The 1,071,209-nt window shown below is 49.2% G+C and overlaps 17 protein-coding genes, 11 long non-coding RNA genes, 2 other non-coding genes and 14 pseudogenes across 113 annotated transcripts; 20 read left to right on the forward strand and 24 right to left on the reverse strand.

Annotated features, from left to right (window-relative positions):
* The first annotated feature begins 40,358 nt into the window (after positions 1-40,358).
* Positions 40,359-45,336, forward strand: LOC100431053 (ankyrin repeat domain-containing protein 30A-like; annotated as a pseudogene).
* Positions 45,337-86,716: 41,380 nt separating this feature from the next.
* On the reverse strand, positions 86,717-87,998 carry LOC723236 (GPALPP motifs-containing protein 1 pseudogene; annotated as a pseudogene).
* A 10,511-nt stretch (positions 87,999-98,509) lies between these two features.
* LOC106995574 (uncharacterized) lies at positions 98,510-117,225 on the forward strand. The gene is made up of 3 exons (XR_013399448.1): positions 98,510-98,987; positions 101,818-101,906; positions 113,688-117,225. It is a non-coding gene; the product is annotated as an uncharacterized LOC106995574 (transcript).
* Positions 117,226-121,099: 3,874 nt separating this feature from the next.
* LOC100426074 (calponin-2 pseudogene) lies at positions 121,100-122,310 on the forward strand (annotated as a pseudogene).
* A 2,868-nt stretch (positions 122,311-125,178) lies between these two features.
* LOC114670532 (uncharacterized) lies at positions 125,179-137,141 on the forward strand. The gene is made up of 5 exons (XR_013399449.1): positions 125,179-125,272; positions 127,874-127,964; positions 134,119-134,177; positions 134,643-134,667; positions 137,055-137,141. It is a non-coding gene; the product is annotated as an uncharacterized LOC114670532 (long non-coding RNA).
* A 5,377-nt stretch (positions 137,142-142,518) lies between these two features.
* On the reverse strand, positions 142,519-226,736 carry LOC106995580 (uncharacterized). The gene is made up of 4 exons (XR_013399450.1): positions 226,528-226,736; positions 208,776-208,887; positions 205,059-205,171; positions 142,519-149,935 (listed from the first exon to the last, which is right to left on the reverse strand). It is a non-coding gene; the product is annotated as an uncharacterized LOC106995580 (long non-coding RNA).
* LOC114670530 (uncharacterized) lies at positions 143,181-157,761 on the forward strand. The gene is made up of 7 exons (XR_013399451.1): positions 143,181-143,237; positions 145,526-145,590; positions 146,057-146,090; positions 148,317-148,492; positions 148,951-148,972; positions 149,255-149,905; positions 156,829-157,761. It is a non-coding gene; the product is annotated as an uncharacterized LOC114670530 (long non-coding RNA).
* Positions 191,167-198,189, forward strand: LOC100426259 (ral-GDS-related protein-like; annotated as a pseudogene).
* A 22,671-nt stretch (positions 226,737-249,407) lies between the features above and the next one.
* On the reverse strand, positions 249,408-259,754 carry LOC144331482 (glutathione hydrolase 1 proenzyme-like; annotated as a pseudogene). Its single transcript, XR_013398746.1, has 6 exons — positions 259,594-259,754; positions 257,211-257,341; positions 256,989-257,079; positions 252,022-252,217; positions 251,476-251,629; positions 249,408-249,534 (listed from the first exon to the last, which is right to left on the reverse strand). The product of XR_013398746.1 is annotated as a glutathione hydrolase 1 proenzyme-like (transcript).
* Positions 259,755-274,662: 14,908 nt separating this feature from the next.
* LOC711158 (ral-GDS-related protein-like) lies at positions 274,663-281,591 on the forward strand. The gene is made up of 11 exons (XM_028828579.2): positions 274,663-274,846; positions 274,948-275,160; positions 275,301-275,614; positions 276,379-276,594; positions 276,959-277,062; positions 277,563-277,632; positions 279,173-279,247; positions 279,728-279,802; positions 280,387-280,410; positions 280,760-280,881; positions 281,426-281,591. The coding sequence occupies exons 1-11, from the start codon at positions 274,663-274,665 to the stop codon at positions 281,463-281,465; spliced, it is 1,437 nt and encodes a 478-aa protein (XP_028684412.2). The 3' UTR covers positions 281,466-281,591.
* A 27,510-nt stretch (positions 281,592-309,101) lies between these two features.
* Positions 309,102-340,077, reverse strand: LOC106995786 (uncharacterized). Its single transcript, XM_077950391.1, has 13 exons — positions 339,956-340,077; positions 338,202-338,384; positions 334,777-334,912; positions 333,820-333,894; positions 323,622-323,701; positions 322,213-322,234; positions 319,184-319,263; positions 317,777-317,798; positions 314,990-315,069; positions 314,493-314,514; positions 314,149-314,190; positions 311,536-311,645; positions 309,102-309,841 (listed from the first exon to the last, which is right to left on the reverse strand). Exons 4-12 carry the CDS (start codon positions 333,827-333,829, stop codon positions 311,608-311,610), a joined length of 396 nt encoding a protein of 131 aa, XP_077806517.1. The 5' UTR covers positions 333,830-333,894; positions 334,777-334,912; positions 338,202-338,384; positions 339,956-340,077; the 3' UTR covers positions 309,102-309,841; positions 311,536-311,607.
* A 686-nt stretch (positions 340,078-340,763) lies between these two features.
* On the reverse strand, positions 340,764-367,844 carry LOC698694 (uncharacterized). The gene is given in 9 exon segments (XM_077950379.1): positions 340,764-341,222; positions 342,570-342,638; positions 342,641-342,687; positions 345,897-345,974; positions 357,576-357,715; positions 361,143-361,282; positions 361,943-362,129; positions 363,055-363,237; positions 364,016-367,844. Coding segments are annotated over 8 exon segments (1,071 nt in total). The 5' UTR covers positions 363,145-363,237; positions 364,016-367,844; the 3' UTR covers positions 340,764-340,902.
* A 274-nt stretch (positions 367,845-368,118) lies between these two features.
* On the reverse strand, positions 368,119-801,414 carry LOC100424995 (beta-glucuronidase-like; annotated as a pseudogene). Its single transcript, XR_013399454.1, has 14 exons — positions 801,206-801,414; positions 799,134-799,319; positions 798,658-798,837; positions 798,341-798,482; positions 795,211-795,410; positions 794,118-794,270; positions 793,696-793,875; positions 793,471-793,614; positions 784,463-784,478; positions 736,688-736,713; positions 534,649-534,685; positions 373,341-373,517; positions 370,167-370,299; positions 368,119-369,882 (listed from the first exon to the last, which is right to left on the reverse strand). The product of XR_013399454.1 is annotated as a beta-glucuronidase-like (transcript).
* On the forward strand, positions 380,975-391,822 carry LOC114669820 (ral-GDS-related protein-like; annotated as a pseudogene).
* LOC106995581 (phosphatidylinositol 3,4,5-trisphosphate 3-phosphatase and dual-specificity protein phosphatase PTEN pseudogene) lies at positions 446,435-622,861 on the forward strand (annotated as a pseudogene). Its single transcript, XR_013399456.1, has 9 exons — positions 446,435-446,628; positions 449,101-449,206; positions 455,844-455,954; positions 541,210-541,330; positions 545,357-545,468; positions 549,017-549,129; positions 558,045-558,150; positions 605,922-606,073; positions 619,953-622,861. The product of XR_013399456.1 is annotated as a phosphatidylinositol 3,4,5-trisphosphate 3-phosphatase and dual-specificity protein phosphatase PTEN pseudogene (transcript).
* LOC710997 (ral-GDS-related protein-like) lies at positions 469,774-481,055 on the reverse strand (annotated as a pseudogene).
* On the reverse strand, positions 506,725-517,637 carry LOC107000592 (ral-GDS-related protein-like; annotated as a pseudogene).
* On the reverse strand, positions 553,669-556,386 carry LOC144331880 (uncharacterized). The gene is made up of 4 exons (XR_013399460.1): positions 555,971-556,386; positions 555,425-555,499; positions 554,352-554,473; positions 553,669-553,805 (listed from the first exon to the last, which is right to left on the reverse strand). It is a non-coding gene; the product is annotated as an uncharacterized LOC144331880 (long non-coding RNA).
* Positions 559,986-571,522, reverse strand: LOC720423 (ral-GDS-related protein-like; annotated as a pseudogene). The gene is made up of 13 exons (XR_013399455.1): positions 571,065-571,522; positions 570,465-570,627; positions 568,115-568,287; positions 566,553-566,746; positions 566,095-566,411; positions 565,117-565,332; positions 564,644-564,747; positions 564,075-564,144; positions 562,439-562,513; positions 561,903-561,977; positions 561,287-561,310; positions 560,815-560,936; positions 559,986-560,312 (listed from the first exon to the last, which is right to left on the reverse strand). The product of XR_013399455.1 is annotated as a ral-GDS-related protein-like (transcript).
* On the reverse strand, positions 615,158-654,930 carry LOC114670535 (uncharacterized). Of its 3 annotated transcripts, none has more exons than XM_077950392.1 (8): positions 654,609-654,928; positions 645,221-645,517; positions 625,991-626,112; positions 622,843-623,311; positions 619,490-619,649; positions 617,833-617,929; positions 616,959-617,179; positions 615,158-615,503 (listed from the first exon to the last, which is right to left on the reverse strand). In XM_077950392.1, the coding sequence occupies exons 2-4, from the start codon at positions 645,386-645,388 to the stop codon at positions 623,275-623,277; spliced, it is 327 nt and encodes a 108-aa protein (XP_077806518.1). In that variant the 5' UTR covers positions 645,389-645,517; positions 654,609-654,928; the 3' UTR covers positions 615,158-615,503; positions 616,959-617,179; positions 617,833-617,929; positions 619,490-619,649; positions 622,843-623,274. The 3 variants fall into 3 exon arrangements, 2 of the variants coding, with proteins under 2 accessions (XP_077806518.1, XP_077806519.1); XM_077950393.1 differs by having other exon boundaries at positions 615,158-615,496; positions 616,955-617,179; XR_013399457.1 differs by lacking the exons at positions 622,843-623,311; positions 625,991-626,112 and having other exon boundaries at positions 616,959-619,649; positions 654,609-654,930.
* On the forward strand, positions 655,215-674,059 carry LOC144331877 (lymphocyte-specific protein 1-like). The gene is made up of 3 exons (XM_077950394.1): positions 655,215-655,559; positions 668,173-668,248; positions 671,002-674,059. Exons 1-3 carry the CDS (start codon positions 655,459-655,461, stop codon positions 671,092-671,094), a joined length of 270 nt encoding a protein of 89 aa, XP_077806520.1. The 5' UTR covers positions 655,215-655,458; the 3' UTR covers positions 671,095-674,059.
* Positions 672,763-674,628, reverse strand: LOC144331876 (proline-rich protein 33-like; annotated as a pseudogene).
* On the reverse strand, positions 683,122-706,679 carry LOC144331884 (uncharacterized). The gene is made up of 2 exons (XR_013399464.1): positions 706,335-706,679; positions 683,122-687,865 (listed from the first exon to the last, which is right to left on the reverse strand). It is a non-coding gene; the product is annotated as an uncharacterized LOC144331884 (long non-coding RNA).
* IGLL1 (immunoglobulin lambda-like polypeptide 1) lies at positions 713,373-718,008 on the reverse strand. 3 transcript variants are annotated; one of them, XM_077948016.1, is made up of 3 exons: positions 717,636-718,008; positions 715,185-715,303; positions 713,373-713,829 (listed from the first exon to the last, which is right to left on the reverse strand). In XM_077948016.1, exons 1-3 carry the CDS (start codon positions 717,839-717,841, stop codon positions 713,510-713,512), a joined length of 645 nt encoding a protein of 214 aa, XP_077804142.1. In that variant the 5' UTR covers positions 717,842-718,008; the 3' UTR covers positions 713,373-713,509.
* LOC144331568 (argininosuccinate lyase-like) lies at positions 738,213-740,665 on the reverse strand (annotated as a pseudogene).
* LOC114670533 (uncharacterized) lies at positions 747,859-778,152 on the reverse strand. The gene is made up of 17 exons (XM_077950383.1): positions 778,062-778,152; positions 776,681-776,828; positions 773,148-773,299; positions 767,446-767,513; positions 766,494-766,515; positions 763,631-763,713; positions 762,241-762,262; positions 759,420-759,514; positions 758,927-758,948; positions 758,583-758,624; positions 756,496-756,590; positions 756,007-756,028; positions 755,663-755,704; positions 753,570-753,664; positions 753,077-753,098; positions 752,410-752,451; positions 747,859-748,635 (listed from the first exon to the last, which is right to left on the reverse strand). The coding sequence occupies exons 2-17, from the start codon at positions 776,761-776,763 to the stop codon at positions 748,631-748,633; spliced, it is 912 nt and encodes a 303-aa protein (XP_077806509.1). The 5' UTR covers positions 776,764-776,828; positions 778,062-778,152; the 3' UTR covers positions 747,859-748,630.
* LOC144331569 (immunoglobulin lambda-like polypeptide 1) lies at positions 779,218-781,071 on the reverse strand (annotated as a pseudogene). Its single transcript, XR_013398852.1, has 2 exons — positions 781,047-781,071; positions 779,218-779,669 (listed from the first exon to the last, which is right to left on the reverse strand). The product of XR_013398852.1 is annotated as an immunoglobulin lambda-like polypeptide 1 (transcript).
* An 8,041-nt stretch (positions 801,415-809,455) lies between the features above and the next one.
* Positions 809,456-863,404, reverse strand: LOC107000598 (uncharacterized). Of its 4 annotated transcripts, XM_077950382.1 has the most exons (19): positions 862,476-862,781; positions 842,374-842,495; positions 840,235-840,382; positions 840,025-840,132; positions 836,789-836,911; positions 835,844-836,010; positions 830,684-830,751; positions 828,613-828,634; positions 825,889-825,980; positions 824,455-824,476; positions 821,348-821,451; positions 819,552-819,573; positions 817,658-817,773; positions 817,162-817,183; positions 816,818-816,859; positions 814,730-814,821; positions 814,240-814,261; positions 813,897-813,938; positions 809,456-810,233 (listed from the first exon to the last, which is right to left on the reverse strand). In XM_077950382.1, the coding sequence occupies exons 5-19, from the start codon at positions 836,875-836,877 to the stop codon at positions 810,229-810,231; spliced, it is 927 nt and encodes a 308-aa protein (XP_077806508.1). In that variant the 5' UTR covers positions 836,878-836,911; positions 840,025-840,132; positions 840,235-840,382; positions 842,374-842,495; positions 862,476-862,781; the 3' UTR covers positions 809,456-810,228. The 4 variants fall into 4 exon arrangements, with proteins under 4 accessions (XP_077806508.1, XP_077806507.1, XP_015005316.3 ...); XM_077950381.1 differs by lacking the exon at positions 840,025-840,132; XM_015149830.3 differs by lacking the exons at positions 809,456-810,233; positions 813,897-813,938; positions 814,240-814,261; ... (12 more) ...; positions 840,025-840,132; positions 840,235-840,382 and adding exons at positions 843,386-843,647; positions 850,344-850,454 and having other exon boundaries at positions 862,476-862,530; positions 862,682-863,404.
* On the forward strand, positions 856,343-862,732 carry LOC144331886 (uncharacterized). Its single transcript, XR_013399466.1, has 2 exons — positions 856,343-858,167; positions 859,431-862,732. It is a non-coding gene; the product is annotated as an uncharacterized LOC144331886 (long non-coding RNA).
* Positions 863,405-872,555: 9,151 nt separating the features above from the next.
* Positions 872,556-880,160, reverse strand: ZNF70 (zinc finger protein 70). Of its 3 annotated transcripts, none has more exons than XM_077950378.1 (2): positions 880,026-880,160; positions 872,556-874,467 (listed from the first exon to the last, which is right to left on the reverse strand). In XM_077950378.1, the coding sequence occupies exon 2, from the start codon at positions 874,386-874,388 to the stop codon at positions 873,048-873,050; it is 1,341 nt and encodes a 446-aa protein (XP_077806504.1). In that variant the 5' UTR covers positions 874,389-874,467; positions 880,026-880,160; the 3' UTR covers positions 872,556-873,047. The 3 variants fall into 3 exon arrangements, with proteins under 3 accessions (XP_077806504.1, XP_015005315.1, XP_077806503.1); XM_015149829.3 differs by having other exon boundaries at positions 880,002-880,160; XM_077950377.1 differs by having other exon boundaries at positions 879,732-880,160.
* Positions 880,161-881,762: 1,602 nt separating this feature from the next.
* Positions 881,763-883,498, reverse strand: VPREB3 (V-set pre-B cell surrogate light chain 3). Its single transcript, XM_015149835.3, has 2 exons — positions 883,346-883,498; positions 881,763-882,218 (listed from the first exon to the last, which is right to left on the reverse strand). The coding sequence occupies exons 1-2, from the start codon at positions 883,392-883,394 to the stop codon at positions 881,896-881,898; spliced, it is 372 nt and encodes a 123-aa protein (XP_015005321.1). The 5' UTR covers positions 883,395-883,498; the 3' UTR covers positions 881,763-881,895.
* Positions 883,499-889,162: 5,664 nt separating this feature from the next.
* Positions 889,163-895,085, forward strand: C10H22orf15 (chromosome 10 C22orf15 homolog). Of its 7 annotated transcripts, none has more exons than XM_028828602.2 (6): positions 889,254-892,548; positions 893,308-893,394; positions 893,481-893,623; positions 893,860-893,934; positions 894,014-894,123; positions 894,943-895,076. In XM_028828602.2, exons 1-6 carry the CDS (start codon positions 892,524-892,526, stop codon positions 894,974-894,976), a joined length of 474 nt encoding a protein of 157 aa, XP_028684435.2. In that variant the 5' UTR covers positions 889,254-892,523; the 3' UTR covers positions 894,977-895,076. The 7 variants fall into 7 exon arrangements, with proteins under 7 accessions (XP_077806511.1, XP_028684436.1, XP_077806514.1 ...); XM_001083349.5 differs by having other exon boundaries at positions 891,505-892,548; positions 893,481-893,618; XM_028828603.2 differs by lacking the exon at positions 894,943-895,076 and having other exon boundaries at positions 889,167-892,548; positions 893,481-893,618; positions 894,014-894,730.
* On the reverse strand, positions 895,056-897,188 carry CHCHD10 (coiled-coil-helix-coiled-coil-helix domain containing 10). Of its 3 annotated transcripts, none has more exons than XM_077950390.1 (4): positions 897,071-897,188; positions 896,610-896,776; positions 895,350-895,497; positions 895,056-895,248 (listed from the first exon to the last, which is right to left on the reverse strand). In XM_077950390.1, the coding sequence occupies exons 2-4, from the start codon at positions 896,736-896,738 to the stop codon at positions 895,229-895,231; spliced, it is 297 nt and encodes a 98-aa protein (XP_077806516.1). In that variant the 5' UTR covers positions 896,739-896,776; positions 897,071-897,188; the 3' UTR covers positions 895,056-895,228. The 3 variants fall into 3 exon arrangements, with proteins under 3 accessions (XP_077806516.1, XP_015005335.3, XP_015005334.3); XM_015149849.3 differs by having other exon boundaries at positions 896,610-896,829; XM_015149848.3 differs by having other exon boundaries at positions 895,350-895,518; positions 896,610-896,829.
* Positions 897,189-902,325: 5,137 nt separating this feature from the next.
* Positions 902,326-914,189, forward strand: MMP11 (matrix metallopeptidase 11). The gene is made up of 8 exons (XM_001083910.4): positions 902,326-902,522; positions 909,073-909,302; positions 910,245-910,388; positions 910,468-910,601; positions 910,745-910,986; positions 911,079-911,295; positions 912,101-912,358; positions 913,283-914,189. Exons 1-8 carry the CDS (start codon positions 902,415-902,417, stop codon positions 913,414-913,416), a joined length of 1,467 nt encoding a protein of 488 aa, XP_001083910.1. The 5' UTR covers positions 902,326-902,414; the 3' UTR covers positions 913,417-914,189.
* A 2,406-nt stretch (positions 914,190-916,595) lies between these two features.
* SMARCB1 (SWI/SNF related, matrix associated, actin dependent regulator of chromatin, subfamily b, member 1) lies at positions 916,596-959,380 on the forward strand. 10 transcript variants are annotated; one of them, XR_013398572.1, is made up of 9 exons: positions 916,596-916,898; positions 921,906-922,044; positions 923,698-923,827; positions 930,594-930,731; positions 932,956-933,083; positions 943,309-943,475; positions 950,040-950,277; positions 958,425-958,587; positions 959,018-959,380. XR_013398572.1 is itself a non-coding variant. In XM_077948226.1 (9 exons), the coding sequence occupies exons 2-9, from the start codon at positions 921,924-921,926 to the stop codon at positions 959,055-959,057; spliced, it is 1,047 nt and encodes a 348-aa protein (XP_077804352.1). In that variant the 5' UTR covers positions 916,596-916,939; positions 921,845-921,923; the 3' UTR covers positions 959,058-959,380.
* Positions 917,244-921,008, forward strand: LOC144331879 (uncharacterized). The gene is made up of 2 exons (XR_013399459.1): positions 917,244-920,125; positions 920,917-921,008. It is a non-coding gene; the product is annotated as an uncharacterized LOC144331879 (long non-coding RNA).
* LOC144331883 (uncharacterized) lies at positions 943,348-946,408 on the reverse strand. Its single transcript, XR_013399463.1, has 2 exons — positions 945,027-946,408; positions 943,348-944,270 (listed from the first exon to the last, which is right to left on the reverse strand). It is a non-coding gene; the product is annotated as an uncharacterized LOC144331883 (long non-coding RNA).
* DERL3 (derlin 3) lies at positions 959,376-963,876 on the reverse strand. Of its 4 annotated transcripts, none has more exons than XM_077950384.1 (7): positions 963,739-963,876; positions 963,556-963,618; positions 963,371-963,444; positions 963,161-963,254; positions 962,465-962,660; positions 961,859-961,949; positions 959,376-961,770 (listed from the first exon to the last, which is right to left on the reverse strand). In XM_077950384.1, exons 1-7 carry the CDS (start codon positions 963,829-963,831, stop codon positions 961,677-961,679), a joined length of 705 nt encoding a protein of 234 aa, XP_077806510.1. In that variant the 5' UTR covers positions 963,832-963,876; the 3' UTR covers positions 959,376-961,676. The 4 variants fall into 4 exon arrangements, with proteins under 4 accessions (XP_077806510.1, XP_015005337.1, XP_028684437.1 ...); XM_015149851.3 differs by having other exon boundaries at positions 959,376-959,770; positions 963,556-963,621; XM_028828604.2 differs by having other exon boundaries at positions 959,376-959,817; positions 963,556-963,621.
* Positions 963,877-979,908: 16,032 nt separating this feature from the next.
* Positions 979,909-989,588, reverse strand: LOC144331878 (uncharacterized). Its single transcript, XR_013399458.1, has 4 exons — positions 989,170-989,588; positions 984,986-986,691; positions 983,901-983,989; positions 979,909-983,588 (listed from the first exon to the last, which is right to left on the reverse strand). It is a non-coding gene; the product is annotated as an uncharacterized LOC144331878 (long non-coding RNA).
* On the forward strand, positions 980,461-1,010,409 carry SLC2A11 (solute carrier family 2 member 11). Of its 50 annotated transcripts, none has more exons than XM_077950361.1 (14): positions 980,461-980,518; positions 980,872-981,049; positions 982,115-982,238; positions 985,976-986,074; positions 992,246-992,406; positions 999,336-999,460; positions 1,000,550-1,000,679; positions 1,001,229-1,001,377; positions 1,006,296-1,006,483; positions 1,006,596-1,006,706; positions 1,007,888-1,007,989; positions 1,008,065-1,008,140; positions 1,008,415-1,008,542; positions 1,008,772-1,010,409. In XM_077950361.1, exons 5-14 carry the CDS (start codon positions 992,321-992,323, stop codon positions 1,008,970-1,008,972), a joined length of 1,296 nt encoding a protein of 431 aa, XP_077806487.1. In that variant the 5' UTR covers positions 980,461-980,518; positions 980,872-981,049; positions 982,115-982,238; positions 985,976-986,074; positions 992,246-992,320; the 3' UTR covers positions 1,008,973-1,010,409. The 50 variants fall into 50 exon arrangements, 48 of the variants coding, with proteins under 48 accessions (XP_077806487.1, XP_077806492.1, XP_077806488.1 ...); XM_077950366.1 differs by having other exon boundaries at positions 992,355-992,406; positions 999,340-999,460; XM_077950362.1 differs by having other exon boundaries at positions 980,932-981,049.
* Positions 983,004-985,199, forward strand: LOC144331882 (uncharacterized). The gene is made up of 2 exons (XR_013399462.1): positions 983,004-983,125; positions 984,827-985,199. It is a non-coding gene; the product is annotated as an uncharacterized LOC144331882 (long non-coding RNA).
* On the forward strand, positions 992,413-996,126 carry LOC144331881 (uncharacterized). Its single transcript, XR_013399461.1, has 2 exons — positions 992,413-994,537; positions 995,058-996,126. It is a non-coding gene; the product is annotated as an uncharacterized LOC144331881 (long non-coding RNA).
* A 7,799-nt stretch (positions 1,010,410-1,018,208) lies between the features above and the next one.
* Positions 1,018,209-1,018,921, forward strand: MIF (macrophage migration inhibitory factor). Its single transcript, NM_001032915.1, is given in 3 exon segments — positions 1,018,209-1,018,397; positions 1,018,587-1,018,759; positions 1,018,855-1,018,921. Coding segments are annotated over 3 exon segments (348 nt in total). The 5' UTR covers positions 1,018,209-1,018,289.
* Positions 1,018,922-1,027,129: 8,208 nt separating this feature from the next.
* Positions 1,027,130-1,027,209, forward strand: MIR7191 (microRNA mir-7191). The gene has a single exon (NR_128377.1). It is a non-coding gene; the product is annotated as a microRNA mir-7191 (primary transcript).
* Positions 1,027,210-1,071,209: the final 44,000 nt, after the last annotated feature.

The following is a 1,071,209-nucleotide window of genomic DNA, read 5'->3' on the forward strand; positions in this document are numbered from 1 at the left end:
GAGTTAGGTACTATACTTAGTTGTGAGGCATTTTTTTTTTTTTTTGAGATGAAGTCTTGCTCTGTTGCTTAGGCTAGAGTCCAGTGGCACAATCTTGGCTCACTGCAACCTCCGCCTCCCAGGTTCAAGCAATTCTCCTGCCTCAGCCTCAGTAGTAGCTGGGATTACAGACGCCCACCACGCCTGGCTAATTTTTGTATTTTTTTGTAGAGACGGGGTTTCACCTTGTTGGCCAGGCTTGTCTTGCACTCCTGACCTCAGGTGATCTGCCCACCTTGGGCTCCCATAGTGCTGGGATTACAGGTGTAATCCATCGCACCCGGCCAGTTCTTATGTCTTGTTAGCCTCTTAATCTGCATCCTACATTTATGAGGAGTATAAAGAAACTAGTTTACCTTGGTGGAATATTCTTTTTTTTTTTTTTTAACAACCCTGTGATTAACATCTTTGTATCAAGATCTGCCTCTACTCTGAACAGTTTCCTTATTGCCAATAGTTATTTTAAAGGGAAATTGACACATACACACAACACACTTGCACAAAACTGGCAAGTAGCAGATAAGTGCTCTTCTAATTTCAGTTTCTTAGCTTTCATGTAGAATGAACAATTACAGTAATACAGGCTGAGGGAAAACAAAGGTATTATTGAAATACACCAGGGACAGCCTAAAACAGTATTAGAAAGCAAGTTCATGCTGCTCAACATTAGCAAGGCAAGGGAAATAGGGAAAAAAATACACAAAAGTGGCTATCACAGGCCGGGCGCGGTGGCTCACGCCTGTAATCCCAGCACTTTGGGAGGCTGAGGCGGGCAGATCACAAGGTCAGGAGATCGAGACCATCCTGGCTAACACGGTGAAACCCTGTCTCTACAAAAAACACAAAAAATTATTCAGGTGTGGTGGCGGGTGCCTGTACTCCTAGCTACTCAGGGGGCTGAGGCAGGAGAACGGTGTGAACTCTGGAGGCAGAGCTTGCAGTGAGCTGAGATTGCGCCACTGCACTCCAGCCTGGGCGACAAAGTAAGACTCCATCTCAAAAAAAAAAAAAAAAAAGAAAAAAAAAAGTGGCTATCACAGAAAAGCCAGCTTATTACTTTAGGTTTTGTGGGAGACTACAGGTCACATAAAAGCAGTCTTAACAATAATTTGACCGCATGTGCAATCAACATTTACAAAACGAAATTATATGTAATGTATAATATAAATATTTTGCCTATAGTTTAATTTCCAAAGTCACATATCGAATGACTGAAATGTACATAAACATTCTTTTATGATGGACCAGAACATCTACATTATCATGACTTAGAAAAAGAAAACAGATGCAAAATAGTGTTAGGAGACTTTCTTGCCTGAAATTACAAGACTAAGTGTATGTGTGTATGTGTGTGTACATATAATTAAATCCCTTTATTCTCATTTGATCCTTTTGGCTGAACTTTATTCATATATTATCTGCCCTCCTTCTTTTTTTTTTTTTTTTTTTTTTTTTTTTTTTTTTTTGAGACAGAGTCTTGCTCTGCCGCTGGGGCTGGAGTGCAGTGGCCGGATCTCAGCTCACTGCAAGCTCTGCCTCCCGGGTTTACGCCATTCTCCTGCCTCAGCCTCCCGAGTAGCTGGGACTACAGGCGCCCGCCACCTCGCCCGGCTAGTTTTTTGTATTTTTAGTAGAGACGGGGTTTCACTGTGTTAGCCAGGATGGTCTCGATCTCCTGACCTCGTGATCCGCCCGTCTCAGCCTCCCAAAGTGCTGGGATTACAGGCTTGAGCCACCGCGCCCGGCTGCCCTCCTTCTTATAGTCTCTCTCATGAAAGGCATTATTATCCAGTCATTGAAGCCAAACCTCTTTCACCAGCCCCCAATCTCTAGACATCAAGTGTTAACAAGACATCTTCCTAAATTTCTCTGGAATTAAGCCCTTCTCTGTTACAGTCTCCTTTCCAAGTCCATTTCTTCATAAATCTGGCATGTGAGATTTTAATTGCTCTGCTGCAGTTTTCTCTTCTTTAATCAGTGGTGACAGCTCCAGGTCTGTTTGCTTCTGTAGTTTTTTTCTTTTTTCATACTTTAAGTTCTAGGGTACATGTGCACAACATGCAGGTTTGTTACATGTGTATTCACATGCCATGTTGGTGTGCTGCACCCATTAACTCGTCATTTACATTAGGTATATCTCCAAATGCTATCCCTCCCCCCTCTCCCCACCCCACAAGAGGCCCCGGGGTGTGATGTCACCCTTCCTGTGTCCAAGTGTTCTCATTGTTCAGTTCCCACCTATGAGTGAGAACATGTGGTGTTTGGTTTTCTGTTCTTGCGATAGTTTGCTGAAAATGATGGTTTCCAGCTTCATCCATGTCCCTACAAAGGACACGAACTCGTCCTTTTTTATGGCTGCATAGTATTCCATGATGTATATGTGCCACATTTTCTTAATCCAGTCTGTCATTGATGGACATTTGGGTTGGTTCCAAGTCTTTGCTATTGTGAATAGTGCTGCAATAAACATATGTGTGCACGTGTCTTTATAGCAGCATGATTTATAAACCTTTGTGTGTTGCTTCTGTTGTTTTTGTATCGCATTCATAGTCCTATTCACAGTAGCACAAATGCAACTCTTAGTCTCTTTCTGCTCAACAGCAACTGGCTTAAAGTGGGCATACAAAGTTTGATATTGAGATTTTATTGCTGACAGTTCCTTTAAGAGTGTAACTGGATTTCTCTCGCTTGCTGAATCAGGAGGATTAGTCTTGATTTTATCTTTCAGCCTGTACTGAACATAATCCAGATCAGACTCAGATTGGGAAGTTTGTTAGTTCCAAGAATTTACAGAAATCTCTGTCCAAATATTAGCTAACAATTAAGCCAACCCAGGACAACTTCATTGACCACACATAGCAAAGAGCACAGGCCTTACAAAATTAGTTCAGAATAGTCACTAAGCAAACAAACAACAATAAACCCCGGCCAGACATGATGGCTCACGTCTGTAATTCCTACACTTTAGGAAACCGAAGTGGGAGGATCGCTTGAGCTCAGGAGTTCAAGACCAGCCTGGGCAACAAAGTGAGACTTTGTCTCTACACAAAATTTTTAAAAATTAGCCAAGTGTAGCGGAGTGAGTGTGCCTGTGGTCCCAGCTACATGGGACGCTGAGGCAGGAGAATCGCTTGAGCCCAGGTGGTCAAGGTTGCAGTGAGCTGTAATTGCACCACTGCATGCCAGCCTGAACAACAGAGTGAGACCCTGTCAAAAAACAAAAACCAAAAAACACGCCAGGCATGGTGGTTCATGCCTGTAATCCCAGTACGCTGGGAGGCTGAGGCAGGCAAATCACTTGAGGTCAGGAGTTCAAGACCATCCTGGCCAACATGGTGAAACCCCATCTCTTCTAAACCCAAAAATTAGCTGGCTGTGGTGGCAGGCGCCTGTAATCCCAGCTACTGAGGAGACTGAGGCAGGATAACTGCTTGAATCCAGGAGGCAGGGGTTGCAGAGAGCCGAGATCGTGCCACTGCACTCTAGCCTGGGTGACACAGCAAGACTCCATAAAAAAAAAAAACCAAAGCAAACAAAAAAAAACTTTCTTATTTGAAAATATCAACAAAATTCACCAACTTTTAGCTAGACTACCAGTGGGAAAAAAAAGAGAGAAGACTGAAATTATTATTCAAACCAGAATGAAAGAGAAAATGTTACTACTGACTCAAAGAAATAAAAAGAATTACAAAGCAATAATATAAACCATTGTATGCCAAAAAATTAGATAACCTACATGAAATGGACACACACTACTGAGTCTGACTCAAGAAATAAAAAAAGGGAATGGACCTACAACAGGAGATTAAGGCCGGGCACAGTTCGCTTATGCCAACAAAAATTAGCTGGGCATGATGGCAGACGCCTGTAATTCCAGCTACTGGGGAGGTTGAGGCAGGAGAATTGCTTGAACCCGGGAGTTGGAGGCTACGGTGAGCTGAGATCGTGCCACTACACTCCAGCGCGGTCTGCAGAGAGAGACTCCATTCCAAAAGAGAATGAATGAAATTATGTACTTTACAGAAACATGGATACAGCTGGCGGCCAAAATCCTAAGCAAATTACCACAGAAACAAGCACAATAACATATGTTCTCACTTATAAGCGGGAGCTAAGCATTGGGTACACACGAACATAAAGATGGAAACAATAGACACTGGAGACTAAGAAAGGCAGGAAACAGAGAGGGGGCAAGGACTGAAAAACTTCCCATTGGGTATTATGTTCACTATCTGGGTGACAGGATCAATAGAAGCCTAAATCCTCAGCATCACACACTGTACCCTTGTAACAAATCTGCCTGTGTACCCCTGAATCTAAAATTTTGAAAATAATAATAAATTTTAAAATTAAAAGTTTATCAGGCCGGGCACAGTGGCTCACACCTATAATCTTAGCACTTTGGGAGGTCGAGGAGGGCGGATCACCTGAGGTAGGAGTTCAAGACCAGCCTGGCCAACGTGGCGGAAACCCCGTCTCTACTAAAAATACAAAAATTAGTTAGGAGTGGTCATGGGTGCCTACAATCTGAGCTACTTGGGTGGCTGAGGCAGGAGAATCGCTTGAACTCGGGAGGCAGAGGTTGCAGCGAGCCCAGGTTGCACCATTGCACACTAGACTGCTGGGAGACAGAACGAGATTCCGTCTCAAAAAAATTTTTTTAAGTAAAAACCAAAAAGTTTCCCACAAAGAAAAGCTCAGGGCTAAATGCCTTACTGGTAAATTCTACCAAATGTTTAAATGACCAATCCTTCCCAAACTCTTCCAAATAACAGAAAAGGAGATAACAGGTTTTTGTTTTTGTTTTTGTTTTTTTTTTGAGACAGCGTCTTGCTCTGTCGCCCACGCTGGAGTGCAATGGCTCAATCTCGGCTCATTGTAACCTCTGCATCCCAGAATCAAGGGATTTTCCTGCCTCAGCCACCCAAGTATCTGGGATTACAGGTGCGCGCCACCACGCCCAGCTCTCTCTCTCTTTTTTTTTTTTTTCGTATTTTTAATAGAGTCGGGGTTTCTCCATGATGGCCAGGCTGGTCTCGGAACACCTGACCTCATGATCCGCCCACCTCAGTCTCCCAAAGTGCTGGGATTACAGTTGTGAGCCACTGCACCCGGCTGACACTTTCTTTTTTTTTTTTTTTTTTTTGAGACGGAGTCTCGCTCTGTTGCCCAGGCTGGAGTGCTGTGGCCGGATCTCAGCTCACTGCAAGCTCCGCCTCCCGGGTTCACGCCATTCTACTGCCTCAGCCTCCCCAGTAGCCGGGACTACAGGCGCCCACCACCTCACCCGGCTAGTTTTTTGTATTTTTTAGTAGAGACGGGGTTTCACCGTGTTAGCCAGTATGGTCTCGATCTGCTGACCTCGTGATCCGCCCGTCTCGGACTCCCAAAGTGCTGGGATTACAGGCTTGAGCCACCGCGCCCGGCCGACACTTTCAAACTCATTCATTGAGACTAGTATTTCCCTGGTACCAAAACCAAAGACATCACAAGAAAAGAAAAATAATAACCAATATTTCTCATAAAGATTAAAGAAAAAATCCACAACCAAATACTAGCAAGCCAAGTCCAGCAACACATAAAAAGATTCTATACCATGACCAAGTGGGATTTATCCCTGCTTGGAGTATCACCCAAAAATCAACTTATACAATGCACCAAATTAATAGAATAAAAAGCAAAAACCACACGATCTCAATAAACACAATAATTTTCTGACAAAATCCAGCATCCTTTCATGATAAAAACAGTCCACAAACTAGGAATAGAAAGAAACTTTCTTTACCTGCTAAAGGCATCTATGAAAAACCCACAGCTAACAACCTATGAAATGGGGAAAGACAAAGGTTTCCCCCTAAGATCAGGAACTGGACAAGTATATCTACTCTTGTCACTTATAATCTACATTATATTGAAAGTTCCAGGCCGGGCACGGTGGCTCACACCTATAATCTCAGCACTTTGGGAGGCCAAAGTGGGTAGGTCACCTGAGGTCAGTGGTTAGTCAGTGGCCTGACTAACATGGTGAAACCCTGTCTCTACTAAAAATACAAAAATTAGCCGGGTGTGGTGGTGCATGCCTATAATCCCAGCTACTCAGGAGGCTGAGGCAGGAGAATCACTCAAACCCGGGAGGCGGAGGTTGCAGTGAGCTAAGATCATGCGACTGCACCTCCAGAGCCTGGGCGACAAGAGCAAAACTCAGTCTCAGAGAAAAAAAAAAAAAGGAAAAAAAAGAAAGTTCCAGCCAGGACAATTAGGCAGAAAAAATAAAATAAAATAAATGGCATCCATATTAGAAATGAAAAAGTAAAACTATCTTTGCAGACAATGTGATTTTTTTTTTTTTTGAGATGGAATCTCGCTCTGTTGCCCAGGCTGGAGTGCAGTGGCACGATCTCGGTTCACTGCAAGCTCTGCCTCCCAGGTTCACGCCATTCTCCTTCCTCCGCCTCTGAGTATCTGGGACTATAGGCGCCCGCCACCACGCCCGGCTAATTCTTTTGTATTTTTTAGTGGAGACGGGGTTTCACTGTGTTAGCCAGGATGGTCTCGATCTCCTGACCTTGTGATCCGCCCGCCTTGGCCTCCCAGAGTGCCGGGATTACAGGCGTGAGCCACCGCGCCCGGCCCGATCTTTTTTATTTATTTATTTATTTTGAGACGGAGTTTCGCTCTTGTTGCCCAGGTTGGAGAGAAGTGGCGTGATCTCATCTGACTGTAACCTCCATCTCCTGGGTTCAAGTGATTCTCCTGTCTCAGCCTCCTGAGTAGGTGGGATTACAGGCACCTGCCACTATGCCCAGGTAATTTTTTGTATTTTTTTTCATAGAGACGGCGTTTCATCATATTGGCCAGGCTGGTCTCGAACTCCTGACCTCAGGTTACCCATCCACCTCAGCCTCCAAAAGTGCTGGGATTACAGGCGTGAGCCACTGCACCCGGCAGATGTGATCTTGTATACAGAAAGCCTAAGGAAGTTTCCCCCACCTCCACACACACTAGAGACAGAGATAGAAAGAGAACATACATGCTAATAAACAAATTCAGCAAGGTCAAGGACACAACGTCAATACACAAAAATCAATTATATTTTATATACTAGTAATGAACTATCCATAAATGAAATTAAGAAATTCCACTTGTAGTATCATCTAAAAGAACAAAACACATAGGAAATAATTCAAAAAAAGAGTTATGAGACTCATATATTGAAAACTATGAAACCCTGTTGAAAGAAATTGAAAAACACCTGACCCGGCCCAGTGGCTCAGGCTTTTAATCCCAGCACCTTGGGAGGCCGAGGCGGGTGGATCGCTTTGAGATCAGGAGCTTGAGACCATCCTGGGCAACGTGGTAAGACCCCATCCCTACAAAAATTACAAAAATTAGCCAGGTGGGGTGGTGCATGGCTGTAGTCCCAGCTACTCAGGAGGCTGAGGTAGGAGGATAGCTTGAGCCTAGGAGGCAGAGGTTGCAGTGAACTGAGATCATGCCATTGCACTTCAGCCTGGGTAACAGAGACCTCATCTCAACAACAACAACAACAACAACAAGAAATTAAAGAAGATCTCATATTCATGGACTGGAAGACTAAACATGGTTATGACAGCAATAATCCCCAAACTTATCTACAGATTCAATGCAAACTCTATCGAAATCCCAGCTGCCTTTCTGGCAGAAATTGACAAGCTGATCCTAAAATTCCTATAGCAATGCAAAGAACCCAGATTAGACAAAACAATGTTGAAAGAGAAGAACAAAGTTGGAGAATACATAGTTTCCAATCTTAAAACCTACCAAGCTACAATAATCAAGACTGTGATGTGACCTTAGTTCACCAGTAAGAAGAAAGAAAAAAAAAAGGCTGTGGTACTGGCATACAGGTAGACGTACAGACCAGTGTAACAGAAGTGAGAGTCCAGATATAAATCAAAATCAAAATATCTATTAATTTATTTTTGACAAAAGCAGAGACCTGGCACTTTGGGAGGCCAAGGCGGGAGGATCACTTGAGGTCAGGAGTTCAAGACAAGCCCAGACAACATGCCAAAACCCTGTCTCTACCAAAAATACCTAAATTAACTGGGCTTGGCAGCACGTGCCTGTAGTCCCAGCTCCTTGGGAGGCCGAGGCAGGAGAATTGCTTGAACCTGGGAGGCAAAGGTTGCAGTGAGCGGAGATGGTACTACTGCACTCCAACCTGGGTGACAGAGCAAGACTCCATCTCACAAAATCAACAACAACAACAAAAAACAACAACAAAAAATCTTTTTTAAAAAAAATTTAAAAATTTTTATGTTTTAAACAAATTACCTATTCTGAGTGACTATGCCATACAAATGGCCAAAAAGCATATGAAAAGATGCTCAGCATCACTAATCATCACTAATCAGAGAAACAAACCACAATAAGATATCACCTCATACCCATTAGGATGGCTACCATCAGAAAAACAGTAAGTGGGCCAGGGATAGTGGCTCACACCTGTAATCCCAGCACTCCTCCACCTCCCCGCCCTGTGAGACAGTCTTGCTCTGTCGCCCAAGCTGGAGTGCAATGGCGTGAACTCGGCTCTCTGAAACCTCTGCCTCCCAGATTCAAGCAATTCTCCTGCCTCAGCCTCCAAAGTAGCTGAGATTACAGGTGCACACCATAACACCCGACTAATTTTTGTATTTTTAGTAGAGACGGAGTTTCACCATGTCGGCCAGGATTGTCTCAATCTCCTGACCTCATGATACCCTCACTTTGGCCTCCCAAAGTGCTGGAATTACAGGCATGAGACGCCGTGCCTGGCCACAGTTTAAGACACACTTAAACTACTTTTCTGTACTTCTCCTCATCCCTCACTGCACTTCTACTTAAACACCTGCTCCTGGGCCCCAGAAACACCTTCCCAGTCGTGTCTCAGAGTCTGCAGTGTTCCGCCTCCAGTTCTCCGGGTCGTCCTTCTAAGGCTGGCTCAGATGCCAGCTCTTATTTTTTCTCACAGAAAGAACCTCTCCCTTCTGCCTGCCCCGACACAAGCTATCACTGCACTTGCACGCAAGGGCCTGAACTGGAGTCCTGGCTGTCAGGCTTCAGGCAAACTGCGACTCTCTGGAATCCAATCCTCCTCATTGTTCCATAAGCCCAATGTCGTGGGCCCCACCCCCAGAACATGTAGAGTAATACTTGGGTAAAAGTGATCTGCAGCAGTGGCCAGGCACGGTGGCTCATGCCTGTAATCTTGACATTCTGGGAGGCCAAGGCAGGCGGATTGCTTGAGCCCAGGAGTTCAAGACCAGCCTGGGTAATATAGTGAGACCTCCTATCTCTAAAAAAAAAAAATTGTTTTCATTATTCTGGCATGGTGGTGCACACCTGCAGTTCAGCTACTTGAGAGGCTGAGGCGGGAGGATTGCTTGAGCCCAGGAGGTTGAGACTGCAGTGAGCATTGATCACTACTGCACTCCAGCCTGGTGACAGAGTGAGAGCCTGTCTCAAAACAAAAACAAAAACAGAAAAAGTAACCTGTGGTGTGCGGGGATGCCGCTGGATTCCCACTGCTTGATGGCAATAGTAATAGCGGCCCCGTGGACAGCCCCTCTGCTAAGGGATTCTTAGAGCTCCAAAGGACTGGAAAATGGAGTTATCCTTTTTCTGTTACTGGTGAAGAAGTTGAGGTTTAAGGAGGTGAAATTACAAGTTTGGGGCTTCTTATTAATATTTTTTCCTAAGAGGTAAGATTTTAATGTTTTATTTTAATGAAGGTAATAATCGTGTATGTTCATGGGACAGAGTGTGATGTTCTGATCCGTGTATACATTGTGGAATGATAATATCAAGCTAACTAACATATCTATCACATCACAAATGTATCATTTTTCTGTAGTGAGAACATTTAAAATCTAATATTTGCCAGGTGTGGTGGCTTACGCTTGTAATCCCAGCACTTTCGGAGGCTGAGGTGGGAGAACCACCTGAGGTCAGCAGTTTGAGACCAGCTGGCCAACATGGTGAAACTTCGTTTCTAATAAAAATACAAAAATTATCGAGGCGTGATGGCATGCACCTGTAGTCCCTAGCTACTCGGGAGGCTGAGGCAGGAGAACTGCTTGAACCTGGGAGGTGGAAGTTGCAGTGAACTGAGATCCACCACTTCACTCCAGCCTGGAAAACAGAACGAGAGTCCGTCTCAAAAAAAGAAAAAGGAAAAATGTCAGACAGTATCTACATTTCTGAAAAAGGAACAGATCAGCAGGCTGATGAATAAGATCTAAGAGTAAGAACAAGACCTACAGAAATAAGAAGATGCCAAATGATTCCTAAGACCTCTTTGTAATATTTTAAAAATTCAATAAAATAGGTCTCTGTGTGTTGACTAAAAGGTACAACATTTCAGTTAGATTGGAGGAATGGGTTTTTGAGCTGTATCGCACAGCAAGATTATTATTCATTAGGAATGGTAGCTACTAATAATGTGTATCTGAAAATTACTTCAAAAGTGTATTTTGGCTGGGACCGGTGGCTCACGCCTGAATCCCAGCTCTTTGAGAGGCTGAGGAGGGCAGATCACTTGAGGCCAGGAGTTCGAGACAAGCCTGGCCAACATGGCAAAAACCCTGTCTCTATAAAAAATACTGAAGTTAGGGCCGGGCATGGTGGCTCACGCCTGTAATCCCAGCACTTTGGGAGGCAGAGGTGGGCATACCACAAAGTCAAGAGTTAGAAACCAGCCTGACCAATATGGTGAAACCCAATCTCTACTAAAAATACAAAAAAATTAGCTGGGCATGCTGGAACACACCTGTAATCCCAGCTACTCAGGAGGCTGAGGCAGGAGGATCACTTGAACCGGGGAGGCAGAGGTTGCAGTGAGCCAAGATCGCGCCATTGTACTCCAGCCTGGGTGACAGAGCAAGACTCCGTCTCAAAAGAAAAACAACAACAACAAATTTAGCCAGGTGTAGTGGTGGATACCTGTAGTCCCAACCACTCAGGAGGCTGAGGTGAGCAGATCACTTGAGCCTGGGAAGTTGAGGCTGCAGTGAACTGTCATTGTGCCACTGCACTCCAACCTAGGCAACAAAGCAAGTCTCTGAAAAAAAAGTACATTTTATTTTTCATTTTGCATTTTGTATTGTTTTGAGACGGTATCTTCCTCTGTCGCCCAGGCTGGAGTGCAATGGCACGATCTTGGCTCACTGCAAACTCCGCCTCATGGGTTCAAGTGATTCCCCTGCCTCAGCCTCTTGAGTAGCTGGAATTACAGGTGCACACCACCACACCTGGCCAGCTATCCAACATTTTTCTGATATCCTTGATTTTAGCTGTTGTATTTTGCTGAATCAAAGCATCTGAATTTGGTAAATATTTGTAGATCCAAGAAAATTCCTGAGGCGAGTCTCAGTCATTTTTAAAGGTTATTTTGCCAACATTGAGAATGCAGTTGGAGGAAAAAAGGAATGAAAATCACAGGAAACATTTGTGATGCATGCTTTTTCTCCGAAGAGGGTCTAGGGGCTTCAATATTTAAAGGGAAAAAGAGGCCAGGTACGGTGGCTCACGCCTGTAATCCCAGCACTTTTGGAGGCTGAGGTGGGCGGATCACGAAGTCAGGAGATCGAGACCACCCTGGCTAACACGGTGAAACCCCGTCTCTACTAAAAAAAATACAAAAAATTAGCCGGGCGTGGTGGCGGGCGCCTGTAGTCCCAGCTACTCCGGAGGCTGCTCCGGAGGCTGAGGCAGGAGAACGGCGTGAACCTGGCAGATGGAGTTTGCAGTGAGCCGAGACCGTGCCAGTGCATTCCAGCCTGGGCAACAAAGTGAGACTCCATCTCAAAAAAAAAAAAAAAAGGAATTTTCCTCAGTGCTTTTGAAGCTCCCAATACGGCTGCTTTTCTATTTGATGAGAACTTTAATTTGTTCTCTGATTCCAATTAATATTTTTTTCTCATTATCTTTTTCTGCACGGTTTTGCACCCCTTTCATTTTGTTAGCACTGTTCGAGTGCAGATCTTTATATCTCTTCCTAAAACAGTCTTTAAGTCGTCACATGATCTCTCTTCTCATTTCTTCTAAAACTATGCCTGTTTCCTTTTCCCTTCTCAACTCAGACTGTTTTCTTTTCTTTCTGTTTTTCTACTTTGAATAACGTTTTTTTTTTTTTTTTTTTGAGACGGAGTCTCGCTGTGTTACCCAGGCTGGAGTGCAGTGGCTCGATTTCGGTTCACTGCAAGCTCCGCCTCCCGAGTTCACGCTGTTCTCCTGCCTCAGCCTCCCGAATAGCTGGACTATAGGCGCGAGCCACCGCGCCCAGCTAATTTTTTGTATTTTTAGTAGAGACGGGGTTTCTCCGTGTTAGCCAGGATGGTCTCGATCTCCTGACCTTGTAATCTGCCCTCCTCGGCCTCCCAGAGTGCTGAATAATCTTCTTGATAGTGTTTGTGTGTGTGTGTGTGTCCGCCACCATACCCAGCTAATTTTTCTTTTTAGTAGAGACGGGGTTTCACAGTGTTAGCCAGGATGGTCTCGATCTCCTGACCTTGTGATCTGCCCGCCTTGGCCTCCCAGAGTGTTCAATAATCTTCTTGATAGTTTTGTGTGTGTGTGTGTGTGTGTGCCCGCCACCACACCCGCTAATTTTTCTTTTTGTATTTTTAGTAGAGATGGGGTTTCACACTGTTAGCCAGGATGGTCTTGATCTTCCGACCTCATGGTCTACCCGCCTTAGCCTCCCAATGTTTAAGAAATTATTAAATATTAGTCTGAAACATTTTGACTTAGTCATTCTGTGCATTCCTGCAGATCTAAGAAGCTTTTAGAAATTACAGATAAAGGCCGGGTGTGGTGGCTCATGTCTGTAATCCCAGCACTTTGGAAGGCCAAGGCGGGTGGATCACGAGGTCAGGAGTTCAAGACCAGTCTGGCTGGCGGGGCGCGGTGACTCAGGCCTGTAATCCCACAACTTTGGGAGGCCGAGGTAGGTGGATCACGAGGTCAGGAGATCGAGACCATCCTGGCTAACACGGTGAAACCCCGTCTCTACTAAAAATACAAAAAATCAGCCGGGCGTGGTGGTGGGCGCCTGTAGTCCCAGCTATTCGAGACGCTGAGGCGGGAGAATGGCGTGAACCTGGGAGGCGGAGCTTGCAGTGACCCGAGATCATGCCACTGCACTCCACCCTGGGTGACAGAGCGAGATTCCATCTCAAAAAAAAAAAAAAAAAAAAAAAGACCGGCTTGGCCAAGATGGTGAAAACCCGCCTCTACTAAAAATACAAAAAAATTAGCAGAGTGCAGCAAGTGGCTTCCTAAAGTAGCACGGAAAAAGCTGGGAGGGCAGACACATTTAAGCCTGGAGTGGCCTGATCCGCCACCTCAGCATGCTTTATATACTGAGGATATGCAAATGAGGTTCCTAAAGTACATGTTCTAATTGAAGGAGAGAAAAATCTTTAGGCATACTCCGATTGGACTTTGTCATCATGTTCTGATTGGATGAGAGCAAGCGTTAGCACACCCAATCAGAGCATGATAATAAAGTCCAATCAGAGTAAGCCTAGGGGTTCATCTTATCCAATCAGAACATGCAGTCCAGGAGCCGCCATTGCCTAACCTCAGTATATAAAGCATGCTGAGGTGGAGGAACACTCTAGACGTCTCTGTGTCTTCCTTTCCAGGTGTTGGGTGTTAGCTTAGGCAGCCACTTGCTGCACGTTCTGCTAATGGCTAATGCACGCTAGAGGCTGGAGGCTGTAGGCTGGAGCCAGGGGCACCGCGGCTCGCGTTTCGCCTTGCTTCGCTGCGGTTGGCAGTGGCGATCGAAACTGTGGCGCCCTAAGAGCGGTAGGAGGGCATCCGGCAGCGGGAGGTGCTCCTGTCCACGCGCTGCGTGCCCCACGTTGGAGGCTGGGGCCTGTGATATCGCACCTCGCCTCGCTGCAGTTGGTGGCGGCCACGGAGACAGTGCAACTGGAGTGGTAGGAGGGGAGAAAATAGTTTTGGGGTAGATGGGGAGGGGTAAGAAGAGGGTGGTGAGTGCCAAAGGGAAAAAAGGATGGCGAGCAGGAGTAGGCGTTGCAGACAGGGCATGGGGAAAAGATGGTGGGAAAATAAGTTTTTGGTAGATGGAGGGGGAAAAGAAGAGGGTGGTGAGCAGCAGGAGTGGGGAGGCGGCTTTGGGAAAAGACGGGGGTAGATATTTTTGGGTAGATGGAGGAGCAAAAGAGGGTGATGAGAGCGCAAGAGGGGAAAGAGGGTGGCCAGAGAGAGGGGAAAAGATGGTGGGGAAAAGGGTGGTGTGCGGGAGAGTAGAGAGGGCTTTGCGAAAAGATGATGCGGGAAAATGGTGGGGAAAAAGTTTTGGGGTAGATGGAGAAAGAAAAAAAGGGTGGCGAGAGGGAGGGGGCCGAAGGCAGTCGGGAAAAGAAGGTGGGGGAACAAAGGTTTTGGGTATTTTTCTGATTTTTAAATTAGATTATTTGTGTTTTTGCTTCTGAGTAGTTTTGCTTTCTATACTTTGTGTCTTAACCGCTTGCGTGATGCATAGTTTGCAAATACTTGCTTCCATTCTCTGGATTGTTTTTTCGTTCTACTGATTGCTTCCTCTGCTTTGCAGAAGCTTTTAAGTTTAGTGTAATTAATTACATTTGTCTATTTTTGCTTTTGTTGCTTGTACTTTTGATGTCTATCTGAAAATTCCTTGTCCTAATCAATTTTATTAAGCATTTATCGTATGTTTTCTTCTCTAGTAGTTTCATAGTTTCAGGTCCTACATTTAAATCTTTATTTTGAGTTGATTTTTGTAAGATAACGGTCTAGATTTATTCTTCTACATGTGGGTATTGGGTTTTCCTATCACAGTTTATTGAAGAGATTGTCCTTCCGGAAGGTGTGTTCTTGGTGCCTTTGTTAAAAATCAGTTGACTGTAAATGCGTGAATTTATTTCTGAGTTCTCTATTCTGTTTTTTTTTTTTTTGTCTGTCATTCTCTGTCTCTCCCCTGCCTGTTTTTTTGACAGTACCATGCTGCTTTGATGTTAGACTATAGATTTGCAGTTACTATGGATTTATAGTATATTTTGAAATCAGGTAGTGTGATGCCTCCAGGATTTGTTTATATTCAAGATTCTTTTGTCTATCTGAGGTGTTTTGCATTTCCATGTGAATTTTATAATCTTTTTTTTTCTATTTCTATGAAGAATGTCTGTAGGTTTACATGAATTGCGTTGATTCTGTACATCACATTGAGTGATACAGATATTTTAACAATATTCTTCCAGTGCATGGACGTCGGATATCTTTCCATTTACTTGTGTCTGCTTTAATATCTTTGGTCTATGTTTTACAGTTTTTGTTGTAGGATCTTTCGCTTTATTGGTTAAGTTTATCCCTAGGTGTCATCATTTTGTGGGCGGTAGGTAGTTACTGTCCTGATTTCTTTCTTATGTGTTTCACTATTGGTGCATGTGTGTGCTACTCATTTTTGTACATTGATATTGTATGTTGCAACTTGACAAATTATTTCTAGTAGGTTTTTTGTGTGGAATCTTTAGGATTCTCTATGTACATATGATCATGTCACCTGCAAACAGAGACAATTTGACTTATTTTTTTTCCAATTTGGATGGCTTTTATTGCATTCTCCTGTCTAATTGCTCTAGCTAGGACTTTCAGTACCATGATGAATAAAAGCGGTAAAAGTAGCCACGCTTGTTCGAGTGGCTTAGAGGAAGAGTTTTACGTATTCCCCATTGATAACGATGTTAGCTGTGGGTGTGTCATATAGGGCCTTTATTGTGCTGAGATATGTTCCTTCTGTACTCACTTTGAGTTTTTATGAAGGAATGAAGGAATGTTGAATTTTATTTTTTTAGCATCTTCTGAAATGATCCTTTGGTTTTTGTTCTTGATTTTCTTGATGTGATGTATGACATTTATTTATTTGTGTTTATTCAGTCATCTTCATATTCCTCCAATGAATCCCCCTTCATCATGGCAGATGATCTTTTTACTGTGTTTTCAAATGCAATTTTCTTAAAGAATTTTGTTGAGGACTTTTGCGTCTATGTTCATCAGGGATATTTGCCTGCGGTTTTCTTTCTGTGTTGTGTCCTGGTCTGGTTTTTGTAGCAGGGTAATGCTGACATCATAGAACAAGTTTGGACGTATTCCTTCCTCTTTAATTTTGGGGGACTATTTTGAGGAAAATTGGTATTACCTCTTTGAAAAATGTTTGGTAGAATTCAGCAGTAAAACCATAAGTCTTATGTTTTTCTTTGATGGGAGATTTTTATTACTGCTTTAATTACATTACTCATTATTAGTCTGTTCAGGGTTTTTTTTTTTTTTTGGAGTCTTGCTCTGTCGCCCAGGTTGGAGTGCAGTGGCACGATCTCAGCTCACTGCAGCCACCACCTTCCAAGTTCAAGCGATTCTCCCGCCTCAGCCTCCCAAGTAGCTGGTATTAAGGCGCACGCCCAGTTGATTTTTGTATTTTTAGTAGAGACAGGGTTTCGCCATGTTGGCCAGACTGGTCTCAAACTCCTGACCTCAGGTGATCTGCCTGCCTCAGCCTCCCAAAGTGCTGGGATTACAGGCATGAGACACCGCGTCCGGCCCAGGTTTTTTATTTCTTTATTCTAGCCTATGAAATTGCTATGTTTCCAGAAATTTATTCATTCCTCTTAGATTTTTCCATTCATTTGTATATAGGTGTTTTTAGTAATCTCTTATGATCCTTTGCATTTCTGTGTTACTGTAATGTTTCCTTTTTCATCTACGATTTTATTACAGTTTTCCTTTTTCCTAGTCTCATTATAGCTGGTCAATTTTGATTCCCCCCCCCCCAAAAAAAAACCCAGCTTTTTGTTCCTTTGACTTTTTGTAATTTTTTGGTTTCTATTTAAAAAAGGTTTTCTGTAATCTTTATGATATTTTTCTACTAATTTTAGCATTTGATTTTTCTTTTTTTTATAATTGCTTTTATTTTATTTTTTATTTTTATTTTTTGATTATACTTTAAGTTCTAGGTCTAGGGTACATGTGCACAATGTGCAGGTTTGTTACATATGTATATATGTGCCATGTTGGTGTGCTGCACCCATTAACTTGTCATTTACATTAAGTGTATCTCCTAATGCTATTCCTCCCCCCTCCCCCCACTGCATGACAGGCCCTGGTGTGTCATGTTCCCCTTCCTGTGTCCAAGTGTTCTCATTGTTCAATTCCCACCTATGAGTGAGAACATGCGGTGTTTGGTTTTTTGTCCTTGCAATAGTTTGCTGAGAATGATGGTTTCCAGCTTCATCCATGTCCCTACAAAGAACATGAACTCATCCTTTTTTATGGCTGCATAGTATTCCACGGTGTATATGTGCTACATTTTCTTAATCCAGTCTATCATTGATGGACATTTGGGTTGGTTCCAAGTTGTCCATCCAAGTTGGTTCACTATTGTGAATAGTGCTGCAGTAAACATGTGTGCATGTGTCTTTATAGCAGCATGATTTATAATCCATTGGGTATATACCCAGTAATGAGATGGCTGGGTCAAATGGTGTTTCTAGTTTTAGATCCTTGAGGAATCACCACACTGTCTTCCACAGTGGTTGAACTAGTTACTTGAAGTGTACTGTCAGGTTGGCTATGTGAGAACTTTCTACTTTTCTGATGTAGGCATTTATGGCTATGCACTTTTCCTCTTACAACTGCTTTTGCCGCATCCTACAGGTTTTGTTATGTTGTATTTCTATTCTTGTTTCAATGAGTTTTTAATTTCCCTATTCGTTTCAATGAATTTTTTCATTGGTTGATTGTGAGCATGTCTTTTAATTTTCATTTATTTGTACAGTTTTTAAAGTTCCTGCAATTAATTTCTAGTAGTACTCCACTGTGTTTAGAAAAGATAGTTGATATGATTTCAGTTTTAAGAAATGTGTTGTTACTTGTTTTCCGGCCTAACACATAGCCTATCCTAGAGAATAATCCATGTGCTACTGAGTAGTGTGTGCGTTGTGCAGTCGTGAAGTCGCGCAAAGCTGTGTAAATTTCTGTTGGGTCCATTCGGTATAGAGTACAACTTAACTGGTGATTTTTTGTTGTCTGGGTGACCTGCCCATTGAAGATAGTGGAGTGTTGATTATAGAGGAGTGTTGAGGTACTCTACTATCAATTTTTTTTTCTAGATGGAATTTCTCCCTTGTTGCCCAGGCTAGTGTGCAATGGTGAAATCTCAGCTCACTGGAAACTCTGCCTCCTGGGTTCAAGCGATTCTCCTGCCTCAGCCTCCCAAGTAGCTGGGATTATAGGCGTGTGCCACCACGCCCTACTAATTTTTATATTTTTAGTAGATACTGGGTTTCTCCATGTTGGTCAGGCTGGTCTCGAACTCCTGACCTCAAGTGATCCACCTGCCTTGGCCTCCCAAAGTGCTGGAATTATAAGCATGAGCCATTGCACCTAGCAGGAATCTTAAAAAGTTTAATACATGGAAGCAGGGTAGAATGCTGGTTATCAGGGACAGGGAGGTGGGAGAAAAGGGGATCTGTTGGTCCAAGAGTACAGAGTTGCAGTTATGTGATTATAGTTAATAATATTTTGTATACTGGAAATTTACAAAAGAGTATATTTCAGGTGCTGTCATCTGATTATTTGAGAAGATAGATGTGTTAGTTTGACTGTAGTAATAGTTTATGTATATATGTGTATATAGACACAGATATTCATATATAAGAATTAAAACAGGCTGTCCACTTAAATATATATAATTTTATTTTATTTTTTATTTTTATTTTTATTTTTTATTTTTTTTGAGACAGAGTCTCGCTCTGTCGCCCAGGCTGGAGTGCAGTGGCCGGATCTCAGCTCACAGCAAGCTCCGCCTCCCGGGTTTACGCCATTCTCCTGCCTCAGCCTCCCGAGTAGCTGGGACTACAGGCGCCTGCCACCTCGCCCGGCTAGTTTTTTGTATTTTTTAGTAGAGACTCGCCCGGCTAGTTTTTTGTATTTTTTAGTAGAGACGGGGTTTCACCGTGTTCGCCAGGATGGTCTCGATCTCCTGACCTCGTGATCCGCCCGTCTCGGACTCCCAAAGTGCTGGGATTACAGGCTTGAGCCACCGTGCCCGGCCTAATTTTATTTTAAAAATAAAAATATGAAACAGAAAATAAAAGTATGCAATATAGTCTTAATCATCTATACAAATAATTGCACTGCTTCTCAGAACAGTGAATTAAATGTCAGTTATATTTGTTCATATTGTAACCTTTCCTTTTATTTTCATGTTTTCTATTTATAGTTACACAAATATTTAATGAGTTCACAATGCAACTATATATTAAATGTCCTCAACATATTTGAGAGGTGATGAATGTTACAAGTTTTAGGTCATAGTCACTGTAAGAATGTTCCCTTGGGAAGTGTTATTTTCTGTTCGTTTTTATTTTAAAACATTCACCATTACCAAGAGATAGCCTGGGTTTTTCTCATCTTCACCCACCATAAATAAAAACAGAATGCCTCTGAGGATATATCACTATGGACAGTTAAGCATATTTGTGACAGATAGCTTCTCAGATTTGGAATTACTGATCCAAAATTAACATGTTAAAATAGGATAATTACTTTTCACCCTCAGATACGCTGTTAAAAATCATATTTTCATTAATTTTATGTAACAGTACCAGTACCAATTTTCCCACACTTCACACTACATTTAGGTACTATAAATTTCATTAATTCTTATCTATATTACTGACAATAAAATCACCTCATTGATTTTTCAACTTGAAGTTGCTGATTACTGTAACTCCAAATGTACAGTGTTGTATTTATTATATAGTTCATATTACATTTTGTGAACTCTACTTTCAGTCTCCTTTACCACAAAAAGGAATATGTGTAGAAACAAAATTGTTTTTATAGAAGAGTATCTTTTCCTTGTCTAAGATCTGTTTGAATTAGGCAAAAAAAAAAAAAAAAAAAATCACATATTCACCCAAACAGTACAATGTCTGTGTCTGTTTCACAATAGCAATACAATGTGAATAGAGTCACATTCACATCTCTCATGACAAAAGTAATGCCTTATGTACAACAATCTTTCATTTTGCATTGAAAAATCATTTTTTTTGCACTACATATGGTCAATTTTTCTTTTTATGTTGCATAGCTTCCAAATGCATCTAGGAGTCTTTTATTTTTCAATAATTTTGAGATACAGGTGTTTTTTGCTTACATGAGTAAGTTCGGTAGTGGTGATTTCTGAGATTTTGGTGCACCCTTACCTGAGTGGTGTACATTGCACCCAATATGTACTGTTTTATCCCTCACCCCTTCCCACTTTTCCCTCTGGGTCACCAAAGTCCATTGTATCATTCTTATTATTTATTTATTTATTTATTTATTTTTTGAGATGGAGTCTCACACCCCCAGGCTGGAGTGCAGTTGCCTGGTCTTGGCTCACTGCAAGCTCTGCCTCCCGGGTTCACGCCATTCTCTTGCCTCATCCTCCTGAGTAGTTGGTACTACAGGCGCCCACCACCATGCCTGGCTAATTTTTTATATTTTTAGTAGAGATGAGGTATCACTGTGTTAGCCAGGATGGTCTTGATCTCCTGACCTTGTGATCCATTCACCTTGGCCTCCCAAAGTGCTGGGATTACAGGCGTGAGCCACCGTGCCCGGCTCATTGTATCATTCTTATGCCTTTGCATGCTCATAGTTAGCTCCCACTTACAAGTGAGAACATACGATATTTGGTTTTCGACTCCTGAGTTACTTCAGTTAGAATAATGGCCTCCGGCTCCATCCAAGTTGCTGCAAAGGTCATTCTTTCATTCAGTTTTATGGCTGAGGAATATTCCACAGTGTATATATACTGTATTTTCTTCATGCACTCATTGGTTGATGGGCGTTTAGTTGATGGGCATGGTTGATGGGTTTCATGTTTTTGCAATTGTGAATTGTGCTACTGTAAACATGTAAACATGCATGTGCACCTGTCATTTCTATGTAATGACCTCTTTTCCTCTGGGTAAATACCCATTAGTGTGATTGCTAGATCAAATGGTAGTTCTACTTTGAGTTCTTTAAGAAATCTAGGAGTCATTTTAATACAGATAATTGAAGTTTACTCTCCCTCCAGTTTTCCACATTGGTTACTTCTGCCGATTTGAGGCCATTTTTTCATTTATATTACTCGATCATTTTCTTCACTGTCACATCTCTAACAGTATATGTTGTTTCCAAAGCATATGTGAACAGTTGAAAATTCTCAAAGTATAATTCTTTCCTGAAGTATTTGAAAGTTTTACACAAGCCCTTATATGATCCGTGTTTTGATTTATAAATCATCATCTCTTGTATTTTACTTACATTTACTTTTTTTCCTGTGAGATTAATCTTATGCAAACTCTAGATAGAAAGACGTTAGGAAACTATCACATGGTCTGTTATGTTTAGTGTATTATTTTAGTAGGCCAAATTCATAGATGAAAAGAAATCTTGATAGGTAATTTTTTAATTATGTAGGAAACTTGACATTTTATCAGAAAACTATACATTGAAAAGATTGCATTGTTGTTTATAGATAGAGTGGCATGTACTCAACTTCATATGCATAAATTACATTCGTAATGTTTGAATAGTGGATTACAATTTTAACATGCTTTCACTCCATTTGGTCCTGTTAGGTAAGCAAGGGACCTTGTGTGTTGGAAAAGCAATTACTTTGGGGCAAGAAAGAAGGTTAATTGATTATTAGGACTTTTAATAAGTTAGCAAATTGGATGCTGTTTTCAAATCTTAGATTCAAAATTGGGCTAACAATAGTTATGTTCCAAGGTTTCTATGAGGACTAAATGAGAGAACTTACTAAAAATAAATTGCATTCAATATATGTTTATTGTGCCATTATCTTCCTACTCCCTTTTTAGGGTTTATGAATCAAGTCTCATAGAAGTTTACATCACTTGCCAAATGCAAACTGTTTCAGAATCAGCAAGGACCCATGATTTTTATTATAAAAACTGCTTTGTAAAATGTGGGATAAATGATCGGTGCCATTATCCAGTCCAATTTGTTTATTTTACATCAAAGAAATCTGAGTCACAGAAGGCTTACTGTATCAGCCCATGGCCAGGCCATTAGGTTTTGAGTAGGTTGGAAATTGTGATGATACCTACTTTTGTATTTTGAGATGTATTGATATTGTAAGTACAAAAATGATGATTTGATAACAGCACAGAGTGTGGTAATCCAGCAAAATACATTATATTTTGAAATAGTGAAGAATATTATTGGCTTGGTTTTTTGTTTTAAGAGAAATATTGCATCTCACATTTGCCATATTTAAAACTACATACATATATACTCAAACATTTATTTTTTCTCCTCTGAATAGCACCAGGTCATCTAACACAGGTGATGTTCAGAGGAGAAAAAAATATATGTTTGAGTGAATGTGTATTTTTAGAAGATTTATATTTTAAAATAATTAATGAAATTAAAGAAAACAGTGTTGCATAGTTTAATCCATGCTTTCCGTAAGGATTAACCTACATGTTTATATTTCAAAGCAAATAAGCAAAACAAGATAAAAACTGTTTATTCTTGGAGTATATGGCTGATCAATCTTAAGTGCTAGATGCATTTTCTAGCATTCATTAACCTTATCCTCTTAACGAAAATTCCTATAGGATGAACTGATAATTTAGAATCTATTACTTGCCCAAAAGTGACACTTCTTGCCCTGGTGAAAGAACTAGATATGCAGTTATTTGAGAAGTAAAATAACCCAACACATCTTTACAGAAAATGTGTTCTGAGAAGAAATAATGTTGTTAATTAAAAGTAAATTACTGAAGTATTCACCAGCTTTTCATGGCTTTATTTAAACAATAAATAATAAATTAGAATTGGCTTATTTGTAATACAAGTTTACAAGTAACTATATGTAGGAAGATTTATAGAAAGCACCTTAATTAGACCGACAATTATAAAATGATATGAAAGGTATTTTACAATAAATATTTACTAGTCAGAATTTTCACTTATAACTTGCTGTTACAAAAATAATTTGATACAAGAGCAAATTTAGAGGAAAAGCTTGATTCACATGGTAAGCGTTCTTTTTTTTTTTTTTTTTTTTTTTTTTGAGACGGAGTCTCGCTGTGTCACCCAGGCTGGAGTGTACAGTGGCGCCATCTCGGCTCACTGCAAGCTCCGCCTCCCAGGTTCACGCCATTCTCCTGCCTCAGCCTCCAAGTAGCTGGGACTACAGGCGCCCGCCACCACGCCCAGCTAGTTTTTTGTATTTTTAGTAGAGACGGGGTTTCACCATGTTAGCCAGGATGGTCTCGATCTCCTGACCTCGTGATCCACCCGCCTCGGCCTCCCAAAGTGCTGGGATTACAGGCTTGAGCCACCGCGCCCGGCCATGGTGAGCGTTCTTAAAGGAATTTTTATAAGAATTATTGCAGATATTTTTGAACTTAAAGTTAATAATTGTGTTAAAATATTCATAAAATGAAATTTATCATCTTAGTAATGTTTAAGTGCGCACTGTTCAGTAGTGTTAAGCTTGTTAGTGTCACTGTGCACTCAGTCTCCAGAACTCTTTTCATCTTGCAAAACAGACTCTGAGCTCATTATACAACTGTTCATTCCCCTCCCACCCTCAGCTCCTGGCAATCACCCTTCTTTCTGTCTCTAACTTTAGGTACCTCATGTAAGTGGAATTATACAGTATGTGTCTTTGTGACTGGTTTAACATAGCGTAATGTATTCCATGTTGTTGCATGTGTCCGAATTTTGGTCCTTTATAAGGCTGAATACCATGCCATTGTGTATCTATGCTATGTTTTGTTTATCTGTTCATCCATTGGTGGTTACTTGGTTGTTTCCACTTTCCAGCCATTGTGAATGCTATTGCTGTTAGAAATACTGTGTGATTCTGCTTTCAGCACTTATGGATAGATTCCCGGAAGTAGAACTGCTGGATCATATGTTGATTCTGTATTTAGTCTTTTGAGAAACTGTCATATTGTTTTCCACAGTGGCTGCACCATTTTATATTTCCACCTATGGTGCACAAATGTTCCAAGTTCTCCACATCTTCAATAATACGTCTTATTTCTTATTTCCTAGATTATCCACCTGGGGACTGATGTCTAGATGGAGAATGACAGTCACCTGCAACCTTGTATTCTCCTGAGGTATAGCTGTGAAACTGGGTAGTGAAGTTTACTTAGGGTCCACTGTCTGCCTGGGGCCTGATATCCACCTGGGCCTGATGAAAACGTGGGACCTGGTATTTACCTAGGGCCTAGGAGTCTACCTGGGGCTTGATTTCAGCTGGGGCCTGAAGTTCTCCTAGTACCTGGTGTCCACCTGAGGCCTGGGTGTCAACCTGGGACCAGATGTCCCCCTGGGGCCTGAGTGTTTCCCGGTGCCTGAAGACTTCTGGGTTTAGATGTCCACATGGGACCTAGATGTGCACCTGGGGCCTGATGTTCACCAGGGACCTGATATCCATTTGGAGTCAAGTGTGCAGCTGAGGCTCCATGTCCACCTGGAACCCAGGTGTCCATCAGTGGCCTGGTTTTGACCTGGAACTTGGGCATTTACCTGGGGTCTAAGTGATCACTTGGGCCTGACATCCACTTGGGTTTTGGTGTCCAGCTGGGTCCTTATGTCCACTGGGTTCCTAGATATCTTCCTGAGGTCCAAATGTCCTGTAGGGGCCTGGTTTCTGCCTGGGGTGGGGGTATCTACCGTCTTGCAGCTGTTTACCTTGGTGTCCCAGGTATCCACCTGGGGCCTGGTGTATACCTGGGGCCTATGTCCACCTTGGACCTGTTGTTTCTTTGTGACTTTGGGTGCACCTGTGCCCTGGGTGTCAGCCTGGTACCTATTATCCACCTGGGGCCTCCGTAGCCACCTGGCACCTACTGGTCCCTTGAAGCCTGGTGTTCTGGGTCCTGATGTCAACCTGGGGTATAGGTATCCTGTGGCTTAGCTGTTCATATGGGACCTAATGACCTCACATATGGGGCCTGGGTGTTTACCTGGGGTTTGGGCAGTGTCCAGCATGAGGCCTGATGTTCACCAGGGGCCTAAGTGTTCACCTGTGTTCCTGGGGTGCACTGGCTTCCTGCTGCCTACCTGGGGCCTGGGTGTTCCCCTGGAGCCTGTGGGTATTAGTTGGTAGCCTGATACCACCTGCGGCCTGGGTGTTCACCTGACTCTGGGTATCAGCTGGGAGCTTGGTACCACCTGCAGCCTGATGTCCACCTGGAACCTCATCAGGCTTCCTGGTCTCTGGTGTCCATCTGGGGACTGGGTGTCTACTTGAGACCTGGTGTCTGCCTGGGGCACAGTGTTCACCCAGTGGCTACTGTCTACCTAGGGCCTGTTGTCTACCTTGAGACTGGGTGTTCACCTGGGGCTTGATACTTACCTGGGGGCTGATGTTCACCTGCAGCCTGGTGTCTACCTGAGGCCTCATGTCTATTTGTATCTTGGTGTCCTTCTGGGACCTGGTGTCTGCCTGGGGCTTGGTGCCCTTCCGGAGACTGGATTTTCACCTTGGACCTGTTGTCGAAGTGCGTCCTAGATTTCCACGTGTCATCTGGTATGTACCTGGGGCGTGTTGTTGTTCTTGGGCCTGGTGTTTACCTGGGCCCTGGATGTCAATCTGATACCTGCTGTGTAGCTGGGGTGTACATAGCCACCTGGGGCCTGGTTGTCAGTTTGAGGTCTGTTGTCCTCCTTGGACCTGATTTCAGCCTGGGGCCTAGTGTTTATCCGAATTTTTGTATCCTTGTGAAGCCTAGTGTCCTTCTGGGGTCTGAGTGTCCATGTGGGGCCCGATGTTCACCAGGGTCTTATTTATGGGCCTTGTGTCCAACTGGATTTTACTGTCCACCTAGGGCCTGCTATTCACCTGGTCCCTGGAATTCTTTTTGCCCTGCTGTTCATCTGAGGCCTGGATGTCAACCTGGGACTGAATGTCTACCTGGGGCCTGAGTGTCCACTGGGGCCTGATGACTTCCTGGGGCCTGGATGTCCACATTGGATCTAATGCCTGGACATCTGGGGTTTTGGTGTCCACTTGGGGCCTGGGTGTTCACTCGGGGCCTGATGTTCACCTTAGGCCAGATGTTCACTGGGGGCCCGATGTTCACCAGGGGTCTGGTGTTCATCTGGGCCCCGGTGTCCACCTGGATCCTGGGTGTCAACCTGCGGCCTGGTGTCTACCTGGAGCCTGGTGAACACTGGACATCAAACACCAGGTGGACACTATGTCTTATGCGTATGCCAGTTCCCAGGTGGACTCCAGTTCCCAAATGAACATCAGGCACCAGGTAGACATCAGGTTCCCAGTTAACAAATAGGTTCCAGGTATACACCAGGCTCCAGTTGAACATCAGGCCCCAGGTGGGTGGATCCCCAGGCCCCACATTGACACCTAGGCCCCAGGAAGACATGAGGCCCCAGGTGGATACTTACGTTCCTGGTGAATGTTAGGCTCCAAGTGGACACCCTGGCTCCAGGTGGATATACGGCCTCAGGTGGCCATCAGGTCCCAGCTGGGTGCACACTGGACTTGAGGTATATATCAGGCACTGGGTTTATACCCAGGCCTCAGTTGGACAGAATGTCACAGATGGACTTCAGGCCCAAGGAGGATACCAAGGCTTCGGGCAGATACCCAGGCCTCATGTGGATATTAGGCCTCAGGAAAAATAGGCCGTAGTTGCATACTTAGTCTTCAAGTGACATCATAACGCCCCAGGCAGACCGAAGGTTTTAGACTCCAGATGGACATTAGGCCCCAGGATGACATCAAGGCTCCAGGTGGACACCAAGCCCTGGGTAAACTCCAGACCCCAGGTGGACATCAGGCAGCTTGTGGATACCTACACTGCATGCTGATATCTGGCCCCAGGAGAACATCAGGCCTTAAGTGACCACCAGGCCCCCAGGTGGCTATGTAGGCCCCAGGTTGTCTCTCAGGGCCCAGGTGAATACCAGGTTGCAGATGAATAACAGGCCCAAGGTGGACATCAGCCCCCACCCCGTGAACACCAGGTTCCAGGTAGATACCCAGCCAGATGTCCACCTGCAGACTAGAGTTCACCTAGGGTTGGGTCTGATTTCTTCTTGGGGCTTGGGTGTTTTTCTGGGACCTGTAATCTGCTTGGGGTCTGGTATTTACCTGGGGGCAATGGGTATTTACCTTGGGTCTGGTGTCCACCTGGGGTCTGGATATGCACCTGGGGCCTGTGTGTCCACCTGGGGCCTGATGTTCGCCTGGGGCCTTCTGTTTACCAATGGTCTGATTTCCATCTTGAGACTGGGTGTTCATCTGGGGTCTCTGTCCCCCTATGACTTGGTGTCCAACTGGGACATGGTGTCTGATATACAACTTGAGTCCAGTGTCCACTTGGGGCCTGATAGCTACCTTGGGCCTGTTGTTCACATGGGTCCTGGTGTTGTGTTGGGCTCTCATGTCTACTAGGAGCCTGATGTTCTCCAGGGGGTCTTGATCCCCACCTGGGGCCTGAGTGCTTATGTGTGGCCTGATATACTTCTGTGGCTTTGGTTTCAATCTGTGGCCCAATGTTCACCTGGGGCCTGGTGTCCACCTGGGGCGTGGGTTTTCACCTGCGGCCCAGTAATTTACATGTGCCCTGGTGTTTACTGGGTTCCTAGGTGTCAACTTGTGTCTTAGTTTCCACCTTGAGCCTGGTGTTCACCTGGAGCCTGGGTGTCACCCTAGGGCCTGAAGTTCACCTGGGATCTTGTGTTTATCTGATGCTAGATGTTCACTTGGATCCTAGGTATTCACCTGTGTCTGAATTTCACCTGGGGTCTGATGTTCATTTGGAGTGAAGTGTCACGTTTAGTCCTCCTGTAAACCTGGGGCCTGGGTGTCAACCTTGTGCCTAATGTTCATCTGGGGTCCTGTGTCCACATTGGGACTGGCTAGTCGCCTGTTGCCACATGTACACATGGGGCCTGAGTATTTACGTGGGCCTCATGCCCATCTGGGACCTTATGTCTACCTGGGGCTTAGGTATACTTGTTAGGCCTGATGCCTACCTGGGTTCTGATATCCATGTCGGGCCTGGTGTTCACGTGGGGCCTGGTGTTCTGATAACTAGTTGGGGCTTGGGTATCCTCCTGGGGCTTGATGTTCTCCTGTGACCTGGTGTGCAACTGGGGCCTGGGTGTCAGCTTGGCATCTGGGTTCAGTATCCACTTGGGGCCTGGTATTTAGTTGGGGCCTGATGCTCACCTGAGGCCTGGGTATTTAGGTATGGCTTGTGATCTTTCTGTGGCCTGGGTTTTATCTGGAGCCTGATGTTCTCCAGGCCACCTAGGTATTCACATGGGCCAAATTTCTCTCTGGGACCTGATGTTCATTCGTTGTCTGGTGTTCACCAAGGGCTTGGGCATCCACCTGTTGACTGATGTTCAGCTGGGGCATAGATACTCACCTGGGGCTAAAGGGTCCACCAGGGGCCTGATGTCTGCCTGGGGCTTAGTAATCCACGGGGGGCCTGTGTTTACCAGAGGCCCAGGTGTCAACCTGCATCCTATATTCAGGGAGGGGCTGAGATGGCGCCACTGCACCCAGCCTGGGCGATGGAGTGAGATTCCATCTCAAAAAAAAAAAAAAAAAGTTTTGGAGACTAACATGATAAATCAAACCAGACTAATTTTAGAAACAAAAATAAAATACTGAATTTATTACTTGAATACTAAAACTTTTTAAAATAAATATACTGATTTTAAAATAAAAATGGTTATTTATACATAATTAATATTTAACAATCAAATTTTTTAGGTAATATTTCAATATTAAAAGTTTTTTATACATCATTTTCTTAATGAGTTTTATATGCCATCTTACATGAGTGTATCAAGAAACATTCAGATGGGTAAATGAGAGGATGCAAAAAATGTAGGCATAAAATTATACCACATAGGTATGGAAAACAATGAATGTTTGTATCTACTGTTATTCCCTAATATACATCCACACTCATGAATTCATAACACTTTCATTGATGAGACATCAGTTTTACATTCAGGTAAACTCATCGTCACTGTACCTTCTCAATTACAAGATAAGTTAAAGAATATGATAAATGTTTATAATTTAATGATGTAAGTATAAGTGTATCTTGTACTTCAGAAACTCTCATAATTTATAACCAGTGTATGTTAGCCATGTGTGAGATTTATAGATGCCTTATGATAAATGGGCTCTAGATGATGCAGTGGTTTATAAAATTTAACTTGTGTGTTTTTTACTTTTTCTTTTTTTACTTAAAAAATTTTAAATTCAGTGTTTTTATTGATAAAGGAAAACAGTTGCATATTTACTTTCTGTCACCTGGGATTCTGCACATTTTTGATATAGTTTGAACCTAGACTGTATATTTTTTTTTTACTTGTGAACAATTAGGTCACTTACAGCTATTGTTTTTTTACATAAATAACTGATATGTTTGTCCAAAATTTCACAAGTAAATTTTCAGTATATTGGTGCATTAGAAAAAGACTACATCATTATAATTTTTTTTGAAAATATATTGAATAAAATGTCTTAAGTCCATGTCTATATAATTTAACACAGTAGTTGCATTTATCTTTAAATGATTAGACATAACTTTCATTGATATAAAAGTACAGATATCTTCGAAGAATGTTATTGATGAATAATTTATCCTGGAAAACAAACTCTTATAAATTTGTTGAGTCAATCAAAGTAATAGTAAGATATTAATTCCTGAAAGAAAATGAGCCTTGATATTTAATTAAACTTACATGGATAAATGGCAACTGTCAGACATAGTGTGTTTTTTGGGGGAGAGGAAGATGGGACTGATTTTTTTTGGGGGGAAAAAAAATTATACAAGCTTTTTACGAGTCTTAGGTTGGGGTTGTGATAAGGAAACAGCCATTCATGACCACTCAGGAGATAGAACTGATGCTGCTTTTTCTCTTTCCTGGGAGCCTCTTTGCAATTCACTAAGAGTTTTCCTGATAGCCTTGTCTTGGCTGGTGTTTGTGCTCCTTATTAGGATATGCAAACATCAGGCCAGTTTTGGCCGGGCGCGGTGGCTCATGCCTGTAATTCAAGCACTTTGGGAAGCTGAGGCAGGCGGATCACGAGGTCAGGAGATTGAGACCATCCTGGCTAACACAGTGAAACCTGTCTCTACTAAAAATACAAAAAAAATTAGCAGGGTGTGGTGGCAGGCGCCTGCAGTCCCAGCTACTTGGGAGGCTGAGGCAGGAGAATGGCGACCCCAGGAGGCGCAGGTTGCAGTGAGCCGAGATCATGCCACTGCACTCCAGCCTGGGCGACAGAGCGAGGCTGTGTCTCAAAAACAAACAAACCAAAAACCAAACAAACATCAGGCCAGTTTTGTCAGTCCCGTCCAGCTTGTCAGTGTAGTTTTGCCCAGCTTCGTCCTTTCTGGAGCTGAGGAGAGAATTCAGGGCACTGGGCATTACACAGAATTGCCGATAACCTGAGACAACAGAGAGTCCTACTGGGAAAACAAAGACAAAGCATGTTCTTACCCGCTTCTGCCATAGCATATTCTAACCTGCGGTCACCATCTGTTGGCTAGGAGGTTGTACTGCACACCCTATTACAAAATTTGCTGACTCAAGTACAGATAGGGAAATGATGTAGGCTTCTTGAGACCTCCACTTTCTCATTTCTGCAGCAAGTCGAGGGCCTTCTCACATGCCCAGTATGCTGCCACGAGAACTAGCATTTGGGACAACCACCACACTAAATGTACATATAACCGAAACATATAGAGGCTGACTCCTCAGACAGCACACAGAAGCAGATGGCATTCATCAGCATCCATTAAAGTCACAATCTCAAGGGTGATGATAACATGTCTCAATCAAGTGAAAGTACACTGAAATAGAATCCATAATTTTTTTCCATATTATTTTTGAAAATAATGCATGTAAGTCTTGTCTTGTCTCTTTTTTTCTTTTTTTTTTTTTTTTTCCCACAGACAATCTTGCTCTGTCACCCAGGCTGGAGTGCAATGGCGCGATCTAAGCTCACTGTAAACCCTGCCTCCCAGGTTCACACCATTCTCCTGCCTCAGCCTCCCAAGTAGCTGGGACTACAGGCTCCCGCTATGGTGCCTGGCTAATTTTTTGTATTTTTAGTAGAGACGGAGTTTCACCATGTTAGCCAGGATGGTCTCGATCTCCTGACCTCATGATCCGCCCGCCTAAGCCTCCCGAAGTGCTGGAATTACAGGCGTGAGCCACCGCGCCTGGCCCCATGTGTTTTCATAGTTTTGATAGTTGATCTCTTTTTAGTTCTTAATATTCCATTGTATGATTGTACCACAGTTTATACACTCACCTTTTTGAGGGTATCTTCGTTGCTTCACAAATTGGTTGAATTTTTTCACACATGTTCATAAAGCAGTTCTCTTGTTTGTAATAATGTCTGGTTTTGATTTAGGGGAATGTTAGTATTCCACAGTGAGTTGAAATGTACTCTGTATTGGGCTGTTTGTGTATTGCTGTAAATAAATACCTGAGATTGGGTAATTTATGAGAACATAGGTTTCATTGGCTTGCAGTTCTACAGGCTGTACAGGAAGCATAACATGGGGCTCTGCTTCTGGGGAGGCCTGTGGAAGCTACAGTCACGGCAGAAGGCGAATTATGAGCTTGCACATCACATGGCCAGAGCAGCAGAGGGAGAGGTGGGAAGTGCCATGTACATTTAAATGACCAATTCTCATGGGAATCACTATTATGAGGACAGCACCAAGGGCATGGTGCTAAATTATTTGTGAGAAATCTCCCCTCATAATGTATTCACCTCTTACCAAGCTTGACTTCCAACATTGGGGATCACATTTCAATGGGAGATTTTGGTGGGGACACACATCCAAACTGTGTCATACTTTCTTTTATTTTAGGAGCTCGAGAGTTTGTGTAGAATTATCTCTCTTTTTTTTCTAAAATATTTGGTAGAACTCACCAGTGTAGGATTCTTGGCCTGGAGTCTTCATTGTAGGAAGATTTTTAACTATGACCTAATAATCTTTTTTGATAGATTTAGGGCAATGCAGGTTATCTGTTTTTTCTTGAGATTTGGTCGTTTTCACATTTCAATGAATTAGTCAGTTTTGTCTAAGTTTTAGTCAGGTTTATTCACATACATTTTATAATATTACCTTGTATTTTTTAAGTATCGGTAGGATCTGAAATAATGTCATATTCCTTATTTTCAAAGTTAGTAATTTGTAGCTTTTTCTTTTCATGAGCTAGTTTGGCTAGATAGAGGTTTATTGCTTTTATTGATCCTCTCAAAGTCTTTGGTATTGTTCAGATTACCTACAGTTTTTGTGTTTTATTAGTTAGATCTCTGATGTTTTAATTCTCTTGGACTATTGCAAAGAAAATTCTATAGTTGGGAGCTTACCAACAACATAAATTGTGAATTCTCACAATTTTGGAAGCTGCATAGTTCAAGATCAACATATCATCAGATTTGGTGTCTGAAGAGGTACTACTTTGTGATTCATAGATGCATTCTTTTTCTCTGTGTCCTCACATGGCCAAAAGAGTTAAAGAGGCTCTCTGGGGTTATTTCTATCAGAGCATTAATCCATATATGAAGGCTTGACCCTCATGACCTGATCACATCCAAAAACTCCTACCTCCTAAGAACATCACCTGTGATTTGATTTTAGCATGTGAAATTTGCAAGGACACAAGCATTCAAACCATTGCGGATATTTATCATTTCCTTTCCTCTGTTTCCTTTGAGTTTACTTTTTTCTTTTTTTTTTTTCTAGTTTCTTAAGGTAAAAGTCCAAGTTATTTGAGAGTCTTCTAATGTAGACATTCAGTGCTGAAAATTTTTATTTAAGTGCTATTGTAGATGCATTTTACAATTTCTAATGTGTTTTCATTTTTAGTTAGCTCAAAATACTTTCTAATTTCCCTTTTTATTATTTTTTGAACCAACCCAGGATTATTTGGATATATGTTAATTTCCAGTGGTTGAGTTTTTCCAGGGACATTTTTTGTTACTGATTTTTATTTGATTGGTTTTGGGTTAGGGAACATGTTTTATATGACTTAAATCATTCTTAATGCTTTTATTCAGATATGATCTATAGTCTTTGAGTACTCCAGAAGAATTATGCTTTTTAAGTCTACCATATTCTTGCCGATTTTCTGCCTCCTTATTCTTCCACTTGAGTAAGGGGTTTAGACATTTCAGACTATATTTGGGCAATTTTTCTATTTCTTTTGTAGTGCTATCTATTTTTGTATCATGTATTTTGAAGTATTTATGTTATGTACATAAATATTTAGGACTATTGTGTTTTATGAATAATTGAACTCTTTGTCAGTATAAAATGACCTTGCTTCTTGCTGGTACATTTTTGCTGTGAAATGTACTTTAGTATTAATATAACCACTTTCCCTCAGCCTTTTGTGAAGTGTTAGTATGGTATATCTTGTTTCATCCTTTAACCAGGTTTTTTTTTTTTATACTTTAAGTTCTAGGGTACATGTGCACAACGTGAAGGTTTGTTACATATGTATACATGTGCCATGTTGGTGTGCTGCACCCATTAACTCGTCATTTACATTAGGTATATCTCCTAATGCTATCCCGCCCCTCCCCACAATAGGACCCAGTGTGTAATGCTCCCCTTCCTGTGTCCAAGTGATCTCATTGTTCAATTCCCACCTATGAGTGAGAACATGTGGTATTTGGTTTTCTGTTCTTGCAATAGTTTGCTGAGAATGATGGTTTCCAGCTGCATCCATGTCCTTACGAAGGACACGAACTCGTCCTTTTTTATGGCTGCATAGTATTCCATGGTGTATATGTGTCACATTTTCTTAATCCAGTCTGTCACTGATGGACATTTGGGTTGCAACATTCCAAGTCTTTACTATTGTGAACAGTGCTGCAATAAACATACGTGTGCATGTGTCTTTATAGCAGCATGACTTACAATCCTTTGGGTATATCCCCAGTAGTGGGATGGCTGGGTCAAATGGTATTTCTAGTTCTAGATCGTTGAGGAATTGCCACACTGTTTTCCACAATGGCTGAACTAGTTTACCGTCCTACCAACAGTGTCAAAGTGTTCCTATTTCTCCACATCCTCTCCAGCACCTGTTGTTTCCTGATTTTTTAATGATTGCCATTCTAACTGGTGTGAGATGGTATCTCATTGTGGTTTTGATTTGCATTTCTCTGATGGCGAGTGATGATGATCATTTTTTCATGTGTCTGTTGGCTGTATGAATGTCTTCTTTTGAGAAGTGTCTGTTCATATCCTTTGCCCACTTTTTGATGGGGTTGTTTTTTTTTGTAAATTTGTTTCAGTTCTTTATAGGTTCTGAATATTAGCCCTTTGTCAGATGAGTAGATTGCAAAAGTTTTCTCCCATTCTGTAGGTTGCCTGTTCACTCTGATGGTAGTTTCTTTTGCTGTGCAGAAGCTCTTTAGTTCAATTAGATCCCATTTGTCAATTTTGGCTTTTATTGTCATTGCTTTTGGTGTTTTAGACATGAAGTCCTTGCCCATGCCTATGTCCTGAATGGTATTCCCTAGGTTTTCTTCTAGGGTTTTTATGGTTTTAGGTCTAACATTTAAGTCTCTAATCCATCTTGAATTAATTTTCACATAAGGAGTAAGGAGAGGATCCAGTTTCAGCTTTCTACTTATGGCTAGCCAATTTTCCCAGCACCATTTATTAAATAGGGAATTCTTTCCCCATTTCTTGTTTTTGTCAGGTTTGTGAAAGATCAGATGGCTGTAGATGTGTGGTATTATTTCTGAGGGCTCTGTTCTGTTCCATTGGTCTATATCTCTGTTTTGGTACCAGTGCCATGCTGTTTTGGTTACTGTAGCCTTGTAGTATAGTTTGAAGTCAGGTAGCGTGATGCCTCCAGCTTTGTTCTTTTGGCTTAGGATTGTCTTGGCAATGCGGGGTCTTTTTTGGTTCCATATGAACTTTAAAGCAGTTTTTTCCAATTCTGTAAAGAAAGTCATTGGTAGCCTAATGGGGATGGCATTGAATCTATAAATTACCTTGGGCAGTGTGGCCATTTTCTTTTTTTTTTTTTTTTTTTTTTTTGAGACGGAGTCTCGCTCTGTCGCCCAGGCTGGAGTGCAGTGGCGCGATCTTGGCTCACTGCAAGCTCTGCCTCCCGGGTTCACGCCATTCTCCTGCCTCAGCCTCCCGAGTAGCTGGGACTACAGGCACCCACAACCGCGCCCGGCTAATTTTTTGTATTTTTAGTGGGACGGGGTTTCACCGTGGTCTCGATCTCCTGACCTTGTGATCTGCCTGCCTCGGCCTCCCAAAGTGCTGGGATTACAGGCGTGAGCCACCGCGCCCGGCTAGTATGGCCATTTTCACAATATTGATTCTTCCTATCCGTGAGCATAGTATGTTCTTCCATTTGTTTGTGTCCTCTTTTATTTCACTGAGCAGTGGTTTGTAGTTCTCCTTGAAGAGGTCCTTTACATCCCTTGTAAGTTGGATTCCTAGTTATTTTATTCTCTTTGAAGCTATTGTGAATGGGAGTTCATTCATGATTTGGCTGTTTGTCTGTTACTGGTGTATAAGAATGCCTGTGATTTTTGCACATTGATTTTGTATCCTGAGACTTTGCTGAAGTTGCTTATCAGCTTAAGGAGATTTTGGGTTGAGACAATGGGGTTTTCTAAATATACAATCATGTCATCTGCAAACAGGGACAATTTGACTTCTTTTCCTAACTGAATACCCTTTATTTCTTTCTCTTACCTGATTGCCCTAGCCAGAACTGCCAACACTATATTGAATAGGAGTGGTGAGAGAGGGCATCCCTGTCTTGTGCCAGTTTTCAAAGGGAATGCTTCCAGTTTTTGCCCATTCAGTATGATATTGGCTGTGGGTTTGTCAAAAATAGGTCTTATTATTTTGAGATACGTTCCATCAATACCACATTTATTGAGTTTTTAGCATGAAGGGCTGTTGAATTTTGTCAAAGGCCTTTTCTGCATCTGTTGAGGTAATCATGTGGTTTTTGTCTTTTGTTCTGTTTATATGCTAGATTACGTTTATTGATTTGTGTATGTTGAACCAGTGTTGCATCCTAGGGATGAAGCCCACTTGATCATGGTGGGTAAGCTTTTTGATGTGCTGCTGGATTCGGTTTGTCAGTATTTTATTGAGGATTTTTGCATTGATGTTCGTCAGGGATATTGGTCTAAAATTCTCTTTTTTTGTTGTGTCTCTGCCAGGCTTTGGTATCAGGATGATGTTGGCCTCGTAAAATGAGTTAGGGAGGATTCCCTCTTTTTCTGTTGGTTGGAATAGTTTCCAAAGGAATGGTGCCAACTCCTCCTTGTACCTCTGGTAGAATTTGGCTGTGAATCTGTCTGGTCCTGGACTTTTTTTGGTTGGTAGGCTATTAATTATTGCCTCAATTTCAGAGCCTGCTATTGGTCTATTCAGGGATTCAATTTCCTCCTGGTTTAGTCTTGGGAGAGCGTAAGTGTCCAGGAAATTATCCATTTCTTCTAGGTTTTCTAGTTTATTTGCGTAGAGGTGTTTATAGTATTCTCTGGTGGTGGTATGTATTTCTGTGGGGTCGGTGGTGATATCCCCTTTATCATTTTTTATTGCATCTATTTGATTCTTCTCTCTTTTCTTCTTTATTAGTCTTGCTAGCGGTCTGTCAATTTTGTTGATCTTTTCAAAAAACCAGCTCCTGGATTCATTGATTTTTTGGAGGGTTTTTTTGTGTCTCTATCTCCTTCAGTTCTGCTCTGATCTTAGTTATTTCTTGCCTTCTGCTGGCTTTTGAATGTGTTTGCTCTTGCTTCTCTAGTTCTGTTAATTGTGATGTTAGGGTGTCAATTTTAGATCTTTCCTGCTTTCTCTTGTGGGCATTTAGTGCTGTAAATTTCCCTCTACACACTGCTTTAAATGTGTCCCAGAGATTCTGGTATGTTGTATCTTTGTTCTTGTTGGTTTCAAAGAACATCTTTATTTCTGCTTTTGTTTTGTTATGTACCCAGTAGTCATTGAGGAGCAGGTTGTTCAGTTTCCATGTAGTTGAGTGGTTTTGATTGAGTTTCTTAGTCCTGAATTCTAGTTTGATTGCACTGTGGTCTGAGAAACAGTTTGTTATAATTTCCGTTCTTTTACATTTGCTGAGGAGTGCTTTATTTTCAACTATGTGGTCAATTTTGGAATAAGTGCAATGTGGTGCTGAGAAGAATGTATATTCTGTTGCTTTGGGATGGAGAGTTCTGTAGATGTCTATTAGGTCTGCTTGGTGCAGAGTTGAGTTCAATTCCTGGATATCCTTGTTAGCTTTCTGTCTCATTGATCTGTCTAATGTTGATGGTGGGGTGTTAAAGTCTCCCATTATTATTGTATGGGAGTCTAAGTCTCTTTGTAAGTCTCTAAGGACTTGCTTTATGAATCTGGGTGCTCCTATATTGGGTGCATATATATTTAGGATAGTTAGCTCTTCTGATGAATTGATCCCTTTATCATTATGTAATGGCCTTCTTTGACTCTTTTGATCTTTGATGGTTTAAAGTCTGTTGTATCAGAGACTAGTATTGCAACCTCTGCTTTTTTTTTTTTTGTTTTCCATTTGCTTGGTAGATCTTCATCCCTTTATTTTGAGCCTATGTGTGTCTCTGCGTGTGAGATGGGTCTCCTGAATACAGCAAACTGATGGGTCTTGACTCTTTATCCAATTTGCCAGTCTGTGTCTTTTAATTGGACCATTTAGTCCATTTACATTTAAGGTTAATATTGTTATGTGTGAACTTGATCCTGTCATTATGATATTAGCTGGTTATTTTGCTCGTTAGTTGATGCAGTTTCTTCCTAGCATCGATGGACTTTACATTTTGGCATGTTTTTGCAATGGCTGGTGGTACTGGTTGTTCCTTTCCATGTTTAGTGCTTCCTTCAGGATCTCTTGTAGGGCAGGCCTGATGGTGACAAAATCTCTAAGCATTTGCTTGTCTGTAAAGGATTTTATTTCTCCTTCACTTACGAAACTTAGTTTGGCTGGATATGAAATTCTGGGTTGAAAATTCTTTTCTTTAAGCATGTTGAATATTGGCCCCCACTCTCTTCTGGCTTGTAGAGTTTCTGCCGAGAGATCTGCTGTTAGTCTGATGGGCTTCCCTTTGTGTGTAACCCGACCTTTCTCTCTGGCTGCCCTTAACATTTTTTCCTTCATTTCAACTTTGGTGAATCTGACAATTATGTGTCTTGGAGTTGCTCTTCTTGAGGAGTATCTTTGTGGTATTCTCTGTATTTCCTGATTTTGAATGTTGGCCTGTCTTTCTAGGTTAGGGAAGTTCTCCTGGATAATATCCCGCAGAGTGTTTTCCAGCTTGGCTCCATTTTCCCCCTCACTTTTAGGCACACCAATCAGGCGTAGATTAAGCAATTGAAGATCAAATGAATGAAATGAAACGAGAAGAGAAGTGTAGAGAAAAAAGAGTAAAAACAAGTGAACAAAGCCTCCAAGAAATATGGGATTATGTGAAAGTTTTGTCTTTATATTTAAAGGTTATTTCTTATAGGCATTTTACAAGTAGGTCTTGCTTTTTTGTCCATTCTGACAATCTGCCTTTGAGCAGAGGTTTCTAGACCAGTTTAATTTATAATGTAATCATTGATATAATAAGGGTTGTCTGTCATCATGCTGTTTGATTTCTATTAGTCCCAGATTTTTGCTTTGCTTTTTTTCTTTTTCTGGTTCCTTCTGACTTCTTTAGTAATTTTTATGATATAGTTTTATATGTGTGTGTATATATATGTATAACATTTTTTAGTTATTGATCTAGTTTTATATTTATGATTTAGTCATATCTTTTTTTGGTGTAAGTTTATTTGTTTACTAGGTGTAACTCTTTGCTTTGCTGTCTTAGTGGTTGTTTTAGGATTTATAGTGTATGTATTTACCTCATCACAACCCCACCTTCAAGTAATATTATACCATATCATAGATGGTATAAGAAATTACAGTATATTTGCCTTTCTTTTGTATATTTTGATTTCTTGTCTTCCAGCCATATCCCAGCCTGGATCTGTGGGATTATAGCTTTCGTTTAGAAATAGTTTAGAACATATTTAGCCAATTTTTCCTAAAATTTTTTTTCTTTCTCTACTCCTACCTGTTTGGGGACTTATATATTACCTGCAGGAAGTTTGCTCATAGTTCACTAGTGTCTCAAATTTGTGAATCTTTGCTTTAATGATGGAAAATCAATCTGTGCTCATATCTACTCAGTGTAGCTTTCGTCTCTAGCACTGTAACTTGTATCTCTACAAGGGCAATTTAGTTTTTAAAAGTAACTTCTATTGCCCTACTTCTTGATATTTATTGTAGAATAGAGTTGAGTAACCTATAAACAACTTGATCCTTTTCATTTTTGCTTTTTATGGTGTAAGCTAACTCCCCACACTTGAGGCAAGGCCTTTCTGACTATTCATTTTCCTGTAAAGTCTGAGTCTTCCCAGGTAAATCTATAAAAATAGACAGTCTTCTTGGCACTTGTGTGAGCCAGGTGTGATTTCCTCTTATTTTATAAGTCCTCCCCTTCCACCCCCCTGCTCGGTCTTAGGTAGTTTTCTAGCTCTCATGCAAGCTTCATTATTTTGCTAAATACTGGGGAGGGGTTTCCAGGGGTTTCTTGATGTTGCTTCTGTGTCTCTCTCTCCTCCTCAGTGTTCAGTTCTGTTATGTCTGTCTGCTTTGGTTTTTCCAAGCTTCACTGTAACCAAGAGAATCTGGTAGACCTCACCTCAGTTTTTTCTTCTGTGTCATGTCTTGGAATATCTGTCAAGAGGGATACTTGCCATATTTTATAAAGGTATTTATGTCTAATGAATCTGTAATCTTGTTTATAAAAAGTAATGTCATTTTAATCAGTTAACTCTAAGTGACCTGTCCTCATTGAAGAGTAATTTTGACTGTGGTATTTTTAAAAAATAATTTTCAACTTACAAATTTTTACTGGAGAGCCTCCAGTATTCTTTTCCATAACAGTTGTTGAAGTTACTAGTAACAGAACCTTTCTAACTAGATGTTCTTTTCTCAATATTTTTCAAGTATGTATGTCATTTGGAGGAGATTGGAGTAATAAATACCTGGCAACTATAAAGGAAAAAAATATTCAAGAATGTAGGAATTTTGTTGGAATAATAAACCAATATAGGAAGAAGTAGATCTCAAAGTGAATCCTATTTTCAAGCAAAATGAATTTTAAGATAAGTATATTTAATGGCAGATTGACTTTAAACCAAGAAGAAAAGAGAAAAAATGCTGATATATTAAATGAAGAAATTAGGGAAGAATTAGAAAGAATCGAAGAGCAACATGAAAGTTTGAAGTGAAACAACTTGAACTGACTCTCAGAATACAAGATATGGGATTGAAGACTGTAAGAAATAATTCGAATCAGGTAAATCAATCTTTCATAAAAATTTTATATTTCTGGACAGGGTGCGGTGGCTCATGCCTGTAATCCCAGCACTTTGGGGGGCTGAGGTCGGCTGATCACGAGGTCAAGAGATTGAGACCATCCTGGCCAACCAGCATGGTAAAACCCCATCTCTACTAAAAATACAAAAGTTAGCTGAACGTGGTGGTGCACAACTGTAATCCCAGCTACTCGGGAGGCTGAGGCGGGAGAATGGTTTGAACCCAGGAGGCGGTGGAGCTTGCATGAACCCAGGAGGCGGTGGAGCTTGCATTGAGCTGAGATCGCACCACTGCATTCCAGCCCGGGTGACAGAGCGAGACTCCATCTCAAAAAAAAAAGAAAAAAAAAAAGTGCTGGGATTACAGGCGTGGGCCACCACACCCGGTCAAAAAATGTATATTTCTAACTTTATTTCATCAGTATTACTTTTTTTTTCACCTCTTTTTAAAAATTATTCTTTTAAGTTCTGGGGTGTGTGTGCAGAATGTGCAGGTTTGTTCTATAGGTGCCATGGTGGTTTGCTGCATTCATCAACCCGTCTTCTGCATTAGGTATTTCTTCTAATGCTATCCCTCCCCTAGTCCCCCACCCCCGATAGACTCCAGTGTGTGATGTTCCTCTGCCTGTGTCCATGTGTTCTCATTGTTCAACTCCCACTTATGAGTGAGAACATGTGGTGTTTGGTTTTCTGTTCTTGTGTTAGTTTACTGAGAATGGTAATTTCCAGCTTCATCCATGTCCCTGCAAAGGACATGAACTCATCCTTTTTTATGGCTGCATAGTGTTCTATGGTGTATATATGCCACATTTTCTTTTCTTTCTTTCTTTTTTTTTTCTGAGACGGAGTGTAGCTCTGTTACCCAGGCTGGAGTGCAGTGATGTAATCTCGGCTCACTGCAATCTCCGCCTCCCAGGTTCACACAATTCTCCTGCCTCAGTCTCCTGAGTAGCTGGGATTACAGGCACCCGTCACTATGCCCAGCTAATTTTTGTATTTTTAATAGAGACAGGGTTTCATCATGTTGGTCAGGCTGGTCTTGACTCCTGACCTCGTGATCCACCCACCTCGGCCTCCCAAAGTGCTGGGATTACAGGTGTGAGCCACTGCGCCCAGCCTATGCCATATTTTCTTTATCTAGTCTATTATTGATGGGCATTTGGATTGGTTCCAAGTCTTTGCTGTTGTGAACAGTGCCGCAATAAACATACGTGTGCATGGGTCTTTATAGCAGAATGATTTACAATCCTCTGGGTGTATACCCAGTAATGGGATCGCCGGGTCAAATGGTATTTCTAGTTCTAGATCCTTGAGGAGTCGCCACACTGTTTTCCACAATGGTTGAACTAATTTACGTTCCCACCAACAGTGTAAAAGCATTTCTGTTTCTCCACATCCTCTCCTGAATCTGTTGTTTCCTGAGTTTTTAATGATCGCCATTCTAGCTGGCGTCAGATGGTATCTTCTTACGGTTTTGATTTGCGTTTCTAAATGACGAGTGATGATGAGCATTTTTTCATATATTTGCTGGCTGCATAAATGTCTTCTTTTGAGAAGTGTCTGTCCATATCCTTTGCCCACTTTTTGATGCGGTTGTTTTGTTTTTGTTTTTGTTTTTTTGTTTTTTTTGGTAAATTTAAGTTCTTCGTAGATTCTGGATATTAGCCCTTTGTCAGATGGATAGATTGCAAAAATGTTCTCCCATTCTGTAGGTTGCGTGTTCACTCTGATGATAGTTTCTTTTGCTGTGCTGAAGCTCTTTAGTTTATTGAGATCCCATTTGTCTATTTGGGCTTTTGTTGCCATTGCTTTTGGTGTTTTACTCATAAAGTCTTTGTCGATGCCTATGTCCTGAATGGTATTGCCTAGGTTTTCTTCTAGGGATTTTATGGTTTTATGTCTTATGTTTAAGTCTTTAATCCATCCTGAGTTAATTTTTGTGTAAGGTGTAAGGAAGGGATCCACTTTCAGCTCTCTGCATATGGCTAGCTAGTTTTCCCAACACTATTTATTAAATAGGGAATGCTTTCCCCATTGCTTGTTTCTGTCAGGTTTGTCAAAGATCCAATGATTGTAGATGTGTGTTATTTCTGAGGACTCTGTTCTGTTCCGTTGGTCTATATATCTGTTTTGGTACCAGCACCATGTTGTTTTTGTTACTAATACTACTTTTAATTTACTAATTTTAGTTTACTTTCAATATCCCTTTGATTTAGTATGTATTATTCAGGTCTAAATCAGAGAAAAAATGTCTTAAAATTAACTATGACATTTGTAGCTACCATTATCTTTTGTAAATTATGGCATTCAAATAGTATCTTATTCCAATACAAAGAGCTTTTGAAAATGGTGATAATCCCTACCATATACTTACTGATAATTTGTTGGTAAGTATTTTGTTCCTAGCAACATAGTTTAGTGTATTTTTTCTTTTCTTTTATTTTGAGACGGAATCTTGTACTGTTGCCCAGGCTGGAGTGCAGTGGCACGATCTCAGCTCACTGCAAGCTCTGCTTCTCAGGTTCATGCCATCCTCCTGCCTCAGCCTCCCAAGTAGCTGGGACTGCAGGTGTCCGCCACCACCCCCGGCTAATTTTTTGTACTTTTAGTAGAGATGGTGTTTCACCATGTTAGCGAGGATGGTCTTGATCTCCTGACCTCGTGATCCACCTGCCTCCGCCTCCCAAAGTGCTGGGATTACAGGCATGAGCCACTGCGCCCGGCCTAGTGTATTTTTTCTAGTTAACATTTAATACTCAAACATTATCAAGTGGAAACAAAAGTTATTGCCATAGTAAATAAGCTCATGGTTTTCTAAATGGGGTTCTCTAAATTTTATCTTCTTTACCACTTTTGTTTTGAAATAAGAGACTTTTATATTTAAATATTTATCCAGTAAAATTAACTGATTTTGGTGGAGAAGTACTGGATGTAGACTCAAAAGACCTGGAGAAAATTCTACAACTTATTAATATTTTCAATCTTTTCCTTTCAGAATTGTGATAACTAAAAGTGCTCATTACAATGTCCTAACTAATCAAACATTCATAAACATAATTCTTAAAATTAACTCTTATTTTTTTAAAAATAGAATATCTATAGAATATTCTCAGGACAAAGGAACTGAAAGAACTTCAGAAAATTTTATCTGTCTAAATATATGTAGCACTGAGGATCTTAGTATGGGGTCTTGTGTAGGTTAGACATCAGAGTGTAAACCCAGTTTTCTTATGTAGTCAAATTGATTAATCTTTTATGCTTTTGAGTTTGTTGTTATTTGGGGAAAATTTTTTTCCATTCTGAGGCTCTTAATTCTCGAGTCATTTCTTTTTTACTTTCATGAATTCATTGTCTTCAAATAAATGTTTGAACTTTGGGGAATTTATTCTCTGTAGAAAATTCAGTGGTTCTTCAACTGATACCTGCTTATGGAAACCCTTTCATTTTATGAATACACAAGTTATTCTTTAATTTCAGAGGAACCATGATATGCCATTTTATTGAGTGCTAGTTAATAGTCTGTTTTCTTTTATTTAGTTTTCTCACACTTAGAAAAATGAAAATGATCTCTTACATGAAAACTACATGTTGAAAAAGGAAATTGCCATACTAAAACTGGAAGTAGAGACACTAAAACATCAGCACCAGGAGAAGGAAAATAAATACTTTGAGGACATTAATATTTTCAAAGAAAAGAATGCTGAACTTCAGATGACCCTGAAACTGAAAGAGGAAACTAACACAAAGGGCATCTCAGTACAGTGGGCAGCTTAAAGTTCTGACAGCTGAGAACACAACGCTCAGTTATAAGTCGAGGGAAAAACAAGACAAAGAAATGCTGGAGACAGAAATTGAATCAAACCATCCTAGACTGGCTTCTCCTATACAAGACCATGATCAAAGTATGACATCAAAAAAAACCGGCCGAGCACGGTGGCTCACACCTGTAATCCCAGCACTTTGGAAGGCCAAGGTGGGTCGGATTTCGAGGTCAAGAGATCGAGACCATTCTAGCCAACATGGTGAAACCCCTTCTCTTACTAAAAATACAAAAATTAGCCGCCTGTGGTGGCACATGCCTGTAGTCCCAGCTACTTGGGAGGCTGAGGCAGGAGAATCGCCTGAACCCGGAAGGTGGAGTTTGCAGTGAACCAAGATCGCACCACTGCACTCCAGCCCGGTGACAGAGTCAAAGAAATAACCAAGAACTTGCTTTCCACAGTGCAGGTGATGCTCATTTGCAAGGAAAAATGAATGCTGTTGTGAATAATATAATATATAACAATGAGAAGCTTCATCAACCACTTTCTGAAGCTCAAAAGAAATCCACAAGCCTAAAACTGAATCTCAATTTTGCAGGAGGTGCTCTAAGAGAAAATACATTGGTTTTAGAAGATGCACAAAGAGACCTAAGAGAAACAGTGTCAAGAAAGCTGAACACATATATCAAAATGAACAAGATAATGTGAAGAAACTCACTGAACAGCAGGAGTCTCTGGAGCAGAGATTATTTCAACTACCATGAAAAATATGTGGCTTCCACAGCAATTAGTTCATGGGCATAAGAAAGCTGATAACAAGTAATATTCGGTCTCTTGAGAGGAAAAAGCAACATCATCTCCTAAAAGAGAAAAATGAGGAGATATTGAACTACTGTAACCATTTAAAAGAATGTATATATCAATATGAAGAACAGAAAGAAAGAGAAGTGAGTATCAAAAAATACAAATATTTTTCAACCTTCCTGAAATAAAGTTTAAACTGATGTTTGGCCTTGGCTAAATGCCGAATCTGGTTGAATACATATATAGATGATAAATGTATTTACTTTATCAGCTTAGAAACATGCCTTATTTCCACCAAATGAAAGTTAAAGCTGAGAGAGGTTTTACTCTGAGTAAAGACATTGTGTCACTTATGAAACTTTTAACAGTTTAAAGATTTTTAATAGATTAACATTAATCACATTGGCTTATACTGCTGTAACGAGGGTTTTAATGTCTCTTTGTGGCCATATTTTATGACCACAATGAAGCAGATAATGGGAATGTCCATATGAGCAATGAGTATTTTGAAATTAAGATTCAATTCAGCAATTTACTTTTACAGTTAATTCTAAATTTTCTAGTGGAACTGAAGTGTATTTGAAGTATATTTTGAAATGTGCATTTCTGCATCTTAATAGTTTTTTCAGTAGGTTTTTATGTATTTTAGTTGGTAGAATTTTATTTTCATTTATATCAACTTGACTTAAATCTGAACATATTTGAATCTGAAATTATGTATTGTTGTGACCACTCAATTTTTTTAAAGGCATCTGTGTTTTATTAAATAATAGCTTAGGACAAATGTGGCAAATTTCAGCAATATCAAAATTGATTTAATCATCCCACTGTTATTTATAATTTACTTTGAATGTTGTTACAAATAATTTGCTCATACTTTCTATTTGAAGGCTCAAAGACTATCATGTGGATAGAACTTTGTCCAGAGAAAGATCACTGTAGCTGTGATTTTATTAGCTTAGCATTGGATCCCCATTTTTCAATTCATGGGGTGTGGCAGGGTTCATGTATAGCACAAAAGAAGTGAGTAGAGGAGAGAAACATAGCAGCTGAGGTCAGGAGAGATGTGGAGACTGGGTTACTTAGGGCCTCTAAAGCCTTTGAAATAAAAACACTTTTATTCTGAGATAGAAATCTATTGGAAACATTTCAGCAGGTGATTGAATATGTGAGGAACTTTGATGTTGATTTGTGTCGCTAATAAAAAAGAAGGAAAGCATTCCACTGTGTGTAGAATTTACCCCCACTAGTCCTGCTCACATATTTTTTTGAGACTTCAGTAGGTTGTGAAGCATTGCAGATTTGTTAGTGGACAAATGACTAGTGGGATAAACCTGGTGTCTAGTAAGAGAGTACCAGTTTGGTAGAAAGATAACACCTTCTTGTCCTTAAGTGCATTCAGTAATGAGCGGGAATGTGTACACATAAAGAAAATACAGTGAATCAATATATTTGGGGATTTTTTGAAAGTAAATGATGTTCATTTCATAAGATGATTTACAAAATCAATAACAAACATGTCAGGTCATGGTGAGACAATGTAAAAAAATTGGCTGATCTCAATAAACTGTGTGTCTGAGGCTTGACTAGAGGTTATGTCACATTATCACATTAATCTCAAAGATGAGATACAGAATGTAATGAAGAAATTATTTCAAATCAGAAGGCAAGTATGTATTAAATGTAACATGCCAACAGTGAATCTATAGCTGGTTAAGTAATATAAATTGTTTTATGATGCTAATTTCCTTGGAATATTTCTTTTATATGTTCATTATAATTAGTTTTGTTACAATTTTATTATCTTTATAATGTGTTTGTTTGTTTGTTTGTTTTTGAGACCGAGTTTCGCTCTTGTTGCCCAGGCTGGAGTGCAATGATGCAGTTTCGGCTCACAGCAACCTCTGCCTCCTGGGTTCAAGCCATTCTCCTGCCTTGGCCTCTGGAGTAGCTGGGATTACAGGCACGTGCCACCACGCCCGGCTAATTTTTTGTAATTTTAGTAGAGACGGGGTTTCTCCATGTCAGTCAGGCTGATCTCAAATTCCGGACCTCAGGTGATCCGCCCGCCTCAGCTTCCCAAAGTGCTGGGGTTATAGGCGTGAGCCACCGCGCCTGGCCTATAACGTGTTTATTTTTAAAACTGGCTGTCATTCTGCAATGTTTTTCTTATGATTACATTTTTTTCTCATAATAGTGTTAAGAATTATGCATCATTTATCCCACAAGATGAGAGACTATTTTTTGGATAAACTGTATTTTTCAGTGATTTATGTTGCCATGGTGAGACAAGCCATATTTAATCAAAGAAGAATGTTTCATGGACTATTCCAGAAAATTATCTTATTTGTTAGCTCTACTTTTCTGAACAGATTCCAAGGACATTATACTATTCTCCAAAATGGAAATGTTTAGGTTAATATACACAGTATTTGAATAGCTAGGCAATCCTTTCATTTAAAAAAATATATTTTATAAACAGAAATGTTTAGATCATTTGAATATTGTATGCATATTCCAAATAGAAAAAGGAAATTTTCTTGATACTGCCATTGGATGTTTAAAAAAGAACTTTATTGGGATAAAATTCACATATCATACAGTTCAGCCATTTAAATTGTACAGCTCAGTGTCTCTTAATATATTCACAGGGTTGTATAACCATCACCACAATCAATTTCAGAACATTTTAACACCCTATAGAGAAAGTACACATATATTAGTCATCACCACCACCGACCTCCATGTTTTTTCACCTTCCCCAGTCCTACACAACCACTGTCTAATTTTTTGTCTTTATAGATTTGCCTGTTCTGAACATTTCATAGAAATGGAGTCATACAATTTGTAGTATTTTATGAGTGGCTTCTCTCACTTAGCGTAATGTTTTTAAGGTTTATCTATTTTGTAGTACATATCAGTACTTCATTTTTATTTATTGTCAAATAATCTGTTGCATGGCTACAGCAGCTATTCATTCATCAGTTGATAATCTTTAGGTTGCTTCTAATTTTGACTGCTATGAATAATGCTACTATGAGCATTCATTTGCAAGTTATTATGTGGACCTGTTTTTATTTTTCTGCCACTGGATTTTATATTTAGTTAATTGGGCTGACTTCCTTATCTCTCTGCTTTCTTTATGCAGTTCCTGAATTTTCAGTTTCTATCCTCATTCGTTCAGACTTGGTGTGCACATTTTCCATTTTCATGAAGCTTTCTCTGACTGTTCTGTCATTGATCTTATGCTTCAGGATGTGTTTTCTAGTCTGTGCAGAACAATTTATTCTTCAGTGTTACATTGCTTTATATTTTCATGAGACATAATCTTGTCTTATTACAAATTTGCCTAAGCAGAGAATAATATCTGACATACATGCTACCTGTTATTGTATAAGTTGAAAATATTCTATCTTACCTGTTGTTACAACAGAATTAAATATACTGATAATTTATTTTTTCAGACATTGACATAGTAAAGTTTTATTCAAACTGCATTTCAATAAATATAAAATCACTTTAATAGAGGAAAATTATTCTAATCAATACTAAGTTTTTCTGGCCATTGAGAAAAATTATGTCTGCATTTAAAAAGTTTCAGATTTTGAAGCTTCAGATTTTAGAATAGGGATTTTCAGACCACAGTACAGCTTCTCCTCAGTTTACAGTGGTGTTACATCTTGATAAACCCATTGTAAGTTGAGAATATTGAGAATGAGAAACATAGAAAACACATAAACTTTATCTAAAGAGAAGTGGTTAACAGCAAAGAAAAATTTTAAAAACTAGAAAGAATGCTTAGAGAGAATGAGCATAGTTAGCTCATCCTGAAGTTAGGTGAGTCAGAAATGTTATGGGGACCAAATGAGAGTTTTCAAAAAATGATCTTAGGTATGAATGAACAAACCTGGAATATTGTGAACTGTTGATGACAATCTCTTGAGGGCATCTTTGGAAACCATAATGTAAATATAACTACTTATTTTTAACTTACTGTTAGCATTTAGTATTTTCTGTGTAAAAACTTTTTTGCCAAATAAGTTTTGGCAGTTTAAATTCCACAAATGATACTAATGAAAGTATAAATCATTTTGGGCTGTTTTTAAAAAAGTTCTTATGTTTTCAATCTGTCATTATTGAAATAAAGTGTATAAACTGCATGTTATAGAACGGTTTACACACATATAACTCATGAACTCAAGAGAAATAATATATTTAGGAAAGAAGAGTGTCTAGCTTTTTAATAACAATTTTTATATTTTAAAGTCTGAGGATAGAAAAGAGAAATGTGTTGAATTAATGCAATCTTGGGAGCATAATTTGGATCAAGAAAGAAAAAGATGAATTAGGAAAAGAAATAACTGGGTGAGATTTTAATATTTTAGAACTTTAAAAAGACTTATTAACTGTAATTTCAACATATATTAAAACTGAGATACAGATTTGACCTATATCTGCGTTTTTATAATTAAACAAATTATTCTATTTTAAAATGTTTTCAGAGTCACAGCACAACCTGAAACTTTTTTTGAATATCTAAATATCACGCTTATTCTTTAATGATTTTGGAAACAATAATGACAATGCCTTTGGCATATAATGTCAACTGGACTCTTCATTATCTACTTTCAATTTTTATTTCTGAAGATATTTTTGTTTATATTTGGTAATCTTCCTCTTGGTAGTGCACATATCTGCTATCCTTTAATAGCTTAGAATCTGTTATTTTAAAACATCAAACATTATCTTGATTAACTTTTTGTCTCTTAGATTTTTTTTTTTTTTTTTTTTTAGTTTTTAGATATATTATGGATATTTACTTATTTTACCGGTACCTCCCATGCATACATGAGATATATGTATCACTAACCTTCTGTTGTTTTTGATACACAAACACACGTGTATATATATGTTATAAAAAAGTATGACTTAAAAAAGAGTAGAATGAGTAATTGTGTTTCTACCAGTCAGATTAAAAACGGAATTGTCCTCAGCGCCTTTGAAGCTCCCAACATGGCTGCTTTTCTATTTGATGAGAACTTTAATTTGTTCTCTGATTCCAATTAATATTTTTCTCTCATTATCTTTCTCTGCATGGTTTCATTTTGTTAGCACTGTTCTAGCACAGATCTTTAGCTCTCTTCCTAAAACAGTCTTTAAGTCTTCATGTGATCTCTCTTCTGATTTCTTTTCTTCTAAAACTGTGCCTGTTTCCTTTTCCCTCCTCAACTCAGAGGAGTTTTCCTTTGTTTTTCTACTTTGAATAATCTGTGCACACACGCTTCTTACAGACTGGTCAAAAGGTATCAAAATGTATTTTTGTGTCTTTAGCAAACATCTTATAAATATGCTTTTTTCCCATTGATCTTTGAGTGAAAACTCATATTTAGTAGTAGGTTAGTATTTTATATTAACATTAGGTTGGTGCAAAAGTAATCGCGGTTCAAAAGCCATGATTTCTTTTGCCCCAATCAAATACTAAAATGAATGTAGTTTATTTATAAAAACTCTACATATGGTTACAATATCAGTCCTTTTTCTGTCACATGTGTTATTAAATTTTCTTCGTATTTACTTACATAAAATTAAGTTTTGTTGGAATGATTTCAAAGTGTGTTACATTGAAACAAATGAGAGAGGATCATAATTTATTGATTTGTTTCTTTGTAGGTTAGAACATGTTTGTTTAAGAAATTATTAAATATTAGTCTGAAACATTTTGACTTATTCTGTGCATTCCTGCAGATATAAGGTTTTAGAAATTACAGAAAAAGGCTGGGTGTGGTGGCTGATGCCTGTAATCCCAGCATTTTGGGAGGCCGAGGTGGGTGGATCATGAGGGTCAGGAGTTGAAGACCAGCCTGGCCAAGATGGTGAAACCCCATTTCTACTAAAAATACAAAAAAAAGTTGCCAGGCGTGGTGGCAGGCGCCTGTAGTCCCAGCTACTTCAGAGGCTGAGGCAGAGAATTGCTTTGTTTGAACCTAGGAGACTGAGGTTGCAGTGAGCCAAGATCTTGCCACTGCATTCCACCTGAGGGACAGAGCGAGACTGTGTCTCTTTGCAGAAAAGAAGTTAAAGGAATGTTAAAATGGAGAACTTAATTTCCAGGGAGATTTTAAAACTAGTCTACTTGAAATGGATATTCAGATGAATAAGCTAACGCATAACGTACTTTTTAATTAGTTTTGGGACCAAAAGAAGTGCTCACATACTTGGGGGACATAAAAATCTCTCTCAGTACTTTGAGCAGTGAAAGAGATTTTGTTTTTAATTTTATGGACTTGATTCTAATGGAAAGAATACTTTTTTAATGTATTCTTTTTCTATAAGAAGGGTATACTGGCCGGGCACAGTGGCTCATGCCTCTAATCCCAGCACTCTGGGCAGCCGAGGTGGGCGGATCACAAGGTCAAGAGATTGAGACCATCCTGGCCAACATGGCGAAACTCCATCTCTACTAAAACTACAAAAATTAGCTGGGCATGGTAGCAGGCGCCTGTAGTCCCAGCTACTTGGGAGGCTGAAGCAGGAGAATCAGTTGAACCCGGGAGGTGGAGGTTGCAGTGAGCCGAGATCACGCCACAGTACTCCAGCCTGACAACAGAGCGAGACTCCGTCTCAGGAAAAAAAAAAAAAAAAAGGTGCTGATTCTATGTCTTGAACCCTAGCCAATGATATAAAAGCAAGCAAGACACCATCCTATGACTTCAAGTCAGTAGTATTGAATTGATTTTCTTGGTAACACTTTGAGATATAATTAACATGCCATGCAGTTCACTCTGAGAGTGCACAATTCATTGGCTTTTAGTATTTTCACAGAGTTATACAACCATTGCCGCAATCTGTTTTAGAAGGTTTTCATCACTCTAAAAAGAAATTCTGCATTTTTTATCACCCACCAGTTTCCCATTCCTTGCTCCGTTCTAGGGAACCACCAGTATACTTTGTATATATTTGTGTGTTCTAGATGTTTTATCTTGTTCAGATCATAATATGTGGCCTTTTGTGACTAGATTCTTTAACTTCACATAACATTTTCAAGGTCCTGTGTTGTAGCAAGTATTGGCATTTAATTTCTTCTTATTGCTGAGTATATTTTATTGTCTAGTTATATCAATCACTTTACTCATCAGTTGATGGATATTTAGGTTGTTTCCATTTTGGGCTATTGCTAATAATGCTGCCATGAACTTAATAATGCTGCCATGAACTGTTATGTACGGGTTTTTGTGTTTACCTATGTTTTCATGTCTCTTGGTTGTATACTTCTGAGTGGAGTTACTGAGTCATATGGTAAGTCTATGTTTAAGCTTTCGAGGAAATGCCAGTACATTTTCCAAAGCAGCTATAGCATTTTCCATTAGTGGTGTATGAGGGTTGTAATTTCTCCACATTTTTTACCAGGAAAGATTCCATCGTAGTGGTGGGAAGTGGCACCCCTCTGTGGTTTTGATTTGCATTTCCTTAATGACTAATAATTTTAAGTATGTTTTAATGTGCATCTTAGCCATTTGTGTATCTTCTTTGGAGAAATGTCTATTCCCATCCTTTGCCCATTTTCAAATTGGGTCTTCTTTTTCTTTCTCAGTGGTAAATGTCTCAGTGGCTTGCTTTTTTACTTTATTGATAGTATATTTTCAAGCACAGCAGCTTTAAATTCTAATGTTAATCCATAGTTTTAGTTGTTATATCTAAGAAGCCACTGCCAAATGTCACAAAGATTTATTTCTATGTTTTCTTTGAAGAAATTTACAGTTTTAGCACTTAAATTTAGCTGTTTTATTTTGAGATAATTTTTAAATACAGTATTTGGTGGGACTCCAACTTCATTCTTTTGTGTGTGGATATCCATTTGTCCCAGAACCATTTGTTGAAAATACTATTCTCTTCCCATGTAGTCATTTTGGTATCCTGGTTGAATATCAATTGACCATACATGTGCAGGTCTATTTTTGGATTCTAAATTCTAAAACATTGATCTGCCTATTCTTATGCCAGTACCAAATCAACTTATATGGTAACTCTTTTTCAGTCATGTTACATATTACCAGTTGTATATTATCATAATAAACATTCAGTATACAGAAACATCTCTACTTTTTGTTTCTTGAAGGAGCCCGTGGCCAGCTTATGCATTGCTGACTCCATGACATGATGGGAAGTCAGGCTTACAAAGTCAAGAGTCCATTCCTTTTTTTCTCTATTCAAACCTTTAGTCTCTCTTTGAATGTCTCTGTCTTGAGTCCCATTTTCATCAAATCTTGGTCACATCATCTTCTGACAATCTACTATTTCATGCATCATGCTTTATTAACTCATTGTAATTAGTACAACCATCGGTAGATGCTACCCATCCTGGCAGAAGAGTCAGTCCAGGCCGTAAGCTTTTCTCATTGGAAATTGAGCTAATGCAGCATCTTGCATTTCACAGGTAGATCTTATTTTGACCTAGTACCTGATTTTTATGTATAACACCTGGGATGATCCTTGCTTGGTACAGTTGCTGCATTCTCAGAAATCACAATTCTATGTAATTACCTCCCGCTGCTTAAACAGATTAAGATGCACAGCTATATTTTATAGCTTCTTATATCATTATTTTTAGAATAAATTCTTTATCTTATTCAAAGAAAAAGTTTCAGAAGTGCAGCACTAAAAAATCAGGTTATATTCAGGCAATTTATCAGAGACAAATAAAAGTGAAATTAGTTGTTTGAATTTCAAAATGTCAGAGCTAATTCGTATGATATGCAGAAGTGTTGTGGTACAACATGAAGATTAAATTGTCTTCATATAGACAAATGTACAGTGAAGGAGAAATTGTATTTATTAACTTTTAAAACCCACTATATCTTAGTTCTCAGATATTTAAACATGATTCAATAATGTTCTATTTATTTTCTCATTGAGGAAAGGAAAATATTGAATGCCAGATTGATTAATCAATATTCAGTGCTGCTCAGTTTTTTTAAGATTTTATTTCAGTGAAATCAGATAACCTGTCTGATTTTGATAGTTAAACCAAGTATTTTTAGTTGTTTTCCAACTGTTGCACTTGAAATCTTGCCTCTTTGTTTCCCAGTCTTACTGATTAACTTGAGGAAGCACACTTGTCTAGTAATAAGAATTTTTAATTAAAGGGAATTTTAGGAGATTTTTCTCCTCAGTATCTACTGCTTCTCATTAGCATTGTTTGTCATGAGTAAATTAATTTCAACCTTTATTAGATCCTACTGTAAAGGTGACTAATTTCTACTGTGTGAGTTATGTTTTCTGTTGTTATTTTGTAAATCAAATTTTCATTTTCTTGTTTTCTAACAATCACCCACTATTTCGTGGGTTAAAACAACAACATTTGGCCAGGCACAGTGGCTCACACCTATAATCCCAGCACTTTGGGAGGCCGAGGTAGGTGGATCACAAGGTCAGGAGATTGAGACCATCCTGGCTAACACGGTGAAACCCCGTCTCTACTAAAAATACAAAAACTTAGCCGGGCGTGGTGGCAGGAGCCTGTAGTCCCACCTACTCAGGAGGCTGAGGCAGGAGAATGGCGTGAACCCAGGAGGCAGAGCTTGTAGTGAGCCGAGATCGTGTCACTGCACTCTAGCCTGGCTGACAGAGTGAGACTCCATCTGAAAAAAAAAAAAATCTTTTTATTAATAAATCTGTCATTTGGGAAAAGCTTGGCTAGGACATGTAGTTGCTGTTCCTCTCACCTTCCCTGGGGACAGCTCAAAAAGACCTGGAAACTAAAATCATCTGAGGGTTTGGTCAGCTATGTGTCTTGTTGCTAATGCTGGCCATTGACTGGGATGTTGGCTGAGGCAGGCATCCAGATCACCTGCGTTGGAGCTTCTAGGCACTCACAGTGACTTGCTTTGAATAAATGCAATGTGGTAAGAGTTACATCATGGGATTTGCAACATTAGCTTAGAAAAAGCTCTATCTCAAACTGCTTGCCCTTGGTACCCCCTTCCCCTGTTTTGAGTGAGGATGGTCAGACCACATTCTAGTTATTAGCAGTAAGGCACTAAGTTTGGCACATATTTTTTTATTTTAATGAGAGAAATGTTTTATATTTTTAGTTGACATGTACATACATGTTTATGGGATATAGAGTATGTGATATCTCCTCCATATATGTATATGATATATAATGCTCAAATCAGGCTAATTAGTATATTCACCTCAAACATTTATTATTTATTTCTGTTGGGAACATTTCCAATCCTCTCTTCTAGCTTTTTGCAGAAATTATAGTAACCTGTGTTCACCCTACCATGCCACACACGGAACACACCAGAACTCATCCTTCTATCTAGCTACTAGCTATGATCAATTTAGTAAATATTGCTGGTAAGTATTTTGAACTTCAGTTTCTTTTTCACATTTATAAAATTGCTTTCTGAATCCCTGACTTAAACTGAAACAAATATACAATAATTATTATGTAGGTTGTCATTACTTTAAAATGTACCCTTTTTATTTGTTTTTTTATTTTTAATTTTTCTGGGTACATAGTGTATATGTGTATATATGGGTTACATGAGATATTTTAATACAGGCATGAGATGCATAACAATCACATTAGGGTAAATGGGGTATTCATCACCTCAAATTTTTATCCTATGTGTTGCAAACAATTTAGACTCCTAGTTATTTTTAAATGTACAACTAAATGTTTGTAACTGTAATTTTAATTTGTTTAGACAAAAGCAGCAACTCAAGAAAACCCAGTAGCACTTAAGAAAGGATGATATTGTTTCAATAAATAAGATGGAGCTCATAATGAAAGACCTGGAATCTTAACTCTCCAAAATGAAAACCGTAGAAGACTTTACTAAAACAATTAGATAAATATAAAAGCCTCTATCTAGATTTAAAATTTAGGGATTTGTTGTCAAATGAACTAAACAAGTCAGTCAAAATATAGTTATAGAAAATAAGCTCATTAATTTGCCTTAAAAGTATAACTTTTAGTGAGACAGGTTCACACCATTAGTGGGAAGTAAAAGTTAATTAGATAATATAAATTATGGAAACATGATGTTAGTAAATGAACTGACCTTTAAAATGTTTGTCCAGAAGAGTTTGTCTCTCTTCCCCATTTGTTGTTTTTTTATAGCTTTTTTCCACCTTGAGATCCTCATCTAGTTAACCTGATCTGTTAGCCTTTCAGCTAAATATTTTTGAAGTATTTAATTCAGACAGTAGTATTGTCATGAAATTGCTTTTCAGCATGTCCCCAAATAGAAATACTGATAAGTTTAACTATTGCTTGGAAGATTAAAATTGAGACTAAAATGGTCAAGTACAATTACTACTACGTTTCCCTTTCTGGCACTTGGTAAATTAACTTTCTCTGATAGTGATCTTGGGGTATTATCATTAGACAGCACACTGAGAAAAACTATCCTGTATAGTCTTTTTCCACTGTATATAAAAACATCCTTGTAAAATGGGAAATGAATAATACAGAGATTAAGGGATACATAATTCACAAAATGGTTAAAAATAACACCTTGGTTAGCCTGAAGGGGGTGTGTGCATGATAGAAGGCACACTCTCCGGGACCTTGGCTCAATGTTAGTAGCTTAAGTGTCTTTGAAGCTATTCTAGTTCTTTTTGATCACCCATTCAGCTGTGTTTTGTCTCCCCTAGGAGCTGTTCGTCTGAATTACTTTTCAGTGCCAGATGACTAATTGATCCCAAATAATGAGTGAAAATGTACAAGAAAGGGGAAAGGAAATGCTTGAAAATACCTTTGAGAGACGATTTTAAAAAATCTTTCAACTGGTTTAATAAACACATTTATAGCTTTTTAGTTTTAGTTTTTTAATTGTACATATTTAAGAAATACTACATGATGTTTTGATATATTTCTACATGGTGAAATAGTTATGGCAGGCAAAAAAATTGTTAGAAATCCTCCTAAAGATACATGTACTTTTTGAGAACAATTTAAAAACTATAATTGCATACACTAGGCATGCTCTCACACATCCTCTTTGCTACAGCACTGTTTAATGGGAAATTTTATTCTTACAGAAACTTTCTCCTCTTAAATGCAAGTCCTTGTCTAATTATGTAGGAAAAAATAAAATACTAAGCATTTTTCTTTTACATTCTTCATTGAACTCAGGAGAGACAAACAGAGACCAGTAAGAATCCTCTGTGGAGAAACAACAGACCAGATCTTTATTCACAACTCATGCCAGGAGGCCAGTCCTAGAGTCACCTTGTGTTGGAAATCCTACCAATAGTTCGTGTCAACAGAAAACTTTTTTTAGAAGAAAAATTCGTGATTTCTTCCTGAAGCCTACAGACATAAAATAACAGTGTGAAGAACTACTTATCCAAGGTTAGTTATATTATTTTTCTTCCTTTGGTTTTCAGATTTCTGATGCAATTCTTGTTTTAAGTAGGTGAAATACTGAGTTAACTGACTTATGTGTGTTAAATAATGGTCAGCATTACCTGTGTTAGCAAAAAAAAAAAAATTACAGTTTTCTAAAAGTCCCTGGAGCTCTCATTTTTATGAAATATGCATTGGTTAACTTCATTCAGTAAACTAAAGTAATGCATTTTAAATTGCTTTAAAAGCTGCATTTAAGTTACATTTTAGAAAGTGAATATTATTTCCTAGTAACTAAAGATACACTTTTGAGATGTTTTGGCTTACTTTCAGATTGGTTTGAGTTTGGCTGTGGTTCGTAACACTTTTAATGTTTTCCTGTACCATCTCAAGTTTTGCACCCCTAATCAGAAGTGAATGTTGGACATCCAAACACTTAACCACATATAGATGTTCATTATTTAAAGTAACCTAAGCTTCCAGGGTGCAGCAAGTGGCTTCCTAAGTTAGCAGGGAAAAGCTGGGTGGGCAGACACAGAAAAGCCTGGAGTGGCCTGATTCCTCACCTCAGCATGCTTTATATACTGAGGTTATGCAAATGAGATTCCTAGAGTACATGTTCTAATTGAAAGAAAAACCTCTAGAGATACTGCGATTGGACTTTGTTGTCATGTTCTGATTGGATGAGAGCAAGTATTAGGACAACCAATCAGAGCATGAAAATAAAGTCCAATCAGAGTAAGCCTAGAGGTTAATCTTACCCAATCAGAACATGCAGTCCAGGAGCCGCCATTGCCTAACCTCAGTATATAAAGCATGGGGAGGTGGGGATGCTCCAGACTTTTCTGTGCTTGCCTGCCCAGCTGTTCCATGTTAGCTTAGGAGGCCACCTACTGCGCTCTGGAGACTGGGGGCTGGAGCCAGGGGCACTGTGGCTCGCCTCTTGCCTTACCTGGTTGTGGTTGGTGGTGATCACGGAGACTGCTGCGCAGTGGGAGTGGTAGGAGGAGGGGAGACTGCCACGGAGACTACAGCCCGGTGGGAGGGGAGATTGCCTCGGAGACTGCAGCCTGGCAGGAACGTAAGAGGGAAGAAAATAGTTTTGGGGTAGATGGAGGGGTAAAGGGGGTGGTGAGTGTCAAAGGGAAAAAAATTGGCGAGCAGGAGAAGGCCTTGCAGAGAGAGGGTGGGAAAAAGATGGTGGGAAAATCAGCTTTCGGGTAGATGGAATGGGGAAAAGGGTGGTGAGTAGCAGGAGGGTGGAGACGGCTTTGGGAAAAGACAGGGGAAAATGTTTTTGGGTAGCAGGAGGGTGGAGAAGGCTTTGGGAAAAGACGGGGGAAAATGTTTTTGGGTAGATAGAGGAGCAAAAGAGGGTGATGAGAGCACAAGAGGGGAGAGAGGGGTGGCCAGGGAAGGGGGGAAAAGGGTGGTGAGTGGGAGAGTGGAGAGGGCTTTGCAAAGAAACAGTGGAGAAAAATGGTGGGGAAAAGTTTTGGGGTAGATGAAGAATGAAAAGCAGTGGTGAGACAGAGGGGCCCAAAAGCAGTCCAGAAAAGAAGATGGGGAAATAATGGTGGGGAACAAATGTTTTGGGTAGATATTTTTCTGATTTTTAACTTAAATTGTTTGTATTTTTGCTTTTGAGTAGTTTTACTTTTTATATTTTGTGTATCAACCCCTTGCCTGATGCATAGTTTGCAAATACCTTTCTTTCATTCTCTGAATTGTTTCTTCATTCTACTGATTGCTGCTTCTGCTTTGCAGAAGCTTTTAAGTTTAATGTAATTCCATTTGTCTGTTTTGTTTTTGTTGCTTGTACTTTTGATGTCTATTTGAAAATTCATTGCCCTAACCAATTTCATTAAGCATTTATCCTGTTTTCTTATTTAGGAGCTTCATGGTTTCGGGTCCTGCAATTAAATCTTTGTTTTGAGTTGATTTTTGTATATGATAACAGTCTAGATTTATTCTTCTACATGTGGGTGTTGGGTTTTCATAGCAGTTTTTTGAAGAGATTGTCCTTACGGAAGGTGTATTCTTGGTGCCTTTGTTAAAAATGAGTTGACTGTAAATGTGTGAATTTATTTCTGAGTTCTCTATTCTGTTTTATTTCTTTGTGTCTGTCATTTGTCTGTCTCTGTCTCTCCCATGCCCCTTTTTTTGGCAACACCATGCTGTTTTTATATTATACTATAGATTTGCAGTTACTATGGATTTATAGTATATTTTGTAGTATATTTTGAAATCAGGTAGTTTGATGCCTCCAGCTTTTGTTTTTATTCAAGATTCTTTTGTCTATCTGAGGTGTTTTGCATTTCCATGTGAACTTTAGAATCTTTTTATATTTCTATAAAGAATTTCTTTGTAGTTTAACATGGATTGCATTGATTCTATAGGTCACATTGAGTGATATAGATAGTTTAACAATATTCTTCTAGTGCATGGATATCAGATATCTTTCCATTTACTTGTGTCTGCTTTCACTTGATCTACGTTTTATAGTTTTCATTGTAGGATCTTTCACCTTTTTGGTTAAGTTTATTCATAGGTATCATTCTTTTGTTGGGGAGATGAGTAGCTACTGTCTTGATTTCTTTATGTGTTTCACTGTTGGTGCATGTGTGTGCTACTCATTTGTGTATATTGATATTGTATCTTGCAACTTTACTAAATTTATTATTTCTAGTAGGTTTTTTTGTAGAATCTTTAGGGTTCTTTCTGTATATATGATCATGTCACCTGCAAACCGAGACAGTTTGACTTTTTTCCCCAATTTGGATGGCTTTTATTGCATTCTCCTGTCTAATTGCTCTAAATAGGACTTCCAGTACCATGATAAATAAAAGTGGTAAAAGTAGCCACATTTGTTCAAGATCTTAGAGGAAGAGCTTTTACCTGTTCCCCATTGATTATAATGTTAGCTGTGGGTTTGTCATATATGGCCTTTATTGTGCTATGTTCCTTCTGTACTTATTTTGAGTTTTTATCATGAAGGAATGTTGAATTTTATTTTTTTTTAGCATCTACTGAAATGATAGAGATTTTGTTCTTGATTCACTTAATGTGATGTATGACATTTATTTATTTGTGTTTATTGAATCATCCTCATATTCCTCCAATGAATCCCCCTTCATCATGGCAGATGATTTTTATTGTGTTGTCAAATGCAATTTTCTCATTTTGTTGAGGATTTTTTGCATGTATGTTCATCAGGGATATTCGCCTGTGGTTTTCTTTTTGTGTTGTGTCCTGGTCTGCTTTTGTAGCAGGATAATGCTGACCTCACAGAAGAAGTTTGGAAGTATTCCTTCCTCTTCATTTTTGGGGGAGTATTTTGAAGAAAATTGTTATTACATCTTTCAAAAATGTTTGGTAGAATTCAGCAGTAAAACCATAATTCTTCTGTCTTGGATGATTTTTATTACTGCTTTAATTGGCATTACTCATTATTAGTCTGTTCAGTTTTTTTATTTCTTTATTCCAGGTTGTGAAATTGCTGTTTCTAGAAATGTATTCATTTCTCCTAGATTTTTCAATTTGTTTATAATTAGGTGTTTTTATTAATCTCTTATGATCCTTTGTATTTCCGTGTTATCAATTGGAATGTTTCCTTTTTCATCTGTGATTTTTTTCCAGTTTTCCTTCCCTTTTTCTTTGTGTCATTATAGCTTGTCAATTTTGATTTTCTTTTTAAAAAGCCAGCTTTTTGTTTCTTTGACTTTCTGTAATTTTTTTTGTTTCTATTTTTAAAATTTCTTATCTATATGATTTATATTTTTCAACTAATTTTAGCGTTTGATTTTTCTTGTTTTTCTCATTACTTGAAGTGTACTTGTCAGGTTGGCTATTTGAGAACTTTCTACTTTTTGTATGTTGGCATTTATAGCTGTGCACTTTTCCTCTTACAAGTGCTTTTGCCCCATCCCACAGGTTTTGTTATGTTGTGTTTGTATACTTGTTTCAATGACTTTTTAATTTCCCTTATTCAATTAATTTTTAATTTTTTCATTTATTGGCTGTTTGTGAGCATGTGTTTTAATTTTCATATATTTGTACAGTTTTTAAAGTTGCTGCTGTTACTGATTTCTAGTAGTATCCCACTGTGGTTAGAAAAGATATTTGATATGATTTCAGTTTTTATTGTAATTTTAATTTTAATTTTTTAATTATTTATTTATTTTTTGAGACGGAGTCTTGCACTGTTGCCCAGGCTGGAGTGCAGTGGTGCGATCTTGGACCCCACTGCAAGCGTTGCCTCCTGGGTTCACGCCATTCTCCTGCCTCAGCCTCCTGAGTAGCTGGGACTACATGCGCCTGTGACCACGCCCAGCTGATTTTTTGAATTTTTAGTAGAGATGGGGTTTCACCGTGTTAGCCAGGATGATTGCGATCTCCTGACCTCGTGATCCCTCTGCCTCAGCCTCCCAAAGTGCTGGGATTACCGACGTGAGCCACCGTGCCCAGCGGATTTCAGTTTTTAAAAATGTGTTGTTACTTGTTTTTTGGCCTAACACATAGTCTATCCTGGAGAATGATCCATGTGCTGCTGAGCATAGTGCAGTCGTGGAGTTGTGCAAAGCTGTGTAAATTTCTCTTGGATCCGTTCAGTATAAAGTACAGCTTAACTGATGATTTTTTGTTGTTTGGATGATCTGCCACGTTGATGATAGTGGAGTGTTGATAATAGTAGAGTGTTGAGGTACTCTATTATTATCAATTTTTTTTAGATGGAATTTCTCTCTTGTTGCCCAGGCTGGAGTGCAATGGTGCAATCTCAGCTCACTGGAACCTCCGCCTTCCAGGTTCAAGCGATTCTCCTGCCTCAGGCTCCCGAGTAGCTGGGATTACAGGCATGTGCCACCTCACCTTGCTAATTTTTTGTATTTTTAGTAAAGATTGGGTTTCTCCATGTTGGTCAGTCTGGTCTTGAACTCCCGACCTCAGGTGATGCACCAGCCTTGGCCCCCCAAAGTGCTGGGATTATAGGCGTGAGCCACTGCGCCCAGCAGGAAACTTAAGTTTAATACATGGAAGCAGGGTAGAATGGTGGTTACCAGGGACAGGTAGGTTGGAGAAAAAGGTTGATCCAAGAGTACAGAGTTGCAGTTGGGTGATTATAGTTAATATTTTGTATACTGGAAATATGCAAAGAGTATATTTCAGGTGCTGTCATCTAACTATATGAGAAGATAGATGTGTTAATTAGTTTTGACTGTAGTAATCATTTATGTGTATACATGTATGTATACAAACATATATTCATATATATGAATTAAAACAGGCTGTGCACTTAAATATATACAATTTTATTTAAAAAATAAAAATATGAAACAAAAGAAAGTATGCATATAGTCTTAAATTCAATTACCGATATAAATAAGTGCACTGCTCCTCAGAACAGTGAATTAAATGTCAGTTATATTTGTTTGTTTATATGGTAACCTTTCCTTTTATTTTCATATGTTTTCTATTTATAATTATGCAAATATTAATGAGTTCACAATGCAACTGTATATTAAATATCCTCAACATGTTTTGGAAGTGATGAATATTACAAATTTTAGGTCATAGTCACTGTAAGAATGTTCCCTTGGAAAGTATTATTTTCTGTTGGTTTTTATTTTAAAACATTCACTGTTACCAAGATATAGCCTGGGTTTTTCTAATGTTTACCCACCATAAATAATGTCATAATGAACGCCTCAGAGGATATATCACTATGGGCAATTAAGCATACTTCTGACAGCTTCTCAGATTTGGAATTGTTGATCGAAAATCAATGAAGATGTTAAAATAGGGTAATTACTTTTCACCCTCAGATATGTTGTTAAAAATTTTATGTAATAGTACCAGTACCAATTTTTCACACACTTCACATTACAATTAGATACTATAAATTTCATTAATTCTTATGTATATTACAGGCAATAAAATCATCTCATTGCTGTTTCAACTCGAAGTTTCTGATTACTGTAATTCCAAATGTACCGTGTCATATTTATTATATAGTTTATATTACATTTTGTGAACTCTTCCAGTCTCCTTTACCACAAAATGGAATGTGTGGAAACAAAACTGGTTTTATACAAGAGTATCTTTTCCTTGTCTAAGAATCACATATTCACCCCAACAGTACAATGCCTGTGTCTGTTTCACAGTAGCAATAAAATGTGAATAGAATCACACTCATATCTCCCATGACAAAACGAATGCCTTATGTACAACAATTCTTAATTTTGCATAGACAAATCATTTTTTACTTTTTCAGCTACATATGGTCAGTTTCTCTTTGTGTGTTGCATAGCTTCCAATTGCATCTAGGAGTCTTTTTCAATAATTTTGGGATACAGGTGTTTTTTGGTTACATGAGTAAGTTCTGTAGTGGTGATTTCTGAGATTTTGGTGCACCCTTACCTGAGTGGTGTACATTGCACCCAACATGTACTCTTTTATACCGCACCCCCTCCCACCTTTCCCTCCAGCTGCCCAAAGTCCATTATATCATTCTTATGCCTTTGCATCCTCATAGCTTAGCTCCCACTTACAAGTGAGAGCAGTTGATACTTGGTTTTTCCACTCCTGAGTTACTTTACTTAGAATAATGGTCTCTGGCTCCATCCAAGTTGCTACAAAGGCCATTATTTCATTCCATTTTGTAGCTGAGTAGTATTCCACGGTGTATATATTCCATATTTTCTTCATCCACTTGTTGGTTGATGGGCATGGTTGATGGGTTTCATATTTTTGCAATTGCAAATTGTGCTACTATATATAAACATACATGTGCATCTGTCATTTCCATGTATGACCTCTTTTCCTCTGGGTAGATACCCCGTATTGTGATTGCTAGATCGAATGGTAGTTCTACTTTGAGTTCTTTAAGAAATCTAGGAGTCATTTTAATATAGACAATTGAATTGCAGTTAAGTCTCCCTGCAGCTTTTCACACTGGTTACTTACTACTGCTGATTTTTTTTTTTTTTTTTTTTTTTGAGACGGAGTCTCGCTCTGTCACCCAGGCTGGAGTGCAGTGGCCGGATCTCAGCTCACTGCAAGCTCCGCCTCCCGGGTTTACGCCATTCTCCTGCCTCAGCCTCCCAAGTAGCTGGGACTACAGGTGCCTGCCACCTTGCCCGGCTAGTTTTTTGTTTTTTTTAGTAGAAACGGGGTTTCACCAGGTTAGCCAGGATGGTCTCGATCTCCTGACCTCGTGATCCGCCCGTCTCGGCCTCCCAAAGTGCTGGGATTACAGGCTTGAGCCACCTCGCCCGGCCTTACTACTGCTGATTTAAGGCCATTTTTCATTTATATTACTCTATCATTTTCTTCACTGTCAAATCTCCAACAGTATATGCTGTTTCCAAAGCATATTATGTGAACAGTTGAAAATTCTCAAAGTATAATTCTTTTTGAAGCATTTGTAAGTTTTACACAAGCCCTTATCCGTGTTTTTTAAAATCATCATCTCTTGTATTTTACTTCCTGTGAGATATAATCTTATACAAAGTATAGATAGAAAGATGTTAGGAAACTGTCACATGGTCTGTTTTGTTTAGTGTATTATTTTAATAGGTCAAATTTATTGATGAAAAGAGAAATCTCGATAGAAAAATTTTTAATTATGTAGGACACTTGACATTATTTTGTCAAAAAACTACATTGAAAAGATTGCATCATTTTGTATAGATAGAGTGGCATGGATTCAACTTCGTATGCATAAATTACATTTGTAATATTTGAATAGTCAGTTACAATTTTAACATGCTTTCACTTCATTTGGTCCTGTTAGGTAAGCATGCGACCTTGTGTGTTGGAAGACCAATTACTTTGGTGCAAGAAAGAAGGTTAATTGATTATTAGGACTTTTAATAAGTTAGCAAATTGGATACTATTTTCAAATCTTAGATTCAAAATTGGGCTAGCAATAGTTGTTTTAAGGTTTCTATGAGGACTAAATGAGAGAGCTTACTAAAAATGAATTACATTCAATATATGTTTAGTATGTTGTTATCGCCATACTCCGTCATGGTTTATGAATCAAGTCTCATAGAAGTTTAAATCACTTGTCAAATGTAACCTATTTCAGAATCACCCAACCCATGCTTTTTATTCTAAAAACTACTTTGTAAAATTTGGAATAAATGATCAGTGCCGTTATCCAGTCCAATTTGTTTATTTTACATCAAAGAAATGTGAGTCACAGAAGGCTTACCGTATCAGCCCATGGCCAGGTTTTGAGTAGGTTGGAAATTGTGATGATACCCACTTTTGTATTTTGAGAGGTAGTGATATTGTGAGTACAAAAATGATGATTTGATAACAGCATAGAGTGTGGTATTTCAGCAAAATACGTTATTTTTTGAAATAGGAATATTACTGGTTTTGGATTTTTGTTTATGAGAAATATTGCATCTCACATTTGCCATATTTAAAAATGTATGCATATATACTCCAAACATTTATTTTTTCTCCTCTGAATAGCACCAGGTCATCTAACAACAAGTGTTGTTCAGAGGAGAAAAAAATGTTTGCGTGAATGAGTTTTATAAGATTAATATTTTAATAATTTAATTTTAATAATTTAATATTTTAATGTAATTTCTGAAATTAAAGAAAACGGTGTTACATATTAATCCATGCTTTTCCATAAGGATTAACTTACATGCTTATGTTTCAAAGCAAAGAACCAAAACAAGACAATATGAAAACTATTTATGCAGTATATGACTGATCAGTCTTAAGTGCTAAATTCATTTTCTTGCATTCATTAACCACAAAAATTCCTGTGGGATGAAGTGATGATTTAGGGCCTATTACTTGCACAAAAGTGACACTTCTTGCCCTGGTAAAAGAACTAGATGTATGCAGTTATATAAGAAGTAAACCCAATGCATGTTTACAGAAAATGTATTCTGGGAAGTAGTAATGTTTTTTTCTTTTTTTCTTTTTTTTTTTTTTTTTGAGATGGAGTCTTGCTCTGTTGCCTAGGCTGGAGTGCAGTGGCCGGATCTCAGCTCACTGCAAGCTCCGCCTCCCGGGTTCACGCCATTCTCCTGCCTCAGCCTCCCAAGTAGCTGGGACTACAGGCACCCGCCACTATGCCCGGCTAATTTTTTGTATTTTTAGTAGAGACAGGGTTTCACCGTGTTGGCCAGGATATTGATTCTATATTTAGGTGTTTTAGAAACTGCCATATTGTTTTCCACAGTGCCTGCACCATTTTATATTTCTACCTACGGTGCACAAAGGTTCCAAGTTCTCCACATCTTCATTAATACGTGGTGTTTCTTGTTTCCTAGATTATCCACCTGGGACTGATGTCTACGTGCAGAATGACAGTCACCTGGGGCTTTGTATCCTTCTGAGGTGTAGCTATGAACCTGGGGACTGAGGTCTACTTAAGAGTCTACCTGGGGCCTAATATCCACCTGGGGCCCGATGAAAACCTGGGACCCGGTATTTACTTAGGGCCTGCGAGTTCACCTGGTGCTTGATTTCAGCTGGGGCCTGAAGTTCCCCTAGTACCTGGTGTCCACCTGAGTCCTGAGTGTCAACCTGGAACCAGATGTCCTCCTGGGGCCTGAGTGTTTCCCGGTGCCTCCGGACTTCCTGAGTCCAGCTGTCCACATGGGACCTAGATGTGCACCTGGGGTCTGGTGTTCACCAGGGCCCTGATGTTCATTTGGAGTCAAGTGTGCAAGTGTGGCGCCATGTCCACCTGTTGCCCAGGTGTCCATCAGGGGCCTGGATTTGATCTGTGCATTTACCTGGGGCCTCAGTGACCACTTGGGGCTTGATGTCCACTTGAGTTTTGGTGTCCATCTGGGTCCTGATGTCCACTGGGTTCCTAGGTATCCTCCTGAGGCCTGGTGTCCTGCAGCGGCCTCATTTCTGCCTGAGGCTAAGTTTCAACCTGGGGTGGGGGTATCTATCTTCTTGCTGTTGTTTACCTTGGTCCTAGGTATCCACCTGGGACCTGGTGTGCACCTGGGGCTTATGTCTACCTGGTACCAGGGTTCTTTGTGGCTTTGTGTCCACCTGTGCCCTGGGTGTCAGCCTGGTACCTGATAACCCATCTGGGGCCTCCTTATCCACCTGGGACATGCTTGTCCCTTCAAGCCTGGTATTCTGGCTTGATGTCAACCTGGAGTGTAGGTATCCACCTGGGGCCACATGTCCAGCTCTGGTCTTGGTATCCCCGTGAGGCCTGATACTTACCAGGGATCTAGGCATTTATTTGACACCTGGTGTCTACGTGGAGCATGCTGTCCCATGAGGATTGATATTCAGATGTGTACTGGGTATCTACCTTGGGCCTGTTGTACTCCCATGGCCTGAGTGTTTACCTGGAGTCTGATATCCATCCTGCGCCTGCTGCCTACATAGGGGCTCGTTCTCCTTGAGCCTGGATGATTACCTGAGTCCCTGGTGTCCTCTGTGGGACAGCTGTCCACCTGTGACTTTGCATCCAACTGTGGCCTGAATGGGAACCTGGTGCTTGATGTATACCTTGAGTCCGTGTCCACCTGAGGCTTTATGTCCATCTGGGGACTGGTGTCCACTTGGGGCCTGATGTCTACATAGTGACTGGGTACTTACCTAGGACCTGATGTCCATCTGGAACCAGATGTTTCCCTTGGGCCCGGGTGTCCACCTGGGGCCTAATGTTCATCAGGGGCCTGGTGTTCACCGGGGGCCTAGGCATTTAGCTGAGGGCTCTCGTCCACTTGGGGCCTCCTGTACACCTTGGCCCTGAAATTTACCTGGGGCCTAGACATCCACTTGGAGCCTGGAGTTTAAGTGGGGCCTGGTGTTCCACTCGGGCCTATGTGTCAACCTGGGACCTGACATACACTAAGACGCCTGATGACCGAGGTGGAATCTGGTTTCAGTCTGTGGCCTGGTGCGTACCTGAGGCCTTGTGTCCACCTGGAGCCTGGTATTTACCTGAGGCCTAGGCGTTCACCTGGGGCCTGATGTTTAGCTGGGGCCTGGTGTCGACCTGGGGCTTGCCTATGTGGCAAACTGACCTGATGTCCACCTGGGGCCTGATGTCTATGCAGGGACTGGCATCCCCGTAGGACCTAGTGTCCACCTGGGGCCTGGTGTCTGTCTGCAACCTGATGTTTTCCTGTGGCTTCAGTGACCACTGGGATCTTATGTTCACCTGCAAGGAGTGTGTCCCCATGCACCTACCCTTTTCCCGGGGAGAATGGGTGAAGAGTTGCCCTGGCCCTGCTCCTCGTCATCTGGGACCTTGCCATCCTTCACAGGCTGTGAGGAAGGCACTGTCTTGGCTCAGGCGGTGCCTGGGTAGGTTGCCCCTGATGCTTTGCCCATGGCATGAGGATCTCAGGCAGGTGCTGGACTTGGGGCCCGGGAGGCATGCCCAGCCAGACCACCCGTGGGAAGGACTGGTGCCCAAGAGTGTGAGCGCCATGCTGCCCGCTGCTGAGGGCCGGTGTGCGCACACAGGGCGGCTTCTCAAGGGCTCCAGGAACCCAGGCCTAGGCCCCTCGGGTCATCAGCAGCCACGTACTGGAGCTGAGGGAGCAGGCTGGGCCTGCCTGTGGGCCCTCCAAGAAGCCACAGAGCCAAGCCAATGGTGTCCAGGGACTGCAGGAAGCTTCTGCAAGGTAAACTCTGGAACTGCACTGGTTTCCAGATCTTTCCTAGTGGTGAATTTCTGCCGGGTGGGTAGGACATGTTCAGGGTGGCCTTAGAAATTTGTAGGCTTTTAAACTGTCTAGGAGAGACCCACAGTTGAAAATCTAAATAGGGCTTGATTCGCCCTGCCATTTCATTTGCAGTCTGGTTTCTAATGTTTCTTGGGAAACCAGGTGTGGGTTAGTTGTTTCTCCATGTCACCCTTTCTTTCTTGGGTTTGTTGGTATGCATGGTTGCCTTCTTCTCTTTTCTTATATTGCAATCTTAGGTCCCACATTTCCATTCTTCCTTCTAATCTCTGCATCCTCCATGGCAAAGCCTGTGGTGGGTCTTCCTCTGGGACTAGTTGAGCAGCCTTGCACTTACGTTGGATATGGGAGTTTCCATGGTTGTTTCTGTGTAAAGTGTTTGGCTTTCTGTTAAGAGTTCCTTTATTTGAGAATAATTGAGAACTGTAGTTTTCAGTTTCCTAAATACATATTTTTTGGGGAGATGACTTTATTGCATTTGGCCAGAGAATTTGTGACCTTTGTTTGTTGAGGGGGACTGGTGTGTACACCTGGGGGCTTGGTATCCCTTTGGAGATTGGGTGTCCATGTGGAACCTGATGTACCTCCGGACCTGGTTGCCCACATGGGTTCTGGTGTCCCCCTGGAGCCTGGTGTTTCCTAGGGGCTGGTTATCTGCTTGGGTCCCGATGTTCATCCAGGACCTGGTGTTCACCTAGGGCCTGATAGTCACCTGGGGACTGGGTATGTACCTGGAGCCTCATGTCCACCTGTGGTGTAGGTATCTATGTGGGCCTGTGTGTCAACCTGGTGCCTGATGTCCACCTATGGGTTAGATAGCCAACTGGGGCTTGGAATGTGACATCCAGCTGGGGCCCAAATTCTCCACCTGGGGACTGGTGTCTGGATGGAGTCTTATAGCTCCCTGGGGTGTGGTATCCTCCGGAGGTGTGGCTGTGAACCTGGGGCCTAAAGTCTTTACTTAGAGTCCAGTGTCTACCTGGAGCTTAATGTGACCTGGAACTTGAAATAATCTGCATAGTCACAGTTTCAGTAAAAGCAAAATTAGGTTATTGATTTGGGAATTAGAATTTTTTAGTAAAAGCCTTCTTGCCTGTGTGTACCATAGGGTGTGTCACTGATGGCAACAAGGACCTCAACACAAAACTCTGAACCAATTAGGAGCAGGGACATGGCCTGGGAGACTGCCTGCTGATCCACCCGTAGCTCTGTATTCTTTTGTGGGCCCCAGTACAATGTGGTGGGCTTCCTCATAACAGCATATGTGTGCTTTATCTGAGTGGACAAATGGAGTATATGCTTCCTCAGAGGTAAAATGTCCATTGGGAATGAGGCAATAGTAGGAACTGGACCACGGTGGCTGCGCTCTGAACATTGTGTGGGGCTGTTGCTCAGCTTGGAGGAAAGCCACTAAAATGGCCAGTGTTCTTTTGACTTCTTTGTCTGAGGGGCCTCTGAGCAAAATGTCATCAGTGTAGTGCCACAGGGTACATAGGTCCTGAAACACGTGTTTAAGGTCTGCTGCTGGGCTACTGAGATAGCATGTGGGCAGTCTGATAAATGTATATGTACTCTGTTGAAAAGTATAAGCAAACGGGAACTCTTCTGATTTGGGAATAGCACAGAACGTATTGGCCAAATCTACTGCTGCAAAATATCCCACAGCCCTTTGTTTACCTTCTACTAACCGAACTACGTTTGTCGTGGGGACCTTGAGGGGAGGGTAGGTGGACATTAGGTTTCTATGATCAGTAGTTTGTGTTAATTATTTGTAAGAGGTTTAGGTACTGTCCAAACGGGATAATTGAAAGAGTGCATTATTGAAAGAGTGTAGAATTGAAAGAGTGTATGCTTAATAATTCTTATATCTAGAAGATATTTTATAACGAACCAAGCCCCTCTGTTTCCAGGCCCTGGTGGTGCTACGGTATAGGAACCACCTTCACTGGTTGTAGAAAACCTGCCAGTTCCCATTTGACTTGTCCTGCCAGGAGGGCCGGGAACATAATTTTGTTCCATGTGTGGTGTTGGCAGGGTATGATGTCCATTCCTAAAATGGGATGTAAGAAAGAGAGGGGAGCCACTACAATTAGATTTTTAACATGGTGCCCACTGTGACCTCAGTGGTAATACGTTTGCTCATGACTGGTTGGCCAGATAGTTCAGAAAGGAATGGGTAACCTGTCCTTTGGGTGCTTTGGGTTCCTAGGAATGACTATGACTTGTGCTCCAGGGTCTCTAAAGGTAGAATTGAGTATTGTTGGTTTTATTTGTCCCAATGAATGGTCAGTGATGTATATGGGCAGTTGTGTTTTGGTGGAGGGACATGGGCCAGGGCACTCCCAAGTTCCTAGGATAGGGTTTGGGGAAGTTGCTGTTTCTGTAGGTCTGTAGAAAGGGTCAAGATGAGCCTTGCCAGTGGGTCTGGAGTTGTGGTGGTACTAGGGATGCCATGGCTGTCTTGTCCATCCCATGTGAGCCAGGATGCTTGGAGTGCCTTGTCCAGCATACAGAACTTACCTCTCATCTGACCCATGTTGAGAGGATTTCACATGTCAAAGCCATGGAGCTGCCAGTAGAGGATGTTTTGTTCCAGTTATTTCTCCTCCCTGGGAAGAGGGGAGCAGATGACTTCCTGCATTCAGAGTGTTGCCCGTGTGGTGGTGAATGATAAGGGGCGTTGAATCCCCATCTCTGTTTCTGGAAATGGGAGGTCTGTGGGTTGTGGGGACCCCAGCTTTTACTGAGAACCCATGAGCAGACAATATTTGAGCTTCTCTGGCTTCTCTTTGCTAGCAGCCTAAGGCATCCATTTGGTCTGAGGCTTGTTGTACCATGCCAGTGGTTTCTATGAACTGGAGTGAGACTTCCCTGGTAGGCTTTGGGTAGCAGGGTTCCGGGATGGGGTGGGGGAGCGGCTTCTTCAAGCAGAAATTCCTTGGCTTTTACTCCTAAGGAGCTTTCTCTGGTTTCAAGATAGTGGTGCAGTCTGTGTGGGAATGGTGCTCAGCAAAATGATGGAGCCATTGCACAATGCCTGTCGACAGGGCAGAAGTCTAGTCCTTGCCAAAGTTTTCCATTCTCCCTGTGCCTTTGCTATAATCCGGGTGATGAAGCGGTGAGTGCTTCACCAAGCCTTAAAGACCCATGTGAAAAGAGGAGAGCGTCCTCCTTGGCAGTCTGTTTCTCCTCATCACTCTTCCTCTGTGAACCTGTCCTCATCTGTGTCCTTGATGCTATGACTCCTACACTTATGGAAGCATATTGTAAAGTGGAGGCTCTTCTTGTGGTTGCCAGACAAATTTTTCCCTAATTATCCTAGAGGTTTTTAGCAAATTATGTATTTTGGGGTCTTTGCTTAGCCCCACCAAGTGACACAATTTTGCTGCCATGAGCAGCATGTTCAGACACCATCCCCAAAAGTTTTTATAACCAATTAATTTCCTTTTTTTTCCTTTGTCTGCATCAACTTTTGTAGGAAATGTTGCGTTTCCACCATGGTGTAGTTATGTGTCTACACCTTCCATTGTTCCTGGGCGTCTTGAGAAATTTTGTTGTGTCAGGTGGTGCCTGGGAATCCCTGGCGAGGAGGTGGATTCCTCTGTCCTACCTTGTAGGGTGCCACTTTCTCATCAAGAGCATGTCAGTCAACCTCTGAGGGGTCTCAGTCAGCATCCACTAAAGGGAGGCAGGGGGATGCAGGGATAGGAGCATGCAGCCATTGGAGCAAATGTCTTAGAAGAACCAATGAAGTTTCCACCTCCTCCAGAGACTTAGAGGGAGCTGCGCCACATGTTCAGGATTACCATAGTTAACTATCATTTTGTGACCCCTCATTGTTGGTAAACCCCTTGGTATTCCTGAAGGTCAGGGGATACAAAGATCTTCAGAAGCAAGGAAGGCAGCAACAGAGAAGGTGCCCGCCTCAGCCATGCTTACTCTTGGGAGGCGCTGTGAGGACTCAGGTGTGAAGTTACCCCCATCATGGGTCAGGGTTAAGCCATTTAAATTTCCACCCTGGCTTCCCTCACGGACACTGAGAGCTTAGTGTCACATCACCCACTCCAAGTCTTGGGGGGAATTATTGTTCCCCTGGGGCCTGGTAGTCTACATTTCTACCACTAACTAGGTGAAAGTGGAGCTCCACTGTCCAGACCTGCTCACTCTGGCTCAGTGCCAGGACTTTGCAACTTACAGCCAGTACAGTCCTGACCAGTCCCAGGACCCGAGGACACTGGAACAGGGTACTTAGCTGAAGGCAACACACCCTCAAGTAGTGGGTTGAGGGAGCTAATCCCAGCAAGGGCCTTGATGCCATGCTGGAAAACGTGTCTATACTGGGACTTGCCCTCCATCGCTGCAGGGGAGTTGAGAAGCTCTGTGCATTGTCTCCAGCCACATCAATTTCAGGAGAATCCTGAAAACACTGTGCAATAGCAGTATGTAGTGGCACAAAAACAGCATGTTTGAATGCTGGCAAACAGTAGTGCCATCCCAGACCCAGTGGACCGTCCAGTACAGAACATCAGTAAGCCATTTGCACCAAACAGATATTGGGACAGCGTCCAAACTGAGGCCAAAAACCTGCCAACTACACTAATTATTGAAACTTTTTGCATTTCTCTTTTCACTGGGCTAGCAGCCACCAGAGGCCCAGACAGAAGAGCAACAGCAGATGACGCACCTCTGTGACATTCTTAGGTGGTCTCACCAGCAGGGGCTGGATTGTGGTCATGGCTTCAGTGACAACCACAGTGTGAGAGCTTAAGAGTTTTGATGAGTTACAGATCCTCGAGTTATGCAGGGCCACCAGAGGGACAGGCAGCAGTCCTGCATCCTAGGTCTCCCGTCGGAACAGCAGCCGTATGTAATACAGGAGTCTCCTCCGATTTAATGACTGGGATTGGATGTCTTAATTTCATGAATAGGAAGAATCAGTATTGTTAAAGTGTCCATACCACCTAAAGCAGTTTGTAGATTAAATGCTATTCCTGTGTAACTACCAATGACATTTTATACGGAAGTAGAAAAACAATTTTACAATTCATACTGAACCAAAAAAGAGCCTGAATAGCCAAGGCAATCCTAACCAAAAGAACAAAGCTGGAGACATTACATTACCCAACTTCAAACTATTCTACAGGGGTACAGTAATCAAAACAGTGTGCTACTGGTACAAAAACAAACAATACACCAAAGGACCACAATCAGAAAGGAGAGCCCAGATATAAGGCCACATACCAATGACCACCTGATTGTCAACAAAACTGACCAAAAAAAAAAAAAAAAAAAAATGAGGAAAGAACTTTCTATTGAATAAATGACTGTGTGCTGGGATAACTAGCTAGCCATATGCAGAAGATTGAAACTGGGCATTTTCTTTACACCATATACAAAAATTCACTCAAGATGGATTAAAGGCTTAAATGTAAAGCCCAAAACTGAAAACCCTGGAAGACAACCTAGGTAATACCATCCTGGGCATAGGAATGGGCAAAGCTTTTATGAAAAAGATGCCAAAAGTAATCACAACAAAAGCAAAAATTGACAGATGATATCTAATTAAACTAAAGAGCTTCTGCACGGTAAAGGAAACTCTCAACAGAGTAAACAGACAATGGGAGAAAATATTTGCGAAGTATATATCCAGCATCTGTAAGGAACTTAAATGTACGAGAAAAAGCAAAAACTCCATTAGAAAGTGGGCAAAGCATATGAAGAGACGCTTTTGTAAAGAAGATATACATGCAGTCAAGAAGGATATAAAAATGTCTCAACATCGCTTACTGTTACAGAAATCCAAATCAAAACCACAATGAGATACCATTTCAGACCAGTCAGAATAGCTATTATTAAAAAGTCAAAAAATAACACGTTTTCAAGGTTGTGAAGAAAAGTGAACACTTACACTCCTGGTGGGAGTGTAAATTAGTTCAATCATTGTGGAAAGCAGTATGGCGGTTCCTTATAGGGCTAAAAACAGAATTTCCATTCAACCCAGCAATCCCATTTCTGGGTATATACCCAAGAGAATATAAATTACTCTCCCAAAAAGACACATGCACACGAATGTTCGTTGCAGCCCTGTTTACAACAGCCAAGACACGGAATTAAACTAAATGCCCTATAATGATAGATTAGATAAGTAAAATGTGGTGCATGTACACCATGGAATACTGTGCAGCCATAAAAAAGAGAGAGATCATCTCTTTTGCAGGATCATGGATGGAGCTGAAGGCCATTATCCTTAGGAAACCAACATAGGAACAGAAAGCCAGATGTCACATGTTCTCACTTACAAGTAAGTGGGAGCTAACTGACGAGAACTCATGAACACAAAGAAATAACAGACACTACTTGAGAGTGGAGGGTGGGAGAAGGGAGAGGGTCAGGAAAAATACTTACTGGGTACTAGGCTTAGTACCTGGGTGATGAAGTAATCTGTACAACAAACCCTTGTGACACTAGTTTAACTATATAACAAACGTGCACACATACCCTCAAATGCTTTTTTTCCCCTAAAAACTGGTGTTTTTTTCTTTACTACCCAGACTGTAATCTAGTGGAAATGGGTAAGTTTCTAAGACCATACAATTGTGAAGTCTGGATTATGAAGATACACAAAATCTGAACAGACCAGTAATGTGTAAAGAGATTGGATTAGTAATAAAAACCTACTAGTCAGCAACAAAAGCCTGGGACTAGATAGCCTCACTAAGAAATAAACTTTAACAAATGAAGTGAAAGACTTGTACACAGAAAAGTATAGAATATTGATTAAAGAAATTAAACACAGAAATAAATGACTTCTTGTGTCCATGGGTTGGAAGAAGATTATTTCTGCATCTTCTGGCACTGCCAAGGCTGCTGTGGGCAAGGTCAATCCTGAGATACGTAAGAATCTCCTTGGCATGGCCTTCTGTGTTCCCACCACCAATCTGTCAGTCATGGGCCTGACCTGCCATCTGGAGAAACCTGCTAAACATGACATCAAGAAGGTGGTGAAACAAGCATTGGAGGGATCCCTCAAGGACATCCTGGGCTTCACTGAGCACCAGTCTACCTTGCAGGAAGATCGTGACGTGCACCCTCAACAGACAGCTGTGTGTCCCAGGCACAGTTCCTGAGCCTTTCTTCTTGGCCCCATGTCCCTTGTCACTGGGGTAACAGAATCTGCTCTGCCTCCCTGGGTGGTTGGAGAAGCAATAGGAGATAATGAGAGCAAAGACTTAGCTCTTGCAATCCTCACGGAACTCCGGGAGGCAGAAAATCCAGTCACCCAGTTTTACTGATGAGGAAACCAAAGCCGAGGTTAAGTGACTTGCCCAAGGTCACAGAGGAAATAGTGGGAGAGTGGCATTGTCAGGGAAAGTACCTTGAACAGAAAACCTGTGGGCTGCTTTTGGTCCCGTGTCACCGGGTGTCTAGGGCGTGGTCACACAGTTGAGCATGCCCTCTTTATGGAAACGTGCTCTTTCCTGACTTTTTTTTTTTTTTTTTTTTTTTGAGATGGAGCCACTGCGGTGGCTGGATGAGGAGCCCGGCTGCGTGCTGGATGGTATGTTTATACCTGGAGCCTGGAATGTTCCAGACTGGCCCTAATTGCTCCTGACTCTCTGGGTCTGTGGTGAGCGGTGGCTGAAGAGCTTGAGAGCTCTGAGCAGGGCCTGCTGCAGGGCTGGGTTGGGCCGCTTGCTGTGTTTGCTAAAATGTCTCATCTTCATTGTCGACAGCTCTTTTGGGCTGGCAGTGGCTTGTGGACACGTTGGGTCGGGGATTATATAGCTGTCCCTTGGCAGGTGTTCAGGGCCGCGTCGTCATGCTGGAAGGTGTCCGTCGGCTCAGAACCAGGCAACCACTTACTCTTTTAAATTTGTTTTGTCATTTAATCTTTGCCTTGGGGAACTTGGCCCATTTTTTCCAGGACGGGGCCAGAGAGGTGGCTTTCTGGTTCTGGCAGGGAAGAGCGAGGCTGGAATGGCTCCCTGCTGGCCCAGCCCATGTTGCTTTTGGGGCCCAGGTGGCAGGGGAATGCCCCAGATGTTGCTGTTGGGAGGCGCAGAGGCCTGGGCGGCCTGGCATAGCTGCGTGCTGAGAGTCTTGAGGCCGGAAGGGGTCCAGAGGTTTGGGTCATCATTTCTGAGGGCCAGGTTGTCAGCTGGTGTGCTGCTGCACTGGCAGACTTTGTCTTGGAGACACGTGTGGTCGTCACAGCCTGGGGTAGGGTGCTGCTGACATCTAGTGAGTGGAGGCCAGAGATGTTGCCCAGCATCCTCCTGGGGGCAGGCACCTCACAGAGAGTTACCCAGTCCCCACGAGAGTCAACCGTGCTGCCATGGGGAACCTCCCCTGGAAGCTGAAGCCCCAGGGTTCCTCCTTTTCTTCTCATCTTAAAACAGGCTTGTTGGTCACTCAGCGTCTCCCCACGGGAGTTCCCGGCACTCCCCAACAAGGGGTGTTCTGTGGTCGGACGTTTGGATTCCTGTTCAACCAACGAATGCCTTTGGATTGTTCTGTGAGGACTTGAAGCAAAGTAGAGACATCAGAAGGTCCCTGATAAACTCCAGGTGTTTGATCCCTTGCGAAGTCTCATCTGGTATCATCACTGTGGCACGTGGGCCTGTGTGGGCTTCTCCCATGATACGTGGTTCATGGTGTAAACAGATGATGGTGACTTTGGCTCTACCCAAGCCATACTCAGCGTCTTTAAGGTGGGGGAGTTTGGTATCTCCATCGTCAGAAGGTGGCTTCCTGCTCTTGGAAGGAGAAGCTGTTCTGCATCTTAGGACATCTGTTCATCTCTTGAGTTCATTTGGCAACTTGGTTTGAAGGAAATCATTCTTGAAACGCCGTTGAGAATTGCTTTCTCGTTTTGGACAATCTCATGGCAAAATGAGACATTTTTACTATCAATTCTTAACTCTTTTTACTTGAGGTGAAATTCATATAAGATGAAATTAACCATTTTAAAAAGAACACTTCAGTGGCATTTATTACATTCACAATGTTGTGCAACCTCTCCCTCTGTGCAGTTCTAGAACATTCTCATCACCTGAGGAAACTCTATACCCAGTAAGCTTTATGACTTCCAGTCTGTCTTGCCCCTTGCTCTTGGCAACCAGCATGGCTCTGTCTCTGTGGATTCCGGGTGTTTCATATTAATGAAATCATGATTATGTAGCCTTTTGTATCTGGCTTCTTTAACTTGGCAGAATGTTTTTGAGTTTCAAGCAGGTTGTAGCATGATGAGTACTTCCTCCTCGTTTTTTTTAAATTTTTTTTGAGATGGATGGAGTCTTGCTCTGTTGCCAGGTTGGAGTACAGTGGCATGCATGATCTTGGCTCACTGCAAGCTCCGCCTCCTGGGTTCACGCCATTCTCCTGCCTCAGCCTCCCGATTAGCTGGGACTACAGGTGCTTGCCACCACGCCTGGCTAACTTTTTGTATTTTTTAGTAGAGACGACGTTTCACCATATTAGCCAGGATGATCTCAATCTCCTGATCGTGTGATCCACCTGTCTCGGCGTCCCAAAGTGAGCAGTCCTTAACTCTTAAATGAAAGTTTCGTCTCCTGACAAGAATACACTTGCTCCACGTCTCAGCCCACAACTTCTTTAGGCTGGGGTTGGGCTGGCCAGCTTGGTGTGTGAACACACCTTCCTGGGGCACAATGGGGACTGTTAGGATTTCAGGCTTCCAGAAGGTTCCGTCAAGCAGAGACATGACGAGCTGTGTTGGAATAACATGGGACAACTTGATAGTATTAAATCCTGAATTAGATTCTAACTTCTGCCTTGGGATACGAGCTTTATTTTATACATGAAATCAGGAGAGAACATTTTTAATCAGTGTTATCGAGGATTATGTGATTTTGCCATAGATAATAAATGTCGGAGTGACATTGAGGAGGTTTTAGGTATCTTTGTAGCTTCATTTCTTCTTGTTTCTTCTCCTCCCATTCATTTATTTATTTTTAATTGCAACAAACCTTATAAAATGAAGCATCTCAGCCATTTTTAAGTGTGCAGTTCAGTGGCATTAAGTGCACAGCCATCACCAGCATCCACCTCCAGAACTTCTCATCTTCTCAAACTAGACTGTGTCCCCATTCAACACCACTTCCCCATGGTCCTCCCCTAGTCCCTGGCACCCACCATTCTACTTTCTCTCGCTGTGGATTTGACTATTCTCAGGACCTGTCGTAAGCAGAAGCAGGTAGTATTTGTCCTTTTGTGACTGGCCTCTTTCACTCGGTGTGTTGTCTTAAGGGCTCATCCATGTTGTAGCGTGTGTTAGGGTATGTGTCCTTTCTAAGGCCTTCTTATTTATTGTGCCACCTGAAGTTGGGTGTTTTCTTTTTTTTTTTTTTTTTTTTTTTTTTTTTTTTTTTTTTTTGAGACGGAGTCTCGCTCTGTCACCCGGGCTGGAGTGCAGTGGCCGGATCTCAGCTCACTGCAAGCTCCGCCTCCCGGGTTCACGCCATTCTCCTGCCTCAGCCTCCCGAGTAGCTGGGACTACAGGCGCCCGCCACCTCGCCCGGCTAGCTTTTTTTGTATTTTTTAGTAGAGACGGGGTTTCACCGTGTTAGCCAGGATGGTCTCGATCTCCTGACCTTGTGATCCGCCCGTCTCAGCCTCCCAAAGTGCTGGGATTACAGGCTTGAGCCACCGCGCCCGGCTTGGGTGTTTTCAATAATAATAATGTGTAATGTTTATCCTGACTCATCTAATGATGATGGTCTGGGGATGTGGTTCTCTTGTGCTCTCCTCCATATCTTGTGACAGAATATTTCTTGTCATTTCTAAGATTTTATAATTGGGAGATGAGGAAGAATGTTAGGTGAATAAGTGTGCCTTGGAAACAGAATAATGTGGTGAGATAAAATGGCATATATATTTGAATGGCTGCATATTTGAAGCTCTAGAAGCTTTTGAGGACCATGATAATATGCCCTAATCTGCCCGTTACCATGATGGGCTTCTCAGTGCCTGCCTATGCTTTTCCGTTTGATCTGTGCTTGGCGTGGGAGGAAGGGGTTTGCTGTTCTTAGCAGATCCTGGCAGCCACCCCAACAGGTTAAGTGACTTGCCTGGGACCTGCGGCTTGGGTTCAGGATGGGGGTCTAGAAGTCTGGAGCAGGCATCGGGACCAGACACTGGGCAGGGTTGGGGTGGGTGCTGGCCTCCTGGGGTGCTTGTTTGGGCCTAGACTAGGTGGGACCAACAGGGGAGGACGTGTGAGGACCCACCTGCAGCAGCCTGAGGGGACGGCAGTGGTGGGACTTCAGGGTGTAGGCTTGGATTCCAAAGAGAAACCTCTTTCTCCTCTTTGGAAGAGAGGTACGGGTTTCCTTAGGGGGCCAGGAGGGTCTCTTCCTCCCCATTGTCCAGCCAATGGCACAGATGGGGACAAAGAGTAATAGGAAGCTGGCTCTTCCCTCCCTATCCCAGACCCCGGGCAGACTACAAGGTCAACAAAGGACTTTGTTCCCAAGACATTGTGAGCAGCACCTGGGCTTTCTGACATTGCAGATTGTTGAAGACACTCGTGCTGCGATGAGACTCTGCTCTCCTGGGTCTAAGGGTCGCTCCTCCTCCCATGGCTGGACATCTGGCATGCACAGCGCCTCCAACCCTGAAAGTGCATGTCACCTCGTTCCTCTGAAGTGGACCTGCATTCGTGAAACACCGGTCCTAGATTGTTGCCTAGGAAGAAGAAAAGTCAGACGCCCTCAGGTAGCAGGATCAACACATCGCACCTGTTGTCTGGCCTCAATCTGGCCTCTAAAACAAAACAAACCCAGGGGAGAGAGGGAGATGCACACAGCCACTCCAAAGTTCACAGGCTTCAAATGGGAGCCACTGGGAGCCACCAAGCAGGGCCCTACTCCCTGTCTGCTGTGAAGGCTTTGGGAATGACAGGCACACACCCTGTGTCTCTTACCGACTGGACAGCAAGCAGCGCCCTGGGGATGTGACCACAGCCAGCCACAAGGGATGTCTGTGGACCCCAAGGGCGTCGTGGGCTGCCCCAACCAGGCCTTTGAGGGGCATTGGTGATGGGAGAGCGGAGGAGCCCCCCAGGTTGTGGTGCATGGGGTGGTGATGGAGACTCACAGTGAGCCGGCGGGCCCCTGGTTCCCACCTGGCACAGGCTGCATCTCCAACTGCCTGTGTCTCCATCTCATTGGTTCATCCCCAAGGCCCTGGGTGGGTCAGAAACTGGCCTTTCCTCCCCTGCATCCTCAGCAGACCCTTCCATGCCAGGACCGGGGTCCTCTTGGACCATCCCCTCTGTCCATCCCGTCCACCATCGGTGGGGACTTTGCCTCAGGTTAATCTGGGCCCTGCTGCTCAACCCGAGTGACCTTACCAGGCACATTCAGCTTCTTGCTTTGGTATCTTCACCTGTCAAGGGGCCAGCGGTGGTTCCTCATGGTGCGTGGGTCCTGTCCACACCTCTGCGGGTGTTTCTCCTTCAGCCACCCCCACCGCCCTACAGCAAGATTCCATGAGGCCAGCAGCATCAGAGGTCCCCTTACCCCCTGCCTGTGTCCCAGTGCACCCACCCCCTGCCTCTCTGCCTGTGTCTCCCAACTACTCTGCATTCCTGGGGTTGACTTGTGTCCCCCCAAAATTCACACCCACCTGGGATCTCAGAGTGAGATGTTATTTGGAAATAGGCTCTTTATAGCTGTAATTGAGGTAAGTGTTGAGGCCATACCGGCTTCAGGTGTGGTGAACAGACGACAGAGGCATGATGACACAGAGAAGGGCATGGCCACTTGATGGCAGAGGCAGAGGCCAGAGGGGTGCGTCTAGGAACCATGCAACGCCAAGGAGTGCTGGCCCCCCCAGCCCTGGAAGAGGGGCCTGGAACAGACCCTCCCCTGAGCCTCCAGGAGGAACCAGCTCTGCCAACACCTGAATTTCAGACCCGTGGCCTCCAGAATGGAGAGAGTGAATGTCTGTTGTAAGCCACACAGTGGCAGTCCTTTGCTCTGGCAGCCCCCGGAGCTGATGCCCTTCCTCTCCCCACCTTGCCAGCCTCGCTGCTTTTCCTGCATTTTGCTCCCAGGAGGTCTGTCCCCTCTGCTTTGTGTGGCAAACTACATTCTTCCTCGGAAATGCACTCCCCTGTCTCCTGGGGCCGTCCAGCGTTGGCTGCACTGCTCTTCACCCTCAGTGGCCGATCACCTGCCTTCGAGTCTCGGAACTGCAGCGCTGTCCACTGTCCCCTGCACCCTGAAGGCTGCCTGTTCCTTGAAGGCCATGATGTGACCTCTGCCCCCAGTGTCCCATAGCATGAGCCTGCCATGGGGAACATAATGCATGGATGACCATTATCTGACTGCAAAGTCTTTCATGAAAGTCAGGGGGACTGGACGAGTCCCATCCTCCATGAAGACCAAGAAAGTTTCTCCCCATGACATGGTCCAGGTTTGTGTAGCACCTGCTGGGGAGGGCCCTGCCGTCTCATGCTCTGCCGTCTGCTCTGTCTCCTTCCCACGTCTCAGCCAGGAGAGATGGCGTTTCACCATGTTCGCCAGAATGGTCTCGATCTCCTGACCTTGTGATCTGCCTGCCTTGGCCTCCCAAAGTGCTGGGATTACAGGCGTCAGCCACTGTGCCTGGCTAACATTTAAGTCTTTAATCCATCTTGAATTAATTTTTGTATAAGGTGTAAGGAAGGGATCCAGTTTCAGCTTTCTGCATATGGTTAACCAGTTTTCCCAGCACCATTTATTAAATAGGGAATCCTTTCCCCATTTCTTGTTTTTGTCAGGTTTGTCAAAGATCCGATGGTTGTAGATGTGTGATGTTATTTCTGAGGCCACTGTTCTGTTCCATTGGTCTGTGTATCTGTTTTGTTACCAGCACTGTGGTGTTTTGGTTACTATAGCCTTGTAGTATAGTTTGGAGTCAGGTACCGTGATGCCTCCAGCTTTGTTCTTTTGGCTTAGGATTGTCTTGGCAATGTGGGCTCTTTTCTGGTTCCATATGAACTTCAGTTTTTTCCAATTGTGTGAAGAAAGTCATTGGTAGCTTGATAGGGATGGCATTGAATCTATAAATTACCTTGGGCAGTATGGCCATTTTCACAATATTGATCCTTCCTATCGATGAGCATGGAATGTTCTTCCATTTGTTCGTGTCCTCTTTCTTCGTTGAGCAGTGGTTTGTAGTTCTCCTTGAAGAGGTCCTTCACATCCCTTGTAAGTTGGATTCCTAGGCATTTTATTCTCTTTGAAGCAGTTGTGAGTGGGAGTTCACTCATGATTTGACTCTCCGTTATTTGTGTATAAGAATGCTTGTAGCCGGGCGTGGTGGCTCAAGCCTGTAATCCCAGAACTTTGGGAGGCCGAGACGGGCGGATCACGAGGTCAGGAGATCGAGACCATCCTGGCTAACACGGTGAAACCCCGTCTCTACTAAAAAATACAAAAAACTAGCCGGGGGAGGTGGCGGGCGCCTGTAGTCCCAGCTACTCAGGAGGCTGAGGCAGGAGAATGGCATGAACTCGGGAGGCGGAGCTTGCAGTGAGCTGAGATCCGGCCACTGCACTCCAGCCCCGGCGACAGAGCGAGACTCCGCCTCAAAAAAAAAAAAAAAAAAAAAAAAAAAGAATGCTTGTGATTTTTGCACATTGATTTTGTACCCTGAGACTGCTGAAGTTGCTTATCAGCTTAAGGAAATTTTTGCTGGCATGATGGGGTTTTCTAAATATACAATCATGTCGTCAGCAAACAGGGACAATTTTGACTTTCTCTTTTTCTAATTGAATACCCTTTCTTTCTTTTTTTTGCCTGATTGCCCTGGCCAGAACTTCCAACACTCTGTTGAATCGGAATGGTGAAAGAGGGCATCTGTCTTGTGCCAGTTTTCAAAGGGAATGCTTCCAGTTTTTGCCCATTCAGTATGATACTGGCTGTGGGTTTGTCATAAATAACTCTTTACTATTTTGAGATACGTTCCATCAATACCTAGTTTATTGAGAGTTTTTGGCATGAAGGGCTGTTGAATTTTGTTGAAGGCCTTTTCTGCATCTATTGAGATAATCATGTGGTTTTTGTCTTTGGTTCTGTTTATGTGATGGATTACATTTATTGATTTGCGTATGTTGAACCAGCCTTGCATCCCAGGGATGAAGCCAACTTGATCTTGGTGGATGAGCTTTTGGTGTGCTACTGGATTCGGTTTGCCGGTATTTTATTGAGGATTTTCGCATCGATGTTCATCAGGGATATTAGTCTAAAATTCTCTTTTTTTGTTGTTGTGTCTCTGTCAGGCTTTGGTATCAGGGTGATGCTAGCCTCATAAAACAAGTTAGGGAGGATTCCCTCTTCTTCTATTGATTGGAATGGTTTCAGACGGAATGGTACCAGCTCCTGTTTGTACCTCTGGTAGAATTCAGTTGTGAATCTGTCTGGTCCTGGACTTTTTTTGGTTGGTAGGCTGTTAATTATTGCCTCAATTTCAGAACCTGTTATTGGTCTATTCAGAGATTCAACTTCTTCCTGGTTTAGTCTTGGGAGGGTGTATGTGTCCAGGAGTTTATCCATTTCTTCTAGATTTTCTCGTTTTTTGCATAGAGGAGTGTATAGTATTCTCTGATGGTAGTTTGTATTTCTGTGGGAGCAGTCGTGATACCCCCTTTATCATTTTTTATTGTGTCTGTTGGATTCTTCTCTCCTTTCTTTTTTATTAGTCTTGCTAGTGGTCTATCAGTTTTGCTGATCTTTTCAGAAAACCAGCTGCTGGGTTCATTGATTTTTTGGAGGGTTTTTGTGTCTCTATCTCCTTCAGTTCTGCTCTGATCTTAGTTATTTCTTGCCTTCTGCTAGCTTTTGAATTTGTTTGTTCTTGCTTCTCTGGTTCTTTTAATTGTGAAGTTAGGGTGTCGATTTTAGATCTTTCCTGCGCTCTTGTTGGCATTTAGTGCTATAAATTTCCCTCTACATGCTGTTTTAAATGTGTCCCAGAGATTCTGGTACGTTATGTCTTTTGTTTCATTGGTTTCAAAGAACATCTTTATTTCTGCCTTCCTTTCATTATTTTCCCGTAGTCATTCAGGAGCAGGTTGTTCAGTTTCCATGTAGTTGTGGGGTTTTGAGTGAGTTTCTTAATCCTGAGTTCTAATTTGATTGCACTGTGATCTGAGGGACAGTTTGTTGTGATTTCTGTTATTTTACTTTTGCTGAGGAGTGCTTTACTTCCAACTGTGTGGTCAATTTTGGAATAAGTGCGATGTGTTGCTGGGAAGAATATACTGTTGATTTGGGGTGGAGCGTTCTGTAGATATCTATTAGGTCTGCTTATTGCAGAGCTGAGTTCAATTCCTGGATGTCCTTGTTAACCTTCTGTCTCATTGATCTGTCTAATATTGACAGTGGGGTGTTAAAGTCTCCCATTACTGTTGTGTAGGAGTCTTAAGTCTCTTATTTTTTTTTAAAGAGATGAGGTCTCACTTTGTCACCCAGGCTGGAGTGCAGTGGCATAAACACAGCTCACTGCTGCCTCAAATTCTTGGGCTCAAGGGATCCTCTTGCCTCAGCCTGCTGAGTAGCTAGGACTATAGGTGTGCTCCGCTGCACCTGGCTAGTTTTTTGCAGACATGGGGTCTCACCATCTTTTTTTTTTTTTTTTTTTTGAGACGGAGTCTCGCTCTGTTGCCCAGGCTGGAGTGTAGTGGCCGGATCTTAGCTCGTTGCAAGCTCCGCCTCCTGGGTTTACGCCATTCTCCTGCCTCAGCCTCCTGAGTAGCTGGGACTACAGGCGCCCACCACCTCGCCCGGCTAGTTTTTTGTATTTTTTTTAGTAGAGATGGGGTTTCACCGGGTTAGCCAGGATGGTCTCGATCTCCTGACTTCGTGATCCGCCCGTCTTGGCCTCCCAAAGTGCTGGGATTACAGGCTTGAGCCACCGCGCCCGGCTGGTCTCACCATCTTAAGCAGGCTGGTCTCAATCTACTGGGTCAAGTGATCCTCTCACATTGGCCTCCAAAAGTGTTGGGATTACAGGTGTGAGCCATCTCACCCAGCTTTATGTAATTTCTTAGTCACCATTCTGAACCCTTGCCAGATTGGGCTATAGGTGAACATTGGAATAGTTTTGAACCTTGTCGGGGACCTTTCTAAGCAGTAAACATTTCCTAGTTGGGATTTTGTTTAACATACAAATTACTGGCAAGCCTCCTTTCTTTATCTTTAATAAAGCATGCATATTTACTCAAGCATCAAGCCACAGCTAGCTTTGCCATTTCTCATAAGCTGAATTTTTATTTTAGCATTTTTAATAGCAATACCCTATTAGGTTATTATGAGGGAAAGACTATTTTTCCAGTAAGCCGTATTTTTTCATCCCACAAGACTGACTTTTCAAAAAAAATCAGTTTACTTACAAAAAATATATAATTTTTAATCTATTATAAAAGGAAATAGACTTCACAATTATTAAAGACAACAGAGTATTTAGAAAAGTTCACAATGATCAGTATTAAAATATACCTCACTGAAATATACTTGTAAAAACATTGCTTTTGTCATGTGAAAGTCTGGTGTTTAGTTCTCTAGATTTTTTAATTAGGGCTTTTTTTCTGAGCTTCATTAAACCAGTTGACCTTGAGATCCTTATCATGGTCAGATAGTATTCTCTCTTGAGGCTTATTTTTGTCTTCAGCAGCTTTACTCCTTAACTTTTTATGAGGTATGTCCATGAGCGATTCTGATATTTTTGATTCATTGTATGAAGATACCTGCTCAGCCAGCCATTATCTTCCTTCCTGATAATGTATGTTCTTCATCTTCCTTACTGGAAGACTTCCTTGCTTCTTGTGTCCTTAGCTTTCCTTTCCCTATCAGCTGGAGTATGTGTCCAGATTGATCTATCTCCAGACGTGTCATCAGCTCTTCTTTTAAAAGTCCTTGGCCCAAGACGGAAGTCTTTGATTTCTGAAGGAAACTCAGTCATCCATGACTCTTGCAGTGGGTTTAGATGAATCATCATCTCCTTTGGGCAGTTTTTCTTTCATTCTCTGGGCGCTTTGTTCAAACTCTGTCATTACATTATAGTTAACTGGTCCTTTTGCAGGCATTGGTCTGTTTCCTGTTTCCTGGATCATCTCTGCCCTTACTACTTCTCTATGTAGATTTAATGAAACCAGATGGCAATGCAGGACCTATTAATAGGCCTTGGAGGAGAATCATCCTTCAGTTTTTAATCCAGGAGGGAGGGCTGGTCCCAAAAAGCCATCATCATCATCATCCTAATATTTCCTCTGTTTTCTTGCAGTTGGACCCGTGTCATCATCTCCAGATTCTTGATTTCCTTCGTCATACAAAGAACTACTGTCTTCATTGCTGTCTGATGAATCTGAACTACTGCTTTTATAATTAGGGGGCAGAGCTGGTCCTGCAGCAGGGCTTGGGTTCTGCTCTTCTTAAAGCCGGGCGGCAGGGCCAGCCTGATCAGGTCCCTTGTCATCTGTGGTGGCGGACACTGGTCACAGATACGAGTCTTTCCACGTACGTCAAACCTATCCAAAAGGGATCCCGTGAACCACAGCCGTTAATTTATTTTAACTGAATTATATTAATATATGTCAGGCTGCTGGGGCTGCCATTTGCAAATACCACAGATTGGGTGGCTTAAACAGCAAACTTTTGTTTTCTTACAGTTCTTGAGGCTGGAAGTCCAAAATCAGGGAGGCAACATGGCCAGGTTCCCGTCGGCTTTGTTTTACTGGCTGGTAGATGGTGCCTCTTGCTGTGTCCTGATGTAGGGGAGAGGAGAGAGCTCTCTGCTGTCTTCCTGTGAGGATGTGAATCTCCTTGTGAGGTTACCCCACCCTTGTAACCTCATCATAACCCTCATCAACTCCCAGAGGCCTCATCTCCCAAACCCATCATCTTGGGTTAGGATTTCAACACATGCATGTTGAGGAAACCCAGTTCAGTTCCCAGCAAAACATTAGTATCTTATATGTTGGGCAATGAAGTTTAATGTTTTACATTTGTAAGTGGTTGGTCTGTGAGTTAACTGTGTTGGTTCTGGTTGTCTGGTGCTGGGTAACAAAGCAGTTCCAAACCCAGTGGCCTCCAACTCTGGTTGTATTATCTACTCTCAGCGTGGCCAGGCTAAGTGCAGGCTGGTCTCTGCTCCGTGGTGTCCAGGCCCTCCCTCAGGCTTCTCTTGGCCCGGGCCCTGGATAGGAGTGCTGCCTTCTCCCTCACGTGCCCTCTCTAGTGTGGGGCCTGGGCACCAGGAGGAACGTGGCAGAACCTTCCAGCCCTCTTGGGGCCTGGGCCAGTAACTCAAGGATGTGTCTCCTACTCCATCCTGTGGAACCCAGCAGGCTCAGGTCCACCCTGCTCCAGGGCAGGGGAGTGGAGGCCCCCTTTGGAGTGGGAGCGCCTCAAGTTGGGGAGGGAAGGAACGCACTCTGTGAGGCCATCTTTCACCATGTCTTTTGCTTCGGACCTTTTTGCCTCATTTGTGTATTTCCCCCCACTCCTTCTCCTTACGGCCACTGGCCCTCTGTTCTGTCAGCTGCAGATGTCCTCTGGGCTGCCCCTTCTCCCTCCAACGTGCTCTGTGGGAGTTGCCGACAGAACTGTGTAACCTCGAAGGCCTCTGGGTTTATGCCAGAGCCACAGGCTCCCTCCCCACACCGAGGTTGTACAATTCTTAATGTGGTGTTCTGAGTCTTAACTTGCCACACTGTCCTGAGGGCCACCCGGCAGAGCAACAGCACCCAGTGTGTGACTCGGGGGTCGTTACTCAGGTGGGAGCTGGGCACCCCCAGCCGGGCTTGCGTTCCTGTGTGTGAAATTTGGCTTCTCTGTGTCTCTGTTTTCCTCACCTGTAAACTGGGGGTGATGCTGGTTCTGTCCACTGCATCTGGATGCATTGGTGGCTTCTGGAGTGGTTGCGTTTCCTTGTTTAGACAAATTACGTGACTCCAAGTCCCTCCCAGATGTGACTGGTGGCTCCTGGTGCTGGGAAAGTACAGCGCTGGGTGCGGAGCTGCCTGCTGCTTTCCTTCCCCATTTCATCCTGGGCTCTCCGTATGCTGCTGTGCTTTGTCGGGCACATTGCCGGGCTTGGGGTGATGAGGTGGCCTCTGGGCTTCATCACCCTCCAAAGGCCTGGACACTTCCTCACAGTCCCTAGATGAGAGGGAGGAGGATCTGGCCCTCTCCGGCTCCCTGCCTGGCTCCTATGACTAGGGAAGTTACTGAGGCCCTGGACTCTGAGGGGTGACAGGGGCCCCACGCTCCATGGAAACCAGAGTGGGAGTTGTCATGGGGGCCACAGGCAGAGGGCCTCACAGGGTGGTGGGGATCTCGTGGAACACAGAATCCGAGGCAAGCCTGGAGTACGTAGACTTTGCAGGCTATTCTGCAAGCCCCACCATACATCTCAGCCTGGGCCTGGAGGTGGCAGGTGAAGGCCCCTGGGCAGCTGCTCTGTCCCTGGGAGCCACTGGTACCCATGGCCTGCCCCTTGCGCATCTCATCTGATTCTGGGCCAGGAACCCAAGATGCCCTTGCCTTTGCAACCAAGGTGCCCCACCGTCTTAGCCTCAGACTCCTAAGTACCTCGCCTGATGATTTGTTTACTGCTGGTTGAGAGGCCGCTGCATGTATTTGTAAAGCGGTGCTCCCCAGTGCCTCCTGTGTGCTGGGCATGTGGAGTTGCACAGGGTGCAGCCGAGCTAAGTGGGCCCCTTCCTGAACCGGATGCTGCTGACCACCATCTCCACGCAGTGCGTGCTGAGCTCCACGACAACATGTGCCTGTGCGAGCCCTGCGAGAACTACATGAAGGGCGTCTGCCTGCCGCACTTTGACAGCTCTGTGCCCTTCCTCAGCTCCACCACTGTGCTCTTCTGGCTCATCTACCCCATCAGTGGCCTGCGATGCTGGTGCCTACCCGGCTTCACCGGCGACTTCTGTGAGACGGAGATCGACCTCTGCTACTCCAACCTATGCAGCGCCAATGGTCGCTGCCACAGCTGCAAGGGCGGCTACACCTGTGAGTGCTTCGAGGACTTCACTAGTAGGTGCCTGGGATCTGCGGGTTGCTGGGCTCACCCTGGCTTTGCACACGTGTCTGCACATCACATGGCTGAGGGTTTCGGGTGGTTTCCTCTGTCCACTTCCTTCCAGGGAAAAGGGAGGACAGGCGCTGGGTCCAGGTTTGGGCTCCACGAACCTTGAGATGATTTCAGCAATGACACTTTTTTTTTTCCTTTCTTGAGACTGAGGCTTGCTCTGTGGCCTAGGCTGGAGTGCAGTGGCGTAGTCTTGGCTCACTGCAACCTCTGCCTCCCGGGTTCAAGCGATTCTCCTGCCTCACCCTCCCAAGTAGCTGGGATTACAGGTACATGCCACCATGCCCAGTTAGTTTTTGAATTTTTAGTAGAGATGTTGGTCAGGCTGGTTTTGAACTCCTGACCTCAGGTGATTCACCTGGCCTTGGCCTCCAAAAGTTCTGGGATTACAGGCGTTAGCCACTGCGCCCAGCCAAAGACCCTATTTCCAAATAAGGTCACTTTCAAGGGTACTGGGAGTTAGGAATTGAGCATATCTTTCTGGGGACACAGCTTAGCCTTGGGTGCTCCTTAGTTGGGGAGCTAAGGAGTTTGGGATTCAGGGCTTCTGGCACTTCTTACCAGCCTGGCTGTTGCGTGTCTGCTAGGCCCACAGGCTGCTCCATGGTGGGAGGCAGGCTTCTCTGGTGCGTTTACTTTTGCAAACTCTTAAGCACAGGAGCAGAGGGTTCCCCACGTCCCACCTGGACAGCTTGGAGGTAGGAGAGCTGAACTGGGTGTAGAATGTGAGTCAGTGAGGAACAAATGTCTGCACAGAAATGTCTGGTCACGGTTAGAAAAACCTCGCTGTGGTTTGAAGTGCAGTAGTTCCCTGTGACTTCGAAGTCTGCGCTGTTGAGGGGAGACAAGGCTGCCTGGCTGGGCTGGCTACAGGTCGTGGGCATCTGTGCATGCACCAGAGGGATGCCCCTTCTGCAGACAGATTGTGGGCTCCATGAAAGCAGGGCTGGACTTGAACCTGGGAGGCGCTCACTCACCCCTGCATCAGTCTCCTGTGGCCTTTGTAACATTTCCGCACCCGAGGGGCTTAAGGCAGCACGGATTCGTTCTTGCTGTTCTGCAATCCGGGCATGGGCAGGGCTGCTCCGGGAGGCCCTGGGGAGGGCCTACTGCTCTGCGTTTCTCAGCTTGTGGAGGCTGCCTGGTCCTCAGCCCCTGGTGCCTTCCTCATCCCACTCCGACCCCTGCTTCCACCAGTGCAGCGCCTTCTGCCTCTCACCCTCCCGCCTCCCTCTTACAAGGGAGCCATGTGATGACTTTGGGGTCATACAGTAATCCAGGATGATCTCCCCATCTCAAAACCCTTAATCATATCTGCAAAGTACTTTAGGCTATGTGGCATTACACATCCTTGGCTTTCAGAGATGAGGACGTGGACCCTTTTGAGGTCCATTATTTTGCTAACCACAACCCCGGCATTCAGTTGGCACTTGGTAAATATTTTCCAAAGGCATAAGTAGTGAGCAGGCCTCCCCTTCAGCGCTGTGGTGGGGCCCTGGCCGTCCCTGCTGTGACCTGGACTCAGGGCTGCTGGGAGCTGCTGGGGAGTCCAAAGTGAGCCTCTGCCCTAAGAGTAGTGACCCAGATGACCTCGGAGGTGACTGTGCTCTGCTCTCTCATTCCCTGCCAACCACCACTTTCAAGTCGTTTCTTTGGTGTGGACGGACAGAGCCGCCTCTGTTCTGCTCCTGGGGGCCAGGGGGCCAGGTTTGTCACGCACCGCTGGCCTACTGGGGCTGGGTGTGGTGGGGTTACACTTACCAGATGGAGCTGGCTGGGTGTAGTGGGGGTAGAGTTTGTATTAACGAGGGCAGTTTGTTCCCCCCAACTCCAAGTGATGATTAAGAATTTGTGCTCATTTTTTCTGGACATTGATTTGTCCCGGGGAACTCTGTCCTGGCCCACACTGGTGTGGCCAGGGGAATTTGAACCGTTGGGGTGCTGAGTAGCCTTTTTCCGTGATGAGCGATGAGCTTTTTTCACTCATCATGGATGAGCCTTTTTCCATGATGATGAGTGAGGTTTTCGCTAGCATTCCAGCTGAGCCCAGGCACGCTGCTGTTTGTAATTAGCACGGTTTTCCTGCATGCTGATGGTGTACTGGGACGCCCCTTCCAGCCCTGCTGTGCACAGCTGCCTGGCTCACCTTTTTCGGTTGTCTTTCCATGTCCAGCAGGAGGTTGGGCAGACCCTGGCCCCGCATCCAGTCCCTGCAACCTGCCTTCCTCTGAGGCATGGCAGGGCCAGCCCTCTCTCTAATGAGGAGCCAAGTTGTCAGTGGGGTGCCAGGCTGTGCAGTGCCCTCTCCCCTGGGTGCAGGACCCAGGCTTATCCAACCCTAATGTCCCCACCCAACCCCACTGTCCCTGGACAAGGCTGTTTCCAGGTTGTGCCCACTCCCATGGTCCCTGGAGAAAAGCAACTACCAAGGCCTGAAGGGCACCAGGGAGCCCCACCTGCCCCACCATGGTGCTGTCTTCTCGGTGTGTGCTGGGCCCTGGGGCAGCATGAAGGCCGTGTCCCCCCACCGCAGGACCCCGGGAGTATTGGCTGGGCCCCGGCCCCTTGGGCCGGATGCACCAGCAAGCTCTGCCTCATTTCGGGTCTTGGAGGCCTCCTGAGCTGCCACCAATGTCCTTCTGAAGAGAGCCATACTGCATCACTGCACTCCAGCCTGGGTGAAGGAGTGAGACTGTCTCAAAAAAAAAAAGTCACATGTGCCAGAAAAACACAGATACACCTGTTGGCAGTCAGGAGAAATGTTCTTTCCTAACACCTGGAATAACATGTTCAATGACCTTGTCTATATATCGATATGTATATATATCCGGATATATGTAGATATATATCTAGATTAATCGATATCTGGATATATATTTTAAGAGACGGGGTCTTACTATGTTGCCCAGGCTGGTCTTGAACTTCTGGGCTCAAGCAATCTGCCCACCTCAGCCTCTCAAAGTGCTAGGATTACAGGGAAGAGCCACCTTGCCTGGCCAGCCTTTGTCTATATGTATACTTTTTTTTTTTTGAGTTGGAGTCTCACTCTGTCACCCAGGCTGGAGTGCGATGGCACGATCTCGGCTCACTGCAGTCTCCCCCTCCCAGGTTCAAGTGATTCTCCTGCCGCAGCCTCCTTAGTAGCTGGGGTTACAGGTACCTCCCACCACACCTGGCTAATTTTTGTATTTTTAGTAGAGATGGGGTTTCCCCGTGTTGGCCAGGCTGGTCTGAAACATATGATCTCAGATGATCCACCCACGTTGGCTTCCCAAAGTGCTGGGATTACAGGCATGAGCCACCACGCCTGGCCCACACCATACTTTTTGCACTGTTTTTTTTGTTTGTTTGTTTGTTTGTTTAGTATGTGAATGTAGTTTTATTTTAAAATGCATTCATTTAAAATTCTGTTATTGGGAGAGAATGTTGCTGGGAATTTCTGGTCTTTGGAAGCCCCTGAAGGTCTGTGAGGGGTCCCTGGTCAATGTCCACCCCATGTAGCAGAGGCAGAGGAGGTAGCATGGGCTGTGTGGTTTGTGGGCCACCATCCGTCTAGGGGCAGAAGTGTCACCAACCACATCCTTGGCTGCTGGAGGATGCAGCAGCCAGTCCAGGAACAACTTGCTTGAAGGGTCGCAAACAGAGACCCTCCCAGCAGATGAGGTTCTGAGCACTCCTAGTCTGAGGGCAGATGGAGAGAGAGGCAGCGTGCTGTAGGCCACCTGGCTGCTTTCTCTGGGAAAGCTTCCAGAATCTTCCTGTCACAGAGGAGTTTAAAGTCTGGGGAGGACATCAGAGCAGGGCGGTGCCTGCTGTTTGGGAACTCACAGGCTGGTGGGTGACAGGCAAGATTAGAATCGAGTTCAAATCTAGGGGTGGCCAGACAGTGCAAGGGGTCTGCGTGAGGGGTGGGATGGCGGTGGCAGGCAGGGCAAGTAGCCTGTTCAGAAGGTGGCCTTTGGGCCGTGTGATGGCGGCATGCTCCGAATCGCTGACGAGGCTCTGCCATGTTCTGCCATCACACGGGCACGGGTGTGGGGAGGGGGCGTGAGGCCCTGTCATCTGTTTCTAGGCGTCCCACTTGGAAGAGTCCGGCTCAGCCTGCAGGGTGCTCAGAACAGGGTCGGAGGCTGGGAAGGGCTCATGGCTGCAGTTTCATTGACTCCAGGCAGTGCTTTTTAGAACCTCCCCGGCGACCATCCTTAGCTTGCCCACCAGGAGCCGTGTGCCACCGACGCTGGCACAGCTCTGGGCAAGTCGCCAAGAGCTGGGGTATTCTGTTCATGTCACAGAGCTGGCCTGGAGTCAGTCGGGTTTTCTTGCAGCAGCTGACTGGCTGGGGTGCGTCCGGGATCCGCAGCGGGCTCATTGCCTCTTCCCTGGCTGCTCAGTAACCTCCTCTCTGGTATCTTTCTCTCACCCCCACAGGAGCACACTGTGAGGTGGATGCCCACTCAGACCGCTGTGCCAGTGGGGTGTGCAAGAACATGGGCACCTGCGTGAACCTGCTCATCGGCGGCTTACACTGTGTGTCCTCTCGGCAAGTACAAGAGGCCCTGCTGCAAGGTCACCACCAGGAGCTTCCTGCCCCAGTCCTTCGTCACCTTCTGGCACCTGAGACCGTGCTTCCACTTCACCGTCTGCCTCATGTGAGTGTGCGTCCCACTGCACCACACGGGTATCTTTAGGAAAGGGTTGAGCTGTGTCTGTGCATCCCATGCTTCTAGATCATGACATCGGTGTTCTCCGTGTGTGGCCTTTGACAGAGGAGTAGCTCTAGGCTAGGCGCAGTGGCTCACGTCTGTAATCCCAGCACTTTGGGAGGCCGAGGTGGGTGGATCAACTGAGGTCAGGAGTTCGAGACCAGCCTGACCATAATGGCGAAACTCCTGTCTCTACTAAAAATACAAAATTAGCCAGGTGTACATGCCTGTAATCCTAGCTACTAGGGAGGCTGAGGCAGGAGAATCACTTGAACCCGGGAGGCGGAGGTTGCAGTTAGCTGAGATGGCACCGTTGCACTCCAGCCTGGGAAACGAGTGAAACCCTGTTCCGGCAGGGGGAAGGAAAAAAAAGAAAATCACAGTTCAGTAGCTCTGGTCAGTGTAGGCTGTAGGACTGGCTACACAATTTTTTTGCTTGTTTTTGTTCTTGTTTTTGTTGTTTTAAGAGATTCTCATCTCAGCACTTTGGGAGGCCGAGACGGGCGGATCACGAGGTCAGGAGATCGATCATCCTGGCTAAAACGGTGAAACCCTGTCTCTACTAAAAAAAATACAAAAAACTAGTCGGGCGAGGTGGCGGGCGCCTGTAGTCCCAGCTACTCGGGAGGCTGAGGCAGGAGAATGGCGTAAACCCGGGAGGTGGAGCTTGCAGTGAGCTGAGATCCGGCCACTGCACTCCAGCCTGGGCGACAGAGCGAGACTCCGTCTCAAAAAACAAAAAACAACAACAAAAAAGAGATTCTCACGCTATTGTCCAGGCTGGAGTGCAGTGGCATGACCTCAGTTCACTGCAACCTCCGATTCCTGGGTTCAAGTGATTTTCGTGCCTCAGCCTCCTGAGTACCTGGGATCACAGGCACAAGCTACAACGCCTGGCTAATTTTTTTGTATTTTTTAGTACAGACGGAGTTTTGCCATGTTGGGCCAGGCTGGTCTTGAACTCTTGGCCTCAAGTGATCCACCTGCCTTGGCCTCCCAAAGTGCCAGGAATTCAGGCGTGAGCCACCGCGCCCAGCCCAAAGGCATTTTTGAAACCTCTAATCACCTGTAGTCTCCGACTTCTGTCTTCTGGCTTCAAGCCCATGTAGAGCCTCTGTCCACCCACTGGCCCAGAGCTCCTCAGGAGCTTCCCCTGTGTCCCTGAACCTTCCAGGTGCCCAGACGTTAGCAGGCAGCTGGCTGGTAGTCCTGGGCCAATGAGTGCCCTGAGGTGAGACTGTGGCCCGTGAGATGTCAGTGGGCGTCTCCAGCTCTCCTGGAGAAAGGCTCTTTGGTTTAATGGGAGATGGAGTGGGTGGAGTTCAGGGTGTTCTGAGTGTCCCAGACATCTGTCGGCCCTCAGATTCCTGCACTTAGGAAGCCAATCTGCTGCTGCCCCACAGTGGATCCTCTGGGTTGGGCAGCAGCATTGGGTGCTGGTGGCATCCCTCCTGGAGGACCTTCTGTTGCAGAGATTGGTCCCGAACAAAACACCCCAGGCCTGCCCAGGCTGTCACGGAGGTCAGCGTGGACAACAGTGGTGGTCATGAGTGTCTCTCTGGGCATCCATGCATCAGAGCCCTTCTCATAAGAGTCTGTGAGGGGTCCTGCCTGCTGTTGTCTCCATGTCACGAGGAGGAAGCCAACGCACAGAAAGCTTGCCGAACTTGCCCGGTTCTCAAGGCATATGCATGGGGCCCCACCCTGGGCCTCACCCTCCCCTCAGCTTTGGGTCCCTTCTTTATTGCTTCATCGCCAGCGGTGGACTTGTGCTTGCCGGGGAAGTCGTGCAGGACTGTTTGACGCTGCCGCCGCCCACCAGTCCCCACCTGGGTCAACCGCACAGAAGTGAAACCTACCAAAGGGAATGAGGTGTGACCCAGCTGCTGAGTCTCGGGAAACAAGCCCGCATTGAGCTGGTCTCAGTCTTCATTAAGGTTCCTTCTCCCTGCTCATTCCATGCCTAAGCATCCAGTGTACTGAGCAGGGATTTTTTTTTTTTTTTTGAGACAAAATCTCACCAGGCTGGAGTGCTGTGGCATGATCTTGGGTCACTGCAACCTCTACCTCCCAGGATCAAGCGATTCTCTTGCCTCAGCCTCCCGAATAGCTTAGAGTATAGGTGTGCGCCACCATGCACAGCTAATTTTTGTATTTTTAGAGAGACGGGGTTTCACCATGTTGGCCAGGATGGTCTCGATCTCTTGACCTCGCGATCTGCCCACCTTGGCCTCCCAAAGTGCTGGGATTACAGGCATGAGCCACTGCTCCTGGCCTCTTGCTGGTGTTTTAAATAGAGGTTTGAAGGACGGTTGGGAACCATCAGTTTTTTTTTTTTTGTTTTGTGAGACTTGGTCTCGCTCTGTTGCCAGGCTGGAGTGAGTCAGGGCAGGCTGGAGTGCGGTGGTGGCGTGATCTTGGCTCACTGCAACTTCCACCTCCCGGGTTCAAGCAATTCTCCTGCCACAGCCTCCCGAGTGGCTGGGGTTACAGGCGTCTGCCACCAGGCCTAGCTAATTTTTTTTGTATTTTTAGTAGAGCCAGGGTTTCACCACATTGGCCAGGCTGGTCTCGAACTCCTGACCTTAGGTGATCCACCCACCTCGGCCTCCCACAGTGCTGGGATTACAGGCATGAGCCACTGTGCCCAGCTAGAACCATCAATTTTAACTCCAAGAAAAAGGCTGAGGTCAGATGCTGAGGCTGACTCAGGCCTGACTCTTGCTGCAAGAAAATGGATAAACCAACCAACCTGAAGTCAGAAGGAGTTCCTGCCGCTGATCTCTGATGGTGGAGACACCCAGCTAGCTCGGGAACCAGTCCCAAGCTCACTCAGGAGGTTTGCCAAGTTTTCTGAAACCGGGGAGGTTGGGGAGGTATTGTGGTGATTTGGGTCTGAAGACCCCCTGCCTAGGCCCCAGGTGGGAGAAGCATTTCTGAGAATGTGGTGATATCCTGCTGGAGAGGGTGTTTTTTTGCTCTTCGTCCTCTATGTTCTGACAGGCGTGTTCATAGCTCAGGCATCTGTTCATTCATGCCCAGTCCTTCCATTTGTTCACACATCCCATATTAAGCGCTAATGTGGACCAGATCCCCTTTGGGCTCTGGGATGCAGCAGGGAGTGAGAGCTGCAGTTCCTTTCCTTACGGTTTGTACATTCTTAGAAACCAGTGAGTGAACAGCATGATTTCAGAAATTAACTGAGTGATACCATAGGCTGATGGGAGGTGGGGGCAACTTACAGTAAAATGAGTCAGGGCAGGCACAGCTGGGTTGACCCCTAAGAGATGTGCAAAGCCTGGGAAGATTGTTTCTGGCGTAGGGAGCAGCTGTTGCAAAGGCCCTGGGGTCTTTTTAGCCCGTGTTTGGGAGCAAAAAGATGCTGTTATAGCTGAGTGCCACGAGGAAGAGGCCCTAGGAGGGGTCCTTCCACAGGATCATCCCCACGTGGGAAGAACCAGGTCCCCATGCCCTAGCGCACACACGAGGGGATCTGTTCACAGCAGCAGCAAACGTATGGCACGTGCTTCCTGTCCAAACACATCTGTAATGGGTGTCCTGGCTGTGGGTCGTACTTGTAGCGTGTTGTGCAAATGGGATATTTTCACATTCTACAGGCCATAGTAACCACATTCCTAATGGATTCTGGTTTGCTACTTCCAGAAAAGAAGGCTGCTCATCAAGCTTGATGGGCTGTCTGCTCCTATGGGAAGGACGCATGCCTGAGACCATTCTTTCCTGACTTGTGGCCCCATATGCTTGCCCTTCACTGGCTGGGCTTGTCACTCCTAAGCAGCCTTTTGACCCTGGGGTCTTCATCCTGTATTGTGCTTCTGCTTGACTCCGCAGGTTTGCCACCCAAGAAAGTGGCCTGCTGCTCTACCACGGCCGCTTCAATGAGGAGCATGACTTCATCACCCTGGAGATTGTAGACGAGCAAGTGCAGCTCACCTTCTCTGCAGGTGGAGCCTTTTCCCTAGGGAGGGCAGCTCTCAGCAATTCACAGATGCTTTGTGGGTTAAAACGACCCTCGCCCTGTGCAGCGCCTCCAAGCTGCTTACCTTTTCATCCTTCAATTGTAGGTCTAGGAATCTCTTTGAAGAAATCCAGAATGCATATAAGTATGTTCATAACAGTGTTATTTGTAGTGTGGAAATGTGGACGATCTGGCTCATGTTTTCAGAAACCAAAGAACCATTAAATTAAGTGCGATACATCTCTAGATTAAAAATACTGATGCCGGCCTGGCACGGTGGCTCACGCCGGTAATCCCAACACTTTGGAAGGCTGAGGCGGGTGGATCACCTGTGGTCAGGAGTTCGAGACCAGCTTGGCCAACATGGTGAAACCCCATCTCTACTAAAAATACAAAACTTAGGCATCTTGGTGCATGCCTGTAGTCCCAGCTACTTGGGAGGCTGAGGCAGGAGAATCTCTTGAACCTGGGAGGCGGAGCTTGCAGTGAGCCGAGATCACGCCACTGCACTCCAGCCTGAGAGACAGTGAGACTCTGTCTCAAAAAATATATATGTTTTTATATATATTTATATGTTTTAATATATATTTGTATGTATTTATATATGTTTATGTATTTGTTTATATACTCTTATGTTTATATGTTTATATATATGCACACACATATATGTATGTAGATACATTTTGACAAGGCTGGCCAGGCAAGATGGCTCTTGCCTGTAATCCTAGCACTTTGACAGGTTGAGGTGGGCAAATTGCTTGAGCCCAGAAGTTCAAGATCAGCCTGGGCCACATGGTGAGACCCCAGTCTCTTAAAAAAATATGTATATATATTGAGAAGGTCATTAAACATGTTATTCCAGTTGTTAGAAAAGAATATTTCTCTTGACTGCCAACAGGTGTGTATCTGTGTTTTTCTGGCACACATGACTTTTTTGAGACGAAGTCTCACTCTTTCACCCAGGCTGGAGTGCAGTGGTGCAATATTGGCTCATTGCAGCCTCCACCTCCCAGGTTTAAGCAGTTCTCCTGCCTCAGCCTCTTGAGTAGCTGGGAATACAGGCACATTTCACCATGCCTGGCTGATTTTTGTATTTTTAGTAGAGATGGGGTTTTACCATGTTGGCCAGGTTGGTCTTAAACTCCTAACCTCAAGTGATCCATCCACCTTGGCCTCCCAAACTGCTGGGATTACAGGCGTGAGCCACCATGCTTTGCCTGCCGCACGTTACTTTTAGGAGGAATTCTGCCGTCTTCTCTACCTGGAAGTTCACCAAGATAGCTCAGAGGTGCTTCTGTCTCTGGAACCCTGGCCTGTGTTAAATGACGTGTGTAATGATGGGGGATGGAGCTTAGTTTTGTGTATGGAATAAAGAAACTGAGGTACCCGTAACAGCAGCTGACCACCGTGGGAGAGGTGGCCGCAGCCCTCCGCGCTTTGTGAGGTGAGATTAGGTTATTCACCTGACTGGGTTCCTTGACCCATGCCTCTGTTTCCAGAACTACTGCTGGTTCCTGGAGATGGCATTCCCTGCCTGGGACCTGGGACCAACCGCACTGGTTGGGCCTGGGCACCACTTTGGTGCCCCTGAGGCTCCTTCCTCCCGGCTGCTGGTGACTCAGGGTTGTACCACAGAATCCTTGAGGGGACTCGCCTGCTCCAGTGTGGCAGGAGCTCGAGGGGTAGAAGTGACAAACATCCCGAAGCAGAGATGCACAAGAGACATGTCTGCAACCTCACGATGGGATGTGCTATGTGGTTTAAAAGTTGATAAAAACCTGAGATGACATTTATGTGATTAAGTGACTTAAAGGGGAATCGATTTTGATAATTTTGTCCATGCTGATGCAATGCATAGGAAAAGTGATTCGATTCCTGCTGCGGTGTAGGCATGACTGCTGCTAGTTACAAACAGATGAGTTTTCCGTGTTTACATTTTTTCGTATTTAGAAAAGAGGAACAAGGCCGCACGGGGTGGCTCACACCTGTAATCCCAGCAATTTTTTTTTTTTTTTTTTTTTTTTTTTTTTTTTTTGAGATGGAGTCTCGCTTTGTCATCCAGGCTGGAGTGCAGTGGCGCAGTTTCGGCTCACTGCAAGCTCCGCCTCCCGGGTTCACGCCGTTCTCCCGCCTCAGCCTCCCAAGTAGCTGGGACTACAGGTGCCCGCCACCACACCTGGCTAATTTTTTTTTTGTATTTTTGTAGAGACAGGGTTTCACCGTGTTAGCCAGGATGGTCTCGATCTCCTGACCTCGTGATCCGCCCGCCTCGGCCTCCCAAAGTGCTGGGATTACAGGCGTGAGCCACCGCACCCGGCCAATCCCAGCAATTTATAGGAGGCCGAGGTGGGCAGATCATGAGGTCAGGAGTTCAAGACCAGACTGGCCAACATGGTGAAACCCCATCTCTACTAAAAATACAAAAATTAGCCAACCATGGTGTAATCACAGCTACTTGGGACACAGAGGCAGGAGAATTGGTTGAACTGGGGAGGCAGCGGTTGCAGTGTGCTGAGATCACACCACTGCCCTCCAGCCTGGGCAACAGAGCAAGACTCCATAAAAAAAAAAAAAAAAAAAAAAAAGAAAACAAAAAAACAAAACAGAAAAGAGGAACAAGAATTACGTTTGTAACCAGAAAAGAAAATAGATGGAGTGGTGGGTGCCTCCCACCATGGTGTCATGGGGAGGGGAGGGAGGATGTGGCCATGTGCACCTGTCGTCTTGGCCACCCAAGGCCTCACAGCCCAATCCTTGGTCCCCAGTAGGCCTTGACAACCATTGCTTTCTCTCTGGGTCTCCCTCCCACCATGCAGGTGAGATGATAACGACTGTGGACTGAAGGTTCCTGGCAGTGTGAGTGACGGGCAGTGGCACTTGGTGCAGGTGCATGCGGCACTACAAGGTAAGATGGGCCCTACCACTTCCATCTAACCCCAGGGCGACTCAGGAAGGTGCCTTGGGGCTGGGCGTAGTGGCTCACGCCTGTAATCCCAGCACTTCGGGAGGCTGAGTTGGGTGGATCACCTGAGGTCAAGAGTTTGAGACCAGCCTGGCCAACATGATGAAAACCCATCTCTACTAATAATACAAAAATTAGCTGGGTGTGGTGGCGGGCACCTGCATTCCCAGCTACTCAAGAGGCTGAGGCAGGAGAATCAGTTGAGCCTGGGAGGTGGCAAATGCAGTGGGCCAAGATCGTGCCCCTGCACTCCAGCCTGGGCAACAGAGCGAAACTCCTTAAAAAAAAAAGGAAGGCAACCTGGTAGGTTTTCTGTCTTAAGACATTCATGCTCTGAGATAGGTTTAAAATGTGCTATTGGAAAAAGTGGTTTAGGAAATGCACATTTGTGGAGGGTCTGTGTTAATACACCTGAATTTTCTGCTGGGGGCATAGTCCCTCACGGAGCTCTGGGCCGGGGAGGCATACAGGGACCCTGGAGACCACCTGTGCCAAAGGAGGGACACAGAAAGGGCTTACTCCTTTGCAGCCACCTTGGCGAGAGTCTTTACTAGTGGCCGAAATTCCAGACTGTTTAGACACAGCTCTGTAGTCAAAACTGTCCACTCTACCTGGATGTAACTGGAGAGCCAGAACAGTTTCCAAGGAAGTGCCGTGAAAGGCTGGGTGGTTTTGGTTTTACTTTATTTTGCTATTCCTTATCTTGTAAGGAAACACATCATTGGTTTTTGCATCAGAGTGCCGTGCTTTCCATTGCTGTGATTTTGCAAACCCCTTCTCTTGGGGAAGCTCCAGGGTGTGCCACCATTTGGTCATGGGCCTGTGTTGGTCTTATCAGCTGCTCCTGGAGCCTGGCCGTGTCCCCGTGTGCTTCCCCTTCCCAGGCTTCCACAAGGCCAGGGCCTAAGCTTGGCCAGCAGACGAGGGCTTCTCTGTCCTCTGTGAGAATTGAGCCAGTCCTATGGAGTCAGCGTCTTCCTTCTTTCACAGCCAGTGTGCCTGGCTTTGACTCACCAGCAGTTGGGGTCCAGCCACTGGGCCTGAGGTCACAGCACCTCTTCCACCAGCTTTCACTCTCCTTTCCCTGCTGGCCACCGCCATGTCTCCGCCTCCCTAGCATGCCCCTCACATCTGCCTTGAATGTCCCATCATCTCCCAGGCATGCCATACAGACTCCAGGTAGTGGTCACCTGCACACCGACCATGGTGGTTGTCCTCTGTCCAATCAGTGCTGGCCCAGGGCAGGTGGAGTTAGATAGCCTCACTTGGGATGAGAGTGCATGGAGGCTGGTGGGGTGTGTGAGCTGAGTGCTTGCTCGGAATGTGGGGGGATATTGAGAGAAGGCTGGCAGGTGCCTGGGCAGAGTCTAGGATGCCACACATTGGATGTCACCCCTCGTGGGGCCTGGCTAATGGTTGGAGAACCTTGTGTGCTTGACAGCAGCGTAGGGGATTGTGGGGTGAGGGGCTCAGGTCTGAGCAAGCGGAAGAGAGTGGGCCTCACAGGTGGATCTGTTTACCGCCATTGTCCTCCCATTGTCCATTTCAAAGACTGAGACTTTTCTTGACACAGTGCTGTCCTGTGGCTGTGTGGGGCAGTGCTAGCCAGTGCGAAGTGTGTTCACCTGGGCGAGCTGCGCAGGTGGCCCCTGTGTCCTGCCTGGCACAGACTACCTACTCTGACCCCCCTCTCCCCGCGGCCCTTCCTGTTGTGCCCTTCCAGCCTACTGGGGCTGGACACCAGAGCTCGACGCTCCCTGGGGTGGTGCTTCCGGAGGGCCGGGCCACAGGGGACCCTGGAGACGGTGCCCCATCGTCAGGGAAGCTTAGGGCATAGGTGGTGCATTTTCCTTTCTGCTCCTATCAGAAAACCAGGTCCAGGGAGGAACGTTTTTTGCTGGGCATTGGGTGGGCAGGGGGAGGTTGAGTCAGCCTTGGTCTCCCCATCAGTGCCTGTCACCCCAGAATCATCATCTGCTGATTACAGAAGCAACAGTGTGTCCACAGTTGCAGAGGGACTGGCAGCCAGAACGCTGCTGTGGTCACTTCTGTCCACACTTGGCCCTGGCTCTGAACACAGTGTTCACTGCTCCGCCTGCCGCCACCCCCTTCCAGATGCTCAGTGGAGCAAAGTCCCCATGCAGGACGCCACCGGCATTGTCCCGGAGGAGAGGGACCTCATGTAGGAAGATAAACAGAGGGCGGTGGATTACCAGGGATCCACAGCTTCTGTGTCTAGGGCCAGGTCCTTTCAGCAGTGCCTGAGCAAAGCCCCCCCTTGCAGGATTAGGCCTTTCCTGCGAGCGCTACGTGTTTCTCTCTTTTGCCTGAGGTTATTTGATGGAGGAAACTGACCAGATTTTACTGTGTTTTTAGGCGTCCATTAGGAGGTCTGACGGGGCCATGCACAAGGAATGTGTTAGCAGAGATTATGAGCATCTGCTGGTGGGAGAGACGGCACCGCTGTTCCATGACCTTGTCTCCGAGTGGAAGCTCTGACAAACCCAGGTGCAGAGGCCGCATCTGGAGTGCGCTTGAGTCGCAGGCAGGACCAGTCAGGTTTTGAGTAGTTTGGGGGCCTGGAGGGATGGCAGTGGCCGGTCTGAGGTCAGGAAGACTGTCTTCTGGGGGCTGGTTCCTCTCCTCTCTGGGCCTCCAATGTCCCGACCTCCGGCAGCCACCTTGGGGGTGACCTTGGGCCACCAGGGAACGTTCTGGGGAAGAGGACAGGCTCAGGGTGGGAGGCGACCTCCACAGGGAGGAGGTGTTGGGGTCAGACAATGAGGGGTGTGCAGGGCCATGGCCAGTTGAGAGGGGCTCAGGGCTGGGGCTACAAGGGTGGTCTCAAGGGCAGTGGGTAACAGCTGAGGGAATCTCCTGCACACACGTTCCCGCCTGCCTCCGCTCATGCAGAGGGTCACCCCCCACCCGGCCTGGCTGTGTCCTTTCCCCAGCGCGCTTTATTCACCTGCCGCGCCACCTCGCTGGTTTTGGTTTTTGTGTTTCGGGGGATGATTAAGAAAACATATTTGAAGAATGTCAGCATACAACAACAGTCCGGCAAGGGTGGAAGCACTGCTGGGGGCCGTGCTGCTGCTCACCCGCCTCTCTTCAACCTCGCTCTCTGCCCCCCACCCTCCAGAGCAGCTGTGTCTCTGAGGCGTGGGCCACCTGCATTTTAGGTCTGAGTATGACCTCCTGGATGTCGCCTGTTGGAGTGACCTCCTGCACTGTGTCCATGCGTCACCTGCGGGCCTCAGGACCCTTCTCCTGTCTGCCAGTGCATGGTGACTGGGAGCTGCCAGGCTGGTGGAGCAGTCAGGGTCCCCATAGGAAGCAGATGGGGTGTTCCAGTGGGACCAGCCCTGGAAGGGTTATTTACAAAGGCCTGGGCAGGGCGTGGGGCATCATGAGGGGTGACGTGGGACCCAGAGCTGGAGGCAGTGTTGTCAGAGTTGCGACAGCCCGTTGTCCTAGAGCATCAAGGGAAAGGGCAGAATGGAGCCCAGAAAGAAGGGGTCACGGTCAGAAGCCATGGGAGAGGGGCACGGCCAGCCTGGGGCACTCCTCACACCCCTCGCCTCCCTCGCCCTATCCTCCCATCGGGCTCCCCACAGGGCAAAGCCACCTGAAGCCACGGGGCTGGGAACCTTCCCAGGCAGGGAGCAGGCAGAATCTATTTTTCCTTTCTGCTTGATGACATTGTAGACGAGAAGGTTTATTAGTCTAATTCACCTTTAGCAAAACCAAAGGCTGCATTGGAGTCTGACATTTTTCCAGGAAGGTCTTCTCAAAGGCAGGCATTTGTGCATTTGTGTGGAGCTCCGCCAAGCACAGGTGAAACAACACAGCCCTCACTCCCACAATCACCCTGGGAGGTTTGGGGCTGCGTGGAGCATTTTCAATCATTGCTTCATCCCAGGCAATTTTTCTTTTTTTTCCCCTCGAGGATATTTTGAAGGTATTTCCACCACTTGCAAAAGGGCAAACGTGTCTGATGGAAAACATTCTTCCCCCTTGAGATTTTGGTTTTGCCCTCATTAGATTTCAGTGTTTCTGCTCCCCTGTTGCCCTCGGCATCCTGGGTGTTTGGGAGGTTTGGGGAGAAACTTATTCCCTGTGGAGACAGAGCTGGGGAGGGGCTGTCTGGAAGGACAGGGACCCTCAGGGCTCCACTCAACAGACATTCCCAGACTTTGCTTCCCTGGGGCCGCCTGCAGGGATCACATTTAGACTCCACTTTGTTCCAGGAGGTCACAGCAGGGTCAGAGGCACAGACATGCCAACAGGATGTTGAACCAGGGCCCTGAGGAAGCAAGGGTGGCTCGTGCCCACCTGGCCCAGGTATCTTCCAAAGCCAGCTGAGCCTGCCCAGAGCCTGCAGGACGACCTCCTGGCCAGCTGTGGAGGCAGGGACATGCAGGGGAGGTGGTGTCTGACATGGACAACAGGCAGTGTGGTTCTCTGGGTACTCTGAGCTATGAGGTGGGGCGCCAGGAGGCCCAGAGCTGCTGGGAGATTCTGCATGAAGCAGGAACATGGGAGGTGGTGAGCAGCCACACCGGGATTCCCCACCTGGGCGCTGCTGCCCCTTGCAGGCGATGATCCTTCATTGTGAAGCCTGTTCTGGGCAGTGTGCCTGGACTCTGACCACTAGACTTCAGCTGTGCTCCTAACCCAGTTTTGACAACCAAGAGGTCTACATCATTGTCATGCCCCTGAGGTCGTGCCCTGGATAAGAACCACTGGGCTAACTCTGCTGAGAGGGAGTCCTCGTGGCTTCAGGTGGAGATGCGAGACCCTGGACCAGGGGTTGAGGCAGCAGGCTCTACAGGCGGCAGGTGGCCTTCAAGGGGCCCTCTGCGACCATCACCTGGCCAGGGTCAGTACTGTGTTGGCCGCAATCAACATGCTGGCCACGTGTGGCCAGACCACAGCGGTGAAGCCCCACGCCTGAACTGGCTACTAGAGTCGTTGGGATTCTGCCTCAGCAATTTGGCTTCCTCCAGTTCTGGTGATTCTGAGATGGTGCGGGGTTGTCTTTGGCACATTGCAGAAAGCGGTTTTATGAGACAGCATGATTTCTGGTTGCAACAAACCTCCTCTCGAGGACCAGCCTCTGCTTATGTTCAGCAGAGGATCTAAGTGCTTTCAAATTTCCATGACCTTGAGATGACCCCTAGGTCATGCTGTCATTAGAGATTGCTCACCTGTTCCTTCTCAGGTCATTCAAAACCTCTTTGGTTTAAACCCCAAAGTCCCGAGGAGAGTGAGGTGTGACCAGTGCCCCCAGAGCACTCCTGGGGAGGGAAGCCTCTCCGTTTCTGCAAATGTTCTAAAAATCTCAAGGGCTTCCATCTAGTGGCTTGTTTCAGGCTGGTTTTGATGGGACTTTCTGGGCTCTACAGATCTGCCATGGTTAGACAGTTGTGTGGTCTCCTGGGTGGGGCCATGTGGCCTTCCCTTTCCGTTCCTCCCTCTCTCCCTTCCATGTTAATTGAGTGTCGACTACATGCACAGAATCGAACTTACAGAAGTGAACACCAAAGGTATTTCGTAGAATATAAGGTCCTCTGACAGTGGAACGTCATACAACCATTGCCAACAGTGCAGTGGAGTTCTGTGCACCGATGAGGGGAGGAGCGCCCAGGATATTGTTGCTAGATTTTAAAAGCCCTGGTTATAGGGGGTGTGTGTGTGTGTGTGTGTGTGTGTGTGTGTGTGTGTGTGCATATGCATGTGTGTGTTTTTGTTTTTTGAGATGAAGTCCTACTGTGTCGCCCAGGCTTGAGTGTAGTGGCACCATCTTGGCTCACTGCAACCTCCACCATCTGGGTTCAATCAGTTCTCCTGCCTCAGCCTCCTGAGCAACTGGGATTACAGGCACTTGCCACCACACCCGATTAACTTTTGTATTTTTAGTAGAGACAGGGTTTCACTATGTGGGCCAGGCTTTTCCCCAACTTCTGACCTCAAGTGATCCACCCACCTGGGCCTCCCAAAGTGCAGGGATTCAGCTGTGAGCCACTGCACCGGGCCTGGAGACTGGTTCTTCTAGTGGAGGGTGGTGGTTAGAAATGGAGGGCTGGGTGCTTGGTATGCTCTTTGCTCTGGGGTATCTCACTCTCAAGTCTCTTCCTGGGCAGAGCTAGGACACAAAGATGTTTGTGTAGGTGTGTGTGTGTGCATATATACACACACACACACACACACTTAAATTCATACTGATTTTTTTCCCATTTTTTTATCACTACCTGTTGAAAGGCATGAACTTCACTGCAGCACTGCCGAGTTTGCTATGCACATTCACGTCCTCCTGATCCCATACCAGCCCATTCGTGCTGCTTTGTAACAGAACACCCGAGGCTGGGTACTTAAAAACCACAGAGTTGATTTTTCTGAGTCCTGGAGGCTGGAAGCGTGAGCACCTGTAGGTTTGGAGCCTGGCGAAGGCTCATTCCTCATAAATGGCAGTGTCCAGCTGTCCTCACATGGCGGAAGAATGGAAGAGAATGGACCCACTCCCGTGAGCCCTTTTATTGAGGCCTTATCCCATCCTTGAGGGGCCCACCCTCATGACTTCACGACTTCCTAAAGGCCCCCTCTCTTGATACGATCCCGTTGGCCATGAAGTTTCAACATGTGAACTTTCGGGGACTCCTCAGACTATAGCACCCCCAAATTCATATATTGAAATCCTTACCTCCAAGGTGATAGGAAGTGGAGCCTTTGGGAAGTGATCAGGGTCTCCCAGGAGTGGAATGAATGTCCTTATAAAAGAGGCCTCAGACCACCCCTCACTCCTTCTGTCATCTGAAGGGGTGGCAAGAAGGTGCTGGTCTAGGAACCAGGTGGCAGACTCTCACCAGACGTTGAATCTGCCAGCACCTTGCTTTTGGACTTGCAGCCACCCAAACTGAGAAACAGATGTGTGTGGTTTACAAGCCGCTCAGCCTCTGGTATTTTGTTACAGCAGCCCAAGTGGAGTTAGAGTTCATTCTTGTTTTTTTCCTCTTCTATATTTGTAACTCTTTATCAGTTCAAAACCTGTTTTCATTCTCCTTAGTATAGTTACTGATTTTTCTCAACATTCCATTATTTAAACAATCTCGAAACTCCATCAGGCCGCCACTTCACTCAGCCCCCTTCCTGTCTGCCCGCTCCACAGCTGCCCCCTTCCTGGCCGCCCTGTCCATGGCCACCCCTCCCTGGCCACTCCTTTCCTGGCTGCCCCCTCTCTGACTGCCCCCTTCCCAGCTGCCCCTTCCCTGGCCACTCCCTTCCCCGCTGCCCCTTCCCGAGCCTTGCTGCTCTGCCCCACTCAGTTCTGATGGTACTAGCTGGTTCTGACTCCAGCAGTTGGAGATGGGTCTGCATAGAGGCTTGAGGCCGAAATATTTCATTATTCAGAAAAGAAGAGAGAAAAGAAAGTTTTTTTAAAGAAATTTAAAGGGAATAAAAATCCAAAATACCAAAAGATGTGAGATGCAGCTAAAGCAGCACTGAGAGGGAAATTTATAGCACTAAATACTCACATTAGAAAAGGGGGAGTCTCATATCAATAAGCTGGGAGAGCAGGTGCCAGGGTGCCAGCACCTTCACCATGCTGGCCTTAGCCCATCCTGTGCCCGGAACCTTCCAACACAAGAATTGAGAAAAATCTCAGATACAACCATTTGGCCCCTTTCATTCCCATGCTGTTTCTTGTATAAGTATGTGGCAAACTTTAGAAATTCCTCTTAGAAATGTGAATGGGGCGGTCTGTCTGTCTCATTCCTTATGCCCCCGACCTGTACCATTCATTGTCGGCTGTGACCCAGTCAAGCCACCGAGTGCTCTTCCTGACCAGAAACCTCCACGCCAGCGCCCTGCAGAAGCTGCTTGAGTTGCTTTCTCTGTGTGAAACTCAGAGGTGGACGGGCCACTCCACAGTCTGGGGCTGTTACCACTGCCCAGTTTCTGCTGCCTCCTCGTGCTCCACGCCAGCCTTTCAGCAGAGACGGAGTTCGTCTTCCTTTTACAAAAATGCATGAGCCAAGCCCAGATCACACACACCTGCTGTTGTCTTCACTTAGCCCCATTCAAGCTACTTGTGTAAATTGTCCATGCACCTTTTGACCCCTCCTGGAGAATGTTCACCTCTCTTGATTGTGTTTTATCACTCATAGCCTCCTGGTGGGAAGGCCAAATAATGCATTTTCTCTCCATGTTAGAGGGAAAAATTGGAAAGATCTTCCCAAAAGTTATCCAGGTGGAGAGTGGCAGGTGGCTGGTGAGGGGGGAGGATGCCCACCCAGGAATCTTTTTTTTGCCTTATTCAGGTGAAGTTCACATAACATAAAATGAAGTTTTAAAATGGCATTTAGTGTATTCACAGTATTGTGTCATACCACCTCTATTGAGGTCTAAGATATTTTCATGCCATCAGTTGACCAATAGTAGTAACTTTTTAAAAATGGTAAAATATTTTCATCACCTACGCCTGTAATCCCACCACTTTGGGAGGCTGAAGTGGGTGGATCACTTGAGGTCAGGAGTTTGAGAGCAGCCTGGCCAACATGATGAAACCCCATCTCTACTAAAAATACAAAAATTAGCCAGGCGTGGTGGTGTGCACCTGTGATCCCAGCTACTTGGGAGGCTGAGGCAGAAGAATTGCTTGAACTGGGGAGGCGGAGGTTGCAGTGAGCCAAGATTGTGCCATTGCACTCTAGCCCAGCCTGGGTGACAGCAAGACGCTGTCTCAAAAAGAGTATTTTCATCATCCCACAAGGAAACCCCATACTATTAGCAGTCACTTATTACCCTTCCCCAGCCCCTGGCAACACCTGTCTGCTCTGTGTCTGTGGATGTGCCTGTCCTGGAAATTTCATAGGAATGGAGTTGTACAATGTGTGTCCTTTCATGTCTGGCTGCTTTCACTGCGCGTGGTGTGTTCCAGGACCCCCGCGTTGTCATATGTCAGTGCTTCATTCCTTTTGGTGGCTGGGATTCCAGTGCAGGGATGGGCCAGTTTTACCATTCATCTACTGATGGCCATTTAGGTGGTTGCCACCTTTTGTGAATTGTAGGTAGTAATGCCATCAACACTCATGAACTCATGTTTTTTGAGTTCCTGTTTCAGTTCTTTTGGGTATACGCCTGGGGGTGGTAGTTCTGTGTTTAATGTTTTGGGGAACCCCATCTGTGCATCTCAAACCACCCACAGCACCGTGTTTGTGCGCCCCCTGCCTCCCCGACACTTGCTGGCCCCCACCGCAGAATTAGCATCATATTAAACCAGACTCACCGAGAGGCGGGTATTTTAAACCAGGGCCCCACTCAGCACCTATTCTGGGATGGCAGGAGAGGGATGGGCCATCGGGATGCTGTGATTGCTTCTCTGGGCAGCAGGGACCTCAGACTCCACAGGTCACCCCCTCCTCCGCGCAGCCCTCCTGCTGGTTCTTTCAGCTCTCCACCCGAGAACGTTTGGCTCTTTGGCCAAAAGGGCTGTTACTTTGGACCCAGTGGTCGCTGGTGGGTCTGTCTGGGAGTCAGAACCAAGCAGCACTTGTTGGGTGCTGTGTATCAGAGACCGTTTCTTACATGCCCCGTGCCTGCTGCTCTGATTCACGAAGGCCAGACTGAAGTCAGGTCTCCAAGCAGTGGGCGTCTCACATGAGTCTGTGCCACCCGAAAAACAAGTGTGGATTGTGTTGGCCTTGTCTTTTACCTCCAGCTTTCTTTCTCCCGCGGTTTTTGCTTGAATCTGTAGCTCTGAGCAGTTGATTACCAGCAGCAGTTTACAACAACTGCAGTTTTGTAAACAGCAGCTTACTTTCATGAAAGCTTTCCCAGTATAAATGCTATTATGTCCTTCCCCCAGAAGTCTCATGCCCAGCCCCAAAAATGTGAATTATAAGTGGTAAAGATAATGTGGGGCTCACACAGTGCGGGGAGGTGGTTCTTTGCCTGGGATTGCACCTAATGTTTAAGCACCCCATAATGGACCACACTTCCACGCGGTTTCCAAAGTGGGCTGAGTTACGAGCTAGAAAACAGATAATTTTTAATGCACTCACCTTCCTGTTGCTTAACCAAAAGTGAAATCTTTAAGGAGACAGCTTATTAGGCCTTGTGATTTTATCAGCTGGTGTAAAATAAAAAGGAAATGTACTCGAATACCAGGGAGCATGGCAGAAGCCTCCCTTGGATTTACTGAGAAAGATGTGTGGGAAACTCACGTATCTCTGTTGATGTCACCCTCAAAGTCCCTGTAACACAGAGAAGATGTGTGTTGTAATAGTCATTATCTTGCACAAAAAGAAATTGAGGTACGGTGGTGGATCTCATCTACCTTAGATGATTGGATAAGGGGGAGTAGCAGCCGCAGCTGGGGTGGCCACGTATAGCCGTGCGGGCTGCACACTGCACAACTCGAGGCAGGGCTTGCTGCCTGGGTGTCCAGGGTCCCCTGAAGTCATGCAACTTGGCCATCTGGCTGAGCTCCTGTTTCCAGTTCTGTGTGCTGCCTTTCAGCCTAGTTGCCCTATTTTTGAGATGTGGATGTCCTGGAGTAGGCGGGCCCCGATCCAAGATCAGTGTCGTCCTAAGAGGACAGATGCTGAGACTCAAAGGCACTCAGGGAGAAGCTGCGTAGCCAGCTCCTGGAACACACCATGCTCCAGAAACTCCTGAGTTTCCGGAACTTGAGACCCACGTGCTTAAGTTCCGTGGCCAGCATGGATCATGCAGGGCTGGTGCTGCTTTTCTTGCTGGAAGGGCGTCTGAGGCTGACTGGGTGGATGTGCGCCTTATTCTAGGAGGGGCTGACCAGGAGCTGAGACCCATGAGAGCTGCCTAGGGAAAGGGGGCTCATCCCCGGATGGCAAACCGTATCTCTTTGAGAAGGGAGAGGTTTCACCCGAGGTCACTGATTCCAGAAGGACTCTTGTACCCCACCCTGGAACAGACTCCTGGCCCAGACAGGGAGCTCCACACCTTAAGACGAGATGTGGGGCCGTCGGCGGCCAGGCAGCGGCCTCCTGGTATCTGTACTGTAGGAGCCACAGGGTCAGGGAGCAGGAGACTGGCCAGGCGCTGTGGTCAGGAGGACACCCCCAGAAGAGCAGAAGCGGGTGTTCACAGGAGGGGCCCTGGGGCTTGAGTGTTTCCTGCTATCTTCATTTTCTGGGGCCCCCGTCACAAAGTACCGCGGACCGGGTGGCTCAGACAATTCTCTACCAGTCTGGCACTTAGAAGTCTGAAGTCAAGGCGTGGGCAGGGCTGTGCCCTCTCTGAAGTCTGAAGGGCTGGGCCCTCCCTGTTTTTTCCTAGCTGTTGGGGGTCCAGGTGTCCCTCGGCTGGTAGACAGCCACTCCAGCAGCTGCCTCTGTGGCTACGTGGCTTCTCCCTGCATGCCTTTGAGTCTCAGCATCTCGGTCATCTTCGATTGGGGCCTGCCTACTCCACGACATCTGCATCTTAATTAATTCCATTGGCGCCAGCTCTTTGTCTAAACGAGGCCATGTTCTGAGATTCTGGGAAGCAGAACTTGAAGGGTCACCATGCAGCCCAGCACAACTAGTTTGGGGAACTAACTTAAGGCTGGGGGCTCCTCATCCTTGTCCACCTGCTGCCCACCCTGTGATGTGTCCTCCCCACTCCATGAGTGACAGGTGCACCTGCTGAGGACAGTGGCAGAGAAAACGCTGATGCCTTCTGTGCTTTCTCTCTTGACAGCCCAACATCGGCTACCTGGGCCTGCCCCACAGGCCGTCCAGGGAGAAGATGGCTGTGTTGACGGTGCGGTGGATGACTCTGTTACAGCTGTGGCTGTGTGCTTCGGGAAAGGACATCGGGAACTACAGCTGCGCTGCCCAGGACACTCAGACTGGCTCCAAGAAGTGAGCATCTGAGGAGGGGAGGCCCTGGGGGTCCGCGCCCCCTAACGTGCTCATCCTGCAGACTTCCCAGAGCAGGGCCCCATGTAGGTACTCTGGGTGCAGTGCCCTAGCAATCTCAGTCCAGGCTGGAGTCAGACTCCCTCTCCATGGTTGGGGCACCTTCCCTCTGACATGTTAGAACCTTCTAGAATAGTCTCCCTAAGTATCAAGAGTGGCCAGGCCAACCCCAGGGTTGTGATGGCTGATTTGTAGACCCAGAGACGGTCTCTGGCCCCACTTCCACAGATTACTGGCTTTGTTCCCACAAATTCTGGTGCTTGGGACTCCAGGACACTCTGTTAAGTGAAGTGCTGTGTCACCCAGGTCGTCCCAGAGGCTTATGTGTGTGTTTATGTTTTCCTGAGATGGGGTCTCGCTCTGTTGCCCAGGCTGGACTGCAGTGGCACGCTCCCAGCTCACTGAAGCCTTGATCAACCTCCTGGGCTCATGCCATCCTCCTGCCACAGCCTTCCGAGTAGCTGGGACCACAGGCTTACACCACCACACCCAGCTAATTTTTTAAATTTGTTGTAGAGACAAGGCCTCCCTATGTTGCCCAGGCTGGTCTTGAACTCCTGGACTCAAGCAGTCCTCTAGCCTCGGCCTCCTGAAGTGCTGGGATTATAGGCACAAGCTACTAAATCACCACAGAAGAACCTTTTTTGAAGATAATATAATAGCCCTGATACATCCTGAGCACCTGATAGGGGCTGGGGGCAGTCCCTTGCCTGGTTCATCTCATCCTGCCCAACTGGGTTGGAGGCGGGATGGTGCCCTTTTGCTGAGATGTAAACTGTGCCCCAGAGAGGTCACAGCCCTTGCCTGAGGTCGCACCACTGCCTGGAGTGCCACCAGGGTTCTCATTTTCTTCTGGCCTCACTTCAGGTCCATTCCTTTTTCTGGAAGATCTCAGAGGCCAAAGTGGAGTCGAGTCCCCACTGGCCTTGACCTGTGCCCCCCGTGCTCACATTCAGTCTATGTGTGGACCAGCCTGGGTGGGCAGGACTTGGTGGTCACTGGTGAGTGTCAAACACCGAAATGGTCAGGACCGAAGGCAAGTGCAAGGAAACAGGCACAGAGAGGCATACGGAGCCTTTGGCGGGACCAGATGCTGCTTGGTTTCTGAACCCAGCCTGCTGTGGCTGCCTCTTGCTGCCCAGACATCACAGCGGACAGCTTTACCTCCTCAGTTCCCTGGCTCTGACCAGCCCTCTGCTCCTGGGGGGCGTCCCCAACCTGCTGGAAGACTTCCCAGTGCACAACTGACAGTTTGTGGGGGTGCGTGCGGAACCTGTCAGCTGACAGCAAAAATGTGGACATGGCTGGATTCTTCGCTAACAATGGTACCAGAGAAGGTACGGTGGCCGCCGGGGTGTCGGGGCTGCCGCAGTGGCATCTGGTTGGACGTTGGCAGCCACACAGAGGTCACCGCTTACAGATCGCAGGGGAGCCATCTTTTTTCTTACCAACGTGTGTGCCCGGCTGTGGGCAGCTCTGGCAGTGGAACCTGGAGTCCAGGCTCTAGATGTGCAGCTCCCAGTTTCTGCAGTTCGGAGTTGCTGTGACGCTGCGGGCCCAGCCAGCTAACCCAAGGCACACATGATCCTAGGGTCTTGCATATGTCACCTGGCGACCGGATCGGCTGCCATGATGGCCTGGAGCCCCAGCGTGTCCAAACGTGGGCAGCGTGTTCAGCACCACCTCAGTTCCCACGTTCCTGCCTCTGCCAGAGGTGTTTAGACCTGGTCTGATTTCTGTCCAGCCCTGTGTTCATTCCATCCTGGTTTCCCACACCGTGCCCGGCACAGCACACCCTGAATGGTTCCTTTAAGTGGGGTTCCACTGCATGCTCTGTGTTGCCAGGCTGCTTGGAGGAACTTCCATGATGGGACGTGGTGTCAGAACAGGGGCACCTGTGTCCACAGGTGGAACATGTATGTGTGTGAGTTTCCGCTCCAATTCAGTGGGAAGAACTGCGAGCAAGGTGAGTGGCTGGCATCGTCCATCCCCCGGCCATGGCGGCCTGGGAGGTATTGCTCCTTGTGTCTGGGACCACTGTGAGGAGGCTTCACGTTCTGGACCAGCAGCCTCCGGCAGCATATGCTGTGTTGACCGCGGACTCAGTGCTCTCTCCAAGAGACTGTACTCCGCAGAACCCCCACTCCTGACCCTGGGGTCCCCAGTCCCACCAGCCACTCCTGACCCAGGGCCAGCCCCACTAGCCACTGAGCCCAGGGATCCAGAACCCACCTCCTCCTGCCTCCCCTCCAGCTTCAGAGCCCCTTGCCATGCCCATCTGTGGCTAGGGCCCTGCAGGTCTTCACACTTCCTAAGAAGGAGGCTCACGTTCCAAGGTGGGCTTTTGTGGAGCCCACATGGCTGACCGGCCTGCAGGCCCATCCCCCAGCCCTGCAGCCAGGAGTCTCCAGCCCGTGTGATTTCTGGAGGCACCTAAATTCCCTGGGCCTGTATTCACAGCCATGCCCCACCCCCAGCTCTTCAGCGGTGACAGCGTCATTTCCTGGAGTGATCTGAACATCACCATCTCCATACACCGGTACCTCGGGCTCATGTTGCGAACTCAGAAGGAGCACAGCGTTCTGATGGCGGCTATCAGCAGCACGCCCACCTACTTTTGTCTCCAGGTGACTGGGGTCCCATGCCACCAGGGCACCTGCTAGGTGGGTACTCAAGGGAGGGACCCAGGTGCTGGGCTTCCTGGTGCACACTCCAGCACCTGCTACTTACCCTTCCCCTTGTGCCCACCCCTGGATTTCTCCGAAGAGGATGAGGAGGAACATGAGCCCTTTCCTCTGGGAGGTGGAGACTGAGCGAGGGAACATGGGGTTAGGCCAACCCCAGGGGCCAGCAGAGCTCAGCCGAGGTGCATTTTAAACGGCAGCTCCAGTCTCCCTCTAGCCCGAGGGTTTGGCTAGAGCCATGGGCATTGCAGAGCTGAGGGAGGTGCCAAACCTTCAGGTGGAAACAGCGGGCCTCACCAGTTAAAGGTGCAGCCAGGTGGAGGCCAGGCGCCCTGACTCACGCCTGTAATCCCAGCAATTTGGGAGGCTGAGGCGGGTGGATAACCTGAGGTCAGGATTTCGAGACCAGCCTGGCCAGCATGGAGAAACCCTGTCTCTACTAAAAATACAAGAAAATTAGCCGGCCGTGGTGGTGGACGCCTGTAGTCCCAGCTACTCCGGAGGTTGGGGCACGAGAATTGCTTGATCCCAGGAGGTGGAGGTTGCAGTGAGCCGGGAACATAACCGTTGCACTCCAGGCTGGGCGACAAGACCAAGACCCAGTCTCAAAAAAAAAAAAAAAAAAAAAAAAAAGCTGCAGCCAGGTGGTGGTTGGCATCAATGCACCATTCACTGTCTCCGGGAGCTTGGCTCAGCCAGAGATGCATAATGCCCTACTGTGTCGCTGTCTGCATGTTTTCTCTATCTTGTTGGTCTTTACTGTTTCCTTTATTTGAAACAAAAGTTTATTTGTTGGATAAAGTTCTGAACAACTTTTAGAAGGTGGTATAAATGCACTCTTTCCTCTGGTTTCTTGCATCACGCAGTTTCCGCTCACATCTTCCATGCTCCGTAGACACTTCCTGTGAAGAACAGTCATAAGCCCTGTCTTCTCTCATCAGGCTGCCCTTTTGCCACACCCTGGAGACTCCGCTGTACAAGGTAGCCACGCGGACCCTTCCTTCAAGGGAACCCCCAGCCCGCCCTCTCGCCCCTCTGCCTGCACATCCCCAGGTCATTCTCATCTGTAGTGATGGCGGGGCACAGACGTTCTCCTGTAAACCGTGTTGTTGTGACCCTTTTTGATCAGGGTCTAGCTCTGAAAACTCACTAGGCAAATCTCCCTCCTGAAAAGCTCTCTTTATGTCTTTTTTTTTTTTTTTTTTGAGATGGAGTCTTGCTCTGTCGCCCAGGCTGGAGTACAGTGGCCAGATCTCAGCTCACTGCAAGCTCCGCCTCGAGGTTTACGCCATTCTCCTGCCTCAGCCTCCCAAGTAGCTGGGACTACAGGCGCCCGCCACCTTGTCCGGCTAGTTTTTTTGTATTTTTAGTAGAGATGGGGTTTCACCGTGTTAGCCAGGATGGTCTCGATCTCCTGACCTCGTGATCCGCCCGTCTCAGCCTCCCAAAGTGCTGGGATTACAGGCTTGAGCCACCCCGCCCGGTCTATGTCTTTCCCTAGACCTAATTTGCCTCTCCTACCACAGGAGTGGCCTGTGGGAGTTGTGCCTGAGCAGGACGCTCTGTCTTGATTTTACAGATTCCAAAACTGGGTTATTCCTTCCTTTCTCCTAGGCTTTTTGTTTTTTTTGCTGGAGTTTTGCTCTCGTTGCCCAGACTGGAGTGCAGTGGTGCACCCTCAGCTTGCTGCAACTTCTGCCTCCCAGGTTCAAGCGATTCTCCTGCCGCAGCCTCCCGAGTAGCTGGAATTACAGGCATGCACTCACCACCACACCTAGGTAATTTTTTGTATTTTTAGTAGAGACGGTTTTGCCATGTTGGTCAGGCTGGTCTTGAACTCCTAACGTCAGGTGATCCACCTGCCTCAGCCTCCCAAAGTGCTGGGATTACAGGCATGACTCCTAGGCTTTTTTCCAAGTTTGTACATTTGTGTTTATGCACGCATACATCTCTGTGCAAGTGTGTGTGTGATGTCAGTGTGTGTATGTGCTTGTGTGCACATCTGTATGTGCATCTCCACATGCATGCACATTTGTGCATATCTGTGCATGTGTCTGTATATGTAGGTATGTGCAGGCGTGTGATGAGACCTGGGTGCACACGGTCTCAGAGCAGCATTGACTTCCTTCTTCCTGTTATCTCCAACCAGAGTGGACCTGGGTCTCCCTCCCACCCTCCCTTCAGCACACGGAGATGCTGCCCTTAGGTTAGCCTCCTCTCCTGCCTTGGGGTGGGCCACAGAGGAACACTTGCCCCGTCCTCCCAGGATGACCCCCCCCCCAGGTCCCCACAGTCAAGAAATCCCTCCCAGAGTGAGGTCTGGGCCAGCTGCGTGTCCTCTGCCGTCAGCTGTGCGGAACCACACCTTGTTGCTTTTGCTCCTTTGGGCTCTGGACCTCCTTGTGCTGCCCAACATGTCCTGGATGCCATCCCCCATCAGGGGAGGCTGGGCTGGGGTCAGAGGTGAGATGGATTTTACGGAGTGCCTGCTCCAAGCTCTCGTTCCACACAGGGGGAACTAAGGCATAGAGGCTCTTCACTCGGCCCCATGGTGCATTCACTGCCCATGTTCCTGGAACGGCCACAGGCCCCTCTTGTCACCCCTAGGGACAGCCCATCTAGAAGCAGTTCTGTGTAGCCGAGATTGGCGTGAGGGTTGGCGGGTGGACAGAGGGGCTGTCCAGCTCATGCCCTCCCCATCGCGAGTGCCTGGTTGGAGGGCGGCGGGGGCAGGAACGAGCGTGCTCCCCGCAGGCTGGTGGAGGTCAGGGTCTTAGCAGATCAGGGAGGGCTCAGGAGACAGGTCAGGGCTGGGGCAGGGGCTCCAACCTGCATAGTGAGCCTTAGCTGTTACTCCCCGGCCACAGCTCGGGAGCGTTTTCCAGCACAGATGGCTCGGATTGCCTGGAAGGTGCAGTGTGCACCAGGGATGATGACAGCTGGCCTGTGGGCCCTTGTTAAACTTGTAATTTCATGAGTCCTAGGTAGCCCTAGAAGCTTGCTCCGGGCCAAAACTTGGCAAATGCCGTGCTGCCCCGGGATGGCATTTTCTGTGCGGTGGTTTCAGTGTCAGAACAAGTTAAATTGGCTGTTTGGAGGCAGGTGATGAATTTCGGGGCCTGCAGGTTGTCATTTGGCAGTGGGGTCTCTGTAGGAGTCAAAAGTGTGTGTTCAGTAGGAACGGCGCTGGAAGCCACAGATTCTCGTGCTGTTGGCGTAATTACATCATGGAGAGCTCATCCAAAAATTAGGAATTTTGCCAGGGACTACAGCCAGTCCTCCCTGTGGAAGTCTGGGTGACAGGCATGGTGGCCCTGACGGGATGCTACAGACTTTAATGGACACCCAAAAGACTCTCAGGCCCAAAAGACTCCCAGGGCAGCTCCCAGAGACCGGTCAGCTGCACGTTACATGAAGGTTCTGGGGGATTTCTCCTTGGCATCATCAGCTCGCAGGCCTCCCGTGGGCCTGTGAGCTCTGTGAGGGTGTGGTTGGGACTGGGAACACAGCAGGGGATGGAGCAAGTGATTCAGTTCCCTGCCTTCCCAGAGCTGGTGATCCCACAGCTGAGTATCCTTTAGGGGTGGTGCTCAGGTCAGGTGATGGCAGAGGCTGCCCTAGGAAGTGACTCTGGGGCTGAGGTGGAAAGCTGGAGAGAGAGCCACCGAGCAACAGGACAGGGAGGTGCAGAGACCAGGACACACCCAGGGTGTCAGTATCTGGTGAGGAAGAGAGCTGAGAACTTTGGCTGGCACTGCTCTGCCACTGCGGTGGAGCCCAGTGAGGCACCAGTGGCCCTGGCTGACATCTAGTCCATGTATGTGTACCAAGGGCACTGGCCCTGAACAGCTCAGTGGCTTCATCCTGCCAGTGAGATACAGATAGGATCTTGCCAATGACATAGAGGTAGAAGATAAAGTCGGATCCAGAGTCAGCCCATGTGTGGAGGTGTCTTACAGGAGTCATAAAGGTTGACAGTAATGAGAAAGGAGATAGCTGATAAATGCCAATCAGGATGAACCTAGGGGCTCTATAAAATGATCAAACTAAATTGGCTTGAAGATAAACAGTGATATTTAGAGACAATGCTGCTATAAAAAGGTCCACCCACTGGGAAGATACTAACTTCTAAATTTTTATGTACCTAATAAAATGAACTGGAAACATATCTATAGAAAGCACAGACTGGGCCGGGTGCGGTGACTCACGCCTGTGATCCCAGCACTTTGGGAGGCTGAGACGGGCGGATCACAAGGTCAGGAGATCGAGACCATCCTGGCTAACAAGGTGAAACCCCATCTCTACTAAAAAAAATACAAAAAAATCAGCCAGGTATGGTGGCAGGTGCCTGTAGTCCCAGTTGCTGGGGAGGCTGAGGCAGGAGAATGGCGTGAACCCAGGAGGCGGAGTTTACAGTGAGCTGAGATTGCACCACTGCACTCCAGCGTGGGTGACAGAGTGAGACTCCATCTCAAAAAAAAAAAAAAAAAAAAAAAAAAAGCACAGACTGACCTTAAACATTCCAGAGGAATTGCTAAGATTCATAATGAAAAGGTTGTCAATGAAAATTACACATCAGGTTCCTGTCCTGCCTCTGCACCTGCCAGCCATGAGCTCCACACAGTTCAACAAGGGCCCATTGTACAGACCCTCGGCCGAGGTCAAGCAGCATCTCTTACCCAAATTACAACCTGTAGAAGGAGGCAGAGCTCCACAGATGGATGGAGGGACCCACCAGCCTCTGCATCAGCCCTGACTTGCAGAAGGGCCTGAAGGACGGGATTATCTTATGCACACTCATGAACAAGCTTCAGCTGGGCTCAGTCCCCAAGATCAACTGCTCCATGCAGAACTGGCACCAGCTAGAAAACCTCTCCAACTTCTTGAAGGCCATGGTCAGCTACGGATGAATCCTGTGGACCTGTTTGATACCAACAACATGTTTGAGAGTGGAAGCATGACGCAGCTGCAGGTGTCTCTTCTTGCCCTGGTGGGGAAGGCCAAGACCAAAGGGCTGTAGAGTAGGGTGGACATTGGCCTCAAGTACCGGGAGAAGCAGGAGTGGAACTTGGACAATGCCACCATGAACGCCGGCCAGTGTGTCATCGGGCTGCAGATGGGCACCAACGAATGGGCCAGCCAGCTGGGCATGACCGCATACAGCACAAGGCAGCACCTCTACGACCCCAAGAGCCACACCCTGCCCCCCATGGACTACTCGACCATCAGCCCCCAGGTGGGCACAAACAAGTGTGCCAGCCAGGTGGGCATGATGGCTCCCAGGACGTGGTGGCACATCTGTGACACAAAGCTGCGAACCTACTAGTGTGGCAACTTCTCCATGTCCCTGCATATGGGGTACACGCAGGGTGTCAACCAGAACGGCCAGCTCTCCAGCCTGGGCTGGCAGATACACGACCCCCAAGTACTGTCCTCAAGGCACAGTGGCCGACAGGGCTCCCTTGTGTGCTGGCAACTGCCTGGGTCCAGGGGAGGTTCCTGACTATCTTCCTTACCAGGAGGAAGCCGGCTACTGAGGCTACCAGCACATTCTCTCCCCAAATCATCTCCCTGTCTGGGTTTTTAAAAATTTTTCTGTGTTTTCATCTTTTTTTTTTCTTAACCTCTTCAGTGTTGCCAATCAGCTAAGCGTCTGTGAGCGGCATGGGATCAGGTAGCAGGGCTTTTTTCTCCTATGCCTTGGTCCTTCGCAGGACTGAGCCACCAGGCTGTGGGGGAAGGGGTCAACGTGGTATCCTGGTATGGAGGGTGAGGGTCCCTGCTGGCACGTGCAGGCTGTGGGCCGAGCTGTGCTGGGGAGAAGCGACCTGGGCTTGGAGGGAACTGGTTCCCAAAGGTTACCGCGTGCCTCACCTTCTCCCCCTTTTGTCAGCTGATCAGTTTGTGGTTTCTGTACTTGTAAAAGTTTCAGGAAGTATTAACAAAAGAAAAATACATTTTCCCCCCCAAGGAATGGGGCGGGGACAGTGGAGAGGGTGCTGGGAAATGAGTCCCCTGGGAGAGGGGGCCTGGCCATGAAGCTAAATATCTCAGGCCCCCAAGTGGCTGGATTTCCCTAGGCCCAACAGACCTTGGACCTCAGACCTGCCCTGCGGCCCAGTGGGGAGAGTGAGGCCTGTACAAAGAAGTGGAATTCTGAGTTGTTGGGGCTAAGCCTGATCCCCTCTCCATGCTAACCCCACCCCACCCCTACTGTGGCCTCAGTAGGTTTTGTTGTTGTTGTTTTTGCCCAGTGGTTGGAGGTTGGAGTGCAGTGGTGCGATCTTGGCTCACTGCACCTCCACCTCCTGGGTTCAAGCGATTCTCCTGCCTCAGTCTCTCAAGTAGCTGGGACTGCAGGTGCTCCACCATAACTGGCTAATTTTTACATTTTTATTAGAGACAGGGTTTCACCATGTTAGCCAGGCTGGTCTTGAACTCCTGGCCTCAGGTGATCCGCCCACCTCGGCGTCCCCAAGTGCTGTTTATGGGTGTGAGTCATTGCGCCTGGCCCCTCAGTAGGTTTTAAGGAGCCCCTAGCTCTCCCTCTCTGGGCCTGACAAGTTATGCTCCATCTCCCCCAGCCACACGCTCTGCCAGGTACTGCACAGGGACACCCACCCAGGGGCTGTGCTCCATGAAATAATGTGAAATACAACTGTGGACCAAACACACTAAAACCTATATGTAAGAAAAAAAAAATTACAGATTGGAACTGGTAGCATGTAATGAAAGCAGAACTTAGAGGTTAATTTAAAAGGAGATAATAAAAAGCAGAAATCAATGAAATAGAAAATAAAGATCCAAGGGAAAATAAACGCATAATTTGTTTTGAAAGAAAAATCTGAGGCCGGGCTCAGTGGCTTGCGCCTGTAATCCCAGCACTGTGGGAGGCCGAGGTGGGCGGATCATGAGGTCAGGAGATTGAGACCATCCTGGCTAACACGGTGAAACCCCTTCTCTACTAAAAATATAAAAAATTAGCCAGACGTGGTGGCAGGCGCCTGTAGTCTCAGTTACTCAGAAGGCTGAGGCAGGAGAATGGCGTGAACCCATGTGGTGGAGCTTGCAGTGAGCCAAGATCACACCACTGCACTCCAGCCTGGGCGACAGAGTGAGACTCCGTCTCAAAAAAGAAAAAAAGAAAAATCTGAGACTGAAAAAAAAAACAAAAGCACAAATAAGCCGTGCTCAGGATGAGAAAAGAAGACACACACTGTCTTTTGCAGGGACATGGATGAAGCTGGAAGCTGTTAATCCTCCGCAAGTTAATGCAGAAACAGAAAACCAAACTGCCTGTTTTCACTTAAAAATGGGAGCTGAATGATGAGAACACATGGACACATGGCGGGGAAACAATAGGCACTGGGGCTTGTCATGGGGGGTGGGCGGAGGGAAAGCATCAGGAAGAATATTTAACGGATGCTGGGCTAAATACCTAGGTGGTGGGTTGGTCTGTGCAGCAAACCACTGTGGCACACGTTTATGTGAAAAACCTGCACACAAACCTGCACACAAGCCCCGGAACTTAAAAGTTGAAGAAAACAATCAAAACAAAACATAGTTTCCTTTAATTCTTTGAATATGTTTAAAGTAGGTCATACAGTTTTTTTCTAGTATATGCAGTGTCTGGACTTCCTCAGGGACAGTGTCTATTGGTTGTATTTTTTGTTGTGTAGCAGCCAGTGATGGGGAACCGAGAACACCCCCAGGTTCAGTGATTCTCTAGGAGGACCCGCCGGACTCAGTGTGTAGTCATACACATTGCTATGATTCATCATAGCAAAAGTATAATAAGCAAAATAACGGGAAAAGGTATATGTGGCAAAGTCCACTTGAAGCTAAGCACAAGCTATCAAGAATCCTGCCCAAGCAAATCACACAGGCACACAACATTTCTCCAACAGTGACTGTGACGGTATGAAGTACTGTCTGCCAGAGAAGCTCATAGAGACTTGAGTGTCCAGGGTTTTGAGTGGGGATTGGTGATTTGGTGTCCTCTTTAAAATCTGTTTGGCATAAACTGTAGTGTGTTTATTTATTTTAGACGGAGTCTTGCTTTGTCGCCCAGGTTGGAGTGCAGCGTGCATGATCTCTGCTCAATGCAACCTCCACCTCCTTGTATCAAGCAATTCTCCTGCCTCAGCCTCCCAAGTAGCTGGGATTACAGTTATGCGCCACCACGCCCAGCTAATTTTTGTATTTTTAATAGAGACGGGGTTTCGCCATGTAGGCCAGGCTGGTCTCAAACTCCTGACCTCAGGTGACCCACCCAACTCGGCCTTCCAAAGTGCTGGGATTACAGGTGTGAGCCACTGCACCCGGCCTCCAGTGTTTCATAAAAGCAGTTTAGGCACACTGAGCCCTTCTTCTTAGAGCATGGTGCACCTGTGCATTTTCTAGATACCCAGAAATGTGTCAGAGCATTTCAAACCCCTATGGGCATCTCATTTCCCAGCTTTTCTTTTTAGCTTTTTAGTCTATTGTTTGCCCCACAGCTGTTATCCACCAGGTCAAGCAGCCACAGAGTTAAACATTTGCCTGCCATTGTATTTTGTTTTCTTAAGGTCTTTCTTTGTTGCCCAGGTTGAGTGCACCCAGCAAGATCATAGCTCGCTGCAGCCTCAAATTCCTGGACTCAGTCATCCTGCCTCAGCCTCCTGATTCACTGGAACTGCAGGTGCATGTCCCCACTCTGGCTAATTTTTTCTTTGCTTTTCTTTTTTTTTTTTTCCTTTGAGACAGGGTTTTACTTCTGGCACCCGGGCTGGAGTGCAATAGCGGGATCTCAGCTCACTGTAACTTCCACCTCTTGAGTTCAAGTAATTCTCCTGCCTCAGCCTCCCAAGTAGCTAGAACTGTAGGTGCACACCACTGCACCCAGCTAATTTTTGTAATTTTTGTAGAGATGTTATTTCATCACATTGCCCAGGCTGGTCTCCAGCTCCTGACCTCAAGTGATCCACCTGCCTTGGCCTCCCAAAGTGCTGGGATTACTGGCGTGAGCCACTGCACCCAGCCCCTGTCATTGTTTTTCATAATCGTGCCAGATTGAAAAGGCTTTTTGCCTTGGGCAAGCTCCAAGGCAGATCAAATGCAGTCTAGCAAGTCAGGTGTTACAGAGAACCACCAAACACTTCAATTGTGATAATTCCTGGAAATAAAGCTTTAAGGGAGATCCAGCTCTTCTGCTTCCTCCAGTAGCTGTTGGGTTGCTGGTGTTCACCGTGAATGTGAACTTTAATTTTCTGGGTTACTGTGGAACTGCCAAGCAGGAGACAAGAGAAAGAAAAATTAAACTGCCACGAAACTCACTGCTCTGAGATTACACTGGTTTGTTTTTGTTTGTTTTTCTAGAAGGAATATCCTCTGGATTATTACAAGCTTTTAGCTAATTTCCTGAGGTCTAAAAATGTTAATGGGCCAGGCGCAGTGGCTCATGCCTGTGATCCGACCACTTTGGGAGGATTGCTTGAGCCCAAGAGTTCAAAACCAGCCCGGGCAACATAGCAAGACCTCCACTCTACAAAAATGAAAACTTTAGCCAAGTACAGTGGTGCACACCTGTAGTCCCAGCTATTTAGGAGGCTGAGGTGGGAAGATCACTTTAAGTCCAGAAGTATGAGGTTGCTGTGAGCTATGATTGCATCACAGAACTCTAGCCTGGACAACAGAGCAAGACCCTTTCTCTTAAAAAAAATGATAATAGTAAAAATCAAAATGGTAATGGTGACCATTTGTTGCCAGTTTTCCCATTTTTTCGTAGAAAGAATTTTTGGAGGTCTTTCATCTGCCCTTTTCTCCAAAGTCATTCACTCAGCTGCATTTTTAGAAAAACCTAGGGCCATAGTACATGACTAGTTATCCCTGGATGTTTGTGATAGTCACAATGCAGCATAAATTATATCTCAGATGAAAACTTTTCTTGCAGTGATATTCATAGCATTCAGTCAAATATATAAAATTAAACCTAAGAACAGGCCAGATGCAGTGGCCCAGGACTGTAATCCCAGCACTTTGGGATGCTGAAGTGGGAGGATCATTTGAGACCAGGAGTTTGAGGCCACCCCTGGCAACATAGTGAGACCTCATTTCTACAATAATAAAAAATAAATAACTGAATTAGCTGGGTGTGGTGATGCACACTGGCAGTCCCAGCTGTTCTGTCAGCAGAGGTAAGAGGGTTACTTGAGCCTGGGAGCTTGAGGCTACAGTGAGCTGTGGTTCTGCCATTGCACTCCAGCCTGGGAGACAAAGTGAGACCCTCCACCCCGCCTCCCAAAAAGGAAGAGAACCTAATTTTAACGGGAATTTCCCTAAAATGTTATACTGAATACTATGGCCTGGTAACTTCGGTTAATATTGGCAACATTCTATGATTGAATTTACATGTTAGATGGCTCTTTTTCTCCCCAGGCAGGGTCTCGGTCTGTCACCTAGGCTGGAGTGCAGTGGCATGACCATAGCCCACTGCAGCCCCTACCTCCTGGGATCCAGTGATGTTCCCACCTCAGCCTCCTGAGTAACTGAGACTACAGGCACACGCCAGCATGCCTGGCTGGACCTTTGCTTTTTTGTATTTTTCCTCCAACTTTTGATTTAAAATATTCTTATATGTAAACGCAGAGTTTGGATATTTAATTTACCATGATTCTTGTGCTTACAAATTTATTTAATTCAGCTGGGTGAGGTGACTCACGCCTGTAATCCCAGCACTTTGGGAGGCCAAGGCATTTGGATCACCTGAGGTCAGGAGTTTGAGACCAGCCTGACCAACCTGGTGAAACCCCGTCTCTACTAAAAATACAAAAATTAGCCAGGCATGGTGGTGCACGCCTGTAATCCCAGCTAATTGAGTGGGTGAGGTAGGAGAATCACTTGAACCTGGGGGGGGAGGTTGCAGTGAGCCAACACTGGGCCATTGCACACCAGCCTGGACTACAAGAGCAAAACTCCATCTCAAAAAAAATGGTTTAATTCATTCTCTAATGAAAGAGAAAGTGATTTTAAAATCAAATGAGTATTTTTGGCCATGTAGAGTTTCTCAAAGAAATTTTTTTGTAGAGATAGCGTCTTCCTCTGTCACACAGGTGGAAGTGCAGGTGGCATCACAGTTCACTATAGCTCAAATTCCTGGGCTCGAGTATCCCTTCTGCCTCAGCCTCTGAAGTAGCTGGGACTACAGGCATATGCCATTACACCTGGTCTTGGTCCTCATAACTAGGCAGCCTGGATTTGAATCCTGACTCCATCCCTCACCAGCTGTGTCTTTGCATCCCAGGTTTCTCATCTACAAAATGAGTGCTGTTATAGTTTGCTGTAAGGATGCATGAAGAAGCGTTAGCACAATGCCCGCACCGAGGAGATGTCTGGTAAGCGTGAATGGGCATTAATGGTGCATCTGTTCAGGCATTTATAGTTCAAGAAACACTCACTCAACATATGCTGCATGATTTTAATCCTCATACCAGCCCCGTAAGAATTTGTTATGAAAATAAAATGAGGCTCAAAGAGGTTATTTCACTTGCCCAAGACTACACAGCTACCCAGTGGCAGAACCAGAACAGAACTGTCTGGTCCTAGGCACCTGTATTTCTGCCACCACTGTTCCTAACAAGCCTGTGTAGGCTGGTAAAAGATGCTTTTTATATTAAAGTACACAGAACAAATATACAGCTCAATAAAATAGTTAAAAAGTGAAGGTCCCTTGTAGTTCCAGCCACTCTGGAGGCTGAGGCAGGAGGATTGCTTTAGCCCAGGAGTTGGAGGTTGTAGTGCACAAGGATGGCACCTGTGAGTAGCCACTGCACTGTAGCCTGGGCAACAGAGCAAAACCTTGTCTCTAAAAAGAAAGAAAGAAATACATAGAAAAGAACTTTTGCAGCCAGGCGTGGTGGCTCACGCCTGTAATCCCAGTGCTTTAGGAGGCCAAGGTGGGAGGATCATGAGGTCAGGAGATCGAGACTAGCGTGGCCAACGTGGTAAAACCCTGTCTCTACTAAAAATACAAAAATTAGCTGGACGTGGTAGCACATGCCTGTAATCCCAGCTACTCAGGAAGCTGAGGCAGGAAAATTGCTTGAACCTAGGAAGCGGAGGTTGCTATGAGCTGAAATGGCCACTGCACTTCAGCCTGGCCATACAGCAAGACTCTCTCAAAAAATAAGAAAAAAGAAAAAAACTGGACACCTATTTTTCACCATATACAAAAATTAACTCAGATTAAAAATTTAAGATCTCAAAAACTACAATAATCCTGGAAGAAAAACTTCAGAAGTACCATTCTGGACATGGGCTATGGGAAATAATTTATGACTAAGTCTTTAAAAGAAATTGCAACAAAAGTTGACAAGTGGGACCCAATTCAACTAAAGTGCTGCCTGCCACACAGCAAAAGAAACCATCAACAGAGTAAACAGACAACCTACAGAATGGGGGGAATTAGTCACAAACTATGCATCTAACAAAGGTCTAGTATTTCAGATGCTATAAGGAACTTAAGTCAACAGCAAAAAACAACCCCATTTATAAAGGGGCAAATAAACACTTCTCAAAAGAAGACATACATGCAGCCACCAAACATGAAAAAATGCTCATCATCACTCATCACGAGAGAAATGCAAATCAAAACCACAATGAGATATTATCTCACACCAGTCAGATAGGCTGTTTTTAAAAAGTCAAAAAATAGCAGACACTGGCAAGGATAAGGAGAAAAGGAAATGCTTATACACTGTTGGTGGGAACGTAAGTTAGTTCAGCCACTATGGAAAGCAGTTTGGAGATTTCTCAAAGAACATAAAACAGAACTAACATTCAGCCTGGCAATCCCATTACTGAATATGTATCCAAAAGAAAACAAATCATTCCACCAAAAAGACACATGCACTCGTATGTTTATTGCAACACGAGTCACAATAGCAAAGACATGGGATCAACCTAGGTGCCCCTCAACAGTGGACTGGATAAAAATGTACATATAGACCATGGAATACTATGCAGCTACAAAAGAATGAAATTAAGTTCTTTGTGGGAAAATGGCTAGAGCTAGAAGCCATTAGTTGAACTAGTGTAGTAACAGAAAACAAACGCTTCATGTTCTTACAAGTAGGAGCTAAATTCTGAGTACCCATGGACATAAAGATGGTGACAATAGGCATTAGAACCGCCAGGAGTGGGAGGGAGGAAGGAAAAGGTTGATAAACTGCTGAATACTATGTTCAGTACCTGGGTGTTGAGATCTTTCATACCCCAAACCTCAGCAGCACACAATATACCCAGGTAACTAACCTGCACATGTACACCCTGAATCTAACATAAAAGCTGAAAAAGAAAAAACAGAATGGAATCTCTATTTTCAGAATATCAGTTGTGCCCCTCTTCCATTTGAAATTCTCACTATTGGCTATATTTGGGGGTATCCTATTTCCCCATCTCATAGCTTATTTTAAGAAATACAGAATAGGCCGGGCGCGGTGGCTCAAGCCTGTAATCCCAGCACTTTGGGAGGCCGAGACGGGCGGATCACGAGGTCAGGAGATCGAGACCATCCTGGCTAACACGTGAAACCCCATCTCTACTAAAAGATACAAAAAACTAGCTGGGCGAGGTGGCGGGCACCTGTAGTCCCAGCTACACAGGAGGCTGAGGCAGGAGAATGGCGTAAACCTGGGAGACGGAGTTTGCAGTGAGCTGAGATCCGGCCACTACACTCCAGCCTGGGCAACAGAGTGAGACTCTGTCTCAAAAAAAAAAAAAAAAAAAGAAGTACAGAATAATGTGTGGGTTTGGGATTCAGTTTTTGAAATAAAACACTGAGCCTTCAGTGACCTTCCTGAACATGTAAAAGCACAGCTGTCTGCATGGCAGCAGTTGGACCTCACAAGGTGGATTGTGCCTTCACCCTGGAACGTTTATGATGCCCTATCACCATGGTGGTGGGATTAGGGATCTCTTGCCCTTGGTCGTAAGTGCCACTGTCTGTGCTGAGTTTTCCAAAGGTCAGAGCAGATTGAACTTTTGTGCTTTCGTTTTTCCTGATTTTGACTTTCCTTATGGGGAACCGGTTTTCCTGCTTTCAAGGTATGTTCATACTGGCCTGTCAAATAGGCCAAATGCTGTCTTTTCAAATTACTAGTTAATACATTCATATACGTTATTTAAAAAATTATCCTCTGTATTTTCCATATGGAGTTATAAATACGTTTTGTGGTTATGTTTTATTCCTCACTTTATATATTTGATTCTTATATCAAGCAGGGTGCCTTTGAACTTTTTCTTCATTTAAAAAATAATGTATCATTTCCTTTTACATCCTACACCCTTCAATGCTCCCTGACCCAAATTAAGTTATTCCCTTGAGGAGAATATGTCAAAGTCTATTTTAATGTAGTTTTTAACCTAATTAAGAACCTGTGAAATCATTACTTTCAAAAAGTTTGGAGCAAAGCCACAGTAGTACAGATGGGTTTGAGGCTTTTCACACAATAAAATATACCTATCTTTGTTTTTAACATGTTTTTCCCTCCTCTCTTCTTTTGTTGTGAAATGTGTATTTCATTTAATTTGTAGTAAGTCATGTCCATTCACATATTAATTTTAAAAAGTAATAAGAACGTGTATTGTCTGTATGTGAAATAAAACACACACTTATTTTTATGCTTTGGGAGTTACCCAAAATCATAGAATTGGAAATTATAGTCAACACAGAAAGATAAACAGAATCAATTGGTAGAGACTAAGAACATACAGTTTTATTTATACTCAGAAACAAGTAGATATGTACGTATACATGAAGATAAAAATTAAAGGGATGATTGTGTGAGTTTGCACGGAGAGAGCTTTGGAAACCTGCTGACTTGTTAATGCTGTTTGGATGGACTGTGTGCCCTGGTTCTCCCGAGCCATCATCCAGACCTCTGTGCAGGAGCTCAGTGCTCATCAGTTCCGTGACTTGGAAAGTGTCTAAGTTTAGAGGCACTTGTATGTGTTAGTAAATAAGGCAAGATGATATCGTTTCACAGGTTTTAGTGCAGAAGACTGAATAGATAAACTCCACCCAGTACACTGGTGTTCATTTCATGGTCATCTCATCTGTTGACCATGGATGTAAAACACTTATCTTCAGTGACCTTCCTGTGCATGTAAAAGCACAAGTGTCTGCATGGCAGCAGTTGGACCTCACAAGGTGGATTGTGCCTTCACCCTGGAGAGTTTGTGATGCCCTATTGCCATGGTGACGGAATTAGGGATCTCTTGCCCTTTGCTCTGCCACCGTCTGTGCCAGCCAGGCCACTGGGCCATTGTGGCAGACAGTGGTGTCCTTTGTGTGGAGGACACTGAGTGTGCGCTCAGACACACACAGCACTTTTGACAACTTTATCTAATTATTTCAAAACTGGGTCTGAATTATGATAAAAGTGGTTGGTTTTAGGCCAAGCAGGTGTATGTCACAGAACCAATGGCTTGGGAGTTCAGAATCCTGGGTTTGAATGAGCCTCTGAGCTCTGAGCTGTGAAATCTAAAGCAAGACATTTCACTGATAGTTAAGCCTCATGAGCACTTGCACTGTACAATTTATCTACATCGAATCATTCAGCCATCACCACAGACATATGGCATGATTGATTTACTATCACCTTTCACTGGGCAGAAAAAGAGATGAACGTGCCCAAGCTTATGAGCCCCAAGATGGGAACCCAAGTGCTGAGGCTCTGAAGTACCGACCTGTCCTCAGCACTCAGCCATGGGATCATGAGTCACTGTGCAAGGGAGTTCCCACATCTGCATGTATGTGTGGAATGATCTGAGCCTGCAGAGTTCTACACACTATCCACATTATAGGGTGGTGTCCGTGGTCACATAGCTCAGGGCAAGTATTAGTACATGAATAGCTTAGCTGTGTCATAGTCTTTATGTGAAAGGCACATAAAAGCCCAAATGCTTTTGAACTGGTTGCAGATTTTGAGTTGGAGGACAACACTTGGGACAACCGGTCACATTCTTTCAGTGCTTGGCCACTCCTCAGCACATAAACCAAAGCCAATACATAATGGGAAGACCCTTTATTGATATTTGATGGCATTATGAACTTCAAATGACCCCTGTAGAAATGTTAAAAAAGTCTGTGAGCTACACAACCTGGGGACGAGACAAGTAAGAACACAAAATACCACGTAATCATTAGCCTCATGTATCACTCTGGTAGCAACTCCCTTGGCAGCTGGTTTGAAGAGCCTCAGTGCTCACCAGGGGCCATCTCCCTGCTATGCCCTCTTTCCCTGTGGGTTGCCTGGACTGAACATAGGCAGCCCCTCACACGATGACTGCCAACACAAGGCAAAGGAAGGCTAATAGTGGTTATTTTAAAATATAAGTATTTCAGTATTTTCTAACCTTTAATAATTGATTATTTTTAGGGGAGGGTGGGCCTTTTTTTTTTTTTTTTTTAAACAAAGTCTTGCTCTGTCGCCCAGGCTGGAGTACACTGGCATGATGTTGGCTCACCGCAACCGCTGCTTCCTGGGTTCAAGCGATTCTCCTGCCTCAGCCTCTGAAGCAGCTGGAACAACAGGCGCATGCCACCATGCCTGGCTAATTTTTTGTGTTTTTAGTAGAGATGAGATTTCACTGTGTTAGCCAGGATGGTCTTGATCTTCTGGCCTCATGATCTGCCTGCCTTGGCTTCCCAAAGTGCTGGAATTACAGGCGTGAGCCACTGCACCTGATCTTTTTTTTTTTTTCCTGAGATAGAGTCTCACTCTGTTGCCCAGGCTGGAGTGCAATGGCACGATCTCAGGTCACTGCAACCTCCACCTCCAGGTTTGAGGGATTCTCCTGCCTCAGCCTCCCGAGTAGCTGAGATGACAGGCACACATCACCATGCCTAATTTTTTTTTTTTTTAATAGAGACACAGTTTCATTATGTTGTTCAGGCTGGTCTTGAACTCTGGATCTCAAATGATCCACCCGCCTTGACCTCCCAAAGTACTGGGATTACAGGTGTGAGCCACCATACCTGGCCGATTATTTTTTTAACGAAGAAGATAAATATAATTAATGCTAGTGCTTGGAATTAAATCTAGTTTTTAAAAAAATCACACATAAACAAGATCAGAACACTATACCCTCCATGATAAATGCAGTAGCAGTGTATGTGGGTCTGTGGAGGTTGAAAGGGACTTGGTAGATGTCAAGAAGGTAGTGGCCATCCTGCTGGGCTTTTAAAGGGTCTGAAGAAGTGACAGGACGCTGTGGTTGAATCCTAGCGTGTATTTTAGTATTTGTTCATTTGGAGTTTGATTATTTCACGTTGCTTTCATTTGCTATTACCTGGAAAGGCAAGGGCTCTACTCCCATTTCCTTCCTGCTCTTTTTTGTCTTCCTTGGTCCATGAAGAAGATGGTCCAGGAGAAGCTCAATCTGTGCTTGTTAACCAGGCACACCCCTAAGTTCTAGTCCCTTAGTCATTCATGAATAGCACCGCCAATGAACTGATAGCCATGCATGTCCTTCCACATCCCCTAGGTGACTCGAAGAAGCCTTCCAAAAAGCATGTGAAAAGGGAGCCCTGCTCTACCACTACGGTAAAGTAGCTTGTCTTTGCCTAAGATGTAAATGTTGTTTTCTTGGTTCCTTTATTTTTCAGTTGATATCAGCTATGGGAAAATTAACCGGTACATTATAGATGTTAGATAATATTTCCTTGGGAATGGAGGAGGTGTATCTTACCAACTGACGCCTGATTCCAGAGGACGACCACAGTTGGCAGTGTCAGACAGTACAGGGTGTGTTAAGGGATATTTTCTTCAGGAACAAGTTTTCCACTTTAGATAAGAATTCTGTCATTGCCACCCAAAAATTATCTAGACAGAAGCATTCTTCAGGAAAAGCCCCTGTGCTTTCTTAAGGGAACTCTACTCTAGAGTTGAGGCTTTTGACTTGGACATTCTTTCCCACCTTCATTACTCAGTTTCCAAGTGAACAGAAGACCTGTGCGAACCATCCATAGCATGGCCTCATTCTCAGAGTGTTTCTTTCTCTAATTACAGGTGACTTCTTCGAGCACAATCAATGGTACGTATTCTGGAATCACTCACTGGCTGTTAGAGAAAGATTCTATAGGAAATGTGGAGCCTAACTGCTGGCTTTTGCCTGGAGAGCCTCCATGATCCAAGACCCGGGGGGAATGAGGATGTGGGGTGTAGTAACAGAAACTGGTTTTCCAGGTGACAAACTCCTTTTATCTATGTATAGTTCCTGGGAACGTGCTCACATTAGGTTGTGTGGGAGTGTGTATTAGTGCGGGGTGGGGGTGGTCTATGTGCAAGTCTGCATGATTCGCTTGTGAATGTGTGTGTGTGTTTCCCCCAGGAAAAAAATGTGTTTACCCAGCACAACTCTCAGTGCCATTTTTCTTAATTTAACAAATCAGACCACATACTTTACTTATATTAGTTCAAACCTCCTCATGGACATATGTTGTTAGCTTGTTTATTGAACCCCCATACCAGATGGAGAAACTAAGTCACAGAAGTAAATGTGCCCCTGCTCACTTGCTACAAAGTGAGGAGCCAAGATGTTTACTCATATGGTCCCAGTGTTGAAGGCCTGAACTACAGCCTCTATTTATCAACCAGTGAAGGGATCACTATTCACCATGCAAGGGAGCTCCAGCACCCTCTATGCCTGGAATAATAAGCCTGCAGAGATCCCAAACGCCATCCCTCACATAAGAGAGCCTCAGTGATCTCAGAATCCAGGTAGCTATGTAGGCATCTCCCTGCAGGTTTCACGTAGTCCTTAGTGTGAAACCAACATAGAAAGCCCATATTTCTGATGAAATCACAGGTTCTGAAACACTAAGGGAGTCACTAAGTAGGACAGTGTGGTGCCTGCATGTCATGGCTGGGTCTCCTCAAGACATGGCTCAAGTCCAATAAGAACTGGGGAGATGCTTTAGAGTCTTGGATGGAGTTATCACCACAAGCCCTCTGAGCTACACACTTTAGGGATCATGATCATTAAGTACTCAAATTACCACTTTTTTTTTTTTTTTTTTTTTTTTTTGAGACGGAGTCTTGCTCTGTCACCCAGGCTGGAGTGCAGTGGCCGGATCTCAGCTCACTGCAAGCTCCGCCTCCCGGGTTTACGCCGTTCTCCTGCCTCAGCCTCCCGAGTAGCTGGGACTACAGGCGCCCGCCACCTCGCCCGGCTAGTTTTTTTGTATTTTTTAGTAGAGACGGGGTTTCACCGTGTTAGCCGGGATCGTCTCTCGATCTCCTGGCCTCGTGATCCGCCCGTCTCGGCCTCCCAAAGTGCTGGGATTACAGGCTTGAGCCACCACGCCCGGCCTCAAATTACCACTTGATGGTTATCCGGGTGTCTGTCGTCCTTGTGGCAACTCTCTTGTGAAGCTGGTGGGAGAGTGTCAGTGCTGGATCTGTGCCTTCCTTCTGGATGGACCCTCCCTGTGTTAGCAGGTGGGTGCAGGCATGGGGGTCAGCACGCTCAGTGGATTTACACACACAGCATTGAGCAGTAAGGCTGGGCTTCATTATTTACACATTTTCAATAACTGATGATCTTCATAATGTAAAATCAATGATTTACTATACTAGAATACTGTTCCAGTATTGAATCATATGTCTCAATAAAGGATTTGTAAAGTCACATGAGAGTTCCCATTCAACTGATGATACGAGCCGTAGCAGCAGTTAAAGCAGTCATTTGAAAAGGCTTTTACTGTAAACTTATGGGTGAGCCTGAAGTGGGGGATAGAAGAGGTGATTAGCTCCCTTGTGCAATGTTTCTATTACATGAGTGGTGGAGGACAATTAGGAAGGTGATGGAGGGAACAGAGCAAAGGATTGGATAGGTCCAGTGAACCCATAAGACTATGGTGAGGTTAGTGAATGAGACTGGTCATTTTAAGTCAAATTTTACCTTGTGTGTTCTTTCCATGCTTTCTTCCAGTAGTTCCTTCTATTTCTCATTAACTAGAGTTGTGCTGGGTAAACACATGTTTTTCCTTGGAGAAACTCACATAAAAGAGGGCAAAGCTTTGTAATAACATAAAAGTTAGTACAGCTGTGATAGCTCAAATTTTATAAAATACTGGGGGCTTTTGCCTGAGACCTGGATGACAGTTGTGTAAGAATCGGGGGTTCCTCTGAAGACTATTGGGCTTCTGAGAAGAAAGATCTAAGTTGTCTCTGTATGATATGGAGTCAGTCTTCACCGCCTGTGGTCTGTCTGAGAGGGGTGTTGAGTGCTCAGTGAACTCTGTGGTCTTCCTGAAACCCAACTTTGATTCAGCGGGCTCTGCTTGAAAGCCTTTAAAGAGCAGGATCATAAAATTAAACTTAGAACAGATTATCACTATTTTTCCTCTGGTCTTCTGTCAGCAAGATTGCAACAGTCCTCTCTATTGTAAATGCATTAACCAGCATCTTCTCTGATAGAAATTTTGAGAAGATACAGCCTGTACACCACCCAACGTTGGAGGCATCATGGCTTCTGGGGAAGGAAGAAGGTACACCCACAAGAAGGTACTGTGGAAGTTCATTCATTAAGTTGATTCAATAATCACCATTGTGGGGAGTATTCAGTGTCCCCTATGTAAGAGGAATCTGTGAAAAGATTAACCCGTATTTTTTAATGTGTCAGAATTCTAATTTGCTTAGTAAGTATTGCCACAACTACAAAAGTAAATATACACTTAAAAGTCAATTTTGGTTCATGTTTAATGATGGACAATGTTTCAAGCTAATGTCTAGAACTTACCTGATTGTTAAACATTAGCATAGATCTCCCTGAAAGATAATAAATTTTTATTATTTATAATAAATAAAAATTTATTATTTTAAAATTAATATATTTCTTTAACTAGAGAGTTTTAAATTGACATAAAAATTCAGCATATGGCTGGGCATGGTGGTTCATGCTTATAATCCCAACACTTTAGGAGGCCAAGGCGGGCAGATCACCAGAGGTCGGGAGTTGGAGACCAGTCTGGCCAACATGGTGAAACCCCTTCTCTACTAAAAATACAAAAAATTAACCGGGTGTGGTGGCAGGCACCTGTAATCGCAGCTACTCAGGCGGCTTAGGCAGGAGAACTGCTTGAACCTGGGAGGCAGAGGTTGCAGCAGGCCATGATCACACCATTGTACTCCACCCTGGACAGCAAGAGCAAAACTCCATCTCAAACAAAAAAAAATTGAGCATATAATACACAAAGTTCCCATATCCTTCTGTCCCGTCACCCTCACTTCCTAATTTCATCTATTATTAACATCTTACATTAATGTGGTACATTTGCTAAAAGTAATGAGAAAATATTGACATATTATCTGGAGTCTATCATTTACATAACATTCATTCTTTGTTACCCATTTAATATGACGTTTGAAAATTGGTAACATTATGTTCACCATTATGTTCTCATAAAGAATATGTTCATCTCCCTAAAAATCTCCTCTTCTCGCTCATTAATCTCTGTCCTCTTTCTCCAGAAACCTTGACAACTATTAATATTTTCACTGTGGGCTGGGTGCGGTGGCTCAAGCCTGTAATTCCAGCACTTTGGGAGGCAAGGTGGGCAGATCACGAGGTCAGGAGATCGAGACCATTCTGGCTAACACGGTGAAGCCCCGTCTCTACTAAAAAAAATACAAAAAACTAGCCGGGCAAGGTGAGGGGCGCCTGTAGTCCCAGCTACTCCGGAGGCTGAGGCAGGAGAATGGCGTAAACCCGGGAGGCGGAGCTTGCAGTGAGTGGAGATTGCACCACTGCTCTCCAGCCTGGGCGACAGAGCGAGACGCCATCCCCCCCCCCCAAAAAAAAAATATTTTCACTGTGGCTTTAGTTTTGCCTTTTCCAGAATGTCATATAGTTGGAATCATATGTAGGTTTTTCAGATAAATGTATTTCACTAAATTGATATATATTTAGGCTTTCTTGTCTTTTTTATGCCTTAATGGCATAAAATGCATATTAAATCACCAAATAATACTGCATTAAATGGATTTCTGTCTTTATTTACCTCTTGAAGAATTTGGTAGATTTCATGAGAGAAACCATCCTAGTCTGGTGCTTTCCTTTTCGGAATGCTCTTAATGTGAATTCAACTTATTTAATAGACACAAGCTTATTCAAATTATCTAGGATTCTAGTGTGACCTTGGGAAGAGTGTTTTTCAAGGACCTGACACATTTCACTGAGGTTATCAAACTGTGGTCATAGAATTGTTCATGATACTCCCTGATTATCCTTTTAGTGCTCAATGGTTCGTTCAGTCGAGATGGCTCCTCTATTATTTCTGAAATTGGTCATTTTTGTTACCAGGCTTGGTTAGCTTGCATAGAAGTTCCTTCATTGTGGCCGGGCGCGGTGGCTCACGCCTGTAATCCCAGCACTTTGGAAGGCTGAGGCGGGCGGATCACAAGGTCAGGAGATCGAGACCATGGTGAAACCCCGTCTCTACTAAAAATAGAAAAAATTAGCCGGGTGCAGTGGCGGGCGCCTGTAGTCCCAGCTACTCGGGAGGCTGAGGCCAGAGAATGGCGTGAACCCAGGAGGCGGAGCCTGCAGTGAACCGAGATTGCGCCACTGCACTCCAGCCTGGGCGACAGAGCGAGACTCCGTCTCAAAAAAAAAAAAAAAAAAGAAGTTCCTTCATTGTAATGAGCATGTCAAAGAACCAGCTTTTGGTTTTAATGATTTTCTAATGATTTCAGCGTTTTAATTTTATTGACTTCTGCAATGTTGTTTATTACGTGTTCTACTTGCTTTACATTGCATTCCTTTATTTTCTACAGTTTCCTACTTGAAACATGATATTACTGATTTTAGATCTTGTGATTTTTACTATATTGCATCCAATGCTATAAATTTCCCTCTACGGACTGCGTTTGTTACATCTAGAAATCTTGTCAAGTCACATTTTCATTTAAGGTAGTTAAAGGTATTTTTAACTTTCTATTGAGACTTCTTCTTTAACCCATGAGTTACTTAAAAGTGCAATGCTAATTTGCAAATATTTGGGGATTTTTCTGGCTTTTACAGTTGATTTTTTGTTGTCAGGTATGTGTTGCAAAAGCAGTGATCTCTCATCTTGCCACCACCCAAGATGGCCCAGGATGTGGGCTCTCCTTGAATGAGTTTGGTAATCTGCCAACCGGATGTGGTCGGCCTCCTCCTTTTTTTTTTTTTTTTTTTGAGACGGAGTCTCGCTCTGTCGCCCAGGCTGGAGTGCAGTGGCCGGATCTCAGCTCACTGCAAGCTCTGCGTCCCGGGTTTACGCCATTCTCCTGCCTCAGGCTCCCGAGTAACTGGGACTACAGGCGCCCGCCACCTCGTCCAGCTAGTTTTTTGTACTTTTTAGTAGAGACGGGGTTTCACCGTGTTAGCCAGGATGGTCTCGATCTCCTGACCTTGTGATCCGCCCGTCTCGGCCTCCCAAAGTGCTGGGATTACAGGCTTGAGCCACTGCGCCCGGCCTGCCTCCTCCTTTAGTCTGAGCTTGCCTTCTGCTTAGAAAGGGCCATTCTCAGTTCTAGCAGGGAGTTTTCCCAAAGTTGAGAAGGTGACATTCTTACTCCCCAGTGCAGCCGGTACCTCTGACCCGTGGTCAACAGACAGGACAGACACGGGCAGGCTCTGTGTCCTAAAACAGAAGGAACTGTGCGACCATCGTGATTGGAAATTTGTGAGGATCACCGTGTTACTCAAGTAAGGTCTTTGGAAGTGTCGTATTACTACTGTTTGTTAACTGCTTGTTGGTGGCCTGGCTGAGCCACACCCTTATGAAAACCAGTACCCGTCAGCCAATGTGGGTGTCTGTGCAGCCTGAGACCCTCATGAGAACAGCCTCATGGCAGCTGTCTTTTCCCCTTGCCACCATCAGTGCCTCCATGTTCCTGGGCACTGCTTTCTCTGATGGGTGCTGGGTGCTCCACTGTTTTCCTGCACCTCAGTGTCTATAGCTGGATGTCTCTTCTGGAATCTAGGTGAGGGGGCATCAATAGCAGTTCTGCTGTGGCACTGCCCTCCTTCTTAGCTTGTCTCGCTGTGTCTCAGCCTCCCTCAAAGATGCCACCCTTCAGGATCTTCCACAAGTTTCCTGTTGAAATCCAAGCAGAAAAATATGAGCAATATGACCAACCGTATACCCATTGAAGACATGAATGAAGAATTAAAACAATTCTCCATGGACTGTACCTCATATAAATCCCTAGAAGTAGTTTCTTAAAAAAAAAAATCAAGGAAGATGTAATGCTTTTCCATGAATTAGAATACCCTACATGAACAATTAAATGAAATGGCTAGCATAGTCTTGAAACCAAAACCAGATAAGGTAAATTAAATCCTGTGATATTTTAAAATACTGTAAATTCTGACTAATGCAAGTTAATCTCAAAATATGAAATGGTGTATTAACATTGAAGATGCAGTAAAGTAGCTACCTCAAGAGGTTAATGGAGAAACAATGTGATTATTACAATAGATTGAGGAAATTCATGGATAATATTCACCATATATTTACAGGACAACTATCTTATAAACTTTAAGTGATCTATGACAACCATTTGAATTAATGCTGCTTTAGCAGCATATCTTTTGGCTTGTTAAAAACTGGACAAGAATTTTCATAACATTTATTTTTAACACCTATATTGGGCATGAACCCATCATAAAGTTTGCCCACTGAAAATGTATACAATTTGATGTTTTATTACATTGATACTGTGTGCACCCATCACCACGATCTAATTTAAAAATGTCTCCCTCACCCAAGTTCTTGCCCACTGGCAGTTAATCCCCACTCCCATCTCCAGCCCTGAGCAGTGCTGCTATGATATTCCATCTCCATAAATTTCCCGCTTCCTTAATAGAAACGGACATATATATATATATATTTGGAATCTGACTTCCTTCATTTAGCATACTATGTTTGAAGTTAGTTGACGCTTTAGCACGTGCTGGTCGTGTGTTTTCCTTCATGGTCTGCTGTGTTTATTCATACAGATAGTGTTTATTCATTTATCAGTTAATGGACATTTAATTACTGTTTTTTTCTATGATGAGTAATGCAGCTTTGAGCATTCATATGTAGTCATGTAATGCATAATGATATTTTGGTCAATATATACATTTTTTGAGACCCAGAGTAGAGTGCAGTGGCACAATCTTGGCTCACTGTAACCTCCACCTTCCGGGTTGAAGCAGTTCTCATGCCTCATTGTTCTGAGTTGCTGGGGCAACAGGCACACACCACCATGCCAGGATAATTTTTGTATTTTCATTAGAGACAGGGTTTTACTGTGTTGGCCAAGCTAATCTCAAATTCTTAGCCTCAGGTGATCCACCCACCTCTTCCTCTCATAGTGCTAGGATTATAGGCATGAGCCACCATGCTTGGCCTAAGTTTTTTAAGAAACAGAACTATTTTTTAAATTAGCTTTGCCAATTTATATTTCGACCATGATTCATAGCACTAATTTCATTGCACAGTGTATGGTAGGCCTCAACATGTAAGAAATGATGAAAGGCCGGGCGCGGTGGCTCAAGCCTGTAATCCCAGCACTTTGGGAGGCCGAGACGGGCGGATCACGAGGTCAGGAGATCGAGACCATCCTGGCTAACACGGCGAAACCCCGTCTCTACTAAAAACACAAAAAATTAGCCGGGCGAGGTGGCGGCGCCTGTGGTCCCAGCTACTCGGGAGGCTGAGGCAGGAGAATGGCGGGAACCCGGGAGGCGGAGCTTGCAGTGAGCTGAGATCTGGCCACTGCACTCCAGCCTGGGTGACAGAGCGAGACTCCGTCTCAAAAAAAAAAAAAAAAAGAAAAGAAATGATGAAAGCAACACATAAAGATTAGTGTAAAACAAATAAGATTATCATTGTTGCTGTCATCTTTATCAAATTCTCAAAACTAAGAGTCTGTTTTTATATAAATGTACTTGGCAACATAGCTGAAAAAAAGCATTATCAGTTACATACTTTTATCAGTAACACAAATTTTAAGGGGGAAAAACACATGTTCTCACAACACAAAGTCAGAATTAACAGAAAAATTCTGCCGGTCACTTTGGACTATTTAACTGCCTGGGTCAGGGTTCTGTAGACAAACGAGCATCTATGGAGCACCTGAAGTAGGGGAATCAACAAGACTTGGGTTTCAAAAGTTACCTGGGTTTACAGCATGAAACTTGGTTGGAGGACACACACCTTGCGTGAGCGAGGTGCCTCGGTGTGTGTGGACGTGTTGGAGGTACAGCATCATGGTGGCTTCCTCCAGAAAGGGACATTTGGGGTGGATTCATTCCATCTGGACAACACAGCCTGATGTGGCATGGACATGAATGGAGGTGAAATGGACAGTAGCCGAGAGGATCAGTCCTGACAAGGGCCAAGGTGAAAAACCTGGGAACCCCTTCAGGTGCAGAGTCTTCAGTTGAAAAAGGAAGTGGTCATAGGAAATACTGAGATGGATCAGCAGTGCACGGGAGACAGAGTTCTTGGCCCTGCAGAGTGAGTAGTGTGGATTCTCAAGTTTTCTCCTCTCTCCATTTCTCTTCCAATGCAGACTGTTACGAGCATGAGATTCCAAAGTACTGTGAGCCTTGGCCCAGTCTCGAAGGTAAAGGAAAGCTGCTAGCAAGACTGGCATCTGGGCTTGGCTGTGTGTGTTTTCTGCTGTGGGAAAATATACATAACACAATATTTATCATTTGAACCTTTTAACCAAAGTGTGCATGCAGTGGCATTAAAAATATTCACAGTGTTGCATAACGAACACCACTATCTACACCCACGATTTTGATGATTTCTTACAAAACCTTGTCCACAGTAAGCAATATATCGCCTTCTCCCTGTTTCCAGCTCATGGTAATTCCTATCCCACCTTCTCTTGTATGAATTTGATTATTCTAGGCACTTCATGTAAGTACAATTAGACAATATATTCCTTTTGTGTCTGGCTTATTTCACTAAGCACAATATTTTCACTGTCCACCCATGTTGTATCATCTATCAAAATTGTGTTCCTTTTTTACAGATGGATGATATACCATTGCATGTAGACCACCTTGCTTTTATTACATTCATTTGTTCATTGATAGTTGGATTATTTCCACCTTTTGGCTCCTGTGAGAAGTGATGCTGTAAACATTAGTGTACAAATATCTGTTTGATTTCTGTTCTCTATTCTTTGGGGTATATACTTGAGTCGAATTCCTGGGTCTAAAGGGAGTTATATATTTAACCTTCTGAGCCATTGCAGACTGTTTTTCACAGTGGCTGCATCTTTATCCATTTCTACCAGCTAATGTATCAGGGTTACAATTTCTTTACATCCTTGTCCACACTTACTTTCCTTTAAATCATCCTAGTATATTGGTGTGTACTTGTGTTTTTCAATTGCATTTCTCTAATGACTATTGATGCTGAGCAGCTTTTCCTATGCCATTATCCGTGGGTGTATATTCTTTAGGGAACTATATGTTCAAGTCTTTGCCAATTTTTAAAGAGTTGTCTGGGGCCAGGTGCGGTGGCTCACGCCTGTAATCCCAGCACTTTGGGAGGCCGAGCCGGGCAGATCACGAGGTCAGGAGATCGAGACCATCCTGGCTAACACGGTGAAACCCCATCTCTACTAAAAGTACAAAAAAAATTAGCCAGGTGTGGTGGCGGGCACCTGTAGTCAGAGCTACTCAGGAGGCTGAGGCAGGAGAATGGCGTGAACCTGGGAGGCGGAGCTTGCAGTGAGCCAAGATCGTACCACGCACTCCAGCCTGGGCGACAGAGCAAGACTGTCTCAAAAAAAAAAAAAGAAAGAAAAAAAAAAGTTCTCTGATTTTTATTTAGTTTGTTGTTTTAGATTTTTGGGAGGCTTAAAATATGTTCTACATTTTAGTCTCACAAGATAAGTGATTTGCAAATATTTCCCTCTTTTGTAGAACTTTAGATGCACAAAATTCATTAATTTGTATGAAATCCTCAGCAGTTGGCCCCAAACAGATAAGACTGAAGCAATATTTTAGGAATAGTTGAAAGTATTATCACCACAGAACAGGCGTAATCAAATCCTGCAAGCTACACATAACCACAGTGACAGATAAGGCAGCAAAGGGCTGTTTGGTGATTAGTTCACCACACTTGCTGCAACTGTTTGTGCTGCAGAGTTAAGACATACCAGCATTCAACCCATGTCTCCTCTCTTGAAATAAACAGTCCAATGTTGGCTGGCCTGAACAAGCACAGATATTCTCCATACTCAATTAATATGCATGTATGACGAAGAAAAGGAGGTCTGGATGGAAAAATATTGTATGATTAATAATTATGCTTTAATTAATTTTAAAGGATATAACTTCAGTATTTCCAATTCTTCCATCAGCAGTTATAACAAAGGGTTAGTGAATAAATACAGTAGACTGTTTTGCCTAGAATAATCCAATCTGTCTACTAAACTTTGCTTTTATTCAAGTGCAAAATGCTAAAACATAATAACTGCAGTGACAGCCAGTGTGGATCCACAGAGGTAAAAATGGTCTTGGGACATAAATCCTATAAGCTAATACTATTTTACAGGATTTAGAAAACCATTTAGCTGGGTTTCAAACCTCACAGTGTGGGCAGTGGGACTCTCATCAGATTATAGCGTGTGCTTCAGTACCATTTGTAGACTGACTCATTCCCGTTGCCTTAAGTTGCCATCAGCAAAATGCCAGGGACTCTGTTTCTCGCTCCTCAGCTCCTCGCTCTTCCTGTCTTTCAATGAGGGAAGATTTTTTAGCAGCAGCTCAAGCTGTGCTTTTAATAAAACACATCCACACACACTGTCGTGTTGTCCACATTAAGCAGAGCTCCCTGAATAACTCATGAACCAAAGCATCTGTGACTAACCATTGCTCTGTGTCCTCCTAGCCTCTGAGGAGTCTCCAGCTCTCAAGGACAGAGGAGATGGAGAGAGGCCGGTCTATAATACGAGGGTAAGGTTGCTTTCCTTTCCCTGAAATAGAAGTGTTCCTTTCTTGGCGTCTTTCTTGTTCAACTGACTTTACATGTGAAAAAAACGACAATGTCCGTTACAGATATTAAATGCAGTGTTCTGAGGGGACAGAAGAAGCGACTCTTAGCAACTGATACGTAATCCAAAATTGCATTTACCTATGATGGCTTCAGGTTGTAGACTGTATCCTTGGGGTCCTTGTCCTTGGAAGCAATGTCTTCTCCTTGGATTCAGTATTTTGCACTTGCCAAGCTACGTGGACCTGAGGGATCCACCATCCAGAAGCTGATATCTTTTCTAGTGTGTATCCTACCTTTGTTTGGGGGGTCTTGAATTTGACCACACTTTCTGACCTTGTTTTCAGTATTCACTGAGAGAAATAAAGCCTTGTGCAAACAATCCACAACACGACGTACCCCTCATGAAGTCTTGTTTCTGTATTGCAGGTGGTGCAGGTGGTCCCTCTGAGGTGTGACTCTAGTAAGTATTCTGGAATTACTTGCAAAGAAAACAATCTGGATGCAAAGAAAGGTGTGGCATCCTTGCAGGTTTCAATGTGAAGAGCCACCCTGAGCCTGGGATTGGGATAGGAATAAGGAGAGTGGAAGTGTTTTTAAGAAACCCGAGTTCCCCAGGGAAAAAGTTATCGCCAATTTTTGAGGAAGCAGCTGTGCTGCCTTTTGGGTGGTACTGAGTTGGGTGCTTGAGGATTGGTGGTGTCTTGTGTGAGGCTGCATCATGTGTGGGGGGGGGGTGTGTGTGTGTGTGTGTTTGTACAGGTGAGGCTTGTGTTTTCTCAGGAGAGATTTCCCATTTATACAACTCAATCACCAGTGTCCACTTCCAACAATAAAATCCATCCTCCTCTACTCTCTCTGTACAGTGACTCCTCCACCCTCACCAGAGCCATCCCTGGGTCTGGCTTCTTATCCCCACTGCTCAGGTGGAGAACCTGAAGGGCCAAGGGAGTGGCCCCAGCTCCCGAGTTCGTGAATGAGAAAGTGAAAACATAAACCCAGGAGTGTGGGCCAGTGCTGACGCTGACATGCACTTAGTCATGGGGTGTTCCCCACCACGCAGGGAGTCCAGCATTCGTGTATAAATCCTAAAGCACAGAGCCTAAGAGGTCCCAGACACTGCCCATCACCATAAAGTGGCCTCTGTGGTCACACAACCCAGGGCACATCTCCCCACCGACCAGCGTAGTTATCAGTGTGTCACAAGCACAAAGATCCCCGGGGGTTTGGGTCAGCTCACAGAGCCTGTGTTTTTTTTTTGTTTTTGTTTTTTTTTACTTTTATTTAAAGTTCGGGGTACATGTGCAGGGAGTGCAGGTTTGCCACATACATAAACGTGTGTTGAGAGTTTGTTGTGCAGATTTCATCACCCATATATTAAGCCTAATATCAGCTATTTGTCCTGATCCTCCCGCTCCTCCCACCTCCCACCCTCCAGTAGGCCCCACACTCACAGATTCTAAGAGGAGTGGGGGACCACGCAGGCCAGTGCAGCCCACTTCAGTTGTGAAGTTAATTTGCTCAGCAACTGGCCAAAGCCTATAAGGATGGGTGATGTATTTTAGTAGATTTAGTAATATTATCTTCCCAAGCCCTAAAATGCTCAAATCCTGCCAGCTGAAAATGGTGAGGAGGGACAGATGGGAACTCTGTACAGTAGTTATTAGCCTGGCTTCCGTCCCCTCGTGGCAACTCTCTTGTGCATGTGGGTTAAAGACCCTCAGCCTCAAGCCAAGCTGCCTCCATGAGGAGCCATCTCACTATTGACTGGCTAGTGCAGTGTATGGCCACCAGCCCAACTGAAACAACACGTGGCTTTAAAACAAGTGTAAATCTCATACAACAGGCAAATGCAGAAGCAGCATGTCTTGCAAGTTGTAAAGAAGACAGTCGCAATGTCGCTGGACTTCAACGTGGGTAGACGACATGAGGGAACTCTGTCACTGAATCACGGCAGAGATCAAGGCCACTTGTAGACTATTTTGTGTTACAGAAGGTGGCCTTTAGCTCCTAAGCAAAGACCTCTGTTTCTCATTTCTTCCCTGTTCATCCTCTTGGTCATCCTTCTTCCGCAAGGGAAAACAGCCCAAGCAAAAGGCAGTTTCAGTATTAATCTGACCGAGGTTTTGTGCAGTTTATTATCCAGGTAATCAGGTGCAACCCGGTCTGCCTACCAGCCCCCCTGCCCCTGCTCTGTGTTTTCATTTAATAAACATTTTGGTCTACTTACTATGTGTTAGATTTTCTGGAGACCACAGAGTAAATGAGATAGAATCTTTATGTTCACAGCTAAGTTAGATTTAACATAACTGACAAAAATTAAGATTTCTGATTTCTTGTAAGAATATTTAGTATGTGTGAATGCATGCTGAATGTAAAGTGGTTAACAAAAAAAATCACACTTGCACTCATGGAGGGCTTTTCAGGAATTTGTCAATTTGTATTTTTTTGTATTTCCCCACTTCACTGGATAAAGCATATCTGAACCTGGAAGCTGATTCTCACTGCAGAAAGTGTTCTGAGTCACGTCTCTTAGCTTCTCTAGCGCAGGTCCACCCGGGAGGATGGCCCAGCATCAGCTCAGCCCATGCTGTGATCAGCCACCTCCATGCACCACACCAAGCAAGCTCCCTGGGTGATTCACAGTCTCCACCACCAGGGCACTGACCTTTACTCTCTGTTCTCCTAGCTCCCTATGGGGACCCTGTACAGGACACTGCTAACAAGGACACTGTGCGTGACATCGCTGACACTGTACGAAACATCTGTAATGAGGACGCCCTATATGAGATCACTAATGAGGCCGCTGTACACGATACTAATCAGCATGCTGTACAAGACATCTGTAAAAAAGATGCTGCCAAGGTAAGACACTTTTATCTTGAACAGAAATGATACTTTCCTGGTTCTTTCCAATCAGATGTAGACATGAACATCTGCCAATGTGCATTATTTATGACATCTGCAATTCCCTTGGTGTGGTGCTATTGATTGGCAGCCTCTCACCAACCCATGCCAGGCACACAGGGGCGTGGTAGATGGCAGCATCCACAATCCACCGCAATGCAGAGGTGTTTCCCTCCACAGCAGGTTTCCCCCATGGATTAAGAGTTGTGAAACTGTCAATGTAAATACATTTTAAAGATAAATTCTGTGGGAAAAGATCTTGTCTTTTCCACAGGTGTCCTCCGTGCTAGTTTGGGGGGAGTTCAACCTTTGACTCAATCACTATATCCCTTCTAATTTTTCAAGTTTTTGAGAGAATATCAGATCTATGTGACATGCATGGCATCATTTCACCCTCCTGTTTTCTATAATTGCAGGAGCCATTTATACTGGAAAACGGTATGTACCCTGAAATAACCCACTTCCTGAGGGAAAAACGCTGTCTGTAGGGGTATAGAAACCAGATTCTTGGCTCCTTTTGGGAAGAAGGATCTGGGGGTCTGGTGAGAGCAGATGATTTTGCAAGTATAAAACAATGTCCAGAGAGGCTGGAGGGATGTCTGTGGGACAATCAGAGGAAACACCAGGGGATCCTGTGTGAAGCACCGGGGCGTCAACTGGGGTGGGAAGAGTGGGTGGGCCTCTCTCTAATGACTTATCCTGGTGTTTGTGTTTCTAAAGATTTGATTGTGGAGAGCATATCTGACGACGAGGATTTTGCAGGTAGGTAACTACTTTCCAGGTAAGATCCAATGGGAGAGAGTTCCCAGGGCCTTCGGGGTATCCGTGCTGCTTGGGAGGTTGAGGGAGGGGGCATGAAATCAAAAAGAAAAAGGAAATATGTGTCAAACTGGATTTGGTGTTTTCCAGGTTTCTTGCCATAATGTAAGAACTGTCTCTGTGGGCTGGGAGGGTGCTGTGTGATTTAAAGGAGATCTTTCCCAGAACACCTGGCCTTCTCTGCCTCTGCCAAACATCACAGCCTTTGGGTTGGACTGGTCAGCACTGCTTGGGATTGTGCAGAAGAGGTTTGGGGTTGCATCAAGTGGCACCTGTGGCGAACAGAATCTGAGGGACACACTCCCTCACAGGCACTTACTTGAACCTGGAGACACAGTTCTCCTGGTGTGTGCCCAGGGGTGCAGGAGAAATTCACGGTCATCCTCTGAACTTTTAGGACTTTAAAAAGCACTCACATTTCCATCTCGCTGTTGACTCCTGGCTTAAAGGGAGCTCCCGGGGTGAGTGACGGAGGCGGGATCGGACCCTGGCAGTCTGACGGCAACACCTGTGTTCCTCTGCACTGGGCCTTGGACAACATTACACACCTTGGTGAGCATCAGGAATTCAGGCTAACCACATCTGAAATTGAGATGGACCTTGAGTCATATAAATAGTTTGGAAAAGATGCATTTTATCACCCTATGGAAAGAAACCACTTATTTCTCACTCCAGCAGGATAAATGGTTTTCAGTATCTACTTAACTGCTCATTGACTCTTACTGTAGATGAGGAGGTGGCAAGCAGCCCCTGCCCTCCCCGCGTTGTAGGCCCAAGGTAACCAGCAATTGGCTGGATATAACGGAAGAGGGGTGCATTCGGAGGTATCTGTATTAATGGGACCCGCATGATATGGGTGACAGCTATTAGGGTGAGAAAAAACCTGGGAGCACAATGAAATATGTAAATATTCAAACATTGTTGAAATCTCCATGGTACTTTAATAGTTGAAGTCATTCTTGTGGTCATCACTGCCTTTCCCAAACATAACAAGCTACTTAATGTCACACGGACCCATGCCATGAGGAATGATGATCAGTTTGTAAAATGCCAGTAAAACCATTGCCTGTATCAGCCACAATATTTCATCCATACATTTCAATGTCCATGTGTAAGTATAGTTCAAATGTCAGAAATTTATCATCTAGTAGAATATGCATAGTGTATCAATGAGCAATAATTATCATACTGTTTCTATTAACAGTTATTTGATGAAAAACGCAGACTCCCATTCTTGGAGTTTTCTGAGTTTGCACACATTAGCGTGACAGCCCCATGTCCACCTGACGTGTGCCAGCAGGAGGCCAGGAACAGAGGCTTTTCTTATTAGCTAAGGTTTCTAAATGTATTACATATTCATGGTTAGAAATAACTCTAAATATCATAAAAGGTTAGCAAGGAAGTTTCCCTTCCACTCTGAACTTCCAAACACCAAGTCAACATTTTTGTTTGCATGTCATCCCTACAATCTACATGCAAATAGAAACATGCGCCTGGCATGCATGCTGATGCGTGATCATGTTTTTACAAAGTCCTCTGCACCTCTGCATATGCCACTGGGCAATGCACCTTAGTTATCATTCCACATTTCAACTGTAAATCCATTGTATTGTTTCAGATCTATGAAATACTGCTTCCTATGACTCTTCCCAAAATTACTTAAGCACTGCCCTCTGGGTATCCATTTGTTCTGTTTCCAGTCTTGCTCTTATGACCAATGCTGTAGTGAACAGCACTGTGTTGAGTGAAGTGGTGAACGTGGCATCTTTGTCTTGTTCCAGTCCTCAGGGAGAATGCTTTCGACTTGCCCCATTCAGGATAATGTGGGCTGTGGGTTTGTCATAGATGGCTTTTATTACCTTAAGGTATGTCCCTTCTGTGCTGATTTTACTGAAGGGTTTTAATCATGAAGAAATGCTAGATTTTGTCAAGTACTTTTTCTGCATCTATTCAGATTATCTATGATTTATGTTTTTATTTTTATGTGATGTATCACACTGATTGACTTGCATATGTTAAACCATCCCTGCATCCCTGGTATGAAACCCACTTGATCATGGTGGATTATCTTTTTGATATGCTGTTGGATTCAGTTAGCTTGCATGTAGCATTTCTTATTATTCCAATCTGTGGAATGTATTGGTTTAAATAATGAAAACATATTTTCACTGCTTAGCACTTTGTTTCTTTAACAGCCTTCCCAAAAGGGCAGCATAAAAGCAGGAGCCCCACTAGTCTCCCCTTAACCTGGAATCCCCCCTTCTCCACAGCTCGCTGATTGGGCAGGATAGACTGAGCACCCAGGCCTCAAGATAAGGACACACTCCGTCACCTAGAGGTGCAGTGCCTGGGAAGGCCAACCGTGGAGGGGCGCTGCCAGCTTTACAGTGATAGAGGTGTTCGGAGGGACTGACCACCAATTCATAAGGCTGTGCTTTGTTGGTGACGTCAAGGATTGTTTTGCAGATTGTTGGGGAGGGACAATCCCAAGGCCTCACCTGGTCCTGGTCCTGGTTTGCACAAAGGCAATAAGAGAGGAATGGTCAGGGCTGACCTGTTGCTGTGCTGGGGAGGAAGGTGCTGGGCTGAAATTCAGGAGGCTGAGGATGCAGCAGTCCCATAGGAGGTGCATGACCTTCAGCATACGGTTTCTTAATTGATGATAAATGGAAATGATAAATCATTGATGATTTTTTCTATCATTGGATATTTACTCTCTACTGCTGGTGCTGTTCCTGTCTTTATGGAGAAGATAGAGGATCAATCAGTGTGTGCTGCACTGAGTGGAAGGAAAGAGAACTGCAACAAAAATTAAGAGAGGATGAGGGGCGGGAGGGCCCTTCATCCAGGTGCTCGCAGAGTCCTCCTGAGGAGGAAAGCCCCGTGGCTCCCTGGGGAAGGAACCGTGAGGGCTGCGTGACTCCCACAGTGAAGTGTGTAGTATGTCTGAGGACACCCAGGCTGGTCTGTGAGGAGCCAGTGGCAGAGTGAGAAGCAGCAAGGCCAGGAGGGTGACTGGAGGCTAGGCTCTGGGTCATTCTCCATGTGATGGAAACAGATGGAGCCCAGTGGGCTGGGAGGTGCAGGACGTGGTGGCTGATGACAGAACAATGTGGAGAGAAGTGCCAGGTGTCAAATCCTTACTTCGTTCTGGGCATTGTGCTAAAACTTCCCGTGGCTCATCCCATTTAGGGACTGAAAGTTGCAGAGGTTTAGGAAACTCGCCTACAATACTGGAGCCCCCATCTCCTGCCCCAGTGCTGTCCCCCTTCTCACCCAGCCACCACCTGTGTCAGGGGAACACACAGAAGTGGTAACCTTTTATGGACAGGGAAGTAAATTCTGTTTTTGTTATTCACAGAAAAAAACATTGGCTCCTGTGGCTTGGGAAGGTGAAATACCAGAAGTATTTCATCTGGTTATTTCTACCAACGTGAATTCTGTAGTATTGAAAGGCATAGGTTAGCATTTTGGGCCAATTTACCCAGCATTCTGGGGTAAAGGCTTTAATTTAATAATTAATTTATTTATTTTTGAGACGGAGTTTCACTCTCGTTGCCCAGGCTGGAGTGCAACAGTACTATCTTGACTCACTGCAACCTCAGCCTCCCAGGTTCAAGCGATTCACCTGCCTCAGTCTCCCAAGTAGCTGTGATTATAGGCTCATGCCAACATGCCTGGCTAATTTTTTGTATTTTTAGTAGAAATGAGTTTCACCATGTTGGTCAGGCTGGTCTCGAACTCCTGACCTCAGATGGTCCTCCCACCTTGGTCTACCAAAGTGCTGAGATTATGGGCATGGGCCATACAAATATGGCAATACAAAATACAAAAATGGCAATCTCTTTTATCACACAAATAACTTCTTTTTAATAGTGATTTTTTTCTAATTGATGAATTACATACTTTTCATTTACTAATTATTAATTGCTTACATTTGAAGTGTTTTACAAATTAATATTTAATTGCATAGATGAAGATTACTAGTCATAGACATTTTACTAAGCAATACTCATTAAGCACAGCATGGATTCATGTGATGTCAAGGGGCTATTTTATTTGGTGAAAGGAAAAAGCACAAGAACGAATGCAAGAGCTGGACCAGTGGAGACACCGACAGTGATCTAAGATCTAAATCACTCTGTTGTCTTCCCGGCCTCCTGATCATCCTCATCACTGTCGTCAGCATTGTTGGGTCCTTTTAGCACAGATTTCTCAAAATGGGCAACTCCGTAACACTTGAAAGCTTATGAATTAATAGAATTTGTAAGAGTGCAATTTGGGGGAGTACCTATCGATTTTAAAATTCTAATAACCTGGTAATTTCATCCCATGTCTAGAGTCTTTTATGTAAAATATTTCCACAATTAGGATAAATATGTGCATGGGGATTTTCTATGTTGCAGTGTTTTAATGGAATAGAAAATTGGTAAAACCAAATTTCCATCACAAAGGAAATAGTAATACACTGAATAATAATACAGTGAATATTATACTGGCTTTAAACATCAAAAAAGAGCTCAACTTCTGACTTCCGATGATGGTGTTGAAGTAGGTCACAGCTGGTCGACATTTGATTTTCGTGTGGGAACCCTGGAAGTCTGCCTTAGTGATTTTACATGTGGCTAAATTTAGCTAATGAAAAGCTATTGTAAGTATAGAAAAATGGAACTTTAAAACAGTACTTCGTCAACAACCAAGTGGACCTGTTTCACGTAGAGCCCACGCATTCATCTGCCTGCCCATCACTCTGTCTGTCCACATGGGCATCATTTGTTAGTGGAACTGAGTGCCCACTGTCGAGCTGACAAGCCCATAACCTCCCTGTTCCTAGTCACACATTAATTCTTCAACAAATTCCTTTTGATTGTGATTAAGCTTAGCCGCTATTTCCAATTGCTTCCCCAAACGTACTTCTCACTGTTCTCCCATCACACCCTTCAGCCCATCCATGCGGGTTTCCTTTGCTTTTCCCACCTTACACCAAACTCCCTATTTTCACTCCCACTTTTACCTCCTCTCCAAGACAAAACAAAACTAGCATTTTAAAACTTAGTTGTAATCTTTGTTCCTTCATGAAAATTTCTCCAACAGCCACTCTTACGGCTCTGTGTGTTCCGCATATTTTAAAATATTGGGTATAAGGTTGAGCACGTCAGGATATGCTGTTTCGGGCTGCACACCGTTTTGTTTGTATTGATTCTTCCTATTGGAGGCGTGGTCATTGCCTTCTCCTCCTCTGGGGAGTTTATGCCAGTGCTCTTGAATAAGTTTGACAATTTTTCTTTTTATACTTAATTTTTTGTTGTTTAGTATTAAGATAACAGTATTCTCATCAAATTAATTGAAAGTAGCCCCCTTCATTAATTTCATGGAAATCTTTCAATCAGATTAGAATGACAACTCCATTGTAATTTTGGATTTAGCCAATAATACTATTAGGGCTCTGTGTGTGAGAGAGAGCAGGAGAGAGAAAAAGAGCAAGGGAGAGAAAGAGACAGAAAGAGACAAAGACCAATATTTCTTTTTTTTTTTTTTTTTTTTTTTTGAGAGTCTCTGTCGCCCAGGCTGGAGTGCAGTGGTGCGATCTCTACCCACTGCAAGCTCCGCCTCCCGGGTTCACGCCATTCTCCTGCCCTCCTGCCTCAGTCTCCCGTGTAGCTGGGACTACAGGCGCCCACCACCGCGCCCGGCTAATTTTTGTATTTTTAGTAGAGACGGGGTTTCACCATGTTAGCTAGGATGGTCTCGATCTCCTGACCTCGTGATCCGCCCGTCTCGGCCTCCCAAAGTGCTGGGATTACAGGCATGAGCCACTGTGCCTGGCCAAAGACCAATATTTCTTCACTACTGATTAAATTTACATAGAGTCTGCTGAACTATTTAGGATTTTTATTTCTTCATGAGTTCATTTTAGAAAATTGTACTTTCTAGGATCTTATCTATTTTGTATACATTTTTAAATGTATTGGCATAATATCCATATTCATATATATTTGTATACATAACGAATACATATGTAGATTTGAATACATATATATGTGTTCATAATATCCACTGATTGTTTTGTAATCTCTGCTACTTCTGTGGTTATGTCTTCCTATGAATTTCTGATGAATTTTGATGATTTCCCTTTTTTCTTGATAAATCTCACTAATGACTTTTGTATTAGACTTTTCTCCAAAACAACTGTTAGCTTTCTTACTTCTCCCTAATATTGTCCTTATTTTCTATTTCATCACTTTCTCTTCTTATCTGTTATCCTTCCATTACATTATCTGCGTTTATTCTGATGTTACTTTTTTCTAACTTTAGTTGTATGCTTAATTAACTTTCGGCCTTTCTGAGTTTCCAATGTAAATAACTAAGCTTATAGATTGCTCTCACATAATGCTCTTTGCTGTATCTCACAATTTTCAGTTTGCACACATTTTATTTATTCATAAGTATTATCTAATTGCATTATGATTTTTATTGACATTCAAGTTTAGAAGTATGCTCTGCATTTTCTAGTGTTGCAACCAATCAATGGTCTTGTGCGCGAGTCTTTCAGTTTTTGCCAGTCTCCTTTAGGAGAGATTTTGAGGTGTTGGATTGAAGTGTTACTGCTTTGCAACTTTGCTAAATGTTGCCAGATTCCCCTCCATAGGTGCCTAATGGGGCTTTCTTAGCAAGAATGTGTGCACAGCTGCGCTGGGACATAGTTACATGTGAAACAACTTTTTTTTTTTTTTTTTTTTTGAGACGGAGTCTCGCTGTGTCTCCCAGGCTGGAGTGCAGTGGCGTGATCTCGGCTCACTGCAAGCTCCGCCTCCCGGGTTCACGCCATTCTCCCGCCTCAGCCTCCCAAGTAGCTGAGACTACAGGCGCCCGCCACCACGCCCGGCTAGTTTTTTGTATTTTTAGTAGAGACGGGGTTTCACCATGTTAGCCAGGATAGTCTCGATCTCCTGACCTCGTGATCCACCCGCCTCGGCCTCCCAAAGTGCTGGGACTAAAATTTTGTCTCTAAAGTGGTTATTAAGGTGATTTTTAAAATTTTTTCAATAAGATTAAAAGCCATTTGGTTTTTTTCATTTATATTGTTTGTTCATGTCTCCAACATGCTTACATGTGATTGCTGCCAGTCTTCTTCCCTACATTTAGAGACTTGTTACATTTTAAGTATATTAAAACTTTTGTGATATGCCTGGTCGTATTTTTTTTCCTGTTTACCATGTATCTTTTGTACTTTTTAAATTGAACTTCACCTCACACTGAGGTTTTCTAGTTTTATGTAATAAAACATTGTAATTTCATTGTGTTCTCAGGCGCTACCACTTTCAAGGCTGCTGTTGACTTTCTACAGGAACATGTGCTGCATTGATGAGCAGCAGCCAGTGTCTCCCATGTTTTGTAATAATTGTTCTTTGTTTGTTTCAGATAACCCTGAGAAATATATTGGCTGTCTCCACAGGCTTATGATTTCTTTTCAGGTTTGAAAAATGCGCCCAGCTGAGCAACACGGGACTGACACATTGAGGGAGCAGCTGCAGGACACACCCAAGAAGCCTCCTGGAGGACTCGGGGGGCATTTACGGCTGGAGGCTTCATCTATGGCTGGCGTTTTCATCTATGGCTGGCGGTTTCATCTATGGCTGGCATTTTCATCTATGGCTGCGGGCTTTATCCATGGGCTGGAGACTTTATCCACTACTGGGAGCTTCATCTATGTCTGGAGACTTCATCTATGGCTGGTGTTTTCATCTATGGCTGCGGGCTTTATCCATGGGCTGGAGACTTTATCCACTACTGGGAGCTTCATCTATGTCTGGAGACTTCATCTATGGCTGGTGTTTTCATCTATGGCTGCGGGCTTTATCCATGGGCTGGAGACTTTATCCACTACTGGGGGCTTCATCTATGTCTGGGGGCTTCATCTATGGCTGGAGGCTTCATCTATGCCTGCGTGCTTTATCCATGGGCTGGAGACTTTATCCACTACTGGGAGCTTCATCTATGTCTGGGGGCTTCATCTATGGCTGGCGGTTCATCTATGGCTGGGGGTTCATCTATGGCTGGAGGCTTCATCTATGGCTGGAGGCTTCATCTATGGCTGCGGGCTTTATCCATGGGCTGGAGACTTTATCCACTACTGGGGGCTTCATCTATGGCTGGGGGTTCATCTATAGCTGGAGACTTCATCTATGGCTGGCGGCTTCATCTATGGCTGCGGGCTTTATCCATGGACTGTGGGCTTCATTCACGGATGGGGGCTTTATCTATGGGCTGGAGACTTTATCCACCACTGGGGGCTTCATCTATGGCTGGGGGCTTCCTCCACGGGCTGGGGGGCCTCATCCATGGCTGGTTTGCCCGATCTCTTTCTGAGCCACAGAAACAGATTATTAAACAGATAATTTTATTGAGTTCCACTTTTATAGTTTTTTAAATACTTTTTGTTTCAAAAGTTTTGTTGATAATTGTATGAAATAACTAAACCTGAATTACCCCTTTTAATTATTTCGTTGTGTCAATATAGAAAGAGTGGATTTAAGGAAACACTGAGATGCCCGTCTGTGTTTGTGAACAGGCGTGTTGGGTCTAAAGCCTTTATCTGGTAGCTTTCCAGAAGATCGCCCCGCCTTACACTTGCTTTCTGCGGGTCCCAGAGGCTTCCATTTGAAAGGAGCCTGTCTCCCTACTCTGCCTCACCCTACACCAGCTCACCTGCAATCCACTGACTTTGTAAACACTTTCTTCCACCGTCACCTCATTGAATTCAGAACTTTGGAAAATAAAAATTCTAAAAACGTGGGAGTGGATATGATCTGGAAATACCTGCTGTAATATTTTTAATGGAATCTACTGGAAACTATGTTTTAAATAAAACCATCCCTTAGCATTAGAATATCAAGCCATTCATTTTCTAGCAGAACTTTTAGATATAATTCAAATACCATAAATTTCACCCCCATACAGTGTACAATTCAGTGGTTTCTAATTATTCACAGAGGTCTGCAAAAATTACAATTGAATTTTAGATATTAATATCATTTGTTGACATCCTTACATGCATACAGATGTAGATATATATAATTCTAACATCTTGAATATTATCATATTTAACATTGTACTATAATAATATGTGTCTTTATATTGCTGTTTTATTTTGTTATTCTGAATGACGATCTCCAGGTACCCTTATGCAGGTTTAAAATACACCTTTTTACAACTCAAGAAATTAAATTGTTTCTAGTAAATCACGTAAGAAACACATATGCTATTGTTATAAAAATGCAAATATTGCTTAGGTCTGTATAATGAACTGTATCACCGCCAGCGCCCAGCCCACTCAGTCATCCACATCCACTTACACACAGATAGACATGCCCATGTTTTTACATAACATAGTCCTGCTTTGTGTGTTGTTCCCTGACTGGCTTTTCCACATAAAATAGAATTTGGTGATCATTGCTTATCTGTACATATAGGTCTCTCTCATTCTTATTTATAGTTGCATCATTATTCAACAGGGTATTTTACCATAATTTGGTCATTTTTCACTGTGGAATTTTTGTGTTGGATTCAGTTATTTGTTATCATTACCTACACTATCCTGGGCATACCTGTATATTCATCTTTTTGTACCTTAGTTAAGTGAGTTTTTTCTTTTATGATTGATTTCTAAAAAACTGCTGAGGCAAAGTAAGAATATTGAATATTTTGATAAACAATTAAAAATCTGTGTTTCAAAAAAATGTAATGATCTTATACTCCCATCATCAGTAAACGAGAGTTCCTATTTCCACACACCCTTGATTAATTACAGAGGAAATGACCAATGCTAATCTTGGCCAATTTTGTAAGAAATATTTCCACTTTTAATTTGGATCTCTCCACTTATTGGAGAGATTGTGCATTTTTGTGTATGTTTATCGGCCATTTGTATTTCTCTCTGATAATTTCATAATGATATGTTTTACAATTCATGTAATGATATTTTTCATATATTCTGTAAATTTATATCATATAATTAGCAAGTTTCTTAAGGTCTGTATCATAACTTTTGTTTGTATTTGTCTTGAAGAAACTTTCATTTTTACATAGTCAAACTGTTCAATATTTTCCCTATCATGTCTGGATTTTGTGACTTGTTTTTAACAATATGTCCTTTTAGGGCTTTACTTATTTGTTTAAAGAACGTACTCAACTCCTACATTATTTAGTAATTTACTTTCTCCCATTACAGTACATGGACATCACTAATTCCAACTAATGTAGATCAAATGTATCATTTGAATTTCTGTGTAGTAATGCTCATTATAGGTATGTTCTGATTTCTTTAACTCTTCCCTATAAGATGGATATTAAGGTTGTTTTTAAAAATTCCCACCACTAATGACTTTTCAATAATCATCAATATACATGGATTCCACTGATGTTTTTATTTCTTCTTTTCTGTAGTATAGGATTCTCAAAGTGGTATAACTGACCTATAATACATTTTAATTATAATTTTAATTATACTGGCAGATTACTTTCCAAAAAATTGATCAATTAACACTCTTATCAACTACATAAGTCTCTATGTAGGCTAAATAACACTATAATTTTTTAAAAATAAAAATCCTAATTTGGTGAAAAATCCCACAGGTGCTTTAATCAATTTTTTTCTATTTCAATGAGTTGCCTATTTATAGCCTGTGTGTGTGTGTGTGTGTGTGTCTGTGTGTGTGTGTGTTTCTATTTGGCAGTTTATGGTTGGAAATACTCTTAAAAAAGGAAATCTAAAAAACACAAAATTAAAATATTTGATTAGTAAGAAATTTCTGCATATCCAAAAATTGCTAAAAATATTAAAATTGTAGTCAAAATAGCTCATGAAGCAAAGCAAACAAAAATACTAAACAAAAGAAACAGGCCAGGTGCAGTGGTTCATGCCTGTAATCCCAGCATTTTGGGAGGCTAAGGCAGGCGTATATCACCTGAGGTAAGGAGTTCAAGACCAGCCTGGCCAACATGGTGAAATCCCATCTCTACTAAAAATACACAAAAAGTAGCTGGGCATGGTGGCAGGTGTCTGTAATCTCAGCTACTCAGGAGGCTCAGGCAGGAGAATCGCTTGAACTCAGGAGGCAGAGGTTGCAGTGAGCTGAGATCACACCAGTGCACACCAGCCTGCGTGACAGAGGCAGACTGTCTCAGAAAGAAAAGAAACAATAACAAAAAAACTCCCACAGGATTTCCAAGGAGTAAATACAAAAAAAAGACAACTTTGATTTTCAAATTTTATGTGGATGGAGAAGACTTCATAAGAAATAAAAATAGCAAGTTGGAAAGAACAGACGGGCTTTCCTGAATGGGCTGTAGCTCTTGTAAACCAGCATATTCCTTGCAGGGACCTGAGTGAAATAAGCTCACCAGCCACTCCAAGAGACTGCATCATTGGATGAAGGAAGTTTGATTTGTTCCTGGTTTACATGGAACAACTCATAAAACCATTAGGGTGATTTATCATTTGTTTTTAATTTTTTATAGTTGTTAACAAGTTTTAAGAATTTCCATTTGATTTCTAATTTATTGAGACTCTTAAAATTACAAGCAAATGCTGAATTTTTATCAAATGGTTTTTTGTATCTTAAAAAATCACAGAACTACTATATGAAAATCATGAAACATTTTCCCTGCCTTATCCCAAATGCAAAAATGATTTGACTCACACTTTTCATATAAAATGAAAAAGTATATTCTAGAAAAATATGAAATAGCATCTTTATATCCTAAATGACACATATATGAGATATATATAAATATGTGTGTGAGTGTGTGTGCGTAGTTTTAGGACACAAAAATACTAATCTTGAGGAAAAAAACATTGATCTACATAGATATTGAAACTAGCTGGCATAGCAAAAGTCCCCTTTAAGAAAATGACTTACAAAGCACAGAATGACAGAAAATGCTCACAGCGTGTACATGTGAAGAATGTGTAATGTTGGTCCCGGCTGTCAACACTGCCAATGTTGCTGCCATCCTCACTGTAGACAACTGTGGCTTTTGTTCAGAACCCTTGGATGCTGAGGGTGGCTGAGCTGACCCTGCCTGGGCCACAGACCCTAAACAGGACAGAGGGGAGGGACTGTGGGTCAGAATCACAGGCCACTGAGGAGAGGGGGTGTATGGAGCAGAGCCACGTGTGGATCCCCCGTCCCCAGGTGAGGTCCCCCCTCTCCTGTGCAATGAGTGAGGAGGGTCAGGACAGGAGCCCAGGGTATGGTTCAGATGTTCAGATGTGACTCTGCTTCCTGATGCTCTGCTGTGGAGCCTGGGCTCCCTGAACCCTCCTTATATCTCCCAAAACTTCATAGGGGTAGAGCCACTGCTTTCAAATAAGACATTGCTACCCGTTTGCTCCTTGGCCTTTCTGCCCTGGGTTCTCACAGCTGACCCAGTGGGTGGGAGGTGTATCCTGGCAGGTCAGCATTGCCACCCAACCTACCCAGTGGGCACCCTGATGGCCGAACTCCCATGGAGGCTCTGAGTCATTTCCCAACTGGAAGGGGCCATCTCAGGAGTGTCCGCCATTGTCCCCCACAGTCCTCAGACTCCAAAGCCATCCTGCCTCTCTGACACACCTGGGCATCTCAGGTGGAGGCCTCTGACTGTCCTGGTCCTCCTCTTTTTTTTGGGGGGGGGGTCGGAATCTTGCTCTGTCACCCAGACTGGAGTGCAGTGGTACGATCTTGGCTCACTGCAAGCTCCGCCTCCCGAGTTCAGGCCATTCTCCTGCCTCAGCCTCCTGAGTAACTGGGACTACAGGCGCGCACCACCACACCCGGCTAATTTTTTTGTATTTTTAGTAGAGACAGGGTTTCATCGTGTTAGCCAGGATGGTCCCGATCTCCTGACCTCGTTATCCGCCCATCTCGGCCTCCCAAAGTGCTGGGATTACAGGCGTGAGCCACCGCGCCCGGCCCTGATCCTCCTTTCTAAAACTGCTCACGATGTTAGAGAGGGAACAGGGCTGCAGGGAATCCTAAACAAAGAGGGTGTTTAGGATTTTCAGCCTCTGGCTGAAGAGGGTGCAGCCGCTTGCCCTTTAGCGATGCCAGCAGAGTGCGTGTGGCATTTTCTGTTGGTGTTTCCTGGGACCCAGACGCACGGAGTTTACTCACACTTATTAACCCTCTCATCCTCAGCCGCCTAAAGGCCTCTCTTGTGTATTTTTTTCTTTATAACCATTTCAGATCATGTTTCCTTCCATCTCTCTGAGTCATCAACTCGAGTAAATAATGTGGTTTCACTCTGACTTCCAAATCATCTCTACAGATACTTAAAGAATTCATAGTCTGTTTGCATTTTTTAAGTAAATAATTTTTCCTCTTTAGGCCTCATCTGGTTTTTTATTTTTTGTCAGGCTTAAGCATTTAATTGTATCCGTGTGTGCATATGAACCCCTTCCATTACTTCCAACAGGTCAGCATTGTTTAAACCACACTTCAGTTATAAACCTTGGTGCTGAGCAGCTGGGTTGCTGCGGATACAATGTTACCAGTGAGGACTTCCTCCTATGTATTTCCCTCCATCTCTGAGAGAGAGTGGACTTGCTGCGTGGGGGGTGCACACTTAATGTTCTATGTGCTGAGGGACTTCCCTCCCGATGGCTGACCCTGTTAATATCCCAGTTGTTAGTGAGTGCTTCTGACGCTCCACAGCCTAACTGAAAATTTGTTTTTATTTTTTAAAATTGCAACAGTTGTCAGCTCAACACTCACTGGTTTCATGCCTCACTCAGAAGTAACTGCACGATTCTAGGGCATCCACAGGAACCTACAGGTTTTGCCTGCCCCTGCCCCTGGCTGGCTGATCTCCAAACCCTCTCCCTAGCTCCATACACCCCCCTCTCCCCAGTGGCCTGTGATTCTGACCCACAGTCCCTCCCTGCTCTGTCCCGTTTAGGGTCTGTGGCCCAGGCAGGGCCAGCTCAGCCACCCTCAGCATCCGAGGGTTCTGAACAAAAGCCACAGTTGTCTGCAGTGAGGACAGCAGCAACACTGGCAGTGTTGACAACCAGGGCCAACATTGCACATTCTGTGCTTTGTAAGGCATTTTCTTAAAGGGGACTTTTGCTATGCCAACTAGTTTCAGTATTTATGTAGACCAAGTTTTTTTCCTCAAGATTAGTATTTTTGTGTCCTAAAACAACTATGCACACACACACTCACTATATACATGTATATGTTATTTAGGATATAAAGATGTTATTTTATATTTTTCTAGAATCTTTATACCTTTCTTCTTATATGAAGAGTATAATTCAAATCATTTTTGCATTTGGGATAAGGCAGGGACCAATTTTCATTATTTTCATACAGTAGTCCTGTGATACTGGAGTGCAGTGGCGAAATCTCAGCTCACTGCAACTTCCGCCTCCTGGGTTCAAACGATTCTCCTGCCTCAGCCTCCTGAGTAGCTGGGACTATACATGCTTGCCAACACGCCTGGCTAAATTTTGTATTATTTTTTAGCAGAGATGGGTTTCACCATGTTGGCCAGGCTGGTCTCAAAACTCCTGATCCCGGGTGATCCGCCTTCCTTGGCCTCCCAAGGTACTGGGATTACAGGTGTGAGCCACAACACCCAGCCTCTATCTCGTATTTTAAATAGAAATAACTTCAATTTTTTTGTGTACAGGAACATGTACTGCTCTCTTTTAACTGGGAAAATCATGATAGCAAATTGTGTAAAAGACATGTCACAAAACGTGAATTAAAAGCCAAACTCTTCTGAATACTATTGCCAAAATCCAACACAATACACTAGCAATCTTGATTCCCAGGGTTTTTGGGATACATGTGCAGAATGTGTGGGTTTGTTGCATAGGTATACATGTGCCATGGCAGTTTGCTGCACCTATCAACCCGTCATCTAGGTTTTCAGCCCCGCATGCATTAGGTATTTGTCCTAATGCTCTCCCTCTCCTTGCACGCAACCACGACAGGCTCTGGTGTGTGATGTTCCCCTCCCTGTGTCCATGTGTTCTCATTTTTCAATTCCCACTTATGAGTGAGAACATGAGCTGTTTGATTTTCTCTTCCTGGGTTAGTTTGCTGAGGATGATGGCTCCCAGCTTCATCCATGTTCCTGCAAAGGATACGAACTCACCATTTTTTATGGCTGCACAGTATTCCATAGTGTATGTGCCACATTTTGGTTTTTTAAAGGAAAGACTGGGGTTTTTGATGTGGATATAAATGCGGTGGGATGAGGACAGGACCCCTACTGTTTAGGGTGCTGCTGGGGAGAGTGGCAAGAAGGGACAGGGCCATCAGGTTGGTGAAATGAACATTTGGAGAAACAAAGGAGGAGGGCTTGGGTGGTCCTCAGGACAGTCCTGGGGTGGGGTCTCCAGGCTGTAGCTCTGGAGGGGTCCCTCTAAGAGGAGAAAGGACTTGACTCTGTGCCTTGTCCCTGCAGGGCCCAGGGATGAAATAGGAGTCTGAAGACACTGCTCTTTGGTTTGGAAGAAATGAACAGGGATCTGTCCACTCTGTGCTGGCGCAGCCACTGCCCGTCCTCAGCCAGGCCTTAGTCCAGCTTCCCAGACAGTGGCTCAGATCAATACTGAGTGAGGCAGGAAGCTTTATAAACTAAGTCCATTAAGCCGCCACTCCAGGCCAGGTGCCACTTATCAGTTAAAGGGCATTAACTGCTCACCCAGGTTTGGTCAACTGGAGGGAAGCTAAGTGGTCACGTGACAGTTTGGAATGTTGCTGTCTAATACCGTTGGGTGTTGGGTATTAGAGTATAATGCCGTTAGGTGTCAGTTGGCTGCAGGGAACCATTGCAGACAACTGATCACTGGGAACATGTAGGCCATGGCATCTGACTGTGAGCCTGCTAGGAAAGGATCGCCCTGTTTTGAATCACCCTCGTCCATCAAAGGGGCTTCATTTGAGGTAAACCACATCCTATTTTGGGTCTGGGATGGAAAGGAAGAGACAGAGGCCAGGTCATGTGTCCAAGCTCGTTTCCAGGCTCAGGCACCTATTCCAGGGCATTGGCCCTCCCTGAAACCTTGGGTCAGGACGTCTTGAGACAGTCAGGGCAGTTCACATTTTGGGGGTTCCAGAGCACGATCTGGAGGTCTCAAGCGTAAGGACATCTCCGGCCCCAAGGCCTCAGGAGCATCACGCACCAGTGCGGTGACTGGGAAGTTGCATGCCCCCTTAAAGAGAATGCCTTCAACTGTAAAGTGCAGGCCACAGCTCCTGCGCTGCCTGCCCATAGGGCTGACGTGGGGCTCACGGGAGACGATGGCACGTATCGTCCATGAGCTGTAAAGCCTCCCACACAGGCAAATGAAGAAAAGCCAGCCTCCATCCTCCCCTGCCCTGGAGCATCCACGTACCCTCTCTGGTCACCCGCTAGCAAGTGTGTAGTTTTTCTCTCAGGCATTTAATATTAGATGGAGAGATCATGGAGCATCGAAAAATCAGCCAGTTTTTCTAAAGCTTTAACTCTGTTCAATGATGTTCCGCCTCATCATGCTAACAAGTCGACCCTAGTAAAGTGTTTAGACAGCAGTGCAGAGAACCGGAGGCTGCGGGGGTTGCAGGACCATCTTGGGTCCATGTGGCTCTAAATGGGATTGAGCCCAGGCCCTCGGGCCCCAGCCCCCATGTTCACTCTGCTCAGCTGCCTTTCTGGACCATCTCATCTACATAAAGGCATTTTCCACACCTTTCTCTTAGGTGTTTTTAGTGCACATGGAAACCCAAGATCTTCCTGAAGCCCAGTGTTGGCTCAGAGGCTCTGTCGGGGAGTCAGTGAACAGTGGGATCAACCACTTGGGCTCTGCATAAATTATGGTCCATTTTCTCTGGTCTTCTGCCAACAACATGTCAGCAGCTCTCTTTACTGTGAGTGCATTTCCCAGGGTCTTAGCTGATGAATTTGAGGAGAAAAACATTTTCCTCTTTCAAGAATCTATACAGCCTGAGTCCAGCAGCAAGTCAAGAAAGGGTCCCTGACCAAGCACAGGCGCACCTGCAGATGGTGAGCCGCCGGCACTGCGGGTACTCAACGCTTACGCTGATTCAAGAATAATGGTTGCAGGTTTGTTCCAAAGTTGCATATTTAAAATAAATCAATAAAAATGCTGGCCAGGTGCGGTGGCTCATACCTGTAATCCCAGCACTTTGGGAGGCTGAGGCGGGAGGATCACAAGGTCAGGAGATCGAGACCATCCTGGCTAACACCGTGAAACCCCGTCTCTACTAAAAATATAAAAAAATTAGCCGGGTGTGGTGGTGGACGCCTGTAGTCCCAGCTACTTGGGAGGCTGAGGCAGGAGGATGGTGTGATCATGGGAGGCGAAGGTTGCAGTGAGCCAAGATCACACCACTGCACTGCACTCCAGCCTGGGCGACAGTGCGAGACTCTGCCTCAAAAAAAAAAAAAAAAAAAAAAAAAAAAGAATGCTGAGCCATATTGTTATTCATGTAAGAAAATTTTAATTTACTATTCAATCAGTAGTGCTTCAACCACATAAAGATACATTCACGGCTCAGCTTTGGTTCACATTTAATAGCAAAACGCATCTGAAGCTCATGTTTAGACATTAACTGATTGTTAAACATTCGCTGAAATCTGCCCCTAAAATAGGGTTGCCAAATGACTCTTTAATAGACATTATTATTTGGATAAGTGTTACATTAGTAAAAATATAGAGCAGATACTGAAGTTAGCAGGTGCCCTGCCCATTTCCTCCACTTCCCCCATCATTGACATATTAGTATGGTGCGTTTTTTATGGTTAATGAACATATAAATTTACACATTATTAACTACATCCCTTTTTGTTTTTTGTTGTTGCTGTTTGTTTGTTTTTGAGACAAAGTCTCACTCTCACCCAGGCTGAAGCGCAGTGGCATGATCTCGGCTCACTGCAAGCTCCGCCTCCCGGGTTCACACCATTCTCCTGCCTCAGCCTCCCAAAGTCCTGGGATTACAGGCATGAGCCACCGCGCCCAGCCTATTAACTAAATTTCTTAATTGGCATCATGGATTAGTCTGTTGTGCCTTTTCAAGGTTTTTTTTTTTTTTTTTAATTTGCAATGTCTTTCTCCACCTTCCATGCACTCATGGGGAATCGTTCTGCTGCTGACAACCCCCTGTGCTTCACCTGTTACTCCTCCTCTCTTTTCCTACTGAGTTCTTGCTTTTTTCTCTTTCTTTTTTTTTTTTTTCTTTCTTTTTGAGACCAGTCTCACTCTGTCGCCCAGGCTGTAGTGCAGTGGCACGATCTCAGCTCACTGCAACCTCTGCCTCCCATGTCCAAGTGATTCTCATGCCTCAGCCTCCCAAGTAGCTGGGATTATGGGTTCCTGCCACCACATCTGGCTAACTTGTATTTTTAGTAGACACAGGGTTTCACCATGTTGGCCAGGCTGGTCTCAAACTCCTGACCTCAAGTGATCCACCCACCTTGGCCTCCCAAAGTGCTGGGATTACAGGCGTGAGTCACTGCACCCTGCTGGAAACAGCTGATTTTTTAAATTGTCTCTGGAGTTCGCCTTTTTACAAAATGACACATGGTTTGAATCAGAGTATGTAGCTTCTTCAATAGACATTAAAGATCATGCCATGTAGGTCCATGGTGCCAGCACCTTGCTTGTGAACGTCCCAGCCTCCAGAACTGTGAGAAGGAAAAATCTGCTGTTTAAACCACCTAGCCCATGGTATTGGGTTTTTTGTTGTTGTTTTTGTTTTTTGTTTTTTTCCTGGAGACAGGGTCTCGCTGTGTTGCCCAGGCTGGAACGCAGTGGTGAGATCTGAGTTCATTGCAGCCTTGACTTTCTGGGCTCAAGTGATCCTCCCATCTCAGCTGGAACCACAGGCACACACCACCATGCCAGGCTAATTTTCCTTCTATTTCTGTAGAGATGAGGGTCTCACTATGTTGTCTAGGCAGGTCTTGATCTCCTGGCCTCAAGCAATCCACCTGCCTCAGCCTTTCAAAGTGCTGGGATAAGAGGCAGGAGCCACCACACCCAGCTGGCATTGTTCTAGCAGCCTGCACTGACTCTGGCTGATGCTTGCAGAAGACACTGGTTGGAGAGGGCAGACAGGAGGTGCAACATCAGGCTTCAAGCTGTGTGAAAGGGGAAGTTTTGCCCAGCAGCAAGTTCTCTCTGGATTAAGGGTTTTATGACTGGCAGCCACAGTGAACTAGAGAGACGTGTCCTCCAGGGAAAGCCTGCACCTCCCCCAGGGTGTCGTCAGTGCTGGCTTCTGGGGACTTTGACCACTGCTTTCCATCTGGGATTCTGTGTTCACAGGGGAACAAAAAGCCTGAGAAACTCCACACGCGTGACTTGGTCTCCATGGTCTCTTCTCTCTTGTAATTGTAGGTGGCCTCAGGAAATCAGCCTGCAATCTGGGATCACTGACTTGCTGCTGAAAAATCCAGATGGAAAGAAAGGCAGGGTTTTCCTGCTGGCTTCAATCTGGAGATCTGACTCCAGCTTCTGCTGGGCACGAGGCGGGCGTGGTGGAAGGAGCAGTTTTTGCAGGTAAAGAACCGTGGCCTCATTGTACAGTCCCTGGAGCAGCCATGTCCCTCTAGGTGGGTGGGTTTGTGTGCATGGGGCTCTGGGTGTCTGTGTGGGTGTCGTGTGGTGTGACTGTGAATGTGAGTTGGAGTGTGTGGGCGGGAGTGTGTCTCCTCGGGGGATGTGTCACACCTACAGAGCACAGGTGCCGCGTCAACATTCTCCAAGGGAACCCCACCGCCACTGTGTGCTTTCCACACATTGACTGTGTTCATGGCTCACCACAACCTTGCCCAGGGGTTCGCTTTCCAGCCGCATAAAATGAGGCACAGAGAATGACCCACGCTCCTGAGCTTCTCTGTGAAAGAGCTGCAGGGTGAGTGGTGGGGGGTCATGTGGAAGCTCAGCACGACTGGGTGGCATTCATCACTCAGCAGTGGGCTCACTGGTCACACTTCAGGGGTGATTCACCCCCATGCCTGTGCCTGGAAATACCTGGGCATGCGGAGTTCCAAGACACCACCCAGGTTAAAAGGCAGCCCCTGTGCTCACATAGCCCAGGCCGTCTCTTGGTCCATATATCACAGATTTTCACCCAGCCATTAGCCTAAAAAGCCCCAGTCATGGAAACAGAGTAGAAGGGTGGCATCAGAGAGTGAAAAAAATGAAGATGGTGAAAGGGCACAAAGTTTCAGTGATGCGATGAGTACGTTCTGGAGACCTGGCACACAGCATGGTGACCACAGTTCATAGTGATGAACTGCACGCTTGAGAGCTGTGAGAACGTGCACCTCGAGTATCCTCACCACACACACAAATGGCAACAATGTGAAGCGATGGGTACATTCATTAGCTTGATGGTGTCATCATTTCACATTGTTTGCACATATCAAAACTTCATATTGTATACTTTATATATACACATTTTTAGATTTTTCAATTATGTCTCAATAAAGCCAGGAAAAGATCCTCAGAAATATTTAAATTCCGTGAGCTACCCATGAACACGGATGAATCAGAACCAGCAGGAGCCCTGGTGGTCAGTGAGGCCCATCAGCCTGGTTGAAGCTCCCTGGTGTGGCCGAGTTAGAGCAGCAGCTCCCGGCCCACACCTCCCTCTGGAAGGAGCCGCCCTTCCTGCCTGTGTGAGCAGGAGTGCCCCTGACCAAGGAGCACACACGTGGGATGGAAACGCAAGCCTGCGAGCAGAGCTATCGCATGGGAAACAGCGGGTATTTTTAAATGACCTGACATTGTATTTTCAAAATATCTTAACTGATTATCTTGAAGAAATAGGCTTAGTGAATAAATATAATACAATATTTTCTGGGGAATTAGACCCAGGACCCCAAAGTAAGATTGCTTTCCATCAATCACAAAACCTTATGTGACAAAGGAGAAATGCACTGGCGGCATATGCAGGTCCCTGGAGGCTGAGGTGGTCTAGGGAGACGTCAGGGAGATACTGGCAATTCAGTGGCAGTTCAATGTGGCGCAAGAGGTGAGGGGCGCACTTGTTGCATCACGGTGTAGAGTTGGGCACAGGGGAGACTGAGCATTTCCTTTTTTTTTTTTTTTTTTGAGACAGAGTCTCTGTCACCCAGGCTGGAGTGCGGTGGTGACATCTCCGCTCACTACAAGCTCCGCCTCCCAGGTTCATGCCTTTCTCCTGCCTCAGCCTCCCCAGTAGCTGGGACTGCAGATGCCTGCTACCATGCCCGGCTAATTTTTTGTATTTTTAGTAGAGACGGGGTTTCATCATGTTACCCAGGATGGTTTCGATCTCCTGACCTCATGATCCACCCACTTCAGCCTCCCAAAGCGGTGTGATTACAGGCTTGAGCCTCCACTCCTGGCCCATTTCCTGTTGATTTAGGAGTCTCTAGCTCCACACCTCAGGACTCTGAGCCTCATCCCAGTCCTGTTCCTCTTTTCCCAGCCTCTTCCACCCAGGAGGATGGCCCAGCAGCAGCTGAGCCCATGAGACAAACCTAACACGCCCATGCATGCCAGTGCTGCGTCCATCTCAAGCTAGGGCCCCGAGTCATCCAGAAGCAACACTGCCAATACACTGCCAGCCAGCCACTCTGTCCTCCTGGCCTGCTGAGAGGCTGCTGGAGGAAGAGTCCCACCTCACAGCAAGGAAAGATTGCTTGTTTTTGTCCAAAATAGACACGACGCTTGTTTCATTTCATTTCAAATTGGTTCATATATGAAAATCTGGCAATATACATTAATATGTGATACCTACCGTTTCCTGACAAGGCAGAGTCAATCATGAATGGCAGCCTCAGCTTATAAACAAACTGCCTGGGAGAGGGCCTGTCCTCAGCACCTGTACTTCTTTCTTCTGGGACCGAGAATTTTCCAACTGCCACCAAAATAGACTTGGGAGACCCATCCTCCAGGGAAAGCTCCTGCACGTCCTGCAGGTGTCCTCACACTCACTGCGGGGTTTTGACCCAAACACAATTTCCCATCTGTTTTTCTAAAGCAACCAAGAGAACAAAAGACCTTTTCCAACAGCACACAACAGCACATGAGCCTCAGTTTGCTGGTCTGTGATTATGATACAGAAGCGCTGGGAAGGGAAGAACATGGTCCCTTTAAATGATATGGAAAGGGGGAAGGAAAGTGCTGGGGAGAGGAGGGTGAGGTCCCTGGCTAGGGCTCCACCCCTACAGACCTAGGTGAGTACAGGCACTCCTGCCTTCGTGCCCAAATGTTGCATTTCCCAAGACCACCCTGGCCCACCACATCCCCATCCTGTGCCTATAAAAACCCGAGACCCTAACAGGCACACACACACAAGCGGCTGAACGTTGAGAAGAACAGATTGGGCAAAAGAAGACACAGAGGCAACTGGACGCTGAGAGAAGCATATTGGTGGAGGAACACACAGGGGGCTGGACGTCGAGAGGAACGCACTGTCAGGTACCAGCACGTGGGCAGGCCACCTACAGAAGCAGAATTATGTGGAGTTTGGCCAGGGTGGTTAGAGAAGAGCCCACCATTGGAGAAGAGTCAGGCTGCCAATGGCCCGACTCCAGGGGAAAACCACCTCCCTTCTGGCTCCCCGATCTGCTGAGAGCTACTTCCACTCAGTAAAAGCTTGCACTCACACTCCAAGCCCACGTGTGATCCAATTCTTCCGTACACCAAGGCAAGAGACCCCGGGATACAGAAAGCCCTCTGTCCTTGTGACAAGGTAGAGGGTCTAACTGAGCTGTTTAACATAAGCTGCCTATAGACGTCAAACTAAAAGAGCAAACAGTAGCACACGCCAACTGGGGCTTCAGCCGTAAACATCCACCCCTAGACACTGTCGTGGGGTCAGAGCCCCTCAACCTGCCCATCTCTATGCTCCCCTAGAGGTTTGAGCAGCTGCGCACTAAAGAGGCAAAACGCACCCCCATCGCACACCTTGCGAAGGGGACAAAGGAACCTTTCCGGTTTCAATTACAGATCATCCCAAGAGTGAGTGAAAATGGGGCATGTTCTGGAATCACTCACTTGCTGAGAAAAAGTCAAGGCGACGTGGAAAGTGGAACTTTCCTTTTGGCTTTAGTTGGAAAAGCCTCCTTGATTTTGGGTTCCTGTTGGGGGTGAGGATCAGGGAAGTGGTAACGGAAGTTGATTTTCCAGATAAAGAGTGATGGCCATGTTTCAGGGAGCAGCTGTACTCCCCTTCGGATGGTGGGAGGCTGGCGTACGGGGCAGGTGCTGTGTGTGTGAATGTGTCCGCTGTTCTCCGAATGTGCCTGTGTAGTAGTCCCTGGATTCATTTCCCCTCTAGCAGCATAGCCACTACTGTCAGTTTCCAAATGAAAAACTCCAATCTCCACGATTGCAAGTATATACGTATTAGGAGATATATTTAACATTTATCCAATTTTACACTTTATACGTGTGCAGTTGATGACACTCCAGGCTGTGGCACAGGGCCAGGGGAGATGAGGGTGGGCTCCTGGGGACAGCGAGGTGTTCCCTCCCCTCTGCTGCCGCTTCCCTAATTTTCCAACACAGGGTTTGCAGGGCCATGTTCTTCACTCTGCTTACAAGTGGCCCCCAGCTGTGAACCCCTCTAGGACCTGGATGTGACCCACTGTTTAGCCCCCACTAGGGCCTCACAGAATGACCAATACTTGTGCCTGTGCACAGGAAGTGCCTATTAGATGAAAGGTAACACTTGTCCATTGATAGCTGCTCTGCAAGGAAAAACCAGGGGAGGGGAGGTGATGTCTCCCGCATCTCTGGATCCCAAGTGCTATGCTCTCCAGGGTGGCACTCATTAGCCAGGGGTGTCTATTTAATTTTTTTAAATGTAATATCTAGTCTTTCATCATACTAGGCACGTTTCCAGTGCCCAGTAGCCCTGCACCCAATGCAGAGAGAACATTTCCATCCACACAGAACAGTCTTGCAGCAACAGCTCTGACCTGCCACAATTTGTTTATTGGATCATGGACCTGAAGCCTGCCCATTGCGGTTGGAGCCCCACATTGATAAGGCTGGCGGTGAGAGCTGTAATGATCCGGAGGACAGGGGAGAGGCAGGTTGAAAGGGAGTCCTCTCTAGATGTGAAAGTTTGCAAATGTGAGCAGTGACTTGTTGAAGGCCTCTGACTCGAGAGCCCAGGTAAGTTCTGAGAAGGCAGAGGACGGAGCAGGGAGTTGCTGTGGGAGCCAGCGTGGCCTCTCCTGCAGCAGGGAGGCTGGGTGAGCTCCTCTGGGTAACACCTTTCTTGCTGGTTTGTGTCTCCAGAGTTTGGCCACAGGAGACATGATTCCAGCAGTGACAATGAAGACACTCCAGGCAGATGTGCACACTGGAGAGAGGGCGCCATGAAGAGGCTTCCCAGGGGCAACCCAGCCAGGCCTGCTGCTTCAGAGATGAAGAAGGAAGAGGGGGATGAAATCGGAAAAGAAGGAAATATGTGTAATATGTAAAATGTTAAGCGATTATGCCTGTGGCCTCTGAGTGTCAGGTTTGTCATCTTTTCTTGCTTTGCTTCTCAAACATCTTTCCCACATGACCTGCTCTTTTGTGCCTCTGCCACCACCAAATATCAAACACTAGGGTTTTGTCGGTTATCATCTCTTGAGAACTGAGCATAGAGAGGTTGGGCTGGGTTTGGTGCTGGCCTGCACTGCAGGATATCCATGGGCACAGCTCTCTCCCAGACACTAGAACCTGGGGACCCAGCTCTCCCAGTGCGCGTCAGGTGGGGGTTGGACGTGGACCTCTCCCATCTGCACTCCCAGGTCTCATAGCAGCAACTTGGTGTTTCTGTCCCCTCTGCTCACTTCTGGTTTAACAACACTCCTGCGGTTGTGGAACTTCAAGAATCAGCCTCAATGTGGAGCTGTTACAGCAAACTCAGCCCCTTCTATGATGACCTCTGGAGCTGGGCCGGCCCCTCCAAGTCCTGAAGTGGGTGGGGGGCTCGGCCTTCATCACTGCACACAACTTGGCCATGGAATACAGGCTGTTTCTGGAAGAGCAATTGTGAGTGACCCCTAATCCAGCTGCAAGACCCATAAGTCATCTCAGATGACACTGGTTGACCAGTAACAGCATTTAGGAAAGCATGTTCAGACCTGAGGAGCCATCGTGATGGACACCGTCATTCCACTAATGTCCACCTCTTGCACTGCCTAGACATGCTCATTTCATGGAGTAGTTTCTCCAGGAATCTCTTTGGCCTTTTTTCCCCAGAAAAAAAAAAATTGTCAAGAGGTTATCAGTGGAAAGAGCCACAGGCCCTGCTGGTCTCCAGCTGTAACTGACGCTCACTGCCCTCCTCCCCCACTGCCCTTCAAGCTGCCCCTGCCAGACACTGAATGTGTGTCCACAAAGCCATGTGTGGACATCCTAACCCCCAGTGCGATGACCTCAGGAAGCACAGCCTCTGTGCAGAGATTAGGTCATAACGACTGAGCCCCGCCAAAGAGCCTCCTGTAGCTTCTCCCATGCCCACCCTGCAAGGACACAGCAGAAAGACAGCGGCCCATGAAGGAGGAAGCTGCCCTCATCCAGCATGGCCTCACCCACTATCTCCATGTTGGACTTCCCAGTGTAAGTAAATTTCTGTTGTGTGCGCGCCATCTAGTTTACGGAATTTTACAACAGCACCCTACATGGACCATCTGCGTCACTGTGGAGAGACTTGCTGTGCCACGGAGCACAGTAACACCTGGCCTCCTGCTTGGGCTGGGCTGCGTGACGAGAGGGCAGCCTTGTTGCCAAGCAGGGAGCCTAAAATCAGACAGGGACCCTGGGCCCCGGTTCCTGGTGTCACCTATGAGACCCTGGGCTGACAGATTAGATTGGGCTTCTGTTGGATGCAGTGGGCAGAGTGACTGGTGATGACGGTCCCAGCAGTCCAGCCACAGGGGAGTGTGACCAGCCCTCCAGGAGCTCTGGACAGTGATGCTTCCTGAGTTACCACAGCCTGGGAGGCCGCTCCTGAAAACAGATGTGAGACCAAAAGTTCAGGAGAGGAGACGGGGCAGGAAGGCTCAATGTTGCCTGCCCTCCCCCAGCACAGAAGCTCCCCTGAGCTGTGCAGGCAGCCAGGACCATGAGCAGGAGAGGAGCCCGGCCATGGTATAGACGGCCCATCGCAGTGCTGTTCTAGACCTGCTCCCGCAGGGCCACCCCCAGCTCCCGGGGTCACACCAGGTCCCTGCAGGGTAGGAGCTTCCAGACAGAAGAGCTCCCCTCTAGGGGACTCACAGGACAGTCTCTGCTACTGAGTTGCTGCACATCAGCCACCACGAGCTCATGGTACCCGGGCCTGGAGCTTTCCCAGCTGTCCTGGCTCTGCAGAGCCCAGCCCGAAGTGCCTGCTGGGGTCCCAGGTGCTGTACCTGCTCCTGCAGGTGTCTCCTGTTCCCAGTGAGCACCACACAGGCCAGCGTGGAGGACTCAGGAAGACGAGCAGCAGCAACGCAAGCAGAACCATGAGGGACTGCCCAGGGAGAAGTGGGAAGGGAGCCACACGGCCCCTTGGCCAGAGAATCTGTGCAAACGTTTAATAAGCATATAATATGTATCGAGCAGTTTGAGTCTAAAATGGAAAATTAAGTCATCATGCTCTCTCATTACACAAACACAATGATGGCCCGGAGGGAGTCGAGCGGCAGGAAGAACTCTTGACAGGACACAGACAACTACACCTCTGAGATCTGCTGCCAGGAACACAACCGCTTTGCAAATGCGTGCTCACTCTTCCCCATGTAAGATATTACATTCTGCTGTTAGTGAACTGCCCGAGAGAAACAAATATGTGTGTCTACACAATGACTTATAGAGGAAGGGACATTGCAGGATTGTTCATAATGGGTTAGGCTAGAAACAACCTAAGTGACTGCCAGTAGGTGAATAAATGAAAGTATGTCCACAAAATGGAGCCCTGCACAGCATCACAAGACACATGACCTGAGTGGATCGCAAAGCTGTTGTGCTGAGTGCTAGAAGGTCGGTACAACAGAGGACATGGTACATGTTCCTACCGAGATGAAATCCTACCCAAGAGAAATCTAATCTATAGTGACAGAAAGCAAATTCCTAGTGCTTGGGGCCAGGGTTGGTGAGACAGTCACTGAAATTTGGCATGAGAGATGTTTATGGGTGATAGTAACAGTCTGTATGTTCATTGTGGAGCTGTTGAAAGATTCCCCCCCCCCCCTACACACACACACACACACACACACACACACACACACACACACACACACGCTCTCTCTCACATATATGTTTATCCATTTTTACATTAGTCATTTCTCATAAGCTGTGCTCTTAATATGGACGCATGTGATTTTATATAAATCCTACCTCCATAACATTGATTTAAACATAGAATAGTACTACTGTGCTGAAGATGAAATTAAAATGCATCCTATTTTTTTCAAAAAACTGTATTTCTTGAACAGAGAATATTGATATTGATGGAAAATATGGTTAACAAGATGGAAAAACAGTGGAACAACGCCTCCTGTTTCGTGGTGCATGCAATCTAAGATATTTTTCTAAAATGCCTTTGACATTTGCAGTCATCAGTCCTGGGCTCTAGTCCTGCAGAGCGGACGTCCTGGACTTGCTGGCCAAGGAAGCCAAGAGGAACAGCCTCTTCTGACCTTCAGAGCCATCCTACCCATGGAATCACGAAATCCAGATGGAAGGAGCTGGAGTAGAGTGGAAGACTCAGGGTGGAAAGAAGATGTTTTATGGATCGCTGATGGAGTAGAAAGGAACTGGAGGTAAAACACGCCAGCCTGAGAGGATGCCAGAGTTTCCAGGACTGAGCAATGGGATGAGGCTTGTCTCTGGGGTGGGCACAGCTGTGACCCCTGCTCCTGTGTCTAGCCTGTGCAGGATGGAGAAACTGTCCATTCACCCACCCCAAGGCTAAAGAAATGATTTTCTATTACCCCAAGGGCAACTGCACCTACAAGTTTCCATCAAAGCAGACCATGGTTGAATCATGGAGAGGTGGAGAAAAGGGGATGACATCTCAGGAATGTTAGGCCTTGTACCCTGGGTTGGGGTGGAAGAACTTCTCAGCAGAGGTGCAGCCTGGCTGGAGTGGGGGCAGCCCTGCCCTGACAGTGAGGGGAATTCAGGTCTTCCATTCCCATGGCCTTGAGCACCGTATGATCGGCACTGAGGCTGCTGTCCCAGGTCAACGTCATCATCCACCTCCTGCACTTACTGCAGCCCAGAGAAGCTCTGGGAGGCTGAGCTGCTGACTGGGAGCCGAGGCCTGCCCTGGGATTCAGAGCAGGCTCATCCCAGCAGAGAAGATGTTGAGGCATTTCCCGGGTGGCCCTGGAGCAGGACCCCAGTTAATCGGGATGTGGCGGGTGTTCTCTGCGGGTGGAGATTCTGCCTTCTGGAGGCTCAGCCCTGACGACCGCTGGGTCAGCACAGGCTGAGACCTGACCTCTGGAGGGATAGAGAAGCTGGAAACTGCAGAGTCCAGAATAATGTGTGCACGGAGAGGAGAGGGGTGTGTGGGGACAAGAGAAAGAAGAAGGGAGGAATGACCATGCCCCTGTGGCCTCTGGGAGTCGCTCCCTCCAAGGCAGGGTGTGAGTGGCCTCCATTCCTCCCAGCACCTCCCCACACCCAGGGGGCAGCTCTCCATGCAAATCCAGCCCTGGGCTGGTTCTCTGCGAGACCTGTCTTGGAGCAGTTTATGTTTTAGGTAGGGAGGAGGAATGCAGAGCAGATGAGCCAAGTGTTAACAATTCCACTTCCTCAGAGTGCCAGGCCACACAGTGACAGACACCATCCACTATCTTCCCTGCAGGTCTGGGCTGGAGGCACAAGACCCACAGCTGCGGGGACTTCAGGTCTCAGGAAGCTCAGGGCATGGGAAAACCACACAGACCCACCTTCCTGCTCCACGTACCACAGCCATGCCCACTGTGCCGTGCCATCACCAGATATCTCTCAGTAGGTGACCAGGAGAGATTCTCACTCGTGCAAGGGACTTCAGGGGCCTGAGCCAAATGGTTTGCGTGGCTGAGGTACTGTCCTGGGAGTTCTAGGGAAACTGATTCTGGAGCTAAAAAATAATGACACGCTGCGCTGAGAGACGCCGCCCACCCTCCACCTGCTGAGGACTTCAGCTCTCACCTTGTGTAGAGCCTGAGGCCACTCCCAGGGAGGTTAGTTAATTAATTGGAAAGGAGCCAAAAAGGAAGAAAAAAGAAAAATAATAAGGAAAAAAATGCATCAACAGCCTCCATTTGCAAACACTCTCGGGCTGGATGAATGCAGCATTTTTAGGAAATGAGCAATAATTTACTGTCTTGTTAAAGAGACTGACCAAGGGTGCGGAGCAGAGAGCCGAGCCATGGGGCTGAGAGGAGGAGGAAGGCTGTGAAGGGCTGTGTGCTGCTCTGATGCCTGGAGATGGTCCTTCCTAGAGAGGAGTCCCTGGAGAAGGGAACCCACAGCAGGAACAGGGTCACATGTCTCTAAATCCTTACGTGGAGCTGGGTTAAGACCCGAGAGCCCCTGGGCTGGGCGTGGTGGCTCACGCCTGTAATTCTAGCACTTTGGAAGGCCGAAGTGGGCGGATCACGATGTCAGGAGATTGAGACCATCCTGGCTAACACGGTGAAACCCCGTCTCTACTAAAAACACAGAAAATTAGCCGGGCATGGTGACAGGCGCCTGTAGTCCCAGCTACTCTGGAGGCTGAGGCAGGAGAAAGGCGTCATCCCAGGAGGAGAAGCTCGCAGTGAGCCAAGATCGCGCCACTGCACTCCAGCCTAGGCAACAGCGAGACGCCATCTCCAAAAAAAAAAAAAAGACCCGAGAGCCCCCAGGAGAGACGGAGAGGCCTGAGGAAAGCAGTGACTGTGGAGAGAAGAGGAGGGTGGCTCTGGGGGATGTTACCTGTGAGGGTGGTTAGAGGCCGTGTCCACCTCACTGTAGTCAGGTTGGAAAAGGGGAAAGTGTGTCCATGTGCAGGATGTGTCGATATGTCAGCCCTGGGCGCATCACTAGAGACACCAGGCTCACTCTGTGTGGCATCAGATGCTGGACCCAAGTGTGGATGGACTTGGTTGTATCCATCAGGATTTCCAGGCACAGAAAACAGTTTTGACTCCTGAGTTTAGTCCAGACCCTAGTGGGCTGTGCATTGGGCTCTATTGCCTCATCTGTCTTTGCCTTCCCAAGATGGCAGAGCCTGCCTTGTGTTAAGGCACCACCTGTTCACTTCTCTCTCTCCTGCTCATGGGCATGTCTTACTAAGTGGCAGGCGGCTCCTCCAGGGGCCCCACAGAAGCTTCTTAGTGGGAAGATGCTCACGGTCAAGGTCTCCAGGCCCAGGGGTTTTGTCTTACATGCTACTTATCCGAACATGGCAAGGAGCTAAAGCAGCTTCCACTGCCATGAGTAGGAGCACAGTGAAAATCAGATTCAGCGCAGAGCCCTGCTGTTTGCCTGAGTCTGGGCTGTATCTTAGGAGAAATCAGGGAGGTTTCCCAGCATATTGTATAGTCACCAACATGGAAGCCACTGCTCAGGGTGCAGGTGAGCCTGAGATGCCCCCGGGGATGCACAGGTTGGGTGGGGACGGCGAGTCACCACAGGGTGCAGGTGAGCCTGAGATGCCCCCAGGTACGCAGAGGTGAGTTGGGGGTGAGGAGGCTGCCTGAGTCAGCTCAGGGTGCAGGTGAGCGTGGCAGATGCTCCAGGGATGCACAGGTGGAGGGTGGCCGAGTCAGCACAGGCTGGGAGAGGGAGGTTGCAGGCAGAGACAATGGTGAATGTGGGCACCCACCAGTGTAATGCTCATGGAGTCTGAGGCAGAGGAGCTGACACAAGCTGGAAACTGAAGCCTGGTGTCCAAGGCCTGCCGCAACCTATGCAGTGAGAGAGGAGCACAAGGAGTCCAGGATGTGGTGGACTCAGCCCCCTATCCCACCATGGGGCTGCAATGCCCAGGCCTCCTTTTCTTCCACCCTCTCCAGAGAAGAAGCTGCTTCTGCAAACTGTTTCCATCTGAGACTGCCCAGCCCTCCCTGAGTCCTGGGGCTGGGGGCTGGGATCACACTGCAGACCCAGGATGGGGAAGGTTTTCTTTATCTGTTAAGGGAGCCTTGGGAGGAAGCACCTGCCAAGACCATGCAAAGGTCTCTGCTCAGAGACTCTGCTGGGCCAGAGAGGACACGGCGGCTGAGTCCCTATCGGTGAGCCCAGGGCCCAGCCCCGAGGCCCTGGCTCCTTACTGAGCAGCTGTGTAGGGACCACAGGGCTGTCCCCCCCATGCCTCTCCTGGTCACAGGACACACACTCCACCATGGTACAGAGATCTGACAGCCTAGTTGGTCTCTGCCATTCACCAGTCACTGTCTACTCGCACATCCACAGTTCCACTCCCAAGCATGGACCTTGCCTTCAGTAGTCAACTCAGAAACCCCAGACACCATTTTCCATGCCAACTGGCCTGCCCACCACCCAGAAAAGCCCTGGACACTGTGCCATGTGGCTGGCCCCGCACTGGGCCAGGCCTCCATGAGGATAAGGAAACATGGGAGGTAGGAGGTCTGGGCCCTGCCCTGGGGAGGGAGAAGGATGGGACACAGGCAGTGGTCACTGAGCAGAAGAGATGGAATGAGCAGAGGATGCTGCCAGGCCGCTGAGTATAAGGAATCATATAGCTGAAGCTGTTCATCTGACATATACCAGAAACTAACACAAAATAAGAAAATAAACAAAACCAAACAATCCAACAGAACTTGGGCAAAGAACCAAGACATTTCTGAAAAGACAGGAAATGAAGTAACAGATAAAGGAAAAGGTTGCCCACATCACTAATCATCACAAAAATGTAAACCAAAGCCATACTAAGACAGTGTCCCCATCCACATAAAATGAATGTTGCCAAAAGCAAAAACAGAATTTTTAACAGGCAATCACCAGCATGGATCTGCAGGCAGGGAACCTCTTAGACACTATGGGTGGCAATGGAAATTGGTGTACACACTACGAGCAATAGTCGGCAGTTCCTCCTCCAACTAAAAATACAACCACTACGTCATCCAGCAATCTCACCACTTGGAAATACAAAGTACATGGATGTATTATGCTCCCTGATTACAAATGACATAGAAGAGCTACAGTGATCCAAACAATACGGTATTGGCATTAACACAAAAATACAGAACAACAGACACAACGAGGAAGCCAAATACCAAACCCAAATTCATATATGATGGACACATTTTAAAAAGATACACCCAGGGGATGGGAGACTCTGGGCTGCCTTCGGTAGGGCTGCAGAAGTGTCCTGGGGGAACCTGCAGCCGCCTATCAACTGGGTTCTGGATGGTTTCTACTCCATGAGGATTTCCAGAGTATCCCTCAGCCACCGTCAGAGTCAGGAGGGCTTCAATGGGGCTGCAACCATCTGTCCCAGCCTTTCCTGTCTCCATGACACACCGTGTGACCTTCGTATACTGCAATATGTAGCTGCGCGTACTGAAAGTGTACAGTTAAGATGACTTGCAACCGATGCTACTCTAAGTCTTCCAGAGATTTTTCAGATATCCCCAGACCAAAACAAACTAGTGACATTTCATGGTTTTGCAAACCTGAACCAACAACTGCACAGAAACAGCTCCCTATGCACCATCAGACACTCTCCAGACTCGCCCCTCACTCACAAATGTAACAAACGAACATGAACTCTGGCAGTCTTCACTCCTAAGGGCCACTTAACAACCTCTATGGGTCGGGAAGCCTTTGATCTGGGCCAGGCTGCCGACCCACAGGGGTGAATTGTGCCTCTAATGCTGAGTAATGCTTCCCCTCACTGGACTAACCCACACCCTTGCACCAAGAAGGGCCCCCAGGGAAACTGCTGACATCCAGGAGCCCACGTGGAATGTTCCAGCAACCTGGATGGCCTCAGCTACCTCTAGTACCAGCCTTTTCCTCTGTGGGGCTCCCTTCCTGGCTTTTTCTCATGCAGACCAATCTAAAGTGGCTGAGATGTCCTGCTCCCTCAGCCTCCGGGGTCACCCTGATGGCACAGGCATGTATCTGCACTCAAGTATGAGGTACCCATAGAACGAATTCCCTGGTGCGGGGGACAATGCGTGGGGCCTCCACCCAGCCAACCCCAGATAAAGAATCCAGGTCTGACACAGCTCAAAGACTGTGCGGTGGACCTGGAGAGACGCTCTGGGCCTGTGTCCTCTTCTGGCTAACTGGATTCTCTGGAGGATGACTGAGACACTGGGCTTAAAGCTCTCAGCGTAGGGCCCAGAATGCCACACGGAATCAAATCAGCGTGACCAGGGACCGAAGTCCTCTCCTTGGCTGGAAATGGGGGATCAGGGTTGCAGAGACAAGCAGCACAGAGCGATGCCTGTGCCATCAGAGAAGGGACAGGGGATCTGGTCCACCCTGGGCTCCTTAACCTGAGCGCGAGGCCTTGCTGGACCCTGAGCTCACCTCCACCTTGGCAGTCCATTGTGACTGCAGTCCAGTGGGGTCAATGTCTGCCCTGATGCTGGAAACAAGTCCTGGGAGATGCGGAGGGCATCCTGTACTGGCAGGCAGTCTGGGTGGTCCACAGGTGTGTGCTTCAGCAGGTCCTGGTAAGGGATGAGGTGGTGAATTGGGGGCCATCTGTTTGGGGCTTAATGAGAAGCTCCTGAGCAATGCTCAGTTCTCACCAAAAGAATTCAAGGGCAGGCCCTCAGGGACCCACACTCTTGCCAGCAAAATGTGAACGGAAAATTAGAATCGGAGCAGCAGGGTTGACTCTAAAAGGGCCCGGCTCGCTTTTCTCCCAGCTGCAGTCATTACTCTTTTCCCCTAGCAGAGGCAGCCAGGTGGACGCTCATCTCACCAAGCAGCTGGGAGAGACACCCCTCTACCCACCCTGCAGCTGCTCCAAGGATCCTGGAGACCAAAAGACAGCGGTTGGGGAAGTAAGACGTTCCTGCCTGCACCAAGAGAGCAACTGGCCAAAAGCCAAGCTCAGTAGCTAAGCTCTACTGAGGCCTTGGCCCTGTTGGCGTGGTTACCACAGGTCAAGGCACGCATACTCAGGGCCCAGGATCCCTCTGCCCAACTTTTCAAATGGGCTGTTCTCAGTGACTCTGGTGCCCTCCCACCCTGGGCTCACTCTTCTGAGAAACCCCTAAGCCCTCTCTGGCCCTTCAGGGGCCATAACACCCATGTGTAGGACCAGGATGCTCTGAGTGACTTACTTGGTCAAGGGGCTGGTACAGTAGAGCTGTTGGGGATGGCAGAAAGGAAAAGGACAATGATATACAAAGAACCACTCAACATCTCAGAGACCAGCTTTGTCCTCCACCTGCCGTGCTCCCCACGTGAACACCTGCTTTCAGGAAGCCAAAGTGGGTCCACAGCAGCCTCCACCTCTGTCCTCACTCCCAGGGTAGACCAAGCAGCAAGAACAAGTGACACACAGTCCTGGTGACCCTGTCCCCTTCCTACCCATGTCTACTCTCCCACCAGACCTGGCTTCTTCAAGGGCTGCCCCAGTCCTGTCCAGGCCTTACCTGGCTCAGAGCAGGTGATCCCCTGCACCTCCCAACCTGAATCACACAGCTACACCCAGCACATGCTACAGAGGCCCAGCACACTCTGGGTCACATCCAGAAACTCCACAATAGGGGAGGAGACATGCTGTTTCCCAGGAAGGGCAGCTCCCCAGGCCTGGTCATTCTCAGACTCCTCCAGTCAGAGGCCGGGCACAGCCAGCTGGGATCACCATGCTTCACTCTGACCCACACGACTGACCTTGCCTCCTCTATGGAGAGACCCCTCCACACAGCCTCAAACCCAGACATAACAGAACGGAAGAGGCTGGATGCTAGGGAGGCCAGCCAGATCTCCACACAAAGGCTCTGCTCTTAAGAAAGAGGCAGACTTAGGGGCAAAAGTTTCCTGAAGCAACTCAGGTCAGGCCTCACATACAAGAGCCCCCAAGAGACTGCCAAGCCACCAGCTCAGCCAGCCAAGAACCCAGGGCCACACCCTTCTGAGACCCAGACACCAAGTGAGGATCGCTGGGATTCAGCAGGAACAGGTGGACGTGACAGCTGGCGGACCAATACTTCCCAACACCCTTCCAGCAAGCAGCTGTAAGTCACCCCTCCCAAGGAGTCACTCCACTTCGGTCCCGCACCTGGGTGCCTCTGTCCATGGAGTCATGATCTTTGGCCTCCTGCCATAGGGGCAGTGGGAGACAGGATGGTGGCCTGGGAAGAAGGATCTTAGACTGGGTGTCCCATAGGACCAGGTTGTGACAGATCCCACAGCCAACACTCATGCCGCAGTCAGCCCTCAAACCCAAAAACTTTCTAAAGCCCTTAATATAAATAGCCTATACACTGCTAAGCAGACACTTCAGGGAACAATCTGCTGGCTGTGAAGAAGATGCAGCCTCAACAGGGTTCCATGAGCCTTCTGCAAGCAAAGCCTTCTTTGCTTGGATGCCCAGTAAAAGCACTAGGGAAGCTCTTAAAAGATAAAGGGACACAGGCACAGTAGTGCAGGTGTGTAAACTGAGCACTGTGGGAGGCAGAGGCAGGAGAATAGCTTGAGAATAGGACTTTAAAAGACCAGCAGGGGAGGAATAGTGAGACCCCATCTCTGCAAAACACAACAATTAGCATGGCATGGTGGTGCAGGCCCATAGTCCCAGCAACTTGGGAGGCTGAGAAGAGAGGATTTCTTGAGCCTGGGAGGTCAAGGCTGCAATGTCCATGATCATGCCACTGGGCTACAACCCAGGCAACAGCGCAAGATCCTGTTACCATCAAACAAACAAACAAAAAACCAAAGATGCCTATCTCCTGCCTCATCAAATAAACGCAAATCTCTGCAGGGTGACACAGGGTATTAACATTTTAAAATTTTGCCTTTGCTGAAGTAAACGTATAGTGATGGCTGAAAAGCAATGCGTTATGTAAATATACTTTCTATGACTCATTTGTAGCCCTTTCATATCTAGGAATTTCTACAGACCCTCTCTGTTGGCTTCGGAAGCCAGAATGGGCAGGGCCAGGTGTGAGGCGTCCTAGGACACTGAGGGTAGAGCACAGCTCCCAGCTCAGGGGGACCCATGTCTGAGGCTAAGGCACCCAGCTGGGGCTCAGCATATCTTCAGAGGAGAAATCACACCTCAGAACCCCAGAGACTCAAAACAAAGCTCGAGTTCAGCAGATACCTGCCAGTGGGCCCTGGATTGGCTGCCCCAGGGAAAACTGCCATTGCACTGTCAGCTCCCTCCAGCCCTCTCTCAGGTCCCAGCAGGAGTTGGTTTCCCACTAAGCTCCGAGGTCTCAATAAATGGCATGTTGAACCTCAGAGGAGTTATTAATAGGTCTACAGTTACCTGAAGACTCCACCTGACCAGGGCCAAAAATGAGTCCTAGGAGGGCAGCCAGGAAGAAAGCAGGGCAGAGAGGAAACACAGGGAGAAGGGGCCCTGGGACCACGACAGATATGGAGGGAACTAGGGGAACGAGAGCAGCCCTGATGATTGTGCTCCCCACAGCCCCTGCATGCCTGTGTCCCCTGAGAATTCAGGGTGAGGAGCTCACTCTTGCCCTTCACCTGTTCCTGGGCTCTGGCAGGCTGGCCTGCTTCCTGCCCCAGCCTCACCCACTCTCCGCACTCCTCGCCACTGCTGTGGGCAAGCTGATCTCTCTGGTTTGCTGGGCTCTCACTCTCTGCCCAATAGCACCGAGTTAACTTCTTTGCATGCTTTATTTTCTGTGATTAAAAAGGGAAGCAATTCTCACTAATGCCATTTCCCAGAGGAGAAAACAGGCACAGGGATGTTCTATGACATCCTCACGGTCACCAAGGTACAAGTGGGAGCTGGGCTTTGAATGGTAGTCTACCCACGCTCCTAAATTTGAGCCGTCCTCCAAGGAAAGGACAGTACCTGTAACAGCTCAGTAAATGGGGCGGGATTTTCCTCACTAGGGCCTGACCAGGCTGGTACCCTGGTATCTAACTTCCAGCCTCCAGAACTGGGAGAAATACAAATCTGTTTTGACGAGCTCCCCAGGCGACACCTCTTTGCTGTAATAGCCTGAACTGTCCCAGAAGTGCTATTCCATCATCTGTGTCATATTCCATCATTCAGAAGGGAGTCATGAACCCCTCAGTGCTGTCTTTGTGGATACTGCCCACCCAAGGCTGAGATGAGGCATAGGGTCTGGGTCTAAATAAAATGAGAAGGCACTGGAAGGTGCAATGTCAGAGCAGGATGTCTGAATTTCATTTAATCTCAACCTCTACTGGTGCAGCATGAAAGAGGAGGCAGAACAAAAGTGGATTTTCTGAGAACACACTGTGGACCCCAGACCCACTGGAGTTGTATTCCATGCTATCTCTCACCCCTTCTTGTAGTTCTTCCATCTCGAAGTGTATGCTGTATCTACAAGGACCACCACACCATGAGTCTTTAAGATCTATCTCAAACACACCTCATGAGTTCCCCAGGAAGGAGATGCTAGCATAAACCCCATTGTGCAAGCTGGGGAGGCCCCAAAACACCAAAGGAGTTCTCTAGGGTCTCACAACTGCTAACATAAAGGTTTTTTGACCCAGCACTGGCTCCTCAAACCTGGGACCCTGGTTATATCCTAGTCTTCTCTTCCCAAGGTGCTGAAGGAGCACACTTTTGCATAATGGTGAACAGGTAAGGAGTTGACGGGGGAGGGTGAGTGGCCAGAAACCCAGAGGGACCTTTGAGTAGGTCTTATGGAGAGGAGTAGCTTACAGGATGGAACCTACAAGATGTGACCTCACTTCCTTACTGACAGATCCCCAACAGAACTTAGAATTCTGGTAACTAGGCACCCATATTCTAGAGACAGCCCCATTTCCAGCTCACTTGGTAGGCGACGCTCGGGAGAACAACATGTTCTCCTGCTGTGTCCCGACGTGCTGCCGACCTTCTCATTGCAGAAGAGGCCAAAACAAGACTCTTTCCCAAGAATATAGACATTGGTTCAACCCTCACCCTCGAAGCCTCTGGCCCTTTGCCAGAAGGCACCCTCAGGTAACACAGGGCCCAGGGCAGGCCCACCCAGTCCAGGCCTCAGCTCTGCCCATCAGGGCAGTGCCGAGCCCCTCCCGATGTGTTTGGGGGAAACAGGAGATGAGGGGCCCTCCCTGGACAGGAGCAGGTTGGTTGTCAGGTGTTTGGAGCCTAGTAGGTATGTCAGGTTCGCAGCCCAGACCATGCCTGGCAGGATGGGAAGGTGAGGGTCGAGGACACAGTCTGTCTGCTCAGATCTGAATCCCAAGACCTCAAGCTTCATCTGCCGGAGACCTCAACCTTCTCTGGCTGGGAGGTCTATGCAGATGCTCCCATGTCCCAAATCTTGTTGAGGAAGGGGGAGGCAGGGAGGAGTTTTAATGGGTGTGTCCCACTGTGGGGTCAGCCAGGCAGGCCACTGACACCTCTTGGCCCGGCTCTCGGGCACTCTCTTTGCAGAGCTCCACACAGCAGATCAAGCAGGAGCTGTTGGATGGATTCCATTTCTCCATCTTCTTTAAAGGACAGGTGCACCATGCCACCAACAACGGCCAGTGCTGGTCTGGGGTGAGACAGGGCACAGAACAGTCTCCATAGACAGGGACTAGAGAAAACCAGGGTGGGCCGAAGACTCAAACATGAATATGGGGACTCCCTAAGCTCTAGGGCTTTCACACTTGAGTGAGCCACTGTCCTCTCCCAAAGAAATCTGGCTGCCATCAGTCCCCAGTGGCAACTTGGTTACAGGCAAAGTCCCTCTCGCCTATCAGAGGAAGATCAGAGAAAATCCATCTGTTTTCACTTTATGCTATGCCAGGAGTATCTCAGCATGTTGCCACAAGAATTGAGTACAGTGATAACACTATAGCAACACACTCATATTGTTATCATTTTAACTCCCCACCCTAAGTGGATCTCTGGCAACAGGCAGCTCCACTGCCCTGCCAGACCTCCTCTAGGATTTAAAATCCAACACTTTTACACAAACAAGGGGGGCAGTGGGGGGGGCGGATCATTTATTACAACAAAAGAAGGTGAAGCTACTCTATGCATCTGTCTTTAAAGTGTCATCTCACAGAACTCATCCCTGCAGGCCCATCGCGCAGGAGCTGCACCCTCGCATGCCACTGTAATATTCCTTAATGGAGGCCATGCTCCACAGCGGGTCAGCCTCTCAGTGCTGGTGGAGCCTGTTGTGATAAAATTCCCTTTCTAGGCAGCCTTTCTGCAGGGAGCATAATCCTATATGTGTCCTAATAGGCTGGAGCAGTTTCCCAGGGCTGCCATAACATGCCACACAGACTGAAGGGCTTAATCACAGAAATTCGGTTCCTCACAATTCTGGAGACTGGAAGTCCAACATCAAGCTGTCAGACTGGGGTGGTTTCTCTGGGCCTCTCTCCTTGCCGTGGAGATGGCTGACTTCTATCTCGGTCAGCACAGGGTCTTCTCTTCAACGTCTCTGTGCACTCACCACCTCTCCTTGTAAGAACCCCAGGCATATTAAATTAGGGGCCACCCTAATGAACTCAGTTCACCTGAATTACCTCTTGGAGAACTCTGCATCAAAACAGTGAAATTCTGAGTCTCTGGGGTTGAAAATAGAAACGGTTACATTTGGGGGAGGGGACACAATTCAACCCATAAAATATACAAAACCCTTGCGGAAGACAGACACCCGGGAAAGAGTATCTGGGTGAAAAGATATGCAGATAGCAAGTTTCCACAGCTCTAGCCAGCTGACTTTCCAAAAGGGCTCTAGCTGGTCACACAGTCACCAGCAGCCTCTGAAAGTAGCTGCGTCTCTGAACACAGCCTCCCCTGAACACTAACATTCTTTTAACTTTTTGCCAATCTGTTGTCTGTGTGGCAAAGAAAATCACCTTGTTTCATTTCCACTTTCAAACATACATTTGCGTAACCTTTCACGGGTTCCATACCTGCCTGCAGTTTCTCTTCCCCGAGTTGCCTGGCAGATCCTGGGCCTTGGGATGCGCTTCCTCCCACGCTGGAGTCTTTCGGCATTTTCCCCTGGCCTAGGGCTGGGATGGCCGTAGCTGTTTCTCCAGACTCACGTTCAGGCAACAACAAAAACAATCATATCCCTTTAAGTCACAGTGTTCTTCTAGAGCGTATTGTCCTGTGCCCTGTCGCTAAAATGAGGAGGGGACAAGGCCTCCCCAGGCCTTGAGGACTTGCAGGGATGATGCTCCTCATGCAGGCTGTTGATATACACGATGCCATTGCCCCACAGATGACAAACACTGTGAAGATGCCTTGAAGGCATGAATCGTTTTATCATTCTCCATCCTCACATGTAATTTTACCCTGAAAGCCTAGAACCCTTTTCACCATGGGCACCCAGGTTCTCCACATACACAAGTCCCTGAAGGGTTGGTACTTCTTAGTGTGACTTCCAGATCCCGATCCTCTGGTGGTTCATGGTGTTACCATTGACTCCCATGTCCCTCCTTGTCCCCACAGTATGGAAATGAGATCTGCAGGATGCCAACTTTCCAGCCCGGCACAGGGGAGAAGCTGTTGGACTCCCTGGTTCCAGCCTTGCTAACTAAACCCATCTCCTCCTATGCCACCTGCCTGGGCCCCTCCTGGGACTTTATCACCATGCCACACTTTTTGGAACTACTGGTTAGAACGTGAGTGTCCGTCCCCTCCAAGGCACGGAGGTGTCTCTGTCCCCTACCGGCTGTGTCTTGAAGATGCAGCTCTCAGAGCCTCAGGTGGCTCCTCTGGAACACAGAGTAGTGAGAAGATGAACCTCACAGGGTTCTTGTAGGGACTGAACGATCTAAGACATGGTTCCTTAGAGCCTAAAACTCCGGAAAATCTGCTGGGGGTGCTGTGATTTATGTTTATTACTTTTCCCCTGCACAGAAGCAGCTCTCAGCATTCTGCATCAATGGCCCATATCCCTCTCTGTTTGGAAAAGCTCATAGAGAGCAAGTCTGCAATGGCATTGGTAAATGATGTCGGAGATTCCTTCTGGCTGCTCTTTCTTCTTGACACAGACAGAAAAGGGGTCCTTTGGTGCTGAAAAAGGAGCCTCAGGCCCACTCAGGTATCTGGAGAGGCTCACTGGCGTTCTCCTATGGTTGGTGTTCACTCATTCAACACATACATACAAAACACCTGATTTGTGCAACGTTCTTCTTGTGGCTTGGCATAATTTCATAAAGCAGATGACAATCCCTGGGACTCGATTCTATTCAGGAGTCAGGCACTCACAGTTGACAGAATGAACAGGTCACATCTACAGATGTTAGAGGTGAAACACTCATGGCCTCCTCTATGTATGGTGGCATCCTCCCAGACTCTGACTAGAATGATGGAGCCCAGCAACAAGTATAAACTGGGTGGATTTAGGATTCTGAAGGGCTTTTTCACCCACAAAACATGGGGCAAAAATGTAGACTCTGACTGGGGAGAGACTCAAGGAGCCCTGGGGCTCATACTTCTTAAAATTCCCACGAGAAGGCTGACATCTGGAGACTTCTCCTGCAAGAGGGAAATAGTGAGTTCTGTAAATGGAGACTTAGGTTCCCCGCAAAGTAGAGGTGAGGCTGGGGTCACAGCTGGCCATCAAGAGACCCATCCCAAGCACCGTGACTCCCCATCTCTCCCTGTCCTCCTCCACTCTACATCTGCCCCTATCCTCCTAACCCTAGGACCAGCAGACCCAGAGCTGGAGCTTTGATGAGCAACCTGCTCACAAATCAGCCTGGAGCCGCAGTCTTGAGTGTCCAGGTGCACAGAGGTGTGCTCCAGGGCCTTTGGGAAGAGAATGTCAGTGGGACACCGGGGTGCACAAGGGTCTGTACAGTCCTGCTGCATGGCCAGGTCTGCCCCTTCCAGGACAGCACTGATGGCTTGGGGTAGGGTGGGGCTGTCCTCTACACAGGCAGCAATAGGCCAGGGACCCAGAACCACACAAGGGTGCCCTGGAGGGTTGTGTGGGAGAAGGCCAGGCCTCTGACTCAGCTGTCCACTCCATCACCAGCACCACGACCTCCATTTTGTTCACCTGGCCCCTTGAAAACACTTCAGTTTGCTATCAGCCCCCACAACGGTCATCTTTCCGGATAAAGCTGGCCTTCAGGAACTTCGCCTGGCCTGGACTGGGCATGGAGGACCACCAGGAACTTGTCCTAGGCCAGTTGGTGCTTCCGGAGCCCAACGAGGCCAAGCCAGATGGTGAGGTGGCTTGCAGTCTGGAAGACTTTCCGGGGGTGGTGGTTTGGGGATACAATTCCCTTACATTCCATCCGGTCATTTCTGTGCTTGGAAAGCCCAGTGAAAAGTGACTGGTGTCATGACCTTTTCTCCTTTTCCAGATCCTGCTCCACATCCTGGGCAACACGCATTAACAATGCTGGCCCTAGAGCCAGCACCACCACTGCTGGCGGACCTGGGGCCTGCTCTGGAGCCAGAATCACCTGCAGCCCTGGGTGCACCAGGATATCTACATTCAGCACCAGCACCAGCACCAGGGGAAGGGCCCCCTCCAGGGACACTGCTGGAGCCACAGTCAGCCCCACAGTCACCCTGTCCCTGTCCTGTAAAGAACCAACCCCCTGAGGAGCTGCGTGACATCACGACCTTCCCTCCCAGGCTGCTGGCAGAGCAGCTGACCCTCATGGATGCGGTGAGCAGCTGGGCTTTGCAGGCTGTGCCTCTGTCACCACCTGTCTCAGACCAGCCTCTCTCTGAGGAGCGGCCAATGCCCTGGGTCGAATGTCAGCCCCACTTCTTACCAACCATGAGACCTGGATGAGTTTCCTCACCCACAAGTCTTCCCTGTCTGCATGTGGACAGCAGAGATGGGACATCGCCCGTGCCAGCTACACAGAGTGACTATGCAGACTGAATGACAGGGGATGGACCAAAAGCAGGACAGGGCAGGTGCTCACTGAGGCGCAGGCAGGGCCATGGGTCACTCACCCAGCTGCTCAGGAGCCTCACTACCCTCAGTGCTTATTAGGTACCTAATGCATACTAGATTCTATGGCAGACACCCAAACAGAGCCCATAGTTGCAGCTGCCACAAGGAAATTGCACCAGTATGGAGAGAAGGAGAAGAGGGTTGATTGGGATGGGAGGAAGACGAGGCCTTAGGACGGGCAGGCCTGAGCCACTGGGAGAAAATGTCTTTCTCTCTCCCCACTCTTGTTGGGTTCTGGGCCATAATGCATTCAGGGCCCTCGGTGGGCAGAAAATCAAACCCAGGGACTCCCACACATCTGGAGCCCATTTTAAACCTTTCTGAGCTCCACTTCGGTTCCTGCCAGAGACCATGGATGACTGTGAGCTCAGTCCCTGCCTGGGACCGTGGGTGACTCAAGAGTCGGGATGTGCTCTATCCGTGATACTCTCCTCCTCCCCAAAAGGAGCTGTTCAAGAAGGTGGTGCTCTACGAATGCCTCAGCTGCATCTGGGGTCAACAACAGAAGAAGCAGAATGAGCACGTGGCACCCACAGTTCGTGCCACCATCGCACACTTCAACAGGCTCACCAACTGTGTCACCACCTCCTGCCTCGGGGACCACAGCATGAGGGCCTGCGACAGGGCCAGGGTGGTGGAGCACTGGATCAAGGTGGCTAGGGTAAGCCATGGTTGGGCCTGAGGATTCCCTCTTTAAAAACGGGGAACTGTCTCCTCCATCGGCTTTCAGGATTGGCATCTGTATCTCTGGCCTGAGCCCTGCACATCCGCTAGGCCTTCTTGCCAGAGCTTCACTGCCCTTGACACCCATGGCCCAGTGGGGGCTGCTCACTTCCGACCTGGGCTCTCCCTTGGGTTAAACTACAATCCTCCTAGATGAGTGACATTCACTCGGCCCCAGGTGTGCCCTCCTGAGGCTCCCTGGGCCTTTGCTTCGACCAGGAGGGGAGATCTCAGCAGAGGGGGCTGAGGCTGAAGTGGGCCGGGCTCCAACTCTGGACCTCACAGCTCACTCTTCCCTCTCCAGGAGTGCCTAAGCCTCAACAACTTCTCCTCAGTGCACGCCATCGTCTCTGCTCTGCGCAGCAACCCAATACATCGGCTACACAAGACGTGGGCAGCAGTGTCCAGGTGAGGGGGGCTCTCTCCAAGGGAGCACCTGGGTGGACCTAGGGACCCATAGGTCTCCCCATGTGCCTTCAACGATTCTGAAAGGTTCTTGGAGACCAGGGACACTGGAGGTAGGAATGGGCTGGTGGGTGTGGTCACTAAGCTGCCCTGGACTTCTAGGCAAGGATTTCCAACTCGGGACTAAGGATTTTTAACCATCAGGAACAGACTAGAGCCAACTGGAGGGTGTCAGGTGTTTGCACCCAGCAGTGGAACTGTGTCCAGCTGGAAGCTAACTGTGAACACACAGGGGCTCATGTGAAGTGGAGATGGGTCAGGGGAGGAGCATGACAGGTCCCACCCTGGTCCTCTGGAGCCCTTGTCATCAGAGGACCCCACTGGAAACACTCACTCAGGAAGTTGGGATTCTCTGGGTTTTCAAACAAAACGGATTGGATTGGAACTCACAAATCTGCCCAGTTATTCCCAAATTTACTCTTCTTTCTTTCCTCTGTCCATAGCAAAAGCACAAAATATCTCAAAGAACTCTGCGAAAAAGACACTGCAGTGAAGAGGGACCTGCTGATCAAGGTACACTGGAGTCTGGGAGATGTGGGACAAATGTTTAAGGGTCAGAGGAAAGAGTGAGTTTGGAAGGGCATTGGACCTGGTGTGCAGTGGTTATTTTTTGTTTTGTTTTGACTTACATACTAAAAGTGGACTTGAAAAATTCCCTCCACGCCTACCTTGGGCCAATAGGAAGAGAGGTGTGTGGTCCACGGGCACGTGGGGGCACAGGGGCAGGAGGCCCTGGAAATGGGATGTGGCAATGGCTGCTGGGCTGCGGAGTGGGGGTGATGAGCTGCAGCATTAGCAGGGCTCTGGTTTCCGTGCTTGTCAGTGCTGCTGGCATGGAGCTTCCTCCAGGCTGGGGGGTGGTCATGGTAGGTGGGACTTTCTTTCTTCCTCAAACTGGCCGGCAATTCCTCAGGAAGCCAGGCCTCTGCTGCTGCTTCTGTCTGCAGCGCATCTCCATGGGTAGTGGCCTCTGCCCACACTGGGGGAGAGGGGGAACAACAACAGGGGAAGCTCATGTGCCAGGGAGTCCAGTGGACCGCCCAGCTTTGGGTACCAATGGGCATACTTGGAACAGACATGTGTTTGCCGGGACTCCCTGCTCTACCCTTTGCAGACACCTGAAAACGGTCATGTCACAGGATTCTCACCAGTTAGCAGTGACACAAGCTCATGACAAGTATCCGGGGGATTCATGCATTCCTAGGGGATCCTCCCTGACCAGATCTCAGAATCCTCCATGCAAATGAGAAGGCAACTTGTCACCCAACCCAAGATTCTGGAAAACCCAACCATGTCCATCAGAGAATGACACCTCAGGAGGCCACTCCCTGCGTGGAGGAAGAGAGTTCTGTGCACGGAACTCCCCTGGGGGATCGTTGGCGAGGCAAAACCTTTGGCATGGCTCAAACCCAGTTTGTGTGGCACAGACTCCAGTGGGGCTCGGATAGGCAGGTGCCACCTAACCAGGTCTCCTAAACCGCCCTGTCCCTTTCCCATCACGACTGTGCCTGTCTGGAGACCTAGACACTCAAGAGATTCCAGAGAACATGACCATGATGGGTGGTGGTGCTAGGATATGGGGTGAAGGCAGTGGGACAGAGCTTCCAGGATGGGGAGGAGGCGCCTTCTCTTTCGGGTCCCTGGGGAGTCACTGCCCACTGTGGGTCTCTGTTTCCTCATCTGGAAAATGAAGGGATGCTGAGCCTGTAGTGCAGCCCTCACAGGATGGAAATGAGATTCAAGAAAAGAAAATAATTTGCTGGCGCTCATGCCTGGTTCTTCCTCAGAGGGATGACGGTGAGAACAATGGCAACAGCTACAGGAAAGAGTACTCAGGTGGCCTTGTGAGGTAGCTGTGGTTTTCATTTCTCTTTACAAAAGAGGACACAGTCTCAGGCAGGCCCAGTTGTATGAGTGGGTGACACACACACGGAGTGTGGAGCTGGGCCAGTGGTAACAGCACCGTGCCAGGCGACTCACACCAGTCCCTGGGGATCCAAGTGCGGGGTGGCTAGGACGTAACTGGGGGAAGGGAAGAGAGCCTCACTGTCTCCGTCACTGACACCTGGCAGGCGGGGAGCTTTAAGGTGGCCACCCAGGAGAGGAACCCCCAGAGAGCCCAGATGAGGCTGTGGAGGCAGAAGAAGGTGAGTGAGGCTTTGGCATGGAGAGGCTGCAGGGGATCAGAGGACAGGGCTCCCTTCCCCGCCAGCTGGAGGCCTCCATGTCAAGACCACAGGGACTTCCTCCCCAGCCCTGTCCTCCTGTGGACACTGGGTCTGGAAAACCTCCATTTGAGAGACCAGAGCAAGGGTCTGGGAAAGCTGGACTCAGAGTGGATGTGGGGAAGGGTAAGGCTGGGACCACATGCCCTTGTGAATTGTTAAAATCCCACCATAGAGGTAACTAGGAGTGCTTGCTAGACTTAGAGGTCAGCTGGGACAGAGGAGGCAGAGAATTGGGAAAGGCAGCTGAGTATCTTTGACTACTCCAACCGGGAGACCTGGAGAGGGGGGTTCTGGGAGACAGGGGCTGATGGGATTTCATCAGACAGAACCTTGAGCAGGCAACTGAGGGCCAATACTCATCACCACTACATGTACCAACTCCTCACCCATCCTTGGCACAGGGCGTGGTCCCCTTCCTGGGGGATTTTCTGACTGTGTGACAGAGGTTGGATTCAGCCATCCCGGATGATCTGGATGTGAGTGAGCCTGGGGCAGGCTGGTTGGGAACCAGGATCCTGAGGCTTGGGAGGAGAGGGTTGTGGACCAAGCCCTTAGATCTCAGACCTTGGCAAACCACTGAGAGCCTCACAGCTGCTCCTGTAGGTGGGGGTGTCAGGCCCATCTCATCACCTTTCGGTGATGGAGGCTCCATAGCAGCCACCAATCCCTATTCCCGAGTGGTGAAGCTGCAGAGCTGCCTGACTGCAAAGCTACTGAGGTGTGGGCTGAGCTGGACTTAGCCTTTCCCTAGAGTAGTCCCGTAACAGGCCAGTGAAATTGAGCCTCTCCAAGGGCAGGCAGTTCCAGGGTCACTGAGCGCTTTCTTTCTATGAGAGATCTCAGTTTTCCTGTCTGTTATCACAGAGGGTTGGGGCAGAAAGTCCCTGAGCCTCAGCTCCTATGCCCCTGCTCTAGAGCCCGGAGCCTGGGGCAGAACCAAGTCCTGTCATGTGCACATCCCCTGACTCTGGTGGCCCTGGCAGTAATGCAGCATGGGAAGGGGTGGGGTGGGGCTAGTTGTGGGCCAGGGACCTTTCTGATGGACTCTGTCTGCCTTCCAGGGCAACACCAACAAGAGGAGGAAGGTGAGCAGCTGGGGCACTCACGTTGGATGAGGGTGGGGATGTGGACGTCACAGTCCACCCTGGACACGACACTCCCTGGCTCCATCCTCTACATCTTAGGTTTACTGGGAGGGGTTGACACACACAGCAGGAGGAGACCTATCCCAGTGGAGAAAGCGGGAAATGGAATGAAATCAAAGACCAGTTCCTGCAGGAGGGGCTTTTTACATCCAACTCTGAGAACAGGCTGGGGGCTGCATGGGGCCCCCTCAGAAAACTGCCCCAGGCATCAGCCCCTTCTCCCTGCCTACCAAAAGTGCCCTCAGTATCTTCCACCCAGGCCCTGTCAGCAACCTCTCCTCTAGGAGGTCCGAGTTCTGCAGGAAATGCAGCTGCTCCAAGTGGCTGCCATGAATTACAGGCTTCGGCCTCTTGAGAAATTTGTCACCTATTTCTCAAGAATGGAGCAGCTCAGTGACAAGGAGAGGTGAGGGCCTAGCGGACGGGCAGAGGGTAGGGGAAGGCTCTCCATTTTTATTTTTAATGTGGTCTGGCTCTGTCGCCCAGGCTGCACTGCAGTGTCACCATCTCTGCTCACTGCAACGTCCGCCTTCTGGGCTCAAGCCCTTCCTCAGCCTCTCAAGCAGCTGGGATTACTGCGGTACACCATGTCCCAGGACATGGTACAGCCTGTACAGACACCATGTCCTGTTGTTCTGCTGCTGTTGTTCTGGTACAGATGGGGTTTCACAATGTTGTCCAGGCTGGTCTCAAACTCATGGACTCAAGCAATCCACCCCACACAGCCTCCCAAAGTACTGACAGTACAGGTGTCAGCCACCCCACCTGGCCTAGAGGAGGCTCTCCTGTGGACAGCAGCAGAGAGCCTATGGCCATGACTCCATGGCCAGCATCAAGCCCTGTTGCATGGGGACTGCTGGGGACCCAGGATTCCAGCTGGGCAGGCACTGAGAGGGGACCTGATGTGTGGCTCATGGTGGCCTCACAGCTGCCTCACTGTCCTGCAGCTACAAGCTGTCCTGCCAGCTGGAGCCCAAATCACAGTAGGCCAGTAACATCTTGCAGTGGCTGGGACCCCACCGGGATGCTGGTCAGAACACTGGCTCTGCACCATCCTTCACCTAGACCGTGACACCAGGGAACCACATCTAGGTGGCTGGCAGCTCAGCTGCATCTGGCCCCTGCTCTTCAACATCAGCTGCTCCTCCTGGCCAGGATCAGGCCATGGGACTTTTGCCAGGCAGGCGGGAGACCATTTTATGTTTATTTTCTTTAGTGTATAAGTAAGGGTTTTTTTCTTAACTTTCATTAAAATAAAATTTTAAAACAATATTCAAAATGTTCCATAGCTGTTGGAATGAGAAAAGTAACCGCAGTGCAGTAACCATATACCAGTCTTCAGGATTCATAGTCCAGTATGTCAAATTGAGGCTATGGCTGAACAAGTCATGGAACAGCGTTCACGTTATGCATGCTAATCACTCAACATTTTCCTTCTTTGTTCAAATTAATTATTGTTAACTCTGTTTAAGGAAAACAAACAAAACAAAACCAAAAAACCCTTAAAAATCATAGCATGTTACCCAATCTACCACACTTGTTCTACTGACCAGCTACTCTCAAACTTAAATTCTTGCCAAATTCAAGTTCCACTGGGGTACTCTACTTTCTTAAGGTTTAAATATTTAATGAATCACTTAAATATTTACTGAAGGGCTGGAGATGGGAGGTATTTAAGCAATTGGTAGGGCTGGCCTTCTCCAGAAGTCCTGGGCAGAAGGGAGCTGGCCATCAGTTTCCACGAAATAAAGGTAAACTTTTTCCACTATGGATCTTCCCAGACTTTCTGACACCTCTCCCCTAAGTGAACATCAAGGAAGGAGAAAATCGCTTGAACCCAGTATCTAAAGGATGTTCCACAGCTTAATTTGAGCACACCCCCATTGTGGTATATCAGACAAAAACAAGCCAAAGAAGTCAACATTTCGGGGTCTGAAACATGTAATACCCCCAAATCAACACCAAATAAACACCTAAACCCAATCCTGGAGCCGCAAAGCTCCTGTAAGAAAAGTGGGAGTCTATATCTCAGCAAAACTTGTATCTCTGCACGCAGTTTGCAAAAAAGAAAGAAAACAAAAGCAAAAATTATCAATAGCAAGAAACCCTTAGACCACGCAATTGATTTGGCAATACTTTGTCGTATTTTTGATCTTTTTGGATGGGACACAAAAATCACTGGTAACAATTGTGAATGAAAACACATGGGACTACAGAGCTTCCACATGGGGAACAGAAACAATGAACCACAGAAGAAGACATCCAAAGGGGTTGTTATCTAATATGCATGAGAAACTAACACTACTCTAACTAGGAAAATGAACAAAACCTAATACCCGGCCGGGCGCGGTGGCTCAAGCCTGTAATCCCAGCACTTTGGGAGGCCGAGGCGGGCGGATCACAAGGTCAGGAGATCGAGACCACAGTGAAACCCCGTCTCTACTAAAAATACAAAAAATTAGCCGGGCGCGGTGGCGGGCGCCTGTAGTCCCAGCTACTCAGGAGGCTGAGGCAGGAGAATGGCGGGAACCCGGGAGGCAGAGCTTGCAGTGAGCCGAGATCGCGCCACTGCACTCCAGCCTGGGCAACAGCGTGAGACTCTGTCTCAAAAAAAAAAAAAAAAAAAAAAAAAAAAAAAAACCTAATACCCAACCTAAAACTGGGCAAAGAACCTGAACAAGCACATCCGAAAAGAAAACACGAAATTAACTGACAGGTCAAAGAGAAGTTACTCAACTTCACTAATCCTCACACATATGTCTAAGTGCAAACCACTCAGATACCTCTCATTCTAATTAGAACGAAACTTAGCAAAAACAACAAAAACAGATACGTTCACAGGCAGTGGTCAAGGTAGAAAGGCAGAAAAAGGCACTTTTATACACTATTGGTGGGAATGTGCATCAATTACTATACACACAAAGTGAAACAGTTGAAGGTGTCTTAAATGTTTTACAAATACCCGTTCACTTAGCAATCCCACCACTGGTTATACACAGAAAGCACATGGAATTTGTTATGTTGAAGAGATACCGGCCTTCCTATGGCGACTGAAGCACTATGCACAATAGCGAAGGCATCCAATCAACCTACCTGTTCATGCACAGAAAAAGGGATAAAGAAACTACAGTACACAAAGGAATCCTCTTCGGCCACAGAAATTCATGAAACCATGTCATCTGCAGCAACGTGCAGAAATTGGAGGACATGACCTTCAACAAAATGAACCAGGAAGAGAAACGCAAACACGGCATGATTTCATGCATGTGAGAATGACATCAACTTTCTCTCTAAATGACTTCATCTCCTAGACATAGAAAGTTCCACAGTGGTGAAGAGAGGCTGGTGGTGGGGGAGCAGGGGCAGGAACTGGGAAACGCATACAATGTTACACTCAGATGACAGAAATAAATTCAGCTGTTCTACTCCCCAGCAGGGTGTCTAGACTTAACAGTATCCCACCACATTTTCCAAAAAAAGGCTGAAAAGAAGGACTCTGAATATTGTAACCACAGAGAACTAATAAATAATAACTACACAAGGTAACAGAGACAGTCAATGCCTTCCTTTGATCATTACACAAGGTATATATGCATGGATTAAAATGTCCCACTCTACTCTTTAATTGTATACTTTTACTACAGGACAAATTGTTTTTAAGGGCCTAGAAAGAAACAATGCTGAAGTTCATCTGAGACCAGGAAATGCCCTGCATTTCCAAAGCAATTCTGAGAAATCCAAACTACACTGGATGCATCACACTCTCTAATTTGAAATTTCACTAAAACTCTAGGAACCTGCTTCCGAATGGATGAGTGGAAGAGAACACAGAACCTGAAGTAAACCCACACACCTCATACCACCTGATTCTGGATGAAACACACAATAAGTAACAGGGAAAGAACTCCCCTTTCAATAGTCTTGGGATAAGTGGTGAGCCATATGCGGAAGAGTAAGTAACACTAGGCCTCTACTTCTCACCATCTACCAAAGTTCACTCAGATGAATAAAAGATGTAAATGGAAGACCTCAAAGTACAAAAATCCTACAAGAGACCCTATATCAGCTTTGATAAAGCATTTATATGCCTAAGACCCCACATGACACTGCAACAAAAGCAATAATCGACATGTGGGACCTGATACACTAAAGAACCACCACACAACACAAGAAATCACCCACAGAGTAGACAGACGACATACAGGATGCGAGAAAATGTTCCCAAACTATGCACCTGACCAAGGTCTAATATCCAGAAACAACCTTAAAGACCTTACACAAATCAATTAGCAAAACCCTCCAAATAACTAATAAATAGGCAATGGATATAAACACACACTTCTCGAAAGATGATGTTCAAGCAAGCAACAAGTGTGAAAACATGCTAAACCTAATTGTCAGAGAAATATAAATCAAATGCAAAATAAGATATCACCTCACGCTGGTCAGAATGGTGATTACACAGTTTAAAAAAAAAATAGAACACTGGAGAGGCAGCAGAGAAAGGGGACACTGGTCCACTTTTGGTGAAAATGCAAAGTAGTTCAGACACCATGGAAAGCACTTCAGAGATTGCTCAAAGAACTTAAACCGGAACTACCATCTGACACAGCAAGCCCACCACTGGGGTATACACAAAGGAAAATAAATCCTGTCCAAAACACACATGCACACAAACGGTCTTGGCGGCACACTTTACAATGGCAAACACGTGAAATCAACCTAGGTATCCATCAACAGTGGATCAGAAAAGGAAAATGTGGTACATACATACCACAAAAAACTAGACAGCCATAAAAAAAGAACAAGGAAATCATGTCCTTGGCAGCAACATACAAGGAGCTGGAGGCCATTATCTAAAGAGAAATAAGGAAAAAAAGAACACCAGATGCCACATGTTCTCACTTCTAAGGTGGAGCTAACACTGAATACACCCTACCATAAAAGTGAAAACAACAGACACTGCTGACTATCAGATGAAAAAGGAAGAACGGACTACGTATGGGCTAAAGACCTATCTCGTGCGTCCACCCACTTCCTGAATGATAAGGTCTCTGGGACCGCAAGTCTCAGTATCAGGCAATATACCAAAAGCAGTAAGTAATCTGCCTTGTACCTTTTAATCTATAATAAATGTAGAAATTATGTTAAAAAATACAAACTTAGAAGCTAAAAAAATGAATGAAAAACACAAACTTATAATTATCCAAACAATATTTTATTGGCATAAACTAAGGAAGTGGTCAGAATGAGTAAACCAAATACTCAACCCCAATGTACATATAGTGAACACATTTTTTTCAAAAGGACACCAAAAAGACAAAATGGGCAAAACAGAGCCTGTTCAATAGATGATTTTGAGCAAACTGAATATTCACATACAAAACGCTGAAACAGGACCCTTATGTCATGCAACACAAAAATCAATGCAAAATACATTAAAGACCTAAAACTCAATTCTGAAACCACAAAACTCCTACAAGAAAACAAAGGGTGTGCACGTATTTTAGAAAACAAATCCATGCAAGTAGGCTGCTATAGGTATTTAAAAAACACTAAAAGCAAACACTCTAAGAAAACACCCATAGACAATGTAATGGCTTCGCATTTTCACTTTTCAGTTGAGGACTCGGTTCCCCAGAACAGTGGGACGGATTAGAAGACCCAGATGTAGGCCAGGCGCGGTGGCCAAGCCTGTAATCCCAGCACTTTGGGAGGCCGAAACGGGCGGATCACGAGCTCAGGAGATCGAGACTATCCTGGCTAACATGGTGAAACCCCGTCTCTACTGAAAAATACAAAAAACTAGCCGGGTGAGGTGGCGGGCGCCTGTAGTCCCAGCTACTTGGGAGGCTGAGGCAGGAGAATGGCGTAGACCCGGGAGGTGGAGTTTGCAGTGAGCCGAGATCGTGCCACTGGACTCCAGCCTGGGCCACAGGGTAAGACTCCGTCTCAAAAAAAAAAAAAAAAAAAGGAAGACCCAGATGTAAACCTGCACACCTGAAACCATCTGATATTTGAAAAAAAATCAACAAAAATAAGCAATGGAGAAAGGACTGCCTATCAGTAAGTGGTGCTGGGATAAGTGGCTAGCTAGATGCAGAAGAAATAACACTGGGCCCCTGTGTCTCACGATGTACAGAAAGCAACTCAAAACGAATCAAAGATTGAAATGCCAAACCTCAGGCCAGGATTGGTGGCTCATGCCTGCAATCCAAGCACTCCTGGAGTCCGAGGTGGGCAGATGACTTGAGGTTGGGGAGTTTGAGACCACCCTGGTTGACATGGTGAAATCCTGTCTCTAATAAAAAAACAAAACTTAGCTGTACATGGTGCCTGTACTCCCAGCAACTCAGGACACTGAGGCAGGAGAATCACTTGAACCCAGAAGGTGGAGGGTCGAGTGAGCCAAGATCGCTCCATTGCATTCCAGCCTGTACAACAGAGCGAGACTCAGTCTCTAAATAAATACATAAATACAAAAAAATCCAAGACCTGAAACTATAAAAAAATCCTGCATGAGAATCTAGCAAATACCCTTCTCAACAGAGGCTTTGGTAAAGCATTTATATGTCAAGTCCCCAAAAGCAATGGCAACAACAGCACTTACTGGTAAGTGGGACCTAATACACAAAAGAGCTGCTGCACAGAACAAGAAAAAACCAACAGAGTCAACACACGGCCTATAGAATGAGGGAAAATATTCAACTATGCATCTGAAAAACGTCTAATATCCAGGATTTATCATAAAGACGTTAAAAAAATAATATCAGAAAAAAAAAAACCCAACTTATAAAGGAGCAAGGGACATGAACACACACTTAAAAGGAGGTGTACCAGTAACCAATGAGAATAAAAACATGTTCGATCTCACTGATCATCAGAGAAATGCAAATCAGAAACATACTGAGATACCATCTCACACTGGTCAGAATGGCAATTATGACACACAGTCCACAAACAGAGGCTGGTGGGGCAGATGAGCAAAGAAATGCAGGTCCACTGTAGGGGGAAATGCAAACTAGTTCAGACACCCTGGAGAGCAGTGTGGACATTTCTCAAACAACTTAAAAGAGAATTACCACCCAGCGCTGCAACCCCACTCCTAAGGATCTACCCAAAGGAAAATCCTTCCATACAAAACACACATGCACTTGTATGTTCACAGCAGTACTACTCACAATGGTAAAGACATGGAATCAGCCTTGGTGCCCATCAGCAGTGGATCAGAGAAAGGAAATGTGGTACATACACACCATGGAACACTACACAGCCATAAAAAACAAATCCATGCCCTTACCAGAAACGTGGACAGAGGTGTAGGCCATTATGCCAAAAGGCAAGAACAGAAAACCACAATTTTCAAAACAGCTACAAAGTTCAGTTGTGAATATTCTCTCCACAGAGAAATCATAAGTCTGGAGCTCACAGAGATGCCAGACACTGTGACTTCATTATGATGCTATGTTTACGCAGATCAAATTGTTCCTTGCACCTGCTGGTTACATACACATACTCTACAGCAATGAAATTGTTGTCCCATTTTGGTAACATGCGTTCTCACCAGAGTGAGATGATATCTGAGTGTGGTTTTGATTGACTTCTCATGAGGATCAGTAATGTTGATTCAGAATCTTTAATCTGTGCATCCATCTCAGGTCTTCACGTCCTTTGCCCACTCTTACACATCAAACTGAAACAAGCTCACAATAACCTGGCAAACATCACTAACCACAAGCAAAATGTAAAACAAAAACCACACTTAGACACCATCTCATTCTAATTGGAATGAGTGTTACAAAAAAAGAAAAAAAACATTGAAAGAAAGGGAAATGCTGGCGTGTTTCCAGAGACAAAGAGAGACACTCTTCTCCACAGTTCGTGAGAAGGTAATCTAGCACACACACTACAGAAACCACTTGGATGTTCTTCCAAACCTTAAAAGACTCCAATTACCATTTCAACCAGCAATTCTACTACTAGGAATACACTCAAAGTCATTGAAATCAGGACACCAAAGATAGATCTACCCACCCATGTGGATTCCAGCACTTTTCCTAAGAGCCAGTGTAAGCATCAACCTACCTGCTTATCCACAGACGAAGGGAGAAAGAAACTGTTCCACATGTTCACACCGGGATACTCTTCAGACAGAAAACCACAATGAAATCATATCATGGGGAACCACACGGTTGCACCTGGAGGAGATGGTGGTAAATTAAATGAGCAAAGGGGGAGAGAAACAAACCTTGAGTCATCTCACACATGCAGAATCTGAGAAACTATCTCAAACACCTGACGAGCACAATATCGGTTTCCTGAGATTGGGGGAAAAGAGGGGTAATGGGCATGGATTGTAAAAGGGTACAAAGTTACACATCAATGAGAGGAAGAAAATTCTGTTGTTCTATTCCACTGCAGGGTGACCAGGGTTAACAGTATCGGCACATCACTTTCAAAGCAGCTTGACAGAATACTGAAGGTTCTCAGCATAAAGGAATAAACAATCGGAAAAGGTAACAGAAACACTAAGTACCCTGATTTCATCATTCCACAATGTATGCATGGGCCAGAACGCCCCACTCTACCCTCTCGTTCTATTGTTTCTTTACTATGAAACACATTTGCTGAAAGAAATAGAAATACGCACTGCTGATTCAGGTGGGACCATGAAGCTCCCTGAGTTTCATCCTCTGCAATCCTGAGACATCCAGACTACATCGGACACATCACATTTCCTGATTTCAAATTTCACGGAAAAGCTAGGGACCCACTTCCACACAGAGCAGTGGAACACAAGAGAGGACCAAGAAGTAAAACCACACACTGAAAACTATCTGATCTAACACAAGATCCACAAAAGTAAGCAAAGGGAAAAGGACACCCTACTCAATCAATGGTGTTGAAATAAGCAGCTAGCCATGTGCAGAAGAATAACACTAGGCCCCTACCTCTCACCAGACACAAAGAGGAACTCAAGATGAATAAAACATATAAACGTAAAAACTCAAACTATTAAAATCTTACTAAAAACTTGTGAAATATCCTTCTCCACATAGGCTTTGGCAAAGCATTTAGATGGCTAAGTCCTAAAGAGCAACAGCAACAAAAACAAACACTGACAAGTCAGACTGAATACCCGAATACCTGAAAGAGCCGCTGCACAGCAAGAGAGACTACAACAGAGTAAACAGACAGCAACAGAGAATGGGAGAACATGTTCCCGAACTGTGCATCTGACTAATGTCTAATATGCAGAATCTACAAGGACCTTCAACAAGTCAACCAAGAGAATAAACAGAAAAAGAATATCCCATTAATAAACAGGCCAGGGATGTGAACACACACTTCTCAAAAGTCGATGTACAAGCAACTAACAAATAGGAAAACATGCTCAAACTCACTCATTACCAGAGAGCTGCCAATCAAAAGCATGATGAGATGCCATCCCTCGCAGGTCACAAGGGTGATGCCCACACAGACAAGGAACACACGCTGGTGAGGCAGCCGAGAAAACGAAATGCTGGTGCGTTTTGGTGGGGATGAAAACTAGTACAGACACCAGTGAAAGCAGATCGGGGATTTCTCAAAGAGCTGCAAACAGAACTACCATCTCACCCAGTAAGCCCACTCCTGTGCATCTACCCAAAGGAAAATCAATCCTTCTATCCAAAAGACACAGGCACTCATACGTTCATGGCAGTATTATTCACATTTTCAAAGACATGGAATCAACCTAGCCATCAACAGTGGATGAGAGGCCGGCACAGAGGCTCACACCTATAATTCTAGAACTCTGGGAAGCCGAGGCAGATGGATCACTTCAGTCCAGAATTTAAGACCAGTCTGAGCACAATGGCGAAATCCCATGTCTATAATACAAAAATTAGCTGGATATGGTGGTGGGCACCTGTAGTCCTATCTAATCCGGCGGCTGAGGTGGGAGGATCACCTGAGAACAGAAGGAGGAAACTGCAGACCACTGGAACTAAGGCCCAAATAGTAAACCAAATGCCACATGTTCTCACTTATAAGCGGGAGCTAAACTTTGAATAGACTCAAACATAAAGAAGAGAACAAGAGACACCTGGAATGACCACCAGACCAATAAAAAACAGGGGAGAGGGAGCGTGTGCTGAAGACCCACCCTGTGGGCCCTCTGCTCACTGCCTGGGTTATGGGGTTGTCGGGACCCCAAGTCTCAGCGTCATGCAATCAACAGATGTAACTAACTTGCATATGTACCCTTTAAACTATAATAATAAGAGTAGAAAGCACTAAAAGAAAAATCCAAGGTTAGAACCAAAGAAAATAATAAATGAAAAAACAATCTGTAGTTATTCAAACAATCCATGACTGTCACAAACACAGAACGAGGACCTAAGTGACAGAATGAGGCAGCCAAATACTCTATTCAACATGATACGTAGGGAACACAGTTTTCAAAACCCCAAAAAGATACAATGGGAAAGTGAGTCTGGTTCAATTATTGATTTTGAGAAAACTGAATATCCACAGGAAAAACACTGAAATAGGACCCTTACAATGCACGATACACAAAATCAACACAAAATGAAGTAAAGACCTAAACTCAATCTTGAAACTGTAAAGGTCCTCTAAGAAAACATAGAGTGGGTGTATATTTTAGGAAACCCTGTATCTATGCAAACAGGCTGCAAAAGGTAAAAAAGCATAACACTAAAAAAAAAGTAGGAAAACTACACCCATAGACAATGCAAGGCTTGGCTCCGTGTGTGTGAGTGTGTGGGCGCGCACGCGTGCAGGCACACGCATGTTTGTGTGCTTTGTGGAAGTGGGGTGTTGAACACAAAAGTCACTGCTAACGTACGCAACTATAACCATGTGAGACTAGGTACACTTTATAAATTCTACAGGGAAAAGAAAACAATGAAACAAAAAAAGGAATCCTAAAGACTGGGAGAAATGAAAAAAAAATCCTAACCCTGAAAGAGGTTATTATCTAACACAGACAATAAACTAATATGACTAAGTGAAAAACAACAAGAACAAAAACAACAAATATCCAAGGTAAAAGGATCTAAATAGACCTGAGAGAAAAGAAAGCAGGAAACTGACCCACAGGTAACAGTTCCTCAATATCACTAATCCTCACAAAAACATGAATCAAAACCATACTCAGTTACCATCTAATTCCACCTAGAATGAGTAATACAAAAGACAAAAATCAAAACTGTTGAAGGCAATGGTCAGTGTAGACTTGCAGAAAAAAAAATCTTCTACACTCTTTGTGGAATGAAAGTTACTATACACACTACAAAAACTTTTGGAAGTTCCTTAAAAAAGTAAAAGGTAGGCTGGGCGCGGTGGCTCACACCTGTAATCTCAGCACTTTCGGAGGCCGAGGCAGTAGGATCACCTGAGGTGGCCGAGGCAGTTGGATCATCTGAGGTCAGGAGTTCGAGACCAGCCTCACCAATATGGTGAAATCCCGTCTCTACTGAAAATATAAAAATTAGCTAGGCATGGTTGCAGGTGCCTGTATGCCCAGTCACTCTGGAGGCTTAAGCAGGAGAATGGCTTGAACACAGGAAGCAGAGCTTGCAATGAGCCGAAATCGCGCCACTGCACTCCAGCCTGAGCGACAAGAGCAAGACTCCATCTTTAAAAAATAAAAAACTAAAGGTAAAAGTACAACTGCCACTCCAGCTAACAATCCCACCACTGGGTACACGTTTAGAGAAAATGAAATCCCTGTGTTATCTGCCTTTTCATGTGTCCTGAAGCACTAGTCACAACAGCCAAGATGCAGAATCAACCTACCTGTCTATCCACAGATGAATGGATAAAGGAACCACAGTATATATACACAAGGAAACACACTTCAGCTGTAACACTTCAGAAAATCATGTCATCTGCAACCACTTGGAGAAACCTGGAAAACAATTAGGTAAAATGAAACGAGTCTGCTAGGGAGAGACCCACGCTGCATGACATCAGACATACGAGGAAATATGTCTGATGTCATACAGGAAACTATTTTCCTGTATGAGGATGAGTCTAGGCAAGGTGGTTCATGTGTGTAATCCCAGCACCTTGGGAGGCTGAGGTGGGCAGATCATCTGAGGCCAGAAGTTGGAGACCATCCTGGTGAATATAGCAAAACCCCGCCTGTACTAAAAAATACAAAAATTAGCTGGGCATGATGGCACACACTTGTAATTCTAGCTACTTGGGGGGCAGAGGCACAAAAATCACTTGAACCTGGGAGACAAAGGTTGCAGGAAGCCAAGATCATGCCGCTGCACTCCAGCCTGGGCAACAGAGCGGAACTCTGTCTCAAAATAAACAGAAACAAAAACAAAAAAGTCCCAGTTAAGAAAAATGTCCCAGGCCGGGCGCGGTGGCTCAAGCCTGTAATCCTAGCACTTTGGGAGGCCGAGACGGGCGGATCACGAGGTCAGGAGATCGAGACCATCCTGGCTAGCACAGTGAAACCCCGTCTCTACTAAAAAATACAAAAAAAACTAGCCGGGCGAGGTGGCAGGCACCTGTAGTCCCAACTACTCGAGAGGCTGAGGCCGGAGAATGGCGTGAACCCGGGAGGCGGAGCTTGCAGTGAGCTGAGATCCGGCCACTGCACTCCAGCCTGGGCGACAGAGCGAGACTCCGTCTCAAAAAAAAAAAAAAAAAAAAAAAAAAGAAAAATGTCCCAGTATACTCTCTGATTATGTGCCTTATTATAGACAAAACATTGAAGAAGTATAGGCCAGGCGCAGTGGCTCACGCCTGTAATCCCAGCACTTTGGGAGGCCCAGGTGGGTGGATCTCCAGGTCAGGAGATTGAGACCATCCTGGCCAACATGAAGACACCCAGTCTCTACTAAAATACAAAAAAAAAAAAAAAAAAAAAATTAGCCAGGCGTGGTGGCACGCACCTTACTCCCAGCTAGCCCCAGCTACTCGGGAGGCTGAGGCAGGGGAATCGCTTGAACCTGGGAGGTGGAGGTTGCACTCTAGCCTGGTGACAGAGCAAGATTCCATCCAAAAAGAAAAAACAAAAGTGTAAATACACAATGTTAATATTAACATGGGGCCACAAACAGCCCTGAACATCTAAGGAATCCTGAGAAATACAAACTAAGTTGGAAGAATCACAATTCCTGATATCAAATTGAGTTTCAAAGGTGTAGATAGCCAATATTCCAATACACATGGTCGTGTGATTTGCCACTGTGCTCCAGCTTGGGTGGGGGTGACTTGTCTCAAAAAAGAAAAAGATTGGCTGGGCGCAGTCACTCACGCCTGTAATCCCACCACTTTGGGAGGCCGAGGCGGGCAGATCACGAGGTCAGGAGACCGAGACTATCCTGGCTAACACGGTGAAACCCCGTTTCTACTAAAAATACAAAAAATCAGCCAGGCGTGGTGGCGGGTGCCTGTAGTCCCAGCTACTCTGGAGGCTAAGGCAGGAGAATGGCATGAACCTGGTAGGCGGAGCTTCCAGTGAGCTGAGATCGCGCCACTGCACTCCAGCCTGGGTAACAGAGCGAGGCTCTGTCTCACAAAAAAAAAAAAAAAAGAAAAAGAAAAAGAAAGAAAAAGATGGGGAGAAAATAGTAGGGAATCACAGAAGTGATAATTGATTGTTATCAAACACGAACACAGAAAAAAAAAATACCAAACAGCATGAAAAATGCATATCCAAACTAAAATTGGGCAAAAAATCTCAATAGACATCGCTGTATAAATGACATAAAATGCACAAACATGTAAGAAAAAAGGTCCTCACATTATTATTCATCAGAAAAGAATGTACTCCAAAACCACATTCAGATACCATCCCACACGTATCTACTGGAATACATGTTACTGAAAATATCTTAAAAATTAAAAAGAATGCTGATGTGGATTTGGATAAAAGGGAAATCTTATACACTATTGCTGTAAAGATAATTTAGGATACACACCATGGAAAAAAGTTGTAGGCCACGTGCGGCGGCTGACGCCTGTAATCTCAGCACTTTGGGAGGCCGAGGCAGGCGGATCACCAGGTCAGGAAATCGAGACCATCCTGGTTAACACGGTGAAACCCCGTCTCTGCTAAAAATACAAAAAATTAGGAAACCCCGTCTCTGCTAAAAATACAAAAAATTAGCCAGGCGTGGTGGCGGGTGCCTGTAGTCCTAGCTACTCAGGAGGCTGAGGCAGGAAAATTGCTTAAACCCGGGAGGTGGACTTGCAGTGAGCCCAGATCACACCACTACACTCTAGCCTGGGTGACAGAGTGAGACCCCGTCTCCAAAAAAAAAAAAAAAAAAAAGTGGTAGATTCCTCAAAAAACTGAAAACGCAACTACCATATGATCCAGCAATCCCACTACTGGGTATACCTCCAAAGCAAACGAAAACCGTATCAGAGATCACAAAGCCTCAATGGGGATAGGAGATTTTCTTCATTAAATCGTTCTGAGAAAACTGATGTTTATATGAAAAAGAACGAAATAAGACCCTTCTGGTATAGAACACACAAAAATCAACTCAAAATGGATTGAAGACCTAAACACAAGACCTGAAATTATACATCATCATCAAACGTCTGTAAGAAAAACGGGGGTGGGGTATGGCGGAGCCCTTAGTTTTGGGACAACTTGCATCTAGGCTCACAGGTTGGAAACGGGAAAAGAAAAAAACGAGGAAAAAAAAAAAAAAGAAAGCAGAGGGTAAAACCTCGTCGAGAAGGGAATGGCTTGTGAATATATTTATTTTTTAAATTGGGAAAGCAAATCACAGGTAACAAAAGCAAAAACAACCATGTGGGGCTACATTCAACTGGAAAACTTCTGTACAGAAAGAAAACAGTGAACCAAATGAAAACCAATCCTACAAATGGGGAGAAAGTTTGGGGGAAGTATGTATCTCCTAAGGGATTGTTACAAAAAATACGCAATACCTCAACAGTGCTCAACAGCAATAACAAGATCATCAACCCCAAAGTTGGCAGGGCCCAGCACAGACATTTCTGCACAGGGGACATAACACTGAGCAGCATGGACAGAACCAGGTCCTCAGCATCGCCATCACCAGGGACAACTCCCCGTCAGGCTCACACCCGGGTGTCCCTCCCTCCCGGTCAGGTGGTCGTGATCAGACAGACAGAAGGGGACACAGGCTTCCCTGAAGGCCAGGGGTGGGGGATGAAAGAGTCCCAGACACGAAGGCGGGAAGGCAAATTTAAAAATTCATCAAATCCTGGAGGCAGCTGGCCTCTTTCTTCCTCCGTCTGAGGCCTGGCCAGGAGGCAGCCAAACACCAGGCCTGGTCCCAACTCCCACCTGGGCCGGGCTTCCCCTTCCTCCTGGGGCTTTCTTCTCTCCCCATCTATACGGGACAGGTTCCCTCAGAAAAAGTCCTCGAACCCTAAAAATACCACAGTCTGCTATACTTGCCACCCTCAAAAGCCCTCCGGGAACAAAACCCATGGTAAAACAAATACCAAAATACTAGAAGAGAAAGAGGAAAACTATGGAGAAGAGGAGAATACAGGGAACGTTCCAGAAAACAAGCTTCTGTACTCACCATGTAGAAAAAAAATGCCCGGGAGAAGGTGAGTTGCATGCAGCTCCCACCTAGGCAGTCAGGGCCACAGGCAGGAGCTGTTTCCTCCCCAGGACAAGTCTCCAAATCGTTCCCAAACCGCAGCGGTGCCTTCTCAAGCGGATCCTGAAAGAGCCAGAGATGCTCTCCTTCTACTCAATATGGACGCCACGCCACGCACAACACGCAGCGGCTGTGGTGAGAACACGCATGCGCACCACGTGGGGGCAGAAAAGGCTGTTTCAGCGCCCCCTGCCAGTCACAGTGCACAGTGCAGGATGATCAGCCTCATGGTCGGCATCACCCCAGGCCAGTCTAGGTAGGGTAGAAGTGTGGGTTGTGGGACACCCGGGAGCAGGAACTCCCCAACCTATGCATGTGGACCTCCCCCTGTGAAGCTCCTTTTTTTTTTTTTTTTGGACAGGGTCTCACTCTGTCACGCAGGATGAAGTACAGTGGTGCAATCACCGTTGACTGCAGCCTCAACCTCCCAAACCCAAGTGATCCTTCCATCTCAGGTTTCTAAGTACCTCCGAATCTCCATTGTTGGGTGCATATGTATTCGGAATAAGTAAGTCTTCTTGTTGGATTGTACCCTTTATAATTATGTAATGGCCTTCATCATCCTACTTAATTTTGATTGTTTTAGAGTCTGTTCTATTTAATTTTAGAATAACAACTCCTAGCTGGGCACGGCGGCTCATGCCTGTAATCTCAGCACTTTGGGAAGCCAAGGCAGGTGGATCACCTGAGGTGAGGAGTTCAAGAGCAGCCCGGGCCAGGCGCGGTGGCTCAAGCCTGTAATCCCAGCACTTTGGGAGGCCGAGACGGGTGGATCACAAGGTCAGGAGATTGAGACCATCCTGGCTAACACGGTGAAACCCCATCTCTACTAAAAAAAAATACAAAAAACTAGCTGGGCGAGGTGGAGGGCGCCTGTAGTCCCAGCTACAGTGAGCTGAGATTCGGTCACTGCACTCCAGCCTGGGCGACAGAGCGAGACTCCATCTCAAAAAAAAAAAAAAAAGAGCAGCCTGGCCAACACGGTAAAGCCCCGTCACTACTAAAAATACAAAAATTAGCTGGGCGTGGTGGGACACACCTGTCATCTCAGCTACTCAGGAGGCTGTGCCAGGAGAACCGCTTGAACCCGGGAGATGGACGTCACAGTGAGCCGAGATCACGCCACTGTGCTGCAGCCTGGGGGACAAAGCAAGACTCCGTTTCAGAAAGGAAGGAAAAAAAAAAAAAAGAATAGCAACTCCCGGGCCAGGTATAGTGGCTTATGCCTATAATCCCAACACTCTGGGTGGCCAAGACAGGTGGATCATTTGAGCTCAGGAGTTTGAGACCAGTATGGGTAACGTGGTAAAAATGCATCTCTACCAAAGAGTAGGAAACTTAGCCTGGTGTGGAGGTGTGCACCTGTAGTCCCAGCTACTGGAGAGGCTGAGGTGGGAGGATCACTTGAACCTAGAAGGTTGAGGCTGCAGTGAGCCATAATTACAACACTGTACTCCAACCTGGGCAACAGAGTGAGACACTGTCTCAAAAAAAGAAAAAAAAATGAAGAAAAAAAAATAGTGAGTCCTACTGGTTTTTTTTTGTTTGTTTGTTTGTTTGTTTTTTGGATTGCATGGCAGATATTTCTCCATCCCTTTACTTGGAGCCTGTAGATGTTGTCACGTGTGAGACAACTCTTGAATATGGTTGAGTCCTGTCTTTATATCCAGCATATCTCTGATCAAAGATTTAAATGCAAGACCTCAAACCACAAGAGCTCTATGAAGAAGAAAACCTAGGAAATACTGTTCAGGACATCAGCCCAGAGGAAGAATTTACAACTACGTCCTCAAAAGCAATTGCAACCAAACCAAAAATTGACAACTGTGACCTAATTAAACTAAAGAGCTTCCACACAGGAAAAGAAACTCAACAGAGTAAACAGCCAGCCTACAGAATGGGAAAAAATGTTCACAAACTGCATCTGACAAAGGTCTAATATCCAGAATCTATAAGATACTTTAAACAAATCTGGAAGCAAAAAGCAAACAACCCTGTGAAAAACTGGGCAAAGGATGTGAACGGGCATTTCTCAAAGGAACACATACAATCACCCAGCAAACATAGGAAAAAATGCTTAACATCACTAATCATCAGAGTAATGAACATTGAAACCACCATGAGATACCATCTCACACCAGTCAGAATGGCTATCATCAAAGGAAAAAAATAACAGATGCTGGCAAGGCTATAGAGACAGGGGAACACTTATACCCTGTTGGTGTGATTGTAAATTTGTTCAGCCATGATGGAAAGCAGTTTGAAGATTTTTCAAAGAACTTAGAAAAGAACTACCATTCAACCCAGCAATCCCATGACTGGGTATATCTGCAAAGGAAGATACGTCATTCCAAAAAAAAAGACACTTGCAACTGTATGTTCATCACGTGAAGGGACAAGTACTGAAAATCCACCTATTGCGTTGTACCTGGGTCCTGCGGAATCATTCATACCCCAGACCTTAGCGTCGTACAATATCCCCACGTAACAAACCTGCACATGTACCCCATGAATCTAAAGTGAAAGTTTTTGAAAATCTCATGGGATTCATTGGAGGAATTATCAAGTTGAGTCCATCCATGCCCCATTCAAAATCCATACCACATTCAAAGCAGAATGAAAGGAGGATACTGAAGGTTCTCACCACAAGAGAACAAACAATGGGAAAAGGCAACAGAAACACTAAATACCCTGATTTCATCATTCCACAGTGTATGCATGGACCGTAACGCCCCACTCTACCCTCTCATTGTATTGTTCCTTTACCCTCTCCTTGTATTGTTTCTTTACACTCTAACCTCTCATTGTATTGTTCCTAACACATTTGTTGAAAGAACTATAAATACATGATGCTAATATTCACGTGGGACCATAAAGGGCCCTGAGTTTCATCCTCAGCAATCCTGAAACATCCAGACTACGTCGGATATATCACACTCCCCAATTTCAAATTTCATGGAAATGCTAGGGACGAACTTCCACACAGAGCAGTGGAATGCAAAAGAGGACCAAGAAGTAAACCCACACACTGAAAACTCTCTGATCTAACACAGAATCCACAAAAGTAAGCAAAGGGAAAAGGACGCCATATTCAACCAATGGTGCTGAAATAAGCTGCTAGCCATGTGCAGAAGAATAACACCGGGCTCTTACCTTTCACCAGACACAAAGAGGAACTCAAGATGAATGAAAGATTTCAACATAAAAGCTCAAGCTGTTAAAATCTTACTAGAATATTTGTGAAATATCTTTCTTCACATTGGCTTTGGCAAAGCATTTAGATGGCTAAATCCTGAAGAACAATGGCAACAAAAACAAAAATTGACAAGGCAGACCTAATATCTCAAAGAGGTGCTGCACGGCAAGAGAGACTACGCACAGAGTTAACAGACAGCGTACAGAATGGGAGAACACGTTCCCAAACTGTGCATCTGACCAATGTCCAACATGCAGAATCTACAAGGCCCTTTAACAAGTCAACCACAGGAATAAACAGAAAAAGAATATCCCATTAATAAACGGGCAAGGGATGTGAACACACACTTCTCAAAAGTCGATGTGCAAGCAACCAACAAATAGGAAAACATGCTCAAACTCACTCATCAGAGAGCTGCCAATCAAAAGCATGATGAGATGCCATCCCATGCAGGTCACAAGGGTGAGGACCACACAGGCAAAGAACACACGCTGGAGAGGCAGCTGAGGAAAAGAAACGCTGGTACACTTTCAGGGGGATGAAAACTAGTACAGACACTGTCGAAAGCAGATTGGGGATTTCTCAAAGAGCTGAAAACAGAACTACCATCTCACCCAGTAAGCCCTCTCCTGTGCATCTACCCAAAGGAAAATCAATCCTTCTATCCAGAAGACACAGGCACTCGTATGTTCATGGCAGTGTTATTCACAATGTCAAAGACACGGAATCAACCTAGCCATCAACAGTGGATGAGAGGCCAGCACAGTGGCTCACACATGTTATTCTAGAACTTTGGGAAGCCGAGGCAGGTGGATCACTTCAGTTCAGAATTCAAGACCAGCCTGGACAAAATGGTGAAATCCCATCTCTACAACTGCACAAAAATTAGCTGGATGTGGTAGCGGGCACCTGTAGTCCTATCTAATCCAGAGGCTGAGGTGGGAGGATCACCTGAGAACAGAAGATGGAAACTGCAGGTGACTGTCATAAGTGAACTGAGGCCCAAATAGAAAACCAAATGTCACGGGTTCTCATTTATAAGCAGAAGCTAAATTTTGAATGCACTGAAACATAAAAAAGAGAACAACAGACACCTGGAATGACCACCAGACCCCCCCCCAAAAAAAGGAGAGGGAGCGTGTGCTGAGGGCCCACCCTGTTGGCCCTCTGCTTGCTGCCTGGGTTACGGGGCTGTTGGGACCCCAAGACTTAGCGTCATACAATCAACAGATGGAACTAACTTGACTATGTACATTTTAAAATAATGAGAGTAGAAAGCATGAAAAGAAAAATCCAAGGTAATGCTGGGCACTGTGGCTCATGCCTGTAATCCCAGAACTTTGGAAGGCCAAGGCGGGCAGATCACAAGGTCAGGAGTTCGAGAGAACCCTGGCCAATATGGTGAAACCCCGTCTCTACTAAAAATACAAAAACTAGCCAGGCGTGGTGGCGGGCGCCTGTAGTCCGAGCTACTTGGGAGGCTGAGGCAGGAGAACTGCTTGAACCCAGGAGGTGGAGGTCACAGTGAGCTGAGATCGTGCCACTGCACTCCGGCCTTGGCAACAAAGCAAGACTCCGTTAAAAAAAGGAAAAAAAAAAAGAAAAGAAAAGAAAGAAAAAATCCAAGGTTAGAAGCAAAGGAAATAATAACTGAAAAAACAACCTGTAGTTATCCAAACAATCCATGACTGTCACAAACAAGAAACAATCACCTAAGGGACAGAATGAGGTAGCCAAATACCCAACATAACATGATATGTAGGGAACACACTTTTTTTTTTTTTTTTTTTTTTTAGACTGAGTCTTGCTTTGTGCCCCGGGCTGGAGTGCAGTGGCACGATCTCGGCTCACTGCAAGCTCTGCCTCCCGGGTTCACACCATTCTCCTGCCTCAGCCTCCCGAGTAGCTGGGACTACAGGCGCCCGCCACCTCACCCGGCTAGCTTTTTGGGTTTTTTTTGTTTTTTTTTTTTTTTAGTAGAGACGGGGTTTCACGGTGTTAGCCAGGATGGTCTCGATCTCCTGACCTTGTGATCCGCCCGCCTCGGCCTCCCAAAGTGCTGGGATTACAGGCTTGAGCCACCGCGCCCGGCCCCGGGAACACACTTTTCTTTTCTTTTTTTTTGTTTTCAGATGGAGTCTCACTCTGTTGCCCAGGCTGGAGTGCAGTGGCGTGATCTCAGCTCACTGCAAGCTCCGCCTCCCGGGTTCATTCCAGTCTCCTGCCTCAGTCTCCCGAGTAGCTGGGACTACAGGTGCCCGCCACCCTGCCCGGCTAATTTTTTGCATTTTTACTACAGACAGGGTTTCACTGTGTTAGCCAGGATGGTCTCCATCTCCTGACGTCGTGATCTGCCTGCCTCGGCCCCCCAACGTGCTGGGATTACAGGCGTGAGCCACTGTGCCTGGCCTTACTGAGCACATTTGTTAAAAGAACACAACGGGGAAGAGAGAGTCTGTTTAATAAATCATTCTGAAAACTGAATATTCCTATGCAAAATAATGAAAGAGAAACCTTATTGTGCAAGATATATAATAATGCACTCAGTAGTAATTAAAGACATATAATACAAAACTTGAAACCCTCTTCTATAAGACACAGGGTGTGGGTATATGTACGTCAACCTGGATCTACACTCACAGTTTACAAAACAACAAAGATAAAAACGAGGGGGAAAAAACCCTTATTAACACCGAATGGCATGCTCATGATTTTCTTGTTCTTGATCAGTTACCAACATCACAGGCAAAAAAAAAATTATACACATGTGGGACTACACCAAATTCCATGTCTTGTGGGCAAGGAAGAAAACAATAAATAAAATTTTAAAAATCCAAAAAAAAAATGATAAGAAAGTATGGGAAAACATGCAGCTGATGAGCAGTTCTTTTCAAAAAAGGGTAAGCAACTGGCCGAGTATTATGGCTCATGCCTATAATCCCAGCACTTTGGGAGGCCAAGGTGGGTAGATGAACCTGAGATCAGGAGTTCAAAACCAGCCTGGCCAATATGCTGAAACCCTGTCTCTACTAAAAATACAAAACTTAGCTGGGTGTGGTGGTGCACGCCTGTAATCCCAGCTACATGGGAGGCTGAGGCAGGAGAATCACCTGAACCCAGGAGGCAGAGGTTGCAGTGAGCTGAGACTACACTACTGCACTCCAGCCTGGGCAACAGAGCAAAACTCCATCTCAAAAACAAAGAAACAGACAAAAAAAACAAAAAGCATAAGCAACAAACACTACCAACAGGCAAAAAAATGAAACAAAACAAAATGAAAGAGAAACTACTGACCTAACCAACATTAGGAGAGGAACCTAAATAAACTTTTCAGCAAATAACACATAAAATAATAACAAGTTTACAAACACTTGGTTAAAATAAGTAATCACAAAATTATGTAAACCAGAACAACTCAAATACCATGTCACTCTAACTAGAATGAATATTACCAAAAATGTAATACCTGAAAGACAAACACTGGTGAGGATTTCCAGAGTGGGGAAGTTTCATCCACACTTGATAGGAATGTAAGTTAGTATACATGTCACTAAAACCAGTTGGATATTCCCCGAAAAATTAAAAACACAACCATCATTTTATCTATCACTTTCAGGCTAACCACTCTCATGCTAAAATACATCAGAAACCACCAAAGACCCTGAATATGCAAAGCAATCCTAGAAAATACAAACTCCCTTGCAGGCCTCACATTCCCAGATATCAAATCACTTTTAAGAGCTATCCTTATTTAAAAAATGAGGTAGTGGCATAAAAATGGACATGCACCCACCTATGGACATAATTAGGCAGCCAAAAACTAAACGTAAATGAGTATGCAGTCAACACATTTTTCAAAAGAACACCTAAAAGACAAAACATTTGGAAACAGCCAGTCTATTCAATCAGTAATTCTGAATAAACTAGCAATCTACATAAAAATGAATGAAGTAGGACATTACTGTTGCAAAACACACAAACATTACCTTGAAAGAAATAAAAGACCTAAACAAAAGTCCTGAAAGCATGAAACTCCCAAAGGAAGACACAGCCTGAGCTTAAGTTTAGGCAAACCCAAATGAATCTATGTTCACAGGATGTAAAAGCAAACAAGAATTAGGAAAAAAAAAATAGAAGGACAGCGCTCACTTTCAATAACATGAGTTGAAAGTTCTTTTTTTTTTTTTTTCCTGGACCTTAGCTAACAAAAATAATCACTGCAAACTTAAAAAAAAAAAAAAAAAGACGTACACACACCCCTGAAGAAATACCGCACAGTAACGAAAACAATGCACCAACCAACAGTGAGAAGACATTCTTCTGACAGAAAGGACATGATGAGAAATCCTGTATCTGAAAGGGGTTGTTAACTGACATGCAGCGGAAACCAACACTACTAAGGAGCTAAACACAAAAACTCAAGTATCCCAGTCAAAACTGGGCTTAGACCCTGAAGAGACATTTCTGAAAAGATAGGAAATCCACTAGCAGGTAAAAAATTTGGTTCTCAATATCACTAGTCATCTCAAAACTGTAAATAAAAATCACACTCAGATACCAACTTACTCTAATTAGAATAAATACAACCAAATAAGAGACCACCATTTCATCTACAAATTCCAATAGTGAGTATATGCTTAGTGAAAATGAAAACAGTATATTGAAGCAATAGGTTTAGGGAAGCACTACTCACAGTAGCCAAGGTATGAAAATCAACCAAATCAACCTAACCTGTCCATCAACTGATAGAGCAATGAAGGAACTTCAGCACACAGACACAATGAAATATGCCCTATCCCTAAAAATTCATGGCCTGAGGTCATTTGCAGCAACCCAGATGATCCTGGAAGACATTAAGTTAAATGAAATCAGCTAGGCAGAGAAAGACAAACACTGTTATCTCATTTCAACCATGTGGAAACTAAAAGAAAGAATCTAATCGAAGGTGAAGGTACAATAGTGGTTATCGGAGGCAGTGGGGAGGAGAGGGAATGGGCAGTCATTGGTAACAGGTGCAGAGCTGCGGTTCAGGGCAGGAGTGAATTCTGCTGATGCGCTCCACAGCAGGGTGACTGGTGGTACCAATATGGCAGCCTCTGTTTTAATATAGCTAGAAAGAAGGACACTGAAGGTTCACAACACATAGAAATAAAAAGTACACATGGGAACAGACACGACAAACACCCTGATTCCATCATTCCTCAATGTATACAAGTAGGAAAAGATCCCACCATGCCCCCTCATTTTGGACATGTATTACAAAACAAATTTTAAAACTGGAAATAAGCAATACTAACATACACACAGAACCATCAAAGTCCCTAAAGATCTAAAGCAGTTCTCAGAAATACGAATGTGGCTGGAGGCCTAACTCTTCCCAATGTCAAATTATATTGAAAAGCTGTAGTTATCTAAACAATACGGGAGTCATAAAAATAGAACCATTTGCCGATGGACACAATTTGGCAGCCAAGAAATGAACCTGAATGTATAAGTCAACACATTTCTCAAAAAAGCCCCCAAAACACAAAATGGAAAATGGCTAGTCAATTCAGTAAATGATTTCGAGAAAACTGGAAATCCACATACAATAGAATGAAATAAATTCTTCGTGTTCCACGCCACACAAAAATCCCATTCAAAATTTTTTCAAAATCCAAACAGGACACTTGCAAGTATAAAACTTCCACGAGAAAACTTAGGGTGAGCATTACCTTTTGGAAACCTGAACCTACACGCATGTGCAAATAGAAAAGATGCAAATAGAAAAGAAGATGAAAGAAACACAGAAGGAAAACACTGCCACAGGAATGAATCCCAAATTAATTTTTCTCTTGATTGGACAAAAAATCACTACCAACAAAAGGAAAAGTAAACGCGTCAGAACACAAAAAAACTGAAGAGCTTCTTCAAGGGATTTTTTTTAAATGAAGCAAAACAGCAGGCCTCCTACAAACTGGGAGAAAATGATAAGTAATCACATATCTGAGGGAGGTTCATATTGAATATTCACCAGAAACACAGTTTACTAAGGAAGAAAAATCTCTCTCTCTCTCTCTCTCTCTCTCTCCCCCCCCCCCCACCAACCAAAATTGGGCAAATAAGGCCGGGTGCGGTGGCTCAAGCCTGTAATCCCAGCACTTTGGGAGGCCGAGACGGGCGGATCACGAGGTCAGGAGATCGAGACCATCCTGGCTAACACGGTGAAACCCCGTCTCTACTAAAAAATACAAAAAACTAGCCGGGCGAGGTGGCCGGCGCCTGTAGTCCCAGCTACTCGGGAGGCTGAGGCAGGAGAATGGCGTAAACCCGGGAGGCGGAGCTTGCAGTGAGCCGAGATCGCGCCACTGCACTCCAGCCTGGGTGACAGAGCCAGACTCCGTCTCAAAAAAAAAAAAAAAAAAAAAATTGGGCAAATAACCTTAAAGGTCACTTTGGGTAAGGACACATGAAACTAACAGGTAAAAGAGTGGGTTCTCCACATCACTGTCCCCTAAAATACCTCAAATAACACTGGAACCCTACCTGTCACCACACAAAAATTAACTCAAGATGAACGAAAGAGTTCAATGGAAGACCTCAAACTACAAAAATCCTACAAGAAAACCTGGAAAATAATCTTCTCCACATGGGCTTTCCCAAAGCATTTACACGGCTCAGCCTCCAAAAGCAATTCAAGAAGCAGCGAAATGCGCACGTTGGGTCTAAAGATCCACAGAGCTGGGGCACAGAAAAGAAACTGCCAGCAGAATAAACACACAGCCACATGACCGGAGAAAATGCTCCCACGCTATGCATCTGAACAACTGCTAACAGCCGAAATCTACAACAAGAACCTTAAGTAAGTCAAGATGCAGAAAAGAAAAAAAGATAGGGGGAAAACCCCACAATGAAACAAACCCAAATAATGTAAACGGAAGGGAAAAAATGAAAATGAAAAGTAATGAAAGAGCTCTTCCTGCTGAGGGACGGTGGCAGGGAAGTGGCCAGGGGACACGAGGCTGGATATATCAAGCTGGCTGCCCCAAACATGACTCCCTGTGACCCTGGATTCCTCTCCCCTGACCCGAGTCTCCAGAAGCCACAAGCACCTTCCCCCAAGGCCCTCAAACTTGCTGGGCTCACATCAAGCACCTGGCCTGGGTCTTCCCTGCCCAAATCAACCCTCACCTGCCAATGTCTCTTCCTAAGGGAGCCTCCGCCAGCCCCCCTCCCAAGCTCATGGAGCTCAGCTCTGGGGATTACAGCAGCCCACAGTGGCCCCGGGGCTGTCTCTGTGGGACTCTTGGATGCCACTCACCACTGAGCTCAGACAGCAGGAGAGCAGAAGCTTGGACAGGGCCTTCCCAGCAACGGAGAGCCAGGGGAGGGTGCTCTGGATGATCTGGTCCCCACAGCTCCTCCAGAGGCGGATGCCCTTGCCAGTGTGGGCACTGGGCCTGCTCTATTCGACTGCTCTGCCCACCCTGGTGGGACATGGAGCCTGGAGTTCTTGGCTGGCTAGATGCGTAAGATGAGGGGTGCTCTTCCCAGCCTGCGTGGCAGGCACCAGGGCTGAGGGCAGTACTGTCCAGTCTGCCTCTATCCCTCAGCCAGGTGAGGCAGGGGTAGAGGGAAACCCCCAGATTCTTCGGATTCTGCCTGCTTGGCCTTTGGAGCAGGCTAGAGGTGGGACCTGGGGCCTCATCCTCCAAGCGCTGACTGCAGACCGACTCTGCCATATCATGGCAGCATCCTCTCTCTTCTCTCAGCACAGTCACTCCTTCTCCAACAGCATTGGCAGGGCCTTGTCCTGGCGCAGAGCTCACTCAGGTCCATCTCCTGCAGCCTCTCTCATGGTTGCCAGATGTGGTCCCCATACTGGCCCTTGAGAGGGTCCACTGCGCAGTTGAGTGCAGGCTCCGGGCCCAAGGAATGGAATTCAGAGGAAACGGTTTGTGGACACAGGGTCTTGAGAGAGGTTGGGCTGTCCCTGACTGGGGACTGCATCGTGGAAGGCCTCAACTGGGTGAGAAGGGACCCAGAGATGCACCTGCCTTCTTCCTCAGCTTGCAGCTCTCCAAGTCCCATCTGCGCTTAGCCCACAAGAAGCAGAGGTGCAGACAGGCCCAAGTTCAGGTGGCTACAGGTCAGTAGGTGCCAGGGAGTTCAGCTGGGAGGCTGGGACAGTGACAGCCAAGGATGGGCAGTGGCTAGGACAGGAGCCTGGAACCTGGGCGGCCTCTTGACATCTCCATCCCTCCTCGTCCTCATTTTGGAGGACAGAGGTGCTAAGGTAGGAAGAAGGTACTGAGGCCCCAAAAGGAAAGTAAGGTGCAGAGGCCAGGCTTGGGTGACAGGAAGTGGCAACTGTCTCAGCTCTTTTGGAAACATGGCAACTGGTTTCCCAGTCCTAAAGTGAGGGATGCTGGCCTCATGCCTTCTCAGGCCAGGACCCTGCAGTGAGTGTGTGTGGCCAGATTCAGATGGTGTGTGGCCTCTGCCGGCACTGTCTGGGGACAACAGAAAAGAGTACTGGAGAGTGGACATGGGAAGATTCTGTTTAATTCAAGAAAAGGGAACTTTCACAAGCACCCTTGCTGCCCTCCCAGGCCTGCCAGGACGGCTCACAGCTCCAGGTGGGCACCCCAAGCATCTCAAAGCCACAGAACAGCCACAGCAACGTCCCCTGGGAAGCAGCACCACCTGCCACTTGCTTTGGCTGTGACCTGCATCTCGGGCCTGCTCTCTGTGCATCTTGGATGGAAAACAGCTGGGAAAGAGGCCACGCTCTCCTCCCGGCAGTGTGGCCCAGTGGGAACTGCATTAGCCAGGCACTCACCGGCTGCCCGACCTGCTCAGGAAGAGCAGGGGCCACACGCCTGATCAAAGGCCTCTCCCCAACCCCTCTTCTCCCTTGGAGACCAGGACCCCGGAGTCGCTCTCTGGACATCTGGCCAATAACCCTGTGGACCCCAGAGCTTCTTTCAGACCCTGCTGCGGCACTTGTCGATCTCCACGCCTTCTCTGCTGCTTCCCTGCTTGACTTCAGCATCACAGAACGTGGGTGTGACCGGCATGAAGGGCAGGAAAAGGTCACCCCCTGCCTGAAGGTGAGGAGGAGGTCCCTAGGCAAGTGCGTGTCTGCAGCACAGAGAGACCAGTGCTCACCAGGCCTAGAGCTTGGCATACTCAGGGACCTGGGGGATGGGTTCATGGAGTCAGGTTGTGGAACAAGTGGGGCCTTGTCATAGCAGGGGATGGGGAGCTGTCCTGGGCTTGGCCTTCGGTCTGGTGGAGATAAACACCTCAGGCTGTGCAGTACCTGGCCCTCAGTCTGTCAGAGAGGAATACCTCAGGCTGTGCAGCAGCTTCAGCGTCATCCAACACCACACTGCCCTGGCAACACCTGCCCACAGTGGCTTGGAGAAGATGTCCGTGTCAGCCCCTGGGCTATGGGCCAGCGTCTGCCTGAGACAGGACTCCTGGGAGGGGCTGGCCATTGTCTCTCCTGACTCAGTTGCTCTCAGCTCCCTAATGTGCCATTGGGTGCTCTCAGGACAGATGTTTCCAGGACAGGTTCTTCTACACAAGAGGTGTTACCTCCTGGGCCTGGAGTCACAACATAGACAAGAAGGCTTTTGGACACCTAGGCAGGGTCACTGTGCACACATCTCACCAATGAAAAATTATCATTAGAAAATGCATCAGCCTTCCTTGGTGACCCAATTGTCTCTAGGGAGGGCCTCACCTCTATCTCCCACTCCTCTCTCCACATGATACAAGAAACAGAAGCAAGAGCATAAAAAAATGAAGAGGGGCCGGGCGCGGTGGCTCAAGCCTGTAATCCCAGCACTTTGGGAGGCCGAGACGGGCGGATCACGAGGTCAGGAGATCGAGACCATCCTGGCTAATATGGTGAAACCCCGTCTCTACTAAAAAATACAAAAAACTAGCCGGGCGAGGTGGTGGGCGCCTGTAGTCCCAGCTACTCGGGAGGCTGAGGCAGGAGAATGGCGTAAACCCGGGAGGCGGAGCTTGCAGTGAGCTGAGATCCCGCCACTGCACTCCAGCCTGGGCGACAAAGCGAGACTCCGTCTCAAAAAAAAAAAAAAAAAAAAAAAAAAAAAAAAAAAAAAAAATGAAGAGGAAGAAGAAAATGATAGGACGAAGAAAAACCAAACTGGAAAAAGAAATAGAACAGGCAAGGGAATCAGGAGGCCTATTATACCTTTTGTCCCCTCCCCAATACATGAAATTTTTAAAAGTCCAAGACTATCCCAACAAAAAACAAGCAAAAAGATATGCAAATAGTCACACCCAAGCTTTGTTAATAATGACACAATGGTGCCACTCACGCTTGCCTCAGGCCCCAGCAGGAGGAGGGCACCCTCCAGATTCTGCAGGAGAAGCAGGGAAGACTCCTCCTTTCCCTGGCTGCGCTGCATTCACAGCTTCCTCCCCAGATAGCGCCCCCAACCCACTCTCCTCCGTGGGCAGTGGATGCCCCAGATAGCACACCCAACCCGCCCCCCAACACGGGCAGCAACGCCCTGGATTGGGCCCCCACCCCCACCCCACGGGGTTCTTGGACCCCTGGGCCCTGTCCCCGTCCCCCGCGGAAATTCTTGCCACTTTGGGATGCCCCCGTTTGGAGAGACACGCACCCTGGAGGGGAGCCAGGGAATCTAGGAACCCCCACCCCCAGCTGGGGTGCAGGAGCTGCTGCACAGGTACTGACCTCCGTCATGGGAACCCAGCCCCTTCTTTGGCCTCGCCGCTTTTTTTCCGAATCTTGCCTCAACCTCTCCCTGGAACCCTGGGCGCCTGTCCCCAATCCCCAGGAACTTCTTGCCGCTTTGAGGTGCCCCGGGGGGAGAGACACGCACCCTGAGTGGGAGCCAGGGACTTCATGACCCCTCTGGGTCGGGCGCAGGGGCTGCCGGGAAGAAAATGATCTCAGTCCGGGAACTTCCAACCTCTTCGACCTCGCTGCTTTTCTTCCACGACCCGCCTTAACCTCCTCCTGGAACCCTGGATGCCTGTCCCCGTCCCCCGGGGGACTTCTTGTCACTTTGGGGTCCACGACCCGCCTTAACCTCCTCCTGGAACCCTGGACGCCTGTCTCTGTCCCCTGAGGGACTTCTTGTCACTTTGGGGTGCCCCCTGGAGGAGAGACACGCACCCTGGGTGGGAGCCAGGGACTTCATGACCCCTCCAGGTCGGGCGCGGGGGCTGCCGGGAAGAAAATGATCTCAGTCCGGGAACTTCCAACCTCTTCGACCTCGCTGCTTTTCTTCCACGACCCGCCTTAACCTCCTCCTGGAACCCTGGACGCCTGTCTCTGTCCCCTGAGGGACTTCTTGTCACTTTGGGGTCCACGACCCGCCTTAACCTCCTCCTGGAACCCTGGATGCCTGTCCCCGTCCCCCGGGGGACTTCTTGCCGCTTTGGGGTGCCCCCTGCAGGAGAGACACACACTCTGGGTGAGAACCAGGGACTCCAAGAACCCCCGAGCGGGTCGGGTGCAGGGGCTGCGGGAAAGGCACGGACCTCCGCCTGGAGACCCCAGCCGTTTCTTCAACCTCCCCGCTTTTTGTCCGCGGCCTGCCTCAACCTCTCCCTGGAACCGTGGGCGCCTGTCCCCGTCCCCCGGGAATCTTCCTGCCGCTTTAGGGTGCCCCAGAGCGGGAGAGACACTCACCCTAGGTGGAAACCAGGGGACCCGCCCGGGTCACGCGCGAGGGCTGCGGAGAAAGCACTGACCTCCGCCGTGAGAACCCAGACTCTTCCTCGGCCTTGCCGCTTTCTTTCTTGGTCTGCCTCAACCTTCCTCTGGAACCCTGGGCATCCTTTCCCGTCCCCCGGGGAACTTCCTGATGCTTTGGGGTGCCCCCGTGGGGAAAGACACGCACCCTGGGTGGAATCCAGGGACTCCACGACCCCCCCAGGTTCGGGCGAGGGGGTGCCCCAGAAAGCACTGACGTCTGCTGTGGGAACCCAGCCTCTTCTTCGGCCTCGCCACTTTTTTTCCGTGGCCTGCCTCAACCTCCCCCTGGAACCCTGGGCGCCTGTCCATGTACCCTGGAGACTTCTTGCCGCCTTATGCTTCTTGCCATTTCTTCCAAGTCTGTATCTACCTGCAATAGCTCATCTCTTCCACCGGGGAGGAAGGTCCCATCATCCTCTCTGTAGGAAAGAGAGCACTGATGCTTGGCAGAGCACTTCCTGGGGTCTCAAGGGTCTGCTCCAAACTCTTGCTCTCGCCCCTGTCACACTCCAGGCACCCTGGCCGCACCTGCAAACTGCACTCCGAAGTGGCAGCCCTGCCCTTCTGGTGCCAGCCCCCTCTGCCTCAGAGACCCCAGTCTCCAAGCTCTCTGGGGTGGACGCCACTTCTCTGGATTCTAAATAGGTCCCCGCGGGGTACCTGGTGCTGCATCCACCGCTTCCACCAGCCTCCTGGTCTGGGTCCTGGTGATTCTGGTCATTACTCACCTTCTGGTCAACCCGCCCTCCCCTGCAAGCTGCCCCCAGATGCAGAGGAATGCCCCCTCCATGTCCCATTCCCTCCACCAACAATAGCTGATGTCCTTTCTCCTGGCCGCGTGGCCTCTCAGGAAGAGGCACTGCTAGGCTGAGGGCCCTGGCAGTCTCTCTAGGTCCCCGTCCCCCACCTTTCAAAGGAGAGATAGGACAGAGGCAGCAGAAACTGTGGCTGGAGCAGGCTTCTGACTGGGTGCTGCTCCGGCTGTGACTCCTCACCTCTCAGAGCCGCATCTTCCATCTGCAAACAGGAGCCTGCAGCCCCTGAGGAGGTGGCATCTCTGCGCATGGGAAGTCAGACGCCCTGAGTCCAGATGCAGGGAGGGTGCTCCAGCCTCAAGGGCGCAGGAGGAACCTCCTGTCCTGGGAGGCCAGAGCTCAGCCCCAGCTCTGCCACCCTGAACTCCCAGCACTTCTGTAGCCTGGGCATCCTTATCTACAAGACGTGGTAGTGGTGGATGGAGATCCCCAGGGTTCCTCTGTGGCCCTGGACAGGTAGCCGGTGTTGGGGACACGATTCACACCCTGTGGCGAAGGGGAGCAGCAAATATGCCTGTCCTCAGTGGCACTAGCTGTACTGTTTCATGCCCACACAACCCCAAGAGATGGGAGTCCTTACTGTCACCCTCTCATTCAGATGAGGAAGCAGTGAGAGAGAGGCTGAGACACTTGCCCAAGGCCACTGATATGGTTGGGCTCTGTGTCCCCACTCAAATCTCATCTTGAATTGTAATCTGCAAGTATTGAGGGAAGGACCTGGTGGGAGGTGATTGGATCAAGGGGGTGTTTTCCCCCATGTTGTTCTGGTGATAGTGAGAGAGTTCTCATGAGGTTTGATGGTTTTGTAAGGTGTTCTTCCTCCTCCTCGCACTTCTCTCTCCTGCCACCATGTGAGACGTGCCTGCTTCCCCTTCTACCATAATTGTAAGTTTCCTGAGGCCTCTCCAACCATGCAGAGCTGTGAGTCAATTAAACTTCTTTCCTTTATAAATTATCCAGTCTTGGGTATTTCTTTATATCAGTGTGAAAATGGACGAATACACACAGCAAATCACATCACCATAGTTGGCAACCAGGGCTGTGTGGTCCTGAGTATGTGCTCCTGATAAGGACACGGGACACCAGCTAGAGAAGGGGCTCTCCCTGCTCTCATGGGGACATTCACAAGGAGACCTGGTGCTCACTGCAATGTCTGGGGACCTTCTTGAGACTAGGGCACATGGGCGTCACAAGCTCCTGAGGGGCTGTGCCCTGCTGACACTGCTGAGGGTGCTTGGAGTGTAGAAATATTTTCAACAGAAGTGGAGCAGAAGGGATTTCTCCTAAACCCTCTGTTACCCAGAAAATGGCATGGACTGGAATGCCGCATTTCTTTAACAGTCTGTTTGGCCAGATCCTGACTCCACCAAAAACAAAGAAGCCCTCAGTCGACTGCTGGGGTAGGAGGTAGTGACTGTCCTTCCAGCCTGGGCACTGCTTTACACTCAGTGCTGATTTGGCCTCAATTAACCTTTGGTGCTGGGCTCTGCCACATCCCAGTGTCCCTGTGTGACCCGAGCAGACCCATCCCTGCTCAGCCTGGGGTCCTCTCAGGCCAGGAGGCGATGGCTCTGTCCCAGGGGGAGCAGGCCAAGTGCTACGTGTGCACCTCCTCTGTGGAATTCACACCTCCTGGGCCAGCCCCTGGGCAGAAGGAGGCTGCTGGCGGGCATGGCCTGCCCTGCTGGAGGCTCTGCCAGAGCCCACATATGCAGTACTTGGAGCCATTTCTTGGCACAAATATAAAACATGACGACAGCTCTCCTGTGCTCCAAGTGAGAAATGCTGGTGAGCTGGGCTGGCCTGGCCTCTGGCCCTTGGTCAGCCTCCTACAACAGGCAAGGCCACAGGAACCTCATCAGCAGAGCTTCCAGGAGGCGGCACGGGTGGAACTGTCATCAGACCGGCTTGGGACGTAGCTTCCCCACTGGAACGCAGCTGGCTGCAGAAAGGGAGTCAGCTGCTGCCTGGTGGGATAAGGAGTCTTGCGACCACAGCAGGTTCCCACCTAGCCTGGGCCTGGAGGCCAGCAAGCGCCTTTCAGAGCTTCCCAGCTCTGAGCCCCCACAGCTGGATGGAGCTGTGTTCCCTGCAGCAGTGTGGCCAGCTCCGAGCAGGCACTGGGGTCTCTTTCCCTCCACCTCAGCCCTGGTCTACCTGGGTACAACAGAGGATGTGCTCACACCATGGGTGCCCCAACCAGGCGGGGCCAGGCTGTGTCCCCACTAGGGAAGGGAACAAAGAAGGACAAGTGTGTTTGAGGGGCTGGCTGATAGTTTAGAAGCCCAGAATCGCCTGGCAGTGAATTATTCTGCCGAGTAACACTGTACCCAGAGGGACGTGGCTGAAAACCCCAGGAGAGGAGGCTGCGTGCCAGAAACACTCCCATCCTTAGGCAGCGCCTGGCTCTGGGCATTCCTGAGCTCAGCGTGCATCCTCGCCTGTGGGTTCTGGGAGCATCCTGCCATCTCCCTCCCCTTTCTTTCCCCTCCTTTCCTTTCTCCTCTTTCTCCTTCTGTTTTCTTCTTTCCCGGCTGAAGCCAGAATTCATTTCTGTGACTCGCATTCAAAAAGGGTTCAAACAAGCAAGCTTGCTGGGATCCTGGGTCCTGCCCCTGGTCACCTGGAGGCAGGGCTGTTGCTTCATGTACAGACAGGAGTCCAGGAAAAAACCTGAGGAGCCCCGGTGTGTTCCGGCCCTGGCTCCTTTACCCCTACCTCATTCCCCAGTGACAGATCCGGCAGCAGGCAGACCCTTGAGCCCAGAAAACCCAGGCTCCCTGGGAAGCTTAGGTGTGGCCTCACATCTGGCAGGTTCTTTGTTGTTGTTGTTGAGATGGAGTTTCGCTCTTGTCACCCAGGCTGGAGTGCGATGGTGCAATCTCGGCTCACTGCAACCTCTGGCTCCTGGGTTCAAGTGATTCTCCTGCCTCAGCCTCCCTAGTAGCTGGGATTACAGATGCCTACCACCATGCCCAGTTAATTTTTGTATTCGTAGTAGAGATGGGTTTTCACCATGTTGGCCAGACTGGTCTCAAACTCCTGAGCTCAGATGATCTGCCCGCCTTGGCCTCCCAGAGTGCTGGGATTACAGGCATAAGACACCATGCCCGGCCTCACATCTGGCAGGTTTTGCAGCTTGGGTTTCTGTGTAGGGTCCCAAGGTCGCCCCTGGGCAATTTCTTGTGACTACAGGAGGGTGAAGAGGGACTTTAAGGATGTGACCTTGTTATTAGCAGGGGCTGTGGCTGGAGCTTGACCTGCTGGGGTCCTGCGGGTGGGTCTGGATGCCATGGGTTGTGTCTGTTATGCGGGTTATTGCCTGGGCCTGGGAAGCCCACAGGAGTCTCCAAGCCCCCTCCCAAGTGACCCCCAGCCAGGCCTGGCCACTTCGCTCCCTCTGCCAGGCTGCAGAGTTGAACCCAATGGCTGCTCAAAGTCACCTCTGAGTGGTGCAGACATTCGGAAGTGTCCGTGGGACTGGATGGAAGGGACCCCATCCTCAGCCTTCATGGTCGGGGTCTGGTAGACCGACTGTGGCCATGGGGTTGTGGTGCCTTGGGATTCCGCGAGTGTGAGGTGCTGGCTGCTTGCACCTCCCATGAGCCCACAGACACAACCCCGTGTTCACTGATAGATCCCAAGGCTTTGGTCTGTTGGGTTTGGTGAGACCCTTCCCTTTCTTTACAGATGCTCACCTGTGAAGTGGGAGAAAGCCCCTGTCTGAGCAAGTGTTTCTTCTGTGTCTCTGGCTGCCTTCCTCCTCCTCCCGCCACCTACTCTGGGGCTCCTTCCTCTTCTCGGCCGTGCCACTGACCAGACCAGCCTCATGCACCATCCCGGCCGCTGCCGTGGAGGGCTGGCAGCTGGCAGGACCTGGAGAGGGCCCAGCTGTCACCCCTCTCTTGAGCAGATGACAGATAACACTGGGAATTACTATGGAAACTGGAAAAGAGAACACAGATGCATCTGAGAGTTCCTAATTGCAACTCTTCTCTGGTAACCAAAAAACACCAGGACATTCACTGCAAATGCAACGCTGAGGCTTTAAAGCGTTCCATTCCTTCACAGCCCTGAGAACTGAGAAGGGAGAGAGGGAGGGAGGAAAGGGGGAGGGAGGGAGGGAGGCGACTGCAGAAAGTGGTGCTGATCCCTCTGGGCCTCCCTGGCCGCATGTGTAAGTGGCAGCTGCCCCAGAGTGGCAGTGGCGAGTGAGTGGCTGTGTAAGATGCCTGGGCAGGGGCACACGGGCAGCCCTGTGTGAAGTGGGCAGCCTTACGCCAGGTTCCCTAGAAGCAGAGCTGAGATGGGGATTCCTGATCATGCGATTGGGCGTGCTTCCTAAGAAGTTGCTCCCTGCCCCAACTCCGAGCCAGGGTGGCACTGACCATGGGCAACATTCCTTTGAAGGGGGCGCTCCCAGCTGCCGGGAAGGGGCAGTGGCCCTGAAGGGGCCTGGTCATGACCAACAGTTTTCTCTGCAGTGGTGTGTTTCACCCATTTCACAGATGAAGAAACTGAGGCTTGGACAGACCCAGGGCCTTGCCCAGGCCCCACACCACACCCAGGTGAGGTGGTGCTGGAGTCCTGCACCACATCACTGTTCCCACCAGGAGAAGGCCCTTGTTTGCTGCGACCAGAGACCCCATCTCCACGCTGCAGACAGAACACAGCCAGGTGTGAACCACGAGCGAGGCCTCACAGGGAAGTGAGAACAGCGGTGTTGCAGTCTGGATGTCAGAGGTGCTCACTTGCTTCTGCCCCACACGGGGCTCTGAGTCAGGCCTTAAGGTTCTGGGTCTCTGGGTGTAGCACCCGAGGGGGTGGCCAGGTGGGGTGGAGTGTGAGTTTGAGTGATTTGGCACCCCCGTGGAGATGTTAGGGAGAGTGGATACCTGTGTCTGCAGCTCCAGAGCGAGATCTGGGCTGGACATAGACACAGGGAGCCACGCAGTGGAGGTGGCCTGCTTCTGTTTGCAGCTGTAACAAATCACCAGGAACTCAGCGGTGGGAATGCCCAGACACGTGATTGGTTCTCACTGGACTTGGTTATCCGGGTCCTCTGGGCTGAAGTCAAGGTGTCGGCAGGGCTGGGTCCTCCTGGAGGCTCCAGAGGAGAATCTATTCCCTGCCTTTTCCAGCTCCTAGAAACGTCCCGCGTTCCTGGGCTAGGGGCCCTTCCTCCATCTCAGAGCTGGCCATGGTGTGTCCCCTGACCCTCTGCAGCCATGTACTCCTTCAATGGGCCTCTGCTTCTGGCCCTCCCTCCACACTGAAGGCCCCTATGATCACATGGTCCACACGCCAATCCAGGTGGTCTCCCTCCAAGGTCAGCCGGTGAGCTGCCTTCATGCCTGCATGGTGTTTCCGACCCTTGGCCATGCAACCTAATGTAGTCACAGGTCCTGGAGATTTGCACTGGGATATTTTGTGTGAGGGGAATTATTCTGCTGACCTGCGATGGCAACTGGAATGGTGGGAGGGGAAAAGACCACCAGGATGTAGTTGGAGAGAGAAGCGTGGACCTCAGGGGGTGTCAGGGGAAGAGGGCCCGGGAAGGAGAAAGCATTTGATTTAGACATCTGGGTGTGAGGTTCCCATGGGACAGCAGGGTGGAGGTGGTGGGATGCCCTGGGGCTAACCGCAGGGTTGACGCCTGCAAGGAAGGTGCAGGAAGCCGTTGTGCAGGAACTGGCTGAGGACGGGGGCCACCACATGCCCCCCTCGGAGCAGTGCGATGGTGGGCTGGAACAGCTGCGCCCAGGGCAGGCGGCCATGGCGGCATTGGGCCTCAGTGTAGCCCGGAGCTCCCCGATCCACTGGGCCCCTGCATGGCACATCCCACCTCTCAAACCTGTGGCTTCCAGGCCTTCCCAGGGGTTTGCCATCACCCCTACCTGTGGCCCCCCAGCTACAGCAGCCAGAGTGAGCTTTCTGGAGCCCACACCCGACCATGTCCCTCTCCCCGCTCAAACCACCTGTGGCTCCCCACAAAGTCCATGGCCAGGCCCAAGGGGCCCTGCACAAACTGGCCCCAGGAGCCCCGCCCTGTCCCACCAACCCATCTCCACTCAACCTTCCAGGCCTTTGTCCAGCCTGGCCCTCTCCCGGGATCACCTCAGCTCGCCCATTCCCAAGGGGGACCTTCCCAATCCCTCAATCTCTGCAGGTTGGGGTTGGGGGTTCCCCATAGACTCCCTGTCCCCCAGTGCCAGGGAGTCACAGCCTGTCCGTGAGGCACTGATCCTTTGCAGGGGTGTTCTGGTCAGTCCTAGTGGACCTGGGGGGTGGGAGTGGGGGACCCCCGTGGGGCCTCACCTGTGCCCAGTGGGAGAGCCTGTGCACACCGGTCCAGCAGGCTCGGGGCTTGGTGGGCTGGCACTGTCTCCCGGGCATTGAGTAGGGCAGGGCAGGTGAGCGGTCATGGACCCTTCAGACAGCCCCTGGCCTGCTCCAGGCTTGTTTCCATCTCTGCATTATGAGATGGACTCTGGGCTAACAGAGTCCCTTGCTTCCCCAACCTGTCTGCTTCCAGCCTTGTCAACTGTTTTGGCTTCCGGGGCAAAATGGGGAAAATGGTTACAGATGGGGAAACCAAAGCCCCAAGAGGGAACGGCCCAGGACCCTGCACCCACGTCCCCTACGCTGCCAGGCTTTGGTTTTCTTCCCACCTCCCTCGACTCCTGATGTTGGGGGCCCCAGGCGTGGTCCGTGGTCCTTGTGCATCTATCTCTTCTCCCTGGGTGAGTCCATCTAGGCTCATGGCATGAGATGCAACCTGTGTGCTGGTAACTCCCCAACTTTATCTCCAGCCAGTCCTCTCCCTACACTCCAGACACTTATACCCAGCTATGCACAAGATACCTGCGCCGGGTGTCTAAGAAACATTTCAAACATACCATGACCTAAACTGTACTTTTGATTTTCCTTCCAACACTCCCCGTAAAATGGCTCATCTCCTAGTCCTCGTTGTCTTAGAAATAGACACAACCACTCCCCCTTTTGCTCAGCGCCTACACCCTGGAGCCATCCTGGATTGGTCACTTTCTTCCTTCCCCACATCCAACCCACCAGCGACTCAGGTTGGAGGTTCTACCTCCATCTCCACCACATTGGTCCAAGTCACCAACCTCTCTCACCTGGGTTACTGCAATGGCCTCCTACCCAGGCCCCAGCGTCAGCCTTGCTCCCTTACATTAAAAAAACACAAACATCTGTTAAATATAAATCAGACTTCCTGGTAATGGGAGACTTTAATTCAGATCACACCTTGCCACAGAGAACTAGAAAAGCCCAGCAAATAGAAAACATGCGCTTAAAGGCAAAGGAGGCAGAGAAATACAGGGCTGGAGGCAAGGCCAGGATTCTCCTTAAGGCGACAGCCAATCCTGAAGAGGAGGCTGAGAGAGCAGTGCTTCTTTTCTTTCCTTTCCTTTCCTCTCTTTTTTTTTTTCTTTCTTTCTTTCCTTGTTTCTTTTTTTTTTTTTTTTTAATTTTTTATTTTTCTGAGACAGTGTTGCCATTACTTTTAATGGCAAAAACCACAATTACTTTTGTACCAATCTAATATATTGCTCAGGCTGGTCTCAAATTCCTGGCCTGAAGCAATCCTCCTGCCTCAGTCTCCCGAGTAGCTGGGACTGTAGGCGTGAGCCACCACACCTGGTCTAGAGCAGTGCTGTTGACCTATTCACGTGGCTGAGGGAGGGGATGCCACAATGCCCCACACGTGGGGTGCAGGTTTCTTACTCTAGGAGTGACAGTCAACCAGAAATAGAGCAGACCTCAGGAGCACTGGATCCAGCTTCAGATCATCTCAGCCACTCAAACTGCATAAAGGACATCCCAGAATTTCAGACTCCTACGTCTCAAATTATTTTATTTTTATTTATTTATTTGAGACAGCATTTCACTCTGTTGTCCAGGCTGGAGTGCAGTGGCACGATCAAGGCTCACTGCAGCCTCCATCTCCTGAGCTCAAGTGATCCTCCCATCTCAGCGTCCCAAACAGCTGGGACTACAGGCACACATCACCACACCCAGCTAATTTTTAATTTTTTGGTGATTTCACTGTGTTGCCCATGCTGATCTTAAACTCCTAAGCTCAAGCAATCTGCCTAACTCAGCCTCCCAAATTGATAGGATCACAGGCATGTGCTTGGCCTCCAAATTATTTTTTTCAACTATTTCTAATAATTTTTTTTTTTTTTGAGACAGAGTCTAGCTCTGTTGCCCAGGCTGCAGTGCAGAGCCACAATCTCGGCTCACTGCAACCTCCACCTCCTGAGTTTAAGCAATTCTCCTGTCTCAGTCTCCCGAGTAGCTAGAAGTACAAGCGCCCGCCACCATGCCCAGCTAATTTCTGTAGTTTTAGTAGAGAATGGGGGTTTCACTGTGTTGGCCAGGCTGGTCTCGACCTCCTGACTTCGTAATCTGCCCGCCTCGGCCTCCCAAAGTGCTGGGATTACAAGCGTGAGTCACTGCACCCAGCCTCTAACAATTTTTATACACTTGCCAGGGCTAAATTAAAAACAATCAAGCAAACAAGAAAATAAAGACAGCAGGAACGAAGCTCAAGAGAAAGCACAGCCAACTTTTAAAAAGGCCCATAGGATCTCCAGATTATGAAACTATCAGACCATGTACTTTAAAATACGTACTTTATATCTATATTCAAGGATATAAAGAAACAAAAATTTCATCAGAAAACTGGCAAGTATAAAAAAATGGAGGCTGGGAGTGGTGGTTCAGGCCACCCACTTTGGGAGGCGGAGGCGGGAGAATCACATGAGGCCAGTAGTTCAAGACCAGCCTGGCCAACATGGCGAAACACCATCTCTACTAACAATACGAAAATGAGCTAGGCATGGTGGTAATCCCAGTTACTCAGGGGGCTGAGGCACGAGAATTGCTTGAACCTGGGAGGCAGAGGCTATAGTGAGCTGAGATCACACCACTGCACTCCAGCCTGGGCAGCAGATACTCAGTCTCAAAAACAAGCAAACAAACAAACAAACAAACAAAAAACACAAATGGAATTAGGAACTCAATTTGAACAGTAGACTAGACGCAAACAAACAAACAAAAAAAATAGTGAACTAGGAGATAGGTTTTTTTGTTTTTGTTTTTTGAGACAGAGTGTCACTCTGTCACCCAGGCTGGAGTGCAATGGCATGATCTCTGCTTAAACTGCAACCTCTGCTTCCCGGGTTCAAGCAATTCTCCCGCCTCAGTCTCTCAAGTAGCTGGGATTACAGGTGCACACCACCACGCCCGGCTAATTGGGAGATAGTTTGATGCAAAATATACAAATTGAAGTACAGAGAGAAAAGCAGAACATACAGGAGATGAATTAAGAGACATGGGGGATACTTTAACAAGGCATAAGTCATGTGAAATTGGAGTCTCATAAGGAGAGAAGAGAGAGGATGGGGAAGACGTAATACTTGAAGTGATAAAGCTGAGAATATTCTAAAATGGACAAAAAAGAATCTATTCATGGAATGAAAAGCCACCTAAATGCATCAGTGTAAAACTGCTCAAAGCAAAGACAAAACTTTTAAAGGTAACCAGAGGAAAAAAAGACACTGCCTTCAGGCCGGGGTAAGGGGGTGGGTCACGCCTGTAATCGCAGCATTTGGTAGGCTGAGGCGGGTGGATCACCTAAAATACGGAGTTCAAGACCAGCCTGGCCAATACGGCAAAAATCCATCTCTACTAAAAATAAAAAAATTAGCTGGGTGTGGTAGTGGACACCTGTAATCCCAATTCCAGCTACTTGGGAGGCTGAGGCAGAAGAATCGCTCGAACCAAGGAGGCGAAGGTTGCAGTGAGCTGAGATCGCACCACTATACTCCAAACTGGGTGACAGAGTGAGATTCTGTCTCAAAAAAAAAAAAATTACAAAAATTAGCCAGGCATGGTGGCTCATGCCTGTAATCCCAGTTACTCGGGAGGCTGAGACAAAGAATCATTTGCACCTGGGAGGCAGAGGTTGCAGTGAGCTGAGATCGTGCCACTGCACTCCAGCCTGGGCAACAGAGCGAGACTCGGTCTCAAAAAAAAAAGTGAAAGTGAAATATACATATATATGGGTGTGTATATATACATATATATATAGAATATATGTGTATATACATATATATATAGAATATATGTGTATATACATATATATATATAGAATATATATGTATATTTTGCCCATGACATAGCCCTCAGAAGATCCTTGGCCATGTGCTTAAAGATATTTTTTTCCCAAAGATGTTTTTATAAATAAAAATAAAAGGTAACAGAAGAGGTAAACGTGTGGGTAAATCTAAATGAATGTTATTGGTATAAAATTATGGTAATATAGAAAATGATATCTTGTGGGGCTTAAAATAAATAAAACATACTGAAATATGTATGGGTAAAGTTACGTATCTGGGATTGCACTGAAATAATATAGGGTAGAGGGAAGCAGGAAAGAGTATACATGAAATTAGCTTGGCCATAAGATTGTTGTTGAAATTGAATGGGCCGGGCGCGGTGGCTCAAGCCTGTAATCCCAGCACTTTGGGAGGCTGAGACGGGTGGATCACGAGGTCAGGAGATCGAGACCATCCTGGCTAACACGGTGAAACCCCGTCTCTACTAAAAAATACAAAAAAACTAGCCGGGCGAGGTGGCGGGCGCCTGTAGTCCCAGCTACTCGGGAGGCTGAGGCAGGAGAATGGCCTGAACCCGGGAGGCGGAGCTTGCAGTGAGCTGAGATCCGGCCACTGCACTCCAGCAAGGGGGACAGAGTGAGACTCCGTCTCAAAAAAAAAAAAAAAAAAAAAGAAATTGAATGGATACATGGGGCTTCATTATACAATTGTCTTTACCTTTACAAACCTCTACACTCTCAACATAAATAAGAATAAAAACACAAAACACACACAGATACATCTATGCACGTGTGTGCGCGCACACACGCACATATTTAAAATACACAAAAATATTCGCATGTAAGTCATTGGGGGTAAATTTAGTTCCTGTTCCAAGGTTCTTGTACTGACTAGGAGGAGGATAGAAGTACTAACTCATAGGCTGGGCTCAGTGGCTCACGTCTGTAATCCCAACACTTTAGGATGCTGAGGCTGGCGGATCTCTTAAGGTCAGGAGTTCAAGACCAGCCTGGCTACCATGGTGAAACACTGTCTCTACTAGAAAATAACAAAAATTAGCCAAGCATGGTGTTGCACACCTGTGGTCCCAGCTACTCAGGAGACTGAGGCAGGAGAATTGCTTGAACCCAAGAGACAAATGTTGTAGTGAGCCGAGATTGCTCCACTGTTCCAGCCTGGGCAGCAGAGCAAGACTCCCCAACGTCTCAAGGAAGAAAAGAAAAGAAAAGAAAAAAAAAAGTAGTACTAACTCATGTTAAGACTTTGGTAAGTGAGGGATACATGTTGTAAGCTCTAAAATAATCTGCTGTCATCTTTTAAAATAACTACAAGACTACACAGTTAGGAAACTAATAGAGAAGGAGGAAATTGAATAATAAAAATAATAAATGCAAAACAAGATGTGAGACGAGATAAGAAGAAACAGAACAGGCAGGGAAAACAAATCGGTGGTGGCTTTCAACTCAAATAAATCATTAGTTACATTTAAAAGGACAATCAACAAAAATTAAAGTACTTGGAAATAAAGTTAAACCCAACTAATGCCTTTTATATAAGGATACAGAAAGGTGGAAAATAATGAAAAATATACCATGCACGCACTAACCAAGAAAGCCGTATAACTTTTTTTCTTTGAGATAGAGCCTCACCCTGTCTCCCAGGCTGGAGTGCAGTGACGTGATCTTGGCTCACAGCAATCTCTCCCTTCTAGGCTCAAGCGATTCTCCCACCTCAGCCTCCCAAGTAGCTGGGACTACAAGTGTGTCAATGTCAAATTATATTAGCCACAGCCGACTAGTTTTTGTATTTTTTGTAGAGGTAGGGTCTCACCATGTTGCCCAGGCTGACCTTGAATCCTGGGCTTCAGCGATCCACCCACCTCATCCTCCCAAAGTGCTGAAATTACAGGCGTGAGCCACCATGCTCAGCATAACTATTTTTAATGAAGTAGACTTGAAGAAGAAAAGTATTATTAGAGATAAGAGACACATTACAGAAAATAAAGTTACTAGGAGCTGGCGCGGTAGCTCATGCCTATAATTCCGGCACTTTGGGAGGCCAAAGCGGGCGGATCATCTGAGGTCGGGAGTTCGAGACCAGCCTGACCAACATAGAGAAGCCCCGTCTCTACTAAAAATACAAAATTAGTCAGGCGTGGTGGTGCATGCCTGTAATCCCAACTACTTGGGAGGCTGAGGGAGGAGAATCACTTGAACCCAGGAGGTGGAGGCTGCAGTGAGCCGAGATTGTGCCATCGCACTCCAGCCTGGGTAACAAGAGCAAAACTCCCTGTCAAAAAAAAAAAAAAAAAAAAGAAGAAGAAGAAAGAAAGAAAAAAGAAGTTACTAGCCAGTTTCAGTATTACTTAACATCCAGAAAACTCAATGTAAAAGTTTTTTAGAGAAGGCCAGGCGTGGTGGCTCACGCCTGTAATTCCAGCACTTTGGGAGGCTGAGGCGGGTGGATAACGAGGTCAGGAGATTGAGACCATCCTGGCTAACACAGTGAAACCCTGTCTCTACTAAAAATATAAAAAATTAGCTGGGCATGATGGCGGGTGCCTGTAGTTCCAGCTACTTGGGAAGCTGAGGCAGGAGAATGGCATGAACCCAGGAGGCAGAGCTTGCAGTGAGCCAAGATCGTGCCACTGCACTCTAGCCTGGGTGACACAGCAAGACTCCATCTCCACCTGTGTCCCCCCCCGCCAAAAAAAAGTATTTCAGATAAACTAAACCAATAGGTCATACATAGAGATTTATTTAGGAATTGGCTCACATGACTGTGGGGACTAGCAAGTTTAAAATCTGTAGGGCATGCCCACAGGCTATAAATTAAGGTAAGAGTTGATCTCGAGGCCGGGCGCGGTGGCTCAAGCCTATAATCCCAGCACTTTGGGAGGCCGAGACGGGCGGATCACAAGGTCAGGAGATCGAGACCATCCTGGCTAACACGTGAAACCCCGTCTCTACTAAAAAAAAAAACACAAAAAAAACTAGCCGGGCGAGGTGGCGGGCGCCTGTAGTCCCAGCTGTGCGGGAGGCTGAGGCAAGAGAATGGCATAAACCCAGGAGGCAGAGCTTGCAGTGAGCTGAGATCCGGCCACTGCACTCCAGCCTGGGCGACAGAGCAAGACTCCGTCTCAAAAAAAAAAACAAAAAAAAAACAAAGAGTTGATCTCAAAGTCTGGAACCTAAAACCTGTAGAGCAGTCAGCAGGCCAGAAACTCAGGCAGGATTTATGTGTTATAGTCTTGAAGCAGAATTCCTGCTTCTCTGGGAAACCTCAGTTTTTGTTCTTAAGGCCTTCAACTGATTGGAGGTGGCCCACCCATATTATGGTGAGTATTCTGTTTTACCTAAAGTCAACTGCCTGTCAATGTTAATCACATCTATGAAATAACCTCCCAGCAAGATACTGACAAGTATTTGACCAAATAATGGGGCATCATAGCTTAGCCAAGTTGACAAATACATTAACCATCAGGAGCGAATAGAATATCCAAAAACCAAAGTACTAGCTGTAGTATATCCTATGTAGCTATTATAATTATAGAAGAATTATAGAATGAAGATACTAAGATGACCATTAGAACAGAAATATAAACTTTTTTTTTTTTGAGACCAAGTCTTGCTCTGTCACCCAGGCTGGTGGCATAATCTTGGCTCACTGCAACCTTTGCCTTCTGGGTTCAAGCAATTCTCCTGCCTCAGCCTCCTGAGTAGCTGGGATTACAGGCACCTGTTACCATGCCCAGCTCATTTTTGTATTTTTAGTAGAGACGGGGTTTCACCGTATTGCCCAGGCTGGTCTGGATCTCCTGACCTCAAGTGATCTGCCTGCTTCAGTCTTGCAAAGTGCTGGGATTACAGGTATGAGCCACCACGCCCAACCAAAAATCACCTTTTTTACAAGGATCGAGAGTCATTATGCTGGAGATGACAGGCCTCACTGTCACCATGCTCCTTTTGTATGTCTACTAGGCACGGTGCTGGGTCCACACTCACATAAGCCTTAGGAACTCAACCCCAGAGTCTCTGGCTGTAGCAGAATCCCAAGAATAAAACCTGGTGCTGAATCAAAGAGTAGGAGACGGGGCCGGGTGCTGTGGCTCACTCCTGTAATCCCAGCACTTTGGGAGGCTGAGGTGGGCGAATCACGAGGTCAAGAGTTCGAGACCATCCTGGCCAACATGGTGAAACCCCATCTCTACTAAAAAATACAAAAATTAGCTGGGCGTGGTGGCTGGCACCTGTAGTCCCAGCTACTCAGGAGGCTGAGGCAGGAGAATTATTTGAACCCAGGAGGCGGAGGTTGCAGTGAGCCAAGATCACGCCACTGCACTCCAGCCTGGTGACAGAGCAAGACACCGTCTCAAAAGGAGACTGGACTCTGGGAGGGCCTGCTGACAGGAGAGATGGAGGCAGGAGCGTGGGCTTCTGGTGGCCCCAGCAGACCCTGCGGCAGCATGGCCAGGGGCCCCTGCAGGGAGGGATCTCGGCCAGGATGACGCTGCAGCAGGCCTCTTCCTGAGGCCCCCAGCCAGCCCGGCCAGGGTCCCAGCGTCCAGTGATCCCTGTTCCGCAGCAGCAGCTGGGGCCAGCCCCAGGCTCTCTTCCACTCCCGGCTTCTGAATACAGGAAGTGGAGAGAGTTGTTTGATAAAACACTGCAGCAAACCATATCCTCTCTCTTCACCAAGGGAGTTTGAGGGAGTGCCAGTGTAGGAAGCATTAGAGCAGAGACCCCCTAGCCAACCACTGACCCTCACGCACACAGTAGGACATGCTATGCTATGGAGACCCCCACAGTCACTTGGGGAGATCCAGTAGGTCCAGACTCCATTCAGAGATCTGTCGCAGCAGGTCCCCACTCCCAAAGGCCACGTGCCCACGGGTGGTCTCTGGTGCCTGAGACCCCAGTCTCATTTGCATCTGTGCAACTTTGAGTTTAAGTGGGTGCCACATCTCTGTATGTCCTCTTGAGCAGAGCCTGGGGTGGCAGCTGGCATCAATCCCTTGAATCCCCTGGAAGCCACCCGGGAGACCAAGAGTCCCCAGCTCCCACTTGTCCCTGAGCTGCCATTCTCAGCCCTGTGGGAGGAGACAAAAAGCCCTGAAGAGAAACCAAAGGATCAGGTCAGGAGGGGCTGGGGGGTGGCATGAGCAATCGGGGCAGGGAAGGATGGACAGATGGGGGAATGGAGGGAGGAAGGAATGAATGAAAGGTGAATGAATGAACAAAGAGAGAGAACGGCCACGCCTCCCTTGCTTTAGTTTACAAAGCACTGGGATCCTCCCAACAGCCTGCAAGACAGAGCTTCTGGGAAGCAGACCAGGTGGCTGGCAGGGAGGGGAGGCTTGCCCCAGCTTTTGTGGGCCCAATGGCAGGCAGGGGGCAGGAAGGGGCGTCCTGTATGTGTCCTCTCTGCAGTGGCAGCAGCGGAGGCCTCCCTTGGGCTGGGTTTCCTGGAAGAGGGTCAGGAAACACCCGCCGTGGCCCCTCTCCACCACACCCTCATCCCGGACACCAAGTATCAGTCGCTCAGCTCACCAGACCCAGGCCCTGACTCAGGGAGAGAGGATGTGAGGGGTGGGGCACCAGGCTCCCCAGGACAGAGAGACCCGAGATGTGGTCATGGGCTGGGAATTGGGGCAGACTGGCTGTGGCAGCATTGTGTGTACCCCAGCAGGCCAGTACCCACACAGGGATACTGGATACCCCTTATGACCCTGGGAGAAGACCCCAGCCTTGGAGAATTGGCCTTACTGAAGGGGCCTGCATCGGCCAGCAAGGTCAGGCGGGGCCAAGCCGGTTCCCACCCGGGATATGCAAATGAACCTCCTGAATCCTGGAGCCAGGTGTGGACTCACACACCACCACTGTCCCCAAGTCCCCATCTGCCCCACGGGCACACCCTGCCACCTGTTCTGTGCAAAGGCCCTGAGGCTGCCTCCTTGAGCCCAAGCCCTGCAGGCACTGAAGCCCACACACACAGTTCCTGCTCCCTGGGCCAGCGCACGTGCGTGCACACACACACACTCATACACACACACACTCTCCTTCTCCAGGAGAGGCTGGCTGCCAAAGGTCACCCAGCTCCCTCCCACCTCTCACTCACCATCCAATATCCAAGCAGACCTTCGAGTCGGCAGCAACAGCAGCGTGCGCAAAGGCCTGGGGGCCACAGCAGGCCTAGTGTCGAGAGAGGACCACAGCCAGCACAATGACAGCCAGTGCCAGCCCCAGCCCCAGGAGGACCAGGCTGATCAAGGCCCTGCAGTCCCAGGACATGGCTCTGTGGCCCAGGAGGAGAGGGGAGGCTGGTGGGCAGACAGAGGGACAGATGGGTGGGCAGATGAATGGACAAGAAGACACACAGATAGACTCACAGGTAATTGGACAGATGGACAAACAGGTGGGGACCGAAGACAGACACGAAGATGGATCAACAGACAGGCCAAATAGCTAGATAAAGAGAACAGTAAGAGAAGGATGGTCGGACAGACAATGGGACAGAGATGGCCTTAAAAATGAGGGCACAGACAGACAGTTCTGAACAGTGGGCTGCCAGATGGACAGATGGGTGAATGGACAGACGGCTGGCAGCTGTGACGTGCTGCTGTCCTCCCCAAGTGCACACTATGGAGTGGCCAAACTCACGCCTCAACTTCTAGTTTTCAGCTCCTGCTTGTTCCTGGCAGGAGGCCAGGCAGCAAAGCGTCTGAGGGGAGTTTTCCTTCCCTAGAGGAGCCAGCTGCTGTGTTAACTCCCTCACTGCTGGCAGGTACCAAGGCCCCACCTGCCACTCACCAGAGGCCAGGGTCACACTGTCCCAATGTGCAGGAGAACTTGGCGCCTGCTGCACTGCGGTTGCAGGTGGGGGCAGGGCTCCCAGGAATCTCCACACCATTCCCCGGGATCTCGGCAGCTCTGGGAAAGCAGAGCTGGGGCTGCTCAACTATCTCCCCTGGATCCAGCAAGGCTGCCACCTCCCAGAGTGGAGCCCCACTCCCCAGCTCCCATCTCTATCGCCTAACCCGCTCTGCATGGCCCAGCACAGGCAGCATCGAGGTGGAGCTGAACAGAGACAGAGGGAGGGGGACCCAAGGTGGTGTCACTTAGGACTTGGATTCAAGTCCCTACACTTCTGCAGCCTGGCCTGGGTCCCATAACCCCCCAGGGTGACCAAGGGCTTCCCGGTCTGCACAGAGGACAGCGGGACTTGACAGCATCAAACGCTGGTGATTACAAGACGTCCATGTGGGGAATGCAGACAGACCATGCCTCTAGCCCTTGGCACCTGGGACCATCCATCCCTGGGACTTGCTGTCCTGGAAATGCAGCGTGGGCCTCCAGGGAGGGAGGCTGTGCCGCCTAGGTGCCACGCCCAGCCTGCAGCTCTTCCCCACCCTGGCTGCGGGTCTGCTTCCCTGAATCCAAATCTGCTATTACTGTGCTGGCAGCGCAGCCTCTCTGGGGACACTGGCCTGGCCCTGTTCTCCCCAGGCCTCAGGGTGTCTAACTGGGAGGCAGCAAGGGGAGTGAGGACCCACTGAGGGGCTCTGTTGACCAGGCTCAGCAGGGGTGCAGGTGATGTGGGTTGGAATCCTTCACACGTGGCTCCTCCAGTCCTCCCCACTTCCTTCCCAGCTGAGCACTGCCTGCTCCAGATGTCTACACCTGGAGTCTGGGACGCCCAACTGGGCAGCAGAGAAACTGAGGCACAGAGACAGACTGTGTCCTTACAGGCCACACAGCCTGCCAGGTCCCAATGTCCCAGCCAGAGCCTCTAGTCAGCCTGGGCCTGAGTGCTTGTTTACAGGCAAGCTGTTCCCACGGCTGCCTCTCGCGGTGGGGGCCTGTGGACACCTCTTCCCGCCCCTACCCGACTCCCAAGCCTCAGTGACTTTGCTCAACCAGGAACTGAAATGCATTCCTGGGTTCAGGCCAGCCCACTCACTCACCCGCTGCAGTCCTGGAAGCCCAGAGGCCAGGGCAGCAGGAACAGTGGAGACAGCAGCGGAGGGGACATCCCCCCTCCTCTCCCCACCATCCTGGTCAGGCAGAGGCCAGGGTGCAGGGACCGCCTGAGCAAAGGCCCAGGGAAAAGAATGGGTGTTATTCCGGTCCTAGCCCAGGGCACAGCCAGGGAGGTCCCTGAATGTCCTTCCTCAGGAAATGATGGGGGAAGGGGCGAAGAGAATGGAGAGGATTTAAGTCCCCCACCCCCCAAGGTAGTCCTGGGCTGAGCCCCACGGGACTTGTAGAACCAGGGTGTACCCCACCAGCGTGTCAGGTCCAGGAAGCCTTGTGGCCAGCTCCCACTTCTCTTGCTGCTGTGCAACCCAGAGCAAGGCCTGCCCCTCCAGCCTCAGTCTTCTCCCCTGCAAACGGGGCCACGGCCTTTCCTTTCAGGCCAAAATAAGGATGGAGGCTGGGTGCAGTGGCTCATCCCTGTAATCCTAGCACTTTGGAGGCCGAGATGGGAGGACTGCTTGAAGTCAGGAGTTTAAGACCAGCCTGGTCAACGTAGTGAGACCCCATCTCTATTTGTTTAAGTAAAATTTAAAAATAAATAAAATAAGGATTGAGGAGTGATGTGTACACCAGTTGAGCCCACCTCCATCTCACCCCTGGGGAGCCCCAGGGTCACAGCCCTCCAGGGCTTAGACCCGGTGGTACTCAACTCCGCAGGCACAAAACCCAGTATGTCTGTGGGCCCTTTGGTATTACCAGGTTTTCGGGGCTTCTAAAGGAGAGCCCCGCCAGGCGCGGTGGCTCAAGCCTGTAATCCCAGCACTTTGGGAGGCCGAGACGGGCGGATCACGAGGTCAGGAGATCGAGACCATCCTGGCTAACACGGTGAAACCCCGTCTCTATTAAGAAATACAAAAAACTAGCCGGGCGAGGTGGCGGGCGCCTGTAGTCCCAGCTACTCGGGAGGCTGAGGCCGGAGAATGGCGTAAACCCGGGAGGCGAAGCTTGCAGTGAGCTGAGATCCGGCCACTGCACTCCAGCCTGGGTGACAGAGCGAGACTCCGTCTCAAAAAAAAAAAAAAGGAGAGCCCCGACCTGGCTTCACCTGGCTCCTGGCCCCAGTGCCCCTGGTGATACCCAGGTGCTGGGCTGTGATCACAGCCTCCCACCAGCCCACCTCCACCAGCCTTTCCCAGAACCCTGCCCCAGGTGTTGGAACTGTGCCCGGAGGAGGGAGCAGACCCCGAAGGAGGCCGGGAGGGGCTGCCGATTGTGAAGGCTGCTGTGTCTAGCTGTTCCCTTCCAGACCCACTCCCTCTGGGCTGCGTCCCTGGCTGGTCCAAGCCCTGATCCCTGGGATATGAAGACCTCCTCCAATTTGCTGTTCCCTGAGAACCAGGCCTCCCTCTGGAGAGGATCACAAGCTTGGGTTTCACTCTGGGCTTGCTCTTGGAAACCCCCGGGAGCTTGGCTCTGACCAAGATGTTTTGCTGCCGGGCGCGGTGGCTCACGCCTGTAATCCCAGCACTTTGGGAGGCCGAGGCGGGCGGATCACAAGGTCAGGAGATCGAGACCACGGTGAAACCCCGTCTCTACTAAAAATACAAAAAATTAGCCGGGCGCGGTTGTGGGCGCCTGTAGTCCCAGCTACTCGGGAGGCTGAGGCAGGAGAATGGCGTGAACCCGGGAGGCGGAGCTTGCAGTGAGCCGAGATCGCGCCACTGCACTCCAGCCTGGGCTGGGCGACAGAGCGAGACTCCGTCTCAAAAAAAAAAAAAAAAAAAAAGATGTTTTGCTCCAGCCTCTTGCTCAATCCCCACTCCTCAGACCTCAGCTTCACGAACTCCTGTGTCTTTGGCAGGGTGAGCCGGACACTGGCCCGTCTGAGAAGGCACCTGGTTCCTGGCATCAGCTGGCCACTCTCTGCCTAAGAAAGGGCCAGGGTCACTGCATCCCCTGGTGGCTGGTCCTAGGTATTGTCACCGCCCAGCCCCATTAAGGGAGGGCCTGGCCCCAAGTCCCAGGATGGGTTCAGGGCTGGGAGGGGCAGGGCTTGGGGTGGACCTGCCCTTGGCCCCCAGCCACGGGCCTGGCTCTGCCCATGCTGAAGATACTGAGGCCAGTTCCAGCGACCACAGTGTCAAGATCTCCGAATCCCACTTCTCCATTCCTCCACAGCCAGATGGCTCCATTTCACACACAATACACTGAGGCCCAGAGAGTAGGGAGCCAGGCCAGGGAGGCCACTTTGAGCCTGGCACAGCAGCCTCATTTATCATGCTGCTCTGCCACTCACAGGGGAAGCACGACCCCAAAGTCCCCTTCCCGGTCCTGGTGAGTATCTTGTGCCTGGATTGCTGGCCAGCCTTCTCTGCCCTGAGCACTCAGTAGCCAGCAGGCTCCCCGCCTTTCCTGGAGTCCGAGGCAGCTGCCCAGCTACCAGCCGTGCGACGGCTTGCACCACAGCGATGAAGGTGGACATGATCTGGGTGTGATGGTGCCGGGTCTCCAGGGCTGCAGTCACTGCCTGGGGGTGGGAGGAGACAGGAAGCCTGAGCAGGGCTCCAGATGCCACCTGAACCATGCCTGTGTGGTTACAGGCCTCAGTCCAGGTGATGCCATTTCAGGCCAGGTCATCAGGAAGAGCAGGTTGGGGCCTGCTGGGTCTCATTGGAGCAGGTGGCTTGGCCCTCACGGCACAGGGGCTCCAAATGGCCCAGACAGCAGAGAGAGGACACCAACCATTGAACACCCTGTGGCGACCCAGGCCTCCAGCCCAGGAAGACCTGGGGCTCCACACAGTGACTCAGTTTCCCGAGCCCCCGGCCCACCCGGTCAATGTTTCTCTCCACTGTCGTGATGTTGGGTAGAGCTGGTCGTGCAGCCGGGGCTCCTCCACAGCTCACTTCACGTCACAGCACGGGCCCACTGAGCAGTGCACTGGGCATGTACAGCACCACGTCTCCCAGGCTGATGTTCAGCGGGTGCTCAATCAGCTCAGCCAGTAGTTGTTCACGTCCTCGGCTGTCACAATGCCCCCTGCAACGGGACAGCAGCTCGAATGGGCGCTGGGATGGGGCTGCACCAGTGGTGTTGAGGGCAGGCATGGCTGTACCATGGTGGTGGGGAAAAGCCTGTACCTACCGGGGAGGACAGAGTACACTACTGGAGGGTGGGACTGTGCCCTGGGAGGAGGCCACAGGCAACCTCACTCCCTCCTGAGCTCCTGTCTCCCTGACACTGCCCACCACCCCACAGCTTCCTGGCTTCCTTCTCTCCTCTGTGGCCAGAGAGTGCTCTCCTTTTTCTGTTTTGGAGATAGGATCTTGCTCTGTCACCCAGGATGGAGTGCAGTGGCTTAATCACAGCCTTGAACTCCTGGGCTCAAGTGATCCTCCAGCAGATCCTCCCCAGTAACTGAGGCTAAAGGTGGCACCACCACGCCCAGCAAATTTTAATTTTTTTGTAGGGTCTTGCTATATTTCTTTTCAGTATACTTTGAATTTTTTATGTTTTCTGGTTCCCCACCCCCACCCCCACTATATTTATGTAGAGTCTCAATATGTTTTTTTTTGTCTCACTATGTTGCCCAGGCTTGTCTTGGACTCCTGGCCTCAACTTCTACCTCAGCCTCCCAAAGTGCTGGGATTAAAGGCGTAAGACACCAAGCTTGGCCTCAGAGGGCTTATTCTTTTCCTTTTTTTTTTTTTTGAGATGGACTCTTCCTCTGTCGCCCAGTCTGGAGTGCAGTCAGTGGTACGATCTCAGCTCACTCAAGCCTCCTGGGTTCAAGTGATTCTTCTGCCTCAGCCTCCTGAGTAGCTGGGATTACAGGCACAAGCCGCCATGCTCAGCTAATTTTATGTTTTTAGTAGAGACGGGGTTTCACCATGTTGCCCATGCCAGTCTTGAACTCCTGACCTCAGGTGATCCACCCGTCTTGGCCTCCCAAAAGGCTGGAATTACAACAGATGTGAGTCATGGTGCTCGGCTCAGAGGGCATTTTCTTTTCTTTTCTTTCTTTTTCTTTTCTGAGTCAGAGTCTCACTCTCTCGCCCAGGCTGGAGTGCAATGGCGTGATTTTGACTCACTATAACCTCCGCCTCTCGGGTTCAAGCGATTATCCTGCCTCAGCCTCCTGAGTAGCTGGGATTACGGGCACGTGCCACCACACCTGGCTAAATTTTTTTTTGTATTTTTAGTAGAGGCATGGTTTCACCATGTTGGTCAGGCTGGTCTTAAACTTCTGACCTCGTGATCTGCCCACCTCGGCCTCCCAAAGTAATCAGAGGGCCTTTTCTAAGTGGAGAATTCCTGCCGGTGTCCCAGCCGTTTGGCCTCTTCTCCTCACGATGAATGGATAGAGGGAGGGAGGCTCTTAATTCTCCAGGAGTCAGCTCCAGACAGACAGGGTATTGGCCAATTTCCAGCCTCAGTGGTAAAGGTCGACATGCTAATCACCCTCCTCCATGAAACAGTGACAAAAATTACCTGAAGAAAGTCACAGCCAAGCTCTAGGCCCCTGCCCCACAAAGCCCCTTCCCCATGCCTCTCTCAAGGTGACCCTCATCCCTTGTAACCCTCCTGGTGAATCAAAGCCCCCTCTCCCTGGGCCTTAGCCCAGCTGCTCCTCTGCTAGGAATCCCTTCCTCTCTCTGGCTAACAAAGTTATCTGCAGCCCGGCCACCACCTCCTCCAAGTCCTCCTGGATCTTCAGGCCATATTCTAGTGCTTCCCTAGCCCTGGCTCTTGCCTACACCTGCATTTACCCTACCAGGGACTTGCTCTCCTGGACCGCAAGGCCTCTTTTGGTTTTGACGTAAGCAGGAGCTGTGAACCCACATGGCCGGCCACTGACACTCCTCCACGAGGAACTTCCTGCAGGCTCAGGCAGGACAGGAAGACCCCAGGGCTCTGGGCCACAGCTCAGGGTTTCCACTGCAGGGTTCCTCACCTAGGCCCCTGAGGTTACCCACTCACCGGCTGCCTGGATGTCCTTCACAATCTGGGCCGTGAGGCTGCCGTTGTAGAAGGCCTGGGCACCCTCGATGGCCAGCGTCTCGTAGGTGTCAGCCAGCCGCGGCAGGGTCAGTCTCTCCCCCTCCCGAAGCACCTTTCCATCCCGGCAGAACACCTCACTGGGGCAGAGGGGGCTCACGTGAGGAAGCAGGTGGGATGGACTCAGCTAGACCACCCCCCACACCTGCCCACACAGGAGAACGGAACAAAGCTGGGGCAGCACCTGTCACAGGTGGGTGGCCCCGTCACTCAGCGCTCGTCCTCCCATTGTCCCTTTCGGGAGCCTCCTAGTGTCCCTTGCCACTCAGGACACACGGCCAGCCACAGTGGCCACTGGGACCCCACCTCAGAATGTGTCCCCACACGTGGTGGGAAGGGTCTGCATCTCCTCAGCCCATTATCAGTGCGGGGTCCTGAAGGCAGAGGGCCGCTCCACTGCTGCTAGGGGCCTGCAGGGTCCTTGGGCTGTGCCTGCACTGCCTGTGTCAGGGGGCCGCACCCACAGACATAACACAAGACAGGCTGCTGCTCGATGACGGTCCGCTTGTTTTCCAGGGCTGCTGCCAAGCCCTTGCCCACGGGGAAGCCCTGGCGGGCCAGCTGGATGCTGGGCTGGAAGAGGCGAGCCCAGGGCAGCCGCCCATGCCGCTGGTGAACCAGTTCATAGCCTCAGATCTCCCCGGGCACCGCCACTGACAGCCCCCTGGGGGGAGAGAGCCACAATTAGTGGCCCTGAGTGGGGGACACGGGAATCTGTCACAGGCAGCATCCCAGGCACATTCCCTGACTCGTTTTACAGATGGGGCAGAGGCTTAGAAGGAAAGTTTTGTTTTTTTTCTGTTTTGAGATGGGGTCTTGCCATCTTGCCCAGCCTGATCTTGAACTCCTGGACTCAAGTAATCCTCCCACCTCAGCCTCTGGAGGAGCTGAGATTATAGGCATGAACCACCACACCCGGCAGAATGGGATTTTTATTTTTATTTATTTTTTTAAATTTTAATTGTTTTTTTAGGAGGGGACTTTTAAGGTCATATCTGCGCTCAGCAGGCAGGAGAGTACATGGACCAGGGATGTCTGAGGAGGGCACAGGAGGGGAAGCAGTAGCATGCAACTGGGTTTCGCTGTCCCAGGATGAGGTTTCTGTCTGTGCAGGTGCCTGCGTGTCTAAAATCCTGTGCCAGGCCAGACCCCTCCCATCTCGCTGACCACAAGGCCTTATCCTGTAACACTCGTGGGCTCCACCAGAATGTGCCAAAGCAAGAGCAGGTCCTTCCCTGACCCAGGTCAAGCACAGACCACCCTCAAGACCCAGTCAGCCCTAAGAAAGGGCTCTCTTCCTCTTTTCAACTGCCCCAGAGGCAAGACCTGAGCCTTAACCTCCGTCCTGTCCCCTCTCCCAGCCTCAGTTTCTCTGTCCAACTGTAACAGTGTTTTCTTTTGAGACAAGGTCTCACTCTGTTGCCCCAGCTGGAGTGGAGTGGTGCAATCACGGCTCACTGCAGCCTTGGCTTTCCAGGCTCAAGTGATCCTCCCACCTCAGCCTCAGAAGTACCTGAGACTACAGACATACCCCACCACATGCAGCTAATTTATTTTTCTTTTGAGATGGAGTTTCACTCCTGTTGCCCAGGCTGGAGTGCAGTGGTACGATCTCGGCTCACACCAACCTCCACCTCCCAGGTTCAAGCGATTCTCCTGCCACAGTCTCCCAAGTAGCTGGGATTACAGGCACGCACCACCATGCCCCGCTAATTTTTGTATTTTTAGGAGAAACAGGGTTTCACCATGTTGGAAAGGCTGGTCTCAAACTCCTGACCTCGTGATCTGCCTTGCCTCCACCTCCCAAAGTGCTGGGATTATGGGTGTGAGCCACTGTGCCCAGCCTAGATTTTTAATTTTTTTGTAGGGACAGAGATTTCACTATATTGCTAAGGCTGCTCTCAAACTCCTGGCCTCAAGCAATCCTCCTACCTCAGTCTCCCAAAGTGCTAGGACTACAGGTGCACCCAGCCTATAAGGGCTTTTGCCTTCCAGTTCTGACTTTCAAGGAGGTCATTGGAAACAGACCCTGTTTCCCCTAAAGACAGCAGGGAAACCTGCTTCCCCTCTGAGCCCCACTGTCCATATGTACACTAGACACTGACCCTTTGCCCAGAAAGATACAACTATGGCCTCTGCCCCCAAGTATTCTCCTGCTCTCGCCAGAGATGACAGGGGCCATTTGGCCACTCCCAGGCTTGGTGACTGCAGCTCTAGAACTGCCTCTCCCACCCTGAAGCCTGGCACAAGTTTTCAAGAGCCAGTGGTTTCAATTCCTAGAGGCTGCATATACATCCCAGAAGGTCTGACACCCAGCACACAACTCCTTCTACCTTACAGTTAGACAGAAGAAGTTCTAATCTTCGATAGCAGACCAGGATGACACTTAGCAATGGTATGTTGTATATTTCAAAGTAACTGGAAGAGAGGACTGTGATGCTAACACCGAGAAACAAATACTCAAGGTTATAGAGACCCCAAATACCCTGCCTTCATCATTATACACTCTATGCATGTAACAAGCACTCACATGTACCCATAAATATAGAAAATATCATGTATCAATATCAGAAAAAAAACTCACCTCAGGCCAATCAGGCTCTCATGCCACCACACTTGCCAAGCTCTCCGGCAACCCCCACACTGCCAGACCTAGTGCCCTCTCTCAGCTTTACTGGGCTCATCACTTTCCTCAAGAGCCACCCCTGCATCCTAGCACCTGGCTCCACCCGAGTGTGCCCCACCTGCCATCCTAGCTCCTGCTCTGCCCTCTGTCTTTGCTCTCTCTCCTGGTGGTCTGCCTGACATCTGAGCTTCAGCCTCCATTTAAGCACTGACAACTGCCAAATTGACCTGCTGGCCTGGACTGCTCCTCAAATCGCCAGACGCAAGTATCTACCTGCCTGCTCGAAGAAAGCATCTCAAACTTAAACGTGCCCAAAACCGAGCTCCTGAGTGTCCACGCAGACCTGCTTCCTGAGAGCCCTGCCTGTCTCCGTTAGGGTCACCCCATCCTTCCACGTACAGACAAAGGATCTGGGGTCCTCGGGGACTCCCTATACCAGCATCACACCCAACCCATCCTCAAATCCGCAGGCTCCACTTCGAAGTGTGTCTGTCCAGTGTCAGCCACTTCCCACCACCCTCTCCATGAATTACTGCAGTGACCTCCGGACAGGTCCCCACAGGCTCCCTGTCCCTTACACAGCAACCCAAGGGGTCCACAGGTCAGATACATCCCCCTCCACTCACACACTCCACAGGCCCCCACTTCTTTGAGACAAGAGGCAGAGGCTTCACCATGACCTAAGAGATCCCACACAACCTGGGCCGTTCCCCTCGGGTCAATTGCTGCAGCCTCCCCAGCTCCCCACAGGGCTCTGTCCCTGCCCATCACACCTGGATCACTTGGTCTTCCCCCAGACACCACAAAGCTCCCCTGACCCCACCCCTTCCTCTGAGTCTTTGCTCAGATATCCCCTTCCCTGACTAGGTCACCCTCCATAGAGTACTAGATATTGAGGCCCTCCAGGTCTGCTTTTCCAAAGCCTGTAGCACACCTGCACCTGCCTAGTTTCTCCTCCGACCTGGAACGTCACAGATTTCATTTGCCATCTTTGTATTTCACCCCAGCTTCAGGAACACCTGATTCTTTAAGAGATGCTCAATACATTCTAGTTAAAGAAATGATTCCAAGCGTCCACAAGGTACCAAGTCTATGATTCCCGCATTCTCTTACCCTGAGCAATTTCTTTTTTTTTTTTTTGGAGACGGAGTCTCGCTCTGTCGCCCAGGCTGGAGTGCAGTGGCCGGATCTCGGCTCACTACAAGCTCCGCCTCCCGGGTTTACACCATTCTCCTGTCTCAGCCTCCCGAGTAGCTGGGACTACAGGCACCCGCCACCTCACCCAGCTAGTTTTTTGTATTTTTTTAGTAGAGACAGGGTTTCACTGTGTTAGCCAGGATGGTCTCGATCTCCTGACCTCGTGATCCGCCCGTCTCAGCCTCCCAAAGTGCTGGGATTACAGGCTTGAGCCACCGCGCCCGGCCACCCTGAGCAATTTCATGTCTACAGATGCTGAGTTTCTCAATAAATATTAAAAAAATTAAACAGTCAGTATGTTGCGGAGGACTCCAAAAGGCACCACCCAGGATCCCCACCTGAGGTCTAACACTTGCTATGGTGAGTGTTCCCTGCCCCTCCAACCTCCAACTTTTTTTTTTTTTTGGAGATGGAGTTCTACTCTTGTTGCCCAGGCTGGAGTGCAGTGGCACGATCTCAGCTCACTGCAACCTCTGCCTCCTGGGTTCAAGTGATTTTCCTGCCTCAGCCTCCCATATAGCCGGGATTACAGGTGCACACCATCACGCCTGGCGAATTTTTGTATTTTTAGTAGAAACAGGGTTTCACTATGTTTGCCAGGCTGATCATGAACTCCTGATGTCAGGTGATCCACCCACCTCAGCCTCCCAAAGTGGTGGGATGACAGGTGTGAGCCACTGCACCCGACCTTTGTTGTTGTTGTTGTTGTTGAGATAGGGTCTCACTTTGTTGTCCAAGGTAGAATACAGTGGTACAATCATGGCCACATCACCATGCCTGGCTAATTTTTTTTTTTTTCATTTTTTGTAGAGACGGAGTCTTGCTATGTTGCCCAGGCTAGTCTCAAATTCCTGGGCTCATGCGATCCTCCTGACTTGGCCTCCTAACATGCTAGTATTACAGGTGTGAGCTATTGAGCCCCACTCATCCTCCAACTTTTACCCCACAATCTATTCTGCCTCCTTTGAGCAGTGTCCCTGGATAGACAGCGGCTTCCCCTCAGGTACCTGGGGAATTTGGGGGCCTCCTCTCCACTGAAGACCAGACTGGAAAAGAGAGACTCCACCTCACACTCTAGAGCGCCATCCCCACAAATGAACAAATGAGTGAATGGGATGCCTGTTGAAAAGGCAGGAAACAGATAGCCTGGGGTCAATTTTAGCTTTACCAACCCCCCAGCTGTGTGACCTCAGCTGATTTGCATGACCTCTCTGAGCCTCAGCCTCCCCACCCTGTAAAATGGGAATCCACACAGCATCCCCTATCGCAAAGGAGCAGGGAGGGGTGTGAGGGGCTCGTGGGTGAAAAGCACAGAGCACAGCCTGGGCCCCAGTGAGCCCTGGTCCGTGAGGGCTGCTAGCATAATAATTATTCTCTCCGTGTGCTGCACAGGGTGGCCCCGGACGCCTCAGCAGAAATAACAGAAGCTCCCGGCCCTTTACCCTGGTGATGATGGTCCTGACCACTCACTGTGGGAGGATGCTATGGGGCCAGGAAGGGATGGGGGTGCTAGAACTGCCCCTGGACCCTGATGGGGCCAGGCTCCTATGGGCAAGACCCTTCCCGGTGGCTCAGCCGACTCTGCACCCATGCCCCAAGCCTGCAGGATGGCTTACCCTTCTGGGACTGCCCCGAGCTGTTGAACATGCCGGCAAAGGCCAGCCTGGGGGCCACCTCACAGGCGTTGATGACCTCAGCTTTTCCTAGGAGAAGCAAGTAGGCAGACTGACCCACCCAAACCCTTCATGCCCTGTGAGCCCAGGGGCCACTCAACTGTGCCTCGGCCCAACCCACACCCCCTGCCCCTCTCCCTCGCCTCTCCTGAGGCACTCACACGTGGTGCTGTTGTAGATGGTGAGGAACGGGCCACCCCCGATGCCCATGCTGTGGGTGTTCATGAGCCCCACATACAACAGGGCTGCAATGGCTGCATCCACCGCAGAGCCACCATCCCGCAGTGCGTCCCTGCCATGTGGCACATAAAAGGGTGAGAACCCACAGGCTTCCATCCTGGCCCACCTGCTCAAAGGAGGATGGAAGAGAAGTCCATTCGAGTTTTGGAGTTTTTGTTTTTCTCTTTTTCTTTTTGTCTGAGACAGAGTCTCACTCTGTCACCCAGGCGGGTGTGATCTCAGATCACTGCAGGCTCAACCTCCTGGGCTCAACTGACTCTCCCACCTCAGCCTCCCAAGTAGCTGGGACTACGGGCCCATGCCACCACCCCCGGCTAATTTTTGTTTGTTTGTTTGTTTGTTTGTTTTGCTGTTTGTAGAGATGGGATTTCACCATGTTGCCCAGGCTGGTTGAGAACTCCTGGGCTCAAGTGATCTGCCCACCCTGGCCTCCCAAAGTGCTGGTACTACAGGTGTGAGCCACTGCATCTGGCCTTTGTTTTATGAGACAGGGTCTCACTTTGTCACCCAGGATGAAGCACAGTGGCACGGTCACGGCTCAATGCAGCCTTGACCTCCTGGGCTCAAGCAATCCTCCCACTTTAGCCTCCTGAGTAGCTGGGACTACAGGTTTGAACCACCACGACTGGCAATTTTCTGTCTTTCTTGTAGAGACAGGGTCTCCCTATGTTGCCCGGGCTGGTCTCAAACTCATGGGCTCAAGTAATACTCCCGCCTCAACCTCCTGAAGTGCTGGGATTATAGTTTTCTCTTTTCCTTTTCTTTCTTTCTTGTTTTTCCTAGACGGAGTTTCACTCAGTTGCCCAGGCTGGAGTGCAAGTGGCGTGATCTCAGCTCACTGCAACCTCTGCCTGCTGGGTTCCAGTGATTCTCCTGCCTCAAACTCCCAAGTAGCTGGGATTACAGGTGCATTCCACCACGCACGGCTAATTTTTTGTATTTTCAGTAGAGATGGGGTTTTACCATGTTGGCCAGGCTGGTCTCAAACTCCTGATCTCGGGTGATCCACCTGCCTCAGCCTCTCAAAGTGCTGGGATTACAGGTGTGAGCCACTGTGTCCTGCCAGTTCCCTCTTTATCAAGCAAACAAACGTATGTAACTTTTCTAATTGGGACACAAAGGGAAATTGCTATATTTTATTCATAATTTTTTTCTTTTTTTTTTTTCTGGCTGGGGATGGTGGCTTGCACCAGTAATCTCAGCATTTTGGGAGGCCAAGATGGAGGATTACTTGAGGCCAGGAGTTCAAGACCAGCCTGGGCAATACAGTGAGACCTCATCTCTACAAAACAGTCTTTTTATTATTCAGGTGTGGGCTATGATCACTCCTCTACACTCCAGCCTGGGCAATAGGATAAGACTCCACCTTTAAAAAGAGAAATAAGCCAGGCACGGTGGCTCACACCTGTAATCCCAACACTTTGGGAGGCCGAGGTGGGTATATCACCTGAGGTCAGGAGTTTGAGATCAGCCTGGCCAACATGGTGAAACCCCATCTCTACTAAAAACACAAAAATTAGGCTGAGCGCAGTGGCTCATGACTGTAATTCCAGCACTTTGGGAGGCAGAGATGGACGGATCATGAGGTCAGGAGTTCGAGACCAGCCTGGCCAAAATAGTAAAATGCCATCCCTACTAAAAATACAAAAATTAGCTGGGTATGGTGACACATGCCTGTAGTCCCAGCTACTCAGGAGGCTCAGGCAGGAGAATGGCTTGAACCTGGAAGGTGGAGGTTGCAGTGATCTGAGATCGCACCACTGCATTCCAGCCTGGGTGACACAGTGAGACTCTGTCTTGGGAAAAAAAAATTAGCTGGGCATGGTGGTTTATGCCTGTAATCCCAGCTACTCGGGAGGCTGAGGTATAAGAATTGCTTGAACCCGGGAGATGGAGGTTGCAGTGAGCTGAGATCACGCCACTGCACTCCACCCTGGGAGAGTAAGACTCCATCTCACAATAAATACATAAATAACTAAAAATAAAAAGACAAATACGTAAAAATAACAACCAAACAACAAAACAGTGGAGTTTATCCAAAGACACAGAGACTTTTAGAACTGGGAAAAAGGGCCCTATTGGGCTCTAGGAGACCCACACCCTGCTCTCGGGGTCACCGTCCCCTACCCAGAGGCTACTGAGAGAGTCCAAGCAAAGAACAGGTAGCTCTATGCATATGGGGCACCCCGTGCCCAGGCAACCTGCTTACATGTGGGGAAACTGAGTCTCAGAGGGGCAAAGGTATTGTCCAGGTCTGCTTGCCCTGTTTCCAGGGCCCATGCCCCTATGCCCTGCCCTGCTCACCTCCCAATCTCCGAACAGTGCTTGGCATCTGCAGCCACGGCAGCCCTGGCGTACACATGGTTGTCAGGTTCCTTGGAGGCCGAGGGCAGCCAGACACAGAGGCCAACAATGACCAGCACCAGGACCACGACCAGCAGACCCAGCACCACTAACTTCTTCATGGCTCTGCTGCATCCACGGGGCAAGGAGCAGGGTCAGGACCAGCCTCAGACACTCCCTGGCCTCTCTCCAACAGGGAACAGTCTAAAAACACAGGCCCAGTGTCTCCTTCCCGCCTCCCAGAATGTGTGCATGCTGTCCAGCCCCAGGGGTGGGCACCTCCGAGGAGGAGCAGAGGAAGGGAAGGAACAGAAGCTGCCAGAGAACCCATAAGCTTACCTAGTCCCAGAGGGGACAAGAGGCCAGCCAGGGGGTGCCCAGCAATCCTGGGGGACAGTGGAAGGTGTCTACATAGGGTGCAGGACAGGCAGGCCTCTCACAGAGGTCCAGCCTGGCCAGGAGGATGGGGAGGCTGACATCACAGGAGCAAGGAAGCGCACGGTGACTCTGCACAGTAACTCAGCCTGTCACCAGGTGACTAAAGTTCACGCAGCCCTGGGAGGGCCCCGAGTGGGAGGTGTTGTGAGCTGGGGAATGGGGTTTCCACCTCCCAGGCTCAGTTTCCTCCAAAGGGCGCTGTCTGCCCACGATCCCTCCAGTGAGCCCCAGGCTGGGTCCCCTTCTGCCTCTCCCTGTTCCTGTTCAGAACATCTGAACTCACAGCCAGTGTCCGGGAGATGCCTCTGGAGATGGTGGAGCAGTGGTGTCCCTGGCACCAGACCGGAACGCAGCCTAAGGGGCCTCACCACACCCTGCTGTGAATATCAAAGGTGTGTTCTGGGAACATGGCCTCGGGCCCTGAGTACAGACTGCTTCTGCTGCCCATCCAGAAACATTAGCACCCCAGGCCCAAGGAACCACCTGAACAGCCCAGAAAGGCAGGGCCCAGAGAGGGCCTGAGCTGGCCCAAACTCACACAGCCCAGCAGTGCAGGCTTGGCCACTTGGTAACTGCCCCAAGCTACTGCATGTTTCTGACCAGCCCACCAAGAACTCTGACAGGAACAGCCGTGGGCCGAGCCCAGGGGACCTTGGACACTTCTATTCCCCTGTGGCCCTCATCTGCCAAGGATATGGGCCAGAGGCTCCATGAGTCATGGCTGCCTCCCCTGCTCCTGGGCCTGCTGTGCCTACAGTGCCGGAGAGCCCCTGCAGCCCCCACCTGAGGTCCATTCCACGCCCATAACACCTACCCCACAATCATCCTTCCAGGCTGCCCCAGCTGACAGAAGGGGACACGAAGGCTGACCCAATATTGCTGCCTGCCTGGGTCACACAGGCCTGTCCTATCACCCACTGTTCTCAAATGGGCTCTGGACAGAACCCACCAGACACACAACTGTGAGATCCTCAATAGCCCTAGGGTGGAGGTGCTATGACCAAGCCCTTTCCCTGGCTGTTCCTCCCCCTGAACATCAGGGTGACTGGGAAAATGACGGGGCAGGAACCAAGGCCCCATGACCTGTCCCTGAAGGCTAGACAGCAGACAGGAACCTCAGGGGATTTGGCTCTGCTAAGTGGCTGCATTCCACAGCAGTCAGCTGGGAGGGGTCTAAAGTGGAGAGTCACAGGGCTCCGTCCCCTGCCCTGGCCTGCTCAGCAGTTTCCTCTCTGCCTGAGAGCATATGAGACATGCAGGATTCTCAGCAGCAGGTGGGCAGGAAGAATGTCTGAGTGGGCAAAGGATGGTCCAGACCCCTGTAGCTGACCCCAAAAGGAAAACCCTGGGCTGGGGAAAGTAGGGAGACAGAGAGCTGCCTGAGATGGGGCACAGAAGAAGTGTGGCAGCAGCTGCGGGTTCCAGAGAGGGGAGAGAGGAGGGGAGGCACTTTATCAAAGGTCATGTCAACAGAGGTAGGGCCTACAGAATGAAGGAGGCTTTTCCTCACATGCTGAGTGTGTCACATTCTGTCCCAGTCAGCCCTCTACCGGCTGAATGCAGAGAGGGCACCTAGGGGGAAGTGGATCTGGGGAAGCCATGTCACCCAAGGAAAGACTGCAGGGGTTGGCCTAGAAGTCTTCTCCAGACCCCACAGCTCTTGCCCTGGGCACATAAGGTAGTGAGTTCCCAGTCCCCAGAAATGTGCAAGCCTCACTCACCCAGAGACACTGACTCTGGTGTCAGTACCACACACTTCCAACACACGTGCAAGCACATGCGTGCACACACACAACTGAGCCTAATCTAGGCTGAGCAGAGCAGTTTCCCATGATGCAGCAGAGGGAGGAAGACGTAGACATGGCAGCCAGTCTGAAGTTTCCTGGTTAATCCTTCAACCCAGCTTGATGGCTTTGTCACAACAACCCCAGAGCCACAAGGCTGAAACCAGAGCATAGCCCCAACCCCATTCACAGGCAGGAAACTGAAGCTTAGACAAAAGGCATTTACTGAGGTCAGCTGGCCCCAGGAGGTCTCAGACCTGAGGGTGAGCCCAGCCCCCAGCATGGAGTCACTACCCCTGGGTATGAGAACGCACAGATCTCTGGGGCTTCCCCAGGCCTGTCTACACCCTTGGACCGGATGCTTACCACCCAGACCTGGAGTTGGAATCTGTCTCCCACACTGTCTACGCTTGCAGCGCAGAGTTAAGAATTGGAAAAAACACCCCTTCAGTAAGATTTAATAACCCCTACCTGCTGGGAACCTATTGAAAGAACTATATGTATCCCTACAGAGAGCTGAGAGGTGGCAGGCACCCCCTGGAGTTGGGTAATGACCCCTCGCACAACCAGCCCTGTCCCACCCCAATCCACAGCCACACACAGAGCCCAGGAGCCGGAGAAGCATGGCCCAAGAACACAGGGTCCCCCAACCCCATCACAGCTCTGGCTCTACTCCAGTGCTGACTACCCCCATCCACACTCAAGGCTGCTAGATCCTCCCAGGCCTGTTTCTTCATGCTGCACTCTTCCCTTTTTTTTTCTCTTTAGGCAGAGTCTCGCTCTGTTGCCCAGGCTGGAGTGTACTTGTACGATCTGCCTCATTGCAACTTCTACCTCCCGGGTTCAGGCGATTCTCCTGCCTCAGCCTCCCGATTGGCTGGGACTACAGGCGTGCACCACCACACTCAGCTGACTTTTGTATTTTTAGTAGAAAAGAGGTTTCACCATGTTGACCAGGATGGTCTCGACCACTTGACCTCCTGATGCGCCCCGCCTTGGCCTCCCAAAGTGCTGGGATTACACGCACGACCACTGCACCCGGCTCACTCTTCCCTCTTAATTCCAAGAAGCCATGGCTCTCTCAAGGGCTTCTTCGAATAAGTCAGGTGACTCCCCCCAGCCCTCCTTCACCCACAGGCATACCTCACTCAAATGCACTTATCAGCCAAGAAACAGAGGCCCCCCCCCCAGCCCAGACGGAGTCGGATAAAGAACCCAGGGCTCTGTCCACCTGTGGGATCCCTCTGAAGGATGAGCCCACAGGAGTCTTGCCCCCTTCACCCCGAAGTGCAACTCACTCCTATTTCACAGGTGCATAAACCGAGGCTCGGAGAGGAACAGGAGCTGCTCTAGAGCGCAGCAAGCATATGGCACAGCTGAGAATGGAACTCAGACCTCCAGACACTCCCAGGAGTCCCCTGGCCTGAGCTTCCCCACCTATGATGTCCAGCAGCTCAGAGAGGGTGAGTGGCTCCTCTGGGTCACACAGCGCTTGGGCACAGCCAGCTGTTCTCACTCGCTGGCTCACCGGACTCTGGATCTGGTCGTCCAGCAGCACATCAAAACCAAGCTAAGATTCCCCGCTGTGACCCAGTTCCTCTCCTCCCCGCCTCCCTCAGTAACCTGGCAGTGCAGGGGAGGCTTTAAAGGCACAAGAACTGCTGTAGGTGGGACAAGGGCAGGCTCCTGGTCCCATCCCTGGGGCTATGTGACCTGGGACAGCTGCAGGTCTGAGTCCGGTGGGGTCTCAAACCCTGAATGAGAGACCTGAGCTCTGAAGGCCTTGGTAGGGCTGAGTGAGGCCGGGTTTCAGCGGGAGGCAGATTAGACTGAAGGTTCCCTGGGAGATGGGGCCACAGAGCTGGGGTGCAGCCAGAGATGCCCACGCCAGGAGGGGTTGGAGATGTAAACATCTGAGACCCCACAAGGTCTGAGGAGCCTAGATCACCTCTACGACCCCAGGGCAAGAGATACCTTTCCTAACAGGCCCTCTCCCCAACTTGCAGGGCTACAGGCAGGGCTCTAGGAGCTGTTACTCCAAGGAACCCCCTCACCTGGACTGAAGGGAGTCACATGATCCAGGAGGGTCCTTCCTCAACCCCCAGTTTCAGGGTTCTGAGCAGACAGGCTGACGGAGGATCCCAGACAGTAGAAGCAGGGGGATGAGGCCCATCCATCCATCACGCCCTTACCTGCTCTGCCCCATTCAATGAGATGGGGTAGGTGCCCTCACAGGGCTGGCAGGCCCAAGCCTCTCAGCCCTCAGATCGAGGTCCACACATGGTCAGCAACCTGCCAGAATTGTCACTCTTAGCAAGGCACATGCTTAAATTCCTTCTTTCATTCCATCATTCATTCTCCCATCAAATCCTGGCCCCTCCAGATTCTTCTCTCAAGGAGCCCTGGGCAAGAGAGCTGGGCATGAGACAGTATGGTCACCCCAGGGGGAAGGGCCCTAGGGAAGGGGCAGACACCAGAATAGGGGCCTTGGGAATCCAGCCCCAGCTGGGATTGGATTTGGGGAGGACCTGCCAGGTGGAAGGAACGACCTGAGCCTGAAGGCCAGGAAATGGAGCCTTTTCCAGGAGTGAGGGCTACAGGGGACTTCTTGACCACCCTAGGCCCTTCCTGAGCCCCAAGGTGTCAAGGTTGGAAAAGGAGGTGGCTGAGCTAAGACCTTCAAGGCCAGGCCAGTCTGAACTTTGAGAGCCCTGGGAGGCTGGTGAATGTGTCACCGGGCCCAACAACCCACTAACCCTGGCTCACTCATTAAGACCTTGGTGGGTGGCCAGTTCCAGGAGCCGGGCAGAAGGTAGGCATTATGGGAAGAAGGGAGCGCTGATTGGGGCACTAGGTGGAGGCTGGCTGAGCTGGCTCTCTTGTGTCCTTGTTCCTTGAGGAGTGCTCCAGGGCCAAGTTGGCCTCCAGCCAGGGGCAGCTGCCAATACAGTCTGGCGGGTGCCGCCCCACCATCCCAGTGACTTTCACCTCCTTATCACCCCTGTGTACTGGCACCAGCAGCCCACGGTGCCTCGGGGGCCTTGCCCAGACAGGAGGCTCAAGGGGCCAGTCCAGTGCCCGGCTCAGCATCCAGCCACACGGCCCCTCTGAGAAATGAGCCCACTGTGGCCTCCAAAGCCCTGTCTGTTTCAATGGGCTGGGATCTGCCCCAGCTCTGTATCTGGGAAAACAAGGCAGTGGTGGGGCAAGAAGGGAGCTCCAGGCATAGGAACCTGCAGCCTGAGATGGGAAGGGACCTGCCCAAAGCCACTCAGCAAGACAGTGACCCATGATACCAGGAAGGCTGTGCAAACCACTTCCTGAAACTGGCATCTCATTGCAGACACACCCCACTGTCAGGATCAGAAAACTGACCACACTGACTATCAGGAATCAACCAGAAAGCCTTGGGACCTCAGTGGGCCATGGTGATGGCCATGGTAGGGAAGGGTGGGGGGGCGTATGGGGGCGTGACATCCCGAACTGCAGTTATGAGGCACACAATGAGTGAGCAATGCGGATAGGTCCAGATGCAAGCCACGCCTGGCCCATACTCCAGAACTACTGGAACAACATCTCAGGGCCCCCTGGGAGCCCGAAACCCAATATTATCCAGGACATTTTGTTTCCCCTGCTGTCCTGCACCAAGGAGATACTTTGTAAACTGGCTAAATAGAACTGACTTCAAATCCAAGCATCATAGCATTTGAGTCAATATGAGGATCACAGAATCCCAAGTGTTTGGTCTCTGATCTTCCAGCATCCCAGAAAGGTCGGCTTACATAGCATCCCCAATGGGGAGCTCACTACCTCCAAAGACAGCGGGACTGTAGTTGGTTGGCGAGTTCTTCCCAACATTAAGCGCCAATTTGCCTCTTTGTAACACCTGCTGCAGGTGGGCCTGGCCTCAGATCCTGCCCACTGTCTAAGGCCACAGAGCAGAGAAGCAGGAGCCACCCCAGATCCTGTACCTGGCCACAGCTTCTCTGAGCCACAAAGACCACACTGAAGGGATGGAAGGAAGACTTCAGCTCAATGAAAGGGCTGGTGTCACTCAGTTGTGATGGAAGGAGGTCAGCACAAGCCAACTGTGGGCATGGGCAGAGCTCCTGTGCCCCCAGAGCCTGGCCAACACCCCCAGTGCCATCTGCAGCATTTATTATTCCAGCACCCACCTTTCATGTGATGACACGGGCTGGAGCACGGCCAAGTGCGTGGGTCCTTCAGAACTGTCAGCTTGTGAATGCCTGGGAGCACCCAGCCACAGGGCTGGCCTGGCACTTGGTGGACCAAGTCCAACTATCAAACCCAGAGGCAGGATGGCAGAGGCATGGGCCCTAGAGTCTCTGGGTTCAAACAACCCCAGCCACTGACAGTGTGGGTATCGCAGCAGCCTTTCCCTTCCTGGCCTCAGTCTCCTACCTGAAGAGCAGGGATAACTAGAACAGTTGCTGGGTGGATTCCCTGAGATGGCCACGCGCAGACTGTAGGAGGCACCTGCTACTTTCGAGGCCTCACAGGGTCTCACCAGGCTCTGACACCAGGCTGTAGGAGCTTCTCTCCTTTCCTGATGAGCAGCTCAGAGCAGGGGCCCAAAGGGCGACCCTCCTATTCGCCCTGTCCTCCCTGCCCAAGGCACCCTCCACACGTAGGATTTATCACATCACCTGCTAAATATCTGCAGTGTCTCAAAGTTCCAAGGAGAGGTTGAGGGTGGAAGGAGACTGTCCATGCCCCAGTCCCGACACTATCCCACAGCCTGGTCTCCAGGAAAGCCAACCCGCTGTTGTCTCAAGGCCTCCCTGGATGCCCAAGCACACCTGTTCACACACGGCCCCCTGTGACTTCACGGATGCCAAAACTGCCCAGCACTTTCCATGCACGCCATGCTCTCATCACTCTCATCTGGATTTTGGGGACCTCTTTCCACCTCGTAGCAGCACCTTCCCGACCTCCCTCACTTCTTGGATGCTGGGCTCAGGAATGCTCTCGCTGATGAGTCTGCGCCCTGCATCCTGACTGGTCCTGTCCAACTGCTCCTGCCTCTATACCCCACTCCCAGCCTCACCTGACCCCCAGTCCCCACGGGCCACCCTCTCACCTGGAGACTCCCAATCATAGGTCCCAGCCCCCCTGCTGTTTCCCTACTACAGCCCTGGCAATCCACATGCAAATCTGAGCACACCCCTCCCCAACTGCAAAAAAAAAAAAAAAACACTCCAGAGGCCACCCTTGTCCTACCTTGATGGTGCCAGTTCTTTCCTCTCTCTCTTTTTTTTTTTTTTTTTGAGTGCAGCAGCTGGATATGAGCCATCCTTTCCTCTTGCTCCCTCCTGGTCTTTGGGACATTGCACTGACTCCATTATCATGGAGGCATTCTTCAGACACCAATCACAATGCCACCTCCTCCTCAAGCCCTCCAGCACTGCATCCCACTCTGCAGGCCGGCTGCTACTGCTGCCTCCTCCACAGTATCCACAGTGCCCAGCAATCTTCACTGAATGGATGGAGGCCTAGCACACTCTGGGTCACATCCAGAAACTCCACAATAGGGGAGGAGACATGCTGTTTCCCAGGAAGGGCAGCTCCCCAGGCCTGATCATTCTCAGACTCCTCCAGTCAAAGGCCGGGCACAGTCAGCTGGGATCACCATGCTTCGCTCTGACCCACACGACTGGCCTTGCCTCCTCTATGGGAAGAGGTCCCTCCACACAACCTCAAACCCAGACATAACAGGACAGGACAGGCTGGACGCTAAAGAGGCCAGCCAGATCTCCACACAAAGGCTCTGCTCTTAAGCAGGAGGAAGTCTGAGGGGCAAAGGTTTCCTGAAGCAACTCAGGTCTCACATACCAGAGCCCCAAAATGGCTGCAAAAGCACCAGCTCAGCCAGCCAAGAACCCAGGTGCCACACCCTTCTGAGACCCAGACTCCAGGTGAGGATCGCTGGGATTCAACAGAACAGGTGGAAGTGATAGCTGATGGACCAATACTTCCCAACACCCTTCCAGGAAGCAGCTGTGCCCCGCCCCTCCTCACATGACTCACTCAACTTCATTCCTGTTCTGGATGTCTCTGACCATGGGGTCATGACCTTTGTTCTCCTGCCATAGGAGCAGTAAGTGGCAGGATGGTGGTCTGGGAAGGAGGATCCTAGACTGGGTGTCCCATAGGACCAGGTTGTGACAGATCCCACAGCCAACACTCATGCCCCAGTCAGCCCCCAAACCCAACAACTCCCCAAAACCCAGGATATAAATAGCCTGTGCACTGCTAAGCAGACACTTCAGGAAACAATCTGTTGGCTGTGAAGAAGATGCAGCCTCAGTAGTGTTCCACGAGCCCTCTGCAAACAAAATCTTTTTTGTTTGAATGTCCATTAGAAACACTAAGGGAGTTCTTAAAAGAAACAGGGCCAGACACTGTGGCTCAGAACTATAAATTCAGCATTGTGGGAGGCTGAGGCAGGACGACAGCTTGAGGGTAGGACTTTTAAGACCAGCCTGGGTGGAACAGTGAGACCAAACCTCTACAAAATACACAAAAAGTAGCATGGAATGGTGGTGCATGCCCATAGTCCCAGCTACGTGAGAGGCTGAGAAGAGAGAATTCCTTCAGCCTGGCAGATCAAGGCTGCAATGCCCAAGATCGGGACACTGCACTACAGTCTGAGAAACATTGCAAGGTCCTGTTTCAAAAGAGAAAAAACAAAACAAAACCAAAGATACCTGTGTCTCCAGCCCCATCAAATAAATCCAAATCTCTGTGGGGTGACTCAGAGTATTAACATTTTTAAATTTCACCTTTGCTGAGGCAAACGTATAGTAATGGTTGAAAACCACTGCGTTATGTAAATACACTTCTTATGACTTATTGGTAGCCTTTTCGTACCTAGCAATTTCTACAGACCCTCTCTGGGTTTCGGGAGCCAGAATGGGCAGGGCGAGGTGTGACATGTTCTAGGAAAGTGAGGGTAGAGCACAGCCCCCAGCTCAGGGGGACCCATTTCTGAGACTAAGGCACCCACTGGGGGCTCAGCTGATCTTCAGAGGGGAAATCACACCTCAGAACCCCAGAGACCCAAAACAACGCTCGAGTTTGGCAGATACCTGCCAGTGGGCCCTGTAGTGGCAACCGCAGGGAAAACTGCCACTGCACTGTCAGCTCCCTCCAACCCCCTCTCAGGTCCCAGGAGCAGGAGGTCCCTGAATAAGCTCAGAGGTCTCAATAAACGGCGCGTTGAACCTCTGAGGAGTTATTAACAGGCCTATAGTTACCTCAAGACTCCACCTGACCAGGGCCAAAAATGAGTCCAAGGAGGGCAGCCAGGAAGAAAGCAGGGCAGAGAGGAAACACAGGGAGAAGGGGCCCTGGGACCACGTCGGATACGGAGGGAACCAGGGGAACGAGGGCAGGCCTGATGATTGTGCTCCCCACAACCCCTGCATACCTGTGTCCCCTGAGAATTCAGGGTGAGGAGCTCACTCTTGCCCTTCACCTGTTCCTGGGCTCTGGCAGGCTGGCCTGCTTCCTGCCCCAGCCTCACCCACTCTCCGCACTCCTCACCACTGATGTGGGCAAGCTGATCTCTCTGGTTTGCTGGGCTCTCACTCTCTGCCCAATGGCACTAAGTTAACTTCTTTCCATTCTTTATTCTCTGTTTAAGATGGAAGCAATTCTCACTAATGCCATTTCTCAGAGGAGAAAACAGGCACAGGGATGTTCTATGACTTCCTCACGACCACCAAGCAACAAGTGGGAGCGGGGCTTTGAAGGGAGGTCCACCCATGCTCTTAAAGTTGAGCCGTCCTCCAAGGAAAAGACAGCACCTGTAAAAGCTCAGTGAGTGGGGCAGAAATGTCCTCACTAAGGCCCTACCAAGCTGGTACCCTCATCTCCAATTCCAACCTCCAGAACTGGGAGAAATACAATTCTGTTTTTGATGACCTCCCCAGGCTATGGCTCTTTGCTGTAATACACTGAACTGACCCAGAAGTGCTATTCCACCATCTGTGTCGTATTCCATCATTCAGAAGGGAGTCACTAATCCCTCAGTGCTGTCTTTGTGGATGCTGCCCACCCAAGGCTGAGATGAGGCACAGGGTCTGGGTCTAAATAAAATGGGAAGGCACTGGAAGGTGCAATGTCAGAGCAGGTGGATGTCTGAATTTTATTTAACCTCAACCTCTACTGGTGCAGCATGAAAGACGAGGCCCAGAGCAAAAGCAGCTTTTCTTGAGATCACACTGTGGACCCCAGGCCCACTGGAGTTGTACTCCATGCTACCTCTCACCCCTTCTTGTAGTTCTTCCATCTCGAAGTATGTGCAATATCTACAGGGACCACCACACCATCAGTTTTTTAAGATTTCTCTAAAACACACCTCATGAGTTCCCTAGAAAGGGTTATGATGCTAGCATACCTCCCATTGTGCAAGGTGGGGAGAGCCCAAAACACCAAAGGAGTTCTCTAGGGTCTCACAACTGCTAAGATAAAGACTGTTTGACCCAGCACTGGCTGCTCAAACCTGGGACCCTGGTTACATCCAGGTCTTCCCAAGGTGCTAAAGGGGCACACTTTTGCATAATGGTGAACAGGTAAAGGAGTTGACAGGGGAGGGTGAGCGGCCAGAAGCCCAGTGAGGCCTTTGAGTAGGTCTTATGGAAAGGAGGTGCTTACAGGATGGAACCTACAAGATGTGACCTCACTTCCTTGCTAACAGACCCCCAGTAGAACTTAGAATTCTGGTAACTAGGCACCCATATTATACACACAGCCCCATTTCCAGTTCATTTGGTAGGCGACACTCCGGAGAACAACATGTTCTCCTGCTGTGTCCCGACGTGCTGCCGACCTCCTCGTCGCAGAAGAGGCCAAAATGAGAGTCTTTCTCGAGAATATAGACATTGGTTCAACCCTCACCCTCGACGCCTCTGGCCCTTTGCCAGAAGGCACCCTCAGGTAACACAGGGCCCAGGGCAGGCCTGTCCAGGCCAGGCCTCAGCTGTGCCCATCAGGGCAGCACCGAGTCCCTCCCCATATGTTTGGGGGAAACAGGAGATGAGGGGCCCTCCCTGGACAGGAGCAGGTAGGTTGTCAGGTGTTTGGAGCCTGGTAGGTATGTCAGGTTCACCGCCCAGACCATGCCTGGCAGGATGGGAAGTTCAGTGTCGAGGACACAGTTTGCCACTCAGATGTGAATCCCAATTCATCTGCCGGAGACCTCAACCTTCTCTGGCTGGAGGTCTATGCAGATGCTCCTATGTGCCAAATCCTGTTGGGGATGGGGACACCAGGAAGGAGTTCTAATGGGGGTGTGCCACTGTGGGGTCAGCCAGGCAGGCCACTGACACCTCTTGGCCCGGCTCTCGGGCACTCTCTTTGCAGAGCTCCACACAGCAGATCAAGCAGGAGCTGTTGGATGGATTCCATTTCTCCAACTTCTTCAAAGAAGGGCAGGGGCCCACCGCCACCAAACACGGCCAGTGCTGCTCTGGGGTGAGATTGGGTACAGAAGGGTCTCCACAGACAGGGACTCCAGAAAACCAGGGTGGGCCCAGGACTCAGACATGAATATGGGGACTCCCTAAGCTCTGTCCTAGGGATTTCCCACTTGAGTGGCCCAGTGTTCTCTTCCAAAGGAATCTGGCTGCCATTAGTCCCCAGTGGCAACTTGGTTATAGGCAAAGTCCCTTTCATCTGTCAGAGGAAGATCAGAGAAAATCCATCTGTTTTCACTTTACGCTAAGCCAGGAGTATCTCAGCATGTTGCCACAAGAATTGAGTATAATTGTAAAATTACAGCAACATACTCATACCGTTATCATTTTAACTCCCCACCGTAAGTGTATCTCCGGCAACAAGCATCTCCACTGCCCTGCCAGACCTCCTCCAGGACTTAAAATCCAATACTTCTACACAAACAAGGTGGGGGTGGACACTGATTACAAGAAAAGAAGGTGAAGCTACTCTATGCATTTGTCTTTAAAGCGCCATCTCACAGAACTCATCCCTGCAGGCCCATCAGGCAGGAACTATACCCTTGCATCTCACTGTAATATTGCTTAAGGGAGGCCATGCTCCACAGTGGGTCAGCCTCTCAGTGCCGGTGGAGCCTATAGTGATAAAATTCCCTTTCTAGGAAGTCTTTCTACAGGGAGCATAATCCTATGTGTGTCCTAATAGGCTGGAGCAGTTTCCCAGGGCTGCCATAACATGGCACGCTGACTGCAGAGCTTAATCACAGAAATTTGGTTCCTCACAATACTGGAGACTGGAAGTCCAATGTCAAGCTGTCAGACTGGGGTGGTTTCTCTGGGCCAATCTCCTTGCCTTGGAGATGGCTGACTTCTATCTCGGTCAGCACAGGGTCTTCTCTCCAACTTCTCTGTGCACTCACCACCTCTCCTTGTAAGAACCCCAGGCATATTAACTTAGGGGCCACCCTAATGAACTCACTTCACCTGAATTACCTCTTGGAGAACTCTGTGTCCAGACACAATCACATTCTGAGTCTCTGGGGTTGAGAATAGAAACGGTTACATTTGGGGGAGGGGACACAATTCAACCCATAAAATATACAAATCCCCTGTGGAAGACAGACACCCGGGAAGGGAAATCTGGGTGAAAGGATGTGCAGATAGCAAGTTTCAACAAGTCTAGCCAGTTGACTTTCCAAAAGGGCTCCAGCTGGTTACACGGTCACCAGCAGCCTCAGCCTCTGAAGGTAGCTGCTTCTCTGAACACAGCCTCCCCTGAATACTAACATGCTTTTAACTTTTTGCCAATCTGCTGTCTGTGTGGCAGAGAAAATCACGTTGTTTCATTTCCACTTTCAAACGTACACTTGCGTAACCTTTCACGGGTTCCATACCTGCCCGCGTTTTCTCTTCCACGAGTCGCCTGGCAGATCCTGGGCCTTGGGATACACTTCCTCCCACCCTGGAGTCTTCTGGCACTTTCCCCTTGGCCAGGGCTGGGATGGCCATAGCTGTTTCTCCAGACTCATGTTCATGTTAAAGGAACAAAAACAATGACATCCCTTTAAGTCAAAGGGTTCTTCTAGAGCATCTTGTCCTGTGTGCTGTTGCTAAAATGAGGAGGGGACGAGACCTCCCCAAGCCCTTCCCCTCCATATCAGAAGTGGAGCCTCAGGTGGCCTACAGGGAATTTCATCCAGTCCTCCCTGTGGAAGGTGCTCACTTCTGACCCGGGTGTTGCTCAGCATCCATGTGACATCCAAAAGCCCATGTCTCTTCTCTATCATGAGGATGATTTGTGAGGATTGCAGGGATGATGCTCTTCATGCAGGCTGCTGATACACAAGGTGCCATTGCCCCACAGATGACAAACAGCGTGTCAATGCCTTGAAGGAGTGAATCATTTTATCAATTCTCCATCCTCACATGCAATTTTACTTTGAAAGCCTAGAACCCTTTTCACCATGGGCACCACATGCACAAGTCCCTGAAGGGTTGGTGCTTCTTGGTGTGACTTCCAGATCCCGATCCTCTGGTGGCTCATGGTGTTACCACTGACTCCCACGTCCCTCCTTGTCCCCCTAGTATGAAAATGAGATCTGCAGGATGTCAACTTTCCAGCCCGGCACAGGGGAGAAGCTGTTGGACTCCCTGGTTCCAGCCTTTCTAACTAAACCCATCTCCTCCTATGCCACCTGCCTGGGCCCCTCCTGGGACTTTATTACCGTGCCACACTTTTTGGAACTACTGGTTAGAAGGTGAGTGTCCATCCCCTCCAAGGCACGGAAGTGCCTCTGTGCCCTACTGGCTGTGCCTTGAAGATGCAGCTCTCCGAGACTCGGTTGGCTCCTCTGGAACAGGGAGTAGTGAGAAGATGAACCTCACAGGGTTCTTGTAGGGACTGAATGATCTAAGATACGGCAAAAAAAGGGGTCCCTAGAGTCTAAAACTCTGGATATCTGCTGGGGGTGCTGTGATTCACGTTTATTACTTTTCTCTTCCCACTCACTGAAGTAGCTCTCAGCATTCTGCCTCAGTGGCCCATATCCCTCGCTGTTTGGAAAAGCACATAGAAAGCAAGTCTACGATGGCATTGGTAAAAGATATCTGAGATTCCTTCTGGCTGGTCTTTCTCCTTCACACAGACAGAAGAGGGGTCCCTTGGTGCTGAAAGAGGAACCACAGGTCCACTCAGATATCTGGAGAGGCTCACTGGGGTTCTCCAATGGTTGGGGCTCACTCATTCAACACATACATACAAAATACCTTATTTGTGCATCGTTCTTCTTGTGACTTGGCGTAATTTCATAAAGCAGAAGACAATCCCTGGGCCTCGACTTACTGAGAGTCAGGTGCTCACAGGAGACAGAATAAACAGGTCCTATCTACACAAAGTTAGAGGTGAAACCCTCATGGCCTCATCTACATATGGTGGCATCCTCCCAGATTCTGACTAGAATGATGGAGCCCAGCAACAAGTATAAACTGGGTGGATTTAGGGTTCTAAAGAGCCTTTTCATCCAGAAAACATGGGGTAAAAGATGTGGCCTTTGCCTGGGGAGACTCTAAAGGAGTCCTGGGGCTCATACTTCTTATAATTCCCACGAGAAGGCTGACATCTGGAGACTTCCCCCACAAAAAGTAAATTGTGAGTTCTGTATATGGAGACTTAGGTGCCCTGCAAAGGAGAGGGAAGGCTGGGGTCTCAGCTGTCCGCTGAGAGACCCATGCCCCGTGCCGTGGCTTCCCAACTCTACCTGTCCTCCTGCAGCCAATATTTGCCCCTACCCTCCTAACCCCAGGACCAGGGGACCCAGAGCTGGAGCTTGATGAGCAACCTGCTCACAAATCAGCCTGGAGCTGCAGTCTTGAGTGTCCAGGTGCACAGGGCTGTGCTCCAGGGCCTTTGGGAAGAGAATGTCAGTGGGACACCGGGGCGCACAAGGGTCTGTACAGTCCTGCTGCGTGGCCAGGTCTGCCCCTTCCAGGACAGCACTGACGGCTTGGGGAAGGGTGGGGCTGTCCTCTACACAGGCAGCAACATGCCAGGGACCCAGAACCACGCAAGTGTGCCCTGGAGGGTTATGTGGGAGAAGGCCAGGCCTCTGACTCAGCTGTCTACTCCATCACCAGCACCATCACCTCCATTTTGTTCACCTGGCCCCTTGAAAACTCTTCAGTTTGCTATCAGCCCCCACAACGGTCATCTTTCCGGATAAAGCTGGCCTTCAGGAACTTCGCCTGGCCTGGACTGGGCGTGGAGGACCATCAGGAACTTGTCCTAGGCCAGTTGGTGCTTCCGGAGCCCAACGAGGCCAAGCCAGATGGTGAGGTGGCTTGCAGTCTGGAAGACTTTCCTGGGGTGGTGTTGTGGGGTTACAATTCCCTTACATTTCATCCGGTCATTTCTGTGCTTGGAAAGCCCAGTGAAAAGTGACTGGTGTCATGACCTTTTCTCCTTTTCCAGATCCTGCTCCACCTCCTGGGCAACACGCATTAACAATGCCGGCCCTGGAGCCAGCACCACCACTGCTGGCGGACGTGGGGCCTGCTCTGGAACCAGAGTCAGGTGCAGCCCTGGGTGCACCAGGATATCTATATTCAGCACCAGGACCAGCACCAGGGGAAGGGTCCCCTCCAGCAACACTGCTGGAGCCACAGTCCGCCTCAGAGTCCCCCAGTCCCTCTTCTGGGACTGTGAAGAACCAACTTGAGGAGATGCCTGACATCACGACCTTCCCTCCCAGGCTGCTGGCAGAGCAGCTGACCTGCATGGATGTGGTGAGCAGCTGGGCTTTGCAGGCTGTGCCTCTGGCACTAGCTGTCTCAGACCAGCCTCTACCCGAGGAGTGGCCAATGCCCTGGGTCGAATGTCATCCCCACTTCTTACCAAACATGGGATCTGGATGAGTTTCCTCACGCACAAGCCTTCCCTGACTGCATATGGACAGCAGAGATGGCACATCGCCTGTGCTAGCTCCACAGAGTGTGCAGACCGAATGACAGGGGATGGACAGAAAGCAGGACAGGGCAGGTGCTCAATGAGGGACAGGCAGGGCCATGGGTCACTCACCCAGCCACTTAGGAGCCTCATGACCCTCAGCGCTTATTAGGTGCCTGATGCATACTCGATTCTATGGGAGACACCCAAACAGAGCCCATAGTTGCAGCTGCCACAAGGAAAGTGCACCGGTATGGAGAGAAGGAGTACAGGGCTGACTGGGATGGGAGGAAGACGAGGCCTCAGGACAGGAAGGCCTGAGCCACCTTCTACTCCTTGGAATGCGGATGGCCTGGGAGAAAATGTCACTCTCTCTTCCCACCCTTGTTGGGTTCTGGGCCATGATGCACTCAGGGCCCTCGGTGGGCAGAAAATCAAACCCAGGGACTCCCATATGTCTGGAGCCCATTTTAAAGTTTTCTGAACTCCAGATCGGTTCCTGCCAGAGACCATGGATGACTGTGAGCTCAGTCCCTGCCTGGGACTGTGGGTGACTCTGAGCTGGGGTGTGCTCTGTCCATGACACTCTCCTCCTCCCCCAAAGGAGCTGTTCAAGAAGGTGGAGCTCTACGAATGCTTGGGCTCCATCTGGGGTCAACGAGCTAAGGAGGGGAATGAGTATGTGGCACCCACAGTTCATGCGACCATCGCACACTTCAACAGGCTCACCAACTGCGTCACCACCTCCTGCCTCAGGAACCATGGCATGACAGGCCGGGACAGGGCCAGGGTGGTGGAGCACTGGATCAAGGTGGCCAGGGTAAGCCATGGTTGGGCCTGAGCATTTCCTCTTTAAAAATGGGGAACTGCCTCTTCTCCTCCAACAGCTTTCAGGATTGGCATCTGTATGTCTGGCTTCAGCCCTGGACATCACGTAACCCCTTCTTGTCACAGACCTTGACTCCCATGGCCCAGTGGTGGCTGCTCACTTCTGACCTGGGATCTTCCTTGGGTTGAACTAAAATCCTCCTAGATGAGTGACATTCACTCGGCCCCAGGTGTGCCCTCCTGAGGCTCCCTGGGCCTCTGCTTCGTCCAGGCAGGGAGATCTCAGCACAGCGGGCTGTGGCTTAAGTGGGCCGGGCTCCAACTGTGGAACTCACAGCTCACTCTTCCCTCTCCAGGAGTGCCTAAGCCTCAACAACTTCTCCTCGGTGCATGCCATCGTCTCTGCTCTGTGTAGCAAACCAATACATCGGCTACACGAGACATGGGCAGCAGTGTCCAGGTGAGGAGGGTTCCCTCCACGGGAGCACCAGGGTTGACCTAGGGACCCATAGGTCTCCCCATGTGCCCTCAACCACTCTGAAAGGTTCTTGGAGACCAGGGACACTGGAGGCAGGGATGGCCTGGTGGGTGTGGTCACTAAGCTGCCTTGGACTACTAAGCAAGGATTTCCAACTCAGGACTAAGGATTTTTAACCATCAGGAACAGACTGGAGCCAACTGGAGGCTTTCAGGTGTTTGTACCCAGCAGTGGAACTGTGTCCAGCTGGAAGCTAACTGTGAACACGCAGGGGCTCATGTGAAGTGGAGATGGGCCAGGGGAGGAGCATGACAGGTCCCACCCTGGTCCTCTGGAGCCCTTGTCATCAGAGGACCCTACTGGAAACTCTCACCCATGAAGTTGGGATTCTCTGGGTTTTCAAACAAAAGGGATTGGATTGGAACTCACAAATCTCTCTGCTTATTCCCAAATTTGCTTTTCTTTCTTTCCTCTGCCCATAGCAAAAGCACAAAACATCTAAAACAACTCTGCGAAAAAGACACTGCAGTGAAGAGGGACCTGCTGATCAAGGTACACTGGAGTCTGGGAGATGCAGAAGTGTTTAAGGGTCAGAGGAAAGACTGAGTTTGGAAGGGCATTGGACCTGGTGCGGAGTGGTTATTTTCTTTTGACTTATCTACTAAAAGGGGACTTGAAAAATTCCCTCCACGCCTACCTTGGGCCAATAGGAAGAGAGGTGTGTGGGTCCACAGGCACGTGGGGGCACAGGGGCAGGAGGCCCTGGAAATGGGATGTGGCAATGGCTGCTGGGCTGCGGAGCGGGGGTGATGAGCTGCAGCATTAGCAGGGCTCTGGTTCCCGCGCTTGTCAGTGCTGCTGGCATGGAGCTTCCTCCAGGCTGGGGGGTGGTCATGGTAGGTGGGACTTTCTTTCTTCCTCAAACTGGCCGGCAATTCCTCAGGAAGCCAGGCCTCTGCTGCTGCTTCTGTCTGCAGCGCATCTCCATGGGTAGTGGCCTCTGCCCACACTGGGGGAGAGGGGGAACAACAACAGGGGAAGCTCATGTGCCAGGGAGTCCAGTGGACCGCCCAGCTTTGGGTACCAATGGGCATACTCGGGATAGATGTGTGTTTCCTGGGACTCCCCGCTCTGCCCTTTGCAGACACCCGAAAACGGTCATGTCACAGGATTCTCACCAGTTAGCAGTGACACAAGCTCATGACAAGTATCTCAGGGATTCAAGCATTCCTAGGGGATCCTCCCTGACCAGATCTCAGAATATTCCATGCAAACGGGAAGACAACTTGTCACCCCACCCAGGATTCGGGAAAACCCCGCCATGTCAGTCAGAAATGGCACCGCAGGAGGCCACTTCCTGAGTGGAGGAAGAGAGTTCTGTGCATGGAACTCCCCTGGGGGATCGTTGGCGAGGCAAAACTTTGGCATAGCTCAAACCCAGTTTGTGTGGCACAGACTCCAGTGGGGCTCGGATAGGCAGATGCCACTTAACCAGGTCTCCTAAAATACCCTGTCCCTTTCCCATCATGACTGTGCCTGGCTGGACACCGAGACACTCAGAGACTCCAGACAACAAGACCCTGATGGGTAGTGGTGCTGGGATATTGGGAGAAGGCACCGGGACAGAGCTTCCAGGATGGGGAGGAGGCGCCTTCTCTTTCGGGTCCCTGGGGAGTCACTGTCCACTCTGGGTCTCTGTTTCCTCATCTGGAAAATGAAGGGATGCTGAGCCTGTAGTGCAGCCCTCACAGGATGGAAATGAGGTTCAAGAAAAGAAAATAATTTGCTGGTGCTCATGCCTGGTTCTTCCTCAGAGGGATGAGGGGGAGAATCATGGCAACAGGAAACATTACTCAGGAGGCCCTGTGAGGTAGCTGTGGTTTTCATTGCTCTTTACAGAAGAGGAAACAGTCTCAGGGAGGCCCGGCTGCATGAGTGGGTGACACACACAGGGAGTGTGGAGCTGGCCAGTGGTATGAGCACCGTGCCAGGTGACTCACGCCAGTCCCTGGGGATCCAAGTGTGGGGTGGCTGGGGTGTAACTGGGGGAAGAGAGGAGAGCCTCACTGTCTCCGTCACTGGCACCTGACAGGCGGGGAGCTTTAAGGTGGCCACCCAGGAGAGGAACCCCCAGAGAGCCCAGATGAGGCTGCGGAAGCAGAAGAAGGTGAGTGAGCCTTTGGCGTGGAGAGGCCGCAGGGGATCAGAGGACAGGGCTCCCTCCCTGCCAGCTGGAGGCCTCCATGTGAAGACCGCAAGGACTTACTCTCCAGTCCTGTCCTCCTGTGGACACTGGGCCTGGAAAACCTCCATTTGAGAGACCAGAGCAAGGATCTGGGAAAGCTGGACTCAGAGTGGATGTGGGGAAGGATAAGACTGGGACCACACGCCCTTGTGAATTGTTAAAATCCCACCATAGAGGTAACTAGGAGTGCTTGCTAGACTTGGGGGTCAGGTGGGATGGAGGAGGCAGAGAATTGGGAAAGGCAGTGGAGGGTCTTTGGCTGCTCCAACAGGGAGACCTGAAGAGGGGAGTTCCGGGAGACAGGGGCTGGTGGGACTTCATGAGACAGGACCTTGGGCAGGTACCTGAGGGCCAATACTCATCATCACTACAACGCCCCCCTCCCACCCCTCCTTGGCACAGGGAGTGGTCCCCTTCCTGGGAGATTTTCTGACTGAGTTACACAGATTGGATACGGCCATCCCAGACGATCTGGATGTGAGTGAGCCTGGGGCAGGCTGTTGGGAACCAGGATCCTGAGGGAGGAGAGGGTCCTGGATGGAGCCCTTAGATCTCAGCCCTTGGCAAACCTCCTCTCCTGAGAGCCTCACAGCTACTCCTGTGGGTGAGGGTGTCAGGCCCATCTCATTACCTCTGATTCATAGAGGCTCCATAGCAGCCACCAGTCCCTATTCCCGAGTGGTGAAGCTGCAGAGCTGCCTGACTGCAAAGCTGCTGAGGTGTGGGCTGAGCTGGACTTAGCCTTTCCCTAGAGTAGTCCCGTAACAGGCCAGTGAAATTGAGCCTCTTCAAGGGCAGGCAGTTCCAGGGTCACTGAGCGCTTTCTTTCTATGTGAGATCTCAGTTTCCCTGTCTGTTATCACAGAGGGTTGGGACAGAAAGTCCCTGAGCCTCAGCTTCTATGCCCCTGCTCTAGAGCCCGGAGCCCGGGGCAGATCCAAGTCCTGTCATGTGCACATCCCCTGACTCTGGTGGCCCTGGCAGTAATGCAGCATGGGAAGGGGTGGAGTGGGGCTGTTGTGGGCCAGGGACCTTTCTGATGGACTCTGTCTGCCTTCCAGGGCAACAGCAACAAGAGGAGGAAGGTGAGCAGCTGGGGCACACACGTTGGATGAGGGTGGGGATGTGGACGTCACAGTCCACCTTGGACAGGACACTCCCTGGCTCCATCCTCTACATCTTAGGTTTACTGGGGGGTTTGACACACACAGGAGGAGGAGACCTAGCCCAGTGGAGAAAGCGGGAAATGGAATGAAATCAAAGACCAGTTCCTGCAGGAGGGGCTTTTTACATCCAACTCTGAGAACAGGCTGGGGGCTGCATGGGGCCCCCTCAGAAAACTGCCCGAGGGATCAGCCCCTTCTCCCTGCTTACCAAAAGTCCTCTCAGCATCTTCCACCCAGGCCCTGTCAGCAACCTGTCCTCTGTCTCTAGGAGGTCCGAGTTCTGCAGGAAATGCAGCTGCTCCAAGTGGCTGCCATGAATTACAGGCTTCGGCCTCTTGAGAAATTTGTCACCTATTTCCCAAGAATGGAGCAGCTCAGTGACAAGGAGAGGTGAGGGCCTAGCAGACGGGCAGAGGGTGGGAGAAGGCTCTCCATTTTTTTTTTTTTTAATGTGGTCTGGCTCTGTCGCCCAGGCTGCACTGCAGTGTGTCACCATCTCTGCTCACTGCAACATCTGCCTTCTGGGCTCAAGCCCTTCCTCAGCCTCTCAAGCAGCTGGGACTACTGCAGTACACCATGTCCCAGGACATGGTACAGCATGTGCAGACACCATGTCCTGTTGTTCTGCTGTTGTTCTGGTACAGATGGGGTTTCTCGATGATGTCCAGGCTGGTCTCAAACTCATGGCCTCAAGCAATCCATCCACCTCAGTCTCCCAAAGTACTGACAGTACAGGTGTCAGCCACCCCACCTGGCCTAGAGGAGGCTCTCCCTGTGGCAAGCTGCAGAGAGCCTATGGCCATGACTCCACGGCCAGCATCAAGCCCTGTTGCATGGGGACCGCTGGGGACCCAGGATTCCAGCTGGGCAGGCACTGAGAGGGGACCTGATGTGTGGCTCATGGTGGCCTCACAGCTGCCTCACTGTTCTGCAGCTACAAGCTGTCCTGCCAGCTGGAGCCCGAATCACAGTAGGCCAGTAACATCCTGCAGTGGCTGGGACCCCACCGGGATGCTGGTCAGAACACTGGCTCTGCACCATCCTTCACCTAGACCGTGACACCAGGGAACCACATCTAGGTGGCTGGCAGCTCAGCTGCATCTGGCCCCTGCTCTTCAACATCAGCTGCTCCTCCTGGCCAGGATCAGGCCATGGGTCTTTTGCCAGGCAGGCGGGAGACCATTTTATGTTTATTTTCTTTAGTGTATAAGTAAGGGTTTTTTTCTTAACTTTCATTAAAATAAAATTTTAAAACACTATTCAAAATGTTCTATAGTTGTTGGAATGAGAAAAGTAACCGCGGTGCAGTAACCGTATACCAGTCTTCAGGATTCATAGTCCAGTATGTCAAATTGAGGCTATGGCTGAACAAGTCATGCAACAGCGTTTATGTTACACATGCCAACCATTTAATGTTTTCCTTCTTTGTTCTAATTAATTATTGTTAACTCTGTTTAAGGAAAACAAACAAACAAAAAAAACAACAAAGCAAAACCCTTAAAAATCAGAGTATGTTACCCAAACTACCACACTTGTTCTACTGACCAGCTACTCTCAAATTTAAATTCTAGTTAAATTCGAGTTCCACTGGGTTACTCTGTCTTAAAGTTTAAATATTTAATGAATCACTTATATATTTACTGAAGGGCTGGAGATGGGAGGTATTTAAGCAAGTGGTAGGGCTGGCCTTCTCCAGAAGTCCTGGGCAGAAGGGAGCTGGCCATCCATCTCCACGAAATACAGATAAACTTTTTCCACTATGGATCTTCCCAGACTTTCTGACACCTCTCCCCTAAGTGAATATCAAGGAAGGAGAGAATCATTTGAACCCAGAATCGAAAAGGATGTCCCATGGCTTAATTTGAACACAACCACCAGTGTGTTATATCAGAGAAAAAACAAGCCAAAGAAGTCAACATTTCAGGGTCTGAAACATTTCAGGGTCTGAAAATACCCCCAAATCAACACAAAATAAACACCTAAACCCAATCCTGCAGCCACAAAGCTCCTATAAGAAAAGTGGGAGTCTGTATCTCAGCAAAACTTGTATCTCTGCATGCAGTTTGCAAAAAAGAAAGAAAACAAAAGCAAAAATTATCTACGGCAAGAAACCCTTAGACCATGCAACTGATTTGGCAATACTTTTTCTTAATTTTTGTTCTTTTTGGATGGGACACAAAAATCACTGCTAACAAACATGAATACAAACACATGAGACTATACATCATTTCAGAGCTTACGCATGGGGAAGAGGAACAATGAACCATTAAAGAAATCATCCTACAGATTGAGAGAAAGTTCAGCAGAATCTTACCTGTGAAAGGGGTTGTTATCTAACATGCATGAGAAACTAACACTACTCTAACTGGGAAAATGAACAAAACTTAATACCCAAGCTAAAACTGGGCAAAGATCCTGAACAGGCACATCTGAAAAGAAAACACGACATTCACTGACAGGTCAAAGAGAAGCTGCTCAACTTCACTAATCCTCACACAAATGTCTAAGTACGAACCATGCTCAGATGTGTCTCACTCTAATTAGAATGAAACTTACCAAAAACAACAGAAAACCCATACGTTCACAGGCAGTGGCCAATGCAGAACAGCAGAAAAAGACACTTTTATACGTTACTATACACATGAAGCAAAACAGTTGAAGGTGTCTTAAACATTTTACAACTATCCGTTCACCTAGCAATCCCACCACTGGTTATAAACAGAAACCATATAGAATCTGCTATGTTGAGGAGATATCGGCCTTCCTATGGCGACTGAAGCACTATTCACAATAGCGAAGCTATTCAATCCACCTACCTGTTCGTGCACAGATAAAGGGATAAAGAAACTGCAGTACACAATGGAATCCTCTTCGGCCACAGAAATTCATGAAACCATGTCACCTGCAGCAACGTGCAGAAACCTGGAGGACATGACCCTCAACGAAATGAGTCAGGCAGAGAAAGACAAACACGGCATGATTTCATGCATGTGAGAATGAGATCAACTTCCTCTCTAAACGACTTTATCCCCTAGAAGTAGAAAGTTCCACAGTGGTGAAGAGAGGCTGTGGGTTGGGAAGTCCTGGCAAGGACTGCAAAGGGGACACAATGTTACACTCAGATGACAGGAATAAATTTAGCAGTTCTACTCCACAGCAGGTGTCCAGAGTTAACAGTATCCTACCATATTTTCCAAAAAAGACTGAAAAGAAGGATTCTGAATATTGCAACCACAGAGAACTAACAAATAATAACTACACAAGGTAATAGAGACAGTCAATGCCTTGCTTTCATCATTACACAAGGTACATATGCATGGATCAAAATGTCCCACTCTACTCTTTAGTTGTAAACCTTTACTATAGAGCAAATTGGTTTTAAGCACATAGAAAGAAACAATGCTGAAGTATATGTGAGACCAGGAAATTCCCACATCTAATACACTAAAGAGCCACCACACAACACAAGAAATTACCAACAGAGTAGACAGACAACACACAGGATGAGAGAAAATGTTCCCAAACTATGCACCTGACCAAGGCCTAATATCCAGAATCTACCTGAAAGACCTTACAGAAATCAATTAGCAAAACCCCCCAAATAACTCATCAATAGGCACCGGATATAAACACACACTTCTCAAAAGATAATGTAAAAGCAAGCAACGAATGTGAAAACATGCTAAACCTAATTATCAGAGAAATACAAATCAAAAGCACAATGAGCTATCATCTCACACTGGTCAGAATGGCAATTACACAGTTAAAAAAAAAAAAGGGAGATGGACAAGGCAGCAGAGAAAGGGGACACTGGTCCACTTTTGGTGAAAATGCAAAGTAGTTCAGACACCATAGAAAGCACTTCAGAGATTGCTCAAAGAACTTAAACCAGAACTACCATCTGACACAGCAAGCCCACCACTGGGGTATACACAAAGGAAAATAAATCCTTCTGTCCAAAACACACATGCACACAAACGGTCTTGGCGGCACTCTTTACAAGGGCAAACACGTGAAATCAACCTAGGTATCCATCAACAGTGGATCAGAAAAGGAAAATGGGGTACATATATACCACAAAAAACTAGGCAGCTATAAAAAAAAAAAAAAAGACGCAAATCATGACCTTGGCAGCAACATGAAAGGAGCTGGAGACCATTATTTAAAGAGAAGTAAGGAAAAAACAGAACACCAAATGCCACATGTTGTCACTTCTAAGGTGGAGCTAACATTGAAAACACCCTACCATAAAAGTGAAAACAACAGACACTGCTGACTATAAGACAACAAAGGAAGAAGGGATGGAGAATGGGCTATAGACCTGCCTGGTGGGTCCACACTCCCTGCATGATAAGCTCTCTGGGACCCCAAGTCTCAGTATCAGGCAATATACCAAAGGCAGCAACTAATCTGCCTTTGTACCTTTTAGTCTATAATAAACTATATTAGTCTATAATAAACGTAGAAATTATGTTAAAAAATACAAACTTAGGAGCTAAAACAATGAATGAAAAACACAAACTTATAATTATCCAAACAAGCTTTTATTGGCATAAACTAAGGAAGTGCTCAGAATGAGTAAACCAAATACTCAACCCCAATGTACATATAGTGAAATGTACACATTTTTCAAAAGAACACCAAAAAGGCACAATGGGCAAAAGACCGCCTGTTCAGTACATGATTTTCAGCAAACTGAATATTCACATACAAAACACTGAAATAGGACCCTTATGTCATGCAAAACAAAAATCAATGCAAAATACATTAAAGACCTAAAACTGAATTCTGAAACCACTACAAGAAAACCCCTACAAGAAAACATACGGTGAGCACGTATTTTAGAAAACAAATCCATGCAAGTAGGTTGCTAAAGGTATTTAAAAAACAGTAAAACAAAGCAAACACTCTAAGAAAACAACCATAGACAATGTAATGCTTTGCCATTTTTACAGAAAAGCTGGGGACCCGGTTCCGCAGAACAGTGGAACAGATTAGAAGACCCAGATATAAACCTGCACACCTGAAACCATCTGATATTTGAAAAAAAATCAACAAAAATAAGCAATGGAGACAGGACTGCCTATCAGTAAGTGGTGCTGGGATAAGTGGCTAGCTAGATGCAGAAGAAATAACACTAGGCCCCTGTGTCTCACCATGTACAGAAAGCAACTCAAAATGAATCAAAGATTGAAATGCCAAACCCCAGGCCGGGAGCGGTGGCTCACGCCTGCAATCCAAGCACTCTGGGAGGCCGAGGCGGGCAGATGACTAGAGGTCAGAGAGTTCGAGACCACCCTGGCTGACATGGTGAAACCCTGTCTCTACTAAAAAACAAAACTTAGCCGTGCATGGTGGCACATGCCTGTATTCCCAGCTACTCGGGAGACTGAGGCAGGAGAATCACTTCAACCCGGAAGGTGGAGGGTACAGTGAGCCGAGATGGCTTCATTGCATTCCAGCCTGTACAACAGAGCGAGACTCAGTCTCTAAATAGACAAATACATAAAAATTCAAGCCCTGAAACTATGAGAAAATCCTGCATGAGAATCTAGCAAATACCATTCTCAACAGAGGCTTTGGCAAAGCATTTAAATGTCAACTCCCCAAAAGCAATTACTGATAAACGGGACCTAATACACAAAAAAGCAGCTGCACAGAACAAGAAACAACCAACAGAGTCAACACACAGCCTATAGAATGAGGGAAAATATTCCACAACTACGCATGTGAAAAACATCTAATATCCAGGATTTATCGTAAAGACCTTCAACAAATAAAATCAGAAAAAAAAAACCGAAATTATAAATGGGCAAGGGACATGAACACACACTTAAAAGGAGGTGTACCAGTAACCAATAAGAATGAAAAGATGCTCAATTTCACTGATCATCAGAGAAATGCACATCAAAAACATACTGCGATACCACGTCGCACAATAGTCAGAATGGCAATTATGACACACAGTCCACAACAACAGAGGCTGGTGGAGCAGACTAGCAAAAAGATGCAGGTCCACTGTAGGGGGAAATGCAAACTAGTTCAGACACCCTGGAGAGCAGTGTGGACATTTCTGAAAGAACTTAAAAGAGAATTACCACCCAACGCTTCAACCCCACTCCTAAGTATCTACCCAAAGGAAAACCCTTCCATCGAAAACACACATGCACTCGTATGTTCACGGAAGTACTACTCGCAATGGTAAAGACATGGCACGGAACACTACACAGCCATAAAAAACAAATCCATGCCCTTACCAGAAACCTGGACAGAGTCATAGGCCATTATGCCAAAAGGCAAGAACAGAAAACCACAATTTTCAAAACAGCTACAAAGTTCAGTTGTGAATATTCTCTCCACAGAGAAATCATAAGTCTGGAGCTCACAGAGATGCCAGACACTGCGACTTCATGATGATGCTACGTTTACACAGATCAAACTGTGCCTTGCACTCGCTGGATATACACACAGACTATACGACAATGAAACTGCTGTCCCATTTTGGTAACATTCATTCTCACCAGAGACAGATGCTATCTCAGTGTGGTTTTGATTGACTTCTCATGAGGATCAGTAATGTTGATTCAGAATCTTTAACCTGTGCATCCATCTCAGGTCTTCAGGTCCTTTGCCCAGTCTTACACAACAAATTGAAACAAGTTCACAATAACCTGGCAAACATCACTAACCACAAGCAAAATGTAAATTAAAACCACACTTAGACACCATCTCGTTCTAATTGGAATGAGTGTTACAAAAAAAGAAAAAAAACATTGAAAGAAAGGGAAATGCTGGTGTGTTTCCAGAGAGAGAGAGAGACTCTTCTCCACAGTTCGTGAGAAGGTAATCTAGCACACACGATACAGAAACCACTTGGAGGTTCCTCTAAACCTTAAAAGACTCCAACTACCACTTCAACCAGCAATTCTACTACTAGGAATACACTCAAAGTCATTGAAATCAGGACACCAAAGATAGATCTACCCACCCATGTGGATTCCAGCAGTGTTCCCAAGAGCCAGTGTAAGCATCAACCTACCTGCTTATCCACAGACGAAGGGAGAAAGAAGCTGCTCCACATGTACACACCGGGATACTCTTCACACAGAAAAGCACAATGACATCACATCGTGGGGAACCACACGGTTGCACCTGGAGGGCGTGATGGTAAATTAAATGAGTGAGGGGGAGAGAAACAAACCTTGAGTCATCTCACACATGCAGAATCTGAGAAACTCTATGTCAAAGACCTTTCAAGCACAATATTGGTTTCCAGAGACTGGGGGAAAAGAGGGGTAATGGGCAGGGATCATAAATGGGTACAAAGTTACACATAAGTGAGAGGAAGAAAATTCTGTTGTTTTATTCCACTGCAGGGTGACCAGGGTTAACAGTATCGGCACATCACTTTCAAAGCAGCTTGACAGGAGAATATTGAAGGTTCTCACCATAAAGGAATAAACAATGGGAAAATGTAGCAGGAACTCTAAGTACCCTGATTTCATCATTCCACAATGTATGCATGGACCATAACGCCCCACTCTACCCTCTCGTTGTATTGTTCCTTTACTATGCAACGCATTTGTTGAAAGAAATAGAAATATGCACTGCTAATATTCATGTGGGACAATGAAGCACCCTGAGTTTCATCCTCTGCAATCCTGAGACATCCAGACTACATCGGACACATCACACTTCCTGATTTCAATTTTCATGGAAAAGTCAGGGACCCACTTCCACACAGAGCAGTGGAACACAAGAGAGGACCAAGAAGTAAAACCACACACTGAAAACTATCTGATCTATCATAGAATCCACAAAAGTAAGCAAAGGGAGAAGGACACCCTATTCAATCAATGGTGCTGAAATAAGCAGCTAGCCATGTGCAGAAGAAAAACACTAGGTCCCTACCTCGCACCAGACACAAAGAGGAACTCAACATGAATGAAAGATTTCAATGGAAAAACTCAAACTATTAAAATCTTATGAGAACACTTGTGAAATATCCTTCTCCACATAGGCTTTGGCAAAGCATTTAGATGGCTAAGTCCTGAAGAGCAACAGCAACAAAAACAAAAGTTGACAAATCAGACTTAACACCTGAAAGAGCTGCTGCACAGCAAGAGAGACTACAACAGAGTAAACAGACAGCGTACAGAATGGGAGAACACGTTCCCAAACTGTGCCTCTGACCAACGTCTAACATGCAGAATTTACAAGGCCCTTCAACAAGTCAACCAGGGGAATAAACAGAAAAAGAATATCCTGTTAATAAACAGTCCAGGGATGTGAACATGCACTTCTCTAAAGTCGATGTACAAGCCACTAACAAATAGGAAAACATGCTCAAGCTCACTCATTAACAGAGAGCTGCCAATCAAAAGCATGACAACATGCCATCCCATCCATGGTGAGGACCACGCAGGCAAAGAAGGAAACACTGGTACGCTTTCAGGTGGGGGGGTTGAAAACTAGTACAGACACAGTTGAAAGCAGATCGGGGATTTCTCAAAGAGCTGAAAACAGAACTACCATCTCACCCAGTAAGCCCACTCCTGTGCATCTACCCAAAGGAAAATCAATCCTTCTATCCAAAAGACACAGACACTCGTATGTTCATGGCAGTGTTATTCACAGTGTCAAAGACATGGAATCAACCTAGCCATCAACAGTGGATGAGAGGCTGGCACAGTGAGTCACACCTGTAATTCTAAAACTTTGGGAACCCGAGGCAGTAGGATCGCTTCAGTCCAGAATTCAAGACCAGCCTGGGCAGAATGGTGAAATCCCATGTTTATGATAATACAAAAATTAGCTGGATGTGGTGGTGGGCACCTGTAGTCCTATCTAATCCTGAGGCTGAGGTGGGAGGATCACCTGAGCCCAGAAGATGGAAACTGCAGGCCACTGTCGTAAATGAACTAAGGCCCAAATAGAAAACAAACGCCACATGTTCTCACTTATAAGCGGGAGCTAAACTTTGAATGCATTCAAGCATAAAGAAGAGAACAACAGACACCTGGAATGACCACCAGACCAATAAAAAAACAGGGGAGACGGAGCATGTACTGAAGACCCACAGGGTGGGTCTTGGTCACTGTCTTGGTCATAGGGTTGTTGGGACTCCAAGCCTCAGCGTGATGCAATCAACAGATGCAACTAACTTGTATATGTACCTTTTAAACTATAATAATAAGAGTAGAATGCATTAAAACAATCCAAGGTTAGAACCAAAGAAAATAATAAATGAAAAAACAATCTGTAGTTATCCAAACAATCCATGACTGTCACAAACACAGAATGAGGACATAAGTGACAGAAAAAGGCAGCCGAATACTCTATCCAACATGATATGTAGGGAACACAGTTTTCAAAACCCCAAAAAGATACAATGGGAAAGGGAGAGTCTGGTTCAATTACTGATTTTGAGAAAACTGAATCTCCACAGGAAAAACACTGAAATAGGGCCCTTACAATGCATGATACACAAAATCAACACAAAATGAATTAAAGACCTAAACTCAATCTTGAAATTGTAAAGGTCCTATAAGAAAATATAGAGTGGGTGTATATTTTAGGAAACCCTGTATCTATGCAAACAGGCTGCAAAAGGTAAAAAAGCATCATAACACCAAAAAAAAAAAAAAAAAAAAAAAAAAGTAGGGAGACTACACGCACACACCCGCATGTTTTTGTGCTTGGTGGAAGTGGGGTGTTGAACACAAAAATCACTGCTAACATACGCAACTATAACCATATGAGACTAGGGACACTTTACAACTTCTACAGGGAATAGAAAACAAACAAAAAAAAGGAATCCTAAAGACTGGGAGAAACTATAAAAAATCCTACCCCTGAAAGAGGTTGTTATCTAACATGTGCAATAAATTGATATGACTAAGCGAAAAGCAACAACAACAACAACAAATATCCAACTTAAGAGGATCTAAATAGACCTGAGTGAAAAGAAGGCAGGAAACTGACTCACAGGTTACAGTTTCTCAATATCACTAATCATCACAAAAATGTGAATCAAAACCATACTCAGTTACCATCTAATTCCACCTAGAATGAGTATTACAACAGACAAAAGTCAAAATTGTTGAAGGCAATGGTCAGTGCAGACTTGCAGAAAAAGAAAATCTCCTACATTCTTTGTGGAATGAAAATTACTATACACACTACAAAAAACTTTTGGAAGTTCCTTAAAAAAGTAAAATGTAGGCTGGGTGCAGTGGCTCACACCTGTAATCTCAGCACTTTGGGAGGCCAAGACAGATGGATCACCTGAGGTCAGGAGTTTGAGACCAGCCTCACCAACATGGTGAAATCCCATCTCTACTAAAAATACAAAAATTAGTGAGGCGTGGTGGCGGGTGCCTATATTCCCAGCCACTTGGGAGGCTGAGGCAGCAGAATCGCTTGAACGCAGGAGGTGGAGGTTGCATTGAGCCAAAATCACGCCACTGCACTCTAGCCTGAGCGATAATAGCAAGACTCCATCTCAAAAAACAAAAGAACAAAACTAAAGGTAAAAGTACCACTGCCACTCCAGCTAACAATCCCACCACTGGGTACATGTTTAGAGAAAATGAAATTCCTTTATTATCTGCCTTTTCATGTGTCCTGAAGCCCTAGTCACAATAGCCAAGATGTGGAATCAACCTACCTGTCTATCCACAGATGAAGGGATAAAGGAACCACAGTATATATACACAAGGAAACACACTTCAGCTGTAACACTTCAGGAAATCATGTCATCTGCAACCACTTGGAGAAACCTGGAAGACAATTAGTGAAATGAAACGAGTCTGCTAAGGAGAGACCCACGCTGCATGACATCAGACATATGGAATCCAAAAAACATTGTCTCCTATAAGCAGAACTTCCAATAGGGGTTACTGGAGGCACATTAAAGGAAACAATGCACCAACCAACACTCAGAAGGCATTCTTCAGACAGAAAGGACATCATAAGGAATCATGTATCTGAAACTACCACACCACTGAGGAGCAAAACACACAAAACCAAGTAACCCAGCCAAAATTGGGCAACAAACATGAACAGACATTACTAAAAAGTGCACAATTCACTAACATGTGAAAAGGGCGGTTCTCAACATTACTAGTCATCTCTAAACTGTAAATGAAAACCACGCTCAGATACACACTCACCCTAATTTGAACAAATCAAAGAAACCAATTATTTCAAACCAATTCCCCGGAGGAAGTTGTATAAACAGATACTCTCATACACAGTTGGGAGAAATCACCGTTACTACAGACACTATGAAAACCTCTTGGAGCTTCCCAAACAATCAAAAAGGAAACTACCATTTCATCTGGCAATTCTAGCAGTGGGTATATACTTAGGGACAGTGAAATCACTGCATGGAAGCCACAGCTGCCTTCCCAGGTTGACCGAAGCACTATACACAATAGCCAAGGTATGCAATCAACCTACCTGTCCATCAACTGATGAAGGAATGAAGGAACTTCAGTATACGGACACAACGAAATACGCCCCATCAACAAAGATTGATGACATAATGTCCTTTGTGGCAACACGGATAAACCTGGAGGATATTATATTCAGTGGAATCAGCCAGGCAGGGAAACAAAAACACGGCATCATCTGACCCATGAGGAGACTAAAAAAAACTTATCTAATTGAAAGTGAGGCCGGGCGCGGTGGCTCAAGCCTGTAATCCCAGCACTTTGGGAGGCCGAGACGGGCGGATCACGAGGTCAGGAGATCGAGACCATCCTGGCTAACACGGTGAAACCCCGTCTCTACTAAAAAATACAAAAATCTAGCCGGGCGAGGTGGCGGGCGCCTGTAGTCCCAGCTGCTCGGGAGGCTGAGGCAGGAGAATGGCGTAAACCCAGGAGGCGGAGCTTGCAGTGAGCTGAGATCCGGCCACTGCAGTCCAGCCTAGGCAACAGAGCAAGACTCCATCTCAAAAAAAAAAAAAAAGAAAGAAAGTGAAAGTACAATAGTGGTTATCACATGCTGTGGGGAGGGGAGGGCATGGGCTGGCATTGGTAATGGGTACCAAGTTGCACTTCCAGGGGAGGAATTAATGCTGGTGATCTACTCCACAGGAGGGTGACTACAAGTAACAATATGGTAGGATCTCTTTCAATAGAGCTAGAAAGGAGAGGAACACTGAAGGTTCACATCACAGACAAATAAAAACTGGACATGGGAATAGACATGCAAAACACCCTGACTTCATCATTCCTCAAAGTATGCAAGTAAACAAAATCCCACTGTACCCCCTAATTTTGGACATGTATGACAAACTCAATTTTAAAACTGTAAATGAACAATGGCAAAATTCACAGAGAACCATGGAAGACCCTGAAAATCCAAAGCACTTCCCAGAAAGAGAAAATCACTTGAATGTCTCATGCTCGCTGATGTTAAATTACGTCAAAAAGCTATACTTACTAAGGCAGCAAGGAACTGGCATAAAAATAGAAACATTTATCATTGGAGAGTATCAGGCAGCCAACAGACAAATCTGAATGTACTTACAGTCAACAGATTTCTCAAAAGGTCAGGCACAGTGGCTCATGCCTGTAATCCCAACATTTTGGGAGGCGATGGCAGGCAGACCACTAGATGTCAGAAATTTGGGATCAGGCTGGCTAACATGGTGAAATATGGTCTCTTATAATAAAAATAGAAAAATTAGCCAGTGTGGTGGCGTGTGCCTGTAATCCCAGCTACTTGGGGGCTGAGGCAGGAGAATTGCTTGGATCTGGGAGGTGGAGGTTGCGGTGAACCAAGATCACACCACTTCACTCTAGCCTGGGCAAAAAAGCAAAACTCTGTATCAAAACAAACAAACAAACAAACGAACGAACGAACAAAAAACCCAAACAAAATGGGAAACGGCTAGTCTGTTCTGTAAATGACCTTGAGAAAACTGGAAACCCACACACAAAACATGGAAACCTCCTTGAGTTTATCCTTAATCCTTATGCAAGGTACACAAGTACTACAATATCCCCATTGCACCCCTAATTCTGGACATGCAGTATGAACCAAACTTATCATGAAATGTAACTATACACAGCTAAAAATTCACATGGAACTACCATAGACTCTGAACATGCAAAGCAATCCTAGGAAATATAACCTTGTTTGGAGGCCTCACACTGTTCAATTTCAAATTACATGGAAAAGATCTACTCATCCAAAGACTATGGCAGTGGCCTAACAGTGAAACCATGCAGACATAACAGAACCTAAATGTACATCTGTATGGAGTCAACACACTGTTTTCAAGAGAATGTCTGGATGACGCAATGAGGAGTGGGATGTCTGTTCAATTAATGAATCTGAAAATACAGGATATCCACATGAAAAAGAATGAAATAGGACCCTTATGTTACACAATACACAAATACCAACTCGAAATAAATGAAAACCTAAACACAAGACCCAAAAGCATAAAACTTCTACAGGAAAACACAGAGTGAGTGGAAGATCAGGGCAACTTAATCTATGCTCCTAGATTGCAAAAAGAAAAAACAGTTAGGAAATATATGGAAAATATACTCAAAATCAATGAAATGCATCAAAATTGTGATTTTTCTTTCTGGCCTGACCCAAAATTGCTGCTAACAAAAGGAAAACTCAACAAGTGAAAAAGACAAAACAAAACAAAAAAAACCCTCAAGAACTACAGCATGGTAAAGGGAGCAATGAAGTAATTAACAATGAGAAGGCATCCTTCATATAGAGAGGGCATGATGAGGAATCATTTATCTGAAAGAGGTTGTTACATGGTATGCACGAGAAACTAATGCTACTAAGAAGCAAAACATGCAAAACCAAGTCACCCAGCCAGAGTTGGGCAATGAACCTGAAGAGACATTTCTCAAAAGTCCCAGCTACTCGGGAGGCTGAGGTGGCAGTGAGCTGAGATTGCACCCCTACACTCCAGCTTGAGCAACCAGAGCCAGACACTGTCTCCAAAAAATAAATAAATAAATAAAGGAAAAAAGAAAAAAGAAATAAACTATGGAGAGAAAGACAAACATTGCGTTGTCTCACTCAGGCGGAATCTAAAAATCTTATTTCATAGAACTAGTAAGCATAACTGTTCTTACCACGGGTTGGGGTTCAAAGCTGGGGCACGGTCAGAGATTGGAAACAGGTATAAACTTACATATTCCATGAGAGGAATGAAACCTGTAGTTCTATTCCACAGCAGCAGGGTGACTAGGTCTAACATTATCAGAGTGTACTTTTCAAGAAAGTTAGAAAAGAGGATTTTGAATGTCCTCACCTCAAAGGAATAATAATTTTATGAGGAAAGAGAGATGTTAAATACCCTGATTTCATCACTACACAATGTATGCACAGACCAAAGTGTCTCATTCTACCCTCTGGTGGTACATCTTTACCATAGTGTAAATTTTTGTAAAGAAATTTAAGGGAACAGGCTGAGCATGGTGGCTCATGCCTGCAATCCCAGCACTTTCAGAGGCTGAGGCAGGCACACAGCTTGAGGCCAGGAGTTTGAGATCAGCCTGGCCAACATGGTGAAACCTCATCTCTACTAAAAATACAAAAATTAACTGGGCATGGTGGTGCTCACCTGTAATCCCAGGTACTCAGGAGGCTGAGGCAGGAGTATCGCTTGAACCCAGGAGGCAGACGTTGCAGTGAGCCAACATTGCACCACTGCACTCCAGTCTGGGCAATGGAGTGAGACACTGTCTCAAAAAATAAAATAAAATAAAAAGATGACGTTCAAGTGAACAACCCACATGAAAAAATGCACAACGTCACTAATCATCAGTGCAATGGAACTCCCAAATACAATGAGATATCATCTCACAATGGTCACAATGGACATTTTTCCAAAGTCAAAACAACATGCTGGGAGGTGGCAAAGGAAAGGGAACGCTGCTACACTCTTGGTCAACGTGAAAACCAGTTCACACCGTGGAAACCAGTTTAGAGATTCTCAAAGAACTTAGAACTACCATCAGACCCCGCAATTCCACTACACTTGGTATCTACCCAAAAGACAATAAATCCTTCTTCAAAAAGACACAAGCTCTCCTGCATTCATGGCCATGCTGTTCACAAGAACAAAGATGTGAAAGCATCCTAGGTGACCAGCAACAGTGGATTGACTTTTTTTTTTTTTAATGTGGTGCATACACACCACAAAATACTACACAGCCATAAGAAAAACACACAATCATGTCCTAAGCAGCGTGGATAGACCTGGGGCTTATTACATTTAGCAAATCAAGGCAAGAACAGAAAACCAAACACTCCATGTTCTCACTTATGAGTGGGAGCTAAACAGTGAATACATTCAAACATAAAGATGGAAACAATAGACACTGGGGACTATCAGATGAAAAAAGGAGGCAGAAAGCGGGTGTGGGCAGAAGAATCACCTGATTGGCACTTTGCTCTCTACCTGGGTGATGGGGTCAGTGGCCACAAGCCTCAGTGTCATCAAATGTTCACGTGTAACGAACCTGCATTTTAATCAAAATAAAAGTCTATTTTTTTTTTAAACAGGGTTTCCCTGGGCACAGTGGCTCCCACAAGTACTCACGCACCTTGGGAGGCTGAGGCAGGCAGATCAGTTGAGCCTGGGAGTTCAAGAGAAGTCTGGACAACATGGCAAAACCCTACCTCTACACAAAGTATAAAAAAATTAGTGGGGCATGGTGGTGCACACCTGTAGTCCCAGCTACTTGGGAGGCTGAGGAGAGAGGATCACTTGAGCCCAGGAGGTCAAGGCTACAATGAGCCAAGACTGCAGCACTGCACTCCAGCCTGGGTGACAGAGCAATAACCAGCCTCAAAAAAAAAAAAAGGATTAGGATGTATGCATTATAGATAGATAGATAGATAGATAGATAGATAGATAGATAGGTAGATAGATAGATAGATAGATAGATAGATAGATAGATAGATAGATACATGGATGATAGACAAAACAAAACCTACAGTCATCCAGGCAATCACTGACTGGCATAAACATAGAAAGACAACCAAATGGACAAAATGAGGGAGCCAAGTAATCAATCCAAAATTAGCGCAGACATTTTTCAAAAGCACACCAAAGACACAACAGTTGAGAAAACTGGGTACTCATGTGCACAAGATTGAACTAGCACCTCTATGTTGCCCAATACACAAAAATCTATGAAAAACAAATCAAAGAGTTAAATTCAGTCCGGAGAGCAAAACACTCCAAGGAGAAAATATGGGATAAACATATATTTAGGGAAAACTTGACCCTGTGCACACAGGTTGCAAAAAGAAAAAAGAAAAAGAGGCCGGGCGCGGTGGCTCAAGCCTGTAATCCCAGCACTTTGGGAGGCCGAGACGGGCGGATCACGAGGTCAGGAGATCGAGACCATCCTGGCTAACCAGGTGAAACCCCGTCTCTACTAAAAAATACAAAAAACTAGCCGGGTGAGGTGGCGGGCGCCTGTAGTCCCAGCTACTCAGGAGGCTGAGGCAGGAGAATGGCGTGAACCCGGGAGGCGGAGCTTGCAGTGAGCTGAGATCGGGCCACAGCACTCCAGCCTGGGCGACAGAGCGAGACTCCGTCTCAAAAGAAAAAAAAAAAAAAAGAAAAAAGAAAAAGAAAAGGAAAAATTAGGTTGAAAATACACATAGACAATAAAATGGCTTAACAATCTCTTTTTTGGATGGGACACTGACATCACTGCCAACAAATGCAAATATAAACCTGAGAGACTAAGTACAACATCAGAGCCTCTGCACAGGAGAGAACAAATGAACCCAAAGAGAAGGCATCCTAGACCGGGCATGGTCGCTCACGAGGTCAGGAGTTTGAGACCAGCCTAGCCAACATGGTGAAATGCTGTCTCTAGTAAAAATACAAAAATTAGCCAGGCATGGTTGTAAGCACCTGTAATCCCAGGTACTCAGGAGGCTGAGGCAGGAGAATTGCTTGAACCTGGGAGGCAGAGGTTGCAGTGAGCCGAGATTGCACCACTGCACTCCAGCCTGGGTGACAAAGACTCCATCAGAGTCTGGTTTGGGGGAAGGGGGCAGAGAAAAATACAAAAAAGAACAGCATCCTAAAGGTGAGAAAAAAAGTTTGGGGAAACAAACAGCTGATAAGGCATTGTTTTCCAAAAGGCACAAGCTACTAACCTTAGTAACTAGCAAAAAAACTAAGCAAAAGAGAAATAAGTAACTGAACCAAAATTGGGCAAAGAGCCTGAATAGACTTTTCGGCAAAGAAGACATAAGACTGACTCTATCTTTACAAAAATGTGGTTTACTTTACTAATCCTGCACAAAATGGAAATCAAAACCATACGCAGAAAGCATCTCACTTATTTAAATGAATATGACAAAAATTCAAACACAAATGCTGGTGTGAGTTTCCAGGAAAAAAGAAGTGTTCATGGGAGGATCAATGACTATATACATTACAGAAAGCAGTTGCAGATTCCTGAAAAAACTGAAAGTACATAACCATATGATCTATTCATCCCACTACTAGCTACACAGTCAAAGGAAGTCAGGATAATGAAGAGACATCGGCCTTTCCATGTCTATTGCATCACTATTCACAACAGCTAGGATGATGGAATCCGCCTACCTGTTCACCCGCAAATGAAGGGACAAAGAAAATGAAGTAAATATACACAATGATATACTCTTCGGCCATAAAAAATAATGCAATTTTCATTTAGGGCAACACCAATGAACCTAGAAAACATTCTGTTAAATAAGCCAAGCAAAAAAGACAAACACTGCATGACCTCACTCACATTGAATCCAAAAACTTAACCTTCAAGAAGCAGAAAGAACAGGAGTGGTTTCCTGAGGCTGGGGAAGGAGGGGAGGATAGGAGGGATTGGTGATGGAAACAAAGTTACAGTTAGTTGGGAGGAACACATTCTAGTGTCCTGTTCCACAGCTGCGTGACTCTGGTTACAATATTGTATTGTATTTTTCAAAAAAAGCTAGAAGGGAACAATTTTGAGTGTTCTCACCACAGAGAAATAATACCTGTATGAAGGAATAGTCATATTAAGTACCCTGATTTAATAATCACCCAAAATACACATGTATCAAAATGTCCCTGATGAGGCTGGGTAAGGTAGCTCATGTGTGTAATCCCAGCACCTTGGGAGGCTGAGGTGGGCGATTGTCTGAGGTCAGAAGTTCGAGACCAGCCTGGCCAATGTAGCAAAACCCTGCCTGTACTAAAAAATACAAAAATTAGCTGGGCATGGTGGCACACACTTGTAATTCTAGCTACTAGGGTGGCTGAGGCACAAAAATTACTTGAACCTGGGAGACAAAGGTTGTAGTAAACCAAGATTATGCCACAGCACTCCAGCCTGGGCAACAGAGCAGAACTCTGTCTCAAAAACAGAAACAAAAACAAAAAAGTCCCAGAGAGTTAAAAATGTCCCAGTATACCCTCTGCTTACATGCCTTATTATAGACAAAACATTGAAGAACTATAGGCCGGGTGCGGTGGTTCACGCCTGTAATCGTAGCATCTTGAGAGGCTGAGGCAGGTGGATCATGAGGTCAGGAGAACGAGACCATCCTAGCAAACATGGTGAAACTCCATCTCTACTAAAAATACAAAAATTAGCTGGGCGTGGTGGCACATGCCTGTAGCCTGAGCTACTTGGGGGGCTGAGACAGGAGAATCACTTGAACCCGGGAGGTGGAGGTTGCAGTGAGCTGAGATCACACCACTGCACTCTAACCTGGTGACAGAGTGAGATTCCATCTCCAAAAAAAAAAAAGTGGGTGGGCACAGTGGCTCACGTCTGTAATCCCAGCACTTTGGGAGGTCGAGTTAGGTGGATCACCAGGCCAGATCAAGACCATCCTAGCCAACATGATGAAACCTCATCTCTACTAAAATACAAAAAACAAAATTAGCTGGGCATGGTGGCGTGCACCTGTAGTCCCAGCTACTAGGAAGGCTGAGGCAGGGGAATCACTTAAACCCGGGAGGTGGAGGTTGCAGTGAGCCAAGATGGCACCACTGCACTCCAGCCTGGCGACAGAGCAACACTCCGTCCAAAAAAAAATGTAAATACACAATGCTAATATTCACATGGAACCACAAACAGGCCTGAACATCTAAGGAATCCTGAGAAATACAAACGAAGTTGGAAGACTCACAATTCCTGATGTCAGATTGCGTTGCAAAGCTGTAGGTAGCCAATATTCCAATCTACATGGTCCTGTGATGTGCCACTGTGATCCAGCTTGGGTGAGAGTGACTGGTCTCAAAAAAGAAAAAGATTGTGAGAAAATATGAGGGAATCATAGAAGTGATAACTGGTTGTTAACAAACATGTACACCGAAGAAAAAAAAAAAGCATGAAAAATACGTATCCAAACTAAAATTGGGCAAAAAACCTCAACAGACATCACTGCATAAATGACATAAAATGCACAAACACATAAGAGAAAAGGTCCTCACCATTACTGCGCATCAGAAGAGAATGTATTCCAAAACCACATTCAGATACCATCCCACACCTACTAGATGCATGTTACTGAAATTATCTTAAAAATTAAAAGGAATGCTGGTGTGGATTTGGATAAAGGGGAAATCTTATACACTATTGCTGTAAAGATAAATTAGGATACACGCTATGGAAAAAAGTTGTAAGTCACATGCAGTGGTCGATGCCTGTAATCCCAACACTTTGGGGGGCCGAGGCAGGCAGATCACCAGGTCAGGAAATCGAGACCATAGTCTTCTTTACCAGGTGGTCACTGCCTGTGTCCCATGCAGGGCCCAGATTCCCTTCCTCCCTTGTCCCCTTCCCCCATGAAGTCCTGGCCCAGTGCAGGGCCCAGCCATGTGGCAGAATAGAAGGAATTTCTGGGTGGTAGGCAGGGTGCCAGGGCAGGTGGCATGGTGGACAGGTTCTAGGGTCTCTGAGATGATCCTTCAGGATGGTTCCATGGGGGCCCATGTGTAACTGCCATATCCCTGTTGACAGAAGGGCCACTAAGGTCACTCCTGTGCCTTTGCTCACACCCATCTTCCAGCATGCCCTTCCTCCCTCTGCCCTCCAGCCCTGGTTCCAGCTCCCAGGCCTGTTTGAGGTTGCCACTGCCACCAGGCCACCTTTGCTGATGTGGAATCCCTAGTATCCCCTGCCCCTTGTCTTCTTTACAGAGGGTCTCACCTGCAACCTGAGCTCTGGGCTGGGCAGGGACAAGTACTCCCAGGGGACCCCAGTGCCACAGCCCCCTTCTCCCACAGTGCATGAGCAGGCACACTTCAGGTCCCACCGGGGCTGGGCGAGGCCAATCCTGCCTTGCCTGGGACATCAGGAGCTGAGGGTCTATATAGGTCAGGCCCCAGGAGGCCTCAGGGGGCTTGTGGAAGGATGGGGGTGTGTGTGCATGGACAGATACATGGATGGACACACTGATGGAAAAACAGATGAGTAACTCTCCAGTCTGAAGTCCTGTCCATGGACTTCAGGAAGGCCTCTTGGGGACAGCTGTGCTTCCAGGTTCCTTGTCACTACCCAAGATCTTAGGGTCCCAGGGCAGCAATTGGAAGGGTCCCCATTTCCCTTTCCCTCCCTGTAACTGGCCCAGCCCCCATGAAATGTCCAAGGTCTGGAGGCAGCAGGTGGGGTGTGACCTGCAGGGACCCACTTCCAGCTTCGGCCAATCCTGCCCACCCTGGGTCCCTCGGAGCTCCAAGTGTCTGGCTGTGCCCTACAGTTTGCACAGCACCCAGCGTATTGAACAGCTCCTGTGGAGCCCTGAGGAGGGGGCAGGGCCCGCAGGAACAGAAGCTTCTGGAGCAGAAGATGCCGCTTCTGACTCTTGACTGACTGTGATCTTGAGACCCTGTCTAGCTCAGGTCTGGGCAAGGGATTTGGGCACCTCAGTGCTGGGACACAGGCCTATTTTCCAACTGGGCTGGCAGAGGCTTCATTAACCAAACCCTCCTGTACCCCTATGTCCCCACCCCCAGCAGCCTCCTCTCTGAAAACCATTTGGCGATTTCTAATAAACATGTGTTTATGCATATCATGCAAACCCTACTCATAGGGTTTTATCTAAATTGAATGATAACTTACGTTCAAACAAAAATTTGTATGCAAATATTTATACCGGTTTTATTCACCATTGGTAAGAAGCAGAAACATCTGGTTTGACCCACCACACACACACACACACACACACACACACACACACACACACACACACAAGTGGAAACAACCCAATTGTCATTCAACTGGTGAATGGCTAAACACATTGTGAGACCTTCATAAATGGAATCAGGCTCAGCAATAATAGGGAACAAACTATTGATCCATAAGGCAACTGGGATGAATTGCAACATTGTTACACTGAACTCAGGAAGCCAGACTCAGAAGGTTACATACTTAGACTCCTACTCAGCATTAAAAAGGAACAAACTACCTTGCAACCGAGCCGCCTGGAGGAAAACCCAGAAAACTATGCTGAGTGGGAGAAAGCCAGTCCCCAGAAGTCACATACTATATGATTCCATGTGCAGAACATTCTTGAAATGACAAAATTATACAAGGGGACACCAAATTAGTGGTTGCCAGGGGCTAAGGAGGGGTTTGGGACAGCGGGATATGGGTGTTTCTGTGAAAGGGCAGCATGAGGGCTGGTTGGGAGGGAACTTTCCGTTCTGGCTGTATCAGTGTCAATATCCTGGCTGTGATCCATTACTGTAGCTGCAAGGTGCTACCCTTGAGGGAACTGGCCGGAGTACCGATGATCCCTCTGTATTATTCCTCACAACCGCATGAGAAGCTACAATTATCCCCAAATAAAAAGTTTAATTAAAAAAAAAGGTCACATCCTTTACATTTGCATTTCTATGATATTTTGTAAAAAGTAAAAGTATAGAACGAGATCAGTGCTTGCCATGATTGGGGTAGAGAAAGGGTGTGACTATAAGAGGAACATAAGGGCTGAAAGCAGTGGCTCACCCCTGTAATTCCAGCACTGTGGGAGGCTGAGGCAGGTGGGTCACTTGGGGCGAGGAATTTGAGACCAGCCTGGCCAACATGGCGAAACCCTATCTCTACTAAAAATACAAAAATTACCCAGGTGTGGTAACACACCTGTGATTCTAGCTACTCAAGAGGCTGAAGCAAGAGAATCACTTGAACTCAGGAGGCGAAGGTTGCAGTGAGCCAAGATTGCACCTCTGCACACCAGCCTGAGTGACAGAATGAGACTGTTTCTCTAAAAAAGGGGTGCTTAGAGAAATATGGGGATGGTGGAGGAAATAATTCTGTATTTCAATTGTGATAGTTACATGAGTCAATGATTTTTTAAAAATTATACTAGGTTTTTATAGCTATACCAAAAAGAGTAAACTTTACTGTAAATTAAAATAGAAATGTTTCAAATGTTTAAATGTTTTAAAATGTTTATTATGTCATTACAGTTGTCAAAAACATATTTATCTTAAATGTTTAATGTCCCCTCCCGTGGATGTAACATAGTTTATTTTACCTCCCCCTAATGTTCAACATTTAGGCTGTTTCCACTTTTTCCTCCATGAATACATTTCCTTTTTTTTTTTTTTTTTTTTTTTTTTTGAGACGGAGTCTTGCTCTGTAGCCCGGGCTGGAATACAGTGGCCGGATCTCAGCTCACTGCAAGCTCCGCCTCCCGGGTTGATGCCATTCTCCTGCCTCAGCCTCCGGAGTAGCTGGGACTACAGGCGCCCGCCACCACACCCGGCTAGTTTTTTTTTTTTTTTTTTTTTTTTTGTATTTTTAGTAGAGACGGGGTTTCACGGTGTTAGCCAGGATGGTCTCGATCTCCTGACCTCGTGATCCACCCATCTCGGCCTCCCAAAGTGCTGGGATTACAGGCTTGAGCCACTGCGCCCGGCCTTTTTTTTTTTTTTTTTTTTGGAGACAGTCTCTGTCGCTCAGGCTGGAGTGCAGTGGCACAACCTTGGCTCACTGCAACCTCCGCCTCCCAGGTTCAAGCGATTCTCCTACCTCAGCCTCCCACACATTAAGAATTTTTAGCTGAAGTTTTATCTCCCCAAGACAGATTTCTAGAAGTGGAGTGACTTGATTAAAAGGAATGTACATTTTTATGATTTCTCATACATGTTTCTGAAATCTAGTCTCCCTCGGGCAGTCCCAGAGAATGCCCACTACTCCCCATCAGCCTCTGGTGCCCCCAATTCAGCTTCACCCGCCCATTTCACAGCAATCTGGGCCCCTGGTGGCTTAAACCTGTGCCTCCTCCAGGCTCCCCACCTCCCCCGGACCTGGCTACCCCTCCTCTCCGCCCTGGGCCTCCCTCCTCTAATCTGATCTACACCAGCCTCTCACCAGCAGCACACAAATCTGATGGTCAGTCTCCTCCCCAAATCCCTCCAAAGACTCCTCCTGGATCTGAGGATAAAGGCAGGCCACAAGGACCATGTGGTTTGTCAGCCTCTCCCTTCGTGTCCTCCAGGAGCTCCCCTCCACAGCCCCTGGTCTCCTCTCCACTGGCACTGCTGCCTTTGAGGGGGTGCCCATCACAAGCCAGTGCTGCTTGATCAGTGAGACCAGTATTGGCATCCCCCCACTGCAGAGGGGGGACCCCCTCCCCCTTTATTGCTCCAAAAATGGGCCATGATCTGTCCTCCTGACTGGACAATCCCCCTCCGTTTGGTCCACCCCTCCCTGTGTCCCCCAGCCTGGCCCCCAGTAAGCCTTTATGAGCAAGTCAATGAGTGGATAGCCTTGGGGGAGACCAAGCCAAGCCCTTGCTGCCTTCTTGGGATGCTTTGCAGACCACCACTTCCCTTGGGCATTTTTGTTTAAAACACGGGATGCGGCCGGGCGCGGTGGCTCACGCCTGTAATCCCAGCACTTTGGGAGTCCGAGGCGGGCGGATCACAAGGTCAGGAGATCGAGACCATGGTGAAACCCCGTCTCTACTAAAAATACAAAAAATTAGCCGGGCGCGGTGGCGGGCGCCTGTAGTCCCAGCTACTCAGGAGGCTGAGGCAGGAGAATGGCGTAAACCCAGGAGGCGGAGCTTGCAGTGAGCCGAGATCGCGCCACTGCACTCCAGCCTGGGCGACAGAGCGAGACTCCGTCTCAAAAAACAAAAACAAACAAACAAACAAAAAAACAAACAAAAAAAAAAACACGGGATGCACTGACATGCCCAGTGTTCTCTTCACTGTTTATCAAAAAACCCCAGGGTTGTCCTTGCTCCTCCCTCTCCTGTTCCTCTTTCTCCTGAATCTGTCGTCGTATCAGTCAAACTGCCTGGGTCACCACAACACCCTCCCTGGGGTGTCCCTAGTTCTGGATTCGCACCCCTGCCCACCCATCCAAGTCTGGTCTCATCGTTTCCCTGCAAATGACCTCCAGGACTCCCCAGATGAGTCTGTCCCCCAGGGATGAGTTCTCTGGGTCTGGGCCTGGTACCTGTCTAGCCTGCTCTTAGACCACTTTGACCCCAGGACTCATTTGCTCCAACCCTGTGGGCCACCTGGAGCTTCTTGAGACTCTATGCCTGGGAGTCCCCTGCCAGGTGTACTCTGCACCTGTCACTCATCCTCTGTGGAGACCCCTTGGGCTTTCCCTGTCCCAGTCTCTGTCCTGCAAGCATCACACTTCCCGTGGCTGTCACCTCACATGACACCCTCCTTTTGTGGACTTGAGTTGGGGTAAATCTGGTTCCTCCAGGATCTCGGCCCTGGCACAAAGCCTGACCCTGATGGGGACTCCTTGCCTGGAAGTACCTGCAGGACACTGAGACCCCGGTCCCAGCCTGGCACCCACTGGTCTTAACCCTCCCCCGATGGGGGCACTGCTGGAGTTGCACAGGGTCAGCTTTCCTCATGGAAGCCCTCACCACGGCCACTGCAGGGGTGGGCATCAGGATGCAAGGCCCTCACCAATCAGGAAGCCTCGCTTTGCAGAAGGGGAAACTGAGGCCACAGAGGTGCACACGCCAGCTCCATCAGCTCAGGGGACAGGGACAGGGAAGAGCTGGAGTTGGACTAACTAAAGCCCTGTGACTTTCTCAATCACTAGTGCTGCTGAGCTGACACTCTTTATTATCCGGTTCCTTTCAGAGTTGATATTTGGAATAAAATACAAGGCCTTCCTTTATTTCTGTGAAATTACATCTTGATCTAGTCATCCCAATCCATGGCATTTGGTGCAACTGTCCAAGGTACTCATCAACTCTGCCAGCTCTGCGATATGAGCTGAGTGACTTGGGCAGGTGGCCTCACCTCTCTGGCCTCTATCCCCATTTGTATAAAGGGGATCACAGCAGGACCTGCCTATGAGACCACTGAGATGGAGGTGCTGTCCCTGAAATGATTATCATGTGGGGTATAAAGTTCACCAGTGATGAACAGGCCCTTGTGACCCAGAAGGCTGTAAATGAACCCAGATCCTCAGTGCTTTGTCTGGGGACCTCCCACCACACACAGAGGGCAAGGACTGGGGTTACACAGGGAGAAGGGCTGCACTGTGTCCCCCCACAGGCCCTCCCCAGGGCCTTTCCCTCAAAGGCATCTGCACCTTGTGTGGGCGTGGGTTTCCTAGGGGTCAGTAATAGGAGGTGACTTTAGCTGAGGTCTAGTGACCCAGGGACCCCAGGGAAGGCCCCCATAACATCATCTGGAGCCCACCACCTGGTACTCAGGGAGGTGGCCCCTGCCCAGTGGGGAAAAGGGCGTAGAGGTGGCACATATGCAGTGGGAGGAGGAGGGGAGAAAGGAGGAGCCTGGGTGCCCTGTGGGGCAGCAGCCACCATCCTCTGTGGACATCCTGTCCCTGCCTCCATTCCTGCCCCTGCCTCCATTCCTGCCCTACCCAGAGGACTGGGGGGAGGCCAGTGAGATGCTGGCCTTGGTGCAAAATTTAAGAGGGGCCAGGAATCTCAGGAATCAAGGTAAATAATATTTTAATATGATATTTTAAAATAAAAATCAGGCCAGTCATGGGCTAATTACGGGCTCATGCCTGTAATCCCAGCACTTTGGGAGGCTGGGGTGGGTAGATCACTTGAGGTCAGGAGTTCAAGATCAGCCTGACAAACTTGGCGAAATGCCATCTTTACAAATAAAAAACTTAGCCTGGCATTGTGGTGTGCACCTGTAATCCCAGTTACTTGGGAGGCTGAGGTAGGAGAATCGCTTGAATCTGGGAGGCAGATGTTACAGTGAGCTGAGTTCAGGCCACTGCACTCCAGCCTGGGTGACAGAGTGAGACCCCACCTCAGAAAAAAAAAAAGAAAATTTGACTCAAACAAGTTCATCATGGACAAAATAGTAACTCTTTAGTGAAAGCTAGTGTCTACCCAGGCCCCTCTAGGGGTTGATGTTCCTCCTCACCCCTCTGACTTGTCTCCTCCACATTCCATAAACTCTCTCCACCCTTACCTGCCCCACAGGCTCTCGGGGCTGGACCAACCACTTCCCTCCCAGGCTTCCAGCTCCAGCTGGGAGGAGCCAGGTGGGGTCTGTTTATGGTGGAGCCTTGCCTCATGGTAACTTCTCCCAGTACCTGCACCCCAGCTGTGCCATGTGGAGCCCCCTTCCCACAGAGCCCGAGGTCCCTTCAAGACCCCTTGGCCAGAGCCTATGGCTTCCTGTCGCCCTTAGTTGGGGCACAGCTCTTTTTGGTGTGTGAGACACCGGCCTACACTCTAGGTCTTCCATCTCAGAGTCGAACCCAAGCTCTTCTCAAGGGCTGGTCTGACCAGGCATGAGTCTCCAACCCCTTGGAAATATTTAGGATGGGAAGGGCGAGCTTTGTTGGCTCCCCTACTCTGGGGCGGTGGTAGGGAAGAGTGGAGGGTCTCCTGGTGTGCCTGGACCCCACAGAAGTGAGCTGCCGGATCTCCCAGGGGCGGATACTGCCTCTCAGGCCACTGTGCCCTGCTATGGCAGATGCCCCCTGAGATGCCAGTGACCAAAAGCTGGCCCTTCCTGGGTCCTCTGTGCCTGGCCTCTCTCTCAGTCCCTGACATGGCTTCACCCACAGCCTCCTGCTGGCTTCTCAGGCCCCTGGTCAGGCAGCTTCGGGGGTTGATGGGGAATTTGCAAGTTCTCTTTTCAAACCCACCTAGTTGCTCTGCAAAATCCTTCCTGAGCCCTGAGGCCAACCAGCATGGGAGGGGGTGTGGCCAGTCCACCCTCAGTGCCCTTTCCTGTCTTACAGGGGCCCACAGTATCATCAGCAAGGGTCTGATCCGCTCACTGCTGTGGACGCTGCAGAGGGAGGAGAAGCTCCAGGAGCTCATCCTGGACCCGCTGGCCCCTGCCTGCAGGAGGATGCAGGAGAGGGTCTGGCACCTCCTCCCCATGAGGAAGGTGAGAACAGGAAAAGCACTGGTGATGATCCTGACACCCAGCGGTCACTGAGCCTCCTGTGTGCCAGGCATTGTCTCCAAACCTCACATTTAGACAACCCTCCAGCGAGGCGATGTCTGCCTCCACAGGTGAGGAAACGGAGGCGCAGTGTCTTGTCTCTCACCCCAGGTCACACGGGATCACAGTTTACATCCTGGCCTCAAAACTGGGGGAGCACAAAGACTCAGAGCTTGCAGTGGTTGGGGGGTGTTCCTACACTGGTTCCCTCATTGTGAAGATGGGCCGGTCACTGACCCCCAGAGTCCCTGCCTTGGCTGTGGTCATAACCCCTTGCGGGGGGGGCCCTCTTCCCTTCCCTAAGTCCTGGCTTCTCTTTCTTCTGAGAGTCTCATTAGAGGCCTGGGTGAGTATTCTCCAAGTGTGGCCCCTGAACCAGACCCCGGGTGGTCTGTGGAAATGCATGTTCCCAGGCCCCATCCCAGCCCATCATTCTTAGGTTTGCACAGAGGTCCCTTTCCGTGGGACCTGGAGAGTGGCTTTCCAGGAGAGAGCTTTCTTTCTGAAACTGTGGCCTCCCCAGCCTCCCCGCATCCTCCTGTGTCCACTGTGACCACCATCCTTGCCATCACTTTCTGTCATCCCCAAGTGGAGCTCCTGAGGACAAGGCTTTGCTCTGTTTGCAGCTCCAGACCCACAGGTCACAGCAGGGGAGCTTTGGCCCCAAGTTGAGAATTGCCTGGCCCAAAAGAGTGCTGAGGTGGGAAACCCAGTTCTTGCCTCAGCGTGTCACTGTATGAATGAATCAGGGAATCCCTGCAGCAGGGGGACAGGGTGGCACCTCCCCTGAGACTGCAGGCACGATGGTCAAAAGAGGGATAGGGTGAAAAGAACCCCCACAGGCTGTTAGAAATTCCCTGTGTTGGTGGCCTGCTGAGAAGTAGGTGGCCCTGGATGCACAAGCCATCAGCCTGCTCTTGAAGCTGCTACACTCACCCACAGGCAGCGTGTACCTGAAGGCCACCAAGGCCTTCACCATGCTGCCAGAGGCCCCTGAGGGCTGCAAGGTTGTGCAGGCCCACGTGCATACCTTCCATGTCCTGGAGGAGGACTCTGACAGCAAGGCTTACGAGGGCGAGACCTTATGGCAGGCGACCCAGATCGCCATCGATGTCTTTGAGTGGAAACCCTGAGCCCCTCATTGGGTCAGACCTGATCAGCCACCTCCGCACCTGAATCAATGCACTCAGTCTCTTTATTTCAAGTTCGAATGGCACTTTCTGTTCCTGGAGCACAGTCACATCTCTTCTCACTCTCTTGCCAAAGGTGGAATGCCAGGCCCAGAAGCACCAGGTCCTGGATGGTACAGGCCGAACCCAGTGCTGGGGTGGGTGGGAGATGGCCTTGGAGTTTCACTCTCTGCTGGGGCCAAGAGTTTTCCTCAGCATGTAGAGAGGACGGAGACCTCCAGGGGCAAAGCTGGGGGCAGGAACTTGGGCTGGGGGAAGGAAGGAACGCAGCTGCACCAGGCATCACCCAGGTTTCAGAAGCTCTAGTGATTGACCCATGGGGTGTGGCTGGCTGTGGTTCTGCTCAGCCAGGTCTGCCCTTTCCCTACCCTGGGTGGCAGGAAGGAAGGCAAAAGGTGAAACCCGATGCAGGTTCTTACGACTGAGGATGACTCTGTCCTAAAAGGCTCCCCCAAGGATGAGAACTCAGGACAGGGAGAGGTTCTGGTTTCCTCCTCAAGATCTTCCCAGCAAAGAGCTGCATTCTCCAAAGTCACCCAACCATGCCCCCAGGCTGGCCTGAAGCCCCACCTCAAAGGCACATTCCTGGTGCTGTCCAGGAGGGGAGCCTAGGAATCCATGGAAAACACCCGACTGCAGAGCTTGAGCCTCCCTCAGATGTTCCTGTAGCACGTGCTGGTCTGCCCTTTAGGTCAGCTCCCTGGTCAGCTCCTGGGAGGGCTTCACCCTGGATGAAGAAGAGACAATCCCTTTTCAGTGAGAGCAGGCTCCCAGCTTTGTGCACTATGACATCATCCCACTAAGCAGCCACCACCCCAGCATCTCCTGGGCTCCTACCTCTGCAGTCCAGGCTGAGGAGAAATTAGAGATGCAGGAACTCATCAGCCAGGGATGGAGGTACCTCTGTTACAAGGGGAGGGCCAGGAACACAGACTATGTTGTGACCTAGAAGTGCTGAGCACCACACCCTTGCCTCCATTCTCCAAGGCCCATTTACCACACTGTTATCAGTTTCTGGGATTTAAGAAGCTGCTGCCAGGAGAGGTATGGGAACCAGCCTGGAAGAGGCAACTGGTCATTCAACTGTAGCCCAAAGGCACACACTGCCACCCCAGAGAGCCAAGGCTGGACAAGGGTAGTGGGACAGCCAGTGGCTATAAGCCCACACTATGGAGGGAGCCAGCTGTGTTGAGACCCCAGCTCTATACTGACTGTTTCAATCTATGGAGCCTGGGGCAAGTTGATTAACTGCTCAGTGCCTCAGTTTTCCTAGCTCTAAAATGGGGATAGTAATTGTGTCTTTCCTAAATGGGTATGATTTTGGCAGTGCCAGGTGCATCATATTGAAAATAAGTGCCTTGTACATTGTGGGTACCCAAGAAGCCAGTTTACAGCCCCTCAGAGGAGATGCATCAGCAGGCATCTGAGAGAGCCTGGAACCCTGCATCCTGCAGGTGCCCGGGGTCCTATGCCCAGGAGAAGCTGCCCCCTCACTCCACAGCAGTCTACACAGCACCCCCTGACCAGGGGTACACCGGTTTGGGCAAGTGTTAAGAAGAAGCCCCTGGGCCTCTCTGGGCTCTGATCTTCCCTGGAAGGACTGTAGAGGTCCCAGAACCCTGCCTTCTCCCAGCCAGGCCCTTCCCTCCCTTTCCAAACTCACGTCCTCCTCACCGTTCTCTGCCTCAGACTCAGGACTAATCTCATTATGTCCTTTATCCTTGTTTGCATCAGGGGCTGCAAGAAGCTCAGGTCACCTCCCCTTCATGGCCGTGAATACTCCTTTTCTGACCCCATCTGCTGAAACCTTTTTTCCAAGCCCTCTGGAGGCCCCAGGGCCTCAGCATCTCCCTGGAACATTCTTCCCTTTCTTGCTTGGACTGAAACCTAGCTCTTTCGAGACCTGCTTCCCCACCCTAGGCATCCTCCTATGTGGGGCTGCTTTCCTCCCTCTCTGCCCCTCATGCCCTCATTGGAGTGGGACAGGTCCTTACAGACCATCTCCTGTGTCCGTTCTGAGGAGCCCTCTGGTTCGGAATCCCTGCACAGGTCTGTGGCCCTGGCCCTCTCCCCTCCCCAGCACCACACCACCAGATTGCTCTTGTAGGGCACCACGTGGTCTCCATGTGGCTGAGCCCAACTGCCGGTCCTCAGGCCTCATCTTTCTTTGGCCATGAGCATTTCCCCAGTGGAGCCTCACCACCTCCCCTCCCTGAAACACTTCCAGGAAACAAGGCCACTTCTCTGCAATTTTAGTTGTTCAGCAACGTGCTATTGTGCTCTTTTAGAAACTGATACACACCATGGTGTGTTTAAGCCTTTAGGGAAGTGGGAGGATACTGGGGGCTGCTGTGTGAGCACCTCTATGCTATACCAAGTCAGATCAGTGAGGGAAACTGGACCACTAAGCTGCAGGGCTACCTTCCCCTCCAGGATGCTTTTCACATCTTCCACGATCCTCTCACTGGAGACCTTCCATGACCCGGACTCATCTTAGGCCTCCCTGTTCTCTCCATGTGCTACTGGGGTGCCTGCAGATCAGATAATGAGCGGTGCTGTCACTGAACTGACTGCCCGCGGAGACTCGTGGTCTTTGGTGCATTCCAGGCTCCACCACAGACTCTGCAGCCACAGACAACTCTGGTCCTGGCTGCTCTCTGCCATCAGGTTTCCCTTCCATTTTTACTTATTGCCTAAAGAACTTCATACAAAATTCTATTTAAAAGCAGTTTATTCCACAGTCCCACATAGAACACATCAACTATTTTTTCTTCTTTTCTATCACTGTCTAAAAGCACATTTTTTTTTTACACAGTAAGACCCAGTTTGGTTAACTGCATCTAATTTTTAACTATTCGATGGGCATTTTTTTTTCTGAGATGGAGTCTTGCTCTGGGTGATTCTCTTTGATTGTCTCTGTTCTCATTCCATAAGAACAACCACATGCTCTATGGAAGCATAATCCTTCAATTGCACTCATACAACCTGTAACTTTTCACTCCCTGAGCCAAGAGCTTCTCCATCCGAGTTTCAGCAAGACCAATTTCTGAGCCATGGAGCAATGGGTAACGCCAGCCTCACTAAGCTCACACACCCAGCTGTGGAAGCACGTTTCATTTTATGGTAAGTCTACTTTGCCACTACAGGCGGTGTAGCATGTTAGTTTCTAGATTAGCCTTTGGTGTTAAAGAGATCCCGCTCTTGGTGTGTCTCCTGAGTAATTTACTTAGCTGAGACTCACATTCCTCATCTGTATAATGACTATAACAAAACTAATTCTGTCTCAAAGTGATTGTGACACTTGAAGGAGGCAACATAGAGAAGTGCCCATATAGTATCTGATACTCAATTTATATCTGTTATTATGTTCATTCTTATAACTTAAGCACCTGCTTATCAACTACAGTCATATGTGGCAGAATGACATTTTGGTCAATGACAGACCACATGTATGACAGTGCTCCCATAAGATTATAACAAAGCTGAAAATTTCCCTTTGCCTAGTAAAGTTGTAACTGTTGGAATGTCGGCGCAGTGCGTTACTTACGTGTCTGTGGTGAGGCGGTGTAAACAAACCTACTGCACTGCATCATTAGAGTCAAACAACATTTCTTTTTGGTAAAGATTTTAAGTAATATGTTATACAAATGAAAGACTAACCACAGTGATGGAATTTTTAGAAAGAGATAAAACGAAGAGTCCACGAGGATTTGGAGAAATGGCTACTCATATATACTGTTAGAGGAGCATGAATTGGTGTCATCATTTTGGAAAAAATTTTGGCATTATTTATGACAATGAAAGATAAGCCCCCTTCCAACAGTCTACTCCACAGAAGTGAGTGGTGGTGTTATTCCAAAACCATTGACAAAAATACTCAAAGCACCATTACTTGAGATAGACACAATTATATTAAAAATAACTCTGGCCAGGCACAGTGGCTCATGCCTATAATCCGAGCACTTTGGGAGGCTGAGGCGGGCCGATTGCCTGAGGTCAGGAGTTCGTGACCAGGCTGGCCAACATGGTGAAACTCCTTCTCTACCAAAAATACAAAAAATTAGCGAAGCATGGTGGCGGGTGCCTGTACTCCCAGCTACTCAGGAGGCTAAGGAAGGAGAATGGCGTGAACCCGGGAGGCAGAGCTTGCAGTAAGCAAGCCACTGCACTCCAGCCTAGGGGACAGAGCGAGACTCCGGCTCAAAAAAAAAAAAAAAAGAAAAGAAAGAAAGAAAAAGAAAAAGTGTAGAACTTCAGTGATGAATATCAACTCAGAGAACAAAACCAAAGCCAAATCTTTGAAAACAGGAAATAATGTGATACTATCTTTTGTGGGAAGGAACTCTTGGCTTACCCAAAAATTAGAGAACTGGGGAGAAAGAAGCCTTATCTCAGAATCTGTGACTGGATTGGGAAGTGGAGGTTGGAAATGTGCTCAGGGTCAAACTTTTCCCCATTCAAAGGAGACTGGAGTTTTACCAGTGAGCCCAGAGTGAATATTCAGTCCACCATCCACCCCGGGAGATCCCTTTAAACCAGGAGCTCACAGCGAGGACAGAAACATGAATGTGCACTAACAAGTCCTGAAAGTTCAGAGGTGATTCTCGATTTCTCCTTGGCACACAGCAGAAGAACTGTGTCTCTAGGTTCCAGGAAATGCCTTTGAGAGAGCTGTGTCCCCCAGATTCCCTTCATCACAGATGACACCCAGTGCTTAAGCCTACACCCCTTGTGTACAATCCCTAGGAGTGCTGACTAATCCAAACCAAAGGATCTGATGTTACACAGGCAGAAAAGAGCAGGTGGACTGCAAAGAGAATCTCTCATGAACGCGGCACCCCCATAGCCTATAGAGACAGTTCTTACCATGATGCCAAGAAACTCTGAGAACAACAAGCCAGACCTCACACATATTTCCATTTTCTTTCTGGTTTCATACCCCCTCCTTCAGCCCCTCCTCACAAGCAGCAGGGATAACCTGAGGCTCCTGGGAACCTTTTCCCATTGGGTTTTTCCTGGCACGTAGTTCCCTACCTGGATAAGTCTCCTCATCACTTATGCTCTCCAGCGTCAAGTCTTTAGAAAGAAAAACACCAGGATAAGTCATTAGAGAGAGTGACTCACCCGCTCCTCCTACTTTAGCTGAAGCTGATTGATGGGCTATTCTCCCACCCCCCGCTGCTTCATACATGATCCCCTCATCTTTCTTCTGGGTTGACAAACCTTCCTACAGCTTCTCGGGCCAGAGTTCTATACCGGCAAAATCACTTTCACGAGAACCCCAAGCCTCTTTCCCAGCAGGAACCCAGAATCAGGTTTCTATACACTGAAGCTAGCAAGTTTTTCCCTCTATAAGTGAGTTATTTCATGGTACATACCATTTTCATTCCAAGCTGTTATCTGCAATTATATAAAAGAAAACATGAGAATCAGATTCTGCTGTGCACTTGACATAGATCTGTTATTCTCTGGACAACGATAAAAAAACCAGAAGGCAGTACAGTGATTGAGCCATAGGTCAAAATCCCCAAAGACTAGCACAGAAGATAGCTATAGAAAAACAAGACTTCTATTCACAGAATTTACCTTTAAATTTAATTTTATATGCAAATGTACAATGCTTAATCCAAGGAGGAAAACTGGTATTGTGGAAAATGCCTCAGTATTCCAGTTGATACTGGATGTTGTCATTTAGAAGCAGCAAAGTGGATCATGTAGAAGTTGGGAAGACACACTTACTGAATTCCAGCCCCACAAAGACAATAGTGTACAGTGTACATAATGTGCATTGCCAGGTTTTCAAATCAAAATTAATTGAGAAGTAAAGAATCAGGAAAGCAACATTGCTGTAGAAGACAAAAAAGGGGGATCTTACCTGGACATCACCATCATCATTATCATCTTCATCTTTATGTTGCGGTGAGCATCTTAAAAACAGGTCGTCCTCAGGACGAGCTGGAAGGACACAGAGGAAAGATCAGTGCACCAGTGGTTAGTGACTGAGTCACTCACGAGGCTTTGCCAGAATTGTTGTATGGAGGTGGCTGATTAATAAGCATGGACTGAGTTGATGTTGGGCTATTCCCCTGAGGGGAAGAGGGATGGCAGAGAAGGGGAGCTGGAAAGACATGAGACATGGAGGCCTTGGCCTTGCACTGGAGGTATCAGGCAGCAACACAAAATAGTCAACCCAAAATGGAACAAAAATGCACACTGAGGGTCAATGGAAGAGTGCCTTCCTCCCTCTCAAATGTTTTGAAACTCCACGAAACAAACAGCATTTTCTTAACGTATTCAAGACCACGTCAGTACACTAGGATCTAATTATGCTGATACCACATTTAGCATCTGTTTTAAAGGATTCATTACTTGATTAAAAGCCTATTTTATTAGTGAAATTGACTGAATTTTACCCAAATTACTCTATTCTATTAATCACACATTCTTCTTCATAGAGATCATTTAAAAATTCAATATTAAAATGTTACAATAAAAATAGTCATGATTTCCTCTTTGTAAGTCTTCTTCTGGAACGACTTCTAAACACCCTTTTGGGGCCCTGTGATCAGGGGCTCAAGCAGCTCCTGTGTGACTCTCCCTGGGGAGATTCCCTAAAAATCAAGCTTCATTCAAACAGACCAAGCTCACACAGCCTGCTCTACCTACACCAGTGAAGCTGAGAGACATGACTCTGAACACTTTAAGCCACGAAGATAAGTTTAAAGGTTCAAATACACATTATCTACTGAAATGAGGAAATGTATACCAATAGAAATGAACAAATTCATGAAAAAATGTTCATGAGTATGGGGTGATTTTTGGTTAACTAGCTTACATAAAAATTATTTTTTTGGCCGAGCGCTCTGGCTCACACCTGTAATCCCAGCACTTTGGGAGGCTGAGGCGGGTGGGTGACCTGAGGTCAGGAGTTCATGACCAGCCTGGCCAACATGGTGAAAACCCGTCTCTACTAAAAATACAAAAAATTAGCTAGGCATGGTGGTGAGGACCTGTAATCCCAGCTACTCAGGAGTCTCAGGCAAGAGAATCGCTTGAACCTGGGAGGCAGAGGTTACAGCGAGTCGAGATCATGCCATTGCACTCCAGCCTGGGCAAGAAGAGTGAACCTCCATCTCTCTCTCTCTCTCTCTCTCTCCCTCTCTCTCTCTCTCTCATCAAATATATATATATATATTTGATGCCTGTTCATTCAGACATACAAAATATTGGTATAAGAAATCAAAAATTTCTACCGGTCATGTTAAATCTAACTTATCAGCTGTCAACATGAAGATCCTAGGAAGTAAAGAAGGTACAAATAAGTGGAAAGGCATCTTGTATTCATGGATAGGAAGACCAAACCTGATTAACACACAATACTACACACATGATCTACAGACTCACAACAATTACTATCAAACTGGTAACAGCCATCTGTGCAGAAATGGAAAAGATAATCCTACTATTTTAATGAATTTTATGTGCCTCAAGTAACCATGATGACATTAAAAAAATAGTGTTAGAGGATGCATATTCATGAGATTGAAATCCACACACACACACACACACACAATACAGAAATACAGACACCATGGTTCTAGCATAGGGGCACTCATAAGTTTCACAGATATAGAGAGCCCAGAATTGAATGAACACACGTATAGTAAACTGATCTTCAACAAAGGTGTCAAAAATACATAATGGAGGGAAAGGAAAGCCTCTTCAACAAATGATGGTAAAACTGCATATTCTCATTCAAATGAAGAAATAGAATGCAGAGTGTGCTCAAGGTTGTACTTCTCCCTCCATTTCCAAGACACTGGAGCTTTTGCAGTGAGCCCAGAGTGAATTTTCATTCTGTCCTCCACACCCAGGAAGAGCTCTTGAAACCAGACGTAAGCAGGAAAAACGGACAAATGAGTGTGCTGCCAGGAAACCTAACCGTTCATAAGATACGGATTGATTTCTCCTATGCATCTGGGCACTCCACATAAGAATTTTGTCTCCAGCATAAAGTAACTGCTTGTTATAGAACTCTGTTCTAAACCAAAGGCTTTGAGATTTTGCAGTGTCAGAGACAGAAAAGAGCAGGTGTTTTAGAAAGATCATCTTTAAATAATAAAGTAAGAAGAGATGATCGAAAACACAGGATACTCAAAAGCCCATAAACATAGTACTTCTCACCATCATGACAATTCAACTCTAAAAAAAACAAACTTGACTTATATTTGCTTTTTCTTTTTCTCTTTCTACACCCTCCCTCAGCCTCCCAAGCAGCAGGTATAACATGAAGGCTCCTGGAAATGCTGTTTTATTAGACCACACCTGAAATCTTCCTACCTACCTGGAAAGGCATCCTATTCCCTGCTGAGATTCTCCAGAATCCACTCTTCAGAACCACCAACATCAGGATAAGTCAGTGAGAGCTGCACTCACTTCTCCTACTCCAGGTGAAGACACACTGGCTCACACAAAATCTCCTGGTTGGTCCTCTGGGTTCACACACATTTCTACAGCCCCTCTGCTCATACCTATACACTTGTAAAATCATTTGCTCTCACCAGACTCCCAACATTTTTTAACAGAAACCCAGATTAAGGTTTCTATATATTAAAGCCAGCAAGTTTGTTTCTCAGAAAGTGAGTTAGTTCAAGGTACGTACCCTGCACAGGTGATGGTAAAATCTGCAATGAGACAAAAGAAGATGCCATGAGGATCAGATCAATTCTGCTGCACCCCTTACACAGATCTGTTAGTCTCCTGATGACTTCACAAAACTACTTGTGAAACACTGGTGAGTCAAGGTCAAAGGCCAAACATTCTAGCATAGAGGACACCTGTGGAAAAGACAAGAGCTTTTCCCACAGAATTTCTTTGAGGTTGATTTAGGTTGGTAAATGCACAAGGCCTCATCCAAGGAGAAAAACTGGTGTGGAGGAAAACGCCTCTGCATTACAGCTGGTGATGGACGCTGTCCTCAAAACACCCTAGTGTGTCATGTATGAGATGAAAAGAAACTCAGACCGAACTCCACCCTCACAAAGAGAATTGTGTATGTTGTACATAATGTGCCTTGTCATATTTTTATATCAAAATTAATTGAGAACGAATGAAATCAGGTGAAGGAAATAATGTATACGGTTGTCCATTTTTAACACAAAGTGCCTTGAACCAGTTTAGGTCAGCAAAGGACAAAAGAAATAGGATATACTAGGCTCCTACTTGGATGGGCAATGCCTGCTTGTTAGACTCCCCTCCACCCGACTTAGTTGCCCTCACTTCAACCAAAGAAGATTAGTCTAAGATGAAAGTTTACTGGCCTAGAAAATGGCTCATTTTGTCTGTTCTTATCAGCCTGCCCAGCTACTTAGGTCATAAGGCAAATACTTGAAGAGTCCCTGAGCTGACTAGGATGGCAATGCATTGTGGGCTGCAAGAAAATGCAGTAAGACAACCCTAGAAAAATACCTAAAACCCCCTCTCCAAAAATCAATAGGCAACACCTGGGAAGATTGTGACTCCACAGTACTCAACCTATGAGGAACAAGGGGAGGGACCTGCACACTAGGGGATAAATTGCTTGTGGAAACCGTGCTGGGTGTGTCTGCCCATCAGACACCGGATCTTGCAACACTATCAATAAAAGTCTCACTTTCAGCCAGGCGGGGTGGCTCACGCCTGTAATCCCAGCACTTTGGGAGGCCGAGGTGGGTGGATTACCTGAGGTCAGGAGTTCGAGACCAGCCTGGCCAACATGCTGAAACACCGTCTCTACTAAGAATACAAAAATTAGCTGGGCATGGGGACACATGCCTGTAATCCCAGCTACTCAGGAGGCTGAGGCAGGAGAATTCATTGAGCCCAGGAGATGGAGTCCAGACTGCACCACTGCACTCCAGCCTGGCCAATTGAGTGAGACTCTGTCTTTAAAAAAAAAAAAAAAGAAAGAAAATCTCACTTCTTCTATTTTTCAGCTCCCTGAGTCCATTCTTTGGGTTTGGACTGGTGAGTTTGTTTCTCACATCAGAAAACCAACATTTCCTTAGAAGTTAAAGAAGGGTGGTCTTACCTGGGCATCATCATCATCATCCAAATAATCATCTTCACTTCGTGGTAGGCTTAATAAACTCAAGTTGTCCTCAGAAGAACCTGGAAGGACACAGAGGAAAGATCAGTGCCCTGGGTGTTTGTGACTGTGAGTCACTCAGGGAGCTCTGCTGGATGTGGTGTATGGAGGTGGTTGATTAACAAGCCTGGACTGCGTTGATGCTGGGCTATTCCCCTGAGTGGAAGAGGGATGGCAGACGAGGGGATCAGGAAAGACATGAGACATGGAGGCCTTGGCCTTGTACTAGAGGCATCATGCAGCAACACAAAACAGTCAATCCAAAATGGAACTAAACCACAACTAAGGGTCAATGGAAGAGTGCCTTCTTCCCTCTCAAATGTCTTGAAACTCTACAAAACAAACAGCATTTTCTTAACGTATTCAAGACCGTGTAAGTACACTAGTACCCAATTATGCTGGTACCACATCTAGCATCTGTTTTAAAGGATTACTTAATTTATTGGTGAAATGGATTCAATTTTACTCAAATTACTCTATTCCATTGATCACACTTTTTTTTTTTTCTGAGATGGAATGTCACTTTGTACCCCAGGCTAGAGTGCAGTGGTGTGATCTTGGCTCACTGCAAGATCCGCCTCCCAGGTTTATGCCATTCTCCTACCTCAGCATCCCGAGTAGGTGGGACTACAGGCACCCACCACCACGCCCAGCTAGTTTTTTTGTATTTTTAGTAGAGACGGGGTTTCACTGTGTTAGCCAGGATGGTCTCCATCTCCTGACCTCGTGATCCACCCACCTCGGCCTCCCAAAGTGCTGGGATTACAGGCATGAGCCACCACACCAGACTGATCACAATTTCTTCTTCATAGAGGTCATTAAAAAAATTAAGTATTAAAATGCTAAAATTAAAAACAGTCATGATTTCTTCCTTATAAGTCTTCTTCTGGAACTATGGTGTGTGCACACAACCTTTTGGCTCCTTCTGATCAGGGTCTTCAGCAGCTCTGTGTCACTTTCCCTCAGGAGATTCCCTAAAGATCAGGCTTCATTCTAACAGGCCAAGCTCACACAGCCTGCGCAACCTACACCAGTGAAGCTGAGAGATGTGACTCTGAAAACTTTCTGCCATGAGGATAACTTTCCAGGTTCAAATATACATGATCTACTGAAACGAGGAAATGTATACCAATAGAAATGAACAAATTCATGAAGAAATGTCCTTGAGTACGGAGGTGATTTTTGGTTAACTAGCTTATATAATATTTTTTATTTGATGCCTAATCATTCACACATACAAAATATTGATAAAAGATATCACAAATTTGGCCAGGTGCGGTGGCTAATGCCTGTAATCCCAGGCTTTGGGAGGCCTAGGTGGGTGGATCATAAGGTCAAGAGATCGAGACCATCCCGGCCAACATGGTAAAATCACGTCTCTAATAAAAATACAAAAATTAGCTGGACGTGGCGGCACGCACCTGTGGTCTCTGCTACTTGGGAGAATAAGGCAGGAGAATCACTTGAACCTGGGAGTGGAGGTGACAGTGAGTGGAGATCTCATCATTGCACCCCAGTATGGTGACAGAGTGAGACACTGTCTCAAAAAAAAAAAGAAATCACAGATTTATATCAGTCATGTTAAATCTAACTAATCAGCTGACAACATAAAGGTTCTAGAAAGTAAAGAATGCACAAATAAGTTGAAAGGCTTCCCGTATTCATGGATAGGAAGACTAAACCTGATTAACACACAATGCACACATGATCTACAGACTCACAACAATTGCTATCAAACTGGCAGCAGCCATCCGTGCAGAAATGGAAAAGATAATCCTAAGACGTTAATGAATTTTTATATGCCTCAAATAACCATGGTAACATTGAAAAAGAATAGTGTTGGAAGACGCACATTCATGAGGTTGAAATCTACAAAAAACACAGAAATTCAGACAGCATGCTTCTAGCGTGGGGGCACCCATAAGTATCACAGATATAGAATCGAAAGCTAAGAATTAAATGCACACATACAGAGTCAGCTGATCTTCAACAGAGGTGCCAAGAATACACAATGGGGAAAGGAAAGCCTCTTCCACAAATGATGGTAAAACTGCATATTCTCATTCACATGAAGAAATGGAATGCTGACAGTGTGCTCAAGGTTGTGCTTCTCCCTCCATTTCCAAGACACCAGCTTTTGCAGTGAGCCCAGAGTGAATTTACATTCTGTCCTCCATGCCCAGGGAGATGCCCTGACACCAGAGGTAAACAGCAAGGACAGACAAATGAATGTGCTGCCATGAAACCCAACAGTTCATAAGGTGAGGATCCACTTCTCCTATGCATCTGGGCACACCGCAGAACAATTCTGTCTCCAGGATTAAGTAACTGCCTGTGACAGAACTGTGTCCCAAACCAAAGGCTCTGATATTTTGCAGTGGCACAGGCAGAAAAGAGCAGGTGTTCTCAGAAAAATAATCTTTCAATAATAAAATAAGAAGAGATGATGAAAAACACAAGATACTCAAAAGCCCATAAACATAGTACTCCTCACCATGATGACGTTAAACTCTGAAAATAACTAACGCGGCTTATGTCTACTTTTTCTTTTTCTCTTTTCTACACCATCCCTGAGCCTCCTAAGCAGCAGGTATAACATGAAGGTTCCTGGAAATGCTGTTTTATTAGATCCCATCTGATGTCTTGTTGCCTACCTGGAAAGGCATCCTCTTCCCTGCTGAGATTCTCCAGAATCCACTCTTTAGAACCACCAACATCACGGTAAGTCACTGAGAGATGCACTCAGTTCTCCTACTCCAGGTGAAGACACACTGGCTCACACAAAATCTCCTGGTTGGTCCTTTGGGTTCACACACATTTCTACAGCCCCTCTGCTCATACCTATACACTTGTAAAATCATTTGCTCTCACCAGACTCCCAACATTTTTTAACAGGAACCCAGATTAAGGTTTCTATATATTAAAGCCAGCAAGTTTGTTTCTCAGAAAGTGAGTTAGTTCAAGGTACGTACCCTGGTCAGGCAATGGTAAAATCTGCAATGAGACAAAAGAAGATGCCATGAGGATCAGATCAATTCTGCTGCACCCCTTACACAGATCTGTTAGTCTCCTGATGACTTCACAAAACTACTTGTGAAACACTGGTGAGTCAAGGTCAAAGGCCAAACATTCTAGCATAGAGGACACCTGTGGAAAAGACAAGAGCTTTTCCCACAGAATTTCTTTGAAGTTGATTTAGGTTGGTAAATGCACAAGGCCTCATCCAAGGAGAAAAACTGGTGTGGAGGAAAACGCCTCTGCATTACAGCTGGTGATGGACGCTGTCCTCAAAACCACCCTAGTGTGTCATGTATGAGATGAAAAGAAACTCAGACCGAACTCCACCCTCACAAAGAGAATTGTGTATGTTGTACATAATGTGCCTTGTCATATTTTAATACCAAAATTAATTGAGAACGAATGAAATCAGGTGAAGGAAATAATGTATACGGTTGTCCATTTTTAACACAAAGTGCCTTGAACCAGTTCAGGTCAGCAAAGGACAAAAGAAATAGGATATACTAGGCTCCCGCTTGGATGGGCAATGCCTGCTTGTTGGACCCCCATTCTCCACTTAGTTGCCCTCACTTCAACCAAAGAAGATTAGTCTAAGATGAAAGTTTACTGGCCTGGAAAATCGCTCATTTTGTCTGTTCTTATCAGCCTGCCCAGCTACTTAGGTCATAAGGCAAACACCTAAAGAGCCCCTGAGCTGACTAGGATGGCAATGCATTGTGGGCTGTAACAAAATGCAGTAAGACAACCCTAGAAAAATACCTAAAACCTCCTCCCCCAAAATCAATAGGCAACACCTGGGAAGACTGTGACTCCACAGTACTCAGCCTACGAGGAACCAGGGGAGGGACCTGCACACTAGGGGATAAATTGCTCGTGGAAACCGTGCTGGGTGTGTCTGCCCATCAGACACCGGATCTTGCAACACTATCAATAAAAGTCTCACTTTCAGCCAGGCGGGGTGGCTCACGCCTGTAATCCCAGCACTTTGGGAGGCCGAGGTGGGTGGATTACCTGAGGTCAGGAGTTCGACACCAGCCTGGCCAACATGCTGAAACACCGTCTCTACTAAGAGTACAAAAATTAGCTGGGCATGGAGACACATGCCTGTAATCCCAGCTACTCAGGAGGCTGAGGCAGGAGAATTCATTGAGCCCAGGAGATGGAGTCCAGACTGCACCACTGCACTCCAGCCTGGCCAATTGAGTGAGACTCTGTCTTAAAAAAAAAAAAAAAAAAGGAAAGAAAATCTCACTTCTTCTATTTTTCAGCTCCCTGAGTCCATTCTTTGGGTTTGGACTGGTGAGTTTGTTTCTCACATCAGAAAACCAACATTTCCTTAGAAGTTAAAGAAGGGTGGTCTTACCTGGGCATCATCATCATCATCCAAATCATCACCTTCACTTCGTGGTAGGCTTAATAAACTCAAGTTGTCCTCAGAAGAACCTGGAAGGACACAGAGGAAAGATCAGTGCCCTGGGTGTTTGTGACTGTGAGTCACTCAGGGAGCTCTGCTGGATGTGGTGTATGGAGGTGGTTGATTAACAAGCCTGGACTGCGTTGATCCTGGGCTATTCCCCTGAGTGGAAGAGGGATGGCAGACGAGGGGATCAGGAAAGACATGAGACATGGAGGCCTTGGCCTTGTACTAGAGGCATCATGCAGCAACACAAAACAGTCAATCCAAAATGGAACTAAAGCACACACTAAGGGTCAATGAAAGAGTGCCTTCCTCCCTCTCAAATGTTTTGAAACTCTACAAAACAAACAGCATTTTCTTAACGTATTCAAGACCGTGTAAGTACACTAGTACCCAATTATGCTGGTACCACATTTAGCATCTGTTTTAAAGGATTACTTAATTTATTGGTGAAATGGATTCAATTTTACCCAAATTACTCTATTCTCTTGATCACACTTTTTTTTTTTTTTTTTTTCTGAGATGGAATGTCACTTTGTACCCCAGGCTAGAGTGCAGTGGTGTGACCTTGGCTCACTGCAAGATCTGCCTCCCAGGTTTATGCCATTCTCCTACCTCAGCATCCCGAGTAGCTGGGACTACAGGCACCCACCACCACGCCCAGCTAGTTTTTTTGTATTTTTAGTAGAGACGGGGTTTCACTGTGTTAGCCAGGATGGTCTCCATCTCCTGACCTCGTGATCCACCCACCTCGGCCTCCCAAAGTGCTGGGATTACAGGCATGAGCCACCGCACCAGACTGATTACAATTTCTTCTTCATAGAGGTCATTAAAAAAATTAAGTATTAAAATGCTAAAATTAAAAACAGTCATGATTTCTTCCTTATAAGTCTTCTTCTGGAACTATGGTGTGTGCACACAACCTTTTGGCTCCTTCTGATCAGGGTCTTCAGCAGCTCTGTGTCACTTTCCCTCAGGAGATTCCCTAAAGATCAGGCTTCATTCTAACAGGCCAAGCTCACACAGCCTGCGCAACCTACACCAGTGAAGCTGAGAGATGTGACTCTGAAAACTTTCTGCCATGAGGATAACTTTCCAGGTTCAAATATACATGATCTACTGAAATGAGGAAATGTATACCAATAGAAATGAACAAATTCATGAAGAAATGTCCTTGAGTACGGGGGTGATTTTTGGTTAACTAGCTTATATAATATTTTTTATTTGATGCCTAATCATTCACACATACAAAATATTGATAAAAGATATCACAAATTTGGCGAGGCGCGGTGGCTCATGTCTGTAATACCAGGCTTTGGGAGGCCTAGGTGGGTGGATCATGAGGTCAAGAGATCGAGACCATCCCGGCCAACATGGTAAAATCACGTCTCTAATAAAAATACAAAAATTAGCTGGACGTGGTGGCACGCACCTGTGGTCTCCGCTACTTGGGAGGATAAGGCAGGAGAATCACTTGAACCTGGGACATGGAGGTGGCAGTGAGTGGAGATCACATCATTGCACCCTAGTACGGTGACAGAGTGAGACACTGTCTCAAAAAAAAAAAAAAGAAATCACAAATTTGTATCAGTCATGTTAAATCTAACTAATCAGCTGACAACATAAAGATTCTAGAAAGTAAAGAATGCACAAATAAGTTGAAAGGCTTCCCGCATTCATGGATAGGAAGACTAAACCTGATTAACACACAATACACACATGATCTACAGACTCACAACAATTGCTATCAAACTGGCAGCAGCCATTCGTGCAGAAATGGAAAAGATAATCCTAAGACGTTAATGAATTTTTATATGCCTCAAATAACCATGGTAGCACTGAAAAAGAATAGTGTTGGAAGACGCACATTCATGAGGTTGAAATCTACAAGAAACACAGAAATTCAGACAGCATGCTTCTAGCGTGGGAGCACCCATAAGTATCACAGATATAGAATCGAAAGCCAATAATTAAATGCACACATACAGAGTCAGCTGATCTTCAACAGAGGTGCCAAGAATACACAATGGGGAAAGGAAAGCCTCTTCCACAAATGATGGTAAAACTGCATATTCTCATTCACATGAAGAAATGGAATGCTGACAGTGTGCTCAAGGTTGTACTTCTCTCCATTTCTAAGACACCAGCTTTTGCAGTGAGCCTAGAGTGAATTTTCATTCTGTCCTCCATGCCCAGGGAGATGCCCTGACACCAGAGGTAAACAGCAAGGACAGACAAATGAATGTGCTGCCATGAAACCCAACAGTTCATTATGAGAGGATCCACTTCTCCTATGCATCTGGGCACACCACAGACGAATTCTGTCTCCAGGATTAAGTAACTGCCTGTGACAGAACTGTGTCCCAAACCACAGGCTCTGACATTTTGCAGTGGCACAGGCAGAAAAGAGCAGGTGTTCTCAGAAAAATAATCTTTCAATAATAAAACAAGAAGAGATGATCAAAAACACAAGATACTCAAAAGCCCATAAACATAGTACTTCTCACCATGAAGACATTAAACTCTGAAAATAACAAGCGTGGCTTATATTTACTTTTCCTTTTTCTCTTTCTACACCATCCCTGAGCCTCCCAAGCAGCAGGTAAAACATGAAGGTTCCTGGAAATGCTGTTTTATTAGATCCCATCTGATGTCTTGTTGCCTACCTGGAAAGGCATCCTCTTCCCTGCTGAGATTCTCCAGAATCCACTCTTTAGAACCACCAACATCACGATAAGTCACTGAGAGGTGCACTCACTTCTCCTACTCCAGATGAAGACACATCGGCTCACACAAAATCTCCCGGCTGGTCCTCTGGGTTCACACACATTTCTACAGCCCCTCTGCTCATACCTATACACTTGTAAAATCATTTGCTCTCACCACACCCCCAATATTTTTAACAGGAACCCAGATTAAGGTACCTATATATTAAAGCCAGCAAGTAGGTTTCTCAAAAAGTGAGCTAGTTCAAGGTACGTACCCTGCACACGTGATGGTAAAATCTGCAACGAGACAAAAGAAGATGCTATGAGGATCAGATCAATTCTGCTGCACCCCTTCCACAGATCTGTTAGTCTCTTGATGACTTCACAAAACTACTTTTGAAACAGTGGCTGAGTCCATGTCAAAGACAATACACTCCTAGCATAGGGAAAAGACAAGAGCTTTTCCCACAGAATTTCTTTGAAGTTGATTTAGATTGGTAAAGTCACAATGCCTAATTCAAAACTGGCGTGGAGGAAAATCCCTCTGCATTACAGTTGATGATGGATGCTGTCATTTAAAAACATCCTAGTGTGTCATGTATTAGATGGGAAGACGTTCCCACTGAACTCCACCCCAAGAAGGACTGTTGTGTATGTTGTACATTATATGCCTCATCATATTCTTTTTTTTTTTTTTTTTTTGAGACGGAGTCTCACGCTGTTGCCCAGGCTGGAGTGCAGTGGCGCGATCTCGGCTCACTGCAAGCTCCGCCTCCTGGGTTCACGCCATTCTCCTGCCTCAGCCTCCTGAGTAGCTAGGACTACAGGCGCCCGCCACCGCGCCCGGCTAATTTTTTGTATTTTTAGTAGAGACGGGGTTTCACTGTGGTCTCGATCTCCTGACCTTGTGATCCGCCCGCCTCGGCCTCCCAAAGTGCTGGGATTACAGGCTTGAGCCACCGCGCCCGGCCGCCTCATCATATTCTTATGTCAAAATTAATTGAGAAGGAAAGAAATCAGGTGAAGGAAATAATATATACTGTGGTCCATTTTTAAAACAAAGTGCCTTGAACCTGTTTAGGTCAGCAAAGGACAGAAGAAACACTAGGCTCCTGGTTGGATAGGCAATGCCGCCTTGTGGGGTCCCCCTTCCACCCTGCTTAGTTGTCCTCACTTTAACAAAGAAGTTTAGTCTAAGTTGAAAGTTTTCTGGCCTGCAAAATAGCTCATTTTGTCTGTTCTTATCAGCCTGCTCAGCTACTTAGGTCACAAGTCAAATACTGGAAGAGCCCCTGAGCTGACTAGGATGGCAATGCATTGTGGGCTTCAACAAAATGCGGTAAGACAACCATAAAAAAAAAAAAATACCTAAAGCCCCTACCGAAAAATCAATATGTGATACCCAGGAAGATTGTGACCCCATAGTACTCAGCCTATGAGGAACTAGGGGAAGGACCTGCACACTAGGGGATAAATTGCTTGCTGAAACTGTGCTGGGTGTGTCTGCCCATCAGACACCCGATCTTGCAAGACCATCATTAAAAGTCTCACTTTCTCTGTTCTGCAGGCCTCTGAGTCCATTCTTTGGGTGTGGATGGGTGAGTTTGTTTCTCACATCAGGAAAGTTGCATTTCCTTAGAAGGCAAAGAAAGGGGGTCTTATCTGGGCATCGTCATTGTCTTCCTCACTTGGTGGTAGAGATTTTAAACTCAGGCTGTCCTCAGGGGGACCTAAAAGGACACAGTTAATGTCAGTGCCCTGGTGGTTGGAGACTGTGAGTCCCTCAGGGAGCTTTGCTGGATGCGGCATATGGAGCGTGGGACTGAAGATTCTGAGACCATCTCAGAGAAACAACTATGTTCAAGTGGTGAGCATGAGGGAGTCTCACCAGATACCTTGCATCTTAGTCAGTGCCTGGACCTAATAAGACTCCTGCATTCCCAAGTCAAAGACCAAGGCTTTGATATTTGCTCTGACATAGACAGGAAAAGCTGGTCTTCTGGAAAGATAACCATTAAACACCAGAGCAAGAAAAAAAAAATGGTTACAAACACAGCACACAAAGCCCATGGACACAAATTGCCTCATCTCTAGCTTATTAAAATACAAAAGGAACAAGTCAGACTTCTACACATATTTCCTTTGGTTCTGACTTCATTGCCCTTTTCTTAGGTTCCAAAGCAACAGGTGTCACCCAACTGCTCCCAGAGATCCTCCTAGAGTATCATTCTCCACCTGCAGATCTGCCTCACTGCAGCTGCCCTCATGGACAGTGTCCATTGGCCAATGTTTAGAGACAAAAACTCCACAAGAAGTTATTCCAGAGAGCAACTCGCCCACCCTACTACTCCAGGTGAGGCCACACTGGATTACACGAGATCACTCTGCCCTTCCCTCGGTGTTGTCAGACTCTCCCTGGGCTCTGGGGAGTCAGAGGTCTCTAGAAAGGCATCGCTCACACTTGCCAGCCTTCAAGTGAGAAACAGGAACTGAAGGAACCATGTTTCAACTTTTTCCTTCTACTGGCCCATTATAGGTCTCGCCTCCAATCTCACAGCCCTGAGATTCCCACTTTGATGTGCACGCTTTGAGTTAGAGTTCAACAATCGGCCCCTCAGCCAGGCTCACAGCAGATGTGAAAGAGCATTCTGTGGGGATGGAAATCTCTCCGCTGCATGAACAGAAAGCTGCTGGGCCATTGCACGGTGGCTGTTGTGATGAGGTTCTTTTTTCTTTTTTAATTTTTTGAGACGGAGGTTCACTCTTGCTGCCCAGGCTGGAGTACAATGGCATGATCTCAGCTCACTGCAACCTCCACCTCCCGAGTTTAGGCGACTCTTCTGCCTCAGCCTCCTGCGTAGCTGGGATTACAAGCGTGCGCCACCACACATGGCTAATTTTTGCATTTTTAGTAGAGATGGGGTTTCACCATGTTGGCCAGACTGGTCTCGAACTCCTGACCTCAGCTGATCCACCCACCCCAGCCTCCAAAAGTGCTAGAATTACAAGTGTGAGACACCACGCCAGGCCCTGAACTTTTAACTGTAAATATTTAAATGTATTTAAATATGAGGAGGCGCATGTATGATTGAGAACTGCACTAGATGGCACAGGAGATCCAGACATGAGGAAGACATGAACCCCCTCCCCTGGTGCTTTCTAGCAAAATGGTTTGCAGCTCTGCTCCTACCATACATTTATGGTTACTTCCTGGGCATCTACACAAGGCCCAGTCACTGTGTGGGGCTGGGGATATGACAACAATGAGGACAACGTCCATGTCCAGAGGGATTCCAGCAGAGGGCACGCGTGCACACAGGAAGACCGTGGCCCTGCACACCCTGTCTATGACCGGATCAGAGCAGCAGGAGCCCAGGGGTAGGGGCACCTCATTGTCCTCAGGAGCTCAACCTCATCTCCAGGGACCCTGACTCAGAAGCTGGGGCAGGCTCCAGGGTTGGTGTAGGGCTCAACAGGCTGGACAGATTGAGAAGGGAACATTTCCACAACTGCGCTAGATCCCAGCCCAGGGCTGACCTAGAACTCACCCCAGGGATGAGTTCACTACAATGCCCATGGGGCCTAACATGTTCTCCCCAGGACTGAGCTCTGGGGTAAGGACTAATGAGGAAGACACAGTCACTGCCCTGGCAGGAAACACCCATAGCCAGGGTTCCTCTATCCACCCTGTGGGAAGACACAACACAGAGTTTGACACTGAAGATTCCAAACCTTCTATAAAATAAGTGGAAACTGATGTGTTCTGGATTCCACAGAAGAGTTGCAAGGATGAGCTGGACTCTGGAATCAGTCCCCATCCCTTTGCTGAGCTCCTGGTGCACTGGAACTCGTGTCCCTCCCCACCTCCCCTGCTACTCGGGAGTGCTGCAGCTACAGGCCCAGTGCTAAGGGGTCTGTCCAGTTGAAAGACATTTCAGTCAGGCACGGTGGCTCATGCCTGTGAGCTTTGGAAGGCCAAGGCGAGCAGATCACCTGATGTCAGAAGTTTGAGACCAGCCTGGCCAACATGCAGAAACCTCATCTCTGCTACAAACACAAAAATTAGCTTGGCATAGTGGCACATGTCTGTAATTCCAGCTACTCGGCAGGCTGAGGCAGGAGAATCACTTGAACTTGGGAGGTAGACGTTGCAGTGAGCTGAGATCGCACCACCGCACTCCAGCCTGGGCAACAGAGACTCCATCTCAAAACACACACACACACACACACACACACACACACACACCCCCGCCCCCGGGCCAGACAACCCTTGGCCAACAGTATCTCCTCAAGGACCATTCCTCAAGTGACTCCCAGAAGAGGTGAAAAAGAAAACTCTTCTGTCCCAGCCCTAGGAAGATCAGGTCTGGGACCTGTCTGTGTCTGTCCTGACCCTGAAGGCTATCCCTGCTGACTTGTGCCCTGTCTGCTCTGTGTCAGAGAAGTGGGGACCTGATTCCTGTTCTGGCTCCTCACCAACTTCTGCTGGTGTCACTGCCATCATCACACAAAGACATGGAGAAGACAAGAGAAAGTGATGAAACTCCATTCTTGAGGCATTCAGGATGATGTCCACACCATGCTCTCGGCAGACAGGAAGGCCAGATCCTGCTCACTCCTACTCGGAATGGGTCTCAGAGATACGAGTACTAACATTGTGATATTTATCCTCTTCTCTTTGTTTTTCTTTTTTTTGAGGCGGAGTCTCGCTCCGTCATTCAGGCTGGAGTGCAATGGCTCGATCTCGGTTCACTGCAACCTCTGCCTCCTGGGTTCAAGTGATTCCTCTGCCTCAGCCTCCTGAGTCGCTGGGATTACAGGCATCCATCGCTACACCCAGCTAATTTTTGTATTTTCAGAAGAGACAGGGTTTCACCAGGTTGGCCAGGCTGGTCTTGAACTCCTAACCTCAGGCAATCCACCCACCTCGGGCAATCCACCCACCTCGATCTCCCAAAGTGCTGGGATGACAGGCATGAGCTGCCGCACCCAGCCCATGTCTTCCGTTTCTTTACACTGTGTGTGCGTCCACTGAGTCAGTGGCTGCTGATGCTCACCCCAGCCCCCGACAGTGGGACAGTCCATCACAGGGATCAGTACCTGGTGAGTGCTGAGCCTCACTCACCTAGCTGTGCAGGAGGTCTCCAGTGAGGGTGATGGGCACCAGGCTGATAATAATGTTGTCCTGAGTTCTGATGTGGCACTGGCCCTTGTCTGTCTGCTATGGATTGGAGCATCTCTTTTTATTTATTTCTTTATTTTTCTGAGACAGAGTCTCACTCAGTCACCCAGGCTGGAGTGTGCAGTGGCTCGATCTTGGCTCACTGCAACCTCCACCTCCCAGGTTCAAGTGATTCTCCAGCCTCAGTCTCCCAAGTAGCTGGGATTACAGGTATGGGCCACCATGGCTGGCTAATCTTTGTATTTTTAGTAGAGACAGGCTTTCACCATGTTGGCCAGGCTGGTCTCAAACTCCTGACCTCAGGTGATCCACTGCCTCGGCCTCCCAAAGTGCTGGGATTACAGGTGTGAACCACCATGCCCAGCCATGGATTGGAGCATTTCTAAGGCCTGAGGTAGTCCTGTTATTAAATACAATGCAATATCTTCCTCATCTTCCCTGCTTTGACCAAGTGCTGAGGAATGAGCCCAGCACTGACAGATGTTGACCTGCACTGTTCTACATGATCCCTTACACTTCACAGAATCTGTGAACTGGCCAGAAGCCTGTGGGCTTTCTATGTGTATTTCACAGTAATGTCGAAGCCAACATCTGTTCTTCCGTGTACCTTTTGCCACCCACGGTTATGTGACCACTGGGGCCCCATTTGATGATGGGCAAAGTTTGGCAGCTTATAGGCCACACAATTCCAGGGGCACACACAGGTGCTGGAGCTCCCTGGTGTGGGGTCCTGTCACCAAGCCTGGGTGATGACACAGTTGAGTAATACAGACCATCAACATTGGGACCCATTTCTGGGTTCACTTTTGCCTCCTCCATTCAGGAGGTCAGAATCTGGGTTCACTCCTTTTTGCACTCTCTCCATCTAAGGAGTAGGGATATTGAACATACCTTTAGGTACAGCTGTGGTGAGGGAGGAAAGAGATCATTTATGTAAAGAGTATGGTGGTGCTGAAGTTTCTCTTCCTTTCTATTAGTAGAATGACATGACTTGGGAGGCTGAGGTGAGATGACTACATAGGCCAGGAATTCAAAAAAAGTGACACTTGTGCTGTGCTGGGCATGCAGGGCCACAATTTTTGGGGAAAACACACATTTACAAACACACTCACACTCACTACGCATGGATTCACCCCTAGCTACCTCCCAACCCTCCTGCACACAAACCCACACCATTTAAATGATACGGCTGTTTCCAGGGTCTCCAGTGGATGATCACAGTTCTTCACTGAGCCATCTGTTCCTCACACTGCACTCCAGGTCCTCACTCTTATCAGGAACCAGAAGCCAGGCAGGCTCTCCAGACAAAAACAGGCAAGAGAGTCCCCCGCGACCCATCACTTAAGATTTGTCATCAGCAAGGGAGTGGTCTTAGAATACGAATAGTGTTAGAGAGGGGAACAACACACACTGGGGCCTGTCAGGGGACAGGTGAAGGGAGAGCATCTGGATAAACAGCTAACGCACGCAGGGCTTCATACCTAGGTGATGGACTGACAGGTGCAGCAAACCACCATGACACACTTTTACCCATGTAACAAACCTGTACATCCTGCACATGTATCTCAGAACTTAAAAAAAATTAAATTACGGGCTGGGCGTAATGGTTCATGCCTGTAATCCCAGTACTTTGGGAGGCTGAGGCAGGTGGATCACCAGGCCAGGAGATAGAGACTGCCCTGGCTAACACGGTGAAACCCTGTCTCTACTAAAAATATAAACAATTAGCCGGGCGTGGTGGCGGGCACCTGTAGTCCCTACTCCGGAGGCCGAGGCAGGAGAATCGCTTGATCCCAGGAGGCAGAGGTTGCAGTGAGCTGAGATCGCACCACTGCACTACAGCTTGGGCAACAGAGCGAGACTTCATCTAAATAAATTAATTAAATAAATAAATAAAATAAAAATAAGCTACCTTAAGGGATGGGAGAAAAGAAACAATCTGACCCTTACCTGGTTCCTTCATTTAGGTACCAAACTGGCTAGATAGGTCGGCTAGAGAATGGGACGGGGACTCCAAAATTGGGGTATTTGAATTTTCATTGAGAAAAGGGCTGTCCCTTTTCTAGATCAAAAAGCCTCAACGACAAAGACAAGAGGCAGAGTCAGCCTTTGCCCCCATGTCCCAGGTCTGGGAGAGCTGGCTATGGGCAGAAGGGAGCTGGAAGCTGGGATGTCTCTGGGGATAACGGTATGGGAAGGGGGTGAGGGTAGCCACAGTGTGCCAGGGAGTAAATGACACCCGTGGCTTTTTTACCTGTGGGCATCTTTTGGTTGCTGATGTGCTGCAGGTCGTGGCCCTCGGTGGCTCCCACATCCAGCTTGCCAGGCTCTACAGTAGTGGATTCTGATGTTGCAGCAGCCACAGCCTCATAAGTATCAGATTCATAACAGGGTTCCTCCTCCCCCTTGCACCAGCCACAGCTGGAGTCGATACAACAGGTCAGTATACACCCCATGGAGCACCCACAATTCACTCCTGCCTGAGCCTTTGATGAAACTGAAACGGTGCTGCCCTAGCAGCCACAGTACTGAGGCTGGCACAGCACTTGTAGAAGCAGCCTGACTCCAGGCAGATCTGGGGCCTCAGCCCGTACTTTGCCGCCACCTTCTAAGGTGGCGGGTCTATGAGGTCGGGGACCTGCTGTCTTCTCTGAAAAATAAACAAACACGACAAGCACTGAGAGGCACAAAAACTGCTGGGACACAGCACAGTTGGAGCTCCTCCTCCTCCTCCTCCTAGCTACTGACTGAGGGCTGCTGGTCCTGGCTGATGCCTATAACCCACAAAGCTTCCTATGTCACCTGGTTACCAGGAAACAGCCAGGCCAGGCTAGTGACTCACAATGTCCAGCCCCACAGCCCCACCCAAGGCCTCACAATGCCCATCCCTGCTGCTGCCCACCTTGTGGCCACCCTGCCCCTCTGTGCTGACTGCACTACTCAGGCTTTTATTCACCCTGGGCTGCCTGAGCTTTCCAGTCCTGAGAAAAGTGCAGGGGGGGTTGCTATTGGAAGTCACCCTTGGCGAGAAACTCAATAGAAAACCCTGGTACAGCCGGGAGTGGTGGCTCACGCCTGTAATCCTAGCACTTTGGGAGGCTGAGGGGGGTGGATCACCTGAGGTCAGGAATTTGAGACCAGCTTGGCCAACATGGTGAAGCCCCATCTCTACTAAAAATACAAAACATTAGCTCAGTGTGGTGGCGGGCACCTGTAATCCCAGCTACTCAGGAGGCTGAGGCAGGAGAATTGCTTGAATCCAGGAGGTGGAGGTTGTACAGTGAGCCAAGATCGCACCATTGCACTCCAGCCTGGGTGACAAAGGTGAAACTGTCTGAAAAACAAAACTAAAAAAACAAAAAAACAAAATAAAGAAAACCCCGGTTACTAAAGTCAGTTCCACCAGCATTTCTGTTTTTCTAAGCCTGACAGTTTTCATTTGTTCACCAAATGCAGTTATACACAAATTTTTGACTGCTTTTCTAACTAAATGCTTCTCTCCTGTCTTACAAGTGTTAGTTCTTGTCTGCAACTTGACCATAGTTAGCCCCAGGGCCCTGGTCCCACTCTCTCTAGTAGAGAGTCATGGCTGTGTATCCTGAATGAAAGCCTGGGACACATCACACTTTCCCCTCCTGGTCTATAAAATAGGGACTGAACACATCCTTCCCAGCTCTGTAACGCTACGACTTACCAACTCCCTTTTCTTCCTGTTTCTTCTTTCCATGACAGGGGTACTCAGATATTTCTTTTATTTACTTATTTATTTTTTGAGACGGAGTGTTGCTCTGTCCACCAGGCTAGAGTGCAGTGGCATGATCTCGGCTCATTGCAACCTCCACCTCCCAGGTTCAAGCGATTCTCCAGCACCAGCCTCCCGAGTAGCTGGGACTACAGGCACACGCCATCACATCTGGCTAATTTTTGTATTTTCAGTAGAGATGAGGGTTTCATCATGTTGGTCAGGCTAGTCTTGATCTCCTGACCTCAAATGACGGGCCTGCCTTGGCCTCCCGAAGTGCTGGGATTATAGGCATGAGCTACCACCTCTGGCCTCAGATATTTCTTTCACTAACAAATCATAAAGTTTTATTTTCTTATACAAAATTGAGAACCCCACAGTGGGGTACCATTGGCCTCATAGGATAAAGATGAACAGTCAACATCTGGCAAGTATTATGTACCTGACTGTTCCAACTGTGGCATACTCATTTAACCCTCCAAAACAGTCCCATTGTACACATTTTCGAAAAGTGAAGTAACTTCCCCAAGGTTCCATGACTGCTCAGTGAGTTTAGGCAGATGAGCAAACAAAGGCTTAGAGTTCAGTTGTCTGAGGCTACACTGCTGGACAGTGGATGAACCTGGAATACAAAGGCTCATTCACTGTCCAGCACTAAAGTTTAAGTAGAGTTTAAATTTTGTTCTGGAAACATGAGACTCACTGAACCACACAGAGGTGAGGAGTCCCTATCAGACGTGTTTGCAGTGAGGTCTCTCTGCACAATAGAGGACTGACAGAAGCAATGGGACCAATTAAGAGACATTATGTTGGGAGGCTGAGGTGGGTGGATCATTTGCGGTCAGGAGTTCAAGACCAGCCTGGCTAATATGGTGAAACCCCATCTCTACTAAAAATATAAAAATTAACCTGGCGTGGTGGCGGGTGTCTGTAGTCCCATCTACTCCAGAGCCTGAGGCAGGAGAATTGTTTGAACCCGGGAGTTAGAGGTTGCAGTGAGCCAAGATCATACCATTGAACTCCAGCCTGGGCGACAGAGAGAGATTATGTCTCAAAAAAAAAAAAAGAGAGAGAGAGACATTATGTTCATCTGGAAGAACAGATAAGGCTAAAGGCAGTGGAAATGACTGAAGTGGATGGAAAAGTCTTTTGATCATTTGGGAGAGAGAACAGGAAGCGCTAGATGATTAGATGTGGAAGAACAGGGGAAGTAAAAGGAAAAACAGGCTGCTGAGGTTGTAGTATGAAGGACTGGGTAAACAGCAGTGACTTTCTCCTACACAGAGAATGTAGGAAGAGGAATAGGTATGGGGAATAAGATAGTTTTCAGCTGGGCGCAATGACTCATGCCTGTAATCCCAGCACTTTGGGAGGCCAAGCTGGGCGGATTATTAGGTCAGGAGTTCGAGACCAGCCTGGCCAATATGGTGAAATTGCATCCCTACTAAAGTTAAAAAAATTAGCCGGGAGCGATGACGGGTGCCTGTAGTACCAGCTACTTGGGAGACTGAGGCAGGAGAATCACTTTGACCCAGGTGGCGGAGTTTGCAGTAAGCCAAGATCGTGCCATTGCACTCTAGCCTGAGTGACAGAGCGAGACTCCGTCTCAAAAAGAAAAAAAAAAAAAAAAAGAAAAGAAAAGATAGTTTTGGACTCTTAAGTATTGCATTGTAAGGGAGCTCTCTGGTAGAAAGTTAGAAACCTCTGTATGCTAAGTCCATTCTGTGACATCACAACTCATGTTTTAAAAATATACACACAAAGTCAAACCATCACGGAAATTTCCTAAAATTTACATACTAAAATATGACAACTTTTTAGTTATTACCTTCTTAGAGCAACTTTGAATTTATGATTGTAGCAAATGAGGTGTCATGTAAAATAAAGTTGTTATATAAAAATGACATTTAAATTTTATTGTCATCAGAGCATATAAAAAAAAACAATTGAACCCATGGGTATGGCAAGGATTGCTTTAAAAAGCTGTGTCTAATGAGGGGAGTTGGAAAGAAAGGAGACTTGGTGGCCAGGTGCAGTGGCTCACACCTGTAATCCCAACAGTTTGGGAGGCCTACTCACGCGGATCACATGAGGTCAGGAGGAGTTCGAGACGAGCCTGGCCAACATGGTGAAACCCTGTCTCTACTAAAAATACAAAAATTAGCTGGGCGTGGTGGTGGACACCTGTAATCCCAGCTATTCGGGAGGCCGAGGCAGGAGAATTGCTTGAACCCAGGAGATGGACGTTGCAGTGAGCTGAGATGGTGCCACTGCACACCAGCCTGGGTGACAGAGCAAGACTCTGTCTAAAAAACAAAATAGAGGCCGGGCGCGGTGGCTCAAGCCTGTAATCCTAGCACTTTGGGAGGCCGAGACGGGCGGATCACGAGGTCAGGAGATCGAGACCATCCTGGCTAACACGGTGAAACCCCGTCTCTACTAAAAATACAAAAAATTAGCCGGGCGAGGTGGCGGGCGCCTGTAGTCCCAGCTACACGGGAGGCTGAGGCAGGAGAATGGCGTAAACCCGGGAGGCGGAGCTTGCAGTGAGCTGAGATCCGGCCACTGTACTCCAGCCCGGGCGACAGAGCGAGACTCCGTCTCAACAAAAAAAAAAAAAAAAAAAAAAAATAGAAAAGAAAGAAGATTTGGGGAATAGGGAGGTTTAAGTGGCATTAAGTAAAGCCTGCAAATGTGAGCAGTGACAGTCAGGGTACCTGAGTGTTCATCAGAAATGGCTGATCGGGTGAGTCTCATCACAATGGAGCTGGTGTCTGCTTCTTATTTCTCTAAATGCCGTACCTACCACAGTACCTGGTCAACAAGGACTCAATACCTAATACCCCAATGAACACAGTAAAATTCTGCCAGTTCAAAAACATGTCCATACTCACCAACTTCCCTCATGGAGTTTTACTTCTTTTCTTACTGTAATGTTTTGAAGTTCATCCCTCCTGTGGCCTGTATCCATAGTTTCTTTTCTTTGTATAACTGAGCAGCACTCCACTGTATGCACAGACCACATGGGTCTATCCATTCTCTAGCTGACGGACACTTGGGTTGTTTCCAGTTGTTGCCTGTAGTGAATGAGGCTGCTGAGAACATTTATGTATACATCTTTTTGAACGCATGCTTTCATTTCTTCTAGATAAATTCCTAGGGCTGGAACTGCTAGGTCAAATAGCTAGTTTATGCTTAACTTCTTTTTTTGCCTTTCTTATTCATAGAAAATATTACACTGATACATAATATTGGATATTTCTATGAGGCACATGTGCTGTTTGGTTCCGTGCATCCAACATGTCATCATCAAGTCAGGATATTTGGGGTATGGCCTTGAGTATTTATCATTTCTATGTGTTGAGTGTATTTCAAGTTCTCTCTTGTAGCTATTTTGAAATATACAATACATTATTGCTAACGATAGTCACCCTACTCTGCTATCCAACATTAGAACACATTCCTTGCATCTAACTGTAGGTGTGTATTCATTGACCAACCTCTCTGCATTCCCTTCTTATACCCAGAGGAGAGAGGAAGGAGGGAAAGGAGCTGTGGGTGGCTGAATTAGGGCCCAGGGATGGCTGTGTCCCAGTCCCGGGACCTGTCCATGTGCTGTGTTGTGTGGCCACAGGGACTTTACAGATGTGAGGATGTGAAGGAGCCTGAGGTGGAAGATGATCCTGGGTTATCTGAGTGGGTCCAAGGTGGGGTCCTTATAAGGGAAAGAAGGAGGCAGGAGGGAGGGAGGGAGGGAGGGAGGGAGGGAGAGAGGTGGGAGATAGATTTGAAGATGCTGAGCTCTGGCTTTGAAGTTGGAGGAAGGGGCCAGGAGTCCAGGGCATCCTCTAGAAGCTGGAAAAATCCTGGAAATGGATTCTCCACAGAGCTCTCAGAAGGAGCCTGGCCCGGCTGGCACCCTGATTTTAGCACTCTGGGATTCATTTTGGACGTCTGACTCCAGACCAGGGAATCAATGTGTGATATTTTAAGCCTCTAAATTAGGGGTCATTTGTGACAGCAGCAGCCACAGCAAAGTCAAACAGGAGCCATGGGAGAGACTCCCTAGGATGCCCCGAGGGTCCCTCCCTGGCCCCACCCGCAGAAACACAGGCCTGACCACTGCTGGTGCCCCCACCCCTCTAACACCCCGCTCAGCAGGAACCATGCAGGAGGGGCTGGGTGTGGCTGGGCCATGTTCTCTCCCCCCACACCTTCTTCTCAGAGAGCAGCTGGAGCCCCAGACCCAGGGAGCCTCCCAGAGAAATTCCCAACACAGGACGTGGTTTTCCACCTGAGGCTCAGGATCCAATGGAGAAGTGCTTCCCAAAAATGATGCTTCCTCCAAAGATGGCCAGTGACTTTCTGTGCCAAGCATCTGAGAAAATCTCCATGTCCTAGGGCTGCCAGGAAGTCACTTTTGCACATGTCAGAGCCCAAATCCCATCAATAGTGAGGCCTTCGGTAAAACATATCCCCACTTTTAATTATGAAGAGATGCCTGGCCTCAGCATTGAAAATATCAACCTCCCTCGAGAAAAGACTTGTTTAATCTCTTACAAATGATGGAGCACGCCAGCCTGAACAACATGGTGAAACCCTGTCTCTAATAAAAATACAAAAATTAGCTGGGCGTTGTGGCATGTACCTGTAATCCCAGCTACTCAGGAGGCTGAGGCAGGAGAAATGGTTGAACCCGGGAGGTAGAGGTTATGGTGAGCTAAGATGGTGCCATTGCACTCCAGCCTGGGTGACAGAGTGAGACTCCATCTAAAAAGAAAAGAAAGAAATAATGGAGCACTTATTACCCTTCTTGCAGTGGTTCCTGGGGAGCTCAGAGCCTATCTTTTTCAAGTGTCTTGAGCTGCTTGCAGGCCTTTCATGTGTGTTTCTTTCCTGGCTTCCTCCTATTTTTCTCACACCTCTGAACCTGCTGTCAGGTGAAAAATCAAGGTGGACCCAAAATTTAAGAGCTCATGAATTTGATGGTGTTGGAGTGTCCTACACAATCCAGCCCTTGGGGGTGGAGAGTTGGGCAGAGAAGGAGGAGGGCATTCCAGGGGACAGGGCCAGAAGCAGAGGGACTCCAGGCCCAGAGTAGGATTTCCAGGCTGAGGAAAGACAGGCCATGGGTGGGTAGAAGGTCCAGACCAGGACAGGGACAGGGGGTGTATCTGGAGGATCAGCCACAAATAGCTCCCTCCAGAAAGCAGGCAGTGAGATGGGGGGTGAGCTGCAAGGAGGAAGGGGAGGTGGGAGAGAATGGAGGGACCGGTGTTCAGTGAGCCGACTCCTCCTATCCTGGCCTATTTCCCCAGGGGACACGCCTGGGAGGCTGTGATCCTCTCCTCCAGGTTACTTTCCCACTGGTGCCAGGATTCCCCCAACGCCACACTGAGAACCCAGGAGAAGCATCAAATCATATGAGAGATAAGAAATGAAGAGAGGGAACAGGATTTCTGGTTGACAAAGAGGATATTTATTGAGGGTTTACTGGGTACAGGGAGAAGGGCTGGATGGCTTGGGATGCAGAGAGATCCCTCCCCTGGGATCCTGCAGCTCCAGGCCCCTGTGGGTGGGGTGAGGGTTGGGAACCTACGAACATTCTGCAGGGGCCACTGTCTTCTCCACGATGCTCCCTTCATGCATGATCTGGCAGCTGTAGCTGTTGTGGGACCTCCACTGCTCGGGCGTCAGGCTCAGGTAGCTGCTGGCCGCGTACTTGTTGTTGCTCTGTTTGGAGGGCGTGGTCATCTCCATGCCCTGGGTGATGGGGGTACCATCTGCCTTCCAGGTCACCGTCAAGATTCCTGGATAGAAGTCACTCATGAGACACACCAGCGTGGCCTTGTTGGCTTGGAGCTCCTCAGAGGACGGCGGGAACAGAGTGACCGAGGGGGTGGCCTTGGGCTGACCTGTGTGGACAGAGGAGGGGTGAGAGAAGGCAGAGGGAGAGTGGGGTGTTGTGGAGCGCCTCTCTCTGTCTAAAGTCTCTGGGAGGGTTCATGGTGTGGCCGTCTGGTCCACCCAGGGCCTCTCCTTCCCTCTTCATTCCCTCCTTTCCACTGGAGCCCTCTGGAGAGCAGACAGCCCCGTGCCTTCCTAGGGGCCTTCCCAAGTCACTTTTCCCAGGCGTCCTGGCCCAGTCATTTCCTCTGCAGCCTCGGTTTCCCCGTGCGAACCCAGGGCAGGCTGTGCTCCCTCCTTCCTGGTTTCTGGAGTCTGTGTTTGGAGTCTAAGCGTCTCTCCCACAGCACACAAAACTGTCCTGGCAGGGTGTGGGGAGGCCCAAACCTGGCATGGCCTGGAGCTTCCCATCCCCTGGGACACCAGGCTGTGCCCCAGCCTGGCCCACTCAGTTCTCCTGGTGAAGCAGGGGCTCCACCCAGACAAACCCTGGGGCTCCGCCATCGCCCCTGTTTCCACCAGCCCAACCACAGGACCCTTCACATCAGCTGGGTTCTTGGAGCTTCCTCCCCACATTTTGGGGGACTGCAGCCCCCATGCCCACCCCAGCAGCCTCTGATTCACCTGGTGGCCGTGGAGTTATCTGCACCCCCGTTTACTCCCCGCTAGTCACCTCCTGAGTCTAACGGGCCATTCCTCAAATGAAGGCGGGAGGTCGACCCATGAACAGAGACACACCAGGCCTCAGAGGTGACGGGGCTCCAGGGACAGACACATCTGTGCCCCAGGAGACCCTCTCCAACCTCACCCAGTTTCATCTGTCCCTCAGTGTCCCCATGTCCTCATGACCCAGCACAAGCCATAGAGCTGCAGCCTAGACCCAGAGTCCTCTCTGTGCCTTCCAATGGTCTCCCCTTGGGGTGACCCCTGTGTCCCCAGCCCTCATGTGGCCCTCCCAGTCTGGATGGGCATCCAGCCCTCAGCCTAGATCCTGGGGTCCCGGGGACTGTCTCTAAGGCCACTACAGGGCCCCTCATCAGAACTGGCCTCTGTCCTTCACTGAGACATCTGCCCTGGGAAAGGGGAGGAGCCCTGACCCTGCCCAATCCCAGCCCAGACCCCAGGACCAGGCTGTGTCCCGCTGTTGGAAGCTGAAAGTGGCTGCTCCCACTGTGGGGGCCCTTCCTGCCAGTTACCCTGAGACCAGCCCACTTCCCCCAGACCCCATGGAGAAAGGAAGGGTTCCATGCTTAAGGCTTGGAGGGCAGAGGAGAAGAAGCCCCAGAGAAAGAAAAGAGATTTTTCCAGACAGGAGAGGGTGAGACAGGCTGGGGAAAGTTGTGAGAGCTGCTTACCTAAAACAGTGAGCTGGGTCTCGTTGCCAAACACATGCTTCAGTGAATTATACTTGGATAGAAACCCCCTGGCCAGCACCTGGGGCCAGTCCAGGAGCCGTGCTGGAGCAGGAACCTGCTGGGTATGAGGGGCACAGGGCTGCAGTGTGTAGGCTCTGACCTAGGCACAGGGTAGGGGGGTGGCCAGTATCACAGTAGGGTCTCTGTGGGTGTTCCCTGTCTGAGGCAGGAGTCCTGAGCTGGCTCGGACCTGCCCAACCTCACTTGGTCCCATTTTAAGGGCCTCTGAAATCCGCCACAAGTGTCCCCAGTCAAGCCAGGCTGACTTCCTCCCTGGACCAGGACACTGGGTCATTCTTGACTCAAGAGGAGAGTCCTATCCATGGAGATGCAGCTCAGTCTCACTTTGTTCATGAAGCCTTTTCTGATCATTCATTCCATCTGTCCACCCATCTGTCCATCTATTCATCTATCTTTGCATCCATCTACCATCTGTCCATTCATCCATCCATCTACCTGTCAGTCCATCCATAAATCCATCCTGTCTACCAGGCACTGTTTTGTGTGCTGGGGACATGGTGTGGTCCCCCATGCTCTCACCCCCATCTCTCCCAGGTCATGGCCAACAAGGCACTCCTCACAGTCATGTCCAAGGTCCTTCTGCTGTACCTGGTGTCTCTGCTGGATGTGACACGGGACTGGCCCCTCTTTCCAGTGACTCTTTTCCCCTTGGGGTCTGACTCCTCTTTCCTCTTCCCCTGGCATCTGTTTCTCCATGGCCCGTGCCTGGCTGCTGACTCTCCAAGATCCCCATTCAGACCCCTTTCTTGGCCATCTTCACACTCTGTGGCCCCCACTATTGCCCACATGGTGAGGCTGGAGTCTATCCCAGCTCCAAACCCTCTCAGCTCCTCCACTGCCTGCTGACCATGCCCGGTGGGCTACCCAACCGGACTCTCAAACTAATGATATCCAGAGGAGATGACCACCTTCCCCCAGCCCAGCTCATTTTCCATCTTCATCTCATCACAATGACCATGGGTGGTCTCAACCCCTCAGTCCTGGAGTCCCTGGACTCAGTCACCTCGCCTCCCACACTGAAATGGCTTCTGTGTACTTAGCTACTGCATCTAGACAGCACTCTTTTTTTTCTTTGAGACAGAATCTCGCTGTCGCCCATGATCTTGGCTCACTGCAACTCTGCCTCCCAGGTTCTAGGCAATTCTCCCGTCTCAGCCTCCTGAGTAGCTGGGACTACAGGCGAACGCCACCAGGCCCAGCTAATTTTTTGTATTTTTAGTAGAAACGGGATTTCACCATGTTAGCGAGGATGGTCTCAATCTCCTGACCTCGTGATCCACTTGTCTCAGCCTCCCAAAGTGCTGGGATTACAGGCTTGAGCCACCGCACCTGGCCAATTTTTGTATTTTTAGTAGAGGTGGGGTTTCACCATATTAGGCTGGTCTTGAACTCCTGACCTCATGATCTCCCCGCCTCAGCCTCCCAAACTGCTGGGATTACAGGCGTGAGCCACCGTCTGCAGCCTTTTTTTTTTTTCTGACTGAGTCTCACTCTGTTGCCCAGCCTGGAGTGCAGTGGTACAATCTTGGCTCACTACAACCTCTGCCTCCTGAGTTCCTGGGTACAAGCAATTCTAATGCCTCAGCCTCCTGAGTAGCTGGGATTACAGGAATGCACCACCATGCCCGGCTAATTTTTTGTATTTTCAGTAGAGACGGTGTTTCTCCACATTGGCCAGGCTGGTTTCGAACTTCCAACCTCAGGTGGTCTGCCCTCCTCGGCCTCCCAAAGTGATGGGATTACAGGTGTGAGCCACCACACCCGGCTCCATTTTTATAATTGTGGTCAAACATACATAGCATCAATATTTCCACTTTAATTATTTTTAAATGTACAGCTCCATGGCACTAAGTACATTTACACTGTTGGGCAACCTTCACCACCATCCATCTCCAAAATTCTTTCATCTTCCCAAACAGAAACTCTAAACCCATTAACTACAGTCCCCCATTCTTCCTTCCCCCTCGTCCTGTTAACTCAAATCTACTTTTTGTCTATGTGAATTTGCCAATTCTAGGTACCTCATAAAAGTGGATTCAAATGACATTTGTCCATTTATGTCTGGCCTATTTCACTAAGTATAATATCTTCAAGTTTCATCCATGTTATAGAATATTTTTGAAATTAATTTAAAAATAATTAATTAAAACCTATTAAGACCTATTCAAAGTAGTACAGCCAGGCACGGTGGCTCACGTCTGTAATCCCAGAACTGTGGGAGGCCGAGGCGGGGGGGCAGGGGTCACGAGGCCAGGAGATCGAGACCATCCTGGCTAACACAGTGAAACCCCACCTCTATTAAAAACACAAAAAAATAGCTGGGCGTGGTGGCACGCACCTGTAGTCCCAGCTACTTGGGAGGCTGAGGCAGGAGAATCACTTGAACGCAGGAGGCGGAGGTTTCAGTGAGCCAAGATCGTGCCACTGAACTCCAGCCTGGGTGACAGACCAGGACTCCGTCTTAAAAAAATAAAAAATAATTTTAAAAAAAGGTTCAAATGTGGCCTTTGAAAAGTGTGTTGTGTCTGGCAGTATATAGTATATAAAATGTATGAAAGGTAGCCTGTTCCAGAGTTAAGTTTGGAAAGCTGAGGACCATCTGCATATACATGGCACGCCCTTTCCCTGCACCACAGTATCCTCAAAAATTCTTCCCTCCAATCTTTTTTTTTTTTTTGAGACAGGGTCTCACTCTGTCACCCAGGCTGGAGTACAGTGGCATGATCACAGCTCACTGCAGCCTTGACCTCCTCAAGCAATCCTCCCACCTCAGCCTCCTGAGTAGCTGGGATTATAGGCGTGCGCCATTACACCCAGTTAAGTTTTATTTTTATTTTTAGAGATGGGGTCCCACAATGTTGCCCAGCTCATCTGGAACTCCTGGGTACAAGCAATCCACCCACCTTGGCCTCCCAAAATGCTGAGATTACAGGTGTGAACCACCACACCTGGCCTCCAATCTCTTCAAATTTCAGAACCTTACCCTTCTATCACTATAACACTATTTCCCTCACAGGATGCATGGTCATTATCAAGAAAGGCAGTAAGGGTGAAGATTTCTAGCATTTCTCTCTCAGTCCCATGTGGTGCTTACATCTTATTTTGGGTTAAACTTGACATCTTGACATATGGAATACTTGTCAGTTAGGCTTACAACAGCCTTAGAGTGATCATGTGGGTAACCTTCATGAGATAAGATTAAATTCTAACCAAAATGTAGCATCCAAACATAAGACAAATACTTACATGTGATAAATCCTGCATGAAAGAGAGGATAACAGTGCCCACCTCTGATAATCTGTCTCAATCAAGGCAGTAAAATTCCTGCAGAGAAAAAAAACAAAAGCATGTCTGCCAGCTGCTGGCCTGTGTTAGAGAGGGCTCTTTCTAGGGGCACCAGAGGGAATGGAGTGTAATTCAAACTGGAAGCCTTTTAAAGCCAGAGCTAGCTCACCTATTGAGGCTATACCTTTTAACTCTAGTCAACTGCAGTAGTCAGGACTCTTGTTGCAAGTGACAGAAACCCAACTCAAACTAGCTTAAGCCTAGAGACAGGTTTATGGACTGTCTCTTGGAATTCATAAACAAGATAGTTCTATCTCTCAGAACTCATTGGCCTTAAGAACTATATGGAGTCAGAGACGCTAACACCACTGTCTTCTCCTATCTGTGTTTCTTTAAGATTTGTCCTTTTTTCTCAGCAATTCCACCAATCCTCTAGTTCACATAATCTGAAGCATGGTTACAGGGAGCTCCTAAATTTTAAATTTTGCAATCAGAGAGGCTGGTTCAACTGTCTTTCAGTCTCCGTTCCAAATATCTGTGTAAGGACATTTATTGGACTGGCCTGGGACAGGTGCCTTCCCCTGAATCAATCAGCACTGGACATAGGACAAGTTCACATGATAATCTGGCAACCTAGAAAAACGAAGTAAGGAGCAGCGACAGCCCTTAGAAGGCGAGTAGTGCCAGACCGACATTCCCATGGGTGTTCTCTGCATCCACAGCCCTACCATCCTGATGTTTTCTTTCGCATTCATTAATATTTGTGAGAGTCTGGAGAAATACACCATGTTCATGGATTGGAACACTCAATCAGTTCTTCCCAAAGTGATTTGTAGATTACTTATGTAATTCTTACCAAAATCTAAACATATTTCTTTCCTCTTTTTATTTCTATTTTTTATTTATTTATTTTTTTTGAGACAGAGTCTCGCTCTGTCACCCAGGCTGGAGTGCAGTGGCGCAATCTTGGCTCACTGCAAGCTCCGCCTCCCGCATTCATGCCATTCTCTTGCCTCAGCCTCCCAAGTAGTTGGGACTACAGGTGCCCGCCACCATGCCCAGCTTTTTTTCTTTTTTCTTTTGTATTTCTGGTAGAGACGGGGTTTCAAGGTTTTAGCCAGAATGGTCTCGATCTCCTGACTTTGTGATCCACCCACCTCGGCCTCCCAAAGTGCTGGGATTACAGACATGAGCCACCACATCCAGTCCTTTTTCTTTTTTTTTTTTAACAAACAATCACCATTAGGATGAATCTCAACATATTTCTTAATAAATATTGACAAGTTGATTCTAATTTTTTTTAGAAAGCATCTTGCTCTGTTGTCTAAGCTGGAGTATAGTGGTGCAATTATAGCTCACTGCAGCCTCAAACTCTTAGGTTCAAGCTATTCTCCCTCCTCAGACTCTCCAAGTGCTATGATTACAGATGTGTGCCACCACGCCTGGCTAATTCTAAATTTATATGAAAATGCAGGCTGGGTGTGGTGGCTCACACCTGTAATCCCAGAACTTTGGGAAGCAGAGGCGGGCGAATCACCTGAGGTCAAGAGTTCAAGAACAGCCTGGCCAACATGGCAAAACCCTGCTCTACTATAAAAACACAAAAAAATTAGCCTAGCGTACTGAAGCATGCCTGTAATCCCAGCTACTCGGGAGGCTGAGACAGGAGAATCGCATGAACCCAGGAGGCAGAGGTTGCAGTGAGCTGAGATTGCACCATTGCACTCCAGCCTGGGTAACAAGAGCGAAACTCTGCCTCAAAGAAACAAAAAAAAATTGCAAAGGGCCAAGAATAGCCAAAATACTGACTTGTTCTGAAAGCTCTGGTCTATGAAAAAATCCACTTCTTTTTTTTTTTTTTTTTGAGACAGAGTCTCCTCGCTCTGTTGCCCAGGCTGGAGTGCAGTGGTGTGGTCTCGGCTTACTGCAAGCTCTGCCTCCTGGGCTCATGCCATTCTCCTGCCTCAACCTCCCAAGTAGCTGGGACAACAGGTGCCCGCCACCACCCTGGCTAATTTTTTGTGTTTTTAATAGAGATGGGGTTTCACCATGTTAGCCAGGATGGTCTCCATCTCCTGACGTCGTGATCTGCCCGCCTCTGCCTCCCAAAGTGCTGGGATTATAGGCATGAGCCACTGCGCCCGGCCAGAAGAGATGATCCACTTCTTACAGACTTCAAGATGTGATAAAAGGCTTGGCACTTGAGGATCACTTGAGTTCAGGAATTGGAGACCAGTCCAGGCAACATGGCAGGAGCTTGTTTCTGCAGAAAAACTTAAAATTTAAAAAAAAAAAAAAAAAATTAGCTGGGCATGATGATACACACCTGTAGCCCCAGCTATCCAGGAGGCTGAGGCAGGATGATTATTTGAGCCCAGGAGTTCAAGGTTATAGTTCACTATGTTTACACCACTGCATTCCAGTGTGAAAAACATAGTGAGACCTGTCACCGAAAAAAAAAAAAAATAGGAAAGAACAAAACCCGGTCAGGCACGGTGACTCATGCCTGTAATCCAAGCACTTTGGGAGGCCGAGGTGGGTGGATCACGAGGTCAGGAGAGCAAGGCCATCCTGGCTAACACGGGGAAACCCCGCCTCTACTGAAAATACAAAAAAATAGCCGGGCATGGTGGCGGGCGCCTGCAGTCCCAGCTACTCAGGAGGCTGAGGCAGGAGAATGGCGTGAACCCGGGAGGTGGAGCTTGCAGTGAGCCGAGATTGAGCCACTGCACTCCAGCCTGAGTGACAGAGCGAGACTCCGTCTCAAAACAAACAAACAAAACAAAACAAAAAAAAGGAAAGAAATAACAAAACCCTAGCAGAATGTTGCCCATAGCTAGTCTTCACTCAATAATGCCCATTTGGCCACACAGTAGCTCTCAGGAAAAAAACATTAATTAGTTCCGTTAGAGCAAGGAAACTCACTCATTAGCTTTAGGTCTGTTTTAGGGCAGATGGGTAACTGTCTAAAATACCATGGAGTTATTCAAGAAGCATTCACTGAGAATGTATTCTGTTTATGTTCCACCCTACTCCTTCTACCTTGGTCTTCAGCATTCTCGTTTTCCAGTATCCTTATGCACTGTGCCTTTATTTATTTATTTTTTTTTTTGAGACAGAATCTCACTCTGTCTCTCAGGCTGGAGTGCAGTGGTGCCATCTCAGCTCACACCTCACTGCACCCTCCGCCTCTTGGATTCAAGTGATTCTCAAATTTCAGCTTCCTGAGTAAGCTGAGATTACAAGCACATGCCAACATGCCCATCTAATTTTTGTATTTTTAGTAGACACAAGGTTTCACCATGGTGGCTAGGCTGGTGTCAAACCCCTGGCCTCAAGTGACCCGTTCACCACTGCCTCCCAAAGTCTTGGGATTACAGGCATGAGCCACCACACACAGCCTGCTGTGCTCACTTTAAATATGGAAATACTGGTATTTTTGCTGGTGTAATACTATTGTTTTGGCCTGAATCTCAAATCTGAATTATTTTGTATTGAGACTATCCATGGAGTTCTTTGATTCACTAAAATTCCAAATTGAACAAGGATACACTTAATTAATTTAAAAATAATTTTTCCAGTCTGAGTGCAGTGGCTCACACCTGTAATCCCAGTACTTTGGGAGACCAAGGCAAGTGAATCATTTGAGGTTTGAAGTTCAAGACCAGCCTGGCCAACATGGCAAAACCCCGTCTCTACTAAAAATACAAAAATTACCCGGCTGTGGTGGCGCAAGCCTGTAATCCCAGTTACTCGGGAGGGAGAATCACTTGAACTCAGGAGGCAGAGGTTGCAATGAGCCAAGATCTCACTACTGCACTCCAGCCTGGGTGACAGAGCGAGAGACTCTGTCTCAAATAATAATAATAATGAATAACAATAATAATTTGTCCATATTTCACACTTCTATACTTTACTATCTTCAAGAGTCAGAAGATAACACCGACAAAGCAGAGCATCTGATGCAATAATAATTTTTTTTTTTTTTTTTTTTTTTGAGAGGGAGTGGGGAGTCTCCCTCCGTCGCCCAGGCAGGAGCGCAGTGGCACAGTCTCGGTTCACTGCAACTTTTGTCTCCCGGGTTCAAGTGATTCTCGTGCCTCAGCTTCCGAGTGGCTGGGACAACAGGCACCTGCCACCATGCCCAGCTAATTTTTGTATTTTCAGTAGAGACGGGTTTTCGCCATGTTGGCCACGCTGGTTTCGAACTCTTAACAGGTGATCCACCCGCCTCGGCCTCACAAAGGGCTGGGATTACAGACGTGAGCCACCACGCCCAGCTACTGATGTAATAATAATATACTTAACTCTGGTTCAAAGACTTTTTGAAGAAGCAGATGAGCATGACAGAATTGAAACTGATTTTGGGGAATGATTAAAATCTCCATCTAGATCAGGCACAATGGCTCACACCTTTAATCCCAGCACTTTGGGAGGCCAAGACAGGCGGATCACTTGAGGTTAGGAGTTTGAGACCAGGCCAGCAAAAATGCTGACACCCCATCTCTACTAAAATTACAAAAATTTGCTGGGTGTGTTTGTGTGGACCTGTAATCCCAGCTACTCAGGAGGCTGAGCCACGAGGATCACTTGAACCCAGGTGGTGGAGGCTGCAGTGAGCCACGATCACGCCGCTGCACTCTAGCCTAGGCAACAGAGTGAGACCCTGTCTCAAAAAAAAAAAAAAAAAAATCCCCATTCATACATTATGAAAACAAAAGATCAAAAGAAAGCAGAACAATTTTTTTGGAACAAAACACACTGCCTGCTGTCAATAAAAAGATTACAGTCCTAACCTTTCCCCCAAGAATTCTGTCAGATAATCTCAAAGTTATCAAAGTGAAATGGGATTATTTAAAGATGAAGGGCTTAAAGAAAAATATTTGGCCAGGCACGGTGACTAATGCTTGTAATCCCAGTACTTTGGAAGGCCAAGGCTGGTGGATCACCTGAGGTCAGGAGTTCCAGACCAGCCTGGCCAACATCATGAAACCCCATCTCCACTAAACATACAAAAATTAGCCGGGCAGGGCGGCGGATGTCTCTAATCCCAGCTACTCGGGAGGCTGAGGCAAGAGAATCACTTGAACCCAGGAGGCGGAGGGTGTGCGCCTGTAATCCCAGTTACTGGAGAGGCTGAGGCACGAGAATTGCTTAAGTTCAGGAGATGGAGGTTGCAGTGAACTGAGATCTCACCAATTCACTCCAGCCTGGGAAACAGAATGAGACTGCCTCAAAAAAAAAAAAAAAAAAAAAAAAATCAGTGCTATTTTATCTTGTGTTTTATGATTAAACGTCTATAATTGTCTATTGCACTAAGTTAATTATTTTTATTGTATTAAACTTTAGATTCATGGGGCACATGTGCAGGTGTGTGCCATGAGTACACTGCAAAATGCTAAGGTTTGGGCTTCTATTGAACCCATCACCCAAACACTGACCATAGTACCCAATGAGTAGTTTTTCAACCATTTCCCCTCCTTCCCTCCCCACATGTGGAGTTCCCAGTGTCTGTTATTTCCATCTTTATGTCCATTTGAACCAACTGTTTATTTATTTATTTATTTATTTGGAGACAGTCTCCCTCCTTCACCCTGGCTGGAGTGCAGTGGCGCCATCTCAGCTCACTGCAATGTTCGCCTCCCGGGTTCAAGCGATTCTCCTGCCTCAGCCTTCTGAGTAGCTGGGATTACAGGCACGCGCCACCACACCAGGCAAACTTTTGCAATTTTAGTAGAAATGGGGTTTCACCATGGTGGCCAGGCTGGTATCAAACTCCTGGCCTCAAGTGATCCACCTGCTTTGCCCTCCCAGAGTGCTGTGATTGTAGGCACGAGCCACTGCACCTTGCCTATTTTTAAATAATACTTAATTTTCTTTCATTTTGCTAATAATTTAGAGTACAATTATATAGTGATGTTAACTTTTTTTGGGGGGTGGGACGGGGTCTTACTCTGTCACCCAGGATGGTGTGCAATGGCTCAATCATGCTTCCCTGCAGCCTCAAATTCCTGGACTCAAGTGAGCCTCCCACCTCAGCCTCCCAAACAGCTGGGACCACAGGCATGCACCACCATGCCCAGCTCATTTTTCTAGTTTTGTGGATACAGGGTCTTGCTATGTTGCCCAGGGGGGTCTCAAACTACTGAGCTCAAGCAATCTACTTGCCTTGGCTTCCCAAAGTGCTGGGATTATAGGCCTAAACCACTGTCCCTGACCTAATAATGTAGAATTTTACTTAATGCTTCATAATATGATTTTAAAAGTTTGTATTTGAAATGTATTTAAATATGTACTTTGATCTTTTGAAAAACATTTGAATTCCTAACAGATTATAAAATACTAGTTGTTCCCAGGAGGTGGAGGTTGCAATGAACAGAGATCACACCACTGCACTCCAGCCTGGGTGACAGAGTAAGACGCCAACTAAAAAAAAAAAAAACTAGGTGTGTTAGGGTTCAAACCAGAGAAGCAGAACTAGTAAGAGAGATATACAGATTCAGATATAGATAAATATATAGTCACACACATCTGCATAGATATATAAAAGGTTGGCTTCTGACCAGGCACAGTGGCTCACAATCCCAGCACTTTGGGAGGCCGAGGCAGGCAGATCACCTAATGGTCGGGAGTTCAAGACCAGCCTGACCAACATGGACAAACCCTGTCTCTACTAAAAGTACAAAATTAGCCGGACGTGGTGGCACATGCCTGTAATCCCAGCTACTCAAGAGGCTGATGCAGAAGAATCACTTGAAACCAGGAGGCGGAGGTTGCAGTGAGCCGAGATCTCCACATTACACTCCAGACTGGGCAACAAGAGCGAAACTCTGTCTCAAAAAAAAATTTTTTTTTTAATGAAAAAATTTTTGGAGAGAGGTGGTCTTGCCCTATTGACCAGGCTGGAGCACAGTGACACAGTCACACCTCACTGCAGCCTCAAACTCCAGGGCTCAAGCAATTCTCCCTCCTCAGCCTCCCTAGCAGCTGGGACTGTAAGTGCATACCACCATGCTGATTAACTAAAAGAAAAAAAAAATTTAGAGAGATGCAGTCTGGCTATGTTGCCCAGGCTATTCTCACACTCCAGACCTCAGGATCTTCCCACCTTAGCCTCCCAAAATGCTAGGATGTGAGCCACCATCCCCGGCCCCAGTAAACCAATACTGATACATTATTATTAACTAAGGTTCATCTTGATTCAGATTTCTTTACTATTTCCCATAATGTCCTTTTCCTATCCCAAGATCTCATCCAGGAGATCATACTATGTTTAGTTCTTGTCTCCTCAGGATTGCTGCAGTGCAGTGACTCCATTTCGGCTCACTGCAACCTCCGACCACTGAGTTCAACCTATTCTCCTGCCTCAGCCTCCCGAGTTGCTGGGATTACAGGCACCTGCCACCATGCCCAGCTAATTTTTTTTTTTTTTTTTTGAGAGGCAGTCTCTCTCTGTCACCCAGGCTGGAGTGCAGTGGGGCGATCTTGGCGCACTGCAACCTCCGCCTCCTGAGTTCAAACGATTCTCCTGCCTCAGCCTCCCAAGTAGCTGGGATTACAGGTGTGTGTGCCGCCACTCACTGCTTTTTTTTTTTTTCGAGACGAGTTTGAGATGGGGTTTCACCACATTGGCCAGGCTGGTCTAGAACTCCTGGCCTCAGGTCATCCCCCCACCTCAGCCTCCCAAAGTGTTGGGATTACAGGTGTGAATCACCTGCCCAGTTTGGCTAGCTTTTTTTTTTTTTTCCTTTTTAATGTGGTAGCTCGGGTCTTGCTATGTTGCCCAAGCCTCCGAAAGTGCTAGGATTATAGGCGTGAGTCATCGCTCCTGGGCTAGGTGGTCACCGTGATACCCTGTTTAAGGGGATGGGGCCTGGACAGGGCAGAGGCTGTGATGGGAGCCCCCTCTTTCCTTCCCATGTATGACTCTCACAGTCCTTGCCCAATTTTCTCCACTTCCAGTTTTTAAAAAATTTTTTATTTTTAGTTTCTTAGAGACTGGGTCTCACTCTTGTCCAGGCTGGAATGCAGTGGTGTGATCACAGCTCACTGCAGCCTCTGTTCCTAGGCACAAGTGATCCTCTCACCTCAGCCTTACAAGCAACTGAGACTATATGCATGGGCCACGATGCTGGGCTATCTTATTCTGCACAGACACGGTCTCCCTGTGTTGCCCAGGCTGGTCTCAAACTCCTGGCCTCAAGAATCCTCCCACCTTGCCCTTCCAAAGTGCTGGGATTACAGGAGACCCCGCTCTGCCTCTCCAGTCCCTGACCATCCCCACAAGCCAGCCCCAGAAAGCCCAGCAATGAGGGAGCCAGGCTGGGGCAGGAAACACGCAGCAGCCTCCTCCCACTCCCATTTTAATTGGGGGCAGGTGCGGGAGGACCTAGGCCTGCTGCGCCTGCAGTAGCGCCCGCAACTGGCGGATCTGCCAATCGATGCTGGAGCATGCAGTGCCATCCAGGGCACCATACTGTTCCATGCTGTGCCTATAGTCCCACATGCTGCTCATGTTGCCTAAGAACAGGAGGCTGAAGAGAGGAAGAGGTGGGCCAGGGAGCCGGGCCACCCCGGGCTCCAGGCAACCAGGCTCACCTCCTAGGAGGCAGCATGGAGAAGGGGGTGGGCCGCCCAATGCTCTGCAGCTCCTGCAGTGACAGCTGGTTGAGGGCAACCCCCTTGGTCTCAGCCATTAACATGGCTTTCCCCGGAGGCCTCGTGGGCCTGGTGGAATGACATCTGAGTGCCAGGCAGGAAGGTGGCAATGAGGCAGCTTCGTCCATGCCCTTATCTGCCTACACTGCCTGCATGCCCCCTACTTTTTTTTGATACAAAGTCTCACTTTGTTGCCCAGACTGGAGGGCAATGGCGTGAACTCACCTCACTGTAACCTCCACCTCCCTGTGGGAGAGGAGGAGCAGGGGCTCAGGTGGAGGCTCGGGTAAGCCTGTCTATGACACTGCTGCAGGCCTGGGTCACCCCTGGAAAAAGTGTCGTCCTGCAGCACTCCACCTGAATGAGGGATCCAGTGATCTTCCAGGAGAAATCAGTCTTAAGGGAAAAAGAGGCCGGATGTGGGGCCGTGTGAACCAAGGACTGGGTCTGAGCTGTGGGGCCTCGGGGGTGAGGCTTTGCCCGGAACACCCGAAGCCTGAGCCTCTGTCACTCAGCATCTCCGAGCGGGGGCCAGAACAGGGGAGGAGGCCCATGTTGGGTATGACTTGGTCATGGGAGGTTTCGTCTGAGGACCCCAGAAATAGCTGGGGCTCATTCAAGGGCTGCTCCGAGCAGCTGAGATGCCCTGCTCCTCATTCAAGTAGGTAGGGCAGAGGCAGAGGTGCTGTGAGTGATGGTCCTGTTCTCTTGTTTTGTTTTTGTTTTTAGAGACAGGGTCTCATTCTGTTGCCCAGGCTGGAGTGCAGTGGCATGATCATAGCTCACTGCCACCTCGATCTCCTGGGCTCAAGCAATCCTCCTGCCTAAGCCTCCTGAGTAGCTGGGACCACAGGGACATGCCACCATGTCCAGCTTTTAATTTTTTGTAAAAATGGGGTCTTGCTATATTGCCCAGGGTGGCTTGAAACTCCTAGGTTCAAGCAATCCTCCTGCCTTGGCCTCGAAAAGGACTGGGATTACAAATGTGAGCCACCACACCTGGCCTCTTTTTTGTTGTTGTTGTTGTCGTCGTTTTGAGACGGCGTTTCACTCGTTGCCCAGGCTGGAGTAAAATTGCAGTCTTGACTCACTGCAACTTCCGTCTCCCAGGTTCAAGATTCTCCTGCCTCAGCCTCCCAAGTAGCTGGGATTACAGGCATCCCCCACCACACCCGGATAATTTTTGTATTTTTAGTAGATACAGGGTTTCACTATCTGTTGATCAGGCTGGTCTCAGACTCCTGGGCTCAGGTGATCCACCAACCTCGGCCTCCCAAAGGGCTGGGATTATAGGCATGAGCCACCGCACTCGGCCTAGACTGTTGTTGAAGCCTGTTTTCCTCTTCTCTTTCCTCACTTCATTTCTTTTGTTTTACACCCTCCCCCAGTCGTTGCTCTGCCCATCCAAAGGCTGTGCCTGGCACTGGACAGAACAGAACCCCCTAGCCTCAAGTTCCAAACCCATGCTCTCCAACAGCCAGGCTCTGAGATGGGAAGCTTCAAAGTCTTGTGACAGCCTGACTGAACCTCTCCAGCCTGGGCGCCCCCTCCAATTCCTGCCCCGGAAAACAGGCATCTCCTCTGATCACCTCCCAAAGAAGCCTGTCTGGAAGCCTCAGGCACCCACACCTGGAAGGCTGTACTCTTCACCTTCCCAACAAAGGGCCTGTCCGCCCAGTCCTGCTGAGCACACTCCTGTGCCCCCATGCCCTGAATTGTCCTTTGCCCAGGCTGGGATGACATTTCAGAGCCTTCCGCCTGCTGCAGACTTGGCTCAGCCCAAAGCACTCCATGAAATCGGGGTGTGGCATCTGCCTCAAGGAGCATTTCTACAACCTTTGTTGCCTCTACCACAAATGAAAACTCCACCTCTGAACACTGAGTTAGAATGGCATGATTGTAAAGAAGAAAAGGGGGGTGGGCATGGTGGCTTGCACCTGTAATCCCAGCACTTTGGGAGGCTGAGGCAGGCAGATCACTGAAGGCCAGGAGTTCGAGGCCAGCCTGGCCAACATGGCGAAACCCCGTCTCTACTAAAAATACAAAAATTAACCACGCACAGTTGGTCACCCTATATTCCCAACACTCTGGGAGGCCAAGGCAGGCACCTGAGGTCAGTACACTAAGACCAGCCTGGCCAACATGGTGAAACCCCGTCTCTACTAAAAAATGCAAGTTGGCCGGGCACAGGAGCTCACGCCTGTAATCCCAGCACTTTGGAAGATCGAGGCGGGCGGATCACAAGATCAAGAGACAGAAACCATCCTGGCCAACATGGTGAAACTCCATCTCTACTAGAAACACAAAAATTAGCCAGATGTGGTGGCACGCGCCTGTAGTCCCAGCTACTTGGGAGGCTGAGGCAAGAGAATCGCTTGAACTTGGGAGGTTAAGGTTGCAGTGAGCTGAGATCATGCCACTGCACTCCAGCCTGGGCAACAGAGCAAGACTTTGTCCAAAAAAAAAAAAAAAGCAAAAGTTAGCTGGGCATGGGTGGCACACATCTATAATCCCAAGTGTTTGGGAGACTGAGGCAGAAAGGTCACCTGAGCCTGGGAAGTTGAGGCTGAAGTGAACCAAGATCATGCCACTGTACTCCAGCCTGGGCAACCGAAGTGAGACCCTGTTTCAAAAACAAAACAAGCCGAGTGCATGCACTCATGCATGCCTGTAATCCCAGCTACTCAGGAGGCTGAGGCAGAAGAATTACTTGAACCCAGGAGGCTGAGGTTGTAGTGAGTCAAGATCTCACCACTGTCCTCCAGCCTAGGCAACACAGCAGAACTCCATCTCAAAAACACAGAAAAAGAAAACCACAATTTGGGGAGGTAGATATCTGGTTCCCTGAACTGTCTGGGTATGGACGGCCCTCCCATTGGGCTGGGACAGGACGCTGATCTCGGATAGCACACGCCTACCCCAGTCTGCCACCTGCCAGGATCTCCTTCGCGATCCAGCCCAGGGTAGGCAGGGGACACTCACTCGATGTAGTAGCCGGCAGATTCCAGGTAGGAGGCAGGCTCCTGGCCAGACCACATCACCACGGCAGGGTGATTCTTGTCTCTGTGCACCAGTTCTTCCATCACCCACACGTAGTGATGTACAGACACATTGTTGAAGAGCTGCCAGGGGGCCAGGAGGGAAGGGACGGAGGGTCACAGTGTGGCCCGCAGGCTGGCCAGGCAGAGCAGCTGCGTGGTGGGGACTCATAGCAGCACCAGGCCCACAGTGGGACACTCATCAATGACCACAATCCCATACTGGTCACACATCTGCAGCACCTCCTCTGTGCAGGGATAGTGGCTGGTGCGGAAGGCGTTGGCACCAAGCCAGTGAAGCAGGTTGAAGTCCTTCACCAGCAGCAGACAGTCGAAGTCCCTCCCTCAGATCTAGGGGACAGCAGTCAAGTGACCCATCCCTGTCAAAGCTGCACTTCCTCCAAGAGCCAGGACCCCTCCAAGAGCCAGGTCCCTGGAAAGCCACCCGATGAGCCCCCTTCTCCAGCCCAACCACCAGCTCCACAGCAGGGTGGTTTGGAGCCATTTGCCTCATTACCCTTAGCTGCCACAGGGAAGCTCATTTGCCTCATTGCCCTGAACTGCGGGACACAGGGAAGGCGAAAGTGGAAGGTGACCAGAAGCAGCCCCCACGAGGACCCAGGAGCCCCAGTGCACGCCTGCATCCTCATGCTTGTTGACACTGTGGAAATAGAAAGGTTTCCCATTGATGAGGAACTGGCTCTCGGTGACAGCCACAGTGCGAATCGCCACAGCGAGTGTGTAGAAGTCAGAAAAAGGCCCCAGTGACGTCTGTGCAGTCAGCCACACCTACGACAGCCAAAGCGCCAGGTGTGAGCACCCTGACAGCCTGAGCCCCATCTGGCCTGGCCTGGCCTGCAGCAGGAAGACCCCCAGTGCACCCCAGCAGCCGCCTCGGGGCCTGCAAGCAGAGAAGCAGCAATCAGAGGCTCTGCCCTTTCCTGGCTGACCCTGGGACCTGCCCTTCAAAATTGGGCCTTCTCCTTGACCAGACGAGGTGGCTCATGCCTGGAATCCCCACGCTTTGGGAGGCTAAGGCAAGAAGATCACTTGAGTCCGGTTCAAGACTAGCCTGAGCAACAGGGTGAGACCCCCAACTCTACAAAAAACATTTTGTTTTGAGACAATCTCACTCTGTCACCCAGGATGAAGTGCAGTGGCATGATCTCAACTCACCGCAGCCTCTGCCTCCCAGGTGCAAGTAATTCTCCTGCCTCAGCCTCCTAAGTAGCTGGGATTACAGATGCCCAGCAAATTTTCATATTTTAGTAGAGGCAGAGATTGAAGTGAGCCAAGATCATGCCACTGTACCACTCCATCCTGGGTGACAGCACAAAACTCTGTCTCAAAATACAAAACAAAAAAAACATGTTTTTGGCCAGGCACAGTGGTCACACCTGCAATCCCAACACACCAACACAGGGAGGCTGAGGTGGGAGGATCGCTTGAGTCCAGTAGTTCAAGACCAGCCTGGGTAACATAGGGAAACCACATCTTCCCTAAAAATAACAAAAATTAGCTGGGCATGGTGGTGCTTGCCTGCAATCCCAGCAGCCCCAGGTACTTGGGAGGCTGAAGGGGGTGGATTGCTTGAGCCAGGAGTTTGGGGTTGCAGTGAGCTACAATCTTGAGGCAGAGTAGGTAGTCAAGGAACTGACCGTGTCCTTCGGAAGTGCCAACCATGGCACTGAGATGACGTGTGATGTGTGAACAAGCATGTACAGCTACAACCCATGTGCAGCCAGAAGATGACCCAGAACGTGCTTAGAGTAACACCTCTTCCAGCTCCTTAGGAATTCATCATGGAAGACTCCCAGAAAGGGAGTTTCCCCACTGATAATCAGCGCTCTCTCATCCTTACCAGCAGCCTGCCCTGAATTCTCTCTCTCAGGGTGAAGCACATATTTGCTACTTCACTGTGTTTTTTGAGATGGGGTCTCGCTGTCTCAGCCTCCCGAGCACCTGGGATTATATAATTGAGTGTTGCTATCTCAGCTCACCGCAACCTCCACCTCCTGGATTTAAGCCATTCTCTCATCTCAACCTCCCTAGTACTGGAATTACAGGCACACGCCACCACACCCGCCTAATGTTGTCCAGGCTGGTTTGAACTCCTGAGCTCAAGTGATCCACCCACCTCAGCCTCCCAAAGTGCTGGGATTACAGGCATGAGCCACTGTGCCTGGGCTATTCTGCACTTCACTTGCAAAATACTTTTCCCTTTACAATAAATTGCTCTATGCTGCATCACCTTTGCTGTATGATTCTTATTTAAATTCTTTATTTATTTTAATTATTTATTCTTTTTGAAACAGGGTCTCACCATGTTGCCCAGGCTGGTCTCGAACTTTTGAGCTCAAGAGCTCAAGTGATCCGCTCACCGTGGCCTCCCAAAGTGCTGGGATGACAGGCATTAGCCACCACACCCAGCCTAAATTCTTTGAAACTGACAACTGCGGCCCCACAATAGCTGTCAATCATTGCACCACTGCCATCCAGCCTGGGCGACAGTACAAGGCCTCCTCTCACAAAAGGAAAAGGATATATTAAAAAAAAAAAAAAAAAATTAAATTTTTTTTTCTTAAAGACAGGGTATCCCAGTCATGCACGGTGGCTCACACCTGTAATTCTTGCACTTTGGGAGGCCGAGGCAGGCGAGTCATCTGAGGTCAGGAGTTCAAGACCAATCAGGCCTACACGGTGAAACCCCGTCTCTACTTTAAAAAAATACAAAAATTAGCTGGATGCAGTAGAAGGTGCCTGTAATCCCAGCTACCACTTGGGAAGCTGAGGCAGGAGAATCACTTGAACTTGGGAGGCGGAGGTTGCAGCGAGCCCAAGAGTGCACCAGTGTCCTCCAGTCTGGGCTCCTACAGAGTGAGACTCCAGCTCAAAAACAAATACAAATAAAAAAGACAGGGTCTCCCTCTGTTGCCCAGACCAGAGTGCAGTGACGTGGTCACAGCTCACTGCACCCTCGACCTCCCAGGCTCAACTGATTCTCCTGCCTCAGCAGCTGGGACTACCGGCACGCATCACCGTGCCTGGCAAATTTTTAAATTTTTTGTGCTGATGGTCTCGCTATGTTGCCCAGGCTGGTCTTGAACTCTTGGCCTGAAGTGATCCTCCTACCAAGTCCTCCTTACAAAGAGCTGGGATGACAGGCGTGAGCCACCGCACCTGGCCAGCCGAAGCTGCCTGTTCTTTGAGCACGATGTGTAGCAATGGGAGGTAGAGTGAGAGCAGCACCGTGGGGAAGGGACAGGACTGCCACCCTGAGCTATGTGACGTTGGGCCAGACCCCTCTTCTCCAAGCGAGATCAACCACATAGGTGATCTTGGGAGCTCGTGCCCACTCAGACAGCCTGGATTTTAGTTTCGTAGGTGGATGGGAACCTGTGAAGGTTTAGAGATGCTGGGAGAATCTTTTTCCTGGGACAGCTTTCCAAACAGGGAACAAACAGAGTCACCCGGGGCCCCGCTGAGGGAGGATCCTACCAGAAGCTCTCACCACTGTCTCGCTCCACACCGGTGGTGACGGTGATGTTGATATAGGTGGTGGGTGTCGTGTACAGAAGCACAGACCGCTGCAGTCCCGCATAGTTGAAGAAGTCAAAGTCTGTGTTCTGGACAAAGTAACCCTTGGGATACCTAGGGCAGAAGGATTGTGGTTCGCTGGGCCCTTGCCATGGGTCTTTTGCCCTCAGCTCACTTGCCTCCCAGATCAGGGCCTCCTCTCTGCGAAGGCCACCCTGTCCCGGGCAGGAAGACCACAGGGTGGGGTGGGAAGGTGGGTGTGTGCAGTGGAGGCAGGATGGTACTCACTTGGAGTTGTCAGTCGTGTACGGATGGTCCCTGGTGGCAGGGTGGGGGGGCAAGCATGTTGTTGATGACGACAGTGACGCAGAGGCAGGAGGGCAGGGACCTCACCCGGAACAGGCTGCTGCTGTCAGCCTTGAAGGGGAGGTAGCCCCTTTCATGCTCCAGCGTGTCGACCCCATTCACCCACTGCAGACATAGGAGATATGGGGAGGGAGTGGCAGGTCGGGGCATGAGGAGGGGGTCTGCTATCGGGCACTCCCTCACATAACCTGCAGCATGGGGCTCAGGGGCCTGCCAGCCAGACGGGAAGACATCCCAGTGGGGTAGATCAGGCCACCTATCCCCCTACACAGGGCACAACCCCCAGGGCAGGGTAAGGCCCCCCACCGTCCCACCCCAGGAGACAGGCTGTGGGTGGCATCCGAGGGTCCCATGCTGTTCAGCAGCTGTGCCCACCCACCCGCCCTACCTGCTCCTGGCCGCACTGACCACGATGGCATAGAAGTGGGCACTGCCAATCCTCAGCACCACTCTTGTGCACAGGTCCTGGATCCATCGCTCCCAGCAGGGTCACCTCCCGTTCGTAACACACCCAGCTGACAAAACACCACAGCCGCCAGTCCTGGCTGATGTCGATGAAGATGGAGGGAACCAGTATGTACAAGGTGGGGCCCGACTGTGAAGAGAAGGGCCGGGCTCAGCTCCTAGGCCCCCAAAGGGATCCGGGACCAGTGTGCTGCACAGCTGTGCCCCCAGGCCTAGCACAAGCCCTAACACATAGCGGGGACACCTGGCGGAAAAGACAGATAACTTGCTGATGACAGGTCAACTGCCAGTGCAGGTTGTACACCTGGACCAGTGGGGCCCAGAGATCCTCGTTGGAGCAGATGGAACCCAGTATCTCCCGAGACAGGGGTGAACCCAGGGGCACATCCCAGCCAAAGGCAAGAAGGTTCAGACCTGTGACTAAGATGCAAATGACCCACTGCCTGTCACAGGGAGGAAGGCTGGTTAGGGGGATGGGAGAGCTTTGCTTAGGACACTGTGAGTGAGGACCACGCTGGCAGCCAGCCCTCTCCTCTCTTTCTCTTGTACTGAATACCACAAAGTCAGAAACAGAGGATGTAGGCTGGGCACGGGGGTTCACACCTGTAATCCCAGCACTTCGGGAGGCAGAGGCAGGCGGATCACAAGGTCAGGAGTTCGAGACCAGCCTGGCCAATATGGTGAAACCCCATCTCTACTAAAAATACAAAAATTAATTGAGAGTGGTGGCGGGCGCCTGTAGTCCCAGCTACTTGGGAGGCTGAGGCAGGAGAATCGCTTGAACCCAGAAGGCGGAGGCTGCAGTGAGCCAAGATCATGCCATCGCACTCCAACCTGAGTGACACAGCGAGACTCTGTCTCAAAAAAAAAAAAGAAAAAGAAAAAGAAGATGTAGATCAAGCAAACGCGGCCCAGACCTCACCAGATCCCACTTCTCTGCTGACCACATCCAAGTCAGGAGGGCAACAGGGGTGGCGTCCTTGGCCTGATGTCACAGTCTGTCCTCTATCTGAACCCTGAAAACCAAGGTACCTTCCCCCCTCAGCAGAGCTGACCTCAGAATGTCTAAACTGTCCCCTTCTCGCGATCCCCGGGCCCAGCTCTGTGTAGCGCCTGCTGCTCCGGCCTGACGAGTGGTGGCTCATGCCCGTAATGAGCGCTTTGGGAAGTCAACCTGGGAGGATGGCTTGAGATCAGGAGTTCGAGATCAGCCTGGATAACGTAGTGAGACCCTGTATCTTAAAAAACAAAACAAAACAAAAAAGTTGATTTCTGTTTTGAGACGGAGTCTCAGTCTATAGCACAGGCTGGAGTGCAGTGGCTTGATCTCGGCTCACTGCAACCTCCGCCTTCCTGGTGCAAGCAATTCTCCTGCCTCTGTCCCCCAGGTAGCTGGGATTACAGGTGCTCATCACCACGCCTGGCTAATTTTTGTATTTTTAGTAGAGACGGGGTTTCACCACGTTGGCCGGGCTGGTGTTGAACTCCTCGCCTCAGGTGATCCGCCCGCCTTGGCCTCCCAAAGTGCTGGGATTACAGGCGTGAGCCACCAAGCCCCACCAAGTTTCTTTTCTTTGTTTTTTGTTTGTTTTAATTAGGCATGGCGGCCCCAGCTAACTTGCAAGGCTGGGGCAGGAGAATCGCTTGAGCTCAGAAGTTAGGATTGCCCCACTCCGCTCCAACCTGGGCGACAGGGCCAAACCCAGTCTCAAAAACATTTCAAAAATTAAAAATGAATGTTAGAAAGGACACTGACCAGGCTCAGCCTTCGCCTGGGGACGTGGCTGGACAGGAGCGCTTCCTCCTCCTCCTGCCTCCTCCGCCCTGGCCCTTCCAGGTCCCCCTAGTACCCCCATACCCCCGTCCTCCAACCTGGCGCCCCCAAGCCCGTTGACCTTTAACCACCTCCGGGCCCCCAGCTCTGGGGCACTCAGGTGAAGGAGGCTGCAGGGCGCCGGGGCTTATGCCATTCCCAACGCAGGGCCTCCGGGCGCCTCTCGCAACGGTCGTGGGTACCTCTGCTCCTGGAAGCCCCCGAGTGGGTTGTCGGAGAGGTCGGCTTGGAAGCTTCAGAGGCCGTCCAGCTCCTTGCGCTCCAGTGATCGGCTCTCCCGGGTGTACAGCATCCCGCCCAGCAGCTCCTGCGGGCAGCCACACAACAGCCCCTGAGAGCCGCCCAGGACACCGCCACCAGCCAGGTCATACTTCCCGCTCCCTATCTTGTCAGCCAGTCTGAGAGGATGAGAGCGGCGCAGCGGGGAGGAGGGGGAGCCCAGCGGGCCTGTAGCGTGAGGCCCTCTGCGCCATGTTTGTTGAGGGTGAGTGCCAGGCCTGGAGGGGCGGGGCAGCGCCAGGCGCTGCTCAGTAGAACCTGTGGCTGGAATCCAGGGCTAGGCCTTTGGGGAAGCGGGACCCCGACCCTCAGCTCCAGCCAAGAAGGGCGTCGTCTGCTGCCATCCCAGCAGAGGCTGGACCATCCAGGGCCGCAGGCCAGGACAGAACCCCTGAGATTGGTGGCATCCCCGTTTCTTCAAGGGGCACCTCCACTTGCTTTCTCCAGCAGGAATTGGAGCAGGCCCCAGCGGAGCCTCTTCCATGACTGCTGGATGCAGCCTCTTGCAGGGATGCACGTCCTTGAGAGGCGGCCGTAGCCTTGACCCTGGACCTCTGGGACCCCGACCCTAACCAAAGGGACAGAAACTCCTTCTTGGCTTTGAAGATACATGAAGATACAGGGAGAGAGGCCAAGTGCAGTGGCTCACGCCTGTAATCTCAGCACTTTGGGACGCTGAGGTGGGCAGATCACTTGAGGCCAGGAGTTCGAGACCAGCCTGGCCAACATGGCGAAACCCCCTCTCTACTGAAAATACTAAAAAAAAAAAAAAAAAAGGAGCCAGGCATGGTAGCAGGCGCCCGTAATCCCAGCTACTCAGGAGGCTGAGGCTGGAGAATCACTCGAACCCAGGAGGCGAAGGTTGCAGTGAGCCGAGGTCATACCACTGCAGTCCAACCTGGGTGACAGAGCAAGAATCTATCTCAAAAAAGAAAAAAAAAAAAAATTGCAGGGAGAGGGTGCCCTGCGGGACCCCACTTTACTCCAGTAGGGAAGGCACCGTGTGGAAGGGTAGAGGAAGAGATCTGGAGACAGTAAAAGAGACATAGGTTTATTAAGGGGACTTTCACACAGGTGCAGTGGCTGTGGCTGGACATGAGAACCACTACGTTTGTAAAAAGCAAGCAGCTTCCATAACATTTTCACCTAGCATCCTCGACCTGTTACCGGTGGAAGGTATCCAAGTTCCTGGTGGTGAATCTATACACAACTGAAACAACCTCAATTCTTGCCTCCTCAGAAGAAAGAATTTAACTGAGGGTCATAAAGTAGAAACCAGATAGAGGCAAGCTGCAGAGCAGGAGTAAAATTTTATTAAAAAGCAGGCCAGGAACAGGCATGGTGGCTCATGCCTGTAATCCCAGTTCTTTGGGACGCTGAGACCAGTGGATCACCTGAGATCAGGAGTTCGAGACCAGCCTGGCCAACGGTGGTGAAACCATGTCTCTACTAAAAATACAAAAATTAGCTGGGCGTGATGGTGAGTGCCTGTAATCCCAGCTACTTGGGAGGCTGAGGCAGGAGAATCTCTTGAACCTGGGAGGTGGAGGTTGCAGTGAGCTGAGATTGAGCCACTGCATTCCAGCCTGGGCTATAGAGTGAGAGAGTATTAAAAAAATTGTTATTAAAAAAACTTTAGAACACGAAGTAAAGGAAAGAAAGAAAGTACAACTTGGAAGAGGGCCAAGCGGTCGACCTGAGAAACCAAGTGCCCAGCTTGACCTCTTGACTCAGAGTTTCACAGGTTGGCATCCTTCCAGGATCTTGCCACTCCTGATTCCTTAGCTTGGGGCTCCGAATGGACTTTCTCCTTAGATCGTAAAGTCATTCTCAGGGTACACATCAGTTATGGCTGTCGGGTGCCTCTGCCATACAGAGGGGTCCCTCTGGTCCTAGGAACCTGGACTGGACACAGTTGTTTGTACGATTACTCCTCCACCCCTTTTCTCATGCTCGCCAAATCCACCTTCTGAGAATGGACCTTAATACTGGAAATAGAGTCCCCAGGGTAGTGAAAATAAATACATTCTAGAAATTGACAAGGCCTAAAGGCTTTTTCCCAAATGTTTATGCTTTCTTATTTTCTTTCTTTAAAATTTTACTTGTATATTCCTTTAGTGAAATGCTTACATGCTTAAATTAGGATATAGTTCACTGTTTATGAGGCAGCTTTAGGCCACATTTAACAAATGTAAGAAAAAGTAGGATGCAAAAGTTTATACAGTATGTACAAATCATTAATTCAGGACGGGCTTAGTGGCTCACATCTGTAATCCCAGCATTTTGGGAGGGGGAGGCAGGAGGATGACTTGAGCCCAGGAGTTGTGACCAGCCTGGACAACATAATGAGACCACTGTCTCTACAAGAAATACAAAAAAAAAACAAAAAAAAATTACCCAGGCGGGGTGGCATACACCTATAATCCCAGGTACATGAGAGGCCGAGGCAGGAGCATTGATGAAGCCCAGGAAGCAGAGGTTGCAGTGAGCCAAGATTGTGCCACTGCACTCCAGCCCAGGTGAAGAGTGAGACCCCATCTCAAAAAAAAAAGAAAAGAAAAGAAAAGAAAAGAAAAGAAAAAATAAGACTAAAGGGTGCCAGAGAAGATGCCTTCCTTTTTCTTTTTTTTCTTTTTTTTTTTGAGTCTCGCCCTGTCACCCAGGCTGGAGGGCAATGGCCCGATCTCGGCTCACTGCAACCTCCACCTACCTGGTTCAAGTGATTCTCCTGCCTCAGCCTCCTGAGTAGCTGGGATTACAGGTGCTCACCACCACACCCAGCTAGTTTTTGTATTTTTAACAAAGACAGGGTTTCCCTATGTTAACCAGGCTGGCCTCGAACTCCTGACCTCAGGTGATCCGCCCGCCTCGGCCTCCCAAAGTCCTGGGATTACAGGCGTGAGCCACCACGCCTGGCCAATTCAAACATTTCTTCCCTTTACAGTTGGCTAAGAAAGCAAAGCTTTATCTAAAACCTTGGGGTCAGCAGAAGGGGTGTTAAGTTTTTGCCTGTGAGTGTGATTCCCTCCAGGCCCCTCGGGAAGAAATTTGGAACGAAGAACTCCAGTCAGAGTTCAGTCCTCGGTTCACCCTTATCTGAGGTCAAAGGGAAAGCTGTCACCATTTTTCATCCGGTGGAGATCTACGCTTCCGAAAAACTTAGGGACAGGGACATTTGTCAAGATGTTATGTTTACTTTCAATAGGGGATCAAATATCTTGTGGCTCTAACCGACTTGGGTGGCTATTGTTCTGAGCTATTATTACCTTTTTCTTTTTCTTTTTTTTTTTCTGAGACGGAGTCTCGCTCTGTCTCCCAGGCTGGAGAGCAATGGCCCAATCTAAGCCCACTCACTGCACCATCCACCTCCCGGGTTCAAGCAATCCTCCTGCCTCAGCCTCCTCAGTAGCTGGGATAACAGGCATCCATTATCATACCCAGCAAATTTTTGTATTTTCAGTACACATGGGGTTTCACCATGTTAGCCAGGCTGATCTTGAACTCCTGACCTCAGTTGATCTATCTGTCTTGACCTCCCAAAGTGCTGGGATTACAGGTGTGAGCCACTGCACCCAGCCAATTACTACCTCCTCCTTATCAAGTTGCTAATTTACTTCTCAGGAATAGCCAGGTGCCCGGAGTTTCCCTTGAAGGCTAATGTGGTTCGGGTATGTACCCTCCGAATCTCATGATGAGATGTGATTTCCAGCCAGAGGCAGTGGCTCCACCTGTAAACCCACCACCTCCTCCTCCTCCAATTCCTCCAATTCCTCCTCCTCCAACTCCTCCTCCTCCAACTCCTCCTCCTCCTCCAACTCCTCCTCCTCCTCCAGTTCCTCATCCTCCTACTCCACCTCCTCCAACTCCTCCTCCTCCTCCCCCTCCTCAATTTCTTTTCCCTCCTCCTCCTCCTCCATTTCTTTTTCCTCCTCCTCCTCCTGTATTTCTTTTTCCTCCTCCTCCTCCTCCATTTCTTTCTCCTCCTCCTTTTCTTTTTCTTCCTCCATTTCTTTGTCCTCCTCCTCCTCCTCACAGGCATGAGCCACTACACAAGGCCTGGCTGTTTGTTTCTCCTCCTCCTCCATTTCTTTTTCCTCCTCCTCCTCCTCCTCCTCCTCCTCACAGGCACCAGCCACCACCACGACTGGCCTGGCTGTTTCCTTTTCCTCCTTTCCTCCTCCGGCTCCTCCTCCACCTCCCAAATTGCTGGGATTACAGGCCTGAGCCACCACACCTAGCTATTTCTTCTTCTTTTTCTTCCTCTTCCTTCTCCTCCTCCTTCACTTAATCTTATTTTTTATTGATGTGGAGTCTCACTCTGTTGCCCAGGCTGGAGTGCAGTGGTGCGATCTCAGCTCACTGCAACCTCCACCTCCTGGGTTCAAGCCTCCCAGGTATCTGGGATTATCGGCATCCGCCACCATGCCCAGTCAATTTTTGTCCTTTTAGTAGAGATGGGGTTTCACCATGTTGGCTAGGCTGGTCTCAAACTCCTGACCTCGTGATCTGTCCACCTCCACCTCCCATAGTGCTGGGATTACAGGCATGAGCCACTGCGCCCAGCCCCCTGGTTTTTTGTATTTGGTTTTTTTTTTTTTTTCCTTGAAATGGAGTTTTGCTCTTGTTGCCCAGGCTGGAGTGCAATGGCGTGATCTTCCCTCACTACAACCTCCACCTCCTGGGTTCAAGCGATTCTCATGCCTTAGCCCGCCGAGTAGCTGGGATTACAGGCACTTGCCACCATGCCCGGGTGGTTTTTATATTTTTAGAAGAGACAAGGTTTCTCCATGTTGGCCAGGCTGGTCTTGAACTCCTGACCTCAGGTGATCCGCCCTCCTTGGCCTCCCAAAGTGCTGGGATTACAGCTGTCAGCCACTGCGCTGGGCCTACAGCTCATTTCTTACCACAGAAATCTTTGCACCTCTCCACAAAATTGCCATCAGGGATGTCCCCAGAAACCATTCATCCCAGGTGCCATGCAGAGAAGAGCTTCTCGTTCTCCTTTTCCCTTTACCTCTTCCCTCTCACCTCATCTTGTTCATTCACTCATCCCTTTTCCATTCTCACTTTTAAGCGTTAACCTTTCAAAAGCCTGTCTTCCCCTATAAGTAATGTATTGTAACTCCCGCCATCACCATATCCTTCTCCAACCCACCAAACTGCCATCCTGAGTTTATGGTAAGTCCATAAACTAAGAAGAAAAGGGAAACATTCATTGCAAATTTGGCAGCCCCTCAGTCACCCAATGTGACAGCACAGATCTTCTGGTCTTTGAAGACAAATTTTTTTTTTTAAGACAGGTGTCACTCTGTCACCCAGGTTCAGGTGCAGTGGTGCAATCACAGCTCACTGCAGCCCCCGACTCCTGTGCTCGGATGATCCGCCTGCCTCAGCCTCCCAAGCAGCTGGAACTACAGGAACACACCACCACACCTAGCTAATGTGCTTATTTTTTGTAGAGATGGGGTCTTGCTATGCTTAACAGACTGGTCTCAAACTCCTGGCTTCAAGGGATCCTCCCACCTTGGCCTCCCAAAGTGCTGGGATTACAGGCATGAGTCACCAGGCCCGGTCTGAAGACTTTTAAATGCTACCATATTCAAGATGCGTTGAAACTCACCTGTGTTTGATGAGCCTGCTTTTTGCAAGTGAGTAATATAAAACACACTGAAATACCTTAAGCTTCTCAGACTTTGTACCTTCCTCTGGAATAATCAGTGCATCCCAAAAGTAAATCCATAATGAGGTCCAGTTTTTCCTTCCTCCTTGGCTATGAAATAGACAAGAAAAAGGCAAGCTAGCCATTTCCATCTCACTGTAGGAGACTCTCCTGTTTGCTTTTTGACTGTATTTGGGAAGCGGGGGCCTGACTGCTTTCCTACTTCCTAAACACCACTTCTTTTACCTAGGAAATCCTCAGCGCAACTACATGGATTAAACCAGCTTCCTTCACTTTCTTTCCAATATTCTTACAACCAAAATATCCAGAAAGGGCAAGGCAACCTGAAAAAATGAGGACGGGTACATTATCCCATGAGCCAAACTGCCACTTACACTGGTTAGTCATGAAATCGGCAAAATTCCAGATGAGCTCTCCAACTACGTATTTTCTATGTTTTTGATCCAGACCCTGATACTGCTCTAGCAGACTGTTCTGGTTGTCTTCACTGAACATCAGAGATGGATCCTGGAATTCAACGCAAAGAGAATTTAAAGAGTCAGAACTGGCAGAATTGTAAATGTCAGATAAAAAACGAAGATCCACTTGATGGTGATGAAAATATCTGACTTCGCAGGGGGCTGTAGTGACTGCAGGACTCACTGATGCTAGGGTAAAGACAGCCAGGGAATGGTCTAACCCAGAATAAAAAAGGAGGTTTAAAAAAAAACCAACATGGCCAGGTGTGGTGACTCACACCTGTAATCCCAGCACTTTGGGAGGTTGAGGCTGGGCAGATCACGAGGTCAGGAGATCGAGACCATCCTGGCTAACATGGTGAAACCCCATTTCTACGAAAAATACAAAAAATGAGCTGGACATGGTAGTTAGTGCCTGTAGTCCCACGAGGCTAAGGCAGGAGAATGGCGTGAACCTGGGAGGTGAAGCTTGCAGTGAGCAGAGATTGTGCCACTACACTCCCGCATGGGCAACAGCGAGACTCTGTTGAAAGAAAGAAAGAAAAGAAAGAAATAAAGAAGGAAAGAAAGAAAAGAAAGAAAGAAAGAAAGTCATTAATTAGTAACTGCTTTATTTATAAATGTAATTTGATATTCGATTCATCTTACTTTTCCATCTCTATCTGCTGGTATAGTCTTAAGGCTGAACTACACTAGAAGTAAAAATATGCCTTGGGACCAGGCATGATGGCTCATGCCTGTCATCTCAGCACTTTGGGAGGCCGAAGTGGGAGGACTGCTTGAGCCTAGAAGTTCGAGACCAGCCTGGGAAATATAGCAAGACCCCATCTCTACAAAAACTACGAAAATTAGCCAAACATGGTGGCACACACCGGAGGTCCTAGCTACTTGGGAGGCTGAGGTGGGAGGACTGCTTGAGCCCCGGAGGTCAAAGCTTCAGTGAGCTGTGTTTGCATCACTGCACTCTGGCCTGGGTAACAGAGCGAGATCCTATCTTAAATAAATAAATGTATGTATGTATGTATGTATAATGAAATTAAACCAGGCTGGGCATGGCAGCTGAGCTCTGGAATCCCAGCACTTTGGGAGGTCAAGGTAGGAGGATCACTTGAGCCCAGGAGTTCAAGACCAGCCTAGGCAACACAGTGAGACCCAGTCTCTACAAAAAGTTTAAATATTAGCCAGGCATGGTGACGCATGCCTATGGTTCCAGCCACTTGGGGGGCTGAGGAGGGAGGATCATTTGAGCCCAGGAGGTTGAGCAGTGAGCTGTGATTATGCTACTGCACTCCAGCCTGGGCAACAGAGTGAGGCTGTCTCAAAAAAAAAATTTTTTTCAATTAAACTAAATAAATTCAGCTATTCTAGTTATATATCAAGACCTCAATAGCCACATGTAGCTAGTGGCCACCATTTCACACAGTGCATATAAGGGACATTTCTATCATTGCAAGGCTTCTTTTTTGAAACAAGGTCTCACTCTGTCCCCCAGGTGGGAGTGCAGTGGTGCAATCATGGCAGACGGCAGCCTTGACCTACTGGGCTCAAACAATCTTCCCACCTCAGCGTCCCAAGTAGCTGGGACTACAGGCAAGCACAACCATAACCAACTAATTTTATTTTTTATTTTTCTTATTTTTTTGAGATGGAGTCTCACTCTGTCACCCAGGCTGGAGTAAAGTGGCACGATGTTGACTCACTATAACCTCTGCCTCCCCGGTTCAAGCAGTTCTCCTGCTTCAGCCTCCTGAGTAGCTGGGATTACAGGTGCACACCGCCACACCCAGCTAATTTCTGTATTTTCTTAGTAGACACGAGGTTTCATCATGTTGGTCAGGTTGGACTCGAACTCCTGACCTCGTGATCCACCCAACTCGGCCTCCCAAAATGCTGGGATTACAGGTGTTAGCCACCATGCCCGGCTGCAACTAATCTTAAATTTTTTGTAGAGATGGGGTCTATGTTGTGCAGACTGGTCTCAAACTCCTGGGCTCAAGAGAACCTCTGATCTCGGTCTCCCAAAGCACTAGCATTCCAGGTATGAGCCACCACACCCAGCACCTGCAGCACCCAGGTCTATCAATGCTGACCTAGAACCTCTTGAGAGGTTCTTAAGAATTCAGAACTGGGGCCAGGCATGGTGGCCCACGCCTGTAACTCCAGCACTTTGGGAAGCCAAGGCAGGTGGATCACTTGAGGTCAAAAGTTCAAGACCAGCCTGACCAACATGGTGAAACCTCATCTCTACTAAAAAAAAAAAAAAAGATTAGGAGAACGTGGTGGTGCATACCTGTAATCCAAGTTACTTGGGAGGCCAACGCAGGAGAATCGCTTGAACTGGGAGGCAGAGGTAGCAGTGAGTCAAGATTGTGCCACGGAACTCCAGCCTGGGTGACAAGAATGAACTTCTGTCTCAAAGAAAAAAGAAATCAAAACTGGTTACCTTTTCAAAGGGGATGAGCAAGGGTGCATATCCATGAGCCACTTCCCCCTACTTGACTAGTTTGCAGAAGTGGCATTCTGTAAGCACGATAAATTTAAGGGTGCAAACAGAACGGCGCAGTCCACTGTGGGTGGCTGTTCTTTATGTGTCAACGGGAGTCCCAGGAGCTGTGACAAATGAGTGTGAGCTGGCTGGGGAGAGAACGAGGGGCTGGATAGGGTTCAGGAATCCACATGAAAAAAGAAACCCACAAGATAAAGCAATCTATCTTTGGAGAGGAAGACAAAAAAATGAGAGGGATAAAAAAATGAGGACAGGCTGGGCGTGGTGGCTCCCGTCTACAATCCCAGGATTTGGGTAGGCTGAAGCAGGCAAATCACTTGAGGTCAGGAGTTAGAAAGACCACTTGGGCATGGGTGATAGGAGGCTGTCTGGAAACAAGGCCGGTAAGGAGGCCACTTTTGAGGACCAAGTGAGTGGGGCAGAGGCCTGGCTGCTGGCAAGAAGGCAACGCGGACGGGGTAGCGGGAGGTGAGCCCAAAGGTGAAGCAAGGGGAGCACTGCAGTGGCCACAGGCCAGGCCGGGGGAGGCGAGTGACATCTCTGCCCAGAGAGAACACACAATCACAAAGTTCAACACCGCTTACCTGGTGAAACCCTACAATTCTGTCGCTCTGTACTCGCTCTGAATAATGGGCTTGCGATAAGTCTTACGCCAATTCTCAAACTGGGGGCCAGCTGCAGCTGAATCAATGCCAGTTGCCCGTAGTAATGATACCAAGTGTAGTAGCTATTCACACAGATCACGTCCACATACGGAGCCCAGGACCAGAGCGGCAAAGCCCGTTCAGCACCCAGAAGACTGCATGACTCAGCACTCACACACTATGGGGGCTCTTCTGGCAGAGAAGGTAAGAAGGGGATGTAATCCCAGCATTCTGGAAGGCTGAGGCAGGAGAGTGACTTGCAGCCAGGAGTTAGAGACCAGCCTGGGCAACACAGCAAGACCCTAGCTCTATAAAAACTAGTAGTAAGAAAATTACCATGGCACAGTGGCTCATGCCTGTAATCCCAGCACACTGGGAGGCCAAGGTGTGAGGATCACCTGAGCCCAGGAGTTTGAGACCAGCCTGGTCAACATTGGAAGACCCCATTTCTACAAAGCAAAAAAAACAAAACAAAACAAAACAAAAGGCTAGAATGAGAAGAGCTGCCTCCTGGGGCTAAGAACATCCAAGTGCATTAAGTTAGATCCTGAAATTACCCTGCCCCACAGGCAAAAATCATGGTCAGAAAGTGGCCCAAAGGAGGCAGGCCTGTGACTGCACACTGACACTCACGACGTGTGCAGCTGGGAAGGGCTATGAGAGACAGAGCAGCTGCCAATGCACAGTCCTTGGCCAAAGCCCAGGGCCCCCGCCACTGGAACTGACTCCTCTCCGGGCAGCAATCCCATCACTGGGCTTCTCCTCACCTTGCCCTGGAGAAGCGCTCCCTCCTGAGGGGCTGATGCAGTCATTGTCACAGAGAACCTCTGTTTTGTTTTGGAGAGTCTCGCTCTGCTGCCCAGGCTAGAATGGAGTGGTGCAATCTTGGCTCAGTGCAATCTCTGCCTCCCAGGTCGAGCACTATGAGCAATAGCCGGCAGTTCCTCCTCAAATTAAAAATACAACTACTATGTCATCTAGCAATCTCACCACTGGAAAATACAAAGTACATGGATGTATTATGCTCCCTGATTACAAATGACATAGAAGAGCTCTAGTGATCCAGACAATGTGGTATTGGCATTCACACAAAAATACACAACAACAAGACCCAACGAGGGAACCAAATCCAAATTCATCTATGGTGGACACATTTAAAAAAGAACACTCAGGGGATGGGAGACCCCGGGCTGCCTTCGGTGGGGCTGCAAAAGTGTCCTGGGACGACCTGTAGCTGCCTCTCACCTGGGCTCCGGATGGTTTCCAATCCATGAGGATTTCCATAGTTTCCGCTCAGCCACCCTCAGAGTCAGGAGGGCTTCTTTGGGGCTGTGACCATCTGTCCCAGCCTTTCCTGTCTCCATGACACACCGTGTGACCTACGTATACTGCAATATGTAGGTGCGTGTACTAAGGGCGTACAGTTAAGATGACCTACAACCGATGCTACTCGAAGTCTTCCAGAGATTTTGCAGATATCCCCAGACCAAAACAAACTAGTGACATTCCATGGTTTTGCAAACTGGCACTAGCAACTGCACAGCAACAGCTCCCTGTGCACCATCAGACACTCTCCAGACCCGCCCCTCGCTCACAAAGTCTTCACTCCTAAGGGCCATTTAACAACCTCTATCCATCAGGAAGCCTTTGATTTGGGCCAGGCTGCCGACCCACAGGGGTGAACTGTGCCTCTAATGCTGAGTGTTGCTTCCCCTCACTGGGCTAACCCACACCCTTGCATATAGAAGGGCCCCCAGGGAAACTGCTGTCTGACATCCAGGAGCTCATGTAAAATGCTCCAGCAACCTGGATGGCCTTGGCCACCTCTAGTACTAGCCTTTCCCTCTGTGGGGTTCACTCCCTGACTCTTGCTTGTGCAGGCCAATCTACAGCGGCTGAGATCTCCTGCTCCCTCAGCCTCCTGGGTCACCTTGATGGCGTCACGCTGGCCAGAGGCTGGTGTCTGCAATCAAGAATGAGGTACCCACAGGCTGACTTCCCTGGTGTGGGAAGCAATGCCTGGGGTCTCCAGATAGCCCACCCGAGGAAAAGAATCCAGCTCTGACACAGCTCAAAGACTGTGTTATGGACATGGAAAGACTTTCCAGGCCTGTCTCCTCTTCTGGCTCACCGGATTCCTAGGAAAATTATTGACACACTGGGCTCAAAGCTCTCGGCCTAGGGCTTAAAATGCCACAGGGAATCAAATCAGTGTGACCAAGGACCAAAGACTTCTCCTTGGCTGGGAATGGGGGATCAGGGTTGCAGAGACCAGGGGCGCAAAGTGATACCTGTGCCGTAAGAGAAGAAACTGGGGATCTGGTCCACCCCGGGCTCCTCAACCTGTGTGAGGCCTTGCTGGGCCCTGAGCTCACCTGCCCCTTGGGAGTCCATTGTGACTGCAGTCCAGAGGGGTCAATGTCCTCACTGATGACAGAAAGAAGTGCTGGGAGATGCGGAGGGCATCGTGTAGTGGCAGGCAGTCTGGGTGGTCCACAGGTGTGCGCTTCAGCATGTCCTGGGAAGGGATGAGGTGGTGAATTTGGGGCCGTGCTTCTGGGACTCAAATGAGAAGCCCCTGGGCATGCTCAGTCCTCACCGAAAGAATTCAAAGGGCAGGCCCTCAGGGACCCACACTCATGCCTGCAAAATCTGAACTGAAAATTAGAATCGGAGCAGCAGGGTTGACTCTAAAAGGGCCCCAGCTGGCTTTTCTCCCCGCTGCAGTCTTTATTCTTTTCCCCTGGCAGAGGCAGCCAGGTGGAGGCTCATCTCACCAAGCAGCTGGGAGAGACACCCCTCTACCCACCCTGCAGCTGCTCCAAGGATACTGGAGACCGAAAGACAGGGGTTGGGGAAGCAGGACGTTCCTGCCTCCACTGAGAGCAATTGGCCAAATGTCAAGCTCAGTAGCTAAGCTCTATTGAGGCCCTGGCCCTGTTGGCATGGTTACCACAGGCCAGGGAGGCATACTCAGGGCCCAGGATCCCTCTGCCTGACTTTTCAAATGGTCTGTTCTCAGTGACTCTGGTGCCCTCCCACCCCGGGCTCAGTCTTCGGAGAAACTCCTAAGCCCTCTCTGGCCCTTCAGGGGCCTTAACACTGGTGCGTAGGACCAGGATGCTCTGAGTGACTTACTTGGTCAATGGACTGGTACAGCAGAGCTATTGGGGACAGCAGAGAGAAAAAGGACAAAGACATATAAAGGATCACTCAACAACTCAGAGACCAGCTTTGTCCCCCACCTGCCTTGCTCTCCACATGAACACCGGCTTTCAGGAAGCCAAAGTGGGTCCACAGCAGCCTCCACCTCTGTTATCACTCCCAGGGCAGACCAAGCAGCAAGAACAGGTGACACACAGCCCTGGTGACCCTGTCCCCTCCCTATCCATGCCTACTCTCCCATCAGAACCGACTTCTTCGACAGGTGCCCCAGTCCTGTCCAGGCCTTACCTGGCTCAGAGCAGATGATCCCCTGCACTTCCCACCCTGAATCACACGGCTACACCCAGCACATCCTACAGAGGCCCAGCACACTCTGGGTCACATCCAGAAACTCTACAATAGGGGAGGAGACAAGCTGTTTCCCAGGAAGGGCAGCTCCCCAGGCCTGGTCATACTCAGACTCCTCCAGTCAAAGGCCGGGCACAGCCAGCTGGGATTGCCATGCTTCACTCTGACCCACACGACTGACCTTGTCTCCTCTATGGGAAGAGACCCCTCCACACAGCCTCAAACCCAGACATAACAGGACAGGACAGGCTGGGCACTAGGGAGGCCAGCCAGATCTCCACACAAAGGCTCTGCTCTTAAGAAGGAGGCAGCCTCAGGGGCAAAGGTTTCCTGAAGCAACTCAGGTCAGGCCTCACATACAAGAGCCCAAAAGAGGCTGCAAAAATACCAGCCTAGCCAGCCAAGAACCCAGGGCCACACCCTTCTGAAACCCAGACTCCAAGTGAGGATCACTAGGATTCAGCAGAACAGCAGGACGTGACAGCTGGTGGACCAACACTTCCCAACACTCTTCCAGCAAGCAGCTGTGCCTCGCCCCTGCCCACATGACTCACCCAACATCAGTCTTGCACCTGGATGCCTCTGTCCACAGGGTCATGATCTTTGACCTCCTGCCATAGGAGTGGTGAGAGACAGGATGGTGGTCTGGGAAGGAGGATCCTAGACTGGGTGTCCCATGGGACCAGTTTGTGACAGATCCCACAGCCAACACAAATGCCCCAGCCAACCCCCAAACGCAACAGCTCCCCAAAGCCCTTGATGTAAATAGCCTGTGCACTGCTAAGCAGACACCTCAGGGAACAATCTGATGGCTGTGAAGAAGATGCAGCCTCAACAGGGTTCCACAAGCCTTCTGCAAGCAAAGCCTTCTTTGCTTCGGTGCCTATTCAAAGCACTAGGGAAGATCTTAAAAGATAAATTTGCGGCCGGGCGCGGTGGCTCAAGCCTGTAATCCCAGCACTTTGGGAGGCCGAGGCGGGCGGATCACAAGGTCAGGAGATCGAGACCACAGTGAAACCCCGTCTCTACTAAAAATACAAAAAATTAGCCGGGCGTGGTGGCGGGCGCCTGTAGTCCCAGCTACTCAGGAGGCTGAGGCAGGAGAATGGCGGGAACCCGGGAGGCGGAGCTTGCAGTGAGCCAAGATCGCGCCACTGCACTCCAGCCTGGGCAACAGCGTGAGACTCCGTCTCAAAAAAAAAAAAAAAAAAAAAAAAAAAAGATAAATTTGCACTATTCACATAGCAAAGACTTGGAATCAACCCGAATGTCCATCAGTGACAGATTGGATTAAGAAAATGTGGCACATATATACCATGGAATACTATGCAGCCATAAAAAAGGATGAGTTTGTGTCCTTTGTAGGGACATGGATGCAGCTGGAAACCATCATTCTTAGCAAACCATCACAAGAACAGAAAACCAAATACCGCATGTTCTCACTCATAGGTGGGAACTGAACAATGAGATCACCTGGACTCAGGAAGGGGAACATCACACACCGGGGCCTATCATGGGGAGGGGGGAGGGGGGAGGGATTGCATTGGGAGTTATACCTGATGTAAATGACGAGTTGATGGGTGCAGCACACCAACATGGCACAAGTATACATATGTAACAAACCTGCACGTTATGCACATGTACCCTACAACTTAAAGTATAATAATAATAAATTAATTAAAAAAAAAGATAAATTCAGCATTGTGGGAGGCAGAGGCAGGAGTACAGCTTGAGGTTAGGACTTTAAGACCAGCCTGAGTGCAATGGAGAGACCCTGTCTCTACAAAACACAAAAATTAGCATGGCATGGTGGTACATGCCCATAGTCCCAGCCACTTGGGAGGCTGAGAAGGGAGGATTCCTTGAGCCTGGGAGGTCAAGGTTGCGGTGCCCATGATCATGCCACTGCGCTACAACCTGGGCCACAGCACAAGATCCTGTTACAATCAAACAAACAAACAAAAAACCAAAGATGCCTGTTTTCTGCCCCATCAAATAAATCCAAATCTCTGCAGCGTGACACAGGGTATTAACATTTTTAAATATCTCCTTTCCTGAAGTAAATGTATAGTAATGGCTGAAAACCACTGAGTTATGTAAATACACTTCCTATGACTTATTTGTAGCCCTTTCGTATCTAGCAATTTCTACAGACCCTCTGTCAGCTTCAGAAGCCAGAATGGGCAGGGCGAGGTGTGAGGTGTCCTAGCACACTGAGAGTAGAGAACAGCTCACAGCTCAGGGGGACCCATTTCTGAGGCTAAGGCACCCACCAGGGGCTCAGCCTGTCTTCAGAGGGAAAGTCACACCTCAGAACCCCAGAGACCCAAAAGAAAGCTCGAATTCAGCAGATACCTGCCAGTGGGCCCTGGAGCAGCATCCCAGGGAAAACTGCCATTGCACTGTCAGCTCCCTCCAGCCTTCTCTCAGATCCCAGCAGAAGGTGGTTTCTGAGTAAGCTCAGAGGTCTCAACAAACGGTGGGTTGAACCTCAGAGGAGTTATTAACAGGCCTATAGTTACCTCAAGACTCCACCTGACCAGGGCCAAAAATGAGTCCTGGGAGGGCAGCCAGGAAGAAAGCAGGGCAGAGAGGAAACACAGGGAGAGGGGGCCTTGGGACCACGACAGATATGGAGGGAACCAGGGGAATGAGAGCAGCCCTGATGATTGTGTTCCCCACAACCCCTTCATGTCTGTGTCTCCTGAGAATTCAGGGTGAGGAGCTCACTCTTGCCCTTCACCTGTTCCTGGGCTCTGGCAGGCTGGCCTGCTTCCTGCCCCAGCCTCACCCACTCTCCCCACTCCTCACCACTGATGTGGGCAAGCTGATCTCTCTGGTTTGCTGGGCTCTCACTCTCTGCTCAATGGCACCGAGTTAACTTCTTTGCATGCTTTATTCTCTGTGATTAAAAAGGGAAGCAATTCTCACTAACGCCATTTCTCAGAGGAGAAAACAGGCACAAGGATGCTCTATGACTTCCTCAAGATCACCAAGCTATAAGTGGGAGCTGGGCTTTCAATGGAGGTCCACCCATGCTCCTAAAGTTGAGCTGTCCTCCAAGGAAAGGACAGCATCTGTAAAAGCTCAGTGAATGGGGAAGAAGTGTCCACACTAAGACCTGACCAGGCTGGTACCCTGATCTCCAACTTCCAGCCTCTAGAACTCACAATTCTCTTCTTGATGAGCTCCCCCAGGCTACGGTTCTTTGCTGAAATAGCCTGAACTGGCCCAGAAGTGCTATTCCACCATCTGTGTCCTACTCCATCATTCAGAAGGGAGTCACTAACCCCTCAGTGCTGTCTTTGTGGAGGCTGCCCACCCTAGGCTGAGATGAGGCATAGGGTTTGGGTCTAAATAAAATGGGAAGGCACTGGAAGGTGCAATGTCAGAGCAGGAGAATGTCTGAATTTCATTTAATCTCAACCTCGTATAGTACTGCAGCATGAAAGACGAAGCCCAGAGAAGTGCCTTTTCCTCAGACCACACTGTGGACCCCAGGCCCACTGGAGTTGTATTCCATGCTACCTCTCACCCCTTCTTGTAGTTCTTCCATCTTGAAGTATGTGCAATATCTACAGGGACCACCACACCATCAGTTTTTTAAGATTTATCTCAAACACACCTCAGGAGTTCCCTAGGAAGGGTTATGATGCTAGCATGACTCCCTTGTGCAAGGTGGGGAGAGCCCAAAACACCAAAGGAGTTCTCTAGGGTCTCACAACTGCTAAGATAAAGGCTGTTTGACCCAGCACTGGCTCCTCAAACCTGGGACCCTGGTTATATCCAGGTCTTCCCAAGGTGCTGAAGGGGCACACTTCTGCATAATGGTGAACAGGTAAAGGAGTTGACGGGGGAGGGTGAGCGGCCAGAAACCCAGAGGGGCCTTTGAGTAGGTCTTATGGAAAGGAGGAGCTTACAGGATGGAACCTACAAGATGTGACCTCACTTCCTTGTTAACAGACCCCCAGTAGAACTTAGAATGCTGGTAACTAGGCACCCATATTATACACACAGCCCCATTTCCAGTTCATTTGGTGGGCGACACTCCGGACAACAATATGTTCTCCTGCTGTGTCCCGACGTGCTGCCGACCTCCTCGTCGCAGAAGAGGCCAAAATGAGAGTCTTTCTCGAGAATATAGACATTGGTTCAACCCTCACCCTCGACGCCTCTGGCCCTTTGCCAGAAGGCACCCACAGGTAACACAGGGCCCAGGGCAGGCCCGTCCAGGCCAGGTCTCAGCTGTGCCCATCAGGGTAGCACCGATTCCCTCCCCATATGTTTGGGGAAAACAGGAGATGAGGGGCCCTCCCTGGACAGGAGGAGGTAGGTTGTCAGGTGTTTGGAGCCTGGTAGGTATGTCAGGTTCACTGCCCAGACCATGCCTGGCAGGATGGGAAGTTCAGTGTCGAGGACACAGTTTGCCACTCAGATGTGAATCCCAATTCATCTGCCGGAGACCTCAACCTTCTCTGGTTGGAGGTCTATGCAGATGCTCCTATGTGCCAAATCCTGTTGGGGATGGGGACACCAGGAAGGAGTTTTAATGGGGGTGTGCCACTGTGGGGTCAGCCAGGCAGGCCACTGACACCTCTTGGCCCGGCTCTCGGGCACTCTCTTTGCAGAGCTCCACACAGCAGATCAAACAGGAGCTGTTGGATGGATTCCATTTCTCCAACTTCTTCAAAGAAGGGCAGGGGCCCACCGCCACCAACCACGGCCAATGCTGGTCTGGGGTGAGACGGGGCACAGAAGGGTCTCCACAGAGGGACTCCAGAAAACTAGGGTGGGCCCAGGACTCAGACATGAATATGGGGACTCACTAAGCTCTGTCCTAGGGATTTCCCACTTGAGTGGCCCAGTGTTCTCTTCCAAAGGAATCTGGCTGCCATTAGTCTCCAGTGGCAACTTGGTTACAGGCAAAGTCCCTTTCATCTATCAGAGGAAGATCACAGAAACTCCATCTGTTTTCACTTTATGCTAAGCCAGGAGTATCTCAGCATGTTGCCACAAGAATTGAGTATAATGGTAACAATAGCAACATACTCATACCGTTATCATTTTAACTCCCCACCGTAAGTGTATCTCCGATAACAAGCATCTCCACTGCCCTGCCAGACCTCCTCCAGGACTTAAAATCCAAAACTTTAACACAAGTAAGGTGGGGGTGGACATTGATTACAACAAAAGAAGGTGAAGCTTCTTTATGGATCTGTTTTTAAAGTGTCATCTCACAAAACTCATCCCTGCATCCCCATCAGGCAGGAGCTGCACCCTCACATCTCACAGTAATAGTCCTTAAGGGAGGCCATGCTCCACAGGGGTCAGCCTCTCAATGCTGGTGGAGCATGTCATGATAAAATTCCCTTTCTAGGCACCTGTTCTGCAAGGAGCATAATCCTATGTGTGTCCTAATAGGCTGGAGCAGTTTGCCAGGGCTGCCATAACATGCACGCTCACTGAAGGGCTTAACCACAGAAATCTGGTTCCTCACAATTCCGGAGACTGGAAGTCCAACGTCAAGCTGTCAGCCTGGGGTGGTTTCTCTGGGCCTCTCTCCTTGCCTTGGAGATGGCTGACTTCTATCTCGGTCAGCACAGGGTCTTCTCTTCAACGTCTCTGTGCGCTCACCACCTCTCCTTGTAAGAACCCCAGGCATATAAAATTAGGGGCCACCCTAATGAACTCACTTCACCTGAATTACCTCTTGGAGAACTCTGTGTCCAGACACAGTCACATTTTCTGGTGTTGAGAATAGAAACAGTTACATTTGGGGGAGGGAACACAATTCAACCCATAAAATACACAAATCCCCTGTGGAAGACACACACCCGGGAAAAGGATATCTGGGTGAAAAGATATGGGGATAGCAAGTTTCAACAGCTCTAGCCAGCTGACTTTCCAAATGGACTCCAGCTGGTCACACGGTCACCAGCAGCCTCTGAAGGTACCTTCGTCTCTGAATGCAGCCTCCCCTGAATACTAACACGCTTTCAACTTTTTGCCAGTCTGCTGTCTGGGTGGCAGAGAAAATCACCTTGTTTCATTTCCCCTTTCAAACATACATTTGCTTAACCTTTCACGGCTTCACTAACTGCCTACATTTTCTCTTCCCTGAGTCGCCTGGCAAATCCTGGGCCTTGGGATGCACTTTCTCCCACCCAGGAGTCTTCCGGAATTTTCCACTTGGCCAGGGCTGGGATGGCCATAGCTGTTTCTCCAGACTCACATTTATGTTAAAGGAACAAAAACAATCATATCCCTCTTGTCCTGTGTGCTGTCGCTAAAATGAGGAGGGGATGAGGCCTCCCCAGGCCCTTCCCTTGCGTATCAGAAGTGGAGCCTCAGGTGACCTAGAGGGAATTTCATCCAGTCCTCTCCGTGGAAGGTGCTCCCTTCTGACCCGGGTGCTGCTGAGCAGACATTTGACATCCAAAGCCCATGTCTCTTCTCTACCATGAGGGTGATTTTTGAGGATTGAAGGGATGATGCTCTTCATGTAGGCTGTTGATACAGAGGGCGCCATTGCCCCACAGCTGACAAACATCGTGACGATGCCTTGAAGGCGTGAATCATTTTATCACTTCTCCATCCTCACATACAATTTTACTTGGAAAGCCTAGAATCCTTTTCACCATGGGCAATCAGGTTCTCCACATGCACAAGTCCCCGAAGGGCTGGTGCTTCTTGGTGTGACTTCCAGATCCCGATCCTCTGGTGGTTCATGGTGTTACCACTGACTCCCATGTCCCTCCTTTTCCACCTAGTATGAAAATGAGATCTGCAGGATGTCAACTTACCAACCCGGCACAGAGGAGAAGCTGTTGGACTCCCTGGTTCCAGCCTTGCTAACTAAACCCATCTCCTCCTATGCCACCTGCCTGGGCCCCTCCTGGGACTTTATCATCGTGCCACACTTTTTGGAACTGCTGATTAGAAGGTGAGTGTCCATCCCCTCCAAGGCATGGAGGTGCCTCTGTGCCCTACTGGCTGTGTCTTGAAGATGCAGCTCTCAGAGCCTCGGTTGGCTTCTCCGGAACAGGGAGTTGAACCTCACAAGGTTCTTGTGGGGACTGAATGATCTAAGACATGGCAAACAAAGGGGTCCCTAGAGCCTAAAACTCTGGAGAATCTGCTGCGGGTGCTGTGATTCATGTTTATTACTTTTCCCCTTCACTGAAGCAGCTCTCAGCATTCTGCCTCAATGGCCCATATCCTTCGCTGTCTGGAAAAACACATAGCAAAGCAAGTCTACCATGGCATTGGTACAGGATGTCTGAGATTCCTTCTGGCTGGTCTTTCTCCTTGACACAGACAGAAGAGGGGTCCCTTGGTGCTGAAAAGGGAGCCGCAGGCCCACAGACAACTGGAGATGCTCATGTTGGAGGTTATCCAACGGATGGGGTTCACACATTCAACACATACATACAAAACACCTCATTTGTACACCGCTCTTCTTGTGGCTTGGCATGATGTCATAAACAAAGCAGATGACAATCCCTGGGCCTCGATTCTACTTAAGAGTCAGGCGCTCACAGGAGACAGAATAACCAGGTCATATCTACAGAATGTTAGAGGTGAAACCCTCATGGCCTCTTCTACATATGGTGGCATCCTCCCAGATTTTGACTAAAGGACAGAGCCCAGCAACAAGTATACACTGGGTGGATTTAGGGTTCCGAAGGGCCTTTTCACCCACAAAACATGGGGGAAAAGAATGGACTCTGGCTGGGGAGACACTCAAGGAGCCCTGGGGCACATACCTCTTAAAATTCCCATGAGAAGGCTGACATCTGGGGACTTCCCCCGCAAGAGGCAAATAGTGAGTTCTGTAAATGGAGACTTAGGTGCCCTGCAAAGGAGAGCTGAGGCCGGGGTCACAGCTGACCACTGAGAGACTCATCCCCAGCACCATGGCGTCCCAGCTCTCCCTGTCCTCCTCCACTCTGTATCTGCCCCCACCCTCCTTCCCCCAGGACCAGGGGACCCAGAGCTGGAGCCTTCATGAGCAAACCTGCTCACAAATCTCCCTGGAGCTGCCATCTTGAGTGCCCAGGTGCACAGTGCTGTGCTCCAGGGCCTTTGGGAAGAGAATGTCTGTAGGACGCTGGGGCACAGAAGGGTCTGTACAGTCCTGCTGCATGGCCAGGTCTGCCCCTTCCAGGTCACCACTGACGGCTTGGGGGTAGGGTGGGGCTGTCCTCTACACAGGCTGCAACAGATCGGGGCCCAGAACCACACAAGGGTGCCCTGGAGGGTTGTGTGGGAGAAGGCCAGGTCTCTGACTCAGCTGTCCACTCCATCACCAGAACCATCACCTGCGTTTTCTTCACCTGGCCCCTTGAAAATACTTCACTGTGCTATCAGCCCCCGCAACGGTCATCTTTCCAGATAAAGCTGGCCTTCAGGAACTTCACCAGGCCTGGACTGGGCGTGGAGGACCACCAGGAACTTGTCCTAGGGCAGTTGTTGCCTCTGGAGCCCAATGAGACCAAGCCAGATGGTGAGGTGGCTTGCAGTCTGGAAGACTTTCCAGGGGTGGTGTTTTAGGGCTACAAGTCCCTTAAATTCCATTCAGTCACTTCTGTGCTTGGAAAGCCCAGTGAAAAGTGACTGGTGGGGTGACCTTTTCTCCTTTTCCAGATCCTGCTCCACATCCTGGGCCACAGGCATTAACAATGCCGGCCCTGGAGCCAGCACCACCACTGCTGGCGGACCTGGGGCCTGCTCTGGAGCCAAAGTCACGTGTAGCCCTGGAAGCACCAGGATATCTACATTCACCACCAGCACCCGCACCAGGCGAAGGGTCCACTCCAGTGACAGTGCTAGAGCCACAGTCAAACCCAGAGTCCCCCTGTCCCTGTCCTGTAAACAACCAACCCACTGAGGAGCTGCCTGATGTCACGACCTTCCCTCCCAGGCTGCTGGCAGAGCAGCTGACCCTTACGGATGTGGTGAGCAACTAGGCTTTGCAGGCCGTGCCTCTGGCACCAGCTGTCTCAGACCAGCCTCTCCCTGAGAAGGGGCCAATACCCTGGGACAAATTGTAGCTCCACTTCTTACCAACCACGGGATCCGGATGAGTTTCCTCACCCACAAGTCTTCCCTGTCTGCATGTGGACAGCAGAGATGGGACATCGCCCGTGCCAGCTGCACAGAGGGACTGTACAGACTGAAAGACAGGGGATGGACAGAAAGCAGGGCAGGGCGGTGCTCAATGAGGGGCAGGCAGGGCCATGGGTCACTCATCCAGCTGCTCAGGAGCCTCACTACCCTCAGCGCTTATTAGGTGCCTGATGCATACTAGATTCTATGGCAGACACCCAAACAGAGCCCATAGTTGCAGCTGCCACAGGGAAAGTGCACCGGTATGGAGAGAAGGCGTACAGGGATGATTGCATGGGAGGAAGATAAGTCCTCAGGACGGCAGGTCTGAGCCACCTTCTAGTTCTTGGGAGTGTGGATGGCCTGGGAGAAAATGTCACTCTCTCTTCCCACTCTTGTTGGGTTCTGCGACATGATGCATTCAGGGCCCTCGGTGGGCAGAAAATCAAAGCCAGGGACTCCCACACGTCTGAGGCCCATTTTAAAGCTTTTTGAGCTCCAGCTCAGTTCCTGAGAGAGATCGTGGATGACTGTGAGCTCAGTCCCTGCCTGGGACTGTGGGTAACTCTGAGCTGGGGTGTGCTCTGTCTGTGACACTCTCCTCCTACCCCCAAAGGAGCTGTTCAAGAAGGTGGAGCTCTACGAATGTTTGGGCTCCATCTGGGGCCGACGAACTAAGAAGGGGAATGAGCACGTGGCACCCACAGTTCGTGCCACCATCGCACACTTCAACAGGCTCGCCAACTGCGTCACCACCTCCTGCCTCGGGAACCACGGCATGAGGGCCCAGGACAGGGCCAGGGTGGTGGAGCACTGGATCAAGGTGGCCAGGGTAAGCTATGATTGGGCCTGAAGATTCCCTCTTTAAAAATGGGGAACTGCCTCTTCTCCTCCATCAGCTTTAGGATTGGCATCTGTATCTCTGGCCTGAGCCCTGCACATCCCCTAGGCCTTCTTGCCAGAGCTTCACTGCCCTTGACACCCATGGCCCAGTGGGGGCTGCTCACTTCCGACCTGGGCTCTCCCTTGGGTTAAACTACAATCCTCCTAGATGACTGACATTCACTCGGCCCCAGGTGTGCCCTCCTGAGGCTCCCTGGGCCTTTGCTTCGACCAGGAGGGGAGATCTCAGCAGAGGGGGCTGAGGCTGAAGTGGGTCGGGCTCCAACTCTGGACCTCACAGCTCACTCTTCCCTCTCCAGGAGTGCCTAAGCCTCAACAACTTCTCCTCAGTGCACGCCATCGTCTCTGCTCTGTGCAGCAACCCAATACATTGGCTACACAAGACGTGGGCAGCAGTGTCCAGGTGAGGAGGGTTCCCTCCACGGGAGCACCAGGGTTGACCTAGGGACCCATAGGTCTCCCCACGTGCCCTCGACTCTGAAAGGTTCTTGGAGACCAGGGACACTGGAAGCAGGGATGGGCTGGTAGGTGTGCTCACTAAGCTGCCCTGGACTTCTAGGCAAGGATTTCCAACTCAGGACTAAGGATTTTTAACCATCAGGAACAGACTGGAGCCACCTGAAGGCTTTCAGGTGTTTGCACCCAGCAGTGGAACTGTGTCCAGCTAGAAGCTAACTGTGAACACGCAGGGGCTCATGTGAAGTGGAGATGGGCCAGGGGAGGAGCATGACAGGTCCCACCCTGGTCCTCTGCAGACCTTGTCAACAGAGGACCCCACTGGAAACTCTCACCCACTAAGTTGGGATTCTCTGGGTTTTCAAACAAAAGGGATTGGATGGGAACTCACAAATCTCTCCGCTTATTCACAAATTTACCCTTCTTTCTTTCCTCTGTCCATAGCAAAAGCACAAAATATCTAAAACAACTCTGCAAAAAAGACACTGCAGTGAAGCGGGACCTGCTGATCAAGGTACAGTGGAGTCTGGGAGATGCGGGACAAGTGTTTAAGGGTCAGAGGAAAGACTGAGTTTGGAAGGGCATTGGACCTGGTGTGGAGCGGTTATTTTGTTTTGTTTTGACTCATCTACTAAAAGTGGAGTTGAAAAATTTACTCCATGCCTACCTAGGGCCAACAGGGAGAGAGGTGTGTGGTCCACAGGCACGTGGCAGCACGGGGGTAGGAGGCCCTGGAAATGGGATGTGGCAACGGCTGCTGGGCTGCCGAGCCGGGGTGATGAGTTGCAGCATTAGCAGGGTTCTGGCTCCCATGCTGGTCCATGCTGCTGGCATGGAGCTTCCTCCAGGCTGGGGGATGGTTACGGTAGGTGGGACTTTCTTCCTTCCACAAACTGGCCGGCAATTCCTGAGGAAGCCAGGCCTCTGCTGCTGCTTCTGTCTGTAGCGCATCTCCACGGGCAGGAGGCCTCTGCCCACACTGGGGGAGAGGGGGAACGAAAACAAAGGAAGATCATGTGCCAGGGAGTCCAGTGGACCTCACAGCTATGGGTACCAATGGGCACGCTCAGGACAGACATACGTGTTTCCTGGGACTCCCCGCTCTGCCCTTTGCAGATACCCTAAAACGGTCATGTCACAGGACTGTCACCAGTTAGCAGTGACACAAGCTCATGACTGGGGGATTCATCATGCATTCCTAGGGGATCCTCCCTGACCAGATCTCAGAATATTCCATGCAAATGAGAAGACAACTTGTCACCCCACCCAAGATTCTGGAAAACCCTGCCATGTCAGTCAGAGATGGCACCGCAGGAGGCCACTTCCTGAGTGGAGGAAGAGAGTTCTGTGCACAGAACTCCCCTGGGGGATCATTGGCGAGGCAAAACCTTTCGCATGGCTCAAACCCAGTTTGTGTGGCAGAGACTCCAGTGGGGCTCAGATAGGCAGGTGCCACTTAACCAGGTCTCCTAAACCGCCCTGTCCCTTTCCCATCACGACTGTGCCTGGCTGGAGACCTAGACACTCAGAGACTCCAGAGAACACGACCCTGATGAGTGGTGGTGCTGGGATATGGGGTGAAGGCAGCCAAGACAGAGCCGCCAGGATGGGGAGGAGGCGCCTTCTCTTTCGGGTCCCTGGGGAGTCACTGCCTGCTCTGGGTCTCCGCTTCCTCATCTGGAAAATGAAGGGATGCTGAGCCTGTAGCGCAGCCCTCACAGAATGGAAATGAGGGTCAAGAAAAGAAAATAATTTGCTGGTGCTCATGCCTGGTTCTTCCTCAGAGGGATGAGGGTGAGAACAATGGCAACAGCTACAGGAAGCAGTACTAAGGAGGCCTTGTGAAGTAGCTGTGGTTTTGATCACTCTTTACAGAAGAGGAACAGTCTCAGGGAGGCCCGGCTGCATGACTGGGTGACACACACAGGGAGTGTGGTGCTGGGCCAGTGGTATGAGCACCTTGCCAGGTGATTCACACCAGTGCCTGGGGATCCAAGGGCGGGGTGGCTGGGCTGTAACTGGGGGAAGGGAGGAGAGCCTCACTGTCTCCATCACTGACACCTGGCAGGCGGGGAGCTTTAAGGTGGCCACCCAGGAGAGGAACCACCAGAGAGCCCAGATGAGGCTACGGAGGCAGAAGAAGGTGAGTGAGCCTGTGGCATAGAGGGATCACAAGAGATCACAGGACAGGGTTCCTTTCCCGGCCAGCTGGAGGCCTCCACATCGAGACAGCAGGTGCTTCCTCCCCAGCCCTGTCCTCTTGTGGCCACTGGGCCTGGAAAACCTCCATTTGAGAGACAAGAGCAAGGGTCTGGGAAAGCTGGACTCAGAGTGGATGTGGGGAAGGGTAAGGTTGGGACCACAGGTCCTTGTGACTTGTTAATATCCCACCACAGAGGTAACTAGGAGTGCTTGGAGATCAACTAGACTTGGAGGTCAGCTGGGATAGAGGAGGCAGAGAATAGGGAAAGGCAGCTGAGGGTCTTTGGCTGCTCCATCCGGGAGACCTAGGGAGGGGGGTCCTGGCAGACAGGGGCTGATGGGATTTCATGGGACAGGACAGTGGGCAGCCCCATCTGATGGCCAATACTCATCACCACCTCCCCAACCCTCCTTGGCACAGGGTGTAGTCCCCTTCCTGGGGGATTTTCTAACTGTGTTACAGAGGTTGGATTCGGCCATCCCGGACGATCTGGATGTGAGTGAGCCTGGGGCAGGTTGGTTGGGAACCAGGATCCTGAGGCTTGGGAGGAGAGGGTCGGGATCGAGCCCTTAGATCTCAGCCCTAAGCAAACCTCCTCTCCTGAAAGCCTCACAGCTGCTCCTGCGGGTGGGGGTGTCAGGCCCATCTCATCACCTCTGCGTGATGGAGGCTCCATGGCAGCCACTAGTCCCTATCCCTAAGTGGTGAAGCTGCAGAGCTGCCTGACTGTAACGCTGCTGAGGTGTGGGCTGAGCTGGACTCAGTGACTCCCCAGGGTAACCCATAATTGGAGAGTGAAATTGAGCCTCTCCAAGGGCAGGCAGTTCCAGGGTCACTGTGTGCTTTCTTTCTATAAGAGACCTCAGTTTCCCTGTCTATCATCAGAAAAAGTTGGGGCAGTGTCCCTGAGCCTCAGCTCCTATGACCCCTACTCTAGAACCTGGAGTCTGAGGCAGATCCAAGTCCTGTCACGCGCACATCCCCTGACCCTGGTGTCCCTGGCAGTAGTACAGCATGGGAAGGGGTGGAGTGGGGCTGGTTGTGGGCCATTGACCTTTGTGATGGATTCTGTCTGCCTTCCAGGGCAACATCAACAAGAAGAGGAAGGTGAGCAGCTGGGACGCTAACATTGGAGGAGGGTGTGGATGTGGACCTCACAGTCCACCCTGGGCAGGACACTCCCTGGCTCCATCCTCTACATCTTAGGTTTACTGGGAGGGGTTGACACACACAGGAAGAGGAAATCTATCCCAGTGGAGAGAGTGGGAAAGGCACTGGATCAAAAACCAGTTCCTGCAGGAGGGGATATTTACATCCAACTCTGAGAACAGGCTGGGGGCTGCATGGGGCCCCTGCAGAAAACTGCCCCAGGGATCAGCCCCTTCTCCCTGCTTACCAAAGGTCCCCTCAGCATCTTCCACCCAGGCCCTGTCAGCAACCTCTCCTCTGTCTCTAGGAGGTCCGAGTTCTGCAGGAAATGCAGCTGCTCCAAGTGGCTGCCATGAATTACAGGCTTCGGCCTCTTGAGAAATTTGTCACCTATTTCAAAAGACTGGAGCAGCTCAGTGACAAGGAGAGGTGAGGGCCTAGCAGACGGGCAGAGGGTGGGAGAAGGCTCTCCATTTTTTTTTAACATGGTCTAGCTCTGCGCCCAGGCTGCACTGCAGTGTCGCCATCTCTGCTCACTGCAACGTCTGCCTCATAGGCTCGAGCCCTTTGTCAGCCTCCCAAGCAGCTGGGACTACCGCTGTACACCATGTCCCAGGATATGGTACAGCATGTGCAGACACCATGTCCTGTTGTTCTGCTGTTGTTGTTCTGGTACAGATGGGGTTTCACGATGTTGTCCAGGCTGGTCTAAGTCCTGGTCTCAAGCAATCCACCCCACACGGCCTCCCAAAGTACTGACATTACACATGTCAGCCACCCCACGTGGCCTAGAGGAGGCTCTCCTGTGGCCAGCTACAGAGAGCCTATGGCCGTGACTCCACGGCCAGCATCAAGCCCTGTTGCATGGGAACCGCTGGGGACCCAGGATTTCAGCTGGGCATGCACTGTGAGGGGACCTGATGTGTGGCTCATGGTGGCCTCACAGCTACCTCTCTGTCCTGCAGCTACAAGCTTTCCTGCCAGCTGGAGCCCGAATCACAGTAGGCCAGTAACATCCTGCAGTGGCTGGGACCCCACCGGGATGTTGGCCAGAACACCGGCTCTGCACCATCCTTCACCCAGACCGTGACACCAGGGAACCACATCTAGGAGGCTGGCAGCTCAGCTGCATCCGGTCCCTGCTCCTTAATACCAGCTGCTCCTGCTGGCCAGGATCAGGCCATGGGTCTTTTGCGAGTCAGGCGGGAGACTATTTTATGTTTACTTTCTTTAGTGTATAAGTAAGGTTTTTTTTTCCTAAGCTTTCATTAAAATAAAATTTCAAAATGCTATTCAAAATGTTCTACAGTTGTTGGAATGAGAAAAGTAACTCCAATGCAGTAACTGTATACTAGCCTTTAGGATTCATAGTCTAGCATGTCAAATTGAGGCTATGACTGAACAAGTCATGGAACAGCGTTCATGTTACACATACCAACTGTTTAATGTTTTCCTTCTTTATTCAAATTGATTATTGTTAACTCTGTTTAAGGAAAACAAACAAACAAACAAAAACCAAAAACCCTTAAAAACCACCCAATCTACCACACTTCTTCTACTGACCAGCTACTCTCAAACTTAAATTCTAGTTAAATTCAAGTTCCACTGGGTCACTCTACTTCCTTAAGGTTTAAATCTTTAATGAAGCACTTAAATATTTACTGAAGAGCTGGAGATGGGAGGTATTTAAGCAAGTGGTAGGGCTGGCCTTCTCCAGAAGTCCTGGGCAGAAGGGAGCTGGCCATCAGTCTCCACGAAATACAGATAAACGTTTTCCACTATGGATCTTCCCAGACTTTCAGACACCTGTCACCTAAGTGAACATCAAGGAAGGAGAGAATCGTTTCAACCCAGTATCTAAAGGATTTCCCACAGCTTAATTTGAACACAACTCCCTTTGTGCTGTATCAAGACAAAAACAAGACAAAGAAGTCAACATTTCAGGGTCTGAAACATGTAATAATACCAAATCAACACCAAATAAACACCTAAACCCAATCCTGGAGCCGCAAAGCTCCTATAAGAAAAGTGGGAGTCTGTATCTCAGCAAAACTTGTATCTCTGCATGCAGTTTGCAAAGAAGAAAGAAAACAAGAGCAAAAATTATCTATGGCAAGAAACCCTTAGACCGTGCAACTGATTTGGCAATACTTTTTCTTATTTATTGTTCTTTTTGGATGGGACACTAAAATCACTGCTAACAAATGTGAATACAAACACATGGGACTATACATCATTTTAGAGCTTCCGCATGGGGACGAGAAACAATGAACTATTAAAGAAAGCATCCTACAGACTGAAAGAAAGTTCAGCAGAATCATATCTGTGAATGGGGTTGTTATCTAACATGTATGAAAAACTAACACTACTCTAACTGGGAAAATGAACAAAACCTAATACCCAAGCTAAAACTGGGCAAGGAACCTGAACAGGCACATTTGAAAAGAAAACATGAAATTGACTGACAGGTCAAAGAGAAGTTGCTCAACTTCACTAATCCTCACACAAATGTCTAAGTACAAATCACACGCAGATACCTCTCACTTTAATTAGAATGAAACTTACCAAAAACAAACAAACAAACAAAAAAACAACCCATACGTTCACAGGCAGTGGCCAACGTAGAAATGCAGAAAAAGACACTTTTATACACTTTTGGTGGGAATGTATATTATACACACGAAGCGAAGCAGTTGAAGGTGCCTTAAACATTTTACATTACAACTACCCGTTCACCTGGCAATCCCACCACCGGTTATACACAGAAAGCACATGGAATCTGTTATGTTGAAGAGGTATCAGCCTTCCTGTGGCGACAGAAGCACTATTCACAATAGGGAAGGTATCCAATCAATGTACCTGTTCATGCAAAAAGGGAAAAAGAAACTACAGGACACAAAGGAATCCTCTTCGGCCACAGAAATTCATGAAACCATGGCATCTGCAGCAACGTGCAGAAATTGGAGGACATGACCTTCAACGAAATGAGCCAGGAAGAGAAACGCAAACACGGCATAATTTCATGCATGTGAGAATGACATCAACTTTCTCTCTAAATGACTTTATCTCCTAGACATAGAAAGTTCCACAGCGGTGAAGAGAGGCTGATGGTTGGGGAGCAGGGGCAGGAACTGGGAAATGGATACAATGTTACACTTAGATGACAGGAATAAATTCAGCTGTTCTACTTCACAGCAGGGTGTCTAGACTTAACAGTATCCCACCATATTTTCCAAAAAAGTCTGAAAAGAAGGACTCTGAATATTGCAACCACGGAGAACTAATAAAGAATAACTACACAAGGTAACAGAGACAGTCGATGCCTTCCTTTGATCATTACACAAGGTATATATGCATGGATTAAAATGTCCCACTCTGCTCTTTAACTGTATACTTTTACTACAGGACAAATTGTTTTTAAGGACATAGAAGGAAACAATGCTGAAGTTCATGTGAGACCAGGAAATGCCCTGTATTTCCAAAGCAATTCTGAGAAATTGAAACTACATTGGACGCATCACACTCTCTGATTTGAAATTTCACTCAAACTCTGGGGACCTGCTTCCACATGGATGAGTGGAAGAGAACACAGAACCTGAAGTAAACCCACACACCTCATACCACCTGATTGTGGATGAAATACACAATGATTAAGTAATGGGGAAAGAACTCCCTTTTCAATAGTCTTGGGGATAAATGGCGAGCCATGTGCAGAAGACTAAATAACACTAGGCCTCTACTTCTCACCATGTACCAAAGTTCACTCAGATGAATGAAGGATGTAAATGGAAGACCTCAAAGTACAGAAAGCCTACAAGAGACCCTAGGAAATACCCTTCAACATCAGCTTTGACAAAGCATTTATATCCCTAAGACGCCACATGACACTGCAACAAAAGCAATAATCGACACGTGGGACCTAATACACTAAAGAGTCACCACACAACACAAGAAATTACCAACGGAGTAGACAGACGACATACAGGATGAGAGAAAATGTTCCCAAACTATGCACCTGACCAAGGTTCTAATGTCCAGAATCTACCTTAAAGACCTTACACAAATCAATTAGCCAACCCCCGCCTCCAAATAATTAATAGGCAATGGATATAAGCACACACTTCTTGAAAGATGATATAAAAGCAACCAAAAATTTGAAAATATGCTGAACCTAACTGTCAGAGAATTATCAATCAAAAGCACAATGAGACATATCGCACGCTGGTCAGAATGACGATTACAGAGTCAGGAAAAAAAAAAAGGACACTAGTGAGGCAACAGAGAAGGGGGACACTGGTCCACCTTTAGTGAAAATGCAAAGTAGTTCAGACACCACAGAAAGCACTTTGGAGATTGCTCAAAGAACTTAAACCAGAACTACCATCTGACACAGCAAGCCCACCACTGGGATATACACAAAGGAAAATAAATCCTTCTGTCCAAAACACACATGCACACAAATGGTCTTGGCGGGACTATTTACAATGGCAAATACGTGAAATCAACCTAGGCACCCATCAACAGTGGATCAGAAAAGGAAAATGTGGTACATATATACCACAAAAAACTAGGCAGCCATAAAAAAAAACAAAAAACAAAAAACAAAAAACGAGGAAATCATGTCCTTGGCAGCAACATGAAAGGAGCTGGAGGCCATTATCTAAAGGCAAAGAAGGAAAAACCAGAACACCAAATGCCACGTTCTCACTTCTAAGGTGGAGCTAACATTGAATACCCCCTATCCAACAGACACTGATGACTATCAGACAAAAAAGGAAGAAGGGATGAGGTATGGGCTAAAGACTTAGCCAGTGGGTCCACCCACTCCCTGCATGATAAGGTCTCTGGGACCCCAGTCTCAGTGTCATGCAATATACCAAAGGCAGTAATTAATCTGCGTTTGTACCTTTTAGTCTATAATAAATGTAGAAATTAGTTTTTGGTTTTTGTTTTTTTTTTTTTTTGAGATGGAGTCTCGCTTTGTCACCCAGGCTGGAGTGCAGTGGTGCGATCTCGGCTCACTCCAAGCTCAGCCTCCCGGGTTCACGCCATTCTCCTGCTTCAGCCTCCGAGTAGCTGGGACTACAGGTGCCGCCACCACGCCCGGCTAATTTTTTGTATTTTTAGTAGAGACGGGGTTTCACCGAGTTAGCCAGGATGGTCTCGATCTCCTGACCTCGTGATCCACCCGCCTCGGCCTCCCAAAGTGCTGGGATTACAGGCATGAGCCACCGCGCCCGGCGAAATTAGTTAACAAATACAAACTTAGAAGCTAAAACAATGAATGAAAAACACAAACTTTTATAATTATCCAAACAATCATTTACTGGCATAAACTAAGAAACTGGACAGAATGAGTAAACCAAATACTCAACCCCAATTACATATAATGAACACATTTTTCAAAAGAACACCAGAAAGACACAATGGGCAAAAGACCGCCTGTTCAATAGATGATTCTGAGTAGACTGAACACTCAGAAGCAAAACGCTGAAATAGGACCGTTATGTCATGCCAACACAAAAATCAATGCAAAATATGTTAAAGGCCTAAAACTCAATTCTGACACCACAAAACTACTACAAGAAAACATACGGTGCGCATGTATTTTCGAAAAGTAATACGTGCACGTAGGCTGCTAAACGTATTTTTAAAAAATTAAAACAAAGGAAATACTCTAAGAAAACACTCACAATGTAACGACTAGGCATTTTCACTAAAAAGCTGGGCACCCGCTTACACAGAACAGTGGAACAGATTAGAAGACCCAGATACAAACCTGCACACCTGAAATCATCTGATACTTGAAAATAAAACAACAAAAATAAGCAATGGAGAAAGGATTCCCTATCAGTAAGTGGTGTTGGGATCAGTGGCTACCTAGATGCAGAAGAAATAATACTGGGCCCGTGTCTCACCATGTACAGACAGCAACTCAAATTGAATCAAAGATTGAAATGCAAAATCCTGGGCTGGGTGTGGTGGCTCATGCCTGGAATCCAAGCACCCTGGGAGGCCAAAGCAGGCAGATGACTTGAGGTCGGAAAGTTCGAGACCACCCTGGCCGACATGATGAAACCCTGTCTACTTAAAAAGCAAAACTTAGCCAGGTATGGTGGCACGTACCTCTACTCCGAGCTAGTTGGGAGACTGATGCACAAGAATCACTTGAACTCTGAAGGTGGAGGGTGCAGTGAGCCAAGATCGCTCCATTGCATTCCAGCCTGTATGACACAGCGAGACTCGGTCTGTAAATAAATACAAAAATACAAAAAAATCCAAGACCTGAAACTATAAAAAAATCCTGCATGAGAATCTAGCAAATACCCTTCTCGACAGAGGTTTTGGCAAAGCAGTTATATGTCAAGTCCCAAAAAGCAATGGCAACAAAAGCAATTACTGATAAGTGAGACCTAGTACACAAAAGAGCTGCTGCGCAAGAAACAACCACAGAGTCAGCACATAGCCTATAGAATGAGGGAACATATTCCCCAACTATGCATCTGAAAAACGTCTAATATCCAGGATTTATGTAAAGAGCTTAAACAAATAAAATCAGAAAAAAAAAAAAAACCCAACTTGTAAATGGGCAAGGGACATGAACACACACTTAAAAGAAGGTGTACCAGTAACCAATGAGAATAAAAACATGCTCGATCTCACTGATTATCAGAGAAATGCAAATCAGAAACATACTGAGATACCATCTCACACTGGTCAGAATGGCAATTATGACACACAGTCCACAACAACAGAGGCTGGTGGGGCAGATGAGCAAAGAAATGCAGGTCCACTGTAGGGGGAAATGCAAACTAGTTCAGACACCCTGGAGAGCACAGTGTGGATATTTCTCAAAGAACGTAAAAGAGAACTACCACCCAACGCTGCAACCCCACTCCTGAGGATCTATCGAAAGGAAAATCCTTCCATCCAAAACATGCATGCACTCGTATGTTCATGGCAGTACTACTCACAATGGTAAAGACATGGTATCAGCCGTGGTGCCTATCAGCAGTGGATCAGAGAAAGGAAATGGGTACATACACACCACAGAACACTACACAGCCATAAAAAACAAATCCATGCCCTTACCAGAAACCTGGACAGAGCCATAGGCCATTATGCCAAAAGGCAAGAACAGAAAACCACAATTTTCAAAACAGCTACAAAGGTCAGTTGTGAATATTCTCTCCACAGAGAAATCATAAGTCTGGAGCTCACAGAGATGCCAGACACCGCGACTTCATGATGATGCTATGTTTACACAGATCAAACTGTGCCTTGCACTCGCTGGTTATACACAGACTATACGACAATGAAACTGCTGTCCCATTTTGGTAACATTCATTCTCACCAGAGACAGATGCTATCTCAGTGTGGTTTTGATTGACTTCTCGTGAGGATCAGTAATGTTGATTCAGAATCTTTTACCTTCTCAGGTCTTCAGGTCCTTTGCCCGCTCTTACACATCAAATTGAAACAAGTTCACAATAATTTGGCAAACGTCACTAACCACAAGCAAAATGTAAATCAAAACCACGCTTAGACACCATCTCATTCTAGTTGGAATGAGTATTAACATAAAGAGGAAAAAAAAAAAAACCACTGAAAGAAAGGGAAACGCTGGTGTGTTTCGAGAGAGAGAGAGAGACACTCTTCTCCACAGTTCGTGAGAAGGTAAACTAGCACACACGCTACAGAAACCTCTTGGAGGTTCCTCCAAACCTCAAAAGACTCCAACTACCATATCCACCGGCAACTCTACTACTAGGAATACACTCAAAGTCACTGAAATCAGGACACCAAAGACAGATCTACCCACCCATGTGGATTCCAGCACTGTTCCCAAGAGCCAGTGTAAGCATCAACCTACCTGCTTGTCCACAGACGAAGGGAGAAAGAAGCTGCTCCACATGTACACACCGGGATACTCTTCACACAGAAAACCACAATGACATCATAATGTGGGGAACCACAGGGTTGCACCTGGAGGACATGATGGTAAATTAAATGAGCAAGCGGGGAGAGAAACAAACCTTGAGTCATCTCACACATGTAGAATCTGAGAAACTCTATCTCAAAGACCTGGTGAGCACAATATTGGTTTGCAGAGATTGGGGGAAAAGATGGGTAATGGGCAGGGATTGCAAATGGGAAAATGAGAGGAAGAAAATTCAGTTGTTTTATTCCAGTGCAGGGTGACCAGGGTAACGGTATCGGCACATCACTTTCAACGCAGCTTGACAGGAGAATACTGAAGGGTCTCACCATAAAGGAATAAACAATGAGAAAAGGTAAGAGAAACACTAAGTACCCTGATGTCATCATTTCACAATGTATGCATCGACCATAATGCCCTATTCTACTGTCTCATTGTATTGTTCCTTTACTATGCAACACATTTGTTGCAAGAAATAGAAATAGGCGATGCTAATATTCATGTGGGACCATGAAGTGCCCTGAGTTTCATCCTCCACAATCCTGAGACATCCAGACTACATCGGATACTTCACACTTCCTGATTTCAAATTTCATGGAAAAGCTAGGAACCGGCTTCCACATAGAGCAGTGGAACACAAGGGAGGACCAAGAAGTAAAACCACACACTGAAAACTATCTGATCTAACACAGAATCCACCAAAGTACGCAAAGGCAAAAGGACACCCTATTCAATCAACGGTGCTGAAATAAGTGGCTAGCCATGTGCAGAAGAGTAACACTAGGGCCCTCCCTACCTCTCACCAGACACAAAGAGGAACTCAAGATGAATAAAACATATAAACATAAAAACTCAAACTATTAAAATCCTACTGGAAAACTTGTGAAATATCCTTCTCCACATCGGCTTTGGCAAAGAATTTAGATGGCTAAGTCCTGAAGAGTAACGGCAACAAAAACAGAAATTGACAAGTCAGACTGAATACCTGAAAGAGCTGCTGCAAAGCAAAATAAACTACCAACAGAGTTAACAGCGCACACAATGGGAGAACACGGTCCAAAACTGTGCATTTGAACAACGTCTAATATGCAGAATCTACAAGGCCCTTCAACACGTCAACCAGGGAATATCCCATTAATAAATGGGCAAGAGACATGAACACACACTTCTTAAAAGTCAATGTACAAGCAACCAACAAATAGAAAAACATGCTCAAACTCACTATCAGAGAGCTGCCAATCAAAAACATGACAAGATGCCATCCCACGGAGGTCACAATGCTGAGGACTACACAGACAAGGAACACATGCTGGCGAGACAGACGAGGAAAGGAAACGCTAGTATGCTTTCAGGGAAGGGGAGGGGATGAAAACTAGTACAGACACCGTTGAAAGCTGATCGGGGATTTCTCAAAGAGCTGAAAATAGAACTACCACCTCATCCAGAAAGCCCACTCCTGTGCATCTACCCAAAGGAAAATCAATCCTTCTATCCAAAAGACACAGGCACTTGTATGTTCATGGCAGTATTTTTCACAATGTCAAAGGCATGGAATCAACCTAGCCATCAACAGTGGATGAGAGACTGGCACAGTGGCTTACACTTGTAATTCTAGCACTTTGGGAAGCCGAGGCACATGGATCACTTCAGTTTAGTATTTGAGACCAGCCTGGGCAAAATGGTGAGATCCCATCTCTACAATAATAAAAAAATTAGCCGGATGTGGTGGTGGGCACCTGTAGACCTATCTAATCCGGAGGCTCAGGTGGGAGGATCACCTGACAACAGAAGGTGGAAACTGCAGGCCAATGTCATAAGTGAACTAAGGCCCAAGTAGTAAACCAAATGCCACATGTTCTCACTTATAAGTGGGAGCTAAACTTTGAATGGACTCAAACATAAAAAAGAGAACAACAGACACCTGGAATGACCACCAGACCAATAAAAAAAACAGGGGAGAGGAAGCGTGTGCTGAAGACCCACCCTGTGGGCCCTCTGCTCACTGCCTGGGTTACAGGATTGTTGGGACCCCAAGTCTCAGGGTCATGCAATCAACAGATGTAACTAACTTGCATATATATCTTTTAACCTCTAATAATAAGAGTAGAAAGCATTAAAAGAAAAATCCAAGGTAAGAACCAAAGAAAATAATCAATCAAAAAACAATCTGTAGTTATCCAAACAATTCATGACTGTCACAAACACAGAACGAGGACCTAGGTGACACAATGAGGCAGCCAAATACTCTATTCAACATGATATGTAGGGAACACATTTTTCAAAACCCCAAAAATATACAATGGGAAAGTGAGTCTGGTTCAATTATTGATTTTGAGAAAACTGAATATCCACAGGAAAAACACTGAAATAGGACCCTTACAATGCACTATACACAAAATCAACACAAAATGAAGTGAAGACCTAAACTCAATCTTGAAACTGTAAAGGTCCTATAAGAAAACACAGAGTGGGTGTATATTTTAGGAAACCCTCGATCTATGCAAACAGGCTGCAAAAGGTAAAAAAGCATCATAACACTAAAAAAAAAGTAGGGAAACTACACCCATAGACAATGCAAGGCTTGTCTCCGTGTGTGTGTGCGTGCGCCCACACGTTTTTCTGTTTCATGGAAGTGGGGCGTTGAACACAAAAATCACTGCTAACGTACGCAACTATAACCATATGTGACTAGGGACACTTTACAAATTCTACAGGGAAAAGGAAACAATGAAACAAAAAAAAGGAATCCTAAAGACTGGGAGAAACGATAAAAAATCCTAGCCCTGAAAGAGGTTGTTATCTAACACATACAATAAAGTGATATGACTAAGTGAAAAACAACAATAAAAACAACAAATATCCAAGGTAAAAGGATCTAAATAGACCTGAGTGAAAAGATGGCAGGAAACTGACCCACAGGTGACAGTTCCTCAATATCACTAAACCTCACAAAAACGTGAATCAAAACCATACTCGGTTACCATCTAATTCCACCTACAATGAGTATTACAACAGATAAAAATCAAAATTGTTGAAGGCAATGGTCAGTGTAGACTTGCAGAAAAAAAAAAAAAACTCTTCCACACACTTGGTGGAATTAAAATTACTGTACATGCTACAAAAACTTTTGGAAGTTCCTTAAAAAAGTAAAAGGTAGGCCGGGCACAGTGGCTCACACCTGTAATCTCAATACTTTGGAAGGCCAAGGCAGGTGGATCACATGAGGTCAGGAGTTCAAGACCAGGCTCATCAACATGGCAGGGATTGGTAACGGGTACCGAGTGACGCTCAGATACAAGGAATCCATTCTGGTGTTCTATTGCACAGCAGGGTGACTAGGTGACTAGGCTCAACAGAATCTAGAAAAATTTTTCAAAATTAGTTGGAAAACATGGTTCTGAATATTCTCTCCACAGAGAAAAAATAATGATGGAAGATCACAGACATGCCAGATACGATGATTTCATCATGATGCTACATATAGATATCTCAAAATGTCCCTTGTACCTTGGGTTGTGTGTGTATGTGTGGGTATAATGTATACTGTATAGAAACAAACTGCCATCAAATGTTGGTAGTATTCATTCTAACCAGAGTGAGATGAAATCTGGTGTGATTTTCACTTATGCTTTTGTGTGCATCAGCAATGGTGGGAATCTTCTCTTTGACCTGTGCATAAATCTCATGTCTTCAGGTCCTCTGCCCAGTCCTACACAACAAATTATAAACAAATTCACAATAACTTAGCAAGTACCATTTATACACACAAAAAAATCAAACACACACTCAGATTCCATCTCACTCTACATGCAATGGATGCTACAAGAAAAAAATTGAAAAATATTAAAAGACAAAAAGTCACAGATTTTCAGAGGAAGAACTTGTCTCCACAGCTGGTGGGATATGGTAAACTAGTATGCACACTAAAGAAACCACTTGGATGTTCCTTGAAATCGTAAAACCACACTACCATTTTATCTAGTAATTCTATTACTAGGTATATACACAGAGCACATGATCAGGACATGGAAGAGATGATCTGTCATCCCAGGTGGAATTCAGCCCTAGGCACAAAAGCCAAGATAAGAAATCAGCCTCCGTGTCCATCCACAGATGAACGGATGAAGAATCTCTAGTACACAGACACAATGGAATACTTTTGGGCCATCAAAACTCCTGGAATCCTATCATTTCCAGCAACATGGCTGCACCTGGAGATATTCTGTTCAATCAAATCAGAAACGCAGACAAAGACCAAACCTGCACGTTCTCACTTGTGTGGGAGCTGAAAAATTTAACTCACCGAAGGTGAAAATACAGCAGTGGTCACCACAGACTAGGTGGAGGAGAGGACATCAAGGATTGGCAATAGGTACACAAAGAGTTACAAGAGAGGAATATATTCTGGTATTCCAGTCCAAAGCAGGGCGACGATACTTAACAACATGGTCGTGCCGTTTTCAAAAGAGCTACCAAGGAGGATACTGAATGTTCACACATCGAAGATATTAAACCTATACGTGCTCAGAGGCATGGGAAACTCCCTGATTTTATCCATACTCAAGCTATACAAACAAGTATCACAATGTCCCAATGCACCCCTAATTCTGGACATAAAGTATGAAACAAACGTTTTATGGAATGCTAATGATACATGGCTAGAAATTCCCATGGAACCACCAAAGACCCAAAGAACCTGAATATGCAAAGCAATCCAAGGGAATGCAAACTCAATTGGAGGCTGCACATTCCCCAGTTTCAAAACACATGTAAAACCTCCACTCATTCAACGACTACAGTAGTGGCATAAAAATGAATCCATGAACCTAGGGACATAAGAGAACCTAAACACATACCTGTATGCAATCAACACATTTTTTTTCAAAGGAACGCCCAGAAGATGTAATGAGGCGGGTGCTGTGGCTCACACCTGTACTCCCAGCGCTTTCAGAGACTCAGTCGAGCAGATCACTTGAGGTCAGGGGTTTCAGACCAGCCTGGCCAAAATGGTGAAATTCCATCTCTAGTTAAAATACAAAAAAATACTAGTCATGTGTGCTGGTGCACACCAGCAATCCCATCCACTTGGGAAGACGAAGCACGAGAATCTCTTGAAGCAAGGATGCTGATGTTGTGGAGAGCTGAGATCTCGCCACTGCACTCTAGTCTGGGTGACAGCATGAGTGGGACCTGCGTCTCGAAGGGAAAAAAGATGAGATGAGGAATCACCAGTCTTCAATTGAGCAGTCTGAAATGACTGGATAGCCACATACGAAAGAATGAAATAAGACCTTGATGTTATACAATACACAAACAGAAACTCAAAATACATTAAACCCTAAACACAAGACCTAACAGTATAAAACTGCTACAGGAAAACACAGAGTGAGCTTAAGTTTAGGAAAACCTGAATGTAAGCTCACAGGATGTAAAAGCAAACAATAGAAAAAAAGACATACAGAAAAAAAACCACTTCCAACAACAGAAGTCAAAAATTCTAGTTTTTGTTATTGACCTTACCTTACAAAAACAGTCAGTGCTAGCCGGGCACGGTGGCTCACGCCTGTAAACCTAGGACTTTGGGAGGCCAAGGTGGGCGGATCACTTGAGGTCAGGAGTTTGAGACCAGCCTGGCCAACATGATGAAACCCTGTCTCTACTAAAAATAAAAAAATCAGCCAGGAGCAGTGGTGCACGCCTGTAGTCCCAGCTACTCAGGAGGCTGAGACAAGAGAATTGCTAGAACCTGGGAAGCAGAGGTTACAGTGAGCGAAAATCGTGACACCCCACTTCAGTCTGGGAAACAGAGTGAGACTTTGTCTCAAAAAATAAATAAATAAATAAAAAGGGAAAAACAAAAATAAAAAATCACAACTAAAATAATCAAGAAACAAAAACACAAAACCTGAAGAAGTTTTGCACAGTAAGGAAAACAATGCAGCAACCAACACTCAGAAGGCATTCCTCAGACAGAAAGGATATTACGAGGAATCATGTATCTAGAAGTGGTTGTTATCTGACATTCGGTAGGAACTAACATCCCCCTGAGGAGCAAAACACCCAAAACCAAGCAACCCAGCCATAACTAGGCAACAAACCTGAACAGGCATTACTGAAAAGGCAATACGCAATTCACTAACAGGAAAAAAAAGTCATTCTTACCATTGCTAGTCATCTCTAAATCTTAAATAACCACACTCAGATACAAACTCACTCTAATTCTAACAAAAAATAAAAACCAATTATTTCACATGAATGCCCCAGGGACACCTGCATGCATTGATACTCTTACACAGTGTTGAGAGAAATCACCATTACCACAGGTACTACGAAAACCTCTTAGAGCTTCCCAAACAATCACAAAGCTAGCTACCACTTCATCTAGCAATTCCAACAGTGGGTATATACTTACGGACAGAGAAATCACTATATGGAAGTCATAACTGCTTTCCCAGGTTGGGCACACACCTCTACTTCCAGCTATTCAGGAGGCTGAGGAGGGAGAATCACTTGAACACACGAGATGGAGGTTGCAGTGAGCTGAGATGGCGCCATTGCACTCCAGCCTGGGCAACAAGAGAGAAATTCTGTCTCCATAAAACAAAAACAAAAAACCAGGTAAAAGAATGGGTTTCTCAACATCAGTGTTTGAGATCAACTCATCTCAAACATGTGAATGAAAACCACACTCAGGCACCATCTCAATCTAACTGATATGAATATTGCCAAAAAGCAAGACTGCGTTTGAAATAAGGCAAAGGCTGGTGAGAAGGCAAAGAAAGGGATAATCTTACACACTACTGGGTGGAACTTTAATTAGGATGCATTCTAGGGAAAACAGTTGAAGGTCCCTGAACAAATTAAACATGTTCCTAACATGTAATGTCATCATCCCACCCATGGCTCTCCATGGAAAGGAAATGAAATTCGTATGCTGGAGACAAAGCTTCCTTCCCCTCTTTCTTGACATGCTACTGACATAGCCAAAGGATAGAATCAACCTTCCTGTCCATCCACAGATGAAGGGATGAAGAATCTCCAGGACAAGGCACAATGGAATACTTTTCAGCCATCAAAATTCAGGGCATTTTTCATTTCCCACAACATGGCTGCACCTGCAAGATACTATGTTCAATCAAATCAGAAAGGCAAAGAAAAGAGGAATATCAACCCTGCATGTTCTCACTCAAGTGGGAGCTGAAAAATTTAACTCACTGAAGATGGAAATACAGTAACGGTTACCACAGGCTGGGTGGAGAAGAGGACACGGGCAAGAATTGGCAATAGGGATGCAGAGAGTTAAAGGAGAGGAATACATTCTGGTATTCTACTCCACAGCAGGGAGACTGTGTATAACAATATGGTCGTGTCTTTCTCAAAATAGCTACCAAGGAGAATACCGATGTTCACACCTCCAAGATGTAAGACCTATACATGGTCACAGGCACAAGAAACTCCTTGATTCTATCCTTATGCAAGGTATACAATTATCACAATGTCCCACTTCACTGCTAATTCTGGACATGTGGTATGAACTAAACTTGTTACAAAATGTTAACTACACACAGCTAAAAATTCACATGAAACCACCAAAAACCCTGAATATGCAAAGCAATCCTAGGAAATACAAACTAGATTGGAGGCCTCACACTCTTCATCTTCAAATTACAGGTAAAAGCTCTACTTATCCAAAGACTATGGTAGTGACATAAAAAGAAACCATGCACCTATGGACATAACAGTACCTAAACGCACACCTGTATGCAGTCAACACATTTTTCTCAAAAGAACACCCATAAGATGCAATGAGGTCGGGTGCTGTGGCTCACAAATTAAAACCTAAACACATAACCCCAAAGCATCAAATGCCTACAGGAAAACACAGAGTGAGCTTAGGTTTCAAAAAACCTGAATCGATATTAAAACAACAGAAGGAAAACACTTCCAATCACAGAAGTAAAAAAAATTTGTTTTTATTATTGACTGTATCTTACAAGAATAATCCCTGTTTGGCCTGGCACGGTGGCTCACACCCGTAAACCCAGCGCTTTGGGAGGCTGAGGCGGGCGGACCAGGAGGTCAGGAGATTGAGATCATCCTGGTTAACACGGTGAAACCCCGTCTCTACTAAAAATACAAAAAAAAAAAAAAAATTAGCCGGGCATGGTGGCATGCACCTATAGTCCCAGCTACTCAGGACTGAGGCAGGAGAAGGGCGTGAACCTGAGAGGCAGAGCTTGCAGTGAGCAGAGATGGCACCACTGCACTCCAGTCTGGGAGACACAGCAAGACTCTGTCTCACAAAAAAAAAAAAAAGAATAATCACTGTAAACTGAAATAATAATCAACCAGTAAAAAGAAAAAAAAACCCGAAGAAATACTGCACAGTAAAGAAATCAATGCACCAATCAACACTCAGAAGGCATTCTTCAGATAGAGAGAACATTATAAGGAATCATGTATCTGAAACTAACACAACACTGAGGAGCAAAACACACAAAACCAAGTAACTCAACCAAAACTGGGATACAAACGTGAACAGACATTACTAAAAAGACAAACTGCAATTCACTAACATGTAAAAAGGGCGGTTCTCAACATTATTAGTCATCTCTAAACTGTAAATGAAAAGCATGCTCAGATACAGACTCACACTTATTTGAACAATTAAAAGAAACCAATTATTTCAAACAAATTTCCCGGAGGAAGTTGCATACACAGATACCCTCATACACTGTTGGGAGAAATCACTGTTACTACAGGCACTATGAAAACCTCTTGGAGCTTCCCAAACAATCAAAAAGGAAACTACCATTTCATCTGGCAATTCCAGCAGTGGGTATATACTGACGGACAGTGAAATCACTGCATGAAAGCCATAGCTGCCTTCCCAGGTTGACCGAAGCACTATACACAATAGCCAAGGTATGCAATCAAGCTACCTGTCCATCAACTGATGAAGGGATGAAGGAACTTCAGCATACAGACACAACGAAATACGCCCCAACAACAAAGATTGACAACATTATCTCCTTTGTGGTAACACGGATAAACCTGGAAGACATTATATTCAGTGGAATCAGCCAGGCAGGGAAACACAAACACTGCATCATCTCACCCATGAGGAGACTAAACAAGAATTATCTAATTGAAAGTGAAAGTACAATAGTGGTTATCACATGCTGGGGAGAGGGGAGGGCATGGGCTGGCATTGGTAATAGGTACCAAGTTGCATTTCCAGGGGAGGAATTAATGCTGGTGATCTACTCCACAGGAGGGTGACTACAAGTAACAATATGGTAGGATCTCTTTCAACAGAGCTAGAAAGGAGAGGAACACTGAAGGTTCACACCGCAAACAAATAAAAACTGGACATGGGAATAGATATGCAAAACACCCTGACTTCATCATTCCTCAAAGTACGCAAGTAAACAAAATCCCACTGTACTCCCTAATTTTGGACATGTATGACAAACTCAATTTTAAAACTATAAATGAACAATGGCAAAATTCACAGAGAACCCGGAAAATCCAAAGCACTTCCCAGAAATAGAAACTCACTTGAATACCTCACGCTCCCCGATGTCAAATTATATCGAAAAGCTATACTTACTAAGGCAGCAAGGAACTGGCATAAAAATAGAAACATATGCCATTGGACAATATCACGCAGCCAACAGACAAACCTGAACGTACTTACAGTCAACAGATTTCTCAAAAGGCCAGGCGCAGGGGCTCATGCCTGTAATCCCAACATTTTGGGAGGCAACAGCAGGCAAACCACTTGATGTCAGGAGTATGGGATCAGCCTGGCCAACATGGTGAAACTCTGTCTCTAATAAAAATAGAAAAATTAGCAAGTGTGGTGGCATGTACCTGTAATCCCAGCTACTCAGGGGCTGAGGCGGGAGAGTCGCTTGGATCCAGGAGGCGGAGGTCGCAGTGAGCCGAGATCACACCACTTCACTCTAGCCTGGGCAAAAGAGCAAAACTCCGTATCAAAACAAACAAAAAACCCAAACAAAATGGGAAACGGCTAGTCCGCTCTGTGAATGACTTTGAGAGAACTGGGAACCCACACATGAAACATGGAAACCTCCTTCACTTTATCTTTTATCCTTATGCAAGGTACGCAAGTACTACAATGTCCCCATTGCACTTCTAATTCTGGACATGCAGTATGAACCAAACTTGTCATGAAATGTAACTATACACAGCTAAAAATTCACATGGAACTACCACAGACTCTGAACATGCAAAGCACCCCTAGGAAATGCAACCTCGTTTGGAGGCCTCACACTGCTCAATTTCAAATTACATGGAAAAGATCTACTCACCCAAAGACTATGGTAGAGGCCTAACAATGAAACCATGCGGACAAAACAGAACCTAAATGTACGTCTGTATGGAGTCAACACATATTTGTCAAAAGAATGCCTGGAAGACGCAATGAGGAGTGCATTTCTGTTCAATTAATGAATCTGAAAATACCAGATATCCACATGAAAAAGAATGAAATAGGACCTTTATGTTACACAATACACAAATATCAACTCAAAATAAATGAAAACCTAAACACAAGACCCAAAAGCATAAAACTCCTACAGGAAAACACAGAGTGAGTGGAAGTTCAGGGTAACTTCATCTATGCTCACAGGCTACAAAAAGAAAAAATAGGAAATATATGGAAAATATACTCAGAACCAATGAAATGCATCCAAATTGTGATTTTTCTTTCTGGCCTGACCCCAAATCACTGCTAACAAAAGGAAAACTCAACACATGAAAAAGAAAACTCAAGAACTACGGCATGGTAAAGGGAGCAATGAACCAATCAACAATGAGAAGGCATTCTTCATATAGGGAGGGCATGATGAGGAATCATTTATCTGAAAGAGGTTGTTACACAGTATGCACGAGAAACTAATGCTACTAAGAGGCGAAACATGCAAAACCAAGTAATCCAGCCAAAGTTGGGCAATGAACCTCAAGAGACGTTTCTCAAAAGTCCCAGCTACTCACCAAGCTGAGGTGGGAGAATCACCTGAGCCCCAGGAGGTCAAGGACGCAGTGAGCCCAGATCACGCCACTGCATTCCAGCTTGAGCAAACAGAGCCAGACACAACCTCAAAAAAAAAAAAAAAAGGTAAAAAGAAAAGACAAGAAACAAACTACACAGAGAAAGACAAACATCGCATTGTCTCACTCAGGAGGAATCTAAAGAACTTATTTCATAGAACTAGTAAGCATAACTGTTCTTACCACTCGTTGGGGTTCAAAGGTGGGGCACGGTCAGAGATTGGAAACAGGTATAAGCTTACATATTCCATGACAGGAATGAAACCTGTAGTTCTATTCCACAGCAGCAGGGTGACCAGGTCTAACATTACTAGAGTGTACTTTTCAAGAAAGCTAGAAAAGAGGATTCTGTCTTCATCTCAAAGGAATAATAACTCTATGAGGCAAGAGATACGCTAAATACCCCGATTTCATCACTGAACAATGTACGCATGGACCAAAGTGCCTCATTCTACCCTCTGGTAGTATACCTTTATCATAGGGCAAATTTTTGTAAAGAAATGTCAGGGAACAGGCTGAGCATGGTGGTTCACATCTGCAATCCCAGCACTTTCAGAGGCTGAGGCAGGCACATCACTTGAGGCCAGGAGTTTGAGACCAGCCTGGCCAACATGGGAAACCCCGTCTCTACTCAAAATACAAAAATTAGCTGGGCATGGCGGTGCTTGCCTGTAATCCTAGATACTAGGGAGGCTGAGGCAGGAGTATCACTTGAACCCAGGAGGCAGAGGTTGCAGCGAGCTAAGATTGTGCCACCGCACTCCAGTCTGGGCAACAGAGTGAGACATTATCCCAAAAAATAAAAAAATAAAATAAAAAGATGACATTCAAGTGATCAACTGACATGAAAAAAATACACAACGTCACTAATCATCAGTGCAATGCAACTCACTAACACTGTAAGATAACATCTCAGGTTGGTCACAGTGTGCATTTTTCCAAAGTCAAAACAACATGCTGGCGAGGCAGCAAAGGAAAGGGAACGCTGCTACACTCTTCGTCAACGTGAAAACTAGTTCACACCGTGGAAAGCAGTGTAGAGATTCTCAAAGAACTTAAAACAGAACTACCATCAGACCCAGCAATTCCACTACTTGGTATCTACCCAAAAGACAGTAAATCATGTCCTAAGCAGCATGGATAGACCTGGAGATTATCATGTTTAGCAAATCAAGGCAAGAACAGAAAACCAAACACTGCATGTTCTCACTTATGAGTTGGAGTTAAACAGTGAATACATTCGAACATAAAGATGCAAACAATACACACTGGGGACTATCAGATGAAAAAAGGAGGCAGAAAGGGGGTGTGGGCGGAAGAACCGCCTGATTGGCACTTTGCTCACTACCTGGGTGTTGGGGTCGGTGGCCACAAGCCTCAGTGTCATCAAATGTTCACATGTAACTAAACTTCAATTTAATGAAAATAAAAGTGTGTATATATATATTTAAAACAAGGTTTCCCCGGGCGCAGTGGCTCCCACCAGTACTCATGGCACTTTGGGAGGCTGATGCAGGCAAATCACTTGAGCCCAGGAGTTCAAGAGAAGTCTGGGCAACATGGCAAAACCCTACCTCTACAAAAAGCATAAAAAAATTAGTGGGGTATGGTGGTGCACACCTGTAAGGTATGGGACCTCCAAGTAGTCCCAGCTACTTGGGAGGCTGAGGAGGGAGGATCACTTGAGCCCAGGAGGTCAAGGCTGCAATGAGCCACGATCACAGCACTGCATTCCAGTCTGGGTGACACAATGATAACCAATCTCAAAAAAATATTAGGATATATTATAAATGGATGGATGGATGGATAGATGGATAGATAGATACATTGATGATAGATAAAACAGATAGATAGATAGATAGATAGATAGATAGATAGATAGATAGATAGATAGATAGATACGTGGATAGATAAAACAAAAGCTATAGTCACCCAAGCAATCTCTGAATAGCACAAACACAGAAAGACAACCGAATGGACAAAATGAGGGAGCCAAGTAATCAACCCAAAATTATATTTAGGGCACACATTTTTCAAAAGCATACCAAAAGCACAACAGTTGAGAAAACTGGGTACTCATGTGCACAAGATTGAACTAGCACCCCTATGTTGCCCAATACACAAAAATCTATGAAAAATAAATCAAACAGTTAAATTCAATCTTGAAAGCAAAACACTCCAAGAAGAAAACATGGGATAAGCATATATTTAGAGGAAACTTGACCCTGTGCACACAGGTTGCAAAAAGAAAAAAGAAAAAGGAAAAATTTGGGGGAAAATATGCACAGACAATAAAACGGCTTAACAATCTTTTTGGATGGGATGCTGAAATCACTGCCAACAAATGCAAATATAAACATGAGAGACTAAGTACGTAACAATAGAGCCTCTGCAGAGGGGAGAACAAATGAACCCAAAGAGAAGGCATCCTAGACCAGGCATGGTCGCTCACAAGGTCAGGAGTTCGAGACCAGCCTGGCCAACATGGTGAAACCCTGTCTCTAGTGACAATTCAAAAATTAGCCGGGCATGGTTGTGCACACCTGCAATCCCAGCTATTCAGGAGGCTAAGAGGCTAAGGCTGGAGAATTGCTTAAACCCCGGAGGCGCAGGTTGCAGTGAGCCAAGATCGCACCACTGCACTCCAGCCTGGGTGACAGAGCAAGACTCCACTGGAGTCCGGTTTGGGGGAAGGGGGCAGAGGGAAAAAAAAAGAAGAAAAAAAAGAACAGCATCCTAAAGGTGAGAAGAAAAGTTTGGGGAAACATACAGCTGATAAGGCATTGTTTTCCAAAAGGCACAAGGTACTAACATTAGTAACCAGCAAAAAAACTAACCAAAAGAGAAACAAGTAACCAATCCAAGACTGGGCAAAGAGGCTGAATAGACTTTTCCACAAAGAAGATGTAAGACTGATTCTATCTTTACAAAAACGTGGTTAACATTACTAATCCTGCACAAAACGGAAATCAAAACCATATGCAGAAAGCATCTCACTTATTCACATGAATATGACAAATAAAAATACAAACACAAATGCTGGTGTCAATTTCCAGGGAAAAAGAAGTGTTTATGGGAGGGTCAATTGCTATATACACTCCAGAAAGCAGTTGCAGATTCCTCAAAAAACTGAAAGTACATAACCATATGATCTATTCATCCCACTACTTAGCTATACAGTCAAAGCAAACCAGGATATTGAACAGACATCTGCCTTTCCATGTCTATTACATCACTATTCACAACAGCTAGGATGATGGAATCTGCCTACCTGTTCACCCACAAATGAAGGAATAAAGAAAATGTAGTACATATATACAATAATATACTCTCTGGCCATAAAAAATAATGCAATTTTCATTTAGGGCAACACCAATGAACCCAGAAAACATTCTGTTAAATAAGCCAAGCACAGAAAGACAAACACTGCATGACCTCACTTACGTTGAATCCAAAAACTTAATACAAGAAGCAGAAAGTACAGGAGTGGTCTCCTGAGGCTGGGGAAAGAGGGGAGGATAGGAGGGATTGGTGATGGAAACAAAGTTACAGTTAGTTGGGAGGAATACATGCTAGTGTCCTGTTCCACAGCTGGGTGACTCTGGTCACAGTATTGTTTTGTATTTTTCAAAAAAAGCTAAAAGGGAACAATTTTGAGTGTTCTCATCACAGAGAAATAATACCCGTATGAGAGAATAGTTATGCTAAGTAACCTGATTTGATCATCACCCAAAATACACATCAATATGTCCCAGATGAGGCTGGCAAGGTGGCTCATGTGTGTAATCCCAGCACCTTGGGAGGTTGAGGTGGGCGGATCATCTGAGGCCAGAAGTTGGAGACCAGCCAGGCCAATGTGGCAAAACCCCATCTCTAACGAAAAAATAGAAAAATTAGCTGGGCATGGTGGCACACACTTGTGTGTGCTACTTGGGTGGCCGAGGCACAAAAATCACTTGAACCTGGGAGACAAAGGTTGCAGGAAGCCAAGATCATGCCGCTGCACTCCAGCCTGGGCAACAGAGCTGAACTCTATCTCAAAACAAAAACAGAAACAAAAACAAAAAAGTCCCAGAGAAGAAAAAAAAGTCCCAGTACACCCTCTGCTTATGTGCCTTATTATAGACAAAACATTTAACAAGTATAGGCCAGGCGCAGTGGCTCACGCCTGTAATCGTACCACTTTGGGAGGCTGAGACAGGCAAATCGCGAGGTCAGGAGATCGAGACCATCCTGGCAAACATGGTGAAACCCTGTTTCTACAAAAAATATAAACATTAGCTGGGCATGGTGGCATGCACATGTAGTCTGAGCTACTTGGGAGGCTGAGGCAGGAGAATCACTTGAACCCGTGAGGCGGAGGTTGCAGTGGCCAAGATCACGACGCTGCACTCTTGCCTAGGCGACAGAGCGAGACTCCATCTCAAGAAAAAAAAAAAAAAAAAAAAAAAAGTGGGCAGGCGTGGTGGCTCACACCTGTAATTCCAGCACTTTGAGAGACCGAGGTTAGCGGATCTCCAGCTCAGGAGATTGAGACCATCCTGGCCAACATGATGACACTCCGCCTCTACTAAAATACAAAAAAAAAAAAAAAAAAAATTACCCAGGGGTGGTGGCACATGCCTGTAGTCCCAGCTAGTCCCAGCTATTTGGGAGGCTGAGGCAGGGGAATTGCTTGAACCCGGGAGGTGGAGGTTGCACTCCAGTCTGGTGACAGAGCGAGACTCCATCCAGGCTGGAGTGCAATGGTGCGATCTTGGTTCACTGCAACCTCTGATTCCCAAGTTCAAGCGATTCTCCTGCCTCAGCCTCCCAAGTAGCTGGGATTACAGGCATGCACCATCACGCCCAGGTAATTTTTTGTATTTTTAGTAAAGATAGGGTTTCTCCATGTTGGCCAGGCTGGTCCCGAACTCCTCACCTCAACTGATCCACCTGTCTCGGCTTCCCAAAGTGCTGGGATAACAGGGTCCTGTTGTAAGGTGCTCGACTTCCCACCCAGTGGAAGGCTTTAAGAGAGTAAACTCTTACTTACATTCAATAATAATATATTGTACACTTAAAAATAAGAGGGTAGAGTTCACGTTATGTGTTTTCACCACAATAAAATAAATACTGTAAACTTTTTTACAGGAAAAAAATAAAGTAAAATAAAGAGACTGCTAGGCAGCACAGTGGCTCACAACTGTAATCCCAGCTACTTGGGAGGCTGAGGCAGGAGATCTCTTGAGGCCAGGAATTTGAGACCAGCCTGGGCAACAGAGCAAGACTTCGTCTCTAAAAACAAAAAAATGTTTTGAGAGAGAGAGAGATAGAAAGAGAGAGAGAGAGAGAGAGAGAGAGAGAGAGAGAGAGAGAGAGAGAGAGAGACACCAAGCTCTTAATCACCACGCTACTGACAGACCAAAGCCAAGGACCCCTCAACCTACAGCCCTAACCCTGGTATCTGACAGCTGGGAGGCCAACACCAGGCTCTGGCCAGCTCAGTCTCCCCTGAGAAATAACTCACAGAGCACGGAGTACAGGGCAGAAGCTTACTTTTGTTGACAAAAATGACTCTTTCATAACAAAGTGGACCCCGCCCCCAGCTGGCTCCCAGAGCAGACTGGAGAAGAAGGGGCCTCACGCGCTGAGCCTGCCTCTTTCTCCCCATCCTTCCACTACGTGTGATGGGCCAAACGTGACGACCCACCATTGATTCATTTAGCAAATACAGACTGAAAACCTGCTTTGTGCCAGGCACTGGGTAAGGTCCTAAGGAGTCAGGGTGAAATGCGCAGAGCCCCTGCTCTCAGAGACTTCCATTCACACAGCCACGCATTCACTCACTCAACAGTGAGCCCCTACTATCAACAAGGTCCTGAGAAAAACACAAAAGGACCCAAGCTACGTACGCAAATTCCTAGAATGTCAAAGCTAGAAGAGAGCAGGCTGGACGCTAATCCACCCCTCCGTTTCACAGAAACTGACCCAGAGAGGTTAACAATTTGCCCATGTGTTAGCTGGGGGCTGTATTCCACACGCAAGCCTCCTTCTCCTGTGTGGTACTGTTGCCACCTCCTCTCCAGCGTTCCAGCGTGGCTCCGTGGCCCCTCTACTCCCACACTGCGGTTAAGTAAATCCTTGCTTCTGAGTGTCCAACTCATCCAGGCACCAGAGACCCCATTCAATGTGGGCCTCCTGCAAGAGGATGGGCCCCAGCAAACCAGGGGCCTTCTCACCCACGGTGCTGTGGAGGCAGAGGTACACTGTGTGGCCACAGGTTCTACATACACAGCCCCTGAGCACATCAGGGAAAGAAAATGGCAAAGTAGGGCAGGAGGCAGGTGCTGAGAACCAGTCAGCTCCACCCACAAAGCACAGACCCAGATTCGAATCCCAACTCCATGACTTCCTCACTGAAGACCTTGAAGGAGTTTCCTAAACTCTCCAGGTCTCCATTTTCTCATCTGTAAAATGCGGGGTAATGGCACCTGCTTCCTGAGGCGGTTACAAAGCCTCAGGAAAACAGTGCAATGAAACCTTAACACACTGTCAATGCTTAATAATGGTGAGGTCACACCCCCATCGTCAGAGCTGCATGCCTCAGGGACGCCTGGGGAGGCGTCAAGGACATCAGGTCCCTGGGGAGGGAGCCAAGGCAACTAGAGAGCATGGGCTGCAGCCCAGGAGTATCTGCTACGCGGCGGTGAATGCAGTGAGCTGCTGTAGAAGGAGAGATGCCTCACCCAGTAGAGGAGAGGGAGGATGCATCTTGGTGACTCAGGAGCCCCAACGGTGGGGACTTGGCTGCCTCATTAATTCACCCGAAATGCAAGGGCTTATTTCTGAACACTGAATTCTACTGGATCAATCTGTCTGTCCATCTTCATGTCAGTACCACACTGTCTTAATTACCATAGCTTTGCAATACTTTTCTTTTTTTTTTTTTTTTTTTTTTTTTTTGAGCCTGAGTCTCACTCTGTCACCCAGGCTGCAGTATAATAGCAACATCTCAGCTCACTGCAACCTCTACCTCCTGGGTTCAAGCGATTCTCCTACCTCAGCCTCCCAAGTAGCTGGGACTACAGGCATGCACCACCATGCCTGACTAATTTTTATATTTTTAGTAGAGTCAGGTTTTCACCATGTTGGCCAGGCTGGTCACAAACTCCTGACCTCAAATGATCTGCCTGCCTCAGCCTCCCAAATTGCTGGGATTATATGCATTAGCCACCATGAGTGGCCATAGTACATCTTGAAATCAGAAAAATGAGTCCACCAACTTTGTTCTTCTTTTTCAGGATTATCTTTGAACTTCTATGTGAATCTCAGGATCAGCTTATCAATGTCTGAGAAGAAGCTCGCTGGGATTTTGATGGCAATGGGTTTCCAGTTCCTGGTTCAACTGCTCCTGAGCTCCAGCTCTGCTTCCTCCCCTTGGGCTCCCTGGGGCACCCCGCTTTCTTTCCCATAAATTCCATCTTTTGCTTAACCAGATGACACTGGGTTTTTGTTTCTTGCCATCAAAGGAATTTTAAACAATAAAACTAGAAACACAGTGCTACACACTATCCCAAGCCATCATCCCAATAACGCCTTCCCAGATATCACCCAGAGACCCCACTGGGGTCCCAATCTCAGCACTGGCCCATGTCCCCAGCTTTTCACTCTACCCTGTAACTGGTACACTTCCAAGTTACAAATATTATATTTACAAGCAGACCCTCCCTCAATAAATGCTTGTGAGATTGAACTAGATGTCTCCAAACAGCACCAAAAGAACACTCTTATCACTCTACACATCTTAGTAACTCTGCTTCATGCCTGGTATAGCATGGTATAGCTTCATGCCTGGTATGCTTCATGCCTGGTATAGCTTCATGCCTGGTGTAGCATGGGTTGCAAAAATTCCTGTTGTAACCCACTTACTTTTTAAAAGATCAATTAGAGGGAGTCAACGACAGGCCCATCTTTGGAGTACACTCTGATGCATTTTCATGCATGACAGAGAAGTGGGGTGACAGTCACATCACACTTGGCACATCCACCACCTACACTGACCACATGTGAAAGCTGGCCATCGCTTGTGTTCTACAGAAAGGCAAAGGTGACGGATGCTCTCATCTGGGGCCTCCCAGTCTATGGAGATACCCAGGTAAATGCCCAGACATGAACATCTGGACCAAGTGTTCCCAGAGCCTGGAGAGACTTGGGCCCGGGCCCGGACATCTGAATGGCAGACTAGAGACGAGGGAAGGGGTGCATTTCAAGGTCTCCGCTGCTGCCACTCTGAGGCTGGTTTCTCCCACCTGGGGTTGTGCTCCTTGACAGCCACAACCAGCACTGATTCAGACACCTGGCCAAGGAGTAGGACTGGCCTGGCTGCCTCAGCAGGCAGGGGTGCAGAACCCACAGCAGCCTGGTCTTCTTTGATGCCACTGGTTCCAGGAATATTGGAGAAACCAGAAGGGTCCACTGCCCCACGCACCCTCACAGTGAGGGCTGGAAAGAGGGAAGGGACTCTCCCAGATGGCTTTTCATGGCACTTCGTGAGTCCTGGGCGGAGGTGAGAGCCATCCTAGGGCCTTTCCCACCCTTCTTCCTCTCCTTCCTTGGGGCCCAGTGACCTCGGGCAAGTTACCTAACCTCTCCAGGCCTCGCCTTTCTCTTCTATGATTTGGGGAGGCTGCTACCCACTCAAGAGGTCATCAGCGAACGGAAACACTCAGCACAGAACTCGAACGCCGCCAAGGCGGCTGCTATCATTACCGCCAAGGACGCTTTCTGCCCCTGCTTCAGTACCGCTCAGCTTCCTGACGTCCCTGCTCAGACCCCTTGGTTCCTCTTCCATGTGCAGTGCACAGCGAGGGGACTGCAGGCGCTCTGGAAAGGATTGTCACTCAAGAGACAAGGGAAGCAGCCAGGCATGGTGGCTCACGCCTGTAATCCCAGCACTTTGGGAGGCCGAGGCAGGCAGATCACCTGAGGTCAGGAGTTGGAGACCAGCCTGGCCAACATAGCGAAATCCCTTCTCTACCAAAAATACAAAAATTAGCTGGGTGGGGTGGTGGATGCCTGTAATCCCAGCTCCTGGGGAAGTTGAGACAGGAGAATCATTTGAACCCGGGAGGCAAAGGCTGCAGTGAACCAAGACAGTGACATTGCACTCAAGCCTGGGCCACAAGAGCAAAAGTCTCAGAGAAAAGAAAAAGAAAAGGGAAGCACTCTGTGAGGCAGGCCCAGCCCTCCTGGCCCCACCAAGCACAGCCCAGGTTCCTCCCACAGCTCCACTGACTCAGCAGCCAGGCAGCCAGTGGTGACAGGAGGATAAGCTGTGGGCACAGGAGAGCTAGGGCAGCACCTGCATCTGCGAGTCTCCAGTGGGCCAGCACGGACAGAACCACTTAGCTTTTCAGCCTCACAACCCCCTCTGAGAAGGTGCCCTATTATCCCATTTTACAGATAGGAACACTGAGCCTCAGGGAAGTGAAGGAATCCAACCAAATTAACCCAGCTTGATGATTATTGGCCCCACTAATTCTGGAACCTACGGAAATACACAGTTCATCAGTGTCCATGTTACAGAAGGGAAAACTGAGGTGCTAAAGCAAAGTTCAGCTCATCACAGGGGAGAGAATAATGAAGAGGGAAAGAGCAAGTACCCAGGTCCCCCCAACACCTGGCTGGAAGGGCTCCTTCTCTCTGAGACTCGAAATGCTTCCCAGAGCCTGCTGTGGGTCACAGGTCACAAGGGCTGTAGGTGTTCCTGGGGGGCCGGCCTAGGGGTAAGTCCCAGCCAGAGTCCCAACCCTAGGAAATCCACCCAGTTTGATGAACTGTTTTTCTTTCTTTTTTAGAGACAGAGTCTTGATCTGTCATCCAGGCTGAAGTGGCACGATCCCTGCTCACTGCAACCTCCGCCTCCCAGGTTCAAGTGATTCTCCTACCTCAGCCTCCAGAGTAGCTGGGATTACAGGCACTCACCACCAGACCTGGCTAATTTTTGTATTTTTAGTAGAGACGGGGTTTCAACAGGTTGGCTAGGCTGGTCTCGAACTCCTGACCTCAAGTGATCTGCCCGCCTCAGTCTCCCAAAGTGCTGGGATTACAGGAGTGAGTCACGGTGCCCGGCCTCTATGGGCTTTTGAGGCAGGCAGAGCCAAGAAAGCTGGCTGGGCTCGGAGGCGGCGGCAGTTCAGGCTCCTGTCAGCAGCAGCCCCTCCACTGTGTTCCCCTGGGCAGGACAGGAGGAAGGGACAATGTAGTTTCCTCTGCTTGGGCAGCTCAGGCCTCACAGCCACCAGAGAGAGCTGAAGATGAGACAAGCTCCTTTCCCAGGCAGGGGGATAAGGGAGTTACAGGAAGCTCAGAAAACAGATGTCTTGAGAGCAGCAGGCGCTAGGTGGTCTGACCCAGATCCTTCCCGCTCCAGACAGTACCCATCCGGCCCCAGTACTAATCCCCTGGAGCTCGGCTCTCATCTCAGCTCCACCTCTAAGTCACTGGGGGCAGGCCACCTACTCTTTTGAGGCTTCAGTCTACTATTCTTCCAAGGGGAGACTTAGATTGGTTTCTGTTTCCTTCATAAATCACATGAAGACAAAGAATGACGGAGAGGCCGGGGGTGGTGGTTCATGTCTGGAATCCCAACATTTTCGGATGCCAAGGCAGGAGGATCACCTGAGGTCAGGAGTTCGAGACCAGCCTGGAAGACATGGAAACCCTGTCTTCCACTAAAAACTACAAAAACTAGCCTGGTGTGGTGGCAGGTGCCTGCAAATGCCAATTACTCAGGAGGCTGAGGATGGAGAACAGCTTGAACCTGGGAGGCAGAGGTTGCAGTGAGCAGAGATCGTGCCACTGCACTCCAGCCTAGGCGACAGAGTGAGACTCTGTCTCAAAAAATAAAAAAAATAATAAAACTTAAAAAAAAAAAGAGAAAGACTTGGACGCTGGGGGCTGTCTGAAGGCGCTTCTCACTAAAGGAGCTCACAGAGCCAACTCTTCGCCCACACCTATGCAGCTGGGTCACTCCAGCCCTCCCCTACTAAGGTAGGGCACCTGGCACCTCACAGGACAGGCCACAAGGCGGGCATTCACGCTCTATGCGGGCAAGCTTGGGTGGTGCGAGGATGAAAGGGAGCATCTTTCTTGGGCTTATATCTAGGATGACACAGCCATGTTGCCCTCTGGCAAAAGGGGTCGAGGGAAGGGGGAAATCCTCCTTGTTGAACAGATAAGCAACCAGCACCTGGTGTCAGAACACACGGATTCCAGCCCCAGTTCTGACATTAAGTGTAGCTGCGGGGAAACTGCTTAAACTTCCTCCACCTCAGGTTTTTCATCTGTGAAGAGTAACTTCAGGCAGGGCGTGGTGGCTCATGCCTGTAATCCCAGCACTCTGGGAGGCTGAGGCAGGCGGATCACGAGGTCGGGAGTTCAAAACCTGCCTGACCAACATGGCGAAATCCCGTCTCTACTAAAAATACAAAACTTAACTGGACATGGTGGTGGGCACCTCTAATCCCAGCTACTTGGGAGGCTGAGGCTGAAGAATTGCTTGAACCCAGGAGGTGGAGGTTGCAGTGAGCCGAGATCACACCATTGCACTGTCTAGCCTGGGCGACAAGAGCAAAACTCTGTCTCAAAAAAATAAAAATAAAAAAACCAGACACGGTGGCTCACGCCTGTAATCCCAGCATTTTGGGAAGCTGAGGCGGGTAGATTGCCTGAGGTCAGGAGTTTGAGACCAGCCTGGCTAACATGGTACAACCCGGTCTCTACTAAAAATGCAAAAATTAGCCAGGCGTGGTGGTGGGCGCCTGTAATCCCAGCTACTCAGGAGGCTGAGGCAGACGCAGGAGAATCGCTTGAACCCAGAAGGCAGAGGTTGCAGTGAGCTGAGACTGCACCACTTCACTCCAGCTTGGGCAATAGAGCAAGACTCGGTCTCCAAAAAAAAGTGTCATACTTTTTATTTCTTTTCATTCTTACCATACCATGGTCTCCCTCCTGGCGAGTAACTGAAGCCTCAGAGAGGTTAAGAGACTTGTCCAAGGTCACAGAGTTGGAAGCTGACAGCGGAATTCAAAACCAGAGCTTCCCTTTGAGCCCTTCTGCCATTCCTTCAGGGAAGGCTCACAGCAGAGCAGGCAATAAATGAGGGCTGCGGTAGATGGAAGATACTGCCAGGCTGGGCTCAAGCAAACCCCCAGATTTTTCCCAGGCCCCCTCCCAACGCCCTGCTCAGGAGCAGCCCCAACCTGGGCCACAAGGAGCAAACCCTGAGATTCTTCCTCGAGGCTAGCAAGCGAGGCAGGGGGCTGATGCCTCAGGCAGATAAACAGTGACTCAGGTGGAAGCAGGAGGCAGGGATGGGGAGAGGCGGACAGTTCACTCAGCTCAAACACAGCATGTTCAGGGTTCACTATCCTGATTTTCCCCGGATAAAGATGGGGGTCCTGGTGGGGTTCACCCCAGCCCCAGGCCCAGAGAAATTCTGCCCAAGAACCAGCCTCGTGGTTATCTCCATCAGCAACACTTGTCCCGGACCCCCTGAAGGGAGCAGGGCTGACCTGGAATGAGATAATAAACTGGGACAGAAAAGGCCTTTTCCATTCAAGTTCCCCTTCCTCTCCTCATTACAGGCCCCACCCTCAGCAGGGCTCTGCACAGTAAGATGCCTCCTGGATTACATGACAGCAGGTGGGGATCTGGGGATAGATCCTGTCAGTTGGGGAGACCCAAGCTTCACCTGTGGCCAGGGGATCAGTGGGCAAAAGTGTAGCTCTTGCTAAAAGAATAAACTGCTGGCCAGGCGTGGAAGCTCACGCCTGTAATGCCAGCACTTTGGGAGGCCAACGCAGGCAATTACTTGAAGTCAGGAGTTTAAGACCAGCTTGGCCAATATGGCAAAACCCCGTCTCTACTAAAATACACAGATTAGCCAGGGGTGGTGGTGGGTGCCTGTAATCCCAGCTACTTGGGAGGCCGAGGTGGGAGAATCGCTTGAACTCAGGAGGCAGAGGTTGCGGTGAGCCAAGATCGCGCCATTGCACTCCAGCCTGGGTGACACAGTGAGACTCCATGGCTAAATAAAATAAAATAAAATGAAATAGCTTCCACCTGGCTCTCTTTCTGGGCATGCTTGTCCCTTAGCTCAGCCACCATGCTGGAGAAAGCCCAATCTAGCAGTTGGAGACAGCATATAGAGACGCCCATGTGCAGAGGAACGGACCCAAAGCCAACAGCCAGCAACAAACACCAGATGTGTGACAACTTAGCCTTCAGATGACTTCAGCCCCCAGACTTTGAACCACTCCAGACAATGCTGAGTGGAGAAGCGTTATTCCCACTGAACCCTGCCCACGTTGCAGATTCATGGGCAAAATCAATGTCACCATTGTTTTAAGCCGTAGGCTTTTGGTGGTTTATTAAGCAGCATTAGATAACCAGAACACTAGCAGGGCCAGAATTTGAACCAAGCAAGCTGGCTCCAGAGCCTCAGCTCCTGCCACTCTGCAATGGTCCCTGCTGTATGATAGACAGTACAGAGGAGGAATTTCAACCTTAGCTCTGGAGTCAGACCTCTCTTCATTCATCAATTCATTCATTCATCAAATGTTTATTGTATCCCTACTGTGTTCCAAGCTGTTTGCTAGTCCTAAAAATATTTTAGTGAGCAAGACAGACAGATCCCTGCTCTAGGTGGGGAAGAGGCGGTTAGGAAGTAGAGGATAACAGAGGACTACCTTTATGCGGGGTATTCACAATTGAGTGATCTGATCCAAATGGGACCAGATGACTAGGGAATGCTATGTAAAAGGGGTGATGTGGGATGGCCTTTCTGAGAGGGAGAATGCCAAGATGACATGGACACGGCTTTGTGAAGAGTGGAGGGAACAGCAGAGGAACAGGTCTGGGTTCAGAACCTGGCTCCTTCACTTATTAGCTGTGAGACCTTGTAGAAGTAACCCAGTTTCTCTGAGCCTATAGGTCCTCATAAAATGTGAAAACTTCCTCATAAAATGGTGATGCTTTAACTTTTTATTTTTTTTTGAGAGGGAGTCTCGCTTTGTCACCCAGGCTGGAGTGCAACGCGATTTTCTCGGCTCACCGCAACCTCTGCTTTCTGGGTTCAAGCGATACTCCTGCCTCAGCCTCCCGAGTAGCTGGGATTACAAGTGCCTGTGACCATGCCTGGCTAATTTTTAGTATTTTTAGTAGAGATGAGGTTTCACCATGTTGGCCAGGCTGGTCTCGAACTCCTGACCTCACGTGATCTGCCCACCTCAGTCTCCCAAAGTGCTGCGATTACAGGCATGAGCCACTATGTCTGGCCAGGGATGCTTTTCGAACCCATGTGATCGGACTAGTATCTCCTGAAATGGGACTGTTCTGAGGAGCCAATGAGCTGATTACATGTACAAGTGTGTAGTCCAGAGCCTGGTGCGGGAAGAGTTCCATAAATACCAATGATTTTGGTGAGATTAATTATCCTAAGGCCAGGGTCCCCCAGTGGATGCACAGAGCCCCAGAGATCACTCTGCTCCCCATCAGAAACTGCCATCCAAGGCTACTGGGAAGAGAATAAGAACAGCTAAGTAAGGGAGACTTCTCACAGCTGCACTGGTGCCCAAGCCACTGAGGGCGGGTCAGGTGGAGGCAGGCAGGAAAACACACTTCTCTGCAGCATGGTGACACACACACCACTTCTGCCCACCCCCTGCAGCCATCCCTGACTCATCTCCTCAACCCCGAGCTTGAGCCCATCACCCTCAGCTCAGACTCGGGGGGATGGGGCTGGAGGCTGGATATGCCGTCCCTCTTCAGGCCCTGCCCAGAAGGCAGTGGGCACCCACACAGCCAGATGGGGAGAAGCAACTTCCTCAGGCAGAGGAAGGAACAGGGTAAGGAAGCCTGGAGAGACGGCAGAACAGGGCATGGCAGAAGACACAAAAGAACCTCAGTGGAGGCAGGAAAAAGTATCACCTGCCATCCAGATGGGCACACTCTCAAGAACCCTGAAGAGCACTCAGTAGGTGGCTGGCACACATATCCAGAGAAAAGTACCTATGAACAAGCTAGAGCACCCAACAGTGCACACACACAGACGTGCTCAGGAGAACCACACGTAGCCACCCAGAGACATCCAGACATAGCAATCCAACAAGAAGCCACCCGGGGCCACACACGCATGCCATGTACAGATGTGTACACATGCACAGGCACACCTCAACGTTCCCAGCTGCCTGTCACTCCCCGTCTCTCCTCTTGCTCTTGCTCACCGCCAGCCATCTGATCAGCAGGGCCCTGATTGTGCCAAGGTCCTCCCAGGTGCCCACTCCTGCTCCCATCTGCTGATCCAGGCCTGGGAGAGGCCAGCCAGCAGCCCCAGCATGGTCCAAGGAGGAGACCAGTAATCATGGATCTGAACCAGGGAAACGAGTGGAAACAAGCTGGCCTTGAGAGCAAGCCACAAGTCCAGAACCAGAGTGTGGGCAGGGCCAGGGGCTCAGCACAACCTTGTCTAGGGCCAATTTCCCCAAAGCAGAATCCTTGCCTTGGCATCACACCTGCCTTGGGTGACCCTGTGTCTGCTTCGGATTGTGAGCAGGTGGACAGGAATGCCCTTATAACCATCTGGAAGCCCTGAAGGGTTGCAACAAATAGAGAAGCAAAAACACAAAACATACCCAGAAAAGTGCAGCATGTCAGGGTGAGATCAGCCAAGAGGCAGAACTTCCTACTGGACAGGCACCAAAGCACTGAAAGAGACTGTAGTGAACCGAGATCACATCACTGCATTCCAGCACAGGCGACAGAGTGAGACCCCGTCTAAAAAAAAGAAAAAAAAATACCATGTTAACAATTAACACACCCAGCTAAGGAAACCAAGGCTCAGAGAAGTCAGGTAATTTGCCTGAGGTCATGCAGTGTTAGACACCTCAGTGTGCTGTTCAAGCCCTCCCGGCCCCACCTCTCACGCCAACCATTTCTGCAATGACCAGATCCCTGCAGGCTCCAACCAGCATCTTACCGGTACAACGGGAGAGTGCTTCATGTCAGGCCATCCTGGGCCTTCTTAGAAGCTGCAGTGTGGAGAGCACACAAGAAACCACTAGAGCCCCACCCATGTGCAATCTGGAAGTACACACGGGAGTCAAAGTCCACGGAGCCAGACTTGTTGGCGGGGACCAGGCTAACGGAGGACCAGGCTAACGGATAAATGCTTTTCTGTTTCTCTTCCCAACAGAGCAGTTATCAATCTCTAAGGCTCCTAGAGAGACCGCCCAGGAGAGTGGTGAGAATAATTACATAGTTGCTTTCCCTTCCTCTCCTTCAAATCCCCTGTCCTGGCCCTTGTTTCCTGAGATCACTTCCTAAATAAGCCACGGCCTGCAAGCCTCTCTCTCAGGCTCCCATGGAGGGGAACGCAGATGGAGGCAGACCAGCAGGTGCTGGAGCTGGGACTCACACCCAGGTCTGAGTGACAGCAGAGCCTACATGCTTAACCACTATGCGACCCTGTCACCACCCCCAACCATGCCAAGGTCCTTTTCCCTCAAGGCTCGTCATTCTGAGCCATGGTGGCTCAGCCAAAGTTGATCAGACAGGGTCATGGGAAAGAGGGTGAGAAGGGCTGCAAGCATGCCTCCAGCAGCAGGGTCCTCTTCTCTGGGACTGAGACCACCTCCCACCAATCGCCTCAACATGCTGAGCTGAGCAGTCCCACTTAGACCTGCCCGACACTACCCGAGCTTAGCATCTGTCTCTGCTCAGAAACATCAACCACAGGGGTCAGGAGTGGCTGCTGTAGCTCTTCAGCTCCAGTCCCCCATCCCACCCCACTGTGGCAGGCCCCCTGGTCCCATCCCTCTCCAACTCCTCGACATCTGGAAAGGGAAGAGGGACCTGAGGCACCTTCTGGAAGCCTGAACAGCCAGACCCAACAGACGCCCACTCCACCTCACCCCTGGACTCAGAAAACCCAGCACCACAGCTTGGAGGTGAGCACAGAGCCTCCCCCAACTCCTGCCCAAGTCGAGAAGATGTGCCGGGACTTCCCTCTGAAAAATCACTGCCCAAGACCTCACAGGCCCTGAGTCACTCCTGGCCTCCCAGCCTCAGGCAGCTCTGCCAGCAGTTTACTCCCCACCTCGCCGCAGGAAGAATGGGGAGGGCAGTGTACCATGGGAAACTGGGGCCTATGGGGCTTGAAGGACATCCCCAGGGTCTCAACGCATGCAAAGAACCCCAGAGCCCTGGCACCTGGTTCAGGACAACTCTTATTCCCTATGGAGGCTTGTCTGATGAGAGCCACTCAACAGGGGCACATCCCAGCAAACCCCGATGGCATATCAAGTGCCCTTCAGGTTTGTTAACAAGGATGTAGGGAGAATCACAGAAAGAAATGAGGGGAAAGAAGGGTGCCCCTCAGCCAGCTCCCAGGTCCAGATGCACAGTACCTGGAGCTGGCAAAGCCAGAAAACAGTCTGCAGGGACTCCTGAGGTCTCCTGAACACTCGCCTGTCCTGGACTGGCACCCCCACATCCATCCAAGCCTTTGGAAAGGAGCATCAGGCTGGAAGCGGGTCCCACTCCCAAAGATCCCTCAAAGTCTCTCAGTCAGCACTCCACCATCCTACCTCCTCTCCCTGCAACAAACACAAGCTGGAGTGAAGAGTGGATGGGGTTTCAGCCCTTTTGGGAAAAACTGCAAACCTGGCCTAGCTACGGGATCCACTGGGGCTCCTGACTGTTTTCCTTCCACCGCCACCTGTAAACAGCCCATCATCTCTGACTTCCATCCCTGACAGCTTCCCTCACCAGACTCTGATAGGGGTTGAACAACTCACGCATGCACATACACCCTATGGGTGGAAGTGGGTGCAGTGCCTACCCGCGGGGGGTTTCTGAGGACGGTCACTCCACCTGCCTAGCACAACCCATGATGCCGTATGGCTCTGCGGGATCGCAGCACCGGCTCATACCATCCATACCTATTGGTGTCTGTCTGCAAATACACACGCATTCACACTCCACACACGGCCCGACTCTCCTTCAGTCACACCAGGAAGCACGTCTGGATCCCGGCTGGCTGCAGAATCCCAGCCCCGTGGCTGACCTTCTGTGGCATGGTGCGCAGCTGCCTCCCAGCGTAGGCACCACAGTGCCCGCGGTCTGCCCTCCAGCGAGCGGCAGGTGACTCCTCTTCCAGGCTCGGAGCAACTGGTCGGGGAAAGCCAGAAAATCCTAGAAAAAGATCCAAAGAGTAGCAGCGTTAGAGCCTCTTCTTGTCATGCTGGTCAATGGCTGGCAGGGGCCGGTTTCAGCGAAAGCTCTCACACCTAGACTCTTCTTTTGGCCCAAGTTGGCCAGGAACTGGGGACAGGGGTGGAGCCTGAAGACACCACAGTTACTGAGCTTCCCACTCCACAGAAACCTCTTGGCCCACCCTGGCTGCGCTCCTCGGAAAGCAGGAGCAGCAGAAACTCAACCCCAGCCAGCCCGCCCCACCCATGTGTCGGTTCCTGTCCCTGATGCCTCCATCCATAGGGCTCTGTAGCCTCGCTGTGTTTGTTACTGCGTGCCCGGGGTACCCAGGCAGTCCCCACAACACAGAGCAAAAAGGACGCGGGTCCGGGAACCACGGTGGGTCTGGGGCCCCTGCGGTGCTCAGGATTCCCGCGGAAACGCTGTACGCCTGCCACACTTAAGCACAAACAGGAAGATGTGGCCGGCTAAAGTCCGGCATCTGGAGAGAGGAGGGCCGCTCCTCTCTTGGAGGCCACCGCTGTCACTGACGCCTCCACTGCCCGCCACCAGCATTGCAGCCCCCGAGAACGTCCCTAACTCGACCCGCCTGGGACACTGCTGCACCCAATGGCGCCTGCAACCTGCCCCCTGCCACGGGCAGCGCAGCTCGGGATAACGCCCCCAAACTGCTCCCTGCCATGGGCAGTGCAGCGACGGACAGCGCCGCCAATCAGCCCCACATTCCCCCATTCCCCTGCCCCACGCCATAGAGAATGAGTCCTGGGATAGCACTCCCAACTAGACCACAGCCTTTAGCAGTGACGCCCCCTGCCACGGGCCGTGTAGCACCAGATAGCTCCCCTTACAAGCCCCCAGCCACCAGCGGAATAGCCCAGGATGGCGCCGCCAACAGGTCTCTCAACGGGGCAGTGTAGCCCCTGATAGTGCACCCTATGTGTCACCCACCGCCAGCAGTGCAAACCCGATAGCGCACCCAGCCTACTCCCTGCCGGGCAGTGCAGCCCCTCCCATAGCATACAACCCGCCCCCACACCCCCGCCACTGGCCGTCCGCCCTCGATAATGTCCCATACACGCTCCTTGCTGTAGGCAGAGCAGCCTATGCATAGCGCCCCCAACCAGTCCCCAGCCATGGGTAGTGACGCCTCGGATATCACACCCGACAAGTTCCCCGCCATGGGTAATGAGGGCCCACATAGCGCCCCCAACCCGTGAGCCTCCGCAACCAGCACAGCCATGTATCGATAGAGCCCCCAGCAAGCCCCGCCGCTACGGGAAATGATGCCTGGGATAACGCACCCAAAACTCCCCCCCCCCAAGATCAGTGCAACACCCAATACTGCCCCTAAAACGACCCCCACCACCGGCGGCGCAGCAAACGATGGCGCCCCCAATCCCACCCCCGCCTCGGGCAGTATAGCCCCAATAGTGTATCCAACCCATTCCACACGCCCCTCGACCCCCGCCGGAGGCAATGCAGCACCGGATAGCGCCCCTAACACGCCCCCCCGCCACCGGCGGTGTAGCCCAGGATAGCGCCGCCAACTCCCCTCTCACCAGCATCCCTCTCGCCGTGGCAGTGTAGCCCCTATAGTGCACCCAATCTGCCACTCACCACCGGCAGAGCCCCTCCGGAGAGTGCACCCAACCACTCCCTTCCGGGCAATGCAGCCCCCCCACCACCCGCCACAGCACCAAACCCATCCCTCCACCCCCGCCACTGGCAGTCCCCCCCCCGTAACGCCCACAACACGCTCCTGGCTGTGGGCAGTACAGGCCATGGATAGCGCCCCCAACCAACCCCCAGCCACGGGCAATGACGCCTTATATATCACACCCAACAAGTTCCCCGTCATGGGCACTGAGGGCCCAGATAGCGCCCCCAACCCCTGCCCCATGGTGACGAGTGCAGTCACAGATAGCGTCCCCAACAAGCCCCCCCCCCGCCCCCGCCACTGTGGGAAATGACGCCCGGGATAACGCACCCAAACCTCCCCCACCGAGGCCAGTGCAACACCCAATACTGCCCCTAACATGCTCCCCACCACAGGTGGTCTAGCCCAAGATGGCGCCCCAATCCACCCTTCGCCTTGGGCAGTGTAGCTCTTGATACTGCATCCAACCAGTCCCCGCCCGTCCAGCCCCTCACTCCGCCGCCGCAGGCAGTGCAGCCTGGGATAGCTCACCTACTCTACCACCTTTCTACCACACTGGCTGCGCAGTATTCTCCCTCACCGCGACCAATGGCAGCGCGACGAGCGACGCTGCTGCAGACTCAAGCCTCCACCATACCACCGGTGACGCCTCCTTTTCTAGGCCGGGCGCGGAACACACGGGCTTGCAAACGCAGTAGGGCACAGACGGACACGATTGCCCCTTACTGAAGTTATATTAGAGAGGTTCTTGTACTACATGATGTCATTGGATGAGCGCAAAAGCGGTAGGTCTATTTTGATTGGGCTTTGTTTTCACGTTCTGATTGGATAAGAGGAAGTCTTATACTAACCAATCAGAACATGATGACAAAGTCCAATCAGAATAGGCCTAGAGGTTTCCCTCATCCAATCAGAACATGTAGTCCAGGAACTATATTTGCATTAAACCTTATATATAAGGGATGCCAAGTGGGGAGACTTGCGATTACAGGTTTTTCTGCATCGGCACCCGTAGCTGCTCCATTCCTCGTTTAGAGGAGAGGAAGGGGGAGGCAGTATCCGCGTATATTGGAAGCTGGAGTTTGAGTTGACTCGCCTCGCTTGTGCGGTTCCTGGCGGTGAGGGAGGATACAGCACAGCCAGAATGGTGAAAGGCTGGCGGAATAGATTCATTATCCTAGGATGTACTGTCAGTGCTTTCCCGGTAAACCCCGCGCCCGACCCGGGCTGTGTGTTGGGGGGTTGTGGAGTCCCTGGCTCTCACCCGGGGTGCGTGTCTCTTCCCACGGGGACACCCCAAAGCGGCAAGAAGTCTCCCGGGGGACAGGGACAGGCACCCAGGGTTCCAGGGGGAGGTGGAGGCAGGTCGCGGAAAAAAGCGGCGAGGCCAAAGAAAAGACTGGGTTCCCACAGCAGACATCAGTGCCTTCTGGGGCGACCCCTCGCCTGAATCTGGGGGGTTGTGGAGTCCCTGGATTCCATCCAGGGTGCGTGTATCTCCCCACGGGGGCACCCCAAAGCATCAAGAAGTTCCCCGGGGGATGGGGACAGGTGCCCAGGGTTCCGGAGGGAGGTTGAGGTAGGCGGCGGAAAAAAGCGGCGAAACCGAAGCAGTGGCTGGGTTCCCACGGCGGAGGTCAGTGCCTTCTTGGTAGCCCCCGCTCCTGACCCGGGCGCGTCATGGAGTCCCTGGTTTCCACCTATGGTGAGTGTCTCTCCCCACGGAGCACCTCAAAGTGACAGGAAGATTCTCGGGGAACAGGGACAGGCGCCCAAGATTCTAGGGAGAGGTTGAGGCAGGCCGCGGAAAAAAAGTGGCGAGGCTGAAGAAAAGGCTGGGGTCCCCAGACGGAAGTCAGTGCTTTTCCCGCAGCCCCCGTGGCCTACGGCTCTTGGAGTCCCTGGTTCTCACTCAGGGTGCGTGTCTCTCCTCCAGGGGGCACCCCAAAGTGACAAGAAGTCCCTCGGGGGACAGAGACAGGCGTCCAGGGTTCCAGGGGGAGGTTGGGGCGGGTCGTGGAAGAAAAGCAGCGAGGTAGAAGAAGAGGTTGGGGTCCCTGGACGGAAATCAAATTTCTTCCCTGCAGCCCCCGCACCCGACCCGGAGGGGTCTTGAAGTCCCTGGCTCCCATCCAGGGTGTGTGTCTATCCCTCCGGGGGCACCTCAAGGCGTCAGGAAGTTCCCGGGGAACGGGGTCAGGCGCCCAGGGTTCCAGGGAGAGGTTGAGGCAGGCTGCGGAGAAAAAGTGGCGAGGCCGAAGAAGAGGCTGGGTTCCCATGACGGAGGTCAGTGCCTGCCCCGCAGCTCCTGAACCCGAGCTGGGGGTGGGGGGTTCGTGGAGTCCCTGGCTTCCCTCCAGGGGGCGTGTCTCTGCAAACGGGGGTGCCCCAAAGTGGCAAGAATTTCCCCAGGAGTCGGGGACAGGGTCTAGGGTTCCAGGGACCCCATGGGGTGGGGGTGGGGGTCCTATCCAGGGCATTACTGCCCGTGTTGGGGGGCTGGTTGGGTGTGCTATCTGGGGCATCCACTGCCTACAGAGGGGAGTGGGTTGGGGGCGCTATCCGGGGTTGCGCTGCACGTGGCTGGGGGTGGGTTGTGGCAGTACTGCCGCAGTGGGTAGGTTTGGGGGAGCTATTTGGGGATATACTGCCCATGGCCGAGTGGGGGCGAGTTGGGGAACTATGGAGTGCTGCAATGCTCTGGTGGGGGATGAGTTGGGTGCGCCATGGGGTGCAACACTGCCAGAGGTGAGGTGCCCGGTTGGGGGCGCTATTGGGTGCTTCGCTGCCTGCAGTGGGCAGGGGGTGTGATATCCAGGGCATCGTTGCCTGCGTCTGGGAGCTGGATGGGGGCGCTAACTATCGAGGGCTGCACTGCCCATAGCTCGGAGTGTGTTGGGGACACTGTCTGGGGCTGCAATGGTGGTGGTGGGGGACGGGTTGGGGTCACTGTTGGTGGCAGGGAGAGGGATGTTGAGGGTGCTGTTTGGGGGCTAGAGTGAGGCAGAGGTAACGGGGTTTGTTGGGAATGCTGTTGGGGCGGACTGCCCGTGGAGAGTGGGGGGGAGGGTGCTGGTTGGGGGCAATATTGAAGGCCAGATACACTGCCTGTGGCTGGGGGGATAGGTTGGGTGCTATGGCAGGGAGCAGGTGGGTATGCTGTCTGGGGCCGCATTGGCTGTGACGGGGGCGGGTTGGGTGCCCTATCGGGGGTACACTGCCTGAGCCAGGGGGGTGGGTTGGGTACATTATCTGTGGCTGCAGTGCCTGAGGTGGGGAGAGAGTTTGGGGTGCTATCGTACGTGCACTGCCTCAGAAAGGGAGTGGGTTGGGGGCACTGTCCCGGGCTGCTGCTCCTGGTGGGGAGCAGCTTCGGGCACTATCCGAGGTTGCACTGCCCGCAGTGGGAGGTGTTTTGGGTGTCATATCGGGGCATCACCGTCCGCGCCAGGGATCTGGTTGGGGGCAATATCCCGGACTATACTGCGCTCAGCAGGGGGCGGGTTGTGGGTACCATCGGGTGCTGCATTGTCCGAGACGGGCGGGTTGCAATTGCCAATAGGTGCTACAGTGCTGGCATTGGGGAGCAGGGTGTTGGGGGTGCTATCCAGGGGCTATACTGCCAGCGGCAGGTTAGGGGCACCATTGGGGTCTCCACTGCCACTCTGGTGGCAGGTGGCGGAGGTGGCAGTGACAGCGATGGTCAGAAGAGTGGTCTTTCTCTCCCCAACTCCAGATTCTAGACGGCTATGTGTGGCTGGGGCACAGTGTATGTGTTCCGCAGACCAACTGGGACCCCCAGGCACACAGTAACAGACACCACAGGGTGACAGGGCCCTGTGAGTGGAGGGATGAGGAAGGGGAAGCAGCACTTGGGTGGGGAGGGCTGACTGGGGTTGAGTGTCTGCTGCTCCTGCTTTCCGAGAAGCGCAGCTAGGGTGGGCCCAGTGGTTCCTGTGGAGTGGGAAGCCCGGGCACTGTGGTGTCTCCAGTCCCCACGCCAGGCCCCAGTTCCTGGCCAATATGGGCCAAAAGGAGAGGCTGGACTTGAGAGGATTCGTGTGAGTTCCTTGGCTGAAACTGGCTCCTGCAACCCAGTGGCCTGCATGAGAAGGTGAGGCTCTAATGCTACCACTCTGTATCCTGTTATAGGCTTTTCTGGCATTGCCTGCCCATTTGCTCCATGCCAGGAGGAGTAGCCGCTTGTCACACGCTGGAGGCTGGGCCTTGTAGCACCACAGCGCCTCGCTGTGTTTGGTAGCCGCGATGGAGACTGCAGATGGAGCTGAGGGAACAGTAGAAGGGTGGCTGGCTGCCGCCAGGGCAAGAGCAAGGCTGTGGCAGTGGCCAGGTAATAACCTTGTAGGATGGGCCAGTGCGTTGAGGGCAACAGCAGCAGTGGCTCTGTTGACATCGGCGCTCGTGGTGGCAGCAGCAGCAGCAAGTCTGGGGGCTGGGAAGGCAGCTAGGAGGCCTGCAGGACTGGCCTTCCTGGCCTGGCCTGGGGAGGAAGCTGTGAGTGCTGTACAGTGGGCCTCTGTGGCAGCCGTGCAGGCGCAGCCAGGGGAAGGAGAAGTCCTCCCCGCTTCTCCTGCAGAATCTGGGGGGTGCCCTCCTCCTGCTGGGACCTGAACCAGGCGTGAGTGGCACCATTGTGTCTTTATTAAAGCTTGGGTGTGACTATTTGTGTATCTTTTTGCTTGTTTTTTGTTGGGATAGTCGGACTTTTTAAAATTTCATGTATCGGGGAGGGGACAAAATGTGTAATAGGCTTCTTGATTCCCTTGCCTGTTCTCTTTTTTCCAGTTTGGTTTTTTTCTTATCATTTTCTTCTTCCTCTTCATTTTTTTATGCTGTTGCTTCTATTTCTTGTATCATGGGGAGAGGGGAGTGGAAGATAGAGATGAGGCCCTCCCTAGAGACAGTTGAGTCCCCAGGGAAGGCTGATGCATTTTCTAATGAGGATTTTCATTGGTGAGATGTGTGCACAGTGACCCTGCCTTGGTGTCCAAAAGCCTCCTTGTCTATGTTGTCACTCCAGGCCCAGGAGGTAACCCATTTTGTGTAGAAGAACCTGTCCTGGAAACATTTCTCCTGAGAGCACCCAATGGCACATTAGGGAGCTGAGAGCAACTTAGAAGGGACATATGGCCAGCCCCTCCCAGGAGTCCTGTCTCAGGCAGACGCTGGCCCATAGCGCAGGGGCTGACACGGACATTTTCTCCAAGCCACTGTGGGCAGGTGTTGCCAGGGCAGTGTGGTGTTGGATGACGCTGAAGCTGCTGCACAGCCTGAGGTATTCCTCTCTGACAGACTGAGGGCCAGGTACTGCACAGCCTGAGGTGTTTATCTCCACCAGACCGAAGGCCAGGCCCAGGGTGGCTCCCCATCCCCCGCCACGAGAAGGCCCCATTTGTTCCACAAACCGACTCCATGAACCCATCCCCCAGACCCCTGAGTATGCTGAGCAGCAGGCCTGGTGAGCACTGGTCTCTCCGTGCTGCAGACATACACCTGCCTAGGGACCTCCTCCTCACCTTCAGGCAGGGGGTGACCTTTTCCTGCCCTTCATGCCGGTCACACCCCATGTGCTGTGAGGCTGAAGTCAAGCAGGGAAGCAGCAGAGAAGGCGTGGAGATCGACAGGCGCCGCCGCACTGTCTGAAAGAAGCTCTGGGGTCCACAGGGTTATTGGCCAGATGTCCAGAGAGCGACTCCGGGGTCCTGGTCTCCAAGGGAGAAGAGGGGTTGGGGAGAGGCCTTTGATCAGGCGTGTGGCCCCTGCTCTTCCTGAGCAGGTCGGGCAGCTGGTGAGTGCCTCGCTAATGCAGTTCCCACTGGGCCACACTGCCGGGAGGAGAGCGTGGCCTCTTTCCCAACTGTTTTCCATCCAAGATGCACAGAGAGCAGGCCCGAGATGCAGGTCACAGCCAAAGCAAGTGGCAGGTGGTGCTGCTTCCAGGGGACATTGCTGTGGCTGTTCTGTGGCTTTGAGATGCTTGGGGTGCCCACCTGGAGCTGTGAGCCGTCCTGGCAGGCCTGGGAGGGCAGCAAGGGCGCTTGTGAAAGTTCCCTTTTCTTGAATTAAACAGAATCTTCCCATGTCCACTCTCCAGTACTCTTTTCTCTTGTCCCCAGACAGTGCCAGCAGAGGCCACATGCCATCTGAATCTGGCCACACACACTGCAGGGTCCTGGCCTGAGGGCATGAGGCCAGCATCCCTCACTTTAGGACTGGTAAACCAGTTCCCATGTTTCCAAAACAGCTGAGACAGCTGCCAGTTCCCGTCACCCAAGCCTGGCCTCTGCACCTTACTTTCCTTTTGGGCCCTCAGTACCTTCTTCCTACCTTAGCCCCTCTGTCCTCCAAAATGAGGACGAGGAGGGATGGAGATGTCGAGAGGCCGCCCAGGTTCCAGGCTCCTGTCCTAGCCACTGCCCATCCTTGGCTGTCACTGTCCCAGCCTCCCAACTGGCCTCTCTGGCACCTACTGGCCTGTAACCACCTGAGCTGGGGTATGTCTGCACCTCTGCTTCTTGTGGGCTAAGCACAGATGGGACTTGGAGAGCTGCAAGCTGAGGAAGAAGGCAGGTGCATCTCTGGGTCCCTTCTCCCCCAGTTGAGGCCTTCCACGATGTAGTCCCCAGGCAGGGACAGACCCACATCTCTCAAGATCCTGTGTGCACAAACCATTTCCTCTGAATTCCATTCCTTGGGCCCGGAGCCTGCATTCAACTGCGCAGTGGACCCTCTCAAGGGCCAGGATGGGGACCACATCTGGCAACCATGAGAGAGGCTGCAGGAGATGGACCTGAGTGAGCTCTGCGCCAAGACAAGGCCCCGCCAATGTTGGAGGAGTGACTGCTGAGAGAAGAGAGAGGATGCTGCCATGTTATGGCAGAGTCAGTCTGCAGTCAGCGCTTAGAGGATGAGGCCCCAGGTCCCACCTCTAGCCTGCTCCAAAGGCCAAGCAGGCGGGATCTGAAGAATCTGGGGGTTTCCCTCTGCTCCTCCCTCACCTGGCTGAGGGATAGAGGCAGACTGGACAGTACTGCCCTCAGCCCTGGTGCCTGCCGCACAGGCTGGGAAGAGCACCCCTCATCCTCTTACGCATCTACCCAGCCAAGAACTCCAGGCTCCATGTCCCACCAGGGTGGGCAGAGCAGTTGGACAGAGCAGGCCCAGTGCCCACACTGGCAAGGGCATCCGCCTCTGGAGGAGCTGTGGGGACCAGATCATCCAGAGCACCCTCCCCTGGCTCTCCGTTGCTGGGAAGGCCCTGTCCAAGCTTCTGCTCTCCTGCTGTCTGAGCTCAGTGGTGAGTGGCATCCAAGAGTCCCACAGAGACAGTCCCAGGGTCACTGTGGGCTGCTGTAATCCCCAGAGCTGAGCTCCATGAGCTTGGGAGGGGGGCTGGGGGAAGCTCCCTTAGGAAGAGACATTGGCAGGTGAGGGTTGATGTGGGCAGGGAAAACCCAGGCCAGGTGCTTGATGTGAGCCCAGCAAGTTTGAGGGTTCTGGGGGAGGGCGCTTGTGGCTTCTGGAGACTCAGGTCAGGGGAGAGGAATCCAGGGTCACAGGGAGTCATGTCTGGGGCAGCCAGCTTGACATGTCCAGCCTCGTGCCCCTTGGCCACTTACCTGCCACTGTCCCTCAGCAGGAAGAGCTCTTTGATTATTTTCCATTTTCGTTTGTGTTCCCTTCCATTTACATTATTTGGGTTTGTTCTGTGGTGGTGTTTTTTCCACCTATCTTTTTTTTGTTTTTTTGAGACAGGGTCTCATTTTTAAAATTGGATTTTTGTGTATGTGTCTAGACTGACTTAAGGTCCTTGTTGTAGATTTTGGCTGTTAGCAGTTGTTCAGATGCATAGCGTGGGAGCACTTTCTCCCATCATGTGGTTGTGTGTTTATTCTGCTGGCAGTTTCTTTTCTGTGCCCCAGTTCTGTGGATCTTCTGATCCAACTTGTGCATTTCGCTGCTTCTTGAATTGCTTTTGGAGGCTGAGCCGTGTAAATGCTTTGGGAAAGCCCATGTGGAGAAGATTATTTTCCAGGTTTTCTTGTAGGATTTTTGTAGTTTGAGGTCTTCCATTGAACTCTTTCGTTCATCTTGAGTTAATTTTTGTGTGGTGACAGGTAGGGCTCCAGTGTTATCTGAGGTATTTTAGGGGACAGTGATGTGGAGAACCCACTCTTTTACCTGTTAGTTTCATGTGTCCTTACCGAAAGTGACCATTAAGTTTCTTTGCCCAATTTTGGCTGCTCTGTGTGTGTGTGTGTGTGTGTGTGTGTGTGTGTGTTTTCGTTAGTAGTCTTTGTTTCTGGTGAATATTCAATATGAACCTCCCTCAGATATGTGATTACTTATCGTTTTCTCCCAGTTTGTAGGAGGCCTGCTGTTTTGCTTCATTTAAAAAAATTCCCGTGAAGAAGCGCTTCAGTTTTTTTGTGTTCTGACGCGTTTACTTTTCCTTTTGTTGGAAATGATTTTTTGTCCAATCAAGAGAAAAATTAATTTGGGATTCATTCCTGTGGCAGTGAGTGTTTTCCTTCTGTGTTTCTTTCATCTTCTTTCCTATTTGCATCTTTTCTGTTTGCACATGCACGTAGGTTCAGGTTTCCAGAAAGTAATGCTCACCCTAAGTTTTCTCGTGGAAGGTTTATACTTGTATATGTCTTGTTTGGATTTTGAAAAAATTTTGAATGGGATTTTTGTGTGGCGTGGAACACAAAGAATTTATTTCATTCTTTTGTATGTGGATTTCTAGTTTTCTCAAAATCATTTACTGAATTGACTAGCCATTTTCCATTTTGTGTTTTGGGGGCTCTTTTGAGAAATGTGTTGACTTATACATTCAGGTTCATTTCTTGGCTGCCTAATTGTGTCCATCGGCAGATGGTTCTATTTTTCTGACTCTCCCGTGTTGTTTAGATAACTATAGCTTTTCAATGTAATTTGACATTGGTAAGAGCGAGGCCTCCAGCCGTATTTATATTTCTGGGAACTGCTTTGGATCTTCAGGGACTTTGATGGTTCTGTGTGTATGTTAGTATTGCTTATTTCCAGTTTTAAAATTTGTTTTGTAATACATGTCCAAGATTAGGGGGCACGGTGGGATCTTTTCTTGTATACACTGAGGAATGATGGAATCAGGGTGTTTGTCGTGTCTGTTCCCGTGTCTAGTTTTGATTTCTATGTGTCGTGAACCTTCAGTGTCCTTCTTTCTGGCTATATTAAAACAGAGGCTGCCATATTGGTACCACCAGTCACCCTGCTGTGGAGCGCATCAGCAGAATTCACTCCTGCCCTGAACCGCAGCTCTGCACCTGTTACCAATGACTGCCCATTCCCTCTCCTCCCCACTGCCTCCGATAACCACTATTGTACCTTCACCTTCGATTAGGTTCTTTCTTTTAGTTTCCACATGGCTGAAATGAGATAACAGTGTTTGTCTTTCTCTGCCTAGCTGATTTCATTTAACTTAATGTCTTCCAGGATCATCTGGGTTGCTGCAAATGACATCAGGCCATGAATTTTTAGGGATGGGGCATATTTCATTGTGTCTGTGTGCTGAAGTTCCTTCATTGCTCTATTAATTGATGAACAGGTTAGGTTGATTTGGTTGATTTTCATACCTTGGCTACTGTGAGTAGTGCTTCCCTAAACCTGGGAAGGCAGCTATTGCTTTGATATACTGATTTCATTTTTGCTATGCATATACTCGCTATTGGAATTTGTAGATGAAATGGTGGTCACTTTTTTGGTTATATTTATTCTAATTAGAGTAAGTTGGTATCTGAGTGTGATTTTTATTTACAGTTTTGAGATGACTAGTGATGTTGAGAACCAAATTTTTTACCTGTTAGTGGATTTCATATCTTCTTTTCAGAAATGTCCCTTCAGGGTCTAAGCCCAGTTTTGACTGGGGTACTTGAGTTTTTGTGTTTAGCTCCTTAGTAGTGTTGGTTTCTGCTGCATGTCAGTTAACAACCCCTTTCAGATATAGGATTTCTCATCATGTCCTTTCTGTTAGAAGAATGTCTTCTCATTGTTGGTTAGTGCATTGTTTTCGTTACTGTGCGGTATTTAGGGGTATCCGTGTGTGTTTATGTGTTTTTTTTTTCTTTTCCAAGTTTGCAGTGATTATATTTGTTAGCTAAGGTCCAGAAAAAAAATATAGTAACTTTCAACTCATGTTATTGGAAGTGAGCAGTTTTCTTTTATTTATTTATTTATTTTTCCTAATTCTTATCTGCTTTTACATCCTGTGAACATAGATTCATTTGGGTTTGCCTAAACTTAAGCGCAGGCTGTGTCATCCTTTGGGAGTTTCATGCTTTCAGGACTTGTGTTGAGGTCTTTTATTTCCTTTGAGGTAATTTTTGTGTATTTTACGAAGTAATGTCCTACTTCATCCATTTTTATGTGGATTGCTAGTTTATTCAGAATTACTAATTGAATAGACTGGCCATTTCCAAGCGTTTTGTCTTTTAGGTGTTCTTTTGAAAAATGTGTTGACTTAATACTTATTTATGTTTAGTTTTTGGCTGCCTGATTATGTCCAAAGCTGGGTGCATGTTTCCGTTTTCATGCCCCTACCACATTGTTTAAATAAGGATAGCTCTTAAAAGTAATTTGATATCAGGGAATGTGAGGCCTGCAATGGAGTTTGTATTTTCTAGGATTGCTTTGCATATTCAAGGTCTTTGGTGGTTTCCGATGTATTTTAGCATGAGAGTAGTTAGCCTGAAAGTGATAGATAAAATGATGGTTGTGTTTTTAATTTTTCGGGGAATATCCAACTGGTTTTTATGACATGTATACTAACTTACATTCCTATCAAGTGTGGATGAAACTTCCCCACTCTGGAAATCCACACCGCTGTTTGTCTTTCACGTATTAAATTTCTTGTAAAATTTGTTCTACTTAGAGTGGCATGGTATTTGAGTTGTTCCAGTTTACAACATTTTGTGATTAGTTATTTTAACCAAGTATTTGTAAACTTATTATTTTATGTGTTCTTTGCTGGAAAGTTTATTTAGGTTCCTCTCCTAATGTTGGTTAGGTCAGTAGTTTTTCTTTCATTTTGTTTTGTTTCCTTTTTTTGCCTGTTTGTGTAAGGTTAGTTGCTTACGCTTTTTGGTTTTTTTTGTCTGTTTGTTTTTGAGACGGAGTCTTGCTCCATTGCCCAGGATGGAGTACAGTCGTGTAGTCTTGGCTCACTGCCACCTCCACTTCCTGGGTTCAGGTGATTGTCCTGCCTCAGCCTCCCAAGTAGCTGGGATTATAGGCGTGCACCACCACACCCAGCTTATTTTTGTATTTTTAGTAGAGACAGGGTTTCAGCATGTTGGCTAGGCTGGTTTTGAACTCCTGATCTCAGGTGATCTGCCTGCCTCGGCCTCCCAATGTGCTGGGATTACAGGCAAAAGCCATCATGCCCAGCCAGTTGCTTATACTTTTTTGAAAAGAACCCCTCATCAGCTGCATGTTTTCCCATACTTTCTTATCATTTTTTTGGATTTTAAAAATTTTATTTATTGTTTTCTTCCTTGCCCATAAGACATAGAATTTGATATAGTCTCAAATGTGTATAATTTTTTTTTGTCTGTGATGTTGGTGACTGATGAAGAAAAGCATGAGCATACCACTCTGTGTTAATAAGGATTTTCCCCCGTTTTTATCTTTGTTGTTTTGTAAACTGTGAGTGTAGATCCAGTCTGTCGTACGTATACCCACACCCTGGGTCTTATAGAAGATGGTTTCAAGTTTTGTATTACATGTCTTTAATTAATATTGAGTGCATTATTGTATATTTTTTATAATAGGAGTTCTGTTTCATTATTTTGCATAGGAATATTTAGTTTTTAGAGCAATTTATTAAACAGACTCTCTCTTCCCCATTATGTTCTTTTAACAAATATGCTCAGTCAGGCCGGGCACAGTGGTTCACGCCTGTAATCCCAGCACTTTGGGAGGCCGAGGCAGGTGGATCACAAGGTCAGGAGATGGAGACTATCCTGGCTAACGCGGTGAAACCCCATCTCTACTAAAAATACAAATAAAATTAGTCAGACGTGGTGATGGGCGACTGTAGTCCCAGCTACTCGGGAGACTGAGGCAGGAGACTGGAATGAACCCAGGAGGTGAAGCTTGCAGTGAGCTGAGATTGCGCCACTGCACTCCAACCTGGGCAACAGAACGAGGCTCCATCTCAAAAAAAAAAAAGAAAATGAAAAATGTGTTCGCTACATATCATGTTGGGTTGAGTATTTGGCTACCTCCTTCTGTCCGTTAGGTCCTCGTCCCATATTTGTGACAGTCATGGATTGTTTGGATAACTACGGGTTGTTTTTTCACTTATTGTTTCCTTTGCTTCTAACCTTGGATTTTTCTTTTATCTTTTTTTTTTTTTTTGGGGGGGGGTGGCGAAGTCTTGCTCTGTTGCCAAGGCTGGAATGCAGTGGCGTGATCGCGGCTCACTGCGACCTCTGCCTCACGGGTTCAAGTGATTCTCCTGCCTCAGCCTCCCAAGTAGCTTGAACCACAAGCACATGCCACCACACCAGGCTAGTTTTTGTATTTTTAATAGAGACAGGGTTTCACCATATTGGCCAGGGTGCTCTTGAACTCCTGACCTTGTGATCTGCCCGCCTTGGCCTCCCAAAGTTCTGGGATTACAGGCATGAGCCACAGTGCCAAGTGTTACCTTGGATTTTTTTTTTTTAATGCTTTCTGTTCTTATTATTACAGTTTAAAGCGTGCATAATCAAGTTAGTTATATCTGTTGATTGCATGATGCTGTCTTGGGTCCCAAAAACCCCGTAACTCAGTGAGCAGAGGGCCAACCGTTGGGTCCTCAGCACACGCTTGCTCTCCTTTTTTTTTTTTTTCAATTGGTCTGGTGGTCATTCCAGGTGTCTGTTGTTCTCTTCTGTATGTTTGAGTGCATGCAAAGTTTAGCTTCCGCTTATGAATGAGAACGTGTGGCGTTTGGTTTTCTATTTGGGCCTTAGTTCACTTATGACAGTGGCCTGCAGTTTCTATCTTCTGGTCTCAGGTGATCCTCCCACCTCAGCTTCTGGATTAGATAGGACCACAGGTGCCCGCCACCACATCCAGCTAATTTTTGTACTATTGTAGAGATGGGATTTCACCATTTTGCCCAGGCTGGTCTCAAATTCTGTACTGAAGCCATGCACCTGCCTCGGCTTCCCAAAGTGCTAGAATTACAGGTCTGAGCCACTGTGCCGGCCTCTCATCCACTGTTGATGGCTAGGTTGATTCTGTGTCTTTGACATTGTGAATAACATGGCCATGAACATACGAGTGCCTGTGTCTTTTGGATAGAAGGATTGATTTTCCTTTGGGTAGATGCACAGGAGAGGGCTTACTGGGTGAGACGGTAGTTCTGTTTGCAGCTCTTTGAGAAATCCCCAATCTGCTTTCAATGGTGTCTGTACTAGTTTTCATCCCCCCACCCCGAAAACGTACCAGCGTTTCTTTTCCTCGGCTGCCTCACCAGCGTGTGTTCTTTGCCTGCGTGGTCCTCACCACTGTGACCTGCGTGGGATGGCATCTCATCATGCTTTTGATTGGCAGCTCTCTGACAATGAATGAGTTTGAGCATGTTTTCCTATTTGTTGGTTGCTTGCACATCGACTTTTGAGAAGTATGTGTTCACGTCCCTTGCCCATTTATTAATGGGATATTCTTTTTCTGTTTATTCCCGCGGTTGACTTGTTGAAGGGCCTTGTACATTCTGCATGTTGGACATTGGTCAGATGCACAGTTTGGGAACGTGTTCTCCCATTCTGTGCGCTGTTTACTCTGTGCGTAGTCTGTCTTGCTGTGCAGCACCTCTTTGAGATACTAGGTGTGCCTTGTCAGTTTTTGTTTTTGTTGCCGTTGCTCTTCAGGACTTCACCATCTAAATGCTTTGCCAAAGCCTACGTGGAGGATATTTCACAAATATTCTTGCAAGATTTTAACAGCTTGAGCTTTTATATTGAAATCTTTCATTCATCTTGAGTTCCTCTTTGTGTCTGGTGAGAGGTAGGAGCCCAGTGTTACTCTTCTGCACGTGGCTAGCCGCTTACTTCAGCATTGTTGATTGAATAGGGTGTCCTTTTCCCTTTGCTTACTTTTGTGGATTCTGTGTTAGATCAGATAGTTTTCAGCGTGTGGTTTTACTTCCTGGTCTTCTCTTGCATTCCTCTACTCTGTGTGGAAGTAGGTCCCTTGCTTTTCCATGAAATTTGAAATTGGGGAGTGTAATATATCCGACGTAGTCTGGATGTTTCAGGATTGCTGAGGATGAAACTCAGGGCCCTTTATGGTCCCATGTGAATATTAGCATCATGTATTTATAGTTCTTTCAATAAATATGTTGCATAGTAAAGGAACAATACAATGAGAGGGTAGAGTGGGGCATTATAGTCCATGCATACATTGTGGAATGATGAAATCAGGGTATTTAGTGTTTCTGTTACCTTTTCCCATTGTTTATTCCTTTGTGGTGAGAACCTTCAGCATCCTTCTTTCATTCTACTTTGAATGTGGTATGGATTTTGAATGGGGCATGGATGGACTCAACTTGATAATTCCTCTGATGAATCCTATGAGATTTTTAAAAGTTTTCACTTTAGATTCATGGGGTACATGTGCAGGTTTGTTATGTGGGGATATTGTACGACGCTAAGGTTCGGGGTATGAGTGATCCGTAGGATGCAGGTACGACATAATAGGTGGATTTTCAGCGCTTGTCCCTTCACGTGATGAACATACAGCTGCAAGTGTCTTTTCTTTTGGAATGATGTAACTTCCTTTGCAGATATACCTAGTCATGGGATGGCTGGGTTGAATGGTAGTTCTTTTCTAAGTTCTTTGAAAAATCTTCAAACTGCTTTCCATCATGGCTGAACAAATTTACAATCACACCAATAGGGTACAAGTGTTCTCCTGTCTCTACAGCCTTGCCAGCATCTGTTATTTGTTTACTTTAGTGATAGCCATTCTGACTGGTGTGAGATAGTATCTCATGGTGGTTTCAATGTTCATTACTCTGATGATTAGTGATGTTAAGCATTTTTTCCTATGTTTGCTGGGTGACTGTATGTGTTCTTTTGAGAAATGCCCGTTCACATCTTTTGCCCATTTTTTCACAGGGTTGTTTGCTTTTTGCTTCCGGATTTGTTGAAAGTTCCTTGTAGATTCTGGATATTAGACCTTTGTCAGATGCAGTTTGTGAATATTTTTTCCCATTCTGTAGGTCGGCTGTTGACTCTGTTGAGTTTCTTTTCCTGCGTGGAACCTCTTTAGTTTAATTAGGTCACAGTTGGTTTCATTGCAATTGCTTTTGAGGACCTAGTCATGAATTCTTCCCCAAGGCTGATGTTCTGAACGGTATTTCCTAGGTTTTCTTCTTCGTAGAGCTCTTATGGTTTGAGGTCATACAGTTAAATCTTTGATTAGGGATATGCTGGATGTAAAGACAAGACTCAACCATATTCAAGTGTCATCTTACATGTGACAACATCCACAGGCTCCAAGTAAAGGGTTGGAGAAGTGTCTGCCATGCAAACCAAAAAGAAAAAAAAGATAAGACTTGCTATTCTCTCTTTTCTTTTTTTTTTCTTTCCCTTTTATTGAGACAGTGTCTCACTCTGTTGCCCAGGTTGGAGTACAGTGTTGTAATTATGACTCACTACAGCCTCAACCACTTAGGTTCAAGTGATCCTCCCACCTCAGCCACTCCAGTAGCTGGGACTATAGGTGCACACCTCCACACCAGGCTAAGTTTCCTACTCTTTGGTAGAGATGCATTTTTACCAGTTTGCTCATACTGGTCTCAAACTCGTGAGCTCAAATGATCCACCTGCTGTGGCCACCCAGAGTGTTGGGATTATATGCATAAGCCATTATATCTGGCTCAGGAGTTGGTATTCTTTTTTTTTTTTTTTTTTCTCCTTTTTTGAAATGGAGTCTTGTTTTGTCGCCAAGGCTGCAGCACAGTGGCGTGATCTCGGCTCACTGTGACATCCACCTCCCGGGTTCAAGCCGTTCTCCTGGCACAGCCTCCTGAGTAGCTGAGGTTACAGGTGTGTCCCACCATGCCCAGCTAATTTTTGTATTTTTGGTAGTGACGGGGCTTCACCATGTTGGCCAGACTGCTCTTGAACTCATCTCAGGTGATCCACCTGCCTTGACTTCCCAAAGTGCTGAAATTACAGGCGTGAGCCGCCGTGCCTGGCTAGGAGTTGCTATTCTAAAATTAAATAGAACAGACTTTAAAACAATCAAAATTAAGTAGGATGATGAAGGCCATTACACAGTTATAAAGGGTACATTCCAACAAGAAGACTTACTTATTCCGAATACATATGCACCCAACATGGAGCAACCAGATTCGGAGGTACTTGGAAGGCTGAGATGGAAGAATCACTTGGGAGGTTGAGGCTGCAATAAACCGTGATTGCACCACTGCACTTCATCCTGGGCGACAGAGTGAGACTGTGTCCAAAAAAAAAAAAAAGGGGGGGGGGGAACTTCACAGCGGGAGGTCCGCAAGAATGGGTTGGGGAGTTCCTGCTTCCTGGTGTCCCACAACCCACCCTTCTACACTGGGGTGTAGACTGGCCTGGGGTGATGCAAACCATGAGGCTGATCATCCTGCACTGTGTACTGTGACTGGCAGGGGGCGCTGAAGCAGCCTTTTCTGCCCCACGTGGTGCGCATGCGTGTTCTCACCACAGACGCTGCGTGTTGTGCGTGGCCTGGCGTCCATATTGAGTAGAAGGAGAGCCTCTCTGGTTCCTTCAGGACCTGCTTGAGGAGGCACCACAGCGGCGTGGGGATGACTTGGAGATTCGTCCTGGGGAAACAGCTCCTGTCTGTGGCCCTGACTGCTTAGGCGGGGGCTGCGTGCTACTCAGCTTCTCCCGGGCATTTTTTCTACATGGTGAGTACAAAAGCTTGTTTTCTGAAACGTTCCCTCTATTCTCATCTTCTCAATAGTCCTTGTCTTTCTCTTCTGGTATTCTGGTATTTGTCTTACCATGGGTTTTGTTTCTGAGGGCTTTTGAGGGTGGCAAGTGTAGCAGACTGTGGTATTTTTAGGGTTCGAGAACTTTTTCTGAGGGAACCTGTCCCGTATAGATGGGGAGAGAGGAAAGCCCCAGGAGGAAGGGGAAGCCCGGCCCAGGTGGGAGTTGGGACCAGGCCTGGGTGTTTGGTGCCTCCTGTCCAGGCTTCAGACAGAGGAGAAAAGATCCCAGCGGCCTCCAGGATTTGATGAATTTTTAAATTTGCCTTCCCGCCATCGTGTCTGGGACTCTTTCATCCCCCACCCCTGGCCTTCAGGGAAGCCTGTGTCCCCTTCTGTCCCTCTGGGCACGACCACCTGACCGGGAGGGAGGGACACCCAGGTGCGAGCCTGACAGGGAGTTGTCCCTGGTGATGGCGATGCTGAGGACCTGGTTCTGTCCATGCTGCTCAGTGTTATTATGTCCCCTGTGCAGAAATGTCTGTGCTGGGCCCTGCCCAGTTTGGGGTTGATGATCTTGTTGTTGTTATTGCTGTTGAGCATTGTGAAGGTATTGCATATTTTTTATAACATCCCCTTAGGAGATACATGCTTCCCCCAAACATTTTCCCCATTCGTAGGATTGGTTTTCATTTGGTTCACTGTTATCTTTCTGTACAGAAGCTTTCCGGTTGGGTGTAGCCCCACATGGTTGTTTTTGCTTTTGTTACCTATGATTCGCATTCCCAATTTAAACGATAAATATATTCACAAGCCATTCCATTCTCGATGAGGTTTTACCCTCTGCTGTCTTTTTTTTTCCGTTTTTTCTTTTCCTTTTTCCAACCTGTGAGCCTAGATGCAAGTTGCCCCAAAACTAAGTGCTCCACCAGCTCCCCCACCCCATTTTTTCTTACCGATGATGATGATGATGTATAATTTCAGGTCTTGTGTTTAGGTCTTCAATCCATTTTGAGTTGAATTTTGTGTATTCTATACCAGAAGGGTCCTATTTCATTCTTTTTCATATAAACATTGGTTTTCTCAAAACCATTTAATGAAAAAAATCTCCTATCCCCATTGAAGTTTTGTGATCTCTGATACGGTTTTCATTTACTTTGGAAGTGTACCCAGTAGTGGGATTGCTGGATCATACGGTAGTTGCATTTTCAGTTTTTTTGAGGAATCTACCACTTTTTTTTTTTTTTTTTTTTTTTTGGTGGTGATGGACTCTCACTCTGTCGCCCAGGCTAGAGTGTAGTGGCACGATCTTGGCTCACTGCAATGTCCGCCTCCCGGGTTTAAGTGATTTTCCTGCCTCAGCCTCCTGAGTAGCTAGGACTACAGGCGCGTGCCACCACGCTCAGCTGATTTTTTGTATTTTTAGCAGAGACACGGTTTCACCGTGTTAACCAGGATGGTCTTGATTTCCTGACCTGGTGACCCGCCTGCCATGGCCTCCCAAAGTGCTGGGATTACAAGCGTCAGCTGCCGCATGCGGCCTACAACTTTTTTCCATACTGTGTATCCTAAATTATCTTTACAGCAATAGTGTATAAGATTTCGCCTTTATCCAAATTCACACCAGCATTCTTTTTAATTTTTAAGATATTTTCAGTAATGTGTATTCCAGTAGGTGTGGGATGGTATCTGAATGTGGTTTTGGAGTATATTCTTTTCTGATGAATAATAACGTTGAGGACCTTTTTTCTTACGTGTTTGTGCATTTTATGTCGTTTATACAGCGATGTCTGTTGAGATTTTTGTCGAATTTTAGTTTGGATACGCATTTTTCATGCTACGTAGTATTTTTTTTTTCTGTGTACGTGTTCTATAACAACCAGTTATCACTTCTGTGATTCCCTCCTATTTTGTCCCAATCGTTTTCTTTTTTTTTTTTTTTTGAGACAGTCTCACTCTGTTCCCCAGACTGGCATGCGGTGGCGTGATCTCGGCTCACTGTAAACTCAACCTCATGGGTTCACGCCATTCTTCTGCCTCAGCCTCCCGAGTAACTGGGACTACAGGCACCCGCCAGCACACACCCGGCTAATTTTTTGTGTTTTTAGTAGGGACGGGGTTTCACCGTGTTAGCCAGGATAGTCTCAATCTCCTGACCTCGTGATCCGCCAGCGTCGACCTCCCAAAGTGCTGGGATTACAGGCGTGAGCCACTGTGCCCGGCTCATCTTTTTCTTTTTTGAGACAAGTCACCCTCACCCAAGCCGGAGCACAGTAGCAAATTACTTGAAATATTGGCCACCTTCAGCTTTGAAAGACAATTTGGTATCAGGAATTGTGAGTCTTCCAACTTAGTTTGCATTTTTCAGGATACCTTAGATGTTCAGGGCTGTTTGTGGTTCCATGTTAATATTAACATTGTGTATTTACACTTTTTTTTTTTTTTTAGATGGAGTCTTGCTCTGTCACTAGGCTGAAGTGCAACCTCCACCTCCCGGGTTCAAGCAATTCCTCTGCCTCAGCCTCCTGAGTAGCTGCAAGTAGCTGGGACTGAGGTACGCGCCCCCACGCCTAGCTAATTTTTTTTTTTGTATTTTAGTAGAGACAGGGTGTCATGTTGGCTAGGATGGTCTGAATCTCCTGACCTAGAGATCTGCCCACTTGGGCCTCCCAAAGTGCTGGGATTACAGGCGTGAGCCACCGCCCCCGCCCCCCCCCTTTTTTTTTTTTTTTTTTTTTTTTTTGAGACGGAGTCTCGCTCTGTCGCCCAGGCTAGAGTGCAGTGGTGTGATCTTGGCCACTGCAACCTCCGCCTCCCAGGTTCAAGTGATTCTTCTGTTTCAGCCTCCGAAGTAGCTCGGACTACAGGCATGGGCCATCATGCCCAACTAATTTTTGTATTTTTAGTAGAGACAGGGTTTCACCATGTTTGCCAGGATGGTCTCGATCTCCTGACCTCGTGATTTGCCCGTCTCAGCCTCCCAAAGTTGTACGATTACAGGCATGAGCCACTGCGCCTGGCCTATACTTGTTAAATGTTTTGTCTATAATAAGGCACATAAGCAGAGGGTATACTGGGACTTTTTTTCTTCTCTGGGACTTTTTCATTTTTGTTTCTGTTTGTTTTGAGACAGAGTTCAGCTCTGTTGCCCAGGCTGGAGTGCAGTGGCATGATCTTGGCTTTCTGCAACCTTTGTCTCCCAAGTTCAAGTGATTTTTGTGCCTTGGCCAACCAAGTACCTAGAATTACAAGTGTGTACTGCCATGCCCAACTAATTTTTGTGTTTTTTAGTAGAGATCGGGTTTTGCTACGTTGGCCAGGCTGGTCTCGAACTTCTGGCCCCAGATGATCCGCCCACCTCAGCCTTCCAAGGTGCTGGGATTACACACATGAACCACCTTGCCCAGCCTCATCTGGGCCATTTTGATACATGTATATTTTGGGTGATAAATCAGGGTACTTAGCATAACTATTTCCTCATACAGGTATTTCTTTGTGGTGAGAACACTCAAAATTGTTCACTTCTAGCTTTTTTTGAAAAATACAAACAATATTGTAACTAGAGTCAGGCAGCTGTGGAACAGGACTCTAGAATGTGTTCCTCCCAACTAAATGTAACTTTGTTTCCATAACCAGTCCCTCCTATTTCCCCTCCTTCCCCAGCCTCAGGAGACCACTCCTGTTCTTTCTGCTTCCTGAAGGTTAAGTTTTTGGATTCAGTGTGAGTGAGGTCATGCAGTGTTTGTCTTTCTGTGCTTGGCTTATTTAACAGAATGTTTTCTAGGTTCATTAGTGTTGCCCTAAATGAAAATTGCATTATTTTTTATGGCTGGAGAATATGTCATTGTATGTATGTACTATATTTTCTTTATCCCCTCATCTGTAGGTGAACAGGTAGGCAGATTCCATCATCCTAGCTATTGTCAATAGTGATGTAATAGACATGGAAAGGCAGATGTCTGTTCAAAATCCTGGTTTGCTTTGACTGTATACCTAGTAGTGGGATGAATAGATCATATGGTATTGTACTTTCAGTTTTTTGAAGAATCTGCAACTGCTTTCCAGAGTGTATATAGTAATTGACCCTCCTGTAAACACTTCTTTTTTCCTGGAAATTGACACCAGCATTTGTGTTTGTATTTTTGTCATATTCATGTGAAATAGTGAGATGCTTTCTGCATATGGTTTTGATTTCCGTTTCATGCAAGATTAGGAGTGTTAACCACGTTTTCAGAAAGATAGAGTCAGTCTTATGTCTTCTTTGGCAAAAAGTTTATTCAGGCTCTTTGCCCAGTTTTGGATCGGTTCCTTGTTTCACTTTTGGTTAATTTTTTTTTTTTTTTTTTTTTGCTAGTTACTAAGGTTAGTAGCTTGTGCCTTTTGGAAAACAATGCCTTATCAGCTGTATGTTTCCTCAAACTTTCTTCTCACCTTTAGGATGCTGTTCTTTCTTGTTTTTTTTCTCCTCCCCCTTCCCCTGCACCAGACTCCGATGGGGTCTTGCTCTGTTTCCCAGGCTGGAGTTGCAGTGGGGCAATCTTGGCTCACTGCAACCTCTGCCTCCTGAGTTCAAGCAATTCTCCGGTCTCAGCCTCCTGAGTAGCTGGGATTATAGGTGTGCACAACCATACCTGGATAATTTTTGTATTTTTACTAGAGCCAGGGTTTCTTTTTTTTTTTTTTTTTTTTTTGAGGCGGAGTCTTCACTCTGTCGCCCAGGCTGGAGTGCAGTGGCACCATCTCGGCTCCCTGCAAGCTCCGCCTCCCGGGTTCGCGCCATTCTCCTGCCTTAGCCTCCGGAGTAGCTGGGACTACAGGCGCCCGCCACTGCGCCCGGCTAATTTTTTGTATTTTAGTAGAGACGGGGTTTCACCGTGTTAGCCAGGATGGTCTCGATCTACTGACCTCGTGATCCGCCCGCCTCGGCCTCCCAAAGTGCAGGGATTACAGGCGTGAGCCACCGCGCCCGGCCTAGAGCCAGGGTTTCACCATGTTGGCCTGGCTGGTCTCAAACTCCTGACCTCGTGAGCCCCCATGTCTGGTCTAGGATGCCTTTTCTTTGGATTCATTTGTTCTGTCCTGCACAGAGGTGCTAATGTTGTCCTTAGTCTCTCATGTTTATATTTGTATTTGTTGGCAGTAATTTCAGTGTCCCATCCAAAAGAAAGAGATCGTTAAGCCATTTTATTGTCTGTGCGTATTTTTCCCCTAATTTTTCCTTTTTCTTTCTTTTTTTTTTTTTTTTTTTTTTTGGCAACCTGTGTGCACAGGGTGAAGCTTCCCCTAAATATACGCTTATCCCATGATTTCCCCTTGGAGTGTTTTGCTTTCCAGATGGAATTTAACTGTTTGATTTATTTTTCATAGGTTTTTGTGTATTGGACAACATAGGGCTGCTATTTCAATCTCGTGCATGTGACTACCCAGTTTTCTCAACTGTTGTGCCTTTGGTGTGCTTTTGAAAAATGTGTGACCTAAATATAATTTTGGATTGATTACTTGGCTCCCTTATTTTGTCCATTCGATTGTCTTTTTTTTTTTTTTTTGAGATGGAGTCTCGCTCTGTCGCCCAAGCTGGAGTGCAGTGGCGCAATCTCGGCTGACTGCCAGCTCCACCTCCTGGGTTCACATCATTCTCCTGCCTCAGCCTCCCGAGTAGCTAGGACTACAGATGCCCGCCACGACGGCCGACTAATTTTTTTGTATTTTTAGTAGAGACGGGGTCTTACCGTGTTAGCCAGGATGGTCTGGATCTCCTGACCTTGTGATCCGCCTGCCTCGGCCTCCCGAAGTGCTGGTATTACAGGCGTGAGCCACCACGTCCACCCCATTTGGTTGTGTTTCTGTGTCCCCAGTGTCTGTTGTTTCCATCTTTATGTTCGAATGTATTCACTGTTTAGCTCCCACAACATGCAGTGTTTGGTTTTCCGTTCTTGCCTTGATTTGCTAAACATAATAATCCCCAGGTCTATCCATGCTGCTTAGGACATGATTGTGTGTTCTTCTTATGGCTGCCTAGTGTTTTGTGGTGTCTATGCACCACATTTAAAAAAAAAAAAAAAGTTGAATCCTCTGTTGCTGGTCACTTAGGATGCTTCCACATCTTTGTTCTTGTGAATGGCACGGCCATGAATGCACGAGAGCATGTGTCTTTTTGATAGAAGGATTTACTGTCTTTTGGGTAGATACCAAGTAGTGGAATTGCTGGGTCTGATGGTAGTTCTGTTTTAAGTTCCTTGAGAATCTCCAAACTGGTTTCCACAGTGGAAACCTGTTTTCACATTCCCCAAGAGTGTAGCAGCGTTCCCTTTTCTTGGCCGCCTCGCCAGCATGTTGTTTTGACTTTGGAAAAATGGCCATTCTGACCAACGTGGGATGTTACCTCATTGTGTTTGTGAGTTGCATTTCACTGATGATTAGTGAGGTCATGCATTTTTTCATGTCGGTTGATCCCTTGAATGTGGTCTTTTTCTTTTTTCTTTTTTTTTTCTGAGACAACGTCTCACTCTATTGCCTGGACTGGAGTTGGAGTGCAGTGGCGCAGTCTTGGTTCACTGCAACCTCCGCCTCCTGGGTTCAAGTGATAATCCTGCCTCAGCTTCCTGAGTACCTGGGATTACAGGTGAGCACCACTGTGCCCAGCGAATTTTTGTATTTTGAGTAGAGACGGGGTTTCATCATACTGGCCAGGCTGGTCTCGAACTCCTGGCCTCAAGTGATGCACCTGCCTCAGCCTCTGAAAGTGCTGGGATTGCAGGCGTGAGCCACCGTGCTTAGTCTGTTTCCTTAAATTTCTTTACAAAAATTTACCCTATGGTAAAGGTGTACTACCAGAGGGTAGAATGAGACACTTTGGTCCATGGGTGCATTGTTTAGTGATGAAATCAGGGTGTTTAGCATATCTCTTGCCTCATAGAGTTACTATTCCTTTGAGATGAAGACATTGAGAATTCTCTTTTCTGGTTTTCTTGAAAAGTACACTCTGTTAATGTTAGACCTACTCACCCGCTGCTGTGGAATAGAACTACAGGTTTCATTTCTCTCATGGAATATGTAACTTTATTCCTGTTTCCAATCCCTGACCGTGCCCCACCTTTGAACCCCAACCCATGTTAAGAACAGGTATGCTTAACTAGTTCTATGCAATATGTTTTTTAGATTCCTCCAGAGTGAGACAATGCGATGTTTGTCTTTCTCTGTGTAGTTTATTTCTTCTCTTTTCTTTTTTCCTCTTTTTTTTATTTTTATTTTTTGAGATCGTGTCTGGGTCTGGTTGTTAAAGCTGGAGTGCAGTGGTGTGATCTCGGCTCATTGTGTCCTTGACCTCCTGGGGCTGAGGTGATTCTCCCACCTCAGCTTCCTGATTAGCTGGGACTTTTGAGAAATGTCTCTTCAGGTTCATTGCCCAACTTTGGCTGGGTGACTTGGTTTTGCATGTTTCGCTTCTTAGTAGCATTAGTTTCTCGTGCATACCATGTAACAACCTGTTTCAGATAAATGATTCCTCATCATGCCCTCCCTATATGAAGAATGCTTAAGCTCCAAGAGGTTTTCATAGTGCCTGTATATTTCTCCCAACCGTGTATGAGAGTGTGTTTGCAGCTTCCTCCGGGGAATTTGTTTGAAATAATTGGTTTCTTTTAATTGTTCAAATTAGGATGAGTCTCTATCTGAGCGTGCTTTTCATTTACGGTTTAGAGATGACTGGTAATGTCGAGAACCACCCTTTTTACATGTTAGTGCATTGCACATTGTCTTTTTAGTAATGTCTGTTCAGGTTTGTGTCCCAGTTTTGGCTGGGTTACTTGGTTTTGTGTGTTTTCTCCTCAGTGATGTCTTAGTTTCAGATACATGATTCCTTATAATACCCTTTCTATCTGAAGAATGCCTTCTGAGTGTTGGTTGGTGCATTGATTTCTTTACTGTGTAGTATTTTTTCAGTTTTTTTTCTTTGTTTTTACTGGTTGATTATTATTTTAGTTTTCAGTGATGATCCTTTTTTTTTCTTTTTTTTTGAGATGGAGTCTCTCTCTCTGTTGTCCAGGCTGGAGTGTTGCTGCCATCTCGGCCCACTGCAAGCTCTGCCCCCCGGGTTCATGCCCTTCTCCTGCCTCACCCACTCATGTAGCAGGGACTACAGGCACTTGCCACCACACCTGGCTAATTTGTTTTGTATTTTTAGTAGAGACAGGGTTTCACTGTGTTAACCAGAGTGTTCTTGATCTCCTGACCTCGTGATCCACCCACCTCTTGGCCTCCCAAAGTGCTGGGATTACAGGTGTGAGCCACACAGTGATTATTCTTGTAAGATACAGTCAATAATAAAAACCAGAATTTTTGACTTCTGTTATTGGAAGTGTTTTCCTTTTGTTGTTTCTCGAACTATTTAACATAGATTCAGGTTTTTCGAAACTTAAGCTCACTCTGTTTTCCTGTAGGCGTTTTATGCTTTTGAGTCATGTGTTTAGGTTTTAATTTGTGAGCCACAGCACCCAGCCTCGTTGCATCTTGTAGGCATTCTTTTGAGAAAAAATGTGTTGACTGCATACAGGTGTGTGTTTAGGTACTGTTAATGTCCACGGGTGCATGGTTTCTTTTTATGCCTCTGCCATAGTCTTTGGGTAAGTAGAGCTTTTACCTGTAATTTGAAGATGAGTGTGAGGCCTCCAATCTGGTTTGTATTTCCTGGGTAGGATTGCTTTGCATATTCAGGGTCTTTGGTGGTTCCATGTGAATTTTTAGCTGTGTGTAGTTAACATTTTGTAACAAGTTTGGTTCATACCATATGTCCAGAATTAGTGGTGCAGTGGGACATTGTGATAATTGTATACCTTACATAAGGGTAGAATCAGAGTTTCTTGTGCCTGTGATCAGGTATAGGTCTTACATGTTTGAGGTGGGGACACCAGTATCCTCCTTGGTAGCTATTTTGAGAAAGATACGACCATATTTTTAGGCGCAGTCGCCCTGCTGTGGAGTAGAATACCAGAATGTATTCCTCTCCTTTAACTCTCTGCATCCCTATTGCCAATCCTTGCCCATGTCCTCCCTTCCAGCCAGGCTGTGGTGACCACTACTGTATTTTCACCTTCAGTGAGTTAAATTTTTCAACTCCCACATGATTGAGAACATGCAGGTTGATCTTTCTCTTTTCTCTGCTTTTCGATTTGATTGAACATAGTATCTTGCAGGTGCAGCCGTGTTGTGGGAAATGAAAAATGCCCTGAATTTTGATGGCTGAAAAGTATTCCATTGTGCCTGTGTCCTGGAAATTCTTCATCCCTTCATCTGTGGATGGACAGGTAGGTTGATTCCATCCTTTGGCTATTGTCAGTAGCGTGTCAAGAAAGAGGAGAAGGAAGCTTTGTCTCCAGCATACAAATTTCATTTGCTTTCCATGGAGAGCCATGGGTGGGATGATGACATTACAAGTTAGGCACAGGTTTAATTTGTTCAGGGACCTTCTACTGTTTTTCCTAGAGTGCATCCTAATTAAAGTTCCACCCAGTAGTGTATAAGATTATCCCTTTCTTTGTCTTATCACAAGCCTTTGCCTTATTTCAAACGCAGTCTTGCTTTTTGGCAATATTCATATCAGTTAGATTGAGATGGTGCCTGAGTGTGGTTTTCAGTTACATGTTTGAGATGAGTTGATCTCAAACAGTGATATTGAGAAACCCATTCTTTTACCTGGTTTTTTGTTTTTGTTTTTTGGAGACGGAGTTTCTCTCTTGTTGCCCAGGCTGGAGTGCAGTGGCGCCATCTCAGCTCACTGCAACCTTTGTCTCCTGTGTTTAAGCGATTCTCCCTCCTCAGCCTCCCGAGTAGCTGGGAGTATAGGTGTGTTCCCACATACCTGGATAATTTTTGTGTTTTTAGTAGAGACAGGGTTTCACCATTTTGGCCACGCTGGTCTCAAATCCCTGACCTCAGGTGATCTGCCCTTGGCTATTGTGAGTAGTGCTTCACTCCACCTGGGAAGGCAGCTATGATTTCCATGTAGTTATTTCTCTGTCCATAAGTAGATACCCACTGTTGGAATTGCTAGATGAAGTGGTAGCTAGCTTTGTGATTGTTTGGGAAGCTCCAAGTGGTTTTCGTAGTACCTGTGGTAATGGTGATTTCTCTCAACAGTGTGGAAGAATATCTGTGTATGCAGGTTTCCCTGGGGCATTCGTTTGAAATAACTGGTTTTTATTTTTTATTAGAATTAGAGTGAGTTTGTATCTGAGTGTGATTATCATTTACAGTTTAGAGATGACTAGCAGTGGTGAGAACCACCTTTTTTTGTCCTGTTAGTGAATTGCATATTGCCTTTTGAGTAATGTCTGTTTGTTCAGGTTTGTTGCCCAGTTTTGGCTGGGTTACTTGGTTTTGGGTGTTTTGCTCCTCAGTGGGGTGTTCGTTGCTCCCAAATGTCAGATAACAACCGCTTTTAGATACATGATTCCTCGTAATATCCTTTCTGTCTGAAGAATGCCTTCTGAGTGTTGGTTGGTGCATTGTTTTCTTTACTGTGCAGAACTTCTTCAGGTTGTTTTGTGTGTTTATTTCTTGATTATTTTAGTTGTGATTTTTATTTTTGTTTTTCTTTTTTATTTTTTGAGACAGAGTCTCGCTCTGTTGCCCAGGCTGGAGTAGGGTGTCACGATCTTGGCTCACTGCAACCTCCACGTCCCATGTTCGACCGATTCTGTTGTCTCAGCCTCCGGAGTAGCTGGGACTGCGGGTGTGTGCCACTACTCCCAGCTAATTTTTGTATTTTTAGTAGGCACAGGGTTTACCATGTTGGCTAGGCTGGTCTCCAAATCCTGACCTCAAGTGATCTGCCCGCCTTGGCCTCCCAAAGTCCTGGGTTTACAGGCGTGAGCCACCGTGCCTGGCTAGCAGTGACTGTTTTTGTAAGATAAGGTCAATGACGAAAACTAGAATTTTTGACTTCTATTGTTGGAAGTGGTTTTTTTTCTGTTTTTCTTTTTTTCTATTTGCTTTTACATCCTATGAGCTTAGATTCAGGTTTTCCTAAACTTAAGCTCACTCTGTGTTTTCCTGTAGCAGTTTTACGCTGTTAGGTCTTGTGTTTAGGGTTTAATGTATTTTGAGTTTATGTTTGTGTATTGTATAACAACAAGGTCTTATTTCATTGTTTTGTGTGTGGCTATCCAGTCGTTTCAGACTGCTCAATTGAACAGACTGCTGACTCCTCATCTCATCTTTTTTCCCTCTGAGATGCAGTCCTACTCATGCTGTCACCCAGACTAGAGTGCAGTGGCGAGATCTCAGCTCTTCACAACATGTGCATCCTTGCTTCAAGAGATTCTCGTGCTTCATCTTCCCAAGTGGTTGGGATTGCTGGTGTGCACCACCACACCTGACTACTATTTTTTGTATTTTAACTAGAGATGGAATTTCACCATTTTGGCCAGGCTGACCTCAAGTGATCTGCCTGACTTGGTCTCCAAAAGCTCTGGGAGTACAGGTGTGAGCCACAGCACCCAGCCTCATTATATCTTCTAGGCGTTCCTTTGAAAAAAATGTGTTGACTGCATACAGGTGTGCGTTTAGGTTCTCTTATGTCCCTAGGTTCATGGATTCATTTTTATGCCGCTACTGTAGTCGTTGAATGAGTGGAGTATTTACATGTAGTTTGAAATTGGGGAATGTGCAGCTTCCAATTGAGTTTGTATTCCCTTGGATTGCTTTACATATTCAGGTTCTTTGGGTCTTTGGTGGTTCCATGGGAATTTCTAGCCATGTATCATTAGCATTCCATAAAACGTTTGTTTCATACTTTATGTCCAGAATTAGGGGTGCATTGGGACATTGTGATACTTGTTTGTATAGCTTGAGTATGGATAAAATCAGGGAGTTTCCCATGCCTCTGAGCATGTATAGGTTTAGTATCTTCGATGTGTGAACATTCAGTATCCTCCTTGGTAGCTCTTTTGAAAACGGCACGACCATGTTGTTAAGTCTTGTCGCCCTGCTTTGGACTGGAATACCAGAATGTATTCCTCTCCTGTAACTCTCTGTGTACCTACTGCCAATCCTTGATATCCTCTCCTCCACCTAGTCTGTGGTGACCACTGCTATATTTTTACCTTCAGTGAGTTAAATTTTTCAGCTCCCACATGAGTGAGAACATGCAGGTTTGGTCTTTGTCTGCGTTTCTGATTTGATTGAACAGAATATCTCCGGGTGCAGCCATGTTGCTGGAAATGATAGGATTCCAGGAATTTTGATGGCCCAAAAGTATTCCACTGTGTCTGTGTACTAGAGATTCTTCATCCGTTCATCTGTGGATGGACACGGAGGCTGATTTCTTACCTTGGCTTTTGTGCATAGGGCTGAGTTCCACCTGAGATGACAGATCATCTCTTCCATGTCCTGATCATGTGCTCTGTGTATATACCTAGTAATAGAATTACTAGATAAAACGGTAGTTGTGGTTTTACGATTTCAAGGAACATCCAATTGGTTTCTTTAACGTGCATACTAGTTTACCATATCCCACCAGCTGTGGAGACAAGTTCCTCCTCTGAGAAGATTCTCACCATTGCTGACGCACACCAAAGCGTAAGTGAAAATCACACCAGATTTCATCTCACTCTGGTTAGAATGAATACTACCAACATTTGATGGCAGTTTGTTTCTATAGAGTATACATTATACCCCCCGACACACAACCCAAGGTGCAAGGGACATTTTGAGATATCTATATGTAGCATTTTGATGAAATCATTGTATCTGGCATGTCTGATCTTCCATCATTATTTTATCTCTGTGGAGAGAATATTCAGAACCGTATTTTCCAGCTAATTTTGAAAAATTTTTCTAGATTCTGTTGACCCTAGTCACCTAGTCAGCCTGCTGTGCAATAGAACACCAGAATGGATTCCTTGTATCTGAGCGTCACTCTGTACCCGTTACCAGTCCCTACCCAGACTCTCTGCTCTCCCCAGCCTCCAGTAACCCCTACCGGAAGTTCTGCTTTTAAGAGACAATGTTTTCTGGATTCTATGTAGCTGATGTCATGCAGCGTGGGTCTCTCCCTGGCAGACTCATTTCACCTAATTGTCTTCCCGGTTTCTCCAAGTGGTTGCAGACGACATGATTTCCTGAAGTGTTACAGCTGAAGTGTGTTTCCTTGTGTACATATACTGTGGTTCTTTTATCCTTTCGTCTGTGGATAGACAGGTAGGTTGATTCCACATCTTGGCTATTGTGACTAGTGCTTCAGGACACATGAAAAGGCAGAGAACACAGGGATTTCATTTTCTCTAAACGTGTACCCAGTGGTGGGATTGCTATTGGAGTGGCAGTTGTACTTTTACCTTTTGTTGTTCGTTTTTTCTTTTAAAAAAAAAAAGAACGGAGTCTTGCTCTTGTCGCCCAGGCTGGAGTGCAGTGGCGCGATTTCGGCTCAATGCAAGCTCCGCTTCCTGCGTTCAAGCGATTCTGCCGCTTCATCCTCCCGAGTGGCTGGGAATCCAGGCACCTGCCACCACGCCTAATTTTTGTATTTGTAGTAGAGACAGGATTTCAGCATGTTGGTGAGGCTGGTCTTGAACTCCTGACCTCATGTGATCCCACCTGTCTTGGCCTCCCAAAGTGCTGAGATTACAGGTGTGAGCCACTGTGCCCGGCCTACCTTTTACTTTTTTAAGGAATTTCCAAAAGTTTTTGTAGTGTGTACATAATTTTCATTCCACAAAGTGTGTGGAAGATTTTTTTTTTTTTTTTCTGCAAGTCTACGCTGACCATTGCCTTCAACAATTTTGATTTTTGTCTTTTGTAATACTCATTCTAGGTAGAATTAGATGGTAACCGAGTATGGTTTTGATTCATGTTTTTGTGAGGATTAGTGATATTGAGGAACTGTCACCTGTGAGTCCATTTCTTGCCATCTTTTCACTCAGGTCTATTTAGATCCTTTTACTTGGATATTTGTTGTTTTTATTGTTGTTGTTTTTCACTTAGTAATATCACTTTATTGTATGTGTTAGATAACAACCTCTTTCAAGGTTAGGATTTTTTATTGTTTCTCTCAGTCTTTAGGATTCCTTTTTTTTGTTTCATTGTTTCCTTTTCCCTGTAGAATTTGTAAAGTGTCCCTAGTCGCATATGGTTATAGTTGCATATGTTAGCAGTGACTTTTGTATTCAACACTGCGCTTCCATGATAACAGAAAAACATGCGTGCGCGCACACACGCACAGAGCCAAGCCTTGCACTGTCTGTGGGTATAGTTTCCCTACCTTTTTTTTAGTGTTATGATGCTTTTTTACCTTTTGCAGCCTGTTTGCATAGATCAAGCGTTTCCTAAAATATACACCCACTCTCTTTTCTTATAGGACCTTTACAGTTTCAAGATTGAGTTTAGGTCTTCATTTTGTGTTGATTTTGTGTATCGTGCATTGTAAGGGTCCTATTTCAGTGTTTTTCCTGTAGATATTCATTTTTTCAAAATCGATAATTGAACCAGACTCTCCCTTTCCCATTGTATCTTTTTGGGGTTTTGAAAAATGTATTCCCTACACATCATGTTGGAAAAAGTATTTGGCTGCCTCATTGTGAAACTTAGGTCCTCGTTCTGTGTTTGTGACAGTCACGAATTGTTTGGAGAACTACAGATTGTTTTTTGATTGATTATTTTCTTTGGTTCTTACCTTGGATTTTTCTTTTAATGCTTTCTACTCTTATTATTACAGTTTAAAAGGTATATATGTAAGTTAGTTACATCTGTTGATTGCATGACCCTGAGACTTGGGGTCCCAACAATCCCGTAACCCAGGCAGTGAGCAGAGGGCCCACAGGGTGGGTCTTCAGCACACGCTCCCTCTCCCCTGTTTTTTTATTGGTCTGTGGTCATTCCCGGTGTCTGGTGTTCTCTTCTTTATGTTTGAGTCCATTCAAAGTTTAGCTCCTGCTTATAAGTGAGAACATGTGGCATTTGGTTTTCTATTTGGGCCTTGGTTCACTTCTGACACTGGCCTGCAGTTTCCACCTTCTGTTGTCAGGTGATCCTCCCTGATAGTTCTACAGGTGCCCACCACCACATCCGGCTAATTTTTTTATTATTGTAGAGATGGGATCTCACCATTTTGCTCAGGCTGGTCTCAAATTCTGGACTGAAGCGATCCACCTGCCTTGGCTTCCCAAAGTGTTAGAATTACAGGTGTGAGCCACTGTGCTGGCCTCTCATGCACTGTTGATGGGTAGGTTGATTCCATGTCTTTGACATTGTGAATAATACTACTATGAACATAACGAGTGCCTGTGTCTTTTGGATAGGAGGATTGATTTTTCTTTGGGTAGATGCACAGGAGAGGGCTTTCTGGGTGAGATGGCAGTTCTGTTTTCAGCTCTTTGAGAAATCCCCAATCTGCTTTCAATGGTGTCTGTACTAGTTTTAATCCCCTCCCCTCCCCGAAAGCGTACCAGCGTTTCGTTTCCTCGGCTGCCTCGCCAGCATGTGTTCCTCGTCTGCGTGGTCCTCACCATTGTGACCTCCATGGGATTACAACGTCTTGTAATGTTTTTGATTGGCAGCTCTCTGATAGTGAGTTTGAGCATGTTTTCCTACATGTTGGTTGCTTGTACATTGACTTTTAAGAAGTGTGTGTGTTCGCATCTCTTGTCTGTTTATTAATGGGATATTCCCTAGTTGACTTGTTGATGGGCCTTGTAGATTCTGCATATTAGATGTTGTGCAGATGCACAGTTTGGGACCGTGTTCTCCCTTTGTGTACACTGTTAACTCTGTTGGTAGTTTCTTTTGCTGTGCAGCAGCTCTTTCAGGTATTCGGTCTGACGTGTCAATTTCTGTTTTTGTTGCCGTTACTCTTCAGGACTTAGCCATCTAAATGTTTTGCCAAAGCCTATGTGGAGAAGGATATTTCACAAGTTTTCTCATAAGATTTTAATAGTCTGAGAGGTTTTCCGTTGAAATTTTTCATTCATCTTGAGTTCCTCTTTGTGTCTGGTGAGAGGTAGGGGCCTAGTGTTACTCTTCTGCACATGGCTAGCCACTTACTTCAGCACCGTTGATTGAATAGGGTGTCCTTTTTCCTTTTCTTACTTTGGTGGATTCTGTGTTAGATCAGATAGTTTTCAGCGTGTGGGTTTACTTCTTGGTCCTGCCTTGTGTTCCACTGCTCTGTGTGGAGGCCGGTCCCTAGCTTTTCCATGAAATTTGAAATCAGGAAATGTGATGTGTCCAATGTAGTCTGGATGTCTCAGGATTGCTGAGGATGAAACTCAGGGTGCTTCATGGTCCCATATGAATATTAGCATCACCTGTTTCTATTTCTTGTAACAAATGTGTTGCATAGTAAAGGAACAATACAATGAGAGGGTAGAGTGGGGCATTATGGTCCATGCATACATTGTGAAATGATGAAATCAGGGTGCTTAGTGTTTCTGATACCTTTTCCCATTATTTATTCCTTTATGGTGGGACCCTTTCAGTATTCTCCTTTCAAGCTGCTTTGAAAGTGATGTGCTGATACTGTTAACCCTGGTCACCCTGCACTGGAAGAGAACAACTGAATTTTCTTCCTCTCATTTCCCATTTACAATCCCTGCCCATTACTCCTCTTTTCCCCCAATCTCTGCAAACCAATATTGTGCTCGCCAGGTCTTTGAGATAGAGTTTCTCAGATTCTGCATGTGTGAGATGGCTCAAGGTTTGATTCTTTCCCCTCTTGTTCATTTAATTTACCATCATGTCCTCCAGGTGCAACCCTGTGGTTCCCCACGATACGATTTCATTGTGGTTTTCTGTGTGAAGAGTATCCCGGTGTGTACATGTGGAGCAGCTTCTTTCTCCCTTCGTCTGTGGACAAGCAGGTAGGTTGATGCTTACACTGGCTCTTGGGAACAGTGCTGGAATCCACATGGGTGCGTAGATCTATGTTTGATGTCCTGATTTCAATGACATTGAGTGTATTCCTAGTAGTATAATTACCGGTTGAAATGGTAGTTGGAGTCTTTTAAGGTTTGGAGGAACCTCCAAGTGGTTTCTGGAGTGCGTGTGCTAGTTTACCTTCTCACGAACTGTGAAAGAGTGTCTCTCTCTGTCTCTCTCTGGAAACACACCAGCGTTTCCCTTTCATTCAGTGGTTTTTTTTTTTCCTCTTTATTTTAATACTCATTCCAATTAGAATGAGATGGTGTCTAAGTGTGGTTTTGTTTTACATTTTGCTTGTGGTTAGTGATGTTTGCCAAGTTACTGTGAACTTGTTTCAATTTGACATGTAAGACTGGGCAATGTTTCTGAAGACCTGAGATGGATGCACAGGTAAAAGTTTCTGAATCAACATTACTGATCCTCACGAGAAGTCAATCAGAACCACACTCAGATAGCATCTCTGGTGAGAATGAATGTTACCAAAATGGGACAGCAGTTTCATTGTCGTATAGTCTGTGTATAACCAGCGAGTGCAAGGCACAGTTTGATCTGTGTAAACGTAGCATCATCATGAAATCGCGGTGTCTGGCATCTCTGTGAGCTCCAGACATATGATTTCTCTGTGGAGAGAATATTCACAACTGACCTTTGTAGCTGTTTTGAAAATTGTGGTTTTCTGTTCTTGCCTTTTGGCATAATGGCCTATGGCTCTGTCCAGGTTTCTGGTAAGGGCATGGATTTGTTTTTTATGGCTGTGTAGTGTTCTGTGGTGTGTATGTACCCATTTCCTTTCTCGATCCACTGCTGATAGGCACCACGGCTGATTCCATGTCCTTACCATTGTGAGTAGTACTGCCGTGAACATGCAAGTGCATGTGTGTTTTGGATGGAAGGATTTTCCTTTCGATAGATCCTCAGGAGTGGGGTTGCAGCATTGGGTGGTAGTTCTCTTTTACGTTCTTTGAGAAATATCCACACTGTGCTCTCCAGGGTGTCTGAACTAGTTTGCATTTCCCCCTACAGTGGACCTGCATTTCTTTGCTCATCTGCCCCACCAGCCTCTGTTGTTGTGGACTGTGTGTCATAATTGCCATTCTGACCAGCGTGAGATGGTATCTCAGTATGTTTCTGATTTGCATTTCTCTGATAATCAGTGAGATCGAGCATGTTTTTATTCTCATTGGTTACTGGTACACCTTCTTTTAAGTGTGTGTTCATGTCCCTTGCCCATTTACAAGTTGGGGTTTTTTTTTCTGATTTTATTTAAGCTCTTTACATAAATCCTGGATATTAGATGTTTTTCAGATACATAGTTGAGGAATGTGTTCCCTCATTCTATAGGCGATGTGTTGAGTCTGTTGGTTGTTTCTTGTTCTGTGCAGCAGCTCTTTTGTGTATTAGGTCCCACTTATCAGGAATTGTTTTTGTTGTCATTGCTTTTTGGGACTTGACGTATAAATGCTTTGCCAAAACCTCTGTCGAGAAGGGTATTTGCTAGATTCTCGTGCAGGATTTTTTTTATAGTTTCAAGTCTTGGATTTTTATGTATTTTTGTGTTTATTTACAGACCAAATCTCGCTGTGTCATACAGGCTGGAATGCAGTGGAGCGATCTTGGCTCACTGCATCCTCCATCTTCGGGGTTCATGTGATTCTTGTGCATCAGTCTCCCAAGTAACTGGGAGTACAGGTACGTGCCACCATACCCGGCTTAGTTTTGCTTTTTAAGTAGACAGGGTTTCACCATGTCAGCCAGGGTGGTCTCGAACTTTCTGACCTCAAGTCATCCACCTGCTTTGGCCTCCCAGAGTGCTTGGATTCCAGGCATGAGCCACCACACCCAGCCCAGGATTTTGCATTTCAATCTTTGATTCAAGTTGAGTTGCTTTCTGTACATGGTGAGACACGGGCCCAGTGTTATTTCTTCTGCATCTAGGTAGCCACTGATCCCAACACCACTTACTGATAGGGAATCCTTTCTCCATTGCTTATTTTTGTTGTTTTATTTCCAAGTGTCAGATGATTTCAGGTGTGCAGGTTTGTATCTGGGTCTTCTAATCTGTTCCACTGTTCTGTATAAGCGGGTGCCCAGCTTTTTAGTGAAAATGCCTAGCCATTACATTGTGAGTGTTTTCTTAGAGTATTTCCTTTGTTTTAATTTTTTAAAAATACCTTTAGCAGCCTACGTGCATGTATTACTTTTCGAAAATACATGCACACCTTATGTTTTGTAGTAGTTTTGTGGTGTCAGAATTGAGTTTTAGGCCTTTAACATATTTTGCATTGATTTTTGTGTTGGCATGACATAACGGTCCTATTTCAGTGTTTTGCTTCTGAATGTTCAGTCTACTCAGAATCATCTATTGAACAGGCGGTCTTTTGCCCATTGTGTCTTTTTGGTGTTCTTTTGAAAAATGTGTTCACTCTATGTAATTGGGGTTGAGTATTTGGTTTACTGATTCTGTCCAGTTTCTTAGTTTATGCCAGTAAATGATTGTTTGGATAATTATAAAAGTTTGTGTTTTTCATTCATTGTTTTAGCTTCTAAGTTTGTATTTGTTAACTGATTTCTACATTTATTATAGACTAAAAGATACAAATGCAGATTAGTTACTGCCTTTGGTATATTGCATGACCTGAGACTGGGATCCCAGAGACCTTATCACGGAGGGAGTAGGTGGACCCACTGGGTAGGTCTTTAGCCCATACCTCGTCCCTTCTTCCTTTTTCGTCTGATAAGTCATCAGTGTGTGTTATTCTCACTTTTACGGTAGGGTGTATTCAATGTTAGCTCCACCTTAGAAGTGAGAACATGTGGCATTTGGTGTTCTGTGTTTTCCTTGTTTGCCTTTAGATAATGGCCTCCAGCTCCTTTCATGTTGCTGCCAAGGACATGATTTCGTCGTTTTTTGTTTTTTGTTTTATGGCTGCCTAGTTTTTTGTGGTATATATGTACCAAATTTTCCTTTTCTGATCCACTGTTGATGGATACCTAGGTTGATTTCACGTATTTGCCATTGTAAATAGTCCCGCCAAGACCATTTGTGTGCATGTGTGTTTTGGACAGAAGGATTTATTTTCCTTTGTGTATACCCCAGTGGTGGGCTTGCTGTGTCAGATGGTAGTTCTGGTTTAAGTTCTTTGAGCAATCTCAGAAGTTCTTTTTGTGGTGTCTGAACTACTTTGCATTTTCACCAAAAGTGGACCAGTGTCCCCCTTCTCTGCTGCCTCACTAGTGTCCTTTTTTTTTTCCTGACTGTGTAATCGCCATTCTGAGCAGCGTGCAATATGTTTCATTGTGCTTTTGATTGGTATTTCTCTGACAGTTAGGTTCAGCATATTTTCAAATTTTTGGTTGCTTTTATATCATCTTTCAAGAAGTGTGTGCTTATATCCATTGCCTATTAATTATTTGGAGGGGGGGTTGGCTAATTGATTTGTGTAAGGTCTGTAAGGGAGATTCTGGACATTAGAAGCTTGGTCAGGTGCATAGTTTGGGAACATTTTCTCTCATCCTGTATGTTGTCTGTCTACTCCGTTGGTAATTTCTTGTGTTGTGTGGTGGCTCTTTAGTGTATTAGGTCCCACGTGTCGATTATTGCTTTTGTTGCAGTGTCATGTGGAGTCTTAGGCATATAAATGCTTTGTCAAAGCTGATGTTGAAGGGTATTTCCTAGGGTCTCTTGTAGGCTTTCTGTACTTTGAGGTCTTCCATTTACATCCTTCGTTCATCTGAGTGAACTTTGGTACATGGTGAGAAGTAGAGGCCTAGTGTTACTTACTCTTCTGCATATGCCTCGCCATTTATCCCCAAGACTATTGAAAAGGGAGTTCTTTCCCCATTACTTAATCATTGTGTATTTCATCCAGAATCAGGTGGTATGAGGTGTGTGGGTTTACTTCAGGTTCTGTGTTCTCTTCCACTCATCCATGTGGAAGCAGGTCCCCAGAGTTTGAGTAAAATTTCAAATCAGAGAGTGTGATGCATCGAATGTAATTTGGATTTCTCAGAATTACTTTGGAAATACAGGGCATTTCCTGGTCTCAGATGAACTTCAGCATTGTTTGTTTCTATGTCCTTAAAAGCAATTTGTCCCGTAGTAAAAGTATACAATTAAAGAGTAGAGTGGGACATTTTAATCCATGCATATATACCTTGTGTAATGATCAAAGGAAGGCATTGACTGTCTCTGTTACCTTGTGTAGTTATTATTTATTAATTCTCTGTGGTTGCAATATTCAGAGTCTTTTTCAGGCTTTTTTGGAAAATATGGTGGGATACTGTTAAGTCTAGACACCCTGCTGTGGAGTAGAGCAGCTGAATTTATTCCTGTCATCTGAGTGTAACATTGTATCCATTTCCCAGTTCCTGCCCCTGCTCCCCCACCACCATCCTCTCTTCACCACTGTGGAACTTCCTATGTCTAGGAGATAAAGTCATTTAGAGAGAAAGTTGATGTCATTCTCACATGCATGAAATCATGCCGTGTTTGTGTTTCTCTTCCTGGCTCATTTCGTTGAAGGTCATGTCCTCCAATTTCTGCACGTTGCTGCAGATGCCATGGTTTCATGAATTTCTGTGGCCGAAGAGGATTCCTTTGTGTACTGTAGTTTCTTTTTCCCTTTGTGCATGAACAGGTACATTGATTGGATACCCTCCCTATTGTGAATAGTGCTTCTGTCGCCATAGGAAGGCCGATACCTCTTCAACATAACAGATTCCATGTGCTTTCTGTGTATAACCGGCAGTGGGATTGCCAGGTGAACGGGTAGTTGTAATGTAAAATGTTTAAGGCACCTTCAACTGCTTCACTTCGTGTGTATAATAATGTACATTCCCACCAAAAGTGTATAAAAGTGTCTTTTTCTGCATTTCTACATTGGCCACTGCCTGTGAACATATGGGTTGTTTTTTTGTTTGTTTGTTTTTGGTAAGTTTCATTCTAATTAAAGTGAGAGGTATCTGCGTGTGATTTGTACTTAGATATTTGTGTGAGGATTAGTGAAGTTGTGCAACTTCTCTTTGACCTGTCAGTCAAATTCATGTTTTCTTTTCTTGAAATGTGCCTGTTCAGGTTCCTTGCCCAGTTTCAGCTTGGGTATTAGGTTTTGTTATTTTTCCCAGTTAGAGTAGTGTTAGTTTCTCGTACATGTTAGATAACAACCCCATTCACAGATATGATTCTGCTGAACTTTCTTTCAGTCTGTAGGATGCTTTCTTTAATAGTTCATTGTTTCTCTTCCCCATGCGGAAGCTCTAAAATGTTGTATAGTCCCATATATTTGTATTCACATTTGTTAGCAGTGATTTTAGTGTCCCATCCAAAAAGAACAATAAATAAGAAAAAGTATTACCAAATCAATTGCACGGTCTAAGGGTTTCTTGCCATAGATAATTTTTGCTCTTGTTTTCTTTCTTTTTTTGCAAACTGCATGCAGAGATACAAGTTTTGCTGAGATACAGACTCCCACTTTTCTTATAGGAGCTTTGCGGCTCCAGGATTGGGTTTAGGTGTTTATTTGGTGTTGATTTGGTGTTATTACATGTTTCAGACCCTGAAATGTTGACTTCTTTGTCTTGTTTTTGTCTGATACAGCACAAAGGCAGTTGTGTTCAAATTAAGCTGTGGGAAATCCTTTAGATACTGGGTTGAAACGATTCTCTCCTTCCTTGATGTTCACTTAGGTGACAGGTATCTAAAAGTCTGGGAAGATCCATAGTGGAAAACGTTTATCTGTATTTCGTGGAGACTGATGGCCAGCTCCCTTCTGCCCAGCAGCCCTACTGATTACTGAAATACCTCCCATCTCCAACCCTTCAGTAAATATTTAAGTGATTCATCAAAGATTTAAACTTTAAGGAAGTAGAGTGACCCAGTAGAACTTAATTTAACTAGAATTTAGATTTGAGAGTAGCTGGTCAGTAGAAGAAGTATGGTAGATTGGGTGATATACTATGGTTTTTAAGGGTTTTTGTTTTGTTTTGTTTTGTTTTGTTTTCTTTAAACAGAGTTAACAATAATCATTTTGAATAAAGAAGGAAAACATTAAACGGTTGGTATGTGTAACATGAACACTGTTCCATGACTTGTTCAGCCATAGCCTCAATTTGACATGCTAGACTATGAATCCTAAAGACTGGTATACGGTTACTGCATTGGAGTTACTTTTCTCATTCCATGAACTGTAGAACATTTTGAATAGCATTTTAAAATTTTATTTTAATGAAAGCTTAGAAAAAAAAAAACCTTACTTATACACTAAAGAAAGTAAACATAAAATGGTCTCCCGCCTGACTCGCAAAAGACCCATGGCCATTTCCTGGCCAGCAGGAGCAGCTGGTGTTAAGGAGCAGGGGCCGGATGCAGCTGAGCTGCCAGCCTCCTAGATGTGGTTCCCTGGTGTCCCCGGTCTGGGTGAAGGACGGGGCAGAGCCGGTGTTCTGGCCAACATCCCGGTGGGGTCCCAGCCACTGCAGGATGTTGCTGGCCTACTGGGATTTGGGTTCCAGCTGGCAGGAAAGCTTGTAGCTGCAGGACAGAGAGGTAGCTGTGAGGCCACCATGAGCCACACATCAGGTCCCCTCTCAGTGCATGCCCAGCTGAAATCCTGGGTCCCCAGCAGTCCCCATGCAACAGGGCTTGATGCTGGCCGTGGAGTCACGGCCATAGGCTCTCTGTAGCTGGCCACAGGAGAGCCTCCTCTAGGCCACGTGGGGTGGCTGACACCTGTAATATCAGTACTTCGGGAGGCTGTGTGCGGTGGATTGCTTGAGGCTAGGACTTTGAGACCAGCCTGGACAACATCGTGAAACCCCATCTGTACCAGAACAACAGCAGCAGAACAACAGGACATGGTGTCTGTACCTGCTGTACCATATCCTGGGACATGATGTACAGCGGTAGTCCCAGCTGCTTGGGAGGCTGACAAAGGGCTTGAGCCCAGGAGGCAGACGTTGCAGTGAGCAGAGATGGCGACACTGCAGTGCAGCCTGGGTGCAGAGCTAGACCATGTTAAAAAAAAATGGAGAGCCTTCTCCCACACTCTGCCCGTCCGCTAGGCCCTCACCTCTCCTTGTCACTGAGCTGCTCCATTCTTTTGAAATAGGTGACAAATTTCTCAAGAGGCCGAAGCCTGTAATTCATGGCAGCCACTTGGAGCAGCTGCATTTCCTGCAGAACTCGGACCTCCTAGAGACAGAGGACAGGTTGCTGACACGGCCTGCGTGGAAGATGCTGAGGGGACCTTTGGTAAGCAGGGAGAAGGGGCTGATCCCTGGGGCAGTTTTCTGCAGGGGCCCCATGCAGCCCCCAGCCTGTTCTCAGAGTTGGATGTAAATATCCCCTCCTGCAGGAATTGGTCTTTGATCCAGTGCCTTTCCCACTCTTTCCACTGGGATATATTTTCTCTTCCTGTGTGTGTCAACCCCTCCCAGTAAACCTAAGATGTAGAGGATGGAGCCAGGGAGTGTCCTGCCCAGGGTGGACTGTGAGGTCCACATCCCCACCCTCCTCCAACTTCAGAGTCCCAGCTGCTCACCTTCCTCCTCTTGTTGATGTTGCCCTGGAAGGCAGACAGAATCCATCACCAAGGTCAATGGCCCACAACCAGCCCCACTCCACCCTTTCCCATGCTGTACTACTGCCAGGGACACCAGGGTCAGGGGATGTGCACGTGACAGGACTTGGATCTTCCTCAGACTCCAGGTTCTAGAGCAGGGGGAATGGGAGCTGAGGCTCAGGGACACTCTGCCCCACCTTTTTCTGTTGACAGACAGGGAAGCTGAGGTCTCTTATAGAAAGAAAGCACACAATGACCCTGGAACATCTGCCCTTGGAGAGGCTCATTTCACTCTCCAATTATGGGTTACCCTGGGGAGTCACTGAGTCCAGCTCAGCCCACACCTCAGCAGCGTTGCAGTCAGGCAGCTCTGCAGCTTCACCACTCAGGGATAGGGATTGCTGGCTGCCATGGAGCCTCCATCACACGGAGGTGATGAGATGGGCCTAACACCCCCACCCACAGGAGCAGCTGTGAGGCTCTCAGGAGAGGAGGTTTGCTTAGGGCTGAGATCTAAGGGCTCGGTCCACGACCCTCTCCTCCCAAGCCTCAGGATCCTGGTTCCCAACCAACCTGCCCCAGGCTCACTCACATCCAGATCGTCCGGGATGGCCGAATCCAACCTCTGTAACACAGTCAGAAAATCCCCCAGGAAAGGGGACCACTCCCTGTGCCAAGGAGGGTTGGGAAAGTGGTGATGAGTATTGGCCATCAGATGGCTGCCCACTGTCCTGTCCCATGAAATCCCATCAGCCCCTGTCTCCCAGAACCCCCCTCCCTAGGTCTCCCGGATGGAGCAGCCAAAGACCCTCAGCTGCCTTTCCCTATTCTCTGCCTCCTCTATCCCAGCTGACCTCCAAGTCTAGTTGATCTCCAAGCACTCCTAGTTACCTCTGTGGTGGGATATTAACAAGTCGCAAGGACCTGTGGTCCCAACCTTACCCTTCCCCACATCCACTCTGAGTCCAGCTTTCCCAGACCCTTGCTCTTGTCTCTCAAATGGAGGTTTTCCAGGCCCAGTGGCCACAAGAGGACAGGGCTGGGGAGGAAGCACCTGCTGTCTCGATGTGGAGGCCTCTAGCTGGCGGGGAAAGGAACCCTGTCCTGTGATCTCTTGTGATCCCTCTATGCCACAGGCTCACTCACCTTCTTCTGCCTCCGTAGTCTCATCTGGGCTCTCTGGTGGGTTCTCTCCTGGGTGGCCACCTTAAAGCTCCCCGCCTGCCAGGTGTCAGTGATGGAGACAGTGAGGCTCTCCTCCCTTCCCCCAGTTACAGCCCAGCCACCCCGCCCTTGGATCCCCAGGCACTGGTGTGAATCACCTGGCAAGGTGCTCATACCACTGGCCCAGCACCACACTCCCTGTGTGTGCCACCCAGTCATGCAGCCGGGCCTCCCTGAGACTGTTTCCTCTTCTATAAAGAGTGATGAAAATCACTGCTACTTCACAAGGCCTCCTTAGTACTGTTTCCTGTAGCTGTTGCCATTGTTCTCACCCTCATCCCTCTGAGGAAGAACCAGGCATGAGCACCAGCAAATTATTTTATTTTCTTGACCCTCATTTCCATTCTGTGAGGGCTGCGCTACAGGCTTAGCATCCCTTTATTTTCCAGATGAGGAAGCGGAGACCCAGAGCAGGCAGTGACTCCCCAGGGACCCGAAAGAGAAGGCACCTCCTCCCCATCCTGGAGGCTCTGTCTTGGCTGCCTTCACCCCATATCCCAGCACCACCACCCATCAGGGTCGTGTTCTCTGGAGTCTCTGAGTGTTTAGGTCTCCAGCCAGGCACAGTCGTGATGGGAAAGGGACAGGGCGGTTTAGGAGACCTAGTTAAGTGCCTATCCAAGCCCTACTGGAGTCTCTGCCACACAAACTGGGTTTCAGCCATGCGAAAGGTTTTGCCTCGCCAATGATCCCCCAGGGGAGTTCTGTGCACAGAACTCTTTCTTCCTCTACTCAGGAAGTGGCCTCCTGCGGTGCCATCTCAGATTGACATGGCGAGGTTTTCCAGAATCTTGGGTGGGGTGACAAGTTGTCTTCTCATTTGCATGGAATATTCTGAGATCTGGTCAGGGAGGATCCCCTAGGAATGCATGATGAATCCCCCAGATACTTGTCATGAGCTTGTGTCACTGCTAACTGGTGACAGTCCTGTGACATGACCGTTTTCGGGTATCTGCAAAGGGCAGAGCGGGGAGTCCCAGGAAACACGTATGTCTGTCCTGAGCATCCCCATTGGTACCCATAGCTGTGAGGTCCACTGGACTCCCTGGCACATGATCTTCCTTTGTTTTCGTTCCCCCTCTCCCCCAGTGTGGGCAGAGGCCTCCTGCCCGTGGAGATGGGCTGCAGACAGAAGCAGCAGCAGAGGCCTGGCTTCCTCAGGAATTGCCGGCCAGTTTGTGGAAGGAAGAAAGTCCCAACTACCATAACCATCCCCCAGCCTGGAGGAAGCTCCATGCCAGCTGGATGGACTAGCATGGGAGCCAGAACCCTGCTAATGCTGCAACTCATCACCCCGGCTCGGCAGCCCAGCAGCCGTTGCCACATCCCATTTCCAGGGCCTCCTACCCCCGTGCTGCCACGTGCCTGTGGACCACACACCTCTCTCCCTGTTGGCCCTAGGTAGGCATGGAGTAAATTTTTCAAGTCCACTTTTAGTAGATGAGTCAAAACAAAACAAAATAACCACTGCACACCGGGTCCAATGCCCTTCCAAACTCAGTCTTTCCTCTGACCCTTAAACATTTGTCCCGCGTCTCCCAGACTCCACTGTACCTTGATCAGCAGGTCCCTCTTCACGGCAGTGTCTTTTTGCAGAGTTGTTTTAGATGTTTTGTGCTTTTGCTATGGGCAGAGGAAAGAAAGAAGGGTAAATTTGTGAATAAGCGGAGAGATTTGTGAGTTCCAATCCAATCCTTTTTGTTTCAAAACCCAGAGAATCCCAACTTCATGGGTGAGAGTTTCCAGTGGGGTCCTCTGTTGACAAAGGCTGCAGAGGACCAGGGTGGGACCTGTCATGCTCCTCCCCTGGCCCATCTCCACTTCACATGAGCCCCTGCGTGTTCACAGTTAGCTTCCAGCTGGACACAGTTCCACTGCTGGGTGCAAACACCTGAAAGCCTTCAGTTGGCTCCAGTCTGTTCCTTATGGTTAAAAATCCTTAGTCCTGAGTTGGAAATCCTTGCTTAGAAGTCCAGGACAGCTTAGTGACAACACCCACCAGCCCATCCCTGCTTCCAGTGTCCCTGGTCTCCAAGAACCTTTCAGAGTCGAGGGCACGTGGGGAGACCTATGGGTCCCTAGGTCAACCCTGGTGCTCCCGTGGAGGGAACCCTCCTCACCTGGACACTGCTGCCCACGTCTTGTGTAGCCGATGTATTGGGTTGCTGCACAGAGCAGAGACGATGGCGTGCACCGAGGAGAAGTTGTTGAGGCTTAGGCACTCCTGGAGAGGGAAGAGTGAGCTGTTAGGTCCAGAGTTGCAGCCCGACCCACTTCAGCCTCAGCCCCCTCTGCTGAGATCTCCCTTCCTGTACAAAGCAGAGGCCCAGGGAGCCTCAGGAGGGCACACCTGGGGCCGAGTGAATGTCACTCATCTAGGAGGATTTTAGTTCAACCCAAGGAAGGTCCCAGGTCAGAAGTGAGCAGCCCCCACTGGGCCATGGGAGTCAAGGTCAGTGAAGCTCTGGCAAGAAGGGCCTAGGGGATGTGCAGGGCTCAGGCCAGAGATACAGATGCCAATCCTAAAGCTGATGGAGGAGAAGAGGCAGTTCCCCATTTTTAAAGAGGGAATCTTCAGGCCCAATCATAGCTTACCCTGGCCACCTTGATCCAGTGCTCCACCACCCTGGCCCTGTCCTGGGCCCTCATGCCGTGGTTCCCGAGGCAGGAGGTGGTGACGCAGTTGGCGAGCCTGTTGAAGTGTGTGATGGTGGCACGAACTGTGGGTGCCACGTGCTTATTCCCCTTCTTAGCTCGTCGGTCCCAGATGGAGCCCAAACATTCGTAGAGCTCCACCTTCTTGAACAGCTCCTTTGGGGGTAGGAGGAGAGTGTCACAGACAGAGCACACCGCAGCTCAGAGTCACCCACAGTCCCAGGCAGGGACTGAGCTCACAGTCATCCACGATCTCTCTCAGGAACTGAGCTGGAGCTCAAAAAGCTTTAAAATGGGCCTCAGATGTGTGGGAGTCCCTGGCTTTGATTTTCTGCCCACCGAGGGCCCTGAATGCATCATTTCCCAGAACCCAACAAGAGTGGGAAGAGAGAGTGACATTTTCTCCCAGGCCATCCGCACTTCCAAGAACTAGAGGGTGGCTCAGACCTGCCGTCCTGAGGACTCATCTTCCTCCCATGCAATCATCCCTGTACTCTTTCTCTCCATACCGGTGCACTTTCCCTGTGGCAGCTGCAACTATGGGCTCTGTTTGGGTGTCTGCCATAGAATCTAGTATGCATCAGGTACCTAATAAGCGCTGAGGGTAGTGAGGCTCCTGAGCAGCTGGGTGAGTGACCCATGGCCCTGCCTGCCCCTCAGTGATCACCGCCCTGCCCTGCTTTCTGTCCATCCCCTGTCTTTCAATCTGTACAGTCCCTCTGTGCAGCTGGCACGGGCGATGTCCCATCTCTGCTGTCCACATGCAGACAGGGAAGGCTTGTGGATGAGGAAACTCATCCAGATCCTGTGGTTGGTAAGAAGTGGAGCTACAATTGGTCCCAGGGTATTGGCCCCTTCTCAGGGAGACGTTGGTCTGAGACAGCTGATGCCAGAACCACAGCCTGCAAAGCCTAGTTGCTCACCACATCCATAAGGGTCAGCTGCTCTGCCAGCAGCCTGGGAGGGAAGGTCGTGACATCAGGCAGCTCCTCAGTGGGTTGGCTGTTTACAGGACAGGGACAGGGGGACTCTGGGGCTGACTGTGGCTCCAGCACTGTCACTGGAGCAGACCCTTCGCCTGGTGCTGGTGCTGATGGTGAATGTAGATATCCTGGTGCATCTGGGGCCGCACGTGACTCTGGCTCCAGAGCAGGCCCCAGTTCCACCAGCAGTGGTGGTGCTGGCTCCAGGGCCGGCATTGTTAATGCGTGTGGCCCAGGATGTGGAGCAGGATCTGGAAAAGGAGAAAAGGTCACCCCACCAGTCACTTTTCACTGGGCTTTCCAAGCACAGAAGTGACTGAATGGAATTTAAGGGACTTGTAGCCCCAAAACACCACCCCTGGAAACTCTTCGAGACTGCAAGCCACCTCACCATCTGGCTTGGCCTCGTTGGGCTCCGGAGGCAGCAGCTGGCCTAGGACAAGTTCCTGGTGGTCCTCCACGCCCAGTCCAGGCCTGGTGAAGTTCCTGAAGGCCAGCTTTCTCTGGAAAGATGACCGTTGCGGGGGCTGATAGCACAGTGAAGTATTTTCAAGGGGCCAGGTGAAGAAAACGCAGGTGATGGTTCTGGTGATGGAGTGGGCAGCTGAGTCAGAGACCTGACCTTCTCCCACACAACCCTCCAGGGCACCCTTGTGTGGTTCTTGGCCCCTGACCTGTTGCAGCCTGTGTAGAGGACAGCCCCACCCTACCCCCAAGCCATCAGTGGTGACCTGGAAGGGGCAGACCTGGCCATGCAGCAGGACTGTACAGACCCTTCTGTGCCCCAGCGTCCTACAGACATTCTCTTCCCAAAGGCCCTGGAGCACAGCACTGTGCACCTGGGCACTCAAGATGGCAGCTCCCGGTAGATTTGTGAGCAGGTTGCTCATGAAAGCTCCAGCTCTGGGTCCCCTGGTCCTGGGGTTAGGAGGGTGGGGGCAGACGTAGAGTGGAGGAAGACAGGGAGAGCTGGGACGCCATGGTGCTGGGGATGAGTCAGTGGCCAGCTGTGACCCCGGCCTCACCTCTCCTTTGCAGGGCACCTAAGTCTCCATTTACAGAACTCACTATTTGCTTCTTGCGGGGGAAGTCCCCAGATGTCAGCTTTCTCGTGGGAATTTTAAGAGGTATGTGCCCCAGGGCTCCTTGAGTGTCTCCCCAGCCAGAGTCCATTCTTTTCCCCCATGTTTTGTGGGTGAAAAGGCCCTTCAGAACCCTAAATCCACCCAGTGTATACTTGTTGCTGGGCTCCGTCATTCTAGTCAGAATCTGGGAGGATGCCACCATATGTAGAAGAGGCCATGAGGGTTTCACCTCTAACATTCTGTAGATATGACCTGGTTATCTGTCTCCTGTGAGCGCCTGACTCTTAAGTAGAATCGAGGCCCAGGGATTGTCATCTGCTTTGTTTATGACATAATGCCAAGCCATAAGAAGAGCGGTGCACAAATGAGGTGTTTTGTATGTATGTGTTGAATGTGTGAACCCCAACCATTTCAGAACCCCAGTGAGCATCTCCAGTTGTCTGTGGGCCTGCGGCTCCCTTTTCAGCACCAAGAGACCCTTCTTCTGTCTGTGTCAAGAAGACCAGCCAGAAGGAATCTCAGACATCCTTTACCAATGCTATGGTAGATTTGCTTTGCTATGTGTTTTTCCAGACAGCGAAGGATATGGGCCATTGAGGCAGAATGCTGATAGCTGCTTCAGTGAAGGAGAAAAGTAATAAACATGAATCACAGCACCCCCAGCAAATTTTCCAGAGTTTTAGGCTCTAGTGACCCCTTTGTTTGCCATGTCTTAGATCATTCAGTCCCCACAAGAACCCTGTGAGGCTCATCTTCTGGCTACTCCCTGTTCCAGAGGAGCAAACCGAGGCTCCGAAAGCTGCATCTTCAAGACTCAGCCAGTAGGGCACAGAGGCTCCTCCGTGCCTTGGAGGGGATGGACACTCACCTTCTAACCAGCAGTTCCAAAAAGTGTGGCACGGTGATAAAGTCCCAGGAGGGGCCCAGGCAGGTGGCATAGGAGGAGATGGGTTTAGTTAGCAAGGCTGGAACCAGGGAGTCCAACAGCTTCTCCCCTGTGCCGGGCTGGAAAGTTGGCATCCTGCAGATCTCATTTTCATACTAGGGTGACAAGGAGGGACATGGGAGTCAGTGGTAACACCATGAACCACCAGAGGATCGCGATCTGGAAGTCACACCAAGAAGCACCAGCCCTTCGGGGACTTGTGCATGTGGAGAACCTAATTGCCCATGGTGAAAAGGCTTCTAGGCTTTCCAAGTAAAATTGTATGTGAGGATGGAGAAGTGATAAAATGATTCACGCCTTCAAGGCATCATCACGGTGTTTCTCAGCTGTGGGGCAAGGGCGCCCTCTGTATCAACAGCCTACATGAAGAGCATCATCCCTTCAATCCTCAAAAATCACCCTCATGGTAGAGAAGAGACATGGGCTTTTGGATGTCAAATGTCTGCTCAGCAGCACCCGGGCCAGAAGGGAACACCTTCCATGGGGAGGACTGGATGAAATTCCCTCTAGGCCACCTGAGGCTCCACTTCTGATACGCAGGGGAAGGGCCTGGGGAGGCCTCATCCCCTCCTCGTTTTAGCGACTGCACACAGGACAAGAGGGATATGATTGTTTTTGTTCTTTTAACATGAACGTGATTCTGGAGAAACAGTTTTGGCCATCCCAGCCCTGGCCAAGTGGAAAATTCCGGAAGACTCTTGAGTGGGAGAAAGTGCATCCCAAGGCCCAGGATTTGCCAGGCGACTCGGGGAAGAGAAAACTTAGGCAGTTACTGAAGCCGTGAAAGGTTAAGCAAATGTATGTTTGAAAGTGGAAATGAAACTAGGTGATTTTCTCTGCCATCCAGACAGCAGACTGGTAAAAAGTTGAAAGCGTGTTAGTATTCAGGGGAGGCTGCATTCAGAGACGAAGCTACCTTCAGAGGCTGCTGGTGACCGTGTGACCAGCTGGAGCCCTTTTGGAAAGTCAACTGGCTAGAGCTGTTGAAACTTGCTATCTCCATATCTTTTCACCCAGATATCCCTTTCCCGGGTGTGTGTCTTCCACAGGGGATTTGTATATTTTATGGGTTGAATTGTGTTCCCTCCCCCAAAAGTAACTGTTTCTATTCTCAACCCCAGAAAATATGACTGTGTCTGGACACAGAGTACTCCAAGAGGTAGTTGAGGTGAAGTGAGTTCATTAGACTGGCCCCTAATTTAATATGCCTGGGGTTCTAACAAGGAGAGGTGGTGAGCGCACAGAGAAGTTGAAGAGAAGACCCTGTACTGACCGAGATAGAAGTCAGCCATCTCCAAGGCAAGGAGAGAGGCCCAAAGAAACCACCCCAGGCTGACAGCTTGACGTTGGACTTCCAGTCTCCAGAATTGTGAGGAACCAGATTTCTGTGGTTAAGCCCTTCAGTGAGCGTGCCATGTTATGGCAGCCCTGGCAAACTGCTCCATACTATTAGGACACACATAGGATTACGCTCTCTGCGGAACAGGTGCCTAGAAAGGGAATTTTATCATGACAGGCTCCACCAGCACTGAGAGGCTGACCCCTGTGGAGCATGGCCTCCCTTAAGCAATATTACAGTGAGATGCGAGGGTGCAGCTCCTTCCTGATGGGGATGCAGGGATGAGTTCTGTGAGATGACACTTTAAAAACAGATCCATAAAGAAGCTTCACCTTCTTTTGTTGTAATCAATGTCCACCCCCACCTTATTTGTGTTAAAGTTTTGGATTTTAAGTCCTGCAGGAGGTCTCGCAGGGCAGGGCAGCAGAGATGCCTGTTGCCAGAGATACACTTTCGGTGGGGAGTTAAAATGATAACAGTATGAGTATGTTGCTACCGTGTTATCACTGTACTCAATTATTTGTGGCAACATGCGGAGATACTCCTGACATAGCATAAAGTGAAAACAAGGATGTTCCCTCATCTTCCTCTGATAGGTGAGAGGGACTTTGCCTGTAACCAGGTTGCCACTGGGTACTACTGGCAGCCAGATTCCTTTGGGAGAGGATAGTGGGTCACTCAAGTGGGAAATTCCTAGGACAGAGCTTAGGGAGTCCCCATATTCATGTCTGAGTCCTGGGCCTACCCTGGTTTTCTAGAGTCCCTCTGTGGAGACCCTTCTGTGCCCCGTCTCACCCCAGACCAGCACTGGCCGTGGTTGCTGGCGGTGGGCCCCTGCCCTTCTCTGAAGAAGATGGAGAACTGGAATCCATCCAACAGCTCCTGCTTGATCTGCTGTGTGGAGCTCTGCAAAGAGAGTGCCCGAGAGCCGGGCCAAGAGTTGTCAGTGGCCTGCCTGGCTGACCCCACAGTGGCACACCCCCATTAAAGCTCCTTCCTGGTGTCCCCATCCCCAACAGGATTTGGCACATAGGAGCATCCTGCATAGACCTCCAGCCAGAGAAGGTTGAGGTCTCCCACAGATGAATTGAGATTCATATCTGAGCGGCAAACTGTGTCCTCGACACTGAAGTTTCCATCCTGCCAGGCATGGTCTGGGCAGTGATCCTGACATACGTACCAGGCTGCAAACACCTGACAACCTACCTGTTCCTGTCCAGGGAGGGCCCCTCATCTCCTGTGTCCCCCAAACATATGGGGAGGGACTCGGTGTTGCCCTGATGGGCACAGCTGAGGCCTGGCCTTGACGATCCTGCCCTGGGCCCTGTGTTACCTGTGGGTGCCTTCTGGCAAAGGGCCAGAGGCGTCGAGGGTGAGGGTTGAACTAATGTCTATATTTTCGAGAAAGACTCTCATTTTGGCCTCTTCTGCGACGAGGAGGTCGGCAGCACGTCGGGACACAGCAGGAGAACATGTTGTTCTCCGGAGTGTTGCCCACCAACTGAACTGGAAATGGGGCTGTGTGTATAATATGGGTGCCTAGTTACCAGCATTCTAAGTTCTACTGGGGGTCTGTTAGCAAGGAAGTGAGGTCACATCTTGTAGGTTCCATCCTGTAAGCATCTCCTTTCCATAAGACCTACTCAAAGGCCCCTCTGGGCTTCTGGCCGCTCACCCTCCCCCGTCAACTCCTTTACCTGTTCACCATTATGCAAAAGTGTGCCTCTTCAGCACCTTGGGAAGACCTGGATATAACCGGGGTCCCGGGTTTGAAGAGCCAGTGCTGGGTCAAACAGTCTTTATCTTAGCAGTTGTGAGACCCTAGAGAACTCCTTTGGTGTTTTGGACTCTTCCCCACCTTGCACAATGGGAGTTATGCTAGCATCATAACCCTTCCTAGGGAACTCCTGAGGTGTGTTTGAGATAAATCTTAAAAAACTGATGGTGTGGTGGTCCCTGTAGATATTGCACATACTTCGAGATGGAAGAACTACAAGAAGGGGTGAGAGGTAGCATGGAATACAACTCCAGTGGGCCTGGGGTCCACAGTGTGATCTAAGGAAAAGGCACTTTTGCTCTGGGCCTCGTCTTTCATGCTGCAGTACTATACGAGGTTGAGATTAAATGAAATTCAGACATCCTCCTGCTCTGACATTGTACCTTCCAGTGTCTTCCCATTTTATTTAGACCCAGACCCTATGCCTCATCTCAGCCTTGGGTGGGCAGCATCCACAAAGATGGCACTGAGGGCTTAGTGACTCCCTTGTGAATGGTAGAATAGGACACAGATAGTGGAATAGCACTTCTGGGCCAGTTCAGGCTATTTCAGCAAAGAACCGTAGCCTGGGGAGCTCATCAAGAAGAGAATTGTTTCTCCCAGTTTTGGAGGCTGGAAGTTGGAGATCAGGGTACCAGCCTGGTCAGGTCTTAGTGTGGACACTTCTTCCCCATTCACTGAGCTGTTACAGGTGCTGTCCTTTCCTTGGAGGACAGCTTAACTTCAGGAGCATGGGTGGACCTCCGTTCAAAGCCCCGCTCCCACTTGTAGCTTGGTGATCATGAAGTAGTCATAGAGCATCCTTGTGCCTGTTTTCTCCTCTGAGAAATGGCATTAGTGAGAATTGCTTCCCTTTCTAATCACACAGAATAAAGCATGGAAAGAAGTTAACTCGGTGCTATTGGGCAGAGAGTGAGAGCCCAGCAAACCAGAGAGATCAGCTTGCCCACATTAGTGGTGAGGAGTACGGAGAGTGGGTGAGGCTGGGGCAGGAAGCAGGCCAGCCTGCCAGAGCCCAGGAACAGGTGAAGGGCAAGAGTGAGCTCCTCACCTTGAATTCTCAGGAGACACAGGCGTGCAGGAGCTGTGGGGAGCACAATCATCAGGGCTGCTCTCATTCCCCTGGTTCCCTCCATATCCGACGTGGTCCCAGGGCCCATTCTCCCTGTGTTTCCTCTCTACCCCGCTTTCTTCCTGGCTGCCCTCTTTGGACTCATTTTGGCCCTGGTCAGGTGGAGTCTTGAGGTAACTATAAGCCTGTTAATAACTCCTCTGAAGTTCAACCCGTCATTTATTGAGACCTCTGAGCTTAGTCATAAACCACCTCCTGCTGGGACCTGAGAGAAGGCTGGAGGGAGCTGACAGTGCAGTGGCAGTTTTCCCTGCGGTTGCCACTACATGGCCCACTGGCAGGTATCTGCTGAATTCGAGCTTTCTTTTGGGTCTCTGGGGTTCTGAGGTGTGATTTTCCATCTGAAGATCAGCTGAGCCCCCAGTGGGTGCCTTAGCCTCAGAAATGGGTCCCCCTGGCTGGGAACTGTGCTCTACCCTCACTTTCGTAGAACACCTCACACCTCGCCCTGCCCATTCCGGCTTCCGAAACCCACATAGACGCTCTGTAGAAATTGCTAAATACAAAAGGGCTACAAATAAGTAATAGGAAGTGTATTTATATAAGGCGGTGGCTTTCAACCATTACTATACGTTTACTTCAGCAAAGGCGAAATTTAAAAATGTTAATACTCTGAGTCACCCGCAGAGATTTGGATTTATTTGATGGGGCAGGAGACACAGGTATCTTTGGTTTGGTTTTGTTTTTTCTTTTTTGAAATCGGACCATGCAGTGTTTCTCAGGCTGTAGCACAGTGGCACCATCTTGAGCACTGCAGCTTTGATCTGCCAGGCTGAAGGAATCCTCCCTTCTCAGCCTCTCACGTAGCTGGGACTATGGGCATGCACCACCATGCCATGCTACATTTTGTGTATTTTGTAGAGGTGGGATCTCACTGTTCCACCCAGGCTGGTCTTGAAAGTCCTACCCTCAAGCTGTCGTCCTGCCTCAGCCTCCCACAATGCTGAATTTACAGTTGTGAGCCACCGTGTCTGGTCCTGTTTCTTTTAAGAGTTCCCTTAGTGTTTCTAATGGGCATTCAAGCAAAGAAGATTTTGCTTGCAGAAGGCTCGCGGAACACTACTGAGGCTGCATCTTCTTCACAGCCAACAGATTGTTCCCTGAAGTGTCTGCTTAGCAGTGCACAGGCTATTTATATCCTGGACTTTATGGAGCTGTTGGGTTTGGGGGCTGACTGGGGCATGAGTGTTGTCTCTGGGATCTGTCACAACCTGGTCCTATGGGACACCCAGTCAAGGATCCTCCTTCCCAGACCACCATCCTGCCTCTCACTACTCCTGTGGCAGGAGAACAAAGGTCATGACTCCATGGTCAGAGACATCCACAACAGGAATGAAGTTGAGTGAGTCGTGAGGAGGGGCGGGGCACAGCTGCTTGCTGGAAGAGTGTTGGAAAGTATTGGTCCATCAGCTGTCACATCCTCCTGTTGCTGTTGAATCCCAGCGATCCTCACTTGGAGTCTGGGTCTCAGAAGGTTGTGGCACCTGGGTTCTTGGCTGGCTGAGCTGGTGCTTTTGCAGTCCACTTTGGAGCTTTGGTATGTGAAGCCTGACCTGAGTTGCTTCAGGAAACCTTTGTCCCTCAGGCTGCCTCCTGCTTAAGAGCAGAGCCTTTGTGTGGAGATCTGGCTGGCCTCCCTAGCTCCCAGCCTGTCCTGTCCTGTTATGTCTGGGTTTGAGGTTGTGTGGAGGGGTCTCTTGCCATAGAGGAGGCAGTAGCAGTCGTGTGGATCAGAGTGAAGAATGGCGATCCCTGCTGGCTGTGCCTGGCCTTTGACTGGAGGAGTCTGAGAATGACCAGGCCTGGGGAGCTGTCATTCCTCAGAAACAGCATGTTTCCTCCCCTATTGTGGAGTTTCTGGATGTGACCCAGAGTGTGCTGGGCCTCTTTCGCTTGTGCTGGGTTTAGCTGTGTGTTTCAGGGTGGGAGGTGCAGGGGATCATCTGCTCTGAGCCAGATAAGCCTGGCGAGGATTGGGGGGCGGCCCTCGAAGAAGCCAGATCTGGTGGGAGAGTAGGCATGGATAGGGAGGGAACAGGGTCACCAGGGTTGTGTGTCACCTCTTCTCGCTCCTTGGTCTGCCCGGCAAGTGAGAAGAGAGGTGGAGGCTGCTGTGGACCCTCTTTGGCTTCCTGCAAGCAGGTGTTCTTTTGGGGAGCAAGGCAGGTGGGAGACAAAGCTGGTCTCTGAGGTGTTGAGTGGTTCTTTGTATGTCATTGTGCTTTTCCTCTCTGCCATCCCCAACAGCTCTACTGTAGCAGCCCATTGACCTAGTAAGTCACTCAGAGCATCGTGGTCCTACACATGGGTGTTACGGCCCCTTAAAGAGCCAGAGAGGGCTTAGGAGTTTCTCAGAAGACTGAGCCCAGGGTTGGAGGGTGCCAGAGTCACTGAGAACAGCCCATTTGATAAGTTGGGCAGAGGGATCGTGGGCCCTGAGTATGCCTGCCTGACCGGTGGTGACTATGCCAACAGGGCCAGGGCCTCAATAGAGCATAGCTACTGAGCTTGACATTTGGCCAGTTGCTCTCTTGGTGCAGGCAGGAATGTTCTGCTTCCCCAAACCCTGTGTTTTGGTCTCCATTTTCCTTGGAGCAGCTGCAGGGTAGGTAGAGGGGTGTGTCTCCCAGCTGCTTGGTGAGATGAGCGTCCACCCAGCTACCTCTGCCGGGGAAAAAGAGTAATGACTGCAGCAGGGAGACAACCGAGGCGGGGCCCTTTTAGAGTCAACCCTGCTGCTCCGATTCTAATTTTCAATTCAGATTTTGCAGGCCTGAGTGTGGGTCCCTGAGTACCTGCCCTTTGAATTTTTTGGTGAGGACTTAGCAGTCCCCAGGAGCCTCTCACTGAGCCCCAAACACACAGCCCCCAATTCACCACCTCATCCCTTACCAGGACCTGCTGAAGCACACACCTGTGGACCACCCAGACTGCCTGCCAGTACAGGATGCCCTCCGCATCTCCCGGGACTTCTTTCTGTCATCAGTGAGGACATTGACCCCGCTGGACTGCAGTCACAATGGACTCCCAATGGGGAGGTGAGCTCAGGGCCCAGCAAGGCCTCACGCTCAGGTTGAGGAGCCCAGGGTGGACCAGATCCCCAGTCTCTTCTCTGATGGCACAGGCATCGCTCTGTGCCCCTTGTCTCTGCAACCCTGATGCCCCATTCCCAGCCAAGGAGAGGTCTTCAGTCCCGGGTCACGCTGATTTGATTCCGCGTGGCATTCTGGGCCCTAGGCTGAGAGCTTTAAGCCCAGTGTCTCAGTCATCCTCCAGAGAATCCAGTGAGCCAGAAGAGGACACAGGCCCAGAGCGTCTCTCCAGGTCCACCGCACAGTCTTTGAGCTGTGTCAGAGCTGGATTCTTTATCTGGGGCTGGCTGTTTGGAGGCCCCAGGCATTGTCCCCCGCACCAGGGAATTCGGCCTGTGGCTACCTCATTCTTGAATGCAGACAGACACCTGCCTGTGCCATCAGGGTGACCTGGGAAGCTGAGGGAGCAGGACATGTCAGCCACTTCAGATTGGCCTGCACGAGCAAGAGCCAGAAAGGGAGCCCCACAGAGGGAAAGCCTGGTAGTAGAGGTGGCCGAGGCCATTCAGGTTGCTGGAACATTCCACGTGGGCTCCTGGATGTCAGACAGCAGTTTCCCTGGGGGCCCTTCTTGATGCAAGGGTGAGGCTTAGCCCAGTGAGGGAAAGCAACACTCAGCATTAGAGGCACAATTAACCCCTGTGTGTCAGCATCCTGGCCCAGATCAAAGGCTTCCTGACCGATAAGAGGTTGTTATGTGGCCCTTAGGAGGGAAGACTGCCTGGGTTCATGCTCGTTTGTTACATTTGTGAGCGAGGGGCGGGTCTGGAGAGTGTCTGATGGTGCATAGGGAGCTGTTTCTGTGCAGCTGCTGGTGCCAGTTTGCAAAACCATGGAATGTCACTAGTTTGTTTTGGTCTGGGGATATCTGAAAAATGTTTTAAGACTTAGAGTAGCATCGGTTGCAAGTCATCTTAACTGTACGCTTTCAGTACACGCAGCTACATATTGCAGTATACGAAGGTCACACGGTGTGTCATGGAGACAGGAAAGGCTGGAACAGATGGTCGCAGCCCCATTGAAGCCCTCCTGACTCTGAAGGTGGCTGAGGGGAAACTGGAAATCCTCATGGAGTAGAAACCATCCAGAGCTGTGATGAGAGGCATCTGCCAGGTCTCCCCAGGACACTTCTGCAGCCCGACTGAAGGCAGCCCAGAGTCTCCCATCCCCTGGGTGTGTTTTTTTAAAATCTGTCCGTCATGTATGTATTTGGGTTTGGTATTTGGTTCCCTCATTGTGTCTGTTGTTCTGTATTTTTGTGTTAATGCCAAAACCATGTTGTTTGGATCACTATGGCTCTTCTATGTCATTTGTAATCAGAAAGCATGATACATCCATGTACTTTGTATTTCCCAGTGGCGAGATTGGTAGATGACGTAGTGGTTGTATTTTTCGTTTGAGGAGGAACTGCCGACTATTGCTCATAGTGTGTACACCAATTTCCATTGCCACCTATAGTATCTAAGAGGTTCCCTGTCTGCACATCCACACTGGTGATTGCCTGTTAAAAATTACGTTTTTGCTTTTGGCAACATTCATTTTATGTGGATGGAGACTCTCTCTTAGTGTGGCTTTGGTTTACATTTTTGTGATGATTAGTGATGTGGACAAGCTTTTCCTTTACCTGTTCATTTCCTGCCTTCTTTTCAGAAATGTCTTTCGGTTCTTTGACCAAGTTTTGTTGGATTGTTTGGTTTTGTTTATTTTCTCACTCTGTATAGTTTCTGGTATATGTCAGATGAACACCTTTAGCTACATGATTCCTTATACTCAGCGCCTGGCAGCATCCTCTGCTCATTCCATCTCTTCTGGTCAATGACCACTGCCTGTGTCTCATTCTTCTCCCTCCCCAGGGCAGGGCCCAGACTTCCTGCCTCCCATGTTTCCTGCCTCCCATGTTTCCCAGTGCTGGGCCAGCCACATGGCACAGTGTCCAGTGCCTTTCTGGGTGATGGGCAGGTCAGTTGGCATGGAAAACGGTGTCTGGGATTTCTGAGTTGACTATTGAATGCAGACTCACCCCACTCACAACCAGTCACCACCACTGCCACCCAAGCAAACCACCCGGGAGCCTGGAAATTGCTCTGCCCACTTGTTGCCATGGGTACAGACACCTATCATAGGGAGAACTGAGAAGAGACCCAGCCCACCTGTCCCTGGTGCCCAAGGATGACATTCAGGGGATCACCCCAACCCACGAACCACAACCTGTGTCCATGCAGGCTCCCACAGGGCCTAAGGACAGGCTGACCCCTCCCAGAGATCCTCCACCTCACAAATGCACAAGTACTCCATCTAGGGACCAGGGGATAGACCTGCCCTGCCTGCCACTTCTGGTTTGTGCTTGCACCAGCAGGGGGCCTAACAATAGGCCAGATCACCTGCTGCCAGCATCCAAGCATGCCATCTTGGGGCCTGGGGATCACCCTGCTCTATGCATGAGCACCGTCGGGGGCCCCGGGGCCGGTTCATCCCACCTGGCATATGTATGCATGAACTGGAAATGTGTTTTCCTGTCGGGCGCAGTGGCTCACACCTGTGATCCGAGCACTTTGGGAGGCCAAGGCAGGTGGATCAGCTGAGGTCAGGAGTTCGAGACCACTCTGGCCAACATGGTGAAACCCCGTCTCTACTGAAAATACAAAAATTAACTGGATGTGGTGGCACACGCCTGTAGCCCTAGCTACTCTGGAGGCTGATGCAGAATTGCTTGAACTCGGGAGGTAGAGACGGAGGCTGCAGTGGGCTGAGATTGCGCCACTGCTCTCCAGACTGGGGGACAGAGTGAGACTCCATCTCAAAAAAGTGAAAAAAGAAAGAAAAACAAATGTGTTTGGGGCTGGGATACTTTCAACAACTCAGAGACATGGGGAAGCAGTTGATACGACACAGAAAAGCCCGTGGCAGATCCAGCTGACAGATGTGATAGCAGTTCTGCTGTTATAAAGCAGTCTTTGTTTGACGTTAAGGTTTGTCACAGCTGTTGAAATTTTGTCAGTGAGGTTGAAGGTGTCTCAGAAAGTCCACTGACCCTTGTATTGCATATGCATGAATAAAGTAACAAAAGTTTTTTTATCTTTCTGTAGAAATAAATGTGAACTTGGGTTAACTTTCTGAGCCAGTTCCCTTGGAAACCTGGAAAAGGCGGAATGTCATCTGTGTTGGGTTACCAGACTACAAATAAAAACATCCCGTAGTTGGTCATCATTATCTGAATTGGGAGAGCTATGAATGAATTGTAAACAATGGGGGCGTCTAGAGTTAGAGAAGAGTAATTGCAATTGTGGAAGTCTGCCATCAGTTGGACTTTGCTGTTATACATGTTTTGAAGTCTATGGTCAACTTTTTGGTGGTTTACTTTGGAGAAAAAATCAAGAGGTAAACCATACTTTGGGTTTCCCTGAGTGCAGTGGTATTTGTAACTAGGCATGTCCCTTGCTGGGACCCTTGAAAACTTTGACGATGGGACTGTTAAAAGAAATCTCAGTTCCTTTTTGAGACACAGGCTTTTAAGCCGGGTAGCCCTGTGCCCTCCCATGTGACCTTGTTCCTTTGCACCTTAGGTGTCACTTGGGGAGCAGGATCCAAAGAATAGCCCCTGGACTGACGTGTGCACAGCCATGAGGACTCCTGCTAAAGACACAGGCACGATACCAGTCTGCTGGCACACGGTGTTTCGTGTCTTGTATCCTTCTACATGATACCAATGGCCCTATTGGCTTCATAGGGACTCTTTGAGCCACGTGAATGTTAGATGTATAATTGAGCTGTGGCCAGCCGAGGGCACGGTGGCATGTCAACGTCACTAATCATCAGAGAAACACAAATCAAAACCACAATGAGATATCATCTCACCCCAGTTAAAATAGTTGTTTGTCAAAAAGGCAGGCAATAATGAATACTGGTGAGGATGTGGAGAAAGGGGAACCCTCAAACACTGTCGGTGGGAATGTAAACTCCTGACCTCAAATGATCTGCCGGACTCCTCAGCCTCCCACAGTGCTGCTGAGATTACAGACGTGAGCCACCATGCCTGGCTACAAATGGTATTGTTTTATATGTGACTGTTCGTTTCAAGTACATTGAATGCAGTTCCCTTCTGCCTGTTTGTGTTGTATCACAAAACCCATAATGAAGCTCTAAGACCAGAGCATTTGTGAGCCACTCTTGGATTTTGAATGGTACATGGATGGACTCAGCCTCTTTTAATTCCTCTAATGAATCCCATGAGATTTTAAAAAAAAACATTCACTTTAGATTCAAGGGGTACATGTGCAGGTTTGTTACATGGGTATATTGTGCAATGCTAAGGTTTAGAGTATGAATGATCCCCAGCACCGAGATAGGACCCCATATGTAGGTTTTCAGCGCTCACCCCTCTCTCCCCTCTGTGGTTGTCCCCAGTGTCTGTTGTTCCATCTTGATGTCCATGTGTACCCAGAGCTTACCTCCCACTTGTAAGTGAGAACATGTGATATTTGGTTTTCTGTTTCTGCTTAATGTGCTTTAGATATGGCCTCCAGCTGTATCCGTGATACTGCAATGGACATAATTTCATTCGCTTTTATGGCTGAGTAGTATCCCATAGTGTGCATGTACCACATTTTCTTTATCCATCCACCGCTAATGAGCATCTAGGTTGATTCCATGTCTGTGCTCTTGTGAACAGTGCTGTGATGAACATACAGGTGCAGGTGACTTTTTTTTTTTTTTTTTAAGAATGATGTATCTTCCTTTGCAGATATCACCAGTCATGGGATTGCTGGGTTGAATGGTAGTTCTTCTGTAAGTTCTTTGAAAAATTTTCAGAGTGCTTCCCACCATGGCTGAACGAATTTACAGTCACACCAACAGTGTATAAGTGGTGGTGTATGCCTGTAGTCGCAGCTACTCTGGAAGGCTGAGGCAGAATTGGTTGAACCTGGGAGGCGGAGGTTGCAGAGAGCCAAGAGCGCCCCATTGCACTGCAGTCTGGGCAACAAGAGTGAAACTCCATCTCAAAAAAGAAAAGAATTTGCAAAACTCAATAATAAAACATGAGGAAAAAACTTGAACATACTTAAGATACAGATGGCAAAGACACACACGAAAAGATGTTCAACATCATTAGTCATTAGGGAAATGCCAAAATTAAAGCCACAGAGATACTGCTACACACACAGAAGAATGGCTAATGTTTAAAAACCTGACCATGCTACGAGCTATTGAACATGTAAAGCAACAGGAACTCTCAAACACTGCTGATGGGGATGTAAAACTGCACCACCACTTTGGAAAGCAGTTTGACAGTTTCTTAAAACATTAAACATGCATCTACCGGCCGGGCGCGGTGGCTCAAGCCTGTAATCCCAGCACTTTGGGAGGCCGAGACGGGCGGATCACAAGGTCAGGAGATCGAGACCATCTCGGCTAACACTGTGAAACCCCGCCTCTACTAAAAAATACAAAAAAACTAGCCGGGCGAGGTGGCGGGCGCCTATAGTCCCAGCTACTCTGGAGGCTGAGGCAGGAGAATGGCATAAACCCGGGAGGCGGAGCTTGCAGTGAGCTGAGATCCGGCCACCGCACTCCAGCCTGGACGACAGAGCGAGACTTCATCTCAAAAACGAAAAACAAACAAAAAAATGCATCTACCTTATGATCCCCACATTCCACTCCTAGGTATTTACCCAAGAGAAAAGGAAATATATGTGCATGCAAAAACCTATACATGAGTTTTCATAGCAGCTTTATTTGTAATAGCCCAAAACTGGAAACAACTCAAACGTCCATCCGCAGATGAATGAATAAATTGTGGCACACCGTCCTGCAGAATACTCCGCAATAAAAAGGAACTACTGATACACGTGAGTGAGTCTCAAAATAATTATGCTAAGTGAAAAGCCATTTAGAAAAGAGTACTTGGGCCGGGCATGGTGCCTAGCAGTAATCCCAACACTTTGGGAGGCTGAGGTGGGCAGATAACTTGAGGTCAGGAGTTTAAGACTAACCTGGCCAACACGGTGAAACCCCATCTCTACTAAAGATACAAAAATTAGCTGGGTAGGGTGGCATGCGCCTGTAGTCCCAGGTACCTCGGAGGCTGAAGCATGAGAAGAGCTACAGTCTGGGAGGTGGAGGTTGCAGTGAGCTGAGACTCTACCCCAGTGTGGATGACAGAGTGAGACTCCACCACACACACACACACACACACACACACACACAAAGTATATTTTACATATCCCAAAATCTATAAAATGCAAACTATGGAAACAAAGTACATCAATGGTTGCTTTTGGATGGCGGTGGGCAGGGAGAGACAGGAGGGAGGGATTACCAAGAGGCATGAGGAAACATTGGGGGTGACAGGTACGTTTACTATCTTGATTGTGATGGTGGCTTCATGGATGTATACATGTGGCAGAATGTATCATATTGCGCACTTAAATCCAGTAATGCTTGGAATGTCCACTTGATTGTGTTTCAATTATACCTCAATGAAGGGTTATTTTAAATAATAAAATATTATTTTAAAAAACAGGCCGGACCCAGTGGCTCACGCCTGTAATCCCAGCAGTTTGGGAAGCTGAGGTGGGCGGATCACAAAAAAATAGATAAATAAAGGTTACAAATAAACAGTCAGATGAAGATATAATATAAGGTGAAGACTGGAAGACTCCCAAGTACAGAAGTTTCTGTCCTGGTAGAGTTGGACATGTGAATGAGTTGGGTTTTTTTGTTGCCCAGGCTGGAGTTCAGTGGCACTATCTGAGCTCACTGCAGCCTTTGCCTCCTGTGCTCAAGTGATCGTCCCCCTCAGCCTCCCAAGTAGCTAGGACCACAAGCATGTGCCATCATGCCCAGCTAATTTTTTTTTTTTTGATAGAGATGGGGTCTGTCTATATTGCCCAGGCCGGTGGTGAACTCCTGGGCTCAAGCCATCCACCTACCTTGCCTTCCCGAAGTGTTGGGATTATAGACATGAGCCAGTGCGCCTGGCCATGGATGAGTTCTTGATCCCTTCCTGTCAGCCTCCACATGAAGCTCCCCAATTCCTGTCCTCTTTGGCCTTTAAAAAAAATTAAAAAATTAAAGACAGGGTCTCACTTTGTTGCCCAGGCTGGTCTTAAACTCCTGGTCTCAAGTGATCCACCCACCTTGTCCTCCCATAGTCCTGGGATTACAAGATTAGTGTTGCCAGCTGTCAGGTGGCTAGGTAGATTCAGTGTAAAGTCCTAGAAGATGTGTATTACTAAAAACAGCTAGCCACCTGACAGCTGGCATCCATCCATTCAGTGAAGACTGCTGGGCACTGTGGATACTGTGGAGGAGGCAGCAGTAGCAGCCGGCCTGCAGAGTGGGATGCAGTGCTGGAGGGCTTGAGGAGGAGGTGGCACTGTGATTGGTGTCTGAAGAGTGCCTCCATGATAGTGGAGTCAGTGTAAAGTCCCAAAGACCAGGAAGGAGCAACAGGAAAGGATGGTTCATATCCAGCTGACCCATTCAAAAAAACCACAAAACAAAAAACAACGTGCGTATCAGCAGGGTAGGATAAGGGGGGCCTCCGGAGTGTTTTTGTTTTTTGTTTTTTTTCAGTGGGGGAGGGGTGTGCTTAGATTTGCATGCGGATTGCCAGGGCTGTAGTAGGGAAACAGCAGGGGGGTTGGGACCTGTGATTGGGAGTCTCCAGGTGAGAGGGGTGGACCCTGGGGACTGGGGGTCAGGCGAGGCTGGGAGTGGGGTATAGAGGCAGGAGCAGTTGGACAGGACCAGTCAGGATGCAGGGCGCAGACTCATCAGCGAGAGCATTCCTGAGCCCAGCATCCAAGAAGCGAGGGAGGTTGGGAAGGTGCTGCTACGAGGCAGAGGGAGGTCCCCAAAAGTCCAGATGAGAGCATGGCATGCGTGGAAAGTGCTGGGCAGTTTTGGCATCAGTGAAGTCACGGGGGCCTGTGTGTGAACAGGTGGTCTTGGGCATCACCAGGGAGGCCTTGAGACAGGAGCGGGTTGGCTCTCCTGGAGACCAGGCTGTGGGATAGCGTCGGGGCTGAGACATGGACAGTCTCCTTCCACCCCCAACCTCTCGTTGGAGTTTTGAGGCACTGCAGATAATTAGGAGGTGATGTGATAAATCCTACCTGTGGAGGATGCCTTGGGCAGGGAGGACAGGGTGGCCAGGAAGGTCGCCCTTTGGGCCCCTGCTCTGAGCTGCTCATCAGGAAAGGAGAGAAGCTCCTACAGCCTGGTGTCAGAGCCTGGTGAGACCCTGTGAGGCCTCGAAAGTAGCAGGTGCCTCCTACAGTCTGCACGTGGCCATCTCAGGGAATCCACCCAGCAACTGTTCTAGTCATCCCTGCTCTTCAGGTAGGAGACTGAGGCCAGGAAGGGAAAGGCTGCTGTGATACCCACACTATCAGTGGTTGGGGTTGATTTTGAACCCAGAGACTCTAGGGCCCATGCCTCTGCCATCCTGCCTCTGGGTTTGGTAGTCAGACTTGATCCACCAAGTGCCAGGCCAGCCCTGTGGCTGGGTGCTCCCAGGCATTCACAAGCTGACAGTTCTGAAGGACCCATGCACTTGGCCGTGCTCCAGCCCGTGTCGTCACATGAAAGGTGGGTGCTGGAATAATGCTGCAAATGGCACTGGGGGTGTTGGCCAGGCTCTGGGGGCACAGGAGCTCTGTCCATGCCCACAGTTGGCCTGTGCTGACCTCCCTCTATCACAACTGAGTGGCACCAGCCCTTTCATTGAGCTGAAGTCTTCCTTCTAAAATCCCTTCAGTGGGTCTTTGTGGCTCAGAGAGGCTGTGGCCAGGTAGAGGATCTGGGGTGGCTCCTGCATCTCTGCTCTGTGACCTTAGACAGTGGGCAGGATCTGAGGCCAGGCCCACCTGCAGCAGGTGTTACAAAGAGGCAAATTCGCATTTAAGGTTTGGAAGAACTCGCCAACCAACTACAGTCCTGCTGTCTTTGAAGGTAGTGAGCTCCCCATTGGGGAAGGTATGTTAAGCTGACCTTTCTGGGATGCTGGAAGATCAGAGACCAAGCAGTTAAGATTCTGTGATCCTAATATTGCCTCAAATGCTATGCTGCTTGGATTAGAAGTCAGTTTCAGTTAGCCAGTTTACCAAGTGTCTCCTTGGTGCAGGACAGCAGGGGACACAAAACGTCCTGGATAATTATTGGGTTTCTGGCTCCCAGGGGTCCCTGAGATGTTGTTCCAGCAGTTCTGGAGTATGGGCCAGGCACGGCTTGCATCTGGACCCATCTGCATTGCTCGCTTATTGTCAGCGTCATGACTGCAGTTCAGGATATCGGGCCCCCACGCGCCCACCACCCTGCTCTGCCCCGCCATGGCCCACTCAGGGCACGAGGCTTTCTGGGTGATTCCTGGAACTCAGTGTGGTCAGCTTTCTGGACCTGACAGTGGGGTGTGTCTGCAATGAGATGCCAGTTGCAGGAAGTGGTTTGCACAGCCTTCCTGGTGTCATGGGTCACTGTCTTGCCAAGTGGCTTTGGGCAGGTCCCTTCCCCTCTCAAGCTGCAGGTTCCTATGCCTGGAGCTCCCTTCTTGCCACACCACTGCCTTGTTTTCCCAGATACCCGGATTTTTCACTTCGATTGTTGGAAGTGGATTTTTTTTCTGTTTTTGTTTTTTTCTGTTGTTTGCTTTTACATCCTGCGAGCTTAGATTCAGGATTTCCTAAACATAAGCTCACTCTGTGTTTTCATGTAGCAGTTTTACGCTTTTACGTCTTGTGTTTAGTGTTTAATGTATTTTGAGTTTATGTTTGTTATTGTATAACATCAAGGTCTTATTTCATTGTTTTGGATGTGGCTATCCAGTCATTTCAGACTACTCAATTGAACAGACTGCTGACTCCTCATCTCATCTTTTTTCCCTTCGGAACACAGTCCCACTCATGCTGTCGCCCACGCTGGAGTGCAGTGGCGAGGTCTCAGCTCTCTGCAACACCTGCCTCCTTGCTTCGAGCGATTCTCCTGCCTCATCTTCCCAAGTGGCTGGGATTGCTGCTGTGCGCCACCACACCTGACTAGTAGTTTTTGTATTTTTACTAGAGATGAGATTTCACCATTTTCGCCAAGCTAGTGTGAAACTCCTGACCTCAAGTGATCTGCCCGACTTGGTGTCCCAAAGTGCTGGGAGTACAGGTGTGAAGCACAGCACCCAGCCTCATTGCATCTTCTAGGAGTTCCTTTGAAGAAAATGTGTTGACTGCGTACAGGCGTGCGTTTAGGTTCTCTTATGTCCCTAGGTTCATGGATTCATTTTTATGCCACTACTGTAGTCTTTGGTGAGTGGAGGTTTTACATGTAATTTGCAATTGGGGAGTGTGAGGCCTCCAATTGAGCTTGTATTCCCTAGGATTGCTTTGCATATTCAGGATCTGTGGGTGTTTGGTAATTCCATGTGAAATTTTAGCCGTGTATCCTTCACATTCCTTTAAACATTTGTTTCATACTTCATGTCCAGAATTAGGGATGCATTGGGACATTGTGATACTTGTTTGTATACCTTGAGTATGGATAAAATCAGGGAGTTTCCCAGGCTTGTGACCAGGTGTAGGTTTGATATCTTTGATGTGTGAATATTCAATATCCTCCTTGGTAGCTGTTTTGAAAACGGCACGACCATGTTGTTAAGTGTCATCGCCCTGCTTTGGAGTGGAATACCAGAATGTTCTCCTCTCCCGTAACTCTCTGTGTACCTGTTGCCAATCCTTGATGTCGTCTCCTCCACCTAGTCTGTAGTGACCACTGCTATACTTTCACCTTCAGTGAGTTGCGTTTTTCAGCTCCCACACGAGTAAGAACATGCAGGCTTGGTCTTTGTCTGCATTTCTGATTTGATTGAACAGAACATCTGCAGGTGTAGTCATGTTGCACTCCAGGTGCAATCCTATCATGGAAATGATAGGATTCCATTAATGTTGATGGCCCAGAAGTATTCCATTGTGTCTGTGTACTAGAGATTCTTCATCCCTTCATCTGTGAATGGACAGGGAGGCTGATTTCTTACCTTGGCTTTTGTGCCTAGGGCTGAATTCCACCTGGGATGACAGATCATCTTTTGCATGTCCTGGTCATGTGCTCTGCATATATACCTACGAATAGAATTACTGGAGAAAACGGTAGTTGTAGTTTTAGGATTTCAAGGTACATCCAGGTGGTTTCTTTAGTGTGCATACTAGTTGACCATTTCACACCAACTGTGGAGACAGGTTCCTCCTCTGGAAATCCACACCTTGCTTTGTGTTTTAATGTGTTTCACCATTTTTCTTGTAGCATCCATCGCATGTAGAGTGAGATGGAATCTTGAGTGTGTTTTTGATTTTTGTGTGTGTGTGATAAGTGGTACTTGCTACGTTATTCTGAATTTGTTTTAATTTGTTGTGTAGTACTGGGCAGAGGACCTGAAGACATGAGGTTGATGCACAGGTCAAAGAGAAGATACTCACCATCGCTGATTCACACAAAAGCATAAGTGAAAATCCCACTCAAGATTTCATCTCACTCCAGTTAGATTGAGTACTACCAACATTTGATGGCAGTTTTGTTTCTATAGATGTGTGTGTGTGTGCACACACAACCCAAGGGTGCAAGGGACATTCTGAGATATGTATATGTAGTATCATGATCAAATCATCATATCTGGCATCTCTGTGACCTTCCATCATTATTATTTCTCTGTGGAGAGAATATTCAGAACTGTATTTTCCAGCTGATTTTCAAAAATTTTTCTAGATTCTGTTGACCCTAGTCACCTAGTCACCCTGCTGTGCAATAGAACACCAGAATGGATTCCTCATATCAGAGCATCACTCTGTACCTATTACCAATCCCTGCTGCACCTCCCTGCTCTCCCCAGCCTCTAGTAACCCCTATTGGAAGTTCCGCTTCTGGGAGACAATGTTTTGTGGATTCCATATGCCTGATGTCATGCAGCGTGGGTCTCTCCCTAGCAGACTCGTTTCATTTCACCTAATTGTCTTCCAGGTTTCTCCAAGTGGTTGCAGATGACATGATTTCCTGAAGTGTTACAGCTGAAGTGTGTTTCCTTGTGTATATATACTGTGGTTCCTTTATCCCTTCATCTGTGTATAGACAGGTAGGTTGATTTCACATCTTAGCTGTTGTGACTAGGGCTTCAGGACACATGAAGAGGCAGATAACACAGGGATTTCATCTTCTCTAAACATGTACCCAGTGTTGGAATTGTTAGCTGGCGTGATGGTTGTACTTTTACCTTTTTTTTTTTTTTTTTTTTAGAGACAGAGTGTTGCTCTTGTCACCCAGGCTGGAGTGCAGTGGCGCAATTTCGGCTCAGTGCAACCTCTGCCTCCTGTGTTCAAGCGATTCTGCTGCCTGAGTCTCCCGAGTGGCTGGGAATACAGGCACCCGCCACCACGTCTAGCTAATTTTTGTACTTTTAGTAGAGATGGGATTTCACCATGTTGGTGAGGCTGGTCTCAAACTCCTGACCTCAGGTGATCCACCTGCCTCAGCCTCCCAAAGTGCTGAGATTACAGGTGTGAGCCATCGTGCCTGGCCTATCTTTTACTTTTTAAAGGAACTTCCAAAAGTTTTTTGTAGTGTGTATGGTAATTTTCATTCCACAAAGAGTGTAGAAGATTTTTTTTTTTTACAAGTCTACACTGACCACTGCCTTCAACAATTTTGATTTTTGTCTTTTGTAATACTCATTCTAGGTGGAATTTGATGGTAGCCAAGTATGGTTTTGATTCACATTTTTGTGAGGATTAGCGATATTGAGAAATTGTCACCTGTGAGTCAATTTCCTGCCGCCTTTTCACTCAGGTCTGTTTAGATCCTTTTACCTTGCATATTTGTCGTTGTTGTTGTTGTTGTTTTTCACTTAGTCATAACAGTTTATTGTTCGTGTTAGATAAGAACCTCTTTCAGGGGTAGGATATTTTATAGTTTCTCCCAGTGTGTAGGATGCCTTTTTTGTTTGTTTGTTTCATTGTTTTCTTTTCCGTGTAGAAGTTGCAAAGTGTCCTTAGTCTCATATGGCTATAATTGCATATGTTAGCAGTGATTTTTGTGTTCAACACCCCAGTTCCATTAAACACACGAATGTGCGTGTGCGTGCATGAGCGCGTGCGCACACACACGGAACCAAGCCTTGCATTGTCTTTGGTTGTAACCGTGGATTTTTCTTTTAATGCCATGTACTCTTATTGTTATAGTTTAAAGGGTACACATGCAAGTTAGTTACATCTATTGATTGCATCACGCTGAGATTAGGGGTCCCAACAACCCCGTAACCCAGGCAGTGAGCAGAGGGCCCACGGGGTGGGTCTTCAGCACACGGTCCCTCTCCCCTGTGTTTTTATTGGTCTGTTGGTCATTCCAGGTGTCTGTTGTTCTCTTCTTTATGTTTGAGTTCATTCACAGTTTAGCTCCCGCTTATAAGTGAGAACATGTGGCATTTGGTTTTCTTTCGGGGCCTTAGTTCACTTATGACAGTGATCTGCAGTTTCCACCTTCTGTTCTCAGGTGATCCTCTCACCTCAACCTCCGGATTAGATAGGACTACAGGTGCCCGCCACCACATCCTGCTTATTTTTGTATTATCGGAGACATGGGATTTCACCATTTTGCTCAGGCTGGTCTGAAATTCTGGACTGAAGCGATCCTCCTGCCTCAGCTTCCCAAAGTGCTAGAATTACAGGTGTGAGCCACTGTGCCGGCCTCTCATCCACTGTTGATGGGTAGGTTGATTCCATGTCTTTGACATTGTGAATAATACTGCTATGAACATAACGAGTGCCTGTGTCTTTTGGATAGGAGGATTGATTTTCCTTTGGGTAGATGCACAGGAGAGGGCTTTCTGGGTGAGATGGCAGTTCTGTTTTCAGCTCTTTGAGAAATCCCCAATCTGCTTTCAATGGTGTCTGTACTAGTTTTAATCCCCTCCCCTCCCCGAAAGCGTACCAGCGTTTCGTTTCCTCGGCTGCCTCGCCAGCATGTGTTCCTCGTCTGCGTGGTCCTCACCATTGTGACCTCCATGGGATTACAACGTCTTGTAATGTTTTTGATTGGCAGCTCTCTGATAGTGAGTTTGAGCATGTTTTCCTACATGTTGGTTGCTTGTACATTGACTTTTAAGAAGTGTGTGTTTGCATCTCTTGTCTGTTTATTAATGGGATATTCCCTAGTTGACTTGTTGATGGGCCTTGTAGATTCTGCATATTAGATGTTGTGCAGATGCACAGTTTGGGACCGTGTTCTCCCTTTGTGTACACTGTTAACTCTGTTGGTAGTTTCTTTTGCTGTGCAGCAGCTCTTTCAGGTATTCGGTCTGACGTGTCAATTTCTGTTTTTGTTGCCGTTACTCTTCAGGACTTAGCCATCTAAATGTTTTGCCAAAGCCTATGTGGAGAAGGATATTTCACAAGTTTTCTCATAAGATTTTAATAGTCTGAGAGGTTTTCCGTTGAAATTTTTCATTCATCTTGAGTTCCTCTTTGTGTCTGGTGAGAGGTAGGGGCCTAGTGTTACTCTTCTGCACATGGCTAGCCACTTATTTCAACACCATTGATTGAATAGGGTGTCCTTTTTTCTTTTCTTACTTTGGTGGATTCTGTGTTAGATCAGATAGTTTTCAGCGTGTGGGTTTACTTCTTGGTCCTGCCTTGTGTTCCACTACTCTGTGTGGAGGCCGGTCCCTAGCTTTTCCATGAAATTTGAAATCAGGAAGTGTGATGTGTCCAATGTAGTCTGGATGTCTCAGGATTGCAGAGGATGAAACTCAGGGTGCTTCATGGTCCCACATGAATATTAGCATCACCTGTTTCTATTTCTTGTAACAAATGTGTTGCATAGTAAAGGAACAATACAATGAGAGGGTAGAGTGGGGCATTATGGTCCATGCATACATTGTGAAATGATGAAATCAGGGTGCTTAGTGTTTCTGATACCTTTTCCCATTATTTATTCCTTTATGGTGGGACCCTTTCAGTATTCTCCTTTCAAGCTGCTTTGAAAGTGATGTGCTGATACTGTTAACCCTGGTCACCCTGCACTGGAATAAAACAACAGAATTTTCTTCTTCTAATTTATGTGTAACTTTGTACCCTTTTATAATCCCTGCCCATTACCCATCTTTTCCCCCAATCCCTGGAAACCAATATTGTGCTCTCCAGGTCTTTGATATAGTTTCTCAGCTTCTGCATGTGTGAGATGACTCAAGGTTTGTTTCTCTCCCCCTTTGCTCATTTAATTTACCATCATCTCCTCCAGGTGCAACCCTGTGGTTCCCCACGATATGATGTCATTGTGGTTTTCTGTCTGAAAAGTATCCCGGTGTGTACATGTGGAGCAGCTTCTTTCTCCCTTCGTCTGTGGATAAGCAGGTAGGTTGATGCTTACACTGGCTCTTGGGAACAGTGCTGGAATCCACATGGGTGGGTAGATCTATGTTTGGTGTCCTGATTTCAATGACTTTGAGTGTATTCCTAGTAGTAGAATTGCTGGTTGAAGTGGTAGTTGGAATCTTTTAAGGTTTAGAGGAACCTCCAGGTGGTTTCTGTATCGTGTGTGCTAGTTTAACCTTCTCACGAACTGTGGAGAAGAGTCTCTCTCTCTCTCTGGAAACACACCAGCATTTCCGTTTCTTTCAATGTTTTTTGTCTTCTTTTGTAACACTCATTCCAATTAGAATGAGATGGTGTCTAAGTGTGGTTTTGATTTACATTTTGCTTGTGGTTAGTGATGTTTGCCAGGTTATTGTGAACTTGTTTCAATTTGTTGTGTAAGACTGGGCAAAGGACCTGAAGACCTGAGATGGATGCACAGGTTAAAGATTCTGAATCAACATTACTGATCCTCACGAGAAGTCAATCAAAACCACACTGAGATAGCATCTGTCTCTGGTGAGAATGAATGTTACCAAGATGGGACAGCAGTTTCATTGTCGTATAGTCTATGTGTATAACCAGCGAGTGCAAGGCGCGGATTGATCTGTGTAAACGTAGCATCATCATGAAGTCGCAGTGTCTGGCATCTCTGTGAGCTCCAGACTTATGATTTCTCTGTGGAGAGAATATTCACAACTGACCTTTGTAGCTGTTTTGAAAATTGTGGTTTTCTGTTCTTGCCTTTTGGCATAATGGCCTATGGTTCTGTCCAGGTTTCTGGTAAGGGCATGGATTTGCGTTTTATGGCTGTGCTAGTGTTCCGTAGTGTGTATGTACCACATTTCCTTTCTCTGATCCACTGGTGATGGGCACCCAGGCTGATTCCATGTCTTTACCATTGCGAGTAGTACTTCCGTGAACATACGAGTGCATGCGTGTTTTCGATGGAAGGGTTTTCCTTTGGGTAGATACTTAGGAGTGGGGTTGAAGCGTTGGGTGGTAATTCTCTTTTAAGTTCTTTCAGAAATGTCCACACTGCTCTCCAGGGTGTCTGAACTAGTTTGCAGTTCCCCCAACAGTGGACCTGCATTTCTTTGCTAGTCTGCTCCACCAGCCTCTGTTGTTGTGGACCATGTGTCATAATTGCCATTCTGACTAGTGCGACGTGGTATCGCAGTATGTTTTTGATGTGCGTTTCTCTGATGATCAGTGAGATTGAACATCTTTTCATTCTCATTGGTTACTGGTACACCTCCTTTTAAGTGTGTGTTCATGTCCCTTGTCCGTTTATAATTTGGGTTTTTTTTTTCTGATTTTATTTGTTGAAGGTCTTTACGATAAATCCTGGTTTTAGATGTTTTTCACATGCGTAGTTGTGGAATATTTTCCCTCATTCTATAGGCTGTGTGTTGACTCTGTTGGTTGTTTCTTGTTCTGTGCAGCAGCTTTTTTGTGTATTAGGTCCCATTTATCAGTAATTGCTTTTGGGGAGTTGACATTTAAATGCTTTGCCAAAGCCTCTGTTGAGAATGGTATTTGCTAGATTCTCACACAAGATTTTCTCATAGTTTCAGGGCTTGAATTTTTATGTATTTATCTATTGAGAGACTGAGTCTCGCTCTGTTGTACAGGCTGGAATGCAATGAAGACATCTCGGCTCACTGTACCCTCCACCTTCCGGGTTGAAGTGATTCTCCTGCCTCAGTCTCCCGAGTAGCTGGGAGTACAGGTATGTGCCACCATTTACGGCTAAGTTTTGTTTTTTTAGTAGAGACAGGGTTTCACCATGTCAGCCAGGATGGTCTCGAACTCTCTGACCTCTAGTCATCTGCCCACCTCGGCCTCCCAGAGTGCTTGGATTCCAGGCATGAGCCACCGCTCCCGGCCTGGGGTTTGGCATTTCAATCTTTGATTCATTTTGAGTTGCTTTCTGTACATGGTGAGACACAGGGGCCCAGTGTTATTTCTTCTGCATCTAGCTAGCCACTTATCCCAGCACCACTTACTGATAGGCAGTCCTTTCTCCATTGCTTTTTTTTGTTGTTTTTTTTCAATATCAGATGGTTTCAGGTGTGCAGGTTTATATCTGGGTCTTCTAATCTGTTCCACTGTTCTGTGGAACCGGGTCCCCAGTTTTTCCATGAAAATGGCAAGGCATTACATTGTCTATGGGTGTTTTCTTAGAGTGTTTGCTTTGTTTTACTGTGTTTTAAATACCTTTAGCAGCTTACTTGCATGGATTTGTTTTCTAAAATACGTGCTCACCGTATGTTTTCTTGTAGGGGTTTTCTTGTAGTGGTTTCAGAATTCAGTTTTAGGTCTTTAATGTATTTTGCATTGATTTTTGTTTTGCATGACATAAGGGTCCCATTTCAGTGTTTTGTATGTGAATATTCAGTTTGCTGAAAATCATCTACTGAACAGGCGGTCTTTTGCCCATTCTGCCTTTTTGGTGTTCTTTTGAAAAATGTGTTCACTATATGTACATTGGGGTTGAGTATTTGGTTTACCTATTCTGAGCACTTCCTTAGTTTATGCCAATAAAAGCTTGTTTGGATAATTATAAGTTTGTGTTTTTCATTCATTGTTTTAGCTGCTAAGTTTGTATTTTTTAACATAATTTCTACGTTTATTATAGACTAAAAGGTACAAAGGCAGATTAGTTGCTGCCTTTGGTATATTGCCTGATACTAAGACTTGGGGTCCCAGAGAGCTTATCACGCAGGGAGTGGTGGACCCACCAGGTAGGTCTATAGCCCATACTCCATCCCTTCTTCCTTTGTTGTCTTATAGTCAGCAGTGTCTGTTGTTTTCACTTTTATGGTAGGGTGTTTTCAATGTTAGCTCCACCTTAGAAGTGAGAACATGTAGCATTTGGTGTTCTGTTTTTTCCTTATTTCTCTTTAGATAATGGCCTCCAGCTCCTTTCATGTTGCTGCCAAGGACATGATTTGCGTCTTTTTTTTTTTAAAGCTGCCTAGTTTTTTGTGGTGTATATATGTACCCCATTTTCCTTTTCTGATCCACTGTTGATAGATACCTAGGTTGATTTCACGTGTTTGCCCTTGTAAAGAGTGCCGCCAAGACCGTTTGTGTGCATGTGTGTTTTGGACAGAAGGATTTATTTTCCTTTGTGTATACCCCAGTGGTGGGCTTGCTGTGTCAGATGGTAGTTCTGGTTTAAGTTCTTTGAGCAATCTTTGAAGTGCTTTCTATGGTGTCTGAACTACTTTGCATTTTCACCAAAAGTGGACCAGTGTCCCCTTTCTCTGCTGCCTCGTTCTTGTCCTTTTTTTTTTTTTTTTAACTGTGTAATTGCCATTCTGACCAGTGTGAGATGATAGCTCATTGTGCTTTTGATTTGTATTTCTCTGATAATTAGGTTTAGCATGTTTTCACATTCGTTGCTTGCTTTTACATTATCTTTTGAGAAGTGTGTGTTTATATCCGGTGCCTATTGATGAGTTATTTGGGGGGTTTTGCTAATTGATTTCTGTAAGGTCTTTCAGGTAGATTCTGGATATTAGGCCTTGGTCAGATGCATAGTTCGGGAACATTTTCTCTCATCCTGTGTGTTGTCTGTCTACTCTGTTGGTAATTTCTTGTGTTGTGTGGTGGCTCTTTAGTGTATTAGATGTGGGAATTTCCTGGTCTCACATATACTTCAGCATTGTTTCTTTCTATGTGCTTAAAACCAATTTGCTCTATAGTAAAGGTTTACAACTAAAGAGTAGAGTGGGACATTTTGATCCATGCGTATGTACCTTGTGTAATGATGAAAGCAAGGCATTGACTGTCTCTGTTACCTTGTGTAGTTGTTATTTGTTAGTTCTCTATGGTTGCAATATTCAGAATGCTTCTTTTCAGTCTTTTTTGGAAAATATGGTAGGATACTGTTAACTCTGGACACCTGCTGTGGAGTAAAATAGCTGAATTTATTCCTGTCATCTGAGAGTAACATTGTGTCCCTTTCCCAATCCCTGCCAGGACTTCCCAACCCACAGCCTCTCTTCACCACTGTGGAACTTTCTACTTCTAGGGGATAAAGTCGTTTAGAGAGGAAGTTGATCTCATTCTCACATGCATGAAATCATGCCGTGTTTGGCTTTCTCTGCCTGACTCATTTCGTTGAAGGTCATGTCCTCCAGAGTTCTGCACGTTGCTGCAGATGACATGGTTTCATGAATTTCTGTGGCCGAAGAGGATTCCATTGTGTACTGCAGTTTCTTTATCCCTTTATCTGTGCATGAACAGGTAGGTGAATTGAATACCTTCGCCATTGTGAATAGTGCTTCAGTTGCCATAGGAAGGCCGATATCTTCTCAACGTAACAGATTCTATGTGGTTTCTGTGTATCTCCAGTGGTGGGATTGCTAGGTGAACGGATAGTTATAAAATGTGTAAGACACCTTCAACTGTTTCGCTTCATGTGTATAGTAATGTACATTGCCACCGATAGTGTATAAAAGTGTCTTTTTCTGGTGTTCTGCATTGGCCACTGCCTGTGAACGTATGGGTTTTCTGTTGTTTTTGGTAAGTTTCGTTCTAATTAGAGTGAGACACATCTGAGCATGGTTCGTACTTAGACATTTGTGTGAGGATTAGTGAAGTTGAGCAGCTTCTCTTTGACCTGTCAGTGAATTTCGTGTTTTCTTTTCAGATGTGCCTGTTCAGGATCCTTGCCCAGTTTTAGCTTGGGTATTAGGTTTTGTTCATTTTCCCAGTTAGAGTAGTGTTAGTTTCTCATGCATGTTAGATAACAACCCCTTTCACAGGTAAGATTCTGCTGAACTTTCTCTCAATCTGTAGGATGATTTCTTTAATGGTTCATTGTTCCTCTTCCCCATGCGTACGCTCTGAAATGATGTATAGTCCCATGTGTTTGTATTCACGTTTGTTAGCAGTGATTTTAGTGTCCCATCCAAAAAGAACAAAAAATAAGAAAAAGTATTGCGAAATCAATTGCATGGTCTAAGGGTTTCTTGCCATAGATAATTTTTGCTTTTGTTTTCTTTCTTTTTTGCAAACTGCGTGTAGAGATACAAGTTTTGCTGAGATACAGACTCCCACTTTTCTTATAGGAGCTTTGCGGCTCCAGGATTGGGGTTAGGTGTTTATTTTGTGTTGATTTGGGGGTATTACATGGTTCAGACCCTGAAATGTTGACTTCTTTGGCTTGTTTTTTCTCTGATATAACACACTGGGCATTGTGTTCAAATTAAGTCGTGGGACATCCTTTTAGATTCTGGGTTCAAATGATTCTCTCCTTCCTTAATATTCACTTAGAGGAGAGGTGTCAGAAAGTCTGGGAAGATCCATAGTGGAAAAAGTTTATCTGTATTTCATGGAGACTGATGGCCAGCTCTCTTCTGCCCAGGACTTCTGGAGAAGGCCAGCCCTACCGATTGCTGAAATACCTCCCATCTCCAGCCCTTCAGTAAACATATAAGTCATTCATTAAATATTTAAACTTCAAGAAGATAGAGTATCCCAGTGAAACTCGAATTTAACTAGAATTTAAATTTGAGAGTTGCTGGTCAGTAGAACAAGTGTGGTAGATTGGGTAACATGCTCTGATTTTTAAGGGTTTTGCTTTGTTGTTTTTTTGTTTTGTTTTGTTTTCCTTAAACAGGGTTAACACTAATTAATTAGAACAAAGAAGGAAAACATTAAATGGTTGGCATGTGTAGCATAAATGCTGTTGCATGACTTGTTCAGCCGTAGCCTCAATTTGACATACTGGACTATGAATCCTGAAGACTGGTATACAGTTACTGCACCGCGGTTATTTTTCTCATTCCAACAACTATAGAACATTTTGAATAGTGTTTTAAAATTTTATTTTAATGAAAGTTAAGAAAAAAACCCTTACTTATACACTAAAGAAACTAAACATAAAATGGTCTCCCGCCTGCCTGGCAATAGTCCCACGGCCTGATCCTGGCCAGCAGGAGCAGCTGGTGTTACGCGAAGAGCAGGGGCCAGATGCAGCTGAGCTGCCAGCCACCTAGATGTGGTTCCCTGGTGTCACGGTCTAGGTGAAGGATGGTGCAGAGCCAGTGTTCTGACCAGCATCCCGGTGGGGTCCCAGCCACTGGAAGATGTTACTGGCCTACTGTGATTTGGGCTCCAGCTGGCAGGACAGCTTGTACCTGCAGGACAGTGAGGCAGCTGTGAGGCCACCATGAGCCACACATCAGGTCCCCTCTCAGTGCCTGCCCAGCTGGAATCCTGGGTCCCCAGCGGTACCCATGCAACAGGGCTTGATGCTGGCCGTGGAGTCATGGCCATAGGCTCTCTGCAGCTTGCCACAGGGAGAGCCTCCTCTAGGCCAGGTGGGGTGGCTGACACCTGTAATGTCAGTACTTTGGGAGACTGAGGTGCATGGATTAATTGAGGCCATGAGTTTGAGACCAGCCTGGACAACATCGTGAAACCCCATCTGTACCAGAACAACAACAGCAGAACAACAGGACATGGTGTCTGTACATGCTGTACCACGTCCTGGGACATGGTGTACCGCAGTAGTCCCAGCTGCTTGAGAGGCTGAGGAAGGGCTTGAGCCCAGAAGGCAGACGTTGCAGTGAGCAGAGATGGTCACACTGCAGTGCAGCCTGGGTGACAGAGCCAGACCATGCTGGGAAAAAAAAAAAAAAATGGAGAGCCTTCCGCCACCCTCTGCCCGTCCGCTAGGCCCTCACCTCTCCTTGTCACTGAGCTGCTCCATTCTTGGGAAATAGGTGACAAATTTCTCAAGAGGCCGAAGCCTGTAATTCATGGCAGCCACTTGGAGCAGCTGCATTTCCTGCAGAACTCGGACCTCCTAGAGACAGAGGAGAGGTTGCTGACAGGGCCTGGGTGGAAGATACTGAGAGCACCTTTGGTAGGCAGGGAAAAGGGGCTGATCCCTCGGGCAGTTTTCTGAGGGGGCCCCATGCAGCCCCCAGCCTGTTCTCAGAGTTGAATGTAAAAAGCCCCTCCTGCAGGAACTGGTCTTTGATTCCATTCCATTTCCCGCTTTCTCCACTGGGCTAGGTCTCCTCCTCCTGTGTGTGTCAAACCCCCCAGTAAACCTAAGATGTAGAGGATGGAGCCAGGGATTGTCGTGTCCAGGGTGGACTATGACGTCCACATCCCCACCCTCATCCAACGTGAGTGCCCCAGCTGCTCACCTTCCTCCTCTTGTTGCTGTTGCCCTGGAAGGCAGACAGAGTCCATCAGAAAGGTCCCTGGCCCACAACAGCCCCACTCCACCCCTTCCCATGCTACATTACTGCCAGGGCCACCAGAGTCAGGGGATGTGCACATGACAGTACTTGGATCTGCCCCAGGCTCCGGGCTCTAGAGCAGGGGCATAGGAGCTGAGGCTCAGGGACTTTCTGTCCCAACCCTGTGTGATAACAGACAGGGAAACTGAGATCTCTCATGGAAAGAAAGCGCTCAGTGACCCTGGAACTGCCTGCCCTTGGAGAGGCTCAATTTCACCGGCCTGTGACAAGACTACTCTAGGGAAAGGCTAAGTCCAGCTCAGCCCACACCTCAGCAGCTTTGCAGTCAGGCAGCTCTGCAGCTTCACCACTCAGGGATAGGGACTGGTGACTGCCATGGAGCCTCTGTCAGTCAGAGGTAATGAGATGGGCCTGGCACCCCCACCCACAGGAGCAGCTGTGAGGCTCTCAGGAGAGGAGGTTTGGCAAGGGCTGAGATCTAAGGGCTCCGTCCAGGACCCTCTCCTCCCTCAGGATCCTGGTTCCCAACAGCCTGCCCCAGGCTCACTCACATCCAGATCGTCTGGGATGGCCGTATCCAATCTGTGTAACTCAGTCAGAAAATCCCCCAGGAAGGGGACCACTCCCTGTGCCAAGGAATGGTGGGAGGGGGGCGTTGTAGTGATGATGAGTATTGGCCGTCAGGTACCTGCCCAGGGTCCTGCCTCATAAAGTCCCACCAGCCCCTGTCTCCCGGAACTCCCCTCTTCAGGTCTCCCTGTTGGAGCAGCCAAAGACCCTCCACTGCCTTTCCCAATTCTCTACCTCCTCTATCCCACCTGACCCCCAAGTCTAGCAAGCACTCGTAGTTACCTCTATGGTGGGATTTTAACAATTCACAAGGGCATGTGGTCCCAGTCTTACCCTTCCCCACATCCACTCTGAGTCCAGCTTTCCCTGACCCTTGCTCTGGTCTCTCAAATGGAGGTTTTCCAGGCCCAATGTCCACAGGAGGACAGGACTGGAGAGTAAGTCCTTGCGGTCTTCACATGGAGGCCTCCAGCTGGCAGGGAAGGGAGCCCTGTCCTCTGATCCCCTGCGGCCTCTCCACGCCAAAGGCTCACTCACCTTATTCTGCCTCCGCAGCTTCATCTGGGCTCTCTGGGGGTTCCTCTCCTGGGTGGCCACCTTAAAGCTCCCCGCCTGCCAGGTGCCAGTGACGGAGACAGTGAGGCTCTCCTCTCTTCCCCCAGTTACACCCCAGCCACCCCACACTTGGATCTCTAGGAACTGGCATGAGTCACCTGGCACAGTGCTCATACCACTGGCCAGCTCCACACTCCCTGTGTGTGTCACCCACTCATGCAGCCGGGCCTCCCTGAGACTGTTTCCTCTTCTGTAAAGAGCAATGAAAACCACAGCTACCTCACAGGGCCTCCTGAGTACTGTTTCCTGTTGCCATTGTTCTCCCCCTCATCCCTCTGAGGAAGAACCAGGCATGAGCACCAGCAAATTATTTTCTTTTCTTGAACTTCATTTCCATCCTGTGAGGGCTGCACTACAGGCTCAGCATCCCTTCATTTTCCAGATGAGGAAACAGAGACCCAGAGTGGACAGTGACTCCCCAGGGACCCGAAAGAGAAGGCGCCTCCTCCCCATCCTGGAAGCTCTGTCCCGCTGCCTTCTCCCAATATCCCAGCACCACTACCCATCAGGGTCATGTTGTCTGGAGTCTCTGAGTGTCTCGGTCTCCAGCCAGGCACAGTCGTGATGGGAAAGGGACAGGGTATTTTAGGAGACCTGGTTAAGTGGCATCTGCCTATCCGAGCCGCACTGGAGTCTGTGCCACACAAACAGGGTTTGAGCTATGCCAAAGGTTTTGCCTCGCCAACGATCCCCCAGGGGAGTTCCGTGCACAGAACTCTCTTCCTCCACTCAGGAAGTGGCCTCCTGCGGTGCCATTTCTGACTGACATGGCGGGGTTTTCCAGAATCCTGGGTGAGGTGTCAAGTTGTCTTCCCGTTTGCATGGAATATTCTGAGATCTGGTCAGGGAGGATCCCCTAGGAATGCTTGAATCCCTGAGATACTTGTCATGAGCATGTGTCACTGCTAACTGGTGAGAATCCTGTGACATGACCATTTTCGGGTGTCTGCAAAGGGCAGAGTGGGGAGTCCCAGGAAACACACATCTATCCCGAGTATGCCCATTGGTACCCAAAGCTGGGCGGTCCACTGGACTCCCTGGCACATGAGCTTCCTCTGTTGTTGTTCCCCCTCTCCGCTAGTGTGGGCAGAGGCCACGGCCTTTGGAGATGCGCTGCAGACAGAAGCAGCAGCAGAGGCCTGGCTTCCTGAGGAATTGCTTTCTAGTTTGAGGAAGAAAGAAAGTCCCACCTACCATGACCACCCCCCAGCCTGGAGGAAGCTCCATGCCAGCAGCACTGACAAGCACGGAAACCAGAGCCCTGCTAATGCTGCAGCTCATCACCCCCGCTCCGCAGCCCAGCAGCCATTGCCACATCCCATTTCCAGGGCCTCCTGCCCCTGTGCCCCCACGTGCCTGTGGACCACACACCTCTCTTCCTATTGGCCCAAGGTAGGCGTGGAGGGAATTTTTCAAGTCCCCTTTTAGTAGATAAGTCAAAAGAAAATAACCACTCCACACCAGGTCCAATGCCCTTCCAAACTCAGTCTTTCCTCTGACCCTTAAACACTTCTGCATCTCCCAGACTCCACTGTACCTTGATCAGCAGGTCCCTCTTCACTGCAGTGTCTTTTTTGCAGAGTTGTTTTAGATGTTTTGTGCTTTTGCTATGGGCAGAGGAAAGAAAGAAAAGGAAATTTGGGAATAAGCGGAGAGATTTGTGAGTTCCAATCCAATCCCTTTTGTTTGAAAACCCAGAGAATCCCAACTTCATGGGTGAGAGTTTCCAGTAGGGTCCTCTGATAACAAGGGCTCCAGAGGACCAGGGTGGGACCCGTCATGCTCCTTCCCCGGCCCATCTCCACTTCACATGAGCCCCTGCGTGTTCACAGTTAGCTTCCAGCTGGACACAGTTCCACTGCTGGGTACAAACACCTGAAAGCCTCCAGTTGGCTCCAGTCTGTTCCTGATGGTTAAAAATCCTTAGTCCTGAGTTGGAAATCCTTGCTTAGTAGTCCAAGGCAGCTTAGTGACCACACCCACCAGGCCATCCCTGCCTCCAGTGTCCCTGGTCTCCAAGAACCTTTCAGAGTGGTTGAGGGCACATGGGGAGACCTATGGGTCCCTAGGTCAACCCTGGTGCTCCCGTGGAGGGAACCCTCCTCACCTGGACACTGCTGCCCACGTCTTGTGTAGCCGATGTATTGGTTTGCTGCACAGAGCAGAGACGATGGCGTGCACCGAGGAGAAGTTGTTGAGGCTTAGGCACTCCTGGAGAGGGAAGAGTGAGCTGTGAGGTCCACAGTTGGAGCCCGGCCCACTTAAGCCATAGCCTGCTGTGCTGAGATCTCCCTTCCTGGACAAAGCAGAGGCCCAGGGAGCCTCAGGAGGGCACTACTGGGGCCGAGTGAATGTCACTCATCTAGGAGGATTTTAGTTCAACCCAAGGAAGATCCCAGGTCAGAAGTGAGCAGCCACCACTGGGACATGGGAGTTGAGGTCTATGGCAAGAAGGGGCTAGGTGATGTCCAGGGCTGAAGCCAGACATACAGATGCCACTCCTGAAAGCCGATGGAGGAGAAGAGGCAGTTCCCCGTTTTTAAAGAGGAAATTCTCAGGCCCAACCATGGCTTACCCTGGCCACCTTGATCCAGTGCTCCACCACCCTGGCCCTGTCCTGGGCCCTCATGCCATGGTTCCCGAGGCAGGAGGTGGTGACGCAGTTGGTGAGCCTGTTGAAGTGTGCGATGGTCGCATGAACTGTGGGTGCCATGTGCTCATTCCCCTCCTTAGCTCGTTGACCCCAGATGGAGCCCAAGCATTCGTAGAGCTCCACCTTCTTGAACAGCTCCTTTGGGGGAGGAGGAGAGTGTCATGGACACAGCACACCCCAGCTCAGAGTCACCCACAGTCCCAGGCAGGGACTGAGCTCACAGTCATCCATGGTCTCTGACAGGAACCGATCTGGAGTTCAGAAAGCTTTAAAATGGGCTCCAGACAAGTGGGAGTCCCTGGGTTTGATTTTCTGCCCACTGAGGGCCCTGAGTGCATCATGGTCCAGAATCCAACAAGGGTGGGAAGAGAGAGTGACATTTTCTCCCAGGCCATCTGCATTCCAAGGAGTAGAAGGTGGCTCAGGCCTTCCCGTCCTGAGGCCTCGTCTTCCTCCCATCCCAGTCAGCCCTGTACTCCTTCTCTCCATACCGGTGCACTTTCCTTGTGGCAGCTGCAACTATGGGCTCTGTTTGGGTGTCTCCCATAGAATCGAGTATGCATCAGGCACCTAATAAGCGCTGAGGGTCATGAGGCTCCTAAGTGGCTGGGTGAGTGACCCATGGCCCTGCCTGCCCCTCATTGAACACCTGCCCTGTCCTGCTTTCTGTCCATCCCCTGTCATTCGGTCTGCACACTCTGTGGAGCTAGCACAGGCGACGTGCCATCTCTGCTGTCCATATGCAGACAGGGAAGGCTTGTGCGTGAGGAAACTCATCCAGATCCCATGTTTGGTAAGAAGTGGGGATGACATTCGACCCAGGGCATTGGCCACTCCTCGGGTAGAGGCTGGTCTGAGACAGCTAGTGCTAGAGGCACAGCCTGCAAAGCCCAGCTGCTCACCACATCCATGCAGGTCAGCTGCTCTGCCAGCAGCCTGGGAGGGAAGGTTGTGATGTCAGGCATCTCCTCAAGTTGGTTCTTCACAGTCCCAGAAGAGGGACTGGGGGACTCTGAGGCGGACTGTGGCTCCAGCAGTGTTGCTGGAGGGGACCCTTCCCCTGGTGCTGGTGCTGGTGCTGAATATAGATATCCTGGTGCACCCAGGGCTGCACCTGACTCTGGTTCCAGAGCAGGCCCCACGTCCGCCAGCAGTGGTGGTGCTGGCTCCAGGGCCGGCATTGTTAATGCGTGTTGCCCAGGAGGTGGAGCAGGATCTGGAAAAGGAGAAAAGGTCATGACACCAGTCACTTTTCACTGGGCTTTCCAAGCACAGAAATGACCGGATGAAATGTAAGGGAATTGTAACCCCACAACACCACCCCTGGAAAGTCTTCCAGACTGCAAGCCACCTCACCATCTGGCTTGGCCTCGTTGGGCTCCGGAAGCACCAACTGGCCTAGGACAAGTTCCTGATGGTCCTCCACGCCCAGTCCAGGCCAGGCAAAGTTCCTGAAGGCCAGCTTTATCCGGAAAGATGACCGTTGTGGGGGCTGATAGCAAACTGAAGAGTTTTCAAGGGGCCAGGTGAACAGAATGGAGGTGATGGTGCTGGTGATGGAGTAGACAGCTGAGTCAGAGGCCTGGCCTTCTCCCACATAACCCTCCAGGGCACACTTGCGTGGTTCTGGGTCCCTGGCATGTTGCTGCCTGTGTAGAGGACAGCCCCACCCTTCCCCAAGCCATCAGTGCTGTCCTGGAAGGGGCAGACCTGGCCACGCAGCAGGGCTGTACAGACCCTTGTGCGCCCCGGTGTCCCACTGACATTCTCTTCCCAAAGGCCCTGGAGCACAGCCCTGTGCACCTGGACACTCAAGACTGCAGCTCCAGGCTGATTTGTGAGCAGGTTTCTCATCAAGCTCCAGCTCTGGGTCCCCTGGTCCTGGGGTTAGGAGTGTAGGGGCAGATGTTGGCTGGAGGAGGACAGGTAGAGTTGGGAAGCCACGGCACGGGGCATGGGTCTCCCAGTGGCCAGCTGAGACCCTAGCCTCCCCTCTCCTTTGCAGGGCACCTAAGTCTCCATATACAGAACTCACAATTTACTTTTTGTGGGGGAAGTCTCCAGATGTCAGCCTTCTCGTGGGAATTACAAGAAGTATGAGCCCCAGGACTCCTTTAGTGTCTCCTCAGGCAGAGGCCACATCTTTTACCCCATGTTTTCTGGATGAAAAGTCTCTTTAGAACCCTAAATCCACCCAGTTTATACTTGTTGCTGGACTCCATCATTCTAGTCAGAATCTGGGAGGATGCCACCATACGTAGAAGAGGCCATGAGGGTTTCACCTCTAACATTGTGTAGATAGGACCTGTTTATTCTGTCTCCTGTGAGCACCTGACTCTCAGTAAGTCGAGGCCCAGGGATTGTCTTCTGATTTATGAAATTATGCCAAGTCACAAGAAGAACGATGCACAAATAAGGTGTTTTGTGTGTATGTGTTGAATGAGTGAGCCCCAACCATTGGAGAACCCCAGTGAGCCTCTCCAGATATCTGAGTGGACCTGTGGTTCCTCTTTCAGCACCAAGGGACCCCTCTTCTGTCTGTGTCAAGGAGAAAGACCAGCCAGAAGGAATCTCAGACATGTTTTACCAATACCATCACGGACTTGCTTTCTATGTGCTTTTCCAAACAGCAAAGGATATGGGCCATTGAGGCAGAATGCTGAGAGCTACTTCAGTGAGTGGGAAGAGAAAAGCAATAAACATGAATCACAGCACCCCCAGCAGATATCCAGAGTTTTAGACTCTAGGGACCCCTTTTTTTGCCGTGTCTTAGATCATTCAGTCCCTACAAGAACCCTGTGAGGTTCATCTTCTCACTGCTCCCTGTTCCAGAGGAGGCAACCGAGTCTCGGAGAGCTGCATCTTCAAGGCACAGCCAGTAGGGCACAGAGGCACTTCCGTGCCTTGGAGGGGATGGACACTCACCTTCTAACGAGTAGTTCCAAAAAGTGTGGCACGGTGATAAAGTCCCAGGAGGGGCCCAGGCAGGTGGCATAGGAGGAGATGGGTTTAGTTAGCAAGGCTGGAACCAGGGAGTCCAACAGCTTCTCCTCTGTGCCGGGCTGGAAAGTTGACATCCTGCAGATCTCATTTTCATACTAGGGGGACAAGGAGGGACATGGGAGTCAGTGGTAACACCATGAGCCACCAGAGGATCGCGATCTGGAAGTCACACCAAGAAGCACCAACCCTTCAGGGACTTGTGCATGTGGTGCCCATGGTGAAAAGGGTTCTAGGCTTTCAAAGTAAAATTGCATGTGAGGATGGAGAATTGATAAAATGATTCACTCCTTCAAGGCATTGTCATGGTGTTTGTCATCTGTGGGGCAATGGCACCTTGTGTATCAGCAGCCTGCATGAAGAGCATCATCCCTGCAATCCTCACAAATCATCCTCATGATAGAGAAGAGACATGGGCTTTTGGATGTCACATGGCTGCTGAGCAGCACCTGGGTCAGAAGTGAGCACCTTCCACAGGGAGGACTGGATGAAATTCCCTGTAGGCCACCTGAGGCTCCACTTCTGATATGGAGGGGAAGGGCCTGGGGAGGTCTCGTCCCCTCCTCATTTTAGCAACAGCACACAGGACAAGATGCTCTAGAAGAACCCTTTGTCTTAAAGGGATTTGATTGTTTTTGTTCCTTTAACATGAACATGTTGCCATCCCAGCCCTGGGCAAGGGGAAAATGCCAGAAGACTCCAGGGTGGGAGGAAGCCCATCCCAAGGCCCAGGATCTGCCAGGCAACTCGGGGAAGAGAAAACGCGGGCAGATATGGAACCCGTGAAAGGTTACACAAGTGTACGTTTGAAAGTGGAAATGAAACAACGTGATTTTCTCTGCCACACAGACAGCAGATTGGCAAAAAGTTAAAAGCATGTTAGTATTCAGGGGAGGCTGTGTTCAGAGAAGCAGCTACCTTCAGAGGCTGAGACTGCTGGTGACCGTGTGAGCAGCTGGAGCCCTTTTGGAAAGTCAGCTGGCTAGAGCTGTTGAAACTTGCTATCTGCACATCCTTTCACCCAGATTTCCCTTTCCCGGGTGTCTGTCTTCCTCAGGGTATTTGTATATTTTATGGGTTGAATTGTGTCCCCTCCCCAAAATGTAACCGTTTCTATTCTCAACCCCAGAGACTCAGAATGTAACTGTGTCTGGACCCAGAGTTCTCCAAGAGGTAATTCAAGTGAAGTGAGTTCATTAGGGTGGCCCCTAAGTTAATATGCCTGGGGTTCTTACAAGGAGAGGTGGTGAGTGCACAGAGAAGTTGAAGAGAAGACCCTGTGCTGACCGAGATAGAAGTCAGCCATCTCCAAGGCAAGGAGAGAGGCCCAGAGAAACCACCCCAGGCTGACAGCTTGATGTTGGGCTTCCAGTCTCCAGAATTGTGAGGAACCAGATTTCTGGAGTTAAGCCCTTCAGTCAGCGTGCCATGTTATTGCAGCCCCGGGAAACTGCTCCAGCCTATTAGGACACACATAGGATTATGCTGCCTGTAGAAAAGTCTTTCTAAAATTCCCTAGAAAGGGAATTTTATCACTACAGGCTCCGCCGGCACTGAGAGGCTGACCCACTGTGGAGCATGGCCTCCCTTAAGCAATATTACAGTGAGATGCGAGGGTACAGCTCCTGCCTGATGGGGAGGCAAGGATGAGTTCTGTGAGATGACGCTTTAAAGCCAAATGCATAGAGTAGCTTCACCTTCTTTTGTTGTAATCAATGTCCACCCCCACCTTGTTTGTGTAAAAGTTTTGGATTTTAAGTCCTGGAGGAGGTCTGGCAGGGCAGTGGAGATACCTGTTGCCGGAGATACACTTACGGTGGGGAGTTAAAATGATAACTGTGTGAGTATGTTGCTATAATTTTACCATTATACTCAATTCTTGTGGCAACATGCTGAGATACTCCTGGCTTAGCGTAAAGTGAAAACAGATTTTCTCTGATCTTCCTCTGATAGATGAAAGGGATTTTGCCTATAACCCAGTTGTCACTGGGGACTAATGGCAGCCAGATTCCTTTGGAAGAGAACGCTGGGCCACTCAAGTGGGAAATCCCTAGGACAGAGCTTAGGGAGTCCCCATATTCATGTCTGAGTCCTGGGCCCACCCTGGTTTTCTGGAGTCCCTGTCTGTGGAGACCCTTCTGTACCCAATCTCACCCCAGACCAGCCCTGGCCGTGGTTGGTGGCGATGGGCCCCTGCCCTTCTTTGAAGAAGTTGGAGAAATGGAATCCATCCAACAGCTCCTGCTTGATCTGCTGTGTGGAGCTCTGCAAAGAGAGGGCCCGAGAGCCGGGCCAAGAGGTGTCAGTGGCCTGCCTGGCTGACCCCACAGTGGCACACCCCCATTAGAACTCCTTCCTGGTGTCCCCATCCCCAACAGGATTTGGCACATAGGAGCATCTGCATAGACCTCCAGCCAGAGAAGGTTGAGGTCTCCGGCAGATGAATTGGGATTCACATCTGAGTGGCAAACTGTGTCCTCCACCCTGAACTTCCCATCCTGCCAGGCATGGTCTGGGCGGTGAACCTGACATACCTACCAGGCTCCAAACACCTGACAACCTACCTGCTCCTGTCCAGGGAGGGCCCCTCATCTCCTGTTTCCCCCAAACATATGGGGAGGGACTCGGTGCTGCCCTGATGGGCACAGCTGAGACCTGGCCTGGACGGGCCTGCCCTGGGCCCTGTGTTACCTGTGGGTGCCTTCTGGCAAAGGGCCAGAGGCGTCGAGGGTGAGGGTTGAACCAATGTCTATATTCTCGAGAAAGACTCTCATTTTGGCCTCTTCTGCGACGAGGAGGTCGGCAGCACGTCGGGACATAGCAGGAGAACATGTTGTTCTCCGCAGTGTCGCCTACCAAATGAACTGGAAATGGGGCTGTGTGTATAATATGGGTGCCTAGTTACCAGAATTCTGTGTTCTACTGGGGGTCTGTTAGCAAGGAAGTGAGGTCACATCTTGTAAGTTCCATCCTGTAAGCGCCTTCTTTCCATAAGACCTGCTCAAAGGCCCCTCTGGGCTTCTGGCCGCTCGCCCTCCCCTGTCAACTCCTTAACTGTTCACCATTATGCAAAAGTGTGCCCCTTCAGCACCTTGGGAAGACCTGGATGTAACCGGGGTCCCAGGTTTGAGGAGCCAGTGCTGGGTCAAACAGTCTTTATCTTAGCAGTTGTGAGACCCTAGAGAACTCCTTTGGTGTTTTGGGCTCTCCCTACCTTGCACAATGGGAGTTATGCTAGCATCATAACCCTTCCTGGGGAACTCCTGAGGTGTGTTTGAGATAAATCTTAAAAAACTGATGGTGTGGTGGTCCCTGTAGATACTGCACATACTTCGAGATGGAAGAACTACAAGAAGGGGTGAGAGGTAGCATGGAATACAACTCCAGTGGGCCTGGAGTCTATAGTGTGATCTCAGGAAAAGGTACTTTTGCTCTGGGCCTCGTCTTTCATACTGCACTAGTAGAGGTTGAGATTAAATAAAATTCAGACATCCACCTGCTCTGACATTGCACCTTCCAGTGCCTTCCCATTTTATTTAGACCCAGACCCTGTGCCTCATCTCAGCCTTGGGTGGGCAGCATCCACAAAGACAGCACTGAGGGGTTAGTGATTCCCTCCTGAATGATGGAATACGACACAGATGGTGGAATAGCACTTCTGGGTCAGTTCAGTGTATTAGAGCAAAGAGCCATAGCCTGGGGAGGTCATCAAAAACAGAATTGTATTTCTCCCAGTTCTGGAGGTTGGAATTGGAGATGAGGGTACCAGCTTGGTAGGGCCTTAGTGAGGACATTTCTGCCCCATTCACTGAGCTTTTACAGGTGCTGTCTTTTCCTTGGAGGATGGCTCAATGTTAGGAGCATGGGTGGACCTCCCTTCAAGGCCCCGCTCCCACTTGTTGCTTGGTGGTCGTGAGGAAGTCGTAGAACATCCCTGTTCCCGTTTTCTCCTCTGAGAAATGGCATTAGTGAGAATTGCTTCCATCTTAAACAGAGAATAAAGAATGGAAAGAAGTTAACTTAGTGCCATTGGGCAGAGAGTGAGAGCCCAGCAAACCAGAGAGATCAGCTTGCCGACATCAGTGGTGAGGAGTGCGGAGAGTGGGTGAGGCTGGGGCAGGAAGCAGGCCAGCCTGCCAGAGCCCAGGAACAGGTGAAGGGCAAGAGTGAGCTCCTGACCCTGAATTCTCAGGGGACACAGGCATGCAGGGACTGTGGGGAGCACAATCATCAGGGCTGCTCTCATTCCCCTGGTTCCCTCCATATCCGACGTGGTCCCAGGTCCCCTTCTCCCTGTATTTCCTCTCTGCCCTGCTTTCCTCCTGGCTGCCCTCCTAGGACTCATTTTTGGCCCTGGTCAGGTGGAGTCTTGAGTTAACTGTACACCTATTAATAACTCCTCTGACGTTCAACGCGCCGTTTATTGAGACCTCTGAGCTTATTCAGAGACCTCCTGCTGCTGGGACCTGAGAGGGGGCCAGAGGGAGCTGACAGTGCAGTGGCAGTTTTCCCTGGGGTGCCGCTACAGGGCCCACTGGCAGGTATCTGCCGAACTCGAGCGTTGTTTTGGGTCTCTGGGGTTCTGAGGTGTGATTTCCCCTCTGAAGATCGGCTGAGCCCCCAGTGGGTGCCTTAGTCTCAAAAATGGGTCCCCCCGAGCTGGGAGCTGTGCTCTACCCTCAGTTTCCTAGGACGTTTCACACCTCACCCTGCCCATTTTGGCTCCCGAAACCCAAAGAGAGGGTCTGTAGTAATTGCTAGGTACGAAAAGGCTACCGAGAAGTCATGGGAAGTGTATTTACATAACGCAGTGGTTTTCAGCCATTACTATACGTTTGCCTCAGCAAAGGCGAAATTTAAAAATGTTAATACTCTGAGTCACCCCACAGAGATTTGCATTTATTTGATGGGGCTGGAGACAGGTATCTTTGGTTTTGTTTTGTTTTTTCCCTTTTGAAATGGGAACTTGCAATGTTTCTCAGACTGTAGCACAGTGGCCCGATCTTGGGCATTGTAGCCTTGATCTGCCAGGCTGAAGGAATCCTCCCTTCTCAGCCTCTCACGTAGCTGGGACTATGGGCATGCACCACCATTCCATGCTACTTTTTGTGTATTTTGTAGAGGTTTGGTCTCACCGTTCCACCCAGGCTGGTCTTAAAAGTCCTACCCTCAGGCTGTCATCCTGCCTCAGCCTCCCACAATGCTGAATGTATAGTTCTGAGCCACAGTGTCTGGCCCTGTTTCTTTTAAGAGTTCCCTTAGTGTTTCTAATGAACATTGAAACAAAAAAGATTTTGTTTGCAGAGGGCTCGTGGAACACTACTGAGGCTGCATCTTCTTCACAGCCAACAGATTGTTTCCTGAAGTGTCTGCTTAGCAGTGCACAGGCTATTTATATCCTGGGTTTGGGGGAGTTGTTGGGTTTGGGGGCTGACTGGGGCATGAGTGTTGGCTGTGGGATCTGTCATAACCTAGTCCTATTGGACACCCAGTCTAGGATCCTCCTTCCCAGACCACCATCCTGTCTCTCACTACTCCTGTGGCAGGAGAACAAAGGTCATGACCCCATGGTCAGAGACATCCAGAATAGGAATGAAGTTGAATGAGTCATGTGAGGAGGGGCGGGGCACAGCTGCTTCCTGGAAGGGTGTTGGGAAGTATTGGTCCATCAGCTATCACTTCCACCTGTACCTGTTGAATCCCAGCGATCCTCACTTGGAGTCTGGGTCTCAGAAGGGTGTGGCACCTGGGTTCTTGGCTGGCTGAGCTGGTGCTTTTGCAGCCATTTTGGGGCTCTGGTATGTGAGACCTGAGTTGCTTCAGGAAACCTTTGCCCCTCAGACTTCCTCCTGCTTAAGAGCAGAGCCTTTGTGTGGAGATCTGGCTGGCCTCTTCAGCGTCCAGCCTGTCCTGTCCTGTTATGTCTGGGTTTGAGGTTGTGTGGAGGGACCTCTTCCCATAGAGGAGGCAAGGCCAGTCGTGTGGGTCAGAGCGAAGCATAGCAATTCCAGCTGACTGTGCCCGGCCTTTGACTGGAGGAGTCGGAGAATGACCAGGCCTGGGGAGCTGCCCTTCCTGGGAAACAGCATGTCTCCTCCCCTATTGTGGAGTTTCTGGATGTGACCCAGAGTGTGCTAGGCCTCCATCCATTCAGTGAAGATTGCTGGCCACTGTGGATACTGTGGAGAGGAGGCAGCAGTAGCAGCCGGCCTGCAGAGTGGGATGCAGTGCTGGAGGGCTTGAGGAGGAGGTGGCATTGTGATTGGTGTCTGAAGAATGCCTCCATGACAATGCAGTCAGTGCAATGTCCCAAATTCTAGGAGGGAGCAAGAGGAAAGGATGGCTCATATCCAGCTGCTGCACTCAAAAAAAAAAAAAAAAAAAAAAGAGAGAGGAAAGAACTGGCACCATCAATGTAGGACAAGGGTGGCCTCTGAAGTGTTTTTTTTTTTGTTTTTTTTTTTTTTTTTTTTGCAGTTGGGGAGCGGTGTGCTCAGATTTGCATGTGGATTGCCAGGGCTGTAGTAGGGAAACAGCAGTGGGGCTGGGACCTATGATTGGGAGTCTCCAGGTGAGAGAGTGGCCCGTGGGGACTGGGGGTCAGATAAGGCTGTGAGAGCGGTATAGAGGCAGGAGCAGTTGGACAGGACCAGTCAGGATGCAGGGCGCAGACTCATCAGCGAGAGCATTCCTGAGCCCAGCATCCAAGAAGTGAGGGAGGTCGGGAAGGTGCTGCTACGAGGTGGAAAGAGGTCCCCAAAATCCAGATGAGAGTGATGAGAGCATGGCATGCATGGAAAGTGCTGGGCAGTTTTGGCATCCGTGAAGTCACAGGGGGCTGTGTGTGAACAGGTGTGTTTGGGCATCCAGGGAGGCCTTGAGACAACAGCGGGTTGGCTTTCCTGGAGACCAGGCTGTGGGATAGTGTCGGAGCTGAGGCATGGACAGTCTCCTTCCACCCTCAACCTCTCCTTGGAGCTTTGAGACACTGCAGATAATTAGCAGGTGATGTGATAAATTCTACCTGTGGAGGGTGCCTTGGGCAGGGAGGACAGGGCGCATAGGAGGGTCGCCCTTTGGCCCCCTGCTCTGAGCTGCTCATCAGGAAAGGAGAGAAGCTCCTACAGCCTGGTGTCAGAGCCTGGTGAGACCCTGTGAGGCCTCGAAAGTAGCAGATGCCTCCTACAGTCTGCGCGTGGCCATCTCAGGGAATCCACCCAGCAACTGTTCTAGTCATCCCTGCTCTTCAGGTAGGAAACTGAGGCCAGGAAGGGAAAGGCTGCTGCGATACCCACACTGTCAGTGGCTGGGGTTGATTTTGAACCCAGAGACTCTAGGGCCCATGCCTCTGCCATCCTGCCTCTGGGTTTGATAGTTAGACTTGATCCACCAAGTGCCAGGCCAGCCCTGTGGCTGGGTGCTCCCAGGCATTCACAAGCTGACAGTTCTGAAGGACCCACGCGCTTGGCCGTGCTCCAGCCCGTGTCGTCACATGAAAGGTGGGTGCTGGAATAATAAATGCTGCAAATGGCACTGGGGGTGTTGGCCAGGCTCTGGGGGCACAGGAGCTCTGTCCATGCCCACAGTTGGCCTGTGCTGACCTCCCTCCATCACAACTGAGTGGCACCAGCCCTTTCATTGAGCTGAAGTCTTCCTTCCATCCCTTCAGTGTGGTCTTTGTGGCTCAGAGAGGCTGTGGCCAGGTAAAGGATCTGGGGTGGCTCCTGCTTCTCTGCTCTGTGGCCTTAGACAGTGGGCAGGATCTGAGGCCAGGCCCACCTGCAGCAGGTGTTACAAAGAGGCAAATTGGCGCTTAATGTTTGGAAGAACTTGCCAACCAACTATAGTCCCGCTGTCCTTCGAGGTAGTGAGCTCCCCATTGGGGATGCTATGTAAGCCGACCTTTCTGGGATGCTGGAAGATCAGAGACCAAACACTTGGGATTCTGTGATCCTCATATTGACTCAAATGCTATGATGGTTGGATTTGAAGTCAGTTCTATTTAGCCAGTTTACCAAGTATCTCCTTGGTGCAGGACAGCAGGGGAAACAAAATGTCCTGGATAATATTGGGTTTCGGGCTCCCAGGGGGCCCTGAGATGTTGTTCCAGTAGTTCTGGAGTATGGGCCAGGCGAGGCTTGCATCTGGACCTATCCGCATTGCTCACTCATTGTGTGCCTCATAACTGCAGTTCGGGATGTCACGCCCCCATACGCCCCCCCCACCCTTCCCTACCATGGCCATCACCATGGCCCACTGAGGTCCCAAGGCTTTCTGGTTGATTCCTGATAGTCAGTGTGGTCAGTTTTCTGAGCCTGACAGTGGGGTGTGGCTTCAATGAGATGCCAGTTTCAGGAAGTGGTTTGCACAGCCTTCCTGGTATCATGGGTCACTGTCTTGCTGAGTGGCTTTGGGCAGGTCCCTTCCCATCTCAGGCTGCAGGTTCCTATGCCTGGAGCTCCCTTCTTGCCCCACCACTGCCTTGTTTTCCCAGATACAGAGCTGGGGCAGATCCCAGCCCATTGAAACAGACAGGGCTTTGGAGGCCACAGTGGGCTCATTTCTCAGAGGGGCCGTGTGGCTGGATGCTGAGCCGGGCACTGGACTGGCCCCTTGAGCCTCCTGTCTGGGCAAGGCCCCCGAGGCACCGTGGGCTGCTGGTGCCAGTACACAGTGGTGATAAGGAGGTGAAAGTCACTGGGATGGTGGGGCGGCACCCCCCAGACTGTATTGGCAGCTGCCCCTGGCTGGAGGCCAACTTGGCCCTGGAGCACTCCTCAAGGAACAAGGACACAAGAGAGCCAGCTCAGCCAGCCTCCACCTAGTGCCCCAATCAGCGCTCCCTTCTTCCTATAATGCCTACCTTCTGCCCGGCTCCTGGAACTGGCCAAGGCGCTAATGGACACCCACCAAAGTCTTAATGAGTGAGCCAGGGTTAGTGGGTTGTTGGGCCCGGTGACACATTCACCAGCCTCCTAGGGCTCTCAAAGTCCAGACTGGCTTGGCCTTGAAGGTCTTAGCTCAGCCACCTCCTTTTCTAGCCTTGACACCTTGGGGCTCAGGAAGGGCCTAGGGTGGTCAAGAAGTCCCCTGTAGCCCTCACTCCTGGAAAAGGCTCCATTTCCTGGCCTTCAGGCTCAGGTCGTTCCTTCCACCTGGCAGGTCCTCCCCAAATCCAATCCCAGCTGGGGCTGGATTCCCAAGGCCCCTATTCTGGTGTCTGCCCCTTCCCTAGGGCCCTTCCCCTTGGGGTGACTATACTGTCTCATGCCCAGCTCTCTTGCCCAGGGCTCCTTGAGAGAAGAATCTGGAGGGGCCGGGATTTGATGGGAGAATGAATGATGGAATGAAAGAAGGAATTTAAGCATGTGCCTTGCTAAGAGTGACAATTCTGGCAGGTTGCTGACCATGTGTGGACCTCGATCTGAGGGCTGAGAGGCTTGGGCCTGCCAGCCCTGTGAGGGCACCTACCCCATCTCATTGAATGGGGCAGAGCAGGTAAGGGCGTGATGGATGGATGGGCCTCATCCCCCTGCTTCTACTGTCTGGGATCCTCCGTCAGCCTGTCTGCTCAGAACCCTGAAATTGGGGATTGAGGAAGGACCCTTCTGGATCATGTGACTCCCTTCAGTCCAGGTGAGGGGGGTCCTTGGAGTAACAGCTCCTAGAGCCCTGCCTGTAGCCCTGCAAGTTGGGGAGAGGGCCTGTTAGGAAAGGTATCTCTTGCCCTGGGGTCGTAGAGGTGATCTAGGCTCCTCAGACCTTGTGGGGTCTCAGATGTTTACATCTCCAACCCCTCCTGGCGTGGGCATCTCTGGCTGCACCCCAGCTCTGTGGCCCCATCTCCCAGGGAACCTTCAGTCTAATCTGACTTCCGCTGAAACCCGGCCTCATTCAGCTCCACCAAGGCCTTCAGAGCTCAGGTCTCTCATTCAGGGTTTGAGACCCCACCGGACTCAGACCTGCAGCTGTCCCAGATCACACAGCCCCAGGGATGGGACCAGGAGCCTGCCCTTGTCCCACCTACAGCAGTTCTTGTGCCTTTAAAGCCTCCCCTGCAGTGCCAGGTTACTGAGGGAAGCGGGGAGGAGAGGAACTGGGTCACAGCAGGGAATCTTAGCTTGGTTTTGATGTGCTGCTGGACGACCAGATCCAGAGTCCGGTGAGCCAGCGAGTGAGAACAGCTGGCTATGCCCAAGCGCTGTGTGACCCAGAGGAGCCACTCACCCTCTCTGAGCTGCTGGACATCATAGGTGGGGAAGCTCAGGCCAGGGGACTCCCGGGAGTGTCTGGAGGTCTGAGTTCCATTCTCAGCTGTGCCATATGCTTGCTGCGCTCTAGAGCAGCTCCTATTCCTCTCCGAGCCTTGGTTTATGCACCTGTGAAGTAGGAGTGAGTTGCACTTCGGGGTGAAGGGGGCAAGACTCCTGTGGGCTCATCCTTCAGAGGGATCCCACAGGTGGACAGAGCCCTGGGTTCTTTATCCGACTTCGTCTGGGCTGGGCGGGGGGGCCTCTGTTTCTTGGCTGATAAGTGGGTTTGAGTGAGGTATGCCTGTGGGTGAAGGAGGGCTGGGGGGAGTCACCTGACTTATTCGAAGAAGCCCTTGAGAGAGCCGTGGCTTCTTGGAATTAAGGGGGAAGAGTGAGCCGGGTGCATTGGTCGTGCGTGTAATCCCAGCACTTCAGGAGGCCAAGGCGGGGCGGATCAAGAGATCAAGTGGTCGAGACCATCCTGGTCAACATGGTGAAACCTCTTTTCTACTAAGAATACAAAAATCAGCTGAGTGTGGTGGTGCACGCCTGTAGTCCCAGCTAATCGGGAGGCTGAGGCAGGAGAATCGCCTGAACCCGGGAGGTAGAGGTTGCAGTGAGCCAGATTGCACAAGTACACTCCAGCCTGAGCAACAGAGCGAGACTCTGCCTAAAGAGAGAAAAAAAGAGGGGAAGAGTGCAGCATGAAGAAACAGGCCTGGGAGGATCTGGCAACCTTGAGTGTGGATGGGGGTAGTCAGCACTGGAGTAGAGCCAGAGCTGTGATGGGGTTGGGGTACTCTGTGTCCTTGGGCCATGCTTCTCCAGCTCCTGGGCTCTGTGTGTGGCTGTGGATTGGGGTGGGACAGGGCTGGTTGTGCGAGGGGTCATTGCCCAACACCAGGGAGCGCCTGCCACCTCTCAGCTCTCTGTAGGGATACATATAGTTCTTTCAACAGGTTTCCAGCAGGTAGGGGTTATTAAATCTTACTGAAGGGGTGTTTTTTCCAATTCTTAACTCTGCGCTGCAAGCGTAGACAGTGTGGGAGACAGATTCCAACTCCAGGTCTGGGTGGTAAGCATCCGGTCCAGGGGTGTAGACAGGCCTGGGGAAGCCCCAGAGATCTGTGCGTTCTCATACCCAGGGGTAGTGACTCCATGCTGGGGGCTGGGCTCACCCTCAGGTCTGAGACCTCCTGGGGCCAGCTGATCTCGGTAAATGCCTTTTGTCTAAGCTTCAGTTTCCTGCCTGTGAATGGGGTTGGGGCTATGCTCTGGTTTCAGCCTTGTGGCTCTGGGGTTGTGGTGACAAAGCCATCAAGCTGGGTTGAAGGATTAACCAGGAAACTTCAGACTGGCTGCCATGTCTACGTCTTCCTCCCTCTGCTGCATCATGGGAAGCTGCTCTGCTCAGCCTAGATTAGGCTCAGTTGTGTGTGTGCGCGCATGTGCTTGCACGTGTGTTGGAAGTGTGTGGTACTGACACCAGAGTCAGTGTCTCTGGGTGAGTGAGGCTTGCATATTTCTGGGGACTGGGAACTCACTACCTTATGTGCCCAGGGCAAGAGCTGTGGGGTCTGGAGAAGAATTCTAGGCCAACCCCTGCAGTCTTTCCTTGGGTGACATGGCTTCCCCAGATCCACTTCCCCCTGGTTCCCTCTCTGCATTCAGCCGGTAGAAGGCTGACTGGGACAGAATGCGACACACTCAGCATGCGAGGAAAAGCCTCCTTCATTCTGTAGGCCCTACCTCTGTTGACATGACCTTTGATAAAGTGCCTCCCCTCCTCTCTCCCCTGTCTGGAACCCGTAGCTGCTGCCAGGCTTCTTCTGTGCCCCATCGCAGGCAGCTCTCTGTCTCCCTACTTTCCCCAGCCCAGGGTTTTCCTTTTGGGGTCAGCTACAGGGGTCTGGACCATCCTTTGCCCACTCAGACATTCTTCCTGCCCACCTGCTGCTGAGAATCCTGCATGTCTCATATGCTCTCAGGCAGAGAGGAAACTGCTGAGCAGGCCAGGGCAGGGGACGGAGCCCTGTGACTCTCCACTTTAGACCCCTCCCAGCTGACTGCCATGGAGTGCAGCCACTTAGCAGAGCCAAATCCCCTGAGGTTCCTGTCAGCTGTCTAGCCTTCAGGGACAGGTCATGGGGCCTTGGTTCCTGCCCCGTCATTTTCCCAGTCACCCTGATGTTCAGGGGGAGGAACAGCCAGGGAAAGGGCTTGGTCATAGCACCTCCACCCTAGGGCTATTGAGGATCTCACAGTTGTGTGTCTGGTGGGTTCTGTCCAGAGCCCATTTGAGAACAGTGGGTGATAGGACAGGCCTGTGTGACCCAGGCAGGCAGCAATATTGGGTCAACCTTCGTGTCCCCTTCTGTCAGCTGGGGCAGCCTGGAAGGATGATTGTGGGGTAGGTGTTATGGGCGTGGAATAGACCTCAGGTGGAGGCTGCAGGGGCTCTCCAGCACTGTAGGCACAGCAGGCCCAGGAGCAGGGGAGGCAGCCATGACTCGTGGAGCCTCTGGCCCATATCCTTAGCAGATGAGGGCCACAGGGGAATAGAAGTGTCCAAGGTCCCCTGGGCTCGGCCCACGGCTGTTCCTGTCAGAGTTCTTGGTGGGCTGGTCAGGAACATGCAGTAGCTTGGGGCAGTTACCAAGTGGCCCAGCCTGCACTGCTGGGCTGTGTGAGTTTGGGCCAGCTCAGGCCCTCTCTTGGCCCTGCCTTTCTGGGCTGTTCAGGTGGTTCCTTGGGCCTGGGGTGCTAATGTTTCTGGATGGGCAGCAGAAGCAGTCTGTACTCAGGGCCCGAGGCCATGTTCCCAGAACACACCTTTGATATTCACAGCAGGGTGTGGTGAGGCCCCTTAGGCTGCGTTCCGGTCTGGTGCCAGGGACACCACTGCTCCACCATCTCCAGAGGCATCTCCCGGACACTGGCTGTGAGTTCAGATGTTCTGAACAGGAACAGGGAGAGGCAGAAGGGGACCCAGCCTGGGGCTCACTGGAGGGATCGTGGGCAGACAGTGCCCTTTGGAGGAAACTGAGGCTGGGAGTTGGGAACCCCATTCCCCAGCTCACAATACCTCCCTCCAGGGGCCCTCCCAGGGCTGCGTGAACTTTAGTCACCTGGTGACAGGCTGAGTTACCGTGCAGAGTCACCGTGCGCTTCCTTGCTCCTGTGATGTCAGCCTCCCCATCCTCCTGGCCAGGCTGGACCTCTGTGAGAGGCCTGCCTGTCCTGCACCCTATGTAGACACCTTCCACTGCCCCCAGGATTGCTGGGCACCCCCTGGCTGGCCTCTTGTCCCCTCTGGGACTAGGTAAGCTTATGGGTTCTCTGGCAGCTTCTGTTCCTTCCCTTCCTCTGCTCCTCCTCGGAGGTGCACATCCCCGGCGCTGGACAGCATGCACACATTCTGGGAGGCGGGAAGGAGACACTGGGCCTGTGTTTCTGAGGCCTGACTTTAGACTGTTCCCTGTTGGAGAGAGGCCAGGGAGTGTCTGAGGCTGGTCCTGACCCTGCTCCTTGCCCTGTGGATACAGCAGAGCCATGAAGAAGTTAGTGGTGCTGGGTCTGCTGGTCGTGGTCCTGGTGCTGGTCATTGTTGGCCTCTGTGTCTGGCTGCCCTCGGCCTCCAAGGAACCTTACAACCATGTGTACGCCAGGGCTGCCGTGGCTGCAGATGCCAAGCGCTGCTCGGAGTTTGGGAGGTGAGCAGGGCAGGGCATGGGGGCATGGGCCCTGGAAACAGGGCAAGCAGACCTGGGCAATACCTTTGCCCCTCTGAGACTCAGTTTCCCCACATGTAAGCAGGTTGCCTGGGCACGGGGTGCCCCATGTGCATAGAGCTACCTGTTCTTTGCTTGGACTCTCTCAGTAGCCTCTGGGTAGGGGACAGTGACCCCGATAGCAGGGTGTGGGTCTCCTAGAGCCCAATAGGGCCCTTTTTCCCAGTTCTAAAAGTCTCTGTGTCTTTGGATAAACTCCACTGTTTTGTTGTTTGGTTGTTATTTTTACATATTTGTCTTTTAATTTTTAGTTATTGATTTATTTTGAGATGGAGTCTGGTTCTTTCTCCCAGGCTGGAGTGCAGTGGCATGATCTCAGCTCACTGCAACCTCTACCTCCCAGGTTCAAGCGATTCCCCTGCCTCAGTCTCCCGAGTAGTTGGGACTAAGGTGTGTGCCACCACGTCTGGTTAACTTTTTTTTTTTTGTATTTTAGTAGAGACGGGGTGTCCTCATGTTGGCCAGGATGGTCTCAGTCTCCTGGGATCCACCCACCTGGGCCTCCCAAAGTGCTGGGATTACAGGCGTGAGCCACCGTGCCCGCCCACTGTTTGGTTTTTTGTTTGTTTTCTTTTTTTTTCTTTTTTTTTTTTTTTGAGACAGAATCTTGCTCTGTCACCCAGGCTAGAGTGCAGTGGCATGATCTCGGTCACTGCAGCCTCCGCCTCCCGAGTTCAAGTGATTCTCCTGTCTCAGCCTCCGAAGTAGCTCAGACTACAGGCACGCGCCACCATGGCCAGCTAATTTTTGTATTTTTAATAGAGACAGGGTTTCACCCTGTTTGCCAGGATGGTCTCGTCTCGATCTCCTGACCTTGTGATTTGCCCGCCTCAGCCTCCCAAAGTGCTACGATTATAGGCGTGAGCCACTGCGCCTGGCCTATACTTCTTAAATGTTTTGTCTGTAATAAGGCACATAAGCAGAGGGTATCCTGGGACTTTTTTTCTTATCTGGGACTTTTTTGTTTTTGTTTCTGTTTGTTTTGAGACAGAGTTCCGTTCCGTTGCCCAGGCTGGAATGCAATGGCATGATCTTGGCTTCCTGCAACCTTTGTCTCCCAGGCTCAAGTGATTTTTGTGCCTCAGCCACCCAAGTAGCTAGAATTACAAGTGTGTGCCGCCATGCCCAGCTAATTTTTGTGTTTTTTAGTAGAGACCGGGTTTTGCTACGTTGGCCAGGCTGGTCTTGAACTTCTGGCCTCAGATGATCCGCCTACCTCAGCCTCCCAAGGTGCTGGGATTACACACATGAACCACCTTGCCCAGCCTCATCTGGGACATTTTGGTATATGTATATTTTGGGTGATAATCAAATCAGGGTACTTAGCATAACTATTCCCTCATACAGGTATTATTTCTTTGTGGTAAGACCTCTCAAAATTGTTCCCTTCTAGCTTTTTCTGGAAAATACAAAACAACATTCTAACCAGAGTCACGCAGCTGTGGAAGGGGACTCTAGAATGTGTTCCTCCCAACTAACTGTAACTTTGTTTCCATCACCAATCCCTCCTATTTCTCCTGCTTCCCCAGCCTCAGGAGACCACTCCTGTTCTTTCTGCTTCTTGAAGGTTAATTTTTTGGATTCAATGTGAGTGAGGTCATGCAGTGTTTGTCTTTCTGTGCTTGGCTTATTTAACAGAATGTTTTCTAGGTTCATTAGTGTTGCCCTAAATGAAAATTGCATTATTTTTTATGGCCGGAGAATATATCATTGTATATATGTACTACATTTTCTTTATTCCTTCATCTGTGGATAAAGAGGTAGGTGGATTCCATCATCCTAGCTATTGTGAGTAGTGATGTAATAGACATGGAAAGACAGATGTCTGTTCAAAATCCTGGTTTGCTTTGACTCTATACCTAGTAGTGGGATGAATAGATCATATGGTATTGTACTTTCAGTTTTTTGAGAAATCTGCAACTGCTTTCCAGAGTGTATATAGTAATTGACCCTCCCATAAACACTTCTTTTTTTCTGGAAATTGGCACCAGCATTTGTGTTTGTATTTTTATTTGTCATATTCATGTGAATAAGTGAGATGCTTTCTGCGTATGGTTTTGATTTCGATTTTTTGCAGGATTAGTAATATTAACCACGTTTTCGTAAGGATAGAGTCAGTCTTCTGTCTTCTTTGGCTAAAAGTCTATTCAGCCTCTTTGCCCAATTTTGGATTGGTTACTCGTTTCTCTTTTGGTTAGTCTTTTTTTGCTAGTTACTAACGTTAGTAGCTTGTGCCTTTTGGAAAACAATGCCTTATCGGCTGTATGTTTCCCCAAACTTTTCTTCTCACCTTTAGGATGCTGTTCTTTTTTTCTGTTTTTTCTCTTCCCCCTTCCCCTGCACCAGACTCCGATGGAGTCTTGCTCTGTTACCCAGGCTAGAGTTGCAGTGGTGCGATCTTGGCTCACTGCAACCTCCACCTCCTGAGTTCAAGCAATTCTCCGGCCTCAGCCTCCTGAGTAGCTGGGATTACAGGTGTGTACAACCATGCCAGGCTAATTTTTGTATTTTTACTAGAGGCAGGGTTTCACCATGTTGGCCAGGCTGGTCTCAAACTCCTGACCTCGTGAACCCCCATGCCCGGTCTAGGATGCCTTCTCTTTGGATTCATTTGTTCTCTCCTGCACAGAGGCTCTAATGTTGTACTTAGTCTGTCATGTTTATATTTGCGTTTGTTGGCAGTGATTTCAGTGTCCCATCCAAAAAAAGTGATCGTTAAGCCATTTTATTGTCTGTGTGTATTTTCCCCGTATTTTTTCCTTTTCTTTTTGTTTTTCTTTTTTGCAACCTGTGTGGACAGGGTCAAGTTACCCCAAAATGTATGCTTATGCCATGTTTTCTCCTTGGAGTGTTTTGCTTTCCAGATTGAATTTAACTGTTTGATTTATTTTTCATAGATTTTTGTGTATGGGCGACTTAGAGGTGCTATTTCAATCTTGTGCACGTGCACAGTTTTCTCAACTGTTGTGCCTTTGGTGTGCTTTTGAAAAATGTGTGCTCTAAATATAATTTTGGATTGATTACTTGGCTCCCTTATTTTGTCCATTCGGTTGTCTGTCTGTTTTTTTTGGGTTTTTTTGTTTTTTTTTTTTTTTTTGAAATGGATCTCTCTCTGTCACCCAGGCTGGAGTGCAGTGGCGTGATCTTGGCTGACTGCCAGCTGCGCCTCCTAGGTTCACACCATTCTCCTGCCTCAGCCTCCTGAGTAACTAGGACTTCAGGTGCCTGCTACGACTCCCGACTAATTTTTTGTATTTTTAGTAGAGATGGGGTTTTACTGTGTTAGCCAGGATGGTCTCAATCTTCTGATCTTGTGATTCGCCCTCCTCTGCCTCCCAAAGTGTGGGGATTACAGGCGTGAGCCTCCACTTCTGGCCCATTTGGTTGTCTTTCTGTGTTTATGCCAGTCACCGATTGCTTGGATGACTGTAGGTTTTGGGTTTTGTTTTATCTATCATCCATGTATCTATCTATCTATCTATAATATATCCTAATCCTTTTTTTTTTTTTTTTTTTTGAGACAGGTTATTGCTCTGTCACCCAGGCTGGTATGCAGCACTGTGATCTTGGCTTATTGCGGCCTTGACCTCCTGGGCTCAAGTGACCCTCCCACCTCAGCCTCCCAAGTAGCTGGGACTACAGGTGTGCACCACTATGCCCCACTAATTTTTTTTTTTTGAGACGGAGTCTCGCTCTGTCGCCCAGGCTGGAGTACAGTGGCCGGATCTCGGCTCACTGCAAGCGCCGCCCCCCGGGTTTACGCCATTCTCCTTCCTCAGCCTCCCGAGTAGCTGGGACTACAGGCGCCCGCCACCTCCCCCAGCTAGTTTTTTGTTTTTTTTAGTAGAGACGGGGTTTCACCGTGTTAGCCAGGATGGTCTTGATCTCCTGACCTCGTGATCCGCCCGTCTTGGCCTCTCAAAGTGCTGGGATTACAGGCTTGAGCCACCGCGCCCAGCCACCCCACTAATTTTTTTACACTTTTTGTAGAGGTAGGGTTTTGCCATGTTGCCCAAACATCTCTCAAATTCCTGAGTTCAAGTGATCTGCCTGCCTCAGCCTCTCAAAGTGCCGTGAGTACTGGTGGGAGCCACTGTGCCTGGGGAAACCCTGTTTAAAAAAATAATAATAATAGACTTATTTTGATTAAATTGCAGGTTATTTACATGTGAACATTTGATGACACTGAGGCTTGTGGCCACTGACCCCATTTTCCAGGCAAATGAACAAAGTGCCAGTCAGTTGCTTCTTCTACCCACACCCCCTTTCTTCCTCCTTTTTTCATCTGATAGTCCCCAGTGTCTATTGTTTGCATCTTTATGTTCGAATGTATTCACTGTTTAGCTCCCACTCATAAGTGAGAACATGCAGTGTTTGGTTTTCTGTTCTTGCCTTGATTTGCTAAACATGATAATCCCCAGGTCTATCCACGCTGCTTAGGACATGATTGTGTGTTCTTATGGCTGCGTAGTATTTTGTGGTGTCTATGCACCACATTAAAAAAAAAAAAAAAGGTCGAATCCACTGTTGCTGGTCACCTAGGATCCTCCACATCTTTTTTCTTGTGAATGGCACGGCCATGAATGCACGAGATCTTGTGTCTTTTTGATAGAAGGATTTACTGTCTTTTGGGTAGATACCAAGTAGTGGAATTGCTGGGTCTGATGGTAGTTCTGTTTTAAGTTCCTTGAGAATCTCCAAACTGGTTTCCACAGTGCAAACCTGTTTTCACGTTCCCCAAGAATGTAGCAGCGTTCCCTTTTCTTTGCCGCCTCGCCAGCATGTTGTTTTGACTTTGGAAAAATGGCGATTCTTACCAACGTGAGATGTTATCTCACTGTGTTTGTGAGTTGCATTTCAGTTGCATTTCACTGATGATTAGTGAGGTTGTGCATTTCTTCATGTTGGTTGATCCCTTGAATGTCTTCTTTTTATTTTTTTTTTTATTTTTCAAGACAGTGTCTCACTCTGTTGCCTGGACTGAAGCTGGAGTGCAGTGGCGCAGTCTTGGTTCACTGCAACCTCCGCCTCCTGGGTTCAAGTGATACTCCTGCCTCAGCTTCCCGAGTACCTGGGATTATAGGTGAGCACCACTGTGCCCAGCTGATTTTTGTATTTTGAGTAGAGATGGGGTTTCACCATGTTGGCCAGACTGGTCTCGAACTCGTGGCCTCAAGTGCTGTGCCTGTGTCAGCCTCTGAAAATGCCGGGGTTGCAGGCGTGAGCCATAATGCTCAGCCTGTTTCATTAAATTTCTTTACAAAAATTTACCCTACGGTAAATGTGTACCACCAGAGGGTAGAATGAGACACTTTGGTCCATGGGTGCATTGTTTGGTGATGAAATCAGGGTATTTAGCATATCTCTTGCCTCATAGAATTATTATTCCTTTGAGGTGAAGACATTCAGAATCCTCTTTTCTAGTTTTCTTGAAAAGTACACTCTGATAATGTTAGACCTACTCACCCTGCTGCTGTGAAATAGAACTACAGGTTTCATTCTTCTCATGGAATATGTAACTTTATACCTGTTTCCAATCCCTGACCGTGCCCCACCTTTGAACCCCAACCCATGTTAAGAACAGTTATGCTTACTAGTCCTATGAAATAAGATTTTTAGATTCCTCCTGAGTGAGAGAATGCGATGTTTGTCTTTCTCTGTGTAGTTTATTTCTTGTCTTTTCTTTTTTCCTCTTTTGAGATCATGTCTGGCTCTGTTTGCTCAAGCTGGAGTGCAGTGGTGTGATCTCGGCTCACTGCATCCTTGACCACCTCCCCAAGGCTCAGGTGATTCTCTCACCTCGACTTCGCAAGTAGCTGGGACTTTTGACAAATGTCTCTTCAGGTTCATTGGCCAACTTTGGCTGGGTTACTTGGTTTTGCATGTTTCACTTCTTAGTAGCATTAGTTTCCTGTGCATACCATGTAACAACCTCTTTCAGATAAATGATTCCTCATCATGCCCTCCCTATATGAAGGATGCCTTCTCATTGTTGATTGGTTCATTGCTCTCTTTACCATGCTGTAGTTCTTGAGTTTTCTTTTTCATGTGTTGTTTTCCTTTTGTTAGCAGTGATTTTGGGTCAGGCAAGAAAGAAAAATCACAATTTTTATGCATTGCATTGACTTTTAGTGTATTTTCCATATATTTCCCAACTGTTTTTTCCTTTTGCAACCTATGAGCATAGATGAAGTTGCTCTGAACTTCCACTCACTCTGTGTTTTCCTGTAGAAGTTTTATGCTTTCGGGTCTTGTGTTTAGGTTTTCGTTTATTTTGAGTTGATATTTGTGTATTGTGTAACATAAAGGTCCTATTTCATTCTTTTTCATGTGGATATCCAGTATTTTCAGATTCATTAATTGAACAGACCTTCCCCTCCTCACTGCATCTTCCAGGTGTTTGAAAAAAATGTGTTGACTCCATACAGATATATGTTTAGGTTCTGTTATGTCCACATGGTTTCATTGTTAGGCCACTACCATAGTCTTTGGATGAGTAGATCTTTTCCATGTAATTTGAAATTGAGCAGTGTGAGGCCTCCAAACAAGGTTGTATTTCCCTAGGATTGCTTTGCATGTTCAGAGTCTGTGGTAGTTCCATGTGAATTTTTAGCTTTGTACAGTTAAATTTCTTGAAAAGTTGGGTTCATACTGCATGTCCAGAATTAGGGGTGCATTGGGGACATTGCAGTACTTGTGTACCTTGCATAAGGATAAAAGATAAAGTGAAGGAGGTTTCCATGTTTTGTGTGTGGGTTTCCAGTTCTCTTAAAGTCATTTACAGAGTGGACTAGCCGTTTCCCATTTTGTTTGGGTTTTTTGTTTGTTTGTTTTGATACGGAGTTTTGCTCTTTTGCCCAGGCTAGAGTGAAGTGGTGTGATCTCGACTCACTGCAATCTCTGCCTCCCAGATCCAAGCGATTCTCCCTCCTCAGCCCCCAAGTAGCTGGGATTACAGGCACATGTAACCACACTTGCTAATTGTTCTATTTTTATTAGAGACAGGGTTTCACCGTGTTGGCCAGGCTGATCCCAAACTCCTGACATCAAGTGGTCCGCCCGCTGTGGCCTCCCAAAACGCTAGGATTACAGGCGTGAGCTACCACGCCTGGCCTTTTGAGACATCTGTTGACTGTAAGTACATTCAGGTTTGCCTGTTGGCTGCCTGATACTGTCCAATGGCATATGTTTCTATTTTTATGCCAGTTCCTTGCTGCCTCAGTAAGTATAGCTTTTCGATGAAATTTGACGTCTGGGAGCGTGAGGCATTCAAGTGAGTTTCTATTTCTGGAAAGTGCTTTGGATTTTCAGGGTCTTCATGGTTCTGTGTGAAGTTTGCCATTGTTCATTTATAGTTTTAAAATTGGGTTTGTCATACATGTCCAAAATTAGGGGGTACAGTGGGATTTTTTTTTACTTGTGTACTTTGAGGAATGATGAAGTCAGGGTGTTTTGCATATCTATTCCCATGTCTAGTTTTTATTTGTCTGTGATGTGAACCTTCATTGTTCCTCTCCTTTCTAGCTCTGTTGAAAGAGATCCTACCATATTGTTACTTGTAGTCTCCCTCCTGTGGAGTAGATCACCAGCATTAATTCCTCCCCTGGAAATGCAACTTGGTACCCATTACCAATGCCAGCCCATGCCCTCTCCTCCCCCCAGCATCTGATAACCACTATTATACTTTCACTTTCCATTAGATAATTCTTTTTTAGTCTCATCATGGGTGAGATGATGCAGTGTTTGTCTTTCCCTGCCTGGCTGATTCCATTGAATATAATGTCTTCCAGGTTTATCCGTGTTGCCGCAATGGATGTTCTGTCATCGATGTTTGTTGATGGGGCGTATTTCGTTGTGTCTGTATGCTGAAGTTCCTTCATCTCTTCATCAGTTGATGGACAGATAGGTTGATTGCATACCTTGGCTATTGTGTATAGTGCTTCACTCAACCTAGAAAGGCAGCTGCGGCTTCCATGCAGTGATTTCACTGTCCCTAAGTGTATACCCACTGCTGGAATTGCCAGATGAAATGGTAGTTTCCTTTTTGATTGTTTGGGAAGCTCCAAGAGGTTTTCATAGTGCCTGTATATTTCTCCCCAACAGTGTATGAGAGTGTGTATGCAACTTCCTCTGGGGAATTTGTTTGAAATAATTGATTTCTTTTAATTGTTCAAATTAGGATGAGTCTCTATCTGAGCGTGCTTTTCATTTACGGTTTAGAGATGACTGATAATGTCGAGAACCACCTTTTTACATGTTAGTGCATTGCACACTGTCTTTTTAGTAATGTCTCTTCAGGTTTGTGTCCCAGTTTAGGCTGGGTTACTTGGTTTTTAGTGTTTTCTCCTCAATGGTGTCTTAGTTTCAGATACATGATTCCTTATAATGTCCTTTCTATCTGAAGAATGCCTTCTGAGTGTTGGTAGGTGCATTGATTTCTTTACTGTGCAGTAGTTTTTCGGTTTTTGTTTGTTTGTTTGTTTGTTTTAACTGATTGTTATTTTAGTTTGCAGTGATGATTCTTTTTTCTTTTTTTTTTTTTTTTTTTTGAGATGGAGTCTCTCTCTCTGTCACCTAGGCTGGAGTGCGGCTGCCATCTTGGCCCATTGGAAGCTCTGCCTCCCGGTTTCACGCCCTTCTCCTGCGTCACACGCCTATGTAGCTGGGACTACAGGTGCCTGCCACCACACCTGGCTAATTTTTTTGTATTTTTAGTAGAGACGGGATTTCTTTTTTTTTTTTCTAATATTCTTTTTTTTTTTAATTTAAGTTCTAGAGTACATGTGCACAACGTGTAGCTTTGTTACATATGTATACATGTGCCATGTTGGTGTGCTGCACCCATCAACTTGTCAGCACCCATCAACTCGTCATTTACATCAGGTATAACTCCCAGTGCCATCCCTCCCCCCTCCCCCCTCCCCATAATAGACCCCGGTGTTTGATGTTCCCCTTCCTGTGTCCAGGTGATCTCATTGTTCAGTTCCCACCTATGAGTGAGAACATGCAATGTTTGGTTTTCTGTTCTTGCAATAGTTTCCAGCTGCATCCATGTCCATACAAAGGGCACGAACTCATCTTTTTTTATGGCTGCATAATATTCCATGGTGTATATGTGCCACATTTTCTTAATCCAATCTGTCACTACTGGACATTTGGGTTGATTCCAAGTCTTTGCTATTGTGAATAGTGCCGCAATAAACATACGTGTGCATGTGTCTTTATAGCAGCATGATTTATAATCCTTTGGTTATATACCCAGTAATGGGATGGCTGGGTCATATGGTATTTCTAGGTCTAGATCCTTGAGGAATTGCCATTCTGTTTTCCACAATGGTTGAACTAGTTTACAATCCCACTAACAGTGTAAAAGTGTTCCTATTTCTCCACATCCTGTCTAGCACCTGTTGTTTCCTGACTTTTTAATGATTGCCATTCTAACTGGTGTGAGATGGTATCTCATTGTGGTTTTGATTTGCATTTCTCTGATGGCCAGTGATGATGAGCATTTTTTCATGTGTCTGTTGGCTGTATGAATGTCTTCTTTTGAGAAATGTCTGTTCATATCCTTTGCCCACTTTTTGATGGGGTTGTTTGTTTTTTTCTTGTAAATTTGTCTGAGTTCTTTGTAGGTTCTGGATATTAGCCCTTTGTCAGATGAGTAGATTACAAAAATTTTCTCCCATTTTTGGTTGCCTGTTCACTTTGATGGTAGTTTTCTTATGCTGTGCAGAAGCTCTTTAGTTTAATTAGATCCGATTTGTCAATTTTGGCTTTTGTTGTCATTGCTTTTTGTGTTTTAGACATGAAGTCCTTGCCCATGCCTATGTCCTGAATGGTATTATCTAGGTTTTCTTGTAGAGTTTTTATGGTATTAGGTCTAACATTTAAGTCTCTAATCCATCTTGAATTAATTTTCATATAAGGAGTAAGGAAAGAATCCAGTTTCAGCTTTCTACTTATGGCTAGCCAATTTTCCCAGCACCATTTATTAAATAGGGAATCCTTTCCCCATTTCTTGTTTTTCTCAGGTTTGTCAAAGATCACGTGGCTGCAGATGTGTGGTATTTTTTCTGAGGACTCTGTTCTGTTCCATTGGTCTATATCTCTGTTTTGGTACCAGTACTATGCTGTTTTGGTTACTGTAGCCTTGTAGTATAGTTTGAAGTCAGGTAGCGTGATGCCTCCAGCTTTGTTCTTTTGGCTTAGGATTGTCTTGGCAATGCAGGGTCTTTTTTGGTTCCATATGAACTTTAAAGCAGTTTTTTCCAATTCTGTGAAGAAAGTCATTGGTAGCTTAATGGGGATGGCATTGAATCTATAAATTACCTTGGGCAGTATGGCCATTTTCACAATATTGATTCTTCCTATCCATGAGCATGGTATGTTCTTCCATTTGTTTGTGTCCTCTTTTATTTCACTGAGGAGTGGTTTGTAGTTCTCCTTGAAGAGGTCCTTTACATCCCTTATAAGTTGGATTCCTAGGTATTTTATTCTCTTTGAAGCAATTGTGAATGGAAGTTCATTCATGATCTGGCTCTCTGTCTGTTACTGGTGTATAAGAATGCTTTTGATTTTTGTACATTGATTTTGTATCCTGAGACTTTGCTGAAGTTGCTTATCAGCTTAAGGAAATTTTGGGCTGAGATGATGGGGTTTTCTAAATATACATTCATGTCATCTGCAAACAGGGACAATTTGACTTCTTCTTTTCCTAACTGAATACCCTTGATTTCTTTCTCTTGCCTGATTGCCCTAGCCAGAACTTCCAACACTATGTTGAATAGGAGTGGTGACAGAGGGCATCCCTGTCTTGTGCCAGTTTTCAAAGGGAATGCTTCCAGTTTTTGCCCATTCAGTATGATATTGGCTGTGAGTTTGTCATAAATAGCTTTTATTATTTTGAGATACGTTCCATCAATACCGAATTTATTGAGAGTTTTTAGCATGAAAGGCTGTTGAATTTTGTCAAAGGCCTTTTCTGCATCTATTGAGATAATCATGTGGTTTTTAACTTTGGTTCTGTTTATATGCTGGATTACATTTATTGATTTGCATATGTTGAACCAGCCTTGCATCCCAGGGATGAAGCCCACTTGATCATGGTGGATAAGCTTTTTGATGTGCTACTGGATTCGGTTTGCCAGTATTTTATTGAGGATTTTTGCATCGATGTTCATCAGGGATATTGGTCTCAAATTGTCTTTTTTTGTTGTGTCTCTGCCAGGTTTTGGTATCAGGATGATGTTGGTCTCATAAAATGAGTTAGGGAGGATTCCCTCTTTTTCTGTTGATTGGAATAGTTTCAGAAGGAATGGTGCCAGCTCCTCTTTGTACCTCTGGTAGAATTCGGCTGTGAATCCGTAGAGACGGGGTTTCACCGTGTTAGCCAGGATGTTGTTGATCTCCTGGCCTTGTGATCCACCCGCCTCTTGGCCTCAGGTGTGAGCCACTGTGCCCAGTCACACAGTGATTGTTCTTGTAGGATACAGTCAATAATAAAAACCAAAATTTTTGAGTTCTATTATTGGAAGTGTTTTCCTTTTGTTGTTTTTCAAACTATTTTAATTCGATTCAGGTTTTTCAAAACTTAAGCTCACTCTGTTTTCCTGTAGGCGTTTTATGTTTTTGAGTCATGTGTTTAGGTTTTAATTTGTGAGCCACAGCACCCAGCCTCGTTGCATCTTGTAGGCGTTCTTTTGAGAAAAAATGTGTTGACTGCATACAGGTGTGTGTTTAGGTACTGTTATGTCCAGAGGTGCATGGTTTCTTTTTATGCCACTGCCGTAGTCTTTGGGTAAGTAGAGCTTTTACCTGTAATTTGAAGATGAGTGTGATGCCTCCAATCTAGTTTGTATTTCCTAGGTAGGACTTCTTTCCATATTCAGGGTCTTTGGTGGTTCCATGTGAATTTTTAGCTGTGTATAGTTAACATTTTATAAAAAGTTTGGTTCATACCACATGTCCAGAATTAGAAGTGAAGTGAGACATTGTGATAATTGTATACCTTGCATAAGGATAGAATCAAGGAGTTACTTGTGCCTGTGATCAGGTATAGGTCTTATATCTTTGAGGTGTGGACATCAGTATCCTCCTTGGTAGCTGTTTTGACAAAGACACGACCATATTGTTACACACAGTCACCCTGCTGTGGAGTAGAATACTAGAATGTATTCCTCTCCTTTAACTCTCTGCATACCTATTGCCAGTCCTTGCCCATGTCCTCTCCTCTACCCAGCCTGTGGTGACCACTACTGTATTTTCACCTTCAGTGAGTTAAATTTTTCAGCCCCACATAATTGAGAACATGCAGGGTTGATTTTTCTCTTATTTCTGCTTTTCTGATTTGATTGAACATAGTATCTTGCAGGTGCAGCCGTGTTGTGGGAAATGAAAAATGCCCTGAATTTTGATGGCTGAAAAGTATTCCATTGTGCCTGTGTCCTGGAAATTCTTTATCCCTTCATCTGTGGATGGACAGGTAGGTTGATTCCATCCTTTGGCTATTGTCAGTAGCATGTCAAGAAAGAGGAGAAGGAAGCTTTGTCTCCAGCATACAAATTTCATTTGCTTTCCATGGATGGCTGTAGATGGGATGATGACATTATATGTTAGGCGTATGGTTAATTTGTTCAGGGACCTTCTACTATTTTTCCTAGAGCACATCCTGATTAAAGTTCCACCCAGCAGTGTGTAAGATTATCACTTTCTTTGTCTTTTCACCAGCTTTTGCCTTATTTCAAACACAATCTTTCTTTTTGGCAATATTCATATCAGTTAGATTGAGATGGTGCCAGGGTGTAGTTTTCATTTACATGTTTGAGATGAGTTGATCTCAAACAGTGATACTGAGAAACCCATTATTTTACCTGTGTTTGTGTTTGTGTTTTTGTTTTTTGGAGACGGAGTTTCTCTCTTGTTGCCCAGGCTGGACAGTGCAGTGGCGCCATCTCAGCTCACTGCAACCTTCATCTCCTGTGTTTAAGGGATTCTCCCTCCTTAGCTCCCCGAGTAGCTGGGAGTATAGGTGTGTTCCCCCATACCTGGGTAATTTTTGTATTTTTAGTAGAGACAGGGTTTCATCATGTTGGCCACGCTGATCTCAAACCCCTGACCTCAGGTGATCTGCCCTTGGCTATTGTGAGTAGTGCTTCACTCCACCTGGGAAGGCAGCTATGATTTCCATGTAGTTATTTCTCTGTCCATAAGTAGATACGCATTGTTGGAATTGCTAGATGAAGTGGTAGCTAGCTTTGTGATTGTTTGGGAAGTTCCAAGTGGTTTTCGTAGTACCTATGGTAATGGTGATTTCTCTCAACAGTGTGGAAGAGTATCTGTGTATGCAGGTTTCCCTGGGGCATTCGTTTGAAATAACTGGTTTTTATTTTTTGTTAGAATTAGAGTGAGTTTGTATCTGAGTGTGATTATCATTTACAGTTTAGAGATGACTAGCAGTGGTGAGAACCACCTTTTTTTCCTGTTAGTGAATTGCATATTGCCTTTTCAGTAATGTCTGTTCAGGTTTGTTGCCCAGTTATGGCTGGGTTACTTGGTTTTGGGTGTTTTGCTCCTCAGTGGGGTGTTCGTTCCTCCAAGATGTCAGATAACAACCGCTTTTAGATACATGATTCCTCGTAATATCCTTTCTGTCTGAAGAATGCCTTCTGAGTGTTGGTTAGTGCATTGTTTTCTTTACTATGCAGAACTTCTTCAGGCTGTTTTGTGTTTTTATTTCTTGATTGTTTTAGTTGTGATTTTTTTGTTTTACCTTTTTTTTTTTTTTTTTTTTTTTAAGACAGAGTCTCACTCTGTTGCCCAGGCTGGAGTAGAGTGTCACAATCTTGGCTCACTGCAACCTCCACCTCCCAGGTTCGAGCGATTCTGTTGTCTCAGCCTCCCGAGTAGCTGGGACTGCGGGTGTGTGCCACTACTCCCAGCTAATTTTTGTATTTTGATAGGGACAGGATTTACCATGTTGGCTAGGCAGGTCTCAAACTCCTGATCTCAAGCAATCTGTGCACCTCGGCCTCCCAAAGTCCTGGGTTTACAGGCGTGAGCCACTGTGCCTGGCTAGCAGTGACTGTTTTTGTAAGATAAGGTCAATAACAAAAACTAGAGTTTTTGACCTCTGTTGTTCAAAGTGGATTTTTTTCTGTTTTTCTTTTTTTCTATTGTTTGCTTTTACATCCTGTGAGCTTAGATTCAGGTTTTCCTAAACTTAAGCTCACTCTGTGTTTTCCTGTAGCAGTTTTACGCTGTTAGGTCTTGTGTTTAGGGTTTAATGTATGTGGAGTTTATGTTTGTGTATTGTATAACATCAAAGTCTTATTTCATTGTTTTGTATGTGGCTATCCAGTCGTTTCAGACTGCTCAACTGAACAGACTGCTGACTCCTCATCTCATCTTTTTTATCTTTGAGACGCAGTCCTACTCATGCTGTCACCCAGACGAGAGTGCAGTGGCGAGATCTCAGCTCTCTGCAACATCTGCCTCCTTGCTTCAAGAGATTCTCGTGCTTCATCTTCCCAGGTGGCTGGGATTGCTGGTGTGCACCAGCACACATGACTAGTATTTTTTGTATTTTTACTGGAGATGGAATTTCACCATTTTTGCCAAGCTGGTCTGAAACTCCTGACCTCAAGTCATCTGCCTGACTCAGTCTCCGAAAACGCTGGGAGTACAGGTGTGAGCCTCAGCACCCAGCCTCATTGCATCTTCTAGGTGTTCCTTTGAAAAAAAATGTGTTGACTGCATACAGGTGTGCGTTTAGGTTCTCTTATGTCCCTAGTTTCATGGATTCATTTTTATACCACTACTATAGTCTTTGGATGAGTGGAGGTTTTACATGTATTTTGAAATTGGGGAGTGTGCAGCCTCCAATTCAGTTTGTATTCCCTAGGATTTGCATATTCAGGTTCTTTGGGTCTTTGGTGGTTCCATGGGAATTTCTAGCCGTATATCATTAATATTTCATAAAACATTTGTTTCATACTTTATGTCCAGAATTAGGGGTGCATTGGGACATTGTGATACTTGTTTGTATACCTTGAGTATGGAGAAAATCAGGGAGTTTCCCATGCTTGTGACCATGTATAGGTTTGATATCTTCGATGTGTGAACATTCAGTATCCTCCTTGGTAGCTCTTTTGAAAACGGCACGACCATGTTGTTAAGTATCGTCGCCCTGCTTTGGACTGGAATACCAGAATGTATTCCTCTCCTGTAACTCTCTGTGTACCTATTGCCAATCCTTGATGTCCTCTCCTCCACCTAGCCTGCGGTGACCATTACTGTATTTTCACCTCAGTGAGTTACATTTTTCAGCTCCCACATAAGTGAGAACATGCAGGCATGGTCTTTGTCTGCGTTTCTGATTTGATTGAACAGAATATCTCCAGGTGCAGCCATGTTGCTGGAAATGATAGGATTCCGTGAAGTTTGATGGCCCAGAAGTATTCCATTGTGTCTGTGCACTAGAGATTCTTCATCCCTTCATCTGTGAATGGACAGGGAGGCTGATTTCTTACCTTGGCTTTTGTGCCTAGGGCTGAATTCCACCTGGGATGACAGATCATCTCTTCCATGTCCTGATCATGTGCTGTGCTTGTATACCTAGTAATAGAATTACTAGATAAGATGGTAGTTGTAGTTTTAGGATTTCAAGGAACATACAAGTGGTTTCTTTAGTGTGCATGCTAGTTCACCATTTTCCATTTTCCACCAGGTGTGGAGACAAGTGCCTCCTCTGAAGATCTGTGATTTTTTTTTTATCTTTTAATATTTTTCAATTTTTTTCTTGTAGCATCCGTTGCATGTAGAGTGAGATGGAATCTGAGTGTGTGCTTGATTTTTGTGTGTGTATAAATGGTACTTGCTAAGTTATTGTGAATTTGTTTTTAATTTGTTGTGTAGGACTGGGCAGAGGACCTGAAGACATGCGATTTATGCACAGGTCAAAGAGAAGATTCCCACCATTGCTGATGCACACAAAAGCATAAGTGAAAATCACACTCAGATTTCATCTCACTCTGGTTAGAATGAATACTACCAACATTTGATGGCAGTTTGTTTCTATAGAGTATAGATTATACCCACACACACACACACAACCCAAGGTGCAAGGGACATTTTGAGATATCTATGTATAGAATCATGATGAAATCATCGTATCTGGCATGTCTGTGATCTTCCATCATCATTTTTTCTCTGTGGAGAGAATATTCAGAACCGTATTTTCCTGCTGATTTTGAAAAATTTTTCTAGATTCTGTTGACCCTAGTCACCCTGCTGTGCAATAGAACACCAGAATGGATTCCTCGTCTCTGAGCGTCACTCTGTACCCGTTACCAATCCCTGCCCAGGCTCCCTGCTCTCCCCAGCCTCTAGTAGCCCCTGTTGAAAGTTCTCTTTCTAGGAGACAGTGTTTTTTGGATTCCATATGCCTGATGTCATGCAGCATGGGTCTCTCCCTAACAGACTCGTTTCATTTCACCTAATTGTCTTCCAGGTTTCTCCAAGTGGTTGCAGATGACATGATTTCCTGAAGTGTTACAGCTGATGTGTGTTTCCTTGTGTATATATACTGTGGTTCCTTTATCCCTTCATCTGTGGATAGACAGGTAGGTTGATTCCACATCTTGGCTGTTGTGACTAGTGCTTCAGGACACATGAAAAGGCAGATAACACAGGGATTTCATTTTCTCTAAACATGTACCCAGTGGTGGGATTGTAAGCTGGAGTGGCAGTTGTACTTTTACCTTTAGTTTTTTTGTTTTTGTTTTTTAAAGGTGGAGTCTTGCTCTTGTCGCCCAGGCTGGAGTGCAGTGGCGTGATTTCGGCTCAATGCAACCTCCGCTTCCTGCGTTCAAGCAATTCTCCCACCTCAGCCTCCCAACTGGCTGGAAATTCAGGCATCTGCCACCATGCCTAGCTAATTTTTGTATTTTTAGTAGAGATGGGATTTCACCATGTTGGTGAGGCTGGTCTGGAAGTCCTGACCTCAGGTGATCCACCTGTCTCAGCCTCCGAAAGTGCCGAGATTACAGGTGTGAGCCATCGTGCCTGGCCTACCTTTTACTTTTTTAAGGAACTTCCAAAAGTTTTTGTAGTGTGTACAGTAATTTTCATTCACAAAGAGTGTAGAAGATTATTTTTTTCTGTAAGTCTACACTGACCATTGCCTTCAACAATTTTGATTTTTGTCTTTTGTGATACTCATTCTAGGTGAAATTAGATGGTTTTGATTTCAGTTATGGTTTTGATTCATGTTTTTGTGAGGATTAGTGATATTGAGGAACTGTCACCTATGAGTCAGTTTTCTGACTTCTTTTCACTCAGGTCTACTTAGATCCTTTTACCTTGGATATTTGTTGTTTTTATTGTTGTTGTTGTTTTTCACTGAGTCATATCAGTTTATTGTATGTGTTAGATAACAACCTCTTTCAGGGTTAGGATTTTTTATCGTTTCTCCCAGTCTTTAGGATTCCTCTTTTTTGTTTGTTTCCTTTTCCCTGTAGACTTTTTAAAGTGTCCCTAGTCTCATATGGTTATAGTTGCATATGTTAACAGTGATTTTTGTGTTCAACACCCCACTTCCACGAAACAGAAAAACGTATGTGCACACGCACACACACACACACACACACGGAGCCAAGCCTTGCATTGTCTATTGGTGTAGTTTCCCTACTTTGTTTTTAGTGTTGTGATGCTTTTTTACCTTTTGCAGCCTGTTTGCATAGATACAGTGTTTCCTAAAATATACACCCACTCTATGTTTTCTTAGAGGACCTTTACAGTTTCAAGATTGAGTTTAGGTCTTTATTTTGTGTTGATTTTGTGTATCGTGCATTATAAGGGTCCTATTTCAGTATTTTGCCTGTGGATATTCAGTTTTCTCAAAATCAATAATTGAACCATACTCTCCCTTTCTCATTGTATCTTTTTGGGGTTTTGAAAAATGTGTTCCCTACATAACATGTTGGATAGAGTATTTGGCTGCCACATTGTGTCTCTTAGGTCCTCATTCTGTGTTTATGACAGTCATGGATTGTTTGGATATCTACAGATTGTTTTTTCATTTATTATTTTCTTCGGTTCTCACCTTGGATTTTTCTTTCAGTGCATTCTTTATTATTATAGCTTAAAAGGTACATATGCAAGTTAGTTACATCTGTTGATTGCATGACACTGAGACTTGGGGTCCCAACAACCCCGTAACCCAGGCAGTGAGCAGAGGGCCCACAGGGTGGGTCTTCAGCACACGTTCCCTCTCCCCTGTTTTTCTTATTGGTCTGGTGGTCATTCCAGGTGTCTGGTGTTCTCTTCTTTATGTTTGAGTCCATTCAAAGTTTAACTCCTGCTTATAAGTGAGAACATGTAGCGTTTGGTTTTCTATTTGGGCCTTAGTTCACTTACGACAGTGGCCTGCAGTTTCCGTCTTCTGTTCTCAGGTGATCCTCCCACCTCAGCCTCTGGATTAGATAGGACTACAGGTGCCTGCCCCCACATCAGCTAATTTTTTTATTATTGTAGAGATGGGATTTCACCATTTTGCCCAGGCTGGTCTCAAATTCTGAACTGAAGCGATCCACCTGCCTCAGCCTCCCAAAGTGCTAGAATTACAGGTGTGAGCCACTGTGCCGGCCTCTCATCCACTGTTGATGGCTAGGTTGATTCCATGTCTTTGACATTGTGAATAATACTGTCATGAACATTCAAGTGCCTGTATCTTTTGGATTGAAGGATTGATATTCCTTTGGGTAGATGCACAGGAGTGGGCTTACTGGGTGAGATGGCAGTTCTGTTTGCAGCTCTTTGAGAAATCCCCGATCAGCTTTCAACGGTGTCTGTACTAGTTTTCATCCCCCTCGAAAGCATACCAGTGTTTCCTTTCCTCAACTGCCTCGCCAGCATGTGTTCCTTGTCTGTGTGGTCCTCACCATTGTGACCTGCGTGGGATGGCACCTCGTCATGTTTTTGATTGGCAGCTCTCCGATAATGAGTGAGTTTGAGCATGTTTTCCTATTTGTTGGTTGCTTCTACATTGACTTTTGAGAAGTGCGTGTTCATGCCTCTTGCCCATTTATTAATGGGATATTCCCTTGTTGACTTGTTGAAGGGCCTTGTAGATTCTGCATATTAGAATTGGTCAGATGCACAGTTTGGGACCATGTTCTCCCATTTTGTAGGCTGTCTGTTTACTCTGTTGGTGGTTTCTTTTGCTGTGCAGCAGCTCCTTCAGATATTTGGTCTGACTTGTCAATTTCTGTTTTTATTGCCATTACTCTTCAGGACTTAGCCATCTAAATGATTTGCCAAAGCCTATGTGGGTAAGGATATTTCACAAGTTTTCTCATAAGATTTTAATACTTTGAGTTTTTCCGTTGGAATCTTTCATTCATGTAGAGTTCCTTTTTGTGTCTGGTGAGAGGTAGGGGCCTAGTGTTATTCTTTTGCACATGGCTAGCCACTTATTTCAGCAACCTTGATTGAATAGGGTGTCCTTTTCCCTTTGCTTACTTTGATGGGTTCTATGTTAGATAGTTTTCAGTGTGTGATTTTACTTCTTGGTCCTCTCTTGTGTTACTCTGCTCTATGTGGAAGCAGGTCCCTAGCTTTTCCATGAAATTTGAAATTAGGAAGTGTGATATGTCCAGTGTAGTCTAGATGTCTCAGGATTGCTGAGGATGAAACTCAGGGCACTTCATGGTCCCACATGAATATTAGCATCACCTATTTCTATTTCTTGCAACACATGTGTTGCATAGTAAACGAACAATACAATGAGAGGGTAGAGTGGGGCAGTATGGTCCATGCATACATTGTGGAATGATGAAATCAGGGTACTTAGTGTTTCTGTTACATTTTCCCATTGTTTATTCCTTTATGGTGAGAACCTTCAGTATTCTCCTGTCAAGCTGCGTTGAAAGTGATGTGCCGATACTGTTAACCCTGGTCACCCTGCACTGGAATAAAACAACAGAATTTTCTTCCTCTCATTTTCCCATTTGCAATCCCTGCCCATTACTCCTCTTTTCCCCCAATCTCTGCAAACCAATATTGTGCTCGCCAGGTCTTTGAGATAGTTCCTCAGATTCTGCATGTGTGAGATGACTCAAGGTTTGTTTCTCTCCCCCTCACTCATTTAATTTACCATCATGTTCTCCAGGTGCAACCCTGTGGTTCCCCACGATAGGATTTCATTGTGGTTTTCTGTGTGAAGAGTATCCCGGTGTGTACATGTGGAGCAGCTTCTTTCTCCCTTCGTCTGTGGACAAGCAGGTAGGTTGATGCTTACACTGGCTCTTGGGAACAGTGCTGGAATCCACATGGGTGGGTAGATCGATCTTTGGTGTCCTGATTTCAATGGCTTTGAGTGTATTTCCAGTAGTAGAATTGCTGGTTGAAACGGTAGTTGGAGTCTTTTAAGGTTTGGAGGAACCTCCAAGTGGTTTCTGTATCGTGTGTGCTAGTTTAACCTTCTCACGAACTGTGGAGAAGAGTGTCTCTCTCTCTGAAAACACACCAATGTTTCCCTTTCTTTCGATGTTTTGTTGTTTTTTTTTTTTCATTTTAATACTCATTCCAATTAGATTGAAATGGTATCTAAGTGTGGTTTTGACTTACATTTTGCTTGTGGTTAGAGATGTTTGCCAAGTTATTGTGAACTTGTTTCAATTTGACGTGTAAGACTGGGCGAAGGACCTGAAGACCTGAGATGGATGCACAGGTTAAAGATTCTGAATCAACATTACTGATCCTCACGAGAAGTCAGTCAAAACCACACTGAGATATCATCTCACTCTGGTGAGAATGAATGTTACCAACATGGGACAGCAATTTCATTGCCGTAGGGTATGTGCATATAACCTGCAGGTCCAAGGGACAATTTGATCTGTGTAAACATAGCATCATAATGAAGTTGCAGTGTCTGGCATCTCTGTGAGCTCCAGACTTATGATTTCTCTGTGGAGAGAATATTCACAACTGACCTTTGTAGCTGTTTTGAAAATTGTGGTTTTCTGTTCTTGCCTTTTGACATAATGGCCTTCGGCTCTGTCCAGGTTTCTGGTAAGGGCATGGATTTGTTTTCTATGACTGTGTAGTGTTCCGTGGTGTGTATGTACCACATTTCCTTTCTCTGATCCACTGCTGATGGGCACCAAGGCTGATTCCATGTCTTTACCATTGTGAGTAGTACTGCCATGAACATACCATACGAGTGCATGTGTGTTTTGTATGGAAGGATTTTCCTTTGGGTAGATCCTTAGGAGTCGGATTCCAGTGCTGGTTCTCTTTTTAAGTTCTTTGAGAAATGTCATTTCCACACTGCTCTCCAGGGAGTCTGAACTAGTTTGCATTTCCCCCTACAGTGAACCTGCATTTCTTTGCTCATCTGCCCCACCAGCCTCTGTTGTTGTGGACTGTGTGTCATAATTGCCGTTCTGACCAGTGTGAGATGGTATCTCAGTATGTTTCTGATTTGCGTTTCTCTGATAATCAGTGAGATTGAGCATGTTTTCGTTCTCATTGGTTACTGGTACACCTTCCTTTAAGTGTGTGCTCATGTCACTTGCCCATTTATAAGTTGGGGTTTTTTTTCCTGATTTTATGTGTTTAAGGTCTTTATGATAAACCCTGGATATTAGACGTTTTTCAAGTGCATAGTTGGGGAATATTTTCCCTCATTCTATAGACTGTGTGTTGACTCTGTTGGTTGTTTCTTCTGCAGCAGCTCTTTTGTGTATTAGGTCCCACTTACCAGGAATTGTTTTTGTTGCCATTGCTTTTGGGGACTTGACATATAAATGCTTTGCCAAAGCCTCTGTTGAGAAGTGTGTTTGCTAGATTCTCATGCAGGTTTTTTTTATAGTTTCAGGTCTTGGATTTTTATGTATTTATTTACAGACCAACTCTCACTCTGTCATACGGCTGGAATGTATTGAGCGATCTTGTCTCACTGCACCCTCCACCTTCTGCGTTCAAGTGATTCTCCTGCCTCAGTCTCCTGTGTAGCTGGGAGTACAGGCAGGCGCCACCATGCCTGGCTAAGTTTTGCTTTTTTAGTAGACACAGGGTTTCACCATGTCAGCCAGGGTGGTCTTGAACTCCCGGACTTCAAGTCATCTGCCCACTTTGGCCTCCCATAGTGCTTGGATTCCAGGCATGAGCCACCGCGCCCAGCCCAGGATTTTGCTTTTCAATCTTTGATTCAATTTGAGCTGCTTTCTGTGCATGGTGAGACACGGGCCCAGGGTTATTTCTTCTGCATCTAGGTAGCCACTGATCCCAACACCACTTACTGATAGGGAATCCTTTCTCCATTGCTTATTTTTGTTGACTTTTTTTCAAGTATCAGATGGTTTCAGGTGTGCAGGTTTTATCTGGGTCTTCTAATCTGTTCCACTGTTCTGTGGAAGCGGGTGCCCATCTTTTTAGTGAAAATGGCAAGCTCTTACATTGTCTATGGGTGTTTTCTTAGAGTTTTTCCTTTGTTTTAATGTTTTTTAAATACCTTTAGCAGCCAACGTGCATGGATTTCTTTTCAAAAATACGTGTGCACCTTATGTTTTCTTGCAGGAGTTTTGTGGTTTCAGAATTGAGTTTTAGGCTTTTAATGTATTTTGTATTAATTTTTGTGTTGCATGACATAAGGGTCCTATTTCAGTGTTTGTGAATATTCAGTTTGCTCAGAATCATCTATTAAACAGACTATCTTTTGCCCATTGTGTCTTTTTGGTGTTCTTTTGAAAAATGTGTTCACTATATGTAAATTGGGGTTGAGTATTTGGTTTACTCATTCTGTCCACTTTCTTAGTTTATGCCAATAAAAGATTATTTGGATAATTATAAAAGTTTGTGTTTTTCGTTCATTGTTTTAGCTTCTAAGTTTGTATTTTTTAACATAGTTTCTACATTTATTTATTTATTTATTTTTTTTTTTTGAGAAGGAGTCTCACTCTGTCGCCCAGGCTGGAGTGCAGTGGCGCGATCTCGGCTCACTGCAAGCTCCACCTCCCGGGTTCCCGCCATTCTCCTGCCTCAGCCTCCCGAGTAGCTGGGACTACAGGCGCCCGCAACCGCGCCCGGCTAATTTTTTGTATTTTTAGTAGAGACGGGGTTTCACCGTGGTCTCGATCTCCTGACCTTGTGATCCGCCCGCCTCGGCCTCCCAAAGTGCTGGGATTGTAGGCATGAGCCACTGCACCCGGCCCAGTTTCTACATTTATTATAGACTAAAGGGTACAAAGGCAGATTAGTTACTGCCTTTGGTATGTTGCATGACACTGAGACTTGGGGTCCCAGAGACCTTATCACGCAGGGAGTAGTTGTACCCACCGGGTAGGTCTTTAGCCCATACCTTGTCCCTTCTTCCTTTTCCATCTGAGAGTCATCAGTGTCTGTTGTTTTCACTTTTACGGTAGGGTGTATTCAATGTTAGCTCCACCTTAGAAGTGAGAACATGTGGCATTTGGTGTTCTCTGTTTTCCTTATTTGTCTTTAGATAATGGCCTCCAGCTCCTTTCATGTTGCTGCCAAGGACATGATTTCCTTGTTTTTTTTTTTGTTGTTGTTGTTGTTTGTTTGTTTTTTGAATGGCTGCCTAGTTTTTTATAGTATATATGTACTACATTTTCCTCCTTTGATCCCCTGTTGATGGGTACCTAGGTTGATTTCACATGTTTGCCATTGTAAGTAGTGCTGCCAAGACCGTTTGTGTGCATGTGTGTTTTGGACAGAAGGATTTATTTTCCTTTGTGTATATATATCCCAGTAGTGGGCTTGCTGTGTCAGATGGTAGTTCTGGTGTAAGTTCCTTGAGCAATCTCCAAAGTGCTTTCCATGGTGTCTGAATTACTTTGCATTTTCACCATAAGTGGACTAGTGTCCCCCTTCTCTGCTGCCTTGCTAGTGTCCTTTCTTTTTTTTTTCTTGACTGTGTAATTGCCATTCTGACCAGCGTGAGATGATATCTGATTGTGCTTTTAATTTGTATTTCTCTGACAATTGGGTTGAGTGTGTTTTCTTATTTCTTGGTTGCTTATACATCATCTTTAGAGAAGTGTGTGTTTATATCCATTGCCTATTTATTAGCTATTTGGGGGGACAGGTGTCAGAAAGTCTGGGAAGATCCACAGTGGAAAAACTTTATCTGTATTTCATGGAGACTGATGGCCAGCTCCCTTCTGCCCAGGACTTCTGGAGGAGGCCAGCCCTACCACTTGCTTAAATACCTCCTATCTCCAGGCCTTCAGTAAATATTTCAGTGATTCATTAAATATTTAAACCTTAAGAAATTAGAGTACCCCGGTGGAACTTGAATTTAACTAGAATCTAAGTTTGAGAGTAGATGGTCAGTAGAACAAGTGAGGTAGATGGGTGACATACTATGGTTTTTAAGGGTTTTTGGGGTTTTTTTGTTGTTGTTTTCCTTAAACAGAGTTAACAATAATTAATTTGAATAAAAAAGGAAAACATTAAACGGTTGGTATGTGTAACGTGAACGCAGTTCTATGACTTCTTCAGCCATAGTCTCAATTTGACATGCTAGACTATGAATCCTAAAGACTGGTATGCGGTTACTGCATTGGAGTTACTATTCTCATTCCAACAACTGTAGAACATTTTGAATGGTGTTTTAAAATTTTATTTTAATGAAAGCTAAGAAAAAAACCCTTACTTACACACTAAAGAAAATAAACATAAAATGGTCTCTCACCTGCCTGGCAAAAGTCCCATGGCCTGATCCTGGCCAGCAGGAGCAGCTTGTGTTGAGGAGCAGGGGCCAGATGCAGCTGAGCTGCCAGCCTCCTAGATGTGGTTCCCTGGTGTCCCCGGTCTGGGTGAAGGATGGTGCAGAGCCGGTGTTCTGGCCAACATCCCGGTGGGGTCCCAGCTACTGCAGGATGTTGCCGGCCTACTGGGATTTAGGCTCCAGCTGGCAGGACAGCTTGTAGCTACAGGACAGTGAGGCAGCTATGAGGCCACCATGAGCCACACATCAGGTCCCCTCTCAGTGCATGCCCAGCTGAAATCCTGGGTCCCCAGCGGTCCCCATGCAAGAGGGTTGATGCTGGCCGTGGAGTCATGGCCATAGGCTCTCTGTAGCTGGCCACAGGAGAGCCTCCTCTAGGCCAGGTGGGGTGGCTGACACCTGTAATGTCAGTATTTTGGGAGACTGAGGTGGGTGGATTGCTTGAGGCCAGGAGTTTGAGACCAGCCTGGACAACATCATGAAACCCCATCTGTACCAGAACAACAACAGCTGAGCAACAGGACATGGTGTCTGTACAGGCTGTACCACGTCCTGGGAAATGGTATACAGCAGTAGTCCCAGCTGCTTACGAGGCTGAGGAAGGGCTTGAGCCCAGGAGGCAGACGTTGCAGTGAGCAGAGATGGTCACACTGCAGTGCAGCCTGGGTGACAGAGCCAGACCATGTTGGGAAAAAAAAAAAAAATGGAGAGCCTTCTCCCACCCTCTGTCCATCCCCTAGGCCCTCACCTCTCCTTGTCACTGAGCTGCTCCATTCTTGGAAAGTAGGTGACAAATTTCTCAAGAGGCCGAAGCCTGTAATTCTTGGCAGCCACTTGGAGCAGCTGCATTTCCTGCAGAACTCGGACCTCCTAGAGACAGAAGGCAGGATGTTGACAGGGCCTGGGTGGAAGATGCTGAGGGGGCCTTTGGCAGGCAGGGAGAAGGAGCTGATCCCTGGGGCAGTTTTCTGAAGGGGCCCCATGCAGCCACCAGCCTATTCTCAGAGTTGGATGTAAACATCCCCTCCTGTAGGAATTGGTCTTTGATCCAGTGCGTTTCCCACTTTCTCCATGGGGATTGGTCTCCTCCTCCTGTGTTTGTCAGCCCCTCCCAGTAAACCTAAGATGTACGAGATGGAGCCAGGGAGTGTCCTGTCCAGGGTGGACTGTGAGGTCCACCTCCCCACCCTCATCCAGTGTGAGTCCCCCCTTTCTCCTCTTGTTGCTGTTGCCCTGGAAGGCAGGCAGAGTCCATCAGAAAGGTCCCTGGCCCACAATCAGCCCCACCCCGCCCCCTCCCATGCTGTACTACTGCCAGGGCCACCAGGGTCAAGGGATATGCACATGACAGGACTTGGATCTGCCACAGACTCCATGCTCTAGAGCAGGGGGCATGGGAGCTGAGACTCAGGGACACTCTGCCCCAACCCTGTCTGATGACAGGGAAACTGAGGTCTCTTATAGAAAGAAAGCCCACAGTGACCCTGGAACTGTCTGCCCTTGGAGAGGCTCAATTTCACTCTCCTATTACGGGACTACCCTGGGGAGTCGCTGAGTCCAGCTCAGCCCACACCTGAGCAGCTTTGCAGTCAGGCAGCTCTGCAGCTTCACCACTCAGGAATAGGGACTGGTGGCTGCCATGGAGCCTCCATCACTAAGAAGTGATGAGATGGGCCTGACACCCCCACCCACAGGAGCGGCTGTGAGACTCTCAGGAGAGGAGGTTTGCCAAGGGCTGAGGTCTAAGGGCTCAGTCCAGGCCCCTCTCCTCCCAAGCCTCAGGATCCTGGTTCCCAGCCAACCTGCCCCAGGCTCACTCACATTCAGATCATCTGGGATGGCCGTATCCAACCTGTGTAATACAGTCAGAAAATCCCCGAGGAAGGCAACGACACCCTGTGCCAAGGAGGGTTGGGGAAGTGGTGATGAGTATTGGCCCTCAGGTGCCTGCCCAAGGTCCTATCCCATGAAATCCCATCAGCCCCTGTCTCCCAGAAACCCCCTCCCTAGGTCTCCTAGATGGAACAGCCAAAGACCCTCAGCTGCCTTTCCCATTTCTCTGCCTCCTCCATCCCAGCTGACCTGCAAGTCTAGCAAGCACCGCTAGTTACCTCTATAGTGAGATTTTAACAAGTCACAAGGGCCTATGGTCCCAGCCTTACCCTTCCCCACATCCACTCTTGAGTCCAGCTTTCCCAGACCCTTGCTTTGGTCTCTCAAATGGAGGGTTTCCAGGCCCAGTGACCACAAGAGGACAGAGCTGAGTAGGAAGCCCCCACTGTTATGATATGGAGGCCTCCAGCTGGTAGGGAAAGGAACTCTGTCCTCTAATCTCTTACAATCCCTGTATGCCACAGGCTCACTCACCTTCTTCTGCCTCCGCAGCCTCTTCTGGGCTGTCTGTTGGTTCCTCTCCTGGGTGGCCACCTTAAAGATCCCTGCCTGCCAGGTTTCAGGGACAGGGACAGTGAGGCTCTCCTCCCTTCCGCCACTTACTCCCCAGCCACCCTACACTGGGATGCCCAGGAACTGGCGTGAGTCACCCGGCACAGTGCTCATACCACTGGCCCAGCTCCACACTCCCTGTGTATGTCACCCAATCATGCAGCCGGGCCTCCCTGAGACTTTTTCATCTTCTGTAAAGAGTAATGAAACCCACAGCTACCTCACAGGGCCTCCTGTGTACTGTTTCCTGTAGCTGTTGTCATTGTTCTCACCCTCATCCCTCTGAGGAAGAACCAGGCACGAGTGCCCTCAAATTGCTTTCTTTTCTGGAACCTCATTTCCATACAGTGAGGGCTGCACTACAGGCTCAGCATCCCTTCATTTTCCAGAAGAGCAAACAGGCCCAGAGTGGGTAGTGACTCCCCAGGGCCCCAAAACAGAGGGCGCCTTGTCCCGTCCTGGAGGCTGTGTCTCGGCTGCCTTCACCCCGTATGCCAGCACTGCCACCCATCAGAGTCATGTTCTCTGGAGTCTCTGAGTGTCTAGGTCTCCAACCAGGCACAGTCGTGATGGGAAAGGGACAGGGCGTTTTAGGAGACCTGGTTAAGTGGCACCTGCCTATCTGAGCCCCACTGGAATCTGTGACACACAAACTTGGTTTGAGCCATGCTAAAGGTTTTGCCTTGCCAGTGATCCCCCAGGGGAGTTCCGTGCACAGAACTCTCTCTTCCTCCACTCAGGAAGTGGCCCTCTGAGGCACCATCTCTGACATGGCAGGGTTTTCCAGAATCCTGGGTGGGGTGACACATTGCCTTCTCATTTGCATGGAAGATTCTGAGATCTGGTCAGGGAGGGTCCCCTAGGAACATATGAATCCCCCAGATACTTGTCATGAGCATGTGTCACTGCTAACTGGTGAGAATCCTGTGACATGACCATTTAACTAATGGTAACGTGCATAGTTTGGGAACAATTTTCTCTCATCCTGTATGTCATCTGTCCACTCTGTTGGTAATTTCTTGTGTTGTGTGGTGGCTCTTTAGTGTATTAGGTCCCACATGTCGATTATTGCTTTTGTTGCAGTGTCATGTGGGGTCTTGGGCATATAAATCCTTTGTCAAAGCTGATGTCAACAAGGGTATTTCCTAGGGTCTCTTGTAGGACTTTTGTACTTTGAGGTCTTGCATTTACGTCTTTCATTCATCTGAGTGAACTTTGGTACATGGTGAGAAGTAGAGGCCTAGTGTTACTTACTCTTCCGCATATGGCTCGCCATTTATTCCAAGAATGTTGAAAGGGGAGTTCTTTCCCCGTTACTTATTGTGTATTTCATCCAAAATCAAGTGGTATGAGGTGTATGGGTTTACTGCAGGTCCTCTGTTCTCTTCCACTCATCCATGCGGAAGCAGGTTCCTAGAGCTTGAGTGAAATTTCAAATCGGGGTGTGATGCATCCAGTGTTGTTTCGATTTCTCAGAATTGCTTTGGAAATACAGGGCATTTCCTGGTCTCACATGAACTTCAGCATTGTTTCTTTCCATGTCCTTAACAACAATTTGCTCTATAGTAAAGGTATACAATTAAAGAGTAGAGTGGGACATTTTGATCCATGCATCTATACCTTGTGTAATGATGAAAGCAAGGCATTGACTGTCTCTGTTACCTTGTGTAGTTATTATTTATTAGTTCTCTGTGCTTGCAATATTCAGAATCCTTCTCTTCAGCCCTTTTTGGAAAATATGGTAGGATACTATTAAGTCTAGACACCCTGCTGTGGAGTAGAATAGCTGAATTTATTCATCTGAGTGTAACATTGTATCCATTTCCCAGTTTCTGCCCTGAGCCGCCAACCCACAGCCTCTCTTCACCACTGTGGAACTTTCTTGTCTAGGAGATAAAGTCGTTTAGAGAGAAAGTTGATCTCATTCTCATATTCATGAAATCATGCCGTGTTTGTCTTTCTCTGCCTGACTCATTTCGCTGGTCATGTCCTCCAGGTTTCTGCACGTTGCTGCAGATGACATGGTTTCATGAATTTCTGTGGCTGAAGAGGATTCCACTGTGTACTGCAGTTTCTTTATCCCTTTATCTGTACATGAACAGGTAGGTGGATTGGATACCTTCGCTATTGTGAATAGTGCTTCAGTCGCCATAGGAAGGCCAATATCTCTTGAACATAACAGATTCCATGTGCTTTCTGTGTATAACCGGCGGTGGGATTGCTAGGTGAATGGGTAGTTGTAATGTCAAATGTTTAAGGCACCTTCAGCTGCTTTGCTTCATGTGTATAATAATGTGCATTTCCAGCAAAAGTGTATAAAAGTGTCTTTTTCTGCTTTTTTTTTTTTTTTTTTTTTTTGAGACGGAGTTTCGCTCTATCGCCCAGGCTGGAGTGCAGTGGCTGGATCTCAGCTCACTGCAAGCTCCGCCTCCCAGGTTTACGCCATTCTCCTGCCTCAGCCTCCCGAGTAGCTGGGACTACAGATGCCCGCCACCTCGTCTGGCTAGTTTTTTGTATTTTTTAGTAGAGACGGGGTTTCACCATGTTACCCAGGATGGTCTCGATCTCCTGACCTCGTGATCCGCCTATCTCAGCCTTTTTCTGCATTTATACATTGGCCACTGCCTGTGAACGTATGGGTGGGTTGTTTGTTTGTTTGTTTGTTTGTTTTTGGTAAGTTTCATTCTAATTAAAGTGATAGGTTATCTGAGTGTGGTTTTCACTTAGACATTTGTGTGAGGATTAGTGAAGTTGAGCAGCTTCTCTTTGACCTGTCAATTTCGTGTTTTCTTTTTAGATGTGCCTGTTCAGGTTCTTTGCCCAGTTTTAGCTAGGGTGTTTGGTTTTGTTCATTTTCCCAGTTAGAGTAGTGTTAGTTTCTCATGCATGTTAGATAACAACCCCTTTCACAGATAGGATTCTGCTGAACTTTCTTTCAGTTGGTAGGATGCCTTCTTTAATGGTTCATTCTTTCTCTTCCCCATGCGGAAGGTCTAAAATGATGTATAGTCCCATGTGTTTGTATTCACATTTGTTAGCAGTGATTTTTGTGTCCCATCCAAAAAGTACAAAAAATAAGAAAAAGTATCACCAAATCAGTTGCGTGGTCTAAGGGTTTCTTGCCATAGATAATTTTTGCTTTTGTTTTCTTTTTTGCAAACTGTATGCCGAGATACAAGTTTTGCTGAGATACAGACTCCTACTTTTCTTGTAGGAGCTTTGTGGCTCCAGGATTGGGTTTAGGTGTTTATTTGGTGTTGATTTAGAGGTATGATATTGCAGACCCTGAAATATTGATTTCTTTGGCTTGTTTTTGTCTGATGTAGCACAATGGGGTTTGTGTTCAAATTAAGCTGTGGGAAATCCTTTAGACACTGGGTTCAAACAATCCTCTCCTTTCTTGATGTTCACTTAGGGGAGAGGTGTCTGAAAGTCTGGGATGATCGATAGTGGAAAAAGTTTCCCTCCTGGAGACTGATGGCCAGTTCCCTTCTGTCCAGGACTTCTGGAGAAGGCCAGCCCTACCACTTGCTTAAATACCTCCTATCTCCAGCCCTTCAGTAAATATTTCAGTGATTCATTAAATATTTAAACCTTAAGAAAGTAGAGTACCCCATTGGAACTTGAATTTCACTAGAATTTAGATTTGAGAGTAGCTGGTCAGTAGAACAAGTGTGGTAGATTGGGTAACATGCTATGATTTTTAAGGGCTTTTTTGTTTTGTTTTGTTTGTTTTCCTTAAATAGAGTTAACAATCATTAATTTGAACAAAGAAGGAAAAGGTTCAGTGATTACCATGCGTAACGTGAACACTGTTCTATGACTTGTTCAGCCATAGCCTCAATTCGACATACTGGACTATGAATTCTAAAGACTGGTATACGGTTACTGCACTGCAGTTACTTTTCTCAGTCCAACAACTATAGAACATTTTGAATAGTGTTTTAAAATTTTATTTTAATTAAAGTTAAACAAAAAACTCTTACTTATACACTAAAGAAAATAAACATAAAATGGTCTCCCGCCTGACTCGCAAAAGTCCCATGGCCTGATCCTGGCCAGCAGGAGCAGCTGGTGTTGAGTAGCAGGGGCCAGATGCAGCTGAGCTGCCAGCCTCCTAGATGTGGTTCCCTAATGTTCCCCGGTCTGGGTGAAGGACGGGGCAGAGCCGGTGTTCTGGCCAGCACCCTGGTGGGGTCCCAGCTACTGCAGGATGTTGCCGGCCTACTGGGATTTAGGCTCCAGCTGGCAGGACAGCTTGTAGCTGCAGGAGAGAGAGGCAGCTGTGAGGCCACCGTGAGCCACACATCAGGTCCCCTGTCAGTGCCTGCCCAGCTGAAATCCTGGGAGTCTTGGCCATAGGCTTTCTGCAGATGGCCATAGGAGAGCCTCCTCTAGGCCAGGTGGGGTGGCTGACACCTATAATGTCAGTACTTTGGGTGCCTGAGGTGGGTGGATTGCTTGAGGCCAGGAGTTTGAGACCAGCCTGGACAACATTGTGAAACCCCATCTGTACCAGAACAACAACAGCAGAGCAACAGGACATGGTGTCTGTACAGGCTGTACCACGTCCTGGGACATGGTGTACAGCAGTAATCCCAGCTGCTTGAGAGGCTGAGGAAGGGCTTGAGCCCAGGAGGCAGATGGTGCAATGAGCAGAGATGGTCACCCTGCAGTGCAGCCTGGGCGACAGAGCCAGACCATATTGGGGGAAAAAAAAAATGGGGAGCCTTCTCCCACCCTCTGCCCATCCCCTAGACCCTCACCTCTCCTTGTCACTGAGCTGCTCCATTTTTGAGAAATAGGTGACAAATTTCTCAAGAGGCCGAAGCCTGTAATTCATGGCAGCCACTTGGAGCAGCTGCATTTCCTGCAGAACTCGGACCTCCTAGAGACAGAGGACAGGTTGCTGACAGGGCCTGGGTGGAAGATGCTGAGAGTACTTTTGGTAGGCAGGGAGAAGGGGCAGATCCCTGGGGCAGTTTTCTGAAGGGGCCCCATGCAGCCCCCAGCCTGTTCTCAGAGTTGGATGTAAAAAGCCCCTCCTGCAGGAACTGGTCTTTGATTCCATTCCATTTCCCACTTTCTCCACTGGGCTAGGTCTCCTCCTCCTGTGTGTGTCAAACCCTCCCAGTAAACCTAAGATGTAGAGGATGGAGCCAGGGAGTGTCCTACCCAGGGTGGACTGTGACGTCCACATCCCCACCCTCATGCAACGTGAGTGCCCCAGCTGCTCACCTTCCTCCTCTTGTTGCTGTTGCCCTGGAAGGCAGACAGAGTCCATCAGAAAGGTCCCTGGCCCTCAACCAGCCCCACCCCACCCCTTCCCATTCTGCACTACTGCCAGGGCCACCAGGGTCAGGGAATGTGCACATGACAGGACTTGGACCTGCCTCAGGCTCCAGGTTCTAGAGCAGGGGGCATGGGAGCTGAGGCTCAGGGACCTTCTGCCCCAACCCTCCCTGATGACAGACAGGGAAACTGAGGCCTCTCATAGAAAGAAAGCACTCAGTGACCCTGCAACTACCTGCCTTTGGAGAGGCTCAGTTTCACTCTCCTATTACGGGACTACCCTAGAGAAAGGTTGAGTGCAGTTCAGCCCACACCTCAGCAGCATTGCAGTCAGGCAGCTCTGCAGCTTCACCACTCAGGAATAGGGACTGGTGACTGCCATGGAGCCTCCATCACGCAGAGATGATGAGATGGGCTTGATACCCCCACCCACAGGAGCATCTGTGAGGCTCTCAGGAGAGGAGGTTTGCCAAGGGCTGAGATCTAAGGGCTCGGTCCAGGACCCTCTCCTCCCAAGCCTCAGGATCCTGTTTCCCAACCAACCTGCCCCAGGCTCACTCACATCCAGATCGTCCGGGATGGCCGAATCCAACCTGTGTAACTCAGTCAGAAAATCCCCCAGGAAGGGGACCGCTCCCTGTGCCAAGAAGGGTGGGAAGTGGGAGGGGTAGTTGTGATGAGTATTGGCCGTCAGGTGCCTGTCCAAGGTCCTGTCCTATGAAATCTCATCAGCCCCTGTCTCCCAGAACCCCGCTCCCCAGGTCTCCCAGTCGGAGCAGCCAAAGACCCTCAGCTGCCTTTCCCAATTCTCTGCCTCCTCTATCCCAGCTGACCTCCAAGTCTAACAAGCATTCCCAATTATTAGAATTGTTAAAATCCCACTCTATGGTGGGATTTTAACAATTCACAGGGGCATGTGGTTCTAGCCTTACCCTTCCCCACATCCACTCTGAGTCCAGCTTTCCCAGCCCAGTGTCCACAGGAGGACAGGGCTGGGAGGAAACCCCCACTGTCTTGATATGGAGTCCTCCAGCTGGCGGGGAAGGGAGCCCTGTCCTCTGATCGCCTGCGGCCCCTCCATGAAAAAGGCTCGCTCACCTTCTTCTGCTTCCGCAGCCTCATCTGCGCTCTCTGTGGGTTCCTCTCCTGGGTGGCCACCTTAAAGCTCCCTGCCTGCGAGGTGTCAGTGATGGAGACAGTGAGGCTCTCCTCCCTTCCCCCAGTTACACCCCAGCCACCCCGCACTTGGATCCCCAGCGACTGGTGTGTGTCATCTGGCACAGTGCTCATTCCACTGGCCCAGCTCCACACTCCTGTGTGTGTCACCCAATCATGCAGCCGGGCCTCCCTGAGACTGTTTCCTCTTCTGTAAAGAGCGATGAAAACCACAGCTACCTCACAGGGCTTCCTGAGTACTGTTTCCTGTAGCTGTTGCCATTGTTTTCATCCTCATCCCTCTGAGGAAGAACCAGACATGCGCGCCTTCAAATTGCTTTCTTTTCTTTAACCTCATTTTCATCATGTGAGGGCTGCACTACAGGCTCAGCATCCCTTCATTTTCCAGAAGAGCAAACAGAGACCCAGAGTGGAGAGTGACTCCCCAGGACCCCAAAAGACAGGGCGCCTCCTGCCTGTCCTGGAGGCTGTGTCTCGGCTGCCTTCACCCCATATCCTAGCACCACCACCCATCAGGGTCGTGTTTGCTGGAGTCTCTGAGTGTCTAGGTCTCCAACCAGGCACAGTCGTGATGGGAAAGGGACAGGGCATTTTAGGAGACCTGGTTAAGTGGCACCTGCCTATCCGAGCCCCACTGGAGTCTGTGACACACAAACTTGGTTTGAGCCATGCCAAAGATTTTGCGTTGCCATTGATTCCTCAGGGGAGTTCCGTGCACAGAACTCTCTCTTCCTCTACTCAAGATGTGGCCTCCTGTGGCTCCATCTCTGACTGACATGGCAGAGTTTTGCAGAATCCTGGGTGGGGTAACATGTTGCCTTCTCATTTGCATGGAAGATTCTGAGATCTGGCCAGGGAGGATCCCCTAGGAATGCCTGAATCCCTGAGATACTTGTCATGAGCATGTGTCACTGCTAACTGGTGAGAATCCTGTGACATGACAGTTTTTGGGTGTCTGCAAAGGGCAGAGCGGGCAGTCACCGCAAACATGTATGTCTGTCCCGAGCATGCCCATTGGTGCCCATAGCTGGGCGGTCCACTGGACTCCCGGGCACATGATTTTCCTCTGTTTTCGTTCCCCCTCTCCCACAGTGTGGGCAGAGGTCCCCTGCCCATGGAGGTGCACTGCAGACAGAAGCAGCAGCAGAGGCCTGGCTTCCTGAGGAACTGCTGGCCAGTTTGAGGAGGGAAGAAAATCCCACCTACCATAACCATCCCTCAGCCTGGAGGAAGCTCCATGCCAGCAGCATGGACCAGCGTGGGAGCCAGAGCCCTGCTAATGCTGCAGCTCATCACCCCCGCTCAGCAGCCCAGCAGCCATTGCCACATCCCATTTCCAGGGCCTCCTGCCCCTGTTCCCCCATGTGCCCATGGACCCTCATACCCCTCTCCCTGTTGGCCCAAGGTAGGCATGGAGGGAAATTTTCAGGTCCACTTTTAGTAGGTAAGTCAAAACAAAGGAAAATAACCACTTCACACCAGGTCCAATGCCCTTCCAAACTCGCTCTTTTCTCTGACCCTTAAACACTTGTGCTGCATCTCCCAGACTCCACTGTACCTTGATCAGCAGGTCCCTCTTCAATGTAGTGTCTTTTTTGTAGAGTTCTTTTAGATATTTTGTGCTTTTGCTGTGGACAGAGGAAAGAAAAAGAGTAAATTTGGGAATAAGCTGCGAGATTTGTGAGTTCCAATCTAATCCCTTTTATTTGAAAGCCCAGAGAATCCCAACTTCCTGGGTGAGAGTTTCCAATGGGGTCCTCTGATGAAAAGGACTCCAGAGGACCAGGGTGGGACCTGTCATGCTCCTCCACTGGCCCGTCTCCACTTCCCATGAGCCCCTGCATGTTCACAGTTAGCTTCCAGCTGGACACAGTTCCACTGCTGGGTGCAAACACCTGAAAGCCTCCAGTTGGCTCCAGTCTGTTCCTGATGATTAAAAAACCTTAGTCCTGAGTTGGAAATCCTTGCCTAGGAGTCCAAGACAGCTTAGTGACCACACCCATGGGCCCATCCCTGCCTCCAGTGTCCCTGGTCTCCAAGAACCCTTCAGAGTCGTTGAGGGCACATGGGGAGACCTACGAATCCCTAGGTCAACCCTGGTGCTCCCATGGAGAGAGTCCTCCTCACCTGGACACTGCTGCCCATGTCTTGTGTAGCCGATGTATTGGGTTGCTGCGCAGAGCAGAGACAATGGCGTGCACCGAGGAGAAGTTGTTGAGGCTTAGGCACTCCTGGAGAGGGAAGAGTGAGCTGTGAGGTCCAGAGTTGGAGCCCGGCCTACTTCAGCCTCAGCCCCCTCTGCTGAGATCTCCCCTCCTGGACAAAGCAGAGGCCTAGGGAGCCTCAGGAGGGCACACCTGGAGTCGAGTGCATATCACTCATCTAGGATTTTAGTTCAACCCAAGGAAGAGCCCAGGTTGGAAGTGAGCAGCCCCCACTGGGCCATGGGAGTCAAGGTCAGTGAAGCTCTGGCAAGAAGGGCCTAGGGAGTGTGAAGGGCTTAGGCCAGAGATACAGATGCCAATCCTGAAAGCCGATGGAGGAGAAGAGGCAGTTCCCCATTTTTAGAGAGGGAATCCTCAGGCCCAACCATGGCTTACCCTAGCCACCTTGATCCAGTGCTCCACCACCCTGGCCCTGTCCTGGGCCCTCATGCTGTGGTCCCCGAGGCAGGAGGTGGTGACGCAGTTGGCGAGCCTGTTGAAATGTGTGATGGTGGCACGAACTGTGGGTGCCACGTGCTCATTCCCCTCCTTAGCTCGTCGGCCCCAGATAGAGCCCAAACATTCGTAGAGCTCTACCTTCTTGAACAGCTCCTTTAGGGGAGGAGGAGAGTGTCATGGACAGAGCACACCCCAGCTCAGAGTCACCCACAGTCCCAGGCAGGGACTGAGCTCACAGTCATCCATGGTCTCTGGCAGGAACTGAGCTGGAGCTCAGAAAGCTTTAAAATGGGCTCCAGATGTGTGGGAGTCCCTGGGTTTGATATTTTGCCCACCGAGGCCCCTGAATGCATCATGGCCCAAAACTCCATGAGAGTGGGAAGAGAGAGTGACATTTTCTCCTAGGCCATCCGCCCTCCAAGGAGTAGAAGGTGGCTCAGGCCTGCCCGTCCTGAGACCTTGTCTTCCTCCCATCCCAATCAGCCCTCTACTTCTCCACACCGGTGCACTTTCCTTATGGCAGCTGCAACTATGGGCTCTGTTTGGGTGTCTGTCATAGAATCTAGTATGCATCAGGCACCTAATAAGCGCTGAGGGTAGTGAGGCTCCTGAGCAGCTGGGTGAGTGACCCATGGCCCTGCCTGCCCCTCAGTGATCACCACCCTGTCCTGCTTTCTGTCCATCCCCTGTCGTTCAGTCTGTACAGTCCCTCTGTGTAGCTGGCACGGGCGATGTCCCATCTCTGCTGTCCACATGCAGACAGGGAAGGCTTGTGGATGAGGAAACTCATCCAAATCCCATGATTGGTAAGAAGTAGAGGTGCAATTGGACCCGGGGTATTGGCCACTCCTCAGAGAGAGGCTCGTCTGAGACAGCTGATGCCAGAGGCACAGCCTGCAAAGCCCAGCTGCTCACCGCATCCATCAGGGTCAGCTGCTCTGCCAGCAGCCTGGGAGGGAAGGTCGTTACATCAGACAGCTCGTCAGGGGGTTGGTTCTTTACACTCCCGGGACAGGGACAGGGGGCCTCTGGGGCTGACTGCGGCTCCAGCAGTGTTCCTGAAAGGGGCCCTTGCCCTGGTGCTGGTGCTGGTGCTGAATGTAGATATCCTGGTGCACCCAGGGCTGCACCTGACGCTGGCTCCAGAGCAGCCCCCAGGTCCGCCAGCAGTGGTGGTGCTGGCTCCAGGGTCAGCATGGTTAACGCGTGTTGCCCAGGAGATGGCGCAGGATCTGGAAGAGGAGAAAAGGTCACCATAGCAGTCACTTTTTACTGGGTTTTCCAAGTACAGAAATGACCGGATGGAATTTTAAGGGAATTGTAGCCCCTAAACACCACCCTTGGAAAGTCTTCCAGACTGCAAGCCACCTCACCATCTGACTTGGCCTCATTAGGCTCCGGAAGCACCAACTGGCCTAGGACAAGTTCCTGATGGTCCTCCATGCCCAGTCCAGGCCAGGCGAAGTTCCTGAAGGCCAGCTTTATCCGGAAAGATGACCGTTGTGGGGGCTGATAGCAAACTGAAGTGTTTTCAAGGGGCCAGGTGAACAAAATGGAGGTGGTGGTGCTGGTGATGGAGTGGACAGCTGAGTCAGAGGCCTGGCCTTCTCCCACACAACCCTCCAGGGCACACTTGCGTGGTTCTGGGTCCCTGGCCTCTTCCTGCCTGTGTAGAGGACAGCCTCACCCTACCCCAGGTCATCAGTGCTGTCCTTTAAGGGGCAGACCTGGCCATGCAGCAGGACTGTACAGACCATTGCGCGCCCCGGCATTCCACTGACATTCTCTTCCCAAAGGCCCTGGATCACAGCACTGTGCACCTGGACACTTAAGACTGCAGCTCCAGCCTGATTTATGAGCAGGTTGCTCATCAGAGCTCCAGCTCTGGGTCCCCTGGTCCTGGGGTTAGGAGGGTAGATGCAGATGTTGGGTGGAGGAGGACAGGGAGAGCTGCATAGCCATGGTGCTGGGGAATGGGTCTCTTTGTGGCCAGCTGTGACCCCAACCTCCCCTCTCCTTTGTAGGGGAACTAAGTCTGTATTTACAGAACTCACTGTTTGCCTCTTGCAGGGGAAATCCCTAGACGTCAGCTGCCTTATGTGAATTACAAGTATGAGCCCCAGTGCTCCTTTAGTCTCTCCCCTGCCAGGTTACACATCTTTTCCCCCATGTTTTGTGGGTGAAAAGACCCTTCAGAACCCTAAATCCACCCAGTTTATACTTGTTGCTGGGCTCTGTCATTCTCGTCAGTATCTGGGAGGATGCCACCATATGTAGAGGAGGCCATGAGGGTTTCCCCTCTAACATTCTGTAGATATGACCTGTTTATTCTGTCTCCTATGAGCGCCTGACTGTGGGTAGAGTTGAGACCCAGGGATTATTTTGTTTATGAAGTTATGCCAAGCCACAAGAACGATGCACAAATGAGGTGTTCTGTATGTATGTGTTGAATGAGTGAACTTCAACCGTTGGAGAACCCCAGTGAGCCTCTCCAGATGTCTGTGGGCCTGTGGCTCCCTTTTCAGCACCAAGGGACCCCTCTTCTGTCTGTGTCAAGAAGAAAGACCAGCCAGAAGGAATCTTAGACATCCTTTACCAATGCCATTGCAGACTTGCTTTCTGTGTGTTTTTCCAAACTGCAAAGGATATGGGCCATTGAGACAGAATGCTGAGAGGTGCTTCAGTGAGGGGGAAGACAAAAATAATAAACATGAATCACAGCACCCACAGCAGATTTTCCAGAGTTTTAGGTTCTAGGGACCCCTTTGTTTGCCAAGTCGTAAATCATTCAGTCCCCACAAGAACCCTGTGAGGTTCATCTTCTCACTACTCCCTGTTCCAGAGGAGCCATCCGAGGCTCCAAGAGCTGCATCTTCAAGACCCAGCCAGTAGGGGACAGAGGCACCTCTCTGCCTTGGAGGGGACGGACACTCACCTTCTAACCAGTAGTTCCAAAAAGTGTGGCACGGTGATAAAGTCCCAGGAGGGGCCCAGGCAGGTGGCATAGGAAGAGATGGGTTTAGTTAGCAAGGCTGGAACCAGGGAGTCCAACAGCTTCTCCCTTGTGCCGGCCTGGAAAGTTGGCATCCTGCAGATCTCATTTCCATACTAGGGGGACAAGGAGGGACATGGGAGTCAGTGGTAACACCATGAGCCACCAGAGGATTGGGATCTGGAACTCACACCAAGAAGCACCAACCCTTCAGGGACTTGTGCATGTGGAGAACCTGGGTGCCCATGGTGAAAGGGTTCTAGGCTTTCAAAGTAAAATTGCATGTGAGGATGGAAAGTGATAAAATGATTCACGCCTTCAAGGCATCGTCACGGTGTTTGTCATCTGTGGGGCAACGGCACCCCGTGTATCAACCGCCTGCATGAGGAGCATCATCCCTGCAAGTCCTCAAGGCCGGGGGAGGCCTCGTCCCCTCCTCATTTTAGCTACAGGGCACAGGACAAGAACCCTTTGACTCATAGGGATATGATTGTTTTTGTTCTTTAAGATGTACGTGAGTCTGGAGAAACAGCTACGTCCATCCCAGCCTTGGGCAAGGGGAAAATGCTGGAAGACTCCAGGGTGGGAAGAAATGCATACCAAGGCCCGGAATCTGCCAGGCAACTTGAGGAATAGAAAATGCAGGCAGATGCCGGGCGCGGTGGCTCAAGCCTGTAATCCCAGCACTTTGGGAGGCCGAGACGGGCGGATCACGAGGTCAGGAGATCGAGACCATCCTGGCTAACACGGTGAAACCCCGTCTCTACTAAAAAATACAAAAAAAAACAAAAACTAGCCTGGCAAGGTGGCGGGCGCCTGTAGTCCCGGCTACTCGGGAGGCTGAGGCAGGAGAATGGTGGGAACCCGGGAGGCGGAGCTTGCAGTGAGCTGAGATCTGGCCACAGCACTCCAGCCTGGGTGACAGAGCGAGACTCCGTCTCAAAAAAAAAAGAAAAAAAAAGAAAATGCAGGCAGGTATGGAACCCGTGAAAGGTTACGCAAATGTATGTTTGAAACTGGAAATGAAGCAAGGTGATTTTCTCTGCCACGCAGACAGTAGATTGGCAAAAAGTTAAAAGCATGTTAGTATTCGGGGAGGCTGTGTTCAGAGAAGCAGCTACCTTCAGAGGCTGAGGCTGCTGGAGGCCTTTTGGAAAGTCAACTGGCTAGAGCTGTTGAAAGTTGCTATCTGCACATCCTTTCACCCAGATTTCCCTTTCCCGGGTGTCTGTCTTCCACAGGGGATTTGTATATTTTATGGGTTAAATTATATCCCCTCCCCCAAATGTAAACGTTTCTATTCTCAGCCCCAGAGACTCAGAATGTGACTGTGTCTGGACACAGAGTTCTCCAAGAGGTAATTCAGGTGAAGTGAGTTCATTAGGGTGGCCCCTAATTTAATATGCCTGGGGTTCTTACAAGGAGAGGTGGTGAGCGCACAGAGAAGTTGAAGAGAAGACCCTGTGCTGACCGAGATAGAAGTCAGCCATCTCCACGGCAAGGAGAGAGGCCCAGACAAACCACCCCAGGCTGACAGCTTGACATTGGACTTCCAGTCTCCAGAATTGTGAGGAACCAGATATTTGTGGTTTAGCCCTTCAGTCAGCGTGCATGTTATGGCAGCCCTGGCAAACTGCTCCAGCCTATTAGGACACACATAGGATTATGCTCCCTGCAGAAAGGCTGCCTAGATAGGAAATTTTACCACGACAGGCTCCACCAGCACTGAGAGGCTGACCCACTGTGGAACATGGCCTCCCTTAAGGAATATTACAGTGAGATGCGAGGGTGCAGCTCCTGCCTGGTGGGGCTACAGGGATGAGTTCTGTTTGATGACACTTTAAACACACATGCATAGAGTAGCTTCACCTTCTTTTGTTGTAATCAGTGCCCCGCCCCACCCCCCCCACCCCCCACTTGCTTGTGTCAAAATGTTGGATTTTAAGTCCTGGAGGAGGTCTGACAGGACAGTGGAACTGCCCGTTGCCGGAGATCCACTTAGGGTGGGGAGCTACAATGATAACAGTATGAGTATGTTGCTACAGTGTTACCATTATACTCAATTGTTGTGGCAACGTGTTGAGATACTCCTGGCATAGCATCAAGTGAAAACAGAAGGATTTTCTCTGATCTTCCTCTGATAGATGAAAGGGATTTTGCCTGTAACCAAGTTGCCACTGGGGACTAATGGCAGCCAGATTCCTTTGGGAGAAGACAGTGGGTCATTCAATTGGGAAATTCCTAGGACAGAGCTTAGGGAGTCCCCATATTCATGTCTGAGTCCTGGGCCCACCCTGGTTTTCTGGAGTCCCTGTCTGTGGAGACCCTTCTGTGCCCTGTCTCACCCCAGACCAGCACTGGCCGTGGTTGTTGGCATGGGGCACCTGCCCGTCTTTGAGGAAGATGGAGAAATGGAATCCATCCAACAGCTCCTGTTTGATCTGCTGTGTGGAGCTCTGCAAAGAGAGTGCCCGAGAGCCGGGCCAAGAGGTGTTGGTGGCCTGCCTGGCTGACCCCACAGTGGGACACCCACAATACAACTCCTTCCTGGCCCCCCCCACCCCAACAAGTTTTGGCACATAGGAGCATCTGCATAGACCTCCAGCCAGAGAAGGTTGAGGTCTCCGGCAGATGAAACTCGAGGTCTTGGGATTCAGATCTGAGCAGACAAAGTGTGTCCTCGACACTCACCTTCCCATCCTGCTAGGCATGGTCTGGACTGTGAGCCTGACATACCTATCAGACTCCAGACACCTGACAACCTACCTGCTCCTGTCCAGGGAGGGCCCCTCATCTCCTGTTTCCCCCAAACATATGGGGAGGGACTCGGTGCTGCCCTGATGGGCACAGCTGAGGCCTGGCCTGGACAGGCCTGCCCTGGGCCCTGTGTTACCTGTGGGTGCCTTCTGGCAAAGGGCCAGAGGCGTCGAGAATGAGGGTTGAACCAATGTCTATATTCTTGAGAAAGACTCTCATTTTGGCCTCTTCTGCGATGAGGAGGTCGGCAGCACGTCGGGACACAGCAGGAGAACATGTTGTTCTCCGGAGTGTCGCCCACCAAATGAACTGGAAATGGGGCTGTGTGTATAATATGGGTGCCTAGTTACCAGAATTCTGTGTTCTACTGGGGGTCTGTTAGCAAGGAAGTGAGGTCACATCTTGTAGGTTCCATCCTGTAAGTTCCTCCTTTCCATCAGACCTACTCAAAGGCCCCTCTGGGCTTCTGGCCGCTCACCCTCCCCCGTCACCTCCTTACCTCTTCTCCATTATGCCAAAGTGTGCCCCTTTAGCACCTTGGGAAGACCTGGATGTAACCAGGGTCCCAGGTTTGAGGAGCCAGTGCTGGGTCAGACAGCCTTTATCTTAGCAGTTGTGAGACCCTAGAGAAATCCTATGGTGTTTTGTGGCCTCCCCAGCATGCACAATGGGGGTTACACTACCATCTCCTTCCTAGGGAACTCCTGAGGTGTGTTTGAGATAAATCTTAAAAAACTCATGGTATGGTGTTCCCTGTAGATATTGCACATCCTTCGAGATGGAAGAAATGCAAGAAAGAGTGAGAGGTAGCATGGAATAAAACTCCAGTGGGTCTGGGGTCCACAGTGTGATCTCAGGAAAAGCCACTTTTGTTCTGGGCCTCGTCTTTCATGCTGCACCAGTAGACGTTGAGGTTAAATGATATTCAGACATCCTCCTTCTCTGACGTTGCACCTTCCAATGCCTTCCTATTTTATTTAGACCCAGACCCTGTGCGTCATCTCAGCCTTGGGTGGGCAGCATCCACAAAGACAGCACTGAGGGCTTAGTGACTCCCTTCTGAATGATGGAATAGGACACAGATGGTAGAATAGCACTTCAGGACCACTTCAGGATGTTACAGCAAAGAGCCATAGCCTGGGGAGCTCATCAAAAACAGAATTGTATTTCTCCCAGTTCTGGAGGCTGGAGGTTGGATATCAGGGTACCAGCCTGGTTGGGCTCTAGTGAGGATACTCCCGCCCCATTCACTGAGCTTTTACAGGTGCTGTCCTTTCCTTGGAGGACGGCTCAACTTTAAGATCATGGGTAGACCTCCATGCAAAGCCCAGCTCCCACTTGTAGCTTGGTGACCGTGAGGAAGTCATAGAGCATCCCTGTGCCTGTTTTCTTCTCTGAGAAATGGTATTAGTGAGAATTGCTTCCCTTTTTAATCACACAGAAAATAAAGCATGGAAAGAAGTTAACTTGGTGCCATTGGGCAGAGAGTGAGAGCCCAGCAAACCGGAGAGATCAGCTTGCCCACATCAGTGGTGAGGAGTGCGGAGAGTGGGTGAGGCTGGGGCAGGAAGCAGGCCAGCCTGCCAGAGCCCAGGAACAGGTGAAGGGCAAGAGTGAGCTCCTCACCCTGAATTCTCAGGGGACACAGGCATGCAGGGGCCGTGGGGAGCACAATCATCAGGGCTGCCCTCGTTCCCCTAGTTCCCTCCATATCCGACGTGGTCCCAGGGCCCCCTCTCCCTATGTTTCCTCTCTACCCTGCTTTCTTCCTGGCTGCCCTCCTTGGACTCATTTTTGGCCCTAGTCAGGTGGAGTCTTCAGGTGACTATAGACCTATTAATAACTCCTCTGAGGTTCAACCCACCATTTTTTGAGACATCTTAACTCAATCGGAGACCTCCTCCTGCTGGGACCTGAAAGGGGGCTAGAGGGAGCTGACAGTGCAATGGCAGTTTTCCCTGTGGCTGCCACTCTAGGGCCCACTGTCAGGTATTTGCTGAACTCAAGCTTTCTTTTGGGTCTCTGGGGTGCTGAGGTGTAATTTTCCCTCTTAAGATAGGCTGAGCCCCCGGTGGGTGCCTTAGTCTCAGACATGGGTCCTCCCGAGCTGGGAGTTGTGCTCTAGCCTCAGTGTCCTAGGACACCTCACACCTGGCCCTGCCCATTCTGGCTTCCAAAGCCGACAGAGAGGGTCTGTAGAAATTCCTAGGTATGAAAGGGCTACAAATAAGTTATAGGAAGTGGATTTACATAATACAGTGGTTTTCAGCCATTACTACATGTTTACTTCAGCAAAGGCAAAATTTAAAAATGTTAATACCCTGTGTCACCCTGCAGAGATTTGGATTTATTTGATGGGGCAGGAGACAGGCATCTTTGATTTTTCGTTTGTTTGATTGATTGTGACAGGATCTTGCACTGTTGCCTGGGTTGTAGCACAGTGGCACAATCATGGGCACTGCAGCCTTGACCTCCCAGGATCAAGGAATCCTCTCTTCTCAGCCTCCCAAGTGACTGGGACTATGGGCCTGCACCACCATGCCATGCTAATTTTTGTGTTTTGCGAGATGAGGTCTCACTATTCCACCCCAGTTGGTCTTAAAGTCCTAACCTCAAGCTGTTCTCCTGCGTCTGCCTCCCACAATGCCGAGTTTACAAACATGAGCTACTGTGCCTAGTCCTGTATCTTTTAAGAGCTTCCCTAGTGCTTTTAAGGGGCATCTAAGCAAAGAAGGCTTTGCTTGCAGATGGCTTATGAAACCCTGTTGAGGCTGCATCTTCTTCACAGCCAGCAGATTGTTCCCTGAAGTGTCTGCTTAGCAGTGCATAGGCTATTTATATCGAGGGCTTTGGGGACCTGTTGGGTTTGGGGGTTGCCTGGGGCATGAGTGTTGGCTGTGGGATCTCTCACAACCTGGTCCTATGGGACATACAGTCTAAGATCCTTCTTTCCAGGCCACCATCCTGCCTCTCACTGCTCCTGTGGCAGGAGGCCAAAGATCATGACCCCATGCACAGAGGCATCCAGGTGCAGGACTGAAGTGGAGTGACTCGTTGGGAGAGGCGACTTATAGCTGCTTGCTGGAAGGGTGTTGGGAAGTATTGGTCCATCAGCTGTCACGTCCACCTGTTCCTGCTGAATCCCAGCGATCCTCACTTGGTGTCTGGGTCTCAGAAGGGTGTGGCCCTGGGTTCTTGCCTGGCTGAGCTGCTATTTTTGCAGCCTCTTTTGGGGCTCTTGTATATGAGGCCTGACCTGAGTTGCTTCAGGAAACTTTTGCCCCTAAGACTGCCTCCTCCTTAAGAGCGGAGCCTTTGTGTGGAGATCTGGCTGGCCTCCCTAGCGCCCAGCCTGTCTTGTCCTGTTATGTCTGGGTTTGAGGCTGTGTGGAGGGGTCTCTTCCCATAGAGGAGGCAAGGCCAGTCGTGTGGGTCAGAGTGAAGCATGGCGATCTCAGCTGGCTGTGCCCGGCCTTTGACTGGAGGAGTCGGAGAATGACCAGGCCTGGGGAGCTGCCCTTCCTGGGAAACAGCATGTCTCCTCTCCTATTGTGGAGTCTCTGGATGTGACCCAGAGTGTGCTGGGCCTCTGTAGCATGTGCTGGGTGTAGCCGTGTGATTCAGGGTGGGAGGTGCAGGGGATCATCTGCTCTGAGCCAGGTAAGGCCTGGACAGGACTGGGGCAGCTGTCGAAGAAGCCGGTTCTGATGGGAGAGTAGGCATGGATAGGGAGGGGACAGGGTCACCAGGGCTGTGTGTCACTTGTTCTTGCTGCTTGGTCTGCCCTGGGAGTGAGAACACAGGTGGGGGCTGCTGTGGACCCACTTTGGCTTCCCGCAAGCAGGTGTTCACGTGGGAAGCAAGGCGGGTGGGAGACAAAGCTGGTCTCTGAGGTGTTGAGTGGTTCTTTGTATGTCATTGTCCTTTTACTCTGTGCTGTCCCCAACAGCTCTGCTGTACCAGCCCACTGAACAAGTAAGTCACTCAGAGTATGCTGGTCTTACACATGAGTGTTAAGACCCTGGAAGGACCAGAGAGGGCTTAAGAGTTTCTCGGAAGACTGAGCCTCAGATGGGTGGGTGCCAGAGTCACTGAGAACAGCCCATTTGAAAAGTCAGAGGGATTCTGGGCCCTGAGTATGCCTGCCTGGTCCGTGGTGATCATGCCAGCAGGGACAGAGCCTCAATAGAGCTTAGCTTCTGAGCTTGACATTTGGCCAATTGCTCTCTTGGTGGAGGCAGGAACATCCTGCTTCCCCAACCCCTGTCTTTTGGTCTCCAGGATCCTTGGAGCAGCTGCAGGGTGGGTAGAGGGGTGTCTCTCCAAATGCTTGGTGAGATGAGCGTCCACCTGGTTGCCTCTGCCAGGAGAAAAGAGTAATGACTGCAGCAGGGAGAAAAGCAAGCCCAGGTCCTTTTAGAGTCAACCTTGCTGCTCCGATTCTAATTTTCAGTTCAGATTTTGCAGGCATGAATGTGAGTCCGTGAGTACCTGCCCTTTGAATTCTTTCGGTGAGGACTGAGCACTCCCCAGGGACTTCTCATTGAGCACCAGAAACACGGCTTCCCAAATCACCACCTCATCCCTTCCCAGGACCTGCTGAAGCACACACCTGTGGACCACCCAGACTGCCTGCCAGTACAGGATGCCCTCCGCATCTCCCGGGACTTCTTTCCAGCATCAGCGAGGACATTGACCCCTCTGGACTGCAGTCATAATGGACTCCCAATGGGGAGGTGAGCTCAGGGCCCAGCAAGGCCTCACACTGAGGTTGAGGAGCCTGTGGTGGACCAGATCCCCAGTTTCTTCTCTTATGACACAAGCATCGTTTTGTGCCCCTGTGTCTGCAACCCTGATCCCCCATTCCCAGCCAAGGAGAAGTCTTCAGTCCTTGGTCACCCTGATTTGATTTCCTGTGGCATTCTGGGCCCTAGGCCGAGAGCTTTAAGCCCAGTGTCTCAGTAATTTTCCTAACAATCCAGTGAGCCAGAAGAGGAGACAGGCCCAGAGAGTCTCTCCTTTTCTGCCACACAGTCTTTCAGCTGTAAGTGTCAGAGCTGGATTCTTTACCTTGGGTGGGCTGTCTGCAGACCCCAGGCATTGTTCCCCACACCAGGGAACTCAGCCTGTGGGTACCTCGTTCTTGATTGGAGGCACCTGCCCATGGCCAGCATGATGCCATCAGGGTGACCCGGGAGGCTGAGGGAGCAGGAGATGTCAGCCGCTTTAGATTGGTCTGCACAAGCAAGAGTCAGGGAGTGAGCCCCACAGAGGGAAAGGCTGGTACTAGAGACAGCCAAGGCCATCCAAGTTGCTGAAACATTCCACGTGGGCTCCTGGATGTCAGACAGCAGTTTCCTTGGGGGCCCTTGTTGGTGCAAGGGTAGGGGTTAACCCAGTGAGGGGAAGCAACACTCAGCATTAGAGGCACAATTAACCCCTGTGCGTCAGCATCCTGGCCCAGATCAAAGGCTTCCTGACCGATAAGAGGTTGTTATGTAGCCCTTAGGAGTGAAGACTGCCTGGGTTCATGCTCGTTTGTTACATTTGTGAGCGAGGGGCGGGTCTGGAGAGTGTCTGATGGTGCATAGGGAGCTGTTTCTGTGCAGTTGCTGGTGCCAGTTTGCAACACCATGGAATGTCACTAGTTTGTTTTGGTCTGAAGATATCTGAAAAATCTCTGGAAGACTTCGAGTAGCATCGGTTGTAGGTCATCTTAACTGTACGCTTTCAGTACGCGCAGCTACATATTGCAGTATACGAAGGTCACACGGTGTGTCATGGAGACAGGAAAGGCTGGGACAGATGGTCGCAGCCCCATAGAAGCCCTACTCTGACGGTGGCTGAGGGGAAACTCTGGAAATCCTCATGGAGTAGAAACCATCCAGAGCGCAGGTGAGAGGCAGCTTCAGGTCCCCCCAGGACACTTCTGCAGCCCGACCGAAGGCAGCCCAGAGTCTCCCATCCCCTGGGTATATTTTTTTCAAATGCGTCCATCATATATGAATTTGGGTTTGGTATTTGGTTCCCTCATTGTGTCTGTTCTGTATTTTTATGTTAATGCCAAAACCATATTGTTTGGATCTCTGTAGCTCTTCTATGTCATTTGTAATCAGGGAGCATAATACATCCATGTACTTTGTATTTCCCAGTGCTGAGATTGCTGGATGATATAGTGGTTATATTTTTAGCTGGAGGAGGAACTGCCGACTATTGCTCGTAGTGTGTACACCAATTTCCATTCCCAACCGTAGTGTCTAAGAGGTTCCCTGTCTGCAGGTGCATGCTGGTGATTGCCTGTTAAGAATTCTGTTTTTGCTTTTGGCAACATTCATTTTATGTGGATGGGAACACTATCTTAGTGTGACTTTGATTTACATTTTTGTGATAATTAGTGATGTGGACAAACTTTTTTTTTTTTTACCTGTTCATTTCCTGCCTTCTTTTCAGAAATGTCTCTCGGTTCTTTGCCCAAAGTTTTGTTGGATTATGTGGTTTTGTGTATTTTCTTATTTTGTGTGAGTTTCTGGTATATGTCAGATGAATACCTTGAACTATATGATTCCTTATACTCACTACCTGGTAGCATCCTCTGCTCATTCCATCTCTTCTGGTCAATGACCACTGCCTGTGTTCCATTCTTCTCCCTCCCCAGGGCAAGGCCCCGACCTCCTGCCTCCCATGTTTCCTTATCCTCATGGAGGCCTGGCCCAGTGCGGGGCCAGCCACATGGCACAGTGTACAGGGCCTTTCTGGGTGGTGGGCAGGCCAGTTGGCATGGAAAATGGGGTCTCTGAGTTGACTGTTGATGCAGACACCTGCATTCAGGGTTCCTCAACTAGGGCCCATGTGCGTCAGCCACAGTTGTGTGCCACCATCACTCCTGTGCCTTTGCCATGCCCATCACCCGGCATGCCCATCCTCCCCCTGCTCTCCAGCCTTGGATCCAGCTTCAAATTGTGTTTGAAGTCATGGCTGTCATCAGGCCACCTTTACTGATCACACAGAACTCCGGGTATCCTCTGTCCCTTATCTTCTTCATGAGGGCTTTTTTCTGCTGCCTGAGGTCTGGGCAGGGCAGGGTCAAGTATTCCTAGGGCACCCCAGGACTACAGTCTTTCCCTCCCATAGTGCACAAGTAGGCACACTCCGGGTCTCACCTAGGCCTGGGCTGTTTCAGTCCCACATTGCCTCGGACTTGAGCAGCAGATGGCCCTGTACAGGTCAAGCCTGGGAGCCCCCAGGACCCAGCACCCCTTCCCTCCCTCCCAGAGCTTCTCTCTGCTCACTGCTGCTGGGGGCCTTACAGCCTCTCTATCTTCTATGGGAGCCCAGGGTGAACCTGGCCCCTGCTTCACACCCTCCTCCTGGACTGGTCAGGAGAGGTGTGTCTGGGCATCTGGGCCGGAGGCTCCCCTTTGGCCCATAACTGAGGGGACATGATTTTTTTCTCCTCTGTTGTCTCCGTGGTCAGAAGGCCCCAACATGTCCCCACACAGGCCAGGTACTGGGAGGCCAGGGGTGGCTCTTTGCTACTTGGGTTGATGGGAATGAGGCAGATGGTGGCAGAGGCTTCCATTTTGTGAGCATTTGTTGTGGGACCTGCCTGTGCTTCAAGCCCAGTACACCTTCTCTCTTTTTTTTTTTTTTTTTTTTTTTTTTGAGACAGAGTCTTGCTCTGTCGCCCGGGCTGGAGTGCAGTGGCTGGATCTCAGCTCACTGCAAGCTCCGCCTCCCAGGTTTACGCCATTCTCCCGCCTCAGCCTCCCATGTAGCTGGGACTACAGGTGCCTGCCACCTCGCCCAGCTAGTTTGTATTTTTTAGTAGAGACGGGGTTTCACCGTGTTAGCCAGGATGGTCTCGATCTCCTGACCTCATGATCCGCCTGTCTCGGCCTCCCAAAGTGCTGGGATTACAGGCTTGAGCCACCGCGCCCGGCCAACCTTCTCCCATTTAACCCTCACAGCTCATGAGGGGATCCTGCCGGGACCTCCACTACAGAAAGGAAAAGAGGAGAAAGTTGGTATCTTCTGAATTCTCCTAACAGAAGGAGGAGGGTAGAGGGCTCCTGTGCAGGGCGTGTAGGAATGCAGAAGGAGTAGGGAGAAGGGACAGTGTGTAGTGCCCCTCCCTGCTGAGCCACATGGTTGGAATGGAGCATCACAGCAGAGGTGGCAGAGCCAGAAACCCTAGGATCTGGTGTCAGAGGGACACAAGGCCCAGCTGCCAATGTGTGGACCAGAGCCATGGGGGACACCTTGGCTATGCCCCAGCACAGAGCTTTCTACTGTCCTGGCATCAGCCCTGGGGACTGGGGCAATGGGGTCAGTGCCCTCAGCTGGACACAGACACGTGAAGCAGAACTTGAAAAAGAAGGGCCCCTGAGCCCATAGGATCCAGAGACCCAGCAACCAGGGAGGCCTGGGAGAGGGAAAAGGATACCCTCAGCTAGCACATGAGAGCTTGAGGTCCTGGTAACTGTTAAGGGACCTCCTCTGATCCCCCCACTGGGGACACCCAGCACGTGCAGGCCTCCTTCCTGACTTCTCTGCCAACCTTTTCCCTAGCCTTAAAACTTCCTCTTCCCAGTGTTATTGTGACACTTCATCAATTCTCCTTCTAGTCCACTAGATGCTGCTGTGTACTTACCTAAGCACCACCATCTCTAATTCCTGGGATCCTAGTTTGGGAAAGACAGGGGAGCTGGTCAGCCCTTTGGATTTCTCAGTGGGGAGAATGGAGACTACAATGGAGACTACAGCGTTTGCCAGGGCTCTTCACCATTATGGTAGTGATTTTAACTCCAGTGGCTGTAACTTGCTGAGCACTCAGCACATGCTGAGCGCTTTGCACAGATTGACTCCTGTACCCCCACAGGCCTCTGTAATGTGAGTTTTCACCACCCAACATACTAGGAAACGGTGTCAGAGAGATGACATGATCTGCTCAGGGTCACACAGTGCATACCTGGACAGGCTGTGATTCAACAAAGGTTTTTGTCTAAGTCCAAATGCCAGGGACATAGTATTGTCCTGTTGCTCATAGAAGTTGTTATTTACTGAGCTCTTATTATGCAGACTTTATTCCTTCAATATAAGATTTACTTACATTGTGAAATATACATAGTACCTAATAGTTACATTGAGAAGATCTACTTCTTTTTTTTTTTTTTTTTTTTTTTTTAGATGGAGCTTCACTCTTGTTGCCCAGGCTGGAGTGCAATGGTGTGATCTCGGCTCACTGTAACCTGTGCCTCCCAGGTTCAAGCGATTCTCCTGCCTCAGCCTCCCGAGTAGCTGGGATTACAGGCATGCTGCACCACGTCTGGCTAATTTTTTTTTTTTTTTTTTAGTAGAGATAGGGTTTCTCCGTGTTGGTTAGGCCGGTCTCAAATCTTGACTTAAGGTGATCGACCCACCTCGGCCTCCCACAGTGCTGGAATTACAGGCATGAGCCACTGCACCCGGCCACTTCTCTTTATTAATATGATTATCAAATAATCCAAGGGCTTAATCTTTCATTCTATTTAAAAATCTAGCTCCTCTTGTGGCCAGGCACGGTGGCTCATGCCGGTAATTCCAGCACTTTGGGAGGCCGAGGTGGGCCGATCATGAGATCAGGAGATCAAGACCATCGTGACTAACACGGTAAAACCCTGTCTCTACTAAAAATACAAAAAATTAGCCAGGCGTGGTGGTGGGCGCCTGTAGTCCCAGCTACTTGGGAGGCTGAGGCAAGAGAACGATGTGAACCTGGGAGGCAGAGCTTGCAGTAAGCCGAGATGGCACCCCTGCACTCCAGCCTGGGCAACTGAGCAAGACTCTGTCTCAAAAAAAAAAAAAATTGAGCTCCTCTTCTTCTGTTATTAGTGCTTTTGGCATGATAATTTTTTATTATTCTTATTGTTTGGTGCATTTATAATGATACACACTGTGTTATCGAATGTATTCCAGTAAGAGTAGCCTACCAACACAGTTCTATTGGCCAAGTATGAACTTGAATTTCCTTCTAAGTCAGCAATATAGCTTCTTCATGAAGAGAAATCTTCAATCTTAAATCTTTTGGGCCTGAAATTTGGAAATAAAATTATAGAGTGGTAAATGTTAAAATGTTGGTTATGAGGGACAAGAAAACCTCACACACCCACTGTCTCCATTATTTTCTAAAAGAAAGGTCATCTTAATATAACCAAACACCAGTCTGGCTGCTCACCAGTCAGGAGACAAAATGCAAGAAGTGAAAGTGGTGAAAGGAAAGTAACTTTCTTTAAATGTTAGCAGTTAGGAAACGACCACGCTCATGCCTCCCAGAGACCATTTTAAGTTTTAGGGCTGAGTGAAGGGGTTTAAAAAGGGAAACTTGGCATGGGGAGCACGCAGGGGTGGTGAAGGGTACAGAGTCTGTGTGTCTTCTCCCGGTGGCTATTTTGAGTTATTGTCCCCCAGAGCACAGGTGGGGGCCATCATGTCTGGCTGAGGTGTAGCTTATCCACCTTGAGACCATCCTTCTAGGTGGGGGAGAATTCTGTAGCTGGGTCTTCATGCTTGGTTTATTTTCTTTCTTTTTTTCTTTTTTTTTTTTTTTTTTTTGAGATGGAGTCTCACTCTGTCACCCAGGTTGGAATACAGTGGTGTGATTTCGGCTCAAACTATCCTCTGCATCCCCGGTTCAATCAGTTCTCCTGCCTCAGCCTCCCAAGGAGCTGGGATTACAGGTGCCCGCCACCACACCCGGCTAATTCTTCTATTTTTAGTAGAGACGGGGTTTCACCATGTTGGCCAGGCTGGTCTCGACTTCGAACCTCGTGATCCACCCACCTCGCCCCGCAAAGTGCTGTGATTACAGGCATGAGCCAACATGCCCGGCCAAATGTCTGCTGTTTAAGCCACCCAGGCTATGGTATTTTGTTGTAGCGGTCTGAGCTAAGATAGCATGGGATGGGGCTCCTGTAAAGATGTAAGATGATACAATGCATGGGAAGTGGCTAATAAATATTACCTATTATTGTATAGCTATCACCATCATCACTATAATTCATAACAGAAATGGTTCAGGGGAAGTTCTCACACTTAATTCCAAAGGAATTACATTGCTCTGTCAATGAGTTTCCTGAGGCTGTCATTAGATTTATATGCCTGGGCCAGTCAACAGCATATCCTCTCAGGATGGCCAAGCCAATCATGACCATTAATTTAAAGCTTGAGTCATTCTGAAATTAATACAGATTTGCTCTTCATCAAGAGGGCTGTAAAACATGGGTTGCTGAGCAAGTGACATGGGAGTATAGAGCTTGGGGAGCCCAGAAAGGGGCCAGGCCATTCGAGGAGTGATGAAGCAGAGGGTGGAGGAGGCTGACATCTGTTCAGCAGGCTGTGGTCGGAGTTGGCCAGAGTTCCCATGGGACCTGCTGTGGATGGAGCCTTGGTGAAATAGTAAATGTGGTTAGTGGTGAGGTATGGTGGAAAGAGAATGAGTTTTGGATTTCTGTGGAATTATATTTGCATTTTAGCTTTGCAAATGTATAGCAAAGAGACTCTGGAGAATTAGGTTCTATTCCCTGAGACTCCATTTTCTCATCTGCAAAATGGGCTTAGTAAATGAACCTTCTGCACAGAGATGGGGTCAGAATGAAATGAGTTTATTATATTTACAAGGCACATATTTTTACTGTAATGGGAGGCTGTCAAGGGCAAGAGGAAAGAGCTGTAGAATCAGGAGCGCCCTGTTTCAGATCTGCCTCTTTTTTCTCCCAGCTGATTGATGTTAGGCAAGTTGCTTTAGGACTCTGAGTTTCAGTTTCCTTATATTGCAATAATTTATAAGACCCAGCCCAGAGTGGTTAACTGAAGCTTCTAGCGTAGTGCACAGAGGACAGTATGAGCTCAGCAAAGACAGTTGTTATTTTTGTTAAGCAGCTTCTAATCCACCTCAAGCTGGGCACAGAGGCAGTGTTCAGTCAATGTGGGCTGAATTCCTGATGGAACCCCGTGTTATTCACGGTACTAGCAAAAATATCTGCCAACCTCAAACTGGAGGATTGAAGCATGCTTAGTAAAATATACTAACACCACCACCACCACCAATATGTTAAAATAATACAACATTAAATAAAAATAATGCATACATGATTTATTGATTTTTTGAGATGGAGTCTTGCTCTGTCACCCAATCTGGAGTGCAGTGGTGTGATCTCAGCTCACTGCAACCTCTGCCTCCCAGTTTCAAGCAATTCTCCTGTCTCAGCCTCCTGAGTAGCTGGGACTACAGGTGCACACCACCACACCCAACTAATTTTTGTATTTTTAGTAGACATGGGGTTTCACCATGCTGGTCAGGCTGGTGTCGAAGTCCTGACCTCAGATGATCCACCTACCTTGGCCTCCAAAAGTGCCGGGATTACAGGCATGAGCCACCATGCCCAGTCACATACATGAATTATTTATAGGGATAGGCAGGTTGTAGAAAAGACAGCTTGCAATAGTGCTGTATTCCAGGGATAGCAACCATGGGGAGCTGTTAGCCCCTTGAGATAGATGTAATGATTGTTCTAAGGCTTGTTTTTCTGAACCATGTGACCTCAGAGTGCTTCCCAAAAGACTAGGAGGAGTATCCCTCCCCTTCCTTTTGGATTAGGGGTTGGCCATGGGATTTGCTTAGCTCAACAGAAGATGATGTAGGATATGATAAGAGCAGATGCTGGATATGGGCTAGCATGTCATGATTGCCCCATTGTGCTTCTGTCATTTGCCATGACAAGAACATCCTCCTTAGAAAGAGTGGACTCATGAAATCAACTGGCAGCCTGGACAAAGTTTAGCTGAGCTCAAGAAAGCCTAAGCTCAGATCCTTGCAGAAAATTACGAATGTTTGTTCTTGCAGCCATTCAGATTTTGAGGTGGTTTTGTATGGCATAAAAACTCACTAATACACACCTCTAGTTAGAAGAGACATGCGGTGATGTGGTTACTGCATTGAGCTGTGTGGCAGGAGCTGTGTGTCAGTATAGATGAATAGACAGCTCATTCTTAGTGCCCTCCCTTCCTTCTTGCTCCTGCTGGTGCCTTGCTTTGGCTGCACCCAACTAGAAGTCAAGGGCAAGGAAGCCAGTAAAGATTCACTGGCCAAAGTAAGTCAGTGAATCAATGTCCCAGGCCATTTGAAATCCAGGCTCTTCCTAGCTTTCATTTGAAAATGAAAATCCCCTCTTCTCCAAGGCTTAGAGCAGGGTGCGAGGGTTGGTCAGGGAGTATATAGAAGGACAAATGAAAAGTACACAGCACAATTAAGAAGGAAGAATGGGCTGAATGTGATGGCTTGGCCCTGTAAATCCCGGCATTTTTGGAGGCCAAGATGGGAGGATCACTTGAAGCCAGGAGTTTAAGACCAGGCTGAGCAACTTAGCAAGACCTTGTCTCTACAAAAAAAAAAAAAAAAAAGCCAGGTGTGGTGGTGCATGACTACAGTGTCAGCTACTTGGGAAGCTGAGGCAGAAGGCTCAGTTGAACCCAGGAGTTTGAGGCTGCAGTGAGCTATAATTGTACTGCTGTACTGCAGCCTGGGCAACATAACCAGACCCTGTCTCTAAAAGAAAAAAGAAAGAAAGAAAAAAGGAATGAAACATTTGTACCAGGGAGCTCCATAGACAGCCCTTTGGACAAGTTCTTCCCAAATATTTTCTTGGTGACCTGTGTTCCTCGACACTGTTTGGGTGCATTCCTTGGAAAGTGAAGCTTAGTGGAATTAGCCAGCAAGGCCTCTTTGAATAATCCTACAGTTATTTTATAATTGAGTTACAGATTTCCTGACTTGCAATGGAAACATTGTACTTATTATGGGCTGAATGTGTCCCCCCAAAATTCATATGTTGAAATCCTAATCCCCAAGGTGATGGAATGACAGGGTGGGGCTTTTGGGAGGTGACTTAGGTCATGAAGGTGGAGCCCTTTTGAATGGGGCTAGTACCCCCACAAAAGGGATCCCACAGAGCTCTTGTGCCTTCTTTCCACCGTTTGAGAAATACAACAAGAAACTGGCAGTCTGCAGCCCAGAAGATAGACCTCACCATAATCTGGCCATTCTGGTACTTTGATCCTGGTCTTCCAGCCTCTAGAACTATGAGAAATAAATTTCTGTTATTTACAAGCCACCCACCTGTGGTCCTTTGTTATACAAGCCTGAACCTGAGTAAGATGGTACTAATTAGTACATTTTAAAAAAATATAAACTCAGAATTTTCCAGGCACATGAATTCAAAAATAATTGATCTGATTTTTCACATTAAAAAAAATAAACATCTCGGCTGGGTGCGGTGGCTCACGCCTGTAATCCTAACACTTTGGAACGCCGAGGTGGGCAGATCACCTGAGTTCTGAGATTCGAGACCAGCCTGGCCAACATGGCAAAACCCTGTCTCTGCTAAAAATACAAAAATTAGCTGGGTATGGTGGAGCATGCCTGTAATCCCAGCTACTCAGGAGGCTGAGGCAGGAGAATCACTTGAACCCAGGAGGCGGAGGTTGCAGTGAGCCGAGATCACACTACTGCTCTCCAGCCTAGGCGACAGAGTGAGACTCCATCTCAAGGGGGGGGAAAAAAAGAACATCTCTCTATGGCTATAAACATAAATCTAGATCACTAATTTTCTTATCTACAAAAAGATTTCATAAGTATAATGCTCTTATCTCATTGAATGTTTGAATTGATTGCCTTTTTTTCTATCAAGAATAATTTTGTTCTTCAGTGCCCTTAATTATTTCTTTAGGACGCAATCCCAAATCAGTACCTGATTTCAAATTGTAGCAGGTAAGGTTTAGGATAAACGGTGGTGCCAGAAAGTAATTTACTAATCTGCACTTTGGAGTTTCACTCTTGTTGCCAAGACTGGAAAGCAGAAGTGATCTCAGCTCACTGCAACCTTTGCCTTTGGTTCAAGCCATTCTCCTGCCTCAGCCTCCTGAGTAGCTGGGATTACAGGCATGTGCCACCACACCTGCCTAATTTTGTATTTTTAGTAGAGATGGGGTTTCTCCATTTTGGTCAGGCTGGTCTCGAACTCCCAACCTGAGGTGATCTGCCTACCTCGGCCTCCCAAAGTGCTGGGATTATAGGTATAAGCCACCACGCCTGGCCTAGAACTTTTTAACCTTTAGATAATTATGTTAGAATAAAAGAAATGTTCTATTTTTATTAAGAAGCTTGAAAATGACAAAGTTAGTAGAAGAAAGGATATAATAACTCTTAAGTTGATTAGCAATGAAATAGAAAACAGACAAAAAATAGAGAACAAAAATGAAGCCAAAAGTTGATGCTTCAACAAGTGATAAATAAAATCTCATAGTAGGAATGATCAATTAAAATTGATCAAAGGTGCAGATTTGCAATGCCAGGAAAGTAGAATATTGCTATATAGTTTATACTTAAAAAGAAAATCAAATATTTAAAATGTATGCCAACAAATTTGACAACTAAGAAAAAATTTAAAAATTTAAGGACAAAAACTGCTGTAAGAAAATATAGAAACTCTTAATATCTAATGATGAATCTGAATGAGTAATTATTTAATAGAAACTTTCTTACACACATACATGCTCTCCAGTTTACCCAGAGATTTTATTAAGTATGTAAGAAAGAAATTATACAAGTCTTATAATTACTATTTTGGAAAACAAGAAGAGGGAACATTTTCTCCATATTTTATGGGGCCAGTATTACTACGATTCCAAAAACCAGACAAACACATTATAAAAAAACTAGAGACTAGTGAACTTCCAGATACTTACACAAATAATACTTCATGACCAAGTGGTGTTTATGCCTAAAATGCAAGATTAACCTGATATTATAAAATTAATGTAATTCACCATGTTAACAAAATAAAGAAAACCCAGATGATCATCTCAATAAATATAGAGAATGCATTTGATAAATTCCAACATATTTAAGAAAATAATTATTGGTACACTAGGAACAGAATGGAACCACCTCAACCTGATGAAGGCTATAGATATAGATAACTTTTTTTTTTTTTTTTTTTTTTTTTTTTTTTTGAGTTGAAGTCTCACTCTGTCACCCAGGCTGGAGTGCAGCAGCACAAATGGCTCACTGCAACCTCTGCCTCCCAGATTCAAGTGATTCTCCTGCCTCAGCCTCTTGAGTAGCTGGGATTACAGGCATGTCCCACCATGCCCGGCTAATTTTTGTGCTTTTAGTAGAGATGGGATTTCACCATGCTGGCCAGGCTGGTCTCGAATCCCTGACCTCGGGTGATCTGCCTACCTTGGCTTTCCAAAGTGTGAAGATTACAGGCGTGAAGCACCGTGCCCAGCCCGGATGTTAACCTCGGCAACAAAGGTGTGAAGGAGCCACATCCTGAATGAAGAGATAAGTTTAAAATATAAATGTATATAGCACATGCATGAATTGGAACACTCAGTGTTTTAAGATGTCAGTGTTCCACAAATTAATGTAATCTCAAGTATAAACACTGTAGGCTTTTATAAACAAGAATCAACACAGATTTATATGAAAATATAAAACAGCCAAAGAAATCTTGAGACAGGACTCAAAGGAAAGCCAGAAGTTGACCCACACTTTTATGGTCCGTTGATTTCTGTCAAAGGCACCAAAGGTGTCCAATAAAGGAAAGTAAGGTCTTGTTAACACATAGTGCTGGAAAAAATTGGATGCTCCTATTGAAAGAAAATTATCAATCTTGACTTCTACTTCATGTTAGTTTGACTCATGAATGCATGTTAGTTTGAGTTGATGACCCAAACTAACTAAAACTCCAAACTAAAACTACAAAGCTTTAGAAGATTCATAGAAGAATATCTTTGTAACCTGGCCATAGGAAATGATGTCTTAAACAGGACCCAGAAAGCATCAAGCATTACAATGATTATAACTTTATCAAATTTAAAACAATCTCATCAAAAGACAGCATTAGGAAAGTAAATACACAAACTAGAGTGGTAGAAAGTGCTAGAAGATATCTAATATACATAAACAGCCTCTACAATTCAATATCAAAAGACTAACAACCCAAACACAATGGATAAAAGACCTGAGTAGACAGTTTGCAAGGGAAGATAGACCATTTGCAATGGTCAATACATAGATGAAAAATGGCTCAAAATCACTCATCATCAGGTATATCAAAATTAAAACTACAACCCAATGGGAACTCACAAAGATTGTTAAAATTTAAGTCTGATACCACCAATGTCAGCAGCATGGGGATTAGCTGGAACTGTCATACATTTCTAGTGGGACTTTAGAAAACTCTTAACTAAACTTTGACAAAAGTTCTGAGAATGTCTTAAATTAAACGTCCTCTTTCTGCTTGACCTGGCAATTCTACTCTGATGTGGAAACACAGTTCCATAAAAAGAGTTGTTCATGACAGTTTTATTTATAGTAGTCAAAAGATGGAAACAACCCAAATGCCCATCAACAGGAGAAGGTATGAACAAACTACAGTAAGTCATGCGATAGACTCTTATTCCAGCCATAAAAATAAATGACACTAATAACTATAAACAACACATAATTACAGTAATATAATATTATGCAATTGGTCATACCTATTCTTTTTTTTTTTTTTTTTTTTTTTTGGAGACGGGTTTTACTCTGTCCCTCAGTTTGGAGTAGAGTGGCGCGATCTTGGCTTCTTGCAACCTCTGCTTCCCAGGCTGAAATGATCCTCCCACCTCAGCCTTCCAAGTAGCTGGGACTACAGGTGTGTGCCACCATGCTCGGCTGATTTTTGTGTGTGTGGTTTTTTTTGTTTTTTGTTTTTTTTTTTTTTTGGTAAAAATGGGATTTCACAGCTGGTCGCGGTGGCTCACGCCTGTAATCCCGGCACTTTGGGAGGCCAAGGCAGGCGGATCACAAAGTCAGGAGATCGGGGCCATCCTGGCTAACACGGGGAAACCCCATTTCTACTAAAAATACAAAAAATTAGCCGGGCGTGGTGGCGGGCGCCTGTAGTCCCAGCTACTCGGGAGGCTGAGGCAGGAGAATGGCATGAACCTGGGAGGTGGAGCTTGCAGTGAGCCGAGATCATGCCACTGCACTCCAATCTGAGCGACAGAGCCAGACTCCATCTCAAAAAAAAAAAAAAAAGAAAGAAATAGGATTTCGCCATGCTGCCCAGACTGGTCTCAAACTCCTGACCTCAAGTAATCTGCCTGCCTTGGCCTCCCAAAGTGATGGGATTACAGGTGTGAGCCACCATGCCTGGCCCATACCTATTCTTGATACACTTTCTGCCCTTGGCTTTCTGTACACTGGTTACTTCTTATTGGACCTTTTAATGTTGGAATGCCCAAGAAATTCATCTTTAGACATCTTACCTTATTTCCATTCTCACGATAGTCTCATCTGGACTCATGAATTTAAATAGCTCAGGATTTGCAGTGCTTCTTACGTTTAGTTCTCCAGCATCAATCTGTCCCTGGAACCCAAACTCAGATACTCAATTGCCTATTCCACATCTCCACTCGGGTGTCTAGTAATTCAGTTACATTTAACATGGCCAAAACTGATTTCCAGATATTTCTTCCAAAACCTGTTCCACTCATAGCTCCCTCATCTCGGTTGATGGTTCTTCATATTTTCCAGCTGCAAGGGATGCAGAACATTGAAGTCCTCCTTCGTGTCTCTCCTTCCCTCTATTATTCAAATATGTCCACAATCCAGTAGTTCCTGAGGCATACCATCATCATTTCCCACGTGGATTTCTGCAGAAGCTTAACTGGTTGCCCCATTTCCACCTTTACTCTCCTATACCCTATTCTCTACACTACAACCATGGTGAGTCCCTTAAAACACAAGGCAATGATGTTATTCTGCTGATTAAAGCTCTCCAACATCCTGACAAACATCTGCCTCCCCTACTCTGTCACCATCTTGGTTATATTCCATTCACTCACTCTGCCCCGTCCTGTCCACCCTGTAGACTTTTGTGGGATGGGTGGAGCCCCACAGGCACTGCTAACAAAGACCTCAAGAGCAGTGTCATGGCATAGATGGAGCTTGGCTGCATCCTCCACCTGATACACACTTCTCTGTTTCACATCTCTTCCCAGCAAGTCTGCAACACCAGTTCTCATCTGTCATTTGTGGCTCCAATTCTGGCCTGAGCTACTGTGTAAAATCTGCTTTCTATACCTCTTAGAACTTGAAATTCAAGGGAGAAGTCCTTGCTCCTGTCTAGTCTTATTGCATGTCATTTCCATCTAATTCTTATTTCCCAACATCCCTGTTTTGGGCCCATCAGAACGCCCAAAACTGTATGAGCAATTTAATTGCAGCCAACCCTCCCTCAACTAGGAGCAAGCTAAGCAGTCAAGCTCCCCTCTCCCTTTCCTCATGGGTAGAAAAAAGCTTCTCTGCATAAGTCTGTGCCCCTTCTATTCATCTTTTACATTGAGAAGAAGAATATAGGGCAAATTATACTGAAAAGGCACCTCCCAGAAAGCCCAGTCTCTGAGTTGACCTCTTTGTTGTCAATTCCAAGAAAATAGGAGACTACATGAGGGCAGCACTGGCCACCACTTTACACAAGGAAGGAAAACATTTATTCCTGGTGTAGCAGGACGAGCGGCAGACAAAACTCCTCAGCACCAAGTTAAAGAAGGAAGGGGTTTATTCAGCCAGGAGCATTGGCAAGACTCCTGTCTCAAGAGCCGAGCTCCCTGAGTGAGCAATTCCTGTCCCTTTTAAGGGCTCACAACTCTAAGGGAGTGCATGTGAGAGGGTCGTGATTGATTGAGCAAGCAGGGGTACATGACTGGGGGCTGCATGCACCGGTAATTAGAGCAGAACAAAACAAGATAGGGATTTTCACAGTGCATTTCTATACAATGTCTGTAATCTATGGATAACAGAACCAATTAGGTCAGGGGTCAGTCTTTAACTACCAGGCCCAGGGTGCGGCGCCAGGCTGTCTGCCTGTGGATTTCATTTCTGCCTTTTTAGTTTTTCTTTCTTTGGAGGCAGAAATTGGGCATAAGATGATATGAGGGGTGGTCTCCTCCCTTATTTCCCCCCCTTTTGAGACCCTCACTCATTTTATTAGTGGGAGTTCTCGCTTTCATTTTCACTACCCATGTCTTCTTGCAAGATAGATCAATAGTGATCATGTAGTACACTTGTGCTGAAGCATTTTGGTGAACTAAGGTAGCGATGAAACTTTTTGTCATTTAAAGAAGTACAGGTAGCAAACAAGGGAGCAGTAAGGAGGTTTCTATTACTATTATAACTCTTATTGTGAGAGTTTTAAATCCTCCTAGTGCTGGGAACCATTTTCTAAACAAGGCCCTAAGATCAAATCCATGCCACACTTGCATGGGCACATGTGCCAGTTTTGTCATATCTCTAACTATGTCTCCAACTATTTGCCCTTGATTATCTACATGTAGGCAGCAATTAGTAAGGTTAAATTTCCCACAGACCTCTCCTTCAGCTGCTAGCAAGTAGTCGAGAGCTAATCTATTTTGATAGATAGCATTTCTCATCTGAGTTTCTTTCCGGGCCAGAATAGTGAAGGCTCTGCCGGTTTTATTAGTGATTATTTTTAAGACAGCTTGTAACCGTATGATTCGGTTGGCCATGTAACTGGGGGTCTGGTGTCCCCATGAGCCATCTTGTGCATAAGTAGCAGGCCTATAATATTGTATGATTCTCTCAGGGGGCCATTTATCATTTTTTTCAATTTCTTATAGCTATGCTTCTCTTTTCACAGGAAGCATAGACAAGGAAGCCCAAGAGTTCACCTGTTTTTATGGGCAGTAGGAAGAAAGATGGTTTAATAGTGCTAGTAACACAACTACCTGCCCACTGGTCAGGTAATTTGGCTTAAGCTCTATGCCCACATATCCAGTATAATCCAGTAGGGGCGGTCCAGTCCCGGTGGGACTCCGGGTGGGTCCACACAGTTTGCAACTTTAGGAATTTACTAAATGGGTTTCTCTGTGTGATTTGAACTCCACCAAGTGACTGTTTTTGTGGTACCATTATACAGTTTCTGTCTCAGACAACTAAGTCATCCTACGGGGTGAGTGAATTCTTTTCCTTCTCTAGCTATGCAATATTGTCTAATAATTGAGGCTTTTAGGACCCAAAAATTAGCGGGGTGATTCTTTTGAGCCTGGAATTCATCAGGAACTGGGTCTATAGGTACAATTCTCAGGCTTCCTATGGCCATTGATCTCCCACTACAGTTCCTCCACATACATAACATGAAGTGACATTGAGAGACTGGGCTACATGCTCGGCTAATTGCAAAAACATATTTCTTGGTTTTCCTGGAATTTCTGGTACTGACACTTTTAGTTTATCATAGAAGGTTTGAAATACTGGCTCAGGAGAGCGTTTGTAAACTCTTTCTCAAACCACAATGTTTACTTGAAGATCCAGTCTAGTTCCACCAATTTTTAGGATTACATGTTCCCCTTTTTTTCCAGTGAGGATCAAGGGGATTGGTTATTACTAGCTCTAAGGGGTTACATTGTCCCTTAGTACAGGAAGGGCCATTTTTTCCCTTTGTGAAGGCGGCCTGGATCCTTTTCATTTTTTTTTTTTATAATCCAAGTGGCCTAAATGACACAAGAGCAGTATTTACATTTATTTCCACACAGTCCTAGTTTATGACAGGTGTACTTATTTTCTGCCATATAGCTTCTTTTCTAATTAAGAGAACTACACCTTATTCCTAACTTACTACTATTAGTGACAGCACAAGCACCAAGATTTTAAGGTGACTTGTTTGGGCACCCTTTTTATTTTCTTTCTTCCTGTTTTGGCTAACACTTGCATCATTTATGAGCCCCTACCAGTCTTCAGTTCTTAATCTTATTTTTAAAAATGTGGTCATGGGAGGCTCAGATGGGTCATAACACACATCAGGTTGGTCATTTCCTGGGCTACATACCTTGTATAGAATAACATTATATAAACAAGTTCTTTTTAGAATTCCAGTACACTTATAATAACTGTAAAATAGTAGGACTATAGCACCCCTTTGTCCTACCTCAGTGACTTGATATATACACTGGGAACAGTCCTCAGTCTGAGGAAGGTCAGTTGAAGTCCTTACTGTACAAGTCCAAATTTCAAGGAAAATGAGTCCCGCCATGAGTTTCCTCATGCTTTAGCCGTGCGTGGACCAGCTTCCAGGTGTGACTGAGGCAGGCTTGTCATCTTCTTCAGAGTCATTTTGCAGGGATTGGCAAAGCTGCTCCCATCCATGTACTGTTTACAGTCTACTGATGTTTAAGGATGGTGTTGGAAGTTGGGCCTGCTAGGATAAACTGTGTCCAAAACCTCTACATAGTTATGTTCAGCTGGGCTCTCTGATACTGGGAGCAAGGTGGTGGGGCTTAGGGTGTTGCAAACTTCACTGGTTATGTGGGGATTTTCACATAGCAAGCTTTGGTACTTGGTTAATCTAGCATTTGTTAACCAATGATGTCCTTTGGTATTTATTAAAATTACCATAGCATGGGGGGCCTTTATATTCAGGTTTTGCCTAAGGGTTGGTTTATCTGCTTCTTGTGCTAACAGGGCCGTTGCTGCTAGGGCCCTTAGACCTGGGGATCAGCCTTTGGAAACCCTGTCTAGTTGTTTTGAGAGATAGGCCACTAGCCTTGGCCAGGAACCCAGTCTGGGTTAAAACTCCAACTGCCATTTTTCCTCTTTCTGACACATAGAATGTAAAGAGTTTTGTCAGGTTAGGTAACCTCAGGGCTGGGGCCAACATGAGTTTTTCATTTAACTCATGAAAACCTCATTGCTGTTGGTTGTAATAGATGTAGTTTATTTGATCTACATTTTTATTAACTGTCACCCACCAAAATATTGACTTAAATCCTGCAGCTGTTTTATTTCCAGCTTTAAATTGATCTGGTATTCCTTGTGAGACTCTAATTGCGTCTAAATAGACACGAGAGTCGAAAGACCCATAAGGGACTTCTCTCACTTTATGATGTCTTACTATTTTTTTTCCTTCTAGTTGATGAAATGCCAGGGTGAAAGGGATAGCCAATTGGACTAAAGTACAAGTGCCACTCAGTTGTTCGGCAGAGTGCCCAGTAAAGGTCTACCACCATACCACCACACATCTGGTCAGGGATGAACAAGGGCTGACTGATTGATATTTTAACCATAATCTTACCTGACCCCCAAACATTCCCAGTCCTTTCATGATTTGCAATTTCCAAATGTTGTTTGTCTCTAAGGTATTCTATCCCATTCTGTGTATTGTCTTTTAACTCACTTAGTAGAGTTCTTTTGTACACAAAAGGTTTAAATTTTGATGAAGTCCAATTTATTTTTCTTTTGTTGCGTGCGCTTTTAGTGCCACTGTCAAGAAATTATTGCCAAGTCTGATGTTATGAAACTTGTCCCTGATCTTTTCTTCTGAGAGTTGTAGAGTTTTAACTCTTACACTTAGATCTCTGATCTATTTTCAGTTATGGTTATATGGCGTTAGGCAATGCACCATCTTCATTCCTTTGCATCTGGATATCCTGTTTACCCAGCACTGTATGTTGAAAAAGACTATTCTTTCTTGTTCTTGGCATCCTGTGGAAAATCATTTGACCATGTATGTGAGGTTTTATCCCTAGGTTCCCTATCCTATCATATTGGTCTATATTTCTGTGCTTACAGAAGTACCATATTGTTTTGATTACTGTAGTTTTGAAGAAATTAGGAAGTATAAATCTTTGGTCTTCTTTTTTTAAGATGGTTTTGGCTGATCGGGGTCCCTGGTGACTGTATATTAACTTTTGGATGGATTTTTCTATTTCTGCAGAAAGTACTGTTGGGATTTGAATAGGCATTGCATTGAATCTAGAGATCACTTTAGGTAGTACAGCACTGTCGTTTTAACAGCAGTCAGTCATCCAAATCATAAACGTGTTTGTTGCCTTTCCATTTATTTATGTACTCTTTCATTTCCTTCAGCAATGTTTGTAGTTTTCAGTTTACACATATTTCACCTCCTTGGTTAAGCTAATTCCTAAGTATTTTCTTCTCTTTGATGCTAATGTAAACATAATTTTTTCTTAATTTCTTTTCAAATTGTTCACTGCTTGTTTATAGAATTCCTACTGATCTTTGTGTATTGAATTTGTACACAACAATTTTGATAAATTTCTTTATTAGCACTGTGGTTTTTTGGTGGAAATTAAAAATTCTGCATATAAGATTATATCATCTCTTTCTTTTTTTCTTTTTCTTTTTCTTTTTTCTTTTTTTTTTTTTTTTTTTTTTTTTGAGACAGGTCTCGCTCTGTCGCCCAGGCTGGAGTGCAGTGGCACAATCTCGGCTCACTGCAAGCTCCACCTCCCGGGTTCACGCCATTCTCCTGCCTCAGCTTCCCAAGTAGCTGGGACTACAGGCCCCGGCCATCACACCCAGCTAATTTTTTTTTTTTTTTTTTTTTTGAGACGGAGTCTTGCTCTGTCGCCCAGGTTGCGGTGCAGTGGCCGGATCTCAGCTCACTGCAAGCTCCGCCTCCCGGGTTCACGCCATTCTCCTGCCTCAGCCTCCTGAGTAGCTGCGACTACAGGTGCCCGCCACCTCACCCTGCTAGTTTTTTGTATTTTTTAGTAGAGACGGGGTTTCACCAAGTTAGCCAGGATGGTCTCGATCTCCTGACCTCATGATCTACCTGTCTCGGCCTCCCAAAGTGCTGGGATTACAGGCTTGAGCCACCGCACCCGACCAATTTTTTTTGTATTTTTAGTAGAGACAGAGTTTCACCGTGTTAGCTAGGATGGTCTCGATCTCCTGACCTCGTGCTCTGCCCGCCTTGGCCTCCCAGAGTGCTGGGATTACAGGCATGAGCCACTGTGCCCAGCCCAGATTATATTATCCTGAATAGAATGTTTTTTATGTTTTGTTTTGAGACAGAGTTTCGCTCCTGTTGCCCAGGCTGGAGTGCAATGATGTGATCTCAGCTCACTGCAACCTCTGCCTCCTAGGTTCAAGCGATTCTCCTGCCTCAGCCTCCCAAGTAGCTGGGAATACAGATGTGCACCATCACGCCTGGGGAATTTTGTTTGTTTTGTTTTGTTTTGTTTTGTTTTGTTTTACTAGAGACAGGATTTCACCATGTTGATCAGCCTGGTCTGGAATTCCTGATGTCAAGTGATCCGCCCGCCTCGGGCTCCCAAAGTGCTAGGATTACAGGGGTGAGCCACCATGCCCGGCAAATAGAGATATTTGTACTTCTTTTCCAATTAGGATGCTTTTGAATTGCTTCTATTTCTTACCTAATTACTCTGGCTGGGACTTCTAATACTATGCTAAATAGAAGAAGTGAGGTTAATTTCCAGCATATGTAAGAAACTCCTATAAATCAATAGCATGGGCAACACAGCAAGACTCCACCTCAAAAAAAAAAAAAAAAAAAAACTATGAAAACAAAGAGTAGTTAAGAGGGTATGTCTCATGGGTGTTCTTACTATAATAATTTATTAAGGTCATGAAAGCTGACATTGTCTAGTTCATAATTGTAGGGGGAAATCTGAGTTTTTTCCAGCATTGAGTATGGTGTTAGCTGTGGGTTTTTCATATATGTCTTTTTTATAAGTTCAATGATTGCACATTTGGAAGAAAAGATGTGCAGCATCAGGACAGGTCCATGAGAGGGGACATGGAAGGCCAGGGGAGGACAGGGCCATACTTTTCCACATGGCATGGGCATAATGCTTTACAGCTCATGGAAAAAAATCCATTATAAGTGATGTGGGCTGGGCAGAGTAGCGGTTGTGACTTTTATGATTCAGGGCACTGAAATTTAGATTCAGGGACTTGCTCAGAGTAACAACACTGAGGAGTAATGAAGCTAAGGCAGGGAATTTAGTTGGTTCCCTGGAGATGGAGATCCCTGAGCGCCTGAGACCGGGGGTCCATGCCCTGGACTCCAAAGCAAGGACCCTTCTCACTCCTTTCTCAAATCCTCCCACCCCTATGGCTGCTGCAGGGAGACGCTGATGCCTGGAGAAGGTGCTTGGCCTAAGAGAAGGGCCCAAATCGTGATTCAACTCCCGGCTTTACATTTCAACCCCTGACCCAAAATGTAATGACTTTCCCCAAAAGAAGCCCTGCTGAAGGCCCGGGGGACCAGATTTGTCTATCTGCCTTAGCACTTGACTGTAGCTGCCTTGTGGGGAGGCTTCCCTGTGGTCAGGTGACTGCTCCGAATGACCAGAGCCTCCTTGACTTTCAACTGACTCAGAACCCAGGACGTTCCAAACCAAATGCCCATGTGACAGTTGTCCTTAGAATTAGATTCACCTCCCAACTGACTGAACCAGCAGTTGTCCTTAGAATTAGATTCACCTCCCAACTGACTGAACCGGGCTGCTGGGCAGTTAATAGGATTAACTGAAAAAGCGGCCTACAGGGCTGGTGCTTGGACGGCTCAAGGAGTGAAGTCTGCAAGCTCCCATAGTGTCACTGCCTATCGATCAGAGCAGCCTGGCCTCAGGCCTGGCTGAGAAGGGGCAGTGGTGGCACCAGCCCTGAGTGGGTGCCTCACCACTCCCACCCTTCCTCACCAAAACTCAGGCCCTGCTGTACAAACTACAGCAACTACTTCAATCTCTTTAACGGCTTCAGGTCTACAGTGCCTTCAGTACAGTAACTGGCAGGGGGTGATGTCGGGGCTAAACCTGCTGTCTGTCCAGGTGCTGACTGGGATGCCTCTGGGAATGGGCAGGAGAGTTCCTTGACCCCAGATCACTTTTCTAGTGTATCCCATATTTAAACCTTCCTGATCTTGTTGTATCTTTGAGGCATTATCTTCAGAAAATACATTCAAGGATGGGCATGGTGGCTTATGCCTGTAATCCCAGCACGTTAGGAGGCTCAGGCAGGTGGATCACCTGAGGTCAGGAGTTGAAGACCAGCCTGGCCAATATGGTGAAACCCCATCTCTACTAAAAATACAAAAATTAGCCAGGTGTGGTGGTGGGCATCTGTAATCCCAGCACTTTAGGAGGCTCAGGCAAGTGGATCACCTGAGGTCAGGAGTTCAAGACCAGCCTGGCAAATATGGTGAAACCTCTTCTCTACTAGAAATACAAAAATTAGCCAGGTGTGGTGGTGGGCACCTGTAATCCCAGCTACTTGGGAGACTGAGGCAGGAGAATTGCTGGAACCCAGGAGGCAGAGGTTGCAGTGAGCTGAGATCATGCCTTTGCACTCCAGCCTGGGCAAAAAAAAGTGAAACTCAGAAAAAAGAAAGAGAAAAGGACAAAGAAGAGAGAGGAAGGATGAAAAGAGGGAAGGAGGGAGAGAGGGAGGGAGGGAAGGAAAGGAAAAAGGGACAGAAAAAGGAAAGATGAAAGGTCAAAATAGAGACCACTCTTGACATGTTGATGGCAGGAGACCATGAACAAGTGTTAACAACCTTCCCAGGCCACACTTTGATTCACCAGCTGCCTAGGGGAGCAACTAAGTCAAAGTTGGGCTTAGGAGGGAGGGGTCTGCAGTGTGGTGGGCACTTAAAATACACAACAGGCCGATTGTGTCAGGACGTTACTCCAATGAGAGGAGACAATTCAGGAGGACAGCTGAGCTCAGTGACTGAAAGCAAGGGACAGATGCTTGATGGCCTGGGCTCAGATCCTACCTAGAAGCTGGGGGACCCTGGGAAAGGGAGAGAGTGACTTAACCCCTCTGTGCTCAGTCCCCTGCTGTGTGATATGGAGGTGTTTATGGGGCCTGCCTGTTAGCATCATGTTCTGAAGCTTACCCTAAGCAGATCCATATTAAGCCTGAAGAAAAATGACTGGCACTTCATAAGTGCTATACAAGTGTTCATATGTGAAGCCTCTGCAGGAAAAAGACAGACACGTAGCAGTAGTTGCCTCCAGAGAGGAAACTTGGTTGACTACAAGACATGGAAGGTGGAAGATCTCTTTCCAGCCTTTATATGGGCAGGATGCCTTATAGCTCCTCAAGGGAATCTGCCCTCATCTCCTCTGACCTTCATATGAGCCCTGTGGGATGGGCAGAGCAGGGCTGTGACCCACATTTTACAGTTGAAAACTGACATTTAGAGGGGCTGATTTTCCAAAGCCACACACTGAGGAGGGATGGGCTGGAGCTAGGAATGAAGTTGGTTCCCTGGAGCTGAAGATCCATCAAGCAGAAGCCCTCTGGGTCTCGCCTTGGGCACCTGAACCAGGGCTTCCCTCACTCCATTTCCCAAATCTTGTTCCAGGATTGCTTTGGGAAGAGCTACTGTCCTGTGGAAGGTGCCTGACCCAGCCTTCTGCCTCTGCATTTTAATCCCTGACCCAAAATATGATGCAGCCGATCCCAAACAGAGGCCCCTTGAAGGATCAGCACGTCCAGTCTGTGTCACTCCTCCCCCAACACCTTCACAGCGTGGGCTGCCTCAAGGTGAGGTGTCCGGTGCTCCAGCGACCGCCCTGAATAACTAGTGGCTGCTTGACTCCCAACTGCCTCAGAGCTCAGGACAAGTGGAGGAACTGGTTTCTTTCTTAAAGCCAGATATGGCTGCAAGCCAGCTGCAACCTTACGACAGCATCATAAAAAATTAGTTTCACCAAAACTGATAAACTCTTATGAACAGGAGGCTGGCTGGGTTGCTGCTCGGGTGGTTTGGTGAGTGAAGCCCACAACCTCCCAGGGTCTCATGGACTGAAGAGCTGAGCAGCTGTCTGAGCAGCCTGGGCTCAGGCCTGACTGAGAAGGGGCAGTGGCTGCTCCAGCACAGAGGGTGCACCTTCGTGCTCACATCATTTCTCACCGAGAATTAGTCTCTACAAGCTCCTCCTCCCACCACCAGACCTCTGAAAAGACAGGGGCAGAGTACAACTCCTCTTAGAGGGTCTGTCCATTGCCACAGCCTTCATACCCCCAGCCCAGGATCCTTCCCGAGGACCACGCAGGGCCTCCTTCCCTCTGTCACCAAATGTGCATTCCACTAACCCGATGGCACTGTTCTTTCTCACCACTCTCCCCAGCTGCACCCAAACAGCCAGTGGTCCTGTCCTCATCAACCCCATGCAAATCCCACCGTGAGATTTCAATTGCTGTTTGTCCCGAGCATGTCTGAATCGAGACTGCTGAAGATTGATACCAGATTTTGACAGATACACTCAGGAACCTTTGGTCTGAGATGCCCCTCCCTGCTGTATCCGCTGCTGCGGTGGTGTCGAGATTCTCCTAATCTGACGAAGGCAGCCTGGATGCGTCTCCACATCTCGTCTCTGGAAGAGTATGCGGGAGACTGGCTGCCTTTCTCCCGTAAACATTTGTTAGGAATCAGAGGAACCAAACTGTGCTGGCCTCTGAAGTTGGCGTTGTGGCCATTTTTTTCTGTTGATACGTTTTGTTTTAAGGATGGTGCAGTGCTCAGATATTAAGTGTACAGTCTTACAGTTCCTTATAAACATGTTTAAACACACAGAACGTCACCAGCATTCTGGCAGCCTGCCGTGGCTGGGGATGGGAATCACACCGAGCAACTAAACCAGTTACTCCATGTGTGTTCTGAGCACAAGACTACACGTCATTAGCACAGAATGAGCAGGGCGGCACCCTCAGAAGCAGGTGGCAGAGCAGGAGAGTTGGAAGAAGCCAACAGAGGAGCTGTGGGATTCTGTAGGGGAGTCTGAGGGCAGGCCAGGAGCTGAGAGAAACTCTGGGAGCATTGGGCTTCCCCAGAGAAATGGGAGCACTTCACAAAGTGCAGTGCCCAGAACAGCTCACCAGGGCCTGCCTTTGTTTAGCCAGCTGTTCAGATTTATATATTTATCTTACATTTTATAGAATCTATTGAAAACTAGCAATAGATTTTGTTTAACGTAAAAATGTTCAACATTAAATGTAGAATATAATTCTAAACCTAATCCCAAATCGATAATATTCAAAAACTAACTGCCCTTCAATGAGGTGAAGCGGGCTCCTGTCTGACTCAGTCTCCCCAGAACGAATCACACTCCAGATCCTCTCTGGGCCTAGGTGAGATCTGCACGTCACGGCCTTCCTGGGTGTTGGGACAGGGATCTGCAACACAGACACATGTCACTGGAGAGGCCAGAGAGGGAGGGAGGAGGGCTTTGCTTGGCTGGGTGTGCAGGACCCAGACGGTTCCTCAGGGCCTTAAAGTGACCTGGTGCTGATGTCCCTGGGTCAGATCCACAGGGCACTGAGCCTGGTTGCTGCTCTCAGGACCTCTGCTGAGGGTGTTGTGTGACCACAGAGAGTGCCTGTAAATGTCCTGCAAGGAGCAAAATAAACTAGAACTTCACATGGGCAGCCCTCCAGAGATACTGAATAGCCCTGGATACTGAAACAGAGGAATGGGGAGGGCTCCAGGATGAACAGGTAGAGTCCCCTGCACCTGGGCCCTGAGAGAACAGGAGGTCTGATGACACAGGAGTGGGAGAGGTGACCCTGTCCCTCCACCAGGACCCTCAGCAGGATAGGGTCAGGAACCGGCACATCCCATGGACAGCGTCCTGGAGCTCTTTGTTTTCCCTAATGATCATTTTTTCTTTCTAATCACCCAACCAAACTTGCCTGTACTTTTTAACAGGGAAATCACTGGGCGGTGGGAGGACAGTTCAGGGCACCTTCACTGGCTTGCATGGGTGCTCAAGGCACCTGTGTGGCCACCCACAAGCTGCTGCTCCGTGTTCTCCTGGGATGTGTTGGTTTTTCTGATGTGTCCGTAAGAAAGTGAGGGAAGGAACAGGGCCGCACACACTTGCTTGCTTCCCTTCATCATGCTGCCCGCTCCACACTCCCATTTCATCTCTCTCTTCTCCATCTATTATGTCCTTCATGTCTTGACCTGGATGGAGAATAAGAGAATTTCTTGACTTGTGAAAGAAAGAGAAGAATCATACATGTCCAGAGTGCCCCAGTGCAGGAAAAACCCTGTGATAGGGGTTCCCAGAGCAGACCCAGATTTCCCAGGAGTCCCTCCACCATGGTGAGCCCAGCCCTTCATACCTCCAGCCCAGCTCCCTGCCTGGAACACTCAGGGCTGCTCAGCAGGATTCAGTGCTGCACCTTGGGGTCAGACACCAGGGCTTCATACCACAGCCTTCATACCCCCAGCCCATGATCCTTCCTGAGGACCACACAGGGCCTCCTTCCCTCTGTCACCAAATGTGCATTCCACTAACCCAATGGCACTGTTCTTTCTCACCAGTCTCCCCAGCTGCACCTAAACAGCCAGTGGTCCTGTCTTCATCAACCCCATGGAAATCCCACCATGAGGGCCAAGACAGTGGGCGGAGGGCTGGGAGAGATTTCATAGACAGACAGTGAAGACCCAAGGACCTCAGCTGCCTGGGTGAGACCAGGCCCTTCACAATGATGACCCTAAAAGAGGAAAGAGGGAATGGGGCACAGCAACCAAGAGGAATGTATGCAGAGGAAAGAGAATATCAAAGAGACACTAGTAGGAAAGAAAATGACATGCAGATCGCTGTTCTCTGTATCTGTAACTTCATCTTCTATATCATATGCCTTGGCAGGTATAAGAGCTGTGATAATAACGGGGTGGCCTTGGGGAAAGAAAAGGTAGGGTTAGAATTGAGGCGGCACCTTGGGCCCTGATGCTCCTGGCAATTTAAAGCCCAGCTTCCGAACTCAATTCTCCCTCATCTCTACGGTCCTATCTCAGGACCTCATCACTTCACCTCTGCAGTTCGGGACAAGGATCCTAAGAGAGGGAAAGAGGGAATAGGGGAGAGCTGCAAAGATATCATGAATAAGAAAGAAGTTAGAAAATGAGGAAGAAAGAGGAGGAAAAAGACATGAAAGAGAAACGACACGCAGATTGTTGCTTTCATGGTCAGAGACTTCAGTGTGCAAAGTAATTTTCTGAGCATCCATTTGCAGAAATGGGGTGGCGCTGGGAAAGGAAAGGGGAGAGTGATCATGGAGGTGCACCCTGGAGGACCCGGTGCTCTTTTCAGGGAACAGCCTGACCTTAGATTCTCTTCTATCCTCAACGCTCCTCACCCGGAGCCTCCACAGCTTCATGTCTGTGATGACGGAGGAGGTCTAGGATCTCTTGGCCTTTTCCAGCCCTCAAATCCTGTAACTGTGATAAGGCAGGAATCATACCTTGGACCCTGAACCAACAGCTCTGTTTTAGGTGCCGTGATTCATGTTAATGACTTTTCTCTTCCCCCTCACCGAAGCAGCTCACAGCATTCTGCCTCAATGGCCCATATCCTTCAGTGTTTGGAAAAGCGCATAGAAAGCAAATCTGTGGCCACATTTTTAAAGGATGTCTCAGATTCCTTCTGGCTTCTCTTCTCGACACAGACAGAAGAGGGGTCCCTTGGTGCTGAAATAGAAGCCACAGGCCCACTCAGACATCTGGAGAGGCTCTAGTTGGTGTTCATTCATTCAACACACGTATACAAAACACCTCATTTGTGCATTGTTCTTCCTGTGGCTTGGCATAATTTATTAAACAAAGCCGATGACAATCCTTGGACCTCAAGTCTACTCAGAGTCAGGCGCTCACAGTAGACAGAATAAACAGGTCATATCTACAGAATGTTAGAGGTGAAACCCTCATGACCTCCTCTACATATGGTGGCATCGTCCCAGATTTTGACTAGAATGACAGAGCCCAGCAACAAGTATAAACCAGGTGAATTTAGGGTTCTAAAGGGCCTTTTCACCCATAAAACATGGGGGAAAATATGTGGACTCTGGCTGGGAAGAGCCCTGGAGCTCATACTTCTTATACTCCCATGAGAAGTCTGACATTCTGGGACTTCTCCTAGAAGAGGCAAATAGTCAATGAGTTCTGTAAATGGAGATTTAGGCCCCCTGCAATGGGGACAGTTTATTTCAAGAGAGGAGACATGGGTTGAATGCTGGTATGTTTTAACTCTGCAGAACAAATAGTTGCAACAAGTGTGGTGAACTAATCACCCACTGGCCTTTTGCTGCCTTGTTATTGTGCCTAAAGTGTAAGTAAGTGAATCTATTGAATGCCACTGCATGCACACTTTGGCTAAATGGTTCAAATGATAAATATTGTGTTAAGTATATTTTTCCACAATAGAAAACACACACAGCCAAGCCCAGATGCCAGTCTTGCTAGCAGCCTTCCTTTACTTTCAAGAGTGGGCCGAGGCTCATCTGATCGCTCAAGGTATCTCGGAAGCTTACCATCAAAGTAGTCTCCATTGGAAGAGAAATTAATGGAGAGAGGAGAAAACTTCAGAATCCACACTACTCACTTCACAGGGTCAACAATTCTGTCTCCTGTGCATTGCTGATCCATCTCAGTATTTCCTGTGAAGTCCAGTATTTCCTTTTTCAACTGAAGACTTTGCACCTGAAGGGCTTCCCAGGTTTTTCACCTTGGCCCTTGTCAGGACTGATCCTCTCGGCTACTGTCCATTTCACCTCCATTCATGTCCATACTGTGTTGTCCAGATGGAATGAATCCACCCCAAATGTCCCTTTCTGGAGGAAGCCACCATGATGCTGTACCTCCAACACGTCCACACACACCGAGGCACCTCGCTCACGCAAGGTGTGTGTCCTCCAACCAAGTTTCACGCTGTAAACCCAGGTAACTTTTGAAACCCAAGTCTTGTTGATTCCCCTACTTCAGGTGCTCCATAGATGCTCGTTTGTCTGCAGAACCCTGCCCCAGGCAATTAAATTGTCCAACGTGACCGGCAGAATTTTTCTGTTAGTTCTGACCTTGTGTTGGGAGTACAAGTGTTTCTCCCCCTTCAAATTTCTGTCTTTGTTACTGATAAAAGTATGTAACTGATAATGCTTTTTTTCAGCTATGTTGCCAAGCACATTTATATAAAAATATACTCTTAGATTGTTTTGAGAATTTGATAAAGATGATAGCAACAATGATAATCTTCTTTGTTTTATGGTAATCTTTACGTGTTACTTTCATCATTTCTTACATGTTGGGGCCTACCATACATTGTACAGCATTAGTGCTATGCATCATGGTAGGAATATAAGTTGGCAAAGGAAATTTAGAAAATAGTTCTCTTATTTCTTAAAAAAAATTTGGTTGGGCATGGTGGTTCACAGCTATCATCCCAGCACTTTGGGAGGCAGAGGTGGGTGAATCACCTGAAACTAGGAGTTTGAGACTAGCCTGGCCAACACAGCAAAACCCTGTCTGTACTGAAAATACAAAAATTATCCGGGCGTGGCGGCATGTGCCGGTTGTCCCAGCTACTTGGGAGGTTGAGTCACGAGAATTGCTTAAACCTGGGAGGCAGAGTTTCTGGTGAGCTGAGATTGTGCCATTGCACTCCAGCCTGGGTCTCAAAAAAAATAATAATAATGACCAAAATGTTATTATGCATTACATGACTGTATATGAATGCTCAAAGCTACATTACTCATCATAGAAAAAAAATAATTAACTCTCCATTAACTGACAAATGAATAAACACTATCTGTATGAATGAATATAGCAGACTATGAAGGAACGACCAACATGTACTAAAGCATCAATTAACTTCAAACATAGTATGCTAAATGAAGGAAGTCAGATTCCAAATATATATATGTGTGTATATATTTATATGTGTATATATGTGTATATATATAATCCCATTTCTATTAAAGAAGCAGGAAATTTATGGAGATGGAATATCATAGCAGCAGTGCTTAGGGCTGGAGATGGGAGTGGGGATTAACTGCCCATGAGCAAGAGAGAACTTGCACACAGTATCAATTTAATAAAGCATCAAATTGTATACTTTTTCAGCGGGTGAATTTTATGATGAGTTCACACCCAGTATAGGGCATATCTCTTGCACCCTGCCCTCTGCGGGTGGACGCCAGCTCCCAGCCGGCTATCAGTGACCGAAGGTCCTTGTGATTTGCACATGGTGGCTTCCGTCAAGGGCCCGGTGGGCAGAGGCCCTGGCTGAGTCAACAAGGCTGGCAAGGCTCATGGCTGTGTTCTGGATGCAGGCCCAGCAGATGTTTGACGGGGAGGTGGCGAGCCTGGAGGCCCTCCGGGGCACGGGCCTGGTGCGGGCGCTGAGGTCCATGAAGGTCATTGATTTGCCGAGAGGTGGGACCACCTTTGTGATGGAGCATTTGAAGATGAGGAGCTTGAGCAGGTGAGCGTGGGTGAGAGACCCATATGGACACAAATGCACAGGCAGAGAGAGACTCACAGAGACAGAGTGACTCAGAGAGAGACAGAGATAGGGATGGGGCAGAGGGAGACAGAGAAATGGAATAGCCTCTGATTGAGCCGTCCACACAACTGCCCAGTTATCAGAGGCAGGACCAAGAGTTCCACCCTGCCATTCTTAATGGAGATAAAAAGTTACTGCTTTCTGATATATGACTAGTATTTTTTAGATTAGTTTGCTATAATGAGGCTGCATAAAGTAAATATATATATTATATATATAATTATATATATTACATAATTATGTAATATATATTACATAATATAATTTATATAATATATATTACATTATATAATTATATATATTACATAATATAATTATATATATATATAAAAAATTTTTTTAAAACACAGTCTCACTCTGTTGCCCAGGCTGGAGTGCAGTGTTACAGTCTCGACTCACTGCAACCTCTGCCTCCAGGATTCAAGTGATTCTCCCCGCTCAGCCACCTGGGTAGCTGGGACTATGGGTGCCCGCCACCACACCTGGCTAATTTTTCTATTTTTAGTAGAGGTGGGGTTTCACCATGTTGGCTAGGCTGGTCTCAAACTCCTGACCTCGGGTGATCCACCCATCTTGGCCTCCCAAAGTGCTGGGATTACAGGTATGAGCCACCGAGCCCTGCCTGCTTTGTACTTTATAGCACATTAATGCCAGCTCACTTTGGGCAGAATTAAGCTCATCTATGAATTATCTGGAGTCCTTACATTTTTTTTTCCTTTCTTTTTCTTTCTTTTTTTTTTTTTTTTTTTTTGAGATAGAGTATCGCTCTGTTGCCCAGGCTAGAGTGCAGCGGTGTGATCTCAGCTCACTGCAACCTCCACCTCCTGGGTTCAAGCAACTCTCCTGCGTCAGTCTCCCAAGTAGCTGAGACTACAGGCACCCACCACCAGGTCTGGCTAATATTTGTATTTTTGGTAGAGACGGGGTTTCACCATGATAGCCAGGCTGTTCTCGAACTCCTGACCTCATGATCCACCCACGTTGGCCTCCCAAAGTGTTGGGATTATAGGTGTGAGCCACTGCACCCAGCCTCTATATTTTTTTCTAATTATTAAATTCATAGTCATTGTATAAAATGTGGAAAATACAAACTCATGTGAAGACATAAAGCCACCATAATTCCATCAGCAAAGGATGATCACTGTGAACATTTTGGCATATGATGATCATCCCAGTCTTTTTTTTTTTTGAGATGGAGTCTCACTCTCTTGTCCATCCTGGAGTGCAGTGGTGCGATCTCGGCTCACTGCAACTTCCTCTGCCCAGGTTCATGCAATTCTCCTGCCTCAGTCTCCTGAGTAGCTGGGATTACAGGCACCTGCCACCTCACCCAGCTAATTTTTGTATTTTTGGTAGAGACAGGGTTTCACTATGTTAGCCAGGCTGGTCTCAAACTCCTGACCTCAGTGATCCCCCACCTGGGCCAGCCAGTGACCCTCACTGGGGTGCAGCTCCTGGGGCAGCACCGTGTGGTGAGACCCCAGCTCCCATTGTGGGCACTGAGCAGACCCAGTGGGCTTCCCCTGACGTGCCAGCCCAAGGAAGCCCCCTGGTGCCCACATTGGCATTTTCTGGAACCTCCAGGGGTTGGCTGGTGCTCACCTCACAGCCCTCCCATCTGCAGGGAGCTGGTCTGGCCGATCCCGAGCAGCAAATGGTGCTGCTGCCAGGAAGGCTGACCCCAGGCTTGGGCGGGGTCTGCAGTCCCGGCCTTCTACCCTGGCAGCAGCTGACCTGGCTGTGGACTCCTGAACCCAGTGCAGCAACCAGGGGTGTGGGGGAGAGTGGCCTGGAGGGTCTATTGTGAGAAAGACCCAGAAGCCAGAGATCCCATAGCCCAGCCCCACTCAGGTCTCACCCGGGCTCTTAGGTGCTGCGTGCTGTGTTACTCGCCAGCTGCTCGGCATTATAATTGAAGGCTGCTGCTGAAGCTCGGGCAGATCCCAGCTGCAAAAGGCAGTTCCTTTCTCGAGCTGCAGAACGTGGCTGGTGAGGCTGGCTCAGCCCGGGGTGAGCGTTCGCACTAGGGCTGAGTTCAGAGATGAGTGGGTGGGAAGGGGCAGCAAGGCCCTCAAGGGTCCCCAAAGGCGCCGAAACCCCATGAGGGAGAGGCTGGAGACAAGGCCCTGGTCCAGCACTGGGCCCTACAGGGCTGTTGGGTGGCCGTGCCAGTGCCAGCTGGGTTTTGCCTGAGTCCTGGCAGGGGCATCCGTGACATGGTCGGGCAGTGGCGCAGCAGTGGTCATTGGGAACATTCTCCGGGTATCTCGGGGGGTGTCACAGAGAGCAGCTGTGCCGTGAGGCTCTCGTGCCGTTGCACAGGAGGACGCCAGATCAGGTAAGGAGCTTCGGCCCAGCCTGGCTCAGCTTCTGCATCCTCCCTGGAGGGGGATCCCCCGCCTGTGCCCCCAGCTTTTGTTTGGCTGAAAGTTGGGCCTTGAGGCCCCAAGCATCTGAGGAATTTGGGTCTCTCACCCCAAAGTCCAGGCTCAGTGTCCTCCCAGAGGATCCTCCTCCCCCAGGGCCCCACAATGACTCAGGCCAGGACTGTGAGGTGCCTTGGCGGCCTGCGAGGGAACAACTGTCTTCTCAGACACAGTACCAGGCACTGGACCTGGGGGTCTCCACAGGGTGCCTCTGACTGATATCCCTGTCCCACATAGAATGCTGTGGCCTTGAAGTGCCCCTCAGGAAGTCTTTGTGTGCCCCCCCATCCTAGACAGAATCAGCCCGTCTGTCCCTGCCCTGCCCCAGGGGCCGTCTCCCCAGCCCCAGAACCTCCCCCAGGGATCCTGGGCCTCTGAGGGTGCAGGTTCCAGGGAGACAAGGGGCTGCCCCATCTGGCTACCCCACCCCCACAGGGTCCGGTGCCAGGCAGGTGGGAACCGGCAGGTGGCTTTGAACCTCGGCGGTGTCCTGAGGCGGCAGGTGCCCTGCCCCTGCGCTGGCCTCCAGGCCTTTGCATGCCTGGGTTCCACCCTTGACAACCCCTCACTCTGCACTCAGAAACCAGCTCAGGGCTCCCAGGGGCTCACAGGAGCCCAGAGTGCGCCCAGCCCAGGACTTGGTCCTCTGTCTAAGGCTATTGTCGGACCCAGCAAGAGTCTGTTGAGCGCCTACTGTATATGCATACAGTTGAGGGGGAATGTTGTTCGGCCTCCACATTGCATACCAGTCTGGTCTAGAGAGCTGAACCAGTTCAGGGGCGTTGGGGCCCATCCCCCAGGGCATCGCCACACCCACTGGGCTTTGCCCTTGTTGGCTACCCCCACCCTGCCCCCTGCTATGCACACTCTCCAGGCCCCAGGCAGTGCCCCCTGCCAGCCTTCTCGGAAGGCCTCCCTGACCTTCCCACTGCACCCCATGCCTCCCACGGTGGTCCTCCCTCCTGACCCCCTCGCACCACCATGCCACCTCGTATCAGCCTCAGAGGGCCCCTCTTCCTTGCTCTCTCCCAGGGCAGCAACCAGGACAGCAGCCGAGGGGACGGGGAGTGCCCAGGAATATCATGGCCCGGCCCCCAGTGGTCTGCTCTGCCCATCCTGACCCAAAGCCTGGGATGACCCCTCCTCGCCGGAAGGCAAGGGAGGGCTGGATCGGCAGACTCCATCACTCGGGGCAGCTCCCACACGCTGACTGTACACAGCTGTTAGCGTTTTGAAGAGCAAAATAAACTGTTTTAACAGCAGAGCAGTTACTCTTCTCTGCGGTGCAAGCTGAGGGTCTGGGAGTTCCTGCACCCTGCTAGCTGCCCCTCAGCCTGACCCCAGACAGCTGTGGATGCCCATATGCCTGAGGCCTGGTCAGCTTGGCGACCTGGGACCAGCCTGTCTGGCATCCCTGGACTCAGCTGCCTCCTCCAGGGAGTGATGCATCCGACCCAGGCCTGGCCTGGGGTTCCCGACACCCTCACAGGGCCCCAACCAGGCCTGGAGTGTTCCTACCCCCACTCCAATGAGAACACAGGGCGGCCCTGCACCTCCAGCCTCCTCCTTCCCCATTTTCACATCTCCACTCCCCGCACTGCCGCTGTGCTGGGGGACCTGGAGACGTGTGGGGTTTGCAGGGGCCTAGGCATGCCCGGCCAAGCCCAGCCTCAGGGATCACATGGCCTAGTCCCGCACCCCACAGCCCCTGCTTGGGACGCTCCCTGCAGGTCCCAGGAATTACTGCAAGGTGGGGGCAGGGCCTCAGAGCCCTTCCCCTGAGCTGAGGGCTGGCAGCCACCCTTTGGCTTTGGAGAAGGTGAGCCAGGTCTACCAGGGACTAATTATTTCTGCAGCAGCCGCTTTGCCTGCCCGGTACCCCCACTGTCCTCACCGCAGGCCCCATGGCTTGTTCTGAGTGTCCTGTGTGTGTGCACGTGTGTCTGTGAGCATGCTGCCTCATGTATGTGTGCTGCACGTGTGTATGTTGTCCAGGTGTGCATGTGTGCATGTGTGTGCTGCCCAGGTATGCACATATGTACACACGTGTGAATGTGCCACCCACATGTGCATGTGTGAGCATGCTTCCCATGTGCATGCGTGTGTGTATAGAATGTGTGGCCCACGTGTGCATGTGTATGTGCTGTCCATGTGCACACGTGTGTTTGTGCATGTGCTGTCCATGTGTGCATGTGTGTATGCTGCTCGTGTGTATGCGTGCATGTGTGAGTGTGCTGCTCACGGGTGCATGTGTGCTGTCCATGTGTGCATGTGTGTGCTGTGTGTGCTGCTCGTGTGCATGTGTGTAAGCGTGCTGCTCACGTGTGCATGTGCGTGAGCATGCTTGTCATGTGTGCCTGTGTGTGCTGTCCATGTGTGCATGTGTGTTTGAGCATGCCGCCCATGTGAGCCTGTGTGTGTGTGTGTGAGCATGCTGCCATATGGGCATGTATGTCTGTGTCTGCCTGCTGTGCCACCATGGTATGTGCCCTCCTGGGCTTCCCTGCCCCTTCATCTCCATGATGCCCTCTGGTCCCTGGCTCTCCCCGTGTACCCAGTTCCTTCCTCTCCCCAACCCTGGGTCCCCACCCCCATCCTCAGCCCACCCAGTGCTGATGGGGAATCAGGGACCAGAGTGTGTACCTCTCCCAGCCTGGCTGTATGACTGGCAGCTGAAGAGCCCTCTCTGGGCCCACTACCCTGCACTGCCTCCCAAGCGAGGTCACTTGTGCACCTGACACAGGCTGAGCTCAGCAATTGCGTCCCAGTTGCTCCAGCTCAGAAAGGGGCCCTGAGGATAGACCCAGGGTCACGGGTAGGCTCCAGGCCGGAGAGCTGCCCACAGCACAGGGTGGGCCCAGCAGCCACTCCAGACAAAAAACCACCAAAGGGAGCCATGGAGTGACAGGTGAGATGAGAACCCCCAGCTCTGGAAGGTCTGGGTCTGCTAGGCCCCTGCACCAACAAACGAAAATAATCCCCGGGCCTGACCGCGGCTCAACTCCTGCGCCTTGCTGGCGCTGCAGCCTCGGTGAAGACAGGAACTCATACCAGGCTGAGAGATGTTTCCAGTGAGGTCAGGCCCACTAGCAAGAGAGGACATGGTGGGCGGGGCTCAGCATAGGCCCGCTGCCTCCCCTCATCCACTCCCAGGCTGAAATCAGGGGGAGGTATCCAGGCTGGCTCCTCGCAGGCCTTCTGAATACACCCAGCCTGGCCATAGCAGGGCCAGGTCCCGCCAGGCTCTGTCCAGCTTTGTCGGGTCTCCCGCACACAAACCCTGAGCCTGGGGCCCAGCCGCCTGGGCCCTCCCACATGGGCAGCAGGGATGCAGATTCCACTCCACATCCCAGGAGCCAGCACAGGTGCTAGGACACCAGAGCCCTTGCTAACCAGGTCGGAGCCTCCCAGCAGAGATGGAGCCTTATCCTCTGGCTGCCCACCCCCCGCACCCCTCTCCTTGCAGCCTTTTCCCACTCCCTGACCTGCCCCAGGGGCTGCGGGGGCTGGGGTTCCACTTCACCACCTCAGGGTACAGCTCATCTCCCTGCCCCCAGGAGCTGTCACCTTGGATACCATCTGCACCCAGGCAGCTCAGAGACGCTTCCTCTGGGCCTCCCAGACCCCCTGGCCAGGCAGGAGACTGATGGGATCAACATCCCCTCTACCCAGGAAACCAGCTGGCCAGCTCCCGGACATTTCTGAATAAATGAATGAATAAACAAAAGAACAAATGCGTGGGGTACAGTGCCTCACACCTGTAATCCCAGCACTTTGGGAGGCCTAGGCCGTGGGGATCCCGATATCAGGAGATCAGACATCCTGGTTAACACAGTGAAACCCCAGGGCCTCTACTTAAAAAAAAAAAAAAAAAAAAAAAAAAAAAAAAAAAATTAGCCAGGCATGGTGGCAGGCGCCTATAGTCCCAGCTACAATGGAGGCTAAGGCAGGAGAATGGCATGAACCCGGGAGGCGGAGCTTGCAGTGAGCAGAGATGGCGCCACTGCACTCCAGCCTGGACGACAGAGTGAGAAAAAAAGAACAAATGCTCCAGGCCTTCCCACAGAGCTTAGGGTTGCCCCCACGTAACTGCAGGAGGAGGAGCTCAGTCCACAGGGCCCTGGACCCAGCTTTGTTCGGACAGCAATGCCCAGAGTGGGCTTGGGTGGCCGAGGCCTGGCGCCAACTTCCCCGCTGCACGCGGCTGGTCAGTGTACATATGGTCTGCTGGAGAGGTGGAGGCAGAGGGAGTAGAAGTTCCTGCCGCTGCTTCCCATGTTGCTCCCATCTGCCCGACTGCCTGGCAGGCCGGCCCTTTCTGGTGTGGCACCACCACGTGGCTGGTTGTGCCTGGTGGGCACGTTAGGAGTCGGGCACGGCATGCCTGGGCTCCATGCAGGGCCTGCATGCTCCCTGTCTCCCTCTGGGATCCAGCAGCATCTGAAAGGGTCATCAAATGATTTAGAACAGGGCCCCACCCACCCACCCACCCACCCTGTGGCGGTTTGCTAGGCCCCTGGCCTGGGTGCCCAGACGTGTAGCCACTGTCCTCTGGCACTGGCCAGGGTGGCCTCTGTCCCCATTTCTCTCCTCCAAGAGATGGCTCTGCTGCCCAACCAACCCCTCCTGCTGCCCCCTCCCTCCTCTAGGTCAGACCGAACCCATTCCACAGGCCTGACTGTGGAGCGACACGGACTGCCCCGTTTCTGCCTGGTGACCAGTGCCCACTGTGCACTCCCCCAGGTCAGCCGAGCCTGGCACACAGTGGGTGCTCCCTAAATAGCCATAGAGGATATCACAGCCACCCCCATTTTATTCAGGGGTCACCAGCTCCCCTGCTCTTAAGGCCAGGCCAGGCTTTCCCTGAGCCCTAGTCTTATTTGGAGGGAGGGGAGGCCGTGCCTACAAAGCCATGTTTCATCAGCAAGAGATGAATAATTAATGCCACGGTGCCTTTGAAAACTTTTGGTTTTTATTTTAAACTTTTTTTTTTTTTTTTTTTTTTTTTTTGAGATGGAGTCTTGCTGTCACCCAGGCTGGAGTGCAGTGGCCAGATCTCAGCTCACTGCAAGCTCCACTTCCCGGGTTTATACCATTCTCCTGCCTCAACCTCCCGAGTAGCTGGGACTACAGGCGCCCGCCACCTTGCCTAGCTAGTTTTTTTGTATTTTTTAGTAGAGATGGAGTTTCACCATGTTAGCCAGGATGGTCTCCTTCTCCTGACCTCGTGATCCGCCCGTCTCAGCCTCCCAAAGTGCTGGGATTACAGGCTTGAGCCACTGCACCCGGCCATATTTTTAACATTCTTTTCTACGTATAGAAACAGCACTTCTGTTAGGCACCAAATTTTTTTTAAATAAACGTGGCAGTTATTTGTTCAATCTCTGGTGCTCCCTGGGGCGGCTGGCACAGGGGTGAAGAGAACTTACCAGGGCTCCACTGGCAGACTCTACCATGTGCCTGCCCACCCCCCTCCATGCACAGCCAGGGTGGAGGACACGGGGCAGAGGGCAGAAGTTGGTGGGCAAGGCCTGGCCAGAGGCCAGAGCTACAGGGCAGTTGCACAGTGGCCAAGCCCTGTGGCACACTGGGGCCCTGCCTGGGTCCTTGAGCTTCCCAGCCTACAATGGGGTGATGATGCAGGGGGCCCAAGGTCTGATCACGCTACCCAGGTATTCTAGGCGGAGGCTAGGAGCTCCCCTCACAGAGATGGCAGGAAGCATGGAAGGGCCCAGGCGGGCAGGCTGAACCAGCCATGAGGTGTGCAAGGCGAAGCTCTGCACCACCCACCAGGCCCACCTCTCTTTGTGCTCAGAGCCTGGGGACCGAAGCTGAGGCCTAGAGAACTAATGGGCTCCATAATTCTCCAGGTCGAGAGGTAGCCAGTGTTGATTTCTTGGCTCTTCAAGTCCATCCACAAATCCCATTACTTGGTGCCTTCTCAGAAATTACACTTCTATTTTCAAATTACAAGTTGAGGAGACTGGGGCAGCAGAAGACAAAACAGTATGTTCCAAGTGCACCTTCCCTGGCCAACTGCCACAGCGCCTGAGCCCTCTGGCCCATCCATAATCAGGGGTGAGGGAGTGGACATCCCAGCTCAACGCCCCCCTGCCACTGTCCGGTTGCAACTGCCTGGCTTGGACACGGTCTTTTCTAACCCCGCAGCCAATCTTCTTCAGCTTCTCCTGAAAAGGAAGGTGGAAGCCATGGGCTCCAGCAGCAGCCAGCTGAGGCACGGTGGTGGCTGAGGCGGCTGCAGCTCCAGGGAGGGGGTCTGAGTCACCTGTCACTATTTCCAGGGCTGGGAACACCAGAGAGTTGGTCTCTCCCCTTCTACTGCCTCCAACATGGTAACAGTGGCAGCAGCAGCACATCCAGGGACCCAGGCCAGTTTTAAACCTCTCACCGCACCCCCAGTGTCCTGGGCTTTGGAGACCGCTAGTGGAGACAGCCATTCTGAGGATTATTCCTCTTCTCCCCATTCCACTGCTGCTGCTGCCAGTCTGGCTACCAAGGAGCAGCAGGACCAGTCGCTGCTGTCACACGCGTCTGTGTGAAGAGACCACCAACACACTTTGGGTAAACAATAGAGTTTTATTCACCTGGGTGCAGGTGGGCTGAGCCCAGAAGAGAGTGTCAGCGAAGGGAAGATAGGAGCGGGGCAGTTTTATAGGATTTGTGTAGGTAGTGGAAAATTACAGTCAAAGGGGTTGTTCTCTAGTGGGCAGAGGTGGGGGTCACAAGGTGCTTGGTGGGGAGCTTCTCAGACTCATTTTCCAGGAGAAGGAATTTCACAAGATAATGTCATCAGTTAAGGCAGGCACCAGCCATTTTCACTTCTTTTGTGATTCTTCAGTTGCTTCAGGCCATCTGGATGTATCTGTGCAGGCTTGGGCTCAGAGGTCTGACATTCCTGACTTCTTATATTAATAAGAAAAATAAAATAGTGGTGAAGTGTTGGGGCAGCGAAAATTTTGGGGGGTGATATGGAGAGATAATGGGCGATGTTTCTCAGGGCTGCTTCGAATGGGATTAGGGGTGGCATGAGAACCTAGAGTGTGAGAGATTAAACTGAAGAAAGATTTTGGGGTAAGGGGTGATCTTGTGGGGTTGTTAAAAGGAGCGTTTTTTGTATAGAATGACTGGTGATGGCCTGGGTGCAGTTTTGTATGAATTGAGAAACTAAACGGAAAACACAGGTCCAAATAAGAGGAGGAGAAAAATAGGTATTAAAGGGCTAAGAATTGGGAGGACCCAGAATACCCAATTAGAGTGTGTCCAAGGGGGTTCAGCGTAATTATTTGCTTGGTTGGCGAGTTTTTGTGCTTTATCCTTGAGTTTTTTTTATGTTGTCATGTACCAGGCCAGATTAATTTAGGTAGAAACAACACTCTTCATTTAAAAATATACAGAGTCCTGGCTGGGTGCAGTGGCTCATGCCGATAATCCCAGCACTCTGGGAGGCTGAGGCGGGCAGATCACGAGGTCAGGAGATTGAGACCATCCTGGTTAACACAGTGAAACCCCATCTCTATTAAAAATACAAAAAATTAGCCAGGCATGGTGGCGGGCACCTGTAGTTCCAGCTACTTGGGAGGCTGAGGCAGGAGAATGGCGTCAACCTAGGAGGGGGAGCTTGCAGTGAGCCAAGACAGCGTCCCTATACTCCAGCTTTGGTGACAGAGTAAGACTATCTCAAAAAAAAAAAAAATACATACACACACACACACTCCTCCTTCTTCAGCAGTCAGTCAGTCAAGCCCTATTATTGTCTTCTTATATTAATAATAAGAAAAACAAAAAAAATAGTAGTGAAGTGTTGGTGTCATGAGGGGAACAGGAAGCTGTTCGGTCCTATTTGCAAATTGAATTTTGGGGGTAAGGAAAACTAGTGTACATGTGCCTGTCCACTTAACAGGCAGACACATGTAGGTGGAGGAGCCACAGAGGAAGAAGAGACCTTGTGTAAGGCAAAACTGGAAATGTAAAGTGGGTGAAAGAATTGGAGCGTGCCTTCCCAGCAAAGGTCATCTATCCCACTCCAAGAGGGAGTTAAGAGTGGCAGTTAGGGGATAAGACCAAGACCAGCTATGATGGTCTGGAGAAAAAGTATAAGCCAGCAGTGTAGACAAGGGCACCATTTATGGATAGGTGAGAACAAAGAATAGGAGTATGACTAGATTGAAGATAGCAGGGATGAAAAGTTTTTGGGATGCAGTCCAAGTAGTGGGGGTGACTGTGTAAAGCCCTGTTGCAAAGAGTAGGGTAAAGAAGAATAGACCTAACAAAATGAAAGGATATGTTAGGCTCATTAAGTGTGACTGCTGTTCTTCAGAAATGTGGGTGAGTTTAAGGGAAGCGGGGTGAGTACTTACAACTTCGAGGAAGAACAGGAGAGATCAGGCTGGCTGGCTGACAGACACAGCTTTATTCTGGAATGGTGAACCCAATGGGGAGGGTCCTGGAAGCAGACGACAGTTGGGGTACTATAGATGACTAAGTAGGGTCCAGTTCATCAAGGTTGTAGAGTTTGAGGGGGTCAGATTCTTAACAAGAACTGATCGTCCAGCTAGGATGTCTTCATATGGCTGGGGATCTGCAGTAGACAAGAGAAGATCAGCAGCCTGGCAAATTTCCTGTCTAGCCTGCTAGAGGACTGGAAGATAAGACACCTAGAGGGATGGTGTCTGGGATAAGGTTGGGGCCAAGCAAGAAAGTGCGTCCATATAAAAGTTCAAGTGGACTGTACCCTGTAGCATTTTGAGGACAGGCTCTAATTCTGAGAAGGGCAAGAGGTAAAAGTACTATCCAGTCCTTTTAAAGTTGGAGGCTGAGCTTGGTGAGGTGTGTCTTTAAAAGACCATTAGTCCGTTCTACCTTTCCTGAAGATTGAGGATGGTAAGGGGTACGAAGCTTCCACTGAATACCAAGAGCCTGAGAAACTGCTTGGGTGGGGAAAAGGGCAGCAATGAGCTGTGTCCGTAGTCTAGGAATAGTAAGGGAAGCAGATAATTTAGTTAAAATGCCTTGACCTAATAAGGCAACTAACTGGGCAGGTGGGGATAACTAAAAAGGAGTGCATAAAAGAATGTTGTCCAAGTTGGCACCAGAGTTGGGGAGTTTTAAGAGGTTTAGAAGCCTGGTCATCAATACCCAAAACAGTTATGGAGGCCAGGGAAACAGGCCCTTGAAAGGAAGGTAATGTGGAGTGGGTAGCCTCCATACTGATTAAAAAGGGGACAGACTTACCCTCCATTGTAAGAGTTACCCAAAGCATCTGTGATGGTCCAGGAGGCTTTCGAGGCAATCGGGCAGCACCAGTCTTCAGCTGCTAAGCCAAGAAAATCTGGGAAGGAGTCAGTCAGAGAGCCTTGGGCCAGGGTTCAAGGGGCTCTGGGAGTGGCTGCCAGGCAAGCTGGACAGTCCAATTTCCAGTGGGGTCCCACACAGATGGGACATGCCTTAGGAGGAATCCCAGGCTACAAGCATTCCTGGTCCAGTGGCCAGATTTCCAGCACTTGAAGCAAGATCCTGGGGGAGGAGGCCCTGAAGGACTGCCTGACCACTGTGGCTTAGGCGTTTTGAAGTTCTTGTGTGCTGCAGATGTGGCTGGGGTTTGTCTCACAGTGAAGGCAAGTAATTGCAACTCTTTTCTCTTATTGTACACCTTGAAGGAGAGGTTAAGTCCTCTTGTGGGGTTTGAGGGCTGGAATCTAATTTTTGGAGTTTTTTTCTAATATCGGGAGTGGGTTGGATAATAAAATGCATATTGAGAATGAGATGGCCTTCTGGCCTCTCTGGATCTAGGTAAAGCATTTTAAGGGTTATTGCCAAACGGGCCATGAACTAGGATGGGGTTTTATATTTGATGAAAAATAACCTAAACCCTAACTGATCTGGGAAAAGTCAAAGAAAAAGGAGCATTAACCTTGACTATGCCTTCAGCTCCAGCCACCCCCTTAAGAGGAAATTGTTGGGCAAGTTGGGGAGGGCTACTTGCAGAATGAAACTGTAAGCCAGGCCGGGTGTGAGGAGAGATGATAAAAAAGATTATACGGTGGGGGAGTGGAGGCTTGGGAAGAACTGGGACCTAGTTCGGCCTGGCAAGGAGCAGCCTGAGGAGGAGGGGAGAGGTCAGATGTGTCCATAGAAAAGCAGGATTCAAAGGACTCAGAGCTTGGGATGGAGACTGAAGGAACAGACAGGAGAGAAAGGAGGAGGATTTGGCATGAGTTGCATGGGAGCAGAGATTAGGAAAGGAACAATGTGTAAAAGAATACCTGGACATCAGGCACCTCAGACCATTTGTCCATTTTACGACAAGAATTACCTAGATCTTGTAGAGGGAAGAAATCGAAAGTGCCATTTTCTGGTTATTTGGAACCATTATCAAGTTTGTATTGAGGTCAAGCAGTATTGCAGAAGAAAATAAGGCATTTAGTGTTTAGGTTTTAGGTCAGGTGAGAGTTTAAGTTCTTGAGAACACAGGCTAAGGGAGAAGGAGGAGGAATGGTGGGTGGAAGCTTGCCTACAGTGAAGGAGGTAAGCCCAGAGAAAAGAGAAGGTAGAGACACAGTGGGGGGTGGGTGGTACTTGCCACCCAGGGGAGGTGGTGCTTGCTACCAAGGTGAAGGATCAAAGCAGACACCTCTGAAATATAGGTGTAATTAGGCAGGCGTCCCTGCAGTGATTAAACACCAAGGGAAGACTGTCTTCCCGAGTCCATGACTGGCACTGGAGTTTTTGGTTCATGGATAAAACGCCTCTCCTCTGTCTCTACCAGAAAAGGAAAGGAACTGAAATTAAAGGAAGAGAAAGATTGAAGGGTGGCACTGAAATTGAAAGGAGAAAGAGGTTAAGGGATAGTGAGAGAGGTTGGAGGAGAGAGTAAAAAGAGGCCGCTTACCCGATTTAAAATTGGTGAGATGTTCCCTTGGGCTGGTTGGTCTGAGGACCTGAGGTCATAGGTAGATCTTTCTCATGGAGCAAAGACAGGAGGACAAGGGATTGATCTCCCAAGGGAGGTCCCCCAGTCCGAGTCACGGCACCAAATGTCACGCACATCCCTGTGAAGAGACCACCAACAGGCTTTGTGTGAGCAATAAAACTTTTTAATCACCTGGGTGCAGGTGGGCTGAGCCCGAAGAGAGAGTCAGCAAAAGAAGATAGGTGGGGGGCAGTTTTATAGGATTTGTGTAGGTAATGGAAAATTAGTCAAAGGGGTTGTTCTCTGGCAGGCAGGGGCAGGGGTCCCAAGGTCCTTGGTGGGGAGCTTCTGAGACTCATTGTCCAGGAGAAGGAATTTCACAAGATAATGTCATCAGTTAAGGCAGGAACTGACCATTTTCACTTCTTTTGTGATTCTTCAGTTGCTTCAGGCCATCTGGATGTATATGAGCAGGCTTGGGCTCAGAGACCTGACAGCTGCCATCCAGCAGCCATTACCCAGCTGTGGTCCAGAGCCAAGTGGCAGCAGAGCAAGGGGCATCAGCTACTGCCAAGCCCAGAGCCATTTCCATCCTGCAGAAGAAGACCCACCACCCACAGCTTCTGCCATCTCTCTCCTTTTTTCCTCAGCCACAGGCTCCCAGACATGACAGCCATCATCAAAAAGATCGTTAGCAGAAACAAAAGGAGGTATCAAGAGGATGGATTCGACTTAGAATTAACCTATATTTATCCAAACATTATCGCTATGGTATTTCCTGCAGAAAGACTTGAAGGCGCATACAGGAACAATACTGATGATGTAGAAACGTTTTTGGATTCAAAGCATAAAAACCATTACAAGATATACAATCTTTGTGCTGAAAGACATTATGACACCGCCAAATTTAACGGCAGAGTTGCACAATATCCTTTTGAAGACCATAACCCACCACAGCTAGAACTTATCAAACCTTTTGTGAAGATCTTGACCAATGGCTAAGTCATGTTGCAGCAACTCACCATAAAGCTGGAAAAGGACAAATTGGTGTAATGATTCGTGCATATTTATTACATAGGGGCAAATTTTTCAAAGCACAAGAGGCCCTAGATTTCTAAGGGGAAGTAAGGACCAGAGACTAAAAGGGAATAACTATTCCCAGTCAGAGGTGCTATGTGTATTATTACAGCTACCTGTAAAAGAATCATCTGGATTAGACCAGTGGCACTGTTGTTTCACAAGTGTTTGAAACTATTCCAATGTTCAGTGGCAGAACTTTCAAGCCTCAATCTGTGGTCTGATAGCTAAAGGTGAAGATACATTCCTCCAATTCAGGACTCACACGATGGGAAGACAAGTTCTTGTACTTTGAGTTCTCTCAGCCATTACCTGTGTGTGGTGATATGAAAGTAGAGTTCTTCCACAAGCAGAACAAGATGCTAAAAAAGGACAAAATGTTTCACTTTGGGTTATATACATTCTTCATACCAGAAACAGAGGAAACCTCAGAAAAAGTAGAAAATGGAAATCTATGTGATCAAGAAGTTGATAGCATTTGCAGTATAGAGCATGCAGATAATGACAAGGAATATTATTTTGTTAAAGTACTTACTTTAACAAAAACTGACCTTGACAAAGCAAATAAAAAACAAAGCCAATCATGGAAGAACTCCTGGCCCAGGCCCTGGCCGTGGACAATGGTCAGAAAGCTCTTCCTTTAATCAATGCAGCCAATACTGGCCAACACCTGTAAGCACTGCCTAGAGAGGACATGAAATGACTAAATCTTGGCCCCAGTTCAGAGACAGCGTCTGGTGACAGACTCCCACTTTCCACAATTTCCCCAGGCCCACCCCCAAGTCCCTCCCTGCACAGGCACCTGAGCAGAGGAGACAGACAGCAGCCCTAGCCTGATGGTGTCCACACCCCAGCTACCTGGCCATCTCAGACTCACCTATACCAGTCACACTGAGAAGTCCTCAGAGGACACATCAGCCTTGTTTAACTCAGTATTTCCCCAGGACTCCTTCTCCCCAGCTCTACCCTGGGTGTGGAGGACCCTCTGTGAAGGACAGACAACAGGCAGTCTCCTGGTCAGACCTCATCCATCCAGGCTGGTGAGCACACTCACAAATCCAGCTTCATTCAAACAGCAAAATGATTCCCACACAAGTGACATCTGGCAGTTCTTGTGTCCAGCAAAGCCATGGGACAGGCAGGACTGCCCGGGGCTCCACATTTCCAGGCCAGGAGCAGCAGCCTCACCCAGCCTACCCCAACCCCCAGTGCCAGCCTGAGCAGGAGAGGTACCCCCCAACTCCAGGCTCAGCCCTTTACAGGCTCAGCCCTGCAGACCTTACCAGTGCCTTGGCTGATGACCCCTCTTATCCAGACATCTCAAGCTCAGCCATAAAAGGAAAGCGAACATGGCTTTCTCTGGCACATGCCAAGAGCTCATGCTCCAAAAACGCTCTTGGACAGAACAAAGATGCTCACCCCTCCCACTGGTCCTTGCAGGTGCTGCTGAGACACTCCCATCCCTCAGGGATTCATGGGAGGGCACCATGTGACTGGAACCCAGCAGCCTGCATAGAGACCTTAGAAAGGTCTCTGTCCCCTCCCAGTTCAACCTGCCCAGGAGGGTCCCGTGACCCGTGCATGGTGCAGCTCCCAGGAAGCTGCCCAGGGAGGCCCTGTCCGTACCTCTGCAGCTGCAGAGCCCATGCCTATCTACCTTCTGGAAGGCGCAGCTTCTGCAGTGGGGATTTTAGGATGGGGCAGAGCTTTGGGGAGGGAGATGCCAGGTGGAGGGAAGATCAGAGAAATGTTTGGGAACCCGGCCTGTGGTTGCCAAGAAAATTGGAGGACCTACTGAGCCTGCAGAAATTGAGGCCAGGCATGGTAGCTCACACCCATATTCCCAGGACTTTAGGAGGCCAAGAAGGCAGGATTGCCTGAGGCCAGGAGTTTGAGACCAGCCTGAGGAACAAAGCAAGACCCTCATCTCTATAAAAAATAATTAAAAAAAAAAATTATCTGGGCATGGTGGCAGGCACCTGTGGTCCCAGCTACTCGGAGGCTGAAGCAAGAGGATCACCTGAGCCCAGGAGTTGGAGGCTGCAGTGAGCTCTGATTGTGCCACTACACTCCAGCCTGGGCGACAGAGCTAGACTCTGTCTTTTCAAAAGGTGGGGAGAGATAGGGGCTAAACAGAACAGTGGTCACCAGAGCCTGTGGAGAGGGAGGGGTGGCCGCTCTGACCACTGCCCAGCCTGAGTGACCCCAGTGTGCCTCTTCCCCTTGGCCTTCAGCCCGCAAGGCAGCATCCTCACCTGCCCCACAGAAGGGGGTTGCTCCCCAGGTCACTCCGCCCAGAGAAGCCCCACAGAGGCCTGGGGTGCTGCAAGGAGCTGCTTCCTATGTGTCAGGCTCCATCATCGGCCAGGTGTGCTCTGAGCAACACCCTAGGCTGGGCCACGGCGGGGACCCTGTCCAGGTGGCCGGGAGGGTACAGGAGTCCCTTAGCCCCAAGTCCAGGGCTGGAGAGAAATCCTCAGGTGGGGGCAGCAGCGTCTGGGCTGACTGTTCACCCCCAGCCCTGAGCCCGGCCGCTCTGCTGCCTGGGAATCTCTGCTAATTGGCCCCCAGCACCTCCCGGGCTGAACGTTGCTCAAACATGTCAAACTTGCCAATAAGGTTTGTGAGGTGTTCCCGGGACTCGGCAACCTTGGAAGTTGGATGAAGAACTCCAGGAAACTGGCAGGTCAGTCAGCGGCCAGAAGTGAGGCCCTGGCGCTGGGGCTGTGAAGGATTGTGGGGATCATAGGAGGCCATGGGGCTCATGAGGGCCTGTGGGGTTCATGGAAGCGTGGGGGGCACATGGAGGCCTGTGTGGTGCATGGGAACCTGTGGGGTGCATGGACAACTGTGGGGTACATGGGGGACTGCGGAAGTGCTGTGGAATCCATGGGTAACTGTGGGGTTCATAGAGGGCTATGGGGTGCATGGAGGGCTGTGGGTTCAGAGAGAAAGGGCCCCTGAACCCCTGGGACCCCAAAGCCTTGTGGGGAAACTGACAGTGTGGGTAAGCCCCACCCCACCATGACACTGCAGCCCCGAGGCAAAGCAGGAGACTGCCCAGTTCCCTGGCTCTTCCCATCCTGGTCTCTGTCTGCGCCTTGCTCCATACCCAACCCAAGGCATCTGGTCCCGCAGGGTGGGGGACATGTCTTGCTAGGAGATATCTGTCTTCACCATGCCCAGGTGCCCCAGGCAGGATTCCCTACTGGGGGATCCCTCCGATGCCCCATGGTCCCACTTGTACCATCACTCTTCCACATTGACCCGCCCACGAAGGCCACAACTGCGGGAGCAAGCAGAGGGCCCTCATCCATCAGTCTCTGATCCCCCACAACCCAGGAGCCAGCCCCCAGCCAGGCTCTATCACTGGGGCCCCAGCCCATGTCCAGCCTTTTGGGGTGAGAGCGGGGGTGAGGTGCTGGGCAATGCCACCACCTGACAACCTGACATTTCCAAACAGCCTGGCCCCGCCTCCTCCGCAGGCAGGACCAGCACTGTCAGGAGCTCCCCAGGCTCCAGATGCCAGCATGGCCACTCACACATGGAAGAGAGGCGCCCAGAAACCTCACCGGGCATCACACAGCCCAGAATGGGCATGGGTAGTGGGGGCTGCAGGGGCCCTGGGACTGATCTGTCAGCCTGCCCTGGAAAGAGCCAGTTCCTGGCCGAGAGCCCGAGGACCCACCCCTGGTGTCCCCCAGGATCCCCCATGGCAAGTGTCCCACTGCAGCTCAGGGCAGGGGTGGAAACCGTGCAGCCCTGGGCAGGGCTCTGCTCTGCCCTGCCCTGCCCCTCCCCACTGCTGTGCAGCTCTGCCACTGCTGGCCTCTGTCCCCACAGCGACCCACATGACCTGAAGATCCAAGCCATGTTGGCCCCAGGAGGTCTTCCCACCCGCAATGCTGAGCCCCAGCTGGAAAGTCACCCCCGGCACAGGCACCAGGGACAGGCAGTGCTCAGCCCTGTACGATCAGCTGTTGTTTCTGTTTAAAGCGTGAACAGGCTGGGTGCAGTGGTTCACACCTGTTATCCCAGCACTTTGAAAGGTCGAGGTGGGAGGATCGCTTGAGCCCAGGAATTTGAGACCAGCCTGGGCAACATAACCCTCTCTGTAGAAAAAAAACAAAAATTCACCGGGCGTGGTGGCACTTGCCTGTAGTCCCGGCTATTCAAGAGACTGACGCAGGAGGATTCCTTGATTGCAGGAGTTTGAGGCAGCAGTGAGCTATGATCACACCACCACATTCTAGCCTGGGCAACAGAGCCAGATGCTGTCAAAAAAAAAAAAAAGTGATGCCCAGAGCTGGGCATAAAGAGCTGCAGCCGCATCCCTCAGGTAACATGCCCAGAGGGTCTCACCCACCAGTGCTGCATTTCAGGTGGGACAGCAATGACCAAGTGGCATCGTGTGAATGACTCATGGGTGTGAGAGCCATACATGGCCCACTGGGTTCCACTTCATGCTTGATTTTCAAGCATTGCACCCAGCCTGTTCACCCTTTAAACAGAAATGACTGAGCTACGGGGCTGGCCACTGTCTGTCCCCAGAGTACACTTAGGACAGTACTGGTCTATGGTAATAGGGCTCAGAAAATACAGGGCTTTTCCTACTTAGTTTGAAAGATTTCAATGCTATACGTGAGAGGTTCTGCCCATGATGACACTGAGGTGGAGTGACTCGCGCCCCAGGTCTCAGAGGACATGACCCTGGAAGGACCCAACCCTGACTTAGGAGTCCAGTTTCACTGACGCAGGCGGGCCGAGCACAGGACAGGGCTTTCAAGCCCTGCGGTCACCCAGACACACTGGACCCAGCCACCGCCCTCTATCGGACAGTTGCCCCTGGTGGTCACCCTGGCAGCAGCCAGGCCAGGTTTAGGGGCCCTTGGCATACTGCTGCAGGGCCAGGCTGGGTGGGCCGGGGTCTCTAGGGCGGGGTCTCAGAGCTTTGGCAGAGCCAAGGGTGTGAGGACCATGCCTGTCCCATGAGGGCCAGGGCCTTAGGCAAGAAGCCAGGGCAGGACATGACTGGAAAGCCCCCTTTTAGCCCGGCCGTGAGCAGGGAGCCACAGGCCACCTTGGGGTCCGCACGTGACTGCACAGCCTCTGGATGAGGGAGTGTGCCGGGGGTGGCGGGGCAGGCCTGTAGCAGGGTCACCGGGCGAGACTGCCAGCGGGAGGGTCCAGGGACATGGGATCCCAGCAGGGCAGGAGCAGCGTGTTGAATTGCAGGGACAGAGGGAGTCCCGGAGACCGAGGTCAGCACCTGCATTGGCGGCACTGCACCAATGGGCAGCAGATCTGGGTGTGAGATGCCCCAGCTGGGGACCAGGTTGGGTGTCAGAGCAGCGGGGGAACAGGACACTGCCAGGCAGTGAGGAGAGCCCTCCACCTACTCACCCGGACACCACTCTGACCCAGTAAGGCGCCATGCCTACGTGCAGATCATCCAGGATGAACGCTGGGGAGGCTGCGACACAAATCCCAGGGCAGCTAGGCAGAGGAGCAGGAAAGGGCGGTCTCTGCAGGGAGAGAAGCCAACCCCTGGCCTAGAGGGTCACTGGGGCTGGGAGAGCCCACCTCCCGTCACTGTCCCATCCAGCCCGTGTCCCTGTAAGCAGCCAGCCAGGCATCCGGGAAACCACCCGAGACGGGGAGGCGCTCAGTCAGAGCTGTGTGCTGGCCTAGCAGTGCCCAAGAGGTATACAGGCTCTCCCCTGGGTGAAGGACCACAGGGCCTGGTTTAGCCACTGACTCAACCATACCAAGGTAAAGGTGGGACAGGATCCGCTCTGTGGTTCAGGTACCCCCACCCCCTACTCCTAGGCTGTTCTGACATCCAGTCCACTCTACCTCCCCTGCCCACCTCCCTTCCATTCCCCCACTTCCCCTCCCCTGCACCAACCACACCTCCCCTGCCCACCTCCCCTCCCATTCCCACCCTACTCATATCTACCTTTGCACAGATCCAGGTGGCCTCAAGCCCAGGCCAGGAGGTCCTCCCAGTGAGAGACCCAGTGTCCTCTCTGACAACCAAGGCTTCCCTCCCTGTGAAGTAGTTCACACCTAGTCCCTCCCTCCTGGGGATAGGGGTGCTCAGGAGGCAGATGACCTTGCTCCTTCCGCTAAGTGACCATGGCTGGCCATGGCCCCCCAGGCCCCCAGCACACAGGACACATGGTCCTACCCTTGAAGATGACGCTGCAGCGTCTTCCGGCAGGTCACCCTCAGCCCACCTGGGGTCACAGCATCATGTGGGAGGCCAAGGGCTGCAGCATTGGAGCCAGTTGGGTATGAATGTGGACTGAGACCTCGCCCAGGCTGCCCTGGCCTCAAAGGTCATCCCACCCCTCAAGGGTTCTTGCTGGGCCATGGCCACCCACACCCACTAATGGAGCTGCCAGCCTCAGCACGAGCCAGTTGGTGGCTGACTGATGGGTAATTGTTTTGTTTCACCTCTGAACAGCCTGAGCCCCATAATTTGGAGACATAAATCTCAGCCTGTTGGGTTTGGCTGGCATGGAATGACACCCAGAATTAAATAAAAGCATTATCAATTAACATTCCATAAAAACGTTCTGAGCGAAGCCCCACCACAGGGAAGCGCATCTCCATCTCAGAGGGGGGCTCCCAAGGGCTCGATGAGGCCTGCCTTGGGGTGGCGCGATGCCAGGTCTGGCAGCACAGGCTGCCCTCTCCTAGAGAGACAAAGCTCCTCGCCAGCCCGTGTCACCTGCTCAGGTCTACTCTCCACTCACCCCTGGGCCACCCAGAGGTCACTTATGAGCAGGTGTGGTCACAGGTACTGGGCACTGAGCTTGGGGCAAACACCAGCCCTCATGCCCCACAGAGCCCACAGCAACCACCTCCCAGTCCCCCTTCTGCTCTGGGCACCACCTCCCCAACAAGCTGCTAGGCCAAGCCCCGTGTCAGGGGGCCAGCGTGTGGAACTAGCACCAAGACAGCGCTCAGCAGGCTCTCCCCACATGCCTGTGGGCACACATGTCCCCAAGCCTCCAAGCGCCCACCCCTCACAGGCAGAGTGCTGTGGCCCCAGGCCCTCAGTGGGGAGCATGGGTGCCCGAGGGATCCTAAGGTTCACTGGGAAGAAGTGTGCCCCATCCCAAGGCCTCTCTGACCCCAGCCTCCTCCCTTTGGGCTGCAGGGAGGCTCCACCAGCCTTGGCACCCTGTGTCCTGGACAAATAGGGCAGAGGAGCGACATCCTGCCCACAGCTGGGAAAAAAGACCTCTGAAAGGCTGGGAGGGCACCTGAGGATGAGGACATGAGGAAGCGGAGGGTGCAAGTCCACAAACCCAGCTTCCCGCCAGTCCCAGTGAACATGACAGTTGCCCATAGGAGCCACGCTGGCCTTGGGGAACAAAGAACCCCGGGTCCCACCAGACTCATACAATGGACATTTCCAGGCTCCGGCTGCAGCTGGGCAAGGTTCCGCCGACCGTGGAAGGGTGGCTTGGGGCCCCAATGCCTGGCCACAAGCTGAGCACCTCCTCCTGACCGATGCGTAACCCACGTTAGGCCTCAGTTCCTAAAGAGCCGCTTTCCCATGGGGCGGCTGCCTAACTCAATTGCCTCTGTGCTGTTTCGAGACTTGTAATTGTGATTTTGTTTTCTTATTGTCACTATTTTAAGGCTCTTCTGCGATGCTCTCTGGGTTCCTCAGAAGGAGTGCCGCCTCATGGTGCACAGCAGGGCTGGGGCTCCCAAAGGCCTTCTCTCCCCATGGTCACCTACCCATCGCGCTCACCCACCGCACTCACCCACCGCACTCGCTGAGTGGGTCCCAGAGGGCAGAGGTGCTCTGGGCGGGCAAGGCAGGGAAGACCCAGCGTGATGCTCAGGGGTCCTGGGAAGTGGGACCCTCAGGGTCAACACTACAGCTGGCGGCAGGCTGTGACCTTGACCTTGACCTTAGATGTAGCACAGATAATTTGGGGAGTGTCCGCTGGTCCCAGCAGGAGGACTTCAAAGGGTGCCAAGGGGGGATCCAGGGGAAACCTGATGCGAGGGCCACATTCCTGAGAGAGTCCAGCTTGCTGCATAAAGGTGGAGGCTGCCTTGGAGAAAGCAAACTTGGGGCGGCCACACGCAGCCCCCGGGCTCCAGGCCTGGTCCCCTCCCCAGGCGCTCAATGGGAGCCGCACCTGCATGGGGAATTTGGGACAGGTCTGGCTGTGTCGAAGAAATTCGACACAATTAGCTCCTAAAAAAAGCGTTTGAAGTGTTTATTTCAGGGCGATGTTCCTGGTTTTTAAAGCAGATGGGGAAATGAAGTGGTGGAGATGACAAGGCGGGAACAGATGCACAGGGACCCGGAACCGAATTCATAAGTCAGCAGACTATCAGAGAACATCTTCCGCAGGCGCCGTAATGAAACATGAATGACATGAGGCCGCAACTGATGAGCCAATCCCCATGTGCCCACCACGCCGGCCACACTCCTGCACTGCCTGACCACCGGCAGCCCCTGCCTCCAGCGCTGGCCTGACAGAAACACCCCAGCCCCATCACTGGTCACAACGACCTCCTGACAAGCTTTCAGCAGCCATTTTCTCAGCAGCTCCCTGCAACATTTACAGTCACAAGCCCACTTTTCAGGAGAGGAAACTGAGGTGCGGGGAGGCTGAGCCTGAGGGACCTGCCCTTTTGGGTACACACCCCCACAAGCCCTGGATCCCTCATCTACAGCCCAGGGGTGCAACCTAAGAGGTGGGTTTGGCCCGTCTGGACGACCGTGGACCCTCTTGTACAGGAGGGGCTCCAGGTAGACTGAGGAGCTCTCCCCTTCCAGCAGGTGAGGTGTGGAGGAAGAAGGAAGAAGGGGGAGAGTGTTTACCGGACAGGAGGATGTAGGCTGGGTGTGGGGCTGGACTTTGCTGAGCCCACGGGCTGGGCGGGGACCTGCAGGTGGCTTGTACACAGGGCAGCCCATGGGCCCCAGCAGGGAACCTGGAATAATTGAACATACAAATTAACATGCATTTGGTCGGGCACGGTGGCTCATGCTTGTAGTCCTAGCACTGTGGGAGGCCAAGGTGGGAGGATCACTTAAGGTCAGTTGGAGACCAATCTGGCTAACATGGCAAAACCCACTCTACTAAAAATACAAAATAATTTGCCAGGTGTGGTGATGCATGTCTATAGTCCAAGCTACTTGGGAAGCTGAGGCAGGAAAACTACTTGAACCTAGGAGGTGGAGGTTTCAGTGAGCCGAGATCGCACCACTGCACTCCAGCCTGGGTGACAGAGTGAGACTCCAAATCAAAAAAATAAAATTAATCTTCTAGCTCCGACAGGAGCCCAGCGTTCACAGCAGTCGTGGACTGTAAAACGCACAAGATGAAATGTTTGTGACGGCTGTGAAATCTTTATTTTCTCCTCGGCTGCGGTGGAAACACTGGGCAGCGGGGGCGTGGGTGCCAAGCTGCCTCATCCCCTGCTGGCCCCTGCGGCACATGCTCATGTGTGCCCTGTGAGTACCCAGCAAGACATGGGGACCCAGGGAAGAGTCCAGCTCACACCTGCCCTATGCAGCTCATGGCCTCCTCAGGCAGACATATGGGGTCAATTAAACCCTGCAACAAGCCTTTTACTTGAACACATCAAACCATAAAAACCATCAGACTGATTGATGTCATAGCAGAGGAGGACAACGGGGCTGTGGTGCCCAAAAGAGGTATTTCAGGGGTCTTGTTGAGTTGGGCTCCAAGGCCTAGGTAGGAGCTCGCCAGTGTGAGCAGCACCAGTCACCCTCCTCCGTGGCACTGGCACTGGATGGGACTCAGACTTGGGTTAGAAAGCCCCGAGTCAGACCCTGACCCCAACCTCCACTGGACCTCACACGCTTCCTCCCCACAGGATTTGAGAGGATGGCAGGGGAATGGGGAACACATGCCCAGCTACCTGCTACTGCATGACAAAGCTGCTGGTCTCTTGTGTGCTTGGTCTGTGAGTCTGGAGTCCGGGCAAGGTCCAGCAGGGCAGTGTGGGTGGCTCTTCTGCTGCACGTGGCATTCAGGGGGCACACTCAGTGTACTCAGTCCCAGCTGTGTGCACAGGCCTGGCCTCCAGGCTGGGTGCAGGGCTGAGCCCCACAGGCCTTCCCGCTCCATGGGCTCTCCCTCCTGGTCAGATTTCTTCAAGGCCGCTCAGGGCCAAGAGCAGAAAGTGGAACAGCCAGGCTCTGAGGTCCTGGAGTGCAGCATAGCACCATGTCCACCCAACACTGACGGTCAAAGCCGTCCCAGGCCTGCCTACGTCCAGGGAGAGATATAGACTGACAGACTCACAGAGGGTCAAGGAATATGTGGCCACCTTTAGTGGCCCCATTGAGTTTCTGCAGGACGGGCTCAGTACAAAGTGCTGGGCATGGAAGAGAAACAGCCCACCTGTACCCCAGCCAGGAGCCTGCAGGTGCCAACAGCTCCCTGGGAAACAGGACCAGGGCCCCGAGCTCCTGGATGGGCAACGTGTGCAGTAACTGGTTCCTCAGGGGGTGGAGCCAAGCTTGGGGACCCCTGCTGAGGCAGGGTCTTAGTGCTGAAGCGGGATTTGGACCCACTTTTTCTGCATTGCAACCCCTTTCCCAACGTCAACCTCCCTTGATGCCCTCTCCCCAAGCGCCCCCTGACCAGCACAGCCCTCTTCCAGGTGCTGCAGGCAGACTCCTCCCTGTTCCTATACCACCTGCCCAAGGTCCCCCCAGCTCTTGAATGGCAGAGGAAAGACATGATGCCAGTGTCCCTGACTCCAGGGCCATGTTCTTGGCCCCAGCCCGGCCTCCTGCATGCATCTACATCTGCTGTCTACACTTGGTACCTGCCACTCTTCTCCGGCCCCACTGTCCCACAGCGAGACAGAACCCTGATCAGGCTCCCTGCACAGAGGAAGGGCGATGCTCCTCCCACCCTCTGCCCAGGTAGGGTCTCTGTAAAGGTTGCTCAGAGCCCCAGGAAGTTGACTGGAGGGCAGGATGGCACCTGGTGTGATGGGGCCACTGCGCAGGTTGGAGGTCCTTGGGACCTGGATGGACACAGCCCCACAGACTACAGGGCTTAGGCAGGGTAGCCAGGATCCTCCCTCAGGCACCCCCACGCTGGGGTGTGTGTTGTTTGTGTGGGCACAGTGCCCAACTGGACTGCCCCAGCTCTCCAGGCCTGCAGTGTTGTCACTTCCAGAGTGCTCCAGCTGTGGACAAAGCTGCTCTCCAGGGGATGTTCAGTATGCACAGAGCACCCCCCCGCCCATGCCCGGCCTGTCTTTTGGGCCAGGCCCCTGCAGAGGCAATCTTGCTAAACAAACATGCCTCCGATTTGCCCTCCGTGCAAACAGCAGCAACTGCTGCTCTGAGGATGAGGGGCTCAGAGACTCCACAGTGAGGGCTTCCAGGGCTGTGTCCTTCTAAGTAGGAACATGGCAGGTGGCACCTCGCCCCCCACCCCTCCCAGACACCGAGCTGCAGAGAGTCCCTTGGAGAATACAACTGGGTGGTGCTGGCACCTGTTGCGATCTCCTGAGATACCCAGTCCCTCACAGGCATCAAGCTGATGTCACAGACATGATGGTGCAGCACGGGGACAAGGTGCGTGTGGCCATGGCCATGGCCCTGGTCCCAAAGAGGAGGACCCAGACAGCAAACATGCTTGAGAGAAAGCTGGGCCCAGCAGCTCACACACCAGAGACCTGCTTTTGGTTCCACAGCTCCGGGGCAGAGCGGGCCTCTGCCACCTGAGCTGGCCTCCATGGGGAGGCTGCTCCTGCCTCAGACCCACCGAGCCCAGCCTGGGAGCCCAGTGCAGTGGCCGCTCAGTACCCTTGGGCAGGGAGGCCTGTCCAGGGCGGCCCCTTCACCGCCCACTTTGCCACCTCCTCGCCCCACTCAAGCCCTCTTATGGGACTGAACCAAGAGTCTGGGCTGGCCAGGTGTGGCGGCCTAGGCCTGTGATCTCAGCACTTTGGGAAGCCAAGGTGGGAGGATTGCTTGACGCCAGGAGTTTGAGACCAGCCTAGGCAACACAGTGAAAGCCCATCTCTACAAAAAAATTTGAACACTAGCCAGGTGTGGTGGTTTGCACCTATAGTCCCAGCTACTTGGGAGGTTGAGGCAGGAGGATCACTTGAGCACAGGAGTTCGAGGTTGCAGTGACCTGTTACCACACAATTCCACTCCAGCCTGGGTGACAGGGCAAGACCCCATCTAAAAACAAACAAAAAAGTTTTTCAGTATTGGCCGGGCGTGGTGGCGCACACCTGCAGTCCCAGTTACTTTAAATGTCAGCTGGGCATGGGGGCGCGCACCTGCAGTCCCAGTTACTTGGGTGGCTGAGGTGGGAGGATCACTTGAGCATGGGTGTTCAAGCCTACAGTGAGCTGTGATGGTGCCACTGCTCTTTGGCCTAAGTGACAGATCAAGACCCTGTCTCTAAAAATAATAATTTAATTTAATCTTAAGACTCTGAGGTGATGAACCAGCCAGGCACAATGCTACTGGCCACTGGCAGAGGGCACCCTGAGGCTGCCCTGGACACAGGGCCATCAGGGTGAGAGGCTGGTGCCAGAGACTGGTGGGTGCAAGGTATCATCCCAGCATCCCCAGCCTGCCTCACCTCCACTGGCCACCCCCACTGGCTCCCAGCCCTGCCCCCCATCCTGGAACTTCCAGCTCCTCAGGAACCAGTGGCTCCTCACAAGGTGGCCTCTGCCCGACACCTTCCCAGAGTGCCTGCCTTGGCCCCCACTGCAGGCCCCAAAAAGTGTCTTGTAGCCCCTATGCAGCCTGAAAGGCAGGACCATGGGAGGAATGGCACATTTCTGGGGTGGGGGGGTCCCTCCTTTCCTTTCTCTATTTTTTCTGCATTTTCCAAATGTTGATACACCAGTTTGAGTTTCCCATGGAGTTGGAACAGCAAACCTCAGCAGGAAGCCATCAGGCTGCACTGGGGCAGGCAGAGGAGCTGGAGGCCAGAGGCCCACAAGGGGAGTCCTCCTCAAGGTGCCTGGGAAGGGCCTCGTTGAAGTACTGGGTGGGCCGAGTGCTGGCCAGTGCGGCCTCAGTGTGGCCCTGTGTGCAGCTGCCCAATCGGGCCATGCTGTCCTCCAAGACGGATTCTGTGTCTCTCCCTGGGGGGCCGCACCTGCCTCATTTCATGGCCGCTGCAACAGTTGCATTAACTTGTATCTAATGGGATGCTCAGCTATTGGACATGAAGCAATTCCAGTTTAATTATGTTGGGAGAAAAGCTGAGTGTTGGGAGAGAACCTGAGGCAGAGCTTGCATGTCTGCTCGACTTGCTGGCTCCTTGCTTCTAGCACTCTCATTATCTCAAGTAGTCAAGTAGTCATATGTTTCAAAGAAAATGCTAAACTCTCTTGATACAGTGCTTCCTTTCAACCCCCACATCCTCACCAACTGTTTCTTTGAGCACCAATAAATAGCGTGGGCTCCCAGAGCTCAGGGCCTTTGCAATCTCTACACTCGCAATGGCCCCCTGGTCCCACTTTCTCTCTCAAACTTTTTCTCATTCCTTAGACTCCACCAGACTTCATCACCCCCACGACCTGGTGTTAGGTCTGATCACCCCAAAAAATTAGGCGTCAGGAAGCTGGGCGTTAATTGAAGTAACAAAAGACAGCACAACACAAGCTGGGCCCTGCTCGGAGAGGCTGTGGTCTAGGCATGAAGAGTTGATGAAGCGCAGGACCCAGGCCCGGCACTGTCCACATGTCCATATGCCCTGGCTCACCACCTACCTGGAGGCCACCTAGGCCTTGCACCCTGACCTCCCCGGCCACCATGGCCCAGGCCCAACCTCTCTGAGCTGGGCTTTGTGTGCTGAGCTCAAAGGGGCTGCCAGGGGCAGGGGATGGGGACCCCTAGAAAAGCCAGGCCACTTGTTAAGGCTACAGACATGTCCCAGGAATGGCCACAAAGTCCCAGCAGCCATGGAGACCCATCACACGCCAGCACCTGGCTTTGGCCAAAGCCCTTTCCCCACTCCCCTCCAGCCCTCCCTCCACTAGAATTTGGATACCCCTCAATGGACACAGACCCTGGCTACCCCCTCAGCTTCCTCCTCCCACCCCACCCCAGCGAGGAGCCCACAGGAGATACCTAGGGACATGCCAAAAGCACAGTTCACAGGACACGAAACAAGGATACCAAAGCCAGAAGTGTCACCTGCAGTGGACTCAGGCTGCCAGGCCGGCCCTCCTGGCCTCTACTTTTGACCTTTGCCCCACAGCCTGCGCCCTCCCTTCCCTCCTCTTCTCACTCCTATTGGGCCTTTGCCCCTCCAAGGCCATGCACACAAATCATGTGAGGTTTGCCTCTGTTGTATTTATGAAGACATTTTATATGACTTTTTAGATTTTTTTGTCTGTTTGTTTTGAGACAGGATCTCACTCTATCACCTGGGCTGCAAAAGCAATGGTGCGATCTCAGCTCACTGAAGCCTCCACTTCCAGAGCTCAAAGGATCCTCTCACCTCAGGCCCCCAAGTAGCTAAAACTACAGGCATGCACTACCATGCCCAGCTAATTTTTGTATTCTTTCGTAGGGAGGGAGTTTTCCTCCCTATGTTGCCCAGTCTGGTCTTCAACTCCTGGACTCAACCAATCTGCCTGCCTCAGCCTCCCAAAGCACTGGGATTACAGGCATAAGTCAATGCACCCACCCTATGACTTTTTAACGGCAGATGAGTTGGGGCCTTTATGTTTCTTTTTCGAAGGAAAAACAGAAAACTAGATTACGATCCCCAGTCAACTGTCCCCCACATCGGCTGCCTCTGGGTCTCCTCTGTCTGGGCCTGCACTTGGGGCTTCACAGCTGTGATGCTCTTGGCACCAGACCAGGTTCCAGGCTGCAAGGCCAGAAGACAACCTCAGGTGCTCTGGTCTAAGGTATTTCTCCCCAGCCCCCGAACAGCATCACCTCCTCCTGCCTTGATGTTCTACCTCTGGATGTTCTACCTGCTCTCCGCCTTTGCTTCTCTGCTGAGGCTGGATGGAGAAGTCTGGCCTCAGCTACCTCCTACAGAGGTGCTGACATCTGCTGCCCAGTGGACCTCGGGCTGGGTCCAGGCCTCAAAGCCCATGTAAGCCAAGGGTGTAGCACTGACCAAAGGGCCCTTCCCTCTTGCACTCACTCACTGGGGGCTGACTGGGCAGGATTCCTGGCTCCCCAGTTAGACTTAATCCTGCCAGCCCAGGGTCCCTGGTGCAACACTGAGAGGACCCCAGCCACATGACGACGGTAGATGGTCTCCATGGAGCACTGGCTGCTGGTGGCCCCAAGACACACACCCTTGAGCCTCCCATCAGCCCAGCAGGATCCTGGTTCCATGAGGCCCCTGGGTTCAGCCAGGGGATGAGAATTCGGGGACACCCAGGCAGCAAGTAGCAGACCCTTCTGGAAGGACCTGGACAGGGGTTCTGTGTGACGGGCCCGTGGCTGGGCCCAGAGTGGGGGCTCCAGGGCTGTGTTGTGTCTAGACCGTCCCGGCACCAAGGTACTCAATCCCTTCCTATCGACATTTCCCATAATGGTGATTCTATTTTCCCCATCAGTCAAGACCCAGCCCTGCCTGTGTGCTTCTACAGCCCTGTGCGGGAAGCTTCCAGCCTCAGCCTGGGCCCACTCCCTCAGCCCCCCATCTTTGTGAATAACTATCCCTGGAGCCAGTGCAGCCTGGCTCCCGCCCCCTCGTTTAATGCTGGCTGTGCAGAGGCAAGCAGTTAAGTAGAGGGAGACTGCGTGGTCCTGTACAGCAATCGTGCCGGCCCCCGCGCCAGACAGTTGCCCACCCTCCCTCCTATTGTGTTTCTGATGGTTCTCTCAGAGGAGATGTAGGTGGGCCCAGTGATGGTTTTCAGGTCCCCAATTCTGCCCCGCCTGCCACTTGGGTGATCTTTGATAAGTTTCAGACCCATCTTGTCCCCCCAGCTATCCCTGGGTGCTACCTGCAGGAAACAGGCCTGGCTCAGGCTCAGTGAGACACGGAGAACATTGTGTCTCAGATGTCAGCATGTTCATTTTCCAGTTTCTAATCCTCTTTATAAAACAAAATGGAAGTCAGATTCTGCGTGGAGGCTGCAGAAAGGCAAGGGTGGCTGCCTGGGAAACCCTGGTCCTTGGGGCTGCCCCATGGTGTGTCCAGGGGTGATGGTCAGGAGGCATCTCCATGGGGTACCAATGTTCAGGGTACGGCAGTGGGACTGTGTCTGCCTGTGGGCCAGTGTGTGGGTGCTCAGGGCTGGCTTGGGGATAACAGTGACTCGCTAATGCTTTTACTTAGACTAGAAGTTTTTCCTGAAACTATGGTCTCAACAGATGCTCCCCCAAAAGGAGTTCTAGTATCCATCGGGTTTGATCAACCCCAGGCTCTTCCTGTGTTGGGGCTGAGTTGGCAAGGGCAGCAGACATGGCGTGAAGGTGTGCTTCTGAGCATCGCACTTGGCCCTCCTCTCCCAGGAGCCTCTCGTTGTCCCTGTCCTTCCTGCCTTGGCTGTCCCCCGTGCTCGAGCTCCCACAGTTCTCCATGCCATCTCCTCACCTTGGCAAGTCCCGCTCCTGGATCGAGGTTAGAAAACACCCTGTCCCACCCTGCAGGCACTGCCCCATGCCCTGAGTCATAGGCAGAGTCCCTCCTTCTCCTTTGGGTTTTTTTTTTTTTTACCAGGATGTGAGATCCTGGTTGGTTTCCTTTGCTTGTTTCCAGTCCATAAAAGGTGCTTGGTGCATGGCAGCTTGAGACATCTGAAGGAGTTATGTGGTGAAATTTTATTTGGAGGAGACAGTTGAGCAGTTCCCAGGCAGCGTCTTCCTCAGGGCATGTCCGTCAGAGTGGCTGGTTGGCCCCAGATGACCCTGCAGAGCCCGGGGCAGGAGTCGTATCATAGGCCCCTGTGGATGGTCACCCAGCTCATTGTCCTTGTCACCAAAGCATGCCTCCCTCCAGCTGGGTGCAGACTCAGCCTGAGTTTCACACGTTTGTTATTTAGCATCCATTCGGGGGCTGGCCTCAGGCCAGTCACACTGTTTTAGGGACTTGGGATAAAAAACATTGACAAGTCTGGGCACTCAAGTACTAGGAAGTCAAGTTAGGTACTCCTCTTCCCCAGCAGAACTGCCAAGGTGTGGATACAGAGGATGGTCTCAAAATGCCCGCTGCTGTCCCCAGGGAGGTCGGCCATTCTTTTTATCCACCAAGCGGTGGTCAGGCACCCACTGTGTGCCACTGGAGTGACTCATGAGTATGGCCCTGAAGGGGCAGAGTCCAGGTGGGAACAGTGTGCTCAGGGCAGCAGGGATTGGGCCAAGCAGGCGGCACCTCCTGTGGTCTCTCTGTCCTGGATGGGAACTGCAGTGATGGACAGAGTGGAGAAGCAAGTGGCTTCGGGTGGTCTTCACCATGAAACCGACACTGGAAGCCCAGTCACCAGGAGACCGTATCAAGGCCCCATGGCTGGGGGTAAGTGTTGTGGTTGGGGATGAGCAGCGGGGCCCTGTGGGGAAGGAGAGTTCTGGCAGCCCAGAACAGCGGCTTCCCTGTGTCTTTCAGCTGCTGTATGTTGCCAGGAAACTCTAAGGCAGGGGCTATTCAACAAGCTCACGAAGATGACCTTCTATGGGCAGTTTGTAGCCGGTGAGGACCAAGAGTCCATCCAGTCCCTGATCTGGCAAAACAGGGCCTTTGGTGTCGGCTCCATCCTGGACTATGGAGTGGAGTGGGACCTGAGCCCCGAGGAGGCTGAGCACAAGGAGATGGAGTAAGGCCTACCTGGTGTCTGCGGGTGTTCTGACGATGACCCCGGAGCACGCAGTGGGAGCAGGTGGGACATGTCCAGCTGCTGGACTTCAGCCTCAGCTGGGCAGAGGCCAAGACTAGGAGAGCTTGGTCAGCCCAACTACCGACGGCCCTCCTGGGTTCTGCCTGGAGTTCTTGCATTTTAGCTTCATGTGGATGGCAGCTCTCAGCTTTCACGGGAGGCCTGGTGTGTGAGGCCTGAGGAAGCCGAGCACAGAATGGCCCTTGGCCCTATCTAGCCCACCGCCTGGAGGAGGACAAGCACCAGCACATGAACCAAGCACTATGCAAAGAATGGTTGGTTTCGCCTGGATCTCTCATGAGCCTTGTCTTCAGGAAGCGGACAGCAACATGTTCTTGTTCTGTCCTTATGCCCTGGAGAGCACGTCAGGGTGATACCAAGTGCCCTCTACACTCACTGCCTAGGGAAGAGGCTCTGTATCAGGTTAGTGACCTCCAGGAGCCGACTCCAGGCCAGCCTGCCACACTGCTCCTGGCTTCAATTCCCTTTTCCACTAACACTGGATCAGGGGCCAGGCCTGGCCGAGGTTCCACACCTGCAGGGCAGACTGAGGCCAGGCAAGGGTCAGGCAGTGGGATCTGCCTGGGGGTCAGGAGTCCCTGCAGAAGAGAGGCTGTAGCAGAGCCTCCGCCATCGGCTCAGCAGAAGTTTGTGTAAACAGCCAGGTAACAGACTCAGCCTTAAGACACACCCTCCTCCCTGCCACAGTGGCTTCACTCTGCCTCGGTAGGGCCACAGTAATTTGAATTTCATCTAATTTTCTTCTGTCACAAAATATTATTCTTGTTTTGATTTCTTTCAAACTTTTTTTTTTACAAACAGGGTTTTTGCTCTGTTGCCCAGGCTGGAGTGCAGTGGTGCCATGGTTCACTGCAGACTCCAACCTTCTGGGCTCAAGTGATCCTCCCATCTCAGCCTCCTAAGTAGCTGGGAACACAGGCATGCACCAGCATATCTAATTAATTTTTAATTTTTTTGTGTGAAGACAGGATCTCCCTATATCTCCCTATGTATTTGGATCCCCTGCACCCTGACAGCAGCTGGGCCTGACCCACGTGAGGCTCGGGACAGGCCCTCTGTGGACCTTGTCAGGCCTTGGTGTTCGCTCTGCCCCTCTCTAGGTGGCTGGCCTGGGAAGGGGAGGGAAAGGCAGTCACATGAGGCCTCCAGCTCCAGGAAAGAAATGTCCATGCCGTGTCTCAGTATGCCAGCTGCCAGCTGCCCGGGGAGGAATGGCCAGGGGAGCCCAGCCCCTGCCTTGCGATTGGCTATTTTGAAGGTGGGGTGCTCCAGTTCCAGCGCTCTGTGGGCCTCGCAGCTGCCTGGGCCCTTGACTGTAGCCTTTGCTGAGCTGCCAGTTGAATAACCAATGCTTGTGTGTCCTCAGGAGGAGTCTGGGTGGGGACTTGGTTTCACAGTGGAGTTTTCCTCTCAGGCGCCTCTGGTATGAAAAGACTCCTTTCCCAGGTGGTCCTGCCTGGCTTCCTCCCTGCTCTGCAGGCTGTGTGTCTGGAGGTGGGCTGGCCTGCACACTTTGCCAGGGGGTTGGGCACCTATGCCCTTAGGAGCCTGAGTCCATTGCCCTGCAAAGGCTGCACCTCTTTTACTGCTGGCAGCTGCTGTCTGCAGGGTCCCTGCTCCAGCTCTGGGAAGTAAGCAGGGTTCCCTCCTGTCCTCACAGGGGTGCGTGATGAGGACACCCACTTAGCTCTGCTGCTCTGTGCCTTCAGAGGGGCCTGGGCCATGAGGATAGAGCTGGGCTTGCAAGCGCTGGTCTGATGTCCACACTGCAGCATGGCCTGCCTGGCCAGGAGTGACCAGTCATAGACTCTAGTACAGGAAACTACTTAGAGATCTGCCTTCCTAACCTAGCTTCCTGTCACAAGGGCCATGGGCTCTACTCTGGGGAGTGATACTGAGGCCACCGCCCCAAATAAAGGCCATGGGGAGTGGTGCTGGCCTAACCATGAGAGGTCCAGGGAGGATGGAGGCGTCTGAGTGCATGGCGAAGCAAGTCTCAGCAGCCCTACCAAGAAAGGAGGAGGTGGGAGCCTGGAGGTGCAACAGGGCAGTGCCCACCCAGAGCAGGAGTGGGACCTTGCTTCCCAGAGGCCAGAGCCCCACCCGACCCCAGGAGAGGAGTCCCAGGGGTCTCCCAAGCAGGCTGAGGACTTGGGGAATGGGAAGGGGCCAAGGCATCTTCATGATGATTGGGCTGTGAGAGGATACCTAGCAGGTGGATGGGGGCATCGGTCAGGCTGTGCAGGCCCAGGGCTGGCTGGAGGCGGGGTCTGGGCCTTGGTCTCCAGGCTGGGGCAGCTCACTTGGGATATGTGTGCAGTGTGTGTCCTGAACAAGGGGCTGAGGCAGGGACTGGGGGAGCTGGGGAGCTGGGTACAGGTAGAAAGAGGCTTGCCAGGCTTCCCTCCAGGGGAGAGTTGGACAGGGGTAAAGTATGGACCCCCACACTCTGCTTTTTCAAACAGGTATCACATCCCCGGGGACAGCCACCCAGAGCTGAGCTCAGTAGAGGCTGAGGTGGTGGTCAAAGTCTTCCTTCTGTCTCTGAAGACCCCCTGGGGACTCATGCTTGTCCTCCTCTGCCCATGTTCCCTTGTTGTTTTTCCCTCCTCCCTGTCCTGGGCTGCGCCCACGTGTACAAGCATATGACCTTCCACAGACAATGCCCGGGTATGATGAGAGGTGGGGCTGGGGGAGCATGAGGCGGGTCCCGGCTTTAAGGAGACATTGGGATGTGGTCCCCACCCTGATCAGGGCCCCACGTCCACCGGTTCACCCTTCCTCCTCTAACACCCCACGGCTGCCAGTGCCATGTGTCCCCCCTCTTCCCTGTGCTGCATTGAGCCATGATGTGGCAATGTCCCAGATGGCGAAAGCCAGATTTCCCGTGTGGCATCGGCAGTTCCGAATCAGCTGTGTTCTTTCTCCCCTCCAGTGGAAACAGGACCTCTGACCTGCCTGGAAACCACCATTTGTGTCTCCTTGTGACTAACCCATGATGCCTGTTGGAGATGTGGCCCTGTCCTTGCCGTGTGGCCATCCAGTCTTGAGACCCAGCTGCCCCTCTGGCCACTGCACACGCTCTGCGGTTGTCTTGGCCACTCTGCTTGGCTGTGTGAGCCTGGCCTGTGCTGTGGAGGTTCACGGAGGGAAAGCGCAGCAGCAGCCTTCAGTGTTCTGCCTCTGAGAGTGTCACAGCAGGAGAGGGAGCGGCCCTGGCTTCCCCAGCCTCTCCTTCCGGGCCCACCTCGGAGGATGAACACAACAGCTGTGGGAATGCTGAGCGGAAACTCATCCGCCTGAGGACCTGTCAGACGATGATCCTGTTCCATGAAGATGGGCTGCCTCACAGACACCTGTGTGCTTATGGCCCATGTTATCCAAACTGTAGGCTGTGCGGTTTCAGGACAGGACCTTCTCATCAGGGTCATGGAGGCCCGTGAGGCCCCGTCCCCACTGTCTGCTGTTCCTTGCCATGAGGGTTTCTGCCCTGGGCAGGGCCCTGGCTGCCGCCTCAGCCTTAGCATAGAGAGTGAGACCCCCTGGGGATGGCTTTTGCTCGGCTGTAGACAAGCCTCCGGGGCTGACCTCATGACTGGTCTGGAGGTGCCCAAGCCAGGGCCCCAGGAGCTCCCTATCCAGGCAGGCAGGGGGTCATGTGCTGCCTGCCTGTTCCCTAGTCACATGGTGACATTCAACCCTTTAGTCACATCTCTGTGTCAGCACAAAGCAGCCAGAGCATGTGTGCCTGCCAGTTCCCATCCCTGGGCTGCAGCCTCAGGGGCCCTGGCAGCACGTGTGGAGTCCCTGGCCCATGTGGGGCTGCCCAGGAGCGAGTGGGAGGGAAGGCCTCCTGGTGGGGCCTCCTGGCCCAGGGCTTGCTCCTTGAGCAGGTTTGGAAGGTGGAAAGCAGGCAGCTGAGGTCCCTTGATGCGGAGGCCTCTGGGATGCGGCTCACTGACCACTGCTCTGCCTCTACTCTTCCCGGGACTTGAGGGGGACCCTGTCCTTTCCTGTGAGTGTGGAAAGAGCTGCCCCTGAGAGGCTGAGCGCCTGTGGGGAGCCTCAGAAAACCTCTGGATGCTGTTGACCATGCAGCCAAGCTCTCTCCATGGTCACTGACTTAATCAGGCTTTGAATATAAAGTCAGATGACCCACAGAGCTGCTCCTGGGACCAGGGAGACCATGGTGACTTTATCACAGTAGACTTAACAGCTGCAGCAACTCTTACTAGCCCTAATGACACAGCACTGAAACCAAGTGCCAGGAAGCAGACTGCGGCCATGAGGAGGAGGAGGAGGAGGAGGAGGGTGTTCGCAGTAGCTCTGGCAGGGCTTCGGGGCTGGTGGGGGAGAGGAGCCAGGCACCCTAGAGGAGAACCTGCAGGAAGAACAGGGGCTTGGCTGAGCAGAGCATGGCCAGCCTAAGCTGGGGGCAGCCTGCATCCTGGCCTCACCGGTCTCGAGGTGCCCAAGCCAGGGGCCCAGGACTTTGGGCATTATTGGGAAATGATGGCAGCCCAGGGTGAGGTGGCATTAAACAAGATGAGATGCTAAGATCTGCTTTCACTTTAAAGGAATGTTTCTGATTGTTGCTTGGAAAAGAAGAGTCAGAGGCAAGACTGCTGCAGGAGGGCCAGCCTGGAGAACAGGATGGAACTGCAAGGCCAGCTGCCCGGGGGCGGGAGCCTGCACGGGGGCAGGAGCCTGCATTTACATCAGAAGGTGCCTGGGAGACCCTGGCTCTGGCACAGAGGCCTGAGTAAGAGGGCCTCGCTGGGGATTTGGGGACCTCTGTGTGCTGGTGCCTTCCCGCCTGCGTTCCTCTCACCCCTGACTAGCTCTGCCTTGGAACAGGGTAACTACCTTTATTTGAGAACCTGCTGCAAGCCCTGGGGCTGTTCTGAAAACTCAGGCATATCGTTTTGATTTCTCCACCCACAAGGAGCCCTGGGCTTCCTGAAACATTGGGCCACAGCAGCCCCACAGACTGCTGCCCCCCTTCCCAGGCCCAGGTGAACACCCCAGGCTGGGGCGGGGCTGGGGCTGCACCTTGGAACCTAACCTCCACCAGGGTTGTGGTGGGGCCCTCCGTGCCACCTCGGTGAGAACCTGTCACCTGCGGCCCAGGTGCTGCAACCACGGCCTTTGCCCTCCCTCTCCTTCCCACAGGTCCCGCACCTCAGCTGCGAAGAGGGATGGCGGTGGTGAGAGAGAGGCCGCCGCATATAAACAGATGCCCTCCCCACTCCACGCACCCCCTGGTGGCTCAGGAGAGTCTAGGCTGGGGCACAAATGGGCTTTGGGGTGATATCGGAGCCCAGGCTCCTCCCTATGTCCAGGGCACTTGTCCTTTCACTCTAGGCTCTGACAAACTCACAAGCATCTGGGAAACAGGTGCCCTTCTTCTTTTTCACAGCCTCCTGGTGGCCCCAGGCCTTTGTTGCGGAGGCTCTGCTAAAGTGTACATCTAGGTCCCAAGAAAAGACCTAGGCCTCAGAATTCCAGACATCAGGCCCCATGTGAAAATCCGGGTCTGGGAAATCCAGGTCCCAGGAAGTCCTCAGGTACCAGGAAACTCCCAGGCCTCAGTTGGATATCCGGTCCCAAGTTGACACCAAGGCCTCAGGTGAACACCAGGCACTAAGAAAACGTCAGGCCCCAGCTGAGATCAACCCCTCGGTGGTCGCCCAAACCCGACCTAAATACCAAGCCCCAAGTTTACATCGGGCCCCAGGTCACATCAGGCTCCAGGTAGACACTGGACTCTTAAGTAGACTTTAGGCCCCAGGTTCACAGCCACACCCAGGAGAACACCTCACCCCAGGTAGCTGTAGGACTCCATCCAGACACCAGTCCCCAGCTGGACATCAGATTCCAGGTAAACACCAAGCCCCAGTTGGGTATCTAATCCATAGGAGGACATCAGGCACCAGGTTGACACACAGGCCCCACAATAGATGCCTACACCACAGGTGGACGTGAGGCCCCAGGTACATACCCAGTCCCCAAGTGACTATCAGGTCCTGGGTGAACACCAGGTCCTAGATGAACATCGAGACCCAAGTGGATACCCAGGCCCCTGGGAAACATCAGGCTCCAGGTGGACACCAGGACCCATGTGGGCAACCAGGTCCAGAGGTACATCAGGTTCCACATGGACACCCAACCTCCAACTCAGGATACCAAGCCCCCAGGTGTACACATCGGTCCCCAAATACCGAAAGGTCACATACTCTCTGGCCTAATGCAATAGGTTCATCTCCCCCAAAAAATCTGTATTTAGGAAACTGAAAACTACACTTCTCAATCATTCTCACGTCAAGGAACTCTTAATAGAATGCCAAAGACACACCAAAAGAACCAACCATGAAACTCCCGCACCCAACGCGAGCGCAATGATGCTTCACATGGAGGACGCACAGATTAGAAGGGAATAATGGAAATGTGGGACCTGGGACTGCAATAAAAGAAAAGAGGAAAACGCAACCATGCGTACTGAGAAATCCAAGAAGGAAAGGCTGACGTGGATAACTAACCAACCCAGGCCCAATTTCCCAAGAAACACTAGAAACCACACTGCAAAATGAAGCGGCACGCCGAATCAAGCCCAAATCCGTCCAGATTTTCAAAAGTATGGGTCTCTCCCAGATGGCTTAAAAGCCTACAAATTGCAAAGGCCACCTTGAACATGTCCGACCCAACTTGCAGAAATTCACCGCTGGGGAAAGATACAGAAACCAATGCAGTTCCAGAGCTCACCTTGGAGAAGCTTCCTGCAGTCCCTGGGCACCACTGGCTGGCTCTGTGGCTTTCTTGGAGGGTCCATGGCCTCAGCCTGGTCCCCTCCCTCAGCTCTGGTGTGTGGCTGCCAATGACACGAGTGACCTGAACCCAGGCTCCTGGCGTCCTCGAGGAGCCACCCTGCATGCTTATACAGGCTCCCGGCAGCAGGCAGTGCGGCGCTCTCACTCTTGGGTACCGGTTCTTTCCCACTGGCAGTCTGGCGGGGCATGGCTTCGGGGTTCCCAGTCCAGTACCTGACTGAGATCTTCACGCCTTGGGAAAGAAGCAGGGGCAACTTACCCAGGCACCACCTGAGCCAAGATGGCGCCTTCCTCACAGCCTGTGTGGGAGGGTGAGGTCGAGGTCCTGGACGATGAGGGGCGGGGTCAGAGAAACTCCCCACCCATTCTCCCCAGGAAGGGGGCAGGTGCATGGAAGCACACCCCCTGCAGGTGGACATAAGGCCCCAGTGGACACAGAGGCCACAGGAAAACATCACGACACAGACAGTTGACATCAGATACCAGGCTGACACCAGGCCCTGGGTGGACACCAGGTCCCAAGGGGACTCCAGTCCCTGCATGGACATCAGGCACCAGGTGGACAGATCAGGTCACAGTCTGGCACATAGGCAGGCCCCAGACGGACACCAGGCCCCAGCTAAATATCAGGCCCCAGGTGAACACCCAGGCCTCAGGTAAATACCAGGCCCCAGGCAGACACAAGACCCCAGGTACATACCAGGCCACAGGCTGAAACCAGATCTCAGATTTACATCAGGCATCTTGGTGTATGTCAGGTTCCCAGACTGACACATAGGCCCCAGTGGAACACCAGGCCCCACTTAAACTCCAGGCTCCAAGTGGATGTCCAGGCCCCAGGTAAGTATCAGGCCCAAGGTGAACAGGAGGCCCCAGGTGGACATCAGGCCTCAGCTAAATGCCTAGGCCCCTGGTGAACACCAGGCCCCTGATCAACATTAGGCCTCAGGTGGACACCCTGGCCCCAAGGGAACATCTGGTTCCAGATGGACATCAAGGCTCACCCAGGGAAGTCTATCTTGAGACACTCAATATCAAGATAGAAATGAGGCCCTGGGTGAACATCACGGCCCAGGTGGACACCCGGGCCCCAGGTGGACATCAGACCCAAGGTAAATACCCATCCCCAGGTAAACACCAGACCTCAGACAGATTACAGGTCCCAGAAAAACACCCAGGGCCCATGAAGAAATCAGACCCTAAGCGAACTCTGGTCTGCAGGTGGACATCAGGCTGGGTATCCACCTGGGACCTGCTGTTCATGGGGTGGGGGCTGATGTCCACCGACACTGGGCATGTTATTCATCTGCAGGCTGGTATTTACCTGGGCCCTTAGAGTCAACCTGGGGCCTGATGGCCACCTGGGGCCAACATAGCCACCTGGTGGCCTAGTGGTCAGTTCAGGCCTGGTGTCCTTCTGGAATCTGATTGGTCAATATGCAGTGTAGGTATCCACCAGGGGCCTGATGTCCACCTGAGATCTAGGCTTCACCTGGGGCCTGGTGTCCACCTGTAGCCTTGGTGTCACCCTGGGACCTAATGTCCACCTGGAGCCTGGTATCCATCTAAAGCCTGCGGTCTGCCTGGGGCATTATTATGTCACTTGAAGACTAAGTATCCAACTAGGGCCGATTTTCACCTGAGGCCTAGGGTCCACATGAGGCCTGGGTATCCGCCTGCAGACTTGGTATCCTCCTTGGGCCTGAAGGCCATCTGTGACATTCTGTCCAATGGGGGCCTGGGTGTAAACCTGGTGCCTGATGTATACCTCAAGTCCAGTGTGCACCCAGCTGGGACCTGATGGCCACCTGAAGCCCTATATCCACCTGGAGCCAGGGTGTCCACTTGGAGCCTAACGTTCACGAGGAACATAAATATCCACCTGAGGTCTCATGTCTTCCTGGGGCCTAGGTGTCGATGGGGGGCCTGGGCATCCACCTGGGGCCTGATGTTCAACTGGAGCCTGCTGTTCCCTGGAACCTATTTTTCAACTGGGAACCTGATGTCCACCTGGGAACCGGCATACGCCTAAGACATAGTGTCAACCTGGTGTTTGATGTCCAATATTCTTCAGGCTCCAGGTGGACGCCAGGCCCCAGGTTAACACCTAGGCTTCAGGTGGACACCAGGCCCCAGGTAAGTGCTCAGTCCCCATGCAGACATCAGGCCCCAAGTGGACACCAGTCCCCAGATGAACATCAAGCCTCAGGTGGACACGGACTCAAGGTGTACATCAAGCACCAGGCTCACACCCAGGCCACAGCTGGACGCAGTCACAGGTGGACAGCTGTCCCACAGAGGATACCAGGGACTCAGGTGATCATCCAGGGTCAAAAGGAACACGAGGCCCTATGTAGGCAGCAGGCGCAGGATAGATATCAGATTCCAGATAAACACTCAGGCCCTGGGAGTACAATAGGCCCTAGGTGGATACCCAGTCCCCATCTGAATATTAATTCTCACGGGACAGCATGCTCCACATGGACACCAGGTGTCAAATAAATGCCTGGGCACCTGGTGAATATCAGGCCCCAAGGGGACACCCAGGACCCAGGTGAATACACCTGGGTTGGTATCAGGACCGAGAACATCTGACTTCAAGGGACTAGCAGGTCCCAGGTGGCTAAGGAGGCCCCAGGTGGATATCAGATACCAGGCTGACACCTAGGGCATTGGTGGACACAAGGCCACAGAAAAACAATAGGTGGACATAGGCCCCAGGTGCACACCAGGTCCCAGGTGGATACCTAGGACCAAGGTAAACAACAGCAACCAGGTAGATACCCACACCCCAGGTAGAAACCCGGCCCCAGACAGACACCAGGCCCCAAGAGGATACCTAGGAACCCAGTGACTATCAGGACTCAGCTGGACACCAAATTCCAAGTGGACATCATGCCCCAAGTGGTCACTGAGGCCCCAGGTAAAGGCCCAGGTCCCAGGTCAAAACCAGGCCCCTAATAGACACCCGGCCCCCAGATCATGGCGCCTCAGTTGCACACTTGACTCCAAATGGACATCAGGCCCTGGGTGGACACCAGGCCCCAGGTGGATACCTAGGCCCCTGGAGAACATCAGGCCCCAGGTGCACATCTAGGTCCCCCTGACCGAGCTGGTCTCCGCAAAAATGATACACTAAGCATAACAGACCATGTGACTGTTTCCTAACATCTTTCTATCCACAAAGTTTATGTAAGATTATATCTCACAAGAAGAAAAGTATATATTAGTAAAATACAACAGATGATTTAAAAATCAAAACACAGATCATATAAGGGCTTATGTAAAACTTACAAACACTTCAACAAAGAATTATACTTTCAGAATTTTAAACTGTTCACATAATATGCATTGAAAACAGCATATACTGTTAGACGTGACGGTAAATGAAATGATCAAGTAATATAAATGAAAAATGGCCTCAAATCGGCAGTAGTAAGTAACTAATGTGGAAAACTGGATGGAGAATTAACCGTAATTCAATTATCTACATTAAAATGACTCCTACATTTCTTAAACAACTCAAAGCAGAACTACCATTCGATCTCGAAATCACACTACTGGGTATCTACCCAGAGGAAAAGTGGTCATTACATGGAAATGACAGATGCACATGCATGTTTATAGCAGTACAATTTGCAATCGCAAAAATACGAAGGCCATCAGCTAAATGCCCATCAATTTTTTTTTTTTTTTTTTTTTGAGACGGAGTCTCGCTGTGTCTCCCAGGCTGGAGTGCAGTGGCGTGATCTCGGCTCACTGCAAGCTCCACCTCCCGGGTTCACGCCATTCTCCCGCCTCAGCCTCCCAAGTAGCTGAGACTACAGGCGCCCGCCACCACGCCCGGCTAGTTTTTTGTATTTTTAGTAGAGACGGGGTTTCACCATGTTAGCCAGGATAGTCTCGATCTCCTGACCTCGTGATCCACCCGCCTCAGCCTCCCAAAGTGCTGGGATTACAGGCTTGAGCCACCGCGCCCAGCCTAAATGCCCATCAATTAAATGCCCATCAGCCAACGAGCGCACAAAGAAAATATGGTATATATACACTGTGGAATACTACTCAGCCATAAAATGGAATGAAATAATGGCCTTTGCAGCAATTTGGATGCAGCCAGAGGCCATTATTCTGAGTGAAGTAACTCAGGAGTGGAAAACCAAATATCATATGTTTTCACTTGTAAGTGGGAGCTAAGCTATGAGGATCCAAAGGTATAAGAATGATATAATGGATTTTGGGGACCCAGAGGGAAAGGTGGAAGGGGGTGAAGGATAAAAGAGTACATACTGGGTGCAACGTACACCACTCAGGTAAGGGTGCACCAAAGTCTCAGAAATCACCACTACAGAATTTACTCAAGTAACCAAAAAACACCTGTATCCCAAAACTAATGAAAAATAAGACTCCTAGATGCAATTGGAAGCCATACAACATACAAAGAGAAATTGATCCTATGTAGCTGAAAAGATAAAAAATGATTTTTCAATGCAAAATGCTGTACATAAGGCATCAGTTTCATCATGGGAGATATGAGTGTGATTCTATTCACATTGTATTGCTACTGTGAAACAGACACAGACATTATGCTGTTGGAGTGAATATGTGACTTTTTTCTTGCCTAATTCAAACAGATCTTAGACAAGGAAAAGATACTCATATAAAACCAATTTTGTTCCCACACATATTCCATTTTGTAGTAAAAGAGACAAAGTAGAGTTCACGAAATGTAACAAACTATATAGTAAACATGACTCGGTACATTTGGAATTACAGTAATCAGAAATTTCAAGTTGAAAGAGCAACGAGATGGTTTTACGGCCTGTAATACAGACAAGAATTAATGAAATGTATAGTATCTAAAGGTAGTGTGAAGTATGGGAAAATTGGTACTGGTACTATTACATAAAATTAATGAAAATATGATTTTAACAGCATATCTGAGGGTGAAAAGTAATTATCCTATTTTAACATGCTCATTGATTTTGGATCAGCAATTCCAAATCTGAGAAGCCGTCACAAGTATGCTTAATTGCGCATAGTGATACATGCTCAGAGGCGTTCATTATAACATTATGGTGGGTGAAGATTAGAAAAAACCAGGCTGTCTCTTGGTGGTAGTGAATGTTTTAAAATACAAACCAACAGAAAATAACACTTCCCAAGTGAACATTCTTACAGTGACTATGACCTAAAACTTGTAACATTCATCACTTCTAAAACATGTTGAGCATGTTTAATATATAGTTGCATTGTGAACTCATTAAATATTTGTGTAATTATAAATAGAAAACATTAAAAGGAAAGGTTACAACATAAATACAACTGACATTTAATTCATTGTTCTGATTAGCAGTGCACTTATTTATATCGGTAATTGAGTTTACGACTATATGCATGCTCTTTATTCTTTCACATTTTTATTTTCAAAATAAAATTGAATATATTTAAAGTGGATGGCCTATTTTGATTCATATATACGAAAATCTACATTTGTTTGTGTATATATATGTATATATACATAGTTAAATGATCACTACAGTCAAACTAACACATCCATCTTCTCATATAGTTAGATGACAGTACCTGAAATACACTTTCTTTGCAAATTTCTAGTATATGCTATTATTAACTATAATCACGTAACTGCAACTTTGTACTCTTGGACCGACAGATCCCCTTTTCTCCCACCTCCCTGTCTCTGGTAACCACCATTCTACCCTGCTTCCATGTATTAAACTTTTTAAGATTCCGGCCGGGCGTGGTGGCTCATGCCTGTAATCCCAGCACTTCAGGAGGTCAAGGCAGGTGGATCACCTAGGTCAGGAACTGGAGGCCAACCTGACCAACATGGAGAAAAACCCAGTCTCTACTACAAATACAAAAAAATAGCAGGGCGTGGTGGCACATGCCTGCAATCCCAGCTACTCAGGAGGCGGAGGCTGGAGAATCGCTTGAACCTGGGAGGCGGAGGTTGCAATGAGATGAGACTGCACCATTGCACTCCAGCCTGGGCAACAAGAGAGAAACTCTGTCTCAAAAAATATATATATATAATTAATAATAATAAAGTACCTCAACACCCCGCTATAATCAACACACCACTATCGTCAATGGGCAGATCATCCAGAAAACAAAAAATCATCGGTTAAGCTGTACTCTATACCGAATAGATCTAACAGAAATTTACACAGACTCCACAACTTCACAATGCACATTCCACTCAGTAGCACATGCATTATTCTCCAGGATAGACTATGTGTTAAGCCACAGAACAAGTAACAACACATTTTAAAAAACTGAAGTCATATTAAGTATTTTTTCTGACTACAGTGGACTACTACTAGAAATTATTAACAGGAACTAGGCTGGGCACGGTGGCTCAAGCCTGTAATCCCAGCACTTTGGGAGGCCGAGACGGGCGGATCACGAGGTCAGGAGATCGAGACCATCCTGGCTAACACGGTGAAACCGCGACTCTACTAAAAAATACAAAAAACTAGCCGGGCAAGGTGGCGGGCGCCTGTAGTCCCAGCTACTCCGGAGGCTGAGGCAGGAGAATGGCATAAACCCGGGAGGCAGAGCTTGCAGTGAGCTGAGATTCGGCCACTGCACTCCAGCCTGGGTGACAGAGTGAGACTCCGTCTCAAAAAAAAAAAAAGAAATTAACAGGAACTTTAAAAGCTGTACAAATGAAAATTTAAAAACATGCTCACGTACAACCAACAAATGAAAAAATTAAAAACCCATTGAAACTAATAAGGAAAATTAAAAATCCACAGCAACAAATAAGAATGAAAACACAACACAACAAAACCTGCGGAATGCGGCAAAAGCAGCTGTACGAGGAAAAGTGCATAGCTCTAAATGCCTACATCAGAAAAGCAGAAAGATCTCAAAAGCCAACCTCAGAGTACACGTCAAGTGAGAAAAACAAGAAAAATCAAATACTAAAATTAGTAGAAATAAATCATGAAGATTAGAGAATAATTTTAAAAAATAGAAACTAAAAAAATTACAAAGTCAAAGGAACAAAGAGCTGGGTTTTTTTAAAAAAAAATCAAAATTGACAAGCTATAACGAGACTAGAAAAAAGAAAACTGCAATAAAATAGGTGAAAAAGAAGACACTACAATTGATAACAAATAAAAAGGATCCCAACAGATTACCAAAAACACCTACATGCAAACAAATTGAAAAACCTGGCAGAAATGAATAAACTTCTGGAAACAGCAATTTCGCAAGCTAGAATAATAAGAAATACAAAATCTGAACAGACTAATAATGAGTAATGCAATTAAAGCAGTAACAAAAGTCTCCCATCAAAGAAAAACAGAAGAATAATGGTTTCACCACTGAATTCTACTAAACATTTTTAAAACAGGTAATACCAATTTTACTCAAAATATTCCCCGAAAAATGAAGACGAAGAATACTTCCAAACTTGTTCTATGAGGTCAGCATTACCCTGCTACAAAAACCACACCAGGACACAACACAGAAACAAACACATCTCAGCACAATAAAAGCCATATATGGCAAACCCACAGCTAACATCGTAATCAATGGGGAAAAGCTTAAACTCTTCCTCTAAGATCTTGAACGAGTGTGGCTACTTTTACCACTTTTATTCATCATGGTACTGGAAGTCCTAGCTAAAGCAATTAGACAGGAGAATGCAATAAAAGCCATCCAAATTGGAAAGAAAAACTCAAACTGTCTCTGTTTGCAAGTGACACGATAATTTATACAGAGAGAACCCTAAACATTCCACAAAAAAACCTACTAAAAATAATAAATTTAGTAAAGTTGCAAGATACAGTATCAATATACGAAAATGAGTAGCACACACTGTGCACCAACAGTGAAACACATAATAAAGAAATCAAGAAAGCTGTTTCATTACAGTAGCTACCCACCCCTCTAAAAAAATGATACCTAGGGATAAGCTTAACCACAAAGGTGCAAGGTCCTACAACGAAAACTAGAAAACACAGATCAAAGATATTAAAGCAAACACAAGTAAATGGAAAAATACCCCATGTCCATGCACTAGAAGAATATTGTTAAAATATCTCTCTCTATGTGATCTATGGAATCAATGCAATCCATGTTAAACTACAAAAACATTCTTCATGGAAATAGAAAAGAAAATTCTAAAATTCACATGGAAATGCAAAACACCTCAGATAGACAAAAGAATCTTGAATTTTAAAAAAGCCAGAGGCCTCACACTACTGATTTCAAAATATACTACAAAATATACTATAAATCCATAGTAACTGCACATATATAGTATAATATCAAAACAGCAGAGTGCTGTAAAAAAAAGGGGGGGCGGGGAGAGACTAATGACAGACAGACATAAACAAAACAGAATAGAGAAGTCAGAAATAAACTCACGCATTTACAGTCAACTCATTTTTAACAAAAGGCACCAAGAACACACCTTCTGGAAGGACAATCTCTTCGATAAACTGTGCTAGGAAAACCCAACACTCACATGTAGAAGAATAAATCTAGACCGTTATCTCATCATATACAAAATTCAACTCAAGATAAAGATTTAAATGTAGGACCTGAAACTATGAAACTACTAGAGATGAAAACATACGATAAATGCTTAATAAAATCGGTTAGGAGAAGAAATTTTCAGACAGACATCAAAAGTACAAGCAACAAAAGCAAAAACAGACAAATGGAATTACATTACACTTAAAAGCTTCTGCAACGCAGAGGAAGCAATCAGTAGAACGAAGAAACAATCCAGAGAATGGAAGAAAGTATTTGCAAACTATGCATCAGGCAAGCGGTTAACACACAAAACATAGAGAGCAAAACTACTCAAAAGCAAAAACACAATCTAATTTAAAAATCAGAAAAACGTCTACCCCAAACCTTTGTACCCCACCATTATTTCCCCACCTTCTTTTCCCAACTGTCTTCACCCCTGTCCCTCTCACCACCCTTTTTTCTCCATCTACCCCCAAACTTTTTCCCCACCATCTTTTCGCAAAGCCCTCTCTACTCTCCAGCTCATCACCCTTTTCCCCCTCTCCCTGGCCACCCTCTTTCCCCCCTCACGCTCTCATCATCCTCTTTTGCTCCCGCATCTACCCAAAAACATTTTCCCCCATCTTTTCCCAAAGCCTTCTCCCCACTGCTGCTGCTCACCACTCTCTTTTCCCCCTCCAGCTACCAAAAAACTTATTCTCCCACCATCTTTTCCCCACCCTCTGTCTGCTCGCCAACCTTTTTTCCCTTTGGCACTCACCACCCTCTTACTACCCCTCCCTCTATCCCAAAACTATTTTCTCCCCTCCTACCCCTCCAGCTGCGCTGTCTCCGTGGCCGCCACCAACCGCAGTGAGGCGAGGTGCGACGTCACAGGCCCCAGCCTCCAACGTGGGGCAAGTAGGTCTCCCATCTTCTCGTCCTCTAGCTGGACAGGAGCAGCTCCCGCTGCCGGAGGCCCTCGTACAGTTCCCACAGTGCTGCAGTCTTGGTCGCCACCACCAACCGCGAGGAGGCGAGAAGCGAGTCACAGCGTCCCTGACTCCAGCCTCCAACCTCCAAGTTCCAACGAGCAGCAGACGGCTTCCTAAGCCAGCACGAAACAACTCCGCCCGCAGACACTGAAAAATCTGAAAAATACCCGCCTCAGCATGCTTTATATACTGAGGCTAGGCAATGGGGGGTTCCTGGACTACATGTTCTGATTGGATAAGATGAACCTCTAGGCTTACTCTGATTGGACTTTATTTTCATGCTCTGATTGGTTGTCCTGATACTTGCTCTCATCCAATCAGAACATGATAACAAAGTCCAATCAGAGTAGGCCTAAAGGTTTTTTCTCATCCAATCAAAACATGTATTCTAGGAACCCCTTGCCTAACCTCAGTATATAAAGCACGATGAGGTGGGGCCACTCTAGGCTCTTCAGCGTCTGACTGCTGAGCTGTTGTGTGCTGCCTTAGGAAGCCACTTGCTACACGCTGCAGGCTGGCGGCTGGCGGCTGGCGGCTGGCGGCTGGCGGCTGGCAGCTGGAGCCCACGACGCTGTGGTTCGCCTCCCTGCGGTTGGTGGTGGCCGCGGAGACTGCAGAGCCTCGGGCCGTAGGAGGGCTTCCGGCAGCGGGAGCTGCTCCTGTCTGGCTAGAGGCCAAGGAGAAGGAGATGGGAGAGCTACGTGCCCCACGTTGGAGGCTGGGGCCTGTGACTTTGCACCTCGCCTCGCTGCAGTTGGTGGCGGCCACGGAGACAGCACAGCTGAAGTGGTAGGTGGGGAGAAAATAGTTTTGGGGTAGATGGAGGGGTAAAAAGAGGGTGATGAGTGCCAAAGGGAAAAAAATGGTGGCGAGCAGGCTCGGCCCTGGGGCTGGGCCTTCCTTTGCTTGCCCCTATCCCCTGTCTGTCTTGGGCACCTCCAGAAGGGTGTCCGTGCCCTTGGCCAGGGCACCAAGGCCCATGCGCGAGGTTGTAGCCTGACCGGGCGGCACCAGAGGCCCACAAAGACAGGGCTGGTAGCCCTGGGAGGCGTCCCCAGGACCCCCACTTCCTGCCATCCCAACAGCTGAGGACACACTTGTTCTTTCCCTGATGGGATTCTTTCCACCCTCCGAGGGTACTGGCAGCCCCGGGCGCCAATGATGGCTTTGCCTGCTGATCTGGGCGTGGGACCCCAGCCCTCCCATCTGCCAGACTGTGTGCACTCCAGGGGTCTCACAGCAAAAGGCTATGAGGGGGCCTGGGGTGCTGGCGAGGGCACGCACACGAGGGAGCTGACCCTTCCAGGCTGCAGGGCTCTGCCCCCAGCCACCTTCTCTCCCCTCACCCTGTGCTGGCCAAAGATGTGGCCGGGGGTCCTGGCCAGGCCCAGGGGTCGATGCCACCATGGACTCTCAGCTGCCCGCCCTGGAGTGGAGGGCTAGAGTGGGCCTACCTCTGGCCCCGCAGCATCTCCTCTGCCCCATGCCTGGGGATGCCCTGCTGACAAGGAGCCCAGCCTGCACCTGCCTGAGGAGCCCCTGGCCCTGCTGCTGCCTGGGGGACTGCCGGGAAGAGGTCCCACCCTTGAGACCCCATGCCCTCTCTGGTCAAGGATTGGCTGTGGTTAGTGGGTTACATTAGGGCCACTTGTGGGGACCCTTTGGCTGGCTGGTACCTTGTGGCTTCCACCCTCTCCCCCACCCCCACGTGGGTCCAGCCAGGCCCTGGGCCCCACATGGGACAAGAAGTCCTGTGTCTTGGTGCCTTCCTCATGGATTTCTGCAGCAGAGGAAAGCCGGAGATTGCCGGTGGCAGGGGGAGAGAGGAGATTAGACAGGGGCACACGGCAATTCTTAGAGGCGGGGTGGAGGTCAATGTCGTGTGGAGCAGGAAGGCTGGGGAGTGGGCATGGGGGCCGGGGCCTCAGACCACACTTAACCTTCCTCCTGGGCTTCCTCTGAGACTGGAGAAGCCAGGAGCAGGAGAAGGTGGGGTTGGGTGAGAGAAGGAACAGACAGTGATTAGAGCATACTCGGGCCGCAAGGACAGGAGGATGGCCGGCCAGGAGTAGAAGGCCTGGGACTCGGTTGGCTGGGGTGAAAGATGAGGGTCAGTCCTGCATCTCTAGCCAGCCCGGGCGAGCAGGGACTCCCACCAACAGAGCTGTTCACCGTCAGCTGGGCTGGCCCGGCTCTTGCATGGGATTCTAAGGTTCCTCCTCCCTCCTGGGGGCCTGCTGTTCCCATGCCTGGAGGCATTTGTGCACAGAGGCCCTTGCTAAGTCCTGCTCTGCAGGTGACACAAGTGAGGCTGGAGACAAAACCCACAGGGCCTGCGGGAAGCCCTGGCTCTGAGTGCGCCCGGAAACAAGGCTGGCACCGAGGGGTCTTTGGGGACATGTCGCATGAAGACCCTTCTGTGGCCTTCCAGCCTGCCACGTGGCTGCCCCAAGAGAAAAGATGGCTCCTCGGGGCCATATTTCCTGCACAGAAGTGAGTTTCCACCTTTTTGGCAGAAAAAGAAACGTTTTGCTCACGTTTTTAGGGTAGCTAAGTGTTTTCAAAATATTTTCAAAACATAGCACTCAGGACTCCCCACGGGACAGCGCTGCCTATTAAGTTTGTGTGAATGCGCTCCCCAGTTGAGGGGGTGCCAGGGATTTTGGGGTAGCGCTGTCGGCCTGAGAACCGCCACCCCACATGGTTCCCAGATGTGCCCATGCCTGCTCAGGCACGATGGAGACACCCACAGACCACACCTGGCCAGCACAGGGAGGGGGCTCCAGGCTCCACCTAGGGTTACAGCACAAGGTACCAGGGGGTGGTATGGAGAGATGGAGATAGAGAGAGGGACAGATGGAGATGGAGGTGGAGAAATGGGAACAGAGAGGCCAAGAGAGACAGAGACTGAGAGAGAGAAGCAGTGGGAGACAGAGACCAAGAGATTGAGAGATACAGAGACAGAACTGAGAGATACACAGGCACACAGAGAGATGAGGGTGCCAAGAGAGACACGGAAAGGAACTGGAGAGAGATGGCGAGACACTGAGATACTGGGAGGGCAGAGAGAGACACAGAGAGACAGCAGCGCTGGGCACAGTGGGGCACTCGGTGTTAATGAGAATGAGGCCTTCATGACCAGCCCCAGCGAACCCCACACACCGTGGCACACGAAGGATGAAGGATGAATGAAGGATCATGAGTGTATATTACTCAATTAGAGAGACGGGGGTTAGTGATGATTTAATGACTGTCATTCATCATTTAAGCGATGGTCTCAAATTCATCGTTAACTAATGATGAATGGTGATTGTTAATAACTAATGATGAGGAAGATGGATGGTTGATTGACAAGCCCAAGGCGGCCTGGAGCAGCCTGGGGTGGGGATTCTATGAACGACACACGGGAGACCGGGGCTGGAGGACTTCTGGCAGTTGCCGGGGTTACCTTCATCTTCATATTGCCCTGCACTGGGACAGAACAAAAGAAGGGAACCAGGTTAGAAGGGGCCACCCGTGAAGGGAGGAGGAAGATGAAGAACCACAGTATCCTGGCCCCGGCCAAGCCAGCGACTCCCTCTGGCCAGCGGGGGGATTCGGGGGTATTTGGGCCCAGAGGCTCTGGTGATGACAGTGGCTTTCACGGGGCTTGGGGGTCCTGGATGCCTAGGTCGCACAGTGAGCATGAGAGAGGCAGAGAAACAAGAACCAGAGCCTGACCCATCCTTGCAAGCCCCTCAGGACCGTGTGGCCACACATCAGGGAAAAGACGAGGCCGCCAGTCAGACAGCTGTTTTCAGGGGGTCACTCTGAAGCCACCCATAGGATGCAGCCGATGTAGTGCTGCCAAGGGGACACGTGGCATGCACAGTCCAGCCCCCTGCCCGTGTGTGACCCTTCCGTCTAGAGCAGGAAGTAGAAGGAAAATGGCTGTTACCCTTTACCCTCCACCTGTTCACTGCAGCAGGGAGAGAGAGAGAGGTGGTGAGGCTGGGCTTTGCTTGGACTTGTGCAAGTTAGTGCGTGCTCCAGCCCCGCACAAGCCAAGGGGCCAGGGTTCCGAGCCGGGCAGGGGGGAGCCACCAGCTGGCTCTCGTACTTCCTTGTCAGATATGGTGAAGATGGGTGGTTTCTGCAAAGAGAGATTGAGAGAGAGAGAAAGAGAGAGAGGACGGAAAGAGTTAGGAGCTGCATGGGTGCAGGGTGGGAGATGGGCACTTGGAGCAACGCTGTTGGGGGACCGTGGGCAGTGTTTGGGGGCCAGCTCTGGCCTTGGGCAAGTCCACCTCCTCGGGCTCTCCCTTCCTCCAGGGCTCCTGGCCCCTCCCAGCCCTTGGCGCCCTGGACCCTGTCCCCTCTTCCTGCCCTGGCTCCAGCCTGGAGCTTGGAATCTTGGAGCTGGACAGTATGTTGGAAGGTCATGGCGTCCACCCCTACCCGGGGCAGACATCCTCTCTGCAGCGTCCCCTGAGGAGGGTCATCCAGAATGCAGGGCGTGTGCTGTCCAGCCTGCTCTGGACACCGGAAAGGTCCTGCTGATATAGCTGAAACCTGTCTCTGGGTGTTCTCTGCCCAGCGGGTGTAGGCGGGGTCTCTCTGGGAGCCCCTGGATGACCGAGGCTGGTTCCCCAAGATGGGTAATCTGCTCACCCTACCATTCCCCATGAAACCCCTCTTCCCTATTAGAGCCCAGAGTTCCCTTCTGTGTCTGTTTTCCTGGGGTGCCCCTCACACCCCTCTAAGGACCCCTTCTCCAAGATCACAGAGGAGGGAAGCTGTTCCATCTCCTCATCACCCCGTCCCCTGAAGACATAGAAGCTGAGCCCTGGAGTACATTGGGTTGGTTCTGGGCTGCTTCCCATGCGCCCCCCAAGCCGGGTTCTGTGCAAGGCATACTTGGACTACAGGAGCCCACTGAGCAGCCCTCCCCGTTTCCTTCCCTGTGGCCGCTTTCCCCAGCCCTGGGGATGCTCTGGATCCGTCCCTGTCTAGGGGAAGATCCATGCCCGGGACTGGCTGCCCTGTCCCCGTGTGGCGGTGGTGCCAGGCCAGCATGCTTAGGACTGTCTCTCTGTGAGCTGGCCACCATGCACACTGGGGCGGCCGGGCCTGGGGAGGCTCCAAGCAGCTACACCGGCATGCTGGCTGGGGTTTTAGAAAACAAAGCTCGTTACAACATGGTACACATCACTGGAAGATAATAGTTATGGCCCCCACTGAGAGTGTTGTATAAGGAAAACACACGTTCATCAGCTAAAAATGCATCTACGTTGCATCCCTGGGGTGGGAACCGTTTTCCAAACCCTGTCAAGAATGTTAATTTTCCCAGAGCAACTTAAGCTCCATGCAAAATTAACCAGCAGATAGCTGTCTTCCAGGCAAGGGGGCAGGTTTTTCCCATCCCGGAATCTCTTCCTGAGACTCTGCTGCCCCTCAGGTTAAGCCTCTTATAACTGCCGCAGCTGGGCCAGGCTCTCCTCAGTCCTCAACCCCACCAGCCAGCACTACCCAGGCCCCCAGTGTGACCCACCTCCGGCCTGTGCACTGGCCCCTTGGGCTTCTCTTCACCCTTGGTGCTGTCCTCCCAGCTGGTTCAGGCCCCAAACCCCACAGCCTCCTCTAGGGCCATCCTCTGTAGAGAGGAGGGTTAGTGAAGAAAGGGAGCAGAGCCTGTCCCCGCCCTGCTGTGCCCACCCCGACTCTGGCCAGGCTGCCACCTTTCCACGGCCACAAGATGGGGGCGGCACGGCCCTCGCCTCAGGTGGGTTGTTTCTAAGGAGCCAGTGGCAGCTGAGGTGTCCAGAAATAGACAAGACATTTCTGCCCAGAAATCCAAGATGTGGGTGAGGCAGGTGTGACAGCCCAGCCCTTCTTGGCCCGCAGCAGCCCCCTCACCCTTGGGCACCCAGCTTCTCCCCAGCTCCTCATGTTTTCCTCCTGTGCCCCCGGGCCAGAGTCACATGGGTACCCCGGCACCGCCAGACAGGGTGACCTCAAGGCCCCCCAACATGAGGCAGAAAAGGCCCACTCTCCAAGTGGGGAAACTGAGGCACCTGCTTTTCTGCTGAGTGCCCGGAAGCAACAGGCTGCTCTGTTCTCCTCAGTGTGGCCTGTGTCATCGCCCCTATTGTGGGGAGGGGCTGGTGGCAGGGGTGTGCTGGGGGCAGGGGATGGCATTTCAGTAGCCGAGGAGTAAAGCAGGTGTTCAGTAAGTGCCTACCCCAGAGGGGATGCAGTCAGGTTCCTTGGGCACACGCATCACCCTTCCTTCTTTGGGAGGTGACGGGGCAAGGGCAGGGTAGGGAGGCAGGAGCTGCTGCCCGTCGCTTGCTGTGGCCCTGGCCACACTTCTAGAACTGTTGTCCACCCAGCCAACCTTTGCCTTACCCCATGTCCCCCATAGACTTCAGGAGGGTGCCCAAGCGCTGATCAGACAGCACAAGTCAGGGGGACCATAGGGCAGGGAGGGTGAGTGGGGACTCTTACGAGCACCAGCTCCTCTAGCCTCAACGCAATGAAGTCCAGCCCCTCACTCCTGCACCTCCAGACGCTAGCCCCCAAGGCTGCATGGGCTTTAGACGCCCCCACCCCGGCGCACTCCTGGGCTGGCCATACATGAGCCCCTGCCTTCCTGTCCTAGTTTTCATCTCTACGAAATGGCGATGTTGGAGTCCCACGTGCAAGAGCAGCAGGCAAGGCCAGAATGGGCCCGGGCAAATGTCTGCATGACAGCCGCAAGCTGGCAACCGAAGCCCTGGCAGCGCCCCCGTGCGGCCTCCTGCCCGCCTCTCACAGCCTGTGCCTCTCTGCCTCCTGCCTTCAGGCCAGTTCCTAGCACTGGGCTTCCCTGAGCCCCGACTTCCTCCCTCCTGGCCTCCCACACTCCGAGTTCTTCTGCATCCTCCTGGTGCTTAGACCATCACAACACTGTGTCTGCATCCCAGACTCTCCAGACCCTGGAGCAGCCGCCTGGAGGCTCTGAGCCATGATGCTTCAAGTTGAGATGTTCGGTACCATATGGGCCTGGGACCTCGGCGCCCCAGGACCCCAGAGTGTCCCCGAAACGCGGGGTCATCCACCCGCACGCAGGAGGCCCCGTCAGCACAACCCTGGGTGGCTGCTCCTGCCCACACTCACCTGCGGGTTGAATGCAAGAAGGGCTGGAGCTCCCTGTGGACAGGACCGGCTGCAGGCACTGGCACCCTGCTCACACCCTCACACCCGTGTTTAGTGACATTTGATCTTCCCAGCAGCCCATTGGCCGGTGGCTGGGGTGTGTGGGGAGTCGGGGCTGGAGGGCTGTGCCAGTGCAGGCCCTTTACCAAGTATAGGATTGGCCAGAGGAGGAGGCTGAAGGAGGCCGGGATGCAGAGGACGTGCTTGGAGAAGGAGGCGAGGTCCTCCCTCTGTCTCCAGGAGGTGTCAGCTTCTAGTTTTGCTCCAAGCAGCGGGTACATTCTGGTTGAGCTGAGGAGGGGGCAAGGAAGGTGTTGGGTGGCCCTGGGGCATAAAGCCCAGGGCTCTCTACGGGCCAAACTGGTGTGGGGGTCACCAGAGCCGGGCTGCCAAGCTTCCCACCCCCCCTGCCCCTTCTCTCTCGAGATGTTCTGTGGGAGTAAACATTTGGTTCAGGAGAAGGCTCTGCACAGCCAGGGTTCCCTCCTGCTACCCGGCCCAATGCCTCAGGCCCTTCGCTGTCTCCCCCAGGGGAGGAAGCAGCCTGAGAGATCCCCCATCCCGTCTGAGACCCCCTTAGAGGTCAGCTCTTCTTTCCTGGGAGGATGCCGTTGGGGCCCACACGATAAGCGGGTGAGAGACACCGCCAGACTGGCTGCGTCTGAGCCTGCCGTACATCCCCGGGGCTGGTGCCATCGGAGGGGGCTACATGTTGTGCTTGCTGGGTGAGTTTCTGGGTTCTCCCTCCAGGCCCTCTCTCACCCCTGGGGCACTCACAGTGGCTGTTTCTGTCTGTGCCACCACCTCCCACAGGCTGTGTGGCGTGTGGAGACTGGGTTTCTTTTCTCAGGCTCCAGGTGGCACCACCCGACTTCCTTTCCTCAGGACTCCAGGTGGCACAGTCTGACTAGCAGATACTCTTCCCGGCCTCCAGTGGCCCCTATGCTGGCCAGTGAGTCCACCAGCTTGGATGGCCCTGCCTCTTGGATCAAGGAAACTGAGGCACCAAGTTGGGGAGAGCAGTCTGGCCCCCTGACTTGTCCCCTCACTCCACTCAGACCCCACAGGCTGAGCGTGGGCAGTGGTGTCTGTGGAACTCTCCGGTTGATTCCTTCTTGGCCAGCGCCCAGGTCAGGGGTGAGTCCCGAGAGGCGCAGATGAGGTCCCTGTCCTCCCCAGGCTTAGAGTCAGGGACATCAGGACACCCGGCAGGAGCTCGCAGTGCCCTGGGGCTGGTCGGGGGCCTTCCAGAAGGCTTTGATTGGCACCTCATTTAACTCCTCCATGGAAGAGCGAGGCTTCAGAGCCCAGGGAAAAGCAGGGTGTGCCTGAGGTCACACAACAAGGTGGGCTGGTCCCAGGCTGCCAGCTGAAAGGACAGGGCCCGTCGCCTGCCTGCCTTCCCCTGAGTGCTGGGCACTAGGAAGGCTTTTGGAGCTGGAGTTGCTGGGAACATCCCTGTCCTCCTGCTCTAGGTCTGTGACTTCCTCCACACTGCACGCCTTCCGCTTCCCATCCATGTCCTTGATGGGCAAGGCGTTAGGGGCCATGTACAGCCCTGGCCCCTGGATATCTGTGACCAGCTTTCTGCCTACTGGGGACATCTGCAGTGCTGCTCCCTCAGAGGCACTTGAGCAGGCCCCTGGGGGTTGTTGGGCCAACCCTGTCCTCTCCCATGGCTCAGTCTGCAGACCTGGGAAGTCTGTGCCCACCCAAGCCCTCGCCCAGGCCAGCAGTCCTGAGGGGCACACCTGTAAGTGGGCATGCCATGGCCCTGCACTGGCCTAATGTGGCCAGCAGGGGAGGGTGCTGCCCACCCAGCTCCTCGGGCTTGGGCAGGCGCTCTCTGCCTAGCCAGCTGAGGTCAGAGGGACAGGGCAGGTTTTATTTTGGATATCAGTGATTTCCTGCTCAGTGCGCTATGCCTGAGGTGTAGCAGGGACTGCACAGAGCAGGCACCACAGCCTCAAGGGCCCGCACCAGATACCCTGCGCCCTGCTACCATCTGGCCCGACCAGGGTGGTCTGAGGAGAGGAGGCAGAGCAGGGGCCTCTGGGGGACTGTAGACCTGGGTAGGGGCATGGCACAAGGGAGGCCCAGCCTGGGTTGGGGACGCACTTCCACCCAGGAGGAGTCTGAGGATGGAACATGGGGCCTTGGCTCCAGGGCAGTTGGTGGGGTAAGGGGGTTCTGAAATTGGAGAATGCTGAGCTGAGCCCAGGGAATGGGGAGCAGGCTATGGGAGGGAAGACAGCCTCCTGAGTGTCTTGGCTCTAGCTCCCTGCCTGGGTGACCCCCAGGTGGTGGCCGGGGCCCCTCAATCTAAGTCCCAGCACCCACTGCACATGGTTGGGGGTGGTGGAGACCAAGTGGGTCCTGAGCCTCTACTAGTGCCCTGAGCTGACCTGAGCACCCAAGCTGGATCCAGCCTGAGGCCGCTCGGCCCAGCTGTGGGCTCAGACTCTGCCAGGCCCAGAACAGGAGCAGCTAACACAGCACTTGGGGACTGAGCTGCTCCAGCCCCAGGTAGCTGCCTCCCCACATGCCTAGTCCTGATTTTACAGATTCATTGACTCATTCTGCAGATATGATGGGCATCTTCTGTGTGGGGCTGGCCTAGGGGCCTGTAGCAAGGGTCACAGGGTGTCAGGTGGCTGCTCGAGCAGGCAGGACAGAGGGTAGGGGCTTTGTCTGCCATCCCTGGCCAGGGGCCTCGTAAGCTGCAGCCCCTTTGAGCCTCCTAACCTCTGCGTTGGGCATGGCCTGGCCTCCATCCAGATTTCCAGGAGCAGGGCCATGGGGTTGCTGTGACCATAGAGGGGAGGCTGCATCAGAAACACAGCAGAGCTGTGGCTGGGCAGAGCTCAAAGGAACAGGCCCTGGGGCTGAGCCGAGGGGTGTGGAGGATCTGATGAGGGAGGGGCCAGGGCTGGTCAGGGGCAGGGGGCAGTGGCTGCCTCCTCAGCACTGCTGACCCCAACTATCCCCTGTCCCGGTGTTGTTCTCTCTGCACCCCACCCACCCATTTACCCATCCACTTATCCATTTCTCCTTTCATCTGTGCACCTATCCATTCACTCATTCACCTATCTATCCACCCATCCTTTCATCCATCCATTCATCTACCTATCCACACATCCATGCCTCCATTCATCCATCCACCTATTGATCCATCCACCCACCTGTCAATCCACTAATCCATCCCTTCATCCAGCCATCCATCTACCCATGCATGCATCCATCCTTTCATTCATCCACCTATCCATCCATCCAACCACCTACCCATCCCTTCATTTATCCCTCCTTCTTCTATCAATCCATTGACCCACTCTCCTACCCATCCACTCACTCATCCCTCTCTCTATTCCTCCCTCCCTCTGTCCATTCATCCAGCCATCCACTCATCTACCCATCCACTCATATATCCCTCCATTCTCCATCCACCTATCCATTCACTAACCCATCCATCCAGCCATCCAGCCAGTCATCCTCCCATCCACCCATTCATTCACCCACTCATCCATCCATCAATCCATCCACCCACCTGCTTACCCATTCATCCATACATCCCTCTATCCATCCATCCCCTATTCATCCACTCCCCCATTCCTCCACTACCCACCCAACTGTTCATCCATTCACCCACGTACCTATCCATTCACCCACCTATCCTTCCACTCATCCATCCATTCATCTATTCATCCACCCACCTACTCATCCATTCATCAATCCACCCACCCACCAATCCACTCATTTGTCTGTTTACCAAACCTTCGCTGAGCACCTCCTGAGTGGTGTTGGGGGAGACCCCAAGGTGGATCTTGCCCTCACTGGGTGCACAGTCAGGGCACAGAAGTTTATATTGGGCTAGTCATGGTGAGGGTAGGATATCGCAGACATTCTGGAAAAGGAATCCTGGACTCCACCCATTGTGTGCGCCCTGACTTAGGCCACCACAGAGCTTATGTCCTGGAGTCTTACACTGCAAAGGCCATGAGACAGGTCAGACTGCCTGAACCCAGAGGCCACAGTATGCTCTGCAGTGTGGGAATGGGCTGGTCACTGGCCCAGCCTTTCCATCCTGGCCAGCCCTGCCACCTTAGTAAGTACAAGACAGTCAGCACACGGGAATGCACAGGGAGCTTTATTACACAAAATGGGGAGTGAGGGGTGGCAAGCAGAGCGCAGGGGGGGCAGCATCGAGCATCCTGCATCGTTATCAGCCCTTGACCTGCAGTTTCCCTTTGTATCCAGGGGAGTGACCCAGCCTCTCTGCACAGGCTGTGCCTCAACCTCCTACCTTCCTAGAAGGCACTTGGCCTCTCCAGGGTTAAGTCCCTTTGGCCAATGATCAGGAGTTTCTTTCCTCCTCAAGTAATGAGAAGCAGAGCTATGGGGGTCAGAGAGTGGAAGGGCAGGGAGGCGAAAGGATCCGGGAGCAAAACAGTGTGGCAGCGAGGGGCGTCAGAGAGGCAGGAGTAGGCCATGCTGGCAACAGGAAGCAGCTCCTTAGCCAGGACAGTGGGGCGGGTGTCTGACTGGAATCTCCTCTGGGTACATGGAGGTTGCCACACGGCAGGACTTGCAGACCCAGGAAGCTGGAACATAGGCATGGGGTGCAGGGGGCATTAGGCTGTGGTGCAGGGAGGAGCCACAGACCTGCCTCCTACAAGCCCACAGAGTCTGCTCCCTGTGCCTCTGCTGGCCTCCCTGCCCTGCCCACACCCCCTCTTCAGCACGAGACAAGACGCCTTGCCTCAGAGGCCTGCTTCCCAGTGTGAGCACTTGTGCTCCGGGTCTGGGACTCTGGCTGGAGACCTGACTCCAGGTGGAGGGAAGGCAGCCTGCCTGCCAATCAGCCTGCCCACCCCGGGAGCTAGAACTGGGGTTCTCATGGTTCCTGCAGTCCCGGCGTCCAGAGGAGGCCAGCAGCTGAGAGCGAGTCCTGGACAGGCTCCTTCCATCCCCACCCCTCCAGCAGCTCTGTTCTTGTCTTGGCAGAGCCAGCCCCCACCAGCAGCAGCCCCCAGGCCTCCCTCCTTCCCCAAATCAGACAGCCTCTGGCTCAGACATGCCATTTGTCAATGTCCTTGCAAACGTGGCGCCCACAAACCAGGGTAGACAGCTTGGCCGAACCACCCCAGCCAGGAGGTCTGCGGGAATATCCCATATAGCATAGCTCAGCGAAAACTGCTCCCGCCTTCCGGCCAGTCTGTCTGTGATGATGCAGCCTCAGCTTTCTCGAGCCTCGTGGCCACCACCCTTCACCGCTGGCTCACAGTGGACACAACTGTGGTCGGGCAGGCAACGGTGGGGCACCCCTCATGTGTCTGCAGCAAACCGCTCTTCCAGCCCTGGGAGCGGCCGGCAGCTGGCCAGGGGCATGCCTTTCACTTCGAGATCTGAGCCCAGAAAGCAGGCAGACAGCCAGACCTCTTCTCTATGGAGTGGTTTAGGGACTCAGTCCTGTCAAAGAGCTGCAGAGGGTGTAGAGAATCACGGGCCTGCAGCAGCCGAGGCAGAGTCCACCCTCCTTCCCCCCCAACTACATCCACCAATCCAAACTCCAACCCTTATATCACGGGGGTTTTCTGAGCACCAGGCAACAGGGGAATGGCAGACAAAAGCCGGACCTGGGCCTGGTCTTATTGTGGCTGGCATGTGGGATTGGCCTTTTGGGTATGAGTCCGGGAGAGGGGAGAAGATGGTGGTTTTCGCAGCTTGATCTACTTTCGTGGTGGGGCTCAGGGGAGGCGAGCTGTTTGATGGTCCCCTCCAAGACCAAGGGGCTGGGTGTCCTGGGCTGCTGATGTTTCTGGTCCTCGGCAAAAAAAAACAAAACAAAAAAGCAGACATCCCAGATGACCCCCTGCTTGTACCCCTCCTGCCCCACCTAGCACCTGTGGGAACAAATGCTGTCCTCTCCCTGGGCCTCAGGTTCTCTATGGCCCTGACGTGCTCCAGTTCTGGAGCTGGTGGTGAGGGACTGAGGAGTCTGGGGAAATGTCTCCCGATCTAGCAAGAGGGTAACCGAACCTCACCCTCTCTGAGAATGTGGGCCCAGAAGGAGCTGCAGGATCTAGGGGTATGAGGTGCTGACCCACTCTGGGCTAGTCCCACAGGGCCCACAGAGTGGTGCAGACAGCAAAGGCAGACTCATCCCTGGGGTGGGAGTACACCCAGACCTTCTGAGGTGGAGCCCTCACCTCCTCCTGTTCCTCCTCAGCCCCTGCGGCCCCTGGGTTGTCCTGGACAGTGTCCTCTGGTTCTGGCCCCTCCTTGCTCAGACTCAACTCCTCCAGGTGAGCTTCATCACCGTCGTCCTTCTCGCAGGCATGCAGGCCGGGCCTGTGGGTAGAAAGGGAGGCAAAGCCGTCCTGGGGCCCATTGGATTGCTGACCCCTTCCCATTTCCAAGCCTCAGTTTCCCCATTTGTAAAATGAGGACAGTCAGGCTAGTTGAGTGCCCAGGAATCTGAGATCCAAGCCCACTGGGAAGGAAAGTCCAGCGGCCTCAGAGCCAGTGCAGTCTGCTTGGGCCCTGTGTCAGGGCCTAAGGCCCTTGGGGAACTGCCCATTCCCCGCCAGGCAGGGCTCTACAGACTGAGGGTCCCCCAGGCATTGAGACTGGGTTCAACCCCCAGCTTTCTGGCTAGGCCTCAGCCTGGCAGTTGCTCGCCCACCCGGTTGGTCTTGTGGGGTCCCCAGGGGGCCCGGCTGCCAGGGCCACCACTCCTGCTCTGCTCCCTGAAGAGGCTCGTGGGTGTTGTGGGGGACTGGAGGCTGGGTCATTTGGAGGGCTAGACAGGGGTAGGGGCCAGGTGACTGAGGAGCAGGGCCAAGGGGCTGCTGGCTGCGGGGGAGGGGAGGCCAACCAGCTGGTAGCTTGGAGTGGCTCTGCATTTGAGCAGGACTGAACCTGGAGGAGAAGGTGGAAAAATCTCGAATTTTCCATGATTTCAGGTCCCTGGGTGTGCGTGCCAGCCAAGACCCAGACCCACCCGCCCAAGATGGGCAGGGGTCTGAGCCAGCAGCAGCCACACAGAGGGGACGTTCAGGAGCAGGTCCGTGCGGGCAGGCAGGTGTAGGGAGTAGGGTGGCAGTCTCAGAGGTGGCCTCCAAGGAAGACTCAAAGTGCCCCCTGCTGCTGGGAGCAGCCATGCGTGGCTAATCCTGAGGCCATGGAGAAGGGAACTGCCCCGTCTCAGAAATGTAGGGCCGCTGCCTCCCAAGTGCGTATGGGGAGACAGAGGCCGGGGTTGGTGGGGCGGCGGTGGCTGGGGGGAGGTGGACATGCACCAGGCCAGGACCAGTGGGTCCTGGGGAGTGGGAGCCTGGTTGTACGAGGATAAGGAAGCGTCACTCAGCAACACCAGTCCCTAGAGCTCCAGGCTGGTTTAGGGCCTCAGAGGGGCCAGGAAAGACCCCAACCAGGGAGAACTGTCAGCACAGCTATGGGCACTGGTCCCACTCAGGGCAAGGGGGTCCTGATCAGGGCTGGGATCCCAGATGGCCTGGACCCCGCAGGGCGTGTGGGGTCGGCCCCATCATGGCTACAGGTGACTGTGGCCTACATCCTTCTATCAAGCCAATATTCCTCCATCCAATTAATACCACTCCATCCAACCAGTAATCCTCTATCCTATCAATGCTCCTGTATCCTATCAGTATTACTCCAACCAACCAGTACTTTCCCATCCAATCAATATTCCTTCATTCCCTCTTCCATTTAGTCAATACCTTTACATCCTATCAGTGCCCCTCCATCCAACCAATACTCCTTCATCTAATCAATGTCATTGCATGCAATCAATGCCCCTTCATTGAACCAATATGGTTCTATCCAACCAATACTACTTCATTCAATCAATGCCCCTCCGTCTGACAAATCCTCATATAATCAGTATTCCTCCATCCAATCAATATATTTTTCATCTACTAACACCTTTCCATACAACCGATACTCCTCCATCTGATCAGTCCTCCTCCATCCAACCAGTACTTCGCAATTTAACCACCGTCCCTCCATCCATTCAACGCCCCCCCATCCAATCCCTGGTCCCCCAACCCTACCCCATGAGCAGCATGGAGGCAGACCCACATCTGTCCCGTGCACCGTCATCTCCCTGGGTGCTGTTCAGGACAGGGAGGTGTCTCACAATTGCATTGAATGAAGGCACATCTTTTCAGTGATCCCCACTCTAGGGCTGCATTGGGAAAGCTCTCCCAGGGAAAATACAAAGACAAAGCAGAGGGCTGCCCCGTGTGTCCCTCGGATGTGTCCACGGTGGCCGTCCACTAACATAATCCTGATGCTTTGCCTCCTCTGCATCTGGCTGGACCCCCAAGCTAGCCCGCCAGGCCTCCATAGAGCTGCACAGCATGGCCATGGCCAGTACCAAGAGTCGGTGGGAGATGGATGAGGTGCAGGCTCAGTCTGGGGCCAAGACTCTTGTCCTGCACAGTAAGGTCCCTTCCAGGGGCAAAGGCTGGGCTGCAGAGCTAGCACCCGGGAGTTTAGCAGCAGGCCAGGTTTCCTTATTAAGACAAGTGTGGGACTGTCCAGGATGAATGTGTGCAGACAGAACACTGAGGTATTGCAGTAGGGTTGGGTTCACCTTTGCTGGTGTCGAAGGCTGTGTTGGCTGAGTGGCAGTGGATGGCATCTTTATTCCTTTCCCTGCCTCTTCCGCTGGGATTGTACAGAAAAAGGTTAGGTAGGCAGGTCCCAGGCCCCCAGCCAGGTAAGGCAAGGGAAGAGAGAAGGGCCCAGGGCTTCTACTCCCCAAGATGCAGGGGTCTGCATTTGTGACATATCCTACTGCTGCTGCCGGGATATTGTGGCTGGAGACATGAGCAAGAAAAGCCTCTGGGAGCAGAAGGGAGGCTCCAAGACCTCATCAACAATTAAATGTGTTTGGTGCAAGCAGGGTGGGTGCAGCAGGGGTGGGCAAAGAGGGGCTGTCCTCTGTGCATCTGGGAGGGCTTCCCAGAGGTGGAGGCAGCAGCATCTCCTTTCTGCTGCTCTCACCTTCATTCTTGGTCTCCTTCCCCAGCAGAGCACCCCATCTGAGAAGAGGTATACATTTGTGGCCACCAGGCATGGAAAGAATGAGAAAGTGTTTGTGGAAGGGGACCTGGCGCCCTAGGCCTCCCATCTCAGTGAGTCCCCAGCAACCCACAGAGCGGGACGAGGTGCACACATGCGCACAGTGCTGAGAACTTGGCGGGCTGGAGGGGGCCTGGAGCCCTGTTGCAGGCTGCAGGGGTGGGCCCCAAGTTGGCCAGAACCTAGACCAGCTCAGTCTCCCAGCCCTGCGCAGACACCACCTCTGTCATCTGTCACCAGATTCAAAGTCGGCTCTTTTCACCAGAGTCAGCCCGGCTCAGCCACTGCTCCAGCAGGAAAGCTCAAGGTTCCCATCTGGGACTCCCCAAAAGCCCCAGCATGGCTCACGAGAGAAGTGAGGGGCAGCCTGGTGACCCAAGGGCTAACACTGAAGGAAGGGGATGGCATGGAGCTCGGGTTCCCTGCCCTTGTGTGTGCTGGGGGTCCATAGAGGGGCAGGAACTTAGGTCCTACTCCCTGTCCCAGCCGAGCACCATTCAGGGGTCCTAATGCCCTCCCCATCCCATGCTGCAGACAGAGCAGTGCCATTCCTGCCATGGTTAGACACACATTTATTAGTGACCTGGGCCCTGGGCTCCATTTCCAGCACCCATCACACCCCAGGGTGGGGCAGCCGGCCTCCTACCATCTTTCCCTGCTAAATCCTGACTCTCAAGCAGAGGCCTTTTCTGGTACCTCTGTGTCCCACTCCTGTGGTTGGCGACCCCCACCAGAGCCTGGCTGATTGCCTACTGGGCCCTCCACTGTCCCTACCTGGACCACAGCCCCTTCTCGGCCCTGCTCGGCCAACCTGTTCTCACAGGGTTGGGACTGAGGGCTCCCTCCTCATCCAGCTATTCAAGCCCAGGCATGGCCAATGCTGAGACCCTGTTGCTCCCACCAGCCAACCCCTCAAGTTCTGCTCCCTCAGAGGGCTGTCAGCCCAGGTAGGGGGAGCGGAGGTGTGCAGTGAGAGAGGTCACGCTGGGCTCTCCTCCACCCCCTGATGAGCCCCTCCCGGTCTGCCCCTGAGCACTCGTATCGGTGCCAAGTCCCATGCTGGCTGGGGGCTCCCCCATGCACCCCAGTCCCAGGGTCTGGCTCTGACATCAGGAAGCACAGGCAGCAAAACTGTTGACTCTGCTCCTGACGCCAGTGGCCAAGCCAGCCTGATAATACCCACGCCTCAACAAGCAGAGATCTGCCCTCAATCCTTTGACAGCAAAAGGGAGGAATGATGCAAGGCCCAGGCCCCTAAAGAGCCTGGGCTAGGTCAGTAGGTGCAATCCTCTGCCATCTTACCTAAAGTTTTCATCCCAAGGCCCCATCCCATGTCCCAGTGCAGCCCGGGGGGCTCCAATGCAACCAGCGGGCTCCAGTTTGCCTGCTCTTCCCTGTCCACCTGACCACCGTCCTGACACCCAAGGTCCCTATCACACATCCCAATGCAGGCCCCTTCTGTTTCCCTCACACCAGTGCAGCCTGGGGGCTCCAGCTCACCCACTCTGCCCCGTCCACCTGACCACACTCCTGACAAACCTCCTGACACCATCCTGGCACCCCTTTTGCCATTCCTAGGCTGCCCTGCACTCTGTACCCCTTGGGCCCTGGTACTTCCTCATGCAGTGTCTCTGGGCCCACAGCCAGAGCCTCAGCCCGCCTTTCTGTCCACCCCATGGTTCTGGGTCTGGGGGTGTTTCCAGCCACTTCACTGGAGCCTCCAGCTGGTCATTGTGCAGTTGAAGTTCCTGGGTGTGGGGTTCAGTTCCAGGATGGAGTGGACTGTGGGAGGGGCCGGATGGCCTCCTGCAGCTTCAGGACGTTGAAGCCAGGCCAGTACATGAAGGGCAGGCAGGTGAGGCCGGCCATGGTGCACTCCCCACGACTGGGCCCCGCTAGGCACCCTAGGGCCTCCGCCACTGACGTGCAGTACAGCTCTGCATCCCACATTCTGGAGGCCCAGGAGGTAGGGCCCGGGGTGCGGAGAGGGTGGGTATCTCCTGCTCCGTGGGGGCGGGCACCTCTGGCTGCAGGCTCTGCTGCCACTCCGGGCATGGAGGCTCCTGGGCCTCCTCCAGCAGCTGCTTCTTGAGCCACGTCCAGCCATTCAGCTGAGACTTGGACGCAACTGTGGGGACAGGGCATGGGTGAGGGCCTGATGATAGTTCAGGGGATGAGGCCCAGGCGGGACTGGACACTCACCTGGCCTCAGAGGCGGGGCCACCCATTGAGGTTTCCTCCAGGTGCTCTCTGCCAGGGCCCACAGGGGCTCCAGCGTGTGGCAGGTCAGGGCTATAGGCACCATGGCCCTGGCACTAGCCTCTCTGGGCACTGAGGCCAGCGACGACGGTGGGACACCCCTCACGTGTCTGCAGCCAGCCGCTCTGGATTCCCATTCCAGGATATCCTGGGGGGGGCTCAGGGGTCCCATCCAGGGCTGTTGGATCCCCATTCTGGGATATCCTGGGGGGTTCTAGGGTTCCATCGTGAGGGGATGGTACCAGCTGGATATGCACCTGGATGATGTGGGTGCCCCAGCCACGTGGGCTGAGACAGGGACAAGCCACTAAGTGTTGGGAGCAAGTCCCCAAAAATCTGGCCATAAACTGGCCCCAAAAATGGCCATAAACAAAATCTCCACAGCACTGTAACACGTCCATAATGGCCCTAACGCCCAAGCTGGAAGGTTGTGGGTTTATGGGAATGAGGGCAAGGAACACCTGGCCTGCCCAGGGCGGAAAACCGCTTAAAGGCGTTCTTAAACCGCAAACAATAGCATGAGCTATTTTTGTCTTAAGGGCGTGTTCCTGCTGCAGTTAACTAGCCCAACCTATTCATTTAATTCGGCCCATCCCTTTGTTTCTCATAAGGGATACTTTTAGTTAATATCTATAGAAACAATGCTAATGACTGGTTTGCTGTTAATAAATATGTGGGTAAATCTCTGTTCAGGACTCTCAGCTCTGAAGGCTGTGAGACCCCTGATTCCCCACTTCACACCCCTTTATTTCTGTGTGTGTGTCTAATTCCTCTAGTGCCACTGGGTTAGGGTCTCCCCGACCGAGCTGGTCTCAGCAACTAAGGGGCTGGGCAGGTACTAAGGTCAAGGCTACAACCTGGGGCCCCGTGGCCTTGAAGTGAGCAGTGAGAATCCTGCGCTGGGTGAGGCTGAAGGAGAACGTGGACTTCTGCAGGGGTGACACCATGTGGTGGATGATGGGGGTGTGCGGGGAATGGGGGCTAGGGCAGCCACTGTGTGGGGAGCCTCAGCGAGGCGTGGGGCTTGAGGAAGGCCTGGGGCTTCCACGGGGTGTGGGCCCTCAGCAGTGTGCAGGGCTGTGACCTCCTGGTCGTGGCTGGCCTCACTCACGGGGGATAGGGAGGTGTGGACGGCCCCAGGTGGGGTGAGGTGCGCACCCTGCATCATCATCTTCCAGACTGCCTTCCTTAGGAGCTTCTGCAGACGCAGGTTTTCCTTCCCTGTCTTGGGCAGCAGGGGCGGTGGGGATCCAGGGGTTCCCTGGACACTCGGGCCATGCACCTCGGGTGCCATTGACGTGGCCGAGATGAGCATGGCTGTGTCCTGGGGTGGGAGGTACACAGGCGGTCAGGCCAGCCCTCCTCCCTCCTGAGGTGGGAGATCTGTGTCTCCCTTGGTCCAGGAAGGACCTGGGACCAGGGGTGTGGAGACCTGACCATTCTGCTTCCCAAGCACCCAGAACCTTCCCAGGGTGTCCTGAGCTCGACTGTTCCTCAGAGACTTTGGGGTGACCCCACCATCACCCTAGTGTAGAAATGAGGTCACAGAGGCCGAGTCCCTCCAGGGACGGGGCTAGAACCTGCCTCTTGGGCTCTGTCCTCCATGCCACCCTGGCAGAAAGCAGGTCCCAAGTACACAGCCTGGGTCAGGCCGCAATGCCATGTGGGCCAGGGTGGGAGCCGTGGGTGAGCCCCAAGTGAGAGGCATGCCCCCGGCCAGCTGTCGGCCACTCCCAGGGCTGGAAGAGCGGCTGGCTGCAGACACGTGAGAGGTGCCCCGCCGTCGTCGCCGGCCCGACCACAGTTGCATCCACTGTGAGCCAGCGGTGAAGGGTGGCGGCCAAGAAGCTCGAGAAAGCTGAGGCTGCATCATCACAGACAGATTGGCCGGAAGGCAGGAGCAGTTTTCGCTGAGCTATGCTATATGGGATATTCCCGCAGACCCAGCTGGGATGGTTCGGCCAAGCTGCCCACCCTGGTCTGTGGGTGCCACATTTGCATGGACATTGACAAATGGCATGTCTGAGCCAGAGGCTGTCTGATTTGGGGAAGGAGGGAGGCCTGGGGGCTGCTGCTGGTGGGGGCTGGCTCTGCCAAGCCAGAACAGAGCTGCTGGAGGGGCGGGGATGGAAGGAGCCTGCCCAGGACTCGCTCTCAGCTGCTGGCCTCCTCTGGACGCCAGGACTGCAGGAACCACGAGAACCCCAGTTCTAGCTCCCGGGGTGGGCAGGCTGATTGGCAGGCAGACTGCCTTCCCTCCACCTGGAGTCAGGTCTCCAGCCAGAGTCCTAGACCCAGAGCACAAGTGCTCACACTGGGAAGCAGCCCTCAGCAAGGCGTCTTGTCCCGTGGTGAAGAGGGGGTGTGGGCAGGGCAGGGAGGCCAGCAGAGAGAGGCACAGGGAGCAGACTCTGTGGGCTTGCAGGAGGCAGGTCTGCGGCCCTTCCCTGCACCCCATGCCTGTGTTCCAGCTTCCTGGGTCTGTAAGTCCAGCTGTGTGGCAACCTCCTTGTACCCAGAGGAGATTCCGGCCAGATATCCGCCCCCCTGTCCTGGCTAAGGAGCTGCTTCCTGTTGCCAGCATGGACTACTCTCGCCTCTTTGACTCCCCTCGCTGCCACACTGTTTTGCTCCTGGACCTTTTTGCCTCCCTGCCCTTCCACTCTCTGACCCCCACAGGTCTGCTTCTCATTACTTGGGGGAGGGAAGAAACTCCTGATCATTGGCCAAAGGGATTTACCCCTGGAGAGGCCAAGTGTCTTCTAGGAAGGTAGGAGGTTGAGGCACAGCCTGTGCAGAGAGGCCGGGTCACCCCCAGATCCGAGGGGAAACTGCAGGTTAAGGGCTGACAACGATGCAGGATGCTCGATGCTGCCTCCCCCTCTGCGCTCTGCTTGCCACCCCTCACTCCCCCATTTTGTGTAATAAAGCTCCCTGTGTATTCCCGTGTGCTGACTATCTTGTACTCACTAAGGGGCAGGGCTGACCAGGATGGAAAGGCTGGGCCAGTGGCCAGCCCATTCTCACACCACAGAGCATACTGTGGCCTCTGGGTTCAGGCAGTCTGACCTGTCTCATGGCCTTTGCAGTGTAAGACTCCAGGACATAAGCTCTGTGATGGTCTAAGTCAGGGCACATACAATGGGTGGGGTCCAGGTTTCCTTTTCCAGAACGTCTTCGATATCCTACCCTCACCATGTCTAGCCGAATATAAACTTCTGTGCCCTGACTGTGCACCTACTGAGGGCAAGATCCACCTCAAGGGCATGGGTAGATGGATGGATGAAGGGATATATTAGTGGATGGACAGTGGATGACTGGATGAATGGACAGAGGGAGGGAGGAATGAGTGAGTGGATGGGTAGGAGGGTGGGTGGGTGGGTGGATGGATGGATGGATGGATGGATAAATGAAGGGATGGGTAGGTGGATGGATAGGTGGATGGATGGATGAATGAAAGGATGGATGCATGCATGGATAGATGAATGGATGGATGAAAGGATGGATGGATAGATAGGTGAGTGAGTGAATGGATAGGTAGATGGATGAAGGGAGGGAGGGATGAGAAGATGGGTAAATGGGTGGGTGGATGAATGGGTGAGGGAATGGATGAATGTATGGACATAGGGAGAGAGGGATGGTTGGAGGGAGTGATGAATGAGTCCAGGGGTAGGTGGGTGGGTGGGTGGACAGATGGATGGATGAGTGGATGTGTGGATGGATGGATGGATTGATTATGGAGGGAGGGAGGGATGGATGGATATGTGGATGGGTAGATGGATTGATGAAGAGATGGATAGATGGATGTATAGGTGGGTGGATGGAGGGATTAATGAATGGATAGATGGATGGATGGCAGGAGGGATAGATGAAATGGAGGGATAAATGACTAGATGTTTAGGTGATTGTATGGGCAGATGGAGGGATGGGCAGATGGAGGGATGGACAGATGGAGGGATGGGTGATGGAAGAGGAGGAGGGAAGTTGGAAGTAGTGAGAGTGAATGCATGGAAATGAATAGATGGGTGGATGAAATGACAACTGCGAAATAGCAGACAGCTATTGGGGACATCCTCCTCTTCTCCCTCCTCTCCTGAGTCCTGCACTGCGGCCTGACAGCCCTGCAGCCCTCAGTGTTTGGGAAGCCAGTTTGAGGAGCAGGCCCTCCAATCTCTGATAGTCTGGCCTTCACTTTCTCATTCTCTCAGCTCCTCAGAGGCACTATTTTCTGAAAGTTTTATGTCAAACCCTGCTTGCCTCGTGAATACACACAGTTCAGAAAAGCAAAACCTCAACAGAGCCACCACCCACACAAGGGAGGTGACATGCCTCTATCCTTTCTCAGATGCCCTGGCCACAGAGAGCATCCCGGCCACCCTGCCCGACTGGAACCACCCAGTGACAGCACTCCCTAGTGACCAAGGGCAGCCGGCAGAGGTAGGCCCAAAGGCCACAGCTGGGCATTCAACACTGGGGTGCAGAGAGGACAGCACCAGGGGCAGGGGGTAGTTGGGGTCAGCAGTGCTGAGGAGGCAGCCACTGCCCCCCTGCCCCTGACCAGCCCTGACCCCTCATCAGATCCTCCGCACCCCTTGGCTCAACCCCAGGGCCTGTCCCTCTGAGCTCTGCCCAGCCACAGCTCTGCTGTTTCTGATGCAGCCTCCCGTTCATGGCCACAGCAACCCCATGGCCCTGCTCCTGAAAATCTGGATGGAGGCCAGGCCATGCCCAACGCAGAGGTCAGGAAGCTCAAAGGGGCTGCAGCCTACAAGGTCCCTGGCCAGGGATGGCAGACGAAGCCCCTACCCTCTGTCCTACCTGCCTGGGCCTGAGCTACTGCATTACTCAAGCCTCGGAGAGTCCCCTGGACAAGAAGGGACATGCTAGGAGGGGGATGGGGATACAGCCATGCAGGGAGAAGGTGTCCAGGAGATGGCCTGTGGGGGTGACAGGGCCACCAGGTCACTCTGGGAGCAGCACTGAGGCCAGCGGACAGAGAGCAGGGGAGGGGGGCAGGAGCAGAGGAGGCAGGGCCACCAGGAGAGCTTTGCCACTCAGCTGTGCGGTTGGTCCCCCGAGCACTCAGCTTTCCACCCGACCTCATCCTCCTCCCTGGCTGGCCTTCCCACCCCGAGGGGCTCCTCCTCAGCCAGGTACTGCATCCAGCAAAACCTCTAAGTCACGGAGGCCGGGGTCGATAGCCCATTCATTGTCCTCACCACACCGTTCCTTCCAGGCCCTGGGCCAGGCTGCGGCACTCAGGCTGTCCCACTGCTCACTCCCCACGCACACGCACCCTTCAGGGTATCTGGAACGGGTGATCTCAGGCCCACCAGCAAAACCAAGAGCACTGGCGGGCTCTCTGTGGGATGCAGGGGGCTCCCGAGGGATCTCTCAGCGAGGAGGGCTCGAGGGCCAGTGCACCCCGGGCAGGGCGCTGTCAAGGCAGGACCCCCACCCCCATGCCCGGGCCTAGGCCTGCTAGCCTCAGCCAAGTGCAGAGGATGGCACTGGGTCAGACTCAGAGGGCCGAGGGCATCGTGTGTCAACAGCCTTGCTGCCACCTAAGGCCCAGAGCAGAAACTAAAGGGACAGAGTGGGCAGGTGCCTCTAAGCCAGCGGCAGACCACCCTCCTGGGCCCCAGCCGGGCCAGGACATCCAGGTCCACCCCAGGGTCCAGGAGCTGTGTGTATCCTAAAGGAAGCCACCCGTTACGAGGGTGGCCAGGGCAGGCCAGGCAGGTCCCAGAGGTGGCCAGGGAGAGGTAGCAGAGGGGTCCCAGAGGGGTCCATCCCAGTCTCAGTAGAGAGGCCATGTGACAGTCAGAGGGCAGGCCCCGGAGAGGTCAGGGGTGAGCTCGCCTGGGCTCCTGGCCTGTGGATGGGGCCTGTGGTGGGTATTCTGGACTCAGGTAGGGGCTCCTGGGGCTGAGACCAGCAAGGAGTTAGACATCACACTGCCGGTGGAGGCTCCTGAGGCCTGAGAGCTATAGTCATTCCATGACCTGCTAGTTCCACCCAGTAACACAGACTTCAAAGGCAGGGGTCAGGCTGCAGAAAGCACCAAGCGAAGGGGCTGCACTCACCCTGGCTGCAACGCCCTCTTGGTGGGGAGGGTCTCAGATTCCAAGGTTGGCCCTGCCAGAGCCAAGAAGACAGATCGGGGTGACAGATGAGACCCAGTGCCCTTAGCCCCCAACTTTGCCCCATGAGGTCTCCGTGTCCCTCCTATTCTCCACCAGGTCTTCAGGGCAGGGGCTCCACTGGGCAACCAGCCCCTTCCACCCCCTCCCCAGGCATTGATTCACCGGCCCCAGGTCGGGGCACTTGTAGGCCCCCATAGGCACACACTGGGGAAGAGAAGGTCCGAGTGAGAGGGGTGGGCCCGTTGCCTGCTGCTCCCTTCCAGCCGCGCTGGCTTTTCTCTCTCGTGTGCTTGTGCTTTTTGCCACCTCAAAGACACCACAGAAGAGGACGTGGAAGGTAAGGCCCCCCTCCCCCCCCCGCCGCCGGAGGTGCAGGACCCTGGCTCCGGCTGACGCAAGGAAAAGAGCACTGGCTGGGATCTCTCGCTGCCGTGCCTCTCGCTCCCTCTGTCCTCTTTCTCTTCCCCTGGCACGGGGGCCTCGGAGGGCCAGACCTTGCTGTTCCACAAAGTGCCGCAGGGGTCGGGCTGCCCAGGCCTTGTGAGTGCCACCGCTCCGAGCTTCTGACACATAGCGGAAGGGGAGTAAGCGGGACCAGCCAGCACTGCCAGAGACCGGGCAGTGAGCGTCCCCTCCCCTTTCCCCCGAGCCCCTTCCCCATCTTCTTTCCGAGCCCCTGGCCTCTTTCCTGCCTCTCCTCCCTTCCTAGCCTTCAAGGACGCTGCCTATCTCGCTCCTATTTCTTCCCTTCCTCTTCCTCACCCTTCCTCCTCCTCACCCTTCCTCCCAGCCCCAGGCCCTGAGCTCTTCCTCTCCGACCCCACCAGGGGCTTTTGAAGGCCTGGAGCAGAAGCAGGACCCTCTTGTTTCTGGGGTTTGGGGATACACTCAGCTGAAAAGGAGGGCAGCCTTCAGCGAGGGGGAACCCAGGGCCCCAGGCCACCCAGTCTCACCCGGGCTCTCTCCCCCTCTCCCCACGCTGGTGGTGTGCTGACCAGAGAAGCTGAAACCCAAGTGAGTGTGGGGTCCTGGCAGGCCTGGTGCTGAGTGTGTTCCGGGTGGGGGCGGAGGACCGGGCCAGGGCCAGATGCCTGGAGCCTGCACTGGGAGGGATGCTCGGAGGGATGCTCAGAGCGCAGGGTGGGAGGGACAAGGGTCACCTGGGAGATGCAAATGAGAGGCCCAGCAGGGTGTGATTTTGCCCAAGGTCATCTGGGCTTCCTACAGGAGGGGGCTACCGACGAGGAAGGAAGGCGGGGTGCAGGGAGTCAGGGACTGCATCACCCCATGGCCTTCGGGGGACCACACCATGCCCTGCCATACTTCAAGGGCTCCCAGAGCCCTATATGTGAAAATCGACAGGAAAGTTAGTCAGGAAGTGGGAGAAAGGTGGGGGACTCAGCCCAGAAACCCACTTCAGAATGACACCTTGACTGTGTCCAAAATAACTTGCTGTGTAGGGGCCCCCGTTCCCCTTTGGGGCAGAATTTGGAGGAGCTTGTCCTCATCATACCTGCTTGTGAGCACTTCATAGATTTATTTATTTATTTATTTATTTTGAAACGAAGTCTCGCTCTGTCGCCCAGGCTGGAGTGCAGTGGCGCGATCTCGGTTCACTGCAAGCTCTGCCTCCCAGGTTCACGCCATTCTCCTACCTCAGCCTCCCGAGTAGCTGGGATTACGGGCGCATGCTGCCATGCCCAGCTAATTTTTTGTATTTTTTAGTAGAGACGGGGTTTCACCATGTTAGCCAGGATGGTCTCGATCTCCTGACCTTGTGATCCACCTGCCTTGGCCTCCCGAAGTGTTGGGATTACAGGTGTGAGCCACCGCGCCCAGCCGGATTTGCTTTTTTTAATGCAGCTCTTCCGACTTTCTGCTTTTGATCAGTACTCACAAGCCACAGCACCCACTACGTGATTCATCCTTTTACCTCTTGAGCGCTCTTGCCTGCGTTTTGCTCTGCACAAGGTGGAGTCTTAGAGCATCTTAGCACACGCTTACTGTTGGCTCCACTCGAGGAGCATTGCAGAGTCTCAGAAGCAGAGTGAGGACATCTAAAGGGTATAGCTGGCATATTTCCACCCTTTGCACTTTATTTTTCCGTGATTTTAAGTAAAGTAATGCCAGATCATGAGATATTTTCTCATTTTAGAAAAATTGTGTGTTTTCATTTTGAAAGTAAAATTCCTCATGAAAAAAAATTTTGAAAAATATATGAAAGTCAAATAAAAAAAAAGTCATCTATAATTCTCCCACCCAGCCAGCCAGACTGTGGAAAAGAGCAGAAAGAAATAAAAAACCTTTTTTCTTCCTTTTTCCCACACCAAGAAAATTTCAACTCGGTGCTGTTTTTTTTCAAACATCGTACTGTCTCTGCAGCCTTGAATTCTGCTTTTTTTAAATGTAGCACTATTCATAAGTATTTTTCCATGTTTTTGCAGAGACTTCTTTTTTTTTTTTTTTTTTTTTTTTTTTGAGACAGAGTCTTGCTCTGTCGCCCAGGCTGGAGAGCAGTGGCACAATCTCGGCTCACTGCAAGCTCCGCCTCTCAGGTTCACGCCATTCTCCTGCCTCAGCCTCCCGAGTAGCTGGGACTACAGGCGCCCGCCACCACGCCCGGCTAATTTTTTGTATTTTTAGTAGAGACGGGGTTTCACCATGTTAGTCAAGATGGTTTTGATCTCCTGACCTCGTGATCTGCCCGCCTCGGCCTCCTAAAGTGCTGGGATTACAGGCGTGAGCCATCGCACCCAGCCCAGGGTCTTCTTAAATATTTTCAATGACCACAAAATATTCCATCAATTGGACAAACCATAACTTTCCTAACCTTTCTCCTATTGCAGGCTTTCCCCAACATTTTACTTTCATAAATAATGCTGGTTGGAAAGCATTTTCCGTCTTCAGGGTTATTTTTGTAGGCCACATTCCCAGAACTGGAATTACTGGGTCAAAGACTGTGAATGTTCTTAAGGCTTTGACATCAGTGCCAGGCTGCTTTCCACAAGGGCCTGGCCAATGCCGTCTCCTCCGCGGGATGTGAGCGGGTCTGTGTCCCACACCCTCCTCACCCAAGGACAGAAACGTGCTTTGATGGTCTCAAACACCTGAGCTCCAGTGACGCTCCCACCTCTGCCTCCCGAAGTGCTGGATTCCAGCCGTGAGCCACTGCACCGGGCCCTCCTGAAGTCTTGACCTTAAAGATGCTTTGATTCCCTCGTCCCTCTGCAAGGTGCCCCCTCCAGGACGTCTTTCCAGGTTCTCCCAGAAGGATGAGGTCCCACGGTCTGTCCTGAGGGGAAGGGGACCGTCTTGGGCCCTTGCCCCATAGACTCCTTTTCTGAGCCCCTCCCGCTGTCTGATGCTCACTCATCTACCCGTCACCTGTCACCCCTCTCTCCCCGAAACGAAGCCTGTTCCTCTCTCCTGGGTTTCTGGGTTGCAGATGGTCCATTCCGCACACTCCATGCCTCTCAAGATCCCCTCTTGGACACGTTACCCCGCTTCCACCAGTTCTATCCATTGGGCTGTGCCTTACACCCCTGCAGCCCTGCCTGCCTCCACCATCTCGACGATAACACCCTCACCTCGCTCAGCCTCTCGGTAGCTTCTGACCGCCGACCCTCTGTTGTAACCAAGCGAGTTATAGAGAAACGCCACACTTTGAGACTTAATTCAGGAGTCCTTTATTAGCCGGCTAGCACTCAAAATTGTCTCGGCCCTGAAGAAGGAGCTAGATTTTCTTTTATACTTTGGTTTAGAAAGGGGAGGGGGAATTGAGCTGAAGCAATCTTACAGAAGTAAAACAGGCCAAAAAAAGTTAAAAAGACAAATGGTTACAGGAAAACAAACAGTTCCAGGTGCAGGGGCTATTAAATTCATCACAAGGTGACAGGTGCGGGGGCTCTGGGTGCTATCAACCAGATACAAACGCGGGGGCTTTAGGGTACTATCACCGAGGGAATTCCTGGGAACTGCAGACAGAGCTGGCCACAGTACCTTGTCAGTTAATTGCACTCTTTGATATGCTGAGAGTCAGCTTGCGCAAGTTAAGTCCTTGAGAAAGGGGGTGAGTAAGGAGCCCTTGATGTCTTGCAAATGAAGGAGGCAAATAGAGTCCGTCTGGCTCTCTCAGCTAAGGGAGAGTCCATTCAGGTTAAAACAAGGTAGGATATCACACCTCCACATTCACCGGCCCTCCCTCTTCATCTTGGTGGCTTTGCATGTATCCTCCCGGTTTTTCCCCTGCCTCCTGCTGCCTCTTCTCAGGGTCTTTGCAGGACCCCCTTTGTGGGTCACTCTGTGAGGCTCTGGCCACACTCACAGTAGCACTCTCACTGGACTTGTCCACCACTCCTGATTTTCTGTATTAGCCGTTCTTGCATTGCTATAGAGACATACCTGAGGCTGGGTAATTTAGCAAAAGAGGTTTCTTTGGCTCACGGCTCTGCAGGCCGTATCAAAAGCGTGGTGCTGGCGTTGGTTTGGCTTCTGGGGAGGCGTTGGAGCTTTGACTCATGATGGAAGCCAAAGCAGGAGCAGGTGTAAGACATGGCAAGGGCAGGAGAAAGAGAAAGAGAAAGAGAATGGGGGTGGGGGAGGTGCCACACTCCTTAAACGACCAGATCCCGATCTCAAAGACAGCACCACGCTGTGAGGGATCCGCTCCGTCCCCCAAGCACCTCCCACCAGGTCCACTTGCAACACTGGGGATTACTTTTTTTTTTTTTTTTGAGACAGGGTCTCACTCTGTCACCTAGGCAGGAGTGCAGTGGCGCGATCACAGCTCACTGCAGCCTCTGCCTCCTGGGCTCAGATGATCCTCCCATCTCACCCTCCCGAGTCGCTGGGTCTACAGTCACACATCATCACACCCAGCTAATTTTGTGTGTATGTGTTTTTTTTGTTTGTTTGTTTTTTGTAGAGATGGGGTTTTCCTATGTTACCCAGGCTGGTCTTGAATTCCTGGGCTCCAGTGATCCTCCCTCCTCAGCCTCCCAAAGTGCTGGGATTATAGGCAAGAGCCACTGCACCTGACTTGATTACATTTCAACATGAGATGTGGACAGGGATGAATATCCAAACTGTATCATTCTACCCCTGCCCCGCCCCCCCAAATCCCATGTCCTTCTCACATTTCAAAATACAATCACGCCTTCAAAACAGTATCCCAAAGTCTTTTTTTTTTTTTTGAGATGGAGTTTCGCTCTTGTCATCCAGGCTGGAGGGCAGTGGTGCCATCTCAGTTCACTGTAACCTCCCCCTCCTGGGTTCAAGCGATTCTCCTGCCTCAGCCTCCCCAACAGCTGGGATTGCGGGCGCCCACCACCATGCCCAGACAATTTTTTTTGTATTTTCAGTAGACATGAGGTTTCGCCATTTTGGCCAGGCTGGTCTCAAACTCCTGACCTCAGGTGATCTGCCCACCTCAGCCTTTCAAAGTGCTGGGATGACAGGCATGAGCCGCCGCGCCCGCCCCAGAGTCTTCACTCATTACAGCATTTTGGTCACAATCATCGAACCAGTCGCTACGAAGTTCCAAACTTTCCCTCGTCTTCCTGTCTTCTTCCAAGCCCCCCAAACTCTTCTAAGCTCTGACTGTTGGGGCCCTAGATCTCCTCAACCTGCATCTCCAGGCTCAGGTCCACGGGTCCAACCCCCACCACACGCGTGCCCTTAGCTGTTCACAAGCACTTCATGCACACCAGAGCCAAGCCAGGCAGCTACCCACGCCTTCCCCCACAGGTGGCCGGGCCCGGGCCTCCCCACCTGGGTTCTGTACAGCGATGGGGTCCACAGCTCTCTCTCCAGCTCATTCTGTGGCCTCGCCCCAGAGCCCTGTACTCCAGAGGTTGAAGAACTTGCCAAAGGTCATGAAATTCATAAAAGGCAGGGCCAGAATGCAAGCCCGGTTCTGGACTTGACATCAAGTGGCCACCAGAGCTGTGACCCCAACTTCCCCACCTGCGTGTTCCAGCCTCCAGCAGAGGAGGCAGAGCGAGGCAGCTGGTGGGGGCTAGTGGACCCTCCCATGGCAGGTGAACTTCTCTAAGTTCATCTAACTAAGGCCCCTCTCTTGGAAAAGCCCACATAGCCAGTCTCCTGGCTTTCGTGTCCTCCCAACGTGGAGTGACAGTTTCAAAACACAGCTCTGGTTGCTGTTGGGATCCAGCTGGGCTCTGGGACAGTGTCCCCCTCTACCGAGAGCCTTCCCTCCAGTCTCACCGCCTGCCAGCCTCCACTGCCCTGTCTTACCCATCCTGTTCTCTCTGCCTCAAGCAGCCACCCCCATTTCTGCTGCCTGTGCAACCGGCCTGGGCTCCTATCACCCCAAGCCACCTCTTCAGGGAGGGCCTCCCACAGACACTCAGCCCTGCACCCCGAGATTCCCTCAGGAGCTAACCCAGTGCCCAGAGTGTCTGCAGCAGAGGTAATGGCCAGGCCTCCAGGCCAGCTTAACACATGAGCCCTTTCCAGGATAGCGGGCCACCAGCTGGGAACTGGGACAGCCTAGGATGGAGGGTTTGCAGCCAGGGTGCTCACACCTGCCAGAATGTCACATATATGCATGGTGGTACAGTGTGCCCACCCCTGCAGCAGGCACAGGAGCAAGTGCACAGGGACTAGGCCTACATACCCCATCATCTCCCTAGTGCCTATGGACAGCACTGGGAGCTGCAAGTCGCTGCCACCCCAGGGACATGACCAGGACCACACTGGGGTGGCCACAGACTGGGGGCAGATAAAACAGGAAGTGCAAGGAATCATCTCAGCAGTTTTCTATCCACCCCTCTTGCCAGGCACACACCTGCAGGGACAAGGGCTCACTCTGGCCAGGCAAAAGTCACCTCTCCAAAGGTTCCCCATCTCAGCCCTGTCTCTCTGTCCCCCAGGCCCTCATCTTGGCTTTCCTGAGACTTGTTGGGGTTTAGCACCCTCCTTTTATCCCAGGAGTCTGTCCCAGCACAGTTCTTGGATGTGCTCCTGTTTGTGGCCAAACTGAAGCATCCCCTCCCTTAGTCCAGGCCCTTCACTTCCATTAATGTGACCCAAGGCCCCATTAGCTTTCTGGTGGTTTCCTCTCCCTACATCTCACAACTGCTGTCCGCCTCCCCTCCTAAGCGTGCGTGGCTGGCTCTGCCATCCCATCCCACAGGCCAGGGCCCAAGAACTCTGCATCCAGGCCAGGAGGGCATGGCATTTGTCGTCTCTCTGGACCTCTCCCCTTTGGAGTCTGCTTAAAGCCCCTGCAGGTGACACAGGGCCAGCCCCCAACCCTGCCCCAGACAGTTCTCCTTCCAAAGCCGGGTCCTGCCCTCGGATCCTGCCTCATTCCCTCCTCACTTCCACAGACACCACCCTCCTGTCAGATACCCAGGGGCTCAGTGAATGTCTGAAGGAAGAAATCCATTCAGGGGCCCAGCGTGGTGGCTCACGCCTGTAATCCCAGCACCTTGGGAGGTCAAGGCGGGCAGATCACTTGAGGTTGAGGGTTCAAGACCAGCCTGGACAACATGGCGAAACCCCACCGCTACTAAAAATACAAAAATTAGCTGGGTCTGGTGGCGGGTACCTGTAATCCCAGCTACTCAGGAGGCTGAAGCAGGAGAATTGCTTGAACCTTGGAGGCAGAGGTTGCAGTGAACTGAGATGGAGTCACTACACTCCAGCCTGGGTGACTGAATGAGACTCTGTCTCAAAAAAATAAAATAAGAAATCCATTCGGGGCCTGAGGGAGGCGAGACTCTGGTGTGGGGAAGGGCTTAGACAGAGCTGGGGGTGGACACCTTGGGTTTGGTCCCAGGTTTGGAAGCCTCTGTTCTTCGACTGTAAAATGTGAATCGTCTTTTTTGACTCATCTATAAAGTTTTGGTGTGCAGTGGGAACCCAGGAGCATGTAGGGGTGAGGCTGGGCTGCCCCATCCTGGCCCAGGACGCTGAGCCCAGCGAGGGCAGGTGGGACAGCCGATCAGCGGGCCATGCAGTCAGGGAGGAGTCCACGGAGGAGGCCGCACACACTATTTCCCCGGCACTGCCCACAGCCTGCAGCCTTTGTGCATTTCTGAGGCCACAGTGCCCCCTGGTGGCTGCGCAGCCTACCCCGAAGGACAGCGTCCTGGGTCTCAGGCCTCAGTCGCCCTCTCTGCGGCCCCAACAGCTCATCCTAAGCAAGGTTTGTTGTCACTATGTTATATGTCACCATTTGGGACCAGAAAGGGGGATCCAGCAGTCCTGAGTCATACAGTCAACCAGAAACAGGGTGAGACCTCACCCTCGGGGCTGCCTGGCTCCTGGGCCACTGAAGTCCTGCCTGGAGATGCGTGCTCGAGTCTGGGTGCCTCCCATCCTCCTGCAGGGCAGGAAAGTCACGGTTTGGATGCTTTATCGTAAAGACGACCCTGGCACCTGGAGGAGGAAGAGATGGACAGGGCTGTGGGTCGCGGGACTCCTTGGGGACCACACCGCCCCCACCACGGCAGCTGGAGCCTCTGTTGGGGGCGGGACCAGGCACCCCGGCTGTCAGCCCAGAGGTGGGACCCCTAAACACCCTCACTGCACCCCCCACCGCTTTCTCTGCCTCTCCTACCCCCAGGCTTCTCTCTGGACATTATCCCAGAACATCAGCCATGGAAGCAGCTTGAGCCTCCTTGCCCTGCATGACAAGTAGAGCGAGGCCCAGAGAGGGAAAGGGGCTGACCAGGGCCCCCCAGACGGCTGTGGGCAGAGCCACGTTGCACTGGTTTCTCCTAAATCCCTGACCTGAGTTCCTTCTCCTACCCAGGGGATTTCACCAATCCAGAGAGTGCTTGGGGCCAAGAGTGCCTCTGACAGTCAGGGAGGGCTTCCTGGAGGAGGCCCTAGGTCTAATGGGGTCTTCTAGGCAGTGGTGAGTTGGAAGGCGATAGCCAGCACTCTCACGGCATCCAGGTGGCCCTGATTCCAGACCGTGGGTTGGAGAGGCAGAACCATGAGAGGGGACCAAGGGTCCCACCAGGCTCCCTCTGACGGCCATGTCTTCCTTTGGCCACAGGACGCTGTGCACAGCTGCAGGTCCGTGTCACTGAGGCTGTGGCCACAGCCACTGAGCAGAGAGAGCTGATCGCCCATCTGGAGCAGGACCTAAGCATCATTCAATCCATCCAGCGGCCCAAAGCTGAGGTGAGCCCACACTCCTGCCCTGTGCCTGCCTCGCCGCCTGCCTAGGGTACTTTTAGCCTCTGCAAACACTGACTTCTCAGATCAGCCTGTGTACCAGGCAGCTGGTGACAACCTAGAGGGGCTGTCATCTAAAACCATTGGGTTCTCCCTGCTTACTCCATGCATACCACCCTGCTCCCAATTTGGGGTGACAGGCCATGGGGCAGAGGCCACAGGGATTCCTAGAGGTAGCACAGAGCCCCCTCTTTCCAGGCATTGCCCTGAGAGCAGAGGTAGAGGCAAGGCCAGGACCACGTACCCATCTCCCAGCTAAAGGACCTGGAGCTCAGAGATCACAGCAGCCTGGGGCGTAAAGAGGCCAGGGAGGGCATCTCCTTGCCCACCTCCCATTCTATAGAGGCAGCAATGGGACTCCAGGAGAGAAGTCTGGGCTGCCCCAGGTCACGTGGCAGGCTGGTTGCAGGGCCAGGTAGGCCCAGGTGTCTGAAGCATGTCAAAACTGAGTGGCCATGAGGAGAGCCCCACTGCTGCTGAACTCTGGGCTCAGGAGTGACTCGGGACCCAGCCGTCTCTTTGGTAGTCCACGCCACGTGTCTAGGTCCGGGCCCTCCTGCAGCCAGCGTGCACCCTGGACGGCCCCACCCACTCCTTGCCACACCCACCCCGACATTTGCCTTGGCCACGCTGAAAGGGTATATTCCGTGCCCACTGTGCGGAGGCACCTCCTCATCTCTTCCTGTCACCTGCAGGGTGCCGTCGAGCACCGCTTGGGGAAGATCCTGGAGCCCATCAAAGAGGCCACTGCCCTATTCTACAGTAAGGAGAGGCCTGACCCATGGGAGGAGGGAGGGTTGGGAGGAGGAGAAGGGAAAAGGAGACGGTGATACCGCCTGAGAACCCAGATCCCCAAAGAGCAATCCCTTCCTCTAAGAAGGTCAGGCCCCAACGCCTGCAATGCAGCAACCTTCGAAGGGTCGGGTAAGGCCAGGTGTGGTGGCCCACACGTGTAAGTAACAGCTACTTGGGAGGCTCAGGTGGGAGAATCACCTGAGCCCAGGAAATGGAGGCTGCAGTGAGCTGTGATGGTGCTACTGTACTCCAGCCTGGGCAACAGACTGAGACCCTGTCTGTAAAAAACAAAAAGGTGGATGAGGCCCCAACCTGCCTTTCTGGATCTTAGCCTGACACCCCCTACCTTGGGGCCCTGACCCCTCGGCTCTGCCAGTGGCCTGTGAAAGGTTGGTGAGTGGTGGTCAGCTGCTCCTCACTGCCGAAGTGCACTTTGGGAGGCCAAGACAGGCGGATCACTTGAGGTTGGGAGTTCGAGACCAGACTGGCCAACATGGTGAAACTTCATCTCTACTAAATGCAAAAATTAGCCAGGCGTGGTGGCGTGTGCCTGTAGTCCCAGCTACTAGGGAGGCTGAGGCAGGAGGATCGCTTGAACCTGGAAGGTAGAGGTTGCAGTGAGCTGACGAGATTGCGTCACTGCACTCCAGCCTGGGTGACAGAGCAAGACTCCATCTCAAAAAAAAAAAAAAAAAAGAATTTCCTTCCTTTTTAAGGCGGAATACTATTTCATTGTGCATACAGACCACATTTTGTTTATCCATTCACCTATTCATTTACGTTGCTTCCACCTTTTGGCTGTGGCAAATAATGCCGCTGTGAACATGGATGTACAAATATCTCTTCCAGTCCCTGCCTTCAATTCTTTTTTTTTTTTTTGGAGGCGGAGTCTCGCTCTGTTGCCCAGGCTGGAGTGCAGTGGCGCCATCTCGGCTCACTGCAAGCTCCACCTCCCGGGTTCACACCATCAGCCTCAGCCTCCCAAGTAGCTGGGACTACAGGCGCCCACCACCATGCCTGGCTAATTTTTTTGTATTTTTTTTAGTAGAGACGGGGTTTCACTGTGTTAGCCAGGATGGTCTCGATCTCCTGACCTCATGATCCACCTGCTTCAGCCTCTCAAAGTGCTGGGATTACAGGCAAGAGCCACCGCACCCAGCCCTTGCCTTCAATTCTTTTGGGTATCTACCCAGATGTGGAATTACTGGATCCCATGGGAATTCTATGTTTAGCGATTTTAGAGGAAGCGCCATACTGCCATATACTTTTTTGTACTGCTCACATTTTGGTTGTGTTTATTTTAGTTTCTGTGTTTTGAGACGATGTCTTGCTCTGTTGTCCAGGCTGGAGTGCAGTGGCATGATCCTGGCTCATTGCAACCTCCATCTCCCAGGTTCAAGCAATTCTCCTGCCTCACCTTCTTGGGTGGCTCTGGATTACAGGCGCCCACCATCACACCAGGCTAAGTTTTGTATTCTTAGTAGAGACAGGGTTTCACCATGTTGGCCAGGCTGGTCTCAAACTCCTGATCTCAGATGATCTGCCCACCTCAGCCTCCTAAAGTGCTGGGATTATAGGTGTGAGCCACCATGCTGGCCACTGCTTGAATTTTGAATAGTGTGAAAGAAACACTTATTTAAGCATTTGAATGAATTGAAAAATGAGATTCCATTTCACCTTGCCCTTAGATTGGCAAATATTAAAACCACACAGTGCATGATTCCATGTACATGAAATGTCCAGTATAGGCAAATCTATAGCAACAGAAAGGAGACTGCCTGTTGCCAGGCAATAGGGGAGGACGGAATGGGGAGTGACTGCTGGCAGGTTTGGGGTTTCTTATTGGGGTGATTTTAAATGTTCTGGAATTAGGTAGTGGAGATGGTTGCATAACATTGTGAATACAAATGACTGAACTGTACACTTTGAAATGCTGATGTTTATGTTAGGGGTATCATATAGCAATAATAGTTTTTGAAAGGCTAATACCAATGACAATAAAAAGTATGAAGAAACCTGACCAGGCATCACGGCTCATGCCTGTAATCCCCAGCACTTTGGGAGGCTGAAGTGGGAGGACTGCTTGAGCCCAGGAGTTTGAGACCAGCCTAGGCAACACAGTGAGAACCCGTCTCTACAAAAATAAAAAATTAGCTGGGCATGCTGGTGCAAGCCTATAGTCCCAACTACTTTGGAGGCTGAGGTGGGAGGATCGCTTGAGTCAGGAGGCTGAAGCTGCAGTGAGTTCTGGTCGCGCCACTTCATTCTAGACTAGGTGATAGAGCAAGACCCTGTCTCTAAAGAGAGAGGTGGCTGATGCCTGTAATCCCAGCACTTTGGGAGGCAGAGGTGGGTGGATCACCTGAGGTCAGGAGTTCAAGACCAGCCTGACCAACATAGTAAAACCCTGTCTCTACTAAATACAAAAAATTAGCCGGGCATGGTGGCGCATGCCTGTAATCCCAGCTACTTAGGAGGCAGAGGCAGGAGAATTGCTTGAACCCGGGAGGCAGAGGTTGCAGTGAGCCGAGACTGTGCCATTGCACTCCAGCCTGGGCAACAAGAACAAAACTCCGTCTCAAATAATAATAATAATAAATGCAATAAAATATATACACAGGATCTTGCTCTGTCATATATTACGGTTGATGCAAAAGTAACCAAGGTTTTTGCCATTCCTTTTTTTTTTTTTTTTTTTTTGAGATGAAGTCTTGTTCTTTTGCCCAGGCTGGAGTGCAGTGGCATGATCTCGGCTCACTGCAAGCTCTGCCTCCCGGGTTCACGCCATTCTCCTGCCTCAGCCTCCCAAATAGCTGGGACTCCAGGCGCCCACCACCACACCCAGCTAATATTTTGTGTTTTTAATAGAGATGGGGTTTCACCATGTTAGCCAGGATGATCTTAATCTCCTGACCTCATGATCCACCTGCCTCGGCCTCCCAAAGTGCTAGGATTACAGGTGTGAGCCACCGTGCCCAGCCCCCCCAGTTTTGTTTTGTTTTGTTTTGTTTTTTTGAGACAGAGCCTTGCTCTGTCACCCAGGCTGGAGTGCAGTGGCACGATCTCAGCTCACTGCAAGTCCTGCCTCCCGGGTTCACGCCATTCTTCTGCCTCAGCCTCCCGAATAGCTGGGACTACAGGCGCCCGCCACCATGCCCAGTTAATTTTTTGTATTTTTAGTAGAGACAGGGTTTCACTGTGTTAGCCAGGATGGTCTCGATCTCCTGACCTCATGATCCGCCCGCCTCAGCATCGCAAAATGCTGGGATTACAGGCGTGAGCCACTGCGCCCGGCCACCATTACTGTTAATGGCAAAAACCATGATTACATTTGGACCAATGTAATACATATGAAGAAACCTGAACCAAGATCCCTGACTTCTGTCTGGGGTGGGGCCACAGTGGGGCAAGGGGCAGGTTTACAGAGTTGGGCAGGTCAAGGAGAAGGTCGTGGGCACAGAAGGGACTCCAGGTAGATGGAGCAGTACCTATGCCAGCACGGAGGCCTCTCCCCCAACCCTCTCCTTGCCCCTCCCCCGACAGGAGAACTGCCTAGCCCAGCACACCCCCCAGGCCCTGCAGAGCGAGCTGGACAGTCTGCGTGCCGACAACATCAAGCTCTTTGAGAAGATCGAGTTCCTGCAGAGCTACCCTGGCCGAGTGAGGGCCCTCCCCTGGCCTCAGCTCCAGGTGAGCCAGGCAGGGAGAGAGGCGGCTCAGGGCTCTGGAGGTGGGAGGGTCAAGGACCGAGACCTGCTGGGCAGTACTGGGCCCCAGGGGCCCCCTGAGGCCTTCCGACATCTCCCCACACACCAACCTACCTGCCTGGTAGCTGCCCTCCCTAAGCCGGGAGAAGCCCACAGAGTGGAGCCCCAGTCGAGATTCATTCATAAAAACTGACCAGAAGGACAGGGTGTGGTGGCTGATACCTGTCATCCCAGCACTGTGGCAGGCCGAGGCGAGAGGATCACTTGAGCTCAGAAGTCCGAGACCGGCCTGGCCAACATGGTGAAACCCTGTCTCTACTAAAAATACAAAAATTATCCGGGCATGGTGGCACGTGCCCGTAGTCCCAGCTACTCAGGAGACTGAGGCAGGAGGATCGCTTGAACCTGGGAGGCAGAGGTTGCCATGAGCCACGATCGAGCCACTGCACTCCAGCCCAGGTGACAGAGCAAGACCTTGTCTCCAAAAAATAAAAATAAATAGGCCGGTCGCGGTGGCTCACACCTGTAATCCTAGCAGTTTGGAAGGCTGAGGTGGGCGAATCACTTGAGGTCAGGAGTTCCAGACCAGCCTGGCCAACATAGTGAAACCCTATCTCTACTAAAAATACAAAAATTAGCTGGGTGTGACCGGGCACGGTGGGTCACGCCTGTAATCCCAGCACTTTGGGAAGCCAAGGCGGGTGGATCACGAGTTCAGGAGATCGAGACCATCCTGGCCAACACGGTAAACCCCATCTCTACTAAAAATACAAAAAATTAGCCAGGCATGGTGGCAGGAGCCTGTAGTCCCAGCTACTCAGGAGGCTGAGGCAGGAGAATGGCATGAACCTGGGAGGCAGAGCTTGCAGTGAGCCATGATCAGGCCACTGCACTCCAGCCTGAGTGACAGAGACTCTGTCCAAAAAAAAAAAAAAAAAAAAAAAAAAATTAGCCGGGTGTGGTGGCCGGCGCCTATAATCTCAGCTACTCAGTAGGCTGAGGCAGGAGAATCGCTTGAACCTGGGAGGTAGAGGTTGCAGTGAGCCGAGATCACACTATTGCACTCTAGCCTGGGTGACAGAGTAAAACTCTGTCTCAAATAAATAAATAAGCAATAATAAAAAATGTAAACAGAATTTGGTCGACACTCCAAAAGTTAACCAAGAGAATGGATCAGAAACTCACCTGCTGAGTTCTTCTGGGCTTGGGAGGCCTGTGCGTGGCTTCTCTCAGCCCCCAGGTCTCCCAAGGACCATGTCGTGCCAGGAAACCCTTTCTATGAGTGAGGGGAGAGCGTGGGCCACAGTGGGGCAGGGATTCACCTCTCCCTCTCCCTTTAGGGGCCCAGCAGCCACCAGCCCCGTCCCCACCCATCAGAGCCACTCCTCGGTCACCAGAGGGCACTCAGACCCTGCAAACCAGCTGGCTCTGGGTGGCCAGCTGGGGGGCATCTCCTCTCCCAGGTGCCTGCCTGCCCCCATGATCACCCCCACACTCCCAACAAACCCACCTTCTTGGCACCTGCACCTAGCCCTGCCTGGGCCTTGATTCCCCATCTGTGCCCAGAGGCGCTGTGGCCCTGATCCCGTGGGTAACTCCATGCCCCTGTGGCACGAGGCAACAGCCACATTCACGTTGTCACCCAGCACCCTCTCCTCCCACCTTTGGGAACCGGGGCTCCCTCCTCCACTTTCCTTTTTGCAGATGAGGAAACTGAGGCTCCCCTGGGATCCTGCCCTTCCCACTGGGCCCCAGGGCACTGACCGGGTCCCCACACACACATACACACACCCTGTGCAGGGCAGCGGCACTGATGACACAAAGCTGCGGTACTCCTCTCAGTACGAGGAACACCTGGACCCCTTTCTCTTCCTTCAGCAAGCGGGTTTGTGAGCCTGGCCTGGGCAGGGTAGGGGAGAGGCATCAGCCCAGGGAAGCCCAGGGGTCTTCCCATCACCTGGCCCCCATCCCTGATCACCCAGCCTTCCCTGGCTCCCCTCGACCTGCCCTCGTCTGGGTCCTCTCAGCCAGCTTTGCCACACCAGCCCTGAACACCCTGGCCCCCCAGGCCAGGAGCCTCCCCCTAGACAGCCTCCCCACCGCTTTGGTGCAGTGCAGGCCCAGGGCCCTTTCAGGAATGCCTGCCGATGGCTACCTGACGGTGTGTGGCAGTGACAGCGTTAACTTGGAGTGCATTTGCGGGGCAGGCAGACAAGAGCCAGTTACAGCTCCCAGAGTCAGGCGATCCATGGTGGGACCCAGCCTCAGCAACTCCCCTCCCGCACCCAGGCTGCAGAAGCTCTGCCCGTGGAGAACTTTCCCACGGGAGAATGGGCACCTGCAGAGGCGGGGAGGGGGCTGTCACAGATGTCAGGGGAGTCCAGAATGTCACACTGAGTAGACTGTGCACCCAGGGAAGCCCCTGGCAGCACCCCGGCAGCCCCCTGGGGGTCTGCAAGAACAGCGAGACAGGGTGGCCTGTGGCTGGCCAGGCCCCGCTCTCTGCCACGATCCAGGGCCCACGAAGTCCTTTGGGTTCCTTTCCTGATTGTCCCTCCCTGTGCAGGAGCAGCAGAGGAAGTACCTGAGCCTGAGTCCCTGGGACAAAGCCACCCTCAGCAAGGTGAGTCCCTGCCCCTACCTGCCCCCTCCCCGGACAGGCCTGAGCCTCTGTCTCCAGGCTTCACCTGCCCTGCAGCCCAGGCTGGAGGAGCCGCCTGCCCTGCCAAGAGTGGCTGTGTGATCTGGGACAGGGTCTCTCCCCTTCCTGGGCAGATCCTCTGAGAGCATGATTCACAGCAGTAGGTTCTGAACCGGGCTGCAGGGGCTCCATTCCTCAGAATTCCTGCAGCTTAGAGTCAGGCAAGGTGGGTCACACCTGCCATCCCAGCACTTTGGGAGGGGGGAAGATTGCTTGAGCTCAGGGGTTCAAGACCAGCCTGAGCAACACAGTAAGGCAATGTCTCTACAAAAAATAGAATTAGCCAGGCACGGTGGTGTGCACCTGCAGTAACATCTACTCAGGAGGCTGAGGCAGGAGGATCACTTGAACCTAGGAAGTCAAGGCTGCAGTGAGTTATGACCACTACATCCAGCCTGGGAAACCTTGTCTCAAAAAATTTTTTTAAAGAATTCCAGGCCAGGCGCAGTGGCTCAAGTCTGTAATCCCAGCACTTTGGGAGGCTGAGACGGGCGGATCACGAGGTCAGGAGATCGAGACCATCCTGGCTAATACGGTGAAACCCCGTCTCTACTAAAAATACAAAAAACTAGCCGGGCGAGGTGGCGGGCGCCTGTAGTCCCAGCTACTCGGGAAGCTGAAGCAGGAGAATGGTGTAAACCCGGGAGGCAGAGCTTACAGTGAGCTAAGATCCGGCCACTGCACTCCAGCCTGGGCGACAGAGCGAGACTCTGTCTCAAAAAAAAAAAAAGAAAGAAAAAAAAAAAAAAAGAAGTCCAGTGGCCGGGCACGGTGGCTCATGCCTGTAATCTCAGCATTTTGAGAGGCCAAGGCGGGCAGATCACCTGAGGCCTGGAGTTCGAGACCAGCCTGGCCAACATGGTGAAACCCCATCTCTACTAAAACTACAAAAATTAGCTGGGTGTGGTGGCAGGCACCTGTAATCTCAGCTACTTGGGAGGCTGATGCAGGAGAATTGCTTGAACCCAGGAGGTGGAGGTTGCAGTGAGCCAAGATTGCGCCATTGCACTCCAGCCTGGGTGACAAGAGTGAAACTCCATCTCTAAAAAAAGAAAGAGAGAAAGGAAAAGAAATGGGCCAGGTGGGCCATGTGCCATGGCTCACACCTGTAATCTCAGCGCCTTGGGAGGCCGAGGTGGGCGGATCACAAAGTCAGGAGTTTGAGACCAGCCTGGCCAACATGGTGAAACTCCATCTCTACTAAAAATAGAAAAATTGGCTGAGCGTGGTGGTGGATGCCTGTAATCCCAGCTACTTGGCAGGCCGAGGCAGAATTGCTAGAACGCAAGAGGCGGAGGTTGCAATGAGCTGAAATTGCGCCACTGCACTTCAGCCTGGGTAACAGAGCGAGACTCTATAAAATAAAATAAAATAAAATAAAATATAAGAAGAAGGAGGAGGAAGAGGAGGAAAAATAAGAAGAAATAGCCAGGTGTGGGCTGGGCGCGGTGGCTCACACCTGTAATCCCAGCACTTTGTGAGGCTGAGGCAGGCAGATCACGAGGTCAAGAGATTGAGACTATCATGGCTAACAAGGTGAAACCCCGTCTCTGCTAAACAAAATACAAAAAATTAGCCAGGTGTGGTGGCAGGTGCCTGTAGTCCCAGCTACTTGGGAGGCTGAGGCAGGAGAATGGCTTGAACCCGGGAGGCAGAGCTTGCAGTGAGCCAAGATTGCACCACTGCACTCCAGCCTGGGCGACAGAGCGAGACTCCGTCTCAAAAAAAAAAAAAAATAGAAACAGCTACGTGTGGTGGCTCATGCCTGTAATCCCAGCAATTTGGAAAGTGGAGGATGAGGAGGAGGAGGACAGGAGGACGAGTAGGGGAGGAGGAGGGGAGGGGAGGAGGAGGGGAGGAGGAGGAGGAAAAAGAAACTGAGGACAAGGAGGAGGAGGAGAAAGAAACAGCCAGGCTAGGCACAGTGGCTCATGCCTTCGAGGAGGAAGGAAGAGGAAGAGGAAAAATAAAAAGAAAAAGAAATGGAGGAGTTGGAGGAGGAGAAAGAAACAGCCAGGCCGGGTGCAGTTGCTCATGCCTGTGAGGAGGAGGAGGAGGAGGAGGAGAAGAAAGAGAAGGAGGAAAAATAAATGGAGGAGGAGAAGAAAGAGAAGGAGGAAAAATAAATGGAGGATGAGGAGAAAGAAATGGCCAGGCCGAGCACTGTGGCTCACACCTGTAGTCCCAGCTACTCAGGAAGCTGAGGCAGAAGAATGCTTCAGCCCAGCAGGCGGAGGTTGCAGTGAGCTGAGATCGCACCACTGCACTCCAGCCTGGGCGACAGAGCCAGACTCTTCTCTCAAAAATAAAAAAAAAGTAAAAAGAAAAAAGAAAGAAAGCTCACCCTTTGCGGATTTGAGGGCAGGAAGCTAAGGCACTAGCTTGGCTGTGCCTGGAGCAGCCAGAGTCACCTGCCACCCTGACTGTGCCCCACGTCTCCCATCCCATGCTCCATATCCCCACCCAGCCCATCTGGCAAAAGGCAGAGCCAAAGGCTGCCTCCTGCTGGCCTCATCCCAGGCTTTCACCTGGTGTCTTTGGGACTGGATTTGTTGCTTGCAGACCTGGAGGAGGAGCTGCTGAGGAGTCTCCATGGGTTGTCAGAGACCCCTTCTCTTCCTCAACTCCTTGTGAGCCCTGTTTCACAGACCTGGGGGAAAACAAGGCTACATGGATTGTCACCCTGGAGGTGGGCAGAGCTGCTAGGAGAAACGGAGTATCTGCTACTGAGTTCATGGTTTCTTTAATTTTTTTTCTTTCTTTCTTTTGAGACAGGGTCTCACTCTATTGCCTAGTCTGGAGTGCAGAGTTTGCTAACTGCAAACTCTGCCTCTGCGGTTCAAGCAATTCTAGTGCCTCAGCCTCCCAAGTAGCTGGGATTACAGGTGTGTGCCACCACGCCCAGCTAATTTTTGTATTTTTGGTAAAGATGGGGTTTCACTATGTTGGCCAGGATGGTCTCGATATCTTGATCTCGTAATCCACCTGCCTGACCCTCCCAGAAGTGCTAGGATTACAGGCATGAGCCACCGAGCCAGGCCCACTGTATGTTCTTTCAACCCATTAAATCCTCCCCACCCAGGCCAGGGGCAGTGGCTCATGTCTGTAATCTCAGCACTTTGGGAGGCCAAGGCGCATGGATCATTTGAGGTCAAGAGATCAAGACCAGCCTGGCCAACATAGTGAAACCTCATCTCTATTAAAAACACAAAAATTAACGGGGCGTGGTGACAAGAGCCTGTGGTCCCAGTTACTCAGGAGGCTGAGGCAGGAGAATCATTTGAACCTGGGAGGTAGAGGTTGCAATAAGCCAAGATTGCACCACTGCACTCCAGCCTGGGTGACAGAGGTAGACTCGGTCTTAAAACACAACAAACAAAAAGTCCTCCCCACCCCAAATCATGTACTGTCCTAAAATCATCCACAATTCCCATCTCCTGCCAGCCCGGGGTGATCAAGTGCCTGCTGTGGACCATCAGGAGACCCCTCCCCTCAGGGTCCAGTGCTGCCGAGGAGGAGGGAGTGGCCAGTGTAGTGCATTGTAGGAGTGGGAGGTTGGGGGTCTTCCTGCAGGAGTCTGGCTGCAGCTGAGTATCAAAGGAGAGATTCCCATCTCCCTTTCCCCTAAGAAGCGGGGTATATAAGCATCTTTATCCCATTGAGATATTCGGCAATGACTCTATGATTCTCCCCAATGCATGCTAATAAATTTGTATGGCTTGTTTTCCAATTAATCTGCCTTTTGTGAGCTGATTTTTCCTTGAACCTTCAGAGGGTGAAGGGGAAGTTTTCCTGTGGCCCCTACATCATGGTGTCCAGCACATGGCATTTTATGGCTACTTGACATCGGTTAGTCCAGAACCCACCTAGCAAGTGGCATCAAGGTGGGAGTAAGGCACGACTGCTGTGACACCCCGTCACATTTCAGTGCCTCTCTGGGCCTGATAATTAAAGGGGGCGCTCATTCCTCAGGTAAAAAGTTTATTTTTGGCCGGGTGCAGTGGATCGTGCCTGTAATCCCAGCATTTTGGGAGGCTGAGGCAGGAGGATTGCTTGACCCCAGGAGTTCAAGACCAGCCTGGGTGTGCCTGTGGCCCCAGCTACTTGTGAGGCTGAGGCAGGAGGATCACCTGAGCCTGGGAGGTTGAGGCGGCCATGAGCTATGATCGCACCACTGCACTCCAGCCTGGGTGACAGAGTGAGACCCTGTCTCACCAAAGAGAAGTTTCTTTCCTTTCTCAGGACCAACCGCTTGAACAAATGGTCCATATTAAGGCTTAATTGGACACATTAAGGCTTAATCACAAAAGAAATGTATTTCCTGGTCCTGGAACAGTAGTGGTGGGAGATCAGGTCCGCAGGGACTTGGTTGGCATGGCTTCCAAAGTCAGTCATCCTTACATCCTTGCAACAAAGGGAGCTGGCGAAAGCCTGGAGGGGGCCTGTGGGAAGCCGGACTCCTCCAGGACGCCTCCCTGACTTCCCACTCCTACAATGCGCTGCACCGACCCCTCCCTTCTCCTTGGCAGCACTGGACCCTGAGGACAGGGGGGTCCTGATGGGCCTAGCGGAGGTCTGGCCCACAGCAGGCACTCGGCCACCCTGGGGCTTGCAGAAGGAAGCAGCGTGGCAGAGGAGGGGGGTCCCTCGCTCCCCAGCTGTGGCTGTACTGTACTGTACTGAGTCAGATCCTGGCCCCGAGGTCAGCCGCACCCACTGTGCTCAGCCAATAAGAGACCTAGTGGGAGGCTGGAGGGCAGGGGGCACAGAGAAGTGGGGCTTCCTTGCTCTAGCCAACGGGGGACCCGCAGCTGGGCTGTCACCTCTGTGACTCCCCTCGGCCCACAGGCCTGTGTGACGCCCACTTCCACAGGGACCTGGACCTGGCTCCCATAGCACACTCCTTCCTCCCTTTGCCCTTCTGCCAAGGTGGGTCTTGGGCTCCTGCAGGGACCTCATCAGCTCCTGTTACACCACCCAGCTCTCTCATCACCTGTGTTTCCAAAGCCCTGGGTTACCATCTGCCCCACTCAGATTGGTACCACCACGACGGTACAGGCCACTGGGTGACTCTGATACTCTGTCATTTCAACCCCACCGTGAACCACCCGCAAGCTCCCATGGCTGCCTGTCCTGCAAGCCCTGGGCTGCTGTTTGGGAGACCTTCCCCCTGAGGCGGAGGTCACCGCCTTTGATGTCTCTAGAGAGTCTGCACCGGCTCCAGGCCTTCCGCCTTTGCACAGGCCCTGCCTCTGTCTCTTTCAGGCCCCAGGAAAAGCCCCTGGCAGGTGGTGGGGCTTCCCAGGCTGGCCCGCCCCTGTCACTGGGAACATCTGATGTCTGGGACTAGGGCCACAGACAAGGCACCCTTTCTCCTCCTGGAAAGGGGAGGTGCGGGGGCAGACCAAGGGCCCATCCTGGAGGGAGATTGGTGGGGGTGGGGGAGCCCGAGGCAGGCCACACTTTTCTCTTAGGATGAAGTCTAAATGGCCTTGGCCTGGCAGGGGTGGCCTTGGCTGGCCCCCACCCCTGCCATTCCGCAGATACGACTGCACTTCCTCTGAGCCTTTGCATAGACTGTTCCTCTACCCAGAACACCTTGTCCAACCAATCAGAGCTCTGAGAATCCAACCTGTTTCTTGACCTCAGTTCCGGGGTTGTCCTTGTCTGGGACACCCTCTGGTGGACCTGATGAGCTGCCAAGCTGCCCCTGCCCCTCTTGGGCCCCCTGTAAACCTGTGCCCGCTCCCTCATGTCCAGGCCTTGACCAGGAAACTGACCTCTCACCCACTGACACATGGCTGGCCCAGGCCTGGCATGGCACAGGGTGCGCTGGGGATTCAGACAGTGAGAGGGGAGCCCTGCCTTACCTCATCTGTAGGGAGGAAAGTGCCTGCCCAGCTGGCCAAGCGGCTGGCCCTCAGCCCCACCGTGCCTGGAGGTGCAAACCCAGGGAATGGGGAAGCAACAGAGTGAGATCTAGAAAGACAGGAAACCAGACCCCATTCTCCTCTGTTAGCCTCCTGCCACCCCGCCCTGAAACCCTCTCAGCTCTGTTCCCGCACACGTGCCCCATCATGCACAGTCCCCTCCTCCAGGAAGGCCTCAGATGAGACCTGCCTCTGCCTCCCCAGCTCTCCCATTCGCCAAGGGCAAGGGTGAGCAGGTCAGAGAAAAAGGATGAGCCAGGATCCACAGCCTGGCCACTGGAGCACAGCACTCTCAGCAGAGAGGCCCTGGTGCAGCTGCGAGGGACACACACAGTGGACACACCAGCGTAGCACGGCTCAGTAAGCTCAGAGGCGCAGGAGAGGCTCCTTTGGCAAGGGGCCAGGAAGATCTCAGCCTGCTGGAGGCTGCCGCAGGCTCCTGCCTCTACTAGCCCTGGAGGCCTGTGGGGAGCAGGAGGAGGCCATTTTCCTGAATCCCAGTTGGGCAGTGGGAAGGCCGGGGTGAGGGGCAGCGGGGTGGTGCTGGATGGCTTCTGCCTCCCTCCTCAGCATCCCCTACCAGGCAACCAGCAGCCCAGCCCCACCCCATTCTCTCTGTCCTCCAGCAAACCCAGAAAAGCACGCTCCTCCCCATGGCAGGCAGTGATCCCTAATGACTGTGCCCTTGCATACATCCAGGGCACCTCTCAGAACATGCATAGAGGCACAAGCACCCACAGAAATGTTCATTCGATCAGGGGAAGATACACAGACACACACGTGTGAAGGAGAATTACATGCATATTCAAAGAAACCACAAAGGTGTGCACAGAGATTGTGCATGGCACTCATGCATGCAAATACACATCAAATGTACAGATGTACATACAGCCATTACAGACGCACCCGTGCAACTCCCGCAGCCACAAAGATGCCCGTTCCGTGTGCTTATAAACATTCACAGAAATGTTCACCCGCTCACAAATGTGCACTGAAAACCAAGTCCAAATGGATAGACAAGGGGAAAAGGAAGATGCTCATACAAACATCCACAAAGATGCACATATAAATGCTCACATGCACGCGAACATATACATGGTTGTGCATGTATGGAGCCATTCGTGTTTCTACATCTGTACACACAGAGTCAGCATTACACAGACACAGCGAAGGAGTGCAGGGAACTTTATCCCCAAATACAGCTCCCTGGTATCATGAGTGCTTCGAATTAAAGGCTCTTAGAGATCAATAGCTGCTAGAAGAGACTTTTCCCCTCTCTGCTTAAAGACCAGACAGATCCACTGAGAACAATTGTCCCCCCGCCCACCCTGCTCCTGTCTCTCAATCTTCCACCTCCCCCAAAGCACAGGCTGAGGTTCCCTTCTCTGCCTAGAGTCCGGACCTACCAAAGAAGAAGACAAAGACCTCTGGGCCCTTCTCTGAGTTTTCGGTAACTAAACCCATATCACAGGAAGGAAGACACAGTCTGTCAATGAACCTGGACAGAGTTTTGTCGCAAACGATTGTCTGCTCTGCAGGCTGAATAGACTTTGTCACAGACCATGGGATGTTCTTTGAGCCCATCAAATTCCCCTAAAAATCCTTTTTTTTTTTTTTTTCTGAGACGGAGTCTCACTCTGTCGCCCAGGCTGGAGTGCAGTGGCTGGATCTCAGCTCACTGCAAGCTCCGCCTCCCGGGTTTACGCCATTCTCCTGCCTCAGCCTCCGGAGTAGCTGGGACTACAGGCACCCGCCACCTCGCCCGGCTAGTTTTTTGTATTTTTTAGTAGAGACAGGGTTTCACCGTGTTAGCCAGGATGGTCTCGATCTCCTGACCTCGTGATCCGCCCGTCTCGGCCTCCCAAAGTGCTGGGATTACAGGCTTGAGCCACTGCGCTCAGCCAAAATCTTTTTATTTATTTATTTATTTTATTTTATTTTTTTGAGACAGAGTCTTGCTCTGTCACCCAGGCTGGAGTGCAGTGGTGCAACCTCAACTCACTGCAACCTCTTTCTCCCAGGTTCAAGGATTCTCCTGCCTCAGCCTCCCAAGTAGCTGGGATTACAGGCGCCCACCATGACACCTAGCTAATTTTGTTGTGTTTTTTTTGTTTGTTTTTTGTTTTGTTTTTTGTTTTTTTTTTTTGAGACGGAGTCTCGCTCTGTCGCCCAGGCTGGAGTGCAGTGGCTGGATCTCAGCTCACTGCAAGCTCCGCCTCCCGGGTTTACGCCATTCTCCTGCCTCAGCCTCCCGAGTAGCTGGGACTACAGGCGCCCGCCACCTCGCCCAGCTATTTTTTTGTATTTTTAGTAGAGACGGGGTTTCACCATGTTAGCCAGGATGGTCTCGATCTCCTGACCTTGTGATCCGCCCATCTCGGCCTCCCAAAGTGCTGGGATTACAGGCTTGAGCCACCGCGCCCGGCCTGTTGTGTTTTTAGTAGAGACAGGGTTTCACTATGTTGGCCAGGCTGGTCTTGAACTCCTGACCTCAAGTGATCTGCCCCTTCTCAACCCCCCAAAGTGTACAGGCGTGAGCCACGGCACCCGGCTGACCAGAGGGTTTTTATCCTGAGGTGCCATGGTTAATTATCTCTCAGTGGCCCCTGTCAGCAGGCGCATTCTATAGTCACAGGAGTCCCAGAAACCAGCCAGACCTGGGGGAGCTGGAGACAGAATCCTCTCCAGCAGGCACATGTGTGGGCTCCCTCTGGTCCCACTGCAGTCAGATGAGGGCTCAGTTCCCCAGGGCCTCACTCTTGTCTTCTGCAAAGTGGGATGTTTGCTCCTACCTCACAGTCTGCTGCCTGTGAAGCACGAGCAGGTCAGAGAAGGGAGCCAGTGGCACTTTTTTCTTTCTTTCTTTCTTTTTTTTTTTTTTTGAGATGAAGTCTTGCTCTGTTGCCCAGGCTGGAGCAACAGAGTATTTGTAGTAGGGATGGGGTTTCACCATGTTGGCCAGGCTGGTCTTGAACTCCTGACCTTATGCGATCCGCCTACCTCAGCCTCCCAAAGTGTTGGGATTACAGGCATAAGCCACTCCAGTGGCACTTTTTGTTGAAATGTGACACATACACAGAAATGCATCCCAGGTGTTCAGTTCTGTGAACTTTACAAAGTGAACTCATCTGTAATACCCATCTCCAAATCAAGAATAGAATATAGCGTGCTCCCCAGAAGCCAGGGGAGGACCAGTTTTTACAGGACATAAGGCAGCCAACAGGCCAGCTTGTCCCTCTGCCATTTTCTGTGTCCCCTTGCAGCCAGCAAGGGGAGTCCAGAGGGGAAGAGGTAGAAGCAGTGACCCCCAGCACTGGCCTCCAGCTGGGGTGTAAGTGCACGGGCATACAATGGTTTGCTTAATACCCATCTAGCTCCGAGAGAACTGGGACAGGGGCTGTCTTGTCCTCAACTGTATCTGCTGTGCTCAGCACAGTCCTGGCACACAGTAGGTGCTGGATGAAGATGCGCTGAGGGCCGGGCACGGTGGCTCACGCCTGTAATTCTAGCACTTTGGGAGGCTGAGGCGGGAAGGTTGCCTGAGCTCAGGAGTTAGAGACCAGCCTGGGCAACACGGTGAAACCCCATCTCTGCTAAAACACAAAAAACATTAGTCTGGCATGGTGGTGGTGCACACCTGTAATCTCAGCTACTCAGGAGGTTGAGGTGGGAGAATCACTTGAACCCAGGAGGTGGAGGTTCCAGTGAGCTGAGATCACACCACTGCACTCCAGTCTGGGTGACAGAGTGGCTCTTTCTCAAAAAAAAAAAAAAAAAAAAAAAAAAAAACAATATTCTGAGACTCTGAGATGCATGAGGCTGTGGCAGGCAGAGGGGAGCCCAAAGGAGCCTCGAGGGACATAAGACCCAATACCATCATTATAGGAGGCCCGGGGAGGGGCAGGGCCTCCCTCAAGGTCACACACCACCTAGTGGAGCCTCAGGATTGGAACTCAAATCCCCCACTCTCCAGCCTGGTGCCTCCCTCCCAAATGCAGCCTAGTGCTGGGAAAGGAGAGGGTGGCAGGCTGGCTCTGAGCAAAGACCCTCACCTTCTCCTCTTTGCATCCATCTCTTTCCCCTGCCTCTCCCCACTCTTCCTCTCCAACCAGGAGGCTGCCAAGCCAATGGCTCAGGGAGGGCTGGGGAGCCCAGACCTGACCCCCTCCTCCCTCCACCCAGGCTCTGCGATCTGTCAGCACCACTCTGCTAAGACCTCCCAAACCTCTGCACCCCCAGCAGGCTGACAGGGCTGCAGGTGCCAGCGCTGACCTCCCGCTGCTCCTGTCCCTCCCCTTCCCCAGGCAACCTCCCCCCTCCCCTCCCCCCACTCCACCAAGCCACCTCCAGCGGGGTTCTGGGGTCCTCCTGGGCCACCTGCTTACTGCGTGTCCCTGGACACAGCGTCTCCCCTCGCGGAGTTAGTTTCCTCGTTTATAAAACGGGAATATGACCTGTCTCCTAGAGTGACTGGGAAGATCGGTGGTATCAACGCAAACGACAGCCCAGCAGCTTCCAGGCGAACTCACTTCTCAGGACGCCTCTCCTGCTGTCCTCTCAAAGAGGGGGACGAAGCCACCACCACCCCGTTTACAGATGAGGAAACTGAAACTCAGGGAGATCTGGAGACCATTCCCGGAAGCTGGGCTTCGAACCCAGGCCTGCGAGCACAAGGGTGGCTCCCGCCCCCGGCCCTGGTCTCTCCTCCCCCGGGGCAGGGTCCGGCCGTGGCAGACGCTCGGTGACAGCCCCCGCCGGGGAGGCCGGTCTGGGAGAGGAGAGGGCAGCGGGCGGGGGCGCCTGGCCGCGTGGGGTCTGCCGCGGGTGGATACAGCGGCGAGATGAATGGGAGAGGGCAGCGCGGCCTGAGGGGGAGGGGAGGAGAAGGAAGAGGACGGAGCAGAGGGCGGGCCCGTCCCCGCCCCGGTCCCCGCCCCCGCCCCCGGTCCCGGTCCCCGCCCCCGCCCCCGGTCCCCGCCCCGCCCCCGCCCCCGGTCCCCGCCCCGCCCCCGCTCCCGGTCCCCGCCCCGCCCCCGCCCCCGGTCCCCGCCCCGCCCGCCCAGCGGGCCGGGCCGGGTCTGCCCCGGTCAGCGCCAGGCGCGGCCCCGCGGCCCCGCCGAGGTATCGATAACTAATTTCACCGCGGCAGCCGCCCCAGTTTTCCCCCGATAATTGCGCGCCTGCAGCTGCGAGCGAGGCCCCCAGCCCGGCGCGCCTCCCGCACCGATCGATTGACACCATCACCGGGCGGCAGGAAAACTCAATTTTCTTTCTCTCCCCGACTCCTCCGGGTGGGGCGCGGGCTGAGCTCTGCCAAGAGCGGGAAGGGAGGGCAGGGCCCGGGGAGGGGGCGCGGACGCGGGTTTGGGAAGGAGGCTTGCGGGGAATCCGAGGAGGCGGGGTGCCTCAGTTTCTTCACTCTACCACAGGGGCATGACCGAAGGCCTCAGGGACCTGGGGTGCGGGTGAGGCTGTCCCGGCCCCTCTCAGCTGTTGGGGTGGCGGACTGGCTGGTGGGAGGAAGGGCTAAGTCAGGCGCCGCGGCCTGGACGCGTGAGTTCGACTCTGGACTCCCACCACGGACCACTGTGGGAGGTTGCATCCGTTCCTTCCCTTCGTCTCTTCCTCTCTGAGCCTCAGTTTCCCCATCTTCCGAAAGGGGCCTGGCATATCCTAGCCAGGCAGATGGTGGATCCGAGGTAACGAGGTGCCCTCAAGGAAATGCTCCCCACAGGGTGGCTTGGAGGAAATCCTCCTTCCTCAGCACTCATGGAGGCCCCCTGTGGGCCGGGCACCGTTCTAGGCCGTGGGGGTGGGGACTGAACAGTGGCCACAGCTGACAACACCCCTACCCTTGTGGCAGTGACATTCTACTGAGGCCATGGACGTACAGTACCCAAGTAAGCAGTGAGAAGACGGCACATGCCACGGAGAAAAATGAAGCAAGGTTGGCAGGACAGGGCATGCGGTGCAAAGGCAATGCAGCCCCCAGGACCCAGGGTGGGCCTCGCTGCAGGCCCTCCTTGCAAAGCTCTGAGCTGCTCACTTCCAAGCTACTGGTTGTTCAAGGCCATGGGAAACCTGCAGACTTGGCATTCTCCAAGCGGAGTGGGCAGGAGGAGGGAGAGCAAGAGGAAGGAGAAGCCAGGAGGTGGGATGGGGACTGTCCCTCTGGGACAGTCCATAAGAGGGCCAGAGAGAGAGAGAGGGCTGAGGGCTGGAGGGTGCCAGGGGAGAGGGGGTATGGACGGAGCTCCAGCGTCCACGGTGTCCTGGAGGGTCAGGTCAAGAGAGACTTGTGCTGTTGGCTGGGCTCCAGCTGGGTCAGTGAGGCCCAGAGAAGGGCAAGGACTTGCCCAAGGCCACAGTACGTATGGGGGACAGAGATGGGCTCCTAGATCCTGCCACCAGGCACAGAAAAGGGCAAGAGGGTCCAGAGAGGAAAGGAGGCAAGAGACTCATGGAGCAGGGGTGCCATTCTCTGTTTAGAGGGGCCAGAAGCCCCAGTGTGCTTTCCAGAGGCCAGCCAAAGCTTCCTGGGAGCTCCATGGGTGGTGCTGGGACTTCTACAGGATTCAGCATGACTTAAAGGGCCCTGGGGAATGCATTCTGTTCCCCAGTCCCCCACCCCCACCTGCCAGAATGACAGAGGCTTCCCAACAAAGGTGGGTAAGCCGGGCAGGGGTGGCAACCCAAGGCTGCTGGGGAAGTGGGGTGTTCCAGGGCTGAGCAAAACTCCCGACTCTCCCCCTACCTCGGTTTCTTCATCTTAAAAATGGAGCTGGTGGGGCTGGGCGCGGTGGCTCACGCCTGTAATCCCAGCACTTTGGGAGGCTGAGGCAAGCGGATCACGAGGTCAAGATATCGAGACCAGCCCGGCCAACATGTTGAAACCCCGTCTCTACTAAAAAATGCAAAAATTAGCCGGGTGTGGTGGTGCACGCTTGTAATCCCAGCTACTCAGGAGGCTGAGGCAGGAGAATTGCTTGAAGCCAGTAGGTGGAGGTTGCAGTGAGCCGAGATCGTGCCACCGCACTCCAGCCTGGGTGACAGAAAGAGAATCCATCTCAAAAAAAAAAAAAAAAAATGGAGCTGGTGGTGAAGTGCTGAGGTTCTGTCAATCTTTCTTCCCTCCAAATTTCTGGCATGCCCAGCCCCACGTCTGGGTTGAGAGTAGTGACTCAGCAGATACTGAAGGCTACTGCTAGTAACCAAATGAGGTTAGCAGGAGGACTGGCAGGACGCAGGGAGCTGGGATTCCGAACAGCGCATAGTTAGGTCTCACCCACCTGTGGCCCCATCTATCCAACCACCTAACATTTACTCATCGTTCAGCAAATATTTAGTGAACACCAACTATGTATGAGGCACTATGGAGGGGAGTGGGTGTTAGGTCCCCCCTCTTCCCCATCTCCTTCCTCTCCCCACAACCCGCATGTCTCCACCTTCATTTTCTTTTGGGTTATGGTCACAGGAGGACTGGACTGGGAGTCAGGACTAGACTCAGGCTCGCTGGTGACCTAGACAGGCACCTTGCCTTCTCTGTACCTTGGTGGACCAATGGTCATTAGTGGACTCTGTGTCCTTCCTGAGAGAGGAGAGCCCTGGATTAACAGCAGCTCTGGGCTGGGGGCCTCACCCCTGGATCTCGTTCAGTCCCCATAAAGTGAGATGAAGGAATAGAGACCAAGACTCACCCAGGACCCTATAGCCAGGAAGGGAAGAGGGCAGAGCTCAGGTCTGTCTGGCCCCAGAGCCCTGCCCGCTTGTCTGAGCTGGAGGGGAAGGAGTGCCCGTCGGGAGAAACTCTCAGATCCTGGATAGAAGCCGGGATGAGGGATAGGGACTAAGGTGCTCAGAGTCCCCTTGCCCTGCCCCTCAGTTAGTGGCTTTGACCACCAGCCGTCTCAGAAAGGCTTCTGTCGGTCAGAGAAGCAGCTGCCCCAGAAGGCCATGCAGGGTGACCTCAGCCTCCTCAATGTTCCCTGGGCCAGCACAGGCACAGAACGAGCCTCCTTTTGTAAAGAGATGTATACTCACTGGGTCAGCAGTGAGGCAGGGAGGACAGCCTCACAGCTATGAGCACAGGTTTTCTAAGGCTGGTCCCCAACCCAGCTCTGCTGCCTGCTAGCACTGGGCCCCTGGGCAAGCTGCCTCCTCCCCTGAGCCTCAGTCTTCCCATCTGTAAAATGGGCATAGTGACAATTCCGTAGACCCGCTGTGCTAGATCCTGTGCTGAGCCCTCTCTGTATCTGCACCCCTCTCTGTAGCAGCACCCCCCTCTTCCATAACCTTCGTTCCTCTAGTCCTCACCTCAGAGTCCAGCCGCGGCAGCGGTTCTGCGCCACCTGACAGATCTCCATGCCTCCACTGCATCCAGAATGCAGCTCTGAATGCCCCGTCTGGAGATGTGGGGTCCTGCCCACCCAGCCCCCAGACCAAGGGACACATTTATGGTGAGGGAGGATCCCAGTGGGCACATGAGCGCGATGCCCACCAGTCTCACCCTGGAGCCTGGGCCTGATGGAACGTAGGGGCAGCCAGCTTGTGCCACACCCCGAGCACAGAGCCAACAGCCAGTCCCAGGTGCTGCATCCCCAGGAGCTGGAACACATGGTCCAGGGACAAGTTGTAGAAATAGGATTGCCCCCCCCCCACCATGCCCCAGTGACCTCCTTGTGGATTTGTGCTTCTTGTCCCTGCAACTTTAGGTTTGTCAGACGAGAGGCCCCAGCTACCTGGGACACGGGAGAGGGGAAAGGGGCAGGGAAGAAGGGAAGTAGGGGAGGGCTCCACTGGGCACAGCATGGATCTCATTGAACTCAAACCTGTGACTATATCTGTCACACTGGGGCCTTTGTGCCAGGGACCAGGGCCAACATGTAAAGAAAGGGGTTCCCACTCAGGGTGGGTTCTAAGCCCTTCTTGGTAACCCTCTAGCATGAAGTCTTTGCAGGTATTGCAGATGCCAGCACCTCAAAGGGAACTCTGACGGGAGGACCCCGTGGGGGACAGGGGTGGGGCTGGATGCTGCAGGGCGGGACTGTGTTGAGTAGCTCGCCTGAATGGCTTCAGACCTCTTGGCTTCACCTCCTAATCCAGACCCAGCTGCAGTAAATAGACCTCCCAGGCCGTGACAATCTCCATGCTGCCGTAAGCTGACAATGGCCTGCCCTAGACCCCTGTGCTTGCCTCTCGCTTCCAGCTCGGGGCTTTGCTGATGCCACAGTGTGGGATCCCCTCACCTCTGCCTCTCCACAGTAACCCACTCAGCAGTTACGCACGCTCAACAGCTAGTGCAAAGGCGTGAACACCCTACAGGCTAACGCTTCCTCAAAGGCAGCAGAGCCCTGGAAGCAATGCTCCCTCCTTTCTTCCCTGGGCGGATGGTTCTGAGATGCATTGTGTAAGACAGCTCTGGTGATCCTGGGGGATCTGGCACCCCGGCTTCCGTAATGGTGAACTCAGCAATGCACGTTTGCATTGGCTTTTTTTTTTTTTTTTTTTTTTTTTTTGAGCCAGAGTCTTGCTCTGTCACCCAGGCTGGAGTGCAGTGGTGTAATCTCGGCTCACTGCAACCTCCATCTCCCAGGTTCAAGTGATTCTCCTACCTCAGCCTCCTGAGTAGCTGAGACTACAGGCGCATGCGATCACATCTGGCTTTTTTTTTTTTTTTTTTTTTTTTTTTTTTTTTGAGACAGAGTCTCACTCTGTCACCCAAGCTGGAGTGCAATGGCACAATCTTGACTCACTGCAACCTCTGCCTCCCAGGTTCAAGTGATTCTCCTGCCTCAGCCTCCCAAGTAGCTGGGATTACTGGCACCCGCCACCACACCTGGCTAATTGATGTATTTTTAGTAGAGATAGGGTTTCATCATGTTGGCCAGGCTGGTAATTTTTGTATCTTTAGTAGAGACGGGGTTTTGCCTTGTTGGCCAGGTTGGTCTCTAACTCTTGACCCCAAGTGATCCACCCGCCTCGGCCTCCCAAAGTGCTGGGATTACAGGTGTGAACCACTGTGCCTGGCCTTTGCACTGCTTTTCTTGCTGCTCCTGTTTTGCTCTCCCCATCCCCATCCCCATCCCTCACTCTCGCCCCTGGGAGTACTCGTCCCAAACAAGCTCCAAGTACAAGAGCCTTTCTTTGAGGCCTGCTTGCAGGGGAGCCCAAACCAAAGCAGATGTTCCAGGCTGAATTGTGCTCCTCCAGATTCATACGTTGAAGTCCTAACCCCAGGTCCTCAGAATGTGTCTGTGTTTGGAAATAGGGTACTATGGTCTGAATGTTTGCATTCCACCAAAATTCAGGTTGGAACCTAATCTCCAATGTGATGGTATTATGAGGTGGTGGCTTTGGGGAGGTGAGAGGCTCTGCCCTTATGAATAAGATTAGTGTCTGTATCAGTCCATTCTTGAATTTCTGTAAATAAACACCTGAGACAAGGTAATTTATAAAGAAAAGAGGTTTGCTTGGCTCACAGGTCTGCAGGCTGTACAGGAAGCATGCTGGCATCTGCTCAGCTTCTGGGGAGGCCTTAGGAAGCTTCCAGTCATGACGGAAGGTGAAGGGGGAACAGGTGTCTTACATGGCCAGAGCAGGAGCAAAACAGAGTTGACAGGGATGTGCCACACACTTTTAAACAACCAGATCCCACGAGAACCCACTCACTATCAGGAAGACAGCACCAAGCCATGAGGGATCCACCACCAACCAGACCAAACACCTCCCACCAGTCCCCATCTCCAACTCTGGGGAGGCTGAGGCAGGAGAATCGGTTGAACCTGGGAGGTGGAAGTTACGGTGAGCTGAGATTGCGCCATTGCACTCCAGCCTATGTGACAGAATGAGACTCCGTCTCAAAAAAAAAAAAAGAGAGAAAAGAAAAAAAGAAAAAGAAAGAAATGATGGAGCACCTTTTACCCTTCTTGCACTGGTTCCTGGGGAGCTCAGAGCCTATCTTATGCAAATGTCCTGAGCCTCTTGCAGGCCTTTCATGTGTGTTTCCTTCCTGGCTTCCTCCTATTTTTATCACACCTCTGAACCTGCCGTTGGGTGAAAAATCAAGGTGGGCCCAAAATTTAAGAGCTCATGAATTTCATGGTGTTGGAGTGTCCCGCCAGTCCAGCTCTCAGGGGTGGGCAGTTGGGCAGAGAGGAAGGAGGGCATTCCAGGGGACAGGGCCAGAAGTAGAGGGACTCCAGTCCTAGAGTAGGATTTCCAGGCTGAGGAAAGACAGGCCGTGGCTGGGTAGAGGATCCAGAACAGAACAGTGACAGAGGGTGTATCTGGAGACTCAGCCAGAAATACCTCCCTCCAGAAAGTAGGCAGCAAGTCGGGGGTTGAGCTGCAAGAAGGAAGGGGAGGAGGGAGAGAATGGAGGGACCGGTGTTCAGTGAGCCGACTCCTCCTATCCTGGCCTATTTCCCCAGGGGACACGCCTAGGAGATTGTGATCCTCCCCTCCAGGCTACTTTCCCACTGGTGCCAGGATTCCCCCAACGCCACACTGAGAACCCAGGAGACGCACCAAATTGTATGAGAGATAAGAAAAGAAGAGAGGGAGCAGGATTTCTGGTTGACGAAGGATATTTATTGAGAGTTTACTGGGTACAGGGAGAAGGGCTGGATGGCTTGGGATGCAGAGAGATCCCTCCCCTGGGATTCTGCAGCTCCAGGCCCCTGTGGGTGGGGTGAGGGTTAGGAACCTACGAACATTGTGCATGGGTCACTGTCTTCTCCACGGTGCTCCCTTCATGCGTGACCTGGCAGCTGTAGCTTCTGCGGGACCTCCACTGCTCGGGAGTCAGGCTCAGGTAGCTGCTGGCCGCGTACTTGTTGTTGCTTTGTTTGGAGGGCGTGGTCATCTCCATGCCCTGGGTGATGGGGGTACCATCTGCCTTCCAGGTCACCGTCAAGATTCCTGGATAGAAGTCACTCATGAGACACACCAGCGTGGCCTTGTTGGCTTGGAGCTCCTCAGAGGACGGCGGGAACAGAGTGACCGAGGGGGTGGCCTTGGGCTGACCTGTGTGGACAGAGGAGGGGTGAGAGACGGCAGAGGGAGAGTGGGGTGTTGTGGAGCGCCTCTCTCTGTCTAAAGTCTCTGGGAGGGTTCATGGTGTGGCCGTCTGGTCCACCCAGGGCCTCTGCTTCCCTCTTCATTCCCTCCTTTCCACTGGAGCCCTCTGGAGAGCAGACAGCCCTGCACCTTCCTAAGGGCCTTCCCAAGTCACCTTTCCCAGGCGTCCTGGCCCAGTCATTTCCTCTGCAGCCTCAGTTTCCCCGTGTGTACCCAGGGCAGGCTGCACTCCCTCCTTCCTGGTTTCTGGAGTCTGAGTTTGGAATTTAGGGGTCTCCCCCACAGCACACAAAACCATCCTGGCAGGGTGTGGGGAGGCCCAAACCTGGCATGGCCTGGAGCTTCCCATCCCCTGGGACACCAGGCTGTGCCCCAGCCTGGCCCACTCAGTTCTCCTGGTGAAGCAGGGGCTCCACTCAGACACACCCTGGGGCTCTGCCATCACCCCTATCTCCACCAGCCCGACCACAGGACCCTTCACATCGGCTGGGTTCTTGGAGCTGCTTCCCCAGATTTCGGGGGACCGCAGCCCCCATGCCCACCCCAGCAGCCTCTGATTCACCTGGTGGCCGTGGAGTTATGTGCACCCCCGTTTACTCCCCGCTAGTCACCTCCTGAGTCTAAAGTGCCCTCCTCAAATGAAGGTGGGAGGTCCACCTGTGAACAGAGAGACACCGGGCCCCAGAGGTGACGGGGCTCCAGAGACAGACACATCTCTGCCCTAAGAGACCCTCTCCTTTCTGGTAACTGTCCTGGGAGGGCTGGGCTCTGGGACCTTACCCAGTCTCACCCATCCCTTTGTGTCCCCATGTCCTCACGACCCAGCACAGGCCACAGAGCTGCAGCCTAGACCCAGAGCCCTCTCTGTGTCCTCCATTGGCCTCCCCTCGAGGTGACCCCTGTGTCCCCAGGCCCCCGTGTGGCCCTCCCAGGCTGGATGGGCACCCAGCCCTCAGCCTAGACCCCGGGGTCCCGGGGACTGTCTCTACCGGCCTCTGTCCCTCACTCAGACATCTGCCCTGGGAGAGGGGAGGAGCCCTGACCCTGCCCAATCCCAGCCCGGGTCCCGGGACCAGGCTGTGTCCCGCTGTTGGAACCTGAAGGTGGCTGCTCCCACTGTGGGGGCCCTTCCTGCCGGTTACCCCGAGACTAACGCACCTCGTCCAGGCCCCATGGAGAAAGGTAGGGGTCAGTGCTTAAGGCTGGGAGGGCAGAGGGGAAGAAGCCCCAGAGAGAGAAAACAGATTTCCAAAGATAGGAGAGGGTGGGACAGGCTGGGAAAGGTTGTGAGAGCCACATACCTAAAACAGTGAGCTGGGTCCCGCTGCCAAACACATGCCTCAGTGAATTATGCCTGGACTGAAACTCCCGGGGCCAGCACCTGGGGCCAGTCCAGGAGCCGTGCTGGAGCAGGAACCTGCTGGGTGTGAGGGGCACAGGGCTGCAGTGTGTAGGCTGTGACCTAGGCACAGGGCAGGGGGGTGGCCAGTATCCCAGTAGTGTCTCTGTGCCTGTCCCTTCTCTGAGGCAGGTGCTGCCCACAGCCTTGGAGCCACCCCAGCCTGTGTCCCAGTCTCTGAAGCTGTTGGTGCTGATGGCAACGCTGGCCCAGTGGGTCCCAGCAACTCTCTGAGTGACGCATCCCCTCAGGCAGCTGTGCGGTGTGGCTCAGGAGTCCTGAGCTGGCTCGGACCTGCCCAACCTCACTTGGCCTCTTTTCAAGGGCCTCTGAAGTCCTCCACAAGTGTCGCCAGTCAAGCCAGGCTGACTTCCTCCCTGGACCAGGACACTGGGTCATTCTTGACTCAAGAGGAGAGTCCTCTGCTTTTATATCTATCCATGGAGATGCAGCTCAGTCTCACTTTGTTCATGGAGCCTTTTCTGATCATTCATTCCATCTGTCCACCCATCCATCTGTCCATCCACCTGTCCATCTATGCATCTGTCCATTTATTCATCTGTCTTTGCATCTATCTGTCATCTAACAGTTCATCCACCCATCTACTTGTCCATAGATCCATCCATAGATCCATCCTGTCTACCAGGCACTGTGTTGTGTGCTGGGGACCTGGTGTGGTCCCCCAGGCTCTCACCTCCATCTCTCCCAGGTCATGGCCAACAAGGCCCTCCTCATGGTCATGTCGAAGGTCCTTCTGCTGTACCTGGTGTCTCTGCTGGATGTGACACGGGGCTGGCCCCTCTTTCCAGTGACTCTTTTCCCCTTGGGGTCTGACTCCCCTTTCCTCTTCCCCTGACATCTGTTTCTCCATGGCCCGTGCCTGGCTGCTGACTCCCCCACTATTGCCCACATGGCGAGGCTGGAGCCTATCCCAGCTTCAAACCTTCAGCTCCACCTCAATTGCCAACTCAACTGACCATGTCCAGTGAGCTACCCAACAGGACTCTAAAACTAATCACATCCAGAGGAGATGACCACCTTCCCCCAGCCCAGCTCATTTTCCATCTTCATCTCATCACAATGACCATGGGTGGTCTCAACCCCTCAGCCAGAAACCTGGAGTCCCTGGACTCAGTCACCTCGCCTCCCACACTGAAATGGCTTTTGTGTACTTAGCTACTGCATCTAGACAGTCTTTTTTTTTTTCTTTTGAGACAGAGTCTCGCTATGTTGCCCAGGCTGGAGTGCAGTGGCGTGATCTTGGCCCACTGCAACCTCCGCCTCCTGAGTTCCTGGTTTCAAACGATTCTCATGCCTCAGCCTCCCAAGTAGCTGGGACTACAGGCGTACACCACCACACCCAGCTAACTTTTCTATTTTTTATAGAAACAGTTTCACCATGTTGGACAGACTGGTCTTGAACTCCTGACCTCAAGTGATCCACCCACCTCAGCCTCCCAAAGTGCTGGAATCATAGCGGGACCTGCCTATGGGGCCAGCAAGAGGGAGGTTCTGCCCCTGAAATGATGATCGCCTGTGGGTACGTGATCGCCTGTGGGTACAACATGATCGCCTGTGGGTACAACGTGCACCAGCGATGACCAGGCTGTTGTGTCCCAAATAGTCATAAATGGACCCAGATGCTTGGTGCTTTGTCCGGGGACCTCCCACCACATGCAGAGTGGTGGCGAGGGCTGAGGTCACACAGGGAGTTGTGGCCTCCCTAGACCCTCTCCTGGGCTTCTTCTTTGGAGGCACCTGCACCCTGGATAAGCTTGGGTCTCCTAGGGGCTGGTTTCAGGAGGCGATGCTGGCTGAGGTCTAGTGACCCAGGGACTCCAGGAAACGCCCCTCACACATCAGCTGGAGCTCCAGGGAGTGGCCCCTGCCCAGTGAGGGTGGGAGTGGACAGGCGACATAGGCCAGGGGAAAGGGGGAGGAGGAGGAGGGAGAAGAGGAGAAGGAAGAGGGGGAGAAGGGGGAGGCCTGGGCACCCTTCAGGGATAGTGGCCACCACCCTGTGGATGTCCTGCCCCTGCCTCCGGTCCTGCCCTACCCCAAGTACTAGGGGGAGGTAAGGGAGACATTGACCTTGGGGCCAAATGTAAGGGGTGGGGGCAAAAATCTCAGGAATCAAGATAAATAATATTTTAATATGACATTAAGCAATAAAAATTAATTTAAACAAATCCATGATGGAAAAATATTAACACTTCAGTTAAAGTCAGTGTGTGTCTGGCTCCCCTCCAGGGATTAACCTTCCTCCTCCCCCCTCTGGCTTGTCTCCCCTTGGTCATCCTTTCCCGCCTCTGCCGCCAGACCCCCACATCCCCAGGAATCTCTCACCCCTTACCTGCCCCACCGGCTCCTCAGGCTGGACCGGCTGCTTCCTCCAGGGGCTCCAGGGCCCAGGGCTCTGCTCTGCGGTGCAGCCGTTGGGTGCACCAGGCCATGGGTTACCAGCGCCAGACCCAGCAGCAGCAGGGGCCAGCGCTGCCTGAGGTTGGGGCCTGGCTCACCAGGGGCCTCACGGCCCGGCTGGCCTGTCCCTGGCCTCATCCGCCCTCAGGGTCGGAGGCCCTTGTGGCCTGACTTGCAGCGTGGGCTCCCTGGAGAGTGGTGCCCCGGTCTCTCGCTGGCAGCAGCTGTCCCAGGGCACCCCAGTCCATGTGGCCCCATCCTCATCCTCTGGTCCCTGCCCCCAGCCAGGCCCCTTCCAGCGTCCATGGCCGTCACCCCTGGGGTTCTGTCCCGGAGGCACATCTGCCAACTGCCCTGCTGTGGTCAGGATGCAGGGCTCAACTGCCTCCCACACCTGTCAGCTTGGCCTTGCCCCTGGGGCCCTGGGTGCTTTGTTCGGGGACCTCCCACCACAGGCAGAGGGTCGGCAAGGGCTGAGGTCACACAGGGAGGTGGGCTGCACCATGGCCCCCCAAGACCCTCCCCTGGGGCTTTCCTTTGGAGGAACCTGCACCCTGGATGGGCTTGAGTCCCCTCGGGGCTGGTCCCAGGAGGTGACGCGCCTGACTTCCCTCCTTCCCCCAGGGCGCCCTGGGTCTGTGGAGCATCTCACTGGGGTCCAGAGAGCCGCCCAGCAGGAGTCCCCCAGGGCTTGAGCTCAGGGGGCTGGGCTGAGGCTCCTCCAACCAGCCCTGGAGGGAGGTGTGGTTAGAGAGGAGGAAACAGGTTTGGGGTTAGCCAGAAGCCACTCAACGGTTCAAGTCCAGGAATCATGAGGTAAGAACGAAAACGCCGTTTAATGTGCCACGTTCAGCGCCTCACAGACCTCACATCACACAGACACACAGACACAGAGACACACACACACAGAGACACACAGACACACACACACACTCCCCACCCCAGCTTCCTGAAGGTGTAATTGACAAAACTGTATATATTGACCACCTACAATGTGATGCTTTGCCACACTGTAAAATGATTAAATCAAGCTGACTCACACGTCCATCTCCTCACATGCTTATGCTTTTGTAGTGAGAACACGGAAGATCTAATCTTAGCAATTTTCCAGTATACATTTATTAACTGTAGTCTCCACGTTGTATGATACATCTCCAGAGCTCATTCTTACGGATTTCACTCAGAGGCCAGTAGCTTCTTCCCGGGCGGTGAGCGCGTCATGTCATGGCTTCTGACAGGCCCCCGGGTCCTCTCCCAGCCCGGCATCCCCGACCCTCTCCCAACATCTCGGGACCCTGTGCTTTGGTGGTGGGGGGAGCAGTGGCAGTGAGGAGAGACTGAGCACCTGTGCTGGGCGGCCAGGGCCAGGCTCTTTTGCTGGTGTTGCCAGAGACGCCTCTGGTCACCCAGGAGTCTCAGGTTCCTCTCCTCCAGAGGTGGGGCTGGAAATGCTGCCGGCTCTGCTTGCTTTTCAGGGCCGGGCTGAGGTTGGTGTTGGGAGATAATGCATGTCAAAGTGTTGTTTTCTTCATTTGTAAAAAAGTAGTAACATACACACGACCTAAAATTTATCATCTTGACCTTTTTTTGTTTTTTTGAGTCTTGCTCTGTCGCCAGGCTGGAGTGCAGTGTGGCACGATCTCAGCTCACTGAAACCTCTGACTCCCTAGTTCAAGCAATTCTCCTGCCTCAGCCTCCCGAGTAGCTGGGATTACAGGCATGCACCACCAAGTCCAGCTAATTTTTGTATTTTTAGTAGAGATGGGGTTTCACCATGTTGGCCAGGCTGGTCTCGATCTCCTGACCTCATGATCCGCCCGCCTGGGCCTCCCAAATGCTGGGATCACAGGTGTGAGCCACCGCGCCTGGCCCATCTTGACCATTTTTAAGTGCACAGTTCAGTGGCATTAACTACATTCATAATGTCGTGCAACTATCACCACCATCCATCTCTAGATTTTTTTTTTTTTTTTGAAAGTCTTGCTCTGTTGCCCAGGCTGGAGTGCAGTGGGGCAATCTTAGCTCATGGCAATCTCTTCCTCCTTGGTTCAAGTGATTATCCTGTCTCAGCCTCCTAAGTAGCTGGGATTACAGATGCCCACCACCATGCCAGCTAATTTTTTGTATTTTTAATAGAGACGGGGTTTCAGCATGTTGGTCAGGCTGGTCTCGAACTCCTGACCTCATGATACGCCTGCCTCGGCCTCCCAAAGTGCAGGGTTTACAGGCGTAAGCCACCGCAAGTGGCATGGCTTTTTCTGTTTTTTGACACGGAGTCTCACTCTGTTGCGCAGGCTGGAGTGTAATGGCACATCTAGATCTTTTCCATCTTGCAAAACTCAAATTCTGTCCCCATTCAACACTAACTTCCCATTTCTCCCTCCCCCAGCCCCTGGCACCCACCATGCTAGTTCCCGTCTCTCTATTTGGCTACCCTGGGTACCTCCTATGGGTGGGACCATACTCTACTTGTCCTTTGAAAGTGCTTTTTAAACTGGAAAGTGCTGCATGTATAATACCTTCAGGGGCTTATTAGTATTATCTTTTATATTTCTCTGAGATGGAATTTCACTCTGCTGCCCAGGTTGGAGTGCAATGGCGCTATCTCAGCTCACTGAGGACTCTGCCTCCTGAGTTTGAGCAATTCTCCTGCTTCGGCCTCCCAGGTAGCTGGTCTACAGGTGCCCGCCATCATGCTACATTTTCGTGTTTCTAATAGAGACGGGGTTTCACCATGTTGACCAGGCTGGTCCCAAACTCCTGATCTCAGGCGATCAGCCCACCTCAGCCTCCCAAAGAGCGGGGATTACAGGCGTGAGCCATCATGCCTGGCCGATTATCATTATTATTATTACCAGCTGGCCTAGTTAGTGTGGCTTGGAAAATGTTGTTAACCATCATAAAGTAAATGAATCCTTGATGATACTGAGCTTCAACTGCCACTATTTGAATTTTGCACCGCAGCTCATAGAGGGGGTGAAATTCATTCCAATGGCTGCAGCTAACCTTTTGTTAAAGTGAGGCCGCCTAGAGCTGACTCCAGCTGGAGAGCGAACTGTTCCACGGGAGGGATTGTAACGGTTCCCGGAATGTTGCTTCAGTTACCTGAATGCGCAGATATGCTCTGGGTTACAGTGGAAGATCTACTTCTTGCTGGAAGTTTGGATGGAAAATCTTTTGGAAAGTGCTGTCCTGGAACATCTGGCCCAGCTGTCAAATCCCCTCTTGCATTTCCCCAGCGGCAGATCCGCTGTCACGTTTTAAGCCACCCTTTGCCTTAGGTCCTCCATATCCCGGTCCCGGCCACCGGGTGTGTCCCTGGGGCAGTGCCATCCAATGGCTTGTCCAGTGCTGTGAGGCTCTCCCCAACTTCCCTCCAGTTGAGTTTCATGGGTGCCACATGCCTGTCCTGGAGCTGGGCCATCTCACACATCCCCTTGGCATCTGCCAGCCACGGTTGTGGGATGCTACAAGAGACAGACAGACAGACGAACGGAAGACTTCATGTTATCTCATGGAGATCACTAGAGCCATAGTGAGCTCAGGCTCCATGGACTGATGCTCAGATCCCAGTGTCCCACAAACACTGAGAGTCCCCTAAGCGCCAAAGGCTGCATCCCAGACAGCTCCCGATCCTCGGGGAGACAGGCAAGGTGCTGAGCAGTAATGCGATGTGGACACCCTAAGAAACATTGATGCAGGTACAGGGGAAGCCCCTGGGAGGCCCCAATCCAGTGCAGCTTCTCCCTTGTTGAGAGGCTTGGTCCGCTGCTGCCCCTGACCCTGGCTCCTCTCACCTTCAGGGCTGGAGCAGCACCTGCCCTGGGGATCTGGGCTGAAGCTGCTCCCTCCCCAGCACCCCCCCCCCCCTTGAGTGTGACACTCATCATTGCCTGGAACTCAGAAACTGTGGTTCCCCCAAGGACAGCCCCAGGTCTTGGGAGAGGAAGGAACTGTTTTTAAATATAGTGTCCCCAGCCGCTCCCTTTCAGGCCCTGCCTGACCCTGCACCTGCCATGGCCTCTAAACAGAGGCAGCCTCAGACCACATCTTTCTGTGGTGGGAAATCTGGGTTTGGCTGGATCCTGGGGACCCTGCAGGGCTGGGCTGAGCCGGGCCTCTCCAGCAGGTGCAGCTGCAGCTCTGACCACCCAGGCTTATCTCACCCCTTCCTGGACTGAGATGTGTCCAGGCCTGGGCAGAGGAGGCTGGGTCCTGCTGTTCTGCTCAGTGCCCTCTCTTTTTAGGGTCCCTGGTGCCTCCGCAGAGCCCTCTGGGTCCCGCCTGGCTCTCCTCCCTCAGAGCACAGGTGAGTGCCCCATCTGGTCACCTCCACCCTGCTCCCGTGTTCGTGGGTGTCCCTCATTCTGGCCTCCTGCTGGTCAGTCCCCTGCCCACTCTCTCTGCCCCAGGCCTCAGAGACTCCGCCTGCACCACCAAGGATCCCTGTCTCCCAGGCTGTCTCCAGAGGACATACAGGACCACTTTCCCCAGAACCCAGAAGTGAAGGTTCTAGAAACTCTCAGGTTCTCAGGGTCACTGGAAGTGGTCTCTGCTATTTTGGCAGCTTCAAAATATTCTTCAAAGCTTGAGGTTTCCTTGGACACGAGGATGATGATGTAGCTACCATTATTTATGGCCAGGGTGATGTTTAATTTTATGTGTCGACTTGGCAGGGCCACAGTGCCGGATATTTGGTCAAACATTATTCTGATGTTTCTGTGGCATTATTTTGTGGGTAGGATTAACATTTAAATTTTACATTTCACAATTCTGTGAAAATTAAACAACAGTCTTTTTGTTGAGACAGGGTCTTGCTCTGTTGCCCAGGCTGGAGTGCGGTGGTGCAATCAGAGCTGACTGCAGCCTCCAACTCTTAGGCTCAAGCGATCTTCCCACTTCAGCCTCCCAAGTAGCCAGAACTAGAGGCACATGCTCCCACACCTGGCTAAATTGTGTAAATGTTTTGTTAAGAGAGAGGGTCTTGCTATGTTGCTCAGGCTGGTCTCAAGCTCCTGAACTCAAGTGATCCTCCTGACTTGGTCTCCTGAAGTGTGGAATTACAGGCGTGAGCCACCATGCCCACCTAGTGGCATATTTCTTAATTTCCAAATACGTGATGATGTTCTAGTTACATATTTGGTTTTGGGGGATATTTTGTGGGTTTTTTTTTTTTTTTTTTGAGACAATCTCACTCTCACCCAGGCTGGAGTGCAGTAGTGTGATCATGGCTCACTGCTGTCTGCGACTCCTAGGCTCAAGTGATCCTCCTGCCTCAGCCTCCTGAGTAACTAACTGGGACTACAGGCACATGCCACCACGACCCAGCTACTTTCTTTTTTATTTTTATAAAGACAGGGTCTCACTATGTTGCCCAGGATGGACTCAAACTTCTGGCTTCAAATGATCCTCTTGCTTTGGCCTCCTAAAGTTCTGGGATTGCAGGGATGAGTCACTGTGTGCCCAGCCATATCTTTGTTATTGATTTCTAGTTCAACTGTATGTGTTTAGGGTACATACTCTCAATAATTTCAATTCTTTGAAATTTGCCTTATGGAGACTTGTTTAAAACTCAATATATAGTTACTTTTTGTCAATGATTCTTGCCTGTTTTTGTCTTTGAAGAGAACATGTGCTCTGCAGCCCTTGAATGCCGTGCTCTGTATACAAGTCCATTAGGTACTCATTATTGTCTTTCAACCTTCTATTTATTTTTGCTTTTTAGGGTTTGTTTGTTTTGTCTGCTGAGAAGGAATCATCTCCCTCAGGGACTGTGAATTTGTCCCTGTAGCTCAGCAGTTTTTGGTTTCATATTTTTTTGAGACTACATTATTAGATGTATACAAATTTAAAACTGCTGGTCTGGCTGGTGGCTTACACCTGTCATCCTATCACTTTGGGAGGCCAAGGCAGAAGGATCGCTTGAGCCCAAGAGTTTGAAACCAGCCTGGGGAACATGGTGAAACGCCATCTCTACAAAAAAATTAAAAACTAGCTGGGCATGGTGGCTTGCACCTGTAGTCCCAGCTACTTGGGAGGCTGAGGTGTGAGGATCATCTGAGCCCAGGAGGTCTAGGCCGCAATGAACTGTGATCACACCACTGCACTCCAGCCTGGGCAACAAAGTGAGACCCTGTTTCAAAAGAAAACCAAAAAACACCATGACCTCCCTGATGCTCCCTGATGAGGTTTTTTTTTTTTTTTTTTTTTACTCTTGTTGCCCAGGCTGGAGTGCAATGGCACAATCTCAGCTCACTGCAACCTCCTCCTCCCGGGTTCAAGCCATTCTCCTGCCTCAGCCTCCAGAGTAGCTAGGATTACAGGTGCACACCACCATGCCTGGCTAATTATTGTATTTTTAGTAGAGACAGGGTTTCACCATGTTGGCCAGGCTGTTCTTGAACTCCTGACCTCAGGTGATCCACTCGCCTTGGCCTCCCAAAGTGCTGGGATTACAGACATGAGCCACCGCATCCAGCCAAAATAGAACTTTTATTACCATAAAATATCCCTATTTATTCCAGATGATACCTTTTACCTTAAAGTTGCTTTTGTCTGATATCTATAGAACCACACCAGTTTTCTTTTGAGTAGGAATTTCATGGTTATCTTTTTCCATCTGTTTACTTTCACAGCCATTCTCTATCCTACCCCACCATTCCTATACCCAGGAGCTCTTCTCCAAAAGACTTACAAGACTTATTGTGCAAGAGTCGTGTCTGTTCTCCTTGCATTTCCAGCAGTTCAGTCGCATCTCTATGATGGGATTTCTAGGCCTTTTCTGTGCAGTATCTGGGGCTGGGATAGCATTGCTGGGTGCCCCTCCCCGCATGCTTGCACAGACTGTCTGTTACAGACCATGTCAGAGAGCCATGCTGTGGGTCCCAGAAACCTAACTCAAATGGCCTCAGACAAGGAGGGAGTTACTGTCTGGCATACCTGGGAATCTTGACGTGGGGCACCTAGGGTCACCCGATCCCAGAGCCCTGCTTCCATTTCTGTGGGTTTCTCCCTGCCCTTTCCCCCCATGTGGATTTACTCATGGGAAGCCTTATCAGACCGAAATCCGAGGGGACACAGACAGGACTTCTCCATGTTCCCGGCAGAGGGGCCCATCCCTGATGACCAGGACCAGGGCCCGGGTCTGACTGCCTTCCCTGGGGCACAGGGAGGGAGTGGTGAAGGCCTCAGGCCTAGGACAGGCAGCTGACCACCACCCTCCCCTCCCCACCATCCAGGCCACGGACAATCTGAGAACCAACTAGCAATCCAGCAACGGGACACATTCGGCAGAACCCTGGAAGGTGCAGCGGGAACCAGGCCCACAGCCTCTGATGTCAGGGCTCACAGAAACCCAGGGGTCTCCCCACCGTGCATGCAGTGTGACAAAGACTCTCTCCTTGAATAAACTTGAGTTAGGCCCCTCTAAGCCTTCTCATCTGGCTTTGACCTTGAGCTTCAGTGCCCACCTTAATTGCGTCTGCACTGCCCAGTTTTAGCAAGATTCCTGCTAAGTGGGTTTAGCCATAGTCACCTACCCTCAACATCTGATCACCTTCTCTATCTGATCAAATTTCCAGTCTCCCAGGTGATGTCTGATCACCCTGGCCTGCCTTCTGAGAAATTCTGGGAGGTCGGTTTAGCCAGAACCCCACCTTAGCCCTGAGATCCTTCCTCTCAGCCGTTTTCCACTCACTCCCCCAACCCTACTCCAGGGCTATAAATCCCCACTTGCCCGTGCTGTATTTGCATGAAACCCGTCTCATACCGAGGCCTCTTCCCCACTGCAGTAGTTCCTGATAAAATCTGTTTTGACCCATTTGCTACTGTCCAGCTGTGGTTTTCTATTTTATTTTATTTTATTTATTTTATTTTATTTTATTTTATTTATTTATTTTTTTTATTTTTTGAGACAGAGTCCTGCTCTGTCACCCAAGCTGGAGTGCAGCGGCGCAATCTCGGCTCACTGCAACCTCCGCCTCCCAGGTTCAAGCAATTCTCCCACCTCAGCTTCCCAAGTAGCTGGGATCACAGGTACCCATGGCCACACCTGGCTAATTTTTTTTGTATTTTTAGTAGAGACGGAGTTTTGCCATGTTGGCCAGGCTGGTCCCGAACTCCTGGCCTCAGGTGATCCACCTGCCTTGGCTTCCCAAAGTGCTGGGATTACAGGCGTGAGCCACCGCGCCCAGCCCCAGCTCTGGTTTTCTGTAACAAGTTGGGAAGGCGCTCAGTAGGAGGGTTCAGCCCACAGCAGAGAAGTCTATTCAGAATCTCTTCCTTCTTGCGGGTCGCACCTGAGCTGCCCTCCTCCTGAGAACAAAGAGAGCTTCCAGGCAGGGGCCCTACTGTGTGCCCAGCAGGTGCCTAGGGCCACCATTTAAGAGGGTGCTGAGTCTCAGGTGCTGACCCTGTACTCACACAGGTGCCTGCTCCCCTCACCCTGGTCCTGGGCAGGCCCAGCACCTCTGCATCTGCCTTATGGCCTCCAACCGAGCAGGCTGTAATGAGTGATGGCTGTCGCTTCCTTTCTGCCACCCAGGTATCTCACAAATTTTTTTAGCCAATTCCGGCCCCAGATCATATGGAGAAGGGGACTGTGGGAAACTTAGTCTGGTTTAGCCAGGTAAACACAGGGCAAAACCACTCCAGCCCACCTTTGTCACTGTGGCATTTCTGCACACTTCCTCTAACCAGATTAACCTCCAAATAAAGCCAATAGCAACACCATGCTTTTGACGAACATGATGCAACTACACTCATATAACTCAAACAGGCTAACCCTCCCACAGAAGGACTCAGGTCTACAGATCACTCCATCCATCTTCAGGTGACGTTTATTATTCTCCCAGCTGACTCACACACACACATACACACACACACACACACACACACACACACCATGCCACACACACACCTTTGATATTCTGTAACTTAGATATCAAAATAGATTACCAGCCAGGCAAGGTGGCTCAGGCCTATAATCCCAGCACGTTGGGAGGCCAAGGTGGGCAGATCTCTTGAGCCCAGGAGTTCAAGACCAGCCTGGGCAACATGGTGAAACTTTGTCTCTACAAAAAATACAAAAATGAGCCAGGCATGGTGGCCTACACCTGTAGTCCCAGCTACTTGGGAGGTTGAGGTGGAAGAATCACCTGAGCCCAGAAGCTGGAAGATGCAGTGAGCTATGATGGTGCCAGTGCACTCCAGCCTGGGCGACAGAGCAACACTGTCTCATTAAAAAAAAAAAAAAGTATGTATGTATGTGTGTGTGTATATATCTGTGTGTGTGTGTGTGTGTATAAAATGAAAAATATATAAATGTTCATATATAATAAAAATTTTAAAAGTAGGTCATTTATTAACATACGATGTATTAATCACAGGGAAATGAGGGGAAGAAAGAAGGTGTTACTAGTGTTAGGATAAATGCAAATACAGTCATATCCAAACAAAGAAGAAACATCCTCACTATGAGAGTCCTCCTTTCTGTCACTCTCACATGGCCGCAGCTGGTGCTGACTGTTTCCACTACCCATGTGTATTCTCTGTGCCCTCAGCAGATACCTTGCTGTTACCTGTTTGGCGGGGTGACTCAAACCTTTATTCCTGAGGGTCTGGGCCATTCGCGCTCCTGCCTGAATCACATGGCTGTAGTTTGCAGAAAATGTTACCGCAGGACATGAAGGGACCCCGAGGCTTTCAGTGACCCAGAGATATCCTCCCCTCATCCCTCTCTGTGTAGCAGTGCCCCGATACCCTGAGAGTTTGGCTCGATCCCCGTATGTCTATTGTTCTCTGGCATAAGGAGCCCACAGTGGCCGGGGGGCAGCCTCTTGTGGAATTGGTAGAAGGTTTCCTGTCTTGGGAATTAAAGCCTCTAAAACAGCAGAGCCCAGAGCTGTGTGGATGGGAAGCACCTTCTGTTTGTTGATTTCCAGAGCCATGAATCCTGGCTAGGGGTGAAGTAATGCCATATAATGGCTTTCTGGTTGCATTTTAGTGATGATTTCTAGCATCGTTGCATTGTACTACAAAAGCATAACCTGTATTTCAGCACTTTTTTTTTTTTTTTGAGACAGACTGTTGCTCAGCCACCCAGGCTGAAGTGCAGTGGTGTGATCTCAGCACACTGCAATCTCCATTTCTTGGGTTCAACCAATTCTCCTGCCTTAGCCTCACAAGTAGCTGGGATTACAGGTGTGCACCACCACACGTGGCTAATTTTTGTACTTTTAGTAGGATGGGGTTTTTGCCATGTTGCCTAGGCTGGTCTCAAACTCCTGAGCTCAAAGTGATCTGCCTGCCTTGGCCTCCCAAAGTGCTGGAATTACAGATGTGAGCCACTGTACCCAGCCAGCCCTTTGATATTTGGGGACACATTCTTTTTTCTTTTTTTGAGACGGAGTCTCGTTCTGTCACCCAGGCGGGAGTGCAGTGGCACGATCTCAGCTCACTGCAACCTCTGCCTCCCAGGTTCAAGTGATTCACCCGCCTCAGCCTCCCAAGTAGCTGGGATTACAGGTGTGCACCACCATGCCTAGCTTCATTCATATATATATATCTATATATATATATATATATCTATATATATATACACACACACATATATATATATAGTGAGAGAGAGAGCGATGGAGTTTCACCATGTTGGCCGGCTGGTCTCGAACTCCTGACCTCAAGTGATCCGCTCGCCTCGGCTTCCCAAAGTGCTAGGACTACAGGCGTGAAACCACCAGGCCCAGCAGGGGACACGTTCTTTATAGCCTGGCATATGTACGCTTTTGTTCCATATCTGCTTGAAAAGACTGTGTCCTGCACTCGGAGCACGCTCTGCTCTGTGGATGGCCTAAGGCTGTCTACTGTCTTTCTCAAACCTTCTCTAGCCTTTCTCACTCATGGCCCATTTATTCCACTAATTACAGAGATGTATAAGAATCTGGGAGCACCTCTACATCTATAGGCATCCCACAGCTGGAACGCGGATCCCCTAGACAGGTCTGGCCTTCAGGCCTGCAGAATGGTTGAGGCAAAAGGAAGAAAAAGACACGGAGCCCCAAGCAGAGATATGGGGTCCTCCTCCCCCAGCTCAGCCTGGGCCAGTCTCACAGCACCCCCTGGTGGCCTCTTGCTGCAGGTCACACACTTACACCCTCAAGGACTGCACTGGAGCTTCAGACAAGGAGGGCACTGTTTCCAGGCCCTGTTCTTGCTGGATGGGTCAGGTCTCTTCCTCTCCCTCCCTGTGACTCCCCTTTCTCCACCGACTATAAGGACATGGGCTCCTGCCAGCCTTCTCGCGGTCTGAGGACGTGAAATGACAAGGTCTCCTGTTGAGATCTTGAAATACGCCAAGCGCTAGCTTCCCGCTTCACTCTTCTATGAACTGAGCTTCCCTCACAATTTCTGCTGACCCCATCCATGAAACAGGGAAGAAACCAAGGGCAGGTTGTGCCTCAGCCATTGTGAGGGTCTATCTGAGGCCTGGGGGGTCCTGGTCAGGAGCTAGGTTGTGGAGCACATGGGCTCAGGGAAAATCACGGCTGGGGTGCTTATGAAATCATTGTTTTTAGGAAACACGTAAATACGCCAGGCGTTAAGGTGACATGAAAACAACAGTGAGACGCAAGAAGAAAATGGTTATGGTTGGACCCTATTGTCTCCTTTTCCACTAACCAAAGGGCTGGCTCTGACCCCAAATTTGGCCTTCTTCCCTGGTTCAGCTGCACCCGACATCCAGAATACAGCACAAGGCTGGGGAGGGGTGTGGAGGGGGAGCAGGCCCTCTGCTTCCCATGTTAGAGTAACTAACATGGGAACAGGACTCCCCCAAACCTCCAGCCCAGGCTCCTTCTGTGGCTGTGGGAGGGGTGTTTCCCAAAGGACGTCCTTCCCTCCAGTGGAAGGCATGTTTAGGGAGCACAGGAACTCAATGGGGCTGGAGCATGGAGGGTCCAGAGATGGGAGCCAGATCAGGAAGGGCCTGCAGGCTAGCCTTGACTCTTCGTTTTACATGGGACTCAATGGGGGTGTTTGAAGAAGGGAATGACCCCATCAGGCTAGCACGGTAGAAAGCACTCTGGCTGCCAAAGGCAGAACGAATACAAGGGCAGTCAGGTCAGGAGGCTGTGCACTGGGCCAGCAGAGGGATGGCAGCAGCCTCAGGTAAGGCAGAGTAATCAGAGAGGAGGTGGCATCCAGTGACATCGAGGAGCAGGATTTGGGGGGCTCCATGAATTAGAAGGTAGAGAAGTGAGGGGGTTGATTCCAGGCTTAAGGGGAGGAAAGACAGGAATTAGAGAGAGGACTGAGAAGCACCATCAGTAGGCACAACAGGTGAGAGAAAGTCACTTGTTCACACAGCAAGTGCTACTGGGAGGCCTGCTCCACAGCCTCTTCAGGGGCAGAGCCCAACCCTCCAGGGCCGAGTCTGCACAGTGGGAAAAAAAGATGGGCAGCGAGAGGCTGATATTGGGCACCTCTGGGGCGGGCCACTGATAGAAAGCAGAGGCTTCAAGCTTTAAGATAAGACTTCCAGCTAGGTGCAGTGGCTCACACCTATAATCCCAGCACTTTGGGAGCCTGAGGCAGGCAGATCACCTGAGGTCAGGAGTTTGAGATCAGCCTGGCCAACATGGTGAAACCCCATCTCTATTAAAAATACACACACACACAAAATTAGCTGGCGTGATGGCAAGCACCTGTAATCCCAGCTACTAGGGAGGCTGAGGCAGGAGAATTGCTTGAACCCAGGAGGTGGAGGTTGCAGCGAGTCACGATCACATCACTGCACTCCAGCCTGGCAACAGAGTGATGCTCCATCTCAAAAAAGGAAAAAAAGAAAGTATTCCTCAAGAAGCACAGGTATCAGACTTGCTAGACAAAGACCTTAAAACAAAACCATCTTAAATATGCTCAAATAGTTAAAGGAAAACATGGACAAAGAACTAAAGGAAATCAGCAAAATTATACATTAACAAAATGAGAATATCAATAAAGAGACATAAAAAGAACCCAAACAAAAATTCTACAGCTGAAAAATACAACTAAATTGAAAAATTCAGTAGAAGTCAATGGAAGGTTCAAGCAGATAGAAGAGAGAATGAACGAACTTGAAGAAAGTACATTTGAAATTACTTTGTCTGAGGAGCAAAGAGAAAAGAGCAAACAGGCCGGGTGCCCTGGCTCATGCCTGTAATCCCAGCACTCTGGGAGGCCAAGGTGGGCAGATCATCTGAGGTCAGAAGTTTGAGATCAGCCTGGCCAACATAGTGAAATCCCATCTCTATTAAAAATACAAAATTAGGCCAGGAGTGGTGGCTCATGCCTGTAATCCCTGCACTTTGGGAGGCCGAGGCAGGCGGATCACAAGGTCAAGAGATCGAGACCATCCTGGCAAATATGGTGAAATTCCATCTCTACTAAAAATATAAAAATCAGCTGGGCATGGTGGCACACGCCTGTAGTCCCAGCTACCTAGGAGGCTGAGGCAGGAGAACTGCTTGAACCCAGGAGGCAGAGGTTGCAGTGAGCCAAGATCGCGCCACTGCACTCCAGCCTGATGATAGAGCAAGACTCCATCTCAAAAAAATACAAAAACAAAAACAAAAAAATTAGCCAGGCATGGTGGTGCATGCCTGTAATCCCAGCTACTCTGGAGGCTGAGGCAGGAGAATCGCTTGAACCCGGGAGGCGGAGGTTGCAGTTAGCCGACATGTCACCATTGCACTCCAGCCTGGGCAACAGAGCAAGACTCCATCTCAAAAAAAGAAAAAGAAAAGAGCAAACTTATGGTCAACATGGCAAAACCCCATCTCTACAAAAAATACAAAAAATTAGCCAGGTGTTGTGGCAAGTGCCTGTAATCCCAGCTACTCGGGAGGCTGAGGCAGGAGAATCGCTTGAACCCGGGAGGCGGAGGTTGCAGTTAGCCGACATGTCACCATTGCACTCCAGCGTGGGCAACAGTGAAACTTCGTCTTAAAAAACAACAACAAAAAAAAGAGTGCTTGTCATGTACAAGCATTCCTCAGTGAGATTGTTAATTGATTTCTCAGCAGAAACTAAGGAGTCGAGAAGGGAGTGGGGTGATAGATTTAGCATGCTGGGGGAAAAAAAACAAGCCTGTCAACTGCGAATTCTACACACGTAAAAAAGTGTCCTTTGGTTCCTATTAAAAACAAACTAAGATCCCAGAAATAACAAGTGCTGGAGAGGATATGGAGAAACTGGAACCCTTGTGCATGGTTACTGGCAATTTAAAATGGCACAGCTACTAAGAACAGTGTGGCAATTCCTCAAAAAATTAAAAACAGAATTATTATACGATGTAGCAGTTCCATATCTTTGTATATAGCTGGCCCTCTGTATCCAAGGGTTTTGTTGTTGTTGTTGTTCTTGTTTTTTGCCCAGGCTGGAGTGCAGTTGCAGGATCTTGGCTCACTGCAACCTCTGCCTCCTGGGTTCTAGAAACTCTTGTGCCTCAGCCTCCCGCATAGCTGGGATTACAGAAGTGCACCACCATGCCAGGCTAATTTGTATTTTTAGTAGAGATGGGGTTTCACCATGATGGACAGGCTGTCCTGACCTCAGGTGATCCGCCCACCTCAGCCTCCCAAAGTGCTGGGATTACAGGCGTGAGCCACAGTGCCCGGCCTGTATCCATGGGTTCTGCATGTTAATTCCACCAACTGCACATGGAAATTGTAGTTAGCCCTATGATGTCTGTGTCTGTTCTGAACATGTGCACACTTTCTTTTCTATCATTATTCCCTAAACAATACAGTATAACAACTATTTATACAGCATTTACATTGTACTGCGTATTACAAGGAATCTAGAGATGATTTAAAGTATACAAGAGGATGTGCACAGATTATATGCAAATACCACCTCATTTTAAATCAAGGACTTGAGTATCTGTGGATTATGGTATCCTCAGTGTGTCCTAGAACCAATCCCCTGTGGATACTGAGGGAAGACTATGTACACAAAATAATTGAAAGCAGGGTCTTGAAAAGATATTTATACACCATGTTCACAGCGGTATTATTCATGGTAGGAAAAACATGGAAACAGACTGGGCGCAGTGACTCACACCAGTCATCCCAGCGCTCTGGGAGGCCGAGGCAGGTGGATCACTTGAGGTCAGGAATTCGAGACCAGCCTGGCCAACATGGTGAAACTCTGTCTCTATCAAAACAACAACAACAACAACAACAACAACAACAAAAATTAGCCCAGCGTGGTGCTGCATGCCTGTAATCCCAGCTACTCGGGAAGCTGAGGCAGGAGAATCGCTTGAACCCAGGAGGTGGAGTTTGCAGTGAGCAGAGATTGCACCACTGCACTCCAGCCTGGGCAACAGAGTGAGACTCTGTCTCCAACCCCCACCGCCCCCACACACACACAATAAGCAAACAATCCGTGTTCATCGATGGATAAATGGATAAGCCAAATGCGGCATATACATACCATGGAATATTATTTAGCCTTAAAAAGCAAAAAAAGTTCAGACACTGCAATATGGATGACCCTTAGGGATATTACGCTAGATGTAATAAGCCAGTTACACACAAAAAATACCGTATGATTCCACTTATACAAGGTACTTAGCAAAGTCAAAATCACAGAGACAGAAAGCAAAATGGTGGTCTCCAGGGGAGGGGTGGAGAGCGGATTGGAAGTTATTGTTGAATAGGTACATAATTTTTGTTTTATGAGATGAAAAGAGTTATGGAGATCGATGGTAGTGATGGCTTACAACATTTTAAGTATCTTTAATATCACTGGACTGTACACTTAAAAATGGTTAAGGCTGGGTGAGGTGGCTCACGCCTGTGATCCCAGCACTTTGGGAGGCCAAGGTGGGAGTATCACTTGAACCCAGAAGTTCCAGACCAGCCTGGGAGACATGGTCAAACTTCATCTCTACAAAAATAAACAAATCAGCTGGTTATGGTGGCATGTGCCTGCAGTCTCAGCTACTCAGGAGGCTGAGGCAGGAGAATCCCTTGAACCCGGGAGGCAGAGGTTGCAGTGAGCCAAGATCGTGCCACTGCACTCCAGCCTGGGTGACAGATCGAGGCTCCGTCTCAACAACAACAAAAAAGTTTGGCTCCTATCCTGCCTTCTCTGGAAAGTCATCCTCATCATCTTACAAAGTGCTGTAACCTTGCAATACATTGCAGGAGACTGTTAGTTATTTGTTATAAGCTATACATGGCCTTGTGATGTTTTTGTGATTCTCGCCTTACCCTGTTATGTAAATCCAGGAGTCACCCTTGACTCCAGTTCCATCCAATCCATTTACTTCAGTTTTATGCCCTTGCAGGATTTCCTGGGGAAAAAAAATTAGAGGATTTGGTTTTGAAATAAACTTAATTTTTTAATTTTATGATAAACACAGATACAAAAAAAAAAAAAAAAAGAAAACACACACACAAGAAAAGCATGAGAACTGGCCAGGCCGTGGTGGCTCACACCTGTAATCCCAGCACTTTGGGAGGCTGAGGTGCGCACATCACCTGATGTCAGGAGTTCAAGACCAGCCTGGCCAACATGGCAAAACTCTGTCTCTACTACAAATACAGAAATTAGCTGGGCTTGGTTGCAGGCACCTGTAATCCCAGCTACTCAGGAGGCTGAGGCAGGAGAATCACTTGAACCCGGGAGGTGGAGGTTGCAGTGAGCCGAGATAGGGTCACTTCACTCAAGCCTGGGCAACAGAGCAAGACTCCATCTCAAAAAAACCAAAAAATGAAACAAACAAAAAAAATCATGAACTATAAGGAGATAATAATTATTATTACTATTATCATTGTTATTGTTATTTTTTAGAGATAGGGTCTCACTCTGCCACCTCCAGCTGTAGTGCAGTGGCACAATCATAGCTCATCTGCAGCCTTGAACCCCTGGACTCCTGTGTCAGTGTTAGGATTACAGGCATGAGCCCCTGCACCCGGCCTAAGGAGACAATTATAAATAAAATGTGTTGATTATAATTCATAGCTGTATGAATTGTAAGGAGAGCTTATAATTGTAACCACCACTCAAGTCAAGAAGTAGACTGGCTGTGGTGGCCTATACCTAGAATCCCAGCACTTTGGGAGGCTGAGGTGGGAGGATTGCTTGAGGCCAGGAGTTCGAGACCAGCCTGAGCAACACAGCAGGATACCGCCTCTACGAAAAAAAAAAAATGCCAACAATTAGCTGGGTATGGTGGCATGCAGCTGTAGTTCCAGCTACTTGGGAGGCTGAGGTGGGAGGATCGCTTGAGCCCAGGAGTTTGAGGCTGCAGTGAGCTATGATGGCGCCACTGCATTCCAGCCTGGGCAACAGAACATGACTGTATCTCCAAAAAAGAAAAAGAAAAGAACTCTTTTCCAGCCACTACAGAAACTTCCCTTTTGTCCTGTCTCAAATACAATGACCTTCCTCCTGCTTCAAGTACGCACAATTCTGACTTCGCAGAAACCACTTCTTTGGCTTCTTCACAGTTTTATTCCTATCCCTTACCATGATAGTTTTCTCTTGTGCTTCTGTTGACTTTAACATGTCTTTTAAGACTCTTTGGCCAGGCACAGTGGCTTACGCCTGTAATCCTAGAACTTTGGGAGGCCGAGGCGGGCCAATCACCTGAGGCCAGGAGTTCAAGACCAGCCTGGCCAACATGGTGAAACCCCATCTCTACAAAAATACAAAACTTAGCTGGGCAGGTGCCTGTAATCCCAGCTACTCAGGAGGCTGAGACGGGACAATTGCTCGAACCTGGGAGGTGGAGGGTGCAGTGAGCCGAGACTGGGCCATTGCCCTGCAATTGCCCTGCAGCCTAGGAGACAAAGCAAGACTCCATCTCAAAAAAAAAAAAAAAAAAAAAAGACTCTTTATCTAGAGGATCACCCTCAATTCCTTTCTTTTTTCTTTATTTTATTTTAGTATTTTTTGTAGAGACAGAATCTTGCTATGTTGCCCAGACTGGTCTTGAACCCCTGGCCTCAAGTGATCCTTCTGCTTCAGCCTCATCCCTTTTTATTCTTACAGTTTCATGATGAAGAGCCCAAAAGTTTGACCTGTAGAATTCTGGAGTCCTGGATTTTGCTGATGGTTTACTTTCATTGCAGTTCAACTTGTTCTCTGTCTTCTGTTTTTCCAGCAAGTGAGCAGCTGGATCTGTAAGCTCGGTCAGATCCACATTTGATCCCTTTGGCTACACTATAGGTGGTACTGTGATCTTTCCTCAGGAGGGACGTAACGCGTCTTTGCGACTTACGCTGCAAGATAAAGTTCGTATAGGGCAGGCAAGATCAATGTTTAGATTCTTTCCCATTTTTTTTTTTTGCCTATTTTCAAGGTAAGGAATTGGCTTCTCTTTTTTTGAGACAGGGTCTTACTCTTGTTGCCCAGGCTGGAGTGCAGTGTTGCAATCACAGCTCACTGCAGCCTCGACTTCCCTGACCCAGTTGATCCTCCCACTTCAGCCTCCCGAGTAGCTGGGACTACAGGCATGCGCCACCACACTGGCTAATTTTTTGCATTTTTAGTAGAGACAGGGTTTTGCCATGTTGCCCAGGCTGGTCTCCAACTCCTGGACTCCAGCAATCTGCCCGCCTTGGCCTCCCAAAGTACTAGGATTACAGGCGTGAGCCACCGTGCCTGGCCATAAATTGGCTTCTAATCATCCTCCAAAGGTGATTGGTTAGTTTTGTTTGTTCATTTGAAGTCTCATTATTAAAATGACTAATGGATTCAATCCATGCAAGTATTGTTCCTAGTGCAGCTCAAATTGTCCTCGGGCTACTGGGGGCCTCTTCAAAGGCAGCTCTTGAGTCCTTTTGACATAGCCATCGACGTCTTTGAGAGCTTCCTTGTGACCTGGTATGGCAAGACTGCCAGTCTCATCATGTACTTTTTTTTTTTTTTTTGAGACCGAGTCTCACTTTGTCACCCAGGCTGGAGTGCAGTGGTGTGATCTCAGCTCACTGCAACCTGTCTCCTGGGATCAAGTGATTCTCCTGCCTCAGCCTTCCTAGTAGCTGGGTTTAAAGGCATGCGCCACTACGCCCAGCTAATTGTTGTGTATTTAGTAGAGACGGAAATTCACCATATTGGCCAGGCTGGTCTCGAACTCCTAGCCTCAAGCCATCTACCTGCCTCGGCCTCCCAAAGTGTTGGGATTACAGGTGTGAGCCACCGTGCCTGGCCAACCTAATGCCTTTTTACAGCTGAATAAGAGTCCATTGTGTGGATCCTGCATTTTGTTTATCCATTCATCTGCGGACGCACAGTCAGCTTGTTTCCAACGTTTGGCTATTACAGATAATGCTGCTGCGGACACAGGCATGCAAGTATCTGAGTCCCTGCTTTCTGATCTCCTGAGTATGTATATAGGGGTGGAATGACTGAATTGCTTAGTAATTTAGCTTTTTGAGGAACTGCCAAACTGTTTTCCACAGTAGCTGCACCATTTTATATTGCTACCAGCAATGCACAATGTGGTTCCCATTTCTCCACATCCTTGCCAAGCCTTGTTATTTTTCATTTTCTTTTTTCGTTTGTTTTTAATATCAGTCATCCAAATGGGAGTGAAGGGGCATGTCACTGTGGTTTTGATTTGCAGCTCCCAAATGATTCATGATATTCAGTATCTTTTCATGTACGTTTCAACCAATACATATATCTTCTTTGGAGAAATGTCTACTCAAGTCCCTTGCTTATTTTTTTTAATTTTTAGTTTAATTTTTTAGTGACTAAGACCCATGACACAGCCCTCAGGAGATCCTGAGAACATGTGCCCCCACCCTTGCCTTTTATTTTTTTGAGATGGAGTTTCGTTCCGTCGCCCAGGCTGGAGTTCAGTGGCGCGATCTCGGCTCACTGCAACCTCTGCCTCCTGGGTTCAAGCAGTTGGTCCTGCCTCAGCCTCCCGAGTAGCTGGGATTATAGGCGCCCACCACCACACCTGCCTAATTTTTATATTTTTAGTAGACATAGAGTTTCACCATGTTGGTCAGGCTGGTCTGAAACTCCTGACCTCACGTGACCCACCCCCTTCGGCCTCCTAAAGTACTGGGATTACAGGCATGAACCCCCGCACCCAGCCCCATGAAGGGTGAGCTTTCCCTGTTGGCTGAGCTAGACTGCCATGGGAGTATTGGGGTCTTAGTGTATTAAGGGAGTGTACATGGGAGTATTAGTACATTCAGGGTTGTTTTTCCATCTATCCTGGCTGAGTCCAGGATGGGCCGTGCAAGTAGGATAGGGGAGAAGCCTTTAGGGAGAGTGAGAGGCTCCAGTGCCTGGGGCAGGCAGGGCTGTGCGCTCCAAGGGACATAACCACCAGGTCTGCAGGAAATGCCCCACTCTTGGCTGCTTTGCCTCGACCCTGGAATTCTGGGATGTCCCTGTCCCCCAGGGCCTGGCACTCCTACCCTGTTCACCCCTGCCACCTAGGTCTGCTCTTCAGGTTGCCATCACACCTCTCTCTGCCCCCTGGGCATCCCTCGGGGACTCACACCTCTGCCTGATCCACCACGGTCCTGATGAGCTCCCAGAGGAGCCCTGAGAGTGTGAAGCAGGTCTGCGCATCTACAACCTGAGGTCCGTGACCACCTGTGCAAGGAGGAGGTGGTGCTCAGGGAGGCCGACATGTTGCTTCCCTGGGGAGCCAGGACCACTGCTGAGCTGACTGCCCCATGGGCTCCCCAAGGTTGGGACAGCACAGAGCAGGGGGGCGGAGGGCTAGAGGCACCTGGTTGTTCCAGCTCCGTCCCATGTGTGGCTTCCCTGCGGTCTCACCAGTGAGCTCCTGGAGGTGAAGGGAGGCCCAAGGTCACGGTCTATATCCCGAGGGGTCAGCCCAGGCAAGGTAGGGTTCCCCATCAACCCTGCCAACCTCCCTCCCTACCCCAGGGCCCCAGGTCCTGCCCAAATCTCTCACCATCTTTGTTGAGGCCTTTTGTTCTTTTTTTTTTTTTTTTTTTTTGTAGTTACAGGACCACATTGTTATTGCCCAGTCAGGTCTGAAACTCCTGGCCTCAAGCGATCCTCCCACCTCAGCCTCCCAAAGTGCTAGGATTATAGGCATGAGCCACTGCGCCTGGCCCATGTCCTGTGGTCTCACCTGCTGTCTGCCAATGGCGAAGCAAACAGAATGATGGCGCTAATGTTCAACACGGCCCCAGGCAAGGTGGTGAGGGAAGGCCAGGAAAGTGGTGGGGCTGTATTGCCGGATCTGGCCAGCAGCCCGCAATGCAATGGGGCTCTCTCTTTGTTCCCAGGTGGATCGACAGGTCGAGAAATAATAGACACAAGATAGTGAAAGCTGGGTCCAGGGGGGTCACCACCTCTGGTCCCATAGTGCTGCCAATGCACTGGATATACCAGCATTTATTATTAAGTTTAGTGAGGGCAGAAGTAGGTTAGTGAGGGATTTAGGGTCGTTTGATTATGAGGTGAGATGGTGACATGGGGATGAAGTAATTCTTTAACATAACATCTGTATGCAGAAGTACAGTATACAGATAAGAATTTACAATGTAGTGTGTGCATCAGTAATTTCTAACAGAGCCTTAAAACAGAAACACAGTCTTTCCATAACCTATGATTAGCAAGATATTAATCAGCAGTAACAGCTGCAGCAAAAATTGGTTACAAATAATCCATAGAAACAGGACGTGAAGCTAGACAACCCATTAGACCAGAAATTCTCAGAAGGGAGTATGCCTTAACCCTAAAGAGGCCTAGAAGAGCCGTGGCAAGATGAGGGCGTTTATAGCCCTACCTTATCCATATGGACAGGCGCACCCCATGCGTCCATTTATAGGCTCTCAACAAGGTTCGCATTCCATTCCCGGAGCTATGAACATCTGCTTTTCTGGGATAGGAATCTTGGTGATGTGAAACTTCCCTGACTGCACATCCATTCATAGGCTCTCTGCAGGGGGAAGCACATCACACGCTGTTGGCTCATTCTGGCGGTCCAACCTGGCATTGTCTTTACACAATCCTGTGTGCGATTTTCTATTTACAATAATCAGGAGCATTTCATCTTTTATTCCATAGCAATAGTTTCAGGGGGTCTCCCTACAGGGCTGCAGAGGTCATACCTTCAGGCGGTGCTTGTTGGCTGTGTGGATGTCAGCATCATTGGGGCTGAGTTTGAAGGTGCCCTGGGCCCACTCCTCAGCCACCTAGAGCAGGTAGCAGCAATGCCAGGGGTCAGGTGAGCAGGCATCAGCAGCCGAGAGCCCCTGCCCCGGTCCCATCCTATCCCTGATGACTGACTGTCCCTGTCTAGGAGATGAGTCCTGGAAGTGCACCCTGGGAGGGGGCATCTCGGGCCCAGCACACCTTTACCCATGAGCCATGTGGGCCACAGGGTCATTAAAGGAGCGAGGCGGCCATCAAGGCACACAGTTAAACAGCACTTGAGTATATGATTAGTTCAATGTGAAACCACAGACAGGCAACACTGTGCTAATTGCTCAGGGATTTGGTGGGAGCCTGGGGCCACAGGGAGGGGGACTCCGGTGGGGCATGGGCCATGGCAAGAACCTTGTCTAGGCCATGGAGTATCTGGTCCATCTAGGCCTTGGTGAGGAGCCCTGCCTTCTCCAGGCCCCTGCTGTAGCCTCTGCTGCCTTGAACATCCACCTCCCACAGGTGCCGGTCGTAGGTGATGGATGTGTGGAACTTCTCCATGACGGGATCCACTGTGCCCACTCTGGCCAGGAGAGCAGGAACAATTAGTCTCGCCTCCACCCTCCAGAACAGCGCCTCTTGCAGAGTCCTCAGGAAACTTACCATGTCTGATGGCAGCAGGGGCATCGGATCATTCTAACTGGGAAGACAAGGAGGCTCAGACCTTCCCAGAGTCACCCTGGGAGTGAGCACGGCCACGTGGCTGAACACCAAGACAGAGCCAGGCTGGAGTGCAGTGGCACGACCTGGCTCTCTGCAACCTCCGCCTCCTGGGTTCGAGAGATTCTTCTGCCTCAGCCTCCGGAGTAGCTGGGATTACACACATGCACCACCACACCCGGCTAATTTTTGGATCATTGGTAGACAGGGTTTCACCATGTGGGCCAGGCTGGTCTTGAATTCCTGACCTCAGGTGATCCTCCCGCCTCGGCCTCTGAAAGTGTTGGTATTACAGGCATGAGTGACTGAGTCTGGGCTTGAAGTTGGGGTCTTTCCCACCACATGGCACCACCCCAAGGAGATGGTGGCAGGGCCTCAGGCACCCCTGGGACCAGAGCCGAGCTTCTAGAACCTTTCCTGCCACTGACCAAGGTGCCAGGTGCCATCCTAATTGATGACACAACCCTCTGGGGTAGGCATCAATACAACTCCACTATGCAGAAGGGGAAACTGAGGCACAGGGAGGCATGCAGCCTGTCCTTACCTGGGGTGGGAGAGCCAGGGCTGCAGCCCAGCAGTCTGAAGTCAGAACCCATGCTCTTCACCGCTGTTCCACCAGGGCCTCTGGTCTTGGCTCTGGTGTCCTGAACTTCTGCTGCAGGGGCAGGCAAAGAGGCACTGACGGTCTCCACCAACCCTAAGTGCCCTGCAACTCTCTCCCTCACAGCTTGGAGTCAGACTAAGATCCCAATTCCTACCGCTTCCTTGGCTCTGAAGAGCACACTGACACCCCCCATTGTCCCTGGCCTTCTAGGAGGTCACTGGGTGACCCCTTACTCCCAGGAGCCGAGGGCAGAGAGATGGCACGTAGCATCCACATTTTGTTCTTTTTTTGAGACTGAGTCTCACTCTGCCACCCAGGCTGGAGTGCAGTGGCGTGATCTCGGCTCACTGCAACGTCCGCCTCCCGGGATCAAGCCGATTCTCCTGCCTCAGCCTCCCAAGTAGCTGGAATTACAGACACGTGCCACCACACCCAACTGATTTTTGTATCTTTTATAGAGACAGGGTTTCACCATGTTGGCCAGGCTGGTCTTGAACTCCTGACCTCAGGTGATCCACCCGCCTCGGCCACCCAAAGTGCTGAGATTACAGGCGTAAGCCACCCCACCTGGCCCCTTGCCTGGCCCATTTTTTTCAATATATTACAGGATTGTGGTAACCCTGTGTTGACCTAGTGGATTGGCACCATTTTTTCCAACAGCACGTGCTCACTTGGTGTCTTTGTGTCACATTTCAGTAATTCTTATTGTATTTCAAACTTTGTTATTATATTTTTCAGACAAAGTCTTACTCCACTGCCCAGGCGTGAGTGCAGTGGTTCAACCAGAGCTCACAGCAGCCTCGACCTCCTGGGCTCAAGTCATCCTCCTGCCTCAGCCTTCTGAGTAGCTGGGCTTGTAGTTGGGCTTGTGCCACTATTCCTGCTAATTTTTAATTTTTTTGTAGAAACAGGGTCTCACTATGTTGCCCAGACTGGTCTCAGACTCCTGGGTTTCGAGCAATGTTCCCGCCTCAGCCTCCCAAATTGCTGGGATTACAGGCGTGAGCCACTGTGGCACCCTGGCTGTTATTATTAATATTATTATTATTATTATTATTATTTTTGAGACACAGTTTCGCTCTGTCTCCCAGGCTGGAGTGCAGTGGCATGATCTCAGCTCAGTACAACCTCTGCCTCCTGGGTTGTTTCTTTCTCCTCCTCCTCCGTTTCTTTTTTCCTCCTCCGCCTCCTCACAGGCATGAGCCACTGCCCCTGGCCTGCTGTTTCTTTCTCCTCCTCCTCCATTTCTTTTTCCTCCCCCTCCTCCTTACCCTCCTCCTCACCCTCCTCCTCACCTCTTCCTCCTCCTCCTTCCCCTCCTTCTTCCCTTCTTCCTCTCCTCCTCCTCCTCCCCCTGCTCCTCCTGCTGCTCCTCCTCTGCCTCCCAAATTGCTGGGATTACAGGTGTGAGCCACCACAACTGGCTGTTTCTTCTTCTTTTTCCTCCTCCTCCTTCTTCATTTTATTTTATTTTATTTTTATAGAGTCTCGCTCTGTCACTCAGGCTGAAGTGCAGTGGCACAATTTCAGCTCATTGCAACCTCTGCCTCCTGGATTCAAGCAATTCTGCCTCAGCCTCCAAAGTAGCTGGGATTACAGGCATCTGCCACCAAACCCAGCCAATTTTTGTATTTTTAGTAGAGATGGGGTTTCACCATGTTGGCCAGGCTGGTCTCAAACTTCCAACCTTGTGATCGGCCCACGTCAGCCTCCCAAAGTGTTGAGATTACAGGCGTGAGCCACTGCGCCCAGCCCACCTGGCCCATTTCTTTTTATTTCTTTCTTTTTTTTAGAGACAAGAGTTTTGCTCTTGTCGCCTAGGCTGGAGTGCAATGGCGCAATCTTGGTTCACTGCAACCTCCACCTCCTGGGTTTAAGCGATTCTCCTGCCTCAGCCTCCAGAGTAGCTGGGATTACAGACTCCCGCCACCGTGCGCAACTAATTTTTGTATTTTTAGTAGAGATGGGGTTTCACCATGTTGGCCAGTCTGTTCTTGAATTCCTGACCTCAGGTGATCTGCTTGCCTCAGCCTCCCAAAGTGCTGAGCTTACAGGCGTGAGCCACCGCTCCCAGCCCCTTGCCTGGCCCTTTTTTTTTTTTTTTTTAAACATATTAAAGCACTGTGGCAACACTGTGTTGAGCTAGTGGCTCCCCAGCCAGCTCACACTCGTTTGTCACAGCTCCTGGGACTCCTGTTGACACACAGAGAACAGCCACCCACAGTGGACTGTGCTGTTCTGTTTGCACCCTTAAATTTATTGTGCTTACAGAATGCCACTTCTGCAAACTTGTCAAGTAGGGGGAAGTGGCTCGTGGATATGCACCCTTGCTCATCCTCTTTGAAAAGGTAACCAGCTCTGAATTCTTTTTTCTTTGAGACAGAGTTTCACTCTTGTCGTCCAGGCTGGACTGCAGCGGCACAATCTTGACTCACTGCTACCTCCCCTTCCCAGGTTCAAGCAGTTCGCCTGCATCAGCCTCCCAAGTAGCTTGGATTACAGGTGCCCATCACCACATCCACCTAATTTTTTTTTTTTTTTTTTTTTTTGAGACAGAGTCTCGCTCTGTTGCCCAGGCTGGAGTGCAGTAGTGTGATCTCGGCTCACTGCAAGCTCCATGTCCCGGGTTCATGCCATTCTCCTGCTTCAGCCTCCCGAGCAGCTGGGACTACAGGCACCCGCCACCACGCCAGGCTAATTTTTTGTATTTTTAATAGAGATGGAGTTTCACTGTGTTAGCCAGGATGGTCTCGATATCCTGACCAAATGATCTGCCCACCTCGGCCTCCTAAAAGGGGTTGGATTACAGGCGTGAGCCACCATGCCTGGCCCTAAATTTCCATTTTTATTAGAGATAAGGTTTCACCATGTTGGTCAGGCTAGTCTTGAACTTTTGACCTCAACAAGTGATCCACCCGCCTTGGCCTCCCAAAGTGCTGGGATTACAGGCATGAGCCACTGTGCCTGGCCCCGGTTCTGAATTCTTAAGAAACTATTGAGAGAGTCTAGGTCAGCACTCACAGAACCTCTGCAGTGCTGGGCATGGTGGCGACTCAGGAGGGTGAGGCAGGAGAATTGCTGGAACACAGGAGACAGAGGTTGCAGTGAGCCGACATCGCACCACTGCTCTCCAAGCTGGGTGACAGAGCAAGATTCCAACTCGGATAAGAAAAAACACTTAAAACAGCCTGGCATGGCAGTGCACGTCTGTGGTCCCAGCTATTTGGGAGGCTGAGTGGGGAGGATCGCTTATGCCCAGGAGGTCGAGGTGGCAACGAGCTGTGATTGCACCACTGCACTCCAGCCTGGGCAACAGAGCGAGACCCCGACTCTGAAAAAAAAAAAATGAAACCAATGTTGTGAATGGAAATGACAAGTGGTGACAGGAATTGGGCGTCTCAGACAATAAACATATCCTGGATTGGAGAGTCAGGGACAGGCTCTTAGAAGAAACGGCCTTTATGCCGAGTTGAGTCAACCGGGAGGGATGAAGTGAGGAAGCTCCCAACAGAGGGAACAGTCCGTGCTTAGAGCTCATGACACCTGCCCAAGGCCTCCACGGTACAGATTGTATTTGTTTTTTTTTTTTTTTTTTTGAGACGGAGTCTCGGTCTGTCGCCCAGGCTGGAGTGCAGTGGCGCAATCTCAGCTCACTGCAAGCTCCGCCTCCCGGGTTCCCGCCATTCTCCTGCCTCAGCCTCCCGAGTAGCTGGGACTACAGGCGCCCGCCACCGCGCCCGGCTAATTTTTTTTTTCTATTTTTAGTAGAGACGGGGTTTCACCATGGTCTCGATCTCCTGACCTTGTGATCCACCCGCCTCGGCCTCCCAAAGTGCTGGGATTAGTTTTTTTAAGAGACGGAGTCTCACTCTGTAGCCCAGGCTGGAGTGCAGTGGTGTTATCTCAGCTCACTGCAACCTCTGCCTCCTGCTTCGCCTGAGGCAATTCTCCTGCCTCAGCCTCTCAAGTAGCTGGGATTACAGGCATCCACCACCACACACGGCTAATTTTTGTATTTTTAGTAGAGACAGGGTTTCACCATCTGTTGACCAGGCTGGTCTCAAACTCCTGAATTCAGGTGATCCACCCACCTCGGCCTCCCAAAGTGCTGGGATTACAGGTGTGAGCCACCACACCCAGCCTAGACTGTTGTTAAAGCCGGTTTTCCTCTTCTCTTTCCTCAGTACTTTTCTTTTACACCCTCACCCGATCATTGCTCTGCCCATCTGAAGGCTGTGGCTGGCACCGGAATGAACAGAACCCCCTAGCCTCAAGTTCCAAACCCACGCTCTCCAACAGCCAGGCTTTCATATGGGAAGTTTCAAAGCCTTGTGACAGCCTGGCTCAACCTCTCCAGCCTGGACGTTCCCTCCAATTCCTGCCCCGGAAAACAGGCATCTCCTCTGATCACCTCCCAAAGAAGCCTGTCTGGAAGCCTCAGGCACCTGCTCCTGGAAGGCTGCACTCTTCACCTTCCCAACAAAGGGCCTGTCCGCCCAGTCCTGCTGAGCACACTCCTGTGCCCCCGAGCTCGGAATTGTCCTTTGCTCAGGCTGGGACAATGTAACTCCTCACCCCTCTGGCTTCCAGCTCCAGATGGGAGGAGCCAGGTGGGGTCTGTTTATGGGGGAGGCTTGCCTCATGGTAACTTCTCCCAGTACCTGCACCCCAGCTGTGCCATGTGGAGCCCCCTTCCCACAGAGCCCGAGGTCCCTTCAAGACCCCTTGGCCAGAGCCTATGGCTTCCTGTCACCCTTAGTTGGGGCACAGCTCTTTTTGGTGTGTGAGACACCGGCCTACACTCTAGCTCTTCCATCTCAGAGTCGAACCCAAGCTCTTCTCAAGGGCTGGTCTGACCAGGCGTGAGTCTCCAACCCCTTTGAAATATTTAGGATGGGAAGGGCGAGCTTTGTTGGCTCCCCTACTCTGGGGCGGTGGTAGGGAAGAGTGGAGGGTCTCCTGGTGTGCCTGAACCCCACAGCAGTGAGCTGCCAGATCTCCCAGGGGTGGCTGCTGCCTCTCAGGCCACTGTGCCCTGCTATGGCAGATGCCCCCTGAGATGCCAGTGACCAAAGGTTGGCCCTTCCTGGGTCCTCTGTGCCTGGCCTCTCAGCCCCTCACATGGCTTCACCCACAGCCTCCTGCTGGCTTCTCAGGCCTCTGGCCAGGCAGCTTTGGGGGTTGATGGGGAATTTGCAAGTTCTCTTTTCAAACCCACCCAGTTGCTCTGCAAAATCCTTCCTGAGCCCTGAGGCCAACCAGCATGGGAAGGGGAGTGGCCGGTCCACCCTCAGTGCCCTTTCCTGTCATGTAGGGTCCCACGGTGTCATCAGCAAGGGTCTGATCCGCTCACTGGTGTGGAAGCTGCAGAGGAAGGAGCAGCTCCGGGAGCTCATCCTGGACCCGCTGGCCCCTGCCTGCAGGAGGCTGCAGGAGAGGGTCTGGCACTTCCTCCCCATGAGGAAGGTGAGAACAGGAGAAGCACTGGTGATGATCCTGACACCCAGCGGTCACTGAGCCTCCTGTGTGCCAGGCATTGTCTCCAAACCTCACATTTAGAAAACCCTCCAGCGAGGCGATGTCTGCCTCCACAGGTGAGGAAACGGAGGCGCAGTGTCTTGTCTCTCACCCCAGGTCACACGGGATCACAGTTTACATCCTGGCCTCAAAACTGGGGGAGCACAAAGACTCACAGCTTGCGGTGGTTGGGGGGTGTTCCTACACTGGTTCCCTCATTGTGAAGATGGGTCGGTCACCAACCCCCAGAATCCCTGCCTTGGCCATGGCCATGTCCCCTTGCTAGGGGGGCCCTCTTGCCTTCCCTAAGTCCTGGCTTCTCTTTCTTCTGAGAGTCTCATTAGAGGCCCGGGTATTTCTCCAAGTGTGGCCCCTGAACCAGACCCCGGGTGGTCTGTGGAAATGCATGTTCCCAGACCCCACCCCAGCCCCGTCATCTTAGGTTTGCACAGAGGTCCCTTTCTGTGGGACCTGGAGAGTGGCTTTCCAGGAGAGAGCTTTCTCTCTGAAACTGTGGCCTCCCCAGCCTCCCCGCAGCCTCCTGTGTCCACTGTGACCACCATCCTTGCCATCACTTTCTGTCATCCCCAAGGGGAGCTCCAGAGGACAAGGCTTTGCTCTGTTTGCTGCTCCAGACCCAAAGGTCGCAGTAGGAGAGCTTTAGCTCCAAGTTGAAAATCACTTGGCCCAAAAGAGCGCTGAGATGGGAAAGCCCAGCTCTTGCCTCAGCGTCTTGCTGTGTGAATGAATCAGTGAATCACTGCAGGGTGGGGACAGGGTGGCACCTCCCCTTGAGGGCTAGGTTGTAAGGGGGTGAAAAGAGGCCCACTCAGGCTGTTAGGAATGCCCTGTGTTGGTGGCCTACTGGGAAGTACGTGGCCCTGGACGCACAAGCCATTAGCCTGCTCCTGGAACTGCTGTACTCACCCATGGGCAGGGTGTGCCTGAAGGCCACCAAGGCCCTCACCATGCTGCCAGAGGCCCCCGAGGACTGCAAGGTCCTACAGGCAGGCCCACATGCACACCTTCCATGTCCCTGAGGAGGACTCTTACAACAAGGCTTACGAGGGCAAGACCTTATGACAGGCGACCCAGATCGCCATCGATGTCATTGAGTGGAAGCCCTGAGCCCCTCATTGGGTCAGATCTGATCAGCCACCTCCGCACCTGAATCAATGCGCTCAGACTCTTTATTTGAAGTCGGAATGGCACTTTTTGTTCCTGGAGCACAGTTATGTCTCTTCCCACTCTCTTGCCAAAGGGGAAATGCCAGGCCCAGAAGCACCAGGTCCTGGGTGGTAAAGGCCAAACCCAGTGCTGGGGGTGGGTGGGAGGTGGCCTTGGAGTTTTACTGTCTGCTGGGGCCAAGAGTTCCCCTCAGAATGTAGAGAGCAGGATTGAGACTTCCAGGGACAAAGCTGGGGGCAGGAACTTGGGCTGGGGGAAGGAAGGAACCCAGCTGCAGGTTTCAGAAGCTCCAGTGATTGACCCATGGGGTGTGTGGCTGGGTGTGGCTCTGCTCAGCCAGGTCTGTCCCCTCACCACCCTGGGTGGCAGGAAAGAAGGCAAAAGGTGAAACCCGATGCAGGTTCTTTTGACTGAGGATGACTCTGTCTTTTGACTGAGGATGACAGGCTCCCCCAAGGATGAGAGCTTGGGAGAGGGAGAGGTTCTGGTTTCTCCTTAAGATCTTCCCAGCAAATAGCTGCATTCTTCAGTCACCCAAGCACGCCCCCAGGCTGGCCTGAAGCCCAGCCACCTCAAAGGCACATTCCTGGTGCTGTCCAGGAGGGGAGCCTAGGAATCACACGAAAGTCTCCATCACTTCTTTACGCCAAGCCTGGGAAAACACCTGACTGCAGAACTTGAGCCTCCCTCAGATGTCACTGCAGCACGCACTGGCCTGCCCTTTGGGTCAGCACCCTGGTCAGCTCCTCGGAAGGCCTTCACCCTGGATGAAGAAGAGACAACCCCTTTTCAGTGAGAGCAGGCTCCCAGCTTTGTGCACTGTGACATCATCCCACTAAGCAGCCTCCACGCCAGCATCTCCTGGGCTCCTGCCTCTGCAGTCCAGGCTGAGAAGAAATCAGAGATGTGGGAACTCATCAGCCAGGCACAGAGGTGCCTCTGTTACAAGGGGAGGGCCTCTGTTACAACACAGCCTATGTTGGGACCTAGAAGTCCTGAGCACCACACCCTTGCCTCCATTCTCCAAGGCCCATTTACCACACCGTTATCAGCTTCCAGGATTTAAGAAGCTGCTGCTGGGAGAGGTATGGGAGCCAGCCTAGAAGAGGCAACTGGTAGTTCAACTGTAGCCCAAAGGCACAAACTGCCACCCCAGACAGACAAGGCTGGATAAGGGCAGTGGGACAGCCAGTGGCTATAAGCCCACAGTGTGGAGGGAGCCACCTGTGTTGAGACCCCAGCTCTACACTGACTGTTTATCTTGCCTGGGGCAAGTTAACTGCTCAGTGCCTCAGTTTTCCTAGTTCTAAAATGGGGATAGTAATTGTCCCTATCATAAGTGGGTATGATTTTGGCAGTGCCAGGTGCATCATACTGAAAACAAGTGCCTCGTACATTGTGGGTACCCAGGAAGCCAGCTTACAGCCCCTCAGAGGAAACTCATCAGCAGGCATCTGAGGGAGCCTGGATCCCTGCATCCTGCAGGTGCCTGGGGTCCTACGCCCAGGAGAAGCTGCTCCCTCACTCCACAGCAGTCTACACAGCACCCCCTGACCAGGGGTACACCTCCTTGTGCAGGTGTCAGGAGGGACCCCTGGGCTTCTCTGGGCTCTGACCTTCCCTGGCAGGACTGTAGAGGGCCCAGAACCCTGCCTTCTCCCAGCCAGGCCCTTCCCTCCCTTTCCCAAACTCACAGCCTCCTCACCGCTCTCTGCCTCAGACTCAGGACTAATCTCACTATGTCCTTCATCTCTGTTTGCATCAGGGGCTGCAAGAAGCTCAGTTCACCTCCCCTTCATGGCCTTGAATACTCCTTTTCTTACTCCATCTGCTGAAACCTTTTTTCCAAGCCCTCTGGAGGCCCCAGGGCCTCAGCCACTCCCTGGAACATTCTTCCCTTTCTTGATTAGACTGAAACCTAGCTCTCCAGAGACCTGCTTCCCCACCCTGGGCATCCTCCTATGTGGGGCTGCTTTCCTCCCTGCCTGCCCCTCATGCCCTCACTGGAATCGAACAGGTCCTTACAGACCATCTCCTGTGCCTGTTCTGAGGAGCCCTCTGGTTCGGAATCCCTGCACAGGCTCTGTGGTCCTGGCCCTCTCCCCTCCCCAGCACCACACCACCAGATTGCTCTTGTAGAGCACCACGTCGTCTCCATGTGAGGGAAACAGGACTGCTAAGCTGCATGACTACCTCCTCCTCCAGGATGCTTTTCACATCTTCCACGATCCCCTCACTGGAGACCTTCCACGGCCCGGACTCATCTTAGGCCTCCCTGTTCTCTCCATGAGCTACTGGGGTGCCTGCCGATCAGATAATGAGCGGTGCTGTCACTGAACTGACTGCCCGCGGAGACTCGTGGTCTTTGGTGCATTCCAGGCTCCACCACAGACTCTGCATCCACAGACAACTGTGGTCCTGGCTGCTCTCTGCCATCAGGTTACCCTTCCATTTTTACTTATTGCCTAAAGAACTTCATACAAAATTCTATTTAAAACCAGTTTAGGCCGGGTGCAGTGGCGCATGCCTGTAATCCCAGCACTTTGGGAGGCCGAGGTGGGCAGATCACGAGGTCAGGATATGGAGACCATCCTGACTAACACAGTAAAACCTCGTCTCTACTAAAAATACAAAAAATTAGCCAGGTGTGGTGGCGGGCGCCTGTAGTCCCAGCTACTCAGGAGGCTGAGGCAAGAGAATGGCATGAACCCAGGAGGTGGAGTCTGCAGTGAGCAAACTCTTAGCTCTTAGCTGAGACTCACATTCCTCATGTATATAATGACTATAACAAAACTAATTCTGTCTCAAACTGATTGTGACACTTGAAGGAGGCAACATAGAGAAGTGCCCATATACTCAATTTATATCTGTTATTATTTTCATTCTTATAACTTAAGCACCTGCTTATTAACTACAGTCATATGTGGCAGAATGACATTTTGGTCAATGACAGACCACATGTATGACAGTGGTCCCATAAGATTATAACAAAGCTGAAAATTTCCCTTTCCCTAGTAAAGTCGTAACTGTTGGAATGTCGGCGCAGTGTGTTACTTACGTGTCTGTGGTAAGGCGGTGTAAACAAACCTACTGCGCTGCATCATTAGAGTCAAACAACATTTCTTTTTGGTAAAGATTTTAAGTAATGTGTTATATAAATGAAAGACTAACCACAGTGATGGAATTTTTAGAAACAGATAAACTAAGAGTCCATGAGGATTTGGAGAAACGGCTATTCACATATGATGTTAGAGGAGCATGAATTGGTGTCATCATTTTGGAAAAAGTTTGGCATTATTTATGATAATGAAAGATATGCCCCCTTCTAACAGTCTACTCCACAGAAGTGCGTGCTGGTGCTATTCCAAAACCATTGACAAAAATACTCAAAGCACCATTACTTGAGATAGTCACAATTATATTAAAAGTAACTCTGGCCAGGTACAGTGGCTCATGCCTATAATCTGAGCACTTTGGGAGGCTGAGGTGTGCAGATTGCCTGAGGTCAGGAGTGCGTGACCAGCCTGACCAACATGGTGAAACTCTGTCTCTATCAAAAATACAAAAAAATTAGCCAAGCGTGGTGGTGGGCGCCTGTAGTCCCAGCTACTGAAGAGGCTGGGGCAGAAGAATGGCGCGAACCCGGGAGGCAGAGCTTGCAGTGAGCTGAGATCACACCACTGCACTCCAGCCTGGGCGAGAGAGCGAGACTGTCTCAGAAAAATAAAATAAAAAAAGAAAAAGTCTAGAACTTAAGTGATGAATATCAACTTAGAGAACAAAACCAAAGCCAAAGTTTTGAAGATAGGAAATAGTGTGATACTATCTTTTGTGGGAAGGAACTATTGGCTTCTCCAAAAATTAGAGAACTGGGGAGAAAGAAACCTCATCTCAGAATCTGTGACTGGGTTGGAACTGGAGGCTGGAAATATGCTCAAGGTCAAACATTCCTCCTCCCTTCAAAGGAGTCTGGAGTTTTACCAGTGAGCCCAGTGTGAATATTCACTCCGCCATCTACCCCAGGAGATTCCTTTAAACCAGGAGCGCACAGTGAGGACAGAAACATGAATGTGCACTAACAAGTCCTGAAAGTTCAGAGGGTGATTCTCGATTTCCCCTTGGCACACAGCAGAAGAACTGTGTCTCTAGGTTCCAGGAAATGCCTGTGAGAGAGCTGTGTCCCCCAGAGTCCCTTCATCACAGATGACACCCAGTGCTTAAGCCTACACCCTTCTGCATAATCCCTAGGAGGGCTGACTAATCCAAACCAAAGGCTCTCATGTTCCACAGGCAGAAAAGAGCAGGTGGACTGCAAAGAGAATCTCTCATGAACGTGGCACCCCCATAGCCCATAGAGACAGTTCTTACCATGATGCCAAGAAACTCTGGAAACAACAAGCCAGACCTCACACATATTTCCATTTTCTTTCTGATTTCATACCCCCTCTTTCAGCCCCTCCTCACAAGCAGCAGGGATAACCTGGAGGCTCCTGGGAACCTTTTCCCATTGGGTTTTTCCTGGCACGTAGTTCCCTACCTGGATAAGTCTCCTCGTCACTTATGCTCTCCAGCGTCAAGTCTTTAGAAAGAAAAACACCAGGATAAGTCATTAGACAGAGTGACTCACCCGCTCCTCCTACTTTAGCTGAAGCTGATTGATGGGCTATTCTCCCACCCCCCGCTGCTTCATACATGATCCCCTCATCTTTCTTCTGGGTTGACAAACTGCCCTACAGCTTCTCGGGCCAGAGTTCTTTTTTTTTTTTTTTTTTTTTTGAGACTGAGTCTGGCTCTGTCGCCCAGGCTGGAGTGCAGTGGCCGGACCTCAGCTCACTGCAAGCTCCGCCTCCCGGGTTTACGCCATTCTTCTGCCTCAGCCTCCCGAGTAGCTGGGACTACAGGCGCCACCACCTCGCCCGGCTAGTTTTTTGTATTTTTTTTTTTTAGTAGAGACGGGGTTTCACCATGTTCACCAGGATGGTCTCGATCTCCTGACCTCGTGATCCACCCGTCTCAGCCTCCCAAAGTGCTGGGATTACAGGCTTGAGCCACCGCGCCCGGCCTCGGGCCAGAGTTCTATACTGGCAGAATCACTTTCATGAGAACCCCAAGCCTCTTTCCCAGCAGGAACCCAGAATCAGGTTTCTATACACTGATGCTAGCAAGTTTTTCCCTCAGGAAGTGAGTTATTTCATGGTACATACCATTTTCATTCCAAGCTGTTCCCTGCAATTATATAAAAGAAAACGTCGTGAGAATCAGATTCTGCTGTGCGCTTCACACAGATCTGTTATTCTCTGGACAACGATAAAAAACCAGAAGGTGGTACAGCGATTGAACAATAGGTCAAAGTCCCCAAAGCCTAGCACAGAGGATAGCTATAGAAAAACAATACCTTAATTCACAGAATTTACCTTTAATTTTATATTCAAATGCACAATGCTTAATCCAAGGAGGAAAAGTGGTATTGTGGAAAATGCCTCAGTATTCCAGTTGATACTGGATGCTGTCATTGAAAAGCACCCTAGTGGACCATGTATCAGTTGGGAAGACACGCCTACTGAATTCCAGCCCCACAAAGAGAATAGTGTACAGTGTACATAATGTGCACTGCCAGATTTTCATATCAAAATTAACTGAGAAGTAAAGAATCAGGAAAACAACACTGCTGTAAAAGACCAAAAAGGGGAGTCTTACCTGGACATCATTATTATCATCATCATCTTCTTTTTCTTCTTCTTCATCTTTGCGTTGTGGTGAGCCTCTTAAAAACAGGCCATCCTCAGGACAAACTGGAAGGACACAGAGGAAAGATCAGTGCACTGGTGGTTGGTGACTGTGAGTCACTCAGGGAGCTTTGCTGGATGTGGTGTATGGAGGTGGTTGACAAGCGTGAACTGAGTTGATGCTGGGCTATTCCCCTGAGTGGGAGAGGGATGGCAGAGAAGGGGAGCAGGAAAGACACGAGACATGAAGGCGTCGGCCTCGTACTAGAGGCATCAGGCAGCAACACAAAACATACAACCCCAAATGGATCTAAAATGCATACTGAGGGTCAGTGGAAGAGTCCTTTCTCCCTCTCAAATGTTTTGAAACTCTTCAAAACAAACAGCATTTTCTTAACATATTCAAGACCACGTCAGTACACTAGGATCTAATTATGCTGATACCACATTTAGCATCTGTTTTAAAGGATTTATTACTTGATTAAAAGCCAATGTTATGGTGAAATGGACTCAATTTTACCCAAATTACTCTATTCTATTAATCGCACATTCTTTTTCATAGAGATCATTTAAAAATTCAATGTTAAAATGCTGCAATTAAAAATAGTCATGATTTCCTCTTTGTAAGTCTTCTTCTGGAACCACTTCTACACACCCTTTTGGACCCCTGTGATCAGGCGCTCCAGCAGCTCCTGTGTGACGACTCTCCCTGAGGAGATTCCCTAAAAATCAGGCTTCCTTCAAACAGGCCAAACTCACACAGCCTGCTCTACCTACACCAGTGAAGCTGAGAGACGTGACTCTGAACACTTTCTGCCATGAGGATAAGCTTCCAGGTTCAAATACACCTTATCTACTGAAATGAGGAAATGTATACCAATAGAAATGAATGAATTCATGAAAAAATGTTCATGAGTACGGGGGTGATTTTTGGTTAACTAGCTTACATAAAAATTATTTTTTTGGCTGAGCACTCTGGCTCACACCTGTAATTCCAGCAGTTTGGGGCTGAGGTGGGTGGATGACCTGATGTCAAGAGTTCACGACCAGCCTGGCCAACATGGTGAAACCCTGTCTCTATCAAAAATACAAAAAAATTAGCCAAGCGTGGTGGTGGGCGCCCGTAGTCCCAGCTACTCGGGAGGCTGAGGCAGAAGAATGGCGCGAACCCGGGAGGCAGAGCTTGCAGTGAGCTGAGATCACACCACTGCACTCCAGCCTGGGCGAGAGAGCGAGACTTTGTCTCAGAAAAAAAAAATAAAAAAAGAAAAAGTCTAGAACTTAAGTGATGAATATCAACTTAGAGAACAAAACCAAAGCCAAAGTTTTGAAGATAGGAAATAGTGTGATACTATCTTTTGTGGGAAGGAACTATTGGCTTCTCCAAAAATTAGAGAACTGAGGAGAAAGAAACCTCATCTCAGAATCTGTGACTGGGTTGGAACTGCAGGCTGGAAATATGCTCAAGGTCAAACATTCCTCCTCCCTTCAAAGGAGACTGGAGTTTTACCAGTGAGCCCAGAGTGAATATTCAGTCCGCCATCTACCCCAGGAGATTCCTTTAAACCAGGAGCGCACAGTGAGGACAGAAACATGAATGTGCACTAACGAGTCCTGAAAGCTCAGAGGGTGATTCTCGATTTCCCCTTGGCACACAGCAGAAGAACTGTGTCTCTAGGTTCCAGGAAATGCCTTTGAGAGAGCTGTGTCCCCCAGAGTCCCTTCATCACAGATGACACCCAGTGCTTAAGCCTACACCCTTCTGCACAATCCCTAGGAGTGCTGACTAATCCAAACCAAAGGCTCTCATGTTCCACAGGCAGAAAAGAGCAGGTGGACTGCAAAGACAATCTCTCATGAACGCAGCACCCCCAAAGCCCATAGAGACAGTTCCTACCATGATGCCAAGAAACTGAAAACAATAAGCCAGACCTCACACATATTTCCATTTTCTTTCTGATTTCATACCCCCTCCTTCAGCCCCTCCTCACAAGCAGCAGGGATAACCTGGAGGCTCCTGGGAACCTTTTCCCATTGGGTTTTTCCTGGCACGTAGTTCCCTACCTGGATGAGTCTCCTCGTCACTTATACTCTCCAGCGTCAAGTCTTTAGAAAGAAAAACACCAGGATAAGTCATTAGACAGAGTGACTCGCCCGCTCCTCCTACTTTAGCTGAAGCTGATTGATGGGCTATTCTCCCACCCCCCGCTGCTTCATACATGATCCCCTCATCTTTCTTCTGGGTTGACAAACCTCCCTACAGCTCCTCTGGCCGGAGTTCTATACTGGCAAAATCACTTTCATGACAACCCCAAGCCTCTTTCCCAGCAGGAACCCAGAATCAGGTTTCTATACACTGAAGCTAGCAAGTTTTTCCCTCAGGAAGTGAGTTATTTCATGGTACATACCGTTTTCATTCCAAGCTGTTATCTGCAATTATATAAAAGAAAACATCGTGAGAATCAGATTCTGCTGTGTGCTTCACACAGATCTGTTATTCTCTAGACAACAATAAAAAACCAGAAGGCAGTACAGCGATTGAACAATAGGTCAAAGTCCTCAAAGCCTAGCACAGAGGATAGCTTAGAAAAACAATACCTTAATTCACAGAATTTACCTTTAATTTTATATTCAAATGCACAATGCTTAATCCAAGGAGGAAAAGTGGTGTGGAAAATGCCTCGGTATTCCAGTTGATACTGGATGCTGTCATTGAAAAGCACCCTAGCGGACCATGTATCAGTTGGGAAGACACGCCTACTGAATTCCAGCCCCACAAAGAGAATAGTGTACAGTGTACATAATGTGCACTGCCAGATTTTCATATCAAAATTAACTGAGAAGTAAAGAATCAGGAAAACAACACTGCTGTAAAAGACCAAAAAGGGGAGTCTTACCTGGACATCATTATTATCATCATCATCTTCTTTTTCTTCTTCTTCATCTTTGCGTTGTGGTGAGCCTCTTAAAAACAGGCCATCCTCAGGACAAACTGGAAGGACACAGAGGAAAGATCAGTGCACTGGTGGTTGGTGACTGTGAGTCACTCAGGGAGCTTTGCTGGATGTGGTGTATGGAGGTGGTTGACAAGCGTGAACTGAGTTGATGCTGGGCTATTCCCCTGAGTGGGAGAGGGATGGCAGAGAAGGGGAGCAGGAAAGACACGAGACATGAAGGCGTCGGCCTCGTACTAGAGGCATCAGGCAGCAACACAAAACATACAACCCCAAATGGATCTAAAATGCATACTGAGGGTCAATGGAAGAGTCCTTTCTCCTGCTCAAATGTTTTGAAACTCTTCAAAACAAACAGCATTTTCTTAACATATTCAAGACCACGTCAGTACACTAGGATCTAATTATGCTGATACCACATTTAGCATCTGTTTTAAAGGATTTATTACTTGATTAAAAGCCAATGTTATGGTGAAATGGACTCAATTTTACCCAAATTACTCTATTCTATTAATCACACATTCTTTTTCATAGAGGTCATTTAAAAAATTAAGTTTTAAAATGCTACAATTAAAAATAGTCATGATTTCCTCTTTGTAAGTCTTCTTCTGGAACCACTTCTACACACCCTTTTGGACCCCTGTGATCAGGCGCTCCAGCAGCTCCTGTGTGACTCTCCCTGAGGAGATTCCCTAAAAATCAGGCTTCCTTCAAACAGGCCAAACTCACACAGCCTGCTCTATGTACACCAGTGAAGCTGAGAGACGTGACTCTGAACACTTTCTGCCATGAGGATAAGCTTCCAGGTTCAAATACACCTTATCTACTGAAATGAGGAAATGTATACCAATAGAAATGAATGAATTCATGAAAAAATGTTCATGAGTACGGGGGTGATTTTTGGTTAACTAGCTTACATAAAAATTATTTTTTTGGCTGAGCACTCTGGCTCACACCTGTAATTCCAGCAGTTTGGGGCTGAGGTGGGTGGATGACCTGATGTCAAGAGTTCACGACCAGCCTGGCCAACATGGTGAAACCCTGTCTCTATCAAAAATACAAAAAAATTAGCCAAGCGTGGTGGTGGGCGCCCGTAGTCCCAGCTACTCGGGAGGCTGAGGCAGAAGAATGGCGCGAACCCGGGAGGCAGAGCTTGCAGTGAGCTGAGATCACACCACTGCACTCCAGCCTGGGCGAGAGAGCGAGACTTTGTCTCAGAAAAAAAAAATAAAAAAAGAAAAAGTCTAGAACTTAAGTGATATCAACTTAGAGAACAAAACCAAAGCCAAAGTTTTGAAGATAGGAAATAGTGTGATACTATCTTTTGTGGGAAGGAACTATTGGCTTCTCCAAAAATTAGAGAACTGGGGAGAAAGAAACCTCATCTCAGAATCTGTGACTGGGTTGGAACTGGAGGTTGGAAATGTGCTCAAGGTCAAACATTCCTCCTCCCTTCAAAGGAGACTGGAGTTTTACCAGTGAGCCCAGCGTGAATATTCAGTCTGCCATCCACCCCAGGAGATTCCTTTAAACCAGGAGCGCACAGTGAGGACAGACACATGAACATGCACTAACAAGTCCTGAAAGTTCAGAGGGTGATTCTTGATTTCCCCTTGGCACACAGCAGAAGAACTGTTTCTCTAGGCTCCAGGAAATGCCTGTGAGAGAGCTGTGTCCCCCAGAGTCCCTTCATCACAGATGACACCCAGTGCTTAAGCCTACACCCTTCTGCACAATCCCTAGGAGTGCTGACTAATCCAAACCAAAGGCTCTCATGTTCCACAGGCAGAAAAGAGCAGGTGGACTGCAAAGACAATCTCTCATGAACGCAGCACCCCCAAAGCCCATAGAGACAGTTCCTACCATGATGCCAAGAAACTGAAAACAATAAGCCAGACCTCACACATATTTCCATTTTCTTTCTGATTTCATACCCCCTCCTTCAGCCCCTCCTCACAAGCAGCAGGGATAACCTGGAGGCTCCTGGGAACCTTTTCCCATTGGGTTTTTCCTGGCACGTAGTTCCCTACCTGGATGAGTCTCCTCGTCACTTATACTCTCCAGCGTCAAGTCTTTAGAAAGAAAAACACCAGGATAAGTCATTAGATAGAGTGACTCGCCCGCTCCTCCTACTTTAGCTGAAGCTGATTGATGGGCTATTCTCCCACCCCCCGCTGCTTCATACATGATCCCCTCATCTTTCTTCTGGGTTGACAAACCTCCCTACAGCTCCTCTGGCCAGAGTTCTATACTGGCAAAATCACTTTCATGAGAACCCCAAGCCTCTTTCCCAGCAGGAACCCAGAATCAGGTTTCTATACACTGAAGCTAGCAAGTTTTTCCCTCAGGAAGTGAGTTATTTCATGGTACATACCGTTTTCATTCCAAGCTGTTATCTGCAATTATATAAAAGAAAACATCGTGAGAATCAGATTCTGCTGTGTGCTTCACACATATCTGTTATTCTCTGGACAACGATAAAAAACCAGAAGGCAGTACAGCGATTGAACAATAGGTCAAAGTCCCCAAAGCCTAGCACAGAGGATAGCTATAGAAAAACAATACCTTAATTCACAGAATTTACCTTTAATTTTATATTCAAATGCACAATGCTTAATCCAAGGAGGAAAAGTGGTATTGTGGAAAATGCCTCGGTATTCCAGTTGATACTGGATGCTGTCATTGAAAAGCACCCTAGCGGACCATGTATCAGTTGGGAAGACACGCCTACTGAATTCCAGCCCCACAAAGAGAATAGTGTACAGTGTACATAATGTGCACTGCCAGATTTTCATATCAAAATTAACTGAGAAGTAAAGAATCAGGAAAACAACACTGCTGTAAAAGACCAAAAAGGGGAGTCTTACCTGGACATCATTATTATCATCATCATCTTCTTTTTCTTCTTCTTCATCTTTGCGTTGTGGTGAGCCTCTTAAAAACAGGCCATCCTCAGGACAAACTGGAAGGACACAGAGGAAAGATCAGTGCACTGGTGGTTGGTGACTGTGAGTCACTCAGGGAGCTTTGCTGGATGTGGTGTATGGAGGTGGTTGACAAGCGTGAACTGAGTTGATGCTGGGCTATTCCCCTGAGTGGGAGAGGGATGGCAGAGAAGGGGAGCAGGAAAGACACGAGACATGAAGGCGTCGGCCTCGTACTAGAGGCATCAGGCAGCAACACAAAACATACAACCCCAAATGGATCTAAAATGCATACTGAGGGTCAATGGAAGAGTCCTTTCTCCTGCTCAAATGTTTTGAAACTCTTCAAAACAAACAGCATTTTCTTAACATATTCAAGACCACGTCAGTACACTAGGATCTAATTATGCTGATACCACATTTAGCATCTGTTTTAAAGGATTTATTACTTGATTAAAAGCCAATTTTATGGTGAAATGGACTCAATTTTACCCAAATTACTCTATTCTACTAATCGCACATTCTTTTTCATAGAGATCATTTAAAAATTCAATGTTAAAATGCTGCAATTAAAAATAGTCATGATTTCCTCTTTGTAAGTCTTCTTCTGGAACCACTTCTACACACCCTTTTGGACCCCTGTGATCAGGCGCTCCAGCAGCTCCTGTGTGACTCTCCCTGAGGAGATTCCCTAAAAATCAGGCTTCCTTCAAACAGGCCAAGCTCACACAGCCTGCTCTACCTACACCAGTGAAGCTGAGAGACGTGACTCTGAACACTTTCTGCCATGAGGATAAGCTTCCAGGTTCAAATACACATTATCTACTGAAATGAGGAAATGTATACCAATAGAAATGAATGAATTCATGAAAAAATGTTCATGAGTACGGGGGTGATTTTTGGTTAACTAGCTTACGTAAAAATTATTTTTTTGGCTGAGCACTCTGGCTCACACCTGTAATTCCAGCAGTTTAGGAGGCTGAGGTGGGCGGATGACCTGATGTCAAGAGTTCACGACCAGCCTGGCCAACATGGTGAAACCCTGTCTCTACTAAAAATACAAAAAATTGGCCAGGCATGCTGGTGAGCACCTGTAATCCCAGCTACTCAGGAGGTTGAGGCAGGAGAATCCCTTGAATCTGGGAGGCAGAGGTTGCAGTGAACCAAGATCTCGCCATTGCACTCCAGCCTGGGCAAGAAGAGCGAAACTCCATCTCTCTCCATCTCTCTCTCTCTCTCTCTCTCTCTCTCTCTCTTCATATATATATATATATATATATATATATATATATATATATATATATATATGATGCCTATTCATTCAGACATACTAAATATTGGTATAAGGAATCATAAATTTTTATCAGTCATGTTAAATCTAACTTATCAGCTATCAACATGAAGATCCTAGGAAGTAAAGAAGGTACAAATAAGTGGAAAGGCATCCTGTATTCATGGATAGGAAGACCAAACCTGACTAACACACAATACTACACACATGATCTACAGACTCACGACAATTACTATCAAACTGGTAACAGCCATCTGTGCAGAAATGGAAAAGACAATCCTACTATTTTAATGAATTTTATGTGCTTCAAGTAACCATGATGATGTTTAAAAAGAAATAGTGTTAGAGAATACACATTCATGAGATTGAAATCCACACATACAAAAAAATGCAGAAATTCAGACAGCATGGTTCTAGCGAGGGGGCACCCATAAGTTAAGTTTCACAGATATAGAGAGCCCAGAATTGAATGCACACATATACGGTAAACTGATCTTCAACAAAGGTGTCAAAAATACACAATGGGGAAAGGACAGCCTCTTCCACAAATGATGATAAAACTGCATATTCTCATTCAAATAAAGACATAGAATGCTGACAGTGTGCTCAAGGTTATGCTTCTCTCTCCATTTCCAAGACACTGGAGCTTTTGCAGTGAGCCCAGAGTGCATTTTCATTCTGTCCTTCATGTCCAGGAAGAGCTCTTGATACCAGAGGTAAGCAGGAAAAACAGACGAATGAGTGTGCTGCCAGGAAACCTAACAGTTTATAAGGTGAGGATTAATTTCTCCTATGCATCTGGGCACACCACAGAAAAATTTTGTCTCCAGCATTAAGTAACTGCCTGTGACAGAACTCTGTCCTAAACCAAAGGTTTTGAGATTTTGCAGTGGCAGAGGCAGAAAACAGCAGGTGTTTTAGAAAGATCATCTTTAAACGATAAAGTAAGAAGAGGTGATTGAAAACACAGGATACTCAAAAGCTCATAAACATGACACTTCTCACCATGATGACATTAAACTCCGAAAATAACAAAGTTCACTTATATTACCTTTTCTTTTTCTCTTTCTACACCCTCCCTAGCCCTGCCAAGTAGCAGGTATAACATGAAGGTTCCTGGAAATGCTGTTTTATTAGATCCCACCTGCAATCTTCTTACCTACCTGGAAAGGCATCCTCTTCCCTGCTGAGATTCTCCAGAATCCACTCTTTAGAGCCACCAACATCAGGATAAGTCAGTGAGAGGGGCACTCACTTCTCCTACTCCAGGTGAAGACACACTGGCTCACACAAAATCTCCTGGTTGGTCCTCTGGGTTCACACACATTTCTACAGCCCCTCTGCTCATAGCTATACGCTTACAAAATCATTTGCTCTCGCCGCACCCTCAATATTTTTACCCAGATTAAGGTTTCTATATGTTAAAGCCAGAAAGTTTGTTTCTCAGAAAGTGAGTTAGTTCAAGGTACGTACCCTGGTCAGACAATGGTAAAATCTGCAATGAGACAAAAGAAGATGCCATGAGGATTAGATCAATTCTGCTGCACCCCTTACACAGATCTGTTAGTCTCTTGATGACTTCACAAAACTACTTGCGAAACACTGGTGAGTCAAGGTCAAAGGCCAAACATTCTAGCATAGAGGACACGTGTGGAAAAGACAAGAGCTTTTCCCACAGAATTTCTCTGAAGGTGATTTAAGTTGGTAAATGTACACGGCCTAATCCAAGGAGAAAAACTGGTGTGGAGGAAAATTCCTCTGCATTACAGTTGATGATGGATGCTGTCCTTCAAAACCATCCTAGTGTGTCATGTATTCGATGAAAAGAAACTCAGACTGAACTCCATTCTCACAAAGAGAATTGTGTATGTTGTACATAATGTGCCTTGTCATATTTTTATATCAAAATTAATTGAGAAGGAAAGAAATCAGGTGAAGGAAATAATGTATACAGTGGTCCATTTCTAACACAAAGTGTCTTGTACCGGTTTAGGTCAGCAAAGGACAGAAGAAATAGGATATGCCAGGCTCCTGCTTGGATGGGCAATGCCTGCTTGTTGGCCCCACCTCCTCCCCACTTAGTTGCCCTCACTTCAACCAAAGAAGATGAAGATAAAAGTTTACTAGACTGCAAAATAGCTCGCTTTGTCTGTTCTTATCAGCCTGCCCAGCTACAGCTGACTAGGACGGCAATGCATTGTGGGCTGCAACAAAATGCAGTAAGACAACCCTAGAAAAATACCTAAACCCCCTCCCCAAAAGTCAATAGGCAACACCTGGGAAGATTGTGACCCCATAGTACTCAGCCTATGAGGAACCAGGGGAGGGACCTGCACACTAGGGGATAAATTGCTTGTGGAAACTGTGCTGGGTGTGTCTGCCCATAAGATACTGGATCTTGAAACACTGTCATGAAAAGTCTCACTTTTGGCCAGGCAGGGTGGCTCACGCCTGTAATCCCAGCACTTTGGGAAGCTGAGGTGGGCAGATTACTGAGGTCAGGAGTTCGAGACCAGCCTGGCCAACATGCTGAAACACCATCTCTACTAAGAATACAAAAATTAGCTAGGCATGGGGACACATGCCTGTAATCCCAGCTACTCAGGAGGCTGAGGCAGGACAATTCATTGAGCCCAGGAGATGGAGCCGAGATTGCACCACTGCACTGCAGCCTGGCCAACTGAACCAGACTCTTTCTTAAAAAAAAAAAAAAAAGAAAAAGAAAAAGGAAAAAAAGGAAAGAAAATCTCACTTTTTCTATTTTTCAGCTCCCTGAGTCCATTCTTTGGGTTTGGACTAGTGAATTTGTTTCTCACATCAGAAAACCAACATTTTCTTAGAAGACAAAGAAAGGTGGTCTTACCTCAATGATATAATCATCCTCATCCCAATCATCAGCCTCACTTGGTGGTGGGCATACTAAATTCAGGTTTTCCTCAGAAGAACCTGGAAGGACACAGAGGAAATATCAGTGTCCTGGGTGTTTGTGACTGTGAGTTACTCAGGGAGCTTTGCTGGATGTGGTATATGGAGGTGGTTGATTAACAACCATGGACTGAGTTGATGCTGGGCTATTCCCCTAGTGGAAGAGGGATGGCAGACAAGGGGAGCAGGAAAGACATGAGACATGGAGGCCTTGGCCTTGTACTAGAGGCATCATGCAGCAACACAAAACAGTCAACCCCAAATGGAACTAAAGCACACACGAAGGATCAATGGAAGAGTGCCTTCCTCCCTCTCAAATGTTTTGAAACTCTTCTAAACAAACAGCTTTTTTTTTTTTTTTTTTGAGACGGAGTCTCACTCTGTCGCCCAGGCTGGAGTGCAGTCGTGCGATCTCCACTCACTGCAAGCTCTGCCTCCCGGGTTCATGCCATTCTCCTGCCTCAGCCTCCCGAGTAGCTGGGACTACAGGCGTCCGCCACCATGCCTGGCTAATTTTTTGTATTTTTAGTAGAGACAGGGTTTCACCATGTTAGCCAGGATGGTCTGGATCTCCTGACCTCGTGATTCACCCACCTTGGCCTCCCAAAGTGCTGGGATTATAGGCGTGAGCCAATAGAGATCATTAAAAAAATATATTAAAATGCTACAATTTAAAATAGTCATGATTTCCTCCTTGTAAGTCTTCTTCTGGAACCATGGTGTGTGCACACAACCTTTTGGACCCCTGTGATCAGGGGCTTCAGCAACTCTGTGTCATTCTCCCTCAGGAGATTCCCTGAAGATCAGGCTTTATTCAAACAGGCCAAGCTCACCGACCCTGTGCAACCTACACCAGTGAAGCTGAGAGACGTGACTCTGAACACTTTCTGCCATTAGGATAAGTTTCCAGGTTCAAATATACATGATCTACTGAAATAAGGAAATGTATACTAATGAACAAATTCATGAAAAAAGGTCCATGAGTACGGGGCTGATTTTTGGTTAACGAGTTTACATAAATTTTTTTATTTGATGCCTATTCATTCAGACATACAAAATATTGGTATAACAAATCACAAATTTGGTCGGGAGGGGTGACTCATGCCTGTAATCCCAGCATGTTGGGAGGCTGAGGCAGGCGGATCACAAGGTCAAGAGATTGAGACCATCCTGGCCAACATGGTAAAACCACGCCTCTACTAGAAATACAAAAATCAGCTGGGTGTGGTGGCATGCACTTGTAGTCTCAGCTACTCGGGATGATAAGGCAGGAGAATCACTTGAACCGTGGAGGTGGAGGTGGCAGTGAGCGGAGATCACATCACTGCACCCCAGTATAGTGACAGAGTGAGACTCCGTCTCAAAAAAAAAAAAAAGAAAGAAAAAAAAAGAACTCACAAATTTATATCGATCATGTTAAATCTAACTAATCAGCTGTCAACATAAAGATTCTAGTAAGTAAAGAACATACAAATAAGTTGAAAGGCTTCCCATATTCATGGATCGAAAGAGTAAACCTAACACATAATACACACATGATCTACAGACTCACAAAAACTGCTAGCAAACTGACAACAGCCATCTGTGCAGAAATGGAAAATTAATCCTAAGACTTTAATGGATTTTTATGTGCCTCAAATAACCATGGTAATGTTGAAAAAGAATTGTGTTGCAGGAAGCACATTCATGAGACTGAAATCTACAAAAAAACAGAGAAATTCAGACAGCCTGCTTCTAGTGTGGGGGCACACATAAGTATCACAGATATAGAATCGAAAGCCCAGAATTAAATGCACACACAGAGTCAGCTGATCTTCAACAAAGATGCCAAGAATACACAATGGGGAAAGGAAAGCCTCTTCCACAAATGATGGTAAAACTGCATATTCTCATTCACATGAAGAAATGGAATGCTGACAGTGTGCTCAAGGTTCTGCTTCTTCCTGCATTTCCAACACACTGGAGCTTTTGCAGTGAGCCCAGAGTGAATTTTCATTCTGTCCTCCATGCCCAGGGAGATGGCTTGATACCAGAGATAAACAGCAAGGACAGACAAAGGAATGTGTGGTCATGAAACTTAACAGTTCGTAAGGTGAGGATCAATTTCTCCTAAGCATTTGGGCACACTGCAGAATAATTTTATATCCAGGATGAAGTAACTGCCTGTGGTAGAACTGTGTCCCAAACCACAGGCTCTGAGATTTTGTAGTGGCAGAGACAGAAAAGAGCAGGTGTTCTCAGAAAAATCATCTTTAAATAATAAAGCAAGAAGAGGTGATCGAAAACACAGGATACGCAAAAGCCCATAAACATAACACTTCCCACCATGATGACATTAAACTTTGAAAAGAACAAATGTGGCTTATATTTACTATTTTTTTTTTTCTCTTTCTACACCCTACCTCAGCCTCCCAAGCAGCAGGCATAACATGAAGGTTCCTGGAAATGCTGTTTTATTAGACCCCACCTGAAACCTTACCTACCTGGAAAGGCATCCTCTTCCCTGATGAGATTCTCCAGAATCCACTCTTTAGAGCCACCAACATCAGGATAAGTCAGTGAGAGCTGCACTCACGTCTCCTACTCCAGGTGAAGACACACTGACTCACACAAAATCTCCTGGTTGGTCCTCTGGGTTCACACACATTTCTACAGCCCCTCTACTCACAGCTATACACTTGCAAAATCATTTGCTCTCACCAGATCCCCAATAGTTTTTAACAGGAACCCAGATTAAGGTTTCTGTATATTAAAGCCAACAAGTTTGTTTCTCAGAAAGTGAGTTAATTCAAGGTACGTACCCTGGATGGGTGATGGTAAAATCTGCAACGAGAGAAAAGAAGATGCTATGAGGATCAGATCAATTCTGCTACACCCCTTACACAGACCTGTTAGTTTCTTCATGACTTCAGAAAACTAGTTGTAAAACAGTGGCTGAGTCCATGTCAAAGACAAAGCATTCTAGCATAGAGGACATGTGTGGAAAATACAAGAGCTTTTCCCACAGAATTTCTTTGAAGTTGATTTAGATTGGTAAATTAGTACAATGCGTAATTCAAAGAGGAAAACTGGCGTGGAGGAAAATCCCTCTGCATTACAGTTGATGATGGATGCTGTCATTTAAAAACATCCTAGTGTGTCATGTATTAGATGGGAAGACGTTCCCACTGAACTCCACCCCAAGAAGGACTATTGTGTATGTTGTACATAATGTGCCTCATCATATTCTTATATCAACATTAATTGAGAAGGAAAGAAATCAGGTGAAGGAAATAATATATACAGTGGTCCATCTTTAAGGCAAAGTGCCTTGAACATGTTTAGGTCAGCAAAGGACAGAAGAAACACTAGGCTCCTGGTTGGATAGGCAATGCCGGCTTGTTGGCTCCCCGCTTCCACCCCACTTAGTTGTCCTCATTTTAACAAAGAAGTTTAGTCTAAGTTGAAAGTTTACTAGCCTGCAAAATAGCTCTTTGTCTGTTCTTATCAGCCTACCCAGCTACTTAGGTCATAAGTCAAATACTTGAAGAGCCCCTGAGCTGACTAGGATAGCAATGCATTGTGGATTGCTTGTTGAAACTGTGCTGGGTGTGTCTGCCCATCAGACACCCGATCTTGCAAGACCATCATTAAAAGTCTCACTTTCTCTGTTCTGCAGGCCTCTGAGTCCATTCTTTGGGTGTGGATGGGTGAGTTTGTTTCTCACATCAGGAAAGTTGCATTTCCTTAGAAGGCAAAGAAAGGGGGTCTTACCTGGGCATCATCATTGTCTTCCTCATTTGGTGGTAGAGATTTTAAACTCAGGCTGTCCTCAGGGGAACCTAAAAGGACACAGAGTTAATGTCAGTGCCCTGGTGGTTGGAGACTGTGAGTCCCTCAGGGAGCTTTGCTGGATGCGGCATATGGAGCGTGGGACTGAAGATTCTGAGACCATCTCAGAGAAACAACTATGTTCAAGTGGTGAGCATGAGGGAGTCTCACCAGATACCTCGCATCTTAGTCAGTGCCTGGACCTAATAAGACTCTGCATTCCCAAGTCAAAGATCAAGGCTTTGATGTTTGCTGTGACATAGACAAGACAAACTGGTCTTTTGGAAAGATAACCATTAAACACCAGAGCAAGAAAAAAATGGTTACAAACACAGCACACAAAGCCCATGGACATAAATTGTCTCATCTCTATCTTATTAAAATACAAAAGGAACATGTCAGGCTTCTACACATATTTCCTTTCGTTCTGTCTTCATTGCTCTTTTCCTACATTCCAAAGCAACAGGTGTCACCCAACTGCTCCCAGAGATCCTCCTAGAGTATCATTCTCTACCTGCAGATCTGCCTCACTGCAGCTGCCCTCATGGATGGGGTCCACTGGCCAATTTTTAGAGACAAAAACTCCACAAGAACTTATTCCAGAGAGCAACTCGCCCACCCTCCTACTCCAGGTGAGGCCACACTGGGTTACAAGAGATCACTCTCCCCTTCCCTTGGTGTTGTCAGACTCTCCCTGGGCTCTGGGGAGTCAGAGGTCTCTAGAAACGCATCGCTCACACTTGCCAACTTTCGAGTGAGAAAGAGGAACTGAAGGAACCACGTTTCAACTTTTTTCTTCCACTGGCCCATTATAGGTCTCACCTCCAATCTCACAGCCCTGAGATTCCCACTTTGATGTGCATGCTTTGAGTTAGAGGAGTTCAATAATCGATCCCTCAGCCAGGCTCACAGCAGATGTGAAAGAGCATTCTGTTGGGCCATTGCACGGTGGCTGTTGTGATGAGGTTCTTTTTTTTTTTTTTTTTAATTTTTTGAGACAGAGGATCACTCTTGCTGCCCAGGCTGGAGTACAATGGCATGAACTCGGCTCACTGCAACCTCTGCCTCCCGGGTTCAGCTCCTGCCTGTTTCCCGAGTAGCTGGGATTACAGGCACGCACCACCACACACAGCTAATTTTTGCATTTTTAGTAGAGATGGGGTTTCACCATGTTGGCCAGGCTGGTCTCACCATGTTGGCCAGGCTGGTGGGTGATTCACCCGCCCTGGCCTCCCAAAGTGCTGGAATTACAGGTGTGAGCCACCATGCCAGGCCCTGAACTTTTACTTGTAAATACTTAAATGTATTTAAATATAAAGAGGCACATATATGACTGATAACCACACTAGACAGCACAGGAAATCCAGACACGAGGAAGACATGACCCCCTCCCCTGGTGTTTTCTTGTGAAATGGTTTACAGCTGTGCTCCCACCATACATTTATGGTTACTTCCTGGGCAAGTGCACAAGGGCCAGTCACTGTGTGGGGCTGGGGATATGACAACGAGGACAACATCCAGATCCAGAGGGATTCCAGCAGGGGGCGCATGTGCACACAGGGGAAGACCGTGCCCCTGCACTCCCTGTCTAGACACCATCAGAGAAGCAGGAGCCGAGGGGCAGGGGCACCTCACTGTCCTCAGGAGCTCAACCTCATCTCCAGGGACCCTGACTCAGAAGCTGGGGCAGGCTCCAGGATTGGTGTAGGGCTCAACAGGCTGGACAGGTTGAGAAGGGAACATTTCCACATGTGCGCTAGATCCCAGCCCAGGGCTGACCTAGAACTCACCCCAGGGATGTGTTCACTACAATGCCCATGAGGCCTAACATGTTCTCCCCAGGACTGAGCTCTGGGGTAAGGACTAATGAGGAAGACACAGTCACTGCCCTGGCAGGAAACACCCATAGCCAGGGTTCCTCTATCCACCCTGTGGGAAGATACAACGCAGACAGAGTTTGACACTGAAGATTCCAAACATTCTATAAAATAACTGGAAACTGACGTGTTCTGGATTCCACAGAAGAGTTGCAAGGATGAGCTGGACTCTGGAATCAGTCCCCATCCCTTTGCTGAGCTCCTGATGCACTGGAACTCATGTCCTTCCCCACCTCCCCTGCTACTCAGGAGTGCTGCAGCTACAGGCCCAGTGCTAGGGGGTCTGTCCAGTTGAAACACATGTCAGCCAGGCATGGTGGCTCACACCTGTAATCCCACCACTTTGGTAGGCCGAGGTGGGCGCATCTCCTGATATCAGGAGTTCGAGACCAGCCTGGCCAACATGGAGAAACCCCGTCTGTACTACAAATACAAAACTTAGCTGGGCATGGTGTCGTATCCCTGTAATTCCAGCTACTCAGCAGGCTGAGGCAGGAGAATCACTTGAACTTGGGAGGTGGACGTTGCAGTGAACTGAGATCACACCACTGCACTACCCCAGCCTGGGCAACAGAGTGAGATTCCATCTCAAAAAAACAAAAAACAAAAAACAAAAAACCACACATTTGTGGCCAGACAACCCTTGGCCATTAGTGTCTCCTCAAGGACCATTCCTCAAGTGGCTTCCAGAAGAGCTGAAAAAGAAAAACTCATCTGTCCCAGCCCCAGGAAGATCAGGCCTGGGACCTGTCTGTGTCTGTCCTGACTTGTGTCCTGTCTGCTCTGTGTCAGAGAAGTGGGGACCTGATTCCTGTTCTGCCTCCTCACCAATTTCTGCTGGTGTCACTGTCATCATCGCACAGAGATGGAGGAGACAAGAGAAAGCAATGAAACTCCATTCTTGAGGCATTCAGGATGACGTCCACACCATGCTCTCGGCACACAGGAAGACCAGGTCCTGCTCACTCCTACTCAGAAGGGGTCTCAGAGATATGTGTACTAACCCTGTTAGACATTTCTCCTCTGCTCTTCTCTTTTTTCCTTTTTTTTGAGATGGAGTCTTGCTCAGTCACTCCGGCTGGAGTGCAATGGCTGGATCTCAGCTGACTGCAACCTCCGCCTCTTGGGTTCAAGTGATTCTCCGTGTCAGTCTCCCGAGTAGCTGGGATTACAGGTACCCGCCACTACACCCAGCTAATTTTTGTATTTTCAGTAGAGACAGGGTTTCACCAGGTTGGTCAGGCTGGTCTCGAACTCCTAACCTCAGGCAATCCACTCACCTCGACCTCCCAAAGTGCTGGGATGACAGGTATGAGCCACCACACCCAGCCCATGCCTTCCGTTTCTTTACACTGTGTGTGCGTCCACTGAGTCAGTGGCTGCTGATGCTCGCCCCAGCCCCCGACAGTGGGACAGTCCACCATGGGGATCAGTACCTGGTGAGTGCTGAGCCTCACTCACCTAGCTGTGCAGGAGGTCTCCAGTGAGGGTGATGGGCACCAGGCTGATAATAATGTTGTCCTGAGTTCTGATGTGGCACTGGCCCTTGTCTGTCTGCTATGGATTGGAGCATCTCTTTTTATTTATTTCTTTATTTTTCTGAGACAGAGTCTCACTCTGTCACCCAGGCTGGAGTGTACAGTGGCTCAATCTCGGCTCACTGCAACCTCCACCTCCCAGGTTCAAGTGATTCTCCAGCCTCAGCCTCCCAAATAGCTGGGATTACAGGTATGGGCCACTATGCCCGCTAATTTTTGTATTTTTAGTAGAGACAGGCTTTCACCACATTAGCCAGGCTGGTCTCAAACTCCTGACCTCAGGTGATCTGCTGCCTTGGCCTCCCAAAGTGCTGGGATTACAGGCATGAACCACCATGCCCAGCCATGGATTGGAGCATTTCTAAGGCTTGAGGTAGTCCTGTTATTAAATACAATGCAGTATCTTCCTGATCTTCCCTGCTTTGACCAAGTGTTGAGGAATGAGCCCAGCACTGACAGATGTTGACCTGCACTGTTCTATGTGAACCCTTACACTTCTCAGAATCTGTGAACTGACCAGAAGCCTGTGGGCTTTCTATGTGTATTTCACAGTAATGTCCATGCCAACGTCTGTTGTTCCGTGTACCTTTGCTACCCAGGGTTATGTGACCACTGGGGCCCCATTTGATGATGGGCAAAGTTTGGCAGCTTATAGGTCACACAGTTCCAGGTGTACACATAGGTGCTGGAGCTCCCTGGTGTGGGGTCCTGTCACCAAGCCTGAGTGATGACACAGTTGAGTAATACAGACCATCAACACTGGGACCCATTTCTGGGTTCACTTTTGCCTCCTCCATTCAGGAGGTCAGAATCTGGGTTCACTCCTTTCTGCACTCTCTCCAGCTAAGGAGTAGGGATATTAAACTGACCTTCAGGTACAGCTGTGGTGAGGGAGGAAAGAGGTCATTTATGTAAAGTGTATGGTGGTGCTGAAGTTTTGCTTCCTTTTTATTAGAAAACATGACTCTGGAGGCTGAGGTGAGAGGACCACATAGGCCAGGAATTCAAGAAAAGTGACACTTGTACTGTGCTGGGCATGCAGGGCCACAATTTTTGGGGAAAACACACATTTACAAACACACTCACACTCACTATGCATGGATTCACCCCTAGCTACCTCCCAACCCTCCTGCACACAAACCCACACCATTTAAATGATACGGCTGTTTCCAGGGTCTCCAGTGGATGATCACAGTTCTTCACTGAGCCATCTGCTCCTCACACTGCACTCCAGGTCCTCACTCTTATCAAGAACCGGAAGCCAGGCAGGCTCTCCAGACAAAAACAGGCAAGAGAGTCCCCCGCGACCCATCACTTAGATTTGTCATCAGCAAGGGAGTGGTCTTAGAATACGAATAGTGTTAGAGAGGGGAACAACACACACTAGGGCCTGTCAGGGGACAGGTGAAGGGAGAGCATCTGGATAAACAGCTAACGCACGCAGGGCTTCATACCTAGGTGATGGACTGACAGGTGCAGCAAACCACCATGGCACACTTTTACCCATGTAACAAAACTGTACATCCTCACATGTATCTCAGAACTTAAAAAAAAATTAAATTACAGGCTGGGCGTGGTGGTTCATGCCTGTAATCCCAGCACTTTGGGAGGCTGAGGTGGGTGGATCACGAGGTCAGGAGATAGACACCGTCCTGGCTACCATGGTGAAACCCCATCTCTACTAAAAATACAAAAAATTAGCCGGGTGTGGTGGCTTGCACGTGTAGTCCCTACTCCGGAGGCTGAGGCTAGAGAATTGCTTGAACCCAGGAGGCAGAGGTTGCAGTGAGCTCAGTGAGCTGAGATCGCACCACTGCACTCCAGCCTGAGCAACAGAGTGAGATTCCATATAAATAAATAATTAATTAATTAAAAAAAATAATAAGCTACCTTAAGGGATGGAAGAAACAATCTGACTCTTACCTGGTTCCTCCATTTAGGTACCAAACTGACTGGATAGGTAAGGCTAGAGAATGGGACGGGGACTCCAAAATTGGGGTTTTGAAATTTCATTGAGAAGAGGGCTCTCCCTTTTCTAGATCAAAAAAGCCTCAACGACAAACACAAGAGGCAGAGTCAGCCTTTGCCCCCATGTCCCAGGTCTGGGAGAGCTGGCTATGGGCAGAAGGGAGCTGGAAGCTGAGGATGTCTCTGGGGATGCGGCTATGGGAAGGGGGTGAGGGTGGCCACAGGTGTGCCAGAGAGTAAACGACATCCATGGCTTTTTTACCTGTGAGCATCTTTTGGTTGCTGATGTGCCGCAGGTCGTGGCCCTCCGTGGCTCCCACATCCAGCTTGCCAGGCTCTACAGTAGTGGATTCTGATGTTGCAGCAGCCACAGCCTCGTAAGTATCAGATTCATAACAGGGTTCCTCCTCTCCCCTGCAGCAGCCACAGGTGGATTCGATACAACAGGTCAGTATACACCCCATCGGGCACCCACACTCCACTCCTGCCTGAGCCTTTGATGAAACTGAAACGGTGCTGCCCTAGTAGCCAAACTACTGAGGCTGGCACAGCACTTGTAGAAGCAGCCTGATCCCAGGCAGATCTGGGGCCTCAGCCCTTACTCTGAAAACACTTCCTAAAGTGGCTGGTCTATGATGTCGGGGACCTGCTGTCTTCTCTGAAAAATAAATGAACACAACAAGCGCCGAGAGGCACAAAAACTGCTGGGACACAGCACAGTCGGAGCTCCTCCTCCTCCTCCTCCTAGCTACCGACTGAGGGCTGCTGGCCCTGGCTGATGCCTATAACCCACAAAGGTTCCTATGTCACCTGGTTACCAAGAAACAGCCAGGCCAGGCTAGTGACTCACAATGTCCAGCCCGACAGCCCCACCCAAGGCCTCACAATGCCCATCCCTGCTGCTGCCCATCTTGTGGCCACCCTGCCCCTCTGTGCTGACTGCACTACTCAGGCTTTTATTCACCCCGGGCTGCCTGAGCTTTCCAGTCCTGAGAAAAGTGCAGGGTGGTTGGAAGTCACCCTTGGCGAGAAACTCAATAGAAAACCCTGGTACAGCCGGGAGCGGTGGCTCACGCCTGTAATCCTAGCATTTTGGGAGGCTGAGGGGGGTGGATCACCCGAGGTCAGGAATTCGAGACCAGCCTGGCCAACATGGTGAAATCCCACCTCTACTAAAAATACAAAACATTAGCTCAGCGTGGTGGCGGGCACCTGCTATCCTAGCTACACAGGAGGCTGAGGCAGGATAACTGCTTGAATCCAGGAGGCAGAGGTTGCACAGTGAGCCAAGATTGCACCATTGCACTCCAGCCTGGGTGACAAGGGTGTCTCAGAAAAAAAAAAAAAAGAAAGAAAGAAAACCTCAGTTACTAAAGTCATTTCCACCAGCATTTCTGTTTTTCAGAGTCTGACAGCTTTCATTTGCTCACCAAATGTAGTTATACACAAATTTTTGACTGCTTTTCTAACTAAATGCTTCTCTCCTGTCCTACAAGAGTTAGTTCTTGTCTGCAACTTGACCATAGCTACGCCCAGGGCCCTGGTCCCACTCTCAATAGAGAGTCATGGCTGTGTATCCTGAATGAAAGCCTGGGACACATCACACTTTCCCCTCCTGGTCTATAAAATAGGGACTGAACACATCCTTCTCAGCTCTGTAATGCTAGGACCTACCAACTCCCTTTTCTCCCTCTGTTTCTTCTTTCCATGACAGGGGTATTCAGATATTTCTTTTATTTACTTATTTATTATCTTTTGAGATGGAGTGTTGCTCTGTCCACCAGGCTAGAGTGCAGTGGAACGATCTCGGCTCACTGCAACCTCCACCTCCCAGATTCAAGCGATTCTCCAGCACCAGCCTCCCGAGTATCTGGGACTACAGGCACACGCCATCACATCTGGCTAATTTTTGTATTTTTAGTAGGGACGAGAGTTTCACCATGTTGGTTAGGCTGGTCTTGAACGCCTGACCTCAGGTGATCTGCCTGTCTCGGCCTCCCAAAGTGCTGGGATTACAGGCATGAGCCATCACGCCTGGCCTCAGATATTTCTTTCACTAACAAATCACAAAGCAATAGTTTCTTATACAAAATTGAGAACCCCACAGTGCGGTACCATTGGCCTCATAGGATAAAGATGAACAGTCAACATCTGGCAAGTATTATGTGCCTGACAGTGTTCCAACTGTGGCATACTCATTTAACCCTCAGAAACAGTCCCATTGTACACATTTTACAGCATAAATCTAGATGGAAAAATCAAGTAACTTCCCCAAGGTCCCATGACTGCTCAGTGAGTTTAGGCGGATGAGCAAACAAAGGCTTAGAGTTCAGTTGTCTGAGGCTCCACTGCTGGACAGTGGATGAACCTGGAATACAAAGGCTCATTCACTGTCCAGTACTAGAGTTGAAGTAGAGTTTAAATTTTGTTCCGGAAACATGAGAGTCACTGAACCACACAGAGGTGAGGAGTCTCTATCAGATGTGTTTGCAGTGAGGTCTCTCTGCACAATAGAGAAGGGCTGACAGAAGCAATGGGACCAATTAAGAGACATTATGTTGGGAGGCCAAGGTGGCTGGATCATTTGAGGTCAGGAGTTCGAGACCAGCTTGGCCAACATGGTGAAACCCCATTTCTATTAAAATTACAAAAATTAGCTGGGCGCAATGATAGGCGCCTATAATCCCAGCTACTTGGGAGACTGAGACAGGAGAATCGTTTAAACCTGATGGGCAGAGTTTGCAATGAGCCGAGATAGTGCCACTGCACTCTAGCCTGGGCAACAGCGTGAAACTCCGTCTCAAAAAAAAAAAAAAGATAGTTTTGGACTCTTAAGTATTGCATTGAAATGGAGCTCTCTGGTAGAAAATTGGATAGAAACCTCTGTAGGCTAAATCCATTCTGTGACATCACAACTCATGTTTTAAAAAATACACATACAAAGTCAAATCATTAAGGAAATATCCTAAAATTTACATATTAAAATATAAGAACTTTTTAGTTATTACTTTCTTAGAGCAACTTTGAATTTACAATCGTAGTGAATGAGGTGACATGTCAAATAAAGCTGTTACATAAAAACAACATTTAAATTTTATTGTCATCAGAGCATAGAGAAGACAATTGAAGCCATGGGTATGGCAGGGATTGCTTTAAAAAGCTGTGCCTCATAAGAGGAGTTGGAAAGAAAGGAGACTTGGGGGCCGGGCGCGGTGGCTCATGCCTGTAATCCCAACACTTTGGGAGGCCTAAGTGGGAGGATCACCGGAGGTCCGGAGGAGTTCAAGACCAGCCTGGCCAACATGGCCAAACGCCATCTCTACTAAAAATACAAAAATAAGCCAGGTGTGGTGGTGGGCACCTGCAATCCCAGCAATTCAGGAGGCTGAGGCAGGAGAATTGCTTGAACCCAGAAGATGGACATTGCAGTGAGCCGAGATGGTGCCACTGCACTCCAGCCTGGGTGACAGAGCAAGACTCTGTCTAAAAAACAAAATAGAAAAGAAAGAAGACTTGGGGAATAGGGAGGTTTAAGTGGCATTAAGTAAAGCCTGCAAATGTGAGCAGTGACAGTCAGGGTACCTGAGTGTTCATCAGAAATGGCTGATCGGGTGAGTCTCATCACAATGGAGATGGCGTCTGCTTCTCATTTCTCTAATGGCCGTACCTAGCACAGTAGCTGGTCAACAGGGACTCAATACCTAATACCTCAATGAACACAGTAAAATTCTGCCAGTTCAAAAACATGTCCACACTCACCAACTTCCCTCATGGAGTTTTACTTCTTTCACTTACTGTAATGTTTTGAAGTTCATCCCTCCTGTGGCCTGTATCCATAGTTTCTTTTCTTTGTATAACTGAGCAACACTCCACTGCATGCACAGACCACATGGGTCTATCCATTCTCTAGCTGACGGACACTTGGGTTGTTTCCAGTTGTTGCCTGTAGTGAATGAGGCTGCTGAGAACATTTATGTATATGTCTTTTTGAACACATGCTTTCATTTCTTCTAGATAAAATTCCTAGGGCTGGAATTGCTAGGTCAAATAGCTAGTTTATGCTTAGCTTCTTTTTTTGCCTTTCTTATTCATAGAAAATATTATACCGATACATAATATTGGACATTTCTATGAGGCGCATGTGCTGTTTGGTTCCGTGCATCCAACATGTCATCATCAAGTCAGGATATTTGGGGTATGGCCTTGAGTATTTATCATTTATATGTGTTGAGTGTATTTGAAGTTCTCTCTTGTAGCTATTTTGAAATATACAATACATTATTGCTAACCATAGTCACCCTACTCTGCTATCCAACATTAGAACATACTCCTTGCATCTAACTGTGTGTATTCATTGACCAACCTCTCTGCATTCCCTTCTTATACCCAGAGGAGAGAGGAAGGAGGGAAAGGAGCTGTGGGTGGCTGAATTAGGTCCAGGGATGGCTGTGCCCCAGTCCCGGGACCTGTCCATGTGCTGTGTTGTGTGGCCACAGGGACTTTACAGATGTGAGGATGTGAAGGCGCCTGAGGTGGAAGATGAATCTGGGTTATCTGGGTGGGTCCAAGGTGGGGTCTTTATAAGCGAAAGAAGGAGGCAGGAGGGAGGGAGGGAGGGAGGGAGGGGGGGAGAGAGAGAGAGAGAGAGAGAGAGAAGTGGGAGAGAGATTTGAAGATGCTAAGCTCTGGCTGTGAAGTTGGAGGAAGGTGCCAGGACCCCAGGGCATCCTCTAGAAGGTGGAAAAATCCTGGAAATGGATTCTCCACAGAGCCCTCAGAAGGAGCCTGGCCCGGCTGGCACCCTGATTTTAGCACTCTGGGATTTATTTTGGACATCTGACTCCAGACCAGGGAATCAATGTGTGATGTTTTAAGCCTCTAAATTAGGGGTCATTTGTGACAGCAGCAGCCACAGCAAAGTCAAACAGGAGCCATGGGAGAGACTCCCTAGGATGCCCCGAGGGTCCCTCCCTGGCCCCACCCACAGAAACACAGGCCTGACCACTGCTGGTGCCCCCACCCCTCTAACACCCCGCTCAGCAGGAACCATGCAGGAGGGGCTGGGTGTGGCTGGGCCATGTTCTCTCCCCTCACACCTTCTTCTCAGAGAGCAGCTGGAGCCCCAGACCCAGGGAGCCTCCCAGAGAAATTCCCAACACAGGACGTGGTTTTCCACCTGAGGTTCAGGATCCAATGGAGAAGTGCTTCCCAAAAATGATGCTTCCTCCAAAGATGGCCAGTGACTTTCTGTACCAAGCATCTGAGAAAATCTCCATGTCCTAGAGCTGCCAGGCAGTCACCTGTGCACATGTCGGAGCCCAAATCCCATCAACAGTGAGGCCTTGGGTAAAACATATCCCCACTTTTAATTATGATGAGCTGCCTGGCCTCAGCACTGAGAACACCAATTTCTCTACAGCAGACTTGTTTAATCTCTTAGAAATGATGGAGCACACTAGCCTGAACAACTGGTGAAACGCTGTCTGTAATAAAAATACAAAAATTAGCCAGGCATTGTGGCATGTACCTGTAATCCCAGCTACTCAGGAGGCGGAGGCAGGAGAACCGGTTGAACCTGGGAGGCAGAGGTTATGGTGAGCCGAGATTGTGCCATTGCACTCCAGCCTAGGCAACAGAGCAAGACTCCATTTAAAAAAAAAAGAAATAATGGAGCACTTATTACCCTTCTTGCACTGGTACCTGGGGGACTCGGAGCCTATCTTTTGCAAGTGTCCTGAGCCTCTTGCAAGCCTTTCATGAGTTTCCTTCCCGGCTTCCTCCTATTTTTCTCACACCTTTGAACTTGCTGTCAGGTGAAAAATCAAGGTGGGCCCAAAACTTAAGAGCTCATGAATTTGGTGGTGTTGGAGTGTCCTGGACAGTCCAACCCTCGGGGCTGGGGAGTTGGGCAGAGAGGAAGGAGGGCATTCCAGGGGACAGGGCCAGAAGCAGAGGGACTCCAGGTCCAGAGTAGGATTTCCAGGCTGAGGAAAGACAGGCTGTGGGTGGGTAGAGGGTCCAGACCAGGACAGGGACAGAGGGTGTATCTAGGACAGAGGGTGTATCAGCCACAAATAGCTCCCTCCAGAAAACAGGCAGCGAGTTAGGGGTTGGGCTGTAAGGAGGAAGGGGAGGAGGGAGAGAATGGAGGGACCGGTGTTCAGTGAGCCGACTCCTCCTATCCTGGCCTATTTCCCCAGGGTCACCCCTGGGAGGCTGTGATCCTCCCCTCCAGGTTACTTTCCCACTGGTGCCAGGATTCCCCCAACGCCACACTGAGAGCCCAGGAGAAGCATCAAACTGTATGAGAGATATGAAGAGAGGGAGCAGGATTTCTGGTTGACGAAGGATATTTATTGAGGGTTTACTGGGTACAGGGAGAAGGGCTAGATGGCTTGGGATGCAGAGAGATCCCTCCCCTGGGATCCTGCAGCTCCAGGCCCCTGTGGCTGGGGTGAGGGTTGGGAACCTACGAACATTCTGCAGGGGTCACTGTCTTCTCCACGGTGCTCCCTTCATGTGTGACCTGGCAGCTGTAGCTTCTGCGGGACCTCCACTGCTCGGGAGTCAGGCTCAGGTAGCTGCTGGCTGCGTACTTCTTGCTGTTTGGAGGGCGTGGTCATCTCCATGCCCTGGGTGATGGGGGTACCATCTGCCTTCCAGGTCACCATCAAGATTCCCGGATATAAGTCACTCTTGTGACACACCAGCATGGCCTTGTTGGCTTGGAGCTCCTCAAAGGATGGCGGGAACAGAGTGACCGAGGGGGTGGCCTTGGGCTGACCTGTGTGGACAGAGGAGGGGTGAGAGATGGCAGAGGGAGAGTGGGGTGTTGTGGAGCGCCTCTCTCTGTCTAAAGTCTCTGGGAGGGTTCATGGTGTGGCCGTCTGGTCCACCCAGGGCCTCTCCCTCCCTCTTCATTCCCTCCTTTCCACTGGAGCCCTCTGGAGAGCAGACAGCCCTGCACCTTCCTAGGGGCCTTCCCAAGTCACCTTTCCCAGGCGTCCTGGCCCAGTCATTTCCTCTGCAGCCTCGGTTTCCCCATGTCCAGGGCAGGCTGTGCTCCCTCCTTCCTGGTTTCTGGAGTCTGAGTTTGGAATCTAAGTATCTCTCCCACAGCACACAAAACCGTCCTGGCAGGGTGTGGGGAGGCCCAAGCCTGGCATGGCCTGGAGCTTCCTGTCCCCGGGAACACCAGGCTATGTCCCAACCTGACCCACTCAGCTCTCCTGGTGAAGCAGGGGCTCTACTCAGACAAACCCTGGGGCTCTGCCGTCGCCCCTGTCCCCACCAGCCCGACCACAGGACTCTTCACATTGGCTGGGTTCTTGGGGCTGCTCCCCCTGACTTCGGGGCACCGCAGCCCCCATGCCCACCCCAGCAGCCTCTGATGCCCCTGGACTTCACCTGGTGGCCATGGAGTTCTCTGTACCCCTGTTTCCTCCCCGCTAGTCACCTTCTAAGGTGCCCTTCCTCAAATGAAGGCGGGAGGTCGACCCGTGAAGAGAGACCGGGCCCCAGAGGTGACGGGGCTCCAGGGACAGACACATCTCTGCCCTAAGAGACCCTCTCCCTTCTTGTGACTGTCCTGGGAGAGCTGGGATCTTCGACCTCACCCAGTCTCACCTATCTCTCTGTGTCCCCATGTCCTCACGACCCAGCATAGGCCACAGAGCTGCAGCCTAGACCCAGAACCCTCTCTGTGCCCTCCATTGGGACTCCCCTTGGAGTAACCCCTGTGTCCCCAGGCCCCCGGGTAGCCCTCCCAGGCTGGATGGGCATCCCGCCTCAGCCTAGACCCTGGGGTCCCAGTGACTGTCTCTAAGGCTACTGCAGGGCCCCTCATCAGAACCGGCCTCTGTCCTTCACTCAGACTTGTGCCCTGGGAGAGGGGAGGAGCCCTGACCCTGCCCAATTCCAACACAGGCCCCAGGACCAGGCTGTGTCCCGCTGCTGGAACCTGAAGGCGGCTGCTCCCACTGTGGGAGCCCTTCCTGCCAGTTACCCTGAGACCAGCCCGCTTCCCCCAGACCCCATGGAGAAAGGTTCCATGCTTAAGGCTTGGAGGGCAGAGGAGAAGAAGCCCCAGAAAAAGAAAATAGATTTTTCCAGAGACAGGAGAGGGTGGGACAGGCTGGGAAAGGCTGTGAGAGCCACGTACCTAAAACAGTGAGCTGGGTCCCGTGTTAGCCAGGATGGTCTCGATCTCCTGACCTCGTGATCCGCCCGTCTCAGCCTCCCAAAGTGCTGGGATTACAGGCTTGAGCCATCGTGCCCGGCCTTGCATATTTAATAAAGGCGGGGTTTCACTGTGTTAGCCAGGATGGTCTCGATCTCCTGGCCTTGTGGTCCCCCCGCCTTGGCCTCCCACTGTGCTGGGATTACAGGCTGAGCCTCCGCGCCCAGCTGTACTACTTTGAATAGGTCTTAATAGGTTTTGATTGTTAATTATTTGTAAATTAATTTCAAAAAGCTTCTACAACATGGATGAAACCTGAAGACATTATACTTAGTGAAATAAGCCAGACACAAAAGGACAAATGTCATTTGAATCCACTTTTATGAGGTACCTAGAATTGGCAAATTCACACAGACAAAAAGTAGAAGAGGTTATCAGGGCGAGGGGGAAGGAAGAATGGGGGACTGTAGTTAGTGGGTTTAGAGTTTCTGTTTGGGAAGATGGAAGAGATGGGGTCCCACAATGTTGCCCAGCTCATCTGGAACTCCTGGGTACAAGCAATCCACCCACCTTGGCCTCCCAAAGTGCTGAGATTACAGGCATGAACCACCACACCTGGCCTCCCATCTCTTCAAATTTCGGAACCTTACCCTTCTATCACTATAACACTATTTCCCTCACAGGATGCATGGTCATTATCAAGAAAGGCAGGAAGGGCGAAGATTCCTAGCATTTCTCTCTCAGTCCAGTTTGGTGCTTGCATCTTATTTTGGGTTGCACTTGACATCTTGACATATGGAATACTTGTCAGTTAGGCTTACAACAGCCTTAGAGTGATCATGTGGGTAACCTTGATGAGAGATATGATCGTTATATTCTAACCAAAATGTAGCATCCAAACATAAGACAAATACTTACATGTGATAAATCCTGCATGAAAGAGAGGATAACGGTGCCCACCTCTGATAATCTGTCTCAAATCAAGGCAGTAAAATTCCTGCAGAGAAAAAAAACAGAAGCGTGTCTGCCAGCTGCTGGCCTGTGTTAGAGAGGGGTCTTTCTAGGGGCACCAGAGGGAATGGAGTGTAATTCAAACTGGAAGCCGTTTAAAGCCAGAGCTAGCTCACATATTGATGCTATACCTTTTAACTCTACTCAACTGCAGTAGTCAGGACTCTTGTTGCAAGTGACAGAAACCCAACTCAAACTAGCTTAAGCCTAGAGACAGGTTTATGGACTGTCTCTTGGAATTCATAAACAAGATAGTTCTATCTCTCAGAACTCACTGGCCTTAAGAACTGGAGTCAGAGACTCAAACACCACTCTGTCTCTCTGAGATTTGTCCTTATTTCTCAGCAATTCCCCCAATCCTCTAGTTCACATAATCTGAAGCATGGTTACAGGGAGCTTCTAAATTTTGTATTTTGCAGAGAGCCTGGTTCATCTGTCTTTCAGTCTCCGTTCCAAATATCTGTGTAAGGACATTTATTGGACCAGCCTGGGACAGGTGCCTTTCCCTGAATCAATCAGCACTGGACATAGGACAAGTTCACATGATAATCTGGCAACCTAGAAAAACGAAGTAAGAAGCAGAAACAGCCTTTAGAAGGCAAGTAATGCCAAACCGACATTGCCATGGGTGTTCTCTCAATCAACAACCCTACCCATCTCTCGGCCTCCCAAAGTGTTGGGATTACAGGTGTGAGCCACCGTGCCTGACTGGGTTTTGTTCTTTCTTAATTTTTTTTTTCCCAGAGACGGGTCTAACTATGTTGCCCACACTGGAATCCAGTGGTGTAAACATAGTGCACTACAGCCTTGAACTCTTGGGCTCAAATAATCTTCCTGCCTCAGCCTCCTGGATAGCTGGGGCTACAGGTGTGTATCATCATGCCCAGCTAATTTTTTAAAATTTTATTTTAACTTTTTCTGCAGAAACAAGCTCCTGCCATGTTGCCTGGACTGTTCTCCAATTCTTGACCTCAAGTGATCCTCCCACTTTGGCCTCCCAGTGTTGGGATTACAGGTATAAGCCACTGTTCGAAGCCTTTTATAACATCTTGAAGTCAGTAAGAAATGGATCATCTCATCTGGCTGGGCGCGGTGGCTCATGCCTGTAATCCCAGCACTTTGGGAGGATGAGGCGGGCAGATCATGAGGTCAGAAGATCGAGATCATCCTGGCTAACACGGTGAAACCCCGTCTCTACTAAAAATATAAAAAATTATCCAGGCATGGTGGTGGGCACCTGTAGTCCCAGCTACTCGGGAGGCTGAGGCAGGAGAATGGCGTGAACCTGGGAGGCGGAGCTTGCAGTGAGCCGAGATCGTACCACTGCACTCCAGCCTGGGTGACAGAGCAAGACTCCATCTCAAAACAAACAAACAAAACAAACCAAAAAACAAAAAAAAGGAAAGAAACAACAAAACCCTAGCAGAATGCTGCCCATAGCTAGTCTTCACTCAGGAATGCCCATTTGGCCACACAGTAGCTCTCAGGAAAAAAACATTAATTAGTTCACCGATAGAGCAAGGAAACTCACTCATTAGCTTTAGGTCTGTTTTAGGGCAGATGGCGTAATTGTATAAAATATCATGGAGTTATTCAAGAAGCATTCACTGAGAATGTATTCTGTTCATGTTCCACCCTACTCCTTCTACCTTGGTCTTCAGCATCCTGGTTTTCCAGTATCCTTGGGCACTACGCTTTTTTTGTTTTTTGAGACAGAGTCTCACTCTGTCTCTGAGGCTGGAGTGCAGTGGTGCCATCTCAGCTCACACCTCACTGCACCCTCCGCCTCCCGGATTCAAGTGATTCTCAAGTTTCAGCCTCCTGAGTAGCTGGTATTATAAGCACATGCCAACACGCCCATCTAATTTTTGCATTCTTAGTAGACATGAGGTTTCACCATGGTGAAACCAGCTAGGCTGGTCTCAAACTCCTGGCCCTAAGTGATCCGTCCACCACTGCCTCCCAAAGTCCTGGGATTACAGGCATGAGCCACTGCACACAGCCTGCTGTGCTCACTTTAAATATGGAAATACTGGTATTTTTGTTGGTGTAATACTATTGTTTTGACCTGAGTCTGAAATCTGAATTATTTTGTATTGAGACTATTCATGGAGTTTTTTGATTCACTAAAATTCCAAATTGAACAAGGATACATTTAATTAATTTAAAAATAATTTTTCCAGGCCGGGTGCAGTGGCTCACACCTGTAATCCCAGCACTTTGGGAGACCAAGGCAGGTGAATCATTTGAGGTCTGAAGTTCAAGACCAACCTGGCCAACATGGCAAAATCCAGTCTCTACTAAAAATACAAAAATTACCCAAGTGTGGTGGCGTATGACTGTAATTCCAGTTACTCGGAAGGCTGAAGTGGGAGAATCACTTGAACTCAGGTGGGCCAACACCTTCCAAACTAATATTCAGAAAAGCTTAACCTGTCTAACTTGCTTCCTCTTTCTTCCGTTAGCTACCCAGGAACATTTTATTATATTATATAATAATAATATAATAATAATAATAATTATTATTATTATTTCACACTTCTATACTTTACTATCTCCAAGAGTCAGAAGATAACACCAACAAAGCAAAGCATCTGATGCAAAAATATTTTTTTTTTTTTTGAGATGGAGTGGAGTCTCCCTCTGTCACCCAGGCAGGAGTGCAGTGGCACAAACTCGACTCACTGCAACCTCTGCCTCCCGGGTTCAAGCGATTCTCAGCTTCCCTGAGTAGCTGAAGTGATGCGCCCGCCACCACACTCAGTCAATTTTTGTATTTTTAGTAGAGACGGGTTTTCGCCATGTTGGCCAGGCTGATTACGAACTCCTGACCTCAGGTGATCCACCTGCCTCAGCCTCACAAAGGACTGGGATTACAGACATGAGCTACCGTGCCCAGCTACTGATGCAAAAATAATATTCTTAACACTGGTTCAAAGACTTTTTGAAGAAGCAGATAATGAGCATGACAGAATCAAAACTGATTTGGGGAATTGATTAAAATCTCTATCTAGGTCAGGCATGATGGCTCACACCTGTAATCCCAGCACTCTGAGAGGCCAAGACAGGTGGATCACTTGAGGTCAGCAGTTCGAGACCAGCCCAGCAAACATGGTGAAATCCCATCTCTACTAAAAATACAAAAATTCGCTGGGCGTGTTGGTGTGCACCTGTAATCCCAGCTACTCAGGAGGCTGAGCCACGAGGATCACTTGAACCCAGGTGGAGGAGGTTGCAGTGAGCCACGATCACACCTGCACTCTAGCCTGGGCAACCCTGTCTCAAAAAAAAAAAAAAAAAAAAAATCCCAACTCATACATTATGAAACTGAAAGATCAAAAGAAAGCAGAACGATTTTTTTGGAGCAAAACACACTGCTTGCTGTCAATAAAAAGATTACAGTCCTAACCTTTCCCCCAAGAATTCTGTCAGATAATCTCAAAGTTATCAAAATGAAATGGGATTATTTAAAGATGAAGGACTTAAAGAAAATTATTTGGCCAGGCACGGTGACTCACACTTGTAATCCCAGCACTTTGGGAGGCTGAGGCTGCTGGATCACCTGAGGTCAGGAATTCAAGACCAGCCTGGCCAACACGAAGAAATCCTGTCTCCACTAAACATACAAAAATTAGCCGGGCATGGTGGCGGGTGCCTGTAATCCCAGCTACTCCAGAGGCTGAGGCAAGAGAATCGCTTGAACCCAGGAGGCGGAGGGTGTGCGCCTGTAATCCCAGTTACTGGGGAGGCTGAGGCATGAGAATTGCTTGAGTCCGGGAGACGGAGGTTGCAGTCAACTGAGATCTCACCACTGCACTCCAGCCTGGGTGACAGAATAAGACTCTGCCTCAAAAAAAAAAAAAAAAAATTATTCAGTGCTATTTTATCTTAAGTGTTTTATGATTAAACGTCTATAATTGTCTACTGCACTGTTTATTATTTTTATTTTTATTAAACTTTAGATTCATGGGGCACATGTGCAGGTGTGTTCCATGAGTACACTGTAAAATGCTAAGGTTTGGGCTTCTAGTGAACCCATCACCCAAACACTGACCATAGTACCCAATAAGTAGTTTTTCAACCCTTTTCCCTCCTTCCCTCCCCACATGTGGAGTTCCCAGTGTCTGTTATTTCCATCTTTATGTCCATTTGAACCCATTGTTTAGCTATTTATTTATTTATTTTTTGAGGCAGTCTCGCTCCTTCACCCTGGCTGGAATGCAGTGGCTGCATCTCAGCTCACTGCAACCTCCCCCTCCCGGGTTCAAGAGATTGTCCTGCCTCAGCCTTGAGTAGCTGCGATTACAGGCATGCATCACCACACCAGGTGAACTTTTGCAATTTTAGTAGAAATGGGGTTTCACCATGTTGGCCAGGTTGGTACCGAACTCCTGGCCTCAACTGATCCACCTGCTCTACCCTCCCAAAGTGCTGGGATTATAGGCATGAGCCACTGCACCTGGCCTATTTTTAAATACTTTTTGTGGAGGGGGGGGTGGGACAGGGTCTCACTCTGTCACCCAGGCTGGAGTGCAATAGCTCAATCATGCTTCCCTGCAGCCTCAAATTCCTGAGCTCAAGTGATCCTCCCACCTCAGCCTACCGAGCAGCTGGGGCTACAGGCACGCACCACCATGCCCAGCTAATTTTTCTATTTTTTGTGGAGACAGGGTCTTGCTATGTTGCCTAGGCTGGTCTCAAACTACTGAGCTCAAGCAATCTACCCACCTTGGCTTCCCAAAGTGCTGGGATTATAGGCATAAACCACTGTCCCTGGCCTAATAATGTAGGATCTTACTGAATGCTTCATAATATGATTTTAAAAGTTTGTATTTGAAATGTATTTAAATATTTAGTTTGATCTTTTGAAAAACATATGAATTCCTAACAGATTACAAAATACTAGTTGTGCCCAGGAGGTGGAGGTTGCAATGAGCAGAGATTGCACCACTGCACTCCAGCCTGGGTGACAGAGCAAAACTCCAACTCAAAAAAAAAACTAGTTGTGTTAGGGTGCAAACCAGAGAAGCAGAACCAGTAGGATACACAGATCCAGACATAGATAAACATATAGGGACACACATCTGCATAGATTTATAAAAGGTCTTCTGGCCAGGCACAGTGGCTCACGCCTGTAATCCCCGCACTTTGGGAGGCCGAGGCAGGCAGATCACCTGAGGTCAGGAGTTTGAGACCAGCCTGGCCAACACGATGAAACTCTGTCTCTACTAAAAATACAAAAATTAGCCAGGCGTGGTGGTGCATGCCTGTAGTTCCAGCAAATCGGGAGGCTGAGGCAGAATTGCTTGAACCCGGGAGGCGGAGGTTACAGTGAGCCAAGATTGTGCCACTGCACTCCAGCCTGGGTGACAAAACTAGACTCCGTCTCAAACAAACAAAAAAGCTATATACAGACACACATCTAGATAGATAGATAGATTGGTAAAAGCTTGGCTTCTGCATTTGTGGGGTTGGCTAAGCAAGCCCAGAGCCCGCAGGACTGGCCGTCAGGAAATGACAATCACCGGCGGGCTGGAGCCACACAGGCAGGGCCAAAGCTTGCTTTTCACAGGCACTCAGGAAGAAAGATCCAGAGGGAAGGGAGCACAATTGTGGACTCGGCTGCTATTTGAAGTCTGTGCTCCAGGAAGTCCTAAGCCCTCTCTTTTTAAAAAAAACATAAACTTTTTGGCTGGGTGTGGTGGCATGTGCTGTAGTCTCAGCTGCTCAGGAGGTTGGGGCAGGAGAATTGCTTGAGCTCAGGAGTTAGAATCTAGCCTGAGCAGCGTAACAAGACTTGGGTTCTAAAAAGTATTTAAAAAATAGTCTGGCCGCGGTGGCTTACGCTTGTAGTCCCAGCACGTTGGGAGGCCAAGGTGGGTGAACTGCTTGAAGCCAAGAGTTCAAGACCAGCCTGGCCAACACAGTGAAACCCCATCTCTACTAAAAATACAAAAATCAGCCGGGCGCAGTGGTGCATGCCTGTAATCCCAGCTGCTCGGTAGGCTGAGGTGGAAGAATTGCTTGAACCTGGGAGGCAGAGGTTGCAGTGAGCCAAGATCACACTGCTGCATTCCAGCCTGGGTAACAGAGCAAGACCCTGTCTCAAAAAAATAAATACAAAAGATTTTAAAAATAAAACACTTTTAATTTCTTAATTATTTTTTCTTTAGCAGCACATTGAGAAGTTGAGTACACTTTTTAAAACAGTTTTAGAATTACAGACAAATTGCCAAGACAGCAGAGTTCACACATACCCTTGTACCTGGCTTCCTTCTTATGAACATCTTAAATTAGTATGGTAAATTGCTACAGGTAAAAACCTGGCTGGGCATGGTACCTCACACCTATGATCCCAGCACTTTGGGAAGCCAAAGTGGGAGGATTACTTGAGTCTTGGAATTCAAGACTAGCCTGGGAAATACAGTGAAACCTCGTTTCAGTTTAAAAAAAAATTTAAGGCCGGGCGCGGTGGCTCACACCTATAATCCCAGCACTTTGGGAGGCCAAGGCGGGCAGATGACCTGAGGTCGGGAGTTAGAGACCAGCCTGACCAACATGGAGAAACGTCGTCTCTATTAAAAATACAAAATTAGCCAGACATGGTGGCGCGCGCCTGTAATCCTAGCTACTCGGGAGGCTAATGCAGAAGAATCACTTGAAACCAGGAGGCAGAGGCTGCGGTGAGCTGAGATCTTACCACTGCACTCCAGCCTGGCCAAGAAGAGCAAAACTCCGTCTCAAAAAAACAATTTTTAACGAAAAAATTTTTGGAGAGATGGGGTCTTGCCCTGTTGACCAGGCTGGAGCACAGTGGCACAGTCACAGCTCACTGCAGCCTCAAACTCCTGGGCTCAAGCAATTCTCCCTCCTCAACCTCCCTAGCAGCTTGGACTGTAAGTGCATACCACCATGCTGACTAACCAAAAGAAAAAAAAAAATCTTAGAGAGGTGTAGTCTCACTATGTTGCCCAGGCTAGTCTCACACTCCTGACCTCAGGATCTTCCCACTTTAGCCTCCCAAAGTACTAGGATGTGAGCCACCATCCCCGGCCCCAATAAACCAATACTGATACATTATTATACGTTATTATCAACTAAGGTTCATCTTTACTATTCTTTACTATTTCCCCTAATGTCCTTTTCCTGTCCCAAGATCTCATCCAGCAGACCATACTATGTTTAGTTTTTAAGTCTCCTCAGGATTGCTGGAGTGCAGTGACTCCATCTTAGCTCATTGCAACTTCCGACCTCTGAGTTCAAGCGATTCTCCTGCCTCAGCCTCCCAAGTTGCTGGGATTACAGGCTCCTGCCACCATGCCCGGCTAATTTGTTTGTTTTTTGAGAGAGAGTCTCCCTGTCGCCCAGGCTGGAGTGTAGTGGGGTAATCTTGGCTCACTGCAACCTCCGCTTCCTGGGTTCAAACGATTCTCCTGCCTCAGCCTCCTGAGTAGCTGGGATTACAGGTGTGTGCCACCACACGCTGGTTTTATTTTTTTTGAGACGGAGTTTGAGATGGGGTTTCACCACGTTGGCCAGGCTGGTCTCGAACTCCTGGCCTCAGGTCATCCACCCACCTCAGCCTCCCAAAGTGCTAGGATTACAGGCGTGAGCCACCACTCCTGGCCTAGGAGGTCACTGTGATACCCTGTTTGAAGGGGATGGGGCCTGGACAGGGCAGAGGCTGTGATGGGAGGCCCCTCTTCCCTTCCCATCTATGACTCTCACTGCCCTTACCCAGTTTTCTATGCTTCCAGTTTAAGTTTTAAATTTTATTTTTATGAGACAGGATCTCAGTCTGTTGTCCAGGCTGGAATACAATGGTGTGATCATAGCTCACTGCAGACTCCATTCCTAGGCGCAAGTGATCCTCTCGCCTCAGCCTTACAAGCAGCTGAGATGATGTGCATGGGCCACCACGCTGTGCTAGTTATTTATTAATTGGGTAGAGACAGGGTCTCCTTCGGTTGCCCAGACTCTTCTCAAACTCCTGGTCTCAAGCATCCTCGCACCTTGCCCTTCCAAAGTGCTGGGATTACAGGCGACCCCGCTCTGCCTCTCCAGTCCCTGACCATCCCCACAGGCCAGCCCCAAAAAGCCCAGCAATGAGGGAGCCAGGCTAGGACAGGAAACACGCAGCAACCTCCTCTCGCGCCCATTTTTTTGGGGGCAGGCGTGGGAGGACTTAGGCCTGCTGTGTATGCAGTAATGCCTGCACCTGATCTGCCAGTCGATGCTGGAGTGTCCAGTGCCATCCAGGGCACCATACTACTCCATGCTGTGCCTGTAGTTCCACACACAGCTCATGTTGCCTGAGAACAGGAGGCTGAAGAGAGGAAGGGGTGGGCCAGGGCCCCAGGCCACCCTGGGCTCCAGGAACCCAGGCTCACCTCCTAGGAGATGGCATGGGGAAGGGGGTGGCCTGCCCAATGGTCTGCAGCTCCTGCAGTGACAGCTGGTTGAGGGCAAACCCCTTGGTCTCGGCTATGAACATGGCTTTCCCTGGAGGCCTCATGGGCCCTGTGGAAAGGCATCTGAGTGCTGGGCAGGAAAGTGGCACTGAGGCAGCTTCGTCCATGCCCTGATCTTCCTCCAGGGCCTGCGCCCCTGGCTTTTTTTTTTTTGTTTGATACAAAGTCTCGTTCTGTTGCCCAGGCTGGAGGGCAGTGGCGTGAACTCACCTCACTGCAACCTCCACCTCCCTGACGGAGAGGAGGAGCAGGGGCTCAGGTGGAGGCTCAGGCAAGGTCTGCCTGTGACACTGGGACCCTGCAGGCCTGGGTCACCCCTGGAAAAAGTGTCGTCCTGCAGCACTCCACCTGAATGAGGGATCCAGTGATCTTCCAGGAGAAATCAGTCTTAAGAGAAAAAGAGGCCGGATGTGGGGCCGTGTGAACCAAGGACCGGGTCTGAGCTGTGGGGCCTCGGGGGTGAGGCTTTGCCAGGAACACCCGAAGCCTGAGCCTCTGTCACTCAGCATCTCCGAGCGGGGGCCGGAACAGGGGAGGAGGCTCGTGTTGGGTATGACTTGGCCATGGGAGGTTTCGTCTGAGGACCCCAGAAATTAGCTGGGGCTCGTTTAAGGGCTGCTCCTAGCAGCTGAGATGCCCTGCTCCTCATTCAAGTAGAGAGGGCAGAGGCAGAGGTGCTGTGAGTGATGGTCCTGTTCTCTTACTGTTTTTTGTTTTTAGAGACAAGGTCTCATTCTCGATCATAGCTCACTGCCGCCTCGATCTCCTGGGCTCAAGAGATCCTCCTGCCTAAGCCTCCTCAGTAGCTGGGACTACAGGGACATGCCACTATGTCCAGCTAATTTTTAATTTTTTGTAAAAATAGGGTCTTGCTATATTGCCCAGGGTGGTCTGAAACTCCTGGGTTCAAGCAATCCTCCTGCTTTGGCCTTCCAAAGGGCTGGGATTACAAATGTGAACCACCACACCTGGCCTGTTTTTTGTTGTTTTTGAGATGGCGTTTCACTCTTGTTGCCAAGGCTGAAGTGCAAGGGTGCGATCTTGACTCACTGCAACTTCCATCTCCCAGGTTCAAGATTCTCCCGCCTCAGCCTCCCAAGTAGCTGGGATTACAGGCATCCGCCACCACGCCCAGCTAGTTTTTGTATAGTAGAGACAGGGTTTCACTATCTGTCGACCAGGCTGGTCTTGAACCCTGAGCTCATGTGATCCACCTACCTCGGCCTCCCAAAGTGCTGGGATTGAAGGCGTGAGCCACTGCGCTCGGCCTAGACTGTTGTTGAAGCCTGTTTTCCTCTTCTCGTTCCTCACTTCATTTCTTTTCTTTTACAACCTCCCCCAATCATTGCTCTGCCCATCCGAAGGCTGTGCCTGGCACTGGACTGAACAGAACCCCCTAGCCTCAAGTTCCAAACCCACGCTCTCCAACAGCCAGGCTTTCATATGGGAAGCTTCAAAGCCTTGTGACAGCCTGGCTGAACCTCTCCAGCCTGGGCGCCCCCTCCAATTCTTGCCCCTGAAAACAGACATCTCCTCAGGCCACCTCCCAAAGAAGCCTGTCCAGAAGCCTCAGGCACCCGCTCCTGGAAGGCTGTACTCTTCACCTTCCCAACAAAGGGCCTGTCCGCCCAGTCCTGCTGAGCACACTCCTGTGCCCCTGGGCCCTGAACTGTCCGTTGCTCAGGCTGGGATGACATCTCAGAGCCTTCCGCCTGCTGCAGACTTGGCTCAGCTTAAAGCACTCCATGAAATTGTGGCATCTGCCTCAAGGAGCATTTCTACAACCTCTGTTGCCTCTACCGCAAAAAACTCCACCTCTGAACGCTGAATGAGAACTGCATGATTGTAAGGAAGAAAAGGGGGTGGGCATTGCGGCTCACACCTATAATCCCAGCACTTCGGGGGGCTGAGGCAGGCGGATCACTGAAGGCCAGGAGTTCGAGGCCAGCTTGGCCAACATGGTGAAATTCCGTCTCTACCGAAAATATAAAAAATTAGCTGGGCACAGTTGGTTAGCCTATAATCCCAGCACTCTGGGAGGCCGAGGCAGGCACCTGAGGTCAGGACTCTAAGACCAGCCTGGCCAACATGGTGAAACTCTGTCTTTACTTAAAAAAATGCAAGTTGGCTGGCCACGGTAGCTCACACCTGTAATCCCAGCACTTTGGAAGATCGAGGTGGGCACATCACAAGGTCAAGAGATGGGGACCATCCTGGCCAACATGGTGAAACCCCACCTCTACTAGAAATTAGCCAGGCGTGGTGGCATGCATCTGTAATCCCAGCTACTTGGGAGGCTAAGGCAGGAAAATCGCTTGAACCTGGGAGGTTAAGGTTGCAGTGAGCTGAGATCACGCCCCTGCACTCCAGCCTGGGGAACACAGCAAGACTTCCTTTGAAAAAAAAAAAAAAAAGCAAAAGTTAGCTGAGTGTGGTGGTGGCACACATCTATAATCCCAGCTACTTGGGAGGCTGAGGTAGAAAGGTCACCTGAGCCTGGGAAGTCGAGGCTGCAGTGAACCAAGATCATGCCACTGTACTTACTCCAGCCTGGGCAACCGGAGTGAGACCCCGTTTCAAAAACAAAACAGGCCAAGTGCATACACTCATGCGTGCCTGTAATCCCAGCTACTCAGGAGGCTGAGGCAGAAGAATCACTTGAACCCAGGAGGCCAAGGGTGTAGTGAGCCAAGATCTCACTACTGCACTCCAGCCTGGGCGACACAGCAAAACTCCGTCGCAAAAACAGAGAAAAATAAAACCACAATTTGGGTAAGTAGATATCTGGTTCCCTGAACTGTCCGGGTATGGACGGCCCTCCCATTGGATTGGGATGGGACGCTGATCTCGGATAGCACACGTCCACCCATCTGCCACCTGCCAGGGTCTCCTTCCTGATCCAGCCCAGGGCATGCCAGGGGCACTCACTTGATGTAGTAGCCAGCAGATTCTAGGTAGGATGCAGGCTCCTGGCCAGACCACATCACCACAGCAGGGTGATTCTTGTCTCTGTGCACCAGTTCTTCCATCACCCACATGTAGTGATGTACAGACACGTTGTTGAAGAGCTGCCGGGGGCCAGGAGGGAAGGGACGGAGGCACGGTGTGGCCCATGGGCTGGCCAGGTGGAGCAGATGCACAGCAGGGACTTATGGCAGCACCAGGCCCACAGCGGGACACTCATCAATAACCACAATTCCGTATCAGTCACACATCTGCAGCATCTCTGCATAGGGACAGTGGCTGGTGCAGAAGGTGTTGGTGCCAAGCCAGCGAAGCAGGTTGAAGTCCTTCACCAGCAGCAGACAGTTGAAGTCCTTCCCTCGGATCTAGAGGACAGCAGAGCCTAGTGATCCCTGTCCCTGTCAAAGCTGCACTTCCTCCAATGGCAGGACTCTGGAGAGCCACCCTATGAGCCCCCTCTCCAGCCCAAGCACCAGCTCCGCAGCGGGGTGGTTTGGAGCCATTTGCCTCATTGCCCTGGGCTGCCCTCAGCTATGGGACACAGGGAAGGCGAAAATGGAAGGTGACCAGCAGCAGCCCCCACAAGGACCCAGGAGCCCCAATGCACGCCTGCATCCTCATGCTTGTTGACACTGTGGAAACAGAAAGGTTTCCCATTGATGAGGAACTGGCTCTCGGTGACAGCCACAGTGCGGATCGCCACAGGGAGTGTGTAGAAGTCAGAAAAAGGCCCCAGTGATGTCTGTGCAGTCAGCCACACCTACGACAGCCAAAGCGCCAGGTGTGAGCACCCCGACAGCCTGAGCCCCATCTGGCCTGGCCTGGCCTGCAGCAGGAAGACCCCCAGTGCACCCCAGCAGCCGCCTCGGGGCCTGCAAGCAGAGAAGCAGCAATCAGAGGCTCTGCCCTTTCCTGGCTGACCCTGGGACCTGCCCTTCAAAATTGGGCCTTCTCCTTGACCAGACGAGGTGGCTCATGCCTGGAATCCCCACGCTTTGGGAGGCTAAGGCAGGAGGATCACTTGAGACCAGGAGTTCAAGACCAGCCTGGGCAACAGAATGAGACCCCAACTCTATAAAAAAGATTTTGTTCTGAGACAATCTCACTCTGTCGCCCAGGATGAAGTGCAGTGGCGTGATCTCAACTCACCGCAGCCTCTGCCTCCCAGGTGCAAGCAATTCTCCTGCCTCAGCCTCCCGAGTAGCTGGGATTACAGATGCCCAGCAAATTTGCGTATTTTAGTAGAGACAGTGTTTCACCATGTTGGCCAGGCGGGTCTTGAGCTCCTGGCCTCAAGTGATCTGCCCGCTTCAGCCTCCCAAAGGGCTGGGATTACAGATGTGAGCCACCATGCCTGGTCTACAGATAAAATTGTTTTAATTAGCCAGGCATGGTAGCATGTGCCTATAGTCCCAGCAACTCAGGAAGCCAAAGTAGGAAGACTGCTGCTGCCTGGGAGCTCAAGGCTGCAGTGAGCTGTGATCAGGCCAGCGCACTACAACCTAGGTGACAGAGACCATCTCAAAAAAAACCAAAAAAAAACCCAAAAAAAAACCTTTGGGCCCCCCACCAAAGGTGGGAAACATCAGAGAGCTCAGAGGACCGCGCCTGCCCGTTCACCTGTCCTGGGCTCCTGCTGAAGCCAGGGCTGCCAGAGGGGGCAAAAGACCTCCCTTAAACAAGTCCCGAACCACCATTACCTCCCATGAGTACAGGTAGGCGGAGTGTTCGTGCATCAGGTCTGGCCACCAGAGGCTGGCACCTGGCACCTTCAGCTGGCCCTGGGTCCCAGCCCCGTTGGCCACGACTTCTGCATCCAAATGTTTTCTGCATCCAAAAGACGCACTTCCAACTCGAACTGGTTACTGCACTTGATGGAGATCTGGTAATTCACCAGCCCTGGAGGAGGCAAGAGAGACCAGGACTTAGGGAGGGACATGACCTGGGTCACACAAATGGGAATGCCCCGCAGCGGCCACTCCCAGGCAGCCATTTGCTTCTGTTGCTTTTTTTTTTTTTTTTTTGAGACAGAGTCTCGCTCTGTCACCCAGGCTGGACTGTAGTGCCGTGATCTCGGCTCACTGCAACCTCTACCTCTGGAGTTCAGTTGATTCTCCTGCCTCAGCCTCCTGAGTACCTGGGATTATAGATATGCACAACCATGCCTGGTGAATTTTTGTATTTTTAGTAGAGACAGGTTTTGCCATGTTGGCCAGGCTGGTCTCGAACTCCTGACCCTACATGATCCACCTACCTCAGCCTCCCAAGGTGCTGGGATTACAGGCATGAGCCACTGTGTCTGGCGCGTTTTTTTTAATTTAAAAAAACTTTTTTTGGGCCGGGTGTGGTAGCTCACGCCTATAATCCCAGTACTTTGGGAGGCCGAGAGGGGTGGATCACCTGAGGTCAGGAGTTCAAGACCAGCCTGGTCATCACGGTGAAACCCTATCTCTATTAAAAATACAAAAATTAGCCGGGCGTGGTGGCACATGCCTGTAATCCCAGCTACTTGGGAGGCTGAGGCAGGAGAAAAGCTTGCACCTCGGAGGTGGAGGTTGCAGTGAGCCAAGATCGTGCCATTGCACCACTCCATCCTGGGTGACAAGACCAAGATTTTGTCTCCAAAAAAAAAAAAAAAATCTTTTTTTTGGCCAGGCACAGTGGTCACACCTGTAATCCCAACACACCAACACAGGGGAGGCTGAGGTGGGAGGATCACTTGAGTCCAGTAGTTCAAGACCAGCCTGGGTAACATAGGGAAACCACATCTTCCCTAAAAATAACAAAAATTAGCTGGGCATGGTGGTGCTTGCCTGCAATCCCAGCAGCCCCAGGTACTTGGGAGGCTGAAGTGCGAGGACTGCTTGAGCCAGGACTGCTTGAGCCACAAAATCAGAAACAGAGGATGTAGGCTGGGCACGGTGGTTCACACCTGCAGTGAGCTATGATCTTGAGGCAGAGTAGGTAGTCAAGGAAGCAACCGTGTCCTTCAGACGTGCCAACCACGGCACTGAGACGTGTGATGTGTGAACAAGCATGTACAGCTACAGCCATGTGCACCCAGAGGATGACCCAGAACGTGCTTAGAGTAACACCTCTTCCCAGCTCCTTAGGAATTCATCATGGAAGCCTCCTAGAAAGGGAGTTTTCCCACTAATACCCAGTGCTCTCTCATCCTTACAAGCAGCCTGCCCTGAATTCTCTCTTTCAGGGTGAACCGTGTATTTTGCACTTCACTATGTTTTTTGAGATGGGGTCTCGCTCTGTCATCCAGGCTGTCTCAGACTCCCGAGTACCTGGGATTATATAATTGAGTGTTGCAATCTCAGCTCACTGCAACCTCCACCTCCCGGGTTCAAGCAGTTCTCCCATCTCAGCCTCCCTAGTAGCTGGGATTACAGGCACACGCCACCACACCCAGCTAATGCCGTCCAGGCTGGTTTGAACTCCTGAGCGCAAGTGATCCACCCGCCTCGGCCTCCCAAAATGCTGGGATTACAGGCATGAGCCTCTGTGCCCGGGCTATTCTTCACTTAACTTGCAAAATACTTTTCCCTTTACAATAAATTGCTCTCTGCTGCATCATCTTTGCTGTGTGATTCTCATTTAAATTCTTTTTTATTTTAATTATTTATTCTTTTTGAGACAGGGTCTTACTATGTTGCCCAGGCTGGTCTTGAACTTTTGAGCTCAAGTGATCCACCCACCTTGGCCTCCCAAAGTGCTGGGATGACAGGCATTAGCCACCACACCCAGCCTAAATTCTTTGAAACTTACAACTGTGGCCCCACAACAGCTGTCAATCATCACACCACTGCCATCCAACCTGGGTGACAGTGCAAGGCCTCCTCTCACAAAAGAAAAAAGATATATTAAAAAAAAAAACTTTTTTTAAAATTTTTCTTAAACAAAGGGTATCCCAGCCATGCACAGTGGCTCACACCTGTAATCCTTGCACTTTGGGAGGCCGAGGTAGGTGGATCATCTGAGGTCAGGAGTTCAAGACCAACCAGGCCAACATGGTGAAACCCCATCTCTATTAAAAAACATAAAAATATTAGCTGGATGTGGTGGAAGGTGCCTGTAATCCCAGCTACTTGGGAAGCTGAGGCAGGAGAATCACTTGAACTTGGGAGGTGGAGGTTGCAGTGAGCCCAAGATTGCACTAGTGTTCTCCAGTCTGGGCTCCTACAGAGTGAGACTCCAGCTCAAAAACAAATAAAAATTAAAAAGACAGGGTCTCCCTCTGTTGCCCAGACCAGAGTGCAGTGACGCAGTCACAGCTCACTGCACCCTTGACCTCCCAGGCTCAACTGATTCTCCTGCCTCAGTAGCTGGGACTACCGGCACGTATCACTATGCCTGGCGAATTTTTAAATTTTTTGTGCTGATGGTCTTGCTATGTTGCCCAGCCTGGTCTTGAACTCTTGGCCTGAAGTGATCCTCCTACCAAGTCCTCCTTACAAAGAGCTGGGATGACAGGCGTGAGCCACTGCACCCGGCCCCCCGAAGCTGCCTGTTCCTTGAACACGATGTGTAGCAATGGGAGCTAGAGTGAGAGCAGCACCGTGGGGAAGGGACAGGACTGCCACCCTGAGCTGTGTGACGTTAGACCAAACCCCTCTTCTCCAAGTGAGATCAGCCACATGAGTGATCTCAGGAGCCCGTGCCCACTCAGACAGCCTGGATTTTAGCTTCGTAGGTGGATGGGAACCTGTGAAGGTTTAGAGATGCTGGGAGAATCTTTTTCCTGGGAGAGCTTTCCAAATAGGGAACAAACAGAGCCACTCGGGGCCCCGCTGAGGGAGGATCCTACCAGAAGCTCTCATCACTGTCTCGCTCCACACGGGTGGTGACGATGATGTCATCGATGTATGTAGTTGGTGTCGTGTACAGAAGCACAGATCGCTGCAGTCCCACATAGTTGAAGAAGTCAAAGTCTGTGTTCTGGACAAAGTAACCCTTGGGATACCTAGGGCGGGAGGACTGTGGTTCACTGGGCCCTTGCCATGGGTCTTTTGCCCTCAGTTCACTTGCCTCCCCAGATCAGGGCCTCCTCTCTGTGTAGGCCACCCTGTCCCTGGCAGGAAGACCACAGGGTGGGGTGGGAAGGTGGGTGCGTGCAGTGGAGGCAGGATGGTACCCACTTGGAGGTGTCGGTCATGTACGGATGGTCCCTGGTGGCAGGGTGGGGGGCTGAGCGTGCTGTTGATGGCGACAGTGACGCAGAGGCGGGGCAGGGGCCCCACCGGGAACAGGCTGCTGATGTTGGTCTCGAAGGGGAGGTAGCCCCTTTCATGCTCTAGCGTGTCAACCCCATTCACCCACTGCAGACATAGGAGATATGCATGGGTCGGGGCATGAGGAGGGGCTCTGCTATCGGGCACTCCCTCACATAACCTGCAGCATGGGGCTAAAGGCCCTGCCAGCCAGACCGGAAGAATGACATTCCAATGGGGTAGATCAGGCCACCTATCCCCCTACACAGGGCACAGCCCCCAGGGCAGGGTAAGGCCCCCACCGTCACACCCCAGGAGACAGGCTGTGGGTGGCATCCGAGGGTCCCATGCTGTTCAGGAGCTGTGCCCACCCACCCGCCCTACCTGCTCCTAGCCGCACTGACCACGATGGCATAGAAGTGGGCACTGCCAATCCTCAGCACCACTCTTGTGCGCAGGTCCTCGATCCATCGCTCCAGCAGGGTCACCTCCCGTTCATAACATACCCAGCTGACAAAACACCACAGCCGCCAGTCCTGGCTGATGTCGATCAAGATGGAGGGAACCGGTATGTCCAAGGTGGGGCCCGACTGCGAAGAGAAGGGCCGGGCTCAGCTCCTAGGCCCCCAAAGGGATCCGGGACCAGTGTGCTGCACAGCTGTGCCCCCAGGCCTATCACAAGCCCTGACACATGGCGGGGACTCTTGGCGGAAAAGACAGATAACTTGCTGATGACAGGTCCACTGCCAGGACGGTCTGTGCATCTGGGCCAGTGGGGCCCGGAGATCCTTGTTGGAGCGGATGGGACCCAGCATCTCCCGAGACAGGGGAGAACCCAGGGGCACATCCCAGCCCGAGGCAAGAAGGTTCAGACCTGTGACTAAGATGCAAATGACCCACTGCCTGTCACAGGGAGGAAGGCTGGTTAGGGGGATGGGGGAGGGCTTTGCTTAGAACACTGTGAGTGAGGCCCACGTTGGCAGCCAGCCCTCTCCTCTCTTTCTCTTGTACTGAATACCACAAAGTCAGAAACAGAGGATGTAGGCTGGGCACGGTGGTTCACACCTGTAATCCCAGCACTTCGGGAGGCGGAGGCACGCAGATCACAAGGACAGGAGTTGAAGACCAGCCTGGCCAGTATGGTGAAACCCCATCTCCACTAAAAATACAAAAATTAGTGGGGTGTGGTGGCAGGCATCTGTAGTCCCAGCTACTCGGGAGGCTGAGGCAGGAGAATCGCTTGAACCTAGGAGATGGAGGCTGCACTGAGCCAAGATCGTGCCATTGCACTCCAGCTTGGGTGACAGAGCAAGACTCCGTCTCAAAAAAAAAAAAAAAAAAAAAAAAGAAGAAGAAAAAGAAAAAGGATGTAGACCAGACAAACGCAGACCAGACCTCACTGGATCCCACTTCTCTGCTGACCACTTCCAAGTCAGGAGCGGAACAGTAGTGGCGTCCTCAGCCTGATGTCACATTCTGTCCTCTATCTGAACCTTGAAAACCAAGGCACCTTCCTACCTGCGCAGAGCTGACCTCAGAATGTCCAAACTGTCCCCTCCTCCCGATCCCGGACCCAGCTCTGGGCAGCGCCTGCCGCTCAGGCCTGATGAGTGTCTGGTGGCTCATGACTGTAATCAGCGCTGTGGGAGGTCAACGTGGGAGGATGGCTTCAGGCCAGGAGTTCCAGACCAGACTGGTTAACGTAGTCAGACCCAGTATCTTAAAAAACAAAACAAAACAAAAAACTTAACTGTGTTTTTGAGACGGAGTCTGACTCGGTCGCCCAGGCTAGAGTGCAGTGGCCTGATCTCGGCTCACTGCAACCTCCGCCTCCCTGGTTCAAGCAATTCTCCTGCCTCAGCCTCCCAAGTAGCTGGGATTACAGGCGTTTGCCACCACGCCCGGCTAATTTTTGTATTTTTAGTGAGTTGGGGTTTCACTACGTTGGCCAGGCTGGTCGTGAACTCCTGGCCCCAGGCGATTGGCCCACCTCGGCCTCCCAAAGTGCTGGGATTACAGGCGTGAGCCACCGAGCCAGACCAAGTTTTGTTTTTGTTTTTATTTTAATTAGCCAGGCATGGTGGCCCCAGCTAACTTGCAAGGCTGGGGCGGAATATCGCTTGAGCTCAGAAGTTAGGTTTGCGCCACTCCGCTCCAACCTGGGCGGCAGGACCAAACCCACTCTCAAAAACGTTTCAAAAATTAGAAGTAAACATTCATTACAAAGGACACTGCACGGGCTCGGCCTTCGCCTCGACGGGGCTCAACAGGAGCGCTTCCTCCTCCTCCCGCCTCCTCCGCCCGGGCCCTCCCGGGTCCCCTTAGTTCCCCCGTCCTCCAACCCCGCGCCCCCAAGCCCGTTGACTTTTAACCTCCTCCGGGGCGCTCAGGTGAAGGCGACTGCAGGGCGCCGGGGCTCACCCCATTCCCACTGCCGGGCTTCCGGGCGCCTCCCGGCCCTGCCCTGAGCCCGCGCCTCCCGCAACGGTCGCCGGTACCTCTGCTCCTCGAAGCCCCTGCGTCGGTTGTCGGAGAAGTCGGCGTGGAAGCTCCAGAGGCCGTCCAGCTCCTGGCGTTCTTGCAACAGGCTCTCTCGGGGGTACAGCACCCGCCCGGCAGCGCCAGCGCGCAGCCACACAACAGCGGCCCGAGAGCCTCCCGGGCCACAGCCGCGCGCCAGTCCATGCTTCCTGCTCCCCCTCTCGGCCGTCGTGTGCGGGGATAAGAGCGGCGCGGGAGGAGTCATGCGGGAGGGTCGCGTGGCGCGCATGAGGTCCTCCGCGCCATCTTTGTTGAGAGCGAGTGCCAAGGCTGGAGAGGCGGGGCGGCGCCAGGCGCTGCCCAGTGGGGCCTGTGACTGGAACCGCCCGCTAGGCCTTTGGGGAAGCGTGACCCCCCGCACCCTCAGAGCCAGCCAAGAAGGGCGTCGTCTGCTCCCCATCCCAGCAGAGGCTGGATGATCCAGGGCGGCAGACCAAGACAGAACCACTGAGATTGGTGGGATCCCCGTTTCTTCAAGGGGCACCTCCACTTGCTTTCCCCAGCAGGCCCCAGCGGAGCCTCTTCCTTGACTGTTGGATGCAGCCTCTTGCAGGGATGCACGTCCTTGGGAGTCGGCCATAGCCTTGACCCTGGGCCTCTGGGACCCCGACCCTAAGGGGCCAGAGGCTCCCTCTTGGCGTTGAAGACACATGAAGACGCAGAGAGAGAGGCCAAGTTCAGTGGCTCAAGCCTGTAATCCCAGCACTTTGGGACGCTTGAGGTGGGTGGATCACTTGAGGCCAGGAGTTCGAGACCAGCCTGGCCAACATGGCGAAACCCCGTCTCTACTAAAAATACAAAAAAAAAAAAAAAAAGGACCCGGACATGGTAGCAGACGCCTGTAATTCCAGCTACTCGGGAGGCTGAGGCTGGAGAATCGCTTGAATCTGGGAGGCAAAGGTTGCAATGAGCCCAGGTCACACCAATGCCTTCCAGCCTGGGCAACAGAGCAAGACTCTATCTAAAAAAAAAAAATTTTTTTTCAGGGAAAGGGTGCCCTGCGGGACCCCACTTTACTGCAGTAGGGAAGGCACCGTGTGGAAGGGTAGAGGAAGAGATCTGGAGACAGTAAAAAAGACATAGGTTTATTGAGGGGACGTTCACACAGGTGCAGTGGCTGTGGCTGGACATGAGAACCACTACATTTGTAAAAAGCATGCGGCTTCCATAGATTTTCACCTAGCATCCTCGACCTGTTACCGGTAGAAGGTATCCGAGTTCCCGGTGGTGAATCCATACACATCTATAACAACCTCAATTCTTGCCTCCTCAGAAGAAAGAATTTCACTGCACTCCAGCCTGGGTGACAGAGCGAGACCCTATCTTAAATAAATAAATAAATACATGTGTGTATGTATGTAAAGTGAAATTAAACCAGGCTGGGCATGGCAGCTCAGGTCTGTAATCCCAGCACTTTGGGAGGTCAAAGCAGGAGGATGAGCCCAAGAGTTCAAGACCAGCCTAGACAACACAGTGAGACCCAGTCTCTACAAAAAGTCTAAATATTAGCCAGGTGTGGTGGCGCATACCTGTGGTTCCAGCTATTTGGGGGGCTGAGGAGGGAGGATCATTTGAGCCCAGGAGGTTGAGCAGTGAGCTGTGATTACGCCACTGCACTCCAGCCTGGGCAACAGAGTGAGGCTGTCTCAAAAAAAAATTTTTTTAATTAAACAAAATAAATTTATTTAGTTATTTTACTTAATTAAGCTAAATACATTTATTAAGTTATCCTAGTCATATATCAAGACCTCAATAGCCACATGTAGCTAATGGCTACCATTGCAGACAGTGCAGATATGGGGCATTTCCATCACTGCAAGGGTTCTTTTTTGAAACAAGGTCTCACTCTGTCCCCCAGGTGGGCGTACAGTGGTACAATCAACGAGGACTGCAGCTTTGACCTACTGGACTCAAACAATCCTCCCACCTCAGCCTCCCAAGTAGCTGGGACTACGGGCAAACACAACCATAACCAACTAATTTCACTTTTTTATTTTTCTTATTTTTTTGAGACGGAGTCTCACCCTGTCACCCAGGTTTGAGTGCAATGGCATGATCTTGGCTCACTGCAACCTCCGCCTCCCCAGTTCAAGCAATTCTCCTGCTTCAGCTTCCTAAGAAGCTAGGATTACAGGCACATGCCACCACATCCAGCTAATTTTTGTGTTTTCTTAGTAGAGATAAGGTTTCACCATGTTTCACCTAATTTTTTTTTTTTTTTTTTTTAAGTAGAGATGAGGTTTCACCATGTTGGTCAGGCTGGACTTGAACTCTTGACTTCGTGACCCACCCACCTTGGCCTCCCAAAGTGCTGGGATTACAGGTGTCAGCCACCATGCCCAGCCGTCACAGAGAATCTTGAGGCAGCTTTCACGAGGCAGCACTGTGGGCTGAAGAGGGTCTGGAAGAGTCCTTCCTAGGAGGAGGGCAGAGATGACTGCATAGGACCACCCCAAACTTCAGCAAAGCGGTGCTGAGACCTGAGCAGCAAAGGCTTCTGTGTCCAACTGGCTAGTTTCTAATGCCTCCTGAACACACTTCTTTCTAGTAAGAATGCTGGCCGGACATGGTGGCTCATGCTTCTAATCCCAGCACTTTGGGAGGCTGGTGTGGGCAAATCACCTGAGGTCAGATGTTTGCGACCAGCCTGACCAACATGGCAAAACCCTGTCTCTACAAAAAATGACAAAAATTAGCCAGGTGTAGTGGTGAGCGCCTGTAATCCCAGCTAATTGGGAGGCTGAGGCAGGAGAATTGCATGAACCCATGAGGTGGAGGTTGCAGTGAGCCGAGATTGGGCCATTGCACTCCAGCCTGGGCAACAGAGCAAGACTCTATCTCAAAAAAAAAAAAAAAAAAATGCTAGTGTCAGCCAGGCACAGCGGTTCATGCCTGTAATCCCAGCACTTTGGGAGGCCAAGGCAGGAGGATCACTTGAGCTCAAGAGTTTGAGATCGGCCTGGGCAACATAGTGAGATCCCATCTCTACAAAAAAAATTTAAAATTAGCCGGGCACAGTTGTGCACACTTGGAGTCCCAACTACTTGGAAGGCTGAGGCAGAAGGATCACTTCTACCCAGGAATTCAAGGCTGCAGTGAGCTGTGATCGCACCACTGTACCCCAGCCAGAGCAACAGAGCAAGACCTTGCCTCTATAAAAAAAAAGGAAAAAAAGAAAAACTCAGATTCCAATCCTGGAGTTACTAAATCAGGATCTCAGAACGCAGAAATCTGGCATTTCATAAAAACTTCCCCTGGAGATTCTGATCAGCCAGGTTTGGGCCAGATGAACTCTAAGCTCCCTTAAACCTTTGACATTTTATGAGTCTATTAAATCGAGTGCAACAAATGCTGAGTCCAAACTGAGCAAACAAATCCCATCTCCCTCAGCCCAGCCTCCTTGGATTCAGAAAGCCACACTGCCTGGCAACTAAGCAGAGAGAGAATTGTCATTAACCCAAAGACCATCTCTGAAGACAGACTAGCTGCGGCCAGATGTGGTGGTGCATGCCTGTAACCCCAGCATTTTGGGAGGCCGAGGCAGGAGGATCCCTTGAGCCCAGGAGTTCGAGACCAGTCTGGGCAACATGACAACACCCAGTCTCTATCTTTCTAAGTAAAAAAACAAAATAAACTCAGACTGGCAGTGCATGGTTCTTTCTAGCTGTTAACATGAGCAGGCTTCAGGACAAGCCCAGGCAAAGGCGGGGAGAAATGGGTGGGGACCCGCAGGCTCACCCCCTTGTCTGCTCCATAGGTGGAGCTGGTCACAAAGGTCACAGGGTGGGAGGGGTCTGAGGCTTTGGTGTGAGAGATCACCTCCTGTCCACAAAAGGCAGATGACACAGGCTCCATCAGTGCGGGAAAGGCTCAGACACCCTCTCATCCTCTCTGTCCCATCTCCCCCGCAAGAACACAACTGGGACCAGGCACGATGGCTCACACCAGCACTTTGGGAGGCTGAAGTGGGCAGATCACTGAGATCAGGAGTTCAAGAACAGCCTGTCCAACATGGCGAAACCCCATCTCTACTAAAAATACAAAAATTAGCTGAGTATGGTAGCACACATCTGTAACTCCAGCTACTACGGAGTCTGATGTACAAGAATCACTTGAACCTGGGGGGTGGAGGCTGCAGTGAGCCAAGACTGCACCACTGCACTCCAGCCTGGGCCACAGACCAAGACCCTGTTTCAAAACAAACAAACAAACAAAAAATCACAGAGCCTGTCAGCACTTTGGGAGGCCGAAGTGGGTGAATCATGAGGTCAAGAGTTCGAGACCAGCCTGGCCAACATACTGAAACCCCATCTTAACGAAAAATGAAGAAAAAGACTAGCCGGGCATGGTGGTGTGTGCCTGTAATCCCAGCTACTCAGGAGGATGAGGCAGGAGAATTGCTGGAACCCAGGAGACAGAGGTTGCAGTGAGCCAAGATCACACCACTGCTCTCCAGCCTGGGCGACAGAGCAAGACTCCGAATCGGGGGAAAAAAAAATTAAAAGTTAGCCTGGCATGGCAGTGCACGTCTGTGGTCCCAGCTATTTGGGAGGCTGAGTGGGGAGGATCGCTTATGCCCAGGAGGTGGAGGTGGCAACGAGCTGTGATTGCACCACTGCACTCCAGCCTGGGCGACAGAGAGAGACCCCAACTCTGAAAAAAAAAACAATGAAAGAAATGTTGTGAATAGAAATGACAATTGGTAGCAGGAATTGGGCGCTCTCAGACAATAAACATATCCTGGATTGGACAGTCAGGGACAGGCTCTTAGAAGAAACGGCCTTTATGCCGAGTCCAGTTAACCAGGAGGGATGAAGGGAAGAAGCTCCCAACAGAGGGAACAGTCCGTGCTTAGAGCTCATGACACCTGCCCAAGGCCTCCACAGTACAGATTGTATTTGTTTTTTTAAGAGACGGAGTCTCACTCTGTAGCCCAGGCTGGAGTGCAGTGGTGTTATCTCAGCTCACTGCAACCTCTGCCTCCCGCTTCGCCTGAGGCAATTCTACTGCCTCAGCCTCTCAAGTGGCTGGGATTACAGGCATCCACCACCACGCACGGCTAATTTTTGTATTTTTAGTAGAGACAGGGTTTCACCATCTGTTGACCAGGCTGGTCTCAAACCCCTGAGCTCAGGTGATCCACCCACCTCGGCCTCCCAAAGTGCTGGGATTACAGGTGTGAGCCACCACACCCAGCCTAGACTGTTGTTAAAGCCGGTTTTCCTCTTCTCTTTCCTCAGTACTTTTCTTTTACACCCTCACCCGATCATTGCTCTGCCCATCCGAAGGCTGTGCCTGGCACCGGAATGAACAGAACCCCCTAGCCTCAAGTTCCAAACCCACGCTCTCCAACAGCCAGGCTTTCATATGGGAAGTTTCAAAGCCTTGTGACAGCCTGGCTCAACCTCTCCAGACTGGGCGCCCCCTCCAATTCCTGCCCCGGAAAACAGGCATCTCCTCTGATCACCTCCCAAAGAAGCCTGTCTGGAAGCCTCAGGCACCTGCTCCTGGAAGGCTGCACTCTTCACCTTCCCAACAAAGGGCCTGTCCGCCCAGTCCTGCTGAGCACACTCCTGTGCCCCCGAGCTCGGAATTGTCCTTTGCTCAGGCTGGGACAATGTAACTCCTCACCCCTCTGGCTTGTCTCCTCCACAGGCCTCCACATCCCACAAAAGCTCTCGCCCCTTACCTGCCCCACAGGCTCTTGGGGCTGGACCGACCACTTCCCTCCCAGGCTTCCAGCTCCAGCTGGGAGGAGCCAGGTGGGGTGTGTTTATGGTGGAGCCTTGCCTCATTGTACTTCTCCCAGTACCTGCACCCCAGCTGTGCCATGTGGAGCCCCCTTCCCACAGAGCCCCAGGTCCCTTCAAGACCCCTTGGCCAGAGCCTATGGCTTCCTGTCACCCTTAGTTGGGGCACAGCTCTTTTTGGTGTGTGAGACACCGGCCTATACTCTAGGTTTTCCATCTCAGAGTCGAACCCAAGCTCTTCTCAAGGGCTGGTCTTAGCAGGCGTGAGTCTCCAACCCCTTTGAAATATTTAGGATGGGAAGGGCGAGCTTTGTTGGCTCCCCTACTCTGGGGCGGTGGTAGGGAAGAGTGGAGGGTCTCCTGGTGTGCCTTGGCCCCGCAGCAGTGAGCTGCCAGATCTCCCAGGGGCAGCTGCTGCCTCTCAGGCCAGTGTGCCCTGCTATGGCAGATGCTCCCTGAGATGCCAGTGACCAAAGACTGGCCCTTCCTGGGTCCTCTGCACCTACCCTCTCAGCCCCTCACATGGCTTCACCCATAGCCTCCTGCTGGCTTCTCAGGCTCCTGGCCAGGCAGGTTCAGGGGATGATGGGGAACTTGCAAGTTCTCTTTTCTTTTTCGTTTTTTTGTTTTGTTTTGTTTTGTTTTTTTGAGATAGAGTCTCGCTGTGTCGCCCAGGCTGGAGTGATGGAGTGCAGTGGCTGAATCTCAGCTCACTGCAAATTCCGCCTCCTGGGTTCACGCCATTCTCCTGCCTCAGCCTCCTGAGTAGCTGGGACTACAGGCGCCCACCACTACGCCCAGCTAATTTTTTGTATTTTTTAGTAGAGATGGGGTTTCACTGTGTTAGCCAGGATGGTCTCGATCTCCTGACCTCGTTATCCACCTGCCTCGGCCTCCCAGTAGAGCTGGGATTACAGGTGTGAGCCACCATGCCTGGCTGCAAGTTCTCTTTTCAAACCCACCCAGTTGCTCTGCAAAATCCTTCCTGAGCCCTGAGGCCAACCAGCACGGGAGGGGGAGTGGCCAGTCCACCCTCAGTGCCCTTTCCTGTCATGTAGGGTCCCACGGTGTCATCAGCAAGGGTCTGATCCACTCACTGATGTGGAAGCTGCAGAGGAAGGAGCAGCTCCGGGAGCTCATCCTGGACCCGCTGGCCCCTGCCTGCAGGAGGATGCAGGAGAGGGTCTGGCACCTCCTCCCCATGAGGAAGGTGAGAACAGGAGAAGCACTGGTGATGATCCTGACACCCAGCGGTCACTGAGCCTCCTGTGTGCCAGGCATTGTCTCCAAACCTCACATTTAGAAAACCCTCCAGCGAGGCGATGTCTGCCTCCACAGGTGAGGAAACGGAGGCGCAGTGTCTTGTCTCTCACCCCAGGCCACACAGGATCACAGTCTACATCCTGGCCTCAAAACTGGGGGAGCACAAAGACTCAGAGCTTGTGGTGGTTGGGGGGTGTTCCTACACTGGGCCCTTCATTGTGAGGATGGGCCGGTCACCAACACACAGAGTCCCTGCCTTGGCTGTGGTCACGTCCCTTTGCTGGGGTGTACCTCTTGCCTTCCCTAAGTCCTGGCTTCTCTTTCTTCTGAGAGTCTCATTAGAGGCCCGGGTATTTCTCCAAGTGTGGCCCCTGAACCAGACCCTGGGTGGTCTGTGGAAATGCAGGTTCCCAGGCCCCACCCCTGCCCCGTCATCTTAGGTTTGCACAGAGGTCCCTTTCCGTGGGACCTGGAGAGTGGCTTTCCAGGAGAGAGCTTTCTCTCTGAAACTGTGGCCTCCCCAGCCTCCCCGCATCCTCCTGTGTCCACTGTGACCACCATCCTTGCCATCACTTTCTGTCATCCCCAAGGGGAGCTCCAGAGGACAAAGCTTTGCTCTGTTTGCTGCTCCAGACCCAAAGGTCGCAGTAGGAGAGCTTTGGCTCCAAGTTGAAAATCACCTGGCCCAAAAGAGCGCTGAGATGGGAAAGCCCAGCTCTTGCCTCAGCGTCTTGCTGTGTGAATGAATCAGTGAATCACTGCAGGGTGGGGACAGGGTGGCACCTCCCCTTGAGGGCTAGGTTGTAAGGGGGTGAAAAGAGGCCCACTCAGGCTGTTAGGAATGCCCTGTGTTGGTGGCCTGCTGGGAAGTACGTGGCCCTGGACGCACAAGCCATTAGCCTGCTCCTGGAGCTGCTGTACTCACCCATGGGCAGTGTGTGCCTGAAGGCCACCAAGGCCCTCACCATGCTGCCAGAGGCCCCCGAGGACTGCAAGGTCCTGCAGGCAAGCCCACATGCACACCTTCCATGTCCCTGAGGAGGACTCTTACAACAAGGCTTACGAGGGCAAGACCTTATGACAGGCGACCCAGATCGCCATCGATGTCATTGAGTGGAAGCCCTGAGCCCCTCATTGGGTCAGATCTGATCAGCCACCTCCGCACCTGAATCAATGCGCTCAGACTCTTTATTTCAAGTCGGAATGGCACTTTTTGTTCCTGGAGCACAGTTATGTCTCTTCCCACTCTCTTGCCAAAGGGGAAATGCCAGGCCTAGAAGCACCAGGTCCTGGGTGGTAAAGGCCAAACCCAGTGCTGGGGGTGGGTGGGAGGTGGCCTTGGAGTTTTACTGTCTGCTGGGGCCAAGAGTTCCCCTCAGAATGTAGAGAGCAGGATTGAGACTTCCAGGGACAAAGCTGGGGGCAGGAACTTGGGCTGGGGGAAGGAAGGAACCCAGCTGCAGGTTTCAGAAGCTCCAGTGATTGACCCATGGGGTGTGTGGCTGGGTGTGGCTCTGCTCAGCCAGGTCTGCCCCCTCACCACCCTGGGTGGCAGAAAGGAAGGCAAAAGGTGAAACCCGATGCAGGTTCTTTTGACTGAGGATGACTCTGTCTTTTGACTGAGGATGACAGGCTCCCCCAAGGATGAGAGCTTGGGAGAGGGAGAGGTTCTGGTTTCCTCCTTAAGATCTTCCCAGCAAATAGCTGCATTCTTCAGTCACCCAAGCACGCCCCCAGGCTGGCCTGAAGCCCAGCCACCTCGAAGGCACAGTCCTGGTGCTGTCCAGGAGGGGAGCCTAGGAATCACACGAAAGTCTCCATCACTTCTTTACGCCAAGCCTGGGAAAACGCCTGACTGCAGAACTTGAGCCTCCCTCAGATGTCCCTGTAGCATGCGCTGGCCTGCCCTTTGGGTCAGCACCCTGGTCAGCTCCTCGGAAGGCCTTCACCCTGGATGAAGAAGAGACAACCCCTTTTCAGTGAGAGCAGGCTCCCAGCTTTGTGCACTATGACATCATCCCACTAAGCAGCCTCCACGCCAGCATCTCCTGGGCTCCCGCCTCTGCAGTCCAGGCTGAGGAGAAATTAGAGATGTGGGAACTCATCAGCCAGGGACAGAGGTGCCTCTGTTACAAGGGGAGGGCCAGGAACACAGCCTATGTTAGGACCTAGAAGTCCTGAGCACCATATTCTTGCCTCCATTCTCCAAGGCCCATTTACCACACCATTATCAGCTTCCGGGATTTAAGAAGCTGTTGCCAGGAGAGGTATGGGAGCCAGCCTAGATGAGGCAACTGGTCTTCAACTGTAGCCCAAAGGCACAAACTGCCACCCCAGACAGCTGAGGCTGGACATACCACCAGATTGTTTTGGTAGGGCACAAGGTGGTCTCCATTTGGCTGAGCCCAACTATCTGACCTCAGGCCTCATCTTTCTTCGGTCATGAGCATTTCCCCAGTGGAGCCTCACCACCTCTCCTCCCTGAAACACTTCCAGGAAACAAGGCCACTTCTCTGCAATTTTGGTTGTTCAGTAACGTGTTATTGTGCTCTTTAAGAAACTGATACACACCATGGTATGTTTAAGCCTTTAGGGAAGTGGGAGGATACTGGGGGCTGCTGTGTGAGCCTGTCTATGCCATACCATGTCAGACCAGTGAGGGAAACTGGACCGCTAAACTGCAGGGCTACCTTCCCCTCCAGGATGCTTTTCACATCTTCCACAATCCCCTCACTGGAGATCTGCCATGGCCCGGACTCATCTTAGGCCTCCCTGTTCTCTCCATGTGCTACTGGGGTGCCTGCAGATCAGATAATGAGCGGTGCTGTCACTGAACTGACTGCGCGGGGGCACTCATGGTCTTTGGTGCATTCCAGGCTCCACCACAGTCTCTGCATCCACAGGCAACTGTGGTCCTGGCTGCTCTCTGCCATCAGGTTACCCTTCCATTTTTACTTATTGCCTAAAGAACTTCATACAAAATTCTATTTAAAAGCAGTTTACTCACAGTCCCACACAGAAAACATCAACTTTTTTTTTTTTCTTAGACAGAGTCTTGCTCTGTCACCCAGGCTGGAGTGCAGTGGCATGATCTTGGCTCACTGCAAGCTCCACCTCCCGGGTTCACGCCATTCTCCTGCCTCCGCCTCCCAAGTAGCTGGGAGTACAGGGGCCCGCCACCATGCCTGGCTGATTTTTTGTATTTTTAGTAGAGACGGGGTTTCACCATGTGAGCCAGGTTGGTCTGGATCTCCTGACCTCATGATCTGCCCACCTGGGCCTCCCAAAGTGCCGGGATTGTAGGCATGAGCACTGTGTCTGACCCCACATCAACTATTTTAATTTTTTTCTTCTTTCCTATCACTGTCTAAAAACACATTTTTTTTTAATATGGTAAGACCCAGTTTGATTGACTGTATCTAATGTTTAACCTATTACATGGGCAATTTTTTTTTTTTTGAGACAGAGTCTCGCTCTAGGTGATTCTCTTTGATTGTCTCTGTTCTCATTCCATGAGAACAACCACATGCTCTATGGAAGCATAATCCTTCAATTGCACTCATACAACCTGTCAGTAACTTTTCACTCCCTGAGCCAAGAGCTTCTCCATCCGAGTTTCAGCAAGACCAATTTCTGAGCCATGGAGCAATGGGTAACGCCAGCCTCACTAAGCTCACACACCCAGCTGTGGAAGCACATTTCATTTTATGGTAAGTCTACTTTGCCACTACAGGCGGTGTAGCATGTTAGTTTCTAGATTAGCCTTTGGTGTTAAAGAGATCCCGCTCTTGGTGTGTCTCATGAGTAATTTACTTAACTGAGACTCACATTCCTCAACTGTATAATGACTATAACAAAACTAATTCTGTCTCAAAGTGATTGTGATACTTGAAGGAGGCAACATAGAGAAGTGCCCATATAGTATCTGATACTCAATTTATATCTGTTATTATGTTCATTCTTATAACTTAAGCACCTGCTTATTAACTACAGTCATATGTGGCAGAATGACATCTTGGTCAATGACAGACCACATGTATGACAGTGGTCTTGTAAGATTATAGCAAAGCTGAAAATTTCCTTTTGCCTAGTAAAGTCGTAACTGTTGGAATGTCGGCGCAGTGCGTTACTTACGTGTCTGTGGTGAGGCGGTGTAAACAAATCTACTGTGCTGCATCATTAGAGTCGAACAACATTTCTTTTTGGTAAAGGTTTTAAGTAATATGTTATACAAATGAAAGACTAACCACAGTGATGGAATTTTTAGAAAGAGATAAAACTAAGAGTCTATGAGGATTTGGAGAAACGGCTATTCACATATGCTGTTAGAGGAGCATGAATTGGTGTCATCATTTTGGAAAAAGTTTGGCATTAGTTATGACAATGAAAGATATGCCTCCTTCTAATAGTCTGCTCCACAGAAGTGAGTGCTGGTGCTATTCCAAAACCATTGACAAAAACACTTAAAGCACCATTACTTGAGATAGACACAATCATATTAAAAATAACCCTGGCCAGGCGTGGTGGCTCACACCTGTAATCCCAGCATTTTGGGAGGCTGAGGCAGGCAAATCACCTGAGGTCAGGAGTTCGTGACCAGCCTGGTCAACATAGTGAAACCCAGTCTCTACTAAAAATACAAAACTTAGCCGGATGTGCTGGTAGGCGCCTGTAATCCTAGCTACTCAGGAGGCTGAGGCAGGAGAATCGCTTGAACGCGGGAGGGGGAGGTTGCAGTGAACAGAAATCATGCCACTGCACTCTGGTCTAGCGACAGGGTGAGACTCCGTCAAAAAAAAAAAAAGAAAAGAAAAGAAAAGAAATCTAGCCCTTAAGAGATGAATATCAACTTAAAGAACAAAACTGAAGCCAAAGTTTGAAGAGAGGAAATAGTGTGATACTATCTTTTGTGGGAAGGAACTCTTGGCTTCCCCAAAAATTAGAGAACCAGGGAGAAAGAAGCATCATCTCAGAATCTGTGATTGGGTTGAAAGTGGAGGCTGGAAATGTGCTCAAGGTTAAACTTTCTTCCTCCTTTCAAAGAAGACTGGAGTGTTACCAGTGAGCCCAGAGTCAATATTCACCCCGCCATCCACCCCGGGAGATCCCTTTAAACCAGGAGCACACAGCAAGGACAGAAACATGAAAGTGCACTAACAAGTCCTGAAACTTCAGAGGGTGATTCTCGATTTCCCCTTGGCACACAGCAGAAGAACTGTTTCTCTAGGTTCCAGGAAATGCCTGTGAGAGAGCTGTGTCCCCCAGAGTCCCTTCATCACAGATGACACCCAGTGCTTAAGCCTACACCCTTGTGCACAATCCCTAGGAGTGCTGACTAATCCAAACCAAAGGCTCTCATGTTCCACAGGCAGAAAAGAGCAGGTGGACTGCAAAGAGAATCTCTCATGAACGTGGCACCCCCATAGCCCATAGAGACAGTTCTTACCATGATGCCAAAAAACTGAAAACAATAAGCCAGACCTCACACATATTTCCATTTTCTTTCTGATTTCATACCCCCTCCTTCAGCCCCTCCTCACAAGCAGCAGGGATAACCTGGAGGCTCCTGGGAACCTTTTCCCATTGGGTTTTTCCTGGCACGTAGTTCCCTACCTGGATGAATCTCCTCTTCACTTAGACTCTCCAGCATCAAGTCTTTAGAAAGAAAAACACCAGGATAAGTCATTAGACAGAGTGACTCACCCACTCCTCCCACTTTAGCTGAAGCTGAATGATGAGCTATTCTCCCACCCCCCGCTGCTTCATACATGATCCCCTCATCTTTCTTCTGGGTTGACAAACCTCCCTACAGCTTCTTGGGCCAGAGTTCTATACTGGCAGATGCACTTTCATGAGAACCCCAAGCCTCTTTCCCAGCAGGAACCCAGAATTGGTTTCTATACACTGAAGCTAGCAAGATTTTCCCCCGGGAAGTGAGTTATTTCATGGTACATACCACTGTCTTTCCAAGCTGTTATCTGCAATTATATAAGAGAAAACATCATGAGAATCAGATTCTGCTGTGTGCTTCACACAGATCTGTTATTCTCTGGACAACGATAAAAAACCAGAAGGCAGTACAGTGATTGAACCATAGGTCAAAGTCCCCAAAGCCTAGCACAGAGGATAGCTATAGAAAAATAATACCTTAATTCACAGAATTTACCCTTAATTTTATATTCAAATGCACAATGCTTAATCCAAGGAGGAAAAGTGGTGTGGAAAATGCCTCAGTATTCCAGTTGATACTGGACGCTGTCATTGAAAACCACCCTAGCAGACCATGTATCAGTTGGGAAGACACGCCTACTGAATTCCAGCCCCACAAAGAGAATAGTGTACAGTGTACATAAAGTGCACTGCCAGATTTTCATATCAAAATTAACTGAGAAGTAAAGAATCAGGAAAACAACACTGCTGTAAAAGACCAAAAAGGGGAGTCTTACCTGGACATCATCATCATCATCATCATCATCTTTTTGTTCTTCATCCTTGCGTTGTGGTGAGCCTCTTAAAAACAGGCCATCCTCAGGACAAACTGGAAGGACACAGAGGAAAGATCAGTGCACTGGTGGTTGGTGACTGTGAGTCACTCAGGGAGCTTTGCTGGATGTGGTGTATGGAGGTGGTTGACAAGCGTGAACTGAGTTGATGCTGGGCTATTCCCCTGAGTGGGAGAGGGATGGCAGAGAAGGGGAGCAGGAAAGACACGAGACATGAAGGCGTCGGCCTCGTACTAGAGGCATCAGGCAGCAACACAAAACATACAACCCCAAATGGATCTAAAATGCATACTGAGGGTCAGTGGAAGAGTCCTTTCTCCCTCTCAAATGTTTTGAAACTCTTCAAAACAAACAGCATTTTCTTAACGTATTCAAGACCACTTCAGTACACTAGGATCTAATTATGCTGATACCACATTTAGCATCTGTTTTAAAGGATTTATTACTTGATTAAAAGCCAATTTTATGGTGAAATGGACTCAATTTTACCCAAATTACTCTATTCTATTAATCGCACATTCTTTTTCATAGAGATCATTTAAAAATTCAATGTTAAAATGCTGCAATTAAAAATAGTCATGATTTCCTCTTTGTAAGTCTTCTTCTGGAACCACTTCTACACACCCTTTTGGACCCCTGTGATCAGGCGCTCCAGCACCTCCTGTGTGACTCTCCCTGAGGAGATTCCCTAAAAATCAGGCTTCCTTCAAACAGGCCAAGCTCACACAGCCTGCTCTACCTACACCAGTGAAGCTGAGAGACGTGACTCTGAACACTTTCTGCCATGAGGATAAGCTTCCAGGTTCAAATACACATTATCTACTGAAATGAGGAAATGTATACCAATAGAAATGAATGAATTCATGAAAAAATGTTCATGAGTACGGGGGTGATTTTTGGTTAACTAGCTTATGTAAAAATTATTTTTTTGGCTGAGCACTCTGGCTCACACCTGTAATTCCAGCAGTTTGGGAGGCTGAGGTGGGCGGATGACCTGATGTCAAGAGTTCACGACCAGCCTGGCCAACATGGTGAAACCCTGTCTCTATCAAAAACACAAAAAAATTAGCCAAGCGTGGTGGTGGGCGCCCGTAGTCCCAGCTACTCGGGAGGCTGAGGCAGAAGAATGGCTCGAACCCGGGAGGCAGGGCTTGCAGTGAGCTGAGATCATACCACTACACTCCAGCCTGGGCGAGAGAGCGAGACTTTGTCTCAGAAAAAAAAATAAAAAAAGAAAAAGTCTAGAACTTAAGTGATGAATATCAACTTAGAGAACAAAATTGAAGCCAAAGTTTTGAAGATAGGAAATAGTGTGATACTATCTTTTGTGGGAAGGAACTATTGGCTTCTCCAAAAATTAGAGAACTGAGGAGAAAGAAACCTCATCTCAGAATCTGTGACTGGGTTGGAACTGGAGGCTGGAAATATGCTTAAGGTCAAACATTCCTCCTCCCTTCAAAGGAGACTGGAGTTTTACCAGTGAGCCCAGCGTGAATATTCAGTCTGCCATCCACCCCAGGAGATCCCTTTAAACCAGGAGCTCACAGTGAGGACAGAAACATGAATATGCACTAACAAGTCCTGAAAGCTCAGAGGTGATTCTCGATTTCCCCTTGGCACACAGCAGAAGAACTGTTTCTCCAGGTTCCAGGAAATGCCTTTGAGAGAGCTGTGTCCCCCAGATTCCCTTCATCACAGATGACACCCAGTGCTTAAGCCTACACCCCTTGTGCACAATCCCTAGGAGTGCTGACTAATCCAAACCAAAGGTTCTGATGTTCCACAGGCAGAAAAGAGCAGGTGGACTGCAAAGAGAATCTCTCATGAATGTGGCACCCCCATAGCCCATAGAGACAGTTCTTACCATGATGCCAAGAAACTGAAAACAATAAGCCAGACCTCACACATATTTCCATTTTCTTTCTGATTTCATACCCCCTCCTTCAGCCCCTCCTCACAAGCAGCAGGGATAACCTGGAGGCTCCTGGGAACCTTTTCCCATTGGGTTTTTCCTGGCACGTAGTTCCCTACCTGGATGAGTCTCCTCGTCACTTAGACTCTCCAGCATCAAGTCTTTAGAAAGAAAAACACCAGGATAAGTCATTAGACAGAGTGACTCACCCACTCCTCCTACGTTAGCTGAAGCTGAATGATGGGCTTGTCTCCCACCCCACGCTGCTTCATACATGATCCCCTCATCTTTCTTCTGGGTTGGCAAACCTTCCTACAGCTTCTTGGGCCAGAGTTCTATACTGGCAAAATCACTTTCATGACAACCCCAAGCCTCTTTCCCAGCAGGAACCCAGAATCAGGTTTCTATACACTGATGCTAGCAAGTTTTTCCCTCAGGAAGTGAGTTATTTCATGGTACATACCGTTTTCTTTCCAATCTGTTATCTGCAATTATATAAAAGAAAACATGAGAATCAGATTCTGCTGTGCGCTTCACACAGATCTGTTATTCTCTGGACAACGATAAAAAACCAGAATGCAGTACAGTGATTGAGCCATAGGTCAAAGTCCCCAAAGCCTAGCACAGAGGATAGCTATAGAAAAACAAGACCTTTATTAGCAGAATTTACCTTTAAATTTAATTTTATATGCAAATGCACAATGCTTAATCTAAGGAGGAAAAGTGGTATTGTGGAAAATGTCTCAGCATTCCAGGCATACTGGATGCCGTCATTGAAAAGCACACTAGCAGACCATGTATCAGTTGGGAAGACACGCCTACTGAATTCCAGCCCCACAAAGAGAATATTGTACAGTGTACATAATGTGCACTGCCAGATTTTCATATCAAAATTAATTGAGAAGTAAAGCAATCAGGAAAGCAACATTGCTGTAGAAGACAAAAACAGTGGGTCTTACCTGGACATCATCATCATCATCATCACAATCAACATCACAATCAACGTCATCATCATCATCATCTTCGTCTTTGTATTGTGGTGAGCATCTTAAAAACAGGTCGTGTTCAGGATGAGCTGGAAGGACACAGAGGAAAGGTCAGTGCACCGGTGGTTAGTGACTGTGAGTCACTCAGAGAGCTTTGCTGGATGTGGTGTATGGAGGTGGTTGATTAACAAGTATGGACTGAGTTGATGCTGGGCTGTACCCCTGAGTGGAAGAGGGATGGCAGAGAAGGGGAGCAGGAAAGACATGAGACATGGAGGCCTTGGCCTTGTACTAGAGGCATCAGGCAGCAACACAAAACAGTCAATCCAAAATGGAACTAAAATGCACACTGAGGGTCAATGGAAGAGTGCCTTCCTCCCTCTCATATTTGTGTGTGTATATATACCTATATATATATATATTTGATGCCTATTTTTTCAGACATACAAAATATTGGTGTAAAAAATCAAAAATTTCTGTCAGTCATGTTAGATCTAACTTATCAGCTGTCAACATGAAGATCCTAGGAAGTAAAGAAGGTACAAATAAGTGGAAAGGCATCCTGTATTCATGGATAGGAAGACCAAACCTGACTAACACACAATACTACACAATGATCTACACACTCACAACAATTATTGTCAAACTGGTAACAGCTATCTGTGCGGAAATGGAAAAGATAATCCTACTATTTTAATGAATTTTATGTGCTTCAAGTAACCATGATGATGTCAAAAAAACAGTGTTAGAGAATACACATTCATGAGATTAAAATCCACACACACACAAAATACAAAAATTCAGACAGCATGGTTCCAGCACGCATAAGTTTCACAAGTATAGAGAGCCCAGAATTGAATGCACACATATACAGTAAACTGATCTTCAACAAAGGTGTCAAAAACACACAATGGGGAAAGGACAGCCTCTTCAACAAATGATGGTAAAACTGCATATTCTCATTCAAATAAAGACAGAATGCTGACAATGTGCTCAATGTTATACTTCTCCCTCCATTTCCAAGACACTGGAGCTTTTGCAGGGAGCCCAGAGTGAATTTTCATTCTGTCCTCCACACCCAGGAAGAGCTCTTGACACCAGAAGTAAGCAGGAAAAACAGACAAATGAGTGTGCTGCCAGGAAACCTAACAGTTCATAAGGTGAGGATTAATCTCTCCTATGCATCTGGGCACATCACAGAAGAATTCTGTCTCCAGGAGTAAGTAACTGCCTGTGACAGAATTGCATCCCAAACAAAAGACTTTGAGATTTTGCAGTGGCAGAGGCAGAAAAGAGCAGGTGTTCTAGAAAGATCATCTTTAAATAATAAATAAGAAGAGGTGATTGAAAACACAGGATACTCAAAAGCCCATAAACATAGTACTTCTCACCATGATGACATTAAACTCTAAAAAGAACAAACTTCACTTATATTTACCTTTTCTTTTTCTATTTCTACACCATCCCTCAGCCTCCCAAGCAGCAGGTATAACATGAAGGTTCCTGGAAATGCTGTTTTATTAGACCCCATCTGATGTCTTGTTGCCTACCTGGAAAGGCATCCTCTTCCCTGCTGAGATTCTCCAGAATCCACTCTTTAGAACCACCAACATCAGGATAAGTCAGTGAGAGCTGCACTCACTTCTCCTACTCCAGGTGAAGACACACTGGCTCACACAAAAGCTCCTGGTTGGTCCTCTGGGTTCACACACATTTCTACAGCCCCACTGGTCATAGTTATACACTTACAAAATCATTTGCTCTCACCACACCCTCAATATTTTTAACAGGAACCCAGATTAAGGTTTCTATATATTAAAGCCAGCAAGGTTGTTTCTCAGAAAGTGAGTTAGTTCAAGGTACGTACCCTGGTCAGGCAATGGTAAAATCTGCAATGAGACAAAAGAAGATGCCATGAGGATTAGATCAACTCTGCTGCACCCCTTACACAGATCTGTTAGTCTCCTGATGACTTCACAAAACTACTTGTGAAACAGTGGTGAGTCAAGGTCAAAGGCCAAACATTCTAGCATAGAGGACACGTGTGGAAAAGACAAGAGCTTTCCCCACAGAATTTCTTTGAGGTTGATTTAGGTTGGTAAATGCACAAGGCCTAATCCAAGGAGAAAAACTGGTGTGGAGGAAAATGCCTCTGCATTACAGCTGGTGACGGACGCTGTCCTCAAAACACCCCAGTGTGTCATGTATGAGATGAAAAGAAACTCAGACCGAACTCCACCCTCACAAAGAGAATTGTGTATGAGGCTGGGCGCGGTGGCTCAAGCCTGTAATCCCAGCACTTTGGGAGGCCGAGACGGGCGGATCACGAGGTCGGGAGATCGAGACCATCCTGGCTAACACGGTGAAACCCCGTCTCTACTAAAAAAAAATACAAAAAAAAAAAAACTAGCCGGGCGAGGTGGCGGGCGCCTGTAGTCCCAGCTACTCGGGAGGCTGAGGCAGGAGAATGGCGTGAACCCTGGAGGCGGAGCTTGCAGTGAGCTGAGATCCGGCCACTGCACTCCAGCCTGGGCGACAGAGCGAGATTCCGTCTCAAAAAAAAAAAAAAAAAAAAGAGAATTGTGTATGTTGTATATAATCTGCCTTGTCATATTTTTATGTCAAAATTAATTGAGAAGGAAAGAAATCAGGTGAAGGAAATAATGTATACAGTGGTCCATTTTTAACACAAAGTGCTTTGAACCGGTCTAGGTCAGCAAAGGACAGAAGAAATAGGATATGCCAGACTCCTGCTTGGATGGGCAATGCCTGCTTCTTGGGCCCCCCTCCTCCCCACTTAGTTGCCCTCACTTCAACCAAAGAAGTTTAGTCTAAGATGAAAGTTTACTAGCCTGCAAAATAGCTCACTTTGTGTTCTTATCAGCCTGCCCAGCTACTTAGGTCATAAGTCAAATACTTGAAGAGCCCCTGAACTGACTAGGATGGCAATGCATTATGGGCTGCAACAAAATGCAGTAAGACAACCCTAGAAAAATACCTAAACTCCTCCCCCAAAATCAATAGGCAACACCTGGGAAGATTGTGACTCCACAGTACTCAGCCTATGAGGAACCACGAGAGGGACCTGCACACTAGGGGATAAATTGCTTATTGAAACTGTGCTGGGTGTGTCTGCCCATCAGACACTGGATCTTGCAACATTGTCATGAAAAGTCTCACTTTCAGCCAGGTGGGGTGGCTCATGCCTGTAATCCCAGCACTTTGGGAGGCTGAGGTGGGTGGATTACCTGAGGTCAGGAGTTCAAGACTAGCCTGGCCAACATGCTGAAACACTGTCTCTACTAAGAATACAAAAATTAGCTGGGCATGGGACACATGCCTATAATCCCAGCTACTCGGGAGGCTGAGGCAGGAGAATACATTGAGCCCAGGAGATGGAGCCAAGACTGTACCACTGCACTCCAGCCTGGGCAACTGAGCGAGACTCTGTCTCAAAAAAAAAAAGAAAGGAAAGGAGAGGGGAGGGGAGGGAGGGGGAGGGGAGGGAGGGGGAGGGGAGGGAGGGGGAGGGGAGGTAAGGGAAAATCTCACTTTTGCTGTTTTTCAGCTCCCTGAGTCCATTCTTTGGGTTTGGACTGGTGAGTTTGTTTCTCACATCAGAAAACCAACATTTCCTTAGAAGACAAAGAAAGGTGGTCTTACCTGGCCATCATCATCATCATCGTCATCATCGTCATCATCATCATCCCAATCATTAATTTCACTTCGTGGTAGGCTTACTAAACTCAGGTTGTTCTCAGAAGAACCTGGAAGGACACAGAAGAAAGATCAGTGCCCTGGGTGTTTGTGACTGTGAGTCACTCAGGGAGCTCTGCTGGATGTGCCATGTGGAAGTGGTTGATTAACAAGCCTGGACTGAGTTGATCCTGGGCTATTCCCCTGAGTGGAAGAGGGATGGCAGAGAAGGGGAGCAGGAAAGACATGAGACATGGAGGCCTTGGCCTTGTACTAGAGGCATCATGCAGTAACACAAAACAGTCAATCCAAAATGGAACTAAAGCACACACTAAGGGTCAATGGAAGAGTGCCTTCCTCCCTCTCAAATGTTTTAAAACTCTTCAAAACACACAGCATTTTCTTAACGTATTCAAGACCGTGTAAGTACACTAGGACCCAATTATGCTGATACTACATCTAACATCTATTTTAAAGGATTAATTACTTAATTAATAGTGAAATGGATTCAATTTTACCCAAATTACTCTATTCTACTGATCACATATATATATATATATATATATATATATATTTTTTTTTTTTTTTTTTTTTTTTTTTTTTTTTTGAGACAGAGTCTCCCTCTGTTCCCCAGGCTGGAGTGCAGTGGCATGATCTTGGCTCACTGCAAGCTCCACCTTCTGTGTTCACACCATTCTCCTGCCTCAGCCTCCCGAGTAACTGGGACTACAGTCACCCACTGCCACACTCGGCTAATTTTTTTGTATTTTTAGTAGAGACAGGGTTTCACCATATTAGCCAGGATGGTCTGGATCTCCTGACCTCCTGATTCGCCCACTTCGGCCTCCCAAAGTGCTGGGATTACAGGCATGAGCCACCGCACCAGGCTGATCACAATTTCTTTTTCATAGAGGTCATTTAAAAAATGAAATATTAAAATGCTACAATTAAAAATAGTCATGATTTCCTCCTTGTAAGTCTTCTTCTGGAACCAGGGTGTGTGCACACAACCTTTTGGGCCCCTGTGATCAGGGGCTTCAGCAGCTCTGTGTCACTCTCCCTGAGGAGATTCCCTAAAAATCAGGCTTCATTCTAACAGGCCAAACTCACACAGCCTGCGCAACCTACACCAGTGAAGTTGAGAGTCGTGACTCTCAATACTTTCTGCCATTAGGATAAATTTCCAGGTTCAAATATACATGATCTACTGAAATGAGGAAATGTATACCAACACAAATGAACACATCCATGAACAAATGTCCATGAGTATGGGGGTGATTTTTGGTTAACTAGCTTATATAATATTTTTCATTTGAGGCCTATTCATTCAGACATACAAAATATTGGTATAAGATGTCACAAGTTTGGCCAGGCATGGTGGCTCATCCCTGTAATTCCAGCACTTTGGGAGTCCGAGGTGGGTGGATCACAAGGTCAAGAGATCGAGACCATCCCAGTCAACATGGTGAAACCACATCTCTACTAAAAATACAAAAATTAGCTGGATGTGGTGGCATGCACCTGTAGTCCCAGTTACTCGGGAGGCTAAGGCAAGAGAATCACTTGAACCCGGAAGGCAGAGGTGGCAGTGAGCGGAGATCACATCATTGCACCCAGTATGGTGACAGAGTGAGACTCTACTCAAAAAAAAAAAAAAAAAAAAAAATCACAAATGTATATCAGTCATGTTAAATCTAACTAATCAGCTGTCAACATAAAGATTCTAGAAAGTAAAGAACTTACAAATAACTTGAAAGGCATGCCGTATTCGTGGATAGGAAGACTAAGCATGACTAACACACAATACTACACAAATGATCTGCAGACTCACAACAACTGCTATTAAACTGGCAGCAGCCATCTGTGCAGAAATGGAAAAGATAATCCTAAGACTTTAATGGATTTTTATGTGCCTCAAATAGCCATGGTAACATTGAAAAAGAATAGCGTTAGAGGAAGCACATTCATGGACTGAAATCTACAAAAAACAGAGAAATTCAGACAGCATGCTTCTAGCATGAGGGCACCCATAAGTATCACAGATATAGAATCGAGAGCCCAGAATTAAATGCACACATACAGAGTCAGCTGATCTTCAACAGAGGTGCCAAGAATACACAACGGGGAAGGAAAGCCTCTTCCGCAAATGATGGTTAAACTGCACATGCTCATTCAAAGGAAAAATTGAATGCTGACAGTGTGCTCAAGGCTGTGCTACTCCTTCCATTTCCAAGACACTGGAGCTTTTGCAATGAGCCCAGAGTGAATTTTCATTCTGTCCTCCATGCCCAGGGAGATGTCTTCATACCAGAGGTAAACAGCAAGGACAGACAAATGAATGTGCTGCCATGAAAGCTAACAGTTCATAAAGGTGAGGATCCATTTTTCCTACGCGTCTGGGCACACCGCAGAATTTTATATCCAGGATTAAGTAACTGCCTGTGACAGAACTGCATCTCAAACCAAAGGCTCTGATATTTTGCAGTGGCACAGGCAGAAAAGAGCAGGTGTTCTCAGAAAAATCATCTTTAAATAATAAAGCAAGAAGAGGTGATCGAAAAGACAGGATACTCAAAAGCCCATAAACATAGTACTTCTCACCATGATGACATTAAACTCTGTAAATAACAAACTCAGCTTATATTTACTTTTTCTTTTTCTCTTTCTACACCCTCCCTCAGCCTCCCAAGCAGCAGGTATAACATGAAGGTTCCTGGAAATGCTGTTTTATTAGATCCCATCTGAAATCTTGTTGCCTACCTGGAAAGGCATCCTCTTCCCTGCTGAGATTCTCCAGAATCCACTCTTTAGAACCACCAACATCAGGATAAGTCAGTGAGAGGTTCACTCACTTCTACTCCAGGTGAAGACACACTGGCTCACACAAAAGCTCCTGGTTGGTCCTCTGAGTTCACACACATTTCTACAGCCCCGCTGGTCACAGTTATACACTTGCAAAATCATTTCCTCTCACCACACCCTCAATATTTTTAACAGGAACCCAGATTAAGGTTTCTATATATTAAAGCCAGCAAGGTTGTTTCTCAGAAAGTGAGTTAGTTCAAGGTACGTACCCTGGACAGATGACGGTGAAATCTGCAATGAAACAAAAGAAGATGCCATGAGGATTAGATCAATTCTGCTGCACCCCTTACACAGATCTGTTAGTCTCCTGATGACTTCACAAAACTACTTGTGAAACACTGGTGAGTCAAGGTCAAAGGCCAAACATTCTAGCATAGAGGACACGTGTGGAAAAGACAAGAGCTTTCCCCACAGAATTTCTTTGAGGTTGATTTAGGTTGGTAAATGCACAAGGCCTCATCCAAGGAGAAAAACTGGTGTGGAGGAAAACGCCTCTGCATTACAGCTGGTGATGGACGCTGTCCTCAAAACACCCTAGTGTGTCATGTATGAGATGAAAAGAAACTCAGACCGAACTCCACCCTCACAAAGAGAATTGTGTATGTTGTACATAATGTGCCTTGTCATATTTTTATATCAAAATTAATTGAGAAGGAAAGAAATCAGGTGAAGGAAATAATGTATACAGTTTCCATTTTTAACACAAAGTGCCTTGAACCAGTTTAGGTCAGCAAAGGACAGAAGAAGTAGGATATGCCAGACTCCTGCTTGGATGGGCAATGCCTGCTTCTTGGGCCCCCCTCTTCCCCTCTTAGTTGCCCTCACTTCAACCAAAGAAGATTAGTCTAAGATGAAAGTTTAGTAGCCTGAAAAATAGCTCATTTTGTCTATTCTTATCAGCCTGCCCAGCTACTTAGGTCATAAGTCAAATACTTGAAGAGCCTCTGAGCTGACTAGGATGGTAATGCATTGTGGGCTGCAACACAATGTAGTAAGACAACCCTAGAAAAATACCTAAAACCCCCTCCCCAAAATCAATAGGCAACACCTGGGAAGATTGTGACTCCACAGTACTCAGCCTATGAGGAACCAGGAGAGGGACCTGCACACTAGGGGATAAATTGCTTATTGAAACTGTGCTGGGTGTGTCTGCCCATCAGACACCGGATCTTGCAACACTGTCATTAAAAGTTTCACTTTCAGCCAGGTGGGGTGGCTCATGCCTGTAATCCCAGCACTTTGGGAGGCTGAGGTGAGTGGATTACCTGAGGTCAGGAGTTCGAGACCAGCCTGGTCAACATGGTGAAACCCCGTCTCTACTAAGAATACAAAAATTAGCTGGGCATGGGGACACATGCCTGTAATCCCAGCTACTCAGGAGGCTGAGGCAGGAGAATTCATTGAGCCCAGCAGATGGAGGTTACAGGGAGCCAAGATTGCACCACTGCACTCCAGCCTGGCCAACTGAGCGAGACTCTGTCTCAAAAAGAAAAAAAGAAAAAAAAAAAAAAAAAAAGGAAAGAAAATCTCACTTCTGCTATTTTTAAGCTCCCTGAGTCCATTCCTCGGGTTTGGACTGGTGACTTTGTTTCTCACATCAGAAAACCAGCACCTCCTTAGAAGACAAAGAATGGTGGTCTTACCTGGGCATCATCATCATCATCATCATCATCATGATCACCATCATAATCTTCACTTCGTGGTAGGCTTAATAAACTCAGGTTGTCCTCAGAACCTGGAAGGACACAGAGGAAAGATCAGTGCCCTGGGTGTTTGTGACTGTGAGTCATTCAGGGAGCTTTGCTGGATGTGGTGTATGGAGGTGGTTGATTAACAAGCATGGACTGCGTTGATGCTGGGCTATTCCCCTGAGTGGAAGAGGGATGGCAGAGAAGGGGAGCAGGAAAGACATGAGACATGGAGGCCTTGGCCTTGTACTAGAGGCATCATGCAGTAACACAAAACAGTCAATCCAAAATGGAACTAAAGCACACACTAAGGGTCAACGGAAGAGTGCCTTCCTCCCTCTCAAATGTTTTGAAATTCTTCAAAATAAACAGCATTTGCTTAACGTATTCAAGACCGTGTAAGCACACTAGGACCCAATTATGCTGGTACTACTTCTTAACATCTATTTCAAAGGATTTATTACTGAAGTAAAAGCCTGTTTTATTGGTGAAATGGACTCAATTTTACCCAAATTACTCTATTCTATTAATCACACATTCTTTTTCACACAGATCATTTAAAAAGTAATACTAAAATACTACAATTAAAAACAGTCATGATTTCCTCTTTGTAAGTCTTCTTCTGGAATAAGGGTGTGTGCACACAACCTTCTGGGCTCCTGTGATCAGGGGCTTCATCAGCTCCTATGTCACTCTCCCTGAGGAGAGTCCCTAAAGGTCAGGCTTCATTCATACAGGCCAAGCTCACATGAGGATAAGTTTCCAGGTTCAAATATACATGATCTACTGAAATGAGGAAATGTATACTAATGAACAAATTCATGAAAAAATGTCCGTGAGGACAAGGGTGATTTTTTGGTTAACTACTTTACATAATTTTTTTTAATTTGATGCCTATTCATTCAGAAATACAAAATATTGGTATAAGAAATCACAAATTTGGCCAGGCGCGGTGGCTCATGCCTGTAATCCCAGCACTTTGGGAGGCCGAGGTGGGCGGATCATGAGGTCAAGAGATCGTGACCATCCTGGCCAACATGGTAAAACCATGACTCTCCCAAAAATATAAAAATTAGCTGGGTGTGGTGGTACATGCCTGTATTCCAAGCTACTTGGGAGGATAAGGCAGGAGAATCACTTGAATCCGGGAAGCGAAGGCGGCAGTGAGGAGAAATCACATCACTGCACCCCAGTATGGTGACAGAGTGAGACTCTGTCTCAAAAAAAAAAAAAAAAAAGAAAAAAGAAATCACAAATTTATATCGGTCATTTTAAATCTAACTAATCAGCTGTCAACATAAAGATTCTAGAAAGTAAAGAACATGCAAATAAGTGGAAAGGCATCCTGTATTCATGGATAGGAAGACTAAGCATGACTAACACACAATACTACACACATGATCTACAGACCCACAACAACTGCTATCAAACTGGCAACAGCCATCTGTGCAGAAATGGAAAAGATAATCCTAAGACTTTAGTGAACTTTTGTGTGCCTCAAATAACCATGGTAACATTGAAAAAGAATAGTGTTGGAGGACGCACATTCATGAGATTGAAATCTACAAAAAAAAACAGAGAAATTCAGACAGCATGCTTCTAGCATGGGGGCACACATAAGTATCACAGATATACAATTGAGAGCCCAGAATTAAATGCACACATACAGAGTCAGCTGATCTTCAACAAAGGTACCAAGAATACACAATGGGGAAAGGAAAGCCTCTTCCACAAATGACGGTAAAACTGCATATTCTCATTCAAATGAAGAAATGGAATGCTGACAGTGTGCTCAAGGTTGTGCTTCTCCCTCCATTTCCAAGACATTGGAGCTTCTGCAGTGAACCCAGAGTGAATTTTCATTCTATCCTCCACACCCAGGAAGAGCTCTTGACACCAGAGGTAAAAGGCAAGGACAGACAAATGAATGTCATGTGTCTGTGCTGACATGAAACCTAACAGTTCATAAGGTGAGGATCTACTTCCCCTATGCATCTGGGCACATCACAGAAGAATTCTGTCTCCAGGATTAAGTAACTGCCTGTGACAGAACTGTGTCCCAAACCAAAGGCTCTGATATTTTGCAGTGGCACAGACAGAAAAGAGCAGATGTTCTCAGAAAAATCATCTTTAAATAATAAAGCAAGAAGAGGTGATCGAAAAGACAGGATACTCAAAAGCCCATAAACATAGTACTTCTCACCATGATGACATTAAACTCGGAAAATAACAAACTCGGCTTATATTTACTTTTTCTTTTTCTCTTTCTACACCATCCCTCAGCCTCCCAAGCAGCGGGTATAACATGAATGTTCCTGGAAATGCTGTTTTATTAGATCCCATCTGATGTCTTGTTGCCTACCTGGAAAGGTATCCTCTTCCCTGCTGAGATTCTCCAGAATCCACACTTTAGAACCACTAACATCAGGATAAGTCAGTGAGAGCTGCACTCACTTCTCCTACTCCAGGTGAAGACACACTGGCTCACACAAAATCTCCTGGTTGGTCCTCTGGGTTCACATACATTTCTACAGCCCCTCTGGTCAGAGCTATACACTTGCAAAATCATTTGCTCTCACCAGATCCCCAATATTCTTAACAGGAACCCAGATTAAGGTTTCTATATATTAAAGCCAGCAAGGTTGTTTCTCAGAAAGTGAGTTAGTTCAAGGTACGTACCCTGCACAGGTGATGGTAAAATCTGCAACGAGACAAAAGAAGATGCCATGAGGATTAGATCAATTCTGCTGCACCCCTTACACAGATCTGTTAGTCTCCTGATGACTTCACAAAACTACTTTTGAAACAGTGGTTGAGTCCATGTCAAAGACAAAACATTCTAGCATAGAGGACATGTGTGGAAAAGACAAGAGATTTTCCCACGGAGTTTCTTTGAAGTTGATTTAGATTGGTAAATTTGTACAATGCGTAATTCAAAGAGGAAAACTGGTGTGGAGGAAAATGCTTCTGCATTACAGTTGATGATGGATGCTGTCATTTAAAAACATCCTAGCGTGTCATGTATTAGATGGGAAGACGTTCCCACTGAACTCCACCCCAAGAAGGACTATTGTGTATGTTGTACATAATGTGCCTCGTCATATTCTTACATCAAAATTAATTGAGAAGGAAAGAAATCAGGTGAAGGAAATAATACATACAGTGGTCTTTTTATTTTTTATTTTTATTTTTTTTGAGATGGAGTCTAGCTTTATCGCCAGGCTGGAGTGCAGTGGTGCAATCTCAGCTCACTGCAACCTCCACCTCCCAGGTTCAAGCTATTCTCCTGCCTCAGCCTCCTGAGGAGCTGGGATTACAGGCATGCGCCACCACACCTAGCTAATTTTTGTATTTTTAGTAGAGATGGGGTTTCACCATGTTGGACAGGATGGTCTCGATCTCCTGACCTGTGATCTGCCCACCTTGGCCTCCCAAAGTGCTGGGATTACAGGCATGAGCCACCGCACCAGGCCACAGCAGTCCATTGTTGTTGTTTTTTTTCTTTTTGAGACGGAGTCTCGCTTTGTTGCCCAGGCTGGAGTGCAGTGGCACGATCTCGGTTCACTGCAAGCTCCACCTCCCGGGTTCACGCCATTCTCCTGCCTTAGCCTCCCGAGTAGCTGGGACTACAGGCGCCCACCACCACACCCGGCTAATTTTTTGTATTTTTAGTAGAGACAGGGTTTCACCGTGTTAGCCAGGATGGTCTCGATCTCCTGACCTCGTGATCCGCCCGCCTCGGCTTCCCAAAATGCTGGGATTACAAGCGTGAGCCACCGTGGCCGGCCACACAGCGGTTCATTTTTAAGAGAAAGTGCCTTGAACCTGTTTAGGTCAGCAAAGGACAGAAGAAATCCTAGGCTCCTGGTTGGATAGGCAATGCCTGCTTGTTGGGTCCCCCTTCCACCCCGCTTAGTTGTCCTCACTTTAACAAATAAGTTTAGTCTAAGTTGAAAGTTCACTAGCCTGCAAAATAGCTCACTTTGTTTGTTCTTATCAGCCTGCCCGGCTACTTAGGTCATAAGTCAAATACTTGAAGAGCCCCTAAGCTGACTAGGATGGCAATGCATTGTGGGCTTCAACAAAATGCAGTAAGACAACCATAAAAAAAAATACCTAAAGCCCCTACACGTCAATCAATATGTGACACCTGGGAAGATTGTGACCTCATAGTACTCAGCCTATGAGGAACCAGGGGAGGGACCTGCACACTAGGGGATAAATTGGTTGTTGAAACTCTTCTGGGTGGGACCGGGCATGGTAGCTCACGCATGTAATCCTAGCACTTTGGGAGGCCGAGGCAGGCAGATCACTTGAGGTCAGGAGTTCAAAACCAGCCTGGTCAACATGGTAAAACCCCCATGTCTACTAAAACTATAAAAAAATTAGCTGGGTGTGGTGGCAAGCGCCTGTAATCTCAGCCACTCAGGAGGCTGAGGCAGGAGAACTGCTTGAACCCAAGAGGTAGAGGTTGTGGTGAGCCAGGATCATGCCACTGAATTCCAGCCTGAGCGGAAGAGCAAAACTCTGTCTCAAAAAAAAAAAAAAAAAAAAAAAAAACAAAAAAACAAAGAAACTGTGCTGGGTGTGTCTGCCCATCAGACACCCGATCTTGCAAGACCATCATTAAAAGTCTCGCTTTCTCTGTTCTGCGGGCCTCTGAGTCCATTCTTTGGGTGTGGATGGGTGAGTTTGTTTCTCACATCAGGAAAGCAACATTTCCTCAGAAGGAAAAGAAAGGGGGTCTTACCTGGGCATCATGATTGTCTTCCTCACTTGGTGGTAGAGATTTTAAATTCAGGCTGTCCTCAGGGGGAACTGAAAGGACACAGAGTTAATGTCAGTGCCCTGGTGGTTGGAGACTGTGAGTCCCTCAGGGAGCTTTGCTGGATGCGGCATATGGAGCGTGGGACTGAAGATTCTGAGACCATCTCAGAGAAACAAATATGTTCAAGTAGTGAGCATGAGGGAGTCTCACCAGATACCTCGCATCTTAGTCAGTGCCTGGACCTAATAAGACTCTTGCATTCCCAAGTCCCAGAAGATATTAACCAATCAAAACTCAAGGCTTTGATGTTTGCTGTAACATAGAAAGGAAAAACTGGTCTTCTGGAAAAGGTAATTACTAAAATCAGAGCAAGGAAAAAAATGGTTACAAAATGGTTAAAAAAAATGGTTACAGCACACAAAGCCCATGGACACTAATCGTCTCCTCTCTATCTTATTAAAATACAAAAGGAATAAGTCAGACTTCTACACATATCTCCTTTGGTTCTGACTTTCTCGCCCTTTTCCTAGGTTCCAAAGAAACAGGTGTCACCCAACTGCTCCCAGAGATCCTCCTAGAGTATCATTCTCTACCTACAGATCTGCCTCACTGCAGCTGCCCTCATGGACGGTGTCCATTGGCCAATCTTTAGAGACAAAAACTCCACAAGAAATTATTCCAGAGAGCAACTCGCCCACCCTCCTACTCCAGGTGAGGCCACACTGGGTTACGCGAGATCACTCTGCCCCTCCCTCGGTGTTGTCAGACTCTCCCTGGGCTCTGGGGAGTCAGAGGTCTCTAGAAAGGCATCGCTCACACTTGCCAGCCTTTAACTGAGAAAGAAGAACTGAAGGAACGATGTTTCAACTTTTTCCTTCCACTGGCCCATTATAGGTCTCACCTCCAATCTCACAGCCCTGAGATTCCCACTTTGATGTGCACGCTTTGAGTTACAGGAGTTCAACAATCAGCCCCTCAGCCAGGCTCACAGCAGATGTGAAAGAGCATTCTGTTGGGCCATTGCACGGTGGCTGTCGCGATGAGGTTCTTCTTTTTTTTTTTTTTTTTTTTTTTGAGACAAAGGTTCACTCTTGCTGCCCAGGCTGGAGTACAATGGCATGAACTCAGCTCACTGCAACCTCTGCCTCCCGGGTTCAGGCGATTCTCCTGCCTCAGTCTCCTGAGTAGCTGGGATGACAGACATGCAACACCATACATGGCTAATTTTTGCATTTTTAGTAGAGATGGGGTTTCACCATCATGGCCAGCCTGGTCTCTAACTCCTGACCTCAGGTGATCCACCCGCCCCGGCCTCCTAAAGTGCTGGAATTACAGGTGTGAGCCACCATGCCAGGCCCTGAACTTTTACTTGTAAATATTTAAATGTATTGAAATATGAGGAGGCACATATATGACTGACAACCACAATAAATGACACAGGAAATCCAGACATGAGGAAGACATGACCCCCTCCCCTGGTGTTTCCTTGCGAAATGGTTTACAGCTGTGCTCCCACCATACATTTATGGTAACTTCCTGGGCATGTGCACAAGGCCCAGTCACTGTGTGGGGCTGGGGATATGACAACAATGAGGACAACATCCAGGTCCAGAGGGATTCCAGCAGGGGGCGCATGTGCACACAGGGGAAGACCGTGGCCCTGCACTCCCTGTCTAGACCGGATCAGAGCAGCAGGAGCCGAGGGGCAGGGGCACCTCACTGTCCTCAGGAGCTCAACCTCATCTCCAGGGACCCTGACTCAGAAGCTGGGGCAGGCTCCAGGGTTGGTGTAGGGCTCAACAGGCTGGACAGGCTGAGAAGGGAACATTTCCACATGTGCGCTAGATCCCAGCCCAGGGCTGACCTAGAACTCATCCCAGGGATGTTCACTACAATGCCCATGGGGCCTAACATGTTCTCCCCAGGACTGAGCTCTGGGGTAAGGACTAATGAGGAGGACACAGTCACTGCCCTGGCAGGAAACACCCGTAGCCAGGGTTCCTCTATCCACCCTGTGGGAAGACACAACACAGATAGAGTTTGACACTGAAGATTCCAAACTTTCTATAAAATAAGTGGAAATTGATGTGTTCTGGATTCCACAGAAGAGTTGCAAGGATGAGCTGGACTCTGGAATCAGTCCCCATCCCTTTGCTGGCTCCTGGTGCACTGGAACTCGTGTCCCTCCCCACCTCCCCTGGTACTAGTGCTAAGGGGCTCTGTCCAGTTGAAACACATGTCAGCCAGGCATGGGGGCTCACGCCGGTAATCCCAGCACTTTGGGAGGCCGAGGTGGGCAGATCGCCTGATGTCAGGAGTTTGAGACCAGCCTAGCCAACATGGAGAAACCCCATCTCTACTGCAAATACAAAAATTAGCTGGGCATGGTGGTGCATGCCTGTAATTCCAGCTACTCGACAGGCTGAGGCAGGAGAATCACTTGAACTTGGGAGGTGGACGTTACAGTGAGCTGAGATCGTACCACTGCACTCCAGCCTGGGTAACACAGTGAGGGTCCCTCTCAAAAAAAAAAAAAAAACAAAAAAAAACACATTTTTAGGCCAGACAACCCTTGGCCAATACTGTCTCCTCAAGGACCATTCCTCAAGTGACTTCCAGGAGAGGTGAAAAGGAAAAACTCATCTGTCCTACGCCCAGAAAAATCAGGCCTGGGACCTGTCTGTGTCTGTCCTGACTTGTGTCCTGTCTGCTCTGTGTCAGAGAAGTGGGGACCTGATTCCTGTTCTGCCTCCTCACCAATTTCTGCTGGTGTCACTGCCATCGTCACACAGAGATGGAGGAGACAAGAGAAAGCAATGAAACTCCATTCTTGAGGCATTCAGGATGACGTCCACACCATGCTCTCGGCAGACAGGAAGGCCAGATCCTGCTCACTCCTACTCAGAAGGGTTCTCAGAGATATGAGTACTAACCTTGTTAGCTATTTCTCCTCTGCTCTTCTCTTTTATTCTTCTTTTTGAGATGGAGTCTCACTCAGTCATTCAGGCAGGAGTGCAATGGCTCGATCTCGGCTCACTGCAACTTCCGCCTCTTGGGTTCAAGAGATTCTCCTCTCAGCCTCCCAAGTAGCTGGGATTACAGGAACCTGCCACCACACCCAGCTAATTTTTGTATTTTAAGTAGAGACAAGGTTTCACCAGGTTGCTCAGGCTGGTCTCGAACTCCTAACCTCAGGTAATCCACCCATCTCGACCTCCCAAAGTGCTGGGATTACAGGCATGAGCCACCGCACCCGGCCATGGATTGGAGCATTTCTAAGGCTTGAGGTAGTCCTGTTATTAAATACAATGCAGTATCTTCCTGATCCTTCCCTGCTTTGACCAAGTGCTGAGGAATGAGCCCAGCACTGACAGATGTTGACCTGCACTGTTCTATGTGAACCCTTACACTTCTCAGAATCTGTGAACTGACCAGAAGCCTGTGGGCTTTCTATGTGTATTTCACAGTAATGTCCATGCAAACGTCTGTTGTTCCGTGTACCTTTTGCTACCCTGGGTTTTGTGACCACTGGGGCCCCATTTGATGATGGGCAAAGTTTGGCAGCTTATAGGTCACACAGTTCCAGGGGCACACATAGGTGCTGGAGCTCCCTGGTGTGGGGTCCTGTCACCAAGCCTGAGTGATGACACAGTTGAGTAATACAGACCATCAACACTGGGACCCATTTCTGGGTTCACTTTTGCCTCCTCCATTCAGGAGGTCAGAATCTGGGTTCACTCCTTTCTGCACTCTCTCCAGCTAAGGAGTAGGGATATTAAACTGACCTTCAGGTACAGCTGTGGTGAGGGAGGAAAGAGGTCATTTATGTAAAGTGTATGGTGGTGCTGAAGTTTTTCTTCCTTTTTATTAGAAGACATGACTCTGGAGGCTGAGGTGAGAGGACCACATAGGCCAGGAATTCAAGAAAAGTGACACTTGTACTGTGCTGGGCATGGGGGCCACATTTTTTGGGGAAAACACACATTTACAAACACACTCACACTCACTACGCATGGATTCACCCCTAGCTACCTCCCAACCCTCCTGCACACAAACCCACACCATCTAAATGATACGGCTGTTTCCAGGGTCTCCAGTGGATGATCACAGTTCTTCACTGAGCCATCTGTTCCTCACACTGCACTCCAGGTCCTCACTCTTATCAGGAGCCAGAAGCCAGGCAGGCTCTCCAGACAAAAACAGGCAAGAGAGTCCCCCGCGACCCATCACTTAGATTTGTCATCAGCAAGGGAGTGGTCTTAGACTACGAATAGTGTTAGAGAGGAGAACAACACACACTGGGGCCTGTCAGGAGCCAGGGGAAGGGAGAGCATCTGGATAAACAGCTAACGCACGCAGGGCTTCATACCTAGGTGATGGACTGACAGGTGCAGCAAACCACCATGGCACACTTTTACCCATGTAACAAAACTGTACATCCTGCACATGTATCTCAGAACTTAAAAAAAAAAAAAAAATTAAATTAGGGGCTGGGTGCGGTGGCTCGTGCCTGTAATCCCAGCACTTTGGGAGGCTGAGGCAGGTGGATCACGAGGCTAGGAGATAGAGACTGCCCTGGCTAACATGGTGAAACCCCGTCTCTACTAAAAATATAAACAATTAGCCGGGCGTGGTGGCGGGCGCCTGTCGTCCCTACTGTGGAGGCTGAGGCAGGAGAATCGCTTGATCCCAGGAGGCAGAGGTTGCAGTGAGCTGAGATCGCACCACTGCACTACTGCTTGGGCAACAGAGCGAGACTCCATCTAAATAAATTAATTAAATAAATAAATAAAATAAAAATAAGCTACCTTAAGGGATGGAAGAAAAGAAACAATCTGACCCTCACCTGGTTCCTTCATTTAGGTACCAAACTGGCTGGATAGGTCGGCTAGAGAATGGGATGGGGATTGGGGTATTTGAATTTTCATTGAGAAAAGGGCTCTCCCTTTTCTAGATCAAAAAGCCTCAACGACAAAGACAAGAGGCAGAGTCAGCCTTTGCCCCCATGTCCCAGGTCTGGGAGAACTGGCTATGGGCAGGAGGGAGCTGGAAGCTGGGATGTCTCTGGGGATAACGGTATGGGAAGGGGGTGAGGGTGGCCACAGTGTGCCAGAGAGTAAATGGCACCCATGGCTTTTTTACCTGTGAGCATCTTTTGGTTGCTGATGTGCTGCAGGTCGTGGCCCTCGGTGGCTCCCACATCCAGCTTGCCAGGCTCTACAGTAGTGGATTCTGATGTTGCAGCAGCCACAGCCTCATAAGTATCAGATTCATAACAGGTTTCCTTCTCCCCCCTGCACCAGCCACAGCTGGAGTCAATGCAACAGGTCAGTATACACCCCATCGGGCACCCACACTCCACTCCTGCCGGAGCCTTTGATGAAACTGAAACGGTGCTGCCCGAGGAGCCACAGTACTGAGGCTGGCACAGCCCTTGTAGAAGCAGCCTGACTCCAGGCAGATCTGGGGCCTCAGTCACGACCTCCCAAACTGCCTGGTCTACGAGGTCGGGGACCTACTATCTTCTCTGAAAAATAAATGAACACAAGTGCCGAGAGGCACAAAAACTGCTGGAACACAGCACAGTCGGAGCTCCTCCTACTACTACTACTACCCGCTTCCGACTGAGGGCTGCTGGCCCTGGCTGATGTCTATAACCCACAAAGCTTCCTATGTCACCTGGTTACCAGGAAACAGCCAGGCCAGGCTAGTGACTCACAATGTCCAGCCCCACAGCCCCACCCAAGGCCTCACAATGCTCATCCCTGCTGCTGCCCATCTTGTGGCCACCCTGCCCCTCTGTGCTGACTGCACTACTCAGGCTTTTATTCACCCTGGGCTGCCTGAGCTTTCCAGTCCTGAGAAAAGTGCAGGGGGGTTGCTATTGGAAGTCATCCTTAGCAATAAACTCAATAGAAAACCCTGGTACAGCCAGGAGTGGTGGCTCACGCCTATAATCCTAGTACTTTGGGAGGCTGAGGGGGGTGGATCACCTGAGGTCAGGAATTCGAGACCAGCCTGGCCAACATGGTGAAGCCCCATCTCTACTAAAAATACAAAATATTAGCTCAGTTTGGTGGTGGGCACCTGTAATCCCAGCTACTCAGGAGGCTGAGGCAGGAGAATTGCTTGAATCCAGGAGGTGGAGGTTGTACAGTGAGCCAAGATCGCACCATTGCACTCCAGCCTGGGTGACAAAGGTGAAACTGTCTGAAAAACAAAACAAAACAAAACAAAAAAACAAAAGAAAGAAAACCTCAGTTACTAAAGTCAGTTCCACCAGCATTTCTGTTTTTCTGAGTTTGACAGCTTTCATTTGTACCAAATGCAGTTATACACAAATTTTTGACTGCTTTTCTAATTAAATGCTTCTCTTCCATCCTACAAGTGTTAGTTCTTGTCTGCAACTTGATCATAGCTACCCCCAGGGCCCTGGTCCCACTCTCAGTAGAGAGTCATGGCTGTGTATCCTGAATGAAAGCCTGGGACACATCACACTTTCCCCTCCTGGTCTATAAAATAGGGACTGAACACATCCTTCCCAGCTCTGTAATGCTAGGACCTACCAACTCCCTTTTCTCCCTCTGTTTCTTCTTTCCATGACAGGGGTACTCAGATATTTCTTTTATTTACTTATTTATTTTTTGAGATGGAGTGTTGCACTGTCCACCAGGCTAGAGTGCAGTGGCATGATCTCAGCTCATTGCAACCTCCACCTCCCAGGTTCAAACGATTCTCCAGCACCAGCCTCCCGAGTAGCTGGGACTACAGGTGCATGCCATCACATCTGGCTGATTTTTGTATTTTCAGTAGAGATGAGGGTTTCATCATGTTGATCAGGTTAGTCTTGATCTCCTGACCTCAAATGACGGGCCTGCCTTGGCCTCCCGAAGTGCTGGGATTATAGGCATGAGCCACCACCTCTGGCCTCAGATATTTCTTTCACTAACAAATCATAAAGTTTTATTTTCTTATGCAAAATTGAGAACCCCACAGTGGGGTACCATTGGCCTCATAGGATAAAGATGAACAGTCAACATCTGGCAAGTATTATGTACCTGACAGTGTTCCAACTGTGGCATACTCATTTAACCCTCAGAAACAGTCCCATTGTACACATTTTGGAAAAGTCAAGTAACTTCCCCAAGGTCCCACAACCGCTCAGTGAGTTCAGGCAGATGAGCAAACAAAGGCTTAGAATTCAGTTGTCTGAGGCTACACTGCTGGACAGTGGATGAACCTGGAATACAAAGGCTCATTCACTGTCCAGCACTACAGTTTAAATAGAGTTTAAATTTTGTTCCGGAAACATGAGAGTCACTGAACCACACAGAAGTGAGGAGTCTCTATCAGACGTGTTTGCAGTGAAGTCTCTGCACAATAGAGAAGGACTGATGGAAGCAATGGGACCAATTAAGAGACATTATGTTGGGAGGCCAAGGTGGCTGGATCATTTGAGGTCAGGAGTTCGAGACCAGCCTGGCCAACATGGTGAAACCCCATCTCTACTAAAAATACAAAAATTAGCCTGGCGTGGTGGCGGGTGCCTGTAGTCCCATCTACTCGAGAGGCTAAGGCAGGAGAATCACTTGAACCCAGGAGGTGGAGGTTGCAGTGAGCCAAGATCACACCATTGAACTCCAGCCTGGGCAACAGAGAGAGATTCTGTCTCAAAGAAAAAAGAGAGACATTATGTTCGTCTGGGAGAACAGATAAGGCTAAAGGCAGTGGAAGTGACTGAAGTGGATGGAAAAGTTTTGTGATCATTTGGGAGACAGAACAGGAAGTGTTAGCTGATTAGATGTGGAAGAACAGGGGAAGTAAAAGGAAAAACAGGCTGCTAAGGCTCTAGTTGGAAGGACTGGGTAAATAACAGCGACTTTCTCCTACACAGAGAATGCAGGAAGAGGAAGCGATATGGGGAATAAGATAGTTTTCAGCTGGGCACAATGACTTATGCCTGTAATCCCAGCACTTTGGGAGGCCGAGCTGGGTGGATTATGAGGTCAGGAGTTTGAGACCAGCCTGGCCAACATGGTGAACCCCCATCTGTACTAAAATTATAAAAAATTAGCTGGGGGCAATGACGGGCACCTGTAATCTCAACTACTCGGGAGACTGATGCAGGAAAATCACTTAAACCTGGGGGGTGGAGTTTGCAGTGAGCGAGATCGTGCCACTGCACTTTAGCCTGGCCGAAAGCACAAGATTCCATCTCAAAAAAAAAAAAAAAAAAAAAAAAAAGATAGTTTTGGACTCTTAAGTATTACATTGAAATGGAGTTCTCTGGTAGAAAGTTGGATAGAAACTTCTATAGGCTAAGTCCATTCTGTGACATCACAACTCATGTTTTAAAAAATACACACCATTTATGAAATTTCCTAAAATTTACATACTAAATTTTAGTCATCATTTTCTTATGACAACCTATTAGTTACTACTTTCTTAGAGTAACTTTGAATTTACGATCATCGTGAATGAGGTGTCATGTAAATAAAGCTGTTATATAAAAACAACATTTAAATTTTATTGTCTGTCATCAGAGCACATAAAAAACAATTGAAGGCATGGATATGGCAGGGATTGCTTTAAAAAGCTGTGCCTTATAAGGGGAGTTGGAAAGAAAGGAGACTTGGGGGCCGGGCGTGGTGGCTCTTGCCTGTAATCCCAATGCTTTGGGAGGACTAAGCGGGCAGATCACTTGAGGTCCGGAGGAGTTCGAGACCAGCCTGGCCAACATGGCAAAACCCTGTCTCTACTAAAAATACAAAAATAAGCCAGGCTTGGTGGTGGGCACTTGTAATCCAAGCTATTTGGGAGGCTGAGGCAGGAGAATTGCTTGAACCCAGGACACGGATGTTGCAATGAGCCGAGATGGTGCCACTGTACTGGAGCCTGGGTGACAGAGCAAGACTGTCTAAAACAAAAAAAAAAGAAAAAAAAGAGGCCGGGCGCAGTGGCTCAAGCCTGTAATCCCAGCACTTTGGGAGGCCGAGACGGGTGGATCACGAGGTCAGGAGATCGAGACCATCCTGGCTAACACGGTGAAACCCCATCTCTACTAAAAAAATACAAAAAAATAGCTGGGCGTGGTGGCGTGCCCCTGTAGTCCCAGCTACTCAGGAGGCTGAGGCAGGAGAATGGCATAAAGCTGGGAGGCGGAGCTTGCAGTGAGCTGAGATCCGGCCACTGCACTCCAGCCTGGGCGACAGAGCAAGACTCCGTCTCAAAAAAAAGAAAAAAAGAAAGAAGACTTGGGGAATAGGGAGATTTAAGTGGCATTAAGTAAAGCTTGCAAATGTGAGCAGTGAGAGTTGAGGTACCTGAGTGTTCAGAAACGGCTGATGGGGTGAGTCTCATCACAATGGAGATGGCGTCTGCTTCTCATTTCTCTAATGGCCGTACCTACCACAGCACCTGGTCAACAGGGACTCAATACATAATACCCCAATGAACACAGTAAAATTCAGCCAGTTCAAAAATATGTCCATACCCACCAACTTCCCTCATGGAGTTTTACTTCTTTCACTTACTGTAATGTTTTGAAGTTCATCCCTCCTGTGGCCTGTATCCATAGTTTCTTTTCTTTGTATAACTGAGCAGCACTCCGCTGTATGCACAGACCACATGGGTCTATCCATTCTCTAGCTGACGGATACTTGGGTTGTTTCCAGTTGTTGCCTGTAGTGAATGAGGCTGCTGAGAACATTTATGTACACCTCGTTTTGGAACACATGCTTTCATTTCTTCTAGATAAATTCCTAGGGCTGGAATTGCTAAGTCAAATGCCTAATTTATGCTTAACTTCTTTTTTTGCCTTTCTTATTCATAGAAAATATTATACCGATACATAATATTGGACATTTCTATGAGGTGCATGTGCTGTTTGGTTCCGTGCATCCAACATGTCATCATCAAGTCAGGATATTTGGGGTATGGCCTTGAGTATTTATCATTTATATGTGTTGAGTGTATTTCAAGTTCTCTCTAGTAGCTATTTTAAAATATACAATACGTTATTGCTAACCATTTAAAATATACAATACGTTATTGCTAACTATGGTTAGCAACTACTAACCTACTCTGCTATCCAACATTAGAACACATCCCTTGCATCTAACTGTGTGTATTCATTAACCAACCTCTCTGCATTCCCTTCTTATACCCGGAGGAGAGAGGAAGGAGGGAAAGGAGCTGTGGGTGGCTGAATTAGGGCCCAGGGATGGCTGTGTCCCAGTCCCGGGACCTGTCCATGTGCTGTGTTGTGTGGCCACAGGGACTTTACAGATGTGAGGATGTGAAGGAGCTTGAGGTGGAAGATGATCCTGGGTTATCTGGGTGGGTCCAAGGTGGGGTCCTTATAAGGGAAAGAAAGGCAGGAGGGTCAGAGTGAGAGCAGGTGTAGGGCTGGAGAAAAAGAAAAGAAGAGAAGGAGCGAGGGTGAGAGAAGACGGTGGGGGGTGGGGAGAGAGAAAGAAGAGTGGGAGAGAGATTTGAAGATGCTGAGCTCTGACTTTAAAGTAGGAGGACGGGGACAGGAGCCCAGGGTGTCCTCTAAAAGCTGGAAAAATCCTGGAAATCGATTCTCCCCAGAGCCCTCAAAAGGAGCCTGGCTGGGCTGACACCCTAATTTTAGCACTCTAGGATTCATTTTGGACGTCTGACTCCAGACCAGGGAATCAAAGTGCGATTTTTTAAGCCTCTAAATTAGGGGTCATTTGTGACAGCAGCAGCCACAGCAAAGTCAAACAGGAGCCATGGGAGAGACTCCCTAGGATGCCCCGAGGGTCCCTCCCTGGCCCCACCCGCAGAAACACAGGCCTGACCACTGCTGGTGCCCCCACCCCTCTAACACCCCGCTCAGCAGGAACCATGCAGGAGGGGCTGAGTGTGGCTGGGCCATGTTCTCTCCCCTCACACCTTCTTCTCAGAGAGCAGCTGGAGCCCCAGACCCAGGGAGCCTCCCAGAGAAATTCCCAACACAGGACGTGGTTTTCCACCTGAGGCTCAGGATCCAATGGAGAAGTGTTTCCCAAAAATGATGCTTCCTCCAAAGATGGCCAGTGACTTTCTGTGCCAAACATCTGAGAAAATCTCCATGTCCTAGAGCTGCCAGGCAGTCACCTGTGCACATGTCGGAGCCCAAATCCCATCAATAGTGAGGCCTTGAGTAAAACACATCCCCACTGGCCAGGCGTGGTGGCTCAAGCCTGTAATCCCAGCACTTTGGGAGGCCGAGACGGGCGGATCATGAGCTCAGGAGATCGAGACCATCCTGGCTAACACGGTGAAACCCTGTCTCTACTAAAAAATACAAAAAACTAGCCGGGTGAGGTGGCGGGCGCCTGTAGTCCCAGCTACTTGGGAGGCTGAGGCAGGAGAATGGCGTAAAGCCCGGAGGCGGAGCTTGCAGTGAGCTGAGATCCGGCCACTGCACTCCAGCCTGGGCGACAGAGCAAGACTCCGTCTCAAAAAAACAAAACAAAACAAAAAAACACATCCCCACTTTTAATTATGATGAGATGCCTGGCCTCAGCATTGAAAACACCAACTTCCCTCAAGCAAAGACTTGTTTAGTCTCTTAGAAATGATGGAGCACACCAGCCTGAACAACATGGTGAAACCCTGTCTCTAATAAAAATACAAAAATTGGCCGGGCATTGTGGCACTACCTGTAATCCCAGCTACTCAGGAGGCTGAGGCAGGAGAATCGGTTGACCCCGGGAAGCAGAGGTTACAGCGAGTTGAGATCATGCCATTGCACTCCAGCCTGGGTGACAGAGCGAGACTCCATCTGAAAGAAAAAAAAAAGGAAAGAAAGAAATGATGGAGCTATCACCCCTCTTGCACTGGTTCCTGGGGAGCTCAGAGCCTATCTTTTGCAAGTGTCCTGAGCCTCTTGCAGGCCTTTCATGTGTGTTTCCTTCCTGGCTTCCTCCTATTTTTCTCACACCTCTGAACCTGCTGTCAGGTGAAAAATCGAGGCGGGCCCAAAATTTAAGAGCTCATGAATTTGATGGTGTGGGAGTGTCCTGGACAGTCCAGCCCTTGGGGGTGGGGAGTTGGGCAGAGAGGAAGGAGGGCATTCCAGGAGCCAGGGCCAGAAGCAGAGGGACTCCAGGCCCAGAGTAGGATTTCCAGGCTGAGGAAAGACAGGCCGTGGGTGGGTAGAGGATCCAGACCAGGACAGGGACAGAGGGTGTATTTGGAGGTTCAGCCACAAATAGCTCCCTCCAGAAAGCAGGCAGTGAGTGGGGGGTGAGCTGCAAGAAGGAAGGGGAGGAGGGAGAGAATGGATGGACCGGTGTTCAGTGAGCCGACTCCTCCTATCCTGGCCTATTTCCCCAGGGGACACACCTGGGAGACTGTGATCCTCTCCTCCAGGTTACTTTCCCACTGGTGCCAGGATTCCCCCAACGCCACACTGAGAGCCCAGGAGAAGCATCAAATCATATGAGAGATAAGAAATGAAGAGAGGGAGCAGGATTTCTGGTTGACCAAGAGGATATTTATTGAGGGTTTACTGGGTACAGGGAGAAGGGCTAGATGGCTTCGGATCCAAAGAGAGACCCCTCCCCTGGGATCGTGCAGCTCCAGGACCCTGTGGGTGGGGTGAGAGTTGGGAACCTATGAACATTCTGCAGGGGACACTGTCTTAACCACGGTGTTCCCTTCATGGGTGACCTGGTAGCCGTAGCTTCTGTGGGACCTCCACTGCTCAGGTGTCAGGCTCAGGTAGCTGCTGGCCGCGTACTTGTTGTTCTCTGTTTGGAGGGCGTGGTCATCTCCATGCCCTGGGTGATGGAAGTACCATCTGCCTTCCAGGTCACCGTCAAGATTCCTGGATAGAAGTCACTAATGAGACACACCAGTGTGGCCTTGTTGGCTTGGAGCTCCTCAGAGGACAACAGGAACAGAGTGACCGAGGGGTTGTCCTTGGGCCGACCTGTGTGGACAGAGGAGGGGGTGAGAGACGGCAGAGGGAGAGTGGGGTGTTGTGGAGCGTCTCTCTCTGTCTGGTCTCTGGGAGGGTTCATGGTGTGGCCGTCTGGTCCACCCAAGGCCTCTCCTTCCCACCTCATTCCCCTCTTTTCCACTGGAGCCCTCTGGAGAGCAGACAGCCCTGTACCTTCCTAGGGGCCTTCCCAAGTCACCTTTCCCAGGCGTCCTGGTCCAGCTCTTTCCTCTGCAGTCTCAGTTTCCCCATGTGTACCCAGGGCAGGCTGTGCTCCCTCCTTCCAAACAAAAATATTTGGCCTGGCACAGTGATTCATGCTTGCAATTTCAGCACTTTGGGAGGCCGAGGCTGGTGGATCACCCGAGGTCAGGAGTTCAAGACCAGCCTGGCCAACATGATGAAACCCTGTCTCCACTAACCATACAAAAATTAGCCAGGCATGGTGGCGGGTGCCTGTAATCGCAACTACTCAGGAGACTGAGGCAAGAGAATCTCTTGAACCCAGGAGGCGGAGAGTGTGCGCCTGTAATCCCAGTTACTGGGGAGGCTGAGGCACGAGAATTGCTTTTCAAAGAGACACAGGTTGCAGTGAGCTGAGATCTCACCACTGCACTCCAGCTTGGGTGACAGAATGAGATTTTTTTTTTTTTTTTTGAGACCATCAGTGCTATTTTATCTTCAGTGTCTTATGAGTAAACGTCTATAATTGTTTATTGCACTAAGTTTATTATTTTTATTTTATTAAACTTTAGGTTCATGAGGTACATGTGCAGGTGTGTTCCATGAGTACACTGCAAAATGCTAAGGTGTGGGCTTCTAGTGAACCCATCACCCAAACACTGACCATAGTACCCAACAGGTAGTTTTTCAACATTTTCCCTCCTGCCCTCCCCACCTGTGGAGTTCCCAGTGTCTGTTATTTCCATCTTTATGTCCATTCGAACCCATTGTTTAGCTATTTATTTATTTATTTATTTGAGACAGTCTCGCCCCTTTGCCCCAGCTGGAGTGCAGTGGCGCCATCTTAGCTCACTGCAACCTCCCACCCCCAGGTTCAAGAGATCGTCCTGCCTCAGCCTTCTGAGTAGCTGGGATTACAAGCACGTGTCATCACACCGCGAACTTTTGCATTTTTAGTAGAAATGGGGTTTCACGATGTTGGCCAGGCTGGTGTCAAATACCTGGTCTTAAGTGATCCACCTGCTGTGCCCTCCCAAAGTGCTGCACCTGGCCCATTTTTAAATAATAATTTTCTTTCATTTTATTTGCTAATAGTTTACAATAGAATTATATAATGCACTTTTTTTGGGGGGGGGGTGGGACAGGGTCTCACTCTGTCACCCAGGCTGGGGTGCAATGGCTCAATCACGCTTCCCTGCAGCCTCAAATTCCTGAGTTCGAGTGATCCTCCCACCTCAGCCTCCTGAGCAGCTGGGACTACAGGCACACACCACCATGCCCAGCTAATTTTTCTATTTTTTGTAGAGACAGGGTCTTGCTATGTTGCCCAGGCTGGTCTCAAACTCCTGAGCTCAAGCAATCTGCCCGCCTTGGTTTCCCAAAGTGCTGGGATTATAGGCATAAACCACTGTCCCTGGCCTAATAATGTAGAATCTTACTGAATGCTTCATAATATGATTTTAAAAATTTGTATTTGAAATGTATTTAAATATGTAGTTTGATCTTTTGAAAAACATATGAATTCCTAACAGATTATAAAATACTAGTTGTGCCCAGGAGGTGGAGGTTGCAATGGGCAGAGATCACACCACGGCACTCCAGCCTGGGTGACAGAGCAAGACTCCAACTCAAAAAAAAAAAAAAAAACAAAACTAGTTGTGTTAGGTTTCAAACCAGAGAAGCAGAACCAGTAGGATACACAGATTCAGATATAGATTAACATATAGAGACACACATCTGCATAGATAGATTTATTAATAAAAGGTTGGCTTCTGGCCAGGCACAGTGGCTCACACCTGAGGTCAGGAGTTTGAGACCAGCCTGGCCAACATGATGAAACTCTGTCTCTACTAAAAATACAAAAATTAGCCAGGCGTGGTGGTGCATGTCTGTAGTTCCAGCAACTCGGGAGGCTGAGGCAGGAGAATCGCTGGAACCCGGGAGGCAGAGGTTGCAGTGAGCCAAGATTGTGCCACTGTACTCCAGCCTGGATAACAAAGCTAGACTCCGTCTCAAACAAACGAACAAACAAACAAGCTATATAGAGACATACATCTACACAGATAGATGTACTGGTAAAAGCTTGGCTTCTGCATTTGTGAGGTTGGCTAAGCAAGCCCAGAGCCCGCAGAACTGGCCGTCAGGAAACGACAATCACCGGCGGGCTGGAGCCACACAGGCAGGGCCAAAGCTTGCTTTTCACAGGCACTCAGGAAGAAAGATCCAGAGGGAAGGGAGCACAATTGTGGACTCGGCTGCTATTTGACGTCTGTGCTCCAGGAATTCCTAAGCCCTCTCTTTTTTAAAAAAATATATAAACTTTTTGGCTGGGTGTGGTGGCACGTGCTGTAGTCTCAGTTGCTCAGGAGGTTGAGGCAGGAGAATTGCTTGAGCTCAGGAGTTAGAATCTAGCCTGAGCAGCATAACAAGACCTTGGTTCTAAAAAAGATTTAAAAAATAGGCCGGGCACGGTGGTTCACGCCTGTAATCCCAGCACGTTGGGAGGCCAAGGCGGGTGGATCACGAGGTCAGGAAATCGAGATCATCCTGGCTAACACGGTGAAACTCTGCCTCTACTAAACATACAAAAAATTAGCCAGGTATGGTGGAGGATGCCTGTAGTCCCAGCTACTCAGGAGGCTGAGGCAGAAGAATGGTGTGAACCTGGGAGGTGGAGCTTGCAGTAAGCTGAGATCTCGCCACTGCACTCCAGCCTGGGTGACAGAGCAAGATTCCATCTCAAAAAAAAAAAAAAAAGTCCGGGCAGGGTGGCTCATGCCTGTATTCCCAGCACATTGGAGGCCAAGGCGGGTGGACCACTTGAAGCCAGTTCAAGACCAGTCTGACCAACATGGTGAAACTCCAACCCTACTAAAAATTAAAAAGTCAGCCGGGCGTGGTGGCGCATGCCTGTAATCCCAGCTGCTCGGTAGGCTGAGGTGGAAGAATTGCTTGAACCTGGGAGGCAGAGGTTGCAGTGAGCCAAGATCGTGCCACTGCACTCCAGCCTGGGTGACAGAGCGAGACCCTGTCTCAAAAAAATAAATAAGAAAGATTTTTAAAATAAAACACTTCTAATTTTTTAATTACTTTTTTCTTTAGCAGCACATTGAGAAGTTGAGTACACTTTTAATTTTGAAAGTTTTAGAATTACAGACAAATTGCCAAGACAGCAGAGAGTTCACACATACCCTTGTATCTGGCTTCCTTCTTATGAACATCTTAAATTAGTATGGTAAATTGCTACAGGTAAAAACCTGGCTGGGCATGGTACCTCACGCCTATGATCCCAGCACTTCGGAACGCCAAAGTGGGAGGATTACTTGAGTCTTGGAGTTCAAGACTAGCCTGGGCAATATAGTGAAACCATGTTTCAGTTAAAAAAACATTTAAGGCCAGGCATGGTGGCTCACGCCTATGATCCCAGCACTTTGGGAGGCCAAGGCAGGCCGATCACCTGAGGTTGGGAGTTCAACACCAGCCTGACCAACATGGAGAAACCCCATCTCTATTAAAAATACAAAATTAGCCAGATGTGGTGGCTCATGCCTGTAATCCCAGCTACTCAGGAGGCCGATGCAGGAGAATCGCTTGAAACCAGGAGACAGAGGTTGTGGTGAGCCAAGATATCACCATTGCACTCCAGCCTGGGCATCAAGAGCAAAACTCCATCTCAAAAAAACAAATTTTTTTTAATGAAAAAAATTTTGGAGAGATGGGGTCTTGCCCTATTGACCAGGTGGGAGCACAGTGGCATAGTCACAGTTCACTGCAGCCTCAAACTCCAGGGCTCAAGCAATTCTCCCTCCTCAGCCTTCCTAGCAGCTGGGACTATAAGTGTATACCACCATGCTAACTAAAAAAAAAAAAAAAAAAAAAAAAAATTTAGAAAGATGTGGTCTCGCTATGTTGCCCAGGCTAGTCTCGAACTCCTGACCTCAGGATCTCCCCACCTTAGCCTCCCAAAGTGCTAGGATGTGAGCCACCATGCCCAGCCCCAATAAACCAATACTGATACACTGTTATTAACTAAGGTTCAACTTGATTCAGATTTCTTTACTATTTCCCCTAATGTCCTTTTCCTGTCCCAGGATCTCATCCAGGGGACCATACTATGTTTAGTTCTTAAGTCTCCTCAGGATTGCTGGAGTGCAGTGACTCCATCTCGGCTCACTGCAACCTCCGACCACTGAGTTCAAGCGATTCTCCTGCCTCAGCCTCCCAAGTTGCTGGGATTACAGGCACCTGCCACCATGCCCAGCTAATTTGTTTGTTTTTTTGTGTGTGTTTTTTTGTTGTGTTTTGTTTTGTTTTGAGAGGGAGTCTCCCTCTGTCGCCCAGGCTGGAGTGCAGTGGGGCAATTTTGGCTCACTGTAACCTCTGCCTCCTGGGTTCAAACAATTCTCCTGCCTCAGCCTCCCAAGTAGCTGGGATTACAGGTGTGTGCCACCACACACTGCTTTTTTTTTTTTTTTTTGGCCGGGGGGACGGAGTTTGAGATGGGGTTTCACCAGGCTGGTCTCAAAACTGCTGGCCTCAGGTCATCCACCCACCTCAGCCTCCCAAAGTGCTGGATTACAGGTGTGAGCCATCTGCCCAGCTTGGCTAGTTTTTTTTGTTTTTGTTTTTTTAATGCAGTAGCTGGGGTCTTGCTATGCTGTCCAGGCCTCCCAAAGTGCTAGGATTACAGGTATGAGCCACCACTCCGTTCCTGGCCTAGGAGGTCACTGTGATACCCTGTTTGAAGGTGATGGGGCCTGGACAGGGCAGAGGCTGTGATGGGAGCCCCCTCTTCCCTTCCCATCTATGACTCTCACTGCCCTTGCCCAGTTTTCTCCAATTCCAGTTATTTAAATTTTTTTAGTTTCTTAGAGACAGGGTCTCACTCTGTTGTCCAGGCTGGAATACAGTGGTGTGATCATAGCTCACTGCAGCCTCCATTCCTAGGCACAAGTGATCTTCTCGCCTCAGCCTTACAAGCAACTGAGATGATGTGCATGGGCCACCACGCTGTGCTAGCTATTTATTATTGGGTAGAGACAGAGTCTCCTGTTGACCAAGCTTGTCTCGAACTCCTGGCCTCAAGCATCCTCACACCTTGCGCTTCCAAAGTGCTGGGATTACAGGTGACCCTGCTCTGCCTCTCCAGTCCCTGACCGTCCCCACAGGCCAGGCCCAGAAAGCCCAGCAACGAGGGAGCCAGGCTGGGGCAGGAAACACGCAGCAGCCTCCTCTCACACTCATTTTACTTGGGGGCAGGTGCGGGAGGACCTAGGCCTGAGGAGGGGCAGAGGGGCTAGAGACACCTGGCCATTCCGGCTCTGTCTCGTGTGTGTGGCTTCCCTGAGGTTTCACCAATGATCACAGAATGACGGTGCTAATGCTCAAAGTGGCCCCGGGCAAGGTGGAGGGGGAGGCCAGGAGGTTATATCTTCAGGTGGCGCTCATTGGCTGTGTAGATATCCTCATCATTGGGGTTGAGTTTGAAGGTGCCCTGGGCCCACTCCTCAGCCACCTAGAGCAGGTAGCAGCAATGCCAGGGGTCAGGTGAGCAGGCATCAGCAGCCGAGAGCCCCTGCCCCGGTCCCATCCTATCCCTGATGACTGACTGTCCCTGTCCAGGAGCTGAGTCCTGGAAGTGCACCCTGGGAGGGGGCATCTCGGGCCCAGCACACCTTTACCCATGAGCCATGTGGGCCACAGGGTCATTAAAGGAGTGAGGTGGCCATCAAGGCACACAGTTAAACAGCACTTGTGTATATAATTAGTTCAATGTAAAACCGTCCATCTCGGCCTTGGTGAGAAGCCCTGCTGGGTCACTCTGGCCAGGAGAGCAGGAACAATTAGTCTCGCCTCCACCCTCCAGAACAGCGCCTCTTGCAGAGTCCTCGGGAAACTCACCAAGTCTGATGGCTGCAGGGGCATCAGATCATTCTAACTGGGAAGACAAGGAGGCTCAGACCTTCCCAGAGTCACCCTGGGAGTGAGCACGGCCACGTGGCTGAACACCAAGACAGAGCCAGGCTGGAGTACAGTGGCGTGACCTCGGCTCACTGCAACCTCCGCCTCCTGGGTTCATGAGATTCTCCTGCCTCAGCATCCCAAGTAGCTGGGATTACAGACACGCACCACCACACCCGGGTAATTTTTGGATCATTAGTAGAGAGGGGTTTGACCATGTGGGCCAGGCTGGTCTTGAATTCCTGACCTCAGGTGATCCTCCCGCCTCGGCCTCTGAGAGTGTTTGTATTACAGGCATGAGTGACTGAGTCTGGGCTTGAAGTTGGGGTCTTTCCCACCACATGGCACCACCCCAAGGAGATGGTGGCAGGGCCTCAGGCACCCCTGGGACCAGAGCCGAGCTTCTAGAACCTTTCCTGCCACTGACCAAGGTGCCAGGTGCCATCCTAATTGATGACACAACCCTCTGGGGTAGGCATCAATACAACTCCACTATGCAGAAGGGGAAACTGAGGCACAGGGAGGCATGCAGCCTGTCCTTACCTGGGGTGGGAGAGCCAGGGCTGCAGCCCAGCAGTCTGAAGTCAGAACCCATGCTCTTCACCGCTGTTCCACCAGGGCCTCTGGTCTTGGCTCTGGTGTCCTGAACTTCTACTGCAGGGGCAGGCAAAGAGGCACTGACGGTCTCCACCAACCCTAAGTGCCCTGCAACTCTCTCCCTCACAGCTTGGAGTCAGACTAAGATCCCAATTCCTACTGCTCCCTTGGCTCTGAAGAGCACCCTGACACCCCCCATTGTCCCTGGCCTTCTAGGAGGTCACTGGGTGACCCCTTACTCCCAGGAGCCAAGGGCAGAGAGATGGCACGTAGCATCCACATTTTGTTCTTATTTTTGAGACAGAGTCTCACTCTGTCACCCAGGCTGGAGTGCAGTGGCACGATCTTGGCTCACTGCAACCTCCGTGTCCTAGGTTCAAGCCTGATTCTCCTGTCTCAGCCTCCCAAGTAGCTGGAATTACAGGCATGTGCCACCACACCTGGCTGAGCTTTGTATTTTTAGTAGAGATGGGGTTTCACCATGTTGGCCAGACTGGTCTCGAACTCCTGTCCTCAGATGATCCACACACCTCAGCCTCCCAAAGTGGTGGGATTACAGGCATGAGCCACCGAGCCCAGCCCATTTTGTCATTTAAAAAACTTTTTTTAAATTCTTTTTTAGAGACAGGGTCTCACTCTGTTACCCAGGCTAGAGTGCAGAGATACCATCATAGTTCACTGCCGCCTCAAACTCCTGGGCTCAACCAATCCTCCTGTCTCAGCCTCCCCAGTAGTTGGGACTACAAGCATGTGCCACCACACCTAGACATTTCTGAAACATTTTGTAGGGCTGGGCGCAGTGGGAGGCCGAGACAGATGGATCACGAGGTGGGGAGATCAAGACCATGCTGGCCAACATGGTGAAATCCTGTCTCTACTAAAAACACAAAAATTAGCTGGGCATGGTGGCGCTCGCCTGTAGTCCCAGCTACTCAGGAGGCTTGACAGGAGAACCACTTGAACCCGAGAGGCAGAGGTTGCAGTGAGCCAAGACAGTGCCACTGCACCCCAGCCTGGGTGACAGAGGAAGACTCTGTCTCAGAAAAAAAAAAAAAAAAAATTGTAGAAAATATGTTGAGACAGGATCTATGTTGCCCAGGCTGGTCTTGAACTCCTGGGCTCAAGCAATCCTACAGCTTCTGAAAGTGCTGGGATTATACGCATGAGCCAAGGGGCCGGCCACATCTATGTTTTAAAAGCAGGCAGAGGCCAGGGAACGGGACAGATCGGGGAGGGGTACAGAGTACCTGAGAAGCAGCCCTAGTGCCCAGGACTGGGAGGAGGGTGGGGTGGAGGTGGGCACATCACTTCACTGATGTCCTTTTTGTGGATGCGACTCTACAATGGCCAATGGGGACATATGTCTTCCTCTGTCCCCCTGCAATGCCCCAGACCTCTGTTAACCACCTAGCCTGGGGCCTATTATAAAAACCCAGGGTTGGGAAGCCCAGGTGGGTGGATCCCTTGAGGTCAGGAGTTTGAGACCAGTCCGGCCAACATGGGGAAACCCCGTATTTACTGAAAATACAAAAATTAGCCAGGCGCAGTGGCAGGCAGCTGTAGTCCCAGCTACTTGAAAGTCTGAAGCAGGAGATTCACTTGAACCCTGGAGGAGGACGTTGCAGTGAACAGAGATGGCGCCACTGCACTCTAGCCCCGGGGACACAGCAAGACTCCTTAAAAATAATACAGTACCTGTGATACCCTTGTTTTGAGCATTCAGTCAGATAAAATATTTGCAAATTGCATACATAATATGCATAATACATATTCCTGGTGCTCAGGAAGGAATTGGGAAATGCCAGCGGTTACCAAGGGAGGGCTCGCAGGGGATAGGACATGCTTTAGCTCCACTCCTGGTTCCTATGTGCACCCCAGAGACCTCTACCATGCTCTGGGCCCGAGCTGTGAGCTGACCCCTCCATGCCCAACAGCCCCAGCTGCCAAAGGACTTTGCCCTGCAGAGAGAGCCTCCGCCCCCACCCCATCTTTTGAACTGGTCCTGCTCATCACGCCCCAGCTGCCCCACCAAGCCTAGATCTCCCGCACAGCACCAGGTGGGGCCCTGGATCTGATCACTAGGGCCAGCCAGTCAGAATTGGACCCAGCCTGCCCCTCAGCTGGGAGCCTGGCACCACCTCCCCAAGCGGGCTCCCGGGCCACCCTGCCTGGGTTGTTAGTAATAAAAACAACTGCTTAATACATGGGACTGCAGCCAAACCAATTAGTACCAACCTAGAGGAAAGCCTGGGGCAGGCTGAGGTCACCTGGAGTGCTGGGCTGGTCCGACTGCAGATCACTCTGCTCTAGGACCAAGTGCCTATCCTTACTGGCAGGCATAATAGGATCCCATGGGGAAATCAGAGTGAGGTGCCTCCCCTTGGGCACTGAGAGGGGAGGCCCAGTGTGGTAGCAGAAGGTGCTACTCCGAACCAGGACATATCTGGGCCAGAATGGTCTCTTCAGGGCCAGGGGTGGGGCACTGAGCTGGGCTGGGTTGAATGAGCAACAGTCAAGGTCGAATGTACATGGGAAATATCAATTTTGGTTTTGGGGTTTTTGTTTGTTTTGTTGTTGTTTTTTTTTTGAGATGGAGTCTGGCTATCGCCCAGGCTGGAGTGCAATGGCACAATCTTCACTCACTACAACCTCCACCTCCCAGGTTCAAGTGATTCTCCAGCCTCAACCTCCCTAGTAGTTGGGATTACAAGCTCTTGCCAACATGCCAGGATAATTTTTCTATTTTTAGTAGAGACGCAGTTTCACCATGTCGACCAGGCTGGTCTCAAACTTCTGACCTCGTGATCCGCCCACCTCGGCCTCCCAAAGGTGCTGGAATTACAGGAATGAGCCACTGCACCCAGCCCGTCTGGCCCGTTTTTTCTTTTCTTTTCTTTTCTTTTTTCTTTTGAGACGAAGTTTTGCTCTTGTGACCCAGGCTGGAGTGCCATGGCACAATCTTGGCTCCCTGTAACCTCCACCCGCCGGGTTCAAGTGATTCTCCTGCCTCAGCCTACCTAGTAGCTGGGATTACAGGCACCTGCCACCACCCCCAGCCAATTTTTGTATTTTTGGTAGAGACGGGGTTTTACCACGTTGGCCAGGCTGGTGTGGAACTCCTGACCTCAGGTGATCCGCCTGCCTCGGCCTCCCAAAGTGCTGAAGTTACAGATGTGAGTCATTCCTCCCGGCCCCTTGCCTGGTCCAATTTTTTTTTTTTTTTGACATATTACAGGATTGTGGCAACCCTGTGTTGAGCTAGTGTATTTGTGCCATTTTTCCAACGGCACATGCTCACTTCCTGTCTTGGTTCATTCTTGGTAATTCTTATTGCATTTCAGTAATTCTCATTGCCTCCCAAATTGCTGGAATTACAGGCCTGAGCCACCGCACCTGGCGGTTAATTTTTTTTTTTTTTTTTTTCTGAGATGAGATGGAGTCTCCCTCTGTCTCCAGGCTAGAATGCAGTGCCACGATCTCAGCCCACTGCAACCTCTGCCTCCTGGGTTGAAACGATTCTTCTACCTCAGCCTCCCCAGTAGCTGGGACTACAGGTGTGAGCCAGCAGTTTCTTTGTCCTCCTCCTCCTCTTCCTCCTGTTTCTTTTTCCCCCTCCTCTTCCTCACAGGCATGAGCCACCTCACCTGGCCTGGCTGTTTCTTCCTCCTCCTCCATTTCCTTTTCCTCCTTCTCCTCCTCACGGGCATCAGCCACCTTGCTGGGCCTGGTTGTTTCTTTTTCCTCCTTACTTTCTTTTTCTTCCTCCTCCTCCTCCTTCTCCTCTATTTCTTTTTCCTCCTCCCCCTCCCCCGTATCTTTTTTTTCCTACTCCTCCTCCTCACAGGCATGAGACCTTGCACCAGCCTAGCTGTTTCTTTCTCCTCCTCCACATCCTCCTCCATCTCCACCTCCTCCTCCTCCAACACCTCCTCCTCCTCCTCCAACACCTCCTCTTTCTCCTCAAACACCTCCTCTACCTCACCTCCACCTCCTCCTCCACCTCCTCCTCCTCCACCACCTCCACCTCCTCCTCTTCCTCCTCCACCTCCTCCTCCACCTCCTCCTCCACCTCCTCCACCTCCACCTCCTCCTCCACCTCCACCTCCTCCACTTCCTCCTCCACCTCCACCTCCTCCTCCTCCACCTCCACCACCTCCACCTCCTCCTCTTCCTCCTCCACCTCCTCCTCCACCTCCCCCTCCACCTCCTCCTCCATCTCCACCTCCTCCTCCACCTCCACCTCCTCCACTTCCTCCTCCACCTCCACCTCCTCCTCCTCCACCACCTCCACCTCCTCCACCTCCTTCTTCCCCTACTCCTCCACCTCTTTCTCCTCCTCCACCTCCACCTCCACCTCCTTCTCCTCTTCCTCCACCTCCACCTCCACTCCTTCTCCTCCAACACCTCCACCTCCTCCTCCTCCAACACCTCCTCCTCCTCCAACACCTCCTTCTCCTCCTCCAACACCTCCTCCTGCTCCACCTCCTCCTCCAACTCCTCCTTCTCCAACTCCTTCTCCTCCAACTCCTTCTCCTCCAACTCCTTCTCCTCCATTTTTTCCTCCTCCTCCTCTGTTTCTTTTTCTTCCTCCGTTTTTCCTCCTCCTCCTCCTCCATTTCTTTTTCCTCCTCCTCTGTTTCTTTTTATCCTCCTCCATTTCTTTTTCCTGCTCCTCAATTTCTTCCTCCTCCTCCTGTTTCTTTTTCCTCCTCGTGCTCCTCCATTTCTTTTTCTTCTCCTCCTCCACCTCCTCCAACTCCTCCTCCTCCATTTCTTTTTCCTCCACCTCCTCTGTTTCTTTTTGCTCCTCCTCCTCCTCCATTTCTTTTTCTCCTCCTCCATTTTTTCTCCCTCTTCCTCCTCCTCACAGGCACGAGCCACCACGACTGGCCTGGCTGTTTCCCATTCCTCCTCCTTTCCTCTTCCTCTCCTCCTCCACCTCTCAAATTGCTGGGATTACAGGCATGAGCCACCACTCCTAGCTGTTTCTTCTTCTTTTTCCTCCTCTTCCTCCTCCATTTTATTTTATTTTATTTTTGATGTAGAGTCTCGCTCTGTTGCCCACGCTGGAGTGCAGTGGTGCGATCTCGGCTCACTGCAACCTTCACCTCCTGGGTTCAAGCAATTCTGCCTCAGCCTCCCAAGTATCTGGGATTACAGGCGGCAGCCACCATGCCCAGCCAATTTTTGTATTTTTAGTAGAGACAGGATATCACCATGTTGGCCAGGCTGGTCTCGAACTCCTGACCTCATGATCCACCCTCCTCAGCCTCCCAAAGTGCTGGGATTACAGGTGTGAGCCACTGCTCCCCATCAGATTTTTTTTTTTTAATAGAGATGGGATGTTGCTATATTGACCAGGCTGGTCTCGAACTCCTGGCCTGAAGTGATCCTCTCGTCTCTGCCTCTCAAAGTGCTAGGATGACAGGTGTGAGGCACCATGCTCAGCCCATATGTAAATAAATACAAGTGTTTGTATCTTTATGTCTACAGAGATGTCACTTGATATTTTAATTGTTACTTTAATATTTTAATATCAATATCATGACAACAATTATCAAATACAACATCCAATTAGAATAACAGGCATTTCTGATCTCCCACCTCAGCCGCCCTCTTGTGTGGTTTTTGAGGTTAAAGGTTTTTGGTTTTGGGTTTTGTTTTGTTTTTTTTTTGACAAGACCTAAAAATAATCTCTGAATTCTGAGTGTCTTCAAAGACTCCCTCCCCTTTGCATAAATACTTTCATAGACAGTTGTTTTATTACCTAAAATAAACTTTATTTAAGTATAGTTTGCATACAATACAATGCACTTATTTTAAGTGTATAGGTTTTTTTGAGACAGGGTCTTGCTTTAACTGTACAGTTTGATGAGGCTTAGCAAATGGATATATCTGAATACTCACTGCCACTATCAAGATATAGAACTTTCCGGCCGGGCGCGGTGGCTCAAACCTGTAATCCCAGCACTTTGGGAGGCCGAGACGGGCGGATCATGAGGTCAAGAGATGGAGACCATCCTGGCTAACACGGTGAAACCCCGTCTCTACTAAAAAAATACAAAAAACTAGCCGGGCGAGGTGGCGGGCGCCTGTAGTCCCAGCTACTCGGGAGGCTGAGGCAGGAGAATGGCGTAAACCCGGGAGGCGGAGCTTGCTGTGAGCTGAGATCCGGCCACTGCGCTCCAGCCTGGGCAACAGAGCGAGACTCTGTCTCAAAAAAAAAAAAAAAAAAAAAAGATATAGAACTTTCTGCTGGGTACAGTGGCTCATGCCTGTAGTCCCAACTTTGGGAGGCTGAACCGGGAGAATTGCTTGAGGCCAGTACTTCCAGGACAGCCTCAGCAACATAGGAGATACCTGGCTACAATTTTTTTTAAAAATTAGCCGAGCATAGTGGCATGCACCTGTGGTCCCAGCTTCTTAGGAGGCTGAGGCAGGAGGATCACTTGAGCCAGGAATTGGAGGCAGCAGTGAGCTATGACCACAATACTGCACTCCAGCCTGGGTGACAGAGCAAGACGCTGTCACACACAAAAAAAAAAAAAAAAAAAAATTAAGGCCAGGTGCGATGGCTCATGTCTGTATTCCCAACACTTTGAGAAGCCAAGGTGGGAGCATTGCTTGACCCCAGGAGTTCCAGACCAGCCTGGGCAATATAGTGATATATCATCTCTACAAAGAATATTTAAAAATTTAGCCAAGCGTGTTGGCAAAGGCCTGTGGTCCCAGCTACGTGGGAGGCTGAGGTGGAAGGATCACCTAGGTTCAGGTCAGGAAGGCTGTTGTGAGTTGAGGCAGCACCACTGCACTCCAGCCTGAGCAACACAGTGAGAACCTGTCTCAAAACAAAAACAAATCAACAAAAAAGAACTTTCCCTAGGTCGGTGCGGTGGCTCATGCCTGTAATCCCAGCACTTTGGGAGGCCAAGGCAGGCTGATCACCTGAGGTCAGGAGTTCAAGACCAGCCTGTACTACATGGTGAAACCCTGTCTCTACTAAAAATATAAAAACCAGTTCGGTGTCACGGTGCATGCCTGTAATCCCAGCTATTCGGGAGGCTGAGGCAGGAGAATTGGTTGAACCTGGGAGGCAGAGGTTGTAGTGAGCCGAAATCGAGCCACTGCACTCCAGCCTGGGTGATAAAGTGAGACCCTGTCTCAAAAAAAAAAAGAACTTTCTCATTACTCCAGGGAGTTCCCTCTGACCCCTTCCAGGCAATCCACCTTCCAGCCCTGACCCAGGCAACCACTGATCTGCTCTGTGTCACTATGGATTAGATCTGGTGTTTCCAGAATTTCACATCAATAGAATTATATGGGATGCTCTTTTGGGTCTAGCTTCTTCCACACAGCATGTTTTTGAGATTCATCCATTTTCTGCATGTTTTAGTATCTTGTTCCCAAGTATCACTTTTAGCAACAGGAAACAGAACAAATTTCATGAGTATATCAATTACACTCCTTATTCGGGCAAGAATCTTTGAATCAATTTTATGACATGAAATGGTGTCTACCACTTTGCAGCTGCTGAAAAGAAGAGACACATCCTCGCGTGCAATGGGACGATCTCGGCTCACCACAACCTCCACTTCCTGGATTCAAGCGATTCTCCTGCCACAGCCTCCTGAGTAGCTGGGACTACAGGTGTGCCCCACCATGCCTGCTGGATAATTTTTGTATTTCTAGTAGAGACAGGGTTTCACCATGTTGACCAGGCTGATCTCAAATTCCTGATCTCAGGTGATCCACCCGCCTCAGCCTCCCAGAGTGCTGGGATTACAGGTGTGAGTCACCACACCTGGCCTTTCTTGTTTTCCTGAAATTCCTTTTCTCTCACAACATTATCAAGCTCAGTATCAATTTTCCATAAGCTGCAAAAAGAAAAAAAAAAAGAAGGCCAAGGAGCTCAAAACCTAACATATGAAAAGGGAAAAGGCAAGAAGGGAATTTTAAACAGGTGGAATGAGGGACATATAATGTGTTTCTTGGTTCTGCCTGATATAAATTTCTAACTGTAGCCTGGGCAGCATAGCAAGATCCCATCTCTACAAAAAAAAAATACAAAAACCAGCCAAGAGTGCTGGTACACACCTGTGGTCCCAGCTACTTAAGAGACTGAGGCACAAGGATCTTGCGCCCAGATTGAGGCAGCAGTAAGCCGAGATCACATCACTGCGCTCCAGCCTGGGTGCCCGAGTGAGACTCTGTCTCAAAATAAAAAGAAAAAAGAAAGAAAGAAATTACTTTGTTTATTTCTCTGAATGCCTGTGGTCGGCAATTCTCCTGCCTCCGGTCACCCAAGTAGCTGGGACTATAGGTGTCTGCCACCACGCCCAGCTAATTTTTTGTATTTTTAGTAGAGACGGGGGTTTCTTCATGTAGGTCAGGCTGGTCTCGAACTCCTGACCTCAGATGATCCGCCCGCCTCAGCATCGCAAAGTGCTGGGATTACAGGTGTCAGCCACCACGACCAGCCGAAAGTTTCCATTTCTAGCAAGTTCCTGGGCAATAATTTTGATGGCCAAGAATGGCAGTCTGGGAACAACTGCTCTGGAAGATTTTATCTGTGACCCAGAGCTTTGACCCTTTTGGGGATTTGGTGTCACGTCCTCACTGCTGGAGTTTGCTTCTTTAGTTAACAAAATCTGTCATTGCTCCCAAATCACCTCGTAGGGCTTATTCATTCTTCCTTGAGTTGAGCTTCTTTATCCTTGTTGTTATTAAAATGTAAGTTTCAAACATTTCGTTTTTCTTTTAGGGACAGGGTCTTGCTTTTACCCAGGTTGGAGTGCAGTGGTGCCACCACAGCTCACTGCAGCCTCCCGCTGCTGGGCTCAAGCGATCCTCCCGCATCAGCCTTCCAAGTAGCTGGGACTATAGGCACACACCACTACAACCGGCTAGTTTTTTGCTTGTTTTTTAGATAGAGTCCTGCTCTGTCGCCCAGGTTGGAGTGCGGCAGCACCCTCTCAGCTCACGGCAACCTCCACCTGCCAGGTTCAAGCGATTTTCCTGCCTCAGCCTCCCGAGTAGCTGCATTACAGGCATGTGCCACCATACCTGGCTAATTTTTGTATTTTTATTAGAGATGGGGTTCCACCATGTTGGCCAGGCTGGTCTCAAACTCCTGGCGTCAAGTGATCCACTCGCCTCAGCCTCCCACAGTGCTGGGATTACAGGTGTGAGCCACTGCACCCGGCTTGGCTTGTTTCTTTTTCTTTTTCTTTTTCTTTTTTTTTTTTTTTAATGTGGTAGCTGGGATCTTGCTATGTTGCCCAGGTTGGTTTTGAACTGACTCCTGGCTTCAAGTGATCCTCCTACCTTGGCCTCCCAAGTGTTGGGATTACATGCGTAAACCACCGTACTTGGCCTTTAATGTCAGACCCCTCTTGTCAGGAGTTTGGTGAGATTTATGTAGGAGAGGTCTCTGTGTTACCACGGGCTCTCTACTAAACACTTGCTGTGTGCCCAGCCTGGCCTCACGGCCTTCTGCAGGCTTGGTGTGGCCATGCCTCCCTTGACTGCAGCACAGGGCAGGTCCCCTCCAGGCCCTACATCCCAGTCACCCTCCCCTCAAGGTCAGTGTGGGGGAATTTATCTGTACGTCACTCTCTAGGGTGGAGGAGGTATCTAACCCAGTGCCTGGCATCACATACTAGCTGGGTGACTGACTTTATCACTCCATACACCATGCCCCTTAGGAGGGCATAGGTCACCCTTGCAGCACTGGTACAGGCCTCAGCTGAGTAATACCCCGTGATGGTGCCTGAATGGTCCAGGAAAAGGTAGGTTCAGCAAGGGGTGAATGAGGGCAGGGGGAGCCCAGGGGACGCTGGGAAGGAAGGGAGATGGACAGCGACTGACAGGACCACCCATGCCCATCAGGTCCCACCCGTCCTGCCAATGACACCCAAGGCAGGAGGTCATTTTCCCCCACCCCCCAATGAGACAGAGACTCACGATGTTGCCCAGGTAGGTCTTGAACTCCTAGCCTCAAGCAATCCTGGCTTAGCCTCCTGAGTAGCTGGGATTATAGGCATGCACCATCACACCATGCTTTTTTCTTTTCTGTTTTTTAGGAGATCACTGTGGTTTTATTGTTGTTGTTTTGTTTTGTTTTTTGGAACAGTCTCACTTCGTCACCCAGGCTGGAGTGTGTGGTTTTATTGTTGTTGTTTTGTTTTGTTTTTTGGAACAGTCTCACTCCGTCACCCAGGCTGGAGTGCAGTGGCGCAATCTCAGCTCAGTGCAACCTCCACCTCCTAGATTCAAGTGATTCTTCTGCCTCAGCATCCCGAGTAGCTGGGAATACAGGCATGCCCCACCACGCCCGGCTAATTTTTCTATTTTTAGTAGAGATGGAGTTTCACCATGTTGGCCAGGCTGGTCTCAAACTCCTGACCTTAGGTGGTCCACCCACCTTGGCATCCCAAAGTGCTGGGATTATAGGCATGACCCACCACACCTGGCGGGTTTTTTTGTTTTTTGTTTTTTGAGATTGCCTGGGCTGGAGTGCAGTAGTGAGATCATGCACACTGCAGTCTCAAACTCCTGGGCTCAAGCGATCCTCCTGCCTCTAGAGGCCTCTAGGTGTACATGACCACACCTGGGTAATTTTCAATTTTTTTTTTTTTTTTTTTTTTTTGAGACGGAGTCTTGCTCTGTTGCCCAGGCTGGAGTGCAGTGGCGCCATCTCGGCTCACTGCAAGTTCTGCCTCCCCGGTTCACGCCATTCTCCTGGCTCAGCCTCCTGAGTAGCTGGGACTACAGGCACCCGCCACGGTGCCTGGCTAATTTTATTGTACTTTTAGTAGAGATGGGGTTTCACCGGGATAGCCAGGATAGTCTTGATCTCCTGACCTCGTGATCTTCCCACCTTGGCCTCCCAAAGTGCTGGGATTACAGGCGTGAGCCACCACACCCAGCCTCAAATATTTTTGTAGAAACAGGGTCTCACTATGTTGCCCAGGCTGACCTGGAATTCCTGGGTTTCAGCAACCTTCCCGCCTCAGCCTCCCAAAGTAGAAATATCAGTACTGTTGTGATTAGCCACCATTTATTGAGCGCCTACTGTTGCTCAGTCCTGTGCTAGGGATTCGATGTATGTTATTACAGCCTTCTATGAAGTGAGCAATATCACAATATCACGCCTATTTCACAAATGAGGAAAGAGGTTCAGAGGGCTCAAGTTACTGGTACAGAAACCGAGTCTGTTTGGCTCCAAAGTCCAGGCCCTGCCCCCCTGCCCTCTCCCATGACCCAGAAGCTTGAAGGGCACTGAGAAAGAGGAAATGAATTGCTAGCTAATGAGGGCCAGAAAGTGCTGGAACCCAGAGCTCCTGCTTCCCGGAGTTCCCTTCATCAAGCATCAAACAGCTTCTTTAACCTGAAGGGTCCAAAGCAATGGCCTCATAATCTAGTGCCTTTCGGAGGGAGGCTGACAGCTATTATTACCCCCCACTGCCAGATAAATCAACTGAGGCCCAAGGAAGGAAACCTGTGCCTGGGACTCCCGCATCTCAGTGGTCGGGAAGAGAAGCCAGGAGTCGCTGATCCTAAGGAGCAGCGTCCAGTGAGACAGGAAGGGATCAGGCACCGGGGTTGCTGGAGCCACGGGGCGACGTCCCCTTTTTCCTGGCTCTTTCCACATGCCACAGTTCAGGACAATAATACTTTAGGGGCTGAGACTTATTCTACAAACAGGGACAATTGCTGTAGCAGAAAGGGTGTGATACGGGGTGGGACCTGACAGGACATGTGGGAAGAAGGAATGAAGAGGTGGGGGTCTGAAGGCGTGGGAGCAGTTTTCCTGGCCAGGCAGGCATCACTGTGAGGTCAGCGCAGAGCCACTCTACCCCTAGTAGCGTGGGTTGGTGGGTTTGCCATAAGGGCTGCCTGGGGACAGTGATTAGTCCCGGTAAAGGTGACTGCTGAGCTCCAGAAGATGCGCCTCGGAGTGCTGGGGGTGAAGGCTTCCTGAAGGCGGATTCCCAGCAGGGTGGCCGAGGCAGGTCTGGCGCCCCCACCCTCTCGTTTCGAGGCTGGGAGGACTGGCGTCCCCGAGGTCCCACTCACCTCCGAGGCCATGTTGGGCGGGTCCTCGTTGTCCGGAAGCTTGGGTCCTCCAGGTCTGGAAGACAAGAATTGACTGACGACCTCCTCGGCCAGCAAGGTCCCCGGGCCGGACCGACTACGAGCTCAGGGCGTTGAGGACTGAGCGCGCGCCACGGTTCTTGGCGTCCTCCGCGCCCGTCCCGCCCCTCCGGCCGCGGCGCACTCACCTCCGCCTGGCCGCGCGGACAGTGTCGCGCCCGCCACTGGCCTGAGCTTTTCGGGCCTGGATGGCATCTGCTGGCGCCCGGCCCTGTCCCCGCCCCTGGAGGCAGCCGTGCCAATAGGAGGCCGCCTGGCGGGGTGGGCGTTGCCTCCGTCCTCCAATCCTGGCTGTGGGTGGGGACACCCCCGGCTGAGCTGTAGACCGGCGGTCCCGGGACCGCGAAGCCGGCGGGGAAAGGGTCAGGGGCACCCCGGCAGGGAAGGGGACGGAGCTGGGGTTGGGAAGGGTGGTGCCTCGGCGTTCGCGCTGTGGCCAGCAGACATGCAGGGGACTGGAGACTCTGGCCATGGGTAGAGGCTATGACATCAGGCCTGGGCCTGGCGGGTTCAAGAGATACATAAGATGAAATGGCATGTTCGCTCATTCATTCATTCATTCATTCATTCAACAAACACGTAGGGAGCACCTCTATGTGCCAGATACAGAGTTAGAAAGGCATCCAGGAAAAAGGAAGGAGCATAAGAAATAAAGCCTGTGCCAGGCGCGGAGGCTCACAGCTGTAATCCCAGCACTTTGGGAAGCAGAGGTGGGAGGATCGCTTGAGGCTATGAGTTGGAGACCAGCCTGGGCAATATAACAAGACCTCGTCTCTACAAAAATTTAATTAAAAAAAGAAAATAGCCGGGCGTGGTGGTGCACCCCTGCAGTCCCCTAGCTACTCAGGAGGCTGAGGCAGGAGAACTTGAGCCCAAGAGTTGGAGGCTACAGTGAGCTATTGTGCCACTGCACTCCAGCCTGACTCCTCTAAAAAAGAAAAGAAATGAGGCTGGGCACGGTGGCTCATGCCTGTAATCCCAGCATTTTGGGAGGCTGAGGTGGGCGGATCACCTGAGGTCAGGAATTTGAGACCAGCCTGGCTAACATGATGAAACTCCGTCTCTATTAACTGGGTGTGGTGGTGAGCGCCTGTAGTCCCAGCTACTCAGGAGGCTGAGGCAGGAGAATGGCTTGAACCTGGGAAGCAGAGGTTGCAGTGAGCCGAGATCGCGCCACTGCACTCCAGCCTGGGCGACAGAGTGAGACTCTGTTTCCAAAAAAAAAAGAAAGAAAGAAAGAAATGAAACAGAAAAGAAATGAAGCCTGACTTCAAGAAGTTACAACATAGCATGGAGCAGGAGTGCAGGGAGCACAAGGGGGTGGGTGTAGGGGGGCATCTCTGTTGGGTACTCAGGGAATATGTCCTTGATCTGATTCAACCAAAATGACAGGCTGGATTCTAGGCACTGGGAGTACCCTGAAGGGGCTTCCAGTAAACCGTCCTCTGCACTGGGTCTTGGAAGATAGGGGGAATTTGCCCAAGGAAGAAGGGGAGAAGAACATTCCAGGCAGAGGGAGAAGTCTGGACAAAAAGGGTGACTGGCCTGCTTGGAGAACAGGAAGTCATCCAAGTGGCTATAAGAAAAGGTAGGGAGGAGACATGAAGGAGTTTGGGGGAAGGCTGTGAAGAGTTTTGAAGGTCAAAACAGGGAGTTTGATCTTGGTTCTTTAGGTCATAGGGAGCCCCAATCAATTTTAAAATCAGAGGAGCCAAATTTATTTTATTTTGTTTTATTTTTATTTATTTTTTGAGACGGAGTTTCGCTCTTGTTGCCCAGGCTGGAGTGCAATGGCATGGTCCCGGCTCACCACAACCTCTGCCTCCCAGGTTCAAGCGATTCTCCTGTCTCAGCCTCCCAAGTAGCTGGGATTACAGGCATGCAACACCATGCCCGGCTAATTTTGTATTTTTAGTAAAGATGAGGTTTCTCAATGTTGTTCAGGCTGGTCTCGAACTCCTGACCTCAGGTGATCTACCCCCCTCAGCCTCCTAAAGTGCTGGGATTACAGGTGTGAGCCACTGCTCCCAGTCAAAACCCCATCTTAAAAAAGAAAAGAAGGAAGAAAGATAAATCTAGCTATAGTATTGAGCTATATGGGATGGAATAGAGGGAGAAAAAGAGACCAATGGCTGGAATGTGTTATAGTTTAAAGACTTTATGCCCTGGCTCAACTTAAGAGTGGAATTATTTGGAATTCTCAGAATATATCCGACTGTTTCAAGTCTTCCTAAATGCTCTTCCCTGTGCCTGGGATGCCCTTCCCTCAGTGTCGGTCTTGCTATCTCCCATTCATCCATCAGTATTCTAGCCAAACATCATCAATGTCAGGTCGATCCAGGTGTCCAACTCTGGGCTCCCATGTGATCCTGAGTAGTATGGGCATTTAGCAACATTTTCCTGATTTGGAAGCACTGTAGTAGTGCCTTCTGGGCCTTCTCCACCATCCAAGTGGTAAGCTCCTTGCAAGCAAAGCTTCATCTGACACATTTTAGTGCCCTGACTCCCAGCCCTCTCCTGTCTTCCCCCACAGAAGCCCTAGAACTGGGCTGCAGCTGACCACTGGGAAGACAGGAAAGACTGTGAGACCAACTGTATGCCATGTGGTCCTGAAAAATGCGAAAATGGAGTGGCAAGTCCTGAGATCCACCAGCCAGTGTCGAGGCCTGGCATCCCTTTCTGGGAGGCTTCGTGTGAAAGCCAGTGGCATTCTGCAGACGTGAGGTCATACTTCTGAATATGCAGCAAAATACCAGGGCCATACGCTTTGACAAATGAATTGAGGCTAGAGAGTCGGAGAAGTGGTTTGACAGCAGGGCTGTAACCACAATACCTAATATGGGTAAGTCACCAGGTGGCAGGCTCTGAGCTAAAATCCATCTGATTGCATCTTCATGACAGTACTGTTTATAGATAAAGAAACAGAAGCCGGCCGGGCATAGTGACTCATACCTGTAATCCCAGCACTTTGGGAGGCCGAGGCAGGTGGATCACCTCAGGTAGGGAGTTTGAGACCAGCCTGACCAACACAGAGAAACCCCGTCTCTAATAAAAATACAAAATAAGCCAGGTGTGATGGCGCATGCCTATAACCCCAGCTACTCAGGAGGCCGAGGCAAGAGAATCACTTGAACTCAGGAGGCAGAGGTTGTGGTGAGCCGAGATCTTGCCATTGCACTCCAGCCTGGACAACAACAGCAAAACTCTGTCTCCAAAAGAAAAAAAAAACAGAAGCTGCAAAGGGTTAGGTGTTAGAGGACATGTACACAGGTAGAAGGGGACACTCAGTCTGGCTGCCCAGATGACAGAAGAGAGATTGTCAGTCCAGGTTTCTTTGCAGCAAACAGCAAGCTTGCAAGCTTGGTGGAGGTCACGCTGTAGGTATGCGGAAGGGAACTCAGAAAGAGGAGAAAGACAGGAAAGCAGCATAAAGGCTTGCAAAAAACAAAAAAATCAAAAACAAACAAAAAGCAGACAAATCAAAAGAGTCTGCAGCTGAGTCCCTGACAGTCGACACTGAAATGGACTTGAGCCTTTATCTTGAGGAAGCATCCTTGGTATTAAAGACTCATAAGAGTCCCAGGCACAGTGGCTCATGCCTGTAATCCCAGCACTTTGGGAGGCCAAGGCAGGTGGATCACCTGAGGTCAGGAGATTGAGACTGGCCTGGCAAACGTGGGGAAACCATGCCTCTACTAAAAATACAAAAATTAGATTAGCTGGGCGTGGTGGTACACACCTGTTAGCCCAGCTACTCAGGAGGCCAAGGCAGGAGAATCGCTTGAACCTGGGAGGTGGAGGTTGCAGCGAGCCAAGATCACGCCACTGCACTCTAGCCTGGCAACAGAGTAAGACTCCGTCCCCCCAAAAAAATTAGCCAGGTGCAATGGCGTGCACCTGTAATCTCAGGTACTCGGGAGGCTGAGGCAGGAGAGTCACTTGATCCTGGTTGCAGTGAGCTGAGATCGCACCACTGCACTCCAGCCTGGGCTACAGAGTGAGACTTCATCTCAAAAAAAAAAAAAAAAAGAAAAAGAAAAAAATACTTCAAAATACTAATAGTGTATCAACTGCACCTCATAGTTTGCTAAGCACGTTTGCATTCTTTATACCTCTGAGCCCTCCAAGGCTGTGAGTGGCATCATTCCCCCGTTACAGCTGAGGACCCTGAGGTCAGAGGCTGTAACTTGATGAATGGGCTCAGGGCAGATCCCGGCACCAAACCCAAATGTGATAAGAAGAGAGACAGGTGGGCCCAATGGCAGACCTATAGTCTATCCAGAAATGACACTCCACATATGGTTAATAACTCCTAGAGATGGGAGTGAGGGGTGAGCATGGCCTTTTGAGGTTAGATTAGTTAATATATATTAAAATATTAAGATGAAAATAAATTATGCCTTGCTCAATAGTATTAATGATAGAATTTCTTGTATAAAAAGAAATTACAGAAAGAACCAGAAAACAAACTCTAAAGATTTGTTATTTATGTACAGAGGTATAGCAAAATATATACACAAATTAAAAAAATAAAATGCTGAGCTAAACTCTACCATGCAAATTCAAGAAAAGCAAAGGGCTTCAATTATAATATTCGGAAAAGACAAGTTTAAGCTAGAAATATTAAAAGAGGCAAAGAGGGTACTAAAAGGCATCGTTTTTCTCGTTTTTTTTTTTTTTTTTTTTTTTTTTTTTTTTGAGACAGAGTCTTGCTCTGTCACCCAGGCTGGAGAGTGGTAGCACAATCTCGGCTCACTGCAACTTCTGCCTCCCGGGTTCAAGTGATTCTCCTGCCCCAGCCTCCCAAGTAGCTGGGATTACAGGCACACACCACCATGCCCAGCTAATTTTTTGTATTTTTACTAGAGATGGGGTTTCACCATTATGGCCAAGCTCATTTAGAACTCCTGACCTCAAGTGATCCGCCCACCTCGGCCTCCCAAAGTGCTAGGATTACAGGCGCGAGCCACTGTGCCCTGCCGAGTTTTTCAATATATCACTATTAAATATATATGCCCCAAACATGATACTTATTTATTGATAATTTATACCCTGCCTATTTCTCAAAAATGACTTGAGAAAAACAGCACAACATAGCGACAATACACATACAGAAATTAAAAGTGAAACAGGAATATATAAAGATATAACACACAAAAATCAAACTATGATTAGATCAGGTAAATGAGTGTTCTGAACTATTTTGGTGTCACAGAGGCATTTAAAAATATAGTAAATACTACAGATCTTTGTTCCAGCAAAATTCCTTCATGCACATATCCAGCTTTGTTCAATTCCTAGGGGTCTACAACCAATAAACCCCTACATGCTAAAGACTCGTAGGCAGGCCATGGACCCCAGGTTAAGAACTCTAAAGCAAATGAAAGTCAGAGAAAAGCATGGATTTGAACAAAACAATGAAAAAATGGAGTTAACAAATAGAAATGGTAGAACAGAAACACATTTTGAGATTACACAAATGCTTTTATAAAAATTGATAATATATCCAGGCCCAAAGAAGTCTATGGACACTTAGAAATGTTGACACCACATACAATAAGAGATAAGCAGCAATATCCTAAGCATTCATCACTTAGAAATATATATATATTTTTGGAGACAGAGTCTCGCTCTTTCGCCCAGGCTGGAGTGCAGTGGCGTGATCTCGGCTCACTGCAAGCTCTGCCTCCGGGATTCACACCATTTTCCTGCTTCAGCCTCCTGAGTAGCTGGGATTACAGGTGCCCGCCACCACGCCCAGCTAATTTTTTGCATTTTTAGTAGAGACGGGGTTTCACCGTGTTAGCCAGGATGATCTCCTGACCTCGTGATCCACCCGCCTCAGCCTCCCAAAGTGCTGGGATTACAGGCGTGAGCCACTGCGCCTGGCTATTTTTTGTTTTTGTTGTTGTTTTCCCAGAGATGGAGTCTTGCTCTGTCACCCGGGCTGGAGGGCAATGGCACAATCTCGGCTCACTGCAACCTCTGCCTCCCAGGTTCAAGCGATTCTCCTGCCTCAGCCTCCCCAGTAGCTGGGATTACAGGCGCCTGCCACTGTGCCCAGCTAATTTTTGTATTTTTAGTAGAGATAGGGTTTCACCATGTTGGCCAGGCCGGTCTCAAACTCCTGACCTCGTGATCCACCCACCTCAGCCTCCCAAAGTGGGATTACAGGCGCACACCACCATGCCCAGCTAATTTTTTGTATTTTTCCCATCTCTACGAGTTATTAACCATATGTGGAGTGTCATTTCTGGATAGACTATAGGTCTGTCATTGGGCCCACTTGTCTCTTTTCTTGTCACAGTTGGGTTCGGTGCCAGGATCTGCTCTGAGCCCATTCCTCAAGTTATAGCCTCTGGGATTACAGGTGTGAGTCACCACGCCCGGCCCACTTAGAAATATTTTTAAATAATAACACTTGGGCAAAAGGAAATTCTTAATACTCTAACAAAAAACACCACATATCAAAACTTAACGAGTGCGGACAAAGCTGTCTAAGAAGAAGGAAAAAAAAAATGGCCGGGGGCGGAGGCTCACGCCTGTAATCCCAGCACTTTCGGAGGCCAAGGTGGGCGGATCACAAGGTCAGGAAAGCGAGACCATCCTGGCTAACACGGTGAAACCCCGTCTCTACTACAAAAAATTAGCTGGGCATGGTGGTGGGCGCCTGTAGTACCAGCTACTCGGGAGGCTGAGGCAGGAGAATGGCGTGAACCCAGGAGGCAGAGCTTGCAGTGAGCTGAGATCATGCCACTGCACTGCAGCCTGGGCAACAGAGCGAGACTCCCTCTAAAAATAAAACAAAACAAAAATCATAGACCAAAGTACCTACATTTACTACAAATATTTAAAATATGATTAATTATATCCAAGTAATCTTAGAATTATAAAGAAAAAAACAAACAAAAAGGAGAGAGAACACATATATGCTGACAAAACAAAGAGAGTAGTAAATAAAAGCAAGAGTTGGAGTTTTGTACTACTCAACAACATCTAAGTAAACCACTGCCACAAAAAGAAAAAAAAAGGACAACAAAAACAAAAACAAAGAACAACTAAATTAAAAGATAACTGATTAAAATATTGCCAGGGATGATCTTTTATAACTTCACACTGTTTGAGAATCTAAATAGAATGAGAGGGTTTTAAATAAATATCTAATAAGCCGGCCAGGCGCCATGGCTCACGCCTGTAATCCCAACACTTTAGGAGGCCAAGGCAGGCAGATCAGGAGGTCAGGAGTTTGAGACCAGCCTGACCAACATGGTGAAACCCCATCTCTACTAAAAACACAAAAGTTAGCCAGGCATGGTGGTGCATGCCTGTAATCCCAGCTACTCAGGAAGCTGAGGAAGGAGAATCACTTGAACCCAGGAGGCAGAAGTTGCAGTGAGCTGAGACAGCACCACTGTACTCCAGCCTAGGTGACAGTGAGACTCTGTCTAAAAAAAAAATAAAAAAAAAAACCTGTAAAACAAGGAAAGAATTTGAACAGAGGGAATGAGGCTCTGGGGCTCTGGTCATACTTCCAAAAAAGAAAAGTACCTGGTCTTATCATGTTTATCTGTTGACCCCTGGAGGAGAGGGGGATCTTCATCTCCATGTTACACAAAAATTAGAAAAAGAGAGGGAGGGAGAGGAGGAGAAAGTGCATATTTCAAAATGCAAGAACAGCACAGAATTATGAGCTGGGAGTGATGCTGAGGTGAGCAGGGGCGGCCTGAACTCCATGTGGCTTGCTCAGAGTGGGTAAAGCAGGTTGGCCGAAACGAGGCTTTATGTGCCGAAAAGCTCCTGAAAGTTGGTTTTAAGGAGAGTGGTGACTTGTGCAAAGTGATGCTTTAAAAATCAGTTTGGCTGGGGTGTGCAGGAAGGATGGGGAGGGAGAGACCAAAGGTAGGTAACAGACATTTGCCAGATGATAACGGTGGGGGAGAGGGGCAGGGGTAAAGAGGAGGTAGATCTTTCGGGGCCCCTGCTTAATGTCGTGCTGTCCCAACTGCATCCTAGCATTCTCTCTTCACTCTTAATAGAGACACACCTGAAATGAGGCCACTTGCAGGCAATGCCCAGGGCACCACCCAGTTGGTCCAACTGGTCACACAGATGGTTCTGGTGGACGATGGAGTGCTGGTTAAATGTTAAATGTTTCACATACGTAGCAAAGACAGGGGCTGGACAGAGGCATGACCGGAACTCCCACCATGACCTCTCCAGCCCATCATATCTGTCATTTGGAAATCTCTGGCCTATCAAGCCCAACTTAATTATGGCTTTCCCATGTTTATTCATCAAAACTAGGCATAATGGCCATGCTGAGCTTCTGATCAGCTGAAATAGCCAGTGTTACCATGACGAAGTTATGTTAGCCCAGCCATAAATGTTTAGGAAACTTCAAAACAGCCTAGACTGCCTCCTTCCCCACTAGCTCTGAGGAGCCCGAGGGAAGTCAGAACTAAAGAGATCCTCGAGGCTCCAGACAAATACTTTCCAAGCGCTCAACTGACCATCACTGCCTGAGCCCATCCCTGAGGCTCCGGGTACAGGGAACAGGGAGTGGGGGGCACTGAGACAGAATGGCCTTCAAGCTCTGCTCAGCCAAAGCCAGCAGGCTGACATTGGAAGCTCTCAAGCGATGCATAAAAGCCCAGCACAGGCCGGGCGCGGTGGCTCATGCCTGTAATCCCAGCACTTTGGGAGGCCCAGGCAGGCAGATCATGAGGTCAGGAGATCAAGACCATCCTGGCCAACATGGCGAAACCCCGTCTGTTCTAAAAATACAAAAAATTACCCAGGCATGGTGGCATGCGCCTGTAGTCCCAGCTACTCAGGAGGCTGAGGCAGGGGAATCGCTTGAACCCAGGAGTCGGAGATTGCAGTGAGCAGAGATCACGCCACTGTACTCTAGCCTGGAGACACAGCAAAACTCCATCTCAAAAAAACAAAAAAAAGCGCAGCACAGGGCCCACAGCCTGGCTGCACACTAGGAAGTTATAATCACCTGGGGAGCTTTAAAACCTGCCACCACTGGGGCTGATTGAACTGGGCCGGGTGGGACACAGGCAATGGTAGTGTTTAAACAAGCCCCACGTGAACTCCTAGTTGGCAGGCGGGGAAGACAGAATATGGAAGTGCGGAATGACACTGCTGCTACAGGAGGCTCAGGATGGCGTCCAAGAGGAAGTGTCCTTGTGTGGGACAGTGCATCCGCAGGCATACACAGCCCAGGCTGCAAGGGGCGGAGGGAGGGAAAGCTCTCTTCAATAAGAGGTCCCACCGCTCACAAACCAGATGGGAACATCTCTCCAGTCCGCGGAAATGCACAGGGGTGGGGCAGGGGTCACTCTGGGAATCAGTCCTCAGTCAACATGACTGCTCACAGTTGCCAAAGCACTTTCACCATGGCCGCATTCTGAATGGCAGCCTGGCACCAACCCTTAGAGGCACGTGGCCAGTTCCCATTACCCCAACTCTTGGATGGGGAAATGGAGCCTGGGGAGATTACAGAACCTGTTCAAGTTCACACAGGTAGGAGGGGGTGGAACTAGGACTTGAACCCAGACCTTCTGATTAGAACACGGCCTCCTCCAACAAGCCACCCAGCTTCCCAGGTCCCCTGACGCTGGGGCAGGAGGGCTGCGTCATTGTCAGACCAGACCAGACCCAGGCCCTGCTAATGTCCAAGGCACACTGTGGTCTTGGGGACACTGTCTCAGGGAGGGCTTATTCCTGGAGGGCAGTCACATCCAGTGCCCAGGCTGAATCACAGCCGGGTGTCAAACATCCTCCGGCCAACAGGATCAAATCTCTATCCTCCTATAACAGAGTTCTCTGAGGCAAACTGCCCTAGGGCTAAGGAGAGGGTTAAGAGACCATGTCCAGGGGCTCACCACCCGTACCCCCAATCCCAAGACCCACCCTTCAGACCTGCCTTTGTCCTGCAGACCTGTTTTGGTTGTCCCCACCAATGCCCAACCCAGCGAGAAAATTACACTTTGCTGCTGACACTTCTACTTTTGAATTCATTTTTCTTCCACTGATTTGGACTGTGAGTGTGGTTTCTGTCTTCTAAAAGTGCCAGACTGCAGCCTGATTTAAAGAGTTCATTTGATATTTTCCTGGGTTTAACTCAACTTTCTCCCTCTTGGCATTTATTCTTCTTCTGGATTCTGGGAAAAGCGAAGACAGGGTAAAATGAAATCCTGTAGGCTTGGGAGTCAAATGCAAGAAGGAGAAACTGAAGGCCAGCTCTCTTTTCCAGCTGCCCTCCCTATCGCCCCCCCTTCCCTTCCATGCAGAAAACCTGCTGAGAGCTGGCGTGCTTGGCCGGGGGCCACGTGGGGCCTTCCTGCTAGTGGGATGTTCAAGAGCGCTTGGGTTGGAGGGTTTCCATTCAGCATCAGGGAGGTAGGTAGGGTCTTGGAGACCATGCGACGTGGAATAAGGGCTCCATCTAGCACAGGCTTTCAAGCTTTGTGTGAGCTCCTCTTTCTATAGCTTCTCCCCAGAATGAATCTTCTGATGGCGAATCAGGTGCGAGCTCCCCCGGAAGGACTTGCCGCACAGATTGCACACGTAGGGCTTCTCTCTGGTGTGGGTTTTATAGTGCTCGATGAGGGCGGACCGGTGTCGGAAGGCTTTGCCACACTCGCAGGTGTAGGGCTTCTTGCCAGTGTGGATCCTCTGGTGCTGGATCAGCGCAGAGCTGTGGCAAAAGGCCTTGCCACACTGACAGCACTCGTAGGGCTTCTCACCGGTGTGGATGCGCTGGTGCTCGATGAGGGAGGAGCTCTGGCTGAAGGCCTTCCCGCACTTCTGGCATTTGTAGGGCTTCTCGCCGGTGTGGGTCTTGCGGTGCTCAATGAGGTTGGAGCTTTGGCTGAAGGCCTTCCCACACTCATCGCATTTGTATGGTTTCTTCCCAGTGTGGATCCGCTGGTGTCGGATGAGGTGTGACCTGTGACAAAAGGCTTTCCCACAGAGATCGCACTCATGAGGCTTCTTTAGGGTGTGGATCTTCCGGTGCTGGCTCAGGCCTGAGCTCTGGTTGAAGGATTTCCCACATTCCTTACACTGATAAGGTCTCTCTCCTGTATGAATCCTCTCGTGTTTCCTGAGGCTGGAGCTCCGGCTGAAATCCTTCCCGCATTCCCTGCATTCGTAGGGCCTCTTTCCCGTGTGGATCTTTTGGTGCTGCGTGAGGGCTGAGCTCTGGCGGAAGGCCTTCCCACACTCCCGGCACTCATAGGGCTTCTCCCCGGTGTGGATGATCTGGTGCCTGAGCAGGTGGGAGCTCTGGCTGAAGGCCTTCCCGCACTCACAGCACTCATAGGGCTTCTCCCCGGTGTGGATCACCAGGTGTCGGAGCAGGTGCGAGCTCTGGCTGAAGGCCTTCCCACATTCTCGACACGCATAGGGCTTGGCTGGTTGTGGGGTTCTGTGAAGCGTGTTAGGTCCTGAGTCCCCTCTGTCTGTTTCTGCACAATCGCATGGACTGGGTTCTTCACTGTGGATTATCTGACACACGCTGAGGTCGGATTTCTGGAGGAAGGTTTGTCCGAAGAGCTCATCATCCTGGGGTCTGGTTCCTGGGGGGATACTGTGATGCTGAACAGGGCTTGAGCACAAACTGAAATTCCCCTCATAATCATCATGTTCTTCATCTTGCTCACCAAGAGGGATCTCCTTGTAGATCACAGCCATTTGCTCCAAACCTCTTTCCTGAAGAAAAGGGTCCCCCAGGTCCTCCCCTGGGAAAAGTCCTCGTTGTGACTCTAACCTGTTCTCAAATGCAAAGGTCTCGCCAAACTTGGTTGCTGGGGGAACCTCCATTGTGAATCTGCTATCATCCCCAATGGTTGTATTTCTTTAAAAATGTTCTTCTTTGGGCCACACTTACTGTTCTGACAATCTGAAAAGAAAACAGGAACGCTGTCAAGTCGATAAGTCAAGCAGCTCATGTCCTAGAATGCCTGCTTCCTGTCCTAGAATCTAGAAATAACCAAATATGCATAAGATACAATCTTGCCCTGAAGATGATCCCAAATGAGTTAGAGGCAAGTTTTGCTTACCACAGACAATTGAAGGCAGACAGACAGACACAATCAAGTGCCACATCATGGTGTCTAGACTCTACCGGCTGAAGGTGTTCAGAAAGGTGAGCTAAAACAGGAAGTGGGGACTGGGCGCGGTGGCTCACACCTATAATCCTAACACTTTGGGAGGCCGTGGCTGGCAGATCACTAGAGGTTAGGAGTGACCAGCCTGGTCACATGGTGAAACCCTCATCTCCGCTAAAAACACAAAACAATTAGCCGGGTGTGGTGGTGGATGCCTGTAATCCCAGCTACTAGGGAGGGTGAGGCAGGAGACTCACTTGAACCTGGGAGGCAAAGACTGCAGTGAGCGGAGATCACCCCACTGCACTCCAACGTGAGTGACAAAGTGAGACTCTGTCTCAAACAACAACAACAACAATAACAACAACAACAACAACAACAACCAGGAAGTGGGGCCACTGCAGAAAAGGAGCAAGACTCCAGCTACTGGGTGACATTGGGGGCAGGTTTTACTGGGAAAGAGAAAGAGAGCTCTTCCCTTACCCTAGTTCAGCTGCACTCCCTCCAGCCAAGTGCCCCAGCCTAGGAGTCAGCATAGCTGCTGTTATTCTCACCCAACTGGTCCCCTCCTATCTACTTCCTGAGGCTGCACGAGCAGCATCTCTGTCTCTCAGTCCTCACTGCCACTCTGCAGCTCAGGCTTCAGTGCTACCTCCTGGGATCTTTTTAGTGCTCACCTCCAAACTAGCTGCTGACCTCCGGTTTCCACCTCTCCCTCTGGTGCACGCCCTACGCTAAGAATAGAGTCAAATATCTAAAATGTAAGCCTGATTACGGATTATGGTGGTTCCCTTCTTTTCTTTGTTTTTTTTGAGATGGAGTTTCACTCTTTCGCCCAGGCTGGAGTACAGTGGCGCGATCTTGGCTCACTGCAACCTCTGCCTTCCAATTTCAAGTGATTCTCCTGCCTTAGCCTCCCAAGTAGCTGGGATTACAGGTGCCTGCCACCATGCCTGGCTAATTTTTGTATTTTTAGTAGAGACTGGGTTTCACCATGTTGGCCAGGCTAGTCTCAAACTTCTGACCTCAAGTGATCTGCCTGCCTCCGCCTCCCAAAGTACTGGGATTACAGGTGTGAGCCACCGTGCCCGGCCTGGTGGTTCTCTTCTTAGGATCTTGTGACAGCCCAACTTCTTCACACCTGGCCCTTCCAATCCACCTCCTGCCTGTCTCTCCTATACACTTCTTTTTTATTTGAGATAGGCTCTCGCCCTATTGCCCAGGCTGGGGTATAGTGGTGTGATCTTGGCTCACTGAAACCTCTGCCTCCCAGGCTCAAGTGATCCTCCCACCTCAGCCTCCTGAATAGCTGGGACTACAGGTGTAAGCCACCACACTCTGCTAATTTTTTTAATTATTTCTTTTTGTAGAGATGAGGTCTCACTGTATTGCCCAGGCTGGTCCCTCCAACAATTCCAATTTTCCAGCTCGATGACTAATTTGCACTCCTGTTGTCTGGTCCTAACAGGTAAGGACTATTCTCAGACTGCCACTTGCTCATCCTTCAGGACTTGTCCAAACGTCCCCTTTTCTTTGCACCCTCAGGTTGTTCACCATCTCAGGCCCCCACCATTAGCTTGAAAATTCTCTAAGGGCAAATACCGCGCTCCTTCATTTCAGAAGCTCCAGCCCCCAGCACAAAAGCACAATTCCAATGTACACAGTTGTTGAATAACTGATCAAATGGAGGAAAAGCCATTTGTTTTTGTGCTAGAACTGTCATTTTTTTTGGTCAAAGAACACTTTAGTCAAATAAGCCAACTGTCTAGGACAGGGGTCCCCAACTCCCAGGGTGGGGGACAGGCACCGGTCTGTGGCCTGTTAGGAACCGGGCCGCATAGCAGAAGGTGAGTGGAAGGTGAGCGAGCATTACAGCCTGAGCTCTGCCTCCTATCAGATCAGCAGCAGCATTAGATTCTCATAGGAACTCGTACCCTATTGTGAACTGTGCATATGAGGGATCTAGGTTGTGCACTCCTTGTGAGAATCTAACACCTGATGATCTGAGGTGGAACAGTTTCATCTCAAAACCATCCCCCATGTCCCCCACCCATTCAGGGAAAAATTGTCTTCCGCAAAACTGGTCCCTGATGCCAAAAACGTTGGGGATCACTGGTCTAGGAGATATAAGTAAATAAAACAGACAAAAGCAGAGCTGCTCCAGTTGAAGGAGGACGCCTTAGCAGGAACAATGAAGGAAGCTAGAACAGCCCACTCAGCACTCCCCCTCCCAGCTGTGGCCCCTGAAGAAGCCCCAAAGAGCTCTATTCAGAAAATTCTGTGCTAGATAAAGGCAAAGTCTTCAGGTGACACAATAACGATAGCAACAGCTCATATTCACTGAGCACCTACTATGTGCTAGGCATTAATAGGTCCTTCATGGCACCTCATTTAATCTTCACAACTCTATACGAAGGTACTATTATCCTTATACTGAATCTAGGGAGTAACTGCCTTAAAAATACATATATACTAAATTAACCAGAATAGTCCGAACTCATTTCTACTTGAAAAAAATTTTTTTTTGGTGTTGAGACAGGGTCTCACTCTGTCACCCAGGCTGGAGTGCAGGAGTGGAATCACCGCTCACTGCAGCCTTGACCTCCCAGGCTCAACTGATTCTCCCACCTCAGCCTCTCAAGTAGCTGGGACTACAGGGGCATGTCACCACACCCAGCTAATTTTTAAATTTTTCTGTAGAGATGAGATAATATTAAGTTGCCCAGGCTAGTCTTGAACTCCTGGGCTCAAGCAATCCTCCCACCTCCGCCTCCCAAAGTGCTGGATTTCAGGCATGAGCCACCATGCCCAGCAGAAATGATTTTTTTTTTTTTGAGATGGAGTCTCACTCTTGTTGCCCAGCCTGGACTGCAATGGCGCAATCTCGGCTCACTGCAACCTCCGCCTCCTGAGTTCAAGCAATTCTCCTGCCTCAGCCTCCTGAATAGCTGGGATTACAGGCACTCGCCACCAGGCCCGGATAATTTGTGTATTTTTAGTAGAGATGGGGTTTTACCATGTTGGCCAGGCTGGTCTCAAACTCCTGACCTCAGGTGATCCACCCGCCTTGGCATCCCAAAGTGCGGGGATTACAGGCGTGAGCCACCACGCCCGGCCCAGAAATGATTTTTTAAAAAGATTTTTCAGCCAATATAAAGACTGGATATATTTTTTAAAAAGGACTGAACTAAAGTATTTTCTTTCTCCAGGACAGAGTGCAGGGGTGTGATTACAGCTCACTGGAACCTCTGGCTCCCGGGCACAAGTGATTCTCCTATCTCAGCCTCCTAAGTAGCTGGGACACTATCCTGGCTAACACAGTGAACCCCGTCTCTACTAAAAATACAAAAAAATTAGCCGGGCTGGGTGGCAGGCACCTGTAGTCCCAGCCACTTGGGAGGCTGAGGCAGGAAAATGGCGTGAACCCAGGAGGCGGAGCTTGCAGTGAGCCGAGATCGCGCCACTGCACTCCAGCCTGGGCGACAGTACGAGACTCTGTCTCAAAAATAAAAATAAAAATAGGGCCGGGCGCGGTGGCTCAAGCCTGTAATCCCAGCACTTTGGGAGGCCGAGACGGGCGGATCACAAGGTCAGGAGATCGAGACCAGCCTGGCTAATACGGTGAAACCCCGTCTCTACTAAAAAATACAAAAAACTAGCCGGGCGAGGTGGCGGGCGCCTGTAGTCCCAGCTACTCGGGAGGCTGAGGCAGGAGAATGGCGTAGACCCGGGAGGCGGAGCTTGCAGTGAGCTGAGATGCGGCCACTGCACTCCAGCCTAGGCGACAGAGCAAGACTCCGTCTCAAAAAAAAAAAAAATAAAAAAATAAAAAAAAATTAAAAAAATAAAAATAAAAATAAAAAAAGAAAAGAAAAGAAAAGTAGCTGGGACTACAGGCACGTGCCACACCTGTCTAATTTTTGTACTTTTTGTAGAGACGGGTTTTCTCCATGTTGCCGCAGGCTGGTCTGGAATTCCTGAGCTCACGCGATCCGCCCATCTCGGCCTCCTAAAGTACTGGTATTACAGGCATGAGTCCCCTCTCCCAGACCTAAAGTATTTTCAAAAATTCTTAGATCATTTCAACTCCTCTCCCCCTCCCCCTCCTCTTCAGCAACCCACAATCTCCAACCCTTCCAGCTCTCTCACTCAATTTGTGCTCTTCGACCTCATGAAATCCAAGCCATTTTTACTCTAGTTCTCCTTTGCCAGTTCCACCCCTTCTCCATCCAGCTTAGACTCTCTCTATGCTATGCGCGTCACTTAACTCTCACGCTCCAGCACCATGCTCCTCACCTCCTCGTCCGGCTGCAACTAGCGGCTAAGTCCCAGCCTTCTCTACCAGTTCCTCCTAAGTTGTTAAATGTTGCCAAGAAAAATCATACAACTATGTATGGCACCACGACAAATTTCGAGTTTCCAATTTCAGCTGGGACCTCAGCTCTGGCATCCGATGACCTCCTCATTGCCAAGTCCCTCTCTTCTCAGTCCTCACCTTCCCACCCCATCTGGCACTGCTCTCCAATACCTCCTTCTCAAAACCCTTCATTTCAGGGATTGCAAATTGGCAGCCTGGAGATCCTGCTACGTTATGTTTGGCTCTCGAAGAGTTCGGCTTTTCCTGTTCATTTTCCTTAGTTGCCAATATTTAAAACTCACTAGGTTTCTGGCTTTCTCTTGAAAAACGAAGATGTGACAATACCCCTTCACCCGCCCACATTGCCTACCTGGGTGCATGAAAGCTTTGAGCTACTCCCCAACCCCATCCCCACCCTCGCTTTCTTCCCTTGGCTTCTGAACGCTCTCTTCCCAATTTTCATGCCTTCCAAATTCTCTTTCTTGATATCTTTAGATTGCAACTCTTCCTCCGCCCACCTGTTAAATCCTGGTGTTCTCAAACTTCCCTCCGTAGAGGTTTTCCATTCCCACTATGTGGCCCCTACACGCTGAAGTCTCCACTCAGGATAAAAAGTTGGCAACCCTTTATCTGTCTCCCACAACATGTTAAGTGTTTTTGGACCGAAAATACAAAGGTCTGGAACTCCATGCTTCCCACCTCTGTCGGGGCCTTCTCCGGGTCCTTCTGCATCTGTCATCCCATCCTCCAGAGAATCCCTAGGGCCTGGGCACCCTGCAAACCCTTAGTGCAGACAAGGTTTCCTGGCTGGGGGCCCAAGAGTGGCCACGGACCCGCACACGCTGCCCAGGCGGCGACGTGGCGCCCCTACAGGCTTCCCCGCTATTGGGGACACGCGCACCCAGGGCCACCGGAGGGACAGGTGGTCAGGCGGACTCGGGTCACACCGACGGACGCGGGGCCACTCACCTGGTCCGGGGCGGGGCAGCTCACCTGGGCCGGGGCGGGGCAGCTCACCTGGGCCGGGGCGGGGCCGCAGGCGGGCGGGGCGGGGCCGCACCAGAGCTGCTCCAACCCGCGGCCGACGCGGCCGACGCTGCCTTGCTCCGCGGCAGCTGCTGACGCGGTGCCCGCGGCCGCCCGAGCGCCCAGAGCCCCGCCCCCGGCCCGCGGGCACTTCCGGGACCACTCTAGGCCGCGCGGAGGTCCCGGCGTCTCGGTGGTCCCACCGCGGCCGGGGTTCGCCGCAGGTAGTCCCCGGGCCCTGGGGCATAAGGACCCGAGTCAGGAGAGCCTCTCCGGTCGGCATGGTGGCTCTGGCCGTCCGGGAGACAAGAGATGGGCAGGCGTTGGCAGGAGAGTAGAGGAGGAAACAGGTCGGGACGGGCGGGCGGACATCGAGCCGCGGGCACTCGGGACATCTGCGCTGGGGCTGGGTGCAAGCCAGAAGCTACTGAAGCAGCTGGGGTCTTCAGGGAAAGGAGAGTGGAGCCCCAGAGCTGTCGACCCTGTCACTCTACACAGGCACCAGGGTCCTGTTAGGATCCCCTTCCCTCAACCTGTTTCAAGGGTAGCCCTGGTCCTGCCTGCCCTCCCCGCCCCCAACAGAAACAGAGATGAGAAGGGGCAGGCGAAGAGCTAGGAGTGTCTGCGGGACCATCCCAGGACCCTAAGCCCTGCAACTCTCTGCATCCCAGAGCTGACTTCGACCTGAAGCGCCGCCTCTCAGGCGCACCGGGAGGGAAGAGGAATGTGTTATTGAAATCTCCGCCCCGCTGGCCGGGCGCAGTGGCTCACGCCTTTAATCCCAGCATTTTGGGAGGCCGAGGCGGTTGGATCACGAGGTCAGGAGTTCGAGACTCAGCCTGACCAACATGGTGAAACCCTGTCTCTACTAAAAATTAGCCGGGAGTGGTGACACGCGCTTGTAATCCCAGCTACTGAGGCAGGAAATCGTTTGACCCTGAAAGGCGGAGGTTGCAGTGAGCCAAGATAGTGCCATTGCACTCCAGGCTGGGCGACAGAGCGAGACTCATCTCAAAAAAAAAAAAAAAAATCTCCACCCGCTCCTTGCTGCTAATGGCAAGACTGACTCCTCCACCCGGTGTTCTGCCCATGCCTGCCCCAGCTCAGGTGCAGCTGCCCAGCTTGTGGGAGAGCTTCCCTCCGCAGACCTTGGCCCAATCACAGGACATCAGGAGAACACACTGTCCTGAGAAAAGAGATTCTGCCCCAGCCATCTGCCCACCTGCCTTCAGCACCCTCAGCCATGGCGCTCGAGTGCCCCCACCCCCCGGCCATGCTACCTACACACATCTGCCTTCCTGCCCCATCAGTGCTGTGTCAGGCCTTGGGCACAGACTCCAAGGGGTAGGCAGTGGCTGCCCCTCCCCAAGCCAACAGCCTGAGCTTCATGGGGACCAGCCACCCTAGAGCCATAACCCTTGGACCATAACCAACCATGCAGAGTTGGGGGCGTCAAGGGCTGGTTCCTTTTTCTCCCTCCAGCTCCTCAGGTCACAGGAAGGTCAGGCTACCAGTTTGAGTCCCCAGGGGGCCAGGGGGGAGTCTGGGCCGTGCCCCAAGAGTCTCAGGTGCTTCCTCTTTGACAACAGTCCCCAGAATCCCCATTTCCCCGCACACTGTACCCCATCCCGAGAGTGGGTCTTCAACTCCCAAACCCACCACAGTAACATTTTTCAGCCAGGATCTCATGACCCTCACAATAGCTGTTGTTGACATGTTGAATATTATTAACCCATTTTACAGAGGGGAAGCAAGGCTCAGAGAAAGTTAAAAATGGACCCAAGATCAGGGGCAGAAACGGGAGGCAGAGGGGAGGCACTCCTCTCACACCCCACCCCTAGGGACCAAAGCTGTAGCCAACTGAGCAGTAGTAATCTGCGTCATCTTCAGGCTGCACGGGACTGATGGTGAGGACACAGGCATTGTGGGCCTCATCCTTGGCTGCGGAGAATCGATCAGGGATGTCAGCGGGCCGGTGGTGATCCTCCTCCGAGCGGTAGTAGAGGAGATATCGAGGGGCACTGCCTGCCCGCTGCTGGTACCAGGACACACCATAGTCCCTGATGGTGACGTGCTGGGGGCTGAGCGTGCAGGAGAGTTGAGCCACTTGGCCTGGGAAGACCAGCAGTGCATCCGGCTGGGCCAGGACTGTCTGGGAGACTGAGAGACACAAACACACTCAGGCCCAGCCTGAGCTCCTTCTCTCCCACCCCTGCCCTGTGAAAGCTTGGTTGGACTCCATGGAGACTCCCAGTTCCAAAGGGCTCATAGCCCAGTGCTATGGGATTAGCAATGAATGGGGTGCAGGAGGCCTGGTTCTGTGTGACTTAGGGTGCCCTCTCTGGACCTCCATCTCCCTTTTTGAGTGAGGGATTTGGAGTTAGCCCCCAAGTCCCCATTAGTGCCATCCCCTAAAAGACCTGTGTTCAGTTAAAGGCCCAGAGCTCAGAAGGTTGGACTAGCAGCCTCTAGGTCCCTCTGCTACCCATCCACGTTTCTCTGCAGAACTGCACCCCTCCTCCCCCACTTCCCCGCCCACTTCACTTCAGCTCTTCCAAACCCTGAATACAGACTAACCAACCCCAGGAACCTCCTGGGCTGTCCCACACATCTACTCAGCCTCCAGCAACTGGCTGCAGGGACCCTCTCAGGGAGGTTAGATTGCCTCAGGCCCTGTGGGGTAGGGACCAGCCCACAATAGCTTCCCCTGTGAAAAACTAAGAAGGAGACCCAAAGTCAGAGTCCGGGGCTCTAGTGATCTGGTCGTTCACAAATGGGAAAATCAAGACCCACACAGGAAAGTGATTTGCCCCAGGTCAAGGGCAGAGCTGCCTGAAGCCAGGTCACCCCTCTACCTCAATACCCCTCCCAACCAGGCGCGGTGGCTCAAGCCCGTAATCCTAGCACTTTGGGAGGCTGAGGTGGGCAGATCACCTGAGGTCAGGAGTTTGAGACCAGCCTGACCAACATGGAGAAACCCTGTCTCTACTAATAATACAAAATTAGCCGGGTGTGTTGGCGCATGCCTGTAATCCCAGCTACTCAGGAGGCTGAAGCAGGAGAATCACTTGAACCCGGGAGGTGGAGGTGCATTGAGCCGAGATTGCACCATTGCACTCCAGCCTGGGCAACAAGAGCAAAATTGTGTCTCAAAAAAAAAAAAAAAAAAAAACCCTCCCAGGACCTGCTCTACTGTCCCCATCAATTTGCCTCCTTGCAGGGGCCTTCTGGGGTCAGTACTGTTCCCCACCCCACACCCAGGTGAGTGAGGCCCAGGGAGGATTCACCTGACAGGAAGGTCCCCATCAGAAGGAAGCTGAGGCACCAGCAGGCCATGGCCAGAGGCAGGGAGGCAGGCAAGGAGAAGTTCTGCAAGGCTATATGCTCCAGGTGCTTTGGGGCACAGGGCTGGGAAGGCCACTGGACCACAACAGAGCATGCAAATCAGCCTATTGACTGAGGAAGGAGGGGCGGTGACTGGAGCCCAATGGCCAAGCCCCATCTTCCCAAATGCCAGGGTCCTGGCACCACGAGGCCTTCCAAGAACAGGAGCCCAGAAGTCCTCATGTGCAGTTATAGCAGGTAGAAATCTACTTTTTTATTGAGGTACAACTAGCATACAGTAAAGTGCATAAATCTTAAGTGTATAGCTTGATGATTTTATGTATATGTATGTATGCGCGCACACACACACTCCTGCAACCTCCACCCAGATCAAGATTTAGAAAATCTCAGTTGAGGGCAGTGGCTTACGCCTATAATCCCAGCACTTTGGGAGGCAGAGGAAGGCGGATCACTTGAGGTCAGGAGTTCAAGACCAGCCTGGCCAACATGGTGAAATCCCATCTCTACTAAAAATACTAAAATTAGCTGGGCATGGTGGCGGGTGCCTGTAGTCCCAACCACTGCAGAGGCTGAGGCAGGAAAATCGCTTGAACCCGGGAGACGGAGGTTGCAGTGAGCCAAGATCGCACCACTGCACTTCAGCCTGGGTAACAGAGCGAGACTCCGTCTCAAAAAGAAAAAAAGAACATCTCCATCTCCCCTGAGGCCCCCTCAGTTAATGATGACCTGCACCCTCAAGGGAATCACCATTCTGACTTCTATCACTTTAGTTTTTGCCTGCTCTAGAGCTTCAACTATAAGTGGAATGATAGTGTGCCCTCTTTTATGCCGCTTCTTTTGTTGAACAGGATGGGAGTGATCCATGTGTGTGCGGCAATATTTAATTCATGCCCATAGCTGTGTGTAATCCATTGTGTGAATGCACCGTAATCAGTTTCTCCATTCTCCTATTGTTAGACATTTGGATGCTCTCCAGTCTTTGGCCGTTACAGATAAAAATTCTGTGAATGTCTCTGTCCATGTCTTTTGGTGCACTCATTTGTGCCGGAGACACACCCAGGAATGGAGCTGCCAGACGGCAAGGAAAGAATACATTTAGCTTTACTAGGTCTGCCAGGGTTCCCCATGTGTTTGTACCAATCTGGTCTTCCACCAGCAGAGTAAGAGAGTTTACAGTGACTTGGCATCCTCACCAGCACTTGACAGTATCACAACCTTTAATTTGCTAGGATTCCAAGTAGCTGAGGTGGTTTTGAACTTGGGTTTGAATCCTAGCTCCTGCTCTTCTTAACTGCATGACTTCGGCCAAGTTACTTCCCCCCACTGTGCCTCAGTTTTCTCATCTGGAACATGAAGTCAAGCATAATGCCAGCCTGAGGATTGTGAAAATGCAAAGATGGGACCTATTTGCTAAGTGCTGGCCACAGGGGGTGGATTAACCATGTCATTTATTTTCTGTATTACAATGCTCTGTAATCTGGGGCCTTGCTGACCATTGTGGGACTGACCCTCCCAGGGTTACCCAGTCTCTATAGGTAGTAAATAACTCTTTTTCTTTTTTATCAGACAGAGTCTCATTCTGTCGCCCAGGCTGGAGCGCAATGGCGCTATCTCCACTAACTGCAACCTCTGCCTCCCGGGTTCAAGCGATTTTCCTGCCTCAGCCTCCCAAGTACCTGGGATTACAGGCATACGCCACCAAGCCCAGCTAATTCTTTTTGTATTTTTAGTAAAGATGGGATTTCACCACATTGGCCAAGCTGATCTCAGTCTCCTGATGTCTCCTCTCAGTCTCCTCCTACTTTGGGCTCTCAACGTGCTGGGATTACAAGCATGAGCCACCTCACCCAGCCATGAGAGTAAATAACTCTTCTGAAAGCATGCTTTTCAAACACAAGTCAACTAATCCCAACCCCCTCAACTCCCTCCTTAATCTGCTCTTATACTCCACCTGCCCTAATCTCTCCAGGTCTATGCACCAGACAACTAGGGACAGCCCATGCTCCAGAATCCACTTTAATTATTCAGTCCTAAACCTGCCGGCCCAGCCTTGGAAACCACAATAGAGGCCCTTGCCCACAGTTCCTCCCACTCCTTCTGCTTCCTGTGTGGCACACCTTGGTGTACTCCCTTTTTTAGGGGAACTTTGAGTAACAAACTATCTTTTCTTTCTTTCTTTCTTTCTTTTTTTTTTTTGAGACAGAGTTTCGGAGTTTAGCTCTTTGTTGCCCAGGCTGGAGTGCAGTGGTGTGATCTCAGTTCACTGCAACCTCCGCTTCCCAGGTTCAAAGTGATTCTCCTGCCTCAGCCTCCCAAGTAGCTGGTATTTTTTTTAGTAGAGACGGGGTTTCACCACGTTGGTCAGTTTCACTATGTTGGTCAGGCTGGTCTGGATCTCCCGACCTCATGATCTGCTCTGCCTCCCAAAGTGCTGGGATTGAAGGCCACCGATCACAAACTATGTTTCAATGGCACTTTCCCCCTGCTCTACCCCTCCCCTTCCTTTCCCTTGCTTTTCTTGTCTTCTCTTTTCTTTTCGTTTCTCTTGAGACAGTCTCGCTCTGTTGCCCAGGCTGGAGTACAATGGCACGATGCTCAGCTCACCACAACCTTCGCCTCCTGGGTTCAAATGATTCTCCTGCCTCAGCCTCCCGAGTACCTGGGACTTTAGGCATGCACTGCCATGCCCAGCTAATTTTTGTATTTTTAGTAGGGACGGAGTTTCACTATGTTGGCCAGGCTGGTCTCAAACTCCTGACCTTGTCATCCACCTGCCTGGGTCTCCCAAAGTGCTGGGATTAAAGGCGTGAGCCACCGTGCCCGGCCACAAACTATGTCAATGGCACTTCCCCCCCTCCCCTCCCCTCCCCTCCCCTCCCCTCCCCTCTCCTCTCTTCTCCTCTCCTCTCCTTTCCTTTCCTTTCCTTTTCTTCTTTTCTCTTTTCTTTTTGTTTTTCTTGAGACGGAGTCTCGCTCTGTTGCCCAGGCTGGAGTGCAGTGGTGCAATGCTTGGCTCACAACCTCCGCCTCCTGGGTTCATGCGATTCTCCTGCCTCAGCCTCCCGAGTACCTGGGACTACAGACACGTACCGCCATGCTCAGCTAATTTTTGTATTTTTAGTAGAGATGCAGTTTCACTATGTTGACCTCGTGATCCTCCTGCCTCCATCTCCCAAAGTGCTGGAATTACAGGCGTGAGCCACCGTGGCCAGCCTTCTTTTTCTTTTTTCTTTGAGACAAGGTCTCATTCTGTCACCCAAGCTGAAGTACAGCGGCCTGATCATAGTTCACTGCAGCCATGAACTCCTGGGCTCAAGCAGTCCTCTCGCCTTAGCCTCCCGAATAGCTAGGACTACAGGTGCATGCCACCATGCCTGACTAATTCTTTTGTTTTTATTTAATTGATGTACTTATTTTGAGACAGAGTCTTGCTCTGTTGCCCAGGCTGGATTAGAATGGTGTGATCCTAGCTCATTTGTAGCTGCAAACTTCTGTGCTCAAGTGATCCTCCCACCTCAGGCTCCCAAGAAGCTAGGACTACAGGTGTGAGCCACCATGTCCAGCTAATTATTTTAAAAATTTTTTTGTAGGCCAGGCGCAGTGGCTCATACCTGTAATCCCAGCACTTTGGGAGGCCGAGGCGGGCGGATCACAAAGTCAGGAGATCGAGACCATCCTGGCTAATACGGTGAAACCCTGTCTCTACTAAAAACACAAAAAAATTAGCTGGGCGTTGTGGCAGGCGCCTGTAGTCCCAGTAGTCCCAGCTACTCAGGAGGCTGAGGCAGGAGAATGGTGTGAACCCAGGAGGCGGAGCTTGCAGTGAGCTGAGATCGCGCCACTGCACTCCAGCCTGGGAGACAGAGCGAGACTCCGTCTTAAAAAAAAAAAAAAATTTTTTTATATGTCTTACTATATTGCCCAGTCTGGTCTTGAATTCCCAGCCTCAAACGATCCTCCTGCTTCAGCCTCCCAAAGTGCTAGGATAACAGGCATAAGCCACCGCGCCTTACAAGAGTGCACCATTTTAATTGGTTTTGTTATTATTCAGGTAAGGTAAGGCTAACATCAGAAAATAATTGTGACACTGGGCATGGTGGCTCATGCCTGTTATCCTAGCACTTTGAGAGGCCAAAGCAGGAAAATCGTTTGAGGCCAGCAGTTTCAGACCAGCCTGAACAACAGAGCAAGACCCTGTCTCTACAAAAAATTTTTTAATTGGCCAGGCGTAGTGGCTCACACCTATAGTTTTAGCTACTCAGGAGCCTGAGGTGGGAGGATCACTTGAGCACAGGAGTTTGAGGCTGCTGTGAGCCATGTTTGTGCCAGCGCACTCCAGCCTGGGTGACAGAGTGAGATTCTGTCTCAAAAAATAATAATAAGGCTGGGTGCAGTGGCTCATGCTTATAATCTCAGCACTTTGGGAGGCAGAGGCGGGGGGATCACTTGAGCTCAGGAATTCGAGACCAGCCTGGTCAACATGATGATAGCCCGTCTTTATGAAAAACACAAAAAATTAGCCAGGCTTGGTGGTGTGCTCCTGTAATCACAGCTACTAGGGAAGCTGAGGCGGAAGAATCGCTTGAACCTGGGAGGTGGAGGCTGCAGTGAGCTGAGGTTGCACTACAACCTGGGCGACAGAGTGAGACTCCGTCTCAAAACAAACAAACAAACAAACAAACAAAACATGGGAGGGGCTAGGTGGCCCGTGCCTGTAATCCCAGCACTTTGGGAGGCTGAGGTGGGTGGATCACAAGGTCAGGAGTTCAAGACCAGCCTGGCCAACATGGTGAAACCCTGTCTCTACTAAAAATACAAACAAAATTAGCTGGGCATGGTAGTGGGCACCTGTAATCCCAGCTACTCAGGAGGCTGAGGCAGGAGAATCACTTGAACCCGGGAGGCGGAGGTTGCAGTGAGCCAAGATCGTGCCATTGCACTCCAGTCTGGGTGACGAGAATGAGACTCTGTCTCAAAACAAACAAACAAACAAACATGGGGCACTTTTCCCCAGGACAGAACCATATCTGGGGACCCACATCCCGCAGAATACAGCTCAGGAGACTGTAAGTGTGGATCCTCCAGTGCCTGGAGCCCGAATCTGGAAGGAAAGGCCACTCCAGGCCTGGAGCCTCAGCTCTGATAGTCACCATCTGCCATCCAAGCATCTCCTCTTCATCGCCACCAAGAAGTGAATCAAGAGACTCTATCTTGATTGTCATGGAGATACCCTGAGGAGGTGTCAAGAATGGAGTGGGACCTGGGAAGGGGCTATATAGCCTCCCCAAGGGAATTCTGGAGGCTGTGAGTTAAAAAGAGGGCACTGTTTTTTGTCTTTTTTTTTTAGTCAGGGTCTCACTGTGTCGCCCAGGCTGAAGCGTAGTGGTATGATTTTAATTAATTTCTGCCTTCAACTGGGCTCAAGTGATCCTCCCACCTCAGCCTCCCCGAGGAGCTGGGACTACAAGTGTGAGCCACCACGCCCAGCTAATGTTTTTATTTTTTATTTTATTTTATTTTTTTGGAGATGGAGTCTCGCTATGTCACCCAGGCTGGAGTGCAGTGGCGCAATCTCGGCTCACTGCAACCTCTGCTTCCCGGGTTCACGCCATTCTCCTGCCTCAGCCTCCTGAGTAGCTGGGACTACAGGCGCCCACCACCACGCCCGGCTAATTTTTTTTATTTGTTTAGTAGAGACAGGGTTTCACCGTGTTAGCCAGGATGGTCTTGATCTCCTGACCTTGTGATCCATCCGCCTCAGCCTCCCAAAGTGCTGGGATTACAGGCGTGAGCCACCGCACCCGGCCTAATGTTTTTATTTTTACAGAGATGAGGCCTTGCTATGTTGGCCCAGGCTGGGGAGATCCCGACTTCCAGTGATCTGCCCGCCTCGGCCTCCCAAAGTGTTGGGATTACAGGCATGAGCCACTGCGCCTGGCCGCCCCATGTTTAAATAAGTTTGGGAAGTGCTGCCTGTTTCTGCAATACTGATTGGAGTGCTTATTACATCAAGGTGCTGAGCACAGAGACAGCTCTTTGAAATGTATCACACTTAATCCTCACCACAGCCCTGCTAAGTCATGGGTCACACCCCTCTTTTACAGATGGAAACACCAAGGCAGTCCAAAGGAAAGTGCTTATCCAGAGCCAGAGTCTGACAATGGCAGGCTTCATGAAAGACTCAGTTTTCCTCCACCCTCACTGTCCAGAACTCTGCCTGCAAAGGGCAGGACACAGCTGAATCATGGGGGCTGGGAGCACTTCTAAAACTTTGGGGTAAGGGAGCTGGGAAAAGGGAGGCGCTGTTCCAGGCATCCACCTGGTGCCCTGGCTAGAGAGGTCTGGTGGAGGGTCATGGGGTGGGGGCAGGAGACAGAAGTGGAGAGACAGAGACAGAGGGGAGGCAGTAAGCAGGATGGAAAGAGAAAGGATAATGAAAAGAGACATGGAGAAAAAAAGTCAAAGAAAGGATGAACACGGAGAGGCAAAAAAAACAATGTGAGGCCGGGAGCAGTGGCTTGCACCTATAATCCCACCACTTTGGGAGGCCAAGGCAAGAGGATCGCTTGACCCCAGGAGTTCAAGACCAGTCTAGGCAACATAAGGAGACTCCGTCTCTACAAAATTAAAAAAAAAAATTTCAACAGGCATGGTGGCATGCACCTGTAGTCCCAGCTACTCAGGAAGCTGAAGTGGGAGGATTGCTTGAGCCAGGGAGGCCAAAGCTGCAGTGAGCTATGATTGTGCTACTGCACTGCAGCCTGGGCAACAGAGTAAGACCCTGTTTCAAAAAAAAAAGAGAACAGAAAAGAAGAAAGGAAGGAAGGAAAAGAAAGAAAAAGAGAGAAAGAAAAAAGAAAGAGGGAAAGAAAGAAAGAAAGAAAGAAAGAAAGAAAGAAAGAAAGAAAGAAAGAGAGAAAGGAAGGGAAAGCAAGCCAGCCAGCCAGGCGCAGTGGCTCACACCTGTAATCCCAGCACTTTGGGAGGCCGAGGGGGGCGGATGACCTGAGGTCAGGAGTTCGAGACCAGCCTGACCAACATGGAGAAACCCTGTCTCTACTAAAAATACAAAATTAACTGTGTGTGGTGGCACATGCCTGTAATCCCAGCTGCTTGGGAGGCTAGGGCAGGAGAATCGCTTGAACTGGGGAGGCGGAGGTTGCGGTGAGCCAAGATTGCACCATTGTACTCCAGCCTGGGCAACAAGAGCAAAACTCCGTCAAAAAAAGAAAGGAAGGAAGGAAGGGAGGGAGGGAGAGAGGGAGGGAGGAAGAGAAAGGAAAAAAGGAAGAAAGGGAAAGGGGCGGGGGGAGAGGAGGGGAGAGGAGAGAGAATGTGAAATCTAGACAGAAAGAAAAAGAAGACAGAGAGGAGGGGAACAAGAAGGGGAGAGACTGGGAGAAGCAGACAAATGCAAAATACATGAAATGGCTGGGCGCGGTGGCTCATTCCTATAATCTCAGTACTGTGGGAGGCCAAGGCATGCGGATCACCTGAGGTCAGGATATCGTGACCAGCCTGACCTTCCTCATCTCTACTAAAAATATAAAAATTAGCCAGGCGTGGTGGCTGGCACCTGTAATACCAGCTACTCAGGAGGCTGAGGCAGGAGAATCGCTTGAACCCAAAAGGCAGAGGTTGCAGTGAGCCAAGATTGCACCACTGCACTCCAGCATGGCTGACAGAGCGAGACTCCTTCTCAAAAAAATAAAAATAAATAGGTCAGGCTTGGTGGCTCAGCACTTTGGAAGGCCAAGGTGGGCAGATTATTTGAGGTCAGGAGTTCGAGACCAACCTGACCAACATGGCGAAACCCCATCTTTATTAAAAATACAAAAAAAGGCCGGGCGCGGTGGCTCATGTCTGTAATCCCAGCACTTTGGGAGGCCGAGGCAGGTGGATCACGAGGTCAGGAGATCGAGACCATCCTGGCTAACATGGTGAAACCCCATCTCTACTGAAAATACAAAAAAAATTAGCTGGCCATGGTGGCGGGCAACTGTAGTCTCAGCTACTCAGGAGACTGAGGCAGGAGAATGGCATGAACCCAGGAGGCAGAGCTTGCAGTGAGCCGAGATCGCACCACTGCATTCCAGCCTGGGTGACAGAGTGAGAGTCCGTCTCAAAACAAACAAACAAACAAAAAACTAGCCAGGTGTAGTGGTGCACACCTGTAGTCCCAGTTACTCGGGAGGCTGAGGCAGGAGAATCACTTGAACTCGGGAGGCGGAGGTTGCAGTGAGCCGAGACCGTGCCACTGCACTATAGCCTGGGTGACAGAGGGAGATTCCATCTCAAAAAAAAGAAAAAAAACCAGTAATAATAATAATTAATGAGCATAATAAATAAATAAAAGACAGGAAATGACGGTGAGAGCCTGTGTGAGGGACTAGCTAATGGCGAGTGCTAACAAGGAGGTGCTTGTGACCTGCTATGGACCTGGAATTTGGGGGTAATGGAAATGTTCTGTATCTTCACTGTGGTGGTGGTTATATGAGAGTTGGCGAAATTTGAAAACACCAGAAAGGGTGAACTTTACTGTACTGTATGTAAATGACACTTCATCCAGCAGAGGTGGTTCACAACTGCAATCCCAGCACTTGTGGGAAGCTGGGGCAGGAGAATTGCTTGATCCCAGAAGTTCGAGACCAGCCTGGGCAACATAGGGAGACTCTCTCTAAAAAAAAACAATCAGTCCCAATGATGGCATTCCCCGCCTCAGGGAATGCCAGCGCCCACTTCTTCTGCCACCCCTCCCCCATGGGTCCCGTTAACGGATACAGGGAGGAAGGCATTTCCTGCCTAGATGTCTCCGCCCCCACTGCCATGGAGACCAGCTTGGAAGCTTAGGGGAGCTGCTGTGGCCCAGGGCTCAGTGGGGAGGACTAGGAGGCCAGGAGTCTTGGACTAGCTGCAGGGTTTGAACTAGGCTGAAGCAGCAGAACCACAGAGGTGGCTGAGCAGGGGTCTGGCCCTGGGGCCACCCAGCCACACTCACACACCCACTTCTCCCTCCAGAGCCCTGCCCTGAAGCAGGTCTCTGCTCCAGGCCTTTCCTTAGTTGGGGAATCGGGAGTTGGAGGATCAAAGTCCCCCATATCTCCCTCCCCCGCTGCAGCTATGTTTATCAAGGTGATGTTTGGGGGTAAGTGGGGTCCCCTGTCTTGGCAGGCGGGTGGGGGGATGAGCACACTCAGAAGCTGCTTCCATCCGCCCTTGGGGAGGGTGGGGAGGTAATGGCGGGAAAGATGGGAGTGGTGCAGATGGCAGGGGTCGGGGAAGCGGCTCTGTGAGGAGGCAAAGCGAGCACCTGGAGCAAGTCCCTTAAAGGGAAAACCCGAGCTGAGTCCTGCTCATTCACGAGGACTCCTCTCGGCCAGCGTCCGCCGCATCACCCTGGAGCAGGTTTTTAAACCGCACAATCTCTTCGCCATTCAATCCGTGATCCTCAAGCTTCAGCGTGCATCAGACACCTGAAACTCTAGCCACAGTTGCAGGTTCCCTGTCCGTCCGGCTGGAGGCGGGTCGGCCCTGTGCGGTGGTGGAGGGGAAGAGGGCAGTTGGTAGGGGAGGGAGTGCGGGGACGGGCTGGGTCCCGTGGGGGGGGGCGGCCCGGGAGGAGGCTGGGCTGGCGCGCACTTTATGCTTTGCAGGACTCAAGAGACCAACACTTGGGGGTCACCCTATATGGGAGAAAAGTCAACACACACGGGAGATGGATGGAGGGGTCTCCAAGGAAGTTTAAGCAACAGATGTCGGAGCTGTTTTGCCTGGGGCACAGTCCTAGCCCCCTAGGCCCAGTCGCAGCTCTGGGAAAGGGAAAGATAGGAAGGAGAGACAGAGGACCCCAGATGTGGAGGAAGGTAAGAGATCCCACATGCTCACCTTTGCCCTTCCTCCACAGCCGGCTGCTCCGTGCTGGTGAACACCTCTTGCAGGCTGGTGAACCTCACCGCCCACCTGAGGCAGAAAGCAGGGTTGCCCCCAGATGGTGAGGAGACAGGGAGGAGAAGGAGGGGCTGAGGGGTCCCAGGCAGGGGTGCCAGCCCTGCCCAGCCTCTCTCCATGTCCTCTCAGCGACCATTGCTCTCCTGGCGGAGGACGGCAACCTAGTGAGCCTGGAGGAGGACCTGAAGGAAGGGGCTGCATGGACCCAAACCATGGGCAACTCCCTGCTGAAGGAGCGAGCCATATATGTCCTCGTTCGAACCATCAGTAAGGTGGCCCAAGCTTCTCTCCCCTGCAGCTATGTTAGAATGTAAGAGGGGAGCGTAGCAGACCATAGACCACCCAAGGCCCTGTCCAGCCTCCCACCTCAGCTGGGGACCTAGCCCCATTCCATCCCTACCCCATGCTCTGCCCCCAGCCTGGACTAGCAAACAGTTCCAGAGTGAGAGGCAGAGTAGGGACCATCAGGCCAGTCAGGTGTCCTTCATCCTCTCTCCACATGCCACAGAGGGAGAGGACATGGTCCCCACCCGCTATGAGTCCCTACTGGAAAACCTGGATGACCATTACCCAGAGCTGGCAGGTGAGTGTCAGGGTACAGCCCAGGGGGAGGGCACACCTTCTCCCTAGCCCCTACCAGCAGGACTTCCCGGGCCTTCCAGAGGAACTGCGCAGGCTGTCAGGCCTCTCCTCTGCGGGCCACAACTGGAGGAAGCGCATGGGCACCCGGCGTGGCCGCCATGAGCAAAGCCCCACTTCAAGGCCCAGAAAGGTGAGCTCCCTGCCACCCAGGAGTTGCTAGCTGGGACCGGGAGCCAGGTACGGAGGAGATATGGACACCCAGGGAGACACCCAGAGTGGGACCCCTTCCTGTGGGAGGGACACATACGATGAGAGGCAGACCCTCAACAGCAACTCCACGCACCTGTACCCCCAGACGGAACACACTGTACCCTGAGACAGGTCCCCACCACCCCACTGGAATGCCAGCTCACTAAGGGCTGGAATGTCCTCAGGCTTCACAGATGTGGCATAGGGGCTGGCACACAGTAGCAGCTCAGTGCACAACTGCTGGACGAACTCAACGAAGGCGGCAGCATGGTGTGTGATGGCACGGCCCACACTGGGTTCGAAGGGCTTGTTCTTCCATTCTGGCAGGCCCGGGGACCTGGCACACTACTGCCAACTAGCCAAGTTGGACTCAGACCCAAGGGGGTTAGCCATGACCTCTGCCTTGTGTGATCAGGTGCAAACAGACAGCAACCCAGCACGACTCCTCTTGCAGAATCTGGAATTGCTGAGAAGTTGCATCAGCAAGAGGGGCAAGGTCAGACAGGATTTAAGGCTGCTGGGGGCACCTAAGCTGTGGGTGCAGAGAATGGGATGCGGAGGCAGAGACAAGAAGGGTAGAGGTGGCAGGTATCCCTGAGAAGGGGGAGAACCATGAGTTCATCCTGGCATTCCACCCTCAGAGTCAGATGCCCTTGGGATCACCTACTAATGCCTCTCCACCACACTCTAGACTGCCCAAGGTATCTGTCCTGTGCTAACCACAGTGCAGATTGCAACAGGGCTCCTCCTCCCCACCCAGGGCCCTGATTAAGGTGATGGATTGCACACTGTAGTGAGACATCCATCCTGACCCCACCTCATCAGCCAGGGAGCTCCCTGAAGACAGGCCATCGAGAGAGGCACACAACAGGCTGTGGTCTAAAATAAACTTTTAATTGCACATTTGTGTCTTAGGTTATCTGTGGGGTGAGAAACCTCCTCACTTCCAATCCCAGCTATCCGGGTACAATCTGGTGTTGTGGTCTGGCTGTCGGCGAGGGGTAGAGGTGGGTGCAAGACTGGCCCCCAAGTTTGCACCAACCTCTTCAGGGCAGTGAGCTCAGACCTGTGAAGGGAGGAGCAGTACAGGCTGGTGGTCAGCCTGCAGGTGCAAGAGGAGGGTCGGCCTCTCCCCATCCCCGCCTGGGTCGGGGTCCACCCACTCACCATGGTTGTACTTGCACTGCTTCAGGGCCTCGCTGAAGCCCTCACACAGGGACAGGTCACTCTGAGTGGTCGAACAGTCCAGGAACTGCCTGATCTCATAGGCGCAGGGCCCCATCTGCAGGTGCTGGGGGGCAGTGGGGGTGGGGGCCTGGGGGTACAGTGCAAGAGGCTGCAGGATCAGCTTGGAGTTGGTACCTGGAGGTGCGTTTCAAAGCTGGGGCCACCTGCCCCTCCCCACATCCCCAGCCTGGGTGCCCCAAGGGTCCTAGGCAGGCTGAGTGACCCAGCAGTGGAGGCGGCTACAGACAGCGTGTTTCTGCTGCCTTCTTTTTCTTTTCTTTTTTTTTTTTTTTTTGAGATGGAGTCTCACTCTGTCACCTAGAGTGGAGTGCAGTGGCATAGTCTCGGCTCACTGCAACCTCCGCCTCCTGGGTTCAAGCGGTTGTCCTGCCTCAGCCTCCCAAGTAGCTGGGACTACAGGTGCCTGCCACCATGCCCAACAAATGTTTGTATTTTTAGTAGAGACGGGGTTTCACTATGTTGGCCAGGCTGGTCTTGAACTCCTGACCTCATGATCCACCTGCCTTGGCCTCCCAAAGTGCTGGGATTACAGGCGTGAGCCACTGCGCCTGGCCTCTGCTGCCTTCTAATGGGCACTTTGGGCGGGTGCAGGGGAGGGAGGAGAAGGCTCTAGAAGAGCCCAGTACTCTGCCTGGACTCTCAGAGTATGAGCCCCACCCCCACAAGTTTTAGCACCTTCCTGGCTCAGCTACACTAATCCTCATGACCCCTGACCTAGCCACAAAGCCACATTTGGCTTAGGGCTAGTGGGGTCCCCAGCAGGGGAAAGGTCATCAGGGAAGTGGCTCCCCTTCACCCTTGGGCCCAGAGGCCACAATGTGCAGACCTGGGTGCGGGGAGAACAGGGGCTCAGGAAATCCACCATCCCTCCACTCTGCTAGGGTGAGCTGACCTTGGACAAGTCTCTGAGCCCTCAGGGCCTGGGTTTCCCATCTTTAAAGGGTTGGTTGGTGTCTCTCCCTGGGAGCTTAGGGACCCCGGCCTCAAGGGAGGGGCTGGGAAGCCTGCCTCTAAGTGACACTGAACTCAAGACCAGTGGACTAGGACCCTTCCTGGGCAAAGAATCCTGGGCTGAAGCAATGGTGAGTACACGCGGACACTCCTCACTGGACACTTGGGCAGCTCCCTGTGTGGCCTTGAGAGAATCCTGCCTCAGTTTCTCTTGGACGCGATGCTCACCTGCTGGGCAGCAGGCTGGGAGGGCTCCGAGCTCCCCCCGCTGAAGGCTCCGGTCAGGGCGCTGCCCATGACGTGTCCCACAGCGGAGCCCACGGCTACCCCTGCGGCCGTGGTCGCCATCTGAGCCATGAGCCCCGGCTGGCCCGAAGGGGCGGGTGCTGGGGCGGCTGCTGAGGGCGGTGGGTGCGCGGGCGGGTGGGCAGAGGGCGCGGCGGGGCGGCTGCGGAGGTGGGAGGAAGCAGGGTTAATCCTGGCCAGACCCCAGGCTGGGGGTGCTGCAGCTCCTGGAAACGACCCCCATAGAGGTGGACGACCCCTGTCTCCACACGTGGGTGCTGCACCCCTGCCCCTCCCCCCGCCAAGATGGCGCAGCAGCAGCCAAGGTCACTCTGCGGACGCCCTTGGGGGAGTACCTACGCTTCCCTAACCCCCTCCCCACAGGCCCCTTGTCCCCCTCACACCTGGCTGGCCGGGAGGCCATGCTGCGGCTTCCCCGAGGCATGGTGGCGGCGGCGGGACCCGGGCGACCTTAGAGACGGCGGCAGCGGTTCTGTCGCGGGGACAAATGCCGCAGCGCTTGTCACAGCCGGCGCAAAAAAGGCGGGGCCCCGGGCGGGGCCTCAGGGACACGCCCCCAGGGGGAGGTGGCACTGCCCTCCAAGCCTGTCCCCCTTCACCCGTCCTCTGGACCTCTCCCTTCCAGCAGCTCCGGGTCTCGGCTGGAAATGGGACCTTGCTCCCTCCCTATGCTTGGCAGGCTGTGCGAGTTCTGGGGACACGGGCCTGCGTGGCAAAACGCCGAGGGCTTAAGGAGGGGGACGGTTCCTTCTGTTAGGAGCACCGCAGAGGGCAGGGAGCGGAGTTGGGGGTTGTTGCGAGCCCTGTAGGGGAGAGGAGACGGGGAGGCGACGGGCTGGGGCCAACCGGGAAGGGGACGCGAGGTTCCAGGCCTGACTCTGCTCTTTGCCCCCTTCCGGGCTCGGCTGTCTGCCCCCTCCCACCAGACAGGGTCTGCTGACCACCGCGTGGCCTCGGGGTCTCGGGTGGCCTAGGGCAGTGAAGCGCGACCCTGGGGAAGGCTTAGAGCAACCCATCCCCAGAACTCCCACGAGGGGGCGTCCCAACCCGTCTTCGACTGCCTGGGCCAAAATGCGCTGCCAACGCCGGCAGCCTTAGGCAGCGCCCGCGGGGGATGAGATGAGGCCCCCAGCGCGGTCCTCAACCCCACCGGATTCCCCGGGCCGGCCCCGCCACCTAGTCCCCGGCTCCGCGGGTGCAGTCTCCGACACTGACGGCCTTTACGCGACATCCAGGCAGCGCGTCTATCCCAAAGGCCTAGGAGCATTTGCCCAGCTCAGTCAAATCTAGCGCAAGTTGAAGCCTGTAGCCTCGCAATTTTAGCAGCTTGGTTCCAGGCCAGGTGAGCTGGAGCGCGGATTTAGAACGTTTTCCTGCTCTTCGGGAACGTGAGGTTTATTTATTTATTTATTTATGACATGGAGCCTTGCTCTGTCGCCCAGGCTAGAGTGCAGTGGCGATCTCGGCTCACTGCATCCTCTGCCTCCCAGCATCAAGCAATTCTCCTGTCTCAGCCTCCTGAGTAGGTGGGACTACAGGCTCATGCCACCACACCTGGCTATTTTTGTATTTTTAGTAGAGACGGGGTTTCACCATGTTGGCCAAGCTGGTCTGGAACTCCTGACCTCGTGATTCGCCCGCCTCAGCCTCCCAAAGTGCTGGGATTACAGGCATGAGCCATCGCGCCCGGCTGAACTTGAGGTTTTTATGGTCTTTTCTGGGTGACTTTGCCGTGGTTGTTATTATTACTCCTAGGTGGGGGAAGGCAGGGACTGTCCCTCATCACTGTTCGCTGTGCCCACAGAGGACTCCTGGCACCGGGATTGTGGGCAGGGTGCAACACCAAGAACAAAAGCACCCAGAATTAGGGGTGTGGGTCACCAAGTAAGAGAGGGGGCCCCTCTGTAAGGAAGGAGGAGGTCGAGGGGCGAGGGGAGCGGTGGCTGGGGCGTTTGGCCCTGCCTGGCCTGCTCAGTTCTGTGTGTGCACAGTTGTCCCCGGCCATGCATGCTCTCCATGGAAGTCAGGTGCAGCCCTGTGTTCTCACACACTGCAGTCCTTTCAGCCAGCCTGTGAACAGGGCCCTTCCCCACCCCGTCTTCAGTTTCTCCTCTCTGAAGGGGGGTGACCACCCACTTTGAGGGTGGCCTCCCAGTGAGGTGAGCACACAAAGGGTGGGCCATTCTTTCCTGGCAGACTCACCAGGCCTGGTCCAGCCGCTACTCCCTTGCTCGTGCAGTCCCTGCCACCTGGTTCCTGTTTGTCAAACCAAACAAACTGCACACTTCTCATGGTGGTCCCCTGGGCCTAAACTGTAGAGTTGTTCCTTCAGCTCCCATGGCTGATGGACTGCAGGTTCCACAAGGCATGGCCTTGCACCTCGGAGGCACCCAAGACCACTTAAGTGGGTTACACAAATGAAAATGAGGCTAAAAGGATAACATCAAAGCAGGCATTGAAATGCCAACTTTTTTTTTTTTTTTTTTTTTTTGAGACGGAGTCTTGCTCTGTCCCTCAGGCTGGAGTGCTGTGGTGCGATCTCCACTCACTGCAACTTCCGCCTCCTGGGTTCAAGCGATTCTCCTGCTTCAGCCTCCCAAGTAGCTGGGACCACAGGCGCACGCCACCATGCCCGGCTAATTTTTTGTTTTGTTGTTTTGTTTTGTTTTGTTTTGTTTGAGACGGAGTCTCATTCTGTTGCCAGGCTGGAGTGCAGTGGTGTGATCTCGGCTCACTGCAACCTCCACCTCCCAGGTTCAAGTGATTCTCCTGCCTCAGCCTCCCAAGTAGCTGGAACTACAGGTGAATGCCACCACGCTCAGCTAATTTTTTTGTATTTTTAGTAGAGATGGGGTTTCACCATGTTGACTAGGATGGTCTCGATCTCTTGACCTCATAATCCACCTGCCTCAGCCTCCCAAAGTGCTAGGATTACAGGCGTGAGCCACCACGCCCGGCCTGAAATGCCTACTTTTTAAAAATAAGGCACTTTAGCGGGGAACAGTGGCTCATGTCTATATCCCAGAACTTTGTGAGGCCCAGGCAGGCAGATTGCTTGAGTCCAGGAGTTCAAGACCAGCCTGGCCAACATGGTGAAACCCTGTCTCTACAAAAAATTCAAAAATTAGCAGGGCATAGTGATGCACACCTGTAGTCCCAACTACTTGGGAGGCTGAGGCAGGAGGATCGTTTGAGCCTGGAAGGTGGAGGTTTCAGTGAGCCAAGATCACACCATTGAGCAAGACCCTGTCTCAAAACAATAAAAATAAATAAAAGTGAATGACTTTAAAGAAAAGATTGTCTGCCAGGTGTGGTGGCTCATGCCTGTAATCCCATCACTTTGGGAGGCTGAGGCGTGTGGATCACCTGAGGTCAAGAATTCAAGACCAGCCTGGCCAACATGGTGAAACCCCATCTCTACTAAAAATACAAAAATTAGCTGGGTGTGATGGTGGGCACCTGTAATTTCAGCTACACGGGAGGCTGAGGCTGGAGAATCACTTGAACCCAGGAGGCGGAGCTTGCAGTGAGCTGAGACCGCACCATTGCACTTCAGCCTGGGTTACTAGAATGAAACTCGGTCTCAAAAAAAAAAAAAGACTGGGTGCGGAGGCTCACACCTGTAATCCCAGCACTTTGGGAGGCCGAGGCGGGTGGATCACGAAGTTAGGAGACCGAGACCACGCTGGCTAACATGGTGAAACCCCCTCTCTACTATTAGCCGGGCATGGTGGTGGGCGCCTGTAGTCCCAGCTACTCAGGAGACTAAGGCAGGAGAATGGCGTGAACCCAGGAGGCGGAGGTTGCATCAGGTTGCATCACTGCACTCCAGCCTGGGCGACAGAGCGAGACTCCGTCTCAAAAAAAAAAAAAAAAAAAAAAAAAAAAGAGAAAGAAAAGATTATGAACTGTCTAGGTTGTAAAAATCACTGCTGTCTTACTTCTCCTTGCCCTCTAGGAGTCTCTGTGGAGTCTTCTTGAATAAGCTGTGAAACGTTTCCCCACCCGCTTCCCTTTCTTGGCCCAGGCTTCCTGACCACAGCTTCACCTTAGAGCAGCTCAGAGCGCTGCCTGCCAGGATGGGAGCCACTGCCTGGATTGTGGCTCTGCAGGGCCACCCATGATGGAACAGGTCGCCTGGTGAGGTGGTGAGGCCCTTCATCATTTCAGGGGGTGTACAGCAGGATTGGGTAACCCCAAAAATCAGGGATAAGACTGGAGGATCCCTTCCAGAATGTGGACACACCCCCTTCTTTAAGTCTAACCTCCTTTCTTTTTTTTTTTTTTTTTGAGATGGAGTTTCACTCTGTTGCCCACGCTGGAGTGCAATGGCACAATCTCGGCTTACCGCAACCTCCGCCTCCCGGGTTCAAGTGATTCTCCTGCCTCAGCCTCCTGAATAGCTGGGTTTACAGGCATGTGCCACCATGGCTGGCTAATTTTTGTATTTTTAGTAGAGATAGGGTTTCACCACGTTAGTCAGGCTGGTCTCCAACTCCTGACCTTGTGATCCACCTGCCTCAGCCTCCCAAAGTGCTGGGATTACAGGTGTGACTCACTGTGCCCCGGCCTCTCACCTCCTTTCTTTCAAGTCTCAGGTGGCTAGCCTGGAGGAGTCCCCAGGGGCTTGTTGTGCCTTGACCAGGGGACACCCTGGGGGCCCAGTACTACACTCATACACCTCCCGCATCCTTCTGACAGCACCCTCCCCCCAGCTGACCAGCTAGAGGACCTCCTGACCCCTCCACTTGTCTGCTGGCATGGAAAAGCCCGGCCCCTCCCTCTTAGAGCCTCAGTTTCCCTATCTGTAAGCTTTGGTCTATCCCAAGCTGAAGGACTGGCCAGTCCCTGCCATTTGCCTCACTTTCCCCTGGGACACATTTTAATATCCCATTCCTGACCAGGTGCAATGGCTCACTCATGTAATCCCAAGCACTTTGGGAGGCCAAGGCGGGCAGATCACTTGAGGTCAGGAGTTCGAGACCAGCCTGGCAAACATGGAGAAACCCCATCTCTACTAAAAATACAAAAATTAGCCAAGCACGGTGGCACACGTCTGTGGTCCCAGTTACTTGGGAGGCTGAGGCAGGAGAATCGTTTGAACCTGGGAGGCGGAGGTTGCAGTGAGTGGAGATCAAGTCCCTGCACTCCTGCCTGGGAGAGAGAGAAACACCGTGTCTCAAAAGAAAATAATAATAATAAATAAAATAATATCCCTTTCCTCAGAGGGGCTATTGTGTCATCTTCTAGAAGGATCCATTGAGGCTCTGAGGGGTGGGGGAACTTGCTTGTGGGTAGGACCACCTGTCACAAGCTAGCAGAGGTCAGAGGTCAGGCCACCAAGGATACCCAGTGGGATCGCCTTCCAAAGGTGGGGGTACGGATGGGACCCATGAAACCCGACTCCTCTCAGACTCTAGCCAAGTCTAAGACTTTGGACGGCCACCACCCAGCGGAGAAACTGAGGCTCAGAGCGGCACGGGTTGGCCAGGGTCACCCAGCACCAGACAGGGACTTGGCCAGCCCCGAGGAAAGACCCTGTCTCCGACCCTCGACCCCGCTGGGCCGTCCCCTCCCCGTTCACCTCCCCCACCCGGGCCGCGCTGGCTAGGAGAGTTCAGAACAAAAGGCGGTGGGGGGCGGGGCCGGGGCGGGCCGGGGGTGGGGCGGAAGCTATAAGGGGCGGCGGCCCGGCGCGGCCCAGCAAGCCCAGCAGCCCCGGGGCGGATGGCTCCGGCCGCCTGGCTCCGCAGCGCGGCCCCGCGCGCCCTCCTGCTCCCGATGCTGCTGCTGCTGCTCCAGCCGCCGCCGCTGCTGGCCCGGGCTCTGCCGCCGGTGAGTGCCCGCCACTCGCCGGGCGCTCCTCGCCGAAGGGGCTCCGGGCACGCTGGCTGGGCCCAGCGGCAGATCCGACCCGGGGGCTCCCCGGGTGGCCTCCTGCGCCTGGTACCCGAAACGGTTTCTGGTTCCCTCTAGGCGTGATAGACAGCGAGCTTCCAGTCCCTGCGGGCGTGAAGGGGAGCCGGCGCCGGCATCGCTCGTGCTGGTGGGACGGGACTCCACGCTGGACTCAGGCTTGCTCCCAGCGTGGGGACCTGCCTCTCGCGCTCCAGCAGCGGGTGCTGGAGTGTGCGTTGAAGGAAGTAGCAGAGGGAGTGGTTACAGGGCCCCCTGTTCATCGCAGGGACAAAGCCGAGCAGATCCCAGGCAGGTGTCAGCCTGCAGGTGTGTGGCCGCAGTTAGTACACCTCCAGGTGTGCGGTGCGATGAGGATAAAGGGAGAGCTGGGGAGGGCAGCGCTGTGCTGCGGGAAATGGGGTCTGAGCCTGGAGATGTCCCTCGCGGGCACCTGCTGGCAGCAGCTTCGGGAGGCTTGGAGCCAGGAGAACATGAGTATGAAATAGTATGAGTGCAGTGTGTGTGACTGAGAGGTGGCTGTCAGAAAGAAGCAGGGAGAGGCCGGGCGCGGTGGCTCAAGCCTGTAATCCCAGCACTTTGGGAGGCCGAGGCGGGTGGATCACGAGGTCAGGAGATCGAGACTATCCTGGCTAACATGGTGAAACCCCGTCTCTACTAAAAATACAAAAAACTAGCAGGGCGTGGTGGCGGGAGCCTGTAGTCCCAGCTACTTGGGAGGCTGAGGCGGGAGAATGGCGTGAACCCAGGAGACGGAGCTTGCAGTGAGCCGAGATCAGGCCACTGCACTCCAGCCTGGGAGACACAGCAAGACTCCGTCTCAAAAAAAAAAAAAAAAAAAAAAAGAAAGAAGCAGGGAGAGAAAGGAAAGGGAGAATTTATGTGCTCAGGAAAGGAGAAGAAAGCCCAGGTAAGAGAGGACGGCAGAGTGAGGAGAGGAGGGACTGTCATGGAAGTGTGTGTGACAGCTTGCATGTGTCCCAAAAACTGACCCTTCCCTGGGGCACTTCCAGGCACCAGTCACACGGCCTGGGGCCAGAGCCTGGGCCACTGTGGGTCCACAGCTCCTTGGGTGCCTGGGCCACTCCACTCCACAGCGGAGGCATCCAGACAGCTCGGGCAGGGAAGGGAGCAGGAGAGGGTGACAGGCAGGAGTCTCAGGACTGGCTTGGTGAGGAGGGAGGCCTGGCCGGGCTAGGAACCTCTGTCCAGCCACTCTGGCTCTGCCCTGGGCAGCCTTGTCCTGTGCTGGCTATGGGAGCAGAAAGGGATGGGATGGGAGCGGTAGAGCGTACAGGGGGCATCTCAGTCTGGAGTCTTGCCTCCTTCCCAGCCCCTCTTGGTCCCTAGGACTTGGGACAGAGTCAGGAATCACTGTGGGTAGCCATTGAACCCACAGGTCTGGAAACTGGAGAGATCTGGGTTTGAACCATGCAACCCTGGGTGAATCCTGCCATGCCTCAGAATCTTACCTACTCTATCTCTAGGGGGTGGGAGGGGGCAATGGTGCCTACTGCTGTGCCCACTGCTGAGCAATGAGGTGATGCCAGGCTCACTAGAAACACTGTTACCTGTAGCTGCCACTTTGACACTTGTGCATGGTCAATGCTGGAGCTGGGGGCCAGCTTGGGGTGGGGTCTGAGCTGGACTGTGGTCTGTCATTCTGCAAACACGCAGGGAGCATTTGGGGTCACCCTGTGATGTGTTTATCCCTAGGCTGCCTTCAGCAGGGCTGGGAGAACTCTGTAAATATTTATCCAGCCCAGTTCCCAGTTTTCAGGGTTGATGGAAGCCCTGCAGTCTGATGGACGGGATGAAGCTACCGTCCTTCCTAGAGCCAGCAGCAGAGGGGTGAGAACAGGAAAATTAGGTGAAGGCTTGAGGGAGAAGATATCCCTGCTTGCCAACTGGCTGTGCGGGTTGGGCAGGTTGCTTGTCCTCTCTGAGCCTCAGAGGGTCATGATGATACCTGCATGGTGATGCTCCCGTCTTCCTCCATAGCCTAACAAGTGCCTTCCTCGAAGGCTCACCTCCCACTGACATCAGAAGGCATAGCTATAATTAATTATACCCACTAGACCGACTGCAAACTGAGGCCCAGAAAGGGGCACAATGAGCCCGATCTTCCGCAGTGGTTTCCTGGCACCCTGGGGTCCTCCCTTTCTCCCCTCTATCTGGTGCCTCCCATTTTCTGGATTGCAAGTTGACTCCGGGGCGGGGGTGACTCTGAGTCTGTAAGCTCTGCCAGGACACTAGATCAGCTGAGAAATTCCTTGAATGTGTCTGAGGCTGAGGTTTGGTGCCTGCCAGAGGAGGGCGGGGCTAAGTGAGCTAAGAACCCACCACAGGGCAGGCCAAGGGAGGCTACTGGCCAAGACAGAGGGAATGCACTGGAAGCAGGAATGCTTCTTGGGAAAGTAGGTTTTGGAGAAAAGCCAAGAGATGGAGAGACAGGGGGAAGCCCTGGATGTGGGAGGCTTGAGCCCCAGGTCTAGGCCCAGCTCTTGCATGACTTGCTGTGTGATCCCAGGCAAAGTCCTTAACCTCTCTGGTCTCTGTCTCATCTCATCCTCTGGGAAATGGGGGAGCTGTTTGTTCCTCAAATTCCCCAGGGGTGTAGTTGAGGCCAGGGGTAGCCTGTGTCTATCACCTCACCTCACTGAATCCCAAGAGTCCTGGGAAGGCCAAGCCCACCTGTCTCACAAGTAGCAAGCTGCTTGATGCCACGCCTTGTAGTTAGGGCATCTGGCCCCAGGCCAGAAAGGACTCGGAAAGATGAAGTGTGGGAGGACAGTGAGGCAGAGAGTGTGTGTCCTATCCCAGCCATGGGGAAACTGAGGCCAAGAGCTCATGGGCTCTAAAAACAACCTCACTAGCTGGAGGCCTCATTTCTAGCATCTCCTGCTCACTCACTTTCTAAGAATTTAATGAACGAGACATGGACAGGGAGAAGAGACCTTGATATGCCGGAAGACCCCGCACAAGGCGCTTCTCTTTTCTAGGTCTGAAAGTTGCCTTCTAGCTGTGGCTTCTATTTTACCATTTGAAGCCTGGAGATTTGGTTGGGAAGCTAGAGGGGAGGTGGGTGATGGGAGCTGTAGGGACTGGCAAGGGCAGATTCCCAAGGGAGGGGAGGGCCTACAGGGACAAGGAACAGGGCCAGGTAAGAGGTGCTTCTCTGTGCCAGAGGCTACAGCAGGCATTACAGAAGGATGTCATGTAGCCCTTTGCTGTGGCACCATCCCCATTTGACAGATAGAAAAGTTAAGGCTAAGAGAGGAAGATGACTTGTCTAGAGTCTCCATGTCATAGAAGTAGGCCTTCTGAACCTCAATGACTGGCTTTTTTTGCTACACTAAGATTGTCATGATCCAGGGGTTTGGGCATGGACTGGGTGCCTCATAAGAGAAGGACAGGAAAGGACAGTGGAAGGGGTGGGGCATGCCCATGGCTCTCCCTCTATGGCTGTCTGCACCAGGACTCACTGGAGGGCAGAGGAAGAGATTTCTGGCCATGGGCATAGATAGAGCTAGCAGGCTAGGCTCTGGGTTGTTTGGAGCTCCCAGGGGACAGCACAGCTCTGCCCTTTCCAGAGAGGGTACCCTGCCAGGCTGGGGAAAGGAATCTGTTTCTCCTGTAGGTCAAGGAGGCAGTGTGGCCAGGAGGAGGAGGCAGGCCCCTCTGGCAGCCCACATCCTCCATGGGAGAACTTGGACATGTAGCATCTCCACCTTCCTGGTGGGTATTGGAAGCCCAACGAACCTGCCTGCAAAATGCCCGGGAAATAGCAGGCGCTGAATAATTTGAGTTCCTTCTCTTCTGTCACCAAGGTGAGGCTAGCCTGGGTCCCTCCTTCAGGGGAAGGGTGACTCAACCCCTGCAGAACAGAGGTAGCAGGGAGCTGGGTGGGCTGTGAGCACAGACAGTCCTCTGCCTGCCAGCTCTTATCTGAGCAAGCCGCTTAACTCCTCCAGGGCGCATTTCCTCATCTTGGAAATGAGGGTGATGATGGTGGAGTTGGTGAGAGGTTCCATCAGGGGCTAAGAGCAAGTCCATGGAGTGTTGCCAAGGTCCTAACCTGCAACCAGTGATAAGTACTTATTAACAGTAAGCCCAGGCTGGGTGCGGTGGCTCACGCCTGCAATCCCAGTACTTTGGGAGGCCGAGGAGGGTGGATCATGAGGTCAGGAGTTCAAGACCAGCCTGGCCAAGATGGTGAAACGTTATCTCTATTAAAAATACAAAAATTGGGCCGGGCGCGGTGGCTCAAGCCTGTAATCCCAGCACTTTGGGAGGCCGAGACGGGCGGATCACGAGGTCAGGAGATTGAGACCATCCTGGCTAACCCGGTGAAACCCCGTCTCTACTAAAAATATACAAAAAACTAGCCGGGCAAGGTGGCGGGCGCCTGTAGTCCCAGCTACTTGGGAGGCTGAGGCAGGAGAATGGCGTGAACCCGGGAGGCGGAGCTTGCAGTGAGCTGAGATCTGGCCACTGCACTCCAGCCTGGGCGACAGAGCGAGACTCCGTCTCAAAAAAAAAAATACAAAAATTAGCCAGGTGTGAGGCCAGGTGCGGTGGCTCACGCCTGTAATCCCAGCACTTTGGGAGGCCGAGGCAGGCGGATCACGAGGTCAGGAGATCGAGACCATCCTGGCTAACAAGGTGAAACCCCGTCTCTACTGAAAATACAAAAAAATTAGCCAGGCGTGGCAGCATGTGCCTGTAGTCCCAGCTAGTCGAGAGGCTGAGGCAGGAGAATGGAGTGAACCTGGGAGACGGAGCTTGTGGTGAGCCAAGATCATGCCACTGCACTCCAGCCTGGGCAACAGAGTGAGACTCTGTCTCAAAAAAAAAAAAAAAATTAGCCAGGCGTGGTGGTGGGCACCTGTAATCCCAGCTACTCGGAAGGCTGAGGCAGAGAACTGCTTGAACCCGGGAGGTGGAGGTTGTAGTGAGCCGAGATCGCGCCACTGCACTCCAGCCTGGGCAACAGAGCGAGACTCCGTCTCAAGAAAACAAAACAAAAAACCAATAAGCCCAGAATCGGCCAGAACCCACAACCCAGTGAGGCTGCGCTGTGCCAGGTAACCATGCAATAAGCAAGCTCGGAAACGGGAGGAAGCTGCTGCACAGCCTCACACCATTAGTAGTTCCATAGCCTCTGTGTTCAGAAGGCCCCCCTTCATGGTGGGGTGTTCTTGACTCCTCAGCTCTGGGATCAGGAGCAGGGAGCGTCGGGACGCTGATCAGATCCCTGGGGTGTCTGGAGCCTGGGAGAGCTGCCAAAGGCTGAGGGTGAGGTGGGGCCTGAGTGGCTGAGCTCCTGCCCCAAATATGGCTGTGAAGAGGCTGCAGTTGCCGGGACCAGACAGGTGCTGAGTCTCTCAGCAAACAGCACAGCCCCATCCCTCTCCTTCAGTGCAGGAAGGAGACTTGGCTTCTGTGCGGTATCCAGAACCAGGCCTTAGCCTTAGCCCTGGGCTGCCAGGGTCCTGGCCTGGCCTTGCCTTGCCCTTGCTGGGTGACTTTGCATGGTCCCCAACCTCTCTGAGCTTCTGTTTTTCTCATGCACAAGAACTGTAACGTCTGCCCTTGAGACTTATAGACGGGTAGCAGGATGTAGCTCAGGTCTGAATAGCCATCTGTGGTCCTGGGGCTTTGGCGAGTGGGGCTGGGCCCCTGGTAATTAACTGTCCCCACCCTCCCCGCTTGAAGAAGGCAGGCAGATCACAGATCAGCTCCCACCTTACTCCTATCCCTGGTGGGGTGTGACCAAAACTGCCTCTGCTAGAAGCCAGGCCTCAGTGGCCAGGTGCCCTCCCGTGTGCTGGGCCTGTGCTAGGTGCTGTACGTACCTCACCTTGTCCAGTCCACAAATCAGTGTCACCCCCAGCAGTCAGATTACACTGACTGAGGCCACACTACAGGGCTACAGCCGCTCCACACTGGGGAGGAGGTGGGGGAAATCCTGGGCAGGAGAGAGGGCAGAGCCTGCTCACAGGACAGGGACAGCATGGGGGGTGACCCAGGTGTGTCTGAACTTAGTGGACACAGGAAGAAAGGGAGGTGGAAGTGAATTTCTGTGGGGAGCAGGCGGAGGTTGCCTCGTGTTCCCTTGGAGGAAGATTTTTGGGGTCCATTCCTGGAGTGTATGGCTCATAGCCAGTCCCAGTGTGCCCCCACCCCCAGACCTCATTGGCCTAAGTAGCTGGAGTGGGTGACAGGCAGCCCAGGGCCCTCTATGCTGTGGGGGACAGCTTGATGCCTTGGAACAAGGTGTCAGGAAACCAGAGAGCCAGGCCGATGCCAAAGGGCCTGGCCACGTGCTGGTGCCCTTTTCCTCCCATTTGCCCTGCCACACAGTGGGCTGGGGTTGCATGTGGGTTTGCTGATGGGCCACGCCTCTAACTGTGGGCCATGTGGACCTTAGGCCTGACCAGACCCTCGTGTCATCTCTCCTGCCTAGGACACCCACCACCGCCATGCCGAGAGGAGGGGGCCACAGCCCTGGCGTGCAGCCCTGCTCAGTAGCCCGGCGCCTGCCCCTGCCACGCAGGAGGCCCCCCGGCCTGCCAGTGGCCTTAGGCCTCCCCGCTGTGGCGTGCCTGACCCACCTGATGGGCTGAGTGCCCGCAACCGACAGAAGAGGTTCGTGCTGTCTGGCGGGCGCTGGGAGAAGACGGATCTCACCTACAGGTAGGGGCCTGGGAGCAGGACACTAGAAAGCCACCTGTGTGTCCGTGGGTAAGCCAGCCTCCCTCACAGCTGCGGCTTGAGACACAGGCCAGGGGTAGATCTTTGTGTCTAACAGCCCTGTGTGCCCGCTGAACCCCAGGGGGCCATCTATGGGCAAACACCCTGAAACCCCGACTTAGACACACACACATATGGAGACCCTCCCTCAGCAGAGGGGCAGTGCCTCTGTCATCATGCAAAGAGTCCCAGCACATGCCTGCGGACAGGTGTTCAGTCACTCAGGCAGCCTTTACTAGAGACCTGTGAGGACCAGGCTCTGGGACTGCATGGTGAATGAGGCAGACATAGCCCCATCCTCAGTCTGAGGTGGGTGTCAGCCATGTCATTGTCCAACTCTACCATCACAACTTGGGCTTTGAGCAGGTGGAGACAGTGGTAAGCAGGGAGAGGCAATAGTGGGCATCTCACTGGGTGACCTGGGAGGACCCTGGGCAGGTGATGGGGAAGCTGGGACTCACACATCCTGCGGGCGGGGACCCAGCCTGGGAATGAAGAATGGGCTGGTGTCACACAGCATTGGAGCTGAGACTGGGGTCTTCAGAATTTCCTAAGTGGGGGTCTGGGAACCAACAGGGGCTCAAGGAACAAAGGTCTCCCCACAGTGAGTGGCACTGTCAGGTCTAGGATGGGGGTCTCGGGACCCCTAGTCCTGGTTCTTTCCACTGAATGCAGACACTTGTGTTTGCCTAAGTATGAGCAAACCACATACACATGTGCCTGTGTGGCCAGGGAGACCAGTGCGCTGAAGCTGAGGCCCAGAGCACACTTGGCCTGTGTCCTCAGTGTTCACACACCCACCAAGCATCCAGGGGCAACTCCTGGTGCCGCAGCCATCGGGGGCTGGCCCTTCCCTGAGGCCCAGGCCCCTCCCTCTCCCTCCAGGATCCTTCGGTTCCCATGGCAGCTGGTGCAGGAGCAGGTGCGGCAGACGATGGCAGAGGCCTTAAAGGTATGGAGTGATGTGACACCACTCACCTTCACTGAGGTGCACGAGGGCCATGCTGACATCATGATCGACTTCGCCAGGTGAATGGGTGGCCTGGGACCCCTCCGGGAATAGCCTCACCTGCCAGCAGCCACTGACCCCGCCCCCACCCATCTGTAGGTACTGGCATGGGGACGACCTGCCGTTTGATGGGCCTGGGGGCATCCTGGCCCATGCCTTCTTCCCTAAGACTCACCGAGAAGGGGATGTCCACTTCGACTATGATGAGACCTGGACTATCGGGGATGACCAGGGTATGGGCTGGGGACCCATTTTCCAGATGGGGCAACTGAAGATCATAAAGAATGGGGACTCGCCAAGGTCACTGAGCTGGGGTCTGGAGCTGGATGTCCTGGGCAGGAGGTTCGGGGGTTGCTGAGCCACCTCCCTTTTCCAGGCACAGACCTGCTGCAGGTGGCAGCCCATGAATTTGGCCACGTACTGGGGCTGCAGCACACAACAGCCGCCAAGGCCCTGATGTCTGCCTTCTACACCTTCCGCTACCCGCTGAGTCTCAGCCCAGATGACCGCAGGGGCATTCAACACCTATATGGCCAGCCCCGGCCCACTGTTACCTCCAGGACCCCAGCCCTGGGCCCCCAGGCTGGGATAGACACCAATGAGATTGCACCGCTGGAGGTGAGGCCCTGCCCGCCAGTCCCCCTGCTCCTCTGCTGGCCGCTGTGGCTGCAACGTATGCCCTCGGCATGTGTCCCTCTCTCCCCCCACAGCCGGATGCCCCACCAGATGCCTGCGAGGCCTCCTTTGACGCGGTCTCCACCATCCGAGGCGAGCTCTTTTTCTTCAAAGCGGGCTTTGTGTGGCGCCTGCGTGGGGGCCAGCTGCAACCCGGCTACCCAGCACTGGCCTCTCGCCACTGGCAGGGACTGCCCAGCCCTGTGGACGCTGCCTTTGAGGATGCCCGGGGCCACATTTGGTTCTTCCAAGGTGAGTGAGGGTTGGGGATATGCTCAAGAGACTTCCCAGAGCCAGGAATGTTATGGCCAAAGGCAGGAACAGACAGACGGATCCTCAGGGACACAGTGGACAGGGAGAGGTGCCCCAAAGCCTGGGGGCCAAGGACGAGAGTGTGGTTTGCTCCTCAGGCACAGGTAGGAGGCTCCCGGAGATGGCTCTTGAGATAGGAGCAGCATGGAAGGGATTGCATGGTGGGGCATTCAACTCTCATAGCCACCCCATGGGGCAGGGTTCTAGAGATGCGGCCTCTGGGGCTCCCAGGCAGTGAAGTGACTCACCAAGAGTGTAGCTGGGAAGAGGCAGGGCAGGGAATTGATCCAGGTCTGTCATCCTAGAGCTGGGATTTCCATCTTCAACTGGCAGAGATGAGAGCCTGGAGCATTGCAGATGCCAGGGACTTCACAAATGAAGGCACAGCATGGGAAACCTGCATGGGTTCCAGGGCAGCCCACCCTGCAGGGGCCCAGGGAGTGGTCAGCAGGCATTTGTCATGGCCAAATGCCAGTGGAAGGAGCAGGCGCCCAGACAGCCCTCCACTGATGAGAGTAACCTCGCCCATGCGCTAGTTTACAGAGCATTCACTGCCCCAGCTTATCCCAGGCCTCCCACTTCTCTCTGCGGATGGGGTGCTGAGCAGGCATTATTGGCCTGCATGTTTTACTAATGAGGAAACTGTGGCTGGGAGAGTCTGTGGTGGGAGTCAAGCAGGTCCACGGTGGCTGGGCATGGCAGTGGTGGCTGGGCAGGTCCTTGCAGCCTCTTCCCTCTCCGGCAGGTGCTCAGTACTGGGTGTATGACGGTGAAAAGCCAGTCCTGGGCCCCGCACCCCTCACTGAGCTGGGCCTGGTGAGGTTCCCGGTCCATGCCGCCTTGGTCTGGGGTCCTGAGAAGAACAAGATCTACTTCTTCCGAGGCAGGGACTACTGGCGTTTCCACCCCAGCACCCGGCGTGTAGACAGTCCCGTGCCCCGCAGGGCCACTGACTGGCGAGGGGTGCCCTCTGAGATCGACGCTGCCTTCCAGGATGCTGATGGTGCGTTGGGGATGGGGTAGCTGGTAGGAGGTGGGCACAGCAGCCGCATCTCCAACCTGGTGGTGGCTGGGCTCCTACATGCCTGCAACAGGAAGCCTGGCTCTTCATCACAGGACCTTTGCCCAGCGCCATCTGCCCTCCTCTCGGTGGCCAGCTAGTGCTGCATTCCATGTTGCAGATGAGCAGACTGAGGGTCAGAGAAGTGCAAGGTCTTACCCTGGTTCCTCAGCCACAGCCAGTAGAACAATAATCTGCCGTACACTGAGGGCCAACAATGCTCTAAGCTCCTTACTGGTCTCATCCAGTTCTCAGAACAGCCCCCTGATGTAACACCTGTTGTGAACCCAGTTTCCAGAGGAGCAAACAGAGGCTCAGGCAATGAGGCCCCTAACCTCAACTTCTACCCTGGTGGTCCCTGCTCCTAACCACTGACCCACCCAGCCTCCCACAACCACAGAGGGCTAGAGCCAGTCCAGTGCTCCCTCCCCTGCTGGGCTCCTCTTCTGTGTTCTTTCTCCCACATCAGGACCCACTGGGACAGCTATCCTAGGATAGCCTCCAGCTCCAGGACTCCGGATGCCCATCAACAGCCTGGTTAATGGGTGCAGGAGAGAGTGATGTGGAGGGTGGTAGGGGCAACGGGACTTGCTTTCCTGAGAGGTGGGACTCAGGCCTCTGAGGCTATGGGTACCTGTCAGGCTGGGTATTAGCCCAGCCCAGATTCCGCGGCAGGCAGAAGGGCTCCCTAGAGGGAAGAGAGGTTCCAAAAGGCTGGCCCTGGATCCTGCAGGACTCGAGGAACTCAACAGTGGCCAAGGGCTGCTCACCCAGCCCTCCCTTAGTGCCCATCCCTGGGCATAGCCTGACAGGCAGGAGTAGGGCCCAGTGTCCACTCGCCTAGGCTTGACCACCTTCTCTTCTCAGGTTATGCCTACTTCCTGCGCGGCCGCCTCTACTGGAAGTTTGACCCTGTGAAGGTGAAGGCTCTGGAAGGCTTCCCCCGTCTCGTGGGTCCCGACTTCTTCGGCTGTGCCGAGCCTGCCAACACTTTCCTCTGACCATGGCTTGGATGCCCTCAGGGGTGCTGACCCCTGCCAGGCCACGAATATCAGGCTAGAGACCCATGGTCATCTTTGTGGCTGTGGGCACCAGGCATGGGACTAAGCCCATGTCTCCTCAGGGGGATGGGGTGGGGTACAACCACCATGACAACTGCAGGGAGGGCCACGCAGGTCGTGGTCACCTGCCAGCAACTGTCTCAGACTGGGAAGGGAGGCTTTGGCATGACTTAAGAGGAAGGGCAGTCTTGGGCCAGCTATGCAGGTCCTGGCAAACCTGGCTGCCCTGTCTCCATCCCTGTCCCTCAGGGTAGCACCATGGCAGGGCTGGGGGAACTGAAGTGTCCTTGCTCTATCCCTGTTGTGAGGTTCCTTCCAGGGGCTGGCACTGAAGCAAGGGTGCTGGGGCCCCGTGGCCTTCAGCCCTGGCTGAGCAACTGGGCTGTAGGGCAGGACTACTTCCTGAGGTCAGGTCTTGGTAGGTGCCTGCATCTGTCTGCCTTCTGGCTGACAATCCCGGAAATCTGTTCTGCAGAATCCAGGCCAAAAAGTTCACAGTCAACTGGGGAGGGGGATTCTTCATGCAGGAGACCCTGGGCCCTGGAGGCTGCAACATACCTCAATCCTTTCCCAGGCCGGATCCTCCTGAAGCCCTTTTTGCAGCACTGCTATCCTCCAAAGCCATTGTAAATGTGTGTACAGTGTGTATAAAGCTGCTTCTTCTTTCTTTTTTTTTTAAACTGAGGATTGTCATTAAACACAGTTGTTTTCTACCTGCCTGCTTGGTCTCTTTTTGTGAATGTTCAGCTAAGATGGGGAGGCCTGGCCGCTGTTCAGCCCTGTCCTGGGAGCCAGGGTCAAAGTCCGCCAACCTTGGGGCTGGGCACAGTGCTCAGGGCTCCTTCTGCTCCATTTCTACATCACATTTTGTTATAGTGACTTCTTAACTGGCTCCCCACTTTCCTACTTGTCCCCTCTGTTCATCCTCCAGGGTGGTGGTCATTTTATCTGCTCATGCCACAGTCCAGCCTTCCATACATAGCTGTGGTTTCTGCATCCATAGGCTTAACTAACCTCAGGTAGAAAAAAAAATGTTTAAAAAAAGGATGCAAGGCCGGGCGTGGTGGCTCACACCCGTAATCCCAGCATTTTGGGAGGCCGAGGCGGGTGGATCACGAAGTCAGGAGATCGAGACCATCCTGGCTAACATGATGAAACTCCATCTCTACTAAAAATATAAAAAATTAGGTGGGCATGGTGGTGTGCACCTGTAGTCCCAGCTACTTGGGAGGCTGAGACAGGAGAATGGCGTGAACCCGGAAGGCAGAGCTTGCAGTGAGCCGAGACTGCGCCACTGCACTCCAGCCTGGGTGACAGAGTGAGACTCCATCTCAAAAAAATAAAAAATAAAAAAAGGATACGGCTGGGCGCAGTGGCTCGTGCCTGTAATCCCAGTTCTTTGGGAGGCTGAGGTGGGTGGATCACCTGAGGTCAGGAGTTCAAGACTAGTCTGGCCAACATGGTGAAACTCCATTCTACTAAAAATACAAAAATTAGCTGGGTGTGGTGGCAGGAGCCTGTAATCCCAGCTACTTGGGAGGCTGAGGCAGGAGAATCACTTAAACATGGGAGATGGAAGTTACAGTGAGCCGAGATAGTGCCATTGCACTCCAGCCTGAGTGATAAGAGCAAAACTCCGTCTCAAAAAATAAATAAATAAATAAAGGATGGTTACCTCCGTACTGAACATGTATGGACTTTTTTCCTTGTCGTTGTTCCCTAACAATATAGTATAACAACTATTTATATATCATTTGCATTGTATTAGGTAGTATAAGGAATCTAGAGGTGATTTAAGGTATACAGGAAAATGTGTGTAGGTTATATGCAAGTATGACACCATTTTATATAATGGACTTGAGCATCTATGGACTTTATTATCTGCAGGGGGTCCTGGAACCAATTCCCATGGATACTGAGGGATTACTGTACTTTGGTTTCCCACCACTGTGAGGATACTGAACAAAGCAACTTCAGTCACTGCCCTTCCCAACTCTCCAGTGTCTCCTTGCCCTACCTTCCAGCCCCATGTGTGTTTTTGTAATAGCATTTATCATAGTTGCATTTTTTTTTTTTTTTGTAAGAGAGACAGGGTCTCCCTTTGTTGCCCAGGCTGCAGTGCAGTGGTGCAATCAGCTCACTATAACCTTGAACTCCTGGGCTTAAGGGATCTTTCCCACTCCACTTCCCAAGTAGCTGGGGCTACAGGTGCACACCACCATGCTACACCCAGCTTATTTATTTTAAAATTTTTGTAGAGACAGGGTCTTGCTGTCTTGTCCAGTCTGGTCTCAAACTCCTGGCTTCAAGTGATCCTCCCTGCTTTGGCCTCCTAAAGAGTTGGGATTATAGGCATGAGCCACTGAGCCCAGCCACAGCTGCAATTTCATTAGACTGAACCGTATGAAATCATCAGTAGTGGGCCACTGTTTTACTCCCTGCATTATTCAATCAGTTACGTGATTGCTTTGAGACTTTCATTAGTTTCACTAGCTTCAGGCTGTAAGAGCCAAGAGGCAGAGCCGAAGGACTGGGCTGCCTGGTTTCGCTCCCCACCATAGGGCTGGGTTAAGCAGAGTGTGAAGCTAAGAGGGGAATGGAGAAGGTGGAAGGTGTCCCTCCCTTCCAACTCTCGCTCATCTGACGCACCAGCCAAACCAAATACCACCTGGGCCTTTGAACATTGCCAAGCCTCATCTGCTGTTGTCATTTTGCCCACCTCCACAACTGCAGGGACAGCCATAGGCCCGGAACTGGGATATCTGTTCCTAGGGGCCTGCCTATCTGCTCAGCTGCACTGCGTTTTAGGGGTGGGGAAGCTAAGGCAGGAGCCTGGGGTCCCAAAGCATGCCAAGACCACTCAGGCTTCCAGATACTAGGTCCTCCTCCTTCAGGTCTCACTTCATTTCTTTTCCCCTGGGCCAGTTCCAGTCCTGGCTGTAAGACTTGGAAAGCCACTGCTTGACTCAGGACCTCAGTGGCTATTTTTGTCCGTGAGAAGTCCTCTACACCACGACTTGGGAAGCAGCCTGGGAGAAAGAGAAATTAGTCGTGGCTCCTTTAAGGGGTCCGCGGAGGCGCGCCCGGCCTTTTGTTTGAGCGGCGGCGCGCGCGTCAGCGTCAACGCCAGCGCCTGCGCACTGAGGGCGGCCTGGTCGTCGTCTGCGGCGGCGGCTGCGGCTGAGGAGCCCGGCTAAGGCGCCAGTACCCGGCCCGGTCCACATTTTGCCTTCCGGCTTCGGTTTCCCTCGGCCCGGCACGCCCCGGCCCCGCCCCAGCCCTCCCGATCTCTCGCAGCCCGGCTCCAGCCGCCCGCTTCTGCCGCCGCAATGATGATGATGGCGCTGAGCAAGACCTTCGGGCAGAAGCCCGTGAAGTTCCAGCTGGAGGACGACGGCGAGTTCTACATGATCGGCTCCGAGGTAGCCCGCGGCGCGTCCTCGCCCTCCCCGGGCTCGGCCCCGCGGGAGCCCTGGGGCAGGCCCATGCGCCGAGAGCGCGCGTCTCCATTCATCGGGGCGGGCGGGCGCGCGCGCGCTCGGGGCTGCAGGGCGTGGCCTAGTGGGCGTGTCGGGCATGGCCCCCGCCCCCTCATCGACCTGGGATTTCCTTACCCATTTCGCCGAGGTGCGCGATCTGTAGTGCTACCAGGATTTTGGCGCCGAGAGGGTCCCCAGTGGTTCCGCGCTGGGTTGGTTTCCAGCCAGACGCAAATTAACGAGATATTGAGTTAGCTCCTGCGATGCTTGGGGGACCGCACTGCTGCCTTTGACCCTTAGATGTTGTAAATTTCACATGCGCCCCTCCTCCTATTGCTACTTGTGGGAACCTGAAATGGCAGACTGGAAACCCCGGACTTAGTGAGGGCTCATCCCCATTGTGTTTGTTGCCTCTAAGGTGGGCAGTGGAGGTGTTTTGACCTTTTTACCAGTGAAGAAACAGACTGGAGGGTGTTTGCTTTTGGGTGAATAAGGGCCCCATGCCTAAGCCAGATCTTTCAGCAATTCTGAAGCAATTGACACTTTTTCCATATCTGTGAACTGATTCTGAATTGTTACAGCGGAAAGAGCCTAAAAATGTTTAACCCTTAACTAGAGAGGCTGCATTTTGTTGCATCAACTGGATGACTGACTTTAGGAAAACCCTACAACTGGCCTTTAATGGGTGTTTGTTCCCAGTATATTAGGTTCTTGTTTTTCGTTTTTTATAGAGACGGGGTCTTGCTATGTTGCCCAGGGTGGTGTCCAACTCCTGGGCTCAAGCAGTCTGCCTGCCTGGGTCTCCCAAAGTGCTGGGATTACAGGCATGAGCCACCACGCCTGGCCATATATTAGGTTTTTCCAGATTGTCTCAAACTAGCCTTTTTTGCTCCAAAGGCAGTCCCCAGCTAGTATATGTTACCTTTTTAAAAAAATTATGGATATGCAGTTCAGATGTACAAATGTCAAGCAGTGGAGTCTCATGTAAGGAAGTAAGTGCCAATCCTGGAGAATTAAAGCTGTCATGAAATGCAATGAGGCCGGGCGCGGTGGCTCAAGCCTGTAATCCCAGCACTTTGGGAGGCCGAGACGGGCGGATCACGAGGTCAGGAGATCGAGACCATCCTGGCTAACACGGTGAAACCCCGTCTCTACTACAAAATACAAAAAAACTAGCCGGGCGAGGTGGCGGGCGCCTGTAGTCCCAGCTACTCGGGAGGCTGAGGCAGGAGAATGGCATAAACCTGGGAGACGGAGCTTGCAGTGAGCTGAGATCCGGCCACTGTACTCCAGCCTGGGTGACAGAGCGAGACTCCGTCTCAAAAAAAAAAAAAAAAAAGAAATGCAATGAGTTTCTTCTCCTTGTAGCAGTTTTTAGTATCATATTCCAGCATTGTATTCATGCTTTGTTTTATTTTTATTTTTGAAAAAAGGTCTCACTTTGTTATCCAGGCTTTGGTGCAGTCGTGTGATCGCAGCTCACTGCAGCCTTGACCTCCTGGGCTCAAGCGATCCTCTTGCCTCAGCCTCCCAAGTAGCTGGGACTAGAGGTTTGCACCACCATGCCCGACTAATTTTTGTATTTTTTGTAGAGACGGGGTTTTGCCATGTTACCCAGGTTGGTCTTGAATTCCTGGGCTCAAGTGATCCTTGCACCTCAGCCTCTGAAAGTACTGGAATTACAGGTGTGAGCCACCACACTCACACTCAGCGCATTCATACTTTTTAAACTTGCGGGGTTTTTTTTCTTTCACAATTGAGCATAGCATGAATGAATGAAGCCTCAAGATGGTCACACTGAGTCCCATGGATTGAGACTAAGGTCAATAGCATCAGAACTTTAGTGTTAGCATTTTCCACCCTTTTTTTTTTTTTTTTTTTTTTTTTTCCGGACAAGGTCTGACTCTATCACCCAGGCTGGAGTGTAGTGGTGCAATCTTGGCTCACTGCAACCTCTGCCTCCCAGGCGCAGGCCCTCCTCCCACCTCAGTCTCCCAAGTAGCTGGGACTACAGGCTCACACCACCACACCCGGCTAATTTTTGTATTTTTAGTAAAGATGGGGTTTTACCATATTGTCCAGGCTGGTCTTAAACTTGTGAGCTCAAGTGATCTGGCTGCTTCGGCCTCCCAAAGTGCTGGGATTATAGGCATGAGCCACTGTGCCTGGCCTCCATCAATTTTTGTAAAACAAAAAATGCAGGATGCAATAAAATTTTCACGTTGTCACTTAAACTACAACTGTTCAAAGATGTCAGTGCTGGGGAGGTGGAGCCAGTGCCTGTCCATCTGCCACAGTTCAGAATGGTCCTCATTGGCTGGTAGGCACCTGCCTAACTGCAGAATGCAAAAGGCTGTTGAATTTCAATACTAGGCGAATTGTTTACCTGATCTAATGGGTGTAAAAGTAATCAGTTTGGAGGGGAGAGGGGAGGGATTGCATTGGGAGTTATACCTCATGTAAATGAGGAGTTGATGGGTGCAGCACACCAACATGGCACAAGTATACATATGTAACAAACCTGCACGTTGTGCACATGTACCCTAGAACTTAAAGTATAATAATTTAAAAAAAAGTAATCAGTTTGGCTCTGAGTGGGTGACACTTCAAAAGAAAGCTTTCATTTATTAGTTGGAGCAAATTGAGAAGCTGGGCGTGGCCAAGTGGGAAGAACCTTGGGAGGCCTGGTTCCAGCCCTGCTCTGCCTTGGTGTCACGTTTCTCACGTGTATAATGTGAATGCTTAGACTAGATGGTCTCCAAGATCTTCCCCAAAACACATTGTAGTTTTTAGAAAGCTAATTACAGTCTTGTCTTTCAGCCCGTTCACTCCTGGGCCTCCCAGTAAGAATGATCTTCCTGAGACCCAGCCTGTAAGAGACTCAGATGGACAGGCAGTTTGTTTTTTTGGACCTGACTTAATCAGCAGAGCTTCAGAGTTTAGGGAAGGGTTCAAGGTCAGAGGTCTATTGAAATTCAGTAGCTCCAGTGACAGTGGTGGATGGATGGTCCCAGCACACTGCCCTGTGGAAAACAGGCACTGTATTCAGAGAGGTGGGCCAGCCAGAGCAACATCCCCAGTGCCTCCATGTGCCATCTGTGGTGCTGTCTTGGGAGGGCATCTGCATTTACTATGAGTGTGTGTCACTGTTCTGCCATTAACAGATAGCTGTATTTACCAAACCAGAGTCACGAAGCTTTGAGGACCGTAACAGATCCCCAATCCAGCACCTTCATTTTATATTCAGGAAACCTGGGTCCCAAGACGGTGAAGGCTGGTTCAGAGAAAAGCCAGGAAGGCCAGCCCAGTTTCCTAAGTTCTGAAGGGGCTTTGGGGGGCATCTAGGAGTCTCAGAGCCCTGCAGGGCCTGCAAGATAGTCATAGTGGGGAGTATTGTCAATTTCTTTTAAAAAACCGAATGGAAACTGTACATTTACCATGATACTGGATGATACTGACACACAAGCCAAATAACACAGAGGGGTCTGTGCCTTCTGTGTGGAAAACGAGTGAGTTGCTGTGGCTGCTCTTCTCTCACAGTGTTCAGTAGCCCTGGTTGTTGATTATAGTCACTGCTGAAAATAGAGAAACATTTAATACTATGCCTGGGTCTCATACCTATGATCCCAGCACTTTGGGAGGCCAAGGCAGGAGAATCACTTGAGCCCAGGAGTTTAAGACCAGCCTGGGCAACATAGTGAGACTCTTGTCTCTACAAATTTTTATTTTAATTTTTTTTAATTAGGCCAGGTATGTGGCTCACACCTATAATCCCAGCACTTTGGGAGACCGAGGTGGGCAGATCGCTTGAGCCCAGGAGTTTGAGACCAGCCTGGGCAACATGGTGAAACCCCGTCTCTACAAAAAATACAAAAATTCGCCGGTTGTAGTGGCGCGCAACTATAGTCCCAGCTACTCAGGAGGCTGAGGCAGGAGGATCGCTTGAGCCCGGAAGTTCGAGGCTGTAGTGAGCTATGATCACACCACTGCACTTGAGCCTGGGTGACAGAGTGAGACACTGTCTCAAAAATAATAATAAAAATTAAAAATAAATTTTAAAATTAAAAATATATACTATGTTGGGTAGATAAAATGGGAAAAATAATGGAAGTGGTCCTTCATAGGGTGAAGTTCAGAGTTGCTGAGCATTTGGCAGATGAGTAAAGAGACCCAGAAAATGGGAAGTGATCCCAGGTTACAGATGGAGCCAGCACCTAGCACCCAGTCTACTGCCCATCCCCTGCAATGTGACTCCGAAGCGATCATACTTGAAAAGTCAGTGAGACAATAGGGTACCCTCATAAAATCTTTAGGACTAGATTTATTTTCCTTAAGGAAGTCACACTCTCAGTACTTGGTACAAGCAAACTGAAGCCATTGTTTGAGTCAGTGATGATTTATATAGCAGTCTGGTGATTGCCAATAATCTGGTGATTGCCTTGTAAACCTTTTGGAAAATTCCTTTGGTATCCCTGGTTGGGGTTTTGTTACTAAACAAAGCAGCACAGGCCATGGGGGAAATTATCTGGCATCTGTCTAAAATTAAAAGACCTTTTTGGTGTTTATTGCATCGTAAAAATATCAAAGTCTTGTCCTTAAGATAAAAGAAGGTCAAGGAGGCCTTGCATTTCTGGAAAGTGCCAGAGATCCTTAGTCCAAAATCAAAATCACCACGAGTTGCTTGCTAAGCTCTGGGGGCCTCCCACTCAGGCATCTGCCCAGGCGTTTCAGAACTTGGTTCTGTTGTCAGGATGCACACATGCAGGCCAGATGTGCACTGCTGGTGAACCCTTCGTATCAGCAGAATGTGTTTTAATGCTGCGGAAAGCTTGGCGCCTGGGGGCCACCTCGAGGCCTGTTTGTCTGTTGCTTGATGCAGTCTGCACCAGGACCCTCCCCTTCCCTGTGGTGCTGCGACCCTCATAATGAGCCTTCTTGCTTTACTCATAGGTGGGAAACTACCTCCGTATGTTCCGAGGTTCTCTGTACAAGAGATACCCCTCACTCTGGAGGCGACTAGCCACTGTGGAAGAGAGGAAGAAAATAGTTGCATCGTCACATGGTAAAAAAACAAAACCTAACACTAAGGGTGCGTCTTCACGAGGGTTTGTAAACCTGTTTCGAAACCACTCGCTTATGTCATGAAGATAAAACGTTTTCACTCCAGAGTGTCTTCACTGCAGCCTTGGCCTTAGTCGGGCAGGGAGCATCCCAGGGGTGGGCCGCCCTGTGAGCACTCCAGGTGAGGAAGCGGCTCCAGGGAGCCATTGGTGGTCCACTGTCAGGTATTCCAGCAGGGCCAGTGGGTACGTGAGCGGGCCGGGGCCGGGACACTAGCAGGTGCTGTGAAGACATGTTGGTCTCAAAACGTTTTAGGAATGCTGCGATGCTCTGCCATCTGCCGTGGGTGTGTCGCCATAATCATCTTCCATGCAGCCCGAGTGGCGGGTGGTGGTCCCAGCTCCCACTCCCCTCTGGGGCTTTCACCGCTTGCTTCCCAGAGCACATCCATCCCATAGCACTTCATCCTGGCAGCCAGTGTGCTAGAGCTCATGTGCATGTCCCTGCTCCTGGTGGCCTGCGTGTGCCTGGGGCTTGCTAGTTGAGCCGCCCAACACTAGTGAAACTAGTGGGCTTTGGGTCACGGCAGCTCTGTGCAGGGTGAAAGGGTGCTTTTCAGACACTCTGGGGGCTCTGCAGGAAACACTCCCATGGAGACATTTGGGTATGGTCACAGCATGTCCTTTGGCAGGTGGCGAAACTGCTTCCCACGTGGCAATGGCGCCTTGTAGAGAGCTGCCCTGGGCCTGGGTGTGTCTGTGAGCACGTGCGCGATGCTTCGTAGTCTGTGCTGTTTGTTTGTGTCTGTAGGTGCTGCTGTGGTTTTGTCCACTGCGGGAAAGTAGTGGTTCTTTTAATGCAGGAGCCGGAGCTTCTTTTTGATCCGCTGCTATGACATTTCTACTCACTTGCTTAAAACAGTTTCCTTTTTGTTCCCCCTCCTCCCCCAGCAGAGCATCAGTCGCTAACACAGTGAGTCCCCAGCTTTGCTTCCCCCTCCGCAAGTCCCTGGGCTAAGTCTTGGGAGATACCTTCCCCATAAGTGATTGATTTCTCCAGGAGAAGCCAGACTGGGCCCACAGACAGGTAGCTCTTGACGGAGGTTCCCCGGAAGAGCGAGGGGTCGAGCTGCCTAGAATCTGTCCTGCTTTCCAGGCAGCCCATCTGGACCGGCTCGGGGATAGAAATTCGGGTTTGGTGTGAAGCAGCTCTTTCCAACTCTCTGGGCTCTTGTTTTAAAAGAAAAGCATTCTTCATCTCTCATTCCATCTCCCCACCTCGCATCGTGTTGTGGATTGTGGTGGTGTCAGACCTCTTCCCACTGGGGTGTTACTCTGGGGCCTTTCTTTTCCCGAGTGAGGACCAAGGTGTCCCCGCTGGTCGTGCTGTATTGTAGTTGCTGGTGCTGCCCTGAGCACTACCCTCTGCCCCTGAGCCAGTGCGCCTGGGGCAGATTAGTCTAAATCAGTCCCTTTGGAGGCTCTACCCAGCAGGACTTGTAAGTAAAGCACTCAGTCCAGATTGCCCTTTTGGAAGAGGCCAGCATTCGGTAGTAGTGAGTTTGACACCTTGCTTTTCCCACCTCCCGCATGCGAGGACCTTGATGTGCTGCATCCACTTGGCTGGCTGCTGTGTGCCACCGCCACCAGCAGAGTGACCCAGTGATGTCTGTCTGTTACAGATCACGGATACACAACTCTAGCCACCAGTGTGACCCTGTTAAAAGCCTCGGAAGTGGAAGAGATTCTGGACGGCAACGATGAGAAGTACAAGGCTGTGTCCATCAGCACAGAGCCCCCCACCTACCTCAGGTAATGCGTTCCTGGCCAAGGCATCTCTGGGGACATCTGTGGGGTCTTTTCTCAGACTCAAGAACTGGTTGGGTTGAAGTTAAATTGAAACACCTTTTTTTTTTTTTTTTTTTGAGATGGAGTCTTGTTCTTGTTGCCCAGGCTGGAGTGCAGTGGCACGATCTCGGCTCACTGCAACCTCTGCCTCCCAGGTTCAAATGATTCTCCTGCTTCAGCCTCCCAAGTAGCTGGGATTACAGGTACCTGCCACCACACCTGGCTAATTTTTTTTTTTTTGAGATGGAGTTTCACTCTTGTTGCCCAGGCTGGAGTGCAGTGGCATGATCTCAGCTCACTGCAACCTCCACCTCCCGGGTTGAAGCGATTCTCCTGCCTCAGCCTCCCGAATAGCTGAGATTATAGGCATACGCCACCATGCCCAGCTAATTTTGTATTTTTGGTAGAGATGGGGGTCTCTCCATGTTGGTCAGGCTGTTCTCGAACCCGACCTCAGGTGATCCGCCCGCCTCGGCCTCCCAAAGTGCTAGGATTACAGGTGTGAGCCACCACGCCTGGTCCTAATTTTTGGATTGAAACACTTTTTAACCGTTCCCTCTGTTTTTGTACATTTTCTTAGCCAGATTTCTAAGTTTCTTCTGTATCATTGAAATTTGTAAGAAACGTAAGCCAAGTCCTGGATTCCAGGGAACAGTTATGAATGCTTGGAAAGCGGGACTCTGCGAGGCACAGTGGCTTACGCATGTAATCCCAGCACTTTGGGAGGCCGAGGCATTGCTTGAGGCCAGGAGTTCAAAACCAGCCTGGGGCAACACAGCAAGACCTCATCTCTTAAAAAACAAATAAGTGGGACCAATTTGTCAGAAAAATTAGTGACTCACATAAACTCACAAAAGAAACAACAATAGATTTGAATGTATAAAAACTTAGAACCTGGTTGGGAGTGGTGGTTCACGCCTATAATCCCAGCACTTTGGTAGACCGAGGCGGGCAGATCACCTGAGGTCGGGAGTTCGAGACCAGCCTGACCAACATGGAGAAACCCTGTCTCTACTAAAAATACAGAATTAGCCAGGTGTGGTGGCGCATGCCTGTAATCTAAGCTACTCAGGAGCCTGAGGCAGGAGAATTGCTTGAACCCGAGAGGTGGAGATTGCAGTGAGCCAAGATCGCACCATTGTACTCCAGCCTGGGCAACAAGAGCGAAACTCCATCTCAAACAAAACAAAACAAAACAAAACTTAGAACCTTTAGAAGAGTATTTATAGGCCGGGCGCGGTGGCTCAAGCCTGTAATCCCAGCACTTTGGGAGGCCGAGACGGGCGGATCACGAGGTCAGGAGATCGAGACCATCCTGACTAACACAGTGAAACCCCGTCTCTACTAAAAATACAAAAACTTAGCCGGGCGAGGTGGCAGGCGCCTGTAGTCCCAGCTACTCAGGAGGCTGAGGCGGGAGAATGGCGTAAACCCAGGAGGCGGAGCTTGCAGTGAGCTGAGATCTGGCCACTGCACTCCAGCCTGGGTGACAGAGCGAGACTCCGTCTCAAAAAAAAAAAAAAAAAAAAAAAAGAAGAGTATTTATAGTAACAATTAAAAAAGCAAGTAATTGGAAAGTTACAATGTTATATCTAGAATCTATACATCTAGATTTATACAACGAACTTGGATACCTCAACAAATAGATAAAAGATGGTCCATACCTTCAAGTACAAGGGAGTAAACAAACATGGAAAGAATTTGCCCTCGTGTAATTTCAAAAATTCCAACCATAAGACTGAGCATGGTGGCTTATGCCTGTAATCTCAGCACTTTGGGAAGTCAAGGCAGGAGGATCACCTGAGTCCAGGATTTGACTCTGTTGCCCAGGAGACCAGCCTGAGCAACATAGTGAGACCTTATCACTACTGAAGGTTAAAAAAATTAGCTGGGTGTGGTGATCACACCACTCTCCTCTAGCCTGGGTAACAGAACGATACCCTGTCTCTTAAAAAAAAAAAAATAGGCTAGGCATGGTGGCTCACGCCTGTAATCCCAGCACTTTGGGAGGCTGAGGCGGGCAGATCACCTGAGGTCAGGAGTTTGAGACCAGCCTGACCAACACAGTGAAGCCCCATCTCTACTGAACATACAAAATTGGCCGGGCATGGTGGCGCATGCCTGTAATCCCAGCTACTCAGGAAGGCTGAGGCAGGAGAATGGCGTGAACCTGGGAGGCGGAGCTTAACCCAGGAGGCAGAGGTTGCGGTGAGCCGAGATCGCACCATTGCTCTCCAGCCTGGGCAACAAGAGTGAAACTCTATCTCAAAAAAATAAATAAATAAGGCTGGGCGCAGTGGCTCACACTTGTAATTCCAGCACTTTGGGAGGCCGAGGTGGGTGGATCACGAGGTCAGGAGGTCGAGACCATCCTGACTAACATGGTGAAACCCTGTTTCTACTAAAAATACAAAAAAATTAGCCGGGCGTGGTGGCGGGCGCCTATAGTCCCAGCTACTCAGGAGGCTGAGGCAGGAGAATGGCGTGAACCTGGGAGGCGGAGCTTGCAGTGAGTCAAGATTGCGCCACTGCACTCCAGCCTGGGCGACAGAGTGAGACTCCGTCTCATAAATAAATAAATAAATAAATAAATAAAATAAATAAATATAAAAATTCCAAGCATAAAACAAAAAACTGGCAATGTAAGGAATTGGGGAAGGTGTGATGGAGCTGCGCTCATGTGTGCTGGAGGTGCTGGGATTACAGGTGTGAGCCACCGTGCCCAGCCAGGAGTGCCCTTTTTGTAAAGCATCCTGACATCAAACTTTTTTGTTCTCTGGCCCACTAATACCACCCCTAGGAATTTGTCCCAAAGAAATATTTTCAAAGAACAAAATGAATCAATAAACCCACTATATGTACAGAGATTCTTTGTAGCATTGTGAATAATACTGGAGAATATGGAGTCATTTAAGTACCCAGCCTCAAGGAAAGCCTAGGTTACTGACGGGTCAGCTACTTGAATAGACAAAGGTGTGACCCATACGTGGTGTAATTAAGTAGATTCTGCAGTGACCCGAGACGGGTCCTGTGGGTGAGACGTGCAGAATATAAGATTGTACCCATCTACCTTGTGCATTCAGCTCTCGAGAAAGTATGCATTTCTCTGCACAAAGCCCAAGGAGCATTAAGGAAGAAAAAGGATTATTGTTCAGAGTGATGTGGTTATGGAAAATCTTTTTTATGATTCCCCCCAAAGAAAGGTGGCACGCCTCCAGGCTGGCCAGTGTTACAGGCGTGTGCTTTGCAGATTCTTTTTCCCCCAAGGGATGTGGTAAGAACATAAGGATGGCTTGGCCTTCCCAGGGAAGTTGCAGAAGGAAATTGTGTGCATATGGATGGCACTTTAATTCTGCACACGTCAGCTGGGAATCTTTTATGGGGTGATAAAACAGTTTCTTGGTGATCATGACGTGAGGAACAGCTGCAGGAGTGGAATTCCATTGCCCTGGAGGTCAAGTCTTTAGGGGTGGGGGTTGGCAGAGGTTTGAAGGAAATAGCTTTGGCTGACTCCACATTACTCAGTCAGCCCAATAGGGGGACGGGCACCCTACCCATCCTGTCATTGGACAATTTGAGCAGAGGCTGGGTGCCCTCTCTCACGGATCCTGGGATTGCAATAGAAGGAAGGGTGTTTTTTCGTTTTGTTTTGTTTTTGAGATGGAGTTTCGCTTGTCACCCAGGCTGGAGTGAAGTGGCGGGATCTCAGCTCACTGCAACCTCCACCTCCTGGGTTCAAGTTATTCTCCTTCCTCAGCCTCCCTAGTAGCTGGGATTACAGGCACCTGGCACCACACCCAGCTAAATTTTCATAGTTTTAGTAGAGAAGGGCTTTCACCATGTTGGCCAGGCTGGTCTCAAACTCCTGACCTCAGGTGATCTGTCCACCTCGGCCTCCCAAAGTGCTGGGATTACAGGTGTGAGCCACCACACCTGGCTGGAAGATTGACTTTTATAACTTAGATTTGCAGATTCTGTGTATGGCTGAGCATGTTAGTCACACTCACTGTGTCTGGTGACACTTGCATTATCCACTTGGGTTGGTAGCTAGACCTGGAAATGAGAACTTGCTACTGAGATAGGGCAGGATAAGGGGGCAGGGGCTCAGCCCAGGCTCTAACATATCCATTCAGAAAGGAGGAGGTGGTCAAGAGCTGTGGTTTCCAAATACAGGCTCAGCTGCCTGGGAATCATCCATGGAAGCTGCAAAGAACCCATCTTCTTGGGCCCTTCCTCAGAGGTGGGAAGTCACTTCACCTGGGTGGGGCTCAGGAATGTGCTACTTAAAATTTTGCATTCTGGGGTCGGGTGTGGTGGCTGACACCTGTACTCTCGGCACTTTGGGAGGCCAAGGTGGGAGGATTGCTTGAGCCCAGGAGTTTGAGACCAGACTGGGCAACATAGTGAGACCCCCATCTCTATTAAAAAAAAATAAAATAAAATTGCACTCTGAGTCCGAGCGGCCAGGATTAGGAACCATGACCCAGATAGGCTGTAGAGGGGACCCCTGTCTTGCTGTCCCCTCTCTTAGTCCCTGCCCAAGCGGATTTCATGTTCCCCAAAATGGGTACTACAAAATCCTCCCTACCCCTACCAGCGATCAAGGGGTAGTCCTAGTCTCAGCATCAGACGTGTAAGTGACTCCCGCTTTAGAAGGGAAAAGAGTTAAAGGGCCCAGAGTCCAGGCAGGTCTTGGATATTGCTTCTGTCCCCCCACCCTCTGGAAAGGAGAAGGACCTTTGTGCTGTCTTCCCGGGTCCCTCCTTAGAGGGCACTGTCAAATGTTTGTCGGCTGGGCGCAGCGGCTCATGCCTGTAATCCCAGCACTTTGGGAGACCAAGGCGGGCGGATCACGAGGTCAGGAGATCGAGACCATCCTGGCTAACATGGTGAAACCCCGTCTCTACTAAAAATACAAAAAAATTAGCCGGGCGAGGTGGCAGGCGCCTGTAGTCCCAGCTACTCAGGAGGCTGAGGCAGGAGAATGGCGTGAACCCGAGAGGCAGACCTTGCAGTGAGCCGAGATGGCGCCACTGCGCTCCAGCCTGGGTGACAGAGCGCAACTCCGTCTCAAAAAAAAAAAGAAAAAAGAAAGAAACCTTTGTCATGACTTGCTCTGAACTGTTGAATAGTTATTGCGGAAGTGGTTGCGCAGGTGTTGGGGTTACACAGGGAAGTGACGCAGTCACTGCCTGCTCCTGCTCACAGCCTTGCCAGGGAAAATGGGAACGCACAGAGTACAGCAGGCACCCAAATGCTCTCATCTGTCTCACCCAGCCCTGGAGCCTTTGCCTTTGTTTAAAATAGCTTTTGGGGTGTGTGTGTGTGTGTGTGTGTGTGTATATATATATATATATATATTTTTTTTTTTTTTTAATTAAAGATAGGGTGTTGCCATCTCACCCAGGCTGGAGTGCAGTGGCTGATCTCGGCTCACTGCAACCTCCGCCTCCTGGGTTCAAGTGATTCTTATGCTTCAGCCTCCTGAGTAGCTGAATTATAGACGTGTGCCACCACATGCCTGGCTAATTTTTGTATTTTGGGTAGGGTTGAGGTTTCACCATGTTGGCCAGGCTGGTTTTGAACTCACCTTTTTTTTTTTTGAGACAGAGTTTCGCTCTTGTTGCCCAGGCTGGACTGCAGTGGCGTGATCTCGGCTCACTGCAACTTCTGCCTCCCAGGTTCAAGCGATTCTCCTGCCTCAGCCTCCTGAGTAGCTGAGATTACAGGTGCCTGCTACCACACCTGGCTAATTTTAGTAATTTTAGTAGAGACAGGGTTTCACCATGTTGGCCAGGCTGGTCTCGATCTCCTGACCTCAGGTGATCCACCCGCCTTGGCCTCCCAAAGTGCTGGGATTACAGGCATGAGCCACCGCGCCTGGCCTGGTTTCGAACTCTTGACCTCAGGTGGTCTGCCCACCTTGACCTCCCAAAGTGCCAGAGTTACAGGCATGAGCTGCTGCGCCTGGCGCTTTTGGTAAAAGTAACCTGGAATTTGGGAGAGAAGATCAAACTCTTCATGGGACATGGGTTATTTAAATTACTTTGGATGTCACCTCTGGAAGGTGTTTATCAACCCATCTTCTGACTTCTACTGCTCTGGAAGCTCGGAGGCCAGAGGCCTTGCCTAGTCCATCTCAGGATGGCTAGTATGTCTAAAATGACAGTCTGATCACGTCTCTTCCTTCAAAACCCTGGGGACTCCCAGCCATCTGCTGAGTAAAGCCATCTTCTCACGGAGCATGTGAGACCTGTGATCAGTCCCCTCCCTGGGGGCCCCCTCCCTGGACTGCCCCTCAGTCTCTCCTCCCTGCTGCTGCCTGTGCCCCTCCCCACAGTGAACCCTGACTTGGTGTCTAAGGCTCTGCTCTATTGTCCACCCCTTGTACAAGCCTCCCCCTTGTACCACTTCCCGCATCTCCAGGAAGTGCTTCTGTGGAGCCATGCCTGGCTCATAGTGCAGTACACCATGGCCGTGGGTTAGCAACTGACCTGCGTGCTGGGCTGTGTCTGGTGCCCCTCCATACCCTTGCCCTTGCTCAGGTGCCTCTAGCATCTGATGACAGCCTGGGGAGCAGGCTTCTGCAAAATCAGGTGCACAGACAACTCCCACGGGAGCCTCGAGCCTGACAGAGGTACAGTGGGCATCCCCTGAGCATGAGTTGATTCCTGGTGGGCAGGATCAGGCTCCTAGACTGACTGGGGGGACTTTTCTTGTATCTCCCCAGGGAACAGAAGGCCAAGAGGAACAGCCAGTGGGTACCCACCCTGCCCAACAGCTCCCACCACCTGGATGCCGTGCCATGCTCCACGACCATCAACAGGAACCGCATGGGCCGGGACAAGAAGAGAACCTTCCCCCTTTGGTGCGGATGTGTCGCTGCGCTCACCCTCTGCCCTGATTCTCCCTTAGTTCTCCAGCACATTTCAGTCCCCTCCTCCCCAGAAAAACACTGCTTTGACCTTGTGCTCCCCACAATGCTACAGTACCTCCTTCTCTTTGAACCACTGTGTTTCCCTGACCTCCAGGACATTGTCTGTAGCCTCTTTGGCTCTGTCTGCTGTCACCTTGCCGTGTCCTCCTCACCTCTCTGGCCCCTCAAGTGGAGTTACTCGGGGCGCGGTCCTTGTGCCCTTTCTCTGCCCTCAGTTTCACACGAGTGGGTCATAGCCAGTCTGACGGTTCACATGCCATCCACGTGATTCCCACCGCGCCACCACTTCCCAGAGGCTGCTGGAATAAACCACCACAAACTGGTGGCTGCCAGCAGTGCACAGTTCTTCCCTCACAGTTCGGGGGCCCAGGAGCCCAGATTTGGTTTCACTAGACCAGATGCATGTGTAGACAGGGCCGTGCTCCCTCCAGAGGCCCTCGGGGCGATTCGGTCCTTGCTGCTTCCGGCTTTGGGGGCTGCCACATTCCTGGGCCTGTGGCTGCCTCACTTCAGTCTCGGCCTCTGTGGTCACGTGGCCTTCTCTGCGTGAAATCTCCCTGTCTCTCTCTTAGAAGGACACTTGGTGATGTAATTTAGGGCCCTTCTGGTTAACCTCTCAGGATGTTTCACTTAATCGCATCTGCAAAGTTTCCTTTTTTGGCCATATGAGGTGACAGTTATAGGTTTTGGGGATTAGGCTGTAGATGTCTTCGGGGTCTGTTTTTTACCTCTGCAGCCCAGACTTCCTCAGCTGCCCTCACCCCCTCAGCCTCATGCTGCCTGAAGACTTCTCCATCTCGGCGCATGGAGATCCAGCCGTCTCCTTGCTCAGGCTGTAGCTTTCTTTCCCAAGGCCTGCCTTTTCCTCACACAGCAAGTCCAGTCTCTCCAAGGTCCCACCCGGGACTGCCTTGGCCAGCCCCCCACTGCTCTCCCTGGGGTCTCTAGCAGCCCCTGCCTCCCCTCCCTGTTGCCTTCTCAGCTCTGCAGCTGGTGTGTCCTCTGCTCCAGGCATATCGTGTCACCTCTCCACGCACAATCCTCCAGGCTCCCCATCACCCTCGGAGCAGAAGGAGGAGTTCTCACTGGGGTGCCAGGCCCAACCTGGCCTGGTGCTGCCACTGCCACACTCTGCCCCACTCACTCTGCCTCAGACCTGAGATCGCCCTCACTGCTGTCAGACCTCCCAGAGCTTCTGCCCAGCAGTTGCCTCTGCTAAGGTTTAGCCCGTTCTCCTTCCTCCCCTCTTTCCTTTCTTCTTTCTTTCCTTCCATCATTTCTCCTTCCCTCCTTCCCATCCTTCCCCCTCCTCCTTTTCCTTCTCTCTTCCTTCCCTCCATCTCCTCTTCCCATCCCTAGTTGACTGTCCCCTTCTCCCTTAGAGTGGCCACCCCTTTCCTCCAGCACCCCTACCCCTTTCCCTGTCTGTTTCCCAGCGCATTCATGCCTGGCACTCAGCTCGTTTCTCTCTCTCTTCCATCTGCCTCCCAAGATCGCGGGGGCCCTTCTCAGCCCTCTCCATGCTCCCAGACGCCCTTAGGTGTCCTCTGTCCTCCAGCTCCATCTCACCAACCTGCCTGCCCAACTCTTCCCTCTTTATCTTCCCAAAATACTCAACTCCATTGCTTGGAATCCTCCTGGGACTCCCTCAGGGCAGTGGCCAGTTTGTGTAGCCTGAGAGGAGAACTGTGGGTGCTTCGACACCCGCTAGCTTTGCAGCATCCCTGACCACTGCCCCCCATGGAATCTGTGCTCTGTGGTCTGTTTGTGCGTCCTCAGCAGTTCCTCCATTCACCTGCTTTGGCCTTACTGGAATATATCCTCTTCTAGAAATGCTATTCTGCTTGCCTACAGCCTTCTGTGAAAGTCCTGCCAAATTTCAGGCTTAAATATCCCTTCACAGGACATCTGGGTTTTGTTCCAGCACTGCCCGGGTCGATCCTATTGCAGACAGACTGGTGCTTGTCATTTATGGACCCACCTGTCCCCATTAGACCATGGCCCTGGGACCCCTGCTGCCTCAGCTGTTAGCTGATAAGTGACCATGTTCCCCAGATGGGTTTGCAGAGGCCTGCTGTGCAGAGAGGGAGGCTGAAAATTTGCATGCCTAGGGCCCTGGCACCCTCACTGACTGTTGCTTCCATTTCACTTTCAGCTTTGATGACCACGACCCAGCTGTGATCCACGAGAATGCATCTCAGCCCGAGGTGCTGGTCCCCATCCGGCTGGACATGGAGATCGATGGGCAGAAACTGCGAGACGCCTTCACCTGGAACATGAATGGTACAAGGCAGTCGGGCTTGGCTGGGCCTGGCCCCAGCCCCTGTGTGTTACGTGGGAACAGTCCCCTTTCCTACCAGCTGCCTGTCAGGCAGATTCTGGACCTGACATGCGGGACATCGGGGCATAGTTTTGGAGGGTGTGGGCTCTGGGTTCAGCCCTGGTTCTGTTGCTGTTCACTGTGGGTTGGGCATGTGAACTTCGGACTCCTTTCCCCATACTGAGGTTGGGGGGCCCAAGGGGCCTGGCATGGGAGGTGGCTGGTGTGCATAGCATGGATGATGATGACAATGCCACTTAGACCTAGTTCAGCCCCCGAGCCCTGCACACACCTGCCTTGGGTCCTGTCCACCACCCTGTTTCTGCTGTGTGAGGCTGCATGTGTGCCCCGTGCCTCTCTCCTCCCCTAACTGGTCATCTCTTTAGATATCCTCACTCTGTAAGTCCTGGGTCAGGTGCCATCTCTTCTGGCTCTTCCTGGGCTTCCAAAGCCTGAACAGAACTCAGTCTTTGTGCAGATGTAGACAGAAAGGTTAGAAGGGTATGCATCCCAAGTGTCTAGACTGCTTATCCCATCTGGGAGGGAGGATCATGCATGCATTTATTTTGCTATTTTTTTCTAAGTCTGTTAGAATGTATTTTTGTTATTTTATTTTATTATTACTGTTTTTTTAGATCTTGTTGAATACCAGGTTTTTTTGTTTTTTGTTTTTTAACTTAGTGTCTGTATCCTGCTGAATTTTTATAATGAACATACTCTTTATATTAAGACAAAATGCAGTGAATATCATCTTTATTTTATTTTACCTATTTTATTTTGTTTTTTTTTAAGAGACAGAGTCTCACTCTGTTGCCCAGGCTGGAGTGCAGTGATACTCTCATATCTCGCTGTAATCTTGAACTGCTGGGCTCAAGCATTCCTCCTGCCACAGCCTGCCAAATAGCTAGGAATACAGGCATGTTCCACTGTGCCGAGCGTTATTTTTAAATGGGTGAATGTTTAAAATCATCAGAATCTCACCACCCGAATAATATTTTCAGTTTTACCTTTTCTCTCTGTCAATTCCACATGCAAACATATTTAACACAGTTGTCACTATAGAGCAAGTCTTGTTTTATTTTTCTTCACTTGTCCTAAGTATCTTTCTGGTTTCTCTTTTTTTGTGGGGGGAGATGGAGTCTCACTCTGTCGCCCAGGCTGGAGTGCAGTGGCACGATCTCAGCTCACTGCAACCTCTACCTCCTAAGTTCAAGCGATTCTCCTGCCTCAGCCTCCTGAGTAGCTGGAACTACAGGCACCCGCCACCATGCCTGGCTAATTTTTGTATTTTTAGTAGAGATGGCGTTTCACCATGTTAGCCAGGCTGGTCTTGAACTGACCTGAGGTGATCCGCCTGCCATGGCCTCCCACACTGCTGGGATTACAGGCGTCAGCCACTGTACCCAGCCTCTTTCTGATTTCTTTAATCTTCAAACAGTGCAGCATTTTCTACTGGGTCGAGGTACCTTTGTTTGCTAAAACACCCTCTGCTGTAGACGTCTGCACGGCAGATAACATAGTTGCAACATTTTTCTCTCCGAAGGGATTTCCTAAGGGAGGAGAGTATGAGTGGTTGTGGCTGCCTTGAGCTTTCTGGAAGGATTAGGCTGCTTCCTTTGGTCATCCCCAGGCACTTGGCATGCTAGGCCTGAGTGCTAGGACTACCACTTGCTCACACTAGTGCCAGGCCTGAGTCCAAAGGCTTCTGCTTAGCCCTGAGAAGAATGCCTGAGAGCCATCTGCCGGGTGCCTGTCCCCTAGGTCCCACAGGTTAGCTGGTGAGCGGGGACGCCAGGGAGAGGAGACATGGGTGAGGGAGGACACTGGCAAGAGACTCCAGGAGGTTGTATTGAGTGTAGATGGGGACAGGTACAGTTCACTGGTCATGCCCCAGAACAGGGACAGGACAGCCCATGGGCACCAGGCCACCAGCGCTGCACAATGCCTTGGCAGTGTTATCTCTGCCAAGCTGCCTGCTTATCTCTGCTGGCCCGCATCAGAGTTATTTGTTAATTCTTGTCTCTCCCTCTCCATTTCAACCCTTTAAGGTCAGGGGCCTTGTTTTTCATTGCCGTTTTCTTTTGAGATGGAGTTTCGCTCTTATTGCCCAGGCTGGAGTGCAGTGGCACGATCTCAGCTCACCACAACCTCCACCTCCCAGGTTCAAGTGATTCTCCTGCCTCAGCCTCCCGAGTAGCTGGGATTACAGGCATGTGCCACCATGCCTGGCTAATTTTGTATTTTTAGTAGAGATGGGGTTTCACCATGTTGGTCAAAGTGGTCTTGAACTCCTGACCTCAGGTGATCCGACCCCCTCAGCCTCCCAGAGTGCTGGGATTACAGGTGTGAGCCACTGTGCCCGGCTGCTGTTTCTCTTAACATATCATCTAGCCCAGCATAGGAATTTAGTTGTTCACATTGGATCAGTCCATGCTCTGTCTCGTTACGTTTCTTTGGGCAACACATAGAAAGTTCCAGTTTGTTTATACCCCCACCCTGTTCCAAAAAGCATGTAAGGAAGCTTACCATAAGTACACTGGGCCCAAATGACTAAAGCAAATGCAAATGGAGTGGTTAGGAAAAACTGGATAAAGAAGAAATGTTCAAGTTGAAGAGGGAGCTTGCACTCAGATTTTGTTTGGTGAATCATTGCTGGGAATTGGGCGTGGCTCTGGGCCTTTTTAGAACCAGGCAGAGTGAGACGTGAGGATCATTTGCACACTCAGTGTGGTCAATGTTAGCAGCAGCCTGTGGCTCTGAAGAAGTAGAATCACACGTGGTCCTGGAATCTGAGGTTTCCTGCAGCCCTCAGGAAGAGGGCACGGTATAGTAAGGAAGACCAGGATCATCCATGAACTCCACAGTGAGTTTCACTGGGCTGTTCCTCCTAAGAGTCCTCATGTAAAATACGATGTCCACTGAAAGTAATTTAGAACACAGTCTTAACTGGTGGAGAACCAAAATAGTGTTGTTCTGTGAACTCTTCCTCAGCTCTGGGTGGTATTTGGCGTTTGGAAGAGCTGTGATTCTTAACTGGTGGTTAGAAGGCCGTGCCAAAATTGTTACTGATTTGCTTTGAAATTTCACATCATCTTAAAGGTGGGCATGAGAGTCTTTATCACAGAGGGATTAAATATGTAAAGTAGCATTACCGGAGTAGCATGAATGAAGTGTATGTTCTTCAGGCCACCTTCAGAATCAGGATTGGCCAGGCGTGGTGGCTCACACCTGTAATCCCAGCACTTTGGGAGGGTGAGGTGGGAGGATCACTTGAGGCCAGGAGTTTGAGACCAGCCTGGCCATGATGGCGAAACCCCATTTGTACTAAAAATATAAAAATTAGTCTGGTGTGGTGGTGCATGCCTGTGGTCCCAGCAAGTTGGGAGGCTGAGGCACAAGAATTGCTAGAACCCCGGAGGCAGAGGTTGCAGTTAGCTGAGATCATGGCGTTGCACTTCAGCCCGGGCGACAGAGTGAGACTCTGTCTCAAAAAAAAAAAAAACAAAAAAGGGAATCAGGGTTTTCTCAGGTTTCTGGTAGGTGTTGTGATGCGTTTGAGGTTATCTTCTCTGAAAAGGACTTGAAGTAGGGCTTCTCAGAATCACTGGTGAAGTATGGTGTCACCTGCCTTAACAGTCTGCTGAAGAAGGGAAGCATTAAAATCCTCCAGAAAAGATGAGCTGCCTAACCAGAACACATGCAGACATAGATGCCATCTTCACCCAGAAGGGGAACAAGGGAATCACCTCAGGAAGAGGTTTGGAATCTGTCTTGGCACACAGGCAAAGGAGTGGTTAGGGTCCTGAGTGTCTATACTTGGCTATAGAAGGCAAGTTTTTTTGTTTTTTTTGTTTGTTTGTTTTTGGTTTTTTTTTTTGAGACGGAGTCTCGCTCTGTTGCCCAGGCTGGAGTGCAGTGGCGCGATCTCGGCTCACTGCAAGCTCTGCCTCCCAGGTTCACGCCACTCTCCTGCCTCAGCCTCCCGAGTAGCTGGGACTACAGGCGCCTACCACCACGCCCAGCTAATTTTTTTGTATTTTTAGTAGAGACGGGGTTTCACTGTGGTCTTGATCTCCTGACCTCATGATCCACCCGCCTCGGCCTCCCAAAGTGCTGGGATTACAGGCGTGAGCCACCGCGCCCGGCCTAGAAGGCAAGTTTTTAGGGATTTATATCCATATGCTTGTTTTGGACTCTAAAAAATTAAATGAGGCTGAGCACAGTTGCTCACACCTGAGACTGAGGCGGGCAGATCACTTTGCCCGGGAGTTCAAGACCAGCCTGGGTGACATGTTGAAATCCCATTTCTACAAAAATTCCCCAGATGTGGTGGCACATGCCTGTGATCTCAGCTACTTGGGAGGCTGAGGTGGGAGGATTGCTTGAGCCCAGGAGGTTGTGGCTTCAGTGAGCCGTGATTGAGCCACTGCACTCCAGCCTGGGCAACGGAGTGAGACCCTGACTCAAAAACATTTTTTTTAAGTTAAAAAAAAAATCAAATGATAGATTCAAGAAGCCAAGTGAAGCCCATTATGATTAACCCAAAGCAATCCATGCAAAGACACATCATAATTAAACTTCTGGAAACTCAACACAAAGAAAAAAATCTTGAGAGCAATCAGAGAAAAGGACAACTTACCTGTAGGGAAAAGACCGTAAGAATGATGGTAGATTTCTTTTTTTTTTTTTTTTTTTTTTTTTTTGAGACGAAGTCTCACTGTGTTGCCCAGGCTGGAGTGCAGTGGTGCTATCTTGGCTCACCGCAAGCTCCGCCTTCCGGGTTCACACCATTCTCCTGTCTCAGCCTTTCGAGTAGCTGGGACTACAGGCGCCTGCCACCACGCCTGGCTGATTTTTTTTGTATTTTTTAGTAGAGATGGGGTTTCACCTTGTTAGCCAGATGGTCTTGATCTCCTGACCTCGTGATCCGCCCACCTCGGGTTCCCAAAGTGCTGGGATTACAGGCATGAGCCACTGCGCCCAGCCAAATGATGGTAGATTTCTCATGTGAAACTGGAGGCTAGAGGAAGTGGCATGATATTTTTCAAGTACTGAAAGAAAAGAACTATTAATCTAGAATCCTGTACCCAGTGACAATATTGTTCAGGAATGAGCGATATTGGACATTCTTAGTCAACACATTCTTAGATGAAAGAAAACTAAGTGCTGGGTGCAGCAGCTGACGCCTGTATTCCCAGCACTTTGGAGGCTGAGGCAGGCGGATCACGAGGTCAGGAGTTGGAGGCCAGCCTGACCAACATGGTGAAACCCCGTCTCTACTAAAGATACAAAAACAATTAGCTGGGCGTGGTGGTGTGTGCCTGCAATCCCAGCTACTCGGGAGGCTGAGGCAGGAGAATCACTTGAACCTGGGAGGCGGAGGTTGCAGTGAGCAGAGATCACGCCACTGCACTCCAGCCTGGGCGATAAGCGAGACTCTGTCTCAAAAAAAAAAAAAAAAATACACGGACCTAAATGAAAATGCAGCGTATCAAAATTTGTGGGATAAAGCTAAATACAACAATGCAGATTATCTGTAGCACCAGTGCGTACATTAGAAGACAGGAAAAGCTTTCCTCAAATTGATAATCTAAGCTGTCATCTCAAGAACCAAGAGAAAGAGAAACAAAACCAAACTAAGCAGAAGGAAGGACATTTGAAGAGCAGAAATCAATGACATTGAAAACAGAAATCAAACAATAGAGAAAATTAATGACACCTAGCTGGGTCTTTGAAAGATTAATAAAACTGATGTTTTCTTAATCTTTGCCTCTAGCAAGGCTGACAAAAAGAACGTAACTTACCAATATCAGGAATGAAATGGGATGTCACCACAGACCCTGCAGATATCAATACTGCAAACAATTCTATAAGTTTGACAACTTACACAAAATGGATGAATTCCTTGCAAAACACAAATTAGCACAACTCATCCAATATCAAATAGATAATTTGAGTTGCCCTGTAACTATTAAGAAAACAGAATTTGTAATTTTAAAATCCCCAAAAATGGCCAGGCACAGTGGCTCTTACCTGTAATCCCAGCTCTTTGAGAGGCTGAGGTGGGAGGATTCCTTGAGGCCAGGAGTTCAAGACCAGCCTGGGCTAGCAGGATCCCATCTCTAATTAAATTTTAAAATATAAAACATTATTTTTAAAAAGGAAAAAAATTCTCCCCCCAAAAAAATCTCTGGGCCCATATGATTTCACTGGAGAATTCTATCTATCAAATATTGAAAAATGAATTAACACAAATTCTACACAATCTCTTCCAGAAAATGGAAGACGAGAGCGTACTTCCTCAAACCTAAAGACACTACCAAAAAAAGAAAAATACAAACCAATATCCTTTATGACTATAGATGCAAATTCCTTATCAAAATATTGGGAAATAGGATTCAGCAATATATAGAAATAATTATATACTGTGACCAAGTGGGATTTATTGCAAGGATGGAAGGCTGGGTCAATACTTGAAGCTCAATCAATGTAATCCACCATATTAACACACTAATGAAGAAAAATCACAGGATCAGATCAGTTGATACAGAAAAAGCATTTTGTAGAACTCAACACCTGATGATAAAAATGCTCAGAAAAGTAATAGCAGGAAACTTCCTCCATTTAATAAAAGCATCTATTTAGTACAAAAATCCTGTCGCTAATTTTTTTTTTTTTTTTTTTGAGACAGAGTATCGCTCTGTCACTCAGGCTGGAGTGCAGTGGCATGATCTCAGCTCACTGCAAGCTCCGCCTCCTGGGTTCACACCTTTCTCCTGCCTCAGCCTCCCTAGTAGCTGGGACTACAGGTGTCCGCCACCTCGCCCGGCTAACTTTTTGTATTTTTAGTAGCTAAAACTTTTTGTATTTCACCGTGTTAGCCAGGATGGTCTCGATCTCCTGACCACGTGATCCACCCGCCTCGCCCTCCCAAAGTGCTGGGATTACAGGGGTGAGCCACCGCGCCCGGCCTTCTGTCGCTAACATTTAATAGTGAAAGGTTGCATGCTTTCTGCCAGAGATCAGGAACAAGCGAAATATGTCTGCTGTCACTATTCTTATTCAACATAGTGGAAGTTCTAGCTAATCCAATAAGCCGAGAAAAGGAAATAAAAGACATGTAGATGGGAAAGGAAGAAATAAAATCCTATTTGCAGATGACATGATTGTCCTTATGGAAAATCCCAAGGGCTCTACAGAAAACTTGGAGAACTAATAACAGTTCCCAAGGTCACAAGATGCAAGGGATACAAGGTAAACATACAGAAATCCATTTTATTTCTATATACTATTAATGAGTACCTAGACACAAATTAAAAATACATTACCATGTATCATCACTCAATAAAAAAAGGAATACTTCGGTATTAATCTAATAAAACATGTACAGGACTTACATACCAAAAACTATAAGACACTGATAAAAGTAATTAAAGAAGACCTAAATAAGTAGACATATCATATTCATGGATTAAAAGACTCTAGATGATGTCAGTTTTCCCCAAATTGATATACAAATTTAATGCAATTTCTATGAAAAATCTCAGCAAGACGTTTTTTTGTAGATATAGACAAGATTGTTCTAAGATTTATATGGAAAGGCAAAGAAACTAAAATAGATAATAGATAAAGCAATTTTTTTTTTTTTTTTTTGAGACGGAGTTTTGCTCTTTTGCCCAGGCTGAGGTGCAGTGGCGTGATCTCAGCTCACTGTAACATCCGCCTTCCGGTTTCAAGCGATTCTCCTGCCTCAGCCTCCCGAATAGGTGGGATTACAGGCGCCCGCCACCATACCCGGCTAATTTTTGTGTTTTTAGTAGAGACAGGGTTTCACCATGTTGGCCAGGCTGGTCTCGAACTCCTGAACTCAGGCAATCCACCCGTCTCGGCCTCCCAAAGTGCTGGGATTATAGCAATTTTGAAAAAGAGTAAACTGGGAGTAATCATTCTACCCAATCTCAAGGCTTACTATATAGCTGTGATAATCAAGACTGTGTGGTGTTGGTGGAGTGACATACCGTGATGGAACAGACCCACACAAACGTGCCCTCCTGATTTTTATAAAGATGCAAATGTAATTCAATGGAGGAAGACAGCTCATTCAACAAAATGGCGCTGTAGCAATTAGACAATTATAGGCAAATAGGCTAGGTGCAGTGGCTTATGCCTGTATGTAATCCTAGCACTTTGGGAGGCCAAGGCGGGCGGATCACCTGAGGTCGTGAGTTCGAGACCAGCCTGACCAACATAGAGAAGAAACTGTCTCTACTAAAAATACACAATTAGCTGGGCGTGGTGGCGCACGCCTGTAATCCTAACTACTTGGGAGGCTGAGGCAGGAGAATCGCTTGAACCTGGTAGGTGGAGGTTGCCGTGAGCCAAGATCACACCACTGCACTCCAACCTGGGCAATAAGAGCAAAACTCTGTCCCCACAAAGCAACAAAACAAAGGCCATGGGTGGTGCTCATGCCTATAATCCCAGCACTTTGGGAGGCCAAGGCGGGCGGATCACCTGAGGTCAGGAGTTCGAGACCAGTTTGACCAACATGGAGAAACCTCATCTCTACTAAAAATACAAAATTAGCTCGGCGTGGTGGTGCATACCTGTAATTCCAGCTACTCGGGAGGCTGAGGCAGGAGAATCATTCAAACCCGGGAGGCTGAGGTTGCTCTGAGCCAAGATCACACCACTGCACTCCAGCCTGGGCAATAAGAGCGAAACTCCATCTCAAAAAAAAAAAAAAAAAGGGCAAAAGACATTAAAGAAGTTATACAGGTGGCAAATATACCTTGAAAAGCTTTTCCACATTTTTAGCCTTAGGGAAATGCTGATTAAAACTACACTATTTTTTCACATCTATAAAAAGTGGTGACAGCATCAGATGCTGGTGAGGATGTGGAGGAACTGGGTCACTCATAAGCTGCTGGTGGGAATGTCAAGTGGCTGGAAAACTGCCCTGGAAAACAGTTTGGCAGTTTCTGTTAAAAACTAAACACGCAACCAGTGTACCTGAGCATTTATCCTGGAGAAATGAAGACATGTTTACACAATAGCCTACGCATGGATGTTCATAGCAGCTTTATTTGGAATAGCCAGAAACTGGAAATGACCTAGACAGCCTTCAGTGAGTGAATAAAATGTGGCCCCTTCATACCACAGAACGTCACTTGGCAGGAAATGACAACCTGGATGAATCACTGGATACAGATACAGTCCTATATCTTGACTTTTTTGGAGAAAACTGGGCACAGTGTGCATGGAATTTCTCTGTGTTGTTTCTTGCATCTGCAATTACTTAAAAATAAAAAGTTTAATTTTAAAATGCCCTGGGCAGTGTATTCACTGGGTGTTTACCCAGTGCACCTGAGGTTCCTGCTGTTGCTGCCCCGCGGGCTGTTAGGATGCTAGTCCCCAGTGTGTCTTTAGGGCAGGGAGGAAATAGTGGGGTTGTGGCAGACCTGCTTCTTGATGGAATCCTGCTGTCTGCTCTGAGGGAATTTTTCCTGGCTTTTCAGCTTATCCCTGCAAGGTGTCTTGTCAGTAAGATCTGGGCGGAGCAGGGAGAGAACGTTGACTGAGGGGACATTGCTAAGGTCTGGCTGGCCACAGATGGTCCCTGTGAGCTCCCATCTGATACAATTACTTTTCCACGATCTGGGATCTGTAGGGACCTCCACACTTGTGACCTTGTTGAGGCCCTGCTGCTGCTACTGCAGTCACAGGCCTGGAAATTGCTATGGCTTGGCACAGTGTGTTTTGCTCACATGAGGCCTGGTATTGGGCCAGCCTCTGTGCCATCACGTCTGCCACCAGTTCAGCACAGAGGGGAGTAGAGAGGTGGCACGCAAGCTTCGATGTGCCTTTGCTGGCCTTGCCTGGAGCATCTCATTAGTTAGGATAATCTCATGCGCCCACCCAGCTATGAGCAGAATGGGGGGAGTGTTTATGGCCATGACCATCCCCAGGGTATGGAGCAGGAGGTCTGTGCAGCATGAGGGCTGGGGGCCAGCTAGTCATGTGCTTCCTCCTTCCACTCCCAGTTTCCAGGAAGGCCACCCTCAGTGCCCTGGTTTTCCTCTTCTGCATCCTGAGATGTTTGACTTCGAAGAGGAAGGGGTGAGGGAGGCCGGTCCATGCCCAAGCATGGTACAATTTGTTGGCATCCCTTCCCTCTCCTGATTTCAGAGAAGTTGATGACACCTGAGATGTTTTCAGAAATCCTCTGTGACGATCTGGATTTGAACCCACTGACGTTTGTGCCAGCTATCGCCTCTGCCATCAGACAGCAGATTGAGTCCTACCCCACGGACAGCATCCTGGAGGACCAGTCAGACCAGCGCGTCATCATCAAGGTGGGTGACTTCTCACCCAGCACTGGAGCCTTCCTGGCCCTCAGGGTGGGTGTCATCATAGAGCACTGAGGGTACAACAAGGCCTCCCTCAGCAGAAGCCCGTTTTTGGGTTCCATGTCATCTGGAAAGTCATAGCACCTGGCTTAGATCCCTGCAATCCCCCAGGAAGGACATAGGCTGAGTTCTCATAGTAAAGTGTTACATTCTGGACACATTCAGCGGGTGCCTCTGAGGCACTGCCAGGCTCTGAGCAAAGCTGGGAGGTCTAAAGAAGGTGAAGGCAGCTGATTGGCTGGGCCAGGCTGAGCGCTTCAGGGCGACCTAGTAACCCAATAAGATGCTGCCTTAGTGGCCATATTACAGGTGAAGAGGTAGGTACATGGAGAGCTGAGATCACCTGTGGAAGTTTGGTCAGCTGAGAAGTGGTGGGGCTGGCAATCGGACGCAGGCCTGCACCCTGCAGAGCCTATAGCATAGTCCTTGCTGTGCTGAGGCACCACTGCCAGACTATGCCTTGAGGGTGAGGGGAGCTTTGAAAATAGGAAGATATAAGAAGTAGGTGAAACTGGCACATGTGATGACTCTAAAAAGGTCAGTGGTTTGGTTTGATTTGATGCTGTGCCTTTGGCTTCCATTTTAGAAAAACATGAAAGCTTTCATTTCTTTTGGGTGTATACCTAGAAATGGAATTCCTGGATCGTACGGTGTTTAGTTTTTTGAGGAACCGCTGCACTGCCTTTCTCAGTGGCTGCACCCTTTTATATTCCTACCAGCAATGCACAAGGGTTCCAATTTCTCCACATCCTCACTGACACTTGTTAGTTTTCCTTTTCTTTTCTTTTTTTAAGACAGTCTCGCTCTGTTACCCAGGCTGGAGTGCAGTGGCATGATCTTGGCTCACCGCAACTTCCACCTCCTGGGTTCAAGCAATTCTCCTGCTTAATTAAGCCTCTCGAGGAAGAGCTGGAACTACAGGCACATGCCACCATGCCTGGCTAAATTTTGTATTTTTAGTAGAGACAGGGTCTCACCATATTGACCAGGCTGGTCTCGAACTTCTGACCACAAGTGATCTGCCCGCCTCGGCCTCCCAAAGGATTACAGGCGTGAGCCACCGTGCCCGGCTGGTTTGCCAGTATTTTTTTGAGGATTTTTGCATCAACATTCATAAAGGGTGTTGGTCTGTAGTTTTTCTTTCTTGTAGTATTTTTTGTCTGATTTAAGTATCAGGGCAATGAGTTAAAGAATAGTTTGAGAAGGATTGGTATTAGCTCCTATTTAAATGTTTGGTAGATGACTGGGTGCGGTGGCTCTCGTCTGTAATTCCAGCACTTTGAGAGGCCGAGGCGGGTGGATCACCTCGGCCTCTTCTGGTCAGGAGTTAGAGACCAGCCTGACCAACATGGTGAAACCCCGTCTCTACTAAAAATCCAAAAATTAGCCGGTTGTGGTGGCACATGCCTGTAATCCCAGCTACTCGGGAGGCTGAGGCAAGAGAATTGCTTGAGCCCGGGAGGCAGAGGTTGCAGTGAGCCGAGATGGTGCCACTACACTCCAGCCTGGCCGACAGAGTGAGACTCTGACTCAGTCAATCAATCAATGTTTGGTAGAATTCACCAATGAAGCAATCAGGTCTAAGGCTTTTCTTTGTCAGGAGGTTTTGGGTTATTGATTCAGTCTCTTTACTTGTTAATACCTTTTTGAGAAGAATACAAATTTGTTTCCCATAACCTGTTTCAGTTTCACATTATAGCCAGCTAGGAGGAAAAGAAGGGACAATGGTAGGAGAGAAGTGGGGTGAGGATGGGAGCGGCAGCAAGCACCTGGCCTGTGTCCTGAGTATGGTCTGCTGGCTCTGGAGGACAGCCCTGAGGGCTCCACTCTGTGCTCCTCTTTGTCTTGTAAACATGTTGAGGATGAGACCATGTGGGCTAACCCACCCAGCCGTGTGGTTCCAGATGACTGGGATTGGTCACACACAGGGTCCTCATGAAGCCTGACTGGCAGCTTCCCTTAGTTTTTCTCAGAATTGAGCCCATTTTCGTTGTTGTTATCCTGACAGGGCCTGAGGAGGAGCCATACAGAAAGTTGCCCAGCAGCTGTAATCCTCCTGGGACTGTCCCCTGCCCCACCAGAAGAGGCTTCCCCAGTGACCCTCTGACTTACCTGTGATTCCCACCTGGAGGATGGTGGTAGCTGGCAGGTTGAGAGACTGCCCTCAGCCAGATTTCCTGCTCTGCCCTTTGGGTCAAACCGGATGTCACAGGGTGGACACAGCTGGCCCGGGGAAGCCTGTGTTATGTGGGACAGACTGTGTTTTTCAGGCCAGAGGCCTCCTGGGCACCGTGACCCTGGGAACAGTGACCTGTCTTAAGAGGAATAGAAGGTCACACCCAGGGTTTCCCATCTATAACTTGGACTCAGAAGAGCTGGGTCTTTCTTTCTTTCTTCCGTCCTTTTTTTTCATGATTCACTGCAGCCTTGACCTCCTGGGCTCAAGTTATCCTCCCATCTTGGCCTCCTGAGTACTTGGAACTGTAAGCACGTACCACCATGCCTGACTAATTTTTAAATTTTCTGTAGAAAATGGAGTCTCGGCTGGGCACCGTGGCTCACACCTGTAATCCTAAGACTTTGGAGAGCCGAGGTGGGCAGATTGCCTGAGCTCAGGAGTTCAAGACCAGCCTGGCCAACATGGTGAAACCCCGTCTCTACTAAAAATACAAAAGATTAGCTGGGTGTGGTGGCACGCGCCTGTAATCCCAGCTACTCCGGAGGCTGAGGCATGAGAATTTCTTGAACCCGGGAGGTGGAGGTTGCAGTAAGCCAAGATTGCACCACTGCACTCCAGCCTGGGCGACAGGCTCTTCCCATCCCACTGACTCTGTCTTAAAAAAAAAAAAAAAAAAAAGAAAAGAAAATGGAGTCTCACTGGGTTGCCCAAGCTGGTCTCGAACTCCTGGGCTCAAGAAGCCCTTCCACCTTGGCCTCCCAAACTGCTGGGATTACAGACATGAACCACCGTGCCTGGCCAGAGCTGGGTGTTTCTGTAAGGACATCCTTCTTTGTCTTGATCCTGGAACATGACTGAAGGAAAAGAGGAATCTTTGGAGCCATGGCACGTGAGGACCATCTGTCTCCTCAGAAAGAGTGCCTTAGGTTGGAGCGGCCTCTTACAGATATTCTTGGCAATGCTGGGACCAAAGCCCAGGCCTGGCTGCCCTTGTCAGGGCACTTGGCCCAGGTCGGCTTTGCCCAGTTCCAGCAGGGGTTGGCGGGTAGGGGAGGAAGCTGGGGACATGGTGCTGCTGAAATTTGAGCCATCAGACCCAGTGGCACTGTCCAGGCCCTGTCAGGAGAGTACATGGGGTAAGATGTGAGTCAGGGCTGGGGGAGGTGGGCAGGGACCTGGCCCTGCTATGCACCTGCTTGGGAGTCCTTGCCCTGCCTTGGCTCTGTGAGTCCACCTGGAGTCCAGCGCTCCTCACTACCCCACCAAGGCCACTGCCAGATGGCTCCCTCCCTCCTTCCCTGCCTTCCAGTAGAGGTCTCAGCATGGCAACTCAGCCCGTATCTCTTTTCTGCCCAAAATACCGCAGAAGCTTCCCACATCCCTCTGTGGAAGCCAAACGCTTCCAAAGGCCTCAGGGCCCTAACTGCCCTCTGCTCCAGTCCCTCGCCACCCTCATCTCCTCCCTTTTCCCCTCACTGGGCCGACCCGGGTGCCAGACCTTGGCTCCCCAGGCTTTTACATCACTGTGTTCCCCACCTGGGACTGTTCTACCCCAGGGAGCCACATTCCTGCTCCTGGGGTACATTCACTTCTTCCTAAAGGCCTCTCTCCTAGAAGCCTTCCTGGCCTCCTGACTTCTGAGGCCAGCGCGGACTTTCTGCCCCTCCCTCCCTTTCCTCCCTGGCACTCCCGTGCCGTCTGGCACACCACATGCTCACTTCACCTACTTTGTGTCTGTCAGTGCCCCCACCAGCATGGCTTTTTTGGTTGTTGTTGTTTGTTTGTTTGTTTTTGACACAGAGTCTCATTGTGCTGTCCAGGCTGGACTCGAACACCTGAGCTCCAGTGATCTTCCCACCTCAGCCTCCCGAGTAACTGAGACGACAGACATGCACCACCTCACCTTTCTCAGAGCAGCCTTTGGAATGTTTGTCTCTCTTGTGCCTCTCCTTGGTAGACACACAGTCTAGACTTTGGAATAAATGAATGTGTTAGTGACTGAATGGCAGGGGACAGGCAGCTCCATCCATGAGCCCAGGGCAGGGAGGGCTTGCTGGGTGGGAGCCATGTGCCCACGGTCCTAGGGAGTCCTGTTGGGTGGTTCCCTGGGCTGTCTGCTGCTGCATGCTCTTTTCGGACCCAGCACCCACATGGTTTGCTTGGCATTAGATTCCAGTTGGGAAGGGCTAGTACCTCCTGTTCCGGTCATCATCAGGCATAGGCATATGTGGAGATAGCAAAGGACATGGGGGCCTGACTGCAGCCCCCATTGCCTGGCTGCATGCCATGTACAGGATGGTGCAGCTCTGCCCCTTGGCTTCCTCCCTCTGCGTGCGGATTCCTTCATTCCCAGAACAAATACACCCTGCCTATGCTAGGATTCCTGGAGGCAAATGATTCAGATTGTTTCAGACAGTCCTAAGTGCTGTGAAGAAAATAGGAGAGGTGCCAGCATGGTGGCCTGCATGTATAGTCCCAGCTACTCAGGAGACTGTTGGGGGAGGATCTTTTGAGGCCAGCCTGGGCCAACACAGAGAGGCAGCAGGGAAGCCTGGGGGAGCAGAGGGCTCAACCGTAGGGTCTCTTCTCTGCTCAAAACACTTGATATATTGCCTGGGCCTTGTAGAGACCTTGGCTCTACAAAACAAATTAGCCAGACATGGTAGTGCCTGTCCGTAGTCCCAGCTTCTCAGGAGGCTGAGGCAGGAGGGTCCCTTGAGCCCAGCAGTTCAAAGCTGTAGTGAGTCATGATCATGTTAGTGCACTCCAACCTGAGTGACAGAGTGACATCCTGTCTCCCAAGGGGGAGAAAATGGAGAGAAGGGTGTGGAAAGGGGCTGATGGGAAGGGGAGCTCTCAGGAGCTGGCACTTTAGCTTAGACCAGGATGCTAAGAAGAGGCTGGCCCTGCCAGGTGAGGGGAAGACCATGCTAGCAAGTGGGTGGTGGTGTGCAGGGCTCTGAGGCACAGGGCTTTATGAACATGATTGGGGGTTGGGGTGCCCTCATCTCTAAAAGGGGGCAGAAGTCCCCGGAAGGGCTGGGCTCCAAGGCAGTGGTGAGTTCTTCCTGCAACTGCCCACCCTGATCCTTGACTTAAAACCTAAGGACAGGCGGGGCGCGGTGGCTCACGCCTGTAATCCCAGCACTTTGGGAGGCCGAGACGGGCAGATCACGAGGTCAGAAGATCGAGACCATCCTGGCTAACACGGTGAAACCCCGTCTCTACTAAAAATACAAAAAAATTAGCTGGGCGTGTTGGCAGGCACCTGTATTCCCAGCTACTCGGGAGGCTGAGGCAGGAGAATGGCATGAACCCGGGAGGCAGAGCTTGCAGTGAGCCGAGATCGCGCCACTGCACTCCAGCCTGGGCGACGGAGCAAGACTCCGCCAAAAAAAAAAAAATCTAAGGTGAATGGGCAGGTGCCCTGTGGCCTGCTTGCCCCATGGAGCACTGGACAGCAATGAGGGATGACCCCAGCCCCACACTCTAGTGGGAGGAGTCTTGCAAGCATGACGCAGAGTGAATGAAACTGGACCCCGAAGGGTCCATCTTATTCAGAAGAGCCATACCTACTCAAGGAGTGAGAAGTCAAAATGGTGCTTCCCCAGGCGGGGCGGGCATAGGTGGGAGCTCCTGGGGTACAGTCTGTGTTTTCTCCGGCTGGGTGCTGGCTTCCCAGGTGTCCACTGGTTAAAACCCCCTGACAGCACACCCAGGGCCTGGGCCCTCTGGCTGTGAGTCATGCGCTGCAGGGAGTCCTCTGGGGAGTGTGGGAGGAGCTGGCCCAGCACTGTGCTCCCCACAGGCTTCCCTGTCGCCTCGCTGTGTTAGCCTAGAGTGCGGTGCATCTGTGAATGTGCTAGGCAGGGTTTTCTGAGAGGGGCAAGCTCTGTAAAGGCATAGACATTGGCTTAAGACAGGACTTAGGGATGCCTTAGCTGAGGCCTGCCTGGCCGATGTAGTCACATAAGACCGATGGCAGCAGGAGCGAAGGGCAGAAAGGAAGGTCTCCACCAGCACAGGGTACAGCGGGGATGGGATGAAGGTAAGATGGGACTCAGGTGCCCCCGGGGTCACTTCAGGGCCTCTTGAGGGTGACTGTGCTGGGCCCTGAGCCAGAGCCCCTCATGGCAGACAGGAGGGTTGTGGGGTCAGCCTTGTTTTGGGGATGGGAAACTGGAAGGACAAGGGCCACCTGCAGTTCTCAGCCGGTGGACCCTGGTGGGCAGGGTGCGCCGCAGGCCTGGCAGGCCCCCGCTCCTCGCGGCCTCCCTGGGCTGGGGGCAGTCCCAAAGGCTCTAACTCATGTCCTTTGGTTGTCGTCACAGCTGAACATCCATGTGGGAAACATTTCCCTGGTGGACCAGTTTGAGTGGGACATGTCAGAGAAGGAGAACTCGCCAGAGAAGTTTGCCCTGAAGCTGTGCTCAGAGCTGGGGTTGGGCGGGGAGTTTGTCACCACCATCGCATACAGCATCCGGGGACAGCTGAGCTGGCATCAGAAGACCTACGCCTTCAGGTAGGATCGCGCACGAGTCTCTCCCTCCCTCATCTCCCTGCAAAACTGTTTTGAGAAAAAGACTTCTCTGTGTGAGTGGTGATACCTTTGAGGCTTTCTCAAGCTTCGCAGCACCATCTGGCTGGGGTCTGTGTGTTTGCTGTGTCCCCCTCCTGCCCTGTGTGTCTCACCGGGACTCCGCTGTACCAGGTAGGGTTAGAAGCACTTAACGCAATAGCTGGCAAAGACTTGAGTTCCGTCAGGGCGAACCTCAAGTCCTTACCTCCACGGAGCCCTGGGCCTGCCCCCCGCCATCCACCATTCAGTCATCCTGCCCCACACCTTCTCTCTCTGCTCTTGCCCAGACTGTTATTTTGGTCAGGGTGGCCCCTGCCCAGGGTTCTTCATCTGTTGAACTTGAATTCTGTCTGAAACACAAAGGCCCGCCCAGCTTTCAAGAGTCAGGGGTCCCTGGCAGTTCCTTCTTACTGTAGTAACTCTGCCTTTGGTCAGTCAGAGAGCATTTGATGAGTACCATGCTGGGCTGGAACCCATCCTGGCTGCCCTGGAAGATAGAGACAGGTCACCTTGATCCCTGCCTGCAGCATTTGGGCTGGCTGAGAAGGTGGTGGAGGTGTGAACAGAATATTCCAGTCCAGTGTCCTCTGTGCTAGGGATGGGGATGGACCTGGGAGAGGCCCTCCTGTTTCTGGCAGGAGGTAGGACTTAGAGTTAAAAGCGAGGTCAGGGCCCAGCACAGTGGCTTACACCTGCAGTCCCAGCACTTCGGGGAGCTGAGGTGGATCGCCAGAACCCAGTAGTTCAAGACCAGCCTGGGAAAAACATGGGGAGACCCCCTCTCTACAAAAAATACCAGAATGAGCCAGGCATGTTGGTGCACACCTGTAGTTTCAGCTACTCAGGAAGCTGAGGTGGGAGGATCACCTGAGCTCAGGAGGTCGAGGCTGCAGTGAGCCAAGATCATGCCACTGCACTCCAGCTTGGGTGACAGAGTGAGACCCCATCTCCAAAAAAAAAAAATAGCAAGGTCGAGCTCTCCCGGCTCAGCGGGACTCTGGGACTGGGAAGCCCTGTGGTTTCTAACCGTGTCCTCTGTGTTGGGACAGGGTGGGGGTGCGGCAAGCATCCCTACATCAAAACAGGATGTTTGGCTTTCATCTGCTCATCAGACTATCATCTTCCACATCTACAGTCATCACTCAGGGAGGACAGCTTAAAATGCTACATGAGGAGCAAATAGGAAGGTCTGTTTTGCAAAGCCATGACAATTAATGGAGCTCGTTAGGTTTGTGTCTAACTTGTTTTCCCAGACATCCCAAGAGACAGCTTCTACGACTTCCCATAAATCTGAGCAAGGAAGAAGGAATGAGAGCCACCCACGGGGCTCGGGGGCCCTGGGCCTGGGAAACAGCTGAGCCCCTGCCTGAGCGCAGTGGTGCTGAGATCCTGTGACCTGCCCCCCAGCAGCCCTGCTAGTCACATGGTTCTGCTTCAGACAGGGCAGCTCAGAGAGGAGGCTGGGGGTCTGGCGTCTGATGCCTCCCTGTTCCCGCGGGGTGTTGCCTGGGAGTGCAGCTGTAGTGTGCATTCACCCTGCACAGAGCCAAGCCCTATGGCCAGAGAGTCAGTCAAGGGTGGCCTCACTCCACCAGAGCTGGGTCCGAGGACCCGGGAGGCAGTGATGTTGCAAGCATCAACACTGAGCACCTCCTCCCCCAGAGGCTGATCCAGTCAGAACCCTCATTCTGGGCTCGCAGGTATGGGTGGCAGACTAGCTGCCCCCAGCATCCGGCCCCTACGGTGTTGACCTTCACCTAGCCCTGCAGCCACCGTGCCCACAGTCCGGGCTCAGGAGGTGAAGTCCCCGGGGCCTCTTGACAGGTCCTCGCAGCATCCTTTCTTTCAGCCACCACAGCACCATCCCTCCTGCTGTGACCCAAAGGTGACCTGAGCCTGAATTCCTTGCCAAACTCTGGGCCCTCTGCAGTTTGCAGAGTGGCTCCAGAGCAGGCCCCCTGGGGAGTCCCTGGTGGTGGCAGGTCAGGACTTAGAGACGGATCCCCTCTTCATCTCAGTGACCACTTAATGCATTCCAGTTGTGGGGCCTGGGGGCGTCACAGACCCCCCACCCCCTGCTGTCTCTTATGCTGAGTGTGCAGGTTTCAAATCTTTAGGGTTAAAGGCAAGGCCATCCCGCAGGGGGGACCAGGGTGAGCACAGGTCCCTATCACAGCAGCCAGGCGGTAGGGGCGGCCTGCCTGGGGACCTGGGAAGTGTCCTGAGTGGCCTTTTAGCATCAGGAGGGCTGCGTGTGTCTTCCCACTTCCCATACTAGAAGACAGCCTCAATGACAGGACAGGGCCTTAGGGTTGGACTGTCATCCCTGACTCCAACCCGCGTTCCCCCCACTGCACCACCCCACCCCATGGGATCTTAGGAGGGACTTTGTTTAACTCTGTCCCCAGGGAGACCAGTGTCAGTCCTGCCTGGCCCTGCCTGGGGAAAGGAGGATGGGCTGCTGAGTCCCCAGGTCCAGGGACCAGTCAGCCCACAGAGAGCTAGACCAGGAGTCCTGGCCTGGTCTTTGCCACGCAGAAAGCTTGGCAACTGCTGTGTCACATGACTTCTTAAGGGTTTTCAGGCTGGGCGTGGTGGCTCATGCTTATAATCCAGCACTTTGGGAGGCCGAGGGGGGCAGATCACCTGAGGTCAGGAGTTGGAGACCAGCCTGGCCAACGTGGCGAAACCCCGTCTCTACTAGAAGTAGAAAAATTAGCCAGGTGTGGTGGTGGGCACCTGTAATCCCAGCTACTCAGGAGGCTGAGGCGGGAGAATTGCTTGAATCCGGGAGGCGGAGATTGTAGTGAGTTGAGATTGCGCCATTGTGCTCCAGCCTGGGCAACGGAGCTAGACCCCATCTCAAAAAAAAAAAAAGGGTTTTCAGCTCTGGGCCTAGGTCACCCCATAATGGAAGCACTCGCTGATTCCCCTAGAGCCAATCCCTCCATCTCTCCCAGCCAGAGTTCAGTGCCTGGCTTCCATACCCTCCTCGGCAATGGGGACATTGGATCCACGGTACAGTGGGGCGACTGCCGGCCACAGGACATGTGTGCGCAAGGCCACTATGCCCACACCTTGGGGGAACCGGGACAGTACAGCCTGCTTCCTTTGGCAGTGGGACAGACAGGAGACAAGCATGAAGGGGAAACGGGCATGTGACAAACTGGTCAGAAGCGCTAGGCTCCTATAGGACAGACTGGGACCAGAGTGACACAGACGTCATAGAGCCAGTGGAGTAGGATGAAGGGCCAGTGACAGGAAGGAGACAGGGCTCAAGGGGAAGGAGGCTGGGCTAGGCAGAGCCTCTGAGGAGAGCTGATCCTGCAAAGTTACCGGCACCTCCCCTGGGCCAGCCCTGTGTTCCTGGCCAGGGACTGGAGGAGACAGTGCCTTGTCTGGCAGAGGAGACAGATTCACGTGCATGGCCATCAGTGTGCCATGGCCACTGAAAGCACTGGAGGCTGTGGGCATGAGGAAGGGCAATGGAGGGCATAGAACCTGGGGTGAGGATGGCCAGGGCAGGTGCTGACGGGGGACTGCAGCAGGAAGGATCGAGAGGAGGCCAGGGACAGGCAGGTGCTTGAGAAGGAAGGTGGGCCCTGTGGATCAGGCAGGGCGTCTGCCCCAGGGGGCTCTGCACACTAGCAGTCCTACACGTACAGGGTGGGGATGAAGAGAGACTAAGGGTCAGGGAGCTTGGTAGCTGGGCCTGCATGAGGGACAGAGAGGCAGTGTCCCTCTGATGGCACAGCATCAGGAATTAGGCTGGGGGATGTCAGGGACACGTTGTGCTGGTTGAGTGTGAGCCTCAGAGGTTCCTCCCGAAGCTCTGCCCACCAGCCCTGGCCTGATGTCAGGTTTTATTTGTTTTCTTAACAGCTTTATTGTGATATTCATAAATCATACAATTCACAAATTTAAAGTATATAGTGCAGTGGTTTTTGATATATGCACAGAGCTGTGTAACTATCACCACCGTCAATTTTAGGACTTTTTCATCACCCCAAAAGGAAGTGCCACACCCCGCAGCAGGCAGTCCCGTTCCTCCCCACCGTCTCTCAGCCATAGGTGTCCACTCATCCACTTTCTATCTGTAGATTTGCCTATTCCGGGTACTTCATAGAAATGGAACCATCTAATAGGTGGTCTTTTATGACTGGCTTCTTAGCATAATGTTTTCAAGGATTATCCATGTTGTAGCATCTTTTATCAGGACTTCATTCTGTTTTATGATTGAATATTATCTCATTGCGTGGATAGACCACATTTTATTCATTCATCAGCGGACTGCCTTTTGGTTGTTTCCATTTTTCGGCTATTGTGAGTATTGCTGCTGAGAACTTTGGTGTACGAGTTTTTGTGTGAACATCTGTTTTCAATTTTCTTGGCTATATACCCAGGAGTACAATTGCTGGGTCACGTGACAACTCAATGGTTAGCATTTTGAAGAATTTCTAGACTGTTTTCCAAAGTGGCTGCACCATTTTGCATTCCCACCAGAAGTGTGCGATTCCTGTTTCTCTGAATCCCACCGATTCATTTGCTGTTCTCTTTTTGATCACAGCCATCTGAGTAGGTGTGAAGTAATTGTGGTTTTGATTTGCATTTTTCTAATGACTGATGATATTGAGCATCTTTGCCTGTATTTCTGGCCATTTGTGTATCTTCTTTGGAGAAAGTGATTTGCTAGTTTCTTAATTGGGGTGTCTTTTTATTGTTGAGTTATAATTGTTCTTTATATGTTCTAGATACAAGTCCCTCATCAGATGCATGATTTGCAGATATTTTCTCTCATTTGGGGGATTGCCTTTTCACTTTCTTGATAGTGTTCTTTGAAGCACAAAAGTTTTCATTTTGATGTAGTCCAATTTATCTTTTTTTTTTTTTTTTTTTTTTTTGAGATGGAGTCTCGCTCTGTCACCAGGCTGGAGTGTAGTGCTATGATCTCGGCTCACTGTATCCTCCGCCTTCTGGGTTCAAGCAGTTCTCCTGCCTCAGCCTCCCAAGTAGCTGGGATTACCAGCGTATGCCACCATACCTAGCTAATTTTTTATTTTTAGTAGAGACGGGGTTTCACCATGTTGGCCAGGATGGTCTCCATCCCTTGACCTCATAATCCACTTGCCTCAGCCTCCCAAGTGCTAGGATTACAGGTGTGAGCCGCTGCGCCCGGCCGGTAATTTATCTATTTTTGTAGTTTGTTGCTAGTGCTTTTGGTTTCATATCTGAGAATCCATTGTCAATGCAGAGTCATGCTGCCCCAGCACCATGTTGAAAACTACTCTTCCTCCATTGCGTGGACTTGACACCCTTGGAAAAATCAACTGAGGCTCCTGGCGGCCTCGGAGGTGTTGATTGCAAACATAAGGGCGACACCAAGTTTTGGCATCTCCCCTTCCTGGTTGAGTGGCTGTGGGCAGGTCGTTTTCCTTGAAGTCTATCTATATTTTGTAATTTGTAATGTGGGGATAATACTTGTATGTTGCATCACGTGAGGTCATGAAAGTGAGATCACATTGAAAGTAAACTTCAAGATACTTGACCGGCAGGCCGGGCGCGGTGGCTCAAGCCTGTAATCCCAGCACTTTGGGAGGCCGAGACGGGTGGATCACGAGGTCAGGAGATCGAGACCATCCTGGCTAACACGGTGAAACCCCGTCTCTACTAAGAAATACAAAAAACTAGCCGGGCGAGGTGGCGGCGCCTGTAGTCCCAGCTACTCTGGAGGCTGAGGCCGGAGAATGGCGTGAACCCGGGAGGCGGAGCTTGCAGTGAGCTGAGATCCGGCCACTGCACTCCAGCCTGGGCGACAGAGCGAGACTCCGTCTCAAAAAAAAAAAAAAAAAAAAAAAAAAAAAAAAAAAAAAAAAAAGATACTTGACCGGCATCAGTCCTGCCTCTGTCAACTCAGACGTGACCATCCCTGCCTGGGTCTCTTTGTCCCCACCTGGACACTCTGGGTGGTAGGAAGGTCTAGGGTCCCTGGTGGCTTCGAAGCCCATGAACCAGAATTCCCTGGAAGGAGGGGGGAGCAGGGTGGCTTCCAGGGTCCCCAGCACTGTTTGGAACTCAGGACAGCATCTCCCTGCCCATATGCCCCCCAAAACCCAAGGCAGGCTAGTGCTGGCTCTAGGCCCATTCTTACGTGGTTGGTGCGAGCATTTATTTTAGAACAAACCCACTGGAGTGGAATCTTCCCAGTGTCAACGGGAGGTAAACAAAGGAGTCTCTGGGACCCACTCATCAGCTCTTATTTAAGAGAAAACATGTTTTGCTCCCCTCGGTGTGGGCTCGGTGCCTTTCATGTCTGCCCTCCAAGGAAGGCTGCTGGGAGCCCTCACGGTGAGGAATGCTGTTTGGGGTCTGGGGCTGGGGCTGGGGCGGTCCCTAGACTGCTAACGCCCGCCTCCCCCGTGCGGCCGGGGACCAGCTGTCAGGAGCTGCTGAGGATGGGTTAGCCCGAGGCCCACACAGGTGGGGGTGCCGACACTGCCTCTGGCCCTGCCTCTGCGTCACCAGCATGAGCTCGAGCTTCTGGGACTCATGGGCATGGACCTGGTGGGCTGAGCGTCAGCTGTGAGGGGTCAGGCCTGCTGCAGGGAGAGCCAGCCGCAGCCAGTGCCCTGTGCTGTGCCTTGTGTGCTCACAGTCCCTGAGACCCCAGGCTGAGGAGAGCAGCACCGAGCCCAACCTGGAACGGGCTCGTGGCTCCCGGTGCTGGGTGTACGCTCACTGGTGTGGATATAGGGAGCCAGGGCTCGCTCTGCAGGCGGACCAGTCCCACAACCTTGAGCGCCGGCTACAGGGAGGCCGTGAGAAGGTCCCTGGCCCCTAGGAAGCTCCCTCAATGGATGTGTGTTGGCTGCTTTAATAACAGTCATCTTTCAAAAGCCCTTCACAGCAATAAATGTTTCCATATTCCAGATGAGGTTTGCAGGGACCTGTCCTCTCTCACTCTATCAGTGTCCGCCTGGCGCTTCCCCTGAGCCCGGCCTGTCCTTGCTCCTCCCAGAACTCACTGTGTTTTGCAGAGCTGCAGGCTGGCAGGGTGTCCTTCTCCCAAGGCTGAGTCTAGGGAGAGCCAAGTGGAGGTGCCCAAGTGGAGGAGAAAGGAAAGGACCGTGGAGAGGGGAGGGGAAGTGGGAGAGTCATGGTTAGGACCGCAGTCTGAGGCCTTCTGCCAAGCCAGGGGTCTGGTGTCACTCAACCGGGAAACATTGTCAGCACCCAAAGCTGCTGTCTCAGAGGTGGGGGTGACAGGGGCCACTGCATGTGGGAGGCACACGGGCCCTGTGGCATCCACAGCTATGGTCTCCTTAGCGTCCTATCACAGACTTGCAAATCAAGGCCCAGAAAGGGGGCAGCCAGCCACCCTCCCACCTCCCCCAGCACTCCTGTGTCCACCCCATGCCTGTGTAGCCTCTGCCCTTGCTGCCCCCTCCTCTGCTGTATCCCCTTGGCAAGAGGAGGGTACCTTGGGGCAGAGTCGGGTGGTCCTTACGAGACCCAGGGCAAAGTGTGGTCCAGGGATATGGCTTCAGTCCAGCTCCCTGCCAGCCAGCTGTCTGATCCTAAGCACAGACCAGCCTCTCGGGGGGTTTTGTTTGGCCAGGAGGTGGGCTGAGGGGCAAGTGTGTAGAACATGCAGGGAACAGGCTGTGCAGTGGCCCTCAGTAGTGGGGCGCTGGGGACTTCTGGGAGACTCCTTTGCTCCCATTCACCATCCATCCCTTTTCCCTGATCAGTGGGCCCTGGCTCTGGACACTGGGTGGAGCATACAGTCCTCCTGCTCCTATGGGTTCCACCTCCTGACTGTGGCACTGTGGCATCAGCGTGGCCCAGCCTGTGCTGTCCTGTCAAGGACGACCACCTCCACAGCCAATGGCCCCCTCCTCCATCTCAGAGACAGAGAGATGCTGGGCGCAAAGGGCCTGTTGAAAGTTCACTTTGACGGGAAGCCCATGGGGTCATGGTGACAACACTGTTGTTCTGGAGAGGCGCTGGCACCTCCAGCAGCTCCCTTGGGGTTCAGGTGACTGGAGCATCCCCTGCCTGCCAACAGTGCTGCTGGGAGGAGCAGGGCACAGACAGGGGCCAGAGCTTTCTGAGGACTCTCCATCTGTAGCTGGAAAAGTCATTCCTTTCACTGCCTCCCCTCCTCGTAGTGAGAACCCTCTGCCCACAGTGGAGATTGCCATCCGGAACACGGGCGATGCGGACCAGTGGTGCCCGCTGCTGGAGACGCTGACAGACGCCGAGATGGAGAAGAAGATCCGCGACCAGGACAGGAACACGAGGTACCCCTGGCCCTGTGGTCCTGGGCTCTGCCTACAGGCACCTGGCTTTCCAGGCAGGGGCAGGGCCATTGCCTTTCCCAGTCTCCCATGGTCTTTGGGAACCTCTAGTGTTGCTAGAGGCAGGCAGGCTTCTGGGTGATGAGGCCCCATCCAAGCCCCAAAGTATGTTTCCCTGCAGGGAACAAACACAATTCCTCAGGCTGAGGGTCTGACCACAGCCCAGATCCAGGTTTTGGGGTCCCTGGAGTGATGAGCAGGGCTTGAGTGGCAGACAGGTGAGGCTGAGAGAAGGCTGGGTCCAGACCTGCTGGGGGCCATATCCTGCCTCTGTTCCCACCCCCACACCTGGCTGCCCCGTAGAGCCTTGGGAAGGGCAGCACCCAGGCTGGGAACTGGCCCCGACTCATTGCCCTCCCCACTCCTCTTCCAGGCGGATGAGGCGTCTCGCCAACACAGCCCCAGCCTGGTAACCAGCCCATCAGCACGCGGCTCCCACGGAGCATCTCAGAAGATTGGGCCGCCTCTCCTCCATCTTCTGGCAAGGACAGAGGCGAGGGAACAGCCCAGCGCCATCCTGAGGATCGGGGTGGGGGTGGAGTGGGGGCTTCCGGGTGGCCCTTCCCGGCACACATTCCATTTGCTGAGCCCCAGTCCTGCCCCCCACCCTCCCCGCCCCTCCCCAGTCTCTGGGGTCAGGAAGAAACCTTATTTTAGGTTGCGTTTTGTTTTTGTATAGGAGCCCCAGGCAGGGCTAGTAACAGTTTTTAAATAAAAGGCAACAGGTCATGTTCAATTTCTTCAAAGTTTTAGCATAAAAATAATGAGAGCCAGAAGTGGGGCTGGGGCTTGGGGGGACAAAGGTGGCATGTGAACAAGGCTGGCACACAGGCCTCGCCCTCCTCTGCCTCAGATTCCCAGGTGGGCGAGTGAGGGTGAATGGGGCTTCTGGTAGCACCTCAGCTCCCCTCAGCCTGTTCTCCTTCCAGACCCAGAGAGCTGAGAAGAGTGGCTGCGAGGCTCAGGGCAGAGTTCTCTGCCTTTCAGCAACAGCCCTAACTCTGCTCCGCTTGCTTGGCCTCAGAAAGGTGCCGTGAGCTCTCCTGCTGTCCCTGGGCCGCCCTGGCTCTGCTGTGTTCAGATGGTCAGGCTACTGCCAGCTGGGGCCTTGCTGCTCTGAAGTCCCCTGCGGAGGGCCCAGTCCTGTGTGGGCACTGCTGGGCTGTCGCCAGCCTGGGTGCAGGAGGGCTGTTCTAGCTCCAGTGGCACCCATAGCCAGGTCAACTGGGGCCCTTTCCCACCCCAGCAGGTGCTGTGGCCTGGGCCATTTCCTGCCTCACAGGCCAGCTGTGAGGAGTATGGGAATAGCCCTCCCGGCCTGGTGCCAGCTCTTGGGGTTGACACGGTGCAGGGAGGAGACATAGCCCGAGGTCCCTTCCCAGCCCTGCCTCCAAGGAGTTCATGTCCCCTCTGTGTTCTCATCTGTAATAGGGAGGGGTCCCCACTCTTTAGAATGGACATAGGATCTGGGAGGGCAGCAAACTGGCTCACAGCTCCAGCCTCACTGAAAGGAGTGGGCACAGATCCCAGCACAGACTGCTGCCACCCTCAGCTGTTGGCAAGTCCCTTGCTGCCAGGGCAGGGCTAGGGTCAGAGATTGCCGTGCTCCCTGGAAGTGGGGTAGGGCCCCATGTGGGCAGAGGCAGAGCTCCGATTAGGGATTGAGGTTCTTGGTCGCTGGGATGTGAGATGGGGGCTTCTTTGAGCACATGTTAGCATGAGACTCTACCGAGGAAGTTTGCACTCAGGGCCTCTGCCCTCCATCAAAGAGTGGCACTCCCCAGAGCCCCACGCACAGCAAGGGGACAGCTGGGCCTTACTGGAAGGCCTTGAACAAAAGGGAAGATTCCCAGCCCAGCTGCTCTTGGACATGAACAGGTTTCATTGCTGAGGTGTTTGTTCCATCCATGAGGCAGGAACCTTGGCAATGAAAGGGTGAGGCAGCCCTGTGCCTCCACAACTGGTGGGATGGAAGGAACCTTGGCTGCCTCACCCCACAGGTCGGGCAGGGCCACCTGGCTGGGAGGTGCCGGGGGAGGCCGGGCCCTCCCTCCTGACTGCCAGTTCACACCGCCGCAGAGCCAGCTCCACAAGGTCTGGCTACAACATGGAGGGCAGATTCAACAGAGAACAGTGTTGTTACCATGAAAATGACAACCTGTAGCTGGAGGAGGCCCCGTGCCACTGAGCATCCAGAAATAAACCACAACATGGACAGGCCTAGAGCAACAAGGAAAGCTGCCAGGTCAGAAGAGAAAAGTGAGCCGTAGGGGTCAGATAAGGCTCACACAGGTCCTCAGCTAAAAAGAGCAGGAACAGAACCTTCCAGAAGTCCCTCCCTCACCTAGTCTCAGGACTCTGCTAAGGTGAAAACTAAGGCTCTGGGGTCATAGAAAGGGCAGAAGAAAGACCCAGTCCTGGCCCTCTTTTGCACCTGACTCCATGGGGCTTTGGTGTCACCAGATGATAAATGAGTTATAGGCCCACCTGTCAGGGTGGCTGATGAGGAACAGGAGAGGCTAGATCGGCATCAGCCTGAAGGCACCACTGGCCAGAACATCTATCTGTAGGCTGGCTCGGCACAGTCTAGGAGAGGCCTGTCCTGGCCCCAGCAGCCGAAATCTGGTGAAATTCCCCACTGACTGGCATGGAGCGGAGGCCTATGGTGGGCGGGACTTGCCCAAAAGCCCTGGTAGGGCCAGGATGAAAACCCTGAGCCTGTCACCTGTGAGCTCAAAGCTCTGCCGGGCAACCATGGGCAGTTTCTTTGCCCTCTATGGGCACCCCTATCCTACCACCTACAGTTGGGCTGAGAGGCCACACTGAGTGAGGACGGGGCAGGCAGAGAAGGATGTGGCTGGGTGAGGTGGGGAAGCCAGTGCTGTGGGCCGAGAGACTGCAGGTCATTCTGTTTATTCGGGTGGGCCCTTGCATGGACCCAGCCTTTAGGATGGGTTTTTTCTGCCCCAAGTAGGGATCACAGGTAGGATGGAAGCTGCCAGAAGCCTCTTGGGCCTGGCCCTCGGTGGGGGTCACTGCTGCGGGGGTGGCAGATGGGGTCCTGGCTGTTCCTCAGGAAGGGGCAGGTAATTGGGGTCTTCTGCAGGGGCATCCAGGAGCAGCTTTCTGTGGGGAGGGGCCCGTGTTGAGCAGAGGCCAGCACAGGTCCTCCATCTGAGGGTGGGGAGAGGGAGGGAGGACTCTCAACACTCACAGGAAGCCAGGGGTCAGCAGGAGCCTCTTGCCTCCAGGCTGGTTGGGGAAGACATCCTCCAGGAAGTAGTAGATATGGCCCACGGCAATCCCTGTGAGACAGCCACGGACTGCAGGGTCACCCTCCACAGCCCAGAGTCCTAGACCAGCAGAACCTGCCCCAGGCCCCCATCCACAGCCTGGTGGCCCTGCAGGCCCCAGAGCATGAGTTCCCCAAAATCTTGCAGAGTGTCAGCCCAGGGTGGGCCCTGAAGGACAAGCTTAAAGGGCCCAGAAGCAGACAGGACACAGGGAGGGGAGGGCCTGAGAATAGTGGAGGAGTGGGAGCCATGGGGCAGGAACCCTGACCCGCCCATCCCCACCCCCATCAGGACCACGCAAGCATCAGCAGATCAGCCCTGAAGATGCAAATTATGTGGGCCAGGTGGCTTGAGGGGCTGTAAGAGCACAGCAGCGGGGAGGGCAGGAAGATGGGGATGGAGCCAGATGAGAGGTCCAGATGTGAGCAGAGCTCCAGCACGGATGGGAGAGGGGCCTCAGGGCATAAGCAGCGTGTCCTGAGGGGAGTGGCCAGCCTGGGGTGGACTGGATGTACCAGGAGGCTCACCCAGCAGGTCCACGAGGATGGAGTTGCCCAGCAGCAGCGAGAAGCCCATGAGTGCCCAAGGCAGGAACGGCGCCTGGAAAGTGAACAGGCCGAAGAAGTTGACCCTCACCCGAGGGCTGCGGCGGCTCCACACGTACACCAACATGGCCATGAGGGCCTGGCCCAGGAAGAACAGGCTGCCCAGGAATCCCAGCAGCTGGGCCAGAGTCAAGGTGCTCCGGTGGCAGGCCTCAGCCCAAGCTCAGGGCCCCTCTGACTTCTCAAGCCCCCGGAATTCTTCCCTTCATCTCCCCTCTGTGCTATTCCCTCATCAAGATGAGCCCGTCCAATAAAGGCGACAGACAGTCCGCTTCAGGTCCCATGAGATCTGCCCTGCACACCTACAGCCTCATCCCAGGGTCCAACCACTGCCTGTCCCTGCCCCAGTTTCTCCCGGCTACTCGCATTCAGGGCTCAGCTAGTGGCCCTGACACCCCACCTGGCTCTTTTGTGCATCGCCTTGTATTTTGCATAGAGCACTGAAGATCTAGCCCTGGCCCCTGCAGCTGAGCACAAAGTCGACCCTCAACACAGACTAAGCTGGAGAGAGGACTGTGTCCCTTTCTGGTGCGGCTGTTCACGTCAAGCCCCAGGACCAACACAGGCCGGACCCCGAGGCGCCCTAGCCCGAGGTTCCAGAGCCTGCGGGAAGGATACGGTCATAAGGACGCCCCCGAAGAGAAACATGAAGACGAAGTCGGCCGTGCGGCCGCGGAAGGAGCCCTCTTCCAGCATGCGGCAATAGCGGAACCTATGGCGTCGGTATAGGAAGTGCCACCAGGTGGGGCCTCAGTTTCCCCGTCCCGGGCTCTCCCAGCCCGGCGGGCCTGCCCTCCACCCAGCCTATGTCCGCAGGGCGCAGGATACACGAAGAGTATGTTGAAGAAGAAGCTGAATCCCAGGGGCCCGAAAAAGAGGAAGTTGGTGACGAGTCTCCAGACCTGCGGAGTACGGGTGGTCAGGTGCAGGGTGGGCGGTCAGGTGCGGGGTGGGCTGTCAGGTGCGGGGTGGGCGGGCCGGGCCCACAGGTGCGCGGGGCGGGGCGGCCTCACCTGGAACTTCCGGAACACAAGGTGCGGGTTGAAGTAGAGTTGAAACGGGCTGAGGAGCTCCAGCTGCTGTAGAACCAGGGGCCAGTCAAGAGCTGCCAGGGAGCCACGCCGTAACCATGGCGACCCTCACCCTCCCGCCAGAGGCTGTAACCAAGGCGACGTCCGGTCCGCCCGGCCGCTTACCACCGCCGCAGTGGTGAGGACACAGGCTGCGGTGTAAGCCCGCGTCACCGCCGGCACCTGCAGGAACTCGGCCGCTAGTCCCTGCCACGCCATTGAACCTTCTCAAGCACGCGTGGCCCAGCCAGCAAGGCGCTCTTTAACCCGCCTCCCAGCCCCGCCTTCTACCAATCCGCATCCGAGGCGCTGCGCGCCCCGGCTGAAAAGAGAGCGCCTGAGCCCGGCAGCCAATGGAAGGAGGAAGAGGGCAATTAGGGGCGGAAAGGGAGAGTGGGCGGGTAGAGGCTGGTGGCCAATGGGCAGGCGCCAAGGTTGAGCACGTGGCGGTTGTTGTGGCTGCGGTGGTGGCGCGGGAGAACGTGTGGCCAATGAGGAACTGGTCACTTCGCGGCTTTCTAGGAGAGGACCAGTAGCGAGGACCCACGACACCACGGGGGCGGGGCTAAGATCGTAGGATTAGAGGAGCGAAGACCCGAGCAGGCGAGGCAAAACAGGAAGGGGCGGGGCGCGTGGGGGCGGGCGCGTAGCGGGGCGCGTGGGGGGCGCAGGGAGTGTGGCGGCTCAGACAGTGCTGGCTCACTTCCAGCTCACTGACAACCTAGCCACAACGTTCTCCTCGCTGCGAACCCGAGACAGGCCCACCGGATCCACAGCAGGGAGGCATTCGGGAATGTGTCCAAACCTCCAGGGCCCCACTCAAATGTGCTGGCCCCTGTCGGAGTTCTTCCCGGGGGCCACGGAAGGAGAGGCTGGATAGGGGGATTGAGTCCAGGTGGGGCCCGAGGGTTGAGAGGCGCACCAGAGCAAATGGACAGGCAGGAGAGAGCCTCAATATTTTGGTGGAAAATAGAAATTTCCTCCCTCATTCCCTCCTTCCCTTTTTCCCTTCCCCTCCCTCCCTCCCTTCCTCCCTTCCTTCCTTCCTCCGTTTACTAAACAACTGTATGCTGGGGATACAGCATCCAGTAAAAGACACTGTCTCTTAATGTCCAGCCAGGAGGCAGTCAATACAATAAGCTAGTGCTGACACTTGATGAGAGTATTGCCAACTGAGGGGTGGGGACACGTGGGGGTCCGCAGTGCTAGGTGGGGTAACCTAGGATGCCTCTGGGAAGATGTGAAGTTTGTCACTTTACAAGGATCCCTGTGGCCATTAGGATGGTAACTGTGAAAAGCAAAACAATAAAGTGTTGTCTAGGATATGGGGAAATTGGAACCCTTGGGCACCATTGGTGGGAATATAAAATGGTGCATCCGCTGTGAAAAACAACATGACCATGACTCAAAAAACTAAAAATAGAATTATCGTATGATCCAGCAATGCTACTTGTGGGTACATATCCAAGAGAATCAAAAGCAGGGACTTAAACAGATATTCATACACCCATGTTCATAGCCCCATTATTCACAATGGTTCACATTGGTTCACCCAGCGATGAGACAGACGAAGTGTGGTGTCTACATGCAAAACAATACCATTCAACCTTAAAGGAATGAAATTCTGACACATGATGCAACATGGATGACCCTTGAAGACATTACGCTCAGTAACGTAAACCAGTCACAATCCTGGGCACAGTGGCTCACACCTGTAATCCCAGCACTTGGGAGGCCGAGGCAGGTGGATCACCTGAGGTCAGGAGTTTGAGACCAGCCTGGCCAACACGGTGAAACCCCGTCTCTACTAAAAATACAAAAATTAGCCGGGCGTGGTGGCAGGCGCCTGTAATCCCAGCTACTCGGGAGGCTGAGGCAGGAGAATTGCTTGAACCCGGGAGATGGAGGTTTCGGTGAGCCAAGATTATGCCACTGCACTCCAGCCTGGGCAACAGAGTGAGACTCTGTCTCAGAAAAAAAAAAAAAAGGCAGTCACAAAAAGACAAATACTGTATGGTTCCACTTATATGAGAAGGATCAGGGAGTTATTGTTTAATGAGTGCAGTTTCAGTTTGGGAAAATGAAAAAGTTCTGGAGATGGATGTGGTGGGGATGGTTGCATAAGAATGTTTAATACCACTGAACTGAACACTTAAAAATAGTTTGGACAAATTTTATGTTATGTATATGTTACTAAACTTAAAACAAACAAAACAAAACAAAACCCTCTGTGTTTGCTCTTAGGGTAGTGGACTGCCAGAGGAATCCGTGAGCAGGGGGAGGCTTTAAGGGACAGTGATTATTTGAGGGGGTGGAATCTGGAGGACGAGGCGGGGTGGGATACGGGTTTGTCCACAGATGGGACAGGGCTGAGAGAGGGGAGTCCAAGTGGATTCAGAGGCCTGAGCTGCAGAGTGGATGGATGGTGGTCGTCTTTGTTGAGATGGAGGGCTTGTGGGGAGAAGGTGAGGGGGATAGAGGGTCCTGTTCTGGCCTCATCAAATTTGAGGCCTCTGTGTGACATCGCTTGGAACAATCTGAGTGTGGTGTTGGGGTGGGGGTTGGAGCAGACAGTCCTAATGTGGGTGCTGTCATCCAGTAGTAGATCAATGGTATGTGTAGCTTTGGGCATGTGTGAGATGCTCAAGGGGCAAGGGTCGATGGAGAAAAGAGGCCAGGCCTGGGTAGCCTGACCTGCAGTAGCCAGGGAGGGAAGGCAGCCCCAGCTGGGGAGGCCGAGGGAGGCTGAGCCAGGAAAGGGCTTCAGGAGCCAGGCAGTGATAATCCAGGGAGACGTGGCCTGGGAAGGGACTGAGTTGCAGCCATGCTAAGGCTCCTGGTAACCAGGATAATGGCAGGCAGGAGGGAGAGGGAGGCACACAAATGGATGTGCCTTCACAAACAAGGGGAGTGCAGCCTTGGAGGAAAGTGTGGAAGACGAGGGATGCTCTGGACAGGGCTGTGAGGTCCCCCGATGAGACTGGAACTGGCCAAGAGGGAGAACTGGCTGAGAAGGTTCTCAGGTGGATCCCAAGAGCATGAGGGTCCCACGAGCGCCCTGAGGGGGGTTCCCTGGGGAGTGGGCTGAGACCAGTGCCTGATGAGAGTGGGTTCAGGAGCCTTCCTCCCTGCTCTGGAGGGGAGGGGGAGGGCCTGGAGTGCTGGAGGGATGTGCATTTGCTGGAGGGATGTGAGAAGGTCTGGCCTCATACAGCAGGGGTTGGACCAAGACTCTGAGGGGTTGGGGACTGGGAGCAGGGTGAGGGGACCCCCGCAGACAACCTTGGTTTTCCAGCAAAGCAGGCTAAGGTCATGTTGGAAGCATGCCAGGCAGAGCAAATCCCACCCTGGCAGCCACAGTGTGCGGCAGGGTGGGGACCCAGGGCCTCTGACGCCGGCGCGGCGCCCAGCGGGCACAAAGGAGCCGGTACAGGAGGTCGGGTTTCATGTCAGTGTGGGGAAGGGGAGGTATTCCTCCTCCAGGCACTTAGCAGGCGCTGGCTGGCCCTCAACTCAGGGTCAGGCTGGGGCTAACAGGAGGGGCCGTCATTGTCGACCGGGGCGTCTGTCTCCCCTTCGATTGGGGGCCGATAAGACAGGCGCCCAGATTGGGGGCTGAGAAGCACATTCCTGGGAGGCCAGGAGCCTGGGGTGGGTGGGGGAGGCCAGCCAGGGCTGGGAGGGAGCATGGCAGGACATCCAGGGAGCAGCGGCTGGGTCCACTGAAGAGGCTCCCTTTCCAGAGCCCCAGGATATCCTCAGATGGGGAAACTAAGGCATATAAGGAAGCAGAACAGGGCCTGGGGCAGACCTCCATTCTTTTTTGTCCAGTCTGACGCCCAGAACAGGCCACTCTGGAAACACTAGGTCCACTTCTCCTTGGACCCTTGAGCCCCTCCAGATAATTCTTTATGGAGAGAAGCCCTGGGTATCCCAAGTTCCCAGGGTCCTAGTGAGGAAGTGCCTTACACTAATATCACGGTGGCAGACCTGCCGGCTGGGCCAGCCTTCTTTCTCCTGTGCCGAGGACGGTGGATGGGTTGGGGACCTGTGGGGTAAGGTAACAATGGGCTCTGCTCCCCATGCCACCTCCCTGGCATTGTGACCCTTCCTGCTGACTCCCATAGGACACCTAGATCTCCTATCCAGGCCCTCTCAGTGTCTGTAGACAGGAGAGCGCCCTCTGTATACTCACCCCACCCAGCTTCCCCCCTCACTGGCCTCACACACTAGGAGGGGCCGTCCTCAGCCCCCAAGCCTGGAGTCAGCTCTGTACCCAAAGCCCCATGTTGCATGTTTTTTTGTTTTTTTGTTTTTTGTTTTTTGTTTTTCTAGAGACAGGGTCTTTGCTCTATTGCCCAGACTGGAGAGTGGTGGTGTGATCACAGCTCACTGCAGCCTCAACCTCCTGCTCTCAAGTGATCCTCCCACCTCAACCTCCCGAGTAGCTGGGACAACAGGCATATGCCACCATGTCCCGCTAATTTTTAAATTTTTTTTATAGAGATGGCGTCTCACTGTGTTGCTTAGGCTGGTCTCAAACCCCTGTCCTCAAACAATCGTCCCTTGGACTCCCAAAGCGCTGGGATTACAGGCGTGAGCCACCACGCCCGGCCCCCTATGTCACACCCGACACTCCCACGGAACTCTAGGCCTTTCCCTTCTCTCCTATGCCTCATCACCACCACTAACTCTTATTCAGGCCTCTGGTTCTCTCCTCTAATACTGTCCCAACTCTCCGAACTATTCATTCTGTTACCAAAAAAAAAAAAAAAAAAGGAGGAAGGCTGGGTGTGATGGCTCATGCCTATAGTCCTAGCACTTTGGAAAGCTGAGGAAGGCGGATTGCCTGAGCTCAGGAGTTCAAGACTAGCCTGGGCAACATACAGAAACCCCATCTCTACAAAAAAATACAAAAATTAGCCAGACTTGGTGGTGCATGCCTGTAGCCCCAACTGGGAAGGCAGGGAGAGCCAGGGGGCTGAGGCGAGAGGATCCTTGAGCCAGGGAGGTCGAGGCTGCAGTGAGCAGAGATTGCACCACTGCACTCCAGCCTGGGTGACAGACTGAGACCCTGACTCTTAAAAATACATTTTTAAAAAAATATGTTTCCTGGCTGGGTGCATTGGCTCATGCCTATAATCCCAGCAGTTTGGGAGGCCAAGACAGGCAGATCACCTGAGGTAAGGAGTTGGAGACCAGCCTGGCCAACATGGTAAAACCCCGTCTCTATTAAAGATACAAAAATTAGCTGAGTGAAGTGGCGCTCACCTGTAATCCCAGCTACTCAGGAGGCTGAGGCAGGAGAATCACCTGAACCCCGGGGGCGGAGGTTGCGGTGAGCCAAGATCGTGCCACTGCACTCCAGCCTGGGCGATAGAACAGACTCTGTCTCAAAAATAATAAAAATAATAAAATAATAAAATAAATGTTTTTTAAAAAGCAAAATCAGTAAAATTTTAAAAATAAGAGAGGAAGAGCAGAGGGTAAAAGTGCCTCTTACTCCAGGAAGCCCTCCCTGATCACCTTCAAAGGGACCAGAGCTCACCTACTTCTGTTAGAGTCCCGAGCACTTAATTTTTAAATATATTTTATTCTAAAGGCAGTCCATGCCTGTTGTAACTAACCACAAGAATCAGAAACAAACTGAATGTTTGTGTACCTGCTGGTGCAGCTGTATTTTCTTCTTGATGACACACAGTGCCTCTTTTGGGCCCTGAGCACCTGTCCACTGGGGGACCTCTCCTCAGGGACTGTGAGCACGGGGCCCACCCCCTTCGAGCACAGGAACTCCTGCAATTGCTGTGAGTAGGCTTCCAGCCAGACCCTCCCAGAAGCAGCTGTGTCCCCCTTGGCCCTTCCTGTCTGGGCCACGGGCTATTTTTAGCACTGAAGCCGGAACCCACACAGCAGCAGCTGCTTGTGGCCGGAGCGCAAGAACAACAAACCATCCAGGTGGGTTGTGTCAGGCTGCAGAGGGAGCGGCCTGGGCCTGGCCCTCTGAACCTGGTAGCAGAATCTGGACTTTCCAGGAATAAGCTGGTCTCTGGGTGGGATGGGGAGGGAGGAAGCAGAATGGGGCAGAGGATGGGTTGCACTAACCAGGCCAGGATAGGGGAAGGGCCTGTGCAAAGGCCCTGAGATAGCTGGGGGAGAGGAAGAGAGCAGAGGAGAGAAGGTGAAGGAGGCAATGAAGAAGAGTTGCTTGTGATGGGAGGGAGGAGCGGGGCCAGGCCAGGCAGAGGTGTGTCGCCTGTGGTTTCTGTCCTAATCAGATGAGCAGGGGAGGAGAGTGGTGGCCTGCAGTGGCTCGCATTAACAGCGAGGGAGTGGGAGGGTCAGGATGGCTGAAGCCACAGGCCTCAGTGAATGCTCAGTAGTGGGGGTGAAGGTAGGAGGGCTCCTGGCCTGCCCCGCGTGGGGGACAGTGAGCCCCCGCCGGGCGGAGACACGGGTGAATGGCCAGTAAGGGAGGGAGACCACTCATTGAATTGGGCAGGTGAGCTTGGGGTGCTGTGGGGTGAAGCCTTCCCTGTCCTCCACCCCGTCCTCCCAGCTCCTTCCCCTCCGTGGCCCTGGTCATTCCTGCTTCACGCAGAGGGGCTTCTGTTGTCCACATAACAGCCCTTCTACCCCTGGTTTCTGCTGTGGAGCTGGCACAGGCAGGGCCTTGGTAAACAGGGAACCCTGTGAAGACAGACCTGGACTCCAGGGCTGGAGCTGCAGCCTCGGGGCTGGCATTGTGGCCTGGCCACTCCCTTCCCTCTCTGGTTCTCAGTGTCCCTGTCTGTGAGGTAGGGGTCAGAAGGGTCCACGTGTAGAGTCTCTTTCAGCTCCGAGGTTGTACTCTGATCTAGAATGAGGCTATCAGAGATTTCTGGGAGGAAGCCCCTTCCTGTAACAAACACAGCTGGCCTCCGCATCCAAGGCCCATCTCTGCTATGAATGAGTGAATGCGTGTGAGCAAGAATGCACCAACAGAGGAAGCTGGAGGGCCCCGCCAGTCCTCTCTGCCTGATCTGTTCCTGGCTGTCTCCTCTCAGCCAGGAGCTCTCATGGGCCTATGGTCAGGAACAGCCACAGAAGCCTGCAGGGCTGGGGAGGGAGTCGCTGTGGGTACCTGCAGGAGCTCAGCTTCTGGCCGGGGGAGGAGACACTGAATCCCATACCAGGCAGGGAGTGGAAACCCACTGGTGAGTGGTCAAGGGCAGCCGTGGGGCAGGAGAGCTCCTGAAGAGGAGAGTAGGAGGAGGGGATGTGCTAGGCAGGGAGAAAGGCTTGAGCAAAAGTGGGGAGGCAGGAATGGGCCCGTGTGCTGCTCATGGACTAGGCAAGGACCCGTGAAGGGCAGGAGATCATAGCCTCTCAGTGATCTATAGCCAGACTACACCATGGCTTTTACTAAGCTCACTGAGGCCTCATCACCACCTGATGAAGTAGGTTACTATTCCAGATGAGAAAATAGGCTCAGAGAGGTTAAGTAACCTGCCTGAGGACACACAACTAAAGAGGCACAAAATCAGCAGTCCTGGCCTTGCCACCATGACGGGTGATGGAAGGGATCCATGCGGAGGAAGTGAGTTATCCCTGACCCCATTGCTGGGGCACAGGGGCGTGGGGGTGTCACCAACCAGCTAACGCTGTGCAGTCTCAGACCCTTTTCCAGCTCTGGTTTGGAGGTGAGACCTTCTTGCAGCCTCTGGGCTCCCAGGGAGTATCTCCACTCATGAGCTGCTTCCCTGCTGTCTGGGCCTCGTTTTACTGTCTCTGACCCTTCATGGCTGATGAAACCGTCCCCATTCAGCCCCCAGCTGCCGGACCTGCCCGAGCCTGTGTCCTGACTGTCATGACCTAGAGCAATTGCCAGGAATTCCCACTTCCTGCTGTGGCCGCTGCCAGAATGTCAAAGCCACCTCCGGCCAAGCACCCCAGAGCTCCAGAGCATCTGGTGGGGGCCTCCCTCGCCCCCACCTCAGCTATTTTCAGGCTCAGCGCTGTGGGCGGTGTTTGGGGAGAAGAAGATTATCTGTTTGGCAGAGTCAGCCATCTGGCAGGGTCAGGGATGTGAGTTTACAGAGATAGAACCTGAGACAGCTCTGTCTTGGACTTCGAAAAAGCTGGGCGGAGTGGCGTGTGGCTGTAGTCCCAGCAGAGGCAGGAGGATTGCTTTAGCCCTGGAGTTCCAGGCCAGCCTGGGCAACAGCGTGACACTCCATCTCTACAAAAGGAAACTAATCTTTAGGGACTGGGGCCACCACTCTGGAAGGCCCTGCCCAGGACTAGTGACTCAGAGCCATGGTCTGGTGGAAGGAGAGGTTCAGAAAGGCCTGGGTTCAGCTGGGCGCGGTGGCTCCCACCTGTAATCCCAGCACTTTGGGAGGTTGAGGCTGACAGATCACCTGAGGTAGGGAGTTCAAGACCAGCCTGACCAACATGGAGAAAACCCGTCTCTACTGAAAATACAAAATTAGCTGGGCGTGGTGGCACATGCCTGTAATCCCAGCTACTTGGGAGGCTGAGGCAGGAGAAGCGCTTGAACACGGGAGGCAGAGGTTGCGGTGAGCTGAGATTGTGCCACTGCACTCCAGCCTGGGTAAAAAGAGCAAAACTCCATTTCAAAAAGAAAAAAAAAAAAAGCAAGGCCTAGGTTCACCACACCTCCCACCTGGCTTGCATCCACTGATAGCCCCAACAAGCATCCAGGCCCTGCTCCCACCAGAGGCATGCCCCCCCATGCCAGGTGATTGTCCAACCGCTGGGATGGGAGGCTCCTAACAGTGGGCTGAGATGAGAACCCAGGTGACCCATCCTCTCACAGTGACACTACCAGAGCCTCTGCCTCCACGTCCTCCTCCAAACACTCACCCAGCCCTCCAATGCCCTTTACCTTCATAAGATTAGGAGGGCCTCTTTAAGAAAATGAATGCTCACACCTGTAATCCCAGCACTTTGGGAGGCCAAGGTGGGCAGATCACCTGAGGTCAGGAGTTCAAGAGCAGCCTGACCAACATGGCGAAACCCTGTCTCTACTAAAAACACAAAAATTAGTCAGGTGTGGTGGTACATGCCTGTAATCCCAGCTACTCGGGAGGCTGAGGCAGGAGAATTGCTTGAACCCAGGAAGCGGAGGTTGCAGTGAACCGAGATCGCACCATTGCACTGCAGCCTGGGCAACAAGAATGAAACTCCGTCTCAAAAAAAGAAAAAAAAAAAAAGGAAAGGAAAGAAAAAAAGAATAATGCAAAACAAATACAAGATTAGGTTGCAAAGTGAGTATTTGAAATGCAAACAAATGACAAATTTGGTTGCCCCTTTGGAGAGAAGAGAAAACCGAGGCTGCCACACGGCATGGGGAGGGCTTTCTTGAAGTGGTGAGGGCAGACGCAGGAAGGCACACCTGTTCCACTGCCTGCACATCCCAAACCTGCGGAAGGTGGTCTAGCCACAGCAGACTGGCTGCTTTGGTGTCTCCCCACCCCCTTCCAAGGGGCCCTGCTTAGAGGCCCCCTCCTTTCGCCCCAAGGAATGCAGGCGTCAGTGCTTCAGACTCTGGCCTAACCACCGTCCCCACCTCCCAGGCCCCCACCCTTTCCCTCCAGATGTGGGCACAGCTGTATTTTTAGAACAGCCGACCACGAGGACATTCTTTCCTTCTAATTAAGATGGCTTCAAATCTCTCATCCGCAATCAGCCCCATTGTTCGGTCCTCAAACATCAAAGGGTGACCAGGAGGGGCCGCCTCAGCTGGTTGTGGGGTTAGGGTTTGTTTTCTTTCTTTCTTTGTCTTTGAACTATTAACGCTGGAAATGAGACCCAGAACCGGAGTAGATGCCAGCTCTGAGGAGGAGGATGAAGCAGGGCTTTGGGTAGTTTGCAGGACCTGCCTCTCTGCACCCCTGCACCCCAGTCAACCCCAACATTGACTGGGGTTGTCCAGCTAGGCTGCAGCCCTCCAGCACACTCGTCTGAGGTTAGGGTCTGTCTGGGACAACTAGGGGATCAAAAAAGGCCCTGTGTTGGCTGGGGGTGGCGGCTCTCGCATGTAATCGCAGTGCTTTGGGAGGCCAAGGCAAGCAGATCACCTGAGGTCAGGAGTTCGAGACTAGCCTGGCCAACATGGTGAAACCTCATCTCTACTAAAAATACAAAAATTAGCTGGGCATTGTGGCTCACGCCTGTTAATCCCAGATACTTGGGAGGCTGAGGCAGGAGAATCGCTTGAATCCCGGAGTCAGAGGCTTCAGTGATCATCAGGACCCCTGACCTCTGCCCCCTGCCCCGCAGGAGGCTCCTGGTGTGGGACAGAGATGCCCACCCACGTGGGGGGAATAGGAAAGGCTGCAGGAAGGAATGGCCTCTGGGTAGCCTTGAACTGCGTTGCAGTCCTCCGTGCTACAGCGCTCTCAAGCCCACTGACAGATGAGGAAACCGAGGCTCAGAGAGGCCAACAGGCTGGCCTAGAGCTGCTCAGCCCACTAGTAGTGAGGTGCTCAGGAACGCTAGGTCCCCGCTGTCAGCCATGCCCCGCCCCCCTCACTCACCCCCAGGGATGGACCGGGCCAGCTGCTGCCTGAATCTTGGGTTCAGGTAGGAGGCACCTGTCCCACCCCGCAAGGAGCAGAGACGAGAGCCACGCAGGCGGTCCGACGCCGGCGGGAACTGGCATCGGGTTTCTCAGCTCCCCGGGGTCCTGGCCCACCTGGTCCCGCGCGGCTAGATGTGAGGACAGGGGAAGTGAAATCGCACCGGGGCGGGTGGCGCAGGACCGGAGGCTGCAACCAGGTACAACGGCCAGGACTTGAGCGCCCAAGGGCTGAGGGGCAGGCAGGGCAAGGCAGAAAGAGGAGGCTCCCCAGATGAAGTGCCCCCTACCCAGCGGCGCTTGGGTGCAGGCCTCCGTTTCACCGCCAGCACTGAACCTTCGCGAGTCTTCGGCGATCGCTGGTGCCGGGTTCCTCAGAGCCCGGGCTCTGTCGCCCCCTCGCGGCCGGAGCCGGTCTAGGCGGCATCGGGGAAATCCCGAAAAGCCTGCGGGGAAGAAGCTGAACGCCAGCGGGACCCGGGCGCGGTGAGCCCATTCATTCCCCCACGGCTGGGAAAGTCTCCATCAGGAGGTGGAATCCCTGGGAGGCCCCCAAGCCGGGCCCCGCCTCCCTAGGCCCGGGTAATGGGCATTTTATAAGACACTTCGGGGACACGGAGGCACCCCGCTAGAAGAGCCGGTGGGCTCCAGGGTGGGGTGCGGACCGAGTGGGAGTCAGTATCACCAGCGGGCTGCGCTGGATTGATTGTTTTTGTTTATTTATTTCTTAATATTTATTTATTTATTTTTGAGAGGGAGTTTCGCTCTGTTGCCCACGCTGGAGTTCAGTGGCACCATCTTGGCTCACTGCAATTTCTGCATCCCCTGCTCAAGTGATTCTCCTGCCTCAGCCTCCGGCGTAGCTGAGATTACAGGCACCCACCACACACCCGGCTAGTCTTTGTGTTTTTAGTAGAGATGAGGTTTCACCATATTGGCTAGGCTGGTTTCGAACTCCTGACCTCTGGTGATCCGCCTGCCTCAGCCTCCCGCAGTGCTGCGATAACAGGCATGAGCCACCGTGCCTGGCCTGCGTTGATTGTTTTTAGTTTGAGCTGCACTCCTCCCTGTATCCTGCTTGTGCCAGGGCAGATCTCTGCTGGCTCTAGGCCTCAGTTTTCCCATCCTTGGAGTAAGAGGCCCTAGCATGTAGGAAGGTGTGTGAGCAGCTGGTGGTTGTGGGCAGTTCACCTCCATCTCCACCTTCTCACCTGGGAAACAGACTCGATGAGAATCAATGCAGAAAGCCAAGGGCTGGAAGAGTCAGGGGGTGTTCTTTTGACCCCTTCCCCAGTGCCTTCCACTCATGAGGTTTGGCCCCCGCTGTTGGGGTGAGGCCAGCGGGGAGCCCCAGCCTGAGGGTCAGCGGGCTGACCCTGGCAATGTGAGGAAGACCAGCTCTGCCAGCCGGGCTGTAGGGCTGGTGTGGGCACAGGCTTGGCCTCGCAGAGCCTCAGGGACTCCCCCTGTAAATGAGGTTGACATCCACATGCAGGTAGTTGCACCTAGCACTGCACAGGGCGGATGTGAGCACCAGGCTGCTACAAATACAGCTATGACTTTCACATGCTCAAGGTTAAACTCCCAGTCAATTTGCTGAGGTGAAACCCAGAGCTTCCTGGCCAAAGGATAATAATGGCTGGGGAGCCCGCACATGGGGACCTGCCTCCGACGAGATGGGGGTGGCTTTAGGGCATCCAAGAGGCATTTCAGGGAGAATCAAGGGACAGCCAGATATCGTTAATGGTGGCCAGATCAGGGTCCAGTCTGGCAGGGTCTTGGATTCAAGGTTAAACCCAGTTCTAAATTTGGAACTTATCCCCAGGCTCGCCCCCAGGCTTTTACTATGTAGACATGTATTCCCACACACATCAGGTACAGTTTTGTATATTTCCAAACAATATATAGGCATAATAGTGTATGCGTCTTTCTTTCTTTTTTTTTTTTTTTGAGACGGAGTCTCGCTCTGTCGCCCAGGTTGGAGTGTAGTGGTGCCACCTCTGCCCGCTGAAAACTCTGTCTCCCAGGTTCACACCGTTCTTCTGCCTCAGCCTCCTGAGTAGCTGGGACTACAGGCTCCCACCACGACGCCCGGCTTTTTTTTTGTATTTTTAGTAGAGACAGGGTTTCACCGTGTTAGCCAGGATGGTCTCGATCTCCTGACCTCGTGATCCGCTCGCCTTGGTCTCCCAAAGTGCTGGGATTACAGGCGTGGGCCACTGTGCCTGGCGCGTATGTGTCTTTCTGCAACTTTGTTCATGCAGCGTTGTGATTCATACATGTTGATATCGTTCGTCTAGTCTAGTCCACTGATTTTCACTGATGAGTGGTATTCTATCATATTCCACAGCTTATTTCCCCTTTTTTCGGAGGATTGACATTTGGGCTGTTTCCAGTTTTCCTATAGTACAAACGATGCTGCATTTGTGAACAGTTCTTGAACGTGGGATTAAGAGTTTCTCCAAGGTAAACCTAGGAGTGGAATTGCTGGGTGGGAGACGTAGGTGAATCAACTTCCTTGATCTGCCCAAATTGCACTGATTTACATTTTCCCTCCCTCTCTCCCTCCCTCCCTCTCTCTCTCTCTCTCTTTTCTTTGTTTTTTTTTGAGATAGTGTCTTATTCTGTCACTCAGGCTGGAGTGCAGTGGTGTGAACATGGCTCACTGCAGCCTTGACCTCCTGGACTCAAGCCATTTTTCCCACCTCAGCCTCCTAAGTAACTGGGACCACAGCTGTGTGGTGTGCCACTGTGCCCAGATAATTTTTAAAAATAAATTATAGAGATAGGGTCTCACCACATTGCGCAGGCTGGTCTGAAACTTCAGCCTCAAATGATCCTCCTATTTTGGCCTCCTAAAGTGCTGGGATTACAGGCATGAGCCACCACACCTGGTTCCAACTGACATTTTCATCAATAGTACATGCGTGTTCCAGCTGATCGCCAGCACCACTTGGTATTGCCAGAATTAAGCTGTTACTCTGTTGAGTGGGAACCAGTATGCTGATGTGGATTTAATTTGCATCTCCTGATTACTAATGCAGCTATCTTTTAATTAGTTTTTTGGTCACTTCAGTTTCTCTTCTGTAAATTCCCTGTTCACATCTTTTTTTTTTTTTTTTTTTTTTTTTTTTTTTGAGACAGAGTCTCACTCTGTAGCCCAGTGGCACAATCTCGGCTCACTGCAACCTCCGCCTCCTGGGCTCAAGTGATCCTCATGCCTCAGCCTCCCGAGTAGTTGGGACTACAGGCTAAGCCACCATGCCAAGCTAATTTTTTGTATTTTTTTGGTAGAGATGGGGCTTAATTTTTTGTATTTTTTGGTAGAGATGGGGTTTAATTTTTTGCATTTTTTGGTAGAGATGGGGTTTAATTTTTTGTATTTTTTGGTAAAGATGGGGTTTAATTTTTTGTATTTTTGGTAGAGACAGGGTTTTACCATGTTGCCCAGGCTGGTCTCGAACTCCTGAGCTCAAGCGATCCGCCCCACCTTGGCCTCCCAAAGTGCTGGGATTATAGGCATGAGCCACTGCGCCACGCCTGTTTGCCCATTTTCTTTTCCTTATTGGTATGTGGGTATTCTATATACATTCTGAATACTAATACTTTGTTGGTCATATGTTGTAGATACCTTCTACTTGGTGGCTTTAGGTTTCACCTTTTAAAAAAATATATATATATTTTATTTATATATTTATATGTTTTAAAATATATAAATATATATAAATATATATTTTAAAATATATAAATATATAAATATATATTTAAAAAAATATATATTTTAAAAATATATTTTTTAAATATATATTTATATATTTTAAAATATATATAATTTAAAATATTTATATATTTTAAAATATATATATTTTTTAAATTGAGATGTGGTCTCACCACATTGCCAGGGCTGGTCTTGAACTCTTGAACTCAAGTGGTCCTCCCACTTTGGCCTCCCAAAGTGCTAGGACTACAGGCTGGAGCCACCGCACCTGGCCAGGTTTCACCTTTTCATGGCGTCTTTTGTTCATTTGAGACAGGGTCTTGCTCTGTTGCCCCGGTTGGAGTGCAGTGGTGTGATCACCAATTACTGCAGCCTCCCAAAGTACTTGGATTACAGGCATAAACCACTGTGCCCGGTCCATTAATGGTATTTTTTGACACACAGATTTTTAATTTTAATGAAGTTAAATCCTCATAAGAAATCTGCATGGTTTATCCTTGTTTATCCTGAGGTTATAAAAGTATTATATATTTTCTTTTTTTTTTTTTTTTTTGAGATGGAGTTTCACTCTGTCGTCCAGGCTGGAGTGCAGTGCCATGATCTTGGCTCACTGCAACCTCTGTCTCCTGGGTTCAAGTGACTCTCCTGCCTCAGCCTCCTGAGTAGCTGGGACTACAGGCGTGTGCCACCACACCCAGCTAATTTTTGTATTTTTAGTAGAGATGGGGTTTCGTCATGTTGACCAGGCTGGTCTGGAACTCCTGACCTCAGATGATCCACCCACCTTGGCCTCCCAAAGTGCTGGGATTACAGGTATGAGCCACCAGGCCCAGCCTCCTAATTTTTTTTTTTTTTTAATAGAATCTTGCTCTATCACTCAGACTTGAGGGCAGTGGCACAATAATGGGTCACTGCAACCTCAACCTCCCTCACTGCAATCCTACTACCTCAGCCTCTGAAGTAGCTGTGACCACAGGTGTGCGCTATCACACCCAGCTATTATTATTTTTTTTTTTTTTGAGATGGAATCTCGCACTGTGGCTGAGCTGCAGTGCAGTGGTGCGATCTTGGCTCACTGCAACCTCCGCCTCTGGGGTTCAAATGGTTCTCCTGCCTCAGTCTCCCAAGTAGCTAGGATTACAGGCGCCCACCACCATGCCCACCTAATTTTTTGTATTTTTAGTAGAGATGGGGTTTTACTGTGTTGGCCAGGCTGGTCTCCAACTCCTGACCTCGTGATCCGCCCGCCTCAGCCTCCCAAAGTGTTGGGATTACAGGCGTGAGCCGCCTCGCCAGGCCTTTACTTTTTTTTTTTTTTTTAATAGAGATGAGGGTCTGCCCGTGTTGCCCAGGCTCATCTTGAACTCAGGGGCTCAAAGTGATCCACCTACCTCAGCCTCCCAAAGTGCTGGGATTACGGGTGGGAGCTACTGCATCCAGCCTAAAATGTTTAAAGTTAGGTTTTTGCATTAGGTTTGTGTGCACCTGGAATGACTTTTGTATATGAAGTGAGACAGAGGTCCAGTTTTCATTTTTCCCCATATAATCAATTGTCCTAGAGCCATTTATTAGCCCGTCACTTTCCGCTTTTTTTTTTTTTTTTTTTGAGATGGGGTCTTGCTCTATCGCCCAGGCTGGAGTGCAGTGGCGCCATCTCGGCTCACTGCAAGCTCCGCCTTCTGGGTTCACGCCATTCTGCTGCCTCCGCCTCGTAGCTGGGACTACAGGCGCTTGCCGCCACGCCTGGCTAATTTTTTGTATTTTTAATAGAGATGGGGTTTCACCATATTAGCCAGGATGGTCTCGATCTCCTGACCTCGTGATCCGCCCGCCTTAGCCTCCCAAAGTGCTGGGATTACAGGCGTGAGCCACCGCACCCGGCCACTTCCCACTTATTTTTTAAGGGGGAAAAGGCAATGGTTGTTTTGAAAAAAATTAACCTATCTAAATAAAGTATCAGCAGTTGAAACTAACGATGTATATTACAACAGTATTATGACCAAGTTGCCTCTACCCCAAGAATTCAAGAATGGTTTACCATTAGAAAGTTTATTGATGTAACTGATCTCATTAACAGATTTAAAGAATACCCATATGATCATCTTAATAGATGCAGGAAAATCATGCAATAAAATACCTATTTATGATAACTGCTGATATGTTATTTGTGCTTTTCCTTAAAAATGCAGTGTTTTTAGGAATTAAAGTTCAGAGCAGCAAAAGTCAAACAAAAACCAAGTCTGAGCAATAGAGCTACTACAATGCCCATCACAGTCTTTGCTCAGATGACTACCTAAGGTCATGTTCAGCTCTATGTTTCTGTGACCACAAATAGCATCTTTGGCAAATCTGGTTTCAGTTGGTCTTTGTCCAGCTCCTGGATTCCATGCAGGGCCTGAGAAGCCCTCAAGGATAAGAGATTAATCCGGTCCAGTGGACTCCGTGGTTCCTCAACTCCAAGTGCCCCCACCATAGGTGGGACCTGCCTCTCTCGCAAAGGATCCCTGGCGGCAACCCGAGACCGGTTCAGACCGGTTCTCCTACCCGCATTCCGCCGAGTCTCTCGCTCTGCCCAGGACGCACAGATGAGAGCGCTCAGCAGACTGGTGGGTCTGTCTTTCGGTCCTTCCTAATTTCCCCCTCCTCTGGGGAAAGGTCAAGGATACCTGAACCAAAGTGTCTGGCGGGGTGTAGGTGGCGGGGGGGTGCATCTGTGCACAATCAAGGGCTTGGCCCTCCCGAGAGCGCCCAGGGGCAGGGGCCTCCTAGGTTCTGGCGGCCGACAGGGGCGACCGGCGCAGGGGGTCGCGCAGGATTGCGGCTGAGGTCCCACCAGCGAGAGACAGAGACCCTCAGACATTTAGTCCAGAGACTGCAGCAAGGAAGGGGGACGAGGGGCCAGGGCCGGAATTTCGGGGGAGGGAGCGCAGTGACCAGAGTCGTTTGCTGGCACCTGTAGGGGCGAATGCAGGGGCTGGGCCGAGATGACCTTGGACCAGAGCTCCCTTCCGGCCTGCAGAGATGAGCTTGGGGTTTAGCTTAGTGAGGAGTGAGCAGCTTTTCAGCCGCAGTGCTGCGGCAGAGGCGGATGGAGGATGGAGGATGAACTGGAGCCGTCCTTACGACCTCGGACGCAGGTAAGCCCCCAGCGGTGGCGACCCCCCACCGCACGGTGGCGACAAACCCCGCGGCGGCAACCCCCTCCCCCCACCGCGGCGGCGACGCCTTTCCCCCCACGCGGCGGCGAGCTCCCCAGCACCGGCAGCAACTCTAACACGCTGCGGGTCCGCGCTTGCGCCTCAGGCGCCCTCCGCGACAGTCTAACGGCTCTGCCCTCCACTGCGCCTGCGCTTGAGTCTCAGGCCCCATTCCCGGCCACTGGTTAGCGTTGTGCGAACCTTCTGCTTGTGCGGCCGCTCTGAATACCCACTGCGCTTGCGCCACCGCTTCGTCTCGACTGGTTGGCGCCTCTCAAACGCTTACTGCGCGTGCGCTAGCCCCTTTTTCACAGCTGGGTACCGCGCGCTGACCTTCACTCCGCGCGCATGCGCTCGGTTAACCGCTTGGTAATGGCAGCTGGGGTCTCCCTGGGACAGCAAGACCTCCGCTCAGGCCCCTCTTCCGAATGCTCCATGCCCTCCTGCGATCTGGAATGGTCTGAATTCTCATACCTGCCCAGACCAGGCATTTCAGATGAGGGATTGAGGACCTAAGTGAACTGCGCATGTGTAGCCACCTTGGAGGCTTAACTAAGTCGTCAAATGTTAAAAAAACATCGTGCTTGTATGTACAGTGGCGTTAGGTGCTAGGCTCAGATGTCCATAGGCAGGTGTTTACGTCCAGGGTCGGCCTGTGGGCCAGAGCAAGGTTGCTGGACCCTGGCATCCCAGCCCCCAGAGATGCTAAATCCTCTGCCGATCAGCCCTGACCTCAGAGGCAGTGAGCCCTCCGAGCACGGCAGTCCTGACCGCTCACTCCTTCCCGTGACTGTTTCCCACCCTGGCCTCTTTCCTCCTCATGATGCCCTCAGCTCTGACCTGGCGTCCTGCCTCACAGAGGGAAAGGGCGCAGCCAGAGGAGAGCGCCTGCACTGCCCACCGCTTCTATGGGTTCCTCCCCAATCTGGACTGATTTCTTTATGTATTTGCATGGCACATTTCCTCACCTCCTTTGTCTTCATTTGCACTTGTATTCCTTGACAGCCCTATTTAAAATAGCACCAGCTGAGGTGGGAGGATCGCTGGAGCCCAGGAGTTTGAAGCTGCAGAGATCTAATAGGATCTCACCACTGCACTCCAGCGTGGGCGACCTAGGGAGACCTTGTCTGTAAGAAATAAAAATAAAATAGCACCACCTGGGCCTAACACTTCCTACGCCCCTTCCCTGCTTTAAGTCTCTGTAGCACCAGCTGATGTACTATATATTTTGCTCATTCATTTTGCGATTGCTTGTCTTTCCCTGCTCTGATAGCTCATTGATTTTGTCTGTCGTTCACTGCTGTATCCCAACACCCAGAACAGTAGGATTATTGACCATAATAGGGAGGCAGTAAATCTTTGTTTGCCTAATTAATGGTCCGTATCATAGCTAATGTCTGAATGCTTACCATGACCAGGCACGGTATAGGCAATCTCCATGCATGATCTCATTGAATTAAACAATTTCCTGTAGTCTTGGAGACCTGTCAACATCTGCTACATGAGTTCAGCTGCTATCAAGCACTGTGTTCGCTGCTTCCTTCAGATCTGCTGTCTTAAGGGAACTCTCACTTCCATGAAGCCCCCGTGGAGCTGTAATGTGGCCCCATTGGGACCAGACTCCAGGTTTCTCACCTGGCTTCTTCCTAAGGCTTCCAGCCTAAGAGAAAGTTACTTAGGCCTTATGGGAACTATGGGCAGCTAGGGCCCCTGTCACCAACCTGTCTCCAGACCTATGGCAAAGCCTTCAGCAGGATTCTGCCCTCCAGAGTCACTTCCTGTGCTCCCCCACCTTCCAGTGCAGTATCTCACTGAATGGTGAAAGCACAACTGGCTCTTTCCCAGCTATATCTTGCCCCCCCAGCACACTTCCTGGCTGAGATAAACACTCAGGTTTTTTTTTTTTTGTGATACAGTCTCACTCTATTGCCCAGGCAGGAGTGCAGTGGCGCAATCTGGGCTCACTGCAACCTCCGCCTCCCAGATTCAAGCAATTCTCCTGCCTCAGCCTTCCGAGTAGCTGGGATTACAGGTGCCTGCCACCACGCCTGGCTAATTTTTGTATTTTTAGTAGAGACGGGGTTTTACCATGTTGGCCAGGCTGGTCTTGAACTCCTGACCTCAAGTGATCTGCCCACCTCGGCCTCCCAAACTGCTGGGATTACAGGCGTGGGCCATCGCATCTGGCCAACACCCAGTATTTGACTAATGAATGAATAAATAGTCCATAGGTTCTCGAAACTTCAGAAAACCTTAGCCAAACATCCTTCTGTCGTGAAAATTGTGTCAAAGTTTTCAAAAATAATACCTTTAATTTTACAGAACAATTTGCCAGAACAAGAAAGGCAGTAATTTTTGGGGGAAGATATCAACGATTCAATTTTTGTAAAGTCAACTACTTTGCAAATATCTAAAAAAATACCTGAGGGAAGGAGTTCATTGTTGTGCCTTTGGAGGAGTGGAGAACTTTCAGTATATACTGAATTTTCTTTTTTTTTTTTTTTTTTTTTTTTTTTTGAGACGGAGTCTCACGCTGTTGCCCAGGCTGGAGTGCAGTGGCGCGATCTCGGCTCACTGCAAGCTCCGCCTCCCGGGTTCCCGCCATTCTCCTGCCTCAGCCTCCTGAGTAGCTGGGACTACAGGCGCCCGCCACCGCGCCCGGCTAATTTTTTGTATTTTTAGTAGAGACGGGGTTTCACTGTGGTCTCGATCTCCTGACCTCGTGATCCGCCCGCCTCGGCCTCCCAAAGTGCTGGGATTACAGGCTTGAGCCACCGCGCCCGGCCTATACTGAATTTTCAAAAATCTTAACAAACGTGTCATTTTGTAATTAAAAATCACAAAAGAGTAGACCAGGTATGGTGGCTCACGCCTGTAATCCTAACACTTTGGGAGGCCAAGGCGAGTGGACCACTTGAGCTCAGGAGTTTGAAACCAGCCTGGGCAACAAGGTGAAACCCCGTCTCTACAAAAAAATACCAAAAAATTAGCCCAGCGTGATGGTGTATGTCTGTAGTCCCAGCTACTTGGGGGGCTGAGGTGGACGGATCGCTTGAGCCCAGGAGGTTGAGGCTGCAGTGAGCCAAGATCGCGACACTGCACTCCAACCTGGGTGGTAAAATGAGACCCTATCTCAAAAAAACAAAACAAAAAATCACAAAAGGAGAAAGATAAACAATTTTGTGAATCCCTCAGAAGACCTCAACTATAGGTCAGGTGCAGTGCCTCATGTCTGTAATCTCAGCACTTTGGAGGCCGAGGTGGGCAGATCACTTGAGGTCAGGAGTCTCTACTAAAAATACAAAAATTAGCTGGGCATGATGGTGCATGCCTGCAATCCCAGCTACTCGGGAGGCTGAGGCGGGAGAATCACTTGAACTGGGAGGCCGAGATTGCAGTGAGCCGAGATTGCGCCTGGGCGGCAGAGCAAGACTCCGTCTCTCTTTTTTTCTTTTTTTTTTTTTGAGACGGAGTCTCACTCTGCGCCCATGCTGGAGTGCAGTGGTGTGATCTTGGCTTGCTGCAACCTCCACCTCCCTGGTTCAAGCAGTTCTCTGCCTCAGCCTCCTGAGTAGATGGGATTACAGGTATCTGCCAACAAGCCCGGCTAATTTTTTTTATTTTTTTATTTTTATTTATTTTTTTGAGACGGAGTCTTGCTATGTCGCCCAGGCTGGAGTGCAGTGGCACAATCTCGGCTCACTGTTTGCCTCCCAGGGTCACGCCATTCTCCTGTCTCAGTCTCCCAAGTAGCTGGGACTACAGGTACCCGCCACCAGGCCCGGCTAATTTTTTGTATTTTTAGTAGAGACGGGGTTTCACCGTGTTAGCCAGGGTGGTCTCGATCTCCTGACCTGGTGATCCGCCCACCTCGGCCTCCCAAATTGTGGGGATTACAGGCGTGAGCCACCGCACCTGGCCAATTTCTGTAGTTTTAGTAGAGATGGGGTTTCACTATCTTGGCCAAGCTGGTCTTAAACTTCTGACCTCGCGATCCACCCGCCTCGGCCTCCCAAAGTGCTGGAATTAGAGGTGTGAGCCACTGTGCCTGGCCAAGACTCCTCAAAAAAAAAAAAAAAAAAAGAGAAAATCCCAACTACAAATGATGAGGCATTGGCGATGCTTTTGGGAATTCTCCCTCCATCTCTAAGAGTGTTTCACTGTCCTTTTGTGTACCAAGTGTGCATGACTCATGTGTGCCCAGCCTAGAAGTAGGCTTCATTATCTCCAGGTCCAGGTAAGGAAGTGACTTAGGATGAGGAAGTAAGGGGAGAGCTGGGATAGGGACCAGGCACCTTGGCCATCTATGCTGCCTCTCTGCTTCTCCTATGTCCCCAAGTCCTTGCACCTGCAGGTCCATGTGGCCTCTTTTCTTAGCCTAGTTGCAGAACATGCTGGTGGGAGGTAAGAGAAGGAGGCTCAGCCCAGATTCCCGGAGCCTGGCCACTCTGTTGGAGAACGTTTTCCTGGGGCAAGTCAGGGGCTCCTGTCCTGCTGGAGGCAGAGCTTTACTCTGCTGGGGCCCCAACTCAGGCGACTGTCTTTCCCAAACACAGCAGACATGCTCAGGGGCAGCCCAACAAGGAGGGATGGGAACTGCTCTCCAGCTCAGGGAAACTTTGGGGCTATGGGTGGCGTGAGGGTAAAGTGGGGTCCTGGACTCAGAGCAGGAGGCCTGGATTCCTCTGCTACCTGCCAGCCATGTGACCCAGGTAACTCCTCTCTGAGCCTCACTTTCCTCATCTGCAAAGTGGAGACATCACTGCTTGATTCAAATAAATTGCAATGCTGTGATTGGCAGCTCTGGTCCAGGGAGAGGGGTGGTGGCTGTTGTTGGTTACTCTGTGTTCTCCCCTCTCTCCTCAGATTCAGGGCAGGATCCTGCTCCTGACCATCTGTGCTGCTGGCATTGGTGGGACTTTTCAGTTTGGCTATAACCTGTCTATCATCAATGCCCCGACCTCGGTACGTATCCTCTCTGTGTCGACTGCCCCTTTCTGAGTGGGTACTGGCTAACAGCTGCCCACTGAGGGGCTTCAGCCAGGCATCCACTTGGTGGCGCTTTCTGCCACAAGTTTGTCTCCATTGGGTTGGCCCACAGGTTCCTGCAGGTTCAAACTGAGCATACATCTTCCCCCAAACCTGCATGTCCTCCTGAGTCCCTAATCTCAGCGGATGACTCCATCTTCCACCTAGTGATGGGGGAGTCAGCGTTGACTTCTTTTCGTCTCTTGGACACCAAGTCCTTCCTAACTATCTCTAGAATCCAGCCACTTCTCCCCATGTCTCCACCACATTCCCAGTTCTGGCCCAGCCTCCTCACTGGCCTCCTTGCCTTCAGCCTCTCCCCATCTTGATCTCTTCAAGTCACTCTCCTGCTCAGAATTTTTTTTTTTTTTTTTTTGAGACGGAGTTTTGCTCTTGTTGCCCAGATTGGTTTGTAGTGGCATGATCTCAGCTCACTGCAACCTCTGCCTCTCGGGTTCAAGCGATTCTCCTGCCTCAGCCTCCTGAGTAGCTGGGATTACAGGCATGTGCCACCACGTCCAGCTAATTTTGTAGTTTTAGTAGACATGGGATTTCTCCATGTTAGTCAGGCTGGTCTCGAACTCCCAACCTCAGGTAATCTGCCTGCCTCAGCCTCCCAAAGTACTGGGATAACAGGCATGAGCCACTGCTCCTGGTCTCATGAAGGTTATTTATAAAGTAGCCAGTGGAGGTTAAGTTTCCATGTTCAGTGGTGAGGCCTGGAGCTACCAGGGCCTCAGCTTCATGGAAAAAGGAAGAAGAAATTTTAAAAAACCAACTGACCAAAAGCAAGCAGGGCAGGCAGATCTGACCAAATGAACCCCTCGGTTTCACTGTCTCACACCTTCGCTCCCCCAACCCTGATACCAAAGCAAGTTAAGTATAGTTCCTCAAATGCCTATGACACAGCCCTTCCTCTAAGCCTCCTTCCATGGAGGGGCCCTCTCTGTTCCACCTGTAGAAGCCCACCCCAGATACCACCACCTTCTTGAAACCTTCTTCCCTCTCCAGCCCGTGGTGCAGGCTGTCCTCACTCAGGCTGTGTGAGGGCTGTTTTGTGTCCATCTCCTTTCTCCTGCTGATTCGCTCTCAGCATCTGAGTCATCTTTGAATCTCCAGCACTTGGTCGTAGCCTGGCCCGAGCCGATGTTCTGTGAGTGTCTGTGGAAAGGATGGGTCTTTCAGCCCCAGTGATAGAAGCCTACCTCTAACTTGCTTAAGTAAGAAGGGCAAGTACCTAGTCACATAACTGGGAGTGATGGGATATGGGGCTTCACACAGCACTGGGGGAAAGCTGTAGGAACCAGGCCCCAGGACAGAACTGTGGCTGCTGTCCTGCCCCTGATTTTCCTCTCTCGGTTTTTTTTTTTTTTTTTTTTTTATTTAGACAGAGTCTTGCTCTGTCACCCAGGCTGGAGTACAGTCACGCAATCTCGGCTCACTGCAACCTCCGCTCTGCCCCAAGCTCAGGTGCTCAAGCGATCCTCACACCTCAGCCTCCCAAGTAATTGGGACCACAGGTGTGTACCACAAAGCCCAGCTATTTTATTTGTATTTTTTAGTAGAGACAGGGTCTCATCATGTTGCCCAGGCTGGTCTCGAACTCCTGAGCTCAAGTGGTCCGCCCACCTTGGCCTCTTGAAGTTCTAGGATTACAGGCATGAGCCACCGTGCCTGCCTTGGCCTTGTTTTCATACCCAGCTGGGGAGCTGCTGTCACCAGATTCACTTCCTGCCAGCTGAGAACTCCCCCCACCAACAAAAGTCTTCCAGATTAGCTCATGTAGAAAGGCAGGGAAGAGCCCGAGGGGCTGGTTTGGTTTACGTGTCCACTCCCAGACCAGTAATGTGGTCAGGAGGCTGGGATGCTCGGATTGGCCAGATCTGGGCCAGATGATCACCTTTATGGGGGAACCAAGAGCTGTACTTGACTATGGAGAGAACTTCCTCCAAAGTAATATTTGTTAGCAGAAGATAGAGATGGGGATAGAAAGAATGATAACAGCCCAGCCTCTTAAAGCAAGGATGAGAATTTAGAAAGGGGGGTCTGAGCTGGCTACATTGGTTGGTTTGTTTGTTTGTTTGTTTGTTTGTTTGTTTATTTATTGAGATGGAGTTTTGCTCTTGTTGACCAAGCTGGAGTGCAATGGCGTGATCTTGGCTCCCTCTGTCACCCAGGCTGGAGCACGGTGGCGAGATCTCAGGTCACTGCAACCTCTGCCTCCCAGGATCAAGTGATTCTCCTGTCTCAGCCTCCTGAGTAGCTGGGATTACAGGCGCCTGTCACCATGCCTGGCTAATTTTTCTGTATTTGTAGTAGAAGTGGACTTTCCTCATGTTAGCCAGGCTGGTCTCAAACTCCTGACCTCAGGTAATCTGCCTGCCTTGGACTCCCAAAGTACTGGGATTACAGGCGTGAGGCATTGGTTTATTTATTCATTCATTCATCAAGCATTTGAGCACCCACTTCAGTGCACACTCAGACTAGAGAGGGGTCCATCCCGGGCTGGGCAGGTCACTCAGACCTTACCTCCCACGGCCATCACCAGCCCTCACAAAGGAGACTTTCCTAGGCTCAGAGGCTTCCCCTACCCTGCTGAATAGTGTTAAGTTCTAATTGTTAAAGAAAAAGTTATTCAGGCTGGACATGGTGGCTCATGCCTATAATCCCAGCACTTTGAGAGGCTGAGGCAGGCGGATCATTTGAGGTCAGGAGTTCGAGACCAGCCTGGCCAACATGATTAAACCCTGTCTCTACTAAAAGTAGAAATATTATCTGGGCATGGTGGTGCGTGTCTGTGACCTCAGCTCCTCCAGAGGCTGAGGCAGGAGAATCGCTTGAACCCAGGAAGCGGAGGTTGCAGTGACCTGAGATCTCGCCACCGTGCTCCAGCCTGGGTGACAGAGGGAGACTCCCTCTCAAAAAAAAAAAAAAGGCTGGGCACAGTGGCTCACGCCTGTAAACCCAACACTTTGGGAGTCTGAGGCAGGTGGATCATCTGAAGTTGGGAGTTCCAGACCAGCCTGACCAACATGGAAAAACTGCATCTCTACTAAAAATACAAAATTAGCCAGGCATGGTGGCACGTGCCTGTAATCCCAGCTACTTGGGAGGCTGAGGCAGGAGAATTGTTCGAACCCGGGAAGCGGAGGTTGCGGTGAGCCGAGATCGCGCCATTGCACTCCAGCCTGGGCAACAAGAATAAAACTCCATCACAAAAACAAAAACAAAAACTATTCAATGACACTTGTCAAAGCACAGTAATGAAGACTTTATTCAAGAGGTGGCAAGCACTAGTTGGAGGGACCATGGCAATGGGGTCCTGCCCTGAGGCAGAAAGATTGGATTCAACTTCAAATACAGCATGGGCAAGCGAGAACTGATAGCCGAGGAGTAGAGCAGGGTCAGTGGGTGCACAATGACTGAGAGGATCATCAGGCGTTTGTGGGGGATTCTGGTTAAATTGACCCAACAGGATTCTTGTTGAGGGCAGGCCAGGGTAACCAGACATCATGGAGGATGGCAGAGGATAAGGAGGCCAATTAGATTTTGAAAGTGATCAGATGTGGAGGATGAGGATTCTAGCTAAATCAACTTAGCAGGACACTTGCTAAAACTGAACAAGGCAGAGATGAACACGGAAGTCCAAAAGTTGAGACCTAGTTGAAAAAGAGCTCAGAATAGCAGGCGCAGTGGCTCACCCTTCTAATCTGAACACTTTGAGAGGCTGAGGTGGGAGGATTGCTTGAGCGGAGTTTGAGATCAGCCTAAGCAACACGCAAGATCCAGTATCTACAAAGAAGTAAAAAAATATTCAACAGGGCGCAGTGGTATGAGCCTGTATTTGCAGGTACTTGTGAGGCTGAGGTGGGAGGATGGCTTGAGCCCAGGAGTTCGAGGCTGCAGTGAGCTACGATCATGCCACTGCACTCCAGCCTGGACAACAGAGGGAGACCCTATCTTTATTTATTTTTATTTTTTTTTGAGACGGAGTCTCGCTCTGTCGCCCAGGCTGGAGTGCAGTGGCCGGATCTCAGCTCACTGCAAGCTCCGCCTCCCGGGTTTACGCCATTCTCCTGCCTCAGCCTCCTGAGTAGCTGGGACTACAGGTGCCCGCCACCTCGTCCGGCTAGTTTTTTTTGTATTTTTTAGTAGAGATGGGGTTTCACCATGTTAGCCAGGATGGTCTCGATCTCCTGACCTTGTGATCCTCCCGTCTCGGCCTCTCAAAGTGCTGGGAGGGAGACCCTATCTTTAAAAAAAAAAAAGAGCTTAGAAAACTCTGAGGAGAATCTTTGTCAATGGTCACTCTTGAGGAGTTCCAGCCAATGTCAGGGGAAGCTGGCCCTGGTCCCAGCTCCTGTGGACAGTTCCTCCCCCGAGAGGCAGCTGGTGGTCACTAGGCTGCCAGTCATTGCCCTGAGCTGGGCAGGGGAGAGCTGGCCCAGCACCTGAACCCACTGCCCTCTCTGTGTTCTGTTCTGTCGGGAGACCTGCAAATGACATTTCATCTCTAACCAAGAGAAGGGTGTCCATGTCTTCCCCACTTCTTTCCTAACCATGTGACTTCCCTTCACTCACCTGAGGTTTGGAGTCTGGGGAGTCCAAACTACCTGGTACAACCCTGACCCATGGCTAAAGCTGTGAGCAAGTCACTTCACCTCTCCCAGAGCCTAATCCCCAGTCTTGACAGTGACCAAGCCTGAGCATGGTTGCTCATGTCTGTAATCCCAGGGCTTTGGGAGGCTGCCTCCCAAAAGTAGTGAAACCCCGTCTCTACTAAAAAAATACAAAAAAATTAGCCGGGTGTGGTGGCGGGCGCCTGTAGTCCCAGCTACTCGGGAGGCTGAAGCAAGAGGATTACTTGCCAAGATTGGCACAATCTTGGCTCACTGCAACCTCCACCTCCCGGATTCAAGCAATTCTTCTGCCTCAGCCTCGCAAGTAGCTGGGATTGCAGGTGCCTGCCACCACACCTGGCTAATTTTTTTTTTTTGTATTTTTAGTAGAGATGGGGTTCACCATGTTGGCCAGGCTGGTCTTGAACTCTTGACCCCAGGTGATCCACCCGTGTCTGCCTCCCAAAGTGCTCTGATTACAGGTGTGAGCCACCGTGCCTGGCCATGGAATTTCTTGAGTGATAGGAGCATCTTTTGTTATTTGCAATGAGCCCCATTTCATCATACCTGCGCGTATGCTAATGAGGTGACAGGGTAGGGCCATTAGACTGCCTCAGGATGGAGCTGGTCACCAAAAAGACCAAGAGATTAGAGGGTCAGAATGTTCAGCCCCACTCACAGAACTCTGAAAAAGGGAGAGGAGCTGAAGATTAAGGTCTATAAAAGCTCTTGAACAAGATTTGATGAGCTTCCAGGTTTGTGAACACATTGAGGTGCTGGGAAGGTGGTGCTCCTGCAGGGGACATGGAAGCCTCTAGCAACCTACTCCCCCAGGACCATGCCCAGTGCATCTTTCCCATATGGCTGTTCATGAGTTGTATCCTTCATAACAAACCAGTAAATGTAAGTAAAGGGCCTTCCTGAGTTTTGTGAGCCATTGTTGCAAATTTTCAAACCCATGGAAAGGGTCCTAGGAATCCCCAGTTGATGGCCAGTTGGTCAGAAGTGCAGGAAACCTGGTCTTGCAGTTGGCATCTGAAGAGGGGACAGTCTTGTGGAATGGAGCCCTTTGACTTGTGGGATCTGATGCTAACTCCAAGTGGATAGTGTCAGAATGGGATTCCATTGTAGTACTCCAGCTCGTGTCCGGAGAGTTAGAGAATTGCTTGATGTGGAAAAAATCCACACATTAGCTGTCAGAAGTGTTGTGTGAGTAGGGAGAAAAAGTGTTTTTGCAAAGAGGGGAAAATGGGGCATGTCCAATGCTAGGCTCTGAGGGATATTGAGGGATTAGAACCAGCATGGTGCCCTGCACAGGGGAGGTGCTCAGGTGAGTTAGTTCCTGCTCCACGGGGAGCTCAGAAGACACGGTGCCTGTTCTCATTGCCTGTTCTGCAGAAGCATGGAACCCTGTTGGGGAGAAGGCTTGTCTTGTCTAGTGCCCCCACGCCCCCATCCCCAGAAGGCTGACTGGCATTTCTGTCCACAGCACATTCAGGAATTCACCAATGAGACGTGGCAGGCGCGTACTGGAGAGCCACTGCCTGACCACCTAATTCTACTTATGTGGTCCCTCATCGTGTCTCTGTATCCCCTAGGAGGCCTCTTTGGAGCACTGCTTGCAGGTCCCTTGGCCATCACGCTGGGAAGGTAAGTGCTTCCTGCGTACCCCCTGAATGCCCTTTAATGAAGAGTGCTGCAGCCTGCAGGCTGAGGGACATGGAAGCAGGAAGAGGCCCGGCAAGCTCCAGGCCCAGATCAGCTCCTCATCCAGCCTCTTACTCTGCCTGGAGTTTCACCTTGCAAGACACATCTTCCGGGATTTGGTAGAGCAAACAGTCCTGTGCTACGAGAGAGGGAGGACTCCTGGTTTCTAATTTCATATCTACCAACAAGTGCTAACTGACCTAAAACAAGTATTTTCTTCCTGGGCCTCACTTTCCATCTGCATATCTAATGCAGTTCTTGGATTGCAAACAACACAAACTGACTCTGATTAACAGAATCAAAAATGTAATAGCTCAAAGGACATTGGGGCAGCTCATAGCATGAAAGGAAGTTCTTAGAAGCAGGGTGGCTTACCCCTGTAATCCCAGCACTTTGGGAGGAATTACACTAAGGAGGAAAGATTGCATGGGTCCAGGAGTTTGAGACCAGTCTGGGCAATATGGTGAGACCCCATCTCTACAAAAAATTAGCCAGGTATGGGCTGGGCGCAGTGGCTCATGTCCGTAATCTCAGCACTTTGAGAGGCCGAGGCGGGTGGATCCTGAGGTCAGGAGCTTCAGACCAGCCTGACCAACATGGCGAAAACTCATCTCTACTAAAAATACAAAAATTAGCAGGGTGTGGTGGCACACTTCTGTAGTCCCAGCCACTCAGGAGGCTGAGGCAGGAGAATCACTTGACCCCACAAGGCAGAGGCTGCAGTGAGCCAAGATCATGCCACTGCACTCCAGCCTGGGCGACAGAGTAAGACTCCATCTCAAAAAAAAAAAAAAAGAAAAAAAAAATCAACCAGTTATGGTGACACATGCCTGTGGACCTAGCTACTCGGGAGGCTGCAGCAGGAAGATCATCTGAGCCCAGGAGATCGACGCTGCAATGAGTCTTGATTGTGCCACTGTACTCCAGCCTGGATGACACAGTGAGCCCCTGTTTCAAAACAGCTGGCTTACTAGTGATCTTAGTCTATTTTTGTTGCCATAATAAAATAACTGAGACTGGGTGATATATAAAGAACAGAAATTTACTTTCTCACAGTTCTGGAGGCTGTGAAGTCCAAGATCAAGGCACCAGCAGATTCAGTGTATGGTGAGGGCTACTCTTTCTGCTTCTAAGGTGGTTCCTTGTCCCTGTGTCCTCATATGGCAGAAAGGGCGAATGCTGTGTCCTCAGGGAAGACAAAGGGGCAAAAGGCAAAAAGAGCCTGCCTAGTTCCCTCCAGCCCTTTTATAAAGCACTAGTCCCATCAATGAAGGTGGAGTTCTCATGGCCTAATCAATCTCCCAAAGGTCTACCTCTAAATACTGTTGTATTGGAAATTAAATTTCAACCTGAATTTTGGAAGAGACACAAACCATCAAACCATAACACTAGCACAGGATCACCAAGACTGGATTAGACCACTGGGGCTCATATCTGCACCATGGGGAGTAGGGGAACAATCGCAAACAAAAGTGGGGCTCTTCCCACGAAGATGGAGGTAATAACTATTGTGTGGCTATCTCATGATACCTGGTTCAGCTGGCATAAGCATGAAAGGAAGAAATTAAAAATTCAAATTTAGCACATATGCCTATTCTGATTATGTCAAATGTCTGTTCCCCTCCCCAGGACAGGGGGATGTAGTTCTTCCATTCAGCAGCTGACTGGAGCTCTGAAATGTGTTGCCATCTTTGGGTGCTCAGGGTTGGTTGCGTAGGGGAACAGGTGGGTTAGTCATCTCGGTGCCAGGAAGCCCCTGTTGTTGAGCCCATGTGCGTTTTCTGTGCTTTCTACCCTATTTGCTTCATCACCCAACTGAGTAAGCACCAGGATGGTCAAAGGCAGTTGAATGCCATCTACAGATAGAAGGTCATATTGTCCATGATTATGCATGATTATGAAGAGCCTCTTTGCAGCAGGAAGGGGATTCTGATAAGCAGAAACATATTTATGTATATCTTCAGGTTCTGGGTTATTTATTTATTTTTTTGAGACAGAATTTTGCTCTTCTTGCCCAGGCTGGAGTGCAATGGCGTGATCTTGGCTCACTGCAACCTCCGCTTCCCGGGTTCAAGTGATTCTCCTGCCTCAGCCTCCCAAGTAGCTGGAATTATAGGCGCCCGCCACCACGCCTGGCTAATTTTGTATTTTTAGTAGAGACGGGATTTTCCATGTTGGTCAGTCTGGTCTCGAACTCCTGACCTCAGGTGATTCACCCACCTCGACCTCCCAAAGTGCTGGGATTACAGGCGTGAGCCATGGTGCCCAGCTATATTTTCAGATTCTGGGCTAATTTTAAAAGATACACCCACTTAGTGTTTCCCTGTACCTCCTTGAAACCAGTCTTCAAATTCTGCTTCATCTAAGACTGTCTGTCCAACCAAACCTTTTGAAAAAGGGACAGGCCGGGTGCGGTAGCTCTCGCCTGTAATCCCAGCACTTTGGGAGACTGAGGCGGGGGGGTTCACCTGAGGTCAGGAGTCCGAGACCAGCCTGGCCAACATGGTGAAACCCCATTTCTACTAAAACTACAAAAATTAGCCGGGCGTGTTGGCGGACGCCTGTAATCCCAGCTACTCAGGAGGCTGAGGCAGGAGAATCACTTGAACCCGGGAGGCAGAGGTTGCAGTGAGCCGAGATCGTGCCACTGCACTCTAGCCTGGGCAACAAGAGTGAGACTCCATCTCAAAAAAAAAAAAAGAAAAGAAAAGAAAAATAAAAAGAGGCAAAAGAAGTCCATGCTAGGCTGGGCGTGGTGGCTCATGCCTGTAATCCCAGCACTTTGGGAGGCTGAGGCGGGCAGATCATGAGGTTGGGAGATCGAGACCATCCTGGCTAACACGGTAAAACCCTGTCTCTACTAAAAAAAATACAAAAAAATTAGCCGGGTGTGGTGGCGGGCGCCTGTAGTCCCAGCTACTGGGGAGCCTGAGGCAGGAGAATGGCGTGAACAGCTGAGGCAGGAGAATCACTTGAACCTGGGAGGCAGAGCTTGCAGTGAGCCCAGATTGCGCCACTGCACTCTAGCCTGGGTGACAGAGCGATACTCCGTCTCAAAAAAAGAAAAAAAGTCCATGCTAAAAAATCTATTGGATAGGTTTAAGTCCTTCAATACCTTTTAGGTCCAAACTGATGTGAGTGACCTATTCATGGGAAACTTTGGGGCCCACATTGGGCAAGTTTGGTTTATACCACTTCTATTCAGTGACGGAGTAGTACAGGGCACACTCAAGCTTAGTAGGAGGGTGTCAGACAGCACCCAGTTATGATAAGTACATGGCCCTGTGGCATCCCGCAGCCTGGTGTTTATTCCTCACTAGGGCCTAGTGACAAGGCCAGGAGCTCTTTCTCCTTAAGAGGATGGCAGGCTGGGCATGGTGGCTCATGCCTATAATTCCAGCACTTTGAGAGGCCAAGGGAAGAGGACCTCTTGAGCCCAGGAGTTTGAGACCAGCCTGGGCAACATAGCAGAACCCCATCTCTACAAGAAAAAAAGAAAAAATTAGCCAGGCATAGTGACGTACACCTGTGGTCCCAGCTACTCAGGAGTCTGAGGTGGGAGGATCACTTGAGCCTGGGAGGTCGAGGCTTCAGTGAGCTGTTATAGCACCACTGCACTCAAGCCTGGGTGACATAGTGAGACCCCATCTCTAAATAAATAAATATACATATTTATTTATATATCTATGAAAAATATATATTTATATATATCAAAAAATATATATAATATGTATATATAAAAGAGGCTAGTAATTTGCTGAAGGAGAGTAGTTCAACTTAAAAATCTTTGGTTTTGCATTGTGACCTCTTTTTAGAGTATTTTAACTGCCACTTTGAGCACCACAGGCTCTCCTAAAGCTAAAGGGTTGAGTGGCAGAGCTCTTTGAGCTTGGCTTGGGGCCATGATTGTGTATAGTTGCTAGTGCGATGTGAATTTGGCTTCGACCCACTAGAGAAATACTTCTCTTGGTTAGCACCACTCAAAACTGCCAGGTTTTCAAGTCACCTGATAAATGTGCCAGGTCACGACACCTGATGTGGTATTCCGCTGCCTCCAAAATGGAAAGAAGCTCTCAGAGGCTTGTCCCTCCTCCTTAGAGGAAGGGGACTATGGTGCAGCAATTTGTCATGCACTTTGGAGAAAATACGCTGCCACCTCTTAGTCCTCTAGACCTCAGGAACTTCGTTGGAGTGGCAGCCCCCTGTCTCGTTTTTAATCTTCTACTCTTTGTCACAGTGTACCTTACCAAGACATCTAGTGCACTTGCTGCTTCCTCTTCTCCAGGTCCTTTCTGTATGAACTCATCAAAATAGTGGGACAGCAGCATGTCCTGTGGGATGCACAGGTCCCTGTGGAATGGACTGTCGCCCACAGATGGACAGCTGCTATATCCTTTTTTTAAATTTATTATTTTTTTTGAGACAGGGTCTCGTTCTGTCACCCAGGCTAGAGTACAGTGGTGTGATCTCAGCTCACTGCAACCTCCGCCTCCCGGTTCAAGCGATTCTCCTGCCTCAGCCTCCTGAGTAGCTGGGATAACAGGCGCATGCCACCAAGCCTGGCTACTTTTTGTATTTTTAGTAGAGATGGGGTTTCACCATGTTGGCCAGGCTGGTCTCAAACTTCTGACCTCATGATCTGCCCACCTCAGCCTCGCAAAATGCTGGGATTATAGGCATGAGCTGCTGCACCCGGCTGCTGCTATATACTTAAGGCAGGTCAGTGGAGGTGTATGACTCTTCCTGCAAGGTGAATGCTAAGTGTTTTTGGCAATGTCTGTGTATTTAAATGGAGCAAAGTGCACTCACCAGATTGAAGTACTTAATTATTATTAATGGATTTATTAATTCCAGTGAGGAAAATGTCTATCATTGTAATTATAATTATTAGTTACAGTTGGAGTTACCACTGGATCAAGTTTGTTATAATCTACTGTCATTTTTGATTCTCTAGACACAAGACACACAGGCTTTGGCTCATATTTTATCACCAATGTGTTGGTCACTTTGAGCAGAACACTGGCCACTTCTGGTCTTCGGTTTCCCTCTCAGTACAGTGAGCTGTATCATCACAGTGAGCTCTCCTGGGTGATCTGTATGACAGCACTTCTGAGCTCAGTATTAGGAGCCAAAGCTAATGCTTCATCATGATGGAACAGGTGACATTTCCAATGGCCCCTCCTTGGATTGGTGTCTGTCCCATTGATCAAGGCATTGAGACATACAGCCATTCTGAGTTGTGAGAAGCGACTCTGTAATACATGGAGGAAAATATAAGGAAACTCCACTTGACTATCTATGCGTCCATTCCTTCACTCTAAAGTCCCTGTTCTTCCTCCCTGGAGTTGTATTGAATCTGATAAATTACATATTAGTACCTTCATTGTTGTTGTTGAGACAGTCTCACTCTCTCACCGAGGCTGGAGTGCAGTGGCGTGATCATGGCTCACTGCAGCCTCGTACTCTTGGGCTCCAGCAATCCTCCCACCTCAGCCTCTTGAGTAGCTGAAATTACAGGCGTGCGCCATCATGCCCAGCTAATATATATATTTTTTTTGAAATGGAGTTTCGCTCTTGTTGCGCAGGCTGGAGTGCAATGGCGCAACCTCGGCTCACCACAACCTCCACCTCTCAGGTTCAAGCAATTCTCCTGCCTCAGCCTTGAGTAGCTGGGATTATAGGCATGTGCCACCACGCCTGGCTAATTCTGTATTTTTTTTAGTAGAGATGGGGTTTCTCCATGTTGGTCAGGCTGGTCTCGAACTCCTGACCTCGGGTGATCTGCCTGCCTTGACCTCCCAAAGTGCTGGGATGACACACGTGAGCCATCGTGCCCAGCCTAATTTTTTTGTATTTTTTGTAGAGATGGGGTTTCATCACGTTGCCCTGGCTGGTCTCCTGGGATCAGGTGATCTGCCCGCTTTGACGTCCCAAAGTGTTGGGATTAAAAGCATGAGCCACCATGCCCAGCCCAATTTTTACATATATTTTTAAAATTATGTGTTCCAACAGACCTATAAGTGTAGAAACTCTCATCTCATTTGACAGCCAGGTTACCAGGACTCAAAGTAGTTAATGGCATACTTGAGGTCATGAACGAATGAATGACAGAGTCAAGATTTAAATTCAGGGTCTTGGCTGGGCGCTGTGGCTCACGCCTGTAATTCCAGCACTCTGGGAGGCCAAGGCAGGTGGGTCACCTGAGGTCAGGAGTTTGAGACCAGCCTGGCCAACAGGGAAAAACCCCATCTCTACTAAAAATACAAAAATTAGCTGGGTGTGGTGGCATGCGCCGGTAATCCCAGCCACTCTGGAGGCTGAGGCACGAGAATAGCTTGAACCTGGGAGATGGAGGTTGCAGTGAGCCAAGATTGCACCACTACATTCTAGCCTGGGTAACACAGCAAGACTTTGTCTCAAAAAAAACCAAAAAACAAAAAAAAACCAAACTCCTGGGCTCAAGCAGTCCTCCCACCTCAGCCTCCCAAGGTGCTAGAATTATAGGCATAAACCACCACCCCTGGCCAGTCCCTTCATTTTCAAAAAGTTTGGGGAGAACAATACTTAATCTGAAGGGGGAAAGCCATACCACATAAATTCTGTTATTTCAAGCTTTGCTGTAGGCAGAAAGGAGAGTAATTGGGGTGCATGGCGGGGGAGGGGAGTGGGAATATTCACCTGAAGGCATACCATAGGTGAGCCTAGGTATAATGGTCATTTCCGTTCATGCAGTTTAGACTCTTTGAAACACAAATACACACACGTGTGTGTGTGTGCTCAGGGCTTGTTAGAGTTGCAAAGAGTGGTCCCCAAGGATGGTCCCTCTGGACTGAACCACAGCCTCTCTTTCTGTGTGTTTCGCTTCCCCCAAGGAAGAAGTCCCTCCTGGTGAATAACATCTTTGTGGTGTTGGCAGCGATTCTGTTTGGATTCAGCCGCAAAGCAGGCTCCTTTGAGATGATCATGCTGGGAAGACTGCTTGTGGGAGTCAGTGCAGGTATGGGGTGGGGGCTTCTCGTCCTACCTCTCTATGCCTATTTATTCATAAATTCATTAATGTCTTTTATTTCATTTCTTCCCTCATTTCCTCCCTTTATTTATTTATTTATTTATTTATTTATTTAATTTTATTTTTTTGAGATAGAGTCTCACTCTGTCGCCCAGGCTGGAGTGCAGTGGCGCCATCTCGGCTCACTGCAGGCTCTGCCTCCTGGGTTCACGCCATTCTCCTGCCTCAGCCTCCTGAGTAGCTGGGACTACAGGCTCCCACCACCATGCCTGGCTAATTTTTTGTATTTTTAGTAGAGACGGGGTTTCACTGTGTTAGCCAGGATGGTCTCGATCTCCTGACCTTGTGATCCGCCTGCCTCAGCCTCCCAAAGTGCTGGGATTACAGGCGTGAGCCACCGCACCCAGCCTCATTTATTTATTTTTTGTTTATGCCTACCTTTGTCACAAAAGGATGAAATATAGTTTATCTTAAAAGACTCATATGACTAGATATTTAAAGTAGGTACAGAACAATGGAAAAGTTGTGTAGGGGTGGGGGAATAAACACCTGCAAACTAACACTAACAGAGGTCCCATGTTTGAGTAACACTGTAAGCCATGAGCTTCCTGGCAGCCAAAGTATAAAAGGATATAGGATGAGTTTTCTGATCTTCCCTCAGAAGCAGAATGGGCTGTTAGGTACTCCTCGGTTTGTGGGGCTTTTCATGTGAGAGAGCAGAATTTTGAGCACATCCACCTGGGCTTTTAAGGGCTCCAACACAGCTTCCTTAGAGCCCTTCACACTCAGGTCCCAGTGATGGGACCTAGGAAGTTCCCACGAACATGTGGGACTGTGGCCAGGGACCAGGATGGGAGCGGATCTGAGAAAGCCCTTTCTCAGAAGTTCTGAGGAGTAGAGTTGGGATCCTGTTGGCCCTTCAGCAGGTGAAGCAGAACCCCTCAGAGTGTGGGGGGTGAGGGATCAGCCCTCAGTGCCAGGATCCAGTTGAGTGGCTGGACAGTGCTGAGTGGGGCAGGGAAGACAGGCCGATGTCCCAGCTGGTGGCTGATGTGCCTCTGCTGTGCACACGTCCAGGCGTGAGCATGAATATCCAGCCCATGTACCTGGGGGAGAGCGCCCCTAAGGAGCTCCGAGGAGCTGTGGCCATGAGCTCAGCCATCTTTACCGCTCTGGGGATCGTGATGGGACAGGTGGTCGGACTCAGGTAAGCACCCCTCCCCCACATGCATTGAGTATTTCGGAGATACCAGTAAAAACCTTTCGTCACCTAAATGTCTCCCCTACCCACTAGTAGATTAAAGCATTGTTGCTTTGCATGAAGGCATCGAATCCTCTATCCATATCTCTGCTGCCAATTCACAAAATGGGTATCAGTCAACATACTGCAATGTGAATCACCTTATCCTATCCTCTCCAGGTCAGGGAGCAAAGAACAGGTCTTGACAGAGGAGAGGGTAAAGATTTGGGCTTTCAAAGAGAAACCTGTTCCAGTCATTCCAGAAAAAAGAGGAGAATGCAGAGCCTGGACTCTTGGAAAGGGGAGTTGCTAGGGATGAGGTGGGGCAGTGTCCCTGTCCTCTCTTGGTCCCAGCCTGGGTGGGAGGGATCTTGATGTTCAGACCCAGACTTGGATAGGAAGAGGCACGGGGCAATTGCAGACCCTCTGCAGGGAGGTGTGCAGGTGGGCAGGAAAGCAGGGTGGTAGGACTCTGGCAAAGAGGAATCTGGCCTGGCCTCTCCTCTGCCTCCTTAGGGAGCTTCTAGGTGACCCTCAGGCCTGGCCTCTGCTGCTGGCCAGCTGCCTGGTGCCCGGGGTGCTGCAGCTCGCCTCCCTGCCTCTGGTCCCCGAGAGCCCACGCTACCTCCTCATTGACTGTGGAGACACCGAGGCCTGCCTGGCAGGTGAGTCTCTGTCCTTGGGCTCCCAGACTGCCTTAACCAAGGGGTGCATCTCCTCAGAGTATATGGGTCCCCATTTCATAGGTTTCATTTATCAAGGAAAAGCTATCCCTCTCTTTGTGTCTCAGTTTCATGATCTGCCCATACCTGCCTTCAGTCAGAACTCTTATCAAGTGGCTGTCCAAACTGCCAGGCAGCAAAATGGATCAGACATAGCCACTGTTATTCAAGAACTCCAGAGTGGTGTGGAGAAACACACACACACACACACACACACGGTCAAACACCTGTGCAAGACCTCACCTACCCAATGCCAACTGGGTGATGGTCATCTTATCAGTCAACTATGGCTACAATAAGAATGCCTAAGGAACAACTGCCATGTTTCTGGTTTAAAGCAACAATTATTTACTGCATCTTTTACTCATTTGCTTGCCTGGCTGGCTGCGCAGCTCTGCTGATCTCAGCTGGGCTACCTCACAGCATGGGGCGGGGGACGGGGGCAGCGGTGAGGTTCAGCTGCGGCTTGGCCAGTCTGGGCTAGTCTGGACTGGAGTCATTCAGCTTTGCTGCACTTTCTGTCCTCTCACTTTTGGTACCAACGGGTTAGCCTAGGAATAGTATGATGATGGCAGAGAAACAAGAAAGCAAATCCAGTTGCATAAGTGCTTTCCAAACCTTTGGTCCCCTCATGCTATTAACATTCCATTGGCCAAAGGGAGTCAGTCATGCTGCCAAATCCCAAGTCAAGGGATGGGAAAATTGATGGCATATCCTCTCCTATCGCAAGGGGTGTGCATTTAAGGAGGGGTGAAGACCAGAGCCCATTAGTGTACTCTTCTCTGTCACCATGGCCACAATTATTACTTATGTCTCTCCTCTGTGCAAAATGTGTTCAGTCCCATCCCAGGATCCCCCAGAGCCTCATCCAATCATGGCATCAGGCTTGAAGTCCCAGATCTTACACCACATTAAGTCTATATGGGCCTTTTCCTGATCCAGAAACCTAGGATCTAGAAAGATAAGTCTTCCTCCCTTCCCACACTCAGCGTGCAATGGTGAAAAGTAAGATGAGGTAACCGGAATTAAAGCTCTCATTTCAAAAACGAGGAAGCAAGGCAGGCATGGAGCAGTCACTAATCTATAACAATTCTGAAGTGCCCCTAGGAAAATACGGCCATGTCCCCTGCCTTGGGGGTAGGGAGTATTCTTTGTTCAGGTTCCGGCTCTGTCCCCTGCCCCCTAGGAAGGGCACCCCAGGCCATGGTTCTTTTTTTTTCTTTTTTTTTTCTTTAATTTTTTTTTTTTTTTTTTTTTTTTTGAGATGGAGTCTCGCTCTGTCGCCGGGGCTGGAGCGCAGTGGCCGGATCTCAGCTCACTGCAAGCTCCGCCTCCCGGGTTTACGCCATTCTCCTGCCTCAGTCTCCTGTGTAGCTGGGACTACAGGCGCCCGCCACCTCGCCCGGCTAGTTTTTTGTATTTTTTTAGTAGAGACGGGGTTTCACCGTGTTCGCCAGGATGGTCTCGATCTCCTGACCTCGTGATCCGCCCGTCTCGGCCTCCCAAAGTGCTGGGATTACAGGCTTGAGCCACCGCGCCCGGCCTTTTTCTTTAATTTTTAGAGACAGGTTCTCGCTTGTCCAGGCTGGAGTACTGTGGCTATTCATAGGCATGACCCCATTGTTGATCAGCATGGAAGTTTTCTTCATTTTTGTTTTGGTTTTTTGGTTTTGTTTGGAACAGGGTCTTACTCTGTGGCCCAGGCTGGAGTGGTGTGATCTCAGCTCACTGCAAGCGCCACCTCCCAGGCCCAAGCAATTCTCCCACCTCAGCCTCCTGAGTAGCTAGGACTACTGGCCCGTGCCACCATGCTTGGCTAATTTTTTTTTTATTATTGTATTTTTTGTAAAGATGGAGTTTCACCTTTTGCCTGGGCAGGTCTCAAACTCCTGAGCTCAAGTGATCCATCCTCCTTGGCCTCCCAAAGTGCTTGGATTATAGGCATGAGCCATTGTATCCAGCTAGCACAGGAGTTTTGAACTGTCCCGTTTCCAGCCTGGGCCAGTGCATTCCTCCTTAGGCAGCCTGGTGGTCCCTGCTCCTGGGACGTCACTATATTGATGCTGAACTTAGTGTAGACACCTGATCTGCCTAGCGTACCACAACCCAGAGCTCCTGGGCCCAAGCGATCCTCCTGCCTCAGCCTCCTGAGTAGCTGGGACTCTAGGCACACACCACTATGTGTGGCTCTCCATGCTTCTTGCGTCTGCCCTCTGAGATGTTTTTCCTTTTCTATCACCTTCCTTGATTCCTTCTGAAGAGGGCATTGCACAGTGTGCTGCTTTTGATGGTTGAGCAAATTTATCAGCTTGCTTCCTGTCTACAGAGAGTTGGGGCAGGCTGGGCGCCGTGGCTCATACCTGTAATACCAGGGAGGCCAAGGTGGGCGGATCACGAGGTCAAGAGATCGAGACCAGCCTGGCCAACATGGTGAAACCCCATCTCTACTAAAAATACAAAAATTAGCTGGGCGTAGTGGCATGCGCCTGTAGTCCCAGTTACTAGGGAAGCTGAGGCAGGAGAATCGCTTGAACCTGAGAGGTGGAGGTTGCAGTAAGCCAAGATGGTGCCACTGCACACTGCACTCCAGCCTGGTGACAGAGCAAGACTCCATCTCAAAAAAAAAAAAAAAAAAAAGAAAAGTTGGGGCACAGAAGTCTTTATATTTCAAATTGTCCTGGTCAAAAAGCAGAGCTTTTGCCAATACAACTTTCTCAAAAATAATGTGAGTTTTCTATGTATTTGAGGTTTTTTCATGTGCCAACAAACCACGCTCACAATTACTTTTGAGACAGGCTTCTCTCCCAAGGCCTAATTGCTGTTATTTAGGTTATGTTAGGCTACCCTGAAGCAACGCCCGCAAGCCTCCTAAATGCCCCCTTTTCTAGCTGTGAGGGTCTATGAGGCATTGCTTTAAGCCACACGCTTGATTTGATCTTTACTATGAGTCCATGGCTTCCTGGCAGTGCTCCGGATTTGATCTTTGCTCACAGGCTGTTACTTAATTTGGGATTCTTTTGCTAGCTGGAGAGGATAGAGGTGAGAAAACATTTTTGTTGTTGTTTTCAACTAACCCAGCGTTTCTGAAATATGCTATATTTAATTAAATTTTGTTGCCTCTGAATTCTGTTTGCAAACTGGCCAGTTATTTTCTGAGCTAATTCTTCATGTCTTACAGCGAGCTTAGAATACTCATTTAACAGCAACCAGTTCATGCTTTCAACATTTGGAGTTTTCTTTGCTCAAGTCCATAAGTTCATTGAGCCCATTTTCTTTCTTCCAAGTTACTGCACTATATAACATAGCATTTCATTTCTTCAACCTCATCGCCATCCTCTTCCTGGTCTTGGAATTAATACCATATTTCACAGGTCTTTGTTATGGTAGCACCCACTCCTGGTGCCAATTTATTGATCAGCTTTCTTTTTTTTTTTTTTTTTTTTTGAGACAGAGTCTCGCTCTGTCGCCCGGGCTGGAGTGCAGTGGCCGGATCTCAGCTCACTGCAAGTTCCACCTCCCGGGTTCACGCCATTCTCCTGCCTCAGCCTCCCGCGTAGCTGGGACTACAGGCGCCCACCAATGCGCCCGGCTAATTTTTTGTATTTTTTAGTAGAGACGGGGTTTCACCGTGTTAACCAGGATGGTCTCGATCTCCTGACCTCGTGATCCGCCCGTCTCGGCCTCCCAAAGTGCTGGGATTACAGGCTTGAGCCACCGCGCCCGGCCTATTGATCAGCTTTCTATTGCTGACTAATAGACAATTGTAACATCTCGGTGGTAAGCAAACAAACAAAACAAGCAATTGTTTAGCCTAAGCCTCTAGGTCCTCTGGGCTGGGCTGATCTAGGATGGTTCTGGCTGATGTCTCTGCTGATCTTGGTCATTCCTGCAACTGCAGCTCAGCTGGGCATTGGCTGATCTAGAACAGTCCCAGCGAGGGTGGCTCATCTGGGCCCCTTTGGCTGTCCATGTCTCTTTTTTTTTTTTTTTTTTTTTTTTTTTTTGAGACGGAGTCTTACTCTGGTCCCCCAGGCTAGAGTGCAATGGCATGATCTTGGCTCACCACAACCTCTGCCTCCTGGGTTCAAGCAATTCTCCTGCCTTAGCCTCCTAAGTAGCTGGGATTACAGGCGCCTGCCACCACGCCTGGCTAATTTTTGTATTTTTAGGAGAGATGGGGTTTCACCATGTTGGCCAGGCTGGTCTCGAACTCCTGACCTCAGGCCCGCCTCTGCCTCCCAAAGTGCTGGGATTACAGGCTTGAGCCACTGCGCCTGGCCAATGGCTGTCCATGTCTCTTGTCATCCTCCTGGCTAGCCTGGAATGTTCTCATGGTGGCAGAAGAGCAAGTATAAGTGAGCAAGGCCTCTTAAGGCTCAGGCTGGAACATGGCACGCCCTCACTGCAGCCTCATCCTATTGGCCAAGCCCAGAGCCAGGAGCAGGGATGTAGGCGGTACTTGCCCCTTTAGTGGGAGGAACTGCAAAATCACACAGCAAGCAGCATGGGTGCAGGGAGGGGTGAAGAATTGAGTTTGATAATGTGCTGCAATAGTCATGATATGTCTGCAGAACCCCGAGTTTCTTTCTAAAGCCTTTTTTCATCCACGGTAGCAACACCCCAACAGCCCTGAGAAATGTCAGGGCCAGGAAGATCATCTCCATCTGACCAGGGAGGCAAACAGACACAGAGAGATTGAGAGAGACAGAGGCAGAGAGAGACACACACACACAGAGACAGACACAGAGACAGAGAGTGAGCCAAGAAGGAAAGGAATGGTGTGATGGAGGAGAACGTCCCTGTGGGGGGACCAAAGAGGGGCTTGGGGAAGGGGAGCTCAGTACCCTCTTCCCTGGCTCAGCACTACGGCGACTGCGGGGCTCAGGGGACTTGGCAAGGGAGCTGGAGGAGCTGGAGGAGGAGCGCGCTGCCTGCCAGGGCTGCCGTGCCCGGCGCCCATGGGAGCTGTTCCAGCATCGGGCCCTGAGGAGACAGGTGACAAGCCTCGTGGTGCTGGGCAGTGCCATGGAGCTCTGCGGGAATGACTTGGTGAGACCCCTGCCCCGCCCCACGCCCTGGGCCCTGGAGGCTTGGTGTTGCAGGCTGCTGGGAGCCATGGGAGGTGGAAAGGAGCCCAGGCCTGAAAGCCATGCTCTCCCAGATGTACGCCTACGCCTCCTCGGTGTTCCAGAAAGCAGGAGTGCCAGAAGCGAAAGTCCAGTATGCCACCATCGGGACTGGGAGCTGCGAGCTGCTCATGGCGATTGTTAGTGTGAGTCTGGAGGGCGCCCTTCTTCCACCAGCCCTTGGGGGAGGGACCCCCAGGTCCTCTGCATTAAACCAGTTTACACTCCAGCTTATGGTGTTAAAATGCAGTGAGGGGGCCGGGCGCGGTGGCTCAAGCCTGTAATCCCAGCACTTTGGGAGGCCGAGACGGGCGGATCACAAGGTCAGGAGATCGAGACCATCCTGGCTAACATGGTGAAACCCCGTCTCTACTAAAAATACAAAAAAAAAACTAGCCGGGCGAGGTGGCGGGCGCCTGTAGTCCCAGCTACTCCGGAGGCTGAGGCAGGAGAATGGCGTGAACCCGGGAGGCGGAGCTTGCAGTGAGCTGAGACACGGCCACTACACTCCAGCCTGGGCGACAGAGCGAGACTCCGTCTCAAAAAAAAAAAAAAAAAAAAAAAAATGCAGTGAGGGGCCGAGTGCAGTGGCTCACGCCTGTAATCCCAGCACTTTGGGCCGAGGCGGGTGGATCACGAGGTCAGGAGTTCGAGACCAGCCTGGCCAACATAGTGAAACCTTGTCTCCACTAAAAAATACAAAAAATTAGCCGGACATTGTGGCGGGCACCTGTAATCCCAGCTATTCAGGAGACTGAGGCAGAAGACTCACATGAACCCGGTAGGTGGAGGTTGCAGTGAGCCGAGGTGGTGACATTGCACTCCACCCCAGGCGATAGTGCTGAGGTGGGATCAGGAGTTCGAGACCAACCTGGGCAATACGGTGAAACCCGTCTCTACAAAAAATACAAAAATTAGCCGGGTGTGGTGGTCTTTGCCTGTAGTGCTAGCTACTGGAGAGGCTGAGGTGAGAGGATCACTTGAGCCTAGCAGGTTGAGACTGCAGTAAACCGAGATTATGCCACTGCACTCCAGCCTGGGCTGGACCAGCGAGACCCTGTCTCAATCAATCAATCAATCAATGCAGTGAGTTAGAGAGCATCTATTGTTTGCGGGTCACTTCCAGCACCATTTTGAGATGCGGAAACTGGCTGAAGTTGGGTGATTGATTGACCAAGTTCCTTTAGGAAATTAATAAAGTCACATTGAAGCAATAAACTACCCCCACCTCCACCACCAGCTTTCTCAGGAGACCCCTTCCCATTGCCTGCCCCACACCTCAGGAACCATGGCTGGGTGCATGGGTCTGTGCTTTCTTCCTTTGAAGTGTGTGGCAGTCGAGAGGATGGGTCGGCGCGTGCTGCTCATCGGTGGGTACAGCCTGATGGCCTGCTGGGGGAGCATCTTCACTGTGGCCCTGTGCCTGCAGGTAGCTGGCGTGGATGAGGGCTGGAGGGTCCAGGCCAGGCTAACTTCCACCTCACCCCTGCCCCGTCCATGGCAGAGCTCGTTCCCCTGGACACTCTACCTGGCCGTGGCCTGCATCTTTGCCTCCATCCTCAGCTTTGGCATTGGCCCTGGTGAGTGGGCCCAAGGGGCTCTGGGCATCCGTCATCACATAGAAGGAGTGATGGGTGGCTGGGTGCATGGTGGTGGTGTGAATGCAATGTCCCCTGCGGGCCCTCAGAGACCACCTCGTGCTGGGGCTTCTGGGAGGGAATGGCAGGAGGAGAGCCCTGGGGGTCCCCCATACAGACTGGGCCTGGGCTTCCACTCCCATGTCTGGGCTGGGGTAGGGGAGAGGCAGGCAGGGACCCCTGGCCAGCAGACCCCTGTCCCTGCCCCTCCTTCCAGCCGGGGTGACGGGGATCCTGGCCACAGAGCTGTTTGACCAGATGGCCAGGCCCGCTGCCTGCATGGTCTGCGGGGCGCTCATGTGGATCATGCTCTTCTTGGTCAGCCTGGGATTTCCCTTCATCATGGTAGGCCCGCCCCTCCCGCTGGGGGCCCTGCCTTAGGCTGTGTCCCTGTCATCTCAGCCTCCCGCTGAGAACCCCAGCAGGAGGCTTCCATCCAGGGAGACTGAGACTGAAAGGGAGGGGTCTTAGGGGAGCAAAGAGGGGGGCAAATCCCTCCTCACAACCTGTCATGGGCCTTCCGTTTGGGGTTGATGGAGCCACACCAGGTCTTGGGGTCTCTTTTAATCCGCAGGAGGCCTTGTCCCACTTTCTCTATGTCCCTTTCCTTGGTGTCTGTGTCTGTGGGGCCATCTACACTGGCCTGTTCCTTCCTGAGACCAAAGGCAAGACCCTCCAAGAGATCTCTGAAGAATTACACAGACTCAACTTCCCGAGGCGGGCCCAGGGCCCCACGTGGAGGAGCCCGGAGGTTATCCAGTCGACAGAACTCTAATCCCAAAGGGGTGACCAGGGGCCAAAGCCAGCTGCTGTCCTGTCCTCTGCTTCCTGCCAGGGCCCTGGTCCTCACTCCCTCCTGCATTCCTTTGTTTAAGGAGTGTTTATTGAGCACCCGTTGTGTGCAGACATGGCTCCAGGTGCTTAGCAATCAGTGGTGAGAGTGGTGTTCCAGGCTAAAGGTAATTAACTGACAGAAAATCAGTAACAACATAATTACAGGCTGGTTGTGGCAGCTCATGACTGTAATCCCAGCACTTTGGGAGGCCAAGGTGGGAGGATCAGTTGAGGCCAGAGTTTGAAACCAGCCTGGGTAACATAGTGAGACCCTCTGTCTCTACAAAAAAATTAAAAAATGAGCTGGGCATGGTGGTATGTGCTAACAGCTCTAGCTACTCAGGAGGCTGAGGCAGCAGGATCACTTGAGTCCAAGAGTTCAAGGTAGCAGTAAACTACGATCACACCACTGCATGCCAGGCTGGGTGACAGAGGGAGACTTCATCTCTTTAAAACGTAATAATTACAGACTCAGGAAATGCAGTGAAAGAAAAATACAGGTTGGCCAGGCGAGGTGGCTGATGCCTATAATCCCAGCACTTTGGGAGGCCAAGGCAGGAGGATCGCTTTGAGACCAGGAGTTTGAGACCAGCCTGGGCCACACAGTAAGATCCTGTTTCTACCAAAAAATAAAAAAATAATAAAATAAGCTGTGTGTGGTGGTACATGCTTGTGGTCCCAGCTACTCAGGAGGCTGAAATGGGAGGATCACTTGAGCCTGGGAGGTCAAGGCTGCAGTGAATCCTAATTGAGCCACTACACTCCAGCCTGGACAACAGAAGGAGACCATGTTTCAAAAAAAATAAATACAGGTTGTAGTGGGTATGGATGTGCGTACCAGGAGGACTGATCTAGTCTGAGAGGGGAGTGATTAGAATTTTCTGAGGAATTGATGTTTTTAATCAACTTTATTGAGGTACGATTTATACATAATCAAATATATCCATTTTAAGTCTATATTTGGTGAGTTTTGAGAAGTGTATACACTTGTGAAACACCACCGCAATCCAGATGGAACGTTTACCCTGCCCCAAGGCACCCTCATGCCCCTTTGCTATCAATAACCCACCCCAGTCCCAGCCCCAGGGAACCACTGACCTGCTTTCTGCCTCAATTAGTCAGATTTACCTTTTTTCAGAATCTGAAGTCATTCCATACTGTATGTACATATTTGTGTCTGGCTTGGCTTCAGATACAGTTTTTGGGATTCATGCATGTTGTTGCATGTATTAGGAGAGACTCCTTTGTATTGCTGAGTAGTATTCCCCTCTGTGGTTAGACCATGATTTATTTATCCATCAACCTGTTAGTGGACATTTTGGCTGTTTCTAATTCTTGGCCATCATGAATAAAACTGCTGTGAATGTTCCTACACAAATCGTTGTCTAAACATGTGTTTTTATTACTTTTGTGTCTTAGTCTGTCAGCTGCTATAACAAAGAACCATAGCCTGGGTGGCTTATAAACAACAGAAATGTATTTTTCGTGGTTTTGGAGGCTGGGAGGTCCAAGATCAAGGTGACAGTGGATTCAGTGTCTGCTGAGGGCCCATGTCTTGATTCATTGATGGCGGTCTTCTCACTGTGTCCTCCTAGACATGGCAGAAGGGGCAAGGGAACTCTCTGGGGTCTCTTATAAGGACACCAATCCCGTTCATGCAGGCTCTGCCCTCATGACCTAATCACCTCCCAAGAGGCCCAAAGGCCCTACCTCCAAGTACCATCATATGAGGGATTAGGTTTCAATGTATGGGGAGGTTACCTGGGGAGGACATAAACAGTCAGTCTAGCTTTTTGGGTAAATGAATTGCTGGGCTTAATAATAAATGCATATTTAACTGTATACAAATTGTTTTCAAAAGTGATTGATTATACTATTTCACATTCTCGTTAACAATGTGTGAGAGTTCTGGATACTCCAAATCCTCACCAGCACTTGGTATTGTCAGTCTTTTCAATTTAGCCATTCTAGTGAGTGTGTAGTGGTATCTTGTCATTTAATTGTGGTATTTCCCTGATGACCAATAATGTTAGACATCTTTTCATGGCCATTCGTGGGTTTTCTTTTATGAATAATTTGTTCAAATCTTTTGTCTACTTTTTTTTTTTTTTGAGACAGGGTTCTCTCTGTTGCCCAGCCTGGAGGGCAGTGGAATGATCTCAGCTCATTGCAACCTCTGCCTCCTGGACTCAAGCGATCCTCCCACCTCAGCCCCCCAAGTAGGGGGGACCACAGGTGTGAGCCGCCATGCCCTGCTAATTTTTGTATTTTTGGTAGAGATGGTATTTTGCCATGTTGGCCAGGCAAGTTTCAAACTCCTGACCTCAGGTGATCCACCCACCTTGGCTTCCCAAAGTGCTGAGATTACAAGCATGAGCCACCGCACCCAGCCCTTATCTGCTATTTTTAATCAGGTTGGTTGTCATTATTTTTGAAATGTGGACATTTTTTATACATTCTGGAAGCTAGCACTTTGTTAAATATATAGTATCATAAATATTTTCTTGCAGTCTGTAGCTTGCCTTTTTTATTTGCTTAATGCTACCTTTCTAAGAGCAGAATTTATTTATTTATTTATTTTTATTTATTTGTTTGTTTTTTGAGACAGTCTTGCTCTGTCACCCAGGCTGGAGTACAGTGTCGCAATCTCAGCTCACTGCAGCCTCTGCCTCCTGGGTTGAAGCAATTCTCCTGCCTCAGCCTCCTGAGTAGCTGGGACTACAGGCACACGCCATCACACTGCTAATTTTTTTGTACTTTTAGTAGAGACGGGGTTTCACTATGTTGGCCAGGATGGTCTTGATCTCCTGACCTCGTGATCCGCCCGCCTCGGCCTCCCAAAGTGCTGGGATTACAGGCATGAGCCACCTGGCCCAGCCAAGCAGAAATTTTTATTTTGGTAAAGTCTGATTTATCAATTTTTGGTTTTTGTGATTCATGCTTTTTGTGCCATAAGATATCTTTGCCTATCCCAATGTTGCAAAGATTTTCTTCTAAATGTTGGATAGTTTTAGCTTTTACACTTATGTTGCTGATGTTGAATTTCAAGTTAATTTTTGTGTATGGTGTGAGGGGTTGAGGTTCCTTTTTTTTTGGAACAGGGTCTCACTGTGTGTTGCCCAGGAGTGCAAGTAACATGATCTCAGCTCACTGCAACCTCCACCTTCCAGACTCAAGCAATCCTCCCACCTCAGCCTCCTGAGTAGCTGGGACTACAGGTGCATGCCACCATGCCTGGCTAATTTTTGTTTTGTTTTGTTTTATTGTTTGTTTTTGTAGAGACAGAATTTTGCCATGTTGCTCACACTGGTCCTGAACTCATGGACTCAAGCCATTTGTTTGCCAAAGTGCTGGGATTACAGGAATGAGTCACAGCGCCTGGCCCTTTTTTCTTTTCTTTCTTTTTTTTTTGAAATGGCTATCTGGTCGTACCAGCACCGTTTGCTTAAAAACAGCCATCTTTTCTTCATTATTTTACTTTGGTGCCTAAATTAAAAAATCAATGGACTATTGTTGTATAAGAAATAATTTCGCTTTTGTAGGAAACAGTGACTGTTAAAGAGAAATGGTGGCAGTGGGTTCTCTGGAGAGAGAAATATGTGGGTCAGGGGATCAGTAGGAGTCTCAGGGAGATGGTGACTCTGAGCTGGCTTCCCAAGGATAGGCTCAGCTGGGAGCCTTTTAAAAGCTAGAGCCTTGGTGGCATATGCCTGTAGTGCCGGCTGAGGTGGGAGGATCGCTGGAACCCAGGAGTTGGAGATTACAGTGAGCTATGATTGCACCAGTGCACTCCAGCCTGGGCCACAGAGCAAAACATTGTTTCTACCAAAAAAAGAAAAAAAAAAAAAAAAAAAAAGCTGGAGCCACTCGGAGGCAGCAGCGTTGCGGGATGGGAATGAAGCCCCCGTGTCCAGTCACTGTGGAGTCTTCAGTTGGCAGGGGCAGCCCTCCCAGGAGCCCTGTGTGTGGTCACTCTGACCCTCTGTGTCCATCCACCCTGATCCTGCATCTGTTGACCTGCTCCCCAGCTTACCTTTGTGCTCCAAATGGCTTCCCTGGCCGCCCTGGCTGCAGACCTCCAATGTAGAGTCATGAGTAAGAATCCGTTGACAAGCACCCCTGAGATCCTGGGGTACATGCCACAAGCAGAGCAGGCATCAGGTGACTCCCAGGTCCCGGCCTACCTCAGACCCACTTGGTGACCTGGTCCCCAGCCGGAGCCCTGCCCTCTCACTCACCACCCACCCAGCCGGAATTGGCTCTGGCCACTCTGGGAGCACAGGGTGGGGGTTGCAAGTCCCTTGTTGCCCAGGGAGCCCCTCAGTTAGGGAGAGGAGACAGGATCTCAGGACAGGACCTTGAAGACAAGGAAGGGCAGCGCAGAGAGGGGCGGGAGAGCCAGACTGGGTTTCTAGGGGGTGGTCCAGGGTGGGAGCTGACCTGTCTCTGCTGAGCCTGCGTTCCAGGTGTGAGCATCGATGTCTAGCTCATGTAGCTGGAGAGGAGCCACAGCCATGCTCCCCAGCTCCAGCCCACCTCCCCAGACCCCAGACCCAGTGTGGCCTCTCCCCACCTCCCAGAGCATGTGATCAAGCCCCTCAACTAGCCCGAATCCCTCCAGGACCTACATGTCCCAGCTTCCCAGGGCCAGGAGACAGGGCCCAGCCCATCTGGCAGGCTCGAGTTGACTGCCTGGCCGCCAGGATCCAGGCGGCGCTCACAAGGATCTGGGCTTGCACAGCCTGCAAAGGGCCGCTGTCCATTCTCTTGTATTTGCTCTCATCCTCTCCTTTCTTGGACCCTCTGAGTCTCTGGTTCCCTCTTGTTGGGACCCAGATCACTCTGTACCTCAGCTGAATCATTTTTCCCTTCAGTTCACACATATCCACCTAGGGTCCACTACATCCAAAGGCTTCCGCCTCAGTCCTTGTCCTCAGGCTGTGCCCAGGCTTATGAGGATGGCAGTCATCCTTACCTTGCAAAAAGTAAAACAGTCTCCCAGTGACAACAATGTTCAGGGATAACATCTATGGAGGGCTTTCTACGTATCAGGACCATTCTGAGTGTCTTCCAAGTGTTAGCTCCTTTAATCCTGGAAAGGACCCCATGAAATTAGTACTTTTATCCCCCCTGTTGTACATATGAGAGACTGAGTAGAAGCCGGTGGCTTGTCTAGGGTCACCCAGCTAACTGGAATGGCCAGGAGTAGACCTGGTGACCATGGACCCCAGACCTTGATCACTGCACACGCTGCGTCTGGGGCCTCACCTGGTATCTGAGGTCCGTGGCACGCTGGTGCTGATCATTCAGAGTGCTCATGGGCAGTGTAGTCTAGAGTCTGTGTGCTTCCTGATTTCCTTGATCTCCATTTTATTGAGGAGGCCTTTAGGCCACCCAAGGGGTCCAGAGTGACCCAGTGGATTAGCAGTGGAGCTGAACTTGAGCCAGTGCTCTTCGAGGCTCGTGTTCTGCCCCCACTCTGGTTCATTCTGCAGGTAGCAGGGAATCATTGAAGATTAGAGAGAATCAAACACCTAGAGAGAGATGACTCTGCCCGGGGAACCCAGGCTCCTGTCTGGGTGCACACTCCAGGGCTAGATGGTGACTTCTCAGCTACTCTAGCTTCATAGGCTCATACGTGCATGTGAGCATGCGTGTGGACACACACACACACTGCTGTCTTTAGAATCAGACCATGAAAATGCTTCCTCAGAGGCCTAGGGGTGAGAAAACTGACAGGTGGGTGGTGCCTCCAGCTGGATGTGCTAGGATGGGGTGGGAGATGAGGTGACCACACCTGGGTGGCAGGGGCTCTGGGGCAGTGAATCTTCTAACTAACAGATCTGGGATGCTGCCATGAGGAAGAAGAGGGAGTCAGCAGCCATGCCTGCCAATGCCTCCTGGAGCATTTGCCCATGGTTTGCAGATAATTATTGTGTCCCTATGGGTCCCAGGTTTATTATTTTTATTGCTGTTATAACAAATCAACACACACTTTTAGCAGCTTCAAACAACACACATTTATTATCTCCCAATTTCTGTGGGTCAGTAGTCCAGCGTAACGTGACTAGGTCTTCTGCGTCAGGACTCGCATGGCCAAAGTCAAGGTATCGGAAGGGACAAGGGAAAAATCCACTTCCAAGTTCAATCTGGTTGTGAGCAAAATTCAGTTCCTTGTGGTTATACCATGAGGTCTCTGGTCCCCTTCATCTTCAAAACCAGTAATGGACATCGAGTGCTTCTCTTGCTTCGAATCTGGCACTCTGGCTAGAGAAAATTATCTGCTTTTAAGAGCTCATGTGGTTAGATTGGGTGTACCCAGATACTCGATGCTAATCTCCCTATTAGGTCCATAATCCTAATTGCATCTGTGAAGTACTTTTTGCCAGGTAACATAGCATACTCATAGGTTCCAGGGATTAGCGCTTGTCCTCCTCCTGCTATTCTTTAGTGGGCAGGGGGTCATCTGCCTACCATGGAGGTAAGGGGTCAGGAGGTAGGCATACAGCAATGCCCAAAAAGAGACTGTCCCCACTGGCACGGAGTTTACCGCCTAGACATGCAGTCTTAACTCAGAAATATGGAGTTAGCCTTGAAGGACAGGACAGGTGCTGGGCACATGTGGGAATGGACCAAGCCAGGTGCTCCAGGGGCTTTCCCAAGGACCTGAGGCTGAGTCAAGAACTGGAGGATGAGTTGGAGTCAGACAAGGGAAAATGTGGGCAAGCTGGATTTTAGGACCAACCCCAACCCTGGAGCCAGGAGCCATGGTACTGAAGGACAGTGTGCCATGACTCAGAGAACAAGGGAGGGTTGGGGGAGGCTCACAGGGCCTTGTGACAGTACAATCCCTAGTATCAGAGGAGACTGTTACTGGCATTTAGGCCACTTGGTGCTTATAATACCTCTATGTCAGGTGAACACTATTGTCATCCCCAAATTACAGATGGGGAAACTGAGCCAAATGCCCATGCTAGTAAGAGGCAAATCATATCACTTCTTTGGGTACCCTTCTAGAAAGATGAGGCTGACTGCCACTGGAAACAGCTGGGGAGGGTACAAGGAGATGACAAGTGGCTCAGAGGCTGTCCTGGCTGTAAGAATTAAAGAGGAAAGAAACATGGTGGCTCAACAGTCAACATGGATAGGTTTATTTTAGAAAACAAACTTGAGAGGGGCTTCTGGTCGAGTTAGGTCAGAGCCACACTCTCTTACAAACTAAGGATACTTAAGGGTTTTGGAGGGGGTGCTTATCATAGGTTCCAAATGTTTCTGTGTGAGGGAAAGTTTATTGCAGGGTTGGAATGTCTCTGGTTGGAGGGGAGGCTGTCTCGGGGTTGGCATGTTTCTGGTGAGAGAGGGGTTTATCTTAGGTTTGGAATGTTTCTGGTTATGCTGACATTAGCCATTAGGCTGATGTTTTGGGGCTGGATTTAGGCAGCTTTTAATTAAGGGGGAACTTAGAATGGTGGTGTTTGTTCAAGGTGGCAATGCTCCTGCTCCGTCACTGGCCAGGTAAGGCAACCCTCTGTTATGATAACAACCTGAGATTGGCAGGGGCTCACATCCAGGGGGAGCTCAGGTGCTTGCTGGCGAGGCTGCACCTTGTCATTCAGGTTCACAGGGAACAGGTCAACCAGGCCCTGGCTCTTCAGTCTTCTGCCTGGAGTGACTTATGTAATTCTGTTCAGCTTTCATTGGGCACAGGGAGTCATAGCTAAATCTGCTGCCTGGGGCTGGGAAACAGACTCCTCCCTCGAGAAGCAGCAGTCCACCATAGGGAAGTCACAGTGGTCCAGGCCAAAGGCAATGCAGCTAGTGCAGACTAGGCAGTAGTGCAGGGAATGGAGAGAAGTGGGAATAAAGGGATAGTGAAAGGAGGCACATTTCACTGGCAGGTGATCAGGTGTAGGAGGACAAGTCATATATCTGGACTTTACAGAGCAGTGGACACTCAGTCGGCTGCTGTCAGTGCCTGGGGCTTAGGGGAGTGCCCCTGGCTGGAGACATGGCATGGAGTGCCATCATTTAGGGAGCCCTGGACACAAGTAAGAGAAGGTGCGACAGCAGGAGGGAAAGAGTCTGGGGCCCAGCTGCAGGAACCAACACCCATAGGCTATTTGTATAAATGGGCCATGGGGCCTCCCAACTGGAGGCTGGCTGGTGCCACGAGGGTCCCACAGGCATGGGTGTCCCTACTATATCACATGGCCTTCACCGAGACTGGTATATGGATTGCACCTATCAGAGACCAAGGACAGGACCTCCCTGGAAATCTGAGGACCTGGCCTGTGATCCACTTGCTGCCTTGTCCTCTTCCTGCTATGTCATGGCTTATCTTCTTTCACCCATTCATTCATTCATTCATTCGGCAGTATTAAGTCAATGTCTCTAGTATGCTTGGCACCTGCTAGATGGTCCCCAAGTTTACCATTAGTGGAAAAGACAGTTAAGAAATTCAGCAAGGGCTCTATGAGAGGGCATACACGGTGGACCTGACTAGGGTGTGGCTTCCCTGAGGAGCTGAAGTTGCCCAGAGGCCCAGAGAAGTGGAGCTGCGCACGTTTGAACCACTGAACCTGGTCTCGACCTCACCACCTTCGGTGCCTCCCAGCATCCTATCCTCTTTAAAGAGCAGGGATTCAGGGAAGTTCCCCGGATGGTGATTCGCAGGGGCAGCTCCCCTCTCACCTGCCGCAGTGACTGCCCCTCCCCATCTCAAACACACAAGCTAACGCGTGCAGGGACTGGAGCCCTTGGGGACGCGTGGCCCAAAGACTCAGGAGGTACAGGGGCTCAGTGCGTGCAGTGGAATCAACTCGGCTTCATCTCTGGAAGGGCAAGGGGCCATCTTCCGGGTTCACCACCGCATCCCCACTGCCGGCACAGCGCCTCCTGGCGACTATCATCGGTGACTTAGTGAAAGGACTAAGAAAGACCCGAAGCGAGGCCGGGACAGGCCGATTTCTAGCGGCCAGGTGGAGAACGGTTTGGAACAGTGCGCCGGGCTTAGCGGCGGTTGCTGGAGGAACGGGCAGAGTCGCCCAGGGTCCTGCCCTGCGGGGCGGAGCCGAGGCAGGCGGTGACGTCCCCACTGGAGGCGGAGCCGCAGCCTCGCGGGGTCGGGGCCTGGCGCAGGTGGTGGCGTCACAAAAGGCGGGGCCGCAGTAGTGTCCGAGAAGTCAGGCACGTAGCTCAGCTGCGGCCGCGGCGCGTGAGTTTGTGCTTCTGCGCGGGTGTCCGGGTTCTTCTGCCATCATGCCGATGTTCATCGTAAATACCAACGTGCCCCGCGCCTCCGTGCCGGACGGGTTCCTCTCCGAGCTCACCCAGCAGCTGGCGCAGGCCACCGGCAAGCCCCCCCAGGTTTGCCGGGAGGGGACAGGAAGAGGGGGTGCAGGCCGGACGAGGGGGTCCCGCGCTGGGAGCTGGGGAGGCGACTCCCGAACGGAGCTGGGGGGACGGAGCGGGGGGAGGACGGTGGCTCGGGCCCGAAGTGGACGCTTGGGGCTTGGCGAGGTCGCTGGGGCGGGCTGACCGCGCCCCTTCATGCAGTACATCGCGGTGCACGTGGTCCCGGACCAGCTCATGGCCTTCGGAGGCTCCAGCGAGCCTTGCGCGCTCTGCAGCCTGCACAGCATCGGCAAGATCGGCGGCGCGCAGAACCGCTCCTACAGCAAGCTGCTGTGCGGCCTGCTGGCCGAGCGCCTGCGCATCAGCCCGGACAGGTACGCGGAGGCGCGGAGGCGCGGGGGAGGGGCGGCGGCGCGCGGCCAGGCCGGTGACTGAGCCGCCCGCTGAGTCCAGCCTCCTCCCCGCGCAGGGTCTACATCAACTATTACGACATGAACGCGGCCAACGTGGGCTGGAACAACTCCACCTTCGCCTAAGAGCCGCCGGGCCCCACGCGGTCCGCGCTGGCTGGACCCGGGAACCCGCCGCACGCAGTGTTCTAGGCTCGCCCACCCCAACCTTCTGGAGAAATAAAACGGTTTAGAGACCAGGAGTGCCTCGCTGTTCCTTGGCTTGCGGGAGGAATTGGTGCAGAGCCGGGACATTGGGGAGCGAGGCCAGGAACGGTGTTGGGGACGGGGGTCAGGGCGGGGTTGCTCCCCTCGGAGCCTGTTCGGGAGCCCTTTTGTCCAGTCTGTCCCTCCTACGCTCCCAACAGAGAAGCCCCAGTGTCTTTCCATTCTGTGGCCTATGAAGGGATGAGGAGAAGTTGGCACCCTGCCCTGGGCTGCAGACTGGGGATCTAAGGCGCTTTGCCCGCCCGAATCTGTTCTACCTAGGGCCACCACGTGGGGTGCTTGAGGTGAGCCCACTACGGAAGTGGGGGAGGAGGAGTTGGAGTTGAGAGTCCCAGGCCTTCTAGGCCTAGACCTTTCTCTCAGCCCCACCTCCCCCAGCCTTCTTGATGGGCAGAGGATAGCCAGAAGACAGAAAGATCCCACCCAGAGCCATTCACTGCCGTCTGCTTTGTTAAGTGACTTCAGTAGAGTTTTCAGGCGGGTGGGTGGGGGAGGTGCGGAGTTCTTGGTTATATCGCTCCGTCCACCCCTGAACCCTACGCCTGGGTTCTGCTCCCTTCAGCCACCCAAGCCCCCGCCACAACAGTTCCCTGAGGAAATTGGGCGTGGGGTTTCCACTGAGACCGTTCGTGTTCTGTGGTGCCACAGACATGTCTGTAAAGCCTTCAGTTATGTTTGGGCGCGGTGGCACACGCCTGTGATCCCGGCACTTTGGGAAGTCGAGGTGAGTGGAGTGTGACTCCTCTGCTTCTCTTAGTGTCCAGCCACGTCTCCTCCCCAGTCCCGTGTTCACTCGGTCATCCCGCCCAGCACCGGACAGCAAGATCTCCTTCCAGAAGAGCAGTGGGGCTGGGTGGGGTGAAGATTAGAAAGAGGAAGGAGAATAGAAGCTCCAGGGAGCCTGGAAGGGTGGCACCCATCTTGGGGTGGGGTACCCCTTCCATAAAGGTCTCTAAAGCAAGGCCCTCCTTAGCTTACTTCCTGCCAGCCGAGGTCCCCAGTGTCACTTCAGTCTCGTTAACTCAGTGAGAGGGCGGTGGAACCCCTTGTCTGCCTCCCGGCTGGGGGAGGCATGGGGGGCATGGCATGGCTCCAGCTGTAGCAGAAGGTCCCACTCCTCTCAGCCTGGCTTTCCGGCTGGAGGTTTCCTTCTTGGATCTGAGTACCTGCGGTGTAACAGGCACCCTCCTCGGCCCTGGCCTTTGTCACATCCCCTCAGCTCCTGGGTGCCCCCAGCTCCAGTCTCCCAAGGCCTGAGGCAGAGCTTTGCCCAGGACCCCAGTTCCCCCCACAACAAGCTCTTTCTGCCTCGGGCCCCACACCCCACCAAGCCCTGGCTGGCCCCCGGCCCCCACCCCACCTCAGCAGTCTTCACTCTCAGCTGTGCCACGGATGGGGAGAGCAGGGCCGCAGGGCTCCATGAGCATCTAATTCAACTCCCTCATTTCACAGATGAGGACACTGACCCCAGGATCCAGGGCATGGCCGTACACTCAATGCCATGCCCCCTACAAGGGCCCTGGCACCTGCTGTGTGAGGGCAGGAGGGTTGATGGGAGAGTCGCCCTCCAAAAACAGGTGAGTGTCTGAGGTTCTGTGGCCCCCTGGGGGCATCTACAAGGTCATGGCTCCTTGGACTGCAGGAACAAAGTGAATGTCTATGGGTCGGGGACCTATCCACTCGCCCTGCTGAAAGTGTTCCTAAGTCCCCTGGGACTAACAACCAGCCTGCCTGCTGGGGAGGGCAGCTGCTACATCCTACCTTCAAGCCATACTTGCCCCCGTCGACCCCCATCCCATGGCCAGCTCCATTTCCTCCAAAGCACAGGCTCCACTGCCCGCCAGGTGGTGGGTCTCTTCCTCAAACCCTGGTTTGACTGCCCCAGAACCTGCAGGGTCAGCCTTGGAAATGCATTTCCAAGTAACACCACAAACCTCGAGGTACAGGACAGACAGGTGTGGGGCCATCATGCTGCCTGTTCTCCATCACTCTGGTGGTACCATGTCATCTGCTGAGAAAGACTCCTGGCCTACAGGGTGACCCTCACTTTCCTCAGGGCCACTGTTTGCAACGGACAGACAGCCTGGCAGGCCTTGAACCTCATTTTGTAGGTTCAAGGCCTGTCCCCCATCTGTTCACTATAAGCCTCACACACACCATTCTTCCGGGATACCCTCCCTGAGGCCACCTGGTCAACGCCCACAGGCCCTTTTGCTTCAGCCCAGGTCCTGTTAGCCGAGATTTCCCTTTCTGGGTGTGTCTCCTGCACGTAGCTCCACCCAGTTCTGTCATCCGTTGAGCTTGTGGCCCCAGGGGCCCCCTCGGTACTTGTCCATTCTGGAGAGTCCAGCAATGTAGGCTTTTCCCAAGACTTCCCACCCTGCACGTCTCCCACCTCATCCCCTCCTGGAACAGCTTCGTTGCAGAGACTCCCTCCCCACCACCCCTCACTGCCAGCCTCCATTCAGACCCCACTCCCTTCTGGGAGCTCGATTCCAGCAAGATCAGGATCAAGCCCCCACTCTGCTCCTTCTCCGGGCCTCAGTTTTCCCCATCTGTGAAATGAAGGGATTCATCAGAAGTCCTTCCCACATACTCAATCATGTAGGCATGACAGGGACATGTCACATCCTCAGAGGCACGATTAATCCAAGGAACGCCATGGGAGGGGAGGAGAGAGCAGGTGGCCTGTGCCTGCACTCAGGTCTTGATAAATTGTGAAATCTCTCCCTTACCCCTTCCTCAGAGGGCACTATTGTTCCTGATGTGCCAGCCTTGATGGCAGTGGATAGGGAGGCAGGGACAGAGACAATGTGGAAGTGTGGTCAGGTATCTACTTAGAAGTCTCCAGATGGAGCCGGGAAGTGCTAGGAGGCCAATGAGGCCAGTCTGTGGAGCAGTATCCTGCTGGGATGCAACTGAAATGCATTCACTGGGAACTGCTCCCCCACCAGCCCCACACTGAAGGGCTGGCTCTACCCCTCACAGGAACTGGCAGGGCAGGCAGTGAGACAACCCTACAGCCTCTAACGCAGTAGATAAGATTAATGCAGGGCCAACCCTCATATCAGAGTGGTTTTTCAGTTACCTGGACAAGTACTGAGGGAGGGGCCCCTGGGGCCACCAGCCCAAAGACCACAGAATTAGGTGGAGCTCTCTCTATGCAGGAGACACACACAGAGATCAGCTGATCCCTGGAACTTGGGATATTTCCAGGATTTTTGGGCCACTGACACTATGTTTCTATAAAGCCCTCTTTGGCCATCTCAGTTCCTTTCCAGGCTGAGCAGTGAAAGCCAAGTCTTAGCTCTCCAGGCCTGGGCCTCCCTGAGTAATTTCCAGGACAATGTGGGGGACAGTGTCAACCCACCAGCCAACTGCCCAGATTTCCCCTCCTGGTGAGTGAGGCCAAGCCACTTCATTTCTGTGTTTGAAGCCCATGTAAAAGAGACAGAGATTGTCCGTTTCAGAAACTGACTCTGTCCCTTCAGTCCTGGAACCTCAGGCGTCATCTGGTGACCATGGGGTCTCAACTCAACAGTTTAGCTCTCAAAACAGCCAGATAGAGCACTGAATTGAAAGGCTACAAATGAGAAGCTTCATCCCCCATGTCGTCCCCCCCGCCCCAGTGACTTGGCTTCTTGGGTACCTAGCTCTCTTCTCAGTTTAATAGGTAATAGATTTACATAGGTCAAATTCAAAGCATGCCAAGGGGCTCCAGAGAGAAGGCTCCCTCCTGTTGCCTTCCTCCACAGGGTAATCCTCTCTCAAATTCACCAGATCACTGCATCCAGACAAGGAGACACTGGATCTCTTGGTTATCATGGTTGCTTTCTTACCCCTCTCTAATTCCTTCCCAAACATAGCTACATCCCTTCCACTGTTATATAATCCTCCAATTTTAGTTGGTCAGGGAGATGGGATTCAAGACTTATCTCCCATTCTCCTTGAGTGCAGCACCCGAATAAAGCCCTTCTTCCCGGCAGTGATTGGCTGTGCAGCAAGCAATGGGACCTAGATGAAACCCCTGGTGTTTCGGTAACACATTCAGACTGTGGAACAGATTAACCCCGGCTCTCTAGAATTTGTTTTCTGAAGAAGAAACAAACACAGCAATAATGTCTTATAAAAAGGCATGAGTAACCCTAAGCCTGTAAACCCCATCCATCTGTAGGGCACCCCATCTCACAGCAAAGCATGAGTGACAGCTATGTGCTGAGAAGAATCTGAAAAGTAGCCATGCTTCCAAGAATGTCTCCCTCATAACATGATGGGATGAGTCCTTAGTGAATTGCCAAACAAAACAAAAAACACAGTTGCTAAAAAAGAAGGTTCCTCCTTTAGAATCCTTGTACTATCATATCAAAATATTGAGAAGGAGCATCTCTTAATTGACAGTAAGGACGCTGATGACTATTAGTGAATAAAAAGCCAGAAGAAGACATGAAGGACAAGAACTTATACACATTTAACATTTCGGCCAGGTCAAGTAACTACAATAACCTATATACAAGACAAACAAGACAAAGTGTATTTAGAATACATGCGATGAGTATTAATGCAGAAATGGACATTTCTCAGAATAAGATATGACTTTACAGATTACCATACAGAGAATATGATTTCATGCAGATGGAGAAGATGTGGGAGTTGTAGGGGAGCAATAGAAAATAAATTTCCTAGCTGGGTGCAGTAGCTCACGTCTGTAATCCCAGCACTTTGGGACGCCAAGGCCAGGAGTTCAAAGACCAGCCTGAGCAACATAGTGAGACCCTGGTCTATATAAAATATTTTTTAAAAAGTTTCCTGTACCTAGAAACAAATCCAAGATGTACTCTACAGAGAACCTCTACAGAGAAAAGTAACACCCTAAAGGTTATTGGGGAACTAAATAAATGAGACTGACCATGTCTCTGCATTGGGAACAGGCCCCCCAAAATCGGCCATAAACTGGCCCCAAAACTGGCCATAAACAAAATCTCTGCAGCACACTGTGACATGTTCATGATGGTCATAATGCCCATGCTGGAAGGTTATGGGTTTACCGGAATGAGGGCAAGGAACACCTGGCCCACCCAGGGCAGAAAACTGCTTAAAGGCGTTCTTAAACCACAAACAATAGCATGCGCGATCTGTGCCTTAAGGACATGCTCCTGCTGCAGATAACTGGCCCAACCCATCCCTTTATTTCGGCCCATCCCTTCATTTCCCATAAGGGATACTTTTAGTTAATCCAATATCTATAGAAACAATGCTAATTAATGACTGGCTTGCTGTTAATAAATATGTGGGTAAATCTCTGTTCGGGGCTCTCAGCTCTGAAGGCTGTGAGACCCCTGATTTCCCACTTCACACCTCTGTTTCTCTGTGTGTGTGTCTTTAATTCCTGTAGCGGCCACTGGATTAGGGTCTCCCCTACCGACTGAGGTGGTCTTGGCATCTCTGTACTGGAGGCAATATTGTGCTGGTAACAGTTCTGTCTGGTTGATGATTCAGCACAGTCCCAATCGAAATTCCAACAGGTTTTTCTGTGGAAATTGACAACCTAATTCTAACATTTATATGAGACTCTAAATGACCAAGAAGAGTCAAAACATTTTCTTGAAGGAGGCAAGATGTGAGGACTTGCTTTCTCAATATCAAGACACATTATCAAGTTACACAATTAAGGCAAAGTGGAATCAGAACATAGCAGACAACAGACCAATGGAAAAAAGAGTAATCCAGAAACAGACCTCTCCACACACATGGACACAATATCATACTGGGGGAGCATTGAAATTCACGTGAAAAGAAGAACTCATTCAGCTAGGGGTGCTGGGCAGCTGGCTACCATGTAAGAAGAAAGATCAAACTGGACTCCTATTTAACTCCCACACAAAAGTCAATTCTACATAGATTAGAGCCATAAAGAAAAGGCCACAAAGATCTTAAAAGATGATGTAGAAGAATATCATCTTTATGATTTAAGTAAGATAAAATGAGTACATACAATAAGGAAAGATTGACACACTGATGTTAGTAAGACACCGTAAGAATAAAAGACATGGTACAGTTTCTGCAACTGGTCTTAATGCAAGTGAGCCCCCCAACTGGGGCTCAGCCTGAGAGCGTTCTTGGCTTTGCACAGGAAATAATTTGTGACCCAACAGAAAAAAGTGAAAGCAAAGCAGGTTTATTAGAGCACCAGAGTACAGAAAAGTGGGTTTCACAGAGCATCCATACAGATGGATGGGGTTTAGAGGGCTACCCCACAGGCAGAGCAGCATTCCTGGACTACCAGCTCTCTATATGTATAGCTACTTCTTAATTATATGTTAAATAAGGGGCAGGTTTTTCATGAATTTTCTAGAAAAGGGATCCGGAGTTCCTGGACCTGAGGGTTCCTCCCCCTTTTAAACCACATAAGATAACTTTTGGGTATTGCCATGGCATGTGTAAACTGTCATGCTGCTGGTGGGAATGTCTTTTAGCATGCATTATCACTAGCATATAATGAGCAGTGAGGGCAACCAGAGGTCACTTTTGTCGCCATCTTGGTTTCAGCTGATTTCTTCATTGCATCCTGTTCTGACCAGATTCTGTTTTGATCAGCGGGGTCATGACCAAGGTCTTGACCAGTGCTTGGAAAACAAGTTCTGCTGATCTCCTACCTCAACATTACATTATTAGGAAACCCTATTAAACAGTATGAGCAAAGGACTTTAGAAGCCACTTCACAAAACAGAATATCCAATGGAAAACTTGTTCATCCTCAGTAGAAATCAGGGAAATAAGAACCACTATGACACACCACTACCAACCCCATCGGCTGTAACTAACATGCCCACAATCCCACTCCTCGGTATATCTATCCTGGAGAAACTTGTATCTGGAAGCAACCCAATGTCCATCAAGCATTGAATAGATAAATTATGCTTGTTCATTCACGGAATTATTCAACAGCAGTGAAATGAACAAGCTATAGGTACGAATATCACCACAGACAAATCTCAAACACATTGAACAAAAGCCACAAGATGCATATAATGCAGTTCCATTTATATGAAGTTTGAAAACAAGAAGCCCCAAATTGTATTGTTCAGAGGATGATGTGTAGGTCGGAAAATTGTGAAGAAAGCCAGGAAAATGGTTTCTATCACGGTCAGGACAGCAGTCCCATCGACCAGGGGCATTTGGGAGGTGACGGGGTGCTGCAGTATTTTTCTGTTCTTACAAGTGTCTGTGTATATTTATTAAACCTTATGCATTTTTCCATATCTCATATTCCCTGATACAAAAGTTAACATGCACAGTAGAAGGGAGTGAACAGGAAGTGAAGAGCACCACCACCAGGTCGACGGTTGGGTACTGTGCCATGCAGAGGCACTGCCCAACTGCCCCATCCTTCTAAGACCTTGCCAGTCACTGGCCCATATGGAGGGCTGTTCCCACTTTGTTGGCCTCTTCCCCAGCCCACCTCCAGCCTCCCTGAGCTTCCCACCACTGTTTCTCCTGGGATTGGGGGCCTCATCCTCCTCACCTCCTTGTTTCCCCATGAGGTGCTTATGTCCCTAAACAAGCACCCCCTTAGCGCCCCCTGTCTAGCTCAGCCTTTCGGGGCCCTGCTTTGCCGTGTGCTCCCTGCCTTCTGGCAAGTGCTGTGACCCTCACAACTGTGGTGGAGGCCCCAGGATTGGAATGGGAAGAAAGGCGTGTTCTATTTAAGCCCCCTTAAATCCAGCAGAGGCTTTGAGCTTTGAGTCCTCAAGTAACCACATAAAAGTCTGAGGCTTTGGGATGCCTGGTGTGTGCACCGGGGCTTCACGGGGACCACGCTGGCTTCTGGCCTTGGCAGTTCCCCACAGTGCTTTGGAGCCATGAGCTGATCCTTATGGTCTTAGGGTTGGCTTTTAACTAGTGGCCCAGGCCGGAGGTCCCACCTTGCTGATATAAATAAGGTCCATGTGGGGGTATGACCTTGGCAACTCAGGACAGTGCTCTGGGGACGGTCACGGCTCAGAGCCATGTTCTCTGCCTACCGCACAGGCCTCCTATTAATCCAAACAGAGATGGTGCAGAGGAGGCTACAGAACCTCTGAGGCATGAATGGAGGAGGGCAGGCCCAGGCTTGCTGCCTTTCCTGTGCTCTCAGCCAGGTCTGAGGTCACCACTTCCAACTGCGAAGGCAGCAAGGGGCCGGTGCACCCTGGTATGACTCTTGTACCACCCACAGTGGAGTTGTGCCAGATGAGCTGCCCCCGAAGCCTCCTGCCAGAACAGGGACTGGGGAGGGTCCCTCCTGAACCCACAAAGCACATCCCTAGGCCTGCTGAGTTCGTCCCCTTGTGCGGCTCAGCTTTACTGTGGATTTGTGCCTTATGTACATTTTGTTTTTATTTGTTTTTTCTTTTTGGAGACAGGGTCTCACTCTGTTGCCCATGCTACAATGCAGTGGTGCAATCAAGCTCACAGTAACCTTGAACTCCTGGGCTTAAGTCATCTTCCCGCCTCAGCTTCTTGAGTGACTGAGACTACAGTTTTGTACCACCATGCCCAGCTAATTATATTTTTATTTTTGTAGAGACGGGATCTCACTAGGTTCCCCAGGCTGGCCTCAAGTGATCCTCCCGCCTTGGCACCCCAGAATATTACAGGGATCACAGGTATGAGCCACCGTGCCCAGCTATTACATACATTTTGACCCAGGAGTTGGGAGAGTCATGGCTTTGCCCATAGAAAGGCAAGAGTTTGTTAATGGACAACAGCATTAAAGGGAATCAGAGCCCTTCAGAGAATATGCTGTTTTCTTGCGTTGAGATAGAGAAACAATGAAATCAATACACATCTAAAGTTAGCAAGGGCCATCCAAATGGCTTTTGTTGAGAACCGCCTGTCCCAGGGAATTGGGTTTACTTAGGAGATCCAGAAGGAACTGGAATAGTTTGAAACACACACCACAGTCTTACCCTTAGAAGGGGAGCAGTGGTGTCAGGAGGCAGGTTGGGCAGAGATGAGGGATCATGGGACCCTGGAGTGGGCCAGACCAACGTAGGGGACAGGAAAGCTCCCTGATGTGAGGGGAGGGCAGACGTTGGGAACAGACAGGGTCACCACCAGGGAACCAGGTGACCCAGAACACTCTTGAGGGGTGGCCATTCAATGCTGCAGACAGTGACTCTGTAAGAACCAGAAGCCATTCCATGAGCCAGGGCAGCCCTCAGAGGCTGTAGGAAATTTGGACAAATTAAAGGACAGAAGATCAGCATCAAACATTGAGAATATTTTGGGTACACTTGGGGAAAGTGCAGTTACTGTGGGTGGGTGCCTGGGGTTGCTCAGGTCCTAAGGGAATGCATTTTTTAAATGTAGGGATTAGGTGGCAAGGAGGGTTCAGTGGAGTCCTCCCTGAGGAGAGCACAGCCAGTCAGGAGAGAGGGGCTGACGGCAGGGAGGCTGATGGCCACGGCCGCCATCTCTTGGGTGCAGCCGTGGGACTGTTTCAACGGCAATTCTTGTGGCAAACCTGGGATTGCCTGGTTTTGCTTTCTGTTGCCAGGGGAGACCCCCAAGTGACAAAATCTAGAGGAATATGTCAGAAAAAGTAAATATATGGTCCGGAAAGCAAAGAGAAAGTAAAAGGAGGGAAGGCACTGGGGTTGAACACAAATGACTAGCCCTCTGTGTGAAGACGGCCAGCAGCCAGCACAACTACCAGGAGCCCAGCTGAGCCGTGCTGGGGATACGAGCCAGCAGTCGCGTGAGGAAGCACAGCTGTGGACATCTGTCCCTAGCTGCTGACGACTGTGCTGCAGAAACTGTGCTGCTTAGTTAGGGCTGGGAACATCCCCAGTGGAGGACAGCTAGTGTCCTGAGAGCCAGTGGGACATAACCACTGCTCCCTGGTGCTCAGCTCAGCAACCTGCCGGGCTGCGCTCCACTGACTGGGGCGGGATCTCTTAGGGCCGAAGACACCCATGCAATGGGCACACAGAGAGAAATGGAAATGATGAGATTTCACACATATGAAAAGGAAGGTGGTGTTATAAATAAGACCCAGGCAGGTGATGACTGCTTGTACACAGACGCTCAGGGAGGAGGACAGCAGAAGTTGCTTCCTGCTGCACCACAGCGGGGTCGCCAGGGCTAATGCTAACCCTCCACCTGGTCAGCTATGCCATGGGGTCTAGGGTTTGTCTTCCCTGTCTACTCTCTTTCCATCAGCTGCCAGGGCATTCCTGCTGGAGTACTAAGGTAGCAGGAAGATAGGGCTACGTGGGGCTGGGTCCGGGATCCTGGAGACATTTCATGGCCTGCACGCTGCTCTAAGGACTTCCCTGTGGTTGGCGAGCAGGAAGCTGAGGCTATCACCATCCGCTCATTCCTAGTAACCCTAAGTCTTTTAAAACTGGAGCACATGGCAGGCCAGTGAAAATGCTGAGATGTGGAGAGAAGGATCTCACTTTCCAGGAGACACCCAGCCCTCCCGTGCCCACGGGCCACTTTGCTCACTGGGTAAGCACAGAGCCTTGGAGAGGAGGTTAACACCACTGGGCTCTAATGGGCCCCTGGGCTCTCTTTGAATGCTTTGGGCTTGAATCCTTTGACCTTAAGACTTTTTTTTTTTTCCCCTTTGGACTTTAACCTAAAAGGACAAGGGAACTTAATTTTTTGACTTGAATTTGACCCTAGGAAATTTATGAAAGACATTTCTAAGGTTGACTTTTTATCTAGGTATCTGGCATTTTATATATTTGCAGAACCTCTGACTCCAATTTGAACTTTGAGGTTGGACCTAATTTAGGATGGGAAAGTAGGAAGAGTAGTAAAATAATTTGTAGTCTGGGGTCCAAGCTACCCTTGGAATCAAATAGCATTGAATGATGACTCATTCCAAGTCCTAGGTGGGGGGAATCTATGCTGCCCCAGGTCTCCAGCGGGGAGTGGATAACACAGGGGCAACTGGGCTTAGCAAGTAGCAGCAATATCGCTGACCCCTGAGGTTCAGGAGCAGGGGGCAGTTTCAACTCAGCTCCCCGGGCCTTCCCTTGGGATTTGGCCACTTTGCCATGTGGGTATCCTGTGGTGCCCTCTAACCTGGAGTGAAGCAGAGCAGCCTGCCCAACTTGTGAAGGTCTCTCTCCACCAACCCAGACCCCTAGGAACTCCCAACTGGCTGCTGATATCAGACTTCCTGCCTCCTTCTGGGCCCTAAAGAAGTGGTGTCCTGTGTGGTCCCCACCCCACTCTGGGACTCCTCCTTTTAATCCCCAATGCTACAGTCAGCCTCGGTATCACTCCCGATTTCCACAGGCCTGTCCCAGAACCCCTTACACCTATTTTTTCTTCTGGAAATGAGCCCTGAACTATCATTTTAAGTAATTTTTTTTAAAGACCCACTCTGTCCATATTGCAACAGGCAGAATATGTTCTGATAGTAGAGGCCATGGGGAGCGGGAGAGGGAAGAAGAGAGCTTACAACAGATATCACCCACTGTCCATGCTGTGAGCGTGCGGTCCCCTGCTGCTGGGGCCTCTGCAGGGAGTTGGTGAGCCTGATCCCTGGGCCTAGAGACTGAACTAAGACTTTGGCTTTGCAGTCCCTTGCTGAGTCAGACCCCTTGTTGATCCCTGCCTGGTGGGCTCCCAAAGCCCCCCGTTGCAGCCCCTGCTGAGCACCTCCTGCATGCAAGTTCCAACCTTGGGGTACCCTTCTCCTGGTACCCCCAGCCTCAGCTGGTTCTCTTCCCTGAAGGCGCTTGGAGGGGTAGGCTGGGCTACCCCAGCAGCGGGGATCTGGCTGCATCAGCAACTCAGTTTTCCAGGTGCAGGTTCTAGGGTACCCATACGTTGAGCTCAGTCCCTCTGACTCCCAAGCCAGGACTCTCTGACGGCACTGCTTCGGTCAGGGCGTGGGAGGTTGGCTCGGGCAGGACTCTTCCTCCTAAGGTAGGGTCAGTGTTGAGTAAAGGCCAGGGCCATTTCCCCAAACAGGCAAGGCAGGGCCCAGGCCTGGGTCCAGGGCCTCTGAGTCCACATCCCCACTTTGGCCAAATGGGTCATGAGCAGTTTCTGTGTAAGTGGCCTTTTACACTTTCCCAAGCAATTTCCCCCGATGTTACCTCATGTTATCCTCATGAGGACCACCCTGTGAGGTAGGAATTAGCAACCCTGCTTTAAAGGGGAAACTGAGATAAGGTATCAGGCTTTCCTGGCAGGGCCAGCCTCCGGCACGGCAACAGGGGGACAGTAAGGATGGCCTGATCTGGGTGCCCCTCCACACTGCCCTCCCTTCCAAGCTACAGTCTTTTATTCCAATTCTTCTACTCTTTTTCTCTCGTTTCCCCTCCCCTACTGCCACGTTTTTTATGCTTGTGGACGTCTTATGTAAGAGTGTTCAATAGCTCCTCCCAACAGTCTTAGAAGGCAGTGTAAAGGTGACCAGACGCGGAACCCCGAGAGTTCATTCAGGGTTCCCAAAGGCATGTATAGGATCCAACGTGTTTTTTCTGCCTCCCACTCTGCCCCCTTTCAAGAAGTGCACCTGTGGTTCAAAGTTCAGCTTTGACTGCCCAGGCATGTGCGGCATAGGACAGGGCAGGCTACAGCCCTGCTAAGGGCCAGAGAATCTCATCCCGCCCAGAGGAGGGTTCTTTTAGGGGGTGGGTACAAATCTCAGAACCTCCCCACTGTATGTGTTGAGAGTGGGGTGAGGTGGGACATGTTGGGGGGAAGAGCAAGCTGCAACGGGTGCAGCTGCAATTATTCAGAGCAGAGGTGGCTTCACAGACAACATGAAGCTTACCCCTCAGGGGTCCTCTTTGCCTTGGGAGGAGCCCTATCAATGCTTTTGTCATGTGCTTTTGGAAAATATGTAGAAGACATTTTTACAAGTTGGTTGAGGCCCACTCTCTCTTTTCAGTTCATATTCTCCCTCATGCATCTGTCCTGTTGGAATGACTGTGGCTATTTTGGATATGGCTAAGGGAGAAGGTAAAATTGGGGATCGTTTTGTGTGTGTTTAAGTGGGATGGATTTCTGGGCTTTGAAGTCACTTCTGTATCTACTAAAAATTGCTATAGTTATCTTTGTGCATAAATTACTTCCGGCTGACGCAGGTGAACCCCCATATAGGGACTCAGCCCGGAGGGTTTTTGGCTTTGCTCAGGAAAGAATTCAAGAGTGAGCTAACAGACAAAACTGAAAGCAAAGTAAGTTTATTAAATCAACACTGTACAGCAAAATGGCTGCTCCATAGACAGTAGCACTCCAGGATCGCTGGCTAGCTATATTTATTCCCACTGTTAATTATATGCTAATTAAGGGGCAGCTTATTCATAAACTTTCTGGAAAAGTAACAGGAAGTTGCTGGAACCATATAAGGTAATTCCTGGGTTATTGCCATGGGATCATTTGTAAACTGTCATGGCCCTGGTGGGAGTATTTTATGCAAATGCATTATAATTCCTAATCCGAACTGGTTTTGGCCGTTATTTGTTATTGTTATGTTCTGTTTTGATTAGCAGAGTTTTGACAGGTGCTTGAAAAGTCCTGCTGAGCTCCTACCTGACAGGGACATGCCTACTGCCAAAGGAGAGACAGAATTCTCTCTCTATTCCCTCCATCAAAAATATTACAAAATCACTGTCACACAAAAATGTGATCAGAGTCTGCAGCCAAAAAATATGGGGGGGACAGAGTATTTTAAAGGCGCAGATGGGTCTGTCACTTAGTAAAAATGTCAGGATGTTTTTTTCCCGGAGTTTGTGGTGTTTGTCGGCTTTTCAAAATTTGTCGTTCCTTTTCTTAATCTAAATAATCACTTTATAGAGAAAAAAAATTACTCATCAGTGTTGATGATGCCCTGGTTTTCTGTTCAGCTTTGTTTTCCAATCAACTCTTCACCCAAGACTCAATCCTCCCCTCCCAGTGCTTACTGATCAGCCTCTTATCAGTTATTAATGGGACCTCAAACATTCTCTATGGCTCTGTTCTCATGCCATGCAATCTGCTAATCTCTAGGAACTGAAGACCCCACTTAATGCAAATGTGACCCAATCGCTTCTTTATCCTAAGCTTATTGATTCCTATAAGAATCATCATCCTCAAGTTGCACATGAGGAAACTGAGGCCAAAGCCAATGCTAAGGCTGATGGAAGTGACAGATGTTGAAGATGACACAGCATGACACGAGGGATGAGGTCAAGGCTATTGATGAGGTCAAGACAGCTGCTGTGCTTTGTCCCAAGGCCATTCCAGTTGGTGACAAAATAACTGTAACAGATTCCTGACCAGGGCTTCTCCCTCAGAGCAGCTGCCTCCTACTGGAGCCAGAAATGCCTTGGTTTATACAGTTTCATTCATAGGCTGTCTTAGCTCTATTTAAGCAGGAAAGGACTGAAATGACTTGCCCAACATCACTCAGATAGTAAGTGATAGATGAAGGTTTCAAATCCAGGTCCCTGGACTCAGGGCAGGGCCAGGGAGAATGAGGGCAAACAGACTGGCAGCTGATCAAACTGACACAGCCTTCCTGGTAAAGGGGACAGTGAGGAGAAATTGACAATAGCAGGAGGCTCTGGCCACAGCAGGCTGCCTCCAGTCTCTTCTCTCACCAGTGGCTCCCAAAGCCACGTGAGCTGGGTTTTCTGACAACACTTTATTGCATTTGCAGACCCTACACACTTTAAACACGCTTTTAGTATCTCACTGGGTCTCTAACAACCCCAGGAGTGGGCAGAGCAATAGTTATTTCACAGTTGACAAAGCAGCTTCACAAAAACATTGGAAGCTCAATAACTTCCCTATCGCGATGCACCCCCAGGAGCTGTTCACTTAATGTCACAGCAGGTTCTGTAGGGAGAAAACCAACAAGGTCTTCCCTGTGGGACATGGGCTTAAATCCAAAGATAACCTACACCATTTTGTAAGCCTCCCAACATTTCCCATCCAAGTACTAACCAGGCCAGACCCTGCTTAGCTTCTGAGATCAGAAGAGATTGGGTGTGTTCAGGGTGGTATGTGAAAGATTCTCCCCAGCACCTGAAAGCTTAGGGGGATGAATAACTCCTCCCTTCTCAGGCCCAGTCCCAAGGCTCAAGGCCACTTGCGCTAGCTAGCAGCATGTGTCAGCAAGATAGCAGAAGCAGGAAGAGAGCTGGCCAGAGGACAGGTACCCCTGAAGATCGAGAGAGAGGTCAACTGGGTACCACATAGCCATTACGTCGGACTGGGACACTTCCTGTTTACAGGAGACTATAAAACCCCTGCCCCATCCTCACTTGGGGCTGATGCCATTTTAGGCCTCAGCCCGTCTCCACCCAGGCGCTCATTAAAACAGTGTGTTGCTCCACACTGCCTTGTGCTGTTTGTTGGCGCGCTCTCGGGGTTTGAACCAATGCAAGAGCCTTACAGTATGGCCATAGACATTTCCCAACATTTCATAGACCCTGGTTGGAGTAAAACATTCCATGGGGGTTCAGGCCGTAAAAAAAATATTGCCTAACTACCTAACTATAGGAAAACCTCTATCAAATCCTCCTGGACGAAGGGCCCAAGGAACATCTTCAACATCCTGCTGGGCAGCAAGCCATACTGCCTATTCTCCCCGCTTCCAGACCTATAACTGACAGAGCAGGAGCACTGCCATCTTGAACAAACACCACCATTCTAAGTTCCCCCTTAATTAAAAGCTGCCTATATCCAGCCACAAAACATCAGCCTAATGGCTAATGTCAGCATAACCAGAAACATTCCAACCCTGAGATAAACCCCTCTCTGACCAGAAATATGCCAACCCCAAGACAGCCTCCCCTCCAACCAGAGACATTCCAACCCCGCAATAAACTTTCCCTCACACAGAAACATTCGGAACCTACGATAAGCCCCCTTCCAAAACCTTTAAATATTCTTAGTCTATAACAGAAGTTAGTCTGAGCTAACTTGTCCAGAAGCCCCTCTCAAGTTTGTTTTCTAAAATAAACCTGTCCTTGTTGACTGCCCAACCACCCTTTGTGTTGCTTTCTTCTTTCTTACAGTAACTGTCCCAGTCTGTAAGCAGGACTCATGATCTGAGACTAAGCTGGTCCCCACTCCACAGGTTTCTGCTGGCAATAAACCTGTGTTGCTGTTAAGCTGCCAACTCTTTCTTCAACCCTCACCTTTCCTTTAAAACCTAACAAGGATGAATGAGGCATGATCATCAAGACAGAGGTCAAACCCAAAGAGCAAATTCCATGAGAAGTTTCCCTATTGACAAGGGTTACTAAGGATGGGGTCTTCTCTGGACCCCCGGTCTTAGACTTAGTCCACCACAACCAGAAGCTCTTGAAATACGATTGCAGTGCTTCCAGCATAGCCAAAGACATAGATTTCTCTTAAAATCAGTGCCTAGCTCTCCCCAGGCTGGGCCCTCACTGTTAGTCCAAGCTGTATTATTTTGTAAATCTTACCAACATTTCATAGACCCTGATCAGAGTGAAACATTCTGCAGGGGTTTGGGCTGTAACATCCTCCCCAACTGTCTGACTTCTTTATCACATCTCGTTGCGACAAAGGTTTAAGAAATATTTTTATTAACATCCTCTTGGGCGGTAAGTTGTACCATTCCAGATCCCTCATCCAGGCCTATAATGATTCCAGGCTGTAAGTGCTAGTGGGGCTTTGGCATTAAGTTAGTCCCCACCTCTCTAGGATGTGTTAATAAACCTGTGTTGTAGAGTCGTCAACTCTGTCTTTAACTTTAACCCTCGTCTTTTTTCAAAAACCTAACTCATGTGTCCTCTCCCTCACCTTCTCCTAGCATTCCTTGTCACTGTCCCTCTTTCCCTTCCTTGACCCGAAGGGAAATCTCTCCCGAAGGTAAAAGTCTCCCAGGGGTTAAAAGGGAGCTTGAGGCACCAGAAAGAGCTGCAGTCACAGCCACCTGTGAAAGCCGTCTCTGAGGTCCCTTCCTGTCCAAGAGCTGGGCTCCTGACTCAGACCAAGACAGCTTTTGTTTCTTTTCCTTTCTAGCCCCCGACTCCCCACCCACCTTTCTGCTTTCTCATATGGGCTCATTATGGTTTACAGGGCTAAGTAACGTTGCCTCTTCTGCCCGCCATTTCTCCCATCTCCCATCTCCCTTCTTTCCCCTCCACCTTTTCTGAGTCCACCCCTTTTCCCTTCTCCTTCCTTCCCTTTGGGACGCTGCACAGTTCCTTCTAGACTCTCTCTGAAGGCACGAAAGTATTTCCTTCCCTCCCTCAGACCCGAGCTTTCGGCCCTTGATTCAAAACAATCTGAGGTCCCTAGGCCCTTCCCTTTCCGCCTCTGCACTCTCCATGGGGTCCGGGGTAGTTTTCCCGCCCCTTCCCTGCAGCTCCCGAGGCACTCGGACACAACGGAACCATCCAGCGCCCTCAGAAGCCCTGGGCACACTGGCAGACGGTCACCGCCTCCTAACGGAGCAGCGCGCGCCCGTTGCCCGCTGCCGGTTGCCGGTAACCGGTAGCCCCGTGGGGCGGGGCTGGCGAGGAAAGTGAGTCCGTACTTCCCCAGCATGCTCCACGCGGGGCCGGGGCTCCAAGGGGCCAGGGAGGGCGGGACTGGCGTGGTCAAACCAACCTATCAGCCTCCAGCATGCTCCTTGGGGGGGCGGGGTTCCCGGGGGCGGGGCTCGGTTTGTGTGCCCTTCCGGCGTTTCACCCGTCCATTCTCTGAGATGCTCCCACGCAGATGTATGGGCCTAATTCGCTAATTTCCACTCTATATCCTGTTCCATCCTCTTGTAATGTGCGTTTGGAGAGTTGCCAATTATTTGCTCTTATAATGATTGTAATAGCGTATTAAATAACTTGAACATAATTTGATTGTAATAACATTAAATATAGCATCTTAAACATACAATTTGAGCGTGCCAACCTGATGGGTGTGGAATGTAATATTCATCATAACTTTGATTTTCATTTCCCTACTTTGAGTAAGTTTGAACTTTTTTTTCTTATTTTTTTTTTGAGACAGAGTCTCGCTCTGTCGCCCAGGCTGTCGTGCAGTGGCTCAATCTCGGCTCACTGCAAGCTCTGCCTGTCAGGTTCACGCTATTCTCCTGCCTCAGCCTCCCGAGTAGCTGGGACTACAGGCGCCCGCCACCACACCTAGCTAATTTTTTTGTACTTTCAGTAGAGAAGGGGTTTCACCCTGTTAGCAGAATGGTCTCGATCTCCTGACCTTGTGATCCGCCCACCTTGGCCTCCCAAAGTGCTGGGATTACAGGTGTAAGCCACCACACCCGGCTGGACTTCTTTTTATGTAATTATTGGCTACTCTGTTTTCATATTCTGAGGATGCCTGTTTATATTTTTTGCCCATTTTTCTATTGGGTTGTGGTTTTTATTGACTGGTAGTTCTTTATAATTTTATGGATACCAGTTCAGTGCATTAATTGCAAATATTTGCTCCTACTCTCTGGCTTGCTTCTTTTCCACCCCTAATTCCTAGGGTGTGTTTTTGAATCTCAAATTTAAAATTGTAACACAGGCGACTATCAATCTTTTCCTCTATGATTTGAGCATTTTGTGTTTTGCTTAGAAACTCAGCCCTTGTCCCAAGGTCATAGAGATATTCTCTTGTATTTTCTACTGATTCACCCCCCATATTTAGGTCTTTGGTCCATCTGTATTAATTTTTATGTGTGATATGAGATAGGGATCCTACTTTATCTGTATTGTGTTAACCAAAAAATAACTGAGACAGGTGTCTCAAGCAATAAAGGTTAATTTAGCCAAAGCTTGAGGTTATGCCCGGGAAAAATGCAAGTCTCAGTTCCTAATATTAACCCCTTGCATTTAGTAGAAATGACCTTCAAGGTTCTCTGTAGCAGAGATGTGGTTGAAGAAGGAAATGAAGACATGGGGTTTGTAGATGGCCGTAGCTTCATGGAAAGAGACGGAAGAAGGGCAGGATATGTGGTTCTCTCCCTATGGAAAACCACAGAGGCCAAAAGCCTCCCTGCCCAAACTTCAACCCCAAAGACTGAGATAATAGCCTTAACCAGAGCCCTGGCACTAAGAAAGGACAAGGCTTTGACTGTTTGTACAGACTTGAGATATGTGTTCGCTGTGATCCATGCCCATGGTGCAATCGGGTAAGAAAGGGGACTTCTAAATGCCAATAACAAATAAATCAAATATGCAATATAAATATTAGCACTACTGCACAGTGGAAATGACTAGACAGATCGCGGTGGTCATCTAACGGGGGACTTTGAAATAATGAAGGGAAGCAACCTGGCACGCACAGGGAGGGAAAGTCCCTGCTTCATTCAGAACCTCTTTATGAATATAAACCAATAAACCAAGACACTCCCCTGGGGAATTACAGGAAGCCATGCGAGAGGGAGATCATCAGAGTTCCCTCTCAGAGGGATGGGCCCTAAATAAGAGAAGCAGGATTTGGGTGCCCAGAAATCTGAGTTGGGCTATTATAAAGCCTGTTCATGATCTCTCAAACTATGGCAAGGAGGCTATGCACACCTAGCTCCTCAGGATAATAAGGACCCTAAAAAGCAAAGAAAATGATAGGTAAAGTGGCTGACCAATGTGTCTATTGTCAGAGAAACAATGCTTAAACCAGACCTCCCATATCTCCCTTGGCCAAGGTGGTACAATTCAGGGGAGCCATGTGAGGGGAGGGACTAGCAAATTGACTCCACTGTTACGCCTATGTCTTGTAGAGGATTTAAATATCTCTTGGTGCTTTCTTGATGCCTTTACTGGTTGGATAGAGGCTTTTCCATGCTGGACTGAAAAGCAGAAGCCATGAAGGCTTTACTAAAGGAATTTATCCCTCGATTCAGTCTCCCTGAGTCAGTCCAGAGTGCTAATGGACCTGCATTCACTTCTAACATAGTGGTAAAAACTACCCAGGCCTTGGTCATACAGTGGAAGTGGCATGTAGCCTGGAGACCAGACTCCTTGGGAAAGACTGAAAGGTCTCATAGAACTCTCTCTTTTTTTTTTTTTTTTTTTTTTTTGAGACGGAGTCTCACTCTGTCACCCAGGCTGGAGTGCAGTGGCTGGTGGCCAGATCTCAGCTCACTGCAAGTTCCGCCTCCTGGGTTTACACCATTCTCCTGTCTCAACCTCCCGAGTAGCTGGGACTACAGGCACTCGCCACCATGCCTGGCTAATTTTTTTGTATTTTTAGTAGAGACGGGTTTTCACCATGGTGGCCAGGATGGTCTCGATCTCCTGACCTCATGATCCACCCGTCTCGGCCTCCCAAAGTGCTGGGATTACAGGCTTGAGCCACCGTGCCCGGCCCTCATAGAACTCTCAAAGGTATCCCAGCCAAGTTATGCCAGGAGGCCCAAGATAATTGGTTAAAGCTGTTACCCATAGCCTTGGCCCAAGTATGGGTAGCTCTCAGAGGAAGAATGGGTCTTAGCTCCTTTGAAATGTTATATGGGGCTGGGCGCTGTGGCTCATGCCTGTAATCCCAGCACTTTGGCAGGCTGAGGCAGGTGGATCACTTGAGGTCAGGAGTTCAAGACCAGCCTGGCCAACATGGTAAAACCCCATCTCTACTAAAAATACAAAAAAATTAGCTGGATGTGACGGTATGTGCCTGTAATCCCAGCTACTCAGCAGGTTAAGGCATGATAATTGCTTGAACCTGGGAGGCAGGGGTTGCAGTGAGTCGAGATCATGCCACTGCACTCCAGCCTGGGCGACAGAGCAAGCCTCCATCTCAAAAAAAAAAAAATAGAAAGAAAGAAATATTATATGGGGTTGGGTGTAGTGACTCACACCTGTATTCCCAGAACTTTGGGAGGCGTACCCGTGAAGAGGATCACTTAAGCCCAGGAGTTCGAGACCAGCCTGGGCAAGAGAACAAGACTCGGTCTCAAAAAAAAAAGAAAAAAAAAAAGGAAGCATTATATGGGGCCGGGCGTGGTGACTCACACCCGTATTCCCAGAACTTTGAGAGGCCCACCCGTGAAGAGGATCACTTAAGCCCAGGAGTTCGAGACCAGCCTGAGCAACATAGTGAAACTTCATCCCTATTTAAAAAATAATAATAATAACCAGGCATGGTGGTGCGCACTTGTAATCTCACCTACTTGAGAAACTGAAGGAGGAACACTGCTTGAACCCAGGGAGGTCAAGTTTGCAGTGAGCTATGATGACACCACTGCACTCCAGCCTGGACGACAGACCCAGTCTCAAACAAAAAGAAATGTCATACGTAAGGCCTTATCCAGGCATGGCCAGCCCCTTCTCTTGCCCAGATGGGGAGATAGAAAGGGTGATGAAGCATTTCATATTATTCATCTGGAGTCATTGGTTACTGTTGTCAACCACCTCTGCAACCCCAGCCTCCTGGTCCCCTCTAGGGTAAAACTTCATCTGTACAACCCAGGAGACTGGGTATGCCTCAGGACCCGGAAGGCTGAGTACCCCCAGGACCAGCTCAGCCTGGTATGGATGGGGCCCTACCTAACACTTCTAACCACTCATTCTTCTCTTAAACTCCATGAAGTAACCCCTTGGATCCATCACTCAAGAGTGAAGAGGCTGGGCATGGTGGCTCACACAGAGTGGGGAGGATCACTTGAGGCCAGGAGTTCAAGACCAGCCTGGGCAACATGGTGAGACCTTGTCTCTGCAAAAAATAAAAGAATGAGCCAGGCACGGCTGATTGGTGGTGCACGGAGGCTGAGGCGGGAAGATCCCATGAGCTCAGGCGTTCAAGGCTGCAGTGAGCTGTGAGTGAACCCCTGAACTCCAGCCTGAGTGATATAGCGAGACTCTGTCTCTAAAAAAACGAGTGAAGAAAACCCAGAAGCCCCCAGAAGATGCCTCCCCAGCATACATTTGTGAACCCATCTCAGACCTCAAATTGATTTTTAGAAGAAAAGGCTCAGACAAGTCAAGCGTGCCCCTTACGCTTCTCTTGCCATAGTAGGCATCTTCCTTATCCCTGCAGGAACCCTCATGGTGTTGCCCTTTTACACTGTGGAGATGCTTAGGTGGTGGCAAATCCCTTCATAAAACATCTTAAAATGGCCCCTCTCCTTCCCTTATGCTTTTTGGCCCTTTTGGTTGCCACGGCCAGTGGTCTCTGGGAGGCCAATGTAATAGTCAAGGTCTCCCGTATCACAGCTGGTGGGAACAATCTGTTCGAATGTTGGATGTGCCATAGGCATCCCCACACTTCGATGGGATGACCTGTTGCTTATCCTTTGAGAGGAGTTGTTAACATCACAGGGTTGGCCAGGCGCGGTGGCTCATGCCTGTAATCTTAGCACTTTGGGAGGCCGAGGTGGGCGGATCACAAGGTCAGGAGATCGAGACTATCCTGGCTAAGACGGTGAAACCCCGTCTCTACTAAAAATACAAAAAAATTAGCCGGGCATGGTGGCGGGCGCCTGTAGTCCCAGCTACTTGGGAGGCTGAGGCAGGAGAATGGCATGAACCTGGGAGGCGGAGCTTGTGGTGAGCAGAGATTGCACCACTGGGCTCCAGCCTGGGCAACAGAGCAAGACTCCATCTCAAAAACAAAAAACAAAAAACAAAAAAACAAAAAAAACAAAACATCACAGGGTTGTGTGGACCTCACTTGCTAGGGCAATGTCACTAGGAGAATAGGCCAAGTTTATTTACATTGTTCAGGAAAAGGAGAAAAGAGGCAAACATACTACAAAAGAGTATTTACAGTGTCTCACCCTTGTTTAGGCAATGTAATATGCCTAGGACAGTATACTGTGGGCTTTCTGGGGCCCCTCGGGGTAGCAGCCCATAATGCAACCAGCCATCATAAGAAACCAAAAAAAAAAAAAAAGGCAGGGGGCGCTATTGGACAAACCGTGGAAGCTGCCAGACTTGCTGTGGGGTGGCCGCCCTTTCTTGCAGGGGGGTTGCCTGTTATGAGGTCACTCTAAGAAATTTAATCTGAATACCCAAGGCTCTGGCAGCTTAAACTGGAGAGGTTCTCCAAAATATGCATATTTCTCTAAATTCACTAGCCAATGTAGTGTTGGAAAAGCAATTGGTCTTAAGACTATTTACTAGCAGAACAGGAGGGTTGTGTGTGGCACCAATACCTCCTGGTGCACTTGGGTAAATACCTCCAGAGGAAATAGAGGCTAATGTAAAAGAAATATTCAACACTTTGGGAGGCCAAGGTGGGTGGATCACTTGAGGTCAGGAGTTCAAGACCAGCCTGGCCAACAGTGAAACCCGGTCTCTACTAAAAACACAAAAAATTAGCTGGGCATGGTGGTGCACGCCTGTAGTCCCAGCTACTCAGGAGGCTGAGACAGGAGATCGATTGAACCCAAGAGACAGGGGTTGTGGTGAGCCGAGACTGTGCCACTACACTCTAGCCTGGGTGACAGAGTAAGACTCTGTCTCAAAAAAAAAAAAAAAAGAGGCCAGAAATCGTAGCTCACACCTGTAATCCCAGCACTTTGGGAGGCTGAGGCGGGCAGATCATGAGGTCAGGAGATCGAGACCATCCTGGCTAACACAGTGAAACCTGGCTCTACTAAAAATACAAAAAATTAGCCAGGCAAGGTGGTGGGCGCCTGTAGTCCCAGCTATTCAGGAGGCTGAGGCAGGAGAATGACGTGAACCCAGGAGGCGGAGCTTGCAGTGAGCTGAGATCGCACCACTGCACTCCAGCCTGGGCGACAGAGCGAGACTCATCTCAAAAAAAAAAAAAAAAAGGAAATATTTAAACAAGCAGAACAGCTGCATTCCTTCAACCAGAAGGGTAGCTCAACCAACGAGCTACCCTTAGAATGCAGTGAAGTCTGCTATACCTCACTTCACCTCATTGGTACTGTGGCCTCTAGTGGCCTCTGTTCTGTTCCTTTTCAGTCCCTGTATATTTAAACTGATAGTAAACTTTGTGTCCTCATTTTGTATAACAGCAGCAATACCAGCTCCTTTGAGCAACTTCAGGTGACCCAAAAACTTATTTGAACTCAGGACCGTGAGAGTTTCACTCCTCTAACTTTAGTAGCCTCACTGCTCCCTGTCAGCATGAAGTAAATAGAGAAGAATGACCTTCATCCCTAACCCCTCAAGAATGAGGGGTGGGATGTTTCGGGGGGGTTTGTAACTGCATCCAACCCAATCTGGCTTAGCTTTTGTGTGTGTGCATGTGTGTCTGTGTGTGTGTGTGTGTGTATGTATGTGAAAGAGTCTTGCTCTGTCAACCAGGCTGGAGTACAATGGTATGATCACAGCTCACTGCAGCCTTGACCTTCTAGGCTGAAGTGATCCTCCCACCTTAACCTCCCAAGTAGCTGGGATTACATGTGTGTGTCAGCATGACGAGCTAATTTTTTAAATTTTTTTTTGTACAAATAGGGTTTTGCCACATTGCCCAGGCTGGTCTTGAACTCCTGGGCTCAAGCAATCCTCCCACCTCAGCCTCCCAAAGTGCTGGGATTATAGGTGTGAGCCATGGTGCCCATCCTGGCTCAACTTTTATGTAACAAAGTTGTGAGTTGTTTTTCAGTTGCCGCGGTCCTCAGGTTGAATTTGAAGGTCATTTAACCTGACTATGTCCAGATGAACCAGGTATGCAGCTCACAACTAGTTGCTGTAAAACAGCCTACCCCTGCCTGGCGTGGTGGTTCACACCTATAATCTCAGCACTTTGGGAGGCTGAGGTGGGTGGATTACCTGAGGTCGGGAGTTTGAGACCAGCCTGACCAACATGGAGAAACCTTGTCTCTACTAAAAATACAAAATTAGCCAGGCATGGTGGCACATGCCTGTAATCCCAGCTACTAGGGAGGCTGAGGCAGGAGAATCGCTTGAATCTGAGAGGCGGAGATTGTGGTGAGTTGAGATCATGCCATTGCACTCCAGCCTGGGCAACAAGAGTGATACTCCATCTCAAAAACCAAAACCAAAACCAAAAAAAAAAAAAAAAACAGCCTACCCCCTTCCATCAGCTCTAATCAATAACTCACATCTGTTCCCTTGGTTACCTGCAACCATTGTTCCCCTAAAACTGCATGTCTCACACTCTTCACCACTGTACCTCATGCCCACCTTCCCTTCCATATTTAGAACAATATTTACAAATAGCCAATCAGGTCAGCTCAGATTGTGTAGTCTGACCCCAGCCCATGGGGGAGTGACATAGAGGTAAGGACTATGTGTCAGAGATAAAAAAAACCCTTGCTCTCCTTTGTTTGATGTGCTCTTACGATCTTGATTGATGTGACTGGCACACTTCTGCAGAAGAAAATTGCCTTGCTGAGAAAACTTTTGTCTGAGTGCTGGTTTCACTTTGCGGCACCAAGCATTTATTCCTAGAGCATTTTTGTATCCAACATTTCTGGGGGTTCCTCTGGGATCCCCTTTCTCCTTTGGGAAGGGGTCTTTGGTCACCCCACCCAGGGGAGATGTGTCCCACTGCCCCGTTGTGGTGGCCTCAGGGATGGAAGGTCGAGACCCACCCGTTTGGACGAATAAACCCGGACTCCCAGCAATGTGGGGAGGAAAGGCTTGCAATACTGCGGTGACCAGGTAAACTCTGTGCATAGACCAAGGTAGGAAATGTCACAGGGGTGACAAAGTACTTCCTTGGTGGTCGGGGGAGGTCAGGGCATTCTGGAGGTTGAAAGTGTGAACAAGCACTACTGCTGTGTGGAGTGAGTGAGTCTAATCTGCGGTTCTGTGGTCACCTCATATGGCTTAGGGTGGCCCTCCAAGGGTCCCCTCAGGGGTTTATACTGACCTGCCTTAATGCTAAGAGGGACCTGAAATATTCCTGCAAGGGAAGTGGCCAGAGTGGACAAAGTGAAAGAAGGATGCAAGGAGCTTTCATCAGGTGGGGTTAAAGGATAGGCAAGACATCTCTAATATGTGAGAATTGAGCCTTAGTAAAGCTTCCAGTGAAGGATAAGCAAGATACCCCCTAATATGAGGAGCTGAGCCATAGGGAACCCCCAAAATTGGCAAGAAATCCTTAATATGAAGGGTTGAGCCACAGCAAGCCTCTGCTAGGCAAGAAATTCCTAATACAAGGGATTGCACCTAGCCAAGACCCAATATGGGAAATATTACAAGCAAAAAGGATAAGAATCTTAACAAAGATATACCACCTGATAGTCCCTAGATCTCATGAGAAAAAGATAAGAATAGTAACAAAGATATACCACCTGATAGCCCCTTAGGTCTCATGCTAAAATGTTGGAAAGATAAGAACTAAACATAAGAAAAAGCGACAAATGATAAAATACTGCTGTTCTATTTGGACTCAAAGACCTATCCTTAATGCCTCAATCTTCTGGCCAAAGTTTGAGTTGACTGAGGATATACTATGTCAACTTTTAATTCAACATGCGAATAATAAAAGCCCAGTTTCTAAAGAAGAACTGGACTATGCTCTTTGTTGGAGCATAAGACCTCTTTGTTGGAGGCAAAGACCATCAGGGGTCTTTTCCCTTATGCACCTGCCCCTACTGTAAAGACAGTGAAGAAAGGGGCTCAGGGGATCCTGGCAAAGAGAACAGCACACAGGATCCCCTAGACCATCCTCCACCTAATATCCCCAAACCTTCCCCTAGTCCCCCACCTAGTATCCCCTACCCTTCCCCTCAGGCCCTGCATAAGTCCCCTTCCCTGAAAGGACACCAAGCTCCTGATTCGCCAGATGGCTTTTGCTGGGCTAGCAACATCAAAGATCCGCCACAACATGTTGTTGGCATTATCCGGCTCATAGTGCCCCCGCCATGAGAGGCAAAGCCCATGCTCCTACCCCCCGGCTGGCCCAGAGTCCCGGCACCGTATCGACAGTGGCTCTGTGGGACACGCGGGCCAGGCCACAGCCTATGCCCCAAGCAGACACCTGCCTTACTTTTGCCAGGGCCAAGTAGTACAGGGCTTCAGCCATAGCTCCAAGCAACTAGGCATCCCTGCAGCTAAGTTTCCTAAGCAAGTAATAGATAATCTTTCAGCTGATATATCCACTAGCATTTATTGTGGTCAGGCCAGTGTTAAAGGTAAAAATAGCCACTAGAAAAGAAATTTGATTCTCTAAAGTCACTTGTATTAAAATATACCACCAGAAAAGTATTAAATGTGTATAAGTATGAGGCTCTTCTGTTAAAAAGGATGATCTAACATTAGCTCCTGATAATTCACTTAACCTAGCAGGTTTCTTAACAAGAGATCCAAATCTAAAAAGAAAGCACACATGTTTAGATTTAACTAATTACCATACAAACATCTGGTCAAACTTAAGAGAAACCTGCTTCGAGAGTGATTAAGGGATAAAGGACACAACAGGTGTTCAGTAATGAATAGAGAAGTTCCTAGAGAAATAAAGTGAAAAAAATTGTTTAATAATTAGTCCACCCAAATTTGTAAGCTGTTTGCACTTAGTCAAGCTTTAAAGTACCTGCAGGACCAGAAAAAGGAACCATCTATAGTGATCTATACTGATTCTAAATACGCCTTTACAGTAGCTCCTACATTTAGAAAATTTCAAACTGAATTAATAGTAAAGGTTAAAGCCTTGTTCATGAGGCGTTAATCACCCAAGTGTTAAATAACCGGTTACTGGAAAAGAAGAAATAGCTATTGTCCATGTCCCCAGGCACCAGAAAAGCCTGTCTTTCAAAATAACCTAGCAAATAAGATAAGTGGAACAGGCTGCCGTTTCTCCTATAGGCACTAAAGAGAACTCAGAGAAGTGTTATTCAAACCTTTTATGAAGGAAGTCCTATCCCACCTATATTGGGGGACTCATTAAAGACCCCAAGCTATGTATAGCACAAAGTTTAATTTATACCCTTAGCCAAGTTTGCCATAGATCAAATGTCTTCTATCCTCCTATTCCCCTAGTAAGAATGCAAACTACCTCTCAAAACAATCCACTGACAACATTCCTACATACTTGGCTTATTTTCCACTTTCTCTTCCTTCACAGCTTAAAATTTTCCAGTACAGGCGCTGCCCCTAGAGTTCCCAGTACATCAACACCAGCCTGAGGAGCCGGCCTAGTTCTTCTAACCACTGAAACTGCCGTCCAAACAGCAAGGAAAGATGGAGCCGTCACACCTGAGTCAAGAAAGCACTGCCAACCCTGAAGTCGCGGGCCATTATTCAAGGGAAAAACCCCCTCAAACTAAGGTTAGGAAAAATTTAACTCTCTTTTATCTATACTATTACCCTTTCTTCTTTCCTCATTCTATTGCTGACCTTGTTATCAATGTAACTAAGCCAGACTCACCCCAAATCATTACCTTTGATGCTTGCCTTGTTATACTTGTTATACCTTGTGAGGAGGATGAACAATGGCAAAGGTATGTCTCTACTTTAGAAAAATACCTCTACCGCTTCAGAGAAGCCACTGACCCTGCACCTTGTTCATGGAGGGGGTACCAAGGCACCCAAAGTTAGGAGATATGTTTTCAATGGGCAAATGTCATCCTGACTACCAGTGAACACGGTGGGACCTCCCCAGAAGGCTATACTGACCTAAAATCTTACCTCCACCTTACCAAAGGAACCACCACCTCTGACTGTCAGCCTTACCATTGTAACCCAGTAATTATCCCTATTAACGCCCCTACCTCCACCAACCCTGCGCCCCCTTTAGAACGTTTTTATGGCTTAGGAACAGAGGTCAATGGATACAACCCTATAGGCTTCTTTAAAATAACACTATTGACCTCCCTTCTCCTTCTCCTTCTAAACCTTCTATCCTGCCCCAAAACAATGCCAAGGTAAATATTGTAGAAGTGAAGGCTCTAAGACAAACTCCAGCAGCTGCAACAGGGTATCAAGATGTAAATACCTGGTTGGAATGGATTCAATATTCCGCCCGCACATTGAACAAAAGCAATTGTTATGCTTCTGCACACAGCAGACCAGAGGCCCAGATTGTCCACTTTCCACTAGGATGGTCCTTCAGTCGACCAGACAACTCTTTTCCAGGATTCCACAGCCAGAGGCAACAAGTTGTGTTGCCTCTCTCTCTATCATATCCTGAAGTTTAACACCCTGTGGTTCAGCCCTCAAGGGCCATCCAGCTTCCGTCTCCCAACATCAATTTCACCTCGTGTCTCACATGACAGGGGGAGAATTTGGTGTTCCTTGGAAGCTTAACAGGATGTAGTGAGTTCAAGCCCTTCCAAGAGTTTACTCATCAGTCTGCCCTTAGTCATCTTCAAGCGGATGTACAGTAGTATTGTGGTGCAAGTAACTGGAGAAGCACTTGTGCTCTTGTCCAATTGGCTATCCCTTTCACCCTGGTATTTCATCAACCTGAGAAAGAAAAACTACAACACCAAAAAATAAGAGAAGCCCCTTATGGGTCCTTTGACTCTCAAGTTTACATGGATGTCATTAGGGTCCCCCAAGGAGTGCCTGACAGATTCAAAGCCCATGACCAAATAGCTGCCAGATTTGAATCCATATTTCCACAGGCAACTATTAATAAAATATAGCTTGGATAAATTACATCTATAATAATCAGCAGCGGTTTATTAATTACACGAGGGATGCTATCAAAGGAATAGCCGACCAATTAGGGCCTAATAGCCAAATGGCTTGGGAAAACAGAATAGCTCTAGACATGTTATTAGCTGAAAAAGGTGGAGTCTGTGTTATGATTAAGACCCAATGTTGTACCTTCATCCCAAACAACACTGCCCCCGATGGGAGCATAACAAAGCACTTACAAGGACTTACTGCTTTACCCAATGAATTAGCTAAAAATTCTGGAGTCAATGACCCTATTTCAGGATGACTAGGAAATTGGTTCAGTAAATGGAAAGGAATCATAGCCTCAATTCTTATGTCTCTTGCAATCGCAATAGGTGTACTCATTCTTGTTAGGTGTTGTGTCATACCATGCATCCGTGGGCTAATACAAAGGATTGTACAAACAGCACTTACTAAAGCCTCCCTTAGTTCTCCTCCACTTTATTCAAGTAAGCTTTTCCTTTTAGAAGATCAAATTGAACAGCAAAGCCAAGACGTGTTAAAAAAGTTTGAAGAGAAAGAATCGTAAGAAAATTAAAAGGGAGGACTTGTAAGATACAATGAATTTCTCTGAGTTTCTCTTCAAAGATTTAGTCTGCTAACTTCCTTGTCCTTTGTTCTCAAACTCAACTTTCGTGTTCTTTCTTGCCCCTGGTTACTGTAAAACAGCCTACCCCCTTCCCATCAGCTCTAATCAATAATTCACATCTGTTCCCTTGGTTACCTGCACCTGTTGTTCCCCCAAAACTGCATGTCTTACATGGTTCACCACTGTGCCTCACATCCCCCTTCCCTTCCATATTTAGAAAAATATTTGCAAATCGCCAATCGGATCAGCTCAGATTGTGCAGTCCAACCCCAGCCTATTGGAGTGACACAGAGGTAAGGACTATGCATCAGAGATAAAAACCTCCTGCTCTCCTTTGTTCAGTGTGCTCTTGCAATCTTGATTGACTTGACTGGCACCCTTCTGCAGAAGTAAATTGCCTTGCTGAGAAAACTTTTGCCTGAGTGCTGGTTTCACTTTGTGGCACCAAGCATTTATTCCTAGAGCATTTTTATATTCAACAGGCTGGGTGCTGGGGCTCACACCTGTAATCCCAGCACTGTAGGAGGCCCAGGTGGGCAGATCACCTGAGGTCAGGAATTCGAGACCAGCCTGGCCAACATGGGGAAGCCTGTCTCTACTAAAAATACACAAATTAGCTGGGCGTGGTGGCACACCCCTGTAATCCCAGCTACTTGGGAGGCTGAGGCAGGAGAATCACTTGAACCTGGGAGGCAGAAGTTGCAGTGAGCTGGGATTGTGCCACTGCACTCCAGCCTGGGTGACAGAGTGAGACTCTGTCTCAGAAAAAAGACTTAAGGAAAAATCTGTTAGGAAACTGAATTGAAGGGAGGAAAAGCATTACCTCTTGCCTTTACCTCTTATAAAGTTTAGAATGCTGCCAATGGGAGGCATGGATTAATTTCTTTTCAATAGTACTTGGTTGTCCTTTGCCTATTGGCATCTCTAATCCTTTCATTCCTGGATCGAGTGATCCCTGGATTGTGGGGACTTCTTAAGTGAACAGTGCAATGCTATGACAGCTACATAAAGGAACTAACTAGTAATCTTGGAGCATATAAATCAACAGGTAAAAAGGGCATAGCTTCTGCCAACTAACAAGTCTTGCCATCCTTTTTGACCAGGAGATTAGGTGTAAATCAAGGTTTTTAGAAGAAAGCATGCACTGTCACCAATGTTTCAGTCAACAATGGACCAAATATACAATGGTGTCCCCATAAGATTACAATGTCAGTGAGCCACCACACCTGTAATCCCAGCACTTTGGTAGGCAGAGATGGGTGGATCATTTGAGCCCAGGAGTTTGAGACCAGTCTGGGCAACATGGTGAAACTCTGTCTCTACAAAAAATACAAAATAAACCAGTCATGGTGATGCACACCTGTAGTCCCAGCTACTTGGAAGGCTGAGGTGAGAGACTCACCTGAGCCCAGGAAAGTCGAGGCTGCAGTGAGCTGTGATGGAGCTATTGCACTCCAACCAGGGCAACAGAGTGAGATCCTGTAAAAACAAAAAACAAAAACAAAAACAAAAAAACTATAATACCATATTTTTACTGTAGTTTTTCTATGTTTAGACACAAAAACAATCATTGTGTGGGCTGAGTGGGCAGCCAATTGCGCAGTGTCGGGACTGATGGGTGAGCCAGTCTGGACCCCCATCCACTCACCCGCCACCTGTGGGCCACCTGAGGACTCTGACCCCGCTCCCACCGCCTGGAGCCGCCTGATGGATCAGGATTGGCTAGCTTGGGGCCACCAGCGCCGGAGGTGAGGCTGCCAGGAAGGGGTTGGGGGCACGTGAGCATCCCTCTCTGCCCTCGCCTCCTCCACTTCTCCACCCCAGCCCACCATGACTCCCGGCAGTCTCCGGAGCCCGACGCGGACTTCTTGTGGTAGCCAGACGTTATCATCCTGTAATACAATGGAACCGTGTTCATCATTAAATTTTTCCAAGCCCTTTATTATGCCGAACAAGCATTTTAAAAAATGGAAAACTATTTGAGACATAAACAGTTGTGCCATGTAATTTTTGTTACTGGTGATTGCGAATTCCAGCTCACAGACTGGTGCTCTCCTCTGGCTCAGACTATTTTGCTGCCATGTTTACTAATGATGTCACAGAAGCAAGACAAGAGGACATAAAAATGGAAGGTATAGAACCAAATTCATCATGGTCCTTGATCCAGTATGCTTATACAAGCCACCTTGAATTAAAAGAAGATAATACTGAGTGCCTGCTATCTACAACTTGCCTTCTTCGGCTTTTGCAGGTTCTAAAAGCATGTTGTAAGTTTTTTTTGTTTGTTTGTTTTGAGACAGAGTCTCGCTCTGCCACCCAGGCTGGAATGCAGTGGTGCAGATCTCAGCTCACTGCAACCTCCGCCTCCCAGGTTCAAGCAATTCTCCTGCCTCAGCCTCGCGAGTAGCTGGGATTATAGGCACCTGCCACCACGACCAGGTAATTTTTTGTATTTTTAGTAGAGACGGGGTTTCACCATGTTAGCCAGGCTGGTCTCATGCACCACTAGCTTTCTACCCCCACGTCCTCATGCCCTCACCTGTTTACCCTCACGTCCTCACCACCTGCTTCTTTGTTTGATCACCAATAAATAGTGTGGGCTCCCAGAGCTCCGGGCCTTTGCAGCCTCCAATCTAGCGCTGGCCCCCTGGACCCATTTTATGCACTTCTAACTTGTCTTTTCTTATTCCTTTGACCACACCGGACTTTGTAGCCCCCATGGCCTGGTGTTGGGCCTGATCACCCCAACATGTACACTGTGTGTACAGATGTCAAAAAGGAGAGGTGGCATAGGAGTAACGACCTGGAGCGGACTGCTGTATGCTATAGGGGAACACAATGCTCTCGCATCCAACTTGACTTCCAGACTCTCTGACCATGTGGAGACATCTGATCCCAAAACAGATATGTGGACTACAGTAGAATCAGTAAGCATCAGCAGAGATGCAGTGGGGGTCTGTTTACTTGGTGATAAGTTATATGCCATTGGGAGGTATGATGGACAAGCATACCTGAATACGGTGGAGGCTTATGGTCCCCAGACCAATGAGTGGACCCAGGTTGCTCCACTGTGCCTAGGAAGAGCTGAAGCTTGTGTTGCGACTGTAAAATTATAATTTAGTGCTCTGTTTTCTACATGAAGATACTCTTCCTTTATTAATTTAGTACAGTTATTCTACTATCAATGGATACATTTTTAGTAAACATGCATTGCCACAATCCTGGGCACAAAGTGCCTGATCTCAAAGCGAAGATGGTAAAATCAGGGAGGAAGGAGTGGATGGACCAGGATTAATTGCTTTCATTTCTTAGTAAATGAAAACTGCAGCTGGTGGATTGTGAACATACATTCCTGACATAATATATTACAACAAATGCACTGCTCTGGCACATAGCCCAGTGCTAGCAGGGGATTCATTTATTCAGTCAAACACATCTTACTCACATCCAGATTTCTTTTCTTTTTTTTTTCTTTTTTTTTTTTGAGACGGAGTCTCGCTCTGCCGCCCAAGCTGGAGTGCAGTGGCCGGATCTCAGCTCACTGCAAGCTCCGCCTCCCAGGTTCACGCCATTCTCCTGCCTCAGCCTCCCAAGTAGCTGGGACTACAGGCGCCCGCCACCTCACCCGGCTAGTTTTTTGTATTTTTTTAGTAGAGACGGGGTTTCACTGTGTTAGCCAGGATGGTCTCGATCTCCTGACCTCGTGATCCGCCCGTCTCGGCCTCCCAAAGTGCTGGGATTACAGGCTTGAGCCACCGCGCCCGGCCTGGATTTATTTTCTTACAGTGCAAACACACCAGATGGAACTTCTAAAATGTTGCTTTCTGTAAGTTTATCATATATGAGTTGTAGTAATGTGTTTGTTTGCTTGTTTGTTTAACCATAACCACTATTTGAATGATATACAAAAGATAATATTATTTAGTGTTTTCAGAAATATTGGCATTGTGTGTGTGTTGGTTGTGGATTTTGTTTCTAAAATTGGCTTAGTCCAATAAATAAAGAAAAGCATTAAAGACTTAAAGTGATGATAACCAAATACAAACTTGATAAGATCTTTGAAGTCAATTTAAATATTCTTTCCATCTAGACTCACCAAAAACTATACGTCAAGAAGTTGAAACATGATGTTTCACATTAAATTTAAGATGTGCAGCCAGGCGTAGTGACTCACACCTGTAATCCCAGCACTTTGAGAGGCCGAGGTGGGTGGATCATGATGAGGTCAGGAGTTGGAGACCAGCCTGGCCAACGTGGTGAAACCCTGTCTCTACTAAAAATACAAAAATTTGCCGGGCATGGTGGCGCACACCTGTAATCCTAGCTATTCAGGAGGCTGAGGCCGGAGAATTGCTTGAACCCGGGAGGCGGAGGTTGCCATGAGCTGAGATCGTGCCACTGCACTCCAGCCTGAGTGACAGAGCGAGACTCCGTCTCAGGAAAAAATAAAAATAAAAAATAAATAAATTTAAGATATGCAAATGTATGTAGAGAAAATAAATGTTATATACCCTATAATGTTATTTCACCTAATTAGTACTTAACTATATGGATTTCTTTTATATTATAAAAGATGTTTAGATTTTGTCTTTTGATATTGACAAAATCGTTTGGATATTCTTATGTTCTCAAGTCAGCATCTGCCTCCCCTGCCTTATTTCTTTTGTTTTGCCACAGTTAACCCATTGTGCTTCTTTGCAATCAAACAGTTTGGGGAGGGGGGAGAAGGGGCTTTGGGGAGGGGGAGAAGGGGCTTACTGAATGTCTATAAGTTTAAAGTGTTTGTTACCCAAAGTTTGGTACATTTGTAAACTCTAATTACATATGTGAATGTTAATACTCTCAGTGAATTGTTAGTTTGCAAAAATGCACTGGGCAGTAACATTTTGTGATAAATCCTACACTACAAGATATAAGTAAAAGAAAATACTTATCACTGTGTTACTCTGTGTATGGTATTCAGTACACTAACACGCTGTATGGGTTTGTAGCCGGGGAGCAGGTGGACCACACAATATAGCCTAGGTGTGTAGTAGGCTATATCATCTAGGTCTGTGTAAGTACATTCTGTGACGTCTACACGACAAAAGTACCTAATGATGCATTTCTCAGAATGCATCCCTGTCATGAAGCAATGCCTGGCTATACTGCTAACCACCTACACTGCCATCAAGTTAGGGAAAAGTCCTCCTGGATTCCTGTGAATCACACCAAGCTAGACCCAGATTAGCACTCTGAGGACAACTGGAAGACAGACCCTCCCTACAGGTGACCTTGAAGTAATCATTTCCCAGACTGGTTCCCAGGCCTCAGAAGCAGATGACATTTTAAAGTAGATAGCTTTTCTCAAGATCATGGATCAAGAAACTTCACTTCTACCTATTTTCTCACATTGGGACTCCTTGTCCAAAAAACAAAAGCCAAAAGAACCTCTTCCTTTTAATGAAGCCTCTTTTTTCTCTGGCCATTTATTAAAAAGCTGACTGGAAATTGCTTATGTCAATCCTGTCCTCTGATTCTCCCTCTGATCCTCCACTCTGGGTTCTCTTTCAGATTGTGTCTTATTCTTAGGAACCCTTACTGTTTTCTCAACAGGTCAAAAACAGAACTGACACCCCTTTACACCAACTCTCCAAATCCTGTCCACTTTAATTAATCTGATTGCTGGTTATGTCAACATCTAGATCATGCAGAAGAACTTGAACCAATTTTCATTCCTGCCAACGCCAGGACTCAGTGGGCCAACTATGAAAACTGGGTATGTGACAAGGTGTGGCATCCACAACTGAGAATACAACATCGCTTTACTTCTTTTGATGGATTAATTGGACATGGACAAACCTCTATGGAAGCTCAAGGTCTGTCCTGTGCTCAGGTAGTCATTAGAAGGAAATTTGCCAGGTACGGTGGCTCAAGCCTGTAATCTCAGCACTGTGGCAGGCGGAGGTGGGCGGATCGCTTAAGCTCAGGAGTTTGAGACCAGCCTGGGCAACATGGTGAAAACCTGTCTCTACACAAAATACACAAGAAATTAGTAGGGTGTGGTGGTGGGTGACTGTGGTCCCAGCTACTCAAGAGGCTGAGGTGGAAGAATCGCTTCAGCCTGGGAGGTGAAGAACGCAGTGGGCTGTCATCACACCACTGCACTTCAGCCTGGGCAACAGAGCAAGACCCTGTCTGAAAAAAAAAAAACAAACAAAAAAAACCACACACACACACACAGAAAAGGACATGTTCCTTTTGTTTTAAAAACAGGTATGGGCCGGGCGCGGTGGCTCAAGCCTGTAATCCCAGCACTTTGGGAGGCTGAGACGGGCAGATCACGAGGTCAGGAGATCGAGACCATCCTGGCTAACACAATGAAACCCCGTCTCCACTAAAAATACAAAAAAATTAGCCGGGCGTGGTGGCGGCGCCTGTAGTCCCAGCTACTCGGGAGGCTGAGGCAGGAGAATGGCGGGAACCCGGGAGGCGGAGCTTGCAGTGAGCCGAGATCGCGCCACTGCACTCCAGCCTGGGCGACAGAGTGAGACTCCGCCTCAAAAAAAAAAAAAAAAAAAAAAAAAACAGGTATGGTGCTGAATGATTTATAGGTGACATAGCAAGATGATATTACAGTTGAATCCTGTGATTTGGTTCCACAGTATCCTCAAGCCTCCCATGAAGGTTATAGAAGGTTCTGGCACTGACTCTTATGATACAAATACTTGTCGTATCACCAGATGTTACAGTAAGCTCACAATCCTCCTGTGTGTAACATGGCGTAGCTCATCTGCTCTCTTCGTTAGACTGCCAAACACCAGACATTAAATATGGGTAGACTCAAAATCTGGATGAACTTGATCACATGACAAAACCAAGCCACATACATGCAAAGGCCAAACTGCAGGCCTCCTATATCAGATATTTTACATCCCATTCTTCTCCTACAGACTGACAAAGACACATGGAAGATGGACGTGTGCAGATGCCTACATGATAGGTGACAAGACACCAGCCCCCAACCTGGTGGGTCATGAGTTCCGCTCTGACCTTATCTGTCAACAACACTGATCTTTTTATCTTATGTGGCAACAGATTATATAAAGGTTCTCACCTAAATGGTCAGGTCAATGTAGACTTGAATACCCAACACCTTCTGTCACCAGGTATCACCTTAAATGCCAGCCAAATCACACACTTGGGCTCGTTTATACACAAAGTAATACTACAATAAACATACTAGATATGACATCATGGAAAACCCACTTGTGCATTACAATTCTAAGTTATTTTCAGTATTGAGATCCTTTTTTCCAGGTGTTGGAAATTATGTGATGGAAAGGGCAGTTCTAAATCTTTCCATAGTAATAGAATAAGAATTCAATATTACTCTGCAAAAATTGAAAGCACTCCAATTAGAAGTTAATAGTTTAGGAATTTGTGGCCCAGGGAGGGGCAGTCTCTCTCGGATCAGCAAGGCCTCAGGATGTCAAAGCAGTCCGGGCGCGGTGACCCACACCTGTAATCCCAGCACCTTGGGAGGCTGAGGCAGGAGACCCACTTGAGGCCAGCACTGGGCAACATGGCAAGACACCAGTACTACAACAACAACAACAAAAATTAAAAATTAGCTGAGTGTGGTGGTGCATGCCTGTAGTCCCAGCTACTCAGGAGGCTGAGGCAGGAGGATCACTCGAGCCCAGAAGGTCAAGGCTGCAGTGAGCTATAACTGCACCACTGCACTCCAGCCTTGGTAACAGAGTGAGATCCTGTCTCAAAAAACAAAACAAAACGTATGAATGAACCTAGAAAATCAATCAAAACCATAATACAAATTTTAATTAAAAGTAATGGCATGCCAGGCACGGTGGCTCACGCCTGTAATCTCAGCACTTTGGGAGGCCAAGGCAGGTAGATCACTTGAGGCCAGGAGTTCGAGACCAGCCTGACCAACATGGTAAAACCCCATCTTTATTAAAAATACAAAACTTAACTGGGCATGGTGGCACGCACCTGTACTCCCAGCTACTTGGGAGGCTGAGTCAGGAGAATCACTTGAACCCAGGAGGTGGAGGTTGCAGTGAGGTGAGACTATGCCACTGCACTCCAGCCTGGGCAACAGAGTAAGACCCTGTCTCAGATAAATAAATACAATAAAAATAATGGCAAAAACCACGATTACTTTTGGATCAACCTAATATAATTGCACCACTGCACTCCAGCCTGGCAGAGTGAGACCCTGTCTCTACACAAACGTAAAATAAACATTAAAAAATGTTGGCCGGGCTCGGTGGCTCAAGCCTGTAATCCCAGCACTTTGGGAGGCCGAGACGGGTGGATCACGAGGTCAGGAAATCGAGACCATCCTGGCTAACACGGTGAAACCCCGACTCTACTAAAAAATACAAAAAACTAGCCAGGCGAGGTGGTGGGCGCCTGTAGTCCCAGCTACTCGGGAGGCTGAGGCAGGAGAATGGCGTGAACCCGGGAGGCGGAACTTGCAGTGAGTGGAGATCCGGCCATTGCACTCCAGCCTGGGTGACAGAGCGAGACTCCGTCTCAAAAAAAAAAAAAAAAAGAAAAAAATGTCAAAGCATGATAAAGTACAGGCGATAAAGACCATGATTAATCTAAGACCCATCACTCCAATCTTTGCCTCTGTTCTGGCGTTCCCCTATGTGTCTTCCCATCACCCTCCTTCTGGGTGACTCCATTGTGGCGTGTTTTGTTTGTTTTGTTTGTTTGTTTTGAGATAGATTCTTGCTCTGTTGCCCAGGCTGGAGTGTAGTAGTGTGATCTTGACTCACTGCAACCTCTGCCTCCCAGGTTCAAGCGATTCTCGTGCCTCAGCCTCCCGAGTAGTTGGGATTACAGGCATGCGCCACCATGCCCTGCTAATTTTTGTATTTTTAGTAGAGACGGAGTTTTGCCATGTTGGCCGGGCTGGTCTCAGACTCCTGGCTCAAGTGATCTGCGCACTTCAGCTTCCTAAAGTGTTGGGACTACAGGCGTGAGCCACCGTGCCCAGCTACCCCACTCATTTTGAATGTAAGTAGATTACCAGTTCTGAAATGGGTTTTGAGCAGTAGCAACATTGACACAAATTTATAATATTTTCAATAAGATACTTCCTTCAATATGTAAAATAAAACAGATATCATTTGCAATCATACATATATACATACACACATATATATGCGTGTGTGTGTGTGTGTGTGTATATATATATATATCACCATGGAATAAGTTTGAGCTGAAATATGCATTACTTAAAAAAGAAAAAGCTTATAGACAGGATCTTGCTCTGTCATCCAGGCTGAAATACAGTGGCACGATTGTGGCTCACTGCAGCCTCGACCTCCTGGGCTCAAGTGATCCTCCCACCTCAGGCTTCCAAGTAGGTGGGACTACAGGCATGAGCTACCTCGCCTGGCCTGCATGACCTTTACGAATAATGTCATAGAAAGTTTTTTGAAAGCCATTAAAGTTGACCTAAACAAGTGGGGATCTGTGCTGTATGCCATGCTATTATTGGGGAGGAAAAAATTCTCCTCTACATTCTTAGGGTCTCTGGAGATCTGGGCCTAAGAATTAAACTGAAATAAGATAGATTAACAGAAGAAAATCATTCAAGTTTTATTAAATTTTCAGTGTACATGGGTACTTTCACAAGAGAATGAAGGCCTAAAGAAGTGACTAAAGTAGAAAAATTTTCCATCTTTTAGATAGAAAAACAATGGTTCTTTCTTTCTCTTTCTTTTCTTTTTTTTCTTTTTTTTTTCTTTTTTTTTTGACAAGGCCGGGTGCGGTGGCTCATGCCTGTAATGCCAGCACTTTAGGAGGCCGAGGCAGGCAGATCACAAGGTCAGGAGATCGAGACCATCCTGGCTAACACAGTGAAATCCCGTCTCTACTAAAAATTAAAAAAAAAAATTAGCTGGGCGTGGTGGTGGGCGCCTGTAGTCCCAGCTACTCGCGAGGCTGAGGCAGAAGAATGGCGTGAACCCGGGAGGCAGAGCTTGCAGTGAGCTGAGATTGCGCCACTGCCTTCCAGCCTGGGCAACAGAGCGATACTCTGTCTCAAAAAAAAAGACAAGACAAAGGGGTTTGGATTATAGGCAGTAAATTGTGGAGAAGGGACTAGGACATATATGGGGGCAAAATTAAAAGATAAGGATTATTTTGGTTGTGTGTTTATACAGATCCATTGGAACCTTGATTCACAGTCACTTGTGATGACAATGTTCTTCTCTTCCTAGTAAAGGGAGGGTGCCTTTCTTGTGGGCAATTGTGCGGCCTATTCTTAGGTAGAAAATGGCAGTCCAGAGAGGCTTTCCTGCATGTGCTATTTCTCAAGTGCCTTCAACTCAAAATAACTGATACTCCAAAGCAGCATATTTGGGGTGACATGCCCTGAATTCCTTCATTTCCCCTGCTGCAGACTTTCCTAGAAGTTTCACATATTAAAAGCTGAGTTGGTGGCCATGGAGATAAGAGCCAGATTAATAACCAGGGATCTCCAAAGGGGGAGAAGAGCATAGATTAGAATAGGAATGAATAAGCTGAAAGGAACAGATCTAAGCACATTTCCCCATAACCTGTTAAACCAGTATCCCATTGCTGGGACTAGGTCAGTGAAACAGAATTAATGCACCTCTTTTATTTGATGGAGAGTGTTTAGCTTGTTCTTTAATAGGTGCAGCTTAGGCGCTATTTGTCCCAATGGATTTACAAAGAATAGCCGTATCCACCAATGATCATGCAAACTCCTCCTTTTGAGGCTGTTAGTGTGTCGAGGGTGCAACAATTTTGGAATACATCAGAAGCTAAGCTATTAACTTCTTTTGTTGTTGTTGCTGTTGCTGTTGTTTTGAGACAGAATTTCGCTTTGTTGAGTGCAGGCTGGAGTGCAGTAGTGAGATCATGGCTCACTGCATCCCCGGCCTCCTGGGCTCAAGTGATCCTCCCATCTCAGCCCCCAGAGTAGCTGGAACTACTACTATGCCCTGCTAATTTTAACATTTTTTGTAGAGACAGTCTCACTATGTTGCCCAAGCTGGCCTCAAACTTCTGGGCTCAAATGATCCTCCCTCCTCAGCCTTCCAAAGTGCTGGGATTAGAGGTCTGAGCCACCATGCCTATATTGCTTTTACATCTCGAGGCCTTACTGATCCAAGAGAGACTGCCCCTCCCTGGGTCAGCTAATTCCTACAGAGAATAAGTGATTTACTTATTATGTGCCTTTGATGTGCCAACCAACCAATTCATATCTTCAACGTAACTTTACCAGCCACCTTTCAACAGGTTCCTGCAACCTGCAACTATTTCCCTGCCCCAAATCACTCCAGGGACAGGTACCAGGTAACAAGGGACCACTCCTATAGCCCAGAGCCCATCAAAATTATTCAAACTAGCCAGTCCTAAGTCTGTTTATCCTGTCTGGCCTTCTTACAAAAAACACAGTAAAGCCTTTTGTCCACCTTTTGCCCTCACTCATTCTGCCTCCTGACTTACCCTGGTGCTTCCCCATGGCCCTGCATGGTGTGGCATGTCCCCCCATCGTCTTGGGAACTGTGAGTAACAAACTGTCTTTTAAATGGCTATCACCTCTGATCTGTGGCCTCACCATACCTGAATAAAGCCAAAATCCCAGGTACATTTTAAAACAAGTCTACAAGTCAAGGAATGCCAAGGATTTCCAGCAACACCAGAGCTAAGAGATAGGCATGGAACAGATTCTTTTTTAGAACTTTCAGAAAGAGAATGGCCTTCTTGATACCTTAATTTTGGACTTCTGGTCTCCAGAACCATGAGAATAAATTCCTGTTGTTTAAAGTCACGCAGTTTGTGGTACTTTGTTACAGTAGCCCTAGGAACCTAATACATTGTGTTTCTTGAATTTGAAGGTTCATGTCCTTCATTAATTTTCACCATTCTCAGACTCCATATCTTCAGTATTGCCTCTCCCTGTCATTTCTCCTCTCTCCTACTGGAACTTGAGTTAGGCATATGTTAGACTTCACTCTATGTTCCCATCTCTTCTCTTTCATACTTTTTACTTTTTCTCTCTGTGTGCTACGTTCTGGGTAACTTCTTCAGATCTTCATGAATTCTCTCTTTAGCTCTTTTTACATTTAATGATTGTTTTTGATTTCTAGAAGTCACATCTGTTCTTTTTCACATCTACCATGTCTTTTTTGATTCATTGCTCAAGTTTTAAACTCTGTCTTTTGTTTCTTTAAATATTTTCACTGGGTGCAGTGGCTCATGCCTGTAATCCCAGCACTTTGGGAGGCCAAGGCAGGCAGATAGCCTAAGTTTAGGAAGTTGAGACCAGCTTGGAAACATGGCAAAACCCCATCTCAGCAAAAAAATACAAACATTAGCCAGGCATGGTCCAGCTACCTGGGGGGCTGAGGCCAGATCTGGGGCTTGTCAGGGGGTGCGGTCCGAGGCTACAGTGAGCCATGCTTGTGCCACTGTACTCCAGTCTGGGTGACAAAGCAAGACACTGTCTCAAAAAATTTTTTTCAGTATACTTACTATGTACTCTACATTTTATAATTCTAATATCTGACACCTTTTCGTGTTCTATTTCTGCCTCTGGTCTTACCATTGCTCTTTACTCACACTGTTTGTTTCTTCTGTGGTTTATGACTTGGTTATGTAACCTTGAGACAGCCCAAACTGGTCCTACTTTGTTGATAACACAGTGACCTTGTAGGTATAACAGGGCCAAAAGCTGCAAGTCCTATAGTCCAAGCATGCACAATAGAAAAAGCTTTGACCGGCCGGGCGCGGTGGCTCAAGCCTGTAATCCCAGCACTTTGGGGGGCCGAGACGGGCGGATCACGAGGTCAGGAGATCGAGACCATCCTGGCTAACCCCGTGAAACCCCGTCTCTACTAAAAAAATACAAAAAAACTAGCCGGGTGAGGTGGCGGGCGCCTGTAGTCCTAGCTGCTCGGGAGGCTGAGGCAGGAGAATGGCGTGAACCCGGGAGGCGGAGCTTGCAGTGAGCGAGATCTGGCCACTGCACTCCAGCCTGGGCGACAGAGCGAGATTCCGTCTCAAAAAAAAAAAAAAAAAAGAAAGAAAAAGAAAAAGAAAAAGAAAAAGTTTTGACCTTTAACAACACCCAGAACCAGTGATCCTCCCCTCAGAACCAAGAAGACAGAATGTGACCAGAACCACCTCGAAATTTCTTTCTGTCAGTGGTCAAATTTAGAGCCCTCGAATCAAACCCTGCTCAGCCCACATTCCTAAATCCTTTCCCTGGCCCTCTGAGCCCGTAAATTTGCTGCAGACCCCAAATCGAGGAGACAGATTTGAATCCACTGTGGTCTCTTTGCTGACTAGTTTTGCAAGAAAGCCTTGCTCTTGTCAGAACCCAGTGCCACAGGTTATTGGCTTTTGTGCACCTCGGGCAGACAGCCTATTTGCTTCGTAACAGTTCTAAGGTTGTATATAAGCATTTGGAATTTACAGGTCAGAGTCCTGTGAGGCCTGGTTAAGGGGGTGGGGTGGTGCCCCTCTAAAACAGATTTATGTTGGCTTCTGAAAAGTGCCTTGAAAGTGCTACCAACCGGAGGCCACAGAAAATTAACGTGTCAGCTTGGGATTTACGGAATCATTCAAGTAGTGTAGCACTGCACCCCAAACCCATGAGTTCAGCCTGTGGTGACAGGTTCTCAGGGGGTGATTTCGTGTTTGCTTCCACCAAGAAGCCCAGGTCAAGATGGGCTTGTCTTTGGTCTCTGCCGAGATCTGACAAGATCCTTGTCTTTGGTCTCTGCCAATGGGCATGTTCCTGAGCCCCAGGCTCTGGGTGGAGTCTCAGTTCCATATCCCCACGGGGTAGCACAGACCCTGGGATTCTAGGTCAAGAAAGACAGGTTCCCCAGGCAGTAGCAGCTTCAGTTTCTCTCCCCACCTAGATCGTACTGCTTTTCAGCCCCTTCTTAATTATCAACTCTCTAGGCTTCTCTTCTTTTTTTTTCTTTTTCTTTCTCTTTCTTTTTTTTTTGTTTTTTTTTTTTTGAGACGGAGTATCACTGTGTCACCCAGGCTGGTGCGCAATGGCGTGATCTTGGCTCACTGCAAATTCTGCCTCCCAGGTTCAACTGATCCTCCTGCCTCAGCCTCCTGAGTAGCTGGGATTTAAAGGGATGTTAGTTCAATCACATCCAGCATGTTGAGGTAATTTATAGCAGTAGGACATTTTAGGTTACCCATCCCTCTCATTACTGCTGCGTATATTTTATTTTATTTTATTTTAATTTTATTCCATTTTATTATTATTATTTTTTGAGACGGAGTCTTGCTCTGTCACCCAGGCTAGGTGGTGTGATCTCAGCTCACTGCAACTTCCACCTCCCAGGTTCAAGCAATTCTCCTGACTCAGCCTCCCGAGTAGCTGGGACTACAGGCACCCGTCACTGCACCCAGTTAATTTTTGTATTTTTAGTAGAGGTGGGGTTTCACCATGTTGGCCAGGCTGGTCTCAAACTCCTGATCTTGTGATCCGCCCGCCTCAGCCTCCCAAAGTGCTGTGCTGGGATTACAGGCGTGAGCCACCGCACCTGGCCACGTATATTTTATTTTTATTTTTTATTTTTTGAGACAGGTCTGTTGCCCAGGCTGGGATTGCAGTGGCACAATTAGAGCTCACTGCAACCTCCGTCTTCTGGGCTCAAGCCATCCTCCCATCTGAAACAGACGTGCCACCAGGCCCAGCTAATGTATATATATATACATATTTCTTTTTTTGGTAGCGACGAGGTTATCCCATGTTGCCCAAGTTGGTCTTGAACTCCTGGGCTCAAATGATCCACTTGCCTTGGCCTCCCAAGTGTTAGGATTACTGGCATGAGCCACCACGCCTGGTTACTGTGTATTTTTTAAAGACTGCCTTAGAGGGTCATGCTAGATTTTCTCTGATTTTCCATCACCAGCTCTAAGATTCTATGATTTGTGGTCAAAATGACTTTTCAATGCTCCCGTTCCCCAGTGCCTGTTTTCCAGTCAGCGCTCTGGACTGCTTCCAACACATCTCTTATTGGTGCAAGATGGACATACTTCCCTGGGCACAAATTACAATTTTCAGAGAGGACCCTGGAAAGGGCAATGCATGCATTACCAATCAGGATCTGTGGGTTGCTCATTAAGCTGCCTTCTTCATTGGCACTTCCCCCAGCCCAGAGGACTGTTGGGTATCCAGGAGGTCTCAGTAAATATTTGCTGTAAAGAGTGACCCTATGGGAAATTTCAGATACCTGTAGTCAGACAAATTAGAGTAAAAAGAGTCATATTCACCTACCCATGTACATGGCAAATGCACACATACACGTTTTTACACACACACACACACTCACATATATGCAGAGAGATGCTCAATATATACATACACATATACTCTTACATACACATGCACGTGTACATATGCACTCTCACAATGTACAAATACGTATGCACGGATACATGCACACACACACAAATACACATAGATCTATACTTTCATACACACGCACACACACACATACACACACAAATACACAATTGTCTTCAGACCTCAAGGCTTTATTTCTCCATGTTGTTCTTTGCAGCCAGGCATCTGCCCAGAACTGGGGGCTGGGCTCCTCTTCCTCAGAGAACAGGACACTCTCTTTAGCCTGGGTGCTGCCAGCAGTGTCCCTGCTCTATAATCCCCCAGACTTCTGTCCCCTGCCACTCCTGGGCCCTCCACTCGTCCAGGTTTCTCCTGTTCCCAGGTGATGCAGGGGCCAATCTCTTTGCTCTGATCTGTCTAGACCTGTGCTCTGTTGTGTCTCAGAAGACAGGATTTCAGGGACTTCGACTTCCATTTTTTCTGCTTCTCTGTATTTCCTAATTTTGGTACGATGATAATCTATTATTATTATTATTATTATTTTTGAGACAGGGTCTGGCTCTGTCACCCAGGCTGGAGTGCAGTGGCAAAATCTTGGCTCACTGCAACCTTTGCCTCCTGGGCTCCAGTGATCCTCCCACTTCAGCCTCCTGAGCAGTTGGGGCTAACAGACACGTACCAATGCCCAGCTAATTTTTTTCGAATTTTTGGTAAAGACGAGGTTTGATCATGTTGCCCAGGCTGGTCTCAGACTCCTGGGCTCAAGCAATCGGCCCGCCTTGACCTCCCAAAGTGTTGGGATCACAGGTATGAGCCACCATGCCCGGCCCAATTTTTACAGATATTTTTAAAATTATGTCTTACAGCAGACCTATAAGTGTCAGAACTCTCATTTCATTTGACAGCAAGGATACCAGGACTCAAAGTAGTTAATGGCATACTTGAGCTAATGAATGACAGAGTCATTCATTATGCCAGCCAAAGTCAGGATTTAAATTCAGGGTCTTGGCTGGGCGTGGTGGCTCATGCCTGTAATCCCAATAAGGGAGGAGACCACCCCTCATATTGTCTTATGCCCAATTTCTGCCTCCAAAGAAAGCAGTAAAAACTAAAAGGCAGAAATGAAATCCACAGGCAGACAGCCCAGCGCCACACCCTGGGTCTGGTTAAAGATCGACCCCTGACCTAACCAGTTATGTTATCTATAGACTCCAGACGTTGCATGGAAAAGCACTGTGAAAATCCCTGTCCTGTTGTGTTCTGTTCTGTTCTGATTACCGGTACACGCAGCCCCCAGTCGTGTACCCCCTGCTTGCTCAATCAATCACGACCCTCTCACACAGACCCCCTTAGATTTGTAAGCCCTTAAAAGGGACAGGAATTGCTCACTTGGGGAGCTTATTTGTTGGAGATGTGAGTCTTGCCGAAGCTCCCGGTCGAATAAAGCCTTTCCTTCTTTAACTTGGTGTCTGAGGGGTTTTGTCTGTGGCTTGTCCTGCTACACCAATACTTTGGGAGGCCAAGATGGGCGGATAACTTGAGGTCAGGAGTTCAAGACAAGCCTGGCTAACATGGCAAAACGCCGTCTCTACTGAAAATACAAAAATTGGAGAAGGGTTTTGGGATCATAGCAGACAGGAGGCAGAACTAGACTGCAGTTCTGGACGAAGCAGCATGTGGAGGCTTGCACTGTAAATTTTAGCTCCAGATCGACTGAAAGAACAAACCAGCAATCCTGAGAGGATCCACAGACCCTCTGAAGGAAACAGACCTGCTCCTGCGGGGCCTGGGAGACACTCCAAATACTGTGAGTGCCCCAACTATGGAAGTGGGAAAGGGAGACCCTCCTCTTCTGAACACACGCACCCACTGGAGAAGCTGAAGGTCTGTTCGTGGGAGAAGTTTCTGACTTTTCCTGGAGCTGAGTCAAGTTAGAAAACTGAGCTGAGCAAAATACAGGGGTCAGAGGAGGCAGCAGAGAGGCCCTGGGAGCTCACTGGGTCCCCAAGCAGCCCATTCCTGCCTGGCACCACAGGGGTCCATCAGGAGGGTGGCCAGAAAGCAAGGGGTAAAACTCCACAGCTCCACAGGGAGAAGGAACTCGCTAGCTGAACTTTGTAACAATTTGAATGGGGTGAGAGGCCTCCTGGCCAGAACCCAGGGAAGGACGTGAATCTGGCTTGCAGACTTCACAGGCCGGGGAAGAACTAAAGCCCTTTTCTTTCACAGCTGGGAGGTGGAAAGCCTCAGGCAAGCTTTCAAGTTCATCTAGTCGTGCCCTCCACCTGGAAACAGTCTGGGGGCTGTTTGTGGGGCTTGGTGGGAGTGAGACCAGCCCTTCATTTTACATGGGAGCTGAAGGAGGTCTGGGACGGCTGGCTTTCCCCCACTTCCTTGACAACCTGCATGACTCAGCAGAGGCAGCTGTGATTCTCCTAGTATAGTGCTGTCAGTGGAGTATTGAAGTCCCACAAAGGACTAATATACAGAATCTCCAACAAACTCAAACAAAAATCAGTGAGAAAAAATTCCATCAAAAAGCAGGCTAGGGACATGAATAGACAATTCTCAAAAGAAGATACACAAACGGCCAACAAACATATGAAAAAAATGCTCAGCATCACTAATGATCAGGGAAATGCAAGTCAAAACCACAATGCGATACCACCTTACCACCTGCAAGAATGGCCATAATTAAAAAGTTTTTAAAAAGTAGATGTTGGCATGAATGCGGTGATCAGGCAACACTTCTACACTGCTGGTGGGAATGTAAACTAGTACAGCTGCTATGGAAAACAGTGTGGAGATTCCTTAAAGAACTAAAAGTAGAACTACTATTTGATCCAGCAATCCCACTACCAGGGGATTAGTCCTTTGTGGGACTTCAGTACTCCACTGACAGCACTATACTAGGAGAATTACGGCTGCCTCTGCTGAGTCATGCAGGTTGTCATCTACCCAGAGGAAAATAAGTCATTGTTTGAAAAAAAAACTTGCACACGCATGTTTATAGCAGCACAGTTCACAATTGCAAAATTGTGGAACCAACCCAAATCAATCAACAAGTGGATAAAGAAAACTGTGGTATGTGTGTGTGTGTGTGTGTGTGTGTGTGTGTGTAATACTACTCAGTCATGAAAAGGAATGAATTAACAGCATTTGCAGTGACCAGGATGACATTGGAGACTACTATTTTAAGTGAAGTAACTGAGGAATGGGAAACCAAACATCGTATGTTTTCACCAATATGTGGGAGCTAAGCTATGAGGACGCAAAGGCAGAAGAATAGACTTTGGGGACTTGAGGGGAAGAGTGGGAGGGGGGTGAGGGATAAAAGACTACAAATATGGTGCAGTGTATACTGCTCAGGTAACAGGTGCACCAAAATCTCACAAACTGCTACAAAATAACTTACTCATGTAACCAAATACCACCTGTACCCCAATAACTTATGGAAAAATAAAATAAAATAATAAATAAATAAAATAAAAATACAAAAATTAGCCTGTCATTGTGGTGAGCACCTGTATTCCCAGCTCCTTGAGAGGTTGAGCCGGGAGAATCACTTGAACCTAGGAGGCAGAGGTTGCAGTGAGCAGAGATTGCACCACTGCACTCCAGGCTGGGTGACAGAGGGAGATTTTTGTCTCAAAAATAAAGAAATAAATAATAAGACTGGGCATGGTGGCTCATGCCTGTAATCCCAGTGCTTTGGAAGGCCGAGGCTGGTGGATCACCTGATGTCAGGAGTTCGAGACCAGCCTGATCACCTGAGGTCAGGAATTTGAGGACAGCCTGACCAACATGGTGAAACCCCGTCTATACTAACAATACAAAAATTAGCTGGGCACGGTGGCACATGCCTGTAGTCCCAGCTACTCAGGAGGCTGACGCAGGAGAATCACTTGAACCACCCCGGAGGTGGAGGTTGCAGTGAGATCGTGCCATTGCACTCCAGCCTGGGTGACAAAGCGAGACTCTGTCTAAAAAATAAACAAATAAATTCAAGATCTTTCCACTGTGCTCCCCCCACCACGCTACACACACACACACACACACACACACACACACACACACACACACGGAGTTCAAGCCCCTGTAAATCTGGTTGTCCATGGATAAAAGTCTTGAGTGATCCCCAGGACAGGGATAGAATTGTGTTTTCCAAACCGTGAATCTTCTAATTTTAGCATCTTTTGCAATCTGCACAGGCTGATAATTTCCCAAATCATAAAACCTTGGTTTCTTTTTGCTTAAGAGCTTTTTCCTCACTTTACCACTTTCCTCTTGCTTTTTACCATAAACAGCAAGAAGAAACCAGGCTTCACCTTCAACACTTTGCTTGGAAGTCTCCTTAGCTAAATATCCAACTTCGTTGCTTCAAGTTCAGCCACCACATAACTGTCTAACACAATTCAGCTAAGCTTTCTACCTCCCTATGGGCTCCCTTTATAGGAAATGATCCTCTTTCCTCCTCTTTCCAGAAACATATTTCTCATTTCTTCAGTCCTCAGCAGCAGCATTTCCTTTTTTTTTTTTTTTTTTTTGAGGCAGAGTCTCGCTTTGTCGCCCAGGTAGAGCATAGTGGCGCAATCTTGCCTCACTGCAACCTCCGTCTCCCAGGTTCTAGCAATTCTCCTGCCTCCGCCTCCTGAGTAGCTGGGATTACAGGCACCCATCACCACGCCCAACTAATTTGTGTAGTTTTGGTAGAGATGGGGTTTCGCCATGTTGGCCAGGCTGGTCTTGAACTCCTGACCTCAAGTGATCTGCCTGCCTCGGTCTCCCAAAGTGCTGGGATTACAGGTGTGAGCCACCACGCCTGGGTGGAGACCAGAAATTTAAAATGGATTTCTCTGGACCAAAACCCAGGTGCCAATAGGGTTGCACATTCTCCAGAGGCTCTGAGCGGGGAAATGGTTTCCTCGATTTTTCCAGCTTTTGGAGCTGCCTGTCTTGGGTCGTATAGTCCCTTCTTCCATCTTCGAAGCCCACAGTGTAGCGTCTTCAAATCTCTCTATACTACCATCTTCTTTGGCCTTCTGTGTCAAATCTCCCTCTGTCTCCTCTTATACAGACACTTGTGATTGCATTTAGGGCTCACTCAGATAATCCAGGACAACGCCTCCATCTCAACATTCTTCATCCATTCGGCAAAGTCCCTTTTGCCACAGAACGTAATATTCACAAGTTCCAGAGATAAGGACTTGGATATCCTTAGGGGTCATTATTCAGCCTACCACAGGAAGGAAAGAGAAGGTGTCCCTGTGCTATGGTTTGAGTGGGTCCCCCACAAAACATGTGTTGGAAATGTAATCCCCAATGCAACAGTGTTGGGAGGTGGGGCCTAATGAGAGCTGTTTATCTCATGAGGCCTCCACCCTTATGAATAGATTGATGTGGATTCTAAAAGGACTTTGAGGCTGTGAGTTCAGCCTCTTGCTCTCTCTTACCCTCTCTTTTTCCTTTCACCATGGGATGATACAGCAAGAAAGCTCTGACCAGATGCTGGCCCCTCGATCTTGGACTTTCCAGCCTTCAAAACCATGAGCCAACAAATGTCCACTCCTTATAAATTATCACTGGGCGTGGTGGCTCATGCCTGTAATTCCAGCACTTTGGGAGGCCGATGCAGGCAAATGACCTGAGGTCAGGAGTTCCAGACCAACCTGGCCAATATGGTAAAACCCCGTCTCTACTAAAAATACAAAAATTGGCCCAGCATGGTGGCTCACGCCTGTAATCCCAGCACTTTGGGAGGCCGAGGCAGGCAGATCATGAGGTCAGGTGATCCAGACCATCCTGGCTAACACGGCGAAACCCTGTCTCTACTAAAAATACAAAAAACTAGCCAAGTGCAGTGGCGGGTGCCTGTAATCCCAGCTACTCTGGAGACTGAGGCAGGAGAATCAATTGAAACTGGGAGGGGTCCCGGTGCCAGGGACCTTACCCGTTTCCAGGCGTCACCCTGACCCAGAAACGACCGGGCCCCGCCGTCCCGGAAAGGCCCCAGCGCACGGTCATCTGAGGTTCGTTCAGAGTTTTGTTTCTCGGCGCTGCAAGGCGGCGGAAGGGAGGGAGCGAATGGGATCCTCTAAAAGGGATCTTAGAGTTTCACCCAGTTGGATGTGACACTTGCAGGTGTCCCAGACTGGTGGGAACCTTGACTGGAAGGCTGGGGTTAAGGATGAACTTTCTACTGTCCAGACTGTCCCCTGCAGAGCAGCGCTGCCAGACAGCAGGAGCTCCCGCTTCGTGCACAGGACGGGGCTGGGAGCCCGCAGCAGCCACAGGGGGCAGGAATGACTGCGCGGGAACCTCCTTTCTTCTCCCTGAATCCCAGCCCTGGCATCTCACCACGGGGCACAGTGATGGTCCAGGGCTGGGCCCGGGACTCTAGCTGAATCTTTCAGAGTATCCCATCCCTCTGGCCAGTGGCCCAAGTGACTGAACCAGAACGCTTCCTTGGGAGTTTTGAAATTGGAACTGGAGAGAGGAGCTCCCTATGGGGAGGTAAATGGGAGCTGGGGCCACCTGTAGTGACATTTCCTGAGTTCATGGAGTAGGTGAGTCTCAGAGAGAAAAGCTGACTCAGAGAAAGGGAGTGGTAGCCAGGCGTTGTGGCCCACACCTGCAATCCCAGCTACTCAGCTCGGGAGGCTGAGACCCAAGGATCACTTTAGGTCAGGAGTTTGAGATCACCATGGACAAAAT

This window comes from Macaca mulatta, chromosome 10, assembly GCF_049350105.2.
Source record: "Macaca mulatta isolate MMU2019108-1 chromosome 10, T2T-MMU8v2.0, whole genome shotgun sequence".
In the NCBI taxonomy this organism is placed as follows: Eukaryota; Metazoa; Chordata; class Mammalia; order Primates; family Cercopithecidae; genus Macaca; species Macaca mulatta.

Excerpts from the sequence above, each read along its gene's own strand:
- SLC2A11 (XM_077950337.1), top strand. The coding sequence starts at position 981,008 with ATGGAGGATGAACTGGAGCCGTCCTTACGACCTCGGACGCAG. Across the intron at positions 999,461-1,000,549 it reads GCTTGTGGGAGTCAGTGCAG|GCGTGAGCATGAATATCCAG; the intron begins GTATGGGGTGGG and ends GCACACGTCCAG. Across the intron at positions 1,007,990-1,008,064 it reads CTGTGGCCCTGTGCCTGCAG|AGCTCGTTCCCCTGGACACT; the intron begins GTAGCTGGCGTG and ends CGTCCATGGCAG.
- SMARCB1 (XM_077948224.1), top strand. The coding sequence starts at position 916,806 with ATGATGATGATGGCGCTGAGCAAGACCTTCGGGCAGAAGCCCGTGAAG. Across the intron at positions 922,045-923,697 it reads AACAAAACCTAACACTAAGG|ATCACGGATACACAACTCTA; the intron begins GTGCGTCTTCAC and ends TGTCTGTTACAG. Across the intron at positions 943,476-950,039 it reads ACCAGCGCGTCATCATCAAG|CTGAACATCCATGTGGGAAA; the intron begins GTGGGTGACTTC and ends TTGTCGTCACAG.
- ZNF70 (XM_077950378.1), bottom strand. The coding sequence starts at position 874,388 with ATGGAGGTTCCCCCAGCAACCAAGTTTGGCGAGACCTTTGCATTTGAG.
- C10H22orf15 (XM_077950385.1), top strand. The coding sequence starts at position 892,524 with ATGTTTATCAAGGTGATGTTTGGGG. Across the intron at positions 892,549-893,307 it reads TATCAAGGTGATGTTTGGGG|CCGGCTGCTCCGTGCTGGTG; the intron begins GTAAGTGGGGTC and ends CTTCCTCCACAG. Across the intron at positions 893,395-893,480 it reads AGCAGGGTTGCCCCCAGATG|CGACCATTGCTCTCCTGGCG; the intron begins GTGAGGAGACAG and ends ATGTCCTCTCAG.
- LOC114670533 (XM_077950383.1), bottom strand. The coding sequence starts at position 776,763 with ATGCAGTGGAGTGTTGCTCAGTTATACAAAGAAAAGAAACTATGGATA. Across the intron at positions 767,514-773,147 it reads CAACCAAAAGATGCTCACAG|GTTCCCCTGAGGACAGCCTG; the intron begins GTAAAAAAGCCA and ends GTGTCCTTTTAG. Across the intron at positions 756,591-758,582 it reads TGACGAGGAGACTCATCCAG|TTTGTCCTGAGGATGGCCTG; the intron begins GTAGGGAACTAC and ends GTGTCCTTCCAG.
- LOC106995786 (XM_077950391.1), bottom strand. Across the intron at positions 314,191-314,492 it reads AACAGCTTGGAATGAAAATG|ACTTGACGCTGGAGAGCATA; the intron begins GTATGTACCATG and ends TTCTTTCTAAAG. Across the intron at positions 311,646-314,148 it reads TGATGAGGAGACTTATCCAG|GCACCCCAGTAGCACATGGA; the intron begins GTAGGGAACTAC and ends TCTGATCTGCAG.
- IGLL1 (XM_077948016.1), bottom strand. The coding sequence starts at position 717,841 with ATGAGGCCAGGGACAGGCCAGCCGGGCCGTGAGGCCCCTGGTGAGCCA. Across the intron at positions 715,304-717,635 it reads CTGAGGAGCCGGTGGGGCAG|CAGGTTCCTGCTCCAGCACG; the intron begins GTAAGGGGTGAG and ends CCTCACACCCAG. Across the intron at positions 713,830-715,184 it reads GACCCAGCTCACTGTTTTAG|GTCAGCCCAAGGCCACCCCC; the intron begins GTATGTGGCTCT and ends CTGTCCACACAG.
- LOC107000598 (XM_077950381.1), bottom strand. The coding sequence starts at position 840,254 with ATGAACTTCAAAACATTACA. Across the intron at positions 836,912-840,234 it reads ATGAACTTCAAAACATTACA|ACAGTTTCACCTTTGTCACC; the intron begins GTAAGTGAAAGA and ends TTTGTTTTTCAG. Across the intron at positions 825,981-828,612 it reads TTTACCATCACCTGTGCAGG|GTTCTGAGGACAACCTGAGT; the intron begins GTACGTACCTTG and ends GTGTCCTTCCAG.
- DERL3 (XM_001084965.5), bottom strand. The coding sequence starts at position 963,831 with ATGGCGTGGCAGGGACTAGCGGCCGAGTTCCTGCAGGTGCCGGCGGTG. Across the intron at positions 963,622-963,738 it reads TCCTCACCACTGCGGCGGTG|CAGCTGGAGCTCCTCAGCCC; the intron begins GTAAGCGGCCGG and ends CTGGTTCTACAG. Across the intron at positions 961,771-961,858 it reads CTGCTGACCCCTGGCTTCCT|AAAGCTGCTCCTGGATGCCC; the intron begins GTGAGTGTTGAG and ends CCCTCCCCACAG.
- LOC711158 (XM_028828579.2), top strand. The coding sequence starts at position 274,663 with ATGAGCAACCTGCTCACAAATCAGCCTGGAGCTGCAGTCTTGAGTGTC. Across the intron at positions 275,161-275,300 it reads CAACGAGGCCAAGCCAGATG|ATCCTGCTCCACCTCCTGGG; the intron begins GTGAGGTGGCTT and ends CTCCTTTTCCAG. Across the intron at positions 280,882-281,425 it reads CAGCTCAGTGACAAGGAGAG|CTACAAGCTGTCCTGCCAGC; the intron begins GTGAGGGCCTAG and ends ACTGTTCTGCAG.
- LOC114670535 (XM_077950392.1), bottom strand. The coding sequence starts at position 645,388 with ATGCAGGGTGGCTCCTCGAGGACGCCAGGAGCCTGGGTTCAGGTCACT. Across the intron at positions 626,113-645,220 it reads CTGCAGGAAGCTTCTCCAAG|AGACCGCCCTTTCCTGCTCC; the intron begins GTGAGCTCTGGA and ends CTCTCCCTGCAG. Across the intron at positions 623,312-625,990 it reads TGGGTCAGAGTGGTGTCCGG|CCCCAGCGCCAGGGCCTCAC; the intron begins GTGAGTAGGTGG and ends AATCCTTCACAG.
- MMP11 (XM_001083910.4), top strand. The coding sequence starts at position 902,415 with ATGGCTCCGGCCGCCTGGCTCCGCAGCGCGGCCCCGCGCGCCCTCCTG. Across the intron at positions 910,389-910,467 it reads ATCATGATCGACTTCGCCAG|GTACTGGCATGGGGACGACC; the intron begins GTGAATGGGTGG and ends ACCCATCTGTAG. Across the intron at positions 912,359-913,282 it reads TGCCTTCCAGGATGCTGATG|GTTATGCCTACTTCCTGCGC; the intron begins GTGCGTTGGGGA and ends TTCTCTTCTCAG.
- VPREB3 (XM_015149835.3), bottom strand. The coding sequence starts at position 883,394 with ATGGCCTGCTGGTGCCTCAGCTTCCTTCTGATGGGGACCTTCCTGTCA. Across the intron at positions 882,219-883,345 it reads GATGGGGACCTTCCTGTCAG|TCTCCCAGACAGTCCTGGCC; the intron begins GTGAATCCTCCC and ends TGTGTCTCTCAG.
- CHCHD10 (XM_015149848.3), bottom strand. The coding sequence starts at position 897,111 with ATGCCTCGGGGAAGCCGCAGCATGGCCTCCCGGCCAGCCAG. Across the intron at positions 895,519-896,609 it reads CCCAGCCTGCTGCCCAGCAG|CCTCTTGCACTGTACCCCCA; the intron begins GTGAGCATCGCG and ends CTGATCCTGCAG. Across the intron at positions 895,249-895,349 it reads GCAGTGCAAGTACAACCATG|GTCTGAGCTCACTGCCCTGA; the intron begins GTGAGTGGGTGG and ends CTCCCTTCACAG.
- LOC144331877 (XM_077950394.1), top strand. The coding sequence starts at position 655,459 with ATGGGAGAGCTACGTGCCCCACGTTGGAGGCTGGGGCCTGTGACTTTG. Across the intron at positions 655,560-668,172 it reads GAGACAGCACAGCTGAAGTG|CCCCTGCGGCCCCTGGGTTG; the intron begins GTAGGTGGGGAG and ends GTTCCTCCTCAG. Across the intron at positions 668,249-671,001 it reads CTCAGACTCAACTCCTCCAG|CAGAGCACCCCATCTGAGAA; the intron begins GTGAGCTTCATC and ends CTCCTTCCCCAG.